General features: G+C 45.2%; 4 protein-coding genes, 2 long non-coding RNA genes, 1 other non-coding gene and 1 pseudogene across 13 annotated transcripts; 6 read left to right on the top strand and 2 right to left on the bottom strand.

Annotated features, from left to right (window-relative positions):
- Positions 1-7,932: 7,932 nt before the first annotated feature.
- Positions 7,933-56,606, top strand: DCPS (decapping enzyme, scavenger). The gene is made up of 6 exons (XM_003253370.4): positions 7,933-9,038; positions 11,270-11,444; positions 37,634-37,779; positions 44,555-44,668; positions 49,615-49,725; positions 51,957-56,606. The coding sequence occupies exons 1-6, from the start codon at positions 8,838-8,840 to the stop codon at positions 52,221-52,223; spliced, it is 1,014 nt and encodes a 337-aa protein (XP_003253418.1). The 5' UTR covers positions 7,933-8,837; the 3' UTR covers positions 52,224-56,606.
- Positions 56,607-61,738: 5,132 nt separating this feature from the next.
- Positions 61,739-121,603, top strand: ST3GAL4 (ST3 beta-galactoside alpha-2,3-sialyltransferase 4). Of its 3 annotated transcripts, none has more exons than XM_003253382.4 (11): positions 61,739-61,936; positions 113,130-113,205; positions 113,508-113,592; positions 113,977-114,057; positions 114,286-114,383; positions 114,608-114,668; positions 115,116-115,211; positions 115,324-115,513; positions 116,264-116,407; positions 120,474-120,617; positions 120,929-121,603. In XM_003253382.4, exons 2-11 carry the CDS (start codon positions 113,190-113,192, stop codon positions 121,013-121,015), a joined length of 1,002 nt encoding a protein of 333 aa, XP_003253430.2. In that variant the 5' UTR covers positions 61,739-61,936; positions 113,130-113,189; the 3' UTR covers positions 121,016-121,603. The 3 variants fall into 3 exon arrangements, with proteins under 3 accessions (XP_003253430.2, XP_030684627.1, XP_030684628.1); XM_030828767.1 differs by lacking the exon at positions 61,739-61,936 and adding an exon at positions 62,101-62,391; XM_030828768.1 differs by lacking the exon at positions 61,739-61,936 and adding an exon at positions 87,971-88,043.
- An 8,772-nt stretch (positions 121,604-130,375) lies between these two features.
- On the bottom strand, positions 130,376-711,641 carry KIRREL3 (kirre like nephrin family adhesion molecule 3). Of its 5 annotated transcripts, none has more exons than XM_030828762.1 (18): positions 711,466-711,641; positions 708,729-709,146; positions 264,917-264,994; positions 233,995-234,144; positions 228,787-228,936; positions 180,779-180,936; positions 169,625-169,775; positions 162,620-162,725; positions 155,840-155,988; positions 153,584-153,711; positions 151,719-151,845; positions 147,234-147,334; positions 143,644-143,842; positions 142,145-142,180; positions 138,332-138,439; positions 136,044-136,153; positions 132,518-132,604; positions 130,382-131,903 (listed from the first exon to the last, which is right to left on the bottom strand). In XM_030828762.1, exons 2-18 carry the CDS (start codon positions 708,781-708,783, stop codon positions 131,460-131,462), a joined length of 2,337 nt encoding a protein of 778 aa, XP_030684622.1. In that variant the 5' UTR covers positions 708,784-709,146; positions 711,466-711,641; the 3' UTR covers positions 130,382-131,459. The 5 variants fall into 5 exon arrangements, with proteins under 5 accessions (XP_030684625.1, XP_030684622.1, XP_030684624.1 ...); XM_030828764.1 differs by having other exon boundaries at positions 711,549-711,617; XM_030828765.1 differs by lacking the exon at positions 142,145-142,180 and having other exon boundaries at positions 130,376-131,903.
- Positions 361,074-388,924, top strand: LOC105737610. The gene is made up of 2 exons (XR_001113305.2): positions 361,074-362,261; positions 388,603-388,924. It is a non-coding gene; the product is annotated as an uncharacterized LOC105737610 (long non-coding RNA).
- LOC115830609 lies at positions 595,688-595,791 on the top strand. The gene has a single exon (XR_004026137.1). It is a non-coding gene; the product is annotated as a U6 spliceosomal RNA (small nuclear RNA).
- A 16-nt stretch (positions 711,642-711,657) lies between the features above and the next one.
- LOC101176707 lies at positions 711,658-713,024 on the top strand (annotated as a pseudogene).
- Positions 713,025-1,062,008: 348,984 nt separating this feature from the next.
- Positions 1,062,009-1,064,015, top strand: LOC101179600. The gene is made up of 2 exons (XR_004033601.1): positions 1,062,009-1,062,130; positions 1,063,746-1,064,015. It is a non-coding gene; the product is annotated as an uncharacterized LOC101179600 (long non-coding RNA).
- A 19,650-nt stretch (positions 1,064,016-1,083,665) lies between these two features.
- On the bottom strand, positions 1,083,666-1,084,367 carry LOC100606247 (39S ribosomal protein L43, mitochondrial-like). The gene is made up of 2 exons (XM_030828945.1): positions 1,083,872-1,084,367; positions 1,083,666-1,083,695 (listed from the first exon to the last, which is right to left on the bottom strand). Exons 1-2 carry the CDS (start codon positions 1,084,352-1,084,354, stop codon positions 1,083,666-1,083,668), a joined length of 513 nt encoding a protein of 170 aa, XP_030684805.1. The 5' UTR covers positions 1,084,355-1,084,367.
- Between the last annotated feature and the right edge of the window lie 8,130 nt (positions 1,084,368-1,092,497).

Below are 1,092,497 nucleotides of genomic sequence, written 5' to 3'. Positions count from 1 at the left end.
GAAACCCCGTCTCTACTAAAAATACAAAAATTAGCTGGGCGTGGTGGCGTGGGCCTGTAGTCCCAGCTACTCGGGAGGCTGAGGCAGTAGAATTGCTTGAACCTGGGAGGTGGAGCTTGCAGTGAGCCGATATCGCACCACTGCACTCCAGCCTGGGCGACAGAGTGAGACTCCATCTCAAAAAAAAGAAAAAAAAATATTTTATTATGCACAAAAGGATTAACAAATAATATGTCCACTCATGTGCCTACCACCCAGTTTAAGAAGCAAAACCTTTTCATCCCTTATAGTGGTCCCTTTGTGCCCTGAATTGCAGTCTCCCCTTCCCCCACCAGAAATAACCAGTATTTTGAATTTTGAACTTCTTGCTTTTAGCTTTTCTCTATACATTTACTACATATGTATGCACCTCCACCAGCATACTGTGTAGTTTTACATGGTTTTATATTTTATGTAAACAGCATTACAGTGTTTGTATTCTGCAGATTCCTTTCCTTGTTCACCAAATGTGAGATTTATCCATGCAGATGGATGACATTCTAGTTATTAATAATACACTTTCATCCCACGATGTAAATATGCCACCATTTAGTTACACATTCTTCTCCAAATGGATATTTGGTGTTCTTAGGTTTTTGCCATTAAAAACAATGAGCCTCTGAACTTTTTTGTACATTTTCACAAGCAAGATTTTCTAGGATTTAGCCTAGAAAATCCTGCTGGGGCTGGGCGTGGTGGCTCACGCCTGTAATCCTAGCACTTTGGGAGGCCGAGGCAGGCGCATCACTTGAGGTCAGGAGTTTGAGACCAGCCTGGCCAACATGGTGAAACCCTATCTTTACTAAAAATACAAAAATTAGCCAGGTGTGTGGTGGTGCATGCCTGTAATCCCAGCTACTCGGGAGGCCGAGGCAGGAGAATTGCTTGAGCCTGGGAGGTGGAGGTTGCAGTGAGCTGAGATACTGCACCACTGCACTCCAGCCTGGGTGACAGAGCGAGACTCCATCTCAAAAAAAAAAGAATATACATACTGTTGTTCTAGAAGATGCCACAGTTTCTTCCAAATTGGCTGTACCAATTTAAGTTCCTACAATTTGTGTTTAAGAGTTCCCACTTTTTCCGGCCGGGCGCGGTGGCTCACGCTTGTAATCCCAGCACTTTGGGAGGCTGAGGCGGGCGGACCATGAGGTCAGGAGATCGAGACCACGGTGAAACCCCGTCTCTACTAAAAATACAAAAAAAATTAGCCGGGCGTGGTGGCGGGCACCTGTAGTCCCAGCTACTCAGAGAGGCTGAGGCAGGAGAATGGCGTGAACCCGGGAGGCAGAGCTTGCAGTGAGCTGAGATTGCGCCACTGCACTCCAGCCTGGGCGACAGAGCGAGACTCTGTCTCAAAAAAAAAAAAAAAAAAAAAAAGTTCCCATTTTTTCATGTTCTTGCTAACACTTAGAGTTATCAGATTTTTAAATGTTTGCTAATCTGGTGGGTGAAAACTGGCAACCTATTATCATTTTTTTCCTTTTCATCATTTTTATGAAAAAAAAATCAAGCATATACTGAAAGGAAAAAGTTTGATGAATACCTATGTGCCCGTCAGCTAGCATGTACAATTACCAACTCTGAGCTACTCTTTTATCAATGATACCCTACTCATATCTCTCACTCCCCCCAAGATCATTTGAAGCAAATCTCAGAAATCACTTTATTCCTAAATATTTAAGTATGCATCTCTAAATTATTAAAATTTTTTTGGTTTTGTTTTTTGTTTTTCTGAGACGGAATTTCACTCTTGTTGCCCAGGCTGGAGTGCAATGGCTCAATCTCGGCTCACTGCAACCCCTGTCTCCCAGGTTCAAGTGATTCTCCTGTCTAAGCCTGGGATTACAGGCGCCCACCACCACACCCGGCTAATTTTTGTATTTTTAGTAGAGATGGGGTTTCACCATATTGGCCAGGCTGGTCTTGAACTTCTGACCTCAGGTGATCCACCCGCCTCGGCCTCCCAAAGTGCTGGGATTACAGGCGTGAACCACCACGCCCAGCCTAAATTAATATTTTACCTTTTACTTTGTGTTTTTTGTGTTTTACTCAGGAAGTCCTCCCCTACATCTGTATTTTCTTCCGTATTTCTTTTCATATTTAGGTCTTTAATCCACCTAGATTTTTTGTGTGGGTTTTTGTTGTTCTTTAGTCAAAGATCCAATTCTTTTTTCTATTTAAATAACCATCACTGACTGACTAGTCCATCCTTACCCCACCCCTACTGATTACGATGTCACTGCTGTCGCATATTGTCATATGTGGGGGCCTGTTACTAGGTTCTCCAGTCTCCTCCCTTTATCTGTTTGTGTATCCCTGTGCTGGTGCCACACTGGCTTGTTCACTGTTTTTAATAAGCCTGGACCATTTATAGGTCAATTCTTCCTGCTCTTCTTATCCATCAAAAATCACTTTAACTTTTCTTGTTCCTTTACTTTTCCATATAAATTGTTTATCCAACCATCAGGTTCCAGGAAAAAGCCTGTCAGTATTTTCACTGGACTTACATGGAATTTATAGATTTTGAAAAAACAGATATTTTCATCAGTCTTCCTATTCATAAAAATAGTATGTCTCCATTTACTTACATCTTTAAGTGTATTTCAATAAAGCTTTCTATCTTTTCCACATTGGTCAGCTCCTCTTTTTATTAGAATTATTCTCTAGCATTTCATATTTTCTGTTGCTGTTGTAAAGGGTAATTTTACATTTTTATCTATTACTGACATAAAGAATTGTAATTTATTTCACATATTGATCTAGTATTAAGCAGCATGCTGAATTACTTAATTCTATATGACTGTAAACTTTGCAGGGTCTTGCTGTTGCCCAGGCTGGAGTGCAGTGGTGTGATCATGGCTCACCACTGCCTCGACCTCCTGGGCCCAAGCAATGATTCTCCTATCTCAGCCCTCTGAGTAGCTGGGACCACAGGCCTGTGCCACCACTCCTGACTAATTTTTGTGTACTTTTTGTAGAGATGGGGTTTTGCCATGTTGCCCAGGCTGGTCTTGAACTCCTGGGTTCAAGCCATCTGCCTGCCTTGGCTTCCCAAAGTGCTGGGATGATAGGTGTAAGCCACCACACCTGTCCTGTTGGATTTTCTATAAACAGTCATACAATTTGCAACAGAAAACAAAAACTTTAGTTCCTTTTGTGGTTCCTAAGGCCTCCAATAAAACAGTGACAATAGCAGCCATCCTTGTCTCATTCCTTCCTTAAAAGGAATGCTTCACACATTTCTCCACTAAATGTGTACGTTGTAGGTTTTCTGATACATAATTTTTTCTTTCTTTCTTTTTTTTTTTTTTTGAGACAGAGTCTTGCTCTGTCGCCCAGGCTGGAGTGCAGTGGCGCAACCTTGGCTCACTGCAACCTCTGCCTCCCAGGTTCAAGCGATTCTCCTGCCTCAGCCTCCCAAGTAGCTGGGACTACAGGTGCGTGTCACCACACCCAGATAATTTTTTGTATTTTTAGTAGAGACAAGGTTTCACCATGTTAGCCAGGAGGGTCTCGATCTCCTGACCTCACGATCCACCCACCTCGGCCTCCCAAAATGCTGGAATTACAGGCATGAGCTACTGCGCCCAGGCTTTTTTTTTTTTTTTTTTTTTTTGAAGAATTTAAGATTGGAATTAATTGCTCCTCGAATGTTTGGTAGACTCATTTGTAATACCATTTGGGCCTAGAATATTCTCTGTTTTTTTTGAGACAGAGTCTTGCTCTATTGCCCAGGCTGGAGTGCAGTGGGATTACAGGCATGAGCCACCATGCCTGACCAGAATATTCTTTATTGTAAAATTTAAAGCTATAATTTCAACGTCTTGAAGTTATAGATCTATTTAGATTTTCCATTTCTCCTGGAGTCAATTTGGTATAAACAGTCAATAAAGACTACAAGACCAGTTTAAGTAGATTTTTCAGTTTGAGTGTCCTGGATCATGTACACAATCATGAATGTGAAGTCTGTCTGCATGAAGAATCATCTGTGGTTATAAATTCTTAGGAGGTTTTCTCCTTCCCTCTGGAACAACAGTTGAAGCAGGCAAGTTTCCTAATCACCTTCTCTCCTTTAGCAGGGCAGCATTTTTCTTTTTTAAAAATAGTTGGCCCGGCCAGGCATGGTGGCTCACGCCTACAATCCTAGCACTTTGGGAGGCCAAGGCGAGCAGATCACCCGAGGTCAGGAGTTCAAGACCAGCCTGACCAACATGGCGAAACTCCGTCTCTACTAAAAATACAAAAAAATTATCTACGTGTGGTGGTAGGTGCCTGTAATCCCAGCTACTCAGGAGGCTGATGCAGGAGAATTGCTTGAACCCGGGCGGCGGAGGTTGCAGTGAGCCGAGATCGCGCCATTGTACTCCAGCCTGGGCGACAGAGCAAGGCCTGTATCCAAAAAAAAAAAATAAAATAAAATAAAAAATGTTGTCCCCTTCATTGAGCTAGTGGACCTTCAGGGATCTTAGCTCTATGGAAATTTTTGTATCTTAATTCCTCTTTACATAAGCTCAAGTCTTGTCTCTTGTCCCTTGAATCGTGTCCTACACATCTAGAGATCAGCAATGGCCCTTAAAATAGCTTCCACCTTAAAAATCCCCTTACCACTCTATAGATTCAAACTCCCACATCATTTTTGGTTCTTGCAAATTTTACTTTTTTGAGAGCTCAGCAACGTAACTAAAAGAATGTTTTAAATTTTACATCCAGAATGTAGCTGACTTGTTTTCAGTTTAGTCTGTCATAATCCCTGAAATGGAAGTGGGAAGTATCCAGTCCTTCTTTAGACTAAAAAAGAAAAGATTTGGGAGGTTTTTTTTTTTTTTTTGAGACAGAGTCTCACTCTGTCACTCAGGCTGGAGTGCAGTGGCACAATCTTGGCTCATTACAACCTCCACCTCCGGGTTCAAGCCATTCTCCTGCCTCAGCCTCCCGAGTAGCTGGAATTATAGGCGCCTGCTGCCACACTCAGCTAATTTTTGTATTTTTAATAGAGATGGGGTTTCACCATGTTAGCCAGGCTAGTCTCAAACTCCTGACCTCAAGTGATCCACCCGCCTTGGCCTCCCAAAGTGTTGGGATTACAGGTGTGAGCCACCGCACCTTGCATGGGAGAAATTTTAAAATTTCTAGAAAACAATTGAATAGGGCTTTATAATAAATGAGTAAGCTAATATAGCATTGTCTAGTAGAACTTCCTTTGATAATGAAAATGTTCTCCATCTGTGCTCATACGATAACCACAAGTGGCTACCAAGCACTTGCAAAGTGGCTAGTGTAACTGAGGAAATGAATTTTAACTGTGCTACCATAAAGATTCCTTTCACTCTGAGGTCTGGTATTTAATAGAACCTCTGGTAGCTGAGGCTTCCTATGAGCTCATCCTTTCCTTGAAACAGGCATTCGTTTTTTTTTTAGAGACAAAGCCTCGCTCTCTTGCCCAGGCTGGAGTGTGGTGGTGTGATTATAGCTCACTGCAGCCTCAAACTCCTGGACTCAAGTGATCCTCCCACCTCAGCCTCCTGAGTAGCTGGGACTACAGGTGTGAGCCACCACATGGGGCATGAGCCAGGCTTTTTGAAGAGTAGAATTCTGGTTTTATATTTTAATCAAAATTATACTCATATTGATGGATTTTGCCGCTAATGAATACATTTCTCTATTTCATTTCAAATGTTTCTCTTTTGCTCATTATATTTTAGCTACACAGGTCATTCCTTTTTTTTGAGACAGTCTTGCTCTGTCACCCAGGTTGAAGTGCAGTGGCATGATCTTGGCTCACTGCAACCTGCAGTGAGTTCAAGTGATTCTCCTGCCTCAGCCTCCCAGGTAGCTGGGATTACAGGCACACACCACCACACCCGGCTAATTTTTGTATTTTTAGTACAGACTGTGTTTCACCATGTTGGCCAGGCTGGTCTCGAACTCCTGATCTGAAGTGATCTGCCCGCCTCGGCCTCCCAAAGTGCTGGGAAAGTGCTGGGATTACAGGTGCAAGCCACTGTGCCCGGCGGTCATTCCTATTTTTTAAAAATGTCAAGCACATTACTGCTCTAGGGTCTTTGACAGCTAATATTTACTCTGCCTGGGCTCTTCATATGGCTGGTATAGCTGGTTCCTTCTCATCTTTCAAGTCTCAGCTCAAATGTCACCTTTTGAGAGGCTGTCCATGATCATCTTATCTAAAGGGCTTGGCCAGGCATAGTGGCTCATGCCTGTAATCCCAGCACTTTGGGAGGTGGGCAGGTCACCTGAGGTCAGGAGTTTGAGACCAGCCTGGCCAACATGGCAAAACCCCATCTCTACTAAAAATACAAAAATTAGCCAGGTGTGCTAGTGTATGCCTGTAATCCCAGCTACTCAGGAGGCTGAGGCAGAAGAGTCACTTTAACCTGGGAGGTGAAGTTGCAGTGAGCCAAGATTGCGCCACTGTACTCCAGCCTGGGTGACAGAGTGAGACTGTCTCAAAGAAAAAAAAGGGTGGGGGGGCTCCTATCCCCAGGCTCTTTCACACTGTCCAGTTTTGTTCTATTAACAATACTTGGCCGGGCACGGTGGCTCACGCCTGTAATCCCAGCACTTTGGGAGGCTGAGGTGGGTGGATCACGAGGGCAGGAAATCGAGACCATCCTGGCAAACACGGTGAAACCCTGTCTCTACTAAAAATACAAAAAATTAGCCGGGCGTGGTGGCAGGCACCTGTAGTCCCAGCTACTTGAGAGGCTGAGGCAGGAGAATGGTGTGAACTCGGGAGGTGGAGCTTGCAGTGAGCTGAGATCGCACCACTGCACTCCAGCCTGGGCGACAGAGCCAGACTCCGTCTCAAAAAAAACAAAAAACAAAAAACAAGAAACAGTACTTAATCATTATTTTGTTTACCTCATGTACCCCATTTGAATATACATTTTATGGAAGAAGAGGCCTCGATGTCTTGCTTAGAACTAATAGCGGCTGGCACATGGAAAATGGAGACCTGGAAAGGTTAAGAGACTTTTCCGAAGTTGCACAGCTAGTCAGTGTTGAGGCCCGACTTCATGGCTCTCAATTCTGGGCTCTTTTTGTTAAAGCATAGCTACTTTGGCAGGGTGCGGTGGCTCACGCCTGTAATGCCAGCTTTTTGGGAGGCCCAGGCGGGCGGATCACGAGGTCAGGAGTTCGAGACCAGCCTGGCCAACATAGTGAAACCCCGACTCTACTAAAAATACAAAAAATTAGCCGGGAGTGGTGGCAGGCGCCTGTAATACCAGCTACTCAGGAAGCTGAGGGAGGAGAATCGCTTGAACCTGGGAGGCAGAGGTTGCAGTGAGCCGAGATCGCGCCATTGCACTCCAGCCTGGGTGACAGATCCTAAGTCTCTCCTAACTGCTTTCTGCATCACACACACACGTACACAAAATAGTCTTTTATCCAACTCCTAATCTGTATTTCTGGTAGAAGTAATCCAAAAATCAAACTAACACATGGTACACTTTGTTATTGACCAAAAACTGACTGTAAATTGCATCTTGTTGCTAATGTTGAAAATGGCAAAAACTGTCCCACACCCATGAGATCTGTCTGAAAACCTAAACTCAAATCACTGGCAAAATCAATGTGTGGCTGACTGAAGCGATGTAAGTGCCAACTCCTTTTTTTTTTTTTTGAGACGTATTCTCGCTCTGTCGCCAGGCTGGAGTGCAGTGGTGCGATCTCGGCTCACTACAATACTCCGCCTCCCGCGTTCAAGCGATTTTCCTGCCTCAGCCTCCCGAGTAGCTGGGACTACAGGCGCGGGCCCCCACGCCCGGGTAATTTTTGTATTTTTAGTAGAGACGGGGTTTCACCATGTTGGCAAGGATAGTCTCGGTATCTTAACCTCGTGATCCGCCCACCTCGACCTCTCAAAGTGCTGGGATTACAGGCGTGAGCCACCGCGCCCGTCCTTAAGTACCAACTCTTCACAAAATTTAGATCTGTTAAATAACACCAGCGAAAAACGGGCTAACCAGAAACAATGGTCACCAAAGAAACCCTCAACAGCAGAAGTTACAAGTAATAATTTTATATGGCAAAAAAAAAAAAAGAGAAACGAAACCCTGGGAGACGATTCATACTGCAAATCATATCCCCGGGTAGCAGGGCAGAAATACAGGCAAACCAGATAGAGAGGAGGGGGATGCCTCTAGCCCGGAAATAAGTGGGTGTTGGAAATGGTTCTTCTGGCCGTATTCGTTTACCTTTCTTGTCAGCAGAAAAGTACTGAGTCTACAAAGTAAAAAACTGACCATGATGAAAATTTCTGCAAAGTAATTAAAATGGGAGAAAAATGGAAATGGCTTAAATACTCGGTATAAAAAATCGACCAAGGAATCAAATGGGCTCACGGATTTGCGTCAGAAACGTTGCTTCCCCGATAACTGGTCAACGTCGGTGTAACTATGATTAAAATGTCAGTATTCAAACAAGGCCTCCAACACTCCCGTGGCCCAAGGGGGTCTTCGGCTCCCACCCCGGGGCGTGGGCCTGGGGGTCCCTCTTCACTGCGCAGCCACCTCTAGCCCGCCGCTTTCGGGACTCTCAGCCTTCTTTTCCCTTCCCTGAGGGCCGGCCGGCACCACAACGGGGCCAAAAGCAGTAACTTGGTTGAAAGGCGCGCCCTGGGACAGGTCAGCGGGCTCCGCCATGCGCGGCACGCAGCCCGCAGGAGCGGGTGGGCGAGCAGGGTACGCCGGGAGTCAGCAGCCCAGCCGGGCCGCTAGACTCGGGCTAGGGGCGGGGCCAGAGCAGGGGGCGCAGGCGCACACCGCCTCCCGGGCAGCATGGCGGATGCAGCTCCTCAACTCGGGAAGAGAAAGCGCGAATTGGACGTGGAGGAGGCCCACGCCGCCAGCACTGAGGAAAAGGAGGCAGGAGTTGGAAATGGTACCTGTGCTCCTGTCCGCTTACCGTTCTCCGGCTTCAGACTGCAGAAAGTGCTGAGGGAGTCTGCGCGGGACAAAATCATTTTCCTACACGGGAAGGTACCAGGAGGCAACCCTGAGGTGGGATGCGGGAAGCAGTGAACCAATCATCGCCTCGAAGGCAGATTTTTTTCGGATCTCGGCTGGAAAATACCAATCATTATCACTCGAGGGAGGCGGGAGTGTGCCACTAGAATGCATAAAGGGGCGGTGAAAGGCGGCAAGATTGCCCTTGAAATTAAGGCAATGAACACATCTAGCTCTAATTTTTCTAATGTTTCCTTCACTAGAAATATCTACTAGGAGAGTGCATTGCAGATTAAAGATCACATGTTACATTCCCCAAGCCATTTATCATCCATTTATGTATATAGGGACTAGGAACCCAGTAAATGTTAGATGTCTCGCTCATCCCTGTTCCTGGAAACGACATGAGACTGTAGGAGATGTGATCTCTGCCTTACACGACTTCAGCCCTAACAGGAGAACAACATATTATAATTGTTAATTCAGTTCTACGCACGCACTTTCACGCATGCCAGATACTAAGCTAGGTACTGGGGATGTGGAAATGAAAGTTACCATCCCTGATCTTCAGGACTACGGAATATTTCTGGCGAGACAGATACACACAGCTTGCTCCAATACCAACGTGCTCAGCAGTCTGGCAGGGGCTGAGGGAGAGATGGAGACCATTCCAGGAACTAGTGAGGAGGCCTAGCCAGGGCAGATATGGGGGTTCCCCAGAACTACTAGCAGGAACAGCAGGAACTCTCACCTTTGGGAGGATCAGGGAACCTTGGCCTAGGCTTCCACGAGTATCTGGTTTTTAAATTTTTATTTATTTATTTATTTAGAGACAGAGTCTCTCCTCTCTGTCGTTCAGGCTAGAGTGCAGTGATGTGATCTCGGCTCACTGCAACCTCCGCCTCCTGAGTTCAAGCGATTCTCCCTGCCTCAGCCTCCCAAGTAGCTGGGATTACAGGCCCCCGCCACCATGCCCAGCTAATTTTTGTATTTTTAGTAGAGACGGGGGTTTCACCATGTTGGCCAGGCTAGTCTCGAACTCCTGACCTCAGGTGATCCGCCTGTCTCTGCCTCCCAAAGTGCTGGGATTACAGGCGTGAGTCACCGCACCCGGCTTTTTTTTTTTTTTTTTTTTTTTGAGATGGAGTTTCGCTCTTGTTGTCCAGGCGGGAGTGCAATGGCACTATCTTGGCTCATTGCAACCTCCACTTCCTGGATTCAAGCGATTCTGCTGCCTCAGCCTCCCGAGTAGCTGGGATTACAGGCATCTGCCACCATGTCCAGCTAATTTTTGTATTTTTAGTAGAGATGGGATTTCACCATGTTGGCCAGGCTGCTCTTGAACTCCTGACCTCAGGTGATCCACCCACCTCTGCCTCCCAAAGTGCTGGGATTACAGGCGTGAGCCACTGTGCCGGGCCTTGTTTTGTTTTTGTTTTTGTTTCTTGTTTTCTGTTTTCTGTTTTTTGTATGAGGTTCTGTCTGTTTCTCTCAGCCCAGCTGTCTTCAGTGTGCAGCACCTGTTGAAGGTGTTAGTCATGAGAGCCTTCGAGCTAGGAGTCACTTGGGAGACCTAGATTCTAGTTTCTGTTTCAATGCTGACTGTTCATGTGACCTTGGGCAAGTCACTCAAGGTCTGTTTTTCATCTTCTGAAATGGGGAGAACTTGACAGAGGTCTTGTAAGTCTAAAATGGAAGACAACTGAGAAGGCTTGTATTCTGGGGAAGAAAGGTGTGAGAACTGCCACAAGGATTTGGGTGAAGATGCCTTCTCTGGCTGGGCGTGGTGGCTCACACCTGTAATCCCAGCACTTTGGGAGGCCGAGGCAGGCATATCATTTGAGGTCGGGAGTTCAAGACCAGCCTGGCCAACATGGTGAAACCCCATCTCTACTAAAAATACAAAAATTAGCCAGGTGTGGCAGCATGTGCCTGTAATCCCAGCTACTCAGGAGGCTGTGGCAGGAGAATTGCTTGAACCCAGGAGGTGGAGGTTGCAGTGAGCCGAGATCATGCCATTGCACTCCAGCCTGGGCAACAGAGCAGCACTCCATCCCCCGCTTCGCCAAAAAAAAAAAAAAAGGAGATGCCTTCTCTGAGAAAAGAAATGTGAGTGCCATTGGCTAGACTTCCCCAGAGGGAAGACTTCAGGGAAGGAAATCCCAAGTACTGGGATTTCAAAGGCCCTGGAAGCTTCTGTCTTGCTCTCCAGAGTCTCATCGTGGTTCTGCCCTTGAGCCCACTGATGATGCCTCTGCCCACAGGTGAATGAGGCCTCTGGGGATGGGGATGGAGAGGATGCTGTTGTGATCCTGGAGAAGACGCCATTTCAGGTGGAACAGGTGGCTCAGCTCCTGACGGGCAGCCCTGAGCTCCAATTGCAGTTCTCCAATGATATCTACAGCACCTATCACTTGTTCCCTCCAAGACAACTGAATGGTGAGCAAGAGGTGGCCAGGGTGGCTGTATGGAGGAAGAATGGGATGGTGGGAAATTAGGTGGTATGGTGACCAGACTCTCTATACCTGATTTGCATATTCTAGTACAATAGGGAGATTACTTCCCTAGGGGACATTTGGCCATCGGTGAAGACATTTTTGATTGTCAGAATCGGGGGTAGTGGTGGGGTGTTGCTTCTGGCATCTAGTGGGTGGAGACCAAGAATGCTGCTAAGCACCTTACAATGTACAGGACAGGCTCCCACAGCAAAGTAATGTCAATAGTGCTGAAACTCAGAAACCTGGCCAGGCGCGGTGGCCCACACCTGTAATCCTAGCACTTTGGGAGGCCAAGGCGGGCAGATCACCTGAGGTCAGGAGTTCGAGACCAGACTCTTGGCCAACATGGTGAAACCTCATCTCTACTAAAAATACAAAATTTAGCTGGGCATGGTGGTGTTCACCTGTAATCCCAGCTACTTGGGAGGCTGAGATGGGAGACTCGCTTGAACCCAGGAGGCAAAGGTTGCAATGAGCCGAGATTGTGCCACTGTACTCCAGCCTGGGTGATGGAGCAAAACCCTATCTCAAAAAAAAAAAAAAAAAAGAGAAACCTTGTTCTAGTGTAGTATGTTTTAGGGAGAGAATGTGATTCATGGGATAGAATAATAGATTTTTTGTTTTTGGGATGGAGTCTTACTCTGTTGCCCAGGCTACAGTGCAGTGGTGCGATCTCGGCTCACTGCAACCTCCGCCTCACAGGTTCAAGCAATTCTCCTGCCTCAGCCTCCCGAGTAGCTGGGATTACAGGTGCCCGCCACCACGCCCAGCTAATTTTTGTATTTTTAGCAGAGACAGGGTTTCCATCATGGCCAGGCTGGTCTTGAACTCCTGACCTCGTGATCCACCCGTCTTGGCCTCCCAAATTGCTGTGATTACAGGTGCGAGGCACCATGCCCGGCCAGAATAATAGATTAATCTACTAATTGAATGATAAAAATTGTCAACAACACTTAGGAAATCCTTACTATCGTGCCAGTCAGCATTCCAAGTAATCTACATGTATTAACACAGTTAATCCTCAAAACAGCCCTCTTGTAAGGAGGACTTTACGAACGAGGAAACCGGTTTTTGAAAGGTTAAATAACTTGTCCAAAATCCCACAGCCAGTAGGTGGCAGGAAAGCTAAGCTTTTTCAGTAGACCGGGGTCTTGTTCACTGTACTCATTCTGTGGGCCGGCCAGCATGTCTGGTGCTGCAAAAATCAGTCACTTCCCTGAAGGAACCTACTTTCTGGTGGGAGAGACAACTAGTGAGATCAAGGGGGATGGGAGAGAAGGGCAAGAACTCGTGGGTTAAAAGGCAGAGATTTGTTTTTCATTGCAAGCATTTCTTAATTTATTAAAAAGAATATTCCATGCCAAAAGCCGGGTGTAACGTGCATTTTTTCTCAAGATGGTTAGATTTTGTAGGCAGCTTTGTTGGCAGCATGAGGGAGACTGGTTGACCTTAAAGATTCCTTCCAACCAGCAAATTCTGGAATCTGTTTTACAGCACATGGTGACTTTGTCATATCCTTCTGTCTTCTTGTTTGCCCTCCAGCATTTAAGAGCAGTCTGGCATTGCAGATATCCTGCCCCACAGTCTTTTGATAGATATTCTTTTCTGCCCTCCATGAAAGGGTGCTATTGTTGTCCTTTGTAAATATATGTGAACACTTGATGGTGAGACAAGAAAACCTTTCATGACTTAATGCAAAACAGCCTGTCTTCCATTGAGCGAAAGCCAGATTAATTGGTGCAAGTTGATGGAAATGGACAGCTGTATTTACTTTCTCAGGCATTGGCGTTTAAGCAAATGTATTCCTTAGCACAGGGCGGCAGAAGAATGACAGAAGGCACCGTGGCCAAACACAACTTCGGGTGGCCCCCGCATTAAAAGCTCTGGGGGCTATTATTTTACTGCCACACCCTTTCCCTCACCTTCCGAAATCCCTCTACCCACCCTTCCCACCCTTGGCCAAAATTCAGAAGGTTCTGCCCAACAGATGAACCCTGTGGAATTCACAGGCTCTCCTTTTTGTTTTCCCAGTCCTTCTGTGGCATTGCACACAAATGGAGGTAGTCCCTGCCCACTCTTCCTGTTTCTATTGTTTTTCCCAAGATAAGCACTGAAAGAGGCAGTGGGTTATTGGCCCACCACAAGTCCTTGTTCCCACTCAAAACCCCACCCACCTGGTAGCCTCAGATCTTAGTTCATCTTTTCTTTTCCTGCCTTCTTTTTTTTTTCTGAGACGGAGTTGTGCTCTTGTCACCCAGGCTGGAGTGCAATGGCATGTTCTCGGCTCACTGCAACCTCCGCCTCCCAGGTTCAAGTGGTTCTCCTCCCTCAGCCTCCCGAGTAGCTGGGATTTACAGGCACATACCACCAAGCCCAGCTAATTTTTGTATTTTTAATAGAGATGGGGTTTCCCCATGTTGGCCAGGCTGGTCTCGAACTCCTGACCTCAGGCGATCCAAAGTGTTGGGATTACAGTTACAGGCATGAGTCACTGCCCCTGGCCTTCCTGCCTTCTTGGCATGTAAGTCATCCCTCAGTATCCACTGGGGATTGGTTCCAGGATTCTGCTCGGATACTAAAATCTATGGATCCTCAAGTCCCTGATATAAAATGGTGTAGTATTCACATGTACCCTAAGCACATCCTCCTACCTGCTACAATGTAAATGCTATGTAAATAGTTGTTATACCATGTTTTTTAGGTAATAATTACAAAAGTCTGTGTTCAGTACAGACGCAATGTCCTTTTTTTAAGTATTTTTATTCTTCATTTGGTTGAATCCACAGATATGGAACCCACAATATGGAGGGCCGACTGTACATGCGGTGCCTTTCACTCCTGCTTTTCCTACCAAAACTAGGGATGGGGATTTGGAAGTCGCAGTGTTTTGCTTCAGGGCCCGGTTACTCCCTTGTTTAGCTGCACACCTTGTCCCTGGGTGATATTCGAGGTCAGGATTGGCAAACTTTTTCTGTCAAAAACCAAAGAGTAAATATTTTAGGCCTTGTGAGGCACAAATGGTCTGTCTCCTCTTCTTCTTTTCCTCCCATCTTCCTCCCCAACACCTTCTTCTTCTGCCTTTTCCGCCTTCTCCTTCCTTCTTCTTTTTCTCAACCCCTGTGAAAATGAAAATATCACTCTTGGTTTGCTGATTGTAAAAATAGAGGCCCAGCTGGCCATAGTTTGTTAACCTCTGTTCCAGATTTTTACCACTCAAAGTGTGGTTTGTGAACCAGCAGTATTGGCACCACCTGGGAGCCTGGTAGAAACAGAATCTCTGCCCCGTTTCAGACTACAGAATCATCGGAGTCTGCACTTTAGCACAACTCCCTGGTGAGCCATATGCACGTAAAACTTTGAGAGGCACTGGTCTTTAAAAAAAACACCATCTGTATGCCGGCGACGCCCACCTTTATTTCTCCATCCTTGACCTCTCCAAGAACTCCGGGCTCATATTGAAATAAACCCCTCCTTGACATTTCCATTTGTAGGTCTTATAGGTGCAATTCAAGAATCCGATGCGCTAATGTACTTAAAAGCACTGAGCACATATTAAGTAGTAGCTGCTATTATTAGTCTCATGTGCCTGGCCCCATGCCGTGTACTGTAGCTTCAGAGATGAGTAAGATACCATCCTTGTCCTCACAGTCTTGTTTGGGGTCAGGGGTGGGGACATAGTGGTGAAAAGAGGAGAGTTTGGTCACTGCCTGGATATAAGGGGTGAGGTCCTCGAAGGTTGGAGCCATGTCACCCATATTAGGTGCTTTCAGTAAGTGAAGAATGAACCCACAGACTGACCTATGTGTAGATTTGTTTTCCTGTGGGCTGGGCATTCCACAGCCACAAGGTGGCAGCATTGCCAAAATAGTCCTGTGGCCCACTCCAACTGTCCCCTCTGTGGGACGGCCAGGTAAGTCAGAGCCTAGGACCTCCCTCTCCAGTCCCAGCCTTGGAGTCAACTCAATGCTGCCCACCCCGAGGGCCCTGAATGTGCAGTTCCTGCAGCCTCAGCCCTCTGTCCCCCTGCATGGTTGTGCCTTTGAGTTTTTCTGCTGTCTCTGGCTGCTTCTCTAGACCTCCTTCCTAGAATACTGTTTGCCTAGGGGAGCCCCCACCCCTCATTTCTGAGCTGGCCACAGTAGAAATCATGGGCTCAGCTGATTTTTTTCTGGTATTTCTCTGGTCACTGGCAACTTTCTTTTTCTCTTCAAGTCCAGAGGCTTTGCAATCTCCTCATTCATTTATCCCCTCCACGTTCTCAGCTGACTGCAAGAGGCTGTTCCTGTGAGCCACTCATCTTCCAGCTGCAATGTCCATCCCCATCCCAATGACATAATGGAGAGAGCATGGGCTTTAGGAGTTAGTCATGCTGGGGCACTCATGCTTTCTCATGGTGTGCGCTGGGGCAGCAACGTGCTGGTTCTGAGTTTTAGCACAGCGCCAGTGCTGAGAACGAGCCTCACGTCCGACAGACCTGGGTGCAAATCCTGCCTTTGCCATTTGCTAACCATGAGGACCTGGGACATTTCTTTATTCACTTAACAAATGTGAAGTGTCTGCTATGTGCCAGCTGCTCTAGTAGAAGCGAGGTCTGTGTTGGTGAAGATAACCGATGTCTCCCTGTTTTTGCAGTTCTAGTGGGGAAGGCAGACAGCCAACAAGGAAGCAGATGTCTGAGTGGCCATGAGCAGGAGAGAGCCTACTCAGACCAGGGCTCTAGGAGAGCTCTCTGCAGTGGGGATGACACCCAGGCGGAGACCTGAAGGAAGGGAAGAAGCCAGCTGTGCAAAGAGGGGAGAACACTGTGGGCTGAGGAACAGCATGTGTTCTGAGAATGGAAAGAAGAACAGAAATGAGGCTGTTATGTCAGGAGTGATGGGGTGGGATGGTGGCAGGGGTGTGTACTACAGATGAAGTTGGGGAAGTAGCTTCAGTTATTTTCTCTGTTAGGTTAGAAACTGAACTTACCTCAGTGGGACGGTTATGAAACAGATAAGGAAGTTTTCACAACTTTTTTTAGCCACTGCCCGCAGTGAGAGATACGTTTCACATTATGATCTATTACACATGGACTAATAGACATGAATAGAAATGAAACTTGTTTTTTTTTTTTTTTTTTTTTTTTGAGACGGAGTCTCGCTCTGTCGCCCAGGCTGGAGTGCAGTGGCGCAATCTTGGCTCACTGCAAACTGCGCCTCCCGGGTTCACGCCATTCTCTTGCCTCAGCCTCTCCGAGTAGCTGGGACTACAGGTGCCCGCCACCACGCCTGGCTAATTTTTTGTATTTTTTAGTAGAGACGGGGTTTCACCGTGGTCTCGATCTCCTGACCTCGTGATCCGCCCGCCTCGGCCTCCCAAAGTGCTGGGATTACAAGCGTGAGCCACCGCGCCCGGCCCTGAAACTTGTTTTTGAGATGGAGTTTTGCTCTTGTCGTCCAGGCTAGAGTGGAATGGCGCGACATTGGCTCACTGCAACCTCCGCCTCCTGGGTTCGAGTGATTCTCCAGCCTCAGCCTCCCGAGTAGCTGGGATTACAGGCACCCGCCACCACACCTGGCTAATTTTTGTATTTTTAGTACAGACAGGGTTTCACCACATTGCCCAGGCTAGTCTTGGACTCCTGACCTCAGGTGATCCACCCGCCTCAGCCTCCCAAAGTGCTGGGATTACAGGCGTGAGCCACTGCATCTGGCCAGAAGTGACACTTTAAACAATACTTACCCATCCGCTATGGCATACTCTCTAGTATTTTCTATCTAGTTTCAGTCTTATTGGTTTCCTTTTTATTTTTTAATTTTTAAAATTACGTATTTATTTTTGAGGCAGAATCTCTCTCTGTCACCCAGGCTGGAGTGCAGTGGTGCGATCTCGGCTCACTGCAACCTCCGCCTCCCGGGTTCAAGCCATTTTCCTGCCTCAGCCTCCTGAGTAGCTGGGACTACAGGCACCCGCCACCACGCCCAGCTAATTTTTTGTATTTTTAATAGAGATGGGTTTTCACCACGTTGGCCAGGTTGGTCTCAAACTCCTGATCTCGGGTGATCCGCCCGCTTTGGCCACTCAGAGTGCTGGGATTACAGGAGTGAGCCACCATGCCCAGCTGGTTTCCTTTTTTAAAATGCTGGTCTTAATCCCCTAAATCGACTTCATGGCCCTTGTCCTGGATTAGCACCCGTTAAGAGAAGGTGTATAGAGCACGTGGCACAGTAGCTGTCATATGGTCTGTATCCAATAAGTGTAATTATGGTGTTGCCTGTTATTTTTTTCCACCTTTCAATTTATGTGAGCTTTAAATGGAATAATATATATAACATGGAAAAGTGACTGGCTCTGCCCATGGGTAGGTTTCCTTTCTTCTTCCTGTTGCTGTGTGGCACATGTGAGGAGCTAATGGCCTGAAGGCTGGCATCTGAGAGCTTCCTCTGACCCTCCAGGCCGGGCAGGGCCTGCATCTCCTTTCTGCCATAGCTGTCACCCTGCAGCCTGTCAATGGAACCCTTTATTGCGGTCTGTTCTCTTTTACCTGGGGAAGAAGGGGGAGATAGCAGGGAGAGGGGTGTGACTCAGAAATCCAGGCTGCCTCTTGAAAGGCCAGTTGTTTCCCCATGTAAACCAGGAAGTGAAATCTCAAGTTCAGAAGAGGAGACAGGCATTTGTGAGTGAGGCCAGGGCGGGGAGCAGAGGGATGGGATCCTGGGAATCGTTTCTCTGGTTGCGGGAACTCCCGGTACTGTAGCCACAGGCCAGGGTTTTCCGCTCTGTGCTATTTGCAGAGGCAAAACCCGGACTTCCTGAGGGAGGGGTGAGTTCTTGTTTGGAAGGAGCATTTTTTTTTTTTTTTTTTGAGACGGAGTCTCGCTCTGTCGCCCAGGCTGGAGTGCAGTGGCGCAATCTCGGCTCACTGCAGGCTCCGCCCCCCGGGGTTCACGCCATTCTCCTGCCTCAGCCTCCCGCGTAGCTGGGACTACAGGCGCCCGACACCACGCCCGGCTAATTTTTTTTTGTATTTTTAGTAGAGACGGGGTTTCACCGTGTTAGCCAGGATGGTCTCGATCTCCTGCCCTCGTGATCCGCCCGCCTCTGCCTCCCAAAGTGCTGGGATTACAGGCATGAGCCACCGCGCCCGGCCGGAAGGAGCATTTTAAAAGACAAGTCATTCTCAGAAGAGTTTGCTTGGTAGCGTTGTTAATGAAGAACAAACTAGAAACAAATAACAGTAGAGTAGGTAGATAAACCGAGGTATATTCCTACAGTGCCTCTCTACAGCAGTGAAAATGAACTACAGCTGCCTGTATTAATGACGGATAAATCTCACCATGTAGGGCAAGAAAAGCAAGACAGAATACACATGGTGTGATTAAAATGGTACAAAGTTGAAAAACAAGCAGAAGTGAACAATATACTGCCTAGGGATGCATACATGTGTGATAAGACTATGAGGACAAAAAGGACAAAAGGAAATGATTAACCCCCAAATTAGGGAGGTGATTATCCTTGGTCGGGGTGGGGCAGGACAGAGAGAATGTTAAAATTCTGGTTATATTTTGTTTCTTGGATTGTGTGTTCTGAGCATATGTATTCTTTTTATTTTACTTAGGTCTTTAAGTGGTACATATTTTATATACACACACACCCGAGTTTTATATGTACAATGTATTTCCCAGTTGAAAGTTAAGACAAACTGGCAGGTCCTTAGATGGACTAGAAAGATCGTCCCATGAATTTCAAGGGCTCCATCCTCATTCTGAAGTGTGGTTTTCAGTTACAGTTCTCAAAGTGATGGTATTTGGTTTCAGCCTCCTACTTCTGGGTTTTGGGCATTCGTGGACTTTCGTTTCTGCATGCTTCCCCTTCTTTGGGGTGTGGGGATGGCTGGGCCCCCCCTTTTCTCCCCAATGATTGTTGTTCTCTTCTTTGTGTCCATATGTCCTCAACGTTTAGCTCCCACGTATAAGTAAGGACACACATATTTGGTTTTCTGTTCCTGCTTTAGTTGGCTTAGGATAATGGCCTCCAGCTCCATCCATGTTGCAGCAAATGACATGATCTCACTCTTTCTTATGGCTGTATAGTATTCTATGGTGTATATGTACCACATTTCTTTAGTCAGTCTAGATGTTGGTGTGGATGCAGTGAAAAGGGAACACTTCTACACTGTTGTGAGAATGGAAACTAGTACAACCATTACTGGAAACAGTGTGGAGATTCCTTAAAGAACTAAAAGTAGATCTACCATTTGATCCAGCAATCCCACTACTAGGTATCTACCCAGAGGAAAATAAGCATTATATGAAAAGGATATTTGCACATGCATGTTTACAGCAGTACAACTTGCGATTGCAAAAATATGGAACCAGCCCAAATGTCCATCAATCAACAAGTGGGTAAAGAAAATGTGGTATATATCATACTATGGAATACTACTCAGCCATAAAATGGAATGAAATAATGGCATTTGCAGCAAGCTGGATGGAATTGGAGAATATTATTCTAAGTGAAATAACTCAGGAATGGAAAGCCAAACATTGTATGTTCTTATTCATATGTGGGAGCTAAGCTATCAGGATGAAAAGGCATAAGAATGATACATGGGACTTAGAGGAAAGGGTGGGGAGTGGTGAGGGATAAAAGGTTATACATTAGGTACAGTGTACACTGCTCAGGTGATGCGTGCATCAAAATCTCAGAAATCACCACTAAAGAACTTATTCATGTAAGTTCCTACCTGTTCCCCAAAAACCTATTGAAATAAAAAGATAAAAAATTTTTAAAAATTGCTCTACCGTAAAGACACATGCACATATATGTTCGTTGTAGAACTATTCATGATAGCAAAGACATGGAATCAACCTAGATGCCCACTTGAGGGTGGAGGGTTGGAGGAGTAAGAGGATCAAAAAACTCCCTATCAGGTATTATCCTTATTACCTGGGTGATGAAATAGTCTCTATGCCAAACCCCTGCGAGACAATTTATCTGTAAACAAAGCTGTACATGCACGGTTTAACCTAAAATAAGAGTTAAAAAAAATAAAAAGAATATTTCTGGGCCGGGTGCAGTAGCTCATGCCTGTAATTCCAGCACTTTGGGAGGCCGAGGCAGGTGGATCACTTGAGGCCAGGAGTTCGAGACCAGCCTGGCCAACATGGTGAAACCCTTTCTCTACTAAAAATACAAAAGTTAGATGAGTGTGGTGGCATGTGCCTGTAGTTCCAGCTACTCAGGAGGCTGAAGTTGGAGGATTGCTTGAGCTCAGGAGGTCAAGGCTGCAGTGAACTGTGATTATGCCACTACACTCCAACCTGGGTGGCAGAGCAAAACCCTGTCTCTCAAAAAAAATAAAAGAAAAGAAAACCAGTAAAACCAGTAAGGAGTATTACATGATTGAGGCCATGTTAATATGCATGCTCAACCAGAGTGCTGAGGTTCTAGTTTTTCCTCCACCTGCCCAGTGTCTCATCTCCATGCCACTCAAAGGAGAGTGTCTTTTCTTTCTCTTTGAGACAGTCTCAGTCTGTTGTCCAGACTGGAGTACAATGGTACATCTTGGCTCATTGCAACCTCCACCTCCCGGGTTCAAGCGATTCTCCTGCCTCAGCCTCCCGAGTAGCTGGGATTACAGGCGCCCGCCACCACACCAGGCCAATTTTTGTATTTTTAGTAGAGACAGGGTTTCATCATGTTGGCCAGGCTAGTCTCAAACTCCTGACCTCAAGTGATCCGCCCACCTCGCCCTTTCAACATGCTGGGATTACAGATGTGAGTCACCACGCCTGGCTGGAGAGTGCTTTTGATGTCCAGGTCGAGTGGATTCTCTTTTCTTGCATTCCAACAGTCCTTCAAATCATGCTGCTTTTTAGTTTGTTTCATATTTGAACCACTGTTTTATTAGCTTTTACTTTTTCATGGAGTTTTTAGTTGCCTCTTTTTTCATTGTGGTTAAAGGAATAATGTACCTTTACTCTGCTCTTGAAATTATCCAGTTTGATAATCCATTACATCAAGTTTGTCCAACCTGCAGCCCAGGACAGCTTTGAATGCGGCCCAACACAAATGTATAAACTTTCTTAAAACATGAGATTTTTTCCGTGATTTCCTTTTTTTTTTTTTCCAGCTCATCAGTTATTATTAGTGTTAGTATATTTCATGTAAGACCCAAGACAGTTCTTCTAGTGTGGCCCAGGGAAGCCAAAAGATTGGACACCCTTGCATTACATCATATTTCCTTCCTTGCTGGTAACATTGTTTCCAGAAAGCTCTTTCCTGCTTTTCCAATCTGGACAGGTGATTCTTTAAGCGAGTTGTTCAGGCCTCAATCTGAGACTTCCTTTTGCAACTTTTGTGAGTTAGATGTTTTCTGTATTCTACGTCTGTTTCTTTCTTGTTTTATTCTCTTTATTAGCTGAAGTACATTCTTTTTTTTTTTTTTTTTCATGTTTTTCTTGAGATGGAGTCTTGCTCTGTCGCTCAGGCTGGAGTGCAGTGGCATGATATCGGCTGACTGCAACCTCCGCCTCCCGGTTTCAAGCCATTCTCCTGCCTCAGCTTCCAAGTAGCTGGAATTACAGACACCCGCCACCGCACCTAGCTAATTTTTTGTATTTTTAATAGAGACAGGATTTCACCTTGTTGGCCAGGCTGGTCTTGAACTCCTGACCTCAGGTGATCTGCCCACCTCAGCCTCCCAAAGTGCTGTGATTACAGGTGTGACCCACCATGCCTGGCCTCTTTTTTCTCTTTTTTTTTTTGAGACGGAGTCTTGCTCTGTCGCCCAGGCTGGAGTGCAGTGGCGCCATCTCGGCTGACTGCAAGCTCCGCCTCCCAGGTTCACGCCATTCTCCTGCCTCAGCCTCCCAAGTAGCTGGTACTACAGGCGTGTGCCACCACGCCCAGCTAATTTTTTGTATTTTTTAGTAGAGACGGGGTTTCACCATGTTAGCCAGGATGGTCTCGATCTCCTGACCTCGTGATCCACCCGCCTCGGCCTCCCAAAGTGCGGGGATTACAGGCGTGAGCCACTGCGCCCGGCTGCCCGGCCTCTTTCTTATAGTCTGGTAGATTGTCTGCATTTTGTCTTCTAGACCTTCTAGTGAAGGTGTTAATTTGACAGTCATATTTTAAATTCTCCTCTCTCTGGTTCTCTGATTATTTCATTCTCATAGCATTTTACTCTTTTTTTTTTTATTGAGGCCAAATTATGTTGAATCTCTCTGGCACACTAATTATAATTATTTTTAAAATTATCTCCTGACCCTCAAATTATTTTATTTCCTCTGGGATCTGGTTGTTTATCTTGGTCATCCTTATTCAGGCTGCTGGTTTCTTTCAATGGCTGGTGATTCACATGCGCTCACTCATATTTTACAGTGCAGCACAGTGTGGCATGTCCAGTGACATTCATTGAGACTTGGTACCCGTGCCCCTTTCAGAGTGAACTAAAGACGTGCCCTTCAGGCAGGAAGTTGAGAGAGGCCATATTTTGGAGTGTTCAGCCTACAGCTCTTCTTGTGGTCTGGTCTGCTCAACCCCAGCACAGTTTCTTTCTGTGTGTGGAGAAGTAGGGGGGGCTCGCAGCTCTAAGGCCAAGCCTGTCATTTCATAGCTCCCTGACGCATTGCATATCGGCTCTTGCTCTTCCTGTTCACACGGAGCTTTGCAGAATGCCATTAGCCCCACAGCCATCCTGAAGTAGTGTTTCCCACTCTCTATCCATTGTAACTGAGGGCCTCTCCTGCCACCCCAGGGGCTGCATTTGGAGTTACCAAATTTGCTTGTGGGCCAGGAGACCCTGGAGTTTTGCCATCAGGTCCTGTTGCCTCCCTACCCCCTCTGCTTTCTGGACTTCAGAGGACTAGCGAGAGGGAGGGAAGGAACTGAGGGTTTGTACAAGAAGCCTGTCAGATCCAGGGTCTTGCTAAAGTCAGCGTCTGCCTCTCCTCTGTCTCTAATAGCAGCTCTGTGCTTTCCTAGAGACAGGTAATTAGTGGTTAGAGGCTTGCTGTGGAGTGGTTGAAGTTTCCAGTAGGATCCTGACCACACCCTTCAGCCCTGTTTATCCTTGACGTGGAGGTCTCTTCGGGCTTCACTTGAGCACTTCCAGTGTTTCTGTAATGTGGGACAGAGAACACCCTGCCTTGCTTGGCCTGGGGCCAGAGGATGACTTAAGATCCACGGCAGCCAGCCTTCCCTCCACCCTCTGGCCTGGTCTCCCCATTACCATGCAGCCAGGGCTGAGGAGAGTGTCGCCTAGCCAGGGGACAACCCACAGAGGAGGAAAGAGAAGGCAGATCCAGGAGAGCCTCCCACCAACCTCTCGTTCTTTCAGCCTTTCTCTGGCATGCCTCGCGAAGTCCCGTCATCTGACCCATCCCTGGCTGGCTCTGCCTGGCTCTTGTGGAGAGGACATGGCGGGTGGGCTTCAACTCAGATCATGCATTGCTGTTGCTTCTTCTCAGTGCTCCTGGGCCTGCACATCTGGGTTAAATAAGTTAAGCTGGCTCCTCCGAGCAATGGGGAAGCAAAAGCCACAGACCGAGCCATAGAGATGAGCTCATCCTGTAGAAGCCATCAGCAACGGCTGGAAAGCAGTCTTGTTTGAACATGTGTATGGGAAGGAGAGCAGACTGTCTGTGGTTTGTGTTTTCATGTTTCATGTGCAGCAGCATTTTCCTGGGGATTTGGCTAAGCTAGCTTTGGCAGGGAGCAGAGAGGCAGCTGCTCTTAACTTTCCTCTAGATAGCCCTGCCTCCCACCTCTGAGAGCGGTTGGGCTTTTGTGTCTAGATGGGGGACAAAGGGTTGCTTTATTTATTGGAGAAGGGCTTGCAGCAGATCCTCAGGGTCTTGATGGACAAGTCAGAGCTGTGTTAGTCCGGGGCACATCAGCCTGCTCATCTGAGCTGCAGAGAGAAGGAACATATGCCTAGAGGGGTACTTTTCAGCTGGAGGCATCACTATCATCATTCTCACCGCTAGAACATCCTGTAGATGAAGAGCTGCTGCCCTGAACTCCACCAGGCCCCTCTGCTGGGACTTCCCCCTTCATGCCTCCCACCGCATAATCTAACACTGCTATACTTGGTAGGGGAGGTGGTAGGGGACAGGATGGTACCACAAATGTAGGCCAAAACAGCTATTGTTTCTAGTTGTGAACCAGTCTGGAAGCAAGGTCCTCTTCCGTCCCTTTGTGCTCCCCCCAGAACCTGCTGTCCCGCAGCATTGGCCACAGTATCCCCTGGTGAAGCTGTCCTCACATGGCTCTCCAGAGCTCAGGGGAGTGGACTCTCCTTCCCTGAGCTCCCCAGGAAGCATCGTGGAGAACACAAGCAGAGCAAGAGCAGCGTCATCTCTGCATGCTCTGACCACACCCCTCTGTCTCTACCTCACTTGCTCTGGCACCTCATTTTGCCCTCTGGTTTCGCCGACAGCTGTTTACGTGTCTCTAGGAAGAATTGGAGCTAGTCATGTTTTTCCTATCTGATAGGGCTGCTTTTGGAAAACATGGCCCCAGCACAAGTATCTTAGGAACGGCCCAAAAGAGGTTGGGCCTTTGGGATACGGGAGTATTGCATAGAGGAACCAGACTGCCTGGGTTCAGATCTCAGCTCTGCCACCATTAATAGCTGTGTGTCCTTGGGCAAATTACTTAACATCTCTGGGGCTCAGTTTTAAGGGGTAGCTTCCTTTTAACATATTTGTTACACAAGTGATATGTAAATATATATAACTCCATCATCCAGGATTGATCTCTCTCAACATCTCAGAGTATGTCCTTTCAGATTTTTTTTTTTTTTTGAGATGGAATCTTGCTCTGCCACCCAGGCTGGAGTGTAGTGAGGCAGTCTTGACTCATTACAACCTCTGCCTCCCAGGTTCAAACGACTCTCCTACCTTAGCCTCCCGAGTATCTGCGACTACAGACACCCCCATGATACCCAGCTAATTTTTGTATTTTTAGTAGAGACAGGGTTTTACCATGTTGGCCAGGCTGGTCTCTAACTGCTGACCTCCAGTGATCCGCCCACCTTGGCCTCCCAACGTGCTGGGATTACAGGCATGAGCCACTGCGCCTGGCCATTCTTTTTTTTGTTTGTTTGAGACGGAGTCTCCCTCTGTCACTCAGGTGGCATGATCTCCACTCACTGCAACCTCCACCTCCTGGGTTCAAGCAATTCTGCCTCAGCCCCCGGAGTAGCTGGGATTACAGGTGCATTCGGCCATGCCTGGCTAATTTTTGTATTTTTAGTAAAGATGGGATTTCACCATCCTGCCCAGGCTGGTCTCAAACTCCTGACCTCAAGTGATCCACACGCCTCGGCCTCTCAAAGTGCTGGGATTATAGGCGTGAGCTACGGTGCCTGGCCGTAATGTATTCTGTTCTACAGACTGTACTGCGAGGTCTCATCAGTGTCAGGTGTTATCTTAGGCACTGCACACACAGTGTACGTAACAGAGTTCCTGCTCTCGTGGACCTGATGTTCCACTGGAGACTGTCTTAAAGAACAAGCAAGTATGTCACGTGGCAACAAACAGCAAAGATTGAAAGTAAAGCATCATAAGGGAGACAGGAGGACAGGGACATGGGCTTCTAGTGCCAAGGGGACAGTTTGAATGCCCACCTACTTCCTTTATAGCCTGCTCTGACAATGATATTAAAGGAATATTTAAAAAAAATTAACCCATCAAGACTACAAGGGCCAGGTGCAGTGGCTCATGCCCATAATCCCAACACATTGGGAGGCCGAGGTGGGTGGATTACTTGAGCCCAAGAGTTTGAGACCATCCTGGGAAACATGGCAAAACCCCATATCTACAAAAAATACAAAAATTAGCCAGGTGTAGTGGTGTGTGCCTATAGTCCCAGCTACCTGGGAGGTTGAGGCGGGAAGATCACTTCAGTCCAGGACGTAGAGGCTGCACTCCAGCCTGGGAGACAGAGCCAGGCCCTGTCTCCAAAAAAAAAAAATGAGAGGAGACAACAAAATTTCCAAACCTAGGATACATAAGGAGGAGCGGTAACTGGATCTGAGAGAGGACACCTTGGCCAGCAGTCCCTCAAGTCTCCTTTCCCCTTTCATATGGAACTTGCTCCTTCCTTGCCCCAGCAGGAGAGTAGAGCAGAAATGTCTGGAGAGGGTGACATACCAGGTGGCCAGGGAAGGTGGCTCACTCCTGTAATCCCAGCATTTTGGGAGGCTGAGGTGGGCAGATCCCTTGAGTCCAGGAGTTGGAGATTAGCCTGGGCAACCCTGTCTCTACAAAAAATACAAAAATTGGCCAGGCATGGTGGTGCATGCCTGTCATCCCAGCTACTCAGTAGGCTCAGGCAGGGGGATCGCTAGAGTCCGTTTGGCAGAGGTTGCAGTGAGCCAAGATCACACCATTGCACTCCATCCTGGGTGATAGTGTGACCTAGTCTCAAAAAAAAAAAAAATTCACACAAAGGGTGACACACCAGGTCTGGAAGAGATTCAAGGTACAGCTGAGAGTGGGGTCAGGGCACTGAGGTGTGGAGAGATGAGTGGATGTTTACACCTTGAGCATTTTCAGTGTTGCCGTGATCCCCCGGCCCCCATCCAGCTGCTGCCCTTTCTCATCCCCAGAATACTGTCAGCCAGGCTTATAGCTCCACATGTGCAATTGGAAGTCATCTGTGGAGAATCTGCCCAGCCCGAGAGAAAACCTAAACTCTTGAGGTTCCCTAATGCAAAAGAACAGCCCGACCACCCTAACACAAAGCTCCAGGTGACCACAGTGACACCCACAGAGCTGCCCTTCAGGAGTGAGTGGACAGGCAAGGGGGAGCAGACTCGAAATAAAGCCTCTGCCGAAAAAAGAGAAGAAAAAGAAGAGAAGGAAAGGAAACTTGGAGGAGACAGAAACTGTGTGAGGAGAAGACATTTCAAGAACTATAATTAATCTCAGAGAAATTATGCTGCTATATTGAATGTATAAGATATTATCAATACGGAATTTTATTAAAGCTCTTGGAAATTAAAAATACAGCAGAAATGGAAAATTAAAAAAATAGAAGAGTAGAAGATAAAGTTGTGAAGAAAACTTCCTTAAAAGTCGAGCACAAAGACAAAAGAGATGGAAGATGGAGAAAAGATAAGAAAGTCAGACACTGAATCCAAGAAGTTAAATATCCAAATAGGTGTTGCAGAAAGAAAAGGCAGAGAAAATGAAGAAGAAAGGTCTTTAAAGAAATAATTCAAGACAGTTTCCCAGGTCTGAAGAATATGATTTTTGAGATTGAAAAGGCTCAGCAATTACCTAGCACAATGGATGAAAATAAAGCCACTTTGAGATCCATCCACACCATCAGGGCATTGGAGACAGAAGAAAACAGGTCACAAAGAACTGGGCATCATAATGATCTCAGACTCCACAACAACAGCATTCAGATTTTCTTTTTTTTTTTTTTTTTTTGAGACGGAGTCTAGCTCTGTCGCCCAGGCTGGAGTGCAGTGGCGCAATCTTGGCTCACTGCAAGCTCCGCCTCCCGGGTTCACGCCATTCTCCTGCTTCAGCCTCTCGGAGTAGCTGGGACTACAGGCGCCCGCCACCACGCCCGGCTAATTTTTTGTATTTTTAGTAGAGACAGGGTTTCACCGTGGTCTCGATCTCCTGACCTCGTGATCCGCCCGCCTCGGCCTCCCAAAGTGCTGGGATTACAAGCGTGAGCCACCGCGCCCGGCCCAGATTTTCTTATTTTTATTGATTTTTATTTTTTTGAGACAGAGTCTCACTTTGTCGCCCAGGCTGGAGTGCAGTGGTGCCATCTTGGCTCACTGCAACCTCCGTCTCCTGGGTTCAAGCAATTCTCCTGCCTCATTCTCTCTAGTAGCTGGGATTACAGGCGCACACCACCACGCCCAGCTCATTTTTGTATTTTTAGTAGAGACGGGGTTTCGCCATGTGGGCCAAGTTGGTCTTAAACTCCTGACAGGTGATCCGCCTGCCTGAACCTCTGAAAGGGCTAGGATTACAGGTGTTAGCCACTATGCCCAGCCAGCATTCAGATTTTCTTTCTATCCTAAAATTCTTTTTTTTTTTTTTGAGACAAAGTCTCTTTCTGTCACCAGGCTGGAGTGCAGTGGCGCAATCTCGGCTCACTGCAACCTCCGCCTCCGAGGTTCAAGTGATTCTCCTGCCTCAGCTTCCTGAGTAGCTGGGAGTATAGGCGCGTGCCGCCAGGCCCAGCTAATTTTTTTCATTTTTAGTAGAGACGAGGTTTCACCATGTTGGCCAGTCTATCCTAAAATTCTTTAGCAAAAAGAAAAAAAAATTTTTTTGAGACAGTGTCTTACTTTGTTGCCAGGTTGGAGTCCAGTGGTACAGTCATAGCTCATGGCAGCCTCAAACTCCCGAGTTCAAGTGATTCTCCCACTTCAGCTTCCCGAGTAGTGGCGACCAGAGGCAGGTACCACCACATGTGGCTAATTTATTATTTTTTTGTAGAGATGGGGTCTTGCCACGTAGCACAGGCTGGTCTCGAACTCCTGGGCTGAAGAGATTTCCCCCGTTTCAGCATCCCAAAGTGTTGGAAATACAGGCATGAGCCACCACGCCCAGTAAATTCCTAAGTGTGAGAGTAGAATAAATAGATTTTCAGATGTTTCAAGTCTCAAAATATATCTTGCTTGCACCACGTCTCTGGACACAACTTGAGTTTGTGATTCACAGTTTACAAATTTGATGATTCTGTACTGTTACTAATAGTTACAAGAGACCTTTTTAATCCTCTTATCTGGGAAACAATTTTTAAAATACAATTATTGTTTTACCTTGAGCGGTAGAAAGTTCAGCTTTAGAAACATTGTGTTTATTTCCATTGTAATGTTGTATATGCAAGCTGATGCATGTATTTTTCAAAGCAGGTATACTTTAATGGTTAAAAAAAATACACAGGATGCAAAAAGTTCTTTGAACAAGTAAGGCATTCAAACAATTCTAAATGAATTAAAGTTGCATTTCTTTCTTTTCTTTTTTTTTTGAGACAGGGTCTTGCTCAGTCACCCAGGCTGGAGCGCAGTGGCACGATCACAGCTCACTGCAGCCTTGACCTCCCAGGCTCAAGCAATCCTCCCGCCACCTCAGCCTCCAGAGTAGCTGGGACTACAGGCATGTGCTATCACACCCAGCTAATTTTTGTATTTTTTGTAGAGATAGGGTTTTGCCATGTTGCCCAGGCTGGTCTTGAACTCCTGGGCTCAGGTGATCCAAAGTACTAGGATTATAGGCATGAGCCACCAAACCTGGCCCTAAAGTATTTTTTGTTTGTTTGTTTTTTGAGATGGTGTCTTGCTCTGTTGCCCAGGCTGGAGTGCAGTGGCGCCGTCTCGGCTCACCGCAACCTCTACCTCCCAGGTTCAAGCGATTCTTCCACCTCAGCCTCCCGAGTATCTGGGATTATGGAAACGAGCCATCACGCCCGGCTAATTTTTTTGTGTTTTTGTAGAGATGGGGTTTCACCATATTGGCCAGGATGGTCTTGAACTTCTGACCTTAGGTGATCCGTCCGCCTTGGCCTCCCAAAGTACTGGGATTACAGGTGTGAGCCACTGCACCCAGCCCTAAAGTTGTATTTCTACAGTTATTTATTGTACTCACATAACAGATTGCAGTAGCAAAATTTTTTTTTAGTGTAATTTTTAAATTTTATTTTTAACTGACAAATAATTGTGCATGATGATTTCTGTTTTATGCTTTGGTGGAGCTTTGAATACCTACCTGCTGACCTACTTGGTAAGTTATTTCAGAGAATTGAAAATATTTTCACAGTTTTCCTAATGAAAATTCCAAGAATTGAATTTATAATAATAATAATACCACACTAAAGTTTGAGAATTACTTCTGGGGGTGGCAACTGGAAGTTCTGGGAAGACACATTGTTCTTGTGCCTGATGAGTTTTTTTTTTAGACAGGGTCTCACTCTGTCCCCCAGGCTGGAGTGCAGTGGGGAGATCTCCGCTCATCACAGCCTCCGTTTCCCAGCTCAAGGGATCCTCCCACTTCAGCCTTTTTTTTTTTTTTTTTTTCTTGAGACAGAGTCTCGCTCTGTCACCCAGGCTGGAGTGCAGTGGCGCGATCTCGGCTCACTGCAAGCTCCGCCTCCCAGGTTCACGCCATTCTCCTGCCTCAGCCTCTCCGAGTAGCTGGGACTACAGGCGCCCGCCACCACACCCGGCTAATTTTTTTGTATTTTTAGTAGAGACGGGGTTTCACCGTGGTCTCGATCTCCTGACCTTGTGATCCGCCCGTCTCGGCCTCCCAAAGTGCTGGGATTACAAGCGTGAGCCACCGCGCCTGGCCCACTTCAGCCTTCTGAGTAGCTGGGACTACAGACATGCACCACCATGCCCAGCTAATTTTTCTGCTTTTTTTTTTTTTTTTGTAAAGATGGGATCTCACTATGTTGCTCAGGCTAGTCACAAACTCATGGTCTCAAGCAATCTCCCTCCTTGGCCTCCCAAATTGCTGGGACTATAGGCATGAGCCACTGTGCCTGGCTTGCCTGATGAGTTTAACACGTAAGAGGAGATTTATGTAAACAGGGAAGTGGATTTGGGGATGAATTAGTGACATGTTTATAGAAAATTAAACAAGTAGCCAGAATTTGGGTGGAGATGCCTTCTCTGGCTGGGCATGGTGGCTCATACCTATATCCCAGCATTTTGGGAGGCTAAAGCGGGTAGATCATCTGAGGTCAGGAGTTCGAGACCAGCCTGACTAACATGGTGAAACCCTATCTCTACTAAAAATACAAAAATTAGCGGAGCATGGTGGTGGGCACCTGTAATCCCAGCTACTCACTCGGGTTGCTGAGGCACGAGAATCACTTGAACCCGGGAGGTGGAGGTTGCAGTGAGCCAAGATCGCGCCATTGCACTCCAGCCTGGGAGACACAGTGAGACTCAGTTTCAAAAAAAAAAAAAGAAAAAAGAAAAAAAATTAAACAAGTAAAAATGTAATGACTTATTCCATACACCAAAAATTATGCTGAAGAGAAGAAAATAATCACAGTAAATTTGGCAGTGAACAGCATTTACATCATCATCATAGCATCAGTGTTGAATACTGATTTATCAAAAATTGTGGTAAAATTGTACTGTGAGGTTGAGGGTTAGGAAGTATCTGTGTGTATGTGTGTGTTTGTGCATGTGTGTGCATTTGGTGAAGGGATGGTAAAAAGAGGCAAATTCTCATCTTCCTTAATGAGAAGTCAGTAAGTAATAGTAGAAGTTAAAAGTCAAGTAGGAACAAGATATAAAAATATAATTTAGAATTCTGGAAGTATATAACCAAAGAGGTGGCCGGAAGTGTTGAAAGTGGTGCCTTTGAAGGAGCTGGAAATTGGGAGCAGGGAGGAGCAGAAAAGTGTTTTTGAAAACAAGCTTCATTTGACTCTTTGACATATATGCAAGTACAATTTGAATTAAAAAGACAAACACAATGTTAAAAAGCATGACAGGGGAACTCTGTAAGGAATGTCAGAGGTGCTCTTAATATATTGTGAACATTTTCCAGGGATAGATTTTTGAGGGTTTATGGTTATCCCAGGCTGTGTTTGGAGAATGCCAGCAGGAAGGCCAGGCGCGGTGGCTCACGCCTGTAATCCCAGCACTTTGGGAGGCTGAGGTGGGTGGATTATGAGATCACGAAATCGAGGCCATCCTGGCCAACTTGGTGAAACCCTGTCTCTACTAAAAATACAAGTATTAGCTGGGTGTGGTGGCGTGGGCGTATAATCCTAGCTACTGGGGACACTGAGGCAGGAGAATCGCTTAAACCCAGGAGGCGGAGGTCGCAGTGAGCCAAGATCGCACCACTGCACTCCAGCCTGGTGACAGAGCAAGACTCCATCTCAAAAAATACATACATAAATAAATAATGAGAATCCCAGCAGGAGGGTGGGACTGGGGAGTTGGTCAGTTCTCTGGCTACCAGGAAGAGCTCTGGGCAGGGGCGTTGCCCGGTATCACTCATCCTGAGCAGGCGGTGCCCTCAGTCCACTTGCCAGACAGCATGTGGCAGGGAGAGCCTGGCAAGGCCACCGGGCCTCATCTGCTGACCTGCCGTGGGCAGATGGGGCTGCCGGTGTGGGGCCTGGCCCTGAGCACCACACGGGGATGGGGGCCCTTGGGGGCCACTCCAGGCCCTGGGCCTCAGTTTCCTCGTATGTAAAATGCAATCATAATACCCGTTCATGTTGGTCATGAGGAGTAAATGAGTTCATTTGTGTGTCAGGCTTCGAATAGTGTTATAGGGCTGAGGTTCCGAAAGGTATTGACACCTTAAAAAAAATTTTCCTACTAAAAAAAAATTCCAATCCTGCAGAAAAGTTGTAAGAATAGTACAAAGAACTCCCCTATAAAAGGACTTCATGGCCGGGTGCGGTGGCTCACGCCTGTAATCCCAGCACTTCGGGAGGCCGAGGCAGGTGGATCACGAGGTCAGGAGATCGAGACCATCCTGGCTAACACGGTGAAACCCTGTCTCTACTAAAAATACAAAAAATTAGCCAGGCATGGTGGCAGGCGCCTGTAGTCCCAGCTACTCAGGAGGCTGAGGCAGGAGAATGGCGTGAGCCCGGGAGGCGGAGCTTGCAGTGAGCCGAGATGGTGCCACTGCGCTCCAGCTTGGGAGACAGAGCGAGACTCTTGTCTCAAAAAAAAATAAAATAAAATAAAATAAAAGGACTTCACCTGTTAACATTTGCCACATTGGCTTTTTCTGTCTCCACATATACATAGAATAATGATAACGATGGATATAAAAAAGGGTAAAATTATCCATTTCAGGAAATTTCCCATTCGTATGAGACTTCTGTGATATACAGTCCATAGTTAAGTTGTGCTAGTTGCTTCAGTGCAGGGCACCCCTCCCCAGATCCCAACCTTGGATCTAATCCAATCCCTTTAGTCCCGTCTCTTTAGTCTCCCTTCATCTGGAGCAATTCCTCAGCCTTCTTTGTCTTTCCTAACTTTGACATTTTTGTAGTGTTATAAAGCCACTAGTTTCATTGAATGCCCCTGGATTTTGGTTTGCTGATATTTCCTCATGACTGGACTCAGGTTATGCGTTTTTGGCCAGAATTCCACATGATCAGGAGGCACATGATGTCGGCGTGCCCGGCAGGGGTGACGGTGACTCCCATGGCCTGGCCGAGGTGGTAGCCTTTTGCTGCTCTAAAGCGACTCGTGTTCCCTTTGTAATTAATAAGTAATCTATGGGAGATATTTTTGAGACTGTGCCTGTGTATCCTGTTTCCCAACGTGTTTTCACCTGATGGTTTGATTGTTTATTGAGCATTGACTCCTGACCAAACTCCTCCTGAAGTTCAGCTGCAGGTCAACATCTTAATGGGCATTGAGGTAAACACCAGCGTTCATTTTTTTTTTTTTTTGGCTGCCAACGTAAACCTTAGCATTAGGAAATATATTGATTTGTATCAAAGAGGTTTTATTCCATTTGGGACAAAAATGTTCTTCCTGGGTTTAAAGTCGAAAAGGCCAGATTCATTTATTCATTTGTTCACTATTTATTGAGTGCTTACTGTATGCCAGGCACTATTCCAGGTGCTGGGGACAAATTTTTTTTTTCTTCTGGAAGCTGCATAGTAGTTGGGGAGTCAGACAGTCAGTCCACATGCTGCTGTGAGGGAGTGAGAAGTGAAGAGGAAGCAGGCTGGTGGAGGAGACAGAGGGCCCCAAGGTTAGGGCTGCTGTTTTACCAGAGCTGACCGAGCCTGAGGAGCTGGCCTCAGAGCAGAGGCCTGGATGAAGCAAGGAGCAGCGTGGCTCCTTGGGTAGGAGGGTCAGCTTGGCCGTGGGAGCGGCCAGTGCATGGCCCAGAGAGGAGCCCATGGCTGACGTGAGTTAGTGGGTCAGTGGGGAGCCGGCGCGGCTGGAGCAGAGGCCCCAAGCGGGAGAGAGGCAGTGCATGAAGGTGGAAAGAGGGCCAGGGTGAGGTGACCAACAGCCTCGTAGTCCACGGCAGGAAGCACGGGAGCTGTGGAGCAGGGGACAGTTTGAGGGTGGCAGCCCCCACCTCAGTGTGGCCCTGACTGAGGCTTTTGGTGGAGATGTGAGGGAAGCCAGGCCCCTTAGGAGTGAGTGCTCTAGGGGTACGTGGGGAGCTCTGAGAGTACTGCAGTCAGGTTCCCATCCCTGCAGGCGCACCTCAGGAAAGGCAGGAGGATGGCAGGAAGTGAGCAGATGGAAAATAAGCGCCTGTGGATGCGCTTGCTGCTGAGGGGAGGCGGGAGGGGCCGGCTTGGTGAGACGCCAGTTTCCCTGCACCCTGGGTGGCTGGGGCAGGTCTCACACAGGCCTCGGCAGACCAGGGCACGCTCACAGGCCGGGTGGCTTTCTGATCCGGAGCAGCCAGGAGCCCCAGGCTGGGAGCCCGGCTGGGTGTCCCTGCCCGCAGAGGCCGGCTGCTCTCCAGTGCCCGCTCTGGCTCTGTGCCCTGCCCATCTTACCCCCACTCTCAGGGAGCTCCACTGCCCAACCCAGGCAACTGAGGCAACAGTGGAGAGAATCCAAGCTAGGATTGGAGGAGCGCTTTTCTCCATGCGAGGCACTTCCTGCATCTTTCCTTCTACTGACTCGTTTAATTCTCCCAACAGCCCTGGAATGTAGGTGCTGTTATTGTTACCCCAGATTGTAGAAGTCAGGAGACTGAAGCCACAGAGAGGGTCAGTCACTTGCCTGAGGTTATGCAGCTAATAAGTGCAGAGCCAGGACTTGCACCCAGGCTGACTGGCTCCAAAATCTCTGTTCTCATCCACCAAACTCCACTGCAGATGTATGGATTTCCCTCAGGTCCACTGCAAGGGCCAAGGTGGTGCCGTTCAATCTACTTCAAGCAGTCTCCTACCTCTTGAGATCTTGGTGTGCCTGACCTCTGACCTCTGGCCTATGACCCATGACGCTGAGCTGTTAGAGAACAGAGTGAGAAGCAAGAAAACAGTTTTTTGCTGCTCCTCAGAGAGTTGTGAGGAGGCCTTCATGCCCCCTTTTCAGAGTCAGATCCAGGGATTCCCAGGATTGGGTGACATTTATTTAGCACCTCCAGTGATCCAGGTGATATGTTTTATTTAATGTAAACAACTCTGAGGCAGATTTGATGACCACCCTTTAATAGGTGAGGAAACCTAAGCTCTAAGATGTTAAGCCCCATGCCCAAGGGTACACAGCCAGTATGGAGAGTCATGTGGCCAGCCTGGGGCCAGCGTCCATGTCTTCCCACTGTGCTGCTGTGCCTCCCAGAGCTGATGGACTGGGATGTTTGATGGGACAGAAGCCATGTGCCTGGTATGTCATCTCTGCACATCCCCACTGGGACTTGGAAGTAGAAATTGGAAGTAGGCTGTGGTGTTGCAGGAGCGCTGGCTTTAGGGTGAGAAGGCCTCAGTTCCAGGTTCGCCTCTGCCATATTTCACAGTGTGGTACTGGATGACTCTTTTGAGTCCCAGCCCACTCTCTTCACTGACATATGAAAGCAGGGTTAAAACCACCTATGACCTCAGACCAAATATGAAAGTCTAGGTTGGTAGTTCTTAGCCGGGTTTTGCGGTGTGTGAGTCAGTGTGAGGACTTCGTGGTGGTGAAATGTTCCTGCCGGGTTCTCAGCTCTCTCGGGTTTCCCTGGGAGAACCTATCTGAACCCAGATTAAGAGAGTCAGAGGGGAACCATGGGTCTTTTGAGAAAGATCCAAGCTGATTTTGAAATACCCCTAAGATCTATGTTAAAACACTATGTATACAGGTTAGAGTAATGATAACAATTGTACCAGATGTTATTAAAAATAAGGGAAAGGACTTAACCAAAACCAGGTGGTTTTGGACCAGGAAGCTAGCCTAGAGTCTGTTTACGAAAACTGCAAGACATCCTTCTAGTTTCAAACTGTGCTTCTCACCTGAGGACAGTTTTTCCTTTCAGGGGACACATTTGGCAATGTCTGGAGACATTTTGGGTTGTCACAACTTGGGGAGGGTGCTACTGACATCCCAATAGAGGCCAGGGATGCAGCTGAACATCCTTCAATGCACAGGACAGCCCCTGCAACAGAGAATTATCCAGGCCAAAATGTCAGTGGTGCTGAGATTGAGAAACCCTGGATTAAACATCACAGCACTTATGTGGTGGTTACTGTGTGCCAGACATTATTCTAAGAACTTCACAGGTAATTGACTTGTTTAATCCTGCCAGCCTTATGACACAGGAGCTTTTACTATCCTCATTTGGCAGATGAGGAAGTAGTGGCACCAAGAGGTTAAACAGCTAAACCGTGCTCCTGGGTGGGGCCAAGGTCCCATTCAGAATAAGGAGCAGGCAGAGCCGGGACTTGAACTGAGTCTGGCTGCAGAGTCTGTGCCTGGAACCACTGCGCTGTGCTGCACTGCCCGTCATTAAGGGGACTACTGGGCTTTAAACCATATATATACGTATATATATATATATATTTTTTTTTAGATGGAGTTTTGCTCGTTGCCCAGGCAGGAGTGCAATGGTGCAATCTGGGCCCACCGCAACCTCTGCCTCCCAGGTTCGAGTGGTTCTTCCGCCTCAGCCTCCCGAGTAGCTGGGATTACAGGCATGTGCCACCACGCCCGCTTAATTTTGTATTTTTAGTAGAGACAGGGTTTCTCTACGTTGGTCAGGCTGGTCTTGAACTCCCAACCTCAGGTGATCCACCTGCCTCGGCCTCCCAAAGTGCTGGGATTACAGGCATGAGCCACTGTGCCCGGCCTTTAAACCATATTTTCAGCGTTGGGTCCAGAAAGCCACATACCTAGAAATTTGGTATGTGAGAAGAGTTAGAGACCTCTCATTCCTCTGCCAGTAAGATGGAGCAGGAAGGGCTGGGGTTCGCCTGATGAGGGGCCCAGTGACCCATAGGTAAGAACCTTATGTTTTCCAGATTCTGAGTGTGGCTCAGCTCGTGAATGCAGTGGCACAAGGCGCTCTGTGGGAGTGGATCTTTGGTGCATGATCCTCTTGGATTTTGGCTTCCCTCAGGGAATCAAAGCCAGGGCGGGAGTTCTCTCCTCACCGTGGTGCCTGTGGCATAGAGAGTGGACATTGCTTCCCTGTCACAGGCTGTGCTGTGTCGTTGCAGATGTAAAGACGACCGTGGTTTACCCTGCCACAGAGAAACACCTGCAGAAGTACCTGCGCCAGGACCTCCGCCTGATCCGAGAGACGGGAGATGACTACAGGAACATTACTCTACCCCACCTGGAGTCCCAGAGCCTCAGCATCCAGGTGACTGGCTGCGTGTCTCAGATGCAGAGCACTGCTCCCGTGACTGGTGCCTCCTCTTACGAGTGTCTATTGGGGTCGTATTAGGGGCCAGGCGCTGTGCTGGGCGAGGGGATGGGGGTACAGTAAAGAGCATGGCGGACAGAATCCCCGCCTTGTGCAGCTTACATCCCATGCACAGTCACACAGTGTGTGACCATACACAGATATCTCAGGATCTATATGCTCTGTGAGATAATGAGGGCTGCGGAGAGAAATAGACAGGATAGGTGGGACCAAAAGGCCTGGGGTGGGCAGTTGCCATTTTATATAGCATGGTGAGAGAAGGCATTGGGGTGGGGGAACTGATGCTGGTCTTGGTCCCACCTGATGTGCTTGAGCGTGCCATGGATGCTCTCTGAGGACCTCAAAGCAATCCAGTCCTTTGGAAGAATGTGTGTCTGCTCTGCAGTAGCCCCGATCGAGCCTCAGGATGACTGTGCCATTGCTTCGGGTCCATGAATGGGTAAAAGGCTGATGTTGAGTTAGTCCCACCCTGTCCAGACTCTTATTCCTGGTTTCACCTGTGGCAAACCGGCCTGCAGGATCTCAGTCTCAGAGTAAAAAACTCTTCCCTTACCCACTCCCCCTTGCATTTGTCCAAAAGAAGGCAGGACCCCATTGGCCCTGGGGATTTGGTGCAGGGACTCCATTCACAAGCTGGCAGTCGTCTGGCCAGGCCAGATGCAAGGCCATTTAGCTCCAAGATCCTGACTCCTCCCTGGGTCTAGGCCCAGCGCCAGCTGGAACCTCTGCCTGGAACTGGCCCCATGTGAGTACTCAGAGTTAAATATGATTGATGCTTATTGATGAGTCAGTTTCTTGCCCACTCACTGACTCTCACACTGTGCCTTGTCTTTATCACTCACCTTTGTTCTCTTTGAGCATTTCTCACTTTTCTCCCCAAGATTCAGGTCACTGTGGTGGAGGGTGTTGTGATGTGAGGAACTCACAGCCACTCCTCCCTGGCCCAGAAGAAGGGAGGGTGTGCTGTGTGTGTGGGCACTGCAAGGTGAATTGTACTTGAGAAGGGTAAGGAAAGGGAGGCTGACACGGTCTGCAGGAATGACGTTTCCTTGGGAGGCCTGTGTGTCACCAGCCCCTTCCCAGCCTGGTTCAGCCCTGGTCTCCCTGGGCAGCAGTTTACGTGGGGTGCATCTGGCTCAAGTGGACTTGCTTTTTGTTGTTGTTGTTGTTGTTTGTTTGTTTGTTTTTAAAGTCCCAGCACTTGTTCTGTTTTCCAAGTGGAAAGGAACTATGTCTCCACCTTCTTAGAGTTTCTGCTGTTCGGGGTCCTAGGGAATCTCCTGGAACAGTTGTTCTGTTGTGCTGGTTGTGCAGACCTGAGATTCAAGTAAGGAAGCCCTGATGTGGTTGGTATGAGTAACTAGGATTACAGGTGCTTGCCATCATGCCTGGCTAATTTGTATTTTTAGTAGAGGTGGGGTTTTGCCATGTTGCCCAGGCTTGCCTCGAACTCCTGAGCTCAGGCAATCCGCCTGTCTTGGCCTCCCAAAGTGCTAGGATTACAGGTGTGAGCCACCGTGCCTGGCCGTGTATATTCCTTATTATACACCATTATGCAGTTCCACTCGGAGAAGAGCACAGTGAAGACTCCACTACTCTTCCAACTCCTGACTGACGGGAGCCGTTCGTGTATTCCTTCTTGGCTATTTCTAGTTTACAAGCATTCAGCTTAACTGGCAACAGTCATTATGTTTACTGAGTACCTACTATGGACCTGGTCCTATGCCAGGCTTTGGAGAGTCACCAAGATGATGAAACCTAAACAAGATCTTCACAGTCTAACAGGGAAGATAGACTTGTAAACGGGCAGTTGTGACAGTGGGATAAGCACTCTGATGCCTAGACAAGCTACCGTGGTGATGCAGAGGGACAGTGACCAGTGCAGACAGTCGGGACTTCACAGGCAGAGGATCCTCCCCTTGGGTCTTACAGGACAAATAGAAGTTTACCAGGTGCACAAGGGGAGGGAGGAGCAAGTCCAGAGACACACAGAGCTGGAATCATCCGATGCTTTGGGGGAGCTGCAAGGAGTTTGGTGTGACTGGGGCTTGGGCTGCTGGAGGGTCAGAGGAGACAGCACTAAGATGGCAGGCAGGGGCCAGGCGGAGGCACGTCGACTTTGTCCAGGTGGCCAGAAGTTCCTGAACCTTGCTTACCATCAGGATTGCCTGGGGATTTTCATAAATACCGAGCATGGAGCACTATTCCATATCCGCTGAATCTCACCCTTCAGGGAGTGGAGCTGGGAATTGTGCATTAAAAAAATTCTCTCTCTCTCTGTCTCTCTGATATTTCTGACAACCATCAGATGTGAGAACAGTTGCCATAGGCAGTGAGGGTGCCCTAAACAGTTTTAAGCATGTGGATAATATGGTCTGATTTGCAGAATTAATTGGTGGAGTGGGGGTGAGCATAGAACAGGAAGACTGGGAAAAACCAGTATGGGTCTGAACCAAGGTAGGGACAGTGGGGAAGGATTCTGGAGCAATTTAAGAGGTAGGTCTTCACAGGGCTGGATGGGGCTTAGCAACTGGTTGACGTGGAGAGGGGAGGGAAGAGGTTGGGTGATGAGTGGATAGAAGGATAATTCATGACCCTGTATAGGGGAAAGAAACAGAAGAGTGGGTTTGCATGGAAGACAGTGAGTTCAGTTTGGAATTTATTGAGCACTTACTATGCATAGTGCCAAGAACTGCTCTAAGCATTTATGTGCATCACACCTCATTTATTTATTTATTTACTTATTTATTTATTTTTGAGACAGAGTTTCACTCTTGTTGCCCAAGCTGGAGTGCAATGGTGTGATCTCGGCTTACTGCAACCTTCTCCTGCCAGGTTCAAGTGATTCTCCTGCTTCACCCTCCCAGGTGGCTGGGATTACAGGTGCCTGCCACTACGCTGGGCTAATTTTTGTATTTTTAGTAGAGACGGAGTTTCACTATGTTGGCCAGGCTGTTCTCAAACTCCTGACCTCAAGTGACCTGCCCACCTTGGCCTCCCAAAGTGCTGGGATTACAGGTGTGAGCCACTGTGCCCAGCCTCACACCTCATTTATTCTTCACAGCAGCCCTTTCGGAGACATGTCTCAAAGCCAGGCAGTCTGGTCCCACTATCTGTGCCCTAAGCCAGAGATACTATTTGGCTCCTTAGATGTGAGGTACTTATAACTTCCCAGTAAAAACTGCAGTGGGATGTCTGGATCTGGAGCCTTTGAGATCATCTAGTTACAAATGTCTCTTTGTGAGTCATCCAGCTAGACTTCAACCTCAGCCTGGTGTTTGGATTCTCAATCTGTCATCTAAGAGCAGCGTGACATTGTCCTTAATTTCGGAGCCCTGGTTTCCTTGTCTGAAAAATGTAACTAACGGCTCCTCCCTCCTGGGTGTTGTGGAAATTGAGAGAGGTGCCATATATCATGTGCCTGCTATTGTTTCCAGCACAGAATGATGCCAGGATGGCAGCCACCAATCTCTACTCCAGGTAACTGTTCAGAGGGACAGGCACAGCAATGTGCGGAGCTAAGACACCTGGGAGACATGGCCAGGCCACACATGGCTGGAGGGGAAGTGCAGGGCAGCAGGCAGAAGCAGAGAGCAGGAGGTGATGGGGAAGGAGCAAGATGTCTCATGGGAGGTCAAAGTGGGAGAGAGGGTACCGAGGGAGCTGCCAGTGTCACCTACTGCAAAGAAGTCCAGCCAGGTGAGTTGCAGAAAGCTGATGGCATCACCCACTGCCCAGTTTATCAGCAGGGCTGGCCAAGTTCTTGGGCATGGTTTCAGATGGTGGCACTCCCCATTACATAGCCCTCTGTGTTTGTGTGAATTTTGTTCTTTCATTCTCCTCTTTCTTATCTGGGCCTCTGGCCTTGAGGCTTTCCGTGGATGCTGCTCCCTGCCACTCTCCCAGAGGCCTCTCCCAGCAGACAAGATGTACCTTGGCCCAGGGTGCAGGCCCAGGAGCCAGATACTCATGGTTGAATTGGCTGACCCAGCGTGAACTTCCTTGCACTTGCATTCTCCTTACCTGTAAAATGGGGACAATGTCCAGGCGCAGTGGCTCACTCCTGTAATGCCAGCACTTTGGGAGGCCAAGGCGGGCAGATCACTTGAGGTCAGGAGTTTGAGACCAGCCTGGCCAACATGGCGAAACCCCATCTCTACTAAAAATACAAAACTTAGCTGGGTGTGGTGGCACATGCCTGTAATCCCAGCTTCTTGGGAGGCTGAGGCAGGAGAATCACTTGAACCTGGGAGGAGGAGGTTGCAGTGAGCTGAGATCACACCATTGTACTCCAGCCAAGAGTGAAACTCTGTCTCAGAAAAAAACAAAAAACAAAAACAAACAAAAAAACCTGTCTCTACTAAAAATATAAAAATTAGCCGGGTGTGGTGGTGGGCACCTATAATCCCAGCTACTGAGGCAAGAGAATCGCTTGAACCAGGGAGGTGGAGGTTGCAGTGAGCCCAGATCACGCCACTGCACTCTAGTCTGGGCGAAAGAGCAAGACCCCATCTCAAAAAAAAAAAAAAAAAATTGGTGACAATGATAGTAGCCACCTCTCAGGGTTGCTGTGACACTGAGAGCAGTGCCAGGCAGACTGCAGCTGCTCTCCTGGTCATCACTCCTTCCTGCAGTCACTTGTCCTCCAGCCCCGCTCTTATTTCCTCTCTCACCACCTCCTTTGCTCTCACCGCCTTTCCCTCTTTTCCTGTCCCCAGTCAGTTTTGTAGCCTCTGGCATACCATCCCACCACCTTTGCCACTCATAGGGTGTGCTGTTATACTTAGACCTTCTACTGGCTGTGCTAGGTGCTTTCATGTGCATGTTCTCTGAAAACCTTCACCACCCTTACGTAGTTATCATCAGCCCCATTTTACAAAGGAGGCATCAGTCGCTCACCCAGTGACAGCTGGGAGATGAAACCAGGTCTCCTTGGCTCAGAACCTGCTCACTCTTGCTCTTATACCAGTCAGAGGCAGATGCCCCTTTTCTGTGACCCGGGGACAGGCCGTGGGGAGGCCTGCTTATGGGGTGCATTGGGGCTCTCTGTAGGGAATGCCATCTCCCTCCCTCCCTTATATTTCCGCTGGCTTCTTCCTCTGGCATCACATTCCCAGGAGATTTCAGGTCAGAGAGGAAATGCCTCTGTGGATGTGCTGGCCATGCATTGCTCTGGCCCCGGCACTGCATGAGGAAGCGGCTGCCAGGTGTCCTCCAGACCCCTCCCAGGAAGGAGCCTCATTCGGTTTCTTGGGAGCTTCCTGTCTTTTGTTGTGAATGGACCACATTGTGACCGGCCTGTGGGTCTTGTCAGGGGTTTGGGGCCTTGTGAGGGGTTTGGGGCCCTCTGAGGTGAAATGCTTCCTGTGGGTAGAGAGTTGCAGGAGACCTCGAGGCCCAGCTGACTTCTCCCCCAGTCCGTCCCAGCTGAGAGGTGAGGACGCAATGCAGTGTGTTCAGCCCTCCAGGCTCAAGGTGTGAGGTGGTGCGGACCCTAAGGCAGTCCCCGTGCCTCTAACCTTTGGTGATGCTGCCTGTCTAGCACTTCTGGGAGTGGAAAGAGGACCATGGATGGCTGCCTGGTAGTGTCGGTTCCCTGGCCTCCCCATCCCGCCTCGTGTCCGTGGCTCCTTCTCCTACATCAGTGAGCTCGGAGACCGTTCTGACTGTGAGGAGGAAGGGGCAGTAGTGTGTCCTCAGCCACTCCCCTCTCTGGTTTCCTAGCAGGTCTCTCCCCCAGATGTAGGGCAGAGTTCACTGTCCTGCATGAGTTCATGTTTGCAAAGGGTCCTGAGAGCTGGGGGAAGTCGAGAAGAGCTGGGGGCACTGGGGTTTGAGGCCTGTGAGCCCAGGGGCCTTCTCAGCCCAACCTCCTGCAGCCTCCTAACCTCAGACAGGCCTCCAGGACCATCTCTGTAAAGTGATGTCCTGGGGTCCATACAGGCCTGGGAAAGATCCTCTGCAGACTGTTGACAGCAGCTGATCCAAGGGTGACACAAGGGCCAGGGTAGCCCTGAAAGGTCTTGGTGAGGTCGCTGTCTCTGTGTCTCTACACAGCTTTCGTTTCTGCTTTGCCATGTGGGGCCTGTGTCAGCAGAGACTGCTGATAAACCGGCATCTGCAGCGGCTCCAGGCGGGCAGAGGTGCTGAGCCCACTGCTGATGAGAATCCCAGCGCAGCGGGAAACCTGCACACATGAGCTGCTAAGGCAAAGGCTCTCACTGCCCTGATGGGTAGCTGGCCCCTCCACAGAGGGAAACTGCGGTGCCCTCAGCCTCCTACCTCTCTTTTCCCCATAGTCCTGAATAGAGTGAAATAGGATCCATGGAGGCAGCTCTTCCCCTGAGTCCTGTGAGCGGTGGAGGGGTCACTGCTATAGAGGGCAGACGCAGCCTGGGTCTGTGAGGCCTCCGCAGAGCATGTGCACTGTGCTGACCAGGAAGAGCCAGGCCCCATCCAAGCTGCAGAGACCCTTGTGATGACTCATGGCTGAGTGCCAGCTGGAGTGGAAAGGGGGGAAATCCCTTCTGGACCCCTAAGAACAGATGCTTGGGGACAGGGCAGCCCGGATGTAGATCCTCTGAGCGTGGCAGCTTTTTATGGCTTGGTCCTGTCTCCTGGAGAGGCCAGGGAATGCACCGAGCTCAGTTTGGGGTATCTGTCAAGGGGTGATGAGTGGATTTGTGAACCATCTCTCTCCCCCTCCTTTCAGTGGGTGTATAACATTCTCGACAAGAAGGCTGAAGCGGACCGGATTGTTTTTGAGAACCCAGATCCCTCTGATGGTTTTGTCCTCATCCCTGACCTCAAGTGGAACCAACAGCAGGTAATGGTTTCTGGCTGGAATGCCCTGGTCTGTAGCCACCCTGCTGCAAGTGCTGGACCTTCTGACCGCCCTCTTTCTCACGCTGGCCTGTCTCTAAGCAGATTATAATTAACCAACAAGGGTTGGCCTGAGCGCTCTGTGGGGACCGGGTGGTTACTTGTCATACATAAGTGCTTTTGCTTTAATGGGTCAGCTTAAAGCCCTTTCTGGCTGTCCTCCCACCCAAGAGGTAAAATGGGGTGATGTTTGCGCCCATGACCACATAGGCCATTCCTTACCAGCCAAGTGGTCTTGGCAGCCACCTGTGCTTCCAACCGCACCTGGAGCCCTCAGGTGGGGTGTTTCCATTTTCTCCGTTCCCCTTGACACCAGCAGATCCAGGCAGGCCCGTGTTCTGAAGCACTGGCAGGCAGGAACCGTGGTGACCAACCCAAGGCATCTCCTCCTCAGCCCGAGCTGTGGAGTAGCTTAGTCCAGACTTCCACTCGGGCCCCTCGGCCCCGTGCCTTGGCCTCCAAGCACCTCTGCTTCTGCTACTTTCCTAAGGAGCAGGTTTGGGAGGAGCCGTCCTCCCTCACAGGTATCCCGTTCCAGTTCCCTATGGTCTTCTGTCTCTCCCAGACCAGCCCACCACCAGAATTATCACTTACCACCACCTCTTTTATACCTGAGAGTGTCAGAAACTTTTATACCCTGACAGGGTCAGAAACAGGAGAGCCACTGTGTTGCAGAGAGTGCTGTTCTTACCACAGACTGGAGCCTGGCTGTGCTCAGTCTGCAACAGAAGAAGGGCCTGGATAAGGCCGAGGTAGGCAGGCAGTCATGGGCACTGGGAGCGGACATATTCTCTCCTGCACTTTCACCTGTGGAGTAATCCAGGCTCAGATGTCCCGTTCTGCTTTCGGTGGGCCCGTCTAGTTTCTGCACCCGTCGTCACAGGCTGGAGAGACTCTCGTAGAGAAGGTGCCTTGGAGTGAGCCTCGTCTGCGCCTCCGCGGGCTCGCTCCCTCTGCTTTCGCAGTTGTGGCTGCCCATGGCGGCTTCAGTTTTGATGTGCGGTAAAGGGCTGGGATTTTGGCTCAGAGTTGCACAGGCAAGTGAGCATAATTCGTCTCTTGACAAGAGCCTTGTGGGAATTCCCAAATGTGACCCAAGGGGTGGGAAAGAATTTGAAGGGATTTTCCGAAGTTGCAGCATTGATCGATGATTTCCTAGAGCCAAGTAAGTTCAAAGAAGAGGGCTCTCCTTGTGTGGGGCGCTGCAGCGAGAGGCTAAGGGGATGCCTGCATCCATGCTGCCCTTCCCTGCAGCTTCTCTCTGCCTGTGCCACCTTCAGGCTTTGAAGGAGGGAGCCAGGACTGGCTCTGTGGGCATTTGAAGAGGTAGGACCTGAAGGTCCTTTGTCTCAAACTGAGTGGTGGCTCTGCAAACCCCCATCTGTCTCATGGGGCTGCCCTGCACCTAGAGATCCGGGGTCAGAGCCTGGGTCATAGGAGGTGGGGCCCACCATTAATGAGAATCCCAGCAGGGCCATGGAGGTGTGGGGTAGAAGGACCTTCTGCCGCACGAGACTCTCGAAGACTGAAGAGCTTGCCAGGTGATCGCAGTCTTAAGGCCATGGAGGGACAACAAAAGATAGACTTGTCCGTCTCTATTCCAGAAGCCCTGAATGCATTTGAGCCCACGGCAGAGAAGAGAAATCTGCTGTCCTTCTGATCCCAGTGCCTCCAGGCTCTGCCTCACCTGCCAGTGGAACCTCCCTTTTTCTGTCCCCTTTAAGACAGGAAAGGCTTTAGGAGCTGCACTCTGGCTGCCAGCCACAGGGCTGGAATTACTTGTCCTCAAGGGTCATGAAAGGGCCAGCTTAAATGTCATACTTTGCTTCATAGTGATGCAGGTGTGGTCCTTCTTAACCTTTGCTTAATTCTTTTTTTTTTTTTTTTTTTTTTTTGAGACAGAGTCTCACTCTGTTGCCCAGGCTGGAGTGCAGTGGTGTGATCTCAGCTCACTGCAACCTCCACCTCCCGGGTTCAAGCAATTCTCGTGCCTCAGCAACCCAAGTAGCTGGGACTACAGGCGTGAGCCACCGCGCCCGACCTTAATTCTTACTTGACTTTTGATGATGCCATATTTTAGCGTCTCAAATCTTTGACTTGTGACAGCACTGAATTGGTAGCTCTCTTTGAATTAGGCAATGTATCCAGCAGGAAGACAGGCCATGCCTGGGCTTCTATCCTTTGTCTTTGGGACAGGGAAGGGCTGGGGATAGGGAGGCACCCTGGTGTTTGCTTTGAGGAGCTTTCCTAGCCACCTTGAATCTCCTCCTGCCACTGGTCCTGGAAGTTACTGTCTCCAAACTGATGGCCCTGAATTAAAGAAATAATCCATTTTTTTCATCCATTCAACATATATTTATCAGGTGCCGGTTTGCTAGAGACTGTGCCTCCTTAGAGGTTATAACATCCCTTCTTCTGTTCTCTTAAAGGATCACCTGTGTATTCTTTTTTTTATTTGTTTATTTTCATGTAGGTTTAGTTCATGCATGTGGCAAAAATGCACACAGTACAGAGGATATTCAGTGAAAGTATGCTCCCTCACCCCACAGCCCTTCCTTTCCCTTCCCCAAAACAACTATTGTTGCTATTTTTTTTGTCTCTGGTAACCTTTCTATATTGCATATATAAGCATATATGTACATGTGTATATGGATACACATGCATTTTCAGCTCATATGATTTAAGTTCTTTGGTCTAAAGTTCTCAGACCAGGTAACTCTTCCTTTGAGTCACCCCAGAGGTTAAGAGATGGCTCTCCAAAGCTCCAGCGATTCTCTTTCTTCCTGCCAGGAAACTATTACTTTGATTTTACTGTCTTGACTTGTAAAAAGAGACTGACGATGTCTATCTGTCTTCCCAGAGTGACTGACGGGCCACCTTCTGGGGCGCCAGCCTGAGGCCCTCTCCTGCCCCTGGCCTAGCTTTTTTCAGATCACTTCTCTGAGCGAGGAGGCCCTTTGGCTGCCAGCAGGAAATTTTGGGTCATGTCTAATATCAAAGAATAGATTATTTTCCCTCTCTTACCCAGCCTGTGAACTGACACCCAACACCACGGGCTGACACCCAGCACCAGGCTCCATGCCCTATTCTGTGCCAGTGGAGCAGAGAGTTGCGAGTTAGCGTCATGTTTGTGATTTGTCAGCAGACATCATCTAAAACAAATGTTACTATTATTTGGGTGTTCCATGACAGTGACACATAGAACAGCTGAAAACATACACATTCACCACCACGTGCACACGTGCGCACACACACACAAAATTCAAGTTCAAGCAATTTTGTTTCTGGGCTTCTCTTTGGACTCCTAAGTCCAAAGTGAGAGAGTACATTTCTTGGCCACAGGCCACGAGAGAGTACACAGGGGACTTGGGGCAAACTGAAGCCTGGGGCATGTAGCTCAGCTACACGTGGAGCTTCCTGTGGACTCATCTGCAGAAGGTCTGAGGCAGAGAACACAGATTCTTAGAACTCTGGCAGGAAAGAATGTTCATGGCATGTAAAGACCATGGCGTAGTTGGATATCAGCCAGTCATATAGGAAAGCCCATCCTGAATTTTCAATTTGAGGCCCCAGGAAATGTGGTTGGGTGAGTCATGGTCCTCAGTTATCTCCACAAGGAACTGGTAGCTCAGACTGCAGGGCAGGGCACTGCTGGGTTCTCCCCATGCCTGGCCCCTCAGAGCCTTGATATCTGGGGCCTGCCAGGCGCATGGATGGAATTACCAGGCAAGGCCAGGGTTTAGGTGAGCAGAGTGGGTTTTCTCGGCAAGAGGAAGAGTTCATTTGCTCTCGGGCAAAAGATCTTGACTTTGATTCTTTGTACTGTTGTGACCTCCAGGTTTTCAGCCAGGCTGTGCTCAGGAAGGACAGCAGGAAGGTGTCCTGTGCGATAGGGGAAGAGAGAAACAAGCTAACTGCCCTGGTGTGTGTGTGCTGCTGAGCTGGCCCTTGGCTCCCTTCTCAGCCTTCAAACCCCACTCCACCCCTTCATGGGCCTTGACTCCAGACAAATCAAGTTGCTTCCTCTCCCCTTACATATACATTCTATGCCCTATACATTCGTACCCTGTACATTCTTGCTGCCAAGCCTTTGCTCTGTTTCCTCTACCTGAATATCCTTTCTCCAAATTCTACCCTTTTTTCTAGACCTGATCCTCTGCCTTCTCTTCCAGGAGACCTTCCTGGGTTCATCCAGGTAGCTAGAGTCTTTCCTTCCTCCTGCGCTGGGATTATTTTGTGTCTTACTTAGAGTAGAGCTACTTGCATACATATGATAAGACTGTAAACTCTTGGAGGGAGAGAGTTGCCCTTGCTCTTTCTTGAACCTCCTGGCTCCCTGCCCCTGACAGCTCTGGCGAGTGAGTATATAGAACTCTCTGCTGGGCACGGTGGCTCACGCCTGTAATCCCAGCACTTTGGGAGGCCGAGGCGGGCAGATCATGAGGTCAGGAGTTTGAGACCAGCCTGGCCAATATGGTGAAACCCCGTCTCTACTAAAAATACAAAAAAAAAAAAAAAAATGAGCCAAGCATGGTGGCACACACCTGTAGTCCCGGCTACTTGGGAGGCTGAGGCAGAAGAATCGCTTGAACCCGGGAGGCGGAGGTTGCAGTGAGCCAAGGTTGCGCCACTGCACTCCGACCTGGGCGACAGAGTGAGACTCTGTCAGAAAGAACTCTCACATGGTATTCTCTAGCAAGAAGTGTACACAGAAGGCCTGCTCCTTAGACCATCCCACACGCCCGGGGTATGCGGATGCCCTGCGGGGATTCTCCTGGCACTGTAGGCCTCAGGGGTGGGTGCTTCCTGGCTTACGTGAGAACTCCAGGGTTGGCAGCCTCCCCAGGTCTGTTGCCTGCTGAGCCTGGTCTCCCCTTGCTCTCTACGCAGCTCGATGACCTGTACTTGATCGCCATCTGCCATCGCCGGGGCATCAGATCCCTACGCGACCTTACTCCGGAGCACCTGCCGCTGCTCAGGAACATCCTCCACCAGGGGCAGGTGAGTGGCTTCACCAAACCACGTGAAAGCTCGGAGAAATTAGATTCAGATTCCAGTGTGTTCCCGGGCCCCTTTCCTCACCCTTCCCAGAGTCCATCTTGGAGAGACTTCTCTCTGGATGCCAGGCTTGGGGACCCCATTAGGCTCTTGAGGTTGAAGAGCAGGGCTCTTTGTCCTGGTCCTGCCTCTGGCGCCTCAACTCTGCTTTCAGCCACCTTTCCTCACCCTCACACGCCTTCCTTGGCCTTTCTCCGTCTGGGATGCACTTCCACCCCTCACCCCATAGACTCTGGTCCTTAAGTCCTGGCCCTTCCTACTCCAGGATCACCTGTCTCTCTCATGACAACCACATCATGCCAGAGTTTCTTGGGAGTATGGGCACATGACTTTGATATGTGTGTACATGTGTGTCTCCTTGTCTAGATTGAAGACAGGCTGAATTCTGTAGCACCTGGTATTCTGGGATACTTTCTCTCTGGGATATTTGTTGTTTTTTTTTTCTGAGACGGAGTCTCGCTCTGTCACCCAGGCTGGAGTGCAGTGGCGCAGTCTCGGCTCACTGCAGCTCTGCCTCCCAGGTTCACGCCATTCTCCTGCCTCAGCCTCCGAGTAGCTGGACTACAGGCGCCCGCCACCACGCCCGGCTATTTTTGTCTTTTTAGTAGAGACGGGGTTTCACTGTGGTCTCGATCTCCTGACCTCGTGATCCGCCTGCCTCGGCCTCCCAAAGTGCTGGATTACAAGCGTGAGCCACCGCGCCCGGCCAGATATTTGTTGAATTGAATGAAATTATTGGGGCTCTAAACAGAGCCCAGGAGGAGGGGGAGATGGGGGAAGAGTGTCTAGAATCTTGGGTGTGGTCCTGGCCTGACATTTGGACCCTAACCAGCTGAGTGGCCTGGGGCAGGTCACTTCACCTCCCTGAACCACATTATCTAGATGGATCCCTTCTAAATCCACCATCCTAAGGGGCTGGGTCTCAGTCTTTTTTCCACTCTGAAATGTGATGATCTGCCTAACACGCCAGAGCTAGCAGTCACAACGATGCCCAGCCAGGAGAGAGATTTGCCCCTTTTTGACCAGTGATGCTTCGAGGTGTTAATGCAGACCTGGAGGAAAGGCTCTGCGCACACCCAGCTTCCCCCTGCTGCTGGGCCCCAATCTATCTTCCCTCCTGCCCACCCATGGCACCACCCCTCGGCTGCCCTTATCTTTGTGGGGTGACTTGTTCAGATTCTGAAGCAGTCTCTGGATATTACAAATGGCAGAGAACGGTGTCTTTCTCTTGGGGAGATGCCCGGCCAACACTTTGACCTGCCCTAGCAGCTCAGACAGCTCCACCCTGGCAGGCAGACCTCACTTACTCCAGGAAGCCCCTCGGTGCCTTGGCCCTGGTCTCGCCCTGCTGCAGGGATTCCTGGGGTGAGCTCCAAATGCAGAACACAGTCCTGGGGTATATACTGAGCCCACTGAGACCCTGGTACTTTTCTCTTCACCTCTGACCACCTCAGGGATTTGCCCACAATGGAGATGTGAGTCTCCGCTTAATTCTGTGCTTTGCAGGCTCCTGAAGGTGGAGGTTGGTAGAAAAAGACCCACCCCCGAGCAAGGCGGAGGTGGGCAAAGGGAGCCAGGGCCAAAGTCAATGCTTTCCTCTTCTGCAAGGAGCCCACTGAGACCTCGCCAGGTCTGTGTGGGAGCAGCCCCTCCCACACCCCTTCCACAGTTCTTGCCCTTTCACCAAGTTCTCAGCAAACCCCCATCCCCAACTTCATTGTTTCCAAGCCCCACCCTGTCCTATGCTGAAAGGGAGAATGAGGCTTCCTCCCATCCACTTCATGACTGATTAAATGCTTCTAAATCATGAAAGTCCCCATCGTCTTGGGAATCTGGGCCTGTCTGTAGACACTGGGCCTTCCAAGATTCCCAGCAGCAACGGTTTGAGGAAGCCAGTGTTTTTTCCACGTTGGGGTGGGGAATGCTGATTGAGGCTGCTACCCCCTTCTTTTGGGAGAAAGAGTCTCAGCTTTGCTGCTGTCACCTGCACTTGTGGATTTCCCAGACGAGAAGAGAGAGGAAGCTGAAGCAGACAGCAGGCAGAGAGCTGTGTGGAGGGTTTTTATGAGCTGTCCCAGGCCAACCCGGGATTCAGATGGGAGGAGGATCTAGGTGGGGACATGGCGCCGGGCCTCAGGCAGCACGGTGACTCCTGCCTGCCCCTGTCTCATCAGGAGGCCATCCTGCAGCGCTACCAGATGAGCGGAGACCATCTGCGAGTATACCTGCACTACCTGCCCTCCTACTACCACCTGCACGTGCACTTCACCGCCCTGGGCTTCGAGGCCCCCGGCTCAGGCGTGGAGCGGGCCCACCTGCTGGCTGAGGTGATCGAGAACCTGGAGTGTGACCCCAGGCACTACCAGCAGCGCACGCTCACCTTCGCCCTCAGGGCTGACGACCCCCTGCTCAAGCTCTTGCAGGAGGCTCAGCAAAGCTGAATTAACTCAGGCAGAAGAGCACAGATGTGTGGGACTGGGGGAGGAGTGGGGACAAGATTTTTTATCTCCAAGTGAATTTTCTAAAAATGTATTTTGTACCGGCTTATTCCTAGTAGTGAATAAACTAGTGGGCTCACTCAGTGTGGACAGCGTGGCCTGGGAGGCAGGCAGATGGTGGGGGAGAGTGGGTGGGTAGAACCTGTGGGAAGGCCTTGAGAATGATGGAAAGTCTCCAGGTGGTGGTTTCAACTGACGGGTGGGAGCTGCCCTGGAAGGGTGCCGAGGGCCTTCTCCAAGCCCCAGGGCTCACCGTCTGTGGTGGCTTCCTTGTCTCCACTCTGTGCCTCTCCTGTCTGTACTCCTTCTTATTCTGCTCCTCTCCCTATCCCCTCCTCCTTCCCCTGCCATCCACCTCTTCTTTGAGGAGTTCCCCAAAAAAACAAACTTGGAACCTTTCAGGAAATTATCTATACGGGTTTCTGATGGCACTTCCTCCTTCCAGCAGTGAGGTCACACCTCCCTGTGAGTCAGTCAACCCTGTTGATAAACTTCTTGTTGACGAGGATAGGGGCTTGGTGCCTGGAAATGGGCAGGTTTTAATAAGAATCAGATTATGCAAGCCCGAAAAGCCTGCCTTGCTCTGTTATTTGGTCAGCGAGTCGCCAGCCTTGAGTTTTTATCTCGGCAGGAAGACAAAACAGACTCACATGAAGCAGCCAGAAGATCAAGTGCAAGTGAATCAGCAAGGGCAAATGATATGGTTGCAGTTGAATACAAAAGCCCAGAGGCAGCCCGGGTTCAAGGCCTATCAGAGGCAGACGTTCAGAGGATCTTGAGACCAGGAAGGGACCTCAAAGCGTCAGAGGCTGATGAGCAGTTAGGGAGCCATCAGGGCTCAAGCAGGGCAGGGACATGGCTTGTATGGGCGGGCACACAAGTAAACACACAAGGCTCTCTCCAGCACACAGGACCAAGGCATCATGCTGCCAGAGGGGCTGGCGTTTGCCGCTTTGTCAGAGTAGGGCTGTGGATTTTGTGCCTTGCTTGGGAAGCTCTCAGGGATGGCAGGATGGCAGGCTCTTAAGTGATAGCAGGGGGGGAAGCCTGAGGCACAGTGGGTGGTCCTTACTCTCCATTCCATGCCTGAGAACCAGGAAGCCTCATTCAGAGATTAGCCCCTTTACTTGCAGGTGGTAGCCCAGGTGCAGCCAACCTGCTTCAGGGTCTCAGGGCCTGCTATGGACCCCTGTGGCCCTGGGAGAGTCTCCTTAGAAACAGCAGAATCACCAACATGGTGAAACCCGTCTCTACTGAAAAATAGAAAAATTAGCCAGGTGTGGTGGTGGGCTTCTGTAATCCCAGCTACTTGGGAGGCTGAAGCAGGAGAATCCCTTGAACCCGGGAGGCGGAGGTTGCGGTGAGCCACTGTACTTCAGCCTGGGTGACAGAGCAAGACTCCCTCTCAAAAAAAAATTAAAAAAATAAAAAAGAAACAGCCAGGGAGTGGAGGGTGTGGTCAGAAAGCCTCAGGGACCTGCTTCAGCCTTCAGGGAGTTCAGATGAGGCACAACGAAGCCACTGGCCGCCACTCAGCCATTCTTCCATGTGGCTTTTTTTTTTTTTTTTTTTTTTATGAGACTATCTCGCTCCATCACCCAGGCTGGAGTGCAGTGGCGCAATCTCGACTCACTGCAACCTCCGCCTCCTGGGTTCAAGTGATTCTCCTGCCTCAGCCTCCTGAGTAGCTGGGACTACAGGGGGTGTGCCCTCACGCCCAGCTAATTTTTGTATTTTTAGTAGAGACCGGGTTTCACCATGTTGGCCAGGCTGGTCTCCAACTCCTAGCCTCAGGTGATCCACCCGTCTCGGCCTCCCAAAGTGCTGGGATTCCAGGCATGAGCCACGGCGCCCAGCCCCCTGCAGTACTTCAACAGTCCCTAGATTCAGGCAACATGGAGTTGCAGCCAAGGAACTTTGAGGTAGTGACCAATGCAGGGAGGTCTGACAGAGAACCAGCAGGATCCATTTCATGGCCACCACACATCTGACTGACTCTTTCTTGGGCTAAGCAAATACTTTTGTGGGCAGTGACACTGGCAGTTGCTGGGGTCTTGGGGGCAGGAGGTTGGATGGAGGTCTTCTCCCAGAGCAGTGTCCAGCTTGCAGGAATGCTCCCTGGGTCTCTGTTGTGCCCATTCCAGGTCCAGGGGAAAGAAGTGACCCACTTCCTCTCTGAAAGCAGATGTCCCAACAAGCAAACACGGGCTCCATCTCCAGCACCACAACTGCCACGGAGCAGAGGGAGGCCTCCCTGTGGCGCAGCCCTTCCCTGCGGCCTCAGCCCATGCCCTCCTGCCCAGCCCCCAACAATGCTGCCGGAGGGTCTGGCTCCACGGGCTCCTGCTGACCTTGCCGTTCCTTCCCCTCATCTCGTAGCGCCTGGCCCCTGGAGGAAGGTGGGTAGGAATTTGACACTGGATGAATAAACGTTTGAGGGGCAAGAGAAATGGGACAGAGTTCACCCAATGGGACAGACGAGGCTGGGAGTCACAGCAGAGGGCAGGCACTCAGGTCTGGAGAGGCAGGCATGGAGACAGGGACCCTCACTCTGGAAGGCTTCTCGACTCCCCCGAGGGGTTGGCCAGTTCTGTCTTCCTTCTGCCCACTCTGTGGGGAGGGGCCTCTCTGGGATAGCGTCCCTGCACTCCTCTCCCAGCCTTGTTTGTCTTCACCACAGTACAGAAGGGGGCCCCTCTCCAGGCCTCACCACTTAACTTTTCTCGTACGTGGAAAGACAAGCCTCTGCTAGAGGCCTGGCAAGGGTTCCCCTTCAGAGCCAGCCAGTGCTCTGCTGCTGTAATCGCCAGGGACCCTGCCGGCCATGGCCCCCTTGCAGCTCCCTCCCTCAATCCAACCCTCTTCGGGCTTATCACCCTCAAGGTCTAGAGTGCACAGGGTTGGCTGCTCTGCCAAGTCCTATTGAGACTCCAAAAGCATAGTCTGTCTTTATAGGGTGACCTTCATATCAGACTCCTGGGTAACTCAAGACGATAGCTTTGCATATAGTGCCTCCTTTTATTCCTATTTGTGAGTTTGTCCACTTTCCCCACTAGACTGAGAGGGTCTTGAAGGTAGGAGCTTTGTTTTAGTTCGCTCTGTATCCCTGGCTCCTAAGACACTACCTGGCTCAGCAGACCAACCTTTGAGACAAAGCAACATTATAACACTACATTCATATAGCAGATCATTTCATGACCCACATTCTCGTTCCTTTTTACGAAGAAATGGGCTCAGGATGTCTTGTCCAGCATTATGGAGTGAACATCAGCTCCAGGAAGCAGAGACTTCTGGCCCTTTGTTCACCATTTCCCCAGAACCTAGGGCGGTGACTCACCTATAAGTGCTCAATAAACATGTGGCGAATGGAGGACCAGAGCTAGGCTCTGAATGAGGCCTCCTGGATCTCATGCAGGGGATGGAGAGTAAGGACCAGCCCCTCTACCTCATGCTTTCTTCCTGCTATCACTTAAGAGCCCAGCATCCTTCTGTCCTGAGCAAGCCACAATCTGCAGCCCTGCTTTGACAAAATGGCAAATGCCAGCCCCTCCCTGGCAGCACGACACCTTGGTCCTGTGTGCTGCAGAGAGTGCCTCATGTGTTGAACTGTGTGCCCTCAGAAGCATGCCATGCCCCCGCTCTGCTGGAGCAGTGGCAGATGTCACCCTTCCTAGATAAATCCTGGACGGCTCCACGACTGGATTTTAGCCCCAACACTTGGCCTACGTTCTTTCTGGCTTGGTTGGAGAAGGAAAGAAGCAGTTGGAGGCATGACTGCTATTGTTCCTTGGCTTCTCTCCATTTGCCTCAAAGTTTCCTAATAGAGCAAAATTGCTGAGTGGTCTCTATCGACATGAAACAGAAAAATACCATCTCAGGCTCCACATTCCATGTCCCTGTTGAATACAAATCCCCGAACTAAGAAATAAGAAACAACTACATATGAAGTAATACTTGAAAATGTTTCTCTTGTAATACTTCCATATCCAAAGCATTTGAATATATTTATTTTATTGATGTAGGTCTGCCAACTCTTCCTTCTCAGGAAGGACTGTTTTTATTCCAAACATGTATATATAAGGTTAAAATGTACTTTTTAAAATAAGATAATTATTGATAGTTGTTTTTAAAATAGCCTTGCTTAGCAAAAGAAATGTTGGCAACCCTAAGTTTGTTCTATTAATATTGTTGAAATTACACTGAATTCTGAAATCCATGTCAACTTGAAGTTACCAAGTTTTCACCACTGTTAGAAAATAAGCAGCAATGAAATTTGTTTCAAGTGTTTCAATTTCAATACAATTTAATAAACAGGTTTTGAGCATCTACCCCCACCCCCTTTTGGTTTGTTTGCAAACACCTGGAGGCAGAGCTCATGTGAAGCTTACAATTTAGTAGGAACACAGGCATTAATTACCAAGTAATTACAATGCTGATGAGTATGTTGAAGTGCCCGGGGCTATGGGGCTTCAGCCCCAAAAAGCTAAACCTGCAGGCTAAAACTTTAAAAAAAATATTTAATTGGCAAATAAAAATAGTATACATTTATGGTGTACAACATGATGTTTTGTTACATGTATATATTGTGGAATCACTAAATCAGGCTAATTAACATATGCATTATGCCACATACTTATCAGTTTGTAATGGTGAGAATATTTAAAATCTCTGTGAGCAATTTTCAAGTATACAGCACATTGCTTTTTTTTTTTTTTTTTTTGAAACAGAGTCTCGCTGTGTCACCCAGGCTGGAGTGCAGTGGCTCAGTCTCGACTCACTGCAACCTCCGCCTCCTGGGTTCAAGTGATTCTCGTGCCTCAGCCTCCCGAGTAGCTGAGATTACAGGTGCGCACCACCACACCTGGCTAATTTTGTAGTTTTAGTAGAGACGGGTTTCACCGTGTTGGCCAAGCTGGTCTAGAACTCCTGACCTCAAGTGATCTGTCTGCCTCAGCCTCCCAAAGTGCTGGGATTACAGGCGTGAGCCACCACGCCCCGCCCAGTACATTGTCATTAACTGTTGTCACCGTGTGGCACTATAGATCTCTGGAACTTCTTCCCCCATCCAACTGAAAGTTTGCATTCTTTGACCATCTCCCCATTCCGACAGGCGACCACCATTCTACTCTCTGCTTGAGTTCCACTTTGTTAGGTTCTACACACGAGATCACGCAGTGTTTGTCTTCTTGTGCTCTAGGCTGGATCTTGGTCATCAGCCCAATGACAAGCAGAGTAAAGGCCCAGAAGTTAGGGAGACCAGGGCTCAGTGTGGCTGACACTGAGAGCTGAGCTTCTAGCATGGGCCCACACATACATTTAGGACTGTGGCCAATTTCCCCTTCAGAACCATGATGAAGAAATGAAAGCCAAGGCCAAGAAAATCTTTAATGTTATGTTCCTCCCCTGCTTGGGAAGCAGAGTGGTCTGAAGGCTCCAACACAGAATCTGTGCCATAACCAAGTCTCATCTGGGGCAAGTTACATAACTGCTCATGAAATAGGAGTGATAACAATGCTTCCCCCAGAGGGTTTTTCTGAGGGTTAAATAAGAATTTTGTGGGACATAGTAATCACTCAGTAAACGTTATGGTCTGAGAGTGACCAAAAGGATGGAACTAGAGATATTTGGGCAAGATATTTGCTATGGCCTGAATGTCTGTGTTCCCCTAAAATTCATATGTAGAAATACTAACCCCCAAGGCAATCGTGGGGCCTTTGGGAAGTGATTAGGCCATGAGGGTGGGGGGCCCCCATTAATGGGATTAGTGTCTCATACAAGAGATCCCAGAGTCACCCCCTAGGCCCTTCCTCTCACTGTGAGGTTACAGTGAGAAGATGACCTTCTATGAACCAGGAAGCCGGCTGTTGGCATCTTCGTCTTAGACTTCCTAGCCTACAGAACTGTGAAAGATTTCTGTAGTTTATAAGCCACCCAGTCTACATTTTGTGTAGCAGACCAAACAAAGACAATATTAAAAATAACTTCGTGATTAGAAGCACTATGAAATGCTAGACTATGCATGGAACCAAGAGGTTTTATTTATTTACTTTTTGCGACAGTCTCACTCTGTTGCCCAGGCTGGAGTGCAGTGGCTCAATCTCGGCTCATTGCAACCTCCGCCTCCCGGGTTCAAGTGATTCTCCTGCCTCAGCCTCCCGAGTAGCTGGGATTACAGGCACCCACTACCATGCCCGGTTAATTTTTGTGTTTTTAGTAGAGATGGGGTTTCACCATGTTGGCCAGGCCGGTCTCAAAATCCCGACCTCAGGTGATCCACCCCACCTCGGCCTCACAAAGTGCTGAGATTACAGGCGTGAGCCACCACTCCTGGCCAACCAAGAGGTTTTAAGGAAAAAAGCCATAAACTTTTGGTGGTTAACTGACTGTGGCCCTAAACAGAGGCAGGGGCCGTGTGCAATGATTTCTCAGGATCTCTTTCAGCCTACAGGTTCCTGGAATGCATTTCAGCTAACACTACAAGAGTGATGTCCCTTGCTATTGAGAACCCTGGGAACAGCTCAGCTCCATGGTCCAGCCATATAAATCTGATAAAAATAGGAGCTGAAATACCATCCTGGAGTTGCTATTTTTAAAAGCATCTGAGATGCTGGATGGGGTGTATTTCTTCCTCAAACATGTCTTGCTGCTTCCTCCTCTTGGTGGGCAGGATGCTAACGTGGCACATGAGACAGGAGCTGTTCCACGCTGCTGCTCACATCACTCCTGCCAGAGAGGGGCCGCAGGGCCAGGGCTTCCCAGGTCTAGATGCACCTGCTCCTCCCTCTGCTCCTGAGGCCCCTCTGGTTGCCCCAGCACAGAGGTGTCCTGCCACTTCCACCAAGGAGAAACACAAGAGAGTTTGGGAGGCAAAGGAAATGGGAATGGAGGCAGCACTGATGGCTTGGAAAGGGACTCAGACCTGTTGTTCCTTAGGTTGCCTTGGTCCCACTTTGGCACAGTTAACATCCAAAAGAAACAGTCCCCATGGGCCAAAGCCCTGCTTACCCCATCCTACTGCCTCTTGCTGAGCCGCTCATAATGTGTTGTAGTTGCACCAAAGGGGTGCCTGGGGTCGAAAAAGCACAAGGAGAGGAGAGAGGAGAGGAGAGAGGAGAGAAGAGGAGAGGAGAAGGAAAGATGGAAAGAAAAGAAAAAGAGAAAGGAAGGAAGAAAATAAAGAAAGAAAAAGAGAGAAGAGAAGAGGAGAGGAGAAAGGCACCAGAATTGCTTCCCTCCTGCCCCAAAGATGACATGGCTTCTATGCAGTGAGGTAAGCTTCTGGCCGTGCTGTTAAGAAACTGGAGGGGAAAGACCATCATGAGTAAGCACATTGTGGCCTAACCTGAGGGGAGCAGAATTACAGTTAGCTTCTGGGCACCTAGTAACCAGGCTTGGGATAAGCTGGGGGAAGGAGGGGGAGAGGCCTGAATACAGCTTATAGGTTAGAAAAGGCATGCCACCTGCATAGTAACAGCACACGCTTATGTATAGCAGGTTATGCTTTCAGAGCAAATTCGCATCCATTGCCTGATTTAATGCCAATAGCCCTTTGAATAAGCAGTTATTTCCTTTCCCCTCCCCCTCCCCAGTAAGAAAACTAAAGCTATTTAGTGGCAGAGACAGAGTCGGAACTCAGGTCTCCAGGAACAAATGCTGGTTCTTAAGTTCCATTTTCTGGTAGAGTGACATTTACATGATTCACGGCAAGAACTGCAAACTGTGCTTAGATCTAGTTCATCAAATGGCCAAGTTTAGAGGCTGGGCTGATGCTTGGATCAGTTCTGCCAGATTCACTTAGTTATTAAGGGCAGCTGCTTACTCCCTTTGGGCCAGTTTTCCCATCTGTAGAACAAGGAGGCGCTTCCCTCTTCCTCGACTTGCCCAAGGCAGAGACTTAGTCATTGTGTTCTTTATACCCAGCTTAATTCCAGGCCTGGAGATGGCATGCAATAAATAGTTGTTCAATGGCTCACGCCTGTAATCCCAACACTTTGGGAGGCCGAGGCGGGCGGATCATAAGGTCAAGAGATCGAGACCATCCTGGCCAGCATGGTGAAACCTCGTCTCTACTAAAAATACAAAAATTAGCTGGGCGTGGTGGCGCGTGCCTGTAGTCCCAGCTACTCGGGAGGCTGAGGCAGGAGAATCACTTGAACCCAGGAGGCGGAGGTTGCAGTGAGCCAAGATGGCGCCACTGCACTCTAGCCTGGTGACAGAGCCAAACTCTGTCTCAAAATAACAAATAAATAAATAGTTGTTGAATGCATGTCTGACTGATTAAGCCAAAGGCACCATATTCAAACAAAATCAGGCACTGGTGAAATGCCAAATAGCTTCTGCCCGTGCAAGGAATGATTTAGGATGGAGCACAGTCACCTGCAGAGGAACACCTTGGAGGAAGACTCTCCTTACTCAGCTCATTTGGAGCAGAGCTTCCTGAGTTGGGGGTTCTTGACAGATAAGCCCTCCAGCTACAGCCGAAGCAGGCTTGGAGCTGCCACTTCTCTGAACCCCCTTGCACTTACTGTCAGTTACTCACACCTTGCACTTAGTCACATCCTATCCTGCCTCGTTCTTGAATGGAGTCCATGGTGAGCCTCCTCTGTGCCGCTGGATGGTAAGCTTCCTGGGGACAGGGAACGGGTCTGATACTTTCCTTGGAGCCCCTGGCGCTCCCGGCACAGGACTGTTCATACGTGGGGCTCCGGAAACACTGTGCTGACCTGTGAAAGGGACTGGCCTAAGGGGCTGTGGATTGTCCTGTAGGGTGACTTCTGAACTGTTCTTCAGCCTGGGCAGTTCCCAGGTTTATTTGGGGGGATGCCTGGGTCCAAGGAACCGGGGTCAGGGGCCCAGGGGTTTCTTCCTGGAGACAGGATGCCTGGCGCCTTCAATAACGGAAAGGAAACAGAAACTTTCTGAGGCCAAGATAAAGAGTATGCAAGTGAGGGGTGCAGACAGAGCAGTTTGGGGGCGGCAGGCCCCAACCGAAGCAGAGGAAGGGCCCACGTCTGGGCCCAGGGGACTGACTGGCTGCCTTGCGTGCATGGGGCATGGGAAGCATAGGCTCCCGGAACAAGACCCTGCCTCAGTTTCCCCAGTGAGGGAAGGACACGGTTCCCCGTGCGACAGAGCACTGAACCCTTTCTTGATTCTTATTGTTCCCGGGAGGGTCCGCGTTGGCTGCACTGGGCATACCCACCCTGGCGCCATTCACAGGCAGCGCCTGCCCTGGCCCTGTGCTCACCCCATCAGGCCTCCTCTTCCGCCTCTCCGCCCCTCTGGCACCCCCGGCGCCCCTGCCTGTCTCTGTCCGGGTCTCGGAGGCGCGCACACCCTTCCAAGCCGGCGACCGCGCGGCATCGCCCCCGCCCTTCCCCTTCCTCCACCCCGCCCTTTCTACCCCTCCCGGGAGCTCCTGGGAGTCGGGCTGCCGTGTGCGCAAGCGTGTCCAGCCCCTTCCCCGCCCCCAACCCGGGCCCGGGTCCCCGCCTCCCCTGCAGGCGGACTCGCCAGCTCCCAGGCCGGCCCCGCGCCCGGGACAGGGACCGGGCCGAGCCGAGCCGTCGTGCCGGCGCTGCGCCGCTGGTCGGTGCGCCTAGCGGATCGGAGCTGCGCGCGGAACTGTGCTGCCCCGCCCCGCTCCACCCGTGAGGGTGAGTACGCGGCGACAGTGCGCGGGGGCCCGCGGGGCGGGGCGGGAAACCGCGGGGTCCTCGGCCGCCTGACCCCAGCCGGCGCCGCGCCTCCCGGAGGGGGTCGGGCCCTGCACGTGGGCGCAGCGCGGTTTGGGGTGGGGCGGCCACAGCCCTGCGGAGCTGCTTCCCGGGGTCCCTTTCCCTGGACCAGATTTTCGCGGGAAGCCGGATCCTCTCCGCTCCCTTGGAGTGAGCAAGCGGGACAGTCCTGCGGAAAGTTTCCGCCCCCACTCCCCCAGCCCTGCGCCCGGACTGAAACGGCGGCCCCCACCTCCAGCATCCTCGAGCGATGGTTTCTCCCACTACTACCCTGGTCAGGTCCAGCACTTGGGAGCTGACTGTGCTGGAGGTGACAGGCTTTGCGGGGTCCGCCTGTGTGCAGGAGTCGCAAGGTCGCTGAGCAGGACCCAAAGGTGGAGTTGTCATGGGAGGCCGGCTGTGCCCAGGGTCCTAGGGCCACGTTATGGGGGTCGTCAGGCCTAGGCCACTGTGCCTCAGAGCTGCATGGGTGGTGAGCAGTGGGAGGGATGCAATGGTGGGAGTGGGCTCAGCTGTCTGCTGTGGGTGTTTCCTCGGGGGCCCGGCTGGCAGGGACTTCCCGGCCAGTCCAGAACTGCCAACATGTCTGCCAGCACTGCCCCTCCATTCCCAGTCCTGGGGGGAGGCTCTGTCTGGGCAGCGTGAGGCCTGACCTACTGTGGCTGCTTCGTCTGCTCCCCAGCCTGGGTCCCGAGGGCCTGGCTTAAGGGAACTGCTGCCAGAAGGCTGGGAGTGTAGGCAGTGTTCGGGTGCCCAGCTGTGCCCTGTCTGACCTCATGGCCACCCACAGGCTGGCACCCCCCACAGGCCTCTTGGGGAAGCCTGTACTTTCCACCGCCGGAGGGGGGTACCGCGCGGAAGCCAGGCTCAGGCGGACTTATTCCTTGTGAACTTCGGGAACAGGCCTGGTGCAGGCTGAGTTCTCACGAGACACACACCCCTGTCACTGTCTCCTGAGCTGTGCCGGACCCGTCCTACAGACTCCACCTCCTCTAGGTCCTGGCCCTGGCATCTGCCAGGGAGATTTTAAATGAGTTGATATGTGCTAAGTGCTTTGAAAGGCGCCTGCACGGAGGAAGAGCTGTATAAATGTTCACTATTGGTAATATTCCTCCCATGCTGTTACTCTCCAAAGCTGCCCGATAATTCTAGAGCGGGTTCCGGGGACGTGCTGGCTGTTTGGGGCCTAGAAATGAACTCGGGAGGCTGTTTTGCTTGCTGAGAGCTGGTCTGGGAATGCCCCTTGACCGTTCTCTGTCCTGCTCCTGGCCCCCTCCCAGACTGCTCCTGTGCCTGGCCCCATTGCGCTGGGTGGGTGATCCTAAGCTGCCCCATGGGCCCTGGGCTCTGTCAAGACATGGGGAGCTTGCCAGGAGTTGGGGCAAGCTCCAAGATGCCAGGCTCCAAGATGGCAACCGAGGTTGTGAGGGTGCACATGGAAGGGTTAGAAAAGTGAATTGGAAATTGCCAGCTTGGACTTTGGGCAGAGTGGGTGTCTTTAGCCTGGGGATGGCTTGTTGTCCAGAGACAACAGGGCCGCCTTCTCTGTGAGCCGGCGGCCCAGGCTGAGGTGCCTCTGGGCTGCCTTCCCTACGGGAAGCAGTGACTGGCCCTCTGCTTCTCAGAAAGACAGTGCTGTGCCCCCGCCAGCCTCCCAACCTCGTTAGACTCCTAGAATCCAGTTTTCTGGATAGAACTAAGAATCTGCTCCTTTCTGGACTTTTAATCGTGGAAAGGGCTCCCTTCCCCGGCAGGAGCAGAGAGGCCAGACCCCCTTTCTGTGCTCCATCTTGAGCTGTCATTCTATCCTAACTCCCCACTGGCCGCCATCTGCCCTTGCCTTGGGGGCTACCCCAGGTCTGACTTGGGCACGTTCTCTGGGTCTCTCCTCAGAGAGGCTGTTCCAGGGTTGTCCCAATGGAATTGGGAATTCTTCTCAGAATGGCTCAAAGGTTTGCACCATCTGTTGGAGGGAAGGGATCCCTCTATCTCGGACTAATATAAATGTTTTCATGCCTGTCAAGTTCCACACCCTGGGCCGATAGGGAAAGGAGCTGGCTGAGGGGCCCGCAGGAGGTGGAGAGGGAGCTGGGGCCCCAAGTGGGGTCTGAAGTCCAAGCCTACAGATTGCCATCGAGGCAGCCGCTAGAGCCCAGCCCAGCTCCTGGCCCCTCGGAGATGGACCTTGGATACTGGAGAGTGGGGCAGTCCGGCAGTGCAGGGTGTGACACTCCGGGCAAACAGCCCCTGCTTCCTGCCCCCTCGGTTCAGTCGCACTGGGCTGGCTAGACGTTTCCCTGCAGCAGGCCGCTGCAGGTGGTTTAGCTCCCGTTCCGTGTTCCCCTCACGCTGGGATTCTCCTTCCTACTCAAGACCCATGACCTTGACCTGAAGCTTTTGGTTGCTGGGAGGAAATGGTGAGTGCAGGCAGATTTGGGTGACTGTTGTCATTAACCCCTTCTTCTTTGTTGCCCCTTTCCCAGAGGTGTTCAGTGCTTCTGTATGAGTGTCCTGAGTGGCCCTGGATGGACTACTGGCTATCCCTGGCCTCAGAATGACTCCTAACCCCTGCCACATTTGGGGGAGGGAGGTGTGTGAATGATGTCCTTTATTCTACAGACTGAGGCAGTGGTCAGTGTAGCTTCACGTGAGAGCAGCAGCAGGCGATTCCCAGGCCCTAGCCAAGTGCTGGTCAGCTTCCGACCGGAGCCCCTGAGCCCTGCAGGGGCTGAATTCCCCCAAAGGGTTGCTTGGGTTGTTGCTTTTCGGGGTTAGAGGGTGTGAGCGTCCAGAGCTGTGGGTTTTTACTGTTGGCTGAGCCCTTTACCTGGGACCTATAGCCACAACCCCATCTCTGTTCCCTTGCACCCCACACTGCCTTGTGATAGGATGTGATAAGATGGTAGGATTGTCCTGGACTGAAGCCCTGGGTTCCGCTGCTGGCCCAGCAGGGAGGAGGCGGCTGCTGCTCGGGCTGAAGTGACGTGTGGGTCTGGCTGGGCCTTCAGTTTCCCACCTGGGCCTTGATTGTGAGGAAGGCCTGGCTGCAGAAGCCCAGAAGCACCTGAGGAGGAGAGTTCCTTTGTCCCACCTGCAGCTCATTCAGGCCTGTGCATGGGGGTTGGGGTCCTCAGGATCTTGCTTTCCTGTTTAGGGGAGGCAGCCACAAAGAGTGCTGGGACCAGTTTGGAGAGTGCTAGGGAATGCTGGTCTGCAGCGACCCTACTTGTGCTCTGCTTCCTCTGCCAACTGCAGCATGGATGAACATCTGTCCCCATAATGAAAATGGCCTCAGCAAATAACAAAAATATTACCATTTAGCAATCAGGCACTTATTAAAAGCCTGGCCCAATAAACTTAAAAAAAAAAAAGATGTGCTAGACACTTTACATCACTTCATGTGAGCCTCACACAACCCTGCATTTAAGCCCATTTATAAATGAAGAAATGGAGGATTGAAGGATTAAGTTACTTGGCCAAGGTCACAGAGCTCGTAAGCAGCTGACCTAGGACTCATCCAAGCCTGCTTCCAAAACCTTCACTTTTCAGCCCAGTTCTCAACTGCCCCCTGGAGTTTGCTCATTTTGCCCCATGAAGAAACAGATCCCAGCTCAAAGGTGTGAAGTGGTTTGCTCAAGGCCACAGTGTGTTAGTGTCAAAGGTGGAACACAAACCCTGACCTCTGAGTGCTCTCCCGAACCCCACATCCTGGCCGGGCCCGTACCCTGAGCACACCCTTGTTCGCTTTCTCAGTTGGGCAGGGCGGGGTTAGGACAAGGTTCTCCTCCCTCCCTCCTTCCTCCTTCCCTCCTTCCCAGCGGGCCCTCCCAGCCTCCCCAGCCCCCACCCCTGCTGCTTTCCCTTGGCAATTGCTTCCATCTGGCCTGCCTGCAGTTCCTATTCCTTTGGAAATGTGGCTGCCGCCCACATGGCTGCAAGGCAACCACGGCCACACGTGGGGAAGGGGAGGGGCCCTATGGGGTCTAAGCACAGGGAACCCAGCCAAGGTGGCTGCTCCTGGCGTCTGGCATCCTGATTCCTGCCAGGCAGAAGCACCTTGGCTGCCTGGCCCTCCTTGATGCCCGTCCTGGGCTGGCTCAAGGCCAGAGAGGCTTCCACAGACCCAATTCTCCTTCCAACATGGTGAGCTGTTTTGCCTACAGACAAGCTCCGCACCAGCAGCCCTCCCTGTCTCTTAGAGGTTGCTCAGGTTGGGAGGAGGGATTCCTGGCAGGAGAGAATTAGGGGCCAGCCGGGGTATACCCTGGGTTCCCACTGGGTTCTGATCATTTGGAGGGAAGTCATGCAAGGGACTGACGAGGGCAGAGGCTGAGGGATCCACGGAGTTCTGGGCAGGCGAGGAGGCAGCTGACTTGCTCATGACTCTAGGTATGCGCCACCACACTAGGCTAATTTTTCTATTTTTTTGTAGAGACGGGGTTTTGCCATGTTGCCCAGGCTGGTTTTTGTTTGTTTTGTTTTGTTTTTGAGACAGAGTTTTGCTCTTGTTGCCTAGGCTGGAGTGCAGTGGCGCGATCTCGGCTAACTGCAACCTCTATCTTCTGGTTTCAAGTTATTCTCCTGCCTCAGCCTCCTGAGTAGCTAAGATTACAGGCGCCCGCCACCACGCCTGGCTAATTTTTGTATTTTTAGTAGAGACAGGGTTTCATCATGTTGGCCAGGCTGGTCTCGAACTCCTGACCTCGTGATCCGCCCGCCTCAGCCTCCCAAAGTGCTGGGATTACAGGCATGAGCCACCACGCCCAGCTGAGTGTGTCTGTCTTGTTCGCTCGCTGGTATATTTTCTTAATGCCTGGAATGATGTCTGGCAAACAATAAGCACTCAATAGATTCCTGTGTGATGAGTGATGGAAATGCACCTCAGGTATGCTGATTTGTCTTTGCTGCATCTTTACTTTGCTTCCTCCTCCCAGGGCAAAGGGAAAAAGTTTCCCTTTTACCAGTTGAGCTGTTTGCTAGAGAAAGGTCTGGCCCCAGCTGTGTGCTGCCACCTTGGGGGTCTCTGTTCAGACACCAGAGAGGCAGGCAGGAACCCAGGTGAGGATGGGCAGGAGCTTGTCCCCTGAGGAGTGCATGCCCCATTCCACCCACCCCAGGGTCAGGTGGCCACATTTCTCTACCCATCACCCCTCCCTAGTAACCTTCAGGTCCCTGCAGACAGGTCCTGACCTCAGCTCCAATCCCTATGTCAGTCCTCTCCTTATTTGAGGCCCAAGAAAGGTACCCCTATGGTGGAACCCTCACGTGGGTCCTGAGAAGGAGTGACAGCTTTGGAAGAGCGAGGGGTTCACCCACATTTGCCTCCTCCTGAACAGCTGCACTTTTATTCCTTGTACGTACTGCATTTCCACTTAAATTTTTTTTTGGGAAACTGTGACAGAGGGTTTCTTGGCTTTAATTTTTTTTTTGAAAACCCCCATTGAGTTCCAGTTGTGACCCCTGTGGTTCTCATTTTCTGGTGCCATGTGTGGTCTCACCTCCTCGCCTTTGCTTCTGCTGCCCCCTCGCTTGGGCATTGTTGGTAATGACCTTGCTAGACTGCAGATGTCCTTCAGTATCAACTGAAGCCCCAGTCCTGGGAAGCCTCCCTGGCCACCCAGCACCGGCACTTCCTCCCCCTGCATTCTCCACTCCCTGCAGGTCCTATGCCTGTGACAGGGAGGGAACCCTGTGCTGGGGTGACCCCAGCATGGACCTCAGTGGGGCTCAGGCTGAACCAAAGGTAGGTGGTTCTGGGGGTAGTGCCTGAGGTGGTGGTATGGAGCTGTGAGATTTGTATTCCTAGAAGCAGATTGGAGGCTCTCAGCCCTTCCCTCCACGCACAGCCTTGGGTACAGCTTGCAGCCTGCCACTGTAGCCTCCATTTCCTTCTCTGAGAAATTAACACTTTTTTTTTTTTTTTTGAGACGGAGTCTGGCTCTATTGCCCAGGCTGGAGTGCAGTGGTGCGATCTCGGCTCACTGCAACCTCTGCCTCCTGGGTTCAAGTGATTCCCCTGCCTCAGCCTCCCAAGTAGCTGGGATCACAGGTGTGCGCCACCACACCTGGCTAATTTTTGTACTTTTAGTAGAAATGGGGTTTCACCATGTTGGCTAGGCTGGTCTCAAACTCCTGACCTCAGGTGATCTGCCTGCCTGAGCCTCCCAGAGTGCCAGGATTACAGGAGTGAGCCACTGTGTCCGGCCAACAGTTCTTCCTTTTTTTTTTTTTTTAAGACAGAGTCTTACTCTGTTCCCCAGGCTGGAGTGCAGTGGCGCGATCTCAGCTCACTGCAACCTCTGCCTCCCAGGTTCAAGCGAGATTCTCCTACCTCAGCCTCCCGAGTAGCTGGGATTACAGGTGCCCACCACCACGCCCGGCTAATTTTTGTGGTTTTAGTAGAGATGGGGGTCTCACCACGTTGGCCAAGCTGGTCTCGAACTCCTGAACTCAAATGATCCACCTGCCTCGGCCTCCCAAAGTGCTGGGATTATAGGCGTGAACTACCGTGCTCCGCCTGGTCAACACTTCTTAATGGGATAACATTTCAGATAACATCCAGTGCCCGGACTCCAGCACTCTATAAATGCTGGCTGGTGTGCTTTTCTGGGATTCCAGGGTGGGGTCCAGAGACTGAAGAGGGTCTACTTTCTGGCTCAGGGGAAGAGGGGCAGGTGGCTCACTAGGAGCTGTCCTGGCATCCTTTGTCCCTGTCCACTTAGCAGTTATGTGACCTCAGGCAGGTCTTGCACTCTGGCACTCAATTAGCATCTGTGTTAATTGGGGTAAGAGTATCTGCCACGTCTCACAGCCTGGTGATGGGCAAACAAAACAAACATTTTTTAGGCTGGGAGAGGCCTCAGAGGTTGGCTGTCATATTGCAAACGAGGGAGCAGAGACTCAGAAAAGTAACTTAGTTGTTTAAGGTCACAGAGCACCTCTCTCCCCACAGGCAGGGAGCAGGTAATTGGGCTGAGCTCAGGAGTAACCCTTCTCTCTCTGCCTCTCCAGCCCCTACCTCATGCCTGGCCCATTCAGCTGGTCTGTTCTCCAGGCCCCTAGGACTGGGTGGGCTAAGATGAGTGGTCTAGAAATCCCTCCCCAGCTGGGCTGGACTGAATGAGGGGCTGGCCGAGGAGCAGGTGTTGATGGAGCATGGGAGACTGTCCTCACAGGCAGTGTGGGCCGTTTCCCTAGACCTCCTGCCCCCAGCTCCTTCCTGTCCCTGTTTGAGCCGTGCTCTTCTTCAACCCCTTTCTGCCTGCCTTCTCTTTCCACCCCTAGATTTCTCACCATCTTCAGTGATCCCTCTTCCTTCCTTTCTGCCTCCTCTGCGTTCTCTCCTTGCCCTTGCTTCTCTGATCTGCCTTTTTTCTCCAGCCTCAGCATTCAGGTTGTCCTCATAGTAGAACCGGGACTCTGGGGGTGGCTGGGTTGGGTTGCCTGGAGGCCAGGGATGTTCAGGAGAGCCTTCATTGGGAGCCCATGGGAGTAGGAGTCAGCTCCTCCTGTTGGCAGCCCCAGCATTTTCTAATGAAAATGGCTCTTCCAGGAGTTGAGTTTGGCGAAGAGACGGTGCTTGCCCAAAGTATGCAATGCTTCTATCTTTAGCTCAGCTCCCAAGCCCTCATGCAACTCTTTGGACATCTTCCTGCAAAGGACGGTGGGATCTCGTCTTTCTGGGGCCTGAGGGTCTCCAAAGATGGGCTGACTAAGCTTCCCTAGCCTGGGACTTGAACCCTCCACCCTCCTCTCTCTTGAGCTCTTTCTCCCAGGGGAACCTGCTCGAATGAGGGGAGTTGGCCAACACAGTTTTCTACTCTCAGACCACATTGAGGTGAGCACACAACAGTGTTCTGTGTGAGGGTCTGGATACACTCCCCACCCTCCCAGGCCCGGCACCGTGTCGCCCTGCCCCAGCCCAGAGCTTGCCTCTATTGGCTTTGTGACCCTCGCTTTGTACTGTGGCTTTGTTCTGCCTTACGGACCAGCTGGTCCCTTGCTGTGGTTCCACACAGTGGAGACTGATCCCTGACCACCCATTCAGCTGCCTGGCGGCCCTGGGGCAAGTGTTTGTCCCCCATCTCCCAAAATGGCGGGGTATAGGGGCTCCCTGCCCGGAGTCCCAACCCTGCCAAGGCAGAGGGAATGGGGAACAGCTGCGTTGGCCGATTCCGGCTCCATATGGATTTGGTTTGACAACAAAGCTCCCTCTGTGTGTTCCCAAGCCCCTTACATAACCAAGGGCTGTGGGCAGAGGAGGAAAGGAGGAGGAGGTGGAGATGGGGACCAGGAGACACCAGGATGGGATGGCTGGAAAGGACACAGGGACTGGGAGGAGAGGGCAGGAGACGAGGGCCAGAGAGGAGGAGAGGGTGGGAGCAGGAGGGGGAAGTGCTGGTCTTGACCTCCCAGTTCTGCCTCCTGCTTCCTGGGGAGGGGAGGGTGGAGTCCAGCCACTGACCTCTGCTTGTGGATGCTTTGTCTTATTCTCCTTGGACCTTTCCCACCAGTCCTGGATGGGCTGAGGAGGGGCCGTGGGACCTGTCTGGGGTGAGGTGAGGTCAGGTGTTGGGCTGGACTTGGGAGGCTGGTCCTTGGCCGCAGCCTGTAACTGAATAAATGCCATTAAAAGGGGAATCAGTTCCTGGCTTCCATTGCCTCCAGCCAGGTCCCAGCCCTGGTTCCAGAATCCCGCTGACCACTCCTCTTGCAGGGCTCAGGAGGGCAGAATCACTGCAGCCTTTCCCTGTGCCCTGCCAGGCTGGTCCTGGGCCCCCTCCCAGCCCACTCATCCAGGGATGCAGCTCTGGCCTTGGCCCACCCCCATCAGAGGGCCTGTGGCCCTGATCACCGCACTCCCCACTCCATGATCAGACATTCTCTCCTGAGCATCACTGACCCTGCAGCTGTCCAAATAGAGCAAGAAGCGAATGTTCTCTTTGGGGCACAGCTGGATAGGCAGCCCTGCAGAGCCAGGTGAGCTGCCAGTCCTGGGTGTGTTCTCGGGGGTGTGGGTGGGGGTGGGAGGACCACATCCTGGGCCTCGATCCCTTCAGCTCCTCCTGGGCAGGAGGAAACAGCTATGCAGGGGCGGCCAAGAGGACTGGGCGGCGGGTGGTTCTGGGCTCTCCCAGCTTCGGTTGGGGCTGGGACCCTGGGGGACGTGACCCTGGGGGACATGCTCTCCTGGGTGTTCCCAGGCTGTGGCCTGTGCCTCAGTGTCTGGGTTTTCTGGCACCAGGCTTCCTTGGGAAGAGCCTCTGGTTGTGCACCAGCCCTGAGGGTGGGGCTCATCCCAGGCTGTAGGGGACTGAGGGCCGAGCTCCACCACCTCCAGAACAAGGATGGTTCCTCAGGGCTGGGAGGAGGAGGCGGCGCTGGCGAGGACCTTAGATTACCCAGGGCATGGGGTTGGGGCCTCACAGATGATGGAGAAGCCAGGGTTCAGGCACTTGGCGTGACCCCTGGCATCGCCTTCAGTTGATTTACTGTCTCTGCCCTGGGGTATTCCATGGGACCCTGGGCTGGCTGCTGTGTGCAGAGGTGGGTGTGGGCCATAGCCGAGACTGTTGAACAAGTTGTAGGCTCTGGAATCCTCTGTCCCCAGGCAGTGACCAGGCCCTGACAGGCCGGAATCTGTCCCTCCCATCACTCCCCCAGTTATGGGTGCAGATGACCCTGAAATTGCTAAAGCCTCAGGGCTTGAGCCCAGAAAGTGTGAGCAGGCTGGCGGGGCAGCTGGAGGAAGGCCTTGTAGGTTCCTGGATTTGGGTGCTGGGTGGGCTGAGAGGACAGTCCCTGTCACTGGGACTGGGCACAGGTGCAGAGAGGCTGAGACGGGCCCAGAGGACAGTGAGTGTGTGTTGTGTGGGTGCCAGGCCAGGAAGTGCCCTCCATGGGGCAGCAGGCTCTGCAGTACGCTCGGCCAAACGGCCACAGGCTGCCCGGGTACACTCTCCAGGCCTGCTGGGGACACACCTGTGGGGCTCATAGGTGTGGCTGGGTCTCCAGTCAGGAGCCACTCTTCCTGGAAGCTGAGTTTGCTGGACGGAAGGTGAGGAGCCCAGGGCTCCCCTTTCCTTGGCTTTGGGGGAAGAGGTTCCTGAGGGCTGGCACAGCCACTCCCTGCCCCTTAGAGGCTCCGGGCTGCCTGGTGATAGCTCCAGGGACCTGCAAGCTGACAAACAAAGTCTATAGGAGCCAGAGCTGGGGTGGGAGGAACCCAGTGGGCCTGGGGGAGGTAAAGCAGCAGCAGCTGCTGTAGCTGAGCCCGGCCCACGGCCAGCCCTGAGGAATGGAGGAAGAGAGTGCCCTGGCTGGGGGAGTCCCTCAAGCCCTGGAAGCTGTATGTGGGCATGGGGTGGTGGGGGCGTGCAGAGAGGAGGAGGACTGAGAGCTGGGTGTGTGTGTGCACGCATGCCTGTGTCTGTGTCATCTGGTTCCCGGGTGTCTGAGTAGGGACCAGTGTGTTTGTGCTGGAGAAGCCTGTGTAGGTAACTGACATGGGGAGGGGTGGGGCTTGCTTTCCTTACCCACCTTCCCGCGTCTTCATTGCGTCCTCATCTGGGGGCCCTGCTCCACTTTCCCTCCCATGTGCAGGGCCATCCCCTCTGACGAGTCTGCCTCTCACTCGCTCAGCCCCTTTAACCCTGCTGGCTCCTAATGAGACTTCAGGTGTGGACCCTCGAACCCTCAGCTGCACAGGTCTGGAAACATCCTTGTTCATCAAGCACCAGGCTGACCATGGTGTCCGTCTCAGTGCCCAGCAGATGTTCTGGTGAGGGGAGGCAGGAGTGCAAGGTCTGCCCAGTGAGGGTTCCTTCCGGGAGGAGGCAGGGTGAGCGCAGAAACCACTGCTACAAAACACTTAAAAGCAGAGCCGAGAGCCTGAATTCAGAGGCTGTACTGTGGGGCAGGGCTGGAATTTGTGGCACCTGCAGGGCTGAACGTTGCCTTTGCTGTCCCTGCTCGGGGATTTTGGGGTACCGGGTTTGGGTAGAGTGTGTCATCTGCAGAGGGAGCATTGTTCTGGAAGTGGACTCTGCTGAGGTGTGGGGGGCCTGCCTGTAGGGGGCACCGTGGTGGAGATGGAGCACCGCTCCTGACAGGAGGCTGGTGTCTGGTCAGGCTGAGATCCGTGTGCCAACCCTTCTGGGAAGGCTGAATGGGGCGGAACTGGTCAGGGCCTGGCGCCAACTCCAGGAGGTGCTACACCCAGAAAGAGAGAGATGGAGAGCCACCTCCCCAGGGGCCTCTTCCTCCTCCTACCCCTCCCCCTCCCTTTATGCATGCCATCGCACCCCAGCAGCCTCCCCTGAGGCTGGGCCATGGGTGGAGCTGAGTCGAGGGCAGGGCAGAGTGGGAGTGGCAGTGCCTCTGCCTGTCTCCCTGGCCGTGGCAGGTCCTTTGTCACATATGGACCAGGAGAGGTGAGTATGATTGTGGTAGTGGTGGGGGCAGTGGCTGAGGACCCCTCTCTGCTGGGCTGGGGCAGAGCTTGAATGGAGAGGGGCTGCCTTGTGCCTGGGAGGGGAGGACCAGGTGTCGCTGGCACCTTCCACGTCCTGAGTGCTTGTTCTGTGCCCAGCCCCTGCTGAGGCTGCGGACGTTAAAAACCAGGATGTGTTTTGAGGCTCAGGACACTTCTGAGGACTTGCTGCTGTTACTCCCATTTAAAAGACAGGACTCTGAAGCTCTGAGGTGCATAGAGTATAGGGATTAAAAGTAGTTCTGGCTGAATTTTAAATCCTGGTTCCACCATTTTCGAGCTCTCTGATCTTGGGACCGTTAATGTATTCGCTCTGTGCCTCAGTTTCCCCATCTGTAAATGAGAACGAAAAAGTAATCCCATGTCCATTGGTTGAAAACCTCAATAAGATTATGTGTAACAGACCGGGCGTGGTGGCTCACACCTGTAATCCCAGCACTTTGGGAGACCAAGGCAGGTGGATCACTTGAGGTCAGGATTTTGAGACCAGCCTGGTCAACATGGTGAAACCCCATCTCTACTAAAAATACAATTAGCTGAACGTAATGGCATGCGCCTGTAATCCCAGCTACTTGGGAGGCTGAGCGGGAGAATCCTTTGAACTCAGGAGGTGGAGGTTGCAGTGAGCCAAGATCACGCCACTGCACTCCAGTCTGGACCACAGAGTGAGACTCCGTCTCACCAAAAAAAAAAAAAAAAAAAAAAAAAAAAAAAAAAAAAAAAAAAAAAAAGATTATGCACAGCAACTGCAGCACAGCCCCAGGGATGATTTAAAAGTGAATCCAGGGCCAGGTGTGGTGGCTCATGCTTGTAATCCCAGCACTTGGGGAGGCTGAGACAGGATTACCTGAGGTCAGGAGTTTGTGACCAGCCTGGCCAATATGGTGAAACCCCATCTCTACTAAAAAGAAACCCCAGTTTCTGCCATGCCACAGTGTCCAAGTCAGTGACCTGCTCGCAGTCGGCCGTCAGGCCCTGTGGCTCCTGTTTCTGCTGACTTGTCCAGCCTCACAATCTGGGGAGGCCTTGGGGTCCCCAGCCTGTGCTGGGACAGGGGTATTATTCCATTAGCCCTTCTGTGGAGCAAGTAGGGAAGGAGTGATGTGACCCCCTTGGCTCTCCTGGGACACAGGTTAGTCCTGTGGGTGACCTCACTTTAGAGAGGGCTGGCCAGCTGTGCCAGAATTAGGAAGTGGGTACAGCTGGAGAAAAGGTGGCTGGAGCCAGCTCTGCAGAAGCCACACCTGCTCATGAGAAGGGTATCCTTGTGAATACAGGGGAAATGGCATGGAGAAAGACAAACACCAGTGGGTGGCTCTGCCAGCTTCCCTGGGGTGCTTCTGGCGACGCCCAGGCCTGTGCACATCCAGATCTTTGCACTGCGCTGTTTTAACTTGGAGAGGAGAGGAGGAAGTTAGCTGCTCTGAATGGTGTTGCTGCTAATCTCTACAGCACTTTCCTGTAAATTAGGAAAGGTAACGCACACCCCCCTCTCCCGCCCCGTTGGAGAAGCCCTGCACCGGAGCATATAGTTTGGCAAGCAGCGGGAGGGCTGGAGCCCAGCCTCACTTGCCGCCCTGGCCAGGCCTTGATTGCCCAGGGTGCACACTGTGGCTGGTGCTCTGCCACTGCTGTTTCTGTCCTCAGGGTAGGACACAAGGAGGGCAAGTAGGGCCAGTCAGTGAGAGGCGCAGGTGATGCGTGTTCTAGGGCTTGAGATCTGCTGCTTCCATTTCAGTAATTGTCTTTGGAGCTACGTTGTTTGCTCATACGACCTCCCTTCCAGATAGTGCCTTTTTCTTTCTCTCTTTTTTTTTTTTTTTCGGAGACAGAGTTTCACTCTCGTCGCCCAGGCTGGAGCACAGTGGTACGATCTCGGCTCACTGCAACCTCCGCCTCCTGGATTCAAGGGATTCTCATGCCTCAGCCTCCCGAGTAGCTGGGATTACAGGTGTGTGCCACCACACCCAGCTAATTTTTGTATTTTTAGTAAAGATAGGGTTTCTCCATGTTGGCCAGGCTGGTCTCGATCTCCTGACCTCAGGTGATCTGCCCGCCTGGCCTCCCAAAGTGTTGGGATTATAGGCATGAGCCACCGTGCCGGCTGATAGTGCCATTTTTTTAAATCCCTATTTACCCAATGGAAAACCGGAGACCCGGAAAGGTCATTCGCACTCCCAGAGTGATGTTTGGTCCAGAATTCAGGTCCAAGTGTGAGACTGCAACATTTACGTTCCTTATTTTTTCTTCTTCCATTTTTTTCTTTTAATCAAATTATTAGTTGAAAATGTATCACACTCATCAGTTTAAAACAGTTAAGCAGTACAAATGGGAACATGAGAGAAAGTCACTCTCCAGCCTGCCCTCTTGAGACGCTGCAGCCTTGTTTTGCATCCTTCTGAGTATTCACATAAGATATATCTGAATATTCATGTAATTCTTTTGTGAAAGTGCATTTGGAGATAAGATCACTGTTTTACACCTGCCTTTTACATCTTAATATTATGCTTTGGAGATCAGCTGACATCAGTATGCATCGATTTGCATCCTATTTTTCACAGCTGCATAGTGTTTCGTTGTGTGTGCCTAATTTTTTAAAACAGGCGCCTGTGCGTAGATTTCATTTTTCCGTCTTATGCTGTTAGAAAAAGTGCTGCAGTAAAGATCCTAACAGACAAGTCTCTTTGCAAATACAGGAAACTTTTCTGTGGAATAAGCTTCTGGCATGGAAGCCCCGGGGTAAAGGGTATTTTGATAAATATCGTGAAATGTCTGCCCAGAAGGTGGCCTGGTTTTCACTTCCAGCATACATCTGTGAGAGGTCCTGCTTCCCACACTCCCCCAGCACTATATAGCTCAGGACCCTTGTTTTTTGCTGTTACTATTTATGAAAAATGGTGTCTCAACCACACTGGAAGTTTTAAATGTAGATAAATGTCTTATGTGCCATTTATATTTCTCTATAGTAAAGTATATATTCATAGCCTTAGCTTATTTTTAAATTATGTTCCTTCGTTGTTTGGGGAGTGGGGGGTGGACTTGCGTGAGTATGTTATAGGCTAAGGGAATTAACTGATATGTTAATATATGTACATCTTGCAAATGCACTTCTTAGTTTTTTAAGTGTGAGCTTGCTCGCTTGCTCTCTGTATCTCACTTAAACTTTATGTGAGTGTATTCATTTTTCATTATTTAGCTTCTGAATTTATATTTCTTCAATCTCCATTCCTTTTTTTTTTTTTTTTTTTTCTTGAAATGGAGTCTCACTCTGTCACCCAGGCTGGAGTGCAGTGGCACAATCTCGGCTCACTGCAACCTCTGCCTCCCGGGTTCAAGCAATTCTCCTGCCTCAGCCTCCTGAGTTGCTGGGACTGCAGACATGTGCCACCATGCTCGGCTAATTTTTGTATTTTTTAGTAGAGACCATTTTGGTCAGGCAGGTCTCGAACTCCTGAACTCCGTCAGTCCACCTGCCTTGGCCTCCCAAAGTGCTGGGATTACTGGTGTGAACCACTGTGCCTGGCCCTCATTCTTTTTTTTATATGAAAATATTTCAAATATGTAAAAATTAATATAACAGACCTCCATGTGATAATCAGCCAGATTTATCAAGTGTGAACCTTATCTCATATTAGATATTTTTTCCTTTAAGAAATAAAATATTACAAATATAGAACTAAAGATGTGCCACTATGATCTATTCTATTCTTCCCCATATTCCCTTTTTTTTTTTTTGAGATGGAGTCTCCCTCTGTCGCCCAGACTGGAGTGCAATGGCACGATCTTGGCTCACTGCAATCTCTGCCTCCCAGGTTCAAGTGATTTTCCTTCCTCAGCGTCCTGAATAGCTGGGATTACAGACGCACGCCATCACGCCTGTCTAATTTTTGTATTTTTAGTAGAGACAGCGTTTCACCATGTTGGCCAGGCTGATCTCAAACTCCTGACCTCATGATCTGCAGGCCGTGGTCTTCCAAAGTGCTGGGATTATAGGCGTGAGCCACTGCGCCTGGCCTATTCTTTCATCATACACATAAGCACACACTGTTTACAAATATACACAAACTTAGTGCTATTTTCTGATTCATCCTTTATCTATTTGCAACACTTTAAAAAGTTAATGTTATGTTTTCACGTTGATCCCAATTGACCCATATGGATTAATTTCTTCAGTTGACATGGCTATATAGTATTCAGTTGCATGAATGTAGCACAGCTTATGTAGCCATCCCTCTCCTGACGATAGTTAAGTTGTTTCCATTTTTTGCTATTGTAACACTGCTTAATAAACATGCTTGAATGGGGTGTCCCCTACATGGGAGGGTTACTCAGGGCTATGCCTGGAAATGCAATCACCAGATTGTAAGGTATGCACATCTTCAGCCTCACTACATATTGTGAAATGCTCTTCTAAGCCTTTGTATCAACTGGTACTCCCACCAGCAATGTGTGGGAAACTATATTTGGTTTTAATCTGTATTCCCTGGTTACTAGTGAGCCTGAGCATCTTTTCTTATGTCTATTAGGTGTTTGAATTTAATCTGTGAATTGCCTTTTTGTGTTCTTTTTTATTCCTTTGATTGTTTTGGTGGTTGTTATGATAAAATGCACAAGCACAAGGTTCTATTGACCATCTTAACCCTTTTTCTGTGTATAGTTCAGTGGCATTAAGTAAATTTAGAATGTGCTACCATGCCGCCATCCATCTCCAGAAATCTTTTCATCTCGTCAAACTGAAACATCCTACCTGCTAGTCAATAGCTCATTTCCTTTTCCCCTTAGTCCTTGGCAGCCACCATTCTGCTTTCTGTGTCTATGAGTTTGACTGCTTTTGAGTACCTCCTATAAGTGGAATGATACAATATTTGTCCTTTTGTAACTGGCTTATTTCACTTTGCATAATGTCTTCAAGGTTGATCCATGTTGCAGTGTATGTCAGAATCTCTTTTTTTCTTTTTTCTTTTTTTTTTGAGACAGAGTTTTTCACTCTTGCTGCCCAGGCTGGAGTGTAATGGCACGATCTCAGCTCACCACAACCTCTGCCTCCTGGGTTCAAGCGATTCTCCTGCCTCAGCTTCCCGAGTAGCTGGGATTACACGCGTGCACCACCACACCTGGCTAATTTTGTATTTTTAGTAGAGACAGGGTTTCTCCATGTTGGTCAGGCTGGTCTCGAACTCCTGACCTTAGGTGATCTGCGTGCCTCGACCTCCCAAAGTGCTGGGATTAAAAGTGTGAGCCACTACACCTGGCCCACTTTGGATTTTATACAGCAAAACTCCATAATATTTCCTTTACATGAATTTCTTTTTCAGGCTGAATAATATTCCATTGTATGCATAGATCACATTTTGTTCATTCATCCATTGATGGACACTTGGGTTGCTTCCCCATTAGCTATTATGAATAATGCTGCTATGAACATGGGTGTACAAATATTGCTTTGATATCCTGGTTTCAGTTCTTTGGGGTATATACCCAGAAGCACAGTTACGGGATCCTATCTTGTCTCTTGTTTTCTCTTTGATTCCATGTTATTTTCTCATTGTTTCACGGGAATACTGATATTATATATGCAAGTATTTGTTGATTACATGCCCTGTACCTGACTTGTTTAAAGCCTGACGTCTTGAGTACTGTGCACCCCTGCGCCTGCTGAGTAGTGGAGGAGCTTTGAAAGGGTCTGTTCTGGAGAGGGGGTGCTGCTCTGGAGAGGGGGTGCTGCTTTGGGGATGGATTAATCAGGAACTTGGGTGCTGATTCTAGGAGGTACTGCATCTAGAAAGATGGGAGGTGGGGAGTGCAACTTCCCCAAATTTGCCTTTAACTTCAGATCCTTGGGGTGGGTGCATTGCTTCTCCTGGGACGGAGGGGTGCCAGGGAGCCCCTGAACAGGACCTGGAGCAGGTCCACACAGGCACTGGATTTGTCCTTTACTTTGGGCCCAGGTTGCACTCTTGACTTCCACCTCCTCACACTGGCTTCAACTTTCTCACCCTGAGAATGGAATTCAAAGCCTCTGCCTCTCCCAGGCAGACACCAAGGTATGATTTTCAAGTGGTTGGTGTCTTGTGACTGGCAGCTGATAAACGGGTGATACAATGTTTCTGTACAGGAGTCTGCAGTGCCAGGCTGCAGGGGCGGATGGGGGTGGGGTAGCCTGTAGAGCCCGAGGGTGGGAACAGAGAGCCTTCTTTTGCTGTAGGTGGAAGCCTGTCTGGCCCCTTTCCCTCAAAGGTCAGACAGCTTGAGAGATGTTTCCATCCTCCCATGCGTGACCCTGAGGCAGTTAGCTGGTCAGTTACTCACTGTGCTCTCTGCCAACTCTAATGAGCCAGGAAGCCTCCCCGTGCCCAGGCGTGCTGTGATCACATTGTTCAATGGTGGGGTGAGGGGCTGTGCCACAGGGGCCAGAAGACATCTGACCTACTGTCACTGCCTCTTCCACTCTGTTCCACCTGCACTGGGGCAAGGCCGTCCGATGAACAGATCATTTCTTAATTCAACACGTTTGTATTGAGAGCCTACTGGGTGCCGGGCACTATTGTTGACGTGAGTGATACAGCAGCAAGCAAAGCAAGAGAAACATCTTTGCAAGCAGGGGAGGGGACCTGCAGCGTTGGGTGTGTGGAGTTGTTGCTGGGAAGTAGAGAAGCTGAGTAAGAGCTGGACAAAGAGGCCAGGCACAGTGGCTCACCCCTGTAATCCCAGCACTTTGGGAGGCCAAGTTTGGCAGATCACTTGAGGTCAGGAGTTCGAGACCAGCCTGGACAACATGGGGAAACCCCGTCCCTACTAAAAATACAAAAATTAGCTGAGTATGGTGGTGCATGCCTGAAATCCCAGCTACTTGGGAGGCTGAGGCATGAGAATTGCTTGAACTCGGGAGGTGGAGGTTACAGTGAGCCGAGATCACACCACTGTACCCCAGCCTGAACGACAAAGCAAGACTTTGTCTCAAAAAAAAAAAAAAAAAAAAATAGAGTAAAGGAAAGCTGGATGAAGAGAGATAGCCAAGCCCATGTCTAGGGAAAAGCATTCTTGACTGAGTGAACAGAAAGTACAAAGCCTCAGAGGAGGGAGCATGCCCAGGTAGCCCCCTAGAACTGGTGAGGCTGCTGCGTGGGGCAGCCTCCATGGAGAGGAGTTGGGCAAGGAGGGAGGAGGTGCTGGCCAGTGGAGGTTGTGTGTCTCTGTGGGTCAGAGCAAGGACCCGGGCTCTCCCATGAGTGAGAAGAGGACCCCATGAGGTTTTGGAGCAGAGGAGGAGTTTTACAGATGACCGGTCTGTTCTGGGGACTTGCAGTTAATGGACCATCCGTATCCGAGTGTTGATCGGGTGGATTCTAACCCTGTGGGAGAACTTCCCAGCCCGTAGCCTGCTCTCGCTGTACCTGGCAGTTGTATTAATGACGTTAAATGCACAGTCCAGCTTGAGTCCCCTCCAGAACGTGGGCAGCGGACACTAAGCCGAGAGGAATCGCTGTGGGTTGGCAGACACCGTGGAGACTCACTCCTGGACAGGCTGTGGAATGTGTGGAAGCAGGTACAGCCCAGGCCTGCGCTGAGGTTCAGCAGGGAAGCCAGAGGAGTCCGTAGCCCGGGAGCCCAGGCCTACAGCGGAGAGAGTCAGTCCATGCCAATGGTGGGATGTGGCTGCAAAAAATGGTCAGATTCATGGAAGTCTGGTGTCCAGCTGGCAGGCATTAGTGATCCCACGAATACAGCTGTGTGCCTTGAACACGTACTCCAGAGCTTGCAGAGAGCACCAGGGCTGTGGGGGCTAGAGACTGTGTCTTGTGCGGAAGCATGGCTGAGAAGGGGCTCCACAGGCTCTTTGTCACTGTGTGGAGCCTTGGAAGGACTTGGATGTGCTTGAGACCCCTTCCCCTAATTGCTGTATAGGGCAGAGGTGGACATCCCAGGGATTGTGGAGTCTAGGGAGCCAGTCTGCACAGGATGGTTTTAGAAGAAGCCGTAGGGGCCGGGCACAGTGGCACATGCCTGTAATCTCAGTACTTTGGGAGGCCAAGGCGGGCGGATCACTTGAGGTCAGGAGTTCGAGACCAGCCTGGCCAACGTGGTGAAACTCCGTCTCTATTTAAAAAATACAAAAATTAGCCAGGTGTGGTGGCAGGTGCCTGTAGTCTCTGCTACTCGGGAGCCTGAGGCAGGAGAATTGCTTGAACCCAGGAGGCGGAGGTTGCAGTGAGCCGAGATCACGCCATTGCACTTTAGCCTCGGCAACAGAGCAAGACTCTGTCTCAAAAACAAACAAACAAAACAAAACAAAACAAAAAAACCCAAGAAGCCATATGGTGTGGGCGTTCGGGGGTGAGTTCCGGGCAAAGGAGCCAGAATTCCAGCCCCAGCTCCACTCCTCACGAGTTGTACAACCTGGGCCCATTACTGACCCCTTTCCCACTTTAGTTCCCTGGCTCTACAATGGAGGTAATTATCATGTTGAACTCACCAGATCGAGATCATATTTAATACTTGCACAGTCCTTAGAAGCATCTAGCACAGTGGTCCTCAGCATTTGGAAATGTCTGGAAACATTCTGTCACACCTGGGGAGTGGGATTTCCTTCTGGTGTCTAGTGGGTAAAGCCAGAGATGCTGCTAAGCGTCCCACAATACACAAGACAGACCACACAACAATGAACTGTCTGGTCCCCAAAGTTAGTGGGGCAGAGATTGCAGGATCCTGATTCCTTTTCTTTTCTTCCCCTTTTTTTTTTTGCCCCTGGCTATGAGTAAGAGATCCTGGTTTCGCACAAAGTGAGTGTGCAGCACGTTGTTTTAGTTGTTAATTCGCCATGCAATACATCGTTAGTCACATACTATTGTTTGTCAAATGTGTATAAAACATCTGCCACATTCTTGGCAGTTTAATAGAATCTAGAGATATAAAGAAGTTCCTGACCACAGGGGTCATAGCCTCCCAGGCAAGATAGGAAAACACAGAATTATATAATATGAAATTACATTATATCATAGAGCATATTCTATAGTAAGTTACTCCGATTGGCTCTTGGTATTAAAATGTCTTCAGTTTCAGAGGTCACAGGATAGATAGTGGGCAATATTTGAAAGCCAGTAATGATATAAAATAAAATATATTACCTGTGTGAAAGAGAATTTTTCAGGCACAATAATGTTTTAAAGAGTTTATTTGTGTAAGAAGTGAATTGGGAAACAAAACCAAAAGAGGTTTAGCGGCCCAATGACAGTTTCAGAGGCAGGTGTTTGGAGGGTGAATGTAAAAGCAAAATAAAGAATGTATTTGATTTAATTGGTTGCAATTACAAAATTGCTTTGTTTGGTTTACTTTGTTGGAAGTTTCCTAGTCACATAATCATACGTTAGTTGGCTACTTATGATTGGCTGAAGTTTTATTTGTGTCAAACAGAAGCATTTACCATAAATAACCCCAGTTAAGATTTGACTATGCGGCCGGGCGCGGTGGCTCACGCTTGTAATCCCAGCACTTTAGGAGGCCGAGGCAGGCGGATCACGAGGTCAGGAGATCAAGACCACGGTAAAACCCCGTCTCTACTAAAAATACAAAAAATTAGCCGGGCGTGGTGGCGGGCGCCTGTAGTCCCAGCTACTTGGAGAGGCTGAGGCAGGAGAATGGCGTGAACCTCGGAGGCGGAGCTTGCAGTGAGCTGAGATCGCGCCACTGCACTCCAGCCTGGGTGACAGAGCCAGACTCCGTCTCAAAAAAAAAAGATTTGATTGTGCCATCTTTTGAGCAACGTTAAGGCTGTTGTTAAGGCCTCATTGGTATTGTTTGGTAAGGAATTTTTCAGGCTTGGTCTCCAAATTTTGCTTTAACAATTCCTTGCTTTTGGTTATTCTCAGCAAGCTGATAGTGTGACTAGATGACACAGCATTACTCTCTGTTACCACCACCAATGTAGTCACTGGGACAAAGAGTCAGGCAGATGATGTTGTCATCATCAGTAGGTAGGTTGGGGATGAGAATTCCATGGCCACAGTTAGCAGTTACATAGTCAGTATTGCTTTCCTCAAGTTGAATGATCTTCATGGTAACCGTTTGATATTTCAGCAGCTGTTGGAAATCATTTAGAACCCTTGAGAGAATACAAGGCACCAGGGGGGTAAACATAATAATTGTAAGGAGAATAATAGCCAAGGATTGAAAAATTCCTCTGAGCAAAGATTCCCAGGAGCCAAGACTTAACCAACTGAGTGAATCAATGGAGAAGGCAGTGCCCATCTAATGAAAAACCCATGTGTGTTCTTTAAGGTTTTTTAAATTTTCGGTAATACCTGATTTGTTAACATAAAAAATGACACTTTTTTTTTTTGAGATTGAGTCTTACTCTGTCGCCCACGCTGGAGTGTAGTGGTGCAATCTCAGCTCACTGTAACCTCCACCTCCCAGGTTCAAGTGATTCTCCTGCCTCAACCTCCTGAGTAGCTGGGACTACAGGTGTGTACCACCACACCCAGCTAATTTTTGTGTTTTTAGTAGGGATGGGATTTCACCATATTGGCCATGCTGGTCTTGAACTCCTGACCTCAGGTGGTCCACCTGCCTCAGCCTCCCAAAGTGCTGGGATTACAGGTGTGAGCCACTGTGCCTGGCCAACACCTTTTTTTTTTTTTTTTTGAGATGGAGTCTCACTCTGTCTTGCCCAGGCTGGAGTGCAGTCGTGTGATCTTGGCTCACTGCAGCCTCTACCTCCTGGGTTCAAGTGATTCTCCTGTGTCAGCCTCCTGAGTAGCTGGGAATACAGGCATGTGCCAGCACACCTGGCTAATTTTGTATTTTTAGTAGAGACAGGGTTTCACCCAGGCTGGTCTCAGACTCTTGACCTCGGGTGATCCACCTTTCTCAGCCCCACAAAGTGCTGGGATTATAGGCATGAGCCATGCGCTCGGCCAGCAACACCTTTCTACCAATTAGGGAACACGGTCTCCCTTTTTGAGCAGTTAAAGTAGCAAGAAGTCTTCTATTGTACAGTACTACTGAGGCCAATTTATTCATCCCAGATTGTACTGCTTAAGATAATTCGAAGTGTCATTTAAACTTTTTCAGAAGTTGGCAAAATATTAATTGACTTTTTTCAATTCAGACACTCAACTGAGAGAAACCGGCTCTTACAGAAGTATAAAATCCAGAACCCCTTCATAAGACTGTGTCTGGGATGTTATGATTCTCTTTTGTGAGGGGTCACTTTATGTACAAATGACTCTAAGGATTTGTACGGCAATTGAAGAGTCATATCTAGTCATTTTAGGTAGAAGATAGCCCAAACCACAGATCCAGACTGGCTAGATGGAACACCTTTATGTGTTTTGTTGCTGCATAAAATGAATAATTCAGTGTTATCGATAGGGTCAAAGTGGATCCTATTACCCACCAGTTGGGGGTGATATAAATGTCATGGTTATTCTTGGTCACATCTGCATCTGCACAGTGCCACGTTGAATGGTTATGGTTTCAATTGGAGTAGGAACAAAAAACATTTCTATGAATTTGATAAAATGACTGTATGCCATCATCAATTAGGGATGATTGGTTTTCTTTTTATTTGAGACGGAGTCTTGCTGTGTCGCCCAGACTGGAGTGCAGTGGTGCAATCTTGGCTCACTGCAACCTCCGCTTCCCAGGTTCATGCAATTCTCATGCCTCAGCCTCCTGAGTAGCTGGGACTACAGGCACATGCCACCATGCCCAGCTAATTTTTTTTTTTTTTTTAGACGGAGTCTCGTTCTGTTGCCCAGGCTGGAGTGCAGTGGCGCGATCTCAGCTCACTGCAAGCTCTGCCTCCCGGGTTCATGCCATTCTCCTGCCTCAGTCTCCCGAGTAGCTGGGACTACAGGCGCGGGCCACCGCACCCAGCTAATTTTTTGTATTTTTAGTAGAGACGGGGTTTCACCATGTTAGCCAGGATGGTCTTGATCTCCTGACCTCGTGATCCGCCCGCCTCGGCCTCCCAAAGGGATGGTTGGTTTTCTTTCCAAATATGACCTGACCTGATCTGTCCAATAAGCAAGACTATTATTTACATTATATAGTGGATCTATTGAGGCATACAGTTTTCCTGTAGCGTTTCCATTGAACCAATGTCTAGTTCCAGTAAGTTCTCTGATGATATGGTTGAGGCTTTCATGGTCATGTTTGGATTTTATAGATATGTCATATATAAGAGTCTAGTCTTCATAATCTGTGTCAAACCTAAGAATTTGATTACAGAGGGATTCTGGAACACTGCCTAGATTTGGCCCAGTTCCATTCATGTTTTCTGTGCATAGAGATAAGTTACTATTAATGACATCAATCATAGTTGTAGGCCATCCCTTTGCCCCTGTTGCTTCTTCCCAGAGCTACACTGGTTGATCATATATATCAGCCAACTGCCAAGGGAAGGATACCAACCCTTTTCATAATGCCATTTTCCTGAATTGCTCACTCAAGTGTGTATGGGAGCAGGTTCTAATATTAGTTGTGATTCTTTCCATTTATCTAGAGGATTACGTAGCCAGCAATTGCTTTGCTTAGTAGCGAGAATGGCTTCATGTTGAGCAGTAGATCTTAGAGGATATTCAGTTTGAATAATGAAATTCCCTAACAAAAATAAAAGTGTGAACATTTTGTGCTAAAACAAAATAAAAACAAGTCTGAGTCAATGGAAGGAAGCCACATAGAGTCTTGTTTCATTGTCTTGGGAAAGCCATGTCTATTTCTTTTTTTTTTTTTTTTTTTTTTTTTTTTTTGAGACAGAGTCTTGCTGTCGCCCAGGCTAGAGTGCAGTGGCATGATCTCGGCTCACTGCAGGCTCCGCCTCCCCGGGGTTCACGCCATTCTCCTGCCTCAGCCTCCCGCGTAGCTGGGACTACAGGCACCCGCCACCTCGCCCGGCTAATTTTTTGTATTTTTAGTAGAGACGGGGTTTCACTGTGTTAGCCAGGATGGTCTCAATCTCCTGACCTCGTGATCCGCCTGCCTCGGCTTCCCAAAGTGCTGGGATTACAGGCGTGAGCCACCGCGCCCGGCCAGCTATGTCTATTTCATGATATCATATACTTTCATGGAAGGATTTCTCTTGGGTATCCTTAATTTTATTTTTATTTGATTGTTATTATTATTATTATTGAGATGGAGTTTCTCTCGTGTTGCCCAGGCTGCAGTGCAGTGGCACGATCTCAGCTCACTGCAACCTTCGCTTCCCGGGTTCAAGTGATTCTCCTGCTTCATCCTCCTGAGTAACTGAGATTACAGGCACCTGCCACCACACCCGGCTAATTTTTGTATTTTTAGTAGAGATGGGGTTTAACCATGTTGGCCAGGCTGGTCTCAAACTCCTGACCTCAGGTGATCGACCCGCCTTGGCCTCCTTAAGTGCTGGGATTACAGGCATGAGCCACCACGCCCGGCCTGGTATCCTTAATTTTAAATCACATGTGGGTTGACAAGTCCAAGACTCTAAGAGAGCTCTCATTAGCTGTGAAACATGTACCCAAGGTTCAAGATCCTGACGTTTTGCTACGGTGAGAATAGTAACTGAAACTGGTGTAGTCTCTTTCAACAGGGCTCAAGGGCAGTTGTTCTCTGCCGTCTTACAAAAGAGCTAGTCTCGGCTGGGCACAGTGACTCGCGCCTGTAATCGTAGCACTTTGGGAAGCTGAGGCGGGTGGATCACCTGAGGTCAGGAGTTTGAGACCAGCCTGGCCAACATGGTGAAACCCCATCTCTAATAAAAATACAAAAATTAGCCGGGCGTGCTGACGCATGCCTGTAATCCCAGCTACTTGGAAGGCTAAGGCAGGAGAATCGCTTGAACCCATGAGGTAGAGGTTGCAGTGTGCTGAGATTGTGCCACTGCCTCCAGCCTGGGTGACACAGCGAGACTGTCTCAAAAAAAAAGATCCAGTTTCCAGATTCCAGGTCATGTAAGGTGGGATCATCAGTAGGCAGGTCACAGAAAGCCTCCTTCACCTGGTGGAATATACTTTGGCATAATACATCAAGGCCTTGCAGTATTGAGTCACATCAGAGCCAACAGTAGAGTGGATAAATGAAATTCTATTATGAAAGGCACAAGTCGTTCAGTATTTATTTCGTGAAGGGCCACTTGGTGTGTTTCCCTAGGGGCTGATGTTCTTGCCATAAAGGTCGGTGATAATTCTTTTGGCCAAGGTAATTCAGTTGACTCTGTTAATTTAGCTAATTTTAGTTTTGTGATACCATTTCTCCATTCAGCCTTTCCAGAAGAGACAGTGATAAGGGCAATGATAGTGCCGTCAGGTCTGTAAACTTTTCTTTGGTGGAGAACCTGTCAAATAAAGTGAATTGCCCTAGCACTAGAGAGCTCCTCGGCTGGTAGGTGGGATCTCATCTTTCTGGAGCCTGAGTGTCTCCAAAGAAGAGCTGCCGCATGGAGCTTCCCTGCCTGGTGACCTCCACCCTCTTCCCTCCAGAGCTCTTTGCCCCAGAGGAATCTGCGGGAATGGAGGGAGTTGGCCAAAGCAGGGAGATTTTTACTCAGACCCCATCCAGGTGAGCACACAACAGCCTTTTGTGCTTGGGCTGATGCGTGCATTTCTGTCTGTACGTGCATGCCTGGAAGTGTGCAGATGAGTGTGTGAGAGATGGTATATGGCCATGCTTCCTTGCATAGACAAGAACATGGGGTGCACTTGTGCATGTGCACAGCCCCTCCCCAACCCAGGCCTGTGCTGCTGTGGTGCTGCCCTGCCCCTAGCCCAGGGCTGGCCTCTGTTGGCTTTGAGACCCTGGCTTTGCACTGTGGCTTTGCTCAGCCTTAGAGACCAGCTGCTCCCCTGCTGTGGTCTCTCATAGTGGAGACTGATCTCTGGCCACCCATTCAGCTGCCTGAGGGCCCTGGGACCAGTGTTCATCCCCCACCTCCCAAAACAGAGGTGTGTAGGGGTTCCCTGCCTGGAGTCCCAGCCCTGCCAGGATGGAGAAAATGGGCACCAGTTACTGTGACCCGTTCCGGCTCCATATGGATTTGGTTTGACAACAAAGCTCCCTCTGTGTGTTCCCAAGCCCCTTACATAACTGGGGACTGTGGATGCCGGAGGAAAGAAGGAGGAGGTGGAGATGGGGAACAGGAGACACCAGGATGGGATGGCTGGAAAGGACACAGGGACTGGGAGGAGAGGGCAGGAGACGAGGGCCAGAGAGGAGGAGAGGGTGGGAGCAGGAGGGAGAAGTGCTGGTCTTGACCTCCCAGTTCTGCCTCCTGCTTCCTGGGGAGGGGAGGGTGGAGTCCAGCCACCGACCTCTGCTTGTGGATGCTTTGTCTTATTCTCCTTGGACCTTTCCCACCAGTCCTGGATGGGCTGAGGAGGGGCCGTGGGACCTGTCTGGGGTGAGGTGAGGTCAGGTGTTGGGCTGGACTTGGGAGGCTGGTCCTTGGCCGCAGCCTGTAACTGAATAAATGCCATTAAAAGGGGAATCAGTTCCTGGCTTCCATTGCCTCCAGCCAGGTCTCAGCCCTGGTTCCAGAATCCCGCTGACCACTCCTCTTGCAGGGCTCAGGAGGGCAGAATCACTGCAGCCTTTCCCTGTGCCCTGCCAGGCTGGTCCCGGGCCCCCTCCCAGCCCACTCATCCAGGGATGCAGCTCTGGCCTTGGCCCACCCCCATCAGAGGGCCTGTGGCCCTGATCACCACACTCCCCACTCCATGATCAGACATTCTCTCCTGAGCATCACTGACCCTGCAGCTGTCCAAATAGAGCAAGAAGCGAATGTTCTCTTTGGGGCACAGCTGGACAGGCAGCCCTGCAGAGCCAGGTGAGCTGCCAGTCCTGGGTGTGTTCTCGGGGGTGTGGGTGGGGGTGGGAGGACCATATCCTGGGCCTCGATCCCTTCAGCTCCTCCTGGGCAGGAGGAAACAGCCATGCAGGGGCGGCCAAGAGGACTGGGCGGCGGGTGGTTCTGGGCTCTCCCAGCTTCGGTTGGGGCTGGGACCCTGGGGGACGTGACCCTGGGGGACATGCTCTCCTGGGTGTTCCCAGGCTGTGGCCTCTGCCTCAGTGTCTGGGTTTTCTGGCAGCAGGCTTCCTTGGGAAGAGCCTCTGGTTGTGCACCAGCCCTGAGGGTGGGGCTCATCCCAGGCTGTAGGGGACTGAGGGCCGAGCTCCACCACCTCGAGAACAAGGATGGTTCCTCAGGGCTGGGAGGAGGAGGCGGCGCTGGCCAGGACCTTAGATTACCCAGGGCATGGGGTTGGGGCCTCACAGATGATGGAGAAGCCAGAGTTCAGGCACTTGGCGTGACCCCTGGCATCGCCTTCAGTTGATTTACTGTCTCTGCCCTGGGGTATTCCATGGGACCCTGGGCTGGCTGCTGTGTGCAGAGGTGGGTGTGGGCCACAGCCGAGACTGTTGAACAAGTTGTAGGCTCTGGAATCCTCTGTCCCCAGGCAGTGACCAGGCCCTGACAGGCCGGAATCTGTCCCTCCCATCACTCCCCCAGTTATGGGTGCAGATGACCCTGAAATTGCTAAAGCCTCAGGGCTTGAGCCCAGAAAGTGTGAGCAGGCTGGCGGGGCAGCTGGAGGAAGGCCTTGTAGGTTCCTGGATTTGGGTGCTGGGTGGGCTGAGAGGACAGTCCCTGTCACTGGGACTGGGCACAGGTGCAGAGAGGCTGAGACGGGCCCAGAGGACAGTGAGTGTGTGTTGTGTGGGTGCCAGGCCAGGAAGTGCCCTCCATGGGGCAGCAGGCTCTGCAGTACCCTCGGCCAAACGGCCACAGGCTGCCCAGGGACACTCTCCAGGCCTGCTGGGGACACACCTTTGGGGCTCATAGGTGTGGCTGGGTCTCCTCTCAGGTGCCAGAATCTTTCTGGGAGCTGAGCCTGGCTGGGCAGAGGGCGAGGAGCCCAGGATTCCCCTTTCCCTGACTTTGGAGGAACGAGGTTCCTGAGGGCTGGCACAGCCACTCCCTGCCCCTTAGAGGCTTTGGGCTGCCTGGTGACAGCTCCAGGGACCTGCAAGCTGACAGAGGCTACAGGAGCCAGAGCTGGGGTGGGAGGAACCCAGTGGGCCTGAGGGAGGTAGAGCAGCAGCAGCAGCTGAGCCCAGCCCCTGGCCAGCCCCGAGGAATGGGGGAAGAGAGTGCCCCTTGGGGGGGCCCTCAATCCCCGGAAGCTGTATGTGGGCATGGTGGGCGGGGGCAGAGAGGAAGAGGACTGAGAGCTGGGTGCATGTGTGTGTGTGACCAAGCTTGTGGGCACCTGAGTACGGACTAGTGTGTTTGTGCTGGAGGAGCCTGTGTAGGTTACTGACATGGGAGGGCCGGTGTGAGCTGCAGGGACCGGAGAGCTGCTGGAAGGGGCTATCTATGCCTTCAGGCTCTGAGTGTGGATGCAGCTGTGCCTGTTCAGGCAGATTCACCAGAGGGGCTGCTGCGCAGAGCCTGGGCCCTAGACACCTAGAAGGGCCCCTCCTCCCCTCGTCTTCCCTCCTTCATGACCCACCTTTACTCTGAGGGGGTGGGCTCCCTGCTGGGGACAAACTGGAGAGGGACTCTCTTGCTGCCTTTTCTGTTCCTGGGGACAGGCTGCTGCAGGGTGGAGGGCTTGCTTTTCCTGCCCACCCTCATCTTCACCGAGTCCTCGTCTGGGGGCCCTGCCCCACTCTCCCTCCCAATGCAGGGCCCTCTCTGGCGAGCCTGCCTCGATACTCCCCGGCTCAACCCCTTTAACCCTGCTGGCTCCTAATGGGACTAATGGGACTTCAGGTGTGGACCCTCGGACCCTCAGTTGCACAGTTCCAGAAACTTGTTCATCAAGTGCCAAGCTGACCATGGTGTCCACCTCAGTGCCCAGCAGATGTTCTGGTGATGGGAGGTGGGAGTACAAGGTCTGCCGAGGGAGGCAGAGGAAAGGGGTTTCTGAGCCCAGATCTCCGATGCTCCAAGACACTCAAAGCCAGAGCTGAGAGCCTGGATTCAGAGGCTGTACTGTGGGGCAGGGCTGGAATTCGTGGCACCTGTGGAGGGACTCCAGGGCTGAACGTTCGTTGCCGTTGCTGTCCCTGCTCGGGGATTTTGGGGTGCCGGGTTTGGATAGAGTGTGTCATCTGCAGAGGGAGCACTGTTCTGGAAGTGGACTCTGCTCAGGTGTGGGGGTCCTGCCTGTGGGGTGCACCGTGGACAGGAGGCTGGTGTCTGGTCAGGCTGAGGGATCTGTCTGCCAACCCTTCTGGGAAGGCTGAATGGGGCGGAACTGGTCAGGGCCTGGCGCCAATTCCAGGATGTGTTACACCCAGAGAGAGAGATGCAGAGCCACCTCCCTAGGGGCCTCCTCCCCCTCCCCTTCTGCATGCCATCGCACCCCAGCAGCGTCCCCTGAGGCTGGGCCATGGGTGGATCTGAGTCGAGGGCAGGGCAGAGTGGGAGTGGCAGTGCCTCTGCCTGTCTCCCTGGCCGTGGCAGGTCCTTTGTCACATATGGACCAGGAGAGGTGAGTATGATTGTGGTAGTGGTGGGGGCAGTGGCTGAGGACCCCTCTCTTTGCTGGGCTGGGGCAGAGCTTGAATGGAGAGGGGCTGCCTTGTGCCTGGGAGGGGAGGACCAGGTGTCGCTGGCACCTTCCACGTCCTGAGTGCTTGTTCTGTGCCCAGCCCCTGCTGAGGCTGCGGACGTTAAAAACCAGGATGTATTTTGAGACTCAGGACACCTCTGAGGACTTGCTGCTGTTACCCACATTTAAAAGACGAGTACTCTGAGGCTCTGAGAGGTTAAGTACCTGGTCTGGGTCACCTGGTCAGTTTCTTTCTTTTTTTCTTTTTTGTTGAGATGGAGTCTCGCTCTGTCACCCAGGCTGGAGTGCAGTGGCGATCTTGGCTCACTGCAAGCTCTGCCTCCCGGGTTCACACCATTCTCCTGCCTCAGCCTCCTGAGTAGCTGGGACTACAGGCGGCCGCCACCACGCCTGGCTAGTTTTTTGTTTTTAGTAGAGATGGGGTTTCACTGTGTTAGCCAGGATGGTCTCGATCTCCTGACCTCATGATCCACCCGCCTCAGCCTCCTAAAGTGCTGGGATTACAGGCGTGAGCCACCGCGCCTGGCCCGCCTGGTCAGTTTCTGAGCTCCAGACAACTCATCCCAAATTTCATGGGTGCATAGAGTATAGAGATTAAAAGTAGTTCTGGCTGAATTTTAAATCCTGGTTCCACTATTTTCGACCTGTCTGATCTTGGGACACTTAATGTATTCCCTCTGTGCCTCAGTTTTCTTCTCTGTAAATGAGAATGGAAGAGTACTCCCCTGTCAGTTGGTTGAAAACTTCAGTGAGATTATGCACAGCAGCTGCAGCACAGCCCCAGGGATGATTTAAAAGTGGATTCAGGACAGGGTGTGGTGGCTCACGCCTGTAATTTCAGCACTTTGGGAGGCTGAGGCGGGAGGATCCCTTGAGCCCAGGAGTTTGAGGCCACCCTGGACAACATAGTGAGACCTTGTCTCAAAAAAAAAAAAGTGAATCCAGTGGTGTCATTCTTTGTTGCTAATGCCCTCCAGTGACATTCATGACACCCAAACTTAGAATCTGAGCTTTTAGGGTGGCCTGTGACATCTATACCATGTGTCCCCATGGCCTCCCTGGCACCCCCGTTCCTTCCCGGCTGTCTGCCACCGTATGGGACTTTCTGTGCCTTGCACCCAACAAGCTCAGAGTCTTGGGAGCTTCTCTCAGTCTGGAACCTTCTGTTGCCTACTCCATCTTCCCATGGCTGCCCTTCATGTAGGCCTCCGGTTTATAGCAAGCTCCTCGGAGACATGGTTCTAACCCTGCAGTGGCCAAGGGCTGGTGGCCCTCACTCTCTGCCCTCGTGCTCCATGTTAGTGGTCCTGTGGTTGTCATTGTGCTGTCATCTCCACCATTTCTTGTTTGCCGTGTGTCTGTGCCTCCCAAGGATGAACACCATGAGTCCAGGCGTGCCACCCTGTTTCTGTCCTGCCACAGTGCTCGAGTTAGTGCTCTCCCTGCTTGCAGTCGGCCCGCAGGCCTTGTGGCTCCTGTTTCTGCTGACCTGTCCAGCCTCACGGTCTGGGGAGGCCTTTAGGTCCCCAGCCTGTGCTGGGACAGGGGTATTATTCCATTAGCCCTTCTGTGGAGCAAGTAGGGAAGGAGTGATGTGACCCCCGTGGCTCTCCTGGGACACAGGTTAGTCCTGTGGGTGACCTCACTTTAGAGAGGGCTGGCCAGCTGTGCCAGAATTAGGAAGTGGGTACAGCTGGAGAAAAGGTGGCTGGAGCCAGCTCTGCAGAAGCCACACCTGCTCATGAGAAGGGTATCCTTGTGAGTACAGGGGAAATAGCATGGAGAAAGACAAACGCCAGTGGGTGGCTCTGCCAGCTTCCCTGGGGTGCTTCTGGCAACGCCCAGGTCTGTGCACACTCAGATCTTTGCACTGCGCTGTTTTAACTTGGAGAGGAGAGGAGGAAGTTAGCTGCTCTGAATGGTGTTGCTGCTAATCTCTACAGCACTTTCCTGTAAATTAGGAAAGGTAACGCACACCCCCTCCCCCGCCCCGTTGGAGAAGCCCTGCACCGGAGCATATAGTTTGGCAAGCAGGGGGAGGGCTGGAGCCCAGCCTCACTTGCCGCCCTGGCCAGGCCGTGATTGCCCAGGGTGCACACTGTGGCTGGTGCTCTGCCACTGCTGTTTCTGTCCTCAGGGTAGGACACAAGGAGGGCAAGTAGGGCCAGTCAGTGAGAGGCGCAGGTGCGGCGTGTTCTAGGGTCTGAGATCTGCTGCTTCCATTTCAGTAATTGTCTTTGGAGCTACGTTGTCTGCTCATGCAACCTCCCTTCCAGATAGTGCCATTTTTTAAATCCCATTTACCCAAAAGAAAACCTGACACCCGGAAAGGTCGTTCGCACTCACAGAAGTGCTGGTTGGTCCAGAATTCACATCCAAGTGTGAGATTTCAATATTTTTTTTTCTTCCTCTCTTTTTTAAATCAAGTTTTATTTGAAATGGTATCACAGTCACCAGTTTGAAAAAGGTAAGCAGGCCAGGTGTGGTGGCTCACACCTTTAATCTCTGCATTTTGGGAGGCAGAGGCAGGCGTGTCAGTTGAGCCCAGGAGTTTGAGACCAGCCTGTTCAATGTGATGAGACCCCATCTCTCCAAAATTTACAAAACTAGCCGGTCACGGTGGTATGTGTGTGTGGTCCCAGCCACTGGGGAGGCTGAGGTGGGAGGGTTGCTTCAGGCTGGTGGGTGGCAGCAGTGAGCTGAGATTGGGCCTCTGCTCTTCAGTCTGGGTACAGAGCAAGACTCTGTCTCAAAAAAAAAAAAAAAAAAAAAATATAAAGGTAAGCAGTACAAATGGGAATATGAGCATAAGTCACTCTCATTCCAGACCTCTGACCCCCAGGACTTTTCTCTTGAGAGGCCACAGCCTTTGTTTTGCATCCTTCTGGGTAAACCTATTCGTGTACAGGCATATCTGGGTATGCATGTAACTGTTTTGTGAAAGTGCATTTGGAGATATGGATATCATTGTTTTCACCAATGCTGTTTTGATACTATGGATACTGTGTTTTGGAGATTAGATGACACCAGCACACCTAGGTTTGCACCCTCTTTTTCACAGCTCCATGGTGTTTCCTTGTCTGTGAGTAGATTTCCAGTTGTTTCCATCTTAAGCTCTTAGAAAAAGTGCTGTTGAAGGTCCTGATAGACAAGTCTGTGGAAACGTAGGAAACTTTGTAGAATAAAGTTCTGGCCATGGGCCAAATTCCCTCCGAGAGGTGGCGCTGGTTTTTCTTCCTAGTTCATCTGTGAGAACTCAGGTCCTTTGTGTTTTGCTGTTACCATGAATGAAATACGATGTCTCTATCACGCTGGAATTTGTAGATGTAGATGACCATAGTTTCTTATTTGCCATTCATTTCTTTACATTAAAGTAAATATTCATGTCCTTTGCCTATTTTTATTTATTTTTTTCTTTTTTCTTTTTTTTTAAGACAGAGTCTCGCTCTGTCTCCCAGGCTGGCGTGAAGTGGCTCAATCCTGGCTCACTGCAACCTCCACCTCCTGGGTTCAAGCGATTCTCCTGCCTCAGCCTCCTAAGTAGCTGGGATTACAGGCACCCGCCACCACGCCTGGCTAATTTTTGTATTTTTAGTAGAGGTAGGGGTTTTACCATGTTGGCCAGGCTGGTCTCGAACTCCTGACCTCAAATGATTCACCCACCTTGGCCTTCCAGAGCACTGGGATAACAAGTGTGAGCCACTGTGCCTGGCCCTTTGCCTATTTTTAAATTAGGTTTCTTGTTTGTTTGTTTTTTTCTTTCTGATTTACCTGAGCGCATTATAGGCTCAGTGAATTTACTGATATGTTAGGTATAGGTTGCACATGTACTTTAGTTTTTCAGTTGTCTTTTTTTTTTTGAGATGGAGTTTTGCTCTTGTTGCCCAGGCTGGAGTGAAGGGCAATGACACGATCTTGGCTCACTGCAACCTGCACCTCCTTGGGTTCAGGCAATTCTCCAGCCTCAGCCTCTTGAGTAGCTGGGATCACAGGCGCCCGCCACCATGGCTGGCTAATTTTTGTATTTTTAGTAGAGACGGGGTTTCACCATGTTGGCCAGGTTGGTCTCTAACTCCTGAACTCAGGTGATCTGCCGCCTCAGCCTCCCACAGTGCTGGGATTACAGGTGTGAGCCACCACACCCGGGCACACTTGTCTTTTAAGTGCTTCATTTGTCTTCTCTCCACTCCCTCTCTCTCTTGCACTTGCTGTCTGTCTCACTTAAATTTTACATAGGTGAATATATTCATCTTTGTTTAGTTTCTCAATTTATATTTCTTCACTATCTCTATTAATATGAAAATACTTATCTATATAAATATTAATGTAACAGACTTGCATGTGATAATATGCCAGGTTGAACAAATGGGAATATTATCTCTCATATGACGTTAGTTTCTTTTCCTTTAAGAAATAAAATATTACAAGTAGAGAACCAAAGACATGCCACTGTGAGCTCTTTTATTCTTCCCCATCTCCCCAGAATATAATTATCACTTAAAGTTGGGTGTAAACCTATATTTTATTCTTTCATCATACACACAAGCACACAGTTTATACACATAAATAGTGTTGTTTTTGGACTCATATTTGTTTTTGCAACACCTTTTAACATAAGTTTTTACTTTTATTATTTTATTTAAGACAGGATCTTGCTCTGTCGCCCAGGCTGGAGTACAGTGGTGCGATCATAGCTCGCTGCAACCTCTCATCTCCTGCGTTCAAGTGATCCTCCCACCTCAGCCTCCTGAGGAACTGGGATGATGACAGTTATAAGCCACCAAGCCCAACTAAGTTGTTTATTTTATTTTTTTATTTTTAAATAAAGATGAAATCTTGCTATGTTATCCAGGCTGGTCTCAAACTCTTGGGCTCAAGCAATCCTCCTGCCTTGGCCTCCCAAAGTGCTGGGATTATAGGCATGACTTTAAAAAGTTAACATTATGGACCAGGTGTGGTGGCTCACACCTGTAATCCCAGCACATTGGGAGGCCAAGGCGGGCGAATCACGAGGTCAGGAGATCGAGACCATCCCGGCTAACGCGGTGAAACCCCATCTCTGCTAAAAATACAAAAAAAAAAAAAAAAATCAGCCGGGCGTGGTGGTGGGCGCTTGTAGTCCCAGCTACTTGGGAGGCTGAGGCAGGAGAATAGTGTGAACCCGGGAGGCAGAACTTGCAGTGAGCTGAGATCGCGCCACTGCACTCCAGACTGGGTGACAGAGCGAGACTCCGTCTCAAAAAAAAAAAAAAAAAAAAAGTTAACATTATGTCTTCAAGTTTATCCCAATTGACCCATATGGATTGATTTCTTCAGTTTACATGGCTATATAGTATTCAGTTGCATGAATGTAGCACAGTGTATATTGCCATGGCTGTACTGATGATAGTGTTTCCAGTTTTTTTTTTTTTTTTTTTTTTGCTATTGCAGCACTGCCTAATAAATATCCTGGAGTGAGTTGTACTTATATACTTCAAAATGGAATTACCAGATTGTAAAATATGCACATCTTCAGCCTCACTAGATACTGTGAAGTGCTCTTCTAAGCCTTTGTGTCAATTTGTACTTCTACCAGCAACGTGGAAATGATATTTGGTTTTAATCTGTATTCCCTGGGCACGAGTGAGCCTCAGCATCTTTTCATATGTCCACCAAGTGTTTGGGTTTAATCTGTGAATTGCCTTTTTGTGTTCTTTGCTTTTTTTTTAAATTTCTTTGATTGATTTGGTGGTTGTTACGGTAAAATGCATAAGCACAAGGTTATATTTACCATCTTAACTCTTTTTGTGTATATAGTTCAGTGGCATTAAGCACTTTCAGAATGTGCTACCATCCCACCATCCATCTCCAGAACTCTCTTCATCTTGCCAAACTGAAACATCCTACCCACTAGTCAAGAACTCCTAATTTCCGTCTCCCCCCAGCCCTTGGCAGCCACCATTCTGCTTTCTGTGTCTATGAGTTTGACTACTTTGAGTATCTCTTCTAAGTGGAATGATACAGGACTTGTCTTTTTGGGACTGGCTTATTTCACTTTGCATAGTACCTTCAAGGTTGATCCATACTGGTAGCAGAATTTCCTTTCTTTTTCAGGCTGAATCACATTCCATTGTATGCATAGACCGCATTTTGTTGATCCGTTCATCCACTGATGGACGCTCGGAGGGTTGCTTCCGCGTTAGCTATTACGAAGTCAATAATGCTGCTGTGAACACGGGTGTACAGATATCTCTTTGACATCCTGGTCTCAAATATTTTGGGGACATACCCAGATGTGCAGTTGCTTGATCCTGTCCTGTCCCTTGCTTTTCCCTTTGCTTCCTTGTTTTTTTTTTTTCTTTTTGTTTTATAGGAGTGCTGATATATTCAAGTATTTGTTGATTGCATGCATTATGCCTGACTTGCTCAAAGCATGATGTCTTGAGCACTTAGCAGCCCTGTGCCTGCTGAGCGGTGGAACAGTTCTGAAAAGGTCTGTTCTGGAGTGGGGGTGCTGTTTCGGAGAGCGATTAATCAGGGGCTTGGGTGCTGACTCTAGGAGGTGCGGCACTTGGAAGGACAGAGTGTGACTTCCCCAATGTGGTCTCCTTCCTTTTCCTCACCCCTTCTCCCACCTAACCCCAGCAGTGAGCCCTAGAGTCTGGCTCAGTAGGTGGATCTGCATTCAGTGCGGGGCAGAGCCTGGGTGGCAATGCCTCTCCTTGCCTCCCTGGCTGCTACAAGGTCCTGTGTAGCATATGGTGTGGACCCAGCAGCCAGGAGGAGAGCTGAGTGCGATTGGGGTCATGGTCGGGCCAGTGGCAGTGGATCTCTCTCTTTGTTGGGCTGGGCCAGCGCTTGAATTGAGAGGGGCTGCAATGTGTCTGGGGAGGGCAGAACCCAGGGTCACTGACACCTTCCAGATACGGAGTTCTTGCTCTGTGTTTGGCCCATACCTAATGTTGTGAAGTGGAAATACTGGGGTGTGTTTTGAGGCTCAGCACACCTGTAATAACTTGGTCATGGTGTGTGTGTGTGTGTGTGTGTGTATAATTATTTTCCTTAATACCACTGCCCTGAAGGCAATTACCCGTAATTTACAGATGTGGAATCTGAGGCTTTGAGATTGTCAAGGTCACCTGGCCAGTGACTGCAGAGGCTGGATTGACCCATGGGTCTGAGTCCGTACCCCTTTTCACTGGCTCCTGGAGGCCACACGTACCTTGCGCTTCCTGGGGCTTGGTCCTGGGGTTTCACCTCAGGTTGACCCTCTTTAGGAGGAAGTAAGTAGGAAGGAAGATTTCCTGGGTATTAGGGTGTCCTCAAGCCTGCAGCTCTCCTGGGACTGCACGGAGTTGATTGAGATCAGTTCCTGATGTGATGCAGCAGACATGGAGGTGGTAAGTGGTTAAGATCAGTCGGACATGACAACCTCCAGTTCTGCAGAAACCACATCATTTGCCTGGGGATAAAGCAGGTCCTTGTGAGCTCATCGACATGCATTTGGCAGAAAGTGTGCTGGCTCTGCCAGCTTTCAGTATGAGCTTCTAGCAAGCCCCTTGTGCCTTAGATGCCCAGGTCTTTTCAAAATAAGCCTGGCGTGTTTTAACTTGATGAAACTTTCTGCTCACAGTCATCTTACTGTTTGCTGATGAATTCAGACCTCCATTCATTTAAATATTTGTCAGTTGTCTACCATGTGTCAGGCATTAAATTTAGTGCTGGAGATACTATGGGACATAAGAAGTCCCTGCTTGCTTGGAGTGTGCGGTCTAATTGGTACTTGGGACAGTGTGGTTTAACCGCCACAAAGAAAATAAAGCAGCATGATGTGACAGAGCTGGATGTGGGGGAGTGAGGAGGCTTCTCTGGACTGGGTGGTCCGAACCCCATGCAGGGAGAAAACCGTGGCCAGGAGGAGAGGAGGCCGGAAGAGAGGTCTGGGCTTGGGTCCCAACCACTGATTCCAGATCTCTCAACATTTATAACACGACCAACTCCTGTTCTTTTTTTTTTTTTTTTTTTTTTTTTTTTGAGACAGGGTTTCCCTCTGTCACCCAGGCTGGAGTGCAGGGGGGCAATCATAGCTCACTGCAGCTTCGATCTCCTGGACTCAGGGGGTCCTCCGGTCTCAGCCTCCCAAGTATCTAGGACTACAGGTGTGTGCCACCACACCCAGCTAATTTTATTTTTATTTTTGTAGAGATGGGGCAGAGTCTGCAGTCACATGCCTTGCAAGTAGCAGAGACAGGGTTTAGTCTCAGTAGCCAGTGCCTAGGGCACAGGTCTTGGCCAGAGGAGAGAAGGCTCGGGCGAACCAGTTTCATCTGACCTGCTTGCTAACTCAAACATGGCTGCCCAACTGCGTGGCATACCTGCTCTGGCAAGGTATGTGAGGTGGGTAGCTGGGTGGCCCGCCCCTTGCAGGCACTGGGGCAAGATATCAGGGGGTCCAGAAGAGATTGGGTTTAGGCAGAGTAGAGGTGATTGTGTGGGCTGGGGGGGCAATGTCACCTTGAATGTGTTTCCATGCCCAGGGTCCAGATGGCCCAGGAGGAGGGGGATGGAGACAGGGGGAGAGTGAGGTCTTTTTGACTTCGATGTGCTTTGACTGCACATCAGAGTTAAACAAATCAGAATGAGCGGGGCCCTTCCACAGGCACCTCAGCCCTCCTGATTTAGCCTTTCTGAAGTGGAGCCTTGGGAGCTAATGAAGCTTAATAAACTCTCCTGGTGCTTCCAGCAGGCATTTGAGGGTGGACACTACTGTCTTCGGGTCATAGGAAGTGTGAGCTGGTAGGAATCCCGGAGATTTTCTAGCCCAGCAGTGTCCAGTCAAAATAGAATGGGAGCCAGAAATACAAGCCACATGTAATTTTAAATTACTTTTAAAACATTTAAATTTAGCCACGGTTTTAAAAAGTAAGAATCAATAGATGAAATTCATTTTAATATTTTAACCCAATATAGCCAAAATCTTGGCATTTCAACATGGGATGAGTATAAAATAATGAAGATGATATTTTATTCTTTTTCGGGGGTACTAAATCTTTGAAATCCGGTGTGTATTTTCCACTTAAAGCACGTGTCTGTGTGGACTGGCCCCATTGCAAATACTCAGTGGCCTGGGACTGGGGTGACCAAGTGGGATGTGATGGGGCTGGTGCAGTCCACCATTCTCACAACAGGCATCTGGGGTCAGGGGAGGCAGGGCACTGGCTGTGCTGGAAGCAGGGGACTGGCTGTGCTGGTGGGAAGCCAGATTCCAGCCCTAGACACCAGTACCTTTGGCTTTAGATCCTTGGGGTGGGTGCATTTCTTCTCCTGGGAGGGAGGAGTGCCCGGGAGCCCCTGACCAGGACCTGGAGCAGGTCCACACAGGCCCTGGATTTCTCCTGTATCCTGGGCCTGGCCCTGCTCTCTTGACTCCCAGCTCATCACACTGGCTTCAGCTTTCTCACCCTGAGAAGGAAATTCAAAGCCTCTGCCCCTCCCACGCAGGCACCAGGATATGATTTTCTTTTTTCTTTTCTTTTTGTTTGAGACAGGATCTCACTCAGTCTGGAGTGTAGTAGCCTGATCTCAGCTCACTGCAGCCTCCACCTCCCGGGCTCAAGTGATCCTCCCACCTCAGCCTCTGAAGTAATTGGGATTACAAGCACATGCCACCATGCTCGGCTGATTTTTGTATTTTTTGTAGAGATGGGGTTTCACCATGATGCCCAGGCTGCTCTTGAACTCCTGAGCTCAAGCAATCTGCCTTCCTTGGCCTCCCAAAGTGCTGGGATTACGGGCATGAGCCACGGGGCCCTGCCCTGGGTATGATTTTCAAGTGGTTGGTGTCTTGTGACTGGCAGCTGATAAACGGGTGATACAATGTTTCTGTACAGGAGTCTGCAGTGCCAGGCTGCAGGGGCGGATGGGGGTGGGGTAGCCTGTGGAGCCCGAGGGTGGGAACAGAGAGCCTTCTTTTGCTGTAGGTGGAAGCCTGTCTGGCCCCTTTCCCTCAAAGGTCAGACAGCTTGAGAGATGTTTCCATCCTCCCATGCGTGACCCTGAGGCAGTTAGCTGGTCACTTACTCACTGTGCCCTCTGCCAACTCTAATGAGCCAGGAAGCCTCCCCGTGCCCAGGCGTGCTGTGATCACATTGTTCAATGGTGGGGTGAGGGGCTGTGCCACAGGGGCCAGAAGACATCTGACCTACTGTCACTGCCTCTTCCACTCTGTTCCACCTGCACTGGGGCAAGGCCGTCCGATGAACAGATCATTTATTAATTCAACACGTTTGTATTGAGAGCCTACTGGGTGCCGGGCGCTATTGTTGACGTGGGTGATACAGCAGCAAGCAAAGCAAGAGAAACATCTTTGCAAGCAGGGGAGGGGACCTGCAGCGTTGGGTGTGTGGAGTTGTTGCTGGGAAGTAGAGAAGCTGAGTAAAGAGCTGGACAGAGAGAGATAGCCAGGACCACGTCTAGAGAAAAGCATCCTAGACTGAGTGAACAGAAACCGCAAAGGCCCAGAGGAGGGAGCATGGCTAGCTAGCCCCCTAGACCTGGTGAGGCTGGTGTGGGTTGGGCAATGATACGGTTTGGCTGTGTCCGCACCTAAATCTCATATTGAATTGTAGCTCCCATAATTCCATGTGTCTTGGGAGAGACCTGGTGGGAGATAATTGAATCATGGTGGTGTTTTCCCCCAAGTTGTTCTCGTGGTAGTAAGTGTCACGAGAGCTGATGGTTCTATAAGGGGTTTCCCTTTTCACGTGGCTCTCCTTCTCTCTTGCCTGCTGCTATGTAAGATGTACTTTTTTTCTCCTGCCATGATTGAGGCCTCCCCAGCCACATGGAACTGAGTCCATTAAACTTCTTTTTCTCTATAAATTTCCCAGTCTCGGGCATGTCTTTATCAGCAGCATGAAAACAGACTAATGCAGGCAGCCTGTGTTGGGAGGAGTTGGGCAAGGAGGGAGGAGGTGCTGGCCAGTGGAGGTTGTGTGTCTCTGTGGGTCAGAGCAAGGACCCGGGCTCTCCCGTGAGTGAGAAGAGGACCCCATGAGGTTTTGGAGCAGAGGAGGAGTTTTACAGATGACCGGTCTGTTCTGGGGACTCGCAGTTAGTGGACCATCCGTATCCGAGTGTTGATCGGGTGGATTCTAACCCTGTGGGAGAACTTCCCAGCCCGTAGCCTGCTCTCGCTGTAACTGGCAGTTGTATTAATGACGTTAAATGCACAGTCCAGCTTGAGTCCCCTCCAGAACGTGGGCAGCGGACACTAAGCCGAGAGGAATCGCTGTGGGTTGGCAGACACCGTGGAGACTCACTCCTGGACAGGCTGTGGAATGTGTGGAAGCAGGTACAGCCCAGGCCTGCGCTGAGGTTCAGCAGGGAAGCCAGAGGAGTCCGTAGCCCGGGAGCCCAGGCCTACAGCGGAGAGAGTCAGTCCGTGCCAATGGTGGGATGTGGCTGCAAAAAATGGTCAGATTCATGGAAGTCTGGTGTCCAGCTGGCAGGCGTTAGTGATCCCACGAATACAGCTGTGTGCCTTGAACACGTACTCCAGAGCTTGCAGAGAGCACCAGGGCTGTGGGGGTTAGAGACTGTGTCTCGTGCGGAAGCGTGGCTGAGAAGGGGCTCCACAGGCTCTTCGTCACTGTGTGGAGCCTTGGAAGGACTTGGATGTGCTTGAGACCCCTTCCCCTAATTGCTGTATAGGGCAGAGGTGGACATCCCAGGGATTGTGGAGTCTAGGGAGCCAGTCTGCACAGGATGGTTTTAGAAGCCGTAGGATGTGGGGGTTCTGGGTGAAGGAGCCAGAATTCCAGCCCCAGCTCCACTCCTCACGAGCTGTACAACCTGAGCCCGTTACTGACCCCTTTCCCACCTTAGTTCCCTGGCTCTACAATGGAGGTAATTATCATGTTGAACTCACAGGGTCCAGATCGTATTTAACACTTTCATAGCCCTTAGAAGTGTGTAGCAGTGGTCCTCAGCATTTGGAAATGTCTGGAAACATTTTGTCACACCTGAGAAGAGGGATTTCCTACTGGTGTCTAGTAGGTAGAGGCCAGAGATGGCCACTAAACATCCCATAATACACAAGACAGACCCTGCAACAGTGAACTCTCTGGCCCTCAAAGTCAGTGGTACAGAGATTGAGAGATCCTGGTTTCGCGTTTTGAGCGTGCAGTACATTTCAGTTGTTAATGGGACATGCAATACATCTTTATTCACATGTTATTACTTATTTGTCAGATGTTTATAAAACATCTGCTACATTCTTGGCAGTTTAATAGGATCTGGAGATACAAAGAAGTTCCTGACCACAGAGGTCACTTAGGCAAGCTAGGAAAGCACAGAATTATATAACACAAAATTACATTGTACCATAAAGCATATTCTACAGTACACTTAACTCTGGTGGGCTCTTGGTATAAAAATGTCTCCAATCTCAGAGGTCACAGGATAGTGGGCAAGACATGAAAACCTCGTATAATATAAAATTTTGTTACCTCTAAGTGCTGAAATTAAGGGATAAACAATGTTTCATGGGAACCAAAACATCAGTCATTTGGAAGTGTAAGTCAAGACTTCATAGGAGAGGAACCATTTCAGCCAGATATTACCAGAGTGAGATGGTCCCAGCGAGCGGGATGTGGAGGGTTAGGGTGTTATCTTAGTCTGTTTTGTGCTGCTGTTACCACCAAGTACGTAATTTATAAGGTGCAGAAGTTTATTTGGCTCACAGTTCTGGAGGCTGGGATGTCCAAGATCTAGAGGCCACATCTGGTGAGGGTCTTCTTGCTGCATCATCTCATGGTGGATGGAAGAAGGGCAAGGTGGAGAGAGAGAGCAGGAAGGGGCCTAATTGTCCTTTTATAAGGAACCCACTCCTGTAATAATGGCATTAATCCATTAATGAGAACAGAGCCCCTTAACCCATTCATGAGAACAGAGCCCTCATGGCCTACTCTTATGAGACCCCATCTCACAACACTGTTAACATTTAGGATCAAGTTTCTAGCACATGAACTTTACACATTCAAACCATAGCATTCTGCCCCAGTCCCCAAAATGTATGTCCTTGTCACATGTAGAATACATTTGCTTCTTACCTATAATCCCAAATTCTTAATTTGTTTCAGCACCACATTAAAAGTCCAAAGTCCACAGTCTCATCTAAGTCAGCTATGGGTAAAACTCAAGGCATGGTTCATCCTGAATCAAATTCCCCTCCAGTCATGGGCTGTGAAATCAAGGAAGTTGTCTACTTCCAAAGTACAGTGATGGGACAGGCATAGGACAGATATTCCATTCCAAAAGGGAGAAATAGGCAAGAAGAAAGGGGCAACTGGTCCGAACAGCTCCAAAACCCAGCAGGGGGAACAATACTAAATCCCGACTTGACAATAATCATCTTTGACTCCATGTCCTGCCTTCCAGACACACTCGGGTAGGGACCTGGGCCCCCAAGGCCTCCGGCAGCCCTGCTTCCATGGCTTTGCTGGGCTCATTCCATGCAGCAGCTCCCACGGGTTGGTGTCTCGTGCCTGCAGCTCCCCCAGGTTGCTGTTGCACACTGGTAGCTCTGCAGTTCTGGGGTGTCAGGACGGCCTTACTCCCACAGCTCCACTAGGCTTCCTGGGGACTCTGAGCAGCTCTGACTCCACAATTCTGCTGACATTGCCCTACAGGGGGCTCCCTGGTGGTGGCTCTGCCCCTGCAACCAGTGTCTGCCTGGGTCCCGAGGCTGTCCGAAATGTCCTTTGAAATCTAGCTGGAGGGAGCCAGGCCCATAGCCCCTGCATTCTGTACTCTGGTGGCATTAGGACCATGTGGGACACCACCAGGACTCACCACTTGCACCTTCTAGAGTGGTAGGTCAAGCTGCACCTGGGCCCATTTGAGCCATGGCTGGGGAGGCGGAGGAGCACTGTGCCCAAATGTGGGAGCAGAGACTTCAGGTGGCCCTGGACAGTGAGCCACAGGTCCTGAGGGCTCCCAAGACCTGGCTTTTGACATAGTTCCTTCCCTCAGATTTTGGCAGTGAGCTGTGATCACAGGTCATCTCTGCAGTGCCTTTGGGATCCTTCTCATTTTCTTGATGAATAGCCTCTGGCTTCATTCTTATCGTACTAATCTCCTTATCAAACAGTGGCTCTGGCCCATACTAATCTCCTTATCAAGTGGTCCATACTAATATTCTTATCAAACTATCAAATGGTAACATGCCTGTACCCTTGCTTTCCTCTCCTGAAAGTTCTTTCATTCTCTACTACAGGGCCAGTCTCAGAATCCTTCCAGTCTCTAAGTTCTGTTTCGTTTTTCGTTATAAATCTTTCTTTTCTTTTCTTTCTTTTTTTTTTTTGAGATGGAGTCTCACTCTGTTGCCCAGGCTGGAGTTCAGTGGCACCATCTCAGCTTACTGCAACTTCTGTCTCCCAGGTTCAAACCATTCTCCTGCCTTAGCCTCCCTAATAGCTGGGATATCAGCTGGGATATCAGGTGTGTGCCACGACACCCACAATTTTTTTGTATTTTTAGTAGAGATGGGGTTTCATCATGTCAGCCAGGTTGGTCTCGAACTCCTGACCTCAAATGATCCACCCGCCTCAGCCTCCCAAAGTGCTGGGATTACAGACGTGAGCTATTGCGCCCAACCCTGCTTTTCTTTATTTCTTCTCAAGTTTTACAGTATACAGTTAAAATAAGTCATACAGCAACCAAAATGCTTTGCTGCTTAGATATTTCTTCCACCAAATAGCCTAGTTTGTCACTCTTAAGTTCTGCCTGCTATACAGTTTGAGGGCCTGGATACAATGTAGCCACATTCTTTGCTGCTTTGTAACAAGGATGACTGTTCTGCCAGTTTCCAGTACCTTAATCTTCAGATATATCTGAGACCTCATCAGAATGGCTTTTACCATCCGTATTTCTACCACCATTCTGATCACAACCACTTAGTCTAAGAAGTTTCAGACTTTCCCTACAGATCTTCTAATCCCTCTTTATTGCCTGCCTGCCTCCTCCCTCCCCTCCCTCCCTCCCTCCCTTCCTTCCTTTCTCTCTGCTCTCTCTTTCTTCCTTTCCCTCCCCTCCCCTGCTTTCCTCTCCCCTCTCCACTTCTTGGCACCAATTTTCTGTCTTAGTCCATTTTGTGCTGCTGTAACAGAATACCACAGATTGTGTATATTATAATGAATAGAATTTTATTTGGCTCATGGTTCTGGAGGCTGGGAAGTCCAAGATCAAGGGGCTGCTCTGGCAAGGGCCCTCTTGCTGCATCATTCCATGGTGGAAAGTGGAATGGCAAGACAGATCAAGAGGGGACCTAACTGGCCTTTTTTAAGGAACCCAGTTCCACAATAATGGCATTAACCCATCCATGAGAGCAGAGCCCCATGATCTAAACACCTTTTATTAGGCCCTGCTTACACTGTTGCACTGGGGATCAAGTTGCAGCACTTGGACTTCGGGGGACACATTCAAACCATAGCAGGCACCTTAATAAAGATGGAAAAGGGATGTGGCAGCCACAGTGGGAGGGAAAAGGTGGCTCCCTTAGTGTGCTTGGGAGGAGGGTAAGAGATGCGTTTGCAGTTCTCGTGGCCGCAGACTGAAGGGGCCTGGTTACCTGCTAAGGAACCTTGGCTTCATGTAAGGAATGCGGAGTGATTGAAGCGAGAGGGTGGTTTGATCCGTATCATTTCTTGGAAGGATACCATGTTGGCAGTTTCGCAGAAGGGGCATGAGTGAGGAAACACTTGTGGTGAAGAGACCAGTTAGGAAGCCTGTAACTTGGGGTGGGATCTGGAACCAGGCTGCGGCTCTGGAAGAGGAGCTGGAGGGCTGCACTCTGAAGTATTTCTGAGAGTCTAGACAATGTGACCTTCACACTGGGGCTGAGTTTTGTAAAATCTGACATCCCTAGTTTCACCTATGATGCCAGGCTGTGGTAAGGAGCTTTGCAAGCATTTGCTAGAATATGAGCAAATGGGGGTAGAACTGATAATATTTAGTAACCACAGGGGATGAAAGAGGAAGGTGTCGGGAAACTGGGTTGATAATATGGGGGTTGGGAGCGAGGAGAGAGTCCAGCTTTGAACATCTTCTTCCATTTGAGGAATTTAAGATCATCCAGCTAGAAAATTAGAAATACTAGAATGGAGTGTGGAAATTAGCGCTGAAAATACAGAGCTCAAATCATCAGTGTATGAACAGTAGTTAAACCTCTGAAAACGAGTGAACTTGTCCCGTGAAAATGTGTGGCAGGGGAGAAGTGGAGGTTCAAGGACAGCGCCCCCGAGAATGCCAGCATTTAAAGGGTGGACCCTCGGTGGCTCACGCCTGTAATCCCAGCACTTTGGCAGGTTGAGGTGGGCGGATCACTTGAGGTCAGGAGTTTGAGACCAGCTTGGCCAACATGGTGAAACCCCATCTCTACTAAAAATACAAAAATTAGCCAGACATGGTGGTGGGTGCCTGTATCCCAGCTACTCAGGAGGCACAAGAATCACTTGAACCTACAAGGCGGAGGTTCCAGTGGGTTCGTGCCACTTCACTCCAGCCTGGGTGACAGAGAGAGACCCCCTCTCAGAAAAAAAAAAAAAAGAAGAAAAAGGTGGGCCCTGGTAGCACAGCCTACTGTCCCAGAGGCAGGAGGAAAACCTGAAGGAAATCTTGACCTTGACCTAGAAGCCAAGGAGGAGGCATGGCCTATGGCATCAAAGGCCTCCAAGCGCAGTGAAGACTGACAATAGACCTTTCTTAGGTTTGGCAATTAGAAGGTCACTGGCCTCAGCAAGAGCAATTTCAGAATAAAAACAAGGGTGGAGGGAGTGGCGTAGGGGTGGGAGGATAGAGTAGGAAGTGAGGGGTGTAGTACAGGTGAAGAAGTTTGATCACTGAGGGAACGAGGGAGATGCGGGGGAGCTTGAGGAGATAGAGCAGAGAGAGGTTTGCTGTTTTTTTTAGGAAGAGGAGACTTGAGCATGTTTATAAGTCAGAGAATAGAGAAAGAGAGGTGGGAGACCCAGGGCAAAGAGGAGTCATTAGAAAGTATTCTGGGAAGGTGAGGTGGATCTGGTGTCTAGATGGAAGGATTTGCGGGGAAGAGGGGAGGTAGGAGAGTCTAGAGGTAGACAGCAGGCAGACAGGGGCTCCAGGTTTTCCCTACAGAACTGAGGACAGTGATGGCCAGGCGCGGTGGCTCACACCTTCAATCCCAGCACTTTGGGATGCCAAGGTGGGTGGATCGCTTGAGGCCAGGAGTTCGAGACCAGCCTGGGCAACATGGAGAAACCCCATTTCTACTAAAAATACAAAAATTAGCTGGGCGTGGTGACACATGCCTGTAGTCCCAGCTACTCAAGAGGCTGAGGCATGAGAATCACTTGAACCTGGGAGGCGGAGGTTGCCGTAAGCTGATGGCACCACTGCACTCCAGCCTGGGCGACAGAGCAAGACTCTGTCTGGAAAAAAAAAAAAAAAAGAAATGAGGACAGTAAGTGGTTGCTTATGATCACAGAACCAGCAAGTAAACCGTGAGCTTCTGCTCCTCTGGTCTTCCCAGACCCCTTCCCCAGAACATTAAGCCATATCACTTTTATGGGTCCAGGGGCTCTGAGGGGCTGGGCACCATACTGTGCCCCTGGGGGCATATCTAGTTCTGCCCCTCTTGGTTTGGCGGGTACTTGCTGAGTACTCACTGTGTGTTAGGCTGTGAATGCTGGGGCAGCAAGGAGGCATGGTTTCTGCCTCCACTGGGCCTTATTTCTTCACCTTGTCCCCCAGTTCTGCCCTTGGGCAAGTTCTGTGGCAGAACTGACCAGCTCCCTTTGGCCAGGGACATCTTGGTTCCTGGCAGAGCACCAAGAAGAGCAGATTGCCTTCCTACCCGGGGGCACCTTTGCCCAGCAGGTTGGGTGAGCTGGCTGGCCTCTTGGTGAGAGGCTGGTCCCCTTGGACGTGAGTGGATTCGATGCCTGCTTTCCCACCCAGGTACTCTACTGTGGTTTTTCTCCTGCCCTTTATGCTCAGAGCTAGACCAGCAATGTGGGGTAGCTGCTGCGAGAAGGTGCCATGTTGAGGCAGCAGCCAGCCCCGGAAGCTCTGGAATGCCTGGGGCCACTGAGCAATCCTCACCCTCAGCCCCACAAGGGGAGGGTGCGGGCTCGTGAAATTCGAGATTGGGTATAGCAGAGCAAGCCCTAGGACTCGCCCAGTTTGCTTAGCGCAACACTGACGCTGTTTTGGAATGAAGACCAGAAAATGTAGAACTTTACTCGGGAAGAGGTCAAAGAAGGGCTAATTGTCTTGTTGTTTAAGACTGGTTAGTGCTGCTCACCTCTGACGCTGCTCACCTCTGACGCCAAAGGTTTTTCCCTGGAGGGCAGCCCTGGAGGATACCTGTGTAATTGTCTTTTACAAAAGGTGAAATGAGCTCTTTGTAGTGTTTCCCGCCCAGGCTGCATTTTAGAATCACAGAGGAGGTGCGGTGCTGGTTTGTTTTACTATTCACTATTCATGCCTGGGCCCCACCCCTAACCAATTAAATAAACATCTTGGAGAGTGGGGCCTAGACTTTGTATGTTTAAGCTCCTCAGGTCATTGCATCGTGCAGCCAAAGCTGTGACCTATGAATAGAAAAGAAGATGAAACGCACCCTGGTCATGCCAGGAAGATGGAGAGAGGGAGCAGGGAGTGGGAGAGAGGCTGTAGTTTGTAAGGTCCTGAAATGTTAGAGCTGGAGGGATCCTGGTTCGGAGCACTGCAACTCAAAGAGTAGTTCTAGCCACACAGCAGGCCCCATTAGGGAGCTGGTTAGAATTCAAATCCCCGCCTGCCCTGTACCCCCATCTGGCACCCTCTGAGTCACAGTGTGCACATCAAGGTTTGAGAAGTGTGCTTTCAGATCACCCACAGATCATCCAGACCAGTGGTTCTCAACCTTGGCTGCACTTTACAATCACCCAGTGGGCTTCAGTGAATTCCAGTGCTGGGCTGGATGAATTAACCCAGAATTCCTAGGTGTTGGGACCCAGATACTCATTTAAAAAAAAATTGTTTAAGTACTTCAGGTGAGTCTCTTCTTAAGCCATAATCAAGAACATCAGGCTTGACCAGTGCTTCTCAAACTCGGACAGATATATGAATCGCCAGGGTAATGTGTTTAAATGCAGATTCTGATTTTATAGGTCTGGAAGGCCTAAGAATCCACTTGTCTAAGAAAGGCTCTGGGATGCCCATGAGACTGATCTGGCCCTTTTTGAGCAGTGGGAATAGGGTGACTTCTCAGTTTGACAGCGAGGAAACTGCAGGGCAGAGAGAGAGGTGTGATCGTCCACAGTAACCAACCTGATATGCATTAAGTACTTTCTGATGTACTCTACTGTGTGCCAAGCAGTGTGCTACATGTGTGACTGGAGCTTCGAACAGGACAGACCCAATTCCAACCCTCACAGAGCTTATATCCCAATTGGGGAGACGGACAGAAAGCAAACAAGTAATTAAGCTGATGACAGATGGGAAAAGCTATGAAGGCGAGGAGGGCCACGTGTAGGGATGACTCAGAGATGGCTGTGGGGTGACGGGTAGGTAAGGCACGCCCCTTTCAGAAGAGCTGTCGGGGGAGTTACGAGGACAACACCTTTACCTGGCGACTTCTGCTGATTACAAACTGATCACTTTCCTTTACTGGACAGGGCCAGGCTTCGTCCCCTCTGGGATTTGGGGATGATGCTTCTGACTCCTGAGGGAGTCTGACCGTGGTCCTTGCCTGGCTGTCTCCTGTGACTCAAGACTCTGATCCTTCGGTGTTTGTGGGTTCAGAGCGGAGCCTGGGAATGAGCCCGCTGGGGAGCAGGACATTGACTCCATCATAGGACAGGGCTCAGGATCATTGGTTAATGGTTTGTAAAATGGACCAGGCCTCATCCAGATGCTGTCCCCAGCCCCTATGAAAACATGGAAAGTTTCCACTGGTGCAGAAACACTAGTGCTTGCCTCCCTTTCCTGATCAACTGTCGGACTCACATGGGCTGTTTGTGAAAATGCCTGTCCCAGGCCATACTCATGCTGACCAAGGTGGTCTCCAGGGAAGGGCCCTGAAATGTATTTTTAGGAAGTGTCCAAGTGACTCTTCCAATCCAGATCATCAGGAAGCATGGCGTGGATGGAAGAAACTGGCACTTGGCATCTGGTGCCTCTGTGTGGCTGTGGAAGCCACAGAAATTTCTTCCGCAGTGACTCTGTGGTGTGGCCAAGGCTGAGCTGGTGCTTGTGAGGAAGCCTCTGCTTGTGTGCAGGGGTGAACAGCAGCTCACCCCTTCCTGTGCACAGTCCTCACCTTATTGCCTTCACCCTTACTGGAAGCATCTCTTGACTCCTCTTTGGCCAGCCAGACCCTCCCGGCTCCCTGTGCTCCCCATTCAAACACCTTCCCTCCCTGAGCTTACCCCATGGCTGGGTGGGGAGGTGTGAGCACTGTTTGCATTTGGTCAGGGTCTAGAAGGGATCAAGGAGGCCTCATGAGGACCATGTCACAGCCCCACCCTCACTCCCGACCTCTGGCCCGAGCAGACCTGTTTGGCTGGATTGATGATGGAGAGGCAGGCAGTGACCAGACCAAGGGATGCCTTGGATGGTGGAGAATAGGTGACCCTCTGTTGGGTAAAATAGGACTCAAGCCCTCACACAATGAGTTGGCTTAACTTTCGTGTCAACAGTGGGCAGGGGTAGCTGTCTGCCTCCTGGAGCTGGCCCTTCCTGGGTCAAAATGCACAAGGGGACGGTGAGAAGAACCACACCATAGAGGCTGGAGTAGGCCAACCTGGCTTGGGACCTAGTCTGTGAGGGCTGGACCCTCGGTTTTCCCTTCTGTGGCAGGACTCACCTGGATCCGTGACGCCGCCCTTAGAGGAGTTAGGAGGATCCTGGATGAGAAACCTCACCCTCAAGATGATTGCCCCAGGGAACAGCTTCCTGCTTTCTGGAGGAAGGGAGGGGCGGACAGTGGGTGTGTCCTGCTCCGGTGTCTAGGCAGGAGAGTTTGTGAAGCCGACCATACACACCTGTGACTCCTATTTCCTAGGTGGCCCGAGGCAGCCAGGATGACAGCTGTCCCCAGGAATCCTGCTGCCTGCTGAGAAACATGGTCAGCAAGTCCCGTGAGTGTCGTCTGAGGGCTACCCTACCCTGGAGGACGGGCCTCCAGAAGCCATCTTCAGCAGGATCCTGGGACCTCTGGGGGCTGTGGAGGGACAGACAGGGAGCCAGGGGCCCTTCTCTTCATCTTGAAGGACAGTGGGTACAATCAGGGTCAAGCCCTCAGCCAAGGCCAGGAGAGGGCCAGAGACTGCTCCTGTCGTGTTAGGGGTCGGAGGGGCTCAGAAGGGGGCAGGTGGGAAGGTGGACGGGGGCTGTACCTGCCTGTTTCTGCCTCTAGCTCCTCTGTGCATGTGTCCTGCAGGCTGGAAGCTCCTGGCCATGTTGGCTCTGGTCCTGGTCGTCATGGTGTGGTATTCCATCTCCCGGGAAGACAGGTACATCGAACTGTGAGTTGGTCTTCCATGTCCTTCCAGTGGTTCTTGTCGGGGACAGGGCTTAGGGATGGAGCATCATAGAGCGGGGGACCTAGTAGAGCAGGAAGGTTCCAAGAGCCAGCTCATGACCTCATCCCTTCAGCTACTGGTACGGAGTGTTTCCATGAGGGTGGATGGGGGTAGGGCCTGGGATGTCTCACTGGGCCCTCACCCAGGGAGTGCAGGGGCAGGAAGACCTGGATCCTCAAGGACTTGGGTTCCAAGTGGAACTTAACTTGAGATGATTCCTCCCTGGCACCTTGGGACCTTCATGCCGTGGGAGAAGGCTTAGGCTGCCTGGAACATGGGCCCCTGGGTCTGACTGGGGCTCCTGCCTGCTGTCCTTTTTCTCTCCAGTTTTTATTTTCCCATTCCAGAGAAGAAGGAGCCGTGCCTCCAGGGTGAGGCAGAGAGCAAGGCCTCTAAGCTCTTTGGCAAGTAAGTACTCAAGGGTGAGGAGGGTAGAGCAGGGCATGGAGTGAGCTGGGATTGAGGGGTTCACAGTGTGGGGAGTAGATGGAAAGAGCAGCTGTGTTGGTGGACATGGGTTAGGTGAAGCCAGGGAGGGAAGAGAAGGCCTTATAATATTAGTCATGGGCCTAACCCTGCTTCTGGCATCAAGATTAATTCTGTTCTCATCCCCACCCGGCTTATACCTCTGTGCAGCTACTCCCGGGATCAGCCCATCTTCCTGCGGCTTAAGGATTATTTCTGGGTCAAGACACCATCTGCTTATGAGCTGCCCTATGGGACCAAGGGGAGTGGTAAGTTCCCACCCGGCTTTGTGGGAACCATGGGCTCACCCTGACCACGTTGCTTCCTATTCTCTGCCGTCCACGGCCCCAGTGCCCAAGTTCTGAGCCTGACTTGGGTACCAGGGTCAGGGGTAGAAGAAGGCAGCCAGGGCTCTGAGGAACAGTGGAGGGAGGGCAGGCAGCCTTCAGAATGCTAGCTGTCGCATCAGTCCTCCGCCTGGTTCTTTTTGTAGAGGATCTGCTCCTCCGGGTGCTAGCCATCACCAGCTCCTCCATCCCCGAGAACATCCAGAGGTAAGGTGGCACTCCGACTCCAGTCTGGGCACCTTCTCCTATTTCCTGCCCTCCCCCCCCACCGTGAAACAGTCATAGACTGGCACCATCCCAGCCAATTCCCATGGTAGCCTAGCCTGGGCATCTGGGTGCAGAGTGGGCCGAGGCTGCTCGAGGATATTGCAACAGTGGGGCAGGGCTTTCTCATTGATACACCCCCTGTGCCTTCCCTCCACTCCTCTGCCCCTCTTCTGTGCTCTGCGCAGTCTCCTCCTCTTTTAAAGCCCAGGGCTGTAAAGTCAGCATGACCCTAAGCAGGACCATGGGGTGATGCCTGCTTCACAGGGACCAGGGGCTGAGGGGGCCTAGGAAGTGGTCCTGAGACGGGCCCAGGCAGATCCAGGGCAGCGAGCATGGAGTAGAGTGTGGGGTGACTTCTGGGCTTGACCGCTCCTCTTTCTATGGCAGCCTCAGGTGCCGCCGCTGCGTGGTCGTGGGGAACGGGCACCGGCTGCGGAACAGCTCGCTGGGAGATGCCATCAACAAGTACGATGTGGTCATCAGGTGTGTGTGACTGTCTCTTCCTACTGTTGTTTGGGAACTGGATGTCCGAGCCAGGGACTGTAGACAGGCCCAGGAGGCCTCTAGTGATGGGAATCCTCCTCCCAACCCCTAGATTGAACAATGCCCCAGTGGCTGGCTATGAGGGTGACGTGGGCTCCAAGACCACCATGCGTCTCTTCTACCCTGAATCTGCCCACTTCGACCCCAAAGTAGAAAACAATCCGGACACACTCCTCGTCCTGGTAGCTTTCAAGGCCATGGACTTCCACTGGATTGAGACCATCCTGAGTGATAAGAAGCGGGTAAGTTGGGGGACAGACTGGGGGCTGAGGCCTGGTGGTGGGGACGCTGCCCGAGTCAGGACCTCACACTCCTTGAGAGCCTGTGCGGGGACAGCATGAACTGGGCTCCCGGCAGTCAGCACCTTAGGCTGCCCTCCAAGGGCGGTGTTCCCATAAGCCGCCCCAGCAACTGGGTATAAAAGCCTGCAGGCGTCAGGTGGCAGCAGCCACAGGCACCCATGCTCCAGGCGTGTCTGCGACAGGAAAGCTTTCCGAGTAGGTGTCTGCCTGTGAGGAACTCAGGAGCAGAGGAACTCTCCAGCGGCCATGTCCAGGTTGAGGGCAGCTTAGAGCATTGAGGCCTGTGTCCTAACAGACGGTCCCCAGAAAGAGTTCACCACGTCACTTTGCCATCCGGTCACAGGCTGAACTGTCCCATCTGGCATTTTTGTCAAGTGTTTAGACAGCCTGAAACTTTAGTCCCTTCTACCTGTGTGGATGTTCTTGGAAGTGGTCCATGGTTTAGACCCTCCGCTCTATACACCTGGTCACCTGGCCTCCCAAGGGGGTGCCTTTCCTCCTCTCTTTCCCTGGTCCTCTCCTGCTCTCCCATCTCTGGCACAGACTTCACCTCCCTCTCCTCTCACCTTGTGCTCCTGAAGGGCTCTGCCATCACTTGGACCCCCTCGCCTGGCTGAGGACCACTGGGTTGGACTTGAGAAACAGGGCTTCACCCGCTTCTGTCTCTCTCTTCTGACCCCATCCTCCTAGGTGCGAAAGGGTTTCTGGAAACAGCCTCCCCTCATCTGGGATGTCAACCCTAAACAGATTCGGATTCTCAACCCCTTCTTCATGGAGATTGCAGCTGACAAACTGCTGAGCCTGCCAATGCAACAGCCACGGAAGATTAAGCAGGTGATGATGGGAAGTCAGGCCTGAGGGCTGGGATCCTGGGCGGGAAGTAGGAGGGATGTTCCTATGGGCGTAGGAAGCCGTGGAAGGATCCCATTACAGAGGCAGCAGTTTGCGTTTTCCCTCCAGGAACACACCTGTCATTAAAGTTGCTGCTGCAAAGGGGAGTGCACACTTTAGAGAACCAAGGGGCATTTACTAAGTGGGGAGGGATGGGGATGGCCTGGATCAGGTTCAGGGGCTGGTGTGAGAGGATGGTTTTGGCAGGCGCTGGTCAGAATTTGTCAGCTGGGGAGCTGCTGTCAGTCAGTGGTCTGATCTGTGGAACAACTTGAGCCATGCAGAGTTACTGTTAGATACTTCATCTGTGATCTTATCTTGAAACACTGGTCTGAACGAGTTATAAGAGTTGGAGCTAAACAGTTTATCTTGCATGTCATGATTTGGTTCAGGGAGTCAATGAACCAAATTGAACCAAAACTCAGGGAGTTTTGCAAGTTACGGGTTTTTGTTTTGTTTTAAAGATAGAGTCTCACTGTGTCACCCAGGATGGGGTGCAGTGGTGCAATCATAGCCCACTGTAACCTCGAACTTCCAGGCTCAGGTGATCCTTCTGCCTCAGCCTCCTGAGTAGCTGTGAGACTACAGGTATGCACCATCACGCCTGGCTAATTTTTAAATTTTTTTGTAGAGATGGGGGGTCTCACTGTGTTGCCCAGGCTGGTCCTGAACTCCTGGCCTCAAGTGATCCTCGTGTCTCAGCCTCCCAAAATGCTGGGATTACAGGTGTAAGGCACTGTGTCTGACCACAAGTTATGTGCTTCTTCTTTTTAACCTGATGTCCTTCAGCCATAGCAAGTTATGGTTTTGAGTGCAGTGCCCTAGTAGTCTTCAGCTGGTTGGCTTTAACCCACTTTGTAGCTTCCCAAGTACTTCCACCCATATCTTGGAGCCCCTCGGGGAGGCCGTGTGGGATGGTGAGAGACAGGCCCAGCAGACACAGGTATGGCGCTTGGCTGTGCTGTGTACTGTGTGGGACTTGGCAGGTCAACTGCTCAGACCCTTGTTTTTCTTGCCTGTATGGTGGGATAATATCCATAATGACCTTTTAAGGCCGTTGTAGGATTTTGAAAAATAATAATGACATAAAATACCTATTCTGGAGATCGGTACACAGGGCCTGCTCTTTAAATATTTGCCAGATTTTGAATAAATGATTTTATTGTTTACTGAACATTTCCTGTTATTCCATGTTCTGTGTTGAATGGCTGCTTTTGTGACTGCTCAATGCCAGGTCCCGAGTCTTCTTGCTTGGCAAGGAAGTTGTGCTCCTTGCTCTAAGGGACCTCAGTCTAGCAGAGTAAGAATGCAGGTTGCACTGTGGAGTGATAAAATTCCACAATGGAGAGTTGTTCCCAGTGCCGTGGAATCTCAGAGGAGGGGCAGATATCTGCTGAGAGATGTCTGGGAGGCTCCCCAGAGGAGGTGGTGCTGGAACCGGGCCTGGAAGGATCAGGCAGAGAGCTGGGGAAAGGCATTCCATTTGGCCAGAGCAGGCGGCTCCTCCAGCACTGAACTGTTTCCAGTACAAGTGGCGTTGAAGGGCAGCAAGGAGTTTCATGCCATTCATAGGATTACAGATGGAGAGGAGGCTGGAGAGGGAGATGAGAGAGGGCGAGGACCTGAACCCAGCTCCTGGCAGTGGGAAGGGAAAAGGAGGAGATGGACTCAACATTATATTGGTTGTTTATTTTTGAGACGGAGTCTCTCTTTGTCTCCCAGGCTGGAGTGCAGTGGGGTGATCTCAGCTCACTGCAACCTCCGCCTCCCAGGTTCAAGCGATTCTCCTGCCTCAGCCTCCCAAGTAGCTGGGATTACAGGCATGTACCACCACACCTGGCTAATTTTTGTATTTTTACAAAAATACAAAACACAGGAGTGCTGGTCTCGAACTCCTGACCTCAGGTGATCTACCCACCTCTGTCTCCCAAAGTGCTGGGATTACACTCGGCCTCCCAAAGTGCTGTGAGCCACTGCGCCTGGCCTGTGTTAGCTTTCTGTTGCTCCCTAACTAATACCACAAGTTTAGCGGGCTAAAACAATATCCATGTACTGGCTCATGGTCCTGTAGATCAGAACAGCAGGGTGTGGCTGGACTCAGTTTGTCAACCAGGTGGTTCTCATCTGGAAGCTTGAGGGAAAATTTTGCTTCCAGGCTCATTCTTGTGGTTGAAATAATTTGGTTCCTGCGATTGTAGAACTGAGGTCCCCATTTCCTTGCTGGTTGTCAGCTGGAGACTGGGGGCCATGCTCAGCTCTTGGAGGTGGCTCACATTTCTTGCCGTACAGCCTCCACCTAAGCCAGCGACGGCACAATAGATCCTTCCTGTGCTTCAAATCTCTGACCTCCGTTTCTGATCTTGACACCCGGATTTAAAGGTTCAGGTAATTAGGTCAAGCTCAGCAGGACAGCCTCTCCTTTTATGTTCAACTGTGCCATAAAAGTAACGTCACGTAATCGCATCATATTCACGGGCTCCCCACATGCGCAAGGGAGGAGATTACATGAGGGTTAGGGTCACTGGGGTTCTCTTATGATTCTGCCTTATATATTTGAGGTGGAATTGAGAGATTTCTGACCAATTCTGGGTTTCTAGCTTGGACGGCAGGGGGGATGGTAACATATTTAACTAATAGAGAGAGTGCAAGGAAGAGGAGGAATTTGGTGAGTGTAAGGAGACTGTGTCCAGGCAGTGCTGGCTAGAAGGCCATGGAAGTGTGGCTCAGCCCAACTGGATGAGATAACACACTGGTGGTGAAAGCAACAAGGGTGGAAAAAGAAGGCCCAGCCAGGGAGTGGAAGATGAGAAGACAGGAGAGCTGAGAGAGGGAGAAAGCTGGGCATGTCGACAGGCCTGATGAGGTCCAGGAATGGCTCCCAAATGGGTATGAGCAGCTGAAATTGTGTGCAAAGCAGGTTGCTGAAGCTGAGGAAGGCGGGGCTGGAGAAGTGAGAATATCCGGCTGCCTGTCACTGCGGATGAATTAGGCATGAGCAAGTGAGGTCCTCAGAGCAGCCAGTAAGGTGGATGGGAAAGGTACTGCTGTCCTGCTTTAAAGGCGAGGCCAGGCACCATTGCTCACGCCTGTAATCCCAGCGCTTTGGGAGGCAGAGGTGGGTGGATCGCTTGAGCCCAGGAGTTCGAGATCAGCCTGGGCAAGGTGGTGAAACCCCATCTCTATAAGAAAATAGAGCGCCACCCCCATAAAGGGTAGCACAGTTAGTGCATGTCAGAGCACCCAGGTCTTCTGAATGAGGTCAGGTTCTCCAAGGAGGAGGGCAGAACACTTCCTTTCCTTTGAATGAGTTGCTTAATGCTTTTGTAAGCCTTGGTTTTCTCATCTGTAAAATGGGGCTAATAATAATAGCTACCTCCAGGTGTTTTTGTGAGACTGGATGAGATAATGCTTTCTAGTAGGTCGGTAAAATACTAAACATAGTATCTGGCACATAGTGTTTAAAAAGTAACTGCTATGGTGATGATTGTCACTCTGATTGTTAGTCTTCTCTCTAGAGGCCCCAGGCCTCCCCCAGATGTATGGGGCTGTACCATCCAGAATGGTAGCCACTAGGCACATGTGGCTATTTACTTATTTATATTTGTTTATTTTTAGAGATGGGGGGGTCTCACTGTGTTGCCCAGGCTGGAGGGCAGCGGCTCTTCACAGGTGCATTCTTAGTGCACGACAGCCCAGGAGTCCTGGGCTCAAGGAGTCCTCCGACCTCAGCCTCCTGAGTTGCTGGAACTATAGGCATATGCACTACTGCACCCAGCACATGTGGCGATTTAAATTTACAATTTAATTAATTAAAATTTAATAAAATAAATTCAGTTCCTCAGCTGCACTGGCCCCATCTGCGTGCTCGTTAGCTCGTGGCTTGTCTTGTTGGACAGCGCAGATGGAGAACGTTTCCGTGACTGCAGAAAGTTCCATTGCAGAGCGCTGGCAGAGATGATGGTGGGAGGAGCAGGGCTCCCACTAACACCCTCCTGCCCCTGTTCCTCAGAAGCCCACCACAGGCCTGTTGGCCATCACGCTGGCCCTCCACCTCTGTGACCTGGTGCACATTGCCGGCTTTGGCTACCCAGATGCCTACAACAAGAAGCAAACCATTCACTACTATGAGCAGATCACGCTCAAGTCCATGGCGGTAAGTGCCTGGCTTGTGAGCCACAGTGGGGCAGGGGGTGGACGGGCAGACAGTCAGAGGGACACTGGGTGAGTGGGAGCAGTGCTGAGACCCAGAGGTGGCTCCTGGAGTCAGAACTGGAGCCGAGGCATCTGGACTCCCTGGCCAGCATCCTCCATGTTCACCCACATGGGCTGTCTTCCTTCCAAGAGCCAGCCTGGGGAAGGGAGCTCCCAAGAAGTGTGGGGCCATGGGGAGGGGCAGGGAGACTTTCCTGGGGACAGAGAGGTCCCTGGGAGTCCCTCAGTTTATTTCCTTGGCTGTCTCCACAGGGGTCAGGCCATAATGTCTCCCAAGAGGCCCTGGCCATTAAGCGGATGCTGGAGATGGGAGCTGTCAAGAACCTCACGTCCTTCTGACCTGGGCTGTAGCCTGTCGGTTGTTGCCTACTCTGCTGTCTGGGTGACCCCCGCCCATGGCTGTGGGGGTGCCTGGTGCCAGTATGACCCACTTGGACTCACCCCTTCTTGGGGAGGGAGTTCTGGGCCTGGCCACGTCTGAGATGAGGCCATGCCCCTGGCTGCTCTTATGGAGCTGAGATCCAGTCAGGGTGGGGGCGCTGGAGCCATGGGAGCCCGGCCAGGGCAGGGGGCTCGTTGCTGTGGCACCCCCTCTCTGCCAGCACCAAGAGATTATTTAATGGGCTATTTAATTAAGGGGTAGGAAGGTGCTGTGGGCTGGTCCCACGCATCCAGGAAGGAGGCCAGTAGAGTATTCTGCCCACTTTTTATAAAAACCTACAGTGATGGCCCCACCAAGGCCTAGACACGGCACTGGCCTCCCAGGAGGGCAGGGGCATTGGGAATGGGTGGGTGCCCTCCAGAGAGGGGCTGCTACCTCCCAGCAGGCATGGGAAGAGCACTGGTGTGGGGGTTCCACCGAGAAGGGGACCTCATCTAGAAAAGAGGTTACAAACCTACCATTAAACTATTTTTCCTAAAACGGAAGCAGTTGTGATGTCCTGTGTCCTTTCAGGTGGGGGAAGGCATGGGACGGGGTGTGGCAGTGGGCAGGCTTGTTAGACCAGAGCAGGGCATGGTCACTCAGGAAATAATTACTTATTGAGTCCAGTGTTGGGTGCCCGGTCATGCATTATCGCCCTGGCACAGCAGGAGAGTGAGTGGTGCTCACAGCAGCCCTGTCTGCGGACACCCACCCTGACACCCGGCATCCTGGGTTACTGCCCAGAGAAGGGAGGGGCTGGAGGATGCCAGATGAGAGTGCCAGAGTCCTCTCTCACCTTCCTTCCTCTCTTCCCCACCATTCTTCAGTTACCCAAATCTCATGCTTGGGAGGTATGTGTTTTAAGGACAGGGGTGGGGTCAGACAAAGAAAGCCAAGTTTCCCTTCTCAGATTAAGTGGGAACCAGAAAATGGAGTTTATGGAGGGTCTTGCCAGCAGCGCAGGCTGCCAGGATGGGGTGGGCAGGCGTGGAGGGCAGCGTTGAAGGGATTTGGCAAGGCCTATCAGCCAGTTGCCGGGCCAGGAGATGAAACGGTTTCTTTCCTAGGTCTTTAGAATCGTAACAATCCTGCCGTTTGCCTGTCTCTCCCGCCTTCGTTCTCCATCTTCCCAGATCCTGCTTAGCTGCCAACTGGGCTTCCTGCCACCCCACAGCTGTTCCTTTACATCTGGAGCCAGGAGGGAGAGTTGGAACTCCCCGCTTGGGGAATGGAACTGGCAGCTGTATTCCTGGCTTTCTCGGAAAGAGTTGCAGCCTTGAGGTTTTGAGACAAGCCAGGCTGGGACAGGACAGATAAAGAGGGGCAGCAGTTTGGGAGGAACAGGAAGATGACATGGTTCTCCACAGAGTGTGGGAGTGGCCTTGCGGACACCCACCTCATCCCCCAGAATGGCCCCAAGGACCCTCCCAGGGAACAGAAGGCCTGCTCTCTCAGCAGCCTGGCTGCTTTGCTAGGGGACAGGGGGGTTCTGACAGCGAGTAGAGCCCCAGCATCTGCAGCCCCAAACCCGCTTCCCTCTACACGGGCAAACTTTACTTTGTCTTGAAGGCTGTGTCCTGGGGAGGGAGCTTGCAGACAGCAGGGGTTGTGAGTGTGTGGGGATCTCAACTCTGCTCACCCCGATGCGTCCCCAGCTGCCGCTCATGTGGAGATGCAAGGGAGTGTCCGTTTTCCCATCCGGGGCCATTGAGAATGGCTGTCTGCATACATGATCCAGCTGGCCTGGACTGAGGCCACTGCCTGTTACTGAACGTGCCTAAACTCAAGCCAGAATCCAGCACACAGGGGTGGGTCAGACCCCTCTAAACTCCACACACGCACACATGTAGACATGGGAGCATTTTACATTCTTGGTGGGTTGTTTGTGATTCTGTGTGCAGACAGTCCTTCCTGCTCACATACGGAGAAGACTGAATGCGGGGTGTGTGTATACCCAAATAGGCCATTGTTTGCTTGGGGGGTGGGGATAGCTTTCTCCAGGGTGCCCAACATCCTACGCAGATTGAGGCAATACTGGCCAAGAGTCGGAGCTGAGAATGGAGCTTTGATGTGGGGCTGTTGGATGGGGTTCTTTGGTTTTCTGGGAAAGGGACTTTCAGTCTTCAATTAGCCCAACCAACGGGAATGAACTGCCTGCCAGCCTGCCTGGGACTGATTAAACCATGCCCTGGAAATGAGGAAGGGAAAGAGCACAGTAGGGCACGTGCTTGAGGGCAAGTCAGGGGATCTGGGTTCTCCACCAGCCTCTGTCGCTTTATTCTGTAAGAACGTGGGCCAGTCATCTCTCTGCAACAAAAGGGTGGGTCCAGCTAAGGAGAACCACTTATCTCAGAATTACCTAGGGAGACTTGGGAATAGAGATTCCTGGGTCTCACCCAGGCTGCTGGGGACAGCAGGAACATCGCACGGGCCTCTTGACTACGGTCTGCGTGTAAAGCCTGCGCTAAACCCCGGTGTCCTCGAGCGGCGTTAATTAGGCGCACGCGCAGTTTCCTCCCCGGAGGGCAGGGGAGGGAGGAGCTACTGATGCAGATCGCCCCGCCCTGGCGGCAGGGCAGTGCAGGCGTTGTCCGCACGGGCGCCGCGCCGACCCTCGCGGCCGTGGGAACCCGCCCGGAGTCTCGCAGGGCCCGCCGCGCTTCGTCCAGGTTGCCGGCCTCCTCCCCGCGCTTTTCGGGATGCTGGCCCCGGCGCCCCGCCTCAGGCGAGGCCGGCCCCTCCCTGGCAAGCGGCTCAAGGCTTGGCGACGGCTCAGGGGAGGCTGGGCGGACTAGGGGGCCGCGCCCCTCCGAACTCTCGCTGGGCCTCCGTCATGCCACCTGCTTTGGGTTCATCGCAGAGGCTGGGGTGAAACCGCCTTAGGCTGCGAGGGAGTGGCAGAGCTCTGTCCCATCGAATTTAGATTCTGGAAGTCCACAGAGGGGAAACAGGCCTGGAGGGGAGAAGGAACTCCCCGCTTCATCACCTTGCTGGGCAGGATAAGAGTCAAGGTCTGTAGCGTAGGAACACATTTAAATGTTACTGTATGTTCACATCACATGGTGTGTCTTAATTTTGGAAGCTAAAGATTTTATTTACATTTTCCAAGGACGTAAATACATTCCGTTGCTTTCCTCCAGAGGCTGCCTAGCCTACGAGGAGTTTGAGCTTGGAAGCAGGTTTTTGTGGGAGACAGTAAGGTGCGATGCACACCAAACAGGGACAGTTGGACCGTGAGTTCAACTCCCTGCTCTGTCGTTTAGCCGAGTAAACCTCTGCTTCTCCAGCTGCAAAACAGTGATTATGCATGTCTCTCTCACAATGAGGTTTTAAGGACCTAATGGGAATATGATCATAAAAACATTTTGTAGACTGTAAAGTATGGTATCAATATTAATTAGAAAGCTGCCTTGCATCATGGAAAATGCCAGAGGGTATGAAACAGGTTAGGTACATTTGTAGGGCCAAATACTTGTCCAGGTAGTGAGTAACATGGCTGGTTACAGAAACGCCTTTGTCTTCAAATCACCCACAAGCTAGGTAGGGGAAGGTAAGACATCAGTGAAATGACCGCAACACAGGTTTTGCATAATCAAACCATGAATAGTGTTTAAACTGCTTTCTATTGGTAGTTTTCTTTCTTTCTCTTTCTTTCTTTTTCTTTTTTTTTTTTTTTTGCGACAGAGTTTCACTCTTGTCACCCAGGCTAGAGTACAATGGCATGATCTCAGCTCACTGCAACCTCCGCCCCCCAGGTTCAATGGATTCTCCTGCCTCAGCCTTCCGAGTAGCTGGGATTACAGGCGCCTGCCACCACACCCAGCTAATTTTTGTATTTTTAGTAGAGATGGGTTTTCATCATGTTGACCAGGCTGGTCTCAAACTCCTGACCTCAGGTGATCCACGTGCCTCAGCCTCCCAAAGTGTTGGGATTACGGGTGTGAGCTGCCACGCTCGGCTATCAGCGGTTTTCAAGATGAAGTCGGACACCTTTAGGGATTCTTGGGGAAAGAGATTTCTTGGGAGACATCCATTTCAATGGTACCTACTATGCCACAGTAGATTCCTAAACAAAGGTTGAGAAGTATAACCTGAGTTTGTCAGCTCTATTCTAATCTCTCCAACCTTTTTGAAGTCTTCATTATAGCTTCGGAAAACTATTTGTTAGTTTCCAACATTCCCATGATTCTGTACCAGATGTGGTTCCAAGAAATCGGACCTTTCTGACTTAAAAGTTTAAGGAGGGGTATGCGCATGGTGTGGGTGTGGGTGTGTGTCTGTAGTTATGGCTGGTTTTCCTGTCCAGTTCAATCTCATTGAGTTTATCTCTCTTGTTAGAGATTTTTGGGATCCTGCACCCAATAAATAAGAAGAGATGAACCTTGAGTCTCATTAGATGACAGATTTTTGAGAAGCTCAAATGTACGGGAAGGCTCCACTTCTTCCCTTAAAAGGACTGTAGGTGGTGTGAAGCAGGTGGGAGAGACCATAGTGCTAAGAGGGTTATTACAACAGGGCTTGGCAAGAATTTTTTAGGGAAAAATGAACTTTGGGAGGCAGGTGCTGTTTTTTACCCCATTTTGGGTTCCCAGGGAAAGGTAACAATTTAAACACCCACAGCCAGAACAGAGACATAGCTTCCTCTCAAGAGCCTTGGAAGGCTGGGAGGGTGGTGTTGGGTGGAGAGAATGAGACAGGCTCAGATGTTGAAACGACCCTAGGGGATTGGAGTTGGAATTGCTGAACTGAGCTAGTCCAGAGCCATCTATCATTCTGAGTCTTCCCAAAACACTATTTACACACATCACCAACTTTCACACTTAAGGAGTGTCTCCCCCTGTTTCTCTTCTTCCTAAGCACAGAGCTGGTGGAGTCTGGTTGGAGACACCCTTCAGGTCTGTGCTCTTTTTCTCAGTGAATTTCTGTTGCACTGATGGAGCGCTTGCATGGCAGGAGAGCTAGAGAAACTATATTAAAAGTGAAATAGGAAGCTCTTATCTGAAGATTCTGCTTAAATCCTTGTCTGTATCACTTTATCTCTACTTGCCCTCTTCTTTTAATATTTCTCTGAAATGCAATGCCCATTTATGTCACAAATGTACTTCCTAGTCCATGGGCAGCAGAGCCTGGCCGTTTAATTTCCTTGCAAAGGTGGTGAAAGTGGTAACTTGAACTTAGTCCACCTGGACTTTGTCTCACAGAAAGTGATCTTCAGGCTGGGGGCAGTGGCTCACGCCTGTAATCCCAGCACTTTGGGAGGCCAAGGCGAGTGGATCACCTGAGGTCAGGAGTTCGAGACCAGCCTAGCCAGCATGGCGAAACCCCCGTCTCTACTAAAAATACAAAAAATTAACTGGCCATGGTGGTGGGCACCTGTAATCCCAGCTACTCGGGAGGCTGAGGCAGGAGAATCGTTTGAACCCAGGAGGTGGAGGTTGCAGTGAGACAAGATCGTGCCACTGCACTCCAGCCTGGGCAGTAGGGTGAGATTCCGTCTCAAAAAAAAAAAGCGATCTTCAGAGAGATGAATCCCTTCCTATATTCAGCTTCTATCCAGAATAGTACTTTTTTTCTTGCATAATTGGGAATCGATTTCAGATAAGCTCCATTTAATTAAACTCCAGTTATTTCCAGGAACATCTGGACTGCCTGAGACCTCACTAACCTTCTTTTTGAGCATTAATAGTTTAGATTCACCATAAAGAAGACAGTTACAAAGAACCATTTTTTGAATGTTTTCAGCATTCCAAGATATTGCCAAGGGCCGTAAGGTTAAGGAACAGCGGAAAGAAATGCTATTTCTTGACTGGTATTCTCCAATCAGGGAACTCAAGGAAGCTCTCTACTCAGCGGTTGAGGCTGTCTCAGCCCCATGGGTGGGCTGAGTGGACTGTTTCCGAGAAAAGCACTGGGAACATGGAGTGGCAGGCAGATATTGGCAGAGGCACGAGTATAACCAGGGATGTAGATGACAATTTGATGACGTATCTTGTGAATGGTGTATATTCACAGAAGGCCTTTTAAAGATGGAAGCTGTGGGAGTAGGAGGACTTATAGGGCTTGTAGTAATGAAAGCTTTCAGTGTATGTCAAATAACTTGCTGTTAGCGAGGATGGGAGGAGGGCCAAGGAAGAATGGCGGTTAGAGAGGGAAAGAATGGTTTTGCAGCAAACATGGACTTGGCCAGGAAAACAATTCCTTATTTCTAGAAAGAAGAGGAGTTTTTAAATTTTTAAGAATTGTTCTCAGTTTATGACCTGGTTAGGAACACTGAAACTTAAGGAGTTGGGGAAGAGATGGTTGGAGGCTCGCTGGAAATGAGAGGTGGCTATCAGTGAATGAGCTCTTTATCAGTAACTCCCAGAGATTGCTGCGAATTTTGATTTGAAAGCTGCAAATTGCTGGTATGTGGTTACAGTTCCCAAGAACAACTTAGATAAGAGATTTTCAAAAGACGTTTTGAAAGGGGAAGTGAAATTTAAGATTTAGTTGTCATTGGTCTACATCTAAATGTTTGTTTCTTTAGATATGCATGCCAAGGAGCATTTAAAATAAAAATCTATTTGCAAATTAAGATAGTCTTTATTTAAATTTTTATATTTTTATTTCAATAAAAAGTGTGTTTTATAGAGAAAGCTCCCAGAGAAGAAACTAATCTCAAGACTCCCTTTTGTCTTTTTTTTTTTTTTTCTGGTGCCAGGACAAACCACACACATAATACCTGGGAAGAATTAATCAAACGTGTGTGTGTGTGTGTGTGTGTGTGTGTGTGAGTGTGTGCGTACCTTGTGCCTTCAGTTCTGATTCCATAATAGCAAATGCCCCAAGCAGCATGTACTCCTCTCCAACCAGGAGGTGAGAAACGGAATTTTGGTCGGCTCCTTTCTCCTGTTCTAAGAAATCTCCCAAGGACTGCACCGTGTTTGTTTTCATTTCCCTGGCTCCTTTCCATTCTGGAAACTTAAAATCGGTTCATGGCCTCTTGCTTTTTAGAATTTGTTCAAAAAGGCTTCGTCAGAAACGGATTTGATTTGACATTTTTGCTCTTCACGTGAAAGTACTTCCTATTACCTGAAAGTGGAAGAGGTGGTGGAAATAACCCTGGCCTTGGCCGACTGATCTTGAACCTGAGAATTAGAGACTGGGCCTCCGTCCAGTGACTCTGAGCCAGTAATGAAGTTTAAAGCTATCGGAAGACTGGATGCTGTCCTTGGTAGAGGTGGGGGTGATTTGATACACAGAAGAGCTTTGTTTCCCAGGGCTTTGTGGTCTTTCCGGGTCATTTGGGGACTTAGGGTGGAGGATGCCAGTCTTGCCTTCCTAATGGAGCTGTGCTTGTCCTCGCCCGGCCTGCCCCAGAGTGCATGCTAGCGGATGGCCTTTACCATCAGCCACTTCCAGCCACATTCTAGGATGAATGTGGCTGGAGTTTTCACTGTAGGGCGCAAACATCTCGTGACAGAAATCATGTGTGTATAAATCTCATGTTTGTCACTCGTTAGCGCTTGACGCTGGGCAAGTTTTCTGGCTTCTTTAAGCCTCAACCCACATCTGTAAAATGGTGATACTTTGTAGAATTGCGAGCATTAAATAAGATTACAAATGTAGAGCACTCATTTTATTTAATGTGAAATCACCTACGGGGGAATTCGGGGCTTCCCACTGCCTTTGTTTTTTAGCACCTCCCTTCACCAGCTTTTCTGCACCCCCACTCCTTTGTGAGAAGTAGGTAGTGCTGGAGACAGCTGAGGGATGTACTCAGCTCAGTTCAGGCTTCTGAATGCCCCAGAGTCCTCCAGATCCCCCTCATTTTTTCCCTCCATGCTCTTGTGTCTGACAAAGATCATCCTTGTGACCTCCTATCCCTTGGGCTATTCTTTGCTGCATTGGGCATTGGAGAGCGCTAAGAGGGCTGGGCACCGTGCAGCCTAGTGTTTGCAGCTGCCCCGGTGCGCTCTGCTCAGTCCACATTCTTACCCTGGGTGTGCCGAGGGACAGGACGAAGGGCTCATTTTATAGAACACATTTCTTCCCCATTCTTCTCGTTTATAATTTTGGCTTCCAGGAAAGAATGGAAGAATGGGCACCTCCACCCTATTAGGGCACACTGTTTCTCTGTGTGTGTGCGTGTGTAGCAGGAGCAAGGGGCAGGGTCAGCTGTGTTGAGGACTAGGAGGTAGATGGTCTACCCATATCCAAGGTGAGAAGACCAGGAGAAATAAGAGAAGTAAATGGACAGATCCTCTAAAGTCATCTTTTCCTTATTCCAGCACACCAAGGCATTGTGCATATGGTCTTGGATCCTTATTCTCTGTTAGCCAGTGGAAAACATATATGGAAAGCAAGCAAGCAAGCTTGCTGAGATTAACCTAGAGAGGGCAGGGGCCAGCATCCTGATGTCTATGCTAGGCCAGCATGGTACCAGCAGCAGAATGTAGGCTGTGGACATACCCTTAACATTTCTGATCAGTTTTTACTCCCTCAGGCTTGGGGGCTGCAAAGGAAGATAGCCAGGTTTCTGGGAAATTTTGAAGCACTTGGAAATATGATCGAAGCAGAAAATTCCTCTGAGTGGAGGAGCTGTGTAGGCTGTGTATAGAATCTGTGGATTGGGACCATCCAAGGAATCAGTGTCTGGAAAGAAGCACAAACTGGTGTGATGAAGGTTCCCATGATGGGTAAGAACTACCGGGGAAGGTTGGAGAAGAAAGGTTTAAAACTGACGAGGAACCTCCAACCCACCTTAGGGACAATTTGGGTTCTTTAAAGTTCCATTTGAATCCCACTCCCTCAACAAGCACTCTAACTTGCCCCTGTTTATCCACCCCATCTGCCATGACCACATCAAGCTTCCCCACAAGTGAGGCCCTTCTTAGAACACTATTTGAGTTGTGTGTTAAAGTGTTAGGGTGCCTGGTGGTCTAGACTCTTTCTAGCGGGTCTTGTTCTCTGAACCTCTAGAGGAGGGAACTTTGCCTTCAGAATATTGCTGAGAGGAAGGGTCCAGAATGGCCTGGCCAGTGTCTAGTGTGACCACTCTGCCTCTGAGCTATATTTGGCTGAGTCAGGTGGAGGGTGAGTCCCTCACGTCCTCTGGATTGGGAGAGGAGTCAGCCTGTAGGTTCTATTGCCACCACAACCAGAGCTATCAACTGCCTTCGTTGTCTAGGACGATTGACTCAAAGGAGGGCAGAGAACCTTGGGTTCCCAACGCATCTATGAGCTCTTGGGTTCTTCCTGTGGCTTTGTAGGAACAAAAGAACCGAACAAACATGTTGGAGTAGTGTCCCTAACATTTATTTCAGGTGGTGACTAGGAGGGGTGAGGTGTAGATATACTTCCTCTCTTCTCGTGGAGCCTTACTGAAGACAGGATCGCCGGTCTTGTGTTTATCAGCCGAGAAGGGCAGTCTCACCATCTTAAAGACCTGCCCTCCAGCCCCTTCAAACGCCACACTTCCCAGGAAGCACTTTCTCCATAAGTGTTCAGAGAACCCTGACCAGAGAAGCTCCCGCACTTCTTACATTAACTCCGATTGTGCTGAGGGGGAGGGGAGGAGTACACAAAGCAGGAGGTGGGTGGGGAGGCTGGGGTCACACAGCCCAGGAGGGGCACACCTGACGAGGTGCTCTGTCAGCACAGGCTCCCTCCTCCCTCCCTCCCCCCAGTACACCAGGCTCTGACGGGACCGGTCCCACCGCAGAGTTCAGAGGCATCAAGTCCAAGGACAGAACTGCACAAGTATGGACACAAAACACCAAACAAATTGGGGGTGGGCTCCTGGCCAGCCTGGTGAGAGAGAGGCTCCTTTAGCCAAGGCCATTTCTGGCTTGTCTGCCTCCAGGCTATGGGCTCTGAGCAGCAGTGGGGAGCTGGGGTTTCTGGGGCAGCTCAGTGCTGGGAAGACGTCATCCCCTTCTCCCCAGGGCTGTATGGGAGCACAGGCACAGGGGTAGGTAGAGCTTGTGGTCAGCGAGGGGTAGAGCCCACGGAGAGACCGGAGAGTGGACCGCAGTTTCATGAAAGCAAAGTTATAGCTGCCACTTGTGCCTGTGGGCAGAGCAGGTGGTACAGGGGCCTCCAGGAAAGGGCCGGGGACACGGGTGTCAGCACTAAGCACAGCGCACTCGGCCGCAGCCTCTGTCCGTCTCCCCACCCGCCCACCTCTGGCACACAGCACCTGGGGACCCAGATTTGTGCTTGATCAGAGCTTCGAAGGAAGGCGGTGGCAGAGGCGCTGGGAGGCTGTCTTGGAGGTGGCCAATTCTGGGATCCTCTGCAAAGTACCGCTCGTCCCTGGACAACCGGAACGTGCCCTGACCTCTTCCCTGGCCCGTCCCCACCCGCGGTGTGTGATCCTTAGACGTGAGTCTGCATCCGCCGCTGCAGGGGTCGACTGGGGTCAGAGTTCTGGGACGAGGACTGGGAGTGGTGGGAGGAGGAGGCAGAAGCCTTGCTGGCCTTGTCGAACTGCACGTAGCCATCCTGCTTGCCGCTGCTGCTGACGCTGCTGTCACACTGCGTGTCCAGGAAGGAGCTGCTGTCGCTGAGGGAGCCTCTCTGGAACTCCCGCTCACAAAGCTCGATGGACGAGCTGCCCATGCCCAGCACAAACCGCTGCCCGTAGTCGTAGAGGCGGCCCTGGCCGCTCAGGGTGCTGTAGATGTTGGTGAAGGACATTCCTGTGGGCACACGCTGCTTGCCCGCAGGACGCAGGTCGGGCTGGCAGCTGGAGAGGGAGATGGTCGGGGTTGAGTGGTGCTCTTTGAAGGTGTTGACGCTGTAGTAGCCATTGGTGGGGTCCTGGATGGGCGAGAGGAAGAGGAGCGTCACCTGGAGGAGCCTCCACTGAGCATGGCTGGGGTTTCCAGGCTGAGCCCATCCCCTTATGCGGGGAGGGAAGAGGGAAAACAGGAGGAAGGGAGCAACCTGGTAGGGAGCAAACTCAGGGGTGAACAGCTGCAGGGAAGGTGCAGGGGAAGAAGGACACTGAACAGGAGGTGGCAGAAGGGGGACTGCGGACCCCAGGAGGGAAGGGCCGGCAAGGGTGAGGGCTGAGGGCCGAAGGAGGGAAGCAGAGGCTCTTGACTGGGTTTATGTCAGGGCAATGCAAGGTCATTTGAAAGTCAGGCTTTTTAATTGTTTTTGTCCAGAACATGGATGCTTCATTTTGAATCTACATGTGAGGAGGCTGTGGAAGAGAATTGGGGAGTCTCAGCGTTTGCTCTCTCAGCCTCCTCAGCGTTGGGGTAGGGAGATCAGGTGCCTTAGGCAGGGACGGACACCTGCCACCAAGCTGGCCTCTGGCCTTCTCTTCTCCTACTTGCTGTCATTTGTTGTATAGATTTGGGGTTTGGGCCATCAGAGCTAAAGACCAGATTCCATGGCTGTGCCTTACAACCCGGGGCCCTTCTTACCTTCAGGTTCTGAAACTCTTTCTCCTCTTCTTTGAGGACCTCCAGCTGTTTCAGGACTGAGTCTTGCTGGAATTCACCCCGGTCCATCTGCAACCCAAAAAGGCTGCTCAGTGGATAGGAGGTGGCTAAACCTCCACTTCCCCCAAGGAAAAGATGAGATCGGAAACTCAAAAGATTGCCCTATATAACCCCCACCACCCCTCACTGCCTGGACCATGTGAAAGAGTCAAGGTGAGTTCCTGGAGCCCCATCCTAGGAGACAGGGAAGAGCAGTTGAGGGGGGTGGGTGAGTAGGCGAGGTGAGGGGCAGTTAGGGGAGGTGACGGGCAGGTATCCAAGGCCATACTTTCCTCGCTTGGGCGAGGGCATCACCAGAGATCTCACATGGCTGATTCAACTCCATTCACCAAACGTTTAGTGTAAAATGCCGGCCAGGTGCTCTGCTAAGGACCAGGGATCCACAGATTAACGTACATTAAGATACAGCTCTGCTCGTCAGGGAGATGGACTTGTAGATAAATTATTTCAGAATGTCAATCACTGGGCACGGCAAGGCTGCCTAGGGCAGTTTCTTATCCAGCGTGCAGGCCTAGTGCAGGCCTTAAGAAGTCACAAGGAACAACCATCTGTGAGATGCTGGCGACATGGGCCACACCTGTTTTTCTCATGAAAACTTATCTTCCTTAGAGATGCCAAACAGCCTGAGGGCAAGGATCACTTCCTGCTTGTCTCTGGCTCCTCCCACACCTGGTTCAGTGCTTTACCTGTTGTGGTCACTGACCTTGCATGCTTTTGGGATGGAATCTCTTAATTATTTGATTTGCCAATGCCTAGCGCAGTGCCTGATATACAATAGAGCTGCTTCAAATGGTATGTATATGTTGAATGAATAGGCAAAGTGGCTTAGCTCTAAATTACTGAAAATTAACAAAATTATTAGACATAAGATGAAAAAGCATACTGCACACCCAGTGGGCATATGAATTAATCTGAATAACCACAGTGATGCTTAACTTGTGACACACGAGAGGCTTGCCATGTGTCTCTGCTAGTTGCACGGGAGAGGTAGTAGGTTCCCTCCTACTCTCTGGGCCGGGATGTTTCTTCTCCCTTGCAACCTGCTTTCCTCGTTTCTTTTTGGAGCCCCGTGGAATCAGCAAAAGTGCTGCCACCTGGCTGCCTCCTCACTAAAGAGACCGCGTGGTTCATTTTTCCAGTAAATGCTCTGACGCTGTCGGGACTGGAGACCTTCTTTCCCATCAGATTCAACTTCTAAGTCTGCCCCTTCTTGCAGATGGGGCTGTCTTGGGACTAGGAGGTGAAGGCAATGGGAGAATGACGATGTCCTCAAGGGGTGGCTTAGCCCAGAGCCCTCAGCAAGTCCCTTCTGCTCCCACCTGACACTGAGCTGCCCCTAGTCTTGCCTGTGGATTTGGACTAAGGGATATGGAGACAGTCTGAGGCAAACAGAATGTCCCAATGGGAGAGAATTCAAGGTCCCATTTGGGATGAAGGACACACCTGATTAAGCTTAAGTGACATCATCCCTTCTCAGATCTAGGCTGTGGTTTCCTCCCTCGTAAAACTAAACACTCCACTGTGTTAATTGTAACGCTGTCAGGCCCTGTGTTAGGCCCCAGGGGAAATAGATGAGCGTAGACTCCGAAACATCACCTTTGCCCTTGAGGAGCTCTGGGATGACTGGGGAAGCTGACATGGAATTGGGGGAATGCACTATAAAGGAGGCACATACAAAGTGTTTTGGGAGAGCAGAAGGTGAACAGCGCCGCCAGGGGTGGGGAGGACAAGCCCGGAACATCTTAGAGTTGATTGTTATAAGAGAATGTGAGATTCAACAGACAAAATTACCAGCAGAGGGAACAGCTGGTGCACAGGCCTTTGAAGTCTAAAAGACTCGAAGGCCAGGAATCAAGCTCTTTGGCGTGTCTGGAAGGCCAGATGCACTTGGCCGGAAAATGGAGCTGGAGAGGTTGGTGGCTGCCTGGCATTGAGGAGCCCTGATGACACACCAGGAAGTTGGACTTTGTCCAGCAGATGTGGGGAGCCACCGAGGGATTTTAAGTGGGCAAGTAACAGGACCAGATTTGCATTTTAGAAAGACTCCTTTCTCAAGGCTCTTGAGGGTGGATTGAGAAAAGAGACAAAAGACTACAAGGCTGAGACCAACTGGCAGGCTGCTATAATCATCCAGGGGAGCAATGATGAGGCCGGAAGTAAAGAAGTAATGGCGGAGGACAGGTGGGGCACACATTTGAGACACTTTTTGAAGTGGAATTGACAGGGCCTGAAAGTCAATTGGAGAGAGAAAGTGTAGCCGAGGGAAAAGTCAGTTTGATTCAGTAAACGTCTGTGAACCTCTACCAGGGCATGTGTAAGGGTCCGAAGACCCCAGTATTAACACAGCAGCAGCTGCCCACCCTCTAGCAACATCAACCACTAATATTTATTGAGCACTTATTGTGTTTCATGGGCTTCAAGCCCTTCTGAGTTTTGCCCACTTCAACCTCACCACAGCCCTGTATACTGTGGCTTTCAGACCCATTTCATGGATGAGGACACGGAGGCACCAAAAAGCCCATCTACTTTATCCTTTGCTCTGCTGCCTCCACTCCAGCATGTTATAACCAAGGCAACCAGAAACTTCTAGCATGGTTGTCTAGGTTTCTGCTTGGACAACTGGGTAGATGATGGCCCGTAAATGGGGATTCGGAAGAGGAGGAGAAGGCTTGATGTGGCTGGAGAAGTGGTGAGTTGACTGGCAATCTAGTCCCCAAGGAGGAATCTGTGTTTCTTGCAGACTGTTTTGGTGGGGTGCGGGGGAGGAGGGAGAGGGACATGTATTGAATATCTATAATAGCTATGTGTGTGTGTGCAGGGGAGGGGAGAGGATTATATGTTATGTAACAGCATATTGTGGCAATTTATGCATATGTCTTTTCTCCTTACTGAAGAGCCAGGCTCTCTGAAGGCTGGACTGCATCTTTTTTTGTTGTTGTTTTGAGATGGAGTCTCGCTCTCACTGGGGTGCGGTGGCCTGATCTCAGCTCACTGCAACCTCCACCTCCTGGGTTCAAGTGATTCTCCTGCCTCAGCTCCCCGAGTAGCTGGGATTACAGGCGCCCGCCACCAGGTCCGGCTAATTTTTGTATTTTTAGTAGAGATGCAGTTTCACCATGTTGGCCAGGCTGGTCTTGAACTCCTAATCTCAAGTGATCCGTCCAACTCCGTCTCCCAAAGTGTTGGGATTACAGGCATGAGCCATTGCACCTGGCCTGGCCTGCATCTTAGATGTCTTTGAGTCTGCCAGAACACAGGCACAGTATAGCAGGCACACAATCACATTTGTTGGCTGAGAGAGTGTGCCTCACCTATTGTGGGGTGGGCAGGGGGCATCTTGAACGCTGCTCTGCTTTTTGGAAGCATCTAGTTCATTGAGACACCTCTAGTCCTAGGACCTTCTGGGAATGGGGTCACGGGATGGGATGGGGCGTAATTGCATTCTTACCATCAGCTGCTTGATGGTGGAGTGCTCCTCAGCTTCCCGACCAGAGGCCGGTTCCTTGTGGACAATTTCCACTCGGATATCATTTTTGGCTGACACAACACCTTTGAGATCTGGAGATAAAATAGTAAAGTATAGATGATAGATTTAGTTCTTACCTTTGAGATGGCAAGCTCCCTTGCAGTCCCCTGCCCCTGCCCTGCCGCCCTCTGCATTTCCCCTCCAGCCCCTGAACTCAGCAGCTCCACCGGCCCCCCACCAACAGAACCTCCATATGGAGATGCTGTGGGCGTTTGGGCCTCAGAGGAGGCTGACCCCATGGGCGGCCTGGCTCCTGTCACGTGCCCCTCAGCCATGCACCCTTGGCTTGAAAGATCGTCTTCAGCCACCTGTCCACCTTGCTGAGCTAGATCCTTTTCATCCTACTGATTTCTCACTTCCTTCTAGAAGTCTTCTCTGACCTACTCCACCAGGTGGGCTCCGATCCCTCCATTCATAGAACCACAAATCTCAGTGTTGGAAAGGACCTTAAATTGCCCATGGCCAACCCCCATCCAAAGAGAAACACCCCTGAGGCGGTGGGCAGCTTCTCTGTCGACACCTCCGTGATGGAAGCTTTACTGCTACTTCTGCAGGAGGCAGCCTGTTTCTAGTTGGAGAGCTCTGTTAGAAAATTCTTGGCTGGGTGCGGTGGCTCATGTCTGTAATCCCAACACTTTGGGAGGCCGAGGTGGGCAGATCACGAGGTCAGGAGTTTGACACCAGCCTGGCCAACATGGTGAAACCCTGTCTCTATTAAAAATCCAAAAATTAACTGGGCTTGGTGGTGGGCGCCTATAATGCCAGGTACTCGGGAGGCTGAGCCTGAGACTTGCTTAAATGAACCAGGGAGGCGGGGGTTGCAGTAAGCCGAGATTGTGCCACTGCACTCCAGCCTGGGCAACAGGATGAGACTCTGTCTCAAAAAAAAAAAAAAAGAAAGAAAGAAAAGAGAAAGGAAATCCTTGAGGAGCTGGTGCGGTGGCTCACGCCTGTAATCCCAGCACTTTGGGAGGCTGAGGCAGGCAGACCACTTGAGGCCAGGAGTTCGAGACCAGCCTGGGCAACATGGTGAAACCCTGTCTCTGCAAAAAATTAAAAAAATAGCAAGGCATGGTGGCACACGCCTGTAATCCCAGTAACTCAGGAGGCTGAGGCATGAGAATCGCTTGAACCTGAGAGGCGGAGGTTGCAGTGAGCTGAGATCATGTCACTGTACTCCAGCCTGGCCAAAAGAGAGAGACCCTATATATATATAAAAAAACATATATATATATGTGTATATATGCGTATATATATGCGTATGTGTATATATTTATATGCTTCCCTATAATTTCCACTGAGAGGGTGGTGATGGAGGTCCTGAGACCACGTCGTTGCTGGGGTGGTCATGAGAGCCACGGCTGCTTAGTGCGGAGTACAGAAAATGCAAGGGGAACAGCTTTCTTCAAACATGTGCAAGCTGCTGAGGGGCAGAGGAGCAGACCCATTCTGGTGATTCATTTTTTGCATTGCACTTATATAATGTTAGTGCCAGATGGGGTCATCAGAGTCATATCCTCATTATAAATGAGGAGACCGAGGCCTGGAATCGCTGTGGCTGGCCCAGGGTCATGTGGCAGAAGAGGTGGGACTGGAACACTGTCTCCATTGTCTTCACCTGTTCTCTGCCATCCAATCTCTCACACGTATCTCCTGGGTGTACGCAATTCTTCAAGCATGCACAAACACTAGAATTTTATTGGTAATCACTGAAGACTTTTAAAAGTTTGCTCAAAGCAATTCCTTTATTGCTTCCCCACCCACTCCCCCACAGCTGTGTGAGTGACCTGCTTTTCTGGTGAGACTAGCAGCTCTTTAATTTATTTTTATTTTTATTTTCTTGCAGAGATGGGGTCTCTCTAGACTAACAGCTCTTGTAGAGCAAGGATCAAACCCCAAACCACTTTTCCCTCTATCTTTCTGTACAGTTCCTGATTGAAAGAGCTATGTGTTCAATCCAAAATGCTGGCTGCCCTGCAGATAAGTTCAGTCTAGTCGGGGTCAACCTCAGCCTAGTGCCCACTCTGCCAGACGCCATGTTGCCCAGGCTCACATACACCGATGCATCAGACCCACTCCCTGCCCCAGGAGCTCACAGCACTTTTAGGACCCCTGTTCATTGCACTCCTGCTTACTTGCTCTCCGGGGCAGCCTAAGCCTGGCCTTTTTCTCTGTCCCCCTCCCTGAGATCCCGGATCTCCCTCCCGTACTTCTCTGGGAACGGGCACAGCAGAAGGCCACGATGGTTGCCATAAGGACGAGGAAGGCCACGCCAGCTCCTACGGCCACCCCAATGATGACGGCCATCGGCACAGACTCTGTGGGAGAGAAGCGGGCACAGCTGACGAGGGATGGGGAATGGCCTACTATCCCCCCAAGATCTCACCCCGTTCCTGCGGGGGCAGCCCCTGCCACATGGGGCCCTCCTGGGAAATGCCTCAGTGGGGCCTGGGCAGGCACGGGTTGAGTCCAACTGGGGTCAGCTCTAGCTGGGACTGCAAAGACCAGGGTGGAGGACACGGGGGCTTGGTGGGTGGAGGAGAGGGCGGGAGAACTGGGGTAAAGGGCAGAGGAAGGAGAGCGAGGCAGGCGGACACGGAGAAGGGAGGGCCAGGGGACAGGAAGACCGGAGATGAGGGGTAAGGCTGGCATGATGGAGCGCTCTCTGGCATTAAACAGGAATGCTCTATCACACAGCGGCCAGTGAGTCATAGGCCCTGGCTTTTTTTGAAAAATGACTATGGTCACTGCCCTTGTTTGTTCAGTATGTTCCCTCCTTCCCTTCCCTTTCTCGGGTGAATATAGAGGACATCCGGCTCTTAGTGTTTCCAGGTCTAAGCAGCTTCCCCGCAGGTCTGCTGGGCATCAGTTGTGGCCCTCAGGTGTCCAAGTCTCAGGGGCCAGGGAGCAGGGTTACAGCTTCTCCACTGCCACCTCTCTAAGGAGAGAGGCCCCTTTCCCTCCATCTCCAGGTCTGCAGCTTCTCCCTCGAGGCCCCCGCTCTGAGCATCCTTGCATCCCTCCTGGCAAGAGAGGCCCACACACCAGGCAGGCCAGCCCTCACCCCTGCTGAGTCCCTGCAGCCTGTCTCCTGCCCAAGCCGAGTGGGGGTAGGGACAGGGAGGGTAAGGATGGAGGCGGGGGTGATCTTCCAGACAGCCCTGGCCCTTCTATGGCTGCAAGTGGGGCCTGAGCACATGATTTAGGGCCTTGAGGGGTCCATCAGGAATAGAACTAGAGAATGCTGGGGCAGGGAGAGCTTGGGGCTCTCACTGAGGTCCAGAGAAGTCAAGTGATTTGGCCAAGGACACACAGGAGCTTCCCAGCCAGGGTCAATCCAGGTCTCCTCTCACTGCCCCCACCCCTCCACTCACCCCACTCCCACCCTGTCCAGCTCCACACACAGAGTGACATGTGAGAGTCTCCACATCTCATGTGCTCGGTACCACCCAGACTGCTGCTGCTCCAAGTCCTGGCTCCATCCTTTCTTCTGAGCAACTCACTTTGCCTCTCTTATATCTGTAGGATGGGGATAATGGTACCAGCCCCTCTGAGGGTCGTTATGGGCTTGAGCTGGGTGAATGTGGGCAGAGGCCTTGGAGCAGAGCCTGGCACCCAGCCCTGTTTGGTGTTTGCTGTTGTTATTACCTGGGAAGGGGTCACCAGCAGTTCACGGTCTTTTATTTTGGGACAGAGTCTGGCTGTGACACCCAGGCTGGAGTGCAGTGGCACGATCTCAGCTCACTGCAACCTCTGCCTCCTGGGTTCAAGTGATTCTCCTGCCTCAGCCTCCCGAATAGCTGGGATTACAGGCACATGCCACCATGCCTGGCTAATTTTTGTATTTTTAGTAGAGATAGGGTTTCACAATGTTGGCCAGCTGGTCTCAAACTCCTGACCTCAGGTGATCCGCCGGCCTCAGCCTCCAAAAGTGCTGAGATTACAGGCGTGAGCCATTGTTCCCGATCAGCAGTTCACAGTCTTAAAGGCCAGGAAAGTTCCTTTTAAAGACTGAGCCCCTCCCCAGCCTACCCTGCATTCGTCAGTGTGGGCGACTGGGGACAGCTAGGTATCAGTTCTGGGTTGTAAGCCTCTTGTTGTCTTTTTCTTTAAAGAGAGGAGAAAGACCTCAAACCCTGGCCTCTGAAGGTGCTGCTGAGAGGAGGTGTCGAGGGGTGGGGGTAGGGGGCAGCCATTTGCCCTCCAGCCAGAGGGAGCTGGCACCCCTGGCTGGCGGTGTTGCTGGTTAAGCTGGCGCATCCCTTTGCCACCCCAGGACTTGCACACGAAGCCATTGGTTACCTACCAATTAGTGGCCAGGACAACTCCAGGGGTGACAGGGAGGGGACCAAGAGGAGGTGGAGCGGTGGACACTTAGGGATTGAAACGCGAGGTGCCCGCATTGGTTCAACAGTCAGACTGAGAAAAGGGGCTGGGCCTCAGCTGAGCTTGCCTTGACCAATAGACAACAATGTGTCTAGGTTTCAGTTCCATGAGAAAAGGGAAACTGCTGCGGCAGCTCATTGGCTCTCTGCTTTTGAATTGGATTGATTTGGGTGGGTTTCTCCTCAGATTCCTAGTAAGTCTCCTTGGAAAAACACAGGGCTTGTCTCGGCAGAACTCAGAGCCAAAGCATGTCCATGGAAGGCTCCTTAACACCTCTGGGCCTCAGTGCCTTGTCTGCATCCTGGAGAGCTGGGCAGCAGCACTGAAGCTGCCTTCTGATCCCGGGATCCCCAGCCCACGTTTCCACACGCTGCTGACGGCTGGGGGAGGGGTGCCCTCTTAGCTGGACAACGGTCCCCAGGGTGGTGGGCAGGGGGAGAGCAGGGGGTCCTGTGGGGGCGAGTGCCCCGGGGTGGCATCCCTTCCCTGTCCCCAGCCTGCCTGTGTGTGTTTCCTCCTTGCCTGGCTTCCTGAGGTTTGGCCTAGGGCGCTGTGCAGGCTCCTCCTCTCTGCACAGAGCCTTCCCTGCATGGCCCCTGGAGAGGGACTGGAGGGAGGGGCTGTCCCCACTCAGCCTCCCCTCCATCCAAGGAGGTGTGCCAGGCACCAGGAGTCAGCCACCGAGGGGGGAAGGTGTCGGGGAGCTCTAGATGAGTGTCAGCAGACACAGGAGACACGGAGACAGGAGATACCACCCTCAGCGCTAGCATGGACCCAGGGAGAAGGCAGCGGGAGGCTGGCAGCTTTCTGGGTTGCCCCAGCGTGGGCTGCAGGGGCCTCTGTGAGCGACCTGTGCCCTGGGTTGGTGCTCTGATAGGGGCATGTCTGCCAGGAGGGGCAGAGGCAGGGGCATGAGGATCCCACATGGAGCTTGTTGAGGAGGTAACACAGGCCAGGGGCCGGCGTGGCAGGAGGCCTGGGATGGAGGACCACTCAAGTCTTCAGCATGGCCATAGAGGCTGGCTTGCTTGTCCTGATTCTCTTTTCTGGTTTTCTGATGACTGCTTTGCTGCGTGTGCCTGGGGAGGGAGGCGCTGCCCTGCAGCCTCAGCCTGGGGTGAGTGACACTTCCACGGGGACTGCAGGAGTAGGGAGGGGTGGCAAACAGCAAGCATGGATTGCACAAGCCACAGCAGGGGCTGGGGCCCCCGGCGTCCTGGGAAGCAGTGGCCAAGCTGGTGATGATGTGGAGAAGCGGGAAAGGTCGGAGAGAGCCTGGAAGCAGAAGGCAGTCAGGACAGGGGCCAGCTGACCCCAGAGGCCAGGAGTCAGGGCTTCCGAAGATAAAGGATGGAAGGAAATGGAGCAGGGAGGAGCGAGAGCCAGTGTCCCAGAGAGGAAGGAGTTGTGGGTTCCAGAGGCAGGCAGGAGACAGGTCTCTGGGGTCCCTAGGCCCAAGCTGGCTGGGATCCCCTCTCCCCGCTGCTCTGACTACACTAAACCCTCAGGACGGGGGAGGGCAGAGACATTAGTGGCCAGCACAGGCCTCCCTACCCCCTGCTGGGTTCCCTCCCCCCAGCTAGCCAAGAAGTCCCTTCCCCGCCTCCCAGGGCCATTCTCATCATCTCCTTTCGTACCTGCTTCCAGCCCGGCTCCCGACTTCATTTCCGAACCTGTTTGGAAATAAAGCAAGCGTCTACAGCCAGGGCCTGGCTGGCCAGGGTGGGGTGGGACTGGGGATTAGCTGCTTGCAGGGGGCTGGGTGAGGGGCTCCTTTCCCAGTCATGTCTCTGGGACCCCCAACAGATCCAGGCTAGCCCAGCTAAACTTGGACTTCATTCAGACTGACTTAGAGACTCTGGAAGGGCTAGGGACCGGAGAGAGAAATCACGTCTCGGAGGGGTCTGGGAAGGTTGGGGTGAGGACACTTGGGGGAGGGCATGGGGGTGGGGGCACCAAGGAGAAGACACGGAGGGTAGGCAACAGGGGACCAGGAAGGTTTGGGATGATGTGTGGATGATGTTATGCAAATCATGTGCAAAGCATTATGCAAAGCAGCACCTATTAGGGAAGAGGTGTTGGGAGATGCTGTGTGATTTGACCCATAGGTGTGATCCTGCTATGGCCCACTGAGGCCTGGGGGCCCGGCTGAGACCACCCACTTGGCCTAGAATCTCTTGCTGGGCCTGACAGCCTGCGAATGGACCTTTACCTAAGAGGGTGTCAGAGACCGCACGAATCCCTGGTCCACCATGGCTCAGCCCCTGCTGGCAAAAGGGCAAGATCGACTGCCCCTCTCAGAACCCAGCTTGCTGCTGGCTGTGGTGGGGCTTCTGGAGCCACCCCTCCGTGACCCTCCAAGTCTCCCCATCCTGTTGTCTGTGCCTGAGAGCTCTGAGCAGATGCTGGAGATCTGAGCATCTTTGATCAGGAGCTGGGATGTCAGCGCACGGGGGCACACTGGGGTGAGGCTTCTTCCTCCTCCCTCCTCCCTCTCACCCACCTGGCTGCTCTGCCCAGCGCTGCCTTTGAGGTACAGGGGTCCATGTGCCTCCTGGGTCTGCAGGTTGTTTGAGCCCAGCCCCCGACCCTAGGGATCTGGACAAGCAAGCCCCACCCCTTAGCTTTAGCCTGGGTGCCCTCTGTGGGACTTCTGTCTGAGTAACTGGATGGGCTTGTCATCTTAACTGTGGCTGGGCCAGGTTCCCAGCACACCCATGCCAGTATATCCCACGCTCCACCCAGGCATGACACTTTGGTGTCAGACCAGGGCCCACGGTGGAGGGCAGGGCACAGAAGCCAGGGCCTCTGGAGGCTGCTGGGCAGCTTGTCACTGCCACCAGCCTGCTCACTGTTGTGGTCACCTCCCACTGAAGCAGCGCCCTCAAGGGCTGCCACTCTGAGCTGTGTTCTTCTCTTTCTTGGTTCCTGGTGGAGGCTCGTGCCCCTTGCTTCAGCAAGAGCCTGGCTGAGGAGGCTGCTGGCTGGCTAGGCTGTGTGGCTGGCCAGGAAGAGCACTGTGGCTTGTCCTTGGGCCCTGGCCCAGCTTGCAGCCACCCAGGCCCTGCCCTAGGCGAGGAGAGGGCCCCTCTGTTTCCATCGTTCATCATTCCCTCACGGCCCTGGCAGCTCTCACCTTGCTCCTTGAGCCGGATGATCTCGGTGTCGGAGCCGAAGCTGTTCCAGGCCGTGCAGTTGTAGATGGTCTGGAAGTCGGCCCGCACGATGTTGCTGATGGTCAGGGTGGAGATGACGCCCTCCTCGGTGCTGATGGTCTCCACTGTGTAGCGCCCCGATGTCCCCGACTCCAGAACATTCTCCTTCCAGGACCAGGCCTGCCCGGGGGGCGCGGAATCAGGAGGAGACCCCACCAGAGGGGCCCAGGACACGCCCACACCAGAGTCACAGTGCCACCGTCCTGCTCATGTTCATGCTTACTGCCATACTCTAACACATGTGCACATGGGTATGTAAGCAGGCACACACGCCACACACCACAAATATGCACACAGGCAGGTGCACACACAACACACATCACCACACATGGGCATGCACAGCATCCCACACGGTACCGACATGCATGTACATGTGTGAACACACAACACACGAACACATCACATGTCTATGCACAGCTCCCCACACATGGCCAACACGTTTATATACATACCACACACACCACAAATGTGTACACACAGCTCTGCACACACACTACAAATGTGCACCCACTATAACACACACATCAGCACATACACATACCACCAATGTGTATACACACAGGTTTGTGCACACACACCACACCACAAACATGCATACGCAAGTACACGTACCACAACACACATAAACATGCACCACAACATATGCACACACCAAATCACACACATCACATTGCACACATGCCTGCACACATGTGCACACTCCACAACATGCATACACACATCACAATACATGCACATCACACTTCACACTAAAAACATGATACAGACATGTACACACACATGGCAGACACGACACCACATCTACACGCAACACACAGCCACTCCCCCAAATACATGTACACATGCACACACCAAGATGCACACACCATACGCCACAATACAACACACAATACAAGCATGCTTACGCACATGTATGTACCACAGCACACACTGCAACACATGCACACATTCGCCATACACACACCATCATGTGTACCTACAGGTACACACACTATGACATACACACACAACACCATGTGCTCACACACACAAGTACACACATCACCAACAGATATACATGTTCACATCTGCCATGACACATGTACACAACACACCCACACCACACATGTACACAATCCACAAACACATGTACACACACATACTCCGGGGCATCCTCAGAGGGTCTTTCCATCCCAGAAAGGGGCCTGGGGAGCCTTTCTGGGCAAAGTGGGCGCCTTGCTGGCCTGTGCACTGCGCCTCCACACAAATGCCCCCTGGGACTGCGGCTGCCTGGGCGGGTGTGAGTTAGGACAGAAGCCCCATGAACGCGTCTACCTGTATGACGTTGTATGTCTCTACAGAGCTGTTTGCGATCAACTTCGTCTGCCTCAGTTTACAGGGCTGCTGGTTAACAGTTTTCAGAGCCGGCCACATACACCATCTGCACCTCATTGTGTAAGCACCTCGTACACCCTGGTTCAGGGCTGATGAGAGGGACTGAGTTTCTCAAGCTTGGCGCTATTGTCATGCTGGACTGACCCATTCCTGGCTGTGGGGCTGTCCCAGGCACTGCAGGATGTCAGCGGCACCCTGGCCTCTACACACCCGGTGCCAGGAGTATCCTATAAGCGATGACAACCAAAATGTCTCCAGGCACTGCCAAATGTCCCCTGGGGCCAGTGAGAACCGCTGGCCTAGAATCAGATATTTCTGGAGAGAAGGTGTGAAAATGTCCAGGAGTGAATGGAGTATTTGACAATGAGCATGTGTTACATTTATAATTAAAAACATTGAAGAGCAAAGTGAATGGGGAGGCGTAGGTATTAGTTTTATTCGTGAGTTCTTGCAATTTTTTTTGTGAATCTTTCAGACAGTGAATGAACTGAATGCTTGAGAAAGTGTGTAGCAGCAATAATACTCTAATAATAGTTTACAGGATGACAGTTTCAGTTGGTGCAGCCTGAGCGTCTCAGCCCCTGCACGCACGGGTTAGAGGTGACCTCAGCTGCTCCATGTCTGGGCCAGCCCCACCCTCCCTGCACAACTGCCCTGCCCACTCCACTCCTGGACAGTCTTCTAGCAGGATTTTGCCAGACACTGGGAATTACTACGAATAATAGTTTTCCCCGAGTAGTGCTATAAAATGCTCACTTTTCTTTGTTTTCATGCCTGAGATCCCTCCAGTTTCAGATGGATTTGGGTACAAGACTCTGCCCCTGGATCACCTGAGGTCAGGAGTTTGAGACCAGCTTGGCCAACATGGTGAAACCTTATCTACTAAAAATACAGAAGAATTAGCCGGGTGTGGTGGCAGGTGCCTGTCATCCCAGTTACTTGGGAGGTTGAGGCAGGAGAATTGCTTGAACCCAGGAAGCGGAGGTTGCAGCGAGCCAAGATTGCACCATTGCACCCAGCCTGGGTGATAGAGAGAGACTCTGTCTCAAAAAAGAAAGAAAGAAAAAAAGACTCTGCCCTCATCTTAATTTTTTTGTTGTAGAGACAGGGTCTCACTATGTTGCCCAGGCTGGTCTCAAACTCCTGGGCTCAGTCGATCTTCTCACTTCAGCCTCCCAAAGTGCTGGGATTACAGACATGAGGCTCCGTGCTCAGCAAGACCCTCCATTTAAAAAAATGCAAATACTGGCTGGCCATGGTGGCTTATGCCTGTAATCCCAGCACTTTGGGAGGCTGGGGTAGGAGGACTGATTGAGCCCAGGAGTTTGAGACCAGCCTGACCAACATAGTGAGACCCCGTCTCTACTGAAAATACAAAAATTAGCCGAGCGTGGTGGCAGATGCCTGTAATCCCAGCTACTCAAGAGGCTGAGGCATGAGAATTGCTTGAACCCGGGAGGTGGAGGTTGCAGTGAGCCGAGATTGCGTCACTGCACTCCAGCCTGGGTGACAGAGCGAGACTCCATCTCAAAACAAAAAACAAAAAGCAAAAGAAACAAGCAAATACCTGGTAGGAGGCCCTGAGGGTGGACTCCTCAGTTGCCTAAGCTGCATTGCAGGGATAAGTTCTTCGAGGAAGGGAGGGAGAATGGAATGGTCACTTTAGAGGGGACGATTGATAGGCAGCAGGGCAGGCTGCCACGGACAGTAAAGGCCATGGAGACCTGGAGGAGGGGCTCCAGGAGGCACAGAAAGGGGTTGCTAACTATTAACTGCACTCTAAGATTTTGCTAAAGACTGGCCTGGAGCCCAGGAAAGGGAAGAAGTCATTTGTCTTTTCTCTCCACTACCCTCGTGTGCCCCTCTGCCCTTAGGATGCGGAATTTGGTCAGAGCCGTTCATGTTAGAGCTCAGTAGAATGGCAGCTGAACCCTGGGAGAGCACTGCCTATTCTGAGAAAGGCCTGCAATTGTGTCTTCACGATGCTTTTCCAAGACAGCCAAGGCAGGTATAATTTTCCTCAGCAAGGAAAAGGAGCCTGGGAGGTGTGCGCCGCCTGGCTGGCCACCCGGCTATTGGCAAAAGTGACCGTTGGGCTGCTGGCCCGGCCCCCGCCCGCCGTCCCTGGAGCACTCACGATGCGGTCCGGCGGCGGTGTGCTCCGGATAAAGCACTTGATCTGGCCCTTCTCGCCGTGGAGGGCGTGCTGGGTCTGGGTGCTGGAGATGATGGGAGGTCCTGTTGAGAAACAGCGTCCCATTAGGCACCCGGGAAGGGCACGTCCCTGCTGGCGCCCTCTTGGGTGGGTTCAGAAGTGTATTCATTAATCCAAGCATTCAGCAAACATTTGCCGAAGGCCTGCATGTGCAAGGTAAAGTGCAAGGTGGAGGACTCAGAGATAAATTAGGCATTCGGTCGTAAACCTCTCAAGGGATCATGAACGAATGCTTCTAAGTCAGAATCCCCAGAAGATATAAATAACTGTAATAAAAGGTGGTGAGTGTTAGTACCACAGGAGCGGTGCAGATAAAGTGCTAACCGACTTCAGAGGAGAGAGAATAATTCTATCTGGCGGACGGGGAAAGCTTTAGGGAGGAGGTGGTAAGCCTGGGAGGAGGTGGGGAGGTGTCTGGATGAAGGAAGGCTCCCCCGCCTCAGCCAGCGGCACCCCTGCAAGCCATTCCTCAGATACCCAGTAGAGGGCGCCCTTGCCTAACAAACGGGAGGTCCTCGGCCAGCCGGGCCAAAGGGAAGAAATGGTTGCGGTCCCTCTCCTAAGGGCGGGAATCACCCTGGACGGGTGGAATGCATGCGCTGGCCGTGTTCACAGCCCCGCTCCCACCTGTGTCTCAGGAGGTCCTGCAGTTCGTCACCTTGTCTGCCTCCACGTCCATACCCAGACTGCCCAAGTGAGGCCATGGCTCCCAAACTGACCCCAATATTATGATATCACAGAGTGTGGCACACGTTTATGGGTGTCAGGTTCGGAGAGCGCCTGTCTCATTCACCACATTGCACAGCCAAGAGAGTCCACCTGGTGGAGGGGAGCCTGTTCCCCAGCGCCTCCTGTCCAGTTCCGCCTGTTACCTAACCCAAGTCTTTCCCATGCGACGCCTGCCTGGCGGTGAAAGACAAAAGAAGGAGCAGCTAGTTTAGCCTTGGCTCTGCTGGCTTCCTGGCTGGGCTGGGTGGTTGAAAGATGGGTGTAGGGACGGAAACTGTCATGCTCCCTTTCTAATCCCTGGGGTCACAGTTGGGACTTAGAGGGCAGATACCAGAGGAAAGAGCTGGGAGCAATGCATCTGGAGAACAGGCAGAATTATGCAGGGAACAAAACAAAAATTGCTGCAAACATAATTGCTGTTTATTAGCCACCTTAATTAAAGCAGATTTGCATTTCTATGAGTAGCTCTCAGTCAAAGGAGAAAAGGTACTGTAGACACTCCGGTGACTTCTGTTCAGTTTGAGAAGGCAAAAGGGCTTGGGGCAGCATGAGGTGGGTGTGGGGGACTCTCCAGGGCTTTAGGAATGGGCTGAGCGCTGCCCTCCTTCCTAAAAATCCTTCAGCTCCAACAGGTCTAGGACCCAAAGAGATGAGGAGATTGATGGTTTAGGAACCGGATGGTGCTTTGTTTTATTGCTGGACTAAAAGGTGATGATACTATAAAACCTCTTCTGGTCAGGCGCGGTGGCTCACACCTATAAACCCAGCACTTTGGGAGGCCGAGGTGGGCAGATCACAAGGTCAGGAGTTCGAGACCAGCCTGGCCAATATGGTGAAACCCTGTCTGTACTAAAAATACAAAAATTAGCCGGGCGTGGTGGCGGGCGCCTGTAGTCCCAGCTACTTGGGAGGCTGAGGCAGGAGAATTGCTTGAACCTGGGAGGCGGAGGTTGCAGTGAGCCGAGATCGCGCCACTGCGTTCCAGCCTGGGCGACAGAGCCAGACTCCGTCTCAAAAAAAAAAAAAAAAAAACCCAACACACACACACAAAACCTTTTCCTTGTGCTTCCCAGGAGCTAGGACTTCCCTGAGGGGTTTTCAGGATTCTAAAAGCCATCATCAAATGCATCTGCTTCTTAAAAGAAAACTAAAACCAGAATAAAGGGAAATAGGGTGAGGGTTAGTAAGATTTCTCTCCCCTTCCTGCAGATACCTGATTTGAGCCAAATCGGTTGAGGTCTGTGCCAATTTCTTTCCCAAAGGACTGCTGCGCTGGCCAGCAGTTGTCCAAGGCTGGGATTTGTCACAATAAAAACCTGATTTCATTTGAACGCTTTCATATCACCAGCTCCCTCCAGCCCATGCCCAGGTCCCATCCACTGGGCTTCACCCTCCCTCTGCCTGCTCTGCTGAAGCAGGGACAGACAGTTCCCCTCCTGGCGGGTCTGGTGCGCTCCTCTCTGGGGCCACTGAACTCATCCCCCTGCCTCTAGGTGTGTGAGGCCACCCTAGTCCAGAAATAAACGAGCAGCTTCTTTGCTTCCCTCCAATCCCTTCAGCTTTTCTCTGCCTGGAAGCCTCGGGGAGCTTGCGCTGGCAGGGGGGGAGGCAGAGGAGGGGAGAGAAAGAGACCTAGAGAGTGCAGATTCAACCTTGGTCAGCGCCAGGGCCCGGGTTTCAGTGCCCTCCCCGTCCAAGAGAAATGTCCCTCCAGGTCTGTATTCCCCAAGGGGCATTCTCTCCTCAAGAAATCTCTTTAAATCTCCCTTGGAAATGTCTGAACGTCTAAAGTGACAGCAGATGTCAGCTCCTCCTTTATCCACCTGCTTTTCCCCAGAAACGCCACTGCTCATTTAATGCTCCAGGCTTGGGGGCCCTGGAGTGCGTGAGTGAGTGCGAGGGTCCCGGGCTGGCTGGTCATAGGGCCAGCAGAGCAGAGCCGGCTGCAGGCACGGACAGCCTGACTTCCGAGCGCCCTGGCTGGCGCGGGCTGTGTGGAGGGCCACTGATTTCACTGGGGCCTGGAGCTCTGAGCCGAGTGTCAGACACCTGCGCTGAAAGGAAAAGGCTGCAGCCTGTGTTGCCATGGATATACGGAGGCATGATCAGATGCTGTTATTTTTAGCCCTGCAGTGCCAATTTATTGGTGGCATCCTGGGGACACGCAGGAAAGGCAGGAGGGCTCCGAGTCAGGGCTCTGCCAGGACAGGTGGCTGTGAACGTGCTGGGCTCTGTGTAGACTCAGCCTCCCTCGGGGGCTGCCACGACTCTGGGGTGGGGGGAGAGGAATGGAAATGCAGGGCGGTGTGCGGGGAGCTGGTGAATGCAGACAGCAGAGAGGTATGGCTGAGGAGACACCAAGCTGGTTTTGGTTTTCTAGCGAAGGGGAGAATAGATGAGGCCATCAGCAGGTGGCTTTCTGGGTAGAGGGGAAACTGAAGCCCACTGAGCTAATTTGCAGACCTCAGGAGGGCCCTGCTCTGGGGCCAGGACCCAGATGCCCTGCAAATGTTGGTGGCTCAGTTCCTGCAGGGGCCCAGAGCTTTGGGGTTTTTGATCTGAGTCAGGCTATGGTGGGCAAAGGGGCCTCCCAAAGGGCGGTGGGCATGACAGAGGTGAGGGCGGAGCATTCAGAAACAGCAGAGAAGTCGAACTGGCAGCTTTGCTTTTTGCCTGTGGCCAAAGCACCAGATAGGGCAGGGACGTCTGCATTTGCGTCCTGGTGCCGCAGCCTTCTTGGGTCTGGCCTGAGCCAGGTCCCAGCTTCTCCATGACTGTCTACACGCCATCATCCAGGCCTGGTGTGATGCCCTTGTCTCTACATATTTCATGTAATAGTCACTCATCTACTAACTCCCACCGTGAAAATACTCCCCTGCTGCAATTATTTTTATTGTATATAATAAGACATGCTCCCTGCCCTCAAGGGGGCCCCTGAACACGTGGCCTTGTGGAGATGGTGACAGGGCTCCCCGGCTGGGTGACTCACATGCAACCGGAAGAGGCTGATCAGGAGCTGCAGAGATGCTCTCTTAAATTCTCATGGGGCCAGGAGAGGTGGCTCACACCTATAATCCCAGCCCTTTGGGAGGCCGAGGCAGGTGGCTCACTTGAGGTTAGGAGTTGGAGACCAGCCTGGCCAACAATGGTGAAACCCTGTCTCTACTAAAAATACAAAAATTAGCTGGGCATAGTGGCACGTGCCTGTAGTCCCAGCTACTCAGGAGGGTGAGGTTGCAGTGAGCTGAGATCGTGCCACTGCATTCCAGTCTGGACAACAGAGCGAGATTCCATCTCAAAAAAAAAAAAAAAAAAAATTCTCATGGGCCAAGGCCATGGTGAGTGGATGAAAGAGTAAATACGCTGGTCACCTAGTGACCTCTGATGCTTTTTTTTCCTGGCCAGGATAAAATTCATCACCCACCACTCTTAGGGCTGAGACCCCTTCGAAGGTAACAAACAAGAAGAGAGGTGACTAGAAAACTATCCAGGCCCTTCCTCCCTTGGCCTGGGTCTGACAGGGAATCCAGGAGGTGGACCTAATTGCTGTCTACCCATAGTTGGAGGACAGCAAAGCCCAGAGCCAGTGACAGCTCCTTTGGGGCAATGCCTGGTGCCAAGATACCTGAGGTCCTTCTTCCCTCCCTCAGGCCTGGCTCACCCCAGCGAGGGTCTTACCATTGACGGTCAGGGTCACCTCTCTCTCCCCGGCTCCCACACGGGGCACCACAGCCCGGCACACGTACTTGCCCGCGTCCTCCTGGCGCACGGATTTGAGGGTCAGTGTCTTCTCATTGCTCAGGACCTAGGAGAATTGGCAGGCTCAGACGCCAAGAGCAGGCGGAGGGGTGCGCTCCGTCTCTGGGAACAAGGCAGCTGAGAGGCTGGCCTGGGGTAACTGACGCAGTCTCCTGCATCTCGGTAGGAAGCAAGGTGGGGAGGAAAGAGGCCAAAAGTTTCTTGGCCCAGACAATGCCTGTGGCTGTACAGAGGAGAATCCACCAGCAGAGAGGCCGCCCCGTGTGGCTGCGTATGTTGCACCCCAGGCGCAGCCCTGTGGGCTGGGGGCATGTGGGGGCACATGTGCCGGAGGAGGGGGATGCCTGCCTGGGGACTTCCGGGTTTCCTCCTACAGGAACCTCCCTGCACCTGCGGTGGCTTCTCCTCTCCCAGGCTAGCCATGGGTGACACGATCCTACAGCTGAACTTCTCTGAGGGCCCCTGGACCTGTTTTCAGAGTCATTTTCAGGATCCCTTTGGGATATAGCGTGGAGTGATGAAAACAGGTGGTCTGCGTTTGAATCCCGGCTCCAGCAGTGAACACCTGTGTCTCTTTGGTCAGTTACTTATCTTCTCAGATGCTCCCTTTCTGTCTTTTTATGGGGCCTGGTAGGATAATGCAGTGTCTGCTATATAACCGGCCACACAAAGGTTGCTTTCCTTCTGGTCCCCCTGCTTCCCTACCCAAGGCCCTCCCTGTTCCTTCCTATGTGAGGACACCTGACAATCTCTCATGCACTGAAGAATACATACGTCTTAAAAGAGGAACACAAAGGCTGGGCATGGTGGCTCATGCCTGTAATCCCAGCACTTTGGGAGGCCGAGGTGGGCGGATCACCTGAGGTTGGGAGTTTGAGACCAGCGTGACCAACATGCAGAAACCCTGTCTCTACTAAAAATACAAAATTAGCTGGGCGTGGTGGCACATGCCCATAGTCCCAGCTACTCGGGAGGCTGAGGCAGGAGAATCTCTTGAACCCGGTAGGTGGAGGTTGTGGTGAGCCAGGATCACACCATTGCACTCCAGCCTGGGCAACAACAGCAAAACTCCATCTCAAAAAAAAAAAAAAAAAAAAAAAAAAGCAAGACAAGAAAGTGAAGCCCAAGTCCAAGGCTAAAGGGTGGCTTTATTTGGGGGAAGATTAAAAGGCTTGCTTTCTTTCTTCTTTCTTTCTTTCTTTCTTTCTTTCTTTCTTTCTTTCTTTCTTTCTTTCTTCTTTCTTTCTTTCTTTCTTTCTTTCTTTTCTTTCTTTCTTTCTTTCTTTCTTTCTTTCTTTCTTTTTCTTTCTTTTCTTTCTTTCTTTCTTCCTTTCTTCCTTTCTTTCCTTTTTCTTTCCTTCCTTTCCTTCTTTTTTTTTTTTCCAAGGTCTTGCTATGTTGCCCAGGCTGGACTTCAACTCTTGAGCTCATGTGATCCTCCCACCTCAGCCTCCTGAGTAGCTGGGACTACAGGTGTGTACCACTGTGCCCGCTTGAAAAGCCTTTCTAGTGCCTTCCCTCCCAGCACATTGGTGACCGCCTGCTTTTCTTATAAGGTTTAGGACAGGGCAAGACTGCAATGGCTGAATGTGCTCAGGGTGAGACAGGCACATGAGGGTGCCTGGGTTCCCCCTCCTCTTTCTGGGATCTTTCTCCCTGTGGCTTACACTGGAGGCTGACTCCCCCAATCTAACAGTGAGAGGGGCCTGGGCAGCAGTTCCTTCTTGCTCCACTGTCCCCCACCCCCTGCTAGGGGTACCCCGAGGTCTGAGCTGCAGACTCACCACTCCGGAGCCCCGCTTCATCCAGACGATGGTCAGGGATGGGTTGCCGGTCCAGGCGCAGCTGAAGATGGCATCAGAGCCCAGATCCACGAGCAAGGATTGGGGTTCTGTGGTCATCCGGGGCCCAACTGCGATGTGAGGAAGAAGGAGACAGGTTCAGGTGGGTGGGGAGCTCTGGGATCCTCCTTGCTGCTGCCTCCTTTTCCCCCCAGACCTTGACTGGGGGAAGGGAGGCAGTGGGATACTTGTGCCACCTCATTCACTTCCATTTTAGTCCTATGCCCGGGCAGGGTCTGGGGGCTGGGAGTGGGACTCAGGAAGTCAGGAGGAGACCCCTCTCCCCGAGGCTTCGCCTCTCTTGGGCCCATGGAGGTGGTCGGCAGCCTGGGAAGAAGGTGCTGGGGACCAGGTTCTGCCTGGATCTGCCCCCAGGGCTCTCATCCCCTTCCCTCTATCTGGATCACGCCCGGTGCCAGAAAGTTGTGGAAGCCCCTCCATCCCAGCGGCGGGCAGGGGCCCTCCTCCTTCCCTGGAAATCTGAGCCCTTGAGGTCTTCATGCCTCTGCCTTCAAGGTAGCTCCCATCTCCTCCAGCCTCAGCCTTCATGACCTGGAATCGAGTGACTGGTGCACCTCTGGGGTGGGATGGGGGCTCTGAGATGCAGGGTGATGGAGGCAGGGCTCTCGTGACCCGCGCCTCCTCCCCCAGGGTTTCCCACCCGGTGCTCTCAGGCCACCCTCCTATTCCAGCCGTTCCAGCCTCCGTGTCACCCCCACTTCAGTAGAGCAGCCCTGGGTTCCACTTCCGACCCCTCTCCTAAGCATTAAAGAGCTGAATGCAGGCTCCTCTCCACCTTCCCCAGCATGTCTGGAGCCTCCTGTAGACCAAGCTTGGTCTACACAGTGGGGACCGTGGGGGGATTCCAGGCCCAGGGTCCGACCGTGGCCAGGCAGGCCTCAGAGAGCTCCTTCCAGGGAGCAGACAGAGCCTGAAGCCTGGTGCCAGGAGACTGGGATTAGTCCCCTGATGTAAAAAGGGAGTAACAGCACTTTCTTTGGAGGCTTCAAGGGAGAGGTGGAGGGTCAGATTTTTTAAAGTTTGTAAAAGCAAGTTTAAAACTGTAAGGGGCAGTGTATGTGCTAAGGATGCTTGTTTTGAACACATCCAGCCAGCTAGTCCATGGCAATGGGCTCCCTTGCTGTGGGTCCCTGCCGGACTTCCAGTGAAAAAGAGGGGATGAGCCGGGTGCGGTGGCTCATGCCTGTAATCCCAGCACTTTGGGAGGCCGAGGCGGGTAGATCACGAGGTCAGGAGATCGAGACCATCCTGGCCAACATGGTGAAACTGTCTCTACTAAAAATAAGAAAATTATCTGGGCATGGTGGCAAGTGCCTGTAGTCCCAGCTACAGCTACTCGGGAGGCTGAGGCAGGAGAATCTCTTGAACCAGCGAGTCGGAGGTTGCAGTGAGCAGAGATCTCACCACTGCACTGCAGCCTGGCGGCAGAGTGAGACTGTCTCAAAAAAAAAAAAAAAGAAAGAAAAAGAAAAAGAAGATACGTCCATGAGTCCCCTCAGTGGAAGGCAGTGGAATGTGTGGATGGGCAACGGATTTGGTCATTGCCCGGGTTCAGTTCTCATTCGGCCACCTACTGTGTGACCTCAGACCTCCATCCCCTCATTCAGATGATGAGAATAGTAATATCTATCCATGATGGCCTGCGTGCTTGTGTCCCCTGTCAACCCTGCACTTCATAAGTTGAAATCCTCGCCCCTGTGGGATGATAGTAGGAGGAGGAGCTTTGCAGGACTTTGCAGGAGTGGGGGGTTAGATCATGAGAGTGGAGCCCTCATGATGAGATTAGTGCCCTTGGAATAAAGGCCCCAAGAGCTTGCTTCTCTCTTTCTCTCTGCCATGGGATGCCACAGCAAGAAGGCAGCTGCCTGCAAGCCAGGAAGAGAGTCCCCACCAGAACCCACCATGATGGCACCCTGATTTCAGCCATTGAAGCCACCGAGTCTATGGTAACGTGTCATAGCAGCCCCAGCCAAGACCCTGACTCATGGGGTCATGATGGGGATCGAAATAAACATGAAACATCGCACAAAGCAACTTTTTGTCGAGTGCAAAGCATCCTACGCTCATGACACATGAAGCTTGTGTTGTGTGCAATGAACCTAGCCCTGGTTTCTCCAGCTCTAAGCAGAAGCCAGCAGATGCCTGCTCGCCTGGGGAAGCCTGCACCACTGCACTCACAGTAGACGTCAACCGTGCGGCTGAGGTTGGTGCTGCCCAGGGCGTTGGTCACCTCGCAGGAGACGGGCTCTGAGAAGTACGTGTAGTCCACTGTGGTTCTGTACACCTCTCCAGATGCCTCCTTGATGATCTGGCCCCGCTTGGCCCACCTGCAACAAAGGCCAGGGCCTGATGTGGGCCTTGACTGGCAAGGCCAACCCTCTGGGAGCTGGACGCATCCATCCCATGGAAAAATGAGGCCTGGGTTGGGTGGCAAGTGGGGAGTCCTCTGGGGTCCGTCAAGGGGAATCTTCACAGAGGGGCTACTTCAAGGGCTCAGAAAGAGTTGGTTTTGCTCCCACCCAGGTGGTTGTGAAGGCAGTGGGCTTTGGTTTGTGGTCACCAGGCAGTCAGTGGCACTCAACAAGTGGGTTATTCTGGAGGGGGTGAGTTGATTACTCGGCTGGTGAGCCCATCTGCTGGCTAGACGATGGAAAATCCAACTGTCGGTGGGCAGACAGCTCGCTGTCCTGCTCTGAGCTGGATCATGGGCCCCTTTGGAAAAGAAGGAGGCCAAATCCACGACCTCAGAGGCCAGGGTCAAACGGAGCATGCCCATACATGCATGCTCATACGTGTGCACGAGCACACACACACACACACACACACACACACACTGACAAGGCGAGAAGCTGTAGGAGAGGTATGCTGTAGGGGCTCCATCTCCTGTCCAAACAGTGGACTACTAATACCCATCAGGAGGAGTGGTGTGAGTGAGTAGCCCTGGCTGTCCCTCTCTTTCCTCTCGACCAGCTCTCAGCTCTCCTGTCCTGTTCTGCCTCCTGCCTCCATGGGGCTCTGCATGGTGTCTCCTCGCTCCAGAAAGTCTTCCTAGTTTCCCTGGATGGCACTTGCTCTTCTTCCTGCCCGGCCTCTGCCCTTGCAGCCTGGCTTTGCTCCTCTGAGGCAATGGCTCCATCAGCACTGGCTTGGTGAGAGGATGTGAGTCGGAAGGCTCTTTTATCGGCCAATCGGTACCACACAATAGGGGAGGACAGGAGGCCTCTGGCTTGCTTTGGATCTAGCTCTGGGGCAGTGACCCCTGTGTTAGACCAGTGACCCAGCAGCCTGCTGTGTGCAGAAAGCAACAGAGCCTCACAGGGGTGCATGTGTATACACGTATATGTGTGTGCATGTGTGTGTTCATGTGAATGTGTGCATGTATGTGTGCACGTGTGCATATGAATGTGCATGTGTGAGTGTGCCTGTGTGTGCATGTGTGAACATGTGTGTCTATGTGCACATGTGTGCGTGTCTATGTGCATGTGTGAGCATGTGCATGTATGTGTGCATGTTTCCATGTGCATGTGTGCATGTGCATGTGTGTGCATGTGTGAGTGTGCATGTGTGTGTGCACATGTCCATGTGCATCTATGCATGTGTGAGCATGGGCATGTGTGAGCATGTGCATGTGTGCATGTGTATGTGCATGTGTGTGCGTGTGTGCATGTGTGTGCATGTGCATGTGAGTGTGTGCATGTGTGAATGTGGGCATGTGTGAGTGTGTGCATGTGTGAATGTGGTCATGTGTGAGTGTGTGCCTGTGTGGGTGTATGCACGTGTGAGAGTGTGCATGTGTGTGTGCATATGTGGGTGTGTGTATGCATGTGTACATGTGTAAGCATGTGTGCATGTGCATGTGTGTGTATGTGTGTCCATGTGCATGTGTGCATGTGTGAGTGTGTGCATGCGTGAGTGTGTGCATTAGTGAGCGTGTCCATTTGTGTGTGCATGTGTGTGCATATGTGAGTGTGACTGTGTGTGTGCATATGTGCATGTGTGTGTGTCCATTTGTGAGTGTGTGCATTGTGTGTGCATGTGTGTGTGCATATGTGAGTATGACCGTGTGTGTGCATGTGTGAGCGTGTGCATGTGTGCATGTGTGAGTGCGATCGTGTGCATGTGTGTGTGCATGTGTGCATGTGTGTGTCCATGTACATGTGTGCATGTGTGGGCGTGTGCATGTGTGAGCGTGTGCATATGTGCATGTGTGTGCATGCGTGAGCGTGTGCATATGTGCGTGTGTGTGCATGCGTGAGCGTGTGCATATGTGTGCGCGTGTGCATGCGTGAGCATGTGCATATGTGCGTGTGTGCATGTGTGAGCGTGTGCATGTGTGAGCATGTGCATGTGCATATGCATGTGAAGTTGGGGGCTTCCTTACGGATCTCCAGGGAGAGAGAGTTCTCCGTTTCCCCTGGTTTGATCCTATTTTGAACAACATTCTTTTTTTGAAGCCACGGAACTTCTCTTCAGGCTCTTACAGTTGAAGTGTCGATGGGGAGTTTGTCTTTCTAGAGCTGCAGAGGCTCATTGCCTCCAGAAGCGTCACCCCGCAGCCACTGCTCCCTGGAACTGCAGTGTCTCTGCTCCCCTGCTTTGCCTCCCCTTTCTCTTATTCCTGGAGGCTTTCCTGGCACCACAGACGCTGTCTCCTGCCCTTCCCTCCATTAGCTTCTTGCCTCCGTCTGACCCATCCAGCCCCGAGAGACGACTGTTTCTTGGCATCAGACAGAACACCTAGGCTGGCACCAAGCAGTTGTTATTGCAAATTAATATTGGGCAATTATTAAGAACACAATTAATAATAACAATGTAGTTTAACAACAGAGCAAACCATAGCTCCCTTAGAGCTTAAGGAGCTTCCCGACAAACCATTATGAGTTATTCATGTGTTGTTTCAATCTCTAACTTTGATTTAATGACCAGACTTCTTAAGAGTCAGGCCGGCCCCTGCCTGCGGCAAATGAATTCAGTTCCAGGCACAGCTGGGGAAGTGTGTCCAGCCCCGCAGTTCCTTTTACCCTGCTGAGGCGAGGGGGCCAGGTGGTGGACGCAGCGGGAGGCCAGGCGGGCAGCTGGCTGGGCTGGGAGGGCAGGGAGCCCTGACTGCTCACAGCTGTGGGTGCCGGTCTGGGGCTGGAGGGGTTGGGCCCAGGTGATTGGGCCAAGCATGCGTCTTCCTCAGGGCTTCCTGGAGAAGCTCTCGCCTCTCCTCTCCTTCCAGGGCCCCTCACCAGGAGCATCACAGAGGGTGGAAGCCCCACCTGCTTAGCCCCAAGTAATCAGCAGAACTGCTGCTGGCTCAGGGCGCCAAGGTTCCCTGCCCTCCCTGTCCTCTCCTCTTATGGTGAGGGAGCTGGAGAAGGAAGAGGACGGGGGCCACTGTCGCGGCTGAGTGCGCAGGAGCCCAAGCCAGGTCTTTTGGGGAGGTGCTTCTGGACCCGACAGAGCCTCCAGCTCACATCTCGCCCAGCCAGTCTGTCTTCCCCTCCTGCGCTGAAAAACCCTCTGAGAGGTCCCTGCCAAAAGCACAGACACTCAAACCACTGCATCCACGCAGCTGGCCAAGGATCCAGGCCAAGAGCTAAAGAGTGAGTCCCGCCCTACCCTCTTCGCGCCTCTTCTGATTTTGGTGCAGTTTCTTCTTCCCTGTCATTCCTCTTCGTCTCCTCCCCTCTCCCCCCCCTCCCCCCCCCTCCCCCGGCTCACTGTTGCTTCCCCACCTCTCCCAGCCCCTCTGAAAGTGGAGTCAGCTTAAGCCTCTCCCAATCAATGTCTAATTTGGTCTGAACAAATGTAAAAGGATTAATTATTTATATCACAGAATCAGGGGGCCTGGCGTGTCACAGCCGCCAGGTTGTCCTCAAATAGACCAAGGTTTCATCTCGGGTGGGGGGGCCACATCCCGCTATCTGCTGGGGAACACTGAGAGACTCTCAGAGGAAAGCGCCCCAAAGCACCTTGGGCTCCTGGTCCCTAGGAGCATCTGCAGTGACACCCCCATGCCACCCAGGCCTCCTTTCCAGGCACTGGGATGGAGGAGGGCGTTATCTCTAGTTTCAGAGATGACAGCCTCTTAGAGCAGGGAGGAAGCTATCAAGATGAATGAAAGTAAAGAAACAAAGTTTCCTGTAATCTTGTCAGTTAGGAAAAATCAATGTACTTATGTGATGAGATTTGCTTAGGGCTTTTCTTCTTGGATCCCAACATTGCGTCTGAACACCCGGCTGCTTGGTGAGACCTTGCTGGAGTGAAGGGGCTGAGCGAGTGTGGGTGGGTGCAGGCGCCCACCACCTCCCCTCTCCGTGGTCCCTCCGCCTCCTCCCTTCCCAGGCCACTCTGGTTCTCTGGCATTAACCTGGGGGCTGGAAGGGCTCCCTGAAAGCCTCTGGAGTCCTGGAGGCAGATGACCCCTCAGTGAGGTGTTTTCAGGGCGCTTCACTAATCAGAAGGCCATGAGGGAAGGTGACCAGGAAGAACTAGTGAGTCTCTGCAGGGCACCCTGCCCTCCCTGCCCCTCCCAGCTCCTGCTGGGTATAGAAGGGGCTGGCTGTGATACTGTGAGCTCCAGGGGAGTATGAAAGGGAGGACCCACAGGCCACCTGTAGCCCAGGGAAGCCTACATGTTATCTGCTTGTTCATTAACTTTTCAGCTTGCAAAAAACAAACTTTGGAATTATACAAAAGTTGCAAGAATAGTCCCATAAACTGCCACCCTCCCATCGCCCAGATTCGCCAGTTGTTAACATTTTCTCATACGTGCCTTGCGGTGACCTCTCCTCTCCTCCCACCTTCGCCTCCTTCCCATTATTGCGGTTCTGCTTTTTTGAGGTTGGTGACCCTGGGAATCAGGCCCAGCACTTGGTTTCCTGGGTGTTTGCTGTCCGGGTCAGTAGGCAGGTGTGGGTGGGGGAGGCAGGCCTGGGGGTGGAGGGGTCAGGTCCCAGGGCGTGCAGCCCTGCTGTCTGCCCAGCCTACCCATCACTAGGACCCCGGGTGACCAGAGCCTGGCAGTGAGAAGAAATGAAAGTCGAAAGTTGTGTGTCCTGGTCTCTGGGGTGCCTAACAGGCATTCTAAGGGCGGCTGTGAGGGTGAATGGGGTGCTTGCGGGGTGGTCTGTGGGTGTGAAGGGCTGCCCTGGGAAACTAGCATGACAGGTATTTTCTAGGCATGTTGTACCTGGTGTTTAGGGACCAGGAGCAGAGACCTGGGAGCAGACAGAGGAGAGAAGCTGAATTTGTACGGAGAAACCCAGGCCTGGCAGGTGCAGCATGGAAGCCCAGGGCCAGGGAGTCTCATCGGGTGCCTCTCCTGTATCTTCAGTGGCTTCTGAATAGATGCCAGACCACAGCCAAACCAGACTTGCCCCCTGGACCTGGCTGGACCCACGTGATTCCGGGGAGCCTGGAGTCCTCGGCTCAGAAGGGACTCTGGAGGTCATCTGATCTTTCTTCTGACTCCAGTCAAGCGAATGGTTAAATTGGACAGGACAGATAGGTTTCATCCTATTTAAAAATATTCTTGGGGATAGGGACTCTGTGCTCTGCCTGGGTTTCTGACTCCATTGCTGCTTAATTATGCACTCTGCAGGGAGCACCTCCTCATGTCCAACCTGAATCCCTGGCTGTCCCTGTGGCCCATTTCCTTCCATTCTGCCCGTGGGGGCCACACTGGCTCTTGTCTTCCCTGTTCTCCACTCCCCCAGGCCGGCTTATTTCCTAGGCTGGGACCATTAGCATCCTTGGCCTTTGCAGATGCTGCAGCTTAATGGCCGAGATCAATGGCAGAGGTGACACCTGGGCTCCACCACCAAGCCTATTCTGGTGGAAAGAGACCAGGCTGAGTCAGGGCCATGGCAAGGTCCACGTGGCACCCAAAAGGAGGTGAGTCTGACCTTGAGTGCCTCCAAGGTCACTTAGTCTCCTAGAGTCTTGTGCAGTGACAGTGTCCAGGCAGAAAGGCGCCCAGAGGAGCAGCCCTGTGTGTTTATTAGATCAGTCAGACACATCTAAGGAGCATCTGGTTTATGCCATGTGCTGTGCTACATGCTGAGAGCCATCAGTCACTAAATTGCAGTTCCTGCCTTCAAGAAGCTCTGTCACAAGGCAGAAACAAGTAAAACAAAAACAGTGATGCTTTGGCTGGGCATGGTGGCTCATGCCTGTAATCCCAGCACTTTGGGAGGCTGAGGCAGGTGGATCACGAGGTCAGGAGATTGAGACCATCCTGGCTAACACGGTGAAACCCTGTCTCTACTAAAAATACAAAAAAAAAAAAAAAAAAAATTAGCTGGGCATGGTGGTGGGTGCCTGTATTCCCAGCTACTTGGGAGGCTGAGGCAGGAGAATGGTGTGAACCCGGGAGGCAGAGCTTGCAGTGAGCTGAGATCACGCCACTGCACTCCCGCCTGGGCGACAGAGCGAGACTCTGTCTCAAAACAAACAAACAAACAAACAAACCAAACAGCGGTGCTTTTATCTGTGTTGTGAGCAAGAGACACACAGGGGCCATGAGTGTGTGTGATCCCGGATGCTCACTGGACCAGGCCGGGGCCCAGACATCCTGACCTACCCAGGTGAACCAGTTTAATGGGCACAAGCCTAGAATGGAGGTTCTGATCTTGCTGCTTCTCCTGGTTGTTCTGTTTTTTTTTTTTTTTTTTTTTTCCTGAGCCTCTTCCCCATGTTCGGAGTGTGGGATAAACAGGCTATTCAAGCAGAAGGTGTGAGTCCTGCTTTCTCCAGTGGAAGAGGGCATGTGCATGCGCAGAGGAGAGGAAGGGTCCACATGGCCAGCAGGCAGGCGGGTGCAAGGGGAAGGGAAGAAGGCTGCTGGACATGCGATGTGGACCAGGCACACACCGCGGCCATGCTGAGGACCCTAAGTGACATCCCACGTGAGAGGCACGGGGGTGGGGGCCAGTGGCCAGGCCGGGCCCCCTCAGCAGTGACTCTCACCTGTACTGGGTGACAGCTGGATTGGCCTTTGCAGAGCAGTGGAAAGTGACGACGTTGTCCTCCAGCACTGGCTGTGGCTCCACCGAGAGGTTGACCAGTGGGGGGTCTGCAGGGAGAGAAGAGTCACTTGTAGACCAGAGAAAGAACGGGGGCAGGGAGATCCTGGGTGACATGGAGGATAGAGCCAGAGACCCCACCACCCAGGGACCCTCAGAGCAGGCACCGCCCTGGTGGTCTCCAGGAGGTTGGGGGCCCATGGGAGATGCCTGCTTCAGACAGTCCTGTAGGTGGGAACAAGAGCTCGCGTTGGACTCGGGGCCTGGCGTGGGCATGAACCCCGAGCCAGGAAGCCTCAGGCTTGGGCCCAGGGGTTTCCCATCCTCCGACTTTTGGGCGGAACGAAATACTCCAGGAAGGACAGGTGGGAAGAGGGGTGCAGGGCAGAGAGGGGCACGTGGACACTCAGCCTCACTTCAGTGCAGACTGTCTTTGAAATGTCTGTTTATTATCTCTTTTCCGTAAAGGTTCTGAGGCATTTGTTAACTTGAAAGCGGCATTTACACCCTTTCATCAGCCTAATCATCTCCACTCAGTCCTGGCTGGTGGCGCAGGGCCTCAGCTCCCCAGGCTGGGGCTCGCTTTCTCATTTGACATGATAAGAAGCCAGGCTCTGAAGTGCTAAGTGGTGGGAGGGGGAGGAGACAGAAAGTTAGGGAGAGAAAGAGTCAGGGAGACAAGAACCAGAGACACAGAGACACACAGAAGGGACCGGAGGCCGACAGCGAGACATGTACACAGAAGAGAGGCATGGAGACCATAGAGGAAGAGAGATTGTGTGTGTGTGTGTGTATGTGTATGTATGTGTGTGTATATGTATGTGTATGTATGTGTGTATATGTATGTGTGTGTATGTGTGTATGCATGTGTGTGTATGTGTATGCATGTGTGTATGTGTGTATGTGTGTGTGTATGTGTGTGTATCTGTGTATGCGTGTATCTGTGTCTATATGTGTGTACGTGTGTATGTTTGTATGCATATATGTGTGTGTCTGTGTGTGTCTGTGTGTGTATATGTGTGTATGCATGTGTGTATGTGTGCATGTGTGTATGTATGTGTGTTTGTGTGTGTGTATGTGTCTATGCGTGTGTACATGTGTATGTGTGTATGCATGTGTATATGTATGTGTATGCGTGTGTGTATGCGTGTGTGTCTATATGTGTATGTGTATGTGTGTATGTGTGTATGCGTGTATGCGTATGTATGCGTGTGTCTGTGTGTATGTGTATATGTGTGTATGCCTGTGTGTATGTGTGTATGTGCATGTGTATGTGTGTATGCATGTGTGTATGCGTGTCTATGCATGTGTGTATGTGTGTATGCGTGTGTATATGTGTTTATGCTTGTGTGTGTATGCATGCGTGTGTGTATGTGTGTGTATGTGTGTGTGTAGAGAGAGAGAGAGACAAAGATGAGGAAGTGACAGGGACAGGGAGAGACATGGGCAGACAGACAGAAAGACACACACATAGAAATGGAGAAGTGCAGAGAAAGGGTGAGAAAAAGAGACAGAAATCTAGGGAAGCAGAGGGCAGAGTGATGGAGAGACGGAGAGACTGACCTGTGTGCAGAGACTGTGAATCAAACAAGGATTTCAGACCAAAAGCAGAAAAGGCCACTGAGACCCAGTGCATAGGGCTCTACAATGACAGGGTGTTAGCAACGAGGAAAAGAGATACCAAGGAGGAGCAGACGCTGCAGGATGGAAAGATGGAAACAACCCGAGGGGGCTGCAGGAGACAGACAGAGAGGTGGGAAGGGCTTCCATCAGCCTGGCCCTGCCAAGCTCAGGGGCAGCTGGCTCTGGATCCTCTCCAGAGGCTGGTGTCACCCCCGCTGCTGGGCTCCCGGTGGCCCCCAGGCCTCCGCACCCCTGAGGCATCCACACGCTGAGGGATGGGGGATAACGAGCCAGTTCCCATCCTTTTTCCCTGTCGTGGCCCAGAGGTCTGGCTGAGTTGAGTGGGCAGCCAGGGACCTCGTCTCCATGGACAGGCTGGGCCCTGGTCTGCGTCTTCTGGGTCAGTCCCCACCAACAAGCAGAGCAAATTGCTGGAAAGTCACGAGGACTTCTAGGGGCCCAGCCCATTTCCAGAAAAAGAAGTAAAGAAGCCAGTTTCTCAGAGGCAATGAGGAAAAATGCTGGTCTCTCTTGGTCCCCATGGGGGCACCACAAAGGGAGCAAGGCCCCAGCTGGCCCAGTTGGTCTGGGCTCTGGTTGGGACTATGGTGGGGTCCTGAGACTGTCAGAGAGTCATACACTCAGCCTCTCAGCTGCAGACCGAGCCGGCCTTACCCTGGAGTTGGGATCACGTAACTGCTCAGCTGCCCTCTTCCTGCTGGTGCCCAAGAGGACCCTGCCTCCCCACCTAGTGCCAGGCACAGGAGCTGGCCCCAGGGGCTGTGCTGGTATCTGCAGGCACTGGGGAGAGAACTCTGTTTTCTGAGTAGCAGGTGGCTGACTGTGTCGGGGAGCCTGTTCTCCCACATTTTCCCTAGTTCCAGATGGGGGACCACAAATCCAGGAAACCTCTGCTCCTGGTGCAGCTGGCCTGCCTGCCAGCCTTTCGTGGGGAATTACAAGGGAAGTGCCCTCACTTGTGATCTCAATCCCAGTTGTAAGGCATAATTCAAGTGGTCACAAAGATGGGGTGACAAGGAATAGCCACGAGAACTCTCCTCCCACCCCCAGAACCCTGCGGCCTCTCCTCGAAGCTGCACCCTAGCTTCCAGGGCAAGGCTGAATCAGGACACCCAGCCCTCTTTCCAAGCAGGGCTGGCTGGCTGATCCGGGCGTCCGTGGGACCCTACCTAGAGAACACAGACACCCAGGGAGGAGCCTGCATCTCGCTGTGGGTTGGAGAAGCGGCCGTGGGGCAGAGGAGCTTGGGAATTGCCACCTGGATCCAAAGGCGTTGCCGGCCCGTGCCCTCGCATTATGAAGGCCAACGCTGGGAGGTGAGTACCCACCCCAAGTCTGGTTTGAGGAGGTGAGTACCAGTCCCATAGACTCGAGGGACCCGCCACAGAACTTGGGGGCCTGTTCCAGGAGGCCCTTCCGTCACCTGGGGGTCCTTTCTAAAGTGACGAGGTCTGAGAGCCAGGCAGGTGGGGCACACACCTGCTGTAGGACCTTCCTGCTGCCCGATGCCTCATCACACCCCTGCCATGATCAGCTCGCTTGTGAGGCTGCTCTCCTGCCCTTTCCCTTCCTCTTAGCATCGTCTTTGGTGATCACCTGCCCCAAAGCGATTCACAAGGGTTCCACACTCACTGGCCTTATCTGCACCTCCACCCCAAGACCAGAGGTGCCCAAGCTTCTCTCTCCACTTCTGCTGGTGTACAGAATATAAATTTTCAGGAGTCTGCCAAGCCCCAGAGGTATAAATAGTTTATGTCATATCCAACTATTAAACATGATTTTAATCCCACTTGTGATGTCGGCAGCATAACTTGCAGGAGGGCATCTTTGATGTAGCTGGTGGAACTGAGATCACATTGAACAGATGTTACAGCTGAGAGTCTGTTAGTGTTTCCATCCACCCGTGTGTGCGTGTGTGCGTGTGTGTGTGTTTTCAGGGGAAGTACTACATGGAGGAGAGGGTGGGAAAAGAGAGAATCTTCATGACTCAGTGATTTTGTAGCACATTCATTTGAAACTTGGCAGCTGGACACAGAGTCCAGATGTGGTGAGGCTTTGGGGGTGTTAAGCTTTCTCTCCCATTACTCAATCTGAGGGCTTTGTCTTCCGTTGGGTAACATATGAAGACCGAGAGAAACAAACAACAAATGTGCTTTTGCTGAGTTTGGATGCTTCTTGGTTGACTGAGAAAATGAGCAGGTTCACAAAGGCAGCTCTGATGCAGCCCCTGGTGTCCTTAGTAAACAGTTGGATGCTGACTGAATGAACAAACGAATAAATGGAGGAGAAGCTGGAGCAGGAGGAGGGGGAAGGAGGGAGGGAGTGGGTGGAGAATGTGTGCTTTGCTTGGCAAGCACATATAAGCACCTTCAGGCTAGGGGCGGTGAGCGCGGGGACAAATGGATGAAGATCCCTTGCCTGTTAGGGCTGTGGGGACACCTGATGAGGGGCACCACTCACTTGTGGCTCTGCGCCCTGACAGCAGCTGATAGGTGTGGGACACTCAAAATGTGTCGGACACTGCGCTAGGGGCTTGCCAGGAAGGATTTCATTTAATCCTCACTGCAACCTTAGGAGGTAAGCATGATTACTTCCATGTACAGAGGAGGAAACCGGGGCACAAGGAGGTTAACTAACCGGGTCAGTGCCACTCAGTAAGTGGCAGAGAGTTCAAAGCAGGAAGAATGCTGTGGCCTTCACCACTACCCATTACTGCCTTGGACGAGGCTGGTCTGGGCAACTGGGCTGCTGGGCCCCAAGTGTCACTCTGACCTCATTCCGACGCCTCCTAAGGTGGCTGAGATGTCCTTGGAAAGGAAGCCAGAAAGAGCCTAGAGGCCTGGCAATACCCAGTGTCCTCCGGATGCAGACTGTCACCTGCACCCTGATGAACGATCTTCTGTGGGCATGAGTGCAGAAGGCCAGGTGGGCTGTGGTTAGGAGGGCGAGTTTCCCGTTGCCTGGATAGGTTCTCCTGGGGTAATGCCTGGAGCAGGAAACTGCTTCTTCCCACCTCTCCCTGCCAGGACCTACGCTGCTGTTGCAGGGGGCCAGCTAGATTGTCGCTTTTGTCCAGGAGTCTGTAACATTTTGTACAGGCCTCCTGATCAGGTTGGGGACAGGCTGGGGAAGAAGGGAGGTGGTGGTGAATCGAATGGCAGCCTGGAAGTAGGAAGCTTGGATGCTCTGTGTCTCCTGCCCTCTCCCCTTCCTGATTTGGATTGCATCTGGACAGAGAGCTCTGATCCGTGGCCAGTCCTAGGGCAAGAAGGGGCCTTGGATGTCATTTGGCCAAATCAGACAAGGAACCAGAGTCCCCTAGGGTGATGTGACAGACGTAGGCCCAGCGCACCCGTGGGTGGTGGAGCCATCCTGGACGCTGGACTGCCTGGCCTCGCAGCATCTCACCTTTTCCAGCAGTGGGGCTTACTGCTCCATGCGGTGGCTCACCACACAGGAGGAGGCGGTGCTCAGACCCAGGACCCAGGCCAGGGCCAGGGCCAGTGAGGGGGAAGAGCCGAGGGTCAGAGATTAAGGAGGCCTTGCCTCACTTTCAGGGCCAGCCCTCCTTGCATTTTGTGCCCCGGGGCCTCCTTCCATCACCCTAGCTCTAGGCTTGGCCAGAGCTCCACGGCCCTGGCTCCTTGTGAATGAGGACTGCGAGAAGGCTGCTTGGTACAGAGATGTGTCGGGGGTTGTGGGGCGGATGGAGATACTTGTTAATAGCTGGTGGCAAGACAGTGAAGATAAAGTGCCCCCCCCGCCTCAAGAACTCAGCCTTTGTGTGTGGGTGTCTTGAGCCTACCTGAGGTTTTCAACCATCTCTTCTGCCCTCTGGAATCTAAATGGTGCCTGTCAGGATTCTAGACACTGGCTGGGAGCTTCTGCTCTCTAGCTGCCAAGATGAGCTCTCAGAACCCTAAGACCCGGACCCCATCTCTGGACTCCAGGTCCCTGAAGAGACTCAGAGCCCAGAATCCAGGAGGCTTAGAGAAATCAGGGCTGTTAGGAAGTGTTTTTAATGCACTTGCTTTAAAATGAATAAAAGGCTAAGGAGGACACGAATGCCAGCCTGCAGCTCCAGCCTTGAAATTCAGAGCCCAGGACAGAAGCAGCCACCAGCTTGCGGTGGCGTTACGCTTGGCGGCAGGGAGGGGATCTCAGAGGAGAGAAGTCCACTTTTGAGTCCCGACCCTTTAAACTGAAAGAATCCAGTCCTGAGAGGAAGGCCCTGGAACACCTTGCTGAGCCTTCTTGGCTCTGGGGCTGACAGGCACCTTAGGGAGACTTTTAGGAGACCTTCAGGGGTCTCTGTTAGGTGGTTTTGGGATGCGACGCTGGTGGAGCCCCAAAGCATCATAATTGTCAATATTAGTCCTAACACGGTCCACCGAGGGCTGGCTGTGCAGGAGTGTGGAGAGGATGTTACCAGGGTGGGCTCTGGAAAGCTATGCTGCCTGCATTTGAAACCTAAGTGGCCTTTTGGTGCCTCAGTTTCCCACGGTAGGGACCACAGTCGCACCTTCTCCAAACAGTTGTTGTAAAGATTAAATAAGGCCAGGCGAGGTGGCTCACATCTGTAATCCCAGCACTTTAGGAGGCCAAGGCGGGCGGATCACTTGAGGTCAGGAGTTTGAGACCAGCTTGGCCAATATGGTGAAATCCCATGTCTACTAAAGATACACATATTAGCTGGGTGTAGTGATGGATGCCTGTAATCCCAGCTACTCAGGAGGCTGAGGCAGGAGAATCGCTTGAACCTGGGCAGCAGAGGTTGCAGTGAGCCGAGATTGCGTCACTACACTCTAGCCTGGGCAACAGAGTGAGACTGTCTCAAAAGAATAAAAAAAAGATTAAATGAGATAATACATGTAGATTTCCTTCTTCTTATCCCCTTGATCGACCCTTCCATGAGAGTGGCTGGTGCACCCTCTCCAGAGCACAGCGCTGCTTGCCGATTCTGGAGCCTGGGGACCCTTCAAATACCAGCATCTCCACTCAGACCTCCCCTCCGCCAGCAGAGGCAGCAGCTGACCGTATTTATTGGTATGAAAGTCCCACCTTGTACAGGTGTTGAAATGTGGCCTGAAGATGTCCTTTGCGAAAGACCCTCATCTGTGAGGTTGCATCTCATGACAGCAAGGAAGACAAGATGGTCCTTCCTGTCGGTATCTACAAGCTAGCCGATCTACAGAGCTGCCTCACCCATTTCCTGCCATCAGATGGGCCAGGCTATGGGCAGAGTTGCTGGGTGTTTCACCCTGGGCCTGGCAGGGCTGGGTTGGGGGAGGGGGTGGGTACTCACGCTGGATGTCAATGATGACCGACGTCTCCTTTCCTCCGGGGATGGCTTTGTTGGTGGCACGACACACGATGCTCTGGCCATTCTCCACATCACCAGGGGAGATGAAGAGCGTGCTGACGATGCTCTCCCGCTTGCCGTCCCGAAGCAGGGTCTTGGGAGAAGGGGAGAGGGGAGAGAAAGCTCCATGTCGCTTGGCTGGGGTGGCCAGCCTGGGTTGGGGGTGAACGAGCACCAGCTTAGACAGAAGAGGGAGCTGCGGATGGAGGGGTTCAGCTTAGGAGACCTGGGCTGCCAATGTCTACGCAGAGCTCAGGGGTTACCCTTGGCTCCCTGGCCTGGCTAAGTGCTGGGCTGTGGAAGGAAAAAGGAACTAGACAGTTTTCCATCATGTGAAAATTAGCCTGGATTCACATGCTAAAAGCACAAAAGAAACCAGGATAGGCTTCATGGAAACCAGGCTTCACGGAGGTCCCATGTTGAAATGAACTCACATCTTTTTGCCTCTGGTGCTTGAGTGACAGTCTCAGGCTCTGTAGGAAGCAAGGAGATGGTTTGCAACCAGCAGGGACTGTGGGCCCTGAGCGGGGACAGTCTGCAGAGGGGGCACAGTTTGGGGAATGGGAGTCAGAGTGGGTGGGGACATGGGCAGAATCAATGCACATCAACCTTTTGATTATTTGCCTATATAAATTCAACTTTCCAAAGCGTTTCACTCCCTGATCTCATTAGAGCCTCAATCAAACCATAGGTGGGATAGATACCATCATCTCCCATTGGATAGGGGAAGAAATAGGTGGGATAGACAGAGGCTATGGAGCTTGACCAAACTCACACTTCAAGTTGGTCCTGAAATAAGTACTAGGCTCCTACAGGAGGTTGAATGGTGTCATCTTCAAATTCTTGTCTACCAGGAACCTCAGAATATGACCTTATTCGGGAATAGCGTCTTTGCAGTTTAGTTAAGCAATTAGTAATTAGTTGAGGCTCTTGAGATGAGGTCATACTGGATTCAGAGTGAGCCTTAAACCCAATGACTGGTGTCCTTGGAAGAAAAGAAGACAGTCTGCTGGGTGTGGAGGCTCATGCCTGTAATCCCAGCACTTTGGGAGGCCGAGGTGGGAGGATTGCTTGAGCCTAGGACTTGGAGAACAGCCTGGGCAACATAGGAAGATCCTGTCTTTACCAAAAAAAAAAAAAAACAAAATTAGCCAGGCATGGTGGCTTGTGCCTGTAGTCCCAGCTACTTGGGAAGCTAAGGTGAGAGGATCACTGGATCCTGGCAGGTTGAGGCTTCAGTGAGCCGAGGTTGTGCCACTGTACTCCAGCCAGGACCACAGAGTGAGGCCCTACCTCAGAAGAAGAAGAAAAAGAAAAAGGAGAAGGAGAAAGAGAAAGAGAAAAAGAGGAGGAGAAGAGGAGGAGGAGGAGGAGGAGGAGAAGACAGAGAGACACAGAGAAGGCCAGGTGAAGGTGGAGGCAGAGATTGGAGGGATGCTGCCACAAGCCAAAGAATGCCAGGAGCCGCCAGGAGCTGGAAGAGGCAAGGAAGGATTTTCCCCTGGAGCCTTTGGAGGGGCACAGCCCTGCTGACACCTTGATTCCAGACTCGTTGTCTTCTACAACTGTGAGATAATTGATTTCTGTTGTGTTAAGCACCGAATTGTGGTGCTTTGTAATGGCAGCCCTAGGAAGCAAACCCATCTTAACTGCTGGTCTCCCATCTTCCCAGGTCATTGCTTTTCTCTACTGGGCCACAATGTCATTCCAAAGCTGGTTCCCCATTGTGGCTGCTGCCTCCTTCCCTCTCCTGTTCCTCTTTGCAGCTACTTCCCCATCACTTTGGGGCCCACTAAGTCAGCTGCACCCCAGTGAGGGTGTGCTGAGTGTGTGGGGGGGTGCACTTCCAGGTTGGGATTGGAGTCTTGTCAGTATGCAAAGGCTTCTGCTACTAGGAGGTACTAGGAAGGGACCTCACGATGGGTGCAGTCCTGTTTCCCCTTGACTGGAGCCAGGGAGTAGATGAACAGACCACTCCTCCCTCAAAACCTCCCATAAAGTGACAATGGCAATGTCTCTAATTCTTATGAGGCCCCAGAAGACAGCAGCATTATCTTTGATTAGCCAAAGAGAAACCTGAGTTCCAAGTGAGCCAGGAACTTGCTGGGTGGAGCTAGGATTTGCACTTAAGAATGGGTGAACTCTGAGTCACAGCCTCTGCCGCAGCCCCGGGGGTGCTGGACGGTGGGTACCGTGCTCTTGGCAGGACAGATGGGAACAGTTAGGGCCACAGGGAGAAACCTGTAGGCTTCTGGAACCCACATTCTGGGTCCTTAATTCAGTGAGGTTTTTCTCAACTTGGGGCAAACCTCATGGCCTCAGGAGAACAGGGCCAGAGCCTCTAAATAGAACAGCACATCTTGCTGGCGGCAAAGCCAGACCATGACATTCTAGAGAGCCACGCCGTGCAGCTGCAGGCCTGGGACTCAGGGTACCAGCCACGGCCCTGGGCAGAGGGGCTGGAGGAGAGTGACATGGCCAGATGCAGCAAGCTGGGGGCAGGACCACTGGCCCCGGGGCCAGCAAAATCGGGCAGAGGAGTGAAGTTGAACCCCAAGCCAAAGCCCGGGCGGGGAGGGAGCAGCAGCCGGCACCGCTTTACCACCCTGCCTTGGGCTCTTCGGCAGATCTCACCGAGTCTATAAATAGCCAAGTGATAATAAGAACAATTTCCTGGATGAAACTAAAACTTCGGGTAGGGTGCACAGGGCGGTGAGGTGGTGAGGTGGTGAGGAGCGGGCGGTATTGTTCTTCTCTTCTCCTTTACTTTTCCGTTGTGCTAACAAGGGACATTTACATAAGCTTGACTCTGCCAGGAGCCCTTCCAGTGGATGGGCTCTGGGCGGTGGGTGCCAGCGGGAGGGGAGGGAGGGGCCCAGCTCTAATTAGGCCCTCTGACTGCTCCCCCTCCTCCCTGCACCCAGCGTGCTCCTCTGCCTCGGAATGATGATTAATGACATATTTACTGGGTCCGGGCATGTGCTTTTCTGGGAAATAAAAATTCTGGTTCAAGTTGTTTGTTCCACCTAATTAGAGAAAAAGGGAGATGTGTTCATTAAACAAAAGGAGGGTGAGGGGAAGGTGCATCCCCAGCGCCACCACCCTCTCTGTCCCTGTGGAAGGTCCCAGCACCTCCTGGGCCCCCAGCTCTCAGGGGACCCAGACCCCGTGCGGCAGGTATCCCGGGGAGGAAGGCTGGGTCTGCGAGCTCTGCTACAGGATGACTGAGGGGAGGAAGGTGGGACAGAGCCGGGGGGCCAAGGGGGAAGGCTGGAGGGAGCCCTGAACGTGCAGGGCAGGGCGGGATGCGGAGGGGTTTGGGGGGACCTGCACCCTCCGGTTTCTCTTCCCCCATTCCTTTCTGATCTCACCTCTCTTGTTTCTTTCGCTTCATTCCTTTTCAGAAATGAATCTCCACTAATTGTCACTTTGCTCATATGCAAATGGAGCCTCTGGACTTTGCAGCCTTGAAGGTACTGTCCAGGCGAACATTCTATCATCTGCAGGTTCTAGTCACAGCTCCGCTCCGCCCCTCCCTTCCCTGCTTCCCTTCACCGAGCTTGGCTCTGGGGACGCACCATGGGCACTGAACCTCCCACCTCCTGCTTCAGAAAGCTTCATGCGTTGCAGGTGAGCTCCGGAAGGAAGTGCGTTATGCATGGTGGGCCACTTGCTTCGGGGACCACCGTCTCCAAGGCCTCCCTCCAGTGGTAAGCACCAATGTGCTGCCAGCCCCCCGGGTCGCCCAGGTTGCTCATGTGAGTGCCATGGTGGCTCCCGAGGGTCCCCAAGGACCCAGCCCCTGTGTGCGCAGATATGGGCCAGGGGCAGGCGTATAGATGGCGTGTGTGCAGCATGCGTCCAGGAACGAGCATGCCGGGGCATACACCCCCATGGGTATGTGCGCGTACCTGTTTTCGTCTATGGGTGTTCATGGGCCTCTGTCCACTGACTGCTGTGACTGCGCAGGGCCCCAGGTTCTCTCTGGATGCTGCCTGCTCAGATGCTGCCTCAGGGCTGTGCACCCACCCCCACTGCCCCTCCCTAAGGGCAGGGATTTGGCACTCACCTCTCTAGTTTCCCAGCACTGGCCTGCGAGGCTGGTCTTCCCAGGCGTGGTGTACACAGTGTACCCCGCCACGTGGTTTTCCTGCTCGGGTGGCAGTGGCTGGCCACTCTGCTCTTTCCAAAGCCCCCAGGGCTTCCGCTGGGCAGTGGAGAGCCAGGCTGGGCTCTCAGAGATGGGTGGGCTGGAGGGCAGGCAGGGGGTGGGGGCCCAAGCACTGGTGCTAAATATGGGATGCTCATTGATATGCAATCTGGAAAGGCCAAGAGCAGGCCTGATTACCTGGCAACAAGGCGGCCTTGCTTCTCCCCCAACTCACCTTCCCTACCTGCTGGGTCCTTTTTTTTTTTTTTTAAAAAAAAAAAATCATGGCTCTGCTTCCCCTTTTGATAGCTGCTTGGGGCTCCACGTGGGCTGGTTGCCACCTGGATTGAATAAGGATGTGTGGGCCAGGTGGAGGATGCACAGCGCTGTTTGCCCCAGTCTCTGCATCCAGCCTTGAGGCCAGAGGCCAGAGGGGTGCCCTTCACGGAGAAGGCCAGGATAAGCCTTGGCCACACCCAGTAGAGACTCTAGGCCCCTAAGCTGGGCAGATAGGTGCAGGGTGATGGGTGAGTGACCAGGGAGGGGGTGCCCAGTGCAGGGTGAGGGCCCTGCGCATGTGGGCACTTATCCCTTTCCTGAGTGGGGTCTCCAGAGCTCCTCTTAGCAAAGGTGGTAAAAGGCGAGGCCAGTGGTCCTGGTGGTAGGGGTAGAGGGCAAAGGGCTCCAAGTAGACACAGACACGACTGTGCGTGCTAAGACCTTGCAACCCTCCTGCCTGGCGGGAAGATGCTCTTAGGAAGGGTTCTTTCTGGGCTCAGCCTGTCCTCTCGCCCCTCCTCTTCCATAACCCATCCTTCCTCCCCTGCTGTGTGGACTTGGGCGGGGGCTTTCCAGAAGAAAGAATGTGGTCTCCACTCTGGCACCGGGCCCTCAGAAGTACGAGGAACAGGGGAGGAACCCACTGTCCCCAGGCGGCCCAGGGTTGAGTCTCCAGGAAGAAGCTTGGAGGGGCCTTTCCCTGCTCCGTGCCTCTGCAGCCAACACCCCCTGGGAGCCTGCAGTGGGCACTGCCCAAGGCCCCATCTGGCAGTGTGGCTCGCCCCGCACCCTGGAGGCTGTGACAGTGGCCTGTTAAGGAGAAGCATGGCCAGCTTGTGCTGGGGGAGGGGCTGGGTGCTTCCTCTCCTGCCCTTCCTCCTGGGGAAGGGGCCTGGTGCCCCCCAGGGCTGAGGCTCGTCCCTCCCCTACTGGTCCCATGGTGCAGTCACAGAGACAATGGTTGGTGAGCAACCCAGAAACTTGAGAACAGGCCTGGTAGTTTATGAAATAGCTGTACGACCCCTGGGGCAGGGAACTGGGGTTCCCCCTGTGGGACAGGAGCCAATAATAGTAGCTCACATTTATCCAGTCCTTACTCCTGCCCTTGACAGGGTGCTTCCGATGCATAATTTCTTGTAAGTAATTCTGCAACCCTAACAGACATCCGTGATCATTATCATTGCATTTTGCAGCTGGGGAAACTGAGGCAGAGGGTGACATCACCATGTTATGTTATGGATCCCAGGTTTGAGCTAGGCCTTCAGAACCATGTGGCCAGCCTAAATATGACACCGATGTCTGCATACAGGAAATGCAAGGTCCACAGCAGAGTGGACCTTGCAGCCGTGTGGATCCAGTGAGGGAGTGACAATCCCAACAGCCGTGCTTGTTGCAAGCTCTCTATGTGCCAGGCATGTTTCTCATTCAGTCCTCACAAGCACCCCTTGAAGTGGGTGCTGCTGTCATTCCCATTGTATGGCAAGGACAGGGAGACACGGCAAGGTGAGGTCACACAGCTGGAAGGTGGCAGAGCCCGGATCCAAATTCAGGCTGCCAGCTCCTGAGCCCATGGGGATAATCATCCACCATGCAACAGCCACTGAGGGCATCAAACTCGACAGCAGCCAGGGCTGCCCTGAGGGGTCTTTTCTGGGGTCCTTGAAGGCTGCCTGATTTTGTGTGTGCTCCCAGCTTCTCTTTCTCTCTGCGGCTGATGCTCCGGCCCCTCCTCATATGTAGCCTCTCTGGGGAAGTCAGGAGTGCTGCTGGCCTTTGACAGGCCTCCTTGCAGCCCTGGGGGAGGAGGGGGTGGGCTGGGGCCCTGGGAGGGGAAGCAGAGGGGTCGGCTCGGACAGCCCCTAGAGCCTGCTCCATAGGAGCCCTGGATTGTGCACCCTACTGGGTATACTCCCCATCACGGGCTTGTAGCTTCTCCCTGCCCCGCACACAGCCCCGTGCCTGGGGAAGCTCCACTGACGTGTGCTGGCTCCGCTGGTCACCCCTTTGGTCTCCATGAGAACCACTGGCTGTGGGGTGGACAGTTAGGATGGTGGATGACCATGGTTTGGAGGAGAGGCCCAGAGAAATGAAGTGCCTTGCCTTGGGACACAGGGCCTCTTCCCATGCTCATGTCCAGGGACACACTGAGGGTCTCAGGCCTCTGCTGCTCCCTGGACAAGCCACAGAGGGGCAGGAGACCATCTGAGGTGACTGTCCCCTGAGGAATCTGTTTCCCTTCTGGAGCGTCTGATCCAACACCTTCATTTTGCAGACGAGGAAACAGAGACCCAGGGAGCGAGTTGCCTGAGGTTATGCAGTGGAACCGGGAACCCAGGCCTGGGGCTGCCTGGCACTGCTGTTCCCGTCACAGGCCCAGGAGCATGGACGGGGTCCCCCGCCCTGCTGTGCAGTAGTATGGTACCAGGCTGTCCGAGGGGCCTTCACCATGTAGACAAGGGTGACACGTTGAGCTCGAGGTGATCCTGGGACAGGTCCAGCAGAGTGACCCTGGCCTCTCTCTCCACCCGATGGCATGTATCCTCTGCAGGACATTGACCCTGCCAGGGGCCAGGCTGGCCCAACTTCAGGGAGGGACAGGACAGGTGCTCAGACTGGAAGGAAAGCCCCTGTCCTTCCTTTTCATTCTCCTCTGGACAATTCTGTCTCTGTGTCATATCCTTGTATTATCTAACATGACAGGGTGGCTTCAGCCCAGGACATAAGGGAGAGGCTTGTATTCCAAGAGGCAGCCACCCCTCCCTCCCCCTGGACTTGTGTCTGAGAGAAGGAGTTTGCCCTGGGTTCTGGCACCAGGTGCTGGGTGCTTTGATTGGCAGCCCTGGAGTGACTTCTTGGCAGGTGGTCAGTTTGGGACAGGAAGGACACACCCTCAGAGTGGGGAGGGCCCTGCCTCACATCCTCCTCGGACGGCCAAGGCCCTGCTTATCTTTTCCAGGACCGCTTAGAGGACTTGTGGGTGGGGGGAACCAGGCTGTGTATTTCCCCAGTCTCGGAGGCCAAGGAAAACCCTCGGACCTGAGGCGAGCGGGCGTTCTGGAGGCTGGGCCCCCAGCTGCAGAGCTTGGGGGGCCGGCTTGCCCTAGGAGGAGCATGGGCAAGGGCAGAGGCCAGGGTGTCAGGAGGTTGTGGTTCCAGGCCTGGCACTGCCCACTGCACCACTGAGGACAGTCACCTCCCCACCAGGCCTCAATTTTCTAGCTGCAGACAAAAGAGTTTGGCCCAGCTGTCCTGTAAGGCCCCGTTCATCTTAGAGACTGTGGTACATTAACCCCATCTGGGACGCTATGCACAGTTTTGTTGAGTGGAGTTGGGTGGGGGCTGTTTAAAAATGTACCCGGAATTTTGTTTTTATTCAGGTAGAGGGAGGCCAACAGATCAGGAGACAACTGCCGTTGAAAAGACAGTTTGCAACCGGGCGCGGTGGCTCAGTCCTGTAATCCCAGCACTTTGGGAGGCCGAGGCAGGTGGATCACCTGAGGTTGGGAGTTTGAGACTAGCCTGACCAATATGGAGTAACCCCATCTCTTTTTTTTTTTTTTTTTTGAGACGGAGTCATGCTCTGTCGCCCAGGCTGGAGTGCAGTGGCGCGATCTCGGCTCACTGCAAGCTCCGCCTCCCAGGTTCACGCCATTCTCCTGCCTCAGCCTCTCCGAGTAGCTGGGACTACAGGTGCCCACCACCACGCCCGGCTAATATTTTTGTATTTTTAGTAGAGACGGGGTTTCACCATGGTCTTGATCGCCTGATCTCGTGATCCGCCCTCCTCGGCCTCCCAAAGTGCTGGGATTACAAGCGTGAGCCACCGCGCCCGGCCCGTCTCTTTTAAAAATACAAAAAAAGAAAAAAAAAATTAGCTGGGCATGATGGTGCATGCCTGTAATCCCAGCTATTCTGGAGGCTGAGGCAGGAGAATCGCTTGAACCCAGGAGGTGGAGGTTGCGGTGAGCCGAGATCATGCCATTGCACTCCAGCCTGGGCAACAAGAGTGAAACTCTGTCTCAAAAATAAATAAATAAATAAATAAATAAATAAATAAAAAATAAAAAAGAAAAGACAGTTTGCTACTCATAGTTCCCAGAGGAAGGGGAGGCCCCAGGGTCAGTTGGGGCCGGGGTGGGAGGTGTGGGGAGCGTGTGGGCAGAGCGTCTGTTGTGGCTTGCTTTCACAGGAAGGAATGGTGAGGTAGGGTTGGTGGTTCAGCAGGTTTAGGATTGGTTAGCTTGAATAATTTCCCTGGGCCCTGAGCTGTAGGGGTGGCTTGATGTGTGGCCCTGGGGAGATTTAGGGTAGGGGCTTAATGTCCTGGACTATAGAGCCTGATGAATAAACGCTGTGGGGGCCTGGGCTCCGGATTGGTTGGTCTGCTTTGATATAAAGCCTGATTGCTATTTCCAGGAATTAGCTTACCCTGGTCCTTCCCTGGGTCTGCAAGGCCCCAGATGTCAAAGCATCATAAAATACACAACAGTTTAAAAACACAATTAATACGGGGGCCAGTTCAGGGTGCTTCCAGCCCTTGGTATCGTGTGTGAATTAGAGACAAGAACCCCTGTTGGTAGACACAGCAGGGCAAGGGCTGTTGGGTAAGGGATTATGGGCTGGATTTCAGCCCTCCCTGGCCCCTGAGCCAGGCACCTTGGAGACGGTGGAGCCTAAACAGCTTCACCTGGCAGCCCTGGAAAGTGGCCAGATTTAGCAAATAAAATACAGGATACTCAGTTAAATGTGAATTTCAGATATACAATGACTACTTTCTTTAGTATAAGTATGGCTCATGAGTATGTCCCGTGCAGTATTTAGAAGATATTTACGTTAAAAAGTTATTATTTTTCTGAAACTCAAATTTAACTAGGCATCTGTCTTAGCCCAGTTGGGCTGCTATAACAAGATACCATAAACTGGGTGGCTTATAAACCACAGAAATTTATTTCTCACTGTTCTGGAGGCCGGGAAGTCCAAGATCAAGGCAGATTTGTTGTCTATTGAGGGACAGACACCCGGTTCATAGATGCCTTCTTCTCACTGTGTCCTCACAATGGGGAAGGGACAAGGGGTCTCCCTCAGGCCTCTTTTTTGTAAGAGCACTGATCCCATTTAAGAGGCTCCACCCCCATGACCTGATCATCTCCTAAAGGCCCCACCTCCTCATACTTCGGGGTTAGGATCTTGACACAGAAATGTAGGGAGCCACAAACATTCAGACTGTGATTGCAGCCTGCATCTTATCTGCCCCCTAGACCCCAGCCACCATTGTCCCTGAGTCTCCTCGTCTGACCATGGCCTATTGTTAGGGTCTTCCCCAGCAGTTACCCTCGGACATAGATAGATAGAGATAGAAAGAGAGAGAGAGATCGCACAAGTCAGATAAAAGGATGGACACACATATAAATGAGTAGGAGAACCGCAGCATGAGCGAGAAAAAGTGACACAGAGTGAGAGCGCAAGAAAAGACACAGGGAGACAAAGAGTGAGAGAAACCAAAAGGGACAGCTGCAGAGAGACAGGGGAGCTGGTTCCCTCCCCATCCAGCCCCCATTATACCCCCTCTACCTAACCCCAGCTCCTCCCCAGCAGCCCCCCACCATCCTCCTCTCTACCTAACCCCCACAGCCCCTGCCAACCAGCCCCCCACCATCCCCCTCTCTAGCTAACCCCCCAGCCCCTCCCAACCAGCCCCCCACCATCCCCCTCTCTAGCTAACCCCCACAGCCCCTGCCAACCAGCCCCACACTATCCTCCTCTCTACCTAACCCCCAGCCCCTCCCAACCAGCCCCACACTATCCTCCTCTCTACCTAACCCCCACAGCCCCTGCCAACCAGCCCCACACTATCCTCCTCTCTACCTAACCCCCAGCCCCTCCCAACCAGCCCCCCACCATCCCCCTCTCTACCTAACCCCCCAGCCCCTCCCAACCAGCCCCACACTATCCTCCTCTCTACCTAACCCCCACAGCCCCTCTGCCCAGCCCCCATCATCCTCCTCTCTACCTAACCCCCAGCCCCTCCCAACCAGCCCCCCACCATCCCCCTCTCTACCTAACCCCCCAGCCCCTCCCAACCAGCCCCCCACCATCCCCCTCTCTACCTAACCCCCCAGCCCCTCCCAACCAGCCCCCCACCATCCCCCTCTCTACCTAACCCCCCAGCCCCTCCCAACCAGCCCCACACTATCCTCCTCTCTACCTAACCCCCACAGCCCCTCTGCCCAGCCCCCATCATCCTCCTCTCTACCTAACCCCCCAGCCCCTCCCAACCAGCCCCCACCATCCTCCTCTCTACCTAACCCCCAGCCCCTCCCAACCAGCCCCCCACCATCCCCCTCTCTAGCTAACCCCCAGCCCCCTCCCCACCAGCCCCCCCACCATCCCCTCTTTAACTCCCCCAGCCCCTCCCCATCCAGCCCCCCACCATCTCCCTCTCTACCTAACCCCCAGCCCCTCTTCTCTTAGCCCCCCCATCTAGCCCCCAACCTAGCCCTCTCTACTTAACCTCCACCCCTCCTAGTCCCCTCCTCATCCAGTCCCCACTCCTTTTAGCCCCCTCCTTACCTAGACTCCTCCCCATCAACTCCCTGTCCACCTAGCCCCCTCCCCACCCACTCCCCTTGAAGCCCATCCACACCCACCCCCTCCCCTTCAGGCCTCACCTTGGAGTAGGTGGCCCCATTGATGACCTCTCCCTTTCGCAACCAGATGATGGAGGCTGCAGGCTTGGCGTTGTCTGCGTGGCAGGTGAGGTTGAGGGGGTCCCCTGCACGCAGGCTGATCACAGGGCCCCCCAGGATGACGGGGTCATCAGGCGGCACTGTGGGAAGAGAAGCAGCGAGGTCAGGCCGAGGCTGCCCCCTCGAGGAGGACGGCAGGCAGGCTGGGAGGATTTTGTGGAGATGACGACAAACAATAATTATAATACATTAATAAAACGCATCATCCGCTTGTACCATAACGATGACAGCAGCACCCGCAGTGATCCCTGACATGTGCACTGCGTGCTTACAGTGGAGGATATTCCCGCCAGTCATCGCATCCCTGCTCAGGGCCTGCCGAGAGGGGACAGGGCCAGCAGCCTCAGCCTGCACTCCCAGACCCAGAAGCAGAACTCTGTGGCCCAGGCGATGTCTGTGGCTTCTTTTTAACTTCTTCTTTTTTCTTTTTTCAAGATGAAGTCTCTGTCACCCAGGCTGGAGTGCAGTGGCATAATCTCGGCTCACTGCAACCTCTGCCTCCCAGGTTCAAGTAATTCTCCTGCCTCAGCCTCTCAAGTAGCTGGGACTACAGGCACGTGTCACCAGGCCCAGCAAATTTTTTTTTGTGTGTGTATTTTAAGTAGAGATGGGGTTTCAACATGTTGGCCAGGCTGGTATTGAACTCCTGACCTCAGGTGATCTGCTTGCCTTGCCTTCCAAAGTGCTGGGATTACAGGCCTGAGCCACCATGCCCAGCCAACACCTGGCTAATTTTTGTATTTTTAGTAGAGACGGGGTTTCATCCTGTTGGCTAGGCTGGTCTCGAACTCCTGACCTCAGGTAATCCGCCTGCCTCAGCCTCCCAAAGTGCTGGGATTACAGGTGTGAGCCATGGCGCCCAGCTTTTCTTTTTTCTTTAAATGAAGCACTGTCACACCTGCTGTCTGAGTTAGTCCTCACAACAGTCTGGTGAGGTCAACATTATCACCCCATTGACACAGATCCGGAAGCCGAGTTCCAGCAGTGGCAGAGCCAGGGTTGGAGGCCAGGCCCAGGGAACCTGGGAGCACCAGGCCGGCCCCTTCCCTGGCAGGGAGCAGCGTACAGGGCAGCCCTTCACGGTGGAGCCAGTACTTCGGAGGGCTGTGTAAGCGCTGGCATCTCCTGAGCTCCTCACTCCTCGAGTGGCTCCAGCCCCTTTGTCCCCAGAGGCAGCTTGATTCTCCCCTGTTCCAGCCTTCCCACTGCATTTTGTAGCAGGGTCAGAGATGGGTGGCTCCTGTCAAGGGATTCTGAGTGCCAGGAGGGGACGTCCATGTCGGAGCATGGTCTTCACGGTGCCCAGCACAGAGCCCTGTGCCTGGGGAAGCTCCACTAATGTTTGCTGGCCCCACTGGAGTCACCCCTTTGATTCCCATGAAGACCATGGGCCGAAGGATGGTGGATGATCACAGTTTGGAGGAGAGGCCCAGAGATGTGAAGTGCCTTGCCTTAGGACACAGGGCCGATTCCCATGCTTGTGCTTGGGGACACGTTGAGGGTCTCAGGAGAGGCTGGGCCCACCAGCTCTGGAGGCTGAGAGAGGCCCAGGGCCTCCGGACACATCAAGACGTGAGCTGTCTGTTTACACAGCAAACGCAGAAGGGGTAGTTGGATAACGGGGGCCTCGGGACCCAGCACAAAGGGTCCTTTCTGCCTGGTGGCCAGAGAAAGCCCACTCTTCTATGCAGGCTCTGTGCTTGGGGCTCTGGGTTGGAGAAGTTCAGAGCTGAATAGTCACAGCTCCGGGCCCGTCCTGACTCCGCTGGCTCAGGCTTCCAGCCTCAGCCTGAATGGCAGCTTCCCTCCCCTTCCCAGGGCATTGCCCCATCAGCCGCTCTCCTAGTCCACTCCGGCTTCTCCAAAAGCTCCAGGAGGGACGGGAAGCCCCCATGGGGGCCTAGGAAGAAGCCAAGAAGCAAATCTTCAGACCAGCTGCCTTGCCCCGCCGCCCGGCCTTGGAGGCCTGCTCCCACACTAAGAGCACAGCAGTGCCATTTCCTGAGGAATAAACAACCTCCCAGGGCTTGTGAGAACACATCACTGACCCCAGGTGCAGCGAGCCCCGGACTCCACCGAGATCCTGGCTCAGGAACAGAGTCTGCCTCATGCAACCCACCTGGCCCTGGGCTCTCGAGCCAGGAGGCCCGGAGGAAGCAGGTGGGAATGGGATGGATGGAGACGACCACCCCCCAGCCGCCCACCCCACACCCTTCATTAGTGCCCACGGGCCTCCTTGGGGTGGGCGTGGCCACAGGGCAAAAGGGAGGCGGATTAGGGCTTTCCACCCAGTGGGGTGGGTGCAGCCGCTTGCGGAGGAGGGGAATTGCATCTCCACGTGGTGGGCGGGGGCCTTCCAGCAGGAAGAGCAGGGCTCAGAGGTGGCCAGCCTTCACGCTTCTTTCTTCAAGGCAGCCTACCCGACCAGGATGGAGGAGCTCAGGCTCCATGAGCTCGCTGAGGGCCTGGAAAAAGAGCCACGTGGAGCCCTGGGGACAGCCTGGATACCTGAGGTGTCAGCCTTCCCAGTGACTGTGGAAAGTGCCTGAGAGCAGAGGGTGGAGCAGGAAGCCCCTTCTCTGAGTGGCTTCAGGTGCAGACGTGAGAGCTTGGAGGATCTGGGAGCTGACGGCTCTCCAGCACGGACATTTACTGGGCCTTGGACAGGGGTTTGAAGCCTTGACTGCACGCTCCTCTGCAGAGGTTTTGAAACCTCACGGCGGGCCACACCCTGAGCAGCGAAGTCCCAGTCTCTGGAGGGGACCCCAGGCATCAGGATTTTGGTGAGCTCCCCAGGGGGTCCTATGGCAGGACCCAGCTTTCTGGGATCTGGGCTCTGGGCTCTGGGCTGAGGTGCAGGAGCCTCTGCTTGCTCTGAGCACAGTGCAGCCACCAAGGCCTTCCCCTAGAATCCAAGACCCAGAGGACGGGCCCTTCCTCCTTGTGGCTGGAGTGTTGTGTTACTGGAATATCGGATTAGAGGCAGCGCGGACGAGGGAGGAGGGAGTGGGGCGTGTTGTGGGAGTGCTCAGGCACACACACAGCCACGCACATACATCCACCCTCAGAATGGGGCCTGATTACATCTTCCCAAATAAGTGGTTATCACGCTGGGTATTCATGTAGCCATGCATTATTGATTGGTCTTCGCTTCACTGCACACCAGATGGGGGTGGGGGCTGGGGTGGGGTGGGGGTTGGTGAGGAGGGAGGATGTTTGGGGGCCAGCAGGCTGAAGAGAAATCAGCAGTCGCTCTTGGCAGCTGTGTCTGGTGTGGAAGGGGGCTCCTCATTACCTCCCCATTCAGACTGGGCCAGGCTGGGCCAGGCAGTGGCGAGGGGAGGAAGTTTCGGATGGGTCCCTGCCTGGAGATGTATTATTCATCACCCCCTCGCAGGATTGGTTATTATCCTCAACCACTGTAGAGTTTGGGCTTCTAATTTTTAATCACAAGGAAGGTGGAAGCGTTAGCCTTTTCGTGATTAATCCGGAGATAAAAATAGTTGACTGTTTTGGTGTCGTGCTTGTTGTCAGTCAGGAAAAAAATGGCATTAACTGTTGGGGCACTGAGGCCTGGGGAGGGCTGAGCGGATCCCAAGCAGAGTGGGTCCCCAGAGCTGGAAGCCGGCCTGAGAGGCCATAGCGTGGCCTTAGCTGGGGGCGGCTGAGTGACACTCCTGCACCGAGCTGGCTCCTGGGACATTGATTCCGAAAGAAACACAGTTTACTGTCCCGTTGGCTAGGACTGGAGCAGGCAGCTTCAGCCTCCCTCGCTGCTCTGCCCCTCCCTGCCCAGCTCTGCTGACTTTGCCTTGTGTGGGTGAGCAGTGGGGGCACCCGTCCCTTTCCCTGTGTGTGGGAGGGAGCCCCCAAAAGCTTTCCCCAAGTTCTGCTGCCAAAGGCAATGGGGTCTCGGCTGGAGAGGTGGCATAGGGGGAGGGAAACTGAGGCCAGAGAGCACAAGAGGCTGACCCAAAGTTACCAGTGAAGAGAGCGAAGAAGGATGAGGGTGAGCTTGGGACGCACATTCTGGCTCTAACTGGAGAGGTAAAGCTTTCATCTGTTTCACGCACTAAGGTTCTCTCCAACCTCTATACTCCCCTTTTTTTTAAGAGGCGGCTTGCCAGGTTGGCCAGCCTCGTCTGAGCAGGCTGGAAAAACTCTCTTGGTGCCAGGACAAGGACAGCACTGAGGGAATTTCCTCCAGTGTTCACTTGGTCACCCAACTGGGACCTGGCTGGGCTTCCAGGAATTCCTCAATGCTCCATCAGCCTGGGATGGTTGGTCTCTGAGCATGGCTGATCAGTGGCAGCTGGAGGGGTGGGGGAGCAGCAGCGCCACCCTCCTGCCCCCATACTATACGGTGGAGAACCTCACAGACGCCCAGCCCTTTGGAGAGTAAGACTGGTTCTCATTTAACTCAATGAGCAGCGAGTTCCCCACAAAGCTGGCAGAGTGGGTCTATCACGAACACCAAACCCTCCGGGGGCTTCCTGCTGAAGGAGAGTAGGTGTTGCCTGCAAAGCACCAGCACTTACGGCCCTCGCTGCCCCTGGGGCCTCAGTCTGTTCCAGCCACTCCTTTCGCAGCAGGCCCTGGCCCCACTGCCTCTCTGCTGCTCAGCGAACCCAGTTCCTTCCGGGGCCGGGCTCGCCCTGCTCCTCTGTGTCTGCAATGCTCTTTTCTGTTCCTCACTCTGCTGGCTCTTCCTGTCAATGAAGGTGCAGCTTCAAGAGCCCCTCAGTGACTCTCCACTACCCACCCCTGCACTTTCTGGGTCACTGGGTTCATTTATTATCTGTCACTGTTCTAGAAAGGACAACAAAGACCTTATCTATCTTGGTCATTGTGGTATTGCTGTACCACGTAGTAGGTGCTAAAGAAATATTTGTTGAATATTATTTGTTAAATAAAAGACCCTCAGAAGGGGAGTGGGGATGGGACCAGGGGGCAGTTATCATGGGCTTTGGCTTCTGAGGTCAGCGTTTTAAATCGTGTGTGTGTGTGTGTGTGTGTATATGTGTGTACATGTGTGTATATGTGTGTATGTGTATATATGTGTGTACATGTGTGTATGTGTATATATGTGTATATGTGTATGAATGTATATGTGTGTATGTGTGTATGCGTGTATGCATGTGTATATGTACATATGTATGTGTATATATGTGTATATAGATGTACTTGTGTGTATACATGTGTATACACATGTATATATGTGTATGTATGTGTGTGCATGTGCATACATGTGTATGTAAGTGTGTGTTGTGTGTGTGTATATAATATGTGTGTATGTGTGTGTGCCTGCATGTGTGTGTGCATTGGGTACAGTTGGGAGCGGGCTGGGTGAGTAGTGGGGGGGAGGAGGGCAAAGCGGGGGCCCTTCTGAGGCCAGCTGGGACAGCACTGTAGGAACTCTGTGCTGCTGTGGTATCAGGGTTGGTGCTCCCTGTCTCTCCTGGAGAGAGGGAAGCCTGGCTGAGGAGGGCTTGGTGCTGGGAGCTGGTTCTCAGCCTGTTTCCCCATGGCTGCTGTCCTCTGATTTGTCTGGAACATAGGATGGGAGAGGGCGGCAGGCCGAGCATGTGACAGATCAGAGACACTTGGCTGAGTGGGGAGAAGGACGTTTGTGGGTTCTTTGATTTTGTTCTGCAGCAGCCCCAGGGGCTCTGGGAGAGTCGGTGCTAGGAGTTCCAGCACTGACTACAGTGGAGGGAGGATGCCGAAGCCTTGGGGTGCATCTCCCACACCTTTAGCATCTTCTCCATCCCCATGTTCCCCGCTGCAGCCCTGCAGTCAGCCTGCCATGTGCCCTGCCCTCCTGCCTCCCTCCCTCCCAACCTTTCTCTCCTCCATGTCACAAGCTGAGGCTATGATAGCTGAGTGGAGCCATACATGGCCTGCCGTCTTAGAGCTGATGGGGAGGCCCTTGCCACTCCAGGCCAGTGCCCAAGACAGACGTGTGTGCAGCCTTGGCACCTCCTGGGAGCTTGTTAGAAAAGCAGACTCTTGTGCTCCACCTCAGACCTCCTAAGTCAGAATCTGCCTTTGAAAAGACCCCAGACAATTCACATACATTTTCAAGCTGGAGGAGTGCTGCTCTAAGGGTTCCTAGGTAGAAATCATGACAAACTGACAAGTGCTACGAAGGGAAGGCTTGCTTGACAAAGAGCACGTATGGGGACCCTTGATCCCTTCACAGGCTCCCTGCTCCCTTCGCTCCCCCGGGGCTGGCCAGAGAAAGGGGCAGACTGCTTCCTGCTTACTGGCTTTGGAGGTACACGATCTTGTTTCAGAACAGGTTCCTTTGTGTATGCTGTTTCTTTAGCTTGGAATGCAGGTGTTCTTCTGGACCACTGGTCTTCTCCTGGGTCACTCTTACACACCCTTTGAGACTTAGTTCAGAGGGCACCCTCTCTGAGTGGCCTTTCTAGAATCTCCCAGTTGGGCCAAGTATATATGGCTTCTGTCTATGATCCCACAGCATCCTGGGCATCCCCTGACTCACTAGCTACCACATCCCATGGAAATCTGTGTGTGTCTCTTCCCTGAACCATGATCTCCATCCGGATCCCCATCTCCCAGCAGAGTGCCTGCCTGCCTGCTGCACAGGGCACAGGGTGGCATATGCGTTTGCTGAGCTGAACTTGACTTGAGTCCATCACTTTATGAGCCATATGATTTGTGGACAAGTTATATAATCTGACAACCTTAATCCTCTTATCTGGGAAGTGAGATAATAAAAATACCTATCTTGCAGGGTTACCATGAGGATTACCTTACAATACGAAAGACACACACAGAACATTGTAAAGGTCTATACAAATGTTGGTTATTATATCTAATTTTTAGGAATAATATTTAGCTTTGTGGCTGTGTGAAAAGTGCTGTGCCAAGGCCCTCTTATTTTATTCTTAATATCTTTTGAGGCAGGGACTATTAGGGTCTTCATTTTATAGGTTAAGAAGCTGAGACTCAGAGAGGGCAAATTACTTGGCAAAGATCACACAGCCATAAGTGGTGAAGGTGGAATTTACACTCGAGTTTTTTTTTTTTTTTTTTTTTTTTTTGAGACGGAGTCTTGCTCTGTCGCCCAGCCTGGAGTGCAGTGGTGCAATCTCGGCTCACTGCAAGCTCCGCCTCCCGGGTTCACGCCATTCTCCTGCCTCAGCCTCTCCTAGTAGCTGGGACTACAGGCGCCCGCCACCACGCCCGGCTAATTTTTTGTATTTTTAGTAGAGACGGGGTTTCACCGTGGTCTCGATCTCTTGACCTCGTGATCCGCCCTCCTCGGCCTCCCAAAGTGCTGGGATTACAAGCGTGAGCCACTGCGCCCGGCCGAGTTTCTTTGACCCTTTAATATGTTCTGTTGGAGTTAGAGCAGCTCCCAGACTATCCCTGCAGCTGCAGCAGCCCTTTCATTAACCCCTGCCTTTGTCCTGGCCCTACAGTTCTGCGAAGCAGGCTCTCTGCCCGTCCCAGGGGGCATTCAGACCTGGCAGGTACTCTCCTCCCTTCCCTCCCCGCAATCTGAATTTCAGAGGGCCCCAGGAAGCATGAGCCTGGCTCGCAGTTGGTGCTTTGGCGATGTCTGCTAAGGGAAAGGACGAATGATGTTTGTAGTCCGTCCAACTCCTTGCTCCCTTTTGTGGTTTTGCCCGGTTCTCAGGTTCTGGGCCGCGTGTAATCCCAGCCTCCGGTTTCCTCACTTACACAGATGCGCCACCTAATGGTCATAATGCAGAACTGCAGGATGTAGAGACAAGAGGGAGGTGACCTGGTTTTAAGAGTCAGCTTCCCAGTGGTAGCCGAACAATCTTGGGAGAAATTCGTATTGAGCACCTACTATACGCCAGGCCCTTTCTAAGCACTAGGGACAAGAAGCTTCTGCCCTAGTGGAGTTTACCTTCTAGTGGGAGAGACAGACAATAAATGAATAAACACATACATAATATAAGGTTAGGTGTTGCTAAGTACTAAAAGGAAAATAACACCGGGCGGGGAATAGATACATCCGAAATTGGCCTCCAGGATTCCCTCTTGGCTTTTCTCCTTCCTCTCTGGTTGTTACTTTTTGTTTTCTTCCCACCCCTTAAATGCTGATCTTCCCTAGTTAGCTCTTGCTGGCCCTATCTCATTTGACACACTATCTAATGGAAAACCTTCACTTTTCTGTGAACTCAACTCACATCTTTATGCTGATAAATTCCAAAGAAACATCTCAGGCCAGACCTCTCTCTTGAGCTCCAGAGTCATGACCCAACTGTCCAAGGGCCTTCGAAGCTCAGCAGGTGGGACACCACACTCACCACCTCTCCTAGACACCCATCCCTCCCCATGTTCTGTATTTTGGAGAATGGCCCCACTGTTCAGGGACCAAGTCAGAAATCTGGGGTTCTTTCTGGATTCCACTCTCAGTCACCCTGACTTGCCAACCAGCCTGGTTAACCCTCTGAAGTATCGCTCAGATTTGTCTCTTTCCATTCCCACAGGCTTCCTGGCTCAGCCATCATCATTTTTTGCTTGGATTATAATACTGCTTCTCCCCACCACCTCCTAGTCCTCTGCGCTTTTCCAGAGTGACTGTTACAAAAGTCTGAATATATTCACCCATCCAGTCAACCAGTAATTCACCTACCATGTGCTGAATATCTAGCATTCCTCTGTTTCAAATCCTCTGAAAGTCCCTTATTGCCATCTAAATAGTCTGAACTTCTTGGCCACTGCTGACTCTTCAGCCTTGCTTTTCATCACGTCTTACCTCAATTCCTCCTTGTGGATAAGAGCCACCTGCAGTTGTTGGAGTAAATCGCTTTTCCCCAATTGCCCCTTTCCATTTTTTATTTTTTTTTTTTGAGATGGAGTTTCGCTTGTTGCCCAGGCTGGAGTGCAATGGCATGATCTCGGCTCATTGCAACCTCCGCCTCCTGGGTTCAAGCGATTCTCCTGCCTCAGCCTCTTGAGTAGCTGGGATTACAGGTGCCCGCCATCATGCCCGGCTAATTTTTGTATTTTTAGTAGAGATGGGGTTTCACCATGTTGGCTAGGCTGGTCTCAAACTCCTGACCTCAGGTGATCCACCTGCCTTGGTCTCCCAAAATGCTGGGATTACAGGCATGAACCACCGTGCCGGGCCTGCCCCTTTCCTTTTGCTTTGCTAACTTGAAGGTCGGGCAGCTTGGGTTCAAATCCTGGGTGCTATGTTTACTGGCTTGTGGCCATGAGAAAACTGCTTAGCCTCTCTGTGCCTCAGTGTCCTTATTTGTAAAATATGAAATAAAATAACAAAACCAGATTCACTGTATAGTTGCCAGGGTCAAGGAAGATGTAACATGAGAAAATGCTTTATAAAGGGTCTGATGTATGATGTGGCATGTTATTGGTTCTCTAAGCAGACTGGGCTCATTCCTTTGAAAGGCGATAGATGGGCAGGGCAGCTGGGACTTAGAAGTCCCAGATTGTCCCCTTGGTAAAGCAGAGGTCTATGTCCTTTTCCCTGTTTTGCCCTGCTGGGAGCTGGGTGAAGACCCTGCTGCTCCCATGGGTGATTCCACGCTGCCCTGCCTGGCTTGGCATCCCCTCCCTCTGGGCCCCCTACATTCTGTGCCAACTGAGGCACACACTGCTTATGGGCTGCAAAGGCACACGTGAGCCCCATGTGGAGCAGAGATGAGCCGTCTCAGCTGAGCTCAGCCCAGACTGCTGACTCACATTTTTGGGGTGGTTTATTATGCAGTATCTGCGCTCAGAACACAATACTCCAAGATATCGCATCTTAGAAGTTGAGAAAACAGCAGAAGCAAAAAGGTTACTCTCCAATCCCCTGCCTTCCTAGGCGAGAGCTAGCTGTAAAAAATTCTTTGACCCATCTCCCCTGAAACTAGGTCATGAGATCCTCATTCCAGAGGGATCCTGCCCTATACTCAGAGGAAAGAAATGGCGCACAGGAACTCCAAGAGGAATGCAAGCAAGGCCTGGCTAAGTTCTTCCAGTTTGTTACCATGAGGTCATACCCCCATTTTTGTCCAATCACATTTCTGCACAGCTGCCCATTCTTTGTTGAACATAAGCCTACAAATACACAATTTTCCCATGGCATTTGGGCCTTCATTTCTGAAAGCTCACATAAAACTTTGGTTAAATACATTTGTTGCACTTTTCTCTTGTTAATCTATCTCTTGTTACACGGGTGTCAGCTGCAAACCTTGTAATGAATGAGGAAAATATATTACTTTTTCTCCCCTGCAGCAGCAAGAGCTAACTGATGTAACCCAGTAGTCCCCTGCTGTTTGATTCAGAACTGGGCCCACGGCATCAACTGTCTCTCCACTTCCCTCCGATCCATTCTCCCTCCACTAAGGCCAGGTGACTATTCTGGAAGCCCAGTCTGCTGCTCACAATGCTCAATGCTTCCCACTTCTCCAGCACAAAAATCAATTCCTCATGATAGGGGCCTTCCCCAATTCTCTCCAGTGAGGCCTCATCTCTGCAGCTTTCTCCTGTGTGACCGTTCACTCTTCTATGAGGATAGCCTGCCCTTTTACAACTACACGCTTTGGCTTGTGAGTTCCCTTTGCTGGGAATCTCCTTGCCTGAGTCTTAACTGGCTGGAATCCCAGCCTCTTTTCAATCAGCTCAAAGGCCTGTCATGCCTTGTTAACTCTTGGTTATTCTTTAAGACTCAGGCTATTGTTGCCTCCTCCAGAAAGTCTTCTCTCAGTCTCAACCCCCGACTCTCCCACCTGCAGCCTCTGCACTGCCATAAGACCATGTGCCCACCTCAGCAGGTACATGTGGTGCCTGGCGCAATTACTGCCTGCTGTTCCCCTGACGCTGTGAGCTCCTTGAGGGCTGGTCCTTGCCAAATTCTCTCTCTAGTACTTAGTACAGTGTCTGGCCCATAGTGAGCACTTAATAAATACATGTTGCCTGGTGCCTTGCCTGATCCCACTGAATTAGAAGCCCCCTCCCCACCTGAGCACCTCTTACACTGGTCCTCACCACATCTATATTGCATTGACTTGTGGACCTGTTTCAGGTTCCCTACAGTTGCAGGGTAGGAGTCTCGACGCGTCTTTGTCTGTCTCCCATTGCCTGGTATATTGCCTTGGATGCAGTCATAAAAAAACAGCACCAATAATATGAATAATAGCTAACATTGATATAGGGCTTACCATACAGCAAGAACTCTTCGGCGTCCTTTATAAATGTCCTTTAATCCTCACAACTCTATATAAGGTAGATACAATGATGATGCATATTTTGGAGGTGAGGAACTAGCCACAAAGTAGTTAAGCTACTTGCCCAACATCACGTAGCTAGTAAGCAGCAGAGCTGGGATACGGGTAGGGTTTCCAGACTTAGCAAATCAAAGAACAGTATGCCCTGCTAAATGTAAATTTCAGATAAATTAAAAAATGGTAGTGTAAGTATGTTTATCTGAAATTCACATTTAACAGGCCATCCTGTATTTTATCTGGCAATCCTGTAGATGTGTTAATTACATATATGTGATTTAATTAATGTAGGTGTGCTTTCCCCCTCTTCAGACCCTCCCCACCTCCACTTAGGTCTATATTAAGAAGATGTGGGGCAAGATGCAAATGGGATTTTTTGTTGTTGTTGTTGTTGAGACGGAGTCTCGCTCTTGTCATTCAGGCTAGAGTGCAATGGCGCAATCTCGGCTCACTGCAGCCTCCGCCTCCCAGGTTCAAGCGATTCTCCTGCCTCAGCCTCTTAAATAGCTGGGATTACAGGTGGCTGCCACCATGCCCGGCTAATTTTTTTTTGGTACTTTTAGTAGAGATGGGGTTTTGCCATGTTGGCCAGGCTGGTCTGAAACTCCTGACCTCAGGTGATCTGCCCACCTCAGCTTCCCAAAGTGCTGGGATTACAGCCATGAGCCACCGTGCCCGGCCGCAAATGGGATTTTTAAAGGATATGGCATCCAATATATTTGGCGGCACAATAGAACAGACATGTCTTCAAGGAGGTTGGGGACAGAGAGAAAAGAGGAACAAGGAGCAAGACGCAAGTTTAGGATGATGGCACGTAGCTCGGAGGAAGGCGTGCTGGAGGCTGTTTCAGTTCTGCCCCTAACCTGGGGGTTGGGGGGACCCTGAACTAGCTGACTTCAGAGGTCCCCTGCAAAGGTTTGGGACACTGGAAGTCCACTTCTCAGCTGGAGCTCATATCGTTTAGGGGATAAGAAGGGAGGCCCTGAAGTCAGAGTACCTGGCTGGGCTTCTGGCTCCGTCACTCACTGGCCACGTGACTGTGTGCAAATTTTCTGTGCTGGATGATATTAATGTCATAGATATTATAGTAGCTATTGCACAGGGCTGGTGTGCTGTTTAAATGAGTTCATGTAAGAGTTATGCAGTGTCTTGTCCCAGAGCTTGGCACTGTAGTAAAAACCTACTAAATTTTAGCTCTTAGTGTTATTATTGTTTATTCAATAAGTAACTCCACATGGGGGCAGAGAGTAGCATATTGCATGTGAAATGGGCTTGTTTCCATCTCTTGTTCTGCTATTACCTTGCTCCAGTACCTTGCCTCACAGCACCTTTAAATCTCTGCTATTACCTTGCTCCGTGCGCACTCCTGGACTCCTGAGATAAAATGGTCAGTACCTTGCCTGAAAGCACCTTTAAATCACCAGAGCGATGACAAGGAGATCACAGATCCAAAGATCCCACGGATGCACAACTGTGATGGGCAACCCCACTGCCTTTAGACAGGAGACCCCAAGGGAGGGAGGATTGGGCCAGCGGGTCAGAGCAAAGAACCCAAGAGCTATTAGGGTCAAAGTCAGTAGGGGCTTGGTTCGCTCCTTAAATTAGGGAGGGTGAGTGATCGCTGATTTTTGGTTAAACCCTGAAAGAGGGTCTGAGCATCTCAGGGCAGAGCTACTTGTGAGGAGACAGACGTTTCGTTAATAATGAGCAGGCATGTAAGTCTCAGGCTGTATGCAGAGTGGAGGAAGGGAGGTGGGTAGAGAAGGGAGCCGCAGTGATTTGCATGCAAGCCGACCAGCGTGCCTGTGCCGGCTGCAGGTGACAGAGGGCGCTATGTGGCTGCCATGTGCACAGCAAGGGTGAGAGGGCTTGGGAGAGGCCAGCAGAGAAGTGACAGTGGGGTGGGGGAGGGCATCAAACTGGAGAGAGGAAGGGGCGAGTAGGGCCGGGGCAGGGAGGTCAGTGTGTGGTGCTTGGTGGCTTCCACTCACCCTCCCAGTCCTGCGGAGCGAGAGACTTTCTCCTTTCTCCAGCCCAGCTCCTATGCTGATGGCTGCAGGACGGGTGAGAGCGCTTCTTAGGTGTGTTTGCAGGAATAACCCGCACATGCCCCCTTGCAGCCGCTCACAAAGCTCTCCAGCTGGTTTCGACCTTAACCTGATTTGGGGGTTCTTTTGCTCAACACAGTTGGGTTGGTGGGAAAAGCCCATCATGGAAGCTGCCGTGGACTTGTATAAATCCATGCTTCATGGTATGGTGGGCCCTTGCAGTAGCCTTATTTCATAGGTGGGTAAACTGAGGCATAGACTGGCCAAAACATTTGAGGCAAGTCACACAACTGGCAAGGACTCTGGCTCAGATCCTGCCGCCCCAACCACACAGTCCTAACTGCGGTGCCATAGGCTGCGCTAGCACGAGGATCTGCGTTGTTTCACTTCCGTAGCTTTAATAGCATCAAGGCAGCCATCCTGACCCAGCAAAGGGCCAGGCAGGGACTTGCAGTGTCCCTGCTGGTCCCATAAATAGAAGCAGAACTGATATGGTTAGTTTCGCTATGGGCTCCCCATCCGGTAAATCCACTTCCTCAAGGAGCCTCATGGTTTCAGTAAGGACGAAAACCAGGCCAGGTAGAAATCCTGACTACTGGCACCTGGAGCCTCAGGAGTCTTAACAGAGACGCAGGGGCGCGGGAAGACGGTCGTTACATTAAGGGGTTTAAAAAATAAGCATAAGACATTCCAGTAGCTTTCTTTTGAGACGACAGATTAGGAACACTGAGTTTTGCAAGATAAAAGCATGCATTCGTTCCATATCTTAGCTGGTTACAGGCCAGCAGGGCGGACAGGAGGAGGGAATAGAGAGGTGACCATGAGACAGAAGGGCACAAATAAAAGAAGACAGGCAAACAGGCAAAGACTCAGGGGGGCGTGGGGTGCAAGTCACCTGCTCAGAAAGGAGATGGATGTGGGGAGAGACACACAGTCCTTTGGGATGGAGGACCATACAACCAAATGGCAGTGTTCCAAGGAAGGAAACAAGCAAAACACTTTCTCTAGGCCTCTTGCTACAAATACTCATTTCAGGGAATCCCAGAAAATCACTAAAATATACCTTTCAACTTGATGCAAATTTACCAGATCCACTGTTTGCCAGAATCCTAAGAGGAAAAAGTCAAAATCTTTTTCCAACCTGAGCCGCCTTCTTCTTTTTTTTTTTTCTCAAAAAGTACAAGCTTCTACATTTGAAAAAGGGCAATATTTTTAGAACTCATTAGATGAAAGTGTTTTAATTCTCATCTACAGTCTGGCCTTATAGTTATTTTTTGAAATCTCTTCTCTTCCTCATTTTTCACATTTGCCCCATTCTGGGGAGGGAGGCCTGGCCTTTATACCCTGTGGGGACAGTCACTGGAAGTGAGCTTCCTGTCTTTAGCCACAGGCAACTCCAGAGTGGAACTCAGCAGGGAGTTGGCCGCCCCCACACTCCAGCATGAGTCCTTCTGTCCTGTCCTGAAAGGGGTAAAGAGAAACTTGGTAGCACCGCAGCTTCCACCACGGGGTGCCGCTCACAGGAGGCAGAGGTGGAGGGAGGGAGTGGCCTCTTCCCCCCAGGGTGTCTTCTTTCGCTCCATCACTGTTTAGGTGGGATGGGGCCGGTTTTGGCACTGGAGTGCTTACTATCAGAATAAGCCCCTTATTCAGAATAAGAAGAGCTTGGTTACTGGATAAGGAGGGGACTGTGGGCCTCTTATGTTCGTCTGAGTCCTATTCACTGCGGCAGGGAGGGACTCCTCACCTGGCTCTGATCATCCCTACATTAAGTTTGCTGGTGTTGGTGGGGATGGCTTTGGGGCCACCCAGGCCCTGCATCTCCAGCCCTTGGTGGGTGACGTCAGGCAGGTGAAGAAAGGGCACAGCCTTTGCTCTCAGAGCTGGGAATGATCCCACAGGGTGACCCCGAACAAGTTTATCAACCTTCCTGAGCCTCAGTTTCCTCATCTGTAAAGTGGAGCTAATATGTGCCTCGAATAATGCAGGATTAAAGGAGAAAATGTAGCAGGTCCTCAGTCGTGGAGGCAGCCTGCTGGTCACATGAGCACAAAGGCTGCTGCTGAAGACCCACTGCCTTCTCTTGTGTTAAGATGAGCTGCTCCTCTGGTTACGGCAGGGTGTCAAGGAAGCTCAGACCAAATGCATATGTGCAGTGGAAGAGAAGCAACATGGAAGGAGCCACGGCTCCCAGTGACCTGGCCTGTGGCCCAGGGAGCTGCAGATGGAGGCTCCGTGAGCTGGAGCCCACACCTTCCCACCACCCATGAGCCACACAGGGAAAGCCTGCTAGGTGACTTCTCTCCTCTGGCCTGTCCCTGCTCCCACCTGTTCCCCACAGGGGATCCCCCCAAAATGACAATCTAATCAAGTTGTCCCTCTGCTTATAGTGTCCAAAGCCCCACAGCACCCGGGCCTGGCCACCTTTGCAGCCTTACCCCATGCCCGTCTCCAGCCACAGGGCTCCTCGCCGCAGGCCACAGCCACATAGCCAGGGGTCTTGGACCCTGGCTCTGCGGCCATCTCCTCTGAGACTGCGCTTCCTTTCCTTTCCTGACTTGTGGACACCTACACAATGTTCAGTCTTTGTTCAGATGTGCCCTCTGACCTCCACTAGATTGCGCTTAAGCATCTGGAGTGCAGCAGTCATTCTCATCCTGGGGCGCATCCCAGGGCTCAGCCTGGGACCTCGGCATGGGGCTGAGTGGGATGGAAGCTGTAGATGGATGCCCTGCATTTGCTGTGGAGAGCCGGCTGCATGGGAATCAGTGCTGGCTTGACCCGGGTGCCTGGCTCTATGGGAGCTTCCCAAGGGAAGCAGCCCTGTCATGTTCCTCTTTGTCTCTCCTGCCCCAGCTCAGCCTGCACGGAGCAGGTGCTCAACAGATGAGCACCCCATCAATGATGGAAGGATAAAAAGAGATGCCTGCATGAAGTGGGAGTTAGGTGGGGAAAACAAAGCTTCCAGAGGGGATACTTTGGGAGGGGCAGATCTAGAACACGTTGATAAGCATTGAGTGTCAACTATGTTCCAACAGCTTCCTGTTGGCCCTATTTTTACTCCATCTTGGATTCCTGGGTCAATTTTGGGAGATGCTGAGATTTGTAGTCCATAAGGGCATTGCTGGACGCAGATGTGTGAATCACCATGAGTTTGGACCCAGGACAGCTGGTGTCCCCTGGCTTTCCTGAGACGTCGGACATGCCCCTTCCCCTCTGCATTCCCCACTCTCCACCTTCCACCACCCCTTTCTCAGAGGCCCATCAGCTAGGCCTAGCAAGCCTTGGATCCTTAATCACCTCTGTTCTTTTGCTGGCTCTCTCTGAGGCTTCCCTTTCAGCTTTGATGAGCAACTCACTTGCCATGGAAAGTGTGTTGTTCATGGCGGATCCTTTATCAAAAAACAGGATGGTGTCGAGTTGCAGTGGGTGCGCTGGGATCAGTTCAGGTTAAAATACATGGGTCTCAGCTCAGATCCCCATCCCTGGCACTAAGCAGGAATCTGGGCATGTTAGTGCGCATACGTGGGGGAAAATGAGACGTGTTTCTTGGGAGCAGCTGATGAGCTGCTCTGAGGAGTGAATGGGGTGAGGTGTCCAGTGTTGCTTTGAAGTGAAACGTATTGGGCGTGTCTTAAAGTCACAGTTAGCTCCCATGATGGGCATTCGTGTTGGTGGCCAGAGGCACACGTAATCCAAATCTGGTCTATAATTGAGAATATTATTTGCATTTGGCTTTGGAATGCATTGTGTTGTGTGTGTGTGTGGCGGGGGTGGGGGAGGCAAGGCAGCTTTACTTTCTGAGTATGTTTATTTTAGACTGCCATTAGCATTAATTGGCATTCACTGGACACAGCTGCTAGGGAGAGGTGAGCAGAGCTTTCTCCCCATGAAGTATTCTTCAGCCTGGCCCTGTCCATGAGCCAGGTTATTGGAAATAGACCATGCAGGCCTGTGTTCCACGGGTGCTCAGAAAAGACCATGCATGTAGGCCTGTGTTCCACGGGTGCTCAGAAAAGACCATGCATGCAGGCCTGTGTTCCATGGGTGCTCAGAGAAGACCATGCATGCAGGCCTGTGTTCCACGGGTGCTCAGAAAAGACCATGCATGCAGGCCTGTGTTCCACGGGTGCTCAGAAAAGACCATGCATGTAGACCTGTGTTCCATGGGTGCTCAGAAAAGACCATGCATGCAGGCCTGTGTTCCATGGGTGCTCAGAGAAGACCATGCATGGAGGCCTGTGTTCCACGAGTGCTCAGAAATCCTGGGGGCTGAGATACAACCTCAATGAACAAGCCACTGGGCCAGGGATACAGAGCCGTGTTTGCAGTGAGACCTGGGATTGATTCCTGGCCTCCCAGTTCCGGGCTGTGTGGCCTTGGATACGTTAATTAGTTATTTGAGCCTGTATCTTCATCATAAAATAAGAGGGATAATAATTCTGTGAAGGTTAGGGGATGTTCCATGGGATGGCATTTGTGAAGTCCCCAGAACAGGGCTTAGTGAATGCTCATTCCTTTTCTTGTCTCTCCTCCCTCCTCATCTCCCAAACAATGGGTCTGCCTCCTTCATCTCTTGCGAGTCTGGGACTCCAAGGGCCGAGCAGAGCCGGCAGCAGCATTTGGGGTCAAATAGGAAGATGCCACTGCTTCATCCTGGAGTGCAAGTTCAGGCAGGGATGCTCATTTGCTCTTAAGGGTGCAGGGGGTCCCCAAATGCCTGAGGATCCACAGCCCACCTGCCTGGGGAGGGGCCGTTTGGAGGGGGGAGGAGAGCCTGTTGTCTCTTTGGAGAATGGGGCAGGGCTCTGTCTGGATTTTGGGTCCATCCCGTGGTGGAAAGGGGTCCTGTGTGAACAGAAGGGAGGGCTTCAGATAGTCCTGAAACTGGGATTCCCAAAGACAAGCCCTGCGTCTCCAGGCCACCACTTTCTAGCTGTGTGAACTCTGAGAGGAGGCTGGCACCTCCCCGGGAGTCAGCAGCTGCATCTGAAAGTGGGCAAGGCAGTGAAGCCACCTGAGGGTCAGGAAGGCTGAGTGGAGGCCAGAAGCCTGTGAGCCGGGAACTCTGCTCAGGTGTCCGAATGTAATGTGAGCCCAAGGAGGGCGGGCGCGTGCTGGCTCTGAGCGGGTGCTTTATTGTGTGATGGGTGGGGACACTTGCTCTCAGGGGGAAAGAAGGTGCCCTCTCCTCCAGCAGGGCTGGTTGAGAACTAATTCAAGGCCATGTGACTCTGGCTAAAGCCTGCGTCCTGGTTCTCTGCTCCCCTCTGGGCCGGACTGTTGGACTCCAGTGTTGTCTGTCCCCCGAGTGGAGGTCTGCGGCAGGTAAGAAGGCCATATCAGGAACACCTGCCCATGTCTGTCCCCAGAGAGAAGACCCAGGAGTTCCAGCATGGTGCAGAGAAGTTGAGCAACACGCCCCAAGCAGCCAAGATTACCATTTCTTTGTATTTCCCACACACAGATTTGGATGTTTTTCTTTTTTTTTTTTTTTTTTGGTACGGAGTCTTGCTCTGTCGCCCAGGCTGGAGTGCAGTGGGACGATCTCAGCTCATAGCAACCTCCACCTCCCAGGTTCAAGCGATTCTCCTGCCTCAGCTGCCTGAGTAGCTGGGACTACAGGCATGCAACACCAGGCTTGGTTAATTTTTGGATTTTTAGTAGAGACAGGGTTTCACCATGTTAGCCAGGCTGGTCTCGAACTCCAGACTTCGAGTGATCCTCCCGCATCAGCCTCCCAAAGTGCTAGGATTACAGGTGTGAGCCACCGTGCCTGGCAGATTTGGAGTATTGATAGAGTGATTTCAGAATCCGGACTTTTCTTTTCTCACTTCCCTTCAGTGAGCCAAAGGGCCCCATCCTTGCTTACCTCAGTTTCCTCCGGGCTTATAAAATGGACAAAAGGATAAGTTGCAGAGGGCCACCGAGGAACTGAGAGGATGATCTATAGATAGTCTCCTTTTCACTGCAAGGGGAAGACGGGCTCAGGCTACAGGGTGAGGGAGTGAGGTTAGACGTCTGGAAGAACTGTTGTTGGAGACACAGCTGGGGAAGAGAGGTCAGGCCTCTTTTCTCAAGCCTGTTCCCCCACCCCCCATCAGGGATGAGGTGGATGTGACAAGGTAACATGACTCTAAGGCAGGGGGATGGACTTGGTGGCTCTGCAACCCCCTCTCAGCCCCTGTCCACTCAAATACTTCCTCATTAGTTTTGCTGAAGTTACTTCCCTGCTCCCAGTTAGCTTCTGTCCGTCCAGTTCTCTGAGAGGTGTTTCTATTTATAGGGGCCGAGGGGCTAGGGAAGCATGGGGCTGCAGTGGGAAGGACAGGACGAGGGGATGAGGCTGCTAATTGCCACTGCCACACAGCAAGCCTCGGCTCAGCTGTTGGAGGGGAACAGCCACCAGGCCATTTTTATGACTTCCTATCAAACTTTGATAAATTGACTCTGAACGGGCCTTTTCCTCCAAGCAGTTCATGCCTCAGTGGCTGTTAATGGTGAACTATCAAGATGCTGAGGGGGCTCTGAGGTGGACCATGCAGGGAGGACTGGCTTCTTACCTGCCCCGAGACCCCACTCTTTCCTCCTCTCAGATGCTCTGGAGAGGGAAGGGGCAGGACTAGATAGAGACCTCCAGGCAGATGGCAAGGCTGGCCTCCAGGAAAGACAGACCAGGGGATGAGGGTGGAGGAATTAAGTTAGACATGCAGCAGATCTTCCTGGCCGTGGGCTGAGTGACCCAAGAGGCCGTAGAACAGCCTCGGTGCTGCGGCTAACTGACAGGACGCAGGAATTGGCACTGCTTGTTGCAAAGCAGTTTCCCTGCAGGGATTGACCCGGAACCTCACAAAGACAGTGAGGTAGGCAGAGTAGCAACCTGCCTCTATCTCATGGCCTCTCAGGGCAGGCAGCGGCCCTCCTGGACTCAGGAGGAAAGGGCTCAGTGGGGACCACAGGCATTGAGACCAGTGGCTCTCAGGCATCATGCAATGAGAACTGGAGCTGAACCTGAACTTCAAGTCCAGAGAGGTTTCCCTACAGCCCCCCTCACCCACAGCAGCCTGCATCTTCTACTCAGTCCCCAGCTGGCCCCGCCTGGACAAACACGTGGTGAAAAGGCAGTCGCTGGCCCAGAGCTGCTTCATTCCTACTTCTCTCTTCCTTCAAGGATGGTGCTGGGTCCCGGAACCATCCTTTCCTGGTTCAGTGGGCGCAGGCCATGCAGCACCACCTCTCTGACCCAAGGCTGGGATTAGTGGGGAGGTGAGTGAGGCTCGTGTCTCGGGCACAAACTTTAAGGGTGTACTCAAAACCCCAGTAATGGAAATAAATAATATCTTAATGCAAATTAAAAAAATCAGAACGAATGTAAAAATATCCACGATGAGGAAAATATCACAATTTTAAGTAAAGACAGGATCAGGGAACTGCAGTTAATTAAGAATTATTTAAGATGGTCACTTGGTCAAGAGAAATGGTCAAAATGCTGATTCTCTCAGTCGAAAAGGAGATAAGCAAAGAAGCAGATGATTACCGTTACTGGTGAGTTAGCTTCCATTAAAGCCAGGAAAGTAAAATGAAATACATTCTGTTTTTGCTGTAAATAAAATATTTAAGTGTAACATAATGTTGTGGGTTTTAATACACCTGCTTTTAAATGTTTCAATATTTTTCCAACTACTTCAATGTTCTGGAAAAAATTTACCACTTAAAGAATACTTTAAAAATATAAATGAGGCGCACGGTTTTCCTCTTGCTGCAGGGTCTATTGTGGCTTGGCTCGGCACTGTTGCCGATCCTATCTTTGTCTAATATTTTGATATTTTGTCTATCATGGATTTTTTCATATTCATTTGGATTTTTAAAAATATTGCTTTAAAATGTTATTTGTCTAGATTATTGATTTTTTGGTACCCTTTACATTTTGTGCCTGAGAATGATGCCTCACTCTGAACTCAGTTTTATTCTGTTCCCAGAGAGGGAAGCTGCCTCTCTTTCCTGTCCTTGGTGGGGATAAAATGAAGAAGAATCCCTCCTCGGGCTCTGGGACCCACCTGGGGCGTGTTCAGGCCTGGAACTGTTGTGGGGAGGTGAGCGCTGGGACAGGCGCAGGCTGCCGAGGAAAGATGGATGGGTTCCCGAGGCCCACAGACAGAGACGGGCAGCCACTACTGAGCTCATCCATCAAGACCCCTGTGGGATGACACTCACCTTCATCAGGCCAAAAGGGCCCCAGGCCTGAGGGATGCGGGTGGCGTGGGATGGGGAGAAGCCGGGTGAGCAGACGCTCCTGCAGGCTCTAAGTTGGTGTCTGGAGAGGAGTGAGAGGTTCAGCCAGGGTGGCTAGGCTGTGCACTGGCCAATTCCAGTGGGCACTGAGCACTTAGCTGGCCCCTTTTAGGCCCTGACCTCCAGGCAAGTCCCAAGGCCTATTGCTCGGACCCTGGGCTGCGCTGCGGGTGGGGAGGGACTAGCAGGAAGGGAGGAGACAGATGGAGGAGGACACTTAGGGCAGGGCCGGCAAAACCGGCTCTTCCTTGCCTTTCAGGAACTCCCAGTGGCTTTCCCTTGTTTGCAGAGGGCAGTGTGACTCATCAGCTTGACTTCCAGGCCCTCTGTCCCCTGGCCCCAGCCTCTCTTGCCCTCTGAGCCCCAGAGATCCTCTACATGAACCTCCCTCTCTGTGCCCTACCTCCAGCGCCCCCTGACCTCCCTGCCTGACCCCAGGTGGTTCTGCTTTTTCCCCAAAGCCTCCCTGGACTGTTTGTGTTCCTCTTCTCCGCTCCTCCTTGCTGGCTGGGTTTCTGGTTGTGGCTGTTGTGTGTGTGGACATGTTGCTAGGAATGAGGGCCTGAGTTGTTGTTTATACCTGGCCTTCCTCCTCCGGGTCTAGCGCCACCCTAGCAGCAGATGCCTCAGGAAGGAAGCGACCCTGTTGTGTCCTCCCTGCTGTGACACCAGGTATAAGCAGAAACTTATGGTCACAGTTAGGACCATGGAGGAGGAGGGGCACTCAGAGATTCACCTGCCCTCTCTGAGTCCATGTGGGCACTCCCTGCCCTTCTCACCGCTCTCCTTGTAAAAGGCAGTGCTGTGCACCAGCCTGAGGCACAGGACACTGGGGCTCTAGTCCTGACCCTCAGCAAATGGCAACTGCATGCTACCAGGAGCTCAGGCCAAACACCTTGGGGTTGTCCTTGACTTGCCCTTTCTCTCATATCCTAATTGCTATGGGCTCCACCTTTGAAACATGCACAGATCTCAACCTTTCTCCGTATTTGCACTGCTACTACCCCAGCACTCCAGCCCCTAGCTGTTTGTATCTGCACAGCCCAGGCACCAGACATGTGACCCCAGCCCCTCCTATGTCTGATTGCAGAGATCCAGAACCATCCAGCTAAGCCAGGCTCAGCTTCTTGACCTGCAGAAACTGTGAGAGCTAAGAAACGATTCCTGTAGTTTTAAGCCACTGAGCTTGGAGGTGATTTGTTATGCAGAAATTGACAACCAGACAGATTTTGCAGAACTAGCCAGTCAACTTTCAAAGGTACTTTGTGCTCGGAACATTGAGAAGCACTGTGCTGTTTGCAAAATGCTTTCTATACACGTTCATCTTTCTCTTTACCATAACCCTGAACACTGGTAAGGCAGGCATTCTTAGTCCTCACTTTATAGATGAAGAAACTGAGGGTCAGAGAGGCTAAGTGATTTGGACAAGGGTACACAGCTGAAAAATGAAAGGGCCAGTCTTAGGGCCTAGGAATTCCGATGATAAGTTCAGTGCCTTCCCTGCTACCCCATGGCTGCCATTTCTTCTCACTCCCTTCACATATGAGAACCCAAGGTGTCGGCCAAGTTTGGAGGGAGGGGTGGGTGTGATGGAGGCAAAGGGAAGGAAGACCACATCCACAGGGTCTTGGGAGGTGGGGTGGAGGGGCATTCCTGGAGAAGGAGGCTAAGTCTGGGGTAGGTGTCAAGAGACTGAGGGCTACTCTTGGCTTCTTGTATCTGCCAAAACCCAAACAGAAGCGCTCAGAAAAGTTGCAGGGCCTGCGTGCAAACTCAAGGCCTGAGGCTGTAGGCAGGGAGTCAGGGCTGGGGAAGCCGGGCTCAGCCAGAGGACTGAGACACAGGTCACAAATCTAGGAGACTTCTCTCTGTGGTCTCTGGAAGCTGGGGCCAGTTCTCCAGTGCCTCAATGGCCTGGAATTGCTTCTTGGAGGCCAATGAGAGTGGGTGGAACTGAGCAATGGAGGAGGAAGCCCACCCTTGCTGTAGGGAAATGGCCAAGGAAATGCACCCCAGCCCGGGAATCCTGTCAGGGAGTGGGGTCCAGTGCTTAGCCAGAGGAGCTGCATACAGGACCACACGTGACACAGCGGCATGCGAGGCTCTGCATGTGCCTGGGCTTAAAGCCTGCTTGGCTGTGCGTGTGTGTGTGTGTGTGTGAGAGAGAGAGTGAGAGAGTGTGAGAGTGCATGTGTAAGAGAGTGTGAGAGAGTGTGTGAGAGTGAGAGTGAGTGTGCATGTGTAAGAGTGAGTGTGTGTGTGTGAGACAGTGTGAGTGTGTGTGTGAGAGGGTGTGTGTGTGAGAGAGAGAGAGAGAGAGAGTAAGAGAGAGAGAGAGAGACTCCCTTTTCCCCAAAATGTCACCAAGGGGGGTCATTTTCTGTGTGCCTGGCATCTCTGTTCCCAATCACTGGCATATTGCAAGTCAAAGGGAGGCCTTTCCGGTGATTTGAGCATTTCCAACAAATAACTCTGGTCTCCCAGTGCACCAGCCTACAGTGGCCCCAGGGCCACAGAAGGGCCACAACGCACTCTTCCCAGAGCTGCTAGAGCTCACCTCTGCTCTTCAGCTCAGATTCTAGTTGGGATCTGTTATCACAGGGAGCTCTCTCTGGATGGAGATGCTCAAGCTCAGAGAAGTGAGCAAACTCTCTTCTGGTTGCCCAGCGGGCTCTCAGCCTTCCCGCTTCTGGTAAGCTGCTTGAACTGAGACGTCACTGATTTTTCTCGCCAGATGAAGAAGCCATGCCATTGCACGTGGAAGCGTGCCTACTGATGGTTAGCCCCACCTCCGGGTGCGCTCCTGGGTGGGAGTTTAGTGTAGCACCTCCTTCAGTTACCAAGCACTCTCTGTGCCAAGCCTGGGCCCGAGCCTGGAGACTCCAAGATGATTAAGCCATGGTCTCCGATCCCCAGAGAGTTTGCGGGCGCCTGTGGAATACACACAGCCCTTTCCTAACCTTCCTAGAGGCCCTGCAGATAAGTGAGTCAGGCAGGCATCTGGCTCAGTAAAAAGTGTCTTCTCCATTTTATGGACAAGGAAGCAGAGGCTCAGAGAGGGTAACTGACTTGCCCCAAATCGCACAGCCAGTAAGCCTGCTTAGTAGATCTATTGCATCACACTGGTCTGGACCAAGCTGACTGAGTGAAAGGGGGCAGTGTTGGGGTGGCTATCAACCCCTAAAACCCGAGGAGGGGAAGAGAGGGATAGCACAAAAGAGGATTTACCTTCCTCCCCCAAAATGATGTCATCGGCTAAGACAAAAAGAAAAAAAAAAAAAACTCCCATTTTCTCACTCCCAAGTTTCCCCCTCATTAATTTTAATCTAATTTGCTCACAACATTCCTCAGTAAACAGCAGCCTCTCTTTAATAAGCCAGGCTCTTCCCCCCGACCCTGCGATTGTGTTCCTAATCAGCCAGTGTATCAGGAAAGACCTGCTGCTAATTGTCGCGAGGCATCACACTATCCTGTGTGTCAGGCAAGGGGTGGCAGTGAGAGATAATTATAATCAGATCTAATTAGTAATTATAACAGATCCCGACTAGAAATTGTTTTCAGTTAAATATTCCCAGAGAGGTGCTAATGGTCTCCGGGGCATGCCAAGTGTCACAGCCAGGAGGGGAAGGGGCCTGTGACCTGCCACCCTGTGACGACAAGCAGAGGAGACTCAGTGATGAGAGGAATGGCGTGTCCATGGGGACAGAGCTGGCCTGGCGTCCCAGTCTCCTGCTTCCTGGGAGGAGCACCTTCCCTTGCGCGCCTAAGGTTGAGTCCCCCTCCCACAGGGCCACCTGCATGGGCCCTCAGTAAATGCCAGTTCTTCACAGGCTCAGGATCTCGACACATGGAAACTTCTGGATCATTAAAGGAGCTATGTGGGCTGGGTGCAGTGGCTCCAACTGTAATCCCAGCACTCTGGGAGGCCGAGGCGGGTGGATCACCTGAGATCATGAGTTTGAGACCAGCTTGTGCAACATGGCCAGCATTTAATACAAAAATTAGCCAGGTGTGGTGGCACATGCCTGTAATCCCAGCTACTCAGGAGGTAGAGGCATGAGAATCACCTGAACCTGGGAGACAGAGGTTGCAGTGAGCCGAGATTGCACCACTGCACCCCAGCCTGGGCAACAGAGCAAGACTCCGTTTCAGAAAAAAAAAAAAAAAAGGCAAAAAAAAAAAAAAAAGCTGTGCTTTGCTCATGCAGCATGGGATATTTCTGCTGGAGTCATCATTGAATTGAATGGGATTAAAGGCTTTACCTAGGAGTCCCCGGGCTAACAAAAATCAATCGGGTGACTCTCCGCCCCACTTTAGCGCCTCCTGCCCCGGGACTTCCCCTTTCTTTTTCATCGCTAGTAAGCATCTGCAAACTCCCGGTTGCCCTACTTACTTTCTGTTAACAGGACCTAACTACCCAACACTTCCCTGCCTTCAGATTCATGCCCCATACCCTGCATGGTTCTGTTCCTGGGACCCTCGGATCAGGCGATGAGCTCTCTTAAACGCCTAGGACGGCTCCACACCGCCCACAGCCAAATTCAGATGCCCCAGCGTGGCTCAAAGGCCTTTCCACTGAGCCCCAGCCTGTTGACTGGGCTGACGTCCGACTACACTTGCTCAAGCATCGCACGCCAAACATCCCAAACACTCACGTTAGGGAGTGGGGGCAGGGTGGGCGTTTATCTTTCTGTGCCTTTGATTTTGTTACTATGATTACGTTTTCATTTTCCAGCTGCTAAAATCCTCCCCATTCTACCAAGGGAGAGTTCAGTAGTTACTGCATTCTCGTTACTGAAGTCTTGTGAAGTCATCTCAGATTTTCTGAGGTGAAATGAACAGTTCCTCAGTATTGTCCTTATATATTCGAGGGCTTCTTTTATCCCGCCTCGGATGGTAGTGAGTTGTTTATATGTCTTCTCCCTCCTTTGGCCATAAACTCCTTGAGGGCACAGAGGGCATTTTGCTATTTCTGCGTTTTCCCATTGGGTCTGATACAATGCTTTTGCACATTGTAAGCATTTAATAAAGATGTGAAGGATAAACCAGTGACTGTATTAATGGGACGCTTCTACCCACTGACTGCACTATGATTTCAATGTAAATGCTTCTGGGAAGCCGATCTCTAGTTCCCCAGGTCCAGATCCTTGAACCTGTCTTTATTATTAGATGCTGTTGGGTTGTCGGAGTATGATTAGGTGGAATTTGGCCAGAAGTTCCAGGAATCTCAGCCTCCCCAAAGCCACCTGATGTGAGGCTAGCGTGACTGACTGAGGAGCTGTATTTTTAGTCTTATTTAATTTGAATTAATTTAAATTTAAATAGCCATTGTGGCTAGGGGCTTGGTGCATCTCAGCTGAGAGTCCTTGGAGACACCACTATGTGGGGCAGCCCGCAGAGTCTGGACTCAAAGCCTGCTTGGTGTCAGGGGAGCCTGGCCACAAGCGACTCACATGAATTTAGTTGAAAACCAGGATATGGCTAGGCACAGTGGCTCATGCCTGTAATCCCAGCACTTTGGGAGGCCCAGGTGAGTGGATCACCTGAGATCAGGAATTCGAGACCAGCCTGACCGACATGGTGAAACCCTGTCTCTATAAAAAGTACAAAAATTAGCTGGGCATGGTGGTGGGCACCTGTAATCCCAGCTACTTGGGAGGCTGAGGTAAGATAATTGCTTGAACTCAGGAGGCAGAGGTTGCAGTGAGCTGAGATCGCACCACTGCACTACAGCCTGGGCAACAGAGTGAGACTCTAACTCAAAAAAAAAAAAAAGAAAAGAAAAACAGGATATGTTTTCACTGCATTCTTATTTTTTTCAGTGCTGATATCAGATCAGCATACTCATAACTCTGTTAACCAGAATGGGAGACTAAGTGGGGAAATGCCACGCCCTGACCATGTGAGGAGTTCAAGTGTAATTTACTTCATTCACAGCTTCTCGAATGGCTGCTGCTGGTCTGTTGCATTTGTACACCTGTTTGCATCTGCACGCGGATCCCAAATGTCAGCCTTTCCCCTTCTGATGCCCTCCACCCGCTGCCGAGACATCTCCGCGTAGCTTTCCTTGCTCTGCCTCTCCCAGCCTCCTCCTCTGGGTTTCATTTCCTTGCTGCGAGCCTTGTGCCAAGCAGGATATCTCCAGTGCCAGGCAGGATATCTCCAGTGCAAGGACACTACTGGTGGACAGCTGGGCCGTCCCATACTTTTCTCTGCAGGTCTGAGGAGTCCAGGAGGACTGGCTGAAGCTGCAGGCAGGAAGCTCAGTTGAGTGAACCCAGGCAAACCCAGGAGTCAGCCTGGCTCTGGCCCCAGCTTGAACGCCTCAGTTGTAGTTCTAAAGCCTATTCATTTCCTCCATGTTCACATCTTTAAGAGGGGAAGACAGGGCTGCAGAGGGAGAGGAGCCAGCTTGGGGCCTGGGGTGCAGTCTTAGAGGCTAAGGAGGCTCTTCTGGGGAGCGGGGGTGCCCAGGAGAGGAAGGCAGAGTGCAGGTTGAGCAGATTCTGCCGCAGCCCGTCCTGGGTCCTGTTGATGTGCTACACATCGTAGGGAGCATTTTCATCCCAGGCGGTGCGGGACAGAGCTAGGATTTGAACCCAGGCTGTTCAACTTCAAGTTCTGGGCTCTTTAAAATAGGACAGCTATTAGCAGGGAAGGAACACACTGCCCACTCATCTATGACAAATCAATTAATTTTTCCAAATTCCACTCATGCTTTCAAACTCACTTAAACCCTCCTTAGAGCCTACGCTTGCCAACTCGCCTGGCCCCGGGCACTGCTTGCCTCTGCCTGCCTTTGCCTCCTTTTCCTGCTTCTGTTCCTAGTTCAACCCCCACCCGCATTGTGAGCTCCCTGAAGGCAGGTCTGTGTCTCGGGTGGGCCAGGTGAGGGGTGGAAAACATCAATGCCGGTGACTTACATGCACCCAGGTGCCAAGGTAAGCACCGACGAGCGGGGACTGGTGGGCCACATCCCGCCCAAGGGAGCAGCCATTACATACTTGTTTGCAAGCAGGCAAACAGGCATAAGCTGACCACGTGTTTGTAAGGGAAGCCAGAAATCAGAATTTTTTTTATATAAAAACCCCCAGAATCTTAAACATGGATAATGAACGTAAAAAACTCTACAGATGCTCCGGAAGCTAACCAGATGCATCCGTGTGCCTGCCCTGGCCCGCTAATTGTCAGCTGCTGCATATGAATCCAGGTTCAGCCATCCAAAAGTTCTCTGCCCACTTGAAAAGGATCTCACCTTGGGCAGACCTCATGCTGCCTAGCACAGGGGATGCATCCACCCACCGCGCTGGACCAGCACACCAGCTAGGGAAGCACAGTTTGAGAGCTCCCGGGACCCGTCCTGGCTGTGCAGCCCACAGCCCCTCCTCCACTCCTCCTGGCAAGAGGAGACGGGGCAGCTCCTCCTACCCAGGCACAGTCAGAAGAAGCTGTCCCTTCTGGGCGGGCACACCTCAGAGGGAAAGCAATTCAATGAAGCCCTGGTTCACAGCGAGTGCTAAAAACCTCCCTCCAGAGAACCATTTTCTGCTATAGATTTTTAAGACCAGCAGCTGGAGAATCACTCTTCCTTTTTCTCTTTTGGTGCTGTGTCTCTAGTCAATAAATAAGTGGGAAATAAAGGATTTGCAAGAAAATAGAATGCAGTCAAAAGGTAAATTGTGGGCTTAAAAGCCCCTAAGAGACTGGCACAGACTTGGAGATGTTTCCTAGTTTGACGCCTCTTGCTTCTCTAAGCCCAGCTTCTGGCTCTCCGATTTGCATCTCCAAAAGGTGAGCTTTAAAACTGATTTCCTTCAGTTGCATTTCATTGGTGTAGAAACTAAGCAGGCTGTTGCAGTACAGTAATAACATCAACATTTCACCTGCCTTCGCCTTAATTATTTTTCTGTCTTGCTGATGGAATCCATTTAATAAGATTTATAGGTGGCAAGGAGGTGGGGTGAGCTGGTGTGTGGCTCAGATAATCGGCCAAGCTGATTTCTCCCTCACTGGGTGTCACCAATATAAAAACATGAACTAAAAGCTTTGCAGTGCTTAAGTAATAATAATGTCAGCATTTCACCTGCCTCCCCTTAATTATTTTTCTCCCTCATTCTTGCCACCTGAACCTGTTTAGATAAGATTGCAACACAGATAGAAACCAAGGGCTCTCATTCTCTTAGATAAGCTGCTGTTTTCTATGGTTTGGTGTGAAAAGGGAGTGTTGCTGGCAGAAAGGCTCTCTTTCAGGTCTTCCTGGTTGGGGGTGTCAGAGCCTGTGGATCCTGGGTGGACCAAAGGCAGCAATGGAGTAGGGGGCAGACAGCTGTTAAGGTGGATGTGGGCACTCAGGTAGGTACCCTGGGGAGCAGAGAAGGGACCGTCTCTAAACATCTGCTCTCTCCCCTAGACACCCTTAGGGGATCCAGGCAGGGGTGAATGGGTTTCATTTGTTGAGGGGAAGAGGTTCTGATTATGCAGCACTAGGCAAGTTCCTGGTGTGGTATAAAAAACATTTGGGTAGCCCTAGCTTTACAACTAGTTAGCTGGGTGGCCACGGGGAAGGAACCCAACCCTTCTGAGCCATAGTTTCCTAAAAAAGGTGGGTTGCTGTGGACTGAATGTTTGTGATGGACCCCGGCCGCAGTTAATATGTTGCAACTTTAACCTCCTTGTGATGATGTGGGAGGTAATTAGGCTTAGATAGGGGGAGGTAATTAAGCTCATCAGGGTAGGACCCTCGTGATGGAATTAGCGCCCTTAAAAGAGGAAGAGAGGATCTCCCTTTCCCTCTCTCTCCCTCTCCCTCCCTCTTCCTCCCTCTTCTTCCCTCTCCCTCCCTCTCCTTCTCCCTCCCCTCTCCCTCTCCTCCCTCCCTCTCCCTCCATCTCCTCTATCTCTCTGTCCCTCTCCCTCTCTCTCCCTCTCTCTCTTTCCCTCTCTCTCCCTCTCTCTCCCTGTATCTCTCTCTCCTTCTATCTCTCTCTCCCTCTTTCTCCCATACTGGAACCCTGAACTCAAACTTCCAGGCTCCAGTCACAGTCTGGAGAAAAAAAATACTTGTTGTTTAAGCCACTCAGTCTATAGTGTTTGTTATAGCAGCCTGAGCTAGGACATCGGTCTGGATTATCTTACATTTTAAACTTAAAGCTTTTGGGGCCTTTACTGAATGACTCCTTTGAGAATGTGAAACCTCTCCCCAGAAATGTGCACGTATATTCTGAATATTGCATCCAACTTTGTAGGAATAAAAGGCCCCACACCAAAAACCTTGGCATCATCTGTGACCCCTCTCTTTGTCTCACACTAGCCGTCCGGTATCTCTGCTGCTGCTATTCCAGGCTGAGTCCCTCATCTCTTCTCTGTATCTTAACAGAGGCTCTTGTCTTCCCTTGTCCTCTTACAGTCTCTTCTCAACCTAGCAGCCAGGGTGAGTCTTTTAAAATATCAGTCAGATCCCATCACTCCTCTATTTAGAAACTTTCCATGAGTGATTTTTCTCTTCAAATAGAAATTGGGCTCTAAGATCCACAGCTAGCTTCTTCACTTCTATGAGTCTTTGTTTACACGAAGTCAGCTTCTAGAGGAAAAATATGAATTGACCTGTATCAAGTAAAGAGATTGAACTAATAAAAATCTTCCCACAAAGAAAATCCTAGGCCCAGATGGCATCATTGGTGAATTCTATCAAATAATATCAATCCATTATGAAATCTTCTAGAAAATAGAGGAGGAATAAACTTCCCTACTCATCCTACAAAACCAGTGTTACCTGATACTAAAGCCAGACAGACATTATAAGAAAAGAGAACTATAGACTATTGTCCATCATGAATTTAGATGAAAACCCTTTAAGATATTAGCAAACTGAAATCCAGTAACATATAAAAAAATATTATATGCCATGACTAAATGGGATTTTTATCCCAGGAATTCAAGGTTGGCTTAGCATCTGAAAATCAATTACTGTAGTATGCTATATTAATAGAATAATAAATAAAACTACATTATCATCTCAATAGATGCACAAAAAACATTTCACAAAACCCAACACCATTCATAGTAAAAACTCTCAACAAAGGAACAGATGAAAACTTCCTCAACCTGATATAGGTCACCAGTGAACCATTTTCTGTTAACATTATACGTTATAGTGAAAGATTGGATGCTTTCGCCTAAGATTGGAAACACAGCCAGAATGTCTGCTCTCACCATTTCTATTCAGCATTGTACTGTAAGGTCTAGCCAGTGCAATAAGACAAAAATGCATTAGGTTGTAAAATACAAAGTAAAACTACCTTTCTTTACAGACAAAATGCTCCTGTATGCAGAAAATCTTAAATTTACAAACAACTATTAGGTTTAAAAAATGAATTTATCAGCCAGGCGCAGTGGCTCATGCTTGTAATCCCAGCACTTTGCGAGGCCAAGGTGGGCAGATCACTTGAGGCCAGGAGTTCGAGACCAGCCTGACCAACATGGTGAAACCCCATCTCTACTAGAAATACCAAAATTTAGCCAGGTGTGGTGGTGGATGCCTGTAATCCCAGCTACTCAGGAGGCTGAGGCAGAAGAATCACTTGAACCCAGGAGGCAGAGGTTGCAGTGAGCTGAGATTGTGCCATTGCACTTCAGCCTGGGCAACAAGAGTGGAACTCCATCTCTCAAAAAAAAAAAAAAAAAGAGTTTAGCAAGATCCAAGAGTCATGCACAAAAATTAATTGTGTGTGTATATAGATACACCATATATATATAATCTTAGCAATGAACAATCTGAAAATGAAATTAAGAAAATTTCATTCACAGTAGCATCAAAAAGAATAAAATGCTTAGGGATAAATTTATCAAGGGAAGTACAAGATGTACACTGAAAACTAGAAAACACTGCTGAGAAAAATTGAAGACCTAAAAAAATAAAGAGGCATTCCATGTTCATGGATGGGAATACTCAATATTATTAAGGTGGCAATTAATCCTAAATTGATCTATGGCTTTCATGCAATTCCTATCAAAATTCCAGCAACCATTTTTTTTGCAGATGTTGACAGAATAATCCTAAAATTCATAAGAAAATGCAAAGGACCTAAAAGAGCTGGAACCATTTTGAAATTCACTGTGGGAAAGGATAGTCTTTTTAAACAAATGATGTTGGAACAATTGGATATCTGTATGCAAAAATGAATTTAGGGCCTTCACAAATCACTAAAACTTAAAATGCATCAAGATTAAATATAAGAACTAAACTTGTAAAACTTATAGGAGAAAATACAGTAGTAAATCTTTGTGACCTTTGATTAGGCAGAGTTCTTAGAGACAATATCAAAAACACAATCTATAAGGAAAAAATTATCAAATTGAACTTGATTAAAATTAAAAGTTTTTGTGCTTCATAAGACACCATTAAGTAAAGGAGAGAAAATATTTGCAAGTCATATATCTGGTAAATGACTTGTATCCAAGCTATAAAGAACTCCTATAATATAGTAAGACAAATGATTCAATTTAAAAATGGGCAAAATATTTGAATAGACATTTCACCAAAGAAGATACACAAATGGATAATTATCACATCAAAAGATGCTCAACATCATTATTCATTAGGGGAATGCAAATTAAAACCATAAGGGATACCACTTCAAACCTGTAACAGTGTTGGCAAGGATGCAGAGAAACTGGAATGCTCATTTATTGCTGGTGGGAATGGATACAGCCACTTTGAAATACAGCATGGCAGTTTCTTAACAAGTTGAGCATAAACTTTCCATATTATGTAGCCATTCCACTACTAGGAATCTACTCATGAAAAGGGAAAACATATAGCCACACACAGACTTGTTTGTGAATGTTCATAGCAACAATTTTTTTTTGTTTGTTTTTGGTATTTTTAGTAGAGATGGGATTTTGCCATGTTGGCCAAACTGGTCTTGAACTCCTGGCCTCAAGTGATCCACCTGTCTCGGCCTCCCAGAGTGCTGTGATTACAGGTGTAAACCACCACACCTGGCCAGCAACATTCTTTATAATAGCCCCAAACTGGAAACAATCCGACTGTCTGCCAACTGGCGAATGGATAAACAGAATGTGGTATATCCGTATAGTGGAATACTATTCAGCAATAAACAGAAGTGAACTACAGATACATGATACAACACAGACAAATCTCAAACACATTTTTCCAAGAGAAAGGGGCTAGACACACAAGGCCACATATGATATGATTCTACTCATATATCCAGAAAAGACAAATCTGAGAGAGAAGCACTGCACTGGTTGCCTGAGACTGGGTGGGAGTGAGGATTGACAAGGGATTGTTTTAGGGTGATGGAAATGTTCTACTACTGGATTGTGGGGGTGGTTGCACAACTCTATAAATTTATTAAAAATAATTGAGTTGTACACTTAAAATGGATGAATTTAATGATATGTAGAGGTTACCCAAATAAAGCTGTTCAAAAATAAGGGGAAAGAAAAAGGCCACTTCCCCATGAGATCTATTCCAACCTCTCAACACCCCCTTTCCTTAGGAAACCCAGCCCCTCATACTCTGCTCTACATTTTGAATAGCATTGATCACCCTCTAATACACTATAAAGTTTTCTTGTTATGTTTTTTGTCTAACTCCCTCTGCTACAATATGTTTCGTGGAGGTAGGAGTTTTAAGTCTGTTTTCATCGCTCATGTGTATTCTCAGGGTCTAGAACAGTACCTGGCACGTGGAAGGTACCTATATAGATGCTGAAAGATGAAATGAATGAAGAATTCTGGATTAAAGGGCTCCTTCATCTCTAAAATTATCTAATCAAAGGTTTTTGAGGGTCTTTCTGGCATCTTCTTGTGTTTCTTAGCAGAACTGTTGCCCAGGCCAAGTTGGCATTTTGGGCTGAAACTGGATGTGAGACGGGGAAGTCCCAGGGGACCCTTGCTAGGGTTCAGCGTTGTCAGGAAGAGTAAGAGGACCAGCTCTCCCTTTCCCATGCCTCATGCAGCCTCTAGCTATTTCCTTTCTTTGTTGACCTCAGTTGACCCATCTTTAAAATGAGTTCTCTCCAGCAGCCTAGTGACTTCGTTTGTGTCTGTCTGTGTGCAACAGTGGGGAAGGGAGCAGTGGGATTGGGGGTAGGGCAGAGATAGTCCTTCCTGGGGGGTGGCTGTGTGGCCATCAGTCTTCTCCCTTTCTTGCCTGCACCACTGAAGCTGCTGCTGGGTGATCTCTCAGCTGCTAACATTGTTTCTGATTTCACATGAAAATCTCTTCCTTTATATAAACATTTATAAACACCTGGATCGACTTGTGAAAGTGCGACACTTTTTTTGGAAGCCAGTTTTTTTGGGTTGTGGGACTCAGCTATTTATTTTTGTGAGATGGAGGCTTCTGGGTGCCTCTGAACCTCCCCCTTGGAAAAACCTCCTTCACACGGATAGAACAATTTAAAGGCTCGGAGTGATGGAGAAAGACGTGGCAGGTGGCTGCCCAGAGGATGATACTGAATGGGATGGCAAATGAATGCTGTGGGTCTCGGGGCCCCCCAGGTTCATCTGAGGAGGAGGGGCTGCCAGGAAGGGTTTTTGGAAGCCTTGGGTTTGCTCTTCGAGCCGACTCCCTGATTCCACGAGCCCTGGGACAGTAGCAGGGTTCAAGCAGGGCTCCTGGAGTTCCCAGGGGCTAGGAAGAAACCTGTATCATAGTCATGATTTTAGGGGGAGTCAGGCAGCAGAGAGCGTGGAGTTTGGAAAAGAGGAGGGGCATAATTGAGTGCAAAGGGCAAGGATTTCAGAGCCAGAAGTGCCTGCGTTCAGATTCTGGTTCTTTACCTTTCTTACGTGTGACCTTGGGCAAGTTAATGAGCCTCTATGTCTCAGCTTCCCCGTCCGTAGAAGGGGACACGGGACCTGCCTGGCAGAGTTGGTCAGAAGGCAGATGAAGGCATGCGAGTGGGTTTCCCAGCACAGTGCCTGCCATAGAGTGGCAGCTGACCAGCGTCACCCTCGCCCTTCTCTCTTCTCTCCACTCAAGCAACTCACATGCTGCCCTTTCTGTGCATAGAAGGTGTGGCTGAACTTAGATCTCCTCATCCCTGCCTAGCAAGGCACATGCAGGGTGCAGCGCCCAGAGTTTGGGACCATCAGGACCTCTGAATGGGGGCTTCGAAGCTGTGTCCAGTCCCTGTCTTTCCTAGTACCTATCAGAACTTCTTGTGAGTGAAAGCCAGTCTCCTCGGCCTGAGCATCTCATCTCTGATGAAGCCCCCAGCTTTTTGCTCTGACATCATGCCACTGTTTCTCATCATTTCACAGGATATACCTTCTGCTCCTGCTGGGGACCCTCACTCGCAAGCCCTGTTCTGCCTGGACTGATTCTCACCTTGCTCTTTCACCCAGGTGAACTCTCAGGCTTGGAATGCCCTCACCCCTCCTTCATACTAAATCACGTCTCTGCCACCCTCCAAGCTTGGCTTCCGGTGGAGTTCCTCCAGGAAGGTAGCTGTGTTGAACACTCACTGCCTGACCTTTTCATGTTCTGTCCAAACTCTGAGACATTATTTTAGCTGGTATGTAGGTCATGAGGTTGACATTAGAAAGAACGTATCAGGTTCTCCATCTTCTTTTTTCCTTTTCTTCCCCAGCCATTCTGTGTGTGTTCGTAAATGTGACATTCCCATGATGGATCCAGATTTTGCCAGCAGTTTGCAGAATGGTAAAGTTTTGAATTAAAATCAACAGCTTCCAACTATCTGTCACTTTCCTGCCTTGTGGCATCCTGCCACCACAAAGGCACCAACATATCTCAGCACTCAAATTGGGCCCGGCGTGGTAGCTCACACCTGTAATCCCAGCACTTTGGGAGGCCAAGGTGGGGGAATCACCTGAGGTCAGGAGTTCAAGACCAGCCTGGCCAGCATGGTGAAACCCTGTCTCTACTAAAAATACAAAAAGTTAGCTGGGCGTGGTGGTGCACGTCTGTAATTCCAGGAGATTCACAGGAGAATCACTTGAACCCAGGAGGCGGAGGTTGCAGTGAGCCGAGATTGTGCCACTGCACTCCAGCCTGGACTGGACAACAGAGCAAGACTCCATCTCAAAAAAAAAAAAAAAAAGAAAAAAAAAGAAAACACGCACTGCTCAAATTGAGAACTTTGGATCTGGACTAATATTTCACCTGGGGCTGAAATTGTCTTGGCAGAGCCTGCAACAAACTGCTCTGGGGACAGCTGGATAGGAAAGGAACATCCTTAAATGGTTCTGGCTCCCTTCTCTCTGAATCTTCCCCTCTCTTGGGCCAGCCCATGACCTCACTCAGCTCCAGAACTGGCAGACTTGCTGCCATCATCTCATCTCTGGAGATGAATCTATTTCCTCCCTATAGAAACAGGCATGCAAGAAAACTCGGCTTCTGCTTGAATACTCCCAGAGACAGGAAGCTTACTACTTAACTGAACTCTGTTAGTTTTAATTGTTGAGATAAGAAATGTCCTCCCTGATGTTGTTTCTTTCCTTCCTTCCTTCCTTCCTTCCTTCCTTCCTTCCTTCCTTCCTTCCTTCCTTCCTTCCTTTTTTTGAGATGGGGTCTCACTGTTGACCAGACACTGCACCCTTTGCCTCTTGGGTTCAGGCAATCCATCCGCCTCAGCCTCTCAAAGTGCTGGGATTATAGGTATGAGCCACTGTGCCCAGCTAACCTGGTTCTGTTTCCATCTTCTGGAGCTCCAGAGTAAATCTATTGTGCTTCTTTAGATATTTGGGAGGGACCCTATTCCCCTACATCTTCTCTTTAGTGAGCTGAACCTCCTCATTTTAAAAAATTGTGTACACAGTATCTCTCTTATATCTTTTACAGGTGCTGCGTCCCTGTTAGACTTCAGGGACTTTGCACTGGCCATGGTGCTGACCGATCACAGGCTGCCCGGGCCAAGGATTGGGTCTGGTGCTGCTGGAGATACTGACTGCTCAACTCTCTCTCTGCTGTTGCTCCTCTTCATCTACTCCCATCTCCCATGGCCTGAGTTAAATCATGACAGTTCTCCTGGTGCCTCCAGGGCTAGTGCACATAGGGAAGTAAATGGCTGAAGTTGGGAGGAGAGGAACACACAAGGGCCAGTGGCTGGGCTCCCTGGAGATCTGCAGTGCTCTGTGTGTGTGTGTGTGTGTGTGTGTGTGTTGGAGCAGAACAGAGAGTTGTTGGTTGTGCTTCCATCTCTAGAGTCTGCAGGGATGTCACCAGGTATGCCATGATGAGAAGAGTGGTTTCAAGAGCTACACAGGCCAGACGCAGTGGTTCACACCTGTAGTCCCAGCTATTTGGGAGGCTGAGGCAGGAGAATTGCTTGAACCTGGGAGGCAGAGGTTGCAGTGAGCTGAGATCACGCCACTGCACTCCAGGCTGGGTGGCAGAGGGAGACTGCATCTCCAAGAAAAAAAAAAGAGCTACACGAAGAGTGGACCCCCCAGGCTGCCTGGAGAGGCAGTCGGTCATGGGTCCCCAAACACCTCTCTCCACTGGACCTACAGCACAGGTCCCATCACAACAGCAAGATAACAAAGCTGTGGCCATTCCCACTTCGAAGGCAGCAATGCATCTTTCCTCTGCAGGACACTGACCACAGCTGTCAGTCTTGGCTCCCGGCTCATGGGCATTGTGTCTTCTGCTTCTGTGGTGTCCTAACCTGCCCTGAAACAGTGGGGGCTCCCTTAGGCTCTGGCCCCTGCCCATCTTCCAGGGCCTCTCTTTCTCTCCAGGCTTGGCCTCCGCGAGTCTGCCTTGGGTTGTGTGACTTCGTCTCTAAACTCCCTCTGAGGATGACACCCCTCCCTCACCCCACTTGCTGCTTGGGGAAGGCTTCCATTTAGTGGCATTTTCCTTTCTCATTTCATGCTGTAATGGAGATTCATTGCCAGTTTTAAATCCATAATTTGCCATGAAACCCTTGTTTTGGGCCTGGGCTGAGGTCAGAACAGAGAAGTGGAGGGTTATTTTTAGCCCTCAGAGGGCTCCCTGTGCAGCTGCAGCTCCCCTGGGCTTCCCCCAGGGCGGGCCTCAGACAGCGTCCTGGGTTTGACACCCAGGATGCCCGGGAAGCTGGAGCCGGGACAGGGGTGAACACGCACGTGGGACTGGCTGGCCTGCCCCCTCCCTCAGTTGGCTCTGGCTGTCTTCCTCCTCCATTTCATGAGATGAGGGGGAATCAGTAGAGAAACAGGGCCTCATGCCGATGAGTCTGTGCTTCCATTACCCCCCTCTTTCCTGGGCCTGACAAGGAGTGAGGGTCAGCACTTCAGGCCTCCAAGAATGTGTCTATTTCCTAACAGTGACTGATCCCCTGACCGGATGTTCTTTTGTCTGTCTATCAGGACGACACTGATGATTTGGCTCTGAGGCGTGTGTGTAAGTACCCGCATGCACCAGCGCATTCGTCCTTGAGGCGAAGCTGTCCATGTGTGTATCTATATGATTGGCGCATAAATGGGGAATCCTGTCAATGGCCAGTGGCCAGCGGGGCTTCCTGACTGAGGATCCCAGTAGGGCACCAGGACAGAGGTGGGCTCTTGTCTGTGCTTTTGAAGGCTTGTGGGGATGCTGAAAGAGATACCCAGGCCAGAGGAGCAGCCGTATGAGGGGTAAGTGGGTGAGGGGCTTCCTCCAGGCAGCTGCCCCCTGCATGTTATAGGAAGGTGGCTTAGATTTCACTTGCGGCCCTGGAGCTGATGATTCCATGTCAAATGGCAGAGACCCGAGGATCGAGGTCCTGACTTTTGCAAATCTCCACAGTCTGAGCTCACTCTTTGCTGAGCAGTTGAGCCTGCTCAGCATCTCCCAGGGTCACGCCTGGTTCCAGCAGCAGAAGGGTATATTATCCTTGCTCTCAGGAGGAAGGGAAGAGGAACTCAGGGAACAATGCCCCTCATGACCCAACCCCAAACCATGAGCAAATGAGAGAGAATCGCGGTCAACCCGTGAAGTGGGTTCACACTTCATCTCTCCTGCTACTCTACTGGCTCCACCATGGAGAGGGCGGGCCCTGAGAGATTAAGCGTCATCAGCCCGTGTCTCATGGCTGGATGGTGGCAGGACTGGGGCAGGAGTGAATGTGTCCCAGCTCCCCAGTGAGGGCCCTTTGTCCTGCTTGGGTCTGGAGAGTTTCCAATGCCCTGGGGATGGTGGTGACACACTCCAGGATGGCCCAGGGCTTCCCTGAAGAGCCTGTCTCTTGGTGATGGGGTTACAGACACTGGGGCCAGGCAACAGCAGGAGGCTGAACCCCTTCCGTGATCAGTAGACCACGAGTAGACTCCTAAGAACCTCCCCAGCTTCCCTTGTCCTGGTGTTGGGAGCAAAAGGTGCTGGGGGGTATGGGGGCTGGCCCTGGGGATGGCCATTTGGGATGCTACCCCCAGATTTCAGTGGCGAGTGATCACTTGGATAGGCAGTGTTGAGCTTCTGGGCCCCTCCAGAAATCGCCCATGGTGGCACTGGCTGGGGTAGGGTGGGGCTGTGCGTTCCTTGCATCAGGTCTTCTCCTTCTTGGAGAGGCTCCTGCCTGCCCCTCTCCACACTCAGGCAGGGAAGGGAAAAGATGCGTTGAGTTTGCCGCCATCCCTGAGGGATCCTCTCTTCCTCCGGGCCTTGGAAGTCGTTTGATACTTGAGTCTCCTGCCCGCACCTCATTTCCCAACATGAGGGACGACCCCAGGCTGGGGGAGAGTTTTGACATCCAGCCAGGCTGTGATGAGGATGGGAGATGGAGTGGGTAAAGAGAGGCCATGCCTGCCCATGGCAACATGTAGATTATGGGGGCAGGGAGATTGTGGGGGGCGACCTCGGAGTGCAGCAGGAGGGCAGGGCTGGGACGACCCGCACATCTCAACTCAATGGCTGCAAGACCTCCAGGGAGACCTTCTATCTCATCTGGCCCCCAACAGCAACTACTCAGCATGGCATTATGGCATTGAACCCACAGGGTGGACCTCAGGGAGCTATAATATAACTTAGAGGTGAGAGACTGTATGTCAGCCTCAGATACCCTTCACGGCCCCCAGCTCTGCTCACTTTATCACCTGCCCAGCAGGTGAGCTCTGAGTTAGATGGGAGGCTAAGGTGGTGTCAGTGGCCAAAGGGAGGAGGAGGAGGGGAATGAATCTGCTTCTGGCCCAGGGGACATGGGGGTGGTCTGGGCTACCAGGAAGGGAGCTGGGAACGAGCTGGTGGCAGGGGTGGGGTGTGTGTAGGGGGAGCGAGATGTGCAATAGCTCCGACACAGCTCCCATGTGGAACCTCAGGAGATAAGGATGTTTTCTGCTCCTGTCTTCCGTCTCTGGCTCGTTTGCTACCCCTATTTGGGGGTGATTGCAGGGTAATGAATGTTGCAGGAAACAGCCACACAGCACAAATGAGATACGGCACCTAAGACCAGGCCAGGGCCCAGGCAAAACACGCTTAATAAGCAGGTAAGGAAATCAATTCTGCCTTTCTTCCCAGGTGTGCTGCCTGCCGGGAGGGGCCTGCAGGAATCGCGTCTTCCTGCCTTGCTTGATGCATGGAAAAGCTTCTCTAGGACGAAAAGTCTGATCCCCCGGGATGCAGGGGTTGCTTGTTGGTGTCTCATAACATTGTGCAATAATAGCAATGATGAAAACAGTTATAATACTAGCAGCCAATGCTCCTATGCCTTGCTGCATAACAGGCGCTATTCTGAGACGTGCTTTACATATATTATTTCATTAAATCCTCTCTTCTACCCCATGAAGGCAGTTATGATTATTTCCTTCATTTTACACAGAAAGAAATAGGCACAGAGTGGTTAAATAACTTGGTCAAGGTCACACCACTGGCAAAATGATACAGCTAGGTTTCAAGTGCAGGCAATCTGGCTTCCAGAGGCCGGGTGCTTAGCCACAAAGCCACATTGCCTCTCCAACACAAAACAACATAACATAACACAACACAACACAACACAACACAATTGTCATCTGTGTTTGGGGCTTACTATCTGCCAGGCTCTGTTCTCTGTGGTGAGATTCAGTGTATACTCCCCCTAAATTTCCCCTAAGCCTTGTTGTTTCAATTGCCATGAGGAACATTTACTGAACACCCAGTATGTGATTCTAGGCTGCGCTAGGCATGAAGGATGAAAGATGCTCCCAGGAGACCCGGTGGGGGAAACAGACATGAAAACAGTTACTCTCAGCATAGCGTGTTGAGACCTGTGATCAAGGTGCATAAGGAGGCTGGGCGCGATGGCTCACGCCTGTAATCTCAGCACTTTAGGAGGCCGAGGTGGGTGGATCCCTTGAGCCCAAGAGTTCAAGACCAGCCTGAGCAACATGGCAAAACCCTGTCTCTACAAAAACAAAACAAACAAAAATCAGCTGGGTGAGGTGGTGCATGCCTGTGGTCTCAGCTACTCGGGAGGCTGAGGTGGGAGGATCGCTTGAGCCAGGGAGGTCGAGGCTGCAGTGAGCCGTAATAGTGCCACTGCACTTCAGTCTGGATGACAGAGCAAGACCCTGTCTCAAGAAAAAGATGCCTAAGGAAGTGAAAAGGACCACAAGGGGGACAGTCAGGCCATGTGGGTTCCAGAGAAGGCTTCCTGGAGGAGCAGTCGTCTAAGGTAAATCTTGACAGCTGAACACAAGTTAGCCAAGGGAAGAAAGGCAGGAAGGGCACTCCAGGAAGAAACACGTGTGAACGAGGGCCCAGAGGCTTGGTGAGTGGAAGGAGAGGACAGCTGCTTGTTAGTGCGGGAGCAGGTTGGTGGTGGGTCTGAGGCTGGGGACACAGCTGGGGGCTGGCCTCGGGGGGCCTTGTGTGGCCTGGCAGGGAGCTTGGGTTTTGTTCTGTGGGGACATTTTCTCGCCCCTGAAGAACCCCTCAGACTGTCACCTACTGATTTGCCTTTTTATGTCAGGGTGACTATGGATGGGTTTCTTGCAACCAGTTTCTGGAAGAATGGTTTAGAAGCCAGCACCCTCGAGGCCTGTTCCAGCTCTGCCTTCCCTTGCTGGCAGACTCTGAGTTATTCACCACTGTTCTCTGGACCCATCTGCCCAGAAGATTCATGGATGGGAGACTGGGGGAGGCTGCCAGTGCGGTGGGCTGAGGAGGCCCTGCAGCTCCGCTGGTAGAGCTGTGGCAAAGGGAGCTTGTGGTTTTGAAAAACAGACTAGTTAAGGACACGTCACAGATTGGACCTTATCTGTTTTCCTCTCTCAGTATTTGGGGCTTGACATCATTTAAAAAGATGCCCTCTTTATTTGAATCGACTTAGTCTCCCTCTTAAATAATTCATGTTGATTTAGGAAGCTTTATTTCTAATGGGAGCCACAAGACAGCAGAGTTAATATTAGAACGGGCCAGGAAGAAGAGGGAAATGGGGAGGGAGACTGGGAAAAATGCCCCTCTTAATAATTAATCTGATGCCAACACCCCCTCCTCCCACTTCTGATCCCCCCATCCTGCTCCACTTTTTCCTTTCTGTAGCATTTATTACCACCTCACATCCTGCACTGCAATGCAATTTACGGTTTAATCTGTGCATCACTTATCGACCACCTGCTCTCTGCCAGAATGCAAGCTCCACCAGGGCAAGGATGGTTTTCTCTTTCGTTTCCTGATGAATCCCACGTGTCTAGACTAGTGCTTGGCATAAAACAGGTGCTCAGTAAACATTTGTTGATCAAATCCTTGGTACCATTTCCCCCCTGCCCTGGATGTCCCAACACCTTGCTTCCCAAGTTTCCAGGAAGTTGAAGAGATCAAGTGTAATGCCACCCTTACAACTCTGACCCTGGGACAGTTTCAATATTTTTCAACCCTGGGATTCCTGTAGGTGGAAAAAGGAGCAGTCTGTATGTATATGTGCGTGTGCACAACTTTAAAGTACAGGCGCGGTGGCTCACGTCTGTAATCCCAGCACTTTGGGAGGCCAAGACGGGTGGATCACTTGAGGTCAGGTGTTCGACACCAGCCTGGGCAATATGGCTAAAAATACAAAAACTAGCCAGGCGTGGTGGCACGTGCCTGTAATCCCAGCTACTCGGGAGGCTGGAGCAGGAGGACCCAGAAGGTGGAGGTTGCGGTGAGCTGAGATCGTGCCACTGCACTCCAGCCTGGGTGACAGAGCCAGGGTGCATCTCAAAAAACAAAAAATAAACAAAAAAAGTGTATGACACTTCACTGATAGAGATTGAGAGAGAGAGAGACAGTGTTTAATGTTTACAACAATTCTCTCACATTGGTATTTTTAACCCTCTATTTTATAGATGAAGAACCAGAAACTAACTTCCTTCCTTCCTTCCTTCCTTCCTTCCTTCCTTCCTTCCTTCCTTCCTTCCTTCCTTCATGCTGGTTATAGAGGCTTGAGCCAAAGAGGCCCAGTTCCAGCCTTAGGGACTTTGCCCAAGGTCACACAGTTAGTGAGCAGCAAGAGCATATTCTACTTCCTGGCCAGGGCTCTTCCTACCCCATGACAGCTCTCTCTGCACATGTGCACGGGGGTCCTCTGTTGGCGAACCAAGCTGAGTCTTTGGAGAGGGCTAGGTCTATGTGGAAGCTGGCTACAGAGGGGCGGTTGGAGGGAGGTCCTTTGCAGGGAGGACCAGCATTGAGGTCCACAGCCACGGCCAGGACCCCAGGGCTGAACAGGACTTGGAGAGGTCCTATCTCCCAGCCTTGAAGTGGGATGCTGTTTAAACCATCCTAATCAGTTTCCTTCTATGCCTCAGTCACCGCGCCAATCTTGGTTCCAGGGAGGGATGGCCCAATTTCTTAAAATAGTTGGTACAGCATGTTGGACTGCTTACAGTAGAAGTCATGGCCATTTGGGAGCGAGACAGTTCTCAGTGATCATCTTATTTATCACCACCTCTCATTCTACAGATGAGGAAACTGAGACCCAAGTTGAGAAACAGGGCCACTGTCACACAGCTGGATACTGGTAAGACCAAGACCATTGCCTCTAAGTCTAATGCTGTTTCCGTGACACCGTGATTCTCCAGATGTTCTGTAGGTGAAAAGATGCCTGTCTTGACCTGGGCTGAGTCAAGGCATCGTCCTTGGCAGCTGGCTGGGCCACAGAGGGCACCAGTCTGACCATTGAATGACCTGACCTAAAATCCCCAGTCTTTGCCTCTCTCAGCTTTGCAAACTCAATGCCTTCCTCCGTCTTTCCCTCCTCATTTCCCAGCTCGCTCCCTCTGCCTCCCGACGTACAAATGCTCTGCTCCGAGGTTGCTCTTTGCCTGATTGCATCTGAGAGCTGGAAACACAACGCTAATTAATGTGTCTGTGACTCTAGGCTTGGCTGCCAGGCCGAGTCCCCATGCCGTCCCTAGGGCCCAGCGGCTCTGCGAGCTGGCCCTCTGGCTTCATCTGAGCACGCTGCCGGCAGATGCATATTTTAACAATGCACATCTGTTGGCTGTATAATCTCTCGTATTTGCCCTCCTCACTTGGTACTTTGATGGAAGACCCCCGGGGGCCTCCCTCTGTTCTAGCCAAAGTGTTTGCTTTGCAATTTTGCCGGAATACCATCTGATTCTGCTCTCGCATCTTCCGTAGGTTCTAATCAGGCTCTTACTTTATTTAATTAAAAATCTATCTCAGGCAAATACAGACTAAATTAGGAAGCTCTCTCATTCCTGGAACACAGGGAAGGCAGCCCCCCTTGGGGAACTGGCTGGGACATTTTCCTGGGCTGAGATGTCACAGCAAAGCAGATGGGGTCTTGGTAGGGAAGGCGGCTGGGCCAAGGGGCAGAAACACCTCTCCCCCATCTGCAGGAACAGCCACTCTGTCCATCCCCTTCCCCAGACCAGGGGTCCCTTTCCAGCTGGCTGGGTTGGCTGCTGCACTGGGGGCCTCCTTGCAGAGCAGTAGGTGGGGCGCTATACCCCAGAACACTCAGCCAGGCGGAGCCCTACAAGACCGCTGGGTTGGGGACCTGGGAGTGTCCCAGGACTGCAGGCAGAGTGCTGGGAAGCACTGTCTTGCCTGGGGTTTTAGTTTGCTCAGGATGAATGGTTCTTGTGGAGCTGCCTGAAAGGCTGATGGACAAGATCCTGGCTCAGGCTCCCTTTTTGGCTCTCAGGAATTTCACGGAGGGGACCCTGCTGGGTCATCATGGAAACTTCCTCTGCCCTCCTTCCGCTGATCTCCAGACTTGAATAAAACATCTCCCCAACACAAACCCAGCTCTGTGCCCAGAGGGCGGTGTCAGGCCATGCCACCGGAGAGGAAGGGGGAGTGAATGCCTTTTAGACATGACCTAAGACAAAATCAGGTCTGTTCAGACTGGATCCTGAGGCCCTGCTCTGAGAAGCCCGGCCCCTCACCAGCCGGACAGATGAGATGCTGCTGGCATCTGGGAACAGGAGACTAGGCAAAGAGCTTGGAGCTAAAAAATCTGGAGTTGATTTTGAAGGTTAATTAAGCTGTGTCACCTCCTGTGAGTGCCTTTGTCTCTCTGAGTTTCATTCTCTCATCTGTAAAACATTTGAAATAATCTGGACTTTTAATACATTGGACTTTGTTACCTAACACAGAGTCGAGAGGAAAGGAAGTGTGATGGTCATGTCGGGACTGGGGAAGTCAATACAGCCTTAAGGATGAGATGTGGCTCCATCTACTTTTGGTCCCTGTGAAGTCAGAGGAGTGGACAATGCTCAGGTTCCTGTGGTTCTAGCATCCTCTGGCCCCTCTAGAAGGTGTGTGAGTTGGTAGAGGCAGATTCTTCTGAGGATGGAGGGGCTGAGCCGTCTCTGAAGATGAGGAACCTACAACTTAGCAAGTCTGTTCTGGCATTTTACAATCCTCAGAATCAGAAACAATATGAGGCCCTAATTCCTCCTCGTCTCCTCCCACAACCCCCACACCACAAGGCAGACTCATTCTCATTTTAGTCACCATCTCAGGAGAAATGAGAATGGCGCTGCTGCCTTCAATACCCCGATTACTCCGCGGAAGGCCCGCTTCCCGGCCATGGAATCCCAACTTATTTACCCTCGCAGGAACAGGTGTATTTTCTCATTCCTTTCATCGCGGGCCTGGGGAGACTCAAAGGTTGCAGGAGGTTTCTGAGGCTGGCCCCAAGTCCCTCCCCCGCATCTCAAGAAGTCAAGCTCCGAGCTTGGTAAGTGGTCCTCCGGGGCCTGTCTGCTGCACTGCTTGGAATAATCTGCCCTGGTGTCTTTGGCCGTGTAGATCTGAAGAGAACCTGACACGCTTTTAAATATTTCATCTCTGAGCAGCCGTGTGCTTTAGCTGCCAGGAGAGGAGGCAGCACCCCAGCTGCTGACCCTGGTGTCGAACCTTCACAACAGCTGCTAAGGGGTGGGCCCGGGCTTTCCCACTTCCCTGCTGCACGCGTGCCTGGCACAGACTCACGTGTAAGGGGGCAGCGAGGTGGGGCAGAGAGCCCTGGAGCCCTGGCCAGGAGCCCATGGGCCAAGCTCTTTGCATCTGTGGGCCTTAGTTTCTCATCTGGGGTAACAGTTCCTGTCCCACTGAGTAACGTCAGGAACAGCGGAAATGAAAGAGCCTGGAGAGCTACGGTGAACTGCTCGGCAAATGTGAGCTCTCATGACTTATGTGCAAGGCCTGGTTCTCAGCAGCCTTGATCCTTGGTAACATTTGGCCAGAGGAGGGAGATTCCCGGGACTGAACTCTAAATCAGAACTAGGCGGTTTGAGAGGTCACCGAGCCCATTCCCCTGTCTTCAGGCAGGATGATCCAGGAACACTGGGCTCCTGGGAACATAAGATGAAGAAAGACCAAGGGGAAAAGTATGATTTGGAATAGGGACCTGAAATGAATTTTCCTAGGAAGGACCTGTCAGCCAGGATTCCCAGGGAGCAGTGAGGGGTGGAGAAGTCACAGGGGTCACTGGTGTCCACATGGATACTAGAATCTTGAGGAGAATCGGGCTGATTCTACAGAGAAGGTGGAAAGATAGGGCTTTGTCAGCACCAGAGTGGGGGTCAGTTCAGAAAAAAGGGACCCATAGCCTGTGCCACATTCTTCCTGGCATGGAGCCTGGCCTAGATAACGTGTGCAGAGCATGCTTTCTGATGGAATCAATAAGCACGTAGGAGCCCTCATTAGCTGCCTAAGGCACCATCAAACACACTGGGGTTGGACTGAGTCTGCTGGCATTGGCTGGCTGGTTTCCTAGGGAAAGAGCCTTTGCTTGTCCCACTTGGGTGGGAAGGTGGGCGTGGATATTGTGGAAGCAGCAGTGTCTGGAGCCCTGTGGGATGATCCCCAGAGGGGAGTCTCCCCATGTCTGACCAAAAATTACCCTCTTAGAGCTGAGCCCTTGGTGCTTCATGTAGTATCCCTGCCCCGCGTGCAGATGGTTCTTACCCAGGACCGTGAGGCGTGCGGGGCGGGAGCGGATGGCGGCCTGGATGGCCTGGCACTCGTACACCGCATCGTCTTGCAGCTCTGCCCGCAGGATCTTCAGGTGGTGCTCCCCCGACAGGTGGTTCCCTACCACCAGGTACTGGGGGTAACCTGTGGAGACAACAGGCAGGTCAGGGAGCTGGGGCGAGGTGGAGGGGACACCCATGACAGAGGCACAGAGTGGGGGACCCGAGCAGGGACCGTTCTACAAGGCTAGCAGAGCAGGTGATTGCTCAGGGCTCTGATCTCAGTGCAAGGAACACAAATGCAAGAGCTTTCCCAAGGTGTTGAAGGTGTTGGCACTCTCTCTCTCTCTATCTCTGTGTGTGTGTGTGTGTGTGTGTGTGTGTGTGTGTATAAGGGCATTTTGTCTGTTAGTTTTTGAGACAGGGTCTGGCTCTGTCACTCAGGTTGGAGTGTAGTGGCAGGATAATAGCTCACTGCAGCCTCCACCTCCCAGACTCAAGCGATCCTCCCACCTCAGCCTCCCAAGTAGCTGGGACTACAGGCATGCAAAACCACGTCAGCTAATTTTTTTTATCTTTTGTAGAGATGGGATCTCACTATGTCACCCTAACTGGTCTTGAACTCCTGGACTTAGGCGGTTCTCCCTCCTCAACCTCCCAAAGTTCTGGGATTATAGGCATGAGCCACCATGCCTGGACATGTAAGGGTCTTGTTGGTTTCAAGTTTAGGAAAATCGGAGGGGCCACTGTTAGAAAGGAAAGAGGGAGAAGAGATGGAAATTCTAAGTGTGGACAGACACCGCTGGCTTATTATTCTGGAAAGCAGTGTGCTCAGCACTGTGGTCTACCCAGCAGACATGCATTTGGATAAGATAGAGGGGAGAGAGAGAGAGACAGACAGACAGAGAGGCCCAGGCTGAGAACTACAGAGAGAAGACAGTCAGAGAGAGAAGGAAGGAAAAAGAGAAATGTTTGGAAAAGGATCAAGAGTGACTTTGCAAAAAGTTTTGTTTCAGGATGGACAGGAAGTAGAAATCTAGGCCCACCCTTCCAGTGTCTAGGAAGCTTGGGTCACTTTGAGCCACAGTGGCCCCTGTCTAGTCATTCCTCCTGTCCTGCCAGAAACCCCAGGGCCTGGTGACGCACTTATGAAGTGCTTAGGACACTTAAGAATTGGGGGCCCCTTGTACCATGGGCAATGAATAATAGATAAACAAAAGTTTGAGATTATAAATCATTTATCAGCGTTCCTGCTGCCGTGTGGGGTTGAATATAAATGCCGACTGAAGTCGTGGCTGGCCACATAGAGCATATCCTCTCTTTCCTGGGTCTCGGGCCCTAAACCTCCCTATTTCTCTTTCCATCCGTCTCCACACTGAGGTCCGCCCTCCCCTGAGTCCCTCACTGTGTGGATTTACAAATGGACTCCAATCCCTGCCGTCCTTCCTCTCTGTCCTGGTTCCCTTCTCTCCTCAGAGGCTGCCCTCGGCTTCCACTCCCCCTGGCAGCTCCAGGCTGCTCCTCCTTTTGAAGGACCCTCACCACACGGGGAGCGGCGTTCTCAGACAGGTGCTGTAGGAGGATGAGATGCGACACATGCAGCCTTTTAAAGAGAAGGTGAGGGCTTAAGCAAGTGAGCGAGACAGAAACAAAGGCAGGCAGGGAGACCCGCAAGAGCTCGCCTCAAGTATTTCAAACAGTCTCTCGGTGTGGGTTAGGCGTGTTCCTGAGCTCCCATGGGCAGCACCAGCACCGACAGGCAGAATTCACATGGGGAGGTTCTTTAGAATATTCTCGGCTGTTTGAGGCATCCAACAAGGATCTGGGCTGCCAGAGATGGCAGTGAGGTCCCCATCACTGGCTGTATTCAAGCAGAGGTTGGATGATCGCCTCTCAGGGATGTTGCAGAGGTGATTTCTACACCGGGTGAAAGATCAGACTAGAGGAGCTTGAAGGCCCCTCTCACCACCACAAGTGAAGGGTCTTCTGGAGGTGGGGCAGGCCTCCCTGGGAGTGGGCTGTACAACAGGCCACCAGCACTTGTTCCTGGTCAGGCGAGGTAGCTGTGATGATCCTCTGCCAGCCTTCCTGGCATGCTCTGGGGTGCTTCCTGTGCAGCCGGGCCCTTCAGCCTCATGTCTTCATGGCTACCGTCCTCATCATGCAATAAAATGGCCCTGTCCTTCCCAGCTGTGCAGGCCTGGCCATAAAAGCTTACAAGGCCGTCAGCTGCACCCCTGAGAGCACTGCCTCTCCTCCTGCCCACACTTCCTGCCTTCTGCTGGGCTGTGGGAAGGAGCCCAGGTAAGTTAAGCAGTCTCCCCCCAGGGCCAGGAGAGGGGCTGGAAATGGGTTCTAGCCCCATCCTCTCCCTGCTGCCGCTGCCTTCCTTGTAGCTGGCTGGCTACCCCCCAGCCCCTCCAGCCCAGCCTCTGGATCCCACTATCCTGTGATTAGTCCCTGGTCTCCTGCAGGCATCTTGGCTGGAGCTTCTGTTTTTGTTGTCTTGCAAGCTATCAGCAGCAGGATTTTGCTCTCACGAGCTGCTGAAAACATCAGTGATGGGTTTGTTTGTATTTGCCTAATTAGGCAGCGAGCTGCGATGCTATCCCAAGGACTGGCAGCATCTTTGAAAAACAGACTCAGAAGCATGGATTCTGAGAAAGTTCTAGCTCCTTCCACATTATCATTACTCTCTCTTGCTACTCCCAAAGGAAGCAAAATTACTTAGAGTCTGGGTTCTATAGTCGAATTGCCTGGGTTCCAATGCCAGCTGGATCACCTCCTAGCTCTGCTGTCTTGGGTGAGTTACTTTAACTTCTTTGTGCCTCATAGACTACTTACTATGTGCCAGTCCCCATTTTATGGGGACAATACCAGTACCTCATAAGGTTATGGTGAAGGTTAAATAGGATAATCTATGTAAAGTGCCTGGCACATTGTAAGCAGTCTATAAATGCCAATTTAAATGAAGAGAAAGGTAAGTCATAAGGTCAGGTGGCCAAAGAGGTCTTCGTCTTTAGAAGGGAGAGCAGACAGAGTGTCTGGACCCTTTGGGGTTAACAGGCAGGTCTCATGTGCTGGGATTGGTTATATAGTTGAGTCCATTTCTTTCTCAGTTGTGACTTTGTTTACCTGTCAAACGAAGGGGAAAATCCTTCTTTTCTCCCCCCCGGATCACTGTAGATTTATGAGATAATGTCTGCGAAGTACTTGAGCTTCTTAGAAGAAAAATGTTCTATCAATATGAGGAAGTGCATTTATAAATCATTTTCTTTGACTGGTTTTTCCACCTTTGGTGACTAGAAAAACATTTAGGTCTTCAGGGAGGGTATCATTTCTGGGAGATTCGGCCGGGGGGCGCACATGGTTACAGTGGGAGAGGACGGAGATGTAGCAGGCTGAAATCCCACAACCCTGGGCCTCAGTTTCCCTGTAGGAGAGCTTTCGCGGTGTTAAGTGCTCTACAAGTACTTGCTGAATTGAATTGAGGGCTGTCCTGCCTGTTTCCACATCAGGCAAGTGAGCAGAGTTAATTGAGCATGGAAGTATCTATCATGATTGCCATGATACTATTTTTGGGACAAGTGATAAAATACAGGGCAAGTATTTTATCAGGAGTTTGAGGTCATTGACTCTGTACAGAGAGGCAAACCGAGTCAAGCTGGAGAGGACACAGGCCCCAGTTTGACAGAGGCCATTGTCCTGCAGCCCTAAGCAGGTACCAGTCCTGGATCCCAGAAAGCCATTCATGGCACTGGATGCTACAGTGTCACTTATCCATGCTGAGATGACCACCCTATGCACTATCCCTGCTGACCTGAGCCTCCTTTTGGCCACTGACCCAACAAGACCCCAGTCCCTGATGGAAGTTGGAAACCCACTGACCGGGACCCCAGGCAGCCTCCTTAACTAGTGGCAGCGCTCATCCCAGCTCAGAGCCATCCAATGCACGAACTATTCTAGTCTGGGAAGGTTGTATCATTCCCCGAGTTTCTCTAGGGTAAAGGCGTTCGGAGTCTCTGAAATTGGCTGGTTCCCATAACAGTTAAACTTTATGGCAGCACAGTATATTTTGGAGATATTTTTGTGTATTTTATCCATGCTCAGCTGGGCTGCAGCGTTCAAACCTTGTGCCTGCTATTGACCATTGCTATAATGTTTCAATATACATTTTTGGCAAGACATAACTCACATTTTAAAATATTAATTTCTCAGCCATCACGTTCCTGAGTGCACTTCGATTTTTATTTTCCTGCAGCTGTACACCATGCGAGAGGCAAAGTTACTTCTCAGCTGAATAATATTTTTCTCTCCTCCTCCACCCTTAGCTATTCCCAAATCACAGGGGAATGACACCCAGGGGTCCCTCCTTCTGAATTTTACTGTGTATGCCAAGCCTAGCAAACAACCACTGCCTACCTGTAGGACAGAATAATGATAGCTGAAGGGTGTGTGACCAGGGGGATGAGCCATTCTCTTTTTTTCTCCAGGGAAGAGGATGGATTGGAAAAGCGTCTGTATGGTCTTATGGGATCGCTATTCACAATAGTTAACAAATGATCTGTTGTCGGCACTGGCTGGTGAGTTCACGTGTCAGCCATCAACAACCATGGGAACCCTCACTGCCTGCCCCCGGGTAGCTGTGCTGAACACCAGCTTGCCCAAGCCGAACATAGTTGGAAATTTATTTTTAATACTTCCTGTCTTTTCTTCCCATCTCATGATGGCTTCTAAGATCAACCAGGTGTCTTTGTGAGTTTTCAGTTTACTTGGTTCCCTTTAATGGGTGAGAAGCCTGGAAGAACCAGGTTGTGACTTGTATTTCCTTAATAATCACGCCTTAATAAATGGGGGATACATCTTGGGCCAAGACACAGGAACACTTGATCTCTGGAAACTGGAATTTACATGAATCATGTTTGACTTTGGAGTAGATGCTCGAGGGCAATGTCGAGTTAGCTTAGGACCCACCGCTAGAAGAAGGGTTTGCTTATGGTTCATTATGCACATGAGGCGCCCTCAGAGTCTAGGGATGCTGGGTGCAGTGCTTGCCTAGCCTGACTCTGAGTGAGGAGTTGCAGTGAAAGCTGGAGATTCGATACTCAGACGCCTGTGAAGATGGGTGCTCCCTAGGAAGGTGGATGGGTGAGTAAGGAAGTGACAGCCCCAGGCCCACCCCAGGAGGTCTGGAGGTACTCACTTGAGAGGTCCCTGCCCACACCCAGAGCCAAGCCATCCTTGATCCACAGAACGAAGCCATCGTATTCAGGGATGGCGCAAAGTAGCGTCACTGGCTGTCCCGACACCACCACCTGGTCCTGGGGCTGCTGGCTGAAGGAATAGACTTGGCCTGGGAAGGAGACAAACACAAGGGTCAGTTACCTGCCTGCTGCAGGGTCGAGAAGACTCCCCTCCAGCTATGGAAGCAGAGCAGGGCTGGCACAGGAGACTGAGCCTCCTGAAGCACCTGGCTTTCCTGCTGAGGGTCTGGTAGAGCTTCCGAACTGGTCTCAGCCCCAGCTCTATTCCCTCCTGTGAGGGCCTGGCTCCCAGCTCCAGCCCCTCTGCCCATCAGTCCCTAACACATGGACTGGTCTAGCCACACCCCAGCTCCCTATGGGCCATCTCTCTCCACTGTTGGGATGTGCCACTTCCCATGCATTGGTGAGCTCCTACTTAATGCCATGTGCACACCAGGGCAGAAACAGGAGAGAGAGAGACCTCTAGCTGGAAGCATTCTGTGGTGGCTGTGTGTTAAGAAGGGGGGCGATGGAGAGTGGTGCAGCTTTGGTTAAACCTGAGAATTCAGGAAATCATTTTGTTGTTTCAGTGGCTCCTGGGGTGGGCTGAGGGCCAAGTTCGGAGGGATAGGTGGTGGTGCAGTGTGGCAGGAGGTGCGCTGAGGAGACATGCTGTCCCACCATGTCCTCCCTGTCCCTTTCTTTTCTGCAGCAGACCTTACTCCAGCCTCACAATCATTTGGGAAAAAATCATTATGGACACCATGCCTCCTCAAAACGAGATGGCCAGAACCAGCAAAGAGTCAGTTGCCAGTATTTTATTAAACAAAACCACCCACAATGCTTACAAGATGCCATGCTCAGTTTTGAGGCTTTAAAATATTAGTTCATTAATATTTTCATCCTCATAACAACCTAAAAATAGTAGGCACTATTTTTATCCATTTTCCAGATGGGAAAATGAGGCATAGGGAGGTGAAAAATAGTAATGGGAACTGTGCTTGTGACTGGCTCACCAAGTACGGCGCATGCCCTGACTCTAGTTATCACCGTGGCGACACTCGTATGGGGCATTGTCAATCCTGTTTTACAGGACTTTGGGAAACAGAGGCTCAGGGTTAACTGAATTGCCCGGGGAACTGTCTAGTGGGAGTTGGGGTGGGCGGTGCGGTGGATCCAAGTCTTTCTGGCTCTGAAGACCATGCTGTCCCCTACTGAGCTGTGCTATGGGCAAATCCCCAAGCCTGGCCTTGGAGGGAGTTGCTGATGAAGAGGTGTGATGTGACCTGTGTCTCCTGGGAGTCCACAGTTGAATGGACAATTGACATTCACTGAGCATCTGGCCCACGGTACAACCAGTGCTTCATACAAGCCCTCCTGTAATCCATTTAATTATACTTCAGGGCAAAAATAGCACCATTTTATGACAAAGAAACCAGGATCAGAGAGGCACAGTAACCTGCCCAAGGTCACGCAGCGAATGAGTGGTAGAGTGGGGGTTTGAGCGGGGGCCCATCTGCATTCCAAGCCCTCCCTTTTTCCTACCTCCTGCTCTACAGACCCAGACCTAACTGAGGCAAAACTGGACCTGGCACACCAGCTGGTGATGCTGTGGCCTCTCCTCCCCGACCCGGGAGAGTCAGGGGCAGCCACAGAGGTCCTGGACACTGGCTGCTGCCCATCTTGAGGACAAAAAACCCCAGGCTTGGGCCACACCTAGGACTGAGCTCTCAGCAACAGATGACCCCAAGAGGGGGACACTTGGTGTGTATCAACCCAGGGGAGCTTGGATGGCAGCAGAGCTTGGGGTGGAGGCTCCCCAGAAGGAGGGGTGCAGATTCACAGCGGAGAGCTGGGGACAGGCAGGAAGGTGGCCGAGTTCACAACCTGACGAGATCTTGGCAGGGTCTCTGAAGAGTCTCATTAAAAATCAAATTGGCCTTGAATTGTGGGAGTACCACTTTTTATTCTGATCTGAGCTTTACAAATTAGATTTCATAGGGCATTTGAATCAGCTACGTATGGTAGGTTTTTTTTTTTCCTCTCTGTCTCTTCAAGTTCTCTGTTGTAATTAGACTGTTTCTGGCACCAAAACAGGGTTAGAAATAGAGGGAAGAGATGAGAGAGGAGAAGGGAAGAGGAGGGAGGGACTGGAGAGAGAGCAAAGGAGTGAAGTGAGGACGTGGGAGAGAAAAGCAGAGGGCGAGGAAGAAGAGGAAGCAGGGGAGGAGGGTGAGGTGAAGCATGAAGAGGGAGGGGGTGGGTGGAAAGGACTCCTTCTCTAGGCTCCTTTTACTCAGTGATGATTTCAAAGCTCATCCTTTTATCTCAAAATCTTTCTTGCAAGAAGGGACAGAGTCAAGGCAGCCGCAGTGACTGCCGAAGATTGTGCCATCAGAGAGAATCATCAGGTTGTCAGGTGGAGGTGGAGGGGGTTGTAATGAGAGCCCCTTAAATGAAGCAGTGCCCGAGCCCTCTGAGATGTCCATTATTAGGAAGCACCCACAGTGGGTAACCGTCCCAGTCTCTCCCCATCCTGTGTCCTCTTGGAGGAAGGTGCGGGAGGTACTGGGTGAGGGCCCCCGGGGAGGTGGGGTGCAGGAAGCATCCGAGTGCCAAGGGTAAGTTGTGAACTGGCTGGAGCCCCCAGGGAGAGGAGGGGGCTATCACCATGGAAACCCGGCTCTGGAGGAAGGCAACGCTGGGAGGGGGGATCAGTTGAAGCAGGCCATGGAGGTGGACTCTGAGTGGCCACAGACCCTTTTGGTGGGTGTCTCAGAGCCAGGGGTGGCAGCAGGCACAAGATCCCTGGAATAAGACCTTGGGGTCTGCAGGAAAAGAGCCTGACGGGATGGGGCTGAGCAGGAGAGGGCCTTTCAGGGAGGAGCATCTCCCAATGCCATCTGAGCCGGCTTGGAGGTGTCGAATCACACAGATTGCAGTGAGCCAAGATCGCCCCACTGCACTACAGACTAGGTGACAGAGTGAGACTCGGTCTCAAAAAAAAAAAAGACCTTCCTACAGCCTCTCACATTCTGTCTACTTGGATCCACTTGGCTTTTCTATGGAAAGACTGTTTCTGGGGAAGATGAGTACACAGGAAAAATCCACCCAAAGGACATGATTTACAAATTATTATTTTTGGGGATGGGAGACAGTACTCTAATTGACAATGTCCCTTTTCAGTCCAATTTTAATTTTTGCAAATTACATTTAAGTCATTATAATTACTTTTCTCTTTTAAACCAATTAGTTTTTTTTTTTTTTTTCAAATGAATCTTAAACTGTTACTGAGTATCTACAGTGGATAAAAGTTGAGGTGCTTTGGATGAAGGTGGAGATGGAGGGATGGAACCCACTTTTTTTTTCCATCCATCTGACAAATCTTGGGGCCTCTCCTTTGGGCTCAAGAGCCCCTCAGAGCATAGCTTTTGAGCCACGGATGTAAGTTATTGCCAGAAGAATGCTCCTCACCCACCCACTCTTTCTTTTCTTTTGAGACTGAGTCTCACTCTGTCGCCCAAGCTGGAGTTCAGTGGGGCAATCTCGGCTCACTGCAACCTCCGCCTCCTGGTTCAAGCGATTCTCCTGCCTCAGCCTCCTGAGTAGCTGGGATTACAGGTGTGCACCACCACGCCCAGCTAATTTTTGTATTTTTAATAGAGGCAGGGTTTCACCATGTGGGCCAGGCTGGTCTTGAACTCCTGACCTCAAGTGATCCTCCCACCTTGGCCTCCCGAAGTGCTGGGATTACAGGCGTGAGCCACTGTGCCTGGCCTCTACTTGCTTTATTTTCCCCATTTTCTTTTCTACTCCAAAGAAGTGAAATGCGAGTGAGCCCAAGGTCATTTTCTGCAGCCTCCTGGATAGTGCCTTAAGTAGACCGTGAGCTCCTGAGAACCGGTTTCTTCCACACACACTGACTGGACCCTGCTGTGAGGCAGGCACTGTGCTGTCTGGTGAGGAGCAGGGGAACAGGCCTGGCCACCCCTCCAGGAGCTCGCAGCTGTGCCCCCTCCCCATCACACCTGGGCGTCTCAGATGGAGCACAGAGTAGGTGCCTCACAGGCTCGGGTCCTGCTCTCAGTGGAGATGCGACACACCCAGCACCTTCCACCTGCCCAGGGTTTCCATCTTCTCTGCTTCCCATTTTCCCTGATGACATTCCCCTGGTGTGAAGCCTTGGCGGCCGGTGCAACCTCCCCTTCCCATACTTTAATTTTATTTTTATTTATTTATTTTTTTGAGACGGAGTCTCACTTTGTTGCCCAGGCTGGAGTGCAGTGGTGCGATCTCTGCTCACTGCAACCTTTGTCTCCTGGGTTCAAGCGATTCTTCTGCCTCAGCCTCTTGAGTAGCTGGGATTACAGACACTCGCCACCACGCCTGGTAATTTTTGTGTTTTTAGTAGAGACGGGGTTTCACCATATTGGCCAGGCTGGTCTCGAACTCCTGACCTCGTGATCCACCTGCCTTGACCTCCCAAAGTGCTGGGATTACGGGCGTGAGCCACCACGCCCAGCCCCATGCTTTATTTTGAGTCTGCCACCATCACTGAGCCTAGCCCAGCAGCCTGTACATCTCTCAGACTTCCCCTTTCTTCTCTATTCCCACTGCTACCACCCAAATTCAAGCTCTCGTTGCCCCAACCTGGGCTCTTGCCACAGACTCTGAATGTTCTCTTTGCCTGATCCATTAATGTGCTGAACCTGGATTTTCCTTCTTAATTCACCACTTGCTTCAGGGTTCCCCTCTTTGAAGGGGTGGGACCTCTCATGGCTCTCCACTCTCTGCGGGACAACGCCCAACCTCCCATGCTGGATTCTAATCTCCAAAATCCAGCTCCTTTTCTTCCTGGGAGCTCCCCAGCACCCCCGTGCTGGCTAGTCACTAAGGTCACCTGCCCCGAGTTCTCCTGGCTGTTTCGTTGTCCTGGGATGCACCGCGCCCCCCCACCCAAGGCCCCCCCTAAGCAACCCCACCTATCATCGAAGGCCCAGTTCTCTCCCCAGGCAGCTCCTGTGACCCAGAGGGAAACTTCTTTTTTCTCATCTTCTATTTTCTCATCTTCTCTCTATTTTCTCATCTTGCCTCTTTTTCATCAATTTCTCCAAACCTTTATTGAGCACCTACTATATGTCAGATGCTGATGAAACAGAAGTAAGGAAGAAACAGTGTACACTTCTTGAGGGCGAGGGCCACAGCTATCTTTTCTGTCTTGTGTTCCCGGCTGCGGGTGAGCACCGGTTACACATCTGTCACATGTGCCTTTGTACTTAGAGTTTGCCTGCTCTGGTTGGTCTGCTGAGATTGGTGGTCACTACAGGAAAATTGCTTTTGCATTATAAACTACTAATCCGGCAGATACTGTGCAGGGCACACCCCACAGGAGAAAGGTGAGAAATCACAGGGTGGGTGGAGTCTCAAGGAATCAGGCTTGACAGGAGAAGAAAATAACTGCTGTTCATGGAAGATTTACTTGATGCCACATCTTTGACTGTATGCGTTGTTTCTGGCACGCATGTTAGCCATAATTACCCACATTTTATAGATGAACCAAGGCTCACAGAAATGCAGGGACTTGCACAAGTTCACTTGATTAGCTCAGGTGTCATTCAAACCCCAATGGTCTGGGTACAGCCCTATTTTCTCACCACTATCCGATGTGGGTTGTTGACTCAAGGGTCTCAAACCCAGATTTTGATTCTCAAACAAGTACTCACTCCACCAACAAGGCAGCCTACTCAGATTATCTATTTTTATATTATTTATTTTGAGATGGAGTCTGGCTTTTATTGCCCGGGATGGAGTGCAATGGTGCGATCTCGGCTCACTGCAACCTCCGCCTCCTGCGTTCAAGGGATTCTCCTGCCTCAGCCTCCTGAGTAGCTGAGATTACAGGCACCTGCCACCACGCCTGGCTAATTTTTGTATTTTTAGTAGAGACGGGGTTTCACCATGTTGGCCAGGCTGGTCTCGAACTCCTGACCTCTGGTGATCTGCCCACCTCGGCTTCCCAAAGTGCTGGGATTATGAGCGTGAGCCACCGCACCCAGCCCAGATGATCTAAAGGGAGGCAGAGGATCTTTAGAATGAAAAGTGATTTCTTGTTTTTTCCATCAGTTTCTGTATGTAGCCTCCTCTTCACCTATTGGTTAATAACACTGAAATGGTTGAGGGTAAAGTTTAGTACTGGCCACCATAGGAAGATATAAAAGAAAGGAGATGTAGTAGTTACCATTACTTATAATTATTACTTAAAATGGTTATTTAATATAATTATATTATAATATAGCTTATAATAATTATGTATCATAAATATTTTTATTGCTATAAAATTAGTAATTGCTAACTTTTTTATTTTTTAACTTTTTGTAGAGACAGGGTCTTCCTCTGTTGCCCAGGCTGGTCTCAAACTCCTGGCCTGAAGCCATCCTTGTGCCTCAGCCTCCCAAAGTGCTGAGATTACAGGTGTGAGCTACTGTGCCCAGCTAGTAATAGGTAACTTTTATAGAATGTCAAGCATCTAATAAAAGCTTTACCTAGATGATTTTATTGACTCACTAAAGAGTCCTATGAGATAGGTACCGTATCACACCCACGTGAAGATGAGTTTGTCTGGGGCCCACAGCACTGGCAGTGAGACGGGATATGAGCCCAGCAGTCTGGTTCCAGAGCAGCCTCTTTGCGTCCTTATTTGGACTTTGCCCACTTTGCCTCTAGTCCTTGCCCCCAGGAACTCATAGAACCCAGCTTAGACCTCCCTCTCCCACCGCCCTTGGCCAGTACTGAAAAGTCTCAAGGAAACTCAGGAAGAATAATGTACACTAGCTCACTTCGTCAGTTCTGTGTATAACGTCCTCATGAACACGGTTCTCTGGGTGGATCAGAGTCGACCAGCTATCCAAGAGTGACCGAAGCCTATGTTCACCTTCTTTAGCTCCCTGAGAAGGTGAGTGCAGACCTGCAGGTCCTCCAGTCACCCTTGACCCTCATAACCACATCACTCACTCCAAAGAACCCGTCTCTCCCTTCACCATTTGGACTGGACAGGCCCCTTGGGATGGAGGCAGATGGTGTAGTGGTAATGAGTGCGGCTCAGGAATCAGACTGACCTGGGTTTGAATCCTGACACCTCCACAAACTTGCTGAGCCTCCATTTTCCTATCTGTGAAATGGGGACAGTAACACCGCCACCTCGTGGAGATGGAGAGGATGCGTCTGGGCCACTTGACTCAGGGGCTGGCCCACAACAAATGCTCAGGGGAAACTGACCTTCTTCTCTCAAAGCCACCCTCTGTCCTGAACACCAGGCCACAGGCTGAGCTCCATAGGGCTGGGCGATGGGAAGCGCGACCTGGAATGGCAGGTGGCTCTCTGTTGGCATGAAAGGGGGAAGCAAGAGTGGACTTTTAATTACTATCCAATGACTTATTGAAGAGACAGTTTTTCACTAAAGACAAGGATGTATTCTCTTTGCAGGAGGATCCCAGTGTAGCGTCCATGGGTTCTCAGGTGGGTCTCAAGGCTGGTGTTTGTGGTAGGTGAGCTCAGGTGTTGGAGGCCTTGGCCAGCTGCTGTGAACCATGCCCTGTGGGGGAGAAGAGGTGGGAGAATGTTCCCCCAGGGCTGCAAGGGGGCTACTGGGGTGGAAGGGGTAGGGGGTGGTCTCCCAGGCCAATGAGGGCTGGCTTGGCTCCACATCTGACTGGCACTGAACTAGCTTCCATTAGTAGAAAAAGGCTGCGTGTGCATGAACCTGCCTGGGCAGGGCAGAGGAGCAGGCCTGGGAAACACAGTGGTCTCTCTCCCACATTTGCTTGGTTAGGTGGCTGCAGAAGCACCTTCCTGCTCGCCGCCTGGAAGATAGGTCATGCTCCTGAAAGGGAGAGGCTCTGCCGTGCTGGGTCCCAGGGTTCTGAGACAAAGCCCTTTGTCTCTGAGTGAGAGTCCCTGTCTGGGTTGCTTGCCCCCAGCCTGTGCGTCTGCCCTGCACACCCAGGCTGTTGAGGCCTGCACGGGCCAAGAGAGCACTGCGCCATCTGTTCCGCGGGCCCTTTAGACCACTGAGTAAGGCAGCTGCTTTTCCCTTTAAGGAGAGTGGCAGAATCAGACGAGAGCCTGGGTCTGCTGCCCCCTCCTGCCAAGTTCTCTGCCCTACCTGAGCAGGTAGAAGCATCAGGAGCAGGAGCGGGAGCGGGAGGACGAGGTGCTCAGCAGGCAGGGCCTTTTGCAGCCTTGTCTCCAAACTGCAGGAAGCAGTGGCTGTTTCTGGCTGGGAGCAATAAAGCGGAGGGGGGCTTGGATGAACCCTGTCCTGATGGGCCACGGGGCATCCCTGAGTCAGGACGGCTGGCGCTGTTGCCAGTGCTGGTGAGTGGCTGGTGGGAGGAAGTGTGGAGGTGGCAGCAGCAGTGACAGGTGTGGCCTGGCCTAGGGAGGTGGGCAGGAGGTGGAGCATTTGGTGGCCTTTTGGGGGCTCTGGTTGTGGGGCAGAGCTGGGAGCAGGCAGATGGCATCCTCACATCAGTGGTGGGGCTGGATATCTTCCCCCAGTTGTTTCCCCACCCTCCTCCATCAGCACTCCTCCTGACTGCTGTTCCCAAAAGCCCCCTCTAGATTTCCCTCCTGCGCTTACTCCTGCCTCCTGTCAGCCCACCCGGCTTCCAACCTGGAGGCAGCACCCTCATCTTAATCTCTTTTCTGGGACTCCCAGCACACATTAGTACGGAATGAACCATTGCCATCTGGCTCCCGAAGTCCCCACCAACTTCCAGTAAAACATTGAAACGCAGAAGACCCCATGTTTCTCTATGACTTGCACACCTGTGGCCTCATTCTGAGATTGCCCCTCAATCCCTAATTATTTCCTGAGGGGGGAAGAGTCATTTTGCCATGGAAGGCGCAGGTTACAAGGGCCACATCACTGGGTGTGATGGTCTTAGGGTAGCACTGCAGATTGGGTCGGGGGTGAGTGTGTGTGCACTTGGGTCTGTTTGTGGTATTGACTGAATTGGCCTCGGCCCCACCCCTTCTCCAGACATTTTCTGCTTCTATTCCTTATCAACCACTTAAGATTTTGGTTGAGGGCCAGGTGTGGTGGCTCACGCCTGTAATCCCAGCACTTTGGGAAGCTGAGGCAGGTAGATCACCTGAGGTCAGGAGTTGGAGACCAGCCTGACCAACATGGTGAAACTCCGTCTCTACTAAAAATACAAAAATTTAGTGGGACATGGTGGTGCGTGCCTGTAATCCCGGCTACTCAGGAGGCTGAGCCAGGAGAATCCATAGAACCTGGGAGGCAGAGGTTGCAGTGAGCCGCGATCGCACCATTGCACTCCGGCCTAGGGGACAGAGTGAGACTCCATCTCAAAAAAAAAAAAAAGATTTTGGTTGAATGAATTTTTCTTAGTCTTACAGAATGTTGGAAAGCATAGGCCCTGGCGGGGCCATCTTTGGGACCTTCAGAAGGAACAGTGATCTGGTTGGTCTTTGGGGTCCAAAGGCCTTGGTACTATGGTGTGTGTGTGTGTGTGTGTGTGTGTGTGTGTATTGGATAGGAAGGTGGCCCAGTTTCCTGGTGCCCATAGAGGCTGGGATCTGACTCAGAGGAGCCGTTGCTTACTCCTCCCTGCCACCCACAACTGCCAACCCTGAATCTTCTGGGGACGCATTCTGGAACTCCACTGTCCCTAGTCTATTGCTATCCCATAGGCACATGTCTCTGCACTGTGGTTCCACAGTGGTGGTGAGAGGCACAGATCTACAGGGCAGCATGGACTAGTACAAAGAGCGTGGGATTTGGGATGGTTGCGTAACACGGGAGATATAGCTTTGATGCAGACTCTGCCCTGGAGCCTGATGTGGGATCGGGGTGCTGAGTGTCCCCTCATGGCCCTGGGAAATCCTTTTTTTTTTGAGTCTTGTTCTGCTGCCCAGGCTAAAGTGCAATGGTGCGATCTCGGCTTCACCGCAACCTCTGCCTCTTGGATTCAAGTGATTTTCCTGTTTTAGCCTCCCGAGTAGCTGAGACTACAGGCATGCAGTGTGGCACATGTGAATGCCTCTCTGCAATGCTCAAGGATTCCAAAGGCCCTGTGCAGTTTGGATGCTCTTTAGGTGTCCTGTGAAGGGCTACGTGGCTACGTCCCACTGACAGTGTGAAAGCAGGTCCACCCGGCGTGCACTGAGTGGCTCAGGCAGGCCGGTCTGAAGCATGAGGCGCCTTGGTCTTGCTCTCTGAGGCTGCGTGGAGAATCACAACTCAGTCCTGGTGCTTGTAGAGAAGTCTTCTCGTGGCTCCTGGAGTCGTTCCCAATTGGACACAGGCCATCTTGGGGCAATGTCCTGGATTTCTCCCCTCTTGGAGACCAAATACAATCAACTCTTAATTATCTTTGTTAATGGGGAAGAGCAAGGGTGTGAATAATCTAAAATGACGGACAATCCAAAACAATGAATAATCCTAAGTAACGTTCATTTTCGACTTTGGAATGCATTTTGATATTCACATTTGAATATGGATATGTTTGATGTTCTAGGAATTTTTAATACTTAAAAAAAAATACTCAACCCAAGGGTGGGGCTCCCTCTCTGCCTCCTACTGAGCTGAGGGGAGAACACCACCTCTGGGACTGGCCCAAAGCTAGAGTCAGGTGCACCCCACCTTCCCCATCTCCTGTCTTTATGGCTCACACCTTGTCTAGGAGGGGAGGGGGATATTAACAGATTTTGCCTTTAAAGGACTTTTATTCCCTTTGGACCTCATGCAAATAAGAGCAAAATAAGAAGCTGTGAAATGTTAACAGAGGACTTCATTAAGCAAACTTGGTGATAGCATTTGCCAGGAATGGGGACAATTTGCCAACAGATAATTGAGTGCTGACTATATATGTGTCCTAATTAAAAAAGTGATTCTTCTTCTCACTGCCCTGGGATTGTGGGCCGTCTTCTGGTGGGTTTGGGATATTAACCACAACTAACTCCAATACAAAGCACTTCACATACATTATCTTACCTGATCCACCCTCATAGCACCCCGTGGAGCAGGTGCCATCATCAGCCCCCACGTAGAGACTGGAATATCACAGCTCCAAGCCAGATGTCCCCCATGAATGTAGCCTCTCAATTCTACCCTCTTCTGCCCCACCTTGCCTCTCCTGTCACCCACCAAACAGGGGCCCTTCAAGGCCTCAGCTGGTCTGCATCAAAGAGAACAAAGCAAAACTAACTGGCCATTACTGCCCCAGTCTCTCTGATTGTTGGAAGTAGAGATATTTGTCAAGGAGAGGTTTTGTGGTGGAAGCCCCTTGAAAGGGTGGAGAGGGAGTGTGAGGGCTGCCGGAGATGCCCAGCCTGGGAGGGGAAGTTTTCTACTTTTCCAGCAGGACAGAACTCCCTAGAAGCAGATGTAGCCCTGGCTCACATCCAGCATCCTGAGAAATAGAGAATCTTTCCCATTTTATGGACAAGTAAACTCAGAGAGGTTAAGTAACACATCCAGGGTCACAGGGTGTGGTAGAGGTAGGGTTTGAGCCATTTGACTCCAGGCCTGGCTTTTTTTCCCCCAACAGTAGCAGGTCAGCAGAGGGTGTTTGATCTGTGTGGTTTCCTCTTCAGAAAGCAGAGACTCACAACTGTGCCTACCTGCCCCCAGCTGAGCTCCAAAAACAGCTGTAAAGCTGATGGGAAGCCAATAGGACAGCCCCTGCCTTACCTGAAGACCACAGAAACCTCTCCCATGGTGCCCTTGGGGCTGAGATCAGCTCTGTCAACAATACTTTGGACAAAAGTCGTCTGCACCACTTTTAACCCTAACCCTCTGTGGCCTTATTCAGAAGCCCTTTGCAAAGGCCCATCCCTGGCCATAGCTCTCTCTGCTCGGCCTTGGGCTGGGTGAATAATGACTTCCATTCCCTGCCCTGCTGGAGCCTTGGGCCTTTGCCACTGCCACCATGGTGCTGAGCCACTTATTTGCTGTGAGATGACCCAAGGAGGACCAGCCAGTACCTGCTAGGCCCTTCTCCTGGGGCACAGGGTCAGGGGGCAGCACATGGGCATGTGGCCCCACTTCTGTCTGCTCCCCAGGACAGCTCTATTTTCCAGCCTGGAGTGCCCCTGGAGATGGCGACATGTCCTCTAATAAGAGAGTTACTCATGGCTTCACTGGAGAGAAGAGAGCAGCTTTCAACCCCCTCCTCCTAAACGCAACAATATTTGGTAACACTCGGCATCTTGGGGAGAGAATTCATGTCTGTAATTAGTTACTGTATATCACGGTTAGTACTCTGCTCAGAATTTACGGGGCAAATACCATTTAACTGCACAATAACTACAGGTCCTTGCTGCTTATTGGGTAATTTACTAAGGCTGGAAGAACGGGGCAGGAGGGATTCTGAATGGGAGGTATTGTAACCCCTTGAATCAAACTTTATGGGTTTGGGTTTGGCAGGGAGGCAGCTGCTTGCAGCCAGTTCTCTTCGCTTTGTTTTGCAGAGTTGCCTGGCAGACTGCTTCCTTCCCTTGATTTATTGCAGGATGATAGGTCTGGGACTGGGGGTGGGACTGCCCGGGGCTACCTGGGGCTATGGAAGGGACTTTCCACAGAGGGTCTTTGGCTGAGAGTCTGCAGCAGGAACCCAGAGTCGGTGCCCTGGGGGCTCCATCCAGGACAGTAAATGGGCCCTGTCATTTATTTACTCCCTCCACGGGGCTGCTTTTTGTATCTGGGCCAGTGGGTGGGGAGTGCAGGGAGCTGTCCTTGGTTGGCAGCATCAAGATAATCGCCTAAGCCCTTTCTTCTCTTGCAAGTCTGTTGCTGCCTGGGAAGCAGCCATTCCTGGACACTTGGCTGACATTCCTGGCCTTAATCTGCTTGAGCAAAGTCTGTCTTTGTTTGGCTGTGCACTGTCTAAACTCCTCTAACCTATTTAGGCCACGGAGAAGGGAAAAGACACAATAATGAAAAACTCAACGTGCAACATTGCCTTACGCAATCTAATAAATTACTTGGTACCCGGCTGCCAGCTCAGACTAAGCCCAATATTGCCTGCAGTAATTATTTGGATCAAATGCAGTTTATCTGCTTCATATTTGTGCTTCTGTGCTCAGCGGTAACTTATAAATGTCATTGTGGTGTTTATTTGTTATAATGAAACTTAATGGCATTGGAAGCCAAGAGCAGAGCTGGTGGGGCGGCAGGTTTAAAACAATCTCTTCATCTCAGGAGAAGGAATGAGCCAAGATAACATGAAACTGCCCTATAGGGAAGAGATTTGCAGAGATGGTGGTGTCCTCATGCTGTGTGGTGGACGGGAGTGAGCCAGGAGCTTCGAGCTGGCACCAAGGGGAGCTGTCTTTGCCTCCAGAGACATCTATCTGGAGGGGGGAGACATGGCTGAGCTTCACCCTGCACTGCCCCATCTGTCCTTGCTGCTTTCAGGGGTGGGAGGTGTTCAATCTTTACACCACCTGATGCCTGCCTGGGATAAGAGGTGAATAGGGATGGAAATTAGAGTCCCTGGGCCAGGCACGGTGGCTCATGCCTGTAATCCCAGCACTTTGGGAGGCCATTGAGGGAGGATTGCTTGAGCCCAGGAGTTCGAGACCAGCCTGGACAACATGTGAGACCCCCGTCTCAATTTTTAAAAATAAAATAAAATAAAATAAATAAAATAAAATAAAATAAAAAAGAACCCCTGGATGACTGCATTATGGAGAACAGGCCTTCAGGAAGAAGGAAGGGAGCAGGGTTGGCGAATAAAGGAGGGTATCCTCAGGGCCAAGACAGAAGGTGGCAAGGCTTTCTCTTCTGGTTCTGGAGGGGCATTGGTGGTAGGAAGCACAGAGCATGAGCAGAACAGGGAAGAGCTGTCAAGGGTTGCAGGCAGGGCCCCCACTGGTGCTGCAGAAGTACCTGAGGCAAGGATGGGCCATTTAATGTAGAACTCAGGGTTTTGGCTTCATACAGTCCTGGGCTCTGCCATTTCCTAGCTGTGTGGCTTTGGGCAAGTTATTTCTCTTTCCTAAGTTTCATTTTCTTTATGTGGAAAATGGGAGTGATAATAGATACCTCTCAAGATTCTGGTGATGATTAAATGAAGTGATGTGTGTAAAGTAACGACCGTGGTGTTTGGCACACAGGATATATGATAAATAAGGGGCCGTGGCAGTGATTGGCACATAGTAGATGTTCAATAAATGTTGAGTGTATACATGAATAATAACACTTCCCACTTGTGTGCATTACAAAGCCCTCCTGCAAACAGCTGAGCTTGGATTTAGATCTCACAATTGTTCAGGGTCGATCTTCTCATTTTACAGTGTGGAAATTGAGGCCCAGTGAGGTTATGGTAACTTGCCCAAGGCTTCCCAGCTGGTAGATGGAGTGGGGTCTTAGTTCTCCTACCTCCCAGGGCAAGGTTGCTGCCACCAGTCCACCCTAGACAGCTCCCAATCTGTGCTGGGAGGCTGACCTCATCCTTCCTGATGAGCTGCCCCTGCTCCTTGGAGACCAGGCACAGAGCCTGTGCTGACCTCTCCAGCACAACCTGGAGGCAGAGGCAAGCGGGCCGCTTTCTGTCCATTTCATCGTAATACAACATTCAGCATTCGCTCATAAAATAATCATTTTCTCTCCTCGGTGACATGCTCATACAAGTCTCCTAACATCATAAATAAAAATGACTAATAATCTTCATCCATATTTATCTCACTAGCCCCTCCCCTCCCCAACACACCTTTTGTCTTGATCTCAGCACAAATGGGACTGAATTGGGGGTATTAACCTGGATCTCTGATAATAATGCCTTGCCTCCTGTGGTACTTTATACTTTTTTTCAAAGCATCACACAATCGTGATGCATATTTTCTTCTTACAACAAATGCATGGAGGAAAGAGGGCTAGCATCATGAGTATACCCATTTCGCAGATGCGAACGGATAGGTCAAGAGAGATCCAGGTCAAAGTCCTATATTGAGACAGGAACAGAACTAATTTTTAAAAAACATGATTATTATTATTTGTTTGACCTCCAAGGAAAGGTTCTCTGGGACACTGAGTGTGTTTGCTTCACACAAATAAATAATCTGTATAGTATTTTACAAATTTATAAAGAGTGTTCATCCGTGTTACTTTGTGGGTCCTCACAAGGCAGGTATGATTTACTCTTGTTTGACAAAGCTCACACAACCAGTTAGTGGCAGATCTGGGCTCTAAAACGTTATTTCCCAAAGTGGATTTCAGGGGCCACTAGTCCTGACACAAGCTACAGGAAAAATGTTTTGTGGTCAAATGAGTTTGGGAACTCTATGAGTCATATCCTCTTTGGGCGGCTCACCAGGGCCTTTGGTGTATTAGCGTCTCTGAGAAGTTGTGCAGGAAAGACTCTCATTTTGTTAGGTCTCATGTAGCTTCTCCCCACCATGTCTAATCACGAAGGTTGCATCTGACGGAAAACCTATTAACATGCTACAGAAATGCTGCCTGTGTGTACGCGTGATCCCTTCTCCCCCGTGTGTTTGGAGGCAGTGAGGATTAGAGCGTGGCTGGGAGAGGAGCGTGCAGGGGGTAAGGACGGTGTAGGGGACCCACTGCTGGAGACTACTAGAGCTGAAGCTCCCCTCCTCAGGCTGTGTCCTCTCTTTCCCTCTGGGCAGTGCAGAAAATTCACTCAATATTAGGCACAGTCAGCCCAGCCCATATCTGAGGCAGGATCAGAGGGGCCGCCTGAGTGGCCGAGTGGGGAGTCTGTGGTCGGTGCATGGTGGGAGATTTGGGGACAGCAGTCCTTGGCCATGGGGAAAAATCAACAGGGACCCATAATAGGGGCTCAGTCATGTCTGCCCTGGACGATGGTGGGGAAGTCACCCTATCCTCGTTGCCCAGACACAAAGCTCCCGAGGCAGGGCGGAAGTAAGAAGGGCAGGCTTTGGCGTTCAGCTGGCGTACTCTAACATCTGTGTGCCTTTAGGGGATGATCTAATCTGTCTGAGCCTCTGTTCCTTCCTCCTCAGAATGCAGATAACACTACCCACTTTGTGACGTGGTGAGGATTAGATGGGGCAAGTGTGCAAAAGTGCCCTCCTTGGCCCTCGTCTTTGTGTCAGCTCCATCTCTCTTCCCCTGCTTTTTTGGAGCCCCTCAGTCAGAACAAATAGCTTTCCACCTTCAGGCCTCCGTGAGCCTGTCATCTGTACCTCTGTTTAGTTCTCCCATCACCCTGCCTTCTGCCATTTTATTATATGCCCATCTCCCCAATGGACCTGAAGTTCTCTGCAGGCTGCCGCCGACTCTGTCAGCGCCCACTTATATCTGCAGGCCCGACCATCTCGAGTCTTCAGGCCAACCTCCCATTGCCGGTGTCTGGACCCCTTCTCTTGAGGGCTTTCTCTTTAGCTGCGGAGGCCACTGTGCCCTCACACAGAGCAGGCCAGACTTGCTGGGAGACTACACCCTCACCCAGCAGCCCTCCACCCATGCCCCACAGGAGCTGGTGCAGAAATACCCCAGCCCTTGTGTGCCCTAGCTGTGAGGTGGTGTTCAATAGCACTTCTCAGTTTCTTACTGGGACTGGGCTCTGGTTGCCCACAGTGGTAGCAGGCTTGGGGTCACCCCATGCCGATGTCTCCTTTCCCATGTCAATTTCCAACCCTCCCGCTGGCACCTCTGCACCTTCATGAGGAATGACTACATTAGAGCTCTTGCTTAGGGTCTGCTTCCAGGGGAACCTGAGCTAAGATAAGGGCATCCTCCAGGTGTCATTCATCTCTGTGTACACAGTGGGTGCTGATGAATCTCTGAATCCAGCAGAAATGAGCCATAGGAACAGTGCAGGGGTGACTATCAATCAAGGCAATGACATCAGTGGGCTCACCACATGGGTGGGTCCTGGAAGCAACGAGATAGAATACCTGCTCCCTTCCACACCTGGAAGCATCCACAGCCACACTCACACCTCTGTACATTCCCCGCCTAATGTTTGGTCAAACCTTGGCAGGCAGAGAGGAGCTGAGGTCCAGGGTCCTTTCTCTATGAGCTGAGAGCAGGTTAGTGTCGTGTTTTGAGATCCCTTCATGAATAATGGTTGAGAAGTGCTGCTCTTTAGTACTAAGAATAGTGGTTATTCCTAGTGCATTTGACTTGGAGGTGGGGACTATTCCATTGCTCTATTTATCCCACACTCGGTACACAGTTACTGAAACTGTCACCGTGTCCTACATTCCATAGGCCATTATGTGTATTTCAAACCATTATATAAATGGACTTGATTTGGCACTTCTGAATGTCATTAAACTCCTCCCATACCAGTAACAACACAGTTGCCATAGAAACGAATACATTTCAGAAAGGAAGGCACGGGGAAGAAAGCAGATGGAGTTGAGGGGAAAACGCGGCCCCCTGGTTCCTACTTCCAGAGCGCAGGGCCCAGCACTGTGACATGAGCACTCTGTGGAGGTGGGGCAAGCTCCTTCAGGTTTTTATTGACTCCCTTTGATAAAAGCCCTGGATAATTCATCTCAGCCTGAACCTGCTCATTCCAGCGCACAGCTCTAAAAACTTTATGGCACCGCAAGCCATTAAGCACCTTCCTTTATTCCAGCTTCTTTGGGGCTTTCTTCAGACCCTGGGGAGAGGGCTGGGGGAGGGTCTCAGCACTCAAAGAATTCTGTGATGAAGTCTTTGAGGCTGGCTGGGGATGGAAGGAAGAAGCAGAGAGAAGAAAGGAGGCCTCCTCGGTGCAGTTGACATAGTGGAGACCCCAGGATCTTGCCAGTGGCTGCTGTCCAAGTCACTGGGTCCACTCATCATCAATAAAGCTAGAACGTGAAAATGCAGCCTCCTGGGGTGGAAGGTGTTTGGAGAGCCTGGCTGAGGAGCTGCCGACCGCCTCGGCAGGCTGCAAGTTTCTTGTCTTTGGAGGGATTCAAGCATAGGTTGCAACAGCCTCTTATAATAAAACATCTCACAGGGCTCATTTCTCCAGAAGCCAAGCTGGACACTCCTCTCCCGGCCTACAGTGTGACTGGATTCTCCTTCTCTGTTTCCATAGCTACTTATTCATACCCGGTCACCGCAACTGCGACATTGTATTGTAGTTGCTGACGTGTTTGTCTCTCCCCGCAAGACAGTGGTATCCTTGGGGGCAGGGACTGTGTTTTTACACGCACAGCGCCAGGCACAGAGCAGGCACTGGACACATGGTTGGTGAATAAATGAGCATACGGCCGTGTTCACAGTCTTAACACACATTGGTACTTGGCAGGGATATGGAACCAGATGACATTTGGTCCCTTCTGGCCTGGAGAATCTGTAATGATAGGGGTCTAAGCCTGCCCTGACTACATCTGGGATTTGAATCTAGATTTCTCCTACTCCTAAGCCACAGGGTTACATTAAGAATATTAGTCGCACGCCTGTAATCCCAGCACTTTGGGAGGCTGAGGCGGGTGGATGACCTGAGGTCAGGAGTTCGAGACCAGCTTGCCCAACATGGCGAAACCCCGTCTCTATTAAACATACAAAAAATCAGCCGAGTGAGGTGGTGAGTGCCTGTAATCCCAGCTACTCAGGAGGCTGAGGCAGGAGAATCACTTGAACCCGGGAGGCGGAGCTTGCAGTGAGCTGAGATCACGCCATTGCATTCCAGCCTGGGCAACAAGAGTGAAACTCCATCTCCGTCTCAAAAAAAAAATATTAGTCACAATGCTAAAAGGAAAACCAGAACCAAAACAGCCACAAAAGCAGCTGGGTGTGAAATGTTGGGGAAAACTCTCCCCACCTGCATTTTTCCTCTACACTCACCACCACAGTCCACACAGGAGACCTCTGTGGCCGAACGGGTGGGAGCAGCGGACACCAGCTGGGTGTCCTCCAACTCAATTCTTACACTGTCTACCTGGAGATAGTGTCGGATCCCACAGGCTGGGGGCTCAGTCCCCAAGACTTCCTCCACACCCCGGCACCTGTCGCAAGTTCAGGCTTCCAGAACTTCTGGCAGACCCGCTTCGGGTTGGGGGTTCCCATGACCTCCTGTTTGAGTTTGATTAATTTGCTAGAGTGGCGCAGAGAGCTCAGGGAAACACTTACCTACGTTTAGAGTTTATTCTAAAGGATATTACGAAGAATACAGATGAAGAGACTGGGAGGAAGGGGCACGGAGCTTCCACGCCCTCCCTGGGTGCACCGCCCTCCCTGGGTGCACCGCCCTCCAGGAAGCTTTACATGCTCAGCTGCCCAGAAGCTCCCGAAACTCAGTCCTCTTGGGTTTTTTTGGAAGCATTCCTTCCCCCAGGGTGTGAGGCGGGACTCTCTCAGGGGAGGGTCTTAAGGCCCACAGTCAGAAAGGTGGTGAAAGATTAGAGTCCTGCGATGGGGCAGGGGAAAGGAGGGCTGTAGAGAGATCCTGTTTCCCGAGGCCTGCCCCCCGAAGCCTAACACACCCAACATATGACAAAAGACTGTAGCAAGGGCTGTGGGAGTTATGAGCCAGGAACCGTGGATGAAATCCCCCCACCCCGTGCACCTCTATATAGAAACATGTCTAGATACATCATAACACCTCGGGCCATGCCCTGGCTTTCAACCACTGATCCCTTACATCAAAAGAATATACATGATCTTTTAACAATTAGTTCAGTGCACTGTATTGCATGAATGTCTCCCAGGGTGAGGCCACTCAGGTTTGCAGGCTTTTTTTTTTTTTTTTTTTGAGACAGAGTCTCGCTCTGTCTCTCAGGCTGGAGTGCAATGGCGTGAACCCGGCTCACTGCAACCTCTCCTGGAGAATCAAGCGATTCTCCTGCCTCAGCCTCCCGAGGAGATGGGATTACAGGCGTGTGCCACCATGCCCAACTAAGTTTTGTATTTTTAGTAGAGATGGGGTTTCACCATGTTGGTCAGGCTGGTCTTGAACTCCTGACCTCAGGTGATCCACCCACCTCGGCCTCCCAAAGTGCTGGGATTACAGGCGTGAGCCACTGTGCCCAGCCTGCAGGCTTTCTTTAGATTTGAAGAAAAGTTTCCAAAACCAGGAGTGGTCCCAGCAAACATAGCTTCCCTTCCAGGCATCTGGGGATACCAAGCAAAGAGACAATGTCCTCTTTTGGTTTGAGACTCTTTCCAGTTGTTAATGTAATATTGGATTTCCTTCATTTTATAACCCACTTTTCATTTCTTTACTCTCAGGTATGATTCCTCATTTTCTCCACTAGTCATTTATTTTTTACCTGCCCTTTTCCACCTTTGGAAGGAATATTGGGTTTGGCCACTGTGTGGTCCAGATGGCTGCTGGCAGCACTAGTCCAGCCAGTGCCTCCCCTCAGTCCATTCCCATTCATATCCAGGAAGTTTATGTAGGTTCCAAACTAGTGGACTATTTTTACCACCAGGCTCCCTAGTTGTATTTATTCTTAGCCTTAATTTTGCTAGACAGGGTGAAGGCACCTCCCACCCCCATCAGGGCCCTAGGAATTCTGACATAAGGTTTAAAAACACAGTGACAGTTTTTTGCTTAGAAATTATCTCTGCTTCTAGCACTTGTAGTTGCAGCCCTGGTCCTGGGATCACTGCATCGCATAGGGGAGAAATAAAAGTTTTTTTGTTTTTTGTTTTTTTTTTTGAGATGGAGTTTTGCTGTTGCTCGGGCTGGAGTGCAATGGCATGATCTCAGCTCACTGAACCTCCGCCTTCTGGGTTCAAGTGATTCTCCTGCCTCAGCCTCCTGAGTAGCTGGGATTACAGGCACCTGCCACCATGCCCAGCTAATTTTTTTGTATTTTTAGTAGATATGGGGTTTCACCATGTTGGCCAGGCTGGTCTCAAACTCCTGACCTCAGGTGATCCACCCGCCTCAGCCTCCCAAAGTGCTGGGATTACAGGCGTGAGTCACCGTGCCTGGCCAAGAAAAGCTTTTTTTTTTTTAGCTGAGTCGGGAAAGAAAGAAAAAATAGTCATTATACCAGTGTACTCCTTCCTTGGCAAGAATTGCATAGTTATCTAGCATCCTTCTCACCTCCTCTTCCCCAGATCAGCCAGAAAAACAGAGGAAAAAATCTAGTGGGGACACTAGTACCACTCATGGTGTGTGTGAGCACACTCGTGAAGGCGTGCAAGCCAGCCCTTCATGCTTTTATGTCCCCATTTTAGACAACCAAGGTTTCAATTGCCTGTTCTGTTTCTCTATCAAATTCTTACTCTAAGGAGATCTCTCTGACCGTTGCTGGACATCATGGGCTTACAGTGTGTCCCTTGGTCTGAAGAAATGATGGTCAGCTGTCCAAATGCATACAATATCTTCTGTTCCTTTTTTTTTAAATGACACTCTGAGAACTTCTATCTTCTACTGAGTAAGAAAAGCCCACTCCAGAGTCAGTGTCTATTCTAGACAAGACCCATTCGTAGACCACCAGCATCAGTCTCACTTGCCAGCTGTGTTTAGAGCCTTCCCACCAGGGAATCTTCCACGTAGCCACTGGCAGTCTCTGTCTCTCTTGCTGGCAGACAGAATAGCTCCTACTGGCATTATGTGCCTGAGAGGGTGCAAAGGGAACATGTCTAGATTCAGCCCATCTCCACACTGCTGCGGTGCCTCCATATCTACCCATTTCATGAGCCCAGGTGGCCACCTCAGGGAGCAGCTGGGGCTATCTGGGTATCGATTCCCGTCACCTTCTGAAACTTTAGGGAGTTCTTCTGATGGGAACTGACTTGTTCTGCTTTAATGCACCCCTCAAATTTCCATAGGACTGTGCTCCACATGGACATCCCATTAATAGGCCAGGTTTCCATTGCCCTTCTGCCTGGCCACATGGCCAGGCCATGGTCACTGCCCATGATTCAGTAAAACCTAAACACAGAGGCTTCTACCATTGTTCATTTTTTCCCATCACTATTAGGAAAACAGCATGCAATTCAGCTCATATGCAGACTTGTATTTACCTTCTCTGATCAAAGCACTAACCTTCGAAACAGGTTGGTGTCCATCCACATTAGAACTGCTGTCTGTCAACCAAACAGCTCCTGAGTCAATCAAGAGCTGTTCATAATGCATTGTCCATGTGTTGATTGAACCCAGCAGCACCTCACACCGTTCCAGAGTCAGTTCTAGGGGACAAGAAGCTCCCTGCCTGAGAGTGTCTTGTCCTTGAATTCCACAGGCAGCATGATCCTCTAGAAACCATTTCCATTTTATGTACTCTTCTGGGCACTGCTGTCCCCATTAGAATGTTTCCCTGACATCATGGAAGACAGAATGAGTATTTCAGGTGGGTCCTGTGCACCCACCTTCCAAGACAGCTAACGTTTCATAGCAAGGCAGTAAATGCCCTCAAGAGGAAATTCTCTAGTCCAAAGTCCTAGCAGTTGTTGCTGGGAGGTGCTCAGAGGCGTTTGCCATAAGCCCCAGGAAATGCTCCACAGAAGTATATTGAATCTCCCCAAGTGGAGGTAAACTTTCTGGGGACCAAGACAATTGCCCGCTGCCTGTGTTACTCTGGATGAATCACATCCCTTTCCTAAGTCTTTGTTTCCTCCTCTCTAGGCGACTGCCAATGTTTCTTTTAAAAGTCTATGATTGTCAAATTATCCAGTCCCAGCATCTTGGAGCTACTGACTAGGGGCAGAGAAGGTCACTGTCCTTACTTTGCTGTCAACATCTACTCTACACACTGTGCTGGGCTCCTGGGATCTAATGGAGACCAAACAGAGCCAACTGACTGGTAGGGGAGACAGGTGTTACTAACACAAAACAACTGGGCTCCCAGCTAAACCCTACCTTAAGCCTGGAACTGCAGCCCTTAGTGAAAACAGGTGACTCAATTTTTCTCCCAAATGTTGCTTTTTTGGCCTGCCACATCCCTATCCTGTGCCCATGAAAAGACTTCAGCTGGCAGAGTAACACAAGCGGCTGAGCATTGGGGATACAAGTGGCTGAGTGGCGAGCAGGGCAGCAACGGGGCATCGGAGAGTATGGATAGATGAGGCTAACTTCAGACAGTGCAGCTTCAGGGAACGATCGCCTTCTTCCTGCACTATCCCCTTTCCAACTCCCCATTCTGCCAAGAGCCACTTCCATCACCCAGTAAAATCCTCCACATACACTACCCTTCAATCAGTTCATGTGACCTGATTCTTCCTGACGCTGGCAAGAACCTGGATGTCGAGAAGGCAGGAGCTTGGACACTGCTGTGGAGCCGCACAGAGCCTGCTCCTGCCAGAGAGGAGCGATCAGCCGGTTCCAGCGTTCATTCCCTCTGGTTCCTGCACTCGCCTGCTCACACGCTCCCTCTCTCAAGGAGGGGCCAGAGGTAGGCTGAGTGAAAGCAGCCACTTCAGTTCCCACCCACAAAGAGGGTCAAGGGAATTATCCCATCTCATTACTAAATAATTGCAATATGAATGTATACGTACAAACTGAGCTCAGAGCTCTGAAAGGAAGGATCTGGTTCTACAGGAGCATGTAACTTAGGAACTGGATCTTGACTGAGGAGGGGTGGGTCAGAGGAGGCATCACTGGAGCAGAGACTTGAGCTGTGATTTGAAGGATGAGCGGGAATTATCACGTGAAGGGTTTGGGGATGGGGTGAGCGTGGCAAGCACCCCAAGAAGAGGGAGCAGGGTAGACACAGGCCCTATGACAGGGGCCCTGCTTGAGGAGCAGCAGGAAGGCCCATGTGACTGGAGCGCAGGGTGTTTAAGGGGGTAGGATGAGGTCAGAGGTAGGTAGGAACCAGATCACGTGGCACCTTGTAGAACATGCTAACAATGTGAGGTTTTTTTTTTTTTTTTTTTTTTTTTTTTTGAGACAGAGTCTCCCTCTATCACCCAGGCTGGAGTGCAGTGGCACGATCTTGGCTCACTGCAACCTCCGCCTCCCAGGTTCAATCGATTCTCCTGCCTCAGCCTCTCAAATAGTTGGGATTACAGGTGCGTGCCACCACGCCTGGCTAATTTTTTTGTATCTTTAGTAGAGATGTGGTTTCACTATTTTGGCCAGGCTGGTCTCAAACTCCTGACCTCAGGTGATCCACCTGCCTCGGCCTTTCAAACTGCTGGGATTATAGGCATGAGCCACCGTGCCCGGCCTTGAGTATTTTTTTTTTTAAAGCCATTGACATATTTTCAAAAGGAACATGACATGGTCAAATTTGCATTTTGAAACACTGCTCTGGCTAAAGTGTGGAAAACGACCTGGGCATGGGGATTGGGCACGATAGATGCAAGGAGCCGGTTAGGAGAGAGCCCTGATGCAGTCCAGGGGAGAGAGGCTGGGGACAGGGTCTAGGGTGGTGGCATGAGGTGGAGAGAGGAGGGTGGGTACAGGAGGCACTCAGGAGATAACGTTCCCTAGGACTTGCTGAGGATCGGATATGAGTGTGAGGGAAAGGGAAGTTTAAAAAGGAACTTTGGCTGGGTGCAGAGGCTCCTGTCTGTAATCCTAGCACTTTGGGAGGCCCAGGTGGGAGGATTGCTTGAGGCCAAGGGTTTGAGACCAGTCTGGGCAACATAGTGAGGCACCGTCTCTATAAAAATTTAAAAAATTAGCTGGGCATGGTGGTGTATGCTTGTTCTTCTGGCTACTTGGGATGCTGGGGTGGGAGGATTGCTCAAGCTCAGCAATTGGAGGTAGTAGTGAGCCACAATGGTGCCACTGCACTCCAGCAGAATGAAACCTTGTTTTGGTGAAAAAAAGAAAAAAGGAACTTGGCAAGGTCTGCACCTTAGGGGTCCATAGTCTAAGAGAGGCAGGATTCCTGGTAGGAGGTAGGAAAGGTGGCTGGAGGAATGGGCTGAGAAAAAGCTTTGGAATGTTCCGTCAGATCCTGGCTGGAGAGTGGAAACGGCAGGTCTCTTGTTCCAAGACACCGAGCGAATTAAATAACAATCATAAAGTGCCCTGTAAAACTGAGTCTTGCCATAAATAATAAACAGGGACGTTATACAAATAATGGGCTTTTCAGCCCCAGTGGAAGGAAACACATCAGTAAGAAGAATGAAGTTAGAAAAAATGCACCCCAAAGCCCCAACTAACAAAATGACGGTATTAGCCAACATCCCGGGGGCTCGGCAGGCAGTGGAGGAATGGGCTCAGGAAAATGACTGTGGCCCTTTGCATGAGCCAGACTGTACAGCTGCAACAGAGTGAGAAGTGCTGCCAGCAGCAGGGAGGCCCGCTCATCCCTGGGTCAGGTCCCCAGGCCAAGGACCCTGGCCTCCTGCTTCCCGTCTGCCCTGAGAAAAGCACAGCTCATCCCGCAGGCCTGCCTCTTTCCCTGCCACCCAGCATATAGCTGGTATGGCCCGAGTTCACCCTTAATGACAGATGGGAGAAAGAAACACAGATCCACCTTCAGAGGCTGCCAAGGAAAGCCAGTCTATTGACTTTTTTGTACTGGTTCCTTTGGTGACCAAGACATTTAAAATTATGGGATGGGCTGTGAGAACAGGGTGTGGGCTGGGTGTTGAGAGCCAAGATAGATTTTTGAATCATCACATTTTAGAGACATACAGGTCATCTTATGAAACATGATTCCATTTTGCACATGAGAAGGTTGAGATCTGAGTGTCTGGGGACTTGCCCAAGCTCACACTGCCGGCTCCTCACTCTTAGGTGCTCCTCGTACTACACATCCCAGCTGTTTGGCACCTCTCCTTCTATACGAGGAAACAGTAGATGCTTTAGACTCATTTTTTTAAATTAGTGTACAAGGATGCATAAAGAACAGGCTCTCATGTCATCATAAAGAACTTTAGAGCTGTCGAAGAAATGAGATTCTCAACCTCCCAGGGCTCTGACTCCCCTGTAAGGCTGGGAGGTGAGGACAGGTGCTGTGGGGGAGGGGCATTTGCACACAGAGCCTGGACTGGGACCATGGTGCTGTTTGGGAGCTGTGGGCCACGCAAGAAGCTGCTAGTTATTTATGGAACCAGCTTTCCCCTTCCTGGGTGCTCCAGCTCTTCCCACACAGGGCTAGAGGTCTCCAGCCAGCAGAAGCTGCCTTTGCTAATCACTCACAAGTGTTTCGTCCTGAAAGATGCAAGGGACAGCACCCAGAGGCATTTCCGCTCTCCCTTGGTCTCTTGAAGCAGCCATCATTGCAATGCTGAAAGTCCAGGGAAAGCGACACCCACCCTGATGGGCAGCCTGAGAAGGCACCAGTGTTAGGGAGGAGCACCCTCCTGTGCAGGCCCCCCTGTGCCCCAAGGAGATGGCCGAAGGGGAGGTCAAAACTTGGATGCCTCTGCTTCTTCCCTCCTTTAAATATCCTCTTCCTCCTTTCCCCTTCTCAAGAGTCCTGTGGCCTGCCAGCTTTTCTGGTCCCCTAGGAATTGTCTTCTCTGGTCTGTGTTCCTCACTCCAGGTCTTCCCTGATTTTCTGCATATCAACTCAAGTTTTCCCTGTGTTCTGCCCTCTCTTCTCCCTGCCTTGCCACTTCCTCTCTTTCCACCCACCCTGAAAAATGAAACCAAGCTAAAGTGTTAGAGGCTTCCCCTCTGCTCATGATCTCAGCCTCCTCTTCCAGAAGTCTAAGAGCCCTGGGTGTCTGGAGCCCTGGGCTGTGGTCCAGCCACTTCCCATGGGCCCCAGGCAAGTTGCTGCATGCTCTTGGGCCATGATGAGTTATTGGGTTGCACTGTAATCTCTAGAGTTGTTGACAGGTCTAACACAGAGGAGACCTGAGCTCTCTGAGGCAGGCACAGCCCCTCCCCTGATACATGTGACAGCCCTCTACTCTGCCTGGGAACAGGATCAGGTCTGGGGAAGCCATGTGCTTTGAGAAGGTGAGTGGTCTGGATCTCCAGGAGAGAGAGGTCATAAAAGGGGAGGGCCAGGAAGGGGAGGTGAAGGGTGTGTGCATGTGTGCACACATGTGGGTGTATGTGTGCATGTGTATACATGTGTGCAGGTATGTGCATGCATGTGTGCATGTATGCATGTGCATGCAGGTGTGTGCGTGTGTGTGTGTATGTGTGCGTGCATGCTCATGTGTGTGTTGGAGGTGTGGCTGAGGAACCAGTGAGAGCAGACTGGATCTACTTAAAGATGTCCTGAGAGTATGGGCTGGCAGTAGGTGGGGTGAGGAAGGAGAGCTGGTACAGAAAGAAGGGAAACTACCCCTGGGGAAGGCCTCCTCACCCAGCCCTCCTTCCATGGCTTGCCTGGACCCTACTCCCAGGAAGGGGCTGTACCACTGGAACTGGAAGAAAGCCTGAGAATGAGCACCAAGGTAGACTCTAGGAATCACCCAAAACAGGGAGACCGTTTTGCGGACCGTTCCACATCCGTGTGCGCTATCTGAGGCGCTCCTTTTCAAGACCTACCTGACACCTGCGAGGGACTTGTACATTCCTCCTTTGTCACTCAGGGCCCTAGTTAATTACCTAAATGAATGTTGAGCGACTACTCCCTATGTGCAAACACTGGGCGAAGGCCCAGGGAGAGGAGAGGAAGGAACAGGAGTCTTTGCCCTCTTCCAGCTGATTCTCTAGGTGGGACTGACGGCACATGAGGAAGCAGACCAATAAATAATCACACGTCATGATAGGTGCCACTCAATACACACACCAGCTGCCGTGATGAGCACAGGGTGCAGGGAGAGGGGTGTCTGTGTAATTTAGATAGATGGAAGGTAGGATCTCTTTGTGGAGGTGACACATACACTGAGATGTATTTTTACTGTGAGCTCCTTGAGGTCAGGAAATGTGTCTTATTGTACTTTTTTTTTTTTAGATGGAGTCTCACTCTGTCACCCAGGCTGGGGTGCAGTGGCAGGATCTCGGCTCACCGCAGCCTCTGCCTCCTGTGTTCAAGCGATTCTCCTGCCTCAGCTTCCTGAGTAGCTGGGGCTACATGTGCGTGCCACCAAGCCTGGATGATTGTTTTTTTTTTTTTTTTTTGTATTTTTAGTAGAGACAGGGTTTCACCATGTTGGCCAGGCTGGTCTTGAACTCCTGACCTCAAGTGATCTGCCTGCCTTGGCCTCTCAGAGTGCTGGGATTACAGGCATGAGCCGTCATGCCTGGCTTGTGTCTTATTTTTATAGCTCCAGTGCTTAGAACAATTCTGGCACTTGTGAGAAATTGGTATTATTTTTATGGTATTCAATGAATGTTTGATGAATAACTGAATGATCACTCATCAGCAGTTCCTATATAAAGCACATGTGCTTAATCACATGAAGACAGTGATCTCAAACAAATGTGATATTGTTATGGCTAATCTGTGTTTACTTCCTCCTTTCTTGCCTGCCCTTTGTTGATTTTTGCTCGTATCTCCTTTTGATGGCTCAGTTGTGTTGAGTCCACACAGTAGAGGACACACACACACACACACACACACACTCTCCATATATTACCAACCACCTCCATTCCTGCAAAGACTGCAGATTCTATCCACGAAGCTATTAAGCACTCCCGAATACTGCAAACCTGTCATTGACTATCACATGCCTCCTTAAATGATCTTTGAATAGCATTTTCTTTTTATTGCTTTGTGTAGTTTAACGGCACCAATTGTGATTACTCTAACTTATGATAAACCCCAGATCTATAAAGCTCCTGTTCATTCATTATTTTCCTCTTGCTCCTTCTCAAGCTGTTATTTTTTGGAATGTAGTGAGGAGGGAGGAGTGGAGAGAGAAGAAAATAAAAGGACACCAAATTAACAGGAAAACAAATAAAATAGGGAAGCACTTCTCCCTGGGTGACAAGCACCCTATTAGATACTGTTAAACAGAACAAATATGCTTTAATACAGCACCAGTAGGTCTTTTATATTTATTCTAAATGGGAAATATAATGATCACCAACTTATCTTTAAGGGAAGAAGAAGCTAATTTTTCTAATATCTCACTAATCCTAGCAACTGGGAGAAAAATAATTGTTTCTCCCTATTTTACCAATTGTTCAATTTATACCAAGGTGTGTTGTGTAGCATGGACAGAGATTTCTATTTCTTGATGTATGTCATGGCTGCTATTCCATTTTAATTATTAATATGTGGAAATTATTATTTTGAGTATTGATATGAGATAATCATAAATATAAAACAGCTCCACATGCTTTCTGATGCCCTTTCTTATCTGCAGACGTGTTGGAGATTGGGCTTATGAGCTTTAGAGAGAGAGAGAGAAACGTATAATGTGGTACTTAGGGCAGCAAGGCTGGCTGGAGTGGAAGAAGAGGAGCCTCCTCCCTCCAGAGCCCTCCCTCTCCTTCACCTCTGCCTTCCAGCCCTCCAGAGCCAAAGCTGACCCACCTGTGTCTTTCCTCTGCCCCACTGCCTCACCCTCCTCTTACCCTGTCTCTGAGTTGTTAGTTGAGATTTCTAACTCATCACACATGTTGGCTCAGCTTGCATCCCATCCCCTCATCTCCTCAGCCACCTAGAAGCTGAGGTCAGATACCTGGAGCTTTGGGTTTCAATTCCAGCCCAGCTCCTGACTTTTTGGCTTCCCCAATACCTACAAACCTCTTTCGAGCTTCTCTAATGAGCATCGCCAGCAAGGGAACATGTCTATTCAGCACCACGGACAGAGGCACGCTGTCAGTTCCCACAAGTTAGAAGTTACTGCCTAGCAGTCTTGTCAAGGCAGTGGTGTTGGGGAGGGAAGGGGAGGCTGAGAAAGAGAAAAGTCAGTAAAGGCAACTGACTGGCAGGACACAGAAAATGCAGCCCCCAACTCTGGCTGTACTCAGGCATGGGGTTCCTACAAATGGGAAGTAGCTGTTGTCTTCTTTCAGGCAGGCAGCAAATGGGCGAGGTGATCACTTCCTGTGCTTAATTGTGCTGGCCTAACTCTTGTCAGATTGTCACCATGATGGGTGCTGGAAACAGGTCCACAGCTGGCAAAGTCTCAGGCATGGGGAGTGCATGGGGATGTGGTTGTCATGGTCGGAGTTGGGAGGAGAGACAGCTGAGGAGCTTGGAAAGAGGGCACTGAGACCATGCTATGGTCGCACTCTGGGGATAGAGATGGTAGGAAGGAGCTGCCTCCTTCTTGCTGGAATGGGAATGAGGAGACATGGGCCCTGGGCCCTGGAAGGGGAGAGGTCCAGCTCATGGCAAGCATGGCTGGTGGGAGCCAAGGCTTCATTTGTCTGACTTTAATGAATAAATGGCATCCCCAGCCATTGTTTATCTACTTTTGAATCCTGACAAATAGTCTGTGGCATTTGATGGAGAGGGTTATTAGCTGCATGGAGACAGATGGCTAGGGATGGAGGGGATTGGTTCTTTATTACAACAGACCCATAAGTGACAGCACTCCTCCTCCCAGCCTCCATGCCAATGTCAATACGTTTCTCAAGCCTTCAGTGACCCAGGGAAGCCAGTGCAAGAGGAAGACAGAATGGCCTGTGAGTAAGAGGGAGAGGAAGGGTCAATGGAGTTGGGAAAGGGGACAGGTTTCCAAGGGTAAGTTCTTTGGGAATAAAGACATTGCCTTATTCTTCTTTAGTATTCTCTTAAGTGCCTGTATAGTGCTGTTTATTCACCAGGCATTCAAGAAACATGAGTGATAGAGGAGGCAGGTAGAGAGGTCTGGATTAGAAATGAAAATAGGAGCAGATTTAATTGGGCTGGCTGTGGGGTGGGGTGGGGAAGAAATGGTAGGGAAGAGAGAGGAAGAGAAGTAGGAGACACAAAGGGAGAAGGGAAGATTGCATAAAGAAAATGCTCCTGAATCAGCATCCTGTGTTTCAGGCATTCAATACGCTTCCCCATATGATTGTACAAATGGCTTCGTGGAAACCAAACTGGTCTTCCCACTCTCCCCTTATGGGAGGTCCTGGTTCTTATTCCTGGTTCCTCTGTCCTGTGGCTATAGGGGAGAGCTTCCTCCCTCCAGATTACCCCTGAGACGACGGGGAGGTTCTCACTGACCTTCATTCATTCTCCGAAACTTGTCCTTGGCCATGTAGCCCAGCACCAGACAGCATCCTCTCTTCTGGAGGCCCAGCTCTGGAAGAGAAGCATAGGTGGGTGAGTTGGGAATGGGAACAGGCCAGGCATTGGGTGGGGGGCCCTCTGCAGGGGGCTGTAGAGCTTGTTGCTCTTGTAAACAGAGGTACTTTTGTTTAGCCAACATTTATATGGAAATTATTATGTTCCAGGCATAATTTTAAGCCAGCAATTCTTCATTTTGATTCTCATAACAACCCTGTGAAGGATGTTTTCCCCATTTTCTATCATCCCCATTCACAGATATATGAAGTTAGTGGCATTGGATGAAAGAGCTAGCAGGTGGTAAAGCCAGAGCTTTGAACCTAGGCAGTCTGGCTCTGAGTCCATGCTCATAAACATAACTCTGGGTTATTGAGGCCCTTTGTATCTCAAGCTTGGGGACTATGCTCAGATCAACTTGGGACTGTGGCCAGACCTGCCAGGGATGATGCAGAATCTATCCAGTGGTGTCTAGGATGGAACAGTGCAACCAGACACAGTGGGTGACTCAGGAGGATGAAGAAGTGATTGTGTGAGTTTAGGGCAGCGGGATGACACAGAGGTTAAGGTATAGGCAGAAGAGCTCTCTGTACCTTTTGGAGAGGGTGCATTTCTGGTGCTAGAGATTCCTGTGCCTTCCTATATCAAGGCCCAATTTAGCACCATCATTAAGCACTTGTGAAATGTAGACTTAGAGCACAGGGGTCGAGATAGCTGAGAGACACAGACTCCACAGCGCTTTGACCCAATTGGAAAAACAAGATGGAATAACAATTCCAGGTAGCAAATGCAAGAGACAACTTTTTTATTTGCACAGTATTTTGTAAATCAGTGTCCATTGTGTATGTGAGCATTAAATTGGAGTCCATCTGCCTCAAAAGAAGGCAAGCTTTCCTCTCTGGTATTTGTGCTTTTATCCTGATTCATCTTAGGCACTTTATGGATTCTGAAGCAATAGCACACTAATTTTTTTGGCCCCCTCTACCCCCAAACAACCCCCTGAGGTGGGCATATGGGCCACTGCAACTGATATTATGCAGATGGAAAAACTGAGGTTCAACCATGTTAAATGGATTCCCATGATTGTTTTAGACCCCCACCCCACCTTGTAGCATAGAAGTCATACACATGTGACAGCTGCCACAAACTTGGTAAATAGATAAGGAATTTGATTTCTGGAAGAGGGAATGTGACTGCAGCTCTTCCTGGCCCTTGCCAGGATTTCTGGGCTCCTCCATGCTCCTTCCCTTGGTTTTTCAGAGAAAGAGGGTCCCAATGAGTGATGCATCACAGCACCTTCTCTCACGACACCGAGTGTCTCCCTGAACCCAGCCAGTCAGTGTCCAGGCTCAAGAGGATAGACAGAGTGGGTCATTCCTCTTTCTCCTTTTCCATCCACCATCTGCAGCCCAGGTCCACCCGCTAAGCATAGCAGGATGAAAGAGAGTACAGGGCCCAAAAGACACAGATGAGTCAAGCTCAGGGGCTCTTGCCCTAGAGAAAAACAAAGCATGGCAGGAGGTGGCAGAACGCCATGGCCCAGGGAGGTCGCTGGCTTTGATCTCCTGATTCTTTAAAAGGGTTTGTTGACTATCAGTAAAGAGCAGAGAAGCAGATCTGAGGGCACCGTTTCCAAAGGCACTCACTTCTCTTCCTTCCCCTCCACACTGGCGTCTGAAGCCTCAGCCAAACTGCCCTCACTTCAAACGGCCTTACATCTCAGGCACCCAAATTGACGATGTTAAGTTCCCTCATTCAAGGCCTTGGCCCTTTCTTCAGGGGCTCCTGCTCTGTCGCGGGCCTCATGGATCAAAGCTCCTTTGATGTTTACTTACTATATTTGTGGCTTCTTTCTAACAACCACCTTCAAGAGGCAGGAATGCAGCCTTCCAGGAGGGGGCCAGCGGAAGTACAAGCTGCGAGGAGGTGCTGAGCTCCCTGGAACAATAGCCTCTCGAGGGAGACTGTATTGAAACCTCAACACGCTGACGACAGGCAGAGTTAACCAGCCCATTATAATTGCACACGCATTGTTCATCATTAGAATGATACAATTGCTGACAATTCCTATGATATTTTTGCCATTGACTTCGTATGCCCATCTAAAGCACATCAGCAATGGCTCCTAATGAGAAAGGGAGTTTGGGCTCCTGGACTAAGCCCAAACTCAATCCAGGAGCCTGGGAGGGAGGCAGGGGAGCACTGAGTAGGGAGGGCAGAAGATACTGGATGGATTTAGGCCAATGTTTCAGCTGGTCTTCTGGACTGTCACTGAACGCTCAGGCAGATGGAAGGGCGAACAATTCTCTTACAGATTTAGAGAGTGTGAGCAATCTGTCGAATCTGGATTATCTTAGTTGGGTAGAGAACTCAACCTCTCGTATGCTACATACTAGGACACCCCCCAGGGCAACTACTTGAGGAGAGGCTGTGTGGACAAGCGGTTATGATATAATAACTAAGATTCTCACTATGTTTGATTTTTGCAAATGAGCAGGAAAATAAGTTTTAAAAAACCTGATTAATAAAAGAAATTGAGAATGAGGCAATTTCTCAATGTATTTGGCTCATTTAATTTGACACGTGTGGGTTAGTCTTAATTATTTAGGCGGCTACATTACAAGGCGCTAATAAGCACACTGCAGAAATTTATTAAGTGCGAGGGCTCTCTGAGCCTTTGTAGAGAAGCAGGGAGAAGCTACCGGGAGCTTTGCAAGAACGAGCAGGTTGGAGGATGAGTGAAGTGAGAATTAGTTAGTTGTCCATATATGAAAATTTGGGATGTCCTTTGGGGAGATTTGCAAAGCTAAATTAAAGGTCATTGGGTTCACATGAGTGTGCCAGCAGGGAAGGGAAGGGAGGCTGGAAACCCAAGTTGGGGAAGTGAATATTGTCCAAGGTACGAATCACAGAGAGAACCAGGAGGAAGCAGGAGGCAATTGCTTTGACTTGGGGAGACTCTACCAAGCCAAACTAAGGTTAGTAGGAGAGAGTTGATAGAACATGACAGAACAGGAATCTCTCTCTTTGTGAGGTAGACCAGCCACCACCAGTCTGTCACCTTCCTTGTCCCATAGCACGGAGATGAATGGGAGAGTCAGATCACAGATGCACATTTTGGAAGAGTAAGATGAAGGGATCTTCTCCAAGTAGGCTTTGGGGGTGCTGTCTTTGGCTTTATCAATCAGTAGCAGAAACACCCAGATACTCTAAAGGTGGCTATGGAAAAATAATTACCATGAAAGGAGTCAGTCCTGGCTTAAAAGGAAAGTTCACAGCAAAGAAGTCCAGGGTCACCTGTGGATGGGGCAGTGGAGAGCACTGTCCCAGGAACAAGGAAGGTTTAGGAATACCGCCTGTGCAAGGAAAAATGGATTGGAGCAGGGTATGTTTGTTAGGGAGAAGAGAAGATTGCACCCTTGGGAACTCCTGGCCTCTGGACTCTGAGCAACAGAAGTGTCAGGACTGTGCCTTCTGCTCTGAGCCCGTAGGACCAAGCACGGTGCCTGACACGTGGCAAGTGCTCAGGAACGGTCAGCTGACTTAATGAAAGGGCTGGCTACAAAATATGGGGCAGTGAAGTGTCCCCTCTGACTCAGGTCAGAATGAAAATAAGTGGGCTTCACTGTAGCACAATGGGTTTAGGTTAGCGGAGGTTGGTTGTAGAGTGAATGAAACTTGTAGCTCACTGGAAGAGAAGCCTAGAGAACATGGTGGGATTTCCTCCTGGGAGAAATAAAAGTGGATGGCTTTTTAAGTGGGATGGGTTTTCTTCCATTTCAGAGGGTGCAGATGAGATGTTTTCTAGCCTTAGAATTCCTTCATTCTTACTAGTAATGTAGTGATACAGTGGTATTATTTCATTTTTGTGGGATACTTATTTTTTAATGATGCTGTCATATTCCCTTTCTCTTTAGATGCTCACAGTAAGTAGCTCTGTGACATAGGCAAGTCAGAAATTATTTCTTCCATTTTGGTTTCACGAACTGAGTCTCAGAAGTAAAGTGATAATTTAAGGCCAACGCACTAGCTGGCGATAGTGCCCATGCTAGAACCCACGGCTGATTTCTGGCTTGGTTCTTAGGGTAAAGTACGGGGTCGCAGGGCTGCAGATCCTGCAAATCAAGACAGACCAGAGACTAGAGCACAGATCAGTGGTGTGGGCTGGGACGGTGCTATGGGTCGAATTCCTCACCAATTCTGTGTTCCCCTCCCGCACCAAATTCATATACTGAAATCCTAATCCCAGTCCCTCAGAGTGTGACCTTATTTGGAGATAGGAACTTTGTAGAGGCGATCATGTTACAATGAGGTCATTAGGATGGACGTTTATCCTGTGACTGGTGTCCTTATGAAGAGGAAAATCTAGGGATAGACACATATACAGGGAGACGCCATAAAAACTTGAAGACAGCCATCTGCAAGCCAAAGAGGGTGCCTGGGACAGATCCTTCCCTCCCAGCCCTCAGAAGGAACCAACTCTACCGACTTTGGACCTCCAGCCTCCAGAACTGTGGGACAATACACTCCTGTTGTTTAAGCCCCACAGCTGGTGGTACTTTGTAACAGCAGCTCTCGCAAATGAATACAGACAGGACAGGGAGGAGTGTCTTCTCTGAGGCCTGGCAATTTCCGCTGGCCATGGTTCTCTGGAACCCAACCCCCAGGGCACAAAGCTGCCTGCAGGGAGCAGCATCACGCCCTGCTAAGGAGACCCCAGAGTGGCTAAGATCTGATGGGAGTGGCGGCCACAAGAGACAGGAAAGAGGGAAGGTGGGGAGAGAAGGCTGGTTACGTGTCTGCATGCCCAGCACCCAGCGGCAAGCTGGAATGCCGTTAGTGTTCCTGCTTCCAGGGTGAGGACCGTGTTGGCCAGGATAACATTTGCTGGTTGCCTGGTTGCCCTGTTCAGACATTAATGTGCCCTCAAGTAACTGCGATGGAGCTGATGACAATGGGCAGGCACCAGCCTCTGCTACCTCACCATTTCTGAGGCCATCAAGTGCATCTGGATAGCTGCTTGTAGAAGGCCTTCCTGTCCTGTCCCCAAGTTGCCCAGTCACAATAGTTCAGGTGTGCGTGCTGAAGACTAACCCCTTCCCACCTGAAGCTAGTAGACTCGAGCACTTCCCCGGAAGCCTATCAAACAAGAAACAGAAATTATTGGCAGGCAGTTTGGTGTGGCTGTAGCAGAAGAACAAAGATGAGACAGGAGATCTAGCCAGGGACCAGATCCTGGAGCAGCCAATGAGCCTCACCCAGGAGTCTGGGCTCTCTCTTAAAGGAGGTGGGGAGTCACGCAGAATGCTAGGCAGGGGAAAGATGGGTGAGACTTGCATTTCATAAAGGATCCCTCCAGCGCTGGTGCAGATGATAGATGGGAGGAGATGAGCTCAGAGAAGGGAGGCCGGCTGGGAGACCGCTGCCATACTCCAGGTGGGAGATGGTGGGCTTGCATCTGCTGCTTCTTCCTGCTCTCTGAAGATGGCCAGAGATCAGAAAGCAAGGGAAGGACCCTCAGTTTTATCCTGACATTCATCCCTGCCACATTGACATAGAGAGTTGGGGTGGGGGTGGGGGTGGCGCTGAAAAAAATAGCTCCCATTCCCCAGACAGTGCCTGAGATCATCTGGAGGAGACACCAGCTGGGCTTGGTTGGACTTACAGGGAGGCCACATGGGGCAGGGGAGGTTTCAGAACTAACAGAGCTGGCTGGAGCTGTGCTCCAGCACTTACCAGTGAGTAACTCTCAGGCTTCTCTGAGCTTTAGTTTCCTCATTTATAAAATGTCGATTCTAATGGTAAGACCCTCCTCACATGATTCATATGAAAAGCAAATGAGCCGACTCATGGGCAAAAGTGCCCAGAATGAAGTACCTAATAAGGGTGAGTTCAATAAATAGAAACAATATACCAAATTCTACCCCCCTCCTTTTTTTCTTTTTCAGATATGAAAGTGGAGATGCAGAGAGGTGGAGTGATTTCTCCAGGGTGATATAATGAACTATTAGGTGGCATACTTCCCAGGTCAGCATGTAGCCACCAGTGACATGGACTGGAAATGTGAGGCCAGTCAGGAAGACCAGCCAGGTGGCTGTCATGGGAGAGGTCAAAGGACCAGAGGGCTTGGGAATGGAGAGGAAATGATGAATCAGAGACATTCCAGGAAGAGACAGTGGTGCTAAGTGACAGAGTGGGCCAAGCAGAGGAAGAGGGCAAGGATGACCCCAGTGTCTTTTGTTGGACATATTGGACAAAGAGCGATGTCTGTATCAGAGTAGAGTGATGACAAAGGAAGCCTATTAAGTCACAAGTGATAATGGTACATTTCTAGACTTCTGTGTTCGAGGCGACAAGGTTCTAAAGTGAAGAGGACTTGGATGATCATGTGAGAAGGAGTTCCAGGCTGAAGAAATATTTTTAACCAGCTGCATTGACCTCAGAGGGTAAACATTTTGTTGGAGGAAACAGCAGTTGGATCCTATGGGTAGACTCTGCTACAAGCATTAATCCTACCCCTCTGGAACCAGGACATATTAATAAATGTGACTGGTATAAAGTCCAATGCACAGACACTCACCAACAGGCCACTGAGTGCTAGGCACTATGTGCAAGAGAAAAAAATAGTAGGCAAACTTCCTAGCCCAAAGATACTATAATCCATTTGGCTATACAAGACGTATACTTATGAAAAGGTAACTAAAAGTCAGGGACAGGTAATAGTTCGGTAAAGAAAGTCTTGAGGCGGCACGCAAGTTATTTCTGCACGAATGGCAATTCTTACTGCAGGAGTCCCCAGGAGGAAAAGAGAACTTCAGGCTGTGGGATGGCGAGGGAGGCCCTTGCAAAAGGCCTTGAAGGCTGGAGATTGTCCCTAGTTTTGTCTTTGTTTTGGGTGTCTACCAGTGGCCTCTCTCATTGGTTATTGTCTATCAATAGCCATCAGTAGCCATTCTGCCCAGCGATGCCATGCTGTTTGCAGAATGCTAGGGTCTCCTGTTTGGAAAGTTTTCACTTGGATTCTGCTAAACTGCTTTCTGCATCGGTTCGGCCTACTCCTATTTTCAGCATAATTACTCATATCCCAGGCAATAATGATGCCCATACATCTTGCAAAGATCATAATTTTCTGATCAACCTCTATCATAAAGAGGCCTGAAGAGTGTAGTAGCAAAGCTATATTAATCCTGACTAGTGCCTGGCCCTGGACCTCCAGGACAAGTGATAAATGTTTACTAGCCCAATAATACCTGTTTTATAATTTTTGGATCTCATTGCTTGCTAATTCTAAGTTTATTAAATAACTATAAACTTTACGTTGTTGTAAAGACATAATTGCTACTCCATTGCTTATTTCATATGAGTTAATTATACTAGGACTAAGTTTTTCCCCATTCATATTAAATATCAATTAGTTGTTTTAAACTATTGATTTGTATTTAATTAACTATGCTATTACATACCAATTAAATTCATATAAGAGGAATCTGAAACAGCTGTGGTCTTAAATTAAGTTTTTGAAATAATGAGTTCTGTAACATTTCATGTCAAGTTATTGTTAGTCAGGAAGAGTTGACAATCATTTGTGATAATTCCAAAAACTTGTTGTGACCTGCCAGCCCATCTCACTAGCTCCAGCAGGCAGCAAGTCTCCTTCACACACCTGCTGATCACATGCCAATCAGCACCTTACAGCTTGGTAAGCAGTGGCAGTGCCTAACACTGGGGTAACCCTTTGCCAGCCCTGACTTCTCCAGCCTGCTCCAGCCATGCCGTTATTTGGTGGGCATAGCTCTATCCCCCATGCGGCCAAGGCAGGCATTATCAGCAACTCCTCACCACCAGCTGTGGGGTCTAGAATTATCTGTGCTCCTATTTCTCAGATCCTGTGTGCCTGCAGGAAATCTACATGCCCATGTCATCATCTATCCTTTGGCTTCTCCAAATCTCTGCTCACTGGCTTAAGTCTCTACATCTCAGGTGGGAAAAAAGACGGCAGACATTTGCTGAGCTGCAGTGGGCATTTAACTTTGCTCATCTCGTTTCACCCTCACAACACCTTTATGATCACAGGTGTTATTCTCCTTGTTGTTACTTAGTGAGAGACTGACATTTTAGAGGAGTGAGGAGTTTGTCCTGAGTCCCACAGCTGGCGAATGGTGAGGCTTGCTGTACACCTGCCTCCATGTTGGTGCTTGTTGGTGCATCGTGCCATGCTCTGTCTCCATTCTCCATGAGATTCGACTCCTACCCAATTCAGAGTCTCAGCCCTTTGGGCTGGCTTTTCGACACCTTGCCTAGCCCTTATCATCTTTCTCTCCTTGGAGGACTGGGTTCCTCCCCTACCCTCAGACACTGCCTGGGATCTTTCTCCCAACTGATGAATTGCCTGGAATTCCGACACAGCCATCAGCTTTCTCTGGGGCACTTGGCCATCAACATGGGACCCAAGGTTGGCAGAGCTCACCCCACTCCTCTGTACACCAAAAGTGGGACACTGGTTACTAGCTTAGGGGGCTGGATGCAGCCCAGCCTTGCCCCTCTCCCTTGGCCAGCATCACCAAGGGTCTGCCCACCTGGGACCAAGCTCATGTGGTTCACCAAGGGTCTGCCTGCCTGGGACCAAGCTCATGTGGTTCATCAAGGGTCTGCCCACCTGGGACCAAGCTCATGTAGTTCACCAGCACAATGAAAGCTGCCATGTGCTGACTGCTTATGTTTCATTAGTCTCTGGGCTAAGCACTTTGCATGCCTTACCTCCTTTATTCCTCATCAAAACTGTATAAGGTAAGTGCTGTTATTGTTCCTATTTGACAGAAGGGAAACCGAGGATCCAAAAGGTTACAAAACTTCCCCAAGGTCACATTGCTAGTAAGTGCTGAGGTTAGTAAAGCTAATCATGAATGAGATTCTTTGGACTTCCAGTATAATCCCTTTGTGAGAGGGGTGGGGCGGGGGGATGTTAAATAATGTTGGTTAAAGAATTTTATGGGAAACAGTTTTCTCCCATGTACAAGGATGCCTCAGCCCGTCTCTGATTTAAGGTGTCTAATCCCAGTGATTTACTTGCTAGGTGGGGGAACAGAGAAACAGGATCATGAAGGCCACTCCTGTCCTCCAGTCTGTCTTCCACTCACCCTGTGAGGAACAGGGGCTGCTGAAAGCCATATGCCTGAGGGCTGTGAGACTTTTCCTAAGAGAAAGTTGGAAGCCCTGACTAGTGTTTGTTTGAATGGGGCCAGATGATCGACAGCTGTGTGTCCTACCCCTGGGGAGGCTCAGCCTTGTCCATTCAGTCCGTCATGGCTGGGAGGCCAGGCAGGAAAAGGCATTACTGTTTTCCTTATTTCTAGAAGGACCAAGAGTTCCCGAAAGACTAAGACTGAAGGCAATAAGGAGGCAGGCAAAGTCCCAGCCTGCCTCCAAGTATTCCCTTCCCCAGCTCCTATAGTTCTCTTGAGGCCGAGATCTTTGCAAAGCCAGAGGCCCAATAAGAGGTTATACACACAAGACTGATTTGTGAAATTAGTCTTTGCACAGATTAGTGAATGTGTGGATTATTAGCTTTGCTGTACAGGTGAGGCTCAGGGAAGCCAAGCAATTTTCCTAAAGTCACACAACTGGGAAACGGAGGACCCAGGACTAGAACCCAGGCCCATTTGGTGCCAGAGCCCAGGCCTGCTGCGCCCTTCTTCCAGGATGCGGTCCCAGTGTCATGCACACAGCCCAGCTGACCAGCAGAGACCCCAGTGGGAAGAGGGGACCCCCCCCAAGCAGGTGCTGCTGATGGAGTCACAGGCATGACTGTCAGGTGGTCAGGAGCACTGAGAAGCCCTTGTGGGAGTGAGGCTCCTGGAGAGCCCATTTCTCAGGGACTGGAGAGGCAGGGAGGTGGGGTGGGGTGGGGAGGCGTGGAGAATGCCTGCCTACTCAGGGTGTGCGGGCAGCAGGGGCGGGGCTGCTATTTAGTGATGGGCTTACAAACCTTCTCGTCACCTGTTTATGGCCCACATAAAACTCTGATCACTGAGGATTAACTGAAGAGGGTCCCAGAAGGGCCACACGCTGACTTTAAAGAATTGATCACTGGAGTCAGGCAGGAATGTCCAGCCCTTGCCCTCAAGCCCTTCACATGCTGCCGAATGAGTAGGGGTGGGGGGAGATGTCTGCTCTCACTTGGCACAAGGGAAGGGGGCAGAGAGAAGAACAAAATGTCCTGCGAGTGGGGAGTGCAGGGTTTTTAGGGGTGGAGACGGGCGGGCTAAGGTCCAGTGGGCTGGGAATGCCCCCTCCACATTCTGGGTGGAAAAGCAGCACAGGAGGGAGGCCAGGGGACAGCACGTCCTTGCCCCCAGCCAAGACACAGCCACAGCTGCCTGGTTCACAGTCCAGTGGGCATGCCTTGCCTCGCGGGGTGGGTCCTGTTCATCCAGGAATGCTGTGCACCTTCACAGGGGTGGAAGGAGGGAGGGCTCTCCAGCTCTCCTTGCTGTCTCTCCTCCCTCACCCGTTTCTGCAGAGAGGACTGTCCTCTAGGGCATTGTAACTTGGGCCACCTTGGGAGCTGAGGCCAGTGAGGAGCAGAGGACGAGGAACTGGTGAGATCTCCCCAACAGCAGAGCCAAGCCCAGTCAGCTACCCGCTTCCCCCACCCACCCCAGCCCACACAGCAAGGAGGGAAAGTAGGCGGTGGGGTTAGGAGAGGACCTAGCGGAAAAGGCAGGGAACCCCGCTGTCCTCCCATTACTGAAATCCTCCTTGAGCCTTACACACCCCATTACGACGCTGTATCCTATAATTAAATTGAATCTGCCAGTTACCTCTCAGCACGGCAGCAATTCAAGCTCACTGGAGGCTTTCTTTGTTTATTTTCATTTATTTATTTATTTAGTAATTATTTATCTAGCTATCCAGAGAGCTAGATGGAGGCCCTAGCCCCATGTTTCTTTTGTCTTCAAAAACAAGAGGGCTGAAATGCAGCCTCTCCTCAGGTCAAGAGAGGAAAGGAATAACAGAGACCACAGGGTGGCAGCAGATCCGCGGGGGGGGGGGACCTCTTGCTGGGGGGAGATTGCTGGGACAGGGTTAAGGTCAAGATTGCGGGGGAAGCTTTGTCTGCCTGCCAGGCATGGCCTGGACCCTGGTCCTGATTCTACCCATTCTGTTCTTGTCAAAGATACTTTACGGAAAGTCCACGCATTCCAGAAGCTCCATGGGAGCCCCTTACAAGGCCCCAGACAAGGGGCTTCATTCTGAGGGACTAGAATATGGGTTACAGAATGTGGAAACCAGGTTAACTGAATATTATTGGCAACTAACACACCTGCAGAGCTTTGCAGTTGAAGAAGTAACTACATGTTCTTCTTTAACCCTAAACATGTACGGAGGACCCTGAGGATCAGAGAGGTTCCACAACCTCCCTTGCTCAAAATCACCCTGCTGCTGATGGCAGGGCTGGGATTTGACCACAATGCTTGGGGTAAAACCAAACTCCCCCACCTCCCTCAGAGTGCCAGATCCAAGCTGGTGGCCCAGCAACAAAAATCGAAACTCCTTTCTTCTCTTAAATGATAACCTTTCAGCAGTGAGGGGGCAAAGGAGAGCATGATGGCTTTGAGTATGGAATCAACCTCAGACTGATCCAGGGGAGCGATTCTGAGCCACAAGCCATCACTCAATAAGAACATGAAAGTTTATTTACCACGAAGCCAGCCCAGTGGGAGGCAGACTGCTAACAGGCATGCCAAGGACTGCACAGACCCTGCACGTCAATAGCTGAGCCCCAGAGAGGTGACCCCTTTTGGGGTTATCCAACCTAGCAGCCATACCAGGGCAAAGGACGAGGGTGGCCGGGACAGCGTGTGCTTACATGTGTGCATGCATCTGGAGAATGGGAAGGAATTCCAGACTTGAGATGGTTCCTTAGACTTAAATCTCCCTTGAAGAGAAAATGCTGTTTATGCACCACTTCCAACCTTGCCTACCTACTCCTGCCAACCCATTCATTTGGTTATTCATGAGCTGCTTAATACTTCTTGGAATAGGAATGAATAGTACCAGAAAATACCTGGGTCCACACTGGCAATTCCTGGGTCTATTCAGGAACAATCATGCTTACAAGGTTTTCGGTGCACATGGGAGGTGGGGATCAGTGTATCTCTGGGACCTATTTACCCCTATGAACCACTGGGTTCTTCACTCAGCCTCTGTCGGTCCACAGAGGGTGGTCATGGCAATGTGGAGGAGGCCGGTGGCCCAGGGCCTGAACTGCAGGAGAATTTATACTTCTTGTTTATCTGGAGAAAGTTCTCTGGCCAGAGGACACAGTGAGGGAGCCTGGTTTAAAAGAAAGAGGCTTAAGCTAAGAAGCCCAGGGAGTAGGAAGTTCTATGCTACCTTGGCTTAAAGCTTTGGACAGTCGGAGCAGGTTTTCTCTTGGCTCCCGAGGCCAAGAGAAGCCAGCCTAGGAAGGTTGGACCATTGATCCCCACTGGGGCCTTCTCACACAGTAGTGTGGGCGTCACACCCACTTCTTAGCTCTTGATCAGAGATATCCACCTTCAGTCTCCTCAGTGTGTACAATGGAGAGGTCTTGGGCTGCAATAAGGACTGGAGATAATGTATGTACAATGCTGGGAGATAAGGGTAAAGAGAGGTGTGTTCCTAAACCCTGTCTAAATGTATGAAACCAAGGCTGGACACATTGTAAGCCCCTATAAATGGTACTTAGGTATAAATGTAACATAATATATTATTAGAAAGTACAGGGGTATGCTAAAAGTCAGGAAAATAATAAGATACTCTAAGATTAGCCTGACGATTCTAGTTCTGTAGCTTGAATAGAGACTGCTATGCTGTTGGAGTTAATACCCATAGCAGCTCAGGGAACAGCTTTGTTCAGCTGTCAGAGAAAGGGGCTGCCTGGTGGCTGTCCGACTGGGGCCGCTGTTCCTTCTGTCAGGGATTCTCACACTCCTCTCAAGCATCACATTTCATTCATAGTTCAAGAGCCCCCAAGAAACTCCTCTGTATGTGGCCTTCTCTACCCCTACCCTTGCAGATGGTCATCCCCTCCTCTGGACACCACCCACCCCCAACTGCCTTATTCATACCTCTTCATTCATTCTTACCTTTGCTATGAGACTGCCTTTTAGATGCGACCACGGTTTTGAATTTTTGCTCCGCCCCTCCCAGACTGTGAGGTGGGAACCATCTCTATTAATCTCTAGAACCTGGCACAGAGCCTGGCACATAGTAGGCACTCAGTGCACATGTATATGTGACGAGTGACTCCACAGACAGGGATGATCTACTCTAATATTCAACAGATTAATATTTGATTTAGCACTGTGTGTCCCTTCAAAATTCTGGGGGCCAAGGTGAGGGCTGAGGTCTGAGATTTTGTCTGCTGGTTTGAGAATAGGACTTCCTCCTGCCTTCATTTGTCCTTCCTTTTACAGAACTATAAGTCAGCCTCAGGTATGGCTCAGCTTTATGTAGTTAACCTTCCAGTCATTCAGGTTTTTATCTTTGAGTTTATTCTAATTTCATTCATTCATTCTCATTCATTCATTCAAGGAGAGCTCACTCTGTGTCAGTTCTGGCTGTTATGAATATTGCGATGAACGAGATAGAGAAGAATTTTTGCCTTCCTGAGCTTCCATTTTAGGCAGCTTCTATTTAGTTCCTTTCCCTTACACGTAATTTAGAGGGAGGAAGTTTCCTGTGGGTTTGGGCAAATTATTAAACATCCCTGGACCTCAGCATCTCCATCTTCAAAATGCTCTCACCGAACTCTATCTCAAGCTGGCAGTGTGCCACCTACCACAGCTTGGCCTAGCGTGGCTGGTGCTCGGTACCTCCAGTTGGTTTGAATGTGGGTGCACATGCATGTATGAGTTCATTAATTTGCTTCCTTTCTTCTCGGGCACTTAGATTTTTGATGCACACTGAGAGGGTCCTTTTTAATCAGCTGAGGAGCAAGGGATTCCTGAGCCACAAATGAAGCTCTCCCTACTGGAATGCAAAAGGAAGGACAAGAGATGAGCCTTTACTGAGATGCTGCTATCTGCTGGGCACTTTACACACACACACAGTTATACCATTTAGTCCACCCTGTAACTGGGGAGGGAGTTGTTGCTTCCTGTACTTCTCATATGAGAAGACTGAGGCTGAGAGAGGCTCAAGGGCTCCCAAAACTGAAGACCGGTGCCTTCGCTGCTGATGGCCACTCAACCTCTGGGTGAGGGGTGGGGGGCTCAGTCCACGTGGAAGGAAGAGAGAAATTGAATGTCACAGAGCTCTCTTTCAATAAGAGTTTCAGCAAAATGTTTGTCTTAGCAGCGTTTCATATCGACCCGGTGTGTGGCACATGGATTAGGTATGCAGCTTGGTAGTCTTTAAAGGATGAACATTTTCTCTAGGATCAATAAGCTGAGTGAGTTTGGGCCTGAATTCATCAAAATGTCACCTGAAACAAATTTATTATCAGGACTTCTGCACTCAGGTCAGGTCGATAGGTGGGGGCAGAGACAAAACCCAGGGAATACTAGGTCTCTGGGAAAAAGGTCCAGGGTACCTGTTGGACAAATTTGGGTCTGATAACTCAGAGTGCGGAGGGGGTCCTAGCTGGCAACAAGCATCCTAGAAACTATGGCTTATGCTTGTAATAAGCTGGCCTGGCACAGTGGCTTATGCTTGTAATCCCAGCACTTTGGGAGGCTGAGGCAGGTGGATCACCTGAGGTCAGGAGATCGAGACCAGCCTGGCCAATGTGCTGAAACCCTGTCTCTACTAAAAATACAAAAAAAAAAAAAAAAAAAAAAAAATTAGCCAGGTGTGGTGGCAGGTGCCTGTAACCCCAGCTATTTGGGAGGCTGAGGCAGAAGAATGGCTTGAACCCAGGAAGTGGAGGTTGCAGTGAGCTGAGATTGTGCCACTGCACTCCAGCCTAGGTGACAGAACAAGACTCTGTCTCAATAATAAAAAAAAAAAAGACACTAACCGTCCTTCCTCTGATCTAGATGTCATCCTTACTTTCAGAGAGAATAGCTGAGTGAGAAGCTGTGTGAGACCACCCAGTTCTAGATTCTTCGAACAAAAAGGGTCTTTGAGGTTAATCAGTGCCATTCTCACACCCAGTGCTAAAGGATTCCCCCTTTAGCACCTTGGAGAAGTAGTCACACCGGTTTCCCTTGGATCGTTCTAAAGACAGGGAGCTCATTACTTTGGAAGCTGTGCTTTTCATTTTTGGAGAGTTTAAATAATTTTAGAGTTCTTCTATGTTGAGCTTAAATATTCCCTACAGCCTTGCAACTTTGCCTCATTAGTCCCAAATTTGCACTGTGAGGCAACACAGAATGAGACTAATCCCTCTTCCACCCAACTACTGAGAAGTTTAACAGACAATCTTTTCTTTTCCAAAATAAACAACCCTTAGGATGTTTGGGTCCTGGGATGCTTGCAGCCCAGGAAATGCTCCCTCCCTCTCCCCTCCAGCTTCTCTGCAAATGCAAGACTCTGGCTTCATTCCCTGGTCCTTCCTCAGTATCTCACAAAGAGAGAGGAGGGCAAAATGAGAATTCATTGGAAGAGATCCTTCATTCACATGCTAGGAAAGAAAAGGGACGATCCTGGTCTTGGCGTGAACTTCCACATGAGCGTGACTCCGTGCCTACCTGCTAATAAGAGTGGGAGTGTGGATTGTGCACACAGGTGGGAATGGGGTGAGAACTTGAGGTGTGGCATGTCCCTGTGGGTGGACACATTGTGAACAGTAAGTATCATGAATGTGTGACAGCATGGGGGCATGTGGGTGAGCGTGTATGCATGTACACATGCTGCCTGCTCAGATCCTGGGGGAGGGACTCCGAATCCACCTCACACCCATGGAGAGTTCTAGCAATGGGTATGGCAAACTATTCATGACCAACAGGCTTCTGGACTTCTGACTCAGCACCATTCCTGCTCCTTCTGTCTCAGTGACTGTCCCCTGTCCCTGGAGATGTAAGAGTTCCAGGCTCTCCTGTCACACCTAGTCTGGACTTACTGATTCCAAGGTGAAAATGAACCACCACGTATTGCCCATCTGTGAGCAAGTATCTACCCTGCAAAATACTTTTCACACACTCACTCACTTATCCTCACCATGCCTAGAGACAGGACTTCGTCTCCATGTGACTTATGAAGACACCGATGACCAGCAAGGCAAGACAACTGTCTGAGGCCACACAGCAACAGAACCAGACCTGGATCAAACCCAAAGCCCGTGCTCTGTCTGTGTGCTGCCTCCAAGAAGCCACAGCCAAGAAAGGTCTTTGCACCAGAGCTCACCAATGTCTCGGAGAGGCCCTCCCTTCCTGCCAGCCATCGATGACCCCGGAGGATGAACGGGTCATCTAAAACAGATGACGGTGGTGCGGGCCCCAGGGAGTTCCACCAAGAGCCTTAGGATTTATCATGTGGGAGGGTAGTTAGCTCCCAAACGCAGGTGAGTATAAAATCCAATTTCTTAAATTGCATCTAGGGCCAGGGGGTGCAAGCTGCTCTGTCAGTTATGACTTCCTCAGGTACCTGAGACTGTAGCTCCTCATTTCCTGAATCCTCTTGCTTGTTGTCTGAGCTTTTAGCCCTCTGATTTACTTACTAGATTTCTATGGCGCCTTTTCTCTGCAGAGTGCTCAGTGTCCCCAGGAGCCACTCTCTAATTTAACGAATAACTTCTCTCATGATCAAATGGGGCCCAGGTTCATGCAAGAAGCCAGTGGAAGAGGAGAACTGGGGAGACAGAGAGTGAGAAGAGGGGCAGAAAAAACAGGGCAGGGTACAAAGGAGGCAAATGCACCTGTGGCCCTAGAGTGGGGAGCGTTGAGGGGGATGGCATTTGTATCTGGAGTTGCACCTGGATCTGGACAATGCTTCCAGGTTACCACCCTCTCTGCTCTCAAGACCCCCTGCCTCTCTCCACCTCTGTGTGATGTTTTTCTGTTGACCTGTCTGTCTCCTTGAATTGTGAGGTCCTTAAAAGAGGGAACCAAGTCATCTTTTTTTTTTTTTTTTGGGCAGAGTCTTGCTTTGTCACCCAGGCTGGAGTGCAGTGGTGTGATCTTGGCTCACTGCAAGCTCCGCCTCCCAGGTTCATGCCATTCTCCTGCCTCAGCCTCCCGAGTAGCTGGGAATACAGGTGCCCGCCACCACGCTAATTTTTTGTATTTTTAGTAGAGATGGGGTTTCACTGTGTTAGCCAGGATGGTCTCGATCTCCTGACCTCGTGATCTGCCTGTCTCTGCCTCCCAAAGTGTTGGGATTACAGGCGTGAGCCACCGCGCCCGGCCCCAAGTCATCTTTTAACATCTGGTGCTTGTCACTGTGTCTGGTCCACAGTAGGAATTTAACACATACTTGCTGGAGGGGCCAGTTATGGGGCACAGCTGAAAGCATCAAGATGCACTGGATGACATTTCAGCCCCCAGAGGACTCGCAGATGGGGAGACAGGGTGTGTACACAAAGGACAGCCAAAGACATCATGGCTGGGGCTGGCCAGGGAGGTCTTTGTGGAGGAGGCTGGACTAGACTGGGCCACCTAGAATGCTGGGGACTGGTCAACCAGAGAGGAGGAGGGCATTCTAGGAGGAGGAATAGCTTGAGCCAAGGGTTCAGGTAGCGATGGGCAAGGGGGGCCCTGAGTGGAAGGCAGGACCTGTGCAGGGAAGTCTAGAAAGGTCAGTGCAGGCATACCGTGGAGGGCTTTGAGCACAGAGGGTGGAGCCTGGAATTTCTTCTCCTGTGATGGAGCCTCTAGTTTGCCCTGGTCCAGCCCCATGTGCTGTCCGGCACATCTGTGCACTGCCCTCCTGCAGGAGGGGGCCTGGCACAGTTTCTGTGCACCCTGGACAAGCAGGGCCACGTCTGGTCCAGGACTGCTCTGCCCTGTCTTCCCTTCTGATTCAGGAAGGAAGAACTTGCCCTGGACTCTGTCTGTCTAAAATAACCCCCACCCCACCCCCACCTGGCCCTACCTGTTCCAGGAGTTTCCTGTTTTTGGTTTTTTTTTCTTCCTTGATATTACAGTCTCCGGGTTGCACTTGAACCTCAATGGCATCATACCCTTTCAGTCTTTGCATGCGCTTCATAAATAAATGACTCTTTTGTGCAGATCTACTGCCTATGGTGAAGTAGGTGCTCATGTAAATGCCAGGTCCTAGCTCTGGAAAGGGTTAGACAGCCCTTCTCAAACCATGCCTGCAATGCCAGTTTAAAGAACATGGAGGCAGGACAGCAGCCATGAGAATGAAGGGTGGCAGATAAAATCAGTGCCCCAGAAACTCTGGGGCCTCTCCTCATTGAGTAGATTTTCAAATATAATTTTGCTATAGTTTAGGGGTTTAGAGCTGGTCACATTATATTCAATTTTTTTGTTTTTTGAGACAGAGTCTTACTCTGTTGCCCAGGCTGGAGTGCAGTGGTGCAATCTCAGCTCACTGCAACCTCTACCTCCCGGTTTCAAGTGATTTTCCCACCTCAGCCTCCCGAGTAGCTGGGGTTATAGGCACCCGCCATCATGCCTGGCTAATTTTTGCATTTTTATAGAGACAGGGTTTCACCATGTTGACCAAGCTGGTCTTGAACTCCTGACCTCAGGTGATCTGCCCTCCTCAGCCTCCCAAAGTGCTGGAATTATAGGTGTGAGCCACTGCACCCGGCCTATATTCAATTTTAAAACTTTCATTTATTTTTAAAATTGAAACTAAAAGTTGTAGATCTATTTATGGTATACCAGATGACGTCTTGATAAAAGCATACATTGTGGAATGAATACATCAATGAATTAACATACCCATTACCTCACATATCATTTTTTGTGCATGGTGAGAACATTTAAAACCTATTCTCTGAGCAATTTCCAATTATACGATCCATTGTTATTAACTATAATCACCATGTCCTGCAATAGACGGGAATCTCCTCTTGAACCAGGGTTATGTCTCAGAACCAGAGTAGGAGGCGAAACACCTCACACGAGAGGCTCTGCTGTCCTGACATGGCAGGGAAGGGAATGGAAGGGACAAGGGGAAGGTGCTGGAAAGGGGCCAGCTATGAGCTGAGCACAGGTAGCAGACCACACCCGGCCTCTTGGATCCCTAGTTACACAAGGGCATGTATTCATTGTTCCATTCCACAGGTGAGAAAACAGAGACTCCTGGGGCTTAAGCAGTCTGCCCAAGGCCACACGGCTATGTGACAGAAGGGCTGGAACTTAGATCCCCCACCCCAAAGCCAGGCTCCTCCCTGTGACCTGGCCCTGGTTTTGCCTGTGTGATTCCTCTGGCCTTACTGGGTGATACTGAGCCAATCGTGGAGCCTGTCTGGGCTTCTATCTTCTCATCTCTCAAGCGAGGGGTGTGCTGTCAACTGAGCATGCTCTGCATGGCCTGTCCTCCCACTCAGACCAGACCAGGACCAGCTCCTGCCATTGTCCATTGCAAGGATGCACTGCTTGCTAGCGGGCCTGAGATTCACCAGCGGCAACACAGGGGTGCCTTCACCAGCCTTGCTAAGCTCTGGTTTGTGTTTCTGCCTCTGGTGTTTGGTATCAGAACGCATTCCCCTGATGCTGCCGGAAGCAATAATCCAGACACGGTTAGGGGGTTTAGTGGAAATCCTCCGCTATAGTGGAAGAAAATGAAACCCAGTGAAGCAAGGATTTCAGCAGATGCAAAAATCTGCCCATTTACCTCCCCAATCTGAACTGCATGGCAGGGACAGCTGAGAAGCAGGCAGATGGATGACCTTAGCTGCAGGTCAGGTGGGGAAGGGGTGAGAACTGAGTTCAGAAGATTGGGGCTTCTGCAGGTCTAAAGCCCCATGAGGATGGGAGGGGAAGGTCACCAAGCATTTGCAAACACGTTGTAAGATCAGGATTGACCTTAATTGAGTGCTGACTGTTAAAGGCCAGTGCTTCATGCAGCAACATATTTTCCTTTTAAGCCCTTGCAACACTGACGTATTGAAGAAGTACTAAAGAAGTATTATCCTTAATTATCTGACGTACTGAAGAAGTATTATCCTTAATTTTCGTTTGAGGGCTCAGATAGCCTAAGTGACTTGCCCAAAGCTACACAGTCAGTAAATGGCAGAGCACAGCAGAAATGCTCATTGCTAACAGAGGGACATTGCTATCTGTTCTTGATACTCAGACCCTCCCATCTCTCCCATCCACAACAGTTACCCATCATCATGGAAACGTGTGGTTCTGGATGTGGACAGCTGCGTCCCCGGGCCCCATACCTCCTGTGTGCTCTTGGAGACTCCTCCATCTGACACACCATGTCAGATGTGGTCCTGGACCTTCCTGCTATCCTCAGCTCACTGTGGACTCTTTCTGAGCCAAGGATATTGTGTGGTTACCAGGGAAAATATGCCCCCGCTCTAGGCCTGCCAGCAGCTCTAGGGCAATAAGCCGTCTTTCTAAAATGAGATTTCCTATTTCAGGGACTCTGAAATCTCCAGTTCTGCCAAACCGTAGGTCTTCTCCTCAGCTTAGGATAGCTGGGATCACGGCTGAGGTTGAGCTGGTCACAGACCATCCCCCACTGAACCAATGATAACACCCTGCCAAGGGCCTCAGCACGAGCACCAGGAGCTTGTCTGCTCACATATTTACATATCAAGATAGAAAATGAATATACGAAGGAGTGTAGCATGAGGAGGACGGGATGCGCTGTGGAGTTAGTTAGACACACGTTCAAATCCCAGCGTCATCACTTATTAATTGTGGGACCCCGGGCAAGACATTTAACTCCTCTGTGAGCCTGCTTCCTTCTTTGTAAAATGCAAAGAATGATCCCATCTACCTCAAGGAGCTGCTACGGGGAAAAAGGAGAGCAAGCCCTCAGTACGGTGCCTGGCACGCAGCGAGGACCCCCTAAATGGAGGCTCCTGCTGTCATGACCCTTGCCCGGGGAAATGCCTGTCTTCTCCATTTAGAAAGTGACAGCTGACAGCAGGCCCGAGGCAGCCAGGTAGGGAGGCTGCCTGTGTGCAACCCGCTGCGGAGGCTGCTGGTGGCTGCAGGCTTTCAGAAGGCATTACAGGCCATTGTTTTAATCAATACTATATTATTTCCTCCGCGGCAACTATCCCCATGTTTATTATGTGTAAATAGGGTTTTTCAATGATGTGAATGTGTTAGCTTAATGTAGCTGACATTCAGCGTGCACAATCTGGTGGCTGCCCCTCAGGACTTCCAGGAAAATGAGATGATGTATCCGTCACAAAGCCATCCTCGTGAGTAAAATTTGAGCAGTGGCAGCAGCCAGGGCACCCGCCGAATTCTGCAGGAGTGGGCTGCGTGCCTGAGCAAGGAAAACAGACATCAACATAGCCTGGGAGCGCAGTCTGCCGGCAGTGTGGACAGTTGGTGCCCTGGAATTAGGGCGTTGGCGTTCTCATCTCTTTGCTGCCATATCTAGATCCTATACGACTTATTCCAACACCTCTCCATTGTCTGGCCAGCACCTGTGGATGCACTCTTCTGCCTGCCCCTGGAACGTGTCAAGGTTTGCCTTCTCTGACTGTAGCTCCTCACTCTCCTGGACTCTAGGATGGGCCCCTTTCTTCCCCATACAAAGCCCCCAGTAGTCTGAAAACTCATTTTTGTCCATGCTTCTCAGCTCAGCCCAGGCCTGTGGGTATGACCAAGCCTGGCTGCAAAGGCAGGCAGAGGGGAGCAAAGGTGGCCTTTCTCAATGTCCTATGTGGGCTTAACTCTCCTCCTTCTGTACCAGGGCACTCGGAATAACACCACCAATGACACTACCAGCTTCTCTCTGGTGTCTAACTGGACTGAAGGTGAAGCATGTGGGGTGTTGTTTAGATCTGGGGCAGAGCTTCCCCCCTGTGACACCCTTGAAGTTGCAGGCCAGATGCCACTACCACACATGGGTCACTGTCAATAGGCCACAATCCCAATGATGGGCACTTAACTCAATAATACCAGATCAGACTGGATTAAGAAAATGTGGCACATATACACCATGGAATACTATGCAGCCATAAAATATGATGAGTTCATGTCCTTTGTAGGGACATGGATGAAACTGGAAACCATCATTCTCAGCAAACTATTGCAAGGACAAAAAACCAAACACCGCATGTTCTCACTCATAGGTGGGAACTGAACAATGAGAACACATGGACACAGGAAGGGGAACATCACACTCCGGGGACTGTTGTGGGGTGGGGGCAGGGGGGACAGATAGCATTAGGAGATATACCTAATGCTAAATGACGAGTTAATGGGTGCAGCACACAAACATGGCACATGTATACATATGTAACAAACCTTCACATTGTGCACATGTACCCTAAAACTTAAAGTATAATAATAAAATTAAAAAATAAAAAAAAATACCAGATATCAGACAACTGTGGCTTCATCTGTAGAGCTCTCTGGAGTGCATCATAAAGGAAGTAACCTTTTTCTTTTTTCTTTTCTTTTTTTTTTTTTTTTTTTTGAGACAGAGTCTCACTCTGTCGCCCAGGCTGGAGTGCAGAGGCACGATCTCAGCTCACTGCAAGCTCCGCCTCCCGGGTGTACGCCATTCTCCTGCCTCAGCCTCCAGAGCAGCTGGGAATACAGGCGCCCGCCACCACGCCCGGCTAATTTTTTGTATTTTTAGTAGAGACGGGGTGTCACCTTGTTAGCCAGGATGGTCTTGATCTCCTGACCTCGTGATCCGTCCTCCTCGGCCTCCCAAAGTGCTGGGATTACAGGTGTGAGCCACCGCGCCCAGACTTTCTTTCTTTCTTTTTTTTTTTTTTTTTGAGATAGACTCTCTCTCTGTTAGCCAGGCTGGGGTGCAATGGCGCAATGGCGTGATCTCAGCTCACTGCAACCTCTGCCTCCCGGATTCAAGTGATTCTTGTGCCACAGCCTCCCCAGTAGCTGGGATTACAGGCACTCACCACCACGCCCGGCTACATTTTGTATTTTCAGTAGAGATGGGTTTTCTTTTCTTTTCTTTTTTTTTTTATTATTATACTTTAGGTTTTAGGGTACATGTGCACAATGTGCAGGTTTGTTACATATGTATCCATGTGCCATGTTGATTTCCTGCACCCATTAACTCGTCGTTTAGCATTAGGTATATCTCCTAATGCTGTCCCTCCCCCCTCCCCCAACCCCACAACAGTCCCCGGAGTGTGATGTTCCCCTTCCTGTGTCCATGAGTTCTCATTGTTCAATTCCCACCTATGAGTGAGAACATGCGGTGTTTGGTTTTTTGTCCTTGCGATAGTTTACTGAGAATGATGTTTTCCAGTTTCATCCATGTCCCTACAAAGGACATGAACTCATCATTTTTTATGGCTGCATAGTATTCCATGGTGTATATGTGCCACATTTTCTTAATCCAGTCTATCGTTGTTGGACATTTGGGTTGGTTCCAACTCTTTGCTATTGTGAATAGTGCCGCAATAAACATACGTGTGCATGTGTCTTTATAGCAGCATGATTTATAGTCCTTTGGGTATATACCCAGTAATGGGATGGCTGGGTCAAATGGTATTTCTAGTTCTAGATCCTTGAGGAATTGCCACACTGACTTCCACAATGGTTGAACTAGTTTACAGTCCCACCAACCGTGTAAAAGTGTTCCTATTTCTCCACATCCTCTCCAGCACCTGTTGTTTCCTGATTTTTTAATGATGGCCATTCTAACTGGTGTGAGATGGTATCTCACTGTGGTTTTGATTTGCATTTCTCTGATGGCCAGTTATGATGAGCATTTCTTCATGTGTTTTTTGGCTGCATAAATGTCAAACTATACTACAAGGCTACAGTAACCAAAACAGCCTGGTACTAGTACCACAACAGAGACATAGATCAATGGAACAGAACAGAGCCCTCAGAAATAATGCCGCATATCTACAACTATCTGATCTTTGACAAACCTGACGAAAACAAGAAATGGGGAAAGGATTCCCTATTTAATAAATGGTGCTGGGAAAACTGGCTAGCCATATGTAGAAAGCTGAAACTGGATCCCTTCCTTACACCTTATACAAAAATTAATTCAAGATGGATTAAAGACTTAAATGTTAGACCTAAAACCGTTAAAATCCTACAAGAAAACCTAGGCAATACCATTCAGGACATAGGCGTGGGCAAGGACTTCATGTCTAAAACACCAAAAGCAATGGCAACAAAAGCCAAAATTGACAAATGGGATCTAATTAAACTAAAGAGCTTCTGCACAGCAAAAGAAACTACCATCAGAGTGAACAGGCAACCTACAGAATGGGAGAAAATTTTTGCAACCTACTCATCTGACAAAGGGCTAATATCCAGAATCTACAATGAACTCAAACAAATTTACAAGAAAAAAACAAACAACCCCATCAAAAAGTGGGCAAAGGACATGAACAGACACTTCTCAATAGAGATGCGTTTTCAACCTGCCGGCCAGGCTACTCTCGAATTCCTGACCTCAGGTGATCCGCCCGCCTCAGCCTCCCAAAGTGTTGGAATAACAGGCATGAGCCACCGCACCCGGCCAGGAATTAACCTTTACCAGGATAGTTTGCGGAATTTTCTCAAGAGGCTTCGCTCCCATCCCCTGCTTTCTTAACAGAGTTTGGAAACAACGGACCGGATAGGAAAACTACTTAGAGTTCCACCCTCATGCCAAGTGGCAGAGGCCCCGGGGGAAGACCCCTGCGGAACGTGGGAACAAAGGGATGCGGGGCCTAGCACTCTACGCCGGTCTGTTCGTCTGTCCAGAAGGCTTGTCACACTCTGGGGGGCCACCTAGCTGAAAGGTACTCCGTCAATGTAAACGACCGTCGCTCTCGTTAAGTTCCGTCTGTGTGTCTTAAACCTCCCGCACGGAACGTGATTGGAGTTGGGCTTCAGCTTCCCTGTGCTGCCTGAGACAGAGGAGGGAGATGTTTTTCTTGGCAAATAAATATGATATCATAAGCCCTGGCAGGATTCCAGCCTGAGTAATGGCCGTCTGCCTTCCTAATTCCCTCAGCAGCTTGGAACAGGAACATTATTCTTTACTTCCTCTCTTTAAAAACACACTCTCTATTGGAGCGCATTACTCAGCCACAGGATCCCTCCCCGGACGCGGCAGCGTTCAGATGATGGGAGGTAAGGAATGAGCTCAGATTACAGCGCACATTAGGGAAAACACAGCAAGACATTTGGCCCAGAAAAGGCACCTGAGGACCTTGAATTAGAGCGGCCACTCCTCATGTGTCCTTGTTCATGAGGAACAGAGAGCTAAAATCAATAAAAATCACATTGTTTAGCGCTGCCGTTTCCCTGGTTTAAATCACGAAGGAGTAAGTAGGTAACTAGGTAATCCAGCTCGGACTGGATAGTTACCCTCAAGTACGAAGCTGTCTTGCTGAGACCCTCTCACTGAACGCGAGCTGGTGGAAGGGTCTCGTGGCCGCCCTACTCACAGGAACACTGCTGCCTCTAAGCACACAGCCCCGCCCTCTTTCTGCTTGTCATTAGTTCTTCCTAACAACAGTTAGAGGCATCGGTGTTGTTACTTTCCCTTTTATAAACCTGAGGCTCAGTGAGCTTAATTAGGTAACTCGTTCAGGACCATAAATTATATGTAGCAGAAGTCAGAGTTGAACTAGGGTCTTTTGGCTTCAGATTCAATGTTTACAATGCCACATCAAGCCTCGTCACTTTCTCTGGCCTGTGAGGACTTGGGTGCTGCCACTTGTCCCTGTTGAAGTAGCAGATACAAGGTGGCACCGTGAAGGCACTGGGTCAGAAGCTGGGACACGGCTTCACATCACTTGGGCACTGTTCTGCTGAGGGCTCCTTGGTAACCAACCATCCAGATGAGGATAAAACCTGACCCAGCTTGTAGGGAGATCTTGAGGCAGGCATGGGGCAAGGGCCCTAAAAGTACTGGGAGAAGGGCAAGTCACAGTTCAAAGGCTTGGGATGGTGAATTCAGCCAATAGACGTCCTTTGAACACCTACTATGGCTAAGCATGGGGGCACAAGTGTAAACCAGAGAGAGTCCCTGCCTCAGGGAGCTGGGAGTCAGTGGGAGAGATGAATCAACAGGCAACGACGATGCAGTGTGATGGATGCTCCAATGGAAGAGTCCAGAGCACTGTGATGATGTGTAGGGAGAGCCCCTCACCAGACATGGCAGTTCTTGGAAAATGTCCACTGGGGACATGACATCCAAGCTGAAACCCGAAGGACAAATAGGAGACAGGGAGATGAAGACGGGGGCTGCAGAGCATTCCAGGCTGTGGAGGCAGCATGTGCAAAGACTGGGAGGTCAGAAAGAACAGGCTCTGCTCCGGTGATGGCACGTTTGGTCTGGCCTGGAGCAGAGCTGCGGGGGAAGCTGTGAGGCATGAGGCAGAGAGGTAAGCCAGGAGTAGTTTGCAGACCCTGGCTGGGCAGCTTTCCAATCTGGAGCAGTGGGTCATGGAGCCATCACATTCCCAAACACACAGCCCTTCCCTCTCCCCAACCCTGTAGCCTGCAGTCTTCACTGTGCTCTCGACTCCCTCAGCCTTTCACTGTGTGTGGAAGAGGAGCCAGAAATGCACCCAAACTGAAACAGGAGCAGGCAGCACCAATCCCTGAATCAAAAAAAATCCGGCTGCACTTTATCTCGCTGAAGGACTGTAATCTGGGAGATGTTCATTTAACATATTTCTGCCTCTGAATGGCTTTTACTTTTCACTAAATTGAAACCGCAGTACAATATATGTGAATGATTAGGTTGTGTAATACATTCCAGCAAATTTAGATTAGGAATGATTATGACTTAAGTAAAATAGTTGAACACAGTTCTTATTGCCATCTATCTTTTCACTTCTTTTTAGTTTTCGTGGGAGTGAGTGAATGCAAGGAATGAATGACTCTAAGGAGAGCTGGGCCCTGGTGCAGGGAGGGGCAGAGGTCTGTCTTTGGAGGGCTTTAGGAAGAAGGGAGAGGTGGAATGGAAGACTCAGATCTTAGGACTTGGGGGAAAGCATTGGGCCACGAGGTAGATTGGGGACAAGTCCTATATCTGCCGTTTGCTAGCTGTGTGACCTCAGGCAAGTTACTTGAACTCTCTAGTCTTAGTTTCCCATCAGCAAAATGGGCTTTATTGTTCCCCGGCTCATGGAATCATTGTGTCCCACAATGATTCCAGGGACCTGAGAGTAACACTGGCCGAGAGCTCAGATGGGGAGTCGAATTCCTGATCAAGGTCTGGCTCTATCACTTATTAGAGCTATGTGGCCTTGCCCTTTGATACTCAGCTTCTCTGAGCCCCAGTTTCCTAATCCACGAAATGGGAATAAGTGTACTCAGCCACAGGTATCCTTGAAGAGAGGCTTAAATAGGGTTTTTTTGCATGTTAAAAGTGCTTTGCAAAATGCAAGTTACCTGGGAGGGCTATGCTGGCTGATAGGGGTGGGAATAGGAATTGGGGACTCCCCTTTCCTGGGATAGCAACCTGGAGGGGTTTGGGTGGAGCCTTTCTGGGGGCCCTGAGGCAGCGAGGGGAAGGAGAGGAGGACTACTTGCCGAAATTTCCCTTTGGAGTCCTAAGCCTTGCGCGTACCCTGGGCACTCCAATCCTCCTCACTTCCCTGCTCTATTTTCCCCATAGCATTGAACGTGCTGTAACATTCTGTGTAATTTACCAATTTATATGCTTTTGTTTAGAATCTGTCTCCCTGGTTCAAAGGTAAGGCCTACACGGGCAGGGAGCTGTTTAATCCCCTGATAAATCCCAAGCACCTACAGCACAGCTTGGCAGTTAGGAGGTGTGCTCAGGAAATATACGTCAAATGAATGGATTTATAAGTGGGGCTGGAATTCTGTCTCCTGAGAACAAGTGAGCTGAGGCGGGAAGAAGATGGCGGTGGTGGCGGGACCAGGGGAGACCGAGGGCATCAGTCACTCCAGCAGGGAGCTGGCTGCAGGGAGAAAGAGAGAACAGCAATGTGGGCCGTGGAGCCTGGCACTCATTCTTCAAGGGGGCTGCAAGGCCCCAGGATTTTCCTGGAACCCAGGGCACCCGCACACCAGCTGCCTCTCCTGGTCCCTTCCGGCAACCTGAGGAAATGCCTTCCAAGCAGAGCAATTACTCCTGCTCCAGAGCCGCGGCCTCTCGAGGTGTCTGCCTCCCGCAGCTCTGGCTGGAGACAATATTTCTCCTCTGTTCATCATGACAACAGGGACAACAAATAACACAATGGCAGATGAAGGGCCCTCCAAGCCCTCCAGAGCTGAAGGAGTCTGGGCTGTCGGCAGCGTCTGCGTGCAGGGGAACAGAAGCTACAGCCTGCGTGGAGTGTGGGATGCCCTCTGACCCTTCCTGGATGGGGACACTGTGACCAACTTTGTCCGGGAACTGTGCTGCTCCTGGTCAAGGCAGGCAGGGCTGTGGCAGCTGCCCTCCGCCCGCCCACCAGCAGGCAGGGACTCACGGCCCCATGGGCTTGGGAAACTGAGAGAGAGCTATGCGTGTCAGTTTTCCTCTGAAGTTTTTTCCCCCTTGGTCTTAACCCTGTAGGTACTCTTGTGTTCAAAGGAGGAAATGGAATCTCAGAGAGGCTGAGTCACTGGTACATAGTAACATAGCTCATCACACAGCAGTGCTGGGATAAGTGCTCCCATGTTTCTGAACCCAAAGCACATCTCGTCTCTCTGGCACTAAGTCATCCGTGACACAGATGTCCCTATAGGGCATGAGTGCAGCCCCTTACCTCCCAGCCTCAGTTTCCCGACTAGTGCACCAGTCACTGAAGCTTGGGAGGTGTGCCAGCGACTCAACCCACTTTATCCTGCCACTTCACCTGAACTTGCTGGCATTTCATCCCTGCCTCCTGGGGCTGAGGCTGGACCTTGCCTAGTGTCCCAGCTGCTGGCTGAAGCTCTGCTCAGTTACTCCCGAACGCTCCTCTTTCTGCTGTGCCCCATCCTTAGGAGGAGGGGCTCCCTCTGAATACCAGCCAGGGCCACTGCAGCAGAGCATGCCACAGTCCTTCGGAAGCTGATCTCAACACCAGTATGAATACTGACTCTGGCTTACATTGTTGAGCATTTGTTGAGCTCAAATGTAAACCCAGGAACCGGACTCTGAGGTCTGCATACCTAACCATTATACAGGCCTGCCTCTTCCTCATTTGACATGGTCTTTTGACCTTAACTACCTTGGTTATTCTGTTTTGTTAATACCCTGTTTCAAATTGATTTCTAGAACTGAACCCAAAATTCCAGATGCAGCCCGATCAAGCAAAGCCCAGAAGAACATTACCTCCCTCTGTTTTAAAAATTGCTTTGCAATTAATGCAGTCTAAGATTACACCCACTTTCCTGGGCCCCCAGCCCCCAGAGTCGACTCCTATGGGGCTCTTCAGCCAGCCCTGTCTGCAGGGCTCTGCCTTAAATCCCCAAGTCTTCTAGAAATTAGCTGCTGTGGCAGACCTTTTGTGTGGCTGAGGTCTGCAACACCCCAGCGGTCCCCACCTCAAGGGCTGTGTCTGCCATGGCTGCATGTGGCCCTGCTGTGGCTCACCGTGGACACAGCAGACGAAAGAGAACATGGTCTCAGGTAAGTGGGGGGCTGGAAAGAGGAGAAATGGTCTGTGAAGGTCACTGCCACTGCACGGTGAGTGATCTGTCTCCATTTCAGCCTCAGTGGGAAAGTGATGGAGGGTGTAATTAGTGCCTGAGCTGTGCCTGTGGGGGCTGCTGCACCAGGCTCAAGGAGGCTGGGGACACAGCTGGTAGTCTCTGTCCTCCTAGATACCTTGGTAGCAGAAGCTGCCCTTCCTGGGACCACTCCCTCCCCGGCCATCTTAGCCAGGTCTTCCATCCCTGTTCTCCCCACTCCTTCTCTCATCAAAATTTGTCCTGTATGTCTCATTTCACCCATTCTCTTGAGGATTTGCCTTATTAGAAAGTGATCTGGCTGGGTGCGGTGGCTCACACCTGTAATCCCAGCACTTTGGGAGGCCACTGAGGCGGGCGAATCACTTGAGGCCAGGAGATCGAGACCAGCCTGGGCTACATGGTAAAATTACGTCTCTACTAAAAATACAAAAATTAGCTGGGCACGGTGGTGTGTGCCTGTAGTCCCAGCTCCTTGGGAGTCTGAGGCAGGAGGATTGCTTGAGCCCAGGAGGTGGAGGTTGTAGTGAGCCATTGTTGCATCACTGTACTCCAGCCTGGGTGACAGAGGGAGGAGATCCTGTCTCCCCCACACCTGCACCCCAAAAGTGATCTGATTCGAATGCTATATTAAGGTGTTAACATCTAACAATTGGCTGGATGCTTGTAACCAGCTGTATTCCACAGGTAACAATCCTTCACCGGGAGAATCCCTTAACCTAAAGGCATACATCCCTTAGGGTGAAATCCTGTGTTTTCTGGTGGGAGGTTTGTGCAAGGTTGGCCCCAGCTGGTTATAACAGCCAGGGCATTACTGCACACGTAACTTGCACTTCTCAGTAATGAGGAAATGGCAGCTCACAGGGCTTCTACATCTTGCCCAAGATCTCAGACACGCTCTTCCTGTCCGGCCTCGTGTATCCCAGCCACGCTCTGCCTTGCACCTGGACCCGAGGTCAGCTCTGGGGGCCCCATCAGGGTGGTAGTGCTTCTAGAAGGATCTGGCTGTTCAGAGAAAGCTCTCTGTCCTGAAGGCCTGAAGTGGGTGAGGAACAGGAGAACTATAAATATCGCTACAATTTCTTAATCACCTGCCATGTCCTAGATACTAAGTCAGGCTCTTTACAGCTCATATCATGTTGTCATATATATGACCATGCTCTGTTTTACCAGTAAGGAAACTGAAGTTCAGAAAGTTTAAGTAACTTATACTTGGCCGCTAAGTAGGAAGTCCTGGCAGGGGGAAAGGCAGGCTTGAGTCAGCAGCTGGGCCCCCTCACCACCCTTGGAGCCCAAGCAACACAGGCCTCTCATAGGCCAACAGCTCCCACCCTTATCACACCCTTCAGGGTGCAGTGCCAGGGCTGGGGGCCGCTTGCCCTTGGACTCTCCAGAGAGGAGTCCCTGGGACAGCTGAGGGCTTGCTCACAGCCCTAGGTGGACCATGAAATAACATTCCAGGACCTTTTGTCGAGCCCCTGGGATGGGGACTTGCATGTACTGGGTGCCTATGATGCCTCAGGCCTTGTTCTAGGTATTTTCCAAACAGTTATTGTCGTAATCCTTATAACAACACCATAACTTAATCCTTATAACAACACAGTGCTATAAAGGTATCATTGTTCCCTTCATATGGATGAGAAATACTATGTCTTAATCCTTATAATACTATGTCTTATTATACAATGCTGTGTCTGAATCCTTATAACAACACAATACTATAAAGGTACCATTGTTCCCTTTATATGAATGAGAAAAACAAGGCCAAGGGAAGTCTCAGGTTACATAGCTAAGAAAGTAGAAGGAGCTGAGATCTGACAGTTTCCAGGGATTCCAAACTCACGCTCTTTCTCCTACACCCTGTAGCTTCTCCAAGAAGATTGGGGTCTAAAGGGGCAGGGTTTTCTCCAGGAGCTTCTGGTCCATTGAGGGAGATGGAATACATCAGGATGGAAAGGACCACGGCAAAAAAACCCACACAGTACACTCTGCATGCCTGCTGTGCGGGAAGCAGTGCACCTGGGGCCAGAGGGAAGGGAGGAGGAAGCCAGGGTGAGGAGCCCAGGAGGCACATCAGGGGAGGCCTTGGGGAAGACGTGAGTTTGGCACCAGTCCAGGTAAGGCCTTTTTCTGTGTGCTGTGGGAAGAGAAAGCTGCGGTATTGAGCTGGGCGTGGTCAGAGCAGGGAAGGGCTGGGAGCAAGACACTCAGCTCAGGCAGAAAAGGCCTGTTGTTGAGAGAATCGATGCAGGCTGCCGCTCAGAGCACAGGGCTGAGCCTGGCGTGCGTTTCTTTCCTGTGAGGGGGCTAGGAGCTGGCTGGGGTGGGAGGGCTGAGGGGAGCAGGCACATGGTCCAGCCACGTTAGGAGGCTTGCACAAAGGGCTTCTAGGCCTGAAGCCTCCAGCTCCCACCCCTTCAGCCGACTTGCAGCTTGTCTGAATGGGTCTCCAATAGGAAAAATGCCAGGGCTTTGGGGAAGCAAATGCTTACCACGGAACCAGGATGCTGTCGTCTGCAGGTCACCCTTGTGTGGGTGCAGACCATGGGCCAGGAGGCTCTTTAGAGCAGTTCCCCCACAGCTCATCCTGTAATTGACTGACTCATTGGTCACTGCTTGTGCGCTCAGCCATTGTTAACTGGTGACTTGAAAATTACCTTTATTTAGCACCGTTATCGGGAGGCTGCAGGGGCGCCAGCATTTCCACACCACCAGCTCTCTCTGGCTGATGGCAGCAAGCAGCCTCATCACACGGTCCCCAGCTCCAAGCCACGGCCACTCCCTGCCCACTGTGGGGACCAGGGAGGGGGCCTCATGCTAAGTGGATGCAGTAGGCAGGCCAGTACCACCCAGCCTGCTATAACCCCCTCTGGGTACAGGTGGACAATGAGCACCCGGCTGGGCCTGTGGCCTGCTGTCTGTTCTCCTCTGACTTGCTTGCCTGCTGGACATTTCTCCATAGCCGCGTTGCCCTGTATGCATGAGACAGTCTAGAATGGGGGTCATCCATGGGGGTCTGGGCCTGCATGGAGTGGAATGATTTGCAGAACTTGTGCAATTCCTTAATTCTGAGTGAATGTGCATATAAGCCTTAGGGAGAGAGAACATTCATAGCTTTTAGTGGATTCTCAAGAGGATTTGTGAACCCTAGGAAGCTGGGAAGCCAGGTTCTGAGTCATGGTTCTCAGATCACCCCTCCAGGAGGCTGCTCAGGTTAGCCCACTGCACTGTTGCCATCACTGCGAGACTCAGGGGATCCAGTGGGACGATACAACTGTCCCCCTCCACCCAGAGGGCAAGGCTAGGTCTGTGCTCTGTTCAGTGGTGGATGCAGATGAATGCTTCCAGACTGACAAATCACAAAGAGAGAACAAAGAGATGACATTTGCAGAAACTCCTGCCCTTCACTTTCTGCTTTACTGGAGAAAAGAAATCACATCCCCAGGCTCCCTTCCCTCTGTCCACTGACGCAGTGTATCCTCCCCGCATCCTCCACCCCTCCCTCCTGGTCACAGGGTCTGCCTTGAGGTCTGGAGTAAGCTGTGGGACTTATCTACCTGGAGAAGAAGGCGGGCAGAAGAGGAAGGGAGGGAAGGATGGAGGAGTTGGTGAAAACTAACAGTAAGGTGAAGGGTAGGGCTGGGGGCTGGGTCAGAGTCACAGGATTCATGGCGTACTGTGATTTTTTTTTTTTTTTTTTTGTTATGGTCCTTTCCACCTGGATGAATTCCATCTCCCTCATTGGACCACAAGCTCCTTGAGGAAACTCTGCCCCCTTTAGACTCCAATCTTCTTGGAGAAGCTACAGGGTGTAGGAGAAAGAGCATGAGTTTGGAATCGCTGGAAACTGTCAAATCTCAGCTCCTTCCACTTTTTTCGCTGTGTAACTTTAGAATTCCTTTAGCCTCATTTTTCCTTCTTTCTTTCCACATAGCACGGGGCCTTCAACTGCTGGAGGATCTTGGCGATCATTTATCCTTGTTGGGCCTCAGAGGCCTCATGAGTGGTGCCTTTAAGAGTGCAATGAGGCCACAGCAGAAACTATCTCTAAGGCCAGCTCTTAAATTCTCTAACCCATGCTCCTGGCCAACTCTCCTCCGTCCAGCCACAGGTCCTCATAGAAAGGCAGACTCTGAACAGAACATAGAAGGGGTCATTGTCCTAAAGCTCATATAAAATTCTGAAGCCTCAGCGATGGAACCTGCGTTTGGGAGCTGCTCGATCTTTTCTGTTAGCATTTCCGCCACGTGCTTCTGAGCGTTTTGCCCCAGTTGGCCTTGGCCCCTGGGAGGGGGAACAATGTCTCCTGGTGAAAGTCACTTTGCAGCTGCTCTGGGCCCTCGGACCCTCAGGGGCCTTCTGGGTTGTGAGGCGTGGGGCACCCCGTCCTGAGCGCGCCCTGAAGATGGGCACAGAGCTCCCCCAGCTGCCGTGGCACTGTTTCCATGCAGCTGTGGGGATGGTGACAAGGCCTGTGGGCTGTCAGCCCGGCTGAGAGCACTTGAGAGCCACTTCACCGACCTTCTCTTCTCTTTCCAAGGCTCTTAACCCACTTGTGGAGGGGGTGGCGGGTGAGGGGCTGAAGAGGGTGGATGTCCACTTTGGGCAGACAAAGGAGCTGCAGTCAGCCTCCTCTCCAGCCTGGCTCCGGAGAAATGCAGTCAGCCTCCTCTCTAGCCTGGCTCTGGAGATCCGGAGCTGGGGGCAGTGTAGGAGCCGGCAGGGCCCTTGGCAAAGTGGAGCCCAGCAGGCTAGTTGTCCCAGGTTTATCGCCCAGGATTGGGGGGCTCTGTGTGGCTCCTGTCTCAGCTGACGACTCCGGTCTTGGACTATTTCTCCCTTATAAAGGTCTTCCTCATCCTAAACTTGGCCTTGATTTGAGCCTCTTTAGTTTACCAAGTGTTTATCTGAATTATCTCATTTAATTTCACAACAACTGGTAAGGGATACATTGTGAGCATCATCTTACTGAGGACTCAGCTGCTATGAGTCCTGTGCCTAAGGCCACGCAGCGGTGGCAGAGATAGGACTAGAATGAGTTCTTTTTCTCCCAAGGAGACCCAGTGGCCACCAGGCACCTGCAGCCAGGCCACACCACCCCCTTAGGAGTGATAGGGGACAGCAAGAACTGACAAGCCCTGATGGCATACAAAGCCTCCAGATGACCAGCAGTGACAGATGCCAGCCAGGACATCCTTTCCAGAACCTTCTCTAGCTCTGCTGGCATAAGCAGCATCTGGTTTTCAAAGGCTTTCTTTGGTGTGTGTGTATGGTCATAAAGAATTGTAATAAATGATGATTAAGGGTCAGAATGTAGGCTGGTGCTGTGTTTCCTCCCTTAGGAGCAGAGGAAAGTGGTTGAGGTCTCCAAGCACGTGGGGAGCCCTTGGCCCCTAGGAAGGCAGGAAAGTCTCCCAGGATAAATCTCTCTGTTCTAGGCTCTGGTGAACCCAACGGAAAGCCCTACGAGCCTGGCTGGTGGCTGAGCTGCCTTCTCCATAGGCTGTTCACCAATCTCGAGAGTCACCTGTCATGAAGTCCCAGGAACTCTGACATCCACTGCTCACGCCCATGGAGCAACCAACAAGAATGCTCTGTTCACTGCCTTGTCCTTAGATCTAACACAGCACCTGGCATATGGTAGATGCTGAGTACATTGTCAAACAAATGTAAGTGAAAGGAAACCTACAAGATCATCATCTGCAGATAAGTCACAAATTATTGGCCCTATTTTTAGAGGTGGTAGTGAGGCCTGAAGAGGTAAAGTAACATGCCCAATGTCACACAGCCAGTTAGTGAGGGAAGTGCCAGACTGTAGGTCTCCTTTCACTATACTCTGTCCCTTCTGAAGCGGGGAAGGTAGGAATGTGATGACCTCGGCCCCAGGGCCAAGATATGTTCTTGCCATGCTTCTTAGCTGCATTGAGTTGACAGTGATCTGATGTGGCTGGGTAAAGAAGAGATGGGTTTTCTCTGGGAAGTGACTCTGCTCCCTGACTTCTGGCAGGCATGCAGGAGTGGGGAGGAGGTATCTCTGCGTGGAGCTCTACATTCTGTCTTAGGAGCACAAAGCTCTTCACAGCTCACCTATGCATCTTGAGCCCAGCTTTCTTCTTCCAGGAAGGGGGAATGAAAGCAACTATTAATAAGGTAAAAAGAACTGAATCAAACATCCAGCCTGGTCTTCCAGATGAGTTTGATGGCTCTGGTCCTGGGCAAGAGAGACAGAGCCTGGGCTGCAGTTTCCTGGCCTAGAGGATGAGTGTCTGCAGATCCATCTACCAGTTTCTAGAATCTTTACAGCAGCAGGAGGTAGCAGGATGGGGCATTATACAGGCTGTAGTCTCTTTACAAAGTCACTCAGAGGAAAGCAGGGACCTAGGAGAATTTTGGAGTGTGGTAGCCAGGCAGACCTCTGAGAAATTCCCTTGATCTACACTAGCCATCACCAAAATCCCTGTGCCTCCATTCTCTCCCTTTGGAGGGCCGTTCCCAGCACGAGTTACCCAATCAGAGCCCTTGGCAGGGGGCCCTCTCTCGCCAAGAGCAGCCTCGCTGGTCCTGGAGCCTGGGCCAGAGCCCGCCTGTCACTCTGCAGCTCCGCAATGTCGGGACACCAAAGGGCAGTGCCAGTAGCCCGCTGCAAGCTGACAAGGCTGAGTTCACATCAGTGCCGAGGAGTCGACAGGACCATCTGAATTAAGTGGCCAAGTTTAGTTTTTAATTAAGTCCCCGTGGTCTTTTAAAAAGGTCACTGACGACACCATCTTCTTTAAGGTCAATATGAAAAGACATTCAAAGTCAAAGTCCTGAGATGGGAGCCTTGTAACTTGAAATGTCACAGGAAGAAATTTGGAAACAGGGAAAGAGGAAGCTGGTGGGAAGGACAACCCTGTCACATTCTTTTGCCGTCAGCTTCACAGTTCCCACTTGGAGCTCCAGACTATTTCGGTCTCAAAGGGCAAGTGGTCCCAAAGTTCTCTCGGGTGCCTTCCCCAACAGAGGATTGTGGAGCCCCTTGTTTGCTGTGCCAGTGAAAAATGGAGCCCTTGTAGTCCCTGACATGGAATAAAACTTCATAGCAATGGGGCAGAATGTGGCAACTTACCCCTGATGGCTGGGGAATTAACAAAAATGTATGCAGCTGGTCACCATCCTCTGCACCCATTCCTGTCTTCACTTTTCTACCTACCTTGGTCAATACTGTATCATTTGGAAATACAGTTCTGTCTAAAGTAGAGCACAGCAGCCACTTAAGTCACCCATAGCATCCTATGAGGATTGTACAGTGAGAGCAAAGACCTGTGCCTGGTTTATACCCCTAAGTAGAGGCTTGAGGTAATTTGAGCAGAGTAGACCATACTTCCTAGAGAAGAGATTTGGACCAGCCAATAGCTAATGAGCAGGCACAAGAATATTTTCCTGGAGTTCTTGGCTCGTGCCAATGTCTGGGCAGCGGGACTTTCTGAGTGGTGAAGTGTTCAGTGACTTTGCTAGGGTTGGAGGGGTTGGAAGTGCTCAGTAGTCTGTGTCACATTTTGTTCATGGTTGCAATAGGCCATATAGGAAGTGGAAAGAATTTTGGATTTAGATTCAGGAAATTTGGGTCTTGGGTCAAAGAGTGCTATTTGCCTACCTAATATACCTTCTCCCATTTATTTACCATTACAATACTCTCATTGTTGATGTGGCAAGTTACCCAAGTTAACCAAATATGGATTTCCTAGCCTTCCCTAAGAAGCTAGAGGTGATTAATGCAAATATTCAGAGATCACTGGTAGGTTTCTTTAAAGATGGCTGATTCGCCTGGGACATGCACCTCTTTTGTCCTTTCCTCTTCTTTCTTCTTCCGGCCTGAAATGTGGGGCAGATGACTGGAGCTTTAGCAGCCATTTTATGACCATGAGGTATGACCCAAGAATGGAAGCCAGTGCTAAGGAAGGGCTGCCCGCCTACTCCTAGTCTTCATTTTATGTGAGAGAAAAGCAAATCCCTAATTTGCTTATGCCACTCTTACTTTGGATCTCTGCTACACCCAGTTGAATGCCAAACTGATACACATTGATTGCCCACTCTGTCATTCACTCCTGAGGGACTTTGGGCAAGTCACTTAATTTTTCTGAGCTTCGGTTTCCTTACCTCTGCAGTGGGAATAATAATTCTGGCTTTGTCTTGCAAGCGTTACTTCTGACCTGTAGGGCTCACTCTTAGGCTTCCTGGAATGTTCTCAACCCCAGTCTGAAGATCACGTGGTTTTTGTGCCTGAGCAGTGGCTGCCTCCCTCCCATTGTTAGGCCAGATAATTGTTCCCAAACTAAGAAATGTGCCTGCCTTCCGACTTCAATGGCTGTTATAAAGTCCCCTTGTGGGCTCCCATTTTCTAGAGACACAATAGCTTTTCCCGGCTTGCCCAGGCCTCACCCTTCCTTGCTGGGTGCAGAGACATCTGCTGTTTCAAGCTGCTAAAAGAGAAGCTTCAAAGAGCCCCACATTGGCCCCTCTTAGGGCTCTGACTCATATAAATGTTTCCAGAAATCCTCAAAAGCCTTATTAATCTGTTAAGACATCCCAGAAGCGGGAGTCTGCACGCCCGATTTCCAGGGCTTTTCAGCTGCTTCCATTGTCTCAGCCGCATTGTCCCTTCTCGGTGTCTTGGCCCCTAATGGACTCTCTCTGAGGCAGGCACGCTTTCGGCTGCACCTGCTATTCCATTGCCTGACTCTTTTCTTCTTCTCTGTTCTTTTTAACTCTTAAAATGAAAAGGTGACCAGCTCTTCCTGGGCTGTTTATTCCTCTAGCTCCCCTGTGCGGGTCTCTGCTTCACCCCCTTTCTCTTCTGGCATGTGGCTGGATCTGAGTCAGAGACATAGAGGCCCACATAGAAAGTAGGGGCCCATTTGTCTTTTCCATCAAGTGGAAGCCTCTAGGGGTCTGTCATTCCTCATGCCTAGCCAAGATACCTGGTATCCCCACAAGCCTCTGAAGGGGACCTGCTTACAGCTCTTGCATATAGAAGCTCTGATCAGGCTTCTCCAGGAACTCCCCTGTCTCTGGTCCACGCAGTAATGACCCTCTGATGTGTAACCTTCGCTGTGGTTGAAGGGCCCTGGAGAAAGAGCCAGAAGACCAGGGCTCTGTTCCTGGGTTGACCCCAGCTGGTTTCTATTTTCTTAGACTAGCATCAGGGGACTTAACTGGACAGCCAAGGTCCCATGGTGGGCAGCTTGCCAATTACTCCTGCCTTCTGGTTTTCAGACCCCTGTGTGCTCCCTTCCCTTGAGTATGGGCTAGACCTGGTGACTTGCTTCTAACCAACAGAACACAGAGAGAGTGATGGGCTATCACCTCTCTAGTTAAGTTATAAAAGACTGGTTTGCGTATTCTGTCCTGTTGGCTCTCTCTTGTTCTCTCTGTCTCTCCTTCTCAGATGCTTGCTTTGATGAAGAAAGCTGCTATATTGGAGAGGCCCATGTGACAAGAACTGAGTGTGGCCTGTAGCCAGTATCCAGTGGGCAAATGAGGCTCTCAATCCAACAGCCTGCAAGGAACTGAATCCAACTGACAAGCATGTGAGTGAGCTTGGAAGCCAACCCTGCCCCAGGCAAGCCTTGAGATGGTAAAGCCCTGACTTACACCTTGACTGCAGCCTTGGGAGAGACCTTGAAGCAGAGGGCCCATCTAAGCTGTGCCCAGATTCTTGACCCACACGTATTTAGAGATAATAAATGTCTATTGTCTTAAACTGCTAATTTTAATACAGCAAGAGATAACTAATATAGGTCCTTATTAGCTAAGAAGAAATGTGTTTCTTGCCTTGTTCCTCTGTATTTAAACTCTAGGTCCTTAAACCTTTCATACCCATGAGCTAGCCACTTGGGTGGTGCATGTGCACCGCCCAACTCCACCAACCACCCCACTCCAACACTCAAATCTATGGGTGGTGCAAATTCCTTTACTCTTACTCCAAACATACAGGATCAGAGAAAATGGAAGAAAGACATAGCTGAAACAGAGCTCCAACGAGATGATTCCTGGTTTCTACTAGGAATATAAGTAAAATTTAAATTTTTGCCACAATCCAAGGTATGCAAGGAAGGGCTCCGTATACACCTCTGACCATTCACTTCCATGTCTCATCTTTCAAAGCTTGGCTTAAACTTTCCTCCTCTGAGAACAAAGACCCTGACTTCTTCAGTTAGGGTTACTGTTCCCTCTCCCAGTCACCCTATCAGTTTTGTCTATATCAGACCATTCTATTTTAATTATTTGCACGTTCCCTTCTCTCTCTCACCCCTCCACGGATCTCCTACCCCAGGAAGGTCAGCATCCAGTGACCTCTTCAGGAAATTACCCAGGATTTCACAACCTTAGTCAGAAGCGAAATTTAAAACCTTTGTCCCCCCTCCTCCCAGCACCCCCGATGTTCCAGGAAGCCAAAGCACAGAGCAATCTTTCCAATCTAGGAAGCAATAAAGAAATGTATTTATGAACCAGCCTCTATCTAAGGGAGAGAATTTATGTCTCTTCATGCTCTTGTTGACAATAATAACTGATTGCTGCATCAATGTGATGCAATATAATTTTAAAACCCTCCAGAACAAGGATCAGAAAACAACTGGCAGAGAGACTGAGCGGCAGCCGTGGGCACCTTGGGTTTTGCAGCTCAGCCCTGGGCCTGCTAATGCCCTGAGGCGATGGGAACACAGCTCCGGGAGCACCTGCAATCTCATCTTGTTTCTTTCCAAGCACCGGGGAAGAAAAGCAATTTGTTTGCTCTCATACTCTAAAGATGAACTTCCCGTGCTCAATCAAACGTTATTATCCCAATGTAAGTCAATTTACCTTTGAATTTGAAGGCTATTTTCTTCCTAAATGGCTAATTATGGGAGATAGATGGCTGTAAACAGAAGCCTTCTACCTCAACACTCAGCCAGGTTTTCTCCTTATGGCACCTGAGAGATCAAGAGAAAGGCTGCCTCGTAGTGTCCTGGCCCCCTCTGCCCTCTTGCCACCCCCCTCCATTCTTCTCATGCATCCTGCGATGCCATTCGCCCTCCCCACCTACATTCCTGGACACCTATTTGGAGTTTCATCCCCCTGAATTCCGTCCCCTGCCGCGCCCATTTCTAGGAGCTCCATTCCCTCGTGCCATCTCCCGTTTTTAAGGACAGGACTAAAGGTGGAGGTCTTGGCCTGAGAACCGTGCATATGGGACAGCATGAGTTTTAGGAGACAAGGGGTCCTGTGTGTGTCTGAGATGAAACAAGGTCACCTGAGGCTGCCTCTTTGATTTGCCTGGCAGAGTCACAGAAGCGGACCGCTGCGAGGCAGGGGCTGCGGCCTTTTCCCATAGCATGATCAACACCTCGCAGGAACTAATTGAATGGCTGAGTTTGTTTACTGAGAGGAGGAGTAGCCACCTCCTTTCTCGCAAAACAAAGTCTTTCCCCAGGAGCGGTGGCAAAGAGGTCAGCCCTGGCAGCGTTTCTCTTTGCCTTTTGATGAATGCCTATTCTGGCTGCTCTGAAGAAGGGAGCTCATTGTGTGCTCGCTGTCAGAGGTGGCTCCAGCAGGGAGGCCACAGCCCTTGGGGCTTTTTGGGTCTTGGGGTTATGGAGCCCGTGGTGTGTGGGGTTATCTGCAGGGACTGAGCTTTCTAGCTCTTCTCCCATAAGTCTGGCCTCTGGTCCTCTGTGCTTCCCACCTGGGCCCCAGAAGCCATAGTAATTAGCAACCTGCCTTTGTCCGGTGCCTCGTGGTTTATGCCAGTCTACATACTTTATCTCACTTGATCCTCACGACCATCCGGTGGTGTCATCCTCCCCTGACAGATGAGGGAGAGGCCCAGAGAGGTCAAGTGCTCTGCCTGAGGTCACACAGCTAGGAAGTGACATAACTGGGACCTGCCTCCAGGCCCTTTGGCTCGAACGCCTCTGATCTCTCCCGTCTGTCACAGTCCCATCACAGAAAGGCAGGCGTGTGGCCCCGTGGTTGGAGCCCTGTCCCAGCTGTGGATCCGCATCACCTGGGCCAGCTTCCAATTTATGATCCTTACTGAGACCTTGGCACCACAGCCTTGATAAACCCCTCTGCCCCGAACTTGTGCTTGCTGTTCTGTCGGGGGCAGTTCGCGGGGCTGGGAGGACAGGTAAGAATAGAGGAGCTTTTCATGAGCTGCTCTGGAAAAGTTTAAGGCCATGGTAAGGTCAGCTCAGGAAAGCACAGCAGGGCAAGGGGCAGGTGGGCCTGTCCAGCTCCGCTATGGTTACAGAGGTCTCAGGAAGTGATGATTGGAGGCCTGACTGAGGCATAGAGAGCAATAGGAGACACTCTGTCTCCTAGCCCAGACCAAGGAAGCCTAGAACATGCTCTTCCAAATTCACCCACTGTCACCCTGCAGGGGAGGGGTCTGCCACACTCCAAAAAACAATCAATCCACTGTGCGTTGTGTGGACTGTTATTTAGAGATCCCCCTACAGATTCCTGGAGCTGCTGGGCCCCATGCCAGGGCGAGGATCCCAGGACTCCCTGTTTAGCATAGTACTTTGATTAAAACAATACATTCCCATTGAATACCAATGGGCAGGCAAGTGGGGGCTCATGCCAGCCTCGGCGCCCTCCTGGCATCATCTGACAGCAACTGGTTTGGGGAGAAATACCTCCCTCCGCTGTGATGAGAGCCCTCATTCCCAATGAATGAGGGGGCAGAAGCTGCCCGGGAGCCTCAGGAATGAGGGCATAATAGGCAGGACAGGGTAGGACTGGGGCAGCTGCAGATGGCACCAAGGATATGGGGGCCTTGACTAAGCAGGGAGGGCCACAGAAGGGTAGAGAGGGGGCACACAGAAACCTCAGTGGCTGGCCCCTGTCTGGTCCTCACCTTCTGACGCTGTCTCTGCAGATATGCTGAACTGGGAGGACCATGCTTGGGTCTTGGCCCCCTGAGCAGCTGTGCTGGAGCCACGCCTCAGTGCCCAGCGCTGCTGCATCTCTCTCTTGCAGCACATGGCTGCATGTGTCTCTGGGCCCTGCCTGGTGTGCAGCAGTCATATCCTGGGCAGGCGTGCTGGGGCTGTTGCCTCACCTGGCCCTGGGATGCTGGTAGCTGCGGATTGACCAGGGTTTCTGATGGGAAGGGACGTTCGGGAGAAGCCAGGGAGTGGAGAGAGAACTCATGTTCCCTGATACAAGGCTTTTACCCATGTCTCCCCAAATAGCTCGCCCTCCTCCCACTAGCCCCGAGACTGGAGATCAACATCATGGTCCCATCTTTAAGAGGAATCAGGATCTGTTTTGAGATGGCCAATCAGCCAAAGAATGCCATAATTCGCATTATCCATTCACTTTTCAGATGACTTCCTTCCTGCCTTCCTTTCTCCCTTTTTTCCTTCCTCCCTCCCTTCTATCCATTCAGTAATATTTACTGATAATCCTTCACATAAGGCCAGATGCTAGGCTGCGGAAATCAAAGATGAATAAGCAATAGCTTCTGTCCTTGTGCTATCTCCGCCGGGTGTCCAGTATTATGACCACTGTATTTCTGAACCGAAAACAAGGACACAGAGCTGACAGGGGTGAGTGTACACGTGGGAACGGGCAGGGAGACCACCCCGAAGGTCTGGGGCATTCTGTTCCTAAGCCAGGATGAAACCGAGTGTTCCACACATACTGGCTGCATTGCATTTTTGTCTAGCATCGTTTAATAAGAACAGTAAGAGCTACCATTTGTTGAACATGTACCATGTGCCAGGCTTGTACAAGACAATGTGTATACCATATCTCATTTAGTCTTCACCACAGCCCTACAGAGAAATTCACTGTCCAGACAGGGAAACTGAGGACCAGGCCGTTCGCAGTTAGTGTTAGTACAGTCCTTATTGGCCACTCTAAATCCTCTGCTGCCTCCACGGCTTACAGGTGTGTCCTGTAGGCCACATGGGATGGGTGGGTGTCCACAGCACACTGCCTGGAGCCATAGTGCACACAGCAGGGGGTCTGAGGCTGCGCAGAATGGCCCACTTCTAAACAAGCGTGTCTGAGCTTTGCCAGGTGTCCACATTTGGAACATAATAAAAGAGGAGGTCTTGGAAAGGAGGTGACTCGAAGAAGCAACGATAGACTCGCCCCAGAGCTGCAAGCTGCTAACTTTACAGACCCTCACAGCAGAATTATTTCACACCCTCCCCCTTCCCCCCACCCCAAGCCCCCTCTTCTCGTGGGGACGAAGGAGAAATCAGGCTGATGCTATCTCCCTCACAGCACACTTAGGAGGAGCAAAGGAAACGGCATATGTAAAAGTGCATTGTGAATTGCAAAGTGGCAGATGAGATTATTATTACTGCTTCCTTCACCTCAACAAAGACCCATAGTCACAGACGATACATCGAGCCTGGCGAGGGGGTGGCCTTTCTTGGCCCTGCCCTTTCTCCTTGGCTCCTCCCACGCTCTTGGCTTTTCTCCTGGATCCCCTGCTCTCCCATCTGCAGCAGGTAGGGGCCCCATGGATAACTGTATCTAGGGACCGACTCCTGGGATCTTACAAAGTCACATTTGCAGTTGGTGCCTCCTTAGTCACTGCCAGGATTCCAGGCAGGTATAATGTGCCGCACTTAATGTAGAGGATCAGGGTCCCATTGGGCAGCTTCATCTTCGGGCGCAGGGAGTGGGAGCAATGGAGCACCCATGGTCTCCAGGTCTCAGGCCACTGGGGTCTGGGATTTGAGGCTCAGAGGGAGGAGTCCTGCGGTGACTGCTGTGAAGAGGTGGTGTGGGGGCTCACGATGGGACATGATGGATGAGACTCAGGATGCCAGGAGGGAGGCACAGCCCACACTCAGCAGCTTGGCGCATGCACGTAGGAGCTCTGCTCACAGCCTGTGCTGGGCACTTCATTTCCCAGAGACAACCGGCGCGTTTTAATAATGTCTACTTGGGTTAATGAAAGTTGTCGGTTTCACTTAATAAATACATCGCCATTCTTGGCCATACATATCCGTCATGCTGGGGCTGGAGCTGTGCATCCCGGCTGAGTTGAGTAGGGATGCTGGGAGTGGGAATGGGGTGGGGAAAGCATGGGGCATATGGGTAGAGAGTGAGGTCTGCAGGGCAGGGGACATGGTCCTCCTGGGAGTTAAGCAGAGGGAGTCCTCTCATTGCATCTTTCCTCTGGGATCAAATCAGAGGCACAAAGGGCAGAAGCGAACCTTGGAGGTTCCTCCTGTTCATTCTCTGGCTCAGGGAAGGGACACACAGAATGGCCCCTTTGGAAGGGAGCAGTGAGCCATAGTGTGATCCAGAGGGACACAGGCCATCTTGAGAAGGAATCCCAGTTGACCACTCATTATCTCTGTAACTAAGTCAATTATTCAATCTCCCTGAGCCTCCGTTTCTTCAGTAAAATGGAGCTAATGATCATATTTGCTTCATAGAGCCTGTTTCGAGCATTCCAACATAAGCCATGGGAAGCTCTTAGCATGTATCCAGCATCTAAGGCACTCAAATCAGAGTCAGTAGTATTATTAATGTTAAAATATTATTTTTATGAAGACACAGTTTAGTATGGTGTTTATGAGAGTGGATCTGGAGTGTGGGTTTGGATTTCGGGTGTATCACTTACTAGCTGTGTCACTTTGGACAATTTATTTAATCTTTCTGTGTTTCAGTTTCCAAGTCTGTAAAATACGGGGAAATAATACCTGTCTCATGGAGTTGTGAAGAATGAGCAAATTATGACATGTACATCCTTTGGAACACAGACCCAATAAATGTTAAGAATTATTAAGTTGTTGATTTCACAGGGCCATGGGGGAGGGAAGTCCGGGCTCGCTGGGAACTGCCTTCCACATTTCCCCACCTTAGGGTGGTCTCCAGACCACATCCCAGATGACCTTACACACCCCAGGGGTTGATGCCAGGCCGAGACCCTCGACCTTCCAGGGAGGGAACCGGAGGACTCTAGTCAATTTCCAAGCTGCATAACTTGGTTCAATGTTGGCAGTGAGGGGAGAGACCCAGGGGAGGGAGCACGTTTAACATTCTGGGGACATTCTCCTTGAACTCTGCAGGGGCCTTAAAACGTCCCTAAGTGCCATACATCTACATGCTGGCCGCCTTCTGCACTCTTTTTTTCTTTCTTTAAAAGCTTAGACTGATTAAAGATGGGAAGGGATTTGGGGGGTCAAGGGAGGACCATGGATGGGAAGGGGCAGAAGCTCAGATGATGGGAAGGGGCGGGGGTGGCCAGGCAGTGAAGTAAGCAGCTTCGGAACCTGCCTATCACACGGCCTGGTATTCTAGGGTTTTTAAATTGCATGCCACATGTTTATCCTTATTAAGCAGTTGTTCTCTTCCAAGGGGCTCTCTCTGGCAGCCAAGAATCAACCACAGGGCTTGCTGTGGGGCTTATGAGTAGCTAGGGCCTCCCAGGAGGTCATCAGAGTGGATGGGGGTGGGGCTCAGCCAGGATAATACCTGGGGGCTTCCACTCCCTAAACCCAGTGAAATGATGGAGTAGCTGAGCCGAGATTGGCTCACCTCCTCCTTGTACAGGAAGAAAAACTGCGGCCAGAGGGGCAAGGTGAGGAAGTCGCCATAACGCATTTGGTGTGGTTTTGGGCAGACAGAACAGGTTTTTTATGGCTGGGGCTGCTTTCTAATGTGAATATGAGAACTCTTGGCTGGGAGAGGAAGCGCTGGAAGAGAGATCAGGAAGGAGAGATCCACATCTGGCTCCGAGCTGACTCTCGGTGACCATGACCACCTCCTTCCACTGGAGGGAGCAGCCTCTCCGCAGGTGGGGCTGTCCCTCAGGAGCAGGAACTGGGCTCCCGCTGGAGAGAAGCCGCGCTTCACGTTCAAAGACCATTATTGCCGTTATTAATTGATCACTGTTACTATCATGTAGGTGTTAAGTGGCTTCCTCTGCCCTTTGAGTTGTAACACTTAGGGCAGCTGCTAGTGAGGACAAAATAAAGCTTCCCTACTGCAAGAGCTTGATCTGGGTCCCTGCTGCTGTGTGGCCTTCTGCAATTAGCCATTTTACAGATGGAGAAACTTAGTCCTCAATGATTTGCTGAAGGGCCGAGTTGCTTAGCCCTGCAGGGTACACAGATGAATAGGGAGGGTTGCTGAGCACTTGCAGTCAAGACAGAGTTGCCACCCACTGCAAGGAGGAGCATCACTACTGGGTCAGCTTTGCAGCTGCAAGTCTGGGGAAAAGGGACCCACCCAGGCACTAGGGCAACTGCTCAGCCCCATCGCAGCAGGGTCCCGAGGAACGAGCACGTCAACTCTCTCCAGAGCCTTTCTCACCGTCTCACGTGCCTGCCGTGCTGTCTCTTACCAACCCAGGAAGGAGGGCTGGTGGCTGCTGCTCCATCCTCACCCTTTAGACCACCCCACGGGGTGGGACAGGGTGGGCCCAGGTGGAGTCTGAGCTGGGTGCCAATTCCAGGAATGCAGCTGGAGCTGGGGGTGGGCCATGGTGGGCCAGGACAGGTGGGAGAGAAAAGCAGGAGGCAGCTGAAGGGGGCGGTCTCAGAAGCCCCCACTGGGAGCCTCCTATCCACCTGGCCGGCGTTTGGAACAATGTGCTGAATAACAGCAGCGTTTGTGAAATCTAATTAGTGCAGGCCCAACTTCTGACTTCCTGTGCGGGGGCTCCTTCTCTAGCCCCGGGCTATCGAGCTGAATTAAGCTGCCTAAGATCACCTCATTAAATGCACTAACCTTGCCTTTCCACCACGTTTAGCCCCTGGTGCCCTTCCTCTGTCTGTGGGAGGTGCGCGTCTGGCATTCCTCCAGTACGTTCCCAGGCAGATGTTTTGAGAAACTCCCCTCCTCTTCCCTCCTCTCCCCTCCCCAAACAGCTCCCTTAATCACGAGCCGCTTTCTTCTGAGCTCAATAATCACCCTGGACTAATCCATACACAAAATCCTGTGGCTGCCGTAGGAGCCCCTTTCCCAGCCCTCCCTGGCTAAGGGATGGTGGTCCCAGAGGTGCTGAGGACTCCTCCTGGAGGCAGGCAGGGGGCTGTCCGGAGGCAGAGTGTTGGGCCTGCTGGCAAACTGGTAACTGGCACATGTGACTTGCATTTCCTGGGGCCTAACTGCTGGGAGTGCACTTCTGGAGTGGAGATGGGCAATGGGGATGCCTGGTGAGACCAATGTCCAGGACAGGAGGGGAGGGGATGGAGAAGCAGCTCTGGAGAGCAGCTTGCTCTTAGCCCTGAGAAACAAATGATTTCCTGTGGGTCAGAGTACAGGGTGGGTAGCAGAAACAATCAGGCCAGAGGGGTATTCATTGCAGAAGAGAAATGTGATGCAATTAGTGTGCTAGGAGAAAGGAAAACTCTAACCCGGAGACAGGGCTAAAGTTACTGCCCACTCAACTCTGCATGGAATTGTGTTGAATTGAGGAGCACTGCAGCAAGGGCTGACCACCGCCCAGCCCCAGTTGGGCTTGTGTTTCCGCCCCCCCACACCCCCCCTGCTCTGAGACCGGAACTCAAGAAAGGGGTGCGGGGAAGGTTGGGTTCGGAAGGAGAGGCTCTCCAGCCACACCTGTGAAGCTCCAGGCAGCTTCCCTAATGTCTCTCCTTAGCCTCTTGCAGAGAGGGCTAATGCACGTCTTCCCCCCGGGCTGGTGGCTGGGTTAATTGGACCTTGTTTATGCAGCATCTATTATTTATGATTTCCTTGTGTCTCTCCTGAGTGTGACAACCGTGGTTAAGCAACCAGAGTTATTCCTGCCTTGGGACATGTATGAGGACGGTCTCCTTTGCGGCCTACCTGAGGTGAATGTGACGCCGAGAGTCTTCATGAAAGGTTAAGTGTGTGGGGGGCCTGCTGGGAGAGAGGGGCAGGGGAATGTGCCTGAGACCAGACAGCCTTGCACTAAGCTCAGCTCCTTTCTGGGGGGACCTCCAATGCATATTCACTTGTATAAAATCCAGCTGGAACTGGGATCTTGGGTCACATCCCGTTCTGGGGGTTCCGAACTTTGGCTGCATACTGGAATTATCTGAGAGGTTTGAAAAACCTGACAACCAGAGATTCCAGCTTATTCGGTATGGGGGTGTGACCACAAGGTTTTGGAGCTCCCCAGTGTTCTAATGTACAGCAAAAGTGGAGAGCCACTCACAGCTCCAGCAAATTCTTACTGTGTCAGTTTTTTTCTGTTGATTATGAACAATAGCAGCTAACATTAATAGAACCCTGATGATGCAATAGGCACAGAGATAAGAATTTTATGTAGATGACTTCAACGAATCCTCAGAACAACCCAAGGTTGTTGGAAGGTGCAATGATTGTCTTCCTTTTACAGATGAAGAAACTGAGGCCCAGGGAGGTTAGGTAAATGAGGCCAAAGTCACACATTGTTTCAGTTACAAAGTTAGGCCTGACCTGACTCCAAAATCTGTGCTGTTAACTTTTTTTTTTTTTTTTGAGACAGAGTTTTGCCCCTTCATCCAGACTGGAGTGCAGCGGCAAGATCTCAGCTCACTGCAACCTTCGCCTCCCAGGTTCAAGCGATTCTCCTGCCTCAGCCTCCCAAGTAGCTGGGATTACAGGCATGCACCACCACATCTGGCTAATTTTTGTATTTTTAGTGGAGATCGGGGTTTCGGCATGTTGGTCAGGCTGGTCTTGAACTCCTGGCCTCAAATGATCTGTCTGCCTTGGCCTCCCAAAGTGCTGGGATTACAGACATGAGCCTCCTTGTCTGGCCTGTAAGAGGATTTTAACAGTTTCCCAAGCAATGCTTCATATTCACAAATGAACACGTTAGGCTCAAGGACAGAAGGGACATACTTAGGATGATAGACTAACCTGGCCCAGCCTGCGACCTCATGGGAATGTGGGATAATGAGAGAGAATGTTTGCATTGGAGGTCTGTGGGCATAGAACACTCAACAAATGCCAGGCACTGGTGCTATAATCACATGGGGAGAAGGAGCCAACCGTGCATGTCTGAAGCACAGAAGAATATTCTCTTCCCTGCAGGTGCCAGGACTACAGACAGGGCAAGGGAGAGCAGAGACTTGCTGGAGAAATCCATCCTTCCCTGGGATCTCTGGGAAGGCTCTCCATCTCTCTTAGAGCAGTTTCTTTCTTAGACAGTTGAAACTGCCTCAGTGGTCTCCCCAGATCATGCAGGTCAGGGCAGAAGCTTCTCACTCAGAGAACTGAGAATATCATTTTTCACAGAAGCCTAAGGTGGAACTTAGACCAAGATGTTCTTGGCCTTAGCAGTTTGACTTGGGCAGGGATTTGGAAGCTGGAACTTTTCAACATGTATCTCCAAGCTTCAGGAGGAAGCTAGACACATCTGAAAGCCTCTGAACAACCTGTGATGAAGATTCTTGAAAAAAGAGACCATTTGCCTTAGAGGCTAAGAGTACAGGTGCAAGAGACAGACTGCCCAATGTTAAAATCTGGCTCCACTCCTGAGCTGTGTGACTTTGGGAAAGTTCCTCAACTGAAGTCACAAAGACCTAATCTGGGAGGTGGGAATAGTCCTAAGAAAGGATCGTGGGGAAATGAAATGAGAGAATACATGCAATGTTCTTGGCTCACAGCGCCCGGTGAATATTAGCTGCTATTACTGTTGTTCCTACCAACGCACCCTCTCCCATTCCTTTCCTTCTCAATTCTATTGACATTTTTGGTGTCTAACTCCTTTTGAGAGATCATGACTTTTGTAGAACTAGGCTGCTTTCACTCTTTGAGGGTGGTCTTTCTGATTGATCCATCAGTCTGCATTCTCCTTGTCGTCCTTGGTATGCACACACATGCATGGAAGCTATATTCCTCCTTCATACTGGACTTTGAGGACAACGTTTTCATGTTTCACGTTTCCCACTTCATCTCCTTTGTTTTCCACTTGCTTAGTTTCCTACTCTTCCCTTTATCCTGAGGTGTCGTGAGGGGAATGGCCTGCAGAGTCCAAAGGCGGCTGTCATGTCATTTGTCCACGTTTGCATTCCCGTGCCCTCCCCACAGATGGCTGCTCTCTGGGCTGCACGCGTGTTGGGTTCACTGATCACAGAGTCTTTTTCTGGCTGCCAAGACCACGGTAGCCTCCCAGAGGCTGTCGGCATGTGGATGCTCCCTCTGTGATCCACAGCCCCACTAGGCTGATGCTTCAGGAATGGATCACACCTCGGCTGGACCCATCAGGCTGGGACACCGGATTCTTTTTTTTTTTTTTTTTTTTTTTGAGATGGAGTCTTGCTCTTTAGCCCACGCTGGACTGTAGTGGTGCTGTCTCGGCTCACTGCAAGCTCTGCCTCCCAGGTTCACGCCATTCTCATGCCTCAGCCTCCTGAGTAGTTGGGATTACAGGCGCCCACCACTGTGCCCGGCTAATTTTTTGTATTTTTAGTAGAGACGGGGTTTCACCGTGTTAGCCAAGATGGTCTCAATCTCCTGACCTCGTGATCCACCCTCCTCGGCCTCCCAAAGTGCTGGGCGGATTCTTAATCAACCGTAGGCACTACTGTCGCTCTAGGACCTGCCGATGCCCTCTGTCCTTCTCTGGTGACTTTGTCCACGTGGATCTTCAGTTCCTTCAACATGTGCGCTTGCTGCCCCTTGGAGCCCATCTCCTCAAGCAAGCCTCCCAGCCCAGTCAGCCCCTGTGCACTCTCGTGTTGCCTGTGCGTCTCCTTCACAACTCACGTCACTGATGGACTTACACAGTTGGGTGTGTATTTGGTAACCTGTCTTCCTCCTGCTGAAATACCAGCTCCAGGAGGGCAAGGAGTGTGTCTGTTTTTTCACCACAGTATTATATGAACACTCCTGGCATACAATAAGTGCTCCCTCAGTATTCGAGTATTATATGGATACCCCTAGCATATAATAAATGCTCCCTCAGAATTTGAGTATTATATGGACAGCCCTGGCATAGAATAAATGCTCCCTCAGTATTTGAATAAATGAATGTGGTGTCAATTTGGATTAATTTTCTTGATCTCATACTTGTGTCGCTATGCATCCTATCATCTGGCTCTGCTACTAACTGTCTCATGAACTTGGAAGTTTTAGGGGATAGTCTTTCTTAAGTACATTTGTTAAAAAAGAGATATTGTTCATATAACATAACATTTTCCCCTTTAAAATAGACAGTTCAGTAGTTTTCAAGTATATTTACAACATTTTGCAACCATGGCCATAACCTCATTTTGGAACATTTTCATCGCCTCCAAAATAAACCCCATACCCATCACTCCCCATTTCTGTCCCCCCGTCGGTAACCATTAACCCACCTTCTGGCTCTATGGATTTGCCTATACTGGACACTCTAAATAAATGGAATCATACAACATGTGGCCTTCTGTGTCCATCTCCTTTCACTTAACAAAATGCTTTCAAGGTTCCATCCCAGTTGCCGCATGCGTCAGTACTTTATTCCTTTGTATGGTTGAATAACATTCCATGGCATAGCTATAAGCACATTTTATCCATTCATCGTCTGCTAGACATTTGGGCTGTTTCCACTTTTTGGCTATTGTGAATACTGCTGCTATGAACATCTGTGTAAAGTTTTTGTGTGAACGTGTGTTTTCAGTACTCTTGGGTATATACTTAGAAGTGGGATCACTGGGTCATATGGTAACTCTATGTTTAATTTTCGCAGAACTGCCAAACTGCTTTCTGAGGAGTTTTTATTTGACTTTTTTAAATGAAAGGCCAATTTAGTGTCCACCCCCTTACATTTTAATTTTTATTTGATAAAGAACTCCTTTAGAAACATATTAAAAACCATGGAATCTCCAGATAAATGCGTATGTGTGAATATACATCATTTCAGGGGTCCCAGAACCACCAGAAACTGGCTATGGATCCCAGTGTTTGTGATTACAGGCTCGCACACGGCAGTGTTTTAAGGTTAGGTGATTTTCTCCAACACAGAACTCCAGCTACAGTTTTGGCTTTTTCACACGGATATTGGAGATGGATAATTTGGCTAATGAGTTCTAATCCATGTTCTGATTTGCATCTGGGATCAGAACATTCAGCAGCCATTTAGTTGCCTTAATTTTTTCCACCCACTCTGCAATCATTTGATTGATGTGCAATTACCTCCCCCTGCTTGGACACGCGCTTTCTCCTGCTCATGTGTCATCCAATGCCTGATAACCTTCATTTTTTCCCATTTATTTTGTGTGTGTTGGCCACTGTTTGATATAATTATTTTTGTAATCATCTTCTATTAGGTGAAAGAATATTGCAGTAGAGAAAGAAGGAAAAAGAAAATAAATGCCTTCCTGACAAGTTCTAATATTTTATGTTCACAAATCTCCCAATATCAGAGCAATAATATTATTTTCTCGATGTGCATTTATTAAAATGTAAAGTAGCTCCATCACATTGGGAACGCAAACCCTTGCATTACCTTGGCCAGAAAATATCACTTATTTATTTCAGATTGCATTTCTGGAATGTGAATACTGTTGCTTTTTTTTTTTTTTTTTTTTTTTTTGCTTTTTTCTCCATAGCCTTTATCTAGCAGGGGAGTGAACCTGAAGGTCTGATTTCTAAACAGGCCTTGCTGAATACACAGAACCTTAATTTGGTTTTAAGAATTGCTTTTGGCTCTTGATTTACGATGAGGTTCTTTTCTGTGTAATTCTTTTGGCTGAAAACTGAATAGAGTTCTACCTTTGTGGGTGGCATTTTGACATCACATTTTAAGACAGGGTACAGATGTAAGTGGGGGGTAGGGAAGATTTATAAAAGAGAAGGGGGTTTAACATGTGGGCTTTAAGGGTTGGAAGAGTTCGATCTACTATCGATTTCTCTATGGCATCAATGGCATACCCCTTAGATTCCAGTTCCTAAGTCAGAATGTTAATTTCCAGGTAGCCTAGTAAAAGAGATACTAGATTGGAAGTCAGAAGCCAGGAGTTCTAATCCTATTTTTCCCTCTAAGTAGCTTTGTGACCTTGGACAATTCACTTCCACTCTTTGGGCTGTTTTCTCAAGTGCAAAAGGAAAGGGTGAACTAAGATGGATGGGTTTTAATCTTAGCTGTGTATTAGAACGCCCTGGAGAGCTTTGAAAACTACAGTGATACTCAAGCCCTTAGATCAGTTAAATCAGACTTTCTCATGACGGTGCATGCACCTGGGCATTGGTGTCTCTACTCAACAGTCCCCAGGTGGTTCTATCATCAAGCCAGAGATGAGGACCCCTGGTGCAGGTGATCTCAGATGTTCCTCCAGATTTCTGGTTCCTCAATGTTATGAGCTGGGCAGTGATGTCAGTCCAGCCAAGGTTGGTGAGATGTTTTTGCAGACAAGTGGGCCACAATCATGGGATTGTGATTCTGTGCTGGGGTTTGAGGTGTCTCCGCTGGGAGATTCTGGGGAGATCCTGAATGGAATTGAATTTCTCTTAGTATCAGGTCTGGGTTGGGGCAGGTAAATCTTCCTTTCTTTGTGGGCTCATGGTGCTGAGAAGATGGATGAGCTGGGGCCGGTAAAATAGCTTTGTTCCTTGGAGAAGGGCATGTAGAGAGATAAGGTAGGCTTATTATTTTTAGAGCGGAACTGGGACTGTTTAGCCTAGAAAAGGGGGGACTTGGGGAGAGGCATGATTTGCGGTCTTCAAGAGGCTGAAAGGCTGTCATGTGGAAGAGGGATTGGAGTGATTTGAGATGTTCTGTGGGGCTGAAGGAGGTCCATCGGTAGAGAGTTGGGGAAAGACATTTTGGTGCATTATGAGGAAGGATTGTAATGTAGAGCTGTGCTTCATATTCCCTGTGCAGACCTCTGCCTTAGCACCTGCTTTTATGACAGTCTCCTCTACAATGAGACGACATCTTTCTCATCTCTGTATTCTCAGCACCTAATCCAGTTCCTGACATAGTCCTCAATAAATGTTTATTGTCATTCCTATGATTATTAATTACTGTCATGAATGCCCATTATGCAGAGCACTTTTCTCGCTTTATCTTGTTTAACTCTCCTAATGCTTTAGGAAGTAAGTATATTTATTACCCCACTCTACAGTTAAGGAAACCAGAGCTTTGGGAGGTTAAGGAATGGGCAAAATCACGGCCAGTAGGTAGCAGAGGCTGGATGTGAACTTAGGTCTGTCTGAGTAAAAAACCTGTGTTCCCAACCATCATGCAACCCTGCCCACCAGGATCCTGGAGGTATTCAAGCTGAAGATAGACAACCACTTGGGGGACCTAGTTATGCCATGGCAATAAGTATGGATTGAGTTAGGACAGTCCCAGGTGATGATGGAGCCAGGAGCTGAGTAGATTTTTAGAGCCTGAGGTCACCCAGTTACTGCTCTGTCAGCCTCCTACCCCACATTCCACCAGCGAGGCGTTGGCCCGGTCCAGAGGCAGAGCCTTACTACATTTGGCTACACAGGCTCTGGGATGGCACTGCTCTCTCAGCAGTTATGGTCATTTCCAGGTAATAAGTATTGTGGCCTCCCCTGCCACTTGCCTGCGTTAAGCCTTTTGGTCACATGTCTGGGGAGCGGACTTCTTTGTATGCCCCTGGGGACAGGACAGGATGGAGGGAGAAGCCCTGGGTGTGTGTGTGGGGTGCGTGGGTGGGGAGATGCATGACTGCTTTGGTTATGAAACATTGTGTTAGTGTGTCTGTTCATTTCACACAGATACAATGATTGCATTACCATGCGGCTGAGGAGTGTACATGGCAGAAGGTGGAAGCAGCTGAGGAAGGAACGGGTGCTCCAAGGAAATCTTTCATCAAAGTGATGGCATAGCTAAAGGCACAGAAATGCATTACTGAGATGGCCTTGCCCATTAGTGGGTGGCTGCAAGGAAAGCTGAAATGGTGGCTTGGGAGAATGAATGGGAGAGGGGCTAGAATTGGCTGGAAAGACAGGAAAAGGAAAGAGGCAGAGAAACAAGTTGGTGGGAATGGTGATTCCTTTAAAATGGGGTGCACTGCCTGACAAGCTGTGCGTTCTTCTTAAACACAGCCCAAATCAAGTCTTGACTTGAAAGAAAATTAAGTCAGATGCAGTCATGACCCTCCTGTTAGCCTGGTTGGGCATACAGGCTTTCCAGAAAACTCTCCCTCTGGAGGGGTTGGGTGGTGGTTGTAGCAGTGGTAAGCACAAAAAAGGGAGCCAGCATTTGAGAATCAAGCACTTAAAATACATCATCCCATTTGTTTCTGATAATGAACACACAGAGTGAGTGATAGGATTTTCCTTTTACAGATGAGAAGACTGAGGCTCACAGGGCTTTTGTTGTTGTTGTTTTAGAGATAAAGTCTTGCTCTGTCACGCAGGTTGAAGTTTCATGGTATGATCATGGCTCACTCCAGCCTTGAATTCCTGGGCTCCAGTGATCCTTGAGCCTTAGCCTCCCAAGTAGCTGAGACTACAGGTGCACACCACTGTGATTGGCTATTTTTAATTTTTTTTGTAGAGGCAGGGTCTCACTATTTTGCCCAGGCTGGTCTTGAACTCCTGGGCTCAAGTGATCCTCTTGCCTTGGCCTCCCAAAGTGTTGGGATTACAGGTGTGAGCCACTTGGCCTGGCCTCACAGATGTTTTAAAGATTAAATTATAAATGAAAGTGAGAAAGTCTTAAACATGACTTAAAAATTATTTATTTTACCACATCAAGTGATCTTCCAGTTTTCCATCAGAGCAGGCAGGTTGGAGGTTGGGGACTTAGGAGTTTGCTTTCACAGCCAAACAGCTTTGTTGAGTCACTAAATAAATTTTGGGGGGTGGCCACAGATTCTAGTGGGCCTGTTAGCCTGACGAGGCTGAGGTTGCAGACATGACCCACAGAACAGGAGAAGCTGAGTTACTTGCAAGTTGGAAAGGTGCCGTCATCATGAAACAAAATGGGTTTGGTTGGCGGGCTTGCCCGCGCAGTTAGATGGCAGGCCGTGAAGAAACATGGCCTCTTTTCTCTTATAACTCTGAGGAGAGAGAGCTGGGAATCACTAGATTCACTGCAGAGAAGTTTGGGGCTGTATCTAGGTCATGGGTAAACTGATAATTGGAAGAGAAATTCAAGGTTGGACATTCATTTTGATTTTTGGTCTTCAAAGTTTATACTTATCTACTTTCAAAAATAATTTTAAGAGACATATTATTTTCTCAGGAAAAGAAAAATATGCCCTCTAAATAGTTTTCTTCCTTGAATATTGCCAGCAAATCAGCCATCTCATTGAATATTGCTGGTTGTAGAGCAAATCATGAATGCTTACCTAGGGCTGCCATTTGTTGAGTTCCTACTAGGCATTTGACTCTGTGTTAGGTACATTGCACATATTAGCTTTATAAACATTCCCCACAACCCAGCAAAATAGGCATTTTTATCCCCAATTTTCAGATGGGGAAACTGAGGTTCATGGAGCTTAACTGACTTGCCCAAAGTCCCACTGTATATAAGTAGCAAAACTAAGATTTGAACTCAGATCTGTCTGACTTCAAAATCAGGTGCTCTTTCTACTCTATGAACATGTGAATCTCAGAGGTAAAAAGTAGAGTTTGGCTCACTAGTGTGGTTTGGATCTGTGTCCCCACCCAAGTCTTATGTTCAATTGTGATCCTCAGTGTTGGAGGTGGGGCCAGGTGGGAGGTGACTGGATCATGTGGTTGGTGTTCTCATGAATGGGTTAACACCATCCCTTCAGTGCTGTTCTCATGATAGTGAGTATGTGAGTTATCGCAAGATCTGGTTGTTTAAAAGTGTGTAGCACCTCCCCACTCCCCTCTCCTCCTGCTCTGGCCATGTGAGACATCTCGCTCCTCCTACACCTTCTGCCATGATTGCAAGTTTCCTAAGGCCTCAGCTATGCTGAGGCAGATTTATAGTTAGGCTTTGGCCAGGGTGGTGCTAACCCATTCATGAGAACTCCACCCACATGATCCAAACCGTATTAGTGAGCCAAACTCTACTTTTTAGCTCTGAGATTCACGTGTACAGAAACCACCATGTTTCTTGTACAGCCTATGGAAACAGGAGCCAATTAAACTTCTTTTCTTTATAAATTACCCAGTCTCTTTTTTCTTTCTCTTTCTTTCTTTCTTTCTTTCTATCTTTCTTTTCTTTTTTTTTTTAGACAGAGTCTCATTCTGTCACCCAGGTTGGAGTGCAGTGGCACAATCTTGGCTCACTGCAACCTCCGCCTCCTGGGTTCAAGCGATTCTCCTGCCTCAGCCTCCTGAGTAGCTGGGATTACAGGCATGCGCCACCATACCTGGCTAATTTTTATGTCTTTAGTAGAGACAAGGTTGCACCTTGTTGGCCAGGCTGGTCTCAAACTCCTGAGCTCAGGTGATCCACCTGCCTTGGCCTCCCAAAGTGCTGGGATTACAAGCATGAGCCACCTAGTTTCAGATATTTCATTATAGCAATGCGAGAATAACCTAATACACTCACCCTTACCTCCTCAACACAGTCTTCCCAGAGCATCCCTGGTAAGGGCTGTGACTTGACTCATCCTCCTCTACTAGTGGAAGACTCGTTAATGACTCCACGAGGCATCAGGTGCACTGTTTGATCCTGCATTTGTTCACCCAAGGAATATTTAATACATGTCCACTGTGTATCAGGTACTATCCTAGAACCTGGCAGGCCAGACAAGGGCCTGGTTCTCATGGATCTTGATTTCTAGTTGGAGAAGCAAGCACTTGAAAACAAAGTAAATAAACAAAGAGTTTCAGGTGCTGACAAATGCATTGGAGATAATGGGACAGCGGTCTAGAGGGTATCTGGCCATAGGGACCCCTTTAGATGGAACAGTCAGGGAAGATTTTGCTAAAGAGATAGCAACTGAGTTGAGACCTGAATGACAAGGATATGCCTTCCAAAGATCTGGGAGAAAGGGGATTTAAGGCAGAGGAAACAGGAGATGCCAAAGCTTTGAGGCCAGACTGAGTTTGGCACATTAAGTAAGCCCAATGGCCTGGAGAGAACAATCAACTAGGGGGAGAATGGGAGGAGATGAGCCCAGAGAGGAAGGCGGAAGCCAGATGGTGTAGGGCCCACCTGCCATAGCGAGGGCTTTGGATTTTATCCTAAGTGTGGTGGGATGCCATCGGATGGGTTTGAATGGGAAAATGACATAATCTGACTCACATTTTAAAAAAGGATCCTATGTGGAGATTGGATTGCAGGAGGCACTTCTAATTGTTGGAAGGACTGTTCTCTGTTCTACTGATCAAAGTTGGTTCTTCAAGTAATGACCTTTGTGAAACTGTCCTCACAACATTAATGAGAATTACAAACCAGACTTTAGGTGGATTTGTAGTTAGGCATTGGCCAAGGTGCACTGGTGCACTTCGACCCACTTCCCGGCAGCTGCTGACTGACCAAGAGTCGCACAGCATGCTGACCACCTGCTTCCCCATTGTTCCTATAGATAGAATCTCTGACACTGGACCTTTTTACCCAAGAATTACTTATTTTTCGGATCCTGAAATCCAGTGGAATGGCTCATGCCCACCAGTCTTAAGACCCCCAGTCAAGGAACTGACCCAGCACAGGCATGTGGTTTCTTCATCTCCCTGTCCCATGACTTCATTCCGCACTTCTTGACCAATTAGTGATCCCCATACTTTTGCCTATTCCCTTACAAAATCAAACTCCTTAAAAATCCCATGCTAAATTTCTTGGGGAGGTGGATTTAAGGTTTCCTCTCTTTTGGCTGCCGTGTGATTATTAAACTCTCTCCCGGCTGCAACTTCCACTGTTTTGCTGTTTGCCCACACAGTGGGCAATCGAATCTGATGGTCTTATAACACTTGACCAAAAACCAAACAACAAAAACAAGGCTACTTTCTTCCTTCTTAAAATTTTTCCAATCAGCTATTATAGTTCCCTTTAGTTCTTTCTAAACTTCCCATGTTCTTTGAATTGATCCTTGGATTCTAGACCCAAGGTGGATACTAGACCCATTATCTTGATCATTCTTTATCAGCAAATCTCTTGCTTGTCCATGTCCTTATTAAAATGTGGCATCCAGTACCAAACACTCTTTCACCAGCCCAGGATTCTGAAGGGCTATGAATTCCAAGGACATCCATTAATGAAGAGTATTAGACTAAGTCTTTGTTGAGTAAGAGTTCTTAATGTGAGGCTCTGGGTCCATGGAAGGGCCCACATACACCACACACCATTGTCTATGGGGTGCGTGTGCATGTGTGTTGTGTATGCATTTCTAGGACGAGAGTCCACAGCTCTCATTAAAGTCTCAAGCAGAGCCTCCTCCTTGAGAACCACTGCCCTAGGAAGTTAAATCAAAGGATTTCTCTACTAAGCAGATATTACAATTAGTTCCTTCCTGGTCCCACATTCATTCCCTTGCTGCCCTCTTCAAATGCTTTTATAGGTCTCTTGATCTCTTCTTCCTGCCTCATACGCCACTTTAAATTCCTTCTTTAGCTTCTAATAAATCATCCAGACTTGGAGAAGATAAACTTCTGCTTTCTTCTTGGAGCAGCAACCAGTGAGGAAGGCTGTACCCAACTTGCTGGATGAGAACATACTGACGAATAGGCCTAAGACCAGAGGCTTTTTGTTTTTTCTTCTCTTCTCTGGACTCGTAGGTCTTTGGAACTGACCTGTGTGCCTGACTTGCAGACTTCTTAAGAGCAGAGCACAGAGAGACTGGAAAGGGCTTGAGTGTAAGCGAATGCAAAGGGCAAAGTCATCTCAAAAGAATTATTATTCATTTCCCATTGCAGTTAATTTTGGCACCTTCATCAGGGTTTAAATTCTAGTACCATATCATATCAAAGGAAAAAAGTATTTGATGTACGTGTTAATTACTGCTAAGATGTAGCTACTTAAATCAAGAGTTTAATCTTCATTTGACTATTCAGAACAGCTCTGAGTGGGGGATGGAGAGAACCCCTTTTGATTTGGGTTACTCAAATAGGTGATGAGAACTTCAAGCAAAATGGCTTCCTAATTTCAGTATTTGGATGTCGTGCAATTAGTACCCAGCTAAAGGAAAAATACGAAAATCAGGTTCCTCCAGGAATTCCCAAGTTTTGGCTTGTTCTGTGAAGTGGAAGAATGTTCTGAATAATATAATTTCATGTGCTCAAAGGCTTGAGAATCTGCAGAGTGATAGCCTAACGGTAAGTGATATCTTAAAAGCATGTGAGAGGCTTAAAAAGTAGATCCATGTATAAAATAATAAACTATTATTTAAAAGCACAAATTGCCAAAATGATACTACTCTTAGATAACACTCTTTATAAGAACCATCTTGGTTGAATCCCTAATGTGCATCTTTTTAATACCACGAAACTATAAAACCCACTGAAACACCACATTATTTACCAAGTGATTAAATCATAGTCATCTATTATAGTTTCACTAGGCCATTGTTTTCTTGGAATTCCAAGGCTTTATTGCCTCAGATATAACACTTTACTCCTAATAATCCCTATTGATTTGATTATATTACCTTATATTTTTAGATTTGTTTTAGTGCCTTGCATTAAATTTTAGCCTTAATGTGCTATATAAAATGAGATATATCATCATGTTTCTCAAACCTTCTGAAGGTAATTATCTTACCTAACATGGATGAAAAAATGCTCATTGTTGGCTGCTGACAGCAGTGGGAGTCTGGGGGTGGGGAAGACACATCGTTGGTTGTATTTTTGGACAGTTGAGGTGCTGCCCATGGGCTGGGTGAATGCTGGTGGGTGTGGTAATGGGGCATTGCCACAGATTAGAGGAGGTATCTGGTATCTCATTTGTGTCATTATTTTGCTATCCTTGCTAATCTCTCTTGGGATTTGTGGCTCACACTGCATTTACAAGGTGTTTTGCATACAGTAATTGTTCACTTGCTAAATCAGCCGGTAGAGAACTTGGTGTTCTTAGAGAAAGTTATTGCACCTTTGGGTGCTGTTTTAATTACTTTTTCAAGGTGCCTTCTAAATGTTAAAAATGGTGACACATTTTATCTCAAGTTGAACTTTGCATCCCCATTCTCTGGATTTGGGGTCATTCTCTTGCTTTGGAGTCTGGAGGGAGGAGAGGAGTCAGTTCTGGCTTGTGAGCTATGGTGCTACTGGTCCCTCTAGAGGAAGGGTAGCTACTGATGAGCCTTCCCTGCAGCAATTGTGTCGCAAGATCTGACACACTCTTATCAGGGCCCCAGCGAATAACTCAGCACCTTCATTACAAAAGTTCGCCAGGTATGGTGGCACGTGCCTGTAATCCCAGCTACTCGGGAGGCTGAGGCAGAAGAATCACTTGAACCCGGGTGGTGGAGGTTGTAGTGAGCTGAGATCACGCCAATGCACTCCAGCCTGGGCGACAAGAGCGAAACTGTCTCAAAAAACAAAGAAACAAATAAAACTCCACAAAACTTCACTGGAGACTAGAATCTTGACTACTAGGAACTCAAATTCTAAAAGGAGAAAATAATCACACCAGCTACACTTTTTATAGTGCTAACTATACTTTTTGTAGAATTAACTATATGCACAGTTTTATTTGGTTTATCTGTATTAATTCTTTTCATCCTTATGAAAAGCAGATACTATCATTAGCTTCATTTCACAGTGAGGAAATGGAAGTACCTAGAGGTTAAGTATTTTGCCCGAGGTCACACAGCTAGAGAGTGGTAGACTGAGAATTCAAACCCAGGCAATCTGATGCTCAGAAACTAGACTCTTAATTACACGAATACGATATTTACAATTTACAAAGGGTTATCCACTAGTTACCTCACTGATTTTCTCAAGAGACTTTGGCTCCACTTCAGACATAAGAAAACAGAAATCATTTGTCTAACGTGACAGAGCCCAAACCCACTAACAGGACAGTTTTCTTCCTCTTCAACTCATCTCGATGGGTGGAAAAACCTACCCACATGCTCTGAGGATGGGAAGCCAAAATGTCTCTGAATATAAATAGGCCACTTCCCTGGAAACCATGCCTGTCCTTGGTGGTGTATGAGCAGGCCCCTGGGATCGACACATGGATGAAGGGAGCCCTCTGAATTCTCCCACATCTCTGGGCACCTCTAATGTGCTCTTCTCAGCTTGTTGCTCCTTCATTGTAAGTCCAAGTTCTTTGAAGGAAGGGACTATGTTGGTATTCTGTGATGTATGCGGCTCTGTGTGCGGGTGAGATTTTGTAGCCACTGGAATGATCAGAAAAACTTCTGTGTGAATTTTGCATGATGGAAAAGGAAACCAGGTAAGAGTGAGCAAGCAGGAAGGTAAAAGGGGTAACGGCTGATGGGCCAGCAAGGATGAGGGGAGGATACCTGTGGTCAGGACCAGGCGGTATGCAGGGCAACCCTGCTTGCTTTCTTAGCAGAAAGCACAAGACCAGCCAAAGCAGGTGAGGAGAAAGCCATTGAATAAATACTAAACTAGAAAACAAAGATGTACATTGAAATTCTAGGTTCTCAAGAAAATGAACAAACCAACCTACAGAAAATCCCTTTCCCTGTGTTGGGGCCTTCTGTTGAACCTGGCAATAAAAGTTATGCCTCTCCCCAACCCCAGTCCAGAAGGGGCTGGCAGGTACCTCTTTTTACTCATTGAGAAAGTAACAGTGAGCAGTTCTGTGAATTCTGTGAATTACCCTTGAACTGGTCAGAAAGATCCAGCAGCTCAGACAAGGAGAAGGGAAGAGCTAATCTCCTCTTCACCTGTGATGACTGTTTTTCCACCTGTGGCTTGGGAAAGACCATCCTTGCTGGTGATGGATGTTGATTTAGTGCTTTGAGATCCCTGGAAGACAGGTCAGGTAACTAACAAGGAAAATGGCATTTTGGGTCAAGTCACTAGGAATGAAAAACTAGAACACAGGGAGCCAGGGAGTGGCGGTGTGGCGGGGAGGAGGCCAGAATGAAAGATATGAGGATCAGAGAATGGTGATAAGTTTGTACAGCTGGGATCATCAGTTATTCTCCCCAAACAGATCATTCTTTTCTTCTCCTTTGATTTTCACTAGGAAAAAACAAAACAAAACAAAACAAAACAAAACCTGAGGTCTTTCTTAGAACATGAAGCATGAATCACTCACACCAGAGATGAGAAAAGCACCATCAGGTGCTTAAAACACAATTACAATCGGAAAGACCAAGAATTTGTGGTTCATTTCTAGCAGGTAAACAAATGTGTGTTTATAACGGTGTAAAAACCCTTCCCATTCTGGGTGCCTTCCCAGTGCGCTTGGGACACTCTACTGTGTTATTCACCTGACGGATTAAGCTCAGCAGAGGCAAGCTGCCTAGGCATGTCGTGTAATTCAGCGTTAAGTATCCTATTGATTCACTGAAGTGCTGCCATGGATGTTAATGGAGACAAATATTGTGGCTGTGATTTTTCAAAGGGCTGAGTAATTCCCGAGCATCAATAACATGTGTCATGATGTAATGCAGGGTGACCTCCAGATGCTTGACTTGAGGCCAACTATGGAAGGGCAGGGCTGATGGAAGGGGCCCTTGGATACTGACCCAGGGTTTGGGGAGATAGCCTGCACTTTCTCCAGACCTACCATCAGTAAGGATGATGGAAATTGGGGTGGGGCAGGGACTGCTGACAGCATTTCCTAGTCACTCATCACAAGGTCACTGATTGTTGGATGGCATGGGCACGCTTCCCATTATGGAAGCTTGCTGGGCCTTAGGAGCTCATACCACACTCTGTTTCAGGGAATAGGGTGGGTTTTCTCCCCTCTTCAGTTGGAAACACTACATATCCCTGATGATAATGCAGCAAAACTACTATCTAATCTTAACAGCGTCTACCCTGTGCCCTACTTGATCTGAGTATGTGACCACTTCAGTGCACGATTCCAGTGACTGCTTTCAGAGAGGTTACATGCTTTCCTCAAGGTCACTCAGCTTCCTCAAGGTCATGGACTAGGCTACAATCCAGGTCTCAGGATTGCTTCCCCTGGTCTATTCTCAGTCACCTTTAGGTAGGGTCTCTGGAAATCATTTGAGTATATGGCCTGAAACAAGCAATATTTTCTTCCAAAAAGGCCCTGTAAAAATCTCAGGGTTGGTCATTGTAAGGAATCAATTATTCCCAAACAAATCTCATTTCAGTCAAATTCTGCAGGCTGACCAATCTTTCCTACACTCCAATTCATTCCCCATACTGCTACTTACATTATCTTGAAACAAGACAAATCCAATCTTGTCACTCCCTAGCATGAAGACCTCCATCAGTCCCTCTCTGCTGACAGGATAAACTCCTTGCATGATATTCACAATCTCTCCCCCAAGCCTGCAGTGTGATGTCCTGCCCCTCCTGTCCCCAGCACACCACTTTATGCTCTTTGCCCTCTGAACATTTTATACAAGTGATTCCTGGTGTCTAGAACATCTTTCCCCGACCTGCTGCCCAGAAAACCTCAGCCCATTCTTCAAGAGCCAGTTCTACTATCCCATCCCAGGAAACCATCCCCACGTCTCCAGGGTAGAGTTTTGAGTGGTCCTTTCTCTGAGACCCCACAGAACACTGCTTATCCCTTTATTACCCCTATATAATGACAGCCTTCCTGTTGAACTTACTGATTTATTTTCTTGTGTATCTTCTTGCATTGGAATTTGGATTTCTGTGGTTGGGGGCTGTGTCTTTGTAATTTTTGTCCTCTTGTTGGCATGCAGTAAGTGTACTACATATGTTTATTCACTGAATGGATGAATGGATTCCGGAATCAGAACCCTGCTGGGGTAGGGACTATCAGTAGGGTATAGGGCATATAAATTGGCCCTGTGAGATACATGTTTCTATAGTCCTGGGTCTAGGAGGGACCCTTGGGGGCTGGAGAACTGGAGGTAGAAGAACAGTACTTCAACTCAGCAGCATGTTGGGGTCTTGGAGAGAGTCTCTGGGGCTGGGTGTGCCCTTTAACTACCATGTCCCTTGAAAATGGTAGCCCTGAGAATATATGCAAACATATATTCCCTTGGGAAACACGGTCTGATATTCTAATGAGGAACCAGCACACTTGACTTTGATCAACATCAGCCTTATAAGCAGCATGGATATTGAAACATTCAGTAACCAGCATGGCATGTGCATGGGTCAGTCAGAATGCACACAGGCCACAGGGCTGAAGCAGAGGCCTGGAGGGCTCCATTGTGCCAACCATTAACTCTTTAGTAGCTGGACAGTAGGGGGTGTCTTGGAGGAGGGTCTGAGAATAGCAGGAGAAACATGAGTAAGGGGGCTTGCAGCGGTGACTACTGAAGAGCCAGTATAAAAATATTTCATTATTTTAACAACCGGCCCTGGTACTGCTCCACCGGTGCCTATCAGCCTGTTGATAAGTCTTGTTAAAGAATAACCACAATTTTGGCTGGGTGCAGTGGCTCACACCTGTAATCCCAGCACTTTAGAAGGCTGAGGCGGGCAGATCGCCTGAGGTTAGGAATTTGAGACCAGCCTTGGCCAACATGGTGAAACCCTGTGTTTCACCCCATGTTTCTACTAAAAATACAAAAATTATCCAGGCGTGGTGGCACATGCCTGTAATCCCAGCTACTCAGGAGGCTGAGGCAGGAGAATCGCTTGAACCTGGTGGGGCAGAGGTTGCAGTGAGCTAAGATTGCACCATTGCACTCCAGCCTGGGCCACAAGAGCGAAACACTGTCTCAAAAAAAAAAAAAAAAAAAAAAGAATAATCACAGTTTTGAAGCCTCAAAGGAAGGTGTGTGTGTATGCATGTGTGTGTATGTGTGTGTGAAGGAAGGAGGCAGAGCTCTATAAAGGCAATATTGGAGTGGAATCTTTCATTTTTAGTTATATTTCAATACAAGCATAAGGAGGTGGAGGTGAGAGAATTTCAGATGGAAAAACTGAAAGAGCCAGGGCACAGAGTGTGAAAGGGACCTGTTTGGGAGAGGTGGCTGTAGGACGCTGAGGATTCCTGGGGGAGATGAGGAAGGAGACAGAGGCTGGAGCAGGTGGCCAAGGGCCTTGAAAGCCACGTCGAAGCATGGTGACCTGGTATGTGTTCCTCCAGGCAGCCCTTTAGGCAAATCTTATTGCTCAGGCCAGCTTTTGGGTGGTCCTTGCTGGGACAACCAGTGGCGTCGTCTTCACCAAGTCTAGGGTTGTCATCTGGTGATGGGAACAAGTTTCTCCTTAATTAAGAATGTCATAGCAGCCTCCCTGGCTCCATGGTGACTGACGCTGCCAGTCCGGCTGCCATGTGGCCGATGTGTCCTACCATGGTACATCATCTCCTAATTAACATGTCTTGTCAGGTCCAGTGGTTGGCTTCAGTAAATATGCCTCAAGCAGCTGTCACTGGGACCCTGCGTGGGGCCTGCTGCCTCATTAGCTCCAGAGAAGGGAGATGGCATTGGCGGCAGGAGGGAGGGAGAAGAATGTTCTTTATGGGGGTGTTGGCAGGATTAGAGGGATGTCAGATGCTCAGAGAGAACTCACAGGCCCCAGTGGAGGGCTTGCATCTGAGCGCCATGAGCCCCTCTCTCTCCCATGTGTAGTGAGAGGATAGGTGGGTAGCAGCGTGGGCAGGAAAACAGCCCAGGAGTCGGGAGACCCACATCCCCATTCTGTCTCTCCCACCACCGAGCAAGGCTCAGTCTCCTGGTTTGAAAAACAGGAGTGATCCCAGCTCTACCTATCCTGAAGTTTGTTGAGTGGTTCTAATGAGCAAATGACCTATACTATTCTGAAGGATAAAAAATGCTAAATATTGCAGAAATCAAGCCAGCGCATGGTTGTAATTTGGGGCTATCAGAGAGAAGTCTTTGCTCAGACAAGACTGGTCCCTCTGAACACACTTCGCCCACCCCTCCAAGGCTTCTGGCCTGCATCCCACTGTACTGTCCAAGCACACATCGAGACCTGCTCACCACCCACCAATCCTGCCAGACTCTTTCTCTCCAGCCTGGCCTCGCCTTCTCCATGAGAAGGAAAATGAGAACATTCCAGAAGGAAGCACTCTCCTTTCTCTGGCTGCTGGAGTACCTCTCAGGCTGGGGGGGCAGGAAGCAGACTTCACAGTGACTGAGGAGACATACCTTAGCCCACCTCACACTGGATTTTGAGCACATGCCTAAACTTTGTACCCATGAGAGCACATAGTAGGTGGTTAATCAATGTTTACTGAGCAGGAAGAACAGTATATCCCATTCTCCTAGCTCTCAAAACAATGGTGGGTGACTTCATAGTTTCTTTCAGCAACTTGTTCTATTGCCAGCCTTTCTACAGGCCTTCTTCCGAGGTCCAGCCCAGTCTCCTTGGGCAGTGTGTATCTGTCTCCTCTTTGTCCCCAGCAGAGAATAGAAACCGACTGCCATTCTTTCTGCCTCTCCTGTAAGACTGCTACTAAGCACTCTTATCTCACCCCTTCCCATCTTTCCTGTTCATCAGATTTCCTGGAGCCCAGCCTGCTACCTGGAGCCAGGGCCTCGCCTCTGCTGCCCCCTCCACTCGCTCTGCCTATGCAGGGTCCATCCTGAGGAGAGTCTGAGCAAGTGAGGATGTTGTGAAAGCATCTGACAGCACAGGGAGGCAGGGCTTTCCCAGCCCAGCAGAGGCACCAAACCCACGCAATTCGTAAATCTTTGATAATGAGCATTTAAAGGGCACGTCCTAATGAAGGGAGCCAGGAATGACTGGCCATGGAATGCAGGCAGAAGATTTTAATTAAAATGCTTGTCTTTTTAGTTTTCCTCTTCCCTTGTCTCTTCCAAACACCACCTCCCCACAACCCCCGCAGATGATGCACGTGTCTTGCTTCTGGACCAGGCCTGTGCAAAAAGTGTGCATCTCATATTTCCCTTGATTGAGTTGCTCTCTGGGGGACTGGATACTCTTCTTCAGCTGGGCACACTGTGTGGGTTTGACAGGGGCTGTGCACATGTGGGTAGAGGCGGACCAGGACTGTGCTGCCTGCAGCCAAGCAGATGTCCTCACCCCAGGAAGCACAGTGGGGCTCTAAGAGGGCTCATGAATGAGTGGCAGCTGCCAGCCTTGTGAGCTTCCTGTAGTGAAGCTCTGGGGGGAGCTTGGGGGGCCAGCTGGGAGACTTCTGGGCCAAAGGGGTGTTTTCTGGGGCCTCTCACGATACTTTTCTCTCCAAATGGCTAAATGGAGTGTGGAGGCAGAGCAGCTGTGAGGGGCTTTGCACTGCTCTCTCTAGGGGTGGAGGGACCGTTGGCTGGATGCCTTCCACGTGCTCCTCCAGATCCATGCCCACCCTGGCCTGTGCCCTGGGAATCTGAGCTGTGTGGATTCCAGCAGCAGACTTCCTTGCCATAGGTTTCAGATTGGGTCTGGCCAATGAGGAGGCCTTGGCAGGACATGGGCGGAAATAGGAAAATGAGGTTGGACTATATTTTCTGGCGCTTTCTTTGCAGGATTATCTCAGGGCTGGTTGTGTCTTTTGATTGAAGTTCACAGTGCATTGTAAAGGTGGCTTCTCTAAAAGATGCTCTCCTTCCTGGTTCTATGAGCCACTCTCTCCCTTCACTGCCGCCACTCTTTCTAACCCCAAGGTGCTATACGTTTCCTTGTGTTACTCCCAGAGCACAACCTTGTAAAGAGTCCCTTTATTAAACTCTCCAGATTCCCCAATTTCTGCATATTGTCTGCTTTCTGCCAGGATCCTGATAGAATCACCTGTTCTTTTCCAGACTGTTTCCTTCGCACCAGACACATGGTCAGAGGGGATTATTCGGGTTATTCCTGGGATCCTAGCTCTGATGTGGAATGCAATGTAGTCTGGTGGGTGATAAAGGTCCCTACTTCCACATAGATGGACTGGGTTTGGAAAAGTGCTTGTGAATTTGTTTCCCAGAAACTGATGATTGTCTTTGGACTTCTCCAAAGGTCTGTGTCGAATGGAATATAAGTCTCCTCTCTGTGTGGGATGAGGTGGGAGTGGGGATTTATTCCTCCCCAACATGTTTTCATCTGGGCTATGATGCCGTTCTCATTTTATAGATAAGGCCACTGTGGTTGAGTGACTTACCCAGAATCTAAGAGACATGCTCTCTTCAACTAATATTTAGCAAAGAATTAAAGCAGGTATTCTACCAATTGATGGAAATCTCTCCTCCTTTTGTTCCTTGCCCCTTTTGTTATTTGTTCACTATGAAGACCTGGCTTCAAGGATCTTGTGGGGAAGTGAGTAGGGCTTTGGCCTTGGACTGGGAAAAACTCCACTCAGATACACTATCTGTCAGTCAAGCTCTTGGGCTTTTCCTTGTCCAGCGATGACTTACCTCTTACCTCTGCCTGGAGCTGGCCCCTGAGTAGGGCTTCTGATCTTGGCTTAGCAGACTGATTGCCTCCTGCTTGTGCCTCAGGGCCCTAAGGTTTTAGAAGCATGCCTCACTCCCAGCCTAAGAGCTTGTCTTTGACTCCTGATTGGCCTGTTTTCCTGATGTGTGGGTTGGTGTTTTTGACCCCGCAGGGCGCTGAACTCCAGTTAGAACTGCCACCCATGGCGACACCACAGGGTGAGCCTGCCCTTTGGACCTGACACTATGTGCCTGATCACTCCTTCACAGACTTCTCCCTTCCTTCCCACTCCACCCGAGTCAAGGCTCCTGACCAACTAGGAGACAGAGGCCCTTTCTCCTTGACACGTCCTGCCTAAAGTATCAGCTTCCATCCCTGCCTGGTGTTCCCCACACCAAAATATGAAACCAACCTTTCTTCTCATACACAGTGACACAGTAGCTACTTCATGTTCCCTCTTCATTCAGTTGTCTGTGCAATCAGTCCGTATGTATGTATGTATGTATTCATTCATTCATTCATTCATTCATTCATTCATTCTGCTATGTGTTCAGCAACCTCTAGGTGCCACAGCTTGCCAATGTCATCTGAATTCATTCTCACAGATCTCTAGTGTTCACTGTTACTGACATTTTACACATGAGGAAACGGGGTCAAAGAGTAACTAAGTGGCTTGATGAGGGCCACACAGCTGGCAGATGTTGGAGCCAGAGTTTGAAGCAGAAAGTATGGCATTCACACTGGAACTCTCAAACCCCAGCACAAGGCGCCTATTCACAGACAGTTTGAATTTGTTCATATGCAGAATCGGAAGATCCTGAGCAGATTCCATCCCTCCTCCCCATAAGCCGCACTCCCATTAGCTCTGCTCAGGGCAGGTGGGCCCCTGTGTGTGGGAAACTGAGATGGAGAGAGGTGAGGAGAGAACACCTGAAGGAGAAGTGTGTGGGGGTGGTGCAGGCAGGACCAATTCACCCTGAGGTGATTTGCATCTTTAGCAGGAGTACATGTCACGCTGTCACAGCCTTTTCCTGTATTGACATAATAACAATCCCTTACTTTTGTTAGCACTTTGTAGCTTTCAAAGCAGTTTCAAATCCATTAGCTCATTTTATTCCTACAACAATCTTGCAAAAGGCAGAAATTATTATCCTTATTTTGCAGATGAACAAGCTCCGTGAGGCTATATAACTTCTCCAGAGTCAGGAAGCCTGGATGCAGGCCCAGATCTTGGACTCCTGGTCTTATGGCTTATGTACCTTGCCTCACTTTTCTCATTGTTACTTTCTGATTTTGAGCCATTTAGGGGGAAAGGATGGCTTCCTAGACTCTCAGAAACCCGCTCACTCTTGGGTTCCAGGCCACCTAGACTATATAAAGCAGGGGTTCTCAAATTTTATTTGACACCGGGATCACTTGGAAGGCTATCACATAGACTACTGGGGCCCACCACCAGAGTTGCTGATTCAGGAGGTCTGGGAGGGGCCCAAGAATCTGAATTTCCAGTAAGATCCCAGGTAAGGTTGATGCTGCTGGTGTGGGCTCACACTTTGAGGATCACAGATATTAGGCAATGCCTATGAGTCTTTAGCTGAATTTCTCTAACCAGGGCTCTTCTTCTGGGCTGCAGAAACCTCAGATACAGAAAGAATTGCACCTGTGGGTCTCTCCCTGGGGTGAGAAATTTGTGTATGTCTTGCTTCACTGACTGTGGTGTGACCCAGAGAATGGGAAGAAAACCTCAGGCTTTTTGGTTCATACACACACACAAAAGGAAAATGTCCACACATGAGATTATTAATTCATTGTTCAATTAAGTTATGATCTCTAAAATTATCACAATATTTGGCTCGGAGGAAGGCAGCTCTGAATAGCTTGTTACACGTAATGTGTGAATAATGTAACTTTATTACTTTTCCCACTCGTAAGTAATTGTGACTGACACATTGGCAATAACACAGATTGCCTTCTTACCCTCCCCTCTCCCTACTCTCAGCGCGGAGCGTTTACTTTCTCGTCTCTGTTCTTTTCTTGCTCACCCTCCTCCCTGCCACAAGCCTCCTTCCCTGTGCAGCTGCTTTTCTGTCCTGCCCAAGAGCAGCCCTGGGGAGGGGGCAATTGAGTGAGGGACTGCGAATGCCAGAAAACATGGGTGAGCAGCATGTCCGCACCTCCCACCCAACCTGGTGGGAATCCTGTAAAGCCTGCCTGAACTCTTGTTCACATCATTGCTGCATACTCTCCCTTGCCCTCCATTTCTTCCAAGTCCTGACATGTCTGCTCAGGCAAGCCAGCTGCAACTCAGATGTCCACTCCATGACAGGTATGAGCTGACCTGGGCATGCATTCTCTGCAGGGAGACAATTACTGATGCTGTGTAATACATCAACAGGGTTGATACATCCTGCTGAAGGTAGGCATCTGTCTGTTTCCTTATTTTGTAATCCTTTCAAGCCTTCTGAATCCAGCCTCTGTCTCCAGCTGTCCAGTTCTGGACAAGCCTGCTACTCAGCTGAACCCCTCGTTTCTACCCCCAGGTGGTCTAGGCACTGAGGCTACAGAGGGCTATAAGGGGTGTTGTCCACACCTTGGACAGCCCCTACTTTTCTTTCCTTCCTTCCTTCCTTCCTTCCTTCCTTCCTTCCTTCCTTCCTTCCTTCCTTCCTCCCTCCCTCCCTCCCTTCCTCCCTTCCCTTCCCCCCTTCCCTTCCCTTCCCCTCCCCTCCCCTTTCCTTTCTTTTTTTTCTTCTCTCTCTCTCTCCACCCCCCGACCCACACAAGCCTCCTCCACTGCATATTAGCCACTGCTGTAACAAGTATACTAATGTCTCCTCATCAATTTCTATCTCCCAATGCCCAGGCACATGGAGTCTAAACTTAAAAAAAAAAAAAAAAAGACCAGGCGCAGTAGCTCACGCCTGTAATCCCAGCACTTTGGGAGGCCGAGGTGGGCGGATCACTTGAGGTCAGCAGCTCCAGACCAGCCTGGCCAGTATGGTGAAACCCCTTCTTTACTAAAAATACAAAAATTAGCCTGGTGTGGTGGTGCACACCTGTAGTCCCAGCTACTTGGGAGGCTGAGGCAGGAGAATCGCCTGAACCCGGGAGGCAGAGGTTGCTCTATCACCACTGTACTTCGGCCTGGGCAATAGAGTAAGACCCTGTCTAAAACAAATAAATAAACTTAAAAAATCATTCTGTATTAAAATCCAGTTTAAGCACTGCCATGATTTGGGTATGGTATATTTGGCCATGCTGAGTCCCAAGTCTCATGTTACAATCTGATTTCCCAACACACACCAGGGCCTGTTGGGGGGTGGAGGTGAGGGGAGGGAACGCAGAGGATGGGTCAATAAGTGCAGCAAACCACCACGGCACACGTATCCCTATGGAACGAACCTGCACGTCTGCACACGTATCTTGTTTTTAGAAGAAATAAAGAGAAACAAACAAACAAAAAAATTGATTCCTAGTGTTAGAGGTGGGGGCTGGTGGGAGGTGTTTGGGTTGTGGGGGTGGATCTGTCGTGAATGGCTTGGTGTCATTCTCATTCTCCTGGGAGTGAGTGAGTTCTCATTCCTAGTTCCCACAAGAATTGGTTGTTGAAAAGAGCCTGGCACCACCCCGCCGCCTTGCTTCCTCTCATGCTCTGTGATGTGCACATGCCAGCTCCATTTCCCCTTCTGCCACAAGTGGAAGATTCCTGAAGCACTCACCAAAAGAAAATGCTGGCACAATGCTTCTTGCACACCCTACATAACCATGAGCCAAATAGATCTTTTCTTTACAAATTACCCAGCCTCCAGTATTCCTTTACAGCAATGCAAAGGGCCTAAGAAAAACACTGTCTTGTCTTCCTTTTCCATCATCCATCAGTGTATGTTTTTGTACCAGCAAGTATGTTTATTTAGGCAGAACCACAGGTATTGGCAACGTATCTACATTGTAGACATGAAAGGAACAGGAAGAGCATAAGTAATAGAGATTTTGTTCACGTGGTTCAGTCATGTTCCCACTGCAGTGTCCCTCTTTATACACCATTTCTTACCTCCTTCCACCTCTTCAGAAAGTACAGCGTACTCCACATGAATGAGACCTGAGTTCACTGGGGCATCCTTCCCTCCTGCTCTGGGGGTCAGGTTTGGTAATCTGGCTCAGCTTCCTCCAAAGCACCAGTTGGAAGGGAACATGTTCTCTTTTTCTGGGGTGATCCAGTGTTGAAGGCCAATTTACATGCAGACTAGGTGTGTTGTCTGTATTGCTCTGTTCACTGGTACTGAAGGCTCTGAGTACGGTGGAATCAGACCTTACTCTACTTTCCCTGAACAGTGAGAGCAGCAAGAGCTAACAGCTGAGCCTCTACTTTGTGCCAGACCCTATGACATGCCCTTTCCATGCATTCATGCAGTCTTCACAATAATTGAATGTAGAAGGTGCCATTGTTCCCTGTATCATACCGCTGACCAGTGAGAGCCAGGAGCCTGTACTCATCACAATACCATAGTTTTCAGCGCCCCCAGGCTGACATCTACCCTCTCTCCTGGTGCCTGGGACCCTTCTGGACCTGATCAAGGTGTAGCCGCTAATGGGCTCGGAACAAGTCTCAGTAGAGTTGAGTGGAGTCGCCACTTGGGCCGGAGAGGCTGGGAGGGGCTTTGCAGAGGAAATGAAGCTTGACTTTTGGGTCCTCAGGGTTTAAGGTTTGCCTTTTTTCTCAAAAAAGTCTTGAAGGGAACCAGGTCCCTTGTACCTGCTGTGTGCACCTGGCAAAGAGTGCATTGGGTGTAATGCAGTCCTCTCTCACCAAGCCCTTGCACTCCATTGCCCCCTAGCCTAGAATACTTGCTCCCTGCTCAGTAAAGAATCAAATTCCCCCAAATATCCATCCTCGGTCCTAGGCTACAGGTCTGCGCCCTCTCGGCAGCCCTTCCTGGTGCTCTTTCCACTAAGCCTCGCTGCCTCTCCTGTCTCCCAGGGGACTGATTGCACTAGGGAAGTATGGTGGGAGGGTATATGCACCCAGGGAAGAAAGCAGCACAGCACTTCTCACAGCCCTGGTCTACAGTTGCTCCACTCAGCAAGTGGGGACAGTTCCAGCTTCTGGGCTCTTCTTGCCCCTGAACTTCTCCCCGATCAGGAATAATCTAGTCTGAGAATGAGCACAAAGAACACGTTTTCTTTTAAGGATTGACCTTTTGCTCAATGAGCAGGATTGAACCTTGAACCCAACAAAAGGGTCTGCAGTGAGGTGGGGCTGGACAGCTCCACCTCTAGGCAGGCACAGCAAGTGTGGGCATTGCTTCCTGCAAAAAGGCTTCCCTTCTAAGTCCACTCATGGTGGGTGCCAGGTGCTTCCCTCCAAAGTAGAGGGTAGCCCCTCCCAGTCCAGAGCAAATCACGGTCTCCATGTTTTTCCTTCCTGGTCCCACATAGGTGAGTGATATATAGACAGGTTAGACCTCAGGGTTATATTATGGATTGGAGGGAGCAGAGAAGCTTCCTCATGAAAAGGGCTGGGCTGGTTGGCTGGCTCCAAGGCCCTCAGCACCTCTGTGCTTCTGAGCCATGGGAGAGTTGGGCAGAAGGCTGAATAGTGGCTGATGGCCTGGAGGAGGAGATAGGGAGGGAGGAGATAGGAGATAGTTGCTGGGTTCCTATTGTACACCCCCAGCAACGAGCCCCCCTGCCAGCCCAGAGCAACCAGAGATCTTGGGCCACAAGTCAGACAGACCTAGACTAAGATGTGGCTTTGACCCCAACTGGATATCTGCTCAAGTCATCAAAGATCTTGAGGCCTCAGCTTCCTCATCTGTAAAATGCAGCTGGGAATACCTGTTCTGCCTATCCGAAGAATTGTTGTGGTAATCTGAAGAGGCAATGGGTATAAAAATACCAGGTAAAAGGCAGAGTGTGTCCCAGGAATGAGACACCCTGTCCTTCTCCCTCAAGACATCCTCTTTGTTTCTCATTCCCAATATGAAAATAACAAACCATTCTAGGGAACAACTTGGTTATTTTTGGGTCATGGGCAGGGCCAGCAGGCCTACAGGTAGCAGGAGGGATCAGTGGAGGAAGCGATGTGATTCCTGTAAGACTTGAATGCCCCTGAGTCAAAGTCTGCTCTGAAGACCAGCCCCCTTAGAGTGACAGACATGGGGCTATATCACAACTCTGCCACTTAATATTTTTAGGACCTTGGGGAAGTCATATAGAATTTTGAATTTTAGTTCCTTCATTTGTAAAAATGGGAAGGGTAATAGCACTATCCTTAGAGTTATAAAATAATGGATACTTATGGCATACCCAGGGCATGGCATGTGCTAAGCATTCAGTAAATGTGGACCATTATTGTTATTTTCTTCTTGAGCTAGTTGTCATTGCTTACTATGGAGGAAATACCCATTTCAAAGAATTGGGAGGATAAAATTAAGAGACTTGTAACCAGCACCTGCCATTTAACAGATGCCCTGTAAGTGAGTGCCTTCCTCTTTCTCCCTTCTGGCACTTGTTCTGTTGAGAGTCTGTGATGCCCAAACCTTGGAATTAACCCTGATGGAAAAAGGGCATAAAGCCATTGGATATGTGGCAGCTCTGCCGTCGTGTTGGGCTCATATTACAGAGATTTGAGTGTCTGCCCTTCATCCTGCCCCCAAGATCTCACTGCTCTCTGAGACTTACCTTAGCCTCCTATCTTTTCTTCTGCCTTCCTGGACCCAGCTTACTGCCTGCTCTGCTGCCAGCACCCTTTCCTGTGTCTTGGTATCTACCTGAGACCTTTGTTTTGCTGGTTATGGTCGTGGCCTTACCTAGGGGTAAGCTAGGCTGTTTGTACCACCTCAGATCATCAGGGGATGCAGCAATAATGCCAACTGGGAGTCCGGATGATCTGGACTTGAATTTGTATCCTGATTTAACCACTTACTCTGTAGCCTTAGGCAAGGCACTTAATGCCATTGTGTGTCATTGTCACATCAATACAATGAAAGTAACACCTACATCATGGCATTACTTGAGGATAAGAAGAGATGACTGAGGGATAAAAAGGAGATGTGAAAGTCCCTAAGAGGGCAGGCACTTAATAATACTAGGCTACCTCCCTTCCTCCTCACTTCTTTGGTCTCAATGCCTGCTTAGGGGAGGGGTAGAGATCAGGGTGTTGAGTTGCCTCCTCTGCAGGATGACTCAGCCCCTACTCCCTTACTCTGTTACTGCCATTGCCTCATCATACTCTGGAAAACCTAGACTAAAGGAGGTTTTTTAGCTGGACCTATTTTTGGAGGTGGAGAATGGAACTTCCTCACTGGTATGCTGAGTTTTGATTTCCATATGGGCTGATTTCAGAGTAACTGGGAAAATTCAGTAATTAGCAGTAGCAGCATTAGTGAATCATGTAATCATCCTCTTCTCGCTTCTTCCCTCTTCTGCATGTTCCAAATGCTATTACCGACACTGTCTTGCCCCCCACTGGCCCTTGGCCTCATGTTCCCACGGCAGACGTTGTGCTTCCTGCTTAGCACTATGGGTCAGCCTCTGGGTACTCTCCTCCCTTCCAGCCTCCAGCCTCCTGCCCAAACCTCTGTCTATTTGTCCAGAATCCTGGTGGGCACATTTAGCTAGTTTCTCCTCTTGCAAATTCAACCTACAGGTTTATTTCAATTCAAAGAAAAAAAATGACTCATCTAAATCCTGATAAAAACATGGCTAGTGCTGTCTGGGCTGATGAAATTTACTTGGAGAATGGAGAACCTAAGAGAACCTTCTCTCTCTAAGTCTGGATATCTCTGCGGTTGGTCACTTTTACAAAAGATAAAAATGCAGAGGAGGGGTTTCCTTAGCAAAAACTAATAATCAGTGGCTCCATCCATTTATCCATCTATCCATCTAGGAAACATTTATGCGATGTCTACAATGTGCCAAGCCTAGCACTGGGCTTTAAGGCCATACACATGATAGCTGAGAAGACTAGCAAGTAGACCGATGACCATTGTACAGTGGAAAACATGCCAAGAGCACAGTGGGAGCATGAGTCAGTGGGCAGCAGGGGCAGCTCCTCTGAGAGGGAAATGCTTAAAGATTGAGGAATGGAGAGAATTTAGCTTTGCAGAGTTTGCTTTCATTGGTATGTATGTGGAACTAAGGATCAACAAACGGAAACCTGTAAAATCTATACTTACTCAAATTTTTGTAGAGCATTGTAATGTGCTGGGAATGGGAAGCTCAGAAGAGGAATAATAATGGGCTTTGCTTTGGGGTTTAGCACTGACTTCTCAGACTTTGAGAATTTGGAACATTTAAGTAATCCCATTTCCTCTTGACAGAATTTTCCTAAAACACGCCAGAGAGATAGGAATAGAAACACCTTGCTTGTTCTTAAAGAATCTAAATCTCCACAATGTTCCTGTTTCATTCCATCATCTCCTGTTGGAAAAATGTACTTGTCTGTCCTCTGGCTGCAACTAAAGTCAGTCCTCTCCTTAGGGCACCCAGGAACTCTTGATGTTTCACCAGCCCTCTTGCTGAGCTAAACCCAAGGGTTGTTCTATATTCTATACTGAGTCCGGCCTAGTCTCACAGAATCTGCATGAGACATAGAAATCATTACTGCATAAATGTGGAGCAATATTAACAAAAAGCTGATAATGAAGAGGCAGCTGTTTTGCCTTAGGCGGGCTGGGGTGGGTAGCCCCATAGTCCATGGATAATTCTCCCTCTGTATCTTCCTCCACTTATCCTATATGTTCACAACGCTGCAGTTATTTGGTGGGCAATTGTAGTTTTAGATGAGCTTTAGTGAACGGGAGCCCAGCCTGAGGGCTTGAAATTCATTTAGTGTAGGAACCTTGGTGAGAAGGTTGCTGCTGTGGAGGGACCACTATGTGAAAGGACTTTAGTCTTCAAGAGCCAGCTAATGACCCCAGGCATCACCCCGTCTCCCCATGGCCCCAGTGACAGCAGGCACAATGTCTGGCTATTGATTAATTACCTATTTCCTTTTTAGACGATGTAAGCTCTGTTTTGCTTACCACTGTATCCCCGGGGGCTGGACAGTACAGTTTAATGATTTTTTTTAATTGAATGAATTAAGATTCACAAGTAATTTGAAAGGAATCTCTATTTATCCCGCTGGTGTTTCTCAGTCCTGGGCTGCATTGCCAAAGTTTCCAGTTTCTTCATGACTTGGCCAGCCCCCAATCATCCCAAAGCCCAGTTAAGAGAAACACTTCAGTGCTAATAGATCTGGAAACTTAAGCTCTGGAGGGCCACCTGTCAGATGAGATTTGCCTTCAAAGGCCACTGGCTCTGACCTTTTGATAACATTAAAAAAAAAGAAACCTTACATATTGACTGAATCAGGCCTGTCTCCAGTGAAGATCTAGGCAGCTATTTGTATTTCTGTTTGGATTTTTGGGTCCTTTTCTTTTTGTACTTCTGGGCAAGCAAAAGGAAAAACGTTCCTTTGCTTTACCAAACCTCATTTAAAAGTTGTTTGTATATATTTTTTAATGGAACCCAATCCCTTAAGCCTGTAAAAGTAACCTCTACTGAGCTCAATAAACCATTTCCAATGTGGCAGCTTCTAATCCAGGAGAGTTAAGAAGGCAGATGCTAACCAACCACCAATTGCATCCCAGGACAGTTGCTGAAAGTCTCAGGGCTCTGCAAGCTGGAGATGAGATCGGCTAATCCTGACTCTATTCTTTCATCTGCTCTGCTAGCTGGCCCTACTTGTACAATTAATATTCTCCCTGGTGTTGATTTTGTTCAAATATATTGGGCCCATCAATCACCCACTTTCCAACTCGTCTGTCTGGAGCAGTCAATTACAAAGTTATTTTTGAGCCACTAGCATTCTTGTGAAATAGACACAAGAAGGAGCTAAACTCATTTCAGGTTTGACCTCTGCGGCTGGGATCTGAGAAGGCTTAGTTTGCTTACACTTCATGGCCATCCGATCCAATCTGGCTTGTAGAATAGAAAGGCCACTTGCTTAATTGGGAACACTTTAATATAGATATCCATTAACTTATGCTAAATTACAGTAAAACATCTATGGAGGAACTTGATGTGACATCTGCATGAATACTAAATAACTTCATTACGGTCAGTACTGTGACAATGAATATGAAATGAACGTGCCCAGAGAAGACAATTAATTTCCGACCTTCCCAAGCCAGTACTGTTTTATTTTACCCTGCATTGTACTAAAAAAAATAAGGCACAGAAGCTCTTTGATTTTCTGTCTATCTCACTCACCCTTCAGCTGGTGAGTGGTCCCCGAGAGCTCTTGTCATTTGTAGAGTGGAGACTGGCCCACCCTGAGGAACAGCCATGGGCAGTGGGTATGTTGGGCTCCTGGGGACCCACTTTGGTTTGGAAAAGGAGGCCGTCAAGACTAACTGAACACAACACACACACAGACACGCATGTGCACACACACACACATGCACACGCGCACACACAGAATTAAAAGGCGTCCTCATCCGGAACTAGCAAACAGACTGTCAGTTCAGATTAGCAACATCAAAAGCATTCCAATCTGTTCCCTGCATACATTACAGGCATAGATCTGAGAGAAGAATTTGGCCTCTGAATTGTCAGCTTTTTCCTTCTGGGCTGCTTGTACCTGAAATGTGTGGTGAAGAGGGTCCAGCAGTCAGATTAATACACCTCATAGCATTTAGTCTGAACCTTACAGTGTGGTCTTAAAGAGACACCCTCTCATATTACTTGCTGCTATTTCACTTGGGTTCTTTCTGAATCCAGAATGAACCATGGGACCCTTGGGTTGAAGACTATGCCTAACTCTGTATGAGGGGTCGCTCAGAATGGAGGCATGCATGAAAGAAAATTCCTGGGTTCTCCATTCTAGTCATTTCCCTCCTACGTCACTGACTTATTGCTGGCGTCTTCTCTCCTTGACCTTCATATCAGAGTCCTTGGATCTCTCAATCTATGGCTTTAAACACCGACTCTACTCTGATGTCTCTCAATTTTGTATCCACAGCCTAGACCACCCCCTAAACTCTGGACTCATCCCTCTAATTGCCTAGTCCTCCCCTCCACTTGCATGTGTAACAGGCATCTCAAATTTCACATGCTCCGAAATGAACTCCTGGTTTTCTCCCACAGGCATGCCCCTCTCACGGTCTTCTTCATCTTTGAAGAAGATGATAAACTTGTCAGTGGCAATTTTATCCTTCCAGTTACTCAGGCCAGGAAACTTGGAGTGAGTGATCCTAGACTCTTCTCTTCCTTTCACACCCACATCCAATCTGTGAATGTAGCCTGTTGTCTCAAAATATATTATAAACGAACCACCTCTCACCACTTCCTCTGCTACTTTCTTGGCCCAAGTCTCATCACTTGTTGCTCAGATGGTTGTTACAGTCACGGTTCTGGGTTTAGCAGGGTATCTACTCCAGGCCTCATCTCTGAAGAGCCTCTTGGTGGTCACAAAGCTACTTGCCACTCTCATCAGATCAGGGTGCAGGGTGTCATGAGGAGTTTTACAGACTCTGGCTACCCATACCTAAGGTAAAAGGATACCTTTGGCATTAGTAACAACAGGAAGGGAGAAAATTGCTATTACCACCTAGAATGTGAGCAAATAACATTCTGGCCAGTGGGATATGTCTCACCAATACATTTACAGGTGGCAGACATTTATGACACCAGCCTCCTGGCTTCTTATGGGGATAGTGGCTGCATCATGTCCCACTGCACCCTTGCAGCTGACTCCATTCCCCTATTACATAACACAAGCCTTTCCCCCTCTCTCTTTGTACCGAGAGGCTCCAGCATATTTACACAGCATAATAAATGCTATGTAAATACACCATTATATATGAATTTATAGCATATGTGAGAACTCAGACTAAATCCAATTCCATCTAAAATCACGTAATACTCACTGAGGTTCCCATCACAGTCCCCTTGCTTACATGTGCACATCCTCAACTTCCACTCTTTCTCAGGTCAGGAATGTGTCAATTCTGCAACTTCAAGTGGCAGTTAGGGAAGGATCCTTTCTCCATTATATGAAAAGTAGGTGTCTAGTGGGGAGGAGCTTCCTTCTGAAATGCTCAGAAATGTACCGATGACCTTGGATGCTGCAGATGGAGCCCAGAACCCAGTGGGCCACTGCTGGGCTGTTCACAGAGAGCCAGAGGCCCCTTTGGAAAGGGTGGATCCCCATAACCCATGGGAGGGGAAGGAGCTCCAACAATCTTGTTAGTGCATCAAGTAATAGATTTTTGACAGATGACTTCCTGCCTTCTAGTCCCAACTTCAAAATCCTTCCTGCACTGGTCTCACTGGGGTTGGTGGTTAGTTCTCACTTTTCCCTCTTCTGAGACCAGCAAGAGGCTCTGTTTGCACCAAGTCTCCCTGTAAACAGTGCGGTTATGCCCACACTAGGCAATGCCTTCCTGGGAGATAACATTGCATTTACTCCAGGACTCCTACAGGGAACAAGAGGGGAAGAAAATTGCCTCTCTGTGAAAGCACATTACAATGTGGCCTAGCCCAAGCTAGGCTCACCAGAAATGTTAACTCTGCCCTGCACTTTCCATTCCCCAGCCGCTTTCCTCTGCCTTTTCCAAGCAAACTCTTACTCTAGGAAATACATGTTTGATTTTCTTGGGTGACCACCATCTCCAAGAGAACCTCTTAGAAGTAGGCCAAGGAGCAAAGAAGAAGCCCCAGAAAGGTCAAGAGCATCTTACAGGAAAGGAAAGTGGTTATGGCAGATTGGAGTTGTAGGAGGAATGACACAAAAGGGGTAGGCTAGAACCAGAGTCAAATAGGAACAGTCTTCTGGAAGCAGGGGGATGGATGAAAGAATGTCTTTATGTCCCTTCAAGGGTTATGATTTCGTATGTGCAAAATTCTGAACTGTACATCCAGTTGAACAAAGTAAACATTTATCAAGCATCTCCTCTGTGTCAGGCTTGAAGTGAGAAATTCAAAGGTGAACCAAGCATGGTTCCAGAATGCAAGGATCCTACAAAGTAAAAGGGTAAAAAAAAGGCACTTTGGCCTCCCTTCTTCCCTCCCATCCATCCATCCATCCATCCATCCATCTAATGCAAGGCATATTGTAATAAAGGAGACACAATTCTAGGTAGATGTCATGATCACTGGAATCAGACTGGAAAACTGACTCTGCCACTTACTAATTCTGTAATATTGGGCAGAAAATGTTAACAAGCATAGCTTCAATTTTCCTATTTCTATAACAAGAATATTAATGGTATCTATTTCATAGGGTTAACATGGGAATTAAAGAAGATAATGCATATTAAAGTTCTTGGTACATAGCAGATGCTCAGTAAATTAATATTTATTAAACTAATGAATTACAAATAAAGAAAATGTTAGAGAAACACAGAGGGGTGCTCATCAATAGTTGAAGAGATTGGGCCAAAATTTACAGGAAGGATGGAATTTGAGATGGTTTTGAAGAGGATTTTAATACATACAGATGGAAGCTATTTCAGACAGAGGGAAAAAACATGAGTACTGAAGTGGAAAAGAGGAGGTCATGGTTCAGGGAAAAGTGAGTAGTGGGAAATAGGACTGAAGATGTAGGCTGAGGCGATATCATGGCAAATCTTTATCGCTACACTGATGATATAGACTTGATCCTTGGACAAAAGTGCATTAGTAGGGATTTTGGAGCAAGGCATAACTGTGGTTTAGGAAGATCAATGTGGCAACACAATGAGTAGGATTGTACTGAAGATGAATTGGAGATAGGGAGAGGAGTTTGGAGGCAGCAGTAATCTCAGTGAGATTACATGAGGATTTTAACAAAGCTGGTGACAGTAGAAATGGAGGAAATAGAAAAGAGTTATTAGGAACTGGTGACCAAAAAGATGAAGAGAATGAGGGGAGGGAGAGCAAAGCTCACCCTGAGCATTTAGGGAGAGAGAATTGAGAAGATCATGATGTCAACTCTAGCTTGAGAACACAGAGAAAAGGCAAGAGTTTTTGCAGGAAGGTAAGCTACGTGCTAGATGCATCAAGTAGTAGATCAAGTAATAGATTTTTGACAGATGCTTTCCTGCCTTCTAGTCTCAACTTCAAAATACTTCCTGCACTGGTCTCACTGGGGTTGGTGGTTAGTTCTCACTTTCCCCTCTTCTGAGACCAGCAAGAGGCTCTGTTTGCACCAAGTTAGGGACCTTGTAGGAAACCATGTGCAGATGCTCAGTCTAGCTGGAGCTATGTGCCTACAGTCCAGGCCATGGTTCAGAACTAGATATAAGGAAGTGGCATCAGCCTCATAGGAGTAATGGCTGAAAGTGTGGGGAAGGATGTCATTGAAAAGGGGCTAAAATAACTCTTGATTTATGGGACTAGCATGGTAGATTGAAGTAGATCCAGTGAATAGTGGGCTATGAGAACTGGTGACTGGAAAATCAAGTAGGCAGAAGGACGAAAAGCTGAGTGCTACTGATAGTAGAGGTAAAACGTGAGGCTTATAGGGTTCAGATGGACTGGAGCCACCAAGGGAAGTGGGAAAATAGGAAAGGATGAAAAGACTGAAGACTAAGGGAAGGCCAAAAAGTAGGTCAAGAGGGAGTGAGAAAATGAGTGAGACAGAGAAGAACTTTGACAATTGGAGCTGAATGTTCAGTAGTTTTGAGTCGTGCATTTCAAGATGCAAATGGGGTAGATGCAGGTCACTTGGGGGAAGACTGCTGGGACCTGAGGAAGTCAGAGGCTTGGGAGGGACTGAAGTCACCAAGGATGAAGTTGGTGAAGACATGGGTTGGGGGTGGGGGCTGAGAGACTGGTACTAAAATCCTAGAGGAAGATGGAGTCATGTCCAGAAAACCTGCAGATGAGGTGAGACGAATAAAGAGATGGTTCAGTGGATGGAAATATTGGGGCAAATTGCTGAAACTGAAGTGGGTCTGGGGAAAACCATATGCTGGATGAATTTATCCATTTCGTATTAAATGCCTCAAAGAGTTAAAGTTTTTAAGTTGGAGGGTCAAAGAACATCTATGGAACAAATAATAATCTATAGATGTATAAAGCTAGCAAATATTTTAAGTGCTAAAATGTGTGGTGCTGGTCACAAATAGCTTGAGCCTGGTGCCTTTGACCAGCCCTCCTGACAAACAGCGAATGTGCCAAGTCCTATAAGGCACCATTACAGCCCAGGAGAGCTAAGATCTATGCCCTGGAAGAGGTGAGGACTTGGGATGAACCTTGAGGGAGGGGCTGGGATTGAAGGGGGAGGAGCATTTCAGTCAATGGGAGAGTGGATAAATGAGCAGAGGTGAAGCGAACACAGCATATTCTGAAGATCTTGCAGGAGGGGTGCAGGCTGGGTGTTATGAAGGAAAAAGCTGGAGGAAGATAGAGTGGGACAAGAAAGTGAAGGGATGCAGACTGACGTCGTAACAATTCAAAAGCCAATGAAATATTCTCAACTTGAGTTCCCTGTGGTTGTGGTCATGGGCCAATTGCAGTATTCAGTTTTTATGTGGACCTCTAGCATCTTCATGTGTGGTCCTCAAATCCTGAATACTTCTCTCCCAGAGCATTTACCACACGGTGCTGCTGGTATGCCAGGCTTTCTCCCTCCACTGTGAGCCATTTGAGGGCAGAGACCAGACCATCTCCGCAGCCTCTCAGGCTACAGGGTACCCTGCATTATGCAGACTGAGAGCTCTAGAAATATTTGTGGCATGAATGAAAGAATTCATGAGTAATAGCTGGGCATAAATCAGAATATGCACTTGAACTGGGCTACAGTGTTCCACCAGAGGCCTTCCACATCTAAATGGAAGCATCATGGCACAAGGTGAAATTCTAGGTTTCTGAAGAAGAAAAGGTAAGAAGGACTCTCAAAGCCTTTGTTAATTAAAAACACACACAGCTCTTCAGGGAACATTTCCCTGCCTCCCATTCTCCCTCACTGCACTGAATGGCAGATAAAGTGGTGTCTTCACCTATGCTTTGGACCACATTTAATTAAATGCCTACATTACTGCTTCCTCACACACCTTGTTTTATTTCCTTTCCTTCCTTCCATGCTAAAGAGGGCCAGGGCTAATACTAATGCATATGCTGTTAAACCTTTTTAATTAACTTCAACTTCTCCCAGAGATTTATGTTTAAACAGTAAATTTTTTGTTGATACTCAAATACATAGGCGGCACTTGGAATGATGTACGAGTACTCTTGTCCTCAAAATGATTCTTCATGAGTTACCACCAGAGATGTTTTCATGAGCCTCTTTTATTAAAATAATAATACTCAGCAAGGCAATAATGCTTTACAACCGGCAGCTAATTAACCCACCCCACCCCCCAAACAGGTCAGCATTAGCATCTGCAGGTTCGCGATATTATCGCCCAGTGGGTCCCCCTTGTACCTTTGAGTCAGCACTGAATCGGTCTTGGTTTGTGCTCCAGCATCTATGAATAATGATGTTCACTTAAAACACATCTCTGTTCTTAGATGGTAGCTCAATCTATTATTATCGTTATTTATTTTGTTCTGGTTTAGTGCCTTCCCTGCACTAGGTATCAGTATTTCTGATCTGCAGTTGACCTCTTGAAACAGAATTTAACCATGCCTTGGAAAATCCAATTGATTTAGAACTCTTGTCTAATTGCAAAATCCATTTATTTTTCTGCAACTCTAAATTTGTGCCCTAAGTTTTTTTTTTTTTTTTTTTTTTTTTGAGACAGAATCTCGTTCTGTTGCTCAGGCTGGAGTGCAGTGGCATGACCTCGGCTCACTGTAACCTTCAACTCCTGGGTTCAGGTGATTCTCCTGCCTCAGCCTCCTGAGTAGCTGGGATTACAGGCATGCACCACCACACCCAGCTAACTTTTGTATTTTTAGTAGAGATGGTGTTTCACCATGTTGACCAGACTGGTCTCGAACTCCTGACCTCGAGTGATTCACCCGCCTTGGGCTCCCAAAGTGCTGGGATTACAGGCGTGAGCCACTGCACCTGGCCACCCCAAGTATTTTTAATCATGATCTATGCTGTCAATTGTAATTGCAATGTAGCAATTCTTTGCCAACAAAACCAATCTACCTACCCAAACTCCTGTTCTTTTCTTCATGTTGAGACAACGTTTTTCCCCACAAGCTGATGTGGTCATATCCCATGTTGCACTACCGATGAGCCAATTATTTCAATTTTGGCATCAGATTCAGAAGAGACTTTAATGATCCTCAATGGCATAAACTGAATTTTTATTCCTACAGCAATTTAGTAATGATGATGACACTTAAGCATTTAGAAAGTATTACTCATCTTCCAACCACTGAAAAACAGGAGGCTTGGCACTTTTCATTTAGGCACTTGTCTAGGCAGGTCTGATGGCGATCTGAGCATGGACAGCATTTCACAATATTTAGGGAGCCCAGGCTCACCCCTGCTGCTCTGCCAGGAGCTACAGAAAGAAAAATCTCCAAGCCCCAGTGCTTGTCTGCTGGGGTTTCTAGCTGGAAGTCAGAATAAGCTCCCAAGCCTTGCACACCCATTTTAATTAACTTGTCTATTCACGCATCCAACAAATATTTAATGAGTTTCTGCTAGGTGAGGAAACCCAGCCCCAGGAGGGAGACTGAGATATATGAGGTATACCCCTTTCCCTCTAATCAAATTCAACCCCACCCCTCTCACCAGGATCCAAGTTATTTGAATACTTCATTTATGCATATGTTTACTCCTTTCATTCAGCAAATGTTTATCAGGCACCTTTTAGTGTAAGGTACTCTGCTGGGAGCCCAAAAGTTTACAGAGAAGATCAAATCTGTCAGCAAATCCCTTTGGTTCTTCTTTCAAAGTAAATTTGGAATCTGGTCTTCTTGCCCCTCCAAGGCTACCCCCTGGGCCAAGTCACCTGGACCCTGTGCCCGGATGGCGGCCAGAGCCTCCTAATTGGTCTCGCAGCTTCCATCCTTGTCTTCTGCTGTCTAGTTTCAACAGAGCAGTCTGAGTAGTGCTTTTAAAAACCTAAGCCAGAGGGAGCCATTCCTTTGTTCAGAACGGTGCAGAGCATCCCACCTCACTGAGAATGAAAGCCAACACCCTCTCCGTGACCCATGGTGCCCTCCGGGGTCTGGCCTCGTAGTCACACTTTGACTTAATCTGCACTCTTCCTTTTGCTTGCTTTTACAGTTTGGATTTGTGTCCCCACCCAAATCTCATGTTGCATTGCAATCCCCAGTGTTGGAGGAGGGGCCTGGTGGGAGATGATTGGATCATAGGGGTGGATTCCCCCTTGCTGTTCTTGTGATGGTGAGTTCTCACGAGATTTGGTTGCTTGAAAGTGCGTATCACCTCCTCCTTCACTCTCTTCCTCCTGCTCCGGCCATCTAATGTGGGCCTACTTTCCCTCCTCCTTCCACCATGATTGTAAGTTTTCTGAGGCCTCCCCAGCTGTGCCTGCCTACAGAACCGTGAGTCAATTAAACTTCTTTCCTTTTTACCCCGTCTCACATAGTTCTTTATAGCAATGAGAGAATGGATGAGTGCACTTGCCCTGGCCTCTTTGCTGTTCCTGAAACTCACCAGGCATGCTCCTGCCTCAGGGTCTTTGCACTTATGCAGTTCTCTCTGCCTGGGATGTCCTGTCCTTGGTCCCTCCCCTGCTTCAAGACATTGCTCGGTGGCCACCTTCTTGGGGACTGACCATCTTATTTAAAATGTGCACCCCACCCCTGTAGGAGTACTTTATATCCCTCTCCCTGTTTTGCCTGTCTGTAGAGTACTTATCTCCATCTGACATGATTCATCTTTATTTGTTCATTTCATGTCTCCTCCACTAGAATGTCAGCCCCATTAAGTCTTAGCTATTTGTTTTATTGACTGATGTATCAATGCCTAGTGCACAGATATTTAATATTTGTTGAACAAATACATGTATGTAATGAGTGCATGTAATAAATAGTACTGTCATAATCTTCAAGAAGCACATGATCAAATAGGAGCTATACCTAAAAATAAATAATGAGCTATGTTTTAAGAAAGCTAGAAATAAATATGGTAGCCCAAAGGGTAGAAAATTCATTTTGCCTGGTTGAATGAGTGGCTAAAATCAGAGTCCTACAATTTCAGGTGTGTCATGTTGGAAAATGTATTAGTCAGTTTTCACACTGCTTATAAAGACATACCCGAGACTGGGAAGAAAAACAGGTTTAATTGGACTTACAGTTCCACATGGATGAGGAGGCCTCAGAATCATGGAGGGAGGTGAAAGGCACTTCTTAAACGGTGATGGCAAGAGAAAAATGAGGAAGATGCAAAAGTGAAAACCCCTGATAAAGCCATCAGATCTTGTGAGACGTATTCACTACCCCTAGAACAGTAAGGGGGAAACCGCCCTCATGATTAAAATGATCTCCTATTGGGTCCCTCCCACAACACGTGGGAATTATTGGAGTATAATTCAAGATGGGATTTGGGTGGGGACACAGCCAAACCATATCATTCTGCCCCTGGCCCCTCCAAATCTAATGTTCTCATATTTCAAAATCAATCATGCCTTCCCCTCAGTCCCCCAAATTCTTAACTCATTTCACCATTAACCCAAAAGTCCACAGTCCAAACTCTCATCTGAGACAAGGCAAATCCCTTCTACCTATGAGCCTGTAAAATCAAAAGCAAGCTAGTTACTCCCTAGATACAATGACGGTACAGGTATTGGGTAAATACAGCCGTTCCAAATGGGAGAAATTGACCAAAACAAAGGGGTTACAGGGCCCATGCAAGTCTGAAATCCAGTGGGGCAAATTTTAAAGCTGCAAAATGATCTCCTTTGACTCCAGGTCTCATATCCAGGTCATGCTGATGCAAGAGATGGGTTCCCATGGTCTTGGGTCGCTCTATCCTTGTGGCTTTGCAGGGTACAGCCTCCCTCCCAGCTTCTTTCACAGGCTGGCATTGAGTGTCTGTGGCTTTTCCAGGTGAACGGTGCAAGCTGTTGGTGGATCTACCATTCTGGGATCTGGAGGACGATGGCCCTCTTCTCACAGCTCCACTAGGCAGTGCCCTAGTAGGACTCTGTGTGAGGGCTCTGACCCCACATTTCCCTTCTGCACTGCTTTAGCAGAGGTTCTCCAAGAGGGTCCCACCCCTGCAGCAAACTTCTTCCTGGGCATCCAGGAGTTTCCATACATCTTCTGAAATCTAGGTGGAGGTTCCCAAACCCCAATTCTTGACTTATGTGCACTCTGAGGCTCAACACCACACAGAAGCTGCCAAGGCTTAGGGCTTGCACCCCATGAAGCCATGGCCTGAGCTCTACACCAGCCCCTTTTAGCCATGGCTGGAGCAGCTGGAATGCAGGGCACCAAGTCCCTAGGCTGCACACACTGTGGGGACCCTGGGCCCGTCCCATGAAACCATTTTCTCCTAGGCCTACGGGCCTGTGATAGGAAGGGCTACCGTGAAGACCTCTGACGTGCCCTAGAGAATTTTCCCCCATCATCTTGGGGATTAACATTCGACTCCTCATTACTTATGCAAATTTCTGCAGCCAGCTTGTATTTTTCCTCAGAAAATGGGCTTTTCTTTTCTATTACATTGTCAGGCTGCATATTTTCTGAACTTTTATGCTTGGCTTCCCTTATAAAACTGAATGCCTTTAACGGCACCCAAGTCACATCTAGAATGCTTTGCTCCTTAGAAATTTCTTCCACTAGATATCCTATATCATCTATGTCAAGTTCAAAGTTCCACAAATCTCTAGGGCAGGGGCAAAATGCTGCCAGTCTCTTTGCTAAAACATAGCAATAATCTCCTTTGCTCCAGTTCCAAACAAGTTCCTTATCTCCATCTGAGACAACCTCAGCCTGGACCTTATTGTCCATGTCACTATCAGGTTTCTGGTCAAAGCCATTCAACAAGTCTCTAGGAAGTTCCAAACTTTCCCACATTTTCCTGTCTTCCTCTGAGCCCTCCAACCTCTCCCTGTTGCCAAGTTCCAAAGTTACTTCCACATCTTTGGGTATCTTTTTAGCAACTCTACTGGTACCAATTTACTGTATTAGTCTGTTTTCATGCTGCTGATAAAGACATACCCAAGACTGGGAAGAAAAAGTGGTTTAATTGGACTTACAGTTCCACGTGGCTGGGAAGGTCTCAGAATCATGGCAGGAGGTAAAAGGCACTTCTTACATGGCAGAGGTAAGAGAAGAATGAGGAAGATGCAAAAGTGAAAACTCCTGATAAAACCATCAGATCTCATGAGACGCACTCACTACCATGAGAACAGTATGGGGAAAACCACCCCCATGATTCGAATTATCTCCCACTGGGTCCCTCCCACAACACGTAGGAATTATGGGAGTACAATTCAAGATGATATGTGGGTGGGGACACAGCCAAACCATATCAGAAAAGAACTGCAATCCATGTCGAAATGAGAAAAGGGTTCCTTGCTATAGGATTTCTCAGCTAGACTAAGAAAGTCTTTTGGGAATTGGTGAGATGGTGCACAGTTTGTGTGTTTCATTGAATCTTGATAATTATTCCAACTGGGAATCCCTCTCCATCTTCCCCAAATCTCACAAATTCCAGTGATAAACTCCACTCCATGTCTCAAACAGGGACTATTTTTGAGAACCATGCATGCTCTTTCCAGATGTCAATGGCCAGCATCCAGGGGGGCAGAGTCAGTGTAATTTCTCATGGCTGATTTTGACAGGAGATGTCAGGTTAGTATTAGTTATCCTGGAGCCTAACTGGATCTTGGGAATAAATCTCTTATTTTGGTAGCACTTTAAAATAACTGGCAGCAGTTCATGCATAATTACTTCTGAATTATCTAGGGGATTTATCAGGTTTGATTATAGATGCATAATGAATTTACCAAATTTGTGGGTATTACGGAGATATTAATTCCATATGAAACCTCACAATTCATTCATGTGCCATTTGTTTTCATTCCTTTTTTATAATAAGCTAATTAGTTTAAATTATTTGTACTTGTACAAGGTCTTGAAACACATATTAGGAATGATTATACCAGAGAACCCAATAAATGAGAAGTTTTGGAGAGAGCATTAATTGTGATGAAGGGTTCATAAAGCAGTGGATGTTCAATTGTCCCATTTGGGGTGGTAATAACAGGTCTAACCATGACACCTCCATCAAGTCATGGGAAGTCCCTAATTAAAGTTTCTGAATTCAGATATTTAAATGAAGGTAGGGTAAGTCATTATGCCAATGGGAGAATGAGGCAAAAAGGAGAGTTCATCCTTGTGCTAACCAAAGAAAAGATGAAATGGTGAGGGCTCATCAATTCTGGGCCAGAAGGAAGATAGGCACTAGTATGTCTGATCTGTCTGGAGGATTCCTTTAAAAAAAACCCAAGGTTCTGGAGGTCACTGGCAGGCTGGAATTTCAGCCCCTCAGAGTGAAGGGATGGGCTTCTTTGGGTTGAGTTCCAGCATCTGTTAACCCCCCACCCCTTGTTCTTTGTGTGAAACCAGCACCCTCTGGCCAATGAGCCCGGGCTGGGGTCTCTGTGGGTTGATGGATATAAACCATCTTCTTTCCTTAGGGCACAAAGAAGAACCAAGACAGGAGAGGAAGCCTGGGCCAAGCCAGCCTAGGGAGTCTGTGGTGGTAGGAACAAGAACTACCATGCCTTGAGCCCATTCTAAATGGTAGGCAAGTGCTAGATACTTTGCTCACACATTTCATCCTCATAACAGCCCTATGGTATAGAGAATATCATTATCTCCACTTCACAGGTCAGGGAGCTGTGGACAAGAGGTCAGGCCATTTGCCAAAGTCCTCCACTCAATCTATAGGTAGCAGGGCTGGGTTCCCAAGGATGTCTGATTCTGAAGCCTGGTCCTTGATCTCTGTGCTCCATGACTTTCTGTAATCCCCAAGTCTCCCAAACATCAGTGCTGTCATTACAACCCCATCACCTACCCTTATCCTTACCACACCAAAGAGTTACTCTTTTTTGAAATCTGAATCTCAGATTTTCACTTTCCAGGCAATTCACCAGGACAGAGGCTTTTCAACTTTCCTCCCTGCGATCTTCCTCCGTGAACCAACAACAAAAGGACCAGCCACCTCACTGGTCCCCTGTTGCCAGTAGAAAAAGCCCTACAAAGATTAATGCAAGAAGAAGTTCTGCTTTGGGTGAGACATCAGTTTAATTTACATTTGATTAAAAAAGTCATTCATTCATGCATTCGGCAGCCGGTATTTGTTAAATGTCTCCTACACTCTTAATTGGGTTTTATTGGGTTGTGGGGGTGGATGAGGGGAAAAAGAGAGCAGGTATAATAAAGCTTATGCCAGACACCTTGTTTACAATTGTCTTGTGAGGAATATATGTGCGCACCTGAAAAGTTAAGTAAACAAGAGAATGATGGAATAACTAGGCAAGTGAGAGAGGCAGACAGTGGATTCAGAATCCAACGGAGGAGGTGGTACTGGGGCCCGCGGTGGCCGAGGATGATGGCTTTGCAGAGGCAGAGGAATGACTGACTTGCTCAGTGAAGGATGGGCAGGCTTGGGGTGGCAGAAGAGGCACCAGCCGGACCTGCCCAGGACGCCAAGCCCCTGTGCTGCCTCAGTCTGTAAGTAGGCGTTTGACCTTGTGGGGAATCACTCTCTAGCGCCTCACCGTCTTTGCTGTAAGATGGAGATAATGATACCTCATGGGGTTGTCATGAAATTCAAATCAGGAAATGGATATGAAATGGTTCTGAAAGATGTAAAGAGCAATATAAACACCAGATACGGAATGAGAAAAAAGCAACACTGGAAGTGGCATTTTGCAAACTCCAATCCCCTAGGACCACACGTGGAGGAGCTCTTTTCAAGGTCACACGGACACTTTGGCCCGACTCTGTCCTGGCAGCATTCAGTGTGACATGCCAGGGCAATGAGAAATGGGAGGGGCTGCATGAGACATGGCAAGGCCAAGGCCAAGCCCCAAAGTTCACGGACATTCCATAAAAAGTGCATGGTAGAATCTGAGAAGGCGGAGAAGGGCAGGTTGCCCCTAACATTTTTTTCGTCTCTGGTGCTATCAAACAAAAAATGTCACCTTTGTTCCTCTATAGCCATTTTTAGTTGCACCAAAGAGGGGAGTTGAAAAATAGACCTAGTAGCTGCCTCCATGCGATTCAGGCGAAGGTGATACCACTTCTGCCTAGAGGGTGACCCCCAAGCCCAGCACGTATCTCGCCCTCAGTCACAGCGAGGCCACAGCCCTCGATTCCAGAATCTGATGTCCTTGAATCTCCCTCTCACGGGCTTCCAGTTTCAAGGGGCACCTGGACACATGAATTTCTACTTTGAGAATCAGTTTGGCTGTGTTTCAGTATCTGCATTCAGCTTCACAAGGCTGGTGAGCGAGGGCTCATGGTTGGGATACCTGACAGGTGGCGGGGAAGACCTCTACTGGGGACACTGATCTTATTGCTAGAAGTTGCTAAAGGATGAGCAACTTAGCAGCTAGGACTTTTACCACTTCAGTGATAGAATGTAAAGTCAACCCCAAGAAGATGGATCTAGGATACCTAAACTGAAAGTTGTTTTTTTCTTTTCCATGGCCTATTGCAATGCAACAGTGAAAGGAATTTTAAATGGGCAGCTTCTCCTTTTCTCCTACCTCCAGGCATCCGCCTCTGAAATATTGAAGGTGGAGGGAGATAGGATTGGCCTTTCTGGGAAGACCTCTAAGAAAGGGGTTTCCATTGAGAAGAAACTACAGGTAACAGTTAAAGAGGAAGAGCATGTGTAAGGTAGGGAAGCGCTTTTGCTTCAGATAGATGTCCTTCCCTCACCGCAGAGCATAGTGACCCTAAAGCTGTGTCCTGCATCTGTCTGGAGTGGTTGTCCAGCCTGGCCCACATCCTGAGCCCTCTCCACATGGGCAACCACACAGCCGACATCGTGAAAGGTCTGAGCCCCTCAGACTCTTGAAGGTCAACGGATATTGCGTATCTTTTTTCTACACTGCTTCAATGCTTTTCAACCATTCTTTTATCTGTTTTTTTTTTTTTTTTTTTTTTTTTTTTTTTTTTTTTTTTTTTTTTTACAACCTTGAGTGTTTTAAGGATTTGCTTCTTTAAAGGCTTTGCTTTCCCCTAAATATTATGACTAGCCTATTGGGTCAGAGGCCAGGAGTCTGCAGAGGACCATTCATTCACCCCAGAGGCCACTCCTTGCTTTTATCCTGTCCTCAACATGATAGCTCAGAATGGGAGAAAATTTTTGCAACCTACTCATCTGACAAAGGGCTAATATCCAGAATCTACAATGAACTCAAACAAATTTACAAGAAAAAACCAAACAACCCCATCAAAAAGTGGGCAAAGGACATGAACAGACACTTCTCAAAAGAAGACATTTATGCAGCCAAAAAACACATGAAGAAATGCTCATCATCACTGGCCATCAGAGAAATGCAAATCAAAACCACAGTGAGATACCATCTCACACCAGTTAGAATGGCCATCATTACAAAATCAGGAAACAACAGGTGCTGAAGAGGATGTGGAGAAATAGGAACACTTTTACACTGTTGGTGGGACTGTAAACTAGTTCAGCCATTGTGGAAGTCAGTGTGGCAATTCCTCAGGGATCTAGAACTAGAAATACCATTTGACCCAGCCATCCCATTACTGGGTATATACCCAAAGGACTATAAATCATGCTGCTATAAAGACACATGCACACGTATGTTTATTGCGGCACTATTCACAATAGCAAAGAGTTGGAACCAACCCAAATGTCCAACAACGATAGACTGGATTAAGAAAATGTGGCACATATACACCATGGAATACTATGCAGCCATAAAAAATGATGAGTTCACGTCCTTTGTAGGGACATGGATGAAACTGGAAAACATCATTCTCAGTAAACTATCGCAAGGACAAAAAACCAAACACCGCATGTTCTCACTCACAGGTGGGAATTGAACAATGAGAACTCATGGACACAGGAAGGGGAACATCACACTCTGAGGACTGTTGTGGGGTTGGGGGAGGGGGGAGGGACAGCATTAGGAGATATACCTAATGCTAAATGACGAGTTAATGGGTGCAGGAAATCAACATGGCACATGGATACATATGTAACAAACCTGCACATTGTGCACATGTACCCTAAAATCTAAAGTATAATAAAAAAAAAAACAAAAAAAAACACAAAAAAACATGATAGCTCAAACTGCCAGATTTTACGTGGGAGGAAGGAAGACACCGAAAGATGTTCCTAGCTGGCACAGGCTGTACTGAACACAGGTCTCACCCCACTGTGGGCAGGTGGTGGTGGAGCACATCTGTCTGTCTCCGTGTTGGTGGCTGTGATTTGGCAGCTCTGCCGAAGATTTGTGAGATGGAGAAGAAAGTGCAGGGTTGGGGTACGGGGAAAGGGGTAAGAAAGGAGATTAGTCACTTGAGTCAGGATAATTTTTCCTGATGTCAAAGCCTCACCCAGGAGAGCTCTCGCTGTTGCCTGCTTTTATCTGGAAAACAATGTGAGCAGTATCTCTCAAAATTAGGTCAGGGCTTGCAGAGGCAGGGGCTTGCCAAGGTGCTAACTGCCTGAATCCTCGGTGGGTTTGCACAGCTCTCTGCTCTGACAAATGCATCCTTTGTCCCCCTGAAACGCCTGCCTCTTTTCTCCTTCACCCCTTCACTCCCCCCACAAACAACTGAATTTGGAAGGTTAAAAATCACTTCACTTGTCAACTTGAAAGCTCTCCCTCCCACCTCAAGTTGTTTCTCTTCCTGCCCAGGGAAGGCAGCTACTGTGTGTAACCCTGGGGACTGGAACCACTTTGCAAAGAGCGCAAATCTGCAGTTTTCACAATGCAGTTGTCATCTCGGGAGCAGTATGTGCCTGTCCACCCTGGGAGAGGCTTAGGAAGGCTGTGTCTCAAGCATTTCAGGGGGCTGCAGATTTAGGGGGACAGTCCTGGTGGCTTGGTCTTCCTAGGCTTGTCTTGGCTCAGGTTTCTGTGTGGCAACAGCATGATAAAAATTCTATTCACGCTACCAAAATGGGAGAAGCAATAGCAAGAGAGCAGGGCAGCAACAGTCAGTTCTTGTCTGGCTTTGCAGGACGACATGGCTTTCTCTTATTTTTTGTTCCTGACACTGTTTGCACTGACTAAGATATCATGATGAGGAAACACTGTTGAATCTAAAAGGTGGGTGGGGCCGAAGAAGGGGTGAGAGGAGGCCTTAGAAGCTAATTAGAATCCTCTAGAAGTGTGTGGAAATGGGAACCTGAGCCAGGAAAGTCCGTGGATTCACTAGATTCTGGGACTGTACCTTATCTATGCTGTGCAAAGGAATAAGAAACTAGAGCTGTCTCGGGAGCCAGCAACATCAGATGTTCCCAGGAGCAATGTTTGCAGGTGAGTGAGGTCAGGGAGGGCTACAGAGTTAGGACTCTGAAGTCAGAAAGATGCCTGTTGGTTCTGCCATTCATATCTATGAGATATCAGGCTGGTTTCTTAACTATAACCTCCATGATTCAGTTTCTTCATTTGCAAAATAATTCAAATAAGATAATATATTGAAAACTCTTAGCACCCAATAAGCCTTCAAAATTATAATTGTTTTGTATGTTTTGGCAAGAAAATAGAATAGTGTTATTGTTGGAGTCTCTGGAAAACCTAGGTTTCCAAACCTTTCACCTTAAGTAGATTTTTATAAAATGAGACTTCACATGGAATCTCAACATACACAATTGGCATAAGTGGGGGATAAGGCAGCAGGTGACAGTGGTTGTGGGTTCCTGGGCACTGCCTGCTCAGCCCCTGCACTGATTGTCTTACCCACAGGGGCAGTTTAAATCTTCATGCTTTTACCACCTTATACTGAGTAAGAAGATGAATTTGCACAGATTTCTCCCTGCATAATTTCTCCATATCTTTAGTACAGTTTGGTGGTGACTTTTAAGCTTTTACATCACGTACTCATAACCTATCTCTTATGAAAATAAATGAAACTGGCTAGGCGTGGTGGCTCACGCCTGTGATCCCAGCACTTTGGGAGGCCAAGGTGTGTGCATCGCTTGGGGCCAGGAGTTCCAGACCAGCCTGGCCATCGTGGTGGGACCCCGTCTCTACTAGGAATACAGGGGTTGGCTGGGCATGGTGGTGTGTGCCTGTGGTCCTGGCTGCTTGGGAGGCTGAAGCATGAGAGTTGCTTGAACCCAGGAGGCTAGGGTTGTGGTGAGCTGAGATCATGCCACTGCACTCCATCCAGCCTGGGCAATGGAGCGAGACTGTGTCTCAAAAAAAAAAAAAAAAAAAAACCAGAAAAAATAAATGAAACCATGATTTTCTCTCACACTGTATTATGTTTAATTTTCATTTGTTTACTCCATAAACATGACAGGCTTTTGAACTTTGTATTACCTATATATTTTATAATGGATCATGCATAATTTCTCAGGAGAATAAAATGAGAATTCCAAATAAATAAATAAATAAATAAATACATACATCTTCATGGAATCTCAAGGCTCTGAGGGGCCTAGTTAGACAACTGCTGGTTTAAAATATTAGAGAAATAGTGGGCCAGTTCCAAAAAGGTAAAGGCCTGATGACATCCAGCCAGTTAACATGTTTTAGTAACCAAGCAAACCAACCCAGAAAGACATGGATCAGGAGAAACCTCCATATGTGGCAGGGCACAGGTCTGAGAGGTGAGTGCTGGAGGAGCCGAGGCCAGAGTGGGACATGCTCTTTAGCAAAGAAGGGCAGTGTCATTCCTCTTCTCACCCAGTGTGGGGCTCGGATGTGTGGGAACCCAGGGCCTGTAGATGGGTTGGGGGTGAGGTGGAGTAGGGAGATGGAGACAATGACACAGAGATGGTCTGTCCCCAGCCCAAAGAGGACTGCGCTAGCTTGGGAGGGAATGAGACTCAGTTGGCATTTCTGCACATGGGCTCGGTGGACCTGTGCAACTCTGATTGTGTCCATGTAGAAACCTGTGCTGTGTTCAGTCAGTGTAATGCTTTTGTAGTTCTATGGCTTTTTCCCCTTTTGCTTCCCCTTAGTTTTCAGAGAAATTCCAGTCAGGCTTTCCTGCTATCTACCGGAAGAGACAAGAAGGTAATTTGACCAGATCAAGATCATCCAGGCCAGCACAGCGCAATTCATGACCAGTCCACAGAGCTCTCCTCCCGGATCCCAGCAGTTTCACAGAGAAGATGGCACTGCCAAAGCCTGGGGCTCACCCAATCCCTTTGTGTCTGTCGCAGCTCTCCCATTTCTGGAGGAGTCGAGTTAGCCCCCTCCTTCTCCTTTGAATCTCTTCTCTTTAAGACTCGCAACTTCAATACCCAAATGCTGCCATGTTTGTAGTGGTAATGCATGGAATAACAAGTAGTTATTGTCATACAAGAAGAATAAGGAAGCTTTTGATGATCTCGAATAATGTGGATATCTATATCATTTTTGCATGTCAGTGGGTATACCCAGCTTTGAGGAGATGGTTATTTTTATACCTTTCAAGACTTGGTATGCTTAATTATCTAGGGAAACTCATAACCCCAACTTCCTAAGCCACTCCTGAAGAAAAAGCACAGATGCAGCGACTAAAGGCTTTCTGGCCTCCTTGTACTTCATCTCAGGGCTGGAGGTGACTCAGATGTACCTTGCTATTTTCATGATCCATTGGTGTCTCAGTAATGAATGTTCACCACTGCAGTGCCCTCATTTAGCCTAATAACCTCAGTAAGGTAATATTTGATTTGTGCTAAGTATCTGATTAAACAACATAAAGTATTTAACCTATTGATCTTTTATACTTTGCCAGCCCTACATTGCTGGATATACTTTAATTACTGACTCGGAGAGCTTTCCTGAATGGGATTTGCATCTCGTTAAGACTTTTTCTTTGTCTTTAAGGTGCCATGTCAACAGCTTCTCCTTGTTGCCTCTAGGCTTTTCTTCCACTTCCTGCTCCTCCACCAGACCCTGCTTGATTCTGCAAGACTGACATTTGGTTAATCTACTGAAAGTAGAGTCCTTTGTGTAACCATGAATCTTACCGCTTATTTTAGAAAGTCAATGACCGCATAAACAATCGGACTTGTTACTTTGTCCACCCTCATCTTTGGAGCACGGGAAGTTGTCCAAAGTGACAACCCCATTTTAGGCAGTTGGTCGCAGCTGTTGGATAGACCTAACCCTTCTACCTCACAAGGAGAAGAGGCCAGTGGGCATCCATCAAGAGAAATTACAGGAAACCATTTAGACTGGCCAATTTGTTAGCTAATTGCTCTAGGCTAAACCACTTCTTAGAAAACTACAGAAAATCATACATTTTTCCTCTTGCCTGTAAGGATATAGTCATGAATATTAATAATAATTAGCTGCTTTACATGCTGTCTTTTCTTCAAGAATCTCAGACGTGGTGAGTTTATTTTTTCTCTTATTTTAAAACTAGATCTACAAAGGCTGAGATAGCTTCTCCATGGGTCCTCCCAAAATGAGAGTGACACCTCATAGGATTCACAGAATTCAATGAGAAAATTCATATTGAACACTTACCATAATGCCACTGAGTAAGCACTCAAAAAATTGGAGTTATACTATTAGTTATTATTAGTCATATCATCTAAGAAGCCTGCAACTTGTGGGTTGCCCATGAATTTCTGAATAGAGTCAGGCTGGGAGGAAGGCACACTGGTCCAAGTGTCTAGTTACTTTGTCCAGCCCACCTGATAAAGACTGTCTCACCCTGCGTGCCAACATCCTTTGGTCTCTGCTGGCCCATCACACATAGGTCTTGGACGAAAAAGAGTGGTTTGTGGAGGATTAAAGGTCATGAAAAGGCGAACATTCACCTTCACTCAAGATGCTGCCCGAAGTCAGATCAGAAGCAGGGTCAGAATGGCTCTCTAAACAGCTTCTCAAAGGATGCCTTCCATGGGCTGATGTGCTTGACAACAATGCAAATTCAAGGAACATGCCCCAGACAGCTGAACTGGAATTTCTATGAGTATAGCCCAGGAATTTGCAATTAAATCAAGCTCGTGGGTGATTCTTATGTTCAATAAAGTCTGAGAAGCATACTACTAAGTGGAGCCTTTAAAGGCAACTCAAAAACTTGCAGAAAACATCTAAAGAAGGCTGGAGGTGGCCTGGTGCTTACTGTATAAGAGCATCTGACAAGCTCCACCCTCTAGGTGGCATTCTGGTCTTGAAAAGCATGATAAAAATTTGGGGTTGCTACTAAGCAGGGACAACTGCGCAGCTTGTAGAGTGGCTTGGAGACCTCCCGATAGCTGTGCTGGGATCTGGGGCAGACAGTGGGCAGCAGCCGATGCCAGGGTATGTGAAGGGCAAAGGGGGCCCTTTGGGGGAAGAGAACTGTGAGGCCACAGGACTACTGAAATAGAGCTCTATGCGCTTCTCCACTGCCTCTGTAAATACCCTGGGGAGCACTTTTACTCCATTCTGGCTTCCCTGTCACTTGTGGTGCAGTTGGGATGCTTACTTTCACTTCCAAATGATGATACCTCAGAGAATGCAAACTCTAATACACATAAGACACAGACAATCCATGGAAAACATGATACTGCTGAGACGTAGGCACATGTGCACACTGACGTGCGTTGTATCATTGCATTTGTTCCAAAGCCAGTAAAAATGATTTTCAGATAATCTGCTATTTTGGATCGTCTGCACCGCTGCTTGCTTCCATTAGCATGGCTAATTGAGAACTGACTGTGTGTCTTGGACCATTTCCAGGAAGGGAACCCATTGCCTGTATAATACAGGCTCCCTGAGAGAGCCGAGTAAATGGCTGGAAATGTCAGGTTGAATGCCCATTGGAGGAGCAAACTTTTAAGGACGACCTGACCATTCTCAGGCCAGAGAAGCAATCTTGTTCAGCATGTCACATTGATTGCCAAGTCAGTAAACCATAAAACTGTCCCACAGCTAAAACATGCACTGACTCTGAGAAAGATGAGGCTTGGTTACTAAAGGATGAAGCCATTCCAAGACCAATAAAAGATGCAATATGGTTTTCCCTAGGCTGTATATTAACACCATCCTGGAAGCTATAGGGGATAGAGGCTTGGCAAACAACTGTGTTTTGCTTTGACTTTTGCAGAGTGAGGATGAGATAGAGGCCAATGGGGAGATCGTCTGAGGCCAGATGAAAGGCTTGGAAAGAGTAAGTCTTTACAGAAACCTAGTCTCTAAAGAAACCACTGATGTTTATATGTCTTGGCCAGTGTCTTCTGTCATATAACATCCTGGTGAAATACCCCAAATAGATCTTAAAACCAAAACATACTAAGAAAAAAGGAAAATAGAGAGCACAATGTTGTAACTGCCTTCTGGGTAACCATGTTTCGGATGGTGTCATTTTTCTTATGACATAAGCTCCCAGATGGCACAGACAGTGTCTCTCAGAAAAAATAGCAACTAGCAGAGGGTCATGCCTCGTGTGAGTTTCTGATAAGTATTGTTTGGTTGTGTGTTGTTTATCACAAAGAGAACAGATACTATTGTCAGACAATCTCACCAGCTGCGTTTTGCAAGAAGAATGAGAGAAGTCCCCTACAACTTTTACAATTCTGTTTTCTGTCCCAAATAATGATGAGAGATGAATCACCTGGGCTGAAGGATAATTGAAGGAGGAGGCACATTACTCAAGAAGGTCAGAAAGCCTATGTCTAGGGTTAATCTGTGCTCACGGAGTCCTTTCTATGTGTTGCTAATAGCTAGAGGGTCTGTTGATTTCATCTGTGCCCAGTCAACTCCCTGGGCCCACCTCTAATCAAAACCAGAGGACATAAACTGTGAAGATTTCCAGGATGGATTTCTGAGGACAGCTGTCTATAGCTTCAGATATGGCACTAGACACAGTGGTGCTCATCATTGGCTGCATGTTAGAATCACCTAGGGGAGCTAGAAAACTATGGATACCCAGGCTACATCCCCAAAGATTCTGATTTAATTGGTTGGGGGTGGGTCCTCAGTATGAATAATTTTAAAAATCACCTAGGAGATTTTACTTGCAAGCAGGGTTGAGACAGCCTGAGCTAAAGCTTCTTTAGTGGTATGAGGGGAAACATGAGGCTCTGGCTCAGTTCACAAAGTTGAAGATCAAACCCAGCCTTTGAAACAGCATTCTTCTTCTTTATAGGATGCCAGGAAATAAATGACTGTGGGAGATGGGCTGTGGGTAAAGAGGAAAGAAGGGAAGGGAGAAAAAAGGAGAGAGCCAAAATGCCCATTGAGAGGAAGGGAATAAGACTGATTTTCCCCTAGTAGTTTTTATTCAACCAGGGTCTGAAATGTGCTCAGTCTACCTCATGAAAAGTTTGTCACCCAGGGCACACTGGTGTTTCTATCGCTAGTCACAGAGGCTTCGGGCAACTGCTGAACGGCAGCATTAGGGACCCATAAAAGGAAAAATGCATTGCTATGACTAAGAGCCCATTACCATAACAATTGCAAATGACTTTGGGGAGTCTGCCCACTGACCATCAAAGAAACCAGAAAACGGGGCCAGGCCCCTTGGAGAGCACTAGAGGCTTATGAAAGCTGTGCACTGGTAATGTTTGTGTCTTAGTCCCTTTGTGCTGCTGTCACAGAGTACCTGAGAGTGGGTAACTTATAAAAAACAGAAATTTATTTCTTACAGTTCTAGAGGCTGGGAAGTGCAAGATCAAAGCACTGGTATCTGGTTTGGTGAGGGCCTTCTTGCTGCATCCTTATATGCAGAAGGTGGAAGGCAAGCTAGAACAAGTTAGCCAAACACTGCATGAAGCCTCTTGCATAACGGTATTAATCCCATTAATGAGGAAGGAAGTCTCATAGCCTAATCACCTCTTAGAGGCTCCACCTCTCAATACTGTCACATTGGCAACACCTGAATTTTGGAGGCAATTAGGTTTCAACGTGAATTTTGGAGGAGTCAAAAACATTCAAATCCTAGCAGTTGGAGATAACAAAGCACGTTGTGTGATGGGACAAGAAAGTCACATGGGGGCAGAAAAAGAAGAAGAGACCCAGTGGGTCACCCCAACTTCAAATGGGTTCTCAACATTAGCTTTCTAGAGTGTAGGATTTTACTTTTTCTGAAGTCCTTTCTTTTTTTTTTTTTTTTTTTTTTTTTGCTCCATCTCTCTGCCTCTTACTCATGTATTTCTACTCAGAACTGGAGCCAGGAATCCATACTCCCTGTTCACCGTCCCTTCTGGCAGAAATACTGTGGAAGAGCAGATGTCGGTGATACTGCCCAGTCTTGGCAAGGGAAGAACAAACAAGAAGAGTGCCGGGCATCTCCACACATGGGACTGATGAGTATGGGGAGTGTGGAGTGTGAGAGGCAGGAGAGGGATGTGGGGGAAGTTTTGATATCATGTCTGGATTTTTTTTTTTTTTTTTTTTTTCAGATGGAGTCTCGCTCTGTCGCCCAGGCTGGAGTGCAGTGGCATGAACTTGGCTCACTGCAACCTCTGCCTCCTGGGGTCAAGCGATTCTCCTGCCTCAGCCTCCCGAGTAGCTGGGACTACAGGTGCCCGCCACCACACCTGGCTAATTTTTTGTATTTTAGTAGAGACGGGGTTTCACCATGTTAGCCAGGATGGTCTTGATGTCCTGACCTCGTGATCCGCCCGCCTCGGCATCCCAAAGTGCTGGGATTACAATGTCTGGCTTTAACAAGACAAAGCTTTTGATAGTTTATCTCCTACAATTCCTGGTTTTCTCTAAAGTGGTGCTGGTTTCTGCTACACAGGGAGAGGGATCCGCTTGTCATAATTAAAACATCTCACGGAAGCGTATGCTTCTGTGCTCTCCTGGAAAATGTACTAATAGCTGGGGATGGCAGGTTCCCAGGGAAGTGGCACATGAGATGTCAGGGGAGTCCAGCAATGGGGAGGCACAGCCCCTAGGCCCTTAGATTTGTAGCCTCTGAACCCATTGCATCCTGGAGCCAGTTACAGATTTCATCTGAGTGACAAAAGGAGAGTGAGAGACTTGGAGGCTGTCTTTGGAGCTCTCTGGCAATTCATGATTGCTGAGCAAGAAAGATGGGGAATGAGGAATTAGTTTTCACTGAAGTGCCACAGGGCCTGCTCTGACTATAAGCATGGGAGAGCCACCCCAGTCCTGTAAAGCCCTAGAGTTGGGCTAGCAGGGGAAAGCACAAGGTCTGGAGACTGGAAGGAATTTTCCTAAGAGAGTGTGTGTCTGTGCTTTTGAGCCTGTGCCCCTGGCACAAGGGAAATTAACCAGACTCTGCATGTTGTGGGAATTCTGCATGGCAACCTAATAGAGGCTTAGTTTTTCATTAAAATTTCCATTAATACCGGAGCTGTTTAGAGCAAGTTGAGTGGGAATATCCATAATGCACCTCCTATCCTCTATTACCATTCTGAGGATCAGAGTGAGGTTTCAGGCTTTTGCTGGGGCCATTAGCATTTTTTTTTTTTTTTTTTACCATCGTTATGATCATTATCCCAGCACCTATTATGTAGAGTAGGCAAAGTACAAAGAGGCTCGCACAGAACCTATCCTTGTCCTATGTGACAGGCAGGGCAAGAGTAAGAGGAGGCACGCAGAGGCAGAGAGTGAAGTCTAGTAAGACCACATGGACATGGACTTTCCAGTGTTGAGAAGCACCTCCCTCCTCCCACCTGCCTACTCTAAATGAAACAGCTCTGTCATACTGGGCTAGAGCAATCTCAGGCGCAGGGAAGGCATAGATCTGTTGGAACTGGGGATACTGAAAGGGATGAAGAAGTTCAGGCCTCACCTCTTGGGGGTCATTTCTATAGCAGAGCTGCCCAGAGGATCACCATTGTTACCAGCTCTGATGTGCCCTTCCTGCATGCCAAAGCCAGTTCTCTTTTGGAGATGGCCACTGTTGCTCTCTGGGCTATGGGACATCTAGGAAGAGGATGTCCTTGTTTCAGGGTCCTGGGAGGCTGTTTCAGTGACATCTCATAGAGACACTTTCCTTTCTACCCCTGGCTGCAGCCTCATGGCACTACTTCCTCATCTATGAACTTCTTGTGCCCTTAGACAGGGGTGCATTCCCTGCCTCACCCACAGGTAGCTGGAGCTCACTCTACAGTGTCCAGAGTGAAACCTGTCCCCTCCAGGCAGAATGAACTGTGCTCTTACTCTGCAGCCTTCGACATATTATTCATAACATGATGATTATTTTGGAGTGCGTTCTTTCGCTTCTCACAATGAGCAGACACTCTACTTTATCCAGCTTGTATCCTCTATGCTAAGTGCAGAGCAGATCACATGGTAGTTCCTTATAAATTTTTTAAAAATTGTTGTAGATTTCCTTCCACCTGCCTGAGGTGAGGCTCAACACTGTTATTGATGAAACAGTCCATGTGTGGAAAAACAGAGCCCATTAAAAAGAAAACCCAAACACAGCTAATAGTCTGGGAATGGTGTCTGCAGGATGATGAAGTTGACACATTCTGTTTGTGCCACACATGTGTTTTGTCACTGAGACTGCCAGCTCTGAGGGGAAAAATTCTACTATAAGAATATTTAAAATAAGACTGAGTACAATGGCTCTTTGCCAGGTGTGTGGTTCAGGAGGCATTTCAATGAGAACATGCTGTCATGGTCTGAATGTTTGTGTTTCTCCAAAATTCATGTGTTGAAATCCTCACCCCTGAGGTGATGCTATTAGGAGGTAGGGCCTTTGGGAGGTGATTAGGGCATGAGGGTGGAGCCCTCATGAATGAAATTAGTGCCCTTGTGAAAGAGGCCCCAGAGAGCTGCCCTCTTCCACCATGTGAGGACAGAGAAAGAAGGTGCCAGCTATGAACCAGGAGGCGGGTCTGGACCAGACATCGGATCTGCCAGCACCTTGATCTTGGACTTCTCCACCTCCAGAATGGTGAGAAATACATTTCTGTTGTTCAGTCTAAGATCGTTTGTTACTGCAGCCCAAATGGACTGAGGCACATGCTGCAGCCCCAGTGGTGAAGAGCATAGACTTTGGAAACATGCTCTGTGGACTTGAGGTCTGCCTGTAACACTTAGCTGTGTGACCTCAGGAAGGTTTCTTAATCTCTATGTGCATTCATTTTTCATTTGTAAAATGGGAATCATAATAGACCCATCACCTTGTGCCATTGTGAGGATGACACGAGGTAAAAATATATACAAAGCTTAGAGTAGTTTATACTTACACTGTGTCAGTCTAAAGCATTGTTGCTGTTAATGAATCAGAATGCCTGGTACTATGATCTGGACCTTTTTATTTTGAAGGCGCTGCTTGGAGATTCTGATTTGCATCCGTGGTTCAGAACCACTTGCCTACTGGATTGTTGGTATCATAGAAGTTGAGGAACCATTAAGCATTAATAAATAAGTGCAGCAGGATCTTGGTTCAGCAGGAAGAGTGTGGATTCTTGGAATGCAATTGTCATGTGGCAAGTTATTTCAGGTTTTCTTGTCATCCTCCTCCCTGTATCTGTAATGGACAGCCTTGGGTTTTACCTCCTGTCCAGGCACCGGTTCCTCTTTCTGCAGGGATACGAGTGAGCAAGGAAGTACTTAAGCACCAGGGAAAGGGGAGAAAGAAAAAGTGGGAGGTAATCCACCAACTGTCTAACCAGTTCCTGAAAAATAGAGGGCCAACTACCATTAGAGCTCTTAGAGGATTGCTGAGCCTTCTAAGGGTTTACCAAGAAGGGACAAATCTAATGATAAGAAAGTTACGGCCAAGTTTATTGAACAATAACCCATTTCCTTCATGTAGAAACAATGAAGAAACATTTTTTCTCACTTATGTGGCAGAAGGAAAACAATATCAATGATTTGTGCTGCCTGGTTGTCGAGTCTCTTTACCAACTTGGCTTATTTTCTTACCGCATGATATGAACACTTAGGGTTAAACACAGCTCTCTTTTTCTCTCTGGTGAGGTGTTTGCTTTTCCCATTTTTATTTGTATTGACTAGGAGGTCTTTCACCAGAAGAATAAAAGACCATGCTTTTGAGGAGCCAGTCACTGAGTTTCTGTGTTGATCAATCACCATTGCTGGTACAGGGTTGCTGAAAAGTCCCTGGGGAATGAGAGGGCTTAGCCAACAGTCTCAGGGTCAGTATTTCCTAGTCCTACAAGATTCAGATCCCTGATGTGGAGCCAAGGAAAGGCTTGAGTGACTAGGGAGCTTTTTGAACAAGGCACTTTAATTTGCCAAGAACTCTACATCATTTTGTACAATTTATTTCAGGGAGAGATATCACTTTAGGCTAAAAAACAAAGGAAAAAAGGCTCCAGACTACTCCATGATGGAGGACAAAGCATTTCAGTAAATAACTTTGAAAGTCAAGAGTAACAGGAAATAAAAAAAGAAAATAATCAGAGAATGTGCCACTAATGAATTCAATTGCAGCAAAAGTCCATTTCCATTCCCTTGAACTCTACACAATTTCCAGTTGCAAATATCTTTCAGAAGTACTGTACGCACACAGTTGGATATTGAGTCACTTGACAAACATTTCTGATGAAAACTGCTTGCCTAGAAATGGCTGCTGGAACAACAATAATGTGGTTTTAGAATGAGCCGGGCTGTTTGCACATAGGTGTAGTCTATGAGTTTAATGGAGTTTTGCAGAAGGGAATTGCCTAGAAAATAGTGGGTTTTTAAGGATGAACTTTTGACTCCCAATGCGAGGTGAAGGGAAGATCGGGGAAGAATAGGGAGAGAAGGGCTGTCTCTTCTGTTTTCTCTGGAGTACCATGGCTATAATAACTTCTACTTTGCTGTGATGGACTCAGCAATCAATTTATTCTACGATCTTTTCCCAGACACACTCTCAACTCATGTCGGCTTAGTTGAATGGTCACCCTACCTGGATTCTGAGACCCTTCTCGGGGCCTCATTTGGGATATTTATAGCTTCCATTTTTGAGAAGTGTGTGTGTGGAGGCACTAATTTAAGAACAAAAAAGGCCAGTGACATCTAGGGAAATGTCTTCACTTTGGGCAGGAGTGGGATGACCCTCTGAAAGCTGCACAAAAGGCCACGGATCTGGCTGATCTGAGGAGACTGATGTTTTCTGATCTTGGGACAAAGCAGTTAAAATCCTGGAGCTCTTGCATCCTGGAGAAAAATCCTGTAGCTTCTTTCTCTGGGGCAAGGGGCAAGGCTGTTTGGTCACACTGTTTAGTGATTCACAGCTGGGAATCTTCTGTGTCTGAACAATTTCAGCCCCTCATAAGGGGTTGATAGCTGAGCCCCTGTGTCTTAGTCAGTTTGGGCTATAACAAAACACCATAAACTGGGTGGTTTATAAACAACAGAAATTTATTTCTTACAGTTCTAGAGGCTGAAAGATCAAGATCAAGGTGATGGCAGATTTGGTGACTGGTGAGGGCTGGCTTCTTCATAGGGAGTGCCTTCTCTCTGTGTCCTCACATCGTGGAAGGGACAAGGGGCCTTTCTTGGACATCTTTCATAAAGGCACTAATCCCATTCGTGAACTCTGTTTTCATGACCTAATCACCTCCCAAAGGCCCCACCTCCTAATACCATTGCCTTGGAGGTGAGAATTTTAGCATATGAATTTGGGGGAATATAACTATTCAGAATGAAACACCTTGGCTATAGAAGTGAGGTGGCTTTTCCTCTCCCCAGACGGCTTTCCTTTCCCCACAGTCCAACCGGCTGTCTAAGCTTAGGGAGCTGCCCCGGGGAAGAGGAGCCCTGCCAAATGCACCTGGAATGATGGCCTTTCCTCCTGTTCTTCCTCGTTAGTTTCTTCCCGCTTCTCTAGGATGACAGAGAGGCCCCCCTCTTGGTTTTCACTGTGGCTGGGAGCCAGCAGATAGCATGCCATTTGCTGTCTGAAATCTATAAAGAGCTGTTGGGAAGTTTCTTTTTCTTCTTTCTTTCTTTCTTTTCTTTCTTTCTTTCTTTCTTTCTTTCTTTCTTTCTTTCTTTCTTTCTTTCTTTTCTTCTTTCTTCTTCCTTCCTTCCTTCCTTCCTTCCTTCCTTCCTTCCTTTTCTCCTTCCTTCCTTCCTTCCTTTCCTTCCTTTTCTTTCTTTCTCTCTTTCTTTCTTTCTTTCTTTCTTTCTTTCTTTCTTTCTTTCTTTCTTTCTTTCTTTCTTTCTTTCTTTCTTTTCTCCTAAGTGGCTCACCTGGGCTTTTCATAACGTTTGGCTCCATTTTAAACCTCTAGCTCTGAGTGTGCAGCTAAGAATCTATTCCCACAGGCATTTGGTCATTGCAGGGTTAAGAAAATTTGAGCCGTTCCTTTCCTGCCCATGTTGGGGTGCTGTGTACTGAGAGTAAGAGTGTCCAGGATGAGGGAATGCATGTTTCCAGTGACACCTGAAGTTTTATTCACCTGTTAGGGCTTTCCATCCCCATTTTCATCCCTTTTTGACAATTCTTGGTAAAAGCTTTGCAAGTATGGAGCTAATCAAAGGATTCTGGCTACCAACTTGTCTGCTCTTTGTTTTGTTTTTGCTTTGGTTTTTTGCTTCTCTGGGATATGGATCTTCATCTTGTTTGTTATGGCAAGAATTTCCTTTAGTGACTAGTGTTGGGAGTTGTTAGACCCATTGAACAGATGAAAGTAAAAGGGGTCTCTAGATCTGGGATCCTGGCACTGAGTCAAGCTTTCCTTCAGGGTATTTCAAACACGTGCAAGATCTTCCTCCTTCCCTGAGACACTTGCCTCTCCTTTAGTTCTCAGGTCTTGGATCATGTCCTCTAGAAAACTTTTCCCTATTTAATCCCATGTATTTTTAACCCACTAACATAGTCCCCAATCTTTACATATCTTTAGTTAATGCTTGTAATATTTATGTATTTAAGGGCTTATTTGTGGGCGGTTAGAATTTTAACTCCTGGTTTGGACTAATACATCTTTTCCAGTGCACGGGTACAGATCTCAGTAGCACACAGGGAACATTGGCTAACTCCGTGGTTGACTCATTCAAGCCCTCCCGCGAGTCAGATTACCCAGCCAGCCAGTAAATGTTGGAGGACTCCCGCACTTCCTCGTGGGCTTTTCTCTGTTCTCCATTTACATTTTTCACTCAAGTATTGCATGAAATTCCAAGGCTTTAAATACCATTGAGAGACAGATGATTTTTTAAATTATAAATCCAGTCTTGACCTATCCCTTGGGCTAAAGATTTGTAGGGTCAACTGTCTTCCTAAACCTTTTTTTGGAGGTCTAATAATTACCGAAAACTGTAACATGTCCAAAACAGACTTGTAGCCCCCACCCTGCACATCTGTCTCTCTCCCAGTCTTCAGCATGTCAGTGCATTGCAACACCATCCACCCTGTTGCTCAAGCTCATGCCTCAGTCTCCCCTGACTCTTCCCATTCCTTCTCCCAGCATATTCCACACACCAGCATGTCCTGTTAGCTCTTGTTTCAAGATACATCCAGAATCCGTTCACTTCTCTGCACTGCCACTATTCCAGTCCAAGCCTCCATCAACTCTTGCCTGAGCTTGTGTATTAGTCTTCCCAACTGGTCTCCCTGCTTCTCTTCTTGCCCCCTAAAATCTATGCCCCACATAGCAGGCATAATGATGTAAAAAAAATCAGCATTTGACCAAATCGAATGCCTGTTCATAATAAAAACTATCAAATAACTAGGAATTGAAGAGAACTTCACTAACTTAATATAAAGAGTATAAGAAAAATCTAGAGTTAACATCATACTTAATGGTAAGATACTGAATGCTTTTGTCCTAAGATTGGAACAAGGTGAGAATATCTGCTCTCACCACCCCTATTGACCACTGTACTGGAAGTCCTAGCTTAGTGCAATAAGATAAGTAAAAGAAATAGTAAGTGTAGAGACTTGGAAGGAAGAAATAAAACTGTCTTTATTCCCAGGTAACATAATTATCTATGTAAAAAACCCAAAGAATCTGTAAGAAAACACCTAATAAGTCAATATAGCAAGACTGTAGGATACGAGGTGAATAAACAGAAGTTAATTTTTTCAATAGAAAGTCAGAATCATGGTAAGCTGCCTACCTTGCCCCACCCTTGGAGGCTACATTTTAGCTTTCACTGAATGGAATGAAGAAAGATAAATACAAATTTGTGTCTTTAATGAAGAAAAAATTAACTGCTTTCCTCCATACCAAAAATCAGGAAGTGATTTTGTAGATACAACAAACTTAATGTAAATTTTGTATAGAATGGCCAAGGACCTAGAACAGTCACCACAATACTAAATAAGAAATAAGTTGGAGGACTCATACTACCTGATTTCAAGACTTAATATAATATAAATCCACAGTAATCAAGACAGTATAATATTGGTGAAAGAATACACAAATAGGTCAGTGGAACAGGATAGAGAGCCCAGAAATAGACCCACACAAATAAAGGGACAGTATTTTCAACAAATGGTGGAGGAACAATTGGCCATCTATATTAGAAACAGAGACTAGACACAGATCTTACGTCCTTCATAAAAATTGCTTAAAATGAATTATACACCTAGATATAAAACATGAAACAATAAAACTTCCAGAAGAAAACACTGGAGAAAATCTATGGCCTTAGATTGGTGATGAGTTTTTCTCCATTTTTTTTTTTTTGAGTCGAGGTCTTGCTGCACTGCCCACGCCGCTCTTGAACTCCTGAGCTCAAATGATCCTCCTGCCTCAGCCTCCTGAGTAGCTGGGATTACGGGCATGAGCCACCATGCCTGGTTGGTGATGAGTTTTTAGATATTACATCAAATGCATGATCCATAAAACAAAAAAATTGAAAATTTTGGCTTTATTAAAATTAAAAACTTTTGCTCTGCTAAAGACATTCTTAACATGTGAAAAAGACAAGTCATTGACCAGGAGAAAATATTTGTAAATCACATATCAGATAAAACACTTGCATCTAAAATATACCAAGAATCCTGAAAACTCAACAATAAGAAAGCAAATGGTCCAACTTAAAAAATGGGCAAAAGATCTGAACAGACACTTTGCCAAAGAAGATATGCAGATGGCAAAGAAACATATCAAAAGATGATCCATATCATCTGTCATTAGGGAAATGCAAATTAAAATTACAACATACCTCTACACACCTCTTAGAATGGCTAAAATCCAGAAAAGCTGACAATACTGGCAAGGATATGGAGCAACAGCAGCTCTCATTCATTGCTGCTGGGAATGCAAAGTGGTACAGCCACTTCGGAAAATAGTTTGAGAGTTTCTTACAATGCTAAACATAGTTTTACCACATGATCAAGTAACTGCACTCCTAGGTATTTACCCAGCTGATTTGAAAACTTACGTGCACACAAAAACCTCCATGAGAAGGTTTATAGTACCTTTATTTGCAATCATCAAAACTGGAAGCAACAAAGATGTTCTCCAGTAGGTGAATGGATTAATAAACTTGGGTTTTTAAAATATACAATTAAGCCATAATTAATAGCATGCCCCGTGCATAATCATAGAGAAAAACGAGAAAGGCCCAGCCCATTAGGTCAAACATGCTGAGTGCTGTGGAATAGTAAAAATCTATTTCTAAAGACTTGAACAGTAGCTGGAAACATAAAAGTTCAGATCATTGGCTCAGTTGGACTTGATTATATGAGACTAGCGCATATATAAAGGCCCTAAAGTTGGGAGGGTATGTTTAAGAGATAAATGAAACCAGCAGGACAGGGTGGTGCTGACATCACTTTACTGCAAATAAAGTTGTTATAAATCCATATAGTGGGATACTATTCGGCAATAAAAAGAAATGAGCTATCAGGCCACAACATGGATGTATCTTAGATACATATTGCTAAGTGAAAAAAGCCAGTCTGAAAAAAACATATTGAATTATTCCATTTATATGACACTCGAAAAGGCAAAACTATAGAAAAAGAGCAGTAGTTGCCAGGGGAGTGGGCAGAGGAGAGGGTTGAATAGATGAAGCACAGGGGATGTTTTTAAGGCCGTGAAACTATTCTGTACAATACTGTAATGGTGGTAGGGTATAATAAAAATATACATATTGGATCTTTGTCCTCGGTTCCCAGCATGGAGCTGGGAGGATACAAAGAATAATACTCTAAGAGTACATAGGGAATTTGCTATCTAGTCAGGTACCTGTTAGAGTGTCTCTTTTCTTCTATGTCCAGTGAGTTCCTCCCTTACTTGTTAAGGACCTAAACTAACAATCTAGTTAATTAACCAACCAATTCCCTCACTCATATTTGAATTAGTGCTTCAATTGCTTTGCGTTAACCTTAAGTTTCAAAATTTCTTTCCTTTTTTTTTTTTTTTTTTTGAGACGGAGTCTTGCTCTGTCGCCCAGGCTGGAGTGCAGTGGCACAGTCTCGGCTCACTGCGAGCTCTGCCTCCCAGGTTCACGCCATTCTCCTGGCTCAGCCTCTCCGAGTAGCTGGGACTACAGGCGCCCGCCACCACGCCCGGCTAATTTTTTGTGTTTTTAGTAGAGACGGGGTTTCACCGTGGTCTCCATCTCCTGACCTTGTGATCCGCCCGCCTCGGCCTCCCAAAGGGCTGGGATTACAAGCCTGAGCCACCGCGCCCGGCCTAAGTTTCAAAATTTCTTAAGCCGGTTTTCAGTAATCTGCCCTTCATCAAATTATAGAAAGTAGCATAACAAATAGCCTTGAGTTTCCTCGTCTCCTGGCCCTCCTCCATCTCTGGGGAAAATATTAAAGACAGACATGGTCCCCCGGTGTAGAGCTGGAGCCAGGAAGGAGGAATACAGTTGAGGGCTAGGATAACCAAATGAAAAGTAGAGCTGGGTGATGGGCAAATTGGTTGTATTCCGTGAATGCAGACAGCCGCACCTGCAAAGACGCAGGAAGGCAGATGATCAGATGAACCAAGTTCAAAGAAACGAGGCCACACTTGGCTTGAAAGGGCGGAGAGGTTGGTGGGTCAGTGAGAGAACTGTGCTGCTTGTTCAGAATCTGAACTGGTCCCATCTGTTATCTGGTCAGGACAGGTGGCTTGCGGGCAGAGTTTGGGCTCAGGCAGGTGGCACCAAGAGGAAAATTTATGGATAGACCTTTAACTCTGGTCACTTTGGAGCCCAGCAGCTCTGGAAATTGGATCCAGATGGATAGTATTTTGATAGCTTCTCCTAACCAAGGAATTTATGCTGATTTGCAGGACCCAAGGGGAAGGAGGGAACTCCTAAAGGCAAGGAATTCATAATTGCTTCTTACCATGTTTCCAAAATTCATCTGTGTTTTCACTCACCACCACAGTCAGGGCTGGCACAGGGACTGGGGAATGAAAAATAAATGAGGGCTCAGGGCCTCACTCATCACATTTGTGCCTTCCATGGGATGTCCTGGAGCAGAACAGGGAGGAGTGTGGGGAATAGTCTCCTAATCCAGGAAAAAGTCTAGGTTGGGTCTGTAAAATCTTCCTCCACTGAGAAAAGTATTAATCCTTGCCCTGCTCATGGAAGCATTGAAAGAAGCTCTAAACACCAGGATAGATTTTCCTCCCTCCACATTTGGGTTTTTGCGTGAGTTAAACTACTGGAAGAGTGGAGGGTTCTCCCTCTGTATGGAGCTCAGTGCAGTCCAGGAGGGCCCATCTATGTGAACACTTCTCGGAAAATGAAGCTACTTCTGGTCATAGCTCTGCCGCTAACTGTGTAATACGCATAACCCCTTAACTGCCTCTGGGCCATGGTGTCTTCACCGGACATTTGCATGAGAGCTGGAGGACAGCCAGGACCCTTTCAAGCTCTCATCTTCAATGCTCCTAGAATCTCTGTTGGAAACCATTTGGCTCTGTTGGAATGTTACGGAAAGAAGGCAAGGGCAATTCTTCTTTTCTCATGAATGTTTTGGGAATTCTGTTGCTTGGAAGAGACTTCAAAGACTATATCTTCTGCTTCTCTGTGAGATTCATCTCCAATTTATGTCACAAGGAAATGGGATTTTGAAGGCCTACTAGGTGATCTCCATCCAGGTTTTCATAGCTTTTGTAAGCACTTACTGAGCACCTGCTATGTTCCAGACCTTCTTCTCATAAGTCCTGATTTCACACTAAGACATCCAGACAAAGAGGTAGCATAAACAAAGGGCTTGAGCCAGTAAAGATGATAAACAGGATGAAGAATACTGTTGCTCTGTCCCCAGTTAGATAGAGCATCCAACAACAGCCTGCCCAGCTACTCTCAGAATCCTGACACTGTGGCCCAGTGCCCATCTCCTTTCCTAATTCCAAGCAAGAAATCATCCCCAATACTGACATTCACCAACAGACCTTGCACTGCTTGGGGACCTACAAAAGGGGATTCTTTTCATTTCTCTTCCAAATTTCATGGCAAGGGCATTTGGAGGAGTTAGTGGAGAAGGATGGCAGGGGCTTTGAGTTGTCATCTTTTCTTAGGAGCTAAGAATTTTAAATTCTACTTAATTGCTGCTCACAGTCAATGGATTCTAAGAATCCGATGTGCTTACCCTGCACACTCCCACCAGTCCCTCAGCCTGGGCCAGCCATGGAAACACATTACTGGTGTCTGTGCCATTTGGATGGCTGGAGGAGATGGTGTAGTTAGTTTTATTTTTACCTGAAAAGTGGGGAGCCAGCTGATGTGGTGCACCTCGTGTTAACCAATAAGCACCTGATGGGATTTGCCTCATGTCAAGAGGAAGAAGGGGCTCTTGGCTCTACTGGGCCACATCCCAGTTCAGTGTTTGTGGAAGGCATTCACTTTGGAGCTTGTTGCCTGCCAGGTCCCACTCTTAGGGCCTCTTAGATGCTGGGGAGAATGATGTCAGCACCACCCATTCCTGCTGGTTTCATTTATCTCTTAAACATACCATCCTGGCATTGGAGCCTTTACATGCTAGTCTCATATAATCAAGTCCAACAGGGGCAATGATCTGACTTTCTATGTTTCCAGCTACTATTTATGTCTTTAGAAATGGTTTTCTACATTCATTAGCGCTCAGCATGTTTGACCTAATGGGCTGGGTCTTTCTTGCTTTCCTCTGTGATTACGCACCAGGCATGTAATTAATTATGGCTCAATTCTATATTTTAAAAGCCCACAACTTTGGACTGAGGTTACAATGAACAACATTTATCATTGGCTTACCTCTGCTTTCACATGGAGCTGAGAGATGGAGTCAGGTAGTAGGGAGTGAAGTTTGCTATGATAGGATTGAAACCTGCAGGCAGCAGTATTAGATAATTTTTCTCTAGCTGGGGATCTGGGGGTGGTGGAGACCAAGAGGTCAATCACCAGCATGTAATGTGGGGACATCCCAATGCCTACTGTCTTTGCCACTCCCAAGAACAAAGAGTCTGCTTCCTGGATGACTGGGAGCCAACCATGGTGGAAGTAGGGAGTAAAAAGGAACTAACAGGGTCAGCTCATGAAAGGTTTTGTAAGCCAAGCATAGGAATTTGAACTTTATTCTGTAGGCAACGGGAAGTCATTTGAAGCAGGGAAATGATCACTTCAGCAGCTGTATGGGTAATGGATTAATGAGGAGAGACTGGAAGCTTGGAGACCACTTAGGAGGCCACAGCAGTAATCCAAGCAGAGAAGAGGAAGCTGTTTAATAGGCAGAATTGAATGAACGTGTTGACTGAAAGATAGAAGGAGAGGGAGGTGTTGATGACTCCATGCTTTTGGTTTGAGAAACTGGATGGATGATGATGTTAACACCAAGAATAAGAAATCCAGTAGGAGGGAGAAGTTTGAGAAAGGAAGAGGATGCCAGGTCCAGTTTGGGACATACTGAATTTCAGATGGTTTGGGGACATTCAAATGTTTCATTATTTGGCCATGTAGGTCTAGAGCTCTGAAGAAAGACTTCATTACAGATGACAAGCAGGGGTGTCATCAGCATCAAGGTGCTAGTAACTATCATGGGCAAAGATGAAATCAGCTAGGAAAGAAAGCACAGAACCATCAGGAAGGAAACCCTCAGGGCCAGGCTGAGGCAGAGAAGCTTCTGGAGGGCAGAGACTGAGAAGATGCTTTCATAGCCTGGAGTGAAGTCTGTCCCATCTGTCCCATCTCACTTCAGGCTAGAATTCTCTCTTACCCTGGGGCCCTTCTAGTCCCCCAGGGCCACTGGGCTGGCTCTGCAGATGGCCACACGGAGGCTGCTCTTTGACCAGTGTTTCTCAAATTTGCACCTGCAGATGTTGTATTGTTTTGTTTTGTTTGAGTTTGGGGGAGATGTTGCGAGTCCTTTAAAGAACCTCCCATAGCAGTCTGTGAATATGTATTCTGAGGGGCCTTTGAGTTCTCAAGTTCAGGAAACTCAGACGTGGCCCTGGACTCTCCTTGCCTGGACTTGAGGTAACTGCCTTGGCCTCCCTAAGCCAAAGATGCATCTGGGCCCCATATGCGACCCAGGGCTTCCATGGCAACATGTGCTGTTGTTTTTACTACTGCAACTTTTTATTTTTATTTAGAGCTGATTTTGTTTTTCTTTTGAGACAGAGTCTCCCTCTGTCGTCTGGGCTGGTATACGATCTCCCAGGCTCAAGCAATCGTCCTGCCTCAGCCTCCGGAGTAGCTGGGACTACAGGCATGCACCACCACACCACATTAATTTTTAAAAATTTTTTTGTAGAGACAGGGTCTTGCTATGTTGCCAGGGCTGATCTTGAACTCCTGGGCTCAAGTGATCCTCCAGCCTTGGCCTCTCAAAGTTTTTTTTTTTTTCTTTTTTAACAGCTGTATTGAGATATAGTTCACATACGGCCCACTTAAAGTATACAATTCAGTGACTTTTAATATATTTGCAGATATGCACAACCACCACCACAGTCCATTTTAGAAAAATTTTTTAATCACCCCAAAGAAACCCTGCACCTTTAGCTATCTCCTTAGCCTCAGCCTGTCCCTCCCCGTCCTCCTGGGTTTTAGGCAACCACTAATTTACTTTCTGGCTAATGGATTAATGAGGAGAGGCTATAGATTTCCCTATTCTGGACATTTCGTATAAATGGAACCATAGACTGTGCTTTCTACCGTAACTTTTTAGGATTTCACGTTCCCATCTGATAACTGAATCTTCATTCTGGAGAAAGGATGTTGGCATAGTCTGGGTGCTTTTCCATCTACTATCTCCTCTAATTCTCACCACCTCTTTGGAAAGCTATCGACCCCATTTTACAGTTGAGAGCGCTGAGATTCAGAGGTTAAATGACTTGTCAGAGGCCCCAGCCACAGTAAGTGGAAGCACGCTGAACAGGGAGGGGCACCCAGCTCTGTCTGGCTGCAAACATTCACTGAGCTGTTGCTGTGCTGAAGCGGGGCTGGGGATGGGGGCGTGAAGACAAACAATCCACCAGCAGCTTCCATGAGTGGGTCCTCCCAGAATGAGTCCAGGGGAGCACGCTGGACCAAAGCAGGACAGAGCGAATTCCAGGAACAACTGCACATTTGCCCACTGGTTGGAGCGAACCTCCCCCTTTTACTGCATCCCCACAAGGCAGAGGAAGTGGTAGTGGCCTGAGCCCTCAGATACCTGGTGCCCTGGGGATGTTCCCAACCAGATGATTATGGCTGTTGTCACCACCAAGCCCTGTCTTGTCATCAGCCTCAGTGTCAGGCCCTGGGACCCAGAGACACACCCCATCCCCAGGCTCCAGCTTCATGGAGCTTCAGAATCAGGTCCTGTTACATCCACTGCAGGGAACTTATCATCTCATTATAAAGGATAAGGCATATTTTTTCAGTATGGTTATAGGCGGTAATGAAGCATGCAGAAAACCACACAAGATAGATGGCAGCTTTCACTAGTGAAGCTGAAAACTTGGTTAACTTAATAGTCTATTTATTATATTCACTCTCTGAGCTTACAGCACCTGATTAATATCTCCCATCTTCTCCCTTGCTATACAATTAAAAGTAGTAATATGTGATTGCACATGCTGACTCCAGCACAGATGCGTGTGCGGAGTTGGAGGCCGAGATAAGAAGTGGAGAAGGGGTCAGGCGCGGTGGCTCACGCCTGTAATCTCACGACTTTGGGAGGCCGAGGTGGGTGGATCACGAGTCAGGAGATCGAGACCACCCTGGCTAACACGGTGAAACCCTGTCTGTACTAAAAATACAAAAAATTAGCCGGGCATGGTGGCAGGTGCCTGTAGTCCCAGCTACTCAGGAGGCTGAGGCAGGAGAATGACATGAACCCGGGAGGCGGAGCTTGCAGTGAGCCGAGATTGTGCCATTGCACACCAGCCTGGGCGATAGAGAAGGACTCTGTCTCAAAAAAAAAAAAAAGAAGTGGAGAAGGAATGTTCTTCCTGGGTCATGATGGTGGAGTCAGATCGCTTGCAGGTTTAATAAGAACTGCTGCTAGGCCGGACGCGGTGGCTCACGCTTGTAATCCCAGCATTTTGGGAGGCCGAGGCGGGTGGATCACGAGGTCAGGAGATAGAGACCACGGTGAAACCTTGTCTCTACTAAAAATACAAAAAAAATTAGCCGGGCATGGTGGCGGGCGCCTGTAGTCCCAGCTACTCGGAGAGGCTGAGGCATTAGAATGGTGTGAACCCGGGAGGCGGAGCTTGCAGTGAGCCGAGATCGCGCCACTGTACTCCAGCCTGGGCGACAGAGCGAGACTCCGTCTCAAAAAAAAAAAAAAAAAAAAAAAGAACTGCTGCTAAGGGAGTGATCTTACAGAATTAATTACACTTGAGGAGAAAAGGACCCTATGTCCACTCCCCAGTCTCACCCATTGCCACGGCTTCTGGCAGGAGAGTGGTGAAGCCTGCAGAGAGAGAGGATATCAGTGGAGGTGGCCATACGGCCTTTAATCAGCAAAAGGAAAGATGGCTGGACTTTAACTCATTTGCTTGGATGAGAATGCTTGAAGTTGAATTCAATTACAATGATGTAGCTACTCAAAAGCCGCTCCCAACTTCCTGCTCCCTTGCCCACCTGCTCCTGAAGAGCTGAGCATTTGGCCAAGTTCTGACCAATGAGATGTGAGGAGAACTCTGCTGAGGGGTTTCTGTGAAAAATGCTTTGCTTTTTGACAAAATGGCAAGGCACACTATGAGAACTTGCTGGTGCTGCCCACTGCCCCTTCTTCTTGAATGTGGATGTGATGACTGAGTTAGGGCTGCCATCTTGTGAGCATGAGGATGAAAATGTAACATGCCATGGATGGTGGAGAATCAGCAGGGAGAGCCTGGGTTCATGATTACATCACCCAGCTGGCAGCCCAACCCTGGGGTCATCTACTTCTGGACCTTTTGTTAAGCAAACAATATATAGCCTTATGGTTTAAGCCACAGTTAGAAGGGCATTATGTTCCTCGCAGCTGAGAAACATGCCTACATAATCTAAATGGCTCCGTTTATTGAGCAGCATATGCATGTCCTTTGCTAAGTGCTTTGTGTTCATTTTGAAGCTTCAAAACATGTTCCCTTTAAAGGAGCTACTATGACCTCTGTTTTATAAAGGAGGACACAAGTTTTAAGTGTATAAGGTCACACACCTATTCCAGGAAATAGCAGAGCTAAGATTTGAATCCAAGTCTTTTTGACTAGAGAGTTATTACTATTAATCATAATATTGTGACTTTGTAGACAGTTCATCTCAACACTGAACTCTGGGAATGAGTGTTACTTAAAGTCTGGTTGGCATAATAGTACTCAGTATAAATTACGAAGTTTTTCCACATGACCCACTGAAATAAGGTGAAATTCAGTCTTATTGGTGATTGAAAATTGCATATTTTTACCTGCCTCAACCCACTACAAATAGCCCAGGTTGAAATTAGTTAAGCTAACCTAACTTGCCCCGGCCAATTGGATGGCCAAAAAGTGAAATGTATATGAAGGGAAAAGGTTCCAGAGAGAGAATTTGAGTTAAAAGACCACCAATCTGAGCCTGTGTGCAGCCCATCTCATAGCTTTTGAGTACAAAGCAGGAAGCCTCTCCTTCCGTGGCATTTGAAGACTCAGAGCAAGGTTAAGATGGCTGTGAAACCTGGGTCTGGTTCTCCCAGAAACACTTCTGTTGCTTCTCCTCATTAAAGAAAACATTCCAAGTGTGCAATTGTTCTCTGAGATGAATTTCTCAAAACACATGTGAACTACTTGAGACTATTCTAATTCCTGGAGGTGTCTGGTCAGTGCTGGCCATATAACAGATGCTCCGTAAAGATCAGTTGCCTTCATGACCAGTGAGGGCAATAGAAAAAAAAAAAGATCTCTTAATGAACATGATTCATCCTCCTAGCCTCAGTGAAAAGGCAAAAAATAGGCTGCTTTCTTGGAAACGTGCCAGCTAATGGTACTTAGCATGCAAGGGACCGTGTATTGATCCACACCCATTAGCCAATGCTCATCAACTCTTCTACTGGAAATACATATATATATATATATATAGCCAGCAGCCAACAGAGGGACTTGGCCACATGCTGATTCTCTCTCCCCTCCCAGCCCATCAGACCATTATTCAGCAGGAGGTAGTAGGGTCTTCCCCTCCCTCTTACACCCTCTAGGGCAGGAACTATCTAGAGAAGGAAAAAAAGTCAGAATAAACATATGCAAGGACTGGGGTTTAAACATCCCATGAAGATTAACTTATCTGGAGTAATTGCCTTAACTAGGGGATTTTTAATGCTTTTCAAAGTTTTTTTTACAGGAAGAAAAATATGCAGAATGAGTCTTAAAGCAGCCAACAGAGGAGATACTTAGAGCAAAAAGAAAAAAAGGTATCAACCATAAGAAGCCCATAGCTAGGAAATTTTAAGGCACTGATTCTAGGGGATTTAATAAGAACGTAATTTGTATAATTAACCATTCATCAATGTCAATTTCATTAAATGAATGCCAGAAATATTACCTTCAGCAGCACGACCTAACAGGATTGGAATATATTATATGAAAAATGAACACTTAGTGGTTTCCCTCACTGCTCTGTCTGTCACAGCAAGATTTGCAAGGCTGAGAAATAATTTAAAGGGTAGTAAACGAAACCGGCTAAGGCAAATGTGTGCATTTTGGTAACTAACCTCCGTCATGATGTATGAGAGTTCATGTCAAAATGTTTTCCTGCAGCAATGACTAAAGGGACTTGTAGCTCTCTCCCAGGTGGCAAAATGTGAGAAATAATGCCAGGAGCTTCCCAAAGGTCCCCCTTGTCACTCGCCTGGACACAGCTTACTCTTTCCCTAGATAAGCTGCCTAGGGTCTAAGACCAAAAGCCATGGGTTTTTGTGTCCAGAATTTGTAGACCTTCCCTTCATACCTCCAGGGTAGCCTTACATCCAATCACTTGCCTACCTGTCCAGGAAAAGTGATGATTGATGTGCAGGAGACAGAAATCATTCTGAGTTTTATTTATATTATTGCCTACAGTCATCAGGGGAGCACGAAGCTTGAGGTAGGTGGGCTGATGAAATATTTGTAAATAGGACTTATTTCCAAGGTTGCTCATGAGGGAGGCAGTTTATGGGGATTTATCCATTTCAGTTCATCATAGGAAAAGTGGAGGACTTGGGGGAGTGGCTGTAATAACTTGTCCATGTGTGTGCTCCTGGGAATGTACATACAGACAGACAGACAGACAGACACACACACACACACACACACACACACACACACACACACACACACCAGATGAAGCACACACTGGAGACCAGTGCTTGAGATTTGCAAATTGTTGTCACTGGAGTTGGCCTGGTGCCTCGTGTATAGTAGGTGATCAATAAATATTTGTTTAATTGAATTTCTCTTAGTGTTAACTCCACTCCCATTCTCTTCTGATTCAGGGTTCTATGAGGCTGATAATATTGGATCAGTATTCCTGAGGAATCTGCCTTTCAGAATCCCAGGTCCTGAAGGACAAGAAATATTTTGCAAACAAATCAAATGTACATTTAGGAAGATGAAATCATGCAACAGAAAGATTTTTCAGAATTTTTCAGCAACGGATTTTACACATAATTCAGAAGGAAGAAAGAACAGATGAGTTTGGGAATGAGGAGACCAGATGTCAAGACTGGACTACATCTTTATACTCATTTCCAGATTTAAAGTTCTATGTTGTATTTTATTTGTTGCAAAGCAATAAAATATTCCTCCCTCCTGTGACCACTGAAAAGGTCATATTTAGGACCTGGGTGAAGGAAGAGCGGGCATCACAGAGCTGCTGTGGGTGTGTGCACAAATTCTGTGTACTAGGTCTGTGGGTTCTGCAGGACTCAAAATCAATTGCTGAAACACTTCTTTAATGTGTTCCCTCCTATGCATTCTGCTATGCATAGTCACCCTCTCTTCCCTCTCGGTTAGAGTGGGTGACACTGATCATGTAACCTATCCTCTCTGAAGCACAGTTTCCTCATCTGCAAAATGAGGATGATATATCCTCCTCCAGGGTTGCTGGGAGGATGAAGTGAGGTGAATCTGGCGATCCAGGGTTGCTGGGAGGATGAAGTGAGGTGAATCTGGTCATACAGGGTTGCTGGGAGGATGAAGTGAGGTGAATCTGGTGATACAGGGTTGCTGGGAGGATGAAGTGAGGTGAATCTGGTGATACTGAGTAGGTGTGCAATCAGTATTTGTTTTTTCCTCCCACTCCTTTACCAGGCCTTTTTTCCCCTCAGATGTGATGACCTCTGAGTGCTGAGCTTTTTTGTCAATTTTTTAAAGACAGTGGTCCCCAGCCTTTTTGGCACCAGGGACGGGTTTCATGGACGGCAATTTTTTCGTGGACCTGGGTAGGGGGTGGTTTCTGGATGAAACTGTTCCATTGTAGATCTTCAGGCACTAGTTAGATTCTCATAAGAGGCACCCAGCCTAGATCCCTCACATGCGCAGTTCACAATAGGGCTGCTGCTCCTATAAGAATCGAACGCCTCTGCTGATCTGGCAGGAGGCAGAGTTCAGACGGCAGTGCCCACTCACCTGCCGCTCACCTCCTGCTGTGTAGCCTGGTTCCTAACAGGCTGCAGACCGGTACCCCGGGGCTGGAGATCCCTGTTCTATGAGGCTAGGAAATCTGGTAAAGTAATTCACCCTAAGATGCCATTAAATTACTATGACCTCCTGGGCTCAAGCAATCCTCGCACCTCAGCCTCCCAAGTAGCTAGGACTTCAGGCATGCACTACCGTGCCTGGCTAATTTTTTTGACTTTTAGTAGAGATGAGGTCTCACCATGTTGCCTAGGCTGGTCTTGACCTCCTGAACTCAAGTGATCTTATTGCCTCAGCCTCCCAAAGTGTTGCAATTACAAGCGTGAGCCACAGCACCGGGCTACTTTGTTACTCTTTAGGGGTATTGGAAATATTAAGAAAATACAGCAGGGAGAGATTGATTTTTAGGATTTAAGAAGAACAAGAATAGTTTTGGGAGTTCTGGGAGCTACTTCCAAGGGCATCTGGAAAGTAGAGTTGCGGTTGTGAAGTATTAGAACGTGTGGATAGTCTGATGGTTTGCAAGTGAATGGGACCGACTGCGGGGTCTCTGGACGGCTCCCCAGAGGGCCGTGGTCCACAAAGGGAAACACCGTCCCATCCAACTCTGAGAAATGGGCCTGGGCATCCACTGCTTTCACCGAGGGTCTCTGCATGACTTTAGGAAAGTCACTAGCCTCCTTTAACCCTCTGTTTCTTACCTGCAAAATGGGAAGAGTAAGGGCGCCCATCTTGGAGGAGATTTGGCACGTGATGCTCAGCACATTGCCCGACACATACTAAGTGTTCGGTCACTGCTCATGATCGGCCAGGGCACTGGTGCAGAACCACAGGGATCACAGAGAACTTAGGAACATGGGTCTGAAGGATAGAAGCTGAAAATCAGTGTGCTGATATCCCCCCTTTTTTCTATCAGGAGTGAATGTCTCCAATTAGGCTCCATTCAGCAGGCCTAGCAGCCTCCTCTCTCTTGGGATGCAAACTGCTTATGTGGCAGAAACAGGAAGCCATCTTGAAAGCCTGGCCAGGCCCCAGACATGCATGGGTCCACCTACCGTCCATCTACTGTCACTGAGTCGCTCCTGCCCAGGTCCCCTTTCAGGGACTGTCGTAGGCTGTGGCCTCAGAGGTCCCTTACAGGGTGGTGGGACCCAGGGCCCAGGGTTTGGCTCCAGGTTTTTGGGCAGCTGCGCCTTCATTCTGAAGGCAGCTTAGCATGGCACTGTCTGATCTGCTGACAGTCGTGACCCTGCCACCTGCTCAGTGGGCTGGCATCTTGGGGGAGCACCTTGGGCAGGGCTGCCCAGAGCCCTGGAACTGGACTCTCCCTGTGCAGGGCAAATGGGAAGGAGATGTGTGCAATAGGGTGGGAGGAGCCGGGCTGCAGGCTGCAGACTCTGCCTCTGTGCCTGTTCTGGGAAAGCCCCTGGGCTTGCTGGACCCATTTCTGCCCTTCTGAAAGAGGGAGTTAGACCAGATTGGGGCTTTCAACACTGCTGATATTTTGAACAGTAGAATCCTTATCACAAATTCGATGGAAACAGAGAAGTGATACATTAAAAACACATCGAAGCAAAATCTCCTGGTTGAACTGGCTTCCCTGCACCGCCAAAGTTGTTCCAAGGTGCCTCCACAAAGCCTCAGGGCTCTGAGGGTGTTCGGGAAACCACAGGTGTCCATGGTGCCTGCCATGCTATGTTTTCACCTGGCTGATGTGTCACTTCAGGATTCTGATGAATTTCCCCTACCAGGTCCAGTCAGAATCGACTCGCTGATGATCAAAAAAGAGAGGACACTTAGAATTAAATTCATTTCTTTGGGTCAGTCTCCTCCTTTGTCTGCACTTTCTGAGAAGGCATTTATGATGCCAGTGTGACTTATTGTTATCCTGGTAGGTACTGAAGCTTGTAAAGGCCACCTAATCACTTTGCTTTGATATTCATTAGTCATTTTACACCTCTAAAGGAAGGAAAGGTGCGGCAGGCTGCGTGTGTGGGAGGGGAGAGGTAGTGTTGGCTTGCTCCACGGCGGGTGGGACCTGGGAAGTGGGAGAAGTTGATGATCTGGTCACTAATGGTCCTCAGCAGGACAGGCTTCTTTGTCCTTGTCTCCCCCTCCCTTTTGTCCTCTTCTCTCTTCCTGTCTCCCTCATTTCTGGTTTCCCTCTTTTTCTCCTTCTTGTTCTTCTCCTCTAATATGGAAGGAACGTTAGACACACATTCCTGTAGATGCTGGAGTGGAAAGGCAGGTTGGAGGAAATACAAAGATGAAGCACACAGTCAATCTCTTCAAGGAGGTCATGGCCAAGTGTGCAAGGGGACCTCGAAGAAGCCCAGTGTGACAAGGATTGAGAGGTGTGCTCGAGATGTGCTGAGAGCAGAGGAGAGCCCCAGCTCTGCATTGGGGAGTCAAGCGCAGGGCGGCAGATGCTTGGGGTCACATGAACACGCAATTGAGCAACACAACATACTCACACAGGGCCTCTCTCACACCCAGCACTGGGCAGGTTTTGTGCAGGAGAACTTCCTGAAGGAGACCTGGAGACAGAAATTCTTTGGGAAGGAGATGGGGTAGCTGCCTTACCAGAGGGAGCGGGATTTCTCAGACTCCGCCATCTTCCCACCTCCACACAAGCTGATGAGACTGGCTCAGAAAACGGATCTGCCCCCAGTGCATAATAATAGCAGTGATAATTAATAATCTATAGTTAATGAGATTAAATTAATAATTATTTTAATTATGACATGTTTTCCTCCTCTCTTCCCCCTGCCAGGGCAGGCTTGGCACTTCCCAGGATTACAGTCATAATGGTAACAGATAAACCTTAATTAAAACATTCCAAAATACCATGGCTGAGTTAAAGTGCTGCGACACACACATCTTTTCCATCTCATTTTGAGCTCTTGCCTATGACGGCGAATGTCTCCCCACCGTAGGCAGCATCCCGGCGGTTCAGAGCTGTTGCCCACACGGCGTTCAGTGATGTTTGCCAGGGTGACTCCACGCCCCTTGGGGGCAGATGGCAGACCCACTGGATTGGGGCCACTTGAGCCTTTTCCCTCGTGCTGGGCTCTCCACATGGCGTCCCGTGCCTACTCAATGCTGAATCTGCTTCCCATGTGCACAGCTTACTCCTTTGTTCCACCCGGCTCTGCCTCTGTTCCCCTCACCTGCTTCTTCTCAGGCCCAGGTAGACCCGAGGAAAGGATTGTTGGCTCTGGCTCTGTAGGCACTGCTCCTGAGGTGTGGGCAAACCCTGCCTCAGGTGGCCCCCGAGTCCATCAGCAGCTCCTTCCCTGTGGTCTGAGTTACCGGCAGGGTCTCCGCGTTCTGCCTCCGCGTTAAGCTTCTGCTCCACAGCCCACCCACCTGCAGGGGCTTCCTCACGTGTGGCGCGGCTGTGGAGGCAGGTCTCCACGGATTGTATGGTTTTCCCAAGGCCTGCTCCGGACTGGTGGCCTTTTCATGGTGGTTAGCATTCTTTCATTAGTCCACTCACATATTTTTCACTCATTACTAAACATTTATGGGCCATTCTAGGAACTGTGCTTGGTGATGAGCTGCAGAGACAGAAGACACCATCCTATTTGTATAAGCCTTGTGGGTCCGTGGAAGAGAATGGAAGATACACAAACAAAGGGAGTCCCAAGCTGAATGCTCTGATAGGGTCAGTGCTGGCCAGTGAGCGGGGAGGGTGGGGAGGGACTGTGCATTCCTGCGCATGCGACCCTACACTGAATTTTTTTATTATTATTTTATTTTAATTTTGAGACAGAGTCTCACTCTGTGGCACAGGCTGGAGTGCAGTGGCATGATCTTGGCTCACTGCAACCTCGGCCCCTTGAGTTCAAGCAGTTCTCCTGCCTCAGCCTCCCAAGTAGCTGGGATTATAAGTGCCTGCTCCCACCCCTGGCTAATTCCTGTATTTTTAGTGGAGAAGGGGCTTCACATGTTGGCCAGGCTGGTCTCGAACTCCTGACCTCAAGTGATACACCCACCTTGGCCTCCCAAAGTGCTAGGATTACAGGTGTGAGCCACTATGCCTGGACCCTACACTGAATTTTGAAACATAAGAAGGAGTTATCCAGATGATAAGAGGGGAAGGAAGGTCACATTGAGAAGAGTCACATTCGGAAGGCCTAACAGAGATGACATCCCTGGAACTGCAATAGAGGAGTGTGGCTGGAAGGCAGGATGATGAGGATGACAGGCCAGAGGTGAGGTTGCAAGTGTGGTTGGGACCAAGACCACAACTCATGTTCAAAGCACGTCCAAGAAGGCTCGAGTTCACGAACGGGTGCATCAAAGAACCATGCCCCAGAAAGAAGCTAAGTAATATCTACAACACTGTCATCAAACGTGCTGAGCCCTGCCTTGTGCCAGGCAGTGAGCTAGTCCTTATTTTCACACCTGGCTTTCTTGCCTAAGCAAATTCAGAGTCGCCCTAATTTGGGTCATTTGCGTCACAAAGCTGCCTTCAAATTAGCACAGAGAGGGAAAAATTAACACATATCTCCCAACATAACATCCCAAATTTACCTAGCCCAGAGTTTTAAAAAATTTATATTTTTTAACCTTTATACCCAAGAAAGCAGGCCATCTCACCCAGCTGGAAGCTCTCCAGTAAAGAATGAACAAAAATCCACACCAAAACTTCTAGATATTCCCATGGAGCTGCTAGTTCTGGAAACACTATGGGGGAAATTGCAGGGTTTTCTATTAGTTTGAAGGAGGTCTACTTCCTGAGACATTCTTCTGCTACCATCTCTTGCATGCTCAGTTCATTGATTGATAGATTAAATCATTGATATTTTTCCCCATTGCTTCAATCAACAAATTTACATTGCACTCTCCTACATGCCAAGCATTGTTTTGGACGTTGGGGATACAAAGAATAAATGCTCTGAGGCCCCTATTCTCAGAGTGCTCAGTCCAATGAGAAACTAGAAAAGTCTGCAGGTAATGACAGGCAAAGAGAGATGTGGTGAAATGGCCGTGGGAGCACAGCCTTGAAGAGATGCCCGGTGAGGCACAGGCTCCACTGCCAGCGAGGGAGAAAGCCCTCCTAGGTCCGAAGCAGCAAAAGAAAGCATCTAGAAAAAGGAAATAAAGGGCTGTAGGTGTATCAAAGGTATTCCAGTGCTAGTTAAATTTGAGAGAGAAATCATTTTATTTATGAAAATGTCAAGGGGAAGAAGATGCATAACTTCTTTAGGAATGACTCCTGCCTCTGCTAGTATGTCAATTCTGAGAGGCCTAAAATAATTTGGGCTTGAAGATGGATGGCGGTGGAGAGCTTGGCCTTATTGCCAACACTGTAAATTAGCAGTACCAAGAGCAGCTTTCTCCCGCCTGTCCCACTTCTGGTCTCTGGCTACCTCTTCACCCAGCTCTGGCCACAGTCAGATGATCTCTGATGAGTGCATTCAATCACCTTCCTTTTCCATTTGGAACATGATTGTGTGCATGCTGTACATAAGAGATATTGATTGCAAATAAGTTGTTGACTGGAAGACATGCCTCTGTGGACATGTTTGGGTGGGGGGTGGAGGGGAAATAAAATTAAAAAGAGAGTAAGAAAACACCTATGGCCCCCAGTTGGAAACTTCTCAAATATTTGAAGCTAACAATGTTTTGGTTGCCTATTTCTTTTTTTCCTTTTTTTTTTTTCTAGGAGCTAAACGTCAATATTGCATTTATTGCTGAACAAACTAAAATCATAACAAAGATAATAAAAGGAGAGTTAGCCTCAGCTTTCTGCAGAGAATGATTGGCACTTTTGAGCCCTGGATTGGTTGGGCCTTTATCTTAGCTGCGTCAGCTCATAATTAAACAATAAAAGGAGGAATTGTTACTTGCTTTGAATATATAGAGTCAGTTTTCTGTAAGGAGGGGGCAGTGTGTATTTTATAAGCCCTGTTGCTGTCCCAGTTTTCTGTAAGAAGGGAAATGTGGGTATTTTAAAAACTCTCTTCTTGTCTCTGTCAGTGCTAAAAGACTCAGAGATGACATGATAGCTGTCACAAGAAATTTCTGCTTAGTAACAATGAACACTCAGAGCTCTTTAGGCCTGAAGAGGAATGGGAAGATGATGAGGCAGGGGGAAATAAAAGCAAGAAAATGGTAGAACAGGAAGATTTCTTTTTTTCGTTCTCAATCTTGTTTTTGTTTTGCTGACCATAGAGCAGCTATGTAGAACTGTGTGTGTGTGTGTGTGTGTGTGTGTGTGTGTGTGTAAGGAGGAGAGAAAAGAGACAGAGAAAGTATTGTAATAACATTTTGAGCATGAACTGCCTGATCTTTGCCAGGTGATAAACTGGCCCACTGTGATCTTGCAGGAAACGTCAACAGTCTGAGAATTGTTGTTTCAGGGACTAGAAAAAATCCTGGAAAGAGTTAAGAAAGATGATTTTCCAATGGGCCAATACCTTCTCCCAGTGGCTTGTGAGATTAAGATGTGATATAGGAATTTGTCCCATCTCGACTTGGAAGAAGGAGTCACCTTGGAAGATGAGGCTGACCAGGCCATGGAGCTGCCCAGACCCTCTGGGAGCCCAGAGTCCCCAGACTTGCATCTCCTGATCTATCATTTAACAGCCTTGTCGAAAGTGCATGCTGGAGATCACAGGGCTGGGCCACTTCTGCTCCTTGCAAGCTCCAAAGAGGAGGTCTCCTATGCACCCGAGGAGGATGAGTCTTCAGAGTTTCCAGCCGCCTTCTTGTGACCTGGCTCTATCTTACCTGACACTCTCAAGTGTAGACATGCCTGATTATTCTATCCAAACCCAGCTGGGAGATGGGAAGAGACATCTTGTTAGCCAGCTGCTGTGGTAGCCAGCATTGCAAGGTCCTGGCTTTTATGCAGTTTCGCTTCAAGTCAGTGCAACTAGCTACCTGTCTTCCTGCCACTTTTCTTTGGCCACCTGGGTCTTGGCAGAGGCCCTCCTAAGACTGACAGGTTAGCACGGAAGGTATAATCTGCTAGTCAGATTTCACACAGCTGCACAGGGAATCGGTGCCCTTGACAGGTAAGTGAATAAATATGGGAAGACATTTGCTATTAACTGCAAATGGCAAGCAGCATCTTAGAAAGCTAGTTAGTGAAACATGGACAGGAGTGTGAGAGTTGATCCTTCTTTTAGCTCCTATTTATCTCCTGGCCTCACGCTGCCTTCCTCTTGCTCAGACTCTCCCTCTTGCAGTATCTCCTAAGTCACTGGAGGAGGTTCGAGAAGAAAGCCATGACCCCCATTTGTGTGACTAAGATGTTTTCCCAGCTTCAGTCTCTCAACCTCCCCAGTTTCAGCTGCACTACGTCAGGATGGGGCCTCTCCTGGCTTTATCTGTAGTGAGGACTATGTGTAAGATCACTGGCAGTGATTGTTTATGTGCCTTAATTCAGGTATTTGCTGATAGCTTATACCCCATCTCTGTATTCTCCATCAGAAACCCACACCCCAGCAGGAAAATTCTTTGAAGCCTAAATACTTAACCATTTCTTTGGCTCCAGGGAATGTTTGAAAGAAATTAGTTCCAAGCAGGTTTTTTCTTTTTCCCCATTAGTTTCAGAGCAGTTTTAGGGCAAGAAAAATAATCCCCCTTTCCTCAGTGGATGGATAATGATGTGAAGTCACTTTCCTTCCCCTGGGATTACCCTGGAATGGCTCTGATTGGGAAAATGTTACCTGGTTCTTTGGGGAAGGATGATGGTTTTGTGCCTTATGTTTTGGGGTTCTCTGGGTGTCCCTAGGCAACCATCTGTGAGAGCATCTTGGGCTTGGAGTTTTTGTGACTGTGAACCCCTTCTGTGGACTGAATTCTCCAGCTGGCAAAAGAGGGAGTGCAGGCTTCGCTGACTAACCCCTGAACCAGCTAAGGACAAGGCCTTAGAAACTTTCATCTACAGTAAAGAAGCTTTTATCTGATGTCGAGGAATCTTTACCAGTAGCTGCTGTCGTGAATACACGTGCACCTTTATGGCCGACAGTAAGCACTGGGGGATTTTCTGTGAAATCCTTGTCATTTCTTTTACCCGTTTTCCTAGGAAGTGAGTTGTGCTCTCGTATATGCTCTTCACACTGTGCGAAGTCAGTTATGTGTGTGGCAAAGAACTTGCCTTGGTTTCTAACTTGTTTTTCACTTTCTTTGCAGTGTCTTGATGAACAGAAGTTCTTATTTAGATTAAAGAAACACATATGGTCAATAAACATATGACGGGATGTTCAACCTCATTCATGATCAGGGAAATGCATATCAAGGGCACAAGGGATGCCAACCTCACCCACTCGGCTGTTAAGAGTATGGAAGTATGACAATATCGGGTGTTGGAGGGAGTGTGGATCTGCAGAAGGTTTTGTACAGTGCTGATGGGAAGGCGAAATTGTACAGCCACTTTGTCATGATCTCATGAAGTTGATCATTCAAATGCTCCATCATCCATCAATCCCACTCTTAGGAAGTCAGACAAGGGCAACTCTTTCTCACGTATACCAGCAGACATATAAGAGAACGGTCATATCAGCACTATTTATATAAAGCAAAACTTGGGGGCAATACAAATGTTCTCTGACAGGAGACTGGATCAATATATTGTGGTGTGCCTATTTAATGGAATAATAAACCTCATTCAAAATGAATGAACAATAGTCCCATGCGACAATATGAATTAGTTTTAGCAGCAGAATTCAAGTGAAAAAAAGTCTCGGAAGAATGCATATTGCATGATACCCTTTGTAGACAGTTAAAATAAATCCAAACTGAAAATTCTTCTTTCTTAAAAAAAATACATGTAGCAGTAATAAAACTTTGTTTGAAAAAAGGGAAAGCAAGTCAATGATGAACATAAGATTCGAGAAAGTGCTTAGTTACTTTGGGTAGAGGAAGAGAAAGGATGCATTGCAGATTGACGTTGCTACTCTAGTTTCCTTGTTTGGTAATTTAAAGAATGTTTATCATAGTATTGAAGAGAAATACATAAATGCAACAATAAAAAATCAAATAACCAGATTTTCAAAAAATGGGAAAAGGACTTGAATAGACATTTCTCCAAAGATGATTTACAAATGGCCAAGAAGCATATGAAAAGATGTTAAACATCACTAATCATCAGAGAAATGCAAATCGAAATGATAGTGAGTTATCACCTCACACCCATTACGATAGCCACTATAGAGGAAAGCCAGAAAACAGCAAATGTCCGTAAGAACATGGAGAAATTGGGACCCTTGTGCACTGTTGGTGGTGTTGTAAAATGGTGCAACTGCTATGGACAACATAATGAAGGCTCCTTAAAAGATTAAAAATAGGACTACCATCTGATGCAGCAATTCCACTTCCGAGTAGACATCCAGAAACATTAAAAGCAGGGTGTCGATCCGCATACCCATGTTCACAGCCATACTATTCACAATAAATAGCTAAGAGATGGAAACAGCCCGGGCACGGTGGTTCACGCCTGTAATCCTAGCACTTTGGGAAGCCGAGGCGGGCGGAACACTTGAGGTCAGGAGTTCGAGACCAGTCTAGCCAACATGGAGAAACCCCACGTGTACTAAAAATACAAAAACTAGCTGGGTGTGGTGGCACACACCTGTAGTCTCAGCTACTCAGGAGGCTGAGGCAGGAGGATCACTTGAACCCACGAGGCGGAGGTTGTATTGAGCTGAGATTGCACCACTGCACTCCAGCCTGGGTGACAGAGTGAGACTCTGTCTCAAAAAAAAAAAAAAAAAAAAAAAAAAAAGAGGTGGAAACAACCCAAGTGTTCATCAATGACGAATGGATAAACAAAATATAGTATATACATACAATGGAATATTCTTCAGCTTCAAAAAGGAATGAAAACCTTCCACAGGCTACAACATAGATGAACCTTGAAGACATTATGCTAAGTGAAATAAGCCAGTCACAAAAGGACAAATGTTGTATGACTTCACTTCTATGAGGGTCTAACATAGTCAGATTCATAGAAAAAACAGAAAGTAGGATGTTGATTACCAGGGACAGGTGACCCCTCCTTGGATCTACCCGCTTTGCAATGTGACTCTGCAGCTCTTCCCACCAACGGGGGGAGACTCTTTTCCCAGCCCTTGGATCTGAGCTGGCCTGGTGACTTGCTTTGGCCCATAGCCTGTGGTGGAAGTGAGGTTGGGCTGGTGCTGAGCCAAGGCCTCAAGAAGCTTGCATGCTCCTGCTTATGCCCTTGGAAACCAGACATGTGAGGTCATCCCAGACCAGCCACCCACTAGATGACTCTCCAGGTGACCGCAGAGAGATGAGTGAGTGCAGTTAAATTCAGCTGTGCTGGGCCAGGCACGGTGGCTCACGCCTGTAATCCCAGTACTTTGGGAGGCTAAGGCGGGCAGATTGCCTGAGATCTGGAGTTCACGACCAGCCTGGGCAACGGTGAAACCCCGTCTCCGCTAAAATCCAAAAAAAATTAGCCGGGCATGGTGGCGCACACCTGTAATCCCAGCTACTCGGGAGGCTGAGGCAGGAGAATTGTTTGAACCTGGGAGGTGGAGGTTGCAGTGAGCTGAGATTGCGCCATTGTAGTCCAGCCTGGGTAACAGAGCAAGACTCTGTCTCAAAAAAAAAAAAAAAAAAGTCATAACATGATAAACTGGCTATCAGGAGATGAAGAATGCATTTGAAAGTCAACAAGGAGAGAAAGAAGACTCTGCCGGCATGCCGTAAAAGCATGCAAGTCATGGCAGGGGAACACATAAGTGTGTTACATCTGTATGCACATGCATGTGAGTGCCTGTGACCACACACACACACATACACCCATAGTCAGAGGAAGCCTCAAATCAGGCTGAGTTTCTGAAGGGAAAATCTCATTTGTCCACCAGTGATAGCCTATGTAGCCTTCTACATCAATGTAAATTGAAGCAGGATTACCTTCTAGTGATAAGTCACATCTGGCAGCAGAAAAAAAGTGAGTGAAAATGGACACATTTCCAACCATGCTCTGGCCTGGGCTGCAGCCCCACTCCACTGAACACCTAGATTCACCTTTATAAAACCCAGGATCCTTCGGGCTCAGCCTCCTAGCCCTTGCCCCTTCCCCACATCCCACCCCTGTCTGCCCACCTTGTCTTCTTGGGACCTCAAAACTTAAGCTTGTCTTCTTAGGCCCTTGAAACTTAAGCTGGAAGTCTGGGCAGGCCAGTAGAGGAAGGAGCCGGGGCCCAGGCAGCCACAGGTCGAAGAGGTGGAGGGAAGCGGCACAGCTCACAGTCACACTAGGACAACTTGGCAGTTGAATTGGCAAGTTGCAGCAGGAGATAGGAGAATGGGCTCCATCCCTAAGGGAGCCACATTCGTTTTTTTTCCTTTCAAAGTCGTCAGGCAGTAAAAGAAAATTGCAGGGATGGGGAAATAATGAAAAAGGCTCTTTGTTTTCCCCCCAGTCCGAACTCCTAGCTCATCAAACCTTGGAAATGCTCACTGCAAATGGCTGTTCTTGTTTTATTGCTTATTTATGGGAATCTATTTAAAGTGAATTGCACTTTTCCATTGTATCCTAGTGAGCGTGTGCCGGAGTTGTGTCTCCCCTGGCTGTGGGGCTGTCTGGACTGGGGATTCTGTCTGATTGTGTCAGCATCACGCTCTGTGACATTTAAAAGTGGGGAAGGAAAATACTGCAGAGGAAGCAGGGCGAGCGTGGAGAATGATTGCTCAGGCCTCCATCAGCTCCAGGCGGGTGCGGGGAATGCTGTTCTAGGGCAGGTTTGGGGGTGCTGACCAGGCCTTCACACAAAGAGGAATCTGCTTTTGTGGATGAATGAATGGCGGTGACAAATCAAACTTTAATCTGGCTCTGCTGTAAGCATTGTGACCTTAGGGCAGGTACTGACTTCTATGAGCCACCTTTTTTAAAAAAAATTCTCTACAGAGAGGTGAATACCGGGCTGTTGTTAATAATGATGATGGAATTCGTTATATATATGAGAGTGCTTACTTAGTATCAGGTAGATGCTCACTAAATGTAAAACTCCCTTATAAGGGCGGCTGGAATGGGGACTGGAAGAGACAGGTAAGTCCCCAACCTATCTTCATTTTCTTAACCCATGCCTTTTGACTCAAAAACAATGAAGGCTCCCTCACTCCTTTGCTTTGATTGGGAGATGAGATGCAAGTCTCAATGCCTAGAATGCTCTATAGCAGGGGTCAGCAAACTGGCTGAATTGGGCTGCTGTTCCGGTAACTAAAGCATTATGGGAACCCATCCCTCACCCTCTTCTGTCTGCAAGCCATCTATGACAGCTTTTCTGCTACAGTGGCAGAGCGGGATAGGTGTGGAAGAGACCGTGGGGCCCACAAAGCCCAAAGTATTTACTTTTTGGCCCTTTACAGAAAAATTTGCCAATCCCTGCTCTAATTCATTGGTATTTTGGGGTTCTCCTATCTGTGTGATCAGAAGGTCTGGGCCTCAAAGAAAGGAAGCAGCAATTTGTCCAAGATCGCAAAGTTCGTGTTTGAGTTAGAACTGCAATCAGGTTTCCTGATTCCTGGCCCAGTGCTTTTCCACTGTTTAACCGTACCATTTCACAGAGATCCCAAAGCTGCTGGGATTAGCTTTACCGAAAAAAAAAAAAAAATCTCTAAGTCATGTGTCATCTGAGCTCCATTTGATTGGTAAAGTTGGCATTAGTCCCTGCCACATTTCTCAAGGCCCCACCTTCTATAACTCTGCTCACCGCACCGCTGTCTCTCCAGGCTCAGCAAATACTTCCAGCGACACCGGTGTGTCCTTGTCCTGAAATCTTTGTGAGTCAGCTGCATTGACTCCTGCTCCAGGATGACGAGGGCCAATTCCTTGATGAATGGCCATCTGTCTGTGTCTGGCTGCCTGTCTGTGGGCTTTCGTGTCTCGGGGGCTCTGCTGCATTGCAAGGAGGAGCTGGGACAGAGCTCTGATAGAGGGGAAGGAGGCAGGGAGAGGGAGTTTGATTCCTGAAGAATCTTCCTTTTCCCATTAAGACAAGCAAGCTGATGGCCAGCGTAGAGCCACAGCCTGGAAAACTTTATTTTTAAATTGATTTTTGGTGGGGAAAGAGTTGGGTTAGCTCTAATTCACGGCAACCTCCCCAGTTCCCTGACACTGCTGCCTCCTCATATGCTTTGCTAAGAAAGCCTGGATGAGTCGGGCGAGGTGGCTTATGCCTGTAATCCCAGCACTTTGGGAGGCTGAGGCCAGTGGATTACCTGAGGTCAGGAGTTCAAGACCAGCCTGACCAACATGGTGAAACCCCATCTCTACTAAAAATACAAAAAAAATTAGCCGGACATGGTGGCACTTGCCTGTAGTCCCAGCTACTTGGGAAGCTGAGGTATGAGAATTGCTTGAACCTGGGCGGCGGAGGTTGCAGTGAGCCAACATCCTGCCACTGCACTCCAGCCTGGGCCACTGAGCGAGACTCTATCTCAATTAAAAAAAAAAAAAAGCCTGGATGGCCTAGTGCTTCCTTCTTGCTTAATTTACCCTTCTCCCCTTCTTTGAACCTTCTCCTCCTTGATTCCCTTGCGTGATTGATGGTGACATCATCCATCCAATTTCTTAAGCTGTAACTTCCAAGTTACCCTTAACTCCTGCCTTTCCCCAATCCCCAGCCTCCTACGAGATACCACATGCAGCCTGCAAACTCCCACAGCTGTACGCAGGCACGTGGCCTCTTGCCTCAACTTCTAGCCCCACCGTCCAACCCACCTTTCAGCCTCCAGGCAGGTCCTTGCCTCTGCCATCCTCCACATGATCCTCAAACGTTGCTGATCAACACACCACAGCTGGAATCCACAGAGGCGCCACAGTACTGAAAGGGTGGCTCAAACCACGTCGCATGGCTCATAAGGCCTTTGGAGAATTGACATCAGGCTCCCTCTCCCACAAAGCCACACCATCTTCCTACAGGCACCGCCAGTGGACACACCGAACACCCCGCTTTTCCAAACACACTGCTGCTCTCTACATACAAAGGGCAGGAGCTAGACTGTGGAATGAGATTGACTAGGGCTTACATCCAGACACTACTGTACCACTTGCTTTCTGGGCAGATTATCTTCCCTTTCTGAGTCTCAGTTTCTTCGTCTGTATTAATGGAGATTACCTAAGAGCTGCCCTGAGGATTAAGTGGTATAATGCACTTAAACAGGACAAAAAAGAAATGCACTAAATAAGTGTCATCTCCTTCCCTTCCAGCCTCTGCCTGTACAAACCCACTGTTCTTTTGCTCAGGATGCTCTGCCCTGCGACTCTGCCTCCTTCAGGCTGCGGCTTAGCGTGTTCACCTCAGCCTCCTTGCGAATGAAGGCTTAGTCACTTCCTCTGCTGGTCCCCCAGACCTGTGTTCACCTGGCTCACAGCCCTCCTTAATTAATTGTAATTGTTTATGTGCTTGTTTATGCAGGAGATGACAGGACTACAAGAAGGCGGGACTTCCTCTATTGCCTTAGGCCCTGGGGTGAACTGCAGCCAGCACTGGCCTTGCCGGCTCACTGCACAGGGTGGGCACTTAGTCCCTGAATTGGACAAGCCACTCAACCCCTAGGAACCTGTTTTCTTATCTAGAACATGAGGGTGATAGTTCCCAGTTGCCAAAGCTTTTCCCACAGACCCTGACTCAGAGGAGACATTCAATGAATGCTGGTTCTACTCTACCTTTCCAGTGCTGCGACTGTGACACAATTGATGCTCAGTGGCTCTTTGTTTAATGAATGAATACATGAATAGTGATTAGAGATGAGGCCGCAGGACCTACAGCTTTAGATCCAAAAGAGGTCAGAAGATTTAGACCAACCCTAATAACCTGAACTCAGGTAAAAGTGGCTTTTTCCTCCCAGTCCAAACCACAAATCCTAAACGCTCATCCAGCCTCATTTGCCGGGGACTCAGCTTCTCCCGGGGCCTCTGGGTGGGTCCCAAGATTGCTCTGATCACCTCCCTATTATTGGATATTAATCAAGTCCTACTCAGACCACAAACAAGCAGCCCTGCTCTTGACAGTCGTCTGAGGATCTTTGTTGGTGATGAGGAGAGTGGGAGGAAGGGAGAGTGAAGGAAGAAGAGAGGGAAAGTGATGAGAAGAGAGAGCCAGGGAGGCTCAGAGACTGAGCAAGTGCCAAGAAGGGAAGATGGCAACGCTGGTGAAGTCTGAACAAATGCAAAGTCAAGCACAATAATAATTTGGGCAAAATGGCAAATGGCACAGCTGAGGAGGAAATAGCATTGTGAATGTAAAAACTCCTAAATGGAGCGCAGATGGGAGGGAAAAGTGTAATCTTCTGGAAAAGCCTCTAATTGTCTGCCCACACTAATAATTTCAGCAAACGCTCCCTCTCTCCCTCCTGCGTATAATTACACCATTCCATCTGTCTATCAGCAGGTTTTTTACTTTGCCTTACTGCTATACCACGTTCTCACGCTCACGGAGAGATGAGGGGTTTTTGAAGATTTAAGAATGCTTCTGACACATATCCTGAAGAAAAGACACTCAGGAGAGACAAACCCCTCTCCCAGACCTGCTAAGACTCTATTTTAAAAAGTTGTATAATCTCTCCAAACGCTATTATGAAGTCCAAAGGAGGCAGGGCCACATGGACCCTCCACCTTGGGTGTTCTCATCTGCTGGCTTGTCTTAGTAGGTCAGCTCTGGAGAGACCACAGGTCAGGGGCTGCAGGGAGAAAGGGGCTGGCAGAGACACCAGCCCGTGCGTCCCGCAGGTGGCAGGCCATGAGAGCATCTGCTCAGGGCTATCTCTTTAGAGTGTCTTAGGTGTCAAGGCCAGGGTTCTGCTGCGTGAGGAGGAAGAGGAATGCAAATGAAACAGAAGAAGCCAGCTGGGAGTGGTGGGGGAGTGTCTGTGGCCATGCATTAGCTCAGCTCAGCTGGCCTGAGGAGCGCTGCCCAGCGCCCACATCCAGGGCTCTGAGTGACTCCAACTGCCATTGGCTTCTCTCCCTGCTCTGGCAGTGAGTTCCAGAGAAGACAGGTGGCCTCGTGCACAGAGCCCAGTAGGAAAGGCTCCAGGTTTCCCGCCCAAGTCACTGCCCTTCGTGCAGGAGGTGCAGAGTTTCCCATTTGCTTGCTCCATGGGCAGGAGCTGTGATCTTAGGGGCTGGGAGGTGCCTGCAGGGTCTTCATCAGGAAGTTTTCTTTTCATGTGAAAAATCACATCCCAGCTCTTCTCCCTTTTCTTTCCAATAAGTGGGTCCTAAGTAGTTACTGGGAGGGGTGCCAGGAGAGAGGCAGGACAGGTCAAAAAGGGGAATGAAGGCCAATGCCCCCAAGAGGATCTTGAAGGCTAGAGGTATGGCAGTGGCAGTGGGTGCCACGAGGTGTGACCTATTCACCAGATGTGGATTGGGCCAAGGAAACGTCACGCAGAGGCGATTTTGACAGAGCCAGAGCCCCTCCGTCCAGCTTGTCCTCACACAGCCCGGTATCATAACCGCATCTTCCCCAGAATTGCTGAGTGGATGGGGAGAAGAGTTGACTCGCATCACAGTTCATTTGACAGATATTGATAGTGTTCCCACAAGGTGCAGTAAAGGCTGAATACAACACGTTTCCAATTCTCTACGGCAGCAACATCTAATAGAAATATAACGCGAGCTGCAGCTGCAATTTTAAATTTTCTAGTAGCCACATTCAGCAAGTAAAAAGAAATGTGAAATTTATTTGAATAGTATGTTTTATTTTAGTAATATTTCAAAATATTATTAATTCAATAGTTTATAATTATAAAATTATTTGTTATCTATTTTATCTTTTTTTAGGTAATGTCTTCAAAGTCTGGTATATATTTATATTTCCGGCATACTTCAGTCTGAGCTGGCTATGCTTCAAATGCTCACTGCCACATGGGGCTAGTGATGAGTGTATTAGATGGTATAGAGCCAGAGCTTATTAAGGAGAAAAAATCATATGTATAATTATAATTCTAGTATGTGCATTATTATTATTATTATAGTTTAAGCCCAGAAAGTAATTCACTAAACACTTTCACATACATTATCTCTGATCTTAGCAATTTTGTGAGATGATTAGTTATTGATATTTTTTATCAGATAAATAAAAATAAGGCCAGACATGGTGGCTCATGTGTGTAATTCCAACACTTCGGGAGGCTGAGGTGGGAGGATCGATTGAGTTCTGGGGTTCGAGACCAGCCTGAGCAACAAAGTGAGACCCCATCTTTACAAAAAATAAAAAAATTCATTGAGTGTGGTGGCTCACGCCTGTGGTCTCAGCTACACGGGAGGTTGAGGCAGGAGGATGGCTTGATTCCAGGAGGTTGAGGCTGCATTGAACTATGTTTATGCCACTGCAGCCCAGCCTAGGAGACAGAGTAAGACCTTGTCACAAAAAAAAAAGAAAGAGAGAGAGAGAGATTCAGAGAACCGAAGTGACTTGTGACTTCAGAGCAGTAACTTGACATCCTTATTTCCTACTTTCTGAAACAAGTACAGGTACACACACATTTTTCTGCGTGACTCAGTATGGCACATTGGAAGAGGCAGCGTACCACCTTATTTTCCCCTTCGTTACAGCCACTTTCTCCTTAAGAACCCTCTGAAGAACAGGACTGGAAAACGATGGGAGGCCCCCACACTGTGTTCCACATACAATTATTAGATTGGTGCAAAAGCAATTGAGGTTTTTGCAATTACTTTTTTTTTTTTTTTTTTTTTTGAGACGGAGTCTCACTCTGTCACCCAGGCTGGAGTGCAGTGGCGCAATCTCGGCTCACTGCAAGCTCTGCCTCCCGGGTTCACGCCATTCTCCTGCCTCAGCCTCTCCGAGTAGCTGGGACTACAGGCGCCCGCCACCACGCCCGGCTAATTTTTTGTATTTTTTAGTAGAGACGGGGTTTCACCGTGGTCTCCATCTCCTGACCTCGTGATCCGCCCGCCTTGGCCTCCCAAAGTGCTGGGATTACAAGCGTGAGCCACCGCGCCCGGCCTTTGCAATTACTTTTAACGGCAAAACTGCAATTACTTTTGCACTAACCTAATAGCTCCCTTTACTAATCTCTGTTGCTGTCCCCAGATCAGCTGAGGCCCCACCTTTGGCCCATCCTCTGCCTCTCAGCCTTTCTGGCGGACCCCATTCTCAGAAGGCTGGGGAGTGCGCCTCAGCAAGCAGCCTGGGCTCTGAGGATTCCAGGCATTGTCCTTTCTGTGAGACTCATCCCGCTATTCAGCAGGTGAAACGTCTCCTCCTGCCACTTTCCCCACCCCATAATGTGCAACAGGCCTGACTTTGTGATGGGCAAATATCTCTCTGAGATCTTCTTTACAGGCATTCACCCCCCACACCCTCCTCAGCAGTCTTGGGCTAATGAGCTCAGTTCCTTTAAACCCAGCTCCTGCCTCAGCCCTTCTCAGAAACTTATATCCGGCCATGTAGACAAAGCCAGAATTAAGGCCTCCAGATTTATTTCATTTAACGAGAACCCACAAAGCCAGCCCAGTAGCCCATTCATCCCAAAATAGCTTCTGAAAGCCTGAACATACGTCAGTGGCTCTTTGCGGAAACCACACTGCATTGTCATGAAAGGGCCATTTGAACAAGGTAGCTACAATGAAATTCTCTCAATACATTTCAATCACTTTGCGACATCAAGGTCCATTTCTCAGTGACAGTCTTTTTGACAATAAATGAATTGCGTGATTGGTGTGTGTATGCATGTGTGCATGTGTGTGACACCCCTTCATGATGAATTCTTGGGTATGCCAATGTTACAAGTGATTGGTCTTTGCATCCATCTCTCAGCATAAATCCCCAGCATCCACGTGACATGTTGAGCAGCACTGAGCCCCCTGGATTCTCTCAGTCTTGGTGGGAGAGGGAGTGGGGACTGTGTTCACGCTGTTACAAAAGGACATCTAAGAGGAACAGCAAGGAGAAAGCTGGGCAGAAACACTCCGAATCAATAGCTGTTTCTTCTTGGTGGCTTGGAGCTTGCAATCTCTCAGCCTGTGTCCAAGTCATCGTGAAACTGAAGAATCCTTGGAAAGTCACTGGGTTGGGTACTTTTAAAAGCAGAGTCTTTTCCGTTCTGCTTAGAAACTCTCATGGCATGCTACAGAGAAAAGAGGAGCAGAGGCCCACAGAACTCCCTTCACCAGAGAAGGGAGCGAGGAGGTCAGAGGGTGGAGGAGACAGGCTGGGACCTCCCAGGACAGCACCTGGGCGGAGTCCTGGAGCCATTCCCAGCCTGGGGAGAAGCCCTGCCCCTACTGTTTGCTAGAAGAGTTTGGACAAATCCTTCTCTGCCCTGTACCTTAGGTTTTCCATCTGTAAAATGGGAAGACAACCATCCTATGGAGGTGCCATAAAAGATTCTTAGGGGGTGCCTAAAAGGTTCTTTAGGTGCTAGTCAAGTCCTGGGGTCTCGATTTGTCATTAACTTGTGTCTGGTCTTGGGCAAATAACTTAACATTTGTTAGGTCTCCTTTCTTTCTTTATAACAGGGTAATAACCTACCTCCCCATTTAACTTACGAGTAAAGCAGAATGGCTGTGAGAGTGGGCCTGGAGCCAAAGATACCTGACTGTAAATCTGAGCTCTGCTCCATCATCTTGGGAAGTCTGTTAAGGTCTCTGTCTCCCGTCCAAACCTTCATCTGTAAATGGGAGCAAATCATCTCTACTTTGTAGACTTGTTGTGAGAATTTAATGATAATGCATGTGAAATGCCTAGCAGGGGCCTGTCACATAGAATGCACCCTATTGATGGTAGCTGCAGGTATATTACAAGGTTGTACTGAAAAACACATGAAAGGAAGCAATCTTTCCTTGAAAAATGCACAGAACTCCGTAAATCTATGACATCACGATGATTATGATTACTGTTGCAAATGTCACATCTTCATGTGAAGTCGAGGTGGGCATTAGCCACACTGTTCCTATTACTCAAACCCCGGATGCTCCAATGACAGAGCCTCTGCTGAGAAGCTGATGTCAGGGAGAGGTGGAGGAGGGCAGATCTCCCAACCCTTGACTTTCACCAGCTTCCTCACACCATGGAGCCCTAAGGCCTCAGCAGACACGCTGACTTCTTTTCAGAACAAAGCACAGCAAAACAGAACACACAGCGGCTGCCGAATGGAAAACACTTGCACTCCAGAAAGGCTGGCAGATTCCCTGCCTCGTCCCACCCTGCACGGACAGGGCCCTCTCTGCCCAGCCACCTCCTGGTGCACCCCGCTGTATCTCTCATCACACTTTAAATGTGCACCCTAGGAGGTGGATGCTCTGCAGAGTGTGTGTGTCTGATCTGAGGCCTGTGGTCCCCTGAAGAAAGACCAATAAGACTGGGTGCTATCCTGTGCCCAAGTTGTTCCCAGGAGGAGAAAGCCTGTAGGAGGGGAGCAAGCCCCCATTCTGCCTCCATTCGTTGCAAGGTCAGCCAGCTGCAGGCTTTCTTCTGGCTGGGCCCCTGAGGGCAATTGTTGCCTTTTCCTCTTGAGGAGTCTTTTTATTTTCAGAGTGGCAGGGAGGACAGTTTATGGTGAGTGTGGACCTAAATGGGAAGGGTGAGTAGTAGATGGCGCATTCTCTGGACTGTGAATCCTGGTCAGGTGGGGGTGGCTGGGCTGGGGCAGGAGACACTGTAAAGAGCCAGGAGGCCTGGATTCCTTCCAGCTGTGCTGCTTCCTGCCATTTACTCCATCTGACCTACTTCACAGGCTGAGCTGCCATGGGCAGCTGCTGCAGGCTGTGTACTGCACAAGGCCAAGACTTGCCGTTTGCATGGTCGGTGGATGAATGGTGCTCCTGAGAGCTGTTCTCTGCAGCAGCTTTGCTCATGGGGTGCTTGTGAGCAGCAGACAGAACCATCATCTTCCTCACCATCAGCCGGGGCAGCAACTTTACGAATGATTGATCAGCTGTTATGTGCCCGGCTCTGTGCTAAGCGCTTTACATTTTATCCTCCCCTCCACCCTGTATCAGGTAAGTACTGTTATATCTCATCCCCATTTTATAAGTGAGAACACTGAGGCCAGAGGGATTAAGTGATCGGTCAGAGGTCAGTCAGATCGGGAGTGATGGGGCTGTAATCTGAATGCTGGGCTGGCTGACTCCTAAGTTCACACTTAGTCTTCTTTCATGATACAAAAGAGTTGTCTGTTTTTCTGCGGCCCACGGGCAGGGGAGGCAGGACTCCTAAGCCTGGGCCCTCTGACTGAGTGGGCCAGTGTTTCCGTGCCAAAAACCCTGTCTCAGAGGGCAGGAAAGAGAATGGGGAGCCCTTGCAGAATGTGGCTGGATCCTTCTCTCTTGGCTCTGTCATCCTTGTCCTGGGATGTCTCCCCAACACAGGCCGTGAATCTCACTCAAGGGCCAGTGCTGGCAGCGGTTATGCTGGGGACATCTACATACCTTGCGTTCCTCCCCTCTCGCAGAAAGGAAGAAGAAATGGAATTGTCTGTCAGATTGCTTGAACTCACTCTCTGGAATCACTGTGCCCATCTTTTCAGAGATGTTGCTACCGGAATCATTCCCCCCTTCTCTTATTTATATACACTCACACAACTAGATAGAACTATATTCACACATCAACACACATTACAACTTGAACTTAGCACCTGCTCTTGATATGTATGCCCAGAAGTCTGTCACACAATCCTGTGCACACATCCACACATTTGCACATGCCCATACAACTGAGCAACGTGTATTTACACAGCACACATATTTGCATCATATCCGTTCATGTGCATGCATGTGCACAGCTGTTCCCCTTAACTGCAGAATCAAGTGAGCACAGCAGCACAGAACAACAGCTGGTAGGAGGCATGTTTGTCGGGGTGTGGGGAGTGCAGGAGAGAGGAGGTGGGGTGGGGCTGGGAAGAAGTGAGTACTAGCAGAACAGAGGCTTGCAAAAGACTGCAGCGACCAGCCCCAGCTGACTGTAGGGGCTCACAGTCTTGTCACTTAGAAGGTCTGTCTGAGAGACCTTGGTGGAGTGCAGCTTCAGCATTTGGGGCCACAGCTCTGCAGGATTTTTCTCTAAAAGGCTGTCCTATTTGTGTTGTGTGTCCCTGTACACGTGCGTATCTGGCTCAGGCTGACTCTTCATACACAGACAGCGCTCTATTTTTGGATGTCTTGGTTTTCATGAGTTGTGGCTAAGTGAGGAAGTCTGAGTCTGTCCTGATGCCCACGCTTCCAGGATGGCTCCTGGCTGTCTGCATTAGCAGGTCACTTTTGGGCTAGCTACCTATACCAGTCCAAAGGCTTGATACAGGAACCACATCAGAATTGGTGACAAAACAAGCTGGGGGGCTCCTAAAGGAAGATACTGAGATTCTCAATAGGCCATCACCCAAAGGAAGCAGTATTCTCCTCCTCCAACCATGCCATGGGATCAAAGCCTCTGCCCTTTATGTCTCGCCACCTTGCTAAAAACTATTAGCCAGCTCTAGGCAGCTCCAGAGCTGTATGACTGCAGTGGGAGGACTCTTGGGTCAGAACTGTATTCGTGGGTGGTAAATTCATAGCTTGCCCACTGAATATAGCTTTTTATGGCTCAATACATACATTTGGTTTTCTTAAAGATTTTCTTAATTTAAAAAATGTACACATTTATAGTAAGAATACAAACAGTACAAAGGTGTCAGTCCTTTTCCACCGGTGCCAAAATTATAAACAGTTTATTTGCATCATTCTGCAAGTTTTATATATGTCTTTGTGATATGGTTTGGAGGTTTGTCCTCTTCAAATCTCATGTTGAAATGTGATCCTCGGTATTGAAGGTGGGGCCTGGTGGGAGGTGATAGGGTCATGAGGTCAGATCCCTCAGGAATGGTTTGGCACTAACCTCTTGGTGATAAGTGAGTCCTTGATCAGTTAGTTCACATGAGATCTGGTTGTTTAAAAGTCTGGGACCTCTCTTTCCCTCTCTCTTGCACCTTCTCTCCCCATGTGATGTACCTGCTCCTGCTTCACCTTCTGCCATGATTGGAAGCTTCCTGAGGCCTCACCAGAAGCTGAGAAGATACTGGCACCATGCTTCTTGTACAGCCTGCAGAACTGTGAGCCAATTAAGCCTCTTTTCTTTAGAAATTACCCCACCTCAGGTATTTCTTTATAGTAATGTAAGAATGGTCTAACCCTACGTATGTGCAAGTGTATATGCATACGTAATGTAGAGCCATGTGTAGGTGCATAAATGGAAAATGCACTGTGGCAAATTACAGATGGCTACAAACACTTAGCCACTCCTCCCAGAAAGAGGTGGAGGCTACCTCCCCTATTTTAGAACTGCCATGGCACTGTGACTTGCCTTGACCACTAAAATGTGGAGGAAGTGATGCTGCGTAACTTCTGGGAAAAACGTTAAGAGATTTGCTGTTTCTGCTTCCAGTCACTTAGAATGCTCCTTTTCAGAATCTGGCCACTATGCTGCGAGAAGCCTACCCCACATGGAAATACACACGGAGGAAAATGGAGGCAGTGGCCAAAAACATAAGCCGAGCTCCTAGTCAACAGCCAGTGCTGATTGCCAGCCATGTGAGTGAAACACTAGGGCCTTCTAGCCCAGTCAAGCCTTCAGATGAGTGCAGCCCCCGATGTCAGCATACGGAGCAGGTGAACCACTCAACTGAACATTGCCAAGCCACAGGACCATGAAAGAGATGGGTTTTATTTTCAGTGGCTATATTTTGGGGTAGTTTCTTACATAGAAATAGAGAACTGAAACGTGAAGATTTATTTGATTCATTTAAATAAATATCTAGTAATTTGTTGATTGGCTATACCATTTTCTTTTTAATTGATACCATACTTAACAGGTAAATGTACAGCTATGTGTATAATGGAAAGTGTACTGGGGACACGCAAATATCCTTTAAGTACATTTAGGTTTTTATCTAGTTATTTGCAAAAACGCAGCAATAGACATCCTAGGTGTGGATATTTGTTCACATGTATAAATATATGTCTCTAGGTTAAATTTCTAGGAATGAAATGCTTAGTAAATGACATGTAAATTTAAAATTTTAATAGACATTGCCAAATTATCTTCCAAAGGTACCATGCCACCAGTGGTATGAATGTGCCTGATTCCCCATTTCCTTGTACACAGGGCATGGAGATATGCTCAAACCTTTCATCTTCACTGTGTAATAAATTTTTAAAAATCATTTAGTTTGCTTTTCTTCAATAACAATTGAAGTGGTTCATCTTTTGATATGTTTATAAGCTATATTTTTCTTTTTCTGTAAATATCTTTTGCCCATTTTTCTACTGGTTCATAAGAGCTTTTTTCTGTATTGAATTTTAATAATTCTTTTTCCTTTTTGAATTGTAAGAACTCTTAGATGACAAATGAAAGAAATTAGCTCTTTATCAGTCATTTGTGCTACACATTTTTTTTCCACAGATTGTTTTTTGACTTTTTTTTTTTAAGAGACGGGGTCTCACTCTGTCACCCAGGCTGGAGTGCAATGGCGTGATCATAGTTCACTGTAATCTCAACCTCCCAGGCTCAAGCAATCTTCTCGGCTCAGCCTCTTGAGCAGCTGGGACTACAGGTGCATGCCACCACACTTGGCTAACTTTTCAATTTTTTGTAGAGATGGGGACCTTGCCCAGGCTAGTCTTGAACTCCTGGCCTCAGGTGATCCTCCTGCCTCAGCCTCTCAAAGTGTTTGGATTGCAGACATGAGACACCTTGCCCATGTTTTTTTTTTGGCTTTTGACTGTGCATACATCACACATGTAGACATCTGACACATTTTATTTTTGTCTGATTTTATGGTTTCGTCTTTCATCTAGGTAGAATTTGTCTTGCTACAAGGGGTGAGGAAGGGATCTTGTCTAGTTTTTTCTCCACAAATGTTTAGCTAGTTGCCTATAGCCTTCACTGATCATTGATCTATCCCCCACTGCTTCAAAACACTGCTTGGTCATATACTATCTGCCCAGGTATATATTTGGGCCTATGTCTATACTCTGTGTCAGTCCATTGTTCTCTCTGTTCATATGCCAATACTAAGGCTGCTTCTTAGCCTTTCCAGTCTGCATTTCCTTTGAGACTGCAGTTTGCTCTTGGAGCCAGGGGCTAAGGTACTCAGCCTGTACTGTCAGTCCCGGATAGAATGCTTCCATTTAAATTCTCATCTAACTCATTCTTTTCCCCCTGTGGATTCTTCTCAGTACTTCTTTAGAAAGTCTCCTTTCCCTGGGTCATTTCTCCCAGACTAGAACAATTCCTTCCCATAATGGCTCTTAAGTGCTTCCTCTTGGTCCTTGTGATGAGCTTTTTTTTTTTGGCTTTCCTAGGAATCCTTCCACTCTGGGCCAAAACTTCACCCTTCTAGCCTCCCTTGAGAAAGCAGTTCTCTTTTTGTGGGCCATCCCCATGCATTCATTCTCCTGCCTGTTCGCTCGCTTGCAGTATGACATGGGGTAGCGGGGTCAAGTCGGTGGATGGTGAAACAGGCAATTGGCAATACTCCCCTCCGCATCCCTGAACCAGGTGATGATCTCCATAGGTCCCAGGGTATCTGTGCGCCATTTGATCAGAAAGAAATGCACCCAATCTTCCTCTTCCACTGACTTTTCCCATGTGAAAGGACTCCCTGGTCAGGGAGTCAGAAATATTCATGCCGCCTGAAAACTCATCTGCCTGTGCCGCTGCTTTTTCCTGGCAGTTTACAATGTTATATTGCTACCAAAGCAGGCAAAATGAGGATGTGAAGTCAAGCATCTGAGAAGGCTCGGAAAGTCTGAATAAGCAATACTGGAATAACAATGTCCTCCTCACCAAGGGCATTTAGCCAGAAATGTGCTCCTGCTTAGGAATTCTATTTGTTTTTCTCTTGGAAAATGGGGAAGTACATCTGTAATTCAGCTGTGAATACCCTATTTTCTTTGGAGGGGAAGACTGGAAATAGAGTCCTTTATCTCAGATATCAAACCCTGGCCCAGGGCACACAAGACCAGGAGTCATCACCATCAATAACAACAGCTTAATTAACAAGTTGCAGTTCCTACGTGGGGTGGGGAAGGAAGGGGGGCATTCAGCTCAATGTCCAGGAGAGGCACCGGCGAACTTGAGAGCCAAGAGTGGCACTCCCAGCTGGGCACTCCTTGCTGATGGACCGGGACCTCCTCTCCCATTTCTCCGGGGCCTCCAGGGCCTTCCTGCACATTCGGCATGATCTCTGAGGAGTTCACTAACCTTCCTCCCTCTGCTCTCCAGCTCCCGTTCCTATCAAATGCACCAATCACCACTAAGCCAGGTCTAAGGCCATGGGATTAGCTGTGATCTCTCCCTTCCGTTTTCATTCTCCCCTCCTCATATCCAAACTGTCCTTAAATTCACTGTTTCTTCTTTCAGGGTGTTTCTTGAATTGGTTTCTTCTCTATCCCACTGTTACTGCCCTGATCCGTGCTAATCCAAGCTTCTGCCCCCACCCCCAGGACAGCCTGTGTTATCACGGCCAGGTGGATCTTTCTAGAACACCAAGCTCAGTGTATCCCTTCTGATCAACAGAGAAGGAGAGGAGAGCCTACGCTGTGCTGGGCCACTGTGTTATGCTATGTGCTTATTTCATTTAATACCGTCAACGACCATATAAGGTGTATTTGATTATCCTTAGGCAAAAAGGTCAAGAAATTATTAGATCAATTTCAATTCCTCTTCCTGGCATTCAAAACTCTCCCCAAAATATGGCTGCCTTGACTAGTTGGCTTTGTCATCTCCTCTATCCCAAGATGACCTTTGGGGTTCCAATCGGTCCTATCTCTTCCCTGGGAGTAGGGGTGGAGGGGCAGCACCCCCGGGCAGAAGATGCAGCCAAACAGGAAAGACAGAGTTCACACCTAACTGGCTAAAGTACAGGCAAACACCTGCTAATGAGTGGTGGTGGCAGTGGTAGGGAGTAGGTTGAACTGTGTCACCAACATTCATATGCCCCAGAATGTGTCTATATTTGGAGACAGGGTCTTTACAGAGGTGATTAAGTTAAAATGAGGTCATTAGGGTGGGTCCTAATCCTGCATGACTGGTGTCCTTATAAAAAGAGAAAATTTGGACACAGAGGTACAGAGGGAAGACCATGTGAAGATGAGGGAAGGCAGACATCTATAAACCAAGGGGAGGCCTCAGGAGAAACCAGCCCTGCAGACACCTCCATCTCAGACCTCCTGCCTCCAGAATTGTGAGAAAATAAGTTTCTGTTGTTTAAGCCACAAGATCATGGTATTTTGTTACAGCAGCCCAGGGAAACTAATACAGGAGGCCAGGCAGGCATTGTCCAAGGGAGCTGGAGAGGCTGAGCGCTGGGGCACGAGGGTAGGTAACGATGTGAGCTACCTTACTGACCGTCTTCTATACAGCAAGCACCAGGCTACGCTGTGAACATTCTGCATTCATTATCTCTAATCCTTACATATGCCCTGCCAGGAAGTTACTGTCACAGCCATTTTAGAGATATAAGATCCAAAGTTCAGGGTGGAAAGAAATGTCCCTAGGAGACACACATGATGAGTATCAAGTCTGGCATTGGAATCCCAATCTCCTCCTCAGTAAGCCCATGCTCATTCTACTATTCTGTCCTGGGTCCATCAGCAGATGGGCTGGCATCAGTGGACCCCAGACCTGTCCACAGGCAGCAGGGCCCTGACCACCAGGTGGCTTCTCGGAGCAGTACCTTGTCTTAGGGGGGCATGTTCACCGAACTCATGAGGTCAGAACACAGGACTTCACAAAGGTGAGGAGAGAAGGGAGATAGCTAGCTCAGTGTGGCACCCCATTCTTCCCGTTGAGCCCTCTCCTCTTCCAGCTTAAGTTCAACGTGGTTCCGGAAGTACCTGAGTGGGAAGTAGCTTTAGCTTCCCACGACCATTCAATAGCATTCAAGCAACGCTTCGTGGCATGCCGAGATTCCTAATGAGATGAGAACGCAGTCTTTAAAGCTCCAGTTAACGTGTATGCAGATGGGAGCTTGGAGGACTATTTTGCTAAATGATGCACCCTGTGAATAACCATCACCCCCCCATATCTACTAGGGCAGGCGCCCCTTCTCTGTCCTCAGCTGGGGACCCCTCTCATCCCACTTGGACTCAGAGTCCCTGGTGCCCCGAAGGAAAGCAAATCAGTCTCACTTACAGTTAAGTGTCTCAAATAAAGGTTTGTTTTAGGCTAAATAAGAAAAGTGATTCCAAGTCAAACAGATCACAATTGATTATTAAGAACAGAACTACCACAGTTTGACAACTGCCACAAACACAAATTTTATTTGGGAGTTGCCAAACCTCAATAAATACCATTTTAATAATTAATTAAACTTTAATTAATGCTTGACAGTAGTCTCAACCTGGTAGGCCTCTTCACAATTTGCAGGCTGTGATGAGGATGGTGGCTGCCGGGATGGCCAAGGGCAGCTAGGTTCAGGTGTCCCCTCCTTGGGGCAAGGAGAACTAAGTTCACTTTCCCCCAAGAAAAATCTGTGGCCTACACGAATCAACCTAACCACTAACTCATCAAACACCCTGAGTATTCAGGTTACCAACAGTGACTGCAGGAGAATCTAAAGTGCTTTTGCATCTTTAGAGAAAAGTCTCTGCTCCATCTTTTTATGGATCCAGTGGGCGGCAGAAGGAATGGAGTTACTGCAACATGACAATCTCCATCCTGCCTGATGCGCGGGCACATAACCGCCTAAGTTTAAAGAGAATTCTGGATATAATTTATTATATAAGCCTGTAATCCCAGCACTTTGGGAGGCCAAGGCAAGTGGATCACCTGAGGTCAGGAGTTTGAGACCAGCCTGGCCAATATGGTGAACCCCCCGCCTCTACTAAAAATACAAAAATTAGCCAGGGGTGGTGGCTCATGCCTGTAATCCCAGCTACTTGGGAGGCTGAGGCATGATAATCACTTGAACCCAGGAGGCACAGGTTGCATGGAACTGAGATCGCGCCACTGCACTCCAGCCTGGGTGACAGAGCAAGACTCCGTCTCAAAAAAACCCAAAAAACAACAACAAAAAATAATTTATTATATGAGTAGCTCCCAAATAGTCAGCAGAATTAGTATCATGTTAGTTGTAAAATTAAACAAGAAACACTTCTGTCCAGTTCCCTAGAAATTCTAATTTAGTAGGAATGAGCTAAAAGGTCTGATTTAGTAAGGTGATAATTTAGTAGGCTCAGGAATCTATATTTTTAATCAGTTCCCACTGTGCGAGGATGCTGTGCCAGCGAAGGGCTTCTTCAAGCCACAGAGCCTCCGGTCCCAGCTGCCCTCTCTCCAGTGAGCCTGATGCATGAGCAGCGGTGGGAGCCGCTTCATTATAAAAAGCAGAACATCCCTAACAACAGGATACTCCAGGAACACCAAAGAGCCAACACTCCATTGGAAACGCCTCCTCTGGGGTCCAGGAAGGCCACTCCGCAGGGGCGCTGAACTACTGTTTCTTAGCAAGGTGGTCTGGGCCTTCTGCCGTCAGCCAGCCACGCCCCACTCCCAGCAGTCCTCTTCCGACATGAAAGATGCCAGGAACAGGAAGAGCAAAACAGCGCGCGGCGACTTTCCTACTCTAGTAGCATTTTCTTTCTGTGTCTCTGGTGCGTCAGAGTTTGTTTGAATGTGAATTATCTGCAATCACGAAAGTGACAGTACAGCTGGCTGCCGGGCCCGAAGGAAATGTGTGCTCCAGATAAGGGCAAGTGTGTGTGTGTGTGTGTATGTGCGCGCACGCGCCTGCATGTGTTTTGGGGGGGCTGGGGCTGTCCTCACTTATCAAAGCAATTCCCAAGGCGGCCTCTCTGAGTGAGGCAGGGTCTGGGAGGGCCGAGCCCCTCAGAGCCCTCTGCCTGGATGGTGCTGTGCTGGCGAAAGGCCACGCCTCTTCAATCTGGGGCACCCCTGCTGCCTGCTCTACCTCGCCAGTCCTTGGGTTCTGGTCAATGTTGGCTTGCCCCCTTTTCCTAGGGATGTGGGAGGAGAAGAGAAAATGGAGGTCTATATTGCCACCTCATTCTCCGGGTGCGGGAAACTTTCCCTCAGAGGCAGGATGCAGGCAGGTGAGGATCACCCGCCACGGCTTTTATCCACTCATGGTGTGAGTCTCAAGAGGAGGGAAAGTTTGGTACTGTGGCCTTCTGAGGTTGGTGACAACCTGAAAGCTACCAGCAGAGAAAAGTAGGTGGAGACAGTGCTTTTGGCCATGACCCGTTTTTGTCATCCTGGTTCCTCCTACAAAATGAAAAATGGTCCAGAGGCCATTCAGATACCCCCACCAGTCACTGAATAGAAACCACAGTTCAGGTGTCCAAGATTTTTGGTCATTTACTAGACATTTATTAAGTGCCTTCTAAGCTGTGGCGTGGTGCTAGGTATTAGGTGCTAGGTGCTAGGTGTTGAATGTTGGGTGCTAGGTGCTAGGCACTGGGTGCTGGGTGCTAAGTTCCTTGTCTCGGGAGCTCATTCTCTCATAGGAGTGGCAGATAGGTAAACAGCTACAACAAAGTGTAAGAAACCTGAAACTGAGGAAGCACAGCGGGCTGTGGAAGCCCACATTGCTGATTCCTAACCAAGACTGGAGGAGTTGGGGCTGTGAGGACCAATGGTCTGAGAAGGCCATTTAGGGTGCGGACTGATGCTGGGATGTGCAGAAAGGGAGAAAGGAGGTTCCATGCAGAGGTCACAGCCCATGTAAAGGCCTGGAAGCCGGAGAGAGCCTCATGCATTTGGGAAGTAGGGGACAATAGGCAGGGTAGCATCACTGAAGCAAAGCCGGTGGGCCAAGGCGGGGAGGGGATGAGGGCAGGGCTAGGGGCAGGGCCCCAGATGTGAAGTGCCTTTTATGCCATTCTAGAAGTTTGGATGTCCTCATGAAGGTAAAGGGGAGCCCCAGGATGCCTCAAGGTATGTAGGAAGATTGGGCAGGAGGCCATTGCGGAGACCTAGGTAAGAAACGATGAAGGCCTGGGACAGGGCTGCGCTGGCTGGGATGGTGAGGTGGGAAAGACTCCAGGCTTATTAGGAAGTAGACGCAACAGGCTCTGGTAACTGACGGGAGTGTACATTCTGCAGAGGGCGACAGACATTCAACAACAAATGACACAATTAACTATGCAATTACCATGGTGATAAGTGTGCTGAGGGAGAGTGGAGGGTGTGGGGTTCCGTAGGGGGATCTGACCTGGCCAGAAGTGGGCGAGACCTCCTTGAAGAGGTGATGTTCGACCTGAGGTTGACGGACAAGTCAGAAATATCCAGGTGAGATGTTGAGTGGGGAGCACGGAACAGCATTTGAAAATGGGTTGCAGGGGGAGCATGGTGCTTGGAGGACCTAAAAGACCAGTCTGGCTAGATAGGGCAGGTCAGCTAAGGATTGCAGACCAAATTTGATTCCCTGACTGTTTTTGTAAAGGAGGTTTTGTTGGAACACAGCCACGCCCTCTGCATTCGTATTGGGTACAGCAGCTTTTGCGTCACATGGGGCCAGGAACGGGGAGGGGAAAGGGAGGTGCCCAGGGTGCAATACTGAAGGAGACCCTCACTCTCAGGCTGGTGCACAAGCCACAGCCCGGACAGTCAGTGCCTCCCTCAATTTTGTACCTAGAGCACCTTACCTGCCTTACACAGTTCTGGCCTCTTTGCCACAATACGATGACAGAATCAATGGAGGAGTTGCAGCAGAGACCTTCTGGTTGCAAAGCTTAACGTATTTACTCTCTGGCTCTTTGTAGAAGCGTGTAGACCCCTAGGTTAGAGCAGCATAAAGAGGGGAGCATGTGGCCCAGGCTGAGCCCTGATGCTGTTGCAGCTCTGGCCACAGCCCCTTAGCATTCAACTAGACACGTAGAAGAAACCCGTGCTAACGCCTGCGATTCTCTGTAGGACAGCGGGTGTGATGGAGTCGGGGAGGTGTGAAGGGGGGCATTTGGGAACATGCTCATTCTGTCTTGGGCAAATGGCATGTGCTGGAGAGTTTCTGCCCTGGGAGGCAGCCCTCTACACATGATGGATGTGGGGCTGGCGGGGATAAATGCCCCAGTTTCCTCACTTCTCCTTGGGGAGAATGCCATGTCCCAGAGTTGCACGGTGGGCTGACTGCCAGTCGCGCACAGTGGTATCTACATGATGATGAATCCTTTACTGGCGTCTTTCCTTCCTTTCCTACTCACTTCCTCCCTCCCCTGCCAGGGTTTCCTGGGATCGCCTCCTGAAACAAACTACTTGCATTTGAATCCTTGTCTCTGGGTCTGCTTTGAGGGAAGATGTGGGATATCCCTGAGCTGCCTGATGTAGGGGCGTATGTACCAAATCCCACCATAGAGAAAGAGGCCCCTTCTGGGTGATCATCGGAGTTTTACTTACGTGAACTTTCCTCCTGCTTCCCCACCCCAGGCACCCCAGGCCTCAAGCCACAGAGTGAAGACTGGGGCTTCATCTTTTTCTCAGATTCTAAACTCACACTCCACCTTTCTGTGTGGCCGCATGGCTGGGGACTCCACACTCCTAGTGATCAGGTTCTTGTGCAAGCCTGTGACACTTTCACCTGGTGACAATGCCCAGACAACTGACAGAGTCTCCGGTTTGCCACCCGATAATTGTTTATTTCCTCTTTCAAGGGAACTGCATAGAGGAAGAAATCAGTTGAGAAAAACAGTCTTGAGCTACTCAGGCTATTCCCATCTGTTTTGTGGGGGAAGAAAACTATTCAGCATTTTCAGGTTCCTTCCTTTCAGATCTTCCCAAAGATCTCAGTGCACAACCAGGGCCAGTCTGGGGCAGTTGCTGTGCTTCTGCTGTGCCCTGGACAGCCTCTGAGGGGGTCTCCAAATTAAAATGCAAGTTTTAAGTCAGTGCTCTCCTTTCCTGGGGATTGTTGACAGCTCAAGACCACATGGGCTCATCACTGTGATCTTAAGGAAAGAAATGATCAGGGCAAATGGCTCCAAACGAAGATGAAAAAGCTTTTACAGTGACAGGGAAGAAATATTGCAGGCTGCTTGAGAAAATGCAGTTTGGGAATATAGGAGAACATGGGCCATTTTGCAAATCAAAAACAAGAGGAAAAGGGACTACAGCACGTGAAACATACAAAAGAGAAGAGCAAAAATGAGATTAGAAATAAAAGAAGGGCAGTCAAAAGGAGGAAAGAGAACACGGGGGAGGCAAACATCAGAGAGAATGCACAACAGCAAGAGGGAAGACAGAGAATGTTCAAACACCATCCACAATGAACACGGTGGCAGAGGGGCCAGCGTTCCATCGTCAAGTGCGCAGAAAAGCCCTTGGTGCTCCTCTGAAGAATACAAGAGCAATCTGCAGTGTTATTGACTAGTGGAAAAATGGATCCTCTCTGACTTAGCACAGGATGCAATTTATCTTCGGAGAGTACCCTCCACACACCCAATGTTAGTTCTTAGGCACGAGGTTGGGCAGGAGAAGGGCAGAGGAAGAGGTGTGGGAAAAGAGACAGACGGGGAGGTGAGGGGGAATGTGGGAGGTGATGAGAAAGAAGGAGAAAGAAGAAAGGAGATGGAGAGAGGGAGAGGGAGACAGGAGGGGAGAAGGAGGAACAGACAGGAGGGAGCTATGAAAGAAAGAGTAAGGTTAGAATAAAGATTTGGGAAGGAGAGGGAGGGGGAGGAAGAAAGAGGAAGGGAGGGAGCTGGAGAGCAAGATTTTGAAACTCTTAAACTAAGAAGAGCAAAGCAGCTAATATGTATGGAGCACCTGCTAGGCGTCACGCATTGAGCTAGGTGTCATTTCGTTATTATTTGATCTCACGCTAACACTGCCTTGGTGTTATCTCCCTTATTTTTATAGGTGACGGATGGGGGCTCTGAGAGTTTCAACAACTTTGCCCAGAACAACAGCATTGAGGCGGTAGGGAGGTTAGGATTGGAGCTCAGGGGATAAAGGCAGTTTCAGATGACACAGGTCAGCCACATCCCAGGGAAACAGGCAGGGACTGACTTTTACGGATCACTAGCTCCCATCTAAGTGATACTGATTGAGCACGGAAGATTCCTGGCAACACTCACTGCGGCTTGTGAAAACCTGGGCCTCCAAACACCAGGGGGAGCTATCTCCCCGGAAGAAACAGCCAAATTCATCTAAAAACTGGCCATATCAGTCAAAGAAGGTATTTACTAGCCTAAGTGTGAGTGTGAGTGTGTGTGTGTTGGGGGGGGAGTGTGGGGGAGAGTAACAGCTGATACTTTCTAGCTGATTTTCATTTTATCCTGGACCTCATCTAGATGGGAACCACCCATTATTTGCAGTGGGTTCCTGTTTTGCTTCCTTTCCCCGGCTTGTGGCTGCTGACTCATTTGCTCTGGTTACCCGGGAAGGCGAGAATGAGACTAGAGCAGGCATAGAGCTCAGCTCATCAAAGATGATTGGGTGCGTTTTTGACAGATGAATGACCAATGGGAGGATGAACACGTGCTTGAACTGGAAGGGATCTGGAAGAAGCATTTGATTCTTCCTCACCCAGGTCAGATCACCATCTCAAACATCGCTTTAAAACAAAGAACGCCACAAAGGGAGATTTCTTTGCTTTCCTTAGACCTTCACGCTGGTCCTTACCTTCAAGGCTGTCCTCGCTGGACTTTAGCTGTTGAACCTACTGGCATCCTTTCAGGAGCCTGAGGTTGGGAGTTAGGAGAGAAGCTAATTATTCTATGGTGTCTTGGATATGCTAACAATAACAGCTGCTCCCATCCAAGGCTGTCATGTTATTTAATGAAATAGTGGAAGTGTGATTATAGTTTATAAGCACAAGTACTTTGACAGTGGTCACTGCTCTGAAGGTGCCACTGTTGTGCAAGTGGCTATGTGAACCAGCAGTGATAGAATGTTCCAGCTGTTGGCTATGCCTTACCCTATTACCCTAGATCTATTGACTTAGACGCTCAGGAAGTTCTCGTGGGGAACTGTTCCCTCGTAGACTTTGCTCAGGCAGGTTGGCGTGGCCAGGCCTGGGAACGGCTGTCACCACACACCTTGTCCTCCATCCTCACTCATCTCTGTCCTCCTGCTGACCAGTCACCCCCACCTAGTGGTTCTCGTCTGGTTTAGTGAGTTCAGGGTCATTGCCAAACTAAGTAGTCAGTTTCCATCAGTGCTATTCTTCATGTTGAGCCACAACATAAAACACTTTATTGCAATTACAAATGGCAAAATTATTTTCTGCCGAGCCTCAGCATCTGAACTTAATGGCATGCTGTAATGCCACCCTGCGCTGATGTGTGGCATATTTAATATCCATCTTTCTTAGAAATAACAGTGTTCAGAAATTAGAAGGGACTTTAGCAGTGAAATAATTAATGCGGATAACCATCATAAACGGCACAAATGGAACAAATACAGATGGTCGTGAGCCGTGATTGCTAATATGCTAACCTGTTTTGACAGAACTTTACATTTTTTCATTGGGAGGTTCATTGAGAGAAGTTAAAACGTCCCTTGCCTTATGACAAGAGCTTTGTCTTTCTGGGTAAGAGATTCAATGATCTCCTACGTGGGCAAGGTAGCATCACCGGAATTTGGGCTAAGAGGAGGGCTTGCATCCCAGCTCTGGGCTCTCTCACACCCTTCCATCTCCTGCAGCCACATTTCTGCCCCCTGCCTCAGGCTCAGGCTCAGGCTCAGGCAGCCAGACACCCACCTCTTCTGTGCTGTGGCTCTGAGGGAGGGGCAGGGGCTCCCTGGCTGGGCTCACTCAGTGGGAAGCAGCTCTTTGAAGATCCTAGCTGCATGCAGGTGCAAGTTGCGGAACCTAACTCCAAGAGGCTGCACGGAAATGAAAAATTGCCATAGAAAGATGACTCACCAAATCACAGACACTAAGCTATTGAGACAAATATAAGGACGAGGGTGTTTGGGCGCACTGGAAACGCTTGGCTGTGCCTGCTTTTGGCCCTGCTGGCCTTTAAGCAGCATTAGCAGCAGAAGGGCCATCCAAGTTTCTCTGGATGAGTCAGAGGTCCTCAGAGAAATGCTGGAGGCAAACTGGGAAAGGAAGGTAGAAAGGATCTAGCCTTAACTTGTTAAGGATAAGTGCTGTGCTTTACACATACTTTATTTACTCTCAACGATAATCATTTGCTGTGGGCATGGTAAGTTAATATTTAAGATGAGGAACCTAAGAATTAGACAATAAGTGATTTGCCAAGTTCACCAAGGGCATGGAAGCTATGGGCAGAGCTGCTAGGGATTAGGGTCACACCACCCCGTCCCGGAGCCCCATTGATATGATACCAGGGGGCCTCACTGAGTCTTTCTGCCACAGGAGGCCAAGCCCTCCTCTCTGATGCTGAATATCAGCCCCCTTCTCCCACTCAAGGGCATTGATCCAAACGTTTGTCTCCTTTCTCTCCAGAGTCATCATTCCCCCTTTATTTAATCATCTTCTTACAAATATGCTGTAATATCTCTAACTTTTTTAAAATGGAGAAGACTTTCTCAATGTTTGTTTTCCTCCTGCTATAGCTCCTTTGCTGTGTTCTCTTTTACAGAACTCAAAAGAGCTGTCTCTCACTGTCTCCTTCATCTAGATGAATGCATTTCCCTTCATTCTGACACTCGGTAACCTACTTATTCTGGTTTTGTCTCAAATCTAAAAGTACGCCACTGAAATGGCTTCTTCCTAAATTACCAATGACTCCATGTTGACAAATCCAATGGTCAACTCCTTGTTGACACAAATGGCCAGCTCTTCTGTTTGAACACCTTCTTCTCTTAGCCTCTGGGAGAGCAGTCTCTTATGGGTCTACTCTTACTCACAGCTACTCCTTCCACATTTCCTTTGCTAGTTCCTCCCCATCTCTATTATTCCCAAATGTTGGAGGACCTCAGGGCTTCTCCGAGCTGTCTACATTCACTGCCTAGGTGATCTTACTTAGTCCCGTGGCTTTCATTCCACCCGCATGCTGAAGTCTACTTCCTCGCTGGGCATTTCCATTTGAACATCTCTTATGTTTCTAAAATGTAACTCATCCACGGCCAACTTCTGCCTTCACCACACAGCCCCTCCCACCAGATCCTGTCAAAATCATCCCTATCTCAGCCAATGGCAACTTATCCTTCCTTTTGCGACTTCTAAGGCCACAACTTTAGAAGTAATCCCTGATGCCTTTCTCTAATACTTTATCTTTCAATCTTTTATCCAGAAAATGACCACTTCTTACAACCTCTGCTGCCCCCACCCTGGTCCAAGACAGCATCACCTTGTATCTGTTGAGGCTCCTTAGAGACGCCCTGCTTCTTCCCTGCTTCAGACTCTTCTTAACCCAGTGGCCAGAGCCATCCTTATGCAATGTAGCAATGTAAGTTGGATCTGATTGCTCCTTTGTACAAACTTCTGATGGCTTAGGGTCAGGGTGTGGTCCCTCTGCCTCTGATTTCAGCTCCTACCCATCCCCCTTTGACTCACCTGCTTCAGCTGAACTAACCTCCTTGCCACTTCTCAAGCCAACCTGCAGGTTCCCTCTTCAGCTTCTTGGTCCTTACTATTTTTCCTGCCTCTTGACTTTGTCTTATGTTTCTTCATTGAACTTATTGCCTGACACAGCATATATTTATTTGTAAATTGTCTGAGCTCCCACTTGAATGTAAACTCTTTGAGGGCAGGGGCTTAATGTGTTTGTCCACTACTGTATCTCCAGTGCTGAGAATAGTAGGTGCCAAATAAATATTTGCTGAGGGGATGAATTTAGACCTGGTGAGACTCTGCAGTCCTTGCCTGTCCCACCAGCCCTCACGGCAGTGTTTGCATGCAGGAGATGCCGTGTTTGTGTGGTGGGGCTGTATCTGCCTGGCTCCCTAGTGATATGAAGTTCTAAATGCCAATGAAATCTCAAATCCCTCAAAGAAAGATTTTACCACTCTAGTTAAAAATCAGGCCTAGAGGAAATATGCTAGATTGCAGGGTGCGTCTAAGGAAATAAAAGCATTAGGTGGGTGAAAACTTGCAAAAAACAAAATTACTTTCAACTTAGATCTGAGGAGTTTAAATTAGTGTTCACTCCCATGCTTAGTGTAGGTGAAGACATTCACCACCCAAACACAGACACTCCTGAGAGTGAATGAGAGTTATAATTATCATAGTTATGTTAGGGCTGCAGGCACAAGCCAAGACTGTCCTAGGCAAACCAGTTATGATCACCCTCATGAGAGAGAAAGGAATTGGCTTGTGGCTGGGCCAGGGCACATGCAAATGACGCTGTAGGGCTGGCGTTGAAGAGGATGCCTGGGAGAAGGTGGGAGAAGATAGCGAGGGGACCTGGAGGAGAGGAGCGTCCGGGAAAGGGCAGAGGAGAGCAGGAAGATCTGGAGTCATACGTTAAAGGGCAGGGGCAGGGAACAGTCTGGGAGAAAAGTCTATTTCATGTGCTTGAGAGAGGGGAGAGAGAGAAACTGGGATTCCTAGGGAAGAAGCTAATTGGGCACCAGCCGAGCTGGCAAGGGAGGGAGCCCTGAAATGAGAACAATTTCGGCTGAGAGCCAAAGTGCTTTCTGAGACAGATTGAATGAGAAACAACATGGCCATTTGGAAAGAACTTTGAGACTAGATTGACTTGGTCTCAAATTCTGGCGCTCATTCGCTTTGACTGTGAGGATGACACTGATTGTGCTTAGCCTCAGTTTCCACAAGACAGCACCTTCCTTAAAGAATCATGAGGCCAGGCGTGGTGGCTCATGCCTGTAGTCCCAGCACTTTGGGAGGCCGAGGCGGATGGATCATCTGAGATCGGGAGTTCGAGACCAGCTTGACCAACATGGAGAAACCCCGTCTCTACTAAAAATACAAAATTAGCTGGGTATGGTGGCGCATGCCTATAATCCTAGCTACTCGGGAGGCTGAGGCAGGAGAATCGCTTGAACACAGGAGGCGGAGGTTGTGGTGAGCTGAGACGCGCCATTGCACTCCAGCCTGGGCAACAAGAGTAAAACTCCATCTCAAAAAAAAAAAAAAAATAGAATCAGGAGGAATAAATAACACATGCAAGACATCTAACACAGTGCATGGCACAGAGTAGGTGCTTCTCTGGCAATAGCAAAGAAGCCTGCTCAAGAGGACAGAGATTGAAGGCCAAGGCTTTATTTTGGATTTGCAGAGAGAAGTCAGGGGATGAGCTTGAGCCCCCATAACTGCACTCTCCCCTAGGGTCTGGCAAGGAGGCCTTGATACTGAAGGAAAGATGATAACAGGGTGAGTTGGAGGGACAGCTGCAGCTTCACACCTGTGCAGAGCCATCTGGGTCACCAGCACGGTCCCTGACGTAGGACAGCTCCATGTGGCTGATACTGGGATGGTGCCTCACAGGCCAAAAGCCTCACAGTCCAAAAGCCTGTTTGTGTTCCGGAACCATTTGTGAGTGCTCTGGTCAGAAGAGAAGGGTTCCCATGGAAGTCCTTCCCTGTGAACAATGTCAGGACCCCTTAGCATGGCAGTCAAGGCTCCCAATGATATGTCATAATTTCCATTTCCAGCCTTGTCTTCTGTCTGTAACTCTACTGTATATACCTCGTGCTCCTGCCAAACTGTTCCTCAAGCACCTGCTGTCACTTCTGTCCTCCATCCCAATCTATCTGCCTGAAAACATCCTGTTTCCAGTCATCAGCCCTTGGCTGACACTTGAACATGGCAGACTCATTCCACCCCCAGGGGTCTGGACTAGCTGTTCCCTCTGCCCAAAAGGCCCTTCTCCTGGCCATCTGCGTGGTTCACTCCCTCACTTCCTACAGGAAGTCTCATTCACCTTTTGGGGATTTTTTTCCCTACTGAAATTTGAAGCCCTTTCTCCAACATTTATTGTATGTATTTATTTATTCCTGATTTATGTTTTCTGTTTAGCTCTTCTGACTATTTAACTTACACCATATCAGGGGTTGGCAAACGATGGCCCTTGGGGCCAATTTCAGTCCACTCCCTGTTTTTGTAAATAAAGTTTTATTAGAGCACAGACATGCTTATTCATTTATGTATTGTCTATGACTGCTTTCATGCCACAATGGCAAAACTGAGTAGTTGCAAAAGAGACCACAAGATCTGTAAAGACTGGAATGTTTACTGACTAGTGATTAGCCTTTTCCAGGAAAAATGTGCTGAGCCGTGCTCTAACTCATGTATGTCATGTACTTTATGTCTTCCCCACTAGAATGTAAGCTCCATGTGGGCAAGGATTTTTGTCTGTCTTCTGAATTACTGCATTCCCCCTTATCTGGGAAAACAACTACTCAGTACATATCTGTTGGATGAATGAATAAATGTTGAAAATTCTATTCATTGGCAAGGTCTAGCTCAAATATCACTTTTCAGGAAGCACTCCTTTGCATCATGGTGATTTCTACACAAAATCTCATTTCTCTTACTAGATGGTAAGCTTCAAGCGTCACCTCTATCATGAAACTATCCTTTGTCTCCCACAGTGGAATCGGCCTTTCTTCATCTATTCCTCTTACGATCTTCTGTGGCTGCACATAGTGTACGGTAGGTATTGCGGTATTTGACACGTTGGACTCTCCACTTGACTGAGATTAAGTGGGTAGGGACTGTGGTTTATTCGTCTCTCTCCCAGGCGTCTATCTCAGAGCCTGCAGCCCTGGCACATTGCAGGTACTTAGCATACAGAGCTGGATTTCCCCCATTGAAACCTCCACAGCCCTCCTAGCAGAGACAGACACACTTTTAGTAGGGGCTAAGCTATGTTTGTGGAGTAGAATGAAAGGCAAAGGGAACAGTGCTGAGCCAGAGAACACAGCATTAGTGGGAGCTGTGGAGAGGAAGCTAGAAATAGGCAAAGAAGGGAGGGGACAGGCTCTGTTTCATTTCACTCTAGCATAAAGAGGTAACAATTTAAAAAAATCAACTCTCCTCAGCCTCCAGACACACATGCTCTGTGGCATCATTAAGCAGCTGGTGCCAACATTTACCTCACACCTCCCTTAGTAGGCAAGAAAGCATTTCCTAAACCCTTCTCCTCTATGCTTTTAAAATAAAGGCCTTAGTGGATCTCAACTTCAGCAAACATAACATTTTCTACTCTTCTATACTGTAAGATTTTTGAAAGTAGTGACTGTGTCATTCTTTTATATTCCTAGTACCTAGACCATGATGACATAATAATAGATGCAGAATTAATTTTCATTGAGTTACATAAATGATACAATATGAAAAGAGAAGAGAAGAAGGAAAGATGGAAGGAAAAGACTTGCACAGATGCTCTTTGTGACTCAGAATTTTGGAAAAAGTCCAACGAGCAACAAAATACTCAAAATACTTTAAATGAAGGTAAAAACCATCATTGTTTTCTCTCTGCCTAGGGTTTTTAGGAATTTTCTTCTATTCAAGATCATAATTGCAGAAAACTAGACCGATGATCTGATTGCTTTCATAAGCTCCATGAGGATTAAAAGAGGTGTAGGCAGCTCCAAGGCCACACATGAAAAGAGAAATGCTGAGGCTGTTTCATTTGAGCCTTTGTGTCTTGCTTGGCTCTTTGTCAAAACCAAGTCTCCTTCTGGAGATAGAGATGCAGCTCACCACCTACCCCAACTGTTCCCACTTGACTTAAGAGACAATGTGGGGAAGAACATCACCCCCATTTCACCCTTCAGAGGCCGGTTGCTTCTGCCATGGCAAGGAGAAGATTGCTTTCTATGTAGGATTTCTTATTCCTGTCTCCTGGAGGTTGGTTCATTTTCTTTCAAACACCTGTGCTGTAATATGCTAACCTGATCCTAAGACAGGCCCCAACTAGTACACACACAGATCCATGCACACCCACGCACATGCACAAGCAGACTTATTGTCATAGCTTATATCTCTTATGGACAAGAGGCAGAGTGAGTGGGCCAGCAGATGGACACCCTGGAGGTTTGGAGTCATGTCACTCCCTATCAGCCCTCTCCAAACATCCAGGCAGGATCTGGGAGGGACTGCCCTTGAGATGGGTGGGCTCCATGAATTTCCAGCTGGAACAACACGTTTCTGTCCCCGAGGGATGAAGAAGTTTCTTCAGCTGCTCTGTAGATACGTCATGTTGAGATTGAATTCAGGTATAGTTTTAGCTGCCTTCCTTCTCGAAACTTCCCTCTCCCCGTTTGAATTCCAATGAGGCATCTTTTGAATGCTGAGATTGGGAAGCAAGACTGAGACCTGCTTATGGGCCAAGGGTTCTTACTATTACATAAAGTTGAAGATTATTAGACATGCCTATGGGCCAAGGGTTCTTACTAATAGATTTTGAATAACCATAAAAACAACTTTCCTGCATTCCTCTTTATCATAGATCAACTGGTCAGTTAGTCATTCACATAATGAGTATTTATTGTACCTTGATTTTGTGTCAGGTAGTGTGCTAGGTGCAGGAGGAGATATTCTTATTTCTGTTTTTCAGATGAAGAGACTGAGGTTCAGAGAGGTGAGGGGTTTAGGTAGAAAGTGGCCGAGTCAGAAATCAAAAGCCTGTCTTCCGGTGCCTGCTTAATGGGGTTTTAACCAATGTGGGTATTAAGTGAGAGGTGGCCAGGAGAAGGCAGGACATTAGGGGTTATTTCTTAAGCCTGTGGGTAACCACTGAGGCAGCAGGCCAGAAAGTCACATGACCCAGTGTGATGTATGGGAGAGGACAGTGTGGTGCCTTGTATGCCATGAAGAATTAATCTCAAGGAGATGCTAGTGAGCTCCAGAGACAGCATCAGTGCCGAGAGATCAAAGATATGATATCTCTGGTAGAGTGCGCTATCAGGAGCGGTCAAAGCAAAACAAAAGGGTTCATTTCAGTGCCCTGTGCATTAGCTGCCTGACTCGCTGACTCTGGGCACAAAGGAATCCAACATGGTTTGGAAACGGTGCTAACACCTGCATGGGCATTTCTTTCTTGACATCTCCACACATCTCATTTTTGCCTGTCCATAAACAAAAAAGTTATCATGCCCATGGGTTTGCCCCTGCTCATCCCCAAGCTGGCTGTCCCCATTTTCTACTGAGTGTGTTTGTGTGCTCACTGGCTTTCCTGCCTTCCTCGGATGATGGTAGTAGAGGCTGTCCTTGTCTGGAGGAGGCCTGTCAGGGTGCACTGCTGCAGGCTGGACCCTGAGCCCGCCCTGCCCTCGCTGCAAGGCTGCTGCTGGAGTGGATGTGCGGGGCTGGTGGCACTCTGTGCCCTGGGTCCAGTCTGCACAAAGGCAGGGCCAGGGACTACAGAGAGCATGGGGGGGAGGCATCAGGATTGGCCACCAACTCATTGAGGGACTTTGGTCAAGTTGCTTCACTTCGCTGAGTCTCAGTTTACTTATCTGTAAATCAGGCAGTTGGTCTGCGTCAGTAACTTTCACTCCCAGCTTCTCTGGTGATGTAAGTTTTCCAATCAAATTATAATAACCCAAATAGAGGAGATGCCCCATAAATACTTCTTGAATGAATCAAAGCAAATCTATAAAGATAAGCGTGGAAACACGTGGACTGCAATGGACAGGGCCCTGGAGAACGCCCTTCTGAGTGCCCTCCCTCCATTCTAACCCCCAGCATCCCAGTGTGGGTCTCTAAGGCCCTTCTGTGGAACCCTAATGCTCCACTGAACCCAGCCTGACCACCACAAATATGGACTTTCTTGTTTCTTAAAGCTCTGACATTCAGTGATTCTAGGGGAACTGTTAAGTCTCAAATCCCTTACAAACTGATGAAAGATCTCTGACATATTTTCTAGAATTTTTCCTCAGAAATTTCCCTGGACTTCTCTGGGGCTATCCTGCTGGCTTTATGAAAAAGTCTGAACTGCACGAGATGCCTCCTTTTTTTTCTTTTTAGATGGAGTCCCCCTCTGTTGCCCAGGCTGGAGTGCAGTGGCACGATCTTGGCTTACTGTAACCTCAGCCTCCTGGGTTCAAGTGATTCTCCTGCCTCAGCCTCCTAAGTAGCTGGGACTACAGGCATGCACCACCACGCCTGGCTAAATTTTGTATTTTTAGTAGAGGCGGGGTTTCGCCATGTTGGCCAGGCTGGTTTCAAACTCCTGACCTCAAGTGATCTGCCTGCCTCGGCCTCCCAAAGTGCTAGGATTACAGATGTGAGCCACTGCGCCCAGCCACAAGATGCCTCTTTATGAGAGGATCCAGTCAACCTTTCCAGCTGTTTCTTCCCACTCCTATCATTTCCCTTCTCCTAGCAAAACTCTGTATTGGCCTACAGATGCCAATGTGTTGAGCATGCCATGTGTTCTTGTGCCCTGCGTCTTTGCTTTTGCCGTTCCTTGTGCTATTGCTTATCCACTTTCTTCCTGCAAAACTCCTATTCATCCTCTAAGACCTGGCTGTGATGTCCTGGCTCTTGAATGGTTCTGCCTCCCACTCACTCACACAGGGAGGTCAGCTGCTTCTTTCTCTGAGCTGCCTTACCCTCTGGGACACGCCTCCAGCACAGATTTTTGCATAGCCTACCTTCGCTCATCTAGATACATTCATCTTCCCTGGCAGATGGAGTGCTTCTCTGAAAGGCAGAGACTTAGCTTTGAATTCCCAGGGCCTAGCATGGAGCCTGATCCATAAAACCCACTCCATCCGTGTTCAGGAAATGACTGAGAAACAGCAAGGGCTCCTGTGCATTTGGGTGTGGCTCCAGAAGAGGCAGCTTCTGTGGCTGTTCCCTGTCACTCTCCCTGCACACAGCAGGCTGGCTTTGCCATCACAGGCTGCTTCTCAGAAGCTCAGCTACCTCTCCTTCCTCAAGTCCCAGACCCCTCGGAAAGCGTTCCCCACCAGAAATGTCTTTTTGGTGGCCTCAACCTGAGAAGGAAGGCTACAGAGCTTACAGATTTAAACTTAAATGCATAAACAATTCACAATGGTCCCCTGGCTTAGGCTGAATCTCATCTTGGAGGACTTGGTGTCCATGGTAAGTCTGGAGGCCTGAAGGTGGGAGGCGCTCAGCTGTCTCCAGCGGCTGCACCCTGCACCCTGCCCGGCAGGCGTTTCCCTGCTACACGGCTCTCCTCCCCGCTCCCTCAGGGGGTCTGGCCCTCCCACCCTGGGTGAGCTGCGTTTCTGTGGTCCTCCTCCTTCTAATCTCTCTGCCTGCCTCACAAAGTGGAGAATTCGATTTTCTTCCCAAAGAAAATCAGATTTGACTTAGCTCCATCCATTTTCACAATTGCTACTGAAACGCTAACTGTCTCTGTGAGGACAAAAGAACTAAACGAAGGACTTTCAGTGGGGGAATGAGCATGCGGACACAACCGTGCCCCAGTGAGAATCCCTTGCAGACCTGGGAGAGACATCTGCAGGCAGCAGGATGCGGATTGGAAGCCCTGGGTCCCCAGTGTCCGGTGATGAGGAGACCTGGAGGGAAGGAATTGGCTTGAAGTAGGGCTGCGTCGGGGGTGAGCATTTCTCCCGCAGCCCCACACTCAGCAGCTCTGAGAGAAGCCGGAACCTCCTGATGCACCTGGCATGACACTGGGACAGAGGCAGTCCATTATGTGACTGGTATATCAGAGTCACAGGGGGGCTGGGTGCAGCGGGGTAAAGAGGCTATAAGGCCGCAGATGGACAAGGTGTGGCTGTCACAGCTGTGGTGCCTGGCCCCATGAAATAATTGGGACACCAGGAGGTGCAGGGTCAGAGGACCTCTAAATAGCTCTGTAGTCTTGGATGAGTCACTTGAAGCCCCCGAGCCTCAGCTTTCCCATCTGCAGACCAGGGAGAAATATCACCTACCTGGTGGGGTGTCCTGGGGCTCAGTGTTCCCCTGTGGCATGCTGCACATGCCTCTACTGTGCATGAGAGTGCGTGTCCCATCTCCCACCGTGTCAAAGCATGTTGACCATGGGTGTGCCTTCCCACGGGAGTGTAGGCTTCCAGAGCAGGAAGGGGTGCGTCTTACTCACTGCTTTATTCCCAGGGCCAAGCACCCTGCCTGGCCCCTGCGGAGCTCAGGGTGTCTGATCGCCTGAGTGAGATGACGTTGGTTAGACTGCTTGCCACCTGCTGCACACAGGAATTAGCTTCCAGGCTGAAGTGGGGCCAGTGTAGGGCCCACAGGAACCTGGACCACCTTGACTCTTTGTATTGGGAGGGGAAAGGAGGCAGGAGAAGCCCTGAGTACTTGTCAGTGGAGTGAAGCCTGCTAAGCTTTAAGCGGGAGGATTCAGTTCAGTAAGTAACTTGGTCCCCTGGGAGGGCCCCCAGGTCCCTTCTGTGTTGGCTCCATGGCCTCTCTTCTCTCCTGCATTAATTCAAGTGAGGAAGGCCTGAGCTCGCCTCCCTGAATTCCCTGCACCCCACAGACGCTGCCCCATTCTCAAGGTGCCATGTGTAATCAGGAAGCAGAGGCTAGCTCCGAAGCTTTCGGGGCAGAGGGAGGAGGGCAGTGGCTGGGCACTGGGCTGTCCTGTTGCGGAGGAGACCTTGAGGAGGAGGCCTTTGGGGCAGGCATGCCTGTTGCAGGCGTGGAGTGGGCCCTGGGGAGGGGCAGTACCCTCCAGGCCAGAAAACACAGCTGGGCCATCTTCCCTCATCTCTAGCATCATGGCTGCCTCCTCAGTCCAGACTGAGTCCTGTGGAATGTGTGGTTGGAGCAAAAAGATGAAGAGTGAGTCTAAGAGGTCATGAAGAAGGACAGACCCAGTAGACTGTGGCTCAGCCTTTCTTGGGAAGTAGACTTCTAAGAAACAAGAGGGCTGGCTTAACAACAAATCTAATTCTTTTAGGGAAAAGAGGTAGCGCATGGATAAAATGTGGAAAGATACAGAAGCAGAAACAGGAAGTGGAGCCTGGTGAGGAACAAAAGGTGTCACAAGGGTCATTTTAGGGACATATTGCAGGAGAGACAGGGAGTTGAAATTGGTGCCATTCTTCTAGATTTCCCAGAGCCCTCCAGCGTCACAGGGGGAGTCAAAGGGTCAACAGGTGCTTCTCCTTTGCAGCCTCAGGGAGTGATTACCTGCAATATGCCAGGGTACTGTCCCTGTAAACAATGAGGCTGGCAGGCAAGACGGGAGCAGCTCCCTGGCATTCTGCTGCTGGAGCAAAGAAGCAGTGCTGCCCGGGAGCTCACAGGTGGGTGTGGACCTGGCGGGCCTCCGTAGATACTCATGGGGCCCAGTGCACTCCATTGGACAAGAGAAAAGCTCACAGCTCAGAGTCCCCTGCTCTTTTATGAGCTTGGGAGGTTCCTGTGGCCAGAAGCACAAGGGAGGGAGCCCTAATCATGATCACTAAGAACACGCCATGTTTGCTGCTTTTAACTGTTTCCAAACCCTTCCAGTTCATAGGTTTCTCTGCTCCTAAACCAGTCCTTTGAGGTATCTGGCAGACACTTTTCTGCCCTTCCCTTCCTTGACATTTCTGTGACATTTGGCTCTGTGGCGGCTTCCTTCTTCTGGAAACTCTCTTTTGCTGTCTTCTTTCTGCGACACCCTCCTCCGGAGTTTCCATTCCTTCTCAGTCCCTGTCCTGACTCTCCTTCCTGTCCCCAGCCACTTAAATGTCGATGTCCCTAGGTTCTATCCCCAGCCGTCTTCTCATTCAGAATTCCCCTCCTCAAAGTAGACTCATCACTCCCAGAGACATTTACATCATGTCTCCACTTAGCCCTTGGCCCTGGCCCTCAGCCCTTCAGAGCCCGCTGCTGACTAGCCCCCATCCACATGGGGGCCCACAGGCCCCTCGAGTGTGATGCGTCCAAATGAGTTGCTCACCTTCTCCTCCTTCTTCTCATCATCTCTGCACCATCTACATCCCCTAAATGTCCACCAGAAATCAGGGAGCCATCCTGGCCTCCACCCTCTCCTCACCCTACATGTCTGGTCAATCCTGCCTTCCTCTCAACCTGACTCCTACAGGTATCTTCAACCTGTGCCCATCCTCACAGCTCTGAGCTTATTCCATACTTCATAAGTTTGCTTAGACTGGTGGTTCTCGACCATGGGTGATTTTTGTCTTCCCCACCTAGGGGATATTTGGCAACGTCCAGAGACAATTTCTGATGGTCACAACAAAGTGGTTGCTACTAGCGTCAAGTGGGTAGAGGCCAGGGATGCAGCTGAACATGATACAATGCACTAGGCAGCCCCGGCAACCAAGAAGCAAAATGGCGATAGTCCCCAGGCAAAGAAAACCTGGCTTACAACATGCAATACTTTTCTTTTTTTTCTTTTTTCTTTTTTTTTTTTTTGCAACAGAGTCTTGCTCGGTCACCCAGGCTGGAGTGCAGTGGTGCAATCTTGGCTCACTGCAACCTCTGCCTCCCGGGTTCACGCCATTCTCCTGCCTCAGCCTCCCGAGTAGCTAGGACTACAGGTGCCCACCACCACGCCCAGCTAATTTTTTTGTATTTTTAGCAGAGATGGGGTTTCACCGTGTTAGGCAAGATGGTCTCCATCTCCTGACCTCATGATCCACCCGCCTTGGCCTCCCAAAGTCCTGGGATTACAGGTGTGAGCCACTGCGCCCGGCCAACACGCAATACTTTTCTAACTGGTGTCTCTGACAATCAGGTTTGCCTTCAAGCCACTCTCTTTGCTGCCTCCTGCGAGAATGCTTAGCTTACAAATGAATCTGTCTGCATGTCTCCATTTCCCAACTTCTCAGCATAGTTTACAAAGCTCCCTATGATCTGGCCCTGCCCAACTCTCCAGACCCACCTTCCATTTCTCCTGTTAGTCCATGCCCCAGAAGTACTAGATAATCTGCCGTTCTCTGAGTAAATCATGCTCTTCCATACCTCTGGGCCTCTGCCTAGGTCTCAAATGACCCTATCCCAGGGTCCATCCCGCTGTGTCCACTGTTTGCATTGGGTCAGAACTTACTTAGTCCTTCAAGACTCAGCCCAAATACCATCTCCTGGACAAAGCTTTCTCTTGGCTGTGCTTCTACCACAACTTGTATGTATTCTCATGTCTACCTTTCACATTTCTATTTCTGCAGTCTTCTTGAGGTCACAGATGTGATTTTATTTATCTTTACAGACCCAATACCTAGAACCATGTCTAGTGAGTGAATGGACACAGGAAGAAAGCTTTGCCAAAATTTGCACACCTTGTTGCTGGAAGGACTAGGACTGGCATTCAGGTCTTCGGACTTCCAAGCTACGCTCACCTCATCAGACCTGATGGCTCTAAGTAGGTGAGTTTTAGGTCCTGAGCTACTTGATCCATCTGGCTCCCAGTTAGAGAAGAACAAGAAACTAATCACACGTGGTGGCTGCTGCCTGCATAAGTGCTTCCATTTATTCACAAGCTGAAAGACAAAAGCTTGGCCCCCCAGCATATGCTGGATCAAAAGCAAGGAACAAAAAGGATTGCAAAAGAAAGATGCTGGAAACAGTAGCTACTTTGATGCAGGCAGCTCTTTGAGGAAGCAACTGAGGACTGTGCCCCCAGCAGCAAAGAGAGAGAGAAGTCACTGCCAGAGGGTGAAGGAAATCGCTGCAGGAAGGGTGGGACCTCACTAGCTTCTCTGCCGGTTTCCAGCGAGTGCCAGGAATGGGGGAGGGGTGTCTCATTAATCTCACCTCCTTGCTGCCCTGCCTGGGGTCTTTACAATCTGCTGCATTTGGAGACTAAGGATTCCTACTGGAATGGCAATCTGAGCCAGAGATTTAGGAAGGAGGTTTATAAGTAATGGCTAGAGCCATAGAGTAATTAATGGGAAACTATTATTAACAATACAATGATTTCATAGTGATTCCACAGTATATAATATAAATGTATACATAATTTGATGAATTATTGTATTGAGCCCAAGGATGCAGGAATGGCCAGATTCTGTCCTCGAAATAGCCACCCCTTCTCATGAGGACCCCTGAGAAAATATAATAAGCACAGAAAGAAAGGAAAGCAAAGCAGTGCTTCATTGTTAGCTGGACTTGTGATCAAAACCCCAGCGCTCTCTGGTCAGCTAGACTAGATGACGTTTTCTACTAAGCAAGTTAGGACTAAACAGCTCATAACAACAGCCAATCCAATATACCTGCTCGTCTCGGGAAAATGCAGTCAGCTGCAGAGAGACAGTGAGAGAGTGACTGTTTCCTTTGAATTCCTGCTCTCTGGAGTTGACTTGGGCAGCCTGGCTCTGAACCAGGACACCATCTCTGGGTTGGTGGCCATCTGAGAAAAAATGGAGAGAAGACACTTTGAGGAAGGTAAACTCATAATGCTGAGAGGAAGCTTGTGCCCAAGGAGACTCCAAGGAGAATTTGGGATCTAACCCCAGGGCACTGCAGAGTGGAAAAGGCCAGTGGGAACCCCTTGTCTTACCAGAAAACCAAGCAAAGGAGAAGATAGCAAGAGGCTGGACTGAAGTTAAAGAATAATGCTTAAGTGTTTTGTTTGGGACTCAAAGGGCTTGCCCTCCCATTGTATTCACAGATACTGCAAAAGACTTTGGTGAAATGCAATGTGGAAGGAGGAAGACTGGTTCCCATTGTGAATAAGGAAAAAATGAGTCCGGGGTTCTGAAGGCAGCTTGAGATATTTTGAGCATTTCACCTCTGAAGTAAGAGTGCAACCCTCCAATTCAAAAGTGTAATTTCTAGTCCCTTTGTTGAAAAGTCAGTTATGAAACTTTACAGTTTCACTTTTGGCTTTGGGCTGAACTTTTCAGAGCCTTTAAGGCAAGGTGGGTGAGTATTTTGAGAGATGGTAATGAGGCCCGGGGGCTATGCACACAGCTGGAGCTCAGCAGGTGTCTCCCAGGAGAAAGAGGAGGACCTCAGTCATGGTCAAGACCCCTCTCCGAATGGCTTCTCATCCCTCAGACCCACAAGAGAGGGGCACCGTAAGCTCAAGACACCTGAGACACCTTACTCCCCTTCCCCAGCTCTCTCTCTGTCCCTTGAAAGGATGCAATGCGCTGGGGAGATGTAACCAGTTTGCATCTTAGGAAGGATCTGGATTGTTTTCCTTCTTTCTCTGAGCTGTCACTTGCTATAAAAACGATCATTGATATTCAGCCATTACACTTCCATAATCATTAATATTCTTAAAAGGCTCTTGGAAACACATTTATACAAGGCTACATGATCAGTTCCTACATTTACTTTCAATTTAAATAATAGTTTTAGCCGGGGTTTTGATGTGCTGTTTACTTTAATTACCATTCTGCCCCTTTCTGTGTCTTGACACAGTGTCATTTAATATTTCATGAATTTCCCTTAGCCCTTTTTTCCCTGATATGTGTGATTTGAATGGGTTGCTGCTTTTTTAGAAAAAAATGCGTAGTTTCAACTTTTCTGAGACTTGCTGTAAACAAGATGTGTCATGCCTATGGATTCTCTTCCCCCAGTGATAATGGGAGGGAATAAATAAAACAGCAGACAGCTGCTTTACCCAGATGGCACAGGGATGCCAGGGGGTCCTGGCCCTGCTGCAGGCACAGAGTGACAGGCCAGCAACTTCAGGTGAGGTGGGAAGCAGCCCAGAAGAGGTCAGCGTCTGCCTCTCAAGGTGTGGGCCGTCAGCCTGAGGATCACCTGAGAGCCCCACTCCAGAACTACTGAGGCAGAAGCTGCATTAGAACAAGATCCCTAGGTGGTTTGTTTGAACACTGGAGTTTGGGAAGCACTGCACTAATGGAAATCAATTAGTGGATGTAAAGAAAATAGGTGTTTCTCAGCTGTTCTCTCCCAAGTCCCATGCTTTCATCAGAAAAAAGCTCTACTTTTGGGATCTATGGCAGGTTCTTGGGGTCATTTATAAATAAGTGCTATACTTTAAATACTGTGTTCATGATCTGCCCCAAGATGTCCCCCTCTGTTTTTTCAGTGATCTATTTGTTTACTTAAGAAATATTTGGCCAAGCGCGGTGGCTCATGCATGTAATCCCAGCACTTTGGGTGGCTGAGACGGGTGGATCACCTCAGGTCAGGAGTTCGAGACCAGCCTGACCAACATGGAGAAACCCTGTCTCTACGAAAAACACAAAATTCGCCGGGCATGGCAGTGCATGCCTGTAATCCCAGCTACTTGGGAGGCTGAGAAAAGAGAATCACTTGAACCTGGGAAGCGGAGGTTGCAGTGAGCAGAGATCATGTCATTGCACTCCAGCCTGGGCAACAAGAGCGAAACTCTGTCTCAAAAGAAAAAAAAAAGAAAAGAAAAAAGAAAAAAAAAGAAATTTAGCATTCTATGTACTAGGAACTACAGAAAGTGATAAAGGAGACCGTGTGATATGGTCAGTAACAGAGTGTGTCAAAGTGCTAAGGAATCACAGTGGTGGAGACTGATGAGCAGGTCAGAAAAGTTTTCATTGGAGGGGTACTTTCTGAACTATTCCTGAAGGATGAATGGGAGTTAGGGGTGGTTGGGGAGGACAGTGTTAATTGCGGCAGGATGGGGTTTGTGGTTGGAACGGTGCTGTCTTCTGGTCCAGCTGTGCCTGGCTCCAACCAAGGGCAGGGCCAATGTACACTGCCTGCAACAAGCATAGCAGTTTGGCAGGGAGGCTCATAACAGGACATTTACCCAACCTCAGAAAGCAAGGGCTTTCCTATGGGACTATTGTTGGCTGCTGCCAGATGGAGGAACATGCACTGGAACTCGGGGCTAGGAGGTTACATGCAAACTCAGTTCTACCAATTGCTAGTTGGGGCCTTTGATGACACCTTTTATGTCTCTGTAAAAGTTGCAAAATGTGCGTCTGTGAGGGCTAGATGAGATAAAACCCATGACAGAAACTGGCAGTCGGTAGTAACATTAGCTGGGTCTGAACGTGAATCCAAGGTTGACGAGTATGGGAAGGAATAATAGCAAAGACAAGGAGAAGAAGAAGCCCAGGTAAGCATCTCTGGGATCCTGAACAACAGAGACCCATGCATGACCAACTGGGGAGACAGAGAAAGAGAGCTTCCACCGGCCCCATTTCCCACCTCCTCCACCTACTCTTTGTTGACACTTAATATAGAAACTAGGCCTGTAACTGGCGACAGATCAATATTTCCACTGAAGAATAAAACCTCTCATGGGGCAGGCCAGACCAGGGATATGATCTCAATAATGTGCGTCGGGGAATTGCGGCTTATTGGAGAAGGTGGCTTTGGAGGTAACAGGCAGCTGTCAGGCCCCAGAAAATGGGAAAGAAGTGGATATCAAAACATGTAACTCAGGTTTAAGGACAGATATTATTTCCTTGTCTCTTTCTGTAGGAACTGAAGTCAATTGCCCTTTAGGCAGAACCAAACCAAAGAGGAGACATAAACTCATTTTGAGTGAACAAATCCAGCGAAAAATTACTTTCCCGTTGCTTCCTTTCTCAGATACAGCATTTATCATGGGTAACAGATGAATGGATAATCATAATTTAATGGTAAAAATAAGGGGGATCCTTCCTGATACTGAAGGTACAAAATAAACATCCCAGTATTTCCAGACCCCTACCTTCCAGGCATTGCCAGTTCAGCAGAGGTCTGGGTTTATTCTCCGGTTATTACTGCATTTATGAATCCTCAATTAGTCCTGACTTAGCTTGAGAGTTTTTATCAAACTGCCTAGCATAGTGCCTAGCAGAGAGTACATGTTGAATACATTTACTAGTTTCTTTCTTTCCATAGCTACTGCTGCTGGCTACCTTGCGTTTCTGTGGATTTGGTCACAGAGAGACCAGATGGTCTGGTTTACTTTCAATTGTAGTCACAGCAATAATAGCACCATTTATGGGGCCATACACTATACGCCAGAAGTTTTACACACGTTTCCTCATTTAATACTCCTGTGAAATGGGCACTATCATCTCCATTTTGCAGATAAGCAAACCGAGGCTCAGAGAAGTGAAATCATTTGACAAGTCATACAAAGCTAAAACGTAGATGCCAGAGCCAGGATTTGATGAGAGGTCCCGGTGACATTTTAACCCAAGCTATTTTTGGTGTTCATGTCACTTTCTAAACAGAGAACTGGAGAGCTGGAAGGACCTCAGAGATGATCTGGGCCGGTGGTTCTCACCTGGGGGTGATTTCGTCCCCAGGGGACATTTAAGAACATCTGAAGATATTTTTGGTTGTTACAACTAAGTTGGGGAGTAGGGATACCTGCTCCTGGCCTCCAGTGGGGAGCCCAGGGTGCTGCTAACCACTCTGCAATGCACAGGCCAGCCCCCATGACAAGGATTATCCTACCCAAAACGTTATTCGTGCTGAGGTTGAGAAACCCTGGTCCAGACCAATCTCCTGATTTTACAGATAAGAAAACCCGGGTGTGGGTAAGGTTAAAGGTCATGCTAATGTCCTTGGACAGAGGCTGCTGGGAATCCCCATACATCCCCCACAGTCCTCTCCCACCCTGTGCTGCCCAGGAAAAGGAGCTCAAAGGGAGTGCCCCAGACTGGCTGTCGCAAGCATGGTGTGGAAAGGTCCTAGTTAGTTTTCCAGGGGGCCAGCAATTGGTTACATCAGAAAACTTATTCTCAGGAGCAGTGCCCTTATTTAGATTTCAGGGAAAAATAAAAACAGCTAAAGTTTTCTCAAATAGTAAGTTTCCCAATTTGCTCCGGTTGGCAATTTTCTAATGTAGATTCAGTGGAATCTGGGTGAGAGGGTGCTGAGCGGGGATGTGCTTGCCAAAGAGAAAATGAATGTGTCCCCTGATTGGAGGCTGGCTTGCGAGACAACTGTGACTGTCAGCACACTGGGCTGGGGCCTGGCCTCGGGAAGGGAGTGGGGAGGAGCAGGGATGGGGCCTGGGGCTCAGGAAGGGGGCAGGGAGGAGCAGGGATGCACCTTCAGGGCAGAGAGGGTGCTGGTGGATCCCAGCTCCAAAGCACAGAAAGCGCACCAGGCACGGTGGGCAGGGAGAGGGCAGAGGAGGGAGTGAACTGTCCGCCCTCCTCTGTCATGCCTGTGTCACTGCCCGGGCAGTCTCCACAGTCCTGGGGGCCTAGGGAAGGAGTGGAGGGGAGAGACGATGGTCTCCCGAGTCACACTGCCCCACGGATTCTGGGGAAGGATCTGGGCAAATCCGCAGCAGCTCTGAGTCTCAGTTTCTTTCCCTGCTGGTACGACGATGGCAATAATACCTGTGATGGATAAAGTGAGAGACTCTTGAGACACACAGTACGTGCCTGCTTCTTCCCCGGCTCGGAATCCTCCAGTAGAGGGCGGCATTTTTAGACATGGTGAGCTAGAGGAGGCTTTTTTCGGTTTCTTAATTCTAAAATGTTTAATTATTATAGGCACCTAATAGTTGTATATATTTATGGGGTACCTGTGATGTTTTGACACAAGTATACAATATGTAATGGTCAAATCGGGATAACTGGTATCCATCAACTCAAGCATTTATTATTTCTTTGTGTTAGAAACATTCCAATTCTACTCTTTTAGTTGTTTAAAAATATACACTAAAATACTGTTAACTACAGTCACCCTGTGGTACTACTGAATGTTAGATCTTCTTCTTCTATTTAACTGTATTTTTGTTCTCATTAACCATCCCACTTTATCTCTCGCTTCCCACTATCCTTCCCAGCTTCTGGTAATCATCATTCTCCTTAGTGAGGGCTGCTATTTGCAGAATGTCAGCCAGGGCAGGAGAATGTAAATACATGAGTATACCTAGACCTTCCAATATGCCAGCTGCCAAGCATGTGCCCCCAACATCTAAGCCCAGGAACAAAATCCAACGCATTTTCATTCATAGGGGAATGAAATTAATTAATTAATTTTGAATTAATCATAGGGGAGAAGCCTCCAACAGCCCCTGTCGCCCCCCGCACCCCTGTCTCGCCTTATCTGGTCCTTTTCCTTCCAGCAGGTGAGCGCTCTCTTGCTTCCTCACTCAGAGATTCCCAGCCACAGGCTGCAGCTAGAAGGGGATTTCACAGAAGTTCCCAGGCTGGCCTCACCTGATATGCCTTGTGTGGACCTCGCTTGGGCCCTCAGTGTCAAAGGCAGGACTGTATGTGACGTGGGGTTTGCACAGAGCACTAATGGAATCCGTTAGTATTCAGACCAAGTTTCCTATTTTTTTTCCCCCTAAGAGTGCAACATTGTGGTTCAATATTTGCTGGGTGGTAATTAATAGCACTTAATCTGTAAATCTGGAGCTGGTTTCTCATCTGCTGAGAAATGAGGTTACCATAGCCACCCCATGTTTGGCTCCTTCTCTCCTTTTCCCTTCCCAGAAATGTCCTTTTGTGTTTTTCTCAGCCCTAGCAGGGCTCAGGACAAGAAGGCTAAAAGCACCCAGAGAGATTTGCTGCTGCGTTAGCAGGCAGCTACCTGAAAGAAAAGTTTATGAAGACAGAGAAGAAATGGACTTCTACCCACCTCGGAGGACTGATGTGGTGTCAGACCAGACAATCCTCACAGGCAGAGGGGTCTCTTATTCTTCCACACAGGGTCCTAAACCAAGTACCTTCAGTGATCAAACTATGAGTTTTTGACTGCCTACTGTGTTCCAGGTGGCTCAGATATATATTTTCTCTAATTCTCATAACACTACAACAATCTTGAAAGGCAGGTGTATATGATACAAATGGTACAAATGAAGAAATTGGCTTTCAGAGAGACCAAGTAACTTGCTCAAGGCCACACAGCTAGAAATTAGCAGGATGGAAACTCCAATCCAGACTGGTCTGGCTCCAAAGCCAAACCCTTCCTCCTGTTCCATGCTATTGTTGAAGATGTGAATCCCACTGATGTGAATTTCTAGCCTTCTGCATACGACTTGCCCACAGAGCATTAAGTGATGCTTATAGTATTAATTCGACTGCCTTTTGGCATGGTTACGGGGCTTCTCTGCAAATTGCTTCATCTTCCTCTGCATAACACCCTTGTGTAGGAGGCTGGGTAGACATGACTAAATTACTTTCGCTTTACAGATGGAGACACTGAGGCCCTAAGACACGGAGGGATCTGGGTAAAGCAAAACAGCTCTTGAGTAGTATTTGCTCTGTTGGTCAGTGTGCCAGGTGCAGGTAGCGTCACGTGCCCTACCTGGGTCTTAAGGAATGATGAGATCCAGGCAGCTGGTGCTGACAGTGGCCTGTTCATACTCTTCCTGAAGGTATCTCACCTGGCTTTGTATGACAGCTTGTTAGCAACGTCTGTAATTTGGGTGGGAGTGAGGAGAAGGAAACCACAGTTAAGGTGTGTGTGTGGGTGCTCTGCAGGCAAACCAGCCCACAAGGCATGCTCTGGTCACCGGTGCGAATGATGGCAAACACTTAAAGGAGAATCGTAGCCAACACTGCAAATCAGACAGCATGTATCAGAGTTTAAAAACCTCAGGGAGTTTTGGGCCAGCAAATAAAATGTGCTCCATTTTGCCAGAGCTGAGGGGATTGGGCAAGAAGGAGCACTTAGAATTTTGACGCTGCACTTTGATCAGTTTGACGGGTTTAGTATTATAGAAATATTTCATTGTTTCAGCAGAGATGAGGAAATCTAATCATCCATCCAGCTGCACTCTGAATTTGTCATGACTCACTGGAGGGTACGGTGTATGGAGGTTGGGGGCAGAGAAAGAAAGGAAGAAAGAAAGAAACAGCTGATTTAAAATGCAGTTTAACCTGAGGTAATTTGGCCCATTAGTTCAAATTGTGTTTTTTTCTTCCCTCCTTTTTTTATTTAAGTCATTGCTGTATTTTCAAGATATTATTTTTTAAAGGTGGCATCTAATTATGTTTTCTCTCCACATTCATTCTGAGCAGGTAATAAAGGCTATAGTGGGGGAGTTCTACGGTGATTAATGGAAGAAAATGCAGATGGGGCAGAATTGAAGCAACAGTGTAAAATATGATTTTATAAACAGGACAGAAAGAAATTAAAGTGCTCCATTGCTAAACTCAGTGGAGATGGTATTCATTCTGTGTTTGGTGCTGCAGTAGTGGTCTGGAATTTGTCTGGAGAAAAGTCTTTCTGGATATATCAGACCAGCCTTTGGTGGCCACTAGGTCCTCTGACTTGGGTGTGACACAAAAGCCCCCCACTCACAGATCCCTCTCCTACCCAGGAGACATGTTGCTTATATTTGTGATGTATTCCTATGGGCAAAGCATTGCTCTATCCCAGCATCCCCTTTTATCTTGAGAGGGAAGGCCAATAAGATAATAATCCCTTAGCTTGACTGTGGCTCCAAGGAGGAGGGGCTAGTAGAGGGGCCCTAGTAGGGCGTCTTGATGGGACGCAGGGGATGGGGCTAGGAACAGGGAGCACAAAAATGGCCTGAAAGACAAATTTAGATAAATTTTTATTTTTGCATTGCTGGGCTAAAATATATCCTTTTCTTGTTGGGAGCAGAGAGGGTAATCCTTGTTAGATTTACATTAAAATGAGGTCATGCTTCTTGGAAGAAGCCACTCACTGAGAAAGAAGATATCCATTGTTCCATGAGAGTCCCCCATGGTAGAGTGAGTGACAAGGTTCTTGGAAATGTCATCAGATAGTGCTTACTTTGGGGCTGAGTGAGAATAGGAAAGTGGCAGAACAGAGAAAAGGTTCCACCACAAGGAGCTCATTCCTGCAGACCCTGAATGGAAAACCATCTCCTGGCATTACATAACACAGGCCAACTCTCTCTTCTTAACAACAGGAAGAGGCAATTCAGGTCAAAGACAGACTCTCCTTTCCTATGCAGAGGCCTCTTGTCACTTTGCTAATTTCTTTGTTTGTGCTTCACCAGAATTCTGTTCTCCGTTTCCACTTTTCCCACCCCATTGGAGCACAGATCCAAATTTTAATCCAGATGCCCATAATGCTGCTCACCCATCACCTACCTGTGATATGGAGATTAATATGCATATAATTTGAATGATACAGTCTTTATGGCCTGGTCTTTCAATTCCCTTACTTAATATTTTTGTGTTTGTTCATAGTCTGTTGGCTCCCATGGGGCCAGCACAATGACTCTTGCAGGGCTCTGTAATTCATACAGAGCCAGACGCTGAACTCCACCCTTCAGATATCCCATGCCCATGTGTTGAGGGTGACAAGGAATGATTTCTTTCATCTAACCAGAGTTCAACAAATGCATCTTGATCTTCAAAGAAAACACCCAAGAGTCCACAACAGGGGCCATAGGATGAATGGGAACTTTTAGTACATAGGAGAGTTTAAAAGGCAGATAGGGGAATAAGAGTTGAAAAGGGATACTCAGCAACAAATCAGACTCTAGTGCATAGAAAGGAGAGATCCCTAAGTGGAGAGGATGTGAAAAATTCAGACTGTGGGGCTTTGCTCTTGGAGATTGTAATTTAGTAGTCAGGGTTAGAAGTCCAGAATCTTCTCCTCAGGCAATTCTAATGAAGCTAACATTTGGGAACCACTGAGGTCTTAGATGGCTACCAAATGAAGAAACCGAAGCCTAGGAAAGTTCAATGGCTCATCCAATGCCATACGGCTAGGTAAGAGGGGGAGAGTGAGACTACCATTCCATTGCTCTTTCCATTAACCTTAATTCCACCACTTAGTATTTCACTAGTAGAGAACCACTGTTGGTCTGGGGGTACCAGGAGGTTGAATGGAGGACGCTTGTGCTAAGAAGGGAGAACTATTTAGAACACATGTGAAACTCTATTTACACCAAGCTTTAAATTGAACTTCCCATTTCCCAGCTTTAGCTTCCAGAATGCAACCTTAATCTTGTTCATTTGCATAAGCTTTAAAATAAGCCTTTAGAACAAATGTAAATGGATCTTCAAAGAACAATATTATGATGGGTTCAGTGTAAATGACTCAAAAACATATGGATGGCATTTCTTGAGGATTTCCCAGAGAGTCTTGCTGTCTGTCTGTATGCAAGGGAAGTTTATTATCAAAGCAAAACTAGGGGTTGGGAGAAGTGTGGTATTCTTAGGATAGTGTATCCTAACCTGCTTGTGGTTCTAATTTATTCTCATGCCTCAGTGATCTGGACTGATAACATGGAATGGCCAACACGAAGCAGCAGTCAATCTCTTCATCAGGCTGAACGTAGCTCACAGAAGCATCTCACACCCCAGGTCATAGGACACACAACATAGATCTCAGAACTGGAAAGAACAAGAGATTTTTCCATAAAGCTCCCCTCACCATGGGCATGAGGAAACCAAGGTTCAGAGAGGGCATGTGACTTGTCAAGGTCACATAGCCAGTACATGGTTGAATTGGGACATCAGCCTAGGTATGTCTAACTCCAAATTTTATTTTCTCTCGAATATATATCACCTAGCAGCTAAGAAATCAGCAGACAGTGGGCTTTAGAACCAGGCAGCAAACACAGCTTCAGGGCGAGGTTAGGCAGCTAGAACTTTATTGATCAACAACTTTGCCACATCGCTGGCACATTGGTTGCTGGGCAACGTGGCTCCTCTCTGAAGAGGCAAGAAAAAGATTCTGAAGATGATGGATCTGCATTAAGCAAAACCCAATAACCAGGCACTTTCAGGTCAAAAGCTTGGTTTGCTGTGGTTTGGAGTTTCTAGGTCAGCTGCCCAGGGGCTGTCCCCTGCTCAGCTTATCTGAGATGAGGCCATCAGTAAGGACCTCCTCAGAGAGAAGAGACAGGAAAACCAATTTAAGATTCCCTTAGACAGGGCAGATGGAGATATGGGCTTGTTTTCTGCCCAATGTTAGTATTGTATCTTATCTTACAGCTAGGTTGAAATTAGAGGAGTTGGCAAACAAGCAAACAAACAAACAAACAAAAACAGCACAAAGAGATGACTTGGGGATGGGAGGTGGGTGCTGCTAAACAGGCGCAAGTCATTTACTACCGTGGGCCTCAGTTTCCCTATTTATAGAATGGTGAGCCTGGACTAGCTTCATGTTAGTCTATCAACAGGTGCTGGCTGGCTATAATAATCACCTGGAATGTCTGTTAACCTAGAGACTCTGAGGCCACAATTTCAGCTATTCTGATTTAGGAGGTTTGACATGATACTCAACAATAATTTCACCCATGCTATCAGAGGTATTTACTGCATGTGCAGGAGATGTTCTGGGCTCTGTGTTAGGTACTGGGAATATAATTGTGAATGCATATTGAATGCGAAGCACTATATAAGGCAAATGGGGTATTTAAATCTTTAAAGAAGAATTCTTGTTGGACGAATGGCAGTGTAATATTACATATGTGAGATTTAGTCAGAATTGGATTTGAATCTTTACTTTTCTACTTACTAGCTGTATGACCTTATTTATGCAATTTACTTAACCTCTTTGATCTCATCTATAATATGGGGATATGATTATGGTGCCTACTTCATAGGATGGTTGATGATTACAGGAAATAATCTGGCTGAGTTGCTCAGCACAGTTCCTGGAACATAGCCAAGGCTCACCAATGGCAAATACGCACAGATTCCTGGTGTTTTAGGAGCTTGTAGGAGTGTGTGTGGTATGTATATGAGTGTGTGTGAGACCCACAGCATGCATGCATGTACAGTGTATACGTTTCTCAGAATAAATTTAGTGATGGGGAGACTACTCCTATATTTCTGCTTGGCTTCATCAGGATGGCCTCACGGAAGAGGTGACATTAGCTTTGGGCCTTAGAAATGGGCAGAATTTTGATAAGCAGAAATGAATAGGAGCAGAAAATGTTCCAGAAAGTGGGGTACTAGCCAAGGGGGAGAGGGCCCAGGAAGGTGGAGCTATGCTTGGGAAAGTGGCGGACAAGTCATTCGTGGAAGGCTGGCCAATGGCAGAAGGGCCTTGGGTGCCAGTCAAGGGACAAAATGGACATTGGTTTGTCTTTTGAAACACACAATTTATTTTCTATGGGTGTAAAGCCTTTGATAAGCATTTGTTGAATTAATGACCGAGATGTTGAGCAGGGGAACAGCCTTGTATGAGAGGTTCACCTGGAGGAGGTGTGCCAACCAGAGAGGATGAAAGGGAGGCTGGAGGCAGGGAGGTCAAGACTGCCGTACTGTCCCAGACATGCAGAACAGGCTGCTGGACTAGACGGGAACAAGGAAATGGAGAGGCGGGGCAGGTGCGAAATGTATCCTGATGGAAGCAGCACCAAGTTGTGGAGACTGATGAGGAAGCAGGTGTGGAAAGAAGCAGCAGAGACCTCCATTTTCAAAGTGTGTATCTGGAACAATACAGAACAGACAGGGCCACTAAATGGGGCTGAGGAAAAGCACTCAGAGCCTTTCCAGGCTAAGCCAGGGCTCCCTGTGCTGTGCCCCATGGTGCTGGCAATAGTGTCTCGTGGAAACTAAGGACCCCATGAACAGTACTTGTATTACTATTCTTTATCATGCTCATGCCAGTGTCAGTGTTTTGAGTGCTGTCTTCCCTGCTAGAATGTAGGCTTCATGAGGCAGGTACTGTGTCTGCCCTGTTGCCTGCTCTATCCCTGACACATAAAATTGTGTCTGCCACATAGTAAATGCTAAAGAAAAAAAAGGTGGGAAAAGTAGCTGAGAACTGGTTTACTGAGGAAAGAAGTTGACTCACTTTGAGACACATTAGGTTGGAGGTGATGGGAACTGTCCTGCTGGAAGTGTCCCTTGGTAGTTGCATATTCTGGTTAGAGGTCTAGTTTCAAGAGGGAGACACTGGTCACCACTGGGCACTTCCTTCCATGCCAGGTATCACCTCCCTGTGGCCCTTCCCTTGAGAGGATCTCATGGGACCTCCTTCCAAATCCATCCCTACTCTCCCAGCCACACATACTGGTTTCGCCCCCGGAAGGCTCTGAATTTGAGCTGTGGTGTTGTGATACAGGATAGCCTCTTTTGCCTAAAGAAAACCACTCTGAAATTGCAGGCTTTCAAATGAAACTTTGTAGTACACGCTATAGCAATTCAAAACGGTGGAGGGAGGGGGAGAAGTCTGAACAATTGCTTAGCTCATTAAAAACAGCATTTGGTTCACGTTTCAACATCTGGAAAAAAAAGACAAAATGGAATTTTACAGTGTGGTCACATGAGCTAAGAAAGATTAGTGAAGCAAGATCAAGACAGAAGCAAACAAAAAAATGAAACAAAATCCAAACAAAACCCTCGGATAACTGGTTGCATTACTGTGAACACTTGGTACGGCCACTTCCAGTGGCTCTTTGTTTCCTCTGTAAATTTAAAGATACCGGCCTGAAAGCCAAAACAGGAGATGGGGAGATAAGAAAAAAGGTATCCAGGTAGTGTCAGGTGGTCTAACCACTGAACTTGACCCCCTTGGTGCTCTAGGTGAGAGCTTAGCCTGCAGTGGCTCTCTGGATTCTTCTGATCATCCATTGCTTGAAATGTGGGTTTCCATAACTTCACAATTCACCTCCAAGATGTATACTGCATGGATTCCCAAGGAAAAGAACATCTGAAAGTTCCAGAGGCCAGGCTTGGTGTTGGGCGTTTATCAATGCACAAGTCCCTCCCTGCCTTACTCCTGAAAGGGGCACACTAGTGGTCACTGTGACTAGCTGGAGCCTGCTTGGCCTCTGCAGCAACTGAAGCCGTTGGCCACGCTGCCATTCCTGAAGGGTCTGTATCTCTCTTTCCTCCTTGTCACTGTTTGCTTTTGCTTTCTCTCCTGCCACTCCATCTGCTTTTTGTTAGGTTTCTTTGTCGACTTCTACCCACCCTTTAAATGTTGGTGGTCCCTGAGGGTCTGTAGAGATTTTCTTAATTTTGTCTACATTCCTTATTCTCTTTCACCTATCTGGCAATTTTTAAAAGAAATTTCTATGTGCCAGACACTGTCCTGGGCATTTGGGGATATGAACATGAATGATGGGCCCTTGCCTTTAATCAGCCTGTGGTTTATTAAAGGAGAAACTATGTAAAACAAATACAACAAAGTGTGATATGTATTGTGCAAGGTGTCATGGAAGTGCAGAGGAGAGTGGGGGTAACTCTGCTTGGGACTTCAGGATCAGCTTTCAGCAGGAGGTGGCAATACACTGACACTCCCTAATTCATTTCTCTGGCCATGACCACCTCTGTCTTCTGGGCTCCACACTTGAGTTTCAGATGACTTGCCAGACGTCTCTACTAGCATATCCTGCAGATACATCAGACTCACAATTTTCAAAATGAAACCTCAACCTCCTTGCATCGACATTGCCAGCCACCCAGTCACCCAATCTGGAAACCTGAGCTTGATCCTGGTCCCCCCTCTCTCTCCCTCACCTAACCACACCCTGATCTCTATGATCAGGTGTATCTCTATGAAAGTTCTGACCTGCCTCTTTCTACATGACCACGAGGTCTGCTCAAGTTCAGGCCCTCGTTATCTCTAACCTGGAGTATTACAAGTACTGCAACCCCTTTCCAACTCTTTGGTCCCAAACCCCGTTGTGCTTAGCAATGACCTGCAGAGCTTCTCACACACACAAACATCCTGCAGTCCCTTCCCTTGAGATTCTGGTTCAGGAGGAACAAACTCACGTGGCCCCAAGAGGAGTGGTTTGTGGACCACACTGAGGATAGACAGTGTCTCTCTGCTTTTAGTGTGCTCTGTTCTAATTAGTGCTGGCTGCTTCCAGGGTATATTCTGAAGCATAGACATGTTTCTGCCAAGCCTTGGTTTAAAAACCTCCAGTGGTTCTGAACATCTTCACAGGGCCTTGAAGACCTTTCCTAAAATGACTGGAATCGCCTCAGCTGTGTAGCTTACTTGTTTTCCTTCCCCATCAAATGAGCAAGTTGGCCTCATAGCATAGAGCTTGGCTCTTGGTTTCGTCCCAGGCCAGCAGGCCTCCTACCTCTACTCTGCCCTGACAAGTTGTAACCCTGAGTAAAAAACACAATCAGTGTATACTTACAAAGGCTGTTGTATGAGGATTAAATAAAATACTGGGAATACAGCTCTTTGCTCATCATCTGGCATAGAGTAAGGCCTCCATACTGAAAGCTAGTACCGTCGTCCCATGCTCTTCCCCGTTATGTCCTCTACACTCCAGTTATCCCAGACCACTGACCATTCCCTGATTAAGTCATGCAACCTCATTGCCACTACCTGGGACTGTCTTTCCTTAATTAGAAAACTCCGGGGTGGAGCCAAGATGGCCGAATAGGAACAGCTCCGGTCTCCAGCTCCCAGCCCCAGCGACACAGAAGACGGGTGATTTCTGCATTTCTGCTTGAGGTACCGGTTTCATCTCACTAGGGAGTGCCTAACAGTGGGTGCAGGACAGTCGGTGAAGCGCACTGTGCACGAGCCGAAGCAGGGCGAGGCATTGCCTCACTCGGGAAGCGCAAGGGGTCAGGGAGTTCCCTTTCCTAGTCAAAGAAAGGGGAAGGAGACGGCACCTGGAATATCGGGTCAGTCCCATCCTAATACTGCGCTTTTCCAACGGGCCTGGAAAACGGCACACTAGGAGATTGTGTCCCGCACCTGGCTCGGAGGGTCCTATGCCCACGGAGTCTCGCTAATTGCTAGCACAGCAGTCTGAGATCAAGCTGCAAGGCGGCAGCGAGGCTGGGGGAGGGGCGCCCGCCATTGCCCAGGCTTGCTTAGGTAAACAAAGCAGCCAGGAAGCTCGAACTGGGTGGAGCCCACCACAGCTCAAGGAGGCCTGCCTGCCTCTGTAGGCTCCACCTCTGGGGGCAGGGCACAGACAAACAAAAACTCTGCAAGAACTTCCAAAGACTTAAATGTCCCTGTCTGACTGACAGCTTTGAAGAGAGTAGTGGTTCTCCCAGCATGCAGCTGGAGATCTGAGAACGGTCAGACTGCCTCCTAAAGTGGGTCCCTCACCCCTGAGCAGCCTAACTGGGAGGCACCCCCCCAGTAGGGACAGACTGACACCTCATTCAACCCGGTACTTCTCTGAGACAAAACTTTCAGAGGAACTATCAGACAGCTGAATTTGTGGTCTCACGAAAATCCGCTGTTCTGCAGCCACCGCTACTGACACCCAGCCAAACAGGGTCTGGAGTGCACCTCTAGTAAACTCCAACAGACCTGCAGCTGTGGGTCCTGTCTGGTAGAAGGAAAACTAACAAACAGAAAGGACATCCACACCAAAAACCCATCTGTACATCACCATCATCAAAGACTAAAAGTAGATAAAACCACAAAGATGGGGAAAAAACAGACCAAAAAAACTGGAAACTCTAAAAAACAGAGCACCTCTCCTCCTCCAAAGGAACGCAGTTCCTCACCAGCAACGGAACAAAGCTGGATGGAGGATGACTTTGATGAGCTGAGAGAAGAAGGCTTCAGACGATCAAACTACTCTGAGCTACGAGAGGAAATTCAAAACAACAGGAAAGAAGTTAAAAACTTTGAAAAAAAATTAGAAGAATGGATAACTAGAATAACCAATGGAGAGAAGGGCTTCAAGGAGCTGATGGAGCTGAAAGCCAAGTTTCGAGAACTACGCGAAGATTGCAGAAGCCTCAGTAGCAGATGCGATCAACTGGAAGAAAGGGTATCGCTGATGGAAGATGAAATGAATGAAATGAAGAGAGAAGGGAAGTTTAGAGAAAAAAGGATAAAAAGAAATGAACAAAGCCTCCAAGAAATTTGGGACTATGTGAAAAGACCAAACCTACGTCTGATTGGTGTACCTGAAAATGATGGGGAGAATGGAACCAAGTTGGAAAACACTCTGCAAGATATTATCCAGGAGAACTTCCCCAATCTAGCAAGGCAGGCCAGCATTCAGATTCAGGAAATACAGAGAACGCCACAAAGATACTCCTCGAGAAGGGCAACTCCAAGACACATTATTGTCAGATTCACCAAAGTTGAAATGAAAGAAAAAATGTTAAGGGCAGCCAGAGAGAAAGGTCGGGTTACCCACAAAGGGAAGCCCATCAGACTAACAGCTGATCTCTCAGCAGAAACTCTACAAGCCAGAAGAGAGTGGGGGCCGATATTCAACATTCTTAAAGAAAAGAATTTTCAACCCAGAATCTCCTATCCCGCCAAACTAAGCTTCATAAGTGAAGGAGAAATAAAACACTTTACAGACAAGCAAATGCTGAGTGATTTTGTCACCACCAGGCCTGCCCTAAAAGAGCTCCTGAAGGAAGCACTAAACATGGAAAGGAACAACCGGTACCAGCCACTGCAAAAACATGCCAAATTGTAAAGACCATCGAGACTAGGAAGAAACTATGGCAACTAACGAGCAAAATAACCAACTAACATCATAATGACAGGATCAGATTCACACATAACAATATTAACGTTAAATGTAAATGGGCTAAATGCTCCAATCAAAAGACACAGACTGGCAAACTGGATAAGGAGTCAGGACCCATCAGTGTGCTGTATTCAGGAAACCCATCTCACGTGCAGAGACACACATAGACTCAAAATAAAGGGATGGAGGAAGATCTATCAAGCAACTGGAAAACAAAAAAAGGCAGGGGTTGCAATCCTAGTCTCTGATAAAATAGACTTTAAACCAACAAAGATCAAAAGAGACAAAGAAGGCCATTACATAATGGTAAAGGGATCAATTCAACAAGAAGAGCTAACTATCCTAAATATATATGCACCCAACACAGGAGCACCCAGATTCATAAAGCAAGTCCTGAGTGACCTACAAAGGGACTTAAACTCCCACACAATAATAATGGGAGATTTTAACACCCCACTGTCAGCATTAGACAGATCAACGAGACAGAAAGTTAACAAGGATATCCAGGAATTGAACTCAGCTCTACATAAAGTGGACCTAATAGACATCTACAGAACTCTCCACCCCAAGTCAACAGAATATACATTTTTTTCAGCACCACACCACACCTATTCCAAAATTGACCACATAGTTGGAAGTAAAGCTCTCCTCAGCAAATGTAAAAGAACAGAAATTATAACAAACTGTCTCTCAGACCACAGTGCAATCAAACTAGAACTCAGGATTAAGAAACTCACTCAAAACCGCTCTACTACATGGAAACTGAACAACCTGCTCCTGAATGACTATTGGGTACATAATGAAATGAAGGCAGAAATAAAGATGTTCTTTGAAACCAACGAGAACAAAGACACAACATACCAGAATCTCTGGGACACATTCAAAGCAGTGTGTAGAGGGAAATTTATAGCACTAAATGCCCACAAGAGAAAGCAGGAAAGATCCAAAATTGACTCCCTAACATCACAATTAAAAGAACTAGAAAAGCAAGAGCAAACACATTCAAAAGCTAGCAGAAGGCTAGAAATAACTAAAATCAGAGCAGAACTGAAGGAAATAGAGACACAAAAAACCCTTCAAAAAATTAATGAATCCAGGAGCTGATTTTTTGAAAAGATCAACAAAATTAATAGACCGCTAGCAAGACTAATAAAGAAGAAAAGAGAGAAGAATCAAATAGATGCAATAAAAAACAAAAAAGGGGATATCACCACCGATCCCACAGAAATACAATCTACCATCAGAGAATACTACAAACACCTCTATGCAAATAAACTAGAAAATCTAGAAGAAATGGATAAATTCCTCGACAAATACACCCTCCCAAGACTAAACCAGGAAGAAGTTGAATCTCTGAATAGACCAATAACAGGTTCTGAAATTGTGGCAATAATCAATAGCTTACCAACCAAAAAGAGTCCAGGACCTGATGGATTCACAGCTGAATTCTACCAGAGGTACAAGGAGGAACTGGTACCATTCCTTCTGAAACTATTCCAATCGATAGAAAAAGACGGAATCCTCCCTAACACATTTTATGAAGCCAGCATCGTCCTGATACCAAAACCTGGCAGAGACATAACCAAAAAAGAGAATTTCAGACCAATATCCTTGATGAACATTGATGCAAAAATCCTCAATAAAATACTGGCAAACCGAATCCAGCAGCACATCAAAAAGCTTATCCACCATGATCAAGTGGGCTTCATCCCTGGGATGCAAGGCTGGTTCAACATATGCAAATCAATAAATGTAATCCAGCATATAAACAGAACCAAAGACAAAAACCACATGATTATCTCAATAGATGCAGAAAAGGCCTTTGACAAAATTCAACAACCCTTCATGCTAAAAACTCTCAATAAATTAGGTATTGATGGGACGTATCTCAAAATCATAAGAGCTATCTACGACAAACCCACAGCCAATATCATACTGAATGGGCAAAAACTGGAAGCATTCCCTCTGAAAACTGGCACAAGACAGGGATGCCCTCTCTCACCGCTCCTATTCAACATAGTGCTGGAAGTTCTGGCCAGAGCAATCAGGCAGGAGAAGGAAATAAAAGGTATTCAATTAGGAAAAGAGGAAGTCAAATTGTCCCTGTTTGCAGATGACATGATTGTATATCTAGAAAACCCCATTGTCTCAGCCCAAAATCTCCTTAAGCTGATTAGCAACTTCAGCGAAGTCTCAGGATACAAAATTAATGTACAAAATCACAAGCATTCTTGTAACCAATAACAGACAAACAGAGAGCCAAATCATGAGTGAACTCCCATTCACAATTGCTTCAAAGAGAATAAAATACCTAGGAATCCAACTTACAAGGGATGTGAAGGACCTCTTCAAGGAGAACTACAAACCACTGCTCAATGAAATAAAAGAGGATACAAACAAATGGAAGAACATTCCATGCTCATGGGTTGGAAGAATCAATATCGTGAAAATGGCCATACTGCCCAAGGTAATTTATAGATTCAATGCCATCCCCATCAAGCTACCAATGACTTTCTTCACAGAATTGGAAAAAACTACTTTAAAGTTCATATGGAACCAAAAAAGAGCCCGCATCGCCAAGTCAATCCTAAGCCAAAAGAACAAAGCTGGAGGCATCACGCTACCTGACTTTAAACTATACTACAAGGCTACAGTAACCAAAACAGCATGGTACTGGTACCACAACAGAGACATAGATCAATGGAACAGAACAGAGCCCTCAGAAATGATGCCGCATAGCTACAACTATCTGATCTTTGACAAACCTGACAAAAACAAGAAATGGGGAAAGGATTCCCTATTTAATAAATGGTGCTGGGGAAACTGGCTAGCCATATGTAGAAAGCTGCAACTGGATCCCTTCCTTACACCTTATACAAAAATTAATTCAAGATGGATTAAAGACTTATATGTTAGACCTAAAACCATTAAAATCCTACAAGAAAACCTAGGCAATACCATTCAGGACATAGGCGTGGGCAAGGACTTCATGTCTAAAACACCAAAAGCAATGGCAACAAAAGCCAAAATCGACAAATGGGATCTCATTAAACTAAAGAGCCTCTGCACAGCAAAAGAAACTATCATCAGAATGAACAGGCAACCTACAGAATGGGAGAAAATTTTTGCAACCTACTCATCTGACAAAGGGCTAATATCCAGAATCTACAATGAACTCAAACAAATTTACAAGAAAAAAACAAACAACCCCATCAAAAAGTGGGCAGAGGACATGAACAAACACTTCTCAAAAGAAGACATTTATGCAGCCAGAAAACACATGAAGAAATGCTCATCATCACTGGCCATCAGAGAAATGCAAATCAAAACCACAGTGAGATACCATCTCACACCAGTTAGAATGGCCATCATTAAAAAATCAGGAAACAACAGGTGCTGGAGAGGATGTGGAGAAATAGGAACACTTTTACACTGTTGGTGGGACTGTAAACTAGTTCAACCATTGTGGAAGTCAGTGTGGCGATTCCTCAGGGATCTCGAACTAGAAATACCATTTGACCCAGCCATCCCATTACTGGGTATATACCCAAAGGACTATAAATCATGCTGCTATAAAGACACATGCACACGTATGTTTATTGCAGCACTATTCACAATAGCAAAGAGTTGGAACCAACCCAAATGTCCAACAACGATAGACTGGATTAAGAAAATGTGGCACATATACACCATGGAATACTATGCAGCCATAAAAAATGATGAGTTCGTGTCCTTTGTAGGGACATGGATGAAACTGGAAAACATCATTCTCAGTAAACTATCGCAAGGACAAAAAACCAAACACCGCATGTTCTCTCTCATAGGTGGGAATTGAACAATGAGAACTCATGGACACAGGAAGGGGAACATCACACTCCGGGGACTGTTGTGGGGTGGGGGGAGGGGGGAGGGACAGCATTAGGAGATACACCTAATGCTAAATGACGAGTTAATGGGTGCAGGAAATCAACATGGCACATGGATACATATGTAACAAACCTGCACATTGTGCACATGTACCCTAAAACCCTAAAGTATAATAAAAAAAAAAAAAGAAAAGAAAAGAAAAACAAAAAAAAAAAACAATGGGGAGAAATTGGAAGACTTGTACAGTGTTTCTGGGAATGTAAAACTGTGCAGCCTCTATGGAAAGCAGTACGGTGGCTCCTCAAAAAAATTAAGAAAGTAGAACTACTATATGATCTGGCAATCTCACTTCAGGTTATTTATCTGAAAGGATTGAAATTGGGATGATTCTCTGATTCTCAGGCTCATTGCAGCATTATTTACACTAATCAAAATGTGGGAATAAGGTTAGTGTTTATTGGCAGATCAATAGATAAAGAAAATGTGGTATATTCATGCAACGGAGTATTATTCAGCTTTAAAAACAGAAAGCCCTGCAATATGCAACATGGATGAACCTAGAGGACATTAATGCTAAGTAAAGGAAATCAGTCACAGAAGGACAAACTGTGTGATTCCACGTGTATAAAGTATCTAAGATAGCCAAATTCATTAGAATCACAGATTAGAATGGTGATAGCTCTTTAAGCTGAAATCAGTTTTGCATTCCTGGGTTTTGTAGTTTTGGTATCAGAATTCTGACTCATAAAACAAGTTTGGAATTTCCCTCTTCTTTATTTCTGAAATAATTTAAACATTTTATTTTTTTTAAATGTTTGAAACAATTCACCAGCAAAACTCTTTGGATCTGGAGTTTGCTTATTTTTTTATTTTCTTTAGTTTTATGTTTTTATGTGCAAGTATTTGACAATTAATTACTTTAATAAATGTCAATTCATATGTTCCATTTAAAAAAAAAAAAAAAAAAAGAAAACTCCTATTCATCCATCAAAGGCCTGCTCACATGTTACCTCTCTGCAAAGCAGTGCTCTCTGTGGTCGTGGTTGTGCTCACAGAAAAGGCACTGTACATCCCTCTTTTGTGGTATTAGGAACCTGGTATAACTGAGAGTGCATCTCCCTTGAGTTCCTTGAGATTAGAAACGGTTTTATTTATTTTGGGATCTCAAACTTAGCAAAGTGCCTGCCACAGAGTAAGCACTCAGCACCGTGAATGAAGGAATGGGGCGAGGGTACGACTGTGTGCAGAGAGTCATGCGAGAACCCCTGTTCCCCTTCCTCTGCTTTGCAGAGCTGTCCTTTGTAGAAGTGACTCTCAGTGGCTCTTGCCCCTTAGCGACCTCAGGTCAACTGGAAGACTCCCCTCCAGATGGCTGTTGTGGGCTTTTCCTATCCCGCAGGCCCTGGATGCGGACATCCCAGGTGACTTTCTGCTCTACTCTTTCTCAGTCTCCATCTGACCCGTGCCTAGCATCGTGGCCCCTGTAAGGGGCTCTTCCATTAATAATTGCCTCCCTAGTGACTGATTTATCTGCTCCTTGAATCTGAGGAGGTTGACCTTTTAAGGTGAAAATGGCCAGTCACTGAAAAGCGGAATCGTTTTTATGTTATTCCCGTTCCAGTGACTTCAGAGGTGGCCAAGGGCCCATCATTTGGGGGCAAGAAGCTGCCTGGATGCTTTCTGGCCTTCTGGGTGTGCAGTCAATCTCACTGTTTCACCAGCCACTTCTTTTTACTCCCTTCCCCAGGCTTCGGTGGCAGAAGACAGTGTAAGCCCCAGGAAACTGTGAAAGCAATAAAAGAACTAAATGTTTTCTAGGTCACCGCCTGATCAAGTCCCCACTTAAACAATAATCTTGCCATTGCATCTGCAAAACCCCAGACTCAGGCCCCAAAAGGTTATTTCATCAATAATTCTTGAGCTTGCCTACGGCGAGAATTATTCCCAGCAGGCGTTTCAGGCCATCTCTAAACAGGCTCTGTGGAGGCGAGGCCTGGCTCCATTCTAGTGCTTAGGCAGGGACCATTAATATTGTTGAAGGGCAAGGGCGGGGCAGGAAGGGAGGGAACCGCGTGCTGTGGCAGAAAAGAAGAGGCCTCTTCGGGAAGGCGGCAGGGGCAGGAAGGCCCAGGCTGATTCGGCCTTGGTCTGGCAAGGGAAGCTGCGTTTCGTGGTAACAAATGAGGATTAAACCAGGCCACGTGTGCCATCCAGCGCTGTGATAAAAGCCTCTCTGCCCACAGAAACTGTGCCTGGGATCCTTTGGTAATCTGTAGGCTTCACTCTATCCAGTGCCTAGCTACTGTGTTGTTGAAATGAGCTTCTTTGATTTACTCAGTATATTTACCAAGCAATTTGCAAGACCAAGTAATTCCTTCTCAGTTCGTTGACTCATAGGTGGGAGAGCCGCTTAGGTCCTCTTATGTGACCTCCATCCAGCCTTCCTGGGCCTTCTTAGACTCCTGTTCCTATCAGCTTTTCGTCTCCTCTCCCTCCAGTCTCCGGGTGGCAGGGGGTTGCAACCACCTCCCCTAGAGAGCCTGGGCCTCTGCCCAGTCACTTCTCTGAGCCATGAACTTTTTGCTATTGCGCTTCCCATCTCCCGCTCCAAGCTGACGGCTATGGCACCTTGTCCTCCCTGCTCTGGAGTCGGTGATGAATTCCCTCCGTTCATTTCAACTGTTTTCGTGGAGGTATTTATAGACCGTGATTGTGTTCCCGCTGAGCCGGATCCTTTCTCAACTATATAAATTTGACTCTCTTGCTCTCTCCTGATACGACTTATCTGCTAATCCCTAGAACATTTGTTGGTGTTTATGTCTTGCTTGGATTTTCTACACCTTTTCTAAATTGCTCTGGCTTGCGTGGTTCAAGTTACCCCATTCCTCGGTGCTCAATAAAAAGAGCCTCATCTCCCTATCCTCGCCGGTTTGCTCCTGGGGACATCAGCTGCTGAGAACCAGAAAGATCGTGCAAGGGGAGAGGAGGTTAACAGATGGCTCATAATTATATTACAAGAGCATCTCTAAAGGAAATAGGATCATTTTTCCAGTGACTTCTTTACCAAAGTCTTCTGTTTCAATTCGTTCTCCCCACCCCAGCAAAAAGTCCCCTTTAAAAAAAAAGTCAGCAATTCTTTCGAGAAGAAAATAAAAAAGTCCACCCAGTCTTTAAAGGGGAAAGGAGACAAATATTAAGGAGTGGAGGTGAGGGAGGTGAAAGTGACTGCTGTGATCATTTTCATAACCCGACCCTCAACATGTTCAGGCTGCCTGCTGAAGCTAGGAAGTCCAGAGTGAGATTCATCAACTCTCAAAGCCACAGAAGTCCCTAGAGATTGTTGTCTAACCTCATTTTCTACGTGTGGAGACCGAGTCAGGGCTGTGTAGAGAAACAAGTGCGCGTTTTGATGTCACTCATTCTGGGTTTCAGGTCTGCTCGTCTGTTTACTAGAAATGAGTGGTTCTTGATGAAGTTTCCTGACTTACTGAACCTCAGTTTAGTTTCCTCATCTGTAAAATGCAGGCTGTGCTACTTATCTGTGGGCTTTTTGTGGATATTGAAAATAATGGATGGAATAAATAAGTGCCTTGCACATAGAAGGCACAGAATACACAATCATTGCTACTGAGTCACAGAACAGTAAAGCCACCTGCCCAAAGCCACTTTGTCTAACCTGGGGCCAGAACTTGGGGCCTTTCTCAGTTCGGGACTTCTACTATGATACTTCCTTCCCCATAGCCACCCCATTGAACACGTTTCTGTTCCTTGAAGGTGGCATGAGGACGTTCACAACTATGGCACTCTGGTTGTAAATATGTTTGATGCTCCTACGCGTAGGTGCTTGAAGCCCACAGTGAAGCTTCAAGTGAGGTTAGCCGGAGAGGAACACTCTTACCCTCTTTAGAAACAGAAGGGACTGGAGAGGTTTGGCTGAGAGACTTAAGAATGCAGTGTGAACTTCTCAGTAAATGTAGCAGCTAGGCTTTTCTTAGGGCAACTGGGCTGGGCCAGGGTCACTAGCCTAAGCTGGAATGGAAAAGCTTCTACAGAACTTTTTACTGGGAAAGAATCAACCCGTGTTGCCAATCTGCTGTGTGATTTACAAATGCCATCTAATTTAGTGGTTCCCCAGCTCCTGGTTCTCTGACAGCAGGAAGTAGGTGTAATGTTTTTTATTTTATAGGTAAGGAAGCTGAGACCTAGCTATATCACATGGATTGTCCAAGCTAACATATGGTAGTGCAAACATTTGAACTCAGGTCCTCAGTGACTGATGCTCATATATTCTTTCCATTTTCACGAGTGCTAATAACACACATGATGGTTATCACTCTAGGGATGGCTTTGATTTACAGGGCACCTCTCCCTAAGGTGCTAAACACATTTATAGATTTTTATAAATCCTATTAAATTTATTATCTTAATATGATCTTGTCTAATTTCTCCATATGGATGTGTACACATGTGATTTGGACAGGAAAATCAATTTAGATGATTTGGACCAAATGTATTTTATCTTATGTCAATGCTGTGGAATTTACCAGAGAATTGATGAAACTTCATGTCAACAGTATAGACACACTGTCGGAAGGCATCCTGTAGTGCCATAGGACACAGGCTGGATGAACTTCCCCCTCAGCTCATTCAATCCACTCCTCTAGGTCTAAAAGGAAGCAAGCTGTCTTATTCTGAAAGGTCTTCAAGGACAACCTTCCTGGATGCACCATCTCCTTGTCTCACAATTCTTCACAGCCAGAAAGTTCTTATGCCTAAGCAGAATGTCTATTGCTTTGAGCGAACCACTTTTCCTTCTGTTCCATTCTTGCTGGCTAAGGAGAACAGCTGGGAAGGTTTCAATATCTCTGTTATGAACTTGAAAGCTGTGTTAAAAACACTGCTCAAGTTTCTCCTCTGCTAGCCAAATGCACTTGATTCTTTTAGCATTCGTCAAAGGGAGAGATGATTTTCTACACATCCAGCCATTTGTTAAGAGAGTTACAATAATTTTGGAATGTGAGATCTTAGCGGGGCAAGAGTGACCACTGGTTAAAAAGCTGCACAAAGTAATTATCGCAATATCTGCTACAAGTGGATCCTCACTAAATATTCTTTTTGAGAAAAAAAGAGAAAATAGTGAGAACTATTGCTAGATCCTGGTGTCTATCTGAATATGGGAAGGAGAAACCATAGAGGAGAAAAAGAGTCAAATGAAAGAGGCTCAATAGGGAAAAAAGATAGTCCATGCTCCAAAATTTGTATTTCTCTGTAAGCCAAGGTAGTAGAATATTATCATAAGGGTGTGGAGTTTATTTTTTGTTTATTTTTGTATTTTTAGAGATGGGGTTTTGCTATGTTGACCAGGCTGGTCTCAAACTCCTGGCCTCAAGCGATCCTCCCATCTTGACCTCCCAAAGTGCTGGGATTACAGGCATGAGCCACCATGCCAAGCTTAGAATGTAGAGTTTAGAGTAAGAAAGAACTGGCTTCAAATTCCAGCTCTGCCTTGGTGTGTGACTTCAACTGAGTTGCTTCATCTCCTTGTGTGTCAGCTTTTTCTTTGCAAAATAGGAACAATGATGACACCTGTCATTGAGTTATGAAGATGGGGTAAGCTAATGTATTTAAAAGATTTCCCAGGCTCAGCATGGGTTGGTGGTGGGGTGGGGGGTTTCTTGAAGCATTGTAGCTCCCATTATTCTCCTAAACCAGTAGTTGTCTATGGGTCTTGGGGCTGCCTCAGAGGGGCTCCATGGCTTCCTCTCCAATCCACAGCCAGCCAGGCCTTCCAGAACCAGACAGGAGGGTGCTTCAGTTACTCCAAGGAGCCACTTCGTTCCATCCTTCACTAGTGGGATATAGACGGCCCCCTTCCTTAGATTACTTAGGAAGAAACAACAAGCAAAAATCACAATTGAAAAACGGCCTTTTGGATTGCATGGTGATTTTTTAAAATAAAATGAAATAAAAGACAATTGTGGGGGACAAGAGTCTTCTCTCCAGCTCTCCAGATGGAATGTCTGTGTTGATTTGTTGACTCAATAACAACTCAAGTGTTCTATTTTCTTGGACACTGGAGATCTAGTTCAGATTATATTAAGATCTAGGGAAGGGTGACAAATGGAGTATCGCCCTATAAAGCAGAGGACTGAGAACCTGAGCATTGGATCTGAGCTCCTGCCTCCCATCCCCAGTTCTCTGTATGACGCTGGGTAAATCTCATCACCACCTGTCTCCTTATCTAGAAAATGGGAATCATCACATCTGTTCCCTCATGAGGCTCCAAGCATCTTCATTACATGCTTAGAAATGATTAGATAGAAGGGTCCACAGATCGTATTAGTCTTAACTATAATGGTCTTAATAAATATGTATGCTGCCCAAGAATGGAGTGTATGGTGTTGGAAGGGTTTATGTGTCTTCTGTTTCAGACTGGGACTGGGAAAAGAGGGGAAGAGCCTACTTTGTCACTATTTATCATTCTTAGCTAACAATGTAAGATATATGATGGCTGCTAAACAATTTGGTGGCAGAACATCATAAATGAAGTCTGTTTTCCCTGGAAACTGCATAACCATTTGAATTAATTTAATTTGAAATATCAAATTAAATTAAACTGTAGAATAATCCCCAAGGGAGAACATATTTCATTTGCAATGTCTTTTGATAGAGTAGTCTCTGCCAAAAGTTTTGCTTTGCATCTGGCTACAGATCTAAATTTATTGTATTAGCTTTGAGAAGACTTTTAATAGAAAGTGAGATTAAAAGAAAACTTGATGGAAAATAAAGATGTTCAGTGCTGAAAACAGCATTCCTCAGAACGTATCTCTCTAACTTTATGCTCTCTATATGTCTGTCTCTGGTCTTCAATTCAGACCATGTAACTAGGCTGGATGCCTGGTTGAAGGGCTTTCTTTTGATAATGCTAATTAACATGCACAGAAAATATCAGAACAAAATGGGCAGAGTCTACTCGGTTTAAGGCCTGCAAACTGCATGTCTTTGCTAGATACTGGTGGTGGGGATCGTCTGCGAAGCAAAGAATAGAGATTCGAGATAAATTAAAGGGATCACTTTTAAAGTCATCAGGGAGTTCGTGTGCACTCAGTGGTGTCAGGTGGCTGTGCTGTCTTCTTTCTGAGCTGTCTTCTCTCTTCTCCTTCTTAATAATCTCCCCTCTAAGTGCAGGTCTCGATTAAGGCTTTGGGTCTACAGGTTGGAAGGATAGAAGCTGATGGTGAATCCAACAGTTTCCTAAAATATAGGTCACCCCAAATTACCACTTAGGAAATGACTGGTCTCTTTTTCCATGGCCAGACATTGATGAAAATTGTACTGAGCAGCTGCCTGAAAGTTGATGCAGTGGGAATAATTTATTTCTTCTTCCTGGTGAGCAAATACACAGCAAGAGAGGCGGATGTGAAGAAAAGGTGTTTGCTTGAAACAAACAGGGCTGGCCCTTTAAGAAAGGTTTGTATGAGTTTAAATTGGGCCCAAGGAACCCAGATAAGAGTATCTTAATCAAATAAAAAAAGCATTAGGCTTTAATCTCCAGCACTTTAGTAACCTCCTAGTTTGTTTTAAATCTTGATTGGAAGAATTATCCTGACAAGAAAATTAGTAGTAAGTCAATAAGTCTGTGGCCCAAAGATAGGGCATTAAGTAACCAGAGGGGAAAAAGTTTATTCCCATCTGAGGCCCTTGCTTGCCCTCCTTTAGCCACAAACATAGCCTTGTAGGCAGTTCCCTCTTGATCCCTTTCACCAGGCTGGGTGGAGAAGTTCATTATCATTTTAGCCATGAAGTCCTGAAGTGCAGGTAATCATATTTAAAAAGATAGGGAACATGACAGGAAAAGAACCCAGCTTCATGAAGAAATTCTAATTTTCAGCAGTCATGGGTGGAAAATCAATACTACTCTGATGCAAAATGAGAACTGGATTGGATAAAGCCACCTCTTCCCCTTGCTCTCTTTAAAAAAGACACACACCGGAAAGTAAAAAACAAAAACAAAAACAAAAAACCAAAAACACACACACAGAAAAAACAAAAAGGAGAAAATGGAGAAGAAGAGAAAGGCCTGCAATAGGAAAGGTCTGCATGCTGACACTCTCAACTTCCCTGAGTGCCTGTACACCCCCGCCCCCAATTCTTGTTGCCAGAGAGCCCTCCCCTGGCAGCAATCTAATTCCAGCTCTCCTTGTCAGAATGTGTCTTCCTGCCAGCTTTAAGCAACTCTTTCCATGCCCCTTCTTTGCACTTTTTCCACCCCCTCACCACTACCCTGAATGCGTGCTCGCCATCTGTCATTCAGGCAGAGAGAGAGAGAGGAGAGACAGAGAGAGGGAGAGAGAAAAGACAGAGAGAGAGAGAGAGAGAGAGAGAGAGAGAGAGAGAGAAGACTGAGCCGAGTACCCAGCACCTAATTTTGGAAACTCACTCAGGAATTTCAATCACATCTAGGTGTTATCTTGATATAAGAACAGGTATCATTAATCGACTGCAATGGAATGGGAGCTCTTTTATACTTTATGATCCATTTAGAGCGGCAGCTTTAGACATATTGGAAGATTTCTGTTTTAATCACCGATTATGTATTTGGCCAATAAAGCTCATATTGTTAACATTAATATGTACATATTTATAACTCGATGAAGCCAGACATAATGAAGTAGAAATGTTCAAATTAACAATGATGATAATCATTCAAAATAAGATTCCCATGATGTCTTCCAGCAGACAACTCCACCCCCAACACTGCCGTGAGAATTGTACGTGCTGAGATGTTGTTCTTCCCACCCTTCAAAATGGGCCATCAAATTTAACAAATGGTAAATAGGATAGCAAAGAATGTCTTCATTGTGTTGTATTGAATATCAGCTGTATTCTAAAACCTCCAGTGTTGGAGGAATTCTTGCAGAGAAAGGGGCTTCCAGGAGGGCTTGAGGACAAGGCCCATGCCAATATGGCAGGTCCCTTAGAAGGCGTGTCTTCCGGATGATCAGGCCAACAGTTGACCAGGACCAGGACAGATGTATTGTTGGTCTAGGCCCCTGGAATGCCAGTGGCGCTATCTCACATCCCTGGAAGAGAGTGGAGCCATCTGCTCATCTTGGCTTCAGTAGTTACATGCAACAGGTTCCCCAAGGAGAAGGCATGCGGCTCTGAAGTCAGCAGGGAGACAGGGGACAAGTAAAGCCTTTCTTTTGGGTCAAGCTGACATCTGCTCTCCATTCCACCTCCACTCCCAATGTGCCAGCACAGCTTTCTCCTTCCTTTGCTTTGAGCAGTGTATACTCTGAATTCCGTTTGGAGTATATCCCTGTGTCCCTGCCGAATTCACTGGTGGGGAAAATTGGTGGTATTGTGGGTAAGCTCACTTGGGACAGAAGTCCATTTCTTGAAGGTGCCACCTGCACTCAAGACATTGGTTTCTTTGAGTGCCTGGCCAGACATATGCACTGAGACTCAGGGGTCTGTCTTCCAACAAATGCGGCTCCAATTCTCACATTTTTATATGCCATGTTACACACATCATTTCTGAACCTCTCAGAAGCCCATGCATTTCTGAGCATTGGCAATCAAGCATAAAGTTCTGGGGCAAGCTGTGAAATCTCTGAAATGAAAATCAATTCCATCTCCATTTCATGGAGACTAATGTGGCATTTACAACATAAACAATCACTTCTGTTAGGGAGGAAAATTAAAAGCTGTGCTACATAAAGGCACAATGTTTAAAGTTCTGGTGGAAATGAGCACTTGGCTTTAAGATGATTACAAAGGGAATTGGAAAAAGAAAATAAAAAAAAAAAAGAAAAGAGAAGAAGAGAAAAAGCCAGCCCCAACAATTCAGAAGTGCAGAGGTTTCATAATACAAGTTTGCTGTGACTGACACCACTGGCCTCAGCTCAGACCTCTGGGAGAAAAAGAAAATCCTTGGGCACTTCCTAAGCAATGTGGGAAAGGTATTTCGAGGGCCCAGGAAAGTCACATCTATTTCCTTTTTGATGGTGTTAGGAGACACAGACAATTTCCTACGGGAAAGGGCTTGAGACCTACAGGATAGGCAGGGGGCCCAGCAGTTTTAGGGTCCCCTCAAAATATAGGTCTTTTGAATCCTTGATCTGGTGACATTTTTCATTTTATCAACCTTCATTTCCCTGTGTTATTATAGGGCTCATGAGTGTCTATGTGCAGAATACCAAGATTTACAGATTGAAATAAAAATTAAAGGCAAGAAAAAAAAAGAGTCTACTGTTCTTTTAAAAGCCTGGAAGTTGGCTCATATTCACCATTAGCTAACTAAGGAGATCTAGTCAAGAATCTCCACCTCCGAAGACTCAGTTTCCCCATCTGTAAACTGAGATACTAGAGCATGTGATTTCCAAAGGGGGCTGTCTCTAAAATTTTGTCATTCTCTTATTCTGTATGGGATGACAACCAACCATTCAATTGGTATCATTTGCAAGGGTGGTGGGGAGAAGCATAAGTTGTTGCCAATCGGGAGGTGCTCATTTGCATAATGACTGATTCCCTAATTAGCCAGAAAGACTTCCAGTGTCGCCGTATAGGAGCACACCAGGGTTCCTGCTGTGACGTTACTTAGTTGAGCTGTCCGATTTGGCTATTAAGGCTCTCAAAGTACTAGCCAGCCACTAAGTGACTTTTCGATAAAGCTGCCCAGGCAATTAAGAGCATTAGCATAAAGGAATCTTTCTTAATTAGCTATTTTTAGATTGGGCTGGAAATGCTATCTTGCAGCTTTTTAGAAATTTTTATAACAGTATTATGTTTGTTGTATTACCAGTGTCACATGTGTATTTTTCATTCTATTTTTGTTCTGCATCAAACAATTCGTAGTAATACTATTTTGAGGGGTAGTTATTTGCAAACCATTTGAAGAGAAGTCAAATGAATTTCTGATAAAGGCAGCCCTCGTGAATTCCAATCTGAGCACGGGACAGCCCAGGGTATGGCTTGTATACCTATGTCAGCCAGTCATCTCATCAGACATCTTGATTTGCCTTGATCAAAGAAGCAATTTGTGAGACCTTCCCTCCCTTCTCCCCACCAAAGTGCTAATCACCTTTTCAAGGTAGAAGATAGATGGGAAACACTGCCCAAATTGCTTGCCATTGCCCCAAAATGCTAATCACTTACAAACATCTAAATTATGACTTGAGACCTTGCATGATAAGGTAAGAAAACAGTGTTGGTGCATACAGAACTATTATTTACCAGTGTCAAAAATAACTATCGCATTTGCATAGCTGTGGCGCTAGATGATAATTTCTCCCTCGAAACTGCTTCTGTAGCAGAAAAAGCTTTGACCGATATGAAGTGTGGCATGCCGTTATTTTTTTAACCCTTACAAAATGGAATGAGACCTCTTGGAATTAGATGTTAGAGCACTGATTTGGGAAACAGGAGCTACCCAAGAAAAACAATTTAAAATGCTTTCTTTGATTATATTTCCTTTGGGTGCATTGGTTGCTGTCTTGTGTAAGCCAGTGGCCTCCAGAGTGGGTCAGGTACACCCCAGGGAGTCATTTGACCCTTCCGCATACAGGAAGAAACTATTTTATTTCTTAATTCTATAATGTGTACTTTGTGGGTATTTTTATTGTTGTTGTTTGAGATGAAGTCTTGCTCTGTCACCCAGGCTGGAGTGCAGTGGTGCATGTTGCGATCTCAGCTCACTGCAACCTCCACCTCTTAGGTCCAAATGATTCTCCTGCCTCAGCCTCCCGAGTAGCTGGGATTACAGGCACCCGCCACCATGCCTGGCTAATTTTTGTATTTTTAGTTGAGACAGGGTTTCACCATATTGGCCAGACTGGTCTCGAACTCCTGACCTTGTGATCTGCCCACCTCAGCCTCCCAAAGTGCTGGGATTACAGGCATAAGCCACCGCACCCGGCCATGGGTATGTTTTTTAATGCATGTCATATATTAGAACCAGAGCACGTGTATATAATTTACAGAGAAATGCATATATTCTGGAGGTATGCTCATAGTTTTTACTGATGGATGTTAGTGATATAAGAAAAATCTGTGGTGATCATTAGACAACACGTAGCATGGTGCTGTCCAGGAAGATGGCCTGCTTCTAAGGAGAAGTTTCTAGAGGGACAAGCTCATTAGCTGTAGCTACAATTATACTGCTAGAGAAGGTATTTCCATGACATAAAGAAGCCTGCTTATAAGCACTAGACATAAGTATATCTAACATCTTGTACCCCTTTCTATTCAGACAATAATGAAATTTACTTTCCTACAGTTATAAATATAGTCTCTCAAAGTGAAGAATCACAGATTGAATTCTTTTTGGGGTAGGAAAATACATCTAGAATAAGAGACACATCAGAGAAGAAGGGCCCAGATGAAGAAGTGGCAGGAAATAAAACTAGTTTAACAAGCCTGAGTACCTAGGCTTCCTATATTAACACAGGCTTCCCATGCCAACCCCAGCTCTGTCCCTACACAGACAGAAAGACCTCTGAGATTGCCCAGGCAACTGGTTTTGATCTAGCACGGTTTTCTCCTTATCTTCACTGGCCCTGTCCTCTTGTCTCTCATTCATTCAATCACAAACATTTATTGGGTGTTTAGGATGTGCCAGACATAGTTCTGGCAATCTTGAGATTTTCTTTTCCCCACTCCTCTCTGTCTGGGGGTCACCCATAAGTCTCCATGCAGGAATTTCGAGAGGCTGCAAACTCATGATTCCTATTTATTGTTCATTGCTGCCCTACTGAGATACCCAGATCATCAAATATGTTTCAAACAGAGCTCCAGCAGTGGGAGTAGAGACGAGAACTCATAGAGAGAGGAGCCTTCTATCCTCAGCCTAACTGCTGTCTCACTTCAGAATGTTTCACCTAGTTTGGTCTTTTCAGTTTGCATTTCTAGGGAACATCAACAAATACCCCATTCATTTCTGAGAAGCTCCTTCGTGGTCAGTCTTGAGCTTGTTGCTGGAGAGATCCAGAGAAACACCAAAGAAGAGTCAGTCCCTGTTCTCATTGAGCTTGCACAAGAGTTGGAGGAATTAAATACACACCTAAGACTATACAAAAGCACCATCACAGAGCAGGACATGGGTAAGTGGGAGAGCTCTATTCAGGATCTGCAAGATCTGCAGGCTGTTATGATATACTGGAAGCAGTCTAGACCTTGAAGTCAGACCATTATGATTCCAGTCTTAGCTCCATCACTTATCAGCTCTGTGACCTTGGGCAAACCACTTCTCTCTCTCAGTCTCAGTTTGCTTATCGATAGAATGTGAATAATAATACCTATTGATAGGATTGTTTTAAAGATTCTGTGAAACAGCGGATGTGGAGAAACACTTTAGAGGCTGGAAAGTTGCAATGCACATTTTAGAAATTACCATTAATGGAGGGTAATCACTCCGGTCTGGAGTGGTTAGAGAAGGCTTTATTCTGTTATCTACTGACACCCTCCAGGACAGATACCGTTAAACATAAATGAAAGAGGGAAGATGAAGCTCAGTTGCTCTATGCATTCTTTGCTGCTGGACCATGGAGGATATATGGAACAGGTGTGGAGGTGGCCCACTTCCCCCTACCTGCTTCTTCTGAAGCAGGGTTTGGAATAGGGCTTGGAATACCTGTCTTGATCATTCTGAGAAGAATGGAAACACTGGGAAGTTATGGTGTTGGCAGGGACTTGGGACCCTGCAAGACCCAGTGGGAAAGGAATGGTGGTCAGGTTGTCAGGCCCCTGCCCTCTGCCTAGGCAAAGGTATTCACAAACCTCCCTGGGGGCTCACCAGAAGGGACTGTGATGAGTTGGCTTCTCAGGAGTTTCCTACTCGCTGGGGCCTGTATGCACAGCAACTTGCCTGCTTGTCCCCAGCAAAGGGCGGTGTCCAGAGTCCATTCCTCCTGCTTCATCACTGAGGAGGAGCAAGACAACCCCAGTCCCAGCCCTGCTCCTTTCTCCTTCAAGGCACTGTTAACAGTTGACAGTGCAATGTAAATCCTGGGAAGTGTCAAGATTAGTAAACAGGAAGAGGATTTCAAAGCTAAATGCATGCCTAACTCAAAGGGCAGATTATATGGTTACACTGTTATTACTTTGAGATATAGTTACTCTTTCTTCTAAGGAATCTTGTAGAAATGTGATTATGGTGTAGTTTGTGTATATCACCAGATCTTATTAAGTAGACCAGTGGGCCCCACTCAGCCCCTGGGGGCTAGAGAAGAGTTATGAGCTGCAGTTGTTTGTCTTGGTTTTATCTTCATTCCTATGAACTCTCTTGGGAAGAAGTCTCCCTAGGAAGCTGCTCCCCGCTTTCAATCTCATTTTCTGATATCTAGTTGTGAATTTCCTATAATTAAATATAGTTTGGGCTGGGTGAGGTGGCTCACGCCTGTAATCCCAACACTTTGGGAGGCCGAGGGGGGCAGATCACCTGAGGTCAGGAGTTGAAGACTAGCCTGGCCAACATGGTGAAACCCTATCTCTACTAAAAATACAAAAGTTAGCTGGGGATGGTGGTGTGCAACTGGCTACCACCAGTTGCATGTTGAGGCATGAGAATCACTGAACCCTGGAGGCGGAGGTTGCAGTGAGCCGAGGTCACAGCATTGCACTCCAGCTTGGGTGACAGAGTGAGACTGTCATAAATAAATATATAAATAAAGTCTGGTCTCCTGGTTGTTCACCTTGGATTACTCATCTTTCCTCTTTCCTTTTGCAGATCCCCTGGTGAGTGCTGTTCTGAGGCAAGACCAATTGACTACAAAACCAGGTCAGGTTAGGTACCCAAAGCAGATGTGCAACATTTCTTAGAACTAGTGCCAACTGAGACAAAAATTCCTAGCTGTTCTTTAACATGCATTCTTCTACTCTTCTTTAGCTACTGTTAAATATTAGTAGAAAATAAGACTGCTCAGAAAAGGCATTTCATTCCTCAGCCTCCCTTGCCGCTATGTGATCAAGTCTTGGCCAATGGGAGGTGAGCAGAAGGGCTGTGTACAACTTCCAGATGAAGCCTTTCCCATCTGTTTCTCACCTCCCCGTTGACCAGAATCTGGTCACAGCAGTGGGAGCTGGGGCAACCCTTGTGGACTCAGAGATGGAAATCTCTGAGGACCTCCTGATGCTAGTGACAGAGCAATAAGGTCTTTTCTGGTTTCAACGTTGTTAAGTTGAGCCTTTGTCACATGGCCCTCAATGGAGACCTTTGCTCTGGAGATCTTCAGTGGAATGCCTGAGAGCGTAGACTCATGTCACAGTCTCTTTCGTCAACCTGCCTGGCAGGCTATCTGTGGCTTAATGCCAAGTGGGATCTCGAGCAAAACTCTGTTGAATTTGGGAACACCTTTTGCAATAGCATCTGCAACTCACACTTGACCCCGAATATCTCCCTTGTTTCATTTCCCTTTGGTTGTGGCTGACAGCTGTGGGGCTGCACTCTCAGAGGCCACCCATCCTCAGGGCTCTTGGGATTCAACTTTGAGAGCACAACTAGGTAGGTAGAGAGGGGCTATGCCCAGGAGTATTGCCCCAACTTCCAAACACTTTCCTATCCTTGTCTGGCCTGGAGAGAAGAGTGCAGGACTGGGTTTGAGAGCAGATTCTGGCTCTGTTGTCAACAAGCTGTGTCATCTTGAACAACTCCTCTTCTCCCTGAGCAAGATGAGGGGGCTAGATGAGACGATTTCTGGAACATCTCCCAATGTTAGCATTCTGTGATGTGACAATTCCATGCCCAGCCTCATGGCTGAGGTGCCACTTTCGACACATAAAACAAGAGTCCACATCTGTGCCAAGGGCTGGGCAGGGCAGTGCCCCTCACTTCCTCCATCTGCTCAGCACCCAACAGTGCTCTGGTGCAGGGGGAGAGGCGCAGGGAGAGGGCATGAGGGTGCAGTGGGTGGGAGATGTTAAAAAGGAGACTGATGGTGGGGTCCTTCTTTTGAGAATTCTAGTCTGTCTTGGGGCCACATGATACCCAAACACACAGAATCTATGGGAACAAGTTACCCAAGAAATGTGCCCAGGCTGAGGGACCAAGGCCCAGTGAGAGTAGGTCGGAGGTAGGCAATGGCCAGTGGGGCCAGCGCGGGTTTGAAACCTATCTTCCCCATACTTGCTGCATGACCTTCAATGAGTTCCCACACTTTCGAGCCTTTGTTTTCTCACTTGTGAAATGGGGACAATAGAAACACCCCCCTCGAATGTAGGGAAAGCTTGTCCACAAAGCACCTGACACACGGTAGGCACTGAGTAAATTCCAGCTTTCCTGGTGCCCCCTCTCCTTTCCTACTTGGAAAACAGCAATCTGTCTCATTAAGTATCCTACTTAGTTTTCAGTTGACATTTCCACTCTCTTACCTTCTGCCCCCTGAATTTGTCCTCCCTTTTCCTGTATCTTTTTTCCCCCCACAACTCTGCATTCCCCTCTCCATCCACAGCAAAGTTCTCCTGTCATTCCTTTTTTGTAGAGGGCAAGGAAAGGTGGGTTATACAGATGCCCAGTGATATTTCAGAAGCTCTAATTAAGGGGAAGATTATGCATGCCATTTGAGTTTTAAAAGATATTCAGATCAGAATGAATGAAATGCTAACTTTTCCCCTGTCTAACCCACTCACCCACATACCCTGGGGCAAAATGAAACATAACTCAGTTTTTCCCACAAAGACATCAGACAGCAGGTCGCTCTGGTCAACGGGCCCATGGCAGCACCCACTGTCTTGGCAAATGTCCGTTCTGTCAGGCGCCCCGCCTCTCGCCACCTCTTTCTTAGCTAGATACAGACGGAAAAAAAAATGACAGCATTGGGCTGACTCCTGCATCAAATGGAAGCTACACATTTCTGTCCTACAGATAGGTGGCAGTGTGGATTCGGGGCTGTGTGGTTCAAGATCGACTTTGCAGAGACACCATTTCCAGAAGCAGTGAGGATCGTCCATCACATGCGCCTCTGATGCTCAACCTCCTTCTTTGCTGCACTCGCCGCTGCCTCATGAGGTTCCTGGCAGCTCTTACTGCACCAGTAACAACTGGAACTCAGTCCCCAAAACAATTCCCTGCTCATTCTGTGAGTTACACTTTAGTTACCCTTTGGTTAGCACATGTGGGCACGTGCGAACTCTCTCAGTGTAGGCTCTGAATGCTGCTTTTATGTTATTGCACACATGAGTGGAACATACTGTCCAGCTTCTTAGGGCCTGTGCTGTAAGCCTCCGGGACCCTATACATGTGGCTATTTTCACAGTCCAACTTCAGAACTCAGAAGGGCAGCTCTCCTTTGGACTAGGCCTTTGGCAGAAGTCCTCTGCTCTTGGCCTGGATCCTCTTCAATGAACCACCTATATGTCACTTATGTCAATATCTCAGCTCTGGTTTTTCAAGTGCAAGGGTTATTTGCTATATTTTGGAGACTTTTGAGGGTACAAATAGTATACAGGTGAAAAAGTAAAAGGTATCAGCTTGGAGAATACAAAGCAGGCAATCATGACATTCCTAGAGATGGACAGGAGACCATTTACTGGAGATCAGAGAGTAACAAAGAGTTTCTGGCATCTTCAAGCCATCTGTGGTTGCAGAATGGTAACGGAGAAGCCCCTGATGGTCACCGAATACCCTGGCCCAACTACACCCCATGGCTGTGCCAGTTCTTTTCATTGACTAAATATCAGTTTCCTCATCTGTAAAATGGAGACATGACAATGAGCAACCTTCTTAGGTGGAAATAAGAAGAATCTTGTCAAAATTGTCTTCAAGCTTATCTACACATGAGAGTCAAACCCTCACCCCAACACCACAGAGCTAAGCCTCTGTGTTCTTTTCCCACTCACTTGCCAGTATCTCTCCCGGCCACAGGCACTGCAGATGTTAATGAGACAACAATGAAGAGTCCTCTGCCTATGCCCACACCTGGCTGGTCCTCCTGAGGATCGAGGTGTGTGTGTGTGGGAGGCATCTAAAACAAAACTAGCAACCCACTGCCATGCCTGCTCAACCAACCCTCCCAGAGCATACGACTTTTAATCTTCCTTATTATAGGTGTTCATAATGCTTTATCTCAATGGGTCTGTGGCTCCTGCATTTAGCTGTGGAATAAACAATGTTCTGATAGTTGCTGGATCACCATTATTTACTACTACAGTTATTTTTATTTAAGAAAGCCCCTTTCCTTCGGGCTCCAGTAAGAGGGCAATACTATAATTTTCTTCACTGTCTCCCTTTTATGAGGTCGAAGGCCAGGCAAAGGGAGTCAGGCAGTTTTTGAAGAAGCAACCCTGCAACAAAGCTGACCTCAGCCAGGAGAGTCAAACATAACTCACTCCTCAGGCGGATTAATTGTTCTTGGCTCCTGCAGCCTAGCTGAAAGGTGAAGAAATGATGACAGCCAGGCACTCTAACTAGGTTCAAGCTCACTATTTCTTTTTCTAGTTAAATCCTTCCCCCACCACCTCCAACTTGCTACCTGGGCAAGGAAGCCCCTCCCTTCCCCTCCAGCCCCATAATCAAGTGCTCTACAATTTCCACTGTAACTTTATGTTACAGAATCCATCATCAGCTACCTGAGCTTGGGCGTGCTGGGAGAATGATCTTAGCTGAGCAAATTCACCTCCTTGCTTTGCTGTTTACTTCCATATTCCCATAACTCACTGCTTTTGCCAGGCCTCCTGGATGGCATCTAGTGTCGTTTCATCTCTAATGTTGTGAGTGAGCTAAAACAATCATCTCTTAGGATGCCCACACTAACTAGAGTCTCTATCTCTTTCCCCCTCCTCTCTCTTCTCCTTGTCTTCCTGGCCCTCAGTTGGCTGAGAACAGTAGGAGCCCATAACAGACAGCATGTCATCCATTCCTGACAGCATTGGTGCCATAATACAGTCCTGCCAAACCCATTACGGTAATGACAGCGTTGCAGAATTAGAACACTCACTCCTACATGGAGAAGAAAAAACTCCATAGCAGAGTTAGAATCTTCTGCTATTTTGCTTTTTCTCTCTTTTCTCCTCCCTAGATATGGCATTGTCCCTTTTCTTTCTCTTTTATTCTATTAAAAAGGTAAGTGAGCACACAACCGTGTGTTGCTAACTCGGCAAACAGGTTTCCAGGGCAGGTGGTGGTATCTTCTGGGTCTTGGGGAGCCATTCAAAAGAGATCATTGTGCCTCATGGTGGTGCCAGTAGTATCATTCCATTACCATTTCCCCAAATGGGGAGTGTACACACGGAAGTTCTTTTCTGGGGCTTTGATAATCTCGACAGGCACTTACAGAATTGACTTTTCTGCCTTGGCCTGGGGGAGGAGGGTGTTGCAAAACTTAATGATCCTCTTTCTGACTGGGGATCATAAAGTGCTGTTGATAATTGTGATAGTTAAAGTGATTTGCTTACAGTAATTAGTTCCTAGGGTTCCCTTGTGGAGGTAAGAGGAAGAGATTGCTCTGTCTTGCATATGGGCAAAGTGAGGCACAGAGAGCTGGGGTCTATTACAAAGAGCTAGTCGTGTTTGACCACAAAAGCCTGGTCTAGGCACACAGATTTAGAGACTCTGCATTGAGGAGGGGGTACTTGGTGGCTCTTTGTGGGTAAGAGGGCATTCAACATGAGAGGTACAGGGCTGATTTAATGTGACAAAGAGAGATGCCTGGCCCAGAGACCCCCAGAGCTCCTGCTGAGTGTGAAAGCATATCAGTGCAAAGGCTGGGAGACAAAAGGACCAGTAGTTTACACTAAGACACAAGAAGAGAGCAAGCCTGGGAATCAGCCTCCCACCCAGTGCTTTTCCTACCTGACATCTGGCCCAAGGGTCAGAGGAGCTCTTGGAAAGGCGGAGGGCATTTTCTACCAAATCTGACAGGAGGGAGCTGGTAGCATGCTTGGGACAAGAGGCAGAACTTGTGTCAGTGGTGATCAAGCTATAGAAACCTGAGGGAGACCCCCCACCCTGAGCTCTTGCCTCAGTTGTGGCTACTGAGTCAGCTTCTGGGACAGACACTCCAAGGGACTCCTAAAGCCGGGAATGTAGACGACAACTGATTCCAGGGCAGCAGGGAACAGCAGAAACAGCCCTGAGCTTTAGTTTTGAACCCTGGCCCTGTTGCTTGTTGGCTGTGTATAATGATATACACTGTGTATAATGACATACACTGTATAGGCCACTGTAGGGACTGAATATGTGAAGCACCTTGCCCAGGGTTCAGGTCACTGTAGTGCTGATACATGTTAGTTTCCTTCCTTTTACTCTTTTAAGGAACCCCCTCAGACATTCGATCAGTCAGCAGATACCTATTGAGAATCTACGTATGTTCAGCCTGGTGCTAGAGAAGGCTGAAAGAGGAAACTTGCCATAAGAACCTAGTAAAATAAGGGACATTGAAACACTACATAGAATTTGCTGCAAGAATTTGTTAATGCTATGTGGCTGACAATTTGATTGGTGAGATAAGGTTCAGGCATAAGAAATTGTCAGAAGCCAGTGCAAGGTGAGAGATAATCAAATACTAAATTGTCTGGTAGGAATGATAATTTCTCTAATGTCCCCATCGGCTATTATAGGGTGAAGTCCAAATAATCTTCATGACATCCAAAGCCCTGTGTTTTGCTTCTGAAATGTCTCTCCATCCTCAAAATTTTATGATTCCTCTTATCAGCCATTTCTGGCAACTGTCATTCATTATTTCATCCATCCATCCATCCATCCATCCATCCATCCATCCATCCATCCATCCATCCAATCTATCCAACCATCCATCCGTCCGTCCGTCCATCCATCCGTCCATCCAATCTGTCCATCTGTCCATCTATCCATCCATCCATCCATCCACTTACCCCACAAATACTGAGTGCTCATTATATGCAGGCACTGCATGTCCCAGGTCTGGAAATGCCTGTGAATCAGTCAGGCAGGCCAAGGATCTTATGAACTTGGTTTATGAGATCCTTGGTTTAGTGTGTGTTGAAGAGACAGACAATATAAAGACTAGACACACACAAGACAGATTCCAACAGTCAGAAGTGCAAGGGAGAAAGAAAAACAGGGGCATGAGCTAGACAGGGACTCGAGGTGGGTTGGAGGACTACTTTGGATGGGGTAAGTCAGGATGGACTCTTGGAGGATGTGACCTTTGGGCTAAGACCTGCATAGGAGAGCCCATCCCTCAAAATGAGAAAGAGAGTTCCAAGCAGCTGGAACAGCAAGTGCAAAGGCCCTAAGGTGAGAATGAGCCAGGTGCCTTCAGGAACAGAAGGAAGGTCACTGTGGCTGAGCTTGATGTTCCTGGGGGAAGGTGGTATGGCAGGATGTCTGGGCAGTCAGCGGAGACCAGACATAGAGCTCCATGGAGCACGAGAGCCATGGCAAGTAGGCGATGTTGCTTCCCACATGCGTGGGAGCCGGTGAAGTGTTGTAAGCAGAGAAGTAACATGATCCGCTTTGTGTCTCAACATCTTTTTACATGATCACGACTTGTAGTTTCCCAAATACACATTTCCGCAGCACATTTCCATGCCTCTGCATAGGCTGTCTCCTGGGGTCTCCTTTCCGCATCTTGTTTACCTGTCAGACCCCTCGGGGCCTTTGAGCTGTAAGTCAGGTATCTCTTCCTCTGTGAGGCTTCCCCTCTTCCCACAGGTCCCATCTCTGCCAGTCACTGTTTTCCCTTGCTCCTACGCCTTTGACACATCTCTAATATGGCACACGGCATAATACATTGCCATTACTTGCTTATGTGTCCTCCCTAGTGAGTAGCCTGCAACATGGTAGGGGCTTAATAGATTTGATAAGGGCCAGTAGTCAGGGTAGGCTCTGTGGAAGCAAATCTTGAAGGATGGAGAGAATTTTGGTGATAAAGAGAGGCCAGAGTCTCACAAATCCTGCAATATCTGTCCAAGTCAACATGAGACATTATTGGATAGATACTGCCGTCAAGAAGAGAGGCCCACCCCCCGTGAAAACCGTGCACTCCTGTCTTCTGTCTAACAGTTAATGAGAACGATAGGTATTGATTTGCATACGATATTCATGCATTTTGCATATTTTCATTTACCACTGAATGCATGGACAGATTTCTCAATCCTCTCTTTCAAGCCTTCCTTCCTTCATTTAGCAACTTTTAATTAAATGATTTCTGAATATCCTGCACAATGCTAGGCCCTGTGAAGGACAAGTAAGAAGACATTTGTCCTTGGTGAGCTCACATCTTACAGCTTCCAGGGGCAAGGCAGAAGGTGCAGTGGTTTCTAGCCGGGGTTCTGGAATCAGACGATGTGGATATGGGTCTGAATATTGGCCCTGATGAGGTGTAGGATCTTGAACAACCTGCTCAACCTCTCTGAGTCTTGACTTCCTCATTTATAAGATTAAGGTAATAACACATACCCAGGGGGGTTGGCTTGGCAGAGTGTTGGGCACGTAGCTAGAGCTCTGTGGATATCAGCTATTGATTACAATTGTTTTTCCCAGATCCCTGTATGGGCGGATGTGCAGATCCCATTAAAATATCCTGGTTGGGCTCTGGGTAGGTGTGTGAAGCCTCTTTTCTCCCCCAGTTCCAAGCCTTCTGAGTCAAGCTAAACTGCAGTTCAACTTAGAACAGGCACTGAGCAGTCCAGTGGGAACCCTGAGTTGGGGGGGAATTTGGGGGAGCCTCTCTGCTTCCTGCCTGTCAAGGGCCCACCTCCCCTTGCTTCTTCAGTTGTAAGCAGAATCTACCCGTTCATATCCTTTCTCTTGTCTTGCCTTAAATATGCCTCAGAGAGATCATAAATTGATTTTCACCCTGGCCTACAGACACCCGCAAAAGTCTTCTGGTTGGCCCCCAAGACTTCTGCCCCATCCCTGCCATTCAGTCACTGTTCCTGTCACTATAGTCGCAGCAACACTGGGGGTCAGTGAGTGGGTTGAGAGAGCTCAGACAGGATGTATGGTGTGATTCATTTGCACCAGGGGATTCTGAATAGATAATAATTGTCTGCAAATGGCAATTAACAGAATCTTTTTAAAAATGCCTTGATGGTTGTAAAACGGAAGGCGAAGCACATCATGCCTCTTGTTGCAAGTAATTACGGAGGCGGCCTGTTACACACAGGTTTTGAGTGACCTGATATTTCCACTCAGACACTCTGCACAGAGATACTCCCTCAACTTCAGTCTGTGACCCTCAGACCTCATCCTCAAAGATGGCATTTGAAGAAAACTCACTTTGACTTCTTCCTGAAGCCCTTTCCTTGGCTTCATTCGGAGCCCCAGAGCGTGGAAGGGAACTGAAAATCAGCACTCATTGAAGATGGAAGGGGCAGAAAGAGGAACGAGCATTTACTTATTTATTTACTTTCTTTTGAGACAGAATCTCGCTCTGTCACCCAGGCTGGAGTGGAGTGGTGCGATCTCGGCTCACTGCAAACTCCGCCTCCCAGGTTCAAGTGATTTTCCTGCCTCAGCCTCCCAAGTAGCTGGGATTACAGGTGCTTGCCACCAGGCCTGGCTAATTTTTGTATTTTTGTATTTTTAGTAGAGATGGAGTTTTGCCGTTTTGACAGGGCTGGTTTTGAACTCCTGACCTCAGGGCGATCCGCTCACCTTGGCATCCCAAAGTGCTGGGATTACAGGCATGAGCCACCACCTCTGGCCAGAGCGATCATTTATTAAAGAGTGTTGTATACCAAGTCTTGTGTTAGCTGCTTTTATAATCATTGTCTCAGTGCATCCCTAAATAGCCTGGCGAGGAAGGGAATTTTATTCCCTTACTGTTTTTTTTTTTTTTTTTTTAAACAGATGAGGAAACCGAGGCTTAGAGTGGTTAAATGACCCACTTGAGTCCAGTTTACAGACATGAGATTTGAACTTTGAAATACCTGCTTACAGAGCCCATATTCCTTTCCACTCTACAATGCTCCCTGCACTGTGCCCTGCCTGGAATCTCCTTCATGGTATTTAAAGCTGTTATTAATTATCCATTTATCTGATAATTTCTTTGCATCTTTTTTGGCTTTGCTGTATAGATTGGTGCAAAAATAATCACAATTTTTGCCATTAAAAGTAACGGCAAAACCTGCAATTACTTTTGCACCAACCGAAATAGTTTTACCAGGGCAGGGAGACACTGTCTTTCACATTCAGCACTGTATTACCAGTGCTTCTCCTGATCTCTATCCATGGGCAGTTAATAAATATTTGCTGAATGAATGACTGGCTTGTACTGGTGGTAATGAATCATTGGAAGTGACCAATACAAGATTATCTGATGATCAACCAACATCTTTATGAAAAAAAGTTTTCATGTGAAGCCACAGATTCGGCACTGGCTAATCCAGGTAGGCATGGATGGTATCTCGTAGACATCTACCCTGAAATAGAGACCTGAAGTTCATCTCTGCAATTCCTTTGTTGACAGGCTGAGCATGCAGCAATAAAAGACGATGTCCTCTTCCTTGGCTAGATCCTAATGCCATCGAATGCAGTCAAGCTTTCCTAAATGCCTCCTCTCCTCCTGCTTTCTGTCTGAGGCAGAGGAGGGGAGGCACTGTCGGGAAACCATGACCTTTCCACCTGTCAGAGCTCTAGAGCACTAAGAGGTGCCAGCTGATTCTTAGGGCAGAGGAACCAGTGTAGGCTCTGACTGATGTCTTAGCTCTGAACTGTTCTAGATTCCTAAACCTGAGCAGGTTCATATGGTTTGGCTGAATTCTCCAAGTGTTAGTTGGGAGGGAGGATGCACTACAAATCGGAAAGAACAGGGCTAGGATTTGGGTAGGGGAGTTGAAGAAGAATGTCAATATTTTTCTGGTCAATGTTTGTAAGACCAGACCCTTAAGCTCAAGGCAGCTAAGACCGGTTCAGGAACAGAGAACAGCAAGCAACAGGCATGCAGATGAAATGCCAGGCTCAGCGGCACCACGCGGTGCGGGGATGGCTTATAATTTGAGGAGGACGTTTGGCAGGAGGATGCTTAAGCCGCTCAGCTTCTAACAGCTTTTGACAACTCCGCTGTTCTGATGACCTGAAATGGCATGTGTGTGACATGTGTGTTTCACCTCCGGAGTCCGTCAATGTGGCTCACAGGGTGGGAAGGGCAGGTGAGCAGAATCAAGATGGGCAGGAAAGAGCAAAGGCAAGTGACAAGTTGCTAACTCATATTTGTCAAAAAGCATCCCTCTGCTGGTACGCATGTCCACCCCCTCACTGCCTCAGCCTTGAAAGCTCTGGAGAGGCCACATGCCACCAGGGAAGTCATTGCAGCCTCTGGGGGTGCTGTCCTGGTGCCTTCTGCTTCCTCCTGCCCTGAGGGGTTTCTTCCTCTGATTCCTTGGTTTTGAGCCTTTGCCCCTAATGCCGGCACCATACCTACTGCATCTGGATCTTCATAGTTTGGCCAGAAACCTGCTTGGCTAACAAGCTCCCCAGTGATTCTTACGGACATCAGGACTGAGGTCCTGGGGTTCTGTCATCTGGATTAAGGTAGGGGTGAGCAAGCTATGGAAAGATTTAGTGACATCAGTGATCTGGTGAAAGCCACTAAAGGTATCATGGTTCTCCAAAGAGTTCCTAAAGGAAAAGACTGTTGTTGACCAGAGCCATTAGCTCCTAAAATACTGGGAATGAGGGAATCTTTAAAATCACTGCACTTTAATCCATTGATTTTGTAGTTCTGTGATGATTGATTTTTTGTGTCAAGTTGGCTGGGACATGGTGCCCAGATATTTTGTCAAACATTCTGGATGTTTCTGTGAAGGTGATTCAGGATGAGGTTAACACTCCTGAATCAGGGGACTGAGTGAAGTCAATACCGTGTGGGTGGGCTTTGTCCCATCGGTTCAGGGCCAGAGTGGAACAAAAGGCTGGCCTCACCCCAGCAAGAAGGAACTCTCCAGCAGATGACCTCTTGACCTGAATTGCAATGTGGACTCCTTCCTGGGCCTCAGGTCTGACAGCCAACCCTGCAGATTTTGGACTTACCAGTCTCCATCCTTGTGTGAGCCAGTCCCTTAAAATAAATCTGTCTTTCTCTATATATCGCTTCCTGTTGGTTCCGTTTCTCTGGAGAATCCTGACTAATTCAAAGCCAAAGAGGGCTAGAGCTGGGTCTTGATCCTAGATCACAGAGATGTGGGAATAATGATCTCCTTACAGGGAGCACACTAGCTTCTGCCATAGGAAGAACATCAAGCTGTATGTATGTATGTGTGTGTTTGTGTGTGTGTTTTCCTGTGAGCTCCTTGGAGGCTGGGGTCCACATATATTATTTATTTCTATTATCCCAGACCCAAATACTAAAATCTGGCAGATAGTGTTTAGTGAGTGATGCATAGACGAAAAGTATAAACAGAAAGTGATTCCAAATTATTTGAATACTTCTGGGACTTTTAAAAGTGCAAGTATCAGAACACACCCCAGGGAGGTGAGGAGGTTGTGCACTTGTCCACTCTTTACTCTTTTTTTACTATTGAATATCTTATCAAATAGGAACAAGGCCAGGGACAGGGTAACTGGCTGGAGAAAAAGTGCTGGGGTCCCTGGGGTAAAGCGAGTGAACATCAAGGGCTAAAGAAAAGGAGGGAGGAGAAATACCTCTTGGTGGCTGCCACTCTGTTGGATACTTGCATGTAGGAGCTTGTATTAAACCTTCCTGTCAACATGAAGAAGTAGAGAGTAAAGCTTTTTTTTTTTTTAATAAATGAACTGAGATAGGAAGTAGAGAAGAGGGTTAAGGAAAAGGGCTCTAAAACCTAACTCTAACCCTGCAGGAAAATAGGCCCTAGGAAGAAACCCCTCATTGCAGAAGAAGGGGGAAAGAACTCTGAGTCCACTGTGGAGGCCACCTCTGTACCCTCTAGCAGGTGCCTAGAGCTTGCACACTGGTTCCCCTGTGGCAGGAGAGTGGGGCCTCCTTGGCCTTTGACTTTGTTCTCAGATAAACAAACACAGAGCTATGGGTGAGATCTGGTTTGACTTCAATGGAATTTTGCTTTGGTCATCCACACTCTGGGCTACCTGGACCCAGGACAGTGTGCATGTCTTCACCCAGGTCCAGAGCAGCGTGAGTGTGCAGTATGCAAACGGTGGGGCTGAGAGTGGGTTTGGGCTGCATTCTCTGCACCCCAACGCTGCATTTACATGACCTGTGCCTTCCCCAGGGCAGAGGAGAAAAGGGGCTCTCATCAAGTTCTCTCAGGTCCAGCTGAAAAAAACTCTCCTTTGGACAACTAAGCCCATGGGCTGGGTTGGGTTCTCCAGGGCAGGGCTCTCTCAGAGACAGAGACGCTGACCCATCTTCTGCACCAATTGGATCTGCATCCTAAATGGCAACGAAGCTGACAGCCTGGCTCCTGCTGAGCCCAGCTTCATACTCCCTCAAGCTTCTATTTTTAAAGTTCCTGCTCCTGCTCCTGTCTGCTCTATAACAAGCCTTGGACATTGCCTATAAGCTGCTCCACCCTACAGCACTCCAGGATGAATGCTGCTGTACCTGAGAACTCCCAGATGCAGTCTGTCTTAATAAAATAATAACAGACTTCCCCAATATGCAACTGGTAACCAGTTGTCTGCTAGGCTTTAGTTTTCCCGAGCAGCTGGGGCAAATACCCAACAAATACCGAACTCCCCAGGTCCCAGAACAGTTCCCCCTTCTTAGACTTCATTGCCTTTCACCTCCCAGTTTATCTGTAAAAGAATATGCAAGCCATGGGAGGCAAGCATGAGGAGCTGTGTGCCAGATGTGCTCACTTAGAGTTGATCGATTTAAAAAATTCAGGTAGATGCATTGGAAGCTGGTTCCTGACAGCAAAAAGAAATTCTCCCCAGTCTCACTGAGTTAAACACCAAGCTGCATATTTTTCCTGCCAGGATGGACACTTCCAATAAAGCAAACTTTGCAGAGGTGATGCAGGCTGGTAACTCCTTGAAGGGGGTGCCCATCTTGACTCCCTGTGAGACAAATGTAAGTCCCAGGACAGTGTTACTCTCCTTTCATCCCCGTGACGACAGGCTTGGCTTTATTCGTGCCCCTCCTTTCCAGCTCCCCCAGTTCATCTTTCTAAATGAGTCTGAACAGCCCAGTTCAGGGCCTGCCTGGCTTACTTGCTGCTGGGTCCTTAGGGCCTATTAGCATTCCCGGTGCATAGTAGGTGCTCAAGAAATACTCCCTAAGAGAAGAATGCCTTTGATGTACCACATACTAGGAATTATCTTACGTATGTCCTCTTTCGATTTTTATTTTTTAGCCTAACACAGATCTTGGAGGTGGAAGTGCCGTTATGTGCATTTTATAGACGAGGGAATTGAGCTGGGGTGTGGAGCTGGGGTTTGAATTCTCATCTTCTCAATCCAAGCGTGGGCTCTTCCACACATCACACTGGCAATGTCCGTGCTCTTTTTGCCTGAAGAACTCTGGGAAAGAGGCTGTCTTGAGACCTCTGACTCCTATGGCTTGGGGGAGGCACAATCGCTGAGGCTGATGGACAACAGTCCTTTCTGCAAGCTGGGGCTCCTGGATCGGGGGCCACACTCCTGAGACAGCAGAGTGGGAGCCTGTGGAAGCTCCCCCAGAGGGAAGTCAGGCCTGGCCTGGGGATTGTGGGGTGACCTTCGCTGCAGGGGTTCCCTGAGTTTCTGCCAGCTCTGCCGGGAGCCTTGACCTCTAGGAGCTGGTCCAGGCTGGTTGGCAGGTGGCTTCCCTCCTGTGGCTGCTTTCAGGGGCAGCCCTGCTCTCTCTTAGGCTCCATTCATGCTCTCTGAACAGGGAGGAGCTAGAGTACTTGGAAGGGAATGTGTGCTTCAGGTGGAGTTTGCTGAGGTACCATGGAGGGAACACTAGCCTGAGAGTCAAAACGCCTGGGCTTCAGGTCTTACGCAAGTCATGAAACCTCACTGAACCACAGTTTCCCACTGGTAAATGCGCTGATGCCTCCTTCTCAGGGTGGCTGTGAGAATCAAATGAAATGATATACAAGTGCCATGAAAATATATCTTGGCAGAGATGTGGTGCTGTAGGACACTGGCTGCAGACAGGTGTCTACTAGGTGTCAGAGCTGTCGGTAGGGTTAATGCAGGTCCCTTAAGAGAGAATGAGTCCTTCTCTAGCAATAGGACCTAGCATGACTCAAAAGCTTGCAGAAACACTATAGTTGAACAAGTCTTTGGGACAAACCAAGGATTGTGGGGTCACAGAAGTCAACTGTTAAAACCTTGTGGTAATCCAAAGAGAACAGAGGGAATGCTTATGGAACACCAACACCATTTCTTCTTTCAGCAAGTCCTCTCCCTGCTGCTCTTTCCCATAGGAAGGGAGCATTTTCAGAGGAGCCCTGAGAGATGGGGGCTCATACCCAGCCAGGAGTGTCCCAGCTTTCACGGCCCTGCCTGGGGTAGTCCAAATGGAGCGCAGGAGACCAGTGCCCATGGGAAGCCTCCAAAAGTCTTGCAAGTTTGGATTTGCAATCACACATGCCCCATGTGGCTTCTTGAGAGATATCAGGACTGCCATTTGTGAGCTGTGCTAAACCTCAGATGTCAGGAGAGAAACTGTCTCCTTTCCACAGGGTCCTGTAACAGCATAACTGGTAGGACTGTAGTATAGGAATGTCCAGGGCCACCAAACTGGACCCATCTTGCACAGTGGAGTGTATTGCTTGCTAATTGCTGGATTGCAATGCCTGGGGATTTTTTTTTATTATCATGACCGAGGGATGCTATTGAATGCAGCAAGCAGAGGCCAGGGAGGCTGCAGACATCCTGCAATGCACAGCATGGTTCCCCCAAATCAGGAATTATCTGGCCCCAAATGTCAATACTGCTGAGGTGAAGAAACCAACATGTGCAAAGCACTGGGCCTGGCAGCTCTAGGGAACAGTGATAATTCAGGTATGAAGCAGGAGCATGGAATTAATGAAGGCAATGGCAAGAGATGAGGCTGGGAATGTAGGTTGGAGCCAGAGAGAGAAGGGTATTGGACACCAAATGACGAAGTTTTACTCAAAAAAACAAAAGACAAAACAAAACAAAAAAACAAAAAAACCCAAAGCATTCCGGGGTTAGTTAAAAGGCCAGAGCAGAGCTGACTCCCAGCACAGGGCTCTTTGCATCCTATCATTTGGCCTCTTTCCCCACCATGTGTTAGACAAGACAAGAATGATTCATGGAGAACAGAACTAGCAGCCCAAAGCAAGTCACTTTTTACCACCTACAGGATAAAATCAGACCCCTTTGTGAACACATAAAACCACGTAGATATTTCTATCACTGGTTTACCATCTGCATCTTTGAAGAGGGGCTAAATCAGTGTGAACATCTTTCCATGTCCATAAATATACTTCCTCACCATGCTGTAACTATTTGTCTCTAGATCAGCCTTCTTGTTAGATTGTGGGCTCCTTGAAGACAGGAACCATGTTGAATTATCCTTGTATACCTGCTACCTTCCATGGTGATAGAAATACTGAGTCCGTTGAGCAGGATGGCTGGAAAAATGAAGCAATAGGAAGGAGCAGACCAGCCTGCTGCATGGTTGCAAGGACTGGGGACGGCTTCCCCCTACTCTCTTTTCCTGGTATCTGAGAAATACATGCTCATTGTAGGAAAAAAAAAAAAAAGAAAAACTATAGACAATCCAAAAGAGCAAAATGAAAATTATGCCAACCCCCTGACCGCCCCACCTAGAGATAAATACATTTAACATTTCAGTGGATACCCTGCACCCTTTCTAGGGTTGTATATTCATGAGATTCACATGCACATATTTTTTCTTTTTAATTAAAATGGGATCATATTATACACGTTGTTCTGTGTCTTGCTTCTTCACTTAAAAATATTTTGGAAACTAGTGCAAGAGGAGGCCAGGGGATTTGTCTTGAAGTTGTGTTTGCATAGCAATCACCCATTTTTATTGAGACTGCATCTTCTAAGAGGGGCTAAATCAGTGGGAACATCTTTCTATGTCCGTAAATACACTTCCACGCCATAGCATTTAATGCCTACAAGCTACGCAAAACCATGAGGTTGTGCTATAATGTATTAAGTCAATCCTCAGTTGTTGGAATTTGTATTAATTTTATGTTTTTGCTATAACAACAATGCTGCAGTAAATACCCTTTTACTGAAATCTTTGCACACATCCCAGATTTTTCCTTCGTTTGAATTTCTAGAATAGAAACTGCTGGACTAAAACAAAAATGCATATGTTACAGCTTTTGAACAGTGTGATAACATGGCTGTCCAGAAAGGTGGTACCAACATACATTCCCACTAGCGATGTATAGAGAGTGCTATGTTAGCTCTTTGTGAACAAAAGCCATCATGCAGGGCCCGTGTAAACACCAAGATAAGCCATTTCCTTTGCATTCAAGGACCCATTTATATAAGTCCAGCATGGAAAAGCTGTCATTCTTGTTATTTTATAGTCTACCAGGTAAATGTACTCAGTTTTGGTACGATGAGCTATGCAGTTGTTTACCTGCTTCTGAACACACACACAAGGTAATACATGTAAGAGCACCTAGCGCAGAACTTGGAACACAGCAGAAACTCAACAAATGCCTTCCATGCCCAGAATTGCTGCTGTGCTCAGAGCACTATCATCCCTTATCTGGATGGCTGAATCCAGTCTCCTGTCGTGGAAACTGATAAGCCAATCTACATACCTGCCAGAGTGAATGATCAAAAATGTAAGATGGAGCATGTCGCTCCGTTGCTTACACATCTTCAGGTGCTCCTTGTCCGTACATGGAAGTCTGGACTCCTTGGTAAGGTTTGGAAGGCTCCATGACATTCCCTGAGATCCCACAGCTTTATCCCTGACAGATCTCACCTCTCCCAGCTCACCCAGGTCCCAGCCATGCTCTCCCAGTGGGCCACCCAGTAAGATTCAGCCCTTCATTTCTCTGTGACCCAGCACAGGGCATTCTGTCTCCCTGAAACCTGTTGTCTCCCTTCCTCCCTTGTTCGTTTGCAGAATTGCCTCCTGGGAAACAATTCCATATGTTGACAGCCTTTTCTACTTGCCCCACCCAAGCAACACAATCCTTTTCTTCTATATTCCCAGAAAATCTTGCCCAATCATTATAACACATCTCTCATTGCACTGTAATTATTGTTTTTATGTGTATATCTCCAGCTAGGCTGTTTAGAATCAGAACCTTTTAAAATTTATATCCATAGTCTCAACACCTGTCATCAATCTTAGGACACAGTAGGTGCTTAATAAATGCTTCTCACATGAATGAACAAAATTATAATGTCCTTCCTCTCTTCCTTCCGTTTGTCTAGCCATCGCAGGGCTCTGTCCACCATAGTTACTATTGGTTATTACCAAGGCATACTTATGATGCCTTCTCTCTTTTCAATTGGCGTTCCAGTTTCCATGAACTAATATACATAATACTCCTGTCTTAGGATCAAGCAGAATCAACTGAACCAAGCGCTTTGCTACCATTGAACCTTTAGGAAGAGACAGAGCTGGCAGGGAAGGAGAGAGGGTAGGTGCATCACCAGAGGCAGGGCACATGGGAGCGTCTAGTGGGGAAAGCTGGGCTGAGTCTGGCTCTGCGGCATCAACAGGGAGCCCCACTGGAAGTATCTGGAAGGGAGGACTGAACTTCAGAGGGAGAAGCAGGAGGCACAGTACAGGAAGAGACAGAAAGAGAGTAGGACAGGGGAGATGGACATGGAAGCAAAGGGGAGAGACAAGCCGGGAGAAATTCAGGTTCAGTGAAAGAAAAACATGAAAAGACTGCAGAAAGAAGAAGATAAGGAAGCAACAGAAACACCAGCCGGCGTGGGTGTGTGGACTGCAGTTGTGTAAGAGCAGCCTACCTTCTACCAAGTCCACTAGAGGAGTGCGGCGCAGGAGAGAGCCTTAGCATTTTGCTCAATGTAATTAATGACATTGTGGCTTTAAATAAAAACCAGCTATTCGTGGGGAAGCCTGACAGGGTTTCTTTTAACTTAATGTTTGCTGAACCATCCCTTCTATCTCACTTACCTGATGTGGAACATATGCTGGGATCAGAATGACAGAGAATAAATCACCAGATTTGCTTGGCTTCTTTGAAAAATGAATTTGGGGGCTGAGATTTCTCATCAGTATATATCTTCCCCGAGCAGCCTCTTGACAGAACATCAAGCTTGGGGGATGTCCCGTGCAAAGGTAAACGAGTACCCAGAGGTGCCCAGATGCCCACATACGGCAACAGATCCATCTCCTTGAGACACAAGCCAGGCCACTTGTGCTAGGCTGGCAGGTGTATCCAGGGCAGGATGTGAAAGCCTCCTGCAATCTCAGGAATAGGACACAATTGTGGTCTTTACATGAAATCAACAAACATATACGGAGCTTTTAATATGCATCAAAAACACCACACAGCAGGGAGGCTTCTTAGCTTTGCCACTGGCAACCATGAGCATGCTCCAGTGTCTTCATCTATAAAATGGGATGAAGTTGCCTTATGGCTTAGTTTGTTATGAGTTTAAATCTATCACAGATGCTAAATAAAAGTTTATATTTTCTCCCTGGATATACTTAGCAGCTGCAAGAGCTCCCAGGCCTCTGGGCTGAAACAGAGGCAGGGACCAGGAAGCCATTTTCACTCTGGAAACTTTTGATGAGGGTGAAAAGGGTGGGTGTAGACACACATGTGGTGTGAGTGTGAGTGGGGGTGATGTTTTCTGAGTTCTTAGTCTATGTCTGTGAGACTCTCTAACTTGGCTCCTGACCTTTCACTTTAATATCTGTGTGATGCTGGACACATAATTTAATCTCTCTGGGCATCAGTTTCCTCATCTCTACAATGGGGAGATGAGTTGGATTGAATACCTTAAAATTTTTTTCTTAACATTCCTTTTCAGGTTACAAAAGTCATGCATACTCATTACAGAAAGCTCAGAAAACACATACAAAGATATAAACAAGGTAATTTAAAACACCCATTATTCTACCACCCAGAAGAAACCACTGCGAGTGTTTTGGTGTATTCTGCTTTCTCTGTGCATGGTGTATTAGAGAGTGAAATCATACTGTGTATAATACAATTTTGTTTCATGCTCCCTCCCTTTAATGTTAAATTATCATAAGCATTTTATCTGTGTCATTAGAAAATTATCTGGACCTCATTTTTAAGGTTCCTCCTGACACTAAAATTCTATGAAGAATGGGGCTCATCTCCTTTGCTATTAAAAACATTTTTTCTCTTATGGCAACAGAAATCACACCGTGGAAGGTGCCCTTGAATGGTGCCTATAAACTCCCTTTGGCCCATGCATCAGGCAAAGACACCAAAGGGCTCTATGAGCCACCTGGCTCACCCACTTTGATTTACCATCTTAGCTCTCAAGAATAAAAGGAATGCTTTAAAAAAAAATTGAATGTCATCAAAAATGACCTTATTCATTGGTAGAAACAGGGGCCACTTATATGATAGATATTCAAAGTGGGGTTGCTGAAAGTTTCCCTAAACCTTCTTTTCCCTTTTCCCTTGGCTACGAGTGCTTAAAATTCCTTTTAAAACAAGACCTTTTGTTACAAAGTTAAGATTTTAAATAAAAAAGATTTGGGGAAAGTTAACACATTGACTAAAGTTCACACTAGGATTAAAGCAGAGACAATATGATGTGCTCAGCATATAGTTCCCTCCTCCTGGGTTCACAGGAAGGAAGGCATTGCTCAGCCTTCCTAGGAATTAGGTTCAGGCCATGAGACTGAATTCTGGCCATTGGCATCTGGGTTGAGGGAGTATAAGTGACTTTCAGGCCTGAGTCTTAAAAGAGTCCTGTGTGATCCTTCAGCCCCTCTTTCCTCCTGTCCCTATTCTAGAGGCCACGAATTCAAAATGATAAAGCTAAAAGTTGAAGAGGGCTGCCCACACTGCCTTGGAATCTGATAGGAATAAGGAATAATGCTTTGTTGTGCTAAGCTAAGCTGAGATTTTTTGATGTTTATTTGTTCCTGCAGCTTTGCCTAGCTTATTCAGACTAATACAAAGATATAAATAACTGATAGCAGTTTCCTTTGTGAGACTAGGTTTGGGTATTAGAGAAGATGAGGGAGAAACTACAGGCTCTTGATCTCAGCTGGGAGGAAATTCAGTTTGGAGAGGAGGCAGGGGTGCCACTAGCTGATTTAGCAACTTTTGTATTAATTCAGAAAAGAGATTCATAGGTTTACAATTCTATGTGCTATACATGTGCACTGAAACTGAACAGTTAAGTAAATGGATGGCAGATGGTGGGAGCCAGGAGTTTCACTGTTGGAGTAGGAGGTTACAGATAAGCAAAAGGAGGGGGCCAGAATGATCCAGATCCACGTGGTAATGAATTAGAGTTGGAGACATCAGTATGAACTTATATTTAGCTTAATATAGATATAGATGTTACATATGGAAATATTTATAGCTATGTATATGTGAGGGCTCATATACACACAGATATTTCCCAGCTACATCTCCTGAGAAAGCCTACTAGCAACAACATTACGGTAGCAACGAGCACACCTAACAATCCAGAGTTTGGTTTCTAATACCACTCTGTAACCAAAGAAACCAGGGCTCCTTGAAGAAATGGCCAATTCTAGCACTGGATCAGGAAATATACAAGATGAACCTGGAGCATCTTGTAGTGCCAGAAAATAAGGAAGTGCTCTGTGCTAGTTTCCTAGAGATGTCATAACAAATAACCACAACTGGGTGGCTAAGAGCAACAGAAATTTATTCTCTCACAGTTCCGGAGAATGCACATTTAAAAATTAAGGTGTCTGCAGAACCATGCTTCCCCTGAAAACCTGGAGGAGAGAATCCTTCCTCGCGTTGTCCTGTTTTCTGGTGGTTTTTGGTATTCCCTGGCATTCCTTGGCTTGTAGATGTGTCCCTACAATCTCTGCCTCTGTGGTGACATGGCCCTCTTCTCTCTGTGTGTCCCTCTTCTCTTCTTATGAGGACACTGGTCACATTGGATTAAGGGCTTACCTTACTCCAGTATGACTTCATCCTAACTAGTTACATCTACAATATCCCTACTTCAAAATAAGGTCATATTCTGTGGTATTGGGTGTTAGGACTTCAACATATTATATTTGAGGAGGAGGACACAATCCAACACATAACATATTCTCTTCCAAAAAAGCCACACTAATGAAGGTTTGTCAAAGGGACACAGAAGCCAACTGAAAGAGCTCCCATTGACCAAAGACAGCATGCTTTAGCAACAAAATAGTGTTGGATTATCATCCAAAGCAAGTCCATACTGATGTAAATAGATGACTAGATGAACAAATACAGAAATAAATAAATGAAGGAGGATAATAGATAGACTCCAGTGCAGAATTCCAAATGATTCGCGTAGATGCCTTGCTCTCAAGGAAGTAGAGTATAACTTCCCGCTCCTTAAGTGTGGGCTGCACATAGTGACTTCCTTCTAAAGAATACAGTGTGAAAGTGAGAGAAAAAGAGGAACTTGGCAGTGGAGGAACCTGACCAACACTATCTCAGCCAGGTGAGCAAGGTTGGCAGCAACAGTGATGCACCATGTTGATAGCACACACCCTTGATAGGATATGATGGAAACAGCACTTGTCTTTGTGGTCTTCCCCCTCGACCTCAGTGTAATCTTGAAAAGAGCATCAAACAAATCCCCATCGAGGGACACTCTGCAAGACACCTGGCCAGTACTCCTCAAAACTGCGAAGGTCATAAAAAACAAACAGAATCTGAGAAGCTGTCACAGCCAAGTGGAGGTTAAAGAGACAAGACTGCTAAATGCAATGTGGTATCCTGGATGAGCTCTGGGGGCAGAAAAAGGATATTATGTAAAAACCAAGGAAATGTAAACGAAGTATGGACTTTAGTTCATAATAACGTATCAATACTGGTTCATTAATTATAACAAATGTACCATACTGATGCAAGATGTTAACAATAGAGAAAATTGGGTGTGGGGTATATGGGAACCCTCTGAACTATTTTGCAACTTTTATGTATGTCAAATCTAAAACTACTCTCAATTAAAAAGGTTAGCTTTTAAAAGGGCATTGCTAGAATAATAATGATAACAAGTGAACATAGCCTCATGTTAGGGTACATGACTTGGTTAGAGGCTAGTAGCCTGGGTGTCAGTCTCCACTTATGTCCTCAATCGGGTGCCCTTGTGCAGTGAACAACCTGTACAACCTTGGTAGTCCTACAGTCAGACTTACCCTCTATCACCATTTTACTTAGCGCTTGTCCTGCATCTGAACATAGTACTAATTGGTGCTAGAAATAAAAGCATAGTCAATTGCATCATAGATTACAGAGGATCACCCATGACTGTCGAGGAGAAACCCCATGACCATCCATGGTCAATGAATTCATTGTCAAGAAGCACTTCCTTCCGAGCCCGGACAGTTACAGCTCTGGTTCCCTACTTGTGTGGAGGTAGAAAAGCCCAGTGTGTTAAGGGGGACAGTGTTCTTATGGAGAAAGTGTCCTCAAATCACATTTTGCCTGCGAAGATGAAGTAGGGGAGAATCTTATACTCAACTCTACTGAATCCTCTTGGGGGCAAGGAAACGTGGCAGGTGCGGGCGGGGAGAGTGATGGAAAGGAGAGGGATTCCTCCAGAGTTTTGTCCTTAGAGAGTTGTTTTTCGTCATTTATACGTGGCCTGGTGACAGCAAGCCAGGTGTCTCCTTATGGAAATATCTTAATACGGCAGAAACAAGCATTTTGAGTTATGCATGCCAAGTCTGACATTAATTTTCTCCTTTTCAGCCTTACAAAGAAATGCACCAGTATGTTTCTTCCCAAGACTGCCCCCACCTCCTGCATGGTCAGAGCCTCACTTGTCCCTTTCTTGTCCATCACATGCCCTGTGATATGAAGCGTTCCAGGGGAGTGGGAGGGGCTTCTCAAGAAGCCTTCTTTCTAAGGGGCAGGAGAGCCCAGGTGTTACCATCTGATGCAATGTAAGGGTCCTATTGTGTCCCTCCAAAATATAAAACAACACTGCTGACTAAAAAGCCTACAGAAGGCCAGGTGCGGTGGCTCATGCCTATAATCCCAGCACTTTGGGAGGCTGAGGTGAGCGGATCATGAGGTCAGGAGATCAAGACCATCCTCCAACATGGTGAAACTCTGTCTCTACTAAAATACAAAAATTTAGCCGGGCATGGTGGTGTGCACCTGTAGTCCCAGCTACTCAGGAGGCTGAGGCAGGGGAATCACTTGAACCCAGGAGGTGGAGATTGCAGTGAGCCGAGATTGTGCCACTGCACTCCAGCCTGGTGACAGAGCGAGACTCCGTTTCAAAAAAAATAAATAAATAAAAATAAATAAATAAATAAATAAAAAGCCTACAGAATACTGTTAAGCTAAAATGTGGATTAGAAAGCAATTTGGCAATGTGTACCAGCAGTCAAAAAATTGTACACGCCCTCTGGTGCAGTAAGTGATGTCACTTTTGTCAACCTGTTCCAAGAAAATAATCCCAAGTACTAAAAAATCTGTGAGGGTAATACCAAAAACAGCCTAAACATTCAACAGTTGAGAAATGGTTAAATAAATCATGGTTCATAGACTTGATGGAACATTATGGAATCATTAGAATGATCATTTATGAGAATTATATAATATGAAAATTGCATGATAACTATGCTAAGTGAAAAAAGGGGAAGATAAAAATATGAGTAAAGATAATTACTACCATGTTAAAATATGCATAAGAAAAAGACTCAAAGGAAATTCACCAAAATGCTAACAGTGTTTGTATTAGACTGGTGGGATTTGAGTCGATTCTTTTTTCTTTTCTCTAGTTTCCAAATTTTCTAGAATGTGGTAATATTACATTATAATAAAACTTTTTTTTAATGTGTTAAGTCCTGTTTCCTAATGCAATTAATAGTAGACCAGCATTCCATTTGATTTGTAGAAAAACATAATAATGGTCATCAATAATAAAATAACCTTCATAAAAATTAATAGCATTAAAATAAACATGGCCTGGAAAAAATAGCCTAATGGTTTCCTAACAGAGACACACTAACTTCCTCCAGGATCATGTCTGGGAACCTTTCTTATCAAAATGACTGAAGTTTTGTCATTTAGGCTGGTTGAGGAAAACAGGCCAACTCTAGGCCTGCATGCTGCTCACAGCCTGGCAGCCCAGTCGCAAATGTGCTGCCACCGGGCTCCTCAGGCTGAAACCGTGAAGCATGAGCTGGCCTGGTCTCGGCATCTCTGTTGGTCTGCTTGGAGGGCACTCTGGATGAAGCCCTCATTTGGTTTCCTAACGGGGCTGAGGCTACCGGCCAGGCCGTCGGTTGAGATGGAGGGTCTGCAGGAAGGAAGGGCAGGGCATAGAGCTGGTCTTCCCTAATGAGCGGCAGGAGCTGCTATTATTCCTGCGAGCAGGGGTTGGAAGGGAGAGGCCGTGGCTCTCTTCACACTCCCTTATCTGTAGTTAGAGGGAATCTTAGCCGGTGGAGCAATGGGTTCTGGCTTTTGCCTGCATTAATGGCAAGGAAAGGGCCAGCACAAGGGGCCAGTTATGTGATCGGTAGGAGTGTGGGCTGAATATAATGTTAGTTCAGCCAGAGGGCCACTCACAAGAGAGAACACCTGATGACAGAATGATGAAATGATGGGGCCAATCAACCCCCACACGGATGGATTTTCTCTTCCCCTATGGCACAGATTTTCAGGACTCTGATTTTCAAGACATGGACCAGAAAAAGACAGCCTGCTTTATGTGTGGGGAGTTTGCACAATTAATAATATAATATTGCGAAGGCCAGCAATTTGATGGTATTTATTATTTGCGTAATTTAAATCATTGCCAAATGCTAAAAGCAATATAGTCCACCCCACCCAAATCAATATAAACATATCCTAAATACACAGCAGAAATTTCTCCATATTGTTTTTCTCGACAAAGCTGAAGAAGGGAGACCCAACTTTTCATGCAAACTTCTGGCATCTTCTTTTCATGTTTTTCACTAGAGGAAAAAAGGCTGGTTCTTTTTTCCTGGAAAGATAAATTTTTAATGAATGTAAATGTTCTTTCAATTCCTTGGTTAGGTGGAAGGGATGGTACAGCTTGGACAGCCAGTCTCAGGAATATAATTGACTTGCTTCTTGTTATTTCTTTTCCCTTTCACTACCCAGTGAAGCACAAATGCTCTCAGCTTGTGCCTTTGTTTCTGAGCTTGTCATACCCTCAGCCAGAAGATACAGGTTGCCTTAGAATGGAACACTCCTGATGAATTGGCCTCACTGCATTGTCTTCTAACAATGGAAGCAAGGTCTACTCTGACATATCTGCTCTTCGCCCTGCTTCTTCTTGGCATTCATTAAGTTTGTATTTATCAAATATCTATTATGTGCCAGGCACTTTTCTATTGAATCCTCACAACTCTATGATGTAGCTTCTATTATCATCATTGCCCCCATTTTACAGGCAGGGAAGCTGAAGCACAGAGAGGTCAAGTCAATTGCCCCAGCTGATCCATGACCAACTTGGCAGCCTGGCTCCGGAGCCCATACTCTTAGCCATGACAATATTCTGCCTCCCACAGCATCTAATATCTGCTAGACATTGTGTGCAAAAGGAGTGGGTGATGGAGTTGGGCTTGAGACAAATGCACAGTCTGGAAGGAAATCGTTTCTAACCATCTCTTTTTCGTTCCTATGGACGTTGCCTCCCAGGGCTGCTCTCCAAGCCCCAATTCTTTTGCATACATTTGGGCTTCCACTTCCACTTGCCGAGATATGGTTTTTCTCACTGTGCTACTCAGACAGGGTATGCAAGTTGCATTTGACATTTCTGCAGAGTCTGTGGCCCTTGGTTTTGAGACTGAGACAGGGCTGTGCTCCTTCCCTTGCCTCCTCTGTCCATTTTCTAACAGGAGCCCTGCAGAGTGGCAAACACTCCCGTCAAAGAAGTCCAAGGGAACAGTGCAGCCACTTCTCAGGGTATCCACCCAGAGAGAAGCCTGCAGCATTAAGATCACCTCTGAGAGGGCTGCTTTAAGAATGGAGGAAGGACCTATATTCTGCCAGGCTGTGCTGCAGTTGCTGTGTCTTGGGTTAAAAGTCTGCTTAGCCTCACCAGACCCATCATCACCAGTCCTCCACATTATAGACCACAAAGGCCTACAATTGCTATCAAAGGAACTGATTGTTTTGATCTGGAGGCCGTCAGAGTTCAATCTGGAGTCATCCAGGCAGCTATATGTTGTATTATCCACATCATAGGGCAAGGAGAGAGAAATAATAGACTCTTCTGTAGATTTCAGTTCCCAAATCATGACCTCCATGTGTAGAAAATCAGCATTGTAAATAATCATTATCATCAAAGAGTGTCACGTATTAAGCGTCTACTGGAATGTGAGGCTGGGCACCTGGTCAAACAAATCCCTGTCAAGATTTCTTTGACCCAATGGTGGGCTGGGTTATGCCCTTCCTTCCTGCTCCCCTAAGGATCCTCTGAATAGCTCTGTCATTGCATGCGATGATGCTGTAACACAGGTGTCTGTCTTTCCCATGTGACCATGAGCCCTTTAGGGGCATGGACTACTCTTCATCACCTTTGCTTCCCCAGTGCCTAGCAGCTCTGGCATACGGTAGGCACTTAATACAGGTGTGCTAAATGTTCATCTTTTCTTCTTCCTTTCTCCTAAATTTAGTATTTCTCATGACCAAAGCCAACCATTGCCACGTGCAGTGCCCCATCTCCTTCGCCTTCTTAAGGACTCCCTCCCTCACTCAGTCCCTCTCTTTCTTGCATCTGAAGTTCTTTCTTCCTTCCCTGGACCATTCCCACAAAGCAGAAAGTGAGCAAACCCATATTCAATCATCCTTCACTCCTGATATCTCCCCTGGACCTCGCACCCTGTTCTGGCTCCCATTCCACTTCTCTGTATCCCCTCCTAGAAAAATTGGAAAAAGTTGTCTGTACACATTGCTTCCACTTCACCTTCTCTCATTCACTCCTGAGGCTACTCTTTCTGGTTTTTACTCTCTGGTTCCAAAAAATTGTTTTGCGCTTGTTAAGACCCTTGCCAGTCTCTCAAACTGCCAAATCTTGAGGTCCCTCTGTCTCCATCTCCCTGGAGTTGTAGGAAGCATTCCACCACAGTGGCCTAGTCCAAACTTCTCCAAATTCGTTTCTCTTCAATATGGAGACAGGGTACCATGCACTCTGTGGTTTTCTGCCCACACTTCTCTTCCAGCCCCTTCCCAGTCTTCCTGTTAGCTTCTTCCTCTTTTCCATTCCCTAAATATGGAACCCCATCCTTGAACTTTCTCTTTCTAGGCTGTACTCTCTTTCATAATCTCATCAATTCTGAAAAAGTATAGCTGACAATTCCCATATTTATACCTTCAGCCCAAACCTTTACACTATATCTGACTGCTACCTGGCATGTCTCACAGGACCTCAAAATGACACAGACCTGAACCTCTTGATGTCTCATTGTTCTCCCCAGACCACATCATCTTCTAGTCTTCTCTGTCATAGTAACTAAAACCTCTGTCCACTTAGTTGCTCAAGCAGGAAACCTGAGTGTCATCCCTGACTCCCCTCATCCACTCTATTGGAGTGGTCCTCCCATGGCCTACAGATTTGTTCACTTGTTTCTTGTCCACTTGCCTCTCTTCCCACAATCTGAGGTCTCCTAACATTGCACTGGGCTTTAAGCATACACTGACTGATTAGACAGACTCAGTCCACATGCTCTGTTGGATGAATGAATGGATAAAGACTGGTTGGAGAAGAACAGGAAAGGCCCAGAGCCTTGGATTCCCAGACAAAAGCATAGCCTCCCAGTCTTCGTGGCAAGAAGCTCTCCCCTGGTTAGCTTGGTGACATTGGTCATCGAAGTTAACCTTCCTAACGCTCAGTTTCTTGATCTATAAAATGAGACCAGTAACACTTAACTCATGAGGTTATTGTAAGGATTCAATAGCATAATACCTAGAATATAGTTAGTGCTCAATTCATGTTTAATTAAAAAAAAAAATACTTGTTAGGCAACCACCCAACCATGTGATCGATTATTTTTTTCCTATTGTTTTGGCCTGTGTAGCGCCCAGCTTGAGGTGAATGTAAACAACATAATCAGGAATGAGTTCACGAGCAGAGTCATTGCCAGTGAATCAGAGGAAAGAGTGATTTCCAACCCTAATCGCAGACGTGGGAAGAGCCTTGCTGTGCTGGGCGTGACTGGAGTTCAGCTCTGTGGAGCGGCCACGTCCGCGTGGGTGGGGGCGCTCTTCCCCAGTCTCTGTCCTGCATCCACCACAAGCTGGGCTTTGCCGCGCTCTCCTGTTCCCGCTCCCAGGGGGCAAATGATAGATGGAAACGTCATAAACAAGAACAATGCCTATTGTGCTCTGCTTGGAAATGGCCTGTGTTCTTTTAAAAAAATATGAATAAAATAATATACTGAGTAAATTGGGTGGTGTGGAGGATTTGCTGATGAGAATGCAAATGAGCATGATGTCACTTCTTAGCTTTGGGAGGAAATACATTAGCTTTGGGAAGAAAAAATGAGTGATCCTCGAAATGGTCTTTTTCTACCGTTAGGACAGGAAGGAAAAACCATCTTTGGTAACAAAAGATCAGAAATTGCCTCCTGAGCGCTGCCTGCCTGCTTCAGAAGAAAACTCTGTGTTTAGCAAACCTCTTATTGAGGAAGGAGTACATTTTGGGGGGCCTGTACAGGCAATTTAGTGGTATTTGTTGACCTGATGAGATGGGAAATAGTTGAGGTATTAAATCATAAAGGGAGGGCAGGTGTTATAATAATAGAAAATTCCAATTCATCGTCCCTGGCCTGGGCTGCATGCAGCCAGCTGCCCGCTTCCCAGGCTTCTGCTCACAGGAGTTTCAGCTTGGCCTCAGCTTATGCGGAATGAAAGCCCAGCCACTCCTGATGGTGATGGCATTTGCAGAAAATTGTACATATTGTGCAGATCCATCTCCTTTTCTTGCCCTTCTTTCAAAAGAAATGAATTCACTGGGCACTTATGAAAATAAACGGCTGATGGGGGGAGGCTGGAGCCAAGCCTTTTGTCAGCAAAGGGATCTGAGTGCAGTTTCGAAGCCCATAGCCAGGGGTCAGCCATCCAGGCCACAGGGTCCAGGGGCCCAGATTCCCGGGCCCAGGCCAGGTGTGAATGAGTCTGAGCCCAGCGAAAGAGGGAGAGGGAAAAGAGAGGGATGGCCAGACCTTGCCTTCTTTGATTTCTAGAAGACTTCCTTTGCTTGTAGAAACCTTTTAGCAGGTGGAGGGACAGTTGTGGGGCTGTAGGGGCGGTTTCTGAGAGTGTGAGGTGTGGGAATGTGGATGTAGTATTGATTCGCACTTGCTGTCTGCTGTGAAAACAGTTTAGAGGGAACAGGAGGGGCCCAGGGGGAGGAAGGCGGGGCTGCTTTCAAAGGAAAACAGGTGAAATTCATTGGTGGTGTGGTTCTCCTCTTCTCTCTATGCCACTCTTCCCCAGTTCCTGGTGCCTCTGCCAACCTTCCCAACCCCAGCCTCCCTTTTGGGGGAGACTTGCTCTTAGCTGGTTAGTAAGGGAATCGAACCAGCAGCATGTTAAGGATGGGAGGCAGCGAGATGTAAATAAACCCGGCTCTGAGGATAGGTGGGCCGGGAATCAGATCCCTGTTCTGTCACTCATTAGCTAGCCGACCACTGTGAGTCATTGAACCTCAGTGCTTTCCAACCTGCAGAATGGGCATCATCATGGCCACCTCACGGTGTTGTTGTAAACACAAGATGAAATCATGAGTGGTATTGGCAACAATGTAGTCATTTAACCCTTCAAACAACTTCATGAGATAGGTACTATTATTACTGTTATTTTTCAGTTGAGAAAATGGTGACGAAGAGAAGTTAGGTAATTTGCCCCAAGTCACACAACTTGCAAGCGATAGAACCTAGGCTGAAACCAAGCAGTTTAGTGCCAAAACTCGTGTACGTAACCACTGCACTCCACTGGATTGTCAAGTTGAATCTTTACCTGCCTAATGGCCCAGCAATTCTTCAGGTATAAATCCTATTGCCTCCATCAGAAAACATAGACATGGCAGTTCACAGCAGCACTGTTTATAACAGAGCCCAGATTGGATACAACTCAATTACCCATTAATAGGAGAATAGATAAATCAATTATGTTATATGCACCACAATGCGATTAACAATGGTTACAAGTAACAACACGCATAAATCTTAGAACATGATAGGAAGTGGAAAAAGCAAATTGCAAAATGCTATATAACGTCTTAATCCAGTTTTATAAAGCTCGAGAGGAAGCAGAACTAAACTATATTGTTTAGGGATATACATGTGTGATAAAGCTACCAATAACAACAGCAGAAAACTAAGAAGAAGATGAAAAACAGTGGTTACTTGTGGAATGGAGAAGGATGACACAGGAGTGGGGTGAGCAAACTCTGGTTCTTCTATTGAGGGGTTCACAGATGGCCATTTCCTTATTAAGCTTACATCTCTGCTGTGTGTATTCCTTTGGACCTTTCAAATATTACACAATAAAACTAAAGTGTTCACTGTCTCACATGTGTTAACTGACACTTTTTAACTCCCCACCCCCACCCACCTCCAATAATGTCTTGTAAGGTTTATTGCAAAACAGCAGAGGACAAGATAATGACCTTTTTAGTGAGACAACAGGCCAGGGCATGTAAAAGTCACTGGAAATTCCTTTAGACTCTGGAAGAAAGCCACAGTGCATGGGGCTTTCTTATTGTATTCACTGGGGACCATGGGTCTTATTTTAGTTTTGTTAATGCAATAAAGTTGTAGTCCTGAACAGTGCAGGCAGTCTGGGTGGAGTGAGCAGTCAGGCTGAGGAAGGGTTACTTTTGTTCTTTCAAACCGCTCTCAGTTCCTTTGGATGTGAATGCTCAGCCAGAGGTCCAAGGAGTTAGCCAGAGAGTGAAGGAGAAACAGAGCAGGAGAGACAGATGATAACAGGTGCACCAGCCCAGATGTCACTTGCAGGGAGCTCCTGCAGAAGGTGCATGGCCACGGCAGATGCTGGGTGGACAACTCAGGTCACTGGCAGTGGCTCACGCAAAGGAACCAAGGCAAGGAGAGCGCAGGTCCTTCCTAAGAGGGAGCAGTTGAAGGAAGAGGTTGGAATTTGAGAGACTAAACTATTTCACCCAAAATGACTGAGAATTAACTAAGGAAAGTGTGTAAATGATTGCACTGGACCAAGGTTACTGGAGTGGACCGGAAGCCTGCCCATGCTCATGAGACACTCAGATAAGGAACAGGCAGATGTGAAGAACCTGCGTTCCTCTGCATAACTGAGCTCCGCTGTGAATAAATTTGCAATCCAAATACACATGTTGCTTCTCTTCATTCTCCCCCAGTACCTAGATTTTAATAGGCACCTATTGAAAATCTGAAAAGTTATATAACGGCCTGAAAGAATTCATTTCTAATGGTTGAATTTCCAACGCTGGTGATAGACTGAGAGATAACTTGACCAGGGAGAGAGCAGGGCTGGATTAAAGAATTTAAACGCTAAAACACTGAAAATATTCTAGTATGCTTTCTTATGTTATTTAAAACTAAAAATGGTTCTAAGACATAAAATAATGGTAAGGAAGTCCAACAGAATTCAGATATTTCTCCTGATGGCTGGGATTAATTTTTAAAATAAAAATATTAAATATCAAATTTTATTCAAAAGATGTTCAGATGCCTTTAGCAGTTACCTTGTCTATCTCCTGGATAATTTAGTCCTCACAGATCACGCCAGCCTGGGCCATGGTTCCCTGCACAGTATTTTCTGCTTTCTCTCTGTGAAGGCTGGTTCAGTGGGGTGGACTTAAGAGGAAATGGGCTTTTTAGGCAGAAGACCAGATGCCAGCCCCTGCTCTGGGCACTTTGCATAACCTTGGGTTTTTTATAAAATCAGTCTGAGCCTCAGTCTCCTTATCTATAAAATAAGGATAATAAAAGCTCCCTCACAGGGTGGTAACACAGATCACATGAGAGAATATAGGGAACATGTCCAATAACACTGATTTGTATTACAAAAATATTTTAACCTGGGTGTTTTCAGAAAGTTAATTACAACCAAATGCTGGTGAGAAACAACAGGAACATCCCTGGAATGAATGCAAAGTGGTACCACCACGTGGAAGACACTTTGGTTCCTTCTGACAAAACGAAACAGAGTCTTACCATAGGATCCAACAATTGTGCTGCTAGGTATTTATCCAAAGGAGTTTAAAACTTATGTCCACCTAAAAACTTGCATATGAATGTTTATAACAGCTTTATTAATAATTGCCAAAAATGAAAGCAACCTAGATGTCCTTCACTGGGTGAATGGATCAACTGTGGTACCTCCACACAGTGAAATTTTATTCAGTGATAAAAAGAAATGAGCCATCAAGCCACAAAAGTACATGGACAACTTAAATGCACATTGCTAAACAAAAGAAGTCAGTCTGAAAAGGCTAAATACTGTGTGATGTCAACTACATAACACTCTGGAAAGGCAGACAGAAGAAAGTTCAGTGTTTACCAGGGGTTGGGCAGGAGGAGGAGGAGAGAGGTGAATTGTGGAGCACAGGTGTTTGTTAGGGCACTGGAACGATTCTGTATGATCGTGTAATGGTGGATACATGTTGTCATACATTTGGCCAAACCCATAGAGTGTGCAGCACACAGAATGAACTCTAATGTAAACTAGGGACTTCAATTCATAACAATGTGTCTATATTGGTTTACCAATGGTAACAGATATACTACACTAATGCAAGATGCTAATAATAGGGGAAACTCCGGGCAGAGGTTGGGAGGAAGATGATGTACGTATAAATTTTATTTTATTTTTTGAGATGGAGTCTCGGTCTGTTACCCAGGCTGGAGTGCAGTGGCGTGATCTCTGCTCACTGCAAACTCTGCTTCCCGGATTCAAGTGATTCTCCTGCCTCAGCCTCCTGAGCAGCTGGGACTACAAGCATGTGCCACCACACCTGGCTAATTTTTTTTTAAATATATTTTTAGTAGAGACAGGGTTTCACCACGTTGGCCAGGCTGCTCTTGAACTCCTGACCTCAGGTGATCCACCCGTCTTGGCCTCCCAAAGTGCCGGGATTACAGGAGTGAGCCACTGTGCCTGGCCAGAAATATGTAGAAATTATTTGCACTTTCTGTTCAATAGTTCTGTAAACCTAAAAATCCTCAAAAAAATGAAGTTTTTTAATTAAAAAGAATTACAGAGCCACTTCAACCAGCAGTTCTTCTTCCCCCCCGTGCACCCCAAGAGCATACATCAACTCTTTGGAGGAGCATGTAGATACCCCACGCCAGGCCAGCCTCCGTACTGCCAGGCTCATCCTCACCCTGGATGAAGGCTCATGCAGGCATTGGGAAAAGCATGAATCAGAAATGAGAGTACATTTTTCATGTTGAACTAGTACCTTGTCTGCTCATGTTGCCATTCATACAGCCAGTAATAAGCCACTCCCCTGTCATGTCTTCATTTAATTTGTTATTTAGACTAACCTTTCAATGGGACACCTTTTTATCCATGGGGTCCATGGGTCTTTAGTTTTGCTAATGCAATAAAGTTGGAATCCTGAACATTCTTTTCAGTCTCTAGAGGCCATGAAGGGGAGAAGGGGTTAAAAAAAAAAAAGGCAAGACACAACATAAAATCAGACTGATTCTATGTTAAAATGGTGAACAAAGAAAACAAGGACTTGACCAGATGAAAAGAGAGGGGCTCTCGATCCATGTTAGTTCCCTGGCTTGCTGATCCCAGACTGGGCTGACCCAGGGCATCAGGGCTGGGGATTATCCTGGATGGAAGGATCCCATTCTGCCAGTCTGTCCCACAGCACTGAGTGTGGAGGAAGGCTGAAGGAAGGGACTCACAGTTGTGGGTAGCTGGCCTTCACCTTAAATATAGCAAGTTACTTGAATGGTGCGATTTGAAAAGCCTCCCGTATCTGCTGCTGACATCTGAAATTCCCCTCCTTCCTCATGTGAAGTGCCTAGCAGGTATCCACTGGGTAATTGGGCACTAGAAATGTTGGCACAGGTGCCCTCTTGTGTTAAGCATTGCACCCCCCCCTGCTTTTTATTTATTTTTATTCTTTTATTTTTATTTTATTTTATTTTATTTTATTTTTGCAACAAGGTCTTGCTCTGTTGCCCAGGCTGGAGTGCAGTGGCATGATCTCGGCTCACTGCAGCCTCAACTTCCCAGGCTGAAGCTATCCTCCCACCTCAGCCTCCTGAGTAGCTGGGACTACAGGTGTGCACCACCGCACCTGGCTGATTTTTTCCCACCCCTGCTTTTTAAAAATGTTGGTGCTCCAATTAGAGCTGCACCTTAGGTAGAGTGCATGAAACTCTGATTGTTGGCAGAGCCCTAAGACTTAGAAAAAGGCCTGCCTGATTGGGGTTGTGAGCTGGCACAGAGCAGGAAGTGGGGAAGAGACCAGGGAGAATGTTTCTGGGGTGGAGTTCATATCAGGGCTGGGGACAGAAAGGCTGATCCTGTGAAGATTCTCTGCACACTATTGGAGGAGCTGTCTGTTGCGGGAGGGAAGAAGAAGCATCATTCAGATACCCCACAGCCCGCATTCGGGGCCACCTAGAGTTAGCAAACCAGAGGTCTGGGGATGTGACACTGAATTTGGGGCTGTTACTGTGCAGGGAATATGAGACTAGGCTCTGAATATGGGACCAATTCGAATTTAGATCCCACCTCTGCCGCTTATTGACCTCTCTGAGACTCAATTTCTCATCTATGAAATAGAGTAATAACAACATTGTTTCACAGACCTGTAGTGAGCATCAAATGCGTCTGATTCTCAGCGTAATATCTGGCACAGAGAAGCACTGGATGCTGATAGTTTTGGTGGCGCGGCTGTTATTGGTTGGAAGAATCTGCTGGTCAGTGTTGGGGGCCCTTCAACTTCTGCTTGCAGAAGCCCCATTCATCTGTTACCTGGGAAGCTAAACTGTCCACACCTTCCTCCCGTTGTGATCCCCAGAAGAAGCTCTGAGGGGGGCATCCAGTTTTACTGGTAGTTTACCATGGCACTTAGTCCCAATCTACTCCACAGCCTGTGACAGCTGGGGCTGTGTGATGGGGCCCTGGCAGTGGGAGTCTCAGCATCCAAGCACAATCAGCACTGGGTCGATGTATATGAGGAAAGCACAGAATCATATGGTTGAAAAGAACTGTAATTGTAATGGAAATTCAAATCACTCCACTGAACCTGTTTTCTGCATTTGTATTTTGTCCTTCTAAATCAGAAGCACCGGGAGCAATTTATTTCTAAACATCAACAATCCAGAATGCAAAGAAAAATGAAATAATTGCATTCTGACTTGCTCAGAATGATTCATCTGCATGTACATGCTGATCCTGAGGGCCTATGGACACTGAAGAGGAACACATGGGCTGTTTGTGCTTTTGCTAACTCCTGCATGTTCCTGGAGAGGAGGAGGAAGGCTCGTATCTTGGGGCCAGGTGGATTTCTGCTCCCCACTGTGAGAATCTGATGACTGTGGAAGTGATGGCTCATTGCACCCACCACAGCCAGGTGGATAGGAAAGATGTTCCTGTGCTTGGGGGCTGCGGGAAGCATCTGTGCAACCCCCTTCTGCTTCCTTGATTCATGAACCCCCAAGGGTGGCCTGGAGAGGCCCCAGGTGGCCTTCCCTCTCTGAGATCCTGGGTGCCCAGCTCCTTCCTCTCTCAGAACACGCTGATTCTTCCTTTTCTTTCCCAGATTTCTCCCTTGCCAGGACCCTCCCTTATTGCTTGCTGGGGTTCCTAACCTGCTGGCTGATGTTCAGGGTGCCTCCTGTGATTCTTGGCCAGGGCTTGAGTATCCAGTGGATGGCAGAAATGAATGCTCTGGACACCCGAAAAGCAGAGGTAACCAAAGAATTAGGAAAACACATTTTGGAAATAATTTTCCATTTGATATTTCATTAAAAGAATTATCATTAGGAAAAGCAAAACATTGGAGGGTTTCCTTGTGCTGGCTTTATGGATTAGTATTATTTGTAAGTACATTTAGCCTGGAGCTCAGGGTGGAGTGTGGGGGAACCCACAATATTTTTAACATGTAGAGTCTCTAAATTTCCCACTGTGGCCTGCCCTTCCAGGTTCTTCCAGGTCCTTTTGATTTCCAAGGTTCTAATGGACGGGTGGCCACTTATATGGGGTTAGCATAAGGGATATCTTTAGAGAAACCATACAGAGCAGCATTAGCCTGGGAAACATTTTTTGACTGAGGAGGCAAAATGCTATAAAAAGAAAGAACATGGGTTTGGGGTCTAAAGCTGGCTTAAATTTTGTAGTGGCTCTGTGATTTTAATCATGCTGTGTCTCAGTTTCTGCATCTGCAAAATGAAGAGTACAATTGGCCTGCCACAGAGGAGCACATGCAGGGACACACACGAAAGTACCTATGAACTACCAAGTGTGAGTGTGTGTATCATCTGTGTGTGCGTGTGTATCTGTGCGTGTGCACGTGTGAATCTGTGTGTATCTGTGTGCATGTGCATGTATCTGTGTGTGGATGTGTGTATCTGTGTGTGTGTGCATGTACCTGTGTGTGCATGCGTGTATCTGTATCTGTGTGCATGTGTGTACCTATGTGTATCTGTGTGTGTGCATGTGTGTATCTGCGTGTGTATCTGTGTATGGATGTGTGTATTTGTGTGTATCTGTGTGTACATGTGTGTATCTGTGCGTGTGCATGCATCTCTGTGTGCATGTGTGTATCTGTATGCATGTGTGTATCTGTGTGTGTGCATGTGTGTATCTGTGTGTGCATGTGTGCATGTGCATGTGTGTATCTGTGTGCATGTGCATGTATCTGTGTATGACTGTATCTGTGTGTGCATGTGTGTATCTGTGTGTGCATATTGTGTGTGCATGTATCTGTGTGTGCATGTGCATGTATGTATCTGTGTGTGTGCATGTATCTCTGTGTGCATGTGTGCATGTGCATGTGTATCTGTGTGTGCATATGTGTATCTGCATATGTGTGTGTATCTATGTGTGCATGTGTGTGTGCATGTGCATGTGTGTATCTGTGTGTGCATATGTGTATCTGCATATGTGTGTGTATCTATGTGTGCATGTGTGTCTGTGCATGTGCATGTGTGTATCTGTGTGTGCATATGTGTATCTGCATGTGTGTGTATCTATGTGTGCATGTGTGTCTGTGCATGTGCATGTGTGTATCTGTGTGTGCATGTATCTGTGTGCATGTGTGCATGTGCATGTGTGTATCTGTGTGTCTGCATATGTGTATCTGCATACGTGCGTGCATCTATGTGTGCGTGTGTGTGTGCATGTGCATGTATCTGTGTATGTGCATGTATTTGTGTGTGCATGTGTGTATGTGTGTGCATGTGTATCTGTGTGCATGTGCCTGTGGCATCTGTGTGTGTGCATGTGTGTATCTGCATAAGTGCGTGTATTGTGTGTGCATGTGTGTATCTGTGTGCACATATCTGTGTGTGCATGTGTGTATCTGTGTGTGTCCATGTTTATCTGTGTGTGTGCATGTGTGTCAGCTATCCCCCAGATTTCTCCTGAGTATGAATTTTGTTGGAAAAATAAGATGATAAGAGCTTGGGAAAAGAAGACGAGACTCCTAGGAACTTGAGCCCATGTGGAACTCACCATTCTGCAGAAAACTAGGAAAGAATCTGGCTTCATTCCTTAGAGCAGGGAGCCAGGAGGAAGGAACGGGGTGGAGCAGGAGAAGCCGGGAGAACCAGAGAGATGGCAGAACCTTTTCTTCCTCCCTGGAAACCCCTCTGCCCCCAGTTTTTATTAACTTCCAGTAGAATAATGGAAGGCTTGCCCTGAGTGATTTCTTATGGAGACACTAAAAGGAGCTAAGTCTGCTTTCCAGGGGTTGGGGAAGTAACTGAGCAAATACACCTAAAAGCGCAGGAGCCTGGCTGGGATGGTGAGATGCTGGGACTCAGGGAAGGCATCAGTAAGTGGTCTCAACTCCAGCTGCTGTAGAATCATCTCAGGAGTTAAATGACACTCCCCAGTTCAGTCAATCAGGATCTCTGTGGGTGGGGCTCTGAGCATTGGCATTATTTTGTGAACCAAGGTTGAGGACCATTCCTGACACTGTCACAGGCCACCTCTAACCAGATCTCCAGGGCCTGGGCCCCGCTGCATCTAGGACACATCAGTTATGACTCAGGTCTGGCATCACCAAGAATGTCCTGGTGATCTCAGGGAAGTAATCTAGACCAGCTGAAGACTAATTAACTTGGGCCAACAGATTGTCTCACGAGTCTGACTCCGTGAGACAAAGAGCCTGTGACTTGGTATCCCAGGGCCTTGGAGCAGTCCCGTGTTGCTTGAGCTCCTGCTCTGCCTTCTAGTCTGGGGAAAGATAGGTTCTCACAATAAAGCTGGAGCTTGCATTGTGATCACCTGGGTCAGAGGAGCTTGAAGACTGGAGGCTACAGAAACGGTCTCATTAGAGCATGAGCATAAGTGGTACAGAAGGCAGGTAGAAAGGCCTCCAGGGAAGGATTTCTCCCTTAATTAAGATTCAACTGCAGTGAAATATCAGCAACCTTATACCTCTTGTATGTACCATAAAAAAGTGCTAGGATTCTCAAATATCCTTCTCTCCTCCCTTTTCTGCCTGCAAACAGCATTTGATAGTGCAACCTTCAGGATTACCTCAGGAATAATGAGCTCCAGGCACCCTTTCAACTGCATGAGTGAGGGAAATGCAACACTCTGTTCCTGGCACACAAACAGGCCACCCCTACAGCCAGGTGTGAACTCCAGGCTTTCTGGCTGCACAGAACCATTCAACCTCTGGACAGTGAGTGAGCAAACTAGAAGCCCAGGTATCACTTTTCAGGGGATTTAGCTGTGATGGGGGATAATGGGATGGTGGAGCAGAGTGGCTGCATTCTGAGCCACAGCTGTGGGAAGCTCTGGTTAACAGGATGTCTGCTTGCTGTTGGAGGTTGGTGAGGGACAGGGACATTTAGGAGTGAGGACACGGGGAACACTGCTTTAGCAGCTGATATTTGTGGTGCATGCGTGCCCACATACCTGACATTTGCAAAAATCCAATCCCATTGGGCTTTCTGATTTTTAGAAAAACCTTGATTAACTTGAGTGCTTGAAAAAGATGTAGATTTATGGTTACCTAAATATATTCTGCATAATTGGGAATTAATGAGAAACTCCACCCCTTTTACGTTTCAATTTTTGTGAAAAATATTTCTGAAATACACTAGCTCTCTTTTCTATCCTAAGGATTACAGTTAATTGACAATTTTTGGGTCTTTGGGGACAGCAGCCTGATACATCATTTTTCATCAATTCATTTACTCAAATGTTTTGAGTTTCCACTTTAAGTCAAACACCATGTGAGCTGCCGGAATAATATTGCCATAGGTACAGTAACCGATGGGGATGAGGTAGCCCCCGAATACAAATCTCAAGACAAATTCCATAACTCTGAGTATTTCTGTGTGGGGTAACCATCCCCAAATCTCTCATATGTGGAAGTCAGATGAGAAAACAATTCTACCCAAATATGAGCCATATTAGCACAAGGATGCAGTGCAAAGAGCACATGGTTTGCACGAGAGGCCCTGGGTTCAAATCCTTGCTCTGCCACCCACCAGCTGTGGGACCTTGGCCAGGCACTTTCTCTCCCGGCCCATTTCTTCATCTGTGAGATGCAACTGTAACATCTATCCTACAAAGTGGGAAAGGAATAAGTGACAGACACGCCAGTGGCCAGCATAGCTCCTGGCCTGTAATAAATTCTTAGTTAATATTTGTTTGAAATACAAAGTTGTGCTGGGAGTAGTGGTGCATCTGTAGTCCTAACTACTTGGAGGCTGAGACAGGAGGATCGCATGATCCCAGGGGTTCAAGGCTGCGGTGAACTCTAACTGCACCATGGCACTCCAACCGGGCTACAGAGTGAGATGCTGTCTCTTAAAAAAAAAATTGAATCAGTATCCTAAAATCTAAGAAACGCAAAAGCAAGATTTCACCTCACTGTCTCCAAACATCCCCAGATCAGTTGGTCGAAACCTGATTAATTGCTATTCCATAGGCAAGTGATGCTGCCAAACAGTCATTTGTGGCTGTGAGGAAGAATGGCCAGGACAGTAGACATTCAAAAATTCAGTTTTAATGTCACAGGTTATGACTGTAGTTTACCAGGTGCCTTAACCATCTGCTTGCAGTTTTTCTTCCTTTCTTTGCGTTGGCCCTACCTCACCTGGAGAAGTTAACCAAAGACGTGTAAGAGATCCTCGAGGTGGAGTGGGCCATGGTCAAGGCAGGTGGGGGCAGAAACAAAGGAAAGCAGCCCAGGGAGATGGCGTTAGTGCTAGGCGGCCCGTGGAGAAAAGCTTTCTCTATACTGAAGGTCTGTGAATAATGGTGATCGTTCAGTGCCGTTAGTTATAACGTTGATGAGAAAAATACATCACTTTCCAGCTGGGTCCATATTCTGTGCGGTGGTGTTCTTCCCATGTCTGCGTGGATTTTCTCTGTGTCCTCCAGCTTCCTCCCACATCCCAAAGCTGTGCACATGAGGTGACCTGGCATGTCTACATGGCCTCAGTTTGAGTGACCGTGGGCATGTGTGTGTGTGAGTGACCCTGCGATGGGAGGGTGCCCTGTCTGGGGCTGGCTCCCGCCTGGCACCCTGAGCTGCCGGGACAGGCTCTGGCCACCGCAACCCTGAATTGGAATAACTGGATAAGTAATTATCCTACTCTTTCAATCAGTCTTTCTTAAATGTATGTATAGATCTTTTTCAAAATGTTTAACATTACAAGTATTTTGGTCTTTGTTTAAAAGTTCAGTGATATTTCTGTGACCAGAAATATGCGACAGGAACTTAACTGTTGTTTATATCAATTAGCCTGTGGGAAAACTGGCTTTGTTATATGGTGTTTCGCTCAAGGTTGTAGTTTCCAAGAACCTATCAATGACGTTAAGTGAGGACTTACTGCGTAAGGGAGCTGTGTTCCCTGGAAGCTTCCTACCTGGGTATTACAGAGTTAGCTAATTGATTCCTCCATTCATGTGAAAATTAAGTGCCAGCCCAGATAAGATTCCAGGTGCTTTGAAGAACTGAGAAGAGACTGAGGGGGCACACCTGGCTCTCTGCAGTGCCCAGTCTGAGGGGTCCAGCCCTAACTGATTAAATGCAACATATGCTCCAGCAGTGGCAGGCTCATGGCTCAGGGGGACTTCATAAGAAAGTGTGAGACATCCATGCTGTTTAGAGGAAGGTGGAAAGGCCGCACAGGGATGAACACAACTGAGCTGGGCCCTGAAAATGAGGAACAGGGATCGCCAGGCACAGAATTGGAGAAGTGGCATTGGAAGTAGAGGAAACTGTGCGTACAAAAGCAGCAAGGTATGAGAGGTGCCTAGTCCATGAGGACTGGTTGTCAACAGAGGATTGGTGTTAGGAAACTCTTACCTTCCAAAGAAAAAAATATATATTCTCTCAATTGTATATATGTATTATACATAAAAATAAATATTTATTATTGTACATGTATAAATAAATCCCACTGTTAGTGGTATTAATAAAATATACAAATTATAGTATTTGGCTACTAGAGAATCAGATTGAGATTAGCTGGAGGAAGTGGCCTCTTAATGAAAGGAGGGCTCCCACCCCAGAATGATTGAGCTAACTTTCCCCACACTCTTCCCTCGGGCAATTGCTGGCTGTCACCTGTGCTGTCCCCACACTGCCCCCCCAACTCAGTACATGGGGTTTTTACCTCTTTTCTAACCTGCTTGTTTTATGTTCAATTTGTTTCAGCTATCAACTAGATACACTCAAGGGTAAGAGCTCCATAGGGACCTGGGATGCTACTGCCACACATACAACATTTATATCTGTTGCCAAGGCAATGGGTAATAACATCAAATTGGAAGCGGGCCCTTTGTGGTCAGACATAGCTGAGTGGTACCTTGAAGAGCTATCCAAACTAAAGAGGGAAGACAAGTTGCCTTTGTGGTTATGCATGTGTCTATGTGTGCATATATGTGTCATCCATGTTTGTAAGTATGTAGGCATGCATGTTTGCTTGGGAATATGTGTGTGTGTGTTTCAGACACTCTGGCTGTATTTCAATAAGGGCATGTGAAGTACAGTTTATATCCCAGTCAATAGCCAGCAACACGCTAGGAAATAAACCTGATGAAACCAAAAACCTATGACCATTGAGGTCTTAATCTGTGAAGGAAATTACAGTTTAGGAGTGTGTGATTTCTCAACTTGCTGTCAAGAATCTCTGAGTTCTGTGGAGTGCAAAAGTCTGACGATGACCTTTTCCTGGCAGAGGCGAGAGTAGAGAAGCCTATTACAGAGCATAAGCCAATTTACTTTGTACAAATAAGTGGCAATTTTCTTCCTAAAATACATAAGGGTGGAAGGGAAATATGTATAAACTGAAAGATTCTCTCCTATGGTAAATCTCTCGTTTGTGGAAAGTAAAAGATAGCAACCCACTTAGGGCCTTGTGGGAAGATGTCAGCAGAAGTGAGTCTGAGTCCTCCGCTGAACTTCACCTTGAAAAATATTTCTAAAACTGGTTTTTGGTTGGGGAGGAGGAGGAAGTAAGTATATGAGTAAATATCTCTTGGCAAAAGCATTTTAGTGGAAGGAGAAAGGAGCTATGAAATATACCTCCCTGCTTTAATTTGTCACTTCTTTTTGTTTAAAAAATTCATGAGCGTTTGTAGGCTGAAAGTAACTGAAAATCATAGATCACAACCTTTTTTCCAAGCAGGGGCTCACAGCCTGAGAATGTTCAGGTCCCTAAGAGTGGATAAACTATGTTGGGTGAAGGCTTCAGGATTTCCTTAGGTTTTCAAAGGCATCACTGATACAAAAAAGATCAAGACTCACGTTCTTGTGATTTGTTCCACAATTTTTGGCTAGGGGTTGAGATCAGAGGGTGGATGAGGTTGGGTCCACAATCATTTTTGGTTGTGGGAAAGGGTTATGAGGAGATTAAGATTCAGAAAAGTTGGCTTATCATTTAAGGAGCACAGTTCATAGGGTCTGAGGAGTTTTAGCAGGTGTGTGGTAACCTGCAATGAAGGAGTTATATATGTGTGTGTGTGTGTATTCATACATTAACGTATTAAGGTAGCGTCTTTGTATTCAGATTAATCCCTTCATAAATTAATATATGAAACAATGCAGTGATGACAAGTGTTCTAAAAACTATACAGGACTTGTTTATGAAATTAGGGCTCATACTGAAGGTTGGGAGAAGGGCTGCCTTTCATTAGTGAGCACTGATATGGAGAAGGAAAGGAGATTACCCTATTACAAGTCATATGGGGTGGAGGAGATTTAATTACTCAGATGTTCTTCTCATGCTCCTCAAAGGTCCTAGTGCACCTCTGTAGACAGTTTCCCACACCAGCCTCAGCCCATCTCATCTGGTTTTGTTCTGAACCCCAAGGTTGAGTCAGGTGCGCTGTCCCATCACAGGAAAAGAAAACTTGAGCTGATTGCAGACTGTCTCTAGGTTGTCATCCATTAATTAATGAATAAATTAGACAATGCTTTCCCACTCTGTCATCTTGTCACCTGAGGATCATTTATTTTCAGGGTGATTGTTAAACTCCACAGTACAAAGTATATAATGGATATTACGTTTTTATTTACTATGTATGTAAATGAAAGAAAGAGAAGGGAAGGACAGAGAGAGGGAGGAAGAGAAGCAAGGAAGAAAAAGCAGGGGAGGAAGGAATTCTTGATAGTCTCTGTTTCTCATGGTTTTCCTGCTCAGCTTCTTCATCCAAGTTCCCACTCAGCCTCCAGCAGACCAGAGAGTCAAACCCAACCCAGTGGGCCTGGGCAGGTGCCGTGACATCCCCTCCACCTTCCCCGTGTGGCCTGTCCCTTGACTGTCCTCTGAATGTGCCTGTGCCCCCAAATCCTCCCTTCAATGACATCAACAAATTTAAAAAATCCACACCAAATCTGTCACCTGTCAAATTAAATGCGTGAATAGTCACCAGCCCAGCAGTTGTACAAACATCCAGACCTTGAATCCCAATTTGAGTTTAAACTGCAAAAAGATGCAAGAGAGGCTGGGGAGTGAATAAGATGAAAGGCCAGCTAAGATCTTCAGGGAAAGCTATTGTCTTGATTTTTCAGCCTTGATGAGCCTCATGGAGGTAATAAAACCATGAATAACATTCTCCCTCATGTGCTCACAACAACAATATGACTACTAATAGTGATGCTAATAAAAAGAACATATTGCCTTCAAACGCCATCCTTTGCCTCGCATTGCCCCCAGTAGCCTTGGGGCCCTGGGCTAGCAGTCATCTACCCCTACAGATCTCTATCTGTAAACTAGGTGGGTTGGCAGGAGAATTACTCCTCTTCAGTCCTAAGATTCTACAATTCCATGATAGGGAGCTCAAAAAGTTTGAGTAATTATAAAGTCTTTCCTTCAGCTAGATATGGCAGTTTCATGTAGTAGTTACTCGTCACAGGTTTTTCAGTGATACTCCCTGAGTTGAACTCCCAGTTGGACCATGTGTTGGCTGTGTCTCCAACTCCTAACCTATCAGTTAGGGATAATACGAGCATTACTAGGTAAGGATCAGATATTAACCATGTTGTATATTTATTTATTTATTATACTTTAAGTTCTAGGATACATGCACAGAACTTGCAAGTTTGTTACATAGGTATACACGTGCCATGGTGGTTTGCCGCACCCATCAACCCATCATCTAGGTTTTAAGCCCCACATGCATTAGGTATTTGTGCTAATGCTCTCCCTCCCCTTGCCCCGCAACCCCCAACAGGCTCCGGTGTGTAATGTTTCCCTCTCTGTGTCCATGTGTTCTCATTGTTCAATTCCCACTTATGAGTGAGAATATGTGGTGTTTGGTTTTCTGTTCCTGTGTTAGTTTGCTGAGAATAATGGTTTCCAGTTTCATCCATGTCCCCGCAAAGGACATGAATTCATTCTTTTTTATGACTGCATAGAATTCCATGGTACATACGTGCCACATAACCACACTGTACTCTTCAAAGGGGATAAACTGAGACCCTGCAAGGATAACTACCTCTTCCCAAGTTCCCAAGCATGTTTGGGAGTAGGATGTGGTCTGGGAAAGGAGGTGAGCTGACTGCCCCAGGCCCTACCTCCTGCTAACATTTTATTTTCTCTGGCTCCCACTGATAAAATCCTATACTTCCAACAAAGAAATGCCATCTGAAATTTTAGAATGGAGCACAGGAAACTGCCGGGTCACTAAGGTGAATTATGGGCACATTTCCATGTGGTGGGAAAGATGATAGGAGAAAGGACAAACCTGGGGAATGAAACTCTGCCATGTACATATTATGTTCTAACCTGTATTTTGGCTTCTAGTGGTTGAGACCTCATTAGCTATGTGTTTAACCATTCATGTCTAACTATTCAAATTTTAAAATGTGTTTCAATATAAAAATATAAAAAGTCGCCCCAAATCTCCCAGTGATATGTGCACCACGATAGGGAACACAGGATTCGTGCATTCATAGACACACGGAACCTCGTGCAGGTACCCAATTATGCTGTGCTCTTTCCCATCTCCAAGTCTTTAAACTTGTCACTGTTCCTGCCTGGAGTGCTTTTCCCCTTACCATTCACCTGGATTTTTGCAAAATCTTCCTTTAACCCATTTCTAGGAGGCTTCTGAGATTATTCTACATGTCTACTCTGATGTGGTTGGAGAGCCCTTTAATGGGTGCTGCTCATGGCTATCACTGATGTAGTGTTTACCCACTACCAGGCACTCTGTTAGGCACTTTACGGATATTGTCTCAAATAGTAGTCCTCATGGGAAGATGATGAAAGGAGGCTCAAGTTGTGTAAGTAATACGCCCAAGGCAATGGGCTGTAGCCTTTTTATCTGTATCCCTCAGTGCCTGGCGTGGTGTTTTCTTTTTTTCCCAAATGCACATTTGTGTGAGGCTCAGCACTGGATAAATGTGGAATGGATGAATGTCTGAACTAGTGTGGATTAGGAGGAAGGTGAGCAAAGATGTTGCACTGCAAATGGTAGATGCTCTCCAGGCCAGCTGCAGGACTGCAGATACTGACCTGGGGTTGAGGAGCAATTGTATGTAGTTTGGAGAATGGGGCCCTCATCTTGAGGCTGGGAGCATAAAGGAAAGAAGGATCCATGGGGGAAGAGGTCCCTTCAGGGGAGTCATTAGCAAAAGAGAATACTTATTTGAAAATTAAATGTCTTCACTTCTTTTCCAGGAGGCTCCATGACGTGTTTTTGGCAAGCTGCAATGGGGGGGTGCAGCTTTCAAGGAGTCATTTCAGCAATTTAGTCCTTGATTCAGGGCTAACTCCCACTCCCCTGCCAGAGGCGGTGGGAGGGCTCTGCTAAGATGTAGGGGAGTTATTAAGGCCTTAAGATAAAGGCAATTTTTCATGGGGTCTGCTTTTTTCCCAGTGACCTCCTGAGGCAGCAGACTCCACCAGCTCACTGCAGGGCTATACAAAAAGGTATTTTATGTCCTTAGCCTTATAAATCAATTTTAATTGTAACAACAGAAACATCAGCAGCAAAATGGAGCCAAATGGGCTGGGGCCCTTTTCTGCGCTTTTTAACCATCTCAGATTAAATGCTGAATTGTATTTTGGGGTCTGAGTTTTGTCATGCAAACGAAGAAAAACAACTTGCTTTCCAATTTCCACATGCAAATATAGAGTGAATTGTTGAGACGGAGAATATATTTTGCCATCTCAGTGCTTCTAGAAAAGATAAGGGGCTCTTGTAAAAAGTTCTACAATTTGTCAGCTGGCAGCTTATTAAATACCCAAAACAAATGTTTATATAGCATGAGAAGGCCACTGTCAAGGTCGGGAGGTTCCAGAATGGACTGATTCTGCTTTATTCATAACTGCAAAATCTCTTGTTCTTTTCTTTCCCCCAAAAAACAAATGCAACTATTCTGTTTTCTTTGCCTTAGGAAAAAAAACAGGCAAGGAGCCAGCCCTTGTGTACAGGCCTCTAATAATAAACCCGCAAGCATGGCTAGTTGTTGAGCAGTCATGAGCAACCCTGCAATAATACAGTCTCACAACACGGAGACTTTGGCTTCGGCAGAACCTTCATTAAGGGGTGGCAGAGCAGAGGAGGGTCACCCGATCATGACAACAAGCTCTGACTCACATGCCCTAGGAGCAAATGAAATTGGGCAGGAGTCTGAAGAGAAGATGGAATCCCCTCCGTGCTCTAGGAGGCGCTATAAAGCCATAGGTCTTGTTAATAAGAGGGACCCTAATTCAATCCAGTGACCATTGATTTAGGTGCATACTAAGTGCAATGTATGTTGGGTGACACAGAAGACAGACAAGGAACTGACCGTGTCCCCAAAGGATATTAGAATCTGAAAGGGAGATAGGGGAGACAGGTACTTAAGTAACTGCAGTGCCACGTAGAATAATAAGGGTTATAAGTAATAGCAAACGCAAAGAAGGGAGAGGCAGCAAGAACAAATTAAATAGCCTCATTCCTTTGTCTTTAGACCAGTAACTTTGAGACCTTTAACTAATTAATTAATTAATTCAATCCCTATATGCTAACTGGGGAGGTTAGAGGACTCACAGAGGTCACTAGCTGCTTAGAGGTTAGGGGCACAGTGCCTAAGGCCCTGCCCTGCACAGAGCTTTGCTATCATCCCTGCCTCTAGAGAAGAGATTTGCCCTCTCCAAGATCTACGTGGCCAGTTAAGGTGGGATTACAGACAAAACCTTCCTGATACTATCTCCTGTCTCCTTGCATCTCCCTGCTTGCCTTCCCCACTCAATCTCGAGAGTCTTTTCTCACATCCAGTTCACTTGAGATGGTCTGAATTTTGGCAAACCAGGTTGTCCTGGGGCTCTGGGGGTCTAGGTGTGAAAAAGTTATCTCCCTGTGATGACATGTCATTCGCCTCAGCTTGTTTCATGGCTCGAAATAGATGTCTCTCATTCTTAATGATGGCCCCGTTTGGTTTGGGAAAGGCAGCATGTTGAGTCACTGACCACTCAGGGCACTGGAGCAGCAAAGTGAAGGATGATGGGGAGGGGGAGTGCTGTCAGCCCCTTGCTCACACTGGACTAAGAGCATATGATTCACAACTTCCATAAGCTTGGAAAGTTATAATTTGAAAGTTGTTGCTCTAGAGTGACTTGACAGTCTAACAATACAAAATAAATCTTCTATTCACGCCTCTCCAGCAAGCAAGGATCCCAGGAATATGCAGCAACAGCGGAAAACACTGATAAGTTCCCTGTTATGTTGTCAAAACTTACAGCAGCTTCACGCTGCCCTGATTACCATATATTAGCTTTCTGCAGACCCACAAGGACTTGCTGGGAGGCCTTCTTTCTGGTCAGCACTTTAAAAATATTTTATGTAAACCCCCAAGTCTCTTTGGATCCCTCCAGAATCTCTGATTTCCACATGTTTCCAAGCTGTAACATGCTCCTCTCGTTAGATTAAGTAGCTTGCAAACATCCCGTAAATGGGAGTACGGAACCGCAAGGAAAAACAATAAGGCCAGAGATCATTTCTGTGCGCAGGCCCCACACCTGAGCATCCGTAGCAGTTTAGAGGCTGCTTGCAGCCAGAGGTGTTTTTATTAAGGAGGGAAATTGCTTCCCAAGGAAAGGCGCAGAAATGGCTTATAAAATGGGCATCTGTTTGGAGGAGTAATGGGAAGAGATGAAGACCTCATGGACTACTGAGTCTGAAACACCAAATTAATCAGGGAGGCCAAGCAACAGAGACCAGTTTCCAGCTTTGGTTGCAGTTCCGGCTGCAACCCTGAGAATATGATGGCTGTTCTGGAGGTTGTCTTAAGCCCCTCAAGCCCAGGCTCTCTCCCTGACAGCTGTGGGTGTGTGTGTGCACATTGGAGTGTGTGCAGGGAGGAGGTAATATGTTAATGAGCCTTGCAGCCCGTCTGACAAACCCCATCTGCTTCATTCTCTTGGCCACCCAGGCTGTCTGCCTTCCCTGGCTACGCCCCTGGGCACCTGGTGGCCCTGCTGAGGGCCAAATAGGAGTGTTTACATCCCCTTCTAAGCTCCTGCAGCAGCCAGGCTCTTAAGCAGCCAGCTAGCAACTCCATGTTTTGTTACCCCACCTGAGAGTTCACAATTCCCTCTTTCCTCCTGCTGAGAATTCGTCTGTCCCTAGTACCCTTCCCACCCTCTTTCATCAGAGAGAACTTTGACCCAGAACTGAGTGACTGTTATGGAGCTACAAGGTCCTTGTCTGAATTCTCCGTGTGGTTGCTGGCCTGTAAGCTCCAAGAGGGTAGGGGGCTGTGTCTGAATTTTGGCTAATTGCTGCATCCCTAGAACCCTGAAAAGAGACTAGCACATAGAGTATTCTCACAACATAGAGTAGTTGTTGACAAACTGGACAAATATATGAGTAATGAATAGGAACCTGTGCATTGGACAGGGATGGTGCCAGCTACAGCTGACCCTTCCCTCGCAGCATGCAACATTAGCAATGAACTTCTCCTTTTTTTTTCTTTTTTTTGAGATAGAGTTTTGCTCTTGTCACCTAGGCTGGTGTGGAATGGCATGATCTCAGCTCATTGCAACCTCTGCCTCCTAGGTTCAAGAGATTATTCTGCTTCAGCCTCCCAAGTAGCAGGGATTACCGGCACCTGCTACCATGCCCAGCTAATTTTTGTACATTTAGTAGAGATGGGGGTTGCACTATATTGGCCAGGCTAGTCTCAAACTCCTGACCTTGGGTGATCCACCCGCTTTGGCCTCCTAAAGTGCTGGGATTACAGGCATGAGCCACTGTGCCTGGCCAGCAATGAACTTCTAAGAGAAATCAGATCAAGCCCTCAAACATTAATTTACAGTCAGAGACAATCTCTGAATTCAGCCCTCCCTGTCCCCCAGCACTGGTACTGACATACTGCAGACCTTCTATTGTTGGTGGCAAATATGAGCAGGTTAAGGCACTTTTTGGGATTAGAGAATCTTCAAACTCAATATGCATAAGAATAATTTATCCTGATGACCAGATAGAATAGATTCTGTTCATTAAGGAAACTGTTTGCCATTTGCTACTATTTAACCCATTCCTTCTATTGTGATCATAAGAAGAAGAAGGCCAAAGGATCATTGATTTCCTTACTTTGGAACTTTGGGGCCCTTAGGATAGCGCTGTGTATATGGCAGGCACTCATTACTGTTGTTTTGTAGATGTGGCTGGTGATGATAATGGGAAGGACTGGGGGAAAACGAAGTATGCTCTCCAGGCTAACCATTGGTGGTTTAGGCAGACGGAGCTCCTCTCAGGATTTATTCAGATTCGATGATAGCACTTCTTGAACTCCGACACCACTCCATAATTAATACTGTCCACTGAACAGAATGGTGAATCCTGAGCATCTTTCCCAAGAAAGGCAAGACAGATGCACACGAGTCAGTTCTACCACTCCAGTACTCCGCACGGTGTCTGGCACACAGTAGGCACTTCACAAATGCTAACAGCAATTTGACAACTAGATTCCAAGCTATAGATTTCAGATGCAAGGCAATTGTTAGTAACTAGATTTTCTCAGGTTCAGATGCAAGGCAAGGGTTAGTAACTAGATTTTCTTAGTCCGCCCTGACTTTGGGCCTTTGTCCATATAGCACCACACTGGGCGTCAATGTCCTTTTGTTGGGATGAGTGGCTCTGTCACTCTTTCACTGAGACCAAGGCTCAGGCAATCAAGCAATGCATTTCGATCAACTTCTACAATGATCCAATTTCTGGGTCCGGCTCTGTCTCTCTATTTCCCATTTACTTGCCCAAGAACATGGCTCCATCTAAAGGAAGTGGCTTATGGGAATCTGCGCACCTCTACTGTGACCGGGAAGCTGGGCTCTCATTGGAGGGTGTTGGGCTGCAGTTCACAGCCCAGGTGAGACCACACTGCAGAACGTAATGTGCAGATCAAGGCAATAATGCCTGTTTCTCCATTTCATTAGCCACAGCTCACTATGTGTCAAGTCCTGTTTTCTCCAGTTTAGACTCAGAAACTGACTTCCATCATTGAAATAGGGCTCGTATCTCCTTGTAATAACTGCAAGGCTTTAGGGAGGTAGAAAAAATTCAGTGAAAATAATTCAGCAACTCGTTTGAGCTGAAAATAACTTGATTCAAGGACTGTGCCTTCAGATACTTGGGATGCATGAAGATGAAGGCATTTGCAGTCTTGTTTTCCTTTGTGACTGGGGCATTAATAAGACTTTAAAAACATGTTCATTAGTCCAAAGCACCTCTCCCACCTGTGTATGAAACAAATGAATTGGTGGGACCTTGGATCCTCGTAGTTTGCTGCTCCTGGGGTAGTCCCTCACTAAGCTCCTTATCACACATTTGCACTGCCAAGATGATATTTTTGGTTAAAAAGTTATAAATATTCTGGACCAAAATATTGCCTTGAGATTTTGTCCACCTGACATCCACTTCATTGAGTGGGAATTCTGCCCAAAGAATTACTGAAGAATGAATTCCCCTGTTTATTTAGAGCTTGATATCTTCATAACCATTTTGACTAACATTAACCATTTAGTCATTAGGACCCAGGAACACAGATAATTGGTATTGAGGTTCACATATGTGGTGAATTCCAAGCAAAGAGGTCTCAAATATGAGTAAGTGAATAGTGCCCTTTAAGCTTCTTATTCAGAATCTACAAAGTGATGAAACAAAGGCAAAAAAAAAGGTGGGGTCCCCAAAACTCTAAAAACCCTAGAAGAAAATCTAGGCAATACCATTCAGAACATAGGCACAGGCAAGGGTTTCATGATGAAAATGCCAAAAGCAATTGCAACAAAAGCAAAAATTGACAAATGGGGTCTAATTAAACTCAAGAGCTTCTGTATAGCAAAAGAAACTATCATCAGAGTAAACAGACAACCTACAGAATGGGAGAAAATTTTGCCAGTCTATTCAACTGACAAAGGTCTAATATCCAGAGTCTACAAGGAACTTAAATTTACAAGAAAAAAACAACCCCATTAAAAAGTTGGCAAAGGACATGAACAGACACTTCTCAAAAGAAGACATACATGTGGAAAACAAATATATGAAAAAAAGCTCAACATCACTGGTGATTAGATAAATGCAAATAAAAACCACGATGACATACCATCTCACGCCAGTCAGAATGGCTTTTTTTTTTTAAACTAAAAAGTCAAAAAACAACAAGTGCTTGCGAGGTTATGGAGAGAAAGGAATGCTTTTACATTGTTGGTGGGTGTGTAAATTAGTTCAACCATTGTGGTCTCAAAGACCTACAGTCAGAAACACCATTTGACCCAGCAATCCCATTACTGGGTATATACCCAAAGGAATATTGTATTATAAAGATACATGCACTACATATGTTCATTGCAGCATTATTCACAATAGCAAAGACATGGAATCTACCCAAATGCCCATCAATGATAGACTGCATAAAGAAAATGTGGTACATATACACCATGGAATACTATGCAGCCATAAAAAGGAATGCGATCATGTCCTTTGCAGGGACGTGGATAGAGTTGGAAGCCATTAACCTCAGTAAACTAACACAGGAACAGAAAACCAAACACTGCATGTTCTCACTTCTAAGTAGGAGCTGAACAGTGAGAACACATGGACACAGGGAGGGAAACAACACACATTGGGGCCTGATGGGGGGGGCTGGGGGCTGGGGGAGGGAGAGCACTAGGAAGGACAGCTAATGGATGCTGGGCTTAATACCTGGGTGATGGTGGTGGGTTCATCGGTGCAGCAAACCACCATGGCACACGTATCTATGTAACAAACCTGCACATCCTGCCCATGTACCCCGGAACTCAAAAGTTGAGAGAAAAGAAGAAAGTAAAAGAAATAAAAAGGTGGATTCCTTTAGGTCACCTTCTTGCAGTTGTACCCTAAATTTAGAGGATTCATCACTGACACACAAGACACCTAAACCTGTTGATCCATTCTTTTGGGTGTAAAGCTTTAAAAAAAAAAAAAGGAAGTCTCTTAGGGTGTTGGCTTATTTAAAAACAGATGACAAAAGACACCTGGCTTGCAGTTCTGTCTTTATTCTCCAGGACCATAAGGAGCAATTAGCTTTGACAAGTTTATTTCCATAACAACTTTAGCACACGCTATTTCTGGATTGAGTTAAGGATGGGGGCATCAAGAGATGACTTGGGTCTACTCAAGATTCCACGTGGAAGGAAGGGACAAGCCTATTGAACGAGACACACCCAGATTCTGTTCTTAGCTCTCACTTCTCCCACTGTGTGACCTAAGGCACACAACTAACTTCTCTACACCCTCATCTTATTTCTCTGTAACACGGGGAAGGATAGCAGCTATTTTGTGAGGTTGTGGAGGGGATGAATGGGACAATTTTTGAAAGCACCCAGTACCTGGCACATAGTAGCATTTCATAAATGTGAGCTATTATAATTTTATTTATTTATTTTTTTGAGGTGGAGTCTCCCTCTGTCGCCCAGGCTGGAGTGCAGTGGTGCGATCTCGGCTCACTGCAAGCTCCGCCTCCCAGGTTCACGACATTCGCCTGCCTCAGCCTCCTGAGTAGCTGAGACTACAGGCAGCCGCCACCATGCCTGGCTAGGTTTTTGTATTTTTTTTTAGTAGAGACGGGGTTTCACCGTGTTAGCCAGGATGGTCTCAATCTCCTGACCTCGTGATCCGCCCGCCTTGGCCTCCCAAAGTGCTGGGATTACAGGCATGAGCCACTGTGCCCGGCCGAGCTATTATTTTTATTATGAGGTATATTCCTTGTTCTCTTTTCCCTTTGAGGCAGCTCTTGTCGACTCTTAATAAGCAAAAACCACACGATGACAGAGTTTTAACTGGCTTAAGTAAAGTTCTTACAGATCCAGAGCTGAGTTCATCCACTACAGATGAAGAGGAATTAGTGTGTCTTTTGAATATTAATGAATAAATAACCTCTTTCCTTGTTATTTATTTGTATTCAAAATGCCATTGCTAGTTCTAGTGATAATTATTGAATTTGCAACATTTATAGAAAAACAGCACATACCGTATATGGTATCTTTATAAAGGTAATTGCCCTATTGGAGTCTTAAGAAAGAGTTAGTTTTGTATAAATATGGAATGCCAGTAATTATCACTAGTGCTACATGTTAAAATTAGAAAGTAGGTAAATAACAAATAAGGACAGTATTTATTCTTTATAATTCAAATGCATGTCAGCTCAATTATCCTACAATTGCATAGACAGTAGGTGAACTGTTTTCCTCCTTTTAGGGGAAGACTTCTTTCTGAGTTTATGTTTCCCGAAGTTGAGTGAAGAGTCCATTGTTTGACCAGCCAGTAGTATTATAATGGGCAATATTATTTAGGAGTGGGCTGATGGCAGGTTTGATCTGTCTGTGCTTGGATTCACTGCCTCAATTCTGAATTATGTTACAACTGCTTAGAATTTTAAAGTTAGAGACCCACTGTGGAGAAATAAAGTCCTGGCTATGTTTCCATTTTATAATCTCTCAGGCTGAATTTTGAGGCCAGACCTGAGTACAAATCTGTAACCCAGGAATCTCCCACGTGCTCACAAAGTTCCAAGGATACTACTTAATCTCCTCCTTTTCACCAACCCCATCTGCACCCCAGCAGGGAGGTCGGTGGCTACATGAAAGCAAAATCTAAGGCTCTTCTTTGCGCCAAAGACTGGTCTCCATGTTGTTACAGACCGAAGCCACTCTGAAAGCCACAGGAGGCTGACCACAATCAATAATTGTTCAGGAAACAAACGCAGGGAAGAGAAATAAGTGACTTATTGAAAAGGCACCCGGAAATGGCATTAGCACAGCACTGCTTCTAATCATAGACTCAGCACCTCAGAGGAACAGCTGAGCAGAGCCTTGTTAAACAAATGTAGATATCATGGGCGTTTAAAGCAAACATGTTACTTTAGGGAAGGAAGAACCTGTTGCATTAAAAATAGAGCTAAGGTAAAGAGCATGTACTTGTAGGTTTGCAGGGAGAAAAATAACAAATGAGGAAAAGCCAACGCTATTAAAATTAATAGGAAAGAGGAAAAAAATTAAGCAGCTGGACCATGGATAAATAGCAAAAAAGCCAAGTGTATAAAACAGCTCATCTAAGACCAGAGGAGGCAGAGGGGATAAACAGCTCACCCTGTTGAGGATGTTTACTTTTGCATCTGTCAACTGAAAAGGAAGGAAAGGAGGATTTGCCTGAGTCAGAATGAGTTTCCAAGGAAAGAGGATGCAGCATGCCATAGGCAGTGGTGGTGATGACGACAGCCAGTCAACAGAAGCTGACGGTGACTTAGCTGGCATGCGGGCCATGGGACGCGAGTGACTGAGGGCTTCAGCTTCCTCATTTTGGGGGACACAAGGGGATGGTTTAGCAATTTCCTCAGGCCTCTACCTTCCCATTTCTGCCACCAATCAGGCATTAGCATCCCCAGTCCTCTGGTGTCCTATGGTTGGGACCCCTGCTCGGTACTCCCTGTCCCATGCCCAGAAGGGGATGCCTTGCTTTCTCATCCTTCCAGCCTATGTGGCTGCAAAATGACACTGTAAAATGACATGCAGAAGAGAAATCAGACCAATGCCAGATCCCAGAGGGGTCACGGAGCTCCACTGAGCTTCCCTAACTTGTTCACATCCTGACACACTAGCTAATGATAGCATTTGTAGGGCAGCTGGAATAAACAGGTGATGGACCCATATCTAGAGGTGACTCTGGCACTCTGGCTGTTGTCCCAACCCCACCCTGATCTGAAGGCTGAGGGGGTCATTATGTGGACCCACTACAACCCACGGGTGGGAAGCTCTAGACCTTGGCATCACGTCCGCTTGGCTCTGGCTGAGCCACTCAGCTCTTGAATCAGAGGCTTCAGCAGGAGGAGAGGCTCAAATGAGCCCAGGCTGATTAAGGAAGTGGCCGTGCTCCACAGAAGTACAGATCAATCTTGATTAGAGTATTAGGAACCTTTTGAGGATGCCTCGACTTAGCAGACAACTGGCACGGTGGCTCTCTCGGTGGGGCAAGAGCATCTGTCAAAGATCAGCTTGTGAGGTGAGTCTAAGTGTCTAGGGCCATGGACACTGCACAGCCAGGGCAGAAGCCAGCTGCGTGCCAGATGAAGTGTTTTCACAGCTGGGGGAAGGAAAGGCACAGATTATAGGATAGCTGTTTGCAATTGCTTCTGGCCCATCAATAAGGCAAACAGTGACTTAGGAATGGGAAGAGTGAAGAAAGTAAGTGATTTTAGGGAGGCAGTGTGGCAGAATAGAAGAGGCTCAATAGGCTTTCACGTAATGCAGAAGGAACTTGAATCCTGCCTCTGCCATTTACTAGCTGTGTGGCTTTAGGCACCTCCCATAACCTCTCTGAGCCTGTTTCCTCACTACTTATGATAACATCTCTTTTATGGAGTTGTTGCATATATTTAATAAAAACATGTCTACGCCCAGAATGCTATAGAGTTTCAATAAAATATTAACCATTCCTCTTTACTATGTATGCTGTTTAAGGCAGAAATTGTGTAGTAGTAGTAGTGTGTGTGTGTGTGTGTGTGTGTGTGTGTGTGTGTGTGTTGGGAAGAGGGAACATTAGACTTATCTGAAAGCTTAGAAAATACTACAGAAAGACACATCCTTATTGACTGACAGATATTCTCCTGCAAACACTCTGTCTTCTCCCCATTGTGTAGACTCTGAAAAGTTATTGTAATTGTTGATTTCAGGTCAGCCTCTACCTGCAGCTTGGTCTCTGGTTTTCAAATTCTGTAGAAATTTTTACAGCTGTTTGACTTCCTTAGACCTGAGACATGTATTAGATGGCAATAGCAGGGGACATATCCCCTACACTCCTGTCCTGGTCCAATGCCTAACCTGTGGGGAACACTCAATATATTTATTTGAACTGAAATGAACCTGGTTGGTGGGCCAGGCTGCTAGGGGTAGAGGCAGGTGGGGAGGAAGGTGGCAGCCATGCGCATGCTGGAGATATGTGAGTAGCTTTAGGTATCTGGACCCCAACCAGCCCAGTGAAAAGAGGGTAGAGTTGCAAGACCTGTAGATACGACGTCAGAGGGTGGCAAATAATCTGGGTCCCTAGCATGCTGGGCAGCCTGAGGTGACGGTCCGGTCAGCCAGGCTCAGCCAAGCCCCTGAGAGCATCTCGCAGGAGGTACTGTTCTGTCCCCAGCTGAGAGGTGCTAAGGCTTTCCCAGCAGAGGTCCAGCCCTACCAGAGCCGCTCGGGAACGTGCAGAAGGAGGACAAGGGAAGCAACTACCTGGCATCACTCTGCCGTGCTTGTCAAGACAAAACAACATGAGTATTAATTTCTCAGGCATAATAAGGTGCGGAGGAGTGGGAGTGGGCAGGGCCATTGTGTGGGAGGCTGCTCCTTCCTGCCATTTGTCACCGGCAGGAGTGATAGATGGTTCTTCCAGGCAGCTTCCCAATTAGATGGAGGCAGCCACCCCAATTAAGAGCACGTCGACCATCTGCTTCGCAGGTACGATGGCATTAGGTGCTTTGGGCGGGGATCAGGCCAGACTCTGCAAGACGCTAGAGGGGGCAGGAACGCTCAAGTGCACAGCGGTGAGCAGAGGCTACAGGCGTCACTGAGGCCAACCTCTAGGCCTGTCAAGAGGAATGTACCTGCAGATAATCTGCCAATGTGCTTACAGCCTTTTGCCAGACTCACAACCAATAACTAACAATTCTCTGTAAGACAGTGGCTCTTGAAATCCGGTGAGCATCGGAATTATCCAGGGAGAGTGTTTAAGAATACCACTCTCCCGACCCACCCCAAACATTCAGAGTTGGACTTTCCACACTTGATCAGGGTCCAGCACACCTGGGTTCCACTTGATTACGGCTAATTAGGTTATTCATTTAATGAACAGCTCATTAAAACAGTCATCTGAAATTTGAAGTGCTCTCAATAACTTTCATTCGTTCTCTCATTCGTTCATGTAAGATTTTTAGAGCACCTACCAGGTGCCGAGTGCTATTCTAAGTCCTGGGGGTACACCAATGAACAGAGCAGACAAAATCCGCTGCCCCATTCATTTGGTTCATGTGAATACTTTCTTGATGAGAATGATTTCAGCTAGCACATAGTTTAGAGAGAATGCCGCAGAGGGAGGCAGATAGCTGAGTTTCAGGGTTAACCTGGAGTTGCGGAGTTGCGAGGCCTGCTCCTGAACTTTCTGAATGAAGCTTTGTAGCAAGCCTTTCAAAAAAAGTAACGAAGAAAGTCTGAAGATAAAGTAAGCCAACCTTTTCCTGCAGGAAAAGGTACATGCATAGAAGATCTGTGCAGCTAGTGCTAATGGCAGCTTCCGTGATGATCCCAAGTGGAATAACTGTATAAGGTGTGGATTCTGACCCAGAGGAGTTTACAATCTATCCTGGGGAAATGACTAAGACACAAGAACAGAGAAGAATACAAACACATGATAAGAGGTACAAAATTTTGTCAAAGGAGGGAGCAGAAAAACTTAAAGCAGGTGGGGCAGGCTTCATAGCAGGCAAGTGGTAGGGTGTCAATTCAGGCCTGGAAGGATGGATGGGAGGGTCTGGACAGGTGGGAGATGCGGTGGGAGACAGGACAAGGCACAAGCAGAGTCTCAGCGGGCACAACAGCAGGCTGGAGGCAGGATGCAGAAGCCAGAGCTGGAGCTGAGGCCAAACAGCCCTGGGTTTGAATCCTCCTTTTGTCACTCACTGGCCGTTATAGCTGTGGAGAGGATACTCATCCCCCTTTTCCAGGTGTGGAAACTGGGTAAGAGAGGTTGACGGCTACCTTGAGTTTTCATGAGGATTAAAGGTTTTATATCTCAAGGACCTGGTGTGCCCCCAAGGTGCTGGATGGGTGTGTTTCGAGCTTACTAGGTCTGAGATACCACGGGCGCACAAAATGTTTTTAAAGAACTCCAAAACATTCCCTCTTTATCTCTCTTGGGACTGCAAAATGTTGATGCACTGGAATGATTTGTGGCTTCACTATGAATGGAGTCCCCTTATCGCAGAGTTCATTATCGGAAGGCTTTAGTGAATATGAGAAATGTTTCTTCAACTCTCGGGGACAGATAAGCAACCAATCTCAGAGGGATTTTCCTAGACAAGGCTTCTCTCCCTTTTGTTCGGGCTGAAGAAGCTGGCAGGGGGACACCCCCAAGCAGTGCTTCTCAGCACTGTAAAGCTGATAGAGTATTAGATTTTCATGGGTCAATGGACAGACACAGTATATATATATGTAACTTCCAACCAACACCAACATCCCTGCCTTTGGAAAGGGCTTATCTGGCCATTTTTGGATATTCTTGCTTTTTAACCTGGGACCTTGTAGTTTTCAGGAGAAGTGGCATTTGATATGTGTGACCTTGGCAAAAATTATTTAACTATTAGGGTCCCCAGCTCCCTCATTTATAAAAGTGGAGACATCATTATTTCCATCTTCTAGGGTGAGGTAGGCAGAATAATGCACCCCCTCCTAAGACATCCATGAGTGTGTGAATGTGTTATGTTACATGGCAAATGGGAATTCAGTTGCAGATGAAATCGAGGTTGCTAATCAGCTGAAATTGAGATGAGGAGAGTATCCTGGGCCATCTCGGTGGCCCAATGTAATCACAAGAGTCCTTATAAGTGGAGGAGAGGGACAGCAGAGTTCAGGTCAGAATGATGCAGGGTGCAAAAGATCCCACCTGCCCTAGTTGGCTTGGAAGATGGAGTTAGGGGACATATGCCAAGGAATCCAGGCAGCCACCGGAAGCTGGAAAAGGCATGGAAGCAAATTCTCCCTAGAGTTTCCAGAAGGAACACAGCCCTGCGGACACCTTGATTTCATCCCAGTGAAATGCATTTTGGACTTCTGACCTCCAGAACTGTAAGATAGTCAGTTAGTATTGTTGTGAGTCACCACATTTGTGGTAAGTTGCTACAGCAACAATGGGAAGCAAATGCAGAGTTAATGAGAGAATGACATATTACAATGCTTTCCTGATCTGTAACCTTGGGCAAGCCCCTTGATGTCTCTGTCCCTCAGCTTTCTTAAGTATAACATGGGAATGATAAGAATGGCTGTCTTATGGAATTGCCTAGTACACATGAAGTGTTGGAATGCTGAGACATAGTAAGAGCCCTGGAAGTGTGGCTAACGGTATTACTATTATATAATTACTATTATATAAAGCACATAGACTGGCCATGTAGTATGTTCTCAAAATAACTATGCTTATTATTTGTTGTATGGGAAGGAGAAGGAGCCTTGGTTAGTGCTCTAGAACTTCTCCTAATTTCAGTAGCTCCGCTTACAATGTAGGCACATATCACAAATTTCAAGAGGCCCTGCCCTTTTAGGCTTTGCCCAGTTTCTGTTTTAATAGGAATTTATATGTTTCCTTAAGAAAGGTGATCTGACCCTGGGGACTTTTTGCAATTCATATAGTATTGAGGTTTTCCTTTTACTGTTGTACAACAAACTACCCCAAAACTTAGTGGCTTTAAATAACCACTATTATAGCTCATAATTCATGGGTTAGAAATACAGGCAGGGCTTGGTTGAGTGGCTCTTCTGCTCCATGTGGCATCCACTAAAGTCATTCAGAGTTATTCAGCTGGTCTGTGCAGGAGGGAGGGTGAGGAAGCTGATGTCTGGGTTGGGCTGGCCAGAAGAGCCAGGGTCTGGCCAGCGTTGTTCTCTCTCCATGGCCTCTCGAAGTGGCTTGCTTGGACTTCTTCAGAACGGGGCTTCTAGTAAGTTTCCAGAGACTCACACCTGCTCCAGGAAACTCACACAGTGCTATATCCACTGTATACTATAGGTCAAAGCAGTCAGGTATCCCACATGGATTCAATGGGATCCAATGACCCCACCTCTTAAAGGGAGGAATGTCAAGGAATTTGTGAGTGTCTCCAATCCAGCACTCATCTTTAATACTCACTGGAGAGAACTCAGGGAGTGAGAAACAGATGAGATGTGAGAGACTAAATGGTCCATCTGAGGCAACTCAGCAAATCCTGAGCCCATGGGCCTGCCTCACACTAACCATTCTGGATTCTACTAACATTGATTATCTACCATTTAGAAGGACTGGTGCTAGGTACTTTCATACACTTGATGTCTTTTGCTGCTTTGAAATGAAAGCATTATACTTCAGCTAAGGGATAAACCGAAGCCTGGAGGACAAGTTGGGGTGCAATTGAAAGTTGCTCATCTAACCTCCAGGGCCTTTGCTTTTCATTACAGGCTCATCTAACCTGGTCTTTATGCCTCCGTTTTTTCTGACTCTAGGCAGGCAGAATGGCCTCAGCAGGAATGCAGCTGTGTTAGACATCTGTGTCCTGGGAGACCCTGGGGCACTCTGAATCCTGGTCAGAATGGACCCTAAATGAGCTCATGTTTCTAAAGTACTCTGAGCTCCTCAGAGAGCAGAATCCATTTAACTCCAGAGCCTGAATGGTCTCATTGGTGGGTCCCTGCAGTGGGGGACATGATTTGTCACTGCTAGCACCAGGCTGGGACCTTGGATAAATAGGGGGAGATCAGTCTCCAGGTTTCTCTATCTGCCACCTTTTCAGCCACAATAAATTAATCTTCAGAAAGATAGAAAACAACAAAAGAAGGGAGAGGGGAAAAGAAACAACGACCTATCTGACAAGGCTGAAAGGAAAACAAGCTTTCTGCTGCTACAGCGCCCCAGGTGAAGTAGGGGACTCAAGCTGGCAGGTGGGTCTGAAGGAGCAGACCAGGCACCCTGGTGCCAAGCACACTCCAGGAGGCCGGGACAGGTGGGCAGGGACCAGGTGAAGAGCCAGGGGGTGTCTTGCTAGAGCTACCTGTAGATTGTTCTGGATTCGTTAGCATCTCTCAAAATAAGATCAACTTGATGCTGATTAAAGCTGAAAAACCCCACAAGCCTAGCATGCTGAGTGTCTGACTCTAGGGCCCCTGAACAAATTGTTTTCCCTTTTCATGCTGATCCTTGTGAACTCTTTGGTGCAGCGTGGCTCGCCCATGGGGACAGGGCTGGAAATGGAAGCACAGGTTTCCTCTTGGCACCTAGCTGTCAGAGCTGTCCCCAGTCATCCCAGCAGGAGGGAGACAAACAAGCATTCTCATCCTGCAAGCTGATGTCTGCATATGCAAATGGACTGAAGGGCCCTCAGCCTTGAATCATATTCAGAAAAGGTTTACAGAGCGCCTACCTGTGCCAGGTACATTCACAGAGATGACTTCGTTTCATACTCACAACAGCTCTGTGAAGCAGCTAGGTATTATTTACATAAGATTTGTTATGAGGACGCTCAAGTTCAGAGAGGGTAAACAACTCACCGAAAGTCACACATCTAGCTGTGGCTGAGACAGGTCTCAATCGATCCAGAAAGTTTATTTAAGGACGCATGCCCAAGAGGTAGATCTGTGCCTTTTTCCAAAGATGATTTTGAGGGCTTCAATACTTAATGGGGAAAGGGACGATGTTAGGAAAAGAGGAAGAAATTTTGAAAAGGTGTGGGTAAATCAGAGACAAATGGTTGCATTCTTTTGAGTCTTTGATCAGCCTTCCACTGGATACACAATTTATATGTGAGAGGGGGTAGAAGAATAGCCATTTATGCCTTGGTCTAGCTCAGTAAATCTGCATTTTTACCTGAGAGGAAGCAATCAGATATGCATTTGTCTCAGGTGAGCAGAAGGATGACTTAGAGTTCTGTCTTTTGTCCCGCACCGTGAAGACAGGCTATTGATTTACACTGTCGGAGGTAAAATTCAACAGAACCATCTTAGGGTAAAGATCTTGAGGCCCACAAGGAATTTCCTTTCCTAGTGGACAAATTGTGAGGGAGGTAGGTAGCTTTTTTAATCTTTGTAGTTATCTTATTTAGGAATAAAATGGCAGACAGTTTGACTGATGCAGTTCCCAGCTTGAATTTTGCCTTTAGCTTAGGGATTTGGGGGTCCTGAGATTTATTTTCCTTTCATAGTGATTTCCAATTATAAATATGGGCTCCTGACCCAGTCTAGGGCACTTTTCACCATCCAGCAGCTACAGGTAATGTGGCTGTATGTAGACCAATCAAAATGAAGCACTTGGGCATAAAATACCCCTTGGAATTATGCTTCAAGTCTGTGCACTTGACCTAGGACAGGAATTTTAAACTTTGACAGCCTGGTGATGCTATGACCCCCTTCTCAGAATAATGTTTTAAAATATGAATATAAAACAAAATACCTAGGATTACAAAAGCCAGTTATTACATTGAAATGCAATTATAAAAATATTAAAAAACAAATTTGTGGTATGGTAATGTGCCTTCTTCTTTATTAATACAATGAATAATGAGATCTAGCAAAGGTTTAATAACTACTGTAATTTCAAGTAGTGATGAGCATAAGTAACATTTTGAGATTTCTGCAAAAACATTAACAAGATCTGAATATACCTGAGATTTTAATTGGTGACAAAAATCACAGGCCACTGCTGTTACCACTGGGTTTGTTGTCTGTGCTTACAAGGAAAGGGAATACTACATTCCTGTTAGAAGTTACTGAAAATAAAATGCGAACTTTTTCCACCATCCAGGTTCATTGGTCCCTTTGATTCCCTTGGGTCAAGCACTTTATGTATTTTTACACATTTAATCCCCACAGCAACCCAATGAGGTAGGTACTTTCACGATCCTCATTTCACAGATAAAAAAACTGGGGCACAGAGGGATTAAGTAACTTGCCCAAGTTCACACAAGGCCACTGAGTTGATATGGTTAATCAGGTTGTCCTTTCTCTCCAAGGGGGTATTCTGCAACCCTCTTGAGGAATATCATGTCAAAGAGAATCTTCCTTTTGGATTTTTCCCAGTTGGGTTCAGCCTTTTCTAGTCACTCCCCTTCCTGCAGAATTTTTCGAGTGCTGGTCCCTCCTCTCAGTCTGGTTAGCTCCTAGTCACCCATCAGATGCCCCCTTTCCAAGGAAGGCTTCCTTGAATAGTTCCCCACCCCATTACGTTTGCCCCCAGCTCTTGGATGTCTTCCCCACGGTATTTGTGAAACCTCTATCTGTGTGGTCATTAAGTTAACATCTGCTTTTTTTACTAGATAGTGCACACATGGGACAGAACTCTGCCTGGTTTTGATGGCCTTTATATCCCTAACACTAACTGTCTGTCTGGAAAAATGTTGATGCTCAGTAACTGCTTGCAGATTGAATGAATGGAGAATAAATGAATTACTAGTCACAGATGTAAAACCGATTTCCTCATCATGATTACTGACTTCCTTGATTCCCCTTGCCCCCATATGACCATGCAGCCAATCATCAGCTATTCTTTTACTGCTGTTTATTAAATGGGTCCCTTTGTCTCTCTGGCCTTCAGAGCATCATTCTTTCTCTCCTGTGAACCTTCTCCAATTTTTTAAGACATTATTTCTGCTTTCAACTTCCTCTCGGCCTGCTTTGAACTTCCACGTTCTGTGTGGAAGTTATTTCTGCTTTGAACTTTCACGGCTAAGATGTTTTGGGAAATACGTGTTGGAGGTGTTGGGAGGTATGACTCCACACAGAAGCTGGCTCTCCTCAAAAGTTCTGTGTTCTGGTCTGTGGCAAGGTAGAAGCCTATGGGGTTTCAACCTGATAGCACCATTTCTACTCACCTCTAGGAATGTAGCTGTGAGACAGGATTCAAATGTTTAGACTGGCAACAAATGAGTATCTATCACCATGCTTAAAGTGCTCTCCCCCAAAACTAATGTTGTCATTAGGACATTTAATTTCTGACTCTAGAGTCTCTCCTGCAGAGGGAAGACTTTCTTCCTCAGCTTCTTTGCTGCAATGTTGAAAATAAGGCAGTGTAGCAGTGGTCATCTCCCTCCCTTTTCAGGCTGCTGGGATTATGGTGGGCAGAGGGCTTTCCTTGTTCTGCTTTTGGGGTGCTCCCCACCCAAGCTGCCTTTAATTTTGTCTGTATTTTCCTGTTTTACTGCTTGGTGTTTAGATAAGTGATAGGAACAAAATGACATCCACCCCTCAGAGCCCCCAAATGTTAAGAATCAATATGGAAGTCTTCCCAGATTCAGATTTTTTTTTTTTTTTGAGATAGAGTCTCACTCTATCACCCAGGCTGGAGTGCAGTGGCATGATCTTGGTTCACCGCAATCTCCACCTCCCAGGTTCAAGTGATTCTTCTGCTTCAGCCTCCCAAGTAGCTGGGGCTACATGTGCACGCCACCACGCCCAACTAATTTTTGTATTTTTAGTAAAGATAGGGTTTCACCATATTGGCCAGGCTGGTCTGGAACTCCTGACCTCGTGATTCATCCACCTCAGCCTTCCAAAGAGCTGGGATTACAGGCATGAGCCACTGTACCTGGCTGATTCAAATATTTTATTACATTTTTGGGGGGCAATTTAGATTACCTTAGAGAATGATAATATTGCCTCTTCTAGGGGTGAGAAAAACAGTAATGCACTTTAGAGGATATTCATTTGAACCAGTTTTGAAAATAATTCTAAAGGATTTCTAAAACCATGTAATGTATGGCTGCACCATTACGTAGGTGGGCATATCCCAAAGTGACTGCCTTAAAGTCAATAACAATCATTTGGGTATGTAAGTTTAGGTGTGTCATTTACTTTGACTTGCATCTGTGTAAGTGAGAGGGGTTCCAGGTGTGGGAAGGAGATCTTCAAATGACAGGCAGCAGAGAGGGGCAATTTTCTTCCTGTCTTTATCTGAACTACTCTGAAAGAGGAGAGGGCACTGCCTTGTCTTCTGATTGCCACTGGGTAACGTTCCAATAAATGACACAATGGTAAGAGCATTGGGTTTTGGAATTAGAATGACTTGGATTCAATCTTAGCTGATTTGTGACCTTGGGAACAGTGTGACTTATCTTTTCTGACAGTTTCTCATCTGTAAAATGGGGATAATATGACTTACCTCAAAGATTATTACGACCATTAAGTAAAATAAAGTATGTGAGGCATTCAGTAAAGTGCATGACATATGGTAAATATTTGTTAAATGGCAGTACTTCAAAAAGAGGTAATTCATCTGATTCTTCATCACCCATGCTGTTTATTACTCAGTTTACTGAGTGCTTTAACATGCGGGGTTATAGTTAATCCCAACGTCCACCCCCTAGAGGGCACATTCTTTTCCCTATTCTGAGCTGAGAAGCCATGCTGGCAAGGTGATGTGACCTGCTTGAGGTGGCCCAGGTAGTGGCAGGGAGGAGAGGTCTGAAAGGCAGGTCTCCTGGCCTCATCTGGGGTGACTTTCCCTACATCAAGCCTTGGTCTCTCCTACAAAGTCATCTTGGAAGTCATTGAATAAGGGGATCTGGACTTCTTAGAATGTGGCAGTATAAAATAATATGGAATTCTAAAAATGAGTGTGGTTGTCCAGTGCGACTGGTAAACAGCAGGACCAGGGGAGCGGGAGGCAAGACAGGTGTCAAAGCAGCAAACATGAAGGGTGCACTCTGCTGGGTACAGATCTGCCCTCATCAGAGCCGAGAATGGTGCCTCCTTAGGTCTGCATCTGTGTCCTAGTCTTGCACATAGGCTCTGCAGTCAGGCTTAAGAATGCCTGGATCAATGGCAGCTTCTGGAAAGAGTGCACAACCCTTAAAAGTGCCAGCCTTGAAATGCATCCCCATCTAGGTGTCTTAGTTCTAAGAGTTTTTATTTATTTAATTTTCATGTTTTTAAGATCAGAGCTTAGCCAGACTGAGTAGTTGGGTTCACCTGAAAGTGGTGGTGGTAGATTGGGAGGTGATGCCAGGAAGCAGATCTGAAGGAGAGCAGACAGTGAGATGGGAAACCAGGAGAAGCTAGCAGGAGAGACAGTATTGAGGCCACTGCTGTGATTCCTCTGGACCTCTGAGGAAGTCTACAGAATGCCTCCCAAATTTGTCCCTGAAGGACAAGAGGCTGGAGGGATTGTCTGTCTGTCCCTGCAAGTGTTCCCTGAGCAGTAACTTCTGGACACCTGGGGAATATTTGTATGAAGGCTGAGGGGACTTCCATGGTGCTGGCGAAGGCTTCAAGGTGGGGAGTAGCAAGACGGAAACAGGAGGAGGAGAGCCTGAGCTCCTGTGGAGTGTCCAGCCCAGTTCAGGCTAAAAATCAGCGGTGGATCAACAGGATCTGTCACGGGTGCTAATGGCAAAGCCAAGAGGGTTTTTCTGCATCTCATAAAAGGTAAAGGGTAAAAGTTACAAGACAAGGAAATAGATGTGAAAAAGAATCAATTTGTGGGTACACCATTCATGAATCAATAACTTTTGCTAATCAATCCTAGTTGATTAGAAAGATCTTTTTGACCAAGATTCACCCACTAGATTCCATAGGCATTAAGAATCCAGCTCAGAGGTAGAGTAAGCTACCTCTGTGATTTCAAGGACCTCAGGGTGGTCTTGTGCCCCAGACTACCTTCTTACCTGCCCTGCAGTTACTTAAAATCCTTGTCTTATAGATTATAGATTGACCCCTTGCATTGGGAAACCTACTTCCCAATGTTCATGTGTTCATTTACATTGTCATTCATCAAGAAATACTTAGCGAGAACCTACTGGATGCCAGGGACCAAGCATAGGGACTATAGTGTGGTCAAAATAGGAAGAGGAGAGGTAAGAATGGGTACGTTTGAAGAGCTTACAGTATACACAGGAAACAAGGAAATACACATGCGAACGCCTTTATCATTAAAAGGCAAACTCTGATTAAATGCTAAGAGAATGTAACAGAGTCAGACAAGGGGGATGGGAATGTAGAGGGAGGGTTTCAGAAGACTGGATTTGCCAAGAAAGGCTGTTGGGAGGAAGTGAGTTTTGTCCTGAGCCTGGAAAGATGTACATAGTCTTTCCACAGTTATTTCGCTAACCACACAAGCACTCTGCCGCTTTTCTTTTTCTTCCAGACTAAACCTTTCAAGGTACAAAAATAAATCCGAGAGTATGGCATTAATAGCCATGTTATGATCTTAAACCTTTGGCTGCCTTGCAAAAGAAAAAAAACCATCCCCTTACTGCTGGAAATCACATCGCTGGCTTACCTGGAAGTTGTTCATGAATGAACAACCCTTGCTAATCACTCTGGTCGATATTTATCATAGGTACATTTTACAAGATGAATTGTGTCACCACTGTTGGCAGCTTCTCACCAAGTCCCGCCAGCAGCTGCAAATATTCATTAATAATATTTTGTTTGGGTTCCCACTTGCCACTTTCCATCCTCCTGCTTCATAAGTATGAACAGCATCATTACCAAGTGGCACCCACAGAATGGAACACAAAGGCAACTTGGAAATTTTAATGAAAACAGACGTTGAGAAATGCCATTATCCCATGCATGCTACAATAAATAGCATTAACATTTCTAAGTGACAGGCCTCTGAATTGGACTGCAAGGAGCTCACATTTACAATTAAATGAGGGACTTATCCTTTTGCATCCCTGGATTCTACAGGTGGCTCAGTGACAGTCATCTCTTAGTGTTTCGATTTTAGTGTGGCTGTTAAGAGCCAGCTAAGCAGGGATTGGACAGGCAGGCACTCAGGAAGGTGTTCGTGCCAGATGCATTCATTGTCTAACTGCCTGGATGAAAAACTAACTTACCATAGCAGCTGAATGTGAAAGCTCTTGAAATGATTTCTTCTCAAACAGTGCACTCCCTGTGCCAAGGAGGGGCATCATTGTTTATGTCACTAATGACTACATCTTGGGCCTCCATGCATTTTGTAACTCCTGTTCCTTTATTAGAGCAATCAGAAAAAAGATCACATAATTACCAAGATGTTGCTTTATGGGCAAGGGGTATGGCCACATATGCCTTCATTGATGTGAATAATACCACCCTGGGCATTATTATCACCCAGATTTCACAGATGCTAAAACCCCAGCATAGCAGTTAGGAGCACGGACTGTGGATCATAGGAGATTGGGGTTGAAGCCTGGCACTGCTACTTATTAGCTCTTGGTTCTCAAGCAAATTGTTTATTTTGTATGGGCCTCACTGTCTGCACCTGTAAAACAGGGACAGTGATATTTACTTTCAGGATGTTGGGTAAGTATCAAATATCCGGCATGATGCTCACTGATAGCTGTTGGCTTAGGCTCAATTTTGAGGTCACTATTATCCCACCTATTCACTGGTGTGAGATCACCTTCACCAAGGTAATGTTCCATGAGGACGGTGATGGCCAGAGAAATGTTGGACTCCATCAGGGCACAGCTTTCTTGGAGGCTATGCTCAATATTTATTAAGTCAATCTCTCTGTCTCTCTCTCTTTTTCTCTCTTAAGTCAATCTCTCTGTCTCTCTCTCTTTCTCTTTCTTAAGTCAATCTCTCTGTCTCTATCTCTCTCTCTTTCTCTCTCTCTTTCTTTACCCAACCACTTTTCTTTTGAATAGCCATCCCAGACATCAGATAAACCTTGCCCTGACTGAAAGCATTCTTTGAACCACTTTCTTCAAGCAAATAGGCACATTTAATTCTAAGAGGACCAAGACACCTTAGAAGCAATGCATGGAAACCTCCTTAATTGACTCAGCAATTTCTGAATGCGTCCCTGAATGACTTTTACCCCAAATTTAGAAGTTGGAAAGGGGTCACTTGCAACAGAAAATATGTATTTTCTAGTTTTTTTTTTTTAAGTATACTTGGCCTATAGTATTTCCTGAGGGGATCCTAATACCTTTCTATTAAAGCACCAACCCAAAGTTGTAAATTTAGAGAAACAATTTGAGGTGAGGGTTTGACACAACAGATGGCCAAGGGACTAATGACAAGATCATACTCTTGGCTGAGCATTTGGAATGTCTCATTATTTGTAAAACATTGTTTAGAAATTGCCTTCCTGGCATAGAACTGGTTGACACGCAGATATTAATGCATCTAACCCTCTAAACTGTACAGATAATGTGCTTCTTAAGTCTTTATATTTAATTGGCTTTATACTACTTAAATATTGGAAACTGAAAAATTCAATGTTATTTCCTCATCAAGTATTTCTGCCTTTACACTTTTAAGATGAGGAAAACGAGCCACATGTCCCAGATTCCACAACAAGATGGAGTCCAAATGGGACAATAGGGTCAAATTATTCTCACACTTGACAGCACATAAGGATGATCCTAGGTGTGCACACTGTGTGAAGAGACATTCCTCCCTTGGGCTCAGTGCTGTATTAAATGTGCACACTGAGCATCTACTAATGTAATGCCAAGGGGTCAATGTATGTTTGCTTTGAAAGTGAATCGCTCACAATGATTACACACCAGGGAGATAAATGTGATGGAGGAAATAAACAAACATGTGAAAGTTATAATAGCTTTAAAATAAACCTGTTTCTATAAGGAGACCCCTGGAAATGCTTGTACCTAAAGGCAACCTCCTCCCTTTCCCAGAGCTGAGATTATCGTGAGGAAAGCTTGAAGCGGGACTGTATTTGAAGACAGCAGGTTCCTTGCACAATCAAAACCACTCAGAGCTAGTGCTCTATATTTCATTATGGCAGAACCAGATCGCAAGATAAGCTTGTGGTGCCACAATATTACTGTTGCAAAGGTGTGGTCCTGAAGGGTCTTCTTTGGAAGGGCTCTGCTCTCAGAAATGGCCTTGGGCTTGCACGCTAGGAATGTTTTCATGAGCGGACATGGATTTTGAAAGGGTCAGTGTGGCTCAGGAGGCAGCAACTGGGGAAACAGAAAACCTACTCCTTTTTGGTCTGGACTCCTTTCTTGTGCTTCGATTCTTCAAGGATCTAACAGTGTTTGTTTCGTGTTTCTGTTTGGTGTGCAGATGGCATATTCCCTTTAACATGGATTTGTTCGAGTAGACTTCACTATGGTGTACACATCAAGCTATGTTAAAATAATGTTAAAGGTCTGCATTGAAGCAGTCTGAAGCAGAGAATTCCGCGTTTCAGGCTGCCACACCACCTTTAAGTCAACGGAATGTGTCTGTGTGCGGCTGTCCATAGACTCTTCTCATTGCTGTTATCCTCATAATAGGATCATTCAGGTTCTCTTATCTGGTCTCCTAGTTGCTCGTCCCCAACTATTTCAAACAGAAGTGATTTGTTACCCAGCACCACCCTTCTTCCTGCAAGAGGCACAAGGATGAAGCAAGCTTGCCTTAATGGGGGACCCAGTTTTCCCTGTCCTCCGTTAAGTATTTTATTTACAGAGCTAATGAGTCCTTAGAAGCATGAAATAGGCACACCCACACATTACAAAAAGACACACACAAGTGCAAGTTAAAATAATTTATAGCAGACTGGATTCACTGGTGGCTCTGAGACCAGTTTGCCCACTGCAGGTCTGCACAGCCAGATGCAACCCTGTTGACAGAGATGCATTTGATCACCTCCACCTGCACACCATTTGCTATATTAGTCAAGTGTGTGTCTCTTTATCCACTCATCTGTGGCTCCCACTTAATTGGTAGCCTTTGAATATCAGCAGCCCCCCCTTTGGAGAGCCGGGGAATGGGAGTCACAAAAGTGTTTCCTCATGCTGAAACATGCAAATTGGAATTTCTTTATGAAGACAGTTGGTGATGTGCTAATATGTACAATGAATGTACGGCCTCACACCTTTAGCCCCCGAGCACTGCATGTCTCCAGGTAGGCAGACAGGCTGCAGACACACACAGCTCCCTGCTGCTGTTCAACAAACCCTGATTTCAAATCACACATTGCCCATCTTCCTGAGGGTCACATTCTCTTTGCTCGTTGTTTTTGCAGGTCTGATTAAGTCTTATATTCCTGAAAATGAGGTTCAGCCTATATCTGACTCCAGATTTACCAGGAAGAATTAACACCCTGCTGCTTCCTGAAGCTTTATTCCCTTGCAAGTCTACGTTTTGTTTCAGCCCTTGGGGTCGACCACATCTTTTCTTGCAACTTCTGTTGCTCTCAGCGTCCGTGTCTACAAATGCATTGACCCAAATGTACCAGTGCTTGGGAGAAAGTTTGTCTTCTATTCATTTAAGATTCTTTTTCTACTTTATAATTATGTACCAGAAATAGCCCAAATATCACCAAAATGTAACCTGCTGCAATACATAAAGAAATTTAAGTTGCAGTTTGAGGTTCGCCTCTAATTCCTGGAGGCACTTTTTAGTGCTTTCCAATCTCAGCACATTATCTGTGTTTTGCAAGCTGGGAGGTGAGGTTGTCATAGGTCATTTGGCCCAGAATTTAGGTGGGCCTTTGATTTATTTCCAGGGCTTACTTTCCACGCAACTGCAGCCACCAGAATGAGTCAGAGCTAGGCTGAAACTATTAATCGGTATCGTGATTAACATCTTATCCAGTGTGGGCCTAAGAGAAAAGCCTGACTCATAGATACAATATGGAAGTTATTTGCCTTTTCAGAAGCCCCAAGAATCCTTTCTATCAGACTCTGGCTCCCGGCAGGAAAGAGAAAAAACTGATGACATTGGAGATCATCTCATCTGCTCACTATTGAGGAAACATTAGAAATCAGATCACTCAAGAGCACTGTGAATGCCATGACCAAAAATTATTTTGAGATGCGATTAGTTTGAAATTCTGACGTCTAAGAGTCCTGCCCTATCTGATTTGTAAAGAAGAGAATTCTCAGGACAGGAGTCTCAGCAACATCCTTGAAGGCCTTCCTCACCGGCACACCCCATGCTGGACTGCATAGAATGGCACTGCCAAAGCACTCTCATCTGTGCAGCTGGCCCTGCGGCCCTGGCCTGTGCCACCATTCCAGACACACAAGGAATGCACCACAGCTGGCACATAATTAGAAGCTCATAGCAAACAAATCATTGCTTTTTTGTCAGTGTTCCTCCTACTGACCGTGCTCAGAGCATGGCAGCTCCACCCACATGCCAACAAACACAGGACAACAAACAGATATGAGGGGGAAAACAACCCAGGTGCCTCCAGTCATGTGTTTTGCAGTGGTTTCCCTGCCACTTCCCTACTTTCCAGAACATAATTTTGTTTGAAATTTTCTGTTTCTACCATTGTGGAGTTTCCCAGTGAAAGGACTGTGATTAATCCTCAGTGAGTTGAATTCTCCTGAAGACTTATCTTTAATAATGACACCCCATGCAGAAGACAATTCAAAACAAAAAAGAGCTGATTTAGGCTCTATACCTCCCAGGGCTTGGGAATAATTTTCTCCTATAAACATCACTGACATGCCCAAGAAGGAATGTGGCACTTGCTCAGGTTTAAGAAGGTTCTTTGACCCCTCATGGATGCTAAGGTATAGCCAAGGAATAAATAGGTTGGTAGAAACTTTAACAATGTGTGATGTCCTGAACTCGAATGTAGGAAAAGAATTACATTAAAACAAACCATAAGTCAGCCAGAAAAGAAAAGCAGAGCAGCCAGAAAGATTCGAGCTCTTTGCAAATCCAAAGATGGACTTCCCTATCAAATTTTAAACAAACACAACTAAAATTTACGAAATGCCCACTACGTGTTTGATCCTATATGTGCTGAGTATTGGAGACAGAATGAGAAATTTGATGTGGTCCCTAGCCCCAAGGAATTTATAATATCATCAGTGTGAACAGAGGCATGGAAAAAGTGCTATGGGGGCTCAGAGGGGGACACAGATTCTACATGAAGGAGTGTATCTAGGAGATGGGTATTGAAGTGTGGTGTTGTAAAGAACATAATCCCCTAAAGATGTCTGGCTTCTGCCAGGACCTTTGCTAGTGTCTCTAGTGCCTTCCTTTGCCTAGGGGATTTGGTTCACACTTGGATAGTCTAGTAATGTGATTTAGGGTGGGAGCTTTGGCTCACAAGGCACCAGTGCACTAGAGACTGAGCTCACCCATATGGGCAATCAATCAATCAAGCTTGGCTCTGTAGTGGGGCCCCAGTAATAACTCTGAACACGGAGGCTCAGGTAAGCTGCCCTGTCTCTGGCGATACTTGGTATGAATTGTTACACATTGGTACCAGGAAAGTAACATGTCCTGACTCCAGGGGAAGACGATGGACAAAGCTCTGAATTCCGTACTTCTCCAGATGCCTTCCTGTGTTCTTCTTCCTGTAGCTTATTTTAATCCTTTTCCCACAATAAACCTTAACTGTGCATACAATAGCTTTCAGTCGGTTCTGTGAGTACTTCTCAAAAATTATCAAACCTGACAGTGGCTTAGGGACCCTTTTGCCCTTGCAGTTGATGTCAGAAGTAATGTGGTCTCCTGAGGGACCTATTCATTCTAATGGTTCAGTTGGCATAACTCACAGAAAGATGCCATGGGAAAACTACTCAATCTGATACCTTTAAGGTTCCTCCCTGATATAAATCCTGACTCCAACAAAGCCTTGATAAACAGCCTTTGTGCCCTTACAAGGATTCTAAAGTATATGATAAGGATCTGAGCCAAGCCGATATACGGAAGGTGAACAGAGTGCCTGAACTTAAGTTAAACCAAACAGTTCAAAACATCTTTACTGTATTGGCAATCTGGTTAAAGGTGCCTGTCTGAGACTCCTAGAGGATAAAGTTCTTCTTTTTCTTATTTACCAAATGAAAGAATATGGTAGCAAGAAAGCCAAATTTTTGTTGTGTATATGACCTGTGGAGAGAAGAGAAAATGTTGAGAATTTTTTCCTTAACTCCTCATTGCAGAATGAGTCAGTAAAAGAGTTATCATCTCCTAGTGCACAAGGTGGATATTATCCAGGGGGATGAAGCATGCAAGTGTTGCATGGAGAGATTTGACATAGGGCTGCATCCTCCAGGAAGCTTTCCCTGAACCTGGTGGTCATGGAAGCCTCACAGATGTTCTCATGACACCCTGTACCTGACTCTGCTGTAGCTCTTCTTACAGAACAACAAACTTATTTGTGTGCTGTCTTCTAACAGAACCTGAGACCCCTAATGGTTGGGTCAGTGTGGTCCTTGCTTTGGTATTTTCAGTCCCTCAGACATTTATGGGCCTGACCCATAGAAGATACTTTTAAGTATTTTTTTTGGGGAGGGGCGTTGAATGAATGAACTAACAAACAGCTTCAGAGTAGTGTGGTTTAGAGGAAAGAATAGAACTTTTAGATTAAAAGGCCAATTGGGTTCAAATCCAAGCTTGGTCTTTAACAAGTGTGTGGCCTTGGGTAAATGACAACTTCATCTAAAATCCAGTTTATTCAACTGTGAAATGGGTTTAATATAATCAGCCTTAGAACCCTGAGGGAGGCAATACATGTCAGAACACTTGCTCTGTGTCTGACAGCTAGTAAATGTTTAATACAAATTAATCTCCTTTCTTTTTCCTTGAGTACAAAAAAGAAAACTATCAAATATAGCTGAGATAATATTTCAAAACTCTGAATTCAAAACTGTGAGCTTGTTAGATAAGGACATGTCTAGACTCAGAGTGGAATAGAAACCTGGTGAATTGGTGGGTAGGAGTCTCTATCATGGGATTACTTCCACAATAATTACGAGGGAATCGGATCTTGTCTAGGACACAGGTCCAGATTTGAAAGAACTCCCCTTCCCACCTCTTCCAATCCTCGCTGCATCCAGGGACTTACTCTGCCGTGAAAGTGTCACAGCAACACAGGGAATAATGACTCCATCTCCTCTGAACGGAAGCATAGGTAGGCTAACTAAAAGTAATTTTACAAAAGATGTCAGTGGTCTGGCAACAGTACCTCAGTGACAAACTATTGTGATTAAAGGTGATTTTGTCAAAGCATAACACCACCTCTCACAATGGAAGCTTTGTTTATTTCACATGGGACAGCAACTTGCTATCCATTTCTAACAGCTCACAGTCTACGTCCAGGCATACATCCTATCTCTCTACACTCCTAAAGCCCCAAAGAACTGCCATGTACAGAAATACATCTAGGATATAATCTGTAGTTAAATGCGTAGTTGATTTATCATTATCTTGGGTTATTTGGAATTCACGTTATTCATGTTACTAATCCTGTCCCCAGAACTCTAAGTCATTGCCCGTCGTCCCTCTAACAAATAATAATAACAAAAAAATCTCCCTCAACATTATATTTGGACATCATCTGTCTGAAAGGTAATAAGATACAGCAACTACAATGATTGAAATGAAGGGAAAGGATTGTTAATATAATAGAGCTTTCTACTGGGTGTGCTTTAAATCAATGTGCAGAAGCAATTTCAATGACCCATCCTGTCATCACGTTTAAAATACATTGATTTCTCTCTTTCTTTTTCCCCCTTGTGGTTTTTATCTCTTAGGTTATTTTTCCCCTTCCTGTGAATTGGAAAGGGAATTGGAAGACTGGCTCAAATCACTCTAGGGCCAGACTGCACCTTCTATAACATTTCTAATAAATCATGGGGAAAAAGAAATCTCTGCCATAGTGGCAGAGATTTGACAAATCTCTGAATTGAACAATTGAAATTAAATTTTGCCAACTCTGGAGAAACCAAGATAACCTGCTTTGATATTTCTTCCCTGTTAATAGTTAATGGGTAAGAGGGGACATCTGAGGTTTCTGTTTTTTAAAGCACTTCCCTCTGATCAAGTGTGATTCTCAAAACCCTGATTCCATATTCAGCATGGAGTATGAGTTCAAGGGCTAACAATAAATGTGGATATTTTTGCATATAGATGTATATGTATTTTTTTCCTTTAATTCTGAAATTATTATCTTGGAGAGTGGTAAATGGAATTTTTTGCTAGCAGTGAATTTTCAGTGTTATCAGCTGTCAGGCTGGAAAAATGTATGGCAGTAATAAAGGGGGGAAATATATGATCCATAAATAAAGAAAAACGGGACTTGTTTGGCATGATAAAGTTTTAATGCCTCTAGGTAGCAAAGGCTCCAAACAAATTCCCTTCCTTTAAATCTTCTTATGCTCACTTCAGATTGTGTCTCTCACATTCCTGCTCCCAAGCCTGTAAACAGTGCTGAGGCTGGAGAGACCTGCATACCAAGGAGGAAAGAGGTAGTGCATGGGCTGCCTCCGTGGGAGGACTTGGCTTTTCTTCTTCTGTACGGGTCAGGGTAAAGAGTATGTCAAGCCTCTAGCCAGCGATGAGCCATGAAAAAGTTTTTCACGGAAACAGTGTTCATGGAGAGCGCCTTTGTGCCTGTATTTCTAGAAATTTCCGTATGCTGCTGAAAAATAATGATCAAGATCATCAACATGTATTGATCATGTACAATAGACCATAGTCAAGGTTGGGTGCAGCAATACTGGGGTGAAGACACCTGCCTTCAGAGAGCTCATTGTCTTTTGGGGGAGAAAGATAAGACACCCTATGAGGCCGCTGAAATAGCCTAGAATAGTGTTTACATGCAACACGTGAATGAAGATTATTAGTTGAATAAATGAATATAAATGTAAGGTTGTCATTAACTGGGAACGGAAAGGGCATTGAAAAGTTTTGTTCGGTTTTGTTTGGGGGGCTGGAGGAAAAGGGGTTGGACGTATATCAATGAAGGAAATGACTCCTGATCAGGGAGGAGAGGAGAAAACGCCACATTGGTTACAGAAAGCTGTTCTTCAACATCACTTTATATTACATACATTTTGTTTTTAATGACAGGTTTGCCTTGGGTAAAAAGACAATGATGAGTCAGCATATTACAGGCAAACAATCGAGGCCATTGTGTGAAGGTCTTTGCTGTGGTGGAAGTGTGTTATCTCCCTGAAACATCCAGGCGGGTTCCTCTGCTGTCACTGTACAATTTGCATGCTTCGGTAATGTTTTATGTATTATGCTACTTATATGCTAAAATGTACATGCACGCTCCTGCAAATTTAGGTAAATTATGAATAAATTAAATCTTATCTAAATAAACAAGTGTCGTTTTGAACCAAAATGCAAGCTGTCATGAATATTTAAGTGGACAAGGATGAATCCTCTTCCTGCTGCACTTCGTACAGAGTGCATTCTATACTCTTGATTGCAGGAAGGAAAGTGTACACAGCTAGAGAAACATAATGGACTTCTCACTAGGGACATGAACGTTGAGAAATCTGGCCTGGCAGAGCGATACATTAAAAAATAAGATTCATTATGGAAATTAAGTTATATGGGTGTCTCCTGACCCTAGTAATCTCTACCTTTTCACACTATATTGGAGATGCAGAGTTTGAGCACAGAGTTATTATTTTGATCTTTCTTTTAGTGGAAAGAGGCATCTCATGCATATTTCAACTCTAGAACCTAAGGAAATCTGGACTAGTTGCTTGTTGGTTTATATATGATTTCTGTAGGAAGCTCATGAGCATAGGGATTGGCTCATTGGAAATCTAAGATTTCAAGAACATTCCGCGCCCAGGGTTGAGTCCAAGGATCTCAGTTAATGTTTTCAGGCCACATCCCCATAGTCTTATTTTCCATTACTCCTAGGATCTGAGAATCTGAGTTGAAAGGGCAGATGGGGATGGAGTTAGAAAATAATCAACAGGGAAGTTTTATAAACCTCTTCCAAAAGGCCACGCTTTCCCACCTACACACATTAGTCCCCCTTCATCCAAGGTTTCACGCTCCGATGTCAGTTCTCTCACAACTGTGGACTGAAAATATATGTGGGAAATTCCAGAAACAAAAAATTCCTAAGTTTTAAATCGCATGCCATTCTGGGTAGCATGATAAAATCTTGTGCGGCACAGCTCCATCCTGCTGAGAACCTGAATCATCCATCTGTGCAATTTCTCCAGGCTGTCTATGCTATTTGCCTGTAAGTCACTGGGTAGCCCTCTGGGTTTTCAGGTTGAATTTCACAGTATCACAGTGACTGTGATCAAGTAACTTTTATTTTACTTAATAATGGCCCCAAAGGGCAAGATTAGTGATGCTGGCAATTTGGAGATGCCAAAGAGAAGCTGTAAAGTGCTTTCTATAAGTGAAAAAGTGAAAGTTCTCGACTTAAGGAAGGAAAAAATGATACACTCAGGTTGCTAACATCTATAGTAAGAATGAATCTTCTATTCGTGAAACTGTCAACAGTATATTGTTACTGTTCTATTATATGATTGTTGTTAATCTCTTACTGTGCCTCATTTATAAATTAAGTTTTATCATAGGTATGTATGCACAGGAAAGAACACAGTGTATATAGGGTTTGGGACTATCAGTGGTTTCAGGCATCCCCTGGGGGTCGTGAAACATATCCCCTGCAGATAAAGGGGTCTACTGTCCTCTTGTATATTCCGTTCCTTCTGTCTAGAGGGCCCTCGTCCCCTTTGTCTGGAACAACCACAGCTTTCTTGCTTCAAAACTTGGGTCTTCCCCTTCATGGAGCCTTGTCTGAGCTCCGCAGGCAGAGCGAGGCGTGTTAACCTAGTTGGAAGCCCCAGGAGGGCAAGGCCTCTGTCTGCTTCTTTTCCACATATCCCCAGCAGCCAGCACAATGCCAGGCATGTAGAAGGCGTTCAAAAATAAATCCCTCCTAAAAAAAGTCTCTCCTGTGGTGTCCGAGCTTATTGAATAAATCTCTCTACGGCACGATAAGATTGCTGTAATTCATTATTTGTTTACAGGTTAGTCTGGCCCAAAGGATGGCTGTGCCCTCAAAGGCAGAGGTCCATCTTATTGGTCTTGTATTCCCAGGACCAAATGCCATAAGTATTTGATAAATGTCTATTTATTGAAAGAAAGTAAGTTATATCCATTACATTGCAATTAATTGCAGCAACAAACCTGAGACTGATTAGCTCCTGTGCACCCTACAATGTCATCTTTGTCACAGTCAGTGTCTAGGCATCCTCTTTCATTATTGTCAAGAGTGGTCTTCCGAATCTCAGCAGGCCCCAAAGGTCTTAGTCATGCTCACCTACCCAATAGTTGTCTTTTCTCTACTTAAATCCTTCAGGAAAAGACAAAGGCTTCATGCATCGTCAAGGTGGGCCACTGGATTGAAATAAGGAAGCACAATAACAGTCCTAGGGAGTAACCTTGTTTCCCTTTTTTTCTCCAGCTCTGGAGCAGCCCTGAGCAGGCCCTGCACCAGGTGAGGATGGAGTAGGGTGAGGAGTGGATGCGTGTCCACTGAGCTCTGCAGCAGAGAAGAGGCCCGGCAGAGGAGAGAAGAGAGCGCTTTCAGAGGAGGTGGTGAGGGGGGAAGGGGAGCTGCTGAGCCTGCCTGTGTGGGGCTGCTGTTTGGAGGGCCAGCTCTGTCAGGAGCTCTATCTGGACTCTGCACTCAGGACAACAGACAGAGACAGCACATCGATGTCAGGTCCAGTCTGTCCCTTTCCACATGGATGCCCCTGCTCAATCGGCCATGTATGAACTTCTAAGGAATTTCTATGAACTCGTTTTAGAATGTAACTCTCTTTGCCATGAAAAAAACCTCCCTTCCTATCAAGTCTAAATCTCTCAGCGTTCTGTAATGTAAATCCTCTTCTATCTACTCTGTTCTAAGTGGAGAGGGCTGACACCTGGCCCCTTCCTTCTCACCATAAGCATATATCCACTGCAAGACCATGACCATATTGGGGTTCATCCTCTTCTTTTTCAGACTAAGTCCCCCAATATCCTCCATCCACTTTCACTTGGGACCTCATCCTAGGAACACAGTGATCACGTGGGACAGATGGTCTTGCCTCTGCAGAGCTTCAGGGTCAGACCTGGCTTGGCCTGCATGTGTTGGTTTATAAAATGACACTAAAGACCTCATTCCCACTACAGGTGACATGGAGGTGATGGAGCCACAATTAGGGGGCTGTAATGGGCCAGTTAATGTTATTGATAATGAGGACACATTTATTTACAGAAAGTGGACTGCCACCTGCCAAATGGCCAATGTCCCTTTGAACCCTGTCATAGAACACTAGGCCGACCATGAGTTTGATGCAATATCATATCCTTTCAGTCAGACTGAGAGCTGGCCTCTCCATCGGAGATAATATGGGTCAAGTTCAGAAGGACCAAGCATCACAGATTTTTTTTTTTCTTTCTGTAAATGCAGGGCCTTTACTTGGTGCTGTGAGGAACTTGTGAGTTCTGAGTTCATCTGATCCCTGGACTCCCTGCCTAACTGCACACAATCCAAAGTCAAACTGAGGGGCTGGCTCACATTTCTATATAACAGTGTCGTCGTTCTCACCTGCCCTTTAGGACAATATCCTGCATGATCAGAGCAGCAAGCAATGACACAGAGCAGCTCTCTGGGAGGAAGATATGGTCTCTGAGCAAGACAAAAACAAGAAAAAAACACTAATGGAAAACCCACTGATGCAGTTCAAACTGTGTCCCCATCAGTATGAAAGGCAAGTTTGCAGGGCTGGAGACAGGCTTTGAGCTTGCCTCGAAGTCAAAGGCAATCTGGAAGATCTCCAAGTGTAAAGGTGCATGAGAAATGCCTCCAGCGAGTGAGATTTCATGGGAGGTTGGAGTGGGTGAGCTCACTCACTCTGACGTATATCCTACTGGGGAGAAACTCCATTCCCAAAGTCCTGCTTTCATTTGTGATCTGCCCAGTCTCATCCCACAGAGACTTCCAGCCTAGTCAGTTACGCAATCAACCCAAAGCATGACTAAGCGATAACTAGAGTCCTGACGGCTAGTGAGTGGGACTGTCAGGGGTATTTGAACCAGAGCAACTGCATCTTGAATAGGGGCTGGGTAAAATAAGGCTGACTTATTTCGCTTTATTTAGCCTTAAAATAATTTTCCCAGTAAGTTAATCACAGAATGAGATAGGAGGTCAGCACAAGATACTGGTCATGGAGACTTTGCTGATAAAACAGTTTACAATAAAAAAGCTGGCTAAAACCCACCAAAATCAAGACAGCAACAAGAGTGACCTGTGGTCATCCTCACTGCTACACTCCCACCCGCGCCATGACAGTTTACAAATGCCATGGCAACATCAGAAAGTTACTCTACATGGGCTCAAAAGGGGACGCATGAATAATCCCCTTGTTTAGCATATCGTCGACAAATAATCATAAAAATGGGCAACCAGCAGCCCTCAGGACTGCTCTGTCTATGGAGTAGCCATTCTTTTATTCCTTTACTTTCCTAATAAACTTGCTTTCACTTTACTCTGTGGACTCACCCTGAATTCTTTCCTGCACGAGATCCAAGAACCCTCTTTTGGAGTCTGGATGGGGACCCCTTTCCAGTAACATCTTCCTGGTGACCCAGATGGGACAATAGTGAGGAAACCCCCGATCCAAAGGCTAACTTTGGGTAGGTGGTGGGGGTCTGGTAACATCTTTCTGGTGACCACAGAAGAGACAATACTGAGAAAATCCCGACCCAAATGCTAACTTTGGGTAAGTGGTGGGGTCCGGTGACATCTTTCTGGTGACCACAGAAGGGACAATACTAAGGAAACCCCAGACCCAAAGGCTAACCTTGGGTAAGCAGTGTGGTGCAGTAACATCTTTCTGGCAAACCACGGAAGGGACGATACTGAGGAGACCCCCAACCCAAAGGAAATAGACTGCAGCACTGATTGCTGGACTTTGGGTAGGTGGTGGGGTACCCAGATAAAGGATGGGATTGGGTTAGGGGCCCAAATTAGGGCAGTTGGAGTCTCTCCTAAGACAGAGACTGTTAAAGGCTCCTCTCAATAAAAGGCAAGGACACTTGACCGAACTTGAGTTTGAGGCCCAACTTAGGAAGGTTAGAGTCCTTCCTAAGATTTAGGGAATTAGAGGCCTCTCTTGGTAAAGTCCCTCTCAGCTAAGAATGGGTTTGGCACTATAAGATGTTAACTGCTATTCTCTCTGAAGGTGATAGGGCCTTGAACAGTCCCTGGTGGGGTTAGGTAGGAGAAGAATTCTGTATAAAGAAGGCTTTGATCTCAGATCATTCTGCCAATGTCCAATTACACTTAGGACCCGACTGCCATTGTGTGAATGTGTATTGTGCTTTAAGGTGACATAGTGAATGAAAGAGCCATATTTTGGTAGAGTGTGTGGGTCACTTCACCTAGATGATGTGCTGGTGGTTCACTGGAAAAAGTCTGAGACCAGAGGTCAGAGCATCACTTGTACACTACTGGCCCTGAAAAGCCTATTCAGACATCTGGGGTGCATATGTGACTGAGTCCATGCAGGGAAGGTGCCTCTCTTGATTGCTGCTTTCTCAGCGAGATCGCCTTGGTGCTACATGTGCAAATATTTATATGTAAATGAAAGGATGTGATTTATTGTTGAAATTCCTGAGGGGAATGCCATGGGAGTCACTCTGGAGCAATATCTACTCCCCGACTCTTAAGCCACACAGCGTGTTTCAGACAGACAGACCATCTCGAATGTCCTCCCTGCCTGGCCCTGGGAACCACATCCTGAACCCCCACCAAGACCAAGGTGCCTTGATTCAGGCCACCTTCTCTATCTCCCAGTGTGGTTTTCTGTCTTTCCTAGACTGCAGGATGCAAATTGTGGACTCAGGCTTCCCGTGAAAGCGATTAAGACATCCTGGCAGGGAGGCAAGCTCTTTATTTGCCCATTTTTGATGGGACAGCATAAAGCTGTATCATTTCTCTCAGCTCCCTTGGGGCCATCAAAGTCCACATGGGCAGATGGAGCATATAAACAAGCCAGGCAACTCATATAAACAAGCCAGGCAGCTCACTAGCTGCTGTAAAGCAGACCGTGGCTCCTCTACCTTGAGGAGAGTGAGGCGGGCGGAAGTCAGGCACAGAGGCCTTTGCACCTGCGGCATCCTTGCCTGACCCTGCTGGCTTTCCATTTGCCACTCTTCCATGAGCGCATGGATTCAGAAGATTGTGGCTATAATTTTTTTTTTTTTTTTTTTTTTTTGAGACAGAGTCTCACACTGTCTCCCAGGCTGGAGTGCAGTGGTGCAATTTCGGCTCACTGCAACCTCTGCCGCCCGGGGTCAATCAATTCTCCTGCCTCAGCCTCCCAAGTAGCTGGGACCACAGGTGTGTGCCACCACGCCCAGCTAACCTTTGTATTTTTAGTAGAGACGCGGTTTCACAATGTTGGCCAGGATGGTCTTGATCTTTCGACCTCATGATCCACCCACCTCAGCCTCCCAAAGCACTGGGATTATAGGTGTGAGCCACCAGCACCCGATCGTGGCTATAATCTTAGCTCTACTATTTATTACTTATCTAGCCTGAGACCAATCATCTAATCTCTCTTGAGTCCATTTGCATAACAAAATGTTATTCATACCAGTTTGCATGGTAGGAAAGGAGGAAACTGACTACTTCTGAGCACCAACTATGTGCCATATATATAGTGTCTGGAGACAGTAAGTCCTCTGGGAAGGTCAACCAGCATTGTGACTCCGAAGCTTGAGATGTCTCCACTTTAATACGATGAGAGCTGCGAGCATCATGATGAGGTGAGCAAAGAAAGCACTTGATAAGCTCCAAATCCCTATACAAATTTAAGACATTACATCTGAGCTGAAAACACCTGTTGTCCTTTTATCACACTAATTTTCAAAGGAGAAGCTGAGGCATGGGGTCAAGTCACTGCACTAAAGGTCCCCTGGCATGGCAATGGCAGGCTCTTTGCTCTTGGCTTCTTGCCCAGCTCTGGAAGGCAGGTGGACTCCCTGAGCAGAGGCTGCGCCATCCTCCGCTGAACTGGAACCAAGATGCCCTCAGAGAACGTCCAGGAATCAGAAGCTCTTTCTATGTCATTTGCCAAGTTCCTCGGGATGTTATTTCTCCAGGGAAACCTGTTATTCCTTCCTAGAGTCACTAAAAGCTCACAACAGGAACTTCATGTAACTTAAGTTTTTTGTGTCATGCAAGTTTTTTTGTGTTGTTGCTACCTTTTTTTTTAAATGGGAAAAATACTTCCTTTTTCCAAATGCTATCAATTTCAATCAAACTGTGTATACTGCTGAACCAAAAAGGCTGTTTGAAACGCTGTGTGTGTTTTTTTCCTTCAGTGTCTCTCAATCCTTCTACTCAGCTTCTTGAAGAATTAAGATTTGATCTTTTCAAATGTAAATTAAGCAATTTACAAAATATGTATTTTGGCATATAGGAAACTTGGCTTTCCAAACAAACTGGAGTTTTATTGATTCTGTGAACTGCCATGAAGTTATCTTGTGGCCGTAATCTGAATCTCTAGTATGAGACTGTTTTCATTTATAACAAGATGTACATTCTGCTTTTATCTAACTTCACTCTCCATTTCTACATTTTTAAATGGGTAAAAGAAGTGATGTCAGTTTTAATATGCTTTTCATGAGTTTAGTTTCTCAAATGTTATTTTTATCATTTTGTCAATTTTACTTATTACTGAAACAATATTTGATGCCACAAAAGAAATTGAAATAGGAAAAACATCCACCCACAGCTTCCCCAGCCTAAGACAGCTCTTCATATTCACCCATGCTCTCGCCAAGTTTTTGACACCCTGCATATGCTTTTATGGAGTTATAACAATTCTGAAAAAGTAATTCTCAAAATAAGTTTCACGTAAACTTAAAAAGCAAAACAAAACTTCCTTGACCTCCTTTCAAGGTCTCCGGCTCAGTTTTGCATAAAACTTTTCTGTATGTTTCATTCTAAGTATATGACAGGGACTTTACATTTCAGAGACTACGAATACATTTCTCAGTCTCTAGTTAATGATATTAATAGTGGGGCAGAAAATATTAATAAATGCATGGAGACTGATCTTCAATGTTAATTATTCAACCTTTTGCATCAACAAATAGTGCACATGAATCGTCTCACACAAGTCTCCTCTTAAAGCATTCAGGGAAAAGAGTTCTCCAATCTTGATTGCGGATCTTTTCTTTTTTTTTTTTTTTTTTTTTTAGTAAAAACAAAGCTCCTGTTAACATAAGGCCTAAACTCTTCCGGTAATAAGTTTCTTTTGTGTGTGTGTGTGTGTGTGTGTGTGTGTGTGTGTGTGTGCGTGTGTGTGGTGTGGTTTTTTTGTTTTCCATTTTTCTCTTTAATAGTTGATACTTCTTTTTAAAAATTGTGTTAAAATGCACTAAAATAAAATTTATGATTTAAACTATTTTAATGGTACAGTTCAGTGGCATTAAGTACATTGTACATTCATAGTATTATGCAATATGAATATGCCACTACCACCCATCTCCAGAAAGTCTGTACCCATTAAATCCTACCTCTTCATCCCCATTACCTCCAGCCCCCGACAACCACCCTTCTACTTTGTCTCTATGAATGTAACTACTCCACGGACCCCATATAAGTAGAACCATACAACTTTTGTTCTTCTTTGTTCTGGCTTATTTAACTTCGAATGTATTCCAGGTTCATCCATGTTGTAGCATGGGCCAGAATTTCCTTCCTTTTTAAAGCTGAATTATATTCTATTGTAAATATAGACCACATTTTGTTTATCCATTCTTCCATTGATAGATGATCGGGTTGCTTCCACCTTTGACTATTGTGAATAATGTTGCCATGAACATGGATGTACGAATATCTGTTTCAGTCTCTGCTTTCAATTCCTTTGGGTATATACCTGGAAGTTGAATTTCTGGTTCATATGGTAATTCTGTGTTTAATTTTTTGAGGAACCTCCATATTGTTTTCAACAGTGGCTGCACCATTTTTACATTCTTACCAACAGTGCACAAAGGGTCCAATTCATCTCTGCAGTCATTTCAATCTCTTTCTCTCTACTTGGAATAACTAGCCACAGCCCTAATTATAGTCCTTCACAGATGTAGATTCACTCGTCTCTAAGTCGTGGCTGTGGTACAGATGTGGAGTCTGAGGCACAAAGATGTTCAGCCCCAGACTGAAGGCCCAGGGCAGGGCAGAGGCAGGAGTCATCCCAGTGAGCCTGGAAACTTCATCATCATCACGGTGTTAAATCAGCTCTCAGAGAAACTGCTCTTAGCCCCTCCTGCAACCTTGTTGATATGGTTTGGATTTGTGTCCCCACCCAAATCTCACATCAAACTGTAATCCCCTATGTTGAAGGAGGGCCCTAGTGGGAGGTGATTGGATCATGTGGGCAGATTCTCCCTTGCTGTTCTTGTGATAGTGAGTTCTCAGGAGATGTGGTTGTTTAAAAGTGGAGAACTCCAGCTCCTGTGCCTTCTCTCTCTTCCTCCTTCTCCAGCCGTCTAAGACGTGCCTACTTTCCCTTCGCCTTCTACCATGATTTTAACTTTCCTGAGGCCTCCCCAGCCATGCTTCCTGGACAGCCTGCAGAATTGTGAGTCAATAAAACCTCTTTTCTTTCATAAATTACCCAGTCTCAGGTGGTTCTTTATAGCAATGTGAGAACGAACTAATACACTTATTTTTCAAATTTGCTGTTCTTCAACTCAGAACTGCTTCATGAAAAGTAGCATTATGCCCCATCATGTGTGAGACTGAGTGAGAGGTGAGGCTCTGGTGGCCAGATGGGGTAGGCTTGCCCATCGGCTCCATTACCAGCCTTTCCAGTCCTGAGAGCTTATCCTCCTTTGCTTCCCTGGCTGTGAGTTTGGGTGAGGTCTAATGCCAGACTTGACATGACCAGCCTATGACTCTAGGAGATGGTCCGTGCCCTTTTCCCTCCCACCACCATCTCTATGCCCTCTGGGCTACTTCATCAGGGTTTCCCTGGACCTGGTCTAGGCTGTGGGCATGCAGGAGGGAACAGGGCCTGTGGACCCAGCAGGAGCTACATAGGGAGATTTGGAGGCACCAAAAGGTGTTCTTGCCCTCAAATTTCTTGAAAAGGACATTGGAGAGCCCCATCTTCCCTCTGCCTGAAGCCTAGTATTTCCCAAATTTGGTTCCTGGGATGAAAGCCCCTCAAATGCACCTTTCAGAAAGGGTTCCAATGCAAAGTAAGTTTGGGGAACACTTTGTGGGCTGTGTGTCTCTGCAGAGTCATATGCACTTCGATATGGTAAATGCTCTGGAAAATTCCACAGTAATGAAACCTGTTTAACTGTATTTAAGCCACAGTATCCACCAAGATCTTCATTAAAATACAAACACATAACCAGGATGGGAACTAACCAAAGATAACAATCTGTCTACCTCGCAACTTTGCTTCTGCATTGAAATGTTGGAACGGGGAACAAGTGAAGACAAGATGGCCTTTAAATTTTTTTCTCACATTATTTAATTAAACTACTTGATCTTTCTAAGTCTTCATGTTTTAAAGTATGATTTCACACAAATGTAACACTTGCTTATGATAGAATAATCAGACAAGTATAAAATTAAAATGAAAAATAACTCATAATCTCAACAGCCAGAAATAATCACTATTAGCATATTGAGTATTTTCTGATAACATTTTTCTAAGTATATATATGTATATATACACAGACATATATATATTTTTTTTCTTTGAGACCGAGTCTCGCTCTGTCCCCCAGGCTGGAGTGCAGTGGCGCCATCTCGGCTGGCTGCAAGCTCCGCCTCCCGGGTTCACGCCATTCTTCTGCCTCAGCCTCCTGAGTAGCTGGGACTACAGGCGCCCACCACCACGCCCGGCTAATTTTTTGGATTTTTAGTAGAAACAGGGTTTCACCATGTTAGCCAAGATGGTCTCAATCTCCTGACCTCGTGATCCACCCGCCTCAGCCTCCCAAAGTGCTGGGATTACAGGTGTGAGCCACTGCGCTGGGCCTGTATTTTGTATTTTCATGAAATGGTGAGCATGCCAGGGATAACATTTTACATTTTGATTTTTTTCTTACCTAACATTATAGCATGAACATCCAGTTTAACTGAGTGGAATTGTCTCCTGAAGATGTATGAGAAAGAAGGCACTCACACTTACATGCAACTATGAGGTGAGAGAGCATCTGCATTTGAGGCCACCTTCTATTCTCACATCAACTTTATGGTACACATATTGCCCCCTCCATACACTGAGGGACATGAAGCCCAGTGGGGTGAGGGGGTGGAGAGCACACGATTGATGCTCCTCCCAACCCCCCAACATCTCTTCTAGAATCCTGGGTGCCCAGCCCACCCACCTGTGTGCCTTGCTCCAATGGACCCCACCTGTGACTGTGTGCTGTCTGCTGCCCTTGGGCCAGCCCAGGTGCTTCCCCCTCCTGCCTGCCCCAACTTGCAGAGAACGGGAATTGCTTGGCAGTTTATTTAGCCAATGATTGCTGTGGGAGGATGAATATTTGCTTAGAAAGTCCGATACACTCTAAGCTGTATGTTACATCCTAGAGCTTCCCAGCAGGATCAAGCTGAGACTGGGACTTTACTTAAAATCACACTTCTGTTTGGCGTCATCCCTGTCTCTATTCTGCTTCCCTTTCTTCTTCCTGTTTCTCCTGGGAGCATCTGCCTAGGAATCCTTGCTCAGGGTCTGCCTCTGGGGATTGATCTGAGACTGGTATTTCCTTCATGGTCATACATCTTAAAGCAGAAGCAGCATTTCCAGGACTCGAACTTCGGTCTTCCAGACCTCAGAATCGACCGTTTTTCTATCACAGACCCTTCCTTGCCTGATTCCAAAGGAGGCAGCCGAAGTGTGTGGGAGGAAAGTCTTCAGGCTGTGGGGGGTGAGGCTGGGCCCTCTAGCTGCCTGGGATGTGAATGGAAGGAGGACTGCAGGTGGCTGTGTGCAGTGGGAGGCTCATGAAGGACGAGAAACCTACCGCTATCCTCTGTATACACACACCTCGGGGAAATTCACTGTGTCATGCCTCAGCCTTGCCCCAGACAGCCACAGGGCTCAGGGCACATGCTGCAGATGAAAGAAGCAATGGGCTGACCACTCTAACATGCTGGCCCCCAGCCAGGTCCCCACTTACCATGCGAACTACCTCACCAAATGTGCCAGGAGCCTCCTGTACGAAGGCCAGAGAAATGTGACTGTGGGCTTATGCTGGGAAGCAATTTGGTCCATTTCAACCATCATGTCATGGCAGCGGAATACACAAACATAGACTAGACTTGTCCAGGGGAGCTTTTCTCTCATTAACCTTGAAGGACGACGCACATCCCATTGACGGCTGCTCTGGGGCCTGTGACTATGAGAGGCCAGGTTCGATGAAGCAATAGGACTTAAACAGCAGACATTAGTGCTGCCAAATGCATTTTTCTTCTTAATACACTAAAGATCCATCATAAATGCTGAGAAGGGAGTGTGTGGGAGGGACAGAAAGGCTGGGATGATGTGGCAGGGTGCATATGCTTGCCATTGGGTGCTGTTTGTCTTCAGCAAAAGAGATTAATCTCTCAGTTCTGACCTCCTAAGAAGTTAGCAATCTCTCTCTCTCTCTCTGTCTCTTTTTCTCCACTCTCTCTCTCTCTCCACATGCACACACCTCCAGTGTGAGTTCTCATCTGTCATTCACAAGGCAGACTCATATTTTGGCTTTGATCTCATAAGAGGTCAGTAGCAGTGACTGTGATGTGTGTGTGTGTGTGTGGTGTGTGTGTGTGTGGTTTTCTGTATGGGTTCTGTGATCAGAAGAGGGGCAGAAATGCTTGTGATGAAAGATGTGTAAACAGATCTGTGCAGAGACAGCTGATAGGCAGTGTCTTCTGCAAATTACGCTAAGGGAAAGACCGTCCTCAAAGCCATCTCAGTCATAGTGCTGTTTATGGCTGGAGTGGCAGAACGCTCTTCACCTGGATATCAGGTTGCTAGAAGGGACTGTGGATTTTCCTAGGAAAAATATTAATTCAGGAAAAAAGCATGGTTTAAACAAGGCTGAGGTTCTACTCCTGGCTGTGGCATTTAGGAGAGAAGTGGCAGCCCCTGAAGGATGGGGACTCCAGCTATGTACAGGGTTCCTGGTTTCCCACAAATTGACTTCATGTGCTGCTGAGGCACAAACACTCTCTTAAAGAAGTTCTGCAAAGATAACTGTTGACCTTTGCTGAGCTACCTTGCAGGTAGAGCCTTATAAAGGAGACTTTATAATATACCAAAGAGAAAGGAGCCCTGTCCTTGGTTCCAAGGATCGGAAGAGGAGAGGAACACAGGCTATCTGGGGGTGAAAAGTGGTAATGATAATAAAAGCAAATATGGAATATATTAGCTTCTTTAATTCTCCCGATGGGCCCAGGAGGGAGCTTCTATCATTATTCCCATTTTTACTGAGGAGGAAACTGACACACGGCAACTTATTCAAGGTCACTGAGCAACATTTAGCAGAGCTTGGATTGGACCAAGGCAATCTGGTTCCAGGGGCCACACTTTGAATCATGGTGCTATACAAGCCATTCTATAAACAAAGAGCAACTGAACGGGACAATGGATAGCAGTCTCAAAGGACAGGAGGAAGCCAGGTCAATAGGAGGAGGAGGAGGGGACCCCCAAAGTATATCTGAGCTGCAAAAGCTTGTTCATAATCTAATGACAGAAGCCACACACATAAACACTCATGGAAAAGGCTTATAACTCTGACAAAAACATACATAAATTGAATTGACATTAAAGGTAAAACTACACCTCAACTGGGGAAGGAACATAGTTGTGGAAATAAGTTTCTCCCCAAGGTTTCTTCCTCTTCTTCTTGGAAGAGGAAGTGACCTCCAAATGAACCAGGTTTGAGGAGAGGAAGGAGGATGAACCAAGAGTCCATGAGGCAGCTGGGGTTGCTTGTTATAGCACCAACCTTAACCTGAGTCTTGCTATTTCTGTTTTTGGCCACGGCAACATATCACTCCTTCCTACCTCACCCTCCTTTCTATCTCTACATATCTCGGTTGAAAACCAATCTTTTCTTTTTTGGAATTTTCTTCATCATTTACTTCTTTTCTGCTCTGATTTACCTTTAGAGCTGTAATTAACTCTGACAATCTACTATTGTCTGAGAAGCAAAATCTGAAAGGGGACAGACATTTTTGACCAACAGCTTAATTAGCAGGAACTCAGGAAGGGGGTAAGGAGGATAAGGAGAGAAAGAACGGGGATGATACTGGAATTAATTTCAATACAACAAACAGGTAACAAGCATTTGTGGTGTGCCAGTTGCTGGTGCTTGGTACTAGGAATACAAAAGACAAGTTCTCCAGCACCACACTGTGATCTCCCAGAGGGTAGGAACTGACACTTAAATGTGTCATGACATGACAATCTGATTAAATTTAATAAAGGCATGGGCAATGGGTCTGGGAGCACAGAGAAGGTTGCCTTTATTTATGTTTCAGGCAGAAAAGCTGGGAAAGTTATAGAAGTGATATTTAAGAGCCTCAGGTGATGGGAAGGAATTTGCTGAATGAAGAAGGGAGGAAGAGTATTCCAGGCAGGGAGAAGAGTTTGAGCAAAGGAGGAGAGTTTGAGCAAAGGAGGAGAAGTGCATGACCTTCTCAAGATGTGGTGATTGCTCTGGGTGTGGCCAGGCAGCAGGCTGCATGGAGGCAGAGGGGCCAGGCAGCCAAAGGCCTTGGATTAGGGCTCAAGAGTTGGAACCTACCCTATAAACAACGTATAGTTATTGAAGGTGTCTAGACAGAAGAATGGCTTGGGGGGCTATGTGTTTGAGAGACTTCTTCCCAACCACAGGGTGGAGAATGGGTGGCAGGCCAGTGAGGAGGCTCCTGCCCTGGTCCAAAGGAGAGAGGCTGAGACTCTTAGAATCTCCAAGGAGAGGGCAGAGGTACAAACGCAGGATGGCACCCGTGGACACCTTGAAAGTTTAGTGATCCCACACCTGATTCTTCTCGCAGTTTCAGAAATACTGCCATCTTTGTACCACTCTTGGTACGTGCCACCTCCTATACAAAGCCTTTCCTGGTGCTACCAGAGGCAAACAAATTCTCCCTCCTTTGTGCCCTCCTGCTTTATGTATGTGGCCTTTCTTTCTGGGTTCTCTAGATTTATATTAATTTGTGTACTGGTTTTGTTTGTTCTCACATGGGTAGGGAAAAGGGCAAAGCTCTGGAAGTTTGAAAACTTGTTTTGTACTAAGGATACAGTTCTCGAGTGCTGCATTGCCCTGGGAAAATTAATTTACCTCTTTGAAGGCTTGGTGTCACCATTTCTGGGAATGTATCATTTAGGCTGCAGGCAGGAAAACAGCACCCATGCAGGTGTCTGCAAGGGAGAGTGAGGCAGCCCAGAGGTTAGTAACAGTAGGCAGCCAATCCTGGGCTAGAGGTACAAAGGAAGGAGGTAGTATTTCCTGAACTCAGGAATCAAGACCACTCAGTGGGAACTGGGACCACCCAGAAGACTCAGCTACTCACTTAGAGGCCACACAGGGCAGAGATAGAGAGATGCAGTACCCTACTTCTCCCATCCTCTGCCCTCTAACCCCTTGACAGTGCCTTCTGTTGGCTGGACCTACACGGTAGCCAGTTGGCCAGGAGCTTTGGGAGCTGGAGTTCACAGGGAAGAGCAGGGAATGGATCTGAGTGTGCCAACTGGCAAATGACCAATATAAAAATTCACAAAACGTCTCTGGCCTAATTTCACAGGATATCAGTTGGAATCAAATGAAATGATACATGTAAAAGCCCTTTGTAAATTACAGAGAGCTATGCAAATGTACGCTGGTATATTCACGTTTTATCTGGCAGTCAAAAAAATCTGCATTTAGCTGTTATGAATTCTTTGCTGACCTGGATCTGAAGTGGAGTGTGGACTGACTGCTTCTCGAGGGATAGTCCATGAGGTGTGGATGTCCAAAAGGCTGCCAGGGATGTCTGGGGGTACATGGACTGTACCACGTGATACAAAACCTTCCTGCAGAAGATGAACTTCCAGGCACCTGTCTCTAAACCTTTACCATCAGACCAGTTGAGTGCACATGAGCACGGCTCGTAGGCACCTGGGCATGGAAAAGGACCTCTCCAGCCCTGCCCTTCTTGGCAGTGAGCAGTCAGCGGCCCCGAGGAATGAAGCCACAGCCGAGTGAAGGAGTTCCATGCTGTCCAGGTGATGGAGGGAGGAAATTGAAAAGACATTCAAGAGTTTCCTGAGCCGAGCTCTTCCCCTAGCATCATGCTGTTCATACTACACATGTTTTGCTCCTGATGATAACGGAGATGCTAGGGTAATAGGGCTGACGCAGTTGAACCCTGTAGTCTCTTCAGCCCCATTAACCCACATCCACCCAAATGGATTCTCAGCCAGTGCCATTAAGACATCCTGTCAGAACCTTCCCACGTCATTTGCAGAGTGAAGTGAATATCAATAAAATTGTAATGAGTAATTTTCCCAGCTTCACTGACTCTTACTGGAAATGAAGCCAGCCCTCTGCTGTGGGTATTGACAAAAACTCCATTCCTCCTGGGAGCTGCTTTTCTTCCGCTGGGTAAATCTGAATCCATCTGAGCAGATACCAGGTGTGCTAGTTTAACATTCATGGGCACTTGGGCAGCAGGTTTGGAAAGGGGACTCTAGCCCCTGTCCCTTCTGGGCAGCGAGCAGCCCTGATGAATGAAGAGGTTCATGCTCTCCAGGCTGCGTCAACAGAATGAGCGTTGCACCAGGAGGCAGGGCACCTGGCTTCCCCAGCCACTCTCGACTACTCCCGCCATCCACCCTAACTCCATCAGGCCTCATTATTCCGTCTATAACACAATAGGTCCTTTCCAGTTCTGGCATTCTATGATGCTGAGAGACAGAACAGCCACAGAGAAATCAATCTGCCAGAGAGTGATGCATTTGACAGTGTAGACCCTCGAGGCCTGGTCTACATCGCCAGGCATTTGAGAAGCAGACAGAATGGGAGTTTTGCTGGCAGTTTCTCACTGTGGCTTTCTGACCACAGAGAGCCGGAGCATCACACCTGCTCCGTGGTCGTGACAGCCAGCACTGGGATACCAGAGCTGTGAGTGACAAGGTGTTAATGCAAGGCTTAGGAAGTGTGATGGTTAGGGACTGGCCCACCCTTTCCTGTTCTCTGCCTGCTGTCTGAAAGGCTGTCAGCACCTCCTGCTGATGGCTGGCTGCTGGTGACTTGCTGACTGCTTCCCCCACATGAAAGTGTGGCACACAGCACGAAGGTGTTTCTGCAGCACCTGGGCTGCTGGCTTGGAACATGCTACCTGTGGGGGAAGGCTGGAGGACTGCTCAGTTGCTGTTCTGTGCTGGGATTCCAGCCTCCTCTTCCTGGCTGCTCAGGAAAAGACAGCACAGGCCAAGGTGGGGTTCCAGAAGTGTGGGTGTGTGGGGAGGTGTGCATGGGTGCTTGTGTGTGAGTGTGTGTTTCAGTGCATGTGTGTAGCAGTGTAGTAGTGGAGGAACAAAGAGGTACAAAGAGGAATGGAATCAGTGAAGCTCGGATCCTTAAAGTCACTTTAAGTTGGGTTTTCAGGGGGAATTTTACAGGCTTCTGGAGAACCCCAAGTGGGTGGTATTCCTCTGCCCTGCCTCCCTCCCATGCCAAAGCTCACACGACAAAGGTAGGCTGCAGGTCTTGCCTGGCTGCCAAAGCTTTCCTAGAGCCAGAGGGCCAGGAACAAGTTCTGTGGGGACCCCTGTTACCTGGCTACGCCATGTGTTAACCCAGTGCTGGCCAGGTTGGTTCAGATGACACAGGAGGTGAAGTGGGTACTGGTTTCCTCCGCTCCTCCCCGACGGGGCATCCTCCTTAAAGCTGAACACTTGGCTGAAGAGAGGGTCTGACCGGACAATTTATATTACAAAGTATAGAGCAGGATGCAACTTATAAAAGCCCTTTCTTATCTATTTTTCATGTGAAGTGAAGTTGAGAAGGTGGAGTTATTATTCTCATTTTAGGGATAAGGAAACTGAACCCAGCAAAGAACCTGAAGTGCCGAAGTTCAAACCCAGTACCTCACTCCATCCCAGGATCTCTGTCTCTTACATGAGGGGACAGTGGCTTCCAAAATAATTCCAAGGGTGCTGATAAAGGAGCATCTCCCCTCGTTTTTCCTCTGTGAAACTTGGAGAAAGGCAGGTGTGGGACCAGGAGGGCTGCACAGCTTGTAGTGTGCCTGCCTGGCCATGGTGACATGTGACAGCCACACGGTAGAGGTGAGGGTGGCACAGTTCTGGAATTCTTACTCCCTGGGAAGGTGCATTGCCCCACTCCTGTTAGCAGCAAATATGAGACTTGGGTGACGTGTCTGAACTGGTCTTGAGCAGTCTCCATTTCACAGACTCCAGTCTGAATTAAGCATCAACCTGCTTGATCTTTTTCCATCAGAAATAGTAACCTACTTTGAATTGCATTATGTGTTTCACATGTATTTGTCTCTCACCGTAAACCCATGCATTTGGTATAGAATTATCCTTGTTTACAGATGAGAAAACAGGAATAGAGGGAAAATAAATTGCCTTGAGCGCATGCCTCTAAAGCTGAGGGAGCTAGGATTCAAATCCAGGCCACGAGAGCTACTTTGGATTCTCCCTGTCCATCATGCATATACCACACCATCTTTCCCATGCAGCTCATCCACCATCATCTGCTCACCTGCCTGTTTTCCTGCTGGCCTTAGGTGTGAACAGAGTACATGTCCTATTCATGATTCCACCGCAGGATCAGAGAGCTCCTCCTCACCTCTTCCTACAAGCACCTGTGCATGAATCCACCCATATCTAGGGCACTTGTGATAAGGCTCAGGGAATTATGTGACTTGCCTCCAGGCATCCAGGCACCTCCAGCTTGGAAAAGTTTCTCTTCTGCCCCGGGCCACATTGCTAAATATATCCCTGTATGAACCCATTTACCATCTGTAGCTAAAATGCCTCTTGACTGTTCCGAGCCAAGATTAGAAGTCTGTCTAAACGTCAATGATTATTTCATCGGCTAAAAGCAAATTGACCAAGCTCACCCTCCCCGTAGACTAAGAAGGCGCTCAGTCTATTTGTAGCTCAGTCTGATGTGCAAGAGGCGGCTGCTCTGAGTCAAGGCTGCCTGCTGCTTTCTGTACCAATAGAGTTTGCTGAGCGGGTCATTGATGTGTTTAGTCTGGGATTAGCAGATACTGTGGTATAAGTCAGCAGACTCAGGTTATCGAAGCAACAATGTCCCCGTGCTTGCACACCCTGCAGGGCCACCACAGAGAATCCCATGGGGGTGGGGAGCTCAGGTGGGCAAGTCCCTCATGGAGGTCTGCACACCTTGTTCAGCAGTGGACATCCTGACGCTCACAAGGAAGAGGTTGAACTGAACATGGTCTTTGAGAAACGTGCAGAAATATGACCAATTGTACAGGACCCTGAGGGATCGACGAAGTCTCTGTTTCTGTCTATTGATGAAGTTAAAGAATGAGAGCAGGGACTTGGGTGGAAGAAAAATGCACAAAGAAGTACAGAAAAGAAGTTTTCCTTTCCAAAACACTTCAGCAGAATTTTTTTTAAGTGAGAGCTAGAGAAAAAGACTTGTATATGTTTCAGAACATATTTTTTCTTTCTTTTTTTTTGATTTTAACTTTGTTTTTCTTTGTGATCCCAAGCTTCTCACCTCCACTGAGTTTCTGGCTGCCTCCTCTGCGCTGAATAATACAGTAGCCAGCCCAGTAGACACAGCCCATTGCTGGGCAGGAGGCTCCCAATACACAGGGAAGGGATTGTTCATTTCATACATCATTGAAAGCCTGCTGCAGTGATTTACCAGTGTCAGCCTGTCTTTGGAGCACAGAAGGAGAAGAAAGAGAAATATGTATGCTTCCATTGTGTATCTGGACCTGGATCCTAGAGAGTGATGGCGGAGGGAGGTTGACTGGGTTTTCTTCCTTATCTAAACACTATGGAGAAGGCAAAGATTACCCCACAGTTAGGAAGAAAGAGGATAGGAAAGTGGTTGATGTCTTGCAGGGAGATACCACTTCCCTTTCCACCTGAGCTGGCCAGGCAGGGCGGGCTGCCTCCCTACAGCCTGTGCATAGTCTCCTCATTCCCAGGTCCTCGCACTTAGATCCATCCCGCACCCCTATAAGAATTATCTTCTCAAAACCATGCTGTTACCATGCTACTAAGGACCTAACACCTTTTTCTAGGGCAAATGGAATCGCTCCTTGCCAATGACAGTGATATAGGAGGGGGGTAGGGAAGTGCAGGAAGAAGGATGGGGTCCCTGGGGAGGGCTCCACCCTCTGGTCTTTGCCTATGGACCTAAGTGAGGACAAGCCACTCCTGTTTTCACATCCAAATGTTGCATTTTCCAAGACTACTCTCCTGCCACCCCCCATCCCCCATGTCTATAAAAACCCCAAGACCCTAGCAGGGAGGAACACACCAGCAGAAGAACACAGTGGCAGATGCTGGCAGGCCATCAACAGCAGAATGAGTATGACACAGATGCTGAGGAGAATTTATTTGGTCAGAGGAGAGTCTGACCACTGGGTGGCCTGACTCCAGGGAAGACCACCTTCCCACTCCATTCTCCTTGTGGCCTCCCCATCCACCTTGCTGAGAACTACCTCCACTCAACAAAACCTTGCACTCACCCTCCAAGCCCACATGGGATCTGATTTTTCCAGTACGCTAAGGCAAGAACCCAGGATACAGAAAGCCCTCTGTCCTTGAGATAAGGCAAAGGGTCTAATTGAGCTGGTTAACATGAGCTGCCAATGGATGGCTAAACTGAAAGAGCACACTGTAACACATGCCCACTGGGGCTTCAGGAGCTGTAAACACTCAACCCTACATGCTGCCTTAGGGTTGGAGCAAAAAAAAAAACAAAAAACGCTCCCACAGTCTGCCAGTCTGCCTGCTCCCCCAGAGGTTTGGGCAGCAGGGCACCTATGCAGCGAGCCACACCCCTGTCACACAGCCTGCCATGGGAATAAAGGAACTTCTCCCGTTTCAGTAGCAGGTCTTCAGGACGGGTGCCTGGACTCTCCTCTCATTACCTGCACTCCAATGGGTCCAGGTGCCTCGAGGTTCTACACACGGCCTGCCTTAGCCATCAGGCTTCCCATCCGGCTATTCTCCAGCTTGGAATGCTGTTTCTCCTCTCTCCCATTTCCAAAACTCAAGGACCAACCTAACACCCACTTCATCTGTTACTCTTTCTGTAACTAAGCCAGCCTTTTCTGATGAGTCACTTCCCCAAACTTCCATAGCACTTCAAGTCAGCAATAACTGGGATTAGATAACAGGTAATACTAGTATTAGTTAATAACACTAATACATTTCACCGAATGATTACCGAGTGCCACTGCCCATCGGGATGTGCTGTTAATATTTTCAGGTGAAAGAAATGAAGGCACAGCCTCTCTTGGATACTTATTTAAAGCTACATTCAGCTAGGATGTAAGTTGGCCAGAATCTGAACCCAGACTTTCTGCCTTTTTTTTATGAGCCTTTAACCACAATTTTTACTGCCGCTCAGTCCAGTATCACTTCTAAGGTAATTGATTTTTAGGTTTGAGTTTAGTTCTGCAATAAAACTGTGGACTCCCCATGGATGCCATGCATGTCTTATATATCTGTATCCCCTACAGCACCTAACCTCCGAGCTAGACATGCAATAGGCATTCAATATAAACTTGATCATTCATTGATTGGCCAGACAGCTCCCTGACTTGAGCACTTCTTTCTCTTCCCATTATGGAAATGTCTGAGTAATACAGCTCTCAAGGAAGACTGGGGGTGGGAGGTGGGTGTGAAGTGGGGGTGGGAGAGCATAGCCAGTTTGTCTTTAGGAGAGTCTCGTATTAGACTACTTCAAATTAACCAGTCAGATGTCCATTAAGCATGTGCTATGGCATACCACACACACGGAGGATGAGAGAGAAGGAAAAACATTCCTGTTACGAAGGTGGCAATGCTCAGATTGGAAGAAGCTGCACCAGGCAGTCCAGCAGGGCAGCCCTTGACGAGGGCTTGGCTGTGTGGGGCAGAGTGTGGATAAGGGCATTAGAGGACCCCGTAGATCAATGTGGGTCATCAGCAAGGCTGGAGAGGGCTCAGGAGAAAGTGCGGCTGGTGGGGCTTTGAGGGAGGGCCACATCGCCCTAGGTGGAGGGCTAGGAGAAGGAAATTGCCCCTGATTCCCAGCCTTCCCTCTTTGGTGACTGTAATGGTGGGGCTGGGATTCGTTTAGCCTTTTCTCCCACTCCTGAGGACTACTAAGCTCTGATGCTTGCTCAGTCTTTCTTACAGGTTGGTCAGGAGGGTAAAGTGTAGGAGTGTCGTATACTATAAGCCCGGATTCCATCCACATGTAGGGGCCGATCATTATTTGTTATTGTCTTTGATGCTGTTAGTGCCCTTTCTTATCCTCTTAGCAGCATTCGACTCTACTGGCAGTCTGCTTGGGGCTGCTATAACCGAATACCATACACTGAGTGGCTAACAAACAACAGAGATTTACTTCTCACACTTCTGGAGGCTGGGAAGTCCAAGACTAAGGCACTGGCAGGTTAGGTGTCTGGGGAGGGCCTGGTTTCCTGCTTCATAGACAGCTGCCTTCTGGCTGTATCCTCACTTGCCTGAGGGGCAAGAGAGCTCCCTGAGGTTTCTTTTGAGAAATTCTCACCCATTCATAAAGGCTCCACCCTTGTGACCTAATCATTTCCCAAAGGCCCCACACCCTAATACTCCTAATACCATCACCTTGGAGACTAGGTTTCAACATATGAATTTTGAGGGGACATAAACATTCAGTCCATTGCATCTACATAGATAAAGCTGTTTGTGGTGAACATGGGTGACCCTCTGCCTGAGGGTTTTATTTTATTTTTTTCCTAGCAGGACATGGCAGAATCCCTGGGTAGTTAACGCCTCAATTGCAGCCCTCAGCCAATGACAGAGGGAGGTGGGGGGATGAACACCCGGCTTCCTTGCCCCTTGGTGGGGATGACTCTGAGGACTATTTTGTACAGGATGAGACCTGGCTGCCATACTCATGACTTGCTGGATAAGGAACCGTTGCTGCCTACCTTCCCTCACGGTCTTCCTGCCCACTCTCCTGCAGTGCCTCCAGGGATCACCTCTGACATGAATTATTAGCACTGGAATTGCAGGGTCTATTTCTGGGGGACTGAAAGTAGGACATGATAGTCTTTAATAATTGAAGAGATATGCATATTTGGTGAATAGATACATTCCTCTAATTGTACAAATGGGTTCAGCTCAAGTCTAGTAAACCAGGTGGACCCATTCCCAGTGTCTAGACCCAGCCCTGCCATGTTGTCCATATTCACAGGTTGCTGGCTGCATCCGCCTCAGGGTGCTTTCATCACAGTGTTCAACTTACCCACCCCCGACCTCACCCCACTCCCAACTAGGATTGTAAAGTCCTGGAAAGCAGGGGTCTTGCCACACTGAGTCTTTACTGTAAGACCTCACACAGAATAAGTGTTCGGTGAATCACTTTCTAATTGCATCCAGTTAAGCAGAAGAAAACCCCACTCTGTGCAAAGGCAAAGCTATTTCCAGTGCCTTTCTCTGGCTTCCAAAGTGATGAAATTCAGTTCCCAAGGCCACAGTGGTTCACTAGAACCTTGTAATGGGTTCATTATTTATCCTGTTGTACCACCCCTGAGTGACCTTTCAAATGGTCTCACAAATGTTCTTTCCACAATTCATTTCAAATGCCCCTAAACAGCCCTCTAATCTTGAGTAAAGTTCATTGAGTCCATGTACAGCAGGCATCTCCTTTGAAACAGGGGCCCATGAGCACTGTGATTAATGACCAGGAGTGAGTGTGGGCAAGTGTGGGACACAGGGGTGTATGTCCTGGGGCAGGGCTCCCTGTTCACGATCTAAAGCCACAGCCTGTCTGCCCCAGGCTCATATTCTGCCAGGGACCACACTGAACACCCTCCTCAAGATGCCAGGGCTGCCTGTGCCATGTACTCCACAGCCGACCTGCAAGACAGTTGGGATTGTCATGGACATCAATATGAAAGGCAGTGCAGAAGCCAGGCTGGATTCCAATGCTGTGGCTGGCTGAAGGCCCCATCCAGTCAAGTGGCTTGCCACTTAGGTCTGAACCAAAGAGCTAAACAAGAGCTGGAGAGCTCTCCTTGAAGCTTCCATCCCTGGCCTTTAGAGACGGAAGTCTCCTGAAAGGCAGGTCCTTGTGAGAGGTAAATGGCTCAGTAGAATGCAGCTTCCTGGCCCGGCCCCCATAGTGGCCTCTCCTGGCTCTACCATACCCTCACCATGCCAGGCTTGGCAGGCCCCAAACTGGACAGACAGAAGCTCCCTCCAACCTCTTTTCCAATTCCACTCATGGCCACTATCTATTTGCACAGCTCATCTGGGAAGGCAGCAGTGATAATGTGAGCAGGAGTCTAAGAGGTCACGAGGCATACCCAGCTCCTGCCATTACAGAGGAGGACAGCTACCCAGAGCATAGTTCCTGCACTGCCTCTCCCCGCTTCCAGTGTAGATGTGGGCCCCTGTGCATGTGGCGAGACCTGGAAGTGGGTTCCCTGCACAGGAATTTTCTGCCTACCTTACAGAGAGACTGGACCAAAACTGTTCTACATGGCCACAAGAGGTTTGGATCTCATTGCTCCAGAGAAGCAGGTCTGCCCAGGCCCTGGAAGCTGGCTCAGTTTGGGCTCTGGAGCCAGGAGCAGACATCAAGAGCATCCACTGAGCCTCTTTTGATGAAAGGAGCAGATGATGCCGAATACAGTCCAAATGGACTCTTCGGAATCAATTCATCCCTCAGACAGCTGTGTGTGCCACTCAAAGCATGCTGAGGACACTGCCATCTGCTCTGACACCCGAGTTTGAGTTGTGTGTCCTTTGGAAGGAAGAATAAGCAAAAATAGGTGACTCCCCCTCACCGCTCATAAAGAACTTCTAAGTCTGAGTGGGGAGGGACATGCAGGACCACCTTTGAGAGAAAATCAAGAAGGAGGCCCTCAGCACAAATGGCAGGCATGCTGGATTATTTAGGTCCTGTTTCATGCTACATTATGCTGTGTGACTTTGGGTAAGTCACTTACCCTCTCTGAATCTTCAAAGGCTTCATATTTGCACAAAATTCTTCTACACTTCACAGAGTTTGAAAAACCACAAGAAAGAAAGGAAGAAAAACTTTTATCCAAGAGCAGGTATGAGGCTTCTGAATAAAGCTGAAAGTAGTCATTCTCCTGAACTCTTTCAGGAGAGCTGAGTTACCTTGTAGGTCTACTATGAGAAAACTTGGATTATTGAGGGGAAAAAGGCCTTTTTGGTCATTTGCAGTAGCCTCTCCCTTGAAGAAGCAGGAATCACCCTTGCATTATTTGTTTGAGCATCTCCATGATAATGGGCAGAAAGGAGCTTGTCTTTCTTGTATCAGGAGCAGGGAGGTGAGGAGTGATCAAAGGAGACCTGAGTCTGGCACTGAAACCAGCTATACTTTCATCCAACACATTTCATCAAGGTCCTGAACACTGAAGACACCAGTGAACAAAGAAACCCCCAGTGCCTGTCTTCATGGAGCTTACATCTGTAGGACACCCTGCCATCAGAAAGTGGAAGAGGAGGTGTGACTGGAGTGATTCAGGATATCCTCCGGTTTCACCACAGTTCCCTGCACTTTGTACTTAATGCAGACAGTGGCTATGAGGTAGGAAATCAGCAGAGCTTATTTTCCCAGCAGTGGTCACAACCCGGGTTGTCACCTTGCTGATTGGAGCAGGATCTGGTAGAAGCAAGGTGCAGTGAACAAGCTGGCCAAAACCAGCAGACAGTGATGAAAGTGACCTCTAGTTGTACTTACTGCTCATTAACATAAAAGATACTTCTAGTAGTGTCATGACACTTTACAAATGCCAAGTCAATATGCCATGGCAATGACCTGAAAAGTACCTTGTATGGTTCCAGAAACTCCCTGCCCCGTTTCTAGAAAGTTCTAAATAACCCATCCCTTAATTTGCATGTAAATAAAGAGGGTATACATACAGCTGTCAGCAGCCCATATGCTGCTACTCTGGGCACGGGCACGGGGCTTATGGGGTAGCCCTGCTCAGCAAGGAGCGGCTCCTCTGCTGTTGCTATATGCTGCCACTTCAATCAAGTTGCAAACTGATTTCTTTCACCATCATCTCCCCATTGGATTATTTCCTGGGTGAAGCCAAGAACCCTCCCGGACTAAGCCCCAGTTTGGCGGCTCACTTGATCTGCATCATTTAAATCAAACAGCCCCTCTAAGGGACCTTAGGCCTTGTTATCTTTGGAAAAATGCTCCAGAGTGTCTAGCTTTTGTTTCTCTGTCTCCCTCCTATCCCACCCCATCCTGAGCTTGTTTTCATCTTTGTCAGTGTGGGTACTATCATGCTCCGTGCTGCCAGAATGGTGCTGAATATGAATGAGAAAGTAAATTAGATACTGATCAGCTCTCCATTTCCATAGTGTGTTGAATAATACCCCATGACAACTGGGGTTTGAAAGGTAGCCCAGCTCTGGGAGCAGGCCTCCTGGGCATCTGAGTGATGGCCACTGTTCACCAGCTGTGCCGAGTTACTACACAGCCTGGAGGTCAAGTCCTCCTCCCATAATCACTTGGATGGAAAATTAAAGCAGCCTGCGCCCTGCTCCCTCAGTGGTTACACATTCTGGCACGGAAATTAACAAATTCCCCCAGAATCCATAACAGATACATCTTTGTTCAGCCAAAGAACTTTGATATAAATTGTAGCTTTTTAGGACGGCTCTGTCAAAAGTGTAATATATCATGGAATAGTGAATACAAGTTCAAAAGTACATATAATAATATAATTAAGATAGCTTGACAAGAATGTATTTTAAAAGTATAAAATACCTGCAGGTATAATAGCTTCATAAAGTCTGTCAGATTTACTTCTGCTATGAAGAAATTTAAAATGTTTTACTTTAATGTGATGCAAATGAAGGCTGAGGTATGCATATAACACAGTCCTTAAAAAATAGGTAGAGGGAAAAGAATAAAAGTCAGATTCAGGCCAAACAAGACATTCAACTTTGCAGGTGACTGGATAATAGATCAAGCAAACAGACTGGGGAGCGATGCCGGGCTGTTTGTAGAAAACACCAATTTCACATTTCCCCCCTTTGTTGGCTGCAGGAAAGTATGTGTCTTTATTCAAAATTAATGATTCCCTTTGTGCATTTTTCTTTTTGCTCAAAAGAGTCAAGCATAATTCTTGTTTAAAGCAAAAGCAATTTTTATATAATTACCAGCTCATGAAAAATTATTTTTCAATGTATTAAAAGCTGAGGAGAAGAGTGGGCGAGTCATACCCTGCGCACACATGTCCGGAACACCTCAGTCCGCAAAGAAGAGCTGCCTTTAGGTGACCAGGAGTCCAGGCATCTGTCCAGCCTCATCCATACACTGAGCAACAGTATCCCTCACTTGGCTGACTGGGTACTTGGACAAAAATGCTCGTTCAGGCAAAGAAGCAGTAACTGCCTACCTTGGGTACAAGAACACCAATGTATGGAATTATAAGATTAATGCAATCAGCAGGACCACATATTGGGGCAACCAGACCACCTTCCACTTCTAACTCTCCTGCTAAAAACTTTTTTTCTAAGAATTCTATCTCCCGAGCCTGGTGGTTTGCACCGTCAAGACAAAGCCAATAATGTCCACATCTTTGCATCTCCCCTTCCTGTGCAGATCTGATGTACTAAGGTGATGCAAGGGCACCTATCCCCAACCGTTACTTAAATGAAACCCTCTGGCCTGATAGCATTTGCCAAGCCTTCATTGCTTTCTCATTTTCTCCTTCCCCATTGGCATTAGATCGAAAGGTCTCTGAGTTAGCTAGCTACCTGGTCTCAGGAACTCTCCTAAACTTCCCCAGCCTTGGTCATGGTTTACAGTAGGGTCAAAAGTCCTTTCCCTTGAGACATGGCAGAAAATTCTGATATTTCAGCTCTCCAACCATGCTTATGAGGGTAGGTGCTTGCTAAAGCAAAAAAGTTAAAGAATGGAATGGGGAAAGGCTTGCAACAAAAGGCATCTCTTATTCAGGGTAAAAATTAGAAGCTCGAATCATGAAGCAGTGTAGTTTAAAAATCAACACTGCTGGCTTGTGCTGCTGATGACTGCACCCGGAAGAATTTTCGAAGTAAATGTACTTTTCACCATTATCTCACTCATTTGCATTCTGCTCCATTTGGATTCTGAAACTCGACTAGACGCTTTATTTTCAGGGTAGGTCTGCATGATGGCAAACAAACAGTTTGGGAAGGAATTAGCCATATGGGCCCAGGCATTATTTTCTTAATGTGGGAACTGGGTCAACCCTCTACAAAATGTTTCCTCAAATACTTAAACTGGCACTCTTTCCTTTTGAGAGGGGAGGTTTTCAGAATTAAGCATTCCAGTTGGCCGTGTGTGGAATTGTGGCTGCAGAGCTTCTAGCCCCCAGAGGCTCATGAAACGTCAAAGGCGAAGCAACGTCAGACACAGCCCGGTCCAGCCTCCTCATTTTCTGACTAAGACATACAGGCCTAGAGAGGTGGAGACCTGGGCAAGATCATAGAGCCAAGGACCAAGTCCATGTCGTGCTTCCCTGTGTCTCACTGCCTCGAAATTGGGAGAGGTCTGTGCCTGCCCCTTCCTTTTCCTCCCTATGTCTAAGAACACTCGCTGTCCTGTAGGGGACTCCTCATCTCCATGTCTGGGCCCCAATCCATTCCCCCAACCCTGTGTGATTTTAGAGGTGGCAAGTGTATGTCAATCAATCAGTCAATCAATCAATCAATCAACCAACCAGTCAACCAATCAACCAATATAGTCTTCAGCACACCCTCCATGTATGACCTTGTGTCCAAAGCGTAGGCCATTGGCTCATTTTCTCCTTGTCCTTTCTCTGTTCTTCAGAAGCATGGACAAAGTGAAAAAAAAAAAACACTGAGGAGACCCCCCAGAAACCACTCTTCTCCCCTAGTGACAAACGAGAGACATAATGTGGGGAATGACACTGCGAGGGGTGTCACAAGTGAAGGATAACAATATATGAAATGGACCTTTTAAGGGCAACCCATTATTTTTTGTAATTTGTTTAAACAAAACTGTGTGACTCTTTAAACTCTAATTCACATCTTGGAAATGCAATGCGGCTCTCATTTCTCTCTCTGGAGTCGTGGCAATAATTTTAATGCCAGCAGAAGGCATTAGACATTAGAGGTGAGCAAGGCAGAGGAGTCTGGCTTTTATCAGATAATTAAGATGCTACCAAAGTCAAACCTTTATCAACATTAGACTAAAAATAAGCTCCTTCCATCCAGTGGGCTTTCTAGCAAGCATTCAAAGTGACAGTGCTCTGGATAAGGGTTTGCTTTTAAAAATGGTTCATTGTTTTTCAACTTTTATTGGCAATCCATTCTCATTATGCCCGATGCATTTGTCTTCATAATATGTACTTCACAATTACAATATCAAAGAGTTTGTATCTACATAATAAAAATGATCTATAGAATAGTACAGGGAAAACATCATAACACAGTGTGATCATTAATGAAATGAATACTTTGAGGGAAAATATGACATCCCTTGAGAGAACTTGTCCCTATATCATGAGATGCTAGAAACAGGCAAAGGCCGGGGGGTGAAACCGAAATTGAATCTCGGGTTCCCTGGAGGTGGGAAGTGCAGCATGGCACTGCTTGGCTTTGGTGATGGGAGGGGCACAGGAGGGGTATTGGAGGTGACCTAGCGCTGGAAATAATGACTTCAAAGGGCAGCCGTCTTCTACCAGCTCCTCATGACTTTCTGGCCCCAATACTGCTAGCTCAACAGACAACTGAAATGAAGCTCAGGTCTTTTCTCTCAAGAGTAAGCATTGGCAAGTTCTTTTCATGGACCGAGATTTGCTGCGGCTGATCTGCAGAGGTATTGTTCAAGAAGAAACAGATCTGCTGGAGGCAATGATCTCTAGACTCAGTTTCTCAGCCTGAAGGCACTGACCAGAGAAAGGAAAAATGTGGAGAAGGAGATAGCAATGTGGTAAAAAGATGCTTGGTGCCCATCTGGATAATTTCATCCTACAGCACACCCAGGGAGAAAGAAGCCACATAGCTGGCAAGCGGGGATGCACTGTGCCATCCCTGCTCACTGTTGCACCTGATACACCTGTCCTAGTGCTTGGCTCACAGTACACACTCATAAATATGCTTTTTTTTTTTTTTTTTTTTTTTTGAGATGGAGTCTTGCTCGGTCGCCCAGGCTGGAGTGCAGTGGTGTGACCTTGGCCCACTGCAACCTCTGCCTCCAGGGTTCGAGCGATTGTCCTGCCCCAGCCTTCCGAGTAGCTGGGATTACAGGCACCTGCCACCATTCCCAGCTAATTTTTTTGTATTTTTAGTAGAGATGGGGTTTCACCATGTTGGCCAGGCTGGTTTTGAACTCCTGACCTGATCCGCCCACCTCAGCCTCCTGAAGTGCTAGTATTACAGGCGTGCGCCACTGTGCCCGGCCATAAATATGTTTTTAATGAATTCAAAAAGAATGTCTTCTTTATGGAGCCGAAATTTTCACAATTGATAACCCTTACAGTAGACTGCAGAAACCTATAAGACAGACTATCACTGAACTCATAAAAAAAAGAGTCATATTACTGGGCACCCAGGAAAAGGAACAACAGATAAGGAAGGGGTGCAAGCTGCTGAGGTCTGCATAAGAATAAAGGTTGCTTGTGGCGCTTGGCCAAAGCAGGGCTGGGGACCTCTTGCAGGGCGACAAGGAGACCTGACAGATGTTCCAAATGAGAAAGGGGAGGCCAAGCAGACGTTCAGCTCTGTTAAGAGACCATTGATTGAGAAGGAACACTGTTATGCTTCTTAGTTGAGAGCCAGTGGCACGAATCCACTGGTGAGAAGAGTTCTCTTCTCCAGCCAGCCAGCCAGCCAGCCAGCCAGCCAGCCAAGAGCTGCATTACATCTGGAACTGGGCTCCGATAGCAAAAGAGGGTTCTGTATATACATGCATTTTCAAAATATTGTGGCTTCTGTACATTCAAGTTAAATGTAAGTCAGGTTGGGCAGGGTTTGGTCAGTAACCGGGCAGAGGAAGTAGATCATTTGGTCTCTGAAACCCAAGCAGTCTGTAGTGAAAGTCTGCAATCCTGCAATGGAAAGAATCTCTTTCCTCCACTCACTCATCTCCCTCCCCAACTTCCCATCCACACCTATATGGACTCAAGGTCTACCTCCAAAAATGAAATTCATTATATTTAGAGCTAAAATAATTCCGGAATCAATTGATGTAGATGAAAGCATTTTTGACTTGGCTTATTTGAAAAATTATCCTGATTTATCAACTTTATTTGGCTAGCATAACTGGTGCATGTGCAAGTATAATTTTGAACAGGGAGAGAACTTAGCTGAATTGTAACTAAAATACCTCTGGGCATAGGATGGTGTATAAAAACACAGGCATGACAGAAACAATGTAACAGAGAAAGTGACATACAGCAGCATGTAATAACAGAAGGATCTTGAACCTATCATCCACATTTTTTTTGTGCATGGAAAAGCAGAATATTATTATAATAGGTGCAAAAACAGTTGCAGCGTGTTAAGACTGGCCTTCCCCACTAGAGACATAGTCCAAGCTTCTCACTTCACCAGGGATGGGACCTAGAATCAAAGATATGGAGGTGACTTGTCCAAGGCCTTAGAAGCGGGATGAAAACCTGGATACCGCAGACTTCTAACTCAGTGTTTTTCAATTCTACCATATGGCCTTTCATTCACAGAGAGATAGGCAGGTAGGTATGTTGATGGAAGACAGATAAATACTTATTCTCTAGGTAGTGTCAGCTTTTAGACAAAATTATTCTGTCTTCAGATTGAACATCCCATAGGCACATCAAAAACTCCCTGTAGGACATTTAAACTTTACTGCAGAGTTAAAAACTGTGGAGAGTTAGAAGTCCCCTGCAGCTATTAAAATAGTGTGTAGTGAGAACAGTTGTATTGCAGGTGACTAATGGGGTCTCACCACCTCCCACCCCCATTAGAAATATATACTGTTGCATTTCTAAGCAAGATGTCCAGTATTTTTACTCCTGGGAGAGGGAGCAATTGCTGACTACTATTTTTTCAAAACTGCACTAAAACTTTCTTTTGTAAGAAAAACGAGAGAAAAAAAATCAATAGAGCATGAAAGGACATGAAAAATGCATTTTAACCCATATATAAATTTTTTCTAACAGTGCAATTTTTTAAAGCTCTCTACAAAAAAATAAAAGTCAATGTGCTTCTCAAGGAAAAAAATGCAACACAACCCTGAATTCAGGAGCAAAAGAAAAAAAAACCAAGAATAATGAAGATCTAAAGATTTGACCTAGTAATTTGAGGCACAGATGAAAAATGAGGTAAGCTCTGGCCACCTCTGGGATTGGCAGGTCAAAGGGTACATTAAATGTGATGGGACACACATTGTTTTTGGATAGTTCAGCATATATCCATATTAAAGCTTTTAAGCCTCCCAACTCAGTGAAATTACTCCGAGAAACCAAGTGTCCCCTTGTGGACCTGGCTGCACTTCTTTTTTCATCCTCAAAGAGAAATGGCGTGGCCAAGAATGTGAGACATCCCTTACAGGGCTCAGGTGAAAAGGAAAGGGGAAAAAAAGAGTGCAGGTTAAATGCAATATTAAACACGATCTCTCTCCTAATCGGTGTATCTTTCTTCCTTGCAGCTAAGCAATCTTTGTCAATTACAGGGCATTACTCTGCAGGCCAACTGGCAATTACAATGGCATCTTTCTTCCCATCACTGACAGCAAAAGGAGGAAATAGTCTGAGTCCAGCTAAATGTAAAGAGGGAAACTGGAGCTCATCACAGAGGTAATGTACAGGGAACCTATAACCAGGATGCAGATGCTACATGCAGCTGTTATGCAAAGAAGCTCCTGTTCTCAGAGCTGATGTGTTTATTTAGACTAGTGCTAAAGCTGAGTTAATGCCAGTTTCCAGAAAGGATTAATATACACTAACGTGGAATTATTGAACCGTCCCACACATCTGGAAATGCATGTTTCAACTCTTTCTTTTTTGTGGCAGCCAGCTGTACCGGAGAAGCAGCTGATGAGGTTGCAGTTGCTCCCGGGCCCCAGCTGATTTGATGTCATGCCGTTAGGATAACTACAGGCCCTTCTGATCAAGGCCATGATCCTTTCTCCCCTCTGATCCTTTCACCACTCCTCTTTATTTTGGTCTCACAGTGAGTTTCTCACCTTCATTTTCAAGTACAGGCTGTAATCTCTTCAATTTCTCCAATTTCTCTCACCTCCAAGCCACTTTCCATGTAGCCATGAGGCCTCTCAAAAGAATGGAGAGATAGCCTTGATATTTGTGGTTCAGTCATTTAACCTTTGCACATTTCTGAGTGGGTCATCTGAGAGAATTATCCTTTGGCCAAGAGACCACTTACAGGAGTGGTAAAGGACATCTCAAGGACCTCAACTGGTCTCATGACCCAGAACCTTCTATCTCCAGAGACAAACAACATCGTGCCCCTCACTGACTTGTTAGCCTGCTTTTGTGCTCCCATTTCAGAACACACCATTCCCCCACCACCCTGCCACCATCTCAGTTATTCAAGAAGGAAGCCATGGTATTTATTGGGAAGTCTTGTGCCTATGGAAACCCCTTGAGATAGAAAAGCTAAAGACATGAGGTATTGTGAAAGCAATTTGGCTGCCCTACTCCTCTCTTTCCTTTCTCTGTGCCTACCCTTTCTTGGATGAATGGATTAACCAATACACATGTGCGAATTATCCTTCAGTATCCTGGAAAGGCTTTGCCTATTTGACCTTGGGTGCAGCTGTAAGGGTTTGTTCATCAATAATTACAAAGAGCCTGGCATCTAGAAGTACCTTCCCAATATCAACCACAAAAGCAATTTCTAGTTGAAGATTCTGCTGGGGACTCTTTGACAACTGTTTTCTTTGACCCACTCACCCCCACCTTTTGCTTCTTAGACATCCAACTGTTCAGAAGGATCCCACTGAGAGAACATCAGTCAAATCGTCCCTTCGTCTCTGGTTCCGAAGTACCCTGCAATCATTTGTGCCTTCCTCCAAAATACCTCTTTCACTGCCACATCAGAAGAGCTCTTTAAACGCTAACAAGAACCAATATTTTAGATTCTACTGCTAGGCATTTCAGCTCAAGTCACTTTATTGTAAAATTAGATGTCATTGTGAAAAGCATGGATATAAATATAAGAGCAAAAGGCCCTTTTCTTAATGCAGAAACCAAGGTAACAATATCCTATTTTTCCTTGTTGTCAAAAGTTGTGGTGTTTTTTTTTGATAGCTCAGCCAATATAATGCACTGCATATTTACACTTAGCATTAAATAACTATTATGCAAAAGTACTCCACAGTAAAATCTAAGTATATTTATGGAAAGCTAAATTCTATTGCCAAGTTTATTTTAGACCAAGGAAGCCCCTGGGAAGGGATATTGTGTATTTTAAAGAGTAAATGTAAACTATTAAATAGAAAGAGCCTTTGTGGAATGTAACACATTCTACCTAGGTAAATCACAGAGCAATTACACAGTAAACTTTTCTTTGATGAAGCACTGAAGTGATGACATATAATTACTTTTCCAATGCTGTACCGTGTGTTTATCAAAATGTTAATGCAAGCATAATAACAGGCTGTATGTTTGTGCTGAGAACGTCAGAGCCATCCAGCTGTCAATCACATCTGAAAATAAAATCGCAAATAAGCAGGCAGCTTGATAACAGGAGTGACAGCCAATACTCACTTTGCTGACAAGTACTTTGCTCCCCTCCACCAATCACAGTGTCACTGTAATGTACCTAATAGGAGGAATATATCTTTTATTAGCTGGAATGAAACCAAGTGGCATAAATGGGCTGAACTTTGCATGCGGCTCCCCCTCCCCCTCTCTGTTAATGGGGCTTCTTTTTGGGGCCAGCAGACGCCATTCCCCCTCTCCATGTTCCTTCAGATCAGTACCCTTGTTAAAGGCTGCAGAGCCCACAAACGGGCTGGCATTGTGAAGACTCAATTCGGACCAGGTCTGCCAGCCAACTGGCCTGGTTTAATCAGTCAGCGTCAAGCCCTGCTGTACTTTCCTTGGTCATGGTCACCAACATAGGAAGTCCCAGCCTAGATCTGTCGCAGCCACTGGTTGAGCTAGTTTCTCTTAAAGCTCTTAATGCAATTAAAAAAATCATTTTAATTTTTTTTGAGACAGAGTCTCACTCTGTCACCCAAGCTGGAGTGCAGTGGTGCAATCTTGGCTTACTGCAACCTCTGCATTGTAGGTTCAAGCAGTTCTCAGGCCTCAGCATCCTGAGTAGCTGTGATTACAGGTACCCACCACCATGCTCAGCTAATTTTTGTATTTTTAGTAGAGACGGGGTTTTACCATGTTGGCCAGGCTGATCTCGAACTCCTGGCCTCAAGTGATCTGCCTGCCTCAGCCTCTCAAACTGCTGGGATTATAGATGTGAGCCACTGAGCCCAGCCAGTGCAACTTTAAAAAACCAAAACAACAGGTGTCTGATTTTAAAGGACAAGTGCCAAAACTGCTAGGGAATCAGGATGAACTAATTAGTGCTTGCAGGGATACAAGGCCCATTTGAGAGCCTCCCTGGGGTGCGTGTATGTAGGGGTGTGCATATATATGGGTATGTGTGTGGGGAATTCAAGCCCTAAATAGGCCCCTGATTGGTCAGGTCATTTTGCATGATCATTTCCTTGTACTCTGGAACATCTAGGAAATGAACACTTTGGTCCTGGAAACTTTGTTCACCCTGACTCCTGCCCTCTTGACTTTCTCTGAGAACACTTTTCACTTAAGGATGCTTTCAAATGTATCTAAAAATTGCCAACCACTTGTTAAAGTGTAAGCAGGTGCATACATCTCCTTCTCCTTTAGATTAATGATTGCAGATCTTCTTCCCAGAATGGGGCACATTTTAGAATTTTACCTTGCTGTGTGCAGCAGGGCAGAAGAATGGGCCTAAATCCATTGCTGAACCTCCTCTTTCTATCCTTATTGTGACAAAATTCACCTCCTTGGTTAACTGAACTCACAACACAAATCATACCTAATTGCATTTTGCTGTTACAAAATGTGGAGATGGTTTGTCCACACTGTCCTTTGCAGTTGTAACCAGGAGAAATGTTCTGGCTCCTGGTACAAAGAGATACTCTGGAGGCATCCCAGTAGAACACAGAATGCAGGGAGGAATTATGTCCCTCAACCCTCTGGTCTGCAGTAATCTTATTTCCATTATTTTTCATGCTTTCTGGTGATGCCAACAAATGTTGCAAAGGCAAGAGCCAATCTTTGACGTTCTTGACTGCCTAAAGTGCAGCAAAGAGCTGCTTTAATCCCCCTTTTGTGCCTGCAATGACTGGAAGAAAATTTTCGATCCCATGCTTGGACTGACTAATGGTGCATTTTGAGTGGCAGCCTTCCACTTCTGCAGAAACTGTAAAACTCAGCCAAACCTGGAAACATTTGAAGTTTCTGGATTCAAGAACCATGGGTTCAGAGACCCTCACCTCCATGAATACGACTTGTTGGACATTCAATGACTGTGCAGTAGAGACAACGGGGTGAGTGTTTAGATAGACCCAGTAGCTCTGCCTGCTGAGCCCCTCTGCCAGTACTCTAACTTCAATGGATGTGCATGATTCTTCCGCTGTAGCAAATGTCATTGTAGTAAAAAGTAATACATCTCCTTGTTTAAGTGACAGCAGGTAGGGTTTGTTACTTTAATTCACTCTTCTCTTCTGAAAATTAATTGAGTCAGATACTGAATCTGGAGCCTAACTCCTTGGCAGCTGAGCAGGAGACAGGCGGATCATCATCTGCTGTAGAGAGTTCTTGAGAAGCCAGGAAGAGTTAAGAGGAAATTGAGGCAACTTGGAAAGGCAAGGCAGGTCACCAGAGGTGGCAGGAGAGAGATCTTCAAGCAGCACAGCAGTTAAAGAATTTTACAGCCTCTTCCCAACAAATGCTCATCGTCGCACTTCCTGTCACCTCTCTCTCCTGCATCCCTCTCTATCTATGTTCCATGCACACAGGACTTTGCATTACTTCCAAAGGTCATGGTCACTATCACAATTTCCATGACCTTACTTATGCTGGCACCTCTGCTTGAAATGTACTTAATTCATCTTCTCCACCTGGAAAAAATCCAAACCTTTGATGAAGTTTGGGTAAAGTCACTTTCTGCAGTGGAGAATGGTCCAGGAAGAATGCATGGCTCTTACGTCAGCACTCCCATAAAACCTCTATTTTAGCATTTACTTGCTTACACATAGACTTTTTCCATTCCCACTTCACACTATGAGGATCTCCTGGACAAGCATTAGTCTCAGAGCTTGTGTTTGGAACTCTTACACAGGCTGGATTCTAGATTTCTAAAAGGTACTAAAAAATGCTTGTTTGAAATTAAAGATCCAATGTTAGAAAGTATGTTATATTAAAAAATGGCCATCCTATATTACCCAGAATTAAAACTGGAATGGAGAAGTGGAGATATAGGTTTTTAACCGATACAAAGAACTTTCTGATCACTGGAGCAGTTCAACAATGGAAGCCTCTCAAAGTCATGAGACCCCTGTTCCTGCAGGTATTGAAGTGGAGGATGACTGGCCACCCGGGGAGATTGACAAGTGATTGCAGTGATCCTTATGATGCTATTCAATCTTAACACTCTATGAGGCATTGGGCCTACATGGATAAGTAAACAAAATTGTTCAAGTCTATTAATTAGAAAAAGTTCTCTAGTACCATGGTTCTCAGTGTATATAAGATACACTTGCAGAGCTTGTTAAAAAGCCTGGGTCCACCCCCAGAAATTCTGTTCAGTAACATGGTGGTGGTCACTGAGAATCTGCATTTTAAACAATCCCTCCAGATGACTCTGTTGGAAGCAGCTCTAGGATTGTCATTGGAGAAGCATGGCTCTAGAGTGTGCCAATTGATGGGCCTCCCTAAGCCCTCTGTTATTTAACACATCTTTACTCATGTTGACATAAAGTCAGCCCAACCTGCAGGTATGTCCCAATACATGTGCATTAAAAAGTTTATAATTTGGGCTCAAAGCTCAAACACAGAGAGAACTGCAAATCTACAAAGCCTGACTGCCAGGATGAGGGGCCATCCCTGGGAAAATAGCTAGGAGAGGTCTGAGGAAGGCCGACCGGGTTCATGACAGACACACCACAAGGGGATGCAAGGTCTCACCTCTCTAAAATCAAAGACAACAAAGCATGCCACGGGGTAAAATAACAAATGCATAAGCAAGCAAGGATCGTGACCCAGGAAACTAATTAATCGATTCATCAAATGACAGGTTTTGAGGCATCTTCTAGAGAAATGAGATAAGGAGATTTGCCAAGATTGTGGAAGTGCTCAAAAGCAATGATGTCATCTCTCAGTGGAGGCTAATGGAGTGGAAAAGCATAGCAACTATCTTTCAGCACAGAGCTGCAGTGGTGAGTAGATATCAGAAATGCAACCAATGGTCGCTTGGCAATGGAATGGCTTCCAATGAGATAGTCAACACATGACAGAGTCTGCAGAATTAAACATCATTTGGAGTTGAAAACTTAATATTGAGTGAAAAGGCAATAGGTTAAGAGATTCATATATTGTATTTTAAACATAAAGACTCTTCCACAAATCCAAGTTAATACAGAATGCCCTTGGATTCAGATTGGACAGTGGTAGGAAACAGGGTTATTTCAAAGACCTTGCATATGGGAGAGGAATATGATGCCCATAGATGACCATGGGTACTATATTCTTCATTCTTGGACAGCCACTTACTTTTTCATTTTTTACATTTCAGCATTGAGAAAGATCCCAGATTCAGGGCTGTGTGAAGTCAAGATCTTTCAAGGGTAACTGGATCCCAAAATAGGAACACAGTGGGAAGCATAAAAAAACTCAGTATGGTGCCATCTTCTACACTGTCCATGTTGGCTTCATGAACTCCCCAGAGAAAGCAAGACAGCAACATGAAAACATACAGTATGTTCTCAAAATGGACACTTGCAGACATTTTCAGGCATATGCTTATCAAATGCATTTGGTTTCTTAGGAAAGACAGGTTTAGTACAGCTAATCCTGGAATCCCAGCATCCCTAAGATCTATCTAAGTTTCGTTTGCATTGTTTGTGAATACAATGATCATATTAATCATCATCGTCATCGTTATCTTCATCAAAATTATTCTCTGAGAAATAACTGAGAAAAAGCCAGAAATGCTGAATCTGCCTTATTTTTTCTTGCAGGTAATTCTTTCATGGTTACTGGGAGTCCCTTCTTTTCTGAATTAGAGAGTATCACTTAGCTGAAGGACAGAGCAGAGGGCAGCAGGCTGGCTCCTGAGCTGCCTCAGGTTGTATGCCTCAGGCATGCCCCACTGTGCTGTCTAATTCTAGGGTACTTTGGGCTTTGAAAGAGGTTTCACTTTTCTATTTGGCAACAAATGTTTCATCTAAAAAAGTGTGAGGCTCACAGATAAGCATGATTTTACCACTGTCTACATTAACTGATTATGGGTTATTGAACCTAATCAGTAAAGATGAGGAATATGACTAAGAAAGAGTTTTCTTTCTTCCCACATTTAATATGTTCCTCACTTTAATTTTGCGTTCTCATCTGCTCTTCTCTAGCTCAATGTCTTGACTCTTTTCCACTCTTTTCTCTTTGCTGTGCTTTGATACTCCCTGCCCACATGACCTTCCTGTTAGTCCTAGTGAGGAGGCTAAGTGGTTTTGACCCATGAATACTTACAGATGGTGCTGCAAACCCAGCTTTGAGGACGCAAAGGGTGCAGAAACGTCTCAATGTTGGGAGATAGCCCTGAAGTGTACAAATCCTAAGTATAGCTCCCTGCGTGATGATAATGGACTCACTAATATCTATTTTCAGCAGCCCCACGCTGCCTCTTCGGAATCTCTCCTGAGGCCTAAGTGCATGGATATTTCATTGACTGGCTTCATTTGTACTGCCTCAGCCCCACTGTATCTCCTCCCAGTGCTAATAAAAAAATATGGCTCATTAGACAAGAAGTGGGCTCACTACTTCTTGTCTGGGTTAACTTTGTTCACCAAAGATAAACTTCATTTTTAAACTGAAGGTCTTCTGCCTGAAAACACAGCCATGTTTTGTGCTACATTCCAAAACAGGTGTTGGATAATTCAGTAATTAGTATGCACATCTAACTTCATGCAGCCTCTGTTGATCTCTCAATTATAGTTAGCTGGGTCCTCTGAAGTTTTCTGTAGTTAATTAGAGCATTATTGAACAGTTGGGCTGGAGAGCCAAGCTCTGCAATCAGTTGACAGCTTGGTCCCATGAACTAAGCATTGGGCTGGTCCTTGACTGGGGAATGCCAGTCTGCAGGGTGACCCAGTGCCAGAATAGGTTAGATTGTCTTTTGAATAACAGCTGGAGGGAGGCCTCTTTTATGAGCTGCGAATAATGGTCACATTCCTTATTCTGTCGCACTCTTGACAGGAAAATTCACATTCCAATGGTGATCAGTTTCAGAAATGTCTCCTCAGGGGAAAAAGGAAACTTTCAACATTCAAGAAAAAAGGATAATGGTTCTGAGCAGGCTCCAGAAAGTCAAAATCTAAGGTGAACACGTGAGTTAGTGCTCAGTCTCCCTATTTCAGATCGTTTCACCTTGACTACCCTCCCAGAAGAATTCAGGAAAAGCACAGGGGGACAGCAGAAGGGTGCATGAAGGGATCCACATGAGATGCACTGCACACCAATTCTAGAAGGCAATTTGGAAATGATTGCTTCTGAATAATTGAGGTATCATGTCATCTGCCACATCTGAGTCTGACTGTCCAAAGCTCCTGATAATTGCCCAGGTTCCATTTTGAATGCAGCCCATGAGTATTAGAGCAAGCATGCATTCATCACTTTAAGACCAAAAGACAAGTGTGTCTTGTCAGTGGAACGGAGGGGAGAGGCTTTGGGGACTGGAGGCTAAGAAGCAAGAAGCATTACTGATTATGGTCATGGTCAGCATGCTTTCCAAGGAGGATTCTCCCCGCTGCCCAAATTTAGCTTCTGTGCTGTTCTTTTTCCAAATTTATGAAGTCAGAAGGGTCACTGCTCTCTCCTCAGCAAGTTGTGAGGCATGTTATTCTGTAATCCACCCCTCACTGCAGGGATCTGGGCTGGCTTACTGAGTAGGTTTTCATTTCCCAGCCTCTCCTCTCTCCCACCCCCACTAACCAAGGGTCCCCAATGTGGCCAACAATGTAAAGACAACAGAATGATACATATGGCTGAAATAATGTTTAGATTTAACTAAATGTTGGAAATAGAATCGGTACAGTGAAAAGAAGACTGCCTTTGGCAAGATCTCATCTCTACTCAACCACTGAGTAACCAGTGTAAGTCACATTACTTTTCTCCATCACATTAGAAAAATGAAGATAGGAATAACCTTCAGAATCAGTTAACCATAGGTGAGGTCACCTGTCTCCCTCGGGATGGAATGAGACAGCACAGCACAGGAGAGAGGGGGTGGGAACAGGGGTCAGAAGGTAGAAGCTTGATTCCTATCTCTCCTCTTTGCTCAGCGAATGGTCTTGGGCAAATCTTGTATTAATGTGGACATCAATTCCTTTAACCATAAACAGGAATCATAATAGGACCTATGCTATACATACACAGTACCAAGGGGAGGACTGAAAGTAAAAACTACTGGGTGAGAGTACTCTGGAATCTGCAAAGAGTGATATAAACAAATCTACAGCACATACTGGAGTGAGGCAGGTGTGTGATCAAGTGGGCTAAATTGATTGCCAGGAAGCTTGGGAGAAAATTCTGAGAGTTTGGGACACTAGACAGCAGCCACAAAGGCTGACATCAGACAATTTACAATTCAGAGCTCTCTGGGGCCTAGAGGAGTCTTTGAAGTGAAGGAGCTCAGTTCAGCTCTTCCACCTCAATCCCACTCTGCTGTGCTGTGAATTTAAAGGGCCCGTGACAGATTCTTACCAGGCTGCCTACAAATCAGGGAAGAGTGTAGGAGGGCACAACAAAAGTTATAGGACTTCTGTCTTGATCGCCACCCCACACTGCTCTTTCCTTCATTAATCATTATTTATAAAGGCTAGACCAGAGGCCCTGAGTCAGGCACTAGACTTTGCTAGGTCCCACTTATCTTAGGATGTGTTGCTAAGACTCTCATGAGGACCTCCCATTCCAACATGTATCATTTCAGAATTCCATGGTTCCCAATCAGAAGTTCATTAAAAAGATAGTAATTAGTGCTCGCTTCAGCAGCACATATACTAAAATTGGAACGATATAGAGATTAGCATGGCCCCTGCGCAAGGATGACACGCAAATTCGTGAAGCGTTCCATATTTTTTCACCACTCCCATTCAACATAGTGCTGGAAGTTCTGGCCAGGGCAATCAGGCAGGAGAAGGAAATAAAGGGTATTCAATTAGGAAAAGAGGAAGTCAAATTGTCCCTGTTTACAGATGACATGATTGTATATCTAGAAAACCCCATCGTCTCAGCCCAAAATCTCCTTAAGCTGATTAGCAACTTCAGCAAAGTCTCAGGATACAAAATCAATGTACAAAAATCACAAGCATTCTTGTACACCAATAACAGACAAACAGAGAGCCAAATCATGAGTGAACTCCCATTCACAATTGCTTCAAAGAGAATAAAATACCTAGGAATCCAACTTACAAGGGATGTGAAGGACTTCTTCAAGGAGAACTACAAACCACTGCTCAATGAAATAAAAGAGGATACAAACAAATGGAAGAACATTCCATGCTCATGGGTTGGAAGAATCAATATCGTGAAAATGGCCATACTGCCCAAGGTAATTTATAGATTCAATGCCATCCCCATCAAGCTACCAATGACTTTCTTCACAGAATTGGAAAAAACTACTTTAAAGTTCATATGGAACCAAAAAAGAGCCTGCATCGCCAAGTCAATCCTAAGCCAAAAGAACAAAGCTGGAGGCATCACGCTACCTGACTTCAAACTATACTACAAGGCTACAGTAACCAAAACAGCATGGTACTGGTACCACAACAGAGACATAGATCAATGGAACAGAACAGAGCCCTCAGAAATGGTGCCCCATATCTACAACTATCTGATCTTTGACAAACCTGTCAAAAACAAGAAATGGGGAAAGGATTCCCTATTTAATAAATGGTGCTGGGAAAACTGGCTAGCCATATGTAGAAAGCTGAAACTGGATCCCTTCCTTACACCTTATACAAAAATTAATTCAAGATGGATTAAGACTTAAATGTTAGACCTAAAACCATTAAAATCCTGCAAGAAAACCTAGGCAATACCATTCAGGACATAGGCATGGGCAAGGACTTCATGTCTAAAACACCAAAAGCAATGGCAACAAAAGCCAAAATTGACAAATGGAATCTAATTAAACTAAAGAGCTTCTGCACAGCAAAAGAAACTACCATCAGAGTGAACAGGCAACCTACAGAATGGGAGAAAATTTTTGCAACCTACTTATCTGACAAAGGGCTAATATCCAGAATCTACAATGAACTCAAACAAATTTACAAGAAAAAAACAAACAACCCCATCAAAAAGTGGGCAAAGGACATGAACAGACACTTCTCAAAAGAAGACATTTATGTAGCCAAAAAACACATGCAAAAATGCTCATCATCACTGGCCATCAGAGAAATGCAAATCAAAACCACAGTGAGATACCATCTCACACCAGTTAGAATGGCCATCATTCAAAAGTCAGGAAACAACAGGTGCTGGAGAGGATGTGGAGAAATAGGAACACTTTTACACTGTTGGTGGGACTGTAGACTAGTTCAACCATTGTGGAAGTCAGTGTGGCGATTCCTCAGGGATCTAGAACTAGAAATCCCATTTGACCCAGCAATCCCATTACTGGGTATATACCCAAAGGACTATAAATCATGCTGCTATAAAGACACATGCACACGTATGTTTATTGTGGCACTATTCACAATAGCAAAGACTTGGAACCAACCCAAATGTCCAACAATGATAGACTGGATTAAGAAAGTGTGGCACATATACACCATGGAATACTATGCAGCCATAAAAAATGATGAGTTCGTGTCCTTTGTAGGGACATGGATGAAACTGGAAAACATCATTCTCAGTAAACTATGGCAAGGACAAAAAACCAAACGCCGCATGTTCTCACTCATAGGTGGGAATTGAACAATGAGAACTCATGGACACAGGAAGGGGAACATCACACTCTGGGGACTGTTGTGGGGTGGGGGGAGGGGGGAGGGACAGCATTAGGAGATATACCTAATGCTAGGTGATGAGTTAATGGGTGCAGGAAATCAACATGGCACATGGATACATATGTAACAAACCTGCACATTGTGCACATGTACCCTAAAACCTAAAGTATAATAATAAAAAAGAAAAGATAGTAATTAGACCAGATGACGCCGCTCGAGGTTTACTAAGTGTCCTTCAGCTCAATTCAATAAACATTGCGGACTGACTATGGGCAAGACAACAGACCAGGCCGTAGAGCAGTAGCATTGACCCATTTCATTGTCGACAGTGATTAAAGTTGATGAAACCCATTTGTGAGTTAATGAATGTATACACACCTGGATTGCTGATGCTGTTGTTTTCTCACATTGATGTTCCTAACACTCCTATGGGGTGGGCAGGGAAGGCCGGATCATTCCCATTTTACGGAGTAATCGACAGTCCACCGAGATTAAGATCCCATACTTAGATAAATGGTGGAGCCAAGACTTACCCAAGGGGTGTGCCTGTGTTGTAACAGATTTACTGAAATATGATTGCACACAATAAATAACGTCGTTAAAGTAGTATACAAGGCGAGGGGTTCTGCCGTGCGTATACTCAGGAAACCATCACCACGATCAGGACAGCAAACACGTCCATCACCCCCACCAAAGTTTTCTCTTGCCCCTTAGTGACCCCTCCCTTTTTCCCTCCCCCTCATTATTCTCCCCCTGCCCCTCAAGTGACCAGGGATCTGCTTTTTGCCTCTAAAGACTAGTTTGCCTTTTTAAAAAATACTTCATATAAATAAAATCACATAATATGAACCTTTTGTCTGGCTTCTTTCACTTGGCATAATTACATTGAGATTCGTCATCATTACTGCATGATCAGTAGTCCATTAATTTCTACTGCTGAGGAATATCCCATTGTGTGGAGGCGCCATGATTTGTTTTGGTTTGATGTCCAATGATTTTTAAAAAATTGTTCTTCTTGGAAAAAAAAAAAGGAAAAGAAAAAAGTCAATTCCCTCTTCTCCTCCCACAACTCTAAATGATTACCACTCAAGTCTTGTTTCTCAAATATTTCCTGATTAAATGGACAAATATATTACAGGCCACATCAGGGCTTCTGTGCACAGCTTCGGGAAGAATCATTTTGAGTAGGTTTTATTGGAACCTGCACATTGAGACGACAGCTTCTTTGCTTGTAGACAAGGAGAACTCACAAAGGCATAAACAATACAGAACTTTGGAAAAATTATGAGACCAATTTAGGAGTGGATAATTAGATACCTTTTGCAGGGTATTAGGGAAATTAAATTGGCTTTTTTTAAAAAAATCAAGGTTTGTAGGAATCACTTCATAAAAAATATCTCCGTGACTGATTATTTTTCTAATATTCTTCGCTTTTCTTCCTTGCATTTCCAAGCAAGTGGCACTTTTAGCCGTTAGCTGTGGCAGCCAATCATAGCCTCTAATTGCATTCACTGCATAAATTGTCAGTGTCATGAATAATAAAATTAGTTTAAATAAACCCCCAGCCACAATCACAAATAACTATCTGGTGCAGGATCTTGTGTCCTTTCATTCTAGGGGGATGGGTCCGTGCAGTCTCTGTAGTTAAATTCTTGTGTTAAAATGAAGATAAAATTATTGGGGAGGCGGGGATAGAGCTGAGGGGTGAAAGTGGGAGGAGAAAGGTTTCTGGCTCCTGGCAGGTTCATGAAAGAGAACGGATCTTCTTCCTGAGCAGCCTTCAGAGAGTGCCTCATACCTAAGACAGTCAGCCCTGACCAGCAACAATAGCCGAGAAAGGGCTTGCACTGGCCATGCCAGAGTCTAGACGGAAGAGCTTGGGGCCCAGAGGCTGAGCAGTCCTGCGTGGTGGCCTAATGTGACCTGTTATCCAGCAACTCCCATCTATTTCTGAAATCTCCACGTGCTGGTCTGGCATTCTAATTGTCCACTCTGCTGCTCGGTTTTCAACAGGATCTCATCAAGAACTTTGCCATTTAATGGCGACCAAATCCCTCCAGTTTCCTGCTCCCTGGCTGTGGACAGAAGGCACCTGGAAGGGTGCTGTGGGAGTCCAGTGGTTGTGCATCCCGGCAAAAGGAGTTGATTTCGATGGCCAAGCAGCTTCTATCAGCTTTTCTCTTTCTTTACAGGCCCTGCCCAAATACTCTGCCTTCTGTAGACTCTACTGAAGCCACTATGGTGAGTGAGAGAGTAGACGACTGCAAACATGAGTGTCCCCCAGTCTCAGCACCACAGTGGCCTGCCTGGGCCCAGCGCTGCCCCAGCATCCTCCCAACCACTGTCCTCAGCATTGTTTCAACGTGAGTCACATAATTTTCCAAAACACAATCCTTTCTTTCAACCTTAGCCTCAGCTCCCTGATATGTTAATTCCCAGGCTGATTCCAGTGCCGTGGGTCCCCCACTTGGCTCATTACATTTCTGAGCCCACTCTGCTGGCTTTATTTAATGAGGTTTATTGTTTGTGCTTAGTAATTTTCAAAGGCCCATCACCCTCTTTGAGTTTGCCCTTAGATCTTCAGCCTGCCAAAGAGGTGGGCTTTTGAAGCTACCTTTATTAATTCAGTACCTAGCTTCCGCATTTAATGGCACATAGGTTTGAAGTGTACATAAGCCACGGTGGAAACATCCGAGAAGCGTCCCAAGATACTGCAAATTATAAAGGGTGATTAGGAAATAGCATGGCTCTCTACCTTCTCATGCCTTAGAACTTTATTCCTTATATCAAAAAGACCCTGGGATATCAAAATATCACTGTCTGACTCTGATAATGACTTCCCAGAGTTTCAGACATTGGTGGAACAAAGATATAATTTTAATTATCAGCAGCTCCACTTAAAAAAATCTTCAGCTATTGTAAAGGGCAAGGAGCTGGAAGGAAAGGCAGAAGAGGAGGCAAGAGGTGAGCCCATGTCCTACTAAATGGCTGCAAAGTGGCTGTCTTTGACAGGGCTCCACAGTCCCTGCCATGGATGGATTCCTTGGAAAGAGATGCACGGGGTGCTCTGACTGTCAGTCTGTCCTGCTAGCACTATCACTGTCAGGGAGCAAACGGCAGAAGCCAGTCTCAGGGAAGCCAGTGGCCTGACAATTAAGGCAAATGCACAGACTTCAGAAACCACACCAAAGCAATTTGGCTTCTAAGATCCAGCCCTGACCGGCTGACTCAGAGGAAGTTGGCTGGCAGGTTCTGCGATCCCTGGAGATGGGCAGGGCTGGGGTCAGACTCGGGTGACAGCAGCAGTGGACACAATCCAGGACCCCCCACTGAGGTCTGTCTTTTCTTCGAAAGGGACAGAGGAGTGTGGTCCTTGGGACATCTAGCCCAGGGAAAGAAATCTTGCCTAAGAATGCATATGAATATCTGCAAAAACAAAGTTGGGGTTTGATGTCCTTCAGGAAGCCTAGGAATTCTAGGCCAGTGCCAGCATTGGGAATGGGTGGCTCCCTTCCCCCTCCTTCCATGCCCAACTGGAGACAGAATGCTGGACTCTGGGTGCCTGAATTCTGGTCCTGGCTCTATCAGTGTCTCTGTGCAACCAGAGAGAGGCCACATAGCCTCCCTTGGCCTCAATGGCTTCTTGGTGATCTTCCAATAATTTTTAGCAGTAGAAACTTTCCTTTCCTAATTGAAATTTTACAGGGAACAATATTTAAAATAGCTAAGAGGGGCTGCCATGCCTGAGGGTGGTCCCTGCCTGCTCTGTTTTCTTCATCCCCTTCGTACCCTCCTGCTCAGCAGAAGCTGAGGGACTCCAGGGGACCCCAGCCGTCCTCAGGACCCACCATGGAAGCAGAACTCCCAACTGTCTTTCTCACTGCTTGTGGTTTGTCAGTTTTATGACTCAATTTTAATCTGTACCATTTAGGATATGCTCAGGAGGGGCCCTGGGAGAGGCACAAGTGGCAGCTTTTTTTTTCTTGAAAAATCAGCTACTATTTATCCTTAAGGAGGAAAAAAAGCAACCCTGAGAAAATGATTTTCTTTTCACAACCTTATTACAAATGCTGAGCACAGCTGGAAGTAAGGCCCGGCTCTGTGCTTGTGCACGTGTGTGTATGTGTGTGTACGTATTATGTGTGTGTGTGTTTCTGGTGGGCAGGTGTGGCTGGAGGCATGACCCCTTTTGCTCTGGTTGATTTCATCTCCATAGCCAAGTAGAAACTACAACGTGACCTGACTTCTATGCCCCCAGCACTATGGCCATGGCAGCCTCCAGATGGGAGAAGGGGTCTGGCTTCATTGACATTTCCACGGTAGTGCATACGGCCCTCGAGACCTACTCAAGAGAGGACAAAAGAGAGGCTCAGGTAGAGCTTATCTAGTGGACAGACCTGCTCCTAGACACGGAGCACTGCCTGCCATCCTTGCTGCAGAATCGGGCTAGGACAGGGCTGAGTATTCTAACTGCCTGTGGGATAGGATTTCACTATATCCCTGCACAGCTGTTTTCATGCTGTGGTTGGATTTTGACGCTATCGTAATTTCCCCCATTGTTTGATATCCTCGCATTCACATTAAAGAAGTACAGGAGAAGAGCAGTGTTCTCGGGAGAAAATTTCAGCATTTAGGATTCATACAAATAAATGCATGGACTGCCCACGCTTCCCTCACTTCTGTCAAACAACTCAGTTAAAAACACCTTTTCAAAAGGCTCTTCTATAATTTTACTTCTTTTAAAAACAGTGATGGGGTTACGTCTGATGCCCCGGAACGTCCGTCATGCATTTATTTTATCCAGTTCAATGCCAGGCAGCAATTAGCAAAGGTAACACTAATTAGGTTTTACAATGTAATATGTGTCCTTCTAAACTTAAGTCATAGCATTTTAAGCGTCTAATGATTGCAAGGTCATTTTGCTGTTCTTCATAATAGCAGGGATGCTAATGAGTGCATTTGGTATGCATGGGGATGCCCCTGTTTCCTCCTGGGGCTTATTAGCATTTATTGGGGACACTTCACTTAATTTGTTGCTGAGCTCATGCCCTAAACGGAAACATTGAACCAGCCACCTGAAGGCCTAGAAGTTTTAGACTGTGGAATCAGCCCTGTGGAAGGCCTGGCTACCCGGGTCACCGTGAGCTGATCATTTGTTTTCCTCTGGACTTAGAAGCTCCACATCCACTCTGTCCAGCCTCCTTAGCTGGCCAATCTCCCTCTCCCATGTCTGAATGCACTTCAATGTGCTCCTTCCTGCTGAGAAAAATGTGATCCTATTAAACGATGCATGTTATAAAAACCTTAACATTCATAGTTTCATGTTTTAATCTTGCTGCTAGCATATTCTGGGCATGTTTACTGGAATCAGTTTTCTATTTCTTAGACTGTAAGTTCTCAGGAGGCAGATTAAAAACTCATAAGATGGTCTCTGTAAAATGTCTTTCCCAGAGCTGTGTGTGACTTGGTATTTTATGTGGGTTTTAGATGTGGCTGTAGATAATGAGATGGCGGGTATGACAGTGTTGAGACTCAAGCAGCCTCAGCAGGCTCTGCCCCGGTGCAGCTGGAAAACATGACGAAATACATTTCCACTGTTGACACGTCCACCTCGTCCTGTTGGGGCGGCCCCCCAGGGTGGTGTGGGTTTGAAAGACACTGTTGGGGCTCAGACTTTCTGCCTTCCTCTTAAGGAAAAATCAGGAAGTGATGAACTGAGGGGAATATATGCAAAGTAGAGAAAGCTAGGGCTGTCTTCATTTCATTTATTTGCTGGGTAAGTTTCTATTCACTTGAAGCTATGATCCAGGCATTGTATTTGGTGTAGGGGTGTCGTGGTGAGAAACACAGGTATCATCCCTGCCTCCAGAGCTTACAGCACAGAGTGGGGAGTCCACAGCAGGCAGCAAATGCTTTGAGTGATTCTTATTTCAAATCATGTTAAGTGCTGGGCGTGGTGCCTCATGCTTATAACCCTGACAATTTGGGAGGCCAAGGTGGGCAGATCCCTTGAGCCCAGGAGTTCGAGACCAGCCTGGGCAACATAATGAGACCTCATCTCAAAAAAAAGAAAAAGAGAAAGAAAGAAAGAAAGTAAGAAAGTAAGTAAGAAGCTAGGTGTGGTGGCACATACACCTGTAGTCTCAGCTACTCAGGAGGCTGAGGTGAAATCCCTGGAGCCCAAGGGGTCGAGGCTTCAGTGAGCCACAATTATGCCACTGAACTCCAGCCTGAGCAACAGAGGGAGACCCTGTCTCAAAATCAATCAATTGATCAATCATGTTAAGTATAATAAAGAGGTTCAGATGCTATGAAGGAATAGTGGGCCGGATCTATTCAGTGGGGATCAGGAGATTCCTAGAGGAAGTGATACTTCTGCTGAGCTCTGAGGGATGAGCAGAAATGACTAGACACACAGTGGAGGGAAAGCCATTCTAGGCAGAGAGAGGCATGTAGGAAGGTCCTGAGATGAGATCATTCACAGTGTATTCCATCCTCTCTGGGGATTTTCAAGGGGAGCACTCTGCAAGAGTCACAGGATTAGCCTAGGAAAGACCGGGCTTTAAAATAAGGAGCTCCCAGGCACAGAGATTCTTTGTTCTCAAATGTTGCAGCCTGTGACCATTCCTAGTGCTTCAGGACGGCTGCTTCCCCACATGGAGCTTCCTTCTTGTGAAAGGAAGAAGAAGGTTGGGTGCAGTGGCTCACGCCTGTAACTCCAGCACTTTGGGAGGCCGAGACGGGAGGATCACTTGAGGTCAGGAGTTCAAGACCAGCCTGGGCAACATGGTGAAACCCCATCTCTACTAAAAATACAAAAATTAGCCAGGCATGGTGGAGGGCACCAGTAATCCCAGGTACTTGGGAGGCTGAGGCAGGAGAATTGCATGAACCCAGGAGGTGGAGATTCCACCACTGCACAGTGTAGCCTGAGCAACAGAGTGAGACTCTGTCTCTCAAAAAAAAAAAAAAAAAAAAAAAAAAAAGGAAAAAAGAAAGAAGGAAAGGGAGAAAGAAAGCAGAGAGGGCATGAGGGAAGAGATGAGAGGAAGAAAGGAACTTTCAAAGCAATGCTCTGGGACAAGCCTTTGGGATTTTCCTGCCATCCCTTTAAGGGAACTGAAGGCCAGAACCTGAGAGGGAGACATTAGTTCTAGGTCTTAGACCCAGCAAGGGACAGGGTTACTACTGTTCTGGTTACTGAAGGTTCCTGTGCGTACAGTGTTGCATTCCCCAGCCTCTGGAGCTGGTGGGGGTTGGAGCTTCACAGGGTCACCTCCCTAACTTCCCCTTTACTGCTGTCCTGAGCCTGGTTCAGAACTCATTCTGTTGGGAACCTCAGTGACCACATGACCCAGCTGCCCCCAGTGGGTGGCTGCCTCAGACCCCAGGCAATAAACACTCCTTGCAGCACTCACTTAATGTGACATAAAGAGAAGAAACTGCAGCGGTGTTGTCACTGGAGCGAATGGCAAATTCTCATAGCTAGATAACGCAGAAATAAAGTGCATTTGTAATAGACAACAAAAGGATTATCCCCCATTCATTTCAAAGCACCCTTCATCCCACTCAGGGATTACATTTCTCTTTACTTATCTTGCAAGTAGTTTTTTCTATTCTTGTTTTTCCCTGAAGAGCACATGTATAGCTTATAGCAAATAAAAAGCTGGACCTGTTAAAGGCAAGGCCTTCATTAGTCAGAGAGAAGTAGTTCTCCAGGACTCTGTGAGTTCTCTAATCCACTGCTAGGCAGCTGCATACCTAAGAAAGTAACCCTATACCATCCAAGACAGAACTCTGCTAGTCTGCAAGGATGAACATGGTCCATGAGAAATAGCAGCATCTCCCAGCAAACCTGAGCAGGTAAGGGGCTTCTCTGACTCCTCTCCACCTTTGACCTTGGTCTCTGAGATGCCCTTCATGGCTCTCCTGTATGTCCTCTCGAGGTGCCCATGCCCTTTCCAGAGCTACAGACAGGCATCCTGTCATCAGACTTCCGATCTTTACTCTGAATGAAAAAAACATCAAAATCTGAGAAGCAGGAGAGCTGAGGGTATCCTAGTGAATGGAAGGATGACGCAAATATCCTAGAAAGCTGTGTAAAGAATGTGGGGCCTGTCCATGGGCTTTAATGCCCACCATGCAGTGCATGGGAGACGGAGGGAGTGGCTGGGACTTTAATTCTTTTGAGGGCCATTGCTCTGCTCAGACACCCAGGGGAGGGGTTCCATGGCCACAAGCAAACTCTCTGGCAGCCTCTGACACGTGGGGATTCATTCTCACCACGTGTTCCAACTCTAGAACTATGTAACTGCTCAGGTCTTCCCCAAGCGCATGTTTTCCTCTTTCATAGCTTCCACTCTTACCCCCAATCACATATCATCATGTGCTCCACATGCAGTGGGGACCTTAACAGGCATTGCCATTTCTTTTGCTTGATATTTCTGACTCCTTTCTTTTGTTACTGTAAGACTTTGCAACATCAAAAGATTCCAAGAGGCCAGGGAAAGAGCAGACCCTCCAAGTATCAACAATCCCTAGTAGGCAGCCTTCTCCTGTCTCGTCTCTGCTCTTCCTCCTATCCAAGTTATTAAAATAAGAAAGCTCATCTCACGAATACGGTCTACAAACAACTCCATAACTAAAGCAAACCCTTCTGGTCACCCTGGGTCAGAGGAGCACATGTGGTCCCATGGGGAAGGGCAGCAAGTTGGCCCCAGGACACCAGGTTGGCGGCAGAACCTGCTGAGTGTTTTCCCAGGCTGGCGGGGAATCTCATGAGGAGGAGATTGGTTCTGGAATGTGGGGGGAGATGACACAGTTTAGGACAGGCTTCCCTTTATGGTATTTAACTTTATAGAAAATGGAAAGCCTTCCCCAAGCGTTCTCATTTTGGGAAAAAAAATGAATGTGCAATTAAACCGTACCCCAGAACAGTCCATCATGAAGTTGGACCTTTGTCACTCACCTGTCAACCCCACCTAACCCCACCCCAAAAGGAGAAGAACATGAAACCAGCTCCCACAGAGGGTTAAAAGCATAGCCTCTTCCTGTTTGTATATAACAGACCATTAGGGTATTTTTATTTCTCTTTCCTCCATGTTGCACAATACCACATCAAAAATACATTTGCAGCAAAGCTTATTTTCTGAAGATAGATAATTTGGTTAAATCTCTTCCACTTTGATTTCATCTCCAGTTTCGGACGAGCAGCAGGACAACATGCAGCAGCACAACATGCAGCAGCAAAAGCCCATTTTATTCTCATGAAAAAGAATTTAATGACCCTCTGATATAAAATTGATCCTCTGATAAGATGGCATTTGTGGGTTACTTTGACAGAAATGTTAAACTAAGTAAGTCTGCACATATCCACTGATATATGGCACCTCGCGTTGCTGCTGGGACTGTGGAGGACACACCATTCTGCCTCTGCTTAGGAAGGGGGAGTGGGTGGGAGCTTGGACTGTCCACGCTGGTCTAGCACTATTGTGTCACTGAATTCCTACAGAATCTTAGCAGTCATTGTGTAGCCTGGAGCTCACATGGGTTGGGAATTTTGGACAACTGCCTTGTAGAATCAAACATTTTATTTCAGGCATTCCTGAATGGTAGTGGTGTTTGTCCTGGTTCCAGTCTCTGATGCCACAGTCACCTATCTCGTGGACAGGTGGAAGTAAAGAGTTAGGATCAAAGTTATTAGTAACAAGGACAATGAAACACTACTTTATGCCAATTAGGTTAGCAAGAATTAGAAAACTGAAGGATACCGAGGACTGGGGAGCAGGTGGGGAAACTGGAACTCCCATGAACCAGTGTTGAGAATATAAACTGGTTGGGTATTTTAGAATATTCATGGCAGTACTTAATGAAATTGTGCATGCATATATCCTAAGGCACATAAGTACTGTCTGGTGGTATGAATGCTAGGATTCTCACACAGTGGGAAATTAGAAGCAACCTAGAGATGCATCAAAACAGAATGGATAATGAAATTTAGTGAATGCAGCAATTAGAAACAATGAAGTGGGCAGATACCTGACAATACGAACAATTCCAAAAAGTAGTGTTAAGTGAAAGCAGAAACAGGATTATATCTGTAGCACAATGTCCTTTAGGTAAATTAAAATCATGCATATAGATAACACCCTGTACTTTACATATATTTTTGAAGACTTTTATCAAACATAGAATAGTTACCTGTGGGTAAAGGAAAGGAAACAGAAGTGAGGACCAGAGATGAAGATGGAAAATATAAAAAAAGAGAGTTCTTAGATGGGTTACAATGTGCCATAAGCTGAGAAATATGACTAACTCAAGTCTTTGCAGCTTATATTCAATTTAAAAAATAGCACATCACTTAGAACATGGCATAAATGCCAACTTAAGTGGTGATTTTGATGGCTACAATCCAGGCCCCCTTTTCCCAACTGTCCTGCAAACCTCCTTTATCCTCTTGAAGAATCAAAGGGGGATGCTGTAAGATGAGACTTAAAAGCAGCAGGGGAGTTGGGGCGGGGCAGGGGGGTCTCTCGCATTCCTGAGGTCCCTTCGACTATAGGTAATAAAGGCTAACAGAAGGTGGAAGGCTGGTTAGAGTCAATTACAAACTAACTGACTCACAAGGATGGGAAAAAACCCAGGAGATGCACTACCATCTTGTAAAAGGGAGATTTCATATATATATATATGTTTCTCATTTGGGGAGTGCATTGACTTTTTGACTTGGGTATAATGATCACCTGGAGAGGCTGATCAAAACAGGAGCCTGCCTGAATGCTTTATAGCCTTTCACTCCTTGTAGACATGATGATAGCTAAGAAAAAGTAAATGGAGGTCATCAAAGTCATTTGCACTTGTAAAATGTGACCCAGCAACTATTAAACACACAATCTCTGATAATAGCCGTAAAAGAAAAGAAGTATCACCTATCCCAACTAACAAAGGAAAGGAAGGAGGGAGCTGAAAGTCAGATGCAGAACACTGATTAACTTCCTCTTCTTAGAATTAAAATGGTGCCCACTTTTCTCCTTCCATCTAACCAATTTGAAGGAAAGACAAGGAAGGCAAAGCTTCCTCAAATCTGGATCACCACTCAACCTCTGAAAGGCTATTCCATTGTCACCAACTGGCATATCTGACCGGGCAAATCAAGGACTGAGGTTCTGGAAACAGCTGTAGCAAAAGGTGCTATCAAGTGAAAGGGTTGAGCAGGAAGGTTGATTAAGTCCAGGCTGAGTAGGAAGGTTGATTAGCTAGGGCTAGTGAAGCAGCTGCCCCTGAAGTTCTTTAACAACTGGGTATACCGTGTAGTTTACAAGTAATCCCCAAACCTGGCCAAAAATGTTGTCATTGAGGCCTAGTGGTTGAGTTTTTAGAACAGAAAAAGTAAGCAAATGGAGACTCTGGAAGAGCTCCTAGACACATCTTCTTAGAGCTTTCCTAGTGCTCAAATCTTCTACAAAGAAAAAACCACTCTTTAGTTCAGCAAATTTGCAATGAGGGGAAGTAACAAATAGTCATATTAATTGCATGGTAGTGGTTGTTTTGTAAAAGGAATAGCTAGCTGGTGGGTCACTTTCTCTGTTCTCCAAATCAATTGTTTTGCACAATGGAGACACACTGCTTGGGTCAGGAAACTAAATGTGAGTGTGTCTGTTCCCATGTGTGTAAACATAGAGCTCTCACGTGCCTAATTTATAGCAAGTCACCTATTACTAGAACATCAGCCCTGCGGTTTTGGATCACTTGCATTATTCAAACCAAAGACGCCTTCACCACCAATGATCAGGGGAAAAGTGATTCAGATGGGGTTTAGAACTACTCAGTCTTCCTTGAGTGCAAGCAGTTCTGGCTTGTGAGAAATTCAGAGAAGTCTAGAAATAGAAATAACAAACACAAAAAAGAAAGCCTGCATGTTTATTGATAACAACCTGATAGGAATGCATATTCATTCTCCAATTCCCTTTCCTTCTGCAAAGAGTTAAACAAAAAAGTAATTAAACAATGATTTCTTTGTGAGTGCTGGACTTCTGAGGCCTGTTTTCTCTGTTGGAAAAAAAATAGATTTAAGATAATGGCCCTATTCTCCTCAGAATAAATTAAGCTCAGAGATAAAGAATTCCATTACTAATGCCTTTCAGCAAAGCCCAGGCATCTTTTAAAGTCAAACTTTAAAGTATAATGTGGCGTGATCTTGTTGAAATCTTTCCTGTAATGATATTTAAGTGATGGGCAAGGGTATCAATGGTTCAGGCAAAGTATTGATTGTATATCTTCAGGGCTGTTGAGCTCTTTCAGAGTATTCTGTTTGAGGGACTGCATTGCACTTATTTAAAGACATTTTCAAAACAGTTGCAAGTTAACTCGAGTAACTGATTTTTTGTATGTAAAACTGTAGGAAAAAAGGGAAAGTTGGAAGGGGAGGATAGAAAGATAGGAACCTGAAGGATACTCAAGTTAGAAATCAATGACAAAGACCAAGAGTAAGTGGATCACGGGGTCAGGAGTTCAAGACCAGCCTGACCAACATGGTGAAACTTCACCTCTACTAAAAATACAAAAATTAACTGGGCATGGTGGCGCACACCTGTAACCCCAGCTACTCAGGAGGGTGAGACAGGAGAATCGCTTGAACCTGGGAGGCAGAGGTTGCAGTGAGCTGAGATTGTGCCATTGCATTTCAGCCTGGGTGACAGAGCAAGACCCTGTCTCAAAAAAAAAAAAAAAAAAAAAAAAAAGACTCTGGGATATTCCTATAACCAGCACAGCACACAGTACCTGCTTCAAGTTAACGATTCTTTTAGGTGTTTAGCTCTCACATTTTCTTTTCTGTTGAAGTATTGACAAATGACTCATCTTCACCCTTGTGGTAAGAAGTTGTCCCTTCTTCCTTGGGGAGCAGGGGGTTTCTTGGAGAGGAGATAGTTAGTTGCTAGTCTGGAAAATCTGCAGAGTCTCAGCAAATCCAACTCCATTCTCTCCGGAAGAGAATGTGAAGAGTCAGAGGGAGCACAGGAACAATTCATTGAGCAACGATGGAGGATACTGTCTGCAGAAAGCATGGGTGATGGCTTGGGACTATGGTGGTCCTGCTGGGAACCATCTTGGTGGTGCTGAAAGCACCTGAACCATTATCCTATTTAAGTCACAACTTGGATGTCTAAAGCCATCATATATGATGTCCACATACAGATGATGACCCCTTGAACATGGGTTTGCAATTCCCATTCATCTCCCCTACATGACTGTATGTGTTTTAAGGGCAGAGTTTGAAAATCATCCCTTCCTCACTTGATAGCCTGAATAATATTCATGCCTCTGGAGGGCAAACTCCTTCAAAAACTGGTTTTCCTCCTTGAAACAAAGAAACAATCAGTGAGTTTTCCTGGAACTAATGCCATCCTAGAGTTCGCAGCTAAAGTGACACCAGTTGTTTGCCAGGTGGCTTCAGGCACACCCCAACTGCAGCATGGAATGTCTCAAGGGTCATAGGGCTAGGCCCTGCCTCTCCACTCTTCTCTTATGCAGGAGAACGACTAACACCTCCCAGGTGTTAGCTGGATTCTGCAAAGACTATCCTGGCTTATGGGCATCAACTTTCAGTTGGAAGGAGCTATGGAGCCTTGTTCCAGTAGTCTCATCATCCTGGAGCATGCACAGGGCTTTGGGGCTACTTGGCCTGATAGCTGGTCCACCAAAAGGTGCTGTCATTGATGCTGGCAAGGAAATACCCACTGTGGGGAGGGCTCTAGATATCCTACAAAAGAAATCCAGTTCCTGGTGAGGTGGCACACACTTTCGTGTCTTTGTTATAGAGGAAGAGGATCCCATTGCTTAACATTTCTGGCTTACATTTATTCCAATTCTTTGGATTGAATTAATCTATTTGAAATATGTGCATGCACACACCTGTATGCACATATTTATGGGATATATAGTTGCTCATGACTTTAAAACGTATATTTCTTATGAAACTAGGTTAAAGTTTTATAGAAGGGAATGTGAAAGAATGCTCTCATAAGTATATCCCCCTAATGCAGTGAATTTGTTTAACGAACATTTGTTTGTTTCTTGCTATGTGTCAGGCAAGGCGCTAATCCCTGTGGATACAGATAAGTGTGCAGCAAAGTCCCTCTCCTCCAGAGTCCACAATCTATTGAGGCAGATGAATGAGAAAACCTACAAAGTATGTTAGGAAGCAGACAGGATGCTGGGCAAACACTGGGACACAGCTCCTTTCCAATATTCTGGATGGAAAAACCTAGTTCTTACAGGGCTATAGTCATGGAAGAGATGCAATTTTGTATTCTGTTTTCCTCCTACTTGTGTTTTAATCACACTTCCTTCTGAGGCTACACGGTTGCATCCTCATCTCTCAGAAAGACTTTTCTTTAAATAAACAGAGATCCGGATAGCAAAATGCTACCATCCAATGTCTTTGCCTATATTTATTTCATTACTTCATCTGAATAACACTTTTTTTTAAAAAAGGAAGTCCAGGATCCTATGACCTTGTGAAATAAGCAAAAAATAGTATCATTTACTCAGCAGCATATTGTATCTTTGCCTATTGTTTTCTTACTTGTCTAATTATTTAAAAAAGAATAGCTGTGGTAAAGCACACTCTCATCAGCAAATATGCTTTTGATTTAAGAAATTATTATAGAACAATGCTGGAAGCCTTGTAGTCATCTCTGCTATATTTAGAGGGAAAATACTGTCCCTCAGCAATTACCATTTCGTGTGAAGTTTAGGCACTCACATTTTTCTTTTCTTTTTTGTTTTTAAACTAATTTTTTCCTCTTTTTCTCTGGGTTAACAATGCAGGGATCATAGTTGCACAATTATTAAAAAGAGGCCACTTAAATTCAACCCTCCATGGATACAGTGTCTGTGGCAATGTTTAATTAGAGATTAAAATTGAGGAATTGAATAATTGAGGTTGCTAATGAATTTGAAAACTCAGCAAAGCAAGGAGAGCTGAGCGTTTTTCCGACTTAGCTTTTCTTTCTCTAACCCTTTTCTCATTTCCTATTATTATCACATTTCTGGCCTTGACTGCTGAGTTTATTACTACCCACAACCCTGGCCTAAGTGGAAACAAAAAAGCTGTAGCCTCTTTGCAGAGCTCCTGGAGACATTTGGTCTATTGGATTTATGACATGTTCAGAAGCTTGCAATTGCAGGAGGCTGACAATGATAAAAATGGGATATGTTGGGCCACCAATGCTTTCTGTAATCACCTTAATAGGTCAACATAACAATGGATGTTGCTGGTGGAAAAAATAAGAAGATGGTCCTAAATCAAAGGCAATTTAATATATTAGAAGTTCTATTGCTACCCCCTCTGGGGAGACTGGATTATTTGGGTACCTTGCTTGGTAGGCTTGCATTAGCTTCAGGTGCCCAACAATGAAAGTAATCCCTTGGTTCACCCTGGAACAGAACCAGCTCTTTAAAAGGTGACCCTACAATAGCTATCCCCTTGGTAGGTAGCACATCTCAACTCTGGCCCAGAGGTGATTCTCAGGCATGGATTTCTGCATTGGGAGGAGGCCAGATTACAAAACCCTGAAGGTCCTTTCCAACTCTAAATTGCTATGATTTTATGAAGATGGCATAGAGCAAACTGCCTCACTCTAAGAGGACCATCCCCTTTGAAGCCTCTTTTTAGCACACAGGTAAAGTTTTTAGGACTATTTTTATCATTTGGACACTGAACTTCAGATGATATATTCCAAGTTTCATTTAGCACAACATATAGATGGTTTAAATCAACATTCAAGGTAAATGTCTGTATTTTATGGCCCGAAGCCCCCAAACTCATGATTATTTGCTATTTTGCCATTGCTAGTTAAATTGGGTCTTGATGTTTACTGCATCTCTGACTCCAATAAGACTGATCACTAGTGGGGATAGTGCAGCTGATCAAGGGAACCTGCGCCAAAGCAATGTTAACGTAGCAGATATTTGCTCAGAAAATCTTTTATGAATTAGAAGTCATTCCTAATAACATTGCCTTAAAACTTCTTAGCCACGCTTCTTAGCTCAGCTGCTGATGGCTTCCTACTAATGACTTTAAATATATGTTTTTGACAGCAGGAAAAGAAATAATCTGTCTTACAAGGCTGTTCTTACTTATACCAAGAACAATCTGTCTCCTGCTACAGTTTAGCACAGCTATAGCTTGGGGATAGGGGGTCAAAGGAGGAAGTATGCATAATGTACATATTTAATCTTGTCTCTTCTATTTTTATCCTATGTTCACTCAATATTTGTAGCATTCTCTTTGCATCTGTAAGCATCAATGCTATTCCTCAGAGACATTAAGACCCCAGAGAAGAGAAACTGTAAAAATGTTCTTTGACGGTATCTAGGACAACTCCAAGTATAGCCAAGTATATAATAAATAATTGACTATCCATGATGGGGATGATGATGATGATGATGATGATACAGAAATAGTGGGTAACAAAAAGTCATCTTCAGATGGGTATTTGTGCCAGTGCTTCAGAGGGGAGAGAAGTTTCAAGAGACTGGGTCTTTCCCTGGTTTGGCAAAAAGGGCAACATGATGGTTGGTGTCTGTGAAGACAGCTGTGTGTCATCAACAGAAGGTTCTCATACCACATAGCTCAGCTTGTAGAGGAGGAATGGGGCTTGATCCCATGGCTTCCATACTTGAAGGCAGGGCTTGGCTTACTTCCAATAAATCACCTTCCACGGCAAGGGGAGGGTGGGTGATATTTTTTAGTGAAGGAGAGGCTTCCACAGGGGGCTGCAAGCTGAGGGGCTGCACCAGGTATACAGGATTCCTGGGAGCTGATGGGAAACTTCTAACCTTCAACTGCCTTCTTTTCTCATTTACACAATGCTATCATGGGGTAAAGAGCCCTAAATAATTGCAGTGCATCAACTTGGCAGAGGGCTACGCATTAGGTAGGTCTTTCCATAATGGCTTTCTCATTAAGATTCTAAGCCCATAAGGCAATTTGTGGCATTTACTGTTCATTGCTCAGGGGTCAGAGGGTGGGGAGAGGGATCTTTCTTTTTAGGCCTTACTGAACCTGTCTGTCTTGTGACCCGCAAGAGCATTGCAAGCCTCATCCTGCACAGTGGCTTGGTGTGTGATTCGGTGTGCTAAATGGCATCTCTCCATTCTTGAATCTGTTTGGCCATGAACCCTTAACAGAACACCAGAGACCTATGTGAGATGGAATTGTTGTGTACCGCCACAGCCTGACAACACAGAGCCCTATCTGCCACTGCCAGTTTGGGCAGATGCCTAACGAGCACACTGGGGAGAACCTCCAGTGGGGACATGACTCCCCAAAGTGCTTCAGGGGTTACTTTGTCCACTCCCAGCCATGCAAAATTCCTGGTACAGCAGAGCTAAGTGAGGATGCACAGAGGAGATGAAACAGGCTGACAGGCGGAGCCATTCTGTTTGGGGTTTGTCCACAAAATTGTCAGTTCAGGTCTCCAGGTCAAAAATCATTTTATCTGTTGAAGCAGATGCTTTGTAGAACAAAATGCCAGGCCGACTTCAAGGCCGGGAGGTGTGCAGAGCCCCAGGCTCCGATCACACTGCAGCAGGCTCCAGCTCATTCTGCCCCTCTCTGAATTCCCTCACTCAGAGACAGGCTCTCTTCTCTCTCTGTATACTCCAATTCCCTGGAAGACTTTCTGACAGCTCCCTTTCTGCAGGCTGACTGCTCAAGAAGCAAGATGTGCAAAGACATGGCTCCCAGTCTTGGAAATCCAAACCTCACGCCTTGTGTGACTGCAGAGCCACATTTCATTGTATGCTTTCTTAAAAAGAAGCATTAAAAGGTAGGGAGGTATTGGGAGTACTGGAATGATCAGTCTTATCAAAAGAGGGAAACTGAGGCTCAGGGCATGGAAGTATTAGCAGCAAGATTACTCCCGAAGAGACATGTTACGGCCCCTACCAGATGGCAAGAACCTTGAACCTTACTTTATTGCTGCCTCTGCCCAGTAACTTTATCTCCCTCCAGCAGAGAAGTGAATAGGGACCCCCCTGCCATGAAAAACTGCGTTGTTTTTCGTTTTTGTTTTTGCTTCAGATCTCATTTCCTTTCACTGTTTTTTTTTTGGCATTTATGGGAACATTATATTCACCAAAAATCAGGACTAGCATTAAACACAGAAGATGTGAACTACACGCATTATAAGGCAAATTAGATCCCGGAAGTCTGCACTGCACCTGGATCCCCAGCGCCTCCTCTGTAGCCCACAGCGCAAGGCTGCCTGTGGCTTCTTCCTGGGATGTCTGCTCTGCCTCCTGAATGGATGACTTTGCCTTTCTGAGGTCCACGAAGGGAAGTCAGAGTGGCTTGGCTGAGCCCTACATTTTCTTTTTCTGTGTAATTCTATTTGATAAAGAAAAAGCATTTAGAGAGGTTCATTGTTTAGATATTGAAAGAGAGGAGGGAAGCAGACCTAGGAAGGAATCCTTAGTTTCCTTTTGTTATACAAGGACACTGCTCTCATGCATGTCAACCCATTCCTCATGGGGCCCACCACACCGTAAATGAATCAGGCAATAAAGGATCCCACTGGTACCATTGTCAGAATATCTAAATTTTGAATTAAAGACTTGGTTAAAATATGAAACTACCTACCTTCCATTTGGAAATGTCCCTTGAACTCTTTGTTTCCCTAGACCCCCACTGATTGAATAAGGTGAGTGAACCCGAGCTCCAGGTGCCTCCCAAGTCCACTGTGAAGATGCCCTGAACACGATGTGGAACCTAGGCGAGGGAGGGGTCTGCATTTTATCAGGTCATGATCTGTGTCAAATATAGTTTTAGAGTATTTTCATCAAAGAATGTCATAGTTTCCCCAACACTTTGTGATGGCCGCGATACAGAGGAAATTGAAAGGCAGGGTCATTTCCAATGGCACACAACACAGTGACCTCATACAACACAGTGAGCTATAAGAAAAAGATGTCTTGCAGACGCCAGGCCAGGCAAAGAGACTTTTTGCTGGAAGGACAGGTTGAAAACCATAAAAGAACTTCGGCAACCACATTTTTTTTAAAGTATTGGAGCTCTTCTACCATTTGCTCAAAAAGCGTTCTGAGTACCAACTATGGCAAGGCTTGGAGCTAAAGTCTAGAGCTATAAAGATCAATGCATCTTTTCCCCTACTCTAATGGGATAGACAGGCCTTGCGGACAGGAAATGAGACTGAAGTGACGGGATGGACATGAAGTCAGCAGGATCGGGCCCCTGCTGCCCTGCAACCTCATCTCCTCCCACTCTCCCCTCTGGCTCATTTTGACCCAACCACACTGAACTTTTGAGTTCCCCCATCAAGTCCAGGCCCTTTCCTCCTGAGGGTCTTGGCATCTGCTCACCCTCTGCCTGGAATGCTCTTCCCCTGGGATCTGCGTGGCTTGCTCCTCACTTTCTTCAGATCTTTATTCATACATCAACTTTTCAAGAAAGGCTTTCTTGACCACCTCCTGTGATGTCACACCGCCACCCAAAAGACATCCCCCAAATTCTTCCCTGCTTTCTTTTCCTCCATAGCCCTTATCGGTACCTAACATATAAATCTGTTACGTATGTTGTTTATGATCCTGCCCCCTCCCATTAGAATGCAAGTCCGATGAAGGCAAATATCTGTTTTGTTTACTGCCGTATTTTCAGTGCCTAGGCACGTAATAGACACTTGATAAATATTTATTAAATAAATAAATCTAGGTGGATATTCCAATTGGTTGCTTCGACATTCATGGATGCCAAGACTAAGAGATCTTTATGATCATTTCGTCCAACCGAAGCAGGGACTCTGAAGCAGGACTGCTTGTGTTCAAAACTGGCCTCCATCTCTTACCAGCTGTGTGACTTTGGGCAAGTCACTTTAACCTCTCTGTGTTCCGATTTTCTCATATGCAATGTGGGGACAATAATAGTGACTTCCTCACAGGGTTGTTGTAAAGGTTAATTGTAATTATTATATAAAATACCTAGAACAGGGCAGGGCATAGGGTAAACGTTCTAGAAACACTGGCTATTACTATTGGTATTATCAAGAAAACTGAAGGTCACAAAAGGTAAGTGATTTGCTCAAAATCACAAATTCATTCATTCAACAAGTATTAAAGGGCTTCCTATACACCAGAAACTGGGGATTCCACAATACATTAAATATAATAGTTTCTGCTTTTATGGGACCTATAGTCTAGGTAGGAAGATAAATGTTGAACAAAGACTCAGGCAAATATATGCAGTCATCCCTCGCTATTCAAGGAGGACTGGTTCCTGGATCCTCTTGGGTATCACAATCTGCGGACGCTCGAGTCTCTGATATAAAGTGGTGTAGTATTTGCATATAACCTAAGCACATCCTCCCGTACACTTTAAATATCTAGATTACTTATCATACATAATAAAAATATATGCTATGTAAATAGTTATTTAAATTTGTTATGTTATTTAAAGTTATGTTAAATTTGTGTTATTTTTTATTGTTGATTTTTATTTTTCAACTATTCTCTATTCACAGTTGGTTGAATCAACTCTGAAGGTGCAGAATCCAGGTGACACAGGGGGCCAACTGTAATTGCAATCTGAATGACCACCATGAAGACATAGGTCACCATGACCATGAAGTGTGGGAGACCTAATTTCTCTTCTCAGGCAGGGAAGGAATGGGGTTGGAGAGGGAGGAGTTCAGGGGAGGTGTGGCACTAAAACCCAGGCTCCAGCCTGGGACTCTTTACATTATAAGTGTGTGGTCCTGGGATCAAGTGTGGACTTCTTCACTAGCCTGAGAGTTCCTCAAAGCAAGAGAGCAAGGACGCATTGCACTCATCCTGGCATATCTGTAGCTCCACCTCAGGCACGTGCCCAGCTCCCAGCGTACCCACAAAGTGAGAGCCATGCCTATTCCTTTAGCACGTGCTAAGCACTAACTCTCAGGGCATGGCTCTGAGGATGAGAGAGTGTTCTGAGTTGAGATATATACCCCCCACAATACACCCTGTGGGTAATTAACAACCAAGAAAGGGCTCTGCTGAATGGAGTCGCAACAGCACCTGTCTCTTGTGTCCTCCACCCTTTTAGCAGGCCAGGATTCTCTTGGGAAGCCTACCAGAGAAGGGAGAAATGTCCTTTGCTCTCCATAACCCCAGGAGAGGCAGGATCTTGACCTCAGAGATGACCTTTTGCCATCATTGTCTCAGCTTTCATGAAAACAGTTGTGCATGAGGCTGAAGCACCGCCATTATAAAAAACTTGGTTAAAATATGGATTAATCCCTGGGAGGGTGTTATGCAAGATTCAGATATATGGTCTGTGATACGGATAGGATATATTTTTTTATTGCAATAATAAGTTTCTCAACTCCTAATGGACCCTGTATTAACTGAAGATGACAGGAAGCGAAGGATGGAAAACGGGCAATTTGTTAAGGTTGCAGAGTAGCAGTTCCAGGGTTGTAAAAGATAAAACATTTCAGAGTCATTAAAATCAGCCTAAATTGTCTATCTGAACTCAGAGCAACAAACCCAACTTGGCCCTGAGTCTATCACCAGCTATTTTTTTCTTTACAGTGTTTTAATTCTCTTGGACTAGACACACAGCTCAATCTTCTACTCCCAGAAGGTCCAGGGCTTTGAAAAGACCAATCTCAGGACTTCCTGGAGGAGGTGGACTTTGAGTGCTCAAGCAGTGGAAGGGAGGCAGCCTTTGATGGATACATAGACCTTTATAAAAAGGCTCTCATATGCAGGAAGAGGCAGCCAAGGTACAGTGGGCTGGCTGGAGAGAAGGGATCACTGGGGGCGGTCTTAAGGCCTTTTTGGGGTTGGGGCCTAGTGGGTAGAAAAGATCTTGAAGCTTCTGACTAGGACTTTGTAGTTGTCTGTATGAGCCAAGAGGAGCATAACAAGGGTTTGAGGACTATGGTCAGACTCATGAGTTAGCGGGTAGTTCCAGTGAAGAGTCTGGCTACTATTTGCTAAGAGCTTACTAAGGTCCAGGCTCCATGTTGAAGGATTTTCATAAACTAACTCACTAAATTCTTACAAGAATCCCATACCCATCATATGGATGAGGAAATCGGGCAAGTTTCTCCACCCCTTTAAGCCTCCGCATCACATAACCAATAAGGCAGCTGGACTAGGGTTCAAACCCCAACAATCTACATGAACGTGTTAGCTGGAAGATGCCCCTCTTTATTCTGATAGAATGCAGTAAACTCCCACGTGTCAGGCTCCATTCACCTGCTAGGGGCAACATCTCTGATGGCAGGGACTGCCAGGTATCCTTGCTCTCAGATGATGTCAGCAGCAGGAAGGCCCAGCAGTGATGCTGGACTAGACCCCTGGGCTTAGCAGTGAGCAAGACTGAAAGACAGATATTCTCATTGCTGGAGGAAGGAAAGGTGGGCTTTATAACACCCTCTGCACCTGCCCTGGGCCACAGGGACTCTTTTTGCATTTTATCTTCTGTGGAGGAGAAAGTTACCATGAACAGAAAGGGTTGGGATGGAAGAGAGCAGGAGGGAAGCAAGAAGCAGCCCCAGGCTTCAAGGGATGACACAGAGAGAAAGAGAGGGTAGTGCTGGTGATGACAATGATGACTGCAAATTTCTAGACATGGCCCCTCCAAGTAGGAGACATGGGCAGAAAGGAGGCCAGCAAATAAAAAGCAGCCACCATGCTGAGACTCTTCTTTGAAAATGACATTGTTGTCAAACTTAGAAAACAGTTTCCCGCCCTGAATAAAACACTGACATTTGTCTAATTAAAAAAACCTAATGGAGATTTTGCAGACAGAGGGAAGCCGCCAGTGCATCTGCTGGTGAAGTCTCCATATGGCCCAATCCAATGTGTACTCTGCTGCAGAGACAGAGCAGCACTCTAGAATCGAAGCTGCCCAGCCATTAAATTACCTTCACGACCTCACTGGCCATGGACCAACAAGGCAGGAGAGCTCAGCCCAGATTTTTGCTGTGCCCCTCCTCTCTCCCCGCAACAATAATGATCTGACCTGTGGACCACCCCTCAGGAAGTGTTAGTGGCAGGAGGTGACGGGGAAGAGAAGGACAGTCAGGAAGGACTTCCCTCTTCTGGGCCCCAGCGGATGGTGGGATGTGTCCATAAGAACAGCATCTGGGACGAGTCAGTAGAGAGTGGGAAGGAAGCCCTGCAGAGAAGCTGCCAGCCCACATACTCATGGAGAGGCCCAAATCATCCTTCAGACCCCTGGCAGTCTGGAAGCCTAGATGACGTGAATCAAGCCTCTGGCAAGGACAGCACAGTGACCAGCCCTCTTTTCAGAAGGACAAGGTGGGATGAAAGCACAAGCCATCAATAGCATGGCCACCTCCCTGGAGATGTGCAGATACCCTCCACCTTCAAGCAAGCCAAACTGGCCCAGAGTGGCTGTGAGGACCTGCAGGTGCTGCCCACATGTGCCCTGGGCTGGTCCTCCCTCAGCTCCTGCTCGTGTCTTCACCTCCCTGGGCCATGTCTCTCACTTTTTGTGCTAATTCTTCACTTCTCTCCACACTAATTACCCCCTTCCATCTCACATTCCTCCAGCTGGTTCAGCACTTCCAATGGCTCCAGTCCTAAGCACCCCTCACAGTAGGCATCAACCAAGAACACATCGCACTCATCTACAAAACAAGCAACCCACCATGAGCTGTGTGATAGAAATAACTCATCTTATCTATTCATTTGGAATAAGATCCTGATGAACAGGAGAAGGGAGAAGAACTTCACCTTCCTTCAAGAGGCCATGCTGGGTAGCAATGGGGCTCCTGCCCCTGCTGTTCATTATGTTTCTGGGGTCTTTGTTTCAAATGTGAGGCACAACAGAGCATCCTGCTGTATCAGCCTAATTACCAGCCTCTCCTTCCATTCCTGCTGTCATGGCAGGTGAAGCGTAGCCAAGAGGAACTTGGCGTGATAATGGAACCTAGTGATGAAATTTCTTGGCCACTACTGGCCATTCATGATCATAATTACCAATGACGCTTTAACGTGATGACAGAGAAGGGCATGCAGAGTGGTGACACCTGGGGTGCACCCATCGGTCTAAGTAGTCAAGAGAGGAAATGCCTTAAGGAACCACCAGATCCCTTGAAGAGACTCAGCTGAGCATATGTAGTTACCAGAAGTGGCTGTTAGGCAGGTGAAATGTAAAATGTTCCTCTGGCCTTAACTACCACAAAGACTAGAATCCTGTTGTTCTGTAACACCTGGAGCTGAGGCTGGATAGCTGAGCACACATCATTCATCTTTCAGTGTCCTTTCTCCATGAGATCGTTAGGGTCAATAGTGATTGCAGGTGACACAAGGTTTTCCAAATATGGTTGGGGAGGGTGGTCTCTCCCCAAAATCCATTTCATTTCTCTTCCATTGAATAGTGGCAGTATTATTTAGGGAAATGACCAGCTCACTGGATGAGTCAACTGTTCTCAGGGCTATTTAACCTCCTCATCACTATTCAGTTCAGAATTGGGCTAGTGACCTTTTTTAGACTAATGAAATGCAAGGAAGCATTGCTGAAGGGTGTCTGACCAATTATCTCACACTTAAGAGAGAGGATGGAAAGCCACACGGTTTCTCCGACTGACTGTAAACGCAGAGTGTCTTGCCCAGCTTTCAGCTGGCAGCTATCTGATGGCCATGAAGGAGGCTGGCCTGGGAAAAAGGCAGTCCGTGAAGAGGAAGGAGCTAAGGCAAAGACAGAAAAAGAGACCCATTGCCTTCATCAAGCAGTACCTAACTCTGACCTTCTGGTTATGCTAGTCAACAAAACTGCTTATTGCTTTAGTCAATTGGAGTCAGTTTCTCTTATTAGAAGCCCCAAGAATGCTTTGCATAAGAATAAGTGCCTCCTCTCAAGTCTGCTTGGAAAGAGACTACCATATAAGAGCTGAGTGAAGAAGCTTTGAAGAGGCCTGGCAGAGTAGAGTGCAGGTGGAGTCTGGGGACCGCACAGCAGAGGAGGGGTCTGTGTGGCTGACACCTCATCAGTGTGCTTCAGAGGAAGCTCATTGCTAGGCAGCACATCCGTCCATACTCGTGAACAATAGGTCGCCCTCTCCACCTCGAGGACAACAAATCAGCAGCATTACGGTAGACTATATTTTGTTCCCAACTATTTGCCAGGTCAGCATTGACTCTTGCTTGGCTTTGTGACTTGCTTTGGCCAATGGAATATGAGCGAATGTGATGCCACATGTGAGCAGGTGCTTTGAATGCAAGCATCTGATTTGGCTTGGCCAATTCCTGCCCTCTGTCATGAGGAAGGAATGTCTCGGATAGGTGCTATGCCTGTGGCCAGGACCCTAAAAGGAAAGGGCAAGTGGAGTAGGGCCACAGCTGACCCACAGCCCACTTGTGACACGAAAGAGGGAGAAACATTTCCTGGGCTAGGTTACTGGGATTCTAACATAGAAGTATATACAAAGCAATACTCTATTCCTAGGACTCTATAGAGTGATTTGGAAGATAAAGAATGATAAGACATGGTTTCCATTCTCAGAGAATTTATAAACACAGCAAGCACCAGAAAGAATTATAGAGAGTGCAGAATTCTGGAATACCTTGCCCACACAGATTGTGAGGACACTAGAATTCAGAGGAAAGGAGTATACTAGCTGGGATGGCCTACAAGAATGGGAGAATGGGTGAGTGCTAGATGACATTGGATAGAGTTAACAGCAGACAGGTGTCACAGCCTGAGCTGAAGATTTGCAGCTCACCTTGTCAGCTGATCTCATGAAAGGAGGGGCATTGAGAATGCCTGGGTAGCACACGCCACTTTTTCTTCTGTCTGCCAGAGGCAAAGATGCTGAGACTTTCCCTTTCATGTTTGAATGAAAATATCTTAGTGTACAAATTATCACTTTACAATTAATTATGCAGAGTAAGTAATACACATGAGACCTCAATATTATGACAGCTTGGAAATTTACTGTTTTCGAACTTAACATGCAACAAGTCTTGCCAAATGTACGTTGAAAAGTAGCACAAGATTAGACAATTAACATTTTAATTTTGTATATTCACAGCACATCTGTGGGTCAGTGTAAACATCACAAACAACTCGGCAGATGATGTCAAGTGGACGCCCCCCTAAGACTCTGACCTTAAAAACCAACGCTCTTTAATTAGGCCTTTCCTTCCCCTTCTGCCTTTGGGGAGAAGAGATTGTTATGAAAAAAGACACGATTACACCATATTGGAGTTCACCAGGCATCTCAAATGCTTTGGGTTTGATAAAAAACAGCAGATTTCATTGCTGGAAACTTCCCTCCAGAATCTGTAAGCACCATGTGGATATCAAGGGGAATTTCATCAGTATGTTTCTGATTCCTTTACACTTAAATCATTAAAAGATTTTTGAGGGTTTTTGAAGTCCAATAACTCTCCTGAGCCATTCTTCCCCTGCCCCCAGCATATTTTTCATTTCTTTTCTTTAAAATTAGGAAATTGAATTTCAGCTCTGTATTTTTTTTTTAAAGCCCACTGCTTGTAAATAATGGTGGCTAAGGATTAAATCCCCAATTCTAAACATTCGCCCTGAGATCCATCAAGCTGATGAACATTTGTGTATCCTCATCGGGCCCAGATCTCAGACAGGAGAGATGTGGCCAACTGTGATTTGAGAGACGAATTCAGGCATCATAGGCTTCCCTTGCCTCTCTGTAGAATCCAGTTTTGTCCAAGCGAGACGGTATCGTTGACTCACATGAAGAGGGTGGAACTGTAGTGTTGGAAGCTGAATGAGCACTAAAGTACCACTCATCTAACTCTCCTGCCCTCATCAGGCCAAGGCTCAGCTTTGTATTTTTAAAATCTCTTTGTAAGTTCTCTCCTGGTAGCTGATAACTGTTTTAGTCACATTGTAGTCAACCCATTCTTTGTTATTTCTGACATAAAGTGATCTTACCTTTAGGTAAGAGCATTTCACATTCTCTTATTCTCTTAACAGATCTGAACCTAGTCTTGAAATGGGTCACATAACCATTTGCAAATGTAAAAAAAATTCTTCACAAAGGTTCCAGTCTGGATATAGGCTTCATGACAGCAGGGCCTCATCTGCTCTCTTCGTGCAACTTCCCCCAGACATAGAACAGTCTCCAGCACATAGTAGATGATGCATAATATTTGTTGAATGAATGAGTGAATAAAATTCTAATCATATGTAAAACATATTCAACCTTTCACAATGCTTCCACACCTAGTGATTAATAGCGTTTTAATGATACCCTGAATGAGTAGCAAAGGTAGAGTGATCCTTAGATTATTTATAAAGCAGATGAGCCCAGATATGGAGTAACTTAAGATCTTATGGCTGGTCGGTGGTAAAACTGGAGTAGGTTTCAGATCACCTGATTCTTAGAAGATGCTGTTTTCATATAGACCAGTGCTTCTGAAGGTTGAGTTAGGCATACATCAGAGTCACCCGAAGGATTTATTAGAACACAAACTGCTGAGCCCCACCCTCAAAGTGCCACTTCTGTAGGCCTAGGGTGGGCAGCCAGAATCTGCATTTGTAACACGTACCCAGGTGATGTCAGTACTGCCGGCCCTGGGACCACACTGTGAGAACCACTCAGAAAGGCCATAGTTTACAAACTGCAAAATGAAAGAATATGAGAGAGAGAAAAAGACACTTCTTAACCTCCTCCGAGACTATGTTTAGAGTATCAAACTCAACTGATCAGTACAGAAAGCCAGGCTGTGTGATTTAACTGCAGAAGGCTTTGCTATCCATTAAAAAGTAAACAAACAAAAAACCTACTGATGTAGATCATGGGACAGGAAGTTCCAACCTGGGGATATTCTAACTTAGAATGAATGTTAGCCAGTCTTTCTGAGTATGAATTTAGGTTTCAAAAAGAGATTTTGGAGCTGGATAAAGCATTAGTTACGTGGTCCAACCTTCTCATATACATACCTGCAGAAAGAAAAGGGTTAGAAGGGTGATGTGCCTAGTCCAGTGTCCCAGACTCTCCTCATGCCTGATTATTCAGCTATAAGGCATAATCAAAAGGAGGCAGGATGTCCCCCAGCTTGGTTCTCCTGCAGCTGTTTCTGCGGGGACAGTTGGTCACCCTATACATGTAAAATTCTTTTAACTTGTACACCAATGTTCATTGCAGCAGTATTCATAATAACCAAAAAGTAGAAGTCACCCACGTGTCTAACAGATGAATGCAAACAAAAAATATGATATAGTCATACAATGGAATATCATTCAGCCATAAAAAGGAATAACGTTCTGATACACAGTATGATAAAGATTCTCCTTGAAAATATTATGCTAAATCAAATCAACCAGACACAAAAGGACAGATATTGTACGATCCCACTCATATGAAGTATTCAGAATAGGCAAATTCATAAAAATAAAAAATAGATTAGAGGTTATCAGGGCTGAAAGGGAAGGAATTGGGAGTTATTGCTTAATGGGTACAGAATTTCTGTTTAGAGTGATGAAAAAGTTCTGGAAATAAATGCTGGTGATGGTTGCACAACAATGTCAATATAGTTAATGCCACTAAACCGCACACTTAGAAGTAGTTAAAATGTCAAATTTCATGTTGTATATATTTTACCACAATAAAAAAATTAAAAATAAAACAAGGAAAAACCTGCAAACAACAAAAATCTTTCCAAACCACTTAGCACCTCCGCACCTATCCTGCCCCTTAGAGCACTGCTCAGTTGTAGGCTGTGTTGGGAGGGAGTAATGGTCACCTGGTGCAATCTGGTTTCTAGTATGAGTTGCTTCCACTCATCCTAGAAACCAGATACGTATACCACATACTAGAAACCATATACTAGAAACCACTCACACTAGAAACCAATAGTGAGGTGGTTGCCACTATTTCCATTGGCAACTGATACTTTTCTGCCACTCCCCTCATTGTCTAACCATAGGCATGGACTTCAGAATTGAGGTGGTGTTTCTGGAGAACGGGATGGTAAAAACAGTGGCATTTCTGTTCCCTCCTCCACCCCAGTTGCACACTATGGTAATTGTTGAACTCGATTTCACTTGGTGTGTGATGACACATGTTACAGTGATGGAGCAGAATTTAGATGCTGTGACTCATCTCTCCAAGCTGGGTTTCCATAAGACTCCACACTGATCTCTGGCATGTTTATTGCTGCCTGGGAAACTGGTTTTGTGCATTCTCAGAAATATGAGATTGGCCCATAATGACATGCACGCCTCTCAGAGGGAAGACAGAGACTCACGGTATGGCAGTTGAAGGACACATGACTTGAGGGAGATGGATGTTACTGAGGCAAAAGAAATGTTCATTGGCTACGCGCTCATCACGATGCTTCCCTCCCATGTACGTGTCCGGTTGGGCCTCAGCAACATCCCCAGATGCTGGGCAGATCCAGTGAATTGCAAGTAAGCAAATAAACATGATTTAATAGTAGAAGAGAAGACTTTGCCACACCACGGTACCTCCCCCTGCATTTATTTTGGCAATTTGGTGCCAAACATTTACAACAGTGCTTTAGACCATCCAGGTAGTTTTAGCATAAGGAGTGAAGTCTTAGTAAACTAAGCTGCTTGTTCTCTGACAGGGTGATAAGCAAGCTTGTGGTAGAGGGCAGTTACTGGATTTTAATTAACTAACCGAATTATAACATTTTTGCATAAACATTCTTCGCCATCATCCACTCATGACATAGGTTAGGTACATTTACACAGAGAACTAAAATGATCCATTCTCTGCCTCCTAGGAGTTTATAATCTAAGAAAGGGATTGCAAATACATAGAATGGCTATTCCATTCTTCATCTCTGTGACATGGCAGACATTACTAATCAAGGATGGTGCCCCTTTTCAAAATCTTTTCCTGCATTGGATGCCAGGCAGCCGTGGCTAATCAATTGCAGGGCATGCAAGGCCTTCCTGCTGTCTGTATATTATAAAGAATGGGCAACTAGCTGCCAAGACATTCCTATGACACCAGATGGGGAATGTATTGTTACATGTATTGTAACAATGTAACAATATTGCACAGACCCAAAGAAATATGATTTTATAACATCATATGTTATAAGATATGTATTGTTACATCATATTATATTATTATATGTATTATATATGATATATATGTATTATTATGTGTATTAATATTATATTATATATAATATGATGTATTGCTACAGACCCAAGGAAATATGATTTTATAACATCAACTTAGGTTTTCACACCTTCCAAGTGATAAATACATGTGCAATTTGTAGAATTAAGGCATAGTGCTTTTGTGGGTTTCGATAAGCCTGACTTCTCAGTGTGGGTGCTCCCATGTTGTGGATGAGATTGAGCGCCGTGGTAGGTGCAGGCATCACTAATGTCTTTGCCCCTAAGATAGGAGCATGCTGGGCCCCTTGGTTAAACACTGATCACAGACACATACTCTCCTCACTTCCTCCTTTCTGTAGTTCCAGTTGAGTAATTAAAATCACTTCTGTTAAACTAGCGTGGTTGGCTCAATAAGCCAAGGGCAAGTTTACGGATCTGGAGGATGGAAACTACTTTAAACCTTGGTAGTTCTGGCTGTGGTGAGGAATAACAATTAGAATAATTGATAACCAGGTCCTTGATGTCCAGTCACCACCCAAGGCCTGCAACACATCAGAGACAAGGCTGATTCTCTGGCTGGAGTAGATAACAGAGCTGGGGTTGGGCTCTTCTGGATGCTTAAGCTGCAGTGTCCAAGGACGTGCTTCGCTTTAGTGACCCCAGTTGTGCAGAAGCTTTTGAACTCACACAGTTGAGGTCTTTGTGGTCTGGGAGAGAAACCCTTTCCCTGATATGTGCATAAGCATAGGGCTAAATAGGTGTGCATGACTTTCAGATTACATGCAAAGAAGTTTTAGAGGTTAAGAGTTCCAAAGAGGACAGGCGGGATTTGCTGGAGCAGGCCTGGGGTAATAGAGAATATTCCAGTAACAATAGTGTAACTGCATACTACAGCATTAAGAGTAACAATATTGTTACTAAACAATAGTAGGATACTACTAAGCAGTAACAATGCTACTACTATCACTAATTGTGTCATTTATTGAACAATTACTGCATACCTGATATGATGCTAAATGTGTTTATAATGATAGCATTTAATTTTATCATTTAACTGTATCATGTAATCTTCATATCAACCCTATGAAGTATTTGTCATTCTTCTTATTGTATAGATGAAAGCTTTCAAAGATGAAGTAATTTTCCCAAAGTCAAACAGACAGGGAGTGGCTTGGTTAAGAATCTGCCCCCAAAACTCAGGCTCCTAACTACCATGTCTTACTGCCCTGGCACAATCTGATATGCTCTCCCACAGCTGACTCTATCTAGAAATGCCTCTTTTGTTTATCTCACCATAAGATGCATCTGTAGATCCCAAGAGATCTATTGATTAGATGAAGATAAATGCTCAGCACCACAATCATGCTATCAAATCATCGAACCAATGAACAAAAGGTGGAGTTAAATCTCCCTCAATGTGAAGATCCTCACTGCACTGTGGAATTTAGTCCGTTTGATCTGGATTTCGGATTCCAGTTAAAGAAACCTTCATGTGAAGAGATACTACTGCTGCTCACTTTTTCTTGCCAGGTGGTGTCAGTGCTCTGTTTGCCTAAAGGATAAATTCAGACATTTGATTTTCTGCCCGTAGCATCCTATTTTTCCTGATCTTACTTGGCTGTTTCTCAGGATATGTTTTAAGACAGATATGTTCTTTGATCTCATTTTAACCTTCCTCTTTGGTCTCTCTACTTTCTCCCTGTCTTACAGACCCCTGTGCAATCACTTTTTTCCCCAACCAGCTCAGATTCCACGGTCCATCACTTCAACCTTGTAGTTATGTCCTCGTCCTAACATCGTACCTTCCTAGAAAACCCCGCGCCTAGGTCACTTTACAATTGGCCTTCTCTTTGCCTGATTCCAGGATGCTGAGAGCTGCTAGACAAAATCACCTCAACACTCAGATTGGCCCCCATGATGGTTAATGTTAGGTGTCAACTTGACTGAATTATGCGATACCCAGATAGCTGGTAGAGCATTATTTCTGGGTGTGTCTGTGTGAGTGTTTCAGGAAGAGACTGGCACTTGCATCTCTCTCACCTCCTGTGGGCACAGACCATCAGATCAGCTAATGGCCTGGATAGAACCACAAGGCAGAGGAAGGGCACATTCTCTGTCCCTCTCCCCTGGAGGTGGGGCACCCTTCTGCTCCTGCCCTTGGACGTCAGCATTCTAGATTCTCCAACCTATAGACTCTGGGGCTCGCACCAGGGGCTCCTCCAGATCTCAGGCCTTCAGAGAGTTACACCATTGGCTTCCCTGGTTCTGATGCCCTTGGGCATGGACTGAGCCACATTGCCAGCTATCCTGGGTCTCCAGCTTGCAGATGGTTTATCGTGGGACTTCTCAGCCTCCATAACTGTGTGAGCCAATTCCCCTGATAAGTCCCCTCATCCTCTCTTGCATCTATCTATCTATCTATCTATCTATCTATCTATCTATCTATCTGTCATCTTCCTATCTATCCAGCTATCTATCCACCCATCTTCCTGTCTTCCTATCTATTATCTATCTGTCATCTATCTATCTATATCTATCAATCTATCTATATCTATCAATCTATATCTATCTATCTTCCTATCTATCCATCCACCTATCTTCCTGTCTTCCTATCTATTATCTATCATCTATCTATCTTTCTGTCATCCTATATATCTATTATCTGTCTATCTATCTATCTATCTACCTATCTTCCTATCTATCTATCCATCCATCTTCCTGTCTTCCTATCATCTATCTATATCCGTGTATCTATCTGTCTGTCTGTCTATCTATCTACCTATCTATCTATCTCTCTATCTATCTAACTTCCTATCTATCCATCCATCCATCTTCCTGTCTTCCTATCTATCATATCTATCCTATCTATCTATCTATCTATCTATCTATCTATCTATCTATCTATCTTCCTATCTATCCATCCATCCATCTTCCTGTCTTCCTATCTATCATATCTATCCTATCCTGTCTGTCTGTCTGTCTGTCTGTCTGTCTGTCTGTCTATCTATCTATCTATCTATCTATCTATCTATCTATCTATCTATCATCTCTATCATCTATTGGTTCTGTTCCTCCAGTGAGCCCTGGCTAACGCAGCCCCGCTTGTCATGTATTATCTCCCACCTCAACTGGCCCCTCCATGCTGCCTCCAGTCCCTGTGTGCCTCTGTGGTCATCCATTCTCCATGAAGGCTGAATCAAACCTTCTCCACTTTATAAACTTTACTACTGCATCTCCTCACCCCTACTCTCAGTAGAGGGCCTCTTCCTGCTTCTTAAAACAGAAGCCAACAGATAAGTATTTCCCCCATGTCCATCTCCAGACTCATCATCATGTGCCTGATCTGCGCCCACCCTTCCACTTTCCCTGCCCTTACATGAGAAGCATGTAACGTTCCCTCCCACACAAGGTGAATCCCTCCATCCTCCATTGGCGCTGCAGACTCCCTTCCCTCCCACTTCTAGGGACCTTGTTCTGTCAAGTTTACCATCTCCCCTTCTTCTCAGTAGGGAAAGTCTCTAAATTATGTGCAAGTATCTCCTACCCTAAAAACAAACAAAAAGCAGCAGAAGCAGCAGCAGCAACAACAACAACCTCCCTTCACTCCACTTTCCTCTGCAGCAACTGCCCTATTTTCTCTTATTTAATACCAACTCCCTTGAAAGAGTTCCTTGCATTCCCCAGACTCATTTCTTACCCACTCTTCCCACAACCCGCAGTGTTCTGGCATCCAGGTCTACCCTCTTCCCAGCTAGTTCTCGCCGAGGTTGCGAAGGGCCTCATGACTCTGAGTCCCTGTGGCCACCAGACAGTCTTTGCGTCCCTCGAGTCAGCGCCCTTACACCAAGCATTCGTGCTGTGGCTCCCATGGCAGCATGCTCTCCTGGTTTTCCTCCTCCTTCTCTGGATGTTTCTGCTCAGCTTGCCTTGTGGACCTTCTTCTTTTGCCTACTTCTTCTTCTTCTTCTTCTTCTTTTTTGAGACAGAGTCTCGCACTGTCGCCCAGGCTGGAGTGCAGTGGTATGATCTCAGCTCACTGCAATCTCCGCCTCCAGGGTTCAAGTGATTCTCCTGCCTCAGCCTCCCTAGCAGCTGGATTACAGGTACCTGCCACCACGCCCAGCTAATTTTTTGTATTTTAGTAGAGATGGGGTTGCCACTGCACCTGGCCTGCCTACTTCTTAGGTGATGGTGTATCTTGAGAGTTCTGCCCAGATCCTTTCCATAACCATAGAAAAGGTTTCTCTACTGAGCTCCAGACCTATGTACCCAAATATTTACTGGACATCTCTACTTAGAGGCTTCATAAGTAATTCCAGCTCAAATGTGTCCAAAGTGGAATTCATTGTCTTTCCCCCCAAACCTTCTTCTCTTCACATGAGCCTGATGTGGCTCACCCACTTGTTCAAGCCAGAGGCTAGAGCATCATCCAAGGCTTCCCCATTTCCCTTAGCCCCTATGACCAGTCACTAACTTTTAAAAATCTTACTTGTAAATATTGTTCATCTCTCTATTCCGAGTACTTGTCATAGGGCCTTGTAGACACTTGATAAGCAGTGGTCTTACAGCTGGTAGCCCAGGCAGCTCTTGATCCTGTCCCCTGGGTTCCTTCCCCATTTCCCTGGCTCAGGCCACCATCACCTCTGACCTGAATGCATCCATGCAACTGGTTTTCCCGCCTTCAGTTTTCCCTTCTAGCTCACTCACTCTCCACACTGCAGAGAGTAATCTTTCAAAGCACAAATGAGGTCTGTCTCATTCTCTTGCCTACACCCTTCAGAAAGCTGTCTCCCAGCACCCAGCATAACACCAGGTCCTTATTAAGTACTCAAAAAATATGTGTTCAATGAAAAAATAATTGGGATCTAAAATAAAGAGGATTTCCAGCACACAGGAAGTCTAACACCCATTAATCCTGTGCCATTATTGTACTTGCCCATTTGCAACAAGGAACATCTTTGGCTTCACACATCCGACCCACAGACTGCACTTCAGCTGCTGCTGACTCCCTCCCAGAAGGCCCCAGAGTAGCCTTGATTTAAAGACAGGGCTGTTGGGGAATTTGGAAGAAGTGTTAAAGAAAAAGGAGCAGCTTTGCTCTATTAAAACCCCTGCCTTTCCAAGCAAATATGGCTGCTCCTGAGCTCACCCTGGCTTCTGCCATTGCTCTGCTAAGGCGATTAACTGGATGCCTGCTGTGTGCTCATCCCTGCCCCATTAACACCCTCACCTCAACCCTCCTGGTTAGCCTCTCTGATGTTGAGAATGAAAGTTGTTATTAGCATGATACACTCCCCAACAGCATGCATATTTGGTGTGACTGTGGCTCTGTGTGTGTGTGTGTGTTGCAGTGGAGGAGGTTGGGGAAAAAAAAAAAACAGTCCTAGGAGTTATGCCCTTAGGGCAAAGGAAAAAGCGGTACTCACACCCTTGTCCTAGAGAGAGATGCACACTTTTGCACAGCTTCCTCCTCACCATAAAAATGTGGAGGGGAGTAGGTGTTGGTCACAGGATTGTGCAAAGCCCTGCAAGGGTTTGGCTGGTGCACCTGCTCTCCTGTGTCTCCACCTGCCACACACCATTGCAATCCACTGGTAACAGAAATCTTCCCTTCCCTTCCCTTCCCCAGGCTGTTGGTGCCATGGGATCTAACATGCATGTGTCCTGACGGATGAGAGGGCAGGCACACGCATGAGGCAGCCTGGTGGCAGAAAGCCCTGCTCTTCTCCAGGATGCCTGTGGTGGCGGGGGGAGCCTGGCAATGCAGAAGCGATGGGACAGTGATCAGGAAAGCTTCATGGCTGTCCTATGATGACATAGGCCTGGAGACACAGAGGCTGCCGGAGGCCGGCTTGGGGGATTTACGAACTAAATGGAAGAGGCTGTCAGGTTCGAGCTGAGCTCTGTATGAAGGCTGAGCAGAAGAGCAGATGTCAGGGACTGGGAGTTTGGCCAGCCCTGCCCTCTCCTCCTTGGCAGTATGTCTTCCTGTTGTCAATGGCCACCAGCCGCCCAGCTTCATTCTCCACTGGGTCTATGACTGCCAGCATCCCGGAGCCACTTCCAGGGACTGGGTTAAGGTGAGAATGTTGTGGTCGCCTCTGCTGCCCACTCCCACCCTCCCTGCTCCTGCACTTCTCTCTGGCCACAGGTGCCAGGCAGCATGGCTGCACTGCAACAGCCTCCCTACCAGCCCAGGTACCTGCCTTCTCCATCCTCTCCTGCCACCGCACGTCCCCAGGCACTCCTTCCTCCTCTTTCTGTGACAGTCAGAGAACAGGGCTTTCTGCCAGGTTGACATCAACAGCAAACAGACACCCCCGGATCTAAGACATCCGTGTCCAGAAACATACCCCATCCTGTGTACTGCAGTGACTCAGTCATGGGCAGGGACACCTGGCTGTCTTCCCATGATGTTCTTATATGACTCTAACCACCACGCCCCTCTGCCTTGAACCCCTCGCCCACACAATCACTTTGGGCCTCAGCCCATCGCTTCAGGAGTGGAGGAGATGATTGGTAAGCAGAACGTTGGAGGTGCACACTCCCTCGAAACAATGGACAGGTGGGTGGCAGACAAAAACTTGGGGCCCAGCACACCTGGGTTTGAACTCTGGATAGACCATCTACTTGGTGTGTGACCTCTGTGCAGCAATTCAGTTCCTTCTTCTGTAAGATGGGAAAAGAGGATCTAGCCAGTGGGTTGTGAGAACGAAAGTTGACATTAAGCATTCCTAACACAGTACCCCACATTGCCACTGACTGTAGTTAGGCTCATTTGAATATTTCCCTGTCATGTGGTAATGAGCAGCTCTCTTTGGAGCCATGCACCTTCCTCCCTGGGCTCTGCCAAGGTAGGTCATGGCTCTGAGAGACTGCAGGAAGGCTTCTCAGAGGAGCTGGTACTATGAGGGGTGACTCGGCTGGGCTCCTGTCTCTACACGCGTCCCTTGCCTTTGCAGCAGCCTCTCACCGGCACTCTTCCTGCCCCGGTGACTTGCTGCCAGAGCTCCGCCTGGAAGTGTGACGGAAGCCACCTGGCATGAGCCTGAAAGGAACTGCAAATCTCCTATGAGCATTTTCCCCCTGCTCTGTGGTTGGGATGCAGTGCACGGCCAAGCAGCATGGAAACCTCTGATGTTGGGTGGCTTCTGAATACTAAAGAGGGCGCGGAAAAATGAAAGCAAAGGAGAAAGATGTCTTGGTCAGAAGTTTTTCTAATCGCTATGGATTTTTCCCCCATTTTAGTGGATTTGAGTGAGGGTATAGGAAAAGGAAGAGAAAAAAATCAAAAACAGATTATTACCCCAAGCTGCTCTTCCTTTTTATCCTGAGCCATGACAGCAGCTCTCTGCCTGCCCTATCTGCATGCTAATGGCTAAGGCATGATGCAGGCAAAATATTGACAATCGAGCTGAGATTATAGGTTACTTGGATCTTGAAAGGTAGAATCAATTAAAATAAAGCTTTCCACTCACAGGCCAAATTAGCTTCTGGAATAAAAGAATCTGCCTTTCTTTTCATTGTCGAGAAGGTACTAAGGACAGCTGAGATGGGGTTACCCAAATGACTGAAATGAAAAGCTCCCAACTGCAGCATATGGCACCTGGGGAGTAAGCACACACACACACACGCACGCACATGCACACACATACATGCACACAACACACTATGCACTTGGTACACAGTGGTTACTCAATGAATATTTGTTGAGTTTATGATTTTGTGTGTGTACACACTCATACTTATGTGTCTTACCCAGTTATATATACACCATTCTATAATTATTTCAACTTTGCAATGTTAGCTCTGCCAGGCTTCTATGAGTTTCTACCAGGCTTACATTTTTCTTTCTCTCTTTATTATAACAAGAATACTTTATTTTAATAAATACAAAAAGAAAAGGTCTCCTTTGACCACTCCGTCTTTGGTCTACTTTTACAGAAAATGTGGACATTACAGAAAACTTTATAGAAATGTGGCTTTTTACTAAGCCACCTAACAATAGAGTAGAAAAGTAACCAAGATTTCCAGTGCTTCTCCCCTCCTTCCTCTGTCCTCCACCTCCTGAACCTTCAGCAGCATTCACAGAAGAACCAAGCATAGGAATGTGCTTTGATAACCACCCGGGGCTTTACCACATTCTCAAAATCTCAAGAGTAGCTCTTCTTAGAAGGTGTGGCCTTGGCACGTGGAGAGACAGCACCATCCAGACAAGACTGTCCAGGCAGGAGGTCCTGCACATCCACCTTGCAATTCACTTAGGCTTTGCCACTTTGGGGATCTACAGTTTTAAATAGCTTACGATGAAAGCTCATAACTTTTTCATTTATAAGTGGAGAATTTCAACAAGGAAACAAATAAAAAACCAATATTTGTTGAGTGCTCCTGTGCTTCTCCATGCTGGACGAAGGCTCCAAGACGGTGTCTCACAAGGAGTTCAGAATCTAATGTGCTCAAATCACACAAGTCATTGCCATAAGTGCTGCAGTCAATGTATTTTGAAAAAGAGCCCAGAGAAGAGAGATTCACTCTGCACAGGAGCTTCACTCGCCTTGAGGATGTGCAGGAGTTTGCTAGGTAGAGAAGAGATGGGATAGATCCCACCAGTGGGAAGATCAGGAACAAAGCTCAGATATCTGGATGTGCACCCAGTGTTTAGGGAATGGTGGATGTGGGGCTAGAGCAGAGGTGGGGAAGCGTGGTTAGAAATGAGGTGGAAAAGTTGACTGGGGACAGATGTCCTTGGGCCTTGAAATCCTTCCTACTTTATCCTTTAGGCAATGGGCAGCGATTCCCGGACATAGGTCCAGAGGCTGGGATTGCCCTGATCAGGGCTGGTTTTGGAAAGACAGCTCTGAAATTAGTGTAGGGAATGAACTTGAGAAAAGAGGCCCTGTAGTCGGACACTGTCATGAACTGGGGGCTGAAGCCTGGGACCCCGACGTGGTGGCAAAAGTCAGGGAAAAGGCAGGACTGGGGCTATTTCAGAAGTATTAGCCATGCTTGGGGGAGAGCAAGGTCTCAGTTAACGCAAAAAACCCTCCCCTGCACGACTGGGTGGAAGAGGGTATGTTTTAATGGCCATAAGGAATAGAGTAGAAGTAGAGTTTTATTTTTTTTCTTTTTAATGTTAGTTTGTTTTGTTCATTGGTTTGGAGGCAGAAGAGGTCACGAAGGAGAGGGAAGAATTAAGTTAAGTTTGTGGCGCTTATGATCTATGTGGGTGGTGGTATCTAGTTTATTTCTCTGAGCTTAGGTAAAAGGTTAAGGCCAAACTATGGGCATGGGAGCCATGAGCAAACCCATGATTGGTCAAACCATGAGAATGAATGGATGAAATAAGTCAACATGGACAGAAAGAGTAAAAGAAAAAAGAGAGAAAAATCAGAGATAGAAAGACAGAGGTCAAGTTCAGATGTACATACCCCTTAGGAGCTTTTCAAGGACGTGGGCAGGGAGCTGGGTTTACAGAGTGGAGTGGACACATCCACCAACTGTGACTGAGCATGGTCAGAGGGAGGAGAAAAGGCACAAGCAAGAAAATCATCTTGCAGGCTAATGGAGAATAGAATTTTAAGGAGGACAGAGAGGTCAAAGTCTCCACGAAGTCAAGTGACAAGATGTGGTCACAGCGTAGGGATGAGTCCCAGAGCCTCCTCCCAGGTCCAAAATGTAGCTAATGATCCGAATGAAATCTAGACAGGGAGTCAAGGCAGGGAAGGTACAGGCTTGTGGGTGCTGAGGGTGTGGACAGGAAGAGAGGCGGAGACTCAGAGTGAAGGGGAGAGGCCTTTTGTGTACAGAAAGGAGGTCAGCTCCACACATGCTGCCATCTGGAATGCAGAATTTTCTGACTTGCCTAAAAAGATCAAAACAAAACCTAAGAAGCAGAAAACAAATAAAAATAAGACACCAAAAAACAAAAGCCAAATAAGACCACGTAAAAGCAAACAGAGCCTCCTCGAGCCAGAGGGGCCCCTGACCCAGTTTTGCAGCAGCAAGACCCAGAGCTCCATCCAGGAAGCAGGCTGCGGCAGTGAGTCGCCCAGGCCTAGAAACCAAAAACCCAGCCTGCCTGGGGTCCCCTTAGGTATGAAAGTTCCTGGAGAATCTATTCATGGCTTCCGATTTCCATTCATCAGGCTGCACATTTGCCTAAGAGCGATTCCACGCTAAACATAACTCAGCCCAGAAAAATGCTCCTCCGCGCTTTCTTTCCACTGCTGAATTTCAGCTTGGCTTAAGTAACACCATGTGACATAACACAAAGAGGTGAAACGAGAGCTCATAATTGCATCAGAGGGCTGTGGGGGAGCCACCCCACCCCCACCTCACCGATTCCTAAGTGCACTTGAGGGAGGAGGAAGGAGGGGTGTGTAATTTGTTCATTTCTTATATTTTATGGAACACTTCACTTTGCTTTCAGCATAATTATTGTTGTACTTTTTGCTGATTCCCATTTGTGTGCTTAAAAAAAAAACTCTTCACTCCCCCCTGCACACTTTTCTTAATGCATTAAAATTAATAAATCGTAACAGTGACCTAATTTGCTTTGAGTACTGTAACTCAGGGTTGTTGTATGTGTGTGTATTTTTTTTTCTTTCCAGATCTGCTAAACCCTTGACATGTTACTGTGGTAACAGGAGCAACTTGGTAAGTTCATGAATGAACTTCATTGTGTTCTCTCAAGAAAGCCCTCTCTCCCACCATTCTTTGCAACGTTTGGAGCTCACCCTTGCCAGCTGTGCCTATATTCAAGGCGTTAGAATTGGGCTGCTCCAGGCTGTCTCCAAATCCTTGCTCAATCCCCTTCATCTCACTGTCCTACTGCGGAGGTAGCTGCCAGTCTGCCCTTACCTTTCCTAAATGCTCCACGGCTCTGCGTCAGGAGGGTTCTCCTTCTCTAAGAAACGATACTTTCTTGATTTAAATCTTCTGCCCTTCCCTGCCATGTCTGTCTGGGCCCTCAGCTAAGGAAGCCTGCTGAGGATAGGAAGTAGGTCACTGGATTGCTTCATCCCCTGGCTACCACCTCAGTCCAAGCCACCAGCTTCTTCCCCAATTGTCTCCCCGCATTCTGCCTGCTCCCCCAACCCCGTCCATATCCAGTGCATTTAGAGCAGTCTTACTAAACCAGGTATCTGGTTGTGTTACTGTCCTGCTCAGTGATCCCAGGACTGTGTCCCTACCCCTGCACACAGCTGACCAGGCTCTTCAGAGTCTGCAGACACGGAGCTGTACTTGCCCCAAGGCCCTTTGCCTCCTCTGTACACGCTCCTCCTAGCTATCCTGAATGACCTGGAGTTGCCAGGCTATGCCACAGTCATTTTTCTGCAGTCTTTCACATTCGGTTCCCTCTGCTAGAATTCTCCAATCCATCTCCCACTCTCACACAGGACGAGTGTCGACAGCACCTTCTCTCAGAAAGCTTTGGGCAGTTGGACACCCTACCTGTGAGTTCCCACAGGCCTCTGTGCTCATCTCAGCTTGGAACTTATGTGCGCTACCTGTGTTTGTCTCCTGGTCTTGCTGGCTTCCCCAGTAAGCTCTTCGAGGGAAAGGCCTGTTTCTTGGACACTGTTGTTATCTCCAGAACCTATCGCAGTGTCTGGCACATGGGATGTACTGAAATCAAGATTGAATGAATGAATGAATGGATAGACTGGAATCTACTACCTGCCTTTCCTCCCTCCCTCCCTACATTCCTTCTTTCCTTCCTTCCTCCCTACCCCACCCTCCTTTCCTGTCAATCATTCCACAAGCATTCACTGCTGGTTATATGAAAGGGAAGGAAGATATAAAGATGGACTTTGTTATCTTCCAGGAACCCATAGCGTTATGGCATCCAGACTTTGAGACAATCTTAAATACGTTCTTCTGAAGGCGCCCTAAGTAAGCCCTCTTGGCTAGCCATCTTAGAGAATGAAGCTGTTTTACATCCAAATCTACTTTCTAGTAGCAAGTACAAGAAAGAGGATTCCAAGTCCTAGTTGTCTAAATAATTTAAATATGGAATAGTGGCAGATACCCGTATTCATTCTTCCTTACAGCATTCTGGGGAAGATTATCACCAGTTTACAGACAGTAGCAATGAGGCCAGAAAGGTGGATTCGATCCCTTTATGGCAAAGAGAAAAGATGGTGACAAATGACGCTAGTAACTGAGGCTTGCCAGCACCCAGGGAGCCCCAGGACACGTGTTGCCTTCTCACCCCAACGGGAGTAGATGGACAAGGCATACTCGTACCAAGGAGGGCACAAGGATTTTATTTCCACAGTTACCTGGAGAAGAAAATTCATCGTCACCCTCAGCAGACAGCAGGAAAAGAAGAGAAAGAATAAGAATGTATCAAGGAGGCTTGGTATTGATTTTGAAATCCTGGCTGACAAGAAAATGATTTGAGTCCATTTCCATTTTGTGGCTGAAGTCTGGTGCATTCTTTGCCTCTGCCTGACCTCCCAGAGCAGAGTTCATCAAGAATCCCCTCTGCTGACACTCCTATCCTGATTCTCAAACAGCCTCTCTCCTGTTTGTCTCCGACAAGCAAGAACATGCACGTGAAAGGAGCAGTGTGGCTTCCTGGGTCTCCTCTGAAAGAGGGGGGCCCTATTTCAAGGCTAATTTCAAATAGTACTTTTTAAAAGTCTGCTTAGTCTCACACAGGTATGAGCATCAACATTAGTATCTTTACGGAGGTTTTCGGCCCACACAGAAAGGGCAAAGCTCAATGCATTCAACCCAACAAGCAGCATGTTCCTGTCTTGGACACCGAAAGAGGGGGGCCCTATTTCAAGACTGATTTCAAATAGCATATTTTAAAATTCTACTTAATCTCACACAGATATGACCATCAACATTAGTATCCTTATGAAGGTTTTCAGCCCACACAGAAAGGGCAAAGCTCAATACATTGAACCCAATAAGCAGCAGGTCCCTTCCTTGGATGGTCCCTGCTACAGCCATCCCCAGCAGGCTCTTCCTGCCAGGAACTGTGCTTCTGCTGTGGGTCCCGGCTCTTCGCATGGCCAGAATCCTAAGTAAGGGCAAAAGGCCTATGTATTTAATTTACTTATAAGTGAACAGCTTCTATGTGTTAGAAAAAAATAAACTCAACCTACAAAATTGTAATTGCTTGAGATTTCACCTCCTGGCCACGTTTCTCTTCCTATGGAGTTATTAAAACCCACACAATATGGTCTAATAATTTATTAATAGTCAACATAAATAGATAACAGCTCACATTGCCATAATAGCCAATGCATGTTAAATAATGAGGGATTATTTAAAAGACACTTTGCTGGAGAGAAGGAGGCATGGTAGTTAGAATCTGCAATTACTACTGCAGTTGCAGATAAGTTCATGTACACAAGGCCTTCTTGGCTGTTCAGCTGGCTACCTTGTGCCCCTGTTACTCCATCTGCATTTGGAAGGGGTGGGGTATCAGCTAGTCCCTGCTTAACAGAAAAAGACATCCAAATTAATTGGAAGGGAACAAACCATTTCTTCATAGGACAAAGGAAAAATGCTGTGTAGTTCAATTTCTCTGAAAGGAGCTCAACAATACTCCACCTCTTGTCCCACTATCAAAGTCCCTACCATCAAACCTGGGCATGTCTTTCTCATGGCAGTTTCTTTATCCTTACTCCTTGGAAAACAAGTGAGTGAGCCTAAGCTCCTTGCAGCCTAATGAGGGACTCCCTGGTCCCTTCTATCATTCTAGCCCCAATTTGTAAGCCCTTCCTCCTTCAAGTCATCATGTTATCTGCCTTTGGGGAACCTCCTTTATACTCTTTGCATGTTTTAAATAATTTCAAATTCAATATCGGATGCTTGGCAACCAGATTGGAAGGAAAGCAGAAGGAATACTGTCTTTATTTGTAGACGATTCCGTATGTAAAAAAATCCCAAGGAATCTACAAAAAAATTACTAGAACTAATAAATGGGGTCAGCAAGGTCACAAGATCAATACACAAAAATTAATTTGGTTTCTACACACAATCATCCAAAAATGGAAATAAGAAATCAATTCCATTTACAATAGCATAAATAGCATTAAAATAATCAAATTCTAGAAAGGAGTTTAACAAAAGAAGTGAAATACTTGTACAATTCCCATCAAAAAGGAAAAAAAAAAAACCACTGAGAAATTAAAGAAGTTCTAAATAAATGCAGAGACATTCCATTTTAATGGTTAAAAATTGTTAAGATGACAATTCTCCCCAAATCATCTTTAGGTTAAACACAATTTCTATTAAAATCTCAACAGGATTTTTTTCTCCCCTAGAATTGACAATCAAGTTCTAAGATTTACATGGAAATGCAAAGGATCTGGAAAAGACAAAAAAAAATTGCAAAAGAACAAAGTGGGAGCATTTAAATTTCCTGGTTTTAAAACATACTACAAAGTTACAGTAATCCACACAGTGTGGTGCTGACAAAACTATAGACATATGGACATATAGATCAATGAAGCAGAACTGAGAGCCCAGAATTAAGCTCTTATATTTACGGATTTTTTTAAAGAAGGTACAAAGATAATTCAATGGAAGAATAGTCTTTTCAACAAATGGTTCTGAAACAACTAGACATTCACAGGCAAAAACATGAATTTAGACCCTGGCCTCATACCACAAGCACAAATTAACCCCAAATTGATATTGACATAAATGTAGAAGTTAAAACTATGAAACTTCTAAAAGAAAATATAGTAGAAAACCATTGCGACTTTGGGTTTTTCTGTGCACACCAAAAGCACAATCCGTGTAGAAGAACATGAAGAATGTGAACTTCATCAAAATTAAAAATTTCTGCATTTGAAAAGACAATATTAAGAAAACGAAAAGAGGAGCCACACACTGAGAGAAAATTCCATAAATCATATACTTGATAAATAACTTGTATGTAGAACATATAAGAAACTCTTAAAATATAATAATAAGAAAGTAAATAATGCCATTAAAAATGGATAAAAGTCAAGAGTATTAAAAGACAGGTCAGAATGGAAGAAAACATTTGCAAAAGTCATATCTGACAAAGGACTGATATCCAAAATATACAAAGAACTCTTAAAACTCAGCAATAAGAAAATGGCAACTTGATTTTAAAAATGAGCAAAAGAGGGCTGGGCGCGGAGACTCATGCCTGTAATCCCAGCACTTTGGAAGGCCAAGGCGGATGGATCACGAGGTCAGGAGATTGGCCATCCTGGCTAACACGGTGAAACCCTGTCTCTACTAAAAATACAAAAAGTAGCTGGGCGTGGTGGCGGGTGCCTATAGTCCCATCTACTCTGGAGAAATGGCGTGAACACGGGAGTCGGAGCTTGCAGTGAGCCGGGGTGACTGCGCTGCACTCCAGCTTCCAGCTTGGGCCATAGAGCGAGACTCCGTCTTAAAAAAAAAAAAAGAGCAAAAGACACCACCAAAGAGATACAAGCATGTCAAATATGCATATGAAAAAATGCTCAACATTATATGTCATGAGATAATTTCAAATTAAAACAACAATAAGATACTACTACGCACTTATTATAATGACCAAAATCCAGAACACAGGACAGAGCAAATGCTAGCAAGGATGTAGAGCAACAGGCCCTCTCATTTGCTGCAGCTGGGAAGGCAAAATGGCACAGCCACTTGGAAGACAGTGTGGCAGTTTAAAAAAAACAAAAAAACAAAAAAAAAAACGAAACATACTCTTACCATATGTTGTAGCAGTTACGCTCCTTGGTATTTATCCAAATGAGTTAAAAATGTAGGTCCACACAAAACCTGCACACAGATGTTTATAGTATTTTCATTCACAATTGCCAACACTTGGAAGCAACCAAGATGACCTTCAGTAGGTGAATGGAAAAATAAACTGTGGTACATCCAGACAATTGGAATATTATTCAGTGCTAAAAAGAACTGAGCTGTTAAGCCATAAAAGACATAGAGGAAACTGAAGTGCTTATTACTAAGTGAAAGAAGCCAATCTGAAAAGGCTACACACTATATAATTCCAACTAGATGACATTCTGGAATAGACAACATTATAGAAATAATACAAAGATTAGTGGTTGCCAGGGGTTGTGGGGAGGAAGAAATGAATAGTAGGGCACAGGGGGTTTTTAGGGCAGTGAATCTATTCTACTTGATACTATGTGGTAGATGCACATTGTTATAAGTGTGTTCAAACCCATAAAATGTACTGTACTAAGAGTGAATCTTAGTGTTAATTATAAACTTCTGGTGGTAATGATATGTCAGTGGAGGTCCATCAATTGTAACAAATGGGCCACTCTGGCTGGTGTGAGATATCGATAGTGGGGGAGGCTGTGCTATTGTCAGGAGCAGGGTCACATATGGGACCTCTGTACTTTCTGTTCAATCTCTTGTGAGGCTAAAGCTGCTCTAAAAATTAAATCTACTTTTTCAAAAATGGGCAAAAAATCTTCAAAAGACATTCACCAAAGAAGATATACAAATAGCTAATAAGCACATAAAAAACTGCTTAACATCATTAATCATTGGGGAAATACAAATTAAAACCACAATGAGATACCACTTCATAACCACTAGAATGGCTATAATAAAAAAGACAGAAATAACAGATGTTGGTAAGGATGTAAAGAAACTGGAACCCTCAATACATTGCTGGTAGAAATGTTAAATGTTACAGCCACTTTGGAAAATAGTTTAGTAGTTTCTGAAAAAACATGAATTTACCATATGATCCAGCAATTCCACTCCTAGATATCTGCCCAAGAGAAATGAAAACATATGTCCACACAAAGACATGTACACAAATGTTCACGGCAGCATTATTCATAATAGCAACAAAGTGGAAAAAATCTAAATGTCCATCAACTGGTAAAAGAATATACAAAATGTGGTATATCCATACAATAAAATACTATTCAGCAAAAAAAAATAGCAAATGCATACTGAATGCATATTGATGCATGCTACAACACAGATGCACCTCAAAAACATACTAAGTGAAAGTAACCAGATACAAAAGACCACAAATTGTAAAATTCCATTGATACAAAATGTCCAGAAAAGACAAATCTCTAGCAATAGAGTATAGAATTGTAGTTGCCCACAGCAGTGGGTGGGAATGCAGATGGTCTGCAAATAGGCATGAGGGATCACTTGGGAGAGATGGAATTGTTCTAAAACTAGATTGTAGTGATGTCCGAACAACTGTGTAAATTTACTAAAATTCATTCAATTGCAAAGTTAAAACAGTAAATGTGATGGTATGTAAATTATACCTCAATAAAGCTGTTAAGGAATAGCAGATGCTTATTAAGGATGTCAGGAGGGTACATGAATGGGGAGGGCACACACTAAGAACACTACCTATGATTAATTTAACATAACCCCATTACTGGTGAATGTGTCTTTCAGGAATACCTCCTGCTGTTGCTGTATTTATCTAGGACATAGCCTCACACTTACATCAAGCAGAGACAATTGAAGCCACCAAGTTCAATCCAAGCATCATCTCACTGGCAGAATGAAACAGGATAACCTCCAGCTTGGCCAGAAAGAGGATATGACCCGTCAACTAGTACTGAAACAACCACTGCCTTCCAAATGCCTCCCATTTATCTCAGTGTGGGTTAAAAGGCCTAAGCAATATGGTTATCACTTGCCAGTTGACTGGTCTCTCCTTTGTACAAGGGCTTGGATAAGGATAACTGACTTTTGTAAAGCACTTACAAAGAGCCTTAACATACACTAGCTCATCTATTCCCATAGCAGCTCTATCAGCAGATGTGGCAGGCACTCTTGGTTGACAGGCCCCGTCATTATCGCAGCTCCAGTCAAGGACACGTGAGCATACATTTCCTGGAGGAGCTTTGGAGAAAGCTTTTGCCTTACTGATACAATGAGACAGATATTCTGTCCCTTCCTCTTTTCCCTCCTCTGTGCCTGAAACAAGGATGATGCCATAAAAAGACAGCAGTCGGCCGGGCGTGGTGGCTCACGCCTGTAATCCCAGCACTTTGGGAGGCCGAGGTGGGTGGATCACGACGTCAGGAGATCGAGAGCATCCTGGCTAACACGGTGAAACCCCATCTCTACTAAAAATACAAAAAATTAGCCAGGCGTGGTGGCGGGTGCCTGTAGTCCCAGCTGCTTGGGAGGCTGAGGCAGCAGAATGGCATGAACCCAGGAGGCGGAGCTTGCAGTGAGCAGAGATTGCACCACTGCACTCCAGCCTGGGCGACAGAGCGAGACTCCGTCTCAAAAAACAAAACAACAACAACAACAACAAAAACACAACAGTCATGTTGGTACTGCCAGGGGAGCAGCAGGTAGAAAAGGCCAAGAGAACCCCAAAGAGTCACAGAGATGCTGCTTCTGACGTGGGTAAACTGCTGGACCAACTCTGGCAGCATCTCCCTAGAAGCCATGTTAAGAGAAACAAATGAATCCCTACTTGTTTATACCATTGTGGTTGGGCTTCCTGTTTGTTGTTGCCAAACCTATACCTACCCGGCAAAGTAGGAATCATTAGTCACACTTCACAGATGCAAAAAGTTGTTAAGTCTTTGAAAAACTCTGCAACCCATCAAACCAAGATCAAAATGCCAGCAACTTGCACTCAGTTTCCTGAATTTAATAACAGAGTTAATAACAGCCACAACCACAAAAGCCACCTATTGGGCACCAACTGGTGTCAAGGCTGTGATGCCACTGGGCACTTGACTGGCATATTTTCTCTAATTCTTACAACTCTGCAGGCTGAGTGTTACTATCTCTATTTTATGGATGAGCACAGTAAGGCTAAGAAAGGTCAAGTAAATTGCCCAAGATCACATAGGTAGTAAGTGGTAGGGCCACCATTCTACACTGGCATGTGTCTTGCCTGCTATGAAGAAAGCTTAAAGGAATAAAACCTACTTCCTAGGATTAGGCAACCAGCAACTCTAGGTCTCCACTGATTAAAAACATGATGTATAGGAAATTAGCAGGGATGATTGCTAGTGGGAGTCAGGTTAGCTAGCCAAACTCATAATATTTGCTTGTGTGTTGCAACTGTCATACTCTAAACTGTAACATAAAGTTTCTAGACACAATTGTCTTTTCACTGTTTACAACCACTTTTGTATCTTATAGAAATAAAATAGAAAACACACACTGATTACCAGATGCACAGTGCCTAGGAAAATCTCTACAGGAGATGTGAGATCAGCTTTTTTCCAGAGAGAGGGGTAACAATTAAAACACCACTTTTTGTCAACACCAGGCCTAAGGACAGCAGCCTGGAACCCAGAACAAGTAGGACGAGACAGGAGTCTCTAGGTAGAGGGTAAAGATCAGGGTAGGTGCCTGCCAGGGAAAAGGCTTCAGTGTGAGAAGGAAGCTCCTAGCCGAGCCCCACCCTGCCAGGCACACATAGGATGGACCCGCAGTGATGCCTGTTGTTATCAATATCTGGATAGTATTGGTAGGTTCTAGTAGACTTGAGCTGTTGTGGGGGTCTGTGCATGTTGGATTGGACTTACAGGAGGGTGGTAAAAACCAGTTCAGAGAAATTTGTAGATGTGAATAGCAAACTGCTGTCTCTTCGCCAGAAGTAATCTCTCCGTTCTGAGACAGGCAGCAACATCATCTATCTCCATCAGGCCCAATGGATTGCTCCACCTTCAAGCGCTTAATTAGTTTTTCTTTCTGGATTCTCTGTCCTCCCCCAACAATGACGAATAATTGGTTCTCTTAAACATGGGGCATCCAGAACTGATGGAGAAGTCTTTTCAAGGGATCATGGAACTCTGTGCTAGGGAGAAGACAGGCCTCAGATTCTGTCAGGTAGGGCTCTAGATGGTGCTGCTGAGAGGCTACCTTATTTTCACAGGTTCCAATGCTAGCAGGGACTCTCCTGGCCACCTCAACTGGTGTTTCTAGGAGAAAGGCTGCTCCTCTGGTAGGCTGCAAGCATCACTTCGATTTGTGAGGTAAGACAAAAAGGAGAGGTGAACTAGGAGGATCACACTGGTAGCTTTGTGAGGAGCAAGCATCTCCCCTTCCCTCAGACTGGGTTGTTTAGATCCAAACTTGCCCTTGGTCCTCCCAAATGCTGCTATTTCCCTCTATATGATTGAGTCAGCATTTCTACTTTATATGAAACTGATATTATAGCAAATCTTATCACCATGAACGTAATGAATCTTCCTGCCAAGTTATCATCTTGTGTCTCTCAGAGGTGTGTCTTCTTTCCCAAGGTCACTCTGGGCAACTTGAGTGAGCCACAGAATCATGCAGGGGCCTTGGGACAATTATTAGGAGAAACCCAGCAGAAATAAAAATCCGATTAGACTTTACCTCCTCTGACTTTTCACCACCTCCTCTATCCTACTCTACCAACCTTCAGACTCTTCTAGCTAGAGGCTTTCCCGGAGCCCATCTCTAGGGATAAAATGGACTCATTTAGCTCATTGAACAGATCATCAAATACCCACTCCCCCAAGAAAAGCAGCAGTTTGGACCACAGGCAGGTCAGAATGCCCTAGCACTTCCACAAACAGCCTTCTCTCGAAGGATTGTCAAACGTGCAACAAATCAGTGTTCTCTCATCAAAAGCATCATAACTCATTTAACATTGAGGCTATATCTTTCAAAATATATCCTTTTTTTCTAGATTAGAAAAACAATAGTTGTTTCTTTTTTCTTTTATTTCAGCAGGGTTCCAGATAATAAAAAGATTTATAATTAAGCAAGTAGATTTACTTTTGCTATGCCACCCTAGATTATGAAAAAGTATAATTATATGCAATTAAAAAATGAACAGTATTTCTTACCCGAATGAAGCTTTAAAAGTCATTATGAATCCATTAGCTCAGCACACCTTACAAATGGCCTTCACTACTCTGGACTGCATTTAAATTTACAACAGAGAGGAGTAACTTTTCCTCATTTCCATGGTGTGTGTGTGTGTGTGTGTGTGTGTGTCTGTGGGTGCATGCATTTTCGCCCTCCTCAGCCATACCCGGAAGGGGCCATTCATTTTTACATTCTAAGGCTATGTATTAGTATTGAACTTGACCACGCAGCTCATAATGCTTTAGAAGCCTCCAGCTAGAAAACTGAGGAATGACCTCAGAATTCTTTTACTTAGCCTTGTCCCTACCTCTTTACTCCTCTGTAGGCAGTAATTCTTTTTTCTTTTTTTTTTCTTTTGGTGTAACAGTATCACATGAGTCAAGATTGTCATGAAACTATTTGGATACTGTACTCTGGTTCCCTCATCTCCTCCAGCTGCGTCAGCCTAAACTGTCCTAGTGAGTTCACTTATGTCTGGGTTACAGTAGATTCGGATTTTGCTATTACTAGTTGTCTCACTTATCCAGATAATTACCTAGCTTGATTGAAGCTTAGTCTGTTGACTACCAGAAAACAACACATACGGGAGAATTGATCTAGATAATTCAGACACCGTTCATGATTTTATTTCAATTGAGCATTCATGTGTGACAAGAACTGGTAATTATTGAAAATTTCATCTGCATAAAAATACTAGATCTTACCCACAAGTCCATTTCCTCTTGTCTCTCAGTGTTAGATTCACCCTCAGCAACATTCTTGGCAGTGGCCCAGCAGTTATAGTAAAAACAAACAAACAAACAAACAAAAAACCCTCCATTGTCTTTTATTTAACTGGCCAAAATTGCCACCTGATCTCTCCAGTCTCACTGTATTTGTCTGATGCTGGTAGAGCCTTCTCTGTAGTGGCTGCAAGTCTGCTAATAATCAGAATCACTTGGGAAGCAATTAAAAGTATATAGAGATGAATCCTAACCCAGACTCATGATCAGAAATTCCAGAAGTGGAGCTCAGGAATTTGCATTTTAAAATCACTCACCAGGTGATTCTTAGGCAGCCAGCCTTGCATGGTGCATAAACTGACATTGACATTCCGGCAGCCTAGACAATGGGTATACTCAGGTGAATAAGAGGGATGGTCTCTTCTCTGGTCATTTTTCTACTCTTACCTCTTCATCCTTTCTTAGTCTTCTGATTCAAGCCTGGATGAATAAGGATTCCAGGAACAGAACAAAATACTTGCAACTCTCGCAGTCTTCCCAGAGTGGGCTGGATGAAGGGTGCTATCCCCAAGTCAGGGGCCGTGCCCTGGGGAGGATGGTAAGCCTCCAGGGATCTATCTCAGTGTAACCAACTGCTCAGTGGGCTCAAACATTCCCTCTTATTTTCTAGTTTTTAGGTGTTCTAGTTCTGTTGTGCCCTTTATTCAATGCAAGCCATCAACAAGTTCCTTAAACATAAAACACTGTGACGCTCTAAACCGCAAGACAATGTGACAATGAGTATGCCAATCTGAAAAGAACAAAGGACCAGGGTTCAGAAGAACTGGCCTTTACCAGCTTTGTCATTTTCCAGTGGTGTGGCCTTGCAGAAGTCACTTCTGTTTTCCAGGCTTTGCCTAGGCCAAAGAAAGGTTGGGGTGGGTGGTACCATTCCAGCTCAAGTATTCTGGAATACAGCATACTCCCATGAAGCCCTGCACGTGTTGGAGCTTCATAGCTGTAATCAAGGTATTAATCTCTCTGAGCCTTACTCATTAATAAAGTTGGAATAATAGTATTCTCAACCATATAGTTGAGTAAGAATTAAGTGCATCTAAAACCCCTAGCATCAAGCTTGGCACATGGTATACACTGAGTATATTTAACATGATGTCATCATCATCATCATCATCATGAAAAACATACTTTCTCATGTTCTAAAGGGCCCAATTCATACTGCCCACTGTATCACTCTCACAAGGTAACAAAGTGACCTCAGAAACCTGGCTAACAAGGGATCAAGGCATAACCCTAGCCATGGATTCAGGGAACAGAAGCTGGCCCTTCTGTGGAAGTCCCGGCTGCCCAGGTCCACGTCGTCTCTGGCTCTCCCAGCTGGAGGGGGTCACTCAAGCACTGTGGAGTGACAGCCAGACAGGAAAGCAACTGCATTTGTCCTGGGAGTCATGTGGCATGTGCTGGATGGCGTTTTGAATGACATTTTAATGAATCAAGTCCTTCAGTGTAACGCAACCGCAGAGGTCTGAACATGCTGGCCTTCTCCCCTGCACTCTTTGTGTGGCCACTCCAAGAGTAGACATGTTCCTTTGAGGTGCTCCCTTGAGCCCTGGAGCTTGCTGGGGGCAGCCACCCCCTCCAGGATTTCTGCTTTCCATGCAATCTCCCGTTTCTTTCTCTGAGAACCTCAAAGCCAAGTTGTTTGTAAACTCCTCCACACCCCCAAATGGCTCTGCTGCAAGGCTTGGCTCATTAACATGCAGGCAGCAAAGTATGTCAGGAGCTCTGATTTGTCATATTAAGGAGGCTATATGACTGTGGAGAGGAACATTAAAAGATTTTATTCCAAGATATTCCCTCCAATCCCCACCCACTGCAGACAAAGTCTCTTGGGACAAGCCTCTGCTTCAGTGCTCTTGATTGCACAGATTTCTGATAAATGTTCTCATCAGTGCCATAGGCCTGGGTGCTGCTCCTGCTCCACTGGGGCCTTCTCTTTGGGGTCTCAGGATTGGCTTTTGAGGTGTTTCTGGGCCTTAAGCAGCTCCCATGGTAAAACATTCACTGTCATTCTTTCTCTCTTCTCACCCACTCAATTACAGTTAAAGCCCTGTTCCAGGGAGGAGTGGAGGGAGATTCCATCTCCACTACGGAATGCCTTACTCCTGGAACTAATCACAGCATTTCTCTACCCTCCTTGGAACAATCTGATACCATTATCACTGACATCATCAAAAGAAGTCCCCTTTATAGATTGCATTGTACAAATAGAATTGCCTAGATGTGCCGGCTTTGCCCATTAGGAGTGTACAAGCATATTTACACAGTGCCATGGAGCATGGGTGAAGGATGAGCCCAGGACAAGATTAAATCAGCAGACTGAACAATAAATGAACAGTCATGCATTCATATCGAATACATCTCAGAGCGTAAGTGCCATCTGGGGTAGAAGGCAGGGAAAGGGCATGACTGCAGGGTCACCAGGGCCAGAATGACTGATGCGAGGGGTCAAGGACAGGCTTTGCCTCCAGGGGAGGCATTAAAGGGCCACCTCCTATAGTGAAAGGAAGGCTGCCACATTTCCCTATGCCCCCTGAGTTTTAGAGATACCCTATTTGAATGACAAAATAAAGTGAGGAAATGGCCAATTTCAAGGTTTGGGAGGTGAGGGGGTCACAGTATCATTCGGTTTGGTCTAGGTGGAGACTTCTTAATTTAGATATTGATGCAATTCGAGACATACCAAAATATGTCACCTTGGCATTTGACAAAACAGCAGAGGCAGGAAGTTTGCTCTCACCTTCCCCTCACCTTTCTCCCCTGAAGCAGGTGGTAAGATTCTCATTCCAGGTGCCCTCCCTACCTGGAGGAAGGGAACATCCTTATCTCTGAAGATACCAGGACACAGAGAGGAATCTGAATAAATGGGCCTGGCTAGGTTCCCCAGCTTACCATCATCAGATTACACCCTTTGGTCCTCCTATCATATCTCTCCATCACTGTCCTTTTCTCATCAAGTCTTAAGTGTAGAAATGCACAGGTTTCCCTGTATCTTTGGGTCTTAATTCCCTTAAGAAGGCTCTTGGGTCATGTAAGACTTATATTCCATATGTGTGTGCTTTTCTCTTGTTAGTCTGTCTTTTGTTATAGGAGCCTCTGCCACGAACCCAGGGATAGGTGAGGAAAGAAATTTTTCCTCCTTCACAGTATCAAGTGCCAGGCCAGGGCACTTTGTCCAGGGCCCACTGTGAAGAAAGAGTGATGTTCAAGGATGGCAGGAGGAAGGCAAGAGGATGAAACCAAATGGTCTTGGTAGGCAGGGGGCTTGGTTGCCACTGAGAACTTCCAGAAGAGGCAGAGCTCAAGGCGGGGTGCCAGTAACTGTCATGCCTTCCTATCCCAGTGGGCTGACTCGAGACAAAGCACAGCTGTGGTCCACGCCTTGAGACTTCCACTGGGCAAGGAAGCCCAAGTGAGGCTCCCTGCACCTCTGCCACCTTCCCCTACACCCGCACCTGCAAACCTGGGGAGAGTGACACCAGCATCCCCCAGCTCCTCTCTCAGTCTAGGCTGGAGCTGACTGGTAGAGAATTGAATTCCCTTCTCCATTGCTCCTGGGGCTGCTAATTCACAGCTGCATTAGCTTTCATTTGGGTAACAGCATGGGGGATTGTCAGATATTGGCTCTGACCAGATTTAATCTACGGGCTGTGTTCTGCCCTCTTTCCACTTGCCTTTCATTCAGGACCCTAATGAAGAGGTTTATCTGATTGGTTTACCAGAGTCCTATGTGGGATGAATAGCTTCAGCTTTAGTGCTTCCACCTCTTTGCTGTCCACTCCAATCAAGAACTGGGGCCCTTGCAACTCTCTCAGTTCTGAAACAAATTAAATCTCAGTGACAGACTCTATCTGCCTTGAGTTCTCCATTATGCTTCGCTTTAGGTTTTCTTTGGCAATGACAAAACTGCTTTGACATGTTTGTGGATTCTCAGGCCCGTGTTCTCAGCCCCCCACCTCCACCTTTCAGCTGTCCAATGTGATTTTTGTAATGACAAAACCATTGCGATCCTTCTCAGGCATCCCAGTGTCTATAGCTTTTCAGCTACATATCAGCAACTTTCAGCCACAAGTGTGGCTGTGACAGGCTGTGGGGGTCAGAGGCAGGAGAATGCCAGAGATCGGGGAATGGTTTCCTAAGCCTCCTTCCTCACCCTCCTTCCAGCAGTTCACTCCTCTAAAGAGAAATCATTCTCTCCCTTGTCTCCGCAGGTCCCTGGAGAATGTGGCCTGGGGCCGTTCAGTACCATTTAAACCTATGCTTGCAATTTAGCAAATCTTTAGATCTGTTCCCCCAGGCTGTGGGGAAACAGATCTCAGGTTTCCCCTGATGCCTTCAGGGGAAGCTGCAAAACTACCTTCACCCTAATCACCTTCCTCATTAGACTCACAACAGACAGATGTTCCCTCCTTCTTGAGGGCTCCTAACTTATGCCTTTCTCACCTAAGTTTCCTTATGATGGTGGGAAAAGAGGGGAACAGAATCCCAGGTAGGCCATCAATCATCCTAACGTTGACAACAATAAGCATGTTGATGGTTATAAAGTCTGCGTTTTCCGGGCTTCTGTTAGTGTGTTAAGAGTTGCCCTGTTGGAATTAATAATTGCAATGATATTGGTGTTGTAGTCATCACTTGAGGCCTATTAAGGTCCCTTTTAGTTCTAAAATACTGTTTGTTCATTGCCTCATTCATGCATTCACCAAACACTTATTGAGCATCCACCATATATCAGAGCCTTTGGTCAGAGTACCCTGGATGGAAGTCCTGTGGTGACTGCTGCTCCATCTGAGCCCCTTAAAATCTCAGGGACTGAGCTGGGTGTTTTAGAATTTCAGGTAGTCACAAATCCTGACCAGAATGGCTGAGATTTCTGAGCTGGAATCCAGCACCCTAGAACGAAGGCTCAAGCCCCTTGTGAGAACAAGAACCCTAAGCTTAGATGCCAGAATTCAAGGTGCAGTTTTTCCCCTTAAAATGACCCTAAATCCCCTAAAACTGCAAAATGAGTGGTCATGCCCCAGACTGTGGCCTCCAGGCTCTGCTACTAGCCAGCCACCCTTGTCATCTGGAAGGGAAGATTTGGTTGCTACAACATGCCACCATACTGGGAGTTGCAAGACCTGGTTTGGTCCTCATGCATTGGATCACCTTACTCAAACCACCTTGGTCTCAGCTTCCTCGTTAATAAAATGCTATTAGACTTTATTTACACACAGTCGAAAAAGGACTAATACAAATGCCCATAAAATCTACAGACTAGACTAGATGTTAAGTAAGGTGACTTTCCACTCTAAAACTCTATAAATTATTTGATTCATTTATTTAACATATCTTGAGAACATGTTTTATGTCAGTTACTATGAAAAGAGCTCATAAAATATGTCCCAATATCCATAACAGAAAGGACATTACTTCATAATAAGATTAAATGGCTGCAAAAAATTCAATGCTTGGATATCCTAATAACAGGTGTAATAATAATCACTGCTCTTTTTAATTTTGTACTTATTATATGCCAGGCAACAGAGTGAATGTTCTACACAGGTTTTGTTGCAATTTATCTTCACGAAACAACCATATAAGTAGATATCATTGTACATTGTTCAACCAATATTTATTGTGTAACCAGGGTGTGGTGGGCCTTGAACTAGGTATTTGGTATCACCATACAGAGATTGAATGTGCAGACATTGAGTGGTTAAATAACTTCCTAGGCACACTGCTTGCAAATGGCAGAAAGAACCAGAAATCTTATCTGCTAGGCTCTAGGGCCCAAGTTCCTAATTGCTAACTTCATGCCTACCTCAGCTTGGTTTTCATGATCCTCATAATGTCAGCCAAAGCCAGCGTTTTCTGAATCAATAACTCCCTCCCTCCCAGTGTCCTTTTCCAACTTAGCTCCTCCCATTTATGAGCCAACCATCTCCACGGCAGTCCCCTTCACTATGAAATAGTTATTTGTATTCTTCAGGCTTCACTAGTTCTCATTTTCAATTGCCACCTGAACACTGCTATTTTCTTCTTGTCTCCCACTCTTTACTCTCTCCTTCACCTCTCGTATAACTCTGCAAAAGATCTGTGAATTGGCTAAGCTGAAGGACTCTACCATAACCTGATTCCAGAGAAGCAAACTGTGAACACTTTTGAAAACATTGGCTGCACATTATGGAGCTCAGAGCAGACGTAGTGACCAGGAATTCAAGACCAACTTTCAATGAAGCTGGAGGTGTGCCTGTCTTGGCGGATTTAGAAACTGGACAGCTCCTTCCTATCTTGAAACCACATTTGATTTGACAGCGTAGCTAAAAGGAAAGGACGAATAGTAACTGAGTTGAGTTTTATGTGCACACGGAACGTATAAACACAGCTTCAAGATAAAGAACTTTGAGTCAGATTTTCACGTATCATGTGGGAGACCATGCAGCAAACAATAGAGAGATGGGATGGGATAGCTGTTGCAGACTGAGATGGGATTAAAAAGGGATCCCATGGCTTTTCACTTAGCTAAAACAATCTGAAAATGTTAATGTCATAAACCACAGCATCGCCTTAGGGAGTTCTCCAAAACAATGGCTGGCTGTTCAGACTAATCAGACATTGGTATACTATTTGACCTCAGTCTAAATAGGTAGTTCTCAGAATCTGTGTGGCTGTTCATGCTGTCAGGGGCCACGATGCTGGAATGGGAGGTGAACTGGAACTGTGAAGCCATGAAATGCTACTTGATAAAACATGGTGTTGGGCTCTTTAAGAGTTAACTCAGATATCCCAATTGCTGCTTGGCTACCCCAAAACTCCAACGCAGCTCATTATTTCATAAGAGATGTTAAATATAAATTGTTCATTAAAATACATATTATTGGATGTTAAACTACCGTGTAATTGATTTTCTATCCATTGCCTAGTGGTTAACCCTCAACAAATGCTTTTCGTAATCAACTTAAAGTATAATACCTACCACGCTTGATGTCTTTCTCCTTTGATTTAATAAGAAACCAATTCTATATTATTGAAATTGTACTTGATAATGAAAAAGTTGGTCAAATTTCAAGAATAGCATAAAAAAAAAACCTCTTTGGCCTGAACCTGTCCAACTTTATAGAGGGATCTCAGTACAACGGAGAACTCAGGGGAGCCTAGGTCCTGTTCCAACCATGGGGTGTTAGCTAAGGTCCAAGAGAGTCAAGTGCTATGCTCAGAGCTAGAAGAACAGTGGGGTAGACTAGAAATACCATGCGGGGACTCTTGTTCATAGTGCAATGCCCGAAGAACTAGCATAGCTCTTCCCCAGGGTTAAGAGATCAAGAAAACTATGAGGGATTTTAGGCTTCCCAAAAAACATAAAAAGCAATTAAGCATTTAAGAGATCTATGGGACTCAGTTTCCTTATTCAGAGCTTGTCCAGTGCTCTTTTCTGCTTTCTTCAAAATACAGCTAGGATTTCCACCTCCTCAGGGAGTCTGCCTTGACTGGATGGAAATACAAGGTGACTGACGCCATCCATAGGGTAAACAAAGTGGTACAATGGTTTGTTCAACTCCAGCAAGGCAGACAGCTGGATATGGGGAGGAGTTCAGAAGCCAGGGAAAGAGATGTGAGCTCACCCTCAAAGCTTCTGAAGTGTCCACATAATCCCCAACCCTCCAGCCTCCCAAACATAACCCCATATACATATAGCATATAACATGCGGGCTAGGAGAAGAATGCCTGAAAGAAGACATGCACTGCTCCTAGAAAAGTACCAGGCACAGAGCAAGTGTTTAAAATGTTAGCCATTCTTGGTTTTTTATATTAATGTTTATTATTCTACAACATGATTTTTAATTTGCTTAAATAATCTCCTGACTAATGGACATTGAGATGAATATTATAGTTATTTATTCATTCATATATTGTTTCAAATTTCTAAACATGAATTTGCTGGGTCTACAGGTATGATTTCTGGTGAGCTTTTAAGACATGGAACTCACTCTCTTACTAGAACTGCTGTACAGAAGCAGTGCATGAGATCATTGTGGTTGGGTGATCTAACCATGTGGTTACCGTGGCCTAGGAATCTTTGTGAGGTGGTGGATCTTCTGTCAGGGGGAGGTAGAAAGAAGCAGCAGAATGACTCTTTATCAGAACTGCTCTAAAGGGACTTTATGTGAATAGTAGGCTTTGGACCCTCGCATCCCTTCCAGTTCTGAAATGTTCTGATTCGTACTCTTCTGGAACACAGAGATGCTGATGCACATGCCCCTCCCCATGGAGGGACACAAAGACGCATTTCCCCCTGGAAGCACGACAGGCTGCTAAGCTTTTTGCCTGGATGCTCTCACCCTTGGAGATCAGAGGCTGAGCGTCTCTCCATTCAGCCATCAACAAAAGGGAGAGATTGCCTGAGCAGCGTGCTGTTGTTAGACAAATCGGAATCCTCTTCTAGAAAGGCATTCTCTTCTGCATAGTGAGTGGGAAGCCTGCTGTATCTAGGACACGTTCCCAAAATAAAATTCAGTGGCCACCAACTGAGTCAGTGTAGGAGACTTCATTCTCCAAGAGAGAAGGGCTGCTAAGAACGGCAGGAACCACCCACAGATGGTCTGGGTACCAGTTGCATCAACAGATGCATACACAACACAGCCCTTTCCTCTAAAGCATCCAGCCAAGCTCACATTGAGTTCTCCACTGTGTACATTAAAACCAAAATAAATAATCCAAGAAAATCTGCACGTCCGTGTGTTTAGGGATCAAGATGAATCAGGCAATAGGCCCAAAAGGAATGTAAGACATTTGACCACTATTTTTTTCTTCCTTGTTTTTTTAAATGGAAACCTAAGCATTAGATCACTTTCCAGCCTTGAAATATGCAAGGATGGCCAGGCCCAACGGCTCATGCCTATAATCCCAGCAATTTGGGAGGCCGAGGCAGGTGGATCATGAGGTCAGGAGATAGAGACCACCCTGGCCAACATGGTGAAATGCTATCTCTACTAAAAATACAAAAATTTAGCCAGGCGTGGTGGCGCGCACCTGTAGTCCCAGCTACACAGGAGGCTGAGGCAGGAGAATCACTTGAACCTGGGAGACGGAGGTTGCAGTGAGCAGAGATTGTGCCACTGCACTCCAGCCTGGCAACAGAGCAAGACTGCATCTGAAAACAAAAACAAAAACAAACAAACAAAAACAAAAAACATGCAGGGACACCCCATGTCTACAATACCAAGGCTGACCTCTATGGGCAGGTGGTAAAGATCTTTCAGAATCTGGCCCCATTTACCTAACTCATTCTATATCTCGAAAATGTTACAGTTCATCTGGTAACAACGGTGTTCCATTGTTCATTCTTATTTTTGACTTCAGGTCCCTACTCATGCCTGGTGCATTACAAAAGATGTTTTTCTTCTCCATGTAGAAAGTTACATCCTCCTTAATGTGGATGCCTTCACCAACTGCTGCTCCCTTTCTTCTCCCATTGTATATCACACAGATGAAGGAGGAGGTGGAGAGCCACCTATCTGCATGCTTAGCCTGAGGATTCTGGAATGCTAGAACAGCTTCTTAAGAGTCCCATTTGCAGAGAGCACCAAAGCTCCTCATTAGAAAACTGATGAAGAATATTAGACTGAAAGGTCCTTTGAGGGAACAAAGATTAATCCTCCCAAATAAAGGGGAGTTTCTAAGAACAACCCAGTTAGAGAGATTATTTCTGCCCCAAGAGGGCAAAGAACTTACTCAGAGGTAGGACAAAGATCAAAGACATGTGTTCTGTTAAGAAAAAAAAAAAACAGTTTCTGGATGTGGACAGCAGACAGAAATGTTCCCAAGTTCCCAACCCAATCACATCTTCCAAGCCCCTTTGCAATGTACGGTCAGAAAATCCCAGGCTCTGGAGGTTAGGATGTGGATATCTTTTGGGGGGCCATCATCTCTCTACCTGCCACTTGGGGTAAAGCACACATAGTAATAAGGATAGCTTCAGAAAAGAGGAGCCTCATGCACCTTTTGCTTTAAGACAAAACAGAAGAAGCAGAAAAGGCCTATCAACCTAGAGACCTGAGATTGAAAAGAAAGGCGAGTACATCCGTTGAGATGCTCTGGGTATTTGATAATGGACTCTCATATTTTTACATTTCCTCTAACTAGAACATATGCTTTAGAGGGGTAGAAACCATGTCTTACATTTTCCAGTTTATTGCCCGCAGCATCTGGCTCACTGAAGGACACACAGTAGATGCTCGGTAATGTCTCACTGATCAGTGTGAGAAGGAGGTATCAGGAGATTATCGGGGGTATCTGCTGCTGGAGATGGTTGTATTCTGCTTAGGAATGATACAGAATAGCAGACAATCCTGAATAGGAAGAATTTATTGTGTCAGGGGGACACCAGGGTATAAGGCTGAGGCCCCAGTGAGAAACGCATGCCTACCTCCTCCTTCTCTTCATGGAATGAGTAATTGAACTTCAAGTGTCAGGCATTATGCCAAGACAGCTGTGGCAATCATTTTGTTAATATGTGAGATGCTGGAGCCAAGGTAACCAGAAAGAGAACCAAGCCTTTGAGTGACAGAAACAAAGGCAGGAGCCACCAGTCGCTGGGTCCAAGTAGTCCTGCAAAGAGGCAGATGAATTGGCTAAATGCTCCCTGGAAAATCTTTCCACTTTACTGAAATCTGTAGTGATGAACTTATCTCAAGAAAAGAAGCAATTGACCAAGGGAAAGGGAAAGAAGAATGGAAATTATGCTTTAAAAAAGATCCATGATGAGCCAGAGTTCAAAATTACTTAGGAGAAATAGATAAGTATTCATCATATAGATCTGACTTGGAAAGGACAGAAAAAAACAGAGAAGATGGAGGAAAAACGAGGGCTTAAGAATAAATAGAGTTTTGGCTGGGCGCGGTGGCTTACACCTGTAATCCCAGCGCTTTGGGAGGCCGAGGCGGGTGGATCATCTGAGATCAGGAGTTCGAGAGCAGCCTGGCCTACATGGTGAAACCCTGTCTCTACCAAAAATACAAAAATCAGCTGGGTGTGGTGGCACATGCCTGTAGTCCCAGCTACTAGGAGGCTGAGGCAGGAGAATCTCTTGAACCTGGGAGGTGGAAGTTGCTGTGAGCTGAGATTACGCCACTGCATGCCAGATTGGGCGAAAGAGCAAGACTGTCTTGAAAAAAAAAAAGAATATTCATATCCTTCGCCTACTTTTTGATGGGGTTCTTTTTTTCTTGTAAATTTGTTTAAGTTCTTTGTAGATTCTAGATATTAGCCCTTTGTCAGACGAATAGATTGCAAAAATTTTCTCCCATTTTGTAGGTTGCTTGTTCACTCTGATGATGGTTTCTTTTGCTATGCAGAAGCTCTTAACTTTAATTTGTCAATTTTGGCTTTTGTTGCCATTGCTTTTGGTGTTTTAGTCATGAAGTCTTTGCCCATGCCTATGTCCTGAATAGTATTGCCTAGGTTTTCTTCTAGGGTTTTCATGGTTTTAGGTCTTACGTTTGAGTCTTTAATCCATCTTGAGTTAATTTTTGTATAAGGTGTAAGGAAGGGGTCCAAAACCACAATGAGATACCATCTCACACCAGTTAGAATGGCCATCATCAAAAAGTCGGGAAACAACAGATGCTGGAGAGGATGTGGAGAAATAGGAATGCTTTTACACTGTTGGTGGGAGTGTAAATTAGTTCAACCATTGTGGAAGACAGTGTGGCGATTCCTCAAGGATCTAGAACCAGAAATACCATTTGACCCAGCAATCCCATTACTGGGTATATACCCAAAGGATTACAAATCATTCGACTATGAAGACACATGCACATGTAGGTTTACTGCAGCACTATTCACAATAACAAAGACTTGGAACCAATCCAAATGCCCATCAGTGATAGACTGAATAAAGAAAATGTGGCACATACATACCATGGAATTCTATGCAGCCATAAAAAAGAATGAGTTCATGTCCTTTGCAGGGACATGGATGAAACTGGAAACCATCATTCTCAGCAAACTAACACAGGAACAGAAAACCAAATATCACATGTTCTCACTCATAAGTGGGTGTTGAACAATGAGAACACATGGACACAGGGAGGGGAACATCACACTCCTGGGACTGTTGTGGGGTGGGGGGCTCGGGGAGAGATAGCATTAGGAGAAATACCTAACGTAGATGAGGAGTTGATGGGGCAGCAAACCATCATGGCACGTGTATACCTATGTAACAACCTGTACATTCTGCACAAGTATCCCAGAACTTAAAGTATATATATAAAAAAGAATAACTAGAGTTTTGTTCATCTTTTCATAATAAACATGCTGATAGTTCCAAAGAGAAGAGCCTGCAAAAAAGATCATGGATGCAAAGATGGATCAAATACACACACACACACACACACACACACACACACACACACACACACACACACGGGAGGGAGAGAGACAGAGAGAGAGAGAGAACGACCAAGTACGATGACAAGACAAAAAGGCTGATTGCTGATAGAAAATAATCAAATCTTTCTCCAATTTTTTGCAAAAGAGTAATTCTTACACGTTTAAACCACAGACTAGCAGGAAAGAGTTTTCGCGATTTCTGCCTCTCAGAGGTCTCTCAAACAGCTTTTCTGATATACTGTTTTTATATAAATTCTGCAGTGACTTTTCCCTGGTGTTATTAGTTGTTTGGGTTTTTCTCTGCCTGCCACCCGCTTATTTATGGTACTCTGATTTAGATCTTTTCTTTTCCCCTTTCTCTTTGCTGAGGCTGGATTTCACAGGGCAATCTGCTGAGTGACACAATGACAAGAGGCACATCTGCCAGAGGTGTGAGCCTCTGTGTGTGTGCACAGGGGTGTGTGTGCACATGTGTGTGCATGTGTACATGCGGGGTCTAATTCTCACCAGGGTCTGTGAACGCCTCTGATACCCTATATGGTTTCTCGAGATTTCCAGATGAGTGAGGTGGGGGGTGGTACTGAGGTCATCACTTATAGGTAAGTACTGGAGGATGTAGCGTTAGCTGCTGCCTGGACTCAAGGATTATAGAGGAATTCTGGGAAGCTTTTATCAGGCCTCTTAAAAAAAAAAAAAAAAACGAGCCCTGCCTCAGAGCTGACATTTTATTTTATAGTCACATTAGAGTTGAGTTCAGACTTATTTTGTGCTATTATAGCCAATTGATTATTTATCACTTCAATGGAGAATTTATTGATTTACTTAATATTCATTGCAGATAACATGAAGGATCTGTAAATTACAAATCATCTGGGGCCTCAGAAATGCTTAATTACGCCTGCCTTTCTTGTTCCTGCTGTCTATCTCCCTCCTCCCCAGCCCCTCGTCCCCCTCTAGGCCTTTATCCAAGCTGGGTAGAGCAGATGGCCCAGAAAGTGCAAACCCAGCTTGTCTGTGATGAAGGTGAGAGCATCTTCCCAAACCCTACAAGATGGCTTGATTCACAACACTATATTTCAACCTAGGAAGCGCCCTTAGAGGTCATCTAGCAGAATCTCACAGGCAGTTCATTTTAACAGTAGTCATATATTGAGTTCCTACCATGGTAGGCTTCACCTCTGTAGACGGCCTGGCTTACCCTTGAACAACTTTATCAGAAAGTTTTTTCTCATAGACGGCAGAAATTTATCCCCTGGAGTGTTCACCTATCATCATACAGTAAGCAGCAGCTCTTAGGTAATGAAAGCAGAAAGAAGACGTACCCCAAACATACTGTGTAGGAAACAGCTCTGTCTCTTGCATTCCCTCTCCTTGGCACATCTGAGCAGTGGTTCATACAGATGTGTTACATGTGCCCTAGCTCAGCTGAGGCTGAGAGGCTGGCTGAAGGAGGAAGAACTGACCCTCTCTCTACACTGGCCTTGCTCTGATGATGTTTGTGCCCTCAAGGCCACATCTGCCTGAGGGGGTACTGCTGCAGGCGTGTGGCTTCTCACTGTGGGCTTCCTATTGCAGTAGGTTTCAAGCATGAATTAGGGGAAGGGGCCAACAGGGTAACGTGGTAATGAAGGAGACGGCAAAGTGAAAAGCAAGTTGCTTTAACCCTGAAAGAAAGTATTTCTCTAGCAAATAGCAATGGCTTTGAAAGTAATTGACAGAAAGCTGGCTTAATCCTTGTTCTGGAGATACTTACAGCTGCCCATGGTTTTTAATTAATACACTGGGCTCCCTAACAAAGGGGAGGAGGTTGGAGAGCATTAACAGATTTACTCACCCAAGCCAAGGAAAGTGCTTTGGAAGAAATGCCCTGGCCGCCCATGGGCCCGGATCTTCCTAGCCCTCCCTTCCCTGCATGGCAAGGCATGAAGGTGGTCTGATGTGGACTCCAGGGCGAAGGCGGTTTGTCCTCCAGTGTGTGTGGGCCAGGGAGACTTCCTTGCTGCATTCTGTCCCACTCCATCCCAATCCATTCTTTCCTTCCATCATTTGCTCCGTCAACCACACATATTTATTAAGTAGCTACTGTACACAGACCAGGCACAGTGTGTGAACTGAAGAACTACATTTATACCAAAGGCTTGAGCTAGGTGTTTTAATGGGATCTAAAAACGAACATGCTGCTCGTCCTCAGAAAGCTTAGCCCTAGTGAGAGAGAAGCATTCAGGGCTGATGTTCTGAATGGCAGTGCTGGGTTCTTACTGCCAGTTTCCATTCTGATTGTATCTGTTTTGACTGGTCAGCACCACTGATGCCCAAGTTCTTAAGTATTTTTAATATTACCCTGGAAACATGAATCGAATCACACAATAAAATGCAAAATGTTAAACGTTCTATGAAAAAACGGACAGGGAACAATGGGGCCATGTTGCCTTCAGGGACCCATTGCTGGGCTCTCAGTGTTGTTTTCTGTCACTGAGTGCCACATATGCCTACCTGCTTGCAAGTCCTGCATCCCATTCCTACCAGCTTCCCAGACTCTGCCGCCTCTCTACTTCAGTCGCTCATCTCTCTTGTTCATTCATTCATTCATTCACTTACTTACTCAACCAATGAGCACTTGCTGAAGGCCAGGCATCGAGCTATGCATGGGAACACGATGCTTCCTCCCCTTCCCAATGCCTCCTGGACTTTTCCCAGAGACTGCGCTCAGCTCTCCTTCTCACTCCTTCCCATGGAGGGATCTTTCTCCTTTGGTTAGCGAATCTGATGTCAGAGTCATTCCATCTGACAAAGTCTCTCCTCGTCTGAAACTCCCTGTCTCCTCATATCTTCGTGAGTCCATTTCCACATGTCTAGGCATTTTAATGGCATGTCGTTCCAGGGGGAATCTCCAAATGAGGGAAAATTAGCAACTGTGCTTATTGGGCTAAAGAAGATGACTGGAGAGGAAGTTTTCTTTAGAAATATCCACAAGAAGCAGCAGCCCAAGGAGCTGTGACTACAATAGAAATGATGATTTTTGTTAGGGGTGGTAGTAGGGGTGGATTATCAATCGCATTTTCTTTCCCCTGGAATGCGTCACAGTCATTAATTTGTTTAATTTATTTTTGCCTCTTCCCTAGTGAAACAGCTGAATCCACTGTCTGCCTACCCATCAGAACAAATTACACTTTGCAAATATCCGAGTGCTTCAGTTTTCCATTAAATATAATAAGAAACCACAATGCACTGTTCTGGCCTGCTGACTCCTCACCAAGGATCTACAAGCACTTTTTACAGCCGCTGCCAGGCGATTCTAGCTGTCACCCTTGGTGGCACAGAGGCGCGAAAACAGGCCCAGGATCACCAGGCCGTTTTAATTTGCACTCGTGTGCACACCTCTTGGGTCATGTTCTTAATCTGCTTCACATGCACACAACCTGATTCTGCAGCACAGTTCCAAAGTCTTCATACAGGAGACACATGTCCTGCTTCTATGGTGTCTCCCCACTGTGCCAGAGCCAATGACTGCTATTGACTGATGAATTAAGAGCTCAGCCCCGTGAGGACACAGCTAGCTCGTGGTTCATGAAAGCTGGCCTTCCAACTTCCAGCCTCTGCTACACATCACAAGGCTCAAATGCCCATCTTTCTCCTTCCTCTGACTCTCTGGCTACTCCCTTATAATCAGCCATTGCTCAGGTCATGAAAACTGTTCATGACTGCAGTTCAGTCTGTCCTAAGGAACATTGCTAATTGATGATTACATTTCATTTTCAGGATGTTATCTTACTTGGGCAGGTTGAAAATTGAAATGTCCAGGGGTTACACATAAGGTATATATGGCTCTTTCAAGTCAGAGATTAATTGTGGAGTATTAATATTTAATTTTTTATTGCAAAAGCTTGTCAAAGGTTGCCACGGGAAGGTGAGAGCTCAGACCCATCCTACCTGATATTCAGTGTACTCAAGAATAGAGCCTCTAGCACTGCCAGCTGTGCAATTTCTGAGTCAAAGAAGGAGCAGTCTAGTGAGTTGGACTATAGCAGTCTAGTGAGTTCTTGGACGGGAGAAGTTTCTAAGGTGAAGGAGGCAGGGTTGGACCTGATGCAGGGAGCAGGTGACATGTTGAGTCAGTGCTGACCTCTGCCTGGACAGGAGACAGGTCTAAGGCCAGGTCACCTTGACCTCTGTGTACACAGACAGTTAGGCATAGGTGGAGAACCAGATGTCTGGTGTCAACAGAACCAGATGTCTGAAGACCTGGGTTTGGTGCCAACTTTACCATTCACCAACAAATCATCTCAAGGAACTTCTGTTTTCTCTTCTGTAAAATGGTCAGGGTGCCACCTATCTCGAGGGCTGCTGTGCCATTCAGTCATAATACTGTACAATTGTGTGTTACTTTGCAGTTTTCAAGGCACAATGAAAAATGGGGATCCACTATCATCTTGAAAGCCTTACAGATTCTGATGAGCTCATGTGGATTGAAATTGTAGCTTTGTTGCACTATAACGAAGGACTGCTAAAAGAGTCAAAGGAGATAATGTATGTACAACACAGTGCCTGGCACTCAACGAACGTTAACTGACTTCTTCTAGTAGTTGCAGTTGAAAAAATAATAATTAAAGGGCATCTGGGAGTGTGACTATGAAAGAATAATTGTGTGATTGTGACCATTAATCAAGCATGCAGACAGAACATTGGAAACATGGAGATGTCCCCAGAGGAGCCCAGATCCTAAATGGGTTACATAGAATTACCCTCCTTCTGACATTGGCCAAGTGTCTATAAGAATCTCCTCCATTTGAGCCCAACTCCCATCCTCTGGCCCAGGGGGCCCCTTTCTCATTGGTAACAGTGAGTGATGAGGTCTAACAGAGACCCACAGTCAAGATGCTGAGACTGGCCAGCCTGACATTCAGCCACACTGAGTACTTGGGTCAGCCCCATCCCTACCCAGGTGTGTTCACTTACTCTTTCTTTCTATCCAGGGGTATGCCTGCCTCTTTCACTAAATTTGATGGTATGAAATGGTCTTCATTGGTGAATTCATCTACAATGCCTGGAGCAGTGTCTTTCACACATAGTTTTTCTGCTCAATCATTATAACATGTGCACATAAATGCACTCAAACACTCATGCAAAACCTCCCTAGCAAAGGGTGGTTAGGGTGGTTTTGGGGATTCTTCCTATAAATTAGAGTATTTCTTCTACCTTTTAATACTTTCTTAGTCTTCTTTGTCCCTTCTTCCTCCTCTGCATGCCCCTAGTGATGCTTAATTTTATGTGTCAACTTGACTGGGTTATAAAATTCCCAGATATTTGGTCACACATTATTCTGGGTGTGTCTGTGAGGATGTTTTTGGATTAGATTAGCATTTTAATTAGTAGACTAAGTGAAGAAGACTGCCTTCCTCAATGTGGATGGGCCCCATTCAATCAGTTGAAGGCTTGAAAAAAAAAAAAAAAAGACTGACCTCTCTGTCTTTCTCTCTCCCCTGAATAAGATGGTACTCTTCCTATCTGATAGCCTTGAGCTGGGACACCAGTCTTTCCCTGCCTACAAACTCTGACTGGAACATTGGCTGTTGTGCCAGCTTGTGGACTAGAACTGCTCTCCTGGGTCTCTAGCTTTCTAACAGCAGAACTGGATATTTCTCAGCCTCCATACTTACATAGACCAATTTTTAAACAGTAATTCTCTTTCTCATCTATCTATGTATCTATCTATCTAGTCTATCTCTGTGTTATCTATCTGGGATAAAGACACACATGTGCACATGCATGCGAGTGCGCGCGCACACACACACACATACAATTTGTTCTATTTTTTTCTGGAAACCCCTGACTCTTACACCCCTAAATGTTGTTGTTGTTGTTGTTGTTGTTTTGGCCAGGGTTCTGTCTTAGCATTTTCCCCTCACTCTGCATGCTGTACTTGAATAATCCCACTTACTCCCATGGCTCCCAAGACCATACTTACGTTGGAAAATTCCAAATGTTTCTCATCACCCCAGACCCCTCCTGAACTCCAACATACAATCTCATATATTCAGCCATCATCTCAGTATTCCTCCTTGGATATCTCAATGTTTTCCCAAGTCAGCCAGTCCAAAGCAGATGGCAGCACTCTCTACACAAGCCTGCCTTTCCTCTGCTGCTCCTGATTTCACACTTTGCCCTACCTTTCACTCATTACCCAACCTGGAGGCCACCTCTTCTACACTCTCTGGATCCCATTAGTCCTCCAGGATGTGGACTGTGCCGCTGTGACCCCTCTCACAGCTAACCCCTTCCCTTGACGGCCATTAGCACTGCTATAGACCATGTGTCACCATTGCTCGTACTCATGGCACATGTTCGTATAAGCCCTTTCTACACTGGATTGTGTGCTCCTTCTGGGTAGGATCCTCTCTGACCCACTGTTTATTATTTTTAATCCCTCAGTTCTCAGCAATGTACTTAGCAAATATCATATACTTAGCACATGGCTGATGTCTGAATGAATGATTGAATGAATGAATGACTTCCCTTGGAAGTCCATGGGGTATAGGGAAGGAGGCAGAGCATATGATGAGAACTTGGCCTGATGCAGGAGACAAGAAACAGAAATAGAAGTCAATTTGTTTGCCATAAATAAATAAAAGGCAAATTCTCCTTGATTAAATTTGAAATCAGGAAAACAGAAACAAGCAGTTATCTTAAGAGCAGGGTGGTTTGATATCCTAGCTATCCACCATGGGATAGGACAAACTCTGCTATAGAAGATTTTTGTTTTTGGGATTGTTTGCCATTTTCAGATATCCAACCGAGGACACTGAACCAAATGTAGTTTTTCTAAAGAGGCCCTAGGTTATATTTAAAGTTCTCCCAATGCTCACTGCCTGGGATCTTAAGTCTTTGATTCAAAAGACCAGCACAGAGCAAAACTCCTGAAGCTCAATTAATCTAACTCATCAAAACGGATCTGATTTGAATTGTGGTTCCAGGCAGCCACTAGTAGTCCAGAGACAAGACTGCTGAGTTGGCTGATGGGTGGAGACAGCACAGCCTCGGACACCCTGCAAAATGCCAGACAGAAAGCTGACAACTAAGCAAAAAATTCAGATTTCGTAGATCCTACTTTTGAAAAACTCCACCCCCCTCTTTTCTTTCAACTATTTATCAATGTATTTTTTTTCACTTACATGCACACCTTGTTTTATTGTGCTTTGCTTACTGTGCTTCACAGACATTGCATTTTTTACAAGTTGAAGGTTTGTGGCAACCCTCTGTCCAGCAAATCTATTGGAACCATTTTTCCAACAGCATGTGCTCACTTTATGTCTCTGTGTCTCACATTTCGGTTATTATCCCAATATTTCAAGTATTTTCATTATTATTATACCTATTATGGTGATCTGTGACCAGTGATCTTTGATGTTACTATTGTAATTGTTTTGGGGTGACACAAACACACCATATGAGATGGTGAGCTTAATCAATAAGCGTTGTGTGTGTTCTGACTGCTCCATCAACCAGCCATTTCTCATCTTTCTCCCTTTCCTCAGGCCTCCCTATTCCCTGAGACACAACTATATTGAAATTAGGCCAATTAGTAACTCCACAAAGGCTTCTAAGCATTCAAGTGAAAGAGTCGCACGTCTCTCCCTTTAAATGAAAAGCTAGAAATGATTGAGCTTAGTGAGGAAATCTTGTTAAAAGCTGAGATAGGCCTAAAGCTAGACCTCTTGTGCCGAATAGTCAGCCAAGATGGGAATGCAATGGAAAAGCTCTTGAAGGAAATTAAAAGTGCTACTCCAGTGAATGCATAAATGACAAGAAAGCAAAACAGCCTTATTGCTGCTATAGAGAAACTTCTGGTGGTCTGTATGGAAGACGAAATCAACCACGACCTTCTTTTAAGCCAACACCTAATACAGAGCAAGGCCCTAACTGTCTTAAATTCCATGAAGGCTGAAAGAGACAGAGATAAGGAAGTTGAAGAAGAAATGTCGGAAGCTAGCAGAGGTTGGCTCATTAGGTTTAAGGAAAGAAACCATCTCCATAACATAAAAGTTGAAGGTGAAGCAGTAAGTGCTGATGTGAAAGCTGTAGTAAGATATGCAGAAGATCTAGCTAAGATGCTTGATAAAGGTGGCTACACTCAACAACAGACTTTCACTGTAGATGAAACAACCTTGTATTGGAAGAAGGCACCATCTAGGTCTCTCATAGCCAGAGAATAGAAGTCAAGGCTTCAAAGTTTCAAAGGACAGGCTGTCCCTCTCATTATGGACTAACATAACTGGTGACTTTAAGTTAAAGCCAATGTTCAGTTATCATTTTAAAAATCCTACTGCCTGTGCAGAGTAGATTGGAACAACAAAGCCTGAAGGACAGCACATCTGCTTACAGGTTAGTTTACTGAATATTTTAAGCCCACTGTTGAGAACTACTGCTCAGAAAAGAAGATTCCTTTCAAAGTGTTACTGCTTATTGACACTTTACCGTCACCCAAGGGCTGTGATGGAGATACGCAAGATTAACGTTGTTGTTTTCATGCCTGCTAACACAACATCCATTCTGATTTCTATTTCAAATCAAAAAGTAATTTTGGCTTTCAAGTCTCATTATTTAAAAATACATTTTGTTGAGGCTCTAGCTGCCTCAGATGGTGATTCCTCTGATGGATGTGGGCAAAGTAAATTGAAAACTTACTGGAAGGGATTCATCATTCTAGATGCCGTTAAGAACATTCACGATTCATGGGAGGAGCTCAAAATATCAATATTAATAGGAGTTTGGGAGAAGTTGATTCCAATCCTCACAGATGACTTTGAGGGGTTCAAGATTTCAGTGGAGGAAGTAACTGCAGATGTGGTGGAAGCAGCAAGAGAACTAGAATTTGAAGTGAAGCCTGAAGATATGACCGAATTGCTGCAATCTTATAAGACTTTAATGGATGAGGAGTTGCTTCTTATGGATAAGCAAAGAAAGTGGTTTCTTGAGGCGTAATCTACTCTCAGTGCAGATGCTATAAACAAAGTTGAAATGACAACAAAAGATTTAGAATATCCAATAAGCTTAGGTGATAAAGCAGCAGCAGGATTTGAGAGGATGGACTCAAATTTTGAAAGAAGTTCTACTGTGGGTAAAATGCTATCAAACAGCATCACATGATACGGAGAAATCTTTCATGAAAGGAATATTCAAACTGATATGGCCAACTTTATTGTGGTCTTATTTTGAGAAATTGCCACAGCCAGTTTCAGCAACGACCACCCTGATCAGTCAGCAGTCACCAATGCTAAGGCAAGACCCTCCACCGGCAAAAAGATTATAACTCGTTAAAGGCTCAGATGATTGTTAGCATTTTTTAGCAATAAAGATTTTGTAAACTAAGGTCCATAAATTGCTTTTTAGACATAATACTACTAAACACTTAATAGACTATGGTACAGTATAAACATAACTTTTATATGCACTGGGAAACAAAAAAATTGTGCAATTTCCTTTATTGCAATGCTCACTTCCTTGCAGTAATCTGGAACCAAACTTGCAGTATCTCTGAGGTATTCCTGTATTTGGAAAGATCTAGCCAAATAAAAAATAACCCTTTATAGCCTAAATGGCTGAGAGCACTGATAAAATAATGGAGAAGACAGGAACAGTTGTGGAAGAGAGCTAGCCTTCTAACACTTAGTTTTCTGAAATAAAGGAAGTGTTAGCCTTCTCCCTTGCCATCCTTCACCAAACAGAACACACACACACACACACACACACACACACACACACACACACACATAAAGATTCTTGAAAGTTTGGAAGCACTGATGCTTGCAAATGGGCCCGTTAAAAGAAGATAAATCAATTGGAAATGCATAAAAAAGTCTAATTTATCATAAGACATGTTGGACAGGGTTTTGAGTTTTACATACATTTATTCTAGAAATCTGTTTATCTGTGCAACGTTTCTGAACAAAATGCTTTGTGATGAACCATCCTCTCCACTTGAATCTATACGGGAAGCAATTAAGTTCAAACCCCAAAGACAAAACATGATAAACACAGCAGGCATGCTATTGATTTGGAATTTCACAACTGCCTGTCTTCCTTTTGGATACCATCTCCCTATACCCCAAAAGGCCTCCAATACCTCCAACACTTATGAAATGTGTTTCTTATGTCTTCAGCCAAGGCAACTTCCCTGACTACTCCCTGAGGACTACAAACAATGAGTTACATCAACATGTCTGGAGATGATTAATCTGAAAGTGGTTAAAAGTGCTGCCCCGGGAGCAAATGACTTTCCTTAGCCCAGCCAGGATATGACTCCAATGCCAAAGATTTGCACATGTCCCATCTCCCCACCTGCACTTGTCCATAACGGAAGAGGGATATGTATTTGAGTGAGGGGAGGTACAGAAAAAATGAGAAAGCCACTCAATTGTATCCATACTACACTTTCAAATTCCTTCAGTGCGAGGGACCTGTCTCATGAATTTTTTCATTCTCTATCTCTAGCACTAAGTGGGCAACTACAGGGTTTGAGAAAGAGAAGAACTTCATCTGTGCACAGGGCCTGGCTCAGTAGTTTCTTAATAAATATTCAATGAACAGCTATTGAATGACTAAATCTGTTACATACAAAGCAGAGGATTCCAGCCCAGCTGATAGACTATTCCAACCAGATTCATAATCTGGGGTGAAAGCAACACGTCTGTTCCATCATGAAAAGTGTTATTGATTAGCATGGTCAGATTGGTGTCCAGTGTCCAACATGTACAGACACAGGCTGGGTAGCATGTGGGCAACACGCCCTTCTCCCCGATAGATAGATAGTTTTAGCTTTTCAGTGAATGTAATTGTCAGTGTAACAGACTCTAGTAGGAGTTTGGGTAGTCTGCACTTTATTCCATGTTAGGTAGGTCCTCCTAGAACCCCTCCTCCAAAGAAGAGGAATAAGAATCTAAGATCAGGAATTCTCTTAGAAACACTACAATAATCTCTCCTAAGCATTTCTGCACAAATGCCCAGGGGTACATGCAGCAACCTCACCCCCTGAGGGCATGCCAACAGCTTGTGCTACAAACTCCTGCAAATAGGATTTATTAGAACAGAATCAAGTGACAGACTCAGAACGAAGGCAGCACAGATGAAGAAGACCCTGAGGTTCTATGCAGATGTTGACTTTTATCAAGGTCAACACTGAGATTTATTGACCCAAGAGGTAAATATTGATGGAGGCTCAGGAGGTCAATATTTGCCCCAAGGCGAATAAATCTTCCCAATGACCCTCAAACAGAAATCTGTATAGAGTAGACTCAGTTCCAAAATGAATTAGCTGTGACATAGATTAAGATACTATTTCATTAGATTGTCTAGGGCATTGGAAAGCAATATTAATACCAAGCACTTCATGTTCAAAGTACTTTCCAAACATTCATTAAAGTGCACCTCCCTCTAGCAGATGCATAAAAGTGTTGTACTCCCAACTCAACAGATGTGTTATTAGAGCCAAGAAAAGGTTAAGTAATTTTACCTAGGCCACAGAAAAAGCGGCTCAAGAACAGAAAGATAAAATGGAGATAAGTGTGAGTTAGGAGCTCTGGGGATGAGCAAAGGTCTACAGAACAGTGCCTTAGTTAACATTCCTGGTCAAATTAATAAGTCTACTTGGTTCAATTACTTTCATTTAGTTAATTTATATCCCATTGTTCACAAATCTACTTGGGCTGGTCAATTGTATTGCTTATTTACAGAGATGCTTTTGGGCATTTACTCATGATAAACTCTACCTTTGGACATTGGCACTCAACTCCTAAGAAGTGAAGAGTGTGTCAGTGGTCACCGGGAAGGAACAGATTGGTTTATCCATGTATTTGCATAGTCATTATCATCACATTCTAATTCTCGTACAATACCTCTTCTCAGTACCAAGATGCTGGTACTGAGAAACCAGTATCCTGGAACCCTATTGTGAAAGACTAACACATGCATCATTGGCATTTGAATTCACAGATCCAGTGATCCCTGCTTTTGCATTGTCTCAAAACTGAACTTTAAATATTATAAAAGTTTGGTTATCTTTGCTGATGGAGAGGTCAGAGCCATGGATAATCAAAACATCAGCCAAAAGAAGATCAATAAATATTATTTCCTTCTGACTTTGGAGTGCGTTATTTTCCCGTGTTTTATGTTGGCCCTGTTGTTTTTCTCTGGAGAGTTAACATCGGAAAAGAGTGAGGGCTTCCAGAGTGCCAGCGATGATAGCCAGACAGGTGACAGAACTCGATTTGTGTGGGTATCACGTCAGCAGCTTTGAGGTTGTGCTCATGTAATCTACAGGTAGGTAGTTGAGTGGACTGGCCTCAACTTGTAGAATTTAGAGTTTTCAAAGTTACTTCAATGTACTTTAAATCTGTTGGAAGGAACAAATGGGGCCTTGAGAGTGTGACCGTTTGGTTCACTTGAAAAGGAAACAATTTGACTTGAAGAGATGTAAATGGTTAGCTGATGCCAGGATCTGAGAAAAGAATTTAGGAATTTTGACCCCAAGCTGCTTGGATACCTCATTATTTTATCCTGCAATAGGATTTTGGAATTGTAGCTGTTACCCAGGGAAGTAAGTGATACCAATATGATCTGATACTGTTACAAACGGTAATTTGACTGACAATAAAGTACAGACAAATGAAAGTGTTTACAGGGTTTAATATTTAATAATGTAAAAGGAAAAAGTCGGCAAAAGCAGGCTGGAGATGAAAAGATCTGTATTGAGTCAGAATTTCTGCCGATTGTCAGAGCAGCATGCGTCTCCTAGGGACCTGAATGAACAAGCTGCTGTTCTGCAGAAACTGTTATCTTGGGCGTATTGATTGAGTGTGCACCACTCAAGCTGTCAGTTTCTCCCTCCTATCCTTGCTTTATACTTTACATCATGGTATCCTCCTAAACTCTCACATACTGCCTGGCCTTCACACTTTAGGCCGCAGAACTGTGGCGTACCCTCGAAGGAGACCTAGGTGGTGTGCCTGACGTGTTAGTTCTGTCTGTGAGGAGCATCTCAATGACTCTTCTCTAGGACATACTAATGGGCTCATTCTGGAGGTGGCTGGGTGCTTTGAGTCTAGAGACATGCCACTGACCCTTCTCTTAACTAGCATGGCCAAGATACCAACAGATTTGCTCCGTGGACAGTTACTTAACCTGTATATGCCTGGGTTTTCTCATCTGTAAAATGGGAATAATGCTTACCTTACAGAACTGTCAGGAAGATAATAAACCTAAAACAATCAGCACACTTTCTGACACAGAGCTGTCCTCAGTAAACAAGAATGACTGTTATTTATTAATGCAGTCCACAGAAATCTGTAAATTAAATAAGAAATCGTTTAGATTGCAGAAGACCTAGCCCTAAACCCAGAATCCTAGAATTCTTGAGTGAGAAGGGCATTTGAGAGGTAATCTCATCCATCTACCTGCCTTCTCTGTAAGCCCAGAGAGCTGACAGTCTCTTTATTTTTAAAAGGCCATTAGAAATGATTCTGAAACTTTCTCTGACCCGGAGCTCAATGTTTGTACAACCTGACAATAGCTTGAGTAGCTCAAACACCTCTGACACCTGCAGCAGAGACTGGAAGCCATCGTCCAGCTCTTCCTCTTTGTGCATAACACTATTCTATTTCTATTAGCTTTTCTTCAGCAATTTTACTTTCCTCGGTGCTCCTTCACCATGCCTGCATATCCCTCCAAAGAGCACTGCAAGTTCTAACAGCCCCTGGAACCTTAGAGAGCAGGAGAGCACTGTGCTAACGAGACCAAAGTCAACAGGTTGCTTCCTACCAGGGAATAGCTTCCCACGGGGAATATCTGCCCTGTGGCCTCCAAACTGCAGCCTTTCACTTCAGGAGCTGTCTTGCAATAATAATAATGATCACATCTAACCTTCAGGGTGCCCTTTTCTATATTTGAAAAATCTCCACATCTCAGATGATCTTCACAGTAACCCCGAGAAATGCCACCACTGGACTTACTACATCCATCTCAGAGACAAAGAAGCCACCGCAGAGAAATGGCCACGACCGTGTCCTCAGAATGAGGCAATGTTCACTCAAACCCAAGCCCTCTGAAAGTGAGCCCTGGGCTCTTTTTCTTCACATTACACAGCAAATGAAAACGACAGTGGTTCTCAGCTGGGGGTGATTTTGTCCCACTCCCTCCCTGGGTACACTTGGCGATGTCTGGAGACATTTTTGCTTGTCGCAGCTGGGGGGCTGGTGCTACAGGCATATACTGGGTAGCTAAACCTCTTACAATGCACAAGACGACCCCTCACAACAAAGAATTACCCTGCCCAAAATATCAATAAGGCCAAGGTTGAGAAATCTTGTCAGATTTATAGTAAGAGGACAAACAACAGAATCCAGCCACCTGTCTACCAGCCAAGCCCTATTTTCCTGCCTATCCTACTAGGTCAACCTGCTTCCCCCAAAGAAACTCCATAGACATTTGCAAAGGACTTTGGGATACTCAGAAAAAAGTTAATAGCTAAATGTAGAGTTGTTGGATTTTGTAAAGCTGCTGGTAAAGTTATTTTCATTTTGCTTTTTAAATTAGTTTGGGAGTTGGTGTTCTTCTTTACATAATTACAAGCTGACAAACATGCTTCTGTATTTTTTTTAATTAACAGATATTTGTATTCAAGTTTTCCAAATTACATGCCACAGCTTGCATATTACAGGACAGCTGCCATGCTCCAGATGTAGGCAATAACCAGAACATGGTAATGGCAAAATGCAAAAGAAAGAAAGGGGGAAGAAAAGAAGGAAAAGTTAATGTATCAGGATGGAGAAGAGCAATTTCAGTCAATGGGTTTGGATTTTTTACAGAGATGAATACCTTAGATTCTCCCAAATTTTCAGCTCAGTTTGAACATTTGGGATGAAGCGGTCTGGGTCATTCACTGCTGCCATCAAAGGCTCACCAGCGCCTTGTAAAAGCAGATTACAGATGAAATGGGGCACATATAAATGCTAACAGCGTGCTGGAAAAACTATTCAAATTGCTCCTGTTTACAAGCGCCCCATTAAATGTGCTCAGCTCCTCCTGAAGAAAGCTGCTCTAAGCTGGGTAAACTGCTATATTTATTTAGCCCATTTATAACACGGCACCCCCTTTTGGTCACTCAATCCCAGGTGCAGTCTCTCTGATATCCACAAATCAGGAACTGTACACGATAGGGGCTCTGCAGTGAGAAAGGGGCAGGGGCAGTAGATGAAAGTCCCAGTCCCACGCCTGCCAACAAGCTTCCTGTGTGACTCTAGGAAAAGGATTGTTCCTGAGACTCAGTTTCCTCATCTGTAAAACACGGGGCGTGACTGGACAACCTCTGAGGTCCCTTCGACTCTCACAGGTTAGGAGTGGTTATATTTTTGAGTATCTCTGCAGATACGGGAAAACCCTGCCTCTCCTTGCATAGATGTCAGAAGTAACACTTCAGGCGGGGGCGTCTGAGGTTCGCACGTGAGGGAATCAGGTGCATTGCACAGTCATCTTCTGCTCAAGACAGAAGAGGGCGCTCAGGGGCCAATCAAGCGACTTCTAAACCACGAAAACAGGCCTGGGGCAAAAGAGTCCCTAGATACTGCAGTCAAGGGGCGATTCACTCCATTTACTGACACAATAAACACGGGGTGCCTCCCATGGACACAGGGAATGAAGGGATAGACAGATGTCCTATCTTTGGGAATGCCGGCCTTCCAAGGAGAGAGTTGTCTACTGGGGAAAACGTCTGGGCAATTCCCTACAGTGTGGCAGGTGTGAAGGTGGAGGTAAGTTTGGGTTGCTATGGGAACTCAGAGGAGGGAAAAAAGCCACAGAGGAGGTGACACCCAGCGGTACCTGGAAGAATGAGCAGGTGTGAACCAGGGGAAGAGGGAGTAAGAATGTCTCCCGAGGGCGGAGGCTGTGGGTAGCCATGGAGCATGATGTGTTCAGAGCCAGCCAAGCAATCCCACAGGAGAACACAAGAAATATCCCCATGGCACAGCCTACCCAAGTGAATAAGGCAGGAAAGACCTGTAAGAAGTGAAAAACTGTCATGGTAGCCATGATGCCTTTCCACGCCCTTGATGACACGGGCTCATTTGAATAATTTTGCGGTGGGACCTGGCTCACTTTGTAGATTCCTTCAAAGCTGGAGATTGGTGCCTTCCAGGATTCTGCCACTGAATGAAGGAAAAAGGTACCAGAGAGCCTTTCCCTTCTGTTCTCCCTTCTCTCTACTCTAGACTGTATGGAAATGCAAAATGCTGGAGTCCAAACACATACATAAAATAATTTTGTAGGGCTGGTAGTTAGTTCCAGCAAAACCATTGAGGGGAAACAAAGGAAGTTTTGTGTTAATGTGATTAGTGTATGACTCTATCTGAGTTAAGACAACACAATACGAAAGAAAATCTGGCTAAAATTAGCCTTCTTCTACCAGTCACAGCCAAGCTGCCCTAGGTTGTCACCTAGGGACAGAACAGGAAAATGCAGCCTCTCTACCACTGCCCATGCCCCCTCAGGGATATATCATGCATTTGAAAAATTCTTTCTTCTTTCAGTTTTTCGCTCTTCACAGCTCAGTTAATTCCACTTAAGACACTCTTTTTTCCCATATTTTTACTCATTTCCTTTGGTTTCCTTTTTGTTTTTCTTAATTTGAGCTTTCTCAGGAAGTTCTTTTCCTTCTTTTCTTCCCTTTCTTTTCTCTCTCACATTATCTTGTTTATAAACACTACTCTTTATTAAACACTACATTAAACACAAATAGGTAGGCATAAGGTTAAGTGATAGTTGTATCAATAAACACAAGACTCTAGGTGTATAGCGACAGTAGACATAAAGTAACCAGTACCATCAATCTTTAAAACCCCTACGGTGCTCTGTCAGCCCCAAAGAGGGTCCAGAAAAAAGTCCTGAATTGTACCAGTATATTGTCATCTAAGGAAATCTGATTTTTATTAAGTATCAAATCACAGAACACATTTGCTTTTACTTTTGCATACTCAGTTACCGAATTGCTAATGAATTTACTAATGTTGTGATGGGATTTTTTCTATTATATGTAAAATGATAAACATATAGCATTTCAACCACATCCCTAGTTAAGTAAAATTTTGTGAATTAGTAAAGGAATTCCATTTAATTTAGAACATTGCTTCTATGAGAACAAGGTTTTCTTAGTTTCAAATAAGTGATATCTAAGGACCCATAGAAACACGTGCAAATTAGGATCCGATGAGGCTTACCTGCTGCCAGGTATCTACGCAGCAGGGGAACCGCAAACAGAAGCACATGGCAGTGCTATGGCTTCTCCCCCACCCACCAGTCTCCCTTATGGTAGCTGCAAGGTGCACAGGTAGTTTTAGGATTTAACATGTTTAGTAAACATTACTTTTCCATTTTCCTTTTATTTATTGTTCCCCACTCTCAACATAACAGTGTTTGCCTTCCTTCCCATCTCTTTATTGTCATTTCCCTCTAAGAAGCAGATTCTTATTTAGGTGGTTTTTGACTATTTATGAGTACAAAGTATTATCTACATTTCTGATGACATGAATTCCAGAAACCAAACTGAATAAACATATGAAAAGGGTAATGTTTGGAAGGTTAAACCATTAGTGAAAAATCGTCAAGGTATGCTTCTGATTCTTGAATAAATAGAGGTGACAGGCAACTCATTCAGTGCCCCAGTTTTCCCAGCTATAATCTGAGAATAATGATCTTTATCTAAAAGATTGTAATCATTACAAATTACTTAGAAATTCTGAAGAGATAACAGTTAGGTGTGAAAATGAGAGACGTAGAAACCACTGGGCGCTGGACAGGCTTTTTATGTTCTGTTCTGGGTGTTGTCTTCCCAGACTGTCATTTGACCTTTGGCATCATTGAGTCTCTCTCTTACTGAGTTTGGCACCCATAAAAATATGATCACATTACCTTAACTCAGCAACCCTATAGGAGAGGGAGTTCCTATAGTGAGAGCACTGAAAGGAACCACAGAAATGAAAATATCATCAGTCTGATTCTTCGCTTTGGGACCCACCTAAGATGTTATTAGGGAAGGAACTCGTCATAGATCATCTGTAACCCAAATTAGCAAAGGGCATCGAAGACAGTCCTCTGCATCTTTCCTATATTCCATTCAAAAAGCTTGCAGAGAAGAGGCAGGAAAATCTTATTTTGATTCACTTGCATTGATTTTCCAAATAAGGCTGTTCTGCGTGACTTGGGCTGAGTGCTTGGTACAGAAAAGATGACAAGCAACTGAACTCAAGGAGGTAAGAGCAATGTCAGAAAAATCTAGTCAGTCCAGGATAGACAGATTAGTGTTTGTGAATTTACATAGCCCTTTATCCAATCATAACTATAAACCCACTGCTGCAGAAGTGACACAGAAGCTCATCTGATTTCTCTTGTTTGGAAAGTTGAAATCTCCAGATGAGTTAGAGGGCATGATGCTTCAGTGCCTTTTTCACTGGAAAATATCACAGGGTAAAATGAATTTGTATATTTTCCCTAGACCTGGTGCCTATGCAAGGGGTTCTGGTAGAGAGAGAGAGAGAGAGAGAGAGAGAGAGAGAGAGAGAGAGAGAGGACTGTGCATACACATTTTGCACACACTGATCTCCCCCAGCAATCAGGGTAAAAGTCCCCAGATGTGTCGGGGTGGATATTTGCTATACCTTTTGGCTTCCTAGATTGGGGGTAAATTATTCCCTCTATGAGTCTTTGTGGGAAACAAGGACTCCTTCCCACTCTATGCAGAAGCTGACAAATACCAATCTTAGCTTTTCCAGCCTCCCTTGCAGCTAGAGTACAAGCCACCATGATTCCATCACTGCTAATCTGACCCACTTTCCAGGCCCAGCCACAGGAATTAGTGATGCTGAGAAAAGGGTAGGCCAGTATTCCTTCCAGCAGAGCCGGAAGCTGTGGAAAGATAATACAGTCATGTTACTGGAGGAGCAGGCATTCTGAACATGATCTGGGATATTATTTAGGCCACCACAAAGCCTGGCTCCTCAGCTCTTCTGGCAATTCTGTGACATGCCCAATGTTATTTTCCATTTATATCAGCCAGTTGGCTTCTGTTGCTTGCCATTAAAGACCCTGCCTGATGCCGTGTCCATATTTGATTGCGTGTATGCCACATGTATGTACACACACCTTCTCTTCCTTCCCTACATATTCTTCTTTCCTTACCTTGACCAATGTTATGGTGCGCCTAGCTAAAAACAACTGCAGAGGAATAAAGAGGAAAAATTCCTTTTTTCATTTTCCTCCATCATGCACACAAAAAGTCACTAAAGAACGAACAATGTGCTGCTCTGGTTGAGTTGATAGCCTCAAATTCTACTCACCCTTTCACTCAAGTAGGATGCCAGCCAAAGTTAATGGGAATTATATTTGTATAACTAAGGGCATTGCTGAACCCAGAGAGACTGGAGAACAATTTAGCAGACAACTTATTCCACTGCCAACTCTAAGTTTTGAAAAAAAAAAAGACAGAAATTGAGTCCCGAGGCCAATCTGCATGAGCATGTTAGTCACGGGTTTTTGAATAACAGGCTGAATGGCCCCTGGCATACAATTCCGCTCATTTTTATGCTGAGGGAGTCTTCTTAGGGCTTCTATATCACCAAGATTACCAGTCCCATATTGCCAAGTTCAAGCTAACCCAACCAATGTAGACTTAGCCTCAGGGGCCACAATTCAGTTGCATAGAGAGCTGCCTAAGGCATGCATTTCTTCTCTGTGTGAAGGCCAAGGGTCTGCAGGGGTCAGGGGAATCAAGTCATGAGGGGATAAGGTCAGCTACTTGGAAGTGATGAAGAGTTCTGGCTGCTGCTGAAATCATTGTTCAGAGCTTAGGTCTAGATCCATTTCTGTTACAGAGTATCATGGTGACCCTAAGAAAGTCATTTTATCTCTCTGAATCTCAAGTCACTTCTCTGAAAATGGAACTATCAAAACTACTTTAGTGTAGCAGAAATGGAGTGAATTTTGGAGACAGATAACTCAACTTCAGAACTTCAATTTTGTTATTTACAAGTTTAGGATCTTGGGCAAGCAACTCAATAGCATTTTTATTTCAGCATCTGTAAAACAAGAATAACAATACTTTTTACAGAGTTTGGAATAATTAAGAGTAATGATATACACAAAGTATGCACTACACTGCCTGGCAAGGAGGGACTCAATAAATGTTAGTTGCATTCATTCATCCATTCATCAAATATTTATTGTTGCTCCCACTGTGCCAGGTACTATTGAAAGTGCTGGGAATATAGCAATTTATGTGACAGATAATGTCCTTCCCTTGTGGTACTTGCATTTTCTCTCCCTACCAGAAGAGTGAGATTCATGTTCCAAGGGCAAGACTAGGGCTCATGGTCTCTTTAGTTGTCCTGTGTGCTCCCTGAGGGAGGTGCCACATCTAACTCTGCTTTCAGTGCATAGGAGGTACTCACTGCATGTTAGGGGTTGAATTCAGTTACATACGACGCAAAATATTGCAAATGCCATCTCCACAAGTAAAACATTTAAAGCGCTTTATGCAACGTGCTTCCACAGCCTTGTCCATCTCTTTCTTTCAAATGTTTGCTCCTCTTTTCTATAGTACGCATCACCATTTTTCCTTTCCTATCTAGACCTTTCTGACTTCATTATCGCTGTGCTGTAGTCAAATAATTTTTTCTTTTTTTTTGAGACGGAGTCTTGCTCTGTCGCCCAGGCTGGAGTGCAGTGGCGCGATCTCGGCTCACTGCAAGCTCCGCCTCCCGGGTTCATGCCATTCTCCTGCCTCAGCCTCTCTGAGTAGCTGGGACTACAGGCGCCCGCCACCATGCCCGGCTAATTTTTTGTATTTTTAGTAGAGACGGGGTTTCATTGTGATCTCGATCTCCTGACCTCATGATCTGCCCGCCTCGGCCTCCCAAAGTGCTGGGATTACAAGCATGAGCCACCGCGCCCGGCCATAATTTTTTCAATAACAGTCATGCATCACTTAACGGAGATACGTTCTGAGAAATGCATTGTTAAGCGACTTTGCCTTGTGTAAGCATCATAGAGTACACTTACACCAACCTAGATGGTGTAGCCTATTACACACCTAGGCTACATGGTATAGCCTATTACACACCTAGGCGACGTGGTATAGCCTGTTGCACACCTAGGCTACATGGTATAGCCTATTACACACCTAGGCGACGTGGTATAGCCTGTTGCACACCTAGGCGACGTGGTATAGCCTGTTACACGCCTAGGCGACGTGGTGTAGCCTGTTACAAACCTAGGCGGCGTGGTGTAGCCTGTTGCACACCTAGGCGGCGTGGTGTAGCCTGTTACACACCTAGGCAACGTGGTATAGCCTGTTACACACCTAGGTTACATGTATAGCCTGTTGCTCCAGTGTACAAGATTTGGCTCTATTACCCAAGCTGGAGTGCAGTGGCACGTTCTCAGTTCACCACAACTTCCGCTTCCCGGGCTCAAGTCTTCCTCTCACCTCAGCCTCCCGAGTAGCTGGGACTACAGGTGCGCACCACCATGCCTGGCTAATTTTTGTATATATTTTTAAAGGCTTAATGTGACTTATTTATTTATTTATTTATGTATTTATCTATGACAGAGTCTTGCTCTGTCACCCAGGCTGGAGTGCAGTGGCTAATTTTTGTATTTTTTGTAGAGGTGGGGTTTCACCATGTTGCCCAGGCTGGTCTCGAACTCTGGAGCTCAAGCAATCTGCCTGCCTCTGTCTCCAAAGTGCTGGGATTACAGGCATGAGCCACTGTGCCTGGCCTCAAAACACTATTAGTGTAAGACCACCATCGTATATGCAGTCGGTCCTTGACCAACAGTTACGTGGCACCTAACTGTATTGTACTTCTTCAACTGAGTGGTAAGAATGTGAAAATCCTGGAGGTCACCTTAGTTGAGGCTTTCTTCCAATTCAGCAAACCCCTTTATGTCATCTCTGATGCACTATTATCCAGCTTCCATATCAAGACAGCTGTGAAGAGAGGGCTGGCTGTCCACCAGGCCCGCTTACTTCATGTTCACGAAGCTTTCATTCTTGCAACGTTCTTTCTCCTACTCCCCTGAAATTTCCTTCAATAAGTATTTTCTGACCACCTACTGTGTGCCAGAACAATATTCACAACCAGGGGTACAGAAGTGGGACTACCAGTATTCCTACCCTCCAGTAGCTGCTAGTCCAGTGGAAGATTTGTTGATGAGAATTCTGCTCTCTCCACATAAAAGAGGCTTATTCTATAACTGAGGACAGTTATACTGTTCTCTTCTAAGCCAGTTTTCTTTAAGAATGACAGTCACCTGGGATGTTAGTGCAATTGCAATTTTCTGGGCCCTCCTGGAACTAATTAATCAGACCCTCTACAAATCTACGGACTGGAGTGGCTAGAATCTTCAATTTTAAAAAAAGCACCCCCGTTGATTCTCATGCACAATAAGCCTGAAGAACTCCTAAGTCTTGCTTTTCTGCCTTAATAATGCTAAGTTCCTCCCACATTCCTCATGTTACATAATTCCCAGGTTTTTCTTTTCCCTCCCTCCCTCCCTCCCTCCTTTCCCTCCCTCCCTCCCTTCTTTCCCTCCCTCCCTCCCTTCTTTCCCTCCCTCCCCATATCCAAGCCTTCTGTATATGCCCCAGTTTGTAAATGGCTAAGGTGTGGCTCTCAGGACAGAGCACACCCATTCCAGATGTGGGTCACATCAGCAGAGGGTGCCAAGGGGGTGTTAGCATCTTCCAGATGAACACATCACTTTCTACAGAGGACGCTGAGAAGCACATTATTTGTCACTATGCCACATTGTTAGCTCATATTGAGATTTCAATAAGATAACACTCCTCCAATTAAGACCCTGCAATACACCTGACAGAGGAAAATTTGTTTATCAAATTTGTGAATAACACAACATCACAAAGGAGAGACAGATTATGAAATTATAATGGCATATTATTTTTCTTAAATGAGATGTTAGCATCACTTGCTTTTAGCAAGCCCAAAGTAGCTTCCAGGGACCACAGATTATTTTCTGAGTGTTTATGAACCATTACATTAATCTCCTGCAGATTTTTTTTCCGGAGATTTATATGATGTTTACCTGTCCACTGTTTCTGAATCTACTGTCATCTACAATTTTACTTTTTTAAAAAGTGTGACATTTTTCCAGACTCTCCTATTTTTCAGTATTTCTCGACTATTATTCACCCAGAATGGTACCAGGATCATATTTTCAAATGGTTTCAGTGTTCTGGGAAGTTAATTTTGTTGAATCTAATAATCAGATTTGTTTTAAACATACCATAAGCATCATCATTGTTATAATGAGAGCTAATATTTATTGAATTTTTCTATGTGTCAGATAATATGCTGTACTTGCAGCATATCATTTAATCTACTCAACAAATCTATGGCATACATACTCTTGATACGCCTACATCATAGAAGGGTAAAGGAGAGGGGAGGTTACTACTGGCATAAGGTTATTACTCCATGGTGGAGCTAGGCACTTAATCCTTGATCTAGGTAACTCTAAATCACCACCTTGTATGATCTCTTACTGTCACATCCCCTATCTCAAGTTTTAATTCTTTCTCAATTCAGCTGATCGTCCCTCAGCTATGAACAGCACGATAGAAAAGAGAGTACCAAGAGAGTTAAGAAGAAGTTCTCTGTAACTGATAAATATCATGCTGCATTTCCCAAGGAGGACTGCCCTTTTTATTCTTCTTCCTTCTTGAAACCTAAAACAATCTCTCTTTTCCTTTTTTCTTTTTCTGCAGGCTTCAGCTGCTTCTGGGTCTTTGTGTCACTTGGCACCTTTGTTACAGGCTCCTGCACCTCTTTTGTCCTCTTCTTCTGCCAGATGCCCCGCCTGCCATCCTTTGTACCTTTGTTTCAAACCTGAGCTCCTTGGAGGGTTGTCTGTGCAGTCACGTTGGTTTCTTCGGATGCTGCCGCCCTTTCCTTCTTCATCAGGATCATTCGTTTGGCGCTGTCAAAACACTGAAGCTGCCATCTTTCTTGAGCCACCTTTCTTTTTCATCACCCAGCTTTTCATATTGTTTTTTTTTTTCTACTGCCTCTGGCGATGCTCCTGATACTCCAGGATCAGGGTCTGGCCATGCCCAGTGTCCTGTTTTTATTATGAATTCCTAAGATTAGCATCCACTTTCTTTCAAGATTCCCATTATATTAATTCAAACATTCCTGTATTCTTTCAACAAGCATTTATTGAATGCCTATTATGCACCTGTCAATTTCATCAGGTTTATACCTTGTTGGCACGATGCCCGGCACACAGTGGGCAATTTTAAATTATTCAATAAATATTTGTTGAAAAAGTGAAAATGAATTAGACTTGAGCCCAGAGTGACAGAGTCCCTTATTGATTTTTCCCCAACCTTCTGAACGATCAAGCTGCTTGTAAGGCAATTAAAAAGTACGTCAAGAACACTGTTTCAGCAGGACCAGCCTTCCTACCAGTGTCTGGAGAGCTGAAGCTGTCCACCCCAGCTGGAACTGGCTCCTGTGCCTGATGTATGGTTGATATTTTGGATCAGGAAAGAGCATCAATTTCCTGTGTACCACACAGTCAGAGGCATCCCTGTCTCCTTCTTCTTGGTGTCCTCACTCAGTTTCTGGGCACAACATGTCCCACTCTCCATTGAGTGGATTTCTGTAGTATGACTCTGCTGCCAGTCTACTGACAGCCTCCTTCTCCAGCACGGCACCCACCAAAAGTGCCTCCTTCCAAGCCTTTGGCCACAAGCCCCAGGGATAATGGTCAGCACATCGTGGCGTTAGATTTTTGTGCTTCTTAAATTTATGATGATGCAGGGCATGCAGGTAACCAATTATGCGATTCTTTCAGCGTTGCTTCTGCCCTTCCTCTTCTCCAACATTTTCTTTGAAAGGTGACCCTGTTCCACTTCCTCTACCAACATTCTTCCTGTGTCAGATCTGTCCTCCCCTATGGTGGGCGTGTTCTTCACCTTCTCTTCAAACTTTAGCCAATTAGGTTTCCTCCATTCTTATGTGTGTAACCTCTGGAACGAACCTGCATTCTTTTCTTTGTTAACCCAACCCCTGGCAGCAATTATGCCCTAAAGGAAAGTCTCCTGGTAACCTCAAAGAGGTTGCTCCCTCTGTCGTCCAATACATTCTTGTGTTTACATGCCCTGGCCAGAAAGCTTTTTGGCTTCCGGGTCTATGCCCAGTGCATTCAGCCACTGATGCTCCTTGGTTCTGGCTATACCCAGCTCCTTGTGGGTCCCTGAGTGGTCTACGTTCTCCCATGCTTCCCAGGCTTTAGCACATGCTACTCCCTCTTCTCCCCATCCCGCTCTCTGCCCATTTTCTTAGCTAATGTCCACTCTGCCCTGGAGCTTTGCTTCATGGTGGAAGTTTCTCTGAGCTCTGTTCCCCCAAGGTGGGCTAGGCATCCCTAGTGTCTGCACCCACAGGAGCTACCATATGTGGATGTCCCCTGGGTCCCCACCTCTCTGCACCCGGGGTGCTTATTCTCTTACCTGGCTTCCCTGCTATGCCCTGTGTCCCTGAATACATTGGGGCACACCTGCCTTTCTGAAAGCTTGGCAGGTTTCCCAGTGTGTACTGAGAAAACAACAAGGGTTGCCAGAAATGGGAAACATAATTTCAAGGGGGAGAATGGCGAGTGTACAACTCTCCAACAAAATTGAACTCCCAAACACAGCAAAAAGTGCAAACTCTCAGACAAACAGCTATTAAGGACATAGAGTCCGAATTCACCCGGAACAAAAGACCCGTCTATAACCATTATTTATCACTCAGCAAACACTCTCTTTTTGTTCCATTGTCAATGCTCCACAGACCACATCTGCCTTTGGACAGAGGGAAAAGAGAGAAAGGGAGAGAGAAATGAATAGAAATGAGAGTATGAGTTTCATTTTATTTATTTATTTTACATATAAATCAGCTAATCTGTTTAACATTCATATTAAAGTTGTAATCACCTTTGCACACATTAAAATACAAACTAGCACAAGTAATGGGCCTTAAGAACATTACAATAGCTCTGAACATATAACAGCTACCTTATCAACTTACAACCTCCCTATAAAATAATAACTGCATCCAGGATTGATTTGCGGGAAATTCATTCTCCCAGAGCACTGAAGCCTGACTCGAAGTCTGGGGAAGGTGAGAGTCTGGTTGTTCTTTGGCTGATACAGAGAGGCGGCTCTTGGGGAGTGAAGGACACCAGACACGGGGATAGAGGCTTGAGCTCTCATTTTGGCTCTATTATCCACTAGAGAGATGACCTGGGGAAAATGTCTTAACCTCACTGAGACTCAGTTTCCTCGTCTGCAAAATAGAAATAAGGGTGTTTCTGCCATAGTGTTTCTGTGAAAAATTAAATGAAATCATAGGAGAGTGCCTGGCCTTTGTAGCAGGTGCTTAAGAAACGTCAGCATCTTTTCAAGAAAACCAGGTGCTCTTAGAGGGTGCAAGGCCTGGACCAGAAGGATGCCGCTGAGAATGTAATATGATATCTTTCCCATTCATTCACTTGCTCACTCATTGAATATTTGTTGAGCACTGTCAGAGATGATACGAAAAATTTTAAAACATTAGAGTTTCTCTCCTTATAGGACTTACCATTGAGTTGGGAAAATATCAAGTCAAGAACAAGCTGGACAGAACTGAACACATGAAAGGGTAGAATATACACATTATGTCAGCAGAGAAGAAAGGGCAGAGTGACTGTGAGTGGGAAACGGGAAATAACTACACAGAGAGGTAACCTTTGAGCCAAGCCCTGAAATATGAAGCGTATTTCAGTAAATGATGAGGAAAAGGATATTTTAGGCTAAGGGAACAGCATAAGCAAGGATACAAAGGCATGGCATATCCAGGGAACATCAAATATTCTTTTTCTGGTGGAAGCTTGGAGAGCAAGGAGGGATGGAGAGGAAGATGGGTGCTGGAAAGAGAGCTGGTGCCAGACAGAATGAATTGATAGAACAAATGCAAGTATCTACAGATTGTAGGGGACCTTCAAAGCTGGGCGAGGATGGAGGTGTCAGATACCAAGTGATGGTATTGGGGCTTTGTTTTACAGGCAAAGAGTAGCCAGTGGGCTTGCTGAGAAGGGGAGGAGTAAATTGTGTACACTATGAAGGTACAAGTGGTAATGAATGACAACAGTGAAGGGTGACTGTGAGAAATAAATCGAGGAACTTGATAGGGTGCTATAATAGTTTTGGAGAACATGAGTAGGGCAATGGTAGGAAAAATGGAAAGGTGGTATAGATACATGTGAAAGGCAATAGAGATTAAAATGTGTCATGACAAGAGAACTAATTGGCTATGGGAGATGAGAAAGAGGCTGGTGACTTGGCATCCACACTAAGTGCTGGGAATATAGGATGCTCTTTACAGATATTAGGACCCCAATTGGGGAGAAAATAATGAGTTTAGTTTTCAGAATTTTGTATTAAAAGTGATCCTGGGCTACACATGAGAGCATCGTCGGTCAGGAAAATCAACAACTCACAAATATGTTTTCATTGTTACTCTCAGAATTAGCCACCAGAATGGGTGCTAGGAGTGTAAACGTGGAAAGAACCAAGATTCAGTTAGGACACAATAAAATAATTTTGAGATCACTTGGAAATTTTCATCCTCAGTACTTAGCAATGAGAGATGGTATACTTAGATCTCTGTACCATGGACTATCATTATTCAATTTAAATTGCTACAAAGTACTATTCTTCCATGATTGGCCTGAAAGCCTTGATGCTGAGTTCTAGATATTTGAAGCCTAATACCACAAACGTACCTCTCCGGACAAACTGTCACCTGGATTTTTAGACAAAGGAAGGAAAGCATGGCCTGTTGGACCACAGCAAGACCTTCTTATTTTTGCAAGCTATTCTATTTTATTTGTTCTTAGTGTTCAGCCTAGGACCTAGGCAGGCTACAGATGTTACTGCTGATGGCTGCAGTGACCAGTATCAAGTGATTTCTTATGAGACCCTGAAGAAGGAGGCTGATGGCCACTGGGCCCACTGAGAGCATATTGCCTAATCGCCATTATTCTGTAGGAAAATGCTCAGGAGGTGTTATATGTGCTGTAGCTTAGGATTCCAGGCAGAAGACAGTCCAGTACCTTCCTAAGTCACTAAGGAAGAGATAAACACGGTCCCCGTTTCACTGAAATGAGATCTGCCTCTACTACCCGACTCTACGAAGCAAAGGCAAGGAGGTATTTCTTAATCTGAGAAGACATCTTGCCTTTTATGGCACTGTTAAAACCACACATTTGGGTGTCTGAGGAGGTCTCAGCCACACATGCTCGGGGGGCTTTTATCAATGCACCCCCGTCCTTGGAGTAGGTTTCTGAGCTTGGTGCCTGGGGAACTGGGGAAGGCCCCAGTTTCTACCAAGGAGGGCCTCTCTCCAAGGTGCCTCCCAGCTCTAGGCCTGGGGTTTCTGTTGACAGTGCCTGGAGGAGCCATCTGAGCTTCTGTAGCACACACTCCCTTGCTTGGGGGCTCTGCTGGGATGACAGCCTTTAAACGCCTCATTAATATTCAAATCTATTCAAGTCAATTCAATTTGAATTCTATGCATATTATCAGATAGAACAAATGCAAATATATACAAATTCATCCATATGAAGAAATAAATAGGGGAAGCTCTGCATAATGGGATTATAATCATTCTCAGGCTTGTCTCTTTCTTTTAATTCCCCAGAGCGCAGAGATCCAGACCCAGCCTCAATGCTCCCATCTGGAACTGTTTAACAGCAACCAAACCTTTCCTGGACACAGGTTCCTCAAGGGCTGAACATTCAAGAAACCTATTTAAAGATGTTATCATTGTCTACTGGTTGCTTCTCTCTCTGGGCTTGTTAAGGTAGAGCTGTCAGAGATTTGTAAGGTGGGTGTGGACATGGGGTTGGACTCAGAGACCCATCTGTAGGCTCAGGGGCTGGCCCTGGCCTGGGCACATTGGCCTTCAGGCCTAACAGCCTCAAGTCTTCTATGGAGTCTTGATGCATCTGGTGGGAAGACACTGGGGAGGGGACTAAGTTTCCTAATTTCTTAAATCTTCTCAAACCTGAGGGAGACTTCATAAAGCCTTTAAAGTACATTAACTGAACTTCAACACCTGGGCAACAATGAGTGGCATCTAACATTATCATCATATCTTTCCTTTGCAGCAAGACATGTAAGCTGATCCTGGAGTTGCTACTTCTCCTTTACTTCCACGCACTGTTTCTACCCATTCCCCCAGCCCAAGCCCTCCAGGCACGACTCTTTTCTAGCCAGATCCTCAGCCAAATGCCAGAAACACAATGCTGTATGCAGACAAGGAGGGAAAAATCAAAGTGCAGGCAGTAAGCCTCCTAACCTGCAGCAAATCAAACATGGACAAACGGAGGGCCCATTCATCCTTTCTTTCACACTGTTGTTGTTGCTCATCTCTATTTCATTTCAATTACTTCAAAGACAGGAGGAGGTCAGGGTGTATAGTATTTTGAAGGAGAGTTCTCACACTCTAGACTAATAAAGCCAAAGTAAATTGCCATGAAGAATCATTTAGTGGGGTTTAACTACAGCATCTAATAGATGCGCCCCCTAATCTCTCCCCCATGGGACCCAATGATAGTTGCATCTAGTAGTAACTCCATTGCTTATGTAAGCATAATTTGTGCCAAATCATAGTATGATATTGTAATAACCATTTTGTACTAAGTACCTATTATTTGATAATCACAGTAGATATACATGGGGGAAGGTCATTTTCTCTAACTTACAAGTAGTGAGGCTGAGGTGCAGATTTCTTACACAGAAAGGTAGGATAGGAAAGCCTATATTTTCTTCTGAAAGGGAGGGCACATCTAACTTCTGCCTTTGGTTCTTGTGGTAGACAGAATAATGGCCGCCAAAGATGCCCATGTCCTAATCCCTTTATAGGACAAAAGGGATTTTGCAGATATGATTAAGTTAAGGTCTTGAGAGAGGGAGATTTTCCTAAATTATCCTCTGTGGTCTGATATAATCACTTGGTTCCTTATGAGAGAGAGGCAGGAAGATCAGAGTCAGTAGTAGGTGAGGTGAAGATGGAAGCAAGAGGTTGGAGTGAAGGCAGGAAGGAGCCATGAGCCAAGGAGTGCAGGCGCTCTGCCTCTAGAAGCCAGAAAAGGCCAGGAAATTGATTTTCCCTATAGCCTCCAGAAAGAAACAGCCCTGCAGCACCTGGCTGCCAGCCCATGAGATCCATACTAGACCTCTGACCTCCTGAAGCTAAGATAGTACATTTGTGTTATTTTAAGCCACTAAGTCTGTGGTAACAGGTTAACAGCAGCAATGGGAAACAAATACACTCCATACGTAGCCTTTCTCAACTGAGGTTCCTCCTCTGAACCAGAGAACACCGAGAGTAATATGATTAACTATTTTTACTTCTCCCAAGAATAGTACATATCTAGTATCATTTTAGATGCATAGGAAATAATTTAATTCATTGCATACAATGGATGCCTTTTATGGCATTAGAGGTTAATTCTCCCCACGAGCCCCACTGAGAAAACTTGCATGCCCAGAAAGCCACATGGCACCTTGTCTTGAAAAGAGATTGTGGATGCCAACCAGATCTATTCTGACCTTGGGCACCAGCTCAGCACATCTGGAGACACTGACCCAGAGGACGGCAAGTACTTCACCTCTGAATAGTGCCCTTCAGAGAGTTTCAAAGCCCTCACAAAAAGGTATTCTCTCTGGAGATTCGCAACAACTTCATGACTCAAGGAGGAGAAAAAGGCTCCTTCCCTCTTCCATACCAAGGCCATGTACCAGGCAAGTGGCAGAGCCTGTTGCCTGTCTAGCCTCTGGTCTAGGGCTTGTGTCACGTGCTTGGAGGATGAGAAGTTGTGATGAGTGCTCTATGCCTTCAAGCAGGTCTTCCTTGACTGACAGGGGGGCAGACGGACACTTCACGGCAGATGCAGTGCAGGGGGGTCACAGCCAATGGACCCAGTAAAAGGTTGCCCTGGGAAAAGCTTCCAGGCCATTCTCACTGGCTGCTGCCAGGTGCTAAGTCCTTACTATAATGGAGTTATTATGTTCTCTTTGTTATGCCTCATTTACAAGAGATGGCCTCAGTCAAGAGCAGTTTTCCTGTAGCCTCTGCCACAGAGACCCTTGTGCCGTAGTTGGAATCAATCATCACTTTTTATCAGGAACTTTATCCAAGCTCCCCGCACAAATTGCTCTCCTGCCTCTCACTGAGGTACTCACCCCACCAAGCTCCATGTGAGCATGCAGGAAGTGCCCCCAGGAGCTTCCTCTGCCAAGAAGCCTCTAAGCACATGCTCTTTGGGGGCAGGAACCCAGGGAGGAGACCTGGAGGAGGGAGATGGAAGAACCCTGGGCTTGCAGTTGAACTCCTGGGTTTTCATTTTAGCTTTCCCACCCACTGCCTGTATGACTTTAGAGAGGCCACTTAAAATAACCTGGCCTTATTTTCCTTACTTTTTAAAGGGAGGGTAAGAGTTGATTCAGGGAGGAAGACCATAATTAATGTGAAAGTGTTCTGGAACTATAAAGTACTATAAACATGCAAGGAAGGATTAAATTATTACCACCTTTTCCCCAAGGAAGACTCGGTGCTCATAGGTACTCGAGTTGTAAAAGGCAATAATAATGATAAATAGAGCACATTCTCTGATAAAACACTTTCATGAGTTGGCAAGTGAAATGCTGGGCACAGAAAGGTAGGAGTTGTCCAGAATCCCTGACACATTATGCTCTTTTCCCGTGTAAGAAATACTGATTGTATCTGACTCTGCGCCCAAGTCCAACAAAGCCACTGCACGGTAAATGGGGGTGAGAAGGACCCAGCCCTGGCTGCCAGGAAGCTCACAATATGGAAGGGAAGGCAGACCAGAAACACTCCATGTGGATACATTGTAGTAAGAGCCACAAAATGCTTCCTGGGGTGCTGTGGAAGAAGGAAGGAAGGGCATTTAAATTCGATTGTGGGGAGGGAGGTCGAGGAAACTTCCACCAGGAGGCAAAAGGAGCTGTGTCCTTAGGGTAGAAGTTCTCTAGACTAACATGGGGAAGAGGGGACGGCCACTCCAGAGGGACAGGAGGCACGAGGCAGCAGAGCACATTCGGACAATGTCAGCGGCTCTGTGCGTTTGGAGTAAAGGGGCATATGAGAGGGTGGGGAGACTTTCATTCTGAAAATCTTTGTCCTGAAGGTGTTGGGATGCTGTCAAAGGAACATACACCCCCGAGAAGATAGCGAACTCTGTGCAAAGCTCGTGATTTGGTTATTGTCATGGCGGAGCTACTGACATAGTTGAATGATGAATGGAAACTTCAAAACCTTGAGTATAAGGCATGTGCCTTCATGACCCCCTACTGGGTGGGAGAGAGTTAAAGCTGTTGTTTCTGGACCCTATATAGCCTTGTGATCTCCTGAAGCCTAAAATGAGTGTCTCACACACACGCCAGCTCACTTAGTCTTTCTGTTTCTCTGTCTCTCCTCTCTGGCCTGTACAATCCACCACCTGTGCCTCTCCCCCTTCCTCTGCCATCACTACAGTACTCAGCCATCTGGGGATGCACACAGGGTGTACACGGCATCCACTGTGGGATGAGGGGGCCTTTAAATCTGTGGCTGGCTCCCCCCAAGCCCCTCTCGGTTGCTGGGTTCATCAGCTCATGCATTTGGTTTCCCATTGGTGATTTGGGTTGAAAAAAGAGGCCCAGATGCCTAGTGATGAGAGCATTTTTTTTTTTTTATGAATTGGAAAATGACAATAAGCAGCTAGCAGATCCCAGTTCACAATGAAGTGAATATCAATACTTGTGGTGGTAGTGACCTTGAATATTTTTTTAAAATTACAGAGCAAGAATTCTCGGGGTGCATTATTATATACATTCTGAATCTCTTCACTGTACAAAACAGAAAATCTATCCTTTATGGACAAGAGCATCTCTGGTGTACAGCATTGACTTTAAAATCAACTTTCTAAAGTGCAGGCAGAAGAAAATCTATGGCTACTCTTAGAGACATTCTTCCCTGTCAACATAGATTATGACATTGCTTCCCTGGGTTCCACTGGGGTGGGACAGGGATGAAAGCCATGCTGAAAGGAAGCACTCTTGATTTCTTTCCAGTTGTAATAGGAAGGCAATGATGTCAGTGACGGATTGGCATAGCTGCTGTGTTCCACATCATAGGTATGACCTTATCGGAAGTTTGCCTTCCTATGCTCAGGACAGATCCTGATTCCTGATGTAACATGAAAACATGAGAGGCAGCTCACATGAATCACCTTAAATTCTCTGGTTAGAAAGTGACTTTCGACTCCCTTGTAGACTTACTATCAGCAGTGTCCACATGGAGATGAAAATGAGGGGACACTGTAAGGCAAGCAAGACTCAGTCTTGATGGCACCTGTGCTCAAAGCTGAGCAGGCCTCAGGAGCAGCTGGTGGGCTTGATATAACACAGGCTGCTGGGTCAAAGCCCTTCTGATGTAGGTCTGGGCTGGGGTCCAAAAATGGGGATTTCTAACAATCTCCAAGTTGACCTGCAGACCACACTTGAAGAACCACTGTGATAGAGAATCTACGATCTCAAATAACCCAGGAACCATAGAAAGACCCTAATACTTCCTTGATATGTGAGATAATTACTTGTCAGGAACACACAAAGGGAGTCCACACCTAGAATTAGGGAGATACACTGACCCACAAAGATTCCTTTTCCATTGTAATTGTGAGTGAGCAAATCTGGCAGAATCTATAGTATGCATAAAGTCAACAATGAACAAGACTAAGACAATTTAACTAAAAAATACAACCGTCTATGTATTTTCAAATTTTCCTTGGCATGAATTCAATGGTATGGATCTTAGAATATCTGTTGATAATAAGAGCGAAAGGTAGATTTCCTGTTATTTTCACAGACAAACAGGAGAGGTTAGTGTTCAGATTTTCTGGTTGGTAAGTCTTGCTTCTGACCAGTTCCAGTATTCAGCTGTTTTCACCTGTAGAGTATGGATTTCTCTCTGCAAAAACCTCTGCCCTAATCTGATAAAGAGAAAACCCAAAGCAAAGCTCATGCCCAGAGAAAGGGGCATTGATATGGAATTGGAGCCCTGGCATCAGCTGCCAAAGCTCTGTTGATAATGATGGCATGTCCCAATGAAGTAAAAAGAAGGCATTTGAAGTATTCTATGCAGAGATCTATCTTCCTTGCATTCCTCCTCCGTATTGCTCTGATTCGATTAAAGGAGCTTTGAAAACTTCAAAGAACTTTCATGTTTTGCTAGTTTCTCATAAGTGTCTATCTTAAACCAATATTACAATTTTAAGCATGGCCTGGGTAGATACGTGCCATCTTCTGAAATGATTTCTGACACAAGGTAAGTTGTACCAACCAAGGCCAAAGTGAAAAGAATCATAGGCTGTATGACACTCAGGCTCTCCTACATTCTAAGTCTTTTTATTTCCCCCAATGACCATTATCAATCATTTCAGAAACACGTAATCTCCTGATGTTTTTACTATTCTAGACTTGACAAAAAAGGAGGGTTCTGAAGTCCTGGAACGTCTTTTTATGTAGAGTAGCTCCATTCTTCCAGCACACAGCTACCACAAGGCTAAACTCTCCCTAAGCAGAATGGGATTTATTTATTTATTTTTTAATCCCCTGAAGAGAAGTTAGGTCATGATGAATTCTTCTTAAGAAATCAGCATTTGGCTTTCAAAATGTTAAGCTACACTGGAAGTGGGTTGTGGAGGCAGAGAGCAGTCGCTAGCCATGGAGGAAATCTTCTCAAATGCTTTCTCAGCTTCTGTTTGGGGGAAGAGGTTTTCTTCCATTTTTATCAGCTCTCTTTCCCAAATCCTATAAGCTACGAAGGAGGGGACCCACCGGCAAGGGCGGGGGTTTCTGTGGCTTGCTGATAGTCACACAGCTGTCGAGGGACCAGTATTTCTGAAATCCTTCCTGAAGAATTTCAGAAAACAGAATTTCAGAAATACTGGTGCCTCGACAGCCATGTCAAGGGCACAGCTGGGCACAGGCCTGGAGGTGGCTCCTGAACGGAGTGGCAGCAAGGGCTTTAAGAGGTCTGCACGCGGGTGTTTGATTGGCAGGTCTGTGACTCTCCAGTCGAACGACCTTCAGGCAAGTTACCGAATCTGTCTAAGCCTCAGTAGTTTTCATCAGCAAATGGGTCTAAGGATCCCTACTTTTATTAGATTGCTAGGGGATGTAATAAGGGAATGCATGCAAACTCAGCAGAGGACCTGGCCATAGGCCTCAGTACCATCTCCCCGAGGCTGGCCCCCATTCAGCAATCACAAGGCTTCGGGGGTAGAGAAACATGCTGAGGTCAGCACACTGAAACCATTACAGGTTTTGATTTTTTTCTCACCACTCTCCTCCCTCCCCAGTTCAGCTTTCTATTAAGGGATCCCAAAACGCTAACGCAGCTCTTGGTGAAAGGAGAAAGGGAAAAAGTGGCCAAATCAAGGGGTCGGGGGCAGCAGGGCCAAGGTCACACATCTCGTTGGTATAACATCTTTTAACGTGAGGAGGAGCTCAGTCCCTATCCTTTTCAGTAAATTCTCAAACTATGCAGCTCTATGTTTCCTCTTCTACCCTTGTAGCATCAACTCTGCAGTTTGAAATAAGGTTTTGCAAAACTTATGCAAAAAGTTTTCTTTTCTATAAGAGACGCTGAAGAAGTCACCTGGCATTTGCTAGTAGAACTATCAATAAAATGAAGACAACAATCCTGCCTTCAGCCCAACTCCACTGCCCAGAAAGGCTGGCAGTGTGGGGACAAAGGGGGCAGTGGCAGCTCACCCTGATGCAGAGAGAGCAGCAAGGGACTCTGATGGTGAGTCAGGTGAGGGAAGCTGCTCGGGTCTCACCACACCTCGTAGAAAATCCCTCCAGCAACCAAAACCGAATGAAAGGCCAAAGGTAACATAAACCGCCAGCTCTACCAACCACTCAGGCTGCAGACAAGACAAGGGAGTGGATTGTTCCAATGGTGGCCGCATCTTTCCTTCATTCTATTCCCGCTATCTTAGTTCACGCTGCCTATGGATCACCTCTGGGATCTCAGACACATCTCGTCATAATTATCAAGTGGCAAAAAAGGCGAGCCGCCATCCCCTTGGAGGTAAAGAAAGGCATGATGAAGTCTTAGGGCCAACAGGGTTCCCCTGGTGTCTCTCCTGCAGCATGAAGGCCAGTGTTTCCAGGGCCTGTGGCCAGGATCTGGTTATCTTGCCTGGAAGGATGTTCAAACAGCCATGGCCCGTGGTGTTTTTTTCTAATGGTGTCGTTGGAAACGAGTAATTCCATCCAGAGGTGAAAACAGAGTAGCACCTCCACAGCCTGCCCAGGAGATTAGGAATAATGAAGCCTCATTTTAGCATCTGTTTGTTTTGTTTTTTCAGCATTTGCAGGAATGACAGCAAAATATTGGCTCCCTGACCCTGGAAGGGTGGAATCACTTCTTGTGGAAGGGAAAACGCCTGGAGCGGGGCAGCGGGCACAGGCCTGGAGGCGGCTCTAGGGAGAGGTAGGGGCTCTGGGCTGGCGGTCCCCCTGCTGGGGAGGACTCACCTTCACATACAGGAGAGAAACATCATCCCTGTGGCAGGGAAACCCATGCGGTGGGCTGAGCTTTCTCACTCCCTCTCTTGGAAGCTCTCTCAAGCCCCTCTGAGCATTTGCAATTGTACCCCCTTAGCTGCTGCCACCCTTCATCCAGATCCCCCCAAACACTCCACCTTCACACCCTGCAGAATCAGGAGAGAGGAACCCACCTCCTGCGAGAGCTGCCGCCATCTGTAAGGTTGCCCTCACCACCCAGAGGCGAGGAGGAGAGCCCACCTATCCCTGCTTTCCCTTCCCAGCTCCCGGCAGCCACTAGGCTTTCACCTTCCCAGTCCTAAGGGACCTCCCCGGCTCCGCTCGCTCTGGGCGGGCTCAGGGCTTTGCAAGCGCTGCTGCTGCCACCATCAGGCTGACTGAGGCACTGCAGCCTCCACCTGGCGTCAGGGCCCGAAATAGTGCCCCAGCTCTTGGTGCGGCTTCAAAAGAACAGCTCCTCTCTGCCTCCGCAGTTGCCCCTCACTCAGGTGCAGCTTCCTATGTAAGAAGAAGGCTTCAGAGGGCATCTCCCTGAAGAAACAGAACTCCTTGTGAATGTGGGGTGGACCCCAGCGTCCTCTAGCAAGATGCAGGAAAAGTGCAGGTCCTAGGATTTAGGCAACGCAACCACTGAGGGATTAAGTGGTGGTTTTGTTTTCTTTGCCACAAGGTCAGTGAGGCAGGGAAGGGTGGGAATCACTCCTCCTGCCACTCCCGGATGAACGTGCTAAGCTTCCTGCGCAATGATTCAACCGGGCCCCAGTGTTACTCTGAAGCTGTCATTGCTCCCAGCATTGCCAAGGGTGACAGGTGGACTGTCACACTGCACCAGAGCCGTCACCTGTGACATTTGCAGGTGACTGACAGAAATGGGCACTGACATGCGTTAAAGAACAGAAGGACCCGATGGTTTCCTGTCGAAGCTGAGCAGTGGGTGGCTTGGCAGAGGATGTTTCTCTTGGCGTTGTCTCTGGTGACCCAAAGGGCATTCAAAGCCTTCCAGAAAGGAACAACTTCCTGCAGGGCACGTCCACACTTCACTTAGTCAGGTTCTTCTTCTGCCTCCTGCCAGGGGCCCTCTCAGCATCTCCGCATGTGCTGATGTTACAAGCACTGCTGGCTTCTCCTCTCATTACCCCTCATTCCATTCCAATATTTCCACACTTATTCACAGCCTTCTATGTGCCCAATAGTGTGCTAGACACCAGGGGTGATAAAAGACTTGGATTTTAATCAACCAATTAAGAGAAGCAAAGTCCCTGCCTTTGCTTCCTTCCTTTTTATTATTATTATTATTATTATTTGTCAGAACAGCCACAAAAGGAGCTACTCAAGCAGTATGTCCTTAATTACTCTTCAGCCCAAAAGCCTGGCCTGTTATTTCCTCTGGAAACTTTGTGCCCCGAGGTAAAGCTGAATGCCAGAAAGATAAAAAAACTGACTCAGAAAGAGTCTGGAATAAAACAAATTGAGCTACAATGCTGCATCCTTGTTCGAAGGCCAGACCTGGGATTTGGTTCCATGATTTTCATAGGAAACTCCCTAGAATCCTTTTCCAGGCCTAGACACTGGGGATTGCCACAAATTATAAGACTACGACCTGTCTTATGACACCATAGCTTAGGATACTCTCCTGCATTTTTTAGTGTTGATGTGGAACAGCTGGATGTACCAGCATCTTGAGGAGCATCAAGGCACATGAATAAGTGAACCAGACTGAAAATGACTTTAGTCAAGCAAAGTAACCTCTCTGGGGGTATGACAGCAATAATGCCCACTTCTCATTACTTCTGCTGATGAAATGAGGTAGTGCTTGTGAAGGCCACTCTGCAACTTATGAAGCTTTATACAAATGCTAGTTATCATCACCATCATCATCATAAGAACATAATTATTGCCACGACTAACAACACCCTCAACAACCAAAAGAATTTTCCAGGCACCTACAAGAAAATTTGCTGGCAAAGAGCAAATAGAATGCATCACCTACCCCCTAGAAATGTGTCATCCAAAATAAATAGATTGTTGCTAAGAGATAATATTCAGAGAATCTTACAGTTGGAGAGATTTTAGACGTCATCTAGTCTACTCTCTAACCCATTTCTTAGGAATTGACTCCTACATTCCTGATGGCCTGAATTCCACTGTGAGTCAGAACACTCTCAGCAATGAGAGACTGTTCAGTGGGCCAGCCTTAGACATGAGACTTACATATCCACAGTCATGGAAATAACACTGTCTATTTCTTGCTGAACAATCGGGGTTTTGCTTCACCATTGAGCTTGTCCTGCTAGCCTCCACCAGTTCCTGAAGAGAACAGAGACCAAAGTGTGGAACATACAGGTAGATCTGATGACATTCTCTACTCTTAAATGAAAGGGTACTCAGTGCCAGAGCCTTGTAAAACATTTCCAACATCTTCTGAGTAGAATCATTTAACTTGTAACCTTGGTTTCCCTAAAGCCAGTATAACTTAGCTTCCTCTTGAGAACAAGAAAGACATCATCAGCAAAATGTCCCTAGGTTTTTGTGCTTACCTGCTCCAGTGCTGTTTCCCCTTCTGGTTAGCACTCATCTTCAATGTTAGGCTGCCTGCGTCTCTGACTAGCCAAGGGGACCCACAAACTGGCAAATCCCATTCCTCAATGCACTCTGTCTGCTCAAGTCCAGTGTGCAGCCAGCAGTCCTGCCTCTGTGTGTTTCCATGATCTTTTTTCTTCTCTTCCACATTCTTTAGCTAACACATCACTCTGGCATTCATCTACTCACCATCCTTCTGTGCCTCCTCTCTGGAATGTGGACTAACCATTAAGGTCAATTCCCCCCATACTTATTCTCTTGCTCACTTCATCCATCAGCTAGAAAGAAAGATTAAAAAGTATATTTCCATTCAATTTTACATTTTTAGCCCCATGTGAAACACAAAAATACAAAGAAGTAAAAATAACATGTTGATCCCTAAACCCATGATGTAGAGAGGACCACAAACCCATAGGCTACTAGCAATGTTTCTCAGGTATTTACTTAATTCTCTCAATCCATCCTCAAAAGATGTATAATGGTACCCATGGTCATTCACAAGTTGACCCTTCCCTTCCCAAGCTTCCTCTCCCACTTCCCTAACACAGTAGCACTCTAGCCATCATACTGCCTATGGCTTCTGAACATATCACATTCTGTTCTGCCTTCGTGTATTTGCATACACTGTAAGGTATGTAAGAGACTGGAAATCACTTTTCATGCTCCATTTAGAGAACTCTTGAGCATCCTATAATATCAAGCATGATGTCATCTCCTCTGTGCAACCTTTTCTGATGCCTTTGCTGATCCACCTGTTTTCAGAACACTCTGACAGCTCCGAACCCATCATATTGTAACCTTAATCAAAGTGTCTGCTCCCTAGCCAGAGTAAGAGCTCTGGGGCAGAAACATGGTCTTCATTATCTTTGCATCAAAAGCCCCAGCACAGTGCCTATAGCATAGGAGGCCCACAGTGAGTGCTGGCTGAGTGGCCAAGGGCTGAGCCTTAGTGTCATAAAGTGGTATTTGATCGCAAAGGAAGGAGCAGTATATTTCACCCACTGAGACACTAGACTATGTGGAGCCCCTGGGGGAAAAGGTGGAATAGTGACAGTGATGTTTGTTTGTTATTGCTGTAACTCTTGGCCTCAGATTTCAAATTCCAGTTGTCCAGGCATGAGTTAAAAAGAATCTGAACTTGCAACAACCATCCAGTGAATAAAGGCCAAGTGAGCAGACCATCTATATAATTCAGCATGATATGCGCACATCCTTTCTGATACTGACATACATAGGCCATCCATTGCAGTTTTAGTTTCAATTATCAAAAAAAAAATCAGCCTCAGATAAATCTACTTTGCTTTGCCTATGAAGACAGGCAAAGAGTAGAGTGAGAGCGTAGCTCCCATTTGAGGAAAGTGGCTAATTCGTTGCCAGTTCTGGAGATATCACACTGATTTAATATTAAGTGGTGTGTGCATGTGTGTGTGTGTGTATGTGTTCAGTAGGGTCAGGAGGGCATGGGAAGGCTTCCAGATGCCAGGAAAGACCTGTCCAGGGGATGCAGGCAGGTGTCTATGTTTGGCTGCTCCCTTTGCAGTTATTTCCAAGGAGAAGGATGACTTCCTCTTTCCACCCTTCATGCCCCAACAGAACAGCGCCACACAGAGCAGATTCACCTATGCTGGCCACTATTTCCATGGCTTTAACTTGTTACCAAGTATGCCAAAGAATAGCTGACATTTATTTAATGTTCATAGTGGTGTTGACTGTGTACTCACTGAAACATTGTATGCTTACGGAAGACATTTGTTTCCAAGCAGCTTATGCTAAATTGCAGTGATATAAAGGAAACACTTATCTAATATTGACATTTACCAACTTCTAGAAGTGTACAGCCAGAATACTCATTTTTACCACTGGGAGAGGAGAAAAAGAATTAAAAAGCATAATGATCCTAGTTCCTTCAGTGAGTTAGGAGCTATGAGTGAATGAAAGTTAACATGCAGTAGAGGGAGGTTCAATGGGGGAGAAGATCCCCCACCCTCTTGTGACCCTGGCTCTATGGCACCGTGTGCTTTCTGAGAGGACTGAAGCCCTTCCATGCTTCATAATAAAGCTTTGGCAGAAGGCAGGACATAGCATCCCTTCCCCGACCGTGAGAGAAGTATTCTGATGATCTATAAGCTATCTATATCCTTACTTGACATGCACTTCTAACTGGGTAAATTATGACTTTCTCTTGGGAAAAGAAAATGACATGCAGTGACGTATGGAACAGTACTGTGTCTTGATGCAGTCGATTCTCACATCATTCCTCTAACCGGAAATAAAATCCCACTCTACTTGGAATACAGGATGAAGCGATTACAACCTGGGCGCAATATACTGGCTGGCTTTGCTGCTCACTCCCTTATGAATAGCTGTGATGGGATATGAAATCCAAGGGAACAGTTAGCCCCCAGAGCAGCTGCTCCCACCGACCCTGCTCCGACAGTGCTGGGATGTCTGCTGGCCTTGAGGCAAGACTGGAGCTCCAATCACTCTGCTGCAAGCACCACCATTAAAGTCAAGATCAGTGTGGTGGGGGGAGTTCAAGTGTGCATTCCAGCATGCTCATGATCTTACCGACCTTCTCCACTGATGAATTAGAACACCCCTCTTTCCAGGCACAAGATGAGTTCAGTGCCTCTCTGTTTCTTGATGGACCCCAATAAAAAACGCCAGCACTGTTTTTTCACCTAAGGTCATCTCAACAACTTACAAGGATAAGGATTGTAGCTGCAAAATAATGCCTATGCCCCTCTAGCCCCCTTAGCATCCTCCATCTATATCGAGGCCAGAAAACCAGTGCTTTTGGCCCTCCTCCACGCTCCTCCATTATGGGCAATTTTCTTTTCCTCATCCATGTTTCCAAAACAGTTTATCTTTTTATCTCCTTGGAAGAAAAGTACTCTGCAAATCAAAGGTATCATTAGTATTGTTATTATTTTGCTATTGAAATCTCTTCAATTCGCTCTGGATTATTCATGTGCTTTTTTGGGTCTGCAATATAATGCTGCCTAAGTCACCCCCACTGGGCTGAACAAAAAAGAAAAATTGCATCTTCAGGCCTAATCTCCTGCTCCACCCCATCTCCTGCTGGCCCTGGCTTCCACCAACACAGGCACACACCAGGCAGGGCTGCTTCTTGGTACCATGCCTGGCTTGCCGCTGCTGTTCCAAGCCAAATCCTCCTCTGTACACCCAAGAGGGGGACCCCATGGTATCCTCTTGGAGCAATGTGAAGGCCTTGACCTCACCCCACCTGTCCTCCCCCTAGGGAGTTTCTTTTCCATCCTCAATAGGTCTGGCTGGCAACTGAGGACTCCCTACTGGGACACAGACATGCAACCACTCCCATTTCCAACAGACATGCCCCAGTTCCCCCACCCGCAGATTTGTTAAAGAAGTGGTCCCACACCCTTGGCAGCTGTGCATTGGCCTTCTGGCACAAAAGAACTGATTCTTCTTCCTCTAGACAAGACGTCATCCCACTTGGGGTTCTGGTAGGAGGGAGAAACACACATTACTTCCCTCATCTTTTGTTTTATGACATTTCTGAGTGAGTGTAAGTGTTTCCAAAGTTGCTGTTCACTCCCCACTTTGTTTGCTGATTCCTTCTCTGCCTGTACCCCCTATGATCCCTCCATTCTTTAGGCCACCTCTGATGTGTTCAGGCTCTCTTCCGATGCCTTCCCAACCTTGCCCCTCCCAAGGGAACTCCTTGCTAGTTCAAGCCTCTTGAAGTGGCTCCTCCTTTTCCATGCTTCTTGTCATCTCCATGGCTCCCTTCACCCTGGCTGGCTCCCTCCGCTCACTCTGTTTTACCCTTCTGTCTACTAGATGCCTTTCTATTCCCTAGGAGATTCAGATCACCATGACCCTCTGCCCTCTGACAGCCGCTGACAGCCCCTTTCAGTGTTTCCAGCCAGGCAGGAGAGCAAGTGGGCTGCTTAGATTCTTCCCAATAGGGAGATGGTACCTCAAATGCATGCTTAGCTCAGGGATGCCATTAACAGGTAAATGCAAGTTTTCACTTTTACCCCAATACACTACAGTGCGCATGCAAAGCCAAAAGATCTGGGTTCAGCAGAATTAGAACCTTCAGAATGGCAGAATCACAAGGCAGGACAAGGTGCTCTAGGAATGCCAGAGCAAAATGCCAGAGAGCGGGGAAGAGACCACCTTTCTTAAGAGCGAGTGTCTGGAGTAGAAGGCGCCAAGTTCTTGCCACTGTGGCTCCCCTGTCTGTCTCCCCTGTCTCCGAAGTGGGGATTGGAGATCACCCTGGAGGCAGGGAGTCATCAGTCCTCTAGGACCTTATTCCCTCCAAGCTACCTAAGCTGTGCATGTGCAGGCTGGATGGGATGGGGCTTGAAGCTTAAGGAGGGCACGGAAGGAAATAGTTGTGGGTGAAATGAAATGATAAGGAGGAAAAAATATAGCAAGTTCTAAGTTTATGGATGACAAGAGAATCGATTATTTTTTCACCCAGGGGCAGAACATGCCTATTCTCAGCAGGAGGCAAATTGTGCTGTGACATTACCCCTCTCTGAACAAAGCATGACCATCCTGACAGCTGAGGGAAGAGGCATCCCCAGCAAGGGAGAAGCCCACAAGCAGTACACACTGGCAGCTCTCCATTCCCTTGTTGGGAGCCAGGCCTGGGGACGCTGGCAGGGGTGGAATCGGGAGGAATGTTATTTAGCCTTACTACTGCCACCTTAAGAAAGATAAAGAAATCCTTGATCTCAATCTATATGAAAAGCCCAAACTTTCAAAGAATAGGGACCCACCATATTACTGATATTAATTATACATTGATTTCTGTTCTCTGTCTCTCTAAAGGGTTATAAAAAAAAAGTAAAGGTAAATAAACATTTGACAAATTAGGAAGAAAAGGACGGCTGGAATGGACTTTAAGAGTTTATTTGTATCTTGAGAGCACTGCTTGGAGCACTCTTTCTGCACGGGGACCAAGATACTGGGAGCATGGAGCCTGGGAATCGTGTTCGCAGAAACTCTTAAGTGCCATGCAGATTCCCACTGTGAGATGTGTTGGACAGCAGATGGCCATGTCATTGGAGTGCCAGATAAGGCGCTAAAAACAACCCTGGACATTTGTTGTCTCTGAGGGAAAGGCCATCCCCTGAGTCTCTTTGCATTTCCTGGGAGAGGCATCCCAGCATGCAGGAGGTAGGGGTCAAGCAGGTGGCTGTGTGAGGGTGCCAGGTGGGGGTGTAACCTCAGGCCTCATTCCGGGGGATCACAGTGGAAGCCATTTAGAGCCATGTGGGCTAGACCTCCCAGGACCTGTTAGACATGGATGCGTTCTATCCAATAAGTTGATGAATGCATGACACTGGGTAGGGGTGGGGCACAGTATATGAGCTAAGCATATATGTGAAGATGGTCAAATAGAATCCTCTGGGGAATTCATAATGCTCAAAACAACATCCACATAAACAAATTTCCACAGATCGAGGCAAAAGACAACCATATCACATTGCAGCGAAGTCCATAAAACACCTTCCCACTTGATGGCTCGACCCCTTAATTCCCGTAGTCGGACACTGTCTATTCAAGAAGCATAATATGTACAGGGATGCAGGGTATCTGACCAGCCATGTCCACTTGGGTCTCCTAATCTTGGTTTAGACCTGTTTTCCAGCCTGTGGACCAGGTATCTACCATTTGGTAAGGTGGACAGTGACGGCCAAGCTCAGAACACTCCAGGAGCACAAGGCATTAAGAACTGCATGATTTTATGGTTTCTTCCTAGCGCTCTCGGGACTTGGGGTAGATAAAACACAGCATTTAACCTCCACAGGTAAATATTTAAAGATTCACATGAAGCAGTCAAGAAACAGCTCCAGACCAAGAAAGAAATAAGCACAACAGAAGATGTACACTGTAATGATTCAGACAGCCAGGGAGGTACTTAGACACCTATAGCCTTCTTATGCCAATCTACATAAATATCACAGATCAAGCTTCTAAATACACAAAAGGCTGATTAAAGCATACACTGGTTCCATGCAAATGTGAGTTCGTGTGTTTATGGGGGGTTGGTTGGAAGATTCCCTCCTTCTCAGGGGTTCTATATCAAAACTTCCTGAGTGAACTGGTAAGAAGCAAAGAAGAATGAGAGTGTGTGTCTCTGTGCGTGTGTGTGTGTGCTCATAAGCAAGCACATACACATCCAAGAAAGAGAGTAATCTTACAAAATGGTAATATAACTGAACCTCTCTCTATACCAGTGTTCTGAGATAGTTCTTATTCATTCAGCCTGAAACTCTGGGGAAGGCAATTTATCTTCCTGCTGCTGTAGGGAGCCCTGGTGAGAAGCACACAACCATATGAATACATGAGTGAGTGTGTGTGTTTGTGTGTGTGTGTATGTGTACACACATTATCATTATACACAGGCATTAGTATGCACATACAAATATGAAGAAGGAACCCCTTCGGTTTCATCAGGAGGGCCAGAAGCAAAGTTTGAATTGTACAGATAAGGAGAAAATCTGCAGTGACCACAAGTACTGTTGGAAGAGCAGAAGGAAGCCAGGTTTTTGCTTATATTTGGCTTCTGCCCGACAGGGGAGAAACAGAAGACATGCTGTTTGCTTGCAAAGCCAGCCACCCATGGCGGTGCTTTGCTTTCTCGAAAACTTTTACCCTTCATTTAATCAACAGATGGACGTGCTCTGTTGTGGATTTTTTCTGAGAGTCTTGCACCTCTAAGAGCTGTGTTGGCTGGCACAAATGCAGCCTCAGATGGCAGAGGTGCATTGGCATTCCAAAAGAGTGGGAAGGAGCCCATGTACTTGCCCCTTCAAACTCAATTCCACAGGTGACTTTTGATGCCTTTGGCTAACTAGGCACTCACATTCCCTCTCCCGAATTTCCCTCTCCTTCCTGCACCACTACCAGCCCCAGGGCTCCCAGTGGCAAGGAGCCTAGAGGTGGCAAAGTTCTTTCTGGAGAGTCCACCTGCTTCTCTGCCCCTGCTAGGCTGCAGAAAGAAAACAATCAGCACCATGGGCGAAATTTCATTTTATACCCTGAATTCAGTGCTGTGCAGGATTCAGAATTCAGCCTAATTTAGGGAACTCGATGACGTTCAATGAAACTCTTTACAAGCTTTTCCCAACCACTGCAAATTACCCCCACAATACATTCTGTAACTGCAACCCCCTTTTCAACGGTGCAAACCACACACATTCGCTTTTGAATACACTTGTGCAAGTCAGACCCTATTCAAGCTGAAATATCCACCTAAACCAAGCTCTCCCTTCCTGCCGTCTCCTTCCCTGGCCTGGGTCTGAAGGAGAGGAGGTGCCCAGAAGTTCAGAGTGGCATAATCACAGAGATACTACCTAATTAACATACCAGAAGCATAAAGAACTCATTTGCATTGGAGAGTTTGAGCTGGATATTGACAAGTGAGAGGAGAAAGTCATTCCCCTCCCCTCCCATACCCCTTCTTTCCAAAGGAAAATAAACAGTACCATTTTGTTGCATTCGCAAAGGCAAAGAGGCAATGCTAGGGCATTTCAGCCCGGCACCGAGAGACGCATCCATCAGTCCGAGTTCCCGAAGCCTGCCCACATTCCTGCCCACAGCCTCCCGCGCCCTGACAACCCAGCCGACTTTCTTCCAACTCCGGCAGCGCGGGGGTCCTACCTTGACTGAAAAGGAAGAAGCAGACGAAGAGCAGATCGAGCTGGAAAGGTTTCATTCCTTAGCGCAGCGAAGGAAAGCCGGCAGGGTAACTTGGGTGTGCAGTTAGTTTCTCTTCCTTGGCGGCTCTCGGTGCTCAGCCTCCGCCGGTCCTCTCGGGTTCGCGCCTACCATCTGTCCGTCCGTGGGTCCCTCCGGGTGGCTTCGGTCTCTTTGTGCCTCTGGGGATCTGCAGTCGGCCAACGCAAACTGCCTGTTTTTAGCCGCCTCGGGAAGCCGGGATTGTCAGCAATGTCCCCACTCGGAGCGGATCCATTCTCTGGCTCTTGGCATCCCAGGCACACGGCTTCCTCAGGCGGGCTCCTCCCACAGTGAGCGAGCGAGCTAGTGACGAGTGACAGAAGGACTCCTTTCACTGAAGCTGAGGCGAGGGGAGAGGGAGGGGAGACAGGTCATAATTAAAGAGGAAACACTCGGAAAAAGGAGATCTATGCAAAACGGACAGTGGGGGAAAAGGCTGTGTTCTTTCTTTTCCCTCAATCGGGAAAAATTCAGCTTTTGTCACCATTATTGACCAAAAGGCATCTTGAGCTTGGAGCGGAGCTGTGACTTTTTGTCCACACGATGTCCTGTTTAACAGTGAAGTTAAGGATGACTATACGTATGCATGTGCACAAAAACATGCATGCCCTGCCTTTGCACAGGAACTGGAAACTGGGCTGAAAGGGAACTAGGAAGGGGGGGTGTGCATCTTTCCCTCGGAAGGACTTGGCCAATGTGTGCAGCGGGAGGCTCGGAGTTGGAGGAGAGATAAGCATGCTTTGCATTTCTGAGAGTTTCCTGTGGGTGGGTGGGTGGGTGGGGGGGTAGGTAATAAAACCTGAACATTTGGATCTTAGTTTGCTTTGCACTCCTCCTGGAGGACAAAATGCAGGAACTAAAGGGAAGGCAAGTAGGTTTGTGACACACACCCATTTATTATCATTATCCTGGTTTGTGCATTTCCTAACGAGGACAGGGGAGCAGCCTGTCTTTGCATTCAGAGCCTCTCCTCTAATGAGCGCTCCATCACTCTGAGCCTGTCTTTTCTCCAAGAGGTGCTGTGAGTCCAATTGCGAAGGAGAGGCCAAGGTCATAGGCACTTGCCTCCTAAGGATCTTCAAGTCTTTTACCTGTCATGAAATTCACACTCCACACTCAAATCAAACTCGATTTCCTCCAGGATATCAACATGAATTTATCTGGGTCTATTTACTTAATAGACATTTAGGCATGCTTGGTATAAGCAGGCCATGGAGGGAAGCAAAATAATAGGCACAGACCATGCCTTCAGAAGCTCATAATCTAGTGTGCAAGCAGAGTATACACACAAGAGGCAAACTCTAGGGACATAACAAAGCAACACAGAAACATATTCAACGTTATGCAGTGTGAGAAGGAGAGGTAAAGAGAGAGGAGAGGAAAATGAAAGACGCTCCCCTGACATGTGCCATTCAGCATTCAGTTCTAAAATCAATCATTACTGTCTTCAGTCCCTGGACCTTGGGGAGGTCTTTTGGGAAACTCTTAGCCTTTCCTCCTTCAGTAGCACGCCTTTTGAGGACTCTGCTGACTACAAGGCACATTCCAACTCCAAGTTCCCATGCGGATGTTAACTTTAAAGAATTATCCCTTGGTATTTGTGAACAAGAAAGAAGGAAGCAGGGGCATATAGAAGTGTGCTAGTAGGAGCTGACACCTGGTAGATGACACCAAAGATCTACAAATCAGTAGATGTCTGCTTTGTACTTTTCTATTCTTAACTTAATAGCTTATTTAACTGCATCCCTTAGAGGCTGTTAAACATATCAAAGGGAAATTTGTAAGCAAACTTTGGGAGGAGAAACGGAAATGTTGAGCAACAGAAACTAAAAGGACACAAAAGGGGCAACCTATTAGCTAAATTAACAAACAAGTTACTGAAGCAGTGTCAGCTCAGCCTGACTCCATTAGCCTGGTATAACAGATCATGCAATAAGTGGAAGAGGCAAATCAGAAACACACACAGGAGATGAAAAATAATTTTAAATAACATATGCCAAATAACACATTAAGACTGAAAATAACGCTATGTATAGCGCCGTCACCTTAGTAGTAGCTTTCCATTAAGCCTATGGGGTTGTTGGGGAGAAATTTCAGGTGTCTGCGTGCCATTCTTGCAGTGAATAAGACAAATATTAGAATGCAGATTCTCTATCAAAGGTAGCAACATTTGATGTTTTAACTAAAGATTTATCCTTTAAGCTGTTGTTTAATTTTGAGTGCTAATTCCTCAATGGCGCAGGGCCCAGATTTGCTTAATTCAGCCCCCGAGGGAACTATTACAAAACCAGGGTCACAAGGCTAGTGAAGTGTGTAATACGCAATAATCAGGCACACGTACAGGCGTGTGCACCTCACACTCGCACTGACTCTTGGAAAGAAGAGGGGGGCCTGGGAGATCCAGGTTGGAAGGATCTTGTTTCGCTCTCCCATTGGTCCCCAACACTGGCCCCATGGCCCCCTTACGGGCTCCAGGCATCCCCCTCACCCCCACGCCCCAGCCAGCTGGGCCTGTTACCCTCTCCACTCCCCTCTACTGCCTCTTAAGTGATGAGCTGCCCGCCTCTAAAAGGACTAGGAGGCGTATCAAGCCTGAGTGCCGGAAAACCCACGGCAATCTTCAGCAGCCACCATGTGGGGCAGAGAACGCGAGCAGTACCTGCAGGACCCACAGCCGGTCGGGCTCTGGCGCCAGCCCCGACGGCGGCCCCGCCATCTCCGCCCGGCTGCCCGCGGCCTCACCTCCTCCGGGGGCTCGGTTAGCCTCCTGGCGCTGCAAGGCGGCCTGCGCGCGATTCGCTCCCGGGGAGGGAGGAGGAGGGAGGCGGCGAGGAGCCGACGGCTCCACCTGATGGAGAAGCGCGGAGAGTCCCTAGACCTCGGAGTGCGCTGCAAGCGGGGAGAGGAGAGAGACCACCGCCCCTGCTGGAAGCCTTCGCGTCTGGGGGGCGGCGCGCGGGGGAAGGGGTCTCTGGACAGTCGGTGGAGGCGGCAGCCCTAAAGAGACAGCCGAAAGGCAGCAACTTGGAAAACCGCCCGAATTCTGGTTTTCTGCACATCCAGGCTGGCTCCAGGTCTCGTGCCCACCGTGCAAGCCGGTGGGATGCCAGCAGGTGGCATCCTCTCCAGCGTTTCTTCGCCAGGCGTGGAGCCCGGAGGCCGAATACATCAGTCCCCAGCCCCCTCCCCAAGCCTCCAGTGCCAAGTGCTGGGTCCTGTGAGCCCCTGGCCCCACCCCCCACCTCCGCCAGCGGGGCGGGCTGGAACTGGGTAGCCCAGACCTGCGCTGAGGCGGGAGCCTACAGAGGATGCCGGCCGGCCCCAGGTTCTGCTGCTGGCTGGCCAACAAGTGACAGGAGGTCAAGGGCCCCACGGACAGTTTCCAAGCCCTGCTCTCCTGCTCTTCCAAGCCTTGCTGCCTGTTGCCCCCAGGGTTTTCTGAGATCTGGGACGAAGAGAGTGATGTGCAAGTTCTGGGTCTCGGTGCAGGAGTGAGGGGTGCGGCTGTCGAGTGCTCGGAGCAGGCTGGGTTCGGGCACACTGCAGACCTCAGCTCACCGCCACTCTCCTGACCTTCCTCGTGGCTGTCAGCCCAATGTCTAACATGTGTTATTCCCTCAGTTTGTCCAACGGCCTGTTTTGGATCCTTAAAGACACGTGGAATGACTATGATCATTCCTGTTCCTGGAAAGTTTGTCCTCTAGTTGGAAAGAGGTATATACAGGTGCGTATGTGAGAAAATATTATAAAACATCTCACTGACATTTTAATAAGAGAAATTGCCCTGGATGGCATCGGTCTGGGCCCTTCCTTTCCATTAGAGACGCATCCTTCTAGGTTAGCTTGCTTGGGGCCCTGCAGGAAAGCTGCAGGCTGAGGCAACAGTCCAGGGCCCCCACCTAGGCCCAGTGTCCCCACTGTCCTATCCTCCATCTCCCCCACTGCCATGCTGGCCGGGCTCCCAGCCACAGCTATTCTGTGTTCATGAGACACCATTATCACCAAGGAGAGGGAGTGGCTCTTTTAAGAGACGGACTGTCATTATGTACAGAGAATTTCCTGTTTAATGCCTCTTCACAGTATTTGTTGCAGAGATACATTAGAAACCACATTCCCTTTTTGTTTTTCATATATCCTGCCAGTACTGGTTAAACCTCTTTTGTCCAGGGATTTAACACATTTCGAACAGCCTCCTACTGGGAGTTCAGGGTAACCTGACTCTCCAGTCGTAGGTAAGTTAATAAGGACTCCAAGCCACATACACTTCCAGAGACCAGATGGTCATCAGAGGTCCTCGCTAGGTGGCAGCCTTTATGACCTGGGCAGTCACAGTCTTCTAGCCTATTTCTTTTTCATTTATCTGAACCAGATTTCTTGCTTACTTCTGTGTAGGTGGATTATGAGACCTTAACCCCTGTTCCCTGCAGTTGGTCTTTCCATTGTAGAGGGAAAGGGCTCAGAGAACCAGATACTCAACTTTCAGAAGCATCCCCTGAAGGGCAGGTTGTCTGCCCCCCTGATTCATTGAGGATTAGGCCTCCTGGAGGGAGTCTGGTGAGCCTGTTGATGTGGCGCTGGCCTGGCCACTGCTAACCAGTGTAGCCCCTTAATGAACCTGGGCACACCTTTCTTCATCTATTAAATGACTGGTTTGAGCCAGTGGATCTTCAGGATTCTTCAGAATCCTAAAGTCCCACTGTCTTCTGTTCCAGAGACCACACCTTTCATCATGGAGACAAATGGAAGTGCTCTTTAATGCCATCAGTGTTAGGGCAGATTATTTTGAGTGGTGGGTCGCCATCCCCAAGAAAACAAGTGAGCAAGTGACAACCCTGAGATCTGCATGGGCCTCTCCGCTGTCATTGTTTCTGACTTTTCCTCAAACTGCTTCATGTTCATTCTACTCAGTCTGAGCACCCTCAGTCTTTCCCCAACTTACTGAACTCATGTCTTTCCCTTATCTCCTTGTTTTCCCCAGAACCAGACCCCACATCCAGCCTTGGTTCTGGGTTGCAGAACAGACTTCCTTCAACGTACATCTACAACTATGTTGGATGCAAAATGCAAACATTTTATTAAAGTAAGGGAGTGGTGCTGCCAGAGTGGCTCACTGGAAAAGACTTCCTTTAAAGGGAGCGAGGACAAGGATGCCTTGTACTTCATCTGTCTTAATGTCAATCACACTTTACTGTAAAAAATTGTCTAATCCTGTATTTTCTCCGGTACCCTGGCAGCACCATGAAGGTGGGGACAGTGCCCCTCTAGTTCACAGCCGTGTCCGCAGCTCTTACCCAGGTAGGCAGTAGGCTCTCACTACATACTGCGGAATGAATGGTGAAGTTTTACCTAGTGCCCCACATTCTATTTCCTGTTTTCTGAATCCAATTTAACTTATTCTTCCCTCTGTTATTAAACCATTGTCAAACATCTGGCATGTGCCTGCCACTGCTCTGGCTGTATTTTATGAGGATGGGTAATGAACTGAGCCTATATATAGTTTGGAAAATGTGGAACACACTTTAAGAGGCATGGCACTAAAGAAATGAAAGATATTTTTATCTCTTCAGCATCATTCTGCACAAGGATACAATTCTCCAGCAGCACTGTTGAAGAACAATAGACCCGTTTAGCCTTGACATGCTCATGCATGCAGGGCACTGGATACTCAATTCACATGGGAACTGCATTATCTATCTCAGCAAAGACCTGAAGAGTGTGTAATTTACAGGGAAGAAAAGATATAAGAAATATTATGAAAGGAGATGGCAGTGCTCCATGCCTTGTGTCATTGCTGGCTGGGTGTGTAGGCCAGGACCTTCCAAAAAGCTCTGGGGATGGCACCAAAGGCAAGCTTCAGCTTCCCTCTTCAGGGTTTGAAACAGGTCGTGTGTCATTTTGGAATATGCCATGTGCTCTTTTTGTGTATATGAATAGGCTAATTATGTGGAAATTATTGGAAGACAAAGTGAAATTCCAGTTACATGACTCATTTGTGATATTCAAAGTCTTAGAAATTATACTGCATTTATTCTTTTCCTCCATTCTTCTTTTTCATGCCTCTCCCTTGAGCCATCCCCCATACCCCCCACCTATGTTATAAATTAGTAAACTTTTATAGCAGCCAAGGGAGTGAAAGATCTCACTCAAAGTTCCTTTAGGCTTTCTTCTTAGATGACAAGTTTTACTTTTCTTTTTGTTTATTACATCTAGTATCCCTTTTTCCTTCCCATCTTTATGTAATAAAATTATATATATTAGCATATTGAAGTTATATGTGTAACAAAGTTATATAAGTTCATATAAATACAAAACTTTACATACACACCCAAAAAACTTTTCTGTTACCATGCTAGCAATCAATGTGCCTCCTACCCAAATATTCCAAATTACTCAGCGCTAGACCAGATTTTCATCACCTCTGTCTGAACTTACAGCATCCTCAACTCACCGCCTAGTCTACAGACTAACAAAGACCCTCTCCACTGCCTAACCTACTGTTCTACCACATAAGTGCATTTCAAATGCAGTTCTGTAATATCATCCTCTTGCTTAAAAATGTGGATGGTTGCTGCCCTGATCTGCTCATACTGCCATAACAAAATATCATAGGCTGATGGCTTAAATAACAGAAATTCATTTTCTCACAGTTCTGGAGGCTGGGAGTCTAAGATCAGGATGCCAGCATGGCCGAGTTTTAGTGAGGGTTCTCTTCCTGGCTTGTGGGTGGCCACCTTCTCGCTGTGTCCTCACATGGCCTGTCCTTAAATGTGAGACATCTCTCAGTCCTCCTCTTCTCATAATGACACCAGTCCTATTGGATTAGGACCCAACCATATGACCACATTTAACCTTAATCACCTCCTAAAAGCCCTAGTTCCAAATACAGTCACATCAGAGGTTAGGGCTTTAACCTATGACTTTTAGGAGGATACAATTCAGTTCATAGTAGTCACCAAGATAGAGCATAAACTTGTTATCATGATATATAGGGAGTGTCAAAGCAACACAGCTTTCCTGTGCTATTGCCAGCTCCCTCCTTCACAGCCTGAACCTCAGTCTTGCCAAATTCCTCTTTATTGATTAGAGACAGCAGACACTGTTACTCTTCCATACCTTTCTTATACTTGTTTCCTCATCCTGGTGTGTCTTTCTCCCTTCGTGACCTTTTGCCTAATAAATAGGTACTCACTGCTCAAGAATCAGCTGGAATGTCATCCATGAGAAGTTCACTTCACCTCTTCCTCCCCTCAGTCAAAAATGAATAGCTTATTCACCTAGGTTTCCACAGTATTCTTATAAACTCTTATTATAGAACTGTCAATATGCTAACTATTTATTTACATGTTACCTTCCAAACTAGATATGAGATTTTTAAGGCCAAGGACCATCTTTTGGAATTTATTTTTGCCTGTTTCAGAGTATATATGGCCCAATGCCTGGCATATAGTAATTGCTTGCTAATGGTGTTTAAATAAAGAAAAATTCAGCAGAAACTCCTGATGTCCTTCCTGTGACCATCCAGTCCCAAGCTTGAACTTTTCTTTCTTCATCATCTGATGCCTTTAGATCAAACTAGATCTAGGAAATTTCATATCCGTCTTCTGGATATGCAGCTGAAGGACTGGAGAGAAAGATTTCTGACTATACATTTTGAACCTGACCCACGTTCAGGCAAATGTGGGTAGTGGTGCCATCGATGTGTGTAAATCACAAGATTTGTACAACAGCCTAACTCTACCTCTTGCATTAAAACAACAACAACGGCAACAACAAAAAACAAGAAACCCGGCTTATTCATATTTCTTAACAGCACAATCCCAAATCAGTTGAGAAGTTATCACACTCTATAACAATTATGCAGACATAGGTTCAAAGTAAATGAGGAAAGCCAACATTAATTTTTTCCACACTCAGTCCAATTTGAATTGAGTTGATGGTTCAGTGTTTTTCTGAGGTCTGCGTCTCTTCTTTGTCTTCTTCAGCTGCTCCCTGCCTGAGATTGGGAGCAGGCAGAGGCAGAGACTCCTCCTTCATCTTGTTTTGTTGTGCTAGCTCTTACTGGCACAACAAAATTGTTTTTTTTTTTTATCGTATAAAAATAGAGGATATAGAATGATACAGTGGTTCCCAAAAGGGGTCCCTGGGCCGGCGGCATCACACCCCCTGAGAATTGCAAATTTTTAGGCACCACCTGGGACCTCCTGAATCAAAACCTCTGAGGTGGGGCCCAGATAATTGTTTTCTAACAAAACTCCTAGATAATTCTGATGCATATTACATTTGAGAATCACTGTTATTAGAACCACCATGGGCCATCACTTGACCCGAGCAATAACCAAGCTATGGCAAATACTATTCTACCTTCCCTGCTTCCTTCTATCTCACTGGATTATTCTGAAGCAAACTCAGATATCATATCCTTTCATTCATAAGTATTTCCACATGTGATAAGGGCTTTAATATGGATGGAAATAATACTTCATAGTATACGGTTGTTAGATATCTGATTTATCCTTAGACCATTCATCCTTAGAATACTCAACAGGCTTAATATGGTAGTTTTGGGTCAAAAGAGACAATTCAACTGGATAATAGTGAAAAAGGACCTCTTTTTTAGAGGATTAAGGTTTATTATTTTAAAAAGGGTGAGTTTGATCATTATTAAAAGATGAATCTGACAGTCTTAGTCTGTTCAGGCTGCTACAATGGAATATCATGGACTGGGTGGCTTAAACAACAGAAATTTATTTCTTAGTGTGCTGGAGGCTGGAAGTCCGAGATCAAAGTGCCTACAGATCCAATGTCTGGTGAGGGCTTCCTGGTTTGCAAGTGGCCATCTGTATCCTCAGGCTGCAGAGAGAGGAAGCTCTCCTGTCTGTTCTCATAAGGGCACTAATCCTATTTGTAAGGCTCCGCCCTCATGACCTATTTACCTCCCAAAAGCTCCACTTCCTAATACCATCCCATTGGGGTTTAGGATTTCAACACATGCAATAGGGGGAGAACACAAACATCCAGTCCATAACAACGGGGAAGAAAAATGAACCCACAAGAAGCAAGTCCTCAGTTGAGACCCTGGCAAAATAATGCATGCCTTCACCTTGAACGAGACTGACTCCTTACCATTTATAAAAGTACTGCACTACCTGCTATGCATAGAGTATGCGATCTGATTGTTTCCCCAGAACTGTGATAGATTCACAATCTTTATCTATACTCTTCTGCCTGATCTTCATTCTGATCCATTTGCATTTGTATAAAAAGTGGTTAGAGGTAAAATGCAGCCAATGACCTTGACCTAATCTTACCTGAAGAACCCAGGGGTAAACCTATGACCCTTTTCTCATAAGCTGAGTGTGCAGAGATTACAAGGTAGCCAGTTAGGCTCATCACAGGCCTATGTCATTCCCTGGTCTGCTCATGTCCTATTATACTCCACAAGTACTTACTACACTCTGAGAAACTCAAGAGAATATTTGTTCTCTTCTTCAGATATCTGTGGCAAAAACTGACACTTGCAAGGAGCATGATTTGATAGCAATATCTGCAAAGTGTCAGAAAGGGGAGGGGATCAATACACTTAATTTACTTGGAATAATTCATTGCCTAACTGGAGTTTTCAGTGAGGGCAGACAAATTCCACACTAAACTAACTCACCCACCTGGATTGGGAGGAGGGCAGCGAATCCATCTTTTGAACGAGATGTAAAGCTGAATTTCTTGCCTTCATTAATGACACCCCTGGTCCTTCCTTTCTTGAGAAGAGGTGTTCATCCAGTCAGCCATGTTTCAAAATGGGGGATGGATGCTACTGACTGACAGCTCCCTTGCTTTTCCCCTGAGCTGATTGCTTTGCAATCTACCCTGATATTTGGGTATGTTGCTCGCTCAGAGGCTGTCAGTTTGGAGCTACATTCCACCTCAAGAGGAAGGAAAAATGTAGAAAGATTTTCTGTGCTGGAGAGTGATGGTGATTTTTCTTTCCTTTTAAGGCTAAACCAATAGAAAGCCCATTTTTCATGGGATGGGAAGTTAGAAATAATGAAGAACTGCACATGACAGCAAGGGGAATCCTTGGGATGGTTTAGTGAGGCCATCGAGTCCCTTTGTAATAAATATTCCAGAGGCACCTGGATTAAATTGCTCCACAGTGATCTCTCAACTTCCCATCTCATTGATCTGGCCAGGGTGTAAGATGATTTGAACTAGAGTTTTCCATGTGGTAGCAATCAGAGACCATGAGTTCTGAGTTTTTGAGAGAGGATCCATTGGAGTGTTTCTCCCTCATTAAGATACAACCATCTCTGGTAAATGCCTGGCTCAGGCATTGTGTTGACATGGGACTGGCAGGGGACAGGATCTTGAGATCCCAGTCAAGGCAGCTAAGGAGTTTGGGGAGGAGGCATGTAATTATAAGGCACTTTCAAATAATTATGCTATAACTACCTAATTAAGAAGTGCCACCTTCCACTTTAACTACCTGAAATTCTGAGATCACCTAGCAATGGACCCTCTACTGAGCTTTGGCCTGCTCCCCATGGGAAAGGAAAAGGCACACAGTCAGAAAACACTGGGCTCTTGAGGGGGCCAGAAAGGTCACCAGAGAGTAACCTGAAATGTTCAGGAGGTGAATCTCCCTTCTCTTCATTTGTCAAACGTCTTACCTTTCTGTGCCTCATTTGAATTTGAATTATCTACAAAATGAGGGAAAGAATGCTTCTCTCCCTGGCTTGCTTGTCAGTAGGCTGGTAAACAAATCAAAATATAAATCTCTGTGAACATATTTTATCATCTGCTAAAATAGGGAAATTGATCAACAATCATTTGTTGAATTTTTACTTTCTCAAGGCACTGTAGGGGATGTGGAAGCTTCAAGACGTAGAGTCCTCTGACTTCAAGTACCTTCTAATGCAGTTGAAGACCCAACACAGAGGCACTGATTGTTGGATTCAGCCAGCCATTTATTGATTCACTCAAATGTTCATGCTGCAAATATTTCTCGAGCACCCACTTTGTGTAAGGCGCTTCATATAGGCACTTGCAACACCGAGACGAAAAAGATACCCATTCTGTCCTCAAGGAATCTGTTATGGTCCGGTGAGCTATAAAGTACAACAGTATAAGCTTTTAAGGGAAACTAAAAGTGATACAGTGACACAGATATTCTGAAAAGGAAGCATTTTCTGTGTTTGGACAGAAGAATTTCACCAAGGGCCTCAGAGCGGAAAGAAACAGGATTCAACTCTGACGTTAGTCCCAGTTAAAGACCCCGATACCCACTGCCCCGTGATTCTCCATTTCATGTTCCATCTTCCAAAACACAAGCATTAAAACCCCATGGGGGAAGCATCATTGTGGTAATAGAGGAGAAGATTAATTCCTAATTTTGATTTCCTTTGAACCATTTTTACTTGACTGAGTCAAACTTGCTATGAAAGATGATTCATTACTATCTATTTTAAATCATGATCAGGAAGCACAATGACACCCCAAAATGACAGAGGATGTGTTTCAAATGAAGAAATCTTAATTTTTAAAACTTTCTTTTTGAATAATTTGGTCCTTCCTTTTAGAACATAAGGGAAAGAAAATACTTAAAAAATTCTTAAAAATTCACTACTGGTGATAGAATCCATATATTACTTATGTAAGCAAAAACTAAAAAAGACAATCTCATTTTGAAAAAAATCAATGATTACAAAAGAATACTGGATGTGAATACTGAAAAAAATGTGAATGCCTTCCTTCACTCACCCTCATTCCAAATCTACACCCAGGGGTAACCACTACCAGCAGTTTGGTGTAGACATTCCTAGTCTTTTGTTATGTATTTGAATTCATACATAAGAAGGAGTTTCTACATGCACATGCATAAACAGAATCATTGTCAGGCTTCTGAGCCCAAGCTAAGCCATCATATCCCCTGTGACCTGCACGTATACATCCAGATGGACTTTCCTGCCTTAACTGATGACATTCCACCACAAAAGAAGTGAAAATGGCCTGTTCCTGCCTTAACTGATAACATTGTCTTGTGAAATTCCTTCTCCTGGCTCATCCTGGCTCAAAAGCTCCCCTACTGAGCACCTTGTGACCCCCACTCCTGCCTGTCAGAGAACAACCCCCCTTTGACTGTAATTTTCCTTTACCTACCCAAATCTTATAAAATGGCCCCACCCCTATCTCTCTTCGCTGACTCTCTTTTTGGACTCAGCCTGCCTGCACTCAGGAGATTAAAAGCTTTACTGCTCACACAAACCCTGTTTGGTGGTCTCTTTACACGGATGCGCATGAAATTTGGTGCCATGATTTGGATCAGAGGACCTTCCTTGGGAAATCAATCCCCTGTCCTCCTGTTCTTTGCTCCGGGAGAAAGATCCACCTGTGACCTCAGGTCCTCAGACCGACCAGCCCAAGGGACATCTCACCAATTTTAAATTGGGTAAGCGGCCTCTTCTTACTCTCTTCTCCAGCCTCTCTCAGTATCCCTCAACCACTTTCTCCTTTCCACTCTTCAATCTCTCCCTTCTCTTAATTTCAATTCCTTTCATTTTCTGGTAGAGACAAAGGAGACACATTTTATCCATGGACCCAAAACTCCGGTGCCAGTCACAGACTGGGAAGGCAGCCTTCCCTTGGTGTTTAATCATTGCAGGGATGCCTGATTATTCACCCAGGTTTCAGAGGTGTTAGACCACACAGGGATGCCTGCCTTGGTCCTTCACCCTTAGCGGCAAGTCCCGCTTTTCTGGGGAAGGGGCAAGTACCCGAACCCCTTCTCTCCATGTCTCTACCCCTTCTCCACCTTTCTGGGGGGCAAGAAACCCCCAACCCCTTCTCCTTCACCCTTAGTGGCAAGCCCCACTTTTCTGGGGGAGGGGCAAGTACCTCAACCACTTATATCTCTGTGCCCCGATCCCTTATTTCCGTGCTCCAACCTCTTATATCTCTGTGCCCTGATCCCTTATTTCTGCACCCCAACCTCTTATATTTCTGTGCCCCAATCCCTTATTTCTGTGCTCCAACCTCTTATATCTCTGCACCCTGATCCCTTATTTCCGTGCCCCATCCTCTTATATCTCTGCACCCTAATCCCTTATTTCCATGCCCCGACCTCGTATCTCTGTGCCCTGACCCCTTTCCTGCTTTTCTGGAGGGTGAGAATCCCCAAACCCCTTCCCTCTGTGTCCCTACTCTCTCTTTTCTCTGGGCTTTGCTATGGGCAACCTTCCACCCTCAATTCCTCCTTCTCCCTTAGCCTGTGTTCTTAAGAACTTACAACCTCTTCAACTCTCACCTGACCTAAAATCTAAGCATCTTATGTTCTTCTGCAATGCTGCTTGACCCCAGTACAAACTTGACAGTCGTTCCAAATAGCTGGAAAACGGCACTTTTAATTTTTCCATCCTGCAAGATCTAAATAATTCTTGTCGTAAAATAGGCAAACGGTCTGAGGTGCCTGATGTCCAGGCATTCTTTTACACATTGGTCCTTCTCTAGTCTCTGTTCCCAAGGCAACTCATCCCAAATCTTCCTTCTTTCCCTCCCACCTGTCCCCTCACTCCCAACCCCAAGCGTCGCTGAGTCTTTCTAATCTTCCTTTTCTACAGACCCATCTAACCTCTCCCCTCCTCGCCAGGCTACTCCTTGCCAGGCCGAGCTAGGTCCCAATTCTTCCTCAGCCTCCGCTCCTCCACCCTATAATCCTTTTATCACCTCCCCCTCCTCACACCTGGTCCGGCTTATAGTTTCATTCGGTGACTAGCCCTCCCCCACCTGCCCAGCAATTTACTCTTAAAAAGGTGGCTGGAGCTAATGGCATAGTCAAGGTTAATGCTTTTTCTTTATCCCAAATCAGATAGTGTTTAGGCTCTTTTTCATCAAATATAAAAATCCAGCCCAGTTCATGACTTGTTCGGCAGCAACCCTGAGACACTTTACAGCCCTAGACCCTAAAATGTCAAAAGGCCGTCTTATTTTCAATATACATTTTATTACCCAATCTGCTCCCGACATTAAATAAACTCCAAAAATTAAATTCCGGCCCTCAAACCCCACAACAGTATTTAATTAGCCTTGCCTTCAAGGTGTACAATAATAGAAAGAAGTTGCAATTCCTTGCCTCCACTGTGAGACAAACCCCAGCCACATCTCCAGCACACAAGAACTTCCAAATGCCTGAACTGCAGCGGCCAGGCATTCCTCCAGAACCTCCTCCCCCAGGAGCTTGCTACAAGTGCCAGAAATCTGACCACCAGGCCAAGGAATGCCTGCAGCCCAGGATTCCTCCTAAGCCGTGTCCCATCCGTGCAGGACCCCACTGGAAATCGGACTGTTCAACTCACCTGGCAGCCACTCCCAGAGTCCCTGGAACCCTGGCCCAAGGCTCTCTGACTGACTCCTTCTCAGCTTGGCGGCTGAAGACTGACGCTGCCTGATCGCCTCGGAAGCCCCGTAGACCATCACGGACGCTGAGCTTCCGGTAACTCTCACAGTGGAGGGTAAGTCCGTCCCCTTCTTAATCAATACGGAGGCTACCCACTCCACATTACCTTCTTTTCAAAGGCCTGCTTCCCTTGCCTCCATACTGTTGTGGGTGTTGACAGCCAGGCTTCTAAACCTCTTAAAACTCCCCAACTCTGGTGCCAAGTTAGACAACACTCTTTTAAGCACTCCTCTTTAGTTATCCCCACCTGCCCAGTTCCCTTATTAGGCTGAGACACTTTAACTAAATTATCTGCTTCCCTGACTATTCCTGGATTACAGCTGCATCTCATTGCTGCCCTTCTTCCCAATCCAAAGCCTCCTTTGGTCCTCCTCTTGTATTCCCCCACCTTAACGCACAAGTACAAGATACCTCTACTCCCTCCTTGGCGACCGATCATGCACCCCTTACCATCTCATTAAAACCTAATCACCCTTACCCCACTCAATGCCAATATCCCATCCCATAGCATGCTTTGAAAGGATTAAAGCCTGCTATCACTCGCCTGCTACAGCATGGCCTTTGAAAGCCTGTAAACTCTCCTTACAATTCCCCCATTTTACCTGTCCTAAAACCAGACAGGCCTTACAAGTTAGTTCAGGATCTATGCCTTATCAACCAAATTGTTTTGCCTATCTACCCCATGGTGCCAAACCCATATACTCTCCTATCCTCAATACCTCCCTCCACAATCCATTATTCTGTTCTGGATCTCAAACATGCTTTCTTTACTATTCCTTTGCACCTGTCATCCCAGCCTCTCTTTGCTTTCACTTGGACTGACCCTGACACCCATTAGGCTCAGCAAATCACCTGGGCTGTACTGCCACAAGGCTTCACAGACAGCCCCCATTACTTCAGTCAAGCCCAAATTTCATCCTCATCTGTTACCTATCTCGGCATAATTATCATAAAACACACGTGCTTTCCCTGCTGATCATGTCCGATTAATCTCCCAAACCTCAATCCCTTACAAAACAACAACTCCTTTCCTTCCTAGGCATAGTTAGTGCAGTCAGAATTCTTACACAAGAGCCAGGACCGCACCCTGTAGCCTTTCTGTGCAAACAACTTGGCCTTACTGTTTTAGCCTAGCCCTCATGTCTCCGTGCAGCGGCTGCTGCTGCCCTAATACTTTTAGAGGCCCTCAAAATCACAAACTATGCTCAACTCACTCTCTACATTTCTCATAACTTCCAAAATCTATTTTTTTCCTCATACCTGATGCATATACTTTCTGCTCCCTGGATCCTTCAGCTGTACTCACTCTTTGTTAAGTCCCACAATTACCATTATTCCTGGCCCGGACTTCAATCTGGCCTCCCACATTATTCCTGATACCACACCTGACCCGCATGACTGTATCTCTCTGATCCACCTGGCATTCACCCCATTTCCCCATATTTCCTTCTTTCCTGTTCCTCACCCTGATCACGCTTGATTTATTGATGGCGGTTCCACCAGGCCTAATCGCCACACACCAGCAAAGGCAGGCTATGCTGTAGTACAAGCCACTAGCCCGCCTCTTAGAACCTCTCATTTCCTTTCCATTGTGGAAATCTATCCTCAAGGAAATAACTTCTCAGTGTTCCATCTGCCATTCTACTACTCCTCAGGGATTATTCAGGCCCCCTCCCTTCCCTACACATCAAGCTCGAGGATTTGCCCCCACCCAGGACTGGCAAATTAGCTTTACTCAACATGCCCCGAGTCAGATAACTAAAATACCTCTTGGTCTAGGTAGACACTTTCACTGGATAAGTAGAGTCCTTTCCTACAGGGTCTGAGAAGGCCACCGCAGTCATTTCTTCCCTTCTGTCAGACATAATTCCTCAGTTTAGCCTTCCTACCTCTATACAGTCTGATAACAGACCAGCCTTTATTAGTCAAATCAGTCGAGCAGTTTTTCAGGCTCCTAGTATTCAGTGAAACCTTACAGTCCTCCGTCTTCAAGAAAAGTAGAACGGACTAAAGGTCTTTTAAAAACACACCTCACCAAGCTCAGCCACCAACTTAAAAAGGACTGGACAATACTTTTACCACTTTTCCCTTCTCAGAAGTCAGACCTGTCCTCAGAATGCTACAAGGTACAGCCCGTTTCAGCTCCTGTATAGACGCTCCTTTTTATTAGGCCCCAGTCTCATTCCAGACACCAGACCAACTTAGACTGCCCCCAAAAAACTTGTCATCCCTACTGTCTTCTGTCTAGTCATACTCCTATTCACTATTCTCAACTACTCATACATGCCCTGCTCTTGCTTACACTGCCGGTTTACACTGTTTCTCCAAGCCATCACAGCTGATATCTCCTGGTGCTATCCCCAAACTGCCACTCTAAACTCTTGAAGTAAATAAATAATCTTTGCTGGCAGGACTATGCTGAATCTCCTTAGGCACTCTCTAATCAGATGTCCTGAATCGTCCCAATTCTTAGACCTTTTATACCTGTTTTTCTCCTTCTGTTATTCCATTTAGTTTTTCAATTCATACAAAACCATATCCAGGCCATCACCAATAATTCTAAATGACAAGTGTTCCTTCTAACAACCCCACAGTATCACCCCTTCCACAAAATCTTCTTTTAGCTTAATCTCTCCCACTCTAGGTTCCCACGCCGCCCCAATCCCACTCGAAGCAGCCCTGAGAAACATCGCCCATTATCTCTCCATACCATCCCCCAAAATTGTTGCCATCCCAACACTTTACCAGTATTTCATTTTATTTTTCTTATTAATATAAGAAGACAGGAATGTCAGGCCTCTGAGCCCAAGCTAAGCCATCATATCCCCTGTGACCTCCATGTACACCTCCAGAAGGCGGTTCCTGCCTTAACTGGTGACATTCCACCACAAAAGAAGTGAAAGTGGCCTGTTCCTGCCTTAACTGATGACATTGTCTTGTGAAATTCCTTCTCCTGGCTCATCCTGGCTCAAAAGCTCCCCTACTGAGCACCTTGTGACCCCCACTCCTGCCTGCCAGAGAACAACCCCCCTTTGACTGTAATTTTCCTTTACCTACCCAAATCTTATAAAATGGCCCCACCCCTATCTCTCTTCACTGACTCTCTTTTTGGACTCAGCCCGCCTGCACCCAGGTGATTAAAAGCTTTATTGCTCACACAAAGCCTGTTTGGTGGTCTCTTTACATGGACACGCATGAAAATCATAAATAGTATGTATTATTCTGCAATTACATCTTCCTCGAATTTAGCATATCTCGCAGGTTTTTCTAATGACAGCCTGCTTAAATGTGCCTGAAGGAAACGGAAATTGAAGTCTTCAGTTCCTTTTGTGCTCTGCCTTCCCAGGGTAGACTTGCTTCTTTCATCCATCGGCATCTGATCCAGCCTCCCAATAAACCAGTAATTGCTGTTCAGGTCAAGGAAAGGGGGCAGAAGGGAAAAGGTGAGGGTGCCAAAAATAACATGAGCCACAATGAGTCTCCAGCCTCCCCCAAATATAGGGAATGCAAAAAGACCAAGCATTAGTTCTTGAAACTTTTAGGTAAACAATGATCAGCTGGCCTCAGGGAGTAAGGCAATCCTGACCTCAAACTAATCATGATCAAGCCCACATTTGTTGGTCATTATCTACCTGCAAAAATGTGCAGGTGCTTTAATGGTATGCCGCCCATTACTGCCCCTTTACTGACAAAATAATGGAAGAAAGGGAGGAAGGAAGGGAGGAAGGAGGGAGGGATGGAGGGAGGAAGGAAGAAGAAAGGAAGCAAGGAAGGAAGGGAGGAAGGAAGGAAGGAGGGAGGAAGGAAGGGAAGAGGGAAGGAAATAAGAGAGGAAGGAGTTTTAAGGTGCTCTTCTTATGGAGGGGTTGGAGGTTCCAGGAGCACACAAACAAGGCAGAAAAGGGTTTATTCTGAGTTTATGGTATGATCATCTGATGTTTATTAGGCAAACTCTCTATACTCAAATTATTCTACTCTGGAGTGAGATGGTCTTTGAGGAAGCATTCTTTAATTTATTTGGTTTCAAACCCAATGAGCCAGGTACCTTGTCATCCATTGGGTCCTTATCTACTATCCCCCTCCCCATCTTCCAAAACATAAGCAATAAAATTATGCAGGAAAACTGTTATTTTTGTATCGGAGAATGAGATTCCTAAATGTACAAGACTTTTTGATGCCGTTGTAGGAACAATCAAGTCTTTGGTGACGATTCACTCAGTCCTGAGAGAACACAAGAAAATCACTACTTAGGGCTTCTCTGGAAACCAGCATAGGGTATGTGCTGAAGGAGTCAGTTTAAAAATTTGGAATGATTCTCATCATGTGGAAGGGTTTAACGTAAGTCTGGCGCAAAAGCCTTGGTGGCCGTGTCAGTCTGATTCCTGGCATAAAATAAGGTGTGCTCAGATGAGATTCTGAATGGACTGAACATTTCATAAGGTGACTCTTTATAGAGGTGTGGGCAGGGTTAGAGTGGGTGTCAAGGCACTCAGGGGCGAGGAACAATCGTAAGCCCTGGAGCAGTGAGGGAGGAATGAGTGTTATTGGAGCCTGTTGAGACTGTGGCCATTGGGGAAGGGCCACCTGTCAGTAGCTATAGTCCTAGAGGGACAGGATGTAGCCAATAGCAGAACTCTGCACTGAAGCAGGAAGGGAGCAGCGGGAGAAATACTCCTGCCTCCCCCTCCTCCTGCATTCCCATCTCACTTTGTGACTGATGGCTGAGTCCAACTGGAAATCAGACAGAAAAGAAATCTGGAGTGAATTCCATAGGATCAGCACCTCAGGGCACAGAGCAAAGTGGAGAAGGTCAGATAATGAATTTCGGTGGTGGCAGTGATGGTGTGATGGTGGGGGTGGATACAGAGAATAGCCATCATTTCAGCCTAAGAGAGATTCAGACTAGAGATGAAAACAGATCAGGAAAGGAAACCTTGGCAGAGTCTCATTAGGTTCAGGATTAAATCCAAAGGGCAAAGAAAGTGTTGTCCATGTCATCCTCATGTCCTTAGGGCTTGAAGGGTGGAGAGTAAAGTACCAGTCACTGAACCTGGAGAGTCTTGCTCTTTTGGGTGTTGACACCATCATAGACTCCATGGGCTGGGAGAGAATCCCGGGGTTCATCCCCCTGCCTCTAGGAGGGCATTGATAGACTATTCCAGGGAGATGGGAGGTCTCAGTCTTTTTATTCACACCATTTTATGAGCTGTGAGTTTTGATTCATTATTCATCATGCAAGCAAAGTGAAAAAAGATCATTTAAATTATAAACACTTGGAAATTTACTATGGGACACAGAAAATTTTAGACTTTGTCCTGGATAGAAACAAGATATGCTCTTTTATTTTCTGAAGCTTATATTCTGCTGAATGAGACATACGTGCAAAGCAAATTATAATTTAAACTGAGATGTGATTAGTGTGGTAATGCAGATAAATACAGTATATTATGGGAGAATAAAAGAGTAGGAGGTTACTCTTTATGGTGAATATTAAGGAAAGCAGACTGATATTTCAGTTGGGTCTTAAAGAAGTGGGGGCAAGGAGGTGGGCAGAAACAGAAAGGTGAAGAGGCACAGTGCATGTGTGGGAGACATGGATGGCCCTGGAATGGTTGGGGTACAGACTGAGTGACTGGGGGTGAGAAATGGACTGGAAAATTCTACTGGGGTTGGACCATAAAATACTGAATATCGACCCTAAGGTATTTGGGACTGAGATTGCAGTTGCATTCAATATTCATTCCCCGCTTCCTCCTTGCTGACAGAACACCATCCATGTTTTTTCAGAGTGGCCTCACGTTCATTTAAAATGATGAACTTCCCCAGCTACCCTTGCAGGTAGGTATAGGAGCATGATGTGACCCAATTCTTACCTACAAGCTGTATGCAGGCATCTACTAGGTAAGGTTTCTGGGAAAGCTGTAGTATGACTGATAAAAAGGGATTCAGATAGCCCATGGCTTTTGTTCTTTCTTCCTCTTTACATCTTCCTATCCAGAATGCAAATCCAAGGCCCGGAGGCAGAACAGACATCCTGTGACCTTGAAGCAAAGGCTCACGATTGGGAGGGCAGGAAAGGAATGAGAAAGAACCTGGTTCCTGATGACTTCCTGTAACAGCAGTATCCATCCAGAAAGGCCTACCTTCGGACTTCTTAGGTGAGAAAAGTAAGGCCCGATTTTTCCAGCCTCTGTGGTCATATTTCTGCTATATGAAGCCACATATACTAGCTCAGTGCTTGAGTGCTTGAGTTTATGCTATAGGGTATGTGGAACCACTGAAGCCTAAGAAGTAATAGCACAGACATGGGGTCAGGGGCCTTAACCTGTAGTCCAGCTCTATCCTTAGACATAATAAGCAAAGACTTGGTGTTAGGTAATCTGGCTGCTTTGAGCTCAGCTCTATCCCAGGATAGCCAGGTAACTCAAAGTGATTCATTTAGCTTTTCTGGGAATTGCATCCTCATTTAGAAAATACGGATTTTCTTAGAAATTCTCTGAAGGATCATCCAGCTCCATGGTTTCCTGACTGGGGCAACATATTAGGAAGATGGCAGGTGGAAATGTGGAGGCTGCCTGCAGAGATGAGCGCTCAGAGCAGGAAAGCCAGTGATGTAGTTATTACGCTTGGATAGGTAGAAGGTGGTGAGATCGCCAATCAGGGGCATAGAAATGCAGAAAAAGGTGATGGTTGTGAAATCACTGGGTCCCACAGATTGATTGGATGGGGGCTGTGCTGTGTAAAGAAGTTGTAGCTGACAGAACCCAAAAGTGATTAAAATACAAAGAATATAAAAAGACTGAGTCTTCTTCAGTATTACAAAGCTTTTGAATAGATTTTTGGAGACGTAGAAATTGTGCATGGCTTTATTTATCCCTCTTAGGAAGCCATAGACGTAGAAGCCAACGACAAAAAAATAACTTCAATTCATGTTAACACTTTTCCCCTCAAGAACTCCAAGCATGTTTACATAGTTGTCGCAAGTTTATCATTGCAATGCCCTTGCACTGTGAAGAAGGGAGGTGTGCGTCGTCTCTCCCCATTAGCCTGACGGAGAAACTGCCGTCTGAGGAAGCAGGGATCTGCTCAAAGTGTGAAGGTGAGCCAGGGGCAGAGCTGGCACTAGGAATTAAGCCAGCCTCACCCCTGACTGGGTGCTCCTTGAGGCCTGTGAGACATGAGAAAACCTAGGATTTGGGAGCTCCGTCCTCCAACACGTCAATAGTTTCAGAGTGCACGCTCTAATAAGGAATATCTTTATCTCTTTTTATGTCACTTGACACGTTATGTTTCTCTCTGGAGTCAGATCTGGAGGCGCTAGGGCATGAATGTCTTATGGAAGCATCAGAGTTTATATGGAAAACAAGAGCAAAGGCGCCCTGCCTCAGTTTCCCATGCTGATGAGGCGTTGCGAGGCCACCGTGACCCCTGAAGGTGTTTTCTTTTTTTCTTTTTGAGATGGAGTCTTGCTCTGTCGCCCAGGCTGGAGTGCAGTGGCGCAATCTCGGCTCACTGCAAGCTCCGCCTCCCAGGTTCACGCCATTCTCCTGCCTCAGCCTCTCCGAGTAGCTGGGACTACAGGCGCCCGCCACCACGCCCGGCTAAATTTTTGTATTTTTAGTAGAGACGGGGTGTCACCGTGGTCTCGATCTCCTGACCTCGTGATCCACCCGCCTCGGCCTCCCAAAGTGCTGGGATTACAAGCGTGAGCCACCGCGCCCGGCCTAGGTGTTTTCTTCTTAGCTTGCTCTTTCAGTTTGCTTACCTGCCAACTTTGCCTATTCTGAGACTTCAGGTCTCTATTCGTATTTTTTTTTTTTTTAACCTACATTTCAATTTGGTCCAATCTCAGACACAATTCCTTTCCCAGATTTCTCTTATAAACAATGGTGCATAACTGGTATATTTTGATCCCAAAATGGCATCCGAAAGCTTTCTGCAATGCCGCCAAGCCAGCACTTTCGGAAGCATCTGACGATATTAATTTCAGTCTATTTCCTGAGGTTTGCAGGAAACTGAAATGAAGAAAGCGCTGTGGCAAAAAATTAAAGCTTCATGGAAAAAAAAAAAAGGAAGATTGACAGGAAACGAGGCTTCAATAGGACAGCTTGCACTGAGTAGTGCTGTCCTCCTTTCTGCATATCAACATATGCATAGGGAAAAATAGCTCTCTCTCCTACTTGCAGCACGGAGATTGGGAAGGGGCCTTGCCTACATGCTGTAGGTAACAACTGGGGTAAGTATACACAAGAGACTGAACCTCGGGTCCTTTAGACGGGCTTGAAAATTATCCCTGGTGGCCAGACTTTTTCAGAAGAACAAAGATGCATTCAATGTTTGTCCAATTTTTAAAAATCTAAGCAGACAATAAGATCATTTTTTGCTAGAATCCACAATTTTGTGGTACTTGATTTTTCCACCTTCCCTGTTTTTTATACATTTGAATCTGATGTTTCAAATTCAGGCCTTTTGGGAAAGAAATTCCTTCTAAATCTTCCATGTGAAATGATAACTCGAAGCAAATTCTACCCCCAAACACGCTGTCTTTCCTTTCAGAATAACTTTGTCTGATTTTCTTTTATTCTGATGATCCATGTCCCGGTTTTCTTGACGGTTTCCTGCATGGCCTGAGCCTTCCCTCACTGGGCTCCTGCGAGGGTCTGTTCCTGTTTCTCACCAGTAGGTGGACACAGCCCTGCTCAGCATGCGAGATTTCTAACATTTTTACTCATAGGCCCCGCACAGTCTTAGGAATCGCCAGGAAGAATGAACAAGTGAATCATCGGTCAGTTACCCCAAAGCGTGTGAAGATAGGAGGTGGGGAGGGACAGGTGCTGTATCTTTCAAAGAAAAAAATACTTCAGCTGCTTACCTCCACTGTGACATGCATTTTTGAAAGTAGAGCCTAGTCCTTCCTGTCTTCTGCAGCTGTCTTTGATTGTTGAGATGACGCCTGCAAGAAGGAGATGGCAAAACCTGGAGGCGTGCGTGGGTCTGCAAATTTGTGGCTACGACGGGACACCTGGGATTTTAGGGAAAGACTAAGGAGTCAATGTGGATCATGCAAGGGGCACTGGACCCTACCAGGCTGGACTTTCAGAGGGGCCACACTGTCCAGCAGGTGAGTTCCTAAAGCAATTTAGTCAGGGAATGAGGGAAGAGAGAAATGTGGAAGGTGCCCAGGCTGGGCCGAACTGAGACACGACACAGCTTTGAGCTCTTCTCCGCCCAACTGTTTTATAGTCCAACGGAGACTTTCTCTTCTTTCTTTTCTTTTCAAATCTATAAGTGCAAGACATGCCCCAATGCCACCATGGATAGTGTTAAGCCTATTATGATTTGTTGTTATTGAGATGAGGTGAGAGATGGGGTGGTGAGAAAACAGTTCTCTCTCACTCCTTGCTGTAAGTTTTAATAGAGACGGGGAATTAAATTCAGCACACGCTCATTCCTGCAGTGGTTTTTTTTTATTTTCTTTTTTTTTTGGTGAGATGGAGTCTCGCTCTGTCACTCAGACTGCATTCTTCTGCTTAAGCCTCCCAAGTAGCTGGGATTATAGGCACTCGCCACCGCACCTGGCTAATTTTTGTATTTTCAGTAGAGACAAGGTTTCACTACGTTGGCCAGGCTGGTCTTGAACTCCTAACCTCAAGTGATCCACCCACCTTGGCCTCCCAAAGTGCTAGGATTACAGGTGTGAGCCACAGCACCTGGCCACAGTGGCCCTTTTAAGGACACAATATGTTATCTCTTCCAAATATTCCAATACCCATATGGGGTCTCTGACTATTATGATCCCCACAAAATGGATGAAAAACAGAGGCTGGGAGAGGGAGCGGTTTGTCCAGGGCCCAGGGTAATGAAGTAGGGAGTGGCCACTAGAATGAATTCTTGAGAAAGCCCATGGTTAATTGTAAATCACTCCGCAAACTTTGCTCGTTTTTATTATTCTCAGACCAGAAGCCAGGATGGGTGGTAAGAAATAACAATGGCAATTGGGCCCACTGAGTGAGTAATAGGGTTAGAACAAGACTTTGTAAAAGTCACCTGGATCCCTACAGCCTTTGTTCCTCTATGATGTGGGCTCAGATTGTGTCACGGTGGTAATCTGGATCCTGGCACCGCCTTGGAAAGGCTTGGTGATGTGCCAGACACAAGGCAAGGGCACGGGCGGCCCCTAGCAGTGTTTTCAGCAGGAAGGAGGGAGTGGCTGAGTGGCTGCATTGAGGAGTGGATATTTTGGAAGGGGAGATTTCTTCTGGGACTTCTGAATCTTTAAAACTCTAACAAGTTAGACAAAGGTATACCTGGTCCTGTGGCCCCCGTCCCACCTTCCTGCTCAAGCTCTGGAACATTTAGTCCTGGATTGACGGTTATTGGCACAGATGTTAAAGGCTATTAGGGGGGAAAATGGAAAGCTTTTCCTGAGCTAAAAAGTAAATGTGGGTTTGGCGTATTGATCTGAGCACAATAGGCAGTTTTCATAATTTGAATGCCTGTGTTGTCAGACACACAAAGGTGTTTGCTCAATCACAAATACAGTAAACATGATTTGCCAGTGTGTGAGTGGCAGGCATGAGCCAGAGAGAGGAGACAGGGGGTGAAAATGTAGGCTGAGCATTTGGAGAAGTAGCTCTCAAGATTCTGAACACCTTGTGACTACTATAACATTGCGTTGTACACTTAAACATTGCCAAGAAAATTGATGTTAAGCGTTCTCACCCACAAAAATGATAATATGTGAGATAAGTAATGCATATGTTAATTAGCTTAATTCAGTCATTCCACAATGGAAACATATTTCAAAACATCCTGTTTTACACCTTAAATAGATACAATTTTTATTTGCCAATTAAAAAAACAAATAAAAATTTAAAAAGAGAAGAGTCCAATTATTCTCCATTTTTATAGAAGTATCATGAAAAAGAAAAGACAAAGTCTCAGTGGAAAATGAACTTTCCAAGAAATATAAACAGAATATAGTCATCTTATGCTTACATATATATTTATTGTCATATAAGTAAATGTACACTTTAGAAAAGTTTAAAATCCAAAAAATTTTCTAAGAAAATAACTGAAAATAAGATAACTACCTGCAATATTGCAAAATTTTCAACATGGCTGAGGTCAAAGAAAAATTAGTTTGCTTTCTATCATGAATATTTACCCATCCTACCAAATATTCTTCCATGTGGGGAAAAAAGAGATTCAGAACACCTGATCGAAAAGCTGGTGCTTTACAACCTGCTTTTCCAGAGCATGTTTGGGCCATCCTGTCTTCTGGTTTGACCAACAATTCAGAACCATGGCTTCCACAAACGGCTTTGATACTGTTTTCTCTCATCAGTGAGCCTAGGGGACCTTGCTCATTTGAACAGATTGGTCTTGGTTTCAGATGCTCTGGGAACTTGCATTTGTGAACCTTCCTTGGCGTGTTCCTCATGGCATCTGGGGGCAGAGTGGAAGCCTGGGATGGCAGGTGTCACTGGCTGACTGTGATTGGATTGTCCAGGCTTCGTGATCCCCCTCTGTGAGCTGTTCCTATTTGGGACCCAGGGAAAATCATTTTAAAAGCTGAAACGTTTTGAAGTAACAAGTGACCGCTTTTTTTCTCTTCTCATTTCAGGCATGCTGAGTTTTAGTTCAGAATGGTTGCACGGGGGCCTCTTCATCATGAATCTGGAAACCCTCTATCATTAAGGATTAGTTCACAGATTTCCTGAAAGTAAAAGAAAAATGGAAAAGGTAAAAACTTGATGTTTTCCAAATGCTTGACTTTTGGAGCATATGCTAGTGCTGCACTTTCTACGCAGACGATTTCCACAGAATTTTCTCCTTCCTTACTTTACATAGCTCCTTAATGCCATTCTCTGGCTTCCTAATTCTCAGTCCATTCACACCCATCCACTGATTCACAATACCAATGTCAGCTCCAAACTTCCATTCTTTTTCTTTTTTATCATCACATATCCCTGTTAGAAAATAGGAAGGTACCAGCCACCATCTTGCACAGACTCTGGGATCTAAGACCACACAATGAAAGGGAGAAATAGTGGCTGAAGGAGTCACTTCATGACTGGGGAGCACAAATGACTTAGACCTGCACCACCTGATGCTGTAGTTACTACCCACATGCGGCTATTTAAGTTGAAATTAATTGGAATTAAATAAAGTAAAAAATACAATTCCTCAGTCACAGTGGTCATATGTCAAGTGCTTAATAGCTGAATGTAGCTAATGGCAGCTGTATTAGACAGTGCAGATTTCGTAGACCATTTTATAGGCCATGTATCTCAGCACAGAAAGTGCTACAAGACAGTGCTGATGTGTCTCTACACAACCAGGTTTAAGCTGGCACTGTCTAGGGTAATGGCTGACAATCAGGGTTTGTTCCTTCAGAACGATAGTTGGAGAAATGGTCAACCCTTGGTTTGATAATAATAATGCCTTTGAAGGGAGGAAGCCAGACATAACTACTTCACAAAATTAGTGGTGTTCATATCTAGGTCTCCAAGCCCCAATGAAGGAATTTAAGATTAAGAAACTTAAGTCTATTTGGAAACAAATGAACAGGGGACCATCTACCATGACTGCTACAAAAACTGAACTGTGTCTCCCTAAACATTCCTATGTTAAAGCCCAACCCCCAGTGTGGCCGAATTTGGAGAAAGGGCCAATGAGAAGGTCATAAAATTTACGTGACATCATAATGGTGGATCCCTGACCCAATAGGACTGGTGCTCTTAGAAGAGGAAGACACCAGAGCTGTCCCTCTCTCGGCTTGCACCGAGGAGGAGGTCACGTGAGCACACAGTGAGAAGGCGGAGGACCATCTGCAAGCAGGAAGAGAGCCCTCGCTAGAACCCCCCACGGTAGCACCTGATAGTGGACTTCTAGCTTCCAGAACTGTGAGAAAATACATTTCTGTTGCTTAAGTCACCCAGTTTGTGGCATTTTGTCATGGCAGTCTGAGCAGACTAATACGATAAACTTGTATTTGGGTTGCTGCTGCTAATAATGGCTGGCATTTGTATAGCACTTTGCAAGGTGATTTTATATCTCTGATTTACTTCTCACAAAAGCTCTTGAGGCTGGTTTTAATGTTGTGATTTTACAGATGAGGAAAAAGCCTCCTAAGAACTCTCTGATAATCAGTGATCAAACTGAGATTGGAAATCAGGGCTTCTGAGCCCTACTCCTGTGCTGTAACCACTCTGCAAAATTGTTTTACAGACCTCCCGTGGTTGCCCGATACAGACTGTACCTGGGCAATGCTGAACACGAGAGTGAATCCATGGCTGCTGTCACATTTGAATCTGCTCAATAGAATAATCAAAAGTTCAGGAACATGAAAATCAATATCACACGGTTAATAAGGGGTCTTTTCCAGAATATCAAAATTATTTGTCTACAAATGCATATTTAAATGCAAGTGTGTAATTGACAAAAAACATGAACAAGAAATCTACAGATGAGGAAGTTCAAATGCTAATAATTATTTTTAAATGTGCAAACTTCTTACTAAAAAAGAAAGAGGGGTCATTTTTGTAATTATCTAATTAGGAAAAAAATTTAAAATCTTGTAATATCAAGCATTGAGGAGGAAGTGTCATAAACTAGGGAAAGGGCTATAAATTAATTCAGCCTGTTTGGAGAACAGTTTGTCCATATCTAGTAAAGCTGTAGATATGCACACCCTACATTCCAGGAGTTGACTTCTAGATGTATATCCTAGAGAAAATCTTTGTTTGTGTACACAAACAAATATGATCAAAGATATTCATTGCAGTCTTCTTAGTAATCACAAAAAAACTGGAAGCAAGCTAAATGTCTGTCAATAAGGTAATGGGTGAAGTATAGTCCATTCATGTAAAGAAACATTCTCTAGTATTTAAAATTAACGGATTTAACTGCATCAATATAGATACATCTCAAAAGCGTGTTGAGTGAAAAGGGCAAGTTACAAAAAAAATTATGTGTTCTTAAAAATTATTTAGGAACCAATTGATATTATATATTGTTTGTGAATATGTAAGTAGTAAAAATATAAACATAGATATAAAGAAAACTCACCTTCAAGGTGATGATTACCTTTGACGAGGGAGAAAAAGAAATGATAAGAGGGAAGTTCAATTTTATCTGTGACTTTTTACTTCAGACTTTTTTCTAAAGCAGATGGGAACAAAGAATTAATGTGTTAAATCTGAGTGTCATGTGGGTATATGCCAAATAATTCTCTATACTTTCATGTACATATACATTTTTTATAATTTAAAATCTCAAAACATTTTGGAAGATCAGTATTCTCCTGACCATTTGCTCTCAGCACTCACAGCCCCTGTCCAGGTATTTATATTCTCCAGAGCAAACAAGTGAGGGCCAAAAGAGGCACTCAGAGAAAAAGCCTTCTGAAGGGGCCCCAGTAAGTCAAAGGTAGATTGGAGTGTGGCAGCCTAGCCAGGATCAGGCACTATGCTCACCCTCTGCTAAACAGAGATGCTGTACGGAGCCTGAGACCCTAACTTATAATAGTGGGGAAGAGTCAGGGACAACTTCCCTCAGCTCTGCCTGTCTTCACCCTAGATTAGAAGTCACCACCTGCCTTATGACTTGGCTCTAACACTCACATAACAGCTTAAGAAATCAAAAACTTAAAACTATTTCTTAAAAGCAATTAATGTGAGACTCAGGCAATTTTTTTCTTGGGTGTACATAAAGCTTAGCTTTGCTAAAAGTGGTTTGTTTGTTTTGCAGGGATAACAAGAATAAAAGGTTTAATTAGTGTTTCATGAGTCACCCAGCTGACATGCACCTCTTCCTTTTAAAAACAAGCTATTGAGACACCTTCACCATTCAACACCTTCCCTTTCCCTGCTGTCTCCCTTTTCCCCTCCAAATTCAAGGTTCTCCTAGACTTTCAGAAACTATGTGTGATATGTTCAAAGTTTACATCATCTTCCTGAAACATGTGTTTTCTAGATTCTTCTTGGACATCAGCTGACTTAACCATTGAGGAAATAAATTAACATCTATTGAGCACCTGTTATGTGCTGATGCTTGCTCACTACATGTTTCATTTGGCTTTATTGGATTCTTATGACAATCCTTTAAAATGGGTGTAATCATTAATATTACCTTCATTGCAGAACTAAGAAAACTGACTCTCAGAACGAGTAAGTAACTTGTCTGTGTTTACAAAGCTAATAACTCTACTAGGTGGAGTCAGGATTTAAAAGCCACACTGGGACTCAAAGTCCTGGGTTCTGATTCTGAATCTGCCACTCATGAATGTGACTGTGTGGATCACTTACCTGTCAGAGCTTTAGTTTTCTCATTCCTGAAATGAAGGGGTAGGACTAGATGATATCCAAGTTTCTTCCTAATTTTATGATATTTTCTGTGGCAATTGTATTATACAAAAAGGACAGAAGAGACCGCTTATTTTACCATCTATATTTCTTTTCCCGCTCTCTGTGGACAATGCTTCAAGGAATGAGTTTACCAACTGAAAAAAGATCAGTGAGCCCAAAGTGTCCTGCTCAACCAAATGTTCCATTCAGCCATGATCTCTCTGGGCAGGACTCATATCTGGCTCTTTGTTCTATGAAATACTGATACATCTGGCAATCACCCTGTGTTATTACAGTTACTGAGTGTCTAGTAAGCACAAAGAATTAGAAGCTGAAAGAGACCCTGTGCACGTTAAAAACTTGAAAAGCAATGCCTTGAACTGCATCCACTTGCATTACCTTGAAATCCTCTTAATTCGGAGATGAAGGGACCTGCTTGCTATTGATAGCATGGGGGTGTCGCTGTTTTTCTTTCGCCCTATTTGTCCATAGTGTCAAGTTCATATCAGGTACCTGGAGCTGGATAATTCAGGACCAGGGGCAAATAAACTTTGGATATGAAAGGACAGACGTCTATTTACTCCAGTGGTAACTGTGGTTTTAGTGAGACTAAAAGGGTTGAACTTGAGCTGGGTCTCAAAAGAGAGGTACAATTTGGAGATTGTCTCAGAAGGTGGTGTGTGTGTGTGTGTGTGTGTGTGTAAGAGGGGTAGCAAATCAAAACCCAGGTGGATCTTGACAAAGTCCTGATAGTTGCAGAAACGACACTCTCATGAATGAAGGAAAAGAAAATAGAATAGAGGACACAGAGGGTCTCATATGAGGAATGATGCTAAATTTATTGAAAGGCAGCATAGTAAAGATTCTGGCCTTATGCTACTTGGATGAAATTCTGGCTCTGTCATGTATCAACTTTTGGCAAATCATTTAATCTCTAAACTTTAGTTTCCTTATCTATGGTAGCTACTTCACAGGGTTGTCATGAAGATTAAATAAGAAAATTCCTGTTAAGTCTTTCAGCACACAACACTCAATAAATGTGCATTATTACTAGCATGGGGTTAGGGATCACAGACGTAGCTTTCGGAAGGAGCTACTGAACACCAGAACATTTGAACATGGGAAGGATGTTTCCAGGACACTGGCAGAATGCAACTGAATTCAGAGGGAAGCAGGAGAATTGTTTGGAGGTCATTGCAATGATCTTGGTATGAGGTAATTGGGTCATCCCTTAGAATGATGTTAATGAGAATAAAAGGAAAGGGCAAATATGATAGACATTTCAGTGTTTAAACATTTAGTGAATAAAGAGGACGCAAGAGAGAAATGAGCCCAAAATGACTTCTAGTTGTTGGACTTGACCTACTAAAATAAGGGCATCATTGAATAAGTGGAGGAACTTGTTTCAGAGGAAAAGCCAATCTGAGGTTTATTTCCTAGTGTTGAGGGTATGGAGGGGTCACCCCAATGGATCTTTCCAGGTGACCATCAGAATTATTGATCTACTAAAGAGAATGGACTGTGTTTACTCTTTGAAGTTTCCTTATCTCCATTTGTGTACTACTTACATTTTCCCCATCTCATACCTACTGTAGTATTGTTGATTTAATTTTTACTTCAATTCAACTTAAACTGATTGGTTTGCTTTCATCTCAGCAATAATATCTGTGAAATCTCGGGCTTTATATGCTAGTTATATTTTGTCTCAGACACATTAAAATAAAATCATGACTGTTAAAATACAAATATTCATTCGTATACCTCCTAAAATCATTCCCAGTACTATCATTGTTATACATACATTTTGTGAGACAGGAATAAAAATAAAAATTGGAGCCATATAGAGCACTTATTTTCTCATGGAAATAGAATTCTGAAAAGATTAGGAAGCTAAAGTGAGAGAGAAAAAGTGGCCTGAGAATTACAAAGAAAGAAAGAAACGAGGACCAGGATGAAACAACGTCATGCACATAGGTTGAGGGCAGAATAAGACGGAGTGTTGTGAGAAAGTTTCAAAGAAAGGGTGGTAAAAATGCCATTATGTAGAAGAATGAATTTGGAAAAAGCCATGGTATCTAGAATTAGACAACCAAGGTGGGGGTGGGGTCAGGGTCGGGTTATATTTTGAAAGTAAGCCCACATGCATGATTTACTGATGAATTCAATGTGGGGCATAAGCAAGAGAGAAGAGACAAGACCCCTGCATTTTGGGCCTGAGCAACGAAAATATTTTAGCTGTGATTAACTGAGATATGGAAGATTATAGATGGTCCAAGTTTGGGGGATGGGGGGAGATCAAGAATTCCATTTTGGACATGACAAGTTTGAGTTGTATATTAGCATTCCCAGAGAGGATTCAGAGAAGACAGTAGAATAAATGGGTCTGGAGTTCAGGGCCCAGGATCAACCAAGAGATACAATTTGGGAACCATGAAAATATAGATTATAACTAAATTCACAATGCTAAATGTTTTTATTGTATCAGAATAAACTTGTTTATGCTATGGCAACGAATCCACCTCAAATTTTAGTGGCGTATAACTTCAAAATCATTCTTTCTTGTTTATACTGTATGTCCACCTGGTTTGACTAGAGCTCTGCCCCACTTTCCTCACTCCAGGACTCAGGCGGATAAAACAAGGAGAGGGAAGAGAACTTGGGAGGGTTTGCTTTGGCAATGAAATTCTAGTTCAGGAGAGACATGTGTCACTTTTGCTCACAAATCATTGACAAAACTAGCCACATGGCTGTTGTCAAGTATAGGAGGTGTCAGGAGATACAGGAAACATGACCCAACCATGCACTTGGAAGCCAGAGAGGGAGATACATTTGGAGTACTGGGCAGTAGCAGTCACCACGGTCACCAAGGGAGAAGGCAGGGTGGCCAAAGGGTAGTCTTGGGGCACTTCCACCTTCAGAGGTTGAGGAAGTGAGAAGGAGGCAGCTGAGACGGAAGGAAAACGAGAATTTAGTTCCCTGCAAGTGAAGTGAAGTTTTTGTCACTTGGATTGAGAAATTTAAGAGAATGAAAAGGACTGGTGGAGGTGAGTAAAGTCATCAAACCCCACAGAATGAAATAAAGCAGAAAGAAGAGAGAAAGGAGCTCAGGAGTTAGATGAAGAATAAGGTGTATTCAGTACCTTACACCAAATCAAAACATCTGGGATGCCATGAACACAGGGATTAAGAGCTCCAGCTTTCCAGGGACAAGGGCCCAGGTTGCAGCCCTAGCTGTTACCTTGTATTATCTTCGATGCATCCCCTAACCTCAGCTTCCTTATCTGAAAATGGGTCTGCTGTGAAGATGAATGTCGGAAGCATTCAAGTGGTAGCTGGCATCACCATGCCGGTCGAAGCATGAATTGCTACAGCCACTTTGGAAAGCTGTGTGACAACATTGGTGAAAGCTGAAGATATGAGTTACCTATGAACCAGTAACTACCACCCTATGTAGGTACCCAACAGACCTGTGAAAAATATTTCACCAAAAGGCGTGTTCTAGAATGTTAATGGCAGCACTACTTACAAGAATCGCACACAGGAAACAAGTGAAATGCCAAGAGCAGCCCTGATAAATGAACTGTAGTACAGCCATGCAGAGAGACTGCACAGCAGTGGGACTGAATGATGTAACACACAACAGTGTGCTTAGACCTCACCATGTCATGCTGAGTGAGAGAGGACACACATTTAAAGAGCACATTCTGTTTGATTCCATTCATGTAAAGGACAAAAACAGTCCAAACCGAATCGTTCTAGTGGAAGTTAGGATAGTTGTTACCCTTGGGAAGAGAAGGGCCAGTTCCTGGAAAGGGAAAGAGGTGGACTTGTGAGGCGCTAATAAATGGGTAATTCAATTTGGAAAAATTGATTGAGCCACATATTATATTTATGGTATGTGCATTCTTTATTAAAAAGATAAAATTTTTTGAAGAAAAAAAGAATCAGATGTGTTTTAACCTCTAAGTAAAGCAAAGTCACTTTACTTTGTGGAGACACCTGATCCCACTTGTTTTTTAATTACCAATTGCTGCCTCCCCTGCCAAAATGGCTGATTCCAGCCACTAGAGTAAATATTTGCATAAATAGGATGCATATCATTTTGGTGTGATTGGCAGTTTAATTAGATACATGTCCTCTCACTGCCATTGTAATTAGATTGGTGGAGAATCCAGAAATTCCAGGTCGTTATATTTGTCTCTTAATTGCTGGAGTTTTAGACAAGTATTTATTGTACTTATGAACATGATTCGTGGTCTTGGCATGGGGGAAGCCACACTTCCACTGCAGAACGAAGTTAATCTCATTATGTTAACCAGGAAATTGACATGCTAAACAAAGAAGTAAAATGGGGAAAAACTGCCCCCTAAACTCCTTGCCTTTTCCACTGAGTGTCAGTCAGTGGCAAAATAGGGCTCCTGGAACATTAAAACAAGCCTTGAATTTAAGCACGCCAGCAGAAAGTAAGTGGAAGTCCTTGCCAATTTTACAAGGCAATCTCCATTTCCCTATTGCTTGCTTTTTTTCCTTGTTTTACTGCAGCTAGTTTAACATGATACTGTAACTCTACCAGGAATGAACACAAACCAGATTCAAGAATCATCCAACAAGAGTGAATGTAGATGCAGATGAAATATTGAGGGGCCATGTGGTTTATGCCCCCATCTCTAGGCAGGATTGCTTGAACATCACCACTCAGGAAGCCAGTCACCTGAATCCAATGGCAGCATCATAACAAGGGTTTGCTCTCTTCCTTTGCTCATCCTGACCTTTCTGGATTCAGCCTAGATGATCTCAACCAGTTAATTTTAATTTTGCATACACAGGAATTAGGCAATGACTTTTTTTTAAAATATTTTTTTCTTAGATATTTTTAGATAAATTTAGAGTAAGTAATTAGAATCTCATTTTCTCCTAGAATGAACTAGAAGATGTTTGGGTATATGTATGTGTGTTTTTGAAATTTCTATGCAGATTTCAACTCAAACCTACACACTTTAAAAATACATGGTTTTTAGATATTAGTCACAATATATTGCTTCCAATGCAAAAGCAAAATATAGTAAGCCTTACATACTAAATTAGATCATCTTTTAGAGAAGACAACATGTGGATAAACTTTTATAACTAATTCTTAGCTATTATCAATTCCAAATTCTTAGCTATTATCCATTCCATCCTTACCTAATTCTGACCTGATCTTAGATTGCTAGAATGCTCCTTTCTAAATTGTCCTTAATACTGACTCAGAGACAGAGGCAAGCAACTCCACTCGTTGAACATTTACTGAGTGCTTCCTATATATCAGGCACTATGCTTAGTACTAGAGATGAATTAGAAACTGTCTCTATCTTAAAGGGGCTCAAATTTAGACAAAAGGACAAACATATAACAACAGAATGTTAGGGAATAAAAATATATGTAGAAATTATAAATGAAGTACAGAGGAGGGGGGATTAACTTTAAGGGTAGAGGGATTCAAGGAAAGGCTTCCTAAAGAAGGAATGTCTGAATGTGTTTTTTAAGGGTGAAGAGGAATTTTCCTAGTGGGCTTCTAGACAGTAAGGATGCAATGACCATAGGCACAAATACTTGAAACAGCCTAGTACATTCTGGGAACTGGATGTAGTGGTTTGATAGATAGATAGAGGTAAAATAAATATACCTTGACAGAAATCATGACCTTATTCTGTTGGTGAGGGGACAAATATGAAGGTTTCTACATTGGTCACGTGATTGGCTCACTTTGGCAGTGGTGTGGAGGAAGGACTGAGGGTGTGCCTGGAGGCGGAAATGCTATTCCTTCAGACGAGGAAGAATAATCGAAAGGTTTTTACATTAGTTTAAGCTAGCCACGATGAGAATTTGGGCAAAAATGTGCGGATGTTTGGAAATGAGAGAACAATTTGAGAGATGCCTAGAAAAAGGACCAGCAATATTGGTGAAGAGATAGCCTTAGTTTAACAGTCTGTCTTCTAGCTCACTTCACAATCTTCGCAGCATTTCGCTGGCTCCTCTTCATCTGTGATTCCCAATCACACAGCAATGCTACCCAGAAAGTGAAAGCTCCCAGCCCACTCTCTTCAAACCTAGAAGGTTTCTCAGGCTTTTGTTAGAAGGCGAGTAGAACAACCTGAAATCTTTCTCTCCATATGCTCTATGAGCTTTGGGTGGCAGCTGCTAACTAGGTGTAGCATCATTTAAATAATTTTTCTTAAGAACATCTTGAGCTCATGATCTGATTTACTTTACAGAATACCATTTATACACCTAAAGACATTAGAATAGAATCTCTACAAAACATTTTTATAAAACAGGAAACAGCATTTCATGAACAGATATTAATGGGCTTATTTATATTTCAATCACAAAAGCAAATACTCCTGAAAAATCCATTTTAGGTCTAGCAGTTAGGACTCTTTGAGTTGCAAATAACAGAACAGAATCCACTCGAACTGGATTAGGCCCCAAAGGGAATTTATTGGCCTGTGTAGCAAAGATAGAGGCATGGCTTCCTCTGGGCAAATAGTGTCATCAGATGCAGTCTCTCCTTCCTGGCTCTCTCTTTCACACTGGCTTCATTCTTACCCTCCATCCATTGGTCACAAGATAGCCAAAAGTTCCACCCCTACAAACACACCTGGTTTAATTCCCAAGATAAGAAAAGAGTCAAGCAGATTTGATAGTCTGGAGAAAATAGAGGAGATTCCCCAGAGGACGTGGAGTGTGGACAAGTTGTTTCCCAAAAGAAATTCTGAGTACTGGTACCAGAAGGAAAAATGAATGACAAGCAGGTAAAGACAAGAAATATCTACTCTACTAGAAAGTTCAAAAATTCTGAGAGGAGCATGAGATTCTATGTTTACCGAGTCTGCCGCTTCGTTTGTACTTTACTCAGCAGTTAGCTCAATGATGGGTGCATGACACCCATGCTCATTAAATATTTGTTGAATGAATGAATAAAAAATGAATGAGTGAATACAATATGCACTTCATGTCAGAACTGCCACCCAATTTCCTGGATCTCAGAGATGTAATTGCATGCAAGACTTACGGCTCTGTGCCCATCCCTCGTGTGTCCCACAGCACTACCATAGAACGATTTCACGTGACTTGGTTTTCTGTTTACCCATCTGAATCTCCTCTCCTAGACTAGAAACCCTATGAGGGCAGGGGCTATACTATTCCTCTTTGACCTAGCATAGCACTGGCACAGTCTGTCCTTAGTCATTATCTGTTGCATACATACACACATGAATAAATAAATACTCAATTGTGAGGTGGCTCGCTTGAGTTCTTCAAAAGACAGCAGTTTCTCTCCCACCTCATTGCCTGCACTCAATCAATATAGCCTATAACAGTGATTTCCAAACTTGCTGGCACTTTACAATCACCTGAGGGTCTTTAAAAAGAAAGTCTAAAGCCCAGGACACACCCCAGACCAATTAAATCACAATATTTGGGGGAGCAGGCACCGGCACTACTAATTTTTGAAGCTCTGCAGGTGACCCCATGTACAGACAAGTTTGGGAAGAACCACTCTATCGGCTTATCAGAAACTGAGTGAAGTAGAAAGGATATTATGTTTGCCTTTACTGGCGGGCATCATGGGTAGTGGTAGGGGCTTGTGATTCTGCATTTTCAGGAAGCTCCCAGGTGTTGCTGCTGCTGCTGGTGCTGTTGGTGTGTCAGTGGTCCTCAAGGTGCATCCGGGACTGGCATCATGAGGGAGCTCGTTTTAAATGCATATTCTCAGGTCCCCCTCCAGATTTACTGAATCAGAAGCTCTGGCCATGAGGCTGAGCAATCTGTGTTTTAATAAATCTCCAATGTGATTCTGATACAAGCTCAATTATTTACTCTACAAAAATTTTCCTTACAAAAATTAGGCAGGCATGTTGGTGCATGCCTGTACTTCTAGTTACTTGGGAGGCTGAGGTGGGGGGGTCACTTGAGCCTAGGAAGTCAAGGCTGCAGTGACCCCTGATCATGCCACTGCACTCCAGCCTGGGCAACGGAGTGAGATCCTGTCTTTGTTCTGTCTCAGAACCACCTGATGGGCTTGTTGAAAATGCAGACCAACTGAATCAGAATCTATGGTGACTGAATGCATGTGTGTTTGGGGGTGAATGTGAGGAAAATAAATATCTATATTTTTCTGAAAAAAACACTCCAGGTCATATTGCCGGGCAGCTAGGTTTCAGAAGCACTGTTCTTGAATGTCCCTTAGAATCATCCAGGATGAAATCAATCATTGCAAAATGTTCCATTTATAGCCAGCTGTCCAGTGAGCATTTTGATTAACTGAGAGAACTTCATTTTTTTCCTCCCTCCCCCACTCCTTACATCCCCAACCAAATGGGTCATTCTGGACTTCAGATAACACTTGCCATTAGCAGAATGTCATTGAGCTGAATTTCATTATGTCCTGACACATTTGCCCTGCAAGTCTGTGATGTTCTGTGGCTCATCTTTATGCTAAATTAGTGCTCATTCACCTGAGCTATCGATAGCTTGTGATTTTGCATTATCTTTTTCCTTTACCATCTTGAATAACCCCCCTCCCATATGTACCTGAGCTCCATGGGTTTGCAGGCGAGGTCACATTATACTTAGGATAGTTCACTTACAAGGCATCCAGTTGTGGCACATCATAATGAAGGCAGAGACAATATCAGAAAGATAAAGATTAAAAAGTTCGATAATACTCAGTGTTGGTAAGGTTATAGGGAAACTGGCATACTTATGTACCACCAGAAGTCTAAATTGGCACAGCTTATTTGGAGGGCAATTGGATGATATTGATTCATTTTTTTTTAATCACATACTATTTGGTTCAGCAATGTTATTTCCAGGAGTTTGTCCTGCAGAAGTACTTATATAATGCACAAAAATGTATGGAGAAGAATGTTCATTGCTGCATTACTGATAATGGCACAAAAGTGGAAGCTACTATAATATTTATCATTAGAAGAGTGGTTAGATAGATTGTGGTGTATTTGTGTAATGGAGTATGTTAACTAAGAGATGTAACTATACAAGTACTAGGGTTGAAAGGCTAGGCCCAGCGTGCCAGAATGTAGCCTCTCCAAGAAGGCTGAGTTTTTTATATGGCAGCTCAATGATCCCAGAGAGAGTGTTGGGTGAACAAGGTAGATGCTTCATGGTCTTTTATGTCTTAGATTTGGAAGACACAGCATCACTTCTACACTACTCCATGGGTTGAAGCAGTGTAAGCCTACTTAGATTCAAGGGGAGGGAAATAAACTCTGCCTTTCAGAGGCAGAAGTGTCAAGAATTTGTGTCCATGTTTTATACCTGTGACACAGTCCTTACTTCTAGGGAGTAGGAAGTGGAGAAAGAAGATTTTGATTTTCATTTTATACCTTTCTATATTATTTGATTTATTAAAAAATTGCCTGCATTGGTTTCGAGATTACAAGAGAGATAAAATAAGGAGAAAATAACTGGAGGAAAAGAGAGGCCAGGGGTAGATCTGCAAGTGGAAGAACAGGTAGAAACAAGGAAGAAAGGCAGGTAGACCTGGCAGGGGGTGGTATAGGAGATAGATATGGGATGGATAAATGTGGAGGGTGGTAGCAATTTGGTTTTGTGTTCATGCTGGGCACACATGGAATAGTCTTCTACCACAGCCCCTCATTGTCTATCTATCCTGCCCTTGGAAATGCTGCTTATCCCTTAAGAAACAACTTGAGTGCCATCTGCTCTGTGCAATCTTCTCAGTCGTAGCCCGAGCAGTCCCACCCTACTCTGTATTTTCATTGCATTTGTGTGAGTATACCTGCATAGAGCTCATGCCAGCTTGGCTGTTTCAGTTATCTGAGTGTTCTTCTGTCCCTCTCCAGAAACTGTCCTCAATGGCTGACACAATGTTTTGTCAAGTTCCTACTTGTTCACGGTGCTTAGCACTATGTCTTACAGTGGGCAGTGGTATTCTGTAAAATATTTTTTAAATTAAAAAATTCCTTATTTAACAAACATTTATACAGTATTTAGTACCTGCTGGGTGATGTCCTCAAATATTGGCTTATTTACTCTCTCATAACAACCCCCTATAAGACAGGTACCATCATAGCCCTATTTTACAGAGGACAAAACTCGTGCATAGAGAGGTCAAGGAACAAGGTAATAAACCTAGTAAATGGTAGAGCTTGGAGTCAATCTCAAACACTTGGCTCTAGTCCTTTTATCACTGCTCTTTCCTTCATCGGGACATAATGAAGCATATTTCTAAATTTTCACATCTGCGAGTCAAGAAGAATGTTTCAGTATATTTTGTAAAATATACCAGCAACCAATCAGAATTGAAATTCCATGTACAAACCACTCTCTGGATGGACATGCAGTAAAATAAGTAGAATGGCATTTGGGCTACTAGATGAGAGCTTTAGTATTTAACTTTCTCTTTCTCTTCATTGACTCCAACCTGGACCAGACAAGGCCTCCCAGGCAGTGCAGAAAGATCCCAGAACATGATCAATGCCTAAGAAGGTCTACAGAGGGAACGTTAGAGAAATATCGGAAGAAACCACTAAAAGAAGGGAACAGAGGTTCAGGAAAGGGCTGGGATGTGGGTAGAAAGTAACTTGAAAAAAATTATTCGTAGGTATTGTATGAAGCAGTCTTGTGGTTGAAAACTCCAAAATAATGAGGTCACACATTTATTTTTACCAACCTACCTTCCCAATGATTGCAGAGATACTATTATACAAAGAAAGAGAAGTAATCAATTTCCATGTTTGTTATCATGGCTGGTATTAAAATAGAGCAGAGACCTTGGACAAGCTACTATTTGACAAAGTGTTACAAAGTTGGAAGGAAACAGAGGAGTCAGATAGTTTCATCAGGCCTATTTCCACTTTATTCAGAAGGGGGTTTAATTTAGAGGTAGGGATTGACATGAAGGTTAAGTCAAACACAGAAGTGCTTTGTATCAAGTTTTAGTTTCACTTTGCTTTGAGGTTGCACAGATAAACAGTGAAAATACAGGAGTGTCCAGTATTAGTCCTCTTGCTTGCTTATTGCTTTTTATCATCTGAACGACTTGGTGCTAATTTCTAACATTCAACATTTGTGGACTTCCAGGAACTCATAAATGTCATATCAGGCTGCCTCTTGGTGAATTTTTAATCAAGGGGGAGAATTTCAGCTACAAATAGACCAAGAATCGAGAGGCCTGCTATTGATCGGTCAAAGTGGCACTTATGAACCTGAGGTTGAAGCAGTTTGGATAAAAGGATTCTGGGCTTTCTGTGGCCCCAGAGACATCTTTATCCATCAAGTCCAGGTTAGTATCAGATATCCGCTCCAAGTTATTGAATAGGAGCAAATAATATGAGGTCTCTTAAAGGCCCATACAAATAGATATAAATTGAGAAGAAAAGCCAAATGTCTGGCTCAAGCCAAATATCATCTCGGCCAGATATCCTCTGGATGTTACACTCCAATCCCCAAGCAAATGGTCCCATTCTTCCTTCCATAGGGCAGAATATCTCCCTGGGTAGTGGGTCAAGGCCCAGATGCTCTGGCTATTCTGTGCCGGACAGGGGCTGACCTCTAAGTCTGAGGCCTTGAATTGTCCCTGCAGAGATACAGAGCGGTGCTTGTTATGTCAGGGATCACTCAGCCCAGTGAATGATGTCTCTCACTAATGCCAAGCCATGAATCATTGGTCTGTGGTACTGTAAAATTAACATGCACCACTATAAATAACTCATCTGTAATGGGCTGTCATTGATGGCTTTTTGGAAAGGTTTGACTCAGGAGTTAGGGTTTTAATGACTGTAATTGAAATTAGATGAAAAGCATCAGTATTGTGCTTTTATCCTGACCCATGCGAGGACAAATTCCATCATATGTCAAAACAATTATGCTGTGTCAAACCTGAGGGACAGGATGCCGTAGCACTTCTCCTCAGCACCTTGGACTGCTGTCTCCTGAGATGTCACCTGGTGAGTGACAGGGCACATGCGAGTCACTCCTCGGTGCTGTTTCTTCACAAAGGGCTCTGCTGTAACAGAGACGGGCACTGCTGGAAAAACAACCCCACCCCAGCTCCCAGATGAGAGCTATTATCAGCAGGAAGGGCCATTATTATTAATAACAAGGACAGTCCTTTGTATAGAGGAATATGGTTTACAAAGCTCTTTCACTTCCATGATCGCATCTAATCTTTACCAAGGCCCCAGAGGTAGGTCAGATGCTACTGCTATTATCATCCTCAGATGTACGAAGGGATGGAGGCTCAGAGAGCTACGTGACTTGCCCAAGGTCACACAGCTAGTGAGTGATGAAGTAGGAACCAGGAACCTCTGATCTGAAGCGTTTCTACACCCTAGTGCCCCCTAATGATGGCCTGGTGTTTGGTGTTGAACGTCTTTCTCCTCTGGTCCCACCAGCATGCTTCTGGCTTCTGTAAAACACTGGATCCTAAGTGATTCTGGGAGACCCTTCTTCTTGATCATTAGCAGGAAAATCAAAACAGCCGAGGGAAAAAGTAAACATAGCATATTTTTCACTGACTTGCTCTAATGCTAAACAGCTTTTTCTAGTACAATTTGAGTCATGAGTGGAGGTTTCAAGCAGGTCAGTGAAGAGTTTTTGAAACAGGCAGGAGTGCTTCAGTCCTTTCTTTTCATTTTGCTGCTGGTGTAATAGAGCGCTTCAAGAGTTTCATTTCAGAGGATGCTGAGTATTAGGAGGGGGCTGAACTGTCACAAGGAAAAGTCCCAGGATCAGGGAGCAAGGCCCTCCGGGACACTCCTTCAAAGCCCAGCCCCCTCCACTTTCCCTAAAATCAGAGGCAGCTCTACACAGAGATTTTCCAGCCCCCTGCCTGTGTCCCAGGAAGGCTGGTGCTGAAGTCACTGCCAGGCCCTTCAGCCCTGTGGTGGCTGTTCCTGGCCTTGGTCTCAGGAGGCAGACAACCTTAGAAGGAGGAGAAACCATATGCTTCAGCCATTATCTTCTGAACCTCTGGGCCCCAGACAATTAATCGGAGGAGCTGAGCCCATGTGTGTCTCCAGCCCTAACATCTCCCCAGCAGAGCCGGTGCCACACCGGTGGAGGTTTGCAAATGAACACACAGCATACCTTTGTTCATACAGCATGTCACCATTCCCCACCTGGAGACAGCTCTGTAATCCTCCTGTGCAAAAATAACAAGTCCCACGTAGGATTGCGTGCATGGTCTAATTACACGTAACAAAACAGCTCGTCTCAGGAGACAAGGAGTGTTTGGTAGTAAATTAAGAGATGCAAAAGCCACTGCGAGCCATGCTGATTAATCCAGCTCTCTAGCAATGGGGAAGGATCCTTGAGAAATGGGTTTGCAGTTGGATGATAATTATATGCCCACTATGGGGGCTTTTCATGTACACTAGCTTTTGTGTGAAGGGGAGGGAATGTGACTGGGATGGAGACTGCAGAGCTGATTCATTCAGTGCTGTGTTGACGGAATGGAAATTGCTCCAGAAAACGCTAATACTTATTAAATGGGTAAAACACCAGGGAGCCCACCTGCACTGGCTCGAGATGCCTCACGCTCCCATTTAAGATGGGACTGCATCTGTGCACACTGAAACCTTTATCCAACTTTGCCCATAAGAATTGTGGATTTATTTGACTTGCCTTACACCTTTCGGCACCAAGCTCACAGAGCCACTCTGAGCTCCAGTCCATGGGGACCTTATTGATTAAAGGGAAGACAGAACAAACACTTTAGAAAAACGGAGAAAAACATGCTTACAACTAATGAAAACTATAAAAATAGATGATGTGTGTCAGGTAGGGGCTGGGGGAGGGGTACATGCATGGGCACATGCATAATGCTTTATGGTGAATACCCAGTCCTAAACTTTTAAGCAAGATGTGTGTTTGAAATTTTGGCTTTGCCACTTCCCAGCAGCCAACTGACTCACCGGGCTTTGGCTTTCTATGTGCAATATGGGATTAGCAATTATTTCTGCCCTTCCTTCCTTAGGGGTTGTGGAGATCAAGTAGGAAAAGTGATGTGAAAATGCCTTCCAAACTGGAAAGCACTGGACGAATGTCACTTTCCCTGATATTAGCACAATGTCTAGCGCATAGCAAGTGTCTAATAAATATGCTGGTTGATGGATTGATAGACAGATGCTAAGGGGTGAGAATGGAATTATTTGAAACATTTGGAAATTTCAAGGGATATTTGCTATAAATTGTGGACTTTTAACAGAATTTTTAAATGGGAAGGAGGGGTGGAGCCTTGCTAGGAAGAGCAGAAAAAAACTCCTGACTGTAGAGATGAGAAAATCTAAGTGAGAAGAGCATATTTCATTGGGTAGAGTCTGAGTAGAGAAGAAGTTGAAGGAAATTAGGTAAAGGATGGAGAAAAGGAGAATTAATGGAAGGCTGAGAGATCAGAGGGTAGATGCTGGGGTAGAGCCTGCCCTTGAGAAAACAGCTGATTGCATGGAGATCTATGCAAAGATGGGCATCCATGCAAAAAGATGGGCATCCATGCAAAAAATGAGTATCCATGCAAAGGTGGGTATCCAAGCAAAGATAGACATCCAGGCAAAGGTAGGCATCCATGCAAAGATGGACATCCATGCAAGGCAAGAGAAAGGCAGGTTGGAGTTGGAGAATAGAATAGACAGAATGAAGACATGTAAAGCTCAGGGCCAGAATCTTGAATTCTATTGCTTCCAAAATCTTTTGTGGTGGTGACAATTGGGGATTGGTAGATAGGGGATGGGATGGGAATAGACAGGATGGTCATGAACTTGATCTCTGGCATTGCCCAATAAAGTGCTTATTGGAGGGTCCCATCCCAATAAAGCATTCCAGTATCTTAGGGAATGAAGTAGTTCAAGGATCTTAGTCTACAGCAATAAAATCCCCAAGGAGCTGAAAACAGCCTGTGAACTTTCCAGGGGAGGTGCACCCCCCACACCCCATAACCCCTGCTTTTAATACATACTTTTCTACACAGTCTGTAATTCATAAGAATAAGAAAGAAAATACATTTTCACTACAATAGAGAGAATTTCTGTGAGAATGGAACCGTGTTTTGAATGTTTTAATATACAGAAATTGACACCCGTCTACTTCTATTCAAAAACCCTCTCTCTGGAATAGCATAACAATGCTTTCTCCTCTATATTTTCCTTGCATGCTGCCACGAACTGCTGTTGTGAAGCAAATCCTTCTGTTGCAATCTTTTATTTTTACCTCCCCCTACCACTTTGTAAATCTCTTTCTTTCTCTAAAATATTAAAGTGTGGCAAAAGCTGTTAAGTGACTAAGATATGGACCCTTCTGAGTCAACAGATCTGCCCCCCTATATATCTTTGAGTCATAGCTGCTAACATTTCTTGACACAATCCGGTTTTCCTTTTGATTGTTTTTTCTCTCCTGGTAGCAAGGCTTACAAGAATTTCAAAGTGTTTGGGGATGGGAGGTTTCAGGCCACCCTTACCATCATCAAGAGCTCCTGACAAGTAGCACAAGAATATGAAATAATATGTTAATTTCTTGGCACAGCTCAGATACCTCTTTCCTCCTACTGACAAATCATTTCGGGGGGCTATAAACGCTGCTCTTAGTGTGCCTCCAAGAGTTCCAAATAGCCATTTCCATGTGGTGACCACCCACACCCTGCATGTTCACATCATGGTACAGAGAAGACAGTGGAAATTCAATTCTGCATCCTATACTTACTAGCTGAGATCTTTGAACAAGTCACTTTACCTCTCCAAACCTCAATTCTTCATCTGTGAGATGGAATAAAAACATAGAACCAGGAGGACCGTTGTGAGATAAAGTGTGATAATGTGTGTGTGCTTAGCACCTAAGGGTCTCTCATTAGGTATGAATTCATTCGTTTTTCTCCTTTTTCATTTAAAGCCTCTCTCTCTCTCTCTCTCATTTTCTCTCTCTCTGCAAAGGCATATATCATCTTTGGATGGATGCATAAGAAATTGACAACAGTGGTTGCTTCTAGAAAGGCTGTAATCTGATGTAGAAAGATGATTTTACCTTTCCCTGTACAACTTTCATACTATTTGAAATCTTTGCCATGATCGTGTATTGCTTAAAAATATTAAGCAATATATGTACATTTAGAAATTCTGAGTTCCAAACTCTTGGTCTTTTTTTATCAGTGTCCTCTCTTCCTTTCAGTTTGGATGTTTCATATTGAACAGGCACAGAAAGAAAATCCCGTATGTGTTGGTTTCTGTTTTGACATGCCAAATATTCACTGTAGGACTTACCTTGTAGTGTAGAAGGCCTCCAAATTTAAGAAGTACTGGGAAATAGATGGACTTTAAGTAATAAAGGGTTGGACAACTGGATAGCCATTTGGGAAAAGGTAAAAATGGATTTATATCCTACACCCTCACCCAAAATAAACTCCAAACAGATCAGAGAGTTAAATGTAAAAAAAAAAGGTAAAAAAAAAAAAACAAAACGAAACCTTGAATGTACTAAAGAAAACATGGGTGAATTACTTTATGAACTAGAAGAAAACATGGATGAATTATTTTATGTATATGGAAAAAGCTTTGCTAATACCGACTCAAAATACACATTTAATATATGAAAACATTGGCAAATTTCATTCTATTAAAACCCAAAATTTTTGGCCGGGTGCGGTGGCTCATGCCTGTAATCTCAGCACTTTGGGAGGCCAAGGTGGGTGGATCACCTGAGGTCGGGAGTTTGAGACCAGCCTGACCAACATGGTGAAGCCTCATCTCTACTAAAGATACAAAAATTAGCCGGGCATGGTGGCACGTGCCTGTAATCCCAGCTACCTGGGAGGCTGAGGCAGGAGAATTGCTTGAACTTGGGAGGCGGAGGTTGTGGTGAGCTGAGATTGCGCCACCGCACTCCAGCCTGGGCAACAAGAGCAAAACTCCGTGTCAAAAAAAAAAAAAACAAAAAACAAAAAACCCACTCCAAATTTTTGCATGGCAAAAACATCACAAATTCAAAAGACAGGTAACTAAATTGGAAAGAGTATATGCAATAGACAGTACAGAGAAAGGGCTAATATCCCCCTAATATATATAGTACATTTGAAAATCAAGAGATGAAAGTCCAAAAACTTGAAAGAAACATGAGCAAAATAAATAGCTGTTTCACAGAAAAATGTATGCAAATGGCTTTTAAACATACAAAAAATTACTCAAACTTACTTATAATAAGAGATATAAAAACAAAATTACACTTAAGATACTATTTTTTGCCTCTTAGATTGGCAGAATTCTAAAGGTTGACAACACACACTTTCAGTGAGTCTGTCAGGAAACAGATACACTCATAAATTGCTAGAGAGAGTACAAAATGATCGGTTTCCAGGGAGGAGAATGTGGTATATCTAGGAAAACTATGCATTTACCCTTTGACTTAGCACTTCTTCTTGTTGAGATTTACTCTGAGATACATTTCCACAAACATGAACCACTAGTGATAAGGTAATTTTTAGAGACGTTATTTATTGTAACAAAATGTTGGAATTGTTGTTGCCCTTCTGTCATAGATAAGTTGCATAATCTGTGGTACATCCATACAACACAATGCACACAATGTAAAAAAGAATAAAGCATCTCTCTATGAACTGATAAGAAATGATTTCCAGGATATGTTGTTAAAGGCAAGAAGCAAGATGTGAAAGAATGCATACAGTATGTTATCCCCTGTATAAGAAAAAAAGAAAAAAACCCTCCAAACCCATGTACTTATTTGCTTATTTTTGCAAAAAAAAAAAAAAATGTAGGATGCATGAAACAGAATCTGATGAAAATGGTTGCCTATTTCGGGTGTGTGGGAAAAGGGTGGCAGGGTTAGGGATAGTACTGAGACTTCTTTGAATATACCTTTTAATATAACTTTGACATATAAGTCATATAAATGTTTTATATACTGTATGTTAAAATGAAATTAAATCAAATCAGTAAGGGTGAATACAAAGCAAATCTTAAAGCTGAATATAAGATGAAACAAAGAAAGTCAACTATACATCAAATTGACAACCTAACTGTACAGAAATTAAATAACTAATTCAAAAACTTTTGAATGCAGCATTCTGACTGTACATTCTTAGTGGGTGATAGTCTAAAAAAAAAAGATCTGTAATGGCATCTTAAACGTATTTAGTCAGCTTGTTGTTGGTAGTTGTTTTGGTACAGTAATCCCCAAACTATTCTGAATATGTTGTAGGACTGAGCCATGAGTTAAACATATTGATGGTGTTAGGAATCAGGGAGAAGGAGTATGCAGACATAGGATAGGGAAAGATGAGGAAGAATCCTGGATATTTAATTCCAATGAGAGGAATCAGTCTAAACTCAGATGTGTCCATTGAAATAGCCTAGAAGCAACAAACTCCAGTGGCAATCAGTTCACTTAACATCCAGACTTGGGTTCTTGTTTTTAATTGGCTTAAAACAACAATAAACATGTATTACCCTCATAGTCTCTGTGTATCAAACATTTGGGAGTGGCATAGACAGACATTTCTGGCCCAGGATCTCTTGCGATGTCATCTGAAGGCTGACCTGGAGCTGACTGGGTCTACTTCCAAGATGGCTCATCCCATGGCTGGCAAGATGATGCAGGTTGCTGCGTAGAGGCCAGTGTCTGCCCACATGCCCTTCTCCACAGGCTGCTTGAGTGCCCTCACAGCATGGCGGCTGGCATCCCCCAACTGAGTGAGCAATCCAAGAGAGACTAACGCTGAGACTGGGATGTCTTTTACGACCTAGCCTCAGCAGTCCCACACTGTCACTTTCACAGTATTCTGTTGATCACACAGAACAGCCATGATTCAGCGAGACAGGGCTACATGAGGGTATGAACAGCAGGCAGCAAGGATCATTTAAGCTGAGAGCTAAAGGCTGAGTAAAGCAGCTAGTCGAGTGAAGAGAGTGAAAGAAGTACACTTCTTATAAGTCATGGGACAGAACTTTGAAATAAGTTTATATGACTAGGGAGTAAAGATGAGGCCTGATTTGTGGCAGTTCTTGGAAGTTTTGTTAAGAAGCTTAGTTTTTTTTAATAAAGCCAATAAACCATCAAACTGTTTATATTTTAGTAAGATCACTCTGGTTATTACATGGAGGGTGGACTGAAGGAACAAGGATAGGGAACAGGAATGGCAGTAAAGAAACCAGGAGACTATTGAGATTATCCTGACAAGAAATGGCAACTTGGACTACAGCGGTGGCAATAGAAGTGACAAAAGTGGGCAAGTGCTGAGAGACTTAGGAGACAAACATACATGACCCAATGTTTGGATATATGGATCACACATTAGAGAGGAATCAAGGCTGGCTCTGAGGTTTTTCACTTGTGTATATGAAAGGAACAGCAGGTTTGGGGATTTAAAAAAAAGTGTATTTAACATGTTGAGTTAGTAGTGCGTACACACATGGAAATGTCCAGTAGGCAGTGGGCATATGGGACCTGGGATCAGGAGATATGCCTGGACATCAAAACTTATGGTTACCAGAATAGCCAGATCTTAGTTCCTAAATACCATTCCCTGCTAAAAGAAACCAACACTTCTGAGAGACAGGGCTAACTACAGTTCTGCAGCCTGGAACATCTTCTTGTCCCAGAAAGCAAAGGAGAGCTGAAAGACAGATGGAGGCTTATCAAAAAAAGTCATGAGCTGGCTTGAAGGAGTCCTCACTAGTTAAACTTGAGACAATGTGAATATCAAAAAGAATAATGATGGTAATGGAGTATAACATAATAAACATAGAGTCCAACGTGATACTAAAAAATTAAAATTAAAGTTAGCATTTTAAAAAGTGGTAAAATCCAAGTAAGATCTGTAGTCTAGTTCATCACGTTGTGCCAGAGTCAGTTTCCTGGTTTTGATAACATAATATGGAAGGTGTTATTATCACTGGGGGAAGATAAGTTTGGGGTACACTGGGTCTCTCTGTAATATTTTTGCAACTTCTTGTGGGCTTAGTATTATTTCAAGATAAAAAGTTAACAGAAAAAAGGTATATGTGTATGTGTGTTGGTGGTCGTATTCTTCACGGAAAAATTTCAGCCTTTACTTGTAGAAGAAGTGATAGAATTAGAAGAGGTAGCATTTACAGCAACCAGTGGACTAACTGATTCAGGCAAAGGTCATTAATGCATGACAAAAACCACTGGGTGAATGCTATTAGAGAATGGGATAGTCCCATCGTCTCATTCCCTGGATTATTCATTACCTACAGAGGGTAAAGGAGCATTTATGGTGGAGAAATCTGGCTAACATCACCCTAACCAAGTAACAGAAGGAAATGACTGCCTCACTAGTTCCTGCTCCTGAACTTTTGACAGCAATGTAGGATTATTATCAGTATTGACACAAAATGGCATTTTGAACTTCCTGATGTGCTGGGATGAAAAATATGCAACACCACCTAGGTAGTATTTATGCCAAACATGTCTAATCTGAATTCAATAATGAAGAAACGAACATAGAAATTTAGATTAGAGGACATTCTACCAGACAACTAGCCTGAGCTCCAAAACTACCAGCCATGAAAGATAAAATAAAGTGAAATAAAAAAAGAAGTAGCAGACCATTCTAGATTAAATAGACTAAGGAGACTAAAGAAAATGACATGCAATAGATGATTTTTTTACTGGATTCTGGATCAGAAAAAAAGTTATAAAGAACATTATTAAGACAATTAGAAAAATGTATATATAGACAGTATTTTAAGCAATACTATTGTAATATCTTGGGAAGTAAATGTATTGGTAATGCAAAAATCATCATGCTTGTGTAGGATAATACCCTAGTTCTTAGAAAATTTAAGATATCTGTAACTAATTTTCAAGTGGTTTAGCAAAAATATTCAATTGAGGGAGACACACACACACACACAAACAAACAGATCAAAACGTTAGCAATCAAGGAGAAAGAAAAATGAGTTTTCACCATATTTTCAACTTCCTGCAGGTTTAAAATTTTCAAAATAAAAACTTGGGGAAAATATGATAAACTAGCATTAGTTTATCTATAAATTATGTCATTATCCTGCATCTAAATTTGAATTCCTTCCCTTTCAGTTCATCCCTTTCCCCACATCTCAGCATGATATAGCAAGAGTTGTCTGGGGCCTCATGGCCCCATGGGGCCCAGGCTTGAACAAATTTGCAGAGAAGTTTTGCGGCCTGCTGCCACCTCTGGGCTCTGCTGCTGCACAAGCAGGGACTATTGGTGGAAGCTGTTTGGCTCATCACTGAACCTACAAGGGTGTCTGGGGCGCTGCAGGGCCTCGGTGGCCTAAGGCCTCATGAACCCTTCTGCTTAGGAGTTAATGCCTGGGACTAAAATCTGGGGTAACAGGACGGATTTCTGCTCAGCAGCAAAAGCTGCCCCAGCCTTCCTTATAAAATGGAGACTGCAAATAAAATTCCTTGTTTCCAGGAGAAAGGTGTATACCAACCACTGTTTTTTTTGAGACAAAGTATCGCTTTGTCTCAAAGGCTGTAGTGCAGTGTGGCAATCTCAGTTCACTAAAACCTTCGCCTCCCAGGTTGAAGCGATTCTCCTGCCTCAGCCTCCTGAGTAGCTGGGATTACAGGCATGTGCCACCATGTCCAGCTAACTTTTGTATTTTTAGTAGAGACGTGGTTTCACCATGTTGGTCAGGCTGGTCTCGAGCTCCTGACCTCAAGCAGTTCACTCACCTTGGCCTCCCAAAGTGCTGGGATCACAGGCATGAGCCACTGCACCTGGGCCACCAACTGCTTTTGGATGGGTCCACTATTATTGTGGAATATTCACATAACCAGCCATGACCATCTAACTAGCCAATAAACCAACCAATAAATGCATCTACTCATTCAACACATATGTGCTGGGTTGCTTGCTTTGCACTGTATATTGGAGCTGCAAAGATAAGACACAGTCCATTCTACTAAAGAATGGATTGGCCGGGTGTGGTGGCTCACACCTCTAATCCCAGCACTTTGGGAGGCCACGGCAGGCGGATCACCTGAGGTCAGGAGTTTGAGACCAGCCTGACAAACATGGAGAAACCCCGTCTTTACTAAAAATACAAAATTAGCAGGGCATAGTGGCGCATGCCTGTAATCACAGCTACTCCGGAAGCTGAGGAAGGAGAATCGCTTGAGCTCGGGAGGCGGAGGTTGCAGTGAGCTGAGATCGTGCCATTGCATTCCAGCCTGGGCAACAAGAGTGAAACTCCATCTCAAAAAAAAAAAAAAAAAAAAAAAGGAGTGGATTGTGTATCTGGGGAACACAGACCACAGATTATTGCCACACAATAATTGGTAAATGCATGATAGCAATTTTCATATTGTAGCACTGAGGTAGTGCACCTAACCTAAGTTAGGAGAGGAAGGCATGAGAGAAAACTTCTTGGAGAGAAAGAATATTTTCTTTCACTTTTAAAACTATTTCCTTTTGTCCCCAAAGTTAAAAATGACCAGGAACTAGGGTCCACAGTAGGAGAGGGGTGAAAAGTGGTTTTAAAAGTTTTATCAGGCTTCTTTCATTTTTTTTTCCATCTCTGCAGTTGGGCTAGAGTGATCATCTCATCCTCATTTGCCTGGGACTTGGCTGGTTTTAGCATTGAAAGTCTTGAGTCCCAGAAAACCCTTAGTTCTGGCCAAACTGGGACCATGGGTCACCCTATGACCCTCCCATCTTACCACAGAATCTTTATGTTATGAAGAATCGCATGTGACGAAAGAATTGAATAACATGCTAGCTCTGGGAATTCTGAAGTGGATGAAGAGAAATGAGAAGGGTAAAAAAGCTAATTTCATTTCTTCATTTTCCATAGAAGTCAGATAGTGAACAATCGTGGTGCCTAGAGGGCTTGCTTCTCCTGCCCACTGTACCTTGTTTCTGCACTGCCTTCCTCCTGGAATGTTCCCTCCTCTTCATTAGTATATCCAAATCTTCCCTGTCCAGGCCTTGCTGAAACCTTTTCCAACTGTTCTAGCTGAAAATTATGTCCTCCATCCCCTACCCTGTGAAATGTTGGCGCTTATTGTCGGTGTGCTCTTGTGTTATGTGGCAACTCTTAGAGTTAGAAAGAGCCACAGAGAACTCGAAAGGAGTTCAGAAATTTATGGATTCATGTATGGCTTCATTCATTCTTTCATTTGTTCATAACTAGTTCTTAGAAAATTTAAGATATCTGTAACTAATTTTCTTTTTTTTGAGACGGAGTCTCGCTCTGTCGCCCAGGCTGGAGTGCAGTGGCGCAATCTCGGCTCACTGCAAGCTCCGCCTCCCGGGTTCACGCCATTCTCCTGCCTCAGCCTCTCCGAGTAGCTGGGGCTACAGGTGACCACCACCACGCCCGGCTAATTTTTTGTATTTTTAGTAGAGACGGGGTTTCACCGTGGTCTCGATCTCCCGACCTCGTGATCTGCCCGCCTCGGCCTCCCAAAGTGCTGGGATTACAAGCGTGAGCCACAGCGCCCAGCTGTAACTAATTTTCAAATGGTTTAGAAAAATATTCAACTGAGGGAGATAAACACACAAACACAGAGAGAAAGAGAGAGAGAACACAAACAGATCAAAACGTTAGCAATCAAGGGGAACGAAAGATGAGTTTTCACCATATTTTCAACTTTCCGCAGGTTTAAAAATTTTCAAAATAAAAACTTGGGGAAAATACGATGAACTGACATTAGTTCATCCATAAATTATGTCATTATCCAGCACCTAAATTGGAATTCCTTCCTTTCAGCTCATCCCTTTCCCCACATCTCAGCATGATATAACAAGAGTTGCCTGGGGCCTCATGGCCCAGTGGGGCCCAGGCCTCAAACAAATCTGCAGAGAAGTCTTGCAGCCTGCTGCCACCTGGGCACGGGAGATTCCAAGATGAATTGGGTCCTATCCTTGAGGAGCCCCTACATGTTAGGGAGGTTGTTGGATACATGAGCAGATACAATACGTGGCAGAATGTGTTGGATGGAGGCTGAGCACTGGTGAGCAGTCGTTACTGGAGCAGATACTGAGAGCGGTAGATACTGTGCTAAGTGCTAAAGGGGTAAAAAGACCTTTAAGATTTTACAATCAGTGTAGGGTCAGCAGCAGATCTGAAAACACATGATTTTAATACCATATGGTAAGTGCTACAGAAAACATAAGCCTAAGGTCTCTGAGGATGCAGACAGGAATATTGAGCCAAGCAGGGGACTGAGTCAGGACCATGGGGATTGAGGATGTGGCATCCGAGCTGACTGGTTGGAAATCTGCAAAAAAGATGATAAGGGCAATAGGCACAGGGAGGGATTGGCAGATTAGGGACAAATTTAGCAGAGCAAATCAGTGGGGCTTCGTGACTGATTATAAGCGCAGGGAAAATCTTATGCCTTCTTGTGTTGTGTCTTCTGGGATGTCTCATACAGTATGCTGCACATGGTAGGTGTTTAGCATATACCTGTTGATTGAGTTAGATGAGACATTAGGCAGAGTCTGAAAACTCCTCAGACTGAGAAATGGCATTTAAATTGTATGTGTGTCCGTGTGTGTGTGTGTGTGCAAGAACTATAAAATGCAACAAATTTTAGGAAATACTGTAATGCTGCTGTGGACTCTTCTTGGAAAGTAGTTATGGCACGAAGAAAAGCAAGAGGACCCAGTAGAAGAAATATTTCTCTTTATGTCTTTGTCCTGTTTCTTCATTACTGTAAGTCCCATCCTTATTCATTTAGAACTGATTAAGAAGTAAAATAAAATTAAAATATGTAAGTAAGTGTCCTATCTCCCCATCCCTTCTATCTCAACATATGCATGAGCTTGTGCACACACACAGACACACACACACACACAGATTTTTTTTTTTTTTTTTTTGAGATGGAGTCTCACTCTGCAGCCCAAGCTGGAGTGCAGTGGCACCATCTTGGCTCACTGAAACCTCTGTCTCCCGGGATCAAGCAATTCTCATGCCTCAGCCTCCCGAGTAGCTGGGACTACGGGCACACACCACAATGCCTGGCTAATTGTTTGTATTTTAGTAGAGACGGGGTTTTACCATGTTGCCCAGGGTGGTCTCGAGCTCCTGAGCTCAGGCTATCTGCCTGCCTCGGCCTCCTAAAGTGCTGAGATTCCAGGTGTGAGCCACGGCGCCTGGCCACACACATAGATTTATTGTTTATTTTGTCTTCTGTGCTGAGTTAATATATTCCCTCTATAGTCAAAATATACATGTATGTGGTTGGGAGTGGTGTGGACCTTTACACATGGGCTTTAATAAATATGCATTGATGTCGACCTCCAGGGTCACATCATCATTTGCCTGGATTTGAAGAGGAGACACAGGACATTGCTGGATTCAGACGAACAGCTTCAATCTCTCACCCTTCTCCTTGAATTGCTAGGAGGGGTGGGAAGAGAGAGCACAGAGAAAAGTTCCCCTTCTGCCTTTGCATCTGTGCCAGAGACGTCCCCAAACACTTCTCAATCTGTTCTCTCCTGTGTGTGCCTCTCGCACACCTGCCTGCCGGGTGCTGCTGCAGCGTCAGCGGCTCCAGGGGCTGGTCTGCTGCAGATGGACCCGGCACAGCAGCTCCAGTTCCTCTGAGGTCCCGTGGCCAGAGGCAGAGAGAGAAAAGTGAAGGTTAGAGGTGGGGACAGAAGATTGGCTCTGGATGCTCCAACAGAAGTCGAGTGTCGTGGGGAGGGCAATTGCTTTTGTCTGGTTGTCTTGGCTTCTACTGGGAGAAATGCAGAATTCTTCAGTTGTCAACAGTGTTACTATAACATTTGCATCTTGGGATACTGTGGCTAGGACTCAGGTGCCACCTAGGAATCAAAGGAGGCCAAGTCCTCCCCTCTTTTCAGCCCCTGGGTCACTGGATGCTTTCCAATACACCCTTAGTCATAAGTGCCATCTATAACACATGTGGTGTGTTAATAGCTATTGAACACTGCCAGTGTGGGGGCGCTAGGCCATGCACCCTATATGTATCATGGTATTTCATTTAGTTACACCAGCATTTTAAGGCAAGCATTGCTATCCTTGCTTTACAGTTGAGGAAATCCAAGTCCTCAAGGCCAGTAAGTAGTAGAGTCAGGATTTAATTCCAGGGTGGCTGGGCTGCAAAGCCTCTGCTGTGCTGTCTCCCACCAGGTATAGAACACCACATTAGCACTGGGCTGAGTAGGGCAGCTCTTTATATCACAGGCCTATCTTTGGACCCTATTAGGTCATAAATTCGTTGAGAGTACAGACCATGACTTATAATTGTTTTATGACACAGTCTCATTACCTGTGAAAAACAGAGCTAATCTTTCTGTTTATTCTCCAGTGAGTCAAACCAAATAATGTCCATGTGAGCCTTTGAAATATGGGGGAGAAAGTGGGATTAGGGCCTCAGGCATGAAGAAGAGCCCACGTGGCTCGTCTGGAAACCCACCCTCTGTCTTCTCAATGCCCTATTAGAGCTCGCTCAGTTCTTCCGCAGATTCCTCCTGGCGTTCGGTGCCGGATAAACAGTCTCTCAAATTTCTTACATGTTATGAGGCATTGCAGATGACTCTGTATAATCAAATATGCCATTCCACATCTCATTTGTAATTTCACAATTTAGCTCTCTGCGCCATTTAAGCACATGTAGAGCCTCTAGAGAAATCCTTATTTTTTTTGCTAAGGCTTTTATATGTGAGTTTTGTGCTGATTTTGGTCTTTGCTGTATCTAATAAGATTCTCCCAAAGTTTTCTCACCATGAAAGGCTTTATAAAATTTAAGGAACCATGGAAATAAACCCCGGCCTATTACAAATCAACATAGGCCAAGGAAGTTGCAGGTAAGAGGCCCAGATAAGAAGGTCGATGTTCATTTCCTCTTGTGTCTATTCCTTTTGTGTTTGGTGTGACTGGGTCTCTGGAGAATGCTCAGACTGCTTTACAATTATGCAGTGCGTGGCAATTTACAAAGCACATCTTCATGCATTATATTTGGTTTGAGTTTTACAATCACCTTAGCAAGTGGGGCAGGGCAATTATTATTATGCCCATGTTACAGATGCGGAAACTGAGGATTGGAGAGGTGAAGTGACTTGCCTAATCCACTTAGCTAATGATAAGAATTAATTAATCAACTGTAAGTCTAAGAATCAAATATAGATTTTCTAATTACAAGTCTGGTGTCTTGTCTCCCTGTGAATCCAGTCTGCCTTCCTAGTGGGAGTACTTTGTAGCTGCTGAGCTGAGATTTCTGAGAGGAGATTGTGATGTCTGAAGTTTACTGCCCATTTAGTTCCGGAATCCATCCACTTCTCTTCACCCCCAGTGCCACTCTCCCAGAGCCAGCCACTGCCATCTGTCACTTGAGTCACTGCTAGAGTCCTACATTGGTTTCTCTGCTTCTGGTCTCACCTCACTCGGGTCTAATCTTCATGCTGCAGCGTAAATGACTTTCTTTTTTTTGAGACGGAATCTCACTCTGTTGCCCAGGAGGGAGTGCGGTGGCGTGATCTCAGCTCACTGCAACCTCCACCTCCCCAGTTCAAGCAATTCTCCTGCCTCTGTCTCCAAGTAGCTGGGATTAAACGCGCCACCCCGGCTGGCTAATTTTTGTATTTTCATTAGAGATGGGGTTTCATCATGTTGGTCAAGCTGGTCTCGAACTCCTGACCTCGTGATCCGCCTGCCTCTGCCTCCCAAAGTGCTGGGATTACAGGCGTGAGCCACCTGCGCCCAGCATAAGTGACTTTCTTAAGTAAAAAAGAAAAATTATCCAGATGCTCCTTTTCTTAAAACACTTTGATTTCTCCCATGATCTTTAGAAAAACATCCAAACTCCCTCGCATGGTCTCCAAGGGTCTGCATGAAGTGACGCTGCTTACTTCTCTACCCCCACCTCCTGACACCCCCAGCCCCTTCCCACCACCAAACTCTCTCATGTTGTTATCTTTGTTCTCTTCTTCTTATGACTCATTGTCATCTTCCCTCTGCTTCACTTTTTTTCTCTGATCATGTTTAATAATTTTGGAGCAATTTGTAACCAGCTCCCCCTAAAAACTTATTTATAACTTGTAATTATCATCAGTAGTAGTAACGTTTATTTTTGCAGCATGGCTTAGCATTTATAAAATCTCAATATTACTTCTGATGATTAGCATAATAACTGTGATGGGCAGGGATCAGATTTATAAATGGAGGCACTGAGTCTTGAGGATGTTAAGGGACTTGCCCACCTTCATGTCGTGAGTAAGTATTAGACTCAGCACTTGGGAATCAAGTCTTGAGAATCTAGTTCCCCCAACATCATGCAACCTATTTGCCTTGTTTATTAGCTTCTATAAAGCGTTTTCAGGCAGACAGTATAAGGCGCCATGGAAAACTAGTGCATTTCATGGACTAGAAAGATTTACATGAGAAGTGTTCCCAGGCAGAAGGATGAGAGGCACAAAGAAAGGGTGAGAAACAATGGTCTGAAACAGGCAGCACATGGGCTCATTAACCTCTTCCAAACAATCGCTCATCTCTCCTAGCTCCCTGCTGACCAGAAATAAGTCAGAGGGGAATTTGTGTGGTAAACTTTCACCTACAGGGACTTGATCTCTGGAGAGAAAAAGACATCACCAGTGGACAGAGTTTGCTTTCTGTGCTGAGTCATGGGGGCAGTTCTTCTTTCTTGGAATAATTGGGAATCATACTCCTGGGGAAAATATCCATGTCCCCTGCAGTGATGCTTAAATGACATGAATGCCAAGGGCAATGTATCTCCTGTTAAAATGTCTAACTTCCTAATGGCTTTTTCCAACTCACTTAGCACTCATTTATCACATTCTCATGTTACTCACTCAGTAATAACAAAATAATAATAATAATAAATAATGCGTTGTAGCAGAGTCGGGGAAAGTTGGAACATAGCCCTGCAGGTTAATAGTAAACCATTTAAAAAGAGGAGGAAAAGTACCCAAGCAGGGGTAATGGCGGAAGCATTGTGTGAAGACCCCAAAGTAGTCAAAAACATGGCAGATTCTCAGCGATTTAGAAGATGGAAGTCACTGAAACGATGGAGCGGATGATATAAACTGGAGAGAGTCTGGTGTGGGAAGAGTCTTCCCTGAGGTGGCCGAAAGATGTAATTCTTACTCCAAAGACTGAAATAGAGACAAGAGAAACTGAAGTTACAGGGTTTTGTCATTGGGAAGGCAGTAGAGTGTGTCATATCCCAAGAGTGAAGCAAGGACAAACCAAAGAACAACTGGGAAGATCTGGGAGAGAAAGGGTGAGTGCAGTGGCTAGGAGAACGGGGAGAATTTATGTGAGGAACAAAAAACTGGGAGGAGTGAGTGGCTCTGGATATTGTCCTTAAAGAAGCTCCAGACTCGAGAGGCCCTTTCACAGGATGGCTGACGTGTGCTTGGAAGGTTGTCGTGGGCACTTTGAAAGGTAGTACTGGGCTGGGTGCTATTATTCCTAACATTACCAGGTGATGCTTGTGAGGCTAGCTTACATTGAAAAGGCCTTCAGATTTTTGTGCTTTGTTGAGCACATTGTGTTCTGCCTTAGTTTCCCCAAGGTCCTCATTTTTTTTTCTTTTTTTTAAGAGACAGGGTCTTACTTTGTTGCCAAGGCTGGCTTCAAACTCCTGACTTCAAGAGATCCTCCCACCCCACCCACCCAAAGTGCTGGGATTACAGGCATGCGCCACTGTGCCTAGCGGGTCGTCAGTCTTTGGGATGCTATTGACAAAGCCATTTGATGATATCAAAGAGTGAATGAAGCGTACAGTTTTTTGGCCCCTCTGCTTGGGACGCCACTTGCAGGCAGAACTCTCCACAGGTTTACCATCCAGTGAAGGATCACCTGTTTATAGCCTGTGTAAAGTCAATGATGTTTCTTGGAAACAAGTCTATTCTCATAGACATCTTGACGTTGCATGGCTGAGTCATTTGTCAGAGTGCTCTGGCTTTAAATATACTTCCAAGTCTTAAGACACATGAACTTTTGAGGTGCAGGAATCAGCAATTCTAAAAGGCACAAGTCTTCCATCCAAGGTCCTGGTTGCCTTCTAGATCCTGTTGTAACAAACATATCTCCAAATCTCATTTGCTTAACCCCATACAAGTTTATTTGCCGAGAACATCAAGATGAAGGTATGCTCCATGAACTAGCAGCATTGGCAGTATCTGGGAGCTTGTTAGAATTCAGAATCTCAGACCTACCTCAGACCTACTGAATCAGAATTTCATTTTAACAAGATCTCCAAGTGGTGTGTCAGCACATTAAAATTTTGGAAGTGCTGCCCTAGATTACCAAAGTATCCTTGATGGTTCTCATAGCAGAGGGATAAAAGGAAATCAGACACAATGAAATAGAAATAGGAGAAAACAAACAGAGGCAGTTCAACCTGCTATCAAATCTTGCATTATGCCAAACTATGTAAAGTCTATGCCTGAAATCTCAGCATACGAGTGCCCAGGGCATAAGCTATTGGAGCCAGCCTTGGCTCATGACCAGTGCATTGTTCAGTTAGATGGTCCTTCTCCTTCTATGCTTGTTTACCTGGGGGACAGATGCCAGGGCAGGCTGATTTCCATTTCTTCAGCTTGCCTCTTTGCCATTACTGCCTGGGTATGCAGGTGGGAAGAAGAGGGACTAATTGAGTGCATTTGATTATAAATGGAAAATACAGCACAGTTTTTCCCCCACGTGGCACCCCAAAGAGCTAACATTAAGGGGGTGATTACTGGCCCTTTATTATTTTCATTTTGGTAAATCTGGTTTTCTTGCACCCCCACACCTATGTTCAAGGTTAATTCTGTGTTATTTTCTCCCTGCAGGCCTGTGCTGAGTGCCACAGGGAACAGCATTTAGCAACATCAAGCAGGAGAGGCAGAGAAAGCAGCAATAACTCCACATATGACTTGGAAATTGGCTCAGTCTCGTGGTAGGAGATGTGTGTTTTTATGGTGTTAAGTGTGAAGGAGTGAAAGCAGCCAGTGATCAGGAGCGCCAACGCAGCTCCTTCCCAGGAGCCTTCCCGGCTGCTTCCCTTTGTGGGAGATGTGCTGGAAGGAGTACTAAGAGGAGAGATGCTTTGCTTTAGTAGGATGGCAGCTTTGGGAAAGAGATGCGAGAGCGAGTGTGCAGAGAGCTTGGGCTGAGTGCAAGAGATAAGTGGGATGCATCGTGTCTTACAGGCAATCAAGCAAGAGAGGATGGGGCGGCAGGCACTTCAGATCTCTAGCCCCTCCTTCCAGGGCAGAGCCATTTTAGAGACCCATGCCTTTTCCCCACCCATAGGCTGCTGAAGCCAGAAACAGCCCAGCACTTAAGAGGGGAGCAGAAAATTACATCACCAGTCTGGGCAGTATCTTCTCAGCCTAAACCATTATTCTCTCCCTTCTTTTAACAAAGACGCCTAGTTTCCCACCCAATGTCCAGTCTCCATTTCTTTCCTAACTGAATGTTGACTTCTTCCCCCTGGGAAACAAGATATCAAGGAAAATGATGCACCTTGTTTGCCTCCCTTGCAAGTGGGCCTGGCCCATCCATCAGAGGTAAGCAGAAGTCATCAGGTGGGGCTTTCAGGCAAGCTCTTCAATGAAGCTGACTCAGCTGGGGGACGATTTTTCTCTTCCTCCTTCTTTCTGCCTAATATGTGGACATTTGTTTGGATCTTGAGGCAAATTCAATGACAGAATCACATCCTAGAGGTATTAAAGCAGACATTTAGGTGGATACTGGTACCTGATGACTGCTATATCTGCCTATGACTGGACTTCAGTGTAAGAAGCCACTTGTTTGAATTTTCTGTGCATGCTAGGAACTCCATTCTAAGTGCTATATCTCTCGCCCATGCTGCCTGTATTAGGTAGAGTAAGTAAATTTATCTGCTGTTAACAAACAACTTCCAAATCTTAGTAGCTTAACCCAACAAAAGTTTGTTATTCATGTTGAGACAAATGCATACATAACTGGTTGGCCGGCAGCCTCCCTGGGACCCAGGAACACGTGGTCCTTCTGTCTGCGTCTCTACTGAACTATATGCCCTTCACATCTTCTGTGTGGCAGCAGCTGGGGAAAGTGAGCAGGACTAGTACATGAGTGGTTTTATGGGCCATGCCCTGAGGAGGCACAGTCAGCATTCACTGAGATTTCACTGGCTAGAATTCAGTCACATGGCCACAGAGGGTGCTGGGAAGTGTAGTTTGGGTATGTGCTCAGGAGGAAAAGGAAATTAATTTTGGTGAATACATCATAGTTTGCCAACCACACCTAAAAAAAGGAAGAAGGAAAGGAAAATGAAGAAGAAAGAGGAAGGAAGGAATGAAGGAAGAAAAGAAGGAAAAAAGGAAAGAAAGAAACAAAAAGGAAAGAAAGAAACAAAAAGAAAAGAAAGAGAAAGAAAAGGAAAGAAAAAAGAGAAAAGGCCAGCAAATGCTCAATTTTTCTCTAGAGGTAATTAAAACATGTTTTCTGAGGCCCAGAATATGTCAATTGGTAGAAGAATGGAATCAATGAATGTCATTGATTCCGAATGGATTTATGTGTTATCCAGCGTTCCCTTCCTTCAGAAGGGTCTTGTTCAGCACCTCCATGTACAGAACACTGTGGCTACAGTTCAGTGGGGATGAGGGGATGGCTCTCTATGAAAACCAGTGTGGATTCACAGCCCCAGCAGAGGCCAGACTGGTGGAGGCTATTCTGCTCCGTAAGGCTAGTGGCCCAGGAGCTAGACAGATCTTGGCCAGAATCTGGGTTCTTTGTTGTAACCAAACCCAAGGCTGACCTTGGGCAGGCAACTCCCCTTTTACGGTCTTTGGTTTCTCTATTTCCTGATTTGTAAAGTAGGAATAATAATAACTGCCCTATGCGTGTCCCTCTCTTGTTAGGAGTAAATAATGTAATAGAGCTCTTGACCCATAGTAGAGGCTCAGTAATTGCCAGCTGTTGTTCTCACCTACTTCGCCTTCTCTTTAGTTGTCTCCTTATTGCCTATGGAGCAAAACGTCACAGCTTGGTGAATGAGACTGTTCTCTCTCTGGCTCGTACCTATATTTCCAGCCTCACCTCTTACCACGTTGTTCATTTACTCTATAGTTCTGCTTCACACTTGAACTTCTGCTGTTCCCTAGGCCTGCCAGGCCCTTCTGACCTGCCAGGCCAGTTTGGCAACCTGACGTCTCTGTTCCTGTTGCTCCCTTTACTTCTAACATGGGGTCTTTCATTCTTGGCACTACTGCTGACCTTTGGGCCCAGGTCATTGCTGGGGAACTGTTCTGTGCATTATAGGATGTTTACCAACATCTCTGACCTCTACCCACTAGAAGCCAGTAGCACTCTCCTGCCCACAGTCATGACAACCAAAAATGTCTCCAGACATTGGCAAATGCCCCTGGGGACACAGTCACTGCCTGTTCAGGACCCCTGTTCTAATGTCTTGCACTCCCTTGTCTGGAAGGAGTACTAAGAGGAGAAATACTTTGCTTTAGTAGGAGGGCAGCTTTGGGAAAGAGCCTATACATATTTGAATCCCTACCTATAATGTCAGTCCTCACTGTAAAACTTCCCTTGTCTTCTCCAAAAATAATCAAATATGAATCGCCTTGTCCTCTGTGGCCTCATGGCGCTTCATTTGTTTTTTTGTTTAGCATTTACTTCTCTAATTCTCATTTATCTGTCCACTGGACTTGCTGCTGTCTTGTTCATCCATTTATCCTCAGCATCTAGCATAGTTTCCAGATGCTTCTTTTTTAATCACAAAGTAAATTAAAAAATATTTAAAGTTAAATGCATAAATTAATGACTGCTGGATAAATAAATGCCTTCTCAAAAGACAGATTGCTGTTTAAGATTAATTTGAACAGTGGAACTACTGTCTGATTAAAATGAAAGCTGAAAGTATGAGTGCTGCTAAGCGCTTGGGTGGGTTCAAGGAACCATAGAACTCAGGAGGTGTGCTTTGTCCGTAACATCTGGACAATGGAAAGAAGCTTGGGAAGTTAGAAAGGAGGGAGGGTTGGGATGACCATGGGGCTTGAAAAAGATCTGTTAGGAAATCTGGGGAAACTTCAACTGCTTTGGGTAAAAAAAGCACAAGTGTATGAAATGATGACGCAGGTGTCAGACAAGGTCCAAATGAACCACTTGGGGCAGAGCTAATACGAGAGTTCAAAGAAGGGCGTCCAATCACGGCTAGAGAAGAAAAGGCTTCTGGTCAGAGTCCCTGCTCCCTCTTTGGCCACATCTATTACCATGACAACACACTCCCCGCAAGGGCTCCAGTCCAGCCCAGTTGGCCTCCTTGCTGTTTCTCCACACCTGCTATGCTCCTACCTCAGGGTCTTTATGCAAAGGGGCCCTGGTCTCCTGCCTATCTTGCTCCCTCATTTTATTCAGATGTCTGCTCAGATCTCAAGCCCTCTGACTTCTAGATCTACAATATTATCCCTCTCTACCCCTTACCCAGATTTATTTTTACTCATAGCATTAAATATTTAACTGCCTATGATCTACCTCCTCATTGAATGTGAGTTACATGAGGACAGAGATTTTTTTTTTTTTTTTTTTCACTGCTGTATCTTTGATGCCTGAAGCAGTGCCTGGCATACAGTAAGTGCTCGACACGTATTTGCTGAATGAATAAATAGATGCATGAATGGAGGGAGTTTGGCTTCAGCTGGCCTTGAAAGAGTGGAAGAAGAGGTGGGTGTAGAGCCAGCCAGTGAGTGGGGATAGGGGAGGCCACAGACTCGAGGCCCCTTCCAGTGGTGGCCCCTACTCATCCCCTCTCACAGTGTGCAGGGCAGCCAGGATGCCTTCCTCAAAAGCTGGCAGGAAGAAGGGAGGGCAGAAGAATTCGCATTTGGCCTGCTACTTCTGCTAAGGCAGACGTGTTAGAAAAGATAATTGCAAAATATCAAGTGCCATGGAAACACTTATTAATACCAGGGGCTGATGCTTCGATGGAGCCGGAGGCTTGCTCTGGCTCCAATGAACAGCCAGCAGTTCTGAAGCTCATCCAAAGCACTTGGTTTCTTGGACCCAAAACCACAATGCTCAGTACACAATGATTTAATGCCTTCTGTCAGAGCTTCTCAGAGCATGTCACCAGCAGTCACCCTGCCCACGTCCCCGGGAGGAGGTGGCACTGAGCAGCGGGTGCGCGGTCCAGTTTGTTTGTGACTAATGTGTTCTGGAAGCTTGTACCCCCTCTTCATCTACCCAGTTTTCCTTTTGCTTTGCACGTCTCTGAGCTGTCCGTTTGTTCTTCACAGCCAGGAATAATAACTTCTCTCTAACCTTAAGCATCAAAAACCTGCTCCCCAGCCAGCTATTTTAGAGGCTCATAGCCTCAATGGGGTATGGAAGGAGGGTATGGGATGCAGCTGTAGAGACACTCTCTCTCTGTGCTGCTCACAGGAGGAATCTGAGTGGTAGCTTCCCCAATCCCATGACTCAGCTAGGGACAGAGGAAGGAGAAGGGGATAGGGAGACACACTGGGGGTTCAGTTTGCTCCCGGATGGTGCTATGTGGGATCCACACACACTTACTCCATTTCTGGGCAGGCTGAGCTTCTCTGAGTAGAACAGCAGAGGGGCTGGCATGTGGGAGACAGAGATGGGTAGGTGATGCCATGGGATGCCAGAAATAGGAAACACTCAGGACAGCCGTGAGTCACATCGGCCTCTCACATTTTTTCCTAAGCGAGGGGAGGGAAGGCAAGTTCATGTAGACTCTGCAGTCAGAAAGCAGAAATATCTAAATATCTTGGCTGTTCCCCAAGGATGCTGGTTTCTCTTAAGGTAATCCCTGTGTTTTCTTGATTTGATGGTTCAAGAGTGAGCAAATCTACTGTCTTTCATGAAAATATTTTAGAGTCCCATAATGGGTATATCTTTCCTCCTTCATAGCCATTCTTGTTTTCAAAAAATTTTCTTAATGACATTGTATTTTCTCTAGCTGACTTTATTGTAAGAATGCAATATATAACACATGTAACATACAAAATATGTGTATACCGGTGCTGTGGGCCAGTGCTGGCTGAGGGGTAGCACTGTTACAATTCTTTTCTTCATCTTGGTTTTAATTTTAGAGGCCAAAGTTGTGTGCTTATGTTATGAGTAAGGCTTCCGGACAATAGTATCCTATTAGCAGTGAAGTGTTAGCAAAGTCAAGTTATAAGTGAATTTTTGACAGAGCAGGGAGTCAACACACCTAACTCCCACATTGTTCAAGGGCCATTGTGGTTCCTTTTGTGTTTTCTTTCAGGATACCCTTAATGTTCATAGTAACCAGAATTTGCCTTTTAAAAAATTAGGCAGCTTTGGAGCCAGAAGCATATGATGTGATTTGTCTTATACCTTGCCCCATTTATTTTTATTATTTTTTTATTTTTAAAGACTTAGTGGCTACAAGTGCAGTCTCCTCGCACGGATATATTGCATGGGCTTTTAGTGTAACTCTCACCCAAATAGTGTACATTTTACCCAATAGGTAATTTTTCATCCCTCACCCGCCTCCCACCTCAAATCCATTCTAAGCATATGCGAACCATCTCTCCAGTCCACGCAGCGGTGGGTAGCTGTGTGGCCACAAGGCTTGGCAGAAGAACTCCAAAACTTCTCCTTGATTTGCTTTGGCTCCTGACTAGGTTGCATTGCCTGCAGGCAGGGGCATTAGCTTCTGCCCCATCCATGTTTGTTGGGCATTCAGCCATGAGCAGAGGAGCTGGAAGCTGTTGCACAGTGAACAATGGAATTAGGTGCAGGGAACCGAGACCCCTCGTTGGCTGGGACTGACTTAGGTGAGCAGCTGCTCTTACCAGGCGCCACTGGGCATGCTTGCCATGGGCCATGCTGGCTGGGAAGTGGCACTGTTATACTTCCTTTCATCATCTTGGTTTAACTTTTAGAGGCTAAAGGCAGGCGGTGGAGGGAGGAAAGACTGAAGACAATGAGGGTATGCCGAAAGCTCACTGGAGAGTGCATGGGAGGTGGATTATCTGCCTTGCCTAGTGCACTTCCCTATTCTGAGCCTGCCCCCGTCTTCTTTCTCCCAGTCCGGCTCCTTCTGGCCTGAAGACAATTCTCCTGTCCCATCCTCTTCACCCTCCCTACCTGCTCCCAAACCCGTCTCCTGTTATGCCTTTTGATGACTTCTCCTTAGTTGCCACGAAGAAGTGCTCATATCAGCAAACAGATGGCGGCTGAGGCATGTAGCATAAAATATATTTATCAAGGCAAACAGCTGTAGCCCATTTCATTCGGCAGAATTCTATTAAAAGTTCTCCAGAGCTACAAGCTGCTCTGAGACGGCAACCTGAACGCAGCCCAGGGAGCGGCAGCTTTGTGCCACTCTCCTCCCCCCTGCTCCTTTCTTTGCGAGGCCAAAGAGAAAGCGGCCAGTCTCCTGTATTCTTCCTTGCAGGCTTCAATTAAAATGCCACAATTGCATTGGCAGCCTCGACTCTCCTGCCTCCTTGGGCTGGTGGGGGGCCCTTCCTAAGTGCTCCCGCTTTCCAGGCAGACAATAATGACTCCCAGCGGCACCATTACAATTACTGGGCACTGTCTGGGGCAAGTGGCTGCTCTCTGGGCTCCTGTCCTGTCCTCCATCAGAATGAACAAAAGTCTACTCACTGGGGACCAGGAAATGCTCCCCGTCCCCTGTCTCCAGCTCTCATCACACTTTCTTGCTGTGCTTCCTGTTTTTGGGGGGATGGCCAGGAAACTGCCATGATTTCCCCCCTCATGGTTTGGAAGAACACTGATCTAAGAGTTGGGAGACTGGGATCTATTCCAGATTCAGCCATTAATTTGCTTTGAAATTGGGCAATCCTTCTCATTTGTCTGGGCTCTTTGTTTCCTCTTTGAGGGGTGGGACTATATCGGGGAACCTACCCCGATATTTACATAGGTTCTTTTCTATTTTCCTTAAGCATCGGCCAGCTTGAGAAATAAAGGGACAGAGTACAAAAGAGAGAATTTTAAAGCTGGGCATCCGGGGGAGACATCATATGTCAGTAGGTTCCATGATGCCCCACAAGCCGCAAAAACCAGCAAGTTTTTATTAGGGAGTTTCAAAAGGGGAGGGAGCGTGCGAATAGGTGTGGGTCACAGACATCAAGTACTTTATAAGGTAATAGAATATCACAAGGCAAATGGAGGCAGGGCGAGATCACAGGACCACAGGACTGGGGTGAAATTAAAATTGCTAATGAAGTATTGGACACCATTGTCATTGATAACATCTTATCAGGAGACAGGGTTTTGAGATCAACCGGTCTGACCAAAATTTATTAGGTGGGAATTTCCTCTTCCTAATAAGCTTGGGAGTGCTATGGGAGACTGGGGTCTATTTCACCCCTGCAGTCTCGACCATAAGAGACGGCCACGCCCAGGGGGGCCAGTTCAGAGACCCACCCCCAGGTGTGCATTCTCTTTCTCAGGGATGTTCCTTGCTGAGAAAAAGAATTCAGCGATATTTCTCCCATTTGCTTTTGAAAGAAGAGAAATATGGCTCTGTTCCACCCGGCTCACCAGCAGTCAGAGTTTAAGGTTATCTCTCTTGTTTCCTAAACATTGCTGTTATCCTGTTCTTTTTTCAAGGTGCCCAGATTTCATATTGCTCAAACACACATGCTGTACAATTTGTGCAGTTAACACAATTATTATAGGGTCCTGAGGCAACATACATCCTCCTCAGCTGACAAGATTAAGAGATTAAAGTAAAGACAGGCATAGGAAATCACAAGGGTATCGATTGGGGAAGTGATAAGTGTCCATGAAATCTTTACAATTTATGTTTAGAGACTGCAGTAAAGACAGGCATAAGAAATTATAGAAGTATTAATTTGGGGAACTAATAAATGTCCATGAAATCTTCACAATCCACGTTCTTCTTCCATGGCTTCAGCCGGTCCCTCCGTTTGGGGTCCCTGACTTCCCGCAACAGGACTAGATTAAAGGAGCACATTCAAGTATGTTTAGGAGCCAGACAGGTGTGAAATGTCCAGGTGTAGACAATGCCACAGTACATAGTGTGTGCTTTTCTGAAAGGCAGGTGCTATTCTAAAAATAAGCCGTACCAATTTGTAGGGGCACACTTGTATATGGGACTGTAGTTTGAGACCCACCAAGACTAAATATTTGCCAACATTCCATTAAGATTCAATATTTGTTTTTTTGAGATGGAGTCTCGCTCTGTCACCAGGGCTGGTCTCTCCTTCAGCCTCCTAAGTAGCTGGGATTACAGGCACCCGCCATCATGCCTGGATAATTTTTGCATTTTTAGTAGGACAAGTTTTCACCATCTTGGCCAGGCTGGTCTTGAACTCCTGACCTCGTCATCCACCCGCCTCGGCCTTCCAAAGTGTTGGGATTACAGGCGTGAGCCACCATGCCCGTCCAAGATCCAATATTCTGTAATAGCTATTAAGATACACTTGGGGGAAAAACTGAACTCCAGAGATGGCAAATGGATATGAATTGGTAGTCTATAGGAAATTACCACCTTTTGCATTATTTTAGAGGAGTAATGAAAGAGATGATTGGAGACCTTGGACATTCTGCCCATCCTTGTGGGGAGTATCCATCACCTTGAGAAATCACCTTGGTTTAGCGGGACTGAAATAGGGGCTCTGGTGCCAGACCGGGTTCAAAGCCTCACTTTGCTTCTTGACAGCTGTGCAACCTCTCATATGTCACTTGGCTATGCCTCAGTTTTACCTCAAGTAGGTTATTTAACTGCACCCAGGTTACAACTTAGTTTCTCCAATTGTGAAATGGCAGTAAAAGTAGTACTTTTTTTCACAGAGCTTATATGAGGATTAAATTGATGAATCTGAATAATTAATTCAGAATCGTGCCTTTTGTAGAGTAAGTGCTCAATAAATGCTAATCGTTATTTATGGAGATGACCTTCCAGCTTTGTTGTGTTGGCACAAAATTGGACAAGTGTGCCATGAGTGGTTCTGTGGAGCTAATATTTACAAATCCCTGGCAACTGTGGTGAGGCTTATCTCATCTCTTCCACCAAACACATCATCGTATGGCTTCTGCTGGCAGCCAAGACTGCACACTGACAATTCCTCCCATAGATGATACACTTTTACACGCATCATCTAATTAGATTCCTTGGAGGGAAAGAGGCAAGTAATGCCTTCCGCATTTGACAAAGGCAGAAGTACAAGTTCAAAGAGGTTACGTAATTTGCTCAAAGTCACCCAGCCGGTGAGTATTAGAGTCAGGATCTGAGTCTACGATATCTAATTCTCTTGACAGTGGTCTTTCCATGTTATGGGACTACTTTTATACACATTAACTACTTGCTCATGATTGTGGTTACTTAGCATGTTATAGCCAGCATAGCTCTGTTCAGTTGCCGGGTTCTCTAAATTTATCCAAAGTGTCACTTCGGGTGCTTGTTTCGAACGCTGATTTCTCAGCCCCAATCCAAGCCCACTGAATCAGGATTTCCAAAGGTGAGACTCAGGAATCTGCATGTTTACCACCTCTCCAGGTGATTCTCATGATCAGGAATGTCTAGGAAACCCTGGGCCAGAAAATTCTGCCCAGAAAACTCACCAATCAGCTTTGCACCTGGTCAGATATTAGAATAGCTATCTAGAAACATCTAGTAAGGTCATGAGAGGAAGTGGGAAAAGAGTGTGGCTAGCTCGAAGAACTACAAGAACAAACAAAGCAAAGTCCATGGGTTATTAGTTTAATTTGCAACATTGGTATTGCATTCTTATTTACAAGCAAGGTGGCTTATTAGGTCTTGCATGGTGGGTCAGGGGTATCATCTCGGAAAATGAAAGACACTTATCGGAGCCAAAGAGCATTTAATGGTTGCAAACAACGAATGTGCTCACTTGCCTGCTCTACTTCCAAGAAAAGGTTCTGACACAAGGTGAGGTTTTTATCTTGCAACGTCTGTTAGATTGTGTTCAGTTGAACATTGCAATGAGCTTTAAGCTACTTTGTGGTCAATGGGTCTTTTGGGAACATCTGCAGAATAAAGGACAATATGCCAAGAGCTGGGGGTACAGAGTAAAGACTATGCCTAACCTCAAGAAGCCTTCTGTTCAGTAGGTGAGAAAATAATTGAAATATGTCATTGAAAGATGTAATTTGGGGCAGTTATAATCTCATAATAATAACACTCCAGGTAATGGTTAGCTCCCTCTTTAGTTAATGGCTTATTGACACTTTGCAAGGGAGAGACAAAGGTCCCTTTGAGTTCCACACTCAGTGTTAGCTTACCAGTAGTACTTTCCAGCTTCTGCCTTTTTGCTCCTGCTTTGTTTAGTTGGCATGCTATTCCTTCATTCGCTACCTTCACTCATGAAAACTCCACCAACATGTCAAGGCTTAAATTAAATCCCTCCATAACAAAATGATTTTTCAGTACAACAGGACTTGCCCATCCTAAGGAACATCCAGTGGTTCCTCCCTCATGGTCCCATGTTCTGCACTAGCTTGTTTTCTGTGTTCTTTCCCTGTCACCTTGCCAGACTTTACACTTCTAGAAGGCTGGAGCTGGAATTACTGAAGTTTCACCCGCAGATTTTAGCACAGAACCCCACTCACAGCAGGTGTTAGATGATCACATAGTTTGTCTGTAGCCTATTTCCAGATGACACAGGTATGATGAGCCCAAACCTCTGATCCTTGAAGCTTGTCTGTGTTAGCTGGACATTTTTGATTGTACCAAATGGAAATCAAATTCAAATCATTTCAAGTAATAACAGGGATTTCATGGCTCACGTAACTGCAAAATCTCTGGGGGTAGTTTTGCTAGCTTTAGGCACAGGTAGATCAGAGTTTATAAATGTTGTGAGGAGTCTGTTTATCTCCATTTGTTAGCTCTGCTTTTATCGAGGTTGATTTGGTTCTTGAGTAGACTCCTTACGTGTGGGGGCAGAGATGGTTCCTAGCATTGCTGGGCTTATGTTCCACCTGATTAATAATTTCAGAGGAAAGAGAGCCTCTGTCCTATTCCTGACAAAACTCCAATGCCCACCCTTCACTGTGACCTGATTAGCTACTTCCAAACCCGAAGGTGAGGAGGGCTCATTAGGCTCCACTGGAACCACAAGAATGCAGAGTGGGGAGAGATGTACACTCTGTTTTTCTTTTTTGTTTGTTTGTTTTTTTTTTTTTTTTTTGAGACCGAGTCTCCCTCTACTGCCCAGGCTGGAGTGCAGTGGCACAATCTCAGCTCACTGCAACCTCCGCCTCCCGAGGTCAAGCGATTCTCCTGACTCAGCTTCCTGAGTAGCTGGGATTACAGGTGCGTGTATCTATTTTTAGTAGAGATGGGGTTTCACCAAGTTGGTCAGGCTGGTCTCGAACTCCTGACCTCGTGATCCACCTGCCTCAGCCTCCCAAAGTGCTGGAATTACAGGCGTGAGCCACCGTGCCCTGCCGAAGTGTACACTCTTAAACAGAAATGAGGGGAATGGAGGCTGAGCAGGCAAGAACAACAGATATCTGACCTAGGGTTATTTAGCTTTTCATGGGAAAATATTCCACAACCAAACTACTTTCTTTAACACTGATATCATTTCTGATGCTAAACAGGCATTGTAAAAAATGCACACATTAATCATAAGATGAACCAATCGTGCAGCATGTAAAAAGCTCAGGGCACCTCATCTTCTCTATGGAATATCACAACCCATGCAAACTTATCCTAAAGAAGTAACCCCAGATGCATACCAAGAGTCAAGGCTGTTAAATGCAGCAATATTTAAATAAAATAGCAACAAAATATTGGAAATAACATAAATATCCCAAATAGAGAAATGGTTAAATACCTTATAGTTTTTGCTATTAAAAGTGCTGTTCCTAAACCATACTTGATATAGAAAAATGCTCAGGAAATTATGATACCATGTTCCACAAAAATGCCAAGATGCAAAAGTATTTATATTTGACGATCCCAGATTTGTGTGAATATACACATTTTCACTAAAGGCTGGAAGGAAATACTCTGAGGTGTTAAGAGTTCTCTGAATGGTAAAACTGCCAGTGAATTTTTTCTGCCTTTATACTTTTCTGTTTCCCAAATTTTTGCGCAAGGACAGTATCATTTCATGATTGAAGAAACACACTTAATATTTTTAAACGAATACTTCAGTGTCAGTGCAATGGAAAACACATCCCATTGGATTTATGGTGATTGCAAGTGGGAGGACCCATTCTTTCTGGGGCAGAGGCCAGAATACACACAGAGAAGAGCTTTTTGGCTTGCGCTGCCCCAGGCTAGGCAAGAGGGCATCACTGGCTTCTGTTTCTCATGGGTCAAGGTTCCTGTTATTTCCATATGGGTGGTTTCTTCATTTGCTGCTCACTCAGGCTTCCGGGGAGATATCCACCCCCTTCCTTATTTACTAAGTGGAGGAGGCAGAGCAGGAGGAAGACGGAGAGAGAGGAGAGAGAGTGCTGAAATCTTTCCCCCCAAAGAACTGCAATAAAGGAGCATATGTATCAACTAAAAAAATTCCTTGGCAACAAAAGCTTTTTAATTGAACACAGTCTCTTCAGCCAACTTATGTAAATTCTATCCCAATTTTGGGCATCTATTTTGAGCACAGAGAGAAGCGGTATGAATCTTGCCCTAAAATTGTGCTCAACAGAAGGGGTGACGCCATATGGATGCCATGTTATGGGAGCCTGTCACCTGCTAACCGAGATGAGAAATTACAGGTTATAATCCCCTTCCTGCTGTCTGAGGAGCCCAGGTGGGTGGGGAGTGCTTTGGGTATCAGGTACTGGGTGACCCCTTGATACTTGCTTGGGGCCTTCCCACAGGTGTCTGAGAGGTCACAGGGTGAAGGATAAGAGAAGCAGTGCCTCTAGATGGGGTGGCGGGGTGAGGGGTGGAATCCAGCTTCTACCCCCAAAGGAGCCGGATTTCCTTCTCCTCGCATAAGTGGGAATCTAGCTGATCCTATAAAACTGTAACCAGCTGAGAGTTAGTGAGTGGCTCTTTGGGGACTAGACCAGCCTTGAGAAATGGCCTCACGTGGAAGTTGGGAACTGGGAGGAGGGTGATGCACCTATTGTATTGTACCTATTAGTGGAAAAGATGGAGAAAGAGATCCAGGGAGGACTGTGGACCCACTCTGAGTATTCTCCTCCATGGGGAGCTGTGAGGGCAACCCACCCCTCCCTCTGTGTCTTAGGGAAACGATGAGTTTTGGGATCTGCAGGAGGTTGGCTACAAGTCAGGTAACAAAATATGGGTAGTAGGAACTGCAAGTTGCTTGGTTTTTGTAAGTGGCTTCTAGTAAATCTGGAGATTTTCTCTGGAAATGCATTTATCATAGATAAAATGATAGCTTAATCTGATGTGGGAAAAATCATGTGGACACATGTTACATTTATTTGTCTATGCCTAACTTGTTTCCCCCAAAGTCACTCCAAATCAGAGGTGAAAATCCCAGGCCAATTCAATGTCAGGTGTTTATTCTTTTTTATTTATTTATTTTTATTATTATACTTTAGGTTTTAGGGTACATGTGCACAATGTGCAGGTTTGTTACATATGTATCCATGTGCCATGTTGTTTTGCTGCACCCATTAACCCGTCATTTAGCATTAGGTATATCTCCTAATGCTGTCCCTCCCCCCTCTCCCCACCCCACAACAGTCCCCGGAGTTTGATGTTCCCCTTCCTGTGTCCATGAGTTCTCATTGTTCAATTCCCATCTATGAGTGAGAACATGCGGTGTTTGGTTTTTTGTCCTTGCGATAGTTTACTGAGAATGATGTTTTCCAGTTTCATCCATGTCCCTACAAAGGACATGAACTCATCATTTTTTATGGCTGCATAGTATTCCATGGTGTATATGTGCCACATTTTCTTAATCCAGTCTATCGTTGTTGGACATTTGGGTTGGTTCCAACTCTTTGCTATTGTGAATAGTGCCGCAATAAACATACGTGTGCATGTGTCTTTATAGCAGCATGATTTATAGTCCTTTGGGTATATACCCAGTAATGGGATGGCTGGGTCAAATGGTATTTCTAGTTCTAGATCCCTGAGGAACCAAAAAAGAGCCCGCATCGCCAAGTCAATCCTAAGCCAAAAGAACAAAGCTGGAGGCATCACGCTACCTGACTTCAAACTATACTACAAGGCTACAGTAACCAAAACAGCATGGTACTGGTACCACAACAGAGACATAGATCAATGGAACAAAACAGAGCCCTCAGAAATGATGCCGCGTATCTACAACTATCTGATCTTTGACAAACCTGACAAAAACAAGAAATGGGGAAAGGATTCCCTATTTAATAAATGGTGCTGGGAAAACTGGCTAGCCATATGTAGAAAGCTGAAACTGGATCCCTTCCTTACACCTTATACAAAAATTAATTCAAGATGGATTAAAGACTTAAATGTTAGACCTAAAACCATTAAAATCCTACAAGAAAACCTAGGCAATACCATTCAGGACATAGGCATGGGCAAGGACTTCATGTCTAAAACACCAAAAGCAATGGCAACAAAAGCCAAAATTGACAAATGGGATCTAATTAAACTAAAGAGCTTCTGCACAGCAAAAGGTGTTTATTCTTTCTCTTTCCTTGCTCTTAAGTAGGTTTAAAAGCTTTATTGGCTACCTGAGCACATAGGTGTTTCCACTATTGATGTGATAACTTTGGATGGTCTCAATCATAGGCTGCATGAAAATGGTGCACAATTGCCTTCCTGAAAAGCTCTTACAGGATTGCACCCTGTGTCCCCAGTGCCTGGAACAGAATTGGTAGTAAGAAATGTTGTTAAATAAATAGATACATACACAATTTCCATTGGTCCTGCCCACTTTTGCTTGGAGAAATAAAGCATGCAAGAGACCAATGGGGCTGTCAGTGGAAAGTGTTGGATCCAAGAGTTAAAGCAATAGGATAGAAGTAAAAGAGTTCTTTGTCTAAGGTCAACTAAGAACATGAAGGCTATTTGTTTCACCAAAATTCACTAGTTTTTTTCTCTATAAAATCAGGATGATTGTCATATAGCAAGTGATTGATAACTCACTAGTTATAAATGTCCAGATTTTTTAGAAGCTACCTATAGATTAAAGACACCAATATGCCCACTGATCTTGCTGATTTTCCTTTGCTTGACTGTTTTCCATGAACCAACTCACCTGGTCCATGGAAAATATTGCTCTTTCTCCCTTATTTCCTCTCTTACACTCTTCCTTTCTTCTTTCTTTTTACCATACATATTTATTCAACACTTATTATATTATAGGCACCATGATAGTCATTTGGGATAAAAAAGGGAAGGGGCCATGCCTGACTTCAACGAATTTACATTCTAAAGAAGGAAGCAAACAACGAAATCAATAGTTATACCAGACTAAGATGCACTTACATGGACATATGGAGGGTACGGTGGGAATACAGAAGTGAGATAGCTAAGTCAGATTATGAACTCCTAAAAATAGTAAATGAGGTTCTGAGATGGCTTATAGGATTGCATGTATGTGTACGAGAGAGAGACAGAGAAGTGGAGGAGCGTAATAATTTATACATTATTTGTGAAATATAACTGACTAGAGATGACATCTATGATACTTCAAAGTTGTTTTGAGGAAAAATGGAATACACATGAAACACTTATCATAATGCCTGGCTAATAAAAATTCCAAAAATAGTAGTTATTGGTGGTGGTCATAGTAGTATTACTATTGTATCTTATATACATCAATGAACATTTAAGAATATCTATCATAGGTTAGGTACTGTATTAGGCCCTAAAGAAACATATGGTGTGGTAAAGAATGTGGATACACAAATAATTCATTAGCTTATAGAACATCATGTGTGAAAATAGAAATATGGAAAAGTAAAGCAATAGTATAGAAAAGGGAATGTTTAAAATGGTTGGAATAGTTGGCCAGGCATTGGTGGCTCAAGCCTGTAATCTCAGCACTTTGGGAGGCCTAGGCAGGTGGATCATGAGATCAAGAGATCAAAACCATCCTGGCCAAAATGGTGAAACTCCATCTTTACTAAAAATACAAAAAAATTGTCTGAGCGTGGTGGTGTGCGCCTGTAGTCCCAGCTACTCGGGAACCTGAGGCAGGAGAATCGCTTGAACCTGGGAGGCAGAGGTTGCAGTGAGCCAAGATCGTGCCACTGCAGTCCAGCCTGGGCAACAGAGCCAGAATCCATCTCAAAAAAAAAAAAAAAAAAAGGTTGGAATAGTCTGAAAAGGGTTTTAAAGGATGAATAAGAGTTTGCTATATGGACAAGGAGCAGTAGGGAAGGGCATGGCAGGTGAAGGAATTAATCAACATGGCATATCCAGGGAATTGCCAGAGAAGATGGGCAGCAGCAGTAGTTGAGGATGAAAAGCATGTCAACAATGGGATGACATTTTTAACAAATTACCCTGCAACAAGGAGCCACTAGATGCATATTTCTATTATCAAACTCATTCAACTGTATTATAAGTTGTCTACATTTGTCTTCCCTTCAGGAATGTGAGCTACTTGAATGAAGAAATGTTTATTACTTTTTTCACCCCCACTGCCTAGCATATACTATGTACTCAATATTTGTTGAATGATGAATCAATTAAAATCAATTCCTAAGAGGAATTCCAGACTTTCTTGAGGCAATATATGCTTGGCATTTCAGAGGTCTGGGCACTCCTCCCAGGAGTATTCACTGGAGGGTGTTGAGTGGCTATTCTCCATGTCCGATGAAAAGGAGACCAGGGTGAAATGTTTTAGCTGCAGTGGAGAGACTGACCTTTTAACATCAATCATCACCTAATAATAAGATTTTATGGGGTACCAAAAATGGGGTGATTGAGAGTGGCCATGGGGTCATTTTCTCAATGTTTTACAAAGGACAATGTATTAGGGTTCTCCAGAGGGACAGAACTAACAGGATATATGTATATATGAAAGAGAATTTATTAAGAAAAATTGACTCACACGATCACAAGGTGAAGTCCCATGATAGGCTGTCTGCAAACTGAGGAGCAAGGAGACCAGTATTGCTTTAGAAGCCAGTCCAAGTCCCAAAACCTCAAAAGTAGGGAAGCTGACAGTACAGCCTTCAGTCTCTGGCCAAACCAGAGTGGGAAGAGGTGTACACTCTTTATTTTTTGAGACAGAGTCTCACTCTGTCGCCCAGGCTGGAGTGCAGTGGCACAATCTCAGGTCACTGCAATCTCCACCTCCTGGGTTCTGAGAGTACCTGGCAAGCCACTGGTAGAAGTCCATGAGTCCAAAAGCCAAAGAACTTGGAGTCTGATGTTTGACATCCAGCACAAGAGAAAGATGAAGGCTGGAAGACTCTGCAAGTCTGCACCTTCCACCTTCTTCTGCTTGCTTTTTCTAGCCACCCTGGCAGCTGATTGGATGGTGCCCACCCACATTGAGGGTGGGTCTGTCTCTTCCAGTCTACTGACTTGAATGTTAATCTCCTCTGGCAACACCCAGAAACACCCAGAAACGATACTTTGCATCCTTCAATCCAATAAAGTTGAGAATATTAACTCTCATAGACGATTTTGCTGAAAGGGTTGTTTTGGGGATTAATTCTAACTGGAAAGGCTCTGCTAGGAGACACAATCTGCGGATCTTACGAAAAATGGTTTTTCAGTAGATAAACATGAGGTTGAAACAACAGGGGATAGGCTTTTAGTCTAAGGGACCAGCTTTGAAGTCTGGTTGCCTTGGTAAGCTCAAAGGGAGGCTCAGAGGGTGGGTCCCCTCCCCTGCCTCTCCAGCAGCAGGTTAGTTTGAGCTCACCTCTCACCTTGGGAAGTGGGAAATTGAATGACTGCTCTTCTCACTTCACAGGGCAGGTTTTTATCCTCTGGGGGAAAGTCTCTGTGAATGCTGATAGATTCTGCCTATAGAATCTAAGCTCCTTGAGGGCTAGGAGGAAGCAGGCCGCCATTGTCCACTGTTATGTCTTCAATGCCTGGTACATTTCCCAACACTTTGTAAGTGCTTCCTACATATTCATTGCAGTGAGTAAATAAAAAATAACAACTAATACTTTTATATCACTTACTATGTACCAGACACTGTTGTAGGGGCTTTGCAGGTATTAATTTATTTAATCTCCACTACAAACCTATCCAGATGGATGGGACTAGTGTGAATAGAAGAAATGCTGGTGATGTGATGGTAGACAGAGCAATCTGAGCATCATCTGAGCCGAGTCACAATGATGGTGCCGGCAAACAGGGGCTTTCTCTTCAGTAAATAAAGGGCAGCCTAGGGTAGATGTGAGATCTCAATGGTAGCTCCCTGACTCTAACAACAAGTAAGGAGGGTTATCTGATGACTCTCCATGATCTAGTCCAGACAGAGACAAGCTTATGACAATAATATTCGCAGCTGCAGCAAAGCCAATCCCTCTGTGAATGATCACACTGGTGACGCAGGTCTCAGGCTCCCTGTGCATGATCACATCGGTGGTAAACATGCTGCTTTCCTTGAAAGTTAAGCCCTTTCTGAGTGGGTCTGTGGGGTTGAGTGTGTGCGGGAGCCCCTGGGGAGGGCAGGTCACCCTAGACAGTTAATGCAAACACAGCTGCTATCCCCGTGGAGAATGATCTCTTAGTAGCAATTGCTGGGCCCACAGTCGAATCAATGTTGTGCAGTGTAGCTGATGGGAGGTGTCAGTTCTCCTAAGTCTTTCCTTTTCCAGGATAATCCCCTCACTGGACCTGAGGAGCAGAGAAGAGCTGGCCTCTGAGCAGGGTGCTGGGGAAAAGTGTAGCTTCCATGTCCTGCACCTGCTTCTCTCTCCCCAGGAGACTGTGGAGCTTAGGGAGTATTGACCCATCTGTATTTGACACCAATGTTTTCTCCCTAGCTGACCTCGCCACTGTGACCTCACCTTGGTGGAGAGCAGCAACAAACTCATAGGTGCTGATAATTGAAACTCAAGGAGGGAAGCAGAAATGTGTGTTATTTGGTAGAATGGGCAATTCAAGACCAATTTGGTTTTGGGATGCATTAGCTGTCTTATTCCACATATGTAACACAGATGTTTAGAGATGGATGGGACCATAGAGGTGATTCATTCCAAAATCTTTATTTTACAATGGGGAAAAGGAAGGGTTGGGAAAAAATTGATTAAATAATGCCATTTTATGGAGTAGTAGCTGACTCCCAGTCCATTGCTTATTCCAGTAAACAAAATTATTTCCCAGATATAAACAACTATGTCTACAGAAATAAACAAATGTTTTTGGGAATCACTGCCATAGATAATCAAGGCGAAGAAAGTTTTCTGAATTCTTCAGCCAGAAGAACCCAAAAGTCTGAGTTTTCCTGTAGAGGGGGTGACTTTGCCTTGGGTTTGCCATTTGAGCAGAGATCAGCTAGTGAGTTGTATCTCTGGTCTGCAGAGCTTGTGAATGGCACAGAAAATGAGAAGGGTTTTGAAGCCAGCTAAGGCCAGGTTTGTATTCTAGTTCTGCCATTTTCTTATCTACTGTGCAACTCCAGGCAAGTAAGTTCGCTTTTCTGAGCTCAGTCTCTTCTTTGGAAAAAGTGAATGACATATGCTACGTACCTGTTCCCTCTGTCTTGTCGACAATGGTCACATACCAGGCACAAGATGCTGAGGTTTGTTGTCTCTATTTAATGTCTCACTACATCTTCACAGTTTTTTAAATGAGGCAGCAGTTAATATTATAATGTCTATTTTACAGGAGAGGAGAGCCTGAAGTTTCAAGAACTCAAGGTTCAGTACTAGGTCTTAGAGGAAGACTTTGTTTTAGCATTGATGCTCTCCGCTAGGCACAGAGAAACTTGAGCAGAATGACAAGACCTTCAGTTTAAGTAACTCATGTTCTGACCAGAGAGACAGACATGTCAGCAAGAGGTTACAATACAGTGTGCTCAGATTCCCCGGGACTTGGAGCACTTGTTCCAGAAAGGAAGGCCAGGGAAATCTTCCAGGAGTAGATGGCGCCTCTGCTGACCTGAAGAGTGAGGGAAAATGTGTCCAGCTGCAGAAGGTATGATACTGATAATATAGAGATAAGATAGCTTTTAAAGACCTAGAGGTGTATACTAGTTTGAAACAGATTGAAGACCTACAGATAGTTGTGTGTGACTAGAGTGGGATTGGGGTGGGTGTGTGAGGAGAGTTAGCCTGGAGTCTGACCACAAAGTCCAACACATACCATGTGAGGGAGGGATCTGGACCCTAAAGCATCGGGAACCCGGGAAGAGTCTCAGTAGGGAGTGACATCATCAGATGCGAGTTTTGGCAAGATCACTAACTATCTCACAAGATTTCTGTAGGAACAGTACAGCCTACTGTAAAACTGTTTCAGATTGTGGCTGAGCAAGAAGCCAAAATAACATACGAGGCAGCTAATTAACAGCATTTTCCAAACCTCCCACCTAGGTGTTTCTACCTTAGTTACCTTGCATTCCTTCCTGACCTCATCATAGACACTAAGCTCAATCTGAGTGCTATTGTAGAAGTCCAAGGCTGGCAAGAAACAGAGCAGGAGAATGGGAAACCACAGGGTGGACGGTTGCATCTCTGCAGCTCCTCCCCTTCTGGCTTAGAGGAACCTGGGTGCACTGACTGGCGGGCAAGGGTATCCTGCTCCTGGGCTCTCATCCACCCTTCAGGAACAGCCTTGTTGGCCTACTTGCTGCAGGAGCATCTGCATCTCTGCTTAATTGGATTCTCATCCTTTTAAAAATGTATTTTTGTGCGGTTGCCTAGAGGCATTCAGATAATGGGTGCATTTTTAATAGACCCAATAAGTAAATAACTGTTATTTTCTCCTCAAGAAATCCAGGGGGACTAGAGTTCTATTGTAGCTTTGAAAACAATCATACCAGAAATTGGACTAGGAGACATTCTTGCACAGACTCTCTGGGTGATTCTCATTGTTGTTCTCAGGACAGATGAGACCAAGCTGTCACCAGACACAAGTATGAGTCAGCTTGGGAGTGTGTGGCGCTGGGGCAGCTGCCTTACCGGAGACACCTGAGGGTTCACATGCTGGCAGCTAACCCCCTCTAGTGTTGATTAGAATAGACTATTTGCAGCTGTGGGAACAGACGTGCATGTTGAGGTGGTAAATCTGTGAGTGGGTGCCCCACCCCATGCCCCACTCTCTGCGTCTCAGGCCCACAGTGCTGAGACCGATGGTTTAGGGTTTCTAATTTTGTGTTGCATGGTGACTCCATGACCCTTTTGGTAGCCTGCCCTGATTGCTCCCCCATAACCAAGGCCTCTCTCATTCTAGGCTGTACTGCCCTCCCCATGTCTCCCTGAGGTGTGTTACTCATTCTTATCACCACACTGTGTTCATGCCACTCTTTCTGCCTGAAATGCCCTCCCCTACTTCCACTCTAATTCTTCACATTTCAGATCAGGTTTCAGTTCCTCTTTCCCTCCCCTACTAAAAGTTCTTCTCTGCAAATCTTGCAGCACTCAAACACCAATGTCTTGCATTTGAGATATGCCACCTCATGCTTTTATTTAGCTCTTAATGGCTACAGAAGCTCTTTCAGGGGCAGAATGTTGACGTGCATCTTTCATGTAGCAGATAGCCCCACCTTGTTTATCCCAGGAAGCCGATGGACTATAGCAACCATCGTTTAACTCTTGCACAGGAGCAGCTTAGACATAAGGTAGCTTCTCTACCTGCCCTCTTCAGCTTGTTGTCTCTGTCACACCAAACCCAAATCTTCTCTGACAACTTTCCAAAAAATTCTGGGTTACTAGCACTGCCAAACCCAGGGTGAATTATATGCCTGGGCCTAAAGTATTCCAGCCTAATTCCAAACTTATTTTGAATTTGTGGTGAGCATGCAACTTAAGTGACATAAAGGGTGGTGGTTTGAGAGCTATGTCCTGTGCTTGTGTATTGTTTTATGCTGTATCCAGCCACATTATTCCTCAGAAAAAAAGAGGAGGTGAGCTTGGCCCTAATAAACAGCAAAGCTCTCATTAGAGAGAAACTCTCCAGGCCTGGCCTCTCATTAAATTGATTGGATCCATTTTACATATTTGTTCACTGAGGCAGCCATGCCCTGATTGCATTTTAGGAGGACCACAGAAGTCAAGAAGTTCAGCTTCTGAACTAACCAGACTATCACCGATTCGTTCTGCACCCTGAACTTTTACCCCTCCTTTTTTGCTAATGGAAATAGGCTAATTGAAAGTCACAAGAGCAACACTTTGAAGTGCAGCCTTGCTTGAGATGAGGATTATAGACTTTAGTTTCTAATGAACCTGAATGGAGCCTTTCTTCCTGGGAAGATGTAGAGCAGCCCTTCTGTAACTCTCCATTCAAACCTCTGCAGATGCTATCAACCATTGCTAAAGCAGATCTCAGCAAGTTTCTTTGGGGCCTTATGCCTCATATGTGCTCTCCTTCCCTTCCTCCCTCCTTCCACCTATGGTCTCTATTCCACTTTAACCACCTCTAATTCCTTCTTGGCCAGATTTAACAAGGTCCCTCTCAACCCCTCTCTCAGAGAACAGAAGTTAGTAGAGGGAATGCTGCAGGGTCCCACTGCCTGCAGAATCTCTTCAGCTGAATCCCAAAGGAAGCTCAGCAGCTGATGGGGAAGTGACTTATAATCCTAAACACAGTCCTTTCACTGTTGGTTCTGGCTTCTTGCATCACAAATCGCTCTGCATATTAGCATTACATTGATGACATTCAAAACAGGTGCAACTGCCTATAGAACAGCTGCCGCGGCCCACTGAAAGCTTCAAGCCGAGACCCGAGGTGCATGAACCCTCCTTCTGATAAGCTTCGGAGCAGGTAAAATCATCATTAAAGGAAAATTGACTTGTAAGTACGTGCAAGATTGTAGTTATTGCATCAAACCAGAAAGAAAAGCGAGGAGCCAGCAGCCAAGGGAATCTTCTTTAAAAATGTATTCAACAGAACAACAGAAAAGAAATTGCCATCTCAAGAGTGTTATGACACAACTTTAAGATGCCAAGAGAGCAGACTGTTTGTATTTTTCTGGAATAGAGGGGTCACAGCCTGGAGCTGGGGCCTGGGAAGCAGCATGGTATGGAAGGCCAGGGAGCACAGGGTGTAAGGTCCTATTTTAGAAAAAATGGAGCAAGTGTTATATTATGGGGGGGGAAAAAAAGCAACCCAAAGAAGCCTGGGAATATCAGATTTGGAGCCAGCCTAGCTAATGCTGGACCCCAATATGTCACCCGCGATAATTTTGATCCTGAAGGATAATTTCTAAGATTTATTCCATTTAAAACAAAGTGACCTAAAAGTTTTCACAATGACAGGCTGGAACTCAGAAGGAGGGTAAAACTTAAGGTGGCCCTGGTCTGACTTCCACATGCAATTCTGGCTTCTACTTTTATCTCTATATTACCATTTGCTGAGCACTTACAATATGCTGGGGGCCAAGTGTATCACTTAATCTTCACCACGATCATATCTGATAGGTATAAATGTCATCTAACAAATGAGTTTAACAAATGAATAAACAAATAACTAATAAATGAGTAAACTGAGGATCAGGGCAATTGTTACCTGTTCCCAAATCACACAGCTTGAAAGAGGCAAAATCAGGATTTAAACACCAGCCGCCAACCCTAAAAGGGGTTGACCCTCTGTTTTCAGAGTATCATGTAATTTATTTCAAGGCCATAATGAAGCAAGAGAATGGGAGCGTAGATAAAGCCTCCTACACAATCTTCTTCTTCCTCTGGCCTGTATACAAATAGCAAAGTGATATTGCAAAAATGATGGGGAAGGCCAGGTGCGATGGCTCATGCCTATAATCCTAGCACTTTGGGAAGCCGAGGAGGGCAGATCACCTGAGGTCAGGAGTTCGAGACCAGCCTGGCCAATATGGTGAAACCCATTTCTATTAAAAATGTAAAAATTAGCCAGGAGCGGTGGTGGGCACCTGTAATCCTAGCTACTTGGGAGGTTGAGGGAGGAGAATTGCTTGAACCCAGGTGACGGAGGTTGCAGTGAACCGAGATCATAGCACTTCACTCAAGCCTGGGTGACAACGAGACTCCGTCTCAAAAAAAAAAAAGGGTGGGAAATAAGTAATAAGCAGATGTTCTCTTAGCACATCTTCTTAAGTCACACTTTTTCAGATTTCAACCGTGTTATTGATGGGTAATTGACACAATAAAGGGCATGTGTGTAAACCAATGTATAAGACATTGGTTGGTTGGAATGGTCTTTTGATAGACTGGCCAGGGCAGCCCCTCTTCCCAGCACCATGGCTCTGTGGGACTTAAATCCAATTGGTCAGCTATAGCCACACCTTCACTGCTACCTGAGCTGTTTTTGCCCATGGTTAGGAAAGGGACTCGGATGGAGAATTCTGCAGAAATAAAGCCCCAACTGTGTGGGGACAGACTCGGTTTAATCCAGGTTCATGTCATTCCTGGCTGCCCTCCCATCTTCCTCGGTAAGTCAAGGAATCTTAGAGGTGGGAGGAACTGCAGAGATCACCTGGCTCAGGCCCTTCATTTTATAGATGAGGAAGTTAAGACTCAGAGAGATGAAGAGAATGATCCCTAATGATAAAGAGATGATGACCCGGGTCTGCTGACCTGAGGCCGCATCTTTCAATGACCACTTCCTCATATGTCCGTACTGCAAAGCTTTGTCCTAGTTGTTTCTCTGGAGGGTGTGGATGGGTGGGGGAAAGGGGTCACTTCTCTTCAAGAGAAGAGCACCTCTGTGCCTGTGTAGAGCTCTTGCCCATCCTCCTGCCCCCAGCCCAGCCTTTGTAGTGATGGGGCAGAGGCATCTTGGTAAGGAGATTGGGTCAAGCTTTCAACGAGGTTCTGCAGGCAAGGAGCTATAGCAAAGCAGATCACAGGAAACGGAGAAGCCAGGGTATCCTTACATAGTCAGGTGCTGCGAGAATGAGGGAGAACGGCTCAGGCTATTGGCTAATATCTGCGTTTTAACCTAGTATATGCACCAGGCCATGGGCTTGGTGTCACAGGGGCATTCCGACACGACGAAATGAACAGCATACAGCAGACAGAGGCTCAGAGATCTTACTGCACATGAGGTAACAAGATATCCACACAGAAGAAAGAAAACTGACCACTTGCAATGAGGTGGGGGCAGAGCTCCCTGTGGACTGGGGTCCTCAGGGCAGCATCAGGGAAGGGCAAGCTTAGGAAGGTCTCTGTGGGGACAGCATCTTCATCATCAGGAAAAAGGGCTGGTCTGGCCTGTTCTGGGACTGTCTCTAGTCCCACAGTTGTACAGCTGTCACTAGAGAAATTAGTGTTCACCTGACCTCCACTTTAGCCAGAGACTCTCCCCTTCTACTCTACCAAGACTTCCACTGGGCTCAGTGGCATTGCAGGACCGATTTTCCCCTCCTTTTGCGTCTGTGAGTACCATCCAAAAAATCACATCTGTGCAATGCTTTGGAGTTTAAAGGCTCTTCAGCACCCATTGCCACAGTTCTTCCCCATTACTTGTAAGGTGCATGGGGCAGTGTCATTATTACTATAACAGTGGAGGACATTCAGTTTAGGTACCCTGACTAGTAGAAGAAAAAGCTGGCCTTACAATTGTGTTTTCCGAATCCTTGCATGAGATCATACCACCTCTTTGCCTCTTTCTTCTGTGCTGATTGTAGCTGCAGCCTCCATGATCTGAGGCCAGCTGAAACGTGGGTCAGGCCCTTAGGTGACAGGTTAGTTGGAGTGACAGAACTGGCACGGAGACTGCGGACCATGTGAGGTGCCTCTTTTGTCAGACAGTTGTCCCAGCACAAGCGGCTGCCAAAGCCCATGTGGAAATACGGGGGTGTCTGAGAGAGCATTTAGGATTTTAATCAAGGAGCCGAAGTGCATTTGCTTTTTCATTAATCCCCATATTAATTAGTGTCATTTGCAAAAAGGGCCTGATGCACACTTGTGTCTGCTGGAGCCTCAGTTGGCAATCCTGAGAGGCTGTCATGCAGCCTCATTCCTGCATGCTGCGTCTGCCCTGCTGCAGGAAAATAATGTAATTTTGTTTCAAAACCTGAGGCAGGTCTCAAGGTCTCTCTAATGGAGACAAAAACAACAACAACAAAAATATGGGCTACAAGTTTCCTCCCCACTTGTGCCTTGGCCCAACAGCAGTGATTACACAGATTAGATACTGTGCTTAAAAAATCCTCTTTCCCATGTGCCCCCACCTCACTTCCTAGTGCCGCTCATGGCTCCTGTTCACCTTCCTGACAGATAAATACCTGGGATCTCCTCATTCACGCCTCACTGTGGCTCCTTGGCACTCAACCAATTCAGCTTCCATACCACCCCTGGAATATTCTCCTGGGAGAATATGGGAGTCTCCTGCACGGCTGGAACAAGCATAGCTCAGCCTCAGCGTGGGTGGGGCAGGATAGAAGAAAGGCTGTGTTGGGACAGGGCATCTTTGTGAGTTCTGAAGACCTGTCTCCCTTTCTCAGGGGCTGATGCAGCATTTTGGAGACTTCCAAGGGAGAAGAGCAAGATAAAAACTGGGAGTCTGGGGGAGCAGTTCTAACAATGATAGCTACATGAAAATAATATTAATATCATTTGCTTATTAAGGGCAAGCCCCGGGCCTCACTGTTTTCAGCACTTCAGCTATACTAAGACATTTAGGTAATGTTATCCGTCTCATTTTAGAATGATGCAACTGAGTCACAGAGAAGTTAAGTAATCTGCCCGCGGACACTCGGGTCGATGCCGCCTCATTCCATCACTCGGGCGATGGAGCCAAAGGCCACATTCACAACCACTAGGCTGTCCCAGCCCCTTGGTGTGATTTGTCCCTTCCTAGGGTGTGCTTCTCTCATCTCTGGTCCTATTTCTAGTTGTTTCCTGACCCTTCACCATTTCCCCCTTGGCCCACGACCTTCATCATCCTGGCAGGTGGCAGGGCCTTCCCGTTTGACCTCCTCCTACCTTTACAGGAATCAGTGTTTCAACATTTGCCTTTTCTAGTCTCTGGATATCAAAACTCATCAATTCCATAGCTCTCCCCCACATGCCCTGCTACGAGCTTAGACAGCATGGCTGTCAAGCCAGAATCCCAGCAGCCTCCCCCATTGGAAGTCCGTGGGGTGGGATGGGGTGGGAGCTGAGTGGGCAGAGTTTCATCCGCAGCACCATGTGCCCACTGTCTGCTGCCATGCGGTTCACGGAAAAGAATGTTTATTTCACTCCTAAAAGCCAGTGTGAAAACATTGGTCACAGAATACCATGAGTTAACCTAACCTACTGTTAATGTTAGTGATGAAACGCCTCCCAAATAATGCTTGGCTTTAGCAGAGACCTTTTGTTTAATGAGTTAGGTCAAAGGGATGTTTCATTTGTAAATTTCAGATACTGCAGTCAACCCCGCAGGGTGTGACGTTCATGGTTATGGGGAGTCTGGGGGCTCCTGAAAATCATGCCCCCCTCAGTGAAGCTAGTGTGGTGGCCCTTTCATTTTAACTCTGGATGGGCAGAAGGAACGTGTGTGTGTGTGTGTGCGCGCGTGTGCGCGTGTGCGTGTGTGTGTGTGTGTGTGCGCGCGTGTGTGTGCGTGTGTGTGCGTGTGTGTGTGCGCGCGCGTGTGTGTGTGCGTGTGTGCACAGGAGGTGGGCAGATGGGGCTGAATAGCTCTTTCCTGCCTGCTCACAGCATGCCGTAGCTGCAGGCTCTGTTCTAGGTCCTCAAGCTTCCTGGGGGGGCTCTGGGTACACATTTGTTTATCCATCTTTCTCCTCCACCCCAAGCAACTTCCCGTAGGCCACCTGAACTCCGCCTCTCCAACTTGTCAAAGAAGAAAGCTGCAACCATGTAATTATGACATCCTGGGGGTAATTTTAACTATAAGTCATTATTCTCAAACAGCCGATGCAATCCCTATTTGCCAGCACAAAGAGATGATTCTCACTAGCCTGAACTCACTGTCAAATATGCCAGGAGAAATAAAAAGGTGCTAATGCAATATAGCCCAGAAATAGAAAATAAGATTAGAGGCGACACTTGAGATTTCAGGCTGTTGGGCGGGGGAAATAGCACAGGGTTTAGTTACCAGCAGAACTGTCAGACAAAACGCCTCCGAGGTCATTAATACCAGAACCTTCATTAAGGCAAGTGGATAAAATTAAAGGGTGTTTTGTGAGGATTTAATTTTTCCTGGAGGTTTGCAGTCTCTGAAGGGCGTCTGGTGCTGGCTCTGAGGCCAAGGTGGCGGGCCCTGGAGTGGGGAATCAGGATGTTGGAGTTTTCATTCTTTGTCGTCTTCTCAGTGGTCCCCGCTGAGAACAGGCTGCATGAGGGGGCGCCTGTGCAGTGCTGAGCCGCTGCATCAGGGAACTGCATCTCCTCATCCCCAAGCCGTGTCCTTTGAAACAGCACGGAGTCTCCTGCACAGCTGGAACAAGCATAGCTCAGCCTTAGCATGGGTGGGGCAGGGTAGAAGAAAGGCTGTGTCGGGACAGGGCGTCTTTGTGGTTCTGAAGACCATCTAGAGACTCAGGGTGGTATTGGTGGAAACGTAGAAACAGGTCTGGCTTTACGCAAAGCTGAGAAGCAGGCAATGGTAGTCTTTGGTGACTTCTCATGGGTGCTTTTAGGGGTCCTCTCTTACCCCTTGTGCCCTTCCCTCACTCTGTTCCAGGAGTGCCTTTGTGTCAGCTGGTTGTCACAAGAAATCTAATAAATAAATTCCCTCGATCTTGTTAAATGATTAAGGTTCAGAGGTATTAAACAGTCCTGCCAGGAATGTTTATAGTTGTAGAAATACATTTCTGAGGCTGAAAAGGACTTAATGGAATATGCTTTAATATGGAATGCAGGCATTGTGCTTGGTCAGTGAGGGGGCTACCTGGGAACTGGTCTTTCCTCTGTACTCTTTTCTTTCTTTAAAAACTATACTTAAGTTCTGGGATACATGTGCAGAACGTGCAGGTTTGTTATACATGTACACATGTGCCATGGTGGTTTGCTGCACCACCACGGCTCATGGGTTTGCTGCACCCATCAACCTGTCATCTACAGTAGGTATTTCTCCTAATGCTATCCCTCCCCTAGTCCCCCATTGGCTGACAGGCTCTGGTGTGTGATGTCCCTCTCCTTGTGTCCCTGTGTTCTCATTGTTCACCTCCCATTTATGAGTGAGAATATGCGGTGTTTGGTTTTCTCTTCCTGTGTTAGTTTGCTGAGAATGATGGTTTCTGTCTTCACGCATGTCCCCGCAAAAGACATGAACTCATCATTTTGTATGGCTGCATAGTATTCCATGGTGTATATGTACTACATTTTCTTTATCCAGTCTATCACTGATGGGCATTTGGGTTGGTTCCAAGTCTTTGCTATTGTGAATAGTGCCGCAATAAACATAGGTGTGCATATACCTTTATAGTAGAATGATTTATAATCCTTTGGGTATATACCCAGTAATGGGATTGCTGGGTCAAATGGTATTTCTGGTTCTAGATCCTTGAGGAATCACCACACTGCCTTCCGCAATGGTTGTACTAATTTACTCTCCCACCAACAGTGTAAAAGTATTCCTATTTCTCCACATCCTCTCCAGCATCTGTTGTTTCCTGACTTTTTAATAATCACCATTCTAACTGGCATGAGATGGTATCTCATTGTGGTTTTGAGCAGATCTCCTAGCACAGCACTCGAGCTCTGCTAAGGGACAGACTGCCTCCTCAACTAGGCCCCTGATCCCCGTGCCTCCTGACTGGGGGACACCTCCCAGCAGGGATTGACAGACACCTCATACAAGAGAGCTCCGACTGGCATCTAGTGGTGCCCCTCTGGGATGAAGCTTCCAGAGGAAGAATCAGGCAGCAAAGCTTTGCTGTTCTGCAGCCCCTGCTGGTGGTACCCAGGCAAACAGGGTCTGGAGTGGACCTTCACTGTACTCTTAATGCTGTTGTGTAGGGTCACAAATCAGGGCATTCGGATCGATCTTGACCTTGCTCTGGGATGCCGAGTAAGATCCTGCTTTGGCATTCTGTCATTCCCAGGAAAGACTGGATGGTGATAACATGCCTGTTCTCTCACCCTGGGTGGGGGATGAAGATGGTGATGGAGTATGTTGAGGTTCTTCACGTTTTCTTTGTGTGTTGATGGAAATGAGCTCTCTGTGGAGTCCCAGTGTTCCAGGACCTTTTGGGGGGCTTTATCACAGCCAAATAAATCCAAACAAGAAATCCTCTCTGGGCTTCTTCATGTAGGGCCTAGGAGATGATGTGCTTTGATTTTGCACAACTGGAGAAATGGAAATGTAGAGAGGGGCTGGGACTTTTCCAGGGTCCTCAGGTCGGATTGAGAAGGTGTCTCCTGCAGGTGATTATGCATCTGGGAGCTAAAGACAACTCAGTCCTAACTGGGATCTACTTGTGACGTCTGGCCTAGGATTTTAGTAGCTTAAAACATGTCTGGCCAAATGAAAAGCTTATAACCTGACTTTTATGGAAACCCAGCGCTCATGGATATGGTGTCCAAAGCTATATGATTCCACACCTACAGCAAAGGGCTTATTTGGGAACATGTTAGAATGCAGAATCCCAGGCTCTGTCCCACACTTGTGGAGTTGGAATCTGAACTTCAGTATGTGCATACTCCAGGTGATGTTTACATTAAAGCCTGAGAAGCATTGCCCTGAAGTCACAGATTGGTCATAAAGGAGATGGATTCCAGGCTGGGGGGATATGGGGCATCAGCTAAATTTCATGGAAGGGGAGTAACAGCCCCTGTATTGCTTGCTCACCTTGGTGCTTGGAAGATCACACGACACAACCAATGGGAAAGCCCACAGAGGAGCACATCGTGCTTGGAAAACGCACAGCATTTTCATGCTCATTGGCAGCTAGCCGGGCCCCACCCTGTTAGCCAGGGAGTCCTCTTCATCTCCACAGCCAAAATTAATCTATTTCTCTGCTCTGGCGCCTCTAGTCTTTTTGAAACAACATTAATTTTGGTTGCTTTCATCCAAACTGCAAAGAGTATTTGAATTCACATTACTGCCTTTAGTGAGATTCTCTTTTTTACCGCCATTTTTTTTTTTTTTTTTTTTTTGGACACACATTTGCCGCGATGCCTGGGACCCAGTGCAGAGGAGATTAGCTCTGTGTTCAGCCACTGGCCATGCCTCTGAGGAGCAGAGCTTTCTGTTTATCTCTTAGAAGCAGATGCTTTGGATTTTATCCCTGGGGGAATTTATCAGGGTGCTCTGAATTCATTCATTCGTTCATTCTCGTATTCCTCTCCACCCTGAATACACACACACACACACACACACACAACCTCTACACGTCAGCCATGTCAATGTTGTTTGTTGTGTATTTGGGAGGATGTTTGCCATTTAGAGCCATTCTGGAATTGTCTGTAGTTTACTTCTCTTCCCTCTAAGCACGTCCTTAGCTTGGGTTACTTTACCCCATCAGTGGCAGCCTGTCTTGGCCCCAGTCCTTATATGTAGCCAATGCATATGGATTTCTTCCAGTCCCAGCAGCTCTTTCATCTGACCTGGCATTTTCAGAGCAACACCAGGGTTTTCGTTTTCTTTCATACAGATGCCTATGTTAAGATGACTTGTACTCAGAGAGAGAAAGTCATTGCCCATTTGTTCAAAGGGTTCATTTTTCTTTTTTTTTCAAGCATGAGTACACATGGGCATGCAATTACAAATGCACAGCTCTTACCATGAGCACATTGTAAATGTATGGTTAAGTGATTGATTTGTATGGTGATTTATTTATGTTTTTGTCTCCATGAATGACTGCATGTTTAGTGAGCAAGGCATGGTATTCATACAAGTATATGAATCCATGCATGCATTAATATGTGCTCATTCAGTACATATTAAGCACTAATGTGTTCGAGTGTTGTGTGTCACATACAGATACAGGTTTTCTTTCAAGGGCTTTTAGTCTCCTAAAGGGGATGAGATATTTCCATGCAACTTTCATACAAAGTTGTTTTTTTCCTCCCAAGATAGTGGTTTAGAGGCTTTTAGCATGCCTCAGCCACTTGGAAATAGCAAGATAGTACATAAAAATCAACCATGTGAGCTTTAATTCAAGACGGAAAATGAGAATCCACTGGATTCATGAAGGACATCCCAGATCCCAGGAAGGAGAACACTGGCAAACAGCGCCCAAAATAAAAGTGACTGGCTGATAAAAGTGGGTGAAGCCTCAGTACACAAGAGAGGAAAAGAGCCTCTGTCTGACTCACCTTTCTGCTAGGGATCCAAGTAACCCAGGCTAAGGGGTGGGGGGGGGTGCACTTTTGTTTCTTCCAAGCTCTGGAACTAACTTGGAGAGAGGCTTGGAGATGCTGTGAGGGAAAGACACTGGGAAAACCTGCAGGCATTTTTCCAGACCGGGACTGAGAGCAGGATGCCGTTTTTAATCCAGGAGCATAACAAGTCAGTCATTTTTGGTGACCTAGTATCACGGCCATGCAGGCATTTTAGTCTCAGGCCAGAGATTGGACCACTTGCTCTTGAGCAGGATAGGAGCCTCCACAGCCAGAACTGTGGAAGGTGCTTCAGCAGTAGGTGCTGGAGTTATCCTCTTCTCCCATAGCAAGCTGGGGGTGGGAGGAGAGCTACCAGAGCTGCAGTTTCTCCTGGGTGGTGCAACTTGCAGCCAGGCCAGTTTGGCAACCTGGAACAAGTCTGCATGTGACATTGCTAGGTGTCCCAGCCTGTACCTCTAAGATCATGGTGCATGGGGCCCTCTCTACCTCACCCTCAGGCAGATTTCCAGGCATTTAGAGCACCCACTTGCTTGGACCAGCAGCCTGAGCCACTCTACCCTTCCTGGGCATGGATCATGGTGCAGCGGGGCTCTCTCTGCCCCATGCCCAGGCAGATCTCCAGGCATTTGAAGCACCCCCTCACCTAGATCAGCAGCCTGACCCACCCTACCCTTCCTGTGTGAAGATCCTGGTATGGGGTGGGGTGTCCCTCTGTGCTCCACATCCAGGCAGATCTCCAGGCATTTGAAACACCTGCTTGACTGCATCAGCAGCATGAGTTGCTCCAATTCTCCAGTGCAGAGATCTTGGTGCAGGGGCTGTCTGTGCTCCGTGTCCAGGCAGATCTCCAGGCATCTGGATCACCTACTCTCATGGAGTTTAGGCTGCCCTCATCCCCATGCAGAGACTTTGGTGCTGAGGAGGTTTCTCAGATCCATTCATAAGTACACCTCTAGGCACTTGGTGGCCACCCACTGGATTCTCCCTCAGTGCTGGTGCTTGTGCCTGCCATCAGGAGACCTGATGTAGGTGGACCTTCCCAGTTTGACCCTGTCTTTTGTGGCTCCTGCCCTTCCTGGGGTTGAGCAGGGGGCTCAGACCACTGTGCATTCCATGAATCAGCCCAGAGGCAACAGAGATCTTCTGTCAGAATAAAGTATATCCCCAGCCATATTGGCCATAGCAAGTTCATATCTATAAGTGCCATATATTGGCTTGTAGGTTAAATGGCATAGCCCAATATAAAACCTACCAAAAGAAATACATAGGGCTATAGAAGCAAAGCCAAAAGACACTACCTAGCATCCTCTACAGTCACACCCTCTAGGAGGGGGGAAAAGGAGAAGGAAGGAAAAAATAATACAGTAGGGAAAGAAAGAAAAAGAAAAAATCCTACCTGCACAAAAAAAATTAAAAAAAATTATAAATACCAGCATCTGCAGATGAGAAGAAGCCAGTGCAAGAATTCAGGCATCATGAAAACTCTGAATGTAGTAACACCACCAAAGAATCACACTATCTATGTCTCCAACAATGGTTCCAGACCAAATGGAAACTCAGAAATGATGGGTAAAAGATTCAAAGCATAGATTGCAAGAAAGCTCAATGAGATCCAAGACAAGGTTGAAAATCAACACAAAGAAACTTCCAAAGCAATCCAGTAAAGGAAAGAAGAGATAAACATCAATCAGATTAATCTTGTGAAAAATCAATCAGAGCTTCTGGAATAGAAAAACTCAAGGAATTTTGAAATACAATTTAAAGCTTTATCAATAGACAGGACTATGCAGAAGAAAGAATTTCAGACCTTGAAGGCCAGTCTTTTGAACTAGTTCAGCCAGAAAAAAAATACAGAGAAAATTTTTTTAAACAAAATCTTTGAGAGAGAAGGAGAAAAAAGCAAATAACCTCAAAAACATATTTGAGAAAATCATTGAGGAAAATTTCCCTAACCTTGATAGAGACATAGACATCCAGATATAAGAAATCCAGAGAAGTTTTATGAGACACAACACAAAATGAACATCACTAAGGCATATAGTCATCAGGTTAATGCTAAAGAAAAAAATCTCAAAGGCAACTAGAGATAAAGGTCAGATCACATACAAAAGGAACTCCAGCAGGATAACAGTTGACTTCTCAACAGAAACATTGCAAGTCAGGAGAGATGGGAGGCCTATTTTTAGCATCGTAAAGAAAAGAAATTCCAATCAAGAATTTTATACCCTGCCGAACTAAGCTTCATAAGCATGGGAGAAATAAAAGTGTATTCAGACAAGCAAGCACTAAAGGAATTTGTTACCACTAGACAAGTCTAACAAGAGATCCCTAAAGGAGTTCTAGACATAAAAAGAAAAGAAATCTGCTACCACAAAAACACACTTAGTGCATAGCTTGCAGACCCTATAAAGCAACCACACAATAGAAACTACAAAGCAATCAGCTAATAACTTTATGACAAGATGAAAACCTCACATATCAACATTAACCTTGAAGGTAAATGGTCTGAACACCCAACTCAAAAGTCACAGAGTGGCAAGTTGGCTAAAAAAACAAGACCCATCCATCTGCTGTCTTCAGGAGAGCCATCTCACAAGTACTGACACCCACAGGCTCAAAGTAAGGGTTGAGGAAAGCTCTACCATGCAAAAAGGAAATAAAAACCAGGGATCTATTCTTATATCAGATAAAACAGACTTTAAAGAACTACAGTAAAAAAGGACAGTGAGATCAGGAGCCCATAATGATAAATGATTAAGTTCAACAAGAATATGTAACTATTCCAAATATATATGTACACAACATTGGAACACTCAGATTTATTTTTCAAAAATACAGAAAGGTGATTTTTTGAAAAGATAAACAAAATTGGTAGATCATTAGTGAGATTAACCAAGAAAAGAAAAGAAGATCCAAATAAATGCAATTAAAAATGAAAGAAGAGATATTACTATTGATACCACCAAAATACAAAAGATTATTCAAGGCTACTATGAACATCTTTATGGGCATAAACTAGACAACCTAGAGGAGATGGATAAATTCCTGGAAACATACAACCCTCCTAGATTAAACCAGGAAGATGTGGAAACTCGGAACAGACCAAAAACAAGCAGCAAGATTGAAATAATAATTGAAAAATTGCCAACAAAAGAAGTCCAGGACCAGATGGATTCACAGTTAAATTCTATCAGACATTCAAAAAAGAATTAGTACCAATCCTATTGACACTATTCCACAGGATAGAGAAAACCAAGGAAGGACATAACAAAAAAAGAAAACTACAGACCAATATCTCTGAAGAACATAGATGCAAAAATCCTCAGCAAAATACTAGCTAACTGAATCCAACAGCACATCAAAAAGACAATCCACCATGATCAAGTGGGTTTCATACCAGTGATGCAGGGATGGTTTAACATCTGCAAGTCATTAAATATGATACACCACATAAACAGAATTAAAGACAAAAATCACATGATCATCTTAATAGATGCAGAAAAAGAATCTGACAAAATCCAGCATCGCTTTATTATTAAAACCCTCAGCAAAATCACTATAGAAGGGACATACCTTAAGGTAATAAAAGCTATCTATGACAAACCCACAGCCAACATTATACTGAACAGGGAAAAGTTGAAAGCATTCCCCCTGAGAACTGGAACCAGACAAGGATGCTCACTTTCACCATTTCTATTCAACATATTACTGGAAATCTTAGCCGGAGCAATCAGACAAGAGAATGAAATAAAGGGCATCCAAATCAGTAAAGAGGAAGTCAAACTGTCGCTGTTTGCTGATGATATATTTGTATACCTAGAAAACACTAAAGACTCATCCATAAAGCTTCTAGAACTGGTAAATGAATTCAGCAAAGTTTTAGAATACAAAATTAATGTACACAAAACAGTAGCTCTGCCATACCACAATAACAACCAAGCTGAAAACCAAATCAAGAACTCAACCCCTTTTATAATAGCTGCAAAAAAAAAATCCCACCAAAAAATAAACAAAAACAAAAAAGCTTAGGAATATACCTAACCAAGGAGGTGAAAGACCTCTAGAAGGAATACTGCAAAACACTGCTGAAAGAAATCATAGACAACACAAACAAATGGAAATACATCTCATGCTCATGGATGGGTAGAATTAATATTGTGAAAAGGATCATACTGCCAAATGAAATCTACAAATTAAATGCAATTCCCATCAAAATACCACCATCCTTCTTCACGGAACTAGAAAAAAAAAATCCTAAAATTTATATGGAACCAAAAAAGATCCTGCGTAGCCAAAGCAAGAAGAAAAAAATCTGGAGGCATCACATTACCAGACTTCAAACTCTAGTATAAGGCCATAGTCACCAAAACAGCATGGTACTGGTATAAAAATAGGCACATAGACCAATGGAACAGAATAGAGAACCCAGAAATAAAGCCAAACACTTACAGCCAACTAATCTTTGACAAAGCAAATGAAAACATAAAGTGGGGAAAGGACACCTATTCAACAAATGGTGCTTGGATAGTTGGCAAGCCACATGTAGAATAATAAAACTGGTCCTCATCTCCCACCTTATACAATAATCAACTCAAGCTGGATCAAAGACTTAAATCTAAGACCTGAAACCATAAAAATTCTAGAAGATAACATCAGAAAAACCCTTCTAGACATTGGTGTAGGTGAAGACTTCATGACCAAGAACACAAAAGCAAATGCAACAAAAACAAAGATAAATAGATGGGACTTAATTAAACTAAAAAGCACCTGCACAGCAAAAGCTGGCCATAAAGCAGAGTTAACAGACAACCCAAAGAGTGGGAGAAAAATCTTCACAATCTATACATCCAACAAAGGACTAATTTCCATAATCTACAAAGAACTCCAATAAATTAGCAAGAAAAAAAAAGATCCTACCAAAAAGTGGGCTAAGGACATGAATAGACAATTCTCAAAAGAAGATATACAAATGGCTAAGAAGCATATGGAAAAATGCTCAACATCACTAATTATAAGGGAAATGCAAATCAAAGCTATAATGTGATACCACCTCACTCCTGCAAGAATGGCCATAATCAAAAAATAAAAAAATAGTAGATGTTGGTGTGGGTGTGGTGAAAAGGAAACACTTTTACACTGTCGGTGGCAAAGTAAACTAGTACAACCACTATGGAAAACGGTGTGGAGATTCCTTAAAGAACTAAAAGTAGATCTACCATTTGATCCAGCAATCCCATTACTAGGTATCTATCTACCCAGAGGAAAAAAAGTCATTATATGAAAAAGATACTTGCACATGCATGTTTGTAGCAGCACAATTTACAATTGCAAAAATATGGAACCAGCACTAATGCTCATCAATCAAAGCGTGGATAAAGAAAATGTGATACATACACACACACACACACACACCATGGAATACTACTCAGCCATAAAAAAGAAACAAAATAATGGCATTCACAGCAAGATGGATGGAATTAGAGACTATTATTTTAAGTGAAGTAACTCAGGAATGGAAAACTAAACATTATATGTTCTTGCTCATAATTGGGAGCTAATCTCTGAGGACACGAAGGCATAAGAATGACACAGTGAACTTTGGGGACTCTGGGGAAAGGGTGGGAGGGGGTAAGGGATAAAAGACTACACACTGGATACAGTATACACTGTGTGGCTGATGGGTGCACCAAAATCTCAGAAATCACCACTAAAGAACTTATTCATGCAACCAAACATCACGTTTCCCCAAAACTATTGAAATAAAAAATAGAAAATAAAAAACTTTAGACTTACAAAAAGACTTAGATAGCCACACAATAATAGTGGCAGACTTCAATACCCTGCTGACAGCATTAGACAGATTATTGAGACAAAAAACTAACAAAGAAATTCTAAACTTGACATTGATCAGTTGGACGTAATAGATACCTACAGAATACTCCACCCATCAACCACAAAATACTTATTTCTCTCATCTGCCCACAGAACATACTGCAAGGTTGACCACATGCTTGGCCATAAAGCACTTTCAATAAATTAAAAAAAAACACACCAACTCTACTCTTGGACCACAGTGGAATAAAAATAGAAACCAATACCAAGAATATCTCTCAAAACTATACAATTATCTGGAAATTAAACAACTTGCTCCTGAATGACTTTTGCATAAACAATGTAATTAAGATAGAAATTTAAAAAAATTTGAAATAAATAAAAACAGAGATACAACACACCAAAATCTCTGGGATGCAGCAAAAGCAGTTAAGAGGAAAGTTTATAGCACTAAATGCCTACTTCAAAAAGCTAGAAAAGTCTCAAATTAACAATCTAACATTACACCTAGAGAAACTAGAAAAACAAGAACAAACTAACCCCAAAGGTAGGAAGGAAAATTAATGAAAACAAAAGTTGTTTTTTTTTTGTAAAAATAAACCAAACCACTAGACCAATAGCTAGATTAACAAAGAAAAAAGGAGAGAAGATCCAAATAAGCACAACTAGAAATACAAAGGTGATATTACAACTGATCCCATGGACATATTAAAGATTCTCAGAGAGTACTATGAACATCTCTAAGCACATAGACTAAAAAATCTAGAGGAAATAAATACATTCCTGGAAACACATACCCTCCCAAGATTGAATCAGGAATAAATTAAAACACTGAACAGATTAATATGGAGTTCCAAAATTGAATCAGTATTAAAAGCCTGTACCAATGAAAAGTCTTGGACCTATGGATTCACAGCCTAATACTACCAGACATAGAAAGAAAGGCTGGTACCAATTCTACTGCAACTGTTCCAAAAAAATTGATGAGGAGGTACTCCACCCTAATTCTATAAAGCTAATATCACCCTGATACCAAAACCTGGAAAAGACACAACAGAAAAAGAAAACTACAATATCCCTGATGAACACAGATGCAGATATCCTCAACAAAATACTAGCAAACTGAATTCAGCAGCATACCAAGAAGTTAATTTACCATGATCAAGTAGGCTTTATTCCTGGCATGCAAGGTCAGTTCAATATACGTAAATCAATAAGTGTGATTCACTAAATAAACAGAATTAAAAACAGAAACCATATGATCATCTCAATAGACATGGAAAATACTCTCAATAAAATCCAGCATCCCTTCATGATAAAAACCCTCAAAGAAATGAGGCATTGAAGAAACATACCTCACAATAATAAGAGCCATCAATGACAAATCCACAGTCAACATCATATTGAATGTGCAAAAACTGGAAGCATTCCCCTTGAGAACTGGAACAAGACAAGGAAGCCCACTTGACCACTCCTATTCAACATAGTACTGGAAATACCAGCCAGAGCTATCAGGCAAGAGAAAGAAATAAAAGGCATCCAAATAAGGAGAAGAAAAAGTCAAACTATCTCTCCTCATGGATGATATAATCCTATACCTAGAAAACCCTATAGACTCTGCCAAAAGCCTCCAGGAACTAATAAATGACATCAATAAAGTTTCAGGATACAAAATCCATGTACAAAAACCAGTAGCATTTCTATATGTCAATAACATTCAAGATGAAAGCCCAATCAAGAATGCAATCTCATTTACAATAGCCACACAAAAAACAAAATACCTAGAAATGTAACTAACCAAGGAGATAAAATATCTGTAACACTGCCGAAATTAATCATAGATGACACAAACAAATGGAAAAACATTCCATGTTCATGACTGGAAGAATCAGTATCATTAAATTGGACATTCTACCTAAAGTGATATACAGATGCAGTGCTATTCCTATCAAACTACTGATGTTGTTTTTTATGGAACTAGAAAAAAACTATCCTAAAATTCATATCGAACCAAAAAAGAGACTGAATAGCCAAAGCAATCCTAAGCAAAAAGAACAAAGCCAGAGGCATCACACTACTCTACTTCAAACTATGCTATAAAGCTACAGTAATCAAAACAGCATAATACTGGTACAAAAACAGACACATAGACCAATGAAACAGAAGAGAGAACCTGGAAATGAAGCCACACACCTACATCAATCTGTTGTTGACAAAAACAGACAGTAAGAAAAGGACTCCCCTTTTTTAGGACACTCTCAATAAATGGTGCTGTAATAGCTGGCTAGGCATATACAGAAGAATAAAACTGGACCCTTACTTTTCACCATCTACAAAATCAACATATGATGGATTAAAGATTTAAATGTAAGACCTCAAACTATGAGAATCCTAGAAGCAAACCTAGGAAACACCATTCTGGACATTGGTCTTGGGAAGGAATTTATGTCTAAGTTCTCAAAAGTAATTCCAGTGAAAACAAAAATTGAAAAGTGGTACCCAATTAAAAGAACTTCTGCACATCAAAAGAAACTATTAACAGAATAGACAACCTAAAGAATGAGAGAAAATACTTGCAAACTATGCATCTGACAAAAGTCTAACATCCTGAATCTATAAGGAACTTAAACAATTCAACAAGCATGAAAACAAATAACATCATTGAAAAATGGGCATATGACATGAACAGACACTTCTGAAAAGAAGACATACAAGTGGCTAACAAACATATGAAAAAATGCTGTACATCACTAATCATCAGAGGAACACAAATCAAAATCTCAATGAGATATTATTTCATACCAGTCAGAATGGTTATTATTGAAAAGTCAAGGCCAGGTGCAGTGGCTCATGCCTATAAACCCAGCACTTTGGAAGGCAGAGGCAGGAGGGTCACTTGAGTCCAGAAGTTCAAAACCAACCTGGGCAACATGATGAGACTTCATCTTTCCAAAAAAAAAAAAAGATAAAAATTGACCAAAAAATAGCCAGGTGTGGTGGCACATACCTATAGTCCAAGCTACACAAGAGGCTGAGACAGGAAAGTTGCTTGAGTCCAGGAGGTCAAGGCTGCAGTGAGCCACGTTCATGCCACTGCACTCAGCCTGGGTGACAGAGCAAGATCTATCTCAAACAATGATCTAAAAACAATATATTCTGGTGAGGCAGTGGAGAAAAGGGAATGCTTATACATTGTTGGTGGGAATGTAAATTAGTTCAGCCACTGTGAAAAGCAGTTTGGAGATTTCTCAAATAACTTAGAACAACCATTTGACCTAGCAATCCCATTACTGAGTATATATCCAAAACAAAACAATTATTTATACCAAAAAGACACATGCACTTATATGTTCATCACTACACTATTCACAATAGCAAAATCATTAAATCAACCTAGGTGCCAATCGATGATGTAATAAGGAGAATGTGGTGCATATACACCATGGAATACTATGCAGCCATAAAAATGAAATATGTCCTTTGCAGCAACATGAATGCAGCTGGAGGCTATTATCCTAAGTGAATTAATGCAGGAACAGGAAACCAAATACACATATTCTCCCTTATAAGAAGGAGCTAAACATTGGGTACCCATGGACACAAATATGGCAACGACAGAAACTGGGGACTATGAGAAGGGGGAGGGCAAGATGGGCAAAAGGTTGCAAAACTAACTAGTGGGTACTATGCGCAGTACCTGGGTAATGGGATCATTTGTACCCCAAACCTCAACATCACTTAATATGTCCAGGTAAAAAACCTGCACATGTACCCACTGAATCTAAAATAAAAGTTGAGAAAAACAAGAAAATGATTAGGGTCAGGAAAGGAATAAATAAAATGAGAGCAGAGGGATATAACCTTGCTTTCAGCTGGATATCAGGGATAACTCCTAGGAGGAGATGGAATTTGAGCAAAGTATTTGAACCTGTGGAAATGGACACTGCTCTCCAGGTTGAGTGAACCCGAGGGACAATGGCACATACCTGGAAATGCTGATATATAGTGAACGGCAAGCAGTTCAGCCTAGCCAAAACACCTGGGCTGGGTGAAGGGAGGGTGATAGATGTAATCTGTCTATGTTAGATTGTGGGGAACTGTGGGTTCAAATTAAGGAAGCTTAAATTTTGGATCTTGTGTATCAGGAGAAGGGATGTTTTTGAGACAGATGAGTAAGATAATCAGAGTAGTGCTTTAGGAAGATCACTTTGTAGAGATCTGTAAAACAAATTAGAGACGTAGAAGACTAGAGGCATCAAAAGTAGTTAAGAGGCTATTATAGTAATCCATCTGATGAATAAGGATTGTGTGAATTAGGGTGGTGGCAGAGGTAGGTAAAGGAAATATGAATGACCCAACATTGACAAAGCTCAAAAAAGGGAAAGATGATGACGAGGGTTTGGGGCTTGAGATGATGAAGATGTCATAACACACATAAGGAACACAGCCTGGAAAGCTTATTTCTTTTTTGATTGGGGTAAAGGATGAAAGGTGAGTTTAGTTTGGCATGTGTTGAGTTTACCGTGCTGGTGGGAACATTTAGATGGAAAACTTCAGCAAATAATTGAACGTTTGGAAGTGGCACTCACGACTGATTTCAGAACTAGAGTTAAATTTGACGATCATATTTACAGAGAGGCTAATGGAAGCCTTAAAAGTGAATGCCTTGTTATGAGAAAAGATACAGAGGAAGGATTAAAGGGGTGGCAGAGTTAAATATCTATATTCAGGATGAGGGAAAAGAGGAAGGAGAACAAAGAGGTAGAAACACATCTGTATATTGTCTCTAGCTAGCCTGTGCATGAACACACACACACACACACACACACAGACACAGACACACACACACAGTTTAGACTAAAATTCACACATATTAAGATTACTGGTATATTCAATTTCACACATAGTTGGAAGAAAACAGAAGAGAGATAGTGTCTCAGTAACCAAGGAGGGGAGGATGATTGATAGTGTCAAACATAGATAGAAGAGCAATACGTGAAGAGAAGCAGCTGGTTTTGTGCATGAAGATGGTATGTTTACATGGGCACAAGCACGTGCATGCCTGTGGGTGTATATCTGAGTGTTTTGAGGGGGAAGGTATTATATAAGTAGGACGAGAAAAGAAATGGGATGAAGTTGTCAATCAGGAGACAGCAATAAGAAGAATCATCATATATCAGAACAAATGGATATCCAACAAAATGTTTTCTTGATGGTTATTTTGATTCCTTAAACCCTGAGCTTGGTTTCTGAACCTTGATTTGATTCTGTGTGGTGTATTCAGCAAATCTTGCTTCACTTTAGGCCTTGAGTCTTTCAATAGGTGTGGAATTACTAGGTGACTTGCTTTGCTCCAGGTCTTCCTCATGTCAATGAGGGCCTTTCAGTAATTAGCCTCTTGATTATGAAACCCATTTTGAGCAGAAGGCTGGTCAGAGTATTTGGTTTGTTCCAGCATATACTATACCGAATGGTGGGGATGGCACTTTATTACCCATTTGAATTATTCTTTTTAAATAGGATAGACTGTGTTCTGCTTATTTTTCTGGGTTAGGAATCTCCTTACCTAAATTTAGTCAAATACACAACTCATATTGAATGTGGAGAGGAACTAACTTGGGACAAGAAACCAAGGCAAAGAATCCTTCTTAGCAACAAATAGGATAATGGACTTAATTCTTAATAGTGTCTCATCACTTTTCTCTATTATATTGCATTTGATTTCATTTCTCTTTCAGGCTCTCATTTCCTTAAAGTTTAGTTAGCATTACACTCTCAGAACCCAATCCCAGTGAGGGATGGCTCAGGGGATGTAACTCCAGTCAATATTTAAATGCCACTCCTCCAAAGATGATGAGAGAGGCAAAGAGGATGAGATGATTTGTCCTATATGTTGGTCATGAGCACTTTATTCCCATAATTATTATTTTTCATTTAACAGTTATTGAATGAGGCACACTCCTCTGTGACTGCATTCCTCCCATTTTTCCTCCCACCCTTTCCCTCCCTCCCCTCACCTTGCCTGCCTTCCTGCCTTCCTTAATTATAAAACAACATGTTAAAGATTCTAGTGCTGAAACCTCATTCTAGTTCATAAAAAAACTAAATTCAAAGAACCTTGATTTTTTTTCCCTCTTCAGGGACTTTGTCATGAGAATTCTTAGCTGATTTCCCTTGTGGCATGCCTGGGTCACATGATTGTGTGTGTGCGTGTGTGTGTGTGTGTGTGTGTGTGTGTGTGTAAGGGATGAAAACAGGCCTGTCTTTATGGAACAGGTACAGTATTTCACAGCCGGCTGGCTAGGAATGGAATTCTTCTATCAAAAGCTACTTTTCTGGATCCTGAACTGATTAGCAGATGCAAATTCTACACTGAATGCTGATAAGACCAAACCACACACATTTGTGTATCTGTAGATGGTGTGCACATGCACACACACACGATTTTTATTAAAATGCACACACATCTGTATTACTGCTACATTCACTTCTACATAGTTGAAAATCCTTCTTTTTGCAGCTTCAAAAGATAGCCAGGCAGGAGTTATTTTATAGAATGGAAGTAATTTCTATGGGGCCAAGCAATAATAAGGAAATCGGAAGTCAAGGACTATCTTCCGAATGGAGAAGAAGCTCCATCAACCACAGAAGGAAATTATGATCACTTCTGCCATCCTGCTGCTTTGTGTATCCAGGGATCCTCTATCAAGAACGTGTGTTTCCCTAGGCCTAGAATGGGGCTTTCTTCCATCACTGTGGCCCACTCCGTTCTCCAACATAACTCTTTTAGCAGCTTAAACCTCAATTATGATTCTGTAATAATTTGGTTGTGCGGCTATTTCCACCACCTCCTGCCCACCACTCCATTCTCCAACATAACTCTTTTAGCAGCTTAAACTTCAATTATGACTCTGTAATAATTTGGATGTGTGGCTATTTCCGCCACTTCCTACCCACCTTAGAAAGGTGTATTTCCAGAGGTTAGGTCCTGGCAGCAGCTTCCATGGACCCTCTGTGTTCAGAGGTGAGGGCTGATTCAGCACTTTCCTGGCTGGACAGTTCCTGGCCCAAGCCTCTGACTTCTCCTTCCCTGGGCTTCCACTCCCTTCCTCTGGTAAGGCTCTGGCATCAGATGCAAGGACCCCAGTAGCTACAGAGGCCAGTGAATGAGCAATGAGCCTACTGCAGAGCCTTCATTTCTCATTGTCTCTTCATCCAGACCAATTAGCCCTTCCACTGACCCACAGTGAAAAAAAAATGATGCATGTGAACTTGGCATTATGGGGAGGCCCCCGAGGTGTAGGTATTAAGTATATATGAGATCTCCTCTTTTATCATTGCCATGTACTTTTCACAGACATTCATCTCAGGACTTCCCAGAAGACAGACCCACCCCCAGTTTTCCTGTCCCTTCTTGTTTCAGTCACTGCTCTCTTACCTTGTCTTCTTTCTCTTCTCAGGATGAAGGGGAGAATTGGAGTCTTCCACAATGAAAGGACAACATTGCTGCCAAAAGAATCCATCGTGACTGTAGGCATATTTTCCACCCTCATCCTGCAGGTTTTCTGCCTGTTGTTGGCCCCTGACCAATTTTGCTCCTGGGCAGTCTGAGGTGGAACATAATTTTTATAAAACAAATTATGCTGAGTCTCACTTATAATCAGGGAAATGTGAGTCAAAGCCACAATAAAGTATCACCTCATGCTGTTTAGGATGGCTGTTATCAAGTAGACAAGAAAGAAGTGTTGGTGAGGGTAAGGAGAAAATAAAATCTTTGCACACTGTTGTTGGGAATGTAAGTTGGTAAAGCCACTATAAAAGGCAATATGAAGTATTCTCAAAAAATTAAAAATAAAATTGCCAAATGATCCATCAATCCCTCTTCTGGACACATAATCAAAGGAAATGAAATCAGTATCTCAAATAGATATTTGCACCCCATATCCATTGCATCCTTTTTTGTAATAGCCAAGATATGGGAGCAATCGAAGTGTCCATCAACAAATGAATGGATAAAGAAATCATGGTACATATATACAGTGGAATATTATTCAGACATAAAAACGAAGGAAATCCCGTCATTTCTGAAGACATTAATGAACCCAGAGGACGTCATACTAAGTGAAGTAAGCTGGATACAGGAAGACAAAAACCACACGATCTCACTTACATGTGGAATCTAAAAAAGTCAAACTCATAGAAGCAGAGAGTAGAATAGTGGTTGTCACGGGCTTGGGATAATTGAGGAGATGTTGGTTAAAGGGTACAAACTTTAAGTTACAAGATAAACGAGTTCTGGCGCTCTACTATACAGTATGGGTGATGACGGATGTGTTAATGAATTTGATTGTGGCATTCATTACACAATGTGTATGTATATCAAATCATCACATTGTACACCTTGGATATATTCCATCTTTATTTATCAATTAAATATTTCAATTTTTTTAAAAGGAAGGCAAAATGGGCCAAATGGAGTAACTACTTTGTGTAGAGCTGATGTCCAGGCTAGAATTTCTAAACTTTTTCTGTAACCTAGAGTCTCTTTTATACTTTTGACTTACCCATTATTCATAACAGATCTCAGGAACGCTCATCACACTGCCTATTGCTAAAAACTCAAAGGAGTTATTGTTATATGAACAACCCAAGTTAATGCAGTCATTAATGGAAATACAGAGTCTTGACTGAAAGAGGTCATTTCTATTTTTCGTTGCGATAGTCAGATCATAGCCAGCCAGATCTTTTAGGGAGGATGCAAATAGGCTGGAGTTCCTTCAGCAAACAGGATACTGTAGAATAAAATATTCTACATGAGAATACTTAAACAAATCGGAGTGCCTGGTGCCACCACGTAAATTGTGAGGTGTCAAACAGGCTGGTCTTTGGATTAGAGATTGGACTTACTCTCTGTGGCCCTATGAGTAGAGCAGGTCGGGGTGGTGCTGGGCAGGGAGGAAGATCATCTTAAAGTGATAGATGTAGGCTCAGTGTGAGGAAGGATTTCTAGGAGTTGGAGCTGCTCAGAGGTGAAATATCAAGAGAGTGCCCTTCAGGAGCAGTGTCTGAAGACAGACCACATGGCCAATAGGGAGAGATAAGCAGGCTGGGTGGCCCTCAGCGCTTTGCTTCCAGTCTTGGGAGTCTTACTGAAATAGCTAATGACCACTCAACCCAAAGAACAGACACATGTCTGCCATGTCTCTCTGGGCTCATCCTGCTTATTTCAAGTGAGGCCCAAATGCGGGGCTGTTATTCCCTGATGTTTCAGGTCCACGCGCAACTTATTCCCAGATCTTTTCTGGAAAAAAAAAAAAGCAGAGAGACTGTTTGCCAGACAGCTGGACCAGAATGAGGGAAAAGAAGATAAGGCCCAACTGAGAAGTCAGAAAAGCTCACTTTTCATTAGCTCCACATTCCAAAGTGAGAAATCAATGTGCTTAGCTGCAATTCAAAGCAATTTGTCTTTGTTCTCACACACTCTCAAAGAATGACTTAAAGAAGCCCAAATAAATATTTTCAGAAAAGAGAGTAAATTTGTATTACTTAACCCAAGGAATGCAAACAAGTGTAATTGAAGTGAATACCCATAAATAAAGTAAATACATTAGTTAGGAAACGAATTAATTAGTGTTTAATTACTATCAATTACTAAAATCACTACAGAATTACTTGTAGAATGGATTGAATCTCTTGCTCCTATTAATAATTTCCATTGCTAATTGTATGCACTTGTATTTTCTTTTCTTTGGGTGCATCTTAGCAGAGCTAATAGGAGGAAGCAACAGCACAGTGAACAATGACAGGGACATTTTTTTTCTTTGTTCAGTAAAAACCAAAAGTGATTTGAAATATATCTGCCTGGTTGTCAAAAGGCAATGCGGGTGAGGAAGGGACACAGGAAGGAAGGTTGTCCTCGTGACACAAGGTGACCCTTGCCACTTCCAGCTGATGTTTGTGGCAGAGCCCTAAGGTGGGAGGGGTGTGTGGTGTGGTGTGTGTGTGTGTACAGAGAAGAAAGGTAGGTACTGGGAGGCTCAATGCCTGAGCTCACTTCCAGCATGCTCTGTGGAACGCATATGTAGACTGGCAGCCAGGCATCTCTACCCACTGATCTTGACAGGTGAGGGAATGGGTTTTACATTTACCTGGAGGACAGAGTACGTCATTTGCTGCCTTGCAGGTGGAGAGAACACATCTGACATCATGCTCCCTAAGAAGCAACACACTAGCTGGTGCGAGAAACAGATGTATGCAAATGACAGGCTGAGGGTAAAGAGTGTCTTTCCTGGGACCCACTCTGCCTGCTCACCAGCATTCTCATTTTCCTGTTTACACAACATCCCCTTTCCCCTTCCCTGCCCTCTCCTCCTCTCCCTCATGGACACAGACTCTCAAGCCAGACCGCCTAGGTTTGATTCCAAGCTTCCTCACCTGAAAGACCTTGGGCAAATTACTTAACCTCTGTGAGTCTCGATTTCCTCATCTGTAAAATGGGGAGAATGATAGCACCTACCTCTCATGGTTCTGGTGAGAGCTCAGATCAGTGGGAGACACATAGCAATCTCTGCTTTACTCATTTTCTTGGTATTTCCACCACATATTTCTTTGTGGAGTAGTTGAGGGGATGCATATGATGTGGAGATAAACTAGCTGGGAGGATAGCAGGAGTGATTTGGGAGGGAAACGAAGTTGAAGAGGAGGAATTGGTCCTTGAGTGGTTGTTCTGTTTATTAGTTAGGGTTCTCCTGAGAAATGACACCCATAGGAGATTTATTATGAGGGGTTAGCTCACATGATTATGGAGGCGGAAAAGTCCCATGATCTGTTGTCTGCAAACTGGAGGCCCATGAAAGCCAGTGGTGCAGCTCAGTTGAAGCCCAAAGGCCAGGAGTGCCACTGTCGGGGGGCAGGATAAGATGGACATCCCAGCTGAAGGAGAGAGAGAGCAAACTCACCCTTCTTTTGCTTTTCTGTCCTATTCAGGCCCTTTAAGGAATAGATAATGCTTGCCTACATTGGTGGGGGCACATCTTCTTTGCTTAGTTTATTTATTTAAATGCTAATCTCTTCTGGAAACACTGTCACAGGTATACCCAGAGATAATGTTTTTCCACCTATCTTGGCATTTCTTAGCCTAGTCAAGTTAATACATAAGGAATCCAAAAAAAAAAGTCAAACTCTCAAAAGGAGAGTAAATGGTGATCACTAGGGCCTGGGCTTTGGGGAAAAAGGGAAGAGAAGTGGGTTAAAGGGCAAGTACCTTCAGCTATAAGATGCATAAGTTCTGAGGATCTAATGTATAGCTTGTTGACTATAATTAACAATACAATACTCTTTATTTGAAATTTGTTAAGATAGTAGCTTCTAAGTGTCCTATATGTGTGCGCGTGCACACACACACACGCACACACACACGCACACACACACACACGATAACTATGTGTGGTGATGAAAGTGTTAATTTGATTGTGGTAATAATTACACAATGTATATGTATATCACCTCATCATGCTGTACACTTTGAATATATACAAATTTTATGTGTCAAATATACCTCAATAAAGCTGGACATTTAAAAAAAGAAAGTGAAGGGAGAGACCAGGAGGAGTGAAAAGAGGTCTGCCATTGCTTGACACTGGTCCTGAATTCATTTTATCATTCTGACGCATCGATTCCTGACTTTCTGGGTAACCATCAGCCTGTTAATTATCCCAGCTTAATCCCAGGATTTTCATTTGTAGAAAAGAATAATATAAATATTTGCTTCATGGCATTGCTGCAGGGCCTAGCACTGGAAGTTTTTGAGCCACCCACTGTAGTGCGAGGTGCAAAGGTTAGGCTGAATAAATAATAACTGGTATAATTGGCACTAAAATTAAAAAAGCTGAAACATAACATTAACCATTGCACTCTGTTGTTGTGAAGATAACAGGGACTCTTGCATAAGGGCAGTGGTAACAGAGCATGTCTCTGTCCTGTCCCTCCATCCCCACTTACCTCCCCCTTACCTTCCTGGGATGCTATTTGTAGGCCGTTCCTTTTCAGAAAGTGTCAGGTCCTAGGGCTGATGGCTCCATGGATCAGATCCTTCCCACAAACTCACCTGCTCTTTACCGTCTGGCTGGGCTGTAGTTATTCTTGCCACAGCTGAGCTGTGGTCACTCGCCTCTGCTGCCATGGCCTCAGCACTGGTTCAGAATGAGGTTAGCATCCTGGTGGGCACGTACAATGACTCAGGAGGAATGCCACCTCTTCAGGTCAACTTAACATTCACCCATGACTGGGAAGTGCAAGGTTGAGGAAGTTGCTGGCTGCCTTTGAGAAGCTCCACATTTTGAGCACCCCATTGTCACTGGACAATTCTGCCCTAGACCAAAAACCGGAGTCTCCAACACTGGGAAATATCTTTTAATAGTCTCTTTGTCCTAGGTGGCTGTTATTTCACCTTCTGGAGGCACTCAGCAGTGATTCCATTGAGGCTGACCTCTTGCCAAGGGAGTGAATGGTGCTAATCTCTTGAATGTCTTCTGTGTCCCATGTTATTTTAGTTCTCATTGTAAGCTCATTCATTTTTTCATTCATTCATTCATTCATTTAATGTTCATGAGGTCCAGAATGCATAACAGTAGAGAAGACTCATTCCCTGACTCTAAAGGTAGAATTGAGTGGGTACTAAAATACAGTGTGAAATATACCATGAGCTTTTTAGAAGACAGTAAAAAGAGGTGAAAGGTCAGGGAGGCTTCCAAGGAAAGTAACTCTTATGCAGAGGTTTATGTGTCAATTATACCTCAATAAAGCTGGACCAAAAAGAAAAAGAGAAAGCAAGCAAGCAAGCTAAGGGAGAGACCAGAAAGAGTGGATTGAGGTCTGCCGTTGCTTGACACCGGTCTTGAATTCATTTTATCATTATGATAAATCTATTCCTCACTTTCCGGGTAACTATTAGCCTGTTAATTATCCCAGCTTAATCTCAGGATCCTTGTTTAAAAAAATGGAATAATATAATAATTGCTTCACAGCATTGATGTGGGACCAGCAGCAGGGGTGTTTTTGAGCCACCCACTGTAGTGCTAAGGGAAAAGGGGACCATGATAAGGGAAGTGACAATCAGAGACAAGTGAATTACAGCGTAAGCTCCCACAGAGCAGAGAGGACTTTTTCCATTTGAGGTATCAACAAGGGTCTGTGTGACTCTAAGGACATTAATTGTTCAACCACATCAAGCTCTTTTTTGTTCCTTCCCATCTCCCCTTGAAGCAAAATCTCCCTTCCTCTTCTGTTTCTTTCTCCTAATTTTTGCTGCAACCCTAAGCACCTGTAGCAAAGGGTGAGGGAGTCTGACCGCCTGGGTTGGACTCCTGATTCTGCATTTACTTGATGTGTAACTCCGGATGCATTGCTAAACCTTTCTGAATGTAAAATGGAATACCTGCCTCAGAGCTGTGTGAGGATTAAAAGGAAAGAAAAAAAGGAAAGAAAGATATTGTTTGTAGAGAGCTTAGCATAGCACCTGGTACATAGTAATTATTCAATAGATGATAGATAATATCATTATTGTGGATGCTGAGCTTCATTTTTTGTCTCAGTTGATTGTTATTAAGCCAGGCTAATGTGTTGCCTGATGAGGCCTTGGCCTGAGTTGTATTTGCATTTCAGATGGAGATACCTGAAGACCAAAATTTATACCACCCCTAAGGAGAGCAGTCGTCTTCCTTCCTGTCCTGAGCAAGAATAAACAAAGACTGAACAAACCCTTGCAGCGGGGTAGGTGGCAGGAGATGTTTCCAAGCTTTACACAAAGAAAACGGTGATGCCTAAGTATATGTAAGTGATTTGCCACCTGTGCAAAAGTCTGCACGATAGCCCTAGGGGGAGAGTTCCTGAGAAATCCGAGCTCGAGTCTGCAACCCTCATCTCCCTTCTGTGCTGACTCAGGAAGAAAATAAGCCCCAGCAGGAAACTCACCCTTTGAAATGTCAGAGTCCACGAGGTAAGGGCAAGGTGCCCTAAAGCATCCAAATGGCATCACCTGCCCCAAGAACTTATCCAAGCCCTCATCCTGACACTGGGGAGGCTGAGCTACCTCGGCAGGTGCCCCCCGCAAATGAGAGACAAGCAGCTGTCATTAATTTTCATTTGCTGAAATCAGCAACTTAATCCTAACTTAACCAGAGCCTGAATCTCCGCCTTCCCAGGCACAGGCCTTCCCTGGGAATGATTGAATTTCACCGGGTGTAATAAAATAAAGGGCTTCTGCTGAATCAGGCACCAGACTCACAGGCCTGTAAATTTCCCGCTTGCTCTTCAGGTCGGGGCTGTTATCTCCACCCCAGCCATCCCCTCATGTCATGGCGCCTGCTGTTTCCACAACATCTCCTGCTGAGAAGATGACCCCAGGTAAGGCATTCTCTCCAAATCAAAACTAGCATGGCCCTGAGTTCTCATTCAGGAAACTGGTGGCAGTGGGGAGCTCATGTTACAGACACACTCTCCAGATTGCCAGATCCAGCTAGTTTCAAAATATGCCCGGGTGCTCATTGCTGCATGTTCATTGATGGGGCTGAGAAGAGGGAAAGTGGAAGCCAGACCATCTAGGGGAATTCCAGTCCAGGTGTTCCCAGAGACCCAGGCTGTGACTAGGAGAGCAAGGATTGTACAATCAATTCTCCAGAGACCTTTAGCTTAGCAGAGTGTGTTCAATAAAGGCTGTTGGTTAGGATAAAGCAGAGAGCTAATCAGCCGAGGGAGATTTCCTTTAAGTGGGAGTTTTCAGAATCTGGTGTTTAGCAAGTGTCAGGCTTGAGAAGAGGCAAGATTGATAAGAGCTCAGACGCCAGAATCACTGTTTGTTGCCCAGTTTGACTTAGTAGATAGCACACACAAAAGCCAGTCCCTCCCGTCTCTTGAGATGTCCGACTTTGCATTAAGACTTCTCTGGTGAGCTCCAGATGGGGGTTAGCAGAGGGTTGGGGCCCAGGACCCAGGGCTAGAGGTCCTGCCTTGCCTCTGACTATGGCCCATGGTGAGCTCACCTGAGTCTCAATCTCCTTTCCTGTGAACTAGGGGATGCGAGTGAATAACTTGACTAGGTTCTCTCTAAGGCCTCCCCCAGTTAAAATCTTTATCTCACCTCTAGGAGGCAGAGAGCTTGGGGTATTTGGGAAGCCAGGGAGTGAAAAATATGTCCTGTTCTTGGACACGGGCCAATCCAAATGGCCTGTCTTTTTGTCCCTGTTTGTAAGCTGGCCCAGGAAAGCTGCCAGGTGCTTTTGGTGGAGCAGCCAGAAACAGCTCTCCAAAGCCCTCTGACAGAGACTGTGGCAGCAGAAGTGACGAGTGACAGGTCTTTTCTCTGAATGGGCACATCCCTCTGTGGACACCTGATTCCACTCCTACCTCACTGTCTGGGTTCAGTGATGGCTAGGAGCAAGAGCTCTTTGGGCAGAGAACCAGCTTCCAACCTTAGTGTTGGCAAACACTGCAACCCTGGGCCACTCCGTTCCTGCCCTGCGGATCTGCCTGGAGTCAGGACATAATATCTGTGAAGCAGGAAGGACAGTGCCCAGAGCTTGCTCTATGAAGAGCAGCTCCAGGAGGGAGACGGTGATTTCACGGCTTCTGTTAGGTAGTAAACTACTAGGGGGCAGGGTCTTCATCCTGTTTATCTCTGCATCCCCCACTGGACCCACATAGTTGGTTCAGACTTGCCCAACACAAACCGATGGATGAATAAGTGAGTAAACACAGTCGGCTCATGGCCATGGGTTTCTGGCACCTGTGTCAAGATAGAGATGACTTGTAGGAGAAGCACCTCTGAAAAATGCCTTTCTTCAAGAAAAGCTGCTTCAGAAGCTCCATTATGCTTCTAAAACAGGGATCTCCAACCCCCTGGGGCCATGAACTGGTACCGGTCCATGGCCTGTTAGGAACCAGGCTGCACTGCAGGAGGTGAGTGGCAGGTGGGCAAGCAGTGAAGCTTCATCTGAATTTACAGCAGGTCCCTATCACTTGCATTACTGCCTGAGCTCTGCTTCCTATCAGATCAACAGGGACATTAGATTCTCATAGGAGCTCAAACCCAATTGTGAACCATGCAAGCCAGGGATCTAGGTTGCCTGCTCCTTATAAGAATCTAATGTCCAGTGATCTGTCACTGTGTCCCATCACCCCCAGATGGGACCATCTAGTTGCAGGAAAACAAGCTCAGGGCTCACACTGACTCTACGTTATGATGAGTTGTATCATTATTTCATTATATATTACAATGTAGCAATAATAGAAATAAAGTGCACAATAAATGTAATGCAATTGAATCATCCCGAAACCATTGACCCCTTCCCGCCAACCATCACCACCACACCAGTCCATAGAAAAACTGTCTTCCACAAAACTGGTCCCTGGTGCCAAAAAGGTTGGCTGCTCTAAAATAAGGCTGACTCTTCCAAAATTCTACTGATCTACCTGGGAACTCCTCAGTTCTTGCAAACCCCTCAGTTCTTGCAATGCCCCACTAGACAGTCAGGGGAAAGGACAGCAACCTTCCTGGGACATTCCAAGTGGACTCTTGGTGCCAACACTCTGCCACGCCCTGACAAGGAGCTTTTTCCCATGGAAGAGTCTAACACCTCTGGAAGTTTCTAAGTCCTGTACAGCAAAGCCAGAACTCAGAATACATCTCTCAAAAGACATGGAATAAGGAGCTCTCCTATGGGGCCAATGCAGGGACATGAGAAGCTGGTGTTGCTAAGATGTGCTGCTGTGGGCCCTGATTCATCTCTTCTGGAAGCCCAGGACGGGAGGCTCCCCAGGGTTCTTTCACACGAACCCTCTCTGTGAAAGAGAGGTGTGTGCCTTTCTCCATAAACCCTCACTCACCCTCACCTTCAAGGTCTTTCTATGCATTTCCAGTGGACACTTGGAGGGTTTTTGGGGTGCCTGACTCCTAGGCTGTGCAGGCTGTCATGTGGCAGCTCCAGAAGTAATTATGAAGGCAGAACAGGCAGCAGGAGGACCATCAGTCAGCCCTGGATGGAGGCACCTGTCCTGTGACCCACCTAGGGGACTGTCAGAAATAGAAATAATTTTAATAAAAAGGCACAGTCCTCAGTCCTTCTAATGCTGACCAAGCAAAATGGAGATTTTCATAAGAGGACAGGACTCTGCTTTTAGCAGCAAAGCAGCCCTGAGGGGTGGGAGTGGAGGAAATTTAGGGGAAAAAAAAATCCTGGTATATGTTTACAGTTCCTTTCCCCTTCTGCCTTTCTCTGTCTCAAGTGGCAGCAAGGATAAGGACAGAGGTGCTTTATATCCTCGGAAGTCAAACAGGGAGCCATTTATCAGAAATGGGACCAGCTTGCGACACAAATGGAAAAGCACAGAAATGTCATAGAAGTGTATCTTCCAGCTAGGTGCGGTGGCTTATGCCTTTAATCCCAGCACTTTGGGGAGGCCAAGGTGGGAGGATTGCTTGAACCCAGAACTTTGAGACCAGCCTGGGCAACATAACAACCTCATCTCGGGAAAAAAAAAAAAAGCGTATCTTCGGTGCTCTTCTGCTTCCTGTTTTTGCTCCTCCCATCCTTCCACAGAGCTCAAATTGTCTGTTTCTCCACTTGGCACCCCTTCCCTTTCCCTGAGCAGCAAAACCCACTGACTGTGAACTTCTTTAGGCCAGGACTTTTCCTCGTTCTGGCATCCTCACAACCAAATATGATGCCTGCTTCTGGCTGCTGCTTTTACAGTATTTGTTAAAGGAATGAAAACTTCTTCTCAAAGCTCCCAGTCATACCTCGATGTAGAGGACTGATAACAGCTGAGAGCTTTGCCTCTTCTCCTGGGACATCAGTATTTTAAAAACAGATCAAAGCGACATGGAAGAAGTTCAATTACATGGAATGGTAGAGTTCCAGACAGCATTTAATCCTTTCCTTTGAGCAAAGGACCGTCTCCATCACTAAAACCAAATCACAGAAGCCTGTGGCCTGTCAGGGCCACTGGAAATGGGTGAGTGTAACCCTCTGCATTTGCAAAGAACGGCTGTCAAGTTTAAGGCATTCATGGCCTTCTCCTGAAGGGGGAGGGGTGAAAAGCGTACTCTCTGTTCTGTGCTCCCTGAAATCATTCCATGTAAATGCAGATTGGGAGCCTTCCTTCCTGTGAGTGGTCACAGAGAAGACTGAGCAAAGTTGAAATGATAATTTTCCTTAAGAAGAAAGAGAACAGTTTGGTTCATTTCCCCATGGCACCAACTGTCATTTCTCTTTACTGTAGCACTCTTCTCTTTCTGTCCCCCCCACACCCCTTAGGTGGCCTTTCTCATCCCCAGTCACCCCAGTTTTTGCATCGATAGGTTCCTTTAATTATGCAAATCTCCCAAGCCGCTAGTATCTTCCTAGTTTAAATGGGAAAAATCCAGCCCCAAGTCCTGCGGTTATCTCCTTCCTCCTATTATTTCTCCACCAGATCCGGGCCCTTTTATATTGAACCTGAGGAAAGATGAAAGGCCACATTGCTGGGACATTAACAGGAGGGGGCCTAGATCATTAAAAGGAAGACCTTTCCCAACTTTTGATTTTCAAGAGACATTTGAAAATCTCTCCGTTCTGAGCAGCTGACTAAGGCAAAGACAACCTCTCCCAGAACAAAGCCAGAGTTTGCTCCAGTGGCCTGAGAATCCGGGCCCTTGGGGCTGTGTTCCTGACTCTTTCATGATCTTGTCCTGGAGAAGGAACTGGCTGGTTTCTACTGTCTGTTCCTACAATATTTAGGGGTTAGTTTGGCAGTTTGGCCCCAAGTCTGCCGGGAAGTAATGAGGAAATGAGAATGGGGAAGCAAGCCAGGCTCTAGCTGAAACATCCATTGACTTGCCTCTTCTACACGAAGCTCACTGAGGGTTACGATGTGAGAACTGGACAGGCGTCCAAGATCAGAGTCAGATTAGAGTACCTTTTATATCCGTGTCTGCTGCCAAATGCTACCTATGGGAGGAAGATTGTTGGTTTCCTGGGAAATGCTAACAAAGGGCCTGCCCTGAAACCCCTCCCAAAACAAAGTCCTTCGCCTTTAGATCTCTCTCCTAAGTTGTAAGGCCCCTGACTCCCTCAGGAGGAAAGAGGTCAGGGATCTGAGAATGCACAAAAATAAACCCCTTCACATTCTTATCTTCCTCCATCTCAGTGGTTTCAGACTCTTGCTTGGGAGCATGACACTGAGAACAGAAATAGCTTCCAGAACACTTCAGATAAGTTCATGGATAATAGAGCCAAAAATGATCACTAAAAGGGAAGTCAGAAAGATTCAGAGCTCCATCTTTAGACAGGTCAGTAGAAAAAATTCTGAAATGTGGGGGTCAGGATGCTTGGATTCTAGTTCCAGTTTACCCATTGGTTGGTTATATGATTTTAACAAACTACTTTCTTCTCTGGGTCTTAGTTTCTGCATCACTGAAATGAATGGTCTAGTCTATATGATTTTGTCCCAGTCCAACACTGATATTCTCAGTCTGAAATGTGTGTGGGTGTGCAAGTGTCTGTGTACACAAAAACAGTGAATTGTTGTCCAATTCCCCCCTCCCCTCGAACAAAAACAAAAACAAAAAGGCCTGACTAGGGACTGGACAAGGGCTTGCTCTCTGCCTGTCTGACCTTTCTGCAAACCTCTTCTTTCTTCTCTTCTCCCTTTAGCTGGAAACCCAACCACCAGGTTTGTGAAACAAAAACAGGGGAATGAAGATGCTCTGAAATGCTTATTTAGACAGTGCCAACATATCAAAAGAACAGTTGACACAAATAGGGTATCTAGTTACCATAGATCTTACGAAGCTCATTCAAAGAATGTAACGAAAAAAAATCAAATAATGAATCATTCAGGAAGACGCAAAGGATGGCTCCCATTCTTATTCTTTTGTTCTCCTTCGTATTTCAGAAGAGAAAAATAGATAGGAAATTAGAGCAAGAAGTTGGTGGATATTTCAGAAAGCAAAAGGGGCGATGATGAGAAGGATGCAAAAAAGATTGAAGGTTAGGAGAAGAGCAGAAACAAAGACTAACTACATCTAACAAAATAAAACATTGATGAAAATAACACAGGTGAAGAATTTTCTGGGGATGCATCTTTAAAACAATCATGGGAGGGGAAAAGAGAGGGAAAGAGAGGGTAGTGTGTTGGGTGGAAGGATGTATCAAGGTCCAGCTTTCCTGCTTCACTGTCTTGCTGAAGGCACAAAGACCTGAGCCCTGGGCTAGAGAAGGATCAGTGTGATTCAACAGGGCACCAGAGTGTCCCTAGGACCCTACTGGAGCTGAGCACTCTGCTCTGTGCCACACCCTCAGCTCAGGGGCCAGTTCTGCCTCCACAATCCTGAATTGACCTGTGCTGAATGCTTGATTCATCAAACCCCCACTTACCTAGACATTCCTTTTCCAAAGTGCTTTGCCTGACATCAGCAATGCCTTTCTTTTGGATAACTTTGTTCCGGCATCAGTTTTTGTCTTCACAGCATGCTGTGGTGGAAGCGGTCTGGGGCATGGATCAGACCGATGTGCCCTTGACTCAAACCCCTACTGGCTGTTTGATTTTAGGCAAGGTAGTTTCTTCCTTGATAAAGTAAGGCTGATAATAATATTATCTACCCTGAAGGCTTGTTGTAAGGATTAAGTGAGTTCACAAATGTGGAAGGATTTAATACAGAGAGGTACTCAGAAAACCTGGGTGGCTTTCTCTCCCCAAGCCAGATCTAGAAACAGAGATGAGGAAGTAGCAAGAAGCCCTAGAAAGATAAGAAATGTGTGTAAATATGGTGGTATCCAGAGCTCCCCGTTCTGATCACCAGTGTGCTAATGGCTTTCCGTAGGATTTGGATCCATAATCTCTGAGTGGGTCTGATTATGTGTGTGTGATATGAGAAGATTAAAGGCAACTTCCCTCAAGTAGTGGGAGGCTTCTTGATGAAAGTTTTAAAGCTCTGTGAGCCCTCGGGTATATCTGCTCATCATAAAAAAGGAGTTATTTCCCAGGAGAGTGAGAAGAGCTGTCCCAAAGTTGCAGTGGTCCCTATCCTCCCTGGAGCCCAGGCGTCAGGGACAAACACCACTGCTCACAGAATGCAGAGCCCAGTCAGCAACCATCCTCCCCTTCCAAAGGCTGTCACTACCTGTTTTCACTCCCTTCGTCAGAGGTGACAGGTTGGAGCAGGAGAGAGAGAGAGAGGCATAGGCAGATATTATAGCATTTCTTATTTTCATCTTTCACCCTTTTCCAGGTAGGAGTCAGTACATTGATAACTTCCAAAGAAGTATTAGGTTAGAAAGATGTGCCCTGTGTGTGTCTCCTGTAGGGATCTCCTGGGTCTGACCTGGGCTAAGAAGAAGCCAGATAAGGAAGCCAAAGAAGGACAGAAGCCCAGCGTTTGTCCTGGGTCTCTTTCCTTCCTCAGCAGAGGAGTCCTTTCTCCCAGGAGGTGGTAGGAAAGAAAAAGTTCATGTAGAACACAAAACTTAGCAGTGCATTTTATGGGATGTCATATATTGTTTGCTTTACTTTTGTTCTCTTTTTTTAAAACATGGATTATTTATTGTCCTCAGATAAATTGTAAATATATCAAAACTCATGTTCTATAGTCAGCCTGATTCACTACTACTTGGTGATTACTTCTCATGGTGGGAATATGCATTTTATCTTTTCTCTCCTCCTTTCAAAATCTGCATATAACTCATTTTCTTCCACCAGTAAAACTTCCTCAAATAATTTTGAATGGCTATGATTCCTCCATATTGTTCCATCTCCTTAGCACATCTAAATGTAAATGTACATTTTTATGCTATAATAATGACTTCTATTAATATGTATCATATATGGGTATTTTTTATATATATACATATGTGTGTGTGTATATATATGTATGTATTCCTTATATGCACTGATACCTCATTGGATTGTATGTGCTTGCCTGTCCATTAAACCATACATAGAGCCATTCCTAGCAGGATATGAGAGGCCAAGGAAATTACCCCATGATTTTTTTTACAGGTAAAATCTGATTGAACAACAGCGGCTGCCTTCATCAAGGGAGGCTGGAGAGCAAACAGCAGAAAAACAATCATCTGGCAACATGTTACAGGAAAAAGACATTACAAAAGAATAACGAGCTTGAGGTACGCCAGGAGGGACAGGGTTGCTGCCACAGCTAGTAGCCTACTTGCTAGTTGACCCTTCCTCTTCTCTATGAGGAAGTGCCGTGGGAGCCAGAATGTGCCAAGCCCTGCCCATTACTCACGTTGGCTTTTCTGGGATGGATTTGATAATAAGTTATTTGTGATAATGGATGGCAGCCACTGGGGCCTGAGAATGTAAGCACACACCAAGTATTACCTGTAGACTGTAAACAGGAAAGCACAACTACTTTTCTGCACAATTTGTAGATTTCTTTGGCTATTTATAGAATTTTTTTTTTGCTTATATTTGAAAATAATTGTGGGAATTATTTAGTAAGTAAAAAAGTAAAGCCAGGCACAGTGGCTCATGCTTGTAATCCCAGCACTTTGGGAGGCTGAGGCTGGCGGATCATGAGGTCAGGAATTCAAGACCACCTTGGCCAACACAGTGAAACCCCCGTCTCTACTAAAAATACAAAAATTAGCCGTGCATGGTGGCAGGAGCATGTAATCCCAGCTACTCAGGAGGCTGAGGCAGAAGAATTGCTTGAACCTGGGAGGTGGAGGTTGCAGTAAGCTAAGATTGCACCACTGCACTCCAGCCTGGGCGACAGAGCTAGACTCTATCTCAGAAAAAAAAAAAAAAAAAAAAAAAAAAAAAAAAAAAAAAGGAAAAAAGAAAAAAAAAAAGAGTAAAACCTCTGTAATTATGCTTATCTGAGGTGGATTCCAGGTATTGCTCTTTCTAACCATATGACTTCAATCAAGTTACTTCACTTTTCTGACACTTCGGGCAAAATGGGTTTAAACAATGCCTATTTTGAGGGGTTGTTGAGAGAATTATATACAACCTACAAAAGTGTATAGCACATCCTTGTGTATAGTAAATGCTCAATGATAACTATTGGTATTAATATTTCCCCACTGTACATTACCTACAGTATCCAGCAATGGTATTGATGACCTAGCATCATGCTTACATATTAATGATAGTAACAAATGCAAACATCACTGGCATTAAAACCATGGTCCACCCTGAGTCCTTGCCCTTGCCCTCATTGTGTTGTTGTCCCCCTGATTTCTCTATAGGCTTTCTATGTGCTCCTGCATCCCTCTAGCTACCTTCTGTGAAACTGAACCTGGCCTGGTCTTAAGAGCAAAGACCTGAACCCTGGAGCCACTTGAGGAGCCAGAACGAGGGGTCCCCATATCCTTCTTAGACCTTGTTTATTCTTTCCATGACACCTACTCATTCACATATTGTGGAATTTCCTCATTGTCTCTCATTTAAAAGTCATAAATAACATTAATCAAAATAAGAAAACAGGGACAGTCAATAACAAACTGTGTGGAGAACAAGGGACATGTGAGAGCACTCTGGTTCTTCAGGCTATCCGACTGGCGTTGCTGCTTAAGTCCTATCTTGTACCCACTGCAGTGAGTAAATTGGATTGTTGAGCGAGAAAAAAAATGACATATTTCCCTTGTAGTGGAAGAACCTAAAAGGCTTTTTTCCGATTTTCAGATTCAGGTCACACAGCCCAAAACTCTTCTTATCTGCTTTCATTATATATATATTTAACATCTTATGATGAGGTTTGATCTTCTTTAAGGCTTTGATTAAATAGTCTTTGCACTTCCTGATGTGCAAGTTCATGATTTGCTATCAGAAGATGCCTTGATGCCTCACATGGACTTTAGAATGAAAACGTTATTTTCACCCTCAAGCCATAATGGGTTTTTCATCATCGACATTATTATTATTATTATTATTTTATTTTTTGACAGAGAGACAGGGGGGAACGCCTCTCCCCGCCCAGCTGGGCCCTGTGGGCTCCCCTCCGCAACCCTAAGGCGGGAGGCTGAGGGCAGCGGGGAGTCGCACTTCACCTTCGCCCCTCGTTTGACCCATGGACTCATTAATGGAAGAACCGAGGCAAGCAAGTTCACGGGAAGAAACGCGCCCTCCCAACTGGAGGCCATCAGCTGCCCACTCGGGAACATCTCAGGGTGCCAACTGCATCTCTGCAGGGTCACCAGCCATTTCTAGGACATATGTTTGTCCTTGTGGTATTTGGGCTGGAGGACTCCAACAGAGATCAAGTGTGGAGAGCAGTTCCACAGTCTCACAAAGAAAACCGCGGAAGTCTTGCTCTCATAGGAGTCATGACAGCAGTCATTTGAAGAAGCCCATACGTATCAAATGTATTTGTGGCATTAACAAAAAAGGACAACAGTCTTCTACTGAGGTGTGGCAGTGGGATTTCAGCAGCAATTTCTGCCTATGCTCCAACTCTCACACATGGAGATATGTTGCCCTATTTTCTTCTCTAATTGCCTTACATATGTATATTGCTGTATTTCCCGACCTGAGAGCGTTAGATCCTCAAGAAGAAAAACTGTATCTCCTATTTTCCCAGTATGTCAGTTTCACTCAGAACAATTTGATGCACACAGTTGGGATTTAATCCATATTTGCCAGTGAGATCTTAGAGTATCAAGGAAAACGATTCCCTCAATTCTGTTAATTTCTCTGAGGTTTGCATGGATACACTTCCGTTGCTGACATTCAATGCATGTGAAATAGGCATCAGAGCTTTTTACCTGCCTCACTGGGGACAGGGAGGCTGCATGAGCTAATGTCTAGGAAGAACTCAGCGCAGTTACACACACGCACACACGCGTGGTGGGAGGCTTATTCCCACCTCTCAGGCTTGCTAAAATGGAAGTTTCACAAGCTTCCTGGCACTTTCTTCTGGAAATTGTGTGAGAATGTGCTCCTTGCCCTTCTTTCAGTTTTTAGCTCCCAATTCTAGTGTCTAAAGTCAGAAAGTAGGGGTGAGAAATAATGAAGAGAAGGTTAACCAGAGTTCATTGGATCTCAGATAATTAAGAGACCCAAGTACAAGGAATTATTCATCTCTCTGGTCTCCATCAAATGCCAGGCTATGTGTTTTTCTGTAAGCCTTCCACTATAATTGGCTAAGCAGGGATAGCTCTGTTCTTAACCTGCAACAACTGTCCCCCAAACAGAGGCTGATTCAGTTGTGGTAATGGGAGGAAGCTAATGGCCAAGCAAGTCTACTCCTCTGACAGCCATGGGCTCTCTGGACATATGTCTTGAGGCCTGAACCTTATCTCTCATCTTCAAACACAGGCTCACATTTAGGTGACGCACCTAAACCTCGCAGCTTGATTTTCCAAACCGTGAGTGTGTCTGATCAATGATGGGGTCACTGGGAGACACATACCTGATTGATCGATCAGGCTACTTGTTTTTCCACGTTTTTTCTGACTTGGATTTCAGACCTGACTTGGCATTTGAAGAAGGTCAAGAGCATAGGTTTGCCAACTCACATGCTTGTAAAGCACATATCATTCAGCATAATAGCCCCTGAGATAGTTCAATTCCACCTCCCAATGTGTGTGTGTGCGCGTGTGCAGGTGCACATGTGATTGATTGATTGCTGGGTTTGAAGCTATACAATGCTATGGCCTTTTATCCTGGCCTATGTTTCATAGCACATTCCAGCTGTTCAGAGCCACAACTTGAAAAGATGTGCTGATTGAAATGCTAACTGTACACTAGACATGCAGTCAGCCCCATACAATTAACAAAGAAAAGGGCCCCTCCCTGCTTTTCCCACTGTTCTTATTTTTCCCAAAACTATTTCTTTCCTTCCAGAGAAAAGGGGAATGTGCAGAGAGGCAATTAGTTATAACTATATATGTGCTGGAGTATAGGAGAACTAGTCAAAAAGAATTTTCAAGTCCCAAAATTGTCTAATAAAAACTACCCAACAACATCATAATTTTTGGTGGAAGTTAAATTTTTATAGAGTTTGATGGTAAGAAAAATTTGCTAAAAGAGAGTGCTTTTAATCATTACACTGTCATTTTGCAAAGTAATTGTGGAATTAGGAATAATTACACTCTAAAGAAGGAAAACGAAACAATCTGCCTTATGATCTTTTAAAATAGAATTATGATTTGGGTTTTCTCCATAAATTGAAAAGAAGAAAGGCATGAACTTGTGGGTGAGGTAATAACCTGGGGTCTTGGAAACCTAGGTTTAAAGCTTTAAGTACTCAATGCTTTAAGTACTCAGCAATGGGTAGCTATACTTGAAATAATAGGCGGGATTTTATGTGCAGCAATGTAGAAGATGCAGGGGCCCGGGATGGGCTGCCAGGTTTTCCAGCGAGTGCTAAGGCATCCACTAAGGATCATGAATGTGAACAGGATAATGAATCACTGTCTACTTACTCTTTTGGAAAAACTTCCATATCTCTGCCAATTGAATCACACTATAACCAGTCCCAGGCAATTCAAGATGACAAGTTCCACTTCGAACAGTGCTGGGTGTCATTCTGAGGGTCCCTGTGTATAGACATAGAAAGTTCCATTTGTTCTTACACTGTGAAAATGACAGAACAAATATTATGGGGATTATGCCTGGGGAAAAAAAAAATCTATCTCTAGATATTCCTGCCACCCTGGAGAGAAAATCAGCAAAATTTAGAATCTTGGATCTCTTCCACTCACACTAGGATGTTGTTTCTAGAAATCTCCCTAAAGTATGGTACTGACTCTTGGTGGTAAAAGTGGAGAGGCTTAGAACTGAAGACTGAGGGTTAAAAGTGGACGGTCAACCCACTGAATGAAGGCCTAGCAGGAAATAGAGAGACAAAAATATAGGCATTAAGGGAATAATAGCTGAATAGTAATAATAATACATTATGTCAACAGCGGTGACAAAGGAAACAGTCAATGTATTTATAGAGCTAAATAAACGGCAGATCTAGGTCCCATGTTTTGACTCTGAACAACCTTCTCGGTTGGATTTTGCTTCTGCCTAAGGATTATTTTGGAAAGAGCTATTATTATCCGTGATTTATCATGCTGCACTGGGGGGAACTCGTACTTTCCACGGAGACAATTATTGAATTTTCACTGGAGGCTCTTAAAGGGGCCAGGACCTGTTCTGAGGGTTCAGGTGGGAAAGGTGTGCCAGCAGGGGGCTGCAGCCTGGCACCATGGGACGTGTGTGCTGTTGACCACTTCTGTGCCCAGATGCCTCAGACGCTTTCTCATTAGATGCGCCCTTCATTTTCCTGGTTATTAAAACAGGACTGGGGAGAGGAGTTCACATTTATGGTGAGTCCGTGCAAGAAGACCCTCCGACAGGTACCTGTCACCCCACGGAGTCACTGATTGCAGCCTGTTCTGAAGCGTCACTGAAATAGAAACCAAGTCAAAGCCGTGGCCTAGAAAGAGAGTCTGGGCAGAATTCTGCAAGCAGATTCTTTATTTGAGTAAGTATTCCTTGAAGAAGCCCAGTTGTGCAGCTGTGTTTGGGTGGAGGTCATCGGAGGTTTAGAAAAAGAGAGAAGTCACGGTTAATATTAGAAAAGAACTCTGAGAATCTGGAGGAAGGAAAATGCATTACTGGTTCTAAGCAACAACTGTGAAAATAAACAATGATAAATACCGTATTAAATCTAAAGAGTTACATTAATAGATAATAACAAGTAGGAGAGCTAATAGCTAGCCGTTAATACAGGCCAATTTATTATTTAAAACATTTAAGATTTAACAATAGTCATAATTTTTTTGTGAAACAGTTATTAAACTGAATCTCTGCATACATTAATCAACTGATATTTATCATTCAGAATGTATCTCATTATATCCAAAAGGGTGTGTGTATATGCTTCCAAAACAAACTGGGAGATTTAAAATGAACCGTAGTTCGTTTTTGCAAAGTGTAGATGTGTAAAGATTATTATGTTTGCCAGCTGGGTAGCCAGACAGCGAAGTGGACTTGTCTAATTAGGAACAATTGCTGACAAATCAATTCTTTCCTTTTATAGGACAATTACAATTTGTGTGTATATGTGATTGTGTTTTAAATTCTAATTTGATTTTGTGCATTGTTCTGCAACCAAGTTAATTCTTTGAAGGCTTTTTAAATGGTACAAATTTTCCATAAAATATAAATAGGTTTATTGCTGTTTTATCAGTCACGCAAATAATCCAAGATCCATCTATTGACATAATTCAGGCATTAACTGTGTATAATTACTCACATGAAGCCTTCAGTCTGGCTTACTATACGGAGCCCCAAATATGACTTTAAATTGCTTGCCTACTCTTTTCCTCTGTTATTTCTCTCCCTCTCTTTTCATCTTTGCCTATTAAAATTCTTCCTAGTCTTTAAGCACAGCTCAAAGATCACTTCTCTGGTTTCTGTCATTTAGAAGGGATCTTTCTAACACTTGCTTCTCCACTTTTATCTCTCATTGGGTCTAGCATAGTGCTTTGCACCGGGACATAAAAACGATATATTTTACTTATTTTTTATTTATTTACTTTTTTATTTTTTGAGACAGAGTCTTGCTCTGTTGCCCAGGCTGGAGTGCAGTGGCATGATTGCAGCTCCCTGCAACCTCTGCCTCCGAGGTTCAAGTGATTCTCTTGCCTCAGCCTCCCAAGTAGCTGGGACTACAGGCATGCACCACCATGCCTGCCATGCCTGGGTAATTTTTGTATTTTTAGTAGAGACAGAGTCTCACCATGTTGGCCAGGATGGTCTCGAAATCCTGACCTCAAGTGATCCTCCTGCCTCGGCCTCCCAAAGTGCTGGGATTACAGGTGTGAGCCCCCACACCGAGCTATAATGTTTTGTTTTGTTTTGTTTTTGTTTTTTTTTGAATAAATGAGTTTCCTGAGGACAGAAGTACCTAGTCTCGCTGTTCTGACACAACAGCTCCTGGAATAGACACATGGAAAGAAGATGGACACTGAAGGAAACTCAAATCCACGTGTGGCCAAATGAACTCAGGGGAGTGCAACTTACTTACAAGGAGAGGGAGGATGTACAGCAGGTCCTAGAATAATGTTGTTTCTTTCAATATCATTTTGTTATAATGTTGAAATCCATCCTGGGTGGAGTTGGCACATTCTCCCCATGTCTGCAAGGGTTTTCTCTGGGTACTTCGATTTCCTCCCACATCCCAGAGATGTGCCTGATAGCCTCACTGGCATGTCTACATGGTCTCAGCACACGCGCGTGTGTGTGTACATGGGCACCCCGCCATGGGAGAACATTCTGTCCAGGGCTGGCTCCCACCTGGTGCCTTGGACTGGACTAGGTGGGTTGGGAAATGAATGAATGAATGAATGAATATAATGATTATAAAATAAAAATTTATAAATTCTATGATAGTAATACAAATACATAACAATAAAACGATGCCGTATGAAAGTGCTCGGTGAGCCCACCATGTTTCTGATCGTTTTTGAACTGCGTGATGGTAGGAGGTTTTCTGACAATTTCTGCTTTGCAAACATTTATTCCTGGATTTAACTCACCACCACTATGACTGCTGACACTACTGATTCACCAAAAGGTGGGTAAATACATATCTTACTTGTTTGTACTAATCTTTCTGAAATGCATAGATCACATGTATTTCAATGTTTACTATTGGAAGTGTTTTGGGTCTTTATTTAGAAGTTTGGTGATGTTTCTGTGACTAGAAATATCCTGTAGGAACTTTGCTCTTGTTTATGTCAATTGGCCTACAGTAAAATTGGTTTTGTTAGATGGTGTTTTGCCTAAAGTTGTAGTTTCTGAGAACTTATCGACAAAGTTAAGTGAGGAATTGCTGTAGTAGTCATCATCTTTCTTCCCAAAGTCTGTGATTTGATTGGCCATAATTGCCTGGGGGAAGTATTTTTACTTTTTGGTTTGCAAATCTTAATCTTCAACAATTAAGCAGGAAAACATCTGCCACCCACAGTATGGGGCAGCAAGGTTTCCATCTGGTGGATGAAGTATGAGGCCTCTCTGTTCATGTGTGCTCAGCAGAGGCAGCAGTGGGTGACAACCTCCGGGTTGTGCAGTCCGGGTCAGGAGACCTGAGAGAGCCTGCTGCCCCTCTGAACAATTACACTCACACACCACATGCTGTACCTTGTCCAATTAGTCTGCAAGGGGACAGAGACCCGGGGCTTGCATTGTTCTAAGGGCCTGTTTGTGTACGGTGTGGGGAGCAGTTTTAAATATGTTTCAGTGTTGCAGAACCTTGAATTCCAAGTGACTGGTGTTTCGGTGCTCCTCACAGGTCCAAACAGTCTAAGGTGTTAAGAGAGAGAAATGCATATTGGATTTCAGCTCTACCTTCTGATCAGTTTTGCCTAGAAATCACCTTTTGGGGATCAGAGGAGTCTGTCATCGTCTGATCAGACAGTATCACTGGCTCCTCCAGTGAAATCTTCTATTGTAAGAATTTAGATACCTATCCATGAGTAAATTGATCATATTCCCTTAGTCGACACCATGCTGGCAGAGAATAACATACATTGGGTTCAACCTCTTAAACTCAGTAAGTACAACTTGACCACTTACAACTATATGAAGATGTCACCAATATGATAAAACATACAGAAGACATCAAGTCACTTAAGATTTTATCTCTAAAATATTTCTCTCTGAAATGTTTTGGTCCCCATTGCTTAGCTGTCACCTCTTTGGTTCAGGACAGATGACTTCTTGCTGAGGTTAAGATAATCTTTGCTCAGTTTCTTCACTTCTTAAATTTTCCCACTCCAATCTAGTCTTTCCATTTTGTCAGAATTTTCTTCCTGAAGTTCTGATCAGCTCTCCCAGTTACTTCCAACGACTCTGCTGTGGGTTTCATGCTATTACACACCATGGCTCACTCTCTCTCTCTGACTTTATTTCCCGCTTATCGACTGCAAATATTTTATGAGCTAATTGGGTGGAGCCAACCCACTGTTCCACACTCTTGGCCTTGTGCCTTTCCTGGTCTGTGTTAGCCTTGCTACATGGAATTCTCATGCCTGGGTATAATAACATAACATTTGATCCATCCTTTAAGGCCCATCTCAAACCATGTCTCCTCAACACCTTTCCAGAATCTTACTAACTAGGATATCTGCTGTTTCTACTCAGCTCTTATAACACACTGAACTTCACTCAATCTGTCCTAGAGTCATTTGTGTATTTGTTTTAGTTACGTACTCCAGTGTTTCCCAGAGTGTTTTCCTGGAACCCTAGGCCTATGAAATATGATGCTAGTAGAGTTCAAAACTTAAACAAGGCCGGGCACGGTGGCTCACGCCTGTAATCCAAGCACTTAGGGAGGCCGAGGTGGGCGGATCACAAGGCCAAGAGATCAAGCCATCCTGGCCGACATGGTGAAACCCCGTCTTTACTAAAAATATAAAAATTAACTGGGCATGGTGGCATGTGCCTGTAATCCCAGCTACTCAGGAGGCTGAGGCAGGAGAATCATTTAAACCTGGGAGGCGGAGGTTGCAGTGAGCAGAGATTGTGCCACTGCATTCCAGCCTGGCGACGGAGCGAGACTCCATCTTGAACAAACAAACAAAAAAAAACTTAAACAAATTTGCAAAGTGCTGCAGTCATTTTTCTCTTCTTAGAGCTTTGCAAGGTATATCAGCAGGGCAACGGTTCTGAGAAGATGGATAGTGAAAAAACCTGTATACTTGTGTTTAATCTGAAGCTTCTGAAATTTATTTGTTCACAAAATACCTTTTTAATGTAACATCTATTAACTAGTATTCCATGGAAAGAACTCATTCTGGGAAATCTTTTCTAGTGTATTATAAAGTCTTTGAGAGTAGGGAATCTCTTTTATCTTTGACTATCCCATAGTGTCTAGCAAAGTCCTTGTATGTAATAAGTGCTCAATAAATATAAGCTGAAATAAGTTTTATTGGCACCATGAACTATTTGGGCTCCCTAGGAATATAATTTATTATTCTGATTTTATAATTTGTTTTTTGTGTCAACATGGGCAAGTCATTTTTTATTTCTTAATTCTATGGCATATTATTCTGTTTATAAGATAGTCATGAGGTTATAATAACTATGATGTACTGACAAAAGACATGAGAAGGGTTGGGGGCAAAGGAGTAATAATATAAGATGCTAAGTAAAATGTCACATGGTATGTCGCATTTCTCTGAGATCTTTTTTTTATTTTTATTAATATTTTTATTTTTTTATTATACTTTAGGTTTTAGGGTACATGTGCACAACGTGCAGGTTTGTTACATATGTATCCATGTGCCGTGTTGGTTTGCTGCACCCATTAACTCGTCATTTAACATTAGGTGTATCTCCTAATGCTGTCCCTCTCCCCTCCTCCCAACCCGCAACAGTCCCCGGAGTGTGATGTTCCCCTTCCTGTGTCCATGAATTCTCATTGTTCTTATTTTTGTCTTGTCTAGTTTAGTGATAATTGCAGATGCTATTGTTTACAGAGCAATTATAATGTGCCAGATACCACACTGAGCATTTTACACATATTATCTCATTTTGTCTTTGTAAAAACCCCAAGAGGTAAGCATTCTCATTCTTATTTTTTTAAATAAGGAAACTGAGACTTCAGTAACGAGGCACAGGGTCCCAGACTTGGTAAGGAGTAAGGCTGCTTCACACCCAGAGCCCACTTTCTTCCCCGCCTTGCTAGGCTCACCCGTGGGGCTGAGCTCGGGGCCTGGCGGGCAGCCCTTCTCCCTCCCCATTCTTCACTGTCTCTTCCCACCTGATTACTAGCAGACAGTCTGTCAGTATAGGCACTCTTCAGCGTTAAACTGTTTGGGTAACCGAAGCTTCTCTTCTCATTCCATTCCTTGGCCACTTGGTGAGGTTGTGGGGAAGGCAGAGGAAAACTCTGGAGAGGAAGCCTGCGCAATGCACTGAATGTTTGTGTTTCCCCAAATTCATGTGCTGAAACTTAAACCTCAGTTGAAAGGTATTTGGAGGTGGGGTCTTTGGGAAGATATGGGAAACTCTGCACTCATGAATGAGATCAGTGCCCTGAAAAAACAGGCTCAGAGGAACTCATTCTACATGTGAGGACCCAGTGAGAAGGCACCAGCTGTGAACCAGCAAGTGAGACCTCACCAGATACCAAATCTGCCACTGCTTCAGTCTTTGCCTTCCAGCCTCCAGAAGTGTGAGAATTAAATTTCTGTTGTTTATAAGCCACCCAGTCTGGGGTACTTTGTTATATCAGCCTGAATAAATGAAGGGAGCCTATATCCTGGGCTTTTGCTTTTTAAACATAGTTGAAATATAAACCCTCCCCTGACAAATAGTCTGAAATATTTAGATTTACACACCAGGTAGATCCAGTGTGTAATGGGTGTGATGTCTGAAATTTATACAGTTTGGGGGACTCTTTAAAAATGCAAAATTACAAACATGAAATCTGTTAAGGAGCATAGGAATAGATTCTTGTGAGAGGCACTGAAGTTCACTGAAGTTTAAGATTTAGTAACTTCTGGTTATAGTCCCTCCTGTCTGCCCCAACTATAGAGTCCTACACTGGGGACTGTGCAAGTTTTAAAAAGTAGAAGACACTTTCCTTGTCCGTAGTGAATTTAGCGTTCTTATGTAAACATGGTTTGAGAAGAGCTACAAAGTAAATGGTCAGTGAGTGGCCATCGACTCAGTGCCCTGAAGAGATGCTGAGTGAAAATTGGGTAACTTACCAGATTAGATCATCTCTCTGTTAAGAGTAGCACGAAGTTGCTTTAGACATGGGTGGTCACTTGTCCAAGTTAGAACGTAAGGAAAAGATGCCATAACTATATTAAGAATTGGTAGACTTATGTTAGCCTCTCATATTTGTAATTATGACATCTAGTATCACAGTTAGAAATGCAAAGACTTGACTTTACATGGTCCTTACAGAGCAGTTTGCTGTTTCAGGACAGAGGCAGTGGGTCTGGCTTTCCATGACCCACCTGCAGGTACACTCCTGTGGAAGATGACCTCATGCCTGTAGGAACTCTGTGGCCTACTTGTGGGGCATCTCTGAAATGTCATGCTCTGACCTCTCAGGGTTTTCTTTCTAAGCCATTTACATTTATGCTCATCTAGCAAGCAGGATACCCATTACAGGACACTCCAACTCTCATTTTCAGAATGCTTCAGTGGCAACGTCCTCCAGGGATGCCTCAAAAGCAGATTATCTGCCCGTACTCAGTTTTGCCTAGCCTCCTTCTAAATCTCCATGACCTTCAGAAAGGTCAAGGAAATGTTACAGGAGATGGATCAGACGCACCTGGAGGGTACAAACAACTGTTCCCACTCCGGAGGGCACCACTGCAATTGTGCTATACTTTGCTCGTTTCACTCCCTCCACCAGAGTTTTCGTAAAGTGTGAGTCTCCCAGACTTGGCATGTATTCTGTGGACCTTTATTCATGTTTGTAGGATTAATTTAATATTAAAAGAGGGGAGATAGGGAGATTGACATTAAGATTGTAGGCTCATAAAACATTCATCAAAACTTGGAGATTGCCTGGTTCACCTTCCATTTTACTTTATTTTTAAAAATTTTATTTGATTGCTTTCATGCTAAAAAGATGTAAGTTCAATCTGGCCATATTTTGGAACTTCAGAAAATTGAGAAAATCAAAAGAATATCATTCATCATCCTAATGTCCTATTATAGTCAATATTATCAGTTACTGTATGCATGTTTTACCTACTTGCAATGGTAGCAATGAGACAGCGTTGTTCACTTTTATTTTTGTTTTTAAACTTAACAAGACAGATGAGGTCACTGAGGCCCTAGATCACACAACTGTGTAATATCCACCATATGCAGTGGATACTATTTTTATATTAATCAAAAATACGCATCTCACTTTCTTTTCTTTTTCTCCTGGGGCTCCCTCTCTTGAGCTCACTCAGTGGACAGGCTCTGGAATAAGACTACCTGGGTTTGACTACCCACCCATTCCCAAACAGTGTGGCATGAGGCAAGTTACTTAAACTTCGACTGACTCTTTCCTCATCTGTAGTATAGGGCTGGTGTCAGAATCAATCAATACAATGAAAGTAAATACACCCCTACTGGATTCATCCCTCGTTCCCATGGCCTCTGGCTTGAGCAGTCAGTCAATAGGGAGCTTTGGCAGGTGATGGAAGGAGGAAGAAGAGCGAGGTCAGGGAGTTAATACCCCGGGCTCTCTTCCTGGCAAGTACCCTGGAGCTGGTTGTGTCCCCTGATTAAAGATCACTGCTTGTTTCAAGGCAGCCAACTCTAAAGAATTCTTTCTCACCAGGTTTAATAACTGCTTCTTCCCTTCCTTTTTCCTTGTGGCCTAGGGGTGCTATCAGCTTAACTGCAATTAAGCCCCAGCTTACTGTACTGTCCCTTGTGGTTCCCCCAACACCCACACAGTGTAAACAGTCCCTTTGTTATAAACTATCCTAGAATGTTCCTATTTTGAGTATACCATCTGTTTTCTGTTGGGACCCTGACTGATAGAACATGTTAGTGTTACTTCATCGCCTTTTCAATGAAAAATGAAAGTACAGGTTTTAAAAGACACAAAATTAAGATGGTCTGTTTAACTCTTGCACAATCTGATATGAAAACTGCTAAGAAAGCAAAGCTGGGCCTGCCGAGAGCAGGATGCAAACAGCCACAGCGGTGCTCCCCATGTTCCAGATAAGAGTCTTCGGACTTGGCATGTGTCATACTCTTCATCTTCATAGAAAGTCTGCAAGGTAGATATTAATGTTGTGGGACTTTTCCTTAGTTCAACTAAAGGCGGGATCCTTGTCACACGGCCACGAAAATTAAGGCTCACAGACAATTTGAAGAGTGAGAAAAATGGAATTGATTGGGCAAAAAGGAAAAAAAGGGAAACAGAGACTCTTAGCGAGCAAGAGAGTGTGCTTCCTGCCCGTGGTCTTCCCACCTAGCCAATTGAATTCCAGGTACCACCCAGGAAGAGGAGAGGCCAGGCTCTAACCCACTGCAAATGGTGTGGACTTCTGTGGCTCCATCCCGGTACGCACCCCAGTGCCCAGGCCGGTTGGAGTTTTGCGAGGGAGCTCTTCCCACCTGGCTGTCTCAATGATAGCATTTACATTTTGGAGGTGAGAAAAACTAAGATGCAAGCAAACTCATTAAGTCAGCAAGAGGCAGGCCTGACTTCTGAGTTCCCTCAGAAGCTTTGCACCACTATACCAGTGGTTCTCAAAATGTGGTCCAGGCCAGCAACATTGACTTCATCTGACAAAGTGTTAGAAATGCAAATTTGGGGGCCCCACCCCAGACTGACGGCATCATAAACTTTGGGCTTGGGGTTCAGTAGTTTGTGTTTCCGCAGTTTCTCCAGGTGGTTTGGAGGCATGCTAAAGTGAGAACAACTGCACCAGTCGGTGGTTTAATGGTTCCCCCTTCTCTACTGGGTTTGTTTTGAGGTCACTTTGAGAGCTGGGAATTACACTTGGGATGTCACATGTTGATAAGATAATACAAGTAACCATTATCATGCAGTCCCTTAGAATTTACAAAACGCTTTCATGCCCATTACCTTTTTTGAGGCAGTGAATTCCATGGCTAAGTGAATGGGACTCTTCTAAACTGTATCAACTGGAAAACCAACTCTGTTCTCTTGTAAGTTAGTTATCTAATCTGTAAACTTCAGCGTCCTCACCTGTAAAGTGAGGATCATCATAGTGGGCGCCTACTAGGGTTGCTGGGAGGATTAAATAAGAAACTCACATGCAATACGATGCTGGACACGTAGTAGACACCCAATCAGTGCTGCTACTATTTTCATGAACGTCTTGAGAAGTGGGGATTCTTAAAGGTGAGAAAACACCTGCTCAGGAATGTTGACCTGTCTAAAGTGGAGCTGAGAGTCAAAATCAGATCTTCTGAATTTAATCCCTCATTCTTGTTTCATACCCCTTCTGAAGCTGCCTTGAAAGTCTAGTTCTTGCAATACCCTAGTTAACTGTTGGATGATGACTCTGAAAGGTAATATGCCCAAGGAATATTTGAGGCCTCAACTATGTCTTCAGCCCATATGAGTAGCATTCCTCTCAGAGTCTCCAACCAGATCCTGAGGCCCCAGTCCAGCCCACCTCCCCGCAGGTGTCTGGTGAGCCTCAGAGCATCCTTTCTGAGGTTTGCCCTTTCCCGGGTCCTGCTCTGCTGTCTATGGTGACTTCTCATCCCCGGGCACACTTTCTCCTGGAGAAAGTAGAGAGCTGTGAGCAAATGGTCACAGAGGAAATGGTTCACTTGGCCTCTTCGGTCCGAGAGACTTCCAGAACTATTGAGAAGGGGGCCAAACAGAAATGGAAAAGTTAATAACTTCCTTATTTGAAAGCTAAGCCTTTGTAAACTTATCACGTGAGCTTTTCCTCATGGAGAATTAACAACCTGACAAGGTTGAACTTTGAAAGAAAAGCTATTTGTGACTTATGGGGGAGCTAGCGAAAAAAAAAAGGTCTTGACTTTTTAAAAACAAAACAAAACAAAAGAAAAAATGCCCAAGCAAACCCAAATGCGTTAATTTTTCTCAGGCCTGTAACTCAAAAAGGGCACTTCCGCTTTGGTTGAAACTTTGCAAATAACTCCCTTCTGAGTCAAAGTGAGGTGGGAGCAAGTGGCCTCCTCCAAAGAATTGGTCCAGCAATATTTATAAGAGTTGGAAATAAACGTCCAGAGGGGCATTGTTCTCAAAGCCTAAAATGATGGAGCTGTTCCTAGCAATTCCTTCCTTTATTTCCAATATCCCAAGGCAATTATGGTAACATTTCACCAAATCTGACCAACCTCCTTTCAAATTCCCAATGAGTTACATAAGAGTTTGAAATCGAGCTTACTTTTATAGGGGTTTCGAAGCAAGTTAATAACATAAATAAGGCTCTAGGAAGTGGTGTTAAGGACAGAAGTGCCTCTGACATTAGAGTTTGTGTCCCAGAATTTATTAGCTGTACACCTCTGGGCAGATTACTTCTTGAAATCTCAGTTGCCTCCTTTGTAAAGCGGGATAATTACAATGAACTGTTGTTAGGCTCAAATGGGAACAGTCTTATCTGATAAAAGTTAGTTATTTCCATTACTGCTTATAAAAACAAGCATTTAAAATTGGTTTGGGATCAACAGTGAAATGCTAGGTATATAGCATTATTTATGTGAAAGCAAGTCCCTCAGGAGTTCTATTCAACAACGATTTTTAAACCCGAATTTCACTGTTAATCATACTTAAAAGAAACTATTTTTATCCAACAGAACTAGTTTATTATATATGTTCAGATCTTAAAGTTTCATTAATTCATTAATTCAGATTTTAGAGAATGCAGAATTCCTTCCCCCACTTCCTCTGGTCTAAAATAATGAGAATTTTTGTATGTACTATTTTTGTCATCTTGGGGCCTCCCAAGGTGCTAGAAGAGGGAGCAACATGAATTCAATACATCACCATCATTATCAGCATTTCTGGCATTATTTGTCAAGCTGAGCTTATTGTTTCTGGCCTCGTGAACTTTACAACAGGAAGGGCAGATGAAGAATCAAACCTGAGCTGTCAGATGGGCGCAGCTAACAGCACACAAAGGCACGAGGGAGGCTTTGCATGGGAGGCAAAAAGAAAAGACTTGTGGTCAGCGTAGTTGTTTTGGATGGAGTTTGTTAGGCTAAACGTTAAGTAGTGTTCTAGAGGAGATGAGTGACATCAGAAGGGGTACTGCCTATTTTACAGAAATGACTCACCCATGAGAAAAGGCAAAGAACATCAGTAGAAAACCTGAATCGTTTATTATAGTGTTATGTCTGCAATTTATGGTCAGAGTCAGTTTGACTCTGGTCTTTACAGAGAAAATAATACTTGATAACTCTGAATCCAAACTGAAGGAGGAAATGCAGTAAGTAGCAGGGAAATAGTGGTGGGGCACAGGAAAATTTAAGTGAGCTTCTAAACATAATGGTGCTCCAAACAGTCAAACGTCATAACTAGTGTATTTTTTATCCGAAGTGCTTGAAGCTGTTTCATAAATTCCCTAGCACCTCATTATTTGGGTAGAGTTTCTAAATTTTGGATTTTTAAAAATGCAGTTTTGCTATTTTTAAGTGCTTGAGATACCTGGGAAGAAGAAGCCAAGCTCTCCACATAGTGACTTAGTATTTTTCAAACCTCAGACTACATCTCGTTAGTGGGTCACAAAATCAATATGTATGGGTTTGACTAGACTATTTTTTGTATTCTTTATTTGGGACATTTTTCGTGTTTTATTTGTTATTTGATCATATCAACATCATTTTTGATACTTATTGCATTTTTACTCCATCATCTACTATGCAAGCATTATTTTGTGAAATTTTCAATTTGCTTATATACAGTTTCACACATCCATGTATTGTGTGAGTGTACCAGAATGTAATGTAAAATAATCGTTCTTACCATAGGTCATGGTAAAAACAAGTTTGACTTTCTTTATTCCAAGAATACTTAAACATTGATTTATTAGTGGTTCGAATAAACAGTTCTAATTCTTAAAATAGACTGTATTATTTAGTTTAAACGGTGCCACTACAAACTCATTTACGCTCTTATTAGGTGTACTTGGCCCAGCCCAATGCTGTGCAGCTGGCAGGAGAACCACCTGGGGAATGTTTCCAAAGCCTGTATTCTAAGGCTTCGCCTAGCACGGTAGGTCTGGGGTGATTTCCAGGAATCCGTATTTTTAAAAACAAATACCTCAGGTGACTCTGATGTATTGCTGGGTAGTATATCACTAGTGCAGGAAACAATTTCTTTGGTTGACGGGGTGGTGGTAAGTAAACATTATCCTGGTGTCCTTCTAAATTTTTTTTCTTTTTTTCTTATTATTATACTTTAAGTTTTAGGGTACACGTGCACCATGTGCAGGTTTGTTACCTATGTATCCATGCGCCATGTTGGTGTGCTGCACCCATTAACTCGTCATTTAGCATTAGGCATATCTCCTAATGCTGTCCCTACCCCCTCCCCCCACCCCACAACAGTCCCGAGAGTGTGATGTTCCCCTTCCGGTGTCCATGTGTTCTCATTGTTCAATTCCCACCTATGAGTGAGAACATGCGGTGTTTGGTTTTTTGTCCTTGCGATAGTTTGCTGAGAATGATGGTTTCCAGTTTCATCCATATCCCTACAAAGGACATGAACTCATCCTTTTTTACGGCTGCACAGTATTCCATGGTGTATATGTGCCACATTTTCTTAATCCAGTCTATCATTGTTGGACATTTAGGTTGGTTCCAAGTCTTTGCTATTGTGAATAGTGCCGCTATAAGCATACATGTGCATGTGTCTTTATAGCAGCATGATGTATAATCCTTTGGGTATATACCCAGTAATAGGATGGCTGGGTCAAATGGTATTTCTAGTTCTAGATCCCTGAGGAATCGCCACACTGACTTCCACAATGGTTGAACTAGTTTACAGTCCCACCAACAGTGTAAAAGTGTTCCTATTTCTCCACATCCTCTCCAACACCTGTTGTTTCCTGACTTTTTAATGATGGCCATTCTAACTGGTGTGAGATGGTATCTCATTGTTGTTTTGATTTGCATTTCTCTGATGACCAGTGATGATGAGCATTTTTTCATGTGTTTTTTGGCTACATAAATGTCTTCTTTTGAGAAGTGTCTGTTCATATCCTTTGCGCACTTTTTGATGGGGTTGTTTTTTTCTTGTAAATTTGTTTGAGTTCATTGTAGATTCTGGATATTAGCCCTTTGTCAGATGAGTAGGTTGCAAAAATTTTCTCTCATTCTGTAGGTTGCCTGTTCACTCTGATGGTAGTTTCTTTTGCTGTGCAGAAGCTCTTTAGTTTAATTAGATTCCATTTGTCAATTTTGGCTTTTGTTGCCATTGCTTTTGGTGTTTTAGACATGAAGTCCTTGCCCATGCTTTTGTCCTGAATGGTATTGCCTAGGTTTTCTTATAGGGTTTTTATGGTTTTAGGTCTAACATGTAAGTCTTTAATCTATCTTGAATCAATTTTTGTATAAGGTGTAAGGAAGGGATCCAGTTTCAGCTTTCTACATATAGCTAGCCAGTATTCCCAGCACCATTTATTAAATAGAGAATCCTTTCCCCATTGCTTGTTTTTGTCAGGTTTGTCAAAGATCAGATAGTTGTAGATATGTGGCATTATTTCTGAGGGCTCTGTTCTGTTCCATTGATCTATGTCTCTGTTGTGGTACCAGTACCATGCTGTTTTGGTTACTGTAGCCTTGTAGTATAGTTTGAAGTCAGGTAGCATGATGCCTCCAGCTTTGTTCTTTTGGCTTAGGATTGACTTGGCGATGCGGGCTCTTTTTTGGTTCCATATGAACTTTAAAGTAGTTTTTTCCAATTCTGTGAAGAAAGTCATTGGTAGCTTGATGGGGATGGCATTGAATCTATAAATTACCTTGGGCAGTATGGCCATTTTCATGATATTGATTCTTCCAACCCATGAGCATGGAATGTTTTTCCATTTGTTTGTATCCTCTTTGATTTCACTGAGCAGTGGTTTGTAGTTCTCCTTGAAGAGGTCCTTCACATCCCTTGTAAGTTGGATTCCTAGGTATTTTATTCTGTTTGAAGCAATTGTGAATGGGAATTCACTCATGATTTGGCTCTCTGTTTGTCTGTTATTTGTATATAAGAATGCTTGTGATTTTTGTACATTGATTTTGTATCCTGAGACTTTGCTGAAGTTGCTAATCAGCTTAAGGAGATTTTGGGTTGAGACAATGGGGTTTTCTAGATATACAATCATGTCATCTGTAAACAGGGACAATTTGACTTCCTCTTTTCCTAATTGAATACCCTTTATTTCCTTCTCCTGCCTGATTGCCCTGGCCAGAACTCCAACACTATGTTGAATAGGAGTGGTGAGAGAGAGCATCCCTGTCTTGTGCCTGTTTTCAAAGGGAATGCTTCTAGCTTTTGCCCATTCAATAAGATATTGGCTGTGGGTTTGTCATAGATAGCTCTTACTATTTTGAGATACGTCCCATCAATACTTAATTTATTGAGAGTTTTTAGCTTGAAGAGTTGTTGAATTTTGTCAAAGGCCTTTTCTGCATCTATTGAGATAATCATATGGTTTTTCTCTTTGGTTCTGTTTATATGTTGGATTACATTTATTGATTTTCATATATGGAACCAGCCTTGCATCCCAGGGATGAAGCCCACTTGATCATGGTGGATAAGCTTTTTGATGTGCTGCTGGATTCGGTTTGCCAGTATTTTATTGAGGATTTTTGCATCGATGTTCATCAAGGATATTGGTCTAAAATTCTCTGTTTTGGTTGTGTCTCTGCCCAGCTTTGGTATCAGGATGATGCTGGCCTCGTAAAATGAATTAGGGAGGATTCCCTGCTTTTCTGTTGATTGAAAGAGTTTCAGAAGGAATGGTACCAGCTCCTCTTTGTACCTCTGGTAGAATTTGGCTGTGAATCCATCTGGTCCTGGACTTTTTTTGGTTGGTAAGCTATTGATTATTGCCTCAATTTCAGAGCCTGTTATTGGTCTATTCAGAGATTCAACTTCTTCCTGGTTTAGTCTTGGGAGGATGTATGTGTCAAGGAATTCATCCATTTCTTCTAGATTTTCTAGTTTATTCGTGTAGAGCTGTTTGTAGTATTCTCTGATGGTAGTTTGTACTTCTGTGGGATTGGTGGTGATATCCCCTTTATCATTTTTTATTGCATCTATTTAATTCTTCTCTCTTTTCTTCTTTATTCGTCTTGCTAGCGGTCTATCAATTTTGTTGATCTTTTCAAAAAACCAGCTCCTGGATTCATTAATTTTCTGAAGGATTTTTTGTGTCTCTATTTCCTTCACTTCTGCTCTGATCTTAGTTATTTCTTGCCTTCTGCTAGCTTTTGAATGTGTTTGCTCTTGCTTTTCCAGTTCTTTTAATTGTGATGTTCGGGTGTCAATTTTAGATCTTTCCTGCTTTCTCTTGTGGGCATTTAGTGCTATAAATTTCCCTCTACACACTGCTTTGAATGTGTCCCAGAGATTCTGGTATGTTGTGTCTTTGTTCTCATTGGTTTCAAAGAACATCTTTATTTCTGCCTTCATTTCATTATTTACCCAGTAGTCATTCAGGAGCAGGTTGTTCAGTTTCCATGTAGTTGAGCAGTTTTGAGTGAGTTTCTTAGTCCTGAATTCTAGTTTGATTCCACTGTGGTCTGAGAGACAGTTTGTTATAATTTCTGTTCTTTTACATTTGCTGAGGAGTGCTTTCCTTCCAACTATGTGGTCAATTTTGGAATAGGTGTGGTGTGGTGCTGAAAAGAATGTATATTCTGTTGATTTGGGGTGGAGAGTTCTGTAAATGTCTATTAGGTCTGCTTGGTGCAGAGCTGAGTTCAATTCCTGGGTATCCTTGTTAACTTTCTGTCTCATTGATCTGTCTAATGTTGACAGTGGGGTGTTAAAGTCTCCCATTATTATTGTGTGGGAGTCTAAGTCTCTTTATAGGTCACTCAGGACTTGCTTTATGAATCTGGGTGCTCCTGTATTGGGTGCATATATATTTAGGATAGTTAGCTCTTCTTGTGAATTGATCCCTTTACCATTATGTAATGGCCTTCTTTGTCTCTTTTGATCTTTGTTGCTTTAAAGTCTGTTTTATCAGAGACTAGGATTGCAACCCCTGCCTTTTTTTGTTTTCCATTTGCTTGGTAGATCTTCTTCCATCCCTTTATTTTGAGCCTATGTGTGTCTCTGCACGTGAGATGGGTTTCCTGAATACAGCACACTGATGGGTCTTGACTCTTTATCCAATTTGCCAGTCTGTGTGTTTTAATTGGAGCATTAGCCCATTTACATTTAATGTTAATATTGTTATGTGTGAATTTGATCCTGTCATTATGATGTTAGCTGGTTATTTCGCTCATTAGTTGATGCAGTTTCTTCCTAGCCTTGATGGTCTTTACAGTTTGGCATGTTTTTGCAGTGGCTAGTACTGGTTGTTCCTTTCCATGTTTAGTGCTTCCTTCAGGAGCTCTTTTAGGGCAGGCCTGGTGGTGACAAAATCACTCAGTATTTGCTTGTCTGTAAAGGATTTTATTTCTCTTTCACTTATGAAGCTTAGTTTGGCTGGATATGAGATTCTGGGTTGAAAATTCTTTTCTTTAAGAGTGTTGAATATTGGTCCCCACTCTCTTCTGGCTTGTAGAGTTTCTGCCAAGAGATCAGCTCTTAGTCTGATGGGCTTCCCTTTGTGGGTAACCTGACCTTTCTCTCTGGCTGCCCTTAATATTTTTTCCTTCATTTCAACTTTGGTGAATCTGACAATTATGTGTCTTGGAGTTGCTCTTCTCGAGGAGTATCTTTGTGGCATTCTCTGTGTTTCCTGAATTTGAATGTTGGCCTGCCTTGCTAGATTGGGGAAATTCTCCTGGATAATATCTTGCAGAGTGTTTTCCAATTTGGTTCCATTCTCCCCGTCACTTTCAGGTACACCAATCAGATGTAGATTTGGTCTTTTCACATAGTCCCATATTTCTTGGAGGCTTTGTTCGTTTCTTTTAACTCTTTTTTTTCTAAACTTCCGTTCTCACTTCATTTCATTCATTTGGTCTTCCATCACTGATACCCTTTCTTCCAGTTGATTGCATCGGCTACTGAGGCTTCTGCATTCGTCATGTAGCTCTCGTGCCTTGGTTTTCAGCTCCATCAGGTCCTTTAAGGACTTCTCTGCATTGGTTATTCTAGTTATCCGCTCATCTAATTTTTTTTCAAAGCTTTTAACCTCTTTGCCATTGGTTCGAATTTCCTCCCGTAGCTCGGAGTAGTTTGATCATCTGAAGCCTTCTTCTCTCAACTCGTCAAAGTCATTCTCTGTCCAGTTTTGTTCTGTTGCTGGTGAGGAGCTGCATTCCTTTGGAGGAGGAGAGGCGCTCTGATTTTTAGAGTTTCCAGTTTTTCTGCTCTGTTTTTTACCCATCTTTGTGGTTTTATCTACCTTTGGTCTTTGATGATGGTGACGTACAGATGGGTTTTTGGTGTGGATTTCCTTTCTGTTTGTTAGTTTTCCTTCTAAGAGACAGGACCCTCAGCTGCAGGTCTGTTGGAGTTTGCTAGAGGTCCACTCCAGACCCTGTTTGCCTGGGTATCAGCAGCGGTGGCTGCAGAACAGCAGATATTGGTGAACTGCAGATGCTGCTGCCTGATTGTTCCTCTGGAAGTTTTGTCTCAGAGGAGTACCTGGCCATGTGAGGTGTCAGTCCGCCCCTACTGGGGGGTACCTCCCAGTTAGGCTACTTGGGGGTCAGGGACCCACTTGAGGAGGCAGTCTGCCCATTCTCAGATCTCAAGCTGCGTGCTGGGAGAACCACTACTGTCTTCAAAGCTGTGAGAGAGGGGCATTTAAGTCTGCAGAGGTTACTGCTGTCTTTTTATTTGTCTGTGCCCTGCCCCCAGAGGTGGAGCCTACAGAGGCAGGCAGGCCTCCTTGAGCTGTGGTAGGCTCCACCCAGTTCGAGCTTCCTGGCCTCTTTGTTTACCTAATCAAACAACTAACTCAGCAATGGCACGCACCCCTCCCCCAGCCTCACTGCCGCCTTGCAGTTTGATCTCGGACTGCTGTGCTAGCAATGAGCGAGACTCCGTGGGCATAGGGCCCTCTGAGCCAGGTGTGGGATATAATCTCCTGGTGTGCCGTTTTTTAAGCCCGTTGGAAAAGTGCAGTATTAGGGTGGGAGTGACCCGATTTTCCAGGTACCATCTGTCACCGCTTTCTTTGACTAGGAAGGGGAAATCTCTGACCCCTTGCGCTTCCCGCATGAGGCAATGCCTCGCCCTTCCTCAGCTCATGCACGATGTGCTGCACCCACTGTCCTGCACCTACTGTCTGGCACTCCCCAGTGAGATGAACCCGGTACCTCAGTTGGAAATGCAGAACTCACCTGTCTTCTGTGTCGCTCACGCTGGGAGCTGTAGACCAGAGCTGTTCCTATTTGGCCATCTTCCCTTCTAAATTTTTTTAAGTTGATTTGAGAATGTCCAAGTTAATAAGCTTCACCTCTGAAAGTGATGGCATTTACAGATAAATGAATCAAAACCTGAAGAGAAGGACTTAGGTTTAGGACCAAGGACTTGAGACCAAGGACTCTAGTTATGAACAGGGAATTTTGCAAACCTGCCCACAATCTCTACCCCTTGATAAATCTTTTCATGTTTTACTTTAGCCAACACATTTCCAATTAGTTTGCATTTTGAATGATTTATATTTTTCCGTAAGTTTCATGGGAGAGAAAGATAGATGATGGAAGGGAAACAGGAAAGGGTATAAAACAGCAGTTTGTGCAGACAATGTCATGCAAATTTGAGAAACATTGTAGAAAAATGCCAAAAAAACCCAACCAGGCTGTAAATGACAAACTGTGATCTTTCTGTATTTCTAAATCTACATCTGTTAAAAGTTGTTTTCTTACTGAGGCCTAACATTGGCTATCATGGGCTTTCATTTAGTTTTCTTTTTTCTTCCTCCCCCCGCCTCACTCCCTCACTCCCCTTCTTCCTTCCCTCCCTCCCTTCCTCCCTTCCTTCCTCTCTCCCTCCCTCCCTCCCATCCTCCCTTCCTCTCTCCCTCCCTCCCATCCTCCCTTCCTCTCTCCCATCCTCCCTTCCTCTCTCTCTCTCTTTTTCTGTTTCCATCTTTATGATAAGGTCACCTTATCATATAAGATTTGTGGACCGTGTGCAGTGACTCAAGCCTATAATCCCAGCACATTGGGAGGCTGAGATGGGTGGATCACCTGAGGTCAGGAGTTTGAGGTCAGCCTGGCCAACATGGTGAAACCCCGTCTCTACTAAAAATACAAAAAAATTAGCTGGGTGTGGTGGTGTGTGCCTGTAACCCCAGCTACTTGGGAGGCTGAGGCAGAAGAATCGCTTGCACCTGAGAGGCAGAGGTTGCAGTGAGCCGAGATCGTGCCACTGCACTCCAGCCTGCGTGACAGAGGGAGACTATGTCTCAAAAAAAAAAGAGAAAAAGATTTGTGGTCAGAGTAGTTGGTTTGGATGGAGTTTAGTTTGTTAGGCTAAACATTAAGTAGTGTTCTAGAGGAGATGAGTGACATCAGAAGGGGTACTGCCTATTTTACAGAAATGACTCACCCATGAGAAAAGGCAAAGAACATCAGTAGAAAGCCTGAATCATTTATTGTAGTGTTATGTCTATAGTTTATGGTCAGAGTCATTTCAAAATAACATTTCAAATAATACTAATTACATATCTCGTCGATGTCTGCATTAATACAAGAAAACCAATAATCTTAATAACATTCCTACTTGCTGCTAATCTGCAGTGAATTTTTATTAGGCATCTGCTTCGGATCATATACTGTTCTTAGGATGTGGTGGTAAATAAGATGAGCAAGGTCTCTGTCAGCGTGGCATTTACTGTCTAAGTGGGGAGACTGATAACAGACAGTAAAGATAGCAGCAGATAATGGTGACCACTTTGAAGATGACAAAATAGGATAATGCAATCGAATGTTGGGGAGTCATTAGGGAAACCTTCCGCCTGGGGAGCAATGTCATAGTGAGGACAATACCACAAATGAGGACTGGGCAGAAGGACCTGTGAAAAAGCAGCTGTCACATTAGTCAGACTTCCCACTTCCTTCTTTATCTAGTAAATACTTGCAGGGTGTAAGAGTTGGTATGGTCCAGCTGTTGGGGCTACTTTCAACACGGCAGGGTGAGCAGGCATTAAATATATAGTCATTTGAACACTCTTGCAAATATTGTGAGTGAGATGTGGATGATGCACTTAGAGGTTAGAACTCAGGAACCCAGTTGACACTGAAGGATTAGGGAGATTTCAAATGAAGTTAAGAGTTTAACAAATGAGTAAATGGATTTTAGGTAATGGGTGCCAGATTCCTCACTGTCAGAGAAAAAAGTTACCAGTAAGTAACTTTTTTAAGTGGAAGAAAGCTAGAATAAACCCCGTGGTGCTGGATTCATGCCAGGGACAAGAGACAGTATTAACTCATGTTTGTATATAGACACATATATGTATACACACGTACCTACAGATAGATACAGATATGTGTGCATACATGGGTTAGTTTTTTATATATGATCTAGCTCAGTTTGCTGAGGTGATCTAGAAGCAATGACACCTCAGTAGCAAAGAGCACAGCCAGTATCCATATCTTGGTTTCTATTAATATATATCATTCTCCAATAAAAGGAACTACGGCTCCTTGGAGACATGTCTGCTGATAGGGCTGGGGCAAGATAAGCTTGGAGTATAATGTAGTGCCAGAAAGCCTGAAAGTGCTAAAAGATTTAAAAAGAAAGAAAGGAAGAAAAGAAGAAAGGGAAGGAGGGAAGTAGGAAAGAAGAAAACTAGAGACATGTTAAAAGGACATGGGTCATTCTGAAAGAACTTCCAATAGCCAAAATTGAAGCACTCTGAGCAAGAAAGAAATAACATAGTACTGAATTATAATCCAAAGTCTATATATATATATATATAATATATGGAAATCCATATGGATATAAATAAATAAAAGGTGGAGAAGGAGCCAATCTTTCTTATGGAAGCATTCCAAATAATATATGTAGACACTCTCTTCAGGAGATAGAGCTTAATTTCCCTCCTCTTGTGGCTTGACCCTAGTGACTGCTTTCTAAAGAATAGAATATGAACATGGAACCCTTGTAACTTTACAGTGGAGAAAGCTGGAAATCAATACCTTAACCATGCAAGTGATCAATGCTAATATTGCCAGTGATAATTCATGCTGAGACCACATGTATTTGTCTGTTCTCACCCTGCTAATAAAGACATACCTGAGAATGGGTAATTTATAATGGAAAGAGATTTAATGAACTCACAGTTCCACATGGCTGGGGGCGCCTCACAATCATGGAGGAAGGTGAATGAGGAGCAAAGTCATGTTTTACATGGCAGGAGGCAAGAGAGCTTGTGTAGGAGGACTCACCTTTATAAAACCATCAGATCTCATGAGACTTATTCCTTATCACCAGAACAGCATGAGAAAGACCCACCCCTGTGATTCAGTTACTTCCTACAGGGTCCCTCCCACTACATGTGGGAATTATGGGAGATACAATTGAAGATGAGATTTGGGTGGGGACGCAGCCAAACCATGTCACCACGTATCCACAGATATGTGATAAGAAGGCACTTCTCTTGCGATATTCATTTCCCAAACCTATAAGTCCAGTCTAATAATGTGGAAAATATCAGATAAATCCAAACTGAGGGGCATTCTATGAAATACCTCATTAGTACTTTTAAGAACTGTCAGGGTTATGAAAAACAAAGAAAGACTGAGAAACTGCTCCAGATTGAAAGAGACTAAGGAAACAGGATAACTAAATGCAATGTGGTATCTTCAAGCAGAAATAGAATATGAATGGAAAAACTGGTGAAATAGCAATGAAGTCTATGGCTTCGTTAATAGTGGGGGAAAAATCAAGAGAAAAACCCCAAAAGACTAAGAAGGAGAAGCATCTTAGGAAGGATGGATAATACCATATTTCCTTTCAAAAGGAATCTGACCTCCAGAGGATACTTGCAAGTTGTTAGGGGACTGAACCACCCTTATGTTCTATTTATCCACGGAATATGCCAGCTTTTGGAATAGAGATTGGGGAGAGGCAGGCTGCTCCTGAGAATACTCAGGGGGCCTCTGGGTCTGCCTTGTACAGGTGTAAGACAAGTCCCTAGGCCAACCTCAGACTGTTACCGAGCTACATAGGGAGGGACATGAAGTTTTAATGCATCTGAGTGGTGTGTGACAGTGCGTATCTGGAAATGAGGAGTTCTGGGCTGATGAGCTGCTGCGTCCAGCCCTGCTGGGTCTTTCCTATTCAATATCTTCCTGCATACACAGACACCACAGGGCTGTACATATTTGCAAATAAATAGCCTAATGTTATTTAGCCCTTCCTGTTTGCCTGTTCATTTCTCTCTTTGCAAATAAGCAAATAGCTCCTATAGGGCAGGAAAAGTATATGCACAGCCTTGGATCTCCTTCGATGTAGAGAAACCCGTGCCTGTGAAGTTCCTGACCACACCCGCAAACTTGGCTTCGGCAAGTTGACCACTAGCTAGATTTTTCTAAGGTCAACGTTTTTCTCTCTGAGTTTATTAAAATACAAAAGTGCATTATGTTATTTATATTTAATAGTACATTGGAGAAATTGGAACTTTAAAGACAAGAGCCTTGTTTAGGGTCACAGAGGGAGTCCACAAATGAGTAAGGAACAAATTTCCTGAATGCTTAATCCACTCTTTCTCCAAACCCCTACTCCATCTTTCTTTGCATTTGTAGGTGAGGATTATGCATCTTTCCTGGGGTTTCTATGACTTTCTTTTCCCAGTGGCTTTTCAAAGATACTCAGTAGGAAGAGATTATATGTTTCAGGTCCCCAGCCCTATGGTAGCGCTCCTTGGGTGTCAAATGTTATTAGAGGCAACAATAATAATAATGATGACGATGGTGCTGGTGGTGGTAATGATGATGGTGATAATGGAGCCCACAGAACTTTGTTACAAAACCATTGCTGTTATTATTATCACATTGGCTGCAGCACAAAAAATGATTTCAAGTGCTGCAGCCCAGGAAGAATTTCATTCCCTTCCCACTTTGAGGAGCCAGAGAGAAGCCTAACAAAAAGATGTTGAAAGCAACCCCTCCATGTGGTCCCACATCACAACACAGGCTGCAGAGCTCTAAAAGGAAGTCATCTCAGCAAATTGACACTGTCATCATGTCTCCATGGGCAGTGTAGCGCTTGATCATTTGCAAAGCTCTTTAGGCTGCAGGACAGAAATGAAGGAAGGGGCAAAGGGAATGGCCATACTTAGGAAAAGCTGGAGGTGCAAGACTCCGGATTGAGATCTAACAATAGTTGTAGAGTTTTCAGCAATGATTACATCTTCTCTTCCTACCTGTTTCATGAGGGTACTTTGTTATTCTGTGATAACAAGACCCCCCTGAATCTCACTCATGCTGTAGGTCCAGTGTGTGCCATCAGGGGGCTCTGCTCCATTTCATCCTCACCCCCAGATCTGTGCTGATGGGGGGGTCCACCATCTGGAACATCTCTAAATGAAGAAGTAGGGAGATGAGAAGACACCAAGAAGTGCGCACTGGCTCATAAATGTTTTCATCATCTGCAGCTGACACATGTTACTTCTGCATGCGTGGTACTGGCCGCTGTGCCTGGCTTCATGTGGTGGGGAAGTGCTGTCTCCACTATGGCAGGTGGAGAGAAGAACAGCAAGTATCCCCTTATCCTGTGTGTGTAAGACAGGTAACACAATAGGCAAGCTGGGGTGCAGATACTGCATGTTGAATTGGCACCCAGTCTTAGAACGTTTCTACTTTGACTCCTTTTCTACAGAGTCTGGAAAACTAAACAATTGACTTTCCAGCGTATCTTGTATCATGGGCTGCCAAATGCAGGTTCTGGGGAAATAAAATGTAGACAGCAGTATGATGGGTGGGCATCTCTTGCTTAAGAAAGACAAAGGCTCAGGAGGAGAAGAGTCTTGTCCATTTGTTCTTGTAGGAAACATGGATGCCACACCTGAAAGGCAGTGGCCATTTCGGTAATCACCTGAGGCAAGATCAGAAAAAATCTAAAAGAATTGCAGAGATGCTGACCTTGATAACTTCAAGCTGCTGAACCAAGGTCAATAGCCACTTTTCTCTAGATTTCTTGTAATGTGATACAAAGAAATCCATTTGTTCTGTTACTTGCCATAAAATGTATTCCTGTTACAGAAGCAGGAAGAACTGGAAATCACAAGACTCTCATTTAGCATATTAGAAAATTGAGACCTAAGAAGTTAAATGACATACCTAAGGCTCCCAGAAACAAATAGCAGACATGCTGGTCTAGGGATTAGAAATTTGTGATTCTTTGATGGCACTTTGTTGTTGTTGTTGTTTTGTTTTACTTTCTCTGGGTTCAAACCAACTCTGCCATAACACTGACAGACATATTTTATGTGATTTTTGCATTAATCCTCCCATCCCTAATCTCTGTAGCCCATTATAGCCCTCCCCCGACACCAGAACCTTTCCAACCAGATTGAAAATCCATCTACAGAAGGAACACCATCTTCCCGGTCAGAAACCAAGTCAGCTATGACTACCTTCCCAACAGGCAAACATGATCAGTCTGAGACAGGATGCGTCGTATCCTCTGAGAAGTTTTCCACTTTCAAATTACCACTCGAATGTCAAGGGCAAGAAGAAAAGGCATCTGAAGTCAGCGTGCCGAGGTGTAGCTCTGCCACGGCAGCGCATGCAATATAGCAGGGAATCATAATTGATTTCTAATGGCAGAGAACATTTAACCCGGCCGTGCGCAGAGAGAGGAACGGAGCGAGGAGGAGAAAAGAAGCTGAGCTCCAACTCCCACTTAAAAACTTCTTGAAGTCTAAATTAATTTGGTCCTATCTCACTTACAGGGAAAGTATCTATTTTACTTGCAGCTAAAGTGAGCGTTTGCTTAACCTCTTGGGGGATAGGCTATAGCTGAACGTAGACCTTTGCAAGAAGTGGCACGGTTATCCAATTTCACTCTAATTGCTCTAACAAGGATGAATTAGGACTTTCATCAGCAGGACTGAGTGATCAGTTTGGAGTCAGCCATGGGCGGTGAAGCTGGTTATTAAACAAAACTACAGTGTTAACTCCTAATAATACACAGTGAGGGCAAATTAAGCAGAAGACAAATATGCCACACTGGTGACACTGGAGAATATGTTCTCTCGACTTTATATTTTAAAGTGATGCTATTATTAGTGCCATCTAAGTTCATTTCTAAGGCATAATAGGGAAGTAAATGTTCACTTGGGCTTTCTATGTAGTTAAAAAGAAACCATCTGACAAGGGAACACGGTATACTGTTTAAATGCCCACTCGGACTAAGCTCCACTTTGAGATACATTAATTATTCCAATAACGTCGCATTAGGAGAGCGGACAGAAAGCCTAGACAACACTGTAGTCCCCTGATAATTGTTGCTGGCTGAGGAGGACTGTGGCTACCACTGACTTTGTTGTCTTTGCTCAAAATGTCACTGTGCTTATCCAAGGTAGCATAAAATAAAACACTTCTATTTCCACCCAGTTTATCTCCAGCCATACTACCCTGTCACTGACTCCCTTTTGCAAGTATAAGTTACAGCAGACATGCTGACTCTGGAAAGACAGGGCTATTGAAAATGCAATTTGAGTTAAATAAATTGATCATATATCATGAGAGTGGAGGAGGAGAGAGAGAACTATTTTCGCATCTCATCAAAACCTCAGAAGCCTAGTCTGGTAGAATCTTGTTAATTTGCAGTAAGGGCTAGGATCGACTTGACTAATTATTGAGCAGTGAGCAGCCTGGATTAGAGGCTATAGGAGCAAACACAATTTAGAAAGTTGGGATCGTGCATCAAACAAATGGACTTTATTGTACAATTAAAAACCGACTTGAACACTGCCTGGAATGAAATCCAATAGCGGAATAAGTGCTTTCGCAATAACACTTTCCAGAGTGAAGTCTGGTGACAAGCATGGTGCCTTTGAAAGTCAGCATCTCTGCATGCTAGACCTGGCCCAAGCATTGAATCCCTGTTGACCTTCCAAAAATGACATACCTCTTTGGGGCCCTTCTCTTTTATTCTTTGAGGGAGAGCAAGTGGGTGCAAACCCTTTTTTCTCCCTACTTGCTCTACGGTCATCATGGGTGAACGTAGGGAGAACATTTTGAATGTAGCTAAGTTGAGTATATGCAGAAGCCCATCCTCAGAGCATCGGTTTTCTTTCCCTCTTTTTATTTTTTATAGTCCCAGGGAAATCAGGATTATAGTTGTTTGCCTGTTTCAGACACACCTGCTGGTCATTCACCACCTGAACCCACAATCGGGTATTTGGACTCGGCAGTGAGTCCTGCCACGGAGGCAGCTCTGACGTGACTGGCAGAGGATTAACACTTCAGGTGGGAAGAAGCAGCAGGAAAGGATGAAAATCTTAAGTAGCAAAGATCTTGTTTTCATCTCCAGAACTCCAGTAATAAAGGCCAGTGGCAATGCTCTCACTAGTACCAATGTCTTGAAATGAATTACTTCCCCAAAAAACTTTTCAGGCAGATTTCAGCAATGGCTTTCTGCTTTCTCCTCCACCTACTTGCCCCATTTTTGTATACCCATCAGGTGGGGGAACATCAAATCTAGGCTGTATTATACACACAGTCACTTACTAGGCCCTGCTCGTTTGCTTGTGTGTTGAACTCTCAAACTCCAGAATTGTGCTGGGCCAAGGACAGGCAGTGAGCACCATGGTTAAGCTTCCTGGGAGTGGGTGCCACCTCCTCTGACCTCCCTGGATACCTATTTAAGCACTATGGGAAGCTGTCAGGCTATAGGGGTGTGGTAAATAGAATAAAGTTATGCTTCCACATGACTTTGCAGTGCAAAGTGTATATTCTCTCTCTACTGATTTTGGGCTTGATTATGTGTCATGCTTTGCCCAGTGGCATGGGATGTGACATGGCACAGGCTTTCAATGTACTTGATGGTGTGGCCTGACCTCTTGCTTTCCTGCTATTCACACAGGAAGAGCCTGCTCCAAGTAGCTGCTGCTTCTTTATCCTGGGTCCCAGGTTGAGAGATCTGTGGAGCAGACCTGAACTCAGCCCAGTTGATTTTCAAACCCAAGTCAGGGAAGTCATTGTTGTGCTTGTGAGCCAATGAAACTTTGGGCATATTCATTATACACCATTAGAACCACAAACCAACAACCAAACACCTGACTAACACAGGAGGATCCCAAATAAATCAGATATATAAACCCTGCACTCAAAGAACTTGGACATGAGCTGAGGAAATACAGCCAATACATTCAATGAAAAAGACGTGAGATAAAACATGGTAAGTACCCCAAGAGAAGTATAATATTAATAAAAGTTTCCTTCCAGTGTGAGAGTGGGGATGAGTGCGAGGGAGGAGCAGAAAGACAGCTTCATGGTGGATGTGGTATTTGTCCTGGATCTTGAAGCTCTGTGGATCTTGAAGCTCTCATGGAGGGATGAAAACACATGAAAGGCAAGGAATGCATGCACCTGCAGTTCTAGCTACTCTAGAGGCTGAGGTAGGAGGATGGCCTGAGTCCAAGAGTTCAAGACCAGCCTGGACAACATAGGGATACCCCATTTCTACAAAAAATGAACAACAATGACAAAAAAAGCCAGGCATGGTGGCACCTGCCTGTATTCCCAGCTACTCTGGAGCCTGAGGTGGGAGGATCGCTTGAGCCCAGAAGTTCAAGGCTGCAGTGAAGTATGATCACACCACTGCACTCCAGCATGGGTAACGGAGTGAGGTCCTGTCCTTAAAAACAGAAAAAAGAAAGGGGGAAAAAAGGAAAGGCAAGGAATAGCATCTCTGGCACCGTGGTGGAGGGAAGAGCTTGCATGCAGGGAAAGTCAACAAGTGTAAGGGGTAGGGAATCCCTGAGAAGGACAGTTACTGCCAGCTCCATTTTGATGATCGCAAAAGGCAATGGTCAGCCTATTGCTTTCTACTCATGGATGTCTACTTCCCTTGCCGTTCAGATTTCCTAAATTATTTCCCAAATTTGAGCCTGAATCTTGTTGAATTGGAGAAGTGGGACAGACACAGTACATTTTGAAACCTAACCATTATATCCTTAAAAAGAAGTACATTTCTCCCTTCCACTTTGTTCAGTGTACGGAATATGAAATTCATCTCCAAAAGCCCCAGAGATGACTCTATCGACTGTCCTTTAAATAGAATTAAAATTGACTCAAGACATATCTGCGAATCTATTGAATTACACAGTCCACAATTGAGCTGCAGCTGGTCTTGCAGGAGGAAATTAAGTAGACGAGGAGAGAAATAAAGTGGACAGACTGCCATTGGATGCTGAGGTTTCTTGGAGAGGGCACGGAAGGAAAAGGTTGTGTCAAATGTGAAACTTGTATCGTAGCGTGAGAGTTTAGCTGATCCACTGAACTGATGGGGCCAGGTCATTTTCTTCATTTATGTGAGGAAACACAGCATTCGTGGTTTTGTTTTCCTCCCATCTGACTTCAGGAAGGTGTGGATTTTTGAATGGAAAATTCCAATATTCCATTTGTGTCATTGCACACTTACCATGTGCTGTCTCCTATGCAAGGACTGGAGACAACGTAAGCCCGAGGTGCTCTTCATTATCGTTCATTTATTTCTTTCTCCAATCAACACCTTTTCTTACATCTTCCCACTTACCACCAACAGACACTTCTCCAACACTGTCCTCCCGCTCAGTACTGACCAGTCCTCTAGGCTTTGGAGTTGCTGGTGCAGCAAATGCCCCGTCTGAGAAGAGCTCAGCCTCCAAAGTCAGACGCAGGCCTGGGCTTGGGCGTCCTGCATTTTATAACAGAGTAGTGATGGCTTTTAGCCCATTGCATTGAATCTGCCCTGTCCCTTCCAAAGACTTATAACACAGTGGAGAGGTGGCAAGCCTGCCCCAAATATCCTTTGCCACAAGAATGGTGACTCTGCTCTGAGACAGGATGAGGATTCTACCTTATACTTTATTGCCATGTAGAAAACAAACAACTTTCTTGTTATAGCTATTATTATTACTATTAGAAGAAATAGTAGCACTCACAGTAAACAAAGATTGATATTGGGATTGCAGGGTGGGATGGGGGCCTGTGAAGGAGCAACTGTGGACAATCTGGGTTTGTCACTTGTAGAGAGAGGGTATGCTTTACCAGGGCGGCTCAGTTTAAACTCTCTGCACACCACACCACAACTCTCACAGACTTTTCTTCTGAATTTGTGCATTCAATTCAACAAATATTTGCAGAATGCTTCTGGCAAGTCAGGCACTGTTTCAGGCATTGGGCATTAAATAGCCAATAAACCTGGGATCACAACCTTGCCGTCATGAAGCTTATGGCAGCAAGTCACACTTACTAAGCAATTGATTAAATAGATTGTTAATTACAACTCTCATAAGTGCTATGATGATCTGATTTATGCAAGAACAGGTAGAAATTCATATGGTATCTGCATGTTGTGCTTTTAGCTCCAAAAGGAACCTAACTTAGGTAATAGGGCTGTGTTTCCCACGAACAGGACTTTGTTGGCATCACGCTTCCTTGGAAGGGGGTCTAACATTAGCTTTTTAGATCCAGTAGGTTTCATTGCAGGAGTAGGTATATTAGGGTGACCTGGTTTTCCCGGGTCTGAGAGGTTTCTCAGGACATAGAACTTTTAGTATTAAAACTGGAAAACTGAGACAGTTGGTCACCCTAGCATGACGTGTCCCCGGAAAACTGAGACGGTCACTCTAGCATGATGTGTGTGCGTGTGCGTGTGCATGTGTATGTGTTTATGCATACAATGCGAAGTCTCATGCATATGTTGGGAAGTGGTCAAACGAAGCTTACTTCCAGCTATAAATGTCTCTGCTTCCTTACAAGTACCTGAAGAGTCTGTATATTCCGTAGGCTGGTTGGGAGAGCATCTCTGTAGCTTTTAGTGCGTAAGGTTGCGGGTTGGGTATGGTCTGCATCCACAGTGGATGTGTAGTATCTATTGTATGTGACATAAAACACAGCCCCTTCCCATCATTTTCTGTGAATTGCGATTGAATGTAATTTCTATGGGAGCTTTGAGCCTGATGCTAAACAGTTTAGCTGCCTTTGTGCCATACTAATCTACTGTACTTGATTGCAAATGGGCTGCCATTAGCCTTGTTTTTAGAGCTTGAAAATCTGTGTAATTGCTTAGTAATTTTTTTAAACTTTTGAATGGCGTGTATGCATGTGTGACTGTTCAGCGCCCATCTATCTATAGGCCATCTAATGGGTTCCAATGGGAGCGTGCACAGCATACCTCCAGCCTGGCGACTTGCAAACTCATCAGTGCTTCAGGCGTGAGTGGCATTTTAAAGGACCTTTACCATCAGCGGAATTAGCATGCACTATCCCTCTGGAGCCTGTTAGCTTTTCGATTCTGACCCCCATGGTGAAAAACAAACGCATGTAGTTTATTTGGAAAAAAATGTCTTCAGGGCATTTGTGCTACTCTTGGTTTTGCTCTATAGGACAGATACTTTTTTGTTTTTATCAAGTCTCCAAATGGCAGTGGCCAAAACTAATATCGGTCACCCTCGTGCAGGAGGTAAGAATCATGGCAGCACTGATCTGCCATCTCTGCCAGGGCACTGAACAATAGCCCTTGGGCTTCTCTCACCCAGCTTCCGCAGCTTTGGTCCTCTGCTGATGTCCTCCTGTATGTGATCACAAATCTATAGCTGGTTCCAACTGACGAGTAATGAATATAATTTGTCAAGATCAAACATTGCAGGAGTATGCTTAGTTTTTAAAAACAAATTATTTCCAAGAATGCTAAGGCCAGGAGTGGGGACTATGCTTTACTGGACTGGGACTTCCTGGTACTACTTAGAATGTCACTCAAATTCCATTTTTTTCTGGTCGGGCGCTGTGGCTCATGCCTGTAATTCCGATACTTTGGGAGGCTGAGCTGGGAGGATCACTTGAGCCCAGGAGTTGGAGACCAGCCTGGACAACATAGTGGGATCCAAAAATAACAAAGAAATTCGCTGGGCATGGTGGCATGCACTTGTGGTCCCAGCTACTCTAGAGGCTGAGGTGGGAGGTTCCCTTGAACCCACAAGGTCAAGGCTCAGATGTGATGAGTGTGTGCAGTGAGCTGTGATTGCAACACTGCGCTCGAGCCTCTGCAATAAGAGTGAGATCCTGTCTCAAAAAAAAAAAATCACTTTCTCCTGCCAACTTACAATGCATCTTCCTCTTCTGAATTCCTAAAGTGATTGTGCTACTTATCGAGAACACTTTCATATATTGCCTTGTGTCAACTCTTTTTAGCTACCAGAATCTATGCCACACCTCAGAGCCAGAGTGATTCTAAAACTGCTTGTCACCTGCCCTTCCCTCAGTCATCTCGAGCACTAGGGTCATCCTATGGATTACAGACCTGGGCCTGATGCATGTCAGTTTCATTTCTAACTTTTCATTCTGTTATTCATACTTCCTTGATTGATGAAATGATGGAGGTGAGGGGACTCATCAGATGGCAAATGTTTAAACAGTTTTGGAATCTCTTACTTACCCTGGGACAAATTCTTTACAGAATATATTTTCCCTAAAACTTTCTATGACATTAAAAAATATAAGTTACCACCAAGCTATGATTGTATAGAATCTTTGTTATCCCAGAATTCATTAGTACACTAACCAAGATGGGACTTACACATGATATCTTAGAGATTTTTGCACAGATTATAACGAAACGCTCTTTCCTGGTTTAGTATTTTTAAATGCATTTTATCAATAATTTTATTTCTTTTCCCCTCCAAGCCCCAGTGCCACATCTGGCCTTTAGTGGAGGGAAACAGGGCTAAGACTACAGTGCATCCAGATTTATACCCAAATACAATCTAGTTGCATTTGGAGCCCCAGAGAGTCAGTCAAGGCTATTATTGGCTGCCAGGATTTTTAGAAAATACATAAATCTCCCTTTGTGCCATAAATACATTTCTGCATTCAGAGCTCAGAGAGAGACCTCATTATACCACATCCTGAGAGAGGGAGAGGCACATCTCATTCCGAGTGACAGGTGACATGTTCTCTGGAAACATGCAAAAAGATTGGAAGCTAATTTAATTCCCTTCTCATTTTTAACCGTGGTTGAAGTAATTGCAGCTGTGCAAATGATGCTCCATAGCCTGGAACACAGGAGTTTGGGCTAGGTTATGTCTAAAGTGCAGGTTGACTTTACGACCAAGCCTCAGTGGCACAGGCCTTTGACAACATGCCCCTGTTTGCAAATGGCCTACTGATTCATGGATGAAAGTTTGCTTACGAGTAAATGAGAGCGAGATTTATAAAACTAAAATTATTCAGCATAGAGGTTCTCAATTATTGGCTGCATATTAGAACCACCTAAGAAACTTTAAAAACTACTGAGAAGCTTGGGCCTCAACCCCACGGGTTGTGTTTTAATTGGTCTAAGGTGGGCCTTGCGTTGGTGTTTGTTATGTGCTCCTTGAGTGATTTTAATGAATATCTAGGCTTAAGAACCAGTGATTCAGCAAAGTGGTTCTCAAATTTGTCATGCATGGAAATTATCTAGAGGGTTTGGTAAAACACAGATGGCTGGACCTTGCCCCTGGAGATTTTGACCATGTACATATGTAGTGGGGTCTGAGAATTTGTGTTTCTGGCATGTTTCTGAGTGATGCTCCTGCCGCAAGTCTAGGAGTTATACTTTGAGAACCATTGATGTGGTGGGTTAGGATTCTAAAGCAGTCATTCTGGTGCACATTTGGGCTGAATTATAAATTAACTTGATAATTCCCTGCTTTCCACTTTATGTCAACTTGTTCTACTAGTAACGATGCTAATAAAATAATTAGTCATTTTCCTAAAAATGGACCTTCTGGAACATGTCTTCCCACTCTAAATATCAAAACAAAATCTCAATCTTCCAAATGTCTCTATTTGGTTGTGAGTTAGAGAATGAAGATGGCAAATCCTGTGCTTTCGGGAAAATGTATACACGAATTTCTCATAAAAGATGATAATGCTGAAATGCCAAAAACAGTCTTTCTGCCTTACCTAGAGCTGGAGGGATATACCTGGAGAAGAAGATAATTTTCGAAGACCTGAGGTCAATTCCTTTTGCTCCTTCAGAAAACCTTAGCATCAAGCATTTAATAAGTTGAAAGAAATCTTTCTAAAATATAGAGTCTTCTAAGTCAGGGTCTTCCTCATCTTACATGATGTTTGCCCTCTCTACCTATTCCCATTCAGGGATCTGTGTGTCAGAGTCATGACAGTCAGGGGAGCTGTTTCATGTCTTAGGGCCTCCTAATATCCATTTAAAGTCCCTCTAGCACTCTTAATGTTGCCTAGCAGCAGGGCCCTCCAACAATAGACATCCTTTAGCTCAGAATCATAGCTCTGATCAATGTTGTAATGTTTTCAGTAACTGGAGTCCAGGGGCTATGACTCAAGGATATTTTGGAATAAAGTAGGACTCCCTCTACCTGTACCTACCAAAAGAAATTAAATAGGAAAGAAAGAAACCTGCATGTGCAAACCAATATAAGATATCTGGGAACTGATTCTCAGTTTACAATACATTGATTATTTTTGAGTTGCTTGACCTACTTTGCATTGGAGTCACAAAAATCATAGCAAAGAGGGCATGTTCTTTGATATTGAAGTTGTGTGTCTTGTGATCATCTCTGGTGATCTCCCACGTCCATTCAAAGGGCAGGAGGATGGACTTGAAATAACTGGGTAGCCTTATTTGGGGCTGAATGACTCACAGCTAAAATCAGATTGATCGTTAGCCACCAACCATCAGGAGGGTGAGGTTAGGCACCAGGAAGAGTCCCGGGTCATTGATTTTGTACTCCGTGTACATCTTTAGGGCAGTGACAGAGGCACAGGCTGCTTACAGCCAGTATTGTCCCTAGATGCAGGTAAGACAGACCTCTGTGGGGCTCTACACTTCCGAGCAGCCTTCTTTTTATATTTTCCTGGAATTTATTTATTTAAATTTGTCTTTCAATAGTTTTTGGGGTGCAGGTGGTTTTTGGTGACATGGATAAGTTCTCTAGTGGTGATTTCTGAGATTTTAGTGCACCTGTCACCTGAGCAGTGTAACCGTACACAATATGTAGTCTTTTATCCCTCACCCCACTCCCAACCTCACCGCCACAAGTCCCCAAAGTCTATTATATCATTCTTATGCCTTTGTGTCCTCTAGCTTAGCTCCCACTAGGAAGTGAGAACATACAATGTTTGCTTTTCCATTCTTGACTTGCTTCACTTACAATAACAGTCTCTAATTCCATCTGTGTTGCTGTGAATGCCATTATTTCATTCCTTTTTATGGCTGAGTAGTATTCCATGGTGTACATATACCACATTTGCTTTATCTACTTATTGGTTGATGGGTACTTGGGTTGGTTCCATGTCTTTGCAATTGCGAATAGCAGAACAGCACTTGTTAACCATCATTGTACACTGAATTCACCGGGGGATGTTGTTAAACATGTAAGTTCTGAATCTCTTGGGTGATGTGAATGATGCTAATCTATGGACTACTTTTTGAGGAGGTAGTGAGTCCTACTTCTCTCTGTGGAGCAAGGAGTCTGTGGGGCAAGGGACTTACATACCCTGAGCCTGTACCCCTCTTTATAGATTATTCTGTGGGTACTGAGGATTCGAAAAGTCTCTGCTCAGATGTCTTTTAGCCCACTTACTGCACCTGAAAGGGCCTCTTCCTTGGTGTGTCTTTTGAGGATGTACTATGCCAGTGACCTGCACACTACTAGGTCTGCAGGTGACCAAGGAAGGCCTTAGGCAGTAAGTGTGAATGGAACTTTGGTGTGCAGGCTAGGGGAGCCATAGACTTGTGCATGAGGTGCTTCATGTGGATCAAATCCAGAGGTAGGAAGAGAAGGGGTATAGGCTAGGTGCCAGTTCTCCCTTAGTGCCAGGTTGCAACAGTGGACTCAGAGAAGTCCCACAATTCTAAGTTCAAATCTGACATTTCAGGTCATTGTAAATTATGTTTATTAAGGTAGCAGAAAGAAACAGGTTTTAACTAATTGTTTATTATTTTGTTTAAAGCTTTTAAATATTGAGACATACATGTGGTTCTCTTCTTGCATACGGCCCCAAAATACTTGGGGTAAATCTACTTCTGGCTGGTATATATGTGTGTGTGTGTGTGTGTGTGTGTGTGTGTGTGTGTGAAGTTGACATATATCCAACTGGTATTTTCCAATTCAAGAAAATAAAGTAAATCCAACTGGTATTTTCTAACCTGCATACACATCTCACATTCATTGGTAAAATGTAAGCTCATATTATTTTTCCCTCTTCAAAATTATCCTTCTTAATTGGTCTTTAAGACTCTTATCCGAATCACTGGCTCAAGATAACAGACTTTCTTTGTTCTACTAAACCTCATTCTTTATTAGCTTTGTTTATTTAATATTCGGAAATTTGATTCATGTGTAGGCACAACACAAACCCAAGTTAAAACAACTGCAAAGGGAAGAGTAAATCCAGGTCCTTCTATTCTTTTTAGGGAGAGACAGGGAGAGAGAGACCACTGAGGGTTAAAGAACCACTGTACTCTGGTTATCTGTGTTTGCAATGCTAAGCAAGTGTGCATAGCAAACAAGGAAGAGCTGACAAATCATTATGAACAAGGTAGAGGAAAGAACAGGCAGAGAACAGCTGGAAAATACCAGTGGGCCATGTTGAGATATATCCCAAACACTTAGGAATATGTCTTGTTCATCCTTGGTGCACAGATCTACTTGTGACCATTTTAAACAGGTTTGTTTATTCTCTTGTCACCAAAAGTTAAACTAGGAAGCAAATTACAATCACCACATCAGCAACCCATTTCGTTTCTCATAAATATGGTAAAATTCTTGTTCACACGAGAATGCAGCAAGTCAATAAAGCAACGATATTTAATTATTGTGTGATGATGACCAGCCTAAGCTGTGTTCTCACCATATGTTAGGTATTTGATATGCATTATGTTGTAGAGGCAGCTGATATTTATTCACTCTGTATGAAAGAGGCTCAGAGAGGTAGACTACCTTCAGGGAGAAGCCTCTCTTCCCCCACTCCAAACTGTCAAGCTTCCCGAGGACAGGGACTTCTTCTACTTTTGTATCCTGAAGACTGTGTTAGGCTCAATAAATACTTGCTGAATTAAATTGAATTGAGAGTAGAATTTGTCTCTACTTTTTCCCTCTGGGCTTACTGACAGAGCTAATGCTTCTTCTAAATTCCTCTGAGATCTTTCTTTCTAAAGGCAGTTCCCAGGAGGGAATCAATGACTCCAGTCCCTGTGGGGAATTGATGATTTCCTAAGGATTTCTAGCACTGAGAGCTGTCCATGCTTCATTGGCATTCTGTTGTGTATTATGCAAGACTATGCTAAGGGAGAGGTCTTGTCAAAGGCAAATACAGCCTAAATGGAAGATAAGCAGATTTTTAAAAAAATCTCTCTTGCAATGGCTATACAATAGATTATAATTGCCCCAGGTATGAAATACCTACTGCCACTCTCCTCTACCTAAACATAGCTGGTTTCTGCTTTTTCTAGTATGTGTCCTTACAGCTACAGCCTGTGTGAGATACAGAACATCATCATCACAAAATTTGCAATTTATTTACAGGCTGTGTGAGATACAGAACATCATCATCACAAAATTTGCCATTTATTTAAGATGTGCCAAAAAAAAAAAAAGGGAACAAAAACAGGCTGATGCTTATCACAGAGTGGTGTTATGACGATTTCATGAGCTCAAGTATCAGAAACTGTCTAGCTTAGAGTCAGGCTTATAGAAAACATCTTTTAATATCTAATTGCAAGTGTTCATTAATCAGAAAGGAAGCTAGACATTACCAATTAGCATAGTTGTATCAATGCATACCCATGATCATCTGCCCTGGATTTTACCCGAGTCTCAGGTCTTTGCTAGTTTATTCATATTTCTTGGTTTCAATGGTTACTAAAACAAGACTAGTTAGCAATTTAAATATTTTATTGATGTAGTTCAGCTTAGCATCCAGACATGCAAAAAGGTTACTATTAATCTAGAATATTTGTAATGCATATACTGTCATTCTGAATCATTTAGGTTTCTTTCACCATCACCATTACTTTCCCACACTGCTTGATATAGAACTATCTGAAAATTTCAGGCCCAAACAGCTTAGGATAGATTCCAATATATTAAAATAAAATCTGGCTTCAAGATTCTGTTCTTCCATGTTTTAGCTGTGCAATTCTTGTTGAGCCTGATTTTTAGTTTTCTCATCATAAAATGAGAAGAATAACAGGATCAAACTCATAGAATTATTTAAAGAGGACATAAATAAAATATATTAGATGAGAAAGCATTTTGTAAACTTTGGTAAAGATGATAAAGATAGTGTCAAATTATTGTTGTAAATGACATTTGACAGAAATGATTATGCTTTTAAAGGACTTTGCTATTGTTGGAAAAGAGGTTCCAATTAAGCACACACTCCTATTTTCAGTTCTTGAATTCGGGTCAGAAATTCATCTGATCTACAGTTTATTTGGGGGCTTGAATACTCAGACAATTTCTGTCACTAATTGGTTGATATTGCTGTGCTAAGAAGTTTCACACTTTCATAACATTTCTGGCAGGATAAAGTCTCTGAATCTGATCAGAATCATTTAGAGAATGTACACACAAAAATGTAAATTGCTTCCAGTGTTTAAAAAAACCCTCGCATTTATTCAAACCTTTGAAGTGACTATTTCTAATAAAAGATGATTCCCTTGGGAAAGCGTGAAGTTTGAAAGTTTAGTTTTGTTTGAATTATTTGTATGCAGATATCCCTATGGGCGAAACAGAAAATAGCTATTTCCCTGCTTGCTTTTGGAGGGGAAGAGAGTATATTTTCCATAAGTCAAAATAACTGATTACATATAGGAACACTTTTTTGGGGGTTTGGTTAGCTCTGTAGCTTCTTAACAGCACCTGCCATTAATTCACTACTCTGTTTAACACCTACCTCCTTAAGCTTCTAGATGGCAGGGGCTACACATCCTCTGGGTTATAAAATCTTTAAGGACTTAGGTTCAGTACAAGATATCCTGTGGTTGCTCCATAAATATTTATTGATGACAATGACAATAGTTAAGATGGCACCAATTAAATGGCATTATTAAGAATGAGAAGCATGAAATTAGGCCAAGTGTGTGACATTGGAAGGAGAACTGGTACTAGAATTCTTTGCTGCATTTATCTAAAAACTAAGGCAAAATATTCAACAAAAGAGCAGGTATAAGGTTTGCTTAGCCAAGATTGTCAATCAATGAGGCTCAAGTTCATTAGATAATTGCTTCTGCTGAACTCTGTGTAGAACCAAGCTCATTGAGGAATGAGCTGTACAAGTGAGTATTTTGAGTTTAGGAGTTCAACAAATGTTTGCTGAATGAATGAATTTAGTGAACAAATGCTCAGTGTTGTCCATGTTTTGTCCTTTCTTTTCTATTATTCAGCCACCTGCAAAATAACCCATCAATTATTCAATCATAGAAAAACACGGACATATGTTGTATACTTTGTGTGTGTATAAATTTATACATCTCCCAACTGAACCAAGCAGGTGACTTCCTAGTGACAGATCTCTGGGTAACCTTTGTGGACATATGAGCATACATGTTACATTCTCCTATGTAAATCACTCTTGGAGATACAGGCAGAATGTAATGGACAGAGACAAGGTCATGAGACTACAGTTGAAAAGAAATCCTTCAGCTTAGAGTAACAAGGTTAAAGACAGTCTAGGTGAAAATGGATGTTTGAGGAGTGCAAGGAAATGTGGCCAGATATGAGCAAGATGGGAAAATAATTGCCCCATTTCTAAAAAATTGATGCTGACCTCTTTCAAGAGGTCAGTATTACCTGAGACTGCTTCTCTGACCTCTGAGCCATTGTTTCACAACAGGAAGTCTAACTCTAGCCACCCAGTGCTGCAGATGTAAAGAAGTGAAAATGGCAAATAACTAGCAGGTCATTCTCTTGTCTCTGGGGAAGGAAGGCTGGTGTGTTCTTCAGTTTAGGTTTAAATTGTGTCTGTGATAGAGACTGTTTTGGAGAACCACATGTCAGTTACAGGACATCTAAGGTCATATGTAAATTTCCAACTGGATTCTGTGCAATTTCTATCAACTCTTTTCATCCTCCCCTGTTTGGTCTCACTAATCAATCCCTTTCCTCCTGGCACTGGTATACTTGGCATGTCTCAGATACTCATCATTCAACAAGCTGCCACCCACACACACCCCTTCTTGTAGTCTTCCCTTGGAAGCCAGCTCCTCAGTCCTCGGCAATTGTAGTGAGCGGAGCATTCCCTGAGGATTGGCAAAATGACTTTTGGCCAAATCATAGTTTGTGTCCCAGTTTGCCCCAACCCGCTAGAAGCTTTATTGATTGTTTTTTCCTTATAAAGCACTTTGCAATTATCGAGTGAAAACAAAATAAAACAAACAACTATAACGAAACCTCCAAATAGCTGCATTGCTGCAACTGCTATTATGACAGCACTTTAAGAAAAAGGCACCTGAACTCTGGTGACTATTTACCTTTTGAAGTTTCTATGCTTAGAAGGAACATTTTCCTTCAATGTTAATAATTAAAGTAAATTCCAAGTGCATAATACAGGCTCTTCAAATAAGCATATGCAGAGAGGGTTTTTGAAAAGTTTTCTTGATGACTTACTTTTTTTTTCTCTTTCCCTTTTTAGTATTCTATAGAGCACTCTAATCTTTGTACTACAAAACAGTTCCCTTTAAGATTCAGAACTTGCCAACAGTTGGATAAGATGTAATAAAGTCTCCTGTTGTAATAGTACCCTGCTGACACAGGCACAGATCTAAAAGGAATGGCAGAGAATTAAAGTCTTCTGGCTTTAGAAGGTTTGCATTCTTTCCCAGAAGTTGAATCCAGTATCAGGGACCTATTGCAAGTCATTACTGTCTCTCAAGGGAAGAGAAAGTTCTAAGGTTCATTGTGTAGGGGAAGGAGTGGGGAGTTGGTAAAACACATCCAACATAATTTCAGCTATGCTGATTAAACATCTGATCTTGTCATTGCTGTTATTATTGGTTGATAACCCAATAAAATATTTTTATCTACCAATAATAACAGAAAAAGAAAACATGAAAGAAAGATTTAAAGCCCCAGCCCTACCTTTTTCTCCTGAAAAGGAGAATGATGAGAAAATTGGTTATGGCCGGCCATATTGGTGCTACAGTGTCCGTTAGTCCTCCCTACCGCCCCATGCTGACTGGGTTTCGAGGTTAGCATTCTGTGGCTCTCTTCTTTCTTGTTCTTTCATCCCCAGGTTGGACAATAGAAGGGACAGCCATTGAGTTCTCTTCTGAGGTTGAACTACACAGATGAAATTCAGTTCAACATCTTTTCATGCAAACTAAGTTTTCCTTCTAATATTATCCACTTCCATCAAGAGAATCCTTTTCTTTCTGGTACCCACATACGAAACTGTGGTATTATCCTTGAGGTTTCAATTTCTTCATGTGTGCTAATTGATTAAGGCCTGCCAGTTCCCCACATTTCTCCTTCTTTTTCTGTCATTACTCTTGTCCTCCTCCTTCAGAGTTTCATGCTAGGATTATCAAGATAGTTTCCTAACTTTTTTTTTTCTCACTTTGAGTTTCTTGTCCTCTAGTTCATCCTGAACACCACTACCAGCCCCTATTTCTTTCCGCTTTATGGCCCAGTTCCCCAATGATAGACGTACATTTTTCTATAACTCATACTATGGATTTTCAGCGTTCTTTTTGTGGTAGAATCCTTGTAAACAAAATATTGATACAGAACCCGAATAAATTTTTTAAATGAAGAATTTTTCGATTTAGGGAGTTCTGAGAGAGAAATCTGGGATTCCTGATAAGGAGTTCCCCTTAGCAGCTTCTACCCTCTGGTGCCTCAGTGGTCACTGAATCCTTGCAGATCCCAATAATTCAAGATGACACAGCATGAGACTCATTGCTCAGTGGTGGGTCAGCAAACTTTTCATAAAGGGCAGATAGTAAATATTTTAGGCTTTGTAAGCTGCATGCCCACACTGGCTCTGCCTCACAGTTCAACAATCCATTAAAAATGTAAGAACCATTGTTAGCTCATGGCCTATATAAAAATAGGCCATTAAGAACCCACCATCAGAGCCCCACAGAGGCATTTCTTAACCTGATATTACTGAGACAGAGGATGATCCTAAACTCCTTATGGCACAAGGGGCCTTCCACAGTCTGCCCCTGAATTCCCACCACTGTATCCATGAAGGCAGGTGAGCGAGGCGCTTCCAAGCACAGGCTCTGGAAAGACTGCCTGTTTTTCACTTACTACCTTTGGACAGGTTAGATAGACTCTCTGTGCCTCAGTGTTCTAATCTGCAAAATGGAGCTAATACAGATGGTAGAGACCTCCGTGAAGTATTGTGAGAATCAAGTCATTGCACATAGAGTGGTCAGAGCAATGTCTGACAGATCAATATTGGATACAAATTAGCCAGTAAAGTCATATTGCACTTCTGTTCCACCAAACTTTTCCAGGAATATTGGCCTTACTTACCCAAGAGACTTTCCCATATTGCTTGCCTTCTTTCTCCTGTCTCTCCACCTTCTGGATTCTAGAGCCATAAAGAGGTAACGCCAACTTCACCCACCTGGTTAGTAGTTAGAAGCATGGACTACACTGATATCCAAGAGCAATCAGTCTCTCAGAGGTGGCTCTTATTGTGATATTGCTGCCGAAATGGCCCTTGCAAGCAATGGAAACATGACAGAGAGCGAAGGCTAAGAATCTGGACCTCAATCTTGAAAGGGAAATGCACATAGCTTTCTGGGATAGGCACCTGCAGAAGTGAGACCGTGCTGCTACTAGTGGTTAAATATGTGTGCTGGGTGGGAAGGGTCTCACATACAAACCTGTAACAGGATGGTAAAACAGCCTCCTCCTGGCTCAGTCTTCCCTGAGGCCTGATAGGCTGAGGAACGTAGGTCAGACCCCAGCAGCTCTGCCTCAGGAGGGAGTGCTAGACCACCTGCCCAGGACCAGCTAAGAAAGACTGTGAAACTGCTTCTTCCATAGGAAGGGGTTACCCACATCCAGCCATAGGAGCAGCTGAGGTTGGGAAGCTAGGAGGGAGTTTTTAGAGTGAGGAGGCATCTCGCTTTCTTCTTATCTTCTAGCAGATGAGAAAGGCTTTGAAGGGGCTACTCAGACAGCCTGTTGGGAGCCCTCTAGAACTTGGGAAATCTAGGACTGGTGTTTGGTTTCTGCCCGAGGAAGACTAATGTTGCCGGTCACCTGGTGCCATCACAAAGAGGCTGTTAGGAATGACTCCCTTATTCCCTCCCCTCAAAGCAAGATACTTCCCAGGGCCCAAATGTCAACATCACAGCAGGAGCTGGCCTGGGGATGTTTAAAGAAAATTTTGCTTGGAGGGAGCAAAACCCCCACAGTGGGAGCTGGCTGGGCTGGGTTCCGGAAACGAAAGTCCCGGGTTGACCCCAAGAACACAGACTTTGCTCACATCAAGAAAGATGCATCAGGGGTCTCAGCAGGAATTTTCTTTTAAACAAAGTACAACAAACAGTAAAAAAGCTAGCAATCATACATCTGCTACTCAGAGAGTGTTCATGTCCAGATTACAGCTGTACCTTCCATGAAACACTGTGTCTTTTCCTCCTAATTTCATCCCACCTTGGGCAGGGAGTGGGGTATAGGAAGAGGAGAGCAGGGTAGGGAAATTGCACCCACGGCCCACTTCAGGTTTTGCCCCTAAAGGAAGCCAGACTTGGCCCTAAGGGGAATTTTTAAGTGGAATGAAATATGGCATTTTCATGATTACAGTGGACTGAGTGTTTTAATTACTACGTTGAGACTGCTTTTGTGATTAAAAGGAGGCTAGACAGCTTATAGAATTTCTTGAAATTTTACCCCAGGGATGGAAAAGATTAATCCACAGTGATTATTTTAGGGACTGTGGAAGAAAGAGCACATTTATTCTTTTGGTCACACATTATCAAGTCAGTTTATTCAACAAAATAGGTAATACTATGTTGATTAATGTTTTATTATACGTATGAGACTGTCTTTCAAATAATATAAAGGTTACTGTCACTAAAGACAAATTCAGCCAAAATTGTGTGTGTGTGTGTGTGTGTGTGTGTGTGTGTGGTGCATGCATGTATGTATGTATGTATGGGGTGAAAGAGAGAGAAATAAATGGGTTCTAGAATCAGAAATGTCTTCCTGGCTCTTTTGCTCTGCTAATAACTTAACCATTCTGAGCCTGGGTTGCTTTCCTCATCTGTGAAATGGGCATAATACTAATGTCTGTTTCTTGAGAGTCTAAGCATTTGATAAGGAACCTGTTACACAATAAGCACTCAACAAACACGCGATTAGTATGATTATCTGCTTCTACTCACTCACCACACCTTTCAATCAGGCACACTTTCTCTCCCACCACCACCCCAATCGACATCTACACCAGAGGCAACAGTATGGACAAGCTTTGTCTTTTTATTCTCTAAAACCCTTAGAACACTGAGTATCTGATAAACATGTATCCAGTGAGTGATGTAAAGATGAATTGAGCACAGGTTCTGCTCTAAAGGGCTCATTACTAAGTTAAAAATAACTATAATAAATCAGAGTGGCAACTGCCATAGAAAGCATAGATAAAATCTGGGTTCAGAAAGGTGACATTCCATGCAGCTCTGATTAGATTGTGAGATGGGAAATTCCAGATTCACCACTGAATTCCACAGGAATAACCCTTTATTCATTCATTTAACAAGCATCTGGATACCTTGTCTGTGTCTGCAGTCTTCTACCCACTGGTTATGACAGAACAAGTCAGACATAGGCTGCTTCTTGGGATCTTGAGGGTTCCTTGATCAGAGGGGTGGGTTAAGAGCCTCAGGCTGGGAGAACACGTGGCGACAATGTGAGCCACATGTTCCTGGTGAAGTTCACGCTTCTTGGGTGTGCTGGGGTCAGCTAGGAGAAGGCAGAAGGAGATCAAGGCCTGAGCCAGTCTCACGATGACCCACAAGATGATCAGCAGCCCCTACTGGTCTGCAGGATGTAAAACAGCCCTAGGTCAAGGTCATCTCACCAGGAAAGCCTAAGTTCAACTGGCATTAAAGATAAGCAAGGAAGGGCAGGTCTCCACCCACAGCAAATTCTGTGACCATTTTCCAGGAAAACTGTTGCTTCTTCTTTTCTTTCTTTGTTTCCTCTATATATTTGGCATCCTTTCTAAAAGTGCTGATGATGACCAGTGAGGCCGCAGAGCTGGGTGTCTGGGCTGTTGATGTGCAGGCCATCTGTCTGTCAAACTGTCAGCCCTTGTGAAGGAACGGTGGGGTCCACCTAGGCCAGATCGAAGGCCTCTATGTGCACAGTGGCCTCTCTGGAGTTGTGGGGAAGGGGAGAAAATGTGTCCACAGCAAGCAGTAGAACAGATGACCATGATAATTGTAACTTTCCTTCCTGACCTGTCAAATGACCCATCACCTTTCCTTGTTTAACTCTATCTCTCAGTCTCAGAAACATGTGTGACTCCAGTCACATCAGTTTTCTCTGCAGTTTATCTGCTGCTACCTTGCCATATGTCCTCAAGTTTAAAGCCTTTTTTTTCTTTGAGGAATAAAATAGTTTTTAGGTCAAGTCTTCAGATATTTGTAATGACCCCAGGCTATTGACCATGAGACGTAATGCAAACCTTTCTTTTTGGTGCCAAGCTGACTTGATAGATAATCATTTTCATGCCATTTATATGTGTTTTAGAGAAATGTGTATTTATTGGCTGTTCCCTGAGAAGAGAATGGCAGGCGAAATTTTTGTTTAAGAGATGCATTATCCTTCACAGACTGACATCCACAATAAGAAACAAAAAAAACCCAAAAACTTTTTAAAAAGTGCTGTAAGGTGGCAATGGGAGTGCTTGCATCGCTAGACTCAGAAATTCCCTGTTATCTTTCCAGCTGGAAAGACACCCAGGGAGCTAGAGAGCCCCTGGGCCTGGGAGTCAGAGACCTGGGTTCTTTCCCCAAATCTTCCCTTAACTGAGTGACTTAGATTTAGAGTGCTTAAATAAGACACATGACATTACGGGGAAACAAGGAATATGATTAATTGAATTCTAAGTTTTCTTATTGTATTAGACCATCCTTGCATCACTGTAAAAAATACCTGAGACTGGGTAATTTATAAGAAAAGGGATTTGGTTGGCTCATGGTTCCACAGGCTGTATGAGTAGCGTAGCAGCATCAGCATCTGGGGAATCCTCTGGAAGCTTCCAATCATGGTGGAAGGTCAAGGTTTGGAAGGGAGATTTCAAGTCATATGGTGAAGAGAAGGAGAGGTGCTAAATACTTTTAAAGGACCAGATCTCAGAAGGACTCACTCACTATCACAAGGACAGTACCAAGAGAGACGATGCTAAACCATTTATGAGAAATCTGCCCCCATGATTTAATCACCTCCCACCAGACCCCACCACCAACATACATCTAAACTAGATGATGCCACCCCTGGTCCCTCTCAAATCTCATATCTTGCTCACATTCCAAAATACAATCATGCCTTCCCAATAACCCCTCAGTCTTAATTATTCTAGCATTAACTCAAAAGTCCAAAGTTTGAAGTCTCATCTAAGACAAGGAAAATCCTTTTCATCTATGAGCCTGTAAAATCAAAAACAAGTTAGTTACTTTCAAGATACAACGTGAGTACAAACATTGGGTAAATATTCCTGTTCCAAAAGGAAGAAGTCAACCAAAAATAGAGGTTGCAGGCCTCATGCAAATCCAGAACCCAGCAAGGCAGTCATTAAATCTTAAAGCTCTAAAATAATATCTTTTGACTCCATGTCCCACATCCAGGGCTCATGGATGCAAGGGCCAGGATGACAAGGCCTTGAGCAGCTCTGCCCCTGTGGCAACCAGAGGTTGCTCTCACAGGCTGTTTAGTGCCTGTGGCTTTTCCACATTGAGAGTACAAGCTGCTGGTGAATCTACTGTCCTGGAGTGTGGAGGACAGTGGTCGTCTTCTCATTGTTCCATGAGGCAGTGCCCCAGTGGGGACTCTATGTGGGGGTTCCAACCCCTCATTTCCCCTCCACACTGCCCTAGTAGAGATTCTCTGTGAGGGCTCTGCCACTGCAGCAGGCTTCTGCCTGGATACCCAGGCTTTTCCATATATCCTCTGTAATCTAGGCAAAGCTCTCAAGCTTCATTCACTCTTGCACTCTGTGTACCCACAGGCTTAACACCATGTAGAAGCCACCAAGGCTTATTGCTTGCAATCTCTGGAGCTGTGGCCCAAGACATACCTGGGCTGTTTTAAGCCTCTGCTGGAGGTAGAGTGGCTGGGAGGCAGGGAGCCATGTCCCAAGGCTGCTCAGGGCAGCTGGGCCCTGGTCCTGGTCCATGAAACCATTCTGTCTCTGAAATGCCTTCAAAGCTTTTTTCTCATTGTCTTGGCTATCAGCACTTGCCTTCATTTTAGTTATGCAGCTTTCTCTAGCAAGTGATTTCTCAGAAGCCCACTTGAATTCTCCTGAAAATGAGCTTTCCTTTTCTGCTACATGGCTAGGCTGCCAAAATTTCCAGACTTTTATGCTCTGCTTCCCTTTTAAATATAAGTTCCAGCTTAAAGTCATTTATTTGCTCCCACATGTAAGTATAGTTATTAGAAGCAGCCAGGCTACATCTTGAATGCTTTGCTGCTTGGAAGTTTATTTTGCTAGATACCCTAAATCATCCCTTTTAAGTTCAAAGCTCCACAGATTCCTAGGGCAGGAGCACAATGCAGCCAAGTTTTGCTATGAGAACCCCACCCTCATGATCCAGTCACCTCCCACCAGGCCCCACCTCCAACATTGGGAATTACATTTCAATATGAGGTTTGGGTAGGGATACACATCCAAACTATATCACTTCCATCCTAAAGCTCTTTAGCCACCCTAAGCAATGCCTAGCACATTTCTTCTCTAAACTCTAAGGACTATGGAATTGATAGTTTGAAAAATTCAACTTATTAGTTATAGTCTATCCTACCTTATTATCTGTTTCTTTTGTTTATTCATGTATTCATTTATGTGCTTATTCATTCATTAAATTTTTCATTCATTTGTGGAACAAAGATTTCAAATATTTGTTTTTTGATCAAATAATGGCGGCACCCATAGAAGGGCTGCTGTAAGATCAGAAACTCAGGCAAATTTCCTGCCTTTCTCTGAAAGCTGCTTTAAGAGTGCAGCCCTTAGGTAATGGACACACATCCTATAGCTTTTAAGGAAGCCCCATCTCTATAACATTTTATCCAAGGGTAGTAAAGGGTACTGAAGTAGAGACTGCCTAAGTAACAAAAAATGAAACTCTCCACAAATTGCCAGTTACTTAGTTGCCAAAGTTGCTGAGATAAATATCTAATAGCTGATACTGAGATAAAGCTAATAAGACTCAAGCGCACTCTTGAATAAGAGTATTTGCTTAAACTGAGATTTGACTAAAGGAAAACAATTCCTCAAGATCCTTTCAAAGGTAATAGACTTGAATTGAGGACCAGGCAATGAATTGTGAGAACAGAAGAGAGAAAAGGCACTATTACCTTTTTCACAATCTGGTGGAATTTGAGGAATGCTGGAAAGGTCAGAAGGACCCAGATGGCAAAGTTCATTCAGGTCCAGAACATTTGCTGTGGCCTCAGTCTACAGGGGAAAAATGCCGTCCCAAAGTCAATGCAAAGGAGGGAATGGTGCTGCCAGAATTTCAAAGCAAAAAATGATTCAATTCTTAGTATAGAAATGAAAACCTTGGGAGACTAGAATAAGTAATATAGGTATTTATTTACCAGAGAGGAAGCGACGTGTCTTGGCATGGCAGCAAGCAAACTAAAGTGAAAGCATATCTGCCCCTAACTCTCTGGGTTGCAGGGTCCTCATTAATTAAAAAAAGAACAAATACCTACAATGCTGGGTAGGTAATACACATTACAAGAGTCAATGGTGGGGACTGTGTTGAATTGGGAGACTGAAAAACGTGTGCCACTTCTGAAGACACTCAAATATATTTTGAATAAATTCTGGAGCCACTTTCATTTTTAGCCCTGGGTCATTTATTAATTTACAATCCTTCGACTAAATTTATCTGTTTAACAAACCTTTGTGTCTAGAGATTCCCTGATTTTCTATCATTAAAAATCTATTAAATTCCTCTACATTTAACAATGTGTGGTTTGTTGCCATATTGCTGCAAATAATGTACTGATCAGAGTCAGATTTTATGGAACTTAAACAACTTCCCTGCAGTAGCCTTCCCCAGGAAAGTCATTCTTCAGCCCCAGCACTTTCTATTCTTTGCTAAATGACCCCTAGGAAGATTAGAGGAAGATGCTAGGTAGAGAGCCAGTCACCGAACACTCACTCTCAGTGGGTATTTTGTTGCCTCTGTCATCCAAAAGCCTGCTTTGAGCTTTAGCCTGTGGTTGCTCTTCCCATGGAGATTTTCCCATGGGCCAAACCTGAGCACTCTGCCTGCTAGCTACACACTTCTGAATGGGTTCTTAACCTTTTTGAGTGGGCGTCCCCCAGAAAGCATGCAGTTACATCTTGAGAAAGAAGTCACATATTTTCAAGGAGCAGTGAGTGATTGTAAGACCAACATAAAATTATGCAGATTCTACTTTCCCATCAATCCCGCCTCCAGAGAAAACCCACCCCAAGCTCATTCTTATTAAATGAGCTTATGGCTTGTTAGAAATGAAAGATGAAATGGGAAAATAGCCTCACTGCCAGCTATTGTTTCACAAATGGAAGCTTCCCTTCATCTTCCCTTCCTCTCTCATCCTCCAGCAGCCATGGCTTAGCTTCCATTCCCTTCTGGTGCCATCCCCTTTCTGGATGAACGTGTGTCTTTTAGCTCAGCCCTGCACATCCCTCTGAGAACTCGGCATCATCTCAGACTAGGTTCAGTGAACCCCCTTCTATGTGGACCCACCTTTGCTGTCACGGCCAAGGTTCTTCCACTCCTCTAGGCCTACAATGAGATTTAAAGCTTCCCTGACTTTTATCCTCGGCAGGGCTGCGCACATCCTCCACAACTGGGGCCCAGGGCTCCCTGGCCCAGCACTTATGAACCATCTTTCTTCCTGCCATCTCTTACTCAGGGCTGGAAGGCACAGTCGGGGGGAGGTTGGTTCCTATTTGTAGCGCTTGTGTGTTTGAATTTGCTAGATTGCCCAGAACAGCCAATATGAGGTCATTAAGCTAAGAACCCCAGAGGCCTGGACAGTCTTCAGCAAATAAATATTTTCTCCAGATTCCACTGGCAAGCATAAATGCCTCATTCTTCACCTCTGGATAGAAGAGACCCTTTTCTGTACTCTTTCTTGCAGGGCCTCAGCTCTTTCTTTTTTGGTTTGGATATCAGCCCAAACATTTCACTTTTACCTTTTTTTTTTTTTTCTGTCTGAAAATCTAAAAGAGGTAGGGGGAAAGGCTTGGTATTCTAACCTTATCCCTACCCCCTCTTGTTTTACTGAAGTCTGGAGGTGAGGAGACTGAATGATTGAAAATACCCACAGGGAATCTTCATCTTCCCCGCAGACAGAAAACAGAATGTGGGCACAGCCTGGAACCGTGTTGGGGCTTCCAGGCTGGGGGGCACTGAGTGAGAATCTGGGACCCTTCAGCAAAGCCAGGTGCCATGTTATATACGAGGTCTCATTTGCGTCTTTAGATGTCACACCAGCCTTTTTTTTGGTAATCTTTCCTATTTGAAGAATTTCTAGCCCTAATTGTTGAATTGCTCTTTGAGGAATATGCAATATTTTACAGTTTGGGGTGGGTTTTCTCTGGAGGTGGGATTTATGGGAAAGTAGAATCTGCATAATTTTATGTTGGTCCTACAATCACTCGCTGCTCCTTGAAAATATGTGACTTCTTTCTCAAGATGTAACTGCATGCTTTCTGGGGGACGCCCACTCAAAAAGTATAAGAACCCATTCAGAAGTGTGTAGCTAGCAGGCAGAGTGCTCAGGTTTGGCCCATGGGAAAATCTTTGGGTAGGACTCTAGATAATTTTCTCTACCTGTAAAATGGACGTTCTACATTATATCTTCATAAACTAATGTTTGGAAGAATAGGGTAGCATTGTTCTGCAACTGCTGTGCCTGCCTATGCACATACACATGTGCGTGCACACATTCAGACACACACATACACATAACTGATTCAGGAACAAAGTAATTTTGCATTGAAGAACTTGCCTACATATAACACTAAGATACAGAACTCAAAGAACAGTTGGGCAGAGGCATGTAGGCTGCACAGTTGCTGACCGTAGTAGTAGTTGTTACAACTAGAATTTCTGACTTTGATTCAGAAACTGGAAACAGTTCTCTTCTTCACTGTGAGCCACACTGCACAAGACGGTCTTCAGTTTTTCTGCTCAACCCATTTGACAGATAAGGAAATGGAAGCTGAGATAATCAGAAGGCTGAGTTTCAAAGTAAAACCAGGAGAATTGGCTTTTCTAGTTGGATTACTCAAACTGGTAAGTCTGAGTTTAGATGAAGTTTTAAACTCAAGCAAATTCTTATTAAATGAGCTTATGGCTTGTTAGAAATGAAAGCACATTAGAAACTGCTTATGAAGCCACTTTTTTATAAATAAAAAAATGGAGCCCGCAAAAAGTTTGTCTCCATCCCTCTTGCCATTACCTTTCTCTAATAGTTTCTATATTAGTAATCTCATACCCCACCCCCAAAGTTCTCAGTGCTTCAATTCTGTCTAGGGAAAAGCCATATTAAAAACTCAAAAAGAATGAAATCATGTCCTTAGCAGCAACATGGACAAAGCTGGAGGCCAGTATTCTAAGAGAATTAACTAAAAAACAGAAAACCAAATACCGCATGTTTTCACTTACAAGTAGGAGCTGAACAATGGATCCACATGGACATAAAGATGGAAACAATAGACACTGAGGACTCCAAAAGTGGGGAGGGTGGGAGAGAGGTGAGGGTTGAAAAATTACATTATTCAGTATTTGGGTAATAGGTATGCTGGAAGCCCAATCCCCATCCGAGTTCCATACCCATTAACAAACAAGCAGACTCACTCCCTGAACCCAAAATAAAACAAAAAATAAATAATTAATTTAGAAGCCCCCCTCAAAATTTTAGAGACTTAAGGTATTTCTCCACTCAAAGGTTTTGTATTCAGAAAGATCAATAATTAAAGGAGAAAATTTCTTAATGAAGGATATTTAATCTTTACATAAAATTTTGATTTCAATAAGGGGGATATGTTTGGAAAGAGGGATTTAGAGATTTAGGTGTCTTGAAAATAACATTTTTTTTTCATAAAGGACAAGTTGCAGTGACTTGATGTAATAATATTAGTAATATTGGCTGAGGCGGACTGATCACTTAAGGTCAGGGGTTTGAGACCAGCCTGGCCAACATAGTGAAACCCCGTCTCTACTAAAAATAAAAAAATTAGCCGGGCATGGTGGTGCTTGCCTTTAATCTCAACTACTCGGGAGGCTGAGGAAGGAGAATAGCTTGAATCTAGGAGGCAGAGGTTGCAGTGAGCCGAGATCACACCACTGCACTCCATCCTGGCCAGCAGAGTGAGACTCCATCTTAAAATAATAATACTAGTAATATCAACTATTATAATAATGAATATCACTTATTGGACATTGACTATGGCCTAGCATTGATTTCATGCTTTAAATGTTTAAATTCATTTAGTGCATCATAACAGTGAGATCCTGTGAGTTAAGTATTTTAATTATTCATGCTTAAAGATAGATAAGGAAACCAAGACACGAAGCTAGTAAGAGGCACGTATTGTGTGCCTGCTCTGTGCCAAGTTCTGTTCTGCTAGACACGATGGTAACAAGGATGACTTAGGTGGATCCCATATCCTTATGGAGCTCATTGTCAAGTAGCGGAGAGTGAGGCCAGGAAGTAAATTGATTCTTTGTGTGGAACAAAGAATCACCCTAGGGTCCTGGAGGATTCTGTAAGGTTAGAGTAAGAAGGATCCCGAATGTTCTCCCTGGTTCTCCCTTTAGGTGTTATTTCCTAAACAGTGGATACAGGGCTCACTAGTCAAAATCCAGGAGAGGCTGGAGGGGACACTCAACTGCATTGCCACCTGTGTAGCTAGGGGAGCTGTGTAGGGCAGTGCTGTGGAGGGCAATTCACCTGCAGTGCTCCTGTTCTTATCCCACCATTGCCTCTGCTCTTCCCCTAATCTGTCCTTAGTTCACAGGCTTTCTAAACAATTCTTTGCCTTCAATCGGGCCATCCATGGTATTATGAAGAGATGAAGTTGCTAAGAGCTGTAGACTTTTGTGTCTTAAGACTAGCTCCTTTCTATTCCTTGCAAGAGGGGACAAAGTGTATGTGTGTGTGTGTAACCTTAGAACAGGCTCCACCAAATTGTAACCTAGTTATGGACTTTTCCATAAAGAATTACAGCTGCCTTCTCCATTGGCCTCACTGGGAGCTCTTCAGGGCACTGGGATCCAAGGCATCTTGGCTTTTTTTTTCTTCTGTTACTACTGCTTTGGGGTTTGTGCTGTTTCAATTTGCTGCCTTCTGGAAATTTTCCAGAGGTGCAGTCTCCATTTATTATCATTTTGCATTTCGCTATTTATACTAAGAAGCCTTTGGGTGTGAACAGCTGCAGATTAACATTCATTATCTGCAATCTAGTGCATCAACATTTTTAAGAGTTGCATATGATTTTCTTTGCACCAATATCAACAGGTAAGGGCCAAGGGGAGTGCCCTATAGCTACAGACAATGCTTTTCTTTGGTTTCGCTTCTTCCCATCTGAGACAAGCATAGTATTGCTAGAGCCATTCTAAAGAGACGTATTTACCAGTCCAGTAGATTTCTACAGATCTTTAGCTACTCAAATAGAATAGTTCCCAATTCTCAGTGCTGTATTTCTTCTGTCCCTTTAAAATGGGCAACTTTGACAAAACCTGATACTATAAATCGATCAACAAACTTTGATATTAGGAGTAGCAATTTCTTCTGAAAGGAGGTTCAGCAAGTATATAGAAATAATGGTGAGGCTTAGCGATGCCTCAGAGTTCTTTCTCTATTATCAGAGACACTATGAGGTAAGATTAGTGAAATAATAAATTCATCAAGAAGTGTTTACGGAGTACTTCCTCTGTGATAGACATTGTAACTGTACAAAAATGTATAAAGCATGTTGCCTAATTTCAGAGAGACTGAAATCAACTTGTATAATGCAAGATATATGCTGTGCAGAAGCAATCTAAGGCAGTGCCATCCTGATGTTTTGTAGAAATGAGAAACAGTGGAGTGGGCAAGGAAGCTTGAGCTATGCCTGGAGGGATGAATTGGCTTTTATGTGTGTGGAAGGAGGAGAAAGTCTTTTTAAATAAAAGCAACAGTGGGTGTATATCTTTGACTTCTCCCACATTACTAATTAATTTATAGGTTTGTCAATTATATTTCTGCAATGTTACTCAACCCGTTATCACATTTCTAATTTTATGTTTTGTTTTAATTTTTTCCCTGAGCTCAGACCCTAGTATATTCCAGGTAAGGTGGGATAAACTTGGATAGAAAACCTCAATCATCCTATCTTGAAGAGCCAGAGAGCAGAATTCAGAGCATTTGCAGCAGCCAGACTTGAAGAGGAGGGGGATTCCTGAAAGGAGAGGGCCAGAGAGGGGGAACCTCACATTCTGTCTATAAACAAACTTTGCCCAAATAGCTGAGCCACCACTGAAATATGCATTCCAAGAGCATACTTTAAGCACCCCAGCTATTGCAGAAAGAAAAGAACAGAGTTTTCAGTTGCCTACCACCAAAAAATTGATTAAGCTTTGAGTCTGAGTCCAGTTAATTGGTTACTAAAACAAAAAATTTAAAACTCTTTGTGGAAACATAACTGATCTACAGTTTTAACAGTACATTACACAGAGTGTTTAGGATACAATCCAAACTTACAGACATAGGACAAAAAGGAAAATGTGACAACCTGTATTCAATAGAAAGGACAATCAATGGGGACTGGACCAGATGTTGGATTTAGTAGATAAAGAGTTAAAGCTGCTATTACGACTATGTTCAGCAGTGTAACAGAAAATAAACTCATAGCAAATGAATGAGTGAAACTAATTTCAGCAAAGAAAGAGAAATTATAAAGAAGAATAAAATGAAAATTTTAGAATAAAAAACACAGTAAAGTAAAATTTTACAATAAAAAATTCTACAGATAAGCTTAACAGCATATTGGCTATGACAAGAGAAAGAAGAAAGTGCTAGTATATTTAAAGATAGAGCAATAAAAATTATCCAGTTGAAAAACATAGAGAAAAAATAGTTTTAAAAAGAAAGAAAGTCCCAGAGACCTGTGGAGCAATAGCAAAATTGTAACATACATGTAATTGGAATCTCAGAAGGAGAGGAAAAAGTGAACGCAGCAGAAATACTATTTGAATAAACTAAGACTAAAACATTTTCAAGTTCGGTAAAAACACAAATTCACAGATTTAAGAAGCTCTGAAAACTCTAAGGAGGACAAAGACCAAAGAAAAAAAAAAATCACACCTAGCACATTAATTCAAACTGTTAAAAACCAAGGGTTAAGAGAATTTTCAAAGCAATGAGAGAAAAATGACACAATACTTGGAGAAACATTATATAAGATGACTACCAGTTTTCCTTAAAGTGCTGAAGGCAAAATCTGCCAACCAGCATTTATTCTAGTAGTATCCTTCTAAAATGAAGACAAAATAAAGATTGTTTATAGATAAACAAAAACTAAGAGACTTTATCACGAGCAGATATACATGACAAGAAATATTAAATGGAGTTGTTCAGGCTGAAAGAAAACTATCTCAGAAATAAATTTGGATTTTCAAGAAGATACAAAGGGCAAGAAATGGTAAGTATAGGAGGAAATATGTAAGTTTGATTTTAATCTAAATTTGAAAAATACATATCACTAAGTAAAAATTATAATATTGTATTGTGGAGTTCATAATGTATGTGTATGTGACGCATATGGCAATCAAAGCCCAAAAGACCAGAGAGTTGTAAATAGATTCATATAATTGCTGGGTTCTTACATATTATATAACATGGTCTGATATTAAATCTAACTATGCTATTAAAAATTAAAGATATATATCATAATCCCTACCAACTACTATAAAATGAAGAGATATAACCAAAAGAGCTAATGGGCAAGTAAAAATTGAGTTCTAAAGTGAAAATAATTTTTTAAAAGTCTGGAAAGGAAAAAATGAGAAACAAGAAACAGAGGTATGAACAGGAATAATAATAATAAAGAAATAGATTTAAATCAAAGTTATTAAAACTTACATTAAGTATAAGTGGACTTTAAACACTCCAACTAAAAGGTGGAAATTATAAAAATAAATTTAAAAGTGGGATACAACTATATACAATCTACCAGAAATACACTTTAAATGTCAGGATAGAGATGATTTGAAGAAAAATGAATAAAAAAGATATAACATACAAAGAGTAGGCATAAGGAAGTTACAGTGGCTATATTAATATCAAGTGAAAAAAGATCTTAAGATAGAGTATTACCAGAGATGAAATAGCACATTTCATAATGACAAGAGGGTGGATTCATACATAACACAATACATAACAATATTAAAGGGTTATACACTTAATAATAGAGCTTTTATATATATGAATATAATATTGTTAGAATTAAAAGGAGATATAGAAAAGTTCACAATTTTATATCACAATTTTAACATCCTTCTCTCAGTTATTGCTAGAATTATTTGACCAAAAAAAAACTACTAAAGATATAGAATTACCTCAACAACACAATAAATCACTGTGATCAAATTAATATTCAGACACTACTATACCAAACAACTATGCATAGCTTTTTTTAAGTGCACATGGTGTGTTCCCCAAGATGGACCATATGTTGGGTCATAAATCAAGCCTCAGTAGCTTAAAAGTATTGAAATCTTACGGAGCATGGTCTCTGATCACAAGGGAATTAGATTATAAATAAATAATAAGATATATAGAAAACTTAAATATTTGGAAATAAAAAACAGATTTTTAAATAAGCTATTGTCAGAGAAGAAGTCACAGAGGACATTGGAAAATATAACTTGATGATAGTAAAATACAATATATTAAAATTTGTTTGCAGCTAAAGCAGTACCTAGAAGGTAATTTATGACATTAAAATGCATCTGTAGAAAAAGGAGGGTATAATATTAATGACCTAATGTTGCACCTTAAGAAGTTAAAAAAGGAGGAGCAAAGTAAACCCAAAATAAGTAGAAGGAAGGAAATAATAGACAACAGCAGAAATCAATGAAAAAGAAAACTGACAAACAGAAAATTAATAAAGCCCAAAGTTCATTCTATGAAGAAAATTAAGAAAATGAATAAACTTCTAGCTAGACTTATGAAGAAGAAAAACCAACATCAGAAATAAGAGTGGATATCACTATAAGTTTTTTATATAGAGTTGACCCTTAAACAACATGAGGAGTAGGATTGCCAATCCCTCTGCACAGTTGAAAATCCAAAAGGAAGTTTTTACTCCCCCAAAACATAGCTACTAATAGCCTACTTTTGACCAGAAGCCTTACCCATAACATAAACAGTAAATTAGCCTGGGCAATGTAGTGAGACCCTGTCTAGAAAAAGAGCTGGATGTGGTGGCCTGCTTTAGTCCTAGCTGCTGGAGAGCCTGGGGTGCGAGGATTGCTTGAGCCCAAGAGTTCAGGTTACAGTGAGCTATGATCCCACCCCTGCACTCCAGCCGGGGCGATGGAGTGCTCTTGAAAAACAAAAACAAAAAGAAACAGTTGATTAACACACATTTTGTATGTTATATGTATTACACACTGTGTTCTTACAATAAAGTAAGCTAGAGAAAATGTTATTAAGAAAATGATGGAAGACACAATATATTTACTATTTATTTTGTTTTATTTTTTAATTTTTATATTTTTATTTTACTTTAGGTTCTGAGATACATGTTCAGAACATGCAGGTTTGTTATACATGTGCCATGGTGGTTTGCTGAACCTGTCAACCTGTCATCTAGGTTTTAAGCCCTGCATACATTAGGTATTTGTCCTAATGCTCTCCCTCCCCTTGCACCCTACCCCCCAACAGACCCCAGTGTGTGATGTTTCCCTCCCTGTGTCCCTGTGTTCTCATTGTTCAACTCCCACTTATGAGTGAGAACATGCAGTGTTTGGTTTTCTATTCCTGTGTTACTTTGCTGAGAATGATGGTTTCCAGCTTCATCCATGTCCCTGCAAAGGACATGAAATCATTTTTTTAGTGGCTGCATAGTATTCTACGGGGTATATGTGCCAATTTTCTTTATCCAGTCTATCATTGATGAACATTTGGGTTGATTCCAAGTCTTTGCTATTGTAAATAGTGCTGCAGCAAACATATGTGTGCATATGTCTTTATAGTAGAATAATTTATAATCCTTTGGTTATATACCTAGTAATAGAATTGCTGGATCAGATGGTATTTCTGGTTCTAGATCCTTGACGAATCGCCACGCTGTCTTCCACAATGGTTGAAATAATTTACACTCCCACCAACAGTGTAAAAGCATTCCTATTTCTCCACAGTCTTACCAGCATCTGTTGTTTTCTGGTTTTTTAATAATCAACATTCTAACTGGCGTGAGATGGTATCTCATTGTGGTTTTGATTTGCGTTTCTCTAATGACCAGTGGTGATGAGCTTTTTATTGTGTTTCTTGGCCACATAAATGTCTTCTTTTGAGAAGTTCATATCCTTTATCTACTTTTTGACGGGATTGGATCAAAAAGTGATCCAATCCTTGTATATTCTGGATATTAGATCTTTGTCAGATGAGTAGCTTGCAAAAATGTTCTCCTATTCTGTAGGTTGCCTGTTCACTCTGATGATAGTTTCTTTTGCTGTGCAGAAACTCTTTAGTTTGATTAGATCCCATTTGTCAATTTTGGCTTTTGTTGCAATGGTTTTTGGTGTTTTAGTCATGAAGTCTTTGCTCATGCCTCTGTCCTGAGTGGTATTGCCTAGGTTTTCTTCTAAAGTTTCTATGGTTTTGGGTTTTACATTTAAGTCTTTAATCCATCTTGAGTTAATTTTTGTGTACAGTGTAAGGAAGGAGTCCAGTTTCTGTTTTATGCATATGGCTAGCCAGTTTCCCCAACACCATTTATTAAATAGGGAATCCTTTACCCAATATTTACTACTTATCAAGTGGAAGTGGATTATCATAAAGGTCTTCATCCTCATCGTCTTTATGTTGAGTAGGCTGAAGAGGAAAAGGAAGAAGAGGGGTTGGTTTTGTTGTTTCAGGAGTAACACAGGCAGAAGAAAATCCATTCTATAGCGTAAGAGGGTGTAAGAGGACCACACAGTTCAAATATGAGTTTCTCAAGGGTCAACCGTGTGTATGTGTATATATATATATATATATGAGTAAATATATATAAATATATAAATAAATATGTATATGTAAATATATAACTATATAAAATATATAAATATACATAGAAATATATACCAAGTATATATAAATATACACATACAAACATTCAAAATAAGGGAACATTATGAAAAACTTAAGGTCACTTAACAACTTAGGTGAACAAGTAAATATTTTGGAAAATGCAGTTGCCAATACTAATGCAAGATGAAATAGAAAATCATAATAGTTCTTTATCTATTACAGAAATTAAATTTATTATGCCACAAACAGAACTCCAGATCCAGATTGTTTCGCTGGTAATTTTTTTCAACTTTTAAGGAAAAAGATAATACCAGGCTTTAAGAATTCTTTTAGGAAATAAAAAGTAACTTTTAGAGTACTTATTTACTCTCTGTGCTAAGAATGTCACACATATTATCTTATTCTCCAAATGTTCCTCTGAGAGAGGTCATATTCCATCCCTACTTTGCCAAGGAGAACATAGGCTTACAAAGGTTAAGAAAATTGCCTCAGGTTGCATAGTTATTAAATGGAACAGCCTAAACTTGATCTTGAGGAGCCTGACTCTCAATTGTACTCAACAAACATGCCATACTGTTTCTCCTATAGTTCACCATTGAGCTTTCTATAATATATATGGTAGGCTCACAGTGTATATTCATTGTATAAATGAACATTGGGCTCAGGGGTAATATTTTGGCAAGGAAATATTTATTCTCATGACTTGGACAAGAAGGCAATATACCAAGAGCGTCATACTCAATGAGAACCTTGGATTGTCTCTCTCATTGATAACTCTTGTTTCTTGGCATTTTGAAGCAATTCCTAGCCTCCAGTCTTTTTTGTTTCTTGTATCTTACATGCCCTTTGCACTCCACTGGCTTATTCAAAGGCAATAAAGATGTCTGCTATGCTTCCAGGATCACCTGACCCCACATACTTCCTGCATCCTCACTTCATCTGCTCACGTTGGGGAGGCTGCACTTAAGATCCTGTTATTTGGAGTTTGATCATGGACAGGACTTGTGATGTCACATGTTAATGGTAGCTGCACCTACTAAAAAATTTATCTTTGTTGTTTAAGGTAAGAATGTCATAAGATGTAGCTCTTTACTAATTTGGTAAAGATAAGATTAGAAAATGCCAGTTATTAGAATAAGAGATATTTTTATATGTTTTTGCTTCAAAATCTATTTCAGGGAATCTTGCTCTTCCTGTGGGCCTTAAAAATTGCAGCTACGACTCATTTACTCTGTGTTTATGTTACAGCAATAGAGGTGCCAAGTGTCCGCGAAAGGGAAAAGCTGAAAAGTTGATGAACTAAGCATGATGTTACTGGAAATGGAAAAACTGTAGATTCCTGACTGAAGAAAAATTATATTTACTTACTTAGGTACTTAAACATAGAAAAGAGACCGTATCGTAAAACAAGTGTTACTTGAGAGTTGTTTTCAAGGATTTCTACTTTTTGTAAAAAAAATTATTTTGGGAGGGTGGCAAGCAATGCTTTTAATTTTTAAAAATTTTATTGAGTAATAATTTATGTATCATGAAAATTGTCTAATTTAAGTGAATAATTCAATTATTTTTTGTACATTTACCCATTTGTGCAACTATGAACACAATCCAGTTTTAGAACAGTTTCATCGCCCTGGTAAGATTCCCCATGCCCATTTATAGTCAATTCCTATTTTCGCTCTAGCCCCAGGCAATCACTGATCTACTTTCTGTCTCTATAGATACATCTATTCTGGACAATTAATATAAATGGAATCATACAGTATGTGGTCCTTTATGTCTAGTTCCTTTCATTTAGCATTATGTTTTTGAGGTTCATCTGTGTTGTAGCATGTATCAGTATTCATTCTTTTTTAATCACTGAATAATATTCCATACTACAGACATACCACATTTTATCCATTTACCAGTTGAAAGATATTTAGTTTTTTTTCCATATTTGGCTATTATGAATAATTTCTTACACTAGAGTGTAACTTGTTTGGTTCCCAGTCTCAAAGCCCAATGGAGCTTAAATATAAATTTAAATGTATGATTATATACTAAATTTGAACAAGTGATTTATCAGAAGTGAAAATACCTTCTACAATCAACACACATACATTGAGTACTTGTTAGGTATTAAACACTATTTGATATTGTGGAGAATATGGTTAAGATACAGATGGTCCCCATTCAAATGGAGCTTCTATTCTATTTGAGGGAGACAGAGTAAGAGAGGGAGAGAGAGAGAGAAGGAAGGAAGGAAAGAAGGAAGGAGAAGAAGGAGAAAAGGGGAAAAGGAGTAATGACAAGTGTTATGAAGACAATGAAATTAATTAAAATTAATAAGTAAGTAGATGACTACTTTAGATTTGGTGGCCAAGAAGGTCTCTTTGAAGAAAAATAGTTGAGCTAAAGTCTGGATAATATAAAGATGGCAGAATGGAATAACGAGGGGGCACGATGGTATGGACAGAGGAAAGAATGTAAAGGCCCTAGAGCGAGAATGAGCTTGCCATGCTTGAAGAAAGTCAAAAGGCCAGCAAGGCTGCAGTGTAATGGCAAAGGGACAAATATTAATAGTAAGAGGTGAAATGTAAGAGGCAGGTGAGGTCCAAATAACACAGAGTTTTGTAAGGCAGCATTTGGAATTTGGATTATACATAAATTCAAAGGGAGATCATTGAAGGATTTTAGCCAAGAGAGAGCCATCATATTCTTTAAAATTAAAATTTTATCTATGGCTTCTAAGTGCAGAGAATGGACTACAGGAGGCAAGAGTGGAACCAAGAAGACCAGTTCGGAGTTACCACAGTAGTTCAGGGGAGCCATGAGTGCGGATCGGTTAAGGCGGAGGCAGTAGAGTTTGAGATAAGATTTAGAACTAGGGTAGCCAGAACTTGCATGTCACAATATGGATGGGTGGATTCAGTGAATAAAAGAATTAAAGGTACTTTGCAGTCTTAAGGCTTGAAGAATTCAATGGAAGGCAGTGCCATTTATTTTGATGGGGAGGACTGGGATGAGTAGCAGATTTCTGTAAGAGGAGGGATGACAGGGACTGAATAGAGTTCTGTTTGGGCAGATCGTGTTTAACGTGGTTCTTAGACATCGTGTGGAGATATTAGGTAGGAAGTTGAAAGATACATGTGGACTTGGAGGGAGGGGTCAGGCTGGAAGATGTGGATTTGAGAATCACTGGCAGGTAGGGAGTATTTAACACTGAACAGGACGGTCTCCAGGGAGAGCTGGTAGATGATAGGAGAGAATGGGGAGCAAGAGGCATCCTGACTCTTCCATATTTGGATTTAGGGGCCTTTCTTTTACTCAAGGGAGTCCACTGATTAAAAGTCGTAAAATTCTACCCTCATTCTCCATGGTCCTAGTAATAACACCATTCTTTGAGAAAAATCGGATATACTTGGATTCACTCTTTTACAGTTTGGGACAATTGACCATTTACATCACTGGCCGGGAGTAGGTGATTGGGGTTCTCTTTCAGGCTATGTGGTGGCCTCAAATGAGGAAGAGCAGTGCCTCCACATCGCAACCTAAGCCACGGCCACAGCAGTGGCATTGCCTGGATTATCCCATGAAACAATGAAACTGGAGGCAAGAGATGCTCTTGCCTCACCTTGTCAGGTTTTTTTTGTAACTATTGACTCGAAAATCTACTGTCATCATTAGTTATTTAATTTGTCTGTTGCTTTTTTTGTTCTTTCTTTCTACCCATTTATATTTAGTTTTCTTTATTATGGTGAACTACACATAACATTTACCATTTTTAAGTGTACAGTTTGGTGGCATTAAGTACATTCACAGTGTTCTGTAATCATCACCACTGATCTCTGGAACTTTTCCATTTTCCCAAACTGAAACCCTGTGCCCATTAAACACTAATTCCCCATACCCCCCTCCCATGACAGCCGCCATCCTACTTTCTGCCTCCGTGAATTTGACCTCATCTAAATGGAATCATACAGTATTTGTCCTTTGGTGACTGGCTTATTTCTGCAACATAATGTCCTCAAGGTACATCCATGTTGCAGCATGTGTCAGAGTATCCTTCCTTTTGTTTCCACTCATATAACAAAGGCTGTATATTACTGCAGTTAAGTGCATGTGCTTTACAGCCAAAATGCTGGGCTTGAAGCCTGTTCTGCCATTTATTAGCTATGTGACCTTGAGCAAGTCACTTAGGCCTTAATTTCTCCTCTGTAAAATAGATTTTATAATAGTAGTAACTTCTAAAGTTTGTTGGAGGATTGAATAAGTTAATACATGCAAGGAGCACAGAACCTGAAACAAGAAAAAACAAAGTTGTTATTACTATTTATTAAACATTAAGAATAAAATAAGAATTAAACAGGAATACTGCCCTCAGGATGCTTGTAGATGGAGAAAGGAAATACACCATGTTTAGAAATACCATTAGGCAAAGAAGAAATTGCTAAGAATATATAAGGTGTATATAGGAAGGGCAATATGACTTTGGGGAGGGATAAATCACTACCACCTTCAGGGCTACAGAAGCTTCATTTAAAAGCTGACTTTTGAGGTTTTAATGAAGGACAAGCAGGGAAAGATTCTGAGCAGAGGGAGTGTGTGAAATAATAAGAAATACATATATGTCTCTGCTCCCAGTTCCTGACATAGAGCTCCTGAAAACCCTTGCAGATAGAGGGACTAGAAGTGTCTTTTGTTCTAATATTGGGTCTTTGACCCTGGTTTCTTACACAGAGCTCCTAAGACTTTGTAATTTCCTGAGTAATAGGAACATCTGACACAGAGCTTCTAAATCCCTTAGAATTTCCTGGGTGATAGGAAGCATCCTTTGTTCTAATGAGATCTAATCTTTCATTCTAATGAGACTTGTGGTGGGCTCCTGGATAGCTGCAGGGTGGCGGTTGCCAGGGAAGTTGATTAGAGGGTTGGAAATTTTAGTCCTACCTGTGCCCCAGACCTCCAAAAACAGGAGGGGAACTGGAGATGGACTTAACCGCCAATGACAAATGATATAATTGATAATGGCTAATTCAATGACGTCTCTATAAAAACCCAAAAGGACAGGATTCAAGAACTGTGTAGTTGACATGTGGAGGTTTCTGGAGGGTGGTGCCCCCTGGAGAGGGTGTGGAAGCTTTGTGCCCCTTTCTCCACACACTGCCCTATGTTCTTTTATCTGGCTGTTCATCTATATCCTTTGTAATATCTTTATGATACACCAGTAAACATGTTTTCCTGAGTTCACTTAATTATCCCAGCAAATTAATCAAAACCCAAGGAGGGGGTCGTGGGAACCCTGATTCAATAGCTGGTTGGTCACAAGTGTAGGTGACAAGCTGGACATGGTCATGTGTCTGTAGTCCCAGCTATTTGGGAGGCTGAGGTGAGAGGATCACTTGAGCCCTGGAGTTTGACACTAGCCTGGACAACACAGCAAGACCCTATCTCTAAAAAAAAAGAATAGAGAACAACCTACTACTTGTGATTGGCATCTAAAGTGGGAGGCTGTCTTGGGCAACTGAGTCTTCAATCTGTGGGATCTGACTCTAACTCCAGGTACATAGTGTCAGAATCAAAATTGAATCAGAGGACAACTATTAGTGTCCACAGAATTGATCAGTGTGGGAAAAACCCGCACATGTTTTGGTGACCAGAGGTGAAATATTCTGTGTTGAGTGTGAATGTAAAAGGAAAAAACACGTTTCTTCCAGTTATACAAAATAGCACAAAGAGAAAGCACCATGGCAAGAAACCATGAAACCGGAAGGTATATCAGTCAGGGTCCTGGCAGGAATTAACACTCACAGCCAGGATAATTAAGGAAAGCTCAAAGTTGTAGGGTTGTGGTCAGGGTTAAGGGAAGCCAGCAAGGGATAGCCAGGGTTAAGAGAGGTCAACAAGGAGTAGCCAGCCAGTACCTTGGGGCGAGTAGCAGTGTGGAGTCAGCACCCCTCAGCCCGAGGGGCATGGGAAGGGGGCCCTTACTGAAACTCAGAGAGGAGCTGTAGCAAGAAGGCTGCCTCACAGGCACTGTGACTTTCTATAGATGGATGAAATTATCAATGGCAACTCTGACCTAGAATCTGCTCTCATAAGTTCTTTTCTTTTCTTTTTGATACAAGGTGTTGCTCTGTTGTTTAGACTGGAGTGCAGTGGTGTGAACGTGGCTCACTGCAGTCTCGACCTCCTGGGCTCAGGTGATTCTCCGTCTTCAGTCTCTCAAGTAGCCTGGACCATAGGCATGTGCCAGTACCTCAGGCTAATTTTCTAATTTTTTGTAGAGACAGGGTATCCCTGTGTTGCCCAGGCTGGTTTAAACTCCTGGGCTCAAGTGATCCTCCCACCTTGGCCTCGGCCTCCTAAAGTGCTGGGATTACAGGTGTGAGCCACCATGCCAGTCTCATGCATTCTTTATATACTCTGCAATACAAACAGGTGATGTCCTCAATTCCTCCTGTGTATGAGCTAAGCCTTCCAGGGTCAGGCCTCATACTTCTCTGTCTGGGATCTGACTCCTGCTGTGGTCCTGGAGGCAATGTGGGTGGTGGAGGCTGGAGAGAAAGATTCCTCAGGAAGATCACTATTGGCTTGTGAAGTAATTGCCTCATTTAAGTCACTAAAATATTTTATGCAGGGGAAGGCAGGTCCTATCAGGTAGGGGTGGAAATGAGAGGTTCAGAGGGATTTGTAGATTCAGAGTTCCCAGGCTCTTCTGATTTATCTGCCAAATGTCCCCATCTCATGCCATGGGATTCCACTCCTTTTCCACCAATGTCTTTACCTTGACAGAAGACACCTGGCAAATTTTGATGTTTAATTGCTACTGTGACTTTGCTCAGCCATATCTGCCCAGCAACTACAGGGATGAGAAGTGTGTTCAAAGGTGTCATGAAACCTTTATGATTTTTCACCCAGGTACTAAGCTGGAAGTGGAAGGACTTCAATATGTCCTTCTCCCTGTAGACTCTATGGCTGTCAGAGGCAGTGCCATCCAATCCCACAGCTTTAGAATCACTATTGTCGTTACAGCCCCACAGCTCCTTGACTGCAGCCTGTTTCGTGCCACCACAGGTATTAGTTTGAGTTATCCTAATGCCACTGAAAGTCAGATAATCAGTTTCTGTTTCCCTCTTGCAAGATTAGCCTGTGCTCCTCAAATCCATCCCCTGAATCACAGTTGAGGGTTGGTTTCTTGGAGCCACTGCTGGTACCTGTTACCATATCAACCAGAGTCCCAGCAGGGACTAGATAAGTACAAATTACTCAAACTATGTAGTTAAAGAGAGTTTAATAAAGGAATTGTGTACAAAAAGGGTGGTCAGGCTTTAGGAACCCTGACAAGGGATGGTCTAGAATTCCAGGTGTTGCCTGAAGGGCAAGGAGAGGGATTAGTTACTAGAACATGAATAGAGAGAATACAGAGAGAGCTTACAGGAAAGACATCCTGACAGCACCTGTGGCTTTTAGTAGCGGAACATATATAACCCTATATTAACTTTCTTCCAATTTTCTGATCTCTTATTTGTGTTTCCAATGACCAAACCCAGCTAGAATCCAGAGAGCAAGAAAGCCTCCACAGGTCAGCTTCCTGGTGCAGCAGGGTGGAGAAGGTAGAGAGTGCATTTGGAAGATATTGCACAAATACACAAAGGGAAAATATTCATCAGAGCCAAAAAATCTCATCTGACTAGCAAAGAAAGTTGATGAAGAGAGTAGTGGAAGATAAGGTTGGAAAAGCAATTTGGGACTCAGCACACAGAACAATGCCAAGAACTTGTACCCTCTACTCCTGCTTTTGGTAGGTAATGGGCATAGATGACTTTTGAAATGACATAATGTGAGATGTCCCCTTGAGAGACTAATATATCAACACCATGGAGGATGAATTAGAGTATTAACAAACCAGATAGGGGCCATTGTTGAAGCCCATGATAGTAGTCTAGATAAGAATTGGTGGGGGCCTATGAGAAGTTATAGAGAACAGATAATAGGAAATTAAAGGCAGAATTGACAAGCATTGGAAACTAATTGACTGCAAAGGACAACAAAAGGAAAAGAGTCCTAGATGACTCTGATACATGCTCCAAAAAAGAGGGGCTTGAAGCTTGTCTGATGCATGCAGTGTGCCAACTCAGCTGGCTGTTAGCATTCTCATTAGGAAGAAAACTGAACTCTTTGCTAGGCAAAGTTAATATAGTTTGATGGGAAATTTCTAGCAGCCTAATTTGATTTTCTTATCACATTATTAAGATATTAAAGAAAATGATTAATAATAGAGAGTCCTATAACGTGAAAGAAATCTCAGCTTAGAGGAAACATTCACGCAATGATATTAATCCCTTGATATGGAGATGACATCTTTTCTAGAACTGAGTGAACATATTTAAACATGGGCTATTAATATTTGACATGCCAGTTGAAACACTTGCAACCTATACTCTGAATATGATAGTTCCTACACATTTTCTGGTTTAGAAGGGCCATATGTTCACTGACATTTACTGGATCCCTAGCTAGGTCTTTCAGATTCAGAAGTTAATGGGCCTTTGAGAACAAAACTTTCTTCTTTATCTACACTACTGATGTTGAAAAATAACAATTGCAATAACAATAATGACAATGATAAAAATTAACTAATGCTTCTTGACTTCTTATTACATGTCAGGCGCTATGCTAAGGGCTTTCTAATTTAATTTTCACACAACCCTCCAAGTACTATTATTAGTGCAATATTACATAAGAAAAAGTCAAGGCACAGAGAAATTCATTAGTCATCCAAGGTCACACAGCTAACAAGTAGTGAAGGCCAATTAACAACCCAAGAGCTGGAACTTTACTCCATGCTACTCTGATGGCAGCATACCCTCAAAGGTTTCCCTTGAGGTCAAGGTGTGAAGCCAGAGAGTAGTGACTGAGGAAGCCTGCCTGAGTAGGCTGGGCATGGTGACTCAAGCCTGTAATCCTAGCACTTTGGGAGGCTGAGGCAAAAGGATCCCTTGAGCCTAGGAGTTCAAGACCAGCCTGGGCAACATATAGTGAGACCCTATCTCTACAATAATTTTTTAAAAAATTATGCAGGCATGGTGGCACCTACCTGTAGTCCCAGCTACTCAGGAGGCTGAGGTGGGAGGATTGCTTGAGCCCAGGAGGTCAAGGCTGCAGAGAGCTGTGTTCATACCACTGCACTCCAGGCTGGGCATCAGAGCAAGACCCTGTCTCAAAAAAAAAAAAAAAAAAAAAAAAAAACAATGGTGAACTTAGGTAAAGGGAGGCAGCCAATTGGTAGAGGGAGCTGGGGAAAGAGGAAATATTCTGGTTGCAGTCTCCTCCTGCCCTGTGGACCTTTTGTCAGTTCTTCCCATTGGCTGAACCCAACTAGAAGCTAAAGTGGAAGAGACCCCATTGATACAGGCCATGCAAGTTGACTTTTGGCAGCACAAAGCATCTTGGGCAACATCCGAAGCCTTCCTGAGACTTGGATGAGTTTCTGGAGAAGTATGATCTTTTGACTCTTTTTTCCTCTAAATTACTTTGCCACTATCTCTAAACCACAGAGACCCAGAAATGAAATTTAGTACTTCTGCCAGTTTCTCTCCTAAGGAATCCACTCCTACAAAAGCAGTAGGGTACAAGATAAAAACAAATATTCTATTAGAGAAATCTGTTCTTCTAAGTATCTGCTTTTACTTCATTCAATCCCTAGGCCCCAGGTGTTCCCCCACCCGTCTTGGTCCCCCTCCCCTTACTGTAGTGTCTGCTTACTCTTTTATTCAGTGCAATCTAATTTTCTTTGGCTCTAAAACTTGGACTCACATTACTGACAAATAGCTCAGCAGATCAAAAGTTGATCTGTGGCTGGGCGCAGTGGCTCACGCCTGTAACCCTAGCACTTTGGGAGGCCAAGGCGGGCTAATCACGAACTCAAGGGATCGAGACCTTCCTGGCCAACATGGTGGAACCCCGTGTCTATTAAAAGTACAAAAATTAGCTGGGCATGGTGGCATGTGCCTGTAGTCCCAGCTACTCAGGAGGCTGAGGCAGGAGAATCACTTGAACCCGGGAGGCGGAGGATGCAGTGAACTGAGATCATGCTGGGTGGCAGAGTTAGACTTTGTCTCAAAAAAAAAAAACAAAACCGAAAACAGTCCATCTGTTGTCATGATCCACTCTCTTTATCTTTTCTGTTACTTATGGGGAGTAACATACATCCATAGGAAGTTAATGTTTGGTGTTTCCATTACACCAGGACTGAAGGAGATGTAGTTGACTAGAGGATATGAGTTAATAAATGAAGCAATATTCATTGTTTCTAGACATTGCCTCAGTCTTGGAGAGGCAGCATAGAATAGTAGAATATGGAATGTAGTGTGAAAAGGCATAAGTTTAAATCCCAAGCCAACCACTTACTAGTTATTGTCCCATAGAATAGGCTACTTAAACTTGAGCAAACCAGCAAATTCATGCTCCACTTAGTATTGTGAGACAATTCTCCATCAGTCTTTTTTTTTTTTTTTTTTTTTTAGCACATTTTGCAAACAGAGATATTGACTGCCTTTGTTCTTTTAAAATGATGTTTGTAGAACAAACATCTCTCTGGAAAGAAAGGTAGGTTTCTTCCTTTCTTCAGAGCAAAAAGCAAGCATGCTCAATGCCCACTATAGAAGGCTTGGGTTCCCTATAATGAGAGTTATTATCTTGTAATATAACTTATTGTATGTTCAGGAGTCATCCTTAGGGAACTGGGGTTATGGGAGCTGAAGACAAAATGATGTTATTCTAGCTATGGCTATTACTGTGGATAATAAACTTTCATCTTTGAACCAGGGGTTTTCTGTCTTCTGGCAGCATTCATGAGGCTGTGACAGGCTAGCTTATGGGATACAAACTGTGTCACTTAATTTCTCAGTTCTGGACACCCAGCATCTAGGAATGTCATGAGAGATAGTAGCAGAGAGAGCAGTGGATCAGGAGTCAGTATAGCTGGCTGTGATATTAATGGTGTGACTTTGGACAAGTCACATAACCTTGCTAAACCTAAGTTTCTTTGCCATGAATGTGGGGTTAATAAAACATGCCACACCTGCCTGAGAGTGTGTCTGTGAGAATCAAATACAATAATGCCTATGCAAGAACTTTGAATAGTGATGAAGATACTCTATTATATTTTAAAAAAAGGTAGTCTTCCTACCATGCTCTTCAAAGGAGCATGATCTTTATGGACATGATGACATGTACCTGTAGTTCCAGCTACTCAGGAGGCTGAGGTGGGAGGATCCCTTGAGCCAAGAAGCTCAAAACTGTCGTGTGCAATGATTGTGTGTGTGAATAGGCCACTGCACTCCAGTCTGGACAACATAGTGAGACCCTATCTCAAAAGAAGAGTGTCCAAAGGAGCATGATCTTTCTAGTGTAGATTTTGGGAAGGACCATACTAGCTGTATAGTGGGCAGTAATGAGTACAGCCATTTCTTGATCATTTTATTTGCTTTTTATTAGATTTAACAATAATGTTCAATTAACTTTATGTTCATTGAACAATCTGAACTAATGACTTCAAAGAATAAATATAAGTGGAATGCACAGGACACTTAAAAAATGAGCAGAAGGGATTTTTGTGATTTAATTGATTACAGTTCCTAATGAGAGAGGAACGTGAGTAGACATCAGGCTCTAAGAGTGAAATGCCACCATGCTCAGGACCAAGTTGAATGCATATTGTTTAGAAGGTCAAAATGTATTCATTTTGAGTGAAGATCTGCTGTATGGCATATCGCATTGACCAAGCCACTGGCCAAAGGGTGATCCTAGGGAAATTGTTTTTTTAGAAGTAGGTTTAGATAGAGAGAACAATTCTACACACTGAGAAATCAGTGGGGGAGAGTATAGATAATCAAACCACACCTGCACTATCCGAGTTAATTTTTCAATGTATTGCTATGACCAAAAGAAAATCAGTTTCTATGTCCCCTATAGGCAAGAAGAGAGTGTATGCTTCCCTTTCTTTTCTGGGCATAGCAATAGCATTAGCTTGTAGCCCTTTAGTTTTGTACTTGCTTATGCTTTCCATTGCTCTCAAACAGACCAAGTTTCTTGATCACATAGATCACGCCTTATATTTTGCTCGTAATTCCCCAAATGACTTGCGCAACATTGGGAATATCACAAGCTCGGTGCTATTCTGTTAGAAGAAATTGCTTAAAAGGAAAACTGGTAGGAAAGCAAAAGCTTTTCTTAAGCCCCAATGGGAAGATGGCAATGAACTGTGCTAGAGAAGGTGCTGGAGAAATACAAAGGAATCAGAGTGATCACAGGAGTGGAGGCTCTGGCTACAGTCCAAGTTAAGTAATTGCATCCTGTCTCTTGAAAGCCCCCCGCAGTTCCAATCAGATATGGTACTCAGCTTCATTTCTTTTCTAATGTCTGTGCTCTGATAAATAGAGGCTGCACGCAAGGATTGGGTGAAAGGCCCAGGAAGCTGAGTAACTGTGACAGAGAGCCTCAATGTTTCCCTGCAGCTCTCTCCATCCCCACACTTGAATGGCGTGTCTTAAGTCTCATTCTCATCTTCAGATAGGTGGCTTGCATTATCTCCTGGAGAGAGGGCGTAAAAGCAGAGGTAAACATTCGTGAAGAAACCCAGTTTTTGTTTTAACAATCTCCTCCCTTGCAAGCGAGAATAGTATAATCATCTAATGAACTGTGAGCCACAGAGACAGATATTAGGTTTTGGAAACTCAGGGCCTCCCACCAGTTGACTTTTGCCTAAATTATTTAGATATTTTATCTAGTTCTGGTAACAATGCTGCTCTCAAAGAGATGGAGGAGAGGAGGTGAGGAGACAGAATCCCCCCACCCCCATAACATCCCCCATTATACTCAGGTCCATTAAGAACAAGCTCCTCAATGATTTCCTCTTCTTGGCCCATAATGAAGTGAAATTGACTCTGATTGTCATCAATAATTAATGAGTCCAATGGTTCTCTGCATCTCCAGGCCATTTGGCAGATGGAACTGTCAATTTACTATTGTGCCTGCTATTCTGGAAGCTTCTCAAAGTGGTTTATGTTGTAAAATCTAGTTACAAAGAGCTTTACACTTCAGGCATTCTCTGGGTTTTGACATTCTATGTGTTATTTTTTCTTCCTGTGACTATGGCGGAAGAGGAATAACCAAGTTATACTGTCAGAGTTCATTTTTGCCCTCAACTGCAAGATGAACAAAATAAGACAACATGTATGTATTTACAGCCAATGAGAAAACACACTGGTTAAGATAAATGGCATTGTAGAAAGGTATAAAGCACCTAGTGACCCAATACCAAAAAGAAAGATTCATTTTGAAAGTTGAGACATGTCCAAGGAGCAGTATTCAACCAAAATTTGAAAGCTTACAAGCTTAAAAAATTCTTTTTGGAGTCCAAGCTAAGATAAATTACTCAGGTATTAGTGAGAGCTGAGTGAGCCTGGGTGAAAGTTTGAAGTAAAAATAGCACACCAGGAGTGGTAGATAAATATTACATATTAGATTGCCTTAGGGAAAATGTTCATGGAACCCTTTATTGTCAGTGGGGCTGGGATTCAATCATAGGACTTTTCTTTGACTTTCCTTATATCAATTCAGTGTCAAAGAAAGAAGGGCAGGTGAGGTGGGGTACCCAGTGGAATATACCTAACATGCAGTCATGCCAAAATAAATGTGCCCTGGATGTAAAGAAGACCTAGGATAACTTCTAGGTTGGAACTATAAACCAGCGTTCCCTTTCCAAAGGTCTTCCAGAAAATTAAAGCTTGGTAAATCCCATATTCACCAAAGTATATTACCTGAGATTATATTCTCTTGTTTGAAGCCATTCTTCTGGTTAAGAAACAGGAGTCTGGGGCTAAAGTGGTTCCTTAGAAAATAAGTATATTTTCATTCAGAGGCTTTAAAAAATATCTACCAGGGATAGAGTTCCAGAAAAGGTAGGTCTAAGAATGAGCTTTCCTCCACACAGATCCTGTCTCTGGGAAACAGGATAAATTATGGAGTCTGAGAAATTTCTCTTTATCTTCAGAGCACTCATTTAATTTTACCAATAGCTAGCTTCCCATAAAGTAATTGAATTACATTTTAAGTCACAGCTTCATAAGAGACCTACTTTGTGACCATAATTTTACATTGCAGTTTCTTCTGATTCAGCCCATAGTGTCTGGAAGGTTTAAAATACGTAAACGTTCTTTTTAGAAACATATTTTTGTGTACTTATGTTGAAGCAGGAACTCTCAGTATACTTCACCTAGTACAGAAATGGTCCCAGATATGCAAATAGTGGGGCCAGTATGGTTCGATTGCGAGGATTGATACCTTTAAGTACTTAAAAATATAAGAAAGTATGAGAGAGCTTTTCCCACTCTCTCTGGGAAGACTGGAGGCTTGGTGTGAACCAGCCAGTGTTTGGATAGAAGTTATATCTTTTAAAAGAGCAATGAGCACATCAAAATACAGCTGTTGCACAGAAAGGAATTGTTTTTCATAAACCTTGTCTCCTCCTTGTCCACCGTCAGGTGCCATATTCTACCCGGGTTACATTTAGTTTGTGCAAGGCCTTGATATGTTGGCTCTGCCAACCCTGCACTGTTAAAACAACTGCTAAACTTCCCTCAATGGTCACTGAGCATGTCTCCTTCAAGGACAAGTAGAAATAAATTACCTATTGACCTTAGCTGTCAAATGAATGAGAGAAGACATTAGAAAGTTCATGTGAATTATGAATGTGGACACCTCCTTCTTCCTCTGTCTTCTACTCTATGGGGCCCCATGTTTATATTCACCAACATGAAATCCCGGTTTTTCTGCACAAAGAGATGAAGTTGTCAGTATTTGAGAAAATGAAGGCATTAGGAATTAGGCATGATCTAGAAATAAAATAACTCACATGCTTATTGGTCTCTTACAGGTTTTCTGTCCCTACATTTACTCATCATCTGAGAAGAAGGCAGTGCTATTGGTAAGAAAGGATTGAGAAGGTGCACATATAGTCGTTCCTAGCACTTGTAATCTTTGTTTAAAATTGCATTTTGTGTTTTTTTTAAAATTATGAAAGTGTTACTTAATCATTATTGAAAACAATTTTTTTTTTTTTTTTTCTGAGACAGGGTCTTCTTGCTCTGTTGCCCAGGCTGGAGTGCAGTGACACATCATAGCTCACTGCAGCCTTGAACTCCTGGGCTCAAGCAATCCTCTGTCCTCAGCCTCCTGAGTAGTTAGGACCACAAGCACATGTTACCACATCTGACTAATTTTTAAACTCACTATATTGCCTATACTGATCTTAAACTCCTGGCTTCAACCAACCCTCCTGCCTTGGCCTCCTAAAGAGTTGGAATTGTAGACATGAGCTACCACACCCAGTCAAAAACTCTTAAAAGACAAAAATATTAAAATCAACCATAACCTTTCAATGCAGAAGTGATGGATATCAAAATTTTAAAATAATTATATTTTTGAAGTTTTAATATTTTGGATACTAGATACATACACTGCACTAATAATTAGACTCCTACCAAAGAGACCGTTTTGTATCATGCTTTTAAAACAATAATATAGCAGAAGGATTTTGCTAGGCTATTCAAACTCATTAACAAGGCAGTTTTTAAGAGCTGCATAGAAGGTATTTCATGATAGGGTGGCACATGTTTGATTCAATACTGGTAATTTTGAGAGGTAGAAAATATGGCTATTGTTGAAATAAACAGTTAGAGGAGTTCCAGAGCATAAGAATGGGAGGAATTCAGTTCGATATGTTTGACAACAATACATGTTGAGCATCTCTAATCTGAATATCTGAAACCTGAAAGGCCCCCAGATGTAAAACTTTTTAGAGCACCAATGTGAAGACCAAAGCCTGCTGTGGTTTGTTGCTGCTGTTAAAGCCAGCACAGATACCTGGTGATGCTACCGTGTTGTTCTGTCACCTTGAACACATTATTTTTTTCACTGTATTCATGATATGTCATTTTTTTTTTTACTGTTAAGTACTTATGTGTGAATAAGTATAAGAAAAGGATTGCTTATGAGGAACATATAAATTCAAAGTAAGAAATTACGGTGATACCAAACAACCACAGATTGTCCACATGGGTGCCTGAGATAGTGACACCTTTCCTTTCTGATGGTTCAATATGCACAAACTTTGTTTCATGCACAAAAGTATTAAAAATATCGTATGAAATTACGTGCAGTCCTATGTATAAGGTATATATGAAACATCAATCAATTTTGTTTCTGGGCTTGGGTTCCATCCCCAAAACATCTTGTTATGTATATGCCAATATTCTAAAATTTGAAAATATTCTTAATCTGAAACACTCCTGGTCCCAACATTTCAGATAAGAGATAATCTATATTGAGTATCTGCCATGTACAAGATCATCTGTTGATTCTGGAGTCACAGGATGAGTAAACATATATCTTGTTGTCAAAGGAGATTTCATTAGTAATAATAAATACCTTATTTTATATCACAGTTTATATTAACCTTTGCCACACACTGTTCATTTGATCTTCACTAAGAGATGGGTAGAGCTTATGATGCCCATTTTGCAGATGAGGCTCACAGAGTTAAATGACGTGTAATTAGCTACTAAGCAACTCAGCAGCCGAGCCATTTTGTTACCCTGTGCCCTTTGCTCTCGCCAGTACTCTCCCTAGCTGAGCTCTTGGTCCCATTCCTCCTTTTTACCTGCCTTTCATCATCTATTGCTTCTGTCCAGTGGGTTGCTATGAGGATCACTAGCTAGTCTCCTGTTTCCTTTGCTCTTCATTCATATCTGTCTTCACTGCATCCTCAGAATGTTGTTCTTTCGAAGAATTAATAGACCTAGGACCTTGTAAGAATAGCCTATGAGCCACTGCCTTTGGCACTTTGAGAGGTCAAGGCGGGTGGATCACTTGAGTCCAAGAGTTTGAGATCAGCCTGGCCAACGTGGCGAAACACCTCTCTACTAAAAATACAAAAAATTAGCCGGGCATGGTGATGCGCACATGTAGTCCCAGCTGCTTGGGAGGCTGAGGCCAGAGAATGGCTTGAACTTGGAGGGCGGAGTTTGCAGTGAGCCAAGATTGCGCCACTGCACTCCAGTCTGGATGACAGAGCAAGACTCAGTCTCGGGGAAAAAAAAAAAAAAAAAGAATAGGCTATGAGATGGTTAAAAGGAACAGAGACCAAGGCTGTGAAAGGAAATCTTTCAAAGGAGGGAAGGAAGGAAGATGGCACGAAGGAAGGAGGGAAAAGAAAGTGAGAACCAAGTTAGGCAAATAAGGAAAATGAAAGCATTGAGGAAAAGAGAAGGGAGAAACTGGTGAGGTGGGGAGATGGTTGAGATCATGGGAAAGAGGAGGAGGACTCCTTTAAGCCACCACAGCATTCTGAGCTTTGGTTTATTTTATTGTTGTGTTTTAATGGGCTTTGGCTCTTTTTCTGTTTCCCTTTTACTGCATTAGTGACACCATTCAGATAGAACAGAAAAAAAAATTGCAAAATGGTAATAGTCAATTTAAGGGGAAAAGAGAAACCACACACACAGAGGAAAAATATGCCAGACGCCAGCACAAAGAAGCACTCACCTTTTCACAGGGGGTCTTTCTGCCAGCTGGTACGGAGTAGCTGACACAGCTCTTCTCAGAGGGTAGGCACAGTGCAGGGGGAGAGGGGGCTGGAGAGGAGGACTGGGGAAGGGGCCAGAAATGGGGCTTGAGAGGGGACGGGGGTAAAGCAGCAAATGGGACTGGAGAGGTCTAATTACAGACCATGGAGGATGTCTGACTATTCTCTACGACCTATGGGGCGGGGGCAGAGCAGCCACAGGTTAGAGCTGGCATCATGGAGCTCAGGAGATTGTATGTCCCTAAACTTGTGCAGGATTAATTTCTCATCTGAATTCTTGGTGGCTATCACTGACTTCTTCTCCCCTGAGGACTTTGTTATTATTACTGTCATCACCTTTTTGTCTCTACTGCTGGAAACTTTCATTGCCAGCCGAGTGATCTTATTTATCCCTCAAGATGCCCCATGCCCAAGAGGGCTCACAATGTGCATTGCCTGATGTCAAAGTCTGGCTCTTTAGAAATAAGTGGACCAAGAGTAGAACAGAATTCCTTGTTTTACTTTTAGATATTATTATAATTTATAGACATGCAATATTATTAATCCTATTGGTTAAATATATTATCAATGTATTCATGATAATGATGATGATGATCGTTTACAGTTATCAGCATTTTGAATATCTTGGTAACTGTCAGAAGTAAGTTACAGACATTATTGCATTTACTTTGCACAATTATCCTAGAGGTAGGTACCATTATTATCATCATTTCATAAATGTGTAAATGGAGTTCTAAACAGGATAACTTGACCCAGTCACTAACCAAGATTGGAAGCCATCAGAAGGTTTTGAGCAGAATCATGACATGATGCAACACATTTTTAAAAAAGATCACTTTGGCTGCTGTGTGCACTGTGGAGGACAGGGACAGAAACCCAGAGGTCATTTAGGAGGTGGGAAGTGATGGTGGCTTGGACCAAGGTGAGAACAGGGTAGTTGATGAAAAGCAGTCACATTCTCAACAATTTGATGGCAAATAAAACAAAAGTTCTGAGTGATTGGTTGTGAAGTGTAAGAGAAAGAAAGAAGTCGTGAATGAAGCTAAGGCTTTGGCCTGAGCAAAGAATGAGCTGCTATGAACTGAAATGCGAATAATTGTGGGAGAAGCATCTGTGAGAAGGAAGATCAGGCTTTCACTTTTGGAATGATTAAGTTTGTAATGTCTTCTGAGTATCCAGGGCATGGAGTTAAATGTAGATGTCTGGGTTGGCTGTATACATTTGGGAGTCACTCGCATGCACATAACATTTAAAGCCATGCTAGTGGAGGAGATAATCAAGGGAATGATTATAGATAGAGAATTATTATAGATAGAACTAAGGCTCAAGTCTTGGGATGCTCAAACACTCAAATATTTAGAGTTTGGAGAGTTGAGGAGGAAGCAGAAAAATGACCAGGAAAGATCCACCGGTGAGGATCAGAACCAAAAATGTTCTTTTGAGTCCTGGGAGCCAAGTGGAGAAGGTGTTATCAAGGGGGGAAAGAAGTGATCCATCCTATCAAATGCTGCCAATAGATCAAATAAAATGAAGACCAAAAAATGACCAAGAATGAGAAATTGGATCTAGCCACATGCTGGTCCTTTTTCATCTTGATAAGAGCAGTTTTACTAGAGGCAGACAGAGTGAAAGCCAGATTGGAAAGTGTTCAAGGAGGAATACAAGAAGAGAAATTGGAGACAGTAAATGTAGACAACACTTTCAGAGACTTTTGTTGTAAAGGAGTGCACAACAAAGGGTCATTATGTTAGGGAGATGCAGGTATAATTTAAAGATATTTTTTAAATGTGGAAATTCCAGTATGTTTGAATGGAAATGGGAATGGCCCAGGAAACAAGGAACAATGCATGGGAGTGAAACTTCCACAGTGATATCCTTGAGGAGGGAGAGGTGATGAGATCTGGAAACCAGGGTGAGGAGTTAGTTTTGGCTAGTAGCATGCCCTGTTCATCAATAGTTAACATAAGGGAGGGCAGAATCAGGGCCCAGATGTGAGTAGATACAGGTTTCTGGAAGTTGTCTGAGAGCGCTCAGAGCAATGGGAAGCCAGGTCATCAGTGAAGAGTAAAAAAGAGGATGGGGTAGTTGGAAATTTGAGAAGAGAATAGAAGATATGAAGAGTTAACCTATTAACAGTTCTGTTGATTATTTTTTATTTTCCAAATTTGACATTGTATAATAGGAAAAAACATCAAACTGACTGTTTTCTCCTGCTGCGTTCTCACCACAATACTCTCAAGACTTTACTTCTGTGATGTGGAGTCCTCCCTCCCCACCCCGATACACCAAGCAATTCTCTGGCAGACACCAGCAGGGTGTCCTAAATTTAATTCAACTCTGACACTGTCTATCTGGAATTAGAGTCAGATCTCACGGATCAAAGGCTCAGTCCCACAAGACTGCCCTCTACTTCAGATACCAATGGCAAGTCTGGGCCTCTGAACTTCTGACCAACTGGAGATGAATTGTGGCCTCCTATAAAGCCCCTCTTCTGGTTCAAGCATTTGTTGGAATGGCTCACAAAACTCAGGAAGATACTTCACTTATGTTTACCTGTTTATTTTAAAAGATCTTACAAAGGATACAATTGAGCAGCCAGATGGAAGAGACACATAGGGGTATGGGAGTAGCGGCACAGAGCACGGAGCTTCTGTACCCTCTCTTGGGGCACACCACCATCCCAGCACCTCCAAATGTTTAGCAACCTGGAAGCTCTCCAAACCCCATCCTTTTGGGTCTTTATGGAGGCTTCATTATGTAGGCATGATTGATTACATCATTGGCCTTTGGTGATCAATTCAACCTTCAGCTCTTCTCCCCTCCAGGAGTGGGGGTGGGGTGGGAGGTAGGGCTGAACATTCCCATGGCAACCAGCCCCCATCCTGAGGCTATCCAGGAGCCCCCAGCCAACAATTATCATTAGCATACAAAAAGACACTTATCACTTCAGAGATGCCAAGGGTTTTAGGAGCTGTATGCCAGGAAATGGGACGAAGACCAAAATATATATTTCTTATTATAAAACATGATATCACAGACACTAGTTATGTTATGGCATAAAATATACCATGGAAAATAAGCATGAAGATCTTTTCTTTTGAGTCAGATGCATTTGGATTTTTTTCCCAGTGGTAAGCATATGTAGTTGACATATTGTGTTGCCTTTCACTGCATGCCACTGGCTTCATATAGGACCCAAGTGTGAAGCCTGTGAGTTTGATTGCACTGCAGGAGGGCCTCCTAAAGCTACTGCTGCAAAATGCTCCTACAGCAAAGGCCCTTCAGGGTCCAGGTATGAGAACTCTAGCATTTTCTTGGTCCTTGAGCTTTTTTTTGGTTCTAGATTGAATTGGTCATTTCATTTCTGGGATTCCTGTGGATTTCACAATGGTGAGTGTGAAGCACAGCTTAAACAAAGATGTAAAAGGCTATGAGGAAAAAGGAAAACTGAGAACACAAATGCATTGCAAGGAGTCCATAGCTGGGGGAGCAAGCAACCAGCATAGCATCAGGGAGATGCTGCTGGGAGCAGCTGTTACTGTATTTTGAAGTGCCACTTATTTTAATTGAAGGGCAATAGGATAATAATATTGTGCAATAATGTTGCACCTTTGTGTGAGATCTTTGGAGACCTCCCCATGCATGACGTAATGTGGCCCCATATAGTTAGAAGAAAGAGCCAGGTATACCTGCCTTATTTTGCAAAACAAATGAAACTGGGTCTACATCTTTCAAGAATATTCTGAAAGAACCATTGCTCTAGGCCCCTGATGCAGCAGTGCAAATAAGAGTGACCATCTGGAGAAAATTGTTGTTGGGTGACTCTTCAGACAATCCAGGGCAAAAGTAGCCAGGAGAGCAGTCAGTTACGCATGTAAACTTTTCCCAAGGTAAATAGGTTAAAAGGGTAGGGTGGTGTCAGATATCCAGGCAAGTAAAGGTTCTTCTGAAGCAACATAGAACAAGGAACTCACACCAAGAATGCAACATAGAAACGTAGGACCATAGGATTTTCAGTATGCAAGATATCTTTAAAATGATCTAGGTTAGGTCTAGTTCATTCTTCTTTTAGCTCTTCGAAGTCTATTTCTAAGGCAAAGTTTCCCCCAGCTATGGACTCCTTGGATATGCCTTGTCAGGGCAAAAAAGAGCCAACTGGGATTGAAGTAGAGAAATTGATATAGACAATTAAATGGATGTGCTCAGGGAAGGGGTGAATGTAGGCAATTAGCTAGGTAGATCCTAAAAATCCAGTAGTTTAAAGTAGAACTCTTCCCTGACAAGGTGAATTCAAGACTATCAAGGGCAAAATAATTTCCTTTCTGACTTATTCTAGACCAGTGCTCCTCCAATATTAATCTGCATATGAATCACTTGGGGGTTTTGCTAAAACGCAGATTCTCATTTACTGGGTCTGGAGTGTGTGCCAAGATTCTGCATTTTTATAGTGACCCTCTCTTCTGGTTCAATCACACAGGTGACCATGGTACTGCTGGCTTGGAGACCACTCTCTGAGGGGCCAGAATAGAGGCAATTGCTCAGCTCTCCATTTTTGTGTTAAGTGCATTTACACCCTCACTGATTGTTTGGTGTTACATTATCTTCTTTCAAGGAGAATTCATTTGCATGAGGTATTTTTAGCTACAAGGGTTCTCTTGATGAAGCACAAGTGAATGTTTCTCTTTCCAGAGGAATGGCCATAGCTGGGAGGGGCATCCTCTGCAGTGGATGTGGAGCCATTTACTAGTTGCCACCTACTGGTTGCATGATCTAGTATGACCTTGGGCAGGTCACGACCTCTCTGGGCCTCAAGTCCTCCATGGATAAGAATGAGATGCATACATCTTGCTCCGTTTACTTTACAGGGTGGTAGTGATGATGTGAGATAATGGATGTGAAGCTGCTTCCCAGAGTAAAAATGTGTTTTCATCATCCTGTTATTTATGCCCAATATCCAAAGTCTACACCCCTTTTTGATTGACAGCACTTGGTAGATTTATAATGTGTGATGGGGGTTAGGCATAATGGTTATTGCTGTGCTCTGGAATGCTTGCATAGTTCCTTAATTTGACTAATTCCTGCTTTGACGAGGGAGAGGCATGTCACCTCCTTATCCTAATCTCCATATTTCTGACCCTTCTGAGATAGCAATGTCCCAGGCCATCAGGACCCAAATCCTACATTTAAGGAGAGGACTGTGATTGTGTTGAATCATAATTATTGCACACACTCTCATTTTCAAGTCCTAAAAAGCAGTTGGATGTTTTACACATGCGTTTTACTAGTTACTTCAAAGTACTGAGTATGATTCCCATTTCAGAGATGAGGCAGCAGGGACCTCAGAGAGTTTATGTAACTGGTTCAAGGTCACACAGTTGATCTACACTTCTGCAGAATTTCAAGTGTTGGTATGTCTGACTTCAAAGACTGCCTTGATTTCATCATGAGAGGCTACTGTCCCTCTTCTTGTCCAAGGATTCTCGCAGTGGAGTTCTCGTGAAGAACCTTAGCCCAAAGCCTTGCTTCAGATGGCCCTGTGGCAGGGAAGCGAGAGAGTGCTGGGGGCAAGGTGGCCTGGCTGCCTGATGACGCGTGCCATATTTGAAGTGGTTCACCTCCATGTCACAGGGCCTGGATATGGGAATAAGAGAGTAGGGTCTAACTTTTTCTGAGAGAGAAGTTATCAGTGACAGCAGGAGATCAGTCTCTCTACAGGGACAGTGCCCAGCTGTCACTAACAAAGGAAAGGAAAGCCACTACCAGGAAAGGGAGAGGTGACCTCCACCCATGTACTGAATAGAAAGAGACTGGAGAACAACTCAAGAGGAAGAGTTTAGAGAGACACATGTAAATTGGATTCCCTAGGGAAGGCCAGTGCAGTCAGTGGTAGTCTGGGTATTTATCTTCCAAACAGTGGTTTCCATCCTTGTCATATCTGTATTTGTTAGTCACACTGCATTTGTCTTACTCTCGCAGGCTTGCTTTGTGGGGTGTGTTTTATTCACGACAATCCTCAGAAGTGTTATTTCTATGATTTATTGCCCTTTGGTGTTTATCTTCCTCTCCCAGTTTTACCTTTCTTCAACCATTGTCTAACATTTTAGAATTTGACTTTCTGTATTTCTTTAAGAAGAAATGTGTCTTCTTCTCATATTTATTTTACCGTTTGTTTTGTTCTCCCAACATCTTTCGCTCTCAGAATTTATCTCTCTTATTTTGAAAATATGTCTCAGAATATGGTCTTTTTCTTTTCCCTACTTGCCCTTTATTTGTTGAATGTTTCACATCTTTTCTGTGCTTTGCTCCTAGCCTGGAGCTTGGGCTTTCTGAAGGGGCATTCTCTGGGGTGGAAAAAGCCTTGGCTGTTTCCAGCAGACACGGGTTTGGTGCAAGCTGCTTTATATCTCCACGCGCCTCAATTTTTCAATCCATACAAATGGGGGATATTAAAAGCCCAAGAGATAAACTGTGATCTCTGCTTTGTCTCAGAATAGCTCTGAGAGTTGCCAAGAATGAATATTTATTTTGACGACAGTAAAAGGGATGTTCTTGCTAAGGATATAGTCCGTTTTTCATTTTTCTTATCAGCATTGGAGGGAGGGCAGGTCTACTTGTGTCATGTTTCTGTAATTTTCTTTTTGACACATCTAGACTGCTACAGGTTCCTCAGCAGCGGCAACAGTTCTAACATCAGCATTTTTGCAGCTTTTAATGAATATGCAAATATATGTGTCGGAATCGGAATCACCTTTTTATCAAACATAATGATAATCCCGATTAACGGATATTAACATTAGAATAGCTACCTTATAGCTTACTAGGCACATTCATAGGTCTTTTCTCCTTTGATGCTCACAATAATCATGTTAGTTAGGATTATTATCCCATTTACTAGGGTGAAACTGAGACTCAAGGAGATTAAGTAACAGCTAGTAAGTGGCAGAGCCAGAATCTGAACCAATTTCTTCTAATTCCCAGTTTTGTGTGCTTTCCCAGTATAATGTTGCATCCACATTTATTTTTGTCTATAGCATTGGATATACTTTTGCAGATTACTTCTCATTCCTCAGGCTTTCTTATATGGACTTCCTTGTCTGGTTTCATTTAGCCTAATTTTTTTCATCTATCTGCCCTTATCAGAGCCTCTCCCTCTAGGCCAGCAACTGTCACTAATGCGTGCCGGAACGGGTGGGTTATGGTGGCTGCTGCTTTCTAACATCATTAATTTCCAATCTCTTTTCACACTCTCCACTGTAGAAAATGCTTCATCCTTTCCTGATCATCTCGAGTTGTCTCTGATGGCTGAGTGCAGGAAAGTTTCCAAGGAGAAGGTTAATAAAACATTCCCTTCTAAAACCAACCCCTTCCCTGCCCAATGACTAGCTCATAAAAGTTCAGCCTGACTTCATGGTGATAGTGGCTGCCCAGACCCAGCCTCCCTTTCTGCTCTGTGCCTTTAAGATTTCTCTGGGCTGGGACCTGAGCTTTCATAGGGATTGGTACTCTAAGAGACACCCTGCTGGTGTTTAATAAATATCAAACTGCTGCCCTGATATTCCTGAGCAATTGGAAGGGCCTGCGTGCTGTGATCAGACAGTTCCATCCTGGGTACGTTTTTAACACTTGACCTTCCTCTGGGGACAGCTGTTATGGGACTTCCGTCATCACGCCAACTGGGGCAGTGATGTTCAAACTCCCAACACATCTGCCTAAATCTCTTGTCATTTCAGAGTGAGCCTTGGCTGTGAATATCTCAGGCTGCTTTTGTTTTCCTAGTCGCATGCTACAGCAAGCTCACAGGTTCACTGGTGCTCTGATGTGGCAGCTCACCACCCTCGTGGCTCACATCCCTCCCCACTGACCTCACAACCCAGCCTTTCTGAGGTGCCTTATGCAGCAATTTGCAGAGGAACTGTTGCATGACTTTCCCTTCTCCTTTCTTCTTGTGTACTCTCTCTGTACATCTTTTATTCTCTCACCATGGCTCCCTTTTTCTAAGAAAGGGGAGAGAGATATAAGTAAATTCTTGCTGAACAAATAAAAACATATCCACACTTAATGTACTTTCACTTACACCTACTAAAATTTTCTTCCTGAAATTCGTCTTCCAAAGATATTGTTTTGCTCTTTTGCTCCAAGAGTCAGTGCCATATACTTTTCCTTATGTTATCCGTCATCTCCGTGTACTCACTATCCATCTCCAAGTCCAATTCAGGATTATCCCCTATGTGCACAGGACTGTCCATAGAAATGCTCTTCCTAGCATTTTTCTTTAGGCCGAAATACTTCTAAGCTTGTACTCCATTCTCTCTTCTTGCCTTCCTTTCCCTTTAGTTCACTTTTTTTCCTTAGTTTCATTTATACACTTAGAATTTCCCTGGTTTTATATATCAAAGATTACAATAAATGTAAAAATGCTTTGTAAACTGCTGAATTCTGTATCAATATATAGGATTATAAAATCAATGTATTATTATATCCAAGGTACTTTGACCAGAAAGTACTTTCTTCTTTTCACAGCCTGGCTGCAAATATTACTCAAGAAAGACTCAGAGGACAGATACATGCTCCCAATACTAGAAGGGGTTGATAGTCATCAAATTAGGTTGCAGATCATAACTGAATTATTATTGAGACTTTGCTGACCTGTTTTGTAAAGGAGTAATATTGCCTTCATTAATTGCTCCAGTTAATGGCCTCTCCGGGTCCACAATTTTTGCAATGTGAATTGCCACTCTTCCCATCAAGGTGGGGAGTCTATTTTCCATTCCTTGAATCTCAACTAGCCATTTTGACTTACTTCAGCTAGTGGAATGCGGTGAAAACAATGGTGTGCTGTCTCTGATTCTATGCCTCAGGAGGTCTTCCATTCACTTTCTAGCTTCTTCACCTTCTCTGTGATAAGATGCCTGCAGGAGCCTGACGGCAAACCTGGGCTACCTTGCTAGAGCATGAGATGCAGTCTGCAGGCATCTCATGTGAGAGTGCCCAGTGGAGATCAGCAGAATCGCATGAATGAGCTTAGCTGAGACTCTAAAAGAATTACCCACCTGATCATGCATATTAGGTTCTACAGAGAAATAGAACATATATATATTTATATTTATGTATGTATCTCATATATATATATAATATATATAAAATACACACAGACAAACACAAAAGTGATGTGGAGGAGAGAGAGAGAGAGAGAGATTTTGAGGAATTGGCTCATACAGGTTTAGGGGCTGACAAATTTGAAATCTGCAGGGTGGTTCAGCAAGTAGGAAATTCAGGCAGGGTTTCCATGTTGCAGTCTTGAAGCAGAATTCCTTCTTTTTTGGAAAACCTCAGTCTTTGCTCTTAAGGCCTTCAACTGATTGAATGAGGCCCACCTGCATTATGGAGGGTCTTCACCTTTACTTAAAAGCTACTGATTGTAGATTCAAATTGTGTCTAAAAAATACCTTCACAGTGACATCTGGACTGTTGTTGACTGAAAACTGGGCAATGTAGCCTAGCCAAGCTAATGCATAAAATTAAACATCGCTCCATGTACCTGTGAACAGTGACAAAAGTTTATTTTTAAGTGCTGGATTTATTATATTGCATTATTGTGACAAAAGATATACTAAGCCAAAACACCTCCTTACTTTTTATGACCTCATTTGATTCTCAGTAAAAGGCTGATCCCCACTGATGTGGTGAAGCACAGTGTCCAGTGTCAGGCTGCACCCCCAACCTGCGTTTAATCTGCTGGAATTCAGACATGCTAAAACTGACTCAGGGTGGGAGCTAATATTTGCTTATTTTACTTTCTGTCAGAGAGGCCTGGCATCTGGAGGAATGTCACTCTGAGCTCCCAGCCCAGTAGACAATGCAGCAGCCACCAGCCTAGTTCAGTCGTATCTCCTCTTTCGTTGCCTTTCTGAGTATGAGAGCATGGCAGCAGTATTTTTTTGATCTGCAGGACCTGATGCCTCCAATTTTTCCCTCAGTTTCCTTCTATCACAATTAGCTTCTACACAAGACTGTTATCAGCCACTTACTTCTTATTATAACTGTTCTGTTTCTATTCCAAGGCATAGTTGCATCTCTAATCTGGATGGAAAAACTCTATTCCTTAAAAAAAAATGCTCAGGCAATACATTTATGTAAGGGAGATCTTTTTATGAAGATAATGGGAAAGGAGGCCTTCCAGGACTCCTGGAATCACCCACTGCTATGTACAAGCCATGAAGGGCAACTGCCTTTTGGCAATGTAAGGCTGGGTGCAGGGCTCTCACCTGTTGTTTACGATCTGAACATCATCTCCTCTTTTTGAGTTACTGAAATGAGTTCAACAGGAATGCTCAAAAGTCATCTTCCTTAGGAAGTTTTATCTAATTTTTTCCCAGAGAATAAATCACTTCTTTTGCACTGTTGAGGAAGGCTTGTTTAATTCTATTTATCCTTGATTATTCTGCCTTGGGTTGTAGTTGTTTGCATCATGCCTGGTCTTCCACTGGATGGTGAGCAAGTTAGGTGCAAGGATCCCTTCCCTCCCTCTCCTCCTTTTTCTTTCCTATTCATATATTAGAGAAAAATCTTCTCCTGGTGCTGGGCTTGGCCTCAGGAATAAAGATATAAAAGAGTCCTGAGTTTAAGGAGTTCAGTTGTTGTTGGGAAGAGCCTTGTACGTTGGAAATTCTAATGCAATGTAATGAGGACAATGGTAGATATTGATTTGAGTTTTATCAGCTATGATAGCAAAATACTTCATCTCTGTATTGGGGCTTACCATAGGAAAGGAAAGAACACACCCTTTACACCACTGTAAAGCTTTTTCTTTCTTTTGTTTATTCTTTAATTCTAACCAACAACTTTTGCGAATTAGAAAACAAAAACAAAAACAAATCTTTCTCCTCCAGGCATGTAGTGGGGGTCAATTGTCTTTTCTGCAGTTTGACTCACCTCTCTTATGGAACTGCCATGAAACCCCATCCATGGGCAGTGCTGCTACTGGATCCCACTAATCACAAGGATGGTCATGTAACCTAAGTGGAGCCAGTTAGAATATTTCTCTGGGCCTTTCTTTTGAAATGAATTCAAGGAAAGAGATTATCTTACACTCTGACTGTAAAGATGAGAAGATGTAAGTCCTGTAATTACCAGTCACCTTGAGTTCAGCCTCATGGAGAAACACAGCATGAAGAATTGAAGGTGACATTCACAAAGAAGCTAGTGAGGACAACAGCTGGGTCAGCATTCAGTCTTTGGCACGTTCTATCTGTGGTCTTATCATGTGCCAAAACCTTCCCCATACTGCTTAAGCTTGTTATGTTGAATTCCTTGGGAAACACGAAACTGACTTATTCAAGCTCTGACTCGACAGTTTCACTCCAGCCCTACAAGTACCTCACTTTCCAAGAGTCCACCTCCTACCTTGAGTGTCAGAGACATGCACCTTTTTTTCAATTGAAAGTGTGATAGGAATAAGTATTTTATATCTTCTTTTTTTGCAGACTTGAATTGTGTCAAGGCTTGGATTTAATAGCATATTATGGAGTTTATGATAGAACATCATTTGGCTCTTCAATAATTTGTAAAACAATGGAATATGAGCAGGAACATTCTTGGATTTGGTTTGTGGAACATGGTAAAATTAGGCTTTGTAGCTTAGAAGATCAGTACATGAGAGCAGAGAAGCAGACACATCAATATATTTGATTACCAATCAACAGAGAAAGGAGAGCACAGGACATTCTTAGTTGACATTGAGGAGAAGGGAAAAGGAAAGAGCAGAACTTAAAAAAAAATGAAAATGTATGTTTAAATTATGATACAGCAGCCCCTCAAGTCAATTTCTGTAGTTTAACTGCCGTTTCTTCTTCAGAATCATGAAGTAATTTATAATAACGTAACGTAGGTGTCCTAGTTTGAGTATTAGATGTGATACATTTGAATTTATAATTGCATAAATATTTTATTATTATCATCTCTAACCTCACAAAATTATTGAATTCTTACTGTTTGCTTAGTTCTATTTCATGTAGGGTCACATATAAAGAAATACAAAACATGGAGTTTGCTGCCACATTTTTTTCTAACATTATTGGAAAGACCAGACATTCACTAAAAGAGATAAAGAAATTTGCAAGACAACTTAAATTACATAGCAGAGATGTTATCTGCACAGGTGTTGAGTGTTGAGAATACTGGTTCAAGGGAGCTCATGGAGGTGAAATTTGAAGAGTAGAGCCTTGTTAGTCAAAAGACAAGAGGAACATTGGGTCAAAAAAGAAATGAAAAGGGAATTTAAAAAGTATTTTGAGATGAACAAAAATAAAAACATACCTTAAGAAGAAAAGATTTTCTTTTAATTCACAAGAGTTGTGGGTTAGGATGAAAGAAAAAAAAAGAATAAGTTTTATAATAGTGTATTCTTTACTTTCCTATAGTGAACCCCAATACAGAGATGAAGCACTTTGCTATAATAGCCAATAAAACTCAAATCAATATCTACTATATCCCTCATCACCTTGCATTAGAATTTTCAATGTACAAGACTCTTCCCAACAACAATTTAACTCCTTAAACTTAGGACCCTATTGTGTCTTCATTCCTGAGGCCAAGCCCAGCACCAGCATACAGGAGAAGATTTTTCTCTAATATATGGATAGGAAGGAAAATGGAGGAGAGGGAGGGAAGGGATCTTTGCATCCACTTGCTCACCATCCAATGGAAGCCCAGGCATGATGTAAAAAACTACAACTCAAGATAAAATAATCAGGGATAAATAGAGTTAAACAAGCCTTCCTCAACAGTGCAGAAGAAGGAAAAAATTAGATAAAACGTCATAGAGAAGATGACTTTTGAGCATTTTTCACAGAACTCATTTCAGTAACTCAAAAAGAGATGATGTTCAGATTATAAAAAATAGTGGGAGCACAGCACCAGAGCCTTAGATTGCCAAAGGGAAGCCGGTTATTTAAAAAAAACAAAGAAATTGGAAGACCCTTAGCTAGACTAACTAAGAAAAAAAGAAGGCAAATAAATAAAATCAGAAATGAAAGAGGAGGCATTTCCATGGATGCCACAGAAATGAAAAGAATCATTAGGGGTTATTTTGAATAATTATATGCCAACATACTGGATAACCTGGATGAAAGAAATAAATTCTTAGAAACGTGCAACCCGCCAAGAAGGAATTAAGAAATATACAACCGAACTCGGGAGGCTGAGGCAGGTGGATCACTTGAACCCGGGACGCAGAGGTTGCAGTGAACCAAGATCGTGCCACTGCACTCCAGCCTGGTGACAGAGCGAGACTCTGTCTCAAAAAACAAAAAACAAAAACAAAACAAAAAAATATATATACAACCAGAACAAATTGTTGGGCAAACTTTCCAAGAAAGAAATGTCCAGTATCAGATGGCTTTATGGCTGAATTTTACGTAACATTGAAAGAAGAATTAATGCCAATTGTTCTTATACTCTTTCAAAAAATATTAGGACCAGGAATACTTCCAAACTAATTTAATGAGGCCAGCATCACCCTGATACCAATGCCAGATAAAGACAGGAGAAAGAAAGAAAACAAAAGCTTCAGGCCAATATCTCTGGTAAACATAGATGTGAATATTCTCAAAAAATACTAGCCAAATAAATTTAACAACACATCAAAAAGTTATACACCATAATCAAGTGGGATATATTCTTAGAATGCAAGTTTGGTTTAAAATATATAGGTAAATGTGATAAAGGACATTAACAGAATAAGTTCAACATCCTTTCATAATAAAAATTCTCAACCAAATTTGTGTAGAATTTTTTTCAACACCATAAAAGCCATGTATGAAAGACTCCCAGATAATGTAATCAATGGGGATAAACTGAAAGCTTTTTCTGAAAGATCTGGTAGAAGGCAAGGAGGCCCATCCTCCTCACTTCTATTCTACCTAGCACTGGAAGTACTAGCAAGAGCAATTAGACAAGAAAAAGAAATAAAAGGTGCCCAAATAAGAAAGAAAGAAGTAAAATTATTTCTATTTTAGATGTCATCATCCTATATGTAGAAGACTAAAGACTCCAAAATAAAAAAGCACCCCTACATGAACTAATAAACAAATTTAGTATATTTGCAGGATACAAAATCAATATGCAAGAATTGGTTTTGTTTCTTTACAGCAATAACAATCTATGCAAAAAGGAAATCAAGAAAACAATTCCATTTATGATAGCACCAAAATGGATAATATACTTAGCAATAAATTTAACCAAAGAAGTAAAAGATCTGCCACACTAGAAAATTAGAAATGCTGATTGATGAAATAAATTGAAAAAGGTATACATAAATGGAAAGATATGTTCATGGATTGGAAAATTAATATTGTTTAAATGTCCATACCACCCAAAGCAATACACAATTTGTTTTTTGAAACAGGGTTTCACTCTGTCACCCAAGATGGGCTACAGTGGTGCAATTTCAACTCACTGCAACCTCTATCTCCTGGGTTCAAGGGATCCTTCCACCTCAGCCTCCCAAGTAGCTGGGACTACAGGCACACACCACCATGCCTGGCTAATCTTCATATTTGTTGTGGAGACAGTTTCATTATGTTGTCCAGGCTGGTCTCAAACTCCTGGGCTCAAACTCCTGGGCTCAAGCAATCTACCTGCCTTAGCCTCCCAAAGTGCTGGGGTTAGAGGCATGAGCCACCATGCCCAGTCGCAATATACAAATTTAGTGAAATGCCTACCAAAATTCAAATGGCATTTTTCATGGAAATAAAAAAAAGAATTCCAAAATTTATATGAAAACACAAAAGACCCTGAATAGCCAAAACAATCTTGAGAAAGATGAACAAAGTTGGAGGCATCATATTTCCTCATTTCAAACAATACTGGGAAGCTGTAGCAATCAATATAGTGTGCTACTGGCATAAAAATAGATATATAGACCAATGAAACAGAACAGAGAGCCTAGAAATAAACCCAGACATATATGGTCAACTAATTTTCAGTAAGGTCACCAAGAGTACAAAATAGGGAAAGAATAGTCTGTTCAATAAATGGTGCTGGGAAACTTCATAGAAAGAAAAATGCTGCCTGATTAGATTCCACATATAAGTGAGATCAGGCGTACATTATGCAGGTTTGCTATATAGCTAAATTTGTGTCATGGGGGTTTGTTTTACAGATTACTTCATCACCTAGGTATTAAGCCTAGTACCTATTAGTTATTTCTCCTGATCCTCTCCTTCCTCCCATCCTTCACCCTCCAATAGGCCCCAGTGTGTGTTGTTCCCCTCTATGTGTCCATGTGTTCTCGTCATTTTGCTCTCACTTATATATAAGAATATGTAGTATTTGGTTTCCTGTTCCTGCATTAGTTTGCTAAGAATAGTGGCCTCCAGCTCTATCTATGTTCCTGCAAAGGACATGACCTCATTAGGTTGATTCTATGTCTTTGCTATTGTAAATAGTACTGCAATGAACATATGCACGCATGTGTCTTTTTAATAGAATAATTTACATTCTTTTGGGTATATACATAGCAATAAAATTACCGAGTCAAATGGTATTTTTGTTTTCACGTCTTTGAGGAATCACCGCCCTGTCTTCCACAGTGTTTGAACTAATTTACACTCCCACCAACAGTGTATAAGCATTCCTTTTTCTCCACAAGCTTGCTAGCATTTGTTATTTTTTTATTTTTTAGTAATGGTCATTCTGACTGGTATGAGATGGTATCTCATTGTAGTTTTGATTTGCATTTTTCTCATGGTAAGTGGTGTTGAGCTTTTTTTTTCATGTGATTGTTGGCCATGTGTATGTTTTTTTTTTTTTTTTTTTGGAAAAGTGTTGTTCATGTCCCTTCTCCACTTTTTAATGGAGTTGTATGCTTTTTTCTTGTAAATTTGTTTAAGTTCCTTATAGGTGCTTGATATTAGAACTTTGTCAGATGCATAGTTTGCAAATGTTTTCTCCCATTCTGTAGACTGCCTGTTCTCTTGATAGTTTGCTGTGCAGAAGCTCTTTAGTTTAATTAGATCCCATTTCTCAATTTTGATTTTGGCATCTTTGTCATGAAATGTTTCCTCATTCCTATGTCTTGAACGTGTTGCCTAGGTTGTCTTTCGAGGTTTTTATAGTTTAAGGTTTCACGTTTAAGTCTTTAGTCCATCTTGAATTTATTTTTGTATATGGTGTAAGGAAGGGGTCTGGTTTCAATCTTCTGCATATGGCTAGGCACTTATCTCAACACCATTTATTGAATAGGGAATACTTTCCTCATTGCTTGATTTTTGTCAGGTTTGTCAAAGATCACATAGTTATAGGTGTGCAGCCTTATTTCTGGCTCTTTGTTCTGTTACATTGGTCTATGTGTCTGTTTTTGTGCCAGTACCATGCTGTTTTGATTACTGTAGCCCTGTAGTGGAGTTGGAAATTGAGTAGCATGATGCCTTGAGCTTTGTTCTTTTTGCTTAGGATTGCCTTAGATATTAGGGCTCTCTTTTGGTTCTACATGAATTTTAAAATAGTTTTTTTAGTTCTGTGAAGAATCTCAATGGTAGTTTAATAGAAATAGCATTGAATTTGCAAATTGCTTTGGGCAGTATGAAAGCACCACCTCCAAATACCGTTAGCTGGGGGTTAGGATTTCAACATACATTTTCAGGGATCGTAAATATTCAGCACATAGCACTGTGCAAATCAAAACTTTCAGTTATCTCCTTAGAACTAAAAATAAAAAAATATTTAAATCATTAAAACATGTAATGTACAATATTTGGAAAACCTGCTTTTTTTTCTTTCTCTGAAGTAGGTTAAGCAGGTGCTCCTAGGCCAGGTATGATGACTTGTGCCTATAATCCCAACACTTTGGGAGACCAAAGCAGGAGGATCATTTGAGAGTTTGAGACCAATCTGAGCAACATAGTGAGACCCCATCTCTACCAAAGAAATTAAAAAATTTTTTAAAAGTGGGGGACAAGATGGCAGACTAGAGCAGCTCACATGAGCTGCTCTCACAGGGAGGAAACAAGAAGACTAGTGAACACTGACCCAATCATATGAGAAACCATGTCAGGATCTATCAAGGCAGCAAAAGCCACAGAGAGCAAAGAGGAGCAAAGCTGGACATTGGCCTCCCTGGGCTCATTTGGAAGCCAGAGAAACTCTTCAACATGGGAAGGGGTGAGTGAATGAGACCCCTGGGGACATTCACAGTCTCCACAGGGACCTGTGCAAGACTGGGAATGGGAGAATTCCCTTGGCTCTCCTGCACTCTCTGACAGTACTTCTAGCCTGAGCCAGAGAGCTACCTGGACATATTGCAGGAGCAACTTTTGAATCCAAGGAGACCAGTGCTGGAGCAGACAAGCACTGGTGCCATTGACCCAATAGAGGCCACAATTGTGGTGCCTGGCAGCAATAAGATTGCTCCATCTCCACTTGCCAGTCGGAGCTGGTGGCTTCCAGCCCAACAGTCCAGCTTTGAACTGCACTCACTGGCCACTCTACCCATACCCACCACTGGTAGCCAGGGAGGCAATGCTTGCTACAACTTCCAGTGCAGGGGTTCCACCCTCATGGGAACTCAGCACAAGGGCACAGCCTCTTGTTGTCCTGGGAAACACCAAGATGGCAGGATGGGTGACTCTACTCACCTCCACCACTAGAAGACAGGCAGGCAACACAAGATAGAGCTTCCAGCCCAGCAGTCCTGCTTTTGTATGAACTCAGCTGGAGGGTGCAGCTTCCTGTTATCTCTGGAAAGACAATGGGAGGGTGCGTGACCCCACCTTCCCCTACAGCTGGTAGCCAGGTAGACAATGCTTGCTGGAGCATGCAGCCTAGTGGTGTTGCTTCTGTATGAACTCACCTGCAGAGTACAGCTTCCTGTTGTCCCAGGAAACACCCAGACAGCAGATCTGGTAAACCCACCTGCCACCACCACTGGTAGCCAGGTGGATAATGCTTGCTAGAAATTCTGGCCCAGTGGTCCCACTTCTGTGTGGGAAGAGTCCCACTTCAGCTGGAGGGTGCAGCCTCTTGTACTGGTAAAGACCTGGATGGCAGGGTGCATGACCCCACCCACCCCTAGCACTGACAGCTAGGTGGGCAATGCCTGCTAGAACTTCTGGCTCAGTAGTCCCACTTCCGTGGGAACTCAGCTGTAGGTACAGCCTCCTGTTGTCCCAGGAAGCATGCAGACTTCAGAGTGGGTGGCCTCACCCACCCGCACCACTGGTAGCCAGGTGAGCTGTACCTGTTAGAGCTTCCAGCCTAGCTGTCCTGCTTTTGCCTGAATTTGCCAAGGGGTGCAGCCTCCTGTTGCCCTGGAAACACCCAAACAGCAGAACAGGCAACTCCACCCAACCCTGCCTCTTGTAGTTAGATGCGCTATACCTGCTAGAACTTTCAGTCCAGTGGGCTTGCTTCTGTCTGAACTCTGTGGGCAGGCACAACCCTGTGTTTCCCCAGGAAACACACAGACAACAGACCCAGCAAGGATATGGCTTGTTTGCGAAATGCAGTTCCTCCTGCCTGAGGGAGCCCAGTGGATCAGAACCTCCAAAAAGAGAAATGCAGGCATGAAGACACCTCAGCCTCCCAAAGTTTTGGGATTACAAGCATGAGCCACTGTGCCTGGCCCCAGATTTTCTTTCTCCGTAAGTGGAACCAAGGTAATTTTCAGGCTTGCCAATGTTTGAGTAATCCCATATTGCTAATCAATGGTGTCAAAATGTAAGTTCTCAAAACATTGTTAGAATCTGATTCCTGTTTGGCATACTTAGCATAACTGAGCTTCTTCTTGTTCTTTCTTTGGAAACAAAATCCCACATGTCCAAAAAGGAATGGCACAGAAATGAACCTGAGCTTTGGAGTTCAATATCTGGATTGAAATCCTGACTTACTGTGGACTAGGAACCCGCTCTCTCTCAGTTGGTGCTCTGGGAACCAGGACTGGAGAAAGGAGCTGGGTGCCTGGGCTCTTGGCTGTTGCTGTTTAAACCAAAAGGAATTGAAATCACGTCATAAATTAAGGTGGGCACTGAATCAAAGGAGGAGAATAACAGGAGAAATTTATAAGAGATAGGCAAATAAGTGCAACGTGAAGATTCACAGCAGGCATCTGCAAGCCAGACAGACAAAGCAGTGCAGAGAGTGAGTAGGAAGGGGTACCAAGAGATGTGATATGATTACTCTATAAACAGAGATAGCTTTTTTTTAATTTTTTTTATTTTTTTTTGAGACGGAGTCTCGCTCTGTTGCCCAGGCTGGAGTGCAGTGGCACGATCTCGGCTCACTGCAAGCTCCGCCTCCTGGGTTCAGGCCATTCTCCTGCCTCAGCCTCCCAAGTAGCTGGGACTACAGGTGCCTGCAACCACGCCTGGCTAATTTTTTGTAATTTTTTTTAGTAGAGACGGGGTTTCACCGTGTTAGCCAGGATGGTCTCGATCTCTTGACCTCGTGATCTGCCCACCTCGGCTTCCCAAAGTGCTGGGATTACAGGTGTGAACCACCGCGCCTGGCTAGAGATAGCTTTTTCAAGGGTTGCTGTGGCCTCCCTCAAGCTGGGAACTGGGACCTTTCTGAAAACTGTGTGTCTGTTCTTGGACAGATAACTCTAGCCTCTATCGGCCTTCATATCTGCAAAGTGGTTACGGTGCCTACCTCAAAGACTCAAATGAAGTCAGCCGGCACATAGTAGGTGTTAAAATAAATAAAAGACATGCCCTCAAGCAATTCTGCATGGCTCTGCTTTGCTCATTTGAGACGCTTCCTGCACATGCAGCAGGCTGAAGATAATGTCCCTGAGATGCCCAGAACCTCATAATGGCCTGAATCTGTCCACTGCCACCGCTGATATTTTTCAACTAGTTGGGCACAGGTTACCGTTCCAAATCTCTTCTGTCCTTTCAGGACTTTTGTTTTGTATTTCTTTCTTAAACTTTTCACCCTCATTAAATTAAGCTCTGGTTTTTGGCAAAACCTTGTTCCTGGGGGAATTCTTTAAAAGTCCCATGTTGAGTTAAAATAAAATACTTTTTCTGCAAGTACGATGGTAGCAGACCTTGTCTGTGTTGAAAGACCTGGAGTCCACATAGCCTTATGTAGCCCATGGATGTTTCAGTTTGATATCTCAAATTATCCTTTCACTGAAAGCACCGGGGAGGCTGGATTGTAACTAGTAGGTTCTTTTAGATTTGCTTTACTTCTTGGATAGAAACAGCTCATTATAAATCCATTCCTTATTGTGCATTTGAAGACAAGAGGAGGAGATCATTCTTCCCAAACCAAAGCCTCGCCTTTCCTTTCAGTTACTCGAGCTTTCTGATGTCCTGTCCTGTGTCTCCACCAGTGCCTGCCGGAGCTGAAAGAGCTGTCTTGAGGATAACAATGCAACGTGCTTTCAAACACGCCTGTCCTCATATCTGCCACTTTGGCCTTTCTTCTTTTTTCCCTAATAACTGTGATTTGACCATTATATTGGCTAAGATTAGCTTTTGTTATTTAGTGTATTTTCACAACACTCACCCAATTTGTGGCAAGGGGACATGACCCATGCGTTGGTACTGTAACAATGCTTTACTGGGTCATAAAGCCAGTGAGAAATTATACAACTGCTAAGAATCATGAGGAAATTTGAAACTAGCTATCTTTGTTGTGCGTTGGAACGATGTTGGATGAGAGGCTGAACGTCTGTGTGCTGTGACTCCTCCTCCCACCAGCTCCTTTGTTCCCTGCTAGTATCTGCTCAAACCTGAATTACCTGTAGTCCATTCTGCGACTCCAGGAGTATTTTTTGGGAGGCATGAATATTACATGCAGGTTGAAAACGCAGAGTTTATTCATTTAAATATTTATTTATTTATTCATGTACTCTCAAAAGTTTCTCAAGCACTAGTATTTGCCTGATCCAGTGTTAAGGATATAACAAAGAATACCTCTCAGTTTACTAAAGAAATGAAACTGAATTTTAGTATAATGTGTGACAATAAAAATTTCTGTGGAAAACACTGAATACAGCACAATCGTCTGGAAAAAAAGCGTGGGCAGAGATAAGAAACATTTTAACAGAGAAGGTGATTTCTGAGTTGTGTTTTGGGAATGAATAGGACTTTGGGACATGGCATGTAGATGATTTGTGGTTGAGATGCCTGATAGCTAGAACCAGGTACCTAGCCTTGGATGTGATACAGCAAAGATTCTCAATCTTGAATGTGCATCCAAATAAATCATTGGAGGATCTTGTTAAAATGTAGATTCTGATTCTGTGGGTCTGGGATAGGGCTTGAAAGTCTGTCTTTCAACAAATTGCTGATTAAAGAACCGCAATTTTATATGTCTCAAGGTTTTTTTTAATATAAATAAAAATGTTGGTATTAATTTCAAACACACAGCTGGACATGGTGGTGTGTGCCTATAGTCTCAGCTACTTGGGAGGCTGAGCCTTGAGTCCAAGAGTTTGAGGATGCAGTGAGCTATGACTGTGCCACTGTGTTCCATCCTGGGCAACAGAGCAAGACTCTGTCTCTTTTTAAAAAATAACAAAATAAAATCCAGCCTGACAGTTAAAAGCAAATTCAAACTTACATAAAAGTTGCAAGAAATAGTACGTTTGCCCAAACTCAAATACACTGTGGTTTATATTTTGCCCTATTTGATTTATTATTTTGTCTCTACATATTTATATATAATTTTTTTCTGAACTGTTTGGAAGTAAGTTGGTGAAATTTGCCCCTCTAGCTTTAAATTCTAGTGTATATGTTTTCTAAGAGCGAGGATAGTCTTTTACATTTATCACAATCAAGAAATTTAACATCAATATTAAGTAACAGTTATTTAATCCACAGGCCATAGTCTCATATCAAGTGTTCTAATAATGTCCTTTATAGCAATTTCTCCTCCTTGATCTAGAATCCAAACCAAGGTCATGCATTGCATTTGGTTGTTGTCTCTCTTGAGTCTCATATTTTAGACCAATTGCTCAGCTGTTATTGTCTTTCTTGACCTTGACAATTTTGAATAGTACAGGGCAGTTATTTTGTAGAATGTCCCTGAGTTTGAGATTGCCTGATATTTTCTCTGAAATTAATTTTAGTAGGTATTATTGGCAGGGATATCACAGAGGTGAGGTTTTGTCACAGATCAGTAAGAATCTGGTGAATGCAGGGCTGGACACCAGGAATGACTGCCAGTGTCTCAACCAAAAATTGCTCACCTGCCAGAAGCTTTGCATTACCTACGGCATGGCTTGGCCCACCCTGCCTGGGGAAGACACACTGGATCTTGGATTCATTTTGAAACTTGAAATAGTAGATCTTAGTTAGGTTCCAGGCTTGCCTTTGCATCTTGCCATTAAGCTATGGCTGTTTTTCCTTGCTCAGATAGCCCACGTATGGCTTCTTTTTATGCGGCCTGCAGTTCTAAGTGGTCAGGCTCTGTCTCCACCTCCAGCATCCTCTCTTAAAAATCTTGCCCTGGCCATGTTATTAGGATGTTATTAGGATGGAACTGTGGAAGACTGGATGCTAGATGAGCCTGCCGACTTCAGGTTCCCCCAATGATTGTGCTCCTCTTCTCTCTAATTCTTCATTTTTTTCTGTCTAGAATTCCCTTTTCAATTCACCTCACCCTGCCAACTTCTTTATAAAGCTCTTTCATTCCCCAACTCACCAATTCCTTTGCTTATTAAAGTTTGCAACACCCTGCATAGATATCAGGATCAAGAAATGCAGTCTTGGCTGGGCGCAGTGGCTTATGTCCATAATCCCAGCACTTTGGGAGGCCGAGGCAGGCAAATCACCTGAGGTCAGGAGTTTGAGACCAGCCTGGCCAACATAGTGAAACTCCATCTCTACTAAAAATACAAAAATTAGCCTGATGTGGTGGTGGGCACCTGTAATCCCAGCTACTCTGGAGGCTGAGGCAGGAGAATCACTTGAATCTGGGAAGTGGAGGTTGCAGTGAGCCAATATAGCGCCACTGCACTCCAGTCTGGGCAACGAGCGAAACTCCGTCTTGAGGACTGGTATCATGCAGAACTGCTACAGGACAACCAGAGGCAGGGCTGGGAGGCTGTGGTGTGTGTGCAGTTAAAATCAAAGGCTCCATGTCTGACAGATTGGCTTCCTGGCTATGGGAACTTGACAAGATATTTCTCCTGTCTAAGCTTCAGTTTTCTCAAAATTAAAATAGGAATTATACAACTACCTATTTTTAGGGTTTTTGAGAAGAATAACTGAGATAATGCAGGTCACTGATTTACAGACTGTGTGTATTAGGACGGAAATTGCAGAAACACGGACTTGGTGCTGAATCAGGGAACTTGTATTCCTCTTGCCTAGGAACAGAATCAGTCTTAGAGGCTGGGGTAAGGCTAAACCTGCAGATGGTGGCAAAACGGCCCTAGCTTCACTGGCCAGGAATATTCAGGGCCCAGGAAATAAACCAACCCTTATGAAACTGTCAAAGCCTTGGCAGCAAGGGGATTGGAGCTGGACAGGGCACATTCCAGGACAAGAGTGCTTGTGTGGCTCCTGTCCTCAGGAACGGTATTTGGGACCAGAGGTTTGAGGAGTAACAGAAGCAATACTTCAACAAGATTTTTAATGAAAATCACCAATAACTGTGTCAATCTGTTGTCAGAGTAAACTTCCTGTGGTGCCTAAAAAGAAGTCCTAAGGAAAACAATTCTGATCAAATCCTGAATTCCTTTGTCGCAGGCATTTTCTCTGCAACACACCCAAAGGCATTTTGTAAAATAGCAGCAGTTTCTGAAAGGAAGATGTGTTAATAGGATACAGTTTGGGTGTCATCAGCTCGTTCCCAGAATGGGTTTCGCATCAAGACAGACATCAAAATGGAGAATAGAGATGAATTCACTCACATGCTGGCACTTGATGGAGAAAAGGAGAAAATCAAATGTTTTAGTGGCCTGGATACTACAGCTCTTGACGTGAACATTTTTAGCTCCGTTTAGCTCTCTCAAACTGACGGGGTTATAAAATCATTCTGCAAGACTGACACCATTATTGGGTACAGTTCTATTCTGCCTTGAAGTTTGAAAGTGTAACAATTAGCAAATATTTACTGAGCGTCTACTATATACCGACACTTGGCTAGGCATGAAAGGCGATTGGAAATTTATGTAAAATCAGTTCCTCAGTGCACGTTAGTAACAAAAGTAGCTTCTTCTTGGAATATCTACCTTAGGCTATTTCAAATCATCATCTCATCTGGCCCAGCGTTGATAATTCTTATCCCCTTTTAATAACAGAAATCTGAGGCACAAAAAAGTAAAAAATAAAAATTGTCCAAGGTCATTTGACAAATGGCTGAGCTGTTATTCTCAGCTGTTATTCTGCTGTTTTACTATACTGTGCTACCTGGGAAGAGAATATATTGCACATATTAAAAACAGATTCAAAAGAATGTATGATAAATGTCAAATAAAAATGAATGTTCTTTTTTTCAATTTGGAGTCAGTCCATTTGAGAGATGGAGAAACTGAGGCTGGCACATACTCTCAATAACTCTAGAGAATTTGTTATTGAGGGAGGAGGCCTCAAGTGCTTTGATGCCCAGCACAGCCTTCTTCCCATTAACCCTTGGCGTTGTGACGTTTGCTTTGCAGGATGAACTCTCTACTTTCTGGACATGTGTGTCCTGCACAGATGGTGTCTGGAGTGTTAGTGTGACTCCCCTCAGCTACAGTTTGGAGTAGGTCAGTGTCATCACTCATTCTAGGTGGCCCACCTCCTGCCAGGGTTCCTCGAGGTGCTGGAAGCAAAGCAGCTGAACACTGCCAGAGAAAGCCTGTCTGCCTCACTGTGAGGTGGATGGAAATCCCGATAGGATGGGAAACAGACTGCTGGGAGATTGATGTGTGCTATCCGCCCTTGCACGGAGAGGAATGGCCACCCTGCTATCGCTGCCTCCTTCCTGCTCCCTGATGAGTGTAGTTGGCTGTTTGGGGTGGCATTGAAGGAGTGTGTCTGGGTTGATTCAATGAGGGACATGGCTCTGAGATGGAACATTTCTGTCCAGAAGGGACGAGAGAGGCATGCCAAGGAGTTGTGGTGGAGGCATAGTGCTGTCCAATGAATTTATCACTGAGCATCTTGTTCCCATTCCCTAGAAAAAGAAAGAGAAAGAAAAAAAATAAAAAAGCTAAATACCAGGCAAAGAGAGTTAATCTGTGTCCACAGCATTTTGAAATAATAAAATCAGAGCAGGCTCACTGGATACCATCCATTTCCATTTCACGCTCTCAGAGTCTGAAGACAGACTGATGAGTTTGGCTGGCAGAGTTCTTTCTTTCTTTCTTTGGCTAGCTCCCTGACTTAGTTCTTCCTACTGGAATGATGGGAAGAAGTCTTAAGGGCTGGAAGTTGGATTTAGGAAAACAGCCCACCAGGGGTTCACATCCTTCCTCTAGCATTGAGCAAATCCATTTGGGAAATCTCAGCATCCCTCTTCTCTGTTCTGTTTTATTATATACTTCCAGATGGGCTGGAAGGGCACCATCTCCAAGGGCACTGCCACAGAGAGCTTCTTGTTCTGATTATTCCACTGAGTCATGACGAACAGACTGTCAGGGGGAGCATGACCTGTGTGCGAGTGGCTCAAGCTCTCCTCAGGCACAGTTTTCTCTGGTGCCCAGACCTGACTGAAATCCCTGAGCCTGCTGCTCTGGGGTGCACTTGAGTTCCCTGATCTTCTGGGATGGAGGGAAAAGGCAGGTCAGGGATAACCTTGTTGCCTTATAAGATCCGGACAACTTTGGTTCCACAGCCCAAGGAGAAAACGAATAAGAATAAGAAAAAAAATGACATCCAAATCCTCTTTAATCAAAGCATTTGAAAGGACCTGACATGCAGTCATTGTGCTCCAAATTTATTACTACAACAGAACCTGGGAAATACTAATGAAATAGCAATCTGCTGGAACACAATGCGCTATTTATGGAAATGCAGCTCTGCAGTGCAAGGAGAATACAATGGGGCCTGAGGTGGGGAAAGGCCTGTCATACTTTAGGGTTTTCCATTGCCCCATCATCATCATCAGGCCCAGAGCATCAGCAATAACAAGACGGCTTTAAGAACAGACTCTCTTTGCAGGCCCTTGCAAGGACACCAAGCCTTGATGTGGGCTTTGCTGTCAGTAGCTCCTGTGTCTGGCCTCTGAAGCCATGTGTGTACTTAGGAAGGGATGGGGGGAGGAAGTGCTTATAATTACCATTAGTTGAGGACTTACCATGAAGCAAGATTTACAGATTTTATTTTAGTCAATGCTCATAGTATTTCCATAGTCCTAATTTTGCAGATGACGTAACTCAATATCATAGGTATTAAGTAATTTTTACCCAAAGCCACATAACTTGCAGCTGGACAGGAATTTGATTCTGGCCAGTCTAACTTCAAAGCTTATGCACTTATCTTTCCCCCACAGACTATGCAATGACTTCAGTTCATGATTTTTGGACCCCTTTCAATAAGTGAATGAAAGATTTCTTATGAATAGCATCCTGTCTCCTACCTCTTGTGCTGTGGGCTGACAAAGGAAATCCTTTGCTTCAAATCTCCTTACATGCTGGGGTTGTTTCTATGTGAAGTACAGAGTTAATTAGTTAATTAATTCAACAATTAAACAAAGACTATTGAGTACCTACTATTTGCCATGCACTGTGCTAGTTGCAAAAGAAGCCTGTGAAAAAGGCACATTAAGTCCTATTCTGGAAAGGAAATAACAAAGTTAAAAAGGCACTATTAAAGAAGAATCAAAATAATTACAATGTGTGAGTAGTGCGACTTAAAAAACACTGAAAGAAAACAGGCTACCGGGATAGATAATAATGAGACCAGGGAAAAAAATGTTTTCATTGAATGCTCAGGAAGCTGAATTCTGGTCTGTGGGATGAGACACTTTCAAGCAGTTGCAAAACATGGAGAATAAATGCTAGGCAGAAGAAATATCCATGGCAAAGTCCCTGAGGCGGGAGAGAGCTTGCCATGTTTAAGCTAGGAAAGAAGGGCCAAGAAGCTGGGGCAGGGTGAACCAGAGGGAGAGTTACACAGACTAGACACAACAGGGTAGCTTGGGCATGTCTTGTTGACCATGCTGTGGAGTTTGGAGCTGGTTGTTCTAAGTGCATTAGGAAGCAATGTAAGGATTTACAGAAGGAAAGTGATACATGCTGATTACATTTTGACAATCATGTATTAATAGGAAAACATGTCTGTGCTCCAAAATTTAAAAAATGGGTTTTTATGGTGTTTCCTTATCTCTGGCCTTCAGCTACCCATCTCCCCTACCAGGTTGGTGTATATCCTTTTGTATATGTTCTATATACGAATTCTATATATATTGCATATGTTTATATATGTGTGTGTGTGTGTGTATATATATATAGGATTAAATATGGATATATTGAATTAACACACATACATACCATTCTACAGCTTGTCACCCTTTTTTTCTCTCACTTTATAATATATTTTGGAGATTATTATATATCAGGACATATAGAACCTTGCCATTTATTTAACAGCTGTTGATTGGTCAGCATAACATGGTGGTTTAAGAACATAGGCTCTCGAGGCAGACTGCCTGATTTCAAATCCTGTTTTGTATGACCTTGGACAACTCAACTTCTCCATACCTTGAGTGACACATCTCGTAATGGTAAGATGAAAGCGCCCACCTCATAGGATTGTTATGAGGATTAAATGAGTCAATACATGTAAAACATCTAGAACAGCATGTGGCACACATGGAGAGAATAGGCTTCTGCATGTGGCACACATGGTGTGAATAGGCTCCTGCATGGGGCCCATGTGGTGTGAATAGGCTTCTGCATGTGGCACACATGGTGTAAATAGGCTTCTACATGGGGCACATGTGGTGTAAATAGGCTCCAGTCTGTGGTGAATGTGGTGTGAATAGGCTCCTGCATAAGGCACATGTGGTGTGAATAGGCTCATATATGTGGTACATGTGGTATGAATCTGCTCCTGTATGTGGTACATATGGTGTGAATAGGCTCCTGCATGTGGTACATGTGGTATGAATAGGCTCCTGTATGTGGTACATGTGGTGTGAATAGGCTCCTGCATGTGGCACATGTGGTGTGAATAGGCTCCTGCATGTGGCACATGTGGTGTGAATAGCCTCATGTATGTGGTACACATGGTGTGAATAGGTTCTTCCATGTGGCCCATGTGGTGTGAATAGACTCCTGCACGTGGCATATGTGGTGTCAATAGACTCCCGCCATTATGAGTGTACCATAAATTAACCAGCCCACTGTTTACGGTCATGTCAGTCTTTCCCAGTTTTTGCTTTTATAAATGTGACAATGAAATATCCTCGTAGGTATGTCATTTCACTCATGTGTGAGCATGTCTGTATAATAAATATTTAGCAATGAAATTGTTGGGTCAAGAAGTGATAATGCTAATTTTGATAGGTGTTATTAAATTTCTTTTTATAGACTATTTTTCAAGTTACAAGTTCACCTACTATGTATCATCAAACTTTTTTATATTTGCCAACCAGATAGGTAAATAACAATACCTGATTGTAATTTTATTTTCTGTTTCTCTTAATTTGATTGCGTCTGAGCATCCTTTGTTATATTAAGAGTTATTGCACTCCTTTTTTTTGTAAGTTCGCTGCTCAGGTCCTTTGCTCATTTCTTTTTATGTTGTTTCTCTTTTTCTATTTAACTTTATTTGTGTAGCGGGTAAGGATGTGGGTTCTGGAAGAGACTCTCTGGCAAGAATAATGTTTCTGCCTCTTATTAACTGTATGACTCTGGGCAGGTTAATAAATCCCTCTGTGCCTCAATTTTCTCTGGATAGCCTAGTATTTATGTTATATGGTTATTGTAATGCTTAAATGAATTATGAGAGACTGCAATATACAAACAGACAATGGCCAGATCATTAATAAAAATAGAATTCTGACCCACAATCTGCAATAATGAGGCCAGGCAGCCAAGACACATTCTTTGTACAATTGGTCCTGATTGGAAGTCGAAGCAAAAACTAGGGAAGTGATCAAGTACCGATTACATCTTGGCACCAAATCAGTACTTGACTGTTTCCCTAATTTTTGCTTTGACCTCCAGCCAGGACCAACCAGAAAAAGGCAACTATGCTCCCCTAGCCAGTAACATAGGTGTCCTGTTTCAGTTAGCCTGCCACCAGCTTGCTCACACCAACAATCTCCAAGTAGGACACGCCTGAAGCCTTCTCTTTGAGACGGAGTCTCGCTTTGTTGCCCAGGCTGGAGTGCAGTGGCGCAATCTCGGCTCACTGCAAGCTCCGCCTCCCAGGTTCACGCCATTCTCCTGCCTCAGCCTCTCCAAGTAGCTGGGACTACAGGCGCCTGCCACCACGCCTGGCTAATTTTTTGTATTTTTAGTAGAGACGGGGTTTCACCGTGGGCTCGATCTCCTGACCTCGTGATCCGCCCCCCTCGGCCTCCCAAAGTGCTGGGCTTACAAGCGTGAGCCACCGCGCCCAGCCTTCTCTTGTTTTCTTTACAAAGGTTTCCCTCCACCTATATCTGTCTCTGCTAAACACCAGTGGTGGTGGTTGACTCCCTCACTATAGCTAGCTCTGAATAAATTGCTTATTGTTTCAGTGGTCTTCATTTATTTCTGCAATCGGTCTATGTAAAATGCTGAGAAGAGAGTTTGGCATATAGTGAATATAGTAAACATCCAATACCACAGGTGATGGTGGTTCCCTGTGGTGTGTCGTGTTATGAATAATTTTTCTCAGTTTGTCTTCCTTCTTCAAATGTAAGCTCCTTGAGGGAAAAGGCTGCTGCTAATACATTTTGAAGTCTTTCACAGAGCCTAAAATAATGCCTTACAGCTGAGTGAATCATGCCTGAATGTCAAGCAAGCCTAGGAGTTCAGAGGCTGGTAATCATATTGCAGTTTCAAACATTAAGTTCATACATTAACCACGGGGAAAATTAGATAGAGGAGGGGCCATTGGCTCCATTTATGCTGGTGTACAGACAAAAAAATAGATGGGAAAGGGCTGAAAGATAGTAAGGTATTGTAAATCCAGATGTGTGAGCTGTGTGATTGCTAGCAAATAATAAGTATCTTTAGTTTCCTCCAATGTAAATTGGGGTAATGCTAACTGTACAGAGGTATTGTGAGATGTGTGTGAATGACATTATAAGCAAGTCCCCAATAGGGTTATTTTTTGGTGAGTATTTGTTAAGTCATCTGCATTTATATAATATCTTACTCTTTGCCAAACACTATCTATGAACTCATGTTTTAACCACAGTATACTGTAAAGGTAGGTAGAACCAGAATTGTTATTCCCATTTAACATGTTAGAAACTAAGGTTCTCAGCCATTAAGGATGTTGCCCAAGGGTGCAAGGCTGACGTGTAAAGATGGCGCCAAGTGTTAATCTCAGGCTTTTGATTCCAAATTCTATGTTTAGTCCACTAAACTCTACTGCTTCATAGATCCTCTTCGTGTATTTGTACCCCTTTTAGATAATTTTTTTAAAATGAAAGTTTACTGGGCTTCTAAGACTCTCCTGGGGAGAATCTTAACGCCAAAGTGCCGGGAGCTATGTGTCTTTGCATCTCTGACATCATTTCCATGAGGGGCAAAATCCACCAAGTGGAGCGAGGGCTGCAGAGCCTGTCCGTGCCCACCACACTCCATTCCCTGCCCATCTGATTCACCCCTGCTCACTGGCGCCATTTCCCCCAAGGCCCTTGGCCACTGCAAGAAATAGCAGCTGTGGCCATCTAGTTCATGCCACTGATTAAATGGAATTTATGCTTCAAATTTGGAAATAGATGCCTTCTTTCCAAGGCAAAACAGCTATCCAAAATCAGGCAACCGAGCTCATTGAGCTTCCAAAGACTCTTCTTTGACCATACACTCCTCATTCCATTCCAGTCAGCCTTTATTGAATATGTACTATGTGTTAAGGACACAGATTTGTCTCTGCCAAATCACCCCCGTAAGTATTTCCTAAGCACCCATGAAGTATAAGTCCATGTGTTGTGTTCATGTATGGAGAGTATGAGGAGAAATAGCTGAGGACATACAGAAGACAAAGAAAATGGCACCCTGGATTAAAAAGTGAACCCAGTGAAAAGTGAGACACTGGGATACAGCAGAGCAAGAAAGTTTAGGGGAAGTCAAGAAATGACTGAGATCCTAACTCTCCATCTATGCATTAAGACCTTTAACGGAAATGAAGCCCATACCATTTTAACAACCCCCCCAAATTGTACTGCTTCTGCTTGCTTTTGAATGGTCTTTAAGGACCATTCTATCTTTGGAAGCTGAGTTGAAGAGAGCTCAGAGATTCCAGAATCCTGTAATCCCACATCCTAAGCATAACATCCCTAACTTACACTAGACTCCAGACTAATTTTTAAAAAATAATTTCAACTCCCCTTCCCCAGTTATTCTGCTTGCAGCTTATTGGAATCACCCATTTTGGCCCCATGGGTCTCCTCATTAGACCACTGGCTGCTGTGAACATAGACCCATTTCTTTCAGGCATCCACACTCTGCAACAAGGCTTAATGTGTTAACTTGACTTATGGGATAAGAGAGGAACTTGGGGCTCCCCTCCTCTCCTGCCATCCTCAAGGGATGCAGTGCTGCTTCGTGCTGTCTGCTTTTGTGAATATCTGCAGGGCTTTAAATAGAATCCTGTGGGAATAACTCCTTTTAAAGGGAAGTTGAAAGCACTTAACTCAGCCAGAACTCGGTATGCATCAAAGGTATGTATCTGCACAGCAGGAACTGTTCTCTTAGTCTTGCACTGGTCAGAATTGACCACAAATGTCCTTTCATTAAGTGGTTGTTAAAAGCCTTATTTTTGAAACACAGGACGGAAAAAGAATATAAAGAAGAAAGGAAAAAAAGGAGTCTGAAAGTTTTCTTCAGAGGCTTCATAATTCTAAAACTTGTAGGAGTGCTTTCCTAAAATTATGGGAATGTGAGGACAAGAAAGAAGGTAAGCAAGGTAATTATTATAGTTCTTAGTATTATCTCTGAAGAAATATAACTTTGTTAGAATCCTTATTATTCCTGTTCCTAGCTATGTAACTTTGGGTAAGTAATTGGACATCTTTGAGCCTCAATTTTGTAATCTACTGAACAAAGGTAATGACTGTAGCTTCTCGCAAAGGTTTGCTGAGTGGATTCAATGTAACGAGCAGTGTAAGGAACCCAAGAGTAGGTTTGTAGGTTTGTGGACACACAGTAAACCTTTCCTAAATGGTAGTTGCTCGTCATCATCTTCGTTGTCATCATCACTGCTGTCATCATTCCATTCATTTTGTGAACACCTGATTAGTCTTCTTTGTTAGTCACTGTGGTTGGCTCCACCAGGGTATAAAAATGAATCCAACTGTGGTTCCCACCATTGGGGAAGTTCAGATCTAAAAGGGAGGATAAAACACATACAGAAATAACATTAATACAGGATAGGAAATGAGAGTGCAGTATGGAGTGGGTATGGAGTGCAAAGAGAGAGCAGAGCAGGACAAGATTATTTTCAGCTGGCAGCAAGGTAAGAGGTGTGTATTCAGGGAAAGTTTGATCGAAGAGAGGAGTGTTTTGTCTGGGTCTTGTTGGATAGATAGGATTTGACATAGCAAAGGAAAAAAGTCATTCCATGGGGAAGACACAGCACCATCCAAGCCATGAAAATTCAGAGCAAACTGAAGGAAAATCGAGTAATTCAGTTTGAATTGAGCATAGGTTGTTTTTTTTTTATTATTATTATTATACTTTAGGATTTAGGGTACATGTGCACAATGTGCAGGTTTGTTACATATGTATCCATGTGCCATGTTGTTTTGCTGCACCCATTAACGTGTCATTTAGCATTAGGTATATCTCCTAATGCTGTCCCTCCCCCCTCCCCCCACCCCACAACAGTCCCCAGAGTGTGATGTTCCCCTTCCTGTGTCCATGAGTTCTCATTGTTCAATTCTCGCCTATGAGTGAGAACATGCAGTGTTTGGTTTTTTGTCCTTGTGATAGTTTACTGAGAATGATGTTTTCCAGTTTCATCCATGTCCCTACAAAGGACATGAACTCATCATTTTTTATGGCTGCATAGTATTCCATGGTGTATATATGCCACATTTTCTTAATCCAGTCTATCGTTGTTGGACATTTGGGTTGGTTCCAACTCTTTGCTATTGTGAATAGTGCTGCAATAAACATACGTGTGCATGTGTCTTTATAGCAGCATGATTTATAGTCCTTTGGGTATATACCCAGTAATGGGATGGCTGGGTCAAATGGTATTTCTAGTTCTAGATCCCTGAGGAATCGCCACACTGACTTCCACAATGGTTGAACTAGTTTACAGTCCCACCAACAGTGTAAAAGTGTTCCTGTTTCTCCACATCCTCTCCAGCACCTATTGTTTCCTGACTTTTTAATGATGGCCATTCTAACTGGTGTGAGATGGTATCTCAATGTGGTTTTGATTTGCATTTCTCTGATGGCCAGTGATGATGAGCATTTTTGCATGTGTTTTTTGGCTGCATAAATGTCTTCTTTTGAGAAGTGTCTGTTCATGTCCTTCGCCCACTTTTTGATGGGGTTGTTTGTTTTTTTCTTGTAAATTTGTTTGAGTTCATTGTAGATTCTGGATATTAGCCCTTTGTCAGATGAGTAGGTTGCAAAAATTTTCTCCCATTCTGTAGGTTGCCTGTTCACTCTGATGGTAGTTTCTTTTGATGTGCAGAAGCTCTTTAGTTTAATTAGATCCCATTTGTCAATTTTGGCTTTTGTTGCCATTGCTTTTGGTGTTTTAGACATGAAGTCCTTTCCCATGCCTATGTCCTGAATGGTATTGCCTAGGTTTTCTTGTAGGATTTTAATGGTTTTAGGTCTAACATATAAGTCTTTAATCCATCTTGAATTAATTTTTGTATAAGGTGTAAGGAAGGGATCCAGTTTCAGCTTTCTACATATGGCTAACCAGTTTTCCCAGCACCATTTATTAAATAGGGAATCCTTTCCCCATTTCTTGTTTTTGTCAGGTTTGTCAAAGATCAGATAGTTATAGATATGCGGCATTATTTCTGAGGGCTCTGTTCTGTTCCATTGATCTATGTCTCTGTTGTGGTACCAGTACCATTATAGCCTTGTAGTATAGTTTGAAGTCAGGTAGCGTGATGCCTCCAGCTTTGTTCTTTTGGCTTAGGATTGACATGGCGATGCGGGCTCTCTTTTGGTTCCATATGAACTTCAAAGTAGTTTTTTCCAATTCTGTGATGAAAGTCATTGGTAGCTTGATGGGGATGGCATTGAATCGATAAATTACCTTGGGCAGTATGGCCATTTTCATGATATTGATTCTTCCAACCCATGAGCATGGAATGTTCTTCCATTTGTTTGTATCCTCTTTGATTTCACTGAGCAGTGGTTTGTAGTTCTCCTTGAAGAGGTCCTTCACATCCCTTGTAAGTTGGATTCCTAGGTATTTTATTCTCTTTGAAGCAATTGTGAATGGGAGTTCACTCATGATTTGGCTCTCTGTTTGTCTTTGATTGGTATACAAGAATGCTTGTGATTTTTGTACATTGATTTTGTATCCTGAGACTTTGCTGAAGTTGTGGAGCCAAGATGGCCGAATAGGAACAGCTCTGGTCTACAGCTCCCAGCCTGAGTGACACAGAAGACGGGTGATTTCTGCATTTCTGTTTGAGGTACCGGTTTCATCTCACTAGGGAGTGCCAAACAGTGGGTACAGGACAGTTGGTGCAGCGCACTGTGCGCAAGCTGAAGCAGGGCGAGGCATTGCCTCACTCGGGAAGCACAAGGGGTCAGGGAGTTCCCTTTCCTAGTCAAAGAAAGGGGTAACAGATGGCACCTGGAAAATCGGGTCAGTCGCACCCTAATACTGCGCTTTTCCAACGGGCCTGGAAAACGGCACACCAGGAGATTGTGTCCCGCACCTGGCTTGGAGGGTCCTATGCCCATGGAGTCTCGCTGATTGCTAGCACAGCAGTCTGAGATCAAACTGCAAGGCAGCAGCGAGGCTGGAGGAGGGGCACCCGCCATTGCCCAGGCTTGCTTAGGTAAACAAAGCAGCCAGGAAGCTCGAACTGGGTGGAGCCCACCACAGCTCAAGGAGGGCTGCCTGCCTCTGTAGGCTCCACCTCTGGGGGCAGGGCACAGACAAACAAAAATTCAGCAGGAACCTCTGCAGACTTAAATGTCACTGTCTGACTGACAGCTTTGAAGAGAGTAGTGGTTCTCCCAGCACGCAGCTGGAGATCTGAGAACGGACAGACTGCCTCCTAAAGTGGGTCCCTCACCCCCGAGCAGCCTAACTGGGAGGCACCCCCTAGTAGGGACAGACTGACACCTCACTTGGCTGGGTACTCCTCTGAGACAAAACTTCCAGAGGAACTATCAGACAGCTGAATTTGTGGTCTCATGAAAATCCGCTGTTCTGCAGCCACCGCTGCTGACACCCAGCCAAACAGGGTCTGGAGTGGACCTCTAGCAAACTCCAACAGACCTGCAGCTGAGGGTCCTGTCTGGTAGAAGGAAAACTAACAAACAGAAAGGACATCCACACCAAAAACCCATCTGTACATCACCATCATCAAAGACCAAAGGTAGATAAAACGACAAAGATGGGGGAAAAACAGAGCAGAAAAATGGAAACTCTAAAAAGCAGAGCACCTCTCCTCCTCCAAAGGAACACAGTTCCTCACCAGCAATGGAACAAAGCTGGACAGAGAATGACTTTGACGAGTTGAGAGAAGAAGGCTTCAGAGGATCAAACTACTCCGAGCTACGGGAGGAAACTCAAAACAATAGCGAAGAAGTTAAAAACTTCGAAAAAAATTAGATGAATGGATAACTAGAATAACCAATGGAGAGAAGGGCTTAAAGGAGCTGATGGAGCTGAAAGCCAAGTATCGAGAACTACGTGAAGATTGCAGAAGCCTCGGTAGCTGATGCGATCAACTGGAAGAAAGGGTATCAGTGATGGAAGATGAAATGAATGAAATGAAGCAAGAAGGGAAGTTTAGAGAAAAAAGAATAAAAAGAAACAAACAAAGCCTCCAAGAAATTTGGGACTATGTGAAAAGACCAAACCTACGTCTGATTGGTTTACCTGAAAATGACGGAGAGAATGGAACCAAGTTGGAAAACGCTCTGCAAGATACTATCCAGGAGAACTTCCCCAATCTAGCAAGGCAGGCCAACATTCAGATTCAGGAAATACAGAGAACGCCACAAAGATACTCCTTGAGAAGAGCAACTCCAAGACACATAATTGTCAGATTCACCAAAGTTGAAATGAAGGAAAAAATGTTAAGGGCAGCCAGAGAGAAAGGTCAGGTTACCCAGAAAGGGAAGCCCATCAGACTAACAGCTGATCTCTTGGCAGAAACTCTACAATCCAGAAGAGAGTGGGGGCTGATATTCAACATTCTTAAAGAATTTTCAACCCAGAATTTCATATCCAGCCAAACTAAGCTTCATAAGTGAAGGAGAAATAAAATACTTTACAGACAAGCAAATGCTGAGTGATTTTGTCACCACCAGGCCTGCCCTAAAAGAGCTCCTGAAGGAAGCACTAAACACGGAAAGGAACAACTGGTACCAGCCCCTGCAAAAACATGCCAAATTGTAAAGACCATCAAGGCTAGGAAGAAACTGCATCAACCAACGAGCAAAATAACCAACTAACATCATAATGACAGCATCAGATTCACACATAACAATATTAGCTTTAAATGTAAATGGGCTAAATGCTCCAATTAAAAGACACAGACTGGCAAACTGGATAAGGAGTCAAGACCCATCAGTGTGCTGTATTCAGGAAACCCATCTCACGTGCAGAGACACACATAGACTCAAAATAAAGGGATGGAGGAAGATCTTTCAAGCAAATGGAAAACAAAAAAAGGCAGGGGTTGCAATTCTAGTCTCTGATAAAGTAGACTTTAAACCAACAAAGATCAAAAGAGACAAAGAAGGCCAGTACCTAATGGTAAAGGGATCAATTCAACAAGAAGAGCTAACTATCCTAAATATATATGCACCCAACACAGGAGCACCCAGATTCATAAAGCAAGTCCTGAGTGACCTCCAAAGGGACTTAAACTCCCACACAATAATAATGGGAGATTTTAACACCCCACTGTCGACATTAGACAGATCAACGAGACAGAAAGTTAACAAGGATATCCAGGAATTCAACTCAGCTCTGCACAAAGTGGACCTAATAGACATCTACAGAACTCTCCACCCCAAATCAACAGAATATACATTTTTTTTGGCACCACACCACACCTACTCCAAAATTGACCACATAGTTGGAAGTAAAGCTCTCCTCAGCAAATGTAAAAGAACAGAAATTATAACAAACTGTCTCTCAGACCACAGTGCAATCAAACTAGAACTCAGGATTAAGAAACTCACTCAAAACTGCTCAACTACATGGAAACTGAACAACCTGCTCCTGAATGACGATTGGGTACATAATGAAATGAAGGCAGAAATAAAGATGTTCTTTGAAACCAACGAGAACAAAGACACAACATACCAGAATCTCTGGGACACATTCAAAGCAGTGTGTAGAGGGAAATTTATAGCACTAAATGCCCACAAGAGAAAGCAGGAAAGATCCAAAAGTGACACCCTAACATCACAATTAAAAGAACTAGAAAAGCAAGAGCAAACACATTCAAAAGCTAGCAGAAGGCTAGAAATAAGTAAAATCTGAGCAGAACTGAAGGTAATAGAGATACATAAAACCCTTCAAAAAATTAATGAATCTGGGAGCTGGTTTTTTGAAAAGATCAACAAAATTGATAGACTGCTAGCAAGACTAATAAAGAAGAAAAGAGAGAAGAATCAAATAGATGCAATAAAAAATGAAAAAGGGGATATCACCACCAATCCCACAGAAATACAATCTACCATCAGAGAATATTACAAACACCTCTATGTAAATAAACTAGAAAATCTAGAAGAAATGGATAAATTCCTCGACAAATACACCCTCCCAAGACTAAACCAGGAAGAAGTTGAATCTCTGAATAGACCAATAACAGGCTCTGAAATTGTGGCAATAATCAATAGCTTACCAACCAAAAAGAGTCCAGGACCTGATGGATTCACAGCTGAATTCTACCAGAGGTACAAGGAGGAACTGGTACCATTCCTTCTGAAACTATTCCAATCGTTAGAAAAAGAGGGAATCCTCCCTAACTCATTTTATGAAGCCAGCATCATCCTGATACCAAAGCCTGGCAGAGACATAACCAAAAAAGAGAATTTCAGACCAATATCCTTGATGAACATTGATGCAAAAATCCTCAATAAAATACTGGCAAACTGAATCCAGCAGCACGTCAAAAAGCTTATACACCATGATCAAGTAGGCTTCATCCCTGGGATGCAAGGCTGGTTCAACATATGCAAATCAATAAATGTAATCCAGCATATAAACAGAACCAAAGACAAAAACCACATGATTATCTCAATAGATGCAGAAAAGGCCTTTGACAAAATTCAACAACCCTTCATACTAAAAGCTCTCAATAAATTAGGTATTGATGGGACATATCTCAAAATAATAAGAGCTATCTATGACAAACCCACAGCCAATATCATACTGAATGGGCAAAAACTGGAAGCATTCCCTTTGAAAACTGGCACAAGACAGGGATGCCCTCTCTCACCACTCCTATTCAACATAGTGGTGGAAGTTCTGGCCAGGGCAATCAGGCAGGAGAAGGAAATAAAGGGTATTCAATTAGGAAAAGAGGAAGTCAAATTGTCCCTATTTGCAGATGACATGATTGTATATCTAGAAAACCCCACTGTCTCAGCCCAAAATCTCCTTGAGCACAGGTTGTTTAAAGAGAAAAGAAAAGTGGGACAGAACAGACAGAGAGATTGAGAACAAATCATAGAAGCACTGTAATCATTTTTAATAAACATATTCTCATCAGAGAGTCTCAGAATTCTTTGTTGGCACTTAGAAGAATTGGAGCCAGAGACCCTTGGCGACTGTCCACTCTGCTCTCTGGATTCTGGGAAGAGCTATTTCAGCGGCCCTTAGATGTGAAATCATGACTGACCCCATGCTCAAGCTCTGCAGGGGCGGCGGAGCGAGAACTCTTTTGGGCACCTGTTCAGGTGTCTAAGGGGCTGCTGAAGAGATGTCATCTGGTGTCCTTTGCTGAAATGTAGAGTCATATCCCAAGTATGCATCCAATCACCCTGCCTCTCCTTTCTTTCTTTTTTTGTTTGTTTATATAAAACTATATAAGACTTTATGCCTGTGAAGAAAATCAGGGTGCTTGCCATTGACTTTTAGGATGGAATGTGGTAAGGGAACAAAAATAAAGTGTGTTGAACTCCTGTTATGTGACAAATGTTACCTTAGTGGTTTTCTTGTATTAAAGTTCACTTGGTTTTCATGGTTACCCCAATATACAGTATGTACCAGTTTTTTTGCAGATGATGAAACAGATGTTCAGAAAAGTGAAACTCCTGAATTTCCCAAAGTCTAGTAGCCAAAAAGTGACAGAGGATAGTTTCATATGTAAACCTGCCTCGTTACAAAGCATAAGCCTAGTCCACTTGAAAGTCTATCACTGGGTCCTTTGAGGAATTATGGAGTTTTTTCAAACTAAAATGAATTGCCTAATTGTCAAAGGATAGCCCTGGTAAGAGGTGGGCAATATTTCTTTGTCCTTTTCCAGCTTATAGCTCCTTAACAGCTTTACCCGGGGGCAGCAATTATGTTTGATTTGTTTATCATTATATATTTAGTATCTAGCATGTTCTCAATAAATATTAATAGAATCAATGATTCCTGGTCTCAATCCAGCTTTTGTAACTCCAGGCGGTAGTGTGATACACTAGTCAGTCCATTGACTTTCGACTTATCAGAGTCCAAAGACTTGACTTTACTACTGTTTACCATGTGCACTCGAGACATTTTAAATCTACCAGAGCTTTGATGCCCTGTTCTGTAAAATAAAACACCTAAATCTATTGTAGCTTCTATGCAGATTTGTAGTGTGAGGGTTAAATGAGATAATTTCGTTGAATAAATATTTTCTAAGCTCTTGCTTTGCACAGGATAAGGCATGGACAATGACTACAAATAATGAGCCTGTGAAGAAAACTATTTTTATACAAATAAAAGTCAAAAGCCTGTTCTTATATACAAGGTATCATCAGCTTAATATCAAGAAAACTTCACCCCCAAGACCTGCAGAGTTCCCTACTGATTTTTTTCCCTCCCTGTTGAAAAATTGAGCACATTCTTTTTCTCATGACATTTCATCTAAATCAAGTTGTCAGGAAGGTGTAATTTCTTTTAGGTGTGTGTATGAAAATAGATAGGCTGCTTTTTCCTTGGGGTCATTAGCACTTACCTATTTTCTGGATCCCTGGTTTGCTGAAAGCAACAATGGATGACGTTCGCAATCAGAGTGACTGGCTGAACGTGTTTCCTGGTACTATCACAGTTTTGTCTCTTGGCTTCTCCCAGGATGCCTAGTAAGTTTATCAGAGGCCCATAACACAATTTTTCTCCTGAATATGCCCATATTCTTATTTCTAAGATTGAGACATCTCTGAAAATCAGCAGTAAACCCCAACCCAGAGATTAGGTAAAATTTAGATCAAAATTTCCGAATTAGAAGACAATTTAGTAATCATTTAGCTTTACAGATCAGGAACCTCAGATCCATCCATTCATCCATCCATCCATTTATTTACTCATTAATTCAACCTATACTAATAAGCCCCTGCTAAATGCCATGTACTGGCAATAAAATATTAAATGAGTTGGGGGTTCTTAATTACCACACCTTGATGATATTTTATAATCCTTATAAAATATAACAACAAGAGGAACTATTTTTTGTGTATGCCACATGATCCAGAGGGCTGCTTTCTCATGCATTATTTTATTTAATTCTCATAAATATATATGAAGTAGGTTTTATTATTTCTATTTACAAATGGTAAATCAGAAGCTTAGGGAGATTAAGCAATGCACCAGAGATCATGTAATCAGTAACCGAGTTAGCATGGCAACCCAGCTCTAACTCCAAACCCACACTTTTGACATTACACAGGGAAGTTCCAATAGTCCAGAGAAGTGGAGTGATTGTCATGAGATCATAGGAAAGCTATTACAAGAGCCAGGATCTTATGAATCAAGTTACTGTGTGTGTAAATGTGAATATGTGTATTTATGAGTGTTTTTTTCTAAACACTGCTATTTTCAATCAGTTAAGAATTTTACACTCTTTTTTTTTTTTCTTTAAATAATCTGCTAAACTATTCAAAACGCTCCTTTAGTGTGGGGAAGGAAAGTTTGAAATACATGCAGTTTATGATGCAGAACTTCTAAATATTTCTATAGGGAAATCATATAGGGCTAGAAAACTACCTGAAGCCTTATAGAGGACACATGTGATGACATCTTTGAAAAACAGTTACCTTCAAAATTGCAGTTCCATCAATACCTGGGCATTGATAAGGCAAATCATTAATCTATCAATTTACAATCTCTCCGGAAAGCATAAGATACTTTATGAAAAGGTCATCTAGATCAGTGATTCTCAACTTGGATATGCTTGTGAATCATCAGGAACTTGTAAATGAAGATTTTATTCGATAAGTCTGAGATCAGGCTTGAGTCTGCATTTCTAAGATGTTTCCAGATGATGCTTACTCTGTCCATGAACTTGGAAAAGTGAGTCATCTAAGCCAACATGTTTCCTATTATGGCTCTCAGATGAAGTAGACAAAGATCTTAGTCTCAGTAAGGTTTTTTATTGTGTCGAATACGATATTATCAACTATAAGTTTAAAACTTATTATCTTGATTGTTGACTGAATCATCCTTTACAAGACCATTCCAGAAAAGTAGTGATTGTCAAGCAGACAAGAGGCACATTTCAAGTGGCATTTCAGAGAGAGGTCCTATTTGATAGTCTAATCATTGCAGGTCTCAAGTACAGAGTGAGAAAATGTGAAAATGATTCTACCATGCACCTGATTGCAAAGAAAAAAAAAAGAAGATTAAAACTAAGCTTGACAAATTAAAATTGTAGGAAAACTGAAAAGAGGTACAAAGTAGTACATTCAAGGCCAGAAACCAAAATATAAATGTAAGGTGTGATAATCGTGGGACATGTCAAAGGAAAGACCTGAAGTACACACCCACTTACAAGCTACGGATGAATCAGCAATAAGATGCTACCAGTGGGATGGAAATAGAAGTCCCACGGTACTGTAAAATTTTAAAGTATTCTTTCCATGAGAGCTTGCCCTATGTTATCAGGATTTTACGTGTGACATTATTTTATTTTATTAATTTTTTGAGACAGAGTTTCACTCTGTTGCCTAGGCTTTAGTGCAGTGGTGCGATCTCAGCTCGCTGCAACCTCCTTCTCCTGGGCTCAAGCAAGTCTTGTGCCTCAGCCTTCCAAGTAGCTGTGATTACAGCTACTGTAATCAGTGGTGTGATGCACCACCATGCCAGATAATTTATATATATTTTTTTTTAGTAGAGATGGGGTTTCACTATGTTTGCCAGGCTGGTCTCGAACTCCTGGCCTCATGTGATCCACCCACCTCGGCCGCCCAAAGTGCTGGGAGCCAGCGCACTCGGCCAAGTGTGACATCCTAAAGAAGATGTAGAGATTTTAAAAGTAGCAACATCACATATCTTTAGGTCAGAGAAATTTTTTCCATCCCTGAAAAATTCTTCGCTATACCCTCTTTTCTCAGATGGTTTATTCTTTTTCTCCTGTCATTTACATTATATAAAACAGAGCTGTACTTAGATCCCTACTCCACAGGAGGCGCTGTTAAACTTACTGGTGTACCCGCAGCATACACACCTATGAAATCGAAGTCACATAAACTAGTAAGTTTCCTACTTTGCCAACACAGTTTCAAATGTAATGTGTCGAGTCTACTAAAAAATAACTGGTATTTATAGAGTTATCTCATTACAACAGAGACTTACAAGGTTGGCTCAATGTCTCCAACAGAATGAGTCTGGGAGCAAATCCTTTTCTGCCCATAGACTAACAGTTGACATTCATTTAGGACTTTTTGGCTGAAATGCATCAGTGAATAGAGGTACATTGGACATCTGGGAATTCACATGAAAAGCAAAAATTCAGGAACGAGTTTAGGGCCTCTTCAAATGCTTCTTGTTTTAAGTTAATTTTATTCTTGTTCTGGCTTGTTACTGGGATGCTGTCTCAGAGCAGTGAATAACCTTGTAGGTAAAAGCTTAATGGTTGAGTTGATTTGACTTGATTTTAGGCAGCAGGTATTGACTTCTTTCTGTTTCTTCCCATACGGCCGGACGTTCTTTTGGGTTCTGTGCTGGTCTAAAATTTCCCTCCATGGATAAAATTAGCTGTGTAGTAGGGGTACCAGTCATGCAAGTAGTATATTCATTCACTGAAGAAAATTCATTCATTCAGTCAGTCATTTGAAAAAAATATCTGCTGGGTTTTTGCTCTTCAGTTGGAAGAACATATGTTTCTACCCATGTATCTTTAACATCTTGCTTTCTCCCTTCCGACTCAGCCAAGAAGCAAGCAGCATTCCTCGTTCCCAAGGGGAAACCCAAACACCCAAAAGCAGATCTGTCTAAGGTGGCCGTGCAATGGTTTCATCAGGCCCAGAAGTAGGTCCAGGTAACTGGCTGGATCAGACTTTCAAATGTTTTCAGTTTCTAGAAGAGAGTGGGTGTATGGAGACAGTGGGTGGATAGATACATGGGCGTTTTTATTGACCTCTAATAAGTCAGCTACTGTGCTAGAAGCTTGTACTTTTCTTTCTTCCCTTAGTATTCTCAAGATCTATGAGAACTTCCTTGTTGTTATACTCATTTTATTGATAAGAATGATGAGACCTAGAGAAGCTACAAACTGTCTAAGCTCATCTAATGACAAAACTTAGATACACAGATGGTCTCATTTACTCCTTCCTTCCTTCCTTCCTTCCTTCCTTCCTTCCTTCCTTCCTTCCTTCCTTCTTTCCTTCCTTCCCTTTTCCCCATTTTCCCTGGATTGAGTTCTATTGTATGACAGACTCTTTTAAATGGTGTGAACAGAAAGGTGATTATGGCAGGTATCCTGCCCTTCAGGAACGTAGTGATAGAGAAGCATTACTGCAGTATTTCAAGTGCCACCCTAGAAATATGCAGGCACCACAGCGCCTCTTCCCAGTCTCCCAGTCTGTGTGCTCTGGGCTGGCTTCTGTTTCTCTGGCTGCTCTGGCTCTGCTCCCCAGAAGGCCTCCCTTTGCCCCTTCAGGCCCAGGGTGACAATGGATTCTCAATGCTAGTTCCTGAGTTCCTGGATTCCTCACCAACCCTTTTTTTTTTTTTTTAATTGTTGTTGTTTTTGTTTTTTAACTTCACTCAAACCTCTGTGAATAGCCCTTTCACTAAATTTCTTTCAGCTAAATCCTTTTACATGTGCCATCTGTTTCTTGTGGGGACCCTGACTGACCTACCCATTGATCTTCAATGTTAACGAAAGTGTTTGTATTATAATATGTACAAACATATTAAACATGCCATCCTTGTAGTTTTAGTAAAACTAGAGAATCAAAAGGAATGTATTACTGAAAACACATGAAACTAAAAGCTAAATGAAATAAACATTTAAAACATACTTAAATATGGTGTACTAGCTTGTTTGCCTAAACTACATTGCGGTTATGTGTGGGTTACTGATAACCATGGAGTGAGTTCGCTTGTGTTTGGCATAAATCTATCGCCATGTCCAGTGTGGTGACTAAATTCTCCCACCAGATCTCTCTGATCAAATTACTGGGAAATCTTTATTCCTATAGTGAACATTGAGGTCATTTGACCTTCGCTTTGAAAGAAAACATTATTTATGTATTTAGCCAGCCTCTGCTCTTTCTCATTAGCTTTTCACATTAAAGAAGTACAACTTGTCACCATCACTATTGTAAACACAAACACAATCCCAAGCACTTTAATTGCCTGGCAGTACTCTATAATATGAAGGTGACCATCCTGATGACCCAGAATATGCTTTTATTAATTTGTATATTATCAGAAATAAAAACATAAACCTAAAATATTTCTAAATGATTGGATTATGTCTGAGGACCTTCAGGCACCAAGACCTGAGGTCACATGGAAAGCCATAAAAGATCAATAAACAGGGGACCAAGAGGATCAGATTTGAACATGGTGTGGAGGAGAGGAAATGGGGGATGGGGGATAGGTAGAAAAACATCCAGTCCAAGGTTTGCATTAGTGCATCTCAGATATAATTTTAAAATGTGGTGGAGGAGAACAGTAAGACTTCAGTCTTCATCCTCTTTTCCTACCATCCTACCCCAAATTAATCCGGTCACACTTTTGATTTTCTTCCTGAGTGAGGAGGAATACTGCAGACAAGGAAGCAGGAAGTTGGGGCTGAATATTGAGCAACACTGTGGAGTAGACAGGACTGAATCCCTCAAAAATGGAAAATGATAGACCAAAAGGTTATATATGTATAACTGTATACCATATATATATATATATGTATAACTATATAACCATATATAACTGTATAACAATATATATGGGGCGACAGACAGAGAGAGAGAGATTCATCAGCAAGACAGCAAGAACACCCCATAAGGTTTAGAAAGCCTGCATCCTGGCTTGGCTCTGCTAATAACGTTAACTTCTTGCGTGAACTTCAACAAAGCATTTCACTTTTGAGGGCTCATTTCTCTGACTTATAAAACTGGGAAAGAGGATTGAACTAGACGATCTTTAAGATATAGCTGTAGTACTATAACTCAAGTTCTAGTAAAAAAAGGTGTCATGTGGGTTTTTGCACGTGAGTAAGTGTGAGTGTATATCAGGAAGTTCCCCCTAAAAATTAACCTTTGAATTGGTTCCTAAACAAACCAGAGCTCACTATGGATTTCAGAGTCTTCTGGTTCCTGGCTTCGTTGTGGCTCCTCTCCCCAGTCACCCATTTACTTGGCTGCAGGGTGAAAGCACTTTAGAAGCAAGGGAGGGACTCAGCCTGGCAGAAGAAGTCAAAAATGCTCTGAGCCCGGAAATAGCTTTCTGAGCAGCAAAATCTTCCAGCATCCACTTTCTGAAGTAACCCCAAGAGGAAAGGAAGCTCTAGGTGCATCCCCACCTTCTTAATTGCTGACTGGTTGGGGTGACCATGTTGGAAAGGGAAACTATTCTTCCCTGCTTTCTCTTCTAGAAAGGAGAGGACATTTTCTGTCTCTTCCCGCAGCAGAGAAATGTTGTAGAAATCACTTCCCACCCTTCTGTCTACTCCTTCTCTCCCATGTGAGTAAAACTAGTTAAGCCCAATATTCCAAGTTTGAGGTCGACAGACCATATTTGCTATTGTATGGAGTTATGTACCTGGAAAGTAGGAGTCAGTTCAGCAGTGTCCTTTTCCCTGATTGAGGCCTTCTTGGAGGCTTAGGTGCAGTGGACTTTCATTTCCTCTCTCTGTGCAGGCACACCCTGCACACCTGGACAAGGTGTTGATATAGTGTAGGAAGTAGGATACTTCATTTTGACTTCAACATCAACAAAAAAGCTGTGTTGTACCATTACTCAAAGCCTTGCATTTTGGGCTGGGAGGGTAATTGCCCAGAGAAACAAGAGGGCTGTTCAGTTCTCAGTTTGCTGGTGATCTCTGTGTGTCTCCATTGATCAGGTCTCTGGAAGGAAGAGAGGAGACAGATAGGAAGGCCCAAGCAGATGTCTCCATAAAGAGTGTCTGGATCAATCCCACCTCTGACTCCCCATCTGTAAACACTGTTGCAACCATGGTGGACTGAGTGCACCTCCAAACTCAGGGTGCAGTTCCCTGGGTGCATAGACCGCTGTGAGATTTGTCTCAGCCCCGTGTCCTGACCTTCGGCATGACGTTGTGCTGATTGGTGCTGCAGAGCTTGGATTGGCTGAGCATTGCTAGCTGTCTGCTGCTACCTCTTCTTGGAAAAAAAAAAAAATCTATTATTGCTGTGCCTGATCTGCTCCCGAATGGAGAGCTAGCAATTACCATTCACCAGGTGGCTCTAAGCTTTTTCTTTGCTTTTAGGAGCAGAAGCAACTGACTGAAGCATTAAGCTCATTAAAACTACCCCATGTGGTATGAGCATGTCATGGGTCTTTTTCTACCTGCTTCCAGGAGGCGAACATCTCGCCCCTCAGTAGTGCTCAGATGGGATTAACTAGCTCTGCGGCCCTACACGGGTGTTGCCCTGGACTCAGCACATTCTGACAACTGCTGCTGATGTGGGATGTGTAGTCAGTTACCCAGCCACATTCATGGTACCCTGTGCCTGCTAGCAGGAGGGGATTCACTTGTGCTTCTCCAGATAACAAACCATCCTGAGGGAAGTGGGTGAGGTAGTGAATCCCATGTCTCATGTTTTTAAAGTTTCTTATATACATAACCTGACTTCCATATATGCATATGAATCCAGGGCATTCTTCCATATCCCCCCATGCTGTCTGCCAGGTGCAGAGACCCCTTCTCAGTTACATTCATTCGTGTGTCAAGCCCCTGACTCTCCAGAACTTTGGTCTCCAAGATGTTCCTACAGCCCCTATTCAGGTTCATTTTTTGTTTGTTTTTCTCAGCTTTCTTCTTCCCCTGTCTCTCCAATTACATTATCAGAGATAATCATTATTAGCATGATAAATCTGGATTTCACATTTTTCCTCTGTGAAAACTCACTGATATGTCTCTCTTTCATCTGTCCATCCATCCATCCATCCATCCTTCCAACCATCCATCCATCCATTATTAGCTTGTCTCTCTATTTCTATCTACCTACCTACCTACACGCATACACAATCAAACACCTGTCCACATTTTAAAGCTTCCAGTTTATCTTTTGATGAGTTTAAGCCTCTGGAAGGTGTGGGCCAGATCTACTTCCAAGTGCGTATCTATAAAATGCCAACCCTCCTCCCAGAGGGGGGAATTGAGAACCGTGATGAAAGCTGCTGGGTCTGCCCTGCCCTCTCTATGTGCCTGGTACTGTGCTCATCACTCCATCTAGCTCCTCTCACCTACTCCTCATGAGCCTGTGACAGAGCTGCTAGTGTCATTTTTGCTATGTAGTGGGGAACAGTAAAGCCTGGAGCAACTCGCCTGAGTTCACACAGCTGGGCAGTGGCTGAGCAGTGGCTCAAACCCTGTGTGTCTGACTCCATGGCCCGTGCTCTCCAGCACACTTACTGCATCCTGACTCAATTGTCATTGTCTGTTAGGGACCTATTTGTTATTTCATTTTGTTGTATTTCTTATTCTTAGGTCAAGGAGCTCTAGAATCTCATTTTTGATCCCTCTAAGCTTAATGGCAGAGCTTAGAAGTAATACTTATCTGTGGCAAACAGTTTCTCAAGTATTAGGAGAAAAACAAGACATAAATAAAAACAAAAAATAAAGAAAAATCCACCTCAAATATATGCTGGCTTGCACAAAAGGCATCTACTTGCGCCTAAATCACAGAAATCTTATTTTTTTCCTTTTACAGATGTAATTGTGACATATGTTCATTATGAATTTATAATGAGGGCCCAGAACAGATGGTGCAGACTTTAAATGACATACACTGTGAGCCCTGCTTCCTGCAATGGGCGGGGCTGCTGCCCTCCCCTTGGAAGGATTCTGTGTGTATGTGGTGATGGGGAGGAGAGGATGTTTGCAGAGAGGCCCCTGAGGCCTGCCTGGCCTGCGGAGGGGCTGGGTAGGAGGCTGCTGGGCACAGGCCACATTTAGCTAGATCTTGGAGTGGAAGTTTGGAGCTGATCTCTGTACTTTTTACAGCTTTCTTGGTGTCCTAATTAATATCCTAATGCTGCAGGGTTAGAGCCAGGGAGTTTATTTAGCCCAGAGTTAGTTCAGGCAGAGTTATGGAGGTGACGGGCAAGCCTTGAGCCTGGAGTCCATGAACCCCTTAACGGGAGCTCACTCCCGATGACCTAAGAAGGAGCGCTCCCCCGGACTCTGTGACTTGGTGCTGTTCCACTCTGAACTCACCTCTTCTTCCAGGGAGATTGGCCTGCTCTGCCTTTTATGCCCGGGCTGGTGGCTGGGGTGGGGTCACTCACATCAGTGATCGAGTGTATTAGTTCATGCTGACCATATTTATGGAGCAGGGTGTCTGTCACATGTTGACACATGTGTCATGCCACTTTATATACACTCTTTCAAATTATGCATACTTGTATATATTTTGAATCTCATTTGAAGTGACATAAGATTTGAATGGAGGCCTGGCGTGGTGGCTCACGCCTGCAATCCCAGCCCTTTGAGAGGCCGAGGTGGGCGGATCACCTGAGGTTGGGAGTTCAAGACTAGCCTCACCAACATGGAGAAACCCTGTCTCTCTCTCTCTAAAAAAAAAAAAAAAAAAAAGAAGAAGCAAAAAACTGAAGGTCTTTTTGCAGGTGGGAATTTTTAAAAAATCTGACAGACGAACTAACGTTATTTCTCCCACCTGCCAGTAACATGTGCTATGAAAGGAGGAGAGGCAACTATTAAATTGTGTCTGCTTGTTGGTGAGGTTGCATTCATTGATTTAAAACATAAATAGTAGAACTTATATTTATGTAAGATGTGCCTCACAAACTTCAGATTATAAGGCCGTATCGTATTATCGATAATGAAATGAACATTTGGTCCCTGTTATATTCGTAGGCTTTTGGAAGAGTTTGCAACAACATGCCTCTGGACAGAGGCAGTTACAGAATACATAGCATATGAAACAGCACAGCCATACTGCAGTGTGGGTCTACACTCTAGGCAGTTGACTGGGGATCCAGACCCATGGATTCTAGTGTTGGTGCTGCATTTGCGTCACCGCAGCTAAGTTGCCACCATCTCAGGCTGTTCTTCATCAGCTAAATGAATATTGTGAACTCGGTGCTTCTTACTTCAGAGAAATGTTGTAAGATCAAATGAGGGAGCATGGTCAAAAGCCTTTGGTAAATTTTAAAGTGCTTTACAAATGTCTGTGGTTTCTAGAATATCATATTAATACAGGGTTTCTCAACCTTGGCACTATTGATATTTTGGGCCAGATAATTCTGTTCAGGGAAGGAAGGCTGTCCTGAGAATTATAGAATTTTGAACAGCATCTCTATCCTTAACCCTTAACTGTCCTTAACTAGATGCTGGTAGCACCCTCAGTTGTGACAACCAAAAATATTTCCAGACATTGCAAGGTGTCCCCTTAGGGGGCAAAATCACCCCCAGCTGAGAATCACTATGTCACTATGATGTAGCTTCCTCATCCTGGAATTCATTAAGAAGACGGGCAATGTTTAAGGAGATCAGATTCTTAGTCCCTGTTTTCCACAGGAGTTTTTAAGAGCAGCCTGACAAGGCTTTTATTCAGAGAAAGAAGTCCATGGCTGAAGATATTCATTTAAATTATAATTTGTTGAGTATCAACTATGGATTCATCCACATGCAAAGTGATCACCATTATGTTGAAATGCCAGGGGGGGTCTGGGTGCAGTGGCTTAGGTCTGTAATCCCAGTCCTTTGTGATTATATAATACATATATATTATTATAGTTATATAGTTATAATTATATAACTCCTGACTTGAGACCAGGAGTTCAAGACCAGCCTGGGCAACATAGTGGGACCCTGTCTGCATAAAAAGAAAAAAAAAACTAGCTGGGCAGCATGGCGTGTGCCTATAGTCCTAACTGCTTGGGAGGCTGAGGCAGGAGGATTGCTTGAACCCAGGAGTTCAAGGCTGCAGTGAGCTATGATCATGCTACTGCACTCCAGCCTGGGCTATAAAGCAAGAAGATCCTGTCTCTTAAAAAAAAGACCAAAAAAAAAAAAGAAAGGCCAATGGAAGGAGGTATGGTGTTCACCTTCAGAAACAAGGCAGTTGTCCAGATCGAAGCCAGGGGAGTTGGCAAGTAAAATTCTAGTGATAAATAAAATCTAGCCCAGAGTAGATGGGAGAAAAGAATGTCTTAGCAAAAACAAAGCAAAACAAGTTAAGAACTTACCAGGCCTTATCACACTTTTTTAAGTGACTAAGCAATGAGGCAATTAAGAAAAGCTCAATACAAAAAATAATGCAGAATTATAAACTCAAAGCAGATTCTTTTTTTTTTTTTTTCTTGAGACGGAGTCTCACTCTGTCGCCCAGGCTGGAGTGCAGTGGCGCGATCTCGGCTCACTGCAAGTTCCGCCTCCCGGGTTCACGCCATTCTCCTGTCTCAGCCTCTCCGAGTAGCTGGGACTACAGGCGCCCGCCACCACTCCTGGCTAATTTTTTGTATTTTTAGTAGAGACGGGGTTTCACCATGGTCTCGATCTCCTGACCTCGTGATCCACCCGCCTCAGCCTCCCAAAGTGCTGGGATTACAAGCGTGAGCCACCGCGCCCGGCCCAAAGCAGATTCTTAAGTTTTCAAATCTATGTGGCAGACATTAAGCCTACTGCGTTCCTAAAAGTGACCACTGAGGATGGGTTCTGTGATGTGAACAGTCCCCCAGGGTCTTGGATTGTTGTGCCAGGTGGTGTAAACAGGTTTGAATGAGTGGAGGAGAGCAGAGGGGAAAGCTGGGGTGATACCGTAACAGGATCACAGTTTAGAGTCAATCTCCCTCAATTAACATTGACCTTGATGCACTGCTTAAACTCCCTGAGCTTTGGCCTCCTCCTATGTAGATTGGGAAGAATAAGCTTGATGATACTTTTCAATATGAATATGATTCTCATGACTCACTATCTATAGAACATGCGCCCAAAGTGTCTAGTTAAGAAATGGGATGCAGTGGCAATAGCTGCTCAAGCTATTACTACTGTCAGTACAAGTACTAATAATAACAGCTAACATTTATTAAGCTCATATTGTCTGCTAGAAAATATGCCAAGTCTTTTGCATGTGTTATGTTCTTTCTTAGTTCTACAGGACAATTTTACAAGATGATTACCCATAATAATTTTCCAGATGAGGAAACTGAGGCTTAGAAAAAAGTTTCCTGATCAAGATTATACACGTCCAAAGCAGTGAAGCTGGAATTTGAAGGTGAGCTCTTGGTCTCCACAGCCTACCCTCTTATCAAGCATGTCAGTAAGAGCTTGGCACCTGCATCTCTAGCATAGCTTCTTACTTGTATGAATGTTCATTCTTCATTCATCCTCTTTAAAAGGGACCTTGGCTTTAGATATTATTCTTATGCCTGAAGAATAATTTATCTATTAACAGAAAAGAAAAGGGGATCGTGGGATTGATTTTCTCTGAAGTACCTACAGGCATGTGGTCTGGAAAGGGCACTGACATGTGCTTTGCCTGAGTCAAGCTATCTTTTCTGAGTACTCTGCAACCCCCTTCCCTATGTGCATCCTTCTGCTGAGTAGTATCATCTATTACATTGCCTCCAACCCTTCAATAACTTGCTAGGGCTTTGTTGCTTTCTCTCCTTCCCCCAAACCTGTTTCTAAGAAGAGATGTGATCAGCTTACTCATGTCGGGGTAGGAAAGTCAATGGAAGCTTACCATGCAGTCTTCTGAGGTGCATTTGAAGTCTTCAAAAGGATTTTAAGTCAAATAATTTAATTTAAACATTAATAGCCCAGTAAACTACATATTTCATGACTAATAATGCCTTGGAGAGCTTTCCATGTGTTCTATTCACTGTATTGGTCCTGAGATCATTCTATAGTTATGAAAAAAAGCCATGCTCAATGGTACCCCTATGAAGTGAGCTGAATATTGTGGTATCAATGTTACTGAATTTAGGGGAAAATAAGTATTTTTGTTGTCAGTTAAATTTAGTGGACCAACAATTATCCTTCTATTCTCCCAAGTTTGGGACCATTTGAGGGTAGATACAGAGATCAGAGATGAAATTTTAAAACGTCATCTATTTGGAGAGGAAATAGTTTAGAGACTGTAGCTTTAGACTTACTGCCAAGAGCACTAACTTCACCCCAGAAACAGACTTACGGGCTTTTACTCACTGTCATTGCCCCCAGCTGTCCCATAGGGGTATGAAAGAGAGCAAATGCAATGAGGGGTAGAGAGAGAAGCCAGGTGCATTTTTCTAGTGTAAGACATAGAAACAGATAGCCGACTTCTGGTCACCTGCACTCCTAATTCTACAAGATGTTTGCATATAATGTACACACTGACTATACATCAGTATTTTTCCACGTGCATTCCTGTGAATGATTGTAAAGCCAAAGTAGGAATGACTACAATAAAACAATTTTGAACAAGCCTGGGTTTTTTTTTTTCTAGGATTTCTCTGAGCCAATAATGCATAAATGTATACTGTAAGTGGAGGTTGTTCACCACTCACTTTGCCAAACATATGTGCCTTTTCTTTTCTCCTGGGACATCAAACTCACCTTCACAAATTCTGTCTCAAGCTAATTGTAGAGGAGGGGGTTATTTTTTAAATTAGTAAACCATTCAATGAACACTGGAACTCTGCTAATGGAAAGGAAGTCATGAAAAAATTAGCTAAGTTGTCCTCATCTAGCATGAGAGAAAGACCGAGACTAACATTTTGGTGTGGCATTCTGTTATGTTACAAGGATATTTGTATAAGGCACATGCAATGTAGAGTTTTTTTTATAGCTTTTGAACCAAATATATGTATAAAGTATGTATGTGTATATATAGATACATACATTTATACACATACACATATGGGTGTGAGTACACATACAGAAGTGTATAGTGTGTTGTGCGTGTATATATATGTGTGTGTGCATGTATATACATACCATATATACATGTATATATAGATACACATACCATATTATGCATAAATATACACTGTAAGAGGTTGTTCACCACTCAGACTTTGCCAAATATGTGTGTATTTTTTTTTCTCCTGGGACATCAAACCCCCCTTGATAAATTCTGTCTCAAGCTAATTGTGGAGGAGGGGTTTATTCTCTAAAGCAGTAAGCCATTCAAAGAGGACTCGAACTCTGCTAATGGATACCTACCATACATATATATATATGTGTATAGTTTCCAGATTATGAAGTGATTATTTTTATTTTCTGCTTACTTTGTTCTATCTGATATTCCACATAAATTTCCATTTTTTCCTCCTGTGATTTGGGACACTTTTACTAATTTGATGAAGCTCCATATGATCCATATGATCTTGGTATATGGAAGTAAATCAAAGGTCTAGTTTATATGATTGTTGGAGAAAGAATCTCCTTTGATGTTAATATTGGCAACAGCTCTTTTGCAAAGAATTGCATTTTATTTTGTGCCCTTTAATAGGAGAGCTGAATCCCATCCCCTTGGTTCTAAACTCCAGTGGAATGTTAAGATAACTGGCTCTGGGACAATACCTAGGCCCTGCTCAAAGGTTCAGGGGCTGGCCAGGAGGGAATTGAACCCTAGTTAACTCTCCAAGAGCCCCGAGTTTATCACAGCCTCCTTATGACAGTTGCCTCAAGTCAGAGACCAGTGTCCTTCATAATTGATTTTTCTCCAGTTACAAAACTTTTTGTTCTTGCACAAAGTTTTTCCCCATGAAACTTGTGTGTCTTTTTAGGTGGAAATGTGAGAGATCAGGAGAGGTGATGATCTAGAAAGAGATGACTACATATCCTGGTTATCCTTCCAAGTATCATTTAAATGCTTCTTCTTATTATAGTGCTTGTACTTGAGGACAGTGTCACACTTCCACGGCAATGTAGTTGCAGTTGCGATGGCACTTCCATTATAAACCCCTGTTTTCAGGCGCTCATGACAGCCTTGGCAAAAATCACTCTTTGGGCTGAAATTTCTCATATCTGTTCTCACCTCAGAGGTGAAATTCTTGTTTTGAATGTTTGGCAGAAAGCTCTGCATCTGTGACTGTGTAAGTCCTCTCAGATGGCCCATGGGAGTGGGAGTCAGGGGGCTAGGGATTTAATAGGAATAAGGTCTAGGATGTTTAGGGTCCTCATTGGCGTGGTATTTGGGAATTGGGACCCCACGATCACTTTGTGACCCTGCTCTGGAGTAACCATGTGATTCTGCAAGTGACCCTGATTCCTGGGTATTGAAGAGACTTTATTAATTCTAGAAGCAGGTCAGTGAAATGATTCTGCAGGGAAAGAATGATTCTCACCATATCCATCTAGGTATACTATGTGGCAGCAGACAGTAGTCTAGGGCTACAGTCTGGCCTCACCATCATTTTCATTTCTCAGTGCTATTATTCATCCAGATTTTGCAGCCTGGAATCCCTTTCCCGCCATATTCTACCAAAGCTTTAATCCAATTCATATGCCACCTTCTCTGTGAAGCCCCCGACTTTTCTTCTCCGTTGAATTTCTTCTTCCTTGGTATTCTGATAGCATGGCATTTGGACTACTGATGTAGCACTCATTTGCTTTTATCTCCTAGCATCCTAATTTATATGTCTTCTGCTATGCCCCACTCTGCTATGAGCTTGAAAGCTTCCTGAGGAAAAGGACTCTTGAACTTCTGTAGACATTGCAATACCTTGTGTAAATTGAGTGCTCAATAAATGCTTGTTAGATCAATTCATTTCATTATCACCACTTATTGAACAACAGCTACATGCCTAGCACTCTTCAAAGCAATAGGACAACTTTTTGAGATTTTGAACCAAAAAACCTAAATAGATACGGTTCTTGCCCTCCACAAACATGCAATTTTGGATGCATAGCAAGGCTGCAGACAAATAAACCCATATTTAAAATACAAAGCCAGCAGACCAATATAAGACTAGTGGTAGAGTTTCAACACCTGACTTTCATGGACAATACCTGTTTGAATGGGAGATGGCATGTGTGCGTCACCGAGTGGAACACAGTTGAGGAAAGAATCCACCAGAAGCTCTCTGGCATGGATCTCTCTGCTTCATTAGGGTAATTGGAAGCTTTATAAAAAAGCTCTCAACAGAGGTGAAACCAAAGTGTTTTCTATGGTGGTTTTCAAATTGTTCTTGAAATAAACTAAATTGTTGTTAGATCTACGGCAAATGTTAGCACTTCAGCAGCAATTTACCTGGGGAGAACGCATATTCTTTAAAATGGGCAGGCTATACTGTGCCCTTGTTCATGTAAGATTATTGAAAGTAAAGATAACTTGAAATACAAAGGATGTCTTAAAGTGAGGTTTTAAAATATCTTTCCTGCCCCATTTTCAGCACGTCTATTATTAATGTCTCTGCAACGATTGATTTCAGCTGTTCCTTGTCTCTTCTTGTGTCTCTGTTGTATTGAATTTGAGGTTTGTTCTGCTGAGGAGGCCCAGCCTGTCAGGGAGGATGTGGGAGAAGGATCAGAGCCAGCACTTGCTCCTTTAATTCTGTCTGGCGTGTCGCTACCTAAAATGACACCAGGAGTCAGCTCGTGGATGAGCCCTTGTAAGTTCTCGCCCCTGTGCAATTGCTGCATTTGTTACCTTATTATTGAACAAGCTATCTCTTTGGATAGAGTGCCCCTCCAGTCAATTTCCAAATGGATTTGGATGTTGGAAGATCATCTCAGCTCCTGTGATTAAATCCAACTCAGGATTTAAAAGCAGGCATTTTGCTCATTGGGATAATTAACTAAAGCTTATCCCACTTTATCCCAAATCCCTGTTGACCTATTTTAGGTGTACTGTTTTAGGAGTTGTGATCCAGAGGTGGAAATGGAGTCAATCTGCAGCATCTTGCCACCCTCTCAGTCCTGGCTTCCCCGCCCCAAATTTCCTCCTTGATAGCCTGACTATCCCACCTGGAAGTTAAACTGAGTTCAATGCTCTTTTTTTAGAAAGCCCGCCAGATGCAAGCTTGGCGCTAGGACTCTAGTGGAAAGGAGCACCGGGACTGAGTGAATCAGAGAGGCTCTGGCTCACCTTGAAGGCACTGAATACTTCCATCCACATGACCTTGAAAATGTTATGTGTGCATGCTCAGAGCAGTACAAGAAAAATGTCCCATTCTCTAGCAGTGCTAGCCATTGCCATGCTGAAAGCTTCCTCTCTCTTTTCTCTCCACTTTCCCACCACCCCCCATCACAGCCAGATGCATGCGAACACATGGACACACATGCTTGCACAGAGTCAAGGGAGGGAAAGGAAAAGGAATAACAAAGGAATCCAGCAAGGAGGTCTGAACACTCAGATAAAACAAAGCCCATCCACTCCGCTCTCTATTCTTTCCTTAACTCCAGAAGGAAAAGCAAAACAAGCAAATGACCCAACTAATTTTATGATTGTGTAATGAGGCAAAATAGCATGGAAATGGTCATGGAGAGTTGCTCTTTACCTAAAAAAGTTTTACCGTTGCGTGGCAGGCTCAGCTTCTTTTCCTTCCTTCCCCCTTTACTGACCTCTGCCGTTATCTCTAGATTTATCAGCAATCCTAGATGGCTTTTTCACATCAGTAAGCACCATCCAAAATATAACAATCAGAAAGAATCAGAGTAAATAAATCAATGTCCACAAACAACCAACCAATTCTGGCAAGTACGATTTATTCATAAAAGCTACAGTTCACTGGGGATTCTCTTGTCTTGCATCCACAATGCCCTTGATTCAGATGCCAGCCTGGTGAGCGCCAGGTGGCAGCCAGGAAGGGAAGACATGCATTGTTCCATCCAGGTTGCTTTGTTCCTCTAATGCCTCTGGTCTCCCTCTTTTTAATCTCAGAGGCATGCTTTAGTCTAGAAATTCTATACGATTGTTATCCTAACTAATTGAAAATAAAAATTAAAGTTGAGTTGGCTTTTTTTTCTTGGAGGGAGTGGTATAAAGGAGGATGCCTGGTTCTGTTAATAGGCTCACGAGCTCTGAGAATTTCCAATGCCTTCCAATCGTGCGTATCATTGCTCTTCAGAGGTCATGATCATGCATCGGCAGAAACCATCTTAGCGGAAAGACTCCATGTTTCAGCTCTGTATTCTGCCTAGGATTAATTGCACATTTTCCCCAGCGGGGAAATGTGTTTTCTGTTTCTAGCCGACACTACAGATCTTTTATTTCAGATCCCTCTCTTATTTTCCAGCTTACGTTTACATTAATAAGGATTTATCTTCTTCTCTTCATGAAAGCCTTTTTACGTCCAGGGTGGGAGGTGAGGCTAAATACGCTGCTCTCCCATTAGGAACATGAGAAAGGTGAAAAGGAAGAAAGCCGGAGGAGAAAGACAGACAGAGATGATAGGCCATAGTTTCGGTGGGAGGAAAGGACAGGAAATATGGTTAGAGAACATTCTTTTACCCGTAAACACGAGCTCCTGGACCTGAAAACACTGTAAATAATTCTGCTGACAATAATTAATTAACAATAATAGTTTGCACTGAGAGCTCAGCTTTCATCGGGCAACCTCAGAGCACTTCACAAACCACACTTAATTAAGCCTGCGGCCCCTCTGTGGAAGGTAAGCAGGTATTAATAGCACCCTTTTTCTAGTGCTGACACAAAGGCATGGTGGAGTTCTGTGGCTTGCAGTGACTTGTTATTCTGAAATTGCCACTCAGTGGGGAAGAAAAGAGCCTTCAGTTAGTTTACCACCATCCACGTTTGTGTCACTGAAGCGGCAGCCGTGACCTGCCTGAGTGACCAGTGTGTACAGCTGGCAATTAGTTGCCAACCTAACACAAGGCGTACTGTGCATGCAGCCCATGCCTCTCTTTCTCTTCTAGGCTGACTGGCTGGCTCGTAGTCTCTTCTTATCTGGCCGGAGCATGGAAAATCCTGTCTTCCTGTTGCCAGAGCAAGCTGGGATGAACTCTCCTGCACAGACAGCATTTAATTTGTGATGGTTGATGAGGTTAGTCACCTTGCTCTTTACCGCTGTGTTCTCCTGGCTGGACTTTCTTTCTGCTGATGACTTGTCATCTGGGGCTGATGGAGAGGGATCCGGGAAGAACAGAAGAGAGATGCTTGCGTCTGCCTGGGTGGTGCTGCTATTGCCCTTTTCTGCTCATCCTCTGGTTGGCCCTTGGTTGACAGCTGCTGCTACATCCCCACCCTCCCACCCCCTTAGCCCCCCAGCTGGAACGGAGGAAAGATTAGCTCTCCTTGCATCTCATGCCAGGGCTGTGTGGTGGATTAGGCTGGCAGAGAGACCTGAATAGCTTCATCTTCTGGAGTAGGAGAATCTTCTTCAAGGTCACCCTGTGATGTGCACATGCTTGTGAATTGCTCAGGGAAGCCACTTTCCGGGTCCACTCAGATCCCAGTTTGACACCAATACCGTAGGTTCTGACTTAATACGAGTGATTCCCCAAACCTTTCTAGTATTGATGCTGCTTTTTATGTCAAACATTTTGCAGAACACACCCCTTGTCAATTCCCCCACAATAAAATTTTATGTTATTATTAATCCTTGTAATACAAATGTTGTAGGGAAATGCATAATGGCAAACAGCTATTATCAATTCAGTAATGATTTCATATAGAAACTTCTTTTGTAACCATATATAATACACTTGAAAATAAAATAAGTGTGGCGTATTCACAAAGCACTATTTTTTCAGTCAAGAGACAACACTTAATGAACACTCAAATTTGAAATTGCTTACAATAACTCCACATCATTCAAGGGCACTTGGCGCATGAGTTGGAAAGTTTTGGTTTCTAATATATAACCATATAATAGTTGGGGTGACTAAGCCTGTGAGGATTTCCTGAAGTGTACCCAACTCAGACCAAATGGCTGAATTTCTACTTCCAGGGGTGTACCTGTCCTTTCTGTAGAGAAGCGTAAAAGCTGTATCCACACAGTCCATCTGGGAAAATGCCTTGAACCCTCTTCGGTAGGTTTCCATTTACCTCTCATTACTCTTGGATTTCTTTTGATGTCTTTTTTCCTGAGAATATCAAAATGTTTTGCTAAAAGTGACCATGATATGGTTTGCAAAAGCCGTGCTAAACAGGATGTGTCCATGGTGGGTCCACAGGGAACCAGTGGTGGCTCTAAATATGCTCATTACTTGAATTGCAATTCTCCTTTCCTTACACCATCAAGGTCTAGGAGGCCAACAAAGAGAGGCAAGGAGAATTCAGGGCTGAGAGAAATCATTAAAAAGAGAACAGATTGTTGTACAGACCAAGAATAGCTTGATGCCACTCATGGCTATCCTTTATTGGGCTCCTGCTATGCCAGTATATTTACAGAGACTCAATAACAAGATATATGAAAAATGTAGATGTGACTACTGTTGTCGCCGTCTGTTTTCTTCACAAGATTTGTGAAGGGTGGCTGTCTTTATTCCTGTTGTGGAGAAAACACAAGCTCAGTGTCATGTGTGACTTGCTCAGGGTCATGAAGCTGGTAAGTGGCAAAGCTGGAGTCAAATGCAGGTTCAAGTCGAGATTAGAAGTGCACGTTCTGGCTCTGTGTATCTGTTAGGAGGCACAGTTGTTTCTAAGAGGGTGTAGAAAAGCACAACTTGCTGCACACAGTGGGGGCTGTCAGTATCTGGTGTCCCTCCCAGTAAACAGCTGGGTGCCCCATGTGCAGTGCAGTGTGAGCCCACTGCAGGGTTCTGCTACCCTGAAGAGGAGTGATGGCTGATAGTTTCCACAGAGATGGTGTTATGTGGAGGAATGAGAGATTCTAGTTTTTGCTGTAAAGGAAGTATCTGTGAACCCAGAGCCAGGAGTTTTTAGTTCCAGATACATCTTTTTGTAAATTGTGCAATTTCTCCAACTCTCACTTTCTCTTTCTGTAAGTTGATGTTTCATTCATACATCAGCTAATTTTTTGAGTTCCGGCTTTGAACTAGCTGCACTGTTGGGTGGTGTTCTTGACACTTTAGGAACTCAGTGCATTGATGTATTAATAAAAAAGGTAATAATAATAATACAGTGTAACACATAGAGTAGCAAAGACCTGGAAAAATTGCTATAGGTGCCTGGTGAAATCAAGGAAGGCTTCACAGAAGAGGTGACATTTGAATCAGGTCTTGAAGACCTACAACCAGACAGGGGATTGAACTTAATTTTACTGCTCTGTGTGTGTGTGTGTGTGTGTGTGTGTGTGTGTGGTGTGTGGTGTTTCTACTATGTACCAGTTACTACACAGGGCTTGGGGTATGTAACTGTGAATAAGATGAAAATCCTATTCCTAAAATGCTCAGTCTTACTGGGGAGAGAGGTAACTACTATATGCAACAAAATATTGCAATAAGTACACACAGGGGGACCGCCAGGGAAGGGGTAGAATTTCAAGCAGAGAGAACAGGTCGTGTCAAAATGATAAATCCTGAAAGGGCTCAGTACGCCCCAGCACAGTGTTTATGGATACACATGCAGATGGGGAGGCTGGAAAACAATGCAAAGGGCACACTGTAGAGGGTCACACAGGCTTAGTTAAAAGTCTGAATTTTAATCTGAAGAAAATGGAGAACGTTAATCAGAGAAACAGGCTAAATAAGAGACTTTGTTTCTCGCTTTTCTTGGTGGAGGGAAGGGGGCTAGTGAGAGATAAAAAGAGAGATCCCTCAGAAACTGGAAATGATAGCCCGGGGAGAAAGTGGCAGAAGCAGAAAGAAGGCATCCACACAGGGCACTATCACCATGGCAGCAGCAGGTGGGCTGGCGGAGGGAGAAGAGCTGCCCGGGGAAACAGCTCTGAATTAGAAGAGGCAACTTGCTGATGGAAGAGGGTTGGGGTGAAAGGAGGACTCAGGGGTAACTGATAGGTTCCCATCTTGGAAGACTGGGTAGATTAAGTATGGGATGTTGTTTTCCAAAAATCAGCACTACAGCTGAAAGAGAAGGTCTGTTGGAGAGATCCCAAGTTCACATCTGGACATTCTCAGTGACGTGCTGTTGGATATTCAGGTGTACGTCCCCTTGGTCAGGTGGCGAGTCATGACCAGACCTCAGCAGAGAGAAACTGGAGGTTTGAACTTTGTAATTATAAGGATATGGGTGCAACCGCAGCTATGGAAACGAGGAGAAAGGAGGGCCAAGGATAAATCCCTGGGTAAGGGAACATTCGGGGGTTCCACTGAGGCAGATAAGCATTAAGGAGATTGAGGAGAAAAGCCAGAGAGCTATGACTAAGATCCTGGAGGCTGAGAGAGGATGCGAGGTGGGCAAGGCAGCAGTGCTGCAGAGCAGGATGAAGAGGGACAATGACTCATTTGGTTGGCAATTAGGGGCCCCCTGGGGGATTCAGGAAGGATGCACACCTCTTATATAAGCTTTGTGAGGCTGCTTTTGGGCCAATGAGACAAAGCATGTAAAGGCAATAGACTGTGAAATGCTAGACAATGTCACGGATGAGTTCTCTGCCTGTATTTTTTCTTTCCCCTTCTCCACCTCTCATACACTCCCAAACACTATTTTCAGCTGCCAACCTGTATTGCCTATGCCCCACCCTGCAACTGTGCTGGTGCCTTTCTTCATTTCTTATTCGTGCTGTTCTGTCTGCCAAGAAGGCTTGCCAACCACACCCTGTGCTTTACTGCCTCTTCCCTCTCCTTTGGGACTCATTTTGAACATCTCCTCCAGGAAGCCCTGATTCTTAGCAATGGAGATCACCCTCCTCTCCCGACCCCACATACTCAGGACAGGCTAAAATGCCTCTCTTCTGTTCTTCCGTAACTCATCATAATTCCACATTTATCATCTATTCACTGTTTACATCATGTCCATTAGGATGTCCATTATCTGTGTTCTCTTTTGAGCAGGGGCTATGTCTCATTTCCCTTAGAATCCCCATATTCTAGCCCCATGTCAGACATTTAATAGGGCCTTGACAAACAGTTGTTGAACGTGAATGAACAAATAAGATGCAGATACCCAGGCATTGCTTTCCCTTTGTAGAAATCAGAGCACTTAATCACTGAAGAATAGTCTTTGACCACTCACCTAAGAAGTGAAGCAGTCAGTGGGGAGCTGTGACCAGACAGGCTGACAGTGCTAATTAAAACATCCAGCCCACGTGTATGCAAATCCAGAAACAGCATGTTAGGGAAGATAACTCCTGATTCAAACCCGTCCCCAGAGCTTTTCCCTGAGCCCAGCTGTTTAGAAGCAATCTGCCCATGGCCATTTGATAAAAAGTTATTTCTGTTTGGTAAGGGTGGGTGGGCATGCAAATCTGTGGAGCCAGGGCAAACAGGGCCGGAGCTGATGGGAAGTCAAATTGTAAAGGCTTAAGGAATGAAACCACGGTGAAAATAATGCCCAGAGACCTCATCAAGCTTGGGGTTAGAGAGCATGACCAAGGAAAGAAATACCTGATTGGTATATCTTCCTGAGACTACCTGACTTCAGTGTTCAATATAGCATCTGGCCACAGACCCAAATTCAGAGGCACAAACCTTAGACAAATGATCTCAGCAGCCTTTGGCCTTCTGGAGTTGGTGCTTAACTCCTTCTGGTCACCAGTTTTGACAGAGAGCAAGACTATAAGTTTATCTGGCAGAGAGAGTTGTCCTCTAAGAATCTGAAATGTGATTCAGAGGAAACATGGTGGTTGAGAGAGAGGGATGTTTGGGTTCTTATTCCAGCTCTATTGCAAACTGGCCATGTGAGCTTGTGCAAATCACTTCACTTATTTGAGCCTTTATTTCCTCATCTTTAAAATTAGGAATTTTGGACTAATAGATCACCGGGATTCCTTCTTATTCTGTGACAGTGAAATGCTACTCTCACAATTTAATAGATTAGGAGACATGCTAAGTCCATGTTCATTCGGAGAGGGTGAACCAAGCTCTGGAAATAGCTACGAGGGTGCCATCTCCCAGCCCACTGGTTTGGACCACTCTCTTTTCCTTACACTCAGCCCTGGTTTTTCATGTCCATACATTCCCAATGTGTTGTTTATTTTGCTTAGTCTCTGTTATCTTCGTCTTCTGGCCTTTGAAATTCTCCTTTCCATGATCTGCTTTCCGCAATGCTGCTGGGCACTTGTGAGCATCCTAGACCTCTCATAGAATAGGTACAGAGAGCAAAAAAAGAAAAATAGGAATTTGGTACATTTATGCCAGTGCACCCTCGTGGAGCTCACACAGTTCTCTGCAGCTGCACACAAACCCAGCTGGGATTACTGTCTAAAGAGCCTCCCTCGAGTGTCTGCAATAGTATTCTATCATAGTGTCAGACCTGGAGGAGTTCACCTTTTGACGCATGCATTCTGCACTGCTGTCTTCAGGCTGATTCAGCCAATGGGGATGTCCCTGGAAGATGCCAGGACCTGCTCTGTGTGCTATTGGCAGTGGTGACACACCATTCTTTTTAGCTATGAAGGAGGAGGCTAGAGTTTTCAGGGAGCTGTACAGAACTGAAATCTCTCCTGCTCATGGAGAAGCAGTGCACTAATTTGATATCTCCTGAACCAGGGCCTGAATTTTACCTGGGTTTCTTTCCAGATTCTCAACTGCTATTCCTCTAATAATTCAGCCTTCATTATCTGTGCTCAAGAGTGTCAGCAGAGACTCAGTAAGTCATGGGAATCTATGAGTTGTATTCAATAGCCTCAATTTATTCAACAAATATGTATGAAGTGCCTACTATGCACCAGCCTTTCTGCCATAGGCCATGATTACAAAAATGAATCAGCCATAAATTCTGGCATTCAAGATTCTGAGTCCAGGAAGAGAGAGAATAAAAAAATGAGAGAATTTGTCATCAGAGCTATGGAGTCAGAACCTGCTATTGGAGCCAAGTAAAAAAATGGCCAACTGTCCTTTGGGAAAGGGGGCAAGTTTCTCATCAGGGGAATTTTTAGAAATGGAGAGTGGGGAAGGTCGCTAGAGGAAGAAGAGGATTGCCCCAACAAAACACACACGTGAAAGGTGCAGCTGCTGGGGAGAAGCTTTCAGTGGCTGGGCACAGGATGTGAGGCAGGAAGAGGCGGGAGAGGAGGCACGATGTGAGTTCATATGGGAAGGAGGAGAAGGGTTACCAAGGTTGCATGTTTCACATGGTGCTAGAGCATTCCTCATACTTCACCTTCTCTGATCCTCTCAGATGCACAGGGCTCAGACCCTTCTCTACCCCTCAAATGTTATGCATGAAGCCTAGGACAAGTTGCTAAACAAAACTAACCTTTTAAAAATCATAGTGAAGGCTGGGCACGGTGGCTCATGCCTGTAACCCAGACGCTTTGGGAAGCCAAGGTGGGTGGATCACGAGGTCAAGAGATTGAGACCATCCTGGCCAACATGGTGAAACCCTGTCTCTACTAAAAATACAAAAATTAACTGGGTGTGGTGGTGCCTGTAGTCCCAGCTACTCGGGAGGCTGAAGCAGGAGAATCGCTTGAACCCGGGAGGAGGAGGTTGCAGTGAGCTGAGATCCCACCACTGCACTCTAGCCTGACGACCGAGTGAGACTCCGTCTTAAAAAAAAAAAAATAGTGAAATGGGTATAATAATATCTTCTTACGGGGCCGGTATAAAGGTTAAACCCAGAAACATGAGAGATTTCTATCTCTGGCTATTAAAGTGGTGCCTCAGAAATGTGCAGGTCTGACCAGCCAACTCCTCTCCTTGGAGGTCTGGTTTGTGAGAGCTGAGCAGAGATAGAAGCGGAGGAGAGAGAAGAGTGTTCTTTCCTTAACACTCACAAAGTCACACGTACGTAAGAGATGCCCTGGAAGGCTGAGCTGGAGCAGTGTGCGACATTCAGGTACCCCACCCAGGTGAGGTGTGCTGCTTGGGGGAGAGCGGCCCTGTGCAGGAAGAAGGGCAGCTGGCGCATGTGTCGGGTCTTGTTTCAGGCATAGTATCAGTTATTTTAAATTTTACAGCAAAACCACAACAACAAATAATAATAATAATAATAATAATAATAATATCATCTGCTATTTGCTGAGCCGTGACAAGACACAAGATGCTAAATCAAACTTTACTATGTGACTTATTTATTTCCTGTAAGTTCAGTTTAATCCTCACAGAGGCCTTATGAGGTAGATATTATTCATTCCCATTTTATAAGTGAGGAAATTGAGCCACAAAATGATCAAGTCTTAGAGCCATTCAGTTCATTAACAACAAAGCAAGGATTCAGGCTGCACAGGCTGGTGAGTTTTGGAGGAGAAACTCAAGAGTGAAGATCTTACTCCAAAAGGGAACAAGGCGCCTCAATTTGACCTCTTCCAGGGAAGAGTCTAGACTCCTGAAGTCCTCCCTGCTTGCAGCGGTAGTGGAGTAGTCCATAATGGACTGGACGTAGCAGATCAGCCCTGCAGAGAAGAGATCACTGTCTCAAAATGGTCACAGGGCAAAGTAACACATAAAAACATAATAAAGAGGCTACGGGGGGACGCCCTGTTCTGCTAACCTCCTTGTGAGCTTGCTGATAACTATGTATTACCACTCAGAATCACAAGCAATAATTACTAGGCAGGAATTGGGACTGAAAGGTGAGATGAGAGTGGTTGGAGCTGCCTTGGCTCCCTCTTCCAGGGTTAATGTCCGTGGGCAGGGGATGATGGATCCCTTTGGACACAGAAGAGGGGATAAATTTAGAAATTCCTGATGTCCTGTGCCCCTGATTGTAGAAAAATCTCAAGCAACTCTATCCAATACTAAAACTGTCACATTCAAAGCTTTTGACAAAATGACCGAAGCAGGGTATTAGAATGAATAAATCTGACTTCTCTGCTGCCTCATTAGGACAGAGTTTTGTGGGGGCCTGAGTCCCAGAACCTCAGCTCTCCTGCTGCAGCCTCATGAGAGGACCCTACCCCACCTTGGATGCTTGGTGGATAATTTCATTTTAACTTTTGTTTTCCATTTTTTGATTTGGCTCTTATTGCCTGAAATTCACTGTGTTGTTTCACAGCTACTGCTATTTTGGGTTTGTGAAGTCATTTCTATTCTTAAGTGAGGAAGTGTGGTCAGACAGTGAGAGACCACAGTCAGGAGCTCCAGCATGTCCTGGAGCTAAGGAAGCACACAAAGCTAGATCCAAGCCCCCACTCTGCTTTCCAGGAGACAACTGAACTGTTGTCTGTAGAGGGTAGCCCAGGGGACAGGGAGGTCTTTGTGCTAGGCTTTGCGGGCCACTGATCAGTTTGATTGGTTTGTGAACAGGCATATCTGGACACAGCAAGCCTCCCCCCCAGTGCCGCATGTGCACATGGGGAGTGAGTGCACACAGCCTGAGAGTGGAGGCCCTCCCTCCAGTTCTGAGATCCCCAAAATTCAGATACAGGGTGTCTCTGCTGCACCAGCACAGTCAGAGTGGGCCTGTAAACCTCTGCAACCTCCTGGCCTAGTTCAGGGATTGGCCTTGCCTAGAGAGGACCAGGTATCCCCTGGTGCCTTAGAAATGATGCTCAGCTGCCATCTCACCCACCAACACATCCGTTCCTATCCCAGATTTGGCGGACACAACCAAGGCGCCTGGCAAGCCGGCTCACCTCCTTCTCTCCTTCCTGTATCAGCTATAATTGAGAAAATGCTTTCCTGTCTTAAAAATGTATGGACACAGAAGATGAATGGAGACTAAGAGCTAAATGTACTATTACTATTCTACTCGAACCTGCTCTTTATTTTCCTCGGAAACTAAATAATGGATCTAAACTGTTTGCTATTACTTTAAGGAGCTGCTGATGCATCATAGAAATCTTTGAAAACATTCTCTTTAGATTCACGATTCTACTTCAAATACAGCCGTTTCTACCCTCTCCCCTCTCCCCTTATTATTTTTATTATTGTTATTTTTATTTTGCAATATCTTTGCATGGGAAAGGAACCTTGCTTGGCCAGGAGTTTCAGCAAAGGTTTTTATTTACCTTAACTTAGCCAGGAGATTGTCAATGATGTCAGAGCACGAACTCTGCAGACACCTGTCTTATTCCTAATTCTGGTGACTTTGGTGCTCTTCTAGCACTTATTACTTCCTGTAACATCTTCCCTTAGACGTGTGAGCACTGAGAAGAGAAGAAACTTAGCCAAGGTCATATAGGAACCTGACGACAGAGTTAAAACTATCCCCGTGTCATCATTTTGCTGCTGGACAATGAAACCAAGGACTGATATTCCAAAGGAAAGGAAAAATTAAATTCATTAAAGGTCCATTACATAATTGCTTAATTACACAATTTTGCTGCTACTAAGGAACTTCCTAATCATTTATTCCAACTCCAGCTTATTGCCGGTGAAGAAGTAAGATTAGAAAGGAATTCAAGTGCCTGTCTAGCTCAAGGTCATCTGGGTAGGTGATGATAGGACCAAATCCAGACTCACACCTCTCAGTTGAGGGCTTTTGTCTCCCCTCTATTTGTACTCATAATTTCTGCAGGAAACAGGAGGATTTAATCGGCTTACTTGATTATTTGGGTTATACATCTATTAAGCAATTGCTGTGCAAAGACCAATCCAGTGAAACAGATTGCACTGGTTCTAATGACTGTGGCACGTTAAGAAGGCATGGTCCCTGACTCCTAAAGCTCAGAATGTGAGAGGCCACCAGGGCACACCCTTGTCTCTCCTCTACTCTCTAAAGCAGCAATTCTTAGTCATGAGCTCCTGTTCCAGCCACCAGAGGACATTTTTTAAAAAATGCACCCTCCACCTTCAGCTTCTGGATAAGAATTTCCATGGGGAGTCCTAAAGCGTGTGCTTTCTGCACAACTTCCACTGGGGACTTTGAAGAAGGCCATTGTTAAGAGTCACAGTTCTGGCCAGGCATAGTGGCTCATGCGTATAATCCCAGCACTTTGGGAGGCCGAGGCAGGTGGATCACCTGAGATCAGAAGTTCGAGACCAGTCTGGTCAACATGGTGAAATCCTGTTTTTACTAAAAATACAAAAATTTGTCAGGTATGGTGGCACACACCTTTAATCTCAGCTACTTGGGAGGCTGAGGCATGAGAATCACTTATACCTGGGAGGAGGAGGTTTCACTGAGCCAGGATCATGCCACTGCACTTCAGCCTGGGTGACAGAGGGAGACTCTCTCAAAAATAAATAAATAAATAAATAAATAAATAAATAAATAAATAAGTCACAGTTCTAAAGCTCCTGGTGATTGACAGTGAGGTTGTAGGGAGGAATGGCTTCTGGGTGGAGGCAGGGAGGTGGATAGAGTGAGTGAGTGTTTCTCCTGTAGTCTGGAGGAAATCCCCAGGGCAGGAGAAAGAGTCACCATACTCACTTTTCTATTCTAAACTTGAAAATCTCCCAGATAATATGTCTGCAAGGATGTGGAACCACCAAGCTTATATGAAACATCATCCCTTGCAGCCAATTTAATCTCTTGGACCTCAGGGCTTCCAGAAAAAATAACAGGTGAAGACCAGACACAAGATGCTTGAGTATTTCCAAAACCATGAGGCATAATGATGTATCAATGTCAAAAGGTCAACACCTAAAGCATCCTCTGCTATTCTCTGTTTCTCATTCTGGGCCTCACATGAGAAGATCTCTCTGAGTGGGAGGAAGCCCTGGGCATTCAGGGATGGTCAGCATGAGTCAAAGGCTATTTTGAGTTTCTAACCTCCAGGATAAAAGGCTCTTCCACAGAGAAAGCAAATTTCACCTAATTTGCTCCTGGCTTTGTCTACAGGTCAGCAGTCTATTGTTACAAGACTCCAGTCCAGCTCCTGGATAGCTAGAAGCAGTCAAGCTTCTCTCCTGAAAGTCTAATCATATGATGGGGTCAAGCGCTGATCTGTAGGAATTCAGGCAAGAGGAGACCAGAGGCGTCCCTGAGCAGACGCTTGATTTGTAGACCACTAAGGTCTGCGTCCTCAGCCGGGCATCCTTGCCAGTGATCCTCTCAGACCCTAGATTGGGCCTCACAGAAGGAGTGAGAGGGAGGAGGGAGGCACAGGGCTGCTGCAGCCGAAGGAAGCTATGGAAGTGTGTGGACATAGAGATCGTTGCCAGCCATCATCAGGCTTTAAGCTGTTAATCAGCAGTTCTTCCTGTGCTCCGTGAGGGAAGGCCTCATGCCCTATGAGACATAGAAAGCAGCCAGGTTTCTGAGCGGGCTTTTGCTGCAGGCCAGGGATCCTTGGAGGGGTCTGGAATGTCTGAGCTGGGGCTTCCTCTGGAGAAAACAGCAATAGCTAAACAACCACAGCCTCATTTTCAGGGCAAGGCATTGTCCTGTGGCTTAAAAATTGGTGGGCTGTAGACCATGATTGACAACCAGACGCACACTGATCAGTTTGCTTTAAATAGAATTTAAAATGCTTCATGTGGGGCATGTGTTTTGCAGTTTGCTCCAGTGCCCGGTTTCCTATTATGTTATACCCAGCTGAGTTCAATGTTTGTCTTATTGCTTGGGTCCTATTGTCAATCTGGAGTGTTTGACCCCTTTACTATATTGGTGATTCTGCACAATAACTCTAGGGGCAGGCATTACTATTCCCCTTTTCCAGTTGAAGAAGCTGAGGCTGGCAGAGAATACTTGATTTGGTTGAGGTTACAAAACTGCTAAGCCTCAGAGGGCAGGACTCAAGCCTTTGACTGGCAAATGAAAAAAGCATTTATTTTTTCAGTATACATAAACTGTAGGCTCTCTGGAATCGATTGCTCACCTCTTCCCAATCTCCCAATCTCTCCGTCCACTGACCGTCTTCTATGCAGACAGCATACATACACGATCTGATGGCATCATTAGATCCGGAGCCACACTGGTACCTTCCTCTTTGTCCTCCTTTGACCTCAAGATGACTCAGAAACTAAGGGGGAAGATTTGCCTTTCCCTGATAATTAGCAATGTTGCATATCGTTTCATCTGTAAGCCATTTGTCTGTCTTCTTTGAAGAAATGTCTGTTTGGTTCCTTTGCCCGTCTTTTAATTGGGCTGTTTGTTTTTTTGCTATCGAGTTGTAGGGGTTCCTTCGAGATCATTAAAACAGTAGAATAGCTGTTTTTCAGGGCTAGGGGAGGGAAAATGAGGGGTTGTTGTGAATGGATATAAAGTTATAGTTACGTAAGAGGAATACGTTCTAGGGATCTGTTCTACGATATTGTGCCCAAACTTAGCAATGCTGAATTGTGCACATAGAAATTTGTTAAGAGGGTAGGTCTCAAGTTAAGTGTTCTTACCACAATATCAGAAAATAAGAAGGGAGAGGAAGATGAAATCAACAGAGAGTGATGAAATTAACACTACGTTTATTTTCCAGGATCCTCAGACAAGGTAGCAAAACCTGGAATTGTTTGGACTGGAATCTACATGGTCCTTCCCCTGCTCAGTCTTGTTACGGAAGATTGAACCAGCCCTTGTGTCAAAAATTTGTCCTGGAAAAAATCAGTTGCACGTGGAGGAAATTAGATAACAGCTCAATTTACGTGTAAGTTTAGGCAGTCACCATGTGAGGATCTGTAAGTTCTGGGGATGCTGTTGATGGTTTTAAAATCCTCCTCAATGGTGAAATTCACTTGTATCTTCCCTTTGGAGCCCACATCACCGTGATCTGTGTCAAGCAGGCTAAGTCACCTGGCAGCAGGTAACGTGTGTTTCTGGCTGATGGAAATTTCTGGGTTTGCCTTCCACTGAGAAAAAGCTGTTGGGCCCAAATTACTTTCTGCACAAGTTTGAATGAGTGACCCTGTCATCCTGACCCTTCAGGCTAACGTAGCTCAAAGGTTTAACCTTCCTCATCATACCTGCAAAGTGTTTTCTGTGATGAAAGAAGAAAACGTGTTTACTTTCCTTTGAGAACCATTCTTTTTTCCATATTGAAGGCTGAGGGTCATTTTCTGGATGGCAGTGAAGCATGGGAAAGTTTAATAGTCACCAGGATGAGGTCAGCTGGGGACCAGGAAAGGTTTGCCATGGAACCGTGTCTGATCTGGAAGAGGGTGTTGCCCTCTCTTGTCTCTATGGTTGAATTCAAACTTTGAAGGAATTATGCACAATGACATTAGATAGGAATGTTACTTCACGAACAGATTTTCTGTTCATCCCATTGACAAATTACACATCCAAATCAGCCCAATTTTCTTCTGTGCAGCCTTAAGACTCTGATGTGGGGCCACTCCCTTTCAACAGCGTGCTTTGGTGATTCTGGGGGTGATATTGAAAGCAGCAATGAACGCTCTGGAGTGGCTGAGGTATCAACGCTGCTGGCCTTCTGGGTGTTTCACAGCTTGTCCTTCCTGCCTGATCCAGGCCTCACCGATGACTTTTTTTTTTTTTTTTTTTGAGATGGAGTCTCTTGCTCTGTCACCCAGGTTGGAGTGCAGTGGTGCGATCTCGGCTCACTGCAAGCTCCGCCTCCCGGGTTCACGCCATTCTCCTGCCTCAGCCTCCCGAGTAGCTAGGACTATAGGTGCCCACCACCACGCCCGGCTAATTTTTTGTATTTTTAGTAGAGATGGGGTTTCACTGTGTTTGCCAGGATGGTCTCCATCTCCTGACCTCATGATCTGCCTGCCTCGGCCTTGGCCTCTGAAAGTGCTGGGATTACAGGTGTGAGTCACTGCACCCGGCCACTGATGACTCTTTTTAGAAACTCTGGCTGTGCCCAGGAGAGGGGCTCATCCAGGGTGAGGACTGAGCATCAAGGAGGGTTGGGCTGGGTGGGGGATATACCATCAAGAACAGTGATGGAAAGATGCCCACCTGAAAGGAGGATTGGATGTGAAAATGAAGACCGGGAACCAGAAACAGGTTGGCACCAACAGTCGACCTGAGGATGGGGTTGAATTTGGATGACAAGTCATGGTCAAAAATAAAAATGCATATTTATTTGAGATTTAGAACCAAAAAATAAGTCTGATGAGAGAGCATGGTGATTGGGTGGAGGGTGATGGAAGGATGTGTTTGTTTGGCACCTAGTAATCCATTATTTAGCTGTAGCTGCCGTTTGTGTGATGTGGTTTCCACCTCTTCTCTCTCCACGCCTTTTCCTCCTCCTCCAGGCATACTGAATGTTGTTCTGCCTCTCAACCACCCTGCCTCTCACCATCTGCTCTTCCTTCACATTCTCTGTTCTCTCTTTCGAGAACATTCTAACCCCAACCTCATCACTTGGGTAATGATTGATTCTTCACTTCAGGCACTAGTCTAAATGTCACTTCCTGCAGGAAGCCCTCCCTGACCACTGTTTCCTCCTCAGTTTTGGCTCCATGCTTCCTCCACGTGCCCTCACAGCTGCTGTACTTACTTGTTCCAGCATCTATCACTCCTCTTTACAATTGCTTATTCACTGTTATTCTCCCCCACAGACTGGAAGGGCCAAGAGCAGGCACCATGTCTATATTGCTATTCCTGTGGTCCCCAATATCTAGCAAAGTAAATGCCCTCAGTAGAAAATAAAATGTCATTTATTCATATGAGGCAGTTTTTCTCCCCTTTCCTGAAGAGAGAGTCAAACATGCTTTCTGACAAGAAAGATCAAGGTTAACACTGTAACAATGATCATTCTGTGGCTCAAATGAGTTAGTTTTGTCTCCTGGACAGCCCCTGGATGCTAGAACCTCTGTGTTCTAGCATCTTTCTCTCTGTCTCTATAGGCTATTTTCCTGCACAGAGTCCCTCAGTACAGTACTGGACCGACGGTAGGTGCTCAATAAAAAAGCATTATCTGATTGCAACGGTTAGCTATCAGAGAGGAGGGAGTATTTCTTCTTTACAAGATAAAACAATTTGCTTCAAACTTGTCTGAGTGTTGGAGATCAGACAAGAATCTTTTTAAAAATGAAAAAATGGGACTGTACTAGGTCTTGCCCTCTTTCTTTGCCTACAGGAGATGAAGCAGGCATTTCATTCAGTTGGAGACGCTGTCTGTAGCAAATAACCCTTGGGATCTGAGAGGGATTATTTGGCCACTGGAGGGCTCTTACATTTTTCCATGTAATGCAATTGAAACCCTATTCAGAATGACTGAATAATTAATGCCACGTTGTACAAAGTGTACATCCCTGTTCCCATCACAATTTTTTTGGAATGCGTAATTTCAAGAAGACCAGACTTAATTTACTGTGTGTTTTGCTTTTTCAACAAAAACATGAGATGAATGATTTCCCCACATCATTTCTTTAAACAGGGCATCTGTTGACGTGGATTATTGTGGATGTAGTGCTAACATGATTAGGCTCGGACACTCACCCAAAAAACTAATTTTTTTAAAGGGATGACTCATGAAAAAAATGAGAACAAGATTAAGGAAGAAAAAATACTAAGAATAAATTTGATAAGGGCTAGAAGTTATGAGTATTTCAGAGTCAGAGGATGGTACCATTTGTTCAACAATGTTTACCATGGGCCAACTAGGTGTTGAACACTGCGCTAGCTACTGGGTAAGCAAATGACAGTAATAATTAATAATAACAATAATAACAGTAATGATGACAGCCTAGTCCACTAAAGGCCAGGACTTGGTCTTGTTCACCAGTAAACCCAGAACTTTAAATCAGAGCCTGGCATGTAGTAGATACACAATAATATTAAATATATAAGCAGTGTTTACTGAACCCCTTAGATATGCTTTGGTTATAAGAACTTCACGTGTGTGCTATCATTGCTAATCTTCACAAAAATATTAAAAACGTAATAATAGTACTATCCTTATTTTACAAATGAAGAAACTGGGGCTAAGCGAAATTAATTAGTTTGCTTGAGGTCACTAGAGATGGAATTAATACCCAACTTTATCTGATATTAAGTCTGAGAAAAAAATACGTGCTTCCGGGCATAGGGAGAGGTTGGTTAATGGATGCAAAATTACAGTTAGATGGGAGGAATATGTTCTAGTGTTCCGCAGCACTGTAGGGTGACTACAGTTAACCATAGGTTATTATATATTTTTAAATAGCTACAAGAACAAATTCCGAATGTTCTCAAAACAAAGAAATCATAAATGTTTGAGGTGATGTGTATGCTCGTTACTCTGATTTGATCATTGCAGTTTGTATACATGTATTGCAATAGCAATCTGTACCCCATAATATGTACAATTACTGTGTCAATTAGAAATCAACAAGAAAAGTTTTTAAAAATGTGAAAAAAAATTAAAAATAAAATATGTGTGTCCAGTCATTAAGCTACACTCTATGAAGACAATTTTCTTGTAATCCGGGCATTCACAACTACTACCAGGAATCAATGTGCGAGCAGGTAGCCAAAACAAAAGTAATATAATTGGAGAAAGACACTTCTGTTTCATCACTTGTCTGCCTAAAGAATTCTGGAAAGGCTTCATGTCAGAGTTAAAATCAGGTTTGGTTGGTGAAGAGGATATGAAGAACAGCTGCAGCTCATCACCCAAAGACCCATTGCACGGGTGAGATGTAAACTTTGGTTGCCATGGACTTTCTGGAATCATTTGTTACAACCTATCTTATTCTCACCGCTGCACCATGATGACTTTAAACTTCTTTCAAGTGGAATAAAGAGTAATTATATATACTTTTTACTTTTTTAAAGTTAAATATGTATGTGTATATATATATATACATATTGAAAAGTGCACATATAAGAAAGTGTACAGCTCAATAAATTTTCATAAACTTAATATATTCACTCACATAGAATAAAAACCAGAATTTTAACCTGCATCTCAGTAGCCCCTCTTGTGTCCTTATATTTGTTGAGAATGCTATAAAAGTTATCAAAACTGGGTGGCTTAAAACAAAAGAAGTTTATTCTCTGCCAGTTCTGGAGGGCAGAAGGGTAAAACAAAGGTGCTATCAAGGTTGGTTCTTTCTGGAGGCGCTGAGGGAGGATCTGTTCTGTGCCTGTCTCCTGGCTTCCTGTGATTTTCAGTAATTCTTGGCATTGCGTGACTTGTGGATGCACCACTCCGGTCTTTGCCTCCATCTTCACATGGTCTTCCTTCTGCGTGGCTCAGATCGCCCTCTCCTTTCTCTCCTAAGGAGACCAGTCATTAGATTTTGGGCCCACCCTAAATCCAGAATGATCTCATCTTTAGATCCTTAACTTAATTGCATGCTTAGAAACCATATTTCCTAATAATCTCAAATTCACAAATATTGAGAAATATAACTCACCACAGACCCCTTCTAATTACCACCTTCTTCAAGGGTAATGCTGCCCCGTTTCACCTGTTTCTCTACTTCATACAAATGGAATTATACAGTTTGTAGTAGTTTGCGTTTGTCTTTTCTCTCCTCAAAATTATTATTTGTGAGATTCATTTAGATTGTTGCATATGGCTCTAGAAAATTTATTGTCATTGCTGTATAGTATTGTGTGAGTATAACACAATTTATCCCTAATGTATCTATTACGCAGTTATGGGCATTTAGGAAGTGTTCAGTTTGGTGCTACTACAGATAGTGCTGTTCTGAAGAGCTCTGTACGTTTTTTAGGTGAGCTTGTGCGGGGATTTATGTTGGGTATATATTCAAAGAGAAATTGTAAGGTCAGAGCATATTCATATGATCGGCTTTGGGGGAACTGACAAACAGTGCTCCACTGTGATTATATAAGATACTGGAAGGTTTTAAACACAGGAGCAGCATGATCTGACTTATGTATTTAAAAGATCACTGGCTGCAGAGATACAATGGCACAGAGGTTTAGCTTCAAAACAACATTCACAAAGGAAAGTAGTAGCATACAAACCTAAAGGAAAGCTGGGGTCAGAGTGTGAAGGGTTTTCTAACTCAGCCTAGAAGTGTGGGCTCCTTTTGTTAGGAAAAAAAAAAGACGGTTTTTAAAAGTATAAGAATGATGTTATTCATATCCATAGAAGATGGATGGGAGCCAGTTAGGAGAAGAAACTACACCTTGAGGGAGATGTTGAGTACAGGATCCCAGGAGTGTGGTATGAGGGATGCAGAGAAAGAAGATGGGAAAACGTGGGGGAGTAGAGCCAACAGATCCTGGCAGCATCCCAAGTGCGGTGTGTAGGACAAAAGGAGCAGTCAGTGGTGATTTCAGGTCTACCACCTCTTTGGGTTTTTTTTTTTTTTTTGAGAAAGTGTCTTGTTCTGTGACCCAGGCTGGAGTGCAGTGGCACAGTCATGGCTTACTCCAGCCTCGACCTCTTGGGCCCAAACTGTCTTCTCACCTCAGCCTCCCAAGTAGCTGGGACTACAGGCATGTGCTGCTGCACCTGGCTAATTTTTATTTTATTTATTTTTTGTAGAGATGGGGCTCAGTATGTTGCCCAGGCTGGTCTTGAACTACTAGACTCAAGTGATCCTCCTGCCTTGGCCTCCCAAAGTGCTGGGATTACAGTCATGAGCCACCACACCTAGCTACAACCTCTTCAGAACATTTATCCAGGATAGTGAAATTGAAAGAGGACTCAACTTGTCATTCTTATGCCAACATGCTGAGTGTGGCATGGTTGAGGTTTGAACATGTGCTGTTGTGGCCATATTTGCCAAACAGTTTCCCTCTGGGGCAATAAGGAGCTTTGTGCCACCAACATGTCCATCTGTTGGCATTGCATAGAGAGCCCTGAGGCTATGTGGAAATGTACTGTCACTTCTGAATTCCTAAATATCAGGAAGGAGATAAAAGTTAATATAGATTCATTTGACTAACGTTTACTAAGAACCCACTGTGAAACACAGTATCTCAGCAAAGTGTTAATTTGCTGAGATTTTGTTAATTCCCTTAACAAAAACATGTTAAGAGAATCAAGAAGGTTCAGAGAAGGAAGCACTTGATGTTACTGTGGGTGTCAGGGAGGGTGATAGTGGAGAACAGCTCAACTGGGTTTTGATAGATGAGTAGGAGTTCTTAGAAGGAGAAAGGGCTGGAAGATTGAGGCTAGAGAGTGGCTCTGGGCAAAGGGCAGAAGGAGGATCATTCCCAGCATAGGAAACAGCATGTATAGATACTACAGAATGAAAAATAATAGCTGAAAAGTGTGGTGCTCTTACCGCGTGCCAAGCACTGAGCTAATTCAGTCTAGAGTTACTCATTGAATCTTCCCCACAACCTATCAAAGCAGGTATATTTGTATTTTCTTTTTAGAGATGAAAAAGTGGAGGCCTAAAAAGGTCAAGCTACTCAACCCAAGGACACACAGCTCCCGGAAGACTGAGCAAGATTCTGACCCTAGGGCTGAGGCCTCCAGCCACTGTGAGCTCTCCTGCCCTGAGAAGGTGGGTAGAATTAGCATGGACACTAACGCAGGCAGCCTGCAGCTTGCTCACAATGAAATCAGGGCAGGTAAATGCTTCATCCTTAGCCATGATGGCTGCAGCAGATCATTTTCCAAAATCCTCTTATAGCCCATGCCCAGAGAAATAGAAATGCCACATTAAGACTTTAAAAAATGCTGGTGACATTTACCTATGTTGATACATCAGAATAAAAATAGCCCCTCGTGACCTCCTCATTTAACCCCTTCTCTTTAACTCAACATCTCTCAATTTTGCCTCTGCTTCATTTTCCCCCCTTCGAAGATGCGTCAGGTCTCAAGTTCAGCTTAATTCAACTGCTAGATGTATTATTCATTTCTACGCTTTAATGATGTGATAAGGTTTCTGGAAATAGGAAAAGGCTCATTAAACTGTCATTTGAATATAGATCACACCTAAATTCTAAGGAAGACAAAGTCTGCCAGCCAGAGATGCATTTTCTTTCCCAATACAGTTCTCTATAAACTGAGAAGGCAGAAAGAAGCATTTCAAAGAAGAGATCCCCCAGATTAGTATGTATTCTTGATTCACTCTCTAATTAATGATAACTGACAAACAGAATGAGGGATCCAGAGAGACAGAGAATGAATACTGGCCAGATGAAGAAGGGATCTGGGATGTCAAACACGGTGAGGTGTGTGTTTTGTTCCTGTCTGTGATCACTGCTTTGATCAGGCAGGCTCTGTTTGAGGTAGAGGGGTATGTAAGGATTTTAATTTGACTCGCATGGTTTAGAACAGAACATCATCTCTGCCTGCAGAAATTGATTTGAAAATACAATATCTTGCTTGCAGATTTCCTTCTCTGTTTGCCTTCGGGTTTGAGAAGTTGCTAGAAAATGCAGAAGTGCAAGGGAGGGATTCAGGGCCAGATGCTGGAGAATCTGGCAATATGCCCACCTATTTCTCCAATTCTCAATCCCTAGATGAAAGACCTGAACATACTAAGAGCTAGCCTCTTAGTACGTAGCAATATTAACATGTTGCTTGTGTAGACCAGGGTCTAGTATATGTAAGTTTTTTTTGTTTGTTTGGTTTTGTTTTTTGAGACAGAGTCTCACTCTGTTGCCCAGGCTTGAGTGCAGTGGCGTGATCTCGGCTCACTGCAAGCTCTGCCTCCCAGGTGCACACCATTCTGCTGCCTCAGCCTCCCAAGTAGCTGGGACTACAGGTGCCCACCACCATGTCCAGCTAATTTTTTTTTTTTTTTTTTTCAGTAGAGACGGGGTTTCACCGTGTTAGCCAGGATGGTCTCAATCTCCTGACCTCGTGATCTGCCAGCCTCGACCTCCCAAAGTGCTGGGATTACAGGCGTGAGCCACTGCACCTGGCCTGGTACATGTAAGTTTTAACACATGTGTAGACCCTGGTCTATACAGATGACATATATTTTCTCATTTATTTCTTACCACAACCTTTTGAGATAAATCAGAGTTGCCCTTAGATTCCAACAACAGAGGACCCCACCTGCACTGTCCGCTCCAGCTGGCCTGTGTGGCTGCCTCCAGCTGTGTCCTTTTCCAAAGGGTATGAAGGGGATGAAGCTGCTTCATGGGGCCAAGAGGACATACCCACCAGGTGCCTGGCACCCTGGAGTTCCATTTTCTAACATCCCCAAGCCCAATCCAGGTTCTGAGCAGTCCTCTTACCGGGGTTCATCCTGATGGTAGACTGTGTCCATAGCATGATCTTAGGTCCTTAGGCCAATGGCTGGCCATCTGTGTGGCTTATGGACAGAAAGTTTCATATGGGCTGGACTGTCAGCAACTGGCTTGCATGACTTGTGATGTGGGATGGAGCTGGGGTGGGGAGAAAAGGGTAGGACAGTGAGCTATGGGCAAAAGCCTGGGGTGCTTTCCCTGCCCCATCATATTTTGAGAGGAACTTCATGGGGTACAAGAATGCTGAACTCAAACCTTATGCTTCCAGGTCATTTTTAATGTGTATTTGTCAAGGTGGAAGATAGAGCATGTTTTATTTAATGCTTTGTTGACTTGATTTCTACTTTTGGGTGTTTTGACATGTGATGCATTGGTTGCCATTTGTACTCGTTCTCTAGGCCCTAAAAATATTGAGGGTGGACCTGATGTAGAGATATCAATACCTATATTTTACATATGGGAAAATAGGGAGTTCGATCACTTGCTAGTAAGTGCTGAAGTCAGAATTCAAATTCAAACAGTCATATTCCAGGGTCTACACTATCCATCAGTATCTGGTACTTCCCCTTATGGGAGACACCGTGGGGAGGTGTCCATTCAAGTCAGCTAATATCATGGTGGGATTAGAGCAATTAGACAGACATGGACCAGCTTTGGTGAGGAACCTTTCCCTCCTGTTATGTTCTTAGGAGAAGTGGAATGGAACGCCATAACCTCTGATAGGATGAGTGGACTGTGTCTGTGAGTGGAAACTGGGGAGAGAAACCAGAGGCACTGGGAATAAGAAAACCTGTTTGAAACACCTTATCAGTAACCTTGTCAAATGTGTTTAATTTGAGTTTAATCAGGAGGAAATAGATCAAACAAATCAGACAACTCTAAAGTGGAGGATGTGATAGATGGATTCCTAAAACAGACCCCAAGATTCCTGCTTCCTCCTGCCCTGTGTGGTCCCCTTCCCTTGAGTGTGGGCAGACCCAGTGAAGAATGGGATGGATAGTCAGTCCCTTGAGTATGTTATATACATGGCAAAAGTGAAAGCGTTTTACAAGTGTAATTAAAGCTTCTGAACAGTTGACTTTAAGATAATCAGTTGGAAAAATCTCTGGGATGATCTGACTTATTCAGTAGGAGGTCTTAAATAAGGGTTTAGCCCTTTCCCTGGGAGTGAAGCAGCAGCAGGACTGTCTCTTTTTGACCTTGAAGAAGCAAACTGCTGTGTCATGGAAAGGGCCACATGGCAGGGAACAATGGGTGGCCTTTAGAAGCTGACAGTCGCAGACCTACAGCTGCAGGGAGCTGAACACTTCTGACAATGAGTGAGCTTGGGTGAAGACCCTTACTTAGCCTTAGATGAGAAGGTAGCCCCAGCTAACACCTCAATTTCAGTCTGGTGAAGCTCTCAGCAGAGGACCCAGGCCCACAATTCCAACCCATGGAAACTGCCTGTGGTGACACATTTGTGTTTTATTTATTTATTTATTTTGAGATGGTGTTTCACTCTTGTTGCCTAGGATGGAGTGCAATGCCACAATCTTGGCTCACTGCAACCTCTGCCTCCCAGGTTCAAGCGATTCTCCTGCTTCAGCCTCCCAAGTAGCTGGGATTATAGGCACCCGCCACCATGCCCGGCTAATTTTTTTTTTTTTTTTTTTTTTTTTTTTTTTTTTTTTTTTTTTTTAGTAGAGATGGAGTTTCACCAGGCTGGTCTTGAACTTCGCCAGGCTGGTCTTGAACTCCTGACCTCAGGTGATCTGCCCACCTCAGCCTCCCGAAGTGTTAGGATTACAGGCATGAGTCACTATGCCCAGCTGACATTTGTGTTATTTTAAGCTGCTAAATTTAGGGTAATTTCTTTTGTAGCAATAGGAAACTAATACAAGAGACATTCTTCTATAAAACAACTGGTTGGGACTCTTCAAAAAATCATTATCATAAAAAACAACAAACATAAAGGGAGGAGGAGGGTTTTAGTTTAAGGGTGTTTAAAAAGCAAACAAATAGCAACGAAGAACAACACCACCACAACCCCTCTGGGCTGGCAATGGTCTATGAAGGTTTCTCAGACTGAGTTTTGGAAACAACATTTGTTTTCCTTCCTTTTGAGTTGAGATCTTGCAGAGATATCTGCCCTGTGTTTTGAGCCGAGAGTAGGCACCATGGCTTTGGGCCTGTACAGTGTCTCACTGTGGATAGGGATGGTTACATAAAAATAATCGCACTGTCTCTTAGCTCTAGAGAAATGCCCTCTATCTCCCGGCAGTGGCTGGAGGGCCAGGACTTAATGGATGTTGTGGGTCATAAAAATGAACGTTAATGGCGCGCACCCAGCCTCCTCTCCCACAGCTCTGAAGCTTTGGGGGTGGCAGCATGAACAGCTTTGACAAATATATAGTATTAGAACAACACATTTGGACAAGGACGATACTATTGCAAAGAGGAATTTGTGCTCAGTAGGCCCTAGATGAAGTTTGTCTGGAGACTTTAGTTTGTCATTCCCTGACATATACAAACCTACTCCCCGCCTAGCCTACTGGGTCTTTGAATGAAGGAAAAAATACCTGAAAATTGAATTCACATTAAGACATGAGTGATCCTGATACAGGATTTTGGCATTTAAAAAAGACAGCTGGGTGAGTCCAATGCTTAACCCACATGAAAATATTTCTAAGGACAGAATTTTAGTCTTTGTAGCACCTCGATATTGGAAGTCAATTTTAAGATCCCTAGAGAGATCTAATTATTGTATTTACAGGGATGGTCTATTAGATGAATTGCCAAACACTCATCTGTGTGTGCACACATACATACACTCAAAACACACACACACGCACACACACACATGCACACACACGCATACACACACAGAAAACACCAGAAGGGCGGTGTGGCAAACACATTAATTGGGACAGTGAGATATCCAAATAGTCCGCAGTGGTAGAGATGCATTTAGAAGGGTAGCTGGAGTCAAGGTGAAAAAGAAAGGGGTAATCAGGAGGAATTTAGGGTGAAAAGGTTCAGGATGCCAAGTAGCCAGGCTCAAAGCTGGTGTCCTAATCAAGGCTATAGCTGGCAGGTGCTGAAATCGAAGTAGCAGGAGGGAAGAACAATGAGAGAGAGATTCTCCCTCCCATTACTGCCAGACAGGATGGTGGGTCCTGACAGGCCACCCTGTTGTGCTGGTGGAGGGAGAGGAAAGGGATGAGGACTGTTCCAGATGATGGTGAAGAAGATGATGACAGTGGTGGCATAGATCACATTGAATAAGCACTTAATATGCACCATGCCCCGTAAGGGGTATTGTTTTGGGTAAACTCACAACAACAGCTCTGTAACATAAACACTATGAACGCCTCCGATTTCCAGGCGAGAAACAAGTTCCAAGTGGTGAAGTAATTTGTTCAAGATCCTATATAGCTCACCAGCGGCAGCAACAGGGCCTGAGCCCAGGCTGTTGAGCCAAGAGCCAGAGCTGAAAAAATGGAGAGATCCCCCTGGCTGTGAAATTCCAAATGTGGCAGGTCTTCAGGGTTTCCTTCTGATTTGTAGTCCTGCAGCCCACACCACAGGGGCTGTGGTGAATATACAGAAAATACCAAGCCTCCTAATTGATGTGAAGGCTTTTGAAAATGTCTCCGTGTCCCTCCAAAATGAGGAGTGCCTACACCTCATGCTGCTTCAGAACTTCTTTATCTTTTAACCATTTTTCCCTTCAAATTTAACTCTGCTGCCTTCTGCACTGAGGATTACCTAAAGGCCAAGTTTGACATTCTTAATCCAGCCATTTCAGAGTTATCTGAGAACAGAAAAGGTACAGGGATAAAGGCTTAAAGTGTTAACTCTGGGAGTGCCAGAGGGAGTTGAGATGGGCAATGTCCTTCCCTGAGTATCCTGCAGGGCTCAGACCTGTAGGATGCCCTCATGAGCTTGGCTATATTAAAGATCCTTTTAGATCCCTGAGCCCCTTGTTTGTTTGGCCTGTTTTTAAAGCTGCCTACAGATAAACTACATAGCCACTGAAACTGCTGGGAAGATATTTCCCCAAAAGAGCTTAGCTGGAGAGACAGGACCCATAAGAAGGTATTGACTTGATGGAACCTAAGCTATCAAAGGAAATCAACAGGAGTTTATTTTGCAAGTGCCTACTATGAGACCAGTGAAGTAAGTACTGGGCCAGGAAGAAGATCCAATATTCTATGGAAATCATCCAAGCCAGAAGGAATTTTTATATCAGTTCAGCTGCTATTATTGAGCACCTACAATGCACCAGACATGAAGCTCTGTGCTGACTGGTAAATCCACAATGAACAAAACAGACGGTGTTTCTTGTCCTCATAGAATTAATATTTCCGACTATTTATATGAAATTATGCCACATTTTCTTTTCAATTTTATTCTGAATAGCAATAGAAAATAACAGGGAAGCACAGCAGAAATGCATGCTTCACTTAGATTAAAAGATCATGCGAGATTCTCGCACATTATTCATAGGCATGATTGGGACACCGGCAGTGGAGCATTGCAATCAAACACACACACACACACACACACACACACACACACACACACACACACCCCATACCTCATGCATGCTCTTTGTTTAGAATTAGAGGAAAGAATAGTTTTCAGTTTCTAGAATTTTAATAAAGAGAAATTAGAGGGCAAACTTCTCCTTATTGAGGATCTTACAATCAGTTTGAAAAGGCTGTCACGTGTGAGACAGCTAGAGAACAATTCAAAACAATATATAGTCAAGTTATCCTATTACTCAGTCCACTTACATCAGATATAAACATAGATTCTGCCTCCTTAAGGGAGCAGACTGCTTCTAAGAACTTGGCATTAATTACTGGGATGCAGATGGGTACAAATAGATGCTGCCAACTATAAATAAGTCTTATCCATTCAATACATTAGGTCTCATCAGGAATATGTTATATGTCCTGAAAGTCATAAAAGTACATTGTAAAAAGATTACAACACTTTCACATTTTATTTTAAAATTTATCTGCATTGCCTGAGTTCACTCAACTATCCGAAAGCCTACTATGTCCAAGGCACAATCGTGGTCCCTGGGGATAACACAGTGAACAATACAGTTCCACATGACACCTGTCCTCAGGAAGCTTACATTTTAATGTATGATCTAAGAACAGGTTAAAAAACACACATTAATAATTGCAATCTGTGAGAAGTCTATTAAAAATAGACAATTGTGGAAGGGATCTGCTTTAGATAGGGTAGTTAGGGAAAGCTTAGGGATGCATAAGGTTTAGCAGCATTGCAGCCAGGATAGAGAGTGAGAGAGAAAGGCCAATTGGATAAAGGTAATGACTGTGAAGATGGACCATGTGGGAAACAGATTCAAGGGGTATTAAGAATTTACTGTTCCAATGGTTGATGGGGAAGAAAGATAAGAGGAATCAAAGATAACTGTTTTGTTTTTTGTTTTTGTTTTTTTTAACTAGAGTAAATGAGTGGATAGGATGCTTATTGTTACATGAGGGAAGAAGAAGATAAATAAAGGAAAAATGTATTTGCCCACATGATGTTCAGAGGATGAGGGGCTTTATATGTGATGGTTTCTGTTTTCTTAATATAAGATGAACTGCCTGATCAAAATTTTTGTTGCAAAATTTTAAAAACCAATATCTTCTTCTCCAGCTGTCTCCCAACCCCAGATTTTTTTTGGCTTATAGTTCTCACTGAGTAGCCACTTTTTCAATTTGCTCTTCTTGGCATTTTAACTTCCCCTTCACCTCTTAGCACGTCTGCCATCTCTTCCTGCTCTGGGTGTCACTTAGCTCTGAAAACACATGTATTGGAGTGTAGCAGACTGACTCAGAGTCCTCCCAAGATGCAGATTCTACTGAAATCCAAACCCAAGGGGTCTACAAAAGAGGTATGTTCAAATTTTTTTTGTTTTCATTACTGACTGTCTCCTATTTTAAGGCACCCAGATTGCTTTGGGGGAATGTAAATCAGTGCTTTCTTCCATTGCCGACTTAATGACCTTGTGATGTTAATTGCTCTTTCTCCATAATATCAACTCTTGTGCCCATATCTCTCAGAAAAATTACCTAACCCTTCAAACACAATCCAAGAGGACTTCCCCATCCACCTAGGCAGAATTCAACTATATCATACTAGAGTTTGTATGTGTGTGAGCATATATATATAATAAGGTAAAGAGGGAACTAATATTCTAAAAATATATAATTCTATTATATATTCTATTATATAATTCTATTATTAAATATATTCTATTATTATAGATTTATACACTATGATTTCTGTATCTATAATTATAGAACTGTAATTTCTTACCACTAATTGCAAAATGGGAGGCTCATCAGGTAGAAGGAGGGAAGGACTCTAGTTTCAGCAGTTTGTATTTAGAGTACAAACATTGAAGGAGAATGACATGGTGATAGAACCCAGCTTAGAAGAAATAAGACTTACTAGTCAGCTTCATTCAGCAACTTGTATCTCAAATGTTCACTAAACACTTACTATGTGCTCTATGGTCCCACTTTATGTCCTTGGCATTGGAAATTTTTAAAATGAATATGAATTGATTGTAATAGAAGATCAAGTAGAGCTCAACTCAAAGTGTCATGGGAACTTGGATGCAGGAGAGACAGCTGTACAGCTGTCAGGGGACATGTGGAGGTGTGGGGAGTGCAGACAGTGGTTAGAGAAGGTATTCATAGAAGAGGTGATATTTAAGCAATACTCAGTAATATTAGTGGCTATGGCATAGGGCATATAGGTGAGAAAGAGGATGGAGACCGAAAAGAAATAAGAGATGAGGCAGAAGAAACATTCTGGAGTGATTTATCTACCTGGAGAGGTGCTCTGCTCTGCATTTCATAAATACTTCTATAAAAGACCTCATAAACCTATGTTTACAAGTGTTTGACCACTCTAGATATTATATCTCTATGCAACTCACTCTTTAGTCTTTATTTGCTTGGATATTCTCTTTCAAAAAGATGTTCTATAATGTTTAATTGAACTTACGATCACAATTTCAGACAAAAAGCAGTTCCTTGTGCCAAGGCTGATTCCTGACCCCGGCACTCTCCTAATCAATCAGCACTGTGTATTGTGCATATGCCAACACATGGGATATTCATGAAATGTATCGATTCATTCTTGCATTGCTATAAAGAAGTACCTGAAGCTGGGTACTTCTTTATAGTACCTACCAAGAAACCAAGAAAATAGGTTTCATTGGCTCACAGTTCTGCAGGCCATACAGGAAGCATAGTGGCTAGCCAGCTATATAAAATAAGGTAAAAGGAGAAGTAATATTATAAAAAGAAATATAATTATATACTATAATTTCTATAACTGTAATTATAGAATTGTAGTTTCTTACCATTAACTGCAAAATATGAGACCCATCAAGTAGAAGGATGTAAGCACTCCAGTTTCAGCAGGGAGGCCTCAGGAAACTTACAGTCATAGCAGAAGGCAAAGGGGAAGCAGGCTGGTCTTATGTGGCCAGAGCAAGAGGAAGAGAGATGGGGGAGGTGTCACACAATTTTAAACAACCAGATCTCATGAGAACTCTGTCATGAGAATAGCACCAAAAGAATGGTGCAAAACCATTAGGAACTGCCCCCATGATCCAGTCACCTCCCACCAGGCCCCACCTCTAGCATTCAGGGTTGTATTTCAATATGAGATTTGAGTGGGGACACATATCCAAACCATATCATGAGGTGTGATGGTGATGGAGAATTGGAGTTAAGAGACAGGGATAGCATAATCCAGAATAAAGAAACAGAAATCTGTCTTAGTCCTCAAATTCCTTAAAATCTCATTAATGGAGAAAATGTGCTAACTTGAAGTGACTGAAGAGCACTTAAAAAATAACCTTCAGGCAGCTGCGTGTTCTTACCATCCCAGCTGAGTGTGAAGTGGAAGAGTGAAATTACTGGCTGCATCTGCATGGGTACCTTAGGAAGGCTTGCTGAGCTGGCATTTGATGCATTCCATGTTTCTGTGGGGGTGCAAGGCAGGAGCAAGGCGGTCCAGGCACAGAGAGGAAGAGGAGGTGCCCAACGGAAGGACCAATGCCTAGTGAAAACACTGGGGAAGCACACTAGACTCTAGAAGTCCTTGGATGCTGAGTGCCTGGCATGGCTGAGAAACTGGTGCCCATTTGTTTTCCTGACTCAGAATCAACATTCATAGAAAGATTAAATTTTTTTAAAAAAGGACTTACTTTCTTTGGCAAACCAATAACAGGCTTTGGGATTTTGCTTTAAAAATTTTGAATAATCCTATTAGCAGCTTAGAAAAATGGGGTTATTTTAATGACAGAGTATACATATCTATATATTTCCCATCCACCAGTGTCTGAAGGAGATTATCCACACTAGCTGAAGGCTACCCTCTTTGCAGGGTTTATCCCTGTCACCAGGTTTGGAGAGGCAGGAGGGGAAAAGAGCTGCTCAGTTACTCTTCCGGCACCGAGTGTGCTGGATAATTGCATCTTTTGCCCACTTGCCAATGGCATTTAGACTAGTTCTCATCCATGTCAAGTCAGCCCAAGCCCAAGAGGGGTAGCATGGTGCATAAACCATGTTTATATCTCATTTCTGGCCCTCACATTTCACCCACAAAATGGGAATAGCAATAATATTAAAGACATGAGGTTGTCTCAAAAATTAAACAAAACTATGTGAGTTGAAGCACCAGGTTAGGGGAGTAGACCACTGGTTCTGGTGGTTATTCATGTTAGTCTGATGTCTCTGACGTTTGAGAGCCTATTTTGTAGTTATGTTTTTCAAATCAGCTTCTTTGACTTGGACCAGGTAGGGTTTATTTTCTGGTTTACCTGCTGGGAGGTAGAGAGTGTAAAAGCAGACTTGTTCTTGTGTTATCTTCCAGCATGAGGATCTAACCAGTGAGGATCATGTTTCAGCAACATCATGTTGGTATGAGAATATACATAATTTTTTAATGAGTGTGAGTTGTATGATTTTTTAAGACAGAATATTGCTACGTGATTGGATTTTCTTAGCAATCATTTTTATGCCACCTAATCACTTTTTTTTTTACCTCAACTTCAAGAATTGCCTGAACTGTGGACAAGAGAAACATAGATGCTTACCTGAGAAATAGGCTTGGAGTTCTTCCAATGCCTTCCTATCTCTTTGATGTTGTTACTTGCAGGTATCAGACTTGCATTCTGCTGGGAACATTTCTTCTGTATGTTGTAATGATTCATGCCCCCAGGATAATGAACAAGACTTGGCAAATACTGGGCCCTGATACCTGAGCCAGCAGAGAACATCCACATCAGGGAAGCCAGTAGTCAGAAGGCCCGACTAGGAATGCCATTTAGAATTTGCAGACAAAAAAGTCATTAGCTACCAAAATCTCTTTTGATTCTATCAAAGGGCAGATCTGGTCTGTTTCTTAGATGTATTTTCCTTTACTGATCATTTACATTTTCCATTATGAATCTTTATTTCAATTGATATGAGAAGTAAGAAAAATTTTGAGAGATAATTCATCATCAAGGAAATCCATGGAGAGGCATGTATAGACACTTTCTTTATTCTTTTAAAAAGGGTGATACTGTGAAAATAAAGCTATAACTTCACTTTCATTTAATAATCAGGTGAGGTAAGTTTATTTTGGGCAAGGGTAGAGGAAGAGAAGGGGCGATGCAAATAGAGGCATACACAGAGTAGATGTTGCTTATGCGTTGGTCAAATCAATAAAGAGTGGGAGGAAACAAGGAAGAGATCTGTAGAGGGAGGGGAAGAGAATGAAACTCATGCAGAAGGGAAAGAATGAGAGAAGCATGGAGTCAATAAAGGAGATGGAGGAAGATGCACACAGAGACGGTAGATGCATCTGGGGAAAGCTGCTGGGAGTCACGCACAGCTTTTCCCCTTGTAGTTTCAGGGGGCTGTTGCCTGTTGAAATGTTAACCGATGAACTTTTTAAAAATACTCTTTCAAATGTTAATCTTTATATCAACTCCCCTGTAAATTGGATAGCCATAGCAACCCAACACAGGGTAAATCGTTCCTTGTGGGTAGCAGCCCATGATGGCGGCTAGAGGGTCAAGGAAATCCATGGAAAAGTCAGATGCCCCTGGGGCAGAGATCCCGAGCCCAGGCTGAGATAATTACCTTGATATCTTAGAGGCAACTGGAGTCTAAGTCATTGGTCTGGTCAGAGAGTGGCCCTCCAGGCTGGGGGTCATGGGGTTGGGTGCAGAACAGGACCACACCAAGAAGGGCCTCTCTGCTCCTGTACATTCCACATCTGGTCAGCCTCAGGGTTTAGCTGCACTCCAATGCACAGGGAAATGTCACAGAGGAGTAAGCAAGAGCATTCTTTATTTCCTCCCAGGCAGAAAACAAACAGCAACAAGAACAACAGAAGATTCAACACAGCAGCAGCCTACAAAATGCAGGCTGTAACCTCGATGGTATTGATTGAGTGCACCTGTCCGTCTTCATTTTAAACTGTGAGCTTGATTGCTGGCAAGTTTATAGGATTATGGGTTTAATTGGATGCCTGTGTTTTACTAGATGTAAGTGAAATTTATGGCTGTGGGGTTTGTGGTGCCAAGGTTTACCTCAGTCATTGCCTCCCAGCCCAGAGAGGGCTGAGACTCCTGGAGCCAACTGGAGCGAGCTCAGGGGCTTGCGTGCAGGGGAGGCACCTCTGGGCCTGCGTGCGGGCTGGGGTTACATGAGGAGCAGACAGACCAGGTGACAGGAGCCAGAAGCTCGCGCTGCATCACGGACCTCCCTCGCTCTATGACCTCATTGAATGCTAAAAGGAATGAGTAATGGGCATCCTGGAGAAATTATTGATATTTAGTTAGATCCCCAAGTGCTGGCAATGCACAGAGACTGGCTCACTCAGATGGCTGCCTTGCTTTTTTCTGCACACTGCTGCCATAAAGAGTTTAGGAAGGGCTCTTATGAGAGGCCGAGGGCTTTGGGAAGATGGAGAGGTGTCGTTGAAATGCTTAAATCCTTTGAACATAGGGGTTCAGGGTACTTATCATCTGGCATTTAATAATGTGTGATATAGATTTAAATTATTGTTTCATATTTTGAAGGGTGATTGCTCTTAATGACTCATCTAGCCTCACAGCAGCTATTTATTCACTGAGCACATTGTTTGCTGAGTACCTAACATGGGCCATTCCTGGGGATTTTAGGTGAGAGTAGGGAAGATTCTTCTTGTTTTTTTAATTTTACAGATAAGAAAACTGAAGCCCAGAAAATTTATTTCGTTCACCTGGTCACACACAGATCTCCTGGTATATTCAGAACTAGAACTCAGATACTTGATTCCCATTCAGAAAGAACCTGGTCAGCTGGTTGGGGGTTAAAGAGCACAGAAAACACCAATGAAAAAACGTCCACTGAGTAAGGGAGCCTCGTACTTCTACTTGGCTGCTCAGAACATTCAGATGCTCATTTTCTGGTTTTATTGGTTTTGGACAGTTGTACTCGTTGAATTAAGTGACCTTCAGAAAAGTGAGAGATTATAAATCATATGGTTAGTTTCTTCCAACCAAAGATAATAGGACACTGGCTGATGAGACTCAGTCCCAATTCTCTGTTATAGAAATGCATTGCTTGCTTATACAATTGGCTTGGGATGAGGCCAACTCTGGGTGGGGCCCAGATTAAAGTAGCAAAGATACTATTATAAAACAATTTGACATGGCAAAAACAGTAAACATTTAAACTATTACTTACATGCCAGTTACTGTGGGCAGCACTTTGCTTGCACTATTTCATTTAATTCTTAAAAGCACCCATTTTATAGATGAGAAAATTGAGGCTTAGAGAGATTATGTAATTTTCTCAGGGCATACAACTTCCAAATGGGCTGAATTAGGACTCTAGACTGCTTTATTATGACAATAGTACCCATGACTTTAATCGCTACACTCTCCTGTAGAATATTTAGAGCTACGTTGCGATAGACACCATTGTTTTATAAACGATGTTGACACACTGTTTTAATATAATCTAAACTTTTCAAACACTGGTCTATCAGGTAAGTGAATACATGCATAATAGAAGATGAGATAATGCTGAAAAATTAGGGTGGATAAAACATGGAAGAAATTGACAGTCAGTTCAAAACGTTGGGCTTGATGTGGTGGCAGTAGAGAGCCTTTGAACGCTCTTGAGCAGAGAAGTGCTATGATGACAGCTGCACTGTATGGGCTATTGACGTCCAGGTAGAGGGCTAGTGAGAGAATTCAGTAGGAGTGGAACTTCCAAAGCAAAATTTGAGAACTTGGTGATTTATTGTACTGAGGAGTGTGTGGTCTCAAACACAGCAATCAGCTAGTTATGGTAAAAACTTAGTTTGGGGGTCCAGGTTTCGATGTTGGGTGTTAAATGTGTGTGCAGTTTATGGAGATATCCGGGAGCACTTTGGCAATTCCAGAATGGAGATCCAGGGAAAGTAGGCAGAGGCTGAAAATATGCATTTGCATGTAAATTAGCATAGAGGTGCCAATTTGCAGGAGCTTAGAAAAAGCAAGCGATCTAATGGAACCAGATGATAAAAGACCTCAGGAGTCTTATTTTGAGAAAGAGGAATTACAAAGAAAGAGAAGAAAGCAAGAGAACAAGAGATCCATGGGGGATAAAATTTCATGAGAAAGAGAATAATGAAAGATTTTAAATTCTTTAGAAAAGTCAGAGAATAAGGGCTAAGAAACAACTGTTGGTTTAGTGATGTAGAGATCACTGGCGTCATTGGGAGAACCATTTTGAGAGACTGATAAGAGGAAGCTGTCTTGCAAAGAGTTAATGGATGGTTAGGATATGAATGCAGTTTTCTTCACTGAGGGGGCACACAACTTCGTTGAGGGGATAGATAGCAGTTTAAAAATAACAAGAGATAGATTAGCAAGACAGCAGAAGGCAATTTTATTTTATAGTTAAAGAGAGGTAGAAATATGTTCATAAATAAAGCAAAAACAGCTAGAGCAGAGAGAATGGCTCAAGCTATGAGACAAAGGGTGGGGGAATTTTTGATACAGCAAGATCTTTGTGAAAGGAGAAAGTGGTAGGAAAACAACCTAGGTGGTGAGTTTTGTTTTAAGAGGAATCATGGACTGCTTCTGTTTAGGAACTTTGAATGAGAGAGAGCAAAGAAAGGCATTCTAGGCTCATGGCAGGTCAAGCACATAATTTTCAGGATCACCTGGGAGTGAGATGTGTGGGATGAGATGGGTGAGAAAATGGGTGGGTTGGATGGATGAGGAAATAGGAACATTGGCAACTACCAGGGAGAATAAAATGTGGAGCTGATATGAAATAAGGAGGTGATGAGATTAAGATGAGATGGAAAGGCCAGCTGAGTTCAATTCAAATGACTTGTTAACCTTTTAGCAAAATGGCTAATAAAAATTAAACATATTTTCATGCAATTCTCTAGTTGCATTTTACAGCCTTGGAGGGCGAACAGAAAAAGCAAAGGATAGTTTACTAAAGTTGAGAACTATCACAGAGAAAATGTCACAGAAAGTGAGGCATTGGAAGGTGGTGGTGAAATGACTCCATGTAACATTAAGGTGAGTAGGAAGAGGAATGAGCCAGGAATGGAGTTACAAGAGAATAAGGAGTGGCATGGTTCCTGGAACCTGTGGCTAAGAAACCCAGTTCGGTAGAAGTGACAGCGAAGGAGAAGTAGAGAATAAGAAGAGAGAAATCGTTTTTAAAAAATGGTTGCAAGTTCAAGAACCTGAGTGGTGGTGATGTGCGGCTGTGACGGTAGATAGATTAGCTAGTCTCTGAAGGTGCTAGAGAGTTATGAGTTCATCAGAATACATGTTGGCATATAGTTTCAGGGAAAGATGGCAGAAGCATAATGGAATTCATATGCTGATGTTAAGGGAGAAGCTGTGAGTGTCCTGGAGCTAGGTTGACGGTGAGGACATTATGGTATGGGCTTCAAGTAGTGGCAGATGTCTGGGGATGGTGAGGGACACTGTTCTGGATGCTGCGGTGTGCACAAACTGATCCCTTCTGGTTCTGGGTGTCCAGGATCAGGGTGGCAGAGTGGAGAAATGGAGCTTATTAGGAGGCTCTCTGAGGAAGACAATATGTGTAATGGTTACACGCATGGGTTCTTGATCAGACTACCTGGTTTCTATCCTGTTTCTGTCACTTCCCAGCTGGGTGGACATGGGTAAGCTATTCGGTCACCCTGTGCCTCAGTCTCCTCATCTCTAAAGTAGCAATAATGGTGAACTCACCTCATGGGATTGCTGTGATGATTGATTAAAATAATTAAAAGAGAGTAGCATAAAACCCACTATATGGTATGTACTCAGTGAAAAATAGCTTGCTGCTGCTTCTATTTCTTCTTCTATTTCTCCTTCTCCTTCTCCTTCCCCCTCCCCCTCCTTCTCCCCCTCCTCCTCCTTCTCTTCTTCCCCCTCTTCCCCCTCCTCCTCCTCCTCCTTCTTCTTTTTCTTCCTCTTCCTCCTCCTCCTCTTCTTCTTCTTCTTCTTCTTCTTCTTCTTCTTCTTCTTCTTCTTCTTCTTCTTCTTCTTCTTCCTCCTCCTCCTCCTCCTCCTCCTCCTCCTCCTCCTCCTCCTCCTCCTCCTCTTCTTTTACATGTTATTGGAAAGGATATATAGGAAGGAAGTGGTGTTATCAAGGAGAAAAGTAGTTTTCAATTTATGTGGCCACATGGGAAGTAGTACTTAAAGAAAGTATCAAAGATGTAAGGGATTTTGTCTATAATAGAATTGGGGTTCCAAGGTTCACCCTAGTTCTGCCCCTCAGGGCAACAGAGCTCTTCAAGAGGTAAGGGGTACAATTATTTGGGGAGGTGACCAGGGGCTGGTAAAGGAGGAAAGAATTTCTGCTAGGCTATTAAGAGTGAATCATGCAGTAAAGGAAATAAAGGGTTGAGAGGACAGAGAAAGAAACATTTTTAATTAGATCATTTTCCCCTATTTTTGGTTTTGTTTTGCCTTGTAATCAGTTAAAAACATGCTTTGCTATCTTTCATGAGAATAGTAATCTGTAGCATTGCTTCAGAAAATTTTAAGTTTTGAATGCAGGGAGTTTTTGCCATAGGTTTACCGATAAACATTAAATTTAATGAAAGTCTTCTGTTTTATTAATCAGTAGTTTCTAAAAGTTTTTAAATTATTTTATTAATTTGAAAAAAGTATGTATTAGTATTAGTATTTACATTCCTAATAAACCCTCTGCCTTGTAAAATAACAGATACCAAAGAAGAGAGAAAGTTTTTCCTGCTTTCACTGGGAAAGGCATAGACACCCAAGAAAATGGCTCTGAGGGAAGTAGGAGAAAGATTTGTGAGAGATCAAAGAGATACGTGAGTCATAAATGTAGGTTTCCATGACAAAAAGAACTTGGGGGTGGGAGAACAAAGATTTTTAAAAGCACTTTAACAAAATCTTTGTTATGAAAATTTTAAAGTTTACAGAATGGTTGGAAAAATATTTCAACGAATAACAATATATTTGCATCTAGATTTGACAATTATCAATCTTTTGTTGAATTAGTTCAATCTACCTGTCTGGCTATCTTTACCCACATTTATTTGGAACCATTTAAAAGTAAGTTAAAGATCTCGTAGGGACAGTTTTAGTTACTTTTTCTGTTTTACAAACCCCTCCAAATTTAATGGTACAAAATAACTACTGTTTCATTACACTCATTCTGTGCATCAAGAATGCACAGAGGAATGGCTTGTCCCTGGTCCACAGTATCTGGAATTTCAGCCAGGAGTATTCACATGTCTGGGGACTGAAATTATCTGGAAGATTCTGGGCAAATAAGCTCAGGAATGACTCAAACTTTGGGTTTAGTTGGGCCTGTGGACTGGAATAGCCAAATGTTTCCCCTCCCTATGCTTTCATCCTGGGCACAGTCCTGGAAGGGAGGCATCTCACATCATGGTGTTTGGGTTCAGAATGGGAGCCTCTTAAGAAAGGGACTTTCAGAGAAGGATGTTATAGGAGAACCAGATGGAACCTCCATGGACTTTTCTGGTATCACCTCAGAAGCCATGAATCATCAGTTCCACTGAATCCTGACAGTCAAAATAGGCATAAGCACACTCATATTCAAGTGGAAGGGACAAAGATCCCGCCTCTTCAATGTGACTGTGAAAGAATTTGTAGCTATATTTAAAAATCACCATAAAACAGTCTTCTATATAACTCAATTCCGTTATCATCTAACAAAAATACTTTCTGAATTTCATCTAATATCAATTATCTCCCAATTATCTCAAAAATGTCTTTAATATTTAAATTTTATTTTCTAAACAGGGTTCCAATAAAGGACAATGCATTAAAATTCTTATTCTGTCTCTTAGGTAAAGGGCAGTTTCTTAAAAGTCTTCTGGTATAATATGCAGTATGACGTCATTCCCCTTTGCCAAACTGTGGACACAGCAAAAGTCTAAACAACTCTTTAGTGCTTGCAGGGACAAATTTGAAGTGTGCCTTTGTTTTGGATGCCCTAAGTATGCTGAGAATAACCTCAAATCAAACTGATTAGATTAGGATCATTCATTCCTTCAATAATAACTAATTGAGGTCATATTATATTCCAGGCACTGTGCTAGATGCTAGGCGTGAACAAGACAAAAATAAAATGGAGAAAAAAGATAAACAAAATCCTTGCACTCAATCAACCTTCAATCAGGCAGGGTAGACAGAAACTCAATAGGCAATTATAATATAGTGGGATACCTGATATCATGGAGGGAGTTACCAGGTCCTCAGTTCTGAGGAGTCATTTCAGATTATAATGGGGATATAGATATGTCTGTTGGTAACTCACAAGGCAAGTGCTATAACAGGTATAAGAATAGAGCTTGCTGTAATCCCAGCACTTTGGAAGGCCAGGGCAGGCAGATCATGAGGTCAAGAGATCGAGACCATCTGGCCAACGTGGTGAAACCCCATCTTTACTAAAAACACAAAAATTAGCTGGGTGTGGTGGTGCATGCCTATAGTCCCAGCTACTCAGGAGGCTGAGGCAGGAGAATTGCTCGAACCTGGGAGGCGGAGGTTGCAGTAAGCAGCGATCACACCACTGCATTCCAGCCTGGCAACAGACTGAGACTCTGTCTCAGGAAAAAAAAAAAAAAAAAAAACAACTAGAAGCCTGGTGACGCAAGCACATTTAGTGACTCACTTCCCATAAAATAAAATTCAAATGACTTGTGACCTAGCATATTTTGTTTTATCTCTCTTCTTTTCACTCTTCTTTTCTAATTATCTTCCTATGTCAAAAAGTGTGTCCCTGTGTATTGAGTAGTGGTTCTTTTGGGTTGTCTGGCCTAGGCCATTGCCCCATTTGGCTTGTTTGTACACTTTATTTCAAAAGTTTAGACTTATCACTATTATGTATTTAGACTTATTTCTGGGCCCTTACACAAAGCCTACAAATTTTCCTCCCCACCTCTTTGTTTGCCTCCCCTCGGGTTTTTCCTGTGGAAGTTGGAAAGCTGATGGGCTCCCCCCTGACTCTGCCATTTTGGACAACATCACTGCTGCTCACTAGGGAAGCAATAAAGCCTGGCTCATTTGCATGAATCTCTGCAGTGGCTCTTCTGACCCCAGGGCTGTTAGAAGTACTCATTAGATCCTCTTTAATTAAATATGTAACACACATCATGCCATCGAGCATAGAAAAAAAAAGATAGAAAAATAGAAATCTAACAACGGTTCCTGCTTCTAATTAAAAGCAGGCTGTTTTTGCCTCAGAGCAAGCTGAGGACAGTGCTTTCATCCTGGGCACAGCCATGGAACCCCTGGTGCCAAAGCCCAGGGGGCAGGGATGTGAAACTTTGGATGTGCCAAGGGGGCTGAGCTTTGTTGGGTGACACAGGCTCTCCCTTCTCAGTGGGTGGGATCTAATTTCAGCTCCTGATATGTGATTCAAGGTGAGGACAAGCTTTCATTTCCTTTCATTCCACTTTTCAAATGTCCTTCGATTGAATACCATATAGTGGTATTGTAGGTAAACAGAATGTGAACACAGTGGGATGGTCTTACCAACCAAAACCTCATAAAAGCTCAAAGAAAATGAGCCACATGCATCAGTGGCTTATATGTGATGCTGGTAGGAAGTGAAGGGGCAGATTGGCATGGGGGCAAAGAGGCAGTCTCCTACAGAGTCTTTGTTATATGTAGAACTGAAGGTTGAAAATAACATCCATTAGTAGGAGACTTCTTCATTCCACTTCTCATAGTCTTGGTTCTTAGACACCCCTTAATTTTTCCTCCTCCTCTCTCCTAATCTCTCTCATTTACACTCCACCCTTGTCAATTCTCTTTCTTCTAGTGAACCTCAGAGCCTCTCCACCCCTACACTTGAGCTGCCTTTCTTATTAGATCCGAATCTTGAAACAGCTTCCCCATGCTCAACTAAGTCAGACTGTATCTTACTTACCTTTTCGATAGTGATGGCTCCTGAATTTTTGTAACAGAAGGATAACTTTGTTGTTGGAAGGGAGGCATGGCAGGAAAGGTGGATAAAATGAAACTTATCCTGAATCTACATATGCATTGCAAGCCGCTTTTGATTGTTTGATTTTTGTTTGTTTGTTTGAGGTATCCTTGAAGGAATGATGGATATTCTCACCTTAGGTGCTCTCTCAGGTAAACTAGGAATTCTGGATCCTTTGTAAGACTTACTTGAAGTAAAAAGGAATTTTCATTTTTAGTCCTGCTGTTCTCCTTGATTTTTCATTTCAGATGTCATCCAATGTACTGTCCTAATGGCCATCAGGGAAAGCAAGGAAGGAGGAAATTCAGGGTATTTATTGGTCAGATTTTCTCTCAGCTCATTGGGCACAAGACCTGTTACATCTGTCAAGGTCCTTCAACTGCAAGCATATTCATCTGCAAACAGTTATTATGCCCTATTATGTGTCAGGCCCTATTTCAAATGCTGAGAACACATCAGCAAACAGAAGAGACAATGTCCCTCCTCTCACGGAGTTTACATTCCAGTGTGAAGAGTCAGATAAAACAAACACCCAACTGTATGAAACGTCAGGTATTAAAAATGCTGATGAAGTGGGGAAAGGCATGTAAAAGGGTAAGAAGTGATAGAGTTTCTAGTTTAGACAAAATGGTGGAGAAGCCCTCTCTGTTGTATGCATATTTGAGCAAGGACCTGTGTTAAATGACAGAGTGAACTATGGGGATGCCTGGGGGGAGAAGAGTGCCAGAAAGAATGGACAGAACATTCAAAGGCACTGAGGCTTGAGCTTGGAGTATTTGAGGTTATCAATGAAGCTACTGTAGCTGGAATAGAGGGAGTCAATAGGAGAGGCTATAAGGTTCTTCCAGTTAATTCTAAAGCATCGAAGTCACTTTTTAAACTTGCTACTGCTTGGAACCACTCCTGTGTCTTCCTTCCAATATGGGAAGATTTTCATTGGATAAAGGAGATGATTGTCTACTGTTTGTCATATTCCTAGTTTGGTGGCAGTTTAAAAAATCAGTGTATGAAACTGTGATCTTGGACTACAGGAAGCCCTTCAGGGGTGCACTGTTTTATAATCCAAGCAGAGAAATGAGAGACACCAAACATAGACAACAACACTCTCCATGTTTTGAACCTTGCAAGACAGGAGACAGACACAGTCAAAGAAAAGAACAAATCAGGAAGAACAGAGATTTTAAACTTTCTGTGTAATGTAGGTAGAAGGGGATAGATTTGGATAGAAAAGCCTGGAGTTGATTTTAGGCACAGGGAAAACAGCTAAAGTAGAACTAGAGGCTTTGTGGTTCAAAAGAAAACAGAAAATAGCTAAGTAAACAAATTGGAGTAGAGATCTGAAGAATGGGATCAAGGGCATAGCTTATGTGTTAGAACTGGGAAAAGTACTAATTCTCCTGGTCTTGAGAAGAGAAAGGACTCATAGAAGAAATATGCAAGTGAAATGAAATATGGAAGAAATCTGGAAGAAATAAGAAATATGGAAGCTCCAGTCCAGGACTCTCCCCTACACCTAGGACTTCTATATCTAGATTCATATATCTAACTACCTCCTCAGCCTATCCACTTGACTGCGTAATAGACCCCTCAAAATTATTACATCCAGAACTGAACTACAAATGTCCATCCACTTTCAGATCCACTTCGCCTTCAGCTTCTCAGTCTCAGACGGGAATAACTCCATCCTTCCAGTTGCTCAAGCCATCCTTAACTCTTCTTTCTTCAACATCTTATTAGCAATTCTGTTGGCTCTGCCATAAAAACATACCCAGAATACAGCTACCTCTTACTCCTTTATAGTTACCACCTGGTCCAAGCCATCGTCTCTCACCTGACTTACTGTGATTACCTCCTAACCAGTCTCCCTGCTTTTTTGTTTTGTTTTGTGTCACTCTGCCACCATGCTGGAGTGCAGTGGCACCATCTTAGCTCACTGCAACCTCCACCTCCTGGGTTCAAGTGATTCTCCTGCCTCAGCCTCCCCAGTAGCTGCAACTACAGGCATGTGCCACTGTGCCTAGCTAATTTTTGTATTTTTTTTTAGTAGAGATGGGGTTTCACCATGTTGGCCAGGATGGTCTCAATCTCTTGACCTAGTGATATGCCCGCCTCAACCTCCAAAAGTGCTGGGATTACAGGTATGAGCCACCATGCCCGGCCCAGTCTCCCTGCTTTTACACTTACCTTCTCATCTCCAAAGTCTACTCTAACTCAGCAACCAGAATGGTCCTTTAAAAATTAGTGTCAGATCATGTCACCCCTTTCTCAAAATTCTGGAATGGCTTCTCATTTCTGTCAAGGTAAAAGCCCAGGTCCTTACAATTGCTGAAAGACTCAACTTGATCTGCCATCTCTGCATTCCTCTTCTCTTTCTGAATTCATCTACCACCACTCCCCACTTTGCTTATTCTCCTATAGTCACACTGACTTCCTTGTTGATTATTAAAGACATCAGACATCCTTTCATCACGGGGTCTTTGCTCTATTCCGTTCCAATGACTGAATGGCTTTGCCTTAGATAGCTACCTAGTTAATTCCATCATCTCCCTGCTAAAATTTCTCCTTCTCAATAGACCCATAAAACTCCCATTTTTCTTTCCTGCCCCCAGGAACCCCCCATGCCCTTTATTCTTTACCATGCTACTTACCATCATGTAGCATATACATTAGTAATTTATTATGTTTAGTTTTTATCCCCTTATCAGAATGTAAGCTCCGTATGAGCATGTGACTTTGTTAATTTTTCAAAAAATTTTAATTTACAAATATATCCTAAACACTTAGAAGAGTTTAGGTATCTTATCAAATGAATTGAATTAATGGATAATAGAGAATCCTAAGCAACTTGTACTGGGTGACTTAATTTTTCTTGTAAAATATGAGGCAAGGTCATGTGCTGAAAGTAATATTCAAGTGATATGAAATATGGAAGAAATAATAAATATGGAAGCTCCAGTCCAGGAATCAAGGAATCCTTATTTTAAAAGATTTTGGAACCAGCTCTAAGTAAAAAGGCAGGAAGTCATCCAGGAGGAAATAAAAAGATAAACAGACTAAAGGTCAGCTTTTCCTTAATAAAGATGCAAATGTATCATGATTCCAATATGCATGATTATAATTTTATTTTCAGAAATATATTCCATCTAATCTGTAGTGAGCTGATTAGTGGCCCCCAAAAGACATGTCCATATCTACATCCCCAAAACTGATGAACATACTTTATACAGCAAAAGATATGATTAAGTTAGCAATCTTGAAAGGAGGAACTTATCATGAATTATCCGGGTAGACCCTAAATTCAGTCACATGCATCCTTATAATAGGCAAAGTGAGTTTGAATTTTGAGATAAACACACAGAAAACAAACAAACAAAATGAGACACATACACAGAAGAGAAGGCAATATGAAGATGGAGGCAAAGATTAAAGTAATGCAGCCACACACCAAGAAATGCCAAGTATTGCTGGCAGCTACCAAAAGCTAAGAGCGAGATATGGAATCAATTCTTCCCCAGAGACTCTAGAGAGGTATGGTCCTGCCAACCATTTTATTTCAGACTTCTGGCCCCCAGAAGTGTGAGATAATATATTTCTTTTGGTTTAAGCAACCCAGTTGGTGGTAATTTGTTACATCAGTCCTAGGACTGCAATACAGATTTTGGTAGTGGAAAGTGCGGTGCTGGTGTAACAAATATCTAAAAACTTGAAAGTGGCTTTGTAATTGGGTAATGGCTAGAGGCTGGGGAAATTTGTGGTGCATGATAGAAAAAGCCTAAATTGCCTTGAAGAGACAATTGGCAGAAATATGGTGATTATCTGTTAAAGGCTCAGAAAAAAGTTAGGAGCACTGTAGAGAAAGCTTCTATAGTCTCAGAGAATAGCTATATCTATCTATCTATCTATCTATCTATCTATCTATCTATCTATCTATCTATCTAATCTATCTATCATCTATCTTATCTATCTATCTATCTGTCATCTATCTAATGTTGTTATAAATATGAACATTAAATACATTCTGGTAAGGGATTAGTAGAAAATAAGAAACGTGATTGGAAACTAGAGGAAAGGAATCCTTGTTATATGGTGACAGAAAACTTGGCTGAATTATATCTTACAGTTATGTGAAAAGCAGAACTTGTAAGTGATACACTTAGAGTTTTAGCTAAAAACATTTTCAAAGAAAGTGTTGAAAGTGCAGCCTGGTTTCTCTGTGTTGCTTATAGTAAAATGTGAAAGAAAAGGCGTGAATCAAGGAAAGAACTGGTAAGCACAAGGAACCAGCATTTGATGATTTGGAAATTTTTCAATATATCAAGATTGAAAAAGATGCTAAAATTAGGAGATTCACTGTTAGGAAAGTGTGCCCTAAAGAGAAGGACAAGAGTGTGGTGGGACAATCTTTTTTCTGAAGATATTTGGTATATAATAAATAGATCCACTCAACCATTTTAGTAGAAGCAAGGAATAAAGATGGAATTTTACAGGAAAGATCTGTGAAGAACCCTCTTTTCTAATGATGTGAATTCCCATTGCATACATGGAAAATCCACAAGATTTTTGAGAATATTATGTCAGCAGAAGCACTGCCAACTTGGGCCAACAGGGAAAGAGACAGGATAAGCTGAATGAAGGCTGTCAGATTCCTAAAATGTAGACTCCCAAAATTAACACACAATACAGAAATGGGTATTGTTAAACAAACAGTAGCATTTTTCCAAGTTTAGGGATAGCTAAATGAGTGTAACAAAACTTCAAGAACGTGAACTGTAGGACACTAGGAAGGATAGGTAAAGTGGCTTGCTAGGGGTCCAATCATGTAGAAGAAGCAAGTGGCTCCGTAAGTATACAATGGAGTAGTGGAATAAAGCGACAGGAACTCTCAATAAAGTCAAAGAACAATTAACTAGGAGAGAGGCTATGGGAGAAATAGAAATATAAGAAATTGGCATGAAAAAGATTTATTAAACGAAATAAAATATTGAGATTTTATTTTTTACTTTTTTCCAAGATGGCAGAATAGAGGTTTTGTCAGTATGCCTCACCCACTTGGAAATATTAATAGCAAAATAGTGTGTAGAGACTCATATTGTGAGCTTTTATCCAAGAAGAAACATGGGAGTTCAACAGAAAAACAAAAGAAAACTTCAGATACTGGATAAAAGAAGGTGGGCACAGCCTTTGTGGTGAGCTCTGGCTGAAAACCATGTGTGAATCCCTAGAGGGGAAAGGGAGAGAGAGAGAGTTTCCACAGTACACATTCCTACTGGGTAACCATGCAATTTAAGTCACAGGGGAGTATCTTGAACCTTCTAAGCCTTCGATTTAACTGGGTGGACTGCTGGGAGACTGTGAAAAGGAACAGCACTGGGAAGTGTCCCACGTATACTCCCAGACATGGAAGGAAGGAAGCCATTCCTGATTCTAGCTCATAGCAAGCTGTATAGGAACTTGCCAGCTAGTGGGGGGTGGCAGCCAATGGTTTGTAGCATCTTGAGCTAGGGATTGTGATTTGGACTTGAGCAGGGGAGGAGCCCTCATGGCCAGAATGGACAGTACAGTATGGCATAGGCTCCAGCCATGTGATCTGGAGTTGGGTGTTCTCCTTCTTCATGGGAAAAGAGCAGAATAGGTGTGGTTTTGATGGGCACAGCAGTAGTTGCCTTGCTTCTTGCTGGGGCATTTCTCCAGGGCTCAGAGGACTGCTCCCTGACTTGGGCCAGGGCTGGCACTTGTGCCCAGGACTGAACTACCTGAATGCAGGCTTCACCACCCCAGCCCTCCTCAGATTCACCGCCTCTAGCCTCATAGGCAGAGCATGGGACCCAGACCACTGAGTGTTCCACCAACCAACCCATTGCCTGGGACACCCAAATTCTTCTCCTAGTTAACAAGGGTCAAGCATAAGCCCTACTGCCATCACCCACTGCAGCTTTCTCTCACTTGCAAGCACCACCTACTGGCCTGAAAGTCAACCTGCAGAGGCCATTACAACATCTGCTGACACAAGGGAATAGCTCTTAGAAAGCAGACAAGCTTCTCATGACCTCTGCTACCACCATTCTCCACACCACTCCAGCTACCCAGGAGGTCATAAATTTGCTCACCCACCTGCATTGCCAGTATAACCAGCATTTGAGAAAGCCACCATACTCAACACTAAGGCTACTGGTAACTAAGGAAATCATGTAGAGTTTTCACCACTGAACACACCCAGAAATAAAGCCTAAATGGCCCTACTCAACATATATTATAGTCACACCCTCAAGAAGAAAAAAAGTCAATTCAAAAATAAGAAGTGACTGTTTCTCCATATGTGAAGACATAATATTATGGAAAGTCTGAAAAAGCAATGTGGGCTGGGCACAGTGGCTCGTACTTGTAATCCCAGCACTTTGGGAGGCTGAGGTAGGTGGATCATGAGGTCAGGAGATCAAGACCATCCTGGCCAACATGGTGAAACCCCATCTCTACTAAAAATACAAAAATTAGCTGGGCCTGGTGGCATGTGCCTGTAATCCCAGCTACTCAGGAGGCTGAGTCAGCAGAATTGCTTGAACCAGGAGGGAGTTGGAGGTTGCAGTGAGCCCAGCCTGGTGACCGAGTGAGACTCCGTTAAAAAAAAAAAAAAAAAGAGAAAAAAGAAAAAGCAATGTGTGTGTAACCTGCAAAAGAACACAGTAATTCTCTAGTAATGGATCCTAACCAAAAAGAAAGTTTTGACATGCTGGATAAAGAATTCAAAATAGTGACATTAAAGAAACTCAGTGATGTTCAGGAGAAATCTGAAAACTAATATAGAGAAATGAGAAAATCAATAATCAATTCAGAATATAAATAAAAAATTTACAAAGAGGTAGATATCTTAAAAAATAAAACAGAATTTCTGGAAATGAGAAATTCATTGAAGGAATTACAAAATACAGTTGAAAGCTTCAATCATAGACTAGACCAAGCAGAAGAAGAGACTTTGGAGTTTGAAGACAGTTTTTTTTTTTTCATAATCCACTCAGAAAAAATAAAGAGAACACAAAAGAGTGAACAAACTCTTTGAGAAATATAGGACTACATAAAGTGACCAAACATATAAGTCATTGGGTATTCCAGAGTGAGAAGAAAAAGTAAAAATTTAGAAAACCTATTTAAAGAAATAATTGATGAAAACTTCCCTAGTCTATCAAAAGATTTCTATATCCGGATACAGGAGACCCAATAAGCACCAGGAAAATACATTGCAAAACAGACTTCACCATGACAAATAGTCATCACATTGTCTAAAGTCAACATAAAGAAAAAAATCTTAAAATCAGCAAAAGAAAAGCACCTAGCTACGTCTAAAGAAAACCTCATTAGTCTAACAACAGACTTTTCAGCAGAAACCTTACAAGACAGAAGAGACTGGAATCCTATTTTCAAAGTGCTTAAAGGAAAAAAAAAACAACTGCCAATCGTGAATTTTATCTCTTGCCAGAATAAGCTTCATAAATGAAGAAGAATTTTAAAGTCTTTTCTAAAGAAGCAAAGCTGAGATAATTCATCACCACTAGGCTAGCCCTACAAGAAATGCTCAAAGGAGTACTAAACATGGAAATAAAGGGTCAAAATTTGCCATTATAAAAATACACAAAAGTGTAAAACTCGCAAGTCTTATAAAATAATTACAGAATAAAGAAATAGAGAAATTGAGTGGTAACACGACAGAAATCCACCAAACTACAAAGACAAACACACAGAGAAAAAAAGAGAAATAATGAATCTACAAAACAGTTAACGGTTAACATTATTACAGGAATAAAATCTCACATATTAATATTAACCTTGAATGTAATGGATTAAATACAATACTAAAAATATATAGATTGGTGGAATGGATTTTTTAAAAAATGAATCAACCATGTGCTGCTTACAAGAAACTCAGCTTTCTGGTAAAGACACTTATAGATTGAATGTGAAGATGTGGGAAAGATATTCCATGCAAATGAAAACCAAAAGTAAGCAGGAGTAGCTACACTTACATTGATAAAACAGACTTTAATAGGAGTTAAAAAAAAAAGGTAATTACATAATGGTAAAGGAATTAATTCAACAAGAGGATACAACAATCCTAAATATTTATGCACCCAACAGTGACACACCCAGATTAATTAAAAAAAATACTAGACCAAAATAAAGAGATAGAGAGCAATACAATTATGGCGGGGATTTCAGCACTCCTTTCACAACAGTAGACAGATCATCAAGACAGAAAATCAACAAAGAAACACTAGACTTAAATTATACTTTAGACTAAATAGACCTATTTACAGCAAACATTCTATGCAACAATCACATAATATACATTCTTCTCAGTAGTACACAGAACCTTCTCCAAGACAGATCATAATTTTTAAAAATTGAAATTATATCAAGTATCTTCTCAGACTATAGTGAAATAAAACTAGAAGTCAATACCAAGAAAAACTTACAAAATTATAAAAATATATTTATTAAACAATATGCTCCTGAAAGATCTTTGGGTCAATGACAAAATTAAGATGGAAAATTTAAAAATTTTGAAATGAATGAAAATGGAAACACAATATATCAAAACCTCTGGGATACAGCAAAAGTAGTGCTAAGAGGGAAATTTATAGTGTTAAGTACCTACATAAAAAAATAGAAAAATAGCAAATTAACAACCTATGTCACATGTCAAGGAAGTAGAAGAACAATAACAACCCAAACCCAAAGGTAGCAGAAGAAAAATGATAACAAAGATCAGAGTAGAACTCAATAAAATTGAGACAAAAAAAAAATACCCAAAGGAGCAACAAAACAGAAAGTTTCCTTGAAAAGATAAGCAAAATTAATAAACTGTTAGCTAGAATAACCAAAAAGAGAGAAGAGGCCAGGTGCGGTGGCTCACGCTTGTAATCCCAGCACTTTGGGAGGCCGAGGCGGGTGGATCACGAGGTCAGGAGATCGAGACCACGGTGAAACCCCGCCTCTACTAAAAAAATACAAAAAATTAGCCGGGCGTGGTGGTGGGCGCCTGTAGTCTCAGCTACTCGGAGAGGCTGAGGCAGGAGAATGGCGTGAACCCGGGAGGTGGAGCTTGCAGTGAGCCGAGATCGTGCCACTGCACTCCAGCCTGGGTGATAGAGCGAGACTCCGTCTCAAAAAAAAAAAAAAAAAAAAAAGAGACAAGATCCAAATAAACATAATAAGAAATGAAAAAGGAAATATTACAACCACAAAAGACTACTATGAACAACTATATGCTCATAATTGAGAAAACGTAAAGGAACTGGATAAATTCCTGAAAACATACAACCTCCTAGCACTGATATAGAATGAATTAGAAATTCTGAATATACCAATAATGGGTAGCAACATCAAGTCAGTAATTTAAAAAATCTCTCAACAACAACAAAAACAACCATGACCAGATAGATTCACAGCCAAATTCTACCAAATGCGCAAAAAAGAATTAATACCAATCCTCCTGAAATTTTTTCAAAAAGTCAAGAAGGAGGGAATTCTCCCTAACTCATTTTATAAAGTCATTATCACCCCAATTTCCCACTTGCACCACTGCTATTCAACATAATACTGAAAGTTCTAATCATAGCAATCAGGCTAGAGAAATAAAAGTCATCCAAACTGTAAAACAATAAGTCACATTACCTCTGTTCACTGAAAATAAAATCTTATACCAAAGCCATGTAGGAACACAAGGAAAACTACAAAATAATTACCCTAATAAACACAGTTGCAAAAATCTCAACAAAATACTAGCAAACTGTATCTAGTTGTACATCAAAAAGATAATACAATTAAGTAGGTTTTATTTCAGGAATGCAAAGATGTTTCAACACACACAAATCACTAAATGTGATTCATCCATAGACAGAATGAAGTTCAAAATCTGTCTGATCATCTTGACAGATGCAGAATAAACATTTGATAAAATTTAGTACCCTTTCATGATAAAAACCCTCAACAAACTAGGGATAGAAGAAACATACCTCAAAATAATAAAGGCCAAACAATGTATCTGCAGTCAATATCATATCGAATGTGGAAAACTTGAAATCAATCCCCCTAAGAACTAGAAGATGACAAAGATGCCCACTTTCCCCACCCCTATTCAACATAGTACTGGAAGTTCTAGCCAGAGCAATCAGATTCAAAAAAGAAAGAAAGAAAGAGAGAAAAGACATCCAAATTAGAAAAGAGAAAGTAAAATTATTTGTTTGCTGAAAATATAAGCTTATACCTAGAAAACCCTAAAGACTCCTCTAACTTTTAGATTTGATAAATGAATTCAGTAAATTATCAGGATACAAAATTAATACACAAAAATTTGTAACATGTCTATACACCAATAAGAATCAAGTAGAGGACCAAATCAAAATGGCCATTACATTTACAATAACCACAAAAAAATACCTAGGAATATATTTAACCAAGGAGGTGAATATTCTATACAATAAAAACTACAGAACACTGATTTAAAAAAAATGTGAATGACTCAAACAGTGGGAAAACATCCCGTGCTCATGGATTGGACGAATTAGCATTGTTAAAATGACCATACTTCCAAAAGCAATCTACAGATTCAATACAACCCCTATCAAAATATCAACGTTATTTTTCACAGAATTATAAAATACAATTCTAAAAATCATATGAAACCAAAAAGGAGCCCAAATTGCCAAAGCAATCCTAAGCAAAAAGAACAAAGCTGGGGCGTCACATTACCTGATCTCAAATTACTCTACATGGCTCTAGTAGCCACAACAGCATAGTACTGGTACAAAAATAGACACGTAGGTCTATGGAACAGAATAGAGAACCCAGAAATAAAACCACATATTTATAGACAATTGATACTTAACAAAGTCAACAAAAACATACACTGAGGAAAGGACAACCTGAAGCTATAAAGAATACTAAAGAAAACCTATGGAAAACTCTTCTGGACATTGGTCTAGGCAAATAATTCATGACTAAGACTCAAAAGCACAAGCAACAAAAACAAAAATAGACAAATGGGACTTTATACTACAAAGCTGCATGGCAAAAGAAATAAGAGTGCACAGACAATTGACAGAATGGGATAAAACAGTTGCACATTATGCATCCAACAGGTGACTGATATCCAGAATACACAAGGAACTCAAATAACTCAATAACAACCTCAAAGATCACCCAATTAAAAAGTGGGCAAATGATGTAAATAGATGTTCTCCAACAGAAGACAGAGAAATGGACAATACCTGTATAAAAAATGCCCAACCTAACTGCCAGAGAAATGCAAATTAAAACCACAGTGAGATATCCTTTTTCACAAATCAGAATGACTATTATTAGAAAGTAAATAATATAACAGATGTTGGCGAAGATGCTGAGAAAAGAGAATGCTTTTAAACTGTTGATGGGAATGTAAATTAGTACAACTCTATGGAAAATAGTATGGAGTTTTTTCAAATTAAAAGTAGAACTACCATTCAATTCAATAAACTTGCTACTGGAAATCTTACCCAAAGAAAAAGAAGTAATTTTATTAAAAAGATATCTGTACTTGTATGTTCATTATAGCACTATTCACAATAGTAAAGATATGGAATCAAACTAAGTTTCCATCAATGGATGATTGGATTAAAAATGTGGTGTACGTACACAATGGAATACTATTCAGCAGTAAAAAGAATGAAATCATGTCTTTTGCAGCAATATGGATGGAACTGGAGGCTATCATCTTAAGTAAAACAACTCAGAAAGTTGAATACCACACGTTCTCAGTTATAAGTGAGAGCTTAATAATGTGTACATATGGACAAAGAGTATGGAATAGTGGACATTGGAGACTTGGAAGAATGAGAGCATAGAAGGGGTGTGAGGGATGAGAAATTACTTAATGGGTAAAATGTACATTGATTGATGGCAACACTAAAAATTCAGACTTCACCACTACCTGTATATCCATGTCAACAAACTGAATTTGTACCCCTTACGTTTACAAATCTTAAAAACATGATTATACTTGCTTTTTATAACCTCATATGTCAACTTGTCCTAATAGGTACCAATGAAGAGAGAAACATATTCTAGTAACATATCCTTAAGCTTTGCTTACAAAGATGTTTTTCTGTCAAACACTTCCATTCACTGAAAGAAAATAGCTTATGATATATCTTGAAGAAAGCATGCTGACATTTGCCTTTTATAGATGGATATGTCAACTAGTACTACTAGATAACAATGGAAAAAAACATGTTCTAATAACATATTCTCAGGATTTGCTTACAAAAATTATTGAGGGCCAAGAGTTTCTAGCTATTATAACATACAGTGGCTGATCATCCTGTGGATAGTTGAAGCATAATAGAGGTGAAGATCATTTAAAGGGATGAGGCTGAATAGTTGAGAGATTGGGGTACATGAGAAATAAATAAGGTTTTCAAAACTGAAGGCTACTTTTGGATAGCATACTCATGCCATAATTGATTGGATAAGGATGTGAATATCCTGCATATATATCAGGGTGCTGTACTCAAAGATTTGGAGCTTAAACCAAGATAGTTTAAGTCTCATTCTGTAGATGTGGAGATTCCGAGATAGAGAAAAACAGACTGTGTAGGTCATCTTTTTAGGATCTGACTGTATTTAGATCTCTTGACTTCATGATGTGCCCCTATAACCTTATAACATCTCTTTTTATTATGATAGTTGGTGGATTTTTTGTGACTTAAAAAAAACTTTAACTAATATGCTTTGTCCATCCTCAAAGCTTCAGAATCACTCTATTTTTTAAATCTCTGTTGACATTAGTTTAGGTGTTAATGCTCACCCCCTCATGCTAAAATACGAATTGACTACATTGTTATTTTTCAATTCAATTTCATCTTAATTATATAGACCTAATAGCATTATGATATAATCTCATTGTCCCAAATAGCTTGATTTTTACAATGGCCAGTGATTTTCCATTTTATAATATTATTTCAAAAATTTAATTATAACATGTGTATATTTTAACCTTTTTTATTTTTGAATACATCATATCTACAGAAGAGTCTAAATAAGGCACACACACAAATATATGTAGTTTACATACATATATAGAGTTATATACAATTTAAGGGGTAATTATAAAGCAGAACCCGCTAACCATGAGCATAATTAAGAATACATTATGGTTCCCTAGAAGTCATTCCTGTGGGTCTCAAACCCAATCTTGTTGCCTCTTCCCAGAGTTAAAATAATACTTTTTGATTTTTGTGATAATCATCTATTTTCTTCTTCTTCTTCTTCCTCTTCCTCTTCTTCTTCGTCATCGTCGTCGTCGTCTTCTTCTTTCGCATTCCATCTGTATATGTATTCTGATATGGTTTGGGTGTGTCCACACCCAAATCTCATCTTGAATTGTAGCTCCCACAATCCCCACATGTTGTGGGATGGACTGGGTGGGAGATAATTGAATCACGGGGGCGGTTTCCCCATACTGTTCTCGTGGTATTGAATAAGTCTCATGAGGTCTGATGGTTTAATAATGGGTTTCCCCTTTCGCTTGGCTCATTCTCTCTTGCCTGCTCTCAAATAAGACATGTCTTTTGCCCTTTGCCATAATTGTGAGGCCTCCCCAGTCATGTGGAGCTACGAGTCCATCAAACCTCTTTTTCTTTTTTTTTTTCTTTTTTTGAGATGAAGTCTCTCTCTGTCGCCCAGGCTGGAGTGCTGTGGCGTGATCTCGGGTCACTGCAACCTCCGCCTCCCGGGTTCATGCCATTCTCCTGCCTCAGCCTCCAGAGTAGCTGGTACTACAGGCGCCCGCCACCAAGCCCGGCTAATTTTTTGTATTTTTAGTAGAGACGGGGTTTCACCACGTTAGCCAGGATGGTCTTGATCTCCTGGCCTCGTGATCCGCCCGCCTTGGCCTCCCAAAGTGCTGGGATTACAGGCGTGAGCCACCGCGGAGGCCCAAACCTCTTTTTCTTTAAAAATTACTCAGTCTCGGGTATGTCTTTTTCGGCAGCCCAAAAACAGACGAATACAGTAAATTCGTACTGGTAGAGTGAGGTGCTGTTGTAAAGATACCCAAAAATGTGGAAGCGACTTTGAAACTGGGTAACAAGCAGAGGTTGGAACAGTTTGGAGGGTTCACAAGAAGACAGGAAAATGTGGGATGGTTTGGAACTTCCTAGAGACTTGTTGAATGGCTTTGACAAAAACACTGATAATGGGTCAGGCACAGTGGCCCACACCAGTAATCTTAGCACTTTGGGAGGCCAAGAGGGATGGACTGCCTGAGATCAGGAGTTCAAGATAACCGTGGTCAACATCGTGAAACACTGTCTCTACTAAAATAGAAAATATTAGCCAGGTGTGGTGGTGGGCACCTGTAGTCCCAGCTACTTGGGAGGCTGAGGCATGAGAATCGCTTGAGCCTGGGAGGTGGAGGTTGCAGTGAGCAGAGACCGTGCCACTGCATTCCAGCCTGGGGGACAGAGCAAGACTCTGTCTCAAAAATAAAAATAAAAATAAAACCACTGCTGAAGTGATATGCACGATGAAATCCAGGCTTAGGTGGTCTCAGATAGAGATGAGGAATTTGTTGGGAATAGGAGTAAAGGTGACTCTTGCTCTTGCTATGTTTTAGCAAAGAGACTGGTGCCATTTTGCCCTTGCCCTGGAGATTCATAGAACTTTGAACTTGAGGGAGATTACGTAGAGTATCTGGCAGAAAAAATTTCTAAGCAGCAAAGCATTCAAGAGGTGATTTGGGTGCCATTAAAAGCATTCAGTTTTAAAAGGGAAACAGAGCATAAAAGTTTGGAAAATCTGCAGCCTGACAATGCAGTAGAAAAGAAACACCCATTTTCTGAGGAGAAATTCAAGCCAGCTGCAGAAATTTTCGTAAGTAAAAAGGAGCCAAGTATTAATCCAAGACAATGGGAAAAATGTCTCCAGGGCACGTCAGAGACGTTTGCAGCAGCTCCTCCCATCACAAGCCTAGGAGGGAAAAATGGTTTCCTGGGCCAAGCCCAGGAACCCCCTGCTGTGTGCAGTCTAGGGCATTGGTGCCCTGCATCCCAGCCACTCTAGCCGTGGCTAAAAGGGGCCAAGGTGCATCTCAGGCCATGGCTTCAGAGGGTGCAAGCCCCAAGCATTGGCAGCTTCCACATGGTGTTGAGCCTGCAGGTGCACGGAAGTCAAGAACTGAGGTTTGGGAAACTCCGCCTAGATTTCAGAGGATATATAGAAATGCCTGGATGTCCAGGCAGGTGTTTGCTGCAGGGGCAGGGCCCTCATGGAGAATTTTTGCTAGGGCAGTGCTGAAGGGAAATGTGGGGTTGAAGCCCCCACACAGAGTCCCTTCTGGGGCACTGCCCAGTGGAGCTGTGAGAAGAGGGTCACCATCTTCCAGACCCCAGAATTGTAGATCCACTGACACCTTGCACCATACACCTGGAAAGGCTGCAGACACTCAACACCAGCTGTGAAAGCAGCTGGGAGAGAGGCTGTACCCTGCAAAGCCACAAGGGTAGAGCTGCCCAGGACCATGGGAATGTACCTCTTGCATCAGTGTGACCTGGATGTGAGACATGGAGTCAAGGGAGATCATTTTGTAGCTTTAAGATTTGACTGCCCTGCTGGGTTTTGGAATTGCATGGAGGCTGTAGCTCTTTCGTTTTAGCCAATTTCTCCCATTTAGAATGGGTGTTTTTATCCAATGCCTGTACCCCCATTGTATCTAGGAAATAACTAACTTGCTTTTGATTTTACAGGCTCATAGCTGGAAGGGACTTGCCTTGTCTCAGATAAGACTTTGGACTGTGGACTTCTGGGTTAATGCTGATACGAATTAAGACTTTGGGGGACTGTTGGAAAGGTGTGATTGGTTTTGAAATGTGAGGACATGATATTTTGGATGGGCCAGGGACAGAATGATATGGTTTGGCTGTGTCCCCTACCAGATCTCATCTTGAATCGTAGCTCCCATAATGCCCACATGTTGTGGGAGGGACCCAGTGGGAGATAATTGAATCATGGAGGTGGTTCCCTCATACTGTTCTCTTGGTAGTGAATAAGTCTCATGAAATCTTGTAGTTTCATAAGGGGTTTCCCCTTTCGCTTGGCTCTCATTCTCTTTTGCCAGCTGCCATGTAAGATGCGCCTCACTTTCTGCCATGATTGTGAGGCCTCCCCAGCCATGTGGAACTGTGAGTCCGTTAAACCTCTTTTTCTTTATAAATTACCCAGTCTCAGGTACGTGTCTATCAGCAGCATGAAAACAGACTAACACATATTCTAAATAACATATTTTAATTTTTGAAAATTATAAAATAGACTATACTTGTATTGAATATTTTCCTTGGAATTGCTTCTTTGTTCAGTATTATGTTCACTATTCATTCCTGTTGATACATGTAATTGTAGATCATTCCTTTCTCTAGGCTAACTGTAAGTATCGTCTCTTCCACGAAATCTTCCCAATCCCTGTGTCACAGCCTGTATGCTCTTTGACAGAGCATTTTATTTTCCAGGAATTCCTATATTCTGCTTTGTAATATAATTTTGCATCTTTTCTTATATTTACTCTTGCTTTATTAGTCCTTTGAAGGCAAAGTGTTTGTTTCAGATTTCTTTGTATCTTTAATAGCACGAGACCTAAAGAATATACATAATTTATGCTTTTAAAATAACTTATTAAATACATGATGTTGAGAACTACAGTGTATATTTGAATGGCAGACCCTTTATTACATATTCCCCAAAGCCCAGCTAGTTCAATAATAAATACATCTCATCTCTTTCTCTTCATTGCTTGGGCCATTGCTTAGTGCTTGACTTCAATTACATTCTCAATAGCATTTTTTTTAATCTTTCAAAAGCTGCGTTTTTTATTTGCTAAGCTGCATTTGTCTAACGTTGAAATCTTCACTCAAAAGAAAACAATTGGGTAAACAAAGTATAAGTAGGTGAAGTATTAATCAGAGTCAGGGCTTTTAATTCTATGCTTCTTGGGCTACATAAATATAATGAGGGGGAATCCAGTAATAAAGGCATGAAGAGTAAGAAACAGCCCTTGAGAGCTTGTGTGGAGACGCATATTTACTTCAATCCCTGTTAGAAGGAGCACAATAGTTCCCATGACTTAGACTCTCAGAGCTCCAGAATGGAAGGTTTTCTGAAATACATCTTCTAGAAGATGTCTTTGCCCTATCTGAGCCAAAGAACAAATATATCTGGGAAAGCTAAAGTGAATTCCCTTAAGCTCCAAGCATATAGAGCAAAACACAACTTCCTTCTGAAAAGGAAATGAAGTGTTTTATTTCTTTATTTATTAGATTTGTTACTAACTGTACCCTGTGCCAGAGGCCCCAAGGCAGAAAAGCTTATTGTAAAATAATAGAGATAATTAAATTTTATATTATGAAACAGCAATCAATGCAGCAAAACTAGTATCTAGTCCATTGGGGATATTGAAACTAAAGAGGTGGGTTCTGCATGATGTTCTAAGGCCAAACACCATTGCTATCTCTATTTCTTTCTCCCCTCCTCATCCATTAATATATATTAAGAATTGTGATTGCTGGGCACTTCACATATTGTTTTTCCTACAAAGTAAGACTGGAGTTTAATTATATAAGCAACAGAGGGTAACCTCTCCTGGATAATGTTTTGGGGATTGACCCAGCAAGAACCTCAAGAGTATATACCATCACCCTAAGAAAAATTTGTAAAATTGGTTAATTTTGTCCTCATAGAGCTTTTACCTAATGGTGCTGCTGTTTTCCTCTTGAAACTTTCTTCCTCAGAGCTCCCAGTGTACAAATCATAGTCCTACTCACACATGTGGAATTTCACATAGAACTAACTTCCCACACCTCATTCCAACATTCTCCCAAAATCTTACTTTTCTCTTAAACTTTATTTGCCTTGGGGTATGCCACTAGCATTATTTTTTAGTAAATGTATTTTCAAAGGGGTTTTCCACAGGAAAAATAATGTAGAGATTAAAAATAGAGGGCTTAGTGTGTAGAAGACTAGGGTTTAAATCCTAGTTTTCTCACTTATTGGCCATATGACTTTGGGAAGTTTACTTAATTCCTTTTATATTTACTTCCCTCTTTCACCTAGAAAACAAAACTACTCGGCCATAAAAAGGAATGAATTAATGGCATTCACAGCAACCTGGCTGAGATTGCAGACTATTATTCTAAGTGAAGTAACTCAGGAATGGAAAACTAAACATTGTATGGTCTCACTCATAAGTAGAAGCAAAGCTATGAGAATGCAAAGGCATAAGAATGACACAGTGGACTTTAGAACTCAAAGGGAAAGAGTGGGAAGGGGGTGAAGGATAAAAGACTACAAATTGGGTGCAGTATATACTGCTTGGGTGATGGATGCATGAAAACCTCACAGATCACCACTAAAGAACTTACTCATGTAACCAAACACCACCTTTTCCCCAATAACCTATGGAAACTAAAAAAATAAAAAGTATGATTTCACCTTTCTTTGGAAAGAAAACTAAACCAATAACTTGTTTATTGGGTATGAAAAAGTTGTTCTCACAGGAAAGACAAGGCAGATTCTGCAAAAGACAATAGGCATTCATTTCAGAGACAGAGACTGAGGTCTGCAGTCAGATGGATACTCCTCCAAAAAATTAATTGCAATGTCCAGCAAACTCATGAGCCAATAGCTGTCTCACTATCACTGTAGTAATGTATCAATAGATAGGAAGCTTATGGTAACTTTTAGACCATCCAGTCACCAATTTTCAAACCACACAATTCATTGACATCTGAGATCCTAAGGGGGCTTTGGACTTACATGGGAGCTATGAACATTAAGGTATGACTCTGTAGAAGATGAGGAAAAGGAGGTACAGAGAAGCTAGTACCTTGGTGAAGAACACATAACTAGTAAGTGGTGGAACCTTGAATCCCATGCAAAGCTATTTGATCTACGATGAGCTTCACAAAATGAATTAAGGTTGTTTGACTTTTGGCATCCATTCGGCTCAGCAGAGACTCAGTCTGACAGTGTAGACATCCAGTTTCAGACTGTGGACACTTGGGAGAATGAATTAAGTGAAATTTTAGGTAACAATGGCATTCATTTAAGGAAAGAACATAGAACATAATTCTTCATCTCCTTAAGTACTTTTGCTAGTGGGCCGGAGAGATTTGACGCCAAGGTTTTCTATTTGAACATTTACAATGTTCAACTATTTTCATTATCAGTTAACTCATTGGTGGTACATCTTTCTGTCTGTACTTCTATCCCTGGGCAGTAAATATAATATCCTTAAAAGGGCTACCTAAGGGGCTAGATTATCTTCCAATAGAGGACTAAGCCAAGATGTTTGCAAAAGCAGCAGCATCCTGTGGTACCCAGAGCAATATAGCAGGTATAGGGAATCCTACTATGGGCCGAAAAGGACAAGATGTAGGAGCAGCACAATGCCAATGGTGAGTGACACAGAAATGGCCAGCACATATACAACAGGGCAAGCTGCCCCTGTACCAACAAATACTCAGAGCACTACTTGTCTCATTTGTTTTACAGGGAAAAAAAGTATGGTTAAAAGACAACTAGAAAAAGCCTTTATTGAATCTGAAACCATGACAAGAGACTGAACACATAGGCCTTATAAAACGTATTTCTTTCCTATCTTCCCTGTGATAATAACAAGCAAGGGACCTTAAAACAATTTCTGAAGTATAATCAGTACACATATTGCAATAGTGAAAAGAGCAAAAGATTTGGAGCCAAATTTAGCATGAATGGTGGATCTGCCTCTTACTAGTTATGAGAACTCAGTCTTCTTAAATTAAAAAAGGGCAAAAAAAGTCCTCATTTATTATGGTTCTTACTAGGATTAGATGTAATGTACATAAAAAACATGGCGGAAGCACAGAAGAAATTCAGTTATTCATAACTGTATTGTTGTTATTTTATTATTACCAAACAGAAAATGTGAGAAATAATCTGCTGACTGAGAATAAGGAGAAAATTCTTTTTCTGGATCACAGTTCTTTATAAAAGAATGATGTTCTTTGAGCAAATGGGGAGAACATTGCGCAAAACCTGGAACAATGTGGAAACATACTCATCAATGTGATAAGAATAAATGACGTACACATTTTAAGAAAAGTCAGAGAGGAAGGCTTCGATTAAACTGCAAAATTAATATTGTGGAAAGCAAACAGTGTACCTTAGAGTGGGGAAGCAATGATGAGAAAATAATGAATGTAATAGAAACAATATCAGTGGGCCTCAGACATCAACATGCCAGACACTGAACATTCTCCATAAATAAAATATGGCTTTATATTTTGATACAAACATACATATATGTGTGTATGTGTACATATATGTATATGTATATACACATATACTCACGTATACACACATACATGTGTATATACACAAACACACGTGTATACACACACACACACACACACATATATATACATATATATATATACAAAAAACCGCTTTGAAGTATCACTGAAATTTAGTGGGATTTGAATATGACTACAAGGTAGTAATAGAGGAATATACCTTATTTAAACAAAGATGATCTAATTGAAAGGGCAGGAGAATAGCGTCTCATGTTAAGATACACATATCTGTAGAAATCTGTCAGTCAAAGATTGGAAACATGATGTCTCATATTTGAATGTGAGATAAAAGCAGAAATGAACAGAAGTTTAACAATGGCAGAGGGTGCTACAGACTCTAGACTCAGCATATCTTAAACATAGTACAGAACTTCTGAGGGGAAAGACACTGACCTGGTAGAATATTTTGATTTGTCTCGGCAGCTTTTTTTTTTTTTTTTTTTTTTTTTTGAGACGGAGTCTCGCTCTGTCGCCCAGGCTGGAGTGCAGTGGCGCAATCTCGGCTCACTGCAAGCTCCGCCTCCCGGGTTCACGCCATTCTCCTGCCTCAGCCTCTCCCAGTAGCTGGGACTACAGTCGCCCGCTACCACGCCCGGCTAATTTTTTTTGTATTTTTAGTAGAGACGGGGTTTCACCGTGGTCTCGATCTCCTGACCTCGTGATCCGCCCGCCTCGGCCTCCCAAAGTGCTGGGATTACAAGCGTGAGCCTCTTGAGAGTCTGAAACATCTAAAAGTGGAGCATCTTCTCATAGTCATAATATAAAATGCTCTTATTTTACATTTTAAATGAAAAAGAAAGTCACAAGGAGGAAGTTGTTGCGTGGCTTTAATTCTAATCGTTGAGACAAAACTGGTTGCTGTCATCAGAGCAGCAGGGACCTTGGAGAGAGTAACCGCTTTGATGTTACTGAAGTCCTAGACTTGACTTCAGAACAGCAAAGTTAGAAATAATCAGAATGTGTGTGTGTGTGTGTGTGTGTGGGTGTAATTCCAAGGAAAGAGACTTGAACATAACATGGCTTAAGAGAGATAGAAAGGTAGAAAAACTCAGGAAAAAAAAATTCCACATCATCAGAAATTATTCTAATAATAAAGCGAAAAGACTTAAATCTAAACAAACTGGTATAACTGCAACTTAAGCACCTATTATAAAAGGACTTACATTAAATATTGAAGGAGGAGAAGAAACACAAAGTAGAAACCCAAAAGAACAGCACCAGGCTGTAGGAATAATGTTCAGTAGCCAAAATGTTAAGACAAGACAAAGATTTGAGAAAGATCCTTTAAAAAGCACAAGGAGATTTGAGAGCTTCGTGCAGAGCAAGAAATTGAGCAAGGAAGATGTCTTAGCCTGGGTTTCCCAGGAAGCAGAGCCTGGTACAAAGGCTTGCATGCAGGTAGTATTTTTGGAAGTGATCCCAAGGAGCAGGCACTAGGCACAGAGAATGTGAAGCAGAGAAGGAGAAAAAGCCACATACAGAGATGCATTATAGAGTTGGTCACTGTTAAGAGACCCCAAATGGCAGCTACTGAAGTGCTTTTGGGGAGGATCTTACATCTGTCTGACCTAGATCTAAAAGCTAGATGTGTTATCCATCTGTTCCCATCCTTCAGTGGTCAAGGATGGCATCCTGGGTATTCATTCTCCTGCATTTAGCAGTTTGTGGCTGGTTGAGAACCAAACTGGATGCTGTGGTTGTCACAGTAGACACTAGGCAAGAAGGAGGGGACATAGCGCACAGGTGCAGTGATGCAGGTTGGTGCAAGCCTTCTTGGAGCTGCTTGCTGCAGCTGTGGCTGGAGTAAGAGATGGGACCTAGAGGGCCTGAAGCTTTGCCTAAAAGGTGCGTGATAAAGAAGAGCGGTGACTTGCTTGAGGGTATTGTAATGTACACAGAGGGCAGAGTGGGAAAGTAAAACAGCTCAGCCACAACTTCTACATAGAGGGAAGAAAAGCATGAAGCTAAAAAATATAGGCCGGGCATAATTTAGGGAGGGAGGATTGAAGCCATTGAAAAATGCCTGGCTGGTGGTCCCAGCTTCTTTTACAAAGACACGATAAAATAAGACACACTGAAAACTAAAATCAAAAGAAAAATGATAAAAAACAAAATACAAAATAATGTGCATAAAGTGCAGTATTGATAGAAGCACTTCCATTTCTGTTAAAAAGAGACATTTATATACATGCACGTATGTGTGTATGTATACATATATATACGCATATGTCTGCCTTACATATGCTTTACTGAATGACCTTGGAACAGTTATTTTGCCCTCTCAGTGCCACCTGTCCCAAGAGGTCCTCCTGCCTGTGGTTCACTGCTGCATCCCCAACACCTAGAAATAAGCCTAGCACAGAACAGGTGCTTAGTAACACTTGTTAAATAGATACATGAGAACTTGACAGAAACATAGCTATTATAGGAAACATTAAAATAAATAAACAACTTTAATATGAATGCATAATATGACTTTAATATAACAAATTTGAAATCATGGATATATTGAACTTTGTATACACAGAGCATATATATTATTTTCAGATTTCATAAGTATAAAAATTGATTATATTCTACTCATAAATAAAATTATTAAATCAGAAATTGAGCAGAAAATTGTCCAGTTACAATGTAATAAATCACAAATTAATAACCAAAGTTTAAAAAACAAACAGAAATAAAACCCAGCAATTTGATAATTTAAAACGTTCTTTAAAAAGCCTATTAGGACAAAAAAATCAAAATTACAATAACAGGCTATTTAAAAAATAATAGAGATAAAACAAACATTACTTATTATTGTAGTACCATGCAGCCAAAGTTATTCTCAGAGGCAATAATCTTAAAAGCTGTCATTATTAAAATAACAATAAAATAAAGGAATTTAGTAGTCTGTGGAATAAGTTACAAAAGCAACCACAGAATAAACCAAAGGAAACAGAGAGGAACCTGTAATAATTACAAAGACAGATATTTAATGAATTTTGAAACAAAATATAATTTCTCAATAAATCCGAGTTTTTCTTTAAACACAACAGTAATACAGCAATATTAATAAAAAAGGCAAAAAACAAATCCAATTAAGATGAAAAAAGAAAGCAAAATATTTTTAAAATAAAGATATAATAGCAGATAATTTTTTTAAGTCTACACACAAGCTATTTTAAATAATTTTAAAACTACACTAGGTGAATGATTACCTAGGGGAAGTTAAGGACAAGTAGAAATTTTGATTTGACCAAAAGCAGAAAACAAATGATCAAAAAGTATCTTTCAGTAACAGACCCATGATCAAATAATTTTACTGTTAAAATTTCAAAGAGCAGATAATTCCCATGCTACATAAACTGACCTAAAGCTTTGAAAAAGACAGAGTAGTATCCACTTCATTTTCTTCAGCTTGAAGCCACAAAAGACCTGTACAAGAAAACCCCCACCCGCCAGGTGGAAAAAAAAGACAAAACTGTAAATGAGTTCTCTGAGAAATATTAATGCAAAACTCTTTAACTATTAGCAAATCAAATCCAATAGTATCTTCAAATAATCATTCACCATGTCCAAGGAGGATTTGTCTGCAGATTGAAAAGTTGGTTTATTATCAGGGGAGACATGACTATAATATACAATACCACTTAACCCAGTACAAAAAATCCCCAGAATAATCTGAAAGGACTCTGTTAAAAGTGCAATAACAATCAGTATGCCACCTAACTTACTTTCTTTCTTTCCTCTTTCTTTCTTTCTTTCTTTCTTTCTTTCTTTCTTTTTCTTTCTTTCTTTTCTTTCTTTCTTTCTCTCTCTCTTTCTTTCTTTCTCTTTCTTTCTCCTTCCTTCCTTCTTCCTTCCTTCCTTCCTTCCTTCCTTCCTTCTTCTCTCCTCCCTCCCTTCCTTCCCTCCTTCCTTCCTTCCTTCCTTCCTTCCTTCCTTCCTTCCTTCCTTCCTTCCTTCCTCTTTCTCTCCTTTCCTTCTTTCTTCCTTCCTCCCCCTCCCCCTTCTCTTCCCTGTCCCTTTCCTCTTCTCCTTCCCCTTCCCCACTTCTCCTTCTTCAAAAAAAAAAAAACCACAGACATATTGAGGAAACAAGTTTTAGAAGATTAATCCTTCAATTACAAAAGGGTATCTTTTGAAAATCAACAGCTACCATCATACTTCATAGTGAAACATTAGAGACAATCCATTAAAAAAAAGACTCATGTTGACTGTCTTCTCTGTCTAATGGGTTATTGCTTAAACCTATTCTTTTATAATCAGAAAATAAAGAGGAGAAGAACAGAGGTGAAGAAAGGAGAGGAAAACAGTATTATCAATAGAGCTGATAAAAGAATAAATTGTATTCAAGTTACTTGGTGTAAACAAATTACATCCAGAGTATAGGGAAAAATGGTAAAATCAATTGGGAAACCAATTGTGATGTACTTTGAGGATTGGGGTCATGCCAGAGGCTGCTTGAGATAGACAAATGCTGTCTAATTATTTAATTCAGAGAAAAGACACATTTCCGACTACAGACTAGGGTTATTGATAGTAATCCCTGGAAATTAAAATAAAATAATTATATGAGTGCTTAGCATAGGAGACAACTGAATTGAATTTGAATTTTATGAGATTACTAAGAATTTTTAGATTGTTAAGAAATTAAGTTATACCAAATTCATCATTTAAAAATACAGGATTAAAAAGGTAGCTAATACAATAATGCTTTGGATTCTAGTTCATTTTCACTTGCAACTAGAATTTTAGCAAAACTTATTTTGATATCCTTTTGGATATCAGTATAAGAATATATGGTATATGAAATATAGTGTTGATATCTTTTTTAATAGTATGGCAAGTGTGGGCTAGGGATTGTAGGGTTTGGGTTGGTTGAGCAACCATATCCAAACCAGGCTGTACATGGTTGAAGCAGCAGAAGAGTTAAAGTTTGGGAGCCAGATGGATCTACATTACCATACTAGTTATATTTGTGAACCTTGGACACGTTGCATCATTCTTGCCAAACCTCAGTTTTCTTGTCTGTCAGTGTGGATAGTTATGTTAGGTGGAAATAACGAAGATTAAAGTGAGCTCATGGAAACTGCCTGAGACACTGTCTGGTGTGCAGCAACACATGCCAGAAAAGCTTCTGTTGTCTTTGTGGCTATCTTAGGTGGCCTGAACAGAAGATTGTAGTGGCTTGTCAAAAGACTCTGCTGCTGTCTGTGTTGTTCACCATTATTTGTAAAATCATAGAAAATATTTAAAACGTGGTTCTGATTCAGATAAAGCTGGAATAAATCAATTTCTGGATAAGAGAATTAAAACTCTAAAAGGTCTTGATAAGTTGGACAAATAACACAGGATGAAGTTTAAATATATAAGTAAATTTTCTGTATTTTTTAAAATGAGCTCCATTAAATGCAGAGTAGGGGAAATATAGCTTAACAACCATCCATCGGTGGGAAAGAAAGAATATTTACATTTAGATGACTTTAACTATGGGATAAAGCTGACAGTGTGATACGACTCCTAAAATGTGGGTTGTGCTAATAGTTGTAGACACAAAGTAGTGTTCTGTGCTTGTTAGACAAAATTTGGAGCTTTTTTTCTAAGTCTTAGGCACCAAGGAAAACAATTAGAGTTGGAGAATTAGAATAGTTAAGGCTGCAAAATAATGTTGAAGAAATTATAAAGCAAAGCAATACAGTTATCTTTAAGAATCTGAAATGTTCTCATGAGAAGCAGAAAATAGAGATTCTCTTCTCTCTTCAAGAGGTAGGACCATGTACAAAGAAACGAAGTTCAAAAGAGGAAAAAGAATACTCATCTCAGTTAAGATATTAGGGAAAGAATGAGAAGGAATTGACATTTCATTTGCTGAGCTTATATTATATACAATATATTATACAGGTTTTATACTAATTTATACCTTACTTTCTAATAGTTAATGTTCTCCAAATACACTATTGTCATTGTTCTAGCAAAATCCCAGAAAGTAGTTTATAGGGAGTCCCATGGAAGATAAGATTTGATAATCTCTGTGGCCTCTTCAAATACTAATAGTTTATGATTTGCTAGCTAGCAGTAATACGCCAGGGAATGAGGCTGGGACAGAGGCTGGGATATCTCTCAGGGCTCCTTAACACAATATGGCTCTAATCATGAAGAACAAGAAGGAGTGAAACATTTTCTTTTTCTCTAGCAAATTAAAACTCTGCTCCCTATTATATTTAATATAAATAAAAATTTAATCTGCTTAGCTCTTGAAAAAGGATCGCATATGTAGTGATTTGTATTTAACTGGAGCTCACATCAAATTCGATATTATTTTCACAGGACAGTTGGCTGTCTGAGGCTGGGCTTAAGCACAAAATATCCAGTGAAGATTTGGAGCTTCATTAATTAATTCAGATTATCTTCATCTGTGGTCTAAAATCGCTAGACATCGAGGTATTCTTGAGTTTGTGGTCTGCTTTATCTATATGTAACATAGAAAAAAACAATTAAGAACATCATAATAAACAATTGCCATTTTGGCTCCTAGCAGAGAGGTATGATTATTTCCTAAGATGACCACCTTTTGTTTAACAAAGTATCTTGATCAGTCTCAGCTCCTAAAGAAGATGATGAAATGAAAAAAAAAAAGTTAATTTACATTGCATGAATGGTAACATTTATTTGAGAAAACCAGACGTAAGGAGAGAGGAAATCTTCTGAGAAAAAAGAGACAGGTCTAAGCAACTTAAATTCAGGTATATATGAGATTAAGTTCATAAAGAATTGATGGGCATTGAGAATTTTCTGGTGGCAGTGATGGCTGAGGCAAGTTTAGGAACATATATGTCTACTGCACTTAATTTTAAATTTATGTCTGTTTAGTGCTGCAGTGTAATAGCTATTGGCTATACTGAACTGCCTTGTGAGAATAGAATTTCAGGAAATAAAGGGATAAGGGGCTGTGTTGGTGTATGAGTTATCACCGGGCAACAAGAAGAGGACCGTCGTGAAAGAAGAGATGTAAGTTCAATGGGAATAGTTAATTAAAAAATACAGATAACCATGAGAAGGTACATTTCAGATGTGTGCAAAAATCTCAGAGAGGATATTGGACTTCTTATTAAAGATGAGAGTAGTGGTTGAAGTTAATTTCATGTGAGTCTCAAAGGACAGGTGACCTCAGCTGACGTGTAGATTGACTATCTAATTGCCTCAATTCTCTTCTTTCACTCTGTTTTTGTAGAAACATCTTGAAGGTCAAGCTTGTGGAACAATTACAAACATGTTCTTATTGTTCATAAAGCTCAGGCTTTTTCTTGTTTTCACTGAAAGCCCAAATCTGCTGTTTCATGCTGAAAGTAGAAAAGATAATATGCCTATCGGCTGCATTTTTCCTTCCAAATGAACTTACTGGATTTGACCCTTATATACCATGAGATTGTTTGAAACTGATTTCATAAATGGAAACACTTTAATTTTTAATATGATCCCATTAGTAAAAAGCTAGGGAGAGTCAAAACACACCGTTATAAAAAGCCAAAGCAAGATTCACGCTACTACCCCAAAGATTTCCCTGAGTTTTCTAATTGGTAGTTAAATACAGTTTCTAAACAGAAACCAGGTAGAAATCCTACAGAAAAGTGGCCTCACAACTTCCCATGGGCCAGGCTGCCTGATCCCTCCTTGTCTCCCATCTGGCAAGCTCCAGCTTCAGCAGAGAGACCATACATTGGTAAACTTCCTTCCTGTATTTTCTTTATTGATCTAGTACAATGGCACAGAAACACGTTTCCAAATTAAAGAAAGATGGAATTGACACCCTAACAGCCTTAGAATAGTTTCTGCTTTACTAGATTCTGAACTATTTTTTTCCCTCAAGTTATTTGAATGTGAGCCGAGGTGTGAACAAGGCAGGAGTGAGAATCAATAATTAAGCCTGTTCTCTTTATACCCACTATGCTGGGAAATCCATTTCTTTTTCTCAGCCTGATTATTATTTAGCATTTTTCCAATATCCTCAAGCGAGGTCTCCAAAGAAGTAAAATAAAACTGCAGTAAAATGAAACAAAAACACAGATAAGAACAATCCACTTTATTGTCTTGGAGTGGTCAAGTCCTGGGGGAGGAGACTGGTGCAGCATAAAAGCAGAGGCATTTTGTTCTATTTTCTTAGGATGTGAAATGTCTTACTCTATCCCATGGTGCCACTGTCTTGTGTGACTGCTGAAAAAAACCGCTGAAAAAAGAGGCTGCATACAGATAGATGTCTGTTCCAGTTTCTCCAGTCTACTTTGCACATCCATAATTTCCCCCAAAAATGGTATTTCTACCTCTGGTTGACTAGAGAGAAGGTGATAGCAAATAAGAAATGCGGCCGGGCACGGTGGTTCACGCCTGTGGTCCCGGCACTTTGGGAGGCCAAGGCAGGCAGATCGCGACGTCAGGAGATCGAGACCATCCTGGCTAACACGGTGAAACCCCGTCTCTACTAAAAATACAAAAAATTAGCCGGGCATGGTGGTGGGTGCCTGTAGTTCCAGCTATTCGGAGAGGCTGAGGCTGGAGAATGGAGTGAACCCAGGAGGCGGAGCTTGCAGTGAGCCGAGATTGCGCCACTGCACTCCAGCCTGGGCGACAGAGCGAGACTCCGTCTCAAAAAAAAAAAAAAAAAAAAAGAAATGCTTTGTCATAACAAAGTCTTCAGGCTGAACTTTGAGACTACGTCACAAAACCTTGCTGACAAACTTTCCAAGGAATCGGTTATGGATGATGTAACAGTGTTCTTAAAAACAAAAGGCAAATCATGACCTCAGAAAGATGTGATGCTTTCTTATACCCTCATGGCTGGGGAATGAGACATACCTGGAGCTCAAAGATGAGTTTGCTGGTCTCAAGTTGGTTGCCTTAATGCAGTGTGGGGAAATTAGTCCCAGCTGAAGATAAACCCTGCTTTCAATGTTTCTCTTTTCATTATTTCTCCCTAGAAGATTGCAAATCATCAAAAAAAAAAAAAAAAAAATGCCTCCCACGATGACTTCCTGGCCCCTGATCTTGTTCCACTGCAGCCACAGGTATTTAATGGCTCTGTACTGGTGGCCAAGCATGGATAGATATTTTGTTCCAAGAAGAAATGGGGCCATTCTTTATGTAATCCAGCGGTCGGTTGAGGTCATGTTATCCTTTGAGGCTGATTAATGTCCTTGTAAAGCTTTTCACACTTGATGCTTAAATCCCCTGAAACCTCCTTGCCCTGTGTTTTTGCTTTCTTATCTCTCATTATGTCTCTATCTACCTGAAATTTGGCCTCCAGCCTATAAAAGGTAAGTCAGCAGCATTCTGCCTGGTTTAATACTATATGGTTTCTCTAGTGAACTTTCCTGGCTCTTCTTACCACCCCAGTCATTGCTCAACCTATGTTGTTGACTCCTTCTCCTGTTAAAGCCCATATGATTTAGGTGTTTGTTCAATCTTTCTTCTTCTTATTCTATCCATTTTCAGGGTGATCTCTTTCATTTCCAATTCATTTATTGATTGATTTACTTATTTAACAGTAGCCTCTATGTGAGAGGACAGGAGCTCCTCCTTTCACATCAGGCTTGGGCTTCTGACTGGCATTTCCACCTAATCCATGCCTAAAACTAAACCTGTTCCAATCAAACTCATCTTTTTCAGCATCTATTTCAATGCCACCAAGCACAATTAGGGACATCACAAGTTGCCATTGCTCAGTCTTGATATCCTAAAATATCTTAGACCCTTCCTCTTCTCATCCAGCCAAAGATAGGCTGGCACAAAACCTGGCAACACCTCTTTTGCAATACTTTTCACACTTTCCCTTCCTGTCCACTCCTAATGACAATTCCCTAATTAAGGATGATTCGGTCTCATGTGAACTGTTTAGAGAACCTTCCAACTGGTCCTTTAATTTTGAGTCCTCTGGTCTTTCTTATAATTTGTTCTTCACACTGCCACAAAGTTTGCCTGAAAAATGTTCTGAGCACACTATTCGCCCATTCCAAGCCTTGTTCACCAATCATACTCACAAGAAAGATTAGACTTCTCATCTTGTCATTCACACCAGACTGTCACTGACAACCTTCATCCCATTCTTTCCCTGCAGCCAGGCCAAACTACTGACTCATTTCCAAACCCACTCTGCCTTCTTTGACTTCTGTGCTATAGCTCACTGTTGCCTCTGCCTGAACTCTGCTCTTGCCTCTAATTGTTCAACTCAGTCACTCCTTCCCAAAAAGGCCCTGCATCTTTCCAATTAGAAATCATCTCTTCTTTTTATAAAAACCTATACATTTTGTTATTATGTCTGAAATAGCATATACTAAAACCTGAATTGTATTTTTTTTTATTTCACAGAACACTTTAAACTTTACAAAATTTGAATCTGCCATTTCATGGACTGTATCTTTTTCACTCTTCTGTGACTCTCTTTGAAGGTCAGAGATTTTTGATTATTTACAATTTTATCCCCTTAATTTTCTAACAGCCTATCTTTTATGAAGTAGGTAGCAGTAAATCATTGTGGGCTAGTAGAAGTTTTAAGTTCTAACTCCTTTTTTTTCACCCAATCCAGCATTTCTTTTGCATAGCTCAATGCTTCGATTATTGTTTGCGACTTCCAATTTTTCTCTTGTTTCTTATGCCCCCAAATATAAGACATATTTCATTTTTGTGAGCCAAATATGGATATCTTTCGTGAGTCAAATATGAATATAGGACTTTTGTGTATGATGAGCATTAGTATTAAAAATATTGACAATGATTATAGATACTAGAGAAATTTTTTAAACAGGTTGATTAGAAAAGTAGTACTAATTCAGTCATTTAAATAGACTGCATACCATGCAAACCAATACTAATGTTTTATAACAGTAATGCATGTTAAATTAACTTTGTTATACATTTTACTTAATATAATTTTCTTGATAGCACTGCTAAAATATTTATATTTAATTGTTTCAATTTTTGCATGGCTGTCTATTCAGAATTTTAAAAGAAATAGATGAATTTTTTCTTAGCACGAACTTCAGTATTGTTAGTTTTACCTGAGGTATAAATAAGAGATGTAATCATTAAAGAGATTGTAATGTCACTTCAAAAATAAACATGCTACAGCAAATTAACTTCTTTTGAGAAGCTCTATGAATTTTAACATAAGTATAGATTTAAGTAGCTGCCTCTACAATCAGGATACAAAACAGTTACATCAATTAAAAAACAAAATTCCTTGTGCTGTCCTTTCGTAATCTGCCTCCTGCCCTACGCAATCACTTACATATTTTTAGTCCCCATGGTTTTGCGTTTTCCAAGGTATCATCTAAATGGAATCATACCATATACAATCTTTTGAGGCTAGATCTTTTCGCATAGATTCATCAAACTCTGTGTGTTGATAGTCACTTCGTTTTTACTTCTGAGTGTTATTCCACTAAAAATGGTTCCGTTTATTCACCCACTGAAGGACATTTGGGTTGTTTCCAGTTTCTAGCAATTATGAATAAGCTACTATAAACAGTTATGTACAAGTTGATTGTTGAATGTGTAAACATAAGTTTTAATGTTTTTTTTTAAGTTTTAAGGATTAAATACACTGTGTTTTCACCCTTAAAAAATAGTGTAATAATCAGGTAATATAGTAATTCTATATTTATAAGAAACTGCCAAACTTTTCCAGAGTGGTTATATCATTTTGCATACCCACCAACATATATGAGAGTTCTCATTGTTCTGCATCCTCACCAATACTTGCTTTTTAATTATTTATTCTAATAAATGTATATTAGCATTGCATAATGGTTTTAATTTGTCTAATGAAGTTCAGCATCTATTAATGTTCTTCTTTTTCATTCACATATCTTCTATGGTGAAGTGCCTGATTAAATCTTTTGCCCAATTTTTAAAACTAGGTTTTTGAAAAATTAGTATCCTGCTGTTTTGATTACTATAACTTTGTAGTATATTTTGCGTTAGATAGTGTGATGTCTCAAGCTTTGTCCTTTTTGCCTAATTGCTCTGGTTAGGACTTCCAGTATTTATGTTGAATATAAGTAGCAAGAATAGGCTTCCTTATCTTATTCCTGATATTAGAGAAAAAGCTTTCAGCTTTTCACCATAGAGCACAATCTTAGTTGTTGATTTTTCATATATGGCCTTCATTGTGTTGAGGTACATTCCTTCTGTACCTAATTTGTTGAGAGTTTTTATCATAAAAGGATGTTGAGTTTTGTCAAACACTTTTTCTGCATCTATTGAGATGATCCTATGGTTTCTGTCCATTCTGCTAATGTGATGTATCACATATATAGATTTGTGTATTTTAAACCATTCTTACATCTCTGGGATAAATTTCATTTAATCTTAGAAATTCAGGTTTGTTCATATGTTGTTGAGGATTTTTGCATCTGGTGCTCAGGAATATTGGCTTGTTCTTTTCTTATAGTGTCCTTTTTTGGCTTTGGTATCAGGGTAGTATTAGCCTTGTAAAATGAGTTTAGAAGTATTTCTTCTCTTTAATTTTTGGGAGAGTTTGAAAAAAATTTATATGAGTTCTTCCTTAAATGTTTGGTAGGATTCAGCAATGAAGAGCTCAAATCTTGGGCTTTTCTTTGATTGGAGATTTTTTAATGCCAGTTCAATCTCCTTACTTATTATTGGTTATTACATTAACTGTAATGTACGTTTTGAGAAATTAAAATAAGAAAATTAGTCTGTTATATATATTCAGATATTTAAAATTTCTATTGTTCTTCCTCATTCTTAAAATGCCAAGTTTCTCTCTAACAGTATTTCACTTCTACTTGAATTTTCTTTAATAGCTCTTTCAGAAGTTGTCAACTGGTAATGAATTCTCTTGGTTTTCTTTCATCCTAGAATTTCTTGACTTTGACTTTATCTCTGAATAGAAATAGAATAGCTGAATATAGAATTATGGGTTGACAGTTCTTTGCTTTCAGCACTTAAAACACATTGTTCCATTATTTTTTGGTCTCGATGATTATTCATGAAAAATCTGCAGTCATTTGAATTTACTGCAATCAATTAAAGGTATACTCTTATATGTAACATGTGGGTTTTATCTGGTTGCTTTTCAGAGTTTTTACTTATCTTTTATTTCAGCACTTTGATTGCAATATATCCAGGCATGCATTGCTCTGAAGGTATCCCATTTGCAGTTTGTTGGGCTTCTTTTTCTGCCAGTTTGTCTTTCAACACATTTTAAAAAATGTTTAGTCATTATTTCCCAAAATATCTTTTTTGTACCAAAACCTTTCTTCTCATCTTCTGGAATTCTGATAACATAAGTGTTAGCTCTTTTTATATTGTCTCACAGGTACCTAAGGCTTTGTTGCTTAAATATAAAATCACTCCATTTTTTAACACTTGAAAGATTGGAAAATTTATAATTGATCTATTGTCAAGTTCACTTACTCTTTCATCTGTAGTTTTCATTCTGCTATTAAGTCAATCCACTGAATTTTATCTCAATTATTGTGTTTTTCAACTCCAAAATTTTCACTTGATTCTATTTTATAGCTTCTATTTCTTTCTGCTGAGACTTCCTATCATTTAGACTGTTTCAATTGTATTTATTTTTACTTTGTCATGGTTATAAAAACTACTTTAAAACTTTTATCAGATAATTTCAACAGCTGGTTCAAACTATCTAATAAAATGTGGTTGGTTTCTGCTATTGTCTTTTCCTTTAAGAATTGTTAAATTTTCTTGGTTTCTTTGTATGTTGTGTGATTTTTATATTGGATACTAGATGTTCATAAAAATATGTTGTGTAAATCTGAGTCTTTTGCAAGTCTTACGGAGATTGTGTTTTTGGTTTTTAGTTTTTATCCATCAACCAATCTGGTTACGTTCAAATCAAAAATTCAAACTCACCTTCCATGGACTACAGCTCTAATGTAAGTTCTATTTTCAAAGGCTTTGGAGTGCTATTTGTATCTGTATAATATCTGCACCTTCCAAGAGCAATCTGAAATCTGAGCAGTGGCTTAGTTCAGGTTTTTTTAGAGCCTACTCAGGCACATTTAGGGGCATATCCTTGCATGAGCAGGTTGAGATGAATCCAGGATTTTCTCTTTTTCAAGCTCTGCACTCTCTGCTATCTCACTCACATTCTTTGGCACCCAGGCATTTCAAAAAAATGACGCTTTAGTCTCTCTGTGCTTTGCTGATCACTTTCCCTAATTTGGTCAGCCTCCAGGGGCAAGTGGTGGGAGGCCAGTGACAGGAAAAAAAGCAACATAAACTCCCTACACAGTCTTTGGACCAAGTTTCTCTGATGAGAAAGAATGATCCTCTTCCCTTGCAGTTTTAAGGTCAGGTCCAACTACTATAGTACTATTGTGACTGCTGTGGAATAATTGCACTTTGGGAATGGAGACAGGGGTTGAAAAAAGAGAAGAAAACAAGACCAGAGTTTATCCTACTTTCTCTGTTTGGTAGATCAGAATAAGCAGTCTTCTTTTAGAGCTATTTCTATATACACATGGCACACAACTCTGGGATTTGTGCTGCCTTTGAATCAACAGTGGGGGATAATGGAAGGAAAAACAATCTAGGGTACTCACTGCCAAATCTATTGGACTATTGGATTTAAAGTTCTGGGTTTTTTTTTTTTTGTCCAATGCATCTGCTGCCATTTACTTTTTAGAGCCTTAAGATAACTGCTTTGTGCATTCTATCCAGTAATTTTTGTTGCGTTTAGTGGGGGAGATAGAATGGAGTATGCCTGCTCTATCTTAATCAGAACTGGGACTTGTCTATAGAGTAGCTTTGGAGATAATCATGACATGTGTTCACCCACTACTAGTGGGACTGTACATTTTTCTAAACTATATGTTATAGGACAACTGGTAAGCCAATTTCTAAAAACAAAACAAACCTGGTAAACAGATTGGGAAAAAAAGCAAACAAAATATTAAAAAGTAAATTTGCTGGAGTATTTATTGGAGACATCTTGGAAGAGACTGAACATTTATATATTCTCAGTAGGATTTGGTGAAATGAAACAAGCAGAAGAAAATTATTCTGGATAATACATCCAGAGTATAGGTTATGCCTGTACTCTGAAAATATCCCTGTATTAGTCTGTTTTCATGCTACTGATAAAGACATACCCAGGACTGAGAAGAAAAAGAGGTTTAATTTGACCTACACTTCCACATGGCTGGGGAGGTCTCAGAATCGTGCCAGGAAGAAAAAGACACTTCTTACATGGTGGCAGAAAAAGAAAAATGAGGAAGAAGCAAAAGTGGAAACCCCTGATAAACCCATCAGATCTCGTGAGACTTATTCACTATCACGAGAATACATGGGAAAGATCCAGCCCCCATGATTCCATTACCTCCCACTGGGTCCCTCCCACAAAATGTGGGAATTCTGGAAGATATAATTCAAGTTGAGATTTGGGTAGGGACACAGCCAAATCATATCAATCTCTTTGATACCAAATGAAATGGTAGGTTTTCTAAGACTCAATCTACCATTTTCTTTTAGCATGCCACCCCACAGTTTTCTGGGAAAGGTCTAATTATCTTCCAAGTTGGAAGTATCCTAGCTGCTTGCAAAATAGGTAATATGAATAAACTATTAAAATATCAACTTGCAAAGAGTATGGAGAACTGAAATTTTTCTCACTTAAGTAGCTCAATGCAATTAACTAGAGCCTCAAACCTAGCCTTCAAGGTTCTTAAATTGGCAATAGTGAGTCATGAGTGACCTCATTGTTGTAAATACTTATAAAAACTTCTAAATTATTCTATGAAGTAATAAGCTGAAAACATAACAAGGCAAAAGGTTATGCCAGAACACCCCAACTGGTTAATTATAATATCTGACTTATGTATTAAAGGAATGTGAGTCCTAGAATTTTCCACACTCTTCCTTCTCTGCTTTGGAAGACATCCACACATGCTCATAGCCAAGTATGCCTTACCTTGTATTAAGTCATTGGAAAAGATTTCCTCCTTGTGAAAATGTAAAGACTGCTGGACTAGATTGGCAGGTAGAAAATTTGTTGTTAGAATGATACCCCATGAAATATGTTTTCCTATTAGCTTCTTCCTAATCAACACAAACCAAGCTTTTTCAGAGAGAAATGGTGGAAGTTAATGAAATTAGTCACAACTATTAGCATCTATGAGGCAATACTGACTGTCACCAAGGACAGTGTGGAGACAGAGCCACAGCTATGATTGAGAAATACCGTGTTACTATTATTTCAAGTCTCTAGCTATTTCTGCTATGTGGTATTCTCCATTTGGGAAATTCATGAGTTCTTCACTTTTTGAGGCAACATGTTTTGGCTAGATGACTCTAGAGAAGACATGAAAAAAAATGCATTTTGTGTATGAATTTTTGAACAATATGAACCCTAACGGCATGTTCAACCCTGCTATTCTGTTACTTAAATAGCTTTGTAAACTTAGCCACACGGGAGTGTTATATTTAAATTCTTGCAGGGATGTTCTATAAATTAAGAATAAAGTTCATTTTATTCAGTCCAAAGGACAGAGCTGAATTAATAAAACTAGGAATTATATTTTTATAATTTTATATATAACTCAAGAGTACACTATAAATGAAATAGCTTCTCTTACATGGTGTTAGTGCCCAATCATTCCCCTCAATATAACAATATGCCAGTCCACCATTGTGTTTGGAGTATTGATGTTTAGGCCTTCATTGTTTTCATTATTTTAGTTGTATTTGTTTATCCTAGTCTCTGCCCTTTCCACTCTGCATTAGTCCATTCTTACACTGCTATAAAGATACTACCTGAGATTGGGTAATTTACAAAGGAAAGAGGTTTCATTGACTCACACTTCCACAGGGTTGGGGAGTCCTCTGGAAACTTATAATTGTGGCAAAACGGGAAGGGGAAGCAAGCTTGGACCTTCTCACATGGAGGCAGGAGAGTAAGAAGTGCAAGGAGCGAAGGGGGAAGAGTCCCTTGTAACACCACCAGATCTTGTGAGAACTCTCACTTTCATGAGAACAGCATGGGGGAAACTGCCCCATGATCCCATCATCTCCCACCAGGTCCACCCCTCGATGATGTGGGGATTATGCAGATTACAATTAGAGATGAGATTTGGGTGGGAACAGAGACCAAACCATGTCATTCTGCCCCTGGCTTCTCCCAGATCTCATGTCCTCACATTTCAAAGCACAATCACACCTTTTCAAGACTCCATCAGTCTTAACTCATTCCAGCATTAACCCGAAAGTCCAAGTCCAAAATCTCATCTGAGACAAGGCAAGTCCCTTCTGCCTATGAGCCAGTAAAGTAAAAAATCAAGTTAGTTCCTTCCAAGACACAATGGGGGCACAGGCAATGGGTAAATATACCCATTCCAAATGGGATAAATTGGCAATCTTACAGCCCACATCTTACTGTCTTCTGAGCCCTCCAAGTCTCTAGGAAGTTCCAAACTTTCCCACATTTCCCTATATTCTTCTGAGCCCTCAAAACTGTTCCAACCTATGCCTGTTACCCAGCTCCAAAGTCGCTTCCATATTTTAGGGGAATATGTGGCCTATAGGCCCCATGCAAGTCCAAAATTCAGCAGGGCAGTCATTAAATCTTAAAGCTCCAAAATGATCTACTTTGACTCCATGTATCACATCCAGGTCATGCTGATGCAAGAGGTGCGTTCCCACAGTCTTGGGCAGCTCTGTCCCTGTGGCTTTGCAGGAGACAGACCCCCTCCTGGTTGCTTTCACTGGCTGGTGTTGAGTGTCTGGGCTTTTCCAGGCCCACAGTGCAAGCTGTTGGTGAATCTAACTTTTTTTCTGAGGATGGTGGCCTTCTCTTCACAGATCCACTAGGCAGTGCCCAAGTGGGGACTCTGTGTGGGGGGCTCTAATCCCACATTTCCCTTCCACCCTGCCCTAGCAGAGGTTGTGCACAAGGGACCCACCCCTGCAGCGCCCCTCTTCCTGGACATCCAGGCATTTCCATATATCCTTTGAAATCTAGGTGGAGGTTCCCAAAACTCAATTCTTGACTTCTGTGCACCCGCAAACTCAACGCCACGTGGAAGCCTCGAAGGCTTGGAGTTTGCACCCTCTGAAGCCACCGCCTGAGCTGCACCTTGGCCCCTTTTAGCTGTGGTTGGGTGGCTGGAACATAGGGCACCAAGTCCATAGTTTGCACATAGTAGGGGGCCCTGGGCCAGGCCTAGGAAATTATTTTTCCCTTCTAGGCCTCTGGACCTGTGATGGGAGGGGCTGCCATGAAAGTCTCTGACATGCCCTGAAGACATTTTCCCCATTGTCTTGGTGATTAACACTGGGTTCCTCGTTACTTATGCAAATTTCTGCAGCCTGCTTGAATTTCTCCTCAGAAAATGGGTTATTCTTTTCTATTGCGTTGTCAAGTTGCAAATTTTTAAACTTTCAGGCTCTGCTTTCTCTTGAACTCTTTGCCGCTTAGAAATTTTTTCCACCAGATACCCCAAATCATCTCTCTCAAGTTCAAAGTTGCATGTATCTCTAGGGTGGGGCCAAAAGCTGCCAGTGTCTTTGCTAAAGCATAGCAAGAGTCAGCTTTGCTCAAGTTTCCAACAAGTTCCTCATCTCCATCTGACACATTGCCCTAGACTTTATTGCCCATAACACTATCAGCATTTTAGTCAAAGCCACTCAACAAGTCTCTAGGAAGTTCCAAACTTCCTCATATCTTCCTGTCTTCTGAGCCCTCCAAGTCTCTAGGAAGTTCCAAACTTTCTCACATTTTCCTATATTCTTCTGAGCCCTCCAAACTGTTCCAGTCTCTGCCTGTTACCCAGTTCCAAAGTCACTTCCACATTTTTGGGTATCTTTACAGCAACACCCCATTCTACTGGTACCAATTTACTGTATTAGTCTGTTTTCACACTGCTAATAAAGACATACCTGTGACTGGATAATTTATAAAGGAAAGAGGTTTAATGAGCTCACAGTTCTAAATGGCTGGAGAGGCCTCACAATCATGGTGGAAGGCAAAGGAGAAGCAAAGGCACATCTTACATGGCAACAGGCAAGAGAAAGAGTGGGCAGGGAAACTCTCCTTTATAAAACCATCAGATCTTGTGAGACTTATTCACTATCATGAGAACAGCATGGGACAGACCCACCCCCATGATTTAGTTACCTCTCACCAGGTCCTCCCATGACATGTGGGAATTATGGGAGCTAAAATTCAAGATGAGATTTGGGTGGGGACACAGCCAAACCATATCGGAATACACACACAGATGAAATTAGTGAAAAAAAAAAGGAAAGAGATGATTATCACAAAAATCTTAATTTTCATTGCTATATAGCATTTCATTGTATAAACATAACACATTTATTTTACCTTGATGGACATTTGAATTGTTTCCATTTGGATATTATTACAAATAAAACTGCTGTGAATTTCACTGTACAAGACTTTGTTTGCATAGGTAATAAGTTTTGTCTTTAGTAAACATCTTTGTTCATTTGGACTGCTATAACAAAATACCATAAACTGGGTGGCTTATAAACAACAGAAATTCATTTATCACAGTTCTGAAGCCTGAGAAGTCCAATTTCAAGGTGCCAGCAGATTTGGTGTCTGGAGAGGATCCACAGTGGCGTGGTTTGTAGATGTCTGTTTTCTTGCTATAACTTCACATGGTGGAATGGGTGACGGGGTTCTCTAGGGTTTCTTTTATAAGGGAGTGCCATTATAAAATCCCTTTCATGAGGACTCTGCCCTCATGACCTAATCACCCCCCAAAGTTGCACCTCCAAATGCCATCAGGGATTGGGTTTAACATAAGACTTTTGAGGGAACTCATCTTCAGTGTACAGTGGCAAATAAAGCCAAATTGGTATTAAAAGTAATCATGCCAATTTGTATTCCTACTGAGGAAGATGAAAATTCTAGTTGCTCTATATCTTTGCCAATGTGAGATATTGATAATATGCTTTGTTTTGTTTTATTATAATAATTTTACTGTATATGGGGGGTGGTATAGTAATAACTCATTGTTTTAATTTATATTGTTTTAAATTTTAATGAGATGGCAGACCTTTACATGTTTTTGTTGGACATTTTGCTAATCTATTTTTTGAAGTATTTAAGTTCTTCATCATTTTCCATTTGGATATTGTTTTTCTTTTTGATACATATGGGTTTTTATTTATAGAATATCAGTCAGTGTGAATATTGTCTTTTACTTTATGACTTGTCTTTTCCCTCATTTAATGGTGCTTTCTGAAGAACAGAACTTCTTAATTCTAATTAACATATAATGAACTTTTCATTTATGACTGGTGCTTTTGTGTATTGAGAAAACTTTCTAGATCCTAAGTTTCATATTGTACTATAGAAGTCACAGGTTTACAATTCACTTGAAATGTATTTTTGCAAATAAAGTGATGTTAGAGTCAATTTTCATTTTTTTTCATGTAGATAGCTGATTGAATAACACCACTTCCTAAAGAGTCAGTTCTTTTCTAATAGTCGCCAGTACTAGCATTATCATAAATCAGGTGTGGGTCTGAAGTCAGAAGCTCTATTATGTTCAATTTATCTATTAGTCTATATACATTTGCCATCATTACACTCTTTTAAAAGGACTGCAGTCTTAATATCTGATAAAGTAGGTCTTGCCGTATTATTCTTCTTAAGATTACCTTAGCTATTGTTTTGCATTTCCAAGTGAATTTCGGAATTGGCTTAAAAATTTCTACAAAATAACCTCTGGGGATTTTCATTAGAATTGTGTTTGATGCATAAATTAATTTGGTAGAATGATGTCCTTATAATGTTGGATCTACCAAATCTTAAACATAGTGCATTCCTATACTTATTTAAGTATTCCATAATTTCTTTCAATAATATTTTATATTTTTCTATGAAGGGATATTGAGCATATTTTGTTACAGTCATGTGCTGCTTAAAGTTTAGGTCAATGATTGACCACATATACAACAATCTTAAGATTATAATACTGTATTTTTACTGTACATTTTCTATGTTTGATACACAAATATTTACCATTGTGTTACAGTTGCCTACAGTATTCAGTATAGTAACATGCTGTACAGGTTTGCAGTCTCAGAGAAGCAATAGCCACTACCATACAGCCTAGGTATGTAGCAGGCTATACCATCTTGGTCTGGGTAAGTATACTCTGTGATGTTTGCACAATGACAAAATCGCCTGATGCATTTCTCAGAACATAACCTCATCATGAAACAACACGTGACTACGTATTCTTGTGTTTTCCAATGCTATGGCATTATATTATCCAAAATAGGCAACTTAAAATTAACAGACCAATAATATTGAAAATAAATGAATAGAAAAAAATACCGCAAATAAGTGTGAGCCAAAAAAAGGCTTGGAGACCAATTTGAATATGTGAAAACAAGAATTTAAGTTAATTTTCATTAACTTAAATTTAAAACCAAGAATGACATTACATACTGGTAAAATTCACTACGGGAGAATAAGCAATACTAATTATAAATACATATGGACCTTCCCATATAATCCCTAAATATATTAAAACATAGCTACCAGAAGCAAAATGGGAAAAAACTGAAACAAAAATTTTAGATGGAGTTTGAACATACCCTGTTCAGAAACTGATGGAACACATGGGAAAAACATAAGTAATGAATTAAGCACATAAACAAATGTATAAATTTCAAGCTACTACATGTAGAATTCTATACCTAACAGATAGAAAGGATACTTTCTTTTCCCCCAAAGTACATATGTAATATTTATAAAAATAGACCATGGATTAGACCTTACAAGCAGTATAAGGAATTACAAATGTCCAATGCATACAGAATATCTTCTCCAATGATAATGCAATAAAATTAAAGTGTAGTAACAAAAGGAGGATCATAAAAAATCCGAGTTTATACGTCAACTTCTGAGTGAATCATAGTAACAAAAACTGAATTTACTCTCTCACCTGAAGTAACTAAAGAAATGAGCAAGGTATTAAAAAAAATGTTCTCAAAACACTGAACATCAGATGACAAAGAGCAGCGATCTCTTAGAGATGGAAAACAAATGAGGTGAGTGTTAGGATTGTCCCAGCTTCCTACCTGGACCACGTTTCCAGGAGGTATCACCAAATGTGGTCCAGGAGTCTCCTTGAGTTGAGATGAATACAGGATTCCAAAGATGCCAAAGAAGTTAGAGAAATAGTGATAAAAATGTTCCAAATTTGATATAAATTATAAAAACCCACAGATCCAAGAAGCTCACGAATCCCCAAGCACAAGAAACATAAAAGAAGCTACAGCAAGGTGCATAAAAATCAATTTGCTTAAAATCAGTGATAAAGAGAAAATCTTACAAGTAGCCAGAGGAAGAAAAGACACATTATGTATAGATTAACAAACAAAAAGATAGCATATTTCTCATGGGAAACAATGTAAGCCAGACAGTGGAACATCTTTAAAGTACTAAAAATAAAAACAAAAGAAAACAGAAACCAAAAACCCCTGTTAATTCAGAATTCTTTACTGTATGGCATTATCTTTCCATAATTAAGGTAAGATAAAGACATTTTTGGATGTATAAAAGCTGAAAGAACTCATCACCAGCAGACCTACATTATAAAAAAAGATGAAGAAAAATGACATTGAGTAGTAATAATAAATAATTTAAAAATCGTAATTCTGTAGTTAAATATAAAGAAGGCTTTCTCATTTAAGTCTCTTTAAGAGATAATTGAATGTTTAAAGAAAGTAACCATGTATTTTGAGCTTTCTCACATATGTAGAAGAAAAATACATGACAACAACAGCATAAAAGTAGGGGCTAGAAATGGGAGCACATAGTTGTCAGTTTCTTATACTAGATATGAAGTATGTTGCTTGAAGGTAGAATCTGATAAGTTAAAAATGTATATTAGAAATCCTAAATATAAGATAAAGAGCTGTAGCTAGTAAACAAACCGAAGGGGAATCATAAAAATATATTTAATTAATACAAAACAATGCAGAAAAGGAGGATAAAAGAGAACTAAAAAAATTAGAAAAATAGAAAATAAACAGCAAGATGGTAGGTTTAAACTCAACCATCTATATCACATTAAATGTAAATAGTTGAAATGCCCCAGTGAAAAGGTAGAGATTGTCAGGTTGGATAAGAAAGCCATATCTAACTACAATTGACCCCTGAACATCACGGCTTGGAACTTCATGGATTCACTTATACATATATTTTCCTTTGCCTCTGCCACCCCTGAAACAGCAAGAACAACCCCTTCTCCTCCTCCTCCTCCTCCTCCTCCTCCTCCTCCTCCTCCTCCTTCTCAGCCTACTCAACATGAAAACCAGGATGAAGATCTCTATGCTGATACACTTTCACTTAATGAACAGTAAATACTTTTTTCCATATGATTTTCCTAATAACATTTTATTTTATCTATCTTGCTTTATTGTAAATATATAGTATATCATGCATACAACACACAAAATATGTGTTAATCAACTTTTTATGTTATCAGTAAGGTTTCGATCAACAGTAGGCTGCTAGTAGTTAAGTTTTAGGGGAGTCAAAAGTTATACACAAATTTTTGACTGTGCAGAGATTGGCGCCCTTAATACCCACGTTGTCCAAGGGTCAATTGTACATGCTGTCAAGAAATCCACTTTAAATGTAAAGACACAGTAAGTTAAAAGTGAAAGCATGGGAAAGGTAACCACATTAACACTAATCAAAAGAAATCTGGAGTAGCTATTTTAATATCTAATAAAGTAGATTTTTATGACAAAATTATTACCTTAGATGAAGGAGATCATTGCATAATGATAAAGGGTAGATTTCTCAGAGAACATAATCCTAATTTTTTTTTGCCAAGTAACTGTTATAAAATACATGAAGCAAAACTAATGAGAAATGGTAAAAAATAACAGTTTTACTTGGATATTTCAACATCCCCTCTCAATAACTGATAGAACAAGCAAGCAACAAATAAGAAAGACTGTCTGTCTGTAGAAAACTTAAAAAACACTATCAACCAACTTGACTTAAGTGACAGCCATAGAACAATTCTCCCCCAAAAAGGATACACAGATTTTTCCTTAGACATAGAATATTAACCACTATAGACCATACTCTAGCCTGATTGTCAACAAACTATGGCCCACAGGCCAAATCTGGCTCTTTTTTTTTTTTTGTAAATGAAGTTTTATGAGAATTCAACCATGCCTATTGGTTATGTATTATCTATAGCCACCATGGCAGAGTTGAATATTTGTGACAGAGGTCATACAATGTATTATGTGGTGTCTAACCCTTTACAGAGAAAATATGTTGACCTCTGCTTTAGGCCAGAGAACAAGTCTCAACATCAAAAGCACAATCCATAAGAAAAAATTGATAAATGGGACTTCATCAAAATTAAAAACTTAGGCTCTTTACATGACACTATTAGGATAATGAGAAGACAAGCCACAGACTGGGAGAAAGTCCTGGCAAACAACGTGTTTGATAAAGGACTTACAGCCATGAGTTGTGAAAGGCACTCAAACTCAATAATAAAAACAGTCAACCATAAAATGGGTAAAAGATGTATGAATGACAAGAACATGAAAAAATGATGAACATCACCATTTATTAGGGAAATGCAAAATAAAAGCATTAGCATATCATTGCAATCTCTTAAAATAACTAAAATTAAAGACTGACCATATCAAATATTGGCAAGGATGTGTAATAACTGGAATACTCATAGGTTGCTGACAGAAATAAAACACAGTACAAAGACTTTGAAAAATAATTTGGCTGTTTCTTTAAAAAGGTAAACACACACCCACCATTCAACCCATTTGATATGGTTTGGATCTGTGTCCCCACCCAAATCTTGTGTCAAATTATAATCCCCAGTGTTGGAGGTGAGGCCTGGTGGGAGGGTGATTGGATCATGGGGGTGGTTTCGCATGAGTGGTCTAGCACCATCGCCTTGGTGCTGTTCTAATGATAGTGAGTGAGTTCTCACTAAATCTGGTTGTTTTAAAGCATGTGGCACCACTCTTCTCTCTCTCTTCCTCCTGTTCTGGCCACCTAAGACATGCCTGTTTCTCCTTCACCCCCCTCTATCCTTGTAAGTTTTCTAAGGCCTCTCCAGAAACCAAACAGATTTCAGCATCATGCTTCCTAGAGAGCCTGCAGAATTGTGAGTCAAGTAAACCTCTTTTCTATATGAATCACCCAGTCTCAGGTATTTCTTCACAGCAATGCAAGAAAGAAATAATATACCAGTCTTTAATGCTATTGACATATGCAACAAAAATAAAAAAGAATATCTAAACAAAGATTGGCATGCAAATACCCACAGAAGCTTTATAATTTCCCCAAACTGAAAACAACTGAAATATGTATCAAGAGGTGAACGGATAAACAAATTGTGCTATATCCATGCACTGGAATATTCCTCAGCAATAAGAATGAATGACTGATACATGCAACTGCATGGATAAATCTCAAAATAATTATGCCTAGTGAAAGAATACCGTCAAAACAAGATTACACACTGTATGATTTCACATATGTAAAATTTTAGAAAACATAAACTAACATATGGTGACTAACACAGACCATTGGTTGTGTAGAGTTGGTGGAAGTGTGGAAAGGGAGAAAGGAATTACAAAGGGCACAAGAAGATGTTTGGAATTGATAGATATGCTTATCATCTTATTTGAAAGAAAAAATACAGAGTTTAACAATGAAGACATTACATATCAGCCCCAGCCAAACTGAGCAGCAAAGTTGTCCTGAATATACATGGTGGTTGTTTGCGTATATGCCTCTGTATAATGCTAGTTCTTTTATCTGGAATGATGACTGTCTGTACCCCAATCGTTGCACATAAAAAAGTATCATAGTTTTACAAAATTGACACTGAATACTGAATCTGTTATTTTTAGCTTATTTAAAACTCCGTAATGATTTTTTTCTCTTTTAGCACATCAAATGCGACTTTTACTTCATTATTAATATTATGATCCACTTTTAAACTGTACAGTGTTTGAGGGCTTACAAGACTATGTTTTCTGAGGTTTTGTATCCTCACAATCTCTAGCACAACAAAAGTGTCCATTAATATTTACTGAATAAATGGAGGAATTAATGTACAAATGAAAACTTCAAGGTGGATACTGTGAGTGCCTGGTCTAAATTTTAAGCAATGTCATAATTGCAATGGGAAATCTAATTAAATACCCTTTAAGATACTTTTTATCATCTCTAAAATACTAAATTTGTATGAGAATTTTGAATTTCTTCTTTTATAATATTATTCATTTTAATGAAAATTATCTCTAAAGTCAATTTCTATTATTAACATTCTATTATCTTGTTATTCTATTGACAGTTAAAATATATTCCTCTAGTGAGTTCCCCATTGGTCTTTATACAGAGTATCCCAAGAAACACTTGAGGGAGGAGGAGGGTTCATGAAAATAAAGTGATGCATGGAATAGTCTTTTTTTATAAAAAGCACTTAAAAATATATATGTATAAAAAATATTAAAAATGTTTGTATTCTTGTTTGTTTTACTGTGCAGTAGTGTGCCTTTCAAGAAATGAGGTACTATCATGAAGAATGTCAAGATGTTGCATGATTGATCACCTGATGCATGAGTAAATGACATTCAGTTTGTGCATTGATGCATAGGCAGCATTTACAAACTAACTATCATATTGATGTATGTGGCCTATTTTGTCTTTGCTGGTCTATCTTATATATCTTGTCTTTTTTTTGAACACATATTGTGACATTGTATTATCCTGTTTATTCTTGTTTTTAATACAATATTTTCTCTCTCTAATTTGGATTTTTTCTATCACAAAATAAAAATACACATAAATCAAATTGTTGTGACTTCTCACTGTAATTAAGTAATATGTGATGCTGTTTCTTGCTGTCTACTTTCATTCATTTGCACATTATATCTTATGATCTTTTGTTGGTGTTACATCAGTACATTTTAATTTTTAATCAATTCAGTGTTCAAAAGTTTGGGAAATGCTGACTTAGTCAAATAATTATTTGTGTGACTATTTGATTAACGTTTCCATCTCTCTCAAGAAAATAAGTTTCTAAACAGGCTGATGCCTATTTTTTCTCACGGTTACATATCTAGTACCTAGCTCAGTTTCTAACACATGCAAGCATGGAAATAAAACTGTGTATTGATAGCCATACAATCAGGTAAGTTAGCAAGGATTCCCACTATGCATGAAGCCTCACGAGGGATTAGGAAACAAGTCCTCCTGCTTTCACTGGCATGTTATTACCACTAGGCTGGGCTGTTCCAATTTCAGCCAGCCATTTATCTGTCTATTCTATATGGAATTACCTATTGCCACTAATTGAATATGTTATCTCTTTTTCTGCCTTGGTCTTCATGGCAAATCTTTCTTTCCTGGAAAGGAAATGTTTGATTTACCTGCTTGTGTAAAAACTACTTTTAGTGACTTGCGGAATTTAAGCTCACTATTAATGTAGCCTGTTCCTATATTTTAAAATGTCATATTATCTTTCTAGACTATTTAAACTTGTATTTAAATTGAACATGTCCTTAAGCATTGTCATACAGAAGTTGTTCTACAACTTATGAGTACAGATGAATGAGATTTGAGCCCATATACATTGGTACTTTTAGATTTTAAACTGCTTCATTTGTCATTTTATTGGTGACAACTTCTGCCATATTCTATTCATTAGTAGTGAGTCACTCAGTTCAGTCCCCATTCAAGGGGAAGAGAATTTGTCTCTATCTTTTGAAGGATGTAGTGTAAAAGAATTTGTGGACTTAGGTATTTTAAAGCCACCACATAGAGACACTCACAAAAATCAGTATTGTTAACTATGATACTCCATTTCTAAAACAACTACAGAATGCTACAGGAATGGGACAGTCATAAAACAAGAAAGAAAACTCCTAAAAATTAAGAGAAAAATTAATAATATGATTGCTGAAATACACACAAAGTAATCTAATAGAAAGGGTAAAACATAAAATTGGTAAAGTTGCCAGAATTTATTATAAAAACCAATAAAGATAATTTTGGAAAGCAAGGAATATGGATATAGATCATCAATAATGAAGATCCAACATCCACCCAATAGAAATTGTAAAATAGAAAAAGGGAGGATTAGCAGTTATTGACAAAGAAGAAGAAGGAGGTAGAATAGAAGAAGTAGAAGAGGAGGAATAAGGATAAAGGAATGAAAAGAGAGAAAAGAAGAAAAAGACAAGAAAAAATTTTTTTTCCCAGATCCAATAAGTTGAGTTTTCATCAGCAACCCGAAGTGCTAGAAGATAATATGACAAATGGCTTCTAAAATTTTAATTAAAATGATCAAACAAAAATACCATTGCGAGAAAAACTTCCTATCGAATGGGAAACAAATATTTTTTAAGACATGTGAGGATAAAGAACTTCTATCTTTCACAAGAGCAGGGTTAGGGAATAAACATTGCATATTGGAAGAGAAGAATTGATGACTCTGATCAAAAGTCTCCAGAAGAAAAATGGGAGAAATTATACAAGTATCAACATAAAAAGGCAACTGAGACTTCCCCTTTTACTAATGCAGACTAGCTAGCTTAGACCATCCCTCCCACTGAAAATAATCTAAAAAATCTGGGAGAAAAATCTGTCTGAAGCATTGAGATTTAACAAGGCAGCAAAAATGTATTAAGCCAAAAATCCTTAATAAGAAAACTCAGAGGGAGTTTTTAACCTTAGGGACATCATGGATTCGGAAAACATAGCGGAGCAGAGCTGTTAATAGACTCAAATGACTTGGGAACAGATACAGACGATCTCCGATTTACAATGGCCTGACAACAAATTTTTGACTTTATAATGGTGAAAAAGTGATATGCATTCAGTAGAGACAGTACTTTGAGTTCCTATGCAACCATTCTGTTTTTCCCTTTCAGTACAGTATTCAGTTAATTACGTGAGATATTCAACACTATATTATAAAATAGGCTTTGATTCAAGTAATTTTGCTTATTTATATGCTAATGTAAGTGTTCTGAGTATGTGCAAGTTAGGCGGGACTGTGCTATGATGTTTGATAGGTGAGGTGGTATTGAATGTATTTCTGACTTGCAATATTTTAAATTTACAGTGGGTTTATTGGGTTGTAAACCCATGATAAGTTGACGAGCATCTCTATTGGAGTTCACAACCTGCAAGCACAGGAGGTTTGGCAAAGCCCTTATGCTTTTGGTTGAGGCTTGGAAGGGTGATATGCTAGGATTAAGGGTAAATTCTAAATAAATAAACCATCGCATGGACCAATGCCTAGCTTTTAATCAAATAAATCTCTTGTTGGATTATAGTGGTTTGGAATTGCTATTTCCCTAGTTACTTGTCAGAAGAAAATGTTCTGAGGAAAGGTTATATTATTTTAGAATGCAAATATCTATGATTTTTATATGCAATGTTCAATATACAATCAAATATAATCAGAAATGTAAGAACACCATTAAAAAACCTGGGAAACAATAGACAATTTAAAAAATACAAGGGATCAAGTTAATGAAATTATCAACTTTAAAATAAGAATGTTTAATATGTTGAAAGAAGGAAAATGGAAGATAAAAATTTCAGGCAAGAACTGAAATATACAAAAATGAATTACAATGATGTTCTAGGACTGAATAATGAACAACAAATTAAACTCAATAAATGTATATTTTAAAGCAGAAGAGATTCAGCTAAGTTTTTTAGTCTGTCCCATTCACTAAATTCCCTTCTTTTGGAACTACAAATACATACATTTTAGACTTTTTTTTCCACCATAGCCTTATATTTCTTATCCTTTTCTTGTGTGTTTCAATTTTGATACTTTTTTCAGATCTGTCTTCTAGTTTACTCATCCTCTCTTCCACTATATCTAATATGCTTTAAAATTGTCAATATTTGTGTCTGATGGGAAGTCAATGATGCTGAAAGGAATGAAAAGTAGTGATAATGGTCAATATGAGAGTGAATCTAAATAAATATTTATTTTAGACAATAATAAGATAATGTCTAAGGAAGTCACACACATGTTTATAATAAAAAAGACATGAAAGCAATACAAAATAGGCAGACATTAGAAGAGTGTTAAATGTTCTAAGGTTCTAACATTAGCCAAGAATAGGTAAAATTGTCAATTCACATTAGGCTTTTGATATATCATGGACACATGTTGTAGGCTCTAGCAAAATCACTGAAAGAGCAGTGAAATAATGTATAGCTATTAAAATAATAAAGGGAAACAAAATACTAAAAAATAGTTAACGTAGAAAAAAACCTAAATTGAATCTAAGTAATTTATTTTAAAAGGAAATAATCTACAAAGTAAGAGAGAAAACAGAACAGGTGAGACAGATAAAAAAGCACAATGGTATATTTAAGGCCAAATATTTCATTAACATCAAAAGTAAAATAACTAAATACTCTAATTAAAAGACAATTACTGTTATACCTAATTAAAAGTACAGCAACCTAAACTGATACCTTTCCACAACTGTTATACTAGACTAAAAACAATAACAACAGCATCAACTGCTTAAAAGAGACATAACTCAAGTGTAAAAGCACTCAGAGACCGAAAATAAAAGATGTAAAAATATATATATTGCATCCAACACTAACCAAGCAAAAGTTGGTATAACCATTTATTAACAAGGCAGAATATTTTAAAGGAAATAAATTTTCTAGAGATAAATAGAAACATTTTATAGTGATAGAGAATTGTTTTCTTTCTTCTCCTTCTTTTTTAAATGAAACAGTTTTTTTTTGTTTTTTTTTTTAATTTGGAAAAAAAGATAGCCAATGTCTAGGCAGACTGAAAAGCTCATGGAAGGACTGACTCTAAATGTCAGATACTCAGATAAGTGTTTCATACAAGAAGATTTGAGGCCGGGCACGGTGGCTCACGCCTGTAATCCCAGCACTTTGGGAAGCTGAGGCGGGCAGATCATGAGGTCAGGAAATCGAGACCATCCTGGCTAACATGCTGAAACCCTGTCTCTACTAAAAATACAAAAAAATTAGCTGGGCATGGTGGCGGGCACCTGGAGTCCCAGTTACTGTATAGGCTGAGGCAGGAGAATGGTGTGAACCTGGGAGGCGGAGCTTGCAGTGAGCCGAGATTGCGCCACTGCCCTTGAGCCTGCGTGACAGAGCGAGACTCCGTCTCAAAAAAAAAAAAAAAAGAAGATTTGAAATTTTCACTACAATTATGCTTCCTGAAGGTATTTTTATATCTGATATTTTGGCACTTTAATTAATTCTGTTTTCAAGTTGAAATCTAGAATTCTCTTATCTTTAAAAGTTCTGAAGACCACTTTGCTTTGCTACCTCAACAGCATTATCATTTAGGGTGCTTGACGTTCCTTATCGCATTGCTGTGATGTTTAGATAGCCCCCTCTACCACCGAGAGCAGTGCAAGCAAGTTACATCCTCGTGTTTCCTTCTTGTGTTAATTTCTGACCAATTTCTTCCCAGGAAGAAGCTGTACTTTTTTAAATTCTATTTTTAATTGAAATTTGCATTGATGTCATTGTAGATTCACATATAGTTGTAAGAGATAATACAGAGAGATCCCTTGCCTAATTATTTTCCCATAAGAACATCTTGAAAAATTACAGTATAGTATAACAACCAGGAGATATGTGTGTGTGTGTGTATATATATATGTATATATACACATATATATACATATATACACACATATATATACACACATATATATACACACATATATATACACATATATATATATACATATATATATATATTTTTTTTTTTTAGATGGAGTCTTACTCTGTTGCCCAGGCTGGAGTGCAGTGGCATGATTTCGGCTCAGTGCAACCTCTGCCACCTGGGTTCAAGCGATTCTCCTGCCTCAGCCTCCTGAGTAGCTAGGATTCCAGGTATGCACCACCATGCCCGGCTAATTTTTGTATTTTTAGTAGAGATGGGGTTTCACCGTGTTGTGTTGGCCAGGCTGGTCTTGAACTCCTGACCTCAAGTGATCCATCAGCCTTGGCCTCCCAAAGTGCTGGGATTATAGGCATGAGCCATCATACCCAGCCACAATCAGGTTGTTGACATTGATACAATCCATTGATCTTATTTCAGATTTCCCATTTTCCTTGTACTCGTGTGTTTGTATGTGTGTGCACCTGTGTATTTGGTTCTACACAATTTTAACAGCTGTGGGTTCATGTATCCAACGCCATGATCATTTTAGTTAGCTTGGATTGCTATATTAAAGACCATGAACTGGGTAGTTTAAACAACTAATATGTATTTCTCATGGTTCTGAATCCTGGAAGTGCAAAATCGAAGTGCTGATGGATTTGGTGCCTGGTTGTGACTCTCTTCCTGGTGGCTGATGGCCATTTTTTTGCTGTATCTTTATACGGTGGAGATAGAAAGAGCTCTGGTCTCTTCTTATAAGGGCACTAATCCCATCATGGCGACTCCCCTTTCAAGACCTCATCTAAACTGAATTACTTCCCAAAGGCCCTACCTCCAAATACCATTCTTATTGGAGACAAGGGTTTCAACATATTAATTTGGGGGGGATGATACAAACATGAAATCCATAACAACAGCAAAGATTCAAAACTCCTCTATTAACACAGGAATGCTCTTTTATAACCACCCACCTGCCTCCCATCCCTATCTCTAACCTCTGGCAACCACAGATCTATTTTCCATGTTCAATTTTATTTTTATTTCAAAAAGTTATATCAATGGAATTATTCAATGTAACATTTGGATATTGGCTTTCTCCCCTCAACACAATTCTGTAGATACTCATCTACGTTGTGTGTATCAACAGTTGGTTACTTCTAATTTCATGAACAATATTCCATGGTGTGTATATACCACAGTTTGTTTAACCTTTCTCCCAATGAAGGACATCTGGGCTATTTATAGGTTTTAGTTACTGTGAATGAAGCTCGTATGAACAGTTATGTATAGGTTTTTGTGTGAAAACATTTTCATTTCTCTGGGATAAATGTTCAAGAAAGTAATTGCTGGGCCATATAGTAATTGCATGTTTAATTTCATAAGAAACAGCCAAAATATTTTCTGGAGTGGCCGTATCATTTTATATTCTCATCAGGAAAATATGAATGATCCTATTTCTCTTCAAACCTCTCAGCATTTGCTGTTTTCATATTTTTGTTTTAGCCATTCTGATGGGTGTACAGTGACATCTCTTCCTGGTTTTAATTTACATTTCCCTGATGGCTAACAGGTAGAACATCTTTTCATGTGTTGTTTGCCATCTTTATATCCTTCTCAGTGAAATGTGTCTTCCTGTCTTTAGCCAATTTTCTAATTGGAATTTTTAAATTTGGAGTTTTGAGAGTTTTAAAAAATGTATTCTAGATATTATACCTTTGTTGGATATTTGGTTTACAAATATTTTCTTTCAGTTTCTCACTTATCTTTTAGGACTTTTCATGAGTTATTGGAGAACAAAAGTTTTAATTTTTATGAGGTTTAAATGATCGTTTTTTCCTTTTACAGATTATACTTTTGGTGTCATGACTAAGAACCATTTGCTGACCCCTGGATCCTGAAGATTTTCTCTTATGTTTTTTTCTAAGATTTTATAGTTTTATTTTTTCATTTAAGTTACATCCATTTGAATTAATTTTTATCCAAAAAATACTGTTTTTCTTTCATTGTAGGCCTGTCTCTGTATAAATTCAATTTGAAAATATGGCAATATGTATCTTTGATTTTCAAATGAACAAGCTCATAAATACAAAAATTGAAGGCATAACAAGAAAATAACATGTTTTATGTCCTTTGATACCTTTGTTTTCTGCTTTGGCAGTTGTCAAAAATGCTAAGTACTTAGGACTTTCCTTTCTAAAATCTTCAATTTCTTTAAAGTCTATTTCTAAGTTCTATTTTCTTGAGGAAGTGGTCCATGACCACCTCTCCTAATGTTTCTTCTCTAATGTTCCATAGCATTCATTTGAACAGTTAGTTTTACAGGCAGCTATATTCTAGTATTTTTCTGATTCTTGTAATACATTATATCGTCTTCTTCAGCAGGGCCTTTGCACATACTGTTCCTTGAAATCCTTCCTCTACACCCTTCAGCTGGTTGCCTCTTTCCTATCCTTCAGTTTTTCAGTTCAAATGTTATTTTTATAGCATGAATTAAGTTCCCTAATTTTAATCTTTCATAGAACTGGTATTTAGTATAGTTGCTAATTACGATTTATTTGTGTAAGTATTTGACTTTTCCACTAGACTATAATGTCTGTGAGGAAGGTGCTTGTATTTTTTTTTTTTTTGAGACAGAGTCTCACTCTGTCGCCCAGGCTGGAGTGCAGTGGCGCTATCTGGGCTCACTGAAAGCTCCTCCTCCCGGGTTCATGCCATTCTCCTGCCTCAGCCTCCCGAGTAGCTGGGACTACAGGTACCCGCCACTATGCCCAGCTAATGTTTTGTATTTTTAGTAGAGACGGGGTTTCACTGTGTTCGCCAGGATGGTCTTGATCTCCTGACCTCGTGATCCACCCTCCTCGGCCTCCCAAAGTGTTGGGATTACAGGTGTGAGCCACCGCGTTTTTTTTGTTTTTGTTTTTTTTTTTGAGACAGAGTCTTGCTCTGTCGCCCATATGTTTTATTTATAGTACAATGCCTAGCCAATAATTGAGGCTCAATAAATGCATCTTGAAAAAAAGAAGCGAATTTTTGATTTGTAAATTTCAAAAGGCAGGGGCTGTAATTTACAACTTAACTGCATAGAACCTAAATGCCAGAGAGACTTAATGCTTGATTTCCAGAGAAGAAAGCTGAGTATTTAATTTATCTATACAAGAAAGTGTTTAGGAGGATAGCAATATCTATCCAAATAATTTTTACTGGGAAGAGAGGGAAAGTACAGAAAACATTTCTTGAAACAGTCATGTAATTAGAGTTAAATAACGATCATAATTTAAACAATCAGAGTAATTACTTAAATTGTTTATTTCCTTTTGAACTGTAGAGTCATTGCTAACAAAACCTCTTACTATATTTTTTATACAGTAAAATAAAATTCATTAAGAAATGTAGGTATGGGCAGGCAAAGGAGGGTATTAGTGGCCGAATTTGTTCCAGAGCACTTTATAAAGACTAAATATAATTGTGCTGGCCTATTTATGAGTTAAAAATATACAGTATCTTGTTTGGCCCATTTTTTGTTTTACTCTCTCCTGGGAACCCAGTGGAACTGTGGCTCATTTTTAGCTCCCTCCCTAGCTCCGTATTTTCTATCCACCCAGGCTGGGATGGGAGTGAAAGTCACTTTGCTATTGTCAGCTGCATTGGAGCAGCTGAATCTCTCTGTCCCAGAAGTAGGGAAGGTAAAAGCTCCATGTAGAGGGCTTTCCATTCTTAGCTAAAGCTAGTTGCTTTGGCCTCAGGGGCTAATCAAGTATTATAAACACTGATTAAATAAGGTAGGTCATTTCCATCACCATTTTCCAGAGAGGGAAATGGAGGCACCACACCTGGGAATGACATTTGCAGACTCAGGAAGACAATTTGCAGTTGCTTAATTCCTTTGCTTTGCAAATGCCAGCAGAGAGCACTGGAGAAGTTAGGCATAGTTTGAATACTATTCGAACAGGTCGTATTTGGAGGCTGAGGTGTCTCATTAAAACTTCCTGTTACTGCTGTATATCCCTACACCGTATATCCAAATCCATGACAGAGGCGCTGTACATCTCCTGTCTTAACATCTAATAGTCCTTGCCAGATGGAATGAAAAAGTTGATTATACGCAGCTTTGCCAACGTCTCTTGACAGGAAAGAGCAAAAAAAAATCCTCCTGAACAAATGAAATGTCAGTCAAAGCTCAAACATATTAAAGCAAGATATGCTATATTATTTTCCTAGATTAGAGATTAACTGCTTTCTAATTAATTCTGAAGATGTTTAATAATTTAGCATGACTGGTTTTAGGATTCAGGAATATCCTTTAATCCAGTTTTGTTGTTGTTATTTTTTCACTCAGGTGCCTACCTCCTGTAAAGTGGGTATTATCAAGCAACTGGAATCTTAGCTTTTCAGAAAGCCACTGCTTTGGGAATTGGAAGAGGGGTAGAGCTCAGGATTTCTTCTTTCTTTCTTAATGAGCTGTGGTCTCTAAAGTGTTAAAACAGGCCAATTTTTGAAAGGGGAAAAAAGAGTTTGAGCTATTCACATCTTGACAGTCCCCACTCTCACTCTTGCTCTGAGCTCAGGTTTGCCTCACAGGGATGTTTCAAAGAAATTGGGTTGTGTGGCAGTGTGGGTGGGAGGCAGGGAGGAAAAGGAGGATTTTAGAATTAAATAAGACTTTTGAAATGAGTTGCAAATTTTCATTGCAGGGAATGTGTCAGTAGAAATCACTGGAATTGGTGCAAGTTCTATCACATTTGCATTTATAGTTTTCAATGGCTTTTCTTGATGGTTGGATGGGGGTGGATCTCTCCAATGTCTACCCATTGACTCATGGGATCTTAAAGGAGAGACATGTTTCTAACCCTTGCTGCGGGGAGAAACTATAAAACTGTAGTCCAGAGACCTTCAAATGGCCTCCAGTATCTTCTTTAGTATAGAATTTTAGAGCTACATATTACCTTATGGATTTTTCTAGATCCTTGCCACTAAAAATGTAACTGGAGGAGCAGCAACATTGCTGTAACAGGGGAGCTTGCGAGGAATGTAGAATCCCTACCCCAGACCTTCTGAATCTAACCCTGCCTTTTTAATAAGATCCTCAAATGACTCATAAGTGCATTAAAGTTTGAGAGGCATTGCTCTAGATGAAACCCCTTATTATATAGATTAGGAAACTGTGGGCCTGATCTGGGGCATTATTAGCTCTTGTTAAAACAATCACAAATCAGAGCCTACTCTTCTGCTTTCTCTGGCCATACTGCACTTCGCCATATGACACTGCCCCTCTTGAACCTTGGATTCAGTGTTAATTGTGTATATGTGATCACTAGTAAAAAAGCAACTGGCCCCCCATTCACATAAACAGATACTGTGTCTGGGTTTCTGTGATTTCTAATATTATTGCAAAAACAACTAGCACAGAGTCTGTGTATGTAGTGGGTGCACAATGAATACTATAATAATATTAATATTATTAGTACTGACAGTTATTAGTGCTATGTGCATGGTAAAAGCAAGAGAAAATGGTGAAAGTTTTTCAGGCAAGGTATCTTGTCCTCTTATCCACCCAAGTAGCTTCAAGACCAGGCCAGGAAATGATGGAAGGAAGTGGCTATGGTGGGACCTGGGTTTATTTTCACTTAGTTTCCTGCCAGAGGCTAGGAGGTGATCTGCCAGTGACTCAGAGCTGCTCGTTACCATGAGAATTATTTTTACCTGCTTTCATGGCATTGATAAAATAAAAAGATGAGGAGTCATTTAGAGACACCACCAATGTCTTTTGTGCTTTTGGGTAGAATCTCTAGTCTTCTGCTGATTGCAGGTACAGTCATTCTGGATAAATGGAAAACAACTCACTCCTGGCCAGCAATCTGTCTTCTCATTTTTTCCCCCCATCTTTCTTTTTCTACCTTCAATATTTATTGAGCACTTACCATATGCTAGGCTCCACAATAAATGGAAACTAGGCTCACACAAAAATGTATAATGCTTGGCTTCTGCCCTCAGAAAGATCTTATTGTAGCAAGAGGAAAAGACACTTCTGTAGAAGGGCCATGAGATGAGAGCTATGGGTGAATATGAACAAACACCATGAGAGAATAAGAGAAAGTCTGATGAAGAGTAAAACTAAATGAGCACCTATAATAGCTGCAGATTGTGACAATATGTTACTTATCTGTGTTACTGAGTTTTTCAAGGGGCAGGTGGTAGGAACGTCTCCTTCGAGGTAGTAATATTTGAGTTAAGCCTTGCCGATCAAGTAGTGTTTCACCAGTTGGCAGAATGAAGAAGCGTCCTTGTTAGTAGAAGGACTAGCGTAAGCAAAGATGGGACACAATGGAAGTGTGTCCAGAGAATTTAACAAATAGGTTTGTTAAATCATGAGGTATACAGAGGAGAATAGCAGAGGATGGTATTGGAAAGGTACGTGGAGGTTTGCTTTTGAATAGACCTGAATGTCGTACTAAGTAGTCTGGCCTCTATCTAATCCATTGCCAAATTTTAAGTAGTACAGTCACATAAAAAATGTATTTGAGTTTTAGACATATATCTCTGGCATTGTGATTGTGAGAAAAGTTGGAGTTAGGAAGAACCAGCTTATAATACTATTAACATAGTTCAGGCAAGAGTTGCAAGCCCTCGTGCCAGCTCAGGTACAGAAGAAACAGATCTGTTATGCAAAGATCTCTTCTCATCCCTTCCTTGTGTCTCCCTGGGAAGGGCGGAGAATGAACTGCTTAGCCTAAGATCTAGATTTGGGGTTCACACATATCACCTGTGGTAGAGTCTCCTTTGTTCACACATACTTAAATACAAGAAAATCTGTAAAGAAAAGGAAATCACGTACACGCTTAGTTATACTTGGAAGTTAATCACCATTCGCAACCTTGGTACTTTTCTCTACTTGGATTGTAGTTGGAAACAATTTGCATGTTTTACCAAACCCCTTCACCTAGATTCCTACGTCAGAACAGCACCAAGATGCTCAGCACTTGTCAATACTCTTTCCAGCTGCCAGGTGAGGTAGAACTGGGCTCAGCCTTTGACAACTCTAATGGCGTCTATGGGATTTATTTGCAAGAAGCTGGATGCCTTCTCTCTTAAGATGCTTTCACTTCTGGGCATGGGATGCCACACCCAGGGCCTGGTGCGTGTAATGAGTGGCAGAAATGAGCGTGTCCATTGTAGAAGATGTTAAAATTACTTACTTTGGGGTCAGTTCTTTTTTTGGGGGAAAGGGGCATACATGATGGGTGACAAGGCAATAGTAGGAATTTGCTATTTCGTAATCCTTCCCTGTGAAGGAGAGAACTAGGACTGTCCTAACTGAGCTGTGTCATGGGTTCCACACACAGACACGGATCACCACCACTCTCCTAACCGCACATGGAGCAGTGTTTTACTTCAAAGGGCTGAACCACTGTTAAATCTTGTTCTTAAATCACAAGGTTTAAATAGCAGTGCCATGTTTAATTAGGGCCCGAGTAAGACTTCTGCTTTGAGACAGAACAACCTCTGAAATGGACCCTTTCATCTCTGAAAGGTATGTCATAAAGTAAAAGTCTTATCCATGTGTAATAAGCAAAGGTGGAGTAAATTAGAATTAGAGATCTGAATTCTAAGATTTTGGGAAGAACTCTCTGAAACTATCCAGAAGAACTAATTGATTGCTAGTAAGAGCTATCTCTCATCCTGGCTAACGTGGTGAAACCCCGTCTCTGCTAAAAACACAAAAAATTAGCCAGGTGTGGTGGCTCGCGCCTGTAGTCCCAGCTACTCAGGAGCCTGAGGCAGGAGAATCACTTGAACCCAGGAGGCGGAGGTTGCAGTGAGCTGAGATCGCACCATTGCACTCCAGCCTGGGAGACAGGGTAAGACTCCTTCTGAAAAAAAAAAAAAGAGAGAGAGAGAGATATCTCCAAGTAGAAGTCACGCTGGGGCTGGTTTAATAAATGCATGTGTTTGATGTCTTAAATACAGTTTTAAAAGTGATCAGAAAGTTTATTTTCTTAAGTAGTGTTAACATATCTCCTTTGAGTGTTTGGGAAACTGTGGCATAGCAGGTGGGCATGTAGTCTTTGAAAGCAGACAAATGACTTTTCAAATTTTTATTCCTCCATTCATTAGCTCTTTAATCTTGAGCATTTTACTTAGCTGTTCTAAATGCCCATTTCTCATCTTTAACCTGAGAATAATAAAACGCAACCAATTGGAGACTTATAATAATTCCATGAGATAATGTAAGGTGTCTGTCCCATAAGAGTATGCACAATTCATTTTCTTTGAACTTTTCCCCCACAGAATAAAATGTGCTTCCTTTCAGACACATCAAGTTGATGTCATTTGATCTCTTGTCAGCAGGAATTGTATGTAAATTTTTTAATTTTTAAATTAGCACACAATCAAATTGAATCTTTTGGGGGTATATTGTTCTATGAATGTTACCATATTTATAGATTGATATAACCACAGAATGCATAACAGTTACATCTCTCCCAAAAGACTCCCCGTGCTATTACTCTGTAGCCTCCCCATATCCCTAATTCTTGGCAAACACTGATATATCCTCTGTCACTACAGGTTTGTCTTCCTGAGACTATCATATACATGGAATTATGCCCTGTATAAACTTTTGAGACTAGCTTCTTTCAGGTCATATAATGCCTGTGAGATTCATCAAAGTTGCATGTGTCAATGGTTTGTTTCTTTCCATTGCTGAATGGTATCTCATTGTATGGATGTGTCACTGTTTGCTTATCTAGTCACTCATTAAAAGACACTTGAATTGCTTCCAGATTTGGCAACTATGAATAGAGCTGCTATGAACATTTGATGTACTGGTTTTTGTATGAATACAAGTTATTATATCTCTAAGATAAAATACCCAGGAATAGAATTTCTGGGTCATATGGTAAATATTTGTTTAGCTTTATAAAGCCTGATAAGCTGTATGTGTTCTCACTAGCTACATATGCTCTGTGTCCTCATTAGCACCTAACATTATCAGGATGTTTTATTTTAGCCATTGTAAAGGGCCTAGAGAGGTGTCTCACATGGTTTTAATTTGCATTTTCCTAATGGCTAGTGATATTGATAATCTTTTCCTGTGTTTGTTTGTTTATTTATTTATTTTTGAGACAAAATCTCACTCTATTGCCCAGGCTGTAGTGCAATGGCGCCATCTCGGCTCACTGCAACCTCTGTCTCCCAGGTTCAAGTGATTCTCCTGCCTCAGCCTCCCCAGTAGCTGGGATTATAGGCATGCACCACCATGCCCAGCTAATTTTTGTATTTTTTTTTAGTAGAGACGGGGTTTCACCATGTTGGTCAGACTGGTCTCGAACTCCTGACCTCGTGATCCGCCTGCCTTGGCCTCCCAAAGTGCTGGGATTACAGGCGTGAGCCACCGTGCCTGACCTCTTCTTTTATTTTTAAACCATACGTGTCCTCTTTTAAGTAAAGGGTCTGTTTTAAGTAAAGGTTGTTTTTTTTTTTGGTCTATTTTTAAATTGGGTTGTTTGCTTTTTACTGTTGAAATTGTGTTACCTGTTAATTTGAGAGTTAACATCTTTATCTTATTAAGTCTTCTAATCCAGGAGCATTGTATGTCTCTCCATTTAGTATGTTCTTTTATTTCTTTTATCAGAATTTTATAATGTTCAACCTGGAAACACAGTGTAAGATATGTCACCTTTATAACCAAGTATTTTGTGTTTTTTTAAAGCTATTGAAGACTTTTCTTTTTGATTTCTGAAATTTCATTGCCATTACATAGAAATATAATTTGGTTTTGTATGTTGACTTTGCGAAACTCATTTATTCATCCCAGGAGCTCCTTTGTCGTTTTCTTGGGACTTCTCTACATAGTGAATTATGTCATCTGTGAGTAGGGATAGTTTTATTTTTTTCCAGGCGTCTCCTAAAGTGTTAGCTGTCCAAGGTTAATGACCACCTCCTGGTTTTATGCTACTGTGTGTCTACACTGAGAGAGAAAGGAGGAAAAATGTGAAATTCTCTGCCAGTTTCTTGGTACTTTAAATCTGTATCTTCTTTTCCAACCCTCCAGCTATTTTTTTTTTTTACCACTAGAGTCCTCAAAGAGATGCTCCATCCTTTCTGCACAGGGTTTACAGCTACATTCAACAGGAGAGACAATGTGAATTGTCCTTACCCATTTTACCTCAAACCAAAACCTAAGATTGATTTGGGACCTTTTTTCTCCAGTAGTTAGAGTATATTTGTATTTCTCGATCCATACTCTGTTTTTCATTTCTGACCCTGAAGTTCCTTTTCTGACCTTAGTCCTAGATAGATAGCCAGGGTTCTGACTATGAGGCGTATCAGTGGAACAGAGTAAAACCAAGTGGATATTGAACACTGAGAGCTTTGGTTTCCTTAGCACTGTGCTCTCAAAAATTGAGTTAAATGAGTCTGGACACAGAACAAGAGAAAACTTTAACTCGGCTTATGTTCAGATTATTTCAAATTAGTGAGTTAATGAACCCCTTAAGCCACAGAAATTATCTGTATCAATTCACAAAACAGGAAATCAATGAACGCTTTCTTTGGCTGGCAAGTGTGGGTGTTGGCAATTCTGTGACATTTGGTTTTAAAATGTGAGTGTGTGCATGTGTTGCCGGCGTCGGTGACGGGCTGCAGCGAGAGGTGGCTTGGGGACCCAGTCAATGGAAAGAAAGAAATGGAGGACAGTGATGATGGAAGCCCTGGAGAGCTTGTTTTGACGGCTTGTACTGGTTTCATCGGGTTTAGTCTCTTGCTCTGGAGTCATCATGTAAACTTTGGCTCTCTGGGGACATCTTTCCTTTCACAGTGATCTGGCTGATGAGGTTAAATCAATCTAATCCCATGAAACTGCCTGGTAGCTTCCTGCTGTTTCAGAATAAACTTTGGAAGAAAAGTCATCCCCGCCTTTAAGTTGCTGTCCTTAGTCGCAATGCATTCGGCGTTTCGGTAGCGACGCAAACACCAACACATTTCAGGCATTGCTTTAATATTAATACTTCTTTCTATTCTCATTTCCACTGCACCCAGAGGCTCGAAGAGCTGGTCTGCAACACCGCCATCTGGTGGCTCCAAAGCTACATGGATGAAAAAACCAAAATCTTGCTGGTTTTTAGTTTTTTGTTGTTGTTGTTTTGCAAGTCATTTCTTCTGCTGCTTTCAGCTGACTTAGGATGAACTTATGGCAGATTTGTGCACCATTTTATGCCTCTGCTCAAGCCATTTTTCTCTTCATGGGGGCACATGCCCAGAGGGGTCCGAGGTCAAGAAGAAAGAAAACAGAGGGATTTGGAAAGCAACAGTGTTTCTGATAAGAAACTCTAAGAATTGTACAGAGAAAATGGTGCTACTGGGATGCATCTGATGTGAATGTAGTTGTATGAAGTTTCCTTGTCTTCTTGGGTAATTTCAGGAGTTTTTAGTCTTCACACAGACAATAGACAACATGTTTGAACTGGGAGATCTTTTTGCATTTTCATTTCTGGGTTTTGGAGTCATTGGTAGAGAAAATGACTTCCACACCAAACTTCCCCCTGCTCATTCCCATCCCTTAGCCCCTTCTCCAGCCTTAGCCCCTAAAAGTGCTTTCTTGTTTCATGTGTAATGATTTTTCCTTCTAAACAAATCTGGAGAGTTTTGCTGTTCCCTGAAATTTTTAGTATTCTTGTTGAAAATGCCAAAATGAACACTAGCTGCTTCAGTAATCCTGATGGGAACATCAGTTTGTCAGAAACAGGAATGTGTGCTGTGTTTTTATTTTACTGCTGTGGGCATCTCATCTCTCTCCCCAAGTTACTCACCTTGGGAATTCCTTTTTCATTTTTTTCCAATTTCCCCTTAATGTAATGTGTGTATATTTTTGTATGTATGTATACATGTGTGGGTGGGGTGTATGTTTGTGTATTATATATTCTCTTTACTAAACTTAAATTCCTGCATAAATAAGAAAAAAAAGAGGCACATCTGCCTTTCAGGAGTGACTGTTCCTTCAAGATTTTTAGCTATGCCTCCAGGTTGTGTCCCCACCCCTCAGAATCTTGTCAATTAGAGCATTCACTGCAAGATCTGAAGACGTGGTAGCAAAAGCATCTGCATTGCTGCCTAGCTTTCTCCCCTTCATCATTTGTCCCGTAGTTGTCAACCAAGTTCAACCTATTTGAGAGTTGTCATAAAAGCCAGCTAGAAGCTCAGAAATTAGTGTTAATACAGCAGCCTCTTCACTCTAAGCAATGAAAAGAGACTGGTTATTGGGCAACAGAAAAGATACAGTGAAGATGAAATGGTACCGAATTATCTATATGCTGTATGACCAATCTCTGGACATTTGAGTATCAAAGTGATTTATTATTACACATGAACTTAGAAACATATAAGGACAGAGACTAAAGCTATTTCATATCTCCCCCCCTACCCCCTGCCATCCAAAATCTTAAGAACTTGGAAATTACATACTAGTTCACTCAAAAACATACATAGAGACTTAATGATCAGTTGGAACCCAAGTTCCAACTTTATTATAGTCAAACTCATGAAAAGTCTATAATTATCTGGATCACTGATAATAGTTGTATCAAGAATACAGAAGTAAAAGAAAAATTAAGATTTCCTGACAATCCAAAATTATGTCACAGATCCCATTTACCAAAACTTACATTTTAGTTCTTCATTCATGGGTGAATTTCTTATACCCATTGTCAATCTACATAAATGACTTAATTTTCATAGAATTATCTCAATAAGTTTGGCCAAAACCACATTAGAGATTCAAAGTTTGGCAGTGAAATTCTGGTTTAGGCAAGCAAGCTTACAACACTAGGGCATTACAGGTAACAATTTGGGGAAATGTTTTTAAACACACAAAAATAAAATCAAGAAGTCAGCGTTCCAGTGGCCTGGGACATTTTGTATAGGAGTCAGTAGCCTCATCCATCACAATACTTCTAAGTATCCTAGGGTACTATAGCATCCCATAAAACATTAACTGCACCCCAGAATCTAGATTATGCTCTTCGTCCTCTGTTTGAAAGGCAATGAATATGTATGATATATTTTAGGGCTATTTCCACAACAAAATGGTTGAAAATATTAAAGATACATAACAGTGAAACCCTCTGCTTTACAGAAATCAGACATATTACTGATGTATTCCTGGCACCAGAATGGACCTGTTGAAGAATCCCAGTCACTATAAGTGTATAGGCAAAAATGTCTGACAGTAGCATGAATGTTCTTGAGAAATTGTATGTAAGTAGAACTGAAGGTAGGAGAAGAATGCTAATTTCATGGAGGTGATTGTTAGTACAGAATTTGGGATAGAAAGTAAGTAATAGGAAGGAGGAGTGAAGAAAGGAGAGAATTAAAAACAAAGTCATATATTCATGTACCATATTGTTTATTACTTAAACAAATTTTACTGAATATCCCACAACAAAATCAAAAACAAATATTGGTCTCTGAGATAGTTCTAGCATCCAAATTTCTTGGCTAATCTCCCAAGTAAGTATCTATTTTAAAGAAAATCAAAAGTCAACAAACAAAAAGTATAAATCCAAAATGTGTGTGGGGGGAGCAATTTAGAACATTTTTAGACCCTGTAACTCAAATTAGAATCTATGGATCAGTAGCATCAACTTCATTTGGGTGCTTGCTAAAAATGCACTTCCAGGAATTATCAACATGTGACTCGTGCAGTTACATAGGGCCTTATACTCAGAAGGGCTCTGGGATTGGTTTAATATGTTGTTTTTGCCACCTTGAAATTCTTAATTTTTGAACAAGGGGCCCTGAATATTCACTTTGCACTGGACTCCACAAATCATGTAGGTCCTGTGCAGGCTCTTGGGCCCCACACCTGAGCTGCTGAACAAGAATCTGAATTTTGTCTTCAGGTGATCTCCCTGTGCCCTAAAATTTAAGAAACATTATTTTCAACCATAAAGAACAATTTTAATACGTAGTATTTTTTTTTCTCTTGTATCACGTGTACCATTCACATGTTTTATTGTTCATTGCTCCTGCTTTAAGTTAGCGGAGGATTCGCTTACATAAGATACTATACGGATGACCTTCATTGTTGGTATTTTGTGTAACTGCTGATGAATGTGTGTGTCTTCTTACAGGTTTCTCCTTCATGAAACAAAGGGTGAGCACCATTTTCAGTTCAAAATGTGGGTAACAGGATGAAGTCAGAAAATCAGTTAAAATTGGAAGAAAAGGAAGAAATAAGAGGAAACTAAGGAAAGAAGGCCAAAAAAGAAGTGGAAAAGCAATACTGAAAGAGTGAGATTGTTAAGATTGTTGTATCATAAAGAACTTGTATTGTCTTTGTCTTGGGTTCTTGGCGTGGAGCTTTTAAAATCTTTGGGATTTCCTAAGTGTTAAACGTGTCTTTGTTTTTTATGAACATCTCGGATCACACCTGAGTGTAGGATAATGAGGTGATTCACAGTGGGCCCAATGATAGCTTCAGGAAGCGGGCTGGTCAACAGAAAGGACAACTGTGTGATTAGAAGGTTGTCCTTTGAGTCGGCCCAATCTCCAGGGAGAGGGGAGAGACTGGACATAAAGTTCAATTACATGTCCAGTGGCTTAAGCAGTCATTCCCATGTAATAAAACCCAATAAAAACTCTGGACACTGAAGCTCAAGTGGAGCTTCCTGGTGGTGTGAATATGTTGATGTGACAAGAGGGTGGCACACCCTGATTTCACAAGAAGGTTCAGAGCTCTGCATTTGGGACCCTCCCAGACTTCACCCTATATGTCTATTTATTAAGCTGTTCCTGATTTGCATCTTTTATAATAATAAAAACGTAATAATAAGTCCAGCACTTTCATAAGTTTTATGAGTTATTCTAGCAAATTATCAAACCTGAAGGGGTCTTGGAAACCCTGGAATTTGTAAACTATAGTTCAGAAATGCTGGCGATCTCAAAAATATGGCTGGCATCTGAATTGGTGATAGTCTTATTGAGAATTGTGCTCTTCAGCCTGTGGAGTCTGCATTAACTACAGGTGGTTAGTGCTAGAATGAAATTGTAGTCCCCAGTGGATAGCCAGATAGTTGGTATTAGAGCAAAGGTGAAAAAGCAAATGCAACATGTTGACCCTGTTTTGTGTCTCCACTGAGGTCAAGTCCCTGATCACATAGATGCACACTGAACTGCAATAAGTCATTCGAAAGTGATGGCTTTGGGATGACTGATTGCAGTTCAGCCTGCATAAGCCAAGTTTGCAATAAGCCAAGCTTGTACTCTGCTTTATACACATAAAGCTGGTGGCCTGTATAGGTCATGAGACTCACAAAGAAGATGCCTGTTCATTCTCAAAGCAAGCTCCCAAAGCTCCTAAAGACAAGGGGCTGGGAGAAGCGAGGGAAGAGAGTGGGAAGTGGGGAAAACATATTGTCTTCTGTAGCTGGGAAGTTCTAGCATCACAAAAATGGGACTAATGATCTACGAACCCTTGCTACCTCATAATCAGAAGTCCTTAATCTTTTTGGACTGCATAAATGCACTTCATAATAAAAGTTGTAGACTCTTAGTTCAAAAAATTCAGCTACAAATGAAATTTTGCTTATAATTTCATCGGTTCACAGGCCTTCTGAAACCCATTCATGGTTATCTGTTCCAGTGACTCAAGGTAAGAGCCCCTGTGTTATGTAATAGTATGGATTGGTGAATTCAATGGTGCCTGAATTTGATATGCTAACTGACCTTTGTTATTTAGATTTGGATATATTGCCTAACTCTCAATTTGTACCATTCACAATTTTTGTGAAAGTCACATTTGACATAAAATAGAAATCCAATAAGTGGTAGCTGTTATCATATTCCTGAAAACCTATATGCTAATAATATGCATGTGTGTTAGTGGATTTATTTTTTCTCTTCCTTTAAAGAAATATATAATAAAAATATATAATATATATGTGCTTAATTATATAGAGAAGTGCTCATTGTTAAATAAAATAAATAAATTTGTGAAAAAGAAAATGGGGCCAGGTGCAGTGGCTCACACCTATAGTCCCAGAGCTCTGAGAGGCCAAGGCAGCAGGATCATTTGAGGCTGGGAGTTTGAGACCAGCCTGGGCAACATAGCAAGATTCCATCTCCATAAAAATAAAAATAAAAAAAATTAGCCAGGCATGGTAGTGCATGCCTATAGTCCTAGCTACTCAAGAGGCTGAGGCAGGAGGATCACTTGAAAGGTTACAGTGAGCCATGATCATGCCAGGAGTTCCAGGGTGCAATTAGCTATGATCATGCCAAATCAAAAAAGAAAATAAAAATTCCATGAACTTCCCATCATCCAAAGAAACCCAGTGCAAATTGCATAGTCTGTTTTCAATCAATTATCAGCATTTCATGTGTCAGTAACAGTGGTTTATATCATCATTTAAATATTTGCATAATACTGCATTGATTTAATTCCATTATTTATGAAGCCAAGCTCCTGTTGATATAGGCTTTCAGATTTTAATTATTGTAATTAATGCTGTAATAAATCCCCCTAATACATACGCTTTTAAAAAGTTGTCTTTCTTTTCCTTAGAAAACATTTCTGTAGGTAAAATTTCTTATTCAAAGAATGTGCACATTGTATACTTTGAAACCTCACCAAATGTACTCTTGAAAAGTTTAATCAAGTTACATTAGTAATAACAGAACATAGAAACAAAAGTATGGCTGAATCCTGACAACGTAACACACTGTAAATCTTTCCAATCTTTAGCAAAATGATAGACTGAAAAAAAAATCCCTCTTTATCTGCATTTCTTTGATTAAATAGTGATTTTGGATCCTTAGCCTTTATTATTTGATATATTACCTGTTTGTATCTTTTGTTCCTTGTTTTGTTTTTGTCTTGGGGAGAAGGGAGTTTATTTTTATTTTTCATCTTCCCCCACCAGAGATAATTAGGTATTGGGCATATAACATTTTTGTCTGGCATAAACAGTTTTGTTTTTCAAATTTCCACTTGCTTTTAAAATTTGCTTATGATGATATTTTTTGACATAAAAGTTAAAAAAAGATGTCATCTATAATCAAATTTTAAAGTGCAGTTTCTATATTTTATATCAGTCATAGAAAATAATACGGTTTTTCAAGAGAGCACTGTAGGATTTTAGTTTACACAGTATAAAAATATTTTATAATGCACATCAATAACCTAATAATCATTTTTAAAAGCCTAGTCTTGATGTAAGATACTCCTAAATGGAAGATATTGATTACCATCAAAGACTTTCCAAAAGTCCCAAACTTTGGACTTGCAGTCTCCTAGAAGGCAGGTTAGTTATCAAAGATAGAACAAAATCTTAAATAAAGAGAACTGGTTTAAAATGTTGATTTACCACTTAGCAATTAGGTGACATGTGGAAAATCAACTCTCTGAGTCTAGATCTGTTAAATATGTTAAAATCATACACATTATCTAATCATAATGTTAATTACTCAATAAATATTTGTTTAAAATGTTCAATTTGTTGTGTTTTTGAAAATTTTGCAATCACTATAGTTTCCTTCCTCTCTCCCTTCTTCTCTTCCTTCCATCTTTCCTTTCCTTGTATCTTTCTGTAATCATACTGCACTTTTTATAGCTTGATTTTAAGCAAAACTTTCTGAAATATGTAATTTATACAAAACTGTTTTGATAAATGCACAAGCTTAAAAATGATTACTAACACATAAAAATTAAATTACCAGCACTTCGAAGGTCTGAATGTACTTCCTAATCCATTTGTACCTCTTCTGCCTCCCCCACCTCTTAATAATTATAATATTGCAATCCTGGAATTTGTTTTACTTGTTTTCTGGTTTTCTTTATATTTTACTTAATGTACGTGTTTCTGGAGTGTATAAAATTAAAGTTATATTGAATGTATTATCTGCATTTTTAAAAATTCAATGTTGCTTTATACTTTTGAGATTCACCATATATTTGGAGTTGATTCATATTTGTTGCTTTTATAGTTTTCCACTATATGAATGTACTGAAATTCATTTCTACATTTTTTTAAGCATTTCTATCATTTTTTATGTGTCTTTTGGTGCACAAATGCCTGAATATGGCTAGAATTTTGGAATTCCTGGATTCCAGACAAAGCAAAATTGTTTCTTAAAATCATGACTACCCTGCCGGTAGTGTATTATTATTATTTCTTCTTATTATTATCATTTTAAGACAGGATCTCCCTCTGTTGCCCAGGCTGAAGTGCAGTGGCATGATCACAGCTCACTGCAGCCTTGACCTCCCTGGCGCAGTCAATCCTCTTGCCTTAACCTCCCTAGTAGTTAGGCATGAGCCACCATGCCTGGCTAATTTTTTTCATTTGTTGTAGAGATGGTGGGGTGTCTCACTATGTTGCCCAAGCTGGTCTGGAACTACTGAGCTCAAGCAATCCCTCTGCCTCAGTTTCCCACAATGCTAGGATTACAGGCATGAGCCACTGTGCTAGGCCTATTTCCTGTATTTTTCATCACTTTGAAGAGTCAGACTTTGTAATTTTTGCCTATTTCATGACTGTCAAATGCCATTGTATTATGATTTTAACTTACATGTACCTCCTTGTTAGCCATGGTGAACATATTTTCTTATGTTTGTGGCCGAACATTTTTCTTTTCTGTGAAAGAATTCAAACCCTTGGCCACCTTTTAATTTGGTTTCCTTTTTTTTATTGCTTCATATCATTCTTTGTATATTCTCTATACTAAAACATGTCAAATATTACAAAAGTCTACAAAGATAAGCTTCCCATTTCTGGTTTGTCTATTTATTTTCTTTAGGGTCCACAATGTGTTTTTAAAATTACATGATATTTAATCCAACTAAGATAAAATGTTGTGTATGACGAGGCCTAAGGAATCAATTTTGTTTCCTTCAAATGAAAAAATAATTGCCCTAAAATCATTGATTTAAAACTCTTTCCTTTCTTTGCTAATTGGCAATGCCAGTTCTGACATATATCAATTTTCAATTTATATGCCGGTCACTTTTTGGGCTCTCATTCTGTTCTATTTATCTATTGATCTATTACTGGAAAGTTTTACCACAGTTTATAAGTGTTGACAGCTGGTAGAAAATGTCCTCCTAAATCATCTGATAGATTCAGAAGTGTCTTGGTTGTTCTTGGACTTTTGCTCTACCAAAAAAGTTCAGAAACACCTTTAGTTACAAAGAAAATTACTAACTTAATGGGATTTTCATCTAAATTAAATCATTCTGTGGGTCAATGCAGGGAGAACTGACAGTTTTGCAATGCATCTGCTGTTCCACAAAACAGAATATTTCTACATTTATTCAGGTTTCCTTTAATTTCTTTCAATAAATATAGATGGTATATACATTGTGTATACATAAAGGTTTGCGCACATTTTGCTAGTTTTATACCAGGAGTACTTCACATTTTTGGTTTCAGCAGTAATGACATCTTTTAAAAATTATGTAATCTATGTATTTAAGTCTAGTATAATAAATGAAAATTAGCTGTGCATAAGAAGCAGAAAACTTGGAAAAATATTATTATTTAAAATATTACTGCTTTTTCTATACTTTTATGTTTTTCTGGTTTTTCTACCTCAAGAATCTTATCAGTCAATGGTATCAGTTTTATTTCATTCTTCACAGTTCTCTCTCTTTTTTTTTTTTTTTTTTTCTGGACCCTCCAAACTAACTAGAAAGAACAAAAACGAGAATTCTGTTTGTATTTCTGATTTTAAAGAAAATGCTTTCCAAGTTTTACCATTAAACATGGTCTTGCTTCCATTCCTCCATTTACCATCTTTTTCTTTGGTTGATGATACTAGAAAGGCTAAAAAAGTTCCTTTGAATTTCTAATTTACAAAGAGATTTTATAATTAAGTGCTGGTTATTTTGATAAATGATATTATTCATCTATTGAGGTGATCCTATGTCTGTTAGTGTTATAAATAACATTAGTTGATTTTCTGATTATAAACTATCTTTGAATTCCCACAAAAAGCCAATTAAGTCATTTATTTTATAAACCTTTACTGTACAGCTTTATTGGTTGCTAGTATTTTGTTTGGGATTTTTGCTTCTATGTTTACAAGTAAAATTGTCATATAATTTTTCTTTCTCATATTTTCCTTATCCGCTTGCAGTGCAGTATTAAAGATGATATTATAAAAATATTTGGGGTGTTGTGTGTTTTTCTCTACACTGGTAGAAATTGAGTAAAACTGGAATTTATTGTTTTCAGATAAATTAATAGAACCCACTTGTAAAATTTTCTGACCTTGGTATTACTTTGGGAAAAGGTTTGGAACTATTGATTCGATTATGTAAATTATTATAGAATTATTCAGAATTGTCTTTTTAGATTGAGTGAATTATGTAGATTTTCTAGGTGTTTGTCTCTCTCATCTAAATTTTCATCTTTATTAACATAAAGATGATAATTATATATTTTGAATATTTTGAATGGCTACTATGTCTGTGGCTGTGTTCTAATTTTTATTTCTAATACTGTTTATTTGTATCTTCTCTTTTTTTTGTGGTCAGTCTGGGCGGTGATCGGTCACTTTTTCAGTCTTTAAAATGAACTCACTTTAGGCCTTTATGTTTTTTTTCTTCCAGTTTATCAATTTCTTCTCATATTTATTCTTTCTTTCTTTCTTTTCTTATGTTATTCTTTTTTAAGTGTCTCAATTTGGATATTTAATTTGTCTAAAAATAATTTCCTCTCCTCTAGCCTAAGGATTTAATAATGTTTATTTTGACATCAGATCACAAGCATCTTGGTGATTGTGCGGTATTAAAAGAGTAAATAGTATCTTATTGCCATTGTGTTTTTGTCATTGATGCCTATTTATAAGAATTTTTAAATTTCCAAATTAATGTTCTTTTTCCAATTATCTTTTTGCTAATAACTTCGTTGGATTATAAGAATTCCCATTTTTGACATTTGTTGAGATTTGATTTATGGCTGTTTATGTGGTTAATATTTGTAAATGTTTCATGTATGCTTAAAAAGAAAGCATATGCTTCAATTGTTGACTGGTACTTTATAAATGTACACTAGGGAAGACTGACGATTTTATTGCTCAAAATTCTTTTTTTTTTTTTTTTTACAGGGGTTTCTAGACTTTTATTTCCTGGCTCTCATTTCCCCACCATCCCCCTTTTTTAAACTAAGATTGGAAAATACTCGTTAATATCAGCCTTCCTGCCCTTCCTCAAGGTTCTCAGCACCCCCCACCAGCTGGCTCAAGGGACATAGATTTTATTTCTGCACAAAGAGGGACGTGGGGGGAAGGAGATGTATAGCTAAGACCAGAGAAAGCTTGTTAGCCAGGGCTTGGTCTGAAAATCACTCCCCTCTCCCTTTCAGGGGTCAGGCCTAGATTAATCACTCGGCCTTTGATACTAACCACCTGAGGGTTGTTATATGTTCTGTGTCTAGTTTTAAAATGAAAACTGAGGCTTGTGCTTAACATATGCACACATTTTGAAGACAGACCTGAAATGTGACCTTGGATACGTTTATTAACCTCAGTTTTATAAATCTGTATTCACACAGATATAAAGTGCCTAGCCCATCACAGCAGAGCTCTCCGTAGTTCAGTGGTTGTACCAGTAAGACACCAGGGATTCTTCAGAAGCCAGCCTTCAGACCTCTCACTGTGTTTTGAGATCATTATTATCAATTTGGATTTAAAAAACAAGGGCCCTGTAAAACCCTTGAAGTCTTCCTCATCTCAGGTTTTAGGGATGCCACTTGCATAAACATGAGTGGTTCACAAGGTCGCTTCCCCTAGAAGCAGGCACTGGAAAGAAACAGGCAGCTCTTCATTACCCCAAGCAGAACCTCTGTCAGCTTGCCCATTGATGGGTTCCATTTGCCTGGGCTTGGAATCCCAGAGAGGAAGAACCACCTTTACTGGAGAAACAGTCCAAAGCCTGGGGCTGGAGTTGGTGGGGCAACTCTTCACTGTGCTTGCACCTGGGCTGGGGCAGGATCCTGAACCTCTCGGGGGCGTAGCCCGCGGAACGTGGTCGGCTTGTTGGTGAAGGGGTGCCACTGGCCCTGGATGCTAGGGTTGTCGGTGTGGAAGGGCTTGCGGATGCGGATCACGTCCAAGCCCGACTGGTCGGCCAGCTTCTGCACCAGCATCGAGATCTCCTCGACCGACTTGCGGTGAATGCTCTCCTCGCGCACAGCCCCGTTAAGGTATTCGGCCACTACTCTGGGCATGCAGCACGGACGAGAGTTTACATATATTACGACCCCAGGGTTCCGTCGGGCGAAGTCGATCACTTCCCGCTCCACGAACTCCCTGGCACCGCGAGACCAGGCGCCGTCGCGGCTGACGCTGAAGCTCAGACGCTGCAGCTGCCGCACGTAGCGACGCAGTCCGTTGTGGAGAACACCGGCCAAGAAGCGGCTCGGAGTCCCGCGCGCCGTCATAGCTACAGCTTGGAGCATTGCTCAAAATTCTTTATCCTCACACATTTTCATCTATCGAAGACCAAGAAGGACATTAAAATTTTTCACAGTAATGTATGTTGCATCACTTTTCCCCTCAAAATTTGTTAATATTTGCTTCAGATTTCCTCATGCAAAGCTATTAGTGTCATAGAAGTTTCAAATTGTATCATACTTGAAAAGGGATCATTATGAGCTGACTATATTTCTTGCTAGTAATACTTTGCCTTAAAGTCTATTTTTTCGTGATATTAACATAGCCACACCGGTTTTGCTTTTTTACATTTAAATTTATTTATTATTTTTTGTTTTATTTTATTTTTTGAGACAGGGTCTTGTTCTTTTGCCCAGGCTGGAGTGCTGTGGGATGATCACAGCTGACTGCAGCCTTGACCTCCTGTGCTCAAGCAATCCTCCTGCCTCAGCCTCCCAAGTAGGTAGGACTACAGGCATGTGTCACTATGCCTGGCTAATTTTTTTTTTTTTTTTTTTGGTAGAGATGAGGTCCCATTATGTTGCCCAGGCTGGCCTCAAACTCCTGCGTGCAAGCAATCCTCCTGCCTTGGCCTACCAAAGTGGTGGGATTACAGGTGTGAGTTTTGGTTTTTGTGTCTTTTCGGCAAATGTTTCAATTTTTAACCCTTCAGCGTCTTTATGTTTTAAGTGTATCTCTTATAAAGAACACAGAGCTAGATTTTCTATTTTTGTTCATCCTGACTCTCCCCATTTTTAACTAGAAAAGTAATAAATTTATATTTACTATAATTACTGATATTTTATTATTATAATGTTATATTATGCCACCTCATTGTCTTTCTTTTTCTTATATTTATTATGTTCCCTTATTTTCTTATTTTCTTTTTTAAGTCTTTTTATTAATCGAATGTGATAGTAGCCAACCTTCAAGATAGTCTCACTTCTTGGCATTCTCCTCCCTGTGTAAGCCCTTCCCACATTGTACCATTTTTGTTTTATGTGATCAACAGAATATGGCTGACATGATGGCATGCCATTTCCAAGAGTTGGTTATAAAAGACATCGCAAGTTCCATCTGGTTGCTTTTTCTCTCATGCACTAAAGAGCCACTCTGGGGAAGCCACCTGCCTGCCACCTTGTGAGCACTCACATGGAGAGGCCCATGTGGCAAGGAACTAAGGTCCCTGACCAACAGCTATCAAGGAACAGAGGCTCTCTGCCAATAGCCAGGTGAGTAATCCTGGAAGCCGATCTCCCAGCCACAGTCAGACCTTCAGATTACTACAACCCTGAAAAACATCTTTAATGCAATCTCGTAAGAAATATAGAGCCAGAACTACACAACTAAGCCACTCCTTAATTCCTGACCCTGATTTATATTAATTCCTGATTTATTATCTTATAGTTTCTATAACTGTAAGATAGTATAGTTATAACTGTAAGATAATACATGTTTGTTGTTTTAAGCTTAGTTTTGGTAGTAATTTGTTATATAATAGATAACTAACACAATGTGTCTGTGTGTATATACATATGTGTATAAATATACATTTTTCTTTTATATTTCAAGATTTTTATCCCATTTACTAGTTTATAAATTGTATAAACTACTGCTACAATTTTAGTCTTTATCCAACAATTATATCGCATAATAATTAAACTCAGTAAATTTAATAACTAATAAGTCAAAAAAACTTTGTAACACTTTTTGCTTATTCTCTTTTTACTGATATTTTTATCAAATAATAATTCTTTCAATACTTTTTTTGTTTTATTTTATTTTATTTTATTTTATTTTTTTATTATTATTATACTTTAGGTTTTAGGGTACATGTGCACAATGTGCAGGTTTGTTACATATGTATCCATGCGCCATGTTGGTTTGCTGCACCCATTAACGCGTCATTTAGCATTAGGTATATCTCCTAATGCTGTCCCTCCCCCCTCCCTCCACCCTACAACAGTCCCCAGAGTGTGATGTTCCCCTTCCTGTGTCCATGAGTTCTCATTGTTCAATTCCCGCCTATGAGTGAGAACATGCAGTGTTTGGTTTTTTTGTCCTTGCGATAGTTTACTGAGAATGATGGTTTCCAGTTTCATCCATGTCCCTACAAAGGACATGAACTCATCATTTTTTATGGCTGCATAGTATTCCATGGTGTATATATGCCACATTTTCTTAATCCAGTCTATTGTTGTTGGACATTTGGGTTGGTTCCAACTCTTTGCTATTGTGAATAGTGCCGCAATAAACATACGTGTGCATGTGTCTTTATAGCAGCATGATTTATAGTCCTTTGGGTATATACCCAGTAATGGGATGGCTGGGTCAAATGGTATTTCTAGTTCTAGATCCCTGAGGAATCGCCACACTGACTTCCACAATGGTTGAACTAGTTTACAGTCCCACCAACAGTGTAAAAGTGTTCCTATTTCTCCACACCCTCTCCAGCACCTGTTGTTTCCTGACTTTTGAATGATGGCCATTCTAACTGGTGTGAGATGGTATCTCACTGTGGTTTTGATTTGCGTTTCTCTGATGGCCAATGATGATGAGCATTTTTTCATGTGTTTTTTGGCTGCATAAATGTCTTCTTTTGAGAAGTGTCTGTTCATGTCCTTTGCCCACTTTTTGATGGGGTTGTTTGATTTTTTCTTGTAAATTTGTTTGAGTTCATTGTAGATTCTGGATATTAGCTTTGTCAGATGAGTAGGTTGCAAAAATTTTCTCCCATTCCGTAGGTTGCCTGTTCACTCTGATGGTAGTTTCTTTTGCTGTGCAGAAGCTCTTTAGTTTAATTAGATCCCATTTGTCAATTTTGGCTTTTGTTGCCATTGCTTTTGGTGTTTTAGACATGAAGTCCTTGCCCACGCCTATGTCCTGAATGGTATTGCCTAGGTTTTCTTGTAGGATTTTAATGGTTTTAGGTCTAACATGTAAGTCTTTAATCCATTTTGAATTAATTTTTGTATAAGGTGTAAGGAAGGGATCCAGTTTCAGCTTTCTACATACGGCTAGCCAGTTTTCCCAGCACCATTTATTAAATAGGGAATCCTTTCCCCATTTCTTGTTTTTGTCAGGTTTGTCAAAGATCAGATAGTTGTAGATATGCGGCATTATTTCTGAGGGCTCTGTTCTGTTCCATTGATCTATGTCTCTGTTATGGTACCAGTACCAGGCTGTTTTGGTTACTGTAGCCTTGTAGTATAGTTTGAAGTCAGGTAGCGTGATGCCTCCAGCTTTGTTCTTTTGGCTTAGGATTGACTTGGCTATGCGGGCTCTTTTTTGGTTCCATATGAACTTTAAAGTAGTTTTTTCCAATTCTGTGAAGAAAGTCATTGGTAGCTTGGTGGGGATGGCATTGAATCTATAAATTACCTTGGGCAGTATGGCCATTTTCATGGTATTGATTCTTCCAACCCATGAGCATGTAATGTTCTTCCATTTGTTTGTATCCTCTTTGATTTCACTGAGCAGTGGTTTGTAGTTCTCCTTGAAGAGGCCCTTCACATCCCATGTAAGTTGGATTCCTAGGTATTTTATTCTCTTTGAAGCAATTGTGAATGGGAGTTCACTCATGATTTGGCTCTCTGTTTGTCTGTGATTGGTGTACAAGAATGCTTGTGATTTTTGTACATTGATTTTGTGTCCTGAGACTTTGCTGAAGTTGCTAATCAGCTTAAGGAGATTTTGGGCTGAGACAATGGGGTTTTCTAGATATACAATCATGTCATCTGCAAACAGGGACAATTTGACTTCCTCTTTTCCTAATTGAATACCCTTTATTTCCTTCTCCTGCCTGATTGCCCTGGCCAGAACTTCCAGCACTATGTTGAATAGGAATGAGAGAGGGCATCCCTGTCTTGTGCCAGTTTTCAGAGGGAATGCTTCCAGTTTTTGCCCATTCAGTATGATATTGGTTGTGGGTTTGTCATAGATAGCTCTTATTATTTTGAGATATGTCCCATTGATACCTCATTTATTGAGAGTTTTTAGCAGGAAGGGTTGTTGAATTTTGTCAAAGGCCTTTTCTGCATCTATTGAGATAATCATGTGGTTTTTGTCTTTGGTTCTGTTTATATGCTGGATTACATTTATTGATTTGCATATGTTGAACCAGCCTTGCATCCCAGGGATGAAGCCCACTTGATTATGGTGTATAAGCTTTTTGATGTGCTGCTGGATTCGGTTTGCTAGAATTTTTTTTTGTTTGTTTTTTTGTTTTTTTTTTTTGAGACAGAGTCTCGCTCTGTCGCCCAGGCTGGAGTGCAGTGGCACGATCTCGGCTCACTGCAAGCTCCGCCTCCTGGGTTCACACCATTCTCCTGCCTCAGCCTCTCCAAGTAGCTGGGACTACAGGCGCCCGCCACCAGGCCCGGCTAATTTTTTTTGTATTTTTAGTAGAGATGGGGTTTCACCGTGCTCTCGATCTCCTGACCTCGAGATCCGCCCGCCTCGGCCTCCCAAAGTGCTGGGATTACAAGCGTGAGCCACCGCACCCGGCCAGTTTGCCAGTATTTTATTGAGGATTTTTGCATCAATGTTCATCAAGGATATTGGTCTGAAATTCTCTTTTTTGGTTACGTCTCTGCCAGGCTTTGGTATCAGGACGATGCTGGCCTCATAAAATGTGTTAGGGAGGATTCCCTCTTTTTCTATCGATTGGAATAGTTTCAGAAGGAATGGTACCAGTTCCTCCTTGTACCTCTGGTAGAATTCGGCTGTGAATCCATCAGGTCCTGGACTCTTTTTGGTTGGTAGGCTATTGATTATTGCCACAATATCAGAGCCTGTTATTGGTCTATTCAGAGATTCAACTTCTTCCTGGTTTAGTCTAGGGAGGGTGTATTTGTCAAAGAATTTATCCATTTCTTCTGTATTTTCTAGTTTATTTGCATAGAGGTGTTTGTAGTATTCTCTGATGGTAGATTGTATTTCTGTGGGATCGGTGGTGATATCCTCTTTTTCATTTTTTATTGCATCTATTTGATTCTTCTCTCTTTTCTTCTTTATTAGTCTTGCTAGTGGTCTATCAATTTTGTTGATCTTTTCAAAACACCAGCTCCTGGATTCATTAATTTTTTGAAGGGTTTTTTGTGTCTCTGTTTCCTTCAGTTCTGCTCTGATTTTAGTTATTTCTAGCCTTCTGCTAGCTTTTGAATGTGTTTGCTCTTGCTTTTCTAGTTCTTTTAATTGTGATGTTAGGGTGTCAATTTTGGATCTTTCCTGCTTTCTCTTGTGGGCATTTAGTGCTATAAATTTCCCTCTACACACTGCTTTGAATGTGTCCCAGAGATTCTGGTATGTTGTGTCTTTGTTCTCGTTGGTTTCAAAGAACATCTTTATTTCTGCCTTCATTTCATTATGTACCCAATAGTCATTCAGGAGCAGGTTGTTCAGTTTCCATGTAGTTGAGCGGTTTTGAGTGAGTTTCTTAATCCTGAGTTCTAGTTTGATTGCACTGTGGTCTGAGAGACAGTTTGTTATAATTTCTGTTCTTTTACATTTGCTGAGGAGAGCTTTCCTTCCAACTATGTGGTCAATTTTGGAATAGGTGTGGTGTGGTGCTGAAAAAAATGTATATTCTGTTGATTTGGGGTGGAGAGTTCTGTAGATGTCTATTAGGTCCACTTTGTGCAGAGCTGAGTTGAATTCCTGGATATCCTTGTTAACTTTCTGTCTCGTTGATCTGTCTAATGTTGACAGTGGGGTGTTAAAATCTCCCATTATTATTGTGTGGGAGTTTAAGTCCCTTTGTAGGTCACTCAGGACTTGCTTTATGAATCTGGGTGCTCCTGTGTTGGGTGCATATATATTTAGGATAGTTAGCTCTTCTTGTTGAATTGATCCCTTTACCATTATGTAATGGCCTTCTTTGTCTCTTTTGATCTTTGTTGGTTTAAAGTCTATTTTAACAGAGACTAGGATTGCAACCCCTGCCTTTTTTTGTTTTCCATTTGCTTGTTAGATCTTCCTCCATCCCTTTATTTTGAGTCTATGTGTGTCTCTGCACGTGAGATGGGTTTCCTGAATACAGCACACTGATGGGTCTTGACTCCTTATCCAGTTTGCCAGTCTGTGTGTTTTAATTGAAGCATTTAGCCCATTTACATTTAAAGTTAATATTGTTATGTGTGAATGTGATCCTATCATTATGATGTTAGTTGGTTATTTTGCTCGTTAGTTGATGCAGTTTCTTCCTAGCCTTGATGGTCTTTACAATTTGGCATGTTTTTGCAGGGGCTGGTACTGGTTGTTCCTTTCCGTGTTTAGTGCTTCCTTCAGGAGCTCTTTAAGGCAGGCCTGGTGGTGACAAAATCACTCAGCATTTGCTTGTCTGTAAAGTATTTTATTTCTCCTTCACTTATGAAGCTTAGTTTGGCTGGATATGAAATTCTGGTTGAAAATTCTTTAAAAATGTTGAATATGCCCCCACTCTCTTCTGGCTTGTAGAGTTTCTGCCGAGAGATCAGCTGTTAGTCTGATGGGCTTCCCTTTCTGGGTAACCTGACCTTTCTCTCTGGCTGCCCTTAACATTTTTTCCTTCATTTCAACTTTGGTGAATCTGACAATTATGTGTCTTGGAGTTGCTCTTCTCGAGGAGTATCTTTGTGGTGTTCTCCGTATTTCCTGAATCTGAATGTTGGCCTGCCTTGCTAGATTGGGGAAGTTCTCCTGGATAATATCTTGCAGAGTGTTTTCCAACTTGGTTCCATTCTCCCCGTCATTTTCAGGTACACCAATCAGACGTAGATTTGGTCTTTTCACATAGTCCCAAATTTCTTGGAGGCTTTGTTCGTTTCTTTTTATTCTTTTTTCTCTGAACTTCCCTTCTCGCTTCATTTCATTCATTTCATCTTCCATCACTGATACCCTTTCTTCCAGTTGATCGCATCAGCTACCGAGGCTTCTGCAATCTTCACGTAGTTCTCGATACTTGGCTTTCAGCTCCATCAGCTCCTTTAAGCCCTTCTCTCCATTGGTTATTCTAGTTATCCATTCTTCTAATTTTTTTTCAAAGTTTTTAACTTCTTTACTATGGTTTGGAATTTCCTCCCGTAGCTCAGAGTAGTTTGATCGTCTGAAGCCTTCTTCTCTCAACTCATCAAAGTCATTCTCCGTCCAGCTTTGTTCCGTTGCTGGTGAGGAACTGCGTTCCTTTGGAGGAGGCGAGGTGCTCTGCTTTTTAGAGTTTCCAGTTTTTCTGCTCTGTTTTTTCCCCATCTTCGTGGTTTTATCTACTTTTGGTCTTTGATGTTGGTGATGTACGGATGGGTTTTTGGTGTGGATGTCCTTTCTGTTTGTTAGTTTTCCTTCTACCAGACAGGACCCTCAGCTGCAGGTCTGTTGGAGTTTGCTAGAGGTCCACTCCAGACCCTGTTTTGCTGGGTGTCAGTAGCAGTGGCTGCAGAACAGCGGATTTTCGTGAGACCACAAATTCAGCTGTCTGATAGTTCCTCTGGAAGTTTTGTCTCAGAGGAGTACCCAGCTGAGTGAGGTGTCAGTCTGTCCCTACTAGGGGGTGCCTCCCAGTTAGGCTGCTCGGGGGTCAGGGACCCACTTTAGGAGGCAGTCTGTCCGTTCTCAGATCTCCAGCTGCGTGCTGGGAGAACCACTTCTCTCTTCAAAGCTGTCAGTCAGACAGGGACATTTAAGTCTGCAGAGGTTCCTGCTGAATTTTTGTTTGTCTGTGTCCTGCCCCCAGAGGTGGAGCCTAAAGAGGCAGGCAGGCCTCCTTGAGCTGTGGTGTGCTCCACCCAGTTCGAACTTCCTGGCTGCTTTGTTTACCTAAGCAAGCCTGGGCAATGGCGGGTGCCCCTCCCCCAGCCTGGCTGCTGCCATGCAGTTTGATCTCAGACTGCTGTGCTAGCAATCAGCAAGACTCCGTGGGCATAGGACCCTCCTAGCCAGGTGCGGGACACAATCTCCTGTTGTGCCATTTTCCAGGCCCATTGGAAAAGTGCAGTATTAGGGTGGGACTGACCTGATTTTCCAGGTGCCGTCTGTTAACCCTTTCTTTGACTAGGAAAGGGAACTCCTTGACCCCTTGTGCTTCCCCAAGTGAGGCAATGCCTCGCCCTGCTTGGGCTCGCGCACAGTGTGCTGTGTCGACTGCACCCACTGTTTGGCACTCCCTAGTGAGAAGAACCCGGTAGCTCAAATGGA

The sequence above is a fragment of the Nomascus leucogenys genome, chromosome 15 (assembly GCF_006542625.1).
Source record: "Nomascus leucogenys isolate Asia chromosome 15, Asia_NLE_v1, whole genome shotgun sequence".
NCBI lineage: Eukaryota > Metazoa > Chordata > Mammalia > Primates > Hylobatidae > Nomascus > Nomascus leucogenys.
The sequence above is the reverse complement of the archived record's forward strand: the minus strand, read 5'-3'. Positions and strand labels throughout refer to the sequence as shown.

What these genes read in the sequence shown, in the direction of transcription:
- DCPS (XM_003253370.4), top strand. Translation starts at nt 8,838, where the DNA reads ATGGCGGATGCAGCTCCTCAACTCGGGAAGAGAAAGCGCGAATTGGAC. An exon ending in CCCTCCAAGACAACTGAATG is followed by an intron (nt 11,445 to 37,633) that starts GTGAGCAAGAGG and finishes GTGTCGTTGCAG; the next exon opens with ATGTAAAGACGACCGTGGTT. An exon ending in TCAAGTGGAACCAACAGCAG is followed by an intron (nt 44,669 to 49,614) that starts GTAATGGTTTCT and finishes CTCTCTACGCAG; the next exon opens with CTCGATGACCTGTACTTGAT.
- ST3GAL4 (XM_003253382.4), top strand. An exon ending in GAAGACAGGTACATCGAACT is followed by an intron (nt 113,593 to 113,976) that starts GTGAGTTGGTCT and finishes TTTTCTCTCCAG; the next exon opens with TTTTTATTTTCCCATTCCAG. An exon ending in CTATGGGACCAAGGGGAGTG is followed by an intron (nt 114,384 to 114,607) that starts GTAAGTTCCCAC and finishes TTCTTTTTGTAG; the next exon opens with AGGATCTGCTCCTCCGGGTG.
- KIRREL3 (XM_030828762.1), bottom strand. Translation starts at nt 708,783, where the DNA reads ATGAAACCTTTCCAGCTCGATCTGCTCTTCGTCTGCTTCTTCCTTTTC. An exon ending in GTTTCGGAGAATGAATGAAG is followed by an intron (nt 234,145 to 264,916) that starts GTCAGTGAGAAC and finishes TCTCCTTCCCAG; the next exon opens with GCCAAGTCTATTCCTTCAGC. An exon ending in CCAGCTGTCACCCAGTACAG is followed by an intron (nt 155,989 to 162,619) that starts GTGAGAGTCACT and finishes CCTTTGTTGCAG; the next exon opens with GTGGGCCAAGCGGGGCCAGA.
- LOC100606247 (XM_030828945.1), bottom strand. Translation starts at nt 1,084,354, where the DNA reads ATGCTCCAAGCTGTAGCTATGACGGCGCGCGGGACTCCGAGCCGCTTC. An exon ending in AGGATCCTGCCCCAGCCCAG is followed by an intron (nt 1,083,696 to 1,083,871) that starts GTGCAAGCACAG and finishes GTTTCTTTCCAG; the next exon opens with TGCCTGCTTCTAGGGGAAGC.